Source organism: Callithrix jacchus, chromosome 4 (assembly GCF_049354715.1).
Source record: "Callithrix jacchus isolate 240 chromosome 4, calJac240_pri, whole genome shotgun sequence".
NCBI lineage: Eukaryota > Metazoa > Chordata > Mammalia > Primates > Cebidae > Callithrix > Callithrix jacchus.
Genome location: NC_133505.1, coordinates 13032969 through 13910101, shown reverse-complemented (window position 1 = coordinate 13910101; position 877133 = coordinate 13032969). Strand labels below are relative to the sequence as shown.

General features: G+C 41.3%; 7 protein-coding genes, 6 long non-coding RNA genes and 1 other non-coding gene across 51 annotated transcripts; 7 read left to right on the top strand and 7 right to left on the bottom strand.

Annotated features, from left to right (window-relative positions):
- Positions 1-5122: 5122 nt before the first annotated feature.
- Positions 5123-126053, bottom strand: LOC103792253 (uncharacterized). Of its 3 annotated transcripts, XR_013533700.1 has the most exons (6): positions 122991-126053; positions 102629-102835; positions 63599-63705; positions 63315-63490; positions 11303-11427; positions 5123-8964 (listed from the first exon to the last, which is right to left on the bottom strand). It is a non-coding gene; the product is annotated as an uncharacterized LOC103792253 (long non-coding RNA). The 3 variants fall into 3 exon arrangements; XR_013533699.1 differs by having other exon boundaries at positions 5123-11427; XR_013533698.1 differs by lacking the exons at positions 5123-8964; positions 11303-11427; positions 63315-63490; positions 63599-63705 and having other exon boundaries at positions 100642-102835.
- LOC118153088 (serine/threonine-protein kinase MARK1-like) lies at positions 76164-79152 on the bottom strand. The gene is made up of 2 exons (XM_035297397.3): positions 77574-79152; positions 76164-77140 (listed from the first exon to the last, which is right to left on the bottom strand). The coding sequence occupies exons 1-2, from the start codon at positions 78549-78551 to the stop codon at positions 77102-77104; spliced, it is 1017 nt and encodes a 338-aa protein (XP_035153288.3). The 5' UTR covers positions 78552-79152; the 3' UTR covers positions 76164-77101.
- Positions 79242-90997, top strand: LOC144582020 (uncharacterized). 4 transcript variants are annotated; one of them, XR_013533697.1, is made up of 4 exons: positions 79242-79312; positions 79654-79788; positions 84420-84536; positions 85550-90997. It is a non-coding gene; the product is annotated as an uncharacterized LOC144582020 (long non-coding RNA). The 4 variants fall into 4 exon arrangements; XR_013533696.1 differs by having other exon boundaries at positions 79654-79826; XR_013533695.1 differs by having other exon boundaries at positions 79654-79836.
- Positions 125301-508058, top strand: STMND1 (stathmin domain containing 1). Of its 15 annotated transcripts, none has more exons than XR_013533689.1 (9): positions 125301-125641; positions 133954-134066; positions 157498-157565; positions 360563-360740; positions 366817-366968; positions 375794-375925; positions 455629-455746; positions 492033-492205; positions 500446-508058. XR_013533689.1 is itself a non-coding variant. In XM_035297403.3 (8 exons), the coding sequence occupies exons 4-8, from the start codon at positions 197312-197314 to the stop codon at positions 377239-377241; spliced, it is 756 nt and encodes a 251-aa protein (XP_035153294.1). In that variant the 5' UTR covers positions 125301-125641; positions 133954-134066; positions 157498-157565; positions 197262-197311; the 3' UTR covers positions 377242-377736. The 15 variants fall into 15 exon arrangements, 6 of the variants coding, with proteins under 6 accessions (XP_035153294.1, XP_078224418.1, XP_078224419.1 ...); XR_013533683.1 differs by lacking the exon at positions 500446-508058 and adding an exon at positions 379628-379815 and having other exon boundaries at positions 492033-494138; XR_013533686.1 differs by lacking the exon at positions 455629-455746 and having other exon boundaries at positions 507649-508058.
- LOC144582022 (uncharacterized) lies at positions 352985-360567 on the bottom strand. The gene is made up of 3 exons (XR_013533702.1): positions 360073-360567; positions 357096-357222; positions 352985-356662 (listed from the first exon to the last, which is right to left on the bottom strand). It is a non-coding gene; the product is annotated as an uncharacterized LOC144582022 (long non-coding RNA).
- A 1086-nt stretch (positions 508059-509144) lies between the features above and the next one.
- RBM24 (RNA binding motif protein 24) lies at positions 509145-521854 on the top strand. The gene is made up of 4 exons (XM_008993923.5): positions 509145-509882; positions 510947-511070; positions 512769-512823; positions 519730-521854. The coding sequence occupies exons 1-4, from the start codon at positions 509715-509717 to the stop codon at positions 520091-520093; spliced, it is 711 nt and encodes a 236-aa protein (XP_008992171.3). The 5' UTR covers positions 509145-509714; the 3' UTR covers positions 520094-521854.
- A 26967-nt stretch (positions 521855-548821) lies between these two features.
- Positions 548822-573933, bottom strand: LOC108591102 (uncharacterized). The gene is made up of 3 exons (XR_004741548.3): positions 573838-573933; positions 549840-549955; positions 548822-549052 (listed from the first exon to the last, which is right to left on the bottom strand). It is a non-coding gene; the product is annotated as an uncharacterized LOC108591102 (long non-coding RNA).
- On the top strand, positions 573160-715352 carry CAP2 (cyclase associated actin cytoskeleton regulatory protein 2). Of its 13 annotated transcripts, XM_054254788.2 has the most exons (15): positions 573160-573363; positions 587317-587435; positions 594515-594625; positions 599190-599311; positions 604175-604275; positions 634317-634394; positions 679192-679335; positions 679654-679739; positions 685105-685210; positions 698946-699135; positions 700628-700803; positions 702790-702913; positions 703013-703095; positions 709126-709266; positions 713923-715352. In XM_054254788.2, the coding sequence occupies exons 4-15, from the start codon at positions 599191-599193 to the stop codon at positions 714004-714006; spliced, it is 1434 nt and encodes a 477-aa protein (XP_054110763.1). In that variant the 5' UTR covers positions 573160-573363; positions 587317-587435; positions 594515-594625; position 599190; the 3' UTR covers positions 714007-715352. The 13 variants fall into 13 exon arrangements, with proteins under 13 accessions (XP_054110763.1, XP_054110764.1, XP_078224412.1 ...); XM_054254789.2 differs by lacking the exon at positions 587317-587435; XM_078368286.1 differs by lacking the exon at positions 587317-587435 and having other exon boundaries at positions 594511-594625.
- LOC144582021 (uncharacterized) lies at positions 602016-607568 on the bottom strand. The gene is made up of 3 exons (XR_013533701.1): positions 607450-607568; positions 604321-606596; positions 602016-603017 (listed from the first exon to the last, which is right to left on the bottom strand). It is a non-coding gene; the product is annotated as an uncharacterized LOC144582021 (long non-coding RNA).
- Positions 715353-748756: 33404 nt separating the features above from the next.
- On the bottom strand, positions 748757-754314 carry LOC118152751 (uncharacterized). Its single transcript, XR_013533682.1, has 4 exons — positions 754181-754314; positions 753491-753768; positions 751079-751128; positions 748757-749004 (listed from the first exon to the last, which is right to left on the bottom strand). It is a non-coding gene; the product is annotated as an uncharacterized LOC118152751 (long non-coding RNA).
- Positions 754315-755291: 977 nt separating this feature from the next.
- Positions 755292-766165, top strand: FAM8A1 (family with sequence similarity 8 member A1). The gene is made up of 5 exons (XM_002746197.6): positions 755292-756127; positions 757560-757680; positions 760077-760200; positions 761016-761155; positions 762887-766165. The coding sequence occupies exons 1-5, from the start codon at positions 755416-755418 to the stop codon at positions 763029-763031; spliced, it is 1242 nt and encodes a 413-aa protein (XP_002746243.2). The 5' UTR covers positions 755292-755415; the 3' UTR covers positions 763032-766165.
- Positions 766166-768458: 2293 nt separating this feature from the next.
- Positions 768459-845119, bottom strand: NUP153 (nucleoporin 153). Of its 7 annotated transcripts, none has more exons than XM_002746195.5 (22): positions 844477-845119; positions 834679-834901; positions 822727-822975; positions 822440-822579; positions 822123-822251; positions 816043-816159; positions 815885-815929; positions 815574-815627; positions 812048-812194; positions 808922-808974; positions 808564-808678; positions 797258-797395; positions 796216-796314; positions 794813-794900; positions 792422-792550; positions 789237-789854; positions 785135-785329; positions 781295-782176; positions 778511-778867; positions 777573-777845; positions 769903-770068; positions 768459-769596 (listed from the first exon to the last, which is right to left on the bottom strand). In XM_002746195.5, exons 1-22 carry the CDS (start codon positions 844585-844587, stop codon positions 769512-769514), a joined length of 4413 nt encoding a protein of 1470 aa, XP_002746241.1. In that variant the 5' UTR covers positions 844588-845119; the 3' UTR covers positions 768459-769511. The 7 variants fall into 7 exon arrangements, with proteins under 7 accessions (XP_002746241.1, XP_008992167.1, XP_035150712.1 ...); XM_008993919.5 differs by having other exon boundaries at positions 778613-778867; XM_035294821.3 differs by having other exon boundaries at positions 808564-808654.
- Positions 772549-772650, top strand: LOC118153318 (U6 spliceosomal RNA). The gene has a single exon (XR_004742567.2). It is a non-coding gene; the product is annotated as a U6 spliceosomal RNA (small nuclear RNA).
- Positions 844365-845531, top strand: LOC103792250 (uncharacterized). The gene has a single exon (XM_008993921.5). The coding sequence runs from the start codon at positions 844868-844870 to the stop codon at positions 845168-845170; it is 303 nt and encodes a 100-aa protein (XP_008992169.1). The 5' UTR covers positions 844365-844867; the 3' UTR covers positions 845171-845531.
- Positions 845532-877133: the final 31602 nt, after the last annotated feature.

The following is an 877133-nucleotide window of genomic DNA, read 5'->3' as shown; positions in this document are numbered from 1 at the left end:
TTATGTTTATGAGCACTTGAAATATGTGATTAGTCCAAATTAAGATGTGCTGTAAGTGTGAAATATTCCTCAGATTTTAGAAATTTGGTTTAAAAATATATATTTTATACATAATATATATTATATATCATTCATTATATTAATTATATATACATGCAATATCTATCTCAATTTTTATATTGATTAAATGTTGAAATGAAAATATTGGGTTATTTTTTAATAGCATATATTGGGTTAAACAAAATATTAAACTTTGTTTTACCTGTTTCTTTTTTTACTTTTTTTTTTTTTTTTGAGACAGGGTCTAAGTCTGTCACCCAGGCTGGAGTGCAGTGCAGCAGTGAAGTCTCTGCTCCCTGCAACCTCTGCCTCCTGGGCTTGTGATCCTTCCACCTCAGCCTCCTGAGTAGCTGGGACTACAGGCATGCCACTATGCCCAGCTAATTTTTGTGTCTTTTGCAGAGATGGAGTTTCGCCATGTTGCCCAGGCTGCTATTGAACTTCTGGGCCTTGGCCTCCCAAAATGCTGAGATTACACCACACCCAGCCTCTTTTCACTTTTCTTAATGTGGCTACTATAAAGTTTAATATCACATGTGTGGAAAGGTTGTGTATTTCATTTCTAATGAACAACACTGGTACAGATATTGGGGCTGAGGAGGCACAGTAATTGGTTCTAAGTACCTGCAGTTTGAGACCTTAGAATCCACAGCAATGTCGTGAATAACTTATTTTTCTACCTTCCTCATGTTTCTCCCTTGCACTGTGTAACACAGACCTTATCGTGGTTTGTAATAATGATCACTGAGAGTAGACTGTCGGTGAATGCGTGATCTCACTGGTAGATCTGTTACAGGCCTGCAAAACAAAAATTTATTAGGCTTATCTGTGGCTCAGTCTTCTCAGGGGAGCTCTGGTACCTTGTCACCCTGGGAGGCTGATGGGAAACCTACGTTCTATTTTCAAAAGCACGAGCACAAGCATCCTAGAGTTACAGCTGGTTTTGCTGCTTGTGGCTAAATGGTTTGGGGCTGATACCTTCTAGTGACAGATGGCTCTGGACATTGATAATGAAAATTATATAATTTGTTGCTTAACTAAAAAAAAACACATCAAGGCCACCAAAAGGAAATGGTTTTTTTTTTTAAACTTCCCAATATATTTAGTACCATATGATCCTCTGAAAAGAAGTAAGATGATTTTTCACCATCATTATTTATTTTGCAAGCAAGACCTAAATAAGTTTTCATCAATGCAGCTCTGACCAAGATTGAATGTAAGACAAGGGCCTATTAAGTCTCATAATTGAAGGTCTTAGTCATTAAAAGAACATAGCTCTTCTTACATGGAAAAAAACCAGACAATATTTTAAGGCCTAGAATGAATGAGTTGAACTTTGTTTGGTATTGGCCAGGAGCATTTGGAAATCTATTAAAAGCCTTTCATTAACAACTTGGCATTTTGTTTCCTCAAAAGAAATACATTTTCCAAATTAAAATAAAAGCCAGAAGCCACCATTGTTTGAACTGAAGGTAGTGGCGGCTGATGGGTTTTACATGTTAAGCTGAGGGTGCCTTTGAAATAAGATCATGGGCAACAACAGGCTGCAGAAATAAACATCAAATTTTGATGGAAGGAGTGAGCAAAGTTCTTTGTTGTTCTAACTTCATGACATTAAAATATGTGGCTATAAGCTATCTTAGTTACTTTATTTTTCGTGAGTCTATATTGGCCAGGAGAAGCTGATCCGAATGAAGGTCAGAGTTTAAGAAAATTATTTTATGAGGAATTTGCCAAGTTTACCCCCAAAGAGGGAGAGTTGGAGAAAAATGCATTGGCAAACTTTGCTTTTTGACACAAATAACTAGAGTTCACCAAGGAAACGGCCTGTGTCAGGATTTCAGTGATGGTTGTCAGGCAGTTTGATATTTGCAGGACCGTCTCTGTCAGGCCTCTCCAAAGTTTAACTGCTGGGAGACCTGGGAAGCTCTCAAGACTGGTGACTGAAGATACTGATTTGCTTTGTGTCTGAGACACAGACATAAAACGATGGCTACTGCCACAGATGCTTTCTGGCAGAGCAGAATAATAGCACTCAGACCTAAACTGTGAATTACAAACAATCCCTTTTTAAGTACAAAATGAATGCACAGAATGGAAGACCCTGTCAGCTAGAATACGAGTAAATCAAGCAGTAGAAGACAGATTTTTCACTCATACCACTACAGCCAAATTTTTATTCTGCTAACTGCACTATCATGAGAGAACTTTCTTCTTTGTCAGATATTAACAATTGTGCCTAGTGTTCCATTATCGGAACGCTAAGCATGTGGTTGTTATCTATATCCTACTGCTCAAGGTCATCGCCAAGGTCTGACTGCAAAAATTCAAAAAATTGCAACCTCAGGCATAAACGGGTTAAGAAAATTGATACATCATAATTATTACAATATATGAGGCACTGGATGCGTTTCCTCTGAAAGCCAATCAAATCACGGGATCTGCTTCCTAATTTCCCACACCTATTCCAGTTTAAAAGTTTAAAAGTTGTAGCTTCAATACCAGGAGTAAGAATAGGTGACCCCTTCACTCCTAGGGCTAGCTTTTCCGGCTGTCAATTTCATAATTATATTGCTCCGCCCCTTGGCTTAGCACTTCCTTTTCCCTCACTACCTTCTCTCCCCAACCCCCAGCAATGAATCATCATGACTTTAAAGAGACTTAGATGACCCAGTGTGAACTTTGCTGGCATCCTGTACAGTCTTATGCCAAAAAAGGGGAGTTGCTCTATGACAGAAACTAGCCAGACCCTGATGCAGATCTTGGAGGCAACAAGCTTGGGTGCTTATCTGGGAAGATCAGTGAGGAATGAATTTTCCTAGATCGCGATGGTGATTCAGAATTGCATATCTTAGTTCATGATCTGGTTTTTAAGAACCCAGTTCGACCCTTTGTGCAGAAAGGAATATATCAGAGTGAAACATGTTGGCAGATCTCCTTATGCAATCAGGGCAAAGGAATTTATACCAAATTCAGCCCTTTGATTTCTCCAGATCTGGCTGAGGGTGGGGTTTCCATATTTGTGCTTTGGCAAATGTGTCCAATAATTAACTCCTCCTGATATATGCCCCTAGTGTTCTTCCAGGTTATCATGTGCTTATTTGTGCATTTATTAAAGCCAGAAACATTTTTGCCCCTTCGTTTTTTAAATACTGTGTCTGAGTAATACAGGTTAAATAGACAAGAGCCTTGCCTTTAAAGACTGTACTCCCTACCTAAAGAGGTATGGGGGTATCATTAAATAACATTATGTGTGTGCGTATACTTTCTATATAGAAAGCCCTTTCTTCTCCTCCCTCCCTTTTTTTTTGCATGGAGATTTTATCTTCATGCTTTTGAGATCCGGCTCAAGCATCAACACTTCTGTGAAGTCTTTCTTGATTATCACAGGAGTCTGCGGCTCTGCCCAATGTGTGAGTCAGAGAAGTGCTATTTTCTTATTCTTTTTATTTATACAATATTTTTTTAAACCTCTAACCGAAAAAAACAGGGCCATAAGCACAGATGGAGAGAGTATCCAAAGTGGAAGCGTCTCTTATTTGAATACTTCCTGCTACTCCCAAACCCATTTGACCTCCCTCACAGTTTCAGCGAGGGACTGCGCTTCCTTTGTTTATTGCTCCAATTATGTGACTCCCCTCCACTGATCAGCTCTTCGTGCAATTTTCCACTGCCCTCTGTTATGAGTTGAATTGTGGCCCCCAGAAGATATATTGAAGTCCTAACCCCAGTAACTATGAGTGTGGCCTTATTTGGGAGTAGGATTTTTGCAGATTTAATTAGTTAGGATGAGGTTTTACTGTTTTAGGGTGGACCCTAAATCCAATACAAGTGTTGTCCTCACAAGGAGAGAAGTCACAGAAACAGAAGAGATACAAGGTAGATGACCACGTGAAGACAAGGCAGAGATTGGAGATACGCTGCCACAAGCCAGGGAACACCAGGGATTGCCAGCAACCACCAGAAGGTAGAAGAGGCAAGGGAGGCTCCTCTCCTAGAGCCTTTAGAGAAAGGATGGCCCTGTCGACACCTTGATTTCAGACTTCTTACTGTTTTTTATTTTTATTTTTTTGAGACAGGGTTTCACTCTTGTTGCCCAGGCTGGAGTGCAATGATGCGGTCTTGGCTCACCACAGCCTCCGCCTTCCAGGTTCAAGCGATTCTCCCGCCTCAGCCTCCTGAGTAGGTGGGATTTCAGGTGCACACCACCATGCCTACCTAATTTTATATTTTTAATAGAGACGGGGGTTTCTCCATGTTGGTCAGGCTGGTCTCGAAATCCCGACCTCAGGTGATCTGCCCACCTTGGCCTCCCAAAATGCTGGAATTAACAGGCGTGAGTCACTGCGCCTGGCCGATTTCAGTCTTCTAATTTCCAGAACTGGGAGAGGATAGATACCTGCTGTTTTAAGCCACCCAGTTTGTGGTACTTGGTTACAGCAGCCCTAAGAGACTAATGCACCCTCCTGGTGATATCCATGATTCCAGGTCTGCTGCGTTCTCCTTTCTTCTCTTTATTTACATAGGTGGCCCTTTCTGCGTCATATACTCCTAGGTAATCTGTTCTGGATGTACTATTGGTCTTGCACCTGTGACAATCCCAGTAAACAAAAGAAAAGGTCTAATGGAATAGAAAAATTTATAGAGTTCTAGAACCACCTCCCCACCGGAAAAACATCTGGCTTCTGGCCCCAGGCCTCAGAGAGCACAAGTACATGACACTCCTGCACAGGTCCTCAGCTGGTGTCCACGTCCTCCTCCGCCCTCCTTAGCTCCCTCTGCTGGGAGCCCGATGCACCAGCAGCTTCCCTCTGCCGAATTGGTCTTCCAGCCTGTGGGGTTGGCGTGAAGAAGAAAAAACTAAATTCATTTAGAAAAAACTAAATGAATTTGACATTGAGGAAATACAATGCTAACTGTTTGGCTTTCTTTTACTGTCTATTTATTTATTATTTAAATAATTTTTTGAGACAGAGTCTCACTCTGTCTCCGGGCTGGAGTGCAGTGGCGCGATCTCAGCTCACTGCAACCTCTGCCTCCCAGGTTCAAGCGATTCTCCTACCTCAGCCTCCCTAGCAGCTGGGACCACAGGCCCCCACCACCAGGCCCACCTAATTTTTGTATTTTAGTAGAAATGGGGTTTCACCATGTTGACCAGGATGGTTTCTATCTCTTGACCTCGTGATCTACCCACCTGGGCCTCCCAAAGTGCTGGGATTACAGGCGTGAGTCACAGCGCCCATCTATTTGAGTGTTATCAAAGTGCTTATGAAGACCTTGGTCTTTCTGGTTCTCCTTTTCCAAAAAGCAACTAGAAATTCATTTGTTTCAAGAAGTTTCCCTCAGCGGGTGGAAGGCGAGGGCTCGCACTCAAGCCAGAATACCAAGGAAGTCCTCTTGAGATAGAGAACACAGTTCTTATATGCAAATCTCAGAAAATGGCAACTCCATTTTTCCACCTGTTCAAGCCCAGAACCATTGGCGGGATCTTGACTCTGTTGTTGAGACCCCACATCCAATTTGCCAAAAATCAAATTAGATCTACCTTCAAAACATATCCAGAATCTGACCATTTTTCAGCCCTGGGACTGCTACCACTGGTGTTAAACCACCACTGATGAAGATCAGGGTTACTGCGGCAGCCTCCGAAGTTGGCCCTTGCTTCCCCAGTTACCAGCCCACACCACACTTTACTCTCAGCATTGGTTGATGCCACAGCTCTGCTCAGTGGTGCCCAAGGGCTACCCCATAGTCAGGTAAAAGCCCCTCGTGGCTGGCAGGGCTACCCTTGATAGGTCCTCAGCTCTTCTCATCTCATCTCTCACCGTGCCTGCTCCCACATCACCAGGCTCACTATCCTCTTTGCTGGTCCTCAGACAAGCCAACTGTTCTCTTGCCTCAGGGTCTTTGTATTTGCTGTTCCCTCAGCTTGAAATGCTTTTCCCTCTAGTGTTCACATGGTTCACTTCTTCACCTTGTTCACGTTCTTTTTTTCTTTTCTTTTTTTTTTTTTAAGACTGTCTTGCTTTGTCACCATGCTGGAGTGCAATGGCATGCTCTTGGCTCACTGCACCCTCTGCCTCCCAGGTTGTGATTCTCTTGTCTCAGCCTTCCGAGTACCTGGGCCTACAGGCATGTGCCATCATGCCCAGCTAATTTTTGTATTTTTGGTAGAGACAGGGTTTCACCATGTTGACCACGATGGTCTCGATCTAGGTTTTTTTTTTTTTTTGAGGCAGAGTCTGGCTCTGTCACCAGATGCCAGGCTGGAGTGCAGTGGCATGATTTCGACTCACTGCAACCTCCACCTCCCGGGTTCAAGCAATTCTCCTGCCTCAGCTTCCTGAGTAGCTGGGACTATAAGCACACACCACCACACCCAGCTAATTTTTGTATTTTTTAGTAAAGACAGGGTTTCACCATGTTGGCCAGGATGGTCTCCATCTCTTGACCTCATGATCTGCCTGCCTCAGCCTCCCAAAGTGCTGGGATTACAAGTGCGAGCCACTGCACCCAGCCCCACTTCTTTTTTTCTAAGAATTAACTTCCTAATGAAGCCTGCTGTGAACACCCTACTGAAAACTCTGCTCCCTGACTTTCCTGGTCCCCGCTGCCCTGCTCATTTATCCCATACGTGTATCATCTTATAAGACTCTATGCCATCTAGTTTTTTTTGTTTGTTTATTGTCAGGAGGGCAGATTTTTTTTTTTTTTACTGTCTCATTCTTCTACAATAGTTCTTGGCATATGATAGACACCCACTAAATAGGCATTGACTATTAAATGAAGTAATCAATAATATTTTCCAAAACCTACTACGTGCAAAGTTCTATCAGCCTCAACACAATGATTATCTTATTAGGAGCTAATCCAAAACTAAGCCATGTAGTCCACGCTATGGTATAATACATACTCTCTTCACTTGACCTTTGCCTTTGCGTCTGCCATGACTGTTAAGGCTGAATTGGAATGAGCTGAGTCTCACATTCAGGCTTTGCAGATGTCATTTCATTTCATCCCCAAGAGGAGACTGTGAGATAGAGACCATGATTCTCACTTACTGGGTGATTAAACCAAGGCTTGCAGTGTAATGGACCTCACCAAAGTTCAAGGTCATCCAGCACTGGTTTCAAAGTGAAGTTATCCACCTATGCAGCCTGAGAATTGTTAGCAAGTCATTACCCGGATGAAATAGGACAGTTAGAGTCATAACACTGCATTGCAATCTTTTGGCTAAGAGACCATTTTTAATACCAATCTCTAGTTTTTGGATTATTCATGAATTATGAATAACACCTATATCACAGAAGTTAAAGCTAGTGATGCTTATTGAGAACTGAGTATTTCTCCATAAGCGAATTGGCTTCAGATCAACCTAAGTGGTGTCCCAACTAACAAAATTATATTCCAGCTTATAATTTTTACTCATGCTACGATGTGGGCTGGAAGTGACTCTCACTGGAAGTTCCTGCTTGAATTCCTAGAACCCTTTCCTATTAAAACCCTGTCTAAAGCATCCCATTACGGTAAGGACAAAGGAGATCATAAAAGGCCAACATGAATTCTCAGGCCTTATTTAATGACTTAATTTCCTTCAGTTACGCTGGGATCCCACAAGCTTCCCAGAATCCTCTTTGACCACAATCAAAGCACAGTGTCTGAAAGTAGCCTGGCCACACAAAATGTGCAAAACGCTATAACCTCTCCACAGCCTCACTCCTCTTTGCATTTGAGGGAAATGATTCTAGAAGCTGAAATAGACCAGAGTTCAACAGTCTGGGAAATTTGAAGAAGAAAAAAGAAAAAAAAAAACATCCAAGTCCTGCATTTGCAGAGATGTGAAGAGAACCCAGCTTTCTGAAGTTGGAAGGAAGTGAGAAGACCCTATTTGTGGCTGCAGGAGAGGAAAAGAAAAGGGACCCGCAAGGAAACTACCAACAGATGGTAAATACATTTTTAATTCTTCTGTCATACTGTGTGGACTTGTGCACATTTGTCCTGCTGTGTTAGGCTCCCGAAATAGCCAGCCATGGAATTGCAGAACAGTTCTGCTGCAATCTGAGATTTAGGAAACCATGCTAGCTGACAAAACAGGAAAGGCTCATAGTAGGGTGTAGTGGGTTTGCTCCCAGTTTGCAGCTCCTCTATGTGGCATCTGCTGTCCTTCTTAGTGCAGGAAAATTCTCTCACATGCCAGGTCTCATTGGTGATGTTTTGCAACATACTATCTCAAATTGCCCTCCAAGCCCTAGTTAAAATTTTTAAATGTAGGCCAGACATGGTGGCACACACCTTTAATTCCAGCACTTTGGGAGTCTGAGGTGGGCAGATCACCTGAGGTCAGGAGTTCGAGACCAGTCTGCCCAACATGGAAAAACCCCATCTCTACTAAAAAAAAAAAAATAGAAAAATTAGCCAGGCTTGGTGGTGGGTGCCTGTAATCCTAGCTACTCAGGAGGCTGAGGCAGGAGGATCACTTGAACCTGGGAGGCGGAGGTTGCAGTGAGCTGAGATTGTGCCACTGCACTCCAGCCTGGGCAATAGAGCAAGAATCTGTCTCAAAAAAAAAAATTATTAAATGTTGACACTATGCATATGATAACTCTCAAAGGTTAAAGAGAGTGAGAGCCGTCGATTAATGAATTCTGAGTCCTCCAGGGAGTATCACAAACACACGTGGCAGCCCAGAGCTCTTCACCGTGTCTTCCTCACACTTTCAGTTGTGAAATAATGTTCCCATGGAATGTAATGGGAATTCCAGTGCCAGAAAATGGGTTGTTCTACAAGAATCTAAGGAGGTAGGACACGAAAGCACATTGAGTTGACTCCACATCTGAGAAGTGACCAGTGATTGGTACCAGGAATGAGTTAGGTTCCCAAACCCGACACCATCTCTTAGTGCATCTGCAGAAAACAAAAAACAAAAAAAAGTATTGATGAATCTAACTGGATGCAGAATAACGAGGAGAGGGTCGCCTGTTACTTACTTACAGTGTAAAAAATATAGCTATGCAATACCATTTTGTTAGAACTGGAAGGATCCTTACAGAATCTAGTTCCTTTTTTTTTTTTTTTTTTTTCATTTTATAGACAGGAATCTGAGCCAAAGAGTTGCAGGAAATTGGCAAAGATCATACAACTAATTCATGGCAAATTCAGCACTGGAACCTAAGATGTCGCCCTCCTAGTCCTGTGTTTGCTCTCCTCTAGCCCTCATTGAAGGTGGACACTGCTGTGATGAGCAAAACCCAATTCTAGAAGACCTCAATCATGGCAGCCCTCGTGCTTGGGTTCTTATGAAGCAAGATGATGGTGTTTCTGTCTGGTCTGTAGATGTTTGGGAAACTGGTTGTTATTCTTTACAAGTAAGGTTTCAAGCTAAAATAGATTTGTTAATTTCTGTCCTAAACCCCTGTTGGTTGTCTAGATTATATAGCTACCATACTATTTGTCACAGCTGGGATCCTCTTTTCATGAAATACCAGGGAAGATTGGTGGATAAGGATTAAAAAGCATTGGCAGAGGAGACTGGGAGACTTACACAATTACTTCCCACCCCGTGCCTTCCTGGTCTAAGAACTTCTCCCAGCCTCTTTTGGAGAGAGAGGTAAGTGGGAGGAAAGGAGACTTTTATCTTTTTAGTAAACGAAAGGATAACAAAAACTTTAGTACTGCTCAATTGGATGAAATCTTGATTTCACATGGTTTAAGTTTCTACAAGACTAAATATATTCTTTGTTCAGTATTACTTATATATTCATAGATAACTTTTCCGGTGGATACATATGTAGTTCATTAATAAAAACTCTTCTCAATCAGCTGTTTTTGAAGAGTGTTCTTTCCCGTTTTCTAGAAAGTTAATCAGTAAGCTCTTCAATAGCTCGTTTGGCAGTAAGGTCTCTTAACTTTTGCAATTCTAGTCAACATTTTGCTTTGTTGTTTTGCAAAATATTTCAGGAATATTTTATGCTACTTTTGTTATTGTTGTTTCTGTTGTTTTTGAGACAGTGTCTTGCTCTGTCACCCAGGCTGGAGTGCAGGGGCATGATCCTGGCTCACTACAGCTTCAAACTCCTGGACTCAAGCAACCTTCCTGCCTCAGCCTCTGAAGTAGCTGGGACTACAGACGTGCACCACCACACCTCGCTAATATTTTTTTCTTTTTTGTAGAGATGGGAGTGTCATTATTGTTACTGAGGCTGGTCTTGAACTCTTGGGCTCAAACAATCCTCCTGCCTTGGCTTCCCTAAGTGTTGGGATTACAGGTGTGAGCCATTGCACCTGGCCTTATTTTTGTGGTGGCAAAAAAATTCTACGTGTTAGATATACATATGGAAATTTTTGTTTTGAGAATTAATTTTATCATTTTGAATGTTCTTAGAAATTTACTGTCTATCTCCATGGTCTAGTAATGGATTTGGAGGTGGAGGAGGGTAAGAATGATATTAACTGCATTATTTTCAGTAGAGCAGTAATGAAGGCACACTTTAAGTTATTTCATTCTTATGATCCAAATTTGATTATCTAGCTAAGATCACTGGGGACATTTGAAACTTTAATAATTACAGCTCAAGGCCTCAGGAAAAAAAAGAAAAAAGAAAAAAAATTACGTTTACTACACATTCACACAGACTTTCAGAGAGTTACCAAATGAGGGCCTGCTTGGCTGATTTAAAGAAATAGATTGATATCAAGATTCCATTTTAAGAGTTCAAGCTCTGTTGACATAAAAACAAAAGCTAGATTTAAAGCATTGCTTTGTATAGAACGGTTAAATATTGCTTGTTTGAGAGAATAAAAAATGTAAGCTATTGATTTTAGCTTTCCTTTTTGGAGGGCGGCTTTAGGATTTTTCCCCTAGAAAGTTTGAGGCCATGATTTTTGCTACAAGTACCCTGTTCCCTTACGTGCCAGCACAGCTTGGAAGCTGCCTCTGCTTCTAGGTCAAAGGCTCTCTCTCTCCCTCTTGCCAGATGCCAGTTTCATGCTTAGACTCCCATGATCCTCAGAAATAAATCAACTTTTCAGTAAAATCCAGTGACAGCTCTGTTTTATATAAAAGCATGCGGCCTGAAGATGTAATACAGTTTTGTGTTTTAGGGGGACCAGAAAAGAAAGAAAGCACCCAAATTGCTGAGAGACAGTTTCAAGTGGAGTAGCCATTACGAAAGCCAGAGGGTGGCTTGCAGGTATCGTACCCACTCTTCCTGCAGCCGGTCCAACCCCCGCACGTAGTACTCACACAGCAGAAACCGTGGAAGTACAAATCGTTCTACAGTGTTCTCATCCTTCTGTAGCACTGGTTAGTAGCATCCATGAACTGAAGAAGTGTTGATCAGGTCAGCTCCCCCAGGCCAAAATTTCCACCTTGTGGAAAGAAACACATGAACAAATTCCTCTCCATACAACAACACAAAAAAATCTCACATGGTTGGACAATACAAAAGAGGCAAGACATAAAAGAATGCTTGTTGGTCGGGCGCGGTGGCTCACGCCTGTAATCCCAGCACTTTGGGAGGCTGAGGCGGGTGGATCACCAGGTCAAGAGATCAAGATCATTCTGGCCAACATGGTGAAACCCCGTCTAAAAATACAAAAAATACTAAAAATACAAAAATCAGCTGGGCATGGTGGCGTGTGCCTGTAGTCCCAGCTACTCGGGAGGCTGAGGCAGGAGAATGCTTGAACCTGGGAGACGGAGGTTGCAGTGAGCAGAGATTGTGCCATCGCACTCCAGCCTGGCGCCTAGCAACAGAGCGAGACTCTGCTTCCAAAAAAAAAAAATGCTTGCTCTACTGTTCCGTTTGTACAAAGTTCAAAACTATGAAAAGCGGATCAGTTGTGTTACACTAATTATAAATGTTTACCTTTGATGAGGAGAGAGGATTAAAATTAGAATGGGACATGATGGTGGCTTCTAGGGTGCTAGAAAGTTCTGTCTTAACCTGGGTGGTGGTCACAGAGGTGTGTTCACTTTGTGACAATGCATTTAGAATAGTGCTATTCTAAAATATTAGAATAGGGCCAGGCATAGTGGCTCATGCCTGTAATTCCAGCACTTTGGGAGGCTGAGACAGATGGATCACCTGAGGTCAGGAGTTCAAGACCAGCCTCGCCAACATGGCAAAACCTCCTCTCTACTAAAAATGCAAAAACTAGCAGGCATGGTGGCAGGTGCCTGTAATCCCAGCTACTCAGGAGGCTGAGGCAGGAGAATTGCTTGAACCTGGGAGGTGGAGGTTGCGGAGAGCCAAGATGGCACCATTGCACTCCAGCCTGGGCAACAGAGCAAGACTCCATGTCAAAAAAATATAGCATTTTGGCTGGGCGCGGTGGCTCATGCCTGTAATCCCAGCACTTTTGGAGGCCGAGGCGGGTGGATCACGAGGTCAAGAGATGGAGACCATCCTGGCCAAAATAGTGAAACCCCGTCTCTACTAAAATACAAAAAAATTAGCTGGGCGTGGTGGCGCACGTCTGTAGTCCCAGCTACGTGGGAGGCTGAGACGGGAAAACTACTCGAACCTGGGAGGCAGAAGTCGCAGTAAGCTGAGCCAAAAAAAAGAATTAAGCAAAGTTCAGGAAAGAAGACACAAAACCCCGTGGTAGGGCGGTGGAAACTCTTATGCACGGCTTCAGAGAGTTAATTGCAACTGCTGTTCTTGGTCGACTGTTTGGCATTATTTACTGAAGTTAAAGACATGCATATTCAGTGATCTGGATTTCCACCCTTGGGTAATATCCAAGAGAAATATGTACATGTGAGCACCAGAAGAACAGCAACTCTATTCATAACAACCCAAACTGAAAACAAGTCAAAATATCAACAGTAGAGTAGATAAATAAAATGTCATATATCCAAACTTGAAATACCATACAGCACTGAAAACAAATGGGCCACAGTACTCTCACGGCATGGATGAAACTTAAAAATTAAATGGGCCGGATGCAGTGGCTCATGCCTGTAATCCCTGCACTTTGGGAAACTGGGGCAGGAGGATCACCTGGGGGTCAGGAGTTCGAAGCTAGCCTGGCCAACATGGTGAAAACCCATCTCTGCCAAAAATACCAAAATTAGCTGAACTTGGTGGCAGGTGCCTGTAATCCCAGCTACTCCAGAGGCTGAGGCAGGAGAATCGCTTGAACCTGGGAGGCGGAGGTTGCAGTGAGCCAAGATCACACCATTGCACTCCAGCCTGGGCAACAAGATTGAAACCATCTCAAAAAAAAAAAAAAAATTAAATGGTGAAAGGCAAAAACCATATGCTTCCATATACAGTACTTAAAGTTCAAAAAGTAGAAAAAGTATAGTATTTAGCACTGTCTAGTGATGAAACAATGAAACCAAGCAAGGTCTTGCTGTTGCCCAGGCTGGAGTGCAATGCTGTAATCGTGGCTCACTGCAGCCTCAGCTTCCTGTGCTCAAGTGACCCTCCTGCCTCTGCGTCCCAAGTAACTGGGACTATAGATGCATGTCACCATGCCCAGCTAATTTTTAATTTTTTGTACAGACAGAAGTCTTTCTGTGTTACTCAGTCTGGTCTCCAGCTCCCGGGTTCAAGCAGTTCACCTACCTCATCTCTCAAAGTGTTGGATTACAGGCATCCGCGCCATGCCCAGCTCTGTTCTATTTCTTGACTTGAGTCATGGTTATGTGAATGTTTATTTTATAAAAATGTATTAAGTTGTACTTTTCTATATCATGTACTTTCCGGAATGTATGTTATATTTCACAGTAAAAAGGGTATTAAAAAATCCCATGAAACCCAATTATTTAGATATAGTTATAAATTGAACACCTTGATGTATGTATACTCCCAGAACACCTTTAATGCAATACACTCTGTCCACATTGCTTTGTAGCCTTTTTTTTTTTAATTAATGATATGCCCTCTCAAAAGAATTTCTCTTTAGATTTTTTCCATTTCCACTTAATTTTAACTAAAAGTAAATATCATACAAGCTTTATACCCCTCTGGAAGCCTAAAGCCATCGAGTGGCTTTCAGGAAATTAGGTTGCTTTAGCCTAAGCTACATTGATTCATAAACCAATCTACAGGATTTTGCCATAGCTCATGGGAGACTTTTCTTTCTCTGTTAATAATGCTGCTGCTTCAACAGAGGAAAGCCTCTTTCCACCTCTTCAGAGTGCTAGCTCTGCAAAAGGACAGGCCAAGCAATGAGGGGAAAGGCCAGCATAGGGGAGGAGGGGGTGGGTTTAGCTTGGGGCAGGGAAGGGAGATCATCTTACAACTGGTTGCAATGTCCGCCATGCCGAGCTCGTGCGGAGGCTCTCCTAGACAACAAAAGGAAGCAGATTTTCGAAGTGATCTAGGAACTAACTTTTAAAAAAGTAGTTCCATTGCTTTTTCTTGCCCCTGGGATGGGGCCAGTGTGTTTCCCTCTGCCTGGAACGCACTCCCCTTTCCCTCTGTCCAATGCCTGCTCTCCTTCACCGTTTTCATCATGGTAGCCATTCACAGTCAAAGAACCCGTCAATGAGCATCCAAGCCCGATGGGGACCACGCGAGAACCTCATGGCCCCCTGTACTTACCCAGCCACAGCATTCATTAGAATTTACTATTTTCTCGTCTACAAACACTCTACCAATCTGTAAACTCCACGCACACAAGGTCAGTCTGTTTCACTGCTGTCATGCTGAGCACCAGGATATATTGGGCCTCAATAATATATTCCTTGGATGCACGAAAATCAGTGTGAAGTGTGAAGTGAGATGGGATCTGGGGTGGGGGAAGGATTTGCTTTATATGTATTTGTTTGTTAATTTTAGAGACAGGATCTAGCTCTGTTGCTCAGGCTGGAGTGCAGTGGTGTGATCATAACTGACTATAGCCTGCAACTGCTGGGCGCTAGTGATCCCCCTGCCTCAGCTGTAGCTAAGATTTCAGGTGCACACAACCATACCTGGCTACTTTTCTTTCCTTTTTTCCTTTCCTTTCCTTTCTTTTTCCTTCCTTCTCTCCTTCCTTCCTTCTTTCTTGCCTGCCTTCCTTTCCTTTCTTTCTTTCTTTTCTTTCCTTCCTTCCTCCCTCCCTCCCTCCCTCCCTCCCTCCCTCCCTCCTTTCTTTCTCTCTCTCTCTCTCTTTCTTTCTTTCTTTTTGATGGAGTCTTTCTCTGTCACCCAGGCTGGAGTGCAGTGGCATGATCTCGGCTCACTGCAACCTCCAATTCCCAGGTTCAAGCAGTTCTCCTACCTCAGCCTCCCAAATAGCTGGGATTACAGGTGCATGGTGCCACAACCAGCTAATTGTTTTGTATTTTTAGTAGAAACAGAGTTTCATCATGTTTGCCAGACTGTTTTTGAACTCCTGACCTCAAGTGATCCACCCGCCTCAGCCTCCCAAAGTGCTGGGATTACAGGCATGATCCACTGCACCCAGCCACCTGGCTAATCCTCTAAAGTGGGTCTTGCTGTGTTGCCCAGGCTGGTCTCAAATTCCTGGCCTTATGCAGTTCTCCTGCCTTGGCATCCCAAAGTGCTGGGATTGCCGGCATGAGCCACTGCACCTGGCCAGGGAGGGATTTAAACTATGCTTCCCCAGTCCCTTCATCTGTACAGCACAAATGGCTTCAGGTTGTCCAATGCAAAGAAATATGCTAACACAGGATGGCACAAAATTAAAACATCTACAACTCTTCAGTTTCAAATACCTACTGGTAACAGAAGTTTGCATTCGTATACTCTTTGATATCAAACAGTTTCACAGATTATACAATTTCGGCAACAAAGTCTCTGAGGCAAACTGGGATGATGTTAATACCACCATTTTGCAGATTAGAAAATTGTCTGAGAAAGGGTAAGTACTTAGTCCCACATTGCATGATCAGTTTCTAGTGCAAGCTACAGACTAGTGACCCCTTAGGTGCTTGAAGGGAAACAGAGTGTGTACTGCATACAGATATATTTTCAGGGACAAGGGACGTGAAATAATGTGACATCTTTCTGAGTTTTATCCTCAGTAGATATTTTTTTCTCCGTTGGAGTGCATCAAGAGAGAAAGGTAAAAAGTCACATGTTCCTCACATTCTTTATGCAACAGTAGTTAAAAGACATTAATCTGGACCAAGTGCATCTATCAAACATAAAAAGATTTCATCATGTGCTGACAGTGGGGAAATGGTTTTGGCTTTTGCTGTCTTGCCCCTTCTCTTCTCTGAACATAAGCTCATTTTCTTGTGGTGATCTTGGCAGAAGAAATACAGTAGTAGGACAAAGGGGTTGGAAGAAGAGAAAGAAAAGAAAAGTAGATGGTCAGACATCGACAATGCGAACAGGAGAAAGGGGTGGAGAGCAATGGGGTGGGGTCAAGGGAAGGACCCACAGCAAGCTTTGATTGTCCAAGTCGTGCTCTTTAAGAAAACCAGCGGCAGCTGCATCACCTGGGATCTGGTTAGAAATTCAGAATCTCAGCCCCCAACTCAGACTTACTAAATCAGATTCTGCATTTTAACAAGATCCCCAGGTACTTCCTATGCACAATACAGCTCAAGAAGCCCTTAGTTGCCCCCAACCAGTCTGAGCCAGTCCTGATGAGTGTCATCAGCCTTAGACCTATTAATAGATGAAACTGGTTTGGTTGCCTAGAGACATGGAAATCTGGTTGCTCCGTTTAGACTCCAAGCCTTACTGTTCTCTTACCACTTTGGCCAAAGCCTTGTGACTCCTGATCTGCCTCAGTTTCTCTGCTGAGTATTTCAGTTCTCTGCAGAGGTTGGATCGTTGTACTGAATCCCAGCCCCCTGAGCCTGGGTCCTGATTCTCTGCCAAACTTTGGCTCTCCCCCACCCTCCCTTGGGAAGCAGGATGTGATTTCCTACTCTGGTGGCATCTTCTGGCTCGCGGCCCGCTGTGGCTGGACTGACCACCTGGAACCATGCCTGATTGTGAGTACTGTCACCTGGACATCTTCCAGAACTGTGCTCTGCCGGCAGATAAGACTGACTCTGATATCCACACAGTCTGGGCCTCTGAGCTACTCACACCCTTTGACAGCTACACATGACCTCCCTGGCTGCCCCTTGGAGATTGGCTAGCTTCTGGCCGGCTGGGTCTTGCTCCCCTTCCCACTGGTTCATGTTGATGTGGTCCTGGCCTGCTCTGTACCCAAACGTCTCCTACAAAACTGGGGGAGGCCCTTCCCTCTATTCACATCTGTGACTCCATGGGCCTGTTTCTGTGTGGGCCTTGAAATTCCAAAGACTATTCTTGTAGTTCTTGAAGTAAAAGCTATTCTAAAAGTCCTAGATGACTTCGTACAAACAGGCTCAATGGTTTTGCATAGCTTGTATTTTTGGCCCTTTTTCCAAGGTGGGGAAAAACTTCTTTGTTACCTGACTTACTTTATCAACACAAGGCCAATCCATACAGAAACTTGATAATTTCTCTGGTTATCACAGAAACCAGAGACTGTTGACTGTTTGACTGTTGGTGTTGTACCTCCTGCCATGCTCAATTTATGGTGGTACATTACACCAAGTGTATCACATCTGCCACTGTGTTTTAAGCCAGCATAAAAATGCCATGAAGTTCAGAACAACCAGGTTGGCTGTCGGCGAGGAGGCCAATTTGTAAATGAACATTACTCTCCATCCATTAATGAATAATAGAGCATGATTTATTTACAATGGTTGCATCTTTTTTTTGAGATGGAGTCGTCTCGGTCTGTCGACCAGGCTGGAGTGCAGTGGCGCAATCTTGGCTCACTGCAACCTTTGCCTCCCGGTTCAAGTAATTCTGCCTCAGCCTCCTGAGTAGCTGGAATTACAGGCACGTGCCACAATGGTTGGCTAATTTTTTGTATTTTTTGTAGAGACGGGGTTTTACTGTGTTAGTCAGGATGGTCTCAATCTCCTGACCTGGAGATCTGCCTGCCTTGGCCTCCCAAAGTGCTTGGATTATAGGCGTGAGCCACTGGCCAGTTGCATTGTTTTTATTCCTAAAAATTATGCTCGTGGTGATTATAAATAAAGGGGTGAGGGGAGAAGAAGAAAGAAAACAGAAAGAAGGAAGTGTGGCAGCACCCACAGTAGCTAAGTAATGGTGTGGGAGTTGTTTCCATTATTTACATACATAACACTTTTCACAAGAATCCAAATGTCTTACAAAAGAAAATACAACACAAATTGCAGTAAGACTCAGCAACACAGTAAGATATAAAGAAAACAATTACTCAAAGGCAGATTTAGATCTAACAGAAATCATTTGCCTAGAAAGAATGGAAAAGTATCCATTGACTCAATTTGCTCATATAAAGGTATGTGCAGGGTGGTGTTTGCCAGGTAATATGCAAAATAGAGGTAAAAGATAGTAATAAAAGTATGTCTAATATCATTTGAATAAGAAATATCTATTATTTAAGGAAGCCACTCCAACTTCTAAAGTTGTATGACAATCTCATTGACTTAGCAATTACACATACACACACACACACACACACACACACACACTTTCCAAAAGGCACTCTTGGCTGCGCAAAATAAAAGGTCCTAGCAAGAAATTACTCAAGACTAGAAAGATTATAAATAGATAGGAAAAATAAATTTTCATTAGCCAGTCATGGTTCAGTTTCATTGCACCTTTCTTAGGGACCAGATTTACTCAGGATAGACGTTAATTGATAATCATGAAGAAATTATATTAGAAGTTTGAGTAAAAGCAGCAGTTTTGACGGATAATCATGAAAGTACCCCTTTAGTTGATTTCAGTTTTGTGTCTGCTTTTATATCATAATTTGAACAAGCTTCCTTCCATTTAAACAACCATTCAAACTTTGGGAAAAAGGGAAGTCCAATATAGGGATTTTTTTTTCCCTCCAGGGAAAATCGCAAAAATGTTGCAGAAGCTTAAAACCTGATAATTCTACAGAACATCACATCACTACCAATGCTATTACAACATTAGTGTGTGTAGTTACAGTCAAACCACTCACAATTACGAGGTCATTTGTCTTCTTTGTGTCTCTTTTGTTTCCACAAGTCACGTGGTGAAATCAACAAATACTACATCATCTCTCTGAGGATTCAGCTGTGGAAAAAGCAGCCACTTGCTCATCTTTAGGGTAGCTATTATTAGCTTGCTTTGATTTTCTCATACGATACATACTCATGCTTATTAAGCTGTTTGCATGCTGCCTTTGTCATATTTTTCCATGGATATGCTATTGCTATGCAGTGCACTCAGGTGAAACCCAGAGGTACCATTTCCATAGGCCTTTCTAAAATCAATCCTTCTATCTTTTGAAACATGATTTTAAAAAAATACATGCAACATCTCATTTGCAACAATAGTGAAGATTTCTACAGAAAATATTACTGGATCAGCACTAGATTTAATAGTATGGACCCACATTCCTCTGCCAAAAATGCTTGTCCACCCAGAATTTGTGAATATGACCCTATTTGGAAATAAGCTCTTTGCAGATATAATCGAGTTAAGATGGTATCATAGCAAATTAAAGTGAGTCCTAAATCCAGTAGCTGATATCCTTACAAGAGGGCCATGTGGAGACACAGATACAATGGGGAGAAGATGGCCACATTAAGACAGAGGCAGAAACTGCAGTGAGGCAACTACCAGCCAAGGAATGCCAAGGCTGCCCAGTAGCCAGCTGAAGCTGGGAGAGAGGCTTGTGCTATGGACTAAATATTTGTGTCTTCTGAAAATGCATATGTTGAAATACTAACCCCCAACTTCCAGTACAATAGTATTAGGAGGCAGGGCCTTTAGGTCATGAGAGTGGAGAACTCAAAAATATGATCATTGCCCTTCTTAGAACAGATGCAAGAGAGATTACCATTGTTTTTCTTGGCCATGTCAGGAGCAAGAAGATAGTCATCTGCAAACTAGGAAAAGGGCCCTCACCAGACATCAGATCTGCCAGCACTTTGATCTTGGGCTTCCCAACCTCCAGGAACTGTGAGAAGTCAACATTCACTGTTCAAGTCACCCAGTCTATGGATTCTGTTACAGCATCCCTGCCTGGCAAAGACAGCTTAGAACAAATTCTACCTCACAGCCTTCAAAGGGAGTGTGGCCCTGCCGAAACCTTGATTTTGGAATTCCGGCCTCCAGAATGTGAGAGAATAAGTTTCTGTGTCCTAAGCCACACGGTTTGTAGTGTTGCGCTGTGGCAGCCCCAAGAAACCAATACAACTCTCAACCTTTGTACTGTGAAATAAGTAAGTCAATTATACAAAGACATCATGCTGGCTTTTCTGTAAATGATGAAAACAGGGAAGGCAAAGGCTACTTGTCACAATGAGGAGGCAAGTTTGTACCAAAGGTGTGATTAGAAATTGGTCAACATCACTAATCATTAGAGAAATGCAAATCAAAACCATAATGAGATACCATCTCACACCAGTCAGAATGGCTATTGTTGAAAAGTCAGAAAATAACAGATGTTGGCAAGATTGCAGAGAAAAAGGAGCACTTATACACTGTTGGTGGGAGTGTAAATCAATTCAACCATTGTAGAAAGCAGTAGGGCAATTTCTTGAAGAGCTAAAAGCAGAACTACCATTTAACCCAGTAATTCCATTACTGGTTATAATCACAGAGGAATATAAATTATTCTACCATAAAGACACATGCACACAAATGTTTACTGCAGCACTATTCCCAACAGCAAAGACATGGAATCTACCTAAATGCCCATCAATGACAGATTGGATAAAGAAAACGTGGTACATGTATACCATGGAATACTATGCAGCCATAAAAAAGAACAAGATCATGTATTTTGCAGGAACATGAATGGAACTGGAAGCTATTATCCTTAACAAACTAAGCAGGAACAGAAAACCAAATATAGCATATTCTCACTTCTAAGTGGGGGCTAAATTATTAAAACTAGTGAACACAAAAAAGGAAACAACAGACTCTGGGATCTACTTGAGGGTGGGAGGAGGGGGAGGAGCAGAAAGGATAACTATTGAGCACTGGGCTTAATACCTGGGGGATGAAATAACCTCTACAGCAAGACCCCCAAGGCACATGCTTACCTATGTAACAAACCTTCACATGTACCTCCAAATTTAAAGTAAAAGTTAAAAAAATTAAAAAATAAAACACTACTTGGCCCATTTAAAAAAAAAAAAAAGACATTGGTCATTCTAGCATCACAAGGCAGGCAAAACTATAAAAGAATGAAAGTTTCAGCGAAAGCACAAAGACACGGAGATCGTATTTTAAAGTGAGGTTGGAGAATCTCACTGTAAAATCTGCAAAGGAGGTTGTCAGAAACTGATTACACGGCTTTATGTTACATGGTGGGTTTATTTGTAAATAAAAAGTACATTAACAAATGGGAACTAGGGATAAGAGGAGAGGATTGTTCTGGGCAGAGTGCTCTGTGTAGTAGTACTAGACCGTCCTTAGTCTAGTAGCGGTAAAGACAGGGTGAGCGGTTCCCTTGGATGAGACGTGGGCCACCTGAATATGGTGAACAGAACTCAGCAGAGAGAAGTTAGAGGTGGTACCAGGTTCCTGGAGACTGAGGAAAGAGTAGATGATCAGCCACATTCATATGTACTCATCCCTCCATCAGAAAAAGCAGGTGATTCCACATTGAAATTCTAATTTTAATGGAAAAAAATGCAGTTGAAAGAGGTCCTACTCTGAGATGTCTCCAAAGAACTCATACAACACCAACGAAACAGATAATTTGAATACCCATCAAGGTAAGAGAACTCTGGTGCTTTAGAAGAGTACCAGGCAGGTAAGAACTGTCTTACTTCCCTTCCTCATCTTCCTCATGGTGCTCCAACTTTAGAGAAGTGTGAATCACCTTTGGAAAGATGAAGAGGGCCAGGCGTGGTGGCTTGCACCCGTAATCTCGGCACTTTAGGAGGCCAAGGTGGGAAGATAGCTTCAGACCAGGAGTTCGAGACCCACCTGGGATACAAAGCAAGAACTTGTCTCTAAAAAAATAAAAAATTAGTTGGGCATGGTGGTGCATGCCTTTAGTCTTAGGCACTTGGGAGGCTGAGGCAGGAGAATCACTTGAACCAAAGAAGTGGAGGTAGCAGCGAGGCAAGATCTCGCCACTGCACTCCAGCTTGGGCAACAGAGCAAGACCCTGTCTCAAAAAAAAGTAAACACTGTGAGCTGTGGAGGCACTCAGAAAAGGCCCCTGATCCATATGTCAAAGCTCATGGAGGGCTTGTTAATGGAGGTCACAGCCAAGTTGAGTCCTGAAAGTGAGGAAAATTTAGGAAGTATGTGTTCAGCAAACCCTAAGCCCTAAGTACTGTTCTATGGAAACATCACCGAGTGCAAGAGAGAGGGAAGAGAGATTGAGCCAGAGACAAGCAGGAGCCCAAACATGCAGGGATTTCCATACTATATTAAGGCATGTAGACTTACTTCATTCAATCAGAATATATATTATTCAACTGACTTAAAGTCAATGAGAAACTACTGAAGTATCTTCTGCAAGAGAATGATAAAGCCTAGTATCTCAGGTGTATCCGTCTAGTTGTAGTATGGAAAACGGCTTTGAGAGGTATAATACAGGCAAGAGGACCAGCTGGGAAAGTTATTAAAGTAATCCAGGTAAGAAAAGATGGAGGTAGAGATGGAAAAGGCAGAATAATTTTACAGCAATGTGTTATATTCTGAATTGTTCCCCCCACCAAATTCTTATGTTGAAGCCCTAAGCCCCAGTGTATTTGGAATGAGACCTTTGGAGATAATTAGATTTTAATGAGGTCATGAGTATGAGACACTTATGGTGGAACTAGTGTCCTCTTAAGAAGACACACCAGAGTGCTCTCTTTCTCTTTCTCATTCTGTTTCCCCTCCTGCCTTGTGAGAACAAAGCAAGAAGGCAGCCCTCTACAAACCAAGAAGAGCCCTCACTAGGAAGTAAATTGGCTTGCACCTTCCTCTTGGACTCTAAGCCACCAGATTGAGGAGAAAATAAATGTCTGTTGTTTAAGCCAACCAGTCTGTGTTATGTTGCTGTGGCAGCCCACGCTAACTGAGACACAATGGAAGTGGAATGAAAGATATGGTAATTTATTCAATATAGGAAATAGATGAGTGAGGAGTCAAGGGTTGGATGAGTGTTGAGGTTTAGCGTGCAAAAAGAAAAGTAGATCTAAAACAAGGAACACTGGCAAAGAAGGGGGACCTGATAGAGACCAAAGAAAGCAGCCAGAGAGGTTAAGGGAAAGCAGAAAAGGCTAGTGGGTGGGAATGTTTTCAAAAAAGAATATACAGATGTCAAGTGAGATCAAGTTGAAAGGTGTCTGCTGGCTTTGGCAATAAATATCTCTGCAGATCCTGGCAAGAATAGTTTAAATGTTGTGAGGGCAGAAAGGAAACTGCAGATGTTAAAAAGGGAATGGGATGTCATGAAGTAGAGACAGCAAGTATAGAAGGCACATTTCAGAATTCTGGCTCTAAAGTAAGGAAGAGGTGGAGAGGTGATAAGAAGCGGGGCAAGTGGATTTTTTTTATGGGGAGCTATGATGGGAGACAAGATCTTTAGGAGGAATGGTGCTGAAGAACAGTTAGAAGAGAGGCAACAATTGAGAAGTCAGGTTCCTAAGTGTGCAGGCTGTGATGGGCTAATAGCTCAGGTACACAGACTGGCTTTAGAAGGAGGGACTTTATCCTTCATCATGAAGGGAAAGTAAGGATGCTGCACTGGTCTGTTCTCACATTGCTGTAAAGAAACACCTGAGACTGGGTAATTTATGCAGAAAAGAGGTTTACTTCATTCATGATTCTGCAGGCTGTACAGGAAGCATGCTGCTGGCATCTTCTCAGCTTCTGAGGAGGCCTCAGGAAACTTACAATCATGGTAGAAGGCAAAGGGGGAGCAGCACTTCGCATGGCCAGAGAAGGAGCAACAGAGAGACAGTAGGGACGTGCCTCACATTTTTAAACAACAAGATCTTGTGAGAATTCACTCACTATCAAGAGAGTAGCACTGAAGGGATGGTGCTAAACTATTCATGAGAAACTACCCCAGTGACCCAATCACTTCCCACCAGTTCTTTGATAAGTCACAACAAAAGTGACCTTACTCCAGTTGTCAATAAATTCCTCATTTCCACTTGAGACATCATCAGCCTGGCCTTCACTGTCCATATCACTATCAGCATTTTGGTTAACCATTCAACCAGTCTCTAGTAAGCTCCACAGTTTCCCTCATCTTCCTGTCTTCTTCTGAGCCCTCCACACTCTTCCAACCTCTGCCTGTTACCCAATTCCAAAGCTGCTTCCACATTTTCAGGTATCTTTATAGCAATGCCCCACTCCTCAGTATTATATAATTTTCTATATGAGTCCACTCTTGCATTGCTACAAAGAAATACTCAAGACTGGGTAATTTATAAAGAAAAGAAAGAAATAGTCAAGACTGGGTAATTTATAAAGAAAAGAGGTTTAATTGGCTCATGGATCCACAGGATATACATAAAGCACGATGCTGGTATCTTCTTGGCTTCTGGGAAGCCCTCAGGAAACTTATAATCATGGCAGAAGACAAAGAGGGAGTAGCACTTCACATGGCCAGAGAAGAAGCAAGGCAGGGAGGGAGACACAACACCCACTTTAAACGAACTCACCATCATCAATATAGCACCAAGAGGGTGGTGCTAAACCATTCATGAGAAACTACACCTGTGATCCATTCACCTCCCACCAGGCCCCACTTCCAACATTGGGATTACAACTGAACAAGAGATTTGGGTGGGGACACATATTTAAAGCATATCAGATTGGTTCTTTGTATGTAGATGTGGAGATAATCCTACCCAATGGAATCCATTTTCTTCCCGAGGTAGCAGGTGAGAGTGAAATAGGTAGGGAGATGATAGAATAGGGGATTGAAGGAGGTGGCTTGAGTAACTGCCGTGAGGTGTGGGAGAGAGACAGAGTGCTGACCATAAACACAATAGGAACGTCCATCAGTGTGGAAGCAAGTTGAATTTGTACTCCAAGGAATTTTGATGCTCCCAATTCCCTCATCTATGCAATTTTCTCTTTCCTACTCAAGTAAATATGAAAAGAAGGCAGATAATTGGATTGTTACAAAGTTTGAATTTTGCTATGAATGAGAAAGAAGGACAACGTGAAAAAAGTTGAAGATTTTGGCAAAGAAAGTGCTCCAGATGAAAGATCATGGGATCTACTTAAATAGGGATGGAAGTGAATATGGGCAAAGGCTCACAGAGAACAAAGCAGTAAAGACAAGACACTGGACATTGTCATAAGGCAGAAAAACAGGTCTATTGAGTATAAAACAGTCACAGAGCTAGAAGCGAAAAGAAGAATTGAGTGATGTTTGAATTTAAGATTTTAGGGTACTATAGTTCTGGGTGGGCTTTGGTCCCAGGTGGCTGAAATGGAGTGAAAGTTAAGTTGAAAGTATAGTCGAGGAGGTCGAAGAATTTAAGTTAGGTGCTTGGAGTATTTCTACTTCCAGTAAGATGCAGTAGACATACTTTTCCCTAGTCCTCCTCCACGGTTCAACTAAAAAGCCATATATATATATATGAACCCCCAAGGTTCAACTAAAAAGCCATATACATACATATATATATATATAAAACGTAAGAAGACCAAAAGGGGAAAAAGGAAAGCTGGCCAGATAGGGATCTTGAGACTGGAGAAATGAAATGGTAGTGAATTCCCTGGATTTTCTTCTTGTCTCACATATTGCAGATTGGAGTGGAAGAAGCCAGCCAAAACAGTAATGGGAATGGACAAAAATAAAAAGCACCAATAAAGTCTGCTTTCTTTAGCCAAAGGAAGAGGAAAGAGGCAGTTTAGCAAGACAGAAAACTTTTAAACTGTAACCAGTTGAGTATAGCCAAACACCACAAAATAACTGTGGCCCACCATGGCCAGCCAAGGCCATGAGGAGAGCCTGTACTTCCACACTCTCCAGGTTATAACGAAGCATCCCACTGTTTTGCTCAGGTGGTGTCAGAGAAGACAGTTGAGCCCTAGGACCTTCACCCTTGTTGGGTGGTAACTAGTCCTCCTGTGCTCCTCATCCCCCATATGGTTTGAAACTAATTGGGAATATGGACTGAGACTTTGTGGCTGCAGTGACAAGGAATCCCTCCCTCTCCATCAGGATGGTGTGAGAGGAGGTCTAGGAGTACTGGAGGGTATCCCCACCGGATGGTCAAGGGAGGCCAAGTGGAGAACTTGAACTCCAACCCTCCCCTGGCAGTCATGAGGCAGCACTCTAAACCCCACGTTCTATAGAAGCAGTGTCATAGGAAGCCAGCTAAAATAGAAGGCTGACTATATAACACACTTATTATTAACTAGAGTCAACCTTCAATTTAAGTATTTATAGTGCAATATCAAGTTACATGTTTCATACAGTCACGTAATAATGATAGTGATACGTTGTGATGGATGGTATAGACTGTGGTTCCTAGGTTACAAACCTGTACAGCATGTGACTGTACTGAATACTGTAGGCAATTGTAACACAATGGTAAATATTTGTATATCTAAAGGCACAGGAAAAATGTGATACAAAAGATTAAAAAATGATACACCTGTATAGGGCACAAATGGAGCTTACGTGACTGAAAGTTGCTCTGGGTGAGTCAGTGAGTGGTGATTGAATGCGAAGGCCTAGAACATTATTGTACACTACTGTAGGCTTCATGAGCACTGTACACTTAGCTACACTAAATTTAGAAAAAAATTCTTTCTTTGATGATACATTAACCTTAGATTACTGTAATATGTTTACTTTATAAGCTTTTAAAAGTTTTTTTAGCTTTTTGGTTTTTTTTGTAGTAATACTTGGCTTAAAACACTGATACATTATAAAGCTATACAAAAATATTTTCTTTCTTTATATATTTATTCTGTAATTTTTCTATTTAAACACTTTTTCATTTATTTTTTAGTTTTTAAACTTTGTGTTAAAAACTAAACACAGGCTGGGTGTGGTGGTTCACACCTGTAATCCTAGCACTTTGGGAGGCTGAGGCAGGTGGATCACCTGAGGTCAGCAGTTCAAGACCAGCCTGGCCAACACGGTGAAACCCCGTCTCCACTACAAATACAAAAATTAGCCAAGCGTGGTGGTGGGCGCCTGTAATCCCAGCTACTTGGGAGGCTGAGACAGGAGAATCACTTCAACCTGGGAGGCCGAGGTTGCAATGAGCTGAGATCTGCCATTGCATTCCAGCTGGGCAATGGAGCAACACTCCATCTCAAAAAAAAAAAAAAAAAAAAAAAAAAAACACCAAAAAAAACCTAAGACACAAACGCACACATTAGCCTGAGCCTGTATGGGGCGGGATCATCAGTATCATTGTCTTTCATCTCCACATCCTGCTCCACTGAAAGATCTTCAGAGCCAATAACATGTATGGAACTGTCACCTCCTGTGATAACAATGCCTCCTTCTGGAATATCCCCTGAAGGGCCTGCCTGAGGCTGTTTTACAGATGCCCCAGCCTCCTGAATAGCTAGGACTACAGGCATGTACCACCATATTGGTCTAATTTTAAAAAGTTTTTTTTGGTAGAGATGGGGTTTCACTATGATGACCAGGTTGGTCTCAAACTCCTGGACTTAAGTGACCCTCCTGCCTTGGTATCCCAAAATGCTGGGTTTATAGTCATAAGCCACCATGCCTGGCCCAGTTGACATTTAAAAACATATATATATATGGAGAACACTTTTAAATAATGTTAAATAGTATAGTATTAATAAATACATAAACCAGTGACAAAGTCATTTATTGTCACTACCAAGTATTATGTACTCTACATAACTATATGTGATATACTTTTACACAACTGGTATCACAATAGGTTTGTGTGCACCTGCGTTGCTGCAAACATGTGACTAATGCTTTGTGCTACAATGTTATGACAGCTACAACATCACTAGGTGACAGAAATTTTTCAGCTCCATTATAATCATATGGGACCACCAGTGCATATACAGTCCATCATTGATGAAAACATTGCATATACAGTACATGGCTGTATATACAATTAATAGTATAGTGCTAATAAATATATAAACCAGTAATATTGTATTATACAGCACATGGTTATATATACATTGTTCATTTATCAATTATATCTCAATAAAGCTGGGAAAACTTTAAAATAAATTTTAAAAATGAAGTAATAAATAACTCAAAAATAAAGGTGTCAGCAGAGCCATGTTCCCTGTGAAGTCTCTAGGGAAGAATCCTTCCATGTGTCTTCCTAGTTTTTGGTGGCTTTTTTAAAATTGTACTTTAGGTTCTGGGGTACATGTGCAGATCATGCAGGATTGTTGCCTAGGTATATACATGGCAAGGTGGTTTGCTGCCTCCATCCCCTCATCACCTATATCTGGCATTTCTCCCCATGTTATCCCTCCCCAGCCTCCCCACCCACTGTTGTCCCTCCTCTAGCCATCCCCCAACAGACCCCAATGTGTGTGATGCTCCCCTGCCTGAGTCCATATGTTCTCATTGTTCAACACCCACCTATGAGTGAAAACATGTGGTGTTTCATTTTCTGTTCTTGTGTCAGCTTGCTGAGAATTGTGGTTTGCAGATCATCTATGTCCCTACAAAGGATGCAAACTCATTGTTTTTTATGGCTGTGTAGTATTCCATGGTGTATATGTGCCACATTTTCTTTGTCCAGTCTATCATTGATGGGCATTTGAGTTGGTTCCAAGTCTTTGCTATTGTAAACAGTGCCTCAATGAACATACATGTGCACGTGTTTTTATTAATAGAATGATTTATAATCCTTTGGGTATATACCCAGAAATGAGATTGCTGGGTCTAATGGTATTTCTATTTCTAGATCCTTGAGGGATTGCCACACTGTCTTCCACAATGGTTGAATTAATTTACACTCTCTGGTGGCTTTCTTATCCTTATCATTCCAATCTCTGCTTCTATCATGACGTGCCTCTCTTCCCCATATGTGTATCTGGTGTCCTCTTCTTATAAGGGCATTATTCATGAGATTTAGAGAGATGCTAATATAAATGTAACAAATGATACCTGCAAAGACCCTATTTCCAAATAAGGTCACATTTTAAGGTTCCAGGTGAACATAAACCTCAAACTTAATGATATAAGACAATCAAGAGATGGCACCAGGTATATGACAGATATGTTAGAATTATTTGACAAAGATTTTAAAGCATTGTAAAAAAGCTTCAATGAGGAAATTATAAAAACACTTAAAAATGAAAAAAATGGGCTAGGTACAGTGGCTCACGCCTGTAATCCCAGCACTTTGGGAGGCCAAGGCTGGTGGATCATGAGGTCAGGAGATTGAGACCATCCTGGCCAACATGGTGAAACCCTGTCTCTACTAAAAATACAAAAATCAGCTGGGTGTGGTGGCACACACCTGTAGTAACAGCTACTCAGAAGGCTGAGGCAGGAGAATCACTTGAACCCAGGAGGCAGAGGTTGCAGTGAGCCGAGACCCTGCCACTGCACTCCAGCCTGGGTGACAGAGCAAGACTCTGTCTCAAAAAAAAAGAAAAAGAAAAATAGAAAATCTCAGCAAAGAAAAAGAATATGTAAAAAGAATCAAATAAAATTTCCAGAACAGAAAGATAAAATAATCAAAATAAAAAGCTCAGTGGATAAGCTGAATGGGAAAGTAGAAAGTACAGGAGGAAAGAATCAGTAAACAGAAGATAGAATAGAAATTACCCATCTAAACAACAGAAAGAAAATACACCAAAAATAATGAATAGAGCCTCAGGCACCTGTAGGACTATAACAAAAGGTCTAACATTCACATCATCAGAATGTTTTGGTAGGGAGAGGAGAGGAGAAAGGGGACAGGATTGAAAAAAAAAATACTCAGAAATAATGGCTAAAAAGTTCCCAGATTTGGAAAAAGACACAAACCTATAGATTCAGAAAGGTGAGAAAATCCCAAGCATAATAAACTCCCCAAAAATACCCCCTGCAAAGCACATGACAGGCAAGTTTCTGAAAACTAAAGACAAAGAAAAAAGTCTTAAAAGCAGCAAAGAGAAATGACACCTTGCGGGAAAAAATAATTTGAATTACAGTGAATTTCTCCTCAGAAACTATGTAGCACAACATCTTTTAAGTTCCGAAAGAAAAAAAATTATCCACTTAGAATTCTCTAACCAGGGGAAATATCCTTCAGTCATGAAAGCAAAATCAAGACATTCTCAGATAAAAGAAAACTAAGAGAATTTGTTACCTGCAGACTCACCAAAAAGAAGGCTGAAGGAAGCCTTTTAAACATCAGAAGGTAGAAAAAGCCTGGTAAGCAAAAGTATGGGTAAATGTAATAGACTTTCTTTCTCCTCTTGAGTTTTCTAAATTATATTTAACCAATGTTATATAAAAATATAACATTGTCTGCTATGGTTCTAAATATATGTACAGGAAATAACTAAAGATAATTTTTTAAGAGGTGGGTAAACTGATAGAACAATCAGGCAGAAAATCAGCAAGGATATAGAAGAATCCAACAACCCCATCAAACCATAAAATCAAATTCGTATTTATAGGACAATAATAGAATACATTCTTTAAGTGTCCTTAGAATACATGCCAACATCAACCACATCCCAGGCCATGAAATGAACAACAATTTTAAAGAATTGAAATCATACACAGTTCTTTTTTTTTTTTTTTTTTTGAGACGGAGTTTCGCTCTTGTTACCCAGGCTGGAGTGCAATGGTACGATCTTGGCTCACCGCAACCTCCGCCTCCTGGGTTCAGGCAATTCTCCTGCCTCAGCCTCCTGAGTAGCTGGGATTACAGGCACGCGCCACCATGCCCAGCTAATTTTTTGTATTTTTAGTAGAGATGGGGTTTCACCATGCTGACCAGGATGGTCTCGATCTCTTGACCTGGTGATCCACCCGCCTCAGCCTCCCAAAGTGCTGGGATTACAGGCTTGAGCCACCGCGCCCGGCCCCATACACAGTTCTTGAACTACAATGGGATCAAACTAAAAACCAGTAAACAGAAAGAAAATCAAAAAATCTCCAAGCACTCAGAAACTCAACACTGCAGTTCTAAATAATTCGAGGATCAAAAAGAAAATCTCAAAAGAAATGGACGCATTGAACTCAATGAACATAAAACTACAACATAGCAAAATTGTGGGATGAAGGTAAAGCAGCCGGCAGGGACATTTACAGCACTAAATGTACATGTTAGGCCAAGGGAGAGAACAAAATCAGCAATCTAGGGTTTCACCTCAAACATGTAGAAAAGGAAGAGCAAAGCAAACTCGAAAAGAAAGGAAATATTGAAAATTGATGAAACTGAAAACAGAAAAACAAGAGAGAAAATCACTGATACAAAGAGCTGGTTCTTTGAAAAGATCAATACATTTGACAAACTTCTAATAATCCTGACAAAGAAAGAGGAGAGAAGATACAAATGAGCAATATCAGGAATGAAAGAAGTTATCACTACAGACCCTGCAGACACTGAAAGATGATAAGGGAACGCTATAAAAAAATCTTAAACATGGACAGTTGACAGTGCAGATAAAATGGACCAATTCTTCTAGAAGCTACCGCAACTGACTCGATACAGAATGAATAATTGAATAGCCCTATCATCTTTAAGAAAATGGAATTTGTAATTTAATAATTCTCCCCCCACCCCGACAAAGAAGTCTCCTGGCTTAAATGATTTCACTGGAAAATTCTACCAAACATTTAGGCAATTAGTACCAGTTTTACAATCTCTTACAGAAAATGAAAGAGGAGAAATCACTTCCCAATTCATTCTATGAAGCCAGTATTATCCTTACACCAATGCAGACAAAGGCAGTATCAAATAAAAAAAACTTCAGATCAAGAGTCTCATAGATATAGGGTGCAAAAATCTTTAACAAAATATTACAAATAGAATTCGGCAAACATACAAAGATGTCTACACCATGACTAAGTGGGGTTTACTCCAAGGATGCAAGGGGTTCGATATTTGAAAATTCATCAGTATAATCTATCGTATTAACAGGCATAGAACCCAGAAATAGACCCACACAAATATGTCAGTTGATTTTGACAATGGTGCAAACATGATTCAATGAAGGGAGGATAGCTTTTCCACAAATAGTGCTAGGGAACTGGACATTTATCAACCAAAAAATGGAAACTCCACCTTATACAATAATAAGCTTACAGTGCATCACAGACTTAAATATAAAACATAAAGTTACACATTTCACAAGAAAAAAATTAGAGTATCTCTCTGGAATCTAGGGCCAGGTAAACAAAAAGCACAATTCATAAAAGGAAAAATTGGCAAACTGGACTTCATAAAAATTAAAAACTTTCACTCTGTGAGAGACACAGGATGAAAAGAATGAAAAGACAAGCTGCAGACTGCAAGAAAACGTTAGCAAACCACACATACAACAAAGGCAAACGATCCAATTAGAAAATGGACAAAAGGCATGAACGGCATTTACCAACCGGAACACATAGATGGCAAATAACCACATGAAAACACGTTCAGCATCATTTGCCATCAGGAAAATGCAAGTTATAAAATCACAAGACAACTCTTTACACCTGTTAGAATGACTCAAATGAAAAATAACAACAACACGAATGCTGGGGTGGATGTAGACACATTGGATCACCTCTACATAGCTGGTGAGAATATAACCCCAAATGGTACAGTCATTCTAGAAAAGTTGCAGTTGCTTAAAAAAGTAAAGATGCAACTGCTTTATGACCCAGATGTTACATTCTTGAGCATTCATCCTGGAGAAATGAAGATTTGTGTTCAGACAAAAACCTGCACACACATTTATAATAGTGACTTTATTTGCAGTAACCCCAAACTGCAGACAACCTGGATATCCTTCAACAGGTGAGTGATTAAACAAACTGTCATACATCCATACCATGGAATACTATTCAGCAACAAAAAGGACAAACTATTCACATACGCAACGTCCTGGATGAGTGTCCAAAGAATTATGCTGAATTGAAAAACCCAATCCCAAAGGGTTACTTAAATACAGTAAGATTCTATTTATGTTTTATATTTTAAAATGACAAAACCAGCTAGGCAAGGTGGCTCATGCCTGTAATCCCAGCACTTTGGGAGACTGAGGTGGGCAGATCACGAGGTCAGGAGTTCGAGACCAGCCTGACTAACATGGTAAAATACAAAAATTAGCCAGGCGAGGTTGTGTGCACCTGTAATCCCAGCTACTCAGGAGGCTGAAGCAGGGGTATCACTTGAACCCATGAGGCAGAGTGAGCAGAGATTGCGCCACTCGAGCCTGGGCAACAGAGCGAGACTCTGTCTCAAGAAAAAAAAAAATGACAAAACCATAGAAATGAGAACTGATTAGTGGTTGTAGGGACAGGGAGGGGACTGAGGTTGGAATGGTGTGGCTAGAAAAAGTCAACATGCAGAATTTTTGCGGTGATAGAAACATTCTGTGTCACGATTATGCCAATGTTAATCTCCTGGTTGGTAGTTAGCATGCTATTGTTTCGTAACATGTTACCGTAGAGAGAACTGAGTAAAGAGTACATGGGATCTGTCTGTTTTATTTCTTACAACTGCATGTGAATCTATAATTGTCTCAAAATTAAAAGTCCAACTTTTGAAAGAGGGCTTCGGTCTAGATAGATCATCCCGACAGATACTGAATTGCCAGGAGGAGGGCAAAACTTGGGGTGGAGCCAGAAGCACTTCTGCCACCCTCTCACCCTTTGAAAGCTACCACTGCTTTCCAAAGTGAATGGGCCACTCAGTGCATGGCTGAGTTCCCTTAAAGACTTGAAGTCACCTTTACACTCTTACCCAAAGAGATATGCTCCTGCTCCCCAGCCCTTTCGTGTTCTCTGTATTATCTGGATGTCCCTAAAGCCCCAATGGCCTAGGTTTGGGACGAAGAAGCATGACAGCTAGAGATTTCAAGACTGAGGACAAATGGCCAAGGTCACGTGCTTCAAGGGTGGGTACCAGCACATCATCCCTCAAAGGCCAGACTGAACAATTGCTTCTTCGTGGTCATCAGTGTGCAGAGAAGCCCAGTTCTCTCACGCTCCAAAAGAGCTCAGTCAATGGTGCAGAGGGCCCTTCTCTCTTCCTCCATGAAAATATGGTATGCCTTCTACATGACAGAGTGTTTACCTATACAGACTGTCAGTCCACGCTGATGAGGAATCAAAATCGTAATTTGCAATGTTTTAACTGCAAGGCAACTTATTTGGAAGAGGCTGAGATATTGTTATCTTAGAGATTGAGATGCTGTTATCTGAAAAGTCTAGGTTCCTACTGCCCCGTGGGGTGGGTCAGGTGCTTAGGAGGTCATTTACAAGGGGATAAAGATGCTACCTTTACTCACACACCCTTGTTCCCCTATGCCACTTCTAACTACATCTGCTATCATCAATGTCTTCCTTTTTAAGCTCACTACCTTCCTTGTGACATTCCCATCATCAGGAAAGAAAGCACTCTGCTGGCAGAGTTCTTCCACTGTCTCAATTACATATGCGGGAGCAGGTCTGAGCCTCATTTTTTTATTTGTAAAATGAGAGACTAGTATTTCAAAAATCTCTAACACTTTTTCTAGATCTTATAATTTATGGCTCTATGGAATGTCCTGATCTTCCAGCACTTCCTTGACAAGTTGTCATTGTGACAAGCTAAAATAAGAGTATATCAACCAGAATTCATCTTAAAGGGGGCAAAAAACCCTTTATTTAATAAATGTCATTAATGACATCCATGAGTCATTTGGTTGAAAAAAGTAGGCCCCAATCCACAGTCTAAAGGAAGATAGCAGAATACAAATATGATGAATTTCTGTGTTTAAGCAAATGAATGAGATTGGATTTCTTTTCCTTTCTGTTTTTTCTTTTTTTTTTTTTCTTTTTTGCTGCCCTCTCCCACAAAAAGAGATGATGAAGAGAGGCAGCAAAGGTAGGATGAGTGGGCACCCAAAGAATTTTTCAAAGCAGTTATGACTAATGTGCATTTTTTTTTTGAGATGGAGTCTCACTCTGTTGCCAGGCTATAGTGCAGTGGCACAATCTCAGCTCACTGGACCCTCTGCCTCTTGGGTTCAGCAATTCTCATGCCTCAGCCTCCTGAGTAGCTGGGATTACAGGCACCCGCCACCACGCCGACTAAGTTTTTTGAATTCTTTGTAGAGATGGGGTTTCACCATGTTGGCCAGGATGGTCTCGATCTCCTGACCTTGTGATCCACCCACTTCAGCCTCTCAAAGCACGCTGGGATTACAGGCGTGAGCCATGGCATCTGACCCTTAATGTGCAATTTTAAGATGTGCATATTAGTAGGCTATACTTTTAATCTCCCCAGCACCTACAGTAATCACTGCATCTCAGAAAGCCTTTGTGCAAGTGGTTTTGGTGGAAACTAAGAAAAGAGGCGGGGTTTCAGGAAAGGAAATACATGAATGGGGAGACATGTAGGACGGAGCCTGGTGAGGAAGGTGCTGGATTTTCCAGAGGGCCTGGAGCTGGGATTCAGGCCAGTCTTACCTAGGTCTTTAATGGCAGGGAGAGCCCAGCCCACATCTGGTTTACATATCCTTTTCCCCTTTGTCATCTTCTCTATGAAACTTTTGTTGAGCCTTTCCAAATGGCGATCTACCCACAGCACCACATTTTAATAAATTTTCATAAGACATTGACCCTATTCTGCCCTGATTTATAGTTATCTCTACATCTGCCTTACACAGAATACTAGATTGTGTGTTCTTTAGGGACCTGGCCTTACAGTGCCAACAATAGTAAGTGCTCAGTGGTGATTTATTGAATGGAATTTGCTTCTCAGCCATCCTCCTCTATCCTCCTGGAGACTTTTAGTTGGGATGAGTCACACTGTTGATACACAGCAAATAATAACAATGACAATGAATGTGAACACCGGGGTATTTCATATTTGTAAATATAGATGTATATCTGGAGTGCTTGCAAGTAGGAAATCATATATGTGTGCTTGGGGTGGGATGGGGAAGTGAGGCTTAACCACTAGTTCTTTTACCACTTTCTCAGTGGATGAAGATCCACATAGAATATACTTTCATCCCCCATATAAAATTAATTGTACAGCTGTTCCAGAGAAAACTGTATGAACAAACTTTAACCTCATGACTTCCATTATTTTATAATAAAAGGCTTAAAGCATAATGTGAGCTTTTTTTAGATGTGAAGTTCCGTGTGAGTAGTCTGTTGTTAATTTCATATTAATGCAGGGTGCCAGCAGAACTCAGCACAGAATCTAAAGAAGGAAATCACGTTCCTGACGCTCTGATAGCTGGTGAGCAGGCTTTGGCTAATTTTTTACTTTCTCCTAGGTGAAATAAATATCCTTCTCACAATGATGCAGTTCTGACCATTGTAGCACAGGCAAGTTACCCCGGCTAACAATCATGAAACAAACGACAGACAATTCTTTGCTAAAACATAGCTCTGTTACCAGCAAATATGAAGTCCTACTGAGCATTATTTGATATTTGTACTCCATTACCTACTTCTCTTTGAGAATGAGACCTCACGAAGCTGCCATGTTTTTCCTATGTGTATGCATTGGGTATAGCTGCCTACCTTACCTTAGGCATATTCCTGGGAGTTAGATATAATGAGATATTATCTTTGTATACCTCGGTGAAAATTCAACACTATATCATCTGCCTATAATGAGCTTCCTTGCAGAGAAGATGAAAATTGAATCACAACCTTTTCCTCAAACATGCTTCAGATAGTGTCCTATTTCTTCAGAAGGCTTCATGAAATCCATACCCCAGATATTAAATTAGAATCATTTTCTTCCTGACCACGGAATTTCATCTGAATTGAAGCCTTCCCAGAGTTGGTGTGTTGCTTCCTGAGTCCTGCTCTTGCACAATCACTACGGTCTCTGATGACACATATTTTTCTTTCAATTCTGTCTTATCACATTCCTTTTACTACCACTTAATGTGGTTCTTTAAATAGGTTATGTGTAGGACTAAGAGGGAGGAGAGGAGTGGGGAGGTGTAGTCACAGAGAAGGCCACACTACCTGGCCACCAGAAGGAGCTCCAGCAGATATGTGCGAACCTCCAGCCCTGTTATCTTTTCTCAAAAATTTGAAAGACTTCAGGACAGAAGGAAAACGGAAGCTGAGCAATTTCCAGCAGCAGGTGGGTGGTCCCTTTAGCAGGGAGAGAATGGGTGCTCAGTGTGACATGCTCCAGTATCCCATGACTTGTCTGGGGGTCCAAAGCATCCCCCCTTCCTTCCCCTTCTTTCTCTTCTCTTTGTATTCACTATTCTTGTGGCTAATCCAGTAAAAGCTAAAATAGCTGTTCTAAATAGGAGCATTTAGAAGACTTCATTGGGGGAAGGAGGAAGATGTGGCATCACCATGAGCTGCATGAAGAGGCTTCCCCTCTGTTGCTTTCACAGATTCCTTGAGGGCTGCCTAGCTCTTTTCATGACAGCATCATATGCATCCAGGTGTTTAGTAAGTTGATGAGGCCGGACACAGTGGTTCACATATGTAATCCCAGCACTTTGGGAAGCTGAGGTGGGTGGATCACAAGGCCAGGGTTCAAGATCAGGCTGGCCAAGATGGTGAAACCCCATCTCTACTAAAAATACAAAATTAGCTGGGCGTGGTGGCAGGTGCCTGTAATCCCAGCTACTCAGGAGGCTGAGGCAGGAGAATCACTTGAACCCGGGTGGCAGAGATTACAGTGAGCCGAGATGGTGCCAATTCACTCCAGCCTGGCTGATAGAGTGAGACTCCATCTCCCCCCAAAAAAAGTTAATGAATATTAGTTGACAATGAAAGATGACTTCACGAAGCCTGCAACATTTTACTTGGCCTGTAAAATGAAAACAGAAGCCACTTTGCACTTTTTTGGGAAAAAAATATGGATGCTTTTACTCAACCACATTCGCCTTCTCTATCCCATCTTGAACGCTCTCTGCATTACCCTGTCGCAGTCATTCTGATGGCTTTCCAGCTTAGGACACCAACAGACACACAGTCTCCTCACTGTCTTTTATAGTGGATTCTTCTCTCTTTAATAAGCTACTTGGTTTCTCAGTACCTGGTTCTATTCCTACATCCTTTCTCAGCCCAGGGCTCCCCCCTTCATCTGTTGTCCCACCAAAGGAGTTTGAGTGTTTATTTTATTTTATTTTATTTTTTTTGCCTAGTGGCCCTCAAGTCTTGAGCACAGCAACCTTCATTCAGTTTTTAAAATTAAAACACGCTGCCAGAGTGAGGCATGTGTGAGTGATCCTGCTGATACAAAATTGTTGGCTCTTTGTAGCCTCTATTTTTACATCTGTCAGCCAGAAAGCCACAAGGAGCTGGATGAAGAAAGGGACGATGGTTTGCCAAAGATGATGTAAGGACCCAGACTGGCTCATATCGTTCGTACAGCCAGCAACTGTTGAGTGTTGAACGCATGTTCTAATTCTACCATCTTTCCTTCTTCCTTCTCATTTCCCTCATACAGCTTGTCCACCCAAGTTGGGCAAAGCCAGGAGCCAACAACACTGAGCCTATACAGCTCGGAGCAGATTCCATGCACTTCAAAATAGGTAAAATACATGCGCATCTTTCCCTATTTAAAATCGTTATAGCACATTTTTGCCAACATTCACCAACTGTGAATTTGTGTGAAGAATCACGCACAGCATTTCAAGGTGATAATCCCATATGTAACATTTTGCTAGGTCTCTTTCGGGGAGTTTTCATAGCCTTCAACGTATTGTCCTCCACAAACCGAGGTCTGAAGAAGACAGGAAGGCTGGGTGAAACTGAGAGTGGTAGGTTTCATAGAAAATCATGGGAAAAATATTTTTACAACCTCGAAAAATCCAAATAAACAAGAGAAGCACTCTGTATAGCAGCTCAGATATTCTATGTAGGTAATTTTAAATGGAGCCTCAGATAAATACTGAATGTTCCATTTCAGATTCAAATGTAGGAGTTCAAATTAACCTGATGTAAATCTCCTGAAGGAAAGGTTGATAAGTCAGTTCCTAAAACTTTAGGGAGAGTTTTATCAGACGATAAATACTGACACCGTATCTATTCTGAACTCAGAATCACTGCATAGCAAAGAAGTCATTTTTAAGCTAGTTTACAAGCTGACTTCCTGTTTTAGTGGGCAGTCCTTGAAGTAGGGGAAAAAGGGATTATCTAGAGGCTTTATGAAAGTGGTCACAGTAAAGTAATTCCCAACACTTCTGCCTGGCTTCCTTCTTGCCCCTCCCTTACCCACACCCTACAGACATCCATGTTGGTTTTAAAAGCCACGTAACTCAGAGAAAAAATTAGCTGGGTGGAAGGGAGGCTTAGCCAAGATTCCACGTGGCAGCCAAGGTACAGGCCTCAAGAGGCCGCTGATCTGACATTCAGCTCCGAGAATTCCTGCTCCTCCCCGCTTTGCCCTGGAAAGAGCGCTCTTGGGCTGCAGCTGAGAGCTCAGTCTGAAACCTCGCGTTCAGGTTCATTACTACTTCAGCAGTTTGCAGCAGGGAGACAGGGCAGAATCCTGCTCTGATTGGCTGCCTTCCTCTGACTTAACAGCGGCCCAGCAAATCACTAGCCTGTACTCCAAGAGCATAAAGATGAATTGTAACAGCCAAGGCCCTGGGGGAGAAAAAAAGAGCAACCACCACCAAAACAAAACCTTGCACGCAGCTCCTGGAGGGACCCCGAGAGCCCGCTCTCTTCTGCAGGAAGCCCTTCTGGGCAGGCCCATTTGCACCCCAACTCCTTGGCACTCCGCTGAGTTCATACCATTTTCAAAGTAGGTCATTCAAATTCATCTCAGCAGAGGAGGGAGAAGCTGTCAGCAACTGTCATCAGAGCCTGCGAGGAGGCCCAGACCTTTCACTGAAGGGTGGGAAACAGAAGGCTGGGGCAGGAGGCGGCTACTGCGAGATGCGAGATGCTCGCTCGCCTTTCTCAAAGGGCGACCGACAGGCTTAAGCAGATCACTCCCTTTGCCGTTCACAGTCGGTCAGGGACTAACTGTTCCAGGCAAACCTCTAGCAGGACTTCAGTGATAACCTGAATGAAAATTCACTCTAAGGAGAATGATGTCATCTTTATTCAACTCTTTGTTCTACGTGTTCAGAAAACTCGTTGTTATTTATGAGGCATTTGGAGTTATTTCTAAGAAGCCATGCTGCTACCCGCCCCCCCCCCCCCGCAAGAAGAGTGCAAGTGAAAATACGGGGATGTATGCAAAATTTACCTAACTAATGTAGTGAGGAAAATAGATACAAAACAAACGTATGCATCATTAGAAATACATACATGTTCTTAAACAGAAAACTCACACAGCGTTACTCACTCTCACGCTGATAAAAGGAGACTCCACTTTCTTGATCGACAACATGCATAGACACATGTCAAGTGAGTGCTTGCAAAGTATATATTGTCTTTAAACACGATCTACCTTCAAGTATCATTTGGAAGTTACCTTTGCTGTGCTATTTCCTCCATCCTGTAATATTCTCCCTTTCCTCTTCTGACAAAACCTGCCCACCTCGCAAGACTGCTTTTAAATTCTTCCTCTTTAGGAAACATTCTCTGGCTCCGGATTCTCAGTGATTATTTCTCTCCAGCTAGAACCCCTACAGCGATAAAATTTGCTGATACCACACACCTAGGAATAGCTTTCGTGCCATGTGGTTGCTCTCTAATTGTTTATTGCACCGTAACTCCTGGAAAGCAGGGGCAGCGTCTCATACTTCAGTTGTACATCCCACGTATTTAGCACCAACCTATTGCTTTAAGGACAACGGAGAAATGAAGGCGAAGAGGAAGGAAGAAAACTAATATTTATCGAAAGCCTAGTAGATACTAGCTACTGCACCAAGATTTCTGCAGATTCCTTTTTCATATAAAACTCATAATGGCCCTAGTGTGGAAGATTTGCTTCCCACCATTTTAAAGATAAGGAAACAGAGGCTTAGAACAGTTACATAACTTACCCCAAACCAAACAGCCAACAAGCAGAGGAACCAAGATTCAAACACGGCGGTCTGCCTCCTCGCTTTTTCTACTATCCTCTGATCCTCAAGCTTGGCTGATCAGCTTTAAAAATAATCAGCTTCAGATACCTAGGCCCCACCCCTGAGAATTTTTCTTCTGATTTCTAAGCCCAGGAGAGCGGTAAGTATGTATTACATTAACGGCAATGTTCTCAGCAATGCCTTGCATATAGTAGCCGTCAGTAAATATTTGTTAAATGGATAAGTGCATCCCATCTATCTAGAGCAGCAGTTCTCGGGCCTGACCATATGTTAAAATCACCTGGACAGCTGATTAAGCGATGACACTCTCTTGGCCCTACCCCCAGAGAGATCCTGATGCAGTTGATGTCGGGTGGAGCTGCCTGGCCGGCATCCTAGTTTTCAAAAACTCCCCAGGCAATTCACATATGCAGCCCAGGCTGAAAATCATTGGTCTGGAGTGAGGTCATGGCATCTGCAGATTTTTAAAAGCTCCACAGGTAATTTTGATCTGCAGCCAAGGCTGAGAACTACCGCCTACACATCATGCTGCCTCTCTCTGGATTTTATAAATGGGAAAGCATTACTTTCTAAAAATAATTCTGTCAACAAGTAGGGGAGTGCTCACCCATGCACAGCAGCGCACCCGGTTGGGGGATACATTATAGAAGAAACAATGCTGTCACCTGATCTCTAATCTGTAACCGGTTCAGTGCTAACTTGTTCTTTGATTTCTGTCTGTCATGGGCTAGTTGGAGAATGATTTATGAAACTGGCAGACCAGGAGCCTTGTTTCGCAGCTAAGAGAAAGAGAATGAGTATCTTGTCTACTGAGTTAAGGGATGCCTTTTAACCTTTATGAACTTGAAAAATAAAATTGTGCCAATGTGCATATTTCCACTTATGAATGCATGAGAAAGACTGGGGAATTAAAAATATTAAAATACACAGCTTTCTGCAAGTTGCGAGAGATGGGCAAGAAGGGGAAGAAAAAAGATGATGGCTGTATACAAACCCCACAGACGTTTCATAACACCTCTCACGATATGGAAATCAGGGAAAATTACATACTGTGGGTTTATGTGTTGTTAGCTTTTAACATTTCCTAAAGTGAATTATCCAGAGTGCATCAGAAAACAACTTAATATTAGGGAGACATGTTCTTATTACTTTATGTAATAAGCCCAACCAAAAGCTGATGCATTAAACATGACTGTAAAAGTCATTTGCCATTATGCAATTCTTATGAGCATATAAACAGTAGCCACTGTGAAGAATCAAAGAATGGGAACACACTACTTAAGAGTAAATTATTTTAACGTTGGGGAAAAACTTTTTATATGCACGATGAAATTTGTATGCAATTAAAGAATAGGTGTCTTCTACTAGGCACTTAACTCTGTGCCAGGCAGTCATCAACATGCTTTTCATGCATTCTTCACAAGAAATAGATGAAACAGATACTATTATTATCATATTCTTCTTTTACAGAGAAAAAAAAAAAAACCGAGGCACAGAGGGGCTAATTGACCTGCCCAAGGACACACAGCAAGGAAGTAATAAACCATGATTCAAATTCTGATTTCATAGCTGATGGTATTAACCAATATACATAAAAAATAATGTTTTATCAATGCTGATGTTATGTTGTTTTAAGTAACTGCATCTTTTTCATTTTATGAGGCCCTGACATATGGTAATCAGAGAAAACAAATTTCCTGAGGAAAAGCCATGATTGCTCATCCCAAATTTAATTCCACATGCTCTCTTTGAGTTTCTACTACTAAACACAATTTCTAAAATACCTTTCTCACAGCACTGAAATCCAGAACAACAAATATGAAAGGCCCTTACTATGTGTAATGTGTCATGCAGGGCTAGAAAATAAGCAAAACTCACCTGGGCGCGGTGGCTCATGCCTGTAATCCCAGCACTTTGGGAGGCAGAGGTGGGCAGAAACCCTGCGGTTGGGAGTTCGAGACCAGCCTGACCAACATGGAGAAACCTCGCCTCTACTAAAAATACAAAATTAGCCAGGTGTGGTAGCACATGCCTGTAATCCCAGCTACTTGGGAGGCTGAGGCAAGAGAATCACTTGAACCCAGGAGGCAGAAGTTGCAGTGAGCCAAGATCATGCCATTGCACTCCAGCCTGGGTGACAGAGTGAAACTGTCTCAAAAAAAAAAAGAAAAGAAAATAAGCAAAACACAGTCCTTGCATCCCTTGTCTTTAAGAATCTTTAAAAAAATGCAGACGGATCCCCATTTAAAATCTCTCTGTGGCTTTTCCCTCTTCGCATTTCCAGCCCCATGGTGAAACCGGTCATGATTTGGCTTTTCCCCATCTTCCAGCTCCAGTTCCTCCTCTCCCCTGATGGGTTGAGCTTCAGCCACACTGGGCTTCTCCAGAGCCTTGAATGCTCCCAGTCCTTTGTAAGATAAGGGTTTCCACAGGCACTGTTCCCATCACCCCACAGGACTTCCTCCCTTGCCTATTCTTGCTGCAGCTGGAAACTCCTGAATGTAGTAGGTCACTGCCCAAACATCCCTTTCCCAGGAAATTCTTCCCTGATGGGTGGGACAAGGTCCTGTCTCCCTACTAGAGTTTCTCACAGCCTCCTCTACTTTTCTTTCCTGGAACTTAATCACTGTATGTGATCTTTATTTGTGTAGTCATTTGTTGAGTGTCTCTATCTTCCACTAGTTTGCAAAGTCTCATGAGGAGGGAGAACATGTTCATTACACTAGTCCCTGCATCTAGCATCCGATATTCTACCACATGGTAGACTCCAAATGCTTGTTTTAAGATATATTCCTCCACTTATTTATTTTTATGTTTATTTTTTATTTTTTGAGATGGAGTCTCACCCTGTTGCCTGGGCTGGGGTGCAATGGCACGATCTTGGGTCACTGCAACCTCCGCCTTCCATGTTTAAGCGATTCTCCTGCCTTGGCCTCCCAAGTAGCTGAGATTCCATGCAGCCACCATCATGCCTGGCTTTGGGTTTTTTTTCTGTATTTTTGTAGAGATGAGGTTTTTAGGGAGTGCAATTCAACCCACAACACTGGCTGTGAATATAAAACCATTTATTTTCCTCTTTCCCCTTTCTCCTGTTTTCTGTAAGGAATGTTGGTGGTTGTTCTTTCTTGTTGTTTTCTTAGTCCAGTTACAGGTCTGTCAATTTTGTTGGCAGTTATCAAATTTATAATATAGCCTTTAGGTTATGGACTATCTGGGTGGAATTTTGGCTGAACTAGAAGCAGAAGTAATATCTCCTGGGTGTAGATAGGGTAATGGATAGGATTTCTCACCTTTCTCTTTTTTCTCTTAGTTGGAACAGTTGCTTGCTGTTGTTGTTACCCATGATTTTGCCATCCTTGCAATATGGAAGTCTACGTGTGGTAGTAGGAAGATATGGAGGAGCCAAAAGTAGATTCTTCTAGAAATTTGGGGGATACAGGTGGGAGATTGCCTAAAGAGGAGCCATCTTTGTTTTCTGCTTCTGATGGAGCTTCCAGAAGCTTCTGGGTTCCTACTCAGGCAACTGCAGCAGCACAGTTCCTGATGAAGCTCTGATTTGGCAGTGGTAGTGACAATGGCAGGTGACTTTGGAGTCCTGTTTTCATTTATTCCTTCACTAATGCTTTTCCTTTCTTTCTCTAGATCTGGGTTTCTGACCTACATTAGTTTTCTTTTTTTCCGAAATTTTTCTTTGAACATTTCTTGTAAGGCAGGTCCATTTGTGACAAATTTCCTCAATTTTTGTTTGTCTGAGGAAGTCTTCACTTCTCCTTCACTTTGGAAGGATAATTTCACAGGATGCAGAATTTTAGGTTGGTGGATTTATCCTCAAACATTTGAAATATCTCAATTTACTCTTTACTTACTTGCAAGGTTTCTGAAGAGTGAAGTCCAATGTAATTCGTGTCCTTATTCCTCTGCAAGTTAGGTGTTTTTCCTCTCAGGCTTCTTTTAAGATTTTTTTCTTTGTCTTTGGTTGTTCTGCAGTTTGAATGTAATATGCAGAGGTATAGAATTTTGGGTACTTGTCGTGTTTGGTGTCTTCTGAGCTTTCTGGATCCATGGTTTGGTGTCCGTTATTAACTTTGGAAAATTCTCAGTCATTAGTGCTTCAAATCGTTTTTTCTGTTTGTTTCTCACTTTCTTTTCCCGATGGCACTCTTATTATACATATGCTATGCCTCTTGTAATTGTTCCACAGTTCTTGGATAGTCTGGTCTTTTTCTTTCTTTTTTTGTCTCCTTGCATGTCAGCTTTGGATATATCTGCAAGCTTCCTGATTATTTCCTTAGTGTTCATTTACTGATAAGCTCATCAAAGGTGTTCTTCATTTCTGTTATGATTTCAAGCATTTCCCTTTGATTTTTTCTGAGTTGTCATCTCTCTATTTACATTATCAATAAGTTCTTTCATGTTGTCTACTTTTTCCATTAGAGTTTTTACCATATTAAGCAGAGTTATTTTAAAATATCTGGCCTGATAATTCTCAAGTCTCTGTCACATCTGAGTCTGGTTCTGATGCTTTCTTTGTCTTTTGATTTGAGACCATGTTTTTTTGCCCTTTACCATGCTTTTCATTTTTTTTTTTGTTGAAAGCTAGACATGATGTATTGGGTAAAAGTAACTGAGGTAGTTAGGCCTCTAGTGTGAGGCTTTATGTTTATCTGGCTGAGAGTTATCTGGCTCTGGTTGTGGTGTCAGAGGCTACAGTTTTTTCTAGTGTCCTTGTTTTAATCTCTCCTGTTGTCTTTCAGTTTTCTTAGCAACTCCTTGAATAAGGTCTGTGGTTTTATTTTCAATATGTTCAACTTTTTCCTTGTTGTTAGAACAACAGTGATAACTTTTCAGTTTGTTACAGGTCAGGCTGAAATTGGAAGTCCAGATACAATTTTGAAAGTTTACTTTATAAAATCTGAAAAATATAGAAAATTATTGACCATTCTTTGTGCTTTCTTAGTGACACACAGGCTAACCAGTTTAGAACCACATTATAGGGCAGCTGTGCTTGTGTCTGTGAAAGAGCCAAATTGTCTCATAGAACGAATGTTAATGGTTTCTTCTGAATAAACATAGAAATTAACCTTCTCCGTCTTAAAACTTGAGAAAGTTACAAGTGTCTTATCTGAGTTCCTTTCTCAGGAAACCAACCATCAGGCCCCCCAGAGAGTATCGAGAAACTGAAACTCAGCAGATCACAGCATCTGGACAATGAGATGTCAGACCCCTCACCCATCATGATTGCTTATCCAGCCACCTGCTTCCTGTTGATCAACTCCTCTTCCCTACCCCACCCTAATTCTTGTTTTCCTGCTGTAGTTACAGTTCTTCCATGATTTTAGTTGGTCAGGTAGATGGATTTGAGACTGATCTCTCATTTCCTTGGCTACAGCACCTGATTAAAGCCTTTTTCCCCTCTTCCCTGGCAATACTCATTGACTCAGTGATTGACTTTCTGTGCAGTGAGCAGCAGGACCTAGACTGAACTCCCAGTGTTTTGGTAACATCTGTATCCCCTTTTGGGCCTGAGCTGTAAGGGCAAGGACTAGTATAATTTTTCTTCACTCCCCAAACCCAAGTAAATAGTATGTACTCAAGAAGTGCCTTTTGAATAATTGGTGTTCATTCAAGCCCAGTTTGAGATGCTGTATATTCTTTCAGGTAGTCTCAGAACTAATTTTTGAATTGAATGTTTGCTGTTCTCATTCTTTTTTGTTGTTATATTACAATTCTGGGAGTTCCAGTCATTGAAAATGTGCTTCACTGGGGCAGAGCCATCAAGTTACTGCAAGGTTCATTTTCTTGCCTGCAAATGTCAATTCTTTTGCTGAGAGATACAGACATACATGTAAAATAATGTGAATATGGCCAGGTGCAGTGGCTCATGCCTGTAATTCCAGCACTTTGGGAGGCCAAGGCGGGTGGATCATTTGAGTTCAGGAATTTGAGGCCAGCCTGGCCAACAAGGTGAAACCCCATTGCTACTAAAAGTACAAAAAATAACTGGGTGTGGTGGTGGTTGCCTGTAGTCCCAGCTACTCAGGAGGCTGAGGCAGGAGAATCACTTGAACTTAGGAGGCAGAGTTTGCATGAGCCAAGATTGTGCCACTGCACTCCAGCCTGGGCAACAGAGCAAGACTCCATCTCAAATAAATAAATAAATAAAATAACAATGTGAGTACCAAGTTGAAAAGATTCCTAGAGGTAGGTTGGCTCAGTGCTTTCATTTTATAGATGAGGAAACTAAGATTTAGAGAGGTTAATGGTCTTGGCCAAAGTGAATGGAGGACAGAAATAGAACAGAGATGTCATTTCAAGCAAGAACACTTTTCATTAAATCAGAGCTTTAAAAAACAAAAGCTATGAGTAAGAGTTCCACTAATTTAAACTACCCTTTTTCCCAGTTAGCCAGAATTAAGGAGCTCTAGCCGTGGCTGATTTTTTTTTTATTGTTGTAGTTAACTGCCGCAATGTTTATTAGAATACACAAACCCACAAATGTTAAGGTGAAAATGGATCTTATTATCTTTTCTCACCACCTATCATCAAAGAATTCTGGTAATACAGTAAGGTGAAGGAAAGTGCCCCCTGAATTTGGAAACATCAGCCCGACAACATAAGAATTCATTTAAAAAATTGATGAGGACAACTGTAAGAGTCACCTAAGAAAGAAAATCTGGAAGCCATCAAGATCATTTGAAATAACTTGGTTATAATTTCATGGACATGTGACTAGAATGTGATTTTACTAATCTGATTGTGTTGTACTCTAGGATATGGCTTGTTAAGAGTCTTTAAAAGAGGAAATTACAGGGGGAGAATTTGTGTTTATCTGGTATTATCCAAGGGCTAGGACACTAGATCTGGGGTTCATGAGCCTCATGATCACTAGAGAGGTGTACTCTATGAGAATGCAAGGGTAGTTCATTCACAGGGCAGCGATTGTGCAGTGTGGCACTATCACAGCTCAGTCCTGGGCTCAAGCAATTCTTCTGCCTCAGCCTTCTGAGTAGCTGGAACTATAGGGGTGTGCTATCACACTCAGCACTTTTTTTTTTTTTTTTTTTTGAGACAAAGCCTTGCTCTGTCACTCAGGCTGGAGTGCAGTGACGTGATTGTAGCTCACTCCAACCTCAAACTCCTGGGCTCAAGTGATCCTACCACCTCAGGGTCCTTAGTAGCTGCGACTACAGGTATGTACCACACACCCGGCTATTTATTTTTTAAAGATGGGGTCTTACTATGTTGTCCGGAATGGCCAGCTATTTTTAAATTTTTGTAGAGATGGGGTCTCACTATGTTCCCAGGCTGATCTCAAACTCCTGGCTTCAAGTGATCCTCCTGCTTCAGCTTCCCAAAGGGTTGGGATTCTAGGCGTGAGTCATGAAGCCCTACCATTCATGGGACTAGTCTGTGGCCTAGATAAAAGATCTTGAAAGGCAGTCCAGCCACCCCTTTTTGTTCTGATTCTGTGTACCCCAAAACAACCTCTGGTTCCACATTGACTTTTCTGATATTGGAAAAGCAATGGTCTAGATGACATGCTTTAATTTTTCAGCCACGAGAAAGAAATAGCTTTTATTACAAACTTTAAACTTGACATTACAGTTTATGTAATATCTCTTATTAGGTTGGCTAATGTGAGCCAGATCTCCTGAATTTGGGTGCACTGAAAAAACAAATGTCTACATCTCTGTGAAGTTGAAAACCACACTTTGGAATGTTCTGGTTACCAGAGGATTGGGTACTTGGTGGTCAGTTTTGTGTCTCCTTTCTTTAACTTCAACCTAGATTAGTGTATTAATTTAATGATTCCTTTTAACTTAAAATATAAACCATATTTTATTTATTTATTTATTTTTATTTTGAGACAGAGTCTCACTCTGTCACCTGGGCTGAAGTGCAATGGTGCTATCACGGCTCACTGCAGCCTTTGCCTCCCGCGTCCAAGTGATTCTTGTGCCTTCATCTCCTGAGTAGCTGGGATTACAGATGTGTACCACCACTCCTGGCTAATTTTTGTATTTTTAGTAGAGAGAGGGTTTTACCATGTTGGCCAGCCTGGTCTTGAACTCCTGACCTCAAGTGATTGTCCCACCTTGGCCTCCCAAAGTGCTGGGATTACCTGTGTAAGCCACCATGCCCAGGGTTAAACTATATTTTAAACTTTTTAAAAATGATTCCCTTTAACTTCAAATACAGTTTAAACTTAACTGTATTTGAAGTTAAAGGGAATCATTAAAAATGATGATAGGCCAGGCGCAGTGGTTCACATCTGTAATCCCAGCTCTTTGGGAAGCTGAGGCAGGTGGATCACGAGGTCAGAAGTTTGAGACCGGCCTGGCCAATATAGTAAAACCCCATCTCAATTAAAAATCCAAAAAATTAGCCTGGTATGATGGTGGGTGCCTGTAATCCCAGCTACTTGGAAGGCTGAGGCAGGAGAATCGCTTGAACCTGGGAGGCAGAAGTTGAAATGAGCCAAGATGACGCCATTGTACTCCAGCCTGGGCGACAGCACGAGACTCCATCTCAAAAAAAAAAATTATGATAAATGGAATTTGTTCCTAAAACTAACTTGTATTTTAATTAGAAATATATGTATTCTGCTGCTCTCTCTTTCTTCTTCCACAGGACCCAAATTTGAAGTTGCTTCTCAGAGTACTGGGAATGTGCTGCAAGAGTCCCAAGCAAATTGCTCTCTCTAGCTACTAAGAATGGAGACCAGGAGGACTGAGCTCTTCGAACTAGTCTCTTAGGGTCTGCATCCCTGCTCCCCATTGTTCTTACACAAACAGAGTTTGCAATGTGTTGTACTAGGAAAAAAAGGTTGAGAAGCAATGGTCACCAATTTTAACTGACAAGAGAAGAGGAAGCACCACATCTCACAATTAGCCCTCCAGCTACAGCAGTCTCCAAAAGGGCAGGGCAGATGGCAACATCATGAATTCAACCTCACAGGGTGCAGTGGGTGGCTCACGCCTGTAATCCTAGCACTTTGGGGGGCACAGGTGGGCAGATCGCGAAGTCACGAGTTTGAAACCAGCCTGGTCAACGTGGTGAAACCTCATCTCTACCAAAAATACAAATTTAGCTGAATGTGATGGTGCATGCCTGTAATCCCAGCTACTCAGGATGCTGAGACAGAAGAATCACCTGAACCAGGAGGTGGAGGTTGCAGTGAGTTGAGATCACACCACTGCACTCCAAACTGGGCAAGAGAGCAAGACTCTTGGAAAAAATAAATACATAAAATAAACCTCTATTCCAGGGAAGGGAAAGCTGTAGGTGCCAAATATCATTTTCCCACCAAGAAACACAAATCTCGGAGTCTCTCAACTTTGCAAAAGAGCCCGTGGTGTGTCACATGCCAAGACTGAGAAGGCTGGTTTTTGGGGACACGTGCTAAGGACCACAGACAAAATCATTTCTGCATGTGCTTCTGTGGTGTTATCCTCTGTTTTTTAGTATGTTTTCCAAAAATAGAGCAAATGAATGAATGAATGCGTAAATAAATAAATAAATGGAAACCGCCTGGGTATTGAAATATGCTATGTAAATTCCATAATGTTTTTATTTGGCAGAATACTGTCTGTGGCTGATGCATCCAGATTTGTTCCAACAACTAAACTGGACAGGGGGAAGAAAAGCCATCTTTTGAACAAAAATTTTAGACTACGACCAACCAAATTCTCCCTTGAAAAGGGTTCCCTTTTAAATTTTTTAAGGTCTCCATAAATAGAACTTTATGAGGAGAATTTCCAGAATGCTTTAGTGAAATTACAAGTACAAATTGGAACCACAGAACCTAACACTGGGTAATCATATACCAGGAAAAGGATGACTGTGCTTTAGGGAATTTTATTATTTATCATAGGTAGATAGATAATGGTAACATAATTTAGATAACATATAATTTAGATCATATGTTACCAGTATCTATCTACCTATACTAAGTGCTGCAATTATTTTTATTTTAGATATAATTTACCAAATGTATATTATACTAAATTTTATGAGTAGCATAGAATTACAACGATTCTTTTTTTTTTTTTTTTTTTTAAATATCAGGGCTAGTGCTTTTCTGCTGCCTTTACTATTTTAACCTAAGGTAGAAATACTTCATTCACACACAGATAATCTTATCTCCAAATAATCAAAATGGTTTACTCTAATATATATATATATATATATATATATATATATATATATATAGAGAGAGAGAGAGAGAGAGAGAGAGAGAGAGAGAGAGAGAATAAGCGCAAGAGCATGAGCAAGAGAAAAAGAGAAAACAACTGGAAAAGGGGCTCCCTTGAAAGAAGATTACAAAGTCTCCGTGAGTATTTTTACCACCTTTCTAGGTGAGATACAGATACAGAACTATAGTATCTTACACAGATACAGAACTATAGTAAACTCAAGGAAAAAGCAAAAGCACTGAAGTTGTGGAAAGAATGATGCAATTGGTGCTGTGGAAAGACCCCTTGTAGCTAGAATCCAATTATGTCAGTTTCAAGTGCAAGAGCTCCATTTATTGGACCTACAACTTTGAAGTTTCATTAAATGAAATGCAGTTCTCTGAGCACCTTTTTTTTGGTCTTGAGCAAAACAGTATTAAGTATCAAGTACTTAGCATTAATATTAAGACATTAATACAAAACAGTCTTGAGATGTAATTCCCTCCTATTTCACAAAGTTATTGTGATACTCGAATGCATGATTGCTATAAAGCTGTTTTGCCTGTCACGACAGGAAGGCATTATTCACCTTAAACAGCAAACAATCCAGCAAAGAACTGCAGTTTATCGAGCATCTGTAAGTGCCAGGCATTGTATCAGATTCTTTGCCTGCCTTTTTACTCTTCACAACTTCTCAGCCAAAACACACCTGGCTAAAATGATCATTTCTTAAGTTGATGATAAACTACTTAAAAATAGTTTTTAAGTAGTTACCTCAGTGAGGTAAGTATTGCTATACACATGTACTGATATATACATGTAAGGATAGAGCTTGGTAAGTATTGATATACACATGAATTGATATATACAAGTATGGAGAGAGCTTCCACTCATATTTTCCACGTCTTTCTTTGCCCTCCTAACACCTAGTAATCCCAGTCCTCAAATCTTGGCTTTGGGGCTTCTGAGGTGGGTGGGAAGAAAGAAAAATCAGGCACCTTTGCACCTGCCTCTGTCTCCTTTATCTCTGTAGCACTGAGTGGGTAGCAGGTTGGCACAGACACGGGGTGAAAAAGTTGAGCTAATCTTTAACTTTCTTCTGTCACTCTTCTCAGATGTGCCAGACAATGAAAATAGACTGTGACCTTTTCGTTAAAACAGAGTGAAACCTGAAATGATGACACAGTTCTCCAAGGTGGTGACCTGTGGTGTGGTAAGCACTTTGAGTGCCCTTGAATTCTATATTATCTCACCTGGCCCTTCTCTGCAGGGTTTTCTCTTTCCCATGGTTTGCCCTTTCTTACCGAAGAACCGGCTCCTCACCTATTCATGCGATGTTTGTTTTCTGAAATATCCACGTTCTAGCAGCCAGCTCAGAATGTGGCATCGAGTTTGTTCTTGGTGTTCTCCTGTCCGTATCGATTGGATCAAAGGGAGATCCATCTGGAACCCACTTAATGTCCTTCCAGATGGTAAGCTTGCTTCCAGATGGCATGTTTAATAGGAGAAAGAGAAATCACTAAACACGAGCATCGTAGCGCTAGGGATAGCCCTGTGACCTTATTTCTTTCAGGACTCCTCAGGACATAGACTTATTTTTTGTCTTAGATTTTCACAGGAAAAGTTTCCAATTCTCAGATTGAAATTAGGGGCCTTTGGAGAGTTGTGGTGTTATTTATATCCAAATACCGATCATCTGTAACTGCACACCTGCTGGTGGTGGTTTGAATCTTCTCATTTTAAAAGTTTAGATACATTTAAAAGCCATTATCAAGCGGTACAAGGGGCTTAGGAGCCTCTGTTGTCAAAGTGCCACCTACTGGATGCAAGCTAATATTTGGCTGATCCTAAAAAGTGCAGAGCTTTCAGCAAGCCTCAGCCGCCTCCAATTAATCATCAACTTACCAACTTAAAAAAATGATCATTTTGGCCGAGGGCAGTTTGGCTGGGATTCTCACCTGTAATTCCAGTACTTTCGGAGGCTGACGTGGGAGGATCTCTTGAGCTCACCTAAGGAGCCCCATCTCTCAAAAAAATTTTTTTTTTAGTTTTTAATTTACTTTAAGTTTCGGGATACATGTGCAGAACATGCAGGTTTGTTACATAGGTGTACACAGGCCTACTGGCTGTGTGTGTTGTTTCTCTCCCTGTGTCCATGTGTTCTTATTGTTCAACTCCCACTTTTGAGTTAGAACATGTGGTGTTTGGTTTTCTGTTCCTGTGTTAGTTTGCTCAGGATGATGGCTTCCAGCTTCTTCCATGTCCCCTCATTCCTTCTTATGATTACATAGTATTCCATGATGTGCACGTACCATATTTTCTTTATCCAGTCTATCATTGATGGGCATTTGAGATGGTTCCATGTCTTTGCTATTGTAAATGGCGCTGCAGTAAACATATGTGTTCATGTATCTTTATAGTAGAATGATTTATATTCCTCTGGGAATATATATCCAGTAATGGGATTGATGGGTCAAGTGGTATTTCTGGTTCTAGATTCTTGAGGAATCACCACACTTTCTTCCTCAATGGTTGAGCTAATTTATACTCCCACCAACAGTGTAAAAACATTCCTATTTCTCCACAGCCTCACCAGCATCTGTTGTTTCTTGACTGTTTAACAATCACCATTCTGACTGGCATGAGATAGTCTCTCATTGTGGTTTTGATTTGCGTTTCTCTAATGATCAGTGATGTTGAACTTTTCTTCATGTTTGTTGACCACATAAATGTATTCTTTTGAGAAATATCCATTCATATCCTTTGCCCACTTTTTGATAGGGCTGTTTTTTTTCTTGTAAATTTGTTTAAGTCCCCTGTAGATTCTGGATATTAGACCTTCGTCAGATGCGTAGATTGCAAAAATGTTCTCCCCTTCTGTAGGCTGCCTGTTCACTCTGATGATAGTTTCTTTTGCTGTGCAGAAGCTCTTTAGTTTAATTAGATCCCGTTTGTCAATCTTAGCTTTTGTTGCAATTGCTTTTGGCATTTTCATCAACCCCATCTCTACAAAAAGTTTTTTAAAAACCAAAAAAACTAGCTAGGCATGGTGGCGTGCACCTGTGGACTCAGCGACTCAGGAGGCTGAGGCATGAAGATTGTTAGAACCTAGGAGGTTGAAGCTGCAATGAGCCACTGCACTCCAGCCTGGGTGACAGATAGACCCTGACTCTTAAAAAAAAAAAAAAAGGAAAGAAAAAAACAAAATTTCCATTCGCAAGAAAAGTGAGCCTACTAACCATCACAAGTTTGTGCCTCAAAAGAAGCAGTGTACTTTCTTTTGAGCAAAGGGTGGACAGTGGATGTTTAGAACCTGGGTCCCTAAGCAAGTTGTACCAGCTAGGACACATACTTCCTAATTCCTCTGTTGCTACCTTGGTGAATATCCTTTGCTTCAGACTTTTCAACACACAAACTTGTGTGGCCTGGTAACTTCCACTCATTCAATAAAGAAATAAATATTCATTCATTTTTTTCATTCATTTTATCAAGGGTCTCCTATGTGACAGGCCCTGGGCTTGGAGGTAGGGACACAGAATGATGATGGTAAGCAAACTGTCATTGGAACCTGAATCATGCAACTCTGAGTCCTTCCTTCTCCAGCACACATCCCTGGGACAGTGGGAGGTGCTCAGTGGAATTTGCACCTTTGCCCTCCCTGAACTTGCCCTTGCTCCATAGATGACACAGGGCTTATCTAGGGGCAACCCCAATCAACCCTACAAGCTATGTGTACTCTCTCATGGCCTACTGGCTGTCAACTCAGGAACGAAAAGTCTAGACCTCATCTAAAGTTCTCAGGGCCTGGATCCATAGACAGGGTAGTAGGTCATTCAACTTTGTTTTTTTCTCCTGGCCAGTCAGAGATTGCAAGTATTTGTACATGTAGCCCAGCTAGCTGCCAGCTGAGCAATGGTCAAGATCAAAGAGTGGTACGTGACGGGTCTCTATGTGCTCACCAACACTGGCTCCTCGAACGGCTGCAAGCCAAGTGCCCTAGCAGTCCTGTGGACTTTGCAGTTTGAGTTCCTGCGGCCCATAGTAATGCAAAAATTAAAATAAAGATTGAGGTGATACAGTTAGGACTGATGTTTCCATTTGCAGTAGGTATGAAGATAGGCTTTGCTTAGCAGAGTTCTAAAAATCCTATCTTCTTTGTATACTTAGCCAAAAAAAAAGCAAAACAACAATATCCCCAAGACTGGGGGTAAGAGATAATTGATTAATCCTTACATTAATTGAGAGAATATACAGTTCTCTTAATACTCAGTAGGACAGAATGAACAGTAAGAAGAATTAATCTTACATTAATTAAAAGAATACACCATTTTCAAGTAACCTGGAATGCTCTATAAACACCTATCAGGTTTGCGCAACTATAGATCACTTTTACCTATTTCTAAGCAAACATTTCTTAGGAAGGTTTGGTTATTTTAGATCCACTTGTCTTTATATCTAAAAGGGCTGGATGTGATGGACTGATTGCAATGAAGCCCATCTCTTTACTAATTCAGATGGGTTCTCCTGCCCCATTATACTGAAATTGATGAGTTGTACTGTAGTCACAGAAAACCAGAGAGTTAGAAGGTGCTTTGAGGTCATTTAGCCTCCAGGCAGAGCTGTTTCTAAAACTATTTTAGACCTACGGTGGCTTATATCGTTATCCTGCGATCTGTGTAATCATTCCTGTTAAATGATGCCACCCTACATAGATCATGTTTTATTTTTGTCAAGCGCTTTAACCCTCATTTGAATTATACCCTCCACAGCCCTAGAATGATTATTTCCTTTTCTCAAATGAGGAGACTGAGGCACAGTGAGGACCTCTGATTGGCTTCGTGTCTCAGAAGCTACTTGCTATAAGCTAGGAATAGAACTCTCATAGTCCAGCTCATAGTGAAAAGCAGCAACTTCTCCCAGTCTTAATTGCCTGCTCAAGTATGCTTCAGAGATTGCCTCATCTCATTGCAAGATGTGGGCTCCTATTCTCTAGCTTCCTGAAGATGCCCTGGTTCCCAAAGCATTCAGACAGAACACTGCCACCTCCTGCAATCACGCAAAGGAGCATGTAGGACAGGGGAAGAGAAGGAAGTAAGTGAAATAAATGAGGGAGAGAAGCAGGAGGCATTGTCTTTTGGGCTCCAAAAGGCAACCTGCTAGCGGGCACTGTCCCTTAGACATCCCACTCAACTTTCAGTTCAGAAACAGGGCAAGGCTGCCCTTAGCAACTATTTCAATGGGAGCTATATACTGGTCCAGAAATAATAAAGCCAATTTTTTGAGTGCTTGTTAAATAGGCAACGTGCTGAGTGCGCTCCCATTTCATCTTCACATCAACCACAGAGGTCAGTCATATTACTCTTTCCATTTTGTAGATGAGGAACCCAAAGTGTAAAGAGGGGAAGTCACTTGCTGAAGCCCACATGGCCCATGTGCCTGTCTGACTTAACAGGCAACTGATAACCAGTGACTGAACTGCCCCTCCCAAGAGCTTGGGAGCAATGAAGCAAGTTTCAGCTATTCCACACTTTTTAGACAGGTATAAGAGGTGCCCTACTATTTTTGACACGTCTGAGTTCATAATGGACAATCAGATAAAGCTGTGCAAATGTTGGGTCTGTGGATTATTGGAATTGGAATTTCTTGGAATCTCTGTCACTGTTTTCAGTTTTTTTTGTTTTCTTTTGCCCAGAAAACATGAAGCCCTGGGATGGACATGGCGTATCATTCCCAGGAGCTCTTCTCTCATTTCTGTTGGCTGAACTTAGAATTGCGCATTTCACAGTCCGAATAGGAGTGCCAAAGTCCAACGTTTGAAGAAATGAAAGGACCTACCCTTTTGAGTTTTTTTTCATTGACTCAGAAATAATTATACTAAAATGTGAGCACGAACTTTGTGCCAGGCACAGTGCTGAGCAGTAGGATAGAGATGAACATAATGGGCTTGGTCTTTTTCTCAAAGAGCACATAGTCCAGGACAGGGGTTGGCAAATAACAGCCATGGGCTGATTCTGGCCTGCTGCCTGTTTTTGTAAATAAAGTTTTATTGGAACACAGCTACACTCATCAATCTACAAATTGTCTAGGGTCTAATAGTTGCAACAGAGATCATATGGCCTGCAAAGTCTAAAATATTTACTCTCTTCCCCTTAACAGAAAATGTTTGCCAACCCCTGGCCTACGATGAGATTTATTTTTCAAGTTTGGACATTTTTATTTTGGATAGAACACCATGTTTATTCACAAACTGATCAACTGTTAGGGTTCATTCATTGTAATAATAAAGTAACCATCAACCTTCACCAAGTCTTTGCTACTTGCCGGGCGGTGTTCTAAGCACTGCATGTGTATTAACTTCATTAGTTCTCACAATAACTCTACATGGTAAGCATTATTATTATGCCCATTTTATGATAAGGACTGGTTAACCAACCTGAACAGAGTGCACGGCTAGAAGTGGTGGCACTGGGATTTATGCCCTGCCAACCTGGCATGCGCACTTCTCCACTAAGTCAAATTGGAAGGGGCAGCAGAGTGTGGATTATACTCAAGCAGGTAAGAGAAGAGGAGGAAGTCCATCCTGCAAGTGGCCAGACAGTGCCCGTGTGGCAACTATGGAACCTGTTTTTAGCCCCAAGAAAATCCTGGAGGGTGAGTCTGTCTCTCTTAATTTTATACTCAGACACACTCTGATTAGAGGGGGATGGAATCGCTGCACCTCACTCTGAGCTTCCCTGTATTTAAAGTGCTTCTCAGAAGTGGATGTGTCTAATGTCTCTGCTATGCTGATCAGTGGAAGATTCTTTGAAACTCAGTGGGGAGAAAAAAGGAGAAGCATCCTGGTTTATTTCATCAGAAAGAGGAAATGGCAAGGAACAAGGACCCTCTTGATAGCTGATTCCTGTATCACTCTCTGGGAGATTCCCAAGACCCTAGCAGGTATACTCTTCCTTTTCTTCTGACACCCCCTGAATTCCTCCTCTCCAACTTCAGAGTATTCTCATCCCTCCCCCAGTGAAGTTCTTTCTAAGACTGAAGGCCTCTCTTGGGGATCTTGATACATGAATACCAAGACCGTAAAAATCATAGTAAGGTAACTCCCATGTCTCAGTAGGGGAGGGTAGTTTGCTGAGTTAAGGAAGCAATCATAACAGTAGAGAAGGCTACATTCCTTATCTACTTCCCCAATCACCGTAGAGGCATACTCCAAGGTTCCCCACATTTTATTATGAACATGAAATTAGTTGGCAAGGTTAGCTGACTTCTCCTTAGTGGGAAGTTTTGCTTATGCTGACTTCTCCTTAGTGGGAAGTGGTTGCCCATATAGCATCATTGGTCTTCTTCACAGGAACTTGCAGTCATGTAGCTTGTCATAGAAATGTATAGAGGATCTTTTCTGTCTCTCATGCATTGGGATAATTGGAAAAGGAGATGTGGTGCTGATTGATATAGAAAATCAGAACCAACCACATAGGCTTTCCCCCGGCATGGGAGCTTACACTGCCAAAGCTTCATCGTGCCTTCTCTGAACATGGAGCCATTACCTCTTGCACTCAAAGCCCTGTGCAGCTACAGGTACATACAGTAGGATGCTCACCTCATGAATTTCTAACAGTTATTCCTTGTTTCAGACCTCAGCCTGAGTTCCTGATATAACCTTGATAAAACCAAAAGTCTAACAAGCAAGTATATATATAGTCTCTAAAACAGGCATGGGATTACAGAAAAGCAAAAGGCACCTGCTTTTAGGTCTGACAAGCTAGTCACTCCATAAAATTTTTGCACTGCAGTTCCTGCTGTTCTGTAGAATCTTTGGGAGGCCTTGCATTTCATGTGCAAGCGCTACTGGCATGGCATTTGTAGAGCATTTAAATAGCCTGTCTCTATAGAATTAGCTAGACAGCCAGCATTGGAGAAGCTGGGAGATAATTATGTCTCCCATAAAATGAAGATTCTGTTCTAAGGCGGGAATGTGGCCAAGATGCCAGGTGTATTTTTTCTTTTTCTTCATATCTTGGCCATCTCATGCCAAGACACATTCCAAGCCACCCTTTTGCTCCTGCTTCTTTCTGTCATGAAGCGACTTTATTCTCTCAGAGCTCACTAGTAACATTAACACCAAAAAGATACAGATTCCATGTTCCCCCAAGATTTTATGTGAGATACACTTTGGGGCTCATGTGTAACCCCTTTGAAAAGAAATTTGTGATACAGAATGATCTTGTTATCTGCTTTTCTTTTTTGTTTAGCTCAATATTATCAAATTAACAGGTAGATCCAAGCTTCCTAGTTTAAATTTGTGCCAAATTGAGTCAAAGTTAACGTTTTTGAAAGGGTTACCTAATTAAATCTCAAATGGCTCTTGCTAATGCTCAGCGCTGTTTCTGATTCCAGCTACCCTGTCAATCTCTGAGAAGTGAAAGTACTAGTGACTAGAAAAAGTAAGAGAAAAGAAGATGAGGAAAAGAGAATTAGGAGATAGATTAAATTCATGCCCTTTCTATGCTGTGTTTAATATAGCAAGTGTTTTACATCAGTCCCCCAAAAGAAAGGCAGTATTTTGAAGAAAATAGTCTGGCTACCCTCAATTCTATCTCCAGATACTGTAGCTATCACAGAGGGCTGCCATGCACAGTTCAGCTGAGCACTTCACAGCTCTAAGGAGCATCATTCTTTACATAATCTGTGTGTGTAGACCTGACCACCAACACTTCTTCTGTGGCACTGAACTTCCTTGGCTCCCCGTCTTCCCTCCATAGCTGTGGCCTGTACTCAGCCCTCCAATCAGGCCAATGCATAGACACTTTGCATCCTAGTCTGCTGCAGTTGGCTTCCTGAGGGTCTGGCCACACACGCCACTATTCTAGTAGGTCTACCCAATTCGAAAGACAGAGACTTGGATTTCTGCTTTGCTCCTAGCAATGCCTACTGACTTCCCCGATGCACCTGCTTCTTGCGTCACCATTACAGGTGCTTACATTTTGTTTCCAGTTCTGCCTCTATGCCTAGACCCCAGGTTTTCCTGTTTGCCTAGATCCGTTTTGTCCCAGGTATATCTGGAAGCAAGGAGGGAGTTCCTGGAATTCTCCCTCATTTAGAAGGTAGTGGAAGCGGGGAGAGGAAAGAAGAAAGGAATAACAAAGTTATCTAAAGACCCAAGCCTGTCCCATTTTGGTTCACCTTGTCAAGTACTGGTTCCGACCCTTATTATTATTTATTATAGCATCTGCAGACTGCTACAGAATCTTTATATTGAGCTTAATGTGTTTTGAAATGGTTCTTTCATTAAACTCCATTACATCTTCCTCTGAGAAGAACTTAAGAAAGCTCGTTTCAGTTACCACGGAAGAGATAGCAAGTGCCACTGGTCTCATTACAGGTGCACCTCAGAGATATTGCGGGTTCAGTTCCAACCAACACAGTAAAGCAAATATCACACTAAAGTGAGCCATGTGAATCTTTTCGTTTCTCAGTGCATATAAAACTTCATTTACACTATGTTGTAGTCTATTAAGTGTGCAAAGCATTATGTCTAAAAACAAGGAACATACCTTAATTTAAAAATACCTTATTGCTAAGAAATGATAATGATCATCTGAATCTTCAGCGAGTCACAATCTTTTTCCTGGTAGAGGATCTTGCCTCAAGGTGGATTGCAGCTGACCAGTCAGGGTGGTGGTTGCTGAAGGTTGGGGAGGCTGTCGCAATTTCTTAAAATAAGACCATGGTAAAGTTTGCTGTGTCTGTTGACTCTTCCTTTCATGAAAGATTTCTCTGTAGCATGTGACATTGTTTGATGGCATTTATCCACAGAACTTCTTTCAAAATTTGAGTCAACCCTCTCAAATCGGCCACTGTGTTATCAACTCAGTTTACATAATATTCTAAATACTTTGTTGTCATTTTAGCAATGTTTACAACATCTTCACCAGGAGTAGATTCCATCTCAAGAAACCACTTTCCTTGTTCATTCATAAGAAGCAACCGTCGTTCATTCAAATTTGATAATGAGATTGTAGCAATTGTCATGTCTTCACAGGCTCCTCTTTAATTTCCCCTTTATATTCTTACCACATCTGCAGTGACTTCCTCCACTGAAGCCTTGAACCTCTCAAAGTCATCCATGAGGGTTGGAATCCACTTCTTCTAAACTCCTGTTAATGTTGACATTTTGACTTCTTATGAGTCATGAATGTTCTTAATGGCATCTAGAAGGTTGAATCCTTTCCAGAAGGTTTTCAGTATACTTTGGTCGCTAGAAGCCTAGATTTCTTTTTTTTTTTAGTTTCAAGTCTCACTCTATTGCCCAGGCTAGGGTGCAGTGGCATGAACATAGTTCAGTGAAGCCTAGAACTCCTGGGCTCAAACGATCTTGCCACTGTAGCCTCCCATGTACCTGGGACTACAGGCATACACCATCGCACCCAGCTAATTATTATTATTATTGTAGAGACAGGATCTTGCTATGTTGAGCAGGCTGGCCTTCAACTCCTGGCCTCCAGTGGTCTTCTGCCTTGGCCTCCCAAAGTGTCAGGATTATAGGCATGAGCCACAGTGCCTGGCCCTATTTCTTAAATAATAAGACTTGAAAGATGAAATTACTCTTCAATCCATGGGTTGTAGATGGATGCTGTGTTAGCAGGCATGAAAACAACATGAAACTACTCGTACAGCTCCATCAGAGCTCCTGGGTGACAATGTGCAGTGTCAATGAGCAGTGATACTCTGAAAGAAATCCTTTTTTCTGTGTAGTAAGTTCAACAGTGGACTTAAAATATTCAGTAAGCCATGCTGTAAACTGATGAGCTGTCATCCAGCCTTTGTTCTTCCAGTTACACAGCACAGGCAGAGTAGATTTAGCCTAATTCTTAAGGGCCTCAGGATTTTCAGAATGGTAAACTAACGTTGGTTTCAACTTGAAGTCACAAGCTGCATTAACCCCTAACGAGAGAGTCAGCCTGTTCTTTGAAGAAGCCAGAATTCGACTTCACTCTAGCTATGCAAATCCTAGATGGCCTCTTCTTCCAATAGGAGGCTACTGCAACTCTGCCATTGTCCAGGGTAGCCATCTTTATCAGTGATCTTAACTAGAGCTTCTGGATAACTTGCTGCTTCACCTTGCACTTTTAAGTTATGGAAACAGCTTCTTTCCTTAAACCTCATGAACCAACCTCTGCTGGCTTCACACTTTTCTTCTGCACCTTCCTCACCTCTTTTAGCCTTTAAAGAATTAAAGGAAGTTAGGGATTAGGCTTTGGCTTAAGGGAATATTGTGGCTGGTGGATGAGTGGAAGCATCCAGACCACTCAGACTTTCTCCATATCAGCAATAAGGCTCTTTCTTTCTTATAATTCATGAATTCACTGGAGTGGCATGCCTAATGTTCTTCAATGACTTTTCCTTTGCATTCACACCTTGGCTGTTTGTTGCAAGAGGCCCAGCGTTTGACCTATCTCAGCTTTCAACATACCTTCCTCGCTAAGCTTAGTCATTATTAGCTTTCGATTTCAAGTGAGAGGCATGTGACTCTTCCTCTCACTTGTACATTTAGAGGCCACCTCCGCATTAGCAATTGGCCTAATCTCAATATTGTCGTGTCTTAGGGAATAGGAAGGTTCAAGGAGAGGGAGAGAGATGGGGAGGAGCTGATAGAGAAGTCAGAACACACACAACATTTATCATTTAAGTCCTATGGGCATGGCTGGTGGCTCCCCAAAACAGCTAAGACAAAGATCACTGATCGCAGATGGCTATACACATAGAATAATAATGTTTAAAATATTCCAAGAATTTCCAAAATGTGACTCAGAGACGTGATGTGAGCACATGCTGTTGGGAAAAGGGAACCAATGGACTTGCTGGATACAGCGTTGCCACAAACCTTCACTTTGTGAAATACACAATATCTGCAAAGGGCAGTAAGGCAAGTGCAGCAACACAAGGCATGCCCACATTTGGTTCTGCTAAAAATATTCCATAGCCACCTTTAGAAGCCACATTTTGTCTCTGGAGCATTGGCTGGCTGCCTCTTTATCATACCAACCTCTCCTGGTGCTTTCCTTTTCTGTCTTCTCTTCAGGGGCCATTTTCTCTCTCTCTCTTTTTTTTTTTGAGACGTAGTTTCGCTCTTGTTACCCAGGTTGGAGTGCAATGGTGTGATCTCGGCTCACCGCAACCTCCGCCTCCTGGGTTCAGGCAATTCTCCTGCCTCCTGAGTAGCTGGGATTACAGAATTTTAACTTTTTGTAATAAATTTGTGAATATTTTATGGTGGTAAATTATAAAACAGACTAGTATCTACATATATTTTCTGAATTCATGACATACCTTACAATTTCTTAATGTTTCCAATATTTCTAGGCTGTGTTCGTTGAGTTTTTTCAAATGATTGCAAATCTCAAAAAATATTTCCAATATATTTCTTGGGAAAAAATCTGCAAATAAACAGATCCACAAAGTTCAAACACATGCTCAGGAGCACTGTACCTATTTTACATCCTGATCAGGATGCCTTATTTAAAACATACTTACTTTACGTTAAAACGCACGCTCTGAATGAAGAGACCACCCAAATAGACTTTGTGTGATTAACATGGCTGTTTATTCACTGCTGAGTCAGTGGAGGGCAGTGGGAGAGAAGCTAGTTTTATATGTTTGCAGTAGGCAGTGTAAAGTTACAGAAGTTACAGTTTAGGGTGGTCTTTTGCAAGCTGGGAGGGGGTCGTAGGGTCTGGAGTCACAAAGTTGACCAAAGTTGGTTACAAAGTTGACCAAGGTTGGTTACAAAGTCCAATGGCCTTGTCAATTGAGGCCGGAATAAGAAACAATAGAAGAATGTCTCAGGTTAGTTAGGAACCAAAAGGGTTATCTTCCACTTTTCATGGTCTTCCAATTCCTTCACATTTTCTAATTCCAGAAGTGTACATGCACGCCATGGCTCCAGCAGTCAGCCCAAAAGAACTTACACTTTATTTTTTAATTATGAAAAAAGTATTTACCATGTTGATTTCATTTGTTCAGATATCAATGTGTTGTAAGATTATTCTTGCCCCTAGAAGGAAGAATTTAGGAGCCATCTCCTATCAATTACATGAAAACCCAGGAAAAAAGCATAAGTAAATTCCCACACTGCTATTATTAACACCGCTCATTGATCCACCAAGGATTATCTGCGGTAACATGTCACCCTCCTGCCTCAAGCTTCTGAGCTATATCCTGCCACCAAGAGCGTATGTCACATTGAGAAATACCAACAGGTTTAAACAGATTTAACAAAACCTAATTAAGAAGTTCAAAAGTCCTTCCTAAAATATAGATGCTGTCTTCTAAAGTCAAATTAAAATCATTGCTTATATCTGTTCTGATGACTTTCCTACCAGTGTGTTAGAACCCACCAGAATTCTCCTGCATTGTCAACAGAGCTGGTGACATCTTTACTTAGTTTCCCTCTATCATCTCTACCCAACTGTCCTAAAACATTGCCCTTCTCCCTTAACTAGTTCATACTTTTTTTTTTTTTTTTTTTGAGATGGAGTTTTGCTGTTGTTACCCAGACTGGAATGCAATGGCGCGATCTCGGCTCACCGCAACCTCCACCTTCTGGGTTCAAGCAATTCTCCTGCCTCAGCCTCCCAAGTAGCTGGGACTACAGGTGCGCACCACCATGCCCAGCTAATTTTTGTATTTTTAGTAGAGACGGGGTTTCACCATGTTGACCAGGATGGTCTCAATCTCTCGACCTTGTGATCCACCCGCCTCGGCTTCCCAAAGTGCTGGGATTACAGGCATGAGCCACCGTGCCTGGCCAAAAAATACAAAATATTTAGCCAGGTGTGGTGATGCATGCCTGTAGTTCCAGCTAATTGGGAGGCTGAGATGGTACAATTGCTTGAGCCCAGGAGTTTGAGGCTGCAGTGAGCTGTAATCGTGCCACTGCACTACAGCTTGGGCAACAGAGTGAGACCCTGTATTGAAAAACAAAACAAAACAAAAAAGCCTGTTGGGGCAAGGGGGCTGGGAACCTGTGCCTGGGTTCTCAGGTTCAAAAGAAGCTGAGCTGCAGGCAATCAGTCACAGAAACCCAGCTAGGGCAGGGAACGTTCACGGCCGTACTCCCAACAGCTTCTCAGCAGAGATTTGTTGGCCAGGTGCAGTGGCTCATGCTTGTAATCCCAGCACTTTAGGAGGCCGGGGGGTTATAGTGGGCAGGGGGTGGTGGATCACCTGAGGTCAGGAGTTCGAGACCAGCCTGGCCAACATGGCAAACCCCTGTCTATAATAAAAATACAAAATGGCCTGGTGCAGTGGCTCACGCCTGTAACCCTTACACTTTGGGAGGCCAAGGCGGGTGAATCACCTGAGGTCAGGAGCTCGAGACTGGCCTGGCCAACATGGTGAAACCCTGTCTTTACTAAAAATACAAAAAATTAGCCCATGTTGTGGTGGGCACCTGTAATCCCAGCTACTTGGGAGGCTGAGGCAGCAGAATTGCTTGAACCTGTGAGGCAGAGGTTGCAGTGACCCAAGATTGTACCACTGCACTCCAGCCTGGGAGATAAGAGCAAAACTCCATCTCAAAAAAAAAAAAAAAATTAACTGCCTATAATTGGGAGGCTGAGGCAGGAGAATCGCTTGAATCTGGGAGGTGGAGGTTGCAGTGAGCTGAGATCATGCCATTGCACACAGCCTTGGCAACAAGAGCAAAACTTGGTCTAAATAAATAAATAAATAAATAAAGCTGGGCACAGTGGCTCATACCTGTAACCCCAGCACTTTGGGAGGCCAAGGCGGGCAGATCACAAGGTCAGGAGTTCGAGACCAGCCTGTCCAATATGGTGAAACCCCATTTCTACTAAAAAATACGAATATTAGCCAGACGTGGTGGTGCACTCCTATAGTCCCAGCTACTCTGGGAGGCTAAGGTAGGAGAATTGCTTGAACCCGGGAGGCGGAGGTTGCAATGAGCCCAGATTGTGCCACTGCATTCCAACCTGGGTGACAGTGTGAGACTCCATTGCTAAATAAATAAATTAATTAATTAAATAAAATAAATAGTCCGGGCACGGTGGCTCACGCCTGTAATCCCAGCACTTTGGGAAGCCGAGGCGGGTGGATCACAAGGTCGAGAGATTGAGACCATCCTGGTCAACATGGTGAAACCCCGTCTCTACTAAAATTACAAAAAATTAGCTGGGCATGGTGGCACGTACCTGTAATCCCAGCTACTCAGGAGGCTGAGGCAGGAGAATTGCCTGAACCCAGGAGGTGGAGGTTGCGGTGAGCTGAGATTGCGCCATTGCACTCCAGCCTAGGTAACAAGAGCGAAACTCCATCTCAAAAAAATAATAAAAATAAAAATAAAAAATAAAATAAATAAAATAAAAATAGAAAAAATTAGCCGGGCATAGTGGCAGGCACCTATAATCTCAGCTACTCAGGAGGCTGAAGCAGGAGAATCATTTGAACCCAGCAAGCAGAGGTTGCAGTGAGCCAAGATTACTCCACTGCACTCCAGCCTGGGCAACAAGAGTGAAACTCATCTCAAAAAGTAAAAATTAAAAAATGGAGATTTGCTGACTGTGAGGAGTAGGGCATGTTGGGGAAGGGTAAGGATCTGCCCTGGTCCCTGCCCCTTGCTCCTCTCCACTTTGCCTGTGCACAGGATAGCTGCCAAGGTGGCAAATGCCCAGCCCCTTGCCCACTCCAGGGGCCTGTCCAGGCTCTTGGGCACTTCCTGAGCAGCAGGACACATTCTGCCCTTTGTGGCCCTGAAAGGAAGCAGCTTATCAGAAGGGTAAAGACACTCTGTTCAGGCCTGGCCGTCTGTCTGGGCTAGAGGAGCCATGTCTAGGAGCTGGTAAAGCAGAGCAGGTCTGGGTGGAAGGGCCTGGGGAGGGCAGATGATTGAGGCTTCATGCCCAGGCCAGGCCAGGACCCCAGCCCCTCCCAGGGTCCACTCAGCCCCTGCACTGCTGTCTACCATCCTATCTTCTCTTCATTTCCTTCCTACTTCTCTGACTCCTGGCAGTTTTTCACTCATACCATTCATTCAAGCAATACTTAAGGAATATTTTATGTTTGATTTTTGTTTGAGACAGGGCCTTGCTATATTGCCCAGGCTGGTCTTGAACTCCTGGGCTCAAGTGATCCACCCACCTTGGCCTCCCTAGGTGCTGGGATTGGTTGCCAGAGTGAGCCAGAGCACCCATTGCCTTTTTTTTTTTTTTTTAAACATTGTGTGGTTTAGAAATACTCCTTTAGTTGCACACATTTCTGCAAAAAAAAATAAATAAACATTTAAAAAATTAAAAAGAAATACCCCTTTAGAAGGTGACCGCTGAGCAGAGACCTCAGGAGGTGAGGTAGCGAGTCACATAGCCTCCCAGAGGCAGGGTCTCCAAGGCAGAGGGAACAGCGAGGGCAAAGGCCCTGAGGCAGGGTAAGCTGGGTGTGGGCAAGGAACAGCAAAGAACCCAGGGTGCAGCTGAGCACGGCGACTTATGCCTATAATCCCAGCACTTTGGGAGGCTGAGGCAGGCAGATGACTTGTGGTCAGGAGTTCAAGACCAGCCTGAGCAATATGGTGAACTCCCATCTCTAGTAAAAATACAAAAATTAGCTGGTCATGGTAGCACATGCCTATAATCCCAGCATTTTGGAAGGCCAAAGCAGCAGGATCACCTGAGGTCGGGAGTTTGAGACCAGCCTGACCAACATGGAGAAACCTCATCTCTACTAAAACAAAAACATACCCGGGTATGGTGGCTGATGCTTGTAATCCCAGCTATTCAAGAGGCTGAGGCAGGAGAATTGCTTGAACACAGGGTGGTGGTGGGGGGGTGGGGGCGGGGGAGGTTGCAATGAGCCGGATCATGCCATTGCTTTCTAGCTTGGGCAACAAGAGGGAAACTCCATCTCAAAAAAAAAAAAAAAGAGGAGGAAACCATGTGCAGAGAGGTTGAGTGACACTCGCCCAGGGTTCTTACATGGCTAAAATATGGAAGAGCCAAGCCTCAGCGTGGCTCCAAGAGTTCAGGCTGAGATACACTCCATTTCCCCACACCTAGCAGGTGATTCTCTGGGTTTTCCCCCAGGGCAGGGTTTCTCACCGTCAGCACTGTTGACACTTAAGGCCAGATCACTCCTTGTTATTCGGGCTGTCCCGAGGATATTGAGCAGCATCCCTGGCCTCTACCCACTCAATGCCAGTAGCACTCCCCAAGTTGTGACACTGGTGTGTCTCCAGGCAATGCTCAATGCTTGGGGGGTGGTGGCAAAATTGCCCCCAGTTGAGAACCACTTCCCTGTTTTCCTGTCCACCCCACCTGCCACTGTCGCAGCTCACTGCGACCACTGTGACAGCCTCCACATTAGCCCCCTGGCCCTTCACCAGACATCTTACCAGGCCACTCTCCCAGGTCTCCAGCCCTCTCTGGCTCCCATTGCTCTGAGGATGAATGCCAAGCTGCTTAGGTTGGCATGTAAGGCTCTGTGTAGTCTAACACCTGCCTGCCTCTGCAGTTCTCACCCACCCCTATCCTCAAGCCTTTTGCTGCACGCCACCCTCTGCTCATTCAGGCTAGTGTCATATATTGAACCTGACACCATGCTGGACACTGCAGACATAAAGACAAAGCTCCCCTGAAACCTCTGCCCGCACCCCCAGGGCCTGCCTTCATGCTGCGTCTCCTGTGGCAAGAGCAAGTAATCACATGCAGTGAATCCTGTTAGCCCTAAAACCAAGCAGCTGTGAGGAAACCAGGGCTGGAGCAGGTGCTGTGGCTGAGAGGTACAGGGTGGGCAGGGGTTACAGAGAGGGAGCAAGGAAGAGAGCACCCTGGCAGTGGTGGGGCAGATGCCTTGAGAGGATGGAAGGCCAGGGTGGTGATTTAGGGCTCCAGCAAAGGCAGAGTCGGGGTATGGAGGGGGATGGATGGCGGGGAGAAAATGAGCTAAACATAAACAGGTGGGTCGGGTACAAGGGCTCATGCCTACAATCCCAGCACTGTGGGAGGCCGAGGTGGGCGGATCACCTGAGTCAGATGTTCGAGACCAGCCTAGTCAACACGGTGAAACCCCTTCTCTACTAAAAATACAAAAATTGGCCGGGCGCGGTGGCTCATGCCTGTAATCCCAGCACTGTGGGAGGCCGAGGTGGGCAGATCACCTGAGTCAGATGTTCGAACCACCCTAGCCAACATGGAACCCCGTCTCTACTAAAACTACAAAAATTAGCCGGGCGTGGTGGCACAGGCCTGTAGTCCCAGCTGCTCGGGAGGCTGAGGCAGAAGAATTGCTTGAACCCGGGAGGCAGAGGTTGCAGTAAGCCCAGATTACGCCACTGTGCTCCAGCCTGGGGACAGAGCAAGACTTCGTCTCAAAAAAAAAAAAAAAAAGATTACCAGGGGTGGTGGCGCATTCCTATAATCCCAGCTACTCAGGAGGCTGAGGCAGGAGAATTGCTTGAATCGGGGAGGCAGAGGTTGCAGTGAGCTGTGATCACACCACTGCACTCCAGCCTGGGCAACAGAGCGGGACTCCATTTCAAAAAAAATAATAATAAAATAAAATAAAGGATGGACTACACAAAAAGGCCCAGGACAAGAGAGGAGTCCAGTGGTTCCTACTTAGTCAGGAAAGTGAACAGTGGAGTCATGATGCAGACTGGACATTTCCCCAACACAGACGGTTCGCCTGGCAGGCATGCCCTCCCCTTATTCACCTGTCAACTTCCTCCTCCTGCTACAACCCCAAATCACAAATGGTGCCTCCTCCTGGAAGCCTTCTGGATTCCTCTCTGCTGTCACCGTTTGCTCCCTTCTCTGCACTCTGCAAACTATACTACAGCAACATCATCATCTGGTTCTTATTGCGCAGGTCTGTTCCGGCTCTCCCACCACTGACTGCAAGTTTTTGAAGCCCTGGGAGCTGCCTTCAGTAGAGGAGGCCCTGCGCTCAGCCGCTGCGGGTCGAACTCTGAAGGCCAGGCCAGAAGGAGAGAAAATGTGGCACGGCTTGGCAGTTCCCAGATGCGCGTGCACATCCAGGTGCGCACGCTCCACAGGAGCTGGTGGTAGCCGGGCAGTCTTGGCTGAGACTTACTTGCTGCGCTTCGGTGCGCACAGGCCCTGCGATGCCAACCTCCTGGTCCCGCCCTCCCGCCGCAGGCGCCCGCGCCTGGGCCGCTCACAAGCCTTCGACTCTTCCCGGACTCCAGACCCCAGACAGCTCCGCTCCACCCTGCGGATGACGGAGAGAAAGTTCCTTACAAGCCCCTCACGTGGGGCAAGATAGGAGGTACCACCTGGGGCGGGGCCTGGCTCACCACTGAGCAGGGGTATTGGCCAAGGCCCTCCCCCTAGTGGTGAGTACTCCCTTGGTTCCCCCTCGTAGCCGCTGCCAGATGACCCCGCCACACGTCGGAAGCAGCCTTGGAAACCTGCCTACCTGTTTCATGCCCGCCCCCTACAGCCTTTCCTCTGGGCAGCCCAGGGAGCTTTAAAAATGCAAACCGGGGGAGGACTCAAGATGGCGCTGTGAGAACAACCCAGGATTGGAGCTCTTCTCGTTGAATCTGCAAACGAGACCCAAACGAAAAGTCAGCAACTACGCAGACGACCAGCGGACAAATCCACAAAGATGGGAAGAAACCAGCGCAAAAAGGAGGAAAACACCCAAAACCAGAACACCTCGCCTCCTAGAAAGGACCAAAACTCCTCACCAGCAAGGGAACAAAGCTGGACGGAGAATGACTGTGACGAAATGACGGAATTAGACTTCAGAAGATGGATAATGAGAAACTTTTGTGAGCTAAAAGATCATGTATTAAATCAATGCAAAGAAACTAAGAACCTTGAAAAAAGATTTGAAAAAAGATTCGAGGAAATGATAACAAGAATGGATACCTTAGAGAGGAATATGAATGAATTAAAGGAGCTGAAAAACACAATACGAGAACTTCACGAAGCAAACACAAGTTTCAATAGCCGAATTGACCAAGCAGAAGAAAGAATATCTGAAGTCGAAGACCAACTCAATGAAATAAAACGAGAAACCAAGATCAGAGAAAAAAGCGCAAAAAGGAATGAACAAAGTCTCCAAGAAATGTGGGACTATGTGAAAAGACCTAACCTACGTTTGATAGGTGTACCAGAAGGGGACGAAGAGAATGAATCCAAGCTGGAAAATACTCTTCAGGACATCATCCGGGAAAATTTCCCCCACCTAGCAAGACAAGCCAACACTCAATTGCAGGAAATACAGAGAACACCACAAAGATATTCCGCAAGAAGAGCAACCCCAAGGCACATAATCGTTAGATTCAACAGGGTTGAAATAAAGGAGAGAATACTAAGGGCAGCCAGAGAGAAAGGTCAGGCCACCCACAAAGGGAAGCCCATCAGACTCACAGCAGATCTCTTAGCAGAAACACTACAGGCCAGAAGAGAGTGGGGGCCAATATTCAACATTCTTAAAGAAAAGAACTTTCAACCCAGAATTTCATATCCAGCCAAACTGAGCTTCAGAAGTGAAGGAAGAATAAAATCCTTTGCGAACAAGCAAGTACTCAGAGATTTTGTCACCACCAGGCCTGCTTTACAAGAGCTCCTAAAAGAGGCACTACACATAGAAAGGATCAACCAGTACCAGCCATTCCAAAATCACACTGAATGCTAAAGAGCTTCAACATAATGAAGAATCTACAACAACTAACAGGCAAAACAGCCACTTAGCATCAAAATGGCAGTATCAAATTCACACATAACAATATTAACCCTAAATGTAAATGGACTAAATGCACCAATCAAAAGACACAGACTGGCAAATTGGATAAAAATCCAAAACCCATCAGTGTGCTGTATCCAGGAAACCCATCTCACATGCAAGGATACACAAAGGCTCAAAATAAAGGGATGGAGGAAGATTTACCAAGCTAATGGAAAGCAAAAAAAAGCAGGAGTTGCAATTCTCATCTCTGATAAAATAGACTTTAAAGCAACAAAGATCAAAAGAGACAAAGAAGGCCATTACATAATGGTAAAAGGATCGATACAACAAGAAGAGATAACGATCCTAAACATATATGGACCCAACACAGGAGCACCCAGATACATAAGGCAAGTTCTTAATGACTTACAAAAGGACTTAGACTCCCACACAATAATAGTGGGAGACTTTAACACTCCACTGTCAATACTAGACAGATCAACCAGACAGAAAATCAACAAGGATACCCAGGGCTTGAACTCAGACCTGGAGCAAGCAAACCTGGTGGACATTTACAGAACTCTCCACCCCAAATCCACAGAATACACATTCTTCTCAGCACCACATCACACCTACTCTAAAATTGACCACATAATTGGAAGTAAAGCACTGCTCAACAAATGCAAAACAACAGAAATCATAACAAACAGCCTCTCAGACCATAGTGCAATCAAGTTAGAACTCAGAATTCAGAAACCGACCCAGAAACACACAGCTTCATGGAAACTGAACAACTGGCTCTTGAATGTTGACTGGGTAAACAACGAAATGAAAGCAGAAATAAAGAAGTTCTTCGAAACCAATGAGAACGAAGACACAACGTGCCAGAACCTCTGGGACACATTTAAAGCAGTCTCTAGAGGAAAGTATATAGCAATAAGTGCCCATATGAGGAGAATGGAGAGATCCAAAATTGACACCCTATCATCAAAATTGAAAGAGCTAGAGGAGCAAGATCAAAAAAACTCAAAACCCAGCAGAAGACAAGAAATTACTAAGATCAGAGCTGAGCTGAAGGAGATTGAGACACGAAAAACCCTTCAAAAAATCAATAAATCCAAGAGCTGGTTTTTTGAAAAGATCAACAAAATAGACAGACCACTAGCCAGATTGATTAAAAATAAAAGAGAGAACAACCAAATAGATGCAATAAAAAATGATAAAGGGGAAATCACCACAGATTCCACAGAAATTCAAGCCATCATCAGAGAATATTACAAACAACTCTATGCGCATAAACTAGTAAACCTGGAAGAAATGGATAAATTCCTGGACTCCTGTGTCCTCCCAAGCCTAAACCAGGAGGAAGCTGAAACTATGAATAGACCAATAACAAGGTCTGAAGTTGAGGCAGCAATTAAGAGCCTACCACACAAAAAAAGCCCAGGTCCAGACGGGTTCACAGCCGAATTCTACCAGACACACAAAGAGGAGCTGGTACCATTCCTTCTAAAACTATTTCAAACAATCCAAAAAGAGGGAATCCTTCCCAAATCATTTTATGAGACCAACATCATCCTGATACCAAAACCCGGCAGAGACCCAACGAGAAAAGAAAACTTCAGGCCAATATCCATGATGAACATAGATGCAAAAATCTTCAATAAAATATTGGCAAGCCGATTGCAACAGCAAATCAAAAAACTTATTCATCATGATCAAGTAGGATTCATCCCAGGGATGCAAGGCTGGTTCAACATACGCAAGTCTATCAACGTAATTCACCACATAAACAGAACCAAAAACAAAAACCACATGATTATCTCAATTGACGCAGAGAAGGCATTTGACAAAATTCAACAGCCCTTTATGCTAAAAACCCTCAATAAACTCGGTATCGATGGAACGTATCTCAAAGTAATAAAAGCTATTTATGACAAACCAACAGCCAATATCATACTGAATGGGCAAAAACTGGAAGCATTCCCTTTGAAATCTGGCACTAGACAAGGATGCCCTCTTTCACCACTCCTATTCAATATAGTTCTGGAAGTTCTAGCCAGAGCAATCAGGCAAGAAAAAGAAATAAAGGGTATTCAAATAGGAAAGGTGGAAGCCAAATTGTCTCTATTTGCAGACGACATGATAGTATACCTAGAAGACCCCATTGCCTCAGCCCAAAAACTCCTGAAACTGATAAACAACTTCAGCAAAGTCTCAGGATATAAAATCAATGTGCAAAAATCACAAGCATTCGTCTACACCAATAACAGACTTAAAGAAAGCCAAATCAAGAGCGAACTGCCATTCGCAATTGCTACAAAAAGAATAAAATACCTTGGAATACAACTCACAAGGAACGTAAGGGACCTCTTCAAGGAGAACTACAAACCACTGCTCAACGAAATCAGAGAGGACACAAACAGATGGAGAAACATTCCATGTTCATGGTTAGGAAGAATTAATATCGTGAAAATGGCTATACTGCCCAAAGTAATTTACAGAATCAACGCTATCCCCATCAAGCTACCATTGACTTTCTTCACAGAACTGGAAAAAACCACCATGAACTTCATATGGAACCAAAAGAGAGCCCGCATAGCCAAGTCAATTCTAAGCAAAAAGAACACAGCGGGGGGCATCACACTACCGGATTTCAAACTATACTACAAGGCTACAGTAATCAAAACAGCATGGTACTGGTACCAAAACAGAGATATAGACCAATGGAACAAAACAGAGGCACCGGAGGCAACACAACATACATACAACTATACAATCTTTGATAAACCTGACAAAAACAAGCAATGGGGCAAGGATTCCATGTTTAACAAATGGTGTTGGGAAAACTGGCTAGCCATGTGCAGAAAGCAGAAACTGGACCCCTTCCTGACACCTTACACTAAAATTAACTCTAGATGGATTAAAGACTTAAACATAAGACCTGGCACGATAAAAACCCTAGAAGGAAATCTAGGCAAAACTATCCAGGACATAGGAGTAGGCAAGGACTTCATGAACAAAACACCAAAAGCATTGGCAACAAAAGCCAAAATAGACAAATGGGACCTAATGAAACTCCACAGCTTCTGCACGGCAAAAGAAACAGTCACTAGAGTGGATCGGCAACCAACAGAATGGGAAAAAATTTTCGCAGTCTACCCATCTGACAAAGGGCTGATATCCAGAATTTACAAAGAACTCAAACAGATTTACAGGAAAAAAACAAACAAGCCCATTCAAAAGTGGGCAAAGGATATGAACAGATACTTTACGAAAGAAGACATATATGAGGCCAACAGTCATATGAAAAAATGCTCATCGTCACTGGTCATCAGAGAGATGCAAATCAAAACCACATTGAGATACCATCTCACGCCAGTTAGAATGGCGATCATTAAAAAATCTGGAGACAACAGATGCTGGAGAGGATGTGGAGAAAAAGGAACACTTTTACACTGTTGGTGGGAGTGTAAATTAGTTCAACCATTGTGGAAGACAGTGTGGCGATTCCTCAAGGCCTTAGAAATAGAAATTCCATTTGACCCAGCAATCCCATTACTGGGTATATATCCAAAAGACTATAAATCGTTCTACTATAAGGACACATGTACACGAATGTTCATTGCAGCACTGTTTACAATAGCAAAGACCTGGAATCAACCCAAATGCCCATTGATAATAGACTGGATTGGAAAAATGTGGCACATATACACCATGGAATATTATGCAGCAATCAGAAATGATGAGTTCGTGTCGTTTGTAGGGACATGGATGAATCTGGAGAACATCATCCTCAGCAAACTGACACAAGAACAGAAAATGAAACACCGCATATTCTCACTCATAGGTGGGTGATGAAAAATGAGAACACATGGACACATAAAGGGGAGTACTAAACACTGGGGTCTATTGGGGGGAAAAGGGGAGGGCCAGTGGGAGGGGGAGGTGGGGAGGGATAGCCTGGGGAGAAATGCCAAATGTGGGTGAAGGAGAGAAGAAAAGCAAAGCACACTGCCATGTGTGTACCTACGCAACTGTCTTGCATGCTCTGCTCATGTACCCCAAAACCTATAATCCAATAAAAAATTAAAAAAATAAATAAATAAAATAAAATAAAATAAAAATGCAAACCACAGGCTGGGCACGGTGGCTCACGCCTGTAATCCAAGCACTTTGGGAGGCCGAGGCGGGTGGATCACGAGGTCAAGAGATCGAAGAGATCGAGACCATCCTGGTCAACATGATGAAACCCTGTCTCTACTAAAAATACAAAAAATTAGCTGGGCATGGTGAAAATTAACGGGGCATGGTGGCGCGTGCCTGTAATCCCAGCTACTCCGGAGGCTGAGGCAGGAGAATTGCCTGAACCCAGGAGGCAGAAGTTAATGGTGAGCCGAGATCGTGCCATTGCACTCCAGCCTGGGTAACAAGACCGAAACTCCTCAAAAAAAAAAAAAAAAAGAAATGTGTACTTATAGTTTTTGGAGCAGATTCCTCCCCAACAAAGGAACAGGGCAGCTGGGAAGATATAAGAACTTCTGCTGCACCTCTTGTCTTCCAGTGACATATTTTGATTCGCATAAGGGTTTTTGTTCGTTTTTACCTGATACTCCTATAGCTGCAATAGTAGTAGTGTAAGACAGTGACCCACCAGTTTGGATCACATCCCACCATTAGGTATTGCATGGGGGTAAACCGCATGATCTTTATAGACCGTTCTTTTGGGGCATGCATACTTTCAATGTCCTTTTTCCACACTGCACATTGAACTCTCTCCAATCTGGGCCAGGTTTTAGACTCTGGTTTAGCTATATTTTTTTCTTGCTCTCTTCCACGTCCTCCTACATCCTTTCATTATCCCCACTTTTCTTTCAACTAAGGCAGTTGCTAGTAAATATGCCTTTTCCTTTGCCTCACGCCTTGCCTTCTCTTAGCCCTGGTCCTGTGCAGGGAGGGCACAAAGCAGCAGAGTGTCTGCAACCCACGTACCACCTTTCCAATGCTACTACAAAATTTGCAAGAAGCAAGAAATGGTCATTTATCAGAATGATAAATTTATTTTTATATATTTTTTATATAAAGTGCTGCAGGCTCCAACGTTGCTCCTGGGCATCTCAGGTTTCAATGTTCCTGGACCTCAGGGCCTTCGTCCTCTCCAATCTAAATGCAGAGACATTTGACATGAACATGTTTTGCAAAATGCAATACGTTCTTATTGACTCTGGTCACCCTGCTGTGCACTAGAGTCAAAACCTCTTCCTCCTGTCTAGACTTTGGTCCTTAGACCAATACCCCGCCATTCCCTCCCTCTGCCACTCTCCGGCCCCGGATCACCATCCATCTACTGGCTACTTCAATGGGGTCAACTTGTTTAGATCAACACTTGCGGGGCATCACGTGGAATTGGTCTCTCTGAGGTGGTGGAGATGCTGAGTAGTGGGATTTCCTCATTCCACGGTGCAAACATCTATCTAATCCTCACATTGCACCCCATGAATGTACAAGCATGATTTGCCAATTAAAACAATACTAATAAAGACAGAATAAATATAGTAAAATGCAAGAAGTGCGGCTTCACCGCCCACCTACTTACTTTTTCACTTGGGTGGGCCCTGTTACTCTGCTTCTTGGGTGGGCACAGGCAGCAGCAGCATCTCCTTATTATGGCAATGCACCTTCGGGCAGCCCTGCGGCAGCTCCAGCCTCTTGTTGGCCGGGCCAACACAGCCTCGGGCTGCCCAGCTTGGAGGACGCTGCCTTCGTGTACTGGTTGTGGAGCCACGGTGCTCTGGGTGGTGATCTGGGTGGAGGCGGCCGTGAGGTTATGCGGGAGGGCTGGTTGAGCCAGAGTTTCTAAATTTTCACTGCCAGTGGAGCACTTGGTGGAGGCTGCAGACACGAGGTCACGCTGCGGGGCTTCCTCTGCCAAGGTTTCTAAAGCACCACCACTGCCTATGGCGCTTACAATGGAGGAGGCCACACGGTCACACTGGAGGGCTTGCCGTGCCAAGTTTTCTAAATCTTCACAATTGCGCTCGATGGTCAGGGAGGCCGTGGGGGCATGCTGGGGGTCTGACTTCCTGTGAAGGCCGTTGTTCACCCATGATTCCCCCATGACTTTGTTTGCTGTTGGCCACTCATTGGGATCAGGCGTTAAAAGGTTTTTAATTAGTCTTTTAAGGCCTTCAGAAAAGTACTGCGGGCTAGCATACTGGCCAGATAGAATTAGGCGTTTCAGTTGCGTACGACTCACTGCGGAGAAGGGCAGGTTGTTGGACACCATCTGGAACAGCGTGACACCTAGGCTCCATATGTCCATGGCGGGGCATTCATAGCCCTGGGCCCCGAAGAGTTCTGGGGCCATGTAGGCCAGGGTCCCATGAGCTATTGTCAGCCTCTGCCCCTCATGGTAACTCGTGGCTGATCCAAAATCAGCAATTTTGATGTTTCCCTTAACATCTAACAGCATGTTGTCCGGTTTCAGGTCTCTGTGAGCGATGCTGCGGCGGTGGAGGTACCTCACGGCGGACAGCATTTGTTGGAACTTGCCTCGGGCCTCCTCCTCTGTCATGATGTTCTGTTCAAGCCAGTTAGGCTTCCTCCTGCGGCGTATTCAAGTACTAACTGGCACGCCTCTTTGCCGCTAATAATATGATATAATTTAATGATGTTTCGGTGGTGCACCGACTGTAAAACAGTCATCTCTCTGTGGCTAGAGAGGAAGCCGGTTCTGTCGATCGTTTTCACCGCCACCGCCACCCGGGTGCCGGTCTTTAAGTGCCAGGCCAGCGTGACCTCGCCAAAGGCACCACGGCCTATGAAATTCAGTATTTGATAATGCAGTGGCCGCAGGGCAGGTGAGGTGGAGGCCAATCCCTGCTTCATGGTGCCTTTATACACTAACTATACACAAGTAACTACTCTAACTCTACTATGATGAAATATTAAACAACACTATTGACTACCCCAAAGTACACTAAAATACTAAGCAATACTAACTATATTAACTATGCTAACACTGATAACTAAAAAAACACCAACACCCCTCCCACAAAAACTCCCCCCAACGCCCCTCCCACAAAAACTCCCCCCACCCCCCGAAACAACTCCTAATCGCTAAGCTGGTCTGAGTCCACAGGTCACCAAAAAAGCTTCCAGGGATTTATCAGGCCAAAAACCATGACCCAGCCAGGGCCTTATATAGGCCTGTCTGTTATGACATCACAAAGGCTTTTCATGAGCTCAGAGCAAAGCAGGGGCCAATCATGGCTGGGGATCTTTCACAGAGGTTTTCTCTCTTTTGGTCCCCAAAACACCTTCCTCTTTTAAAAAGTAAGTGCTTTTGTCTAGATGGATTATAGAGATTGATATTTCGTTTCCTAGCTATTTAAACTGGTACAACACTTCAACAGCATTTTCATTTGTAGTTTCTTTTTCTATAGTTATTGTACTCTTAAGTTCTGGGGTACATGTGTAGATTGTGCAGGTTTGTTACATAGGTTTAACGTGCCATGGTGGTTTTCAATCATTTGTAATTTCAAAATCTGAAATAGCTTTTGGATTTTGAAGATCTCCTAATGTCTACATGCAACATATTCAATTCCTTTTCTTTCATCTCTCAATGGTTGCTCTCAACCATTGAGAAGGGAGAGAATATTTTCCTTTCCTTGTAGGGTTTTTCCTTCCTCATGTGGTTGAGATTATGTAATGGACACAGATGAAACAGACATACCCCACCCTCCATGAGCCCACAGCCTCTTCAGGAAGGCCCCCCAGACAGGAAGCTCCTTCAGCGTGAGAAGCACCAGGTGAAGTGGGGGCCAGAGAAGAGTGGCCTGGGCCTCAGGTCAGCGCTGGTAAGGGAAGAAGTGGGGCTTTCTGGAGGCCAGTGTGCTGAGCCCTGCGGTGTGAGGAGGGGTCGCCTAAGTGAGTAGGGGCAAGGGCAGGAGGCTAGCCTCTGTGAAGGCCCAGGATGATCGAGTGTGGCTCTCTGGAGGGATGCACTAGTCTGAACGAGTGACAGGGGCCAGGTTGGGAGGAATTGAGTCCCGCTGCTCACAGCACCCCCCCAACCAGTATACATCTCTGCAGCTATCTCACCACCTTCCCTACTTCATTGATCTCCATTGCACTTAGCAACATCTGACATTTGCATATTTCACTTGCATATTTCTTTGTCAGACTTGCACATAAACTTCATGAAAGCAAGTGTTTTACATGTTTTATTTACAGTGGTATCCACAGTACCTAGGACAATGGATAGATACATAGAGGACACTCGACTAATATTTTTTAGTATTTCAATGAATAAATGAATGTTTGAATGAGAAGAAAACTCAGTATCAGAGTGAAACAAACAAGAAACTACTAAAGTGAATTGGTTAGAGCTTTTTGGGGGAAATTTCCTTGTTCCCGGGACCTGGCCTGTGCACGTACACACAGCCAAGTAAATGCTATGGTGAAATTAGACTTACTTTCTTACATCTTCAGGCTGTCTCATAAAGTATTTGAGACTCTAGGCCTTTAGCAATAAACTTGCTGATGCAGATGAATTATAATATGGCAGAATGGATTTGGGCACTAGTGTTATGCTTGAAATGTCACAATGCGGTTTGTTTCTAAAGGAGTAGTTGGTGACATGGTGAAATCACTGGTTGCCCTGATATGATAAGGCCACCAGCCCCTGTGATCTAGCCATGTTGATAAGGATAAGGATTCCACTCAGCTGTTTTCTTTAGAGAGCTGCCCTGGCTATCTCCCTATAAGAGCCTAAAGAAGCTGTACAAGCAGCCACCATTGCACCAGCCAGGACTGCTCCTGGAAATGCCATCTCCCATTGGGCAATAAAGGACTCCACTTTTTCCAGGATCTGCCTGCGCCGAACCCTTATCTAGAGCAGAAAGAAACCATAACCCATAATTTCCCCCAAGGATTCCAACACCTCCCCAATCATTCCCCTATGAGTCTCAGGAAGACAGGTTTGTTTTCTTGTGAGAGTCTGTGTCTCTTTGCAAAAGGTCTGTTTTCCCAAAAGAAAAGGAATTTGCTTCAGTTCTGCTTCTGGAACTAGAAAGCCAGGTCTTCACCAAACTAATGTACAAAGGGATAAAGTCACAGTTGCCATGACCTCAAACTAACATCAACAAATACTTATTGGGTGTAGGACATTGTGCTAGCTGCCGTGAGGGAAGAAGGATGGATATCTTTCCAAAGATCTTAAAAGATACAGACTCATTTTCCATTAAAAATGAATTACTTGGCCAAGCACAGTGGTTCATGCCTGTAATCCCAGCACTTTGAGAGGCTGAGACAGGAAGATTCCTTGAACCCAGTTTAAGACCAGCCTGGGCAACATGGTGAAACCCCATCTTTACAAAAAATACAAAATTTAGCCAGACTTGGTTACTTGTGCCTGTGGTCCCAGCTACTTCAGATGCTGGGATGGATGGATCACTTGGTCCAGGGAGCTAGAGGTTGTAGTGAGCTGAGATTGTGCCACTGCACTCTATCCTGGATGACAGAACAAGACCCTATCTCAAAAAACAAAATATACTAAGCACTGAGCTCTGTGAGGTCGTCAATATCATCAAGAGGCTTAGCTTTGTATGAGCTCCATTCTGAGAACCTGGGAGGGTTGAGTCTGTGCCAATATCCTGCTGTGCTGCGGGATGGAGCCAAGCCTTGGCCTTTTGGGTCGCCACCAGAATAAAGCTGCAGATAGAAAATGTGGGGGGAGAGTGGAAGAAGGAATCTCAGAGGGGAAGAAAGGACCTCCAGCTTCAATTTGAGACAATTTTACAAGAAACGTAATGGAGGCTATGCTCCACATTCAAGAGTATTCCAGATCAGGGGTTGGCAAACTGTGACCCACCCCAGCTTTTGTATGTACCGTTTGATGGGAAGACAGCCACAATTCGTTTTTTTCTTGTTATCTATGATGCTTTTGTGCTTCAGAAGGAGAGCTGAGCAGTTATGATCCATACCATATGGCCCAAAAGTTAAAACTATTTACTATCTGGTCCTTTACAGAAAAAGTTTACCAACCTTTGGTTTCGAACACGAACAAGAGTTCTGCCAGTGTGACGTGTACTTTTGATCAGACGAGTAAGGTTACTTCAGGGATTTCCAGCTGTTTCCTTCCTACCTATTCCCCCTCATTGAAATTGCCTGTAATTCCGCCAGCTCCACTGTCCTGTTACATTAGGCCGAGAGACGGAAGGCTGTGTGCACTTGGAGCTACACACATCTGTGTAGTGGGTTACATGAAGGGGAGATTAACACCAGCTTCCTTTTTTAAGACAGGGTCTTGCTCTGTCATTCAGGCTGCAGTGCAATGGCATAATCATGGCTCACTGTAGCCTCAAACTCCAGGGCTCAAGCAATCCTCCCACCTCAATCTCCCGAGTAGCTAGGACTACAGGCATGCACCACCATACTGGGATAATTTTTTAATTTTTTTGTAGAGACAAGGTCTCACTGTGTTGCTCAGGCTGGTCTGGAACTCCTGAGCTCAAACAATCCTTTTGCCTTGGCCTGCCAAAGTGCAGGTATACAGGTATGGGCCACCGTGCCTGGCCAACACCAGCTTCTTTAGGAATGAAAGACCATGTGAATACATTTTAAGAAAAGCAGTTTCCTGTATTCTTCTGTAAACATTGAGAATTTATTTTATTTTTCCTCCAATGGCCTATGTGTTTGATCAATAATCACAGTAATTTTCATAACATTGTATGGTTTGGCATGACGTAAGTAAAAATAAACCCAAAAGCCATCATTCTCAGCAAACTAACATAGGCACAGAAAACCAAACACCGTATGTTCTCACTTAGAAGTGGAAGTTGAACGAAGAGAACAACACATGGACACAGAGAGGGGACCAACACACACCAGGGCCTGTCGGAGGTAGGGGGTGAAGGGAGGGAGAGCTTTGGGACAAACAGTATTGTAACCGAGGTTTAAAACCTAGATGATGGGTTGACAGGTACACCAAGCCACCACGGCACACATGTATCTATGTAACAAACCTACACATTCTGCACTTGTATTCCAGAACTTAAAATAAAAATAGCTAACATTTATTGAGCTCTTACTAAATGCCAGTCCCCATTCTAAGAGTTTTATGTGAGCTGTCCTATTGAATCCTCATTATTGCCGCAAGAGATAAGGACTCTCATCACCGTCATTTTACAGACGAGCAAACTGGGGAGGAGAGGGGTTAAGTAATTTGCCCATGGTCAGACACACAGTAAATAGAGAAGCAGGGTTTCAAACCACTCCTGCGCCATGACCTTGGCCACTACATTCTGTACCGCTTGCCTCAAGAAACGTGAAAATAAACAACTAAAAAATCTAATTGGGAAGTAAATTCTCATCAGACATTCAACATTTAAGTATTTGTCAAGTGGTAACACCAAATGCTAATATGGAAGGACAATGTTAATTTTTATCTACACTGGTCTATGATTTTTCAGATAAATATCTTGAAACTAAATTTTTAAAACCTGTAACTTTTAGTAATTTCTATTCTCTTCTGGGTCTTTATTGGACTTTGATTTCTTTCTTTCTTTTTTTTTAATTGGGAAGCATTTCTAAGTCATTCTTATCAAACTCAACTATATAAGATTATCATAAACTAGTGATTTTCTTCTCATTACATCTGAAATGCAGTGAGAAAAAGCAAGACAACTACAATCTTTTTTTTTTTTTTTAATTTTTTATTGAATTATAGGTTTTGGGGTACATGAGCAGAGCATGCAAGACAGTTGCGTAGGAACACACATGGCAGTGTGCTTTGCTTTTCTTCTCCCCTTCACCCACATTTGGCATTTCTCCCCAGGCTATCCCTCCCCACCTCCCCCTCCCACTGGCCCTCCCCTTTTCCCCCCAATAGACCCCAGTGTTTAGTACTCCCCTTTCTATGTCCATGTGTTCTCATTTTTCATCACCCACCTATGAGTGAGGATATGCGGTGTTTCATTTTCTGTTCTTTTTCCATGTTTTATTTAACTGCATTTGCCAAGATACTTGCAAAGCCTGTGGAGGTCTAGGAACAACATCTCCAGTCAACAATGTTTCCTTTCTTGCACTTCAAACTCTAATGATTGATCAGGGGCCTCCAAGTAGCAAGTTCTTCTTTGTTTGGGGAAGGGATCAGTGAACAATGTAACTCATTTATGACATTTCAGTTAACAACTTTGAAAGAAAAGGTTTTTAAAATCCAATGAAACTCCTAAAAAATAATTGACTCTGCCTCTGCCCCCATGTTCACCTCCAAAAAATCACACCTGAAAGTTTCCAATGATTCTGCCAGAGAGTTTCCTTCCTGTTTTAATTAACATTGTAGGGTGGAGGTTCTATATGCTGAAGACTTTTATATCTGTGTTTGATGTTACAACAAATAGAGTTTGAACAACATTTTTTGTTTTTTTTTTTGAGACAGAGTCTTGCTCGGTAGCCAGGCTGGAGCACAGTATTGCAGTCTTGGCTCACTGCAACCTCGGCCTCCTGGGTTCAAGCAATTCTTCCGCCTCAGCCTCCCAAGTAGCTGGGACTACAGGTAGGTACCAAACGCCAGGCTAATTTTTGTATTTTTAGTAGAGACGGGGTTTCACCATGTTGGCCAGGATGGTCTCGAACTCCTGATCTCAAGTGATCCGCCTGCCTCAGCTGGGATTACAGGCGTGAGCCCATAGAGGATTTTTTAAGCAGTAAAACTCTTCAGTATAATACTACAATGGTGGATAGTTATCAGTATACAACTTTGAAAGCCTATTGAACGTTCAACACTAAGAGTGAACCCTAATGTAAACTGAGGACTTCGGGTGATAACAATGCATCAATGTAGGTTCATTAATTTTAACAAATATGCCACTTAGTGGGGATGTTGATTATGGGGGAGGCTGCAGAGAAGGGTGAAGGGACTAGAATATACAGGCACTTTCTATAGTTTCTGCTCAATTAACTGCTCTACAAAGGATTAATAATAACAATAAATATTTTTAAAACCATAAAAGAATCTGAAAAGAAAACCAAAAAAGCCTCCTTTGTATTGACATTCTATGAAAGCGTTCTTAACAAGCCGGGGATGCTGATGACCAGCAAAGTGTGTAGTACCCCCATCACCACTAATTATCGTTCAAGGTATCATTCTCCCGAAGTCCTGAATATTGATTAAGACTGGAGGGAGAACCATGACACTTGGAATTGATTTGACCTGCTTAGAAGAAAATCTCAGCCCAGTTCTCCATAGGTTTCCAGGTTATACCATTGCCTCTCAGTTTGAGGTTAACAGCCAAAGTTGGGACACACGCAAAACCAGAAGTTTTGTCTTTGGAGAGTCCACTCTGCTGGCAAACCTTATCTCTCTCTAATGTTCTCTCTGGAATAGAGTTCACTCATTTCGGAGTTCTCTATTTCCCATTGAAACTCTGGCTACATTCCATGCCAGAAATAAACCATCATTCTACAGAAACTTTCAGGAGAAAATTAAATTTACCATATTCTAAAAACAGAAAGCATTAGTCCTTTCTGATATTTTTTAATTTTTTTCTTTCTTTTTTTTTCCTGCAGATCTAGTCTGTATGTTAAAGAGCAGAGTGCATTTTCTGGAAGAGAAAGAAAAATATCATCACAACACATAATAATGACAATGTAGACTAAATTTATGGTGCTCAGTTCACGGAAATATATCAGACCAATTCTGCATTTGGAGACCTGGTTTGTAACGTGAGGAAGGTGCCTTGCCTGCCTTGTTTCTGCAAGAGTGAGGTTCAGCGGTGAGCCAAACCTCACTCTTGCAGAAACAAGGCAAGCAAGGCACCTTTAAAAAGCAGAAAAAGGATGGACTTGGGAATGGGGAGAGCAGAGTGTGGATCCTGGCCCCATTCCTAGGTCTGTTGTGGTGCTGATCCACATTTACTTCCTCACTTGTGAATCAGCCCTGGTAATAGTTGCCCAACATACATCACAAAACTATTGTAAAATGAGGTAATATAAATAGAAATACTCTGAGAAAACACAAATTTACTACGGACATATCATACCTAGATTTATCCAAGATGGCCCTATGCAAAATAACAATGTAGGTGGCATTCACCTAAGCATATTCACTTTCTCACTAGTGTCTCTTAGATAACTTCCTCCCTTGTCAAATATCCCAGGAACTGTTTCGACCATATTTCCTCTCTCCTGCTATCATTTTACCCATCACCCCATGATCACTGAATCCTCAAGACTAGAACTTCAATGGTTTCCAACTCTTCGTGGAGACCACTAGCCAGATAATGGTCTCATGTTCATGTGATCATGGAGATGACTGGAGAAGACATCCCTTCTTACGTCCCTTCAGTGATCCCATATTGAATATTTTTTAACACTTACTAAGCTCCCAGTTTTGTTGTGTAACCCAGAGGGGCAATTCTAAGGGTAGAAACTTTAGTCGAAAAAGTTTAAAATAATGACAAATTGGCAACAAGATGAGGGTGGCGTTTCAGAAAAGCCAATGCCCACTGAATGTCTCCAGTCATTCTTAGAGTTGTTTATGTCCACTCTGCCATCTTGCTATGCCAACCACATGGCTAGACCACTAGAGAAGAATTTCCCAGAACTACATAATTATCTCCATAACAGACAGGAAGCCAGGGACTTCCATTCCATACATCTGCTTTGGTGGCCAGATGTCCTGGATGTGCCAGAGCAGCAGTGTGAAAGAGTTGTTTCTTTCATGGACACAAAAGGATTCATCCCACGGACTGCTTATGAGTACAATGAGGTGCCCTGCACATTCTTGCACACTTACATTGGTCTCATCTTAACTGACTTCCAAAGAACCCATCATATCTTAGGACTTTAATGCTGGAAGGAACAGAGATTCTGAGACAGAATCCCAACAGAAGTTAAAAGGTTTGCCCAAGTTTACACGGTTCCTCAATGACAGACAAAATAGAGAAAATTTCTGTGATACAAACTTTGATTGGGAGAATTAAGGGAACTCATCATTATTTTGATTACTAATATTTATTAACCACTTGCTATAATATGTCATGAAATCTAAGACCCATCAATCATAAAGTTCACCATTATTTTGTGAATTTCCAAGAGAGAAAGAAAATGCTAGCAACTAAATCATGACATCACTGATTGTTAGACATATGTCAGAGACGTTAAAGTGTGAATCTCAAAATCAATGAAAAATGGGATATACCAAGTTCTCTATGTACCTAACAGTGTCTAATTATCAGAACAAACTTCTGAGACAGGCACTATTATTTGACCCATTTTTTATTTTCAGATGAGGAAATAAAGGCTTAAATTTTTCCTAAGTAACAAAGCTGAATCCAATCCATGCCTGTCCATCTCCAGGGTCCAAACCTGTAACCACCATGTCTCTGAGGCTTATAAGTATTTTGGAACAGAAGAGAAAAGGGACTGTGGGACAGGACCCAAGTGGGTCTCAAATGTATCAGCTCTTATCTCTCCTACCTGTAGTTTTTCATCATAATAAGTACAATGAACTTTTTTCCCCACCAAATATTATAGGCAAGGATACACTTCCCTTTGCTTGTGCCCCATATCTGCTAGCAGTTTCCAGAGTATAGGACTCGATTCAAAATTGACCCACTGCCTTCCTCTTATAATGAGCATAATATTCTGAAAAGCAGTCAAATTTTCTGGGACTTAGAGGCTCATTATTCTATTCTCTAAACTTTTTTGTGTCTAAAATTTTTACGAGTTTTTTTTTTTTTTTTTTTTTTAAAGATCAGTTACAAGCAAGGCACAGTGGTGTGTACCTGGCAGTCCCAGCTACCTGGGATGCTAGAGTGGAAGGATTGCTTGAGTCCAGGAGTTGGAGTCCAGCCCAGGCAACGTAGTGAGATCCTGTTTCTAGTAATAATAATAAAGCCAGGTGCAGTAGTTCACACCTGTAATCTCAGCACTGTAGCAGGCAAAGGTGGGAAGAGAGCTTGAGCCCATGAATTCGAGACCAGCCCTGACAACACAGTGAGACCCTGTCTCCATAAAAACTAAAAAGTTAACCAGGCATGATGGTGTATGCCTGTAGTCCTAGCTTCTCGGAAGGCTGAGGTAGGAAGATCACTCGAGACTAGTAGGTCAAGGCTGCAATGAGCCGTGGTTGTGTCACTGCACTCTAGCTTGGGTGATAGAGCAAAACTCTGTTTCAAAAAAAAAAAAATCAGTTACAATTTTATATGGTATAGTCAGCATTTATTAAATCTTTGTTATTTACCAAAGCACTAATCATGCTGACGGTCATATACCTAAAAAATGGCTCAGTCCTAAAATATGTCCACAAGATGCTGTGCACATACAGTGACAAGGTAGCTTACTCTTTCTTAGGCTTTATAGAAGAAAAGCTTGGATGAAAGTCTCAAGGGAAAAAAAGTGGTTCAACGTCAGGAAGACATGAGAATGAAAACTGCACATACAAAAAGACAAAAAGGAGGTCTTTAGGAAAAGACTTTCAAAAACCGCAATTGTCAATTTCTAAGCAATATTTCACCCATGTTCTGCTCATCATGGAAGACCAGTGTTTCTCTGAGTACACCACCTTTTTTTTTTTTTTTTTTTTTGAGATGGAGTCTCGCTCTGTTTCCCAGGCTGGAGTGCAATGGCACAATCTTGGCTCACTGCAACCTCTGCCTCCTGGGGTTCAAGTGATTCTCCTGCCTCAACCTCCCCAGTAGCTGGAACTACAGGCGTATGACACCACACCTGGCTAATTTTTTGTTTTTTTAGTAGATGTTCACCATGTTACCATGTTGGCCAGGATGGTCTCGATCTCCTGACCTCATAATCCACCCGTCTCAGCCTTCCAAAGTGCTGGGATTACAGGTGTGAGCCAACGTTTTTTTTAAATAATAATTTCAACTTGTATTTTAGATTCAGGGGTACATGCACAGGTTTGTTACCTAGGTATATTGCATGATGCTGAGGTTTGAGGTGTGAATGATCCCATCACAAAGGTAGTGAGCATAGTATCCCAGAGGTAGTTTTTCAGTCTTTGTCCTGCTTCCTCTCTCTTTAATTTATCATTCCCATCTTCGTGTCTATGTGCATCCAGTATTTAGCTCCCACTTATAAGTGAGAACATGTAGTATTTGGTCTTGCTTTTTCTGTTTTTTTTTTTTTTTTTTTTGAGACAGGGTTCCACTTGAGTGCAGTGGCACATCATGACTCACTGCAGCTTCCACCTCCTGGGCTCAAGTAATCTTCCCACATCAGCCTCCCAGTTAGCTGGGATTACAAGGCCATGCCATCACACCTGGCTAATATATTTTGGAAATTTTGTAGAGAGAGGATTTCACCATGTTGCCCAGGCTGGTCTCAAACTCCTGGGCTCAAGAGATCCACCTACCTCAGCCTCCTAAAGTGCTGGGATTACAGGCCTGAGCCACTGAACCTGGCCTCGGTATCTGGTTTTATATTTCTGTGTTAATTTGTTTAGTATAATCACCAGCTGCATCCATGTTGCTGCAAAGGACATGATTTTATTCTTTTTTATGGCTACGTAGTATTCCATGGTGTATATGTACCTCGTTTTCTCTATCCACTCCACCACTGAGGAGCACCGAGGCTGATTCCATGTTTTTGCTATTTTGAATAGTACTGTCATTAACATATGAGTGCACGTGTCTTTTGGGCAGAACGCTTCATTCTCCTTTGGATAGATACCCAGTAATGGGATTGCTGGATTGAATGGTAGCTCTGTTTTAAGTTCTCTGAGAAATCTGCAAACTGCTTGCTGCTGTGGCTGAACTAATTTACATTCTTACCAACAGTGTATTCCCACTGAAGGGAACAGTAAAGCATTCCCTTTCCTGCACAGCCTTAGCAGCATCCATTCATTTTTAACTTTTTAATCACAGCCATTCCAAGTGTTGTGAAATGGTAACTCATTGTGATTTTAATTTGCATTTCTTGCTGGGCTCAGTGGCTCACACCTGTAACTCCAGCACTTTGGGAGGCTGAGGCAGGTGGATCATGAGGTCAGAAGTTGGAGACCAGACTGGCCAACATGGTGAAAAGCAATGGAGACAAAATACTCTGTCTCTACTCAAAATACTAAAATTAGCCAGGTGTTGTAGGACATGCCTGAAATCTCAGCTACTTGGGAAGCTGAGGCAGGAAACTCACTTGAACCTGGGAGGTGGAGGTTGCAGTGAGCTGAGATTGCATTACTGCACTCCAGCCTGGGTGACAGAGCAAGACTCCATCTCAAAAAAAAGTTGCATTCTCTAATAATTAGTGATGCTGAGCATTTTTCCATATGTTTGTTGGCCGCTTGTATGTCTTCTTTTGAAAGGTGTCTGTTCATGTCCTTTGACCACTTTTAAAGTTATTTCATTTTTGCTCAAGTTCCTTATGGATTCTGGATATTAGACCTCTGATGCATAGTTTGTGAGTATTTTTCTCATTCTGTATGTTGTCTGTTTACTCTGTTGATACTTTCTTTTGCTGTGCAGAGGCTCTTTAATTTCATTAGATTCCACTTGTCAGTTTTTGTTTTTGTCTCCATTGCTTTTGAGGACATATTTATAAAATCTTTGCCAAGGCTGATGTCCAAAATGGTATTTCCAAGGTTTTCTTCTAGAGCACTCTACCTTTTCAATGCATGAACTCATATGCCTTTTAAGTATTCTCAAGGAGCTCTCATCAGACATAAAACTGACTCACTTGTGTTCACAGAGAATGAGCACCTAATCCTGCCCACACCTGGAGTGGTTTTCTGGGAAATCTTGTGTGGTATGCATGTCATCACACACCTGCACAGCAAACAGATAAATCAGGCCTCATGGAATTCCTCTCCCTCTCAACATTCAGAGAGAACTGGGCATGTCTATCAAAAACAAAACCGAAAAACAAAGCAAAAAAAGTTTGAGGGTTTAGCATTACTATAAGGGCTAAAAATAATTTTGAAACTATTTTGCTTTAAAACAAAAGAAGAAAGAAAGAAAGAGAGAGAAAGGAAGAAAGAAGAGAAAGGAAGGAAGAAAGGAAGAAAGAGAGAGAGAAAAGAAAGGAAGGAAGGAGGGAGGGAAGGAAGGAGGGAGGGAAGGAAGGAGGGAGGGAAGGAAGGAGGGAGGGAAGGAAGGAGGGAGGGAAGGAAGGAGGAAGGGAGGGAAGGAAGGAAGGAGGGAGGGAAGGAAGGAAGGAGGGAGGGAAGGAAGGAGGGAGGGAAGGAAGGAGGAAGGGAGGGAAGGAAGGAAGGAGGGAGGGAAGGAAGGAAGGAGGGAGGGAAGGAAGGAGGGAGGGAAGGAAGGAGGAAGGGAGGGAAGGAAGGAAGGAGGGAGGGAAGGAAGGAGGAAGGGAGGGAAGGAAGGAAGGAGGGAGGGAAGGAAGGAGGAAGGGAGGGAAGGAAGGAGGGAGGGAGGGAAGGAAGGAGGGAGGGAGGGAAGGAAGGAGGGAGGGAGGGAAGGAAGGAGGGAGGGAGGGAAGGAAGGAGGGAGGGAAGGAAGGAAGGAGGAAGGGAGGGAAGGAAGGAAGGAGGGAAGGAAGGCAGGCAGGCAGGCATGCCTGTGTGATGATTGCTAAAGTAGCAGAATCTTAACTTTTCCATGGCAAGTGAGTGGACTGTGCTGAGGCCCATTCAGCCTGGAGTTCACGTTCAGAGGTCTGTGGGAGCCTCTCAGGTGGCTGGCCCTTACCTGGCAGCAGAAGCAGCAGCCAAGCAGGTGGCAGGGCAGAGACAGCGTAGGGGATGGAAACGGAAAGGGATGGAGAAAGAAGAATGAAGATAGTAAAAGTAGACTCAGGACAGAGTGAACATTTGCTGAAACGTCAACGGATTAGCAGTCCCTGTGATGGCTGAAAAGTTCAAGGGCAAAGGTCAGCTGAAAAATTGATGCCAGATTCTCTAAACGAATGCTCCATCCACCCAAGCTTGAACATGTTAGTCTTTCTAAAAATATTTTCAAATATTGACTTGAAATAATGTTGAATAAATTACATTATCTTCAGAACATTTGGCTTTATTTTATTTATTTATTTATTTATTTGAGACAGAGTTTTGCTCTCGTTACCCAGGCTGGAGTGCAATGGCACGATCTCGGCTCACTACAACCTCCGCCTCCTGGGTTCAGGCAATTCTCCTGCCTCAGCCTCCTGAGTAGCTGGGATTACAGGCACGCGCCACCATGCCCAGCTAATTTTTTATATTTTTAGTAGAGACGAGGTTTCACCATGTTGACCAGGATGGTCTCGATCTCTTGACCTCGTGATCCACCCGCCTCGGCCTCCCAAAGTGCTGGGATTACAGGCGTGAGCCATCGCGCCCTGCAAGGGACCATTTTCTCTAGAGCTGAAAGGGACCTCAAGAAATTGTATAATTCAACGCTTTGCATTGTGGTAAATAAGATAGTTTAATCTTCATTTTGCAGAAGAGGTAACAAGTCCAGGCAGACAAAGAAACTTGCTTCAAGTCACACAGATTTGTAGAAGTTGTGAGCCAGTGTCCTCAATCTCGGCTGTGAATTAGCATCACCTGGGACCACGCTTCCAGAGCAATCAAGTCAGAATCTCAGGATGTTGTATCTGAGTCTAACACACACAAGAAGCACCTGGAGGTCTCCTCAAGAACAGATGGCTGGGCCTCCCCAGAGTTTCTGATTCAGCAGGCCTGGGTGGGGCCCGAGAATCTGCGGGTACAACAAGTTCCAGGTGATGCTGATGCTGATGCTGTGCGTGCAGACACTGCGCTGTGAGAACTAAAGAGGCGGGAAACACCTTTATGGGGGGGCAGGTCAGCAAAGGAGAGAACTGCTTGGCAGTGAGTTGCTGGTGAGTTGGTGATTCCTGGCCCACTTCAAAGTGTCCCATCCAGTGCCTGGTCAGTGGTCCAGGAAGCGTGGCCCATGCGAAGAGCCTCTTATTTCCCAACAAGTTTGCAGACAGGAAGTGCACTGGACCCGTGGGGTTCTCTGTCTCCTTTAGCATTTTCTTCCTGGTCTTTGGTCTAAGCATCACCCTTTATTGTATACTCCTTTGCTCCTGGCTCTGCACTACTCCTGACCTCTGAGTCATTGTATGTCCAAAGCCCTTCCTCTGATATGCAAACTTTTGAATCTTTTCTGGGCTCTGTGCTGTCCTGCCAAGCCTAGACAATGCCTGCCTGCCCTCAGGTCCCCATGGCTTGGTGCCCAAGATGCAGAGGGCATATTAATCTCCCTGCCCTGTCTCTTTTCTCCTTCTTGCCCTGTACTGTTTGTGGAAAATGCTCACTTGCCCTGCTGCTGGGCCTTTTTGCCTCCTGTCTACTTCCCTGCCAGGACCAGCCTAAGAAACTGATTATTTCTGCTTCAAATACCCACATTGCTCTCAGCTCACTAACTAGATTTCTGATTTTGCTCTGAGAGAGATCTCTTTTTCAATCTATTTGCTGAGCAAAGCTGATTAACTTACTTCATTAAGTCACCAAACATTTATTGAGTACCTGATACGTAACTAGCACTATCCTAGGTTTAGAGGTAGGGGGAAAAACAAAAGATAGTCCCTTTTCACAAGGAGTAGCAGGGGAGACAGGCTTTAATACAAATCCCATTTCAGTGTGGCCGATGCAAAAATTAGAATCACGTGCCAGGTATGGTGATGTGTATCAAGGCAGGAGTGTGTGATTAAACTCTGAGCCCCAGGCTGAGCTCATCAAGCCCCCCATTTTCCTGGGACTTGGGCTTGCAGATTTCTAATCATCACTGTTTGGTAATACAACATTGATTTCTATGCACTAGGTTGTTAACCAACACAAGAGGGCAGAGAATTACTCTTCTGCAGCTTTCGGTGCAGGGCAGTAGGAAGATTTGCCCATTGAAAGGGGTTTCACGTAGGATGTATACTGTTGAGTAAAAAAGGGGGTTTCAGAGGCTAAGTGTGAAATGAGTGAGGGGTTAAGTGGCACATCCAAGGAGCAGAGTTAGGAGGCAGGACAGCAGAAAGCCAACAGGAAAGGGAGGGCTCACTGCTGAAAAGGAGGAGCTTAGAAGTGGTGAGCTGGAGCCACCATAACTGCTGAGGTCCTGTCCCCACCGTGGGGTCTCCTCGGCACCGCTTAGCTGTTGCCCATCTTCCGAGGTCACTTGGATTGAGAAAACAGAGGGAATAGCCAAGAACCCTGACCTTCAGGTGGGTGACCACTGGCAGTGCTACACAGGGCATCAGTATTTCAAGGTGCTTTGGTTAACTGAAGAAAGATACCAGAAACAAAATCCAGCCCGTGATGGGTCACCCTGGGAAGAAATGCCAAGTGCCCAGGACCAAGAGAACTGGCTACTCAAACAATCTTAAGAGGTAGTGTGCAGACCATGGAGTGGACATGTAGTTGAAAGATTAAGTGAAATCCCGAGATGCATGCAGACTAATGCAGAGGGGTGAGAATGACTTATAAAGCAATCCTCTCATTACTTCCAATGATTGGCTGACCCTTTCTGGGATATAGGTACTTCATTCTATGCTGTGGATAGGATTAAGTAGGATTTTTGTAAACATAATTCTTTTTAAAAATATTCCGAGACAAGTTGCTATTTAAAGAAAGGCAAAAGATAGCTAATCTTTATTTACAAAATTTTCATGTAATTTTATTGAATTGTTTTCCTGAGTTTTTTGTTATTAAGAAGTGGGATCAATCCTTCAGCAAAATTGTTCAGGGGACAAGATCTATTTTGAATATATTCCGCTTTCTGTAGATTGCCAAGAAGACTCTAGATTCTGATGAGCTTCCTGGTTGCCCAGAGCACCTATTGGTGTGTTCCTTAAGCATTCTTATCCCTCCCCTCCAACCTCCCCTCACCCCATTAGGTCTTTTCTGATCTGTGTAAGTCTTATGAGAGAAAAAACAAGTTACCTGTTCTATATCCCATTCTCTCAGCACGCTACTCTTGCAAACGTGGTAAGAGTATTAATGGATTAAGTGTTTATGGGAACATTTGGTAAAGGCTTTTGAACTAGTGCCTTCATCCAAAGGAATATTGATAATGGTCTTGTGGAAGATAGTTAGAGGAGGTATTTTTGGCTTAGGAGGTTTTTCTAATACTCCCAAACACCCCACCCTGGAGCACCTTTTGGGAGCTGAACATGAGTTGAGCAATTCGAAATCCAAATGTGGTATATCTACTCTAAGCTCCATTGTGAAAGAGGCTCAGAACAGAGCAACGATACCCCTTTGTACTGGAAAAATAATTTTGAGAAAAAGTTAAAAGAAATGAGAGTCTCCAGAGTATAGAAGAGAATGCTAAGAAGAAAGAGTAACAGTACCTTAAAGTTGTGTCTAACACAATGGAGTCTAATAAAAATAGAATCTGAGGTCAGGTGCAGTAGCTCACACCTGTAATCCCAGCACTTTGGGAGGCCAAGGTGGGTGGATCATCTGAGGTCAGGAATTTAAGACCAGCCTGGCCAACCTGGCAAAACCCTGTCTCTACTAAAAATACAAAAAGTATCTGGGTGTAGTGACATGCGCCTGTAATCCCAGCTCCTCAAGAGGCTGAGGCCGGAGATTTGCTTGAACCCAGGAGGTGGAGTTTGCAGTGAGCTGAGATTGTACCATTGTACTCCAGCCTGTGTGACAAGAGTGAAACTCCATCTCAAAAAAAAAAAAAAGAATGTGAACTGCATGTGTAATGTTAAATTTTCTACTGGGCACGTTAAACAAAAAGAAACCATTAAAGTTAATTTTAATAATATATTTTCTTTAACCCAATGTCTTGGAAATGTCATTATTTCAATCAATTACGATGATTTAAATGAGATATTTTACATTCTTTTGTTTTATACTAAATCTGGGAAACTGAGTGTATATTTTCTACTTAATTTGCATTTCCATCTGGACAAGCCCATGTTCGAGGCTCAGCATCACATGGGCCTGGTGGCCATGGTGATGGGCAGTGCAGATCTAGCCCTGGAATGAGCCTCCTGCTTAGCTGTCCTAAGCGGCTGTTCTGAGTGTCCATGAGGGGGAAACAAGAAGGCATTTCAGTTAGGCTGGTGAAGGAAGTTAGGAAAAATATGGAGTCCTTAAGAGAGTCTGACTTAAACAATCTGGCATTTGACCTAGGCCTGAGTATTTTTTTAAAAGGTCCCCAGGTGATTCTAAGGTACAGCCAGGGCTGAGAGCCACTGGGCTAGAGGAAGAATTTCCACAAAGTGAGAGTGTTTACACACTGAAGTGAATGCTTTAGGATGATTTCATCATCTCTTGAGTCCAAGTTTCAGAACTGAAAGGAAACTGAAATATCATGGAGTCCAACCCTCACTTTGCAGATGATGGAATGTCAGCACTGGGTTTTAGTGTCTGGGACTTACTGATGTTTTTGATTGCTTGTCTGTTTACTTCCTCAGTTCCTCCTCTCCCCTCCCTTTATTTGTTCATTTATTCATTTTTTTGAGATGGAGTTTTGCTAGAGTGCAATGGTGCAATCTCGGCTCACTGCAACCTCTGCCCCCCATGTTCAAGCGATTCTCCTGCCTCAGCCTCCCAAGTAGATGGGATTACAGGTGCCCACCACCATGCTTGGGTAATTTTAAAAATATTTTTAGTAGAGATGGGGTTTCACCATGTTGGCCAGGCTGGTTTCGAACTCCTGACCTCAAGTGATCCACCCACCTTGGCCTCCCAAAGTGCTAGGATTACAGGTGTGAGCCACCTCACCTGGCCTCCTTTTCTTTTTTTAACATGGAAGAGGTTTTCAAACTCTTTTTCAGTCTAGGTTGAATTTAGAGGGATGTTCTGATGTTTCCCAATACCCCAGCCAGTTACTTTTATGTTGTGAGGTGCCACTGGGTGCACAAGCTGAGGGTGATATTTCAGGGAGGGTCTCTGCTGAATCTTCCTCTCCAGAGAAGGGTTCAGTCCTGAGGGTTTGATTCACAGCCCACAATTGCGGGGCTACTGAGCCTTCATGAGTTCTTGCTAACATAACGGACAATTTCTGCCAGAAAGTTCAATATTTAGAAATAAGAAAGCATGCTTTACTGCCAGGTCAGAGCAGTTTTAATAAAGGTCATAGATGGGGTTCGCCATGTTTGACAAGATCCCATGTACAGTTGACACGTAAACATCACCACATTTTGAGATCTGAGTACAGCATCCATAGATGCTGCAACCCCATGGAGGGTGAGAGGACCTATGCTGAAACTGACTCGTTGGGACTTGGGATGGCAACTTTCTCACTTATTGTACCTATCCTTCAGTGTCTCTCTTATATGATAGTAAATCGCTCTCTTTTGCTCACTCTTGTTTCTAAAAGTGGGTCACTCTCCAATGCTTGCCTTTCAGTTGCAGGGGAATGTCTACTGTCTTCCATGTTCTTGCTTAGCAGTTCAGGTCAAAGAGAATAAAAGAGAGAGAGAGAGAGACTAGCCACTTAGGTTGTACAAAAAGTAAGCTGGAATTTTGTCCTTTGCTCTTTAAGGCTTTGAAACTGATTTGTATGGGATCAGGTTTGTACCAGAAAGGCTAGGGACAGCTTATTATTCCCTGGTTCTAATAGGTCTATTAACTAAGATTCTTAAGAACCTTCTCCGAAAACTCTTTTTAAAGAAACAACACAAAAAAGCCAAACCCACAGTAATTGCTGTTTGGGGCCTCTTTCTGAGGATCCCAGAGGAGGCTTACTGGTGACGAATACTGGAACCCCGGAAAAGAACAAATTGGTCTCACAAGCAGCGAGTGACAGCCTTTCTGAATACAGCTGCTTTCTTCATTAGAAAACTAAAAATAGCCCTGATCATTGCAGGCTGGTTTCACTTTAAGCCTTCTGCCACATCCATTTGTCGGTTTCATTCAGGATTTCTGCATGTCTGTGACATGGTGATGCTATTTCAGACTGAAAGTGAATTGGAGATATGTTTCCTTTCCCTCCCCCATGTTCAGTCCAGATGTCGCAACTGTCCGACACTGTCGTATATGAAGGGACATCATGGGTATCTGCCAGCATCCATGCCATCCCCATCTGCTTCACTCATTTTTGGAAAAATAAATGCCATCCACATTGCTAGCAAGAATCTACAATTTTCAGTTTGTAGATGCAAACCACAAGGAAATGTTTGTTGCGTGTGTGGTTTTCTATGGGGAGCTCATGAAATACGTTGCATGACTACCCTTTCCAACTGAGGCAGGATTTTACTAGGTTCTCTACTCAGGCTTAGCTTGAGGAGATGCTTTCTTTTTTCCTGTAGCCAGCTATGATTGTGGCCACTGGTAAAGCCAGTTTCCTTTCCAGCTCCAAAAGGTATAGGGAAACCCATCACAGGGTAGCCTCTGTGAGTACATCCATCCAATGGGAATCTGGGAGAATGTTTGCTGAGATCCTTCTCTCCCTAATGAAATTGATTTTGAGTTTTACTTAGAGGTGGCACCATGATTATAGCAAGGTGGGTTCCTTGTGTAGTTTAGAGCAGTCTGACATCCTTATCCTTCCCCCTTCCAGCATCCAGGGTATTGAGGAAATGGAACATAAAAGAGGCAAAAATTGAAGAAAGAATGAAATAAATCAAACTACTACTTAATACTATCTATCTACAAAAGGTATACTCAGAAAACATGCATACAGACTCATAATAGGGATCATTTATAATTAAAATATGGAAAATAAGCCTCAATCTTAAATTCAATTCATTTGTATATACAAATTTTATATACATTTGTACATACAAAAATATGATTTTAATGGCTTTAATAGAACTGAAAATCCTAAAGATGAGCTAATGTTGCTATGGAAACTTTGCATGTCTTGACTGCAGAACTCTTAGTTTAAATTTGCAAACTTAGTATCACATTAGCTTTGTTCACATTTGATTTCTGGTTGGTCTTTTAAGAAGATAAAAGGAGAAAAATGACTTATCATCCTAGTGCTTCCTGTTACACTCGTAGCCAAAGGAGAGGGTGGTTTGTGATCATTTGACACTTTTTTTTTTCCTTTGGCTGAACAAGGAAACTTCCACAAAGGAGCTTACATAAGGGCTATGCAGGGTAAAGATTTCGAAGCCAAGCATGATTTATTCAGTTTGAAAATTTTCAAAATTTGAATGGCTTATTTTCCTCATAGAATTTAGATGTCTAAGCATGATTCGACAGCCAGGTGGTTCATGGATTTAAAACTAAATTTTACAGAGCTTTAAAGAGTGGAAAAGCGACGGAGCACAGACTCAGAGGCATGGTGACGCCTGCAGCCCTGTGCTCTTTTGCTGCCACCACGCACGCTACTGTACTATGGAATTGGGCCCTACATAGCAGCAATGTGAAAAGAATGCCATTTGGAAAACTGCTGCAGTCATAATTCGAGAGTCTGAGTCTCCCTGTCTCCACCCTTTCTCCCTTAATTCCTGGCTGCTCTCAGCCCGGCCTCAGCCTTGGGGCTCATGGCAGAAGCTTTGGCAGCCTGGAAGCTTCGTGGGCTTTGGAGTCAGGTAGGCCTGGGTGTGTGTAACGGGAGCTCCATGGGACACATTATTTAACCTCTTTGCACTTTATTGTCCTCACCACACAGGGATAATCATGCTCATCCCACACGGATGCTGTAAGAATTAAACAATATATGCAAAATACTGAGTTCTTTACTCAAAACACAGCAGGTTTTCAGTCAGTCATCTTTCCCTCCAGTTGAAAAATGTGTATCACTAGGGCCTCTGGGGGCATGAAGGGAGCAAACTCCATTTGGGTTGTATCTGGCAAGTCCTTGTGAAGTGAACGAAACTCCTCTGTCTCTCCCACCCTCACTAATACATATTTCGGTGGTTTCTGCCTAAATGATACAGATCTCCTGTTTACTCTGATACTCATTTACTTGTACTGTGATGGCCTTATCTTATTTCCTGTTATATTTTTAGTGTCTGGCATAAGGCCTGGCGTAATACATATGTGTTGAATGCCAGGCAAAATATGGGAGTATCAGGAACATATACTGGTGCAGGGAGGCCTCTACCTTTAAAATCTTCAAAAAATTGAATACAAAATTAAGTACTGGTCTTGGGAAGGGGCCCCTGCAAGTATGCTGCCCTGAAGCTACAGCTCTGGGAGCTTCAGAGTAAACCTACCTCTCTGAAGAAGTGAATGTGGTCCTGAGAAGTCAGCTGATGAATGGTAATATCCCTTTTCTGTGATCTTGTACTGTGCTGTCACCCCAGTTGGGTTCTACAATGAATGATTCACTTTAGATCAGCTACTTGAGATGTAGGCTAATGATGAGAAACCATTATAACCACTAAGAATGTCCTGAGGTATGGGATGGACAGCCATGAGACTTTAGAGTGTCATGGTAAAAATTTGGACTCCGGCTTATCAATGACAATTAATTAACAATTAAAAACTATCATGTAGGCCAAGTGTGGTGGCTCACGCCTGCAATCCTAGCACTTTGGGAGGCTGAGGCAGGTCGATCACAAGGTCAGGAGATCAAGCCCAACATGGTGAAACCCCATCTCTACTAAAAATACAAAAATTAGCTGGGTTTAATGATGCGTGCTTGTAATCCCAGCTACTTGGGAGGCTGAAACAGTAGAGTTACTGAACCTGGGAGGTAGAGATTGCAATGAGCCAAGATCACCCACTGTACTACAGCCTGGTGACAGACCGAGACTCCATCTCAAAGAAAAAAATACTAACAGGTATTAGTCTGCTGGGGGGCTTCCATAACAAAAAAAAGTCATAGACTGAGTGGCTTGAAGAACAGATATTTATTTCTCACAGTTCTTGAGTCTGGGCAGTCCAAGATCAAGGTGTTGACTCGTTCAGTTTCGGGTGAGGGCTCTCTTCCTGGCTTGTAGATGCCCTTCTCGCTGTGTTCTCACATGACCTTTCTTCTTTGTGTGCAGAGAGAGATCACTCTTTCCTCCTCTTTTTATAAGACCACCAGTCCTGTTAGATGAGGACCCCACCCCTATGACCTCATTTAACATTGATTTCCCTCCTTTAGGAAGGACTATTTCCAAATAGTCATATTGGGAATTATACTCTCAACATAGGCAGTTGGGAGAGACACAATTTAGCCCATAGAATCTGTAAGGCCTACTTCTGCTTTGCCTCTGGCTCTCATTTGAGGACTCACTTGCCTCCTTGGACATCCATCTAAGATATGGGGATAGTATTAGAACAGGTGGGGTTTACCCTCAGGAAGTAGAACCAAAATGGCACCATGTATAGAGCAGTTTATCCAACAGGGATGTTGAGTTGCTGTGCTATGTTGAAAGGAGGTAGCAGCCATTTCCTTGGTCTCTGATAAACCTTTGCTGTCTCTTTCCCCACTTTGATGTTATGTTTACTCCTCTGTTTTCTTCTTGCCTTCTTGTTTTCCTTTTCCTCCTTCCTTCATTTCCAACAGCATAGTCAGACACGGTGATTCTTGGTCCTTTTGATGATGGTTATCTACAATTGATTCTCCCAAAATGAAAGAGTTGACTTAGGGGAAAGGAGCAGGAGAGCAGAGGGGATAGAATAGATACAGGAGTGGGGGGGGGGAAGTGGTGATAGGGTAGGGGTGGTGGCAGTGTAGGACAAGAGAATGACAGCTGTACTATGTCAGGGAGGCACGTGCTGACATAGAGCAGGAAATACCACACACGATGACTCTGGGTCTCAATTTTCTCACTAGTTAAAAAAAATGCCGGAGTAGAAAATCCCCAAGGTGTCTTCCATCTTTAATGTTCATTACCCTCTGTAGCTCCTTCTACCTTACCTTGTTGGGAAATGGCATTGATAAATAATGGGTTTTGTGTGTCCTGTAAGAAAATCATTATGTGAATTCAAAGTATTGCTCAAATTAATTCTAATGAGGTTCGGGGGAAAAACAAGTAACAACCAAAACTCTTTAATAAAGTGTTCTAAAAAGAAAAAAAGAATTATCGCCCACTTCTGCACTTCCTGCTTTTGGCAGGGACTAGAAGTGGAAATCTGAAAACACTGTGAGACAGTCTGTTCTCATGGTATTTCTAGCTGAGAACAGGAAGGAGGGGAGATCTCATATGAGTGAGAGAGCCTGTTTTTCAGTGATTAGCAGGCCAAAGGAGCTTGACAGCACCTCTAAAAGTTTTACCTTTATTTGGTCAGCATGGCAGATTTTGCCAGTGGCATCACCACAATCACCAAGGAGGCAGCCATCTCCCATCACTACTACTGAGGGGCTGCCTCTCCGAGGCTGGGTGTTGGGTACTGGAGACCCAGACGTAAGCAGTGTGGCCCCTACCCTTCTGGAGTGTTTAATGAAGTTGGAAGGATAAGGTATCTATAATTGAAAAATAATTACAATTCAAAGCAGCATACGCCAAGTGCTAAATTTACCGTCAGACAATGCTAGGAAGGTGCCGTCCACACATTTCTGGAAATTCCCAATGAGTTTGCGTTTGCTCTCCACCCACCATGGTGCTCCCATCACTTATCACTGAAATGTTTTGCACCTTTAGGCAAAACACATTTCTTCATTCCTTTAACTCTTCCCAATTCCAGTCACAACAGACTTCCCTGTGTGTAATGCTGATGAATCATTGAGACTGAATCATGCTAACAATTAGCGTGTAATAATTAATGCATATTGATTGGCTGGGCATGCAGAAACTGACCAGAAAAATCCCAAAGTCTAGGCTGGATTGCATCGTCTCTAATTACCTGAGAGTTATATGTACTAGCATCTAAGGCTACAGTAGACATACCAGGAACATCCTTGGTCACCATGGCTCCGTTAGACGTCATAAATCTCCTAAGGTGAGCGTCTATGATGTCTTTACATCTAGGGCCGATCAAGGGCTCAGGTCCAAGGGTGAGCATTCCCTCTCACCCCTTCCCTCTAGCCTTCAGGTGCAGAACATGGAATCGCCCTTGTGAGAGCAGTTCTCTCATGTGCTAAGTGGAAAACTTCCCTGGAAAAAGATGAAAAGAAAAGATTTTATTTTCCCCTAGAGAAAATGTAATAAGGATTATGTTCTGAACAAGGAATTGAAATTCAGTGCTTTATTGAAATGATCACCATTATCATGTTTAATCAACTATTTAATTAAATCTGGGTGGTAGTCCTATACAGTGAATAGTAAAATGCTTACTGAAGGACATGCAAATTAGATAGATACAGTTGGAGCCCATCATGTTGAATTGACTATGAGGTTTTAACCTGGGTGGCTACTTTGTGCAACGGACCACTTGGGAGGCTGGAGGAATACCTTCAGGGACGGCCTGGAATTCTGGAATTTAGAAGGATTTCTTTGAGTTAAGTTTTCCTGGATCTTTGAAAAAACCTGGTATTGCTTTATGACTTTTATTTCACATTGGAGATATAAAAATGAACAAGATACAGGCCCAACCATGGAATGAGCATCCAAGCCACCTACCCAAATACATACAGATACCCAAACACAGGGGTTAAGAGGACTCTGGGTGTGGGGTTCTGCACAATGGGAGTTGAGCATAAAATGTAACAATCGTCAATGTTACAAACCAGAATGCTGTTATCAGGTAGTCCTGTTTAAGAATAACATACTTCCAAATTTTTAATTACATATTAATTGTAGGAAATGTATAAAATAGAGAAAGGCACAGAAATGAAAGTAAATCACCCATAATGTCACCTAATGAGAATCACTGTTAAAATGCTGCTCGATAGCATTCTAGTCATTTTTCTTTGCATTCTTAGGTGGAATTCTTAGTATAATCACATTGTTATTGTACAAACTGTTCTTTTCATTTAACAACATGGTGTGAAATATACCATGATTATTTCCCCACACAATTTGCTCTCCTTACACACCATGATGATTTTTAATGGTTTTATAATGTTATGTCCTTTGGCTACACCACGCTTTATTTATCCAGTCTCCTAGAGTAGGACATTAAGATAGTTTTCAGTGCTTCACTAATATACACAGTGCTGCAATGAGCATCTTTGTATATAAATATTTGTGCATCTCACTAAGTATTTCCTTAGGATAAATTTCTAGAAATGAAATTGCCATATTATAGGCATGGAAATCCAAGCCCAGCATCATGACTAATATTGAGATTATAAAACAGGCAAGATGAGAAACTGACCCATGTATTTCAGTAATGCTTGTGGTTTTATTTTACGGTTCCTTTGTATTGTGCAAATAATATATTGTGATCTTAGAGATAAAAACATCAGTCATCCTGGATCTGGAAGCAGAGTCCACCTACTATTGGCTGCCATTTAGTCACACAGGCAATTAGACTTTAAATGTGGCCAACACAACTAGGTTTACCTGCCTCTAAAATGCACAAACAGACCCTTACTCACCCAGAATGTTCTGTCTTTTGAGTGCTTGCTGCATTTATATTTCACAGGGTCAAAATTACAATTCTGGGCTGGTAACGTGATCAAACTCAAGAGCAAACAATGAGTTTGATAATACATCCACGATGTAGGAAAAAAATGTTTATCTCCACTATATGCAAGGTATATTACTTTTTAAAAGTAGGTCATTCCATGTTAGCAGTCATATTTAGGGTGAAAATGTCATTCGACTATCAGCTAAGGGCACTGCTATTTTCATAAATATACTGAGAGGTATGCATTTAAAAGGAGGTGGCCAAAGGCACCTTACTCAATGTTTTAAAGGTCTGTTTTCAGAATTGGTAGTGTATGAGATCCATAGGAATTCTATATTTCCACTTTAGGGTGGTGGGTCTCTCTCTTTTGCCCATTCGTTTGTTCATTCAGTCATTTGGTCCTTTCTACAGCTATGTGTTGAATGCCAGTTCTGTGCCTGAAACATGGTTCAGCCATTGCCCTTCAAAGCTCATAGTCCAGATCAGGAATAGAAAGTTAAAAAGCCTTTAGAGTGTAGTGTTATGTACTACTGGATCTCTTTTCCTCTTCTACTTCCTTTGAGTCTTCTATGCCCTGTCCTTTCCCCTCCCCTCCATCTATATTTCCAGAAAGAGCCTGGGGGCTAGGGCCAAGATGACTCAGAGGTTCGGTGGGGCCAGGCAGAGGCAGGGACCCAGGGAGCACCCGCTGGAGCAAGCTTACTGATGCAGCTCTGCCTGGAACATTTGTGGAGCCTGGGGCCAGAGTATAAGTGGAGGCCACTTACCATCTGTCGAAATATATAGAAGTTGTAAATCAAGTTAATAAGCTGTGAAGCGAAATATAGCTTCAGATGGACAAAACTGAAAAAACGTGTAAAGCTACGGTTTTTATGTGATGGAAAGTTGGAAGACAAGCAAAGGGATTTAATTATTGTCACATATGGGTGTTCTGTTGATGGCAGGTTTGTGTAAGTAAGAAAGGTTACACAAAAGTTCTCCTGGGAAAAACAGTGGTTGTCTCTGGGGATTGGGACGGATGGCATGAGGAGGGTTCTTTTACTTCTTGATTTAGGTAACTTCTAAAAAACAATGAGATTATAGAAAATTTTATTTTTTTTCTCTGCTTTTCTCGGTTTTTCAAAGTTTCTAAAATAATCATGCATTGCTTAGGTAATTTGAAAGAAAAAGAAAACTCAAAAGAAAGAAAATCATTCTAGGATTGGAAAGTATCTCATTAAGTTGAATTTCCAGAAAAATGTTGTGTTTAAATTTGTAGCCCTATCTGTCTATATCCCACAAAGTTAAGAAATTGATTAAGGTTAACCCCAGAAACACTAAACATTTTTCTTCCAGAGGTCATGGGGGAACTGGAAAAATGCCCAACCATCAAAAAATGGGCAAATAGAGAATCTATATTTTAAAAAGAGAACAGGCACAAGCAAATAACTTATTGCCTGATATTTCCAGGCATATTATTTTTACAAATAATTAAATATTTTCTTTTCAGTAACCTTAGATAGTTCAGAATTTCGATAATTTCTATAATAAGATACTTCATTTACTTAGTTATTCGTGATTCCAGCTTTTCGAAGTGTTTCATGTCAATCCGCTCATTTTATCCTTATAAGGACCCAGTGAGAGAAGGAAGATGTCATCCCCATTTTCGAGGTAAAGAAAACAAGGCTTAAATAATTGAGATTAAGCCCCTGTCTGATGACTGGCTCCCCATTGAACAAGAACCGGAGCATCAGTCTCTTGAATCTCAATCCTGTTCCCTTACCACTGTGCTATTAATAAGGCACAATGAATTTTCTAGAATGTGGATGTATTTCTAAAAAAATTGTGTAAGTGTCTCCACTGTTTTTTTTTAAATTTGTCTTTTTATGAAACTTACTTTTAAAAGGCAGCCAAAATTTCTCCATGAGCCGCTGAAGAATATCCAGCACCCTTTTTAAGAGATGGCTGACTCCCCTATAAGTAATTCCACAAATGAAGATCTTTATAAAAAGTGCTAATTAGTGCTAAGCACCTCTGGAGATGCCTTCCAGGCTAATGTCCAGGGATGTACCAGGTCGGGGAGGAAGTTAAAATAACATCTCCCTCAGGGAATCAACTGATTTTCTGTGATGAGGAGAGACTATACAATTATTTTCCTTAGTGCTTAAGATATTTGTTAAGTACTATGTTAATATTATTATAAGATTAGCAGTATCTGAGTTACCTGATCAGTTTCTTTCATTGCTGTTATCTCATAATAGTCAGAATTTTACCCATTCTCTAAAAAAATACACCTTATAAAGGTAATTTGATTTTTGTAAATTATTTTTTAAATTAATTATATTTAATTAATTCTACTTTAACTTACAGTTTATTCATCATGATTTTAGTGCAATATATACAGAGAAGTCAAACAACCTCCCACCCTACATCACACCTACACAGGTCAACAGCCATAAATAACTGAAGCTGTTGCCCAGGGTAATTAAAAAAATCACTGGGGAAAAAAATGCAAAGATAAAATTGAAAAACTTAGATGAATTAATTTTATTTAATGCAAAATATGAAAAAAATCTAAAACTTCATGTAAAAGGCTATTGCTCAATTAAAACAGAACAAAACAAATGGTGTTTTCTGAAGGGAGGGAGGTATTTTGGGATGTGCATTTCTCCTGGCTTGCCTAAGTCTGAAGGTGAACAGCATTTTCACTGTAACCATGTGACCATTGCCGTTGACAGGTTGGAGATAAAAAATTTTAAAAGCTACTTGGGAGGCTGAGGCAGGAGACTTGTTTGAACCTGTGAGGTGGAGGTTGCAGTGAGCCGAGATCTTGCCACTGCACTCCAGCCTGGCAACAGAGCAAGACAACATCTTAATTTAAAAAAAAATATAGTAGCAAAAACTGCAATTATGTTTGCACCAAGCGAATATAATTAATCTATGTTATTAGAGAAATGAGCAGACTGTTCACCTTCTTAGAAAAGGAGCACCTGCTTGCATGTGCTGATTGTGTGACAGCTTTGACCACAATAGCAACATAAGGATAGTAAGAATCCACTAGCGGTTCTTAGCATTTGCATCCTAGAGTCATAATTGGACGAAAACTGTTAAGAAGTATGAGAAGGTCAGCTTTCCACTGCCGTTAGCATTTGTGTAATACTGGGGAAGTATTAATGCATCTGTTATTTTAGCTGGGCACCAGCCATTCAAAAAGTAAAAGCCATATCTAAGCCTTTCTAAGTTTTCTTAGCCATTGACTCATGTTTTATCCCCTCAGTTGATGGCAACCTGACTTTAGCCAAGCAAACAATATGCTAAGAGCATAAACAAAATTGGTCCCTCTCATTTTTATAGCTGAGGAATATACTTAACAAAACCTATAAATTTCTGTGGACAGAATTCCCTAAGCACTACATTTCAGCTGTTTACACATCTAATAATGTCTGGAGCTATTCTTCTAAACAGGCTGTAAACCTAAGCAGAACTATTTTGGCATAACAGGTACAGTTTGCAGGGAGATTTAAATATGATTGTGGCTCATAACTGTCAACAAATAACACAAAGCCTTATAATTTTTATCAGAAAAGCTGAATTTCAGGTGTAAAAGTTTATTGAGGAGCTGCTCCATCTGCCAGGATTGCCTTGCAAGATATGGACAGACTCTAGTCTCTTTGTCCCTGTGTTCTGGAATTTCCAGGAAGCTGTCTTTCCACATTTCATCGGGAAATGAGAAGGGGGTCGGCGGCAGCATTGCCTGGTGGGAAGCATCTTAGTAGCTTGGTGGGAGGGGCTTCATTCTACTTCCAAGCCATCCCAAATGAATGAATAAGCAGTGTGCAGCCAGAAGTCTCCTACCCTCTTTCACCAGCTTGCCTTTCATTAGCTCCCTCCTACAAAGACATTTTCTGGTGAAAGTAAGGACTGATTTGGTGAAGTTACTGGCAAATGTCCCAAACCTCGACCTCCAACTAGAATTTCCTACTCACATACAGTAATAGAATAAGCCAGAATGAGTACTGAGCTATGTATTTGCATGCGGCTAAGTCTAATTTTAAATTATGAATCCATTTGAGCTGTGCAGCTCACTTGAGGAAGGATGGAGGATTGAGCAATACATATGTAGAGACTCACTAAAATTTGTTATGTAAATGAATCATCCATATGTACAAGCACTGTGCAACTGTGGTGAACTCGGCACTCACCATCCCTGTCCTCAAGGAGCTCTTCGGCTAGTGAGGGAGAAGAACAATGGCAATTCCAAAGCATCCTTTGATGGAAAGACAACATTCTTTGACAGAATAACAACAGAACTAACTCATGATGCTATAGTATCAAGCCAGTGGGACACCTAACTTGGGTGTGCAGAATCTGGGAAGATTTCAGGGGGAAAGTTGCATAGAAATCAGAGTCTGAAGGATGTGTAGGCATTAGTTATAGGAGTGGTGGAGAGGAAGGAGGAATATTCTAGGCAGATGAAGGCCCAAGCTTAGAGATCAGTTTTGAGGTAAGAAAGCTTGGCAAGACATGGTCACAAAGGGCCTTGCAAAGTCAGGTTGTGAAATTTGGGCTTTATTTTATGAGGAGTGGAGGCCATTGAAAGGTTTAAGTAGATTAGTGATATGATCAGATCTGGGTTTTAAAAAAATCATTCTTTATTTGAAGCTTATTTCATCAGGATCCTCTCTACCTAATGTTTTGCAAATAGTATGACTATATATGACTAAATAATACAGCTGTACTGATCTGGGTGCATTATTGTCTTTTTTACAATATGGGAGTATAACATAAGCATTATTATATAAATACATGTCACCTTATTTTAAATGAGCATGATGCTGATAAAATAATAAAAATAACATGACAAAATTGTTGAGAGTTTTCTGAGTACCAGGAACTGTGCTAAGTTCCTCATACATTTTCAAATTAAACCCCTTTGGAATAAGTGCTGTACTGTCCTCACTTTGTAGATAAGGGAATAGCAGATAAGAAGATGTAAATAACTTGCTTAGGTCATATAGGAAGCACGGGTGAAAATTGCAGCCCTGGTGGTCAGACAGCAGAGGCTATGCTGCTCCCCACTTTCTAGACTACACTTCTCCCCAGCCCCTCCAAAAGAAAAAAAGTCAATGATCACATCAGAAATAGTCTATGAAATTAGTTGGGAAGTAATTTTCACCAGAATGATTGGTGAGCACAAAGTTTTAGAGAAATAAATCAATCAGGCCATTAGAGACCAAATATGCTAGGTGGACATCACGCCCCAGTTTGCATGTGTGTAGAAACTGAGTATCAGCTTAGTCCCTTGCTGAAAGGCTGCTTTCCGTACTCCAGTGCAATGGATTAAGGAACTTCAAATTTAACGAATTAGCAAGAAATAACAATAAAAATACTCAGACTTAGGGACATTGTAATCACTTCATCTTAATGAGAAGAGTCTTGTGGAAAAGGAACAAAAACTATTAAGAAGAGTGACAAGTTTAGCTTGTATCGAGGACGAAAAAGTGTGAATCATGGGGTAAAATGGCCAATACCATTGGATTGTGGATAGGATCTGGGCAATTTGGCCAGTGGTGGTCTCACCTATGTGATGCTATTACAAGCAAAAGAAGATTTCATCCTCTCTAAGCAACCCAAGTTGCTTCTCCAGTATGTGCTTCGTTCCTTAATTATGTTTTAGTGCATGTCCCTATTTGGGCAATTGTACCTCTTAATCTCATCAGTGATGTTGCGTTAGAGAAATATAACCATTTCGTTCTCATTAATTGCCTGCTTATCTGGGCTGACATGGAGCCCATTACTTTCTGCTCAAGAATATTTTAGTCCAACTAAATGAGCATATAACTGTTGACATACTAAATAAAAGGGTTGACTCATTCGTTACCTTGGAACCAAGGCTGTATTCTTAGAGGGTGTCACCTTACAGAGCCCTGGTGTCCTTAAAAAGAATCTGCCTGTTCCCGAACTCTCGTGAACTTCTATATTCCATCGTTCTGGGTCCCAGAAGCCTGTTAAGAGGTAACAGCTGGAAATGAGGTGCTTTCATGTGGAGAATACGAGGCATGATAGGCTAAGAAAGGAAAGCCCTTCTTTGACAGTTGTTGGATTTAACATCTTATTCAGGGAACAAGCTTGAGCTGGAAGGAGGGGAAGATCAAGTTTGGTTTTCCTATGACTGACTGTGCCCACAGAAACCGAGGCCTCCTCCCGCAGCCCCAGCAGTGGGGTCAGGGAACCTCGTGCTGTGTTGGTGGCTCTGTTCCTTTTTGTACAACAGCCCTGTGTCTCCAGCTCTGGTTGGAGCACAGGCCACAAATAAATTGCTAACATTTAAGTGCATCTGTTGCAAAGAGAGAAGCACAGAGGACACTGGGGAAATTTCGAACCAAATTTCAGGACTGAGCTCATAAAAGCATGCACCATCTGTGGAATTTTGTTCATATGCATCACTATAATGGGAGGGGGGCAATAGAGGAGGGAAAAAAGAAAGGATTGAGTGGTAACTGGATTTCAAACTAAACTCTCTCTTCTCAGATCGGTTCTCAGGTGGCATTTGGGACAGGCAGGATCCTAACTATCTTTCCTTACACTGAAGGGTCTGGCAGTGGGGATTTAGTTGCATGAATCGGCAAATTGCTTCTGCCCCTGAGTCTAAACACAGTTTCCCCCTGACCTCCACCCTCCATCTTCCCCCAACCCTCCATAATTTACTGATCCTGTACAAAGATAGACTTTCCATCTTTCTTCCTGCTGCTTTGCTACTGCCCCTGGATATAAAAGAGTTATATCCAGGCTGGGCTGAGTATAACTCTTCCTCCCATCATCCGTGTGGCCAAAAAAAAAAAAAAAATCTCAAAACAAAACCCCAAACCTGATCATTTTCTGATAAGCACTTTACATTTCTATAGTGCAGGAAAAGGGAAGTTCCTTCAGAGTCCCTTTACAGATGATCGCTCTCATTGTCTAACAAGCTTTTCATTGTTTGTAATTTTCATTTCCCTCCACAGTTCAAGGCACTTTGAAAAAAACTCTATTCAGCACTTTTCCACTCATAATTCAAGAAAAAAGAGTCATGCAGTATAATAAGGATAATTAGCTCCAACTGAAAATAATACGCTTGGCACCAGAGAGCCCCCCATGCACACAGTATCCATTTATCGTTCTGTGTACCCTCTGTCAAGGCTAATCACCGCTCCTGTAATTACTAACCTGTTGAAAGAACAAAGGAAAATGCAACGCTGTACTTTAGTAAATAACACTGCTTCTTCCCATATCATCTCAATAAAACTCTTTTAGAACAGACTCTTTCCTTACAATGTTAGAGTTTAAAACTGCTGTTGTTTGTCCTCAAAAATATGATTTGCTATTATAAGAATGATTTTCAGTGTGTATGCATGGAAGAGGGGTTGCATTTCTTTAATTTAGTTTCTTGTAAGATAAAGATAGCTGGGAGTGATGATCTCATGTTTAATAAGGCTCAACATTTATGTCACACGCTTCCTTTTCATTAATTTGTTAACCTTAGCTCAGTGTGGGAACAAGCGTGTGAGTGACCATATGCTTCCCCTGTTAATGTGTCTTAATCCAGACCAGCAGACACTTGTCGTTTCCCTCCAGGAGAGATGCTGCTGGTCATGCCAAACCAAAGTGGAGAAAGACAGAGACAAAATCCTCTCTCTTCCTGGGGCGATGCACCCTGGGACACATTAAAACACAGGTTCCGATTGTCATTCTTTTCATTCTACATTTATCTACCTGTCCCTCCTCATCCTGCTAATGAAGTTTTTCTCTTCTGTATACACTCTGGACCTAGTCTGCTAGGAAACAATTCCTGTTCTATTGGACTGTGCATAAGTAAAGAGGGTTGTGGATACTGGTGCTTTAACATAGTGAAGTCTGTTGTCTCAACCCACCCTCTCTCTAAACAGACTTCTGAGTCTTCAGAAAGAAATATCCACACCAGACATTCTGAGTTAGCTTGCATTCATTTCTGGGATCCAAATGGTTCATTTCTTATCATAAGACAAAAATGAGAAGTGTTGTTAAAGAGATTGCTGAGTCATTGTTATGAAGCTGTAAAGAGTTACAAAGAACAAGGAAGGTTCAAAAACTGAGGTGTCGTTCTGATTTCCAGAAAGGAAGTGAAAATGAATCCTGGCCAAGATGCTAGAATGGGTTATTGAAGAGAAGAAGCAATGATCACTAGGAGCTAGCACTGGTTCACTAAGAACAAATCACGTCAAACCCAACTGATTTCTTTCATTGACAATATAACCAGGCTTGTAGATAAGGAAATAAGCTAGATCTCTGAGCTTTGTTTTTAGTCTATATTTGAAGGTTCGTTGAGAATCTCACAATATCATAAGATTCTTGTGGAGGAGTTGGCAGATTATTAGCAGAATATCACTATTTACCGTTATTAGTTATTACCATCCATCCAGAGTTGTTCAGGGAGAAGAAAACGGGAATAAGGGATTAGACACTATATCCATGAGAAACAACAGGGAAAAAAAGATTTCTGGGGGGAGACTGAAAAGAAAAAGTGTTCTGGGTGATTACACTTTTTTATGGAATTGAGTAGCATTTGGACCACACTGATGAAAGGGACCTGGATTCTAGCTCAATCCTCAGAGCTATCCGAAGATGGAATGGGTTGCCTCTGAAGGTTCAGTGAGTGCTCCTTTACTGTAGAAGTCATAAAGGGATACTTTACAACAGAGTAGAATTTCATAGTTTACAGAATCATCACATGACTCCTTGTCTTAAATCTTTTCTAGGCAAACTGAAGGCCGAGGCTCTAGCTGAGGCTCAGTGAGTTTTAGAAGAACTGGTCTAGTCTAAGGCTCCTGGATACAAATCAAAAAAGGAACTGAACATTGCATTTTGGATGAAGGCCGTCTTGGGAAGTTTTAAAGTCATCTGAAAAAGATCTTATTGGAAAGAGAGATAGAGGAACAGCAAGGAGCTCATCAGAAACAATGTTTATCACTAATCCTGGGTGACACTACTGCTCATGGAATGGAGGAGTGGGCAGTGTCTACTGCAACCTCTGGAGAGAGGGAGGCAGCCTTCTGAAGTTCTCCTGTAGGCTTCTCTTGTCAATGGCAGGCAGAGAGCTCTTTAAGACAGTGAGCCAGTTCCAAAATTATTACATTTTATCCTCATGACTACCCCTATGGGTGAATAGGAAAAGAACTTGTGTCTCCATTTTTCAGAAGAGGAACCTGGAACCTAGAGAGCTGGTGTAAAATTTTCCAAGCCTCATAGCAAACGTTAAGGCAGAGCCATGCGTCCAACAGCATGGATCTTCTGTCTCACTGCGGGCTTCATGACACCAAGGTGAATATGAGAACACAGGTAGAAGATAGATACATTAACACAGACAAATGGATCTTACCACCCTGGCATACTCTGTATTCTTTTCCTCTTGCCCTGATTTGTATAATTTGTTTGGCTGCAGATAACTACAAAATCTTCTGGGTTTCCCCACTGATCTCCTTGTACCTATCTGATACATTTTTGAGGTAGAGTTTATGATGCTACCAATTCTTTTTCTTTGACTGTCTCAAAATCATAGTAGATAGACATGCATTTGCTCCTGCTTATAATTACAGACTAAAAGATATTATCCAAACCTCTAAGGAGTTGGACTTTTGCAGCAACTCAGACAATTTATAGCTGTGAGTCTAAAATAAGATGGTGAGTTCTTCTTTAGCCTGGAGTCAGATCCCCAAGTGGAGGGTAGGCCCAAGTGGTTAGGAATATTTTGGCTTACCAAATCACCTGGGCATTATTGTAATTTTTTGGGGCGGAAAACATCCCTTTACTACATTTATGTCTTTAAAAGAAAATTTGCTGAATCATTCATTGGATTTAACCAAATATTATTATTAAAAAACCACTACTTATACTTTTAAACATGATTTCTTGAACTGGTGAATGCATAGCCATGTATAATAGATTAATATAAAGGTATGGATATGTAAAGAGGACAAGCTAATCTTTCCCAGGCATAAATCATTTCAAAGAATTAAAATTGCTAGTTGTGATAATGAGAAGGATATTTTTGACTTGAAAACCCTTGTAAGTAGGATGCCGTGCTCTTTATGAGTCTTGAGTTTCCCAAAGACCTTTGAGGCTCATGTTGATTTAGAAGAATGAGAAAGGAATTTTTGGGGAGAGAGCTTCCTTCTCACTTTAGTTGAATATTATTATGAGCTATCAGAGGGGTAAATAATCTTAGAAGGAGAAATCTAAATCTGAATTCCTGGAACTTTGCTGCAATTGTTTTATGGTGGCATTAGGAATTCTCAGGAGGCCCTTGTCTAATCTGTCACCTATGCAATAACATAGGTAATTATGTAGTAAGGAAGGGAATTCTGAAACCCTTGTGGAACAAAGAAAATCGTAGTGTTTAGTTTAAACCAGAGCAGCAAGTTGAACTTCCCGTGTTTGCCTTCTTCATTCTGTCTCAAAATCCCTTATTTCCCTCCCATCAATCCTCACCCAACAGTTAGGTTCCAGCTTAATTTTCCAATTCACTCAAATAGATGTCTCTGATGACCCCATATCACACTGTCTAGTTGCTCAAGTCTCTGAGAATATCTTCTTGTTACTATAGACTACAGATTGTGGGAGATATAAAAATTAGTTAGACACAGTCCTCATCTATTTAGGAAGACTATCCCCGTGTAAAAATAGAGCCAATGAGACAATCAGACAGTGCAATGCCAGACAATGGTAAATGCCTGGCACTTGGTACAGACAATAGGAGTTACATAACTTCAGAACACAAGATCCTTTTGGGTTCAAGCAGTCAGGGAAGGTTTCCTAAAGGTGAGAAACGAGATGAACAATCCCTGGTGTGTATAGGTCTTATGAAACTACCTGAGTGGCTTCCATATAAGTCTTATTCAAATGTGGCTGTTTAGTTGCAAAATGACTCAACCCAACTGCCACATGCTTAGTTTATTTGCGGCTACTCAACATTCTTTGTTATGTCTCTGTGCCCAAGCACACTTAAATGGACTTGTTTTTATAGTGTTGTGCTATAATTGTAGTTGGATTTGAGATGGGAAGCCAGATATAGGTGAGGCAAGACAAGGTTAACATGGAAGCAGTTTATCTGAAAACAGTTGAGCTGCTAGGAGCACCACAAAGTCAGGAATCAAGACAAGGGCAAGAAGATAAAATTCAGCAAGTAAACTGGAACTGGCTCAAAGTATCAGCACTCACATAGACATGGGCAGCTGTTTCGAAACTGAGGCTACCTTCCACAGATTGTCTTATGGACTTCATGCTGGAATAGAACCAAGGCAAGAACTAGATAGGTAAGACTCTGTAACAGGAAGTGAGTTAGCCACCTAGAAGAGGAAGTAATTAGATTGTGGTATATACAGTAAAGTATACAGGGCAAAACACAGGCTAATCTTTATACTCAACATGCTTTTTGGGGTATCAAATAGTGCATAGTTTACTGAGCTCAATTTCAGATAGTGGAGCATGAATGTATATGAATGGTTATGCTGAAACATTGGTTGTGGGGAAACATGCTCATACTGGTCCTGAAATATGCTGGTTGGAGGGACCTTAGAGTGCTGCAGTTTGGTCTAATCCACACCTCGCAACATCAAAAGACTGCTTCAACTTCCAGGTCCATTTTTCACGTGCCTCTAATGGTGGCACTCATATTTTCGATGTAGACAAACCTTATGATTTTCAATGAAAGTGCTCATGTATGACCTTTAAAAACCAAGACCTGTGTGTTCTTCATGAAAATGTAAGAGTCCCTGACATTTAGGGTAACAGAAGGAGTTGCTCTGATATTCATTGCTAAATTTACAAGATTTGGCTGAAACTCCAAACGTCTGTCCTATCACGGTGAAGTATTAGTCAGTCTTTAAAACCTTTAGCTTACTGTACTCTGGTGTGTGAGTGTGTTAAATGCCATGAACTATGTGACTGGTGGGCAGATAAATTGCCCAGATTCAAGCAATTTTTTAAAGAAACTATTGACTATATGGAGTGATTTAGCTTAACCTAGGCATTCAAATCATTTGTGAAAAGAAGACACTAACAGACAGGAACCATAGTGTCCAGTAGAGTTAGAACAGTCTCTTAAAGATTGTCAAGTATAGCAGTCTAAAGTGATTTGGGGAGTGAAAGCATGTTTTTCCACTAGTTCTGAGAGATGGCAACATATTACTAGGAGAAAGTTTCCCAGATAAAATAATTTGTGGACACTGTGTTAAGCAAAGCCAAACAAGTTCCTTTGTGATTTTTAGAAATTTCAATATGCTAATATGCTTTAGAGATAAAGAGGGCCATCAACTTATTTCACTAAGACTTTTAAAAACTTTCATGGATATAGTATTCTGAGAAATGCCAATATATTTTCTCTTCAGAATGAAAGCAAGACCCAGAGTGCTTGAGGGCTTTACCTAAAGTTACAAGCTACCTATGCAGAAATAGCTCTAAAACAATTTACCTGAGTGAGGGGATGGTATAACACTGTGTGGAAAATAGACAAAGGGAGGAATGGTGGCCATTTCTGAAAGAATTAATGCTACAGATTTGAGGTTTTGAGCTGCATTTGGACAAAAAGGCAAAGCAATGGCAGGAAATAGCCCTACAGCAACCAGACTAGATCATACATATGTGTGACCTATTGGCCCTGCAGAGCACTTGGGTAAGGCCACAGCCCCTAGCTGCCAGAGAAACTCCCCAGCAGCCATCTTTGTATTGACTATCGTTTGCATGGACTGGATGGATTTCCAGAGGAATGTGTGGAGACCAATTAAAAGATGGCATTAATTTTTATAATGAGCATTTGCATTGGCTTATAAATCTGAGAAATATGTAACATGGTGCATATTAGTAATACATTTTTGTTGCTTTTAAATTTTCACTAGAATATTTTCTAATCATGTCTAGAAAAACACTACTAGAAAGGGGCTTCAGTTTCCATTAATGATTTTAAGAGGAAAATTTTTATAGTAGGATTCATGATCCATGAATCCCTGAGTGTTATATAAATAACAAAGGAAACTGCGAAATGATCTTATGTAAAGTCACTCCACAAAATGCATGTTTAATTAGCACCTACTAATAAAACAGATGCATATGAAATTATTTAGAGTGACATGTACTACTCTGAACAATACAGTCTCAGCTCAGGTTGCCAAGGGCATACAACATAACCTGCTTTTAATTGAGCAATTTATCACCAAACAAAATAAGAGACAGCTTGTGTTTTATCGTTTCTGTAGTACATCATTATCCAACAATAAATGCAAAAATAAATTACAAAAAAACCCCAAACTTCAAACAAGAAAAAAATGAAAGGCACAGATTTCTTTGTGGGGGGATTTAACAATCTAAGGGTTTTATGTGAAAACCAAAAAGTGGATCGACACTTTAAAATAACATACTGGTTATTTTAAAAGCAAAATTCTAGTGCTTTCCTTTTAACTTGACCACATTATTTTCAACATGTTGTAAGAACTACCTTTGAAGAATAGCCCAGAGCAGTTTTAAAGGCATGACTCTGAAATTTAGAGTCTATTTTGATTTTGTACAAATGCAAAACAGAAGATTACTTTTAGTTGAAATAGGTTGTTTTTCAACCTCCTCGCCCCCCACATATACACTTATAGAGGCAAAGAAATAACTGCAAATAATATGATGAAAAACAGTAAAAGAAGGTTTTAAATCAGGGCTGCCTTTAGGAGGTTTTAGTGTCCAGGAGTATCCTGGGAATGTCTGAGCGAGGGATTGCTTAATCACTCTTGGGCCACAACTCTAACATTCATGATTACATGAATGTCAAAGGCAGTCTTGAAAGGCAAAAAAAGAAAAAGAAAAAAGAAAGAGAAGAAACCACCCACAGAGCATTGCTGCTTGAGAGATAATTATGGAGGTCAAAGGGCAGTCCTCCTATTTGCCATGAGACTGTCTTTGGTCACGGTGATGATCAGAGTTTATTGTGTGTATCTGACTCTTATATCTTTTTATCTCAGGACCAGCTGTGTCACCTCATTCTCACCCAGAAACTGTCTCTCGCTCTTGCCCCATCCCCCTGTCCTGTCAAGCTAACTCTTGTCCTTTAAAGTCACTATGAGCTGCCTGGGCCTGAGTCCTACAGTCTCAGAGGGTGGATCTGAAGTGACCTTACTGCTGGGCTAAAATATGAGGAAAATTCTGAATCTCACTCTAACTTATAAAAACTGTGAATTCAGAGGTCATGAAGCTCATTTCTTTCTCCTTGCAAAATTTGGGAAATATTTTGGATGCCTACTGTATTCAAGGTGCTGAGCTAGGTGCTATCAGGTGAAACAGGTCTGTCATCAAGAAGGTGACACGTAAGCATCCTAAGAAGAATTTTTAATGGGATGAAGATCAGGAAAAAGCTAGGATTAGAATTTAACATTCCCTTCCTCGAGAGCCAGCCTATACCTCTGAAGTTAGACAACTGCATAGAATCCTGGCCTAATTGAAGAGGAGCTGTTCTCCATCGATCCATGTTTTTGATTAAATATCTCCTAAACAGTTCTTGGTCCTCCACCCTGCAATGGTTGTTGTGGGCTCACATTGTATGCAGTGGAAATTATTTATTTATGCCTATCCTACAGCAGAATAAGGTGCCACACATAGAGAATCGAAAATTTTTTTCTATAATAACATGAATCTATTTTAACAGCAAAAACCTCATCATTTTACAAAATATAGTGATGAATTATTTGAAAAATACTTTTGAAATATAAATATTAGCCTCATATGGTCTTTGGCTTAAAGGTTTGGATTTGTATACACTTGGTTCTCCAAAAGTAATACATGCCCATGCATATTTCTTAGGAGAGTAATTCCAGTGCTGGCTTAAGCCTTTATATATTGAGTTCCATATAAACTTCGTATACTGCCCTCATTTTATTGTGGCTTCATTTTTCTCAGTTATTTTACCTGTTTTCTTCTTCTTGTACTACAAGTCTCTATATAAGCCTTAAATCCTTTCTGTAACTTGATGGGGCATTAATTAATAAATACGATATCAGCTCTGTATCTTCTTTCTAGGACATAAGATGTCCTTATGTTGATATGCCAGGCCCAGGTCAGAGGCAAAAGAATTCCGTTCAATCCCAAGGTACTCTTAAGAACGTTCACTCACTGGGTACTGGGAAGCTCCTGCAGGTTTATAATAGCTTAGCAGCTGCTTTATGTTAAGGACCAATGCCTTTTGTGGCCCTAAAAAGTAGGGCCACATATTTGCTCCTGAAGACATGATCAATATGTTCTGTTGGAAGGCTGTTTCAGATATAACTTTTGCTTATGAATAAGAAAAGAAATCGGGGCTGCCAGTTCTTTAGCCTCCTTGAACACCAGAGGCCGAGAAAACAACATTTTCAAACCTTTTATGTATCAACAGAATAAAATATTTTGAAGACACACTAGTCACATATGGTTATCCCAAAATATCACAATTCATGAATATGGGTGTTATTGTTTTTTTGTTCTGCAAGAAAGCTTCACACACTCTTTCACAGATATGCCAAGTATAGCTTGATTCATAATAGATTCATAATAGACGCTGAAAGATGAACATGTGAACTGCCTGCAAAGTAGTTACCCGTGTTTTATTTGTTGTTGACAGAGCTAGCAGCATTTTCTTTGCTTTGGAGTGGGAATTGGGAAATTTAACTATTGTTCTGAAAAGCAAACGAGAATGTGAAACTGAATGTAGCCTTGTGACGAGGCGACTTCACTATGCTCTACCTCAGTAAGCCTTCAAAAAGAAATAAACCTGCTTTTCTTTAACAATTTCTCCCCTATTGGAATGTGAATGGTAAAAGAGAAGTCATCTGCAAATCCTTTATTATGCTTTGAGGGGAGAGGTATTATAATAAAATACATATAACTATTTCAGAGCCAATTATTCCCTATATGTTTTCTTTTGTAATACAGAAAACCAAGGAATAGGGAACCCTGACTTCCAGTCCCCACTTTACCATTGAGTAGCACTCAAGTCCAAAGTCAACTGAAGATACTATTTGACCTTGGACTTGAGTCTGATTATCCAGTTCATTCAGTCCACCAACACTTAGAGGTATGTTCCAGATACCATTCCAGATAAAGAATATATACCATAAAGCCCTTTTCTCTTGGAATGCACAGTCATGGAATATAAGGAGAGAAGACAGATACCAAAAAATATATAGAATGGTAAAACCAAATATTATGGAAGTTTAGAAATTTTGTAAGGTCTCTCTGAGCTTTGTGGGTCTACAGCAACCTTGTACGAACTGGGAAGACAATTTTACTCTTCCTGACTAGAAGTCTTCAGAAATAATCTAATGAATAGATGATCCCGTTAGGAATGGGGCATGGCACCTTACAAACTATGACAGAACTGGTAGAGTTTGATAGGAGAGGAGATAGCCTTGGGTCTCCAGGGGAGGGCAGGGAAGGGGGCTGGAAACTGTGGAAATTGCGGCTTACCATCAAGGGAGTGATCGGGGGTAGGGAGTCCAGGATGGCAAAGCATCCTAATGAGTGACCAGCACAGTGTAAATCATTGAGGGTAAGAAATGCAGACAAACAGGGCAGAACAGACAAGCAGCTGACATGGAAGAAGGGCACCAGAAGGAATTAGGCTTTTAGCCCCCAAGAGAGGGTTCATGGCCATGGCTATTGCCCCTGGGTTAGGAAGAAGCAAAGAGCTACAGTCCTGGGGCAAGTATAGTACTAGGCAGTTTCCCACAACAGGAAATTAGGAGCTAGGATCAGTGGAGAAACCAGTCATAAAAACAGCAACAAATGCAAGATGAGGGTTCCAGAAAGCAAAGGCTATGTGATGCTATACACCAGATGTTTTCCAGAAGACTTAAGTCTCACCACACAAGCAAGGACTGTTCTTGGGAAGTGAAGACGGGGTAGAGTCTGAGTTTGGGGGTGGTCATGATGGGAAGTAGGGCTATGGGAAGAAGAGGAATTCAGAGGCGTGGAATCAGGTAAAAGACACTGTTCATAATCTAGGTTTCCTCAGGTATAATGAAGCCTCTCTTCATAGATGAATGTTCTTAAATTATCCATTTGCTAATAAAGTAAATATCCTTTTCATGTAACTATAGTGGCTTCTGAGATTGTCTCGTCAACATTCAAACCATCCTGTTGCCATTGTTCAACATATTGATCCCTACCTCCAGGGATGAACCCTAATTGGTCTAAGCTAATCATGGTAAACCCATGCTGCTGGCCAGTGGTTGACCCAGGAACCCAGACTTAAGCCAGTCAAGGCGTGTATTCACTTGGACAGGGCCATTTTTCAGGAATGGTTTCATGATACAATTCAGCCAACAAGATACAAGAAAAGTCTGTTAAGGGCTTCAGGTATGTTTCCTTGCCCTCAACAGAGAGGCACAAAGAGAGATCCCCTCCCTTCCTTTCATCTGTAGAGTGCTGCAGAGTGCTGATGTGTGGTCTTGTAATATTGTGGCACTTCTCTGGTAGCTTGAGAATAAAGAAAAGGGAAGAGGGCAGGGCCATGGGATCACAAGCAGAAGTCCTATGTAATACCTGACCTACCTCTAGGCCTTTATGCAAGGCAATACAATTCTTCATTGTTTAAATCAGTTGATTTGGATTTTCTGTCACTTGCAGCAAAAAGCATCTTATCTGATATAACACCTTAACTATTGCCAAAAGTAACACTTAACACTTAGGGACCATTTCTCATTAGCAAGCCAGTCTACAAATCACATCTGATCACAGACATCTCTAAAAGCTAGAACCAAGTTATTAAGAGAGAGTCAATTTAATAATATTAAGCGTGCTTCAATCTTTAGGCTCTGTGGCATAAAGCAATAGACCAGACTTGGCTTTTGGCCCTGGTTCTGCCACTCACGACCTGCCTATCCATGGAAAGTCCACCTTGCTTTCTTGGGGATTGAGTTATATCATCTGTACATCTCTATAATTTTCTTCAGCTCCCTAATTTCACTAAACAACTCAATCAAATTCAACAGTCCTGGAGAAAGAACTTATGTGTCAGGGATGACTATGGGCATCAGGAACAGAACATGGAGTCATGGTTCCTGATGCTATGGAGCTTAACATCTTCAGTGATTCTACTATGTCCAGTGCAACTAAACTAACTGATGGGTTAAAGAAATCAGGACTGAGCAAGAGGGGTGGTCTTCGTGCTTCTGTATGAGACTTGACTAGAATGATCAGGATTTTTTGGTCTGAACAGATGAAGTCAGGGAGAAATATGATTTATGTAGAGAAAGTAAACATGGACTGTTGTTTATCTTTCTTTCTCTAAGAACCATTCTTGAAGCTCAAAATAGGAAAATTTAGGACAAACAGCAAAGAGTTTTTACATTTTCCTCTATTTGAGAATGTAAGGGGTAGAGTACTTTCATGAGGGCTTTGTAATTTGCCCCATGTTAAAATAATGGCTTCTGGTTCTTTACTTATGGATTTCCTGAGGACAAATTCTTAACCTCTCTGCTTTGCACCTACTCTGCAGAAGATAGCAAGGAGACTGTGGTTATTGACCTTCCTTCTCACTTTTTTTTTTTTTTTTTTGAGACAGAGTCTTGCTCTGTCGTCAGGCTGTAGTGCAATGGTGTGATCTCAGCTCACTGCAACCTCTACCTCCCAGATTCAAGGGATTCTCCTGCCTCAGCCTCCCGAGTAGCTAGGACTATAGGTGCATGCCTCTATACCCAGCTAATTTTTGCATTTTTAGTAGAGATGGGGTCTCACCATGTTGGCCAGGATGATCTCGATCTGCTGACCTCGTGATCCGCCCCCCTCGGCCTTCCAGAGTGCCAGGATTATAGGCTTCCCACATTCGTATCCCATAGGATCTAGTACGTTGTGTCTTCATTCTTGTTGGTTTCAAAGAACATTTTTATTTCTGCCTTCATTTAATTGTTTATCCATTCATCATTCAGGAGCAAGTTGTTCAGTTCCATGTGATTGTGCAGTTTTGAGTGCTTTTCTTAATCCTGAGTTCTAATTCGATTGCGCTGTGGTCTGAGAGACTGCTCTGATTTTTGTTCTTTTGCATTTGCTAAGGAGTGATTTACTTCCAATTATGTGGTCAGTTTTGGAGTAAGTGCAATGTGGTGCTGAGAAGAATGTAAATTCTGTGGATTTGGGGTGAAATGTCCTGTAAATGTCTATTAGGTCCACTTGGTCCAAATCTGCATTCAAGTCCTGGATATCCTTGTTGACTTTCTGTCTCATTGATCTGTCCAATATTGTCAGTGGTGTGTTAAAGTCTCCCACTATTATTGTGTGGGAGTCTAAGTCTCTTCATAGGTCTTTAAGAACTTGCTTTATGTATCTGGGTGCTCCTGCATTGGGTGCACAAATATTTAGGATAGTTAGCTCTTCTTGTTGCATTGATTCCTTTACCATTATATAATGCCCTTCTTTGTCTCTTTTGATCTTTGTTGGTTTAAAGTCCATTTTATTAGAGCCTAAGATTGCTATCCCTGCTTTTTTTTTTTTTTCTCTCCATTTGCTTGATAAATCATCTTCCATCCCTTTATTTTGAGTCTGTGTGAGTCTTTGCATGTGAGATGGGTCTCCTAAATGCAGCACGCTGGTGGGTCTTGACTTTTTATCCGGTTTGCCAGTCTGTGTCTTTTGATTGGGGCATGTAGGCCATTTACATTCAAAATTAATATTGTTATGTTTGAGTTTGATCCTGCCATTGTGTTACTGGTTGGTGGTTTTGCCAGTTAATTGACATGGCTCCTTCATTGCATTGTTATTCTTTACCATTTGGTATATTTTTGCAGTGGCTGGGGCTGGTTGTTCCTTTCCCTGTTTAGTACTTCCTTCAGTAGTTCCTGTAAGGCAGCTCTTGTAGTGATGAAATCTCTCAACAGTTGCTTGTCCATAAAGGATTTTATTTCTCCTTCACTTATGAAGCTTAATTTGGTCAGATACGAAATTCTGGGTTGAAAGTTCTTTTCTTTAAGGATGTTGAATATTGGCCCCCACTCCCTTCTAGCTTGCAGAGTTTCTGCCGAGAGATCCGCTGTGAGTCTGATGGTCTTTCCTTTGTGGGTGACTCAACCTTTCTCTCCGGCTGCCCTTAGGATTTTTTCCTTCATTTCAACCCTGGTGAATCTGACAACTATGTGTCTTGGGGTTGCTCTTCTTGAGGAATATCTTTGTGGTGTTCTCTGTATTTTCTGGATTTGAATGTTGGCCTGCCTTGTTAGGTTGGGAAAGTTCTCTTGGATAATATCTTGAAGAGTGTTTTCCAACTTGGATTCATTCTCTCTGTCACATTCAGGTACATCGATCAAGGGTAGATTAGGTCTTTTCACATAATCCCATAGTTCTTGGAGGCTTTGTTCATTTCTTTTCACTCTTTTTTCTCTAATCTTGCCTTCTTGTTTTATTTCATTGATTTGATCTTCTATCTCTGACATCCTTTCTTCTGCTTGATCAATTTGGCTGTTGAAACTTGTGTATGCCTTGCGAGGTTCTCGGGCTGTGTTTTTCAGCTCCATCAAGTCGTTTATGTTCTTCTCTAAGCTGATTATTTTAGTTAGCATTTCGTCTAACCTTTTTTCAGAGTTCTTAGTTTCTTTGCATTGGGTTAGAACATGGTCTTTTAACTCAGAGAAGTTTGTTGTTACCCACCTTTTGAAGCCTGCTTCTGTTAATTCATCAAATTCATTCTCTCTTTTTGTTCCCTTGATGGTGAGTTGTTATCCCTGGGAGAAGAAGAAGTGTTCTGTTCTTTGGTGGTTTCATCCTTTTTGCGCTGCTTTTTTTTCCCTCCCTTCCCCCATCTTCATGGATTTATCTCCCTTTAATCTTTGAAGTTGGTGATTTCAGGAGTAGTCTCCGAGTGGACTATTTTTTCTATTGCGGTTGGAGCCGTATCTTTTTTGGCCTGTAGAGGGCGTTGCTGGGCTCTCCCGCGTTCAGTCCGATTGTTGGGTGGGTGGTCCTTCCCTGGAGTTCCTTCGCAGGTGAGCTTGGCCCCGCCCCTTCCCAACGGCTTCTCTCTCAGAGCTCCATCTTGCCGGTTGGGGTCACGCGGGTGGATTTGCTGCCAAGCTCTCAAGCGAGGGCTTCGGTTTGAGTTCCGTGGAGGTGGGGCCTGCCAGGCCTTACTGGTCTGTTTCCCTGCTTTCAACTCTGCCTCCCTCTGTGGGGGTCCGTCCTGCTGGCCTTAGTCCAAACTCCTCCCAAGTCCCTGCTACAACCTGCCGAGCCCGGCGGGAGCCGCTGCTCAGATTTGCATCGACTACCCAGGGCGCCCACCATCTGGCAGGGGCCCCACGGACCATGGGTTGCAGGAGCGATGAGGCAAGCACAGGATCCGAGGCGGAGCACCGAGGCGGTTAAGCCCCCCAACCCTCCGAGCTGGCTGCACGTTTGAGGTGGGAACGCGCCGCCCCCCCTCCCCGCCTCTTGATTTACCCCCCTGGGCGGCTCTCACCCTGCGGCCAATTCCAGTGCCCTGTCGGTCCCACGGAAAAGAACCCACCACCTCTTCTGGAACCGTGAAGTCCTCCAGCCCTCTGCGTCTCACTCGCAGGGAGCTGCGTTTCTCCCCTGGCTTCTCTCAGCCATCTTGGCGCCGCCTCACCAGCTGGTTTTCCTGCTTCCCGTATATTTAAATGGTTTAGTGTGTGGGGAGGTCTCTGAGTAGCAAAGTGTCCTTACCCTGTTTCCAGAGGGGCTCCCAGGGTCTGTGGGAACTCCCCATCTTTGTCCCTAGCAGTGACCAACGCGAAGGACTTTGGGCAGCTCGCGGCTCCTATGGGACATGGTTCTCCCAGGGTGCTATGCGGAGCCTGCTTCCGGTTGGAGAGCCCCTTTTGATTTTTCTCTTGGGTTCCTGATAGTTTTTTCTCTGCTCACTACATCAAAGGTTGCCATGGGACAAACCCAAATGTGGCAGGGAAAAAAACACATACGTGGGGACTAAATAGATTTGAGTTTGAATTTCTTACACATTATGTGACCTTGGGCAAGTTATGTGCACTCTGAGCCTCAATTTCCACATCTGTAAATTGGGGATAGTGCCTCTTACTGTTGTAAGCACTAACCTGACAGCATATGCAAAATATCCAGATAGTGCCTGGTATTAAGAAAATGCTTAAGAAATGCTGCCTCACTTCTTCCTTCACAGAATCCCTCACCACCTGGTCAGCTGGAAATTGCTGACCTTGGAGAGTGCTGATGTGCGGCCTTGTAATATTGTGGCATCTGTGTCACTGACTACCATCTTGCTCTCAGCAAGGTCCCCAGTGAGCCCTCTTGAAGCTAAGCTCATGTCACCCACCTCTTTTAAGACATATCTTCTGGAGAACCCGTGAAAGCTTCCTGAAAGCTGCATTTGAAAAGTGAACCTGGGTATCATCTTGTAGTTTTCCTTCACTTTCTTCTTTTTTTCCTTCTTATCCTAGTGTGTTAAAGAACTGTTTTCTTTCTTTCTTTTTTTTTTTTTTTTTCATTTGTTTGTTTGTTTGTTTTTTGAGACAGGGCTTCACTCTGTTTAGAGTACAGTGATGTGGTTATAGCTCACTGCAGTCTCAAAGTCCTGGGCTCAAGTGATCCTCCCGCCTCAGCCTCCCAAGAAGCTGGGACTCTAGGTGCCAGCCACCAAGCGTATCTAATTTTTAAAATTGTTTTTGTAGAGATATGGTCTTGCTAGATTGCCCAGGCTGGTCTTGAACTCCTGGCCTGAAGTAATCCTCCTGCCTCCAACTCTCAAAGTGCTGAGATTATAGACACAAGCCACTGCACCTGGCAAGAACTCTTTTCAAAGTCTTCATAGAGCTTTTCTCAAAGGGGATATGGGTATACGTACAGATCACTTCCCAGGAGCAGCTATAGTTCGCAAAAGGGATACATAACTCCAGTTTACTGGTGAGTCACCTTGACTTAGGTGACAGTTGCATGGGAAATACTAAAATAATGGCAGCATATGATTGTTAAAGATTTAGCTGGATTCATTAAAGACAAAACCATAATAGGTTTCTAAGAGAACCTACAGTTTCCTACAGAATGTTTTGAGGCATATCGCCAACCATTGAGGTCAAAAGTTTTTTTCACAATCCCTTTAATTCGATCGGAAATAACATCGACTATCATTTTGTGACAATATGATAAAATAGATGTTTTCTTCTGCTGAGTTTTACTCTTGCACTCATCAGAAATACATAAGTACAGTGTGTTAGAATCTTCACTTTCTGCTACGAAGACATAAAGGTAAATCAGAAATGAATACTATTGTTAAGGAGTTTCAAAGCAAATTGTTTAAAAACAAAGCAGGCTTTCTTGGAACATTGAGGTTTGGTTAAGCATTTTGGCAACTTTTCTAGTGGATTAGACATTAGACTGATAATTCTGTTATTTCGCTCACCAGAAGTCTATAACCTGTAGGAACTTCTGTCTTTCCATATTTAAAGTGGGAACAAAATAGCGAATTGTTGAGTAGCAGATTTTCCATATTTAAAGTGGGAACAAAATAGAGAATTATTGAGTAGTGGATCTCAGGATAAAATTGATCTTACTGAGAAATGAAAAGCACTTTTGCTGTTATTTAGTGATACAAAAGAACATCCCCAGAATTTGTGACTACATGGGGCATAGAGGAAGCCCATGGTGTTCCCCAGAAAAGAAAAATCCTTAAACTTGGGGCTGGGAGTTGACAAGATGGTAGACCTTATGATAAAAATACTGGAAGGAAAATTAAATTAAAAGAAAAAAAATACCAAATTTATTGATGGAAAGATGTTTTTCTAGTAGGTTAAAAATACTGTGAATGTGAACACTCCATTAGATGCAAAAGCCCCCCAAACAATGGGCAGGAATTACCCATGCTATTCATATGTGAGACTCCTGACTTTACTGTTAGGAAGAGATTATGAGGGAATGAGAAAAGCCTTCAGAGGGTTGAGAGTTGGTTTCACTCTTTCCACATGGAGGAAAACTGTTCTCACCCTATTATCTATTAAATATTTAATTCCCAGTAGAGCATGGATACCAACCGATTAATGGGATACCAACCTATTATTTCCTCCCAATGCCTATGTGCCCTAACTACAGCTCTTCCCACTTCTTTTTTCTTAATGTGTTTTATCTTCTTCACTCTTTTAATCCTGTTCCTCTTTCTCCTCTACTTTCATTCATCAAAAATGAATGATGGTCTGGGTGCAGTGGTTCATGCCTATAATCCCAGCACTTTGGGAGGTGGAGATTGGCAGATCACTTGAACCCAGGAGTTTGAGATCAGCCTGGACAACCTGCTGAAACTCCCTCTCTACAAGAAATACAAAAAGCTGGGCATGCTGCCTCGAGTCTGTAGTGCCAGCTATAGGAGGCTAAAGTGGGAGGATCACTTGAGCCAGGGAGGGTGAAACCAGTGAGTAATGATTGTGCCAGTGCACTCCAGTCTTGGCAAGACCGTATCGAAAAAGAAGAGAAAGAAGCAGCGAAGGAAGAAGGGGAAGAGGAAAGAAGAAAGAACAATGGCCCCTCTATATGGCCAAGACAGACGAAAAAGTTTTCAGCCCCATTTTCCCTACCTCAAATTATTTTTATGGTATACAGTCCTACTACTGTGCCAGAAGGATTTTGTTTCCTTAATGCATTGACAATACGCAAAAATATTGATTGAATAATATTTTTTTGCAATGAGAATGGCAATTTGCTAGAGCAACAGAAAAACAAAATCATGTTTTAGCTGGAAAAAAAATATAACCAAAGCCAAAATTATCTTGGGGTCTGTCACAGCCAGAAATTTCAAGAGAGGTAAGAGCAACTAGTCATCTCCCAATCTGCAGTGCTGAAGGCAAGGAGGAGAAAATAAATATGGGAGTAGGATGGAGAAAATGAATGAGACTTGCAGGAAACTGGAGCACAGAGAGCTAAGCGCCACAGTGAGCAACCTCAACAACCTTTTCAAATGTGCTGCCTTCATCTCTGACCTACTCATTGATCATAAGGAAATAAACCACAACACCTTTATCAATTGTTGCTTAACCGCCAATGGCCATAAACAGTGGCATAATGTTAAATTCTGTCCTCTTCTATCTCCATGTCTTTCCCAACAGCCTTCTAAAAACGCTCAATCAAGATTGCGTTGAAAGATGGGTGATTGGAAATCTGCTCTCGTGCTGTCTCATCCAGATTCATGGTAGATAACCTGAACCCCTACACATGACTGTCTGGAATTTGCAAAAATGGAAGCCCTGGGAACAAGCCTCCAAAGTTTGAGAGCATAGGCATACTCATGCTCTTGGGGGCTAAGGATGGTCTTTGGGAGATATTAGTACCTGAAGCCATGGAATAAACTTGATGATGCTTGTCTTGTCAATTTTACTCAAAGATTTAGTAGACAGAATTATAGTTTATTTTTATGCAAACATGGTGTGTGTATGTGAGAGAAAGAGAGAGAGAAAAAAAAATCTGCAACAATTTTAAAGATAAAACAAGTAACCTAAAAAAATGTTAGCTCTGTCTCTGCCTGCTTCAAGCTCTGACCTCAGACCTTATGGGGTGTTTTCACTCTCCTTTGCCATTAGGGAGTAATGTAGAAGAAATATGTAAAAATCGCTTCCTTAAGAAGATAATTTCCTTTTCCCCACTATACCAGCACTCTGTTGTAATTTCCAGCATCCACCTCACCCCAGAATTAATAGGTGATGAGTCGTTGCTGAGTTGTTTTAATTTTGGGGAGCAGCAGACTTGGTATCTTTTCCAGGATGAATTGGGGAGAGGGACATGAGATACCGAGGAAAGTCTGCCTCTGAAGGCTGAGAATAAAACCTCACATCATTAAAGTGAATACAATTACATCTTCACCTCTGGGAAAAAACTTTGGAGGTAGGGGATGGCATTTTCCAATTCTGGGAATGAAACTAGCGCCTCAAGTTTAAAACTTCCTAGAAACCACTGCAGTGAGTTGAAGATGGGATTGGGGGAGTGATGGGGAGATTTTTATTCCCCTGACTTATCTGTTCTTTGTTTTGGTTCCTAACTGGGTCATTGTATTGGCAGGGGGCCTTCAGCTTCAAACTGTGTCTTTTCACAGTTTCCAGTCATTTTCATTGAAGGGGAAACCTTCCTCTTTAATGAAGGCTCCCAACAACCTGTTATCTGGAAGAAATCTTAGTTAGAAATGGGTCATCCTTAGAAGGAATCTGAAGGAGGGGTTGGTGGGAAGAGGGAAGGACTTCCTGAAAGGAGGTCAAGTCATGCTGGAAAAAATTAAAATCGCAGTGTTTGTAGAGATGAGTTGTCTCTTATCCTTCTTTGCTCCCTGTGACAACTATCATCATGCTAGAGCCAGCCATTGTCACATGGGGACCTGCAATGCTGTGATTTATTTAATCCATTTATACTAGAAATATTTATTAACCACTTGTATATGTTGACATACATGCCTGAGATTCAAAGATGAATGGCTTGGTTTTTCAGAAAGCTCATCATTCATAAATAGGTAACTGTAGCCGGGCATGGTGGCTTGCGCCTGTAGCTCCAGCACTATGGGAGGCTGAAGCGGGCAGATGACCTGAGCTCAGGAGTTCAAGACCAGCCTAGCCAACATGGTGAAACCCCATCTCAACTAAAAATGCAAAAATTAGCTGGGCATGGTGGTGCACGTCTGTAATCCTAGCTACTCGGGAGACTGAGGCACAAGAATCACTTGAACCCAGGAGGTGGAGGTTGCAGTGACCCGAGATTGCACCACTGCACTCCAGCTTGGACAACAGAACAAGACTCCATCTCAAAAATAAACATTTTAAAAAGCCATTATAAACTGATGAAAAGGTAATAATAGAAGTAGCCTCAGGTTATGAGACCTCCAATAATGGTCACCAGGCTGAACAGGGTTGGGGGTTGCGGGGGGGTTGTGAAAGCTTGAGATGGTGGCTGGGAATGATACAACCCCTGTCTGCATCTTTAGTCTTACTTAATCCCACTCTCCACTGCGGTCTGGCTGCACAGACTGTTTCTTTTCTTCTTCTCACATGCCACATCCTTTCCTGGTGCAGAGCCCTTTCTTCTGCTGCCCCTCTGCCAGGAGCACAGCAGAAGTAACAGCTCTGGCTGCTGCTTCTTGGCTTGGCTGCCTCCCTCTCATTCTTTATTTGCATCCAGTGCCATTTCCTGGGAGAGGCCTTTCCCAACCACCCTAGCTGAAGCGCCCTGTGTTCATTAGGGCAGGTTAGGCTATGGTGCACAGTGCCTTAAGGATAATGGAGTTCATTTGTCACTCATGGAATAGCCATAGTGGGTGTTCCTGGTTGACAAGCGGCTCTCTTGATGCAAGGATTCAAGAACCCCTCCTGTGGTCCTGCCTTCTCCTTGGACTTTCTCGTTGCTGACATCTCACTGGTAAAATGGGGGAGATATCCCCATATCTATAAAAGTTTGATCCAGAAATGGTGTATGTCACTTCTGCCAACATTCCATTGGGAAGAAGATGAAAAAAGAGTCTGGGAAATGTAAGGTAGTCCAGTGATGTGCCTAGGAAAAGGACAAGGAGACATTTGTGCATTGTGTGAAAAGGACAAGGAGACATTTGTGCATTGTGTGAATTATTTCATACAGCCCATTGAGCTACATGATATCCTCTACTTAATATCTTTATGGCACTTACCACACACCTGACATCACCTTGTTTATTGATGTACACTACTGTGAGGTGGCTCCCTCCACCAGAGTCACCTCTGTGCAGACATGGATCTTGACTGCTTAGTTCATGCTTAGTCCCTTCTCTTAGCAGGGCATTTGATGCCCAGGACAGTCAGTAAAAAATTGTTGACTGAATTATCAAATGGATGAATGATCATAATCTTAAAGATCAACAAGAGAGGAAAGTGGGGGAATGCTTCTGAGTGAGTGAGTGAGTGTGTGTGTACACAGAAGGGCCTTCCAGGCAGAGGGGATAGTGTTAGCAATGGCATGGAGGTAAGAAATAGCACAACGTGTGCAGGTAATTACCAGCACTGGATAATAATTAATGAGTCAGAGTACAGCTGCAGATAGTGCCGGAGATCTAAGGAGGAAAATACCTTTTGTTCTTCCATTCTTCAATGACTTTTAATACTGAACATTAGTTTTATAATTTCTATCATTCACAAACCTTAAGATCCTTTTTTCTGCAGCATGCTCCAAAGGCCTTCCATGATTTCCTCCAACTGTATTCCTCCAACCCTATTTCTCACTGTTAATGCTATCTTCCTATATTCCCCATGTGAATTTCCATCGCCTTTTCTCCGTTACTCCCCTGGTGCTATTCTCTCACCTGGTATCATCCTTGTTTTCCCCAAGATGTTACTTGTGTTCTAGTTAAACTTTATATTTTCTTTAATCACTGCATCCGGCAGTTATCTCTCCTTTCTCTGAATTTCTTTTATTTAGTATTTAATTAGCTATAAATATATGGTAAGTCTCTCCTATGTTATAGCTTAATTATGTGTGTGGTAGTTTTGTCTCACTGACTACAGATATATTAGAGAGAGAGTCTTACTCTGTTGCCCAGGTTGGGTGTGATCATGGCTCATTGCAGCCCTGAACTCCTGGGCTCAAGCGATCCTCTCGCCTCAGCCTCCTCAGTAGCTGGGACTACAGGCACACCACCATACCTGGTTAATTTTTAAAATTTTTTGTAGACTTGGAGTCTCACTATGTTACCCAGGCTGGTCTCAAACTCCTGGCCTCAACCAGTCCTCCCGTGTTGGCCTCTCAAAATGCTGTGATTACAGGCATGAGCCATTATGTCTGACCATCACTGATGATGTTTTTATCTCCTGGGATACAGGAACTATGTCTTAGACTTCTGATCTGACATCATCCATTCATTTAACAAAACGTATGGTGCATCTCACAGCACCAGACCAGAGATATAATATATTCTGTCACCCACAGTGTTTCCAACAGAGACAGATAATGGAGATGCAAAGTTGCCTAAGACCAAGTCCTTATGGCAGAGACAGGTAATTGCAGGGCCAGGAGTAGGGAGCAATTTTCTTCTAATCAACATTTAGGGAGTATGTCCCAGTTGCAGAAAGGGTCTAGGGGACCACATTGTCCCCTGTCACTGCTGTCAGTCTCTTCTCTAATCCCTCGGGTAGAAAGAGAACTGTTATGAATTCTAGCTAATGACTCCATTCACATTGCCAGAGTGTTGTTTTAAAGCTTCCAAAGGAAACTAAAATTTCAGTTAGTTCAAGGAAAAGGGCATTACTACCAAATGGTACATCTGTTGGTTTATGATCAGGAAGATAAACCCTGCAGTTCACTTGGGTTTTATTGGAGCCACAGGAAACAAGCTGTTGGCTATCAGTAAGCATTAACCCCTGGCTGAAGGGAGATGATGACCTGAGCAGTTTTTGTGGTCCTGCTGAATTTTTAGAGGCAGCCTGTGCTCTGAAAGGAGGTAAAATGGGCAGTGGTGGCATTCTCCTTTTTCCTCTTCCCCAGCCTCATTTTCCAATGCTGTTATCATGGTCAGTTTTGATATATTACGCTTTCTAAAGGGGAGAGGGAGAAGCTCAGGAGGTGGGAATACCTCAGGGAGGTCTGCGGCAGGATGAGAAGGTCTGGTTTCCTCAATAAAGACATCTTATATTCCTTATTCCGTCACACCATGGGCATCCAACATTTCTTTTGTACTGTAAAACTATATGGATGCCCCTCTCTTTTGACTTTATATTCTATTCTCTCCTTGTAGGAAAATGCAGCTAGACAATCACAGTGAACTATGGGGCGAAAAGAACACACATGTATCTGAGTCTGGTGCATTTATTCAGTTATTTGCAAGAGTGAGAACCAGGATGAGGATGGGTGAGTGAATTCCACCTTCATATATTTTAAAAATTCCTATCTCCTCTACTGGACCTTCAACAAAAATCCCTCTATCCTTTCACACTTCTACCTCTTGACCTTACTCAATCCATTTTCCAGTGGACTCATAGGGGTGGCTGGAGGGAGAAGGGAGAAATTCAGTGGCCTAAGTAATTCCTGGGTTGGATATTTAGAGCTTAAATTGTCAGCCAGCTGTCTTGGCAATTCTTATGTACCCTCTTCCCTTTATTACCCCATATTCACCCATCTTGTCTACGCTCCATGATTCCAATGTTATTGACTTAGTGCCATTCCAAGGCTAAGGTCTCTCAGCCTATTACCTATGGCCCTATATGCCATAAATAATCCAGGAGCTCCCATATATTCCCAGGCCCCTTTGGAGTAGATTGGGGCCACATGACTAGTTCTGATCAATATTGTCTGAGTCTGTTCAGAATGCTGTAACAAAATATCTCAGAGGGGTTGATTTATAAGCAATAGAAATGTCTTGCTCACAGTTCCAGAGGCTGGGAAGTCCAAGACCAAGTTACCAGCAGATTCATTGTCTGATGAGAACTCATGCTTTGTGAATGGCCCCTTCTGTGTGTCCCCACATGGTTGAATGGCAAACAACATCCCATGGGTCTCTGTATAAGAGCACTAGTTCCACTTACGAAGGTGGAGCCCTCATGACATAATCATCTCCCAAAGCCCCTACCTTTAATATTATCACATTGGGGATTAAATTGCCACATGTAAATTTTGAGGGGAGATAAACATTGAGACCACAGCAAATGGTCTAGGAACAGAAATGATAGGTGAGACTTCTGGACTAAGGCCACTAGGAGCCTGGTGTCTCTTCTGTCCCTCTCTCACTGGAGGACACGACACATACTCCAGATGTGGTAGAATCAAGAAGAAATTACAGCAGATTTTACATAAGCAAGAAATAAGCCTGTATTATATTCAGTCTGATATATGTGTATTTGTCTGTTGCTGCCATTAGCTTTAATTATTCCAATAAACCTCACGACTCAAAGCAGCATTTTCAGACCTTATGTCTTTCATAGCTTGTTTTAAAATACTGTTTTTTGAAGCACATTTAAAGGACGTTAAAAGTTTAAAGCCAGTCATCAATAATTACCACACAGCTACAGCAGCAGCACAATTATGCCATGTAGCATTTACAAATGCATCCACAGTCATCACACTTTCCTCTGAATGCCCTTCACCATAGTTCTTGTTTGAAAAGGGTTTATATCTGGTCCGGTTGTCCTATAGACATGCAGGGGAAAGTTTTGTTTCATTCAGTTAACATGCAATTTTTAAAAATCGCAGCCATGTCTGCAAGGCTCTATGCCATGTTGCATGACCTGCTCAGTTTGCTGTTTCTCCCACAGGCGTTGCTACAATGGCATAGTTTTTGGTTAAAGCACACTGTAGTGTTAAATAAAGATCAAACACATGGCAATGTTTGTGGTGTGTTTGCTACTAACCTATGGTGTGAAGTCCATGTGTATTACACCAGGACCCTATTCCAATTGTTCCCAAACTTTTGAGTCTCACAACTGTCATGCTCAGACCCATGCCTGTCTCTGAAACCTTAATTTCCATTGCTACTACTTTCCCTCACATCTCTGCTCATGTTGTCCTCTCTGGCATTAACACCCTCCTTCTTTTGTCCTTTTACATTTCCTATTCTCTCTCTTTCTCTCCCAACAGGGCAGCTTCTACCTATATTTTAGGATCCAGCTCAAGCATCACCTCCTCCACAAAGCTTTTTCTAACCCCCTCATCAGCTCCCTGAGCATCCTGTGCTTATTTCTAGCACAGCAAGTGTCCAAGTACAATTCAATGGGTTTAGTATTTTTATGAATATGTGCAACCATCACCACAGTCACTTTCAGACCATTTTTATTGCCTCAGAAAGAAACCCCTACACTTTAGCCATCATTACCCTTGTACTCCCACTCCTTCCCGCTAACCCTCAGGAATTACTAACCTACCTCCTATCTCTACGGACTTGCTACACATTTCATGTAAATGAAATCATATAATATTGTGAATGGCTTCTTTGACTTAACATGTTTTCAAGGTTCATCCATGTTGTAGCATCTATCAATATTTCATTCCTTGTTATTGCTGAATAATATCTCATTGTATAGATATGCCATAGTTTGTTTATCCATTCAAAGTTTTTACTTCTTGGCTATTAGGTGTAATGCTGCCATGCATATCTATGTGCAAGTTTTTATGGTTAGGTATGTTTTCAGTTCTCTTGAATATATACGAAGGAGGAGTTTCTGTGCCACATAGTAACTCTATGTTTGACCATTTGAGGAATTATTACCCTGTTTTCCAAAGTGCTTGGACCATCGGTAGTGTATAAGAGTTCAGTTTCTCAGCCAGGTGCAGTGGCTCATGCCTGTAATCCCAGCACTTGGGGTGGCCAAGGAGGGCAGATCACGAGGTCAAGAGATCAAGACCATCCTAGCCGACATGTGAAACCCTGTCTCTATTGAAAAAAAAAAAAAAAGACAAAAAAGTTTAGTTTTTCCCCAGGCTTTTTACTGCTTGTTACTCTCTATTGATTCTAACCATCTTAATGAACTTAATGAGTGTAATGAATGTGACGGGGTATCTCATTGTGGTTTTGATTTGCCTTTTTCTGATGACTAAGGCTGTTGAGCATTTTTCCTGAGCTTATTGGCCATTTGTACACCTTCTCTGGAGAAATGTTTATTCAGATACTTTGAACATTTTAAAACTGTGTCTTTTTATTATTGAGTTGTAAGAGTTCTTTAAAAAATTTGATGTCTCATGAGATACGTGATTTACAAATATTTTCTCTCATTCTGTGTTTCATCTTTTTACTTTCTTGATGGCGTCCAACTAAACACAAAAATTGCATTTTTATTTTATAATATTTATGTTTATATTTTTCTTTTTTAAAGTTTATTTTAGGTTTGGGGGTACATGTGAAGGTTTGTAATTTGGCTGCATAGTATTCCACGGTGCACATGTACCACATTTTCTTTATCCAGTCTGTCATTGATGGGCATTTAGGTTGATTCCATGTCTTTGTTATTGTGAATAGTGCTACAGTTAACTTTCATGTGCATGTATCTTTATGATAGAACGATTTATATATTCCTCTGAGCATATACTCAATCATGGGATTGCTGGGTTGAATGGTAGTTCTGCTTTTAGCTCTTTACGGAATCGCCATACTGCTTTCCACAATAGTTGAACTAATTTACACTCCCACCAACAGTGTGTAAGTGTTCCTTTGTTCCACAACCCTGCCAGCATCTGTTATTTTTTTACTTTTTACTAATAGTTATTCTGACTGACATGAGATGGTATCTCATTGTAGCTTTGATTTTTCACTTCTCTAATGATCAGTGATATTGAGCTTTTTCATATGCTTGTTGGCTGCATATATGCCTCCTTTTGAAAAGTGTTGGTTCGTATCCTTTGCCTGCTTTTTAATAGGGTTGTTTGTTTTTCTTTTGTAAATTTGTTCAAGTTTCTTATAGATGCTACATAAACCTTTGTCAGATACATAGTTTACAGTTTTTTTCTCCCATTCTATAGGTTGTCTGTTTACTCTGTTGATAGTCTCCTTTGATGTGCAGAAGCTCTTAAGTTTAATTAGATCCCATTTGCCAATTTTTGCTTTTGTTGAGATTGTTTTTGGTATCTTTATCATGAAATCTTTGCCCATTACTTTGTCCAGGGTGGTATTGCCTAGGTCATCTTTCATTTTTTATAGTTTTTGGTTTTACATTTAAGTCTTTAATCCATCTGAGTTGATTTTTGTGTATGACATAAGGAAGGAGTCTAGCTTCAATCTTCCATGTATGGCTAGCTTGTTATCCCAGCACCATTTATTGAAAAGCCAGTCTTTTCCTCATTGCTTTTTGTTGTTGTTTTTAGCTTTGTTGAAGATCAGACAGTTGTAGATGTGAATCCTTATTTCCGGGATGTCTATTCTGTTCCATTGGTCTATTTGCCTGTTGTTTTTGTACCCAGTACCATGCTGTTTTGGTTACTGTAGCCCTGTAGTATAGTTTGAAGTTGGGTAACGTGATGCCTCCAGTTTTTTGCTTAGGATTGCCTTGGCTATTTTTGCTCTTTTTTTGGTTACATGTGAATTTTACAGTAGTCTTTTCTAGTTCTGTGAAGAATGTCATTGGCAGTTTGATAGGAATAGCATTGAATCTGTGAATCGCTTTGGGCAGTATATAGCCCTTTTAATGATATTGATTCTTCCTATCCATGATCATGAGATGTTTTTCCATTTGTTTGTGTCTTCTCTGATTTCTTTTCATGGTATTTTGTAATTATTATTGTAAAGATCTTTCACCTCCCTGTTTAGAGGTATTCCTAGGCATTTTATTCCTTTTATGGCAAATGTGAATGAGATTTTCTTTCTAATTTGGCTCTTGACTTGACTGTTGTTGATTTATAGGAAAGCTAGTAATTTTTATACACTGATTTTGTATCCTGAAACCTTGCTGAAGTTGTTTACCAGCTGAAGGAGTCTTTGGGCCAAAACTATGGGGTATTTTTCTTTTTTTGCTTGTGCCATTGATGTTATATATAAGAATCCATGATTCCAATCTAAGAATTAAAAGTCATGAAGATGTACTACTTACTATGTTTTCTTCTAAGAGTTTACTGTATTCGTTCTTACAATTAGGTTTTAGATCTATTTTGAATTTTTGTATGTAGTGTGAGGTAGGGATCTGACTTCATTTTTTTTTTGTTATGGATATTCCATTGTCCCACTACCATTTGTCAAAAAACTCTTTTTTCCTTATTGAAGTGTCTTGGTACTCTTGTTGAAAATCAATTGACCATAAGCATGAGAGTTTAAGTCTACGCTCTCAATTCTATGATTCATGTGATAGACATGTAATCCATATGTCTATTCTTTTGCCAGTACCACATTGTCTTGATTACTTTTGCTTTGTAGTAAGTTTTGAAATCAGGGACTGTGAGTTTTCCAATTTTGTTCTTCTTTTTCAAGATTGTTTTGGCTATTCCCGGTCACTTGCAATTCCATATGTATTTTAGAATCAGCTTGTCAATTTTTACAAAGAAGCCAGCTGGGATTCTGATAGAGATTGAATTAAATATGTAGCTCAATTTTGGAAGCATTGCCATCTTAAAAAGATTACATCTTTCTATCCATGAACATGTGGCATTTTTTTCATTTATTTAGATTTCCTTTAATTTCTTTCAACCATGTGTCATAATTTTTAGTGTATGAGTTTTGTGCTTCTTTTGTTAAAAATTTTCCTAAGTAGTTTATTTTTATACCATTATAAATGGAATCATTTTCTTAATTTTATTTTCAGATTGCTCATTGCAAATGTATAGAACTACAATTGATTTTTGTATATTTATTTTGTATCCAGAAAGCTAGCTGAAATTATTCTGATAGTGTTTTGGTGTATTACAGAGCATACACTATATCAAGATCATGTCATCTGTGAATAGGGATAATTTTAATTTTTCCTTTCCAATTTGGATGAATTTTATTTCTTTTTCTTTCTTAATTGACCTAGCTAGAACTTCCAGTACAATGTTGAATGGAAGTGGCAAGAATGAACATCCGTGATTTGTTTCTGATTTTAGGGGGAAAGCATCCAGTCTTTCACCATGAAATATAATGTCAGCTATGGGTTTTTCATGAGTGCCCTCTATCAGGTTAAGAAAGATTCCTTCTATTTCCATTTGCATTTTTAAAGCTACAATTTTTTAGTTTAATTCCACTATGGTATGAGAGCATACACTGGATTATTTCTATTATTTTAAATTTATTAAGATATGTTTTATGGCCCTGCATGTGGTCTACCTTGGAGGATATTTTATATGAATTTGATAAGAATGTGCATTCTGGCTTTATTGGATGAAGTGGTCTTTAGATGTCAATTACATTCGATTAATTCATTGTGCTGATGTCCTTACTAATTTTCTGCCTGATGGATCTGTTCATTTCTGATAGATGGGTCTTGAAGTCTCCAGCTCTGCTGGTGGATTCAACTACCTGTTCTTGCAATTTATCAGTTTTTGTTTCATGTGTTTTGCCTCTCTGTTGTTAGGTGCATACACATTAAGAATTTTTATGTCTTCTTGGGAAATTGTCCCTTTGTTATTATATAATGCTCCTTTGTGTCCCTCATAATTTTCCTTACATGGATCTGTCTGAAATTGGTATAGCTACTCTAACTTTCTTATCATTAATGTTAGTATAACATAATTTTTTCTATCCTTTTACTTTTTATCTGTATGTGTCTTTGTATTTAAGGTGTATTTCTTGTAGGCAACATATAGTTGAGTCTTATATTTTGCTTTAATCTGACAACCTTTGTTTTCTAATGGGTGCATTTAGACCATTGATGTTTAAAATGATTATTGATATAGTAGGTTAATATCTGCTGTATTTTTTTTACAGTTTTCTGTTTGTTGCCCTCTTTCCCTTTCCTATTTTCATCTTCAATCTTTTTCTGCCTTTTATAGTTGAGCATTTTATACAATTCTATTTTTTCTCATTTCTTAGCATATACATTATACATCTTTTTCTTAGTTTTTAAAGTGAATATCCAAGAGTTTCCAATATACATTTACAACTAATCAAATTCCACATTTGAATAACAAATATTATGCAGAGATAAAGAGTACCTCATAAGAAAATATTCCCAATTCCTCCCTCCCATTCCTTGTGTCATTTCTGTCATTCATTTCACTTATACATAAACTATAACCATCAAATACATTGTTGCTAATGTTATTTTGCACAAACTGTCATCTGTTAGATCAATTAAGAATAAGCAAAATAAAAGCTTGTATTTTATCTTCACTTATTTCTTTTACAGTGCTCTTCTTTTCTTTATTTATAGATCCAAGCCTCTAACTTAGACCATTTTCCTTCTCTCTGAAAGACTTTTTTTTTTTAACTTTTTTTTCAAGGCAGTCCTACTGGCAACACATTCCCTCAAATTTGTTTGTCTGAGAGTCTTTTTTTCTCTTTTACTTGTGAAGGATCATTTTGCAGGATCCATACTTCTAGGTTTGTGGAATTTTTTCTCTCAATACTTTAGATACTTAACTCTCTTCTTGCTTGCATGGTTTCTGAAGCCACATAGCATTTAATTCTCATCTCTGCTACACTGTAGGTATGGTGTCCCTCCCTTCTAGGTATCTTTCAAGATCCCTTTTTTCTCTTTGGTTTTCTGAAGTTTAAAAATAATATACCTAGACATAATATTTTGGGCATTTGTCCTGAGCGTTATGGATCCGCAGTTTGGCATCTGACATTAATTTGGTGATAATTGTCAGTCATAATTGCTTCAATTATTTATTCTGTTCCTTTTCCTCTTTGTTTTCCTTCTGATGGTTCCATTATGTTACACCTTTGGTAGTTGTATCACAGTTCTTGAATATTCTGTTCTTTTCTTTAGTCAGTCTTTTTTCTCTTTGCTTTTCAGTTTTGGAAGTTTTTACTGTCATATCCTTGAGCTCAGACAGTCTTTCTTCAGCTGTTCCAAATCAAATAAAATGTCTACCTTCATATCTGTTTCCATATTTTTGACCTCTAGCATTTAAAAAAAATTCTTTTTTAGAATTACCATCTTTTTGCTTATAGTACTCATCAGTTCTTACGTGTTGCCTACTTTTTCCGTAAGAGGCTTTAGCATATTAATCATAGTTGTTACTAATTCCCAGTCTGATAATTCAAACATCCCTTCCATATCTGACTCTGGTTCTAATGCTTGACTCTGGCTCTCTCTCTTAAACCAAGTTTTTTGCCTTTTCGTATGCCTTGTAATTTTTGTTCCAAGTTGAACATGGTGTATGAGGTAAAAGGAACCTTAGTAAATAGGTCTTTGGTGATGTGGTGGTAATTGTAAGGGCTGAGGGGATAGGACGTTGTTCTAAAGTCCCAGGCCTTTGGTGAGCCTATGCCCTTGGTCTGTGAATTTCACAAGTGCTTTACAGTTTCCTCCACCCTTCCTTCCTCTGAGATGGGATAGGATGTCAACAGTGGGTATTTTCTTTCCCCTTCATGAATAGTTTGAGAGGGCTGGAGTTCAATTTCCCCTTCTACCAGGTCATTTGGGTTCTGACAAAATCCTAGCAGATTACGCTCTGGAAAAATAGTTTCTCCTGAGGGCAGGCCTTGCTAAGAAGAAGAGAATTCTCTGGTGTATTTCAAAATGATGGTTTTTCTCCTCCCCCTGCTGGAAGTACAAGAGGATTTTTCTCCAATATTCTCTGTAGAGGTCCTGAAGGTAAAACTCACCAAAGTGTGTGGGCCACCTTATGACTAGGCTCCCCAGAGGAGTTGTGGTGTTTTTTTTTTGTTTTCTTTTTAAACTATCAGACTTGTCCACATTGAGCCTCTACCAATTGTTTGGGTTTTCCGACCCCACTACTGGCTTCTGTGGAGGTTTCTGCTTGTGAGTTTCTTCTCCAGTAAGTTTTGATTCCCTGCATCCACTTCTCTTTCTCTCCAATTTTGAGGACAGTAGTTTTCCCTGGAACCTCGCTTCTCTGACAGATTTAAGAAGAGTTGTTGATTTTTTCACTTTGTTCAGCTTTTTACTTGTTTTTAAGTCATGCCTTTAAAGCTCCTTTCATGCTGGGCCAGAAATCAGAAGTCCTGCTGAGTGTTTTTTATGGTCAAAAGTTTTAAATTTTGTCAAAGGTTTCCTTCTGAAATGATTGAGATAATCATGTGGTTTGGGTTTTTTATTCTTTTGGTATGGTACATTACATTGATTGATTTTTGGATGTAAAAACAAACCTTTCACTCCTGGGATAAATTCCACTTTGTTGTGGTGTATGGTTCTTTTTATATGTTACTGAATTTGTTTGCTAGTGTTTTGGTTGAGGGTTTTTTAGTCCATAGTCATAAAAAATACTGGTCTCTAGTTTTTTTTTTTTTTCTTTTTTCTTTGTTATGTTTTTGGCTTCAGTATCAGGGTAATATTGCCCTCAAATAAATTGGTATTAATTCTTCTTCAAATATTCATAGAATACACCAGTGAAGACATCTGGGTCTAAGCTTTTCTTTGTGAGTATTGTTTTGATTACAAATTCAGATCACTTTACTTTTTAAAATCTATTCAGATTATCTATTTTTTCTTGCATGAGTTTTGATAGTGTCTTTCTAGAAATTTGTCCATTTCATCTAAATTATAAAATGTATTATGGTACAATTTGTTTTATAATAATCCTTTCTCATCTTTTTAATTTTTGTAGTGGTGGTGATGTCCACTCTTTCAATTCAGATTCTGTCTTCTCTCTTTCATTCTTTTTTGTAAGTCTACCTACATGCTTGTGAATTCTGTTTGTGCTGTCAAATATCCAGATTTTGCTTCATTTATTTTCTCTATAGTTTTTCTGTTTCTGTTTCTTCAATTTCTGCTCTATTTGCTCTTATTTGCTCCCTTCCGCTTGCTTTAGGTTTTGTTCGTACTTTTCTTCTTTTTCTAGTGTCTTAAGGTAGAAGGTTAGATTATCGACTTATTTCTTTATTTTTACATTTTGTTTTATTTAATTTTTTGAGACAGAATCTTGCTCTGTTGCATGGCTGGAGTGCAGTGGCATGATCTTGGCTCACTCCAACATCCGCCTCCTGGGTTCAAATGATTCTCCTGCCTCGGCCTCCCCAGTATCTGGGATTATAGGCACCGCCCACTACCACACCTGGCTAATTTTTGTATTTTTAGTAGAGACAGGGTTTTACCATGTTGGCCAAGCTGGTCTCGAACTCCTGACCTTAGGAGATCTGCTCACCTCAGCCTCCCAAAGTGCTGAGATTACAGGCATGAGCATCACACCTGGCCTTTATTTTTAATATAGGCATATACCACTGCTAGCATTGCTTTAGTACACAATGCTGGCAATGGTATATGCCTGTATTAAAGTGATATATGCCTATGTTAAAATGGTATTTGCCTAAGTTTTGATACGTTTTGTCTTCATTTTCATTTGTCTAAAGGTTTTTATTTTCTTTTTTTAAAAAATAGGAGAAAAGGCCTGCAAATTTATTTAAAACATACACACAGCAGCCTTCAGAGTGAGGACCAAACCCCTAATGAGAATAGAAGCTTATATACCATCTTGAGATTATAGAAAGAATGCAGGCTCACAGTGTGGGCAAAAACAGATTATGTTAGTAAATCTGGTTTTATTGGCAAGACAAGTTAAGGAAGAGGCTTGGCTAGCACAGGTGGTCTGTTATATAGATGAGGTCTCAGAGGCAGTAGCCCTTAGAGAGAATAGATGGTAAATGTTTCTTTTCAGACTTTTCAAAGTGTCAGGCTCTCAATTTCTCCTAGATTCTGGAAGGGCCTTGATAAAGAAGACCTGGATGCATTAATGGAGATTCTCTACAGATGCAAATTTCTCCTCAAAAGCCAGCTTTGCAGGGCTATTTCAATCAGCTTGCCCTGTGGCAACTATTTAAAAATATTTCAAAAAATATTTTTTTGAGGTCAAATATTTTGACCTCCTTCAGTCCTCACTTTGAAACTTTCAAAAAGTTTCATATATTAAAAGCCAGCCTCTTAGCTTTGGAGAGATTTGGGTTAAAGCTTATTAGATAGAGACAGACAAAGAAGTGGAAAGACAAATTGGTATAAACAGAAAAGAACACATTAAAATATATCATCCCATATTTTCTTTAGTCAGTCTCTTAACCCTGAGAAGAGAGTAGTTCAATTAAACAGCTATGTCCCAGTCCAAAATATGGCATTGCTGATGGGCTAGGACTCTATATATGATGCAAGAAAACACATCTCCTATAGGTATTTTCTAACTTAACTTTTGATTTCTTCTTTCACCTTTAGGTCATTTAGGAATGTGTTTTTTATTTTCCATATATCCGGGAGTGTTCAGTTTGCCTTCTGTTACTGAATTCCAGTTTCATTCCATTGCAGTAGAAGTGGATACTTTGTGTATTTCAATATTTTTGAGTTGTTGAGACTTGTATAAATCAAAACTAAAATTCTAATCCTCCAGACAATTAAAATGGACCCCTCTTCTAGGCCAAGGGCATTCCAAAGTTAACCTGAAAATCTAGTTCAGGTCATGATGGAAAGGAGTCAGACATGCCTCATTATATCCTCCTCCCTTTGGAATTCAGGCACAGCTCACCAGTGTTAATGTTAAAACAGACCTGAGGACTGACAAATCAAACTCTCTGTAGCAATAAGATACCAACATGACAGATAGCAGGCCCTGAAAGAAATCAAAGTATTTTACCCCAAAATATATTTCATAGACATCTTTTGGGCCTTGCAAAGCTGTCTCTTGTGGGGAAAATCTGCATCCTATAGAGAATCCCCCTCCCTTTCCAGGTCTTTTTCCTGATCCAATAGAAAATTAACTAAGAGTCTGGCACCTTCTTAAGTCTGATAAGAAACATTTACAGTCTATTCTCTCTGAATCCTGCTTCCTGGAGGCCTCATTTGCATAATATGAACCTTGGTCTCCACAACCCCTTATCTTAACCCATACACCCCCCTCTATTGATTCTAGGTCTTTAGAGAAACTCTTTCAACCAATTGCCAATCAGAAAATCTTTTGAATCTACCCGTGACCTGTAAGCCTCATTGTGAGTTGTCCTATTTTTTGGACTGAATCAATGTACATCTTACACATACTGATTGATGTCTTATTTCCCCTCAAAATGCATAAATCCAAGCTGTAGCTTGGCCACCTTGAGCATGTGCTTTCAGGATCTCTTGGGGCTGTATCACAGCCCATTGATCCCTCATATTTGGCTCAGAATAAATCTCTTCAAATATCTTACAGAGTTTGATTCTTTTTGTTGACACTTGTTTTGTAACCTAAGATATGGTCTATACTATGGAATGTTCTATATGCACTTGAGATAAATGTATATTCTGCTGTTTTTGTGTAGAGTGTTCTGCCTAAGTCTGTTAGGTCTAGTTGGTTATGGTGTTCTTCAAGTGTTTTATCTCCTTATTGATCTTCTGTGTAGTTGTATCCATTATTGAAAGTAGAGTATTGATGTTTCCACCTACTACTATAAAACTGTGTGTTTCTCTCTTTAATTCTCTCACTGTTTGCTTGATGTATTTTGGAGCTCTGGTATGAGGTACAAATATGCTTGTGATTATGACATCTTCATGATGGATTGACCCTTTTACCAATGAATAATATTCTCTTTTGTCTCTTGTAAAATATTTGACTTAAAGTCAATTTTGTCTGACATTAGTATAGCCAGCACAGCTCTCTTTTGGTTATTATCTACAAAGAATATCTTTTTCTAGCCCCCACTTTCAGTCTGTTTGTATCTTTGGATTTAAAGCGTATTTCCCTTAAATTCTATGTAGCAAATCTTGTAATTGGTATCCTGTTTAATGATCTCTGCCTTTGAATTGAATTATTTACTTCATTCACATTAGATATTATCATCTTTCCTTTTACTTTTTATTTTCTATATTTTGCATATCTTTTTTGTTTCTCTATTCCTCTGTTACTGCTTTCTTTTGTATTAAATGAGTATCTTCTAATGTAACATTTTAATTCTTCTAATGATTGTTTTCGCTCTACTTTTTGAGTTATTTCCTTGGGGTTGCTCTAGGGCTTACTATATACATCTTAACTTATCAGAATCAACTTCAGTTTTAGATGAACTTAATTCCAGGAGATATAGAAATAACACTCCTATATAGCTCTATTCCCTTTCTTCACTTTTTATGGTATTATTATTATACATATTACATCTATAAATGTTATAAGCCAAGGAATGCATTGTTATAATGATTACTTTATATAATTTTATGTCTTTTAAAGAAGCTAAGCTAATAAAAGATAGCAATTATATAGTTATAGCTTTTTTAATATTAGCCCTCTTATTTATCATTTCTGATTCTCTTCATTTGTTCTTGTGGCGTCAAGCTACCATCTGGAGTCATTTCCTTAGCCTAGTACAGCTTTGCTCCCACCCACGTTCTTGTTGCTGTTATTGGCAAAGATACTACATTTCTATATGTTTTGAGACCAACAGTACATTATATGAATATTGTTTTACACAATTGCTTTTTAAATCAGTAGAGAGAAGAAAGGAGAAGAAATTTACATTTATATAGTCTTTTTATAGTTACATAATTCCTTTACCAGTGTTCGTTGTTTATTTGTGGGGATTCACATTACCATATGGGGTCACTTGCTTTCAGCCTGAAGAATTTTCTTTAGTATTTTTTCCTTTGGTGTTAAATGAATGTTATACTTCCTTTACTGGTCTATGATCTAGCAAAAACAAAAACAAAAACCCTCAGCAATCGTTTATCTAGGAGGTTATTCCACATTAATTTTTGAAAGAGAGCTTTGTTGGATATAGGATTCTTGGTGGATGATCTTTTTCTTTGGACACTTTGAATACATTCTGTCCTCCATTGTTTCTGATAAAAATGTCAGCTATTAATCTTATTGGAGTTCCCTTGTAAATGACAAGTCATTTTTCTCTTGCTTCTTTCAAGATTTTCTCTTCATCTTTGGCTTTCAGAATTTTTACTACGATGTGTCTCTTTGTAGTTCCATTTGCATTTATTCTATATAGTTCAGCAAGCTTCCTGGGTGTATAAATTAATATTTTGCAGTAAATTTGGGGTAATTAAGGCCATTATTTCTTCAGATGTTTTTCTTCTCTTTCTTCCCACAGCCATAGTCTTTTACATGTATGCTGGTGTTCTTCATGGTATCCAACCTTTCCTGAAGGTTCTGTTGATTTTTCCCCAATTTTTCCCTCTCTGTGCTCTCAGTCTATTTTCAAGTCTGTTAATTCCTTCTTTTGACAGTTCAAATCCACTATTGAACCCCTCTAGTGAATTTTTCATCTCAGTATAGTTGACACTTGAATGACATGTGAGTTTTTTAAAATAAATATTTTGTAAATTTTTTGGAAAATTGTGACAATTTTAAAAGACTCACAAATGAATCATATCGCCTAGAAATGTAAAAAAAAATTTATGTTAGATATGCCATGAATGCACAAAATATATATAGATGCCACTTGATTTCATCATTTAGTACCATAAAACATATACGAATCTATTATAAAAAGTTAAAATGTATCAAAATTTACATACACAAACACAGGCTGTACATGATGCCATTCCAGCCAAGAGAAATGTAAACAAATATAAAGGTACAGTATTAAATCACAACTGCATAAAATTAACTGTAGTATATACTTTACTATACGAATTTCATAGCCACCTTCCGTTTCTATTACAGTGAGCTCAAGTGTTGTGAGAATATGCTGAAAACATCATATGATACTAATCATCTTCCTGTGAGCAGTTTTTCTCTCTAGTAAATTGCATATTGCAGTAAAAAATGGTTTCTCAAGATTCTTATGTATTTTTCACTGTGTTTAGTGCAATATTGTAAACCTTGAATAACATCATGGGACCCATGCAAAGAGACACCAGAAGTTTTACCAAGAAGCAGAGAAAGGTCATGACATTCCTAGAAAAAAATTGAACTAATATATACCATAGATTGAAGTCTGCAACTGTGATTGCCTGACATTTCAAGATAAATAAATCTAGCATGAACATTGTAGAAAAAGAAAAGGAAGCCCAGGTGAGGTGGCTCATGCCTGCAATCCTAACACTTTGGGAGGCTGAGGCGGGTGGATCACTCGAGATTAGGAGTTTAAGACTGGCCTGGCCAACATGGTGAAACTCCATCTCTACTAAAAATACAAAAATCACCCGGATATGGTGGCACATGCCTGTACCCAGCTACTCAGGAGCTGAGGCAGGAGAATTGCTTGAACCTGGGAGGCAGAGGTTGCAGTGAGCCAAGATTGCACCATTGTACTCCCGCCTTGGTGACAGAGGGAGACTTCTGTCTCAAAATAAAAAATAAAAAATAAAAAAGGAAATTGATGAAGCCATCATTGTAGCTATACTAGCAGGTGTGAAGACCTTGCACTTTTTGCAAAATACCTTTTATGTCATATAGAAAATAGAGCTTTTGGCCAGGTGTGGTGGCTCACACCTGTAATCCCAACACTTTGGGAAGCTGAGGCAGGTGGATCATGAGGTCAGGAGTTCAAGACCAGCCTGACCAATATGGTGAAACCCTGTCTCTACTTAAAATACAAAAAATTAGCTGGGCATGGTGGTGGGTACTTGTAGGCCCAGCTACTCAGAAGGCTGAGGCAGGAGAATCACTTGAAATCCAGGAGGCAACAGGCTGCAGTGAGCTGAGGCCATGTCACTGCACTTCAGCCTGAGTGACAGAGCAAAACTCCATCTCCAAAAAAAAAAAAAAAAAAAGAAAGAAAGAAAATAGGGCTTTTATGTCCAAGAAAGGCATACTTGTAAACTCTCATATGATGTGAGAAAAAGCAAAGTCATTGTAAATGACAACTGAAAGCAAACGGATGTCAAAGGATCTAATGCTGGAGAATTTAATGCAAGCAAAGGATGGTTTGATAATTTTAGAAAAAGATTTGGCTTTAAAAATTTTAAGGTAACAGGAGAAGCATCTTCTGCCAACCAAGAGATAGCAGCGAGTTCCCAGACACCACTAAGAAAATCGTTGTTAAGGAAGGATATCTGCCTAAACAGGTTTCTAGTGCAGCTGGAAGTGTCCTATTCTAGAATAAAGAAAATGCCCCCATTGGCATTTATTAGTAAGAAAGAAAAGTGAGCATCAGGATTTAAGGCAGGAAAAGATGGGCTGACCCTACTCTTTTGTGCAGATACAGTTGGGTTTATGAGCAAGACACTTTTGGGGGAGTCAAAAGTTATATGCAAATTTAATGTAAATTTCATGAATTTGCTTTTTTTAAAAAAAAATCTTGAAATGGCAGGCAACCACAGCTGCAGACCTCAATCTATGGTACATATCAGACAATTCAACTTTCAATAAATGTTACATGTACTATTTTTACCATGGTGCTGGGGGTGTTGGTGCCCCATGCCTGCGTTGTTCAGGGGTCAACTGTATGGTAGTTGTCAACTCCATGATTTACATATTTTTTTGTAATTCCTATCTCTTTATTAATATTGTCTATCTTATATGGCATTATACCTTCCTTTACTGCTTTATCATTATACCTTTACTTCCTTGATTATGGTTCCCTTTTGTTCTTTGACAAATTTATAATGGCTACTTCAAAGTCATTGTTATACCAATATTTTGTTGTACTTATAGGCAGTTTATGTTGCCGGCTTATTTTTCTAGTGCATGGTTCATACTTTTTCTATGTTTCATAATTCTGTTGTTGGAAATTGGACATTTTAGATAATACATTATGGCAACTCTGAATACAGTCCTTCTACCACCCAGACCTTTTATTCCTTATTTGTTTGGTTGCTGCTGCATAATTTTAGCAAATTCTGTTCTCACTCCTCTGTGTTAAGCCTCTGATGTTCTTCAGAGGGTATAGCATTGGGTAGGCCTGCAGTCACTCTGGGATGACAGTGGTTTTGATGGAGTGGCACAGTTCTCTTTAGCTATCTCTTTGACTACACCTAGATGTTGAGCTACATAAATTCCCAGTAGATTTCTAGGGCTCCTCCTGGTTATCTCTTTCCCTGTTGTTTTCTCCAGAAAAATAGCTGACCTACAGTTTAGCTTGTATCACCAATGAACCCACCAATGTCTTCTCAACTGTTTATTATTATTATTATTTTTCTTTTTTAACCACAAGTCCATTGTTTTTTGAGAGTATGCTTAGGTTTGAACTTCTGCATACTCTTGTGAATGAAGTAAGTTCTTTTAGGAAGAGACTTGAGGCTCTCTGCTTTATAGTCTGCTTCTCTACTTGGGCAAAATTTCTGGACTGTAGATCTGGGCTGGAAGTGGGGACAACGGTATATTTCTCTCTGAGTGACACTTCACTTTTGGAACTGAATGTTTGATGGAAGGGAGAGGGTCTGGTAGCCTCCGGTCTTTTCAGCTTACTTCTCCTGGCATAGATCCGTCACCTTGGGAGATGATACAGCAGCAATCAGGGTCTTTCTATCAGCAGCACTGCACCCAATACAAAGCCTCCATCCCATGAGTATAGCTGAATGGAGGAAGAGAGCCTCTATCTCCTGGCTGCACTCACTCAGATTCTAGATTTTAGCTTCAACAACACGTAGCTAGGGACAAGATGAGAAGTGTTGACATCCTCTGACGGGAGGTTGTCCCGAGAGAGAGCTGTGTCCTCTTAGCTGTCTGGAGTGTAGTTTCCGTTTCGCTAAGCTTGGAGAGAAGGAGGGAGTGACATTGGTACAGATACCACGGATTCTCACTATTCTTACTCAATTTTATTAGGTTCTCCTAAACAGTTCTTTATTTGCTGTGTTCCCTTAGAGGCTTTAAATGGTTATTTTTGTTTTGATTTTAAAAATAATTTTGCTGGGCATGGTGGCTCATGCCTGTAATCCCAACAGTGTGAGAAGACACAGAAAGAGGATCGTTTGAGGTCAGAGTTCAGGATTACCTTGGGGAGCATAACACAACACCATCTCTACAAAAAAATTAAAAATTAGCCAGCTTTGCTGGTGCATGCCGGTAGTCCTCTGTATTCTGGGGGCTGAGGCGGAAGGATTACGTGAGCCCAGGAGTTTGAAGCTGCAGTGAGCCATGATTGTGATACTGACCTCTACCTTGGGAGATCTTATCTCTAAGAGAAAAAAAAAATTTTAAACCAGTTTCACTGGCTAACAGGTTTGTGAAGCTCCTCATGCCATCATGCTAGAAGTCAAACCCACCTTATTTGTTTTGGTGTTCCCAGCTCCTAGCCCCCAAATTTGGCACACAGTAGGTGTTCATAAGGTAGACTGAGCAAGTGAATGAGTGGTTGGTTGGATGGGTAGATGAGTGATGGTTATCAGGGATGGTTGATTTCATGTATCAACTAGTCTGTGCCATGGGGTTCTCAGACCTTTGGTCAAACATGCTGGGTGTGTCTCTGAAGGTGTTTCTGGATGAGATTAAAATTTGAATCAGTAGACAGAGTCAAGCAAATTGCCCTCCTTAATGTGGGTGGGCCTCATCCAATCAGTTGAAGACTTGACTAGAACAAAAAGCCTGACCCTTGTGAGAGCAAGAGGGAACTCTTTCTAGCTGACTACCTTGAAATGAGGACATCATTTTTTTTTTCATCTTTGGACTCGAGCTGAACCATTGGGTTTTCCTAGGTGTTAAGCCTGCCAGCCTTCAGACTGAAATCATGGCTCTTCTGGGTCTCCACCTGGCTGACTGAAGATCTTGAGATTTATTAGCCTCCATAATTGCATAAGCCTATTCTTTATATTGTATTTCTTCATAGATAGATATGTATATATGTATTATGTGTATATATAATTTCTTCTACATATGTATATATTTCTGTCCTGTTGGTTCTGTTTCTCTGGACAACCCTGATTACTACAAGATGGAACACGCCAGGAATTAACATGTAGAATTTCATGACATGGTCCTATTTGGCAAGCATAGGACTAAAAGTAGTGTCCTTATTATATGCATTGTATCCTGTACATTGGACATTTCTCCTTTGGATCATTGAGTTGAAGTATCTACACACTTTCTATTTCCTTTTTAAAAAGTAGCCCTTTCAAAACAAGTATTCCTGCAGTGATAGTCATAGCCACTCTTCTTTAAGTGTTACCTTCAAAGTGTGTGCAGTTTAAAAATGCAAATAGTGAAATGAAACACACATTAAGTTTTGTTTCCAGAACTGACTTCTTGAGAGTTAATGCAGTTTTGTTTTAAAAATAATCATCTCAAAATCTTTGGAGAAATCACAAGAAAATGGCAGTTGAGATAGCAGCATTTTTACATTATTTGCCTCAGTAAATGAAAGTCTAAGCTGAATAATTTCTAATCTGCATTAGCATGCTTGCCCCCCTCTCTATTTTGTATTGCATTCACACAGACCCTATTATCTGATCGTACAGAGATCTTGTTTAGAGTACACAAAACTTCCCTGGAGGGTTTTCCATTTAAAGCAAGAAAGCAGATTAACAGTACTCTGGTGCAATGCTCTAGAAAGATATAAGCCTACAATTGATTTTCATTGTGGGAGATGTATAGCATTCATCTGCTCACCAGCCTCAGTTCAGACTCGGCAGCAAGGCTAAGCCAAGAACTGGGAGCTGGCTTCTGAGAACATCAGGGAAACAACAGCCTTTGCTCGACTGTCTATTTTTTGCCCGGTTTTAACACTGAAGGGCTTAGAGAGAGAAATGACAACATTTTCAACATGAAGCTTATTCAATGTTTCTGTGTTGCTACAATTAAGCATTTCAGAAGCATATGTGCTGCCTTTCAGTTCAAACCCAGTCGTCCGCTCTGACAGGTCACAGACAAAAACCAGGATAATGACATTCTATCTTGATCACAGGATCCAGACAGACCAGTCTGCTGTAGATCAAAAAAGAAAACAACAACCCAAGTGCTGATTTAATTTCCTTCTCCTCAAATATTGAGTTCATATTGAAATTGAGCATACCAAGTGTGAATCTTGCTAAGAATAGCACCTTTGAGTGGTATATGAAATCTGTAAGTTTCTCCAGGTAATTGCAAAGTCCAAATATAGTATGACCTATGTTCATTTCTTTTTCTACAAGTTCAGATCCTAGCTTGGACATTATCCTGTCTATCGAAAGTGAAAAGAACAATTGAGGAAATGATCTAGGTGATTGATATGGTTATATGATTTGGCTCTGTGTCCGCACCCAAATCTCACCTTCAATTGTAATAACCCCCACATGGCAAGGCTGGGACCAGGTGGAGGTACTTGGATCATGGGGGGTGCCTTCCCCCGTGCTGTTCTTGTGTTAATGAGTGAGTCTCACGAGATCTGAGGCTTTTGCAAGCGTCTGGCATTTTCCCTGCTTGCACTCATTCTCTCTCCTGCCACCCTGTGAAGAGGTGCCTTCTGCCATGAGGCCTCCCTAGCCATGCAGAACTGTGAGTCAATTAAAACTCTTTTCTTTATAAATTACCCAGTCTTGGATATTTCTTCATAGCAGCATGAGAACAGATTGATATAATAATTTAAAAATTTAAGAAAAAAAATGATACTTTCAAGTATCAGGAAAATTGGGGGAGAATAATGTAAATTATTTTGAGTAGCACACATGCTCATCTTATTTGAACGTATTCTTCATTCTTCCTTGTCTTGCAGTGCTGTTACCATTTGAGGTTCTCAATGAGCCAGTTTGCATAGTTCCATTCAAGATACTCAAGATTTAATGAGCCCAAGTAACTTTCCCTTGAGTCATGGGTTGAAAAAATATTATGCTTTTCTCAAGCACAGAGTTTTAATTTATTCCCATTGCTTGGATTTGGCCTCATTCAGTAACTCTCCTGAAGATACAGAAGCTCAGATGCGTCCTTCAATTTCTATCTAACTCGTCTAGCCTGAACCCCAGTCTATTATCTCAAATAGCGCTGTGCAAAGTGACAACCTTGAAGTAGTCTGTGGTAGGCTGATGTGGTAGGCTGACATGCAAAGACGTCCACATCCTAAATCCCAGAACTGTGACTACGTTAACTTACGTGGGAAAAGGAACTTTGCATCCGTGATTCAGTTAAGAATCTTGAGGTGATTATTTTGCACAATTCAGGTGGGTCCAATGCAATCCCAGGGTGCTTTTAAAAGGCAGGTGAGAGTCAGAATCAGCGAACAAGACATAATAATGAAAGCAGAGGCCAGAGTAATCTGGGCATGTGCATCCAGGAATCAGCAGCTGGGAAAGGTAGTGAAACAGATTCTCCCCTACAGCCTCTGGAAGAACCACAGCTCTACTGAACCATTTTAGGCCTCTGACCTCCACAGCTGTAAAAAGATTAATCTGTGTTGTTTTAAGGCGCCAAATAGGGGGTGATTTATTACAACAGCAATAGGAAACTAATACACTCTACTTCTCCATTTTAGCCCTATACTTTCTATATAAGCCTAATAAGTAGTCCTCCCTTGCTGTCTTTCCCTTAATTCTTCAGAGCTGAGCTCTTAAATAGGGTTTGAGTGGCAATCAACTTTCTAAAATTATATTTACAATTTTGTGTCGCATGCATTTTTCTGGGAAAGGAGTCCATAGATTTCATCAGACTGGCAAAGTGATCCGTGATCTTAAAATTGAAAATGTTAGTCTTGATTGGACATTCGTAACTTTACATCTTTATCCCCAGCAGGCTGTGAGTGGCATAAAAGAAAAAATGTGAGAAAGTGAATGTTTCAAATATTTTTATTCCTTCATTACTGATCCTTCCTTCACTCCTAAAAATAAGGCTGCACAGGGCTTAGCTCTAACCTGGTGCTCCTGCCTGTCCTTTAGGTACTGCTCTTCGTTGTTTTTTTTTTTTTTTTTTTTGACATGGCATCTTGCTCTTATTGCCCAGGCAGGAGTGTAATGGTGCCATCTCCACTCACTGCAACCTCCACCTCCCAGGTTCAAGCAATTCTCTGCCTCGGCCTCCTGAGTAGCTGGGATTACAGGCATGCACCCCCACACCTGGTAATTTTGTAGTTTTAGTAGAGATGGGATTTCTCTATATTGGTCAAGCTGGTCTCGAACTCCTGACCTCAGGTGATCCACCCGCCTCGGCCTCCCAAAGTGCTGGGATTATAGGTGTGAGCCACCCTGCCTGGCTTCTCTTGACTTTTATACATGCAAAAATCTATTCCTCACGTGGGGTTGTAGTTACCAGGGACTTCACTGATTATGAGGTTGGGTAATTCCACTGCATCTATCACTGCTATGCTAGGCATGGTGGCATTGGTGATGGTGGTGGAGTGGGCAGAGGTGTCAGCACGAACCTAGCATCCCTCTCTCTTCGCTCGAGCCTGTGTTTGTGTCCTGGCCATTATATGGAGTCTAAGTGCATCTCTGTGATGTATAGACTTTTTCCATGCCTATAAAGATGTGGGCAGAAGAAAAGATTTCTTCAGTCCTCAAATGATGCATAACTAGAATCCTCTTATAGTTAAAGGAGAAGAAAAAAGACAGACCAAAATAAAGACAAGCTATCATTTGAAGTGGATTCTATTTGCTGTCAGTGTAAAGCAAAGCAGAGACTAAGAGTCTGCTCTTCATTGTGTAACAGCTAGGACTTTGGCTATGATAAGTGCAACTCTATTTTAGTGTGATTCTTTGGTGCCTACAAATACAATAAAGGCTCTACTCACTTCACAGCTGCTATACCTTTAAATGGTGACATGTGAAAAATTTGCTGTCTTGTTTGTGTCAGAGAGCCATTTCCCTCTAAAATACTTATTGTTATTCCACATTTAATAAGTGCCCACTGAGTGCTGGGCAGTGTCCAAGACGCAGCCACAGTCCCCACCCACACACATGCATGTGCCAAAGCAAGTTGGCAGTCGGTGCTGTGATGTGCTCCTCTGACCATTGTGGATGGCTTTCTTCTGATACAAGGAGTGTCAACAGCAACCCAGCTGTAGATTTCTTCCAAGAAAGCTGTAAAAGAAACTGAATGTATTTTGTTTGCTTAGTGAATTATGAAAGAAATCATAACAATGACTTGACAATACATATAAAGACATTACAGTTGCCAAGTACTTTCACAGCAGTTCTGTGTCATTGACTCTTACAGGTTTTTTTAAGGTATTCAAGGCAGATATTACTATCTCCCTTATCCTCCAAGAGGTGAAGGGACTTTTCCAAGAAGAAAAAGTAAATGGCAGAGCCAAAAAGAGAACCCCACTATTCTGACATTTTCTCCTACCCCCTTCCCCTCAAGATATCACAGTGTCTCTTATTAGCTAAGAAGCTTCCAAGTAGAAATTGTGAAATCTTGTGTTTTTCTTTTATATGGATAACAGATCCTAGGGAATAGCCCTTTAAATTATCTTTTCCATCTATAAGTTTACAAAATCTTTATGTATAGATCAGTCACTATTTACCAAAGTTTTGGAATACATAAGCCAACTTGGTAAAAGCTTAGTTAAATAGAATTAAAGTGCTTTGGGGCTGTGACTATCTGGAAAAAAAATGGCACCATTTTCTAAAATAGAGTTTTGCCATTAGGTATTAATTTGATTTAAATATTTAGAATCACCTTTAATTATACACAGAGAGAGAGGGAGAAAAGAGAGAGAGAGTGTGAGTGTGTGTGTGTGTGTGTGTGTATGTGTGTGTGTGTATAATCACCAAGTTCCCTAGAGTTCCACAGAACATGAATAAACATATGGACTGTTCTCTTACACCTTCTCCACCAGTCTGAGTATTGAGGATTTATATAGTTAGAGACTATGTGGTGTAAATATGTATAAATTTATATTGTGTTAATTTATGGCATGTGGTACAGAAGGCTGTTTGCAAGTTGCAGTGTACTTCTTCCCACATTTATGCTGAAATATTCATTTCTGGGTTCCTTCCCCATGTTTTCCTTTGTCTCCCCACAGATGTTGAGGCAGCTTGTTTTCACGGGAGCGAGTACATCTTGGAAGTATGCTTGCAGAATGCAATTCAGGTAAAGAATGTACTATCTTGATTGGAATTTGGCTGAAGGATATTCCCCTTTGCCTTATGTCCTGTCCACTTCCATTATGAAGACAGTTGCTCCAGGGCAGCCATACTCTGGGGGGGGCTACCATTTCCTGGCCTGAGTGTCCTCAAGGTTCATAGAGTGGTTCTAAGTAGATGAGTGACATTTCATTATCTGTAAAAGGAGAAAAACAAAACCCTGCGCGTCAAAATTGCTTCATGGCTGTTTGCCAAAGAAGGTGAATGTTTACGAGAGGGGCTCTGAGAGGGTCCACCTCTAGTTATTTGTGGCTCTGTTGAAGGAGAAAGAGCAGTCATAGATAAATGAAGTTCACAGAGTGCTTACAAACCACCATTTATTTAACCTGCCCTTTCACCAGTGGAAATTGTTAAAAAGTACTCATATTGACTTATTTGACTTGATCAATGTCTTCTTTCCTGGTCCTCCCCCGGGGGAGGTGTGCTAATGGGTAATGGAGATTGAGAAGTGGCAGTGGGTGGGAAGAGGAAGGAAAATGGAGCCCCAAACTGAGTCGACAGCCCCTGAATGAATAAAAATCTGGCAGCGGGTGGAAAGAGGTTTGACTCATCCATGAATGCTCTAGCACAAGTCTACTGCTTTGACAGACACTATCTCTTTCTCCAAATTTAGGGGAAATTGGTGAGGAAAGTATTTTTAGATTGTTTACTTCTCCTCTGCCCTTGCAGTGCTGTTGGTTATGAAATTTGAGGACAGACCTATTGAGAGACTAATGGCATCATCTGCCATAGAGATTATACAAGGATTTGTGGATCGAAAGAATTGCTCTGCAGGTTTCTTTCAAGCACTACGAATTCACCAGCCCTTCCAATGACTTAACAATTGAAAACTAACATTTGTACAGTCCTTTAATATTTTAACACTTAAAATATATCTATACTTTGCCACATCAACTCTTCCCATCTGTCTGGTAAAGTTCAACTTTTCAGCAGAGAAAGAAAGGAAATTATAAGTCAGTATCCTAAGGTCACATGCTTTGAGAATGTCATAGGTGTAATTCAAACCCTAATCATTTTTCCACCATAAAGGTACTGAGTGGTTGCACTTGACCATTGTGAGTTGGGTGAAAAAAATCGACGTCTAATAGTTACTGAAATCTAAGTTTCACCAACTTATCTGGTACTCCTGCGTTTTTCTCCATTGTCTTGCACTTCTCTGGACTTTATTATTCAACTTTGGCCACGCCCAGTGAAAATGCAGGTACACAAGTTCAGCTGGGAAAGAAGTTTCACATCAGGGAGTCATAAAAAAATGACAAAAACGTGTTTGGGTGGATTTGGGTCCAAGAGTTGTTTAAATGCCAGAGTAGAGTTTGAAATTTCAGTAGTGAAAAGCCATAGGAAAATTAGAGAAATAATGAACACCTTGTAAGAATTTATAATTTACAAAACTCTTCGCCTACAGTTTTTCAGTGAGTCCTCCCAACCATCTTTTAAGGAAGATATAATATTATTATCCTCATGTTACTTTTCAGGAAGTTGAGGCTTGGAGAAGGTGTGATTTTTACTAGATTGGGTAGCAAGTCAACGGTAAAACTCAATCTGTAAGCCAAGTAGTAAGCAGTGCTTTCAGAGGTTTGATCAGCGAATGGCTTGCAGAATGTAGAATGTATTCAAAGGAGGGGAAACATTTAGAAGCTATTGCAGAAACCCATGCTGTGGAATTTTTTAAGTTAGAAATCTGAATGCAAACATCAACTCTCAGGGCCGTGATGCGGATTGTTGCTATTCTCAGCGTGATGAAGCAAAGCAATGGTCTCTGGATCTAAAAACAGGTTACACGCAGGCATGTGTCTTTCTTTTCATCTGACAGATAGATGAGTAATTGATTTCATTTACCAAACAGGCTGAGCACAACGTAAAATCATGCTACTCATCTAAACTGAAAAAAAATTCTCTATTTTCCAGAATAGTCTCAGAGCACCATGTGTGAGAGAACACGACAGAATAGAAACTGATTATGCAAAATGTGCGAGAGAGAACTGCAGCTCTTGGTGACATGTGGCAGCCTCATTGGGAAGGGAGCGCCGTGTAACTCTGGGTGCTGTCTCTGATGGCCACGTGTCACAAGCTGAATGGCAAAAGCGGGTTTAAAAACTGAGTTTGTGAGTTGTTGCATGTAGATCTCTGAGACATTCATGTGCCATGCACACATGCAGGGAGATACCCTGAGAGGCCACTCTCAGCAGCAACACTCAGTCACACAGAGGTAGGAGGGAAATGCCAGGATTTTAGTTTGTCTGATGCTTTGTCACAGAGTCCTTACTCCGGGCTGTGTAGATCCCTCTAAATATATGACTATTCTATGAGAACCCCTTCCACCCAATGCAAAGATAGCAAAAGCTCTTAGGAGGATGGAAATGGTTACATGGTTAGATAGAGGGGCAGCAGGAACATGAGGAGCAGAGAAGCTCTTTAGTACGCTAAGAATTCCAGACACAGCAGAGAATCAAAATGGTGTTTGAAAGATGATAAGTGTAGCAAACCTTTTGTGCTCAGGAGCTATCCAGAGTACTGGGCTGCTTCTGCCTCTGGTTTGGCTGAACTAAGGTCAGAGTCTTCTTCATACCTGACATCAAGTCTCTGCCTTGGGCTTGGCTTCAGCTCTAATTCATATCAGCTTCTTTCCCTCTTCTGTGTTCTACTGGACTTCACTGATCTCAGAACCAACCATTTGCAAGCCTTGGGAAAGCCTGGTTTTGATAACCAGCTGCACCCAATGCCACCTTTACTGTGGTTTTAATAAGAGATAGCTTGTTTCCCTGAATGTTTTCCAGCCATAGTGAACACACACACACATGCGTGCGTGCACGCTCACACACACTCACACACACACATACATCATTAGACTTTGCAGACATGAGGCTTATATTTTTAGATAGATTTTGCATAACCACATTTGAATTTATGTACAATATGTCAGACCTTGCTTTACAGTGACCTGATTAAAAAAAAGTTTTATCTACAGATTTCTCTAATTTAAACACGTGTGCATATATACAGAAGCTTGTACCAATCAGTATACAAAAACAATGTCATCAGGGAGGGGTTGAGGTAATGTAGAAAGAACTCAGTGCATTGATGTCTAATGCCTATTCTGGCTATGGGGAAATGTACAATGAGAAAATGATGTCAGTTCTAGAACAGGCTGGTGACTTGAGCATAAGCATCTGATTCCCTGCATCTTAATCTTGATGTAAATGAGCAATTAAATGTCTAAAGAGAGTGTCTCAGATTGGAGAGACTCCCACTGGCCAGATCTGGGAAATTCTGAACTAAAATAATTAAGTACAGTAATGAATTTTAAACGATTGGAAAAAAATAGAAAAAAAAATGCATCCATGCTGATAATAAATAGATAAATAAATAATTCAGGGAGAAGAGAGGGCTCTTGTTTATAGTTGAGTGCTAGAGACCAACTGGTAAAAATTGTAAAATCATCATTTTGCAAGCATCATGGTAAAGACTGAAATAGGCGAGAAATGTGGCTGAATATTAAATCTCATAGGAGATTTACAAGAGCAGGATATTTACACACCTTAAAGTGTGTATGTGTGTGAGACGGGCACAGAGAGAGACAGAGAGATGGAGAGAGAGGAAAAGAGAGAGGGAGGGAGGAAGGAAGGAAAAAAAGAAGGAAGGAAGAAGGAGAGAAGGAGAAGCTTTTTGAAATGCAGACATTTTTCGCTGAAATGTTGACTGGCGGCGATGGAAACTAGATGGGCATAATGAGCCTCAAAGAGAAATTGAGTTGGCCACAGGCAATTTTTCTATAATCTCCAAATATAGTAGATATTGGAAATAACATCTAAAAAATTTTGAGAGGATGTTGATTCATAAATTCCACATCAAGCCCCCTTATTGTTGTGAGAAGGACAAAAAAAGATACTGTAAACTATGCAATGACTTTGAAAATGTACAATTTATATATTCTTTTTGACAACTATTCTAGGTAACATAACTGAGAGGTTAACCAAAGTAGCATTCAAGAACATAAAACTCTGATACAAAAGCACTAAAAGTGAGCCTTAAAACCATTTAAACCAGAGTTATTCTCAATAATATTTATTAGTATGATTGAAGAGATAGAATGCAAAATATCATTTATTTTAACATTTCCTAACAGACAAAATGTTCAACACAAATATTTAAATACTTAATGTTTCCTAACAGACAACATGTTCAACATAATGATGATCATATTAATAATAATTTAAACTATGAAATTACATATAAAATTCCATATTAACTGCCAAAAGGTGGGGTTGGGGGGAAAAGGAATGAGAAAGCCAAAGTATGTTAATTTTGATATTTTACACAGTGGGCACTATGTGAATCAAAGAACTGACAGGAAACTGGTCACTCGTGCCCAAGGTGTAACTGAGGAGAGTTTAATGAAGATGTATTATAACCCTTGTGGGAGGTTATGTGGGACCAGCAAGAGATGGTGAAACGCTTGGGGATAGTATGAGCAGGCAGCTGTTACCCACTCCTAAGTCTTCAGAGGTAAGGGAAAGAAAAATAATTATGGAAGCACTTCCTGCCAGGAGCTTTAGCCTTCACGAGAAGCACACAGCTGAGCCAATCCATAGCCCTACAGGAAAGGCACCAGAGAAGTAGATAGGGTGGGCTCCTACACTTCCACCTCCTGCCACAGCCTCCCCCGGCTGAACCCAACTAAGACACAGAGGAAGAGGAAACCCACACATAAGGAAGTATTACTTTGAAATATACAAATATATTTTTTTCTTTGAATTTGTCTCCTGGCTGGCCATAGGGTAAGGAGAGGATACAAATGTCATGGCTGAGATGCAAGAAGAAAGAGTTGGCTGGCTGCAGGGGCTCATGCCTGTAATCCCAGCACTTTGGAAGCGAATTGCTTGAACTTAGGAGTTCAAGACCAGCCTAGGCAGCATGGCGAAACCCCATCTCTACCAAAAATAGAAAAAATTAGCAGGGCATGATGGTGCACACCTGTTGCCCCAGCTATTTGGGAGGCAGAGGTGGGAGGATGGCTTGAGCCCAGGAGGTAGAGGCTACAGTGAGCCAAGATCACTAATCCACTGCACTTTAGCCTGGGTGACAGAGTGAGACCCCTATCTTTAAAAAAAAGAGTTCATATTCAGTTTCTGAGATGTGAATCTAGAAAGGCAGGCTATGTAAGAAAAATGATTATAATTTTTTTAAAATCTCTCTTTTACGTAATAAGAGGTGGACCTGGTGGATCAGTATTCTTTATGCTTTGGGCCTATAGAAGCAGCACCTGACAAAGATGAGGTGAAAAGCCAAAATCCCACCTCTTCCAGCTCCCCCAGAATAGTGAGGAAAATAACGGGAGCCAGAGTAGGAGAAATGGGCGGTCAGCTATGTGTCCTGATCCCCAGGCTCAGCTTTCGGTTTGGGAAGGGATGTTAGGCAGGTTAAGGAAAATGCTGATCACAGATCAGCTTGACCCACTTCCCTTTCAGGATGGCAAAAGGTGACCATTCACTGTTCCCACAGCAAGCTGAAGGTGACCACATAAAACTAAACTCAGTGGCATCATATGGTTAGGCAAATAAAGGATTTTGATTTAGCCCCACAGCATTGCCCTGTTTGTGGACAAAATAAAGAATTTCCGGTGTGCCTTACAGAGAGATGTGAAAGGTAGCTAAGAGTACTGTCCGAAGAGCTTGCCAGTATAGACTTTTGTGCAGTGGCCCTGTACGTGAAGGTTGGGGGGTAGATGGAGAAATAATGGGAGTCTTAGCCAGAACACGAGATTTCCTTGGGTGAATGACCACTGAGATGAAGCCTGGTCATAGAGAAGAGATAGCCATTGCTCACTAGACACGTTGCCTTAGTTCCAGGAAAATAGCCAGGAATGAGACAGTTGGGTCTCTGTTCACTAGTTCCAGCTGGTAGCCAGTAAGAACACACAGGTCACTTGGTTCATACTTAATCATTCCTATGGAATGACAGGGATGGGGAAGACACACCATTGCCCCTCAAATCACATATCATCTTGGAGACAAACTAGAGGAATATAGTGACTAACTGTCCAAGTTTGTCTGGGACTTAGTGGTTTTCCAGTACACAGGACTTGTAGTACAAAATGTGTGAAACTTTTAGGAGAACCAGTATCTGTTACTTTAGAAATCACATGTAAGGAAGTATTACTTACTCCTAGGTCACCCTAGGAGGATGGCGGAACTTTGAAATACTTGATGTTATTTTCTCATCTAAGCAGAGATTGTGCTACTTAAAGAGACAATTTGAACTGATGCATTGGAATGATTCATCTAAATGGGGATAAAATTTATTCCCTGATCCTCCCTCTCTTCTATAGCTCTTCAGCACTGTGAGATCAGAGCAGTTACAGACCAATTTTATTATACATCTGAGTGTAATGAGATATATCATGCAAAAGAAAAACCATCACCACAATAACAAAACTAAATAAACAGCACAACACAGAAAATATAGAACTTCTGCTTCTGCTTACGAAGGAATAACTGCTGTAGACTTTGCCCTCCCATTATGACAAATAGAAAATTCAAGTATATGAAGCAACTGTTTTCAGACATTAGACAACAGAGAGTGCAGGACTGTAATCTCTAGAGCAGAAAAATAAATCAGTGAGTCCTGTGATTCCTGCAGTTTATCACCTGGAGGCAGTTTCCTGGCCATAGCACAGGGAGGGGAAACCCAAACATAAGCCAGCAGTCATGTTGAGTTAAGAAAGACAGAGACTGACATTTAGGAAGTGTAAGGCAGCTAAAATGAATGGCACAGATACTGATGGAGAGGAAGAGAGAGACAGAAACAGAGAAAAAGAGAGGAGAGAAAGAGATAGAAATAGGTGTACAGAAAGATACCCTTGATTTTTTGATAGAAAAAAATTTGAGAAAGAACTACCAGAATGGAGGCTGAAAAAATTCCCAAGCTCACGTAAGACTGGAAATAGATCGTATCCCCACCAGTCAAAGAGGAGAGAGTTTGTATAAATGGGTATTGGATATAGAACCCAGAAAGGCTCTCTCTAGTAGTGGGGCTGAATTAGTTGTAGACAAACTGTTTCTCTGGCCTTGTCCTAGCAAAGGTTAAAAGCAAAACTTTCATATGACCAAAGGGATATGAAGTTACATAACTGCATTCAAGAACAAAGTCTCACACTAAATGAATACAGTATAATCCAGTGCCCAATAGTGTCAAGTTCACAACATCTAGTATTCAATAAAAATATTAACAGGCGTGAAAAGTAGCAGGAAAATAGAGAACTCATAACAAAAGAAAAAAAAAGCAGAAAAATTTCAGAAATAACAGAGATGCTGAAACTAGCAGACAAAGACCTTAAAGCAGCTATTATAAATAAGGTCAAGGTTAGCCAGGTGCAGTGGCTCATGCCTCCAACCTCAGCACTTTCAGAGGCCAGGGTGGACGGATCCCTTGAGCCCAGGAGTTCAAGACCAGCTTGAGCAATGCAATGAAACTCCATCTCTACAAAAAATACAATTAGCTGGGTGTGGTGGCATGTGCTTGTAGTCCTAGCTACTCGGGAAGCTGAGGTGAGAGGATTGCTTGAGCCCAGAAAGTTGAGGCTGCAGTGAACCATGACTGTGCCACTACCCTCCAGCCTGGGTGAGAAAGCGAGACTGTCTCCAAAGAGAAAGAAAGCCCAAAAACAACAACAACAACAACAACGAACTATGGTCAAGGATATTAAATTAATGAGAAAAGAAATAAAAGATTAAAAAAAATCTAAATTGAATGTCTAGACATGGAAAACACTATACTTGAAAATTATAGCAAACAGGATCAACAGCAGATTGGACATTGCAATGAACTTGAAAACATAGCAATATAAATGCCTCAAAATAAAAAAGATTATTTTTAAAGGCTGAAAAAAAAAAGACTATCTTGGCTCATTTTTGTTGCTATAATAGAATACCTGTGACTTGGTAATTTATAACAAAAAAGTTTATTTGGTTCACAGTTCTGGAGGCTGAGAAATTCAAGGGCATGTAGGCAGCTTCTGGTGAGGGCTGCGTACTATGATATAACATGACAGAAGAGCAGAAGGGCAAGCAAGCACATGCACAAGAGCTTGCTGGAGCAATCTGAGCTTGCTTTTACAAAAACCTGTTCTCTTAGAACTAACTCACTCCTGCAAGAACTAACTCACCATTTCTTTCTTTCTTTTTTATTGAGATTGAGTCTCACTTTGTCACCCAGACTGGAGTGCAGTGGCATGATCTGGGCTCACTGCAGCCTCCGCCTCCTGGGTTCAAGGGATTCTCCTGCCTCAGCCTCCCCAGTAGCTGGGATTACAGGCACTTGCCACCACACCTAGCTTTTTATTTTTATTTTTAGTAGTCATGTGGTTTCACCATGTTGGCCAGGCTGATCTTGAACTCTTGACCTCAAGGGATCCACCCACCTCAGCATCCCAAAGTTCTGAGATTACAGGTGTGAACCACCACACCGACCAATTCACCCTTTCAGTAACCACACTGATCCGTTCATAAGGGCCATAAGGGCTGTGCTCTCATGACCCAATCACCTCTTAAAGGCTCCACTTTTTAATACTATTACATTGACAATTAAGTTTTCAACACATAAGCTTTTCAGGGACACATTCAAAGCATAGCACAGAGTATTAGTAACCTGTAGGAAAATATCAAGAAGTTTTACTTACATGTAATTGGAGTCTCAGAGAAGAATGAACAAAGGAAAAGCAGCATATTTAAGGACTGTTTGGTAAACCTTTTGAAACTTGATGAAAAACATAATCTTACAGATCGTAGAAGCTCAGTGAACCCAAGGAGAAATGTAAAACCATATAAAAGGGCACATTATAAGCAAATTGTTTAAAAACAGTTATGAAAAGAAAATAATAAAAGCAACCAGAGGAATAAAAACATATTATGTACAGAAGAAGCAAGATGAGGATGACATCAGCCTTCTTGTTGAATATAATGCAAGGTAGATGATAGTGAGGCAACATCTTGAAAGTACTGAAAGAAAAATCTGTCGCCCTAGAATTCTGCACTGTGCAAAATATCTTCAAAAATGAAGACAAAATAAAGGCTTTTTCAGAAAAACAACGGCTAAGAGACCTCATTGCCAAAAAAACTACCCTATAAGAATTTTAAAGTTATTTTAGGCAGAAGAAAAATAGTATTAGATGTAAATTTGGATCTATATACAAAAATGAAGGAATGAAAAGTGACAAATGAAAAATATGTGGGTAAGTACAAAAGACAATGTTTTCTTAAAGTCTTTCTAAAAGATAATTGCTTAAAGCAAAATTAATAAAAAATATATATTGGGGCATAACACATATGGAAGTCAAATGTATAACAACTGTAGTATAAAGGACAGGATGGTAGAAATGGAAGCGTACCATTGTGAGTACTAATTCGAGGCTCTTAATTATACTTTAAGTGGTATATTATTTGAAGATAGACTATGGTGAGTTAAAAACGTATTCTAGAAATCTTGGAGTAAGCACTAAAAACTGAAAGGAGAATAGCAATAGTGGAGATTGAGTGGAATCCTGAAAAATACATTAAAAGAAGGCAAGAACAAGAAAAAAGTAACCAAAACATATGAGACAAAGAGAGAATAAGTAGCAAAATGATAGCTTTAAACCCAATTAAATAAAAAATTACATTAAATTTAAATGACGTAACCATTCCAATTAAAAGGCAGAGAATCAGACTGGGTGAGAAAGTGAGACACAGCTACAGCATATACATAAGAAATTCACTTCAAATATAAAAAATGAGTCTCATTTCAGTTACTTAGTAATAAATGCAATGAGTGGGCTTCACATTATAGCTAGACTTAGTTATTGTTATTATTGTCCTCAAGGAGGTAGGCCTCTGCAACCAAATAGAATTAATTTTAGTTGGCTACAAACAGCTAACCCAGCCAAACTTGTGCCAACTCAGAAGGATATTTTTTGGAAAGACAGAAAGGTATTTCATGAAACTGTGATGCCCTCTGAGAAATAGAACTAGGAGCTGTAGTGTCAGGATCCAGTGCTACTCTCTCTGTGTCTCTCAGTTTCTTTATGTCCCCTTAGTCCCCACCCTTACCCTCTCCCCAAGATTAACTTTTTGAGTATCTGCAACACAGGTTGAAAAATACAGATGGCCAGCTTTAGCTTTAACTCATCCGAAAGCGCTCAACTGAGACCAACTAAATATTGTTGAATCCTAATTCCTAATTTCTGAAAGGCAGTATCTGATTGTCTTAGCTTGGGCTAGTGTCTAAACTTGTTCTATTCAATTGTGACCAGGAGTAGGAGGAGGAAGACATGGGGCCTATTACCACTCAGTGGAGTCTATATTATCAGGCTATATCAGAAAGCGGAAAGAGGAGTAGATAGTTCTCTAAGAAGGAAGTGTGGTGGTGGTAAGGAAAAAAATTAGTATTTCCAATACAGGTCTTCTACACCTTAGGAGGAGGCTTCCCACTCAAATGAGAGAGAACACCACCAACATCAAAACTTGTCCACATCAAAGGGATAAAGTCTGAAGATACCTCATATTCTTTGTTTCAGATTTAATGCCTGCCTCTTGTCTCATGCTAATTCACAGAATAAGTCTTTTTGGGATTATATTCTCTGAACCCATATTTCCTGGGGCTGAGTCTGCTAGCTACTCAAAAAAGCATTTGTGTTATTCTTTCCCAGTGTATAATTGTTCCTAAGGAATAGCTGCCCAGCCAGGATCCACATTGCCCAGCCTCCTTGGATTTAGATGCAGCCATATGGCTGAGCTCTCCCTAATGAAATGTGAGCAGGCTAGATCAACTATAGCCTCCCATGTGACACTCTCCATGGTCTTCTCCAGTTGGTTGCTGGTTCTAAGGACTCTGAGGCCCTACTTGATGGAAGAGCCACAAGGTGGAAGGAGCCTGGATACTTGAATCACCACTAGAAGAAATCTGCCCATCCACCAGGGAAAAAAAATTCATTTGGACCATTAAATGACTAGAAATAAACTCCTATTGGGTTAAATCACAGATATTTAACAATTTACTGAAGGCTAGTAATATTTGAAAGTACTTTCAGTTCAACAAAGAATAGCTCCAAAGAATTCCTAGAATTCTCAGTGACTACCTAACACGGCATATAAATCCCCTTCTGCTGAACTCTATAAACCAGAGGAGTGGCAAATGCTGTACATAGATTGTTCAGCCTACTGAGGGTTTTAACTCCTGTGATGCTTCTGCTTGTAGGAAACACGCAAAAATCAGAAAAGGAGTTGCCTCCATTTTCTCCTTTCATAAGAAAGAGTACTGTAAGAATAATCCTACATTCCAAGGAATAAGGAGAACCATTTGGAAATTTCGCTTGGGGGCTGAAAATTCCTAAGTTTGTCACTGAACCACCAATTTGCTACATAATAAATAAGTAGAGAAGCAAAAAAGAGTCAAAAATAATTTTCTGTGCTGCAGGGGCTATTAATTCTCCTATGCAGATATGCAAATTTGAAGAGTAGTGGGGGTATATTGTGACTCCTATGCTCATAGGTGAGGATTTGTACACTGCAATTTATATTTATATCGGTGAAAGGAAGTATGCAAACCATAAGACAGGAAGGAATAGCTTAGCACAGAATTTCTGGGTAATTTCACAGGCTGCTAATCACTTTCAAAGGAGTTGCACTGTGTAATAGGTAGCAAACAGCCTGGAAAGAGATGAGGGACAGGGCATTTATAGTAAGGAGAGAAGAATCTGATGGCATTACTCTCTGTGCCACCCAAGGGCCAGCAGTAGTTTCAGATAGTCTCAATGTATAAATGAGTTACATTTCAAGCTTTATTGTTGTTTATTCATTCTTTTATCCATTTAATAAATGCTTATAGTGCCTATAACCACAAGGTTATATTTTGGAGATGAAGCAATAAATAAGATAAAAGATCTTGCTTGTGAGCACAAGTATGCTACTCTGGATATATAAACAAATCATTGTGATACAAGAGAAATTCTGTAATGAGTACAAGTCAGTTGTTTGGAACAAAGAGCACATTTTTGCAATAAATAATGTTATTGAAAATGACTGGAATACAAAATCAGCTGACCAAAGTCTGCTTAACACATAATGTAGCTAAAACGCAGTTAAAAGAAACAGGGGAATAGTTCAGTTACACCTTACTATCTTTCATCCTACTATTTCCAGAAAAGATTAAGGCAGAGTAGGTAATCCTAAGCATGAGTAACGTATTACCAGTCTACATTTAAATCTAGTCATGTGCAGCCTAACAATGTTTTGATCAGTGGTGGACCACATATATTAATGTAACAGTGGTCCCATAAGATTATACAGGAACTGAAAAATTCCTGTCACCTGGTGACAGATATCATAGTGGTGGTAATGTCATAGTGCAATGCATTGCGTGTTTGTATGATGCTGGTATAAAAAACCTGTGCTGCCCATTGTATAAAATATAGCACATATGATTATCAAGTACATAATACTTGATAGTGATAGTGATCACTAGTTTATGTATTTATTATATTTTTTTTTCTGAGACGGAGTTTCGCTATTGTTACCCAGGAGTGCAATGGCGCGATCTCGGCGGCTCACCGCAACCTCCGCCTCCTGGGTTCAGGCAATTCTCCTGCCTCAGCCTCCTAAGTCACTGGGATTACAGGCACGCGCCACCGTGCCCTGCTAATTTTTGTATTTTTAGTAGAGACGGGGTTTCAGCATGTTGACCAGAATGGTCTCGATCTCTTGACCTCGTGATCCACCAGCCTCGGCCTCCCAAACTGCTGGGATTATAGGCGTGAGCCACCGCGCCTGACCCATTTATTATATTTTAAATCATTATTTTAGATTGTACTCCTCTTATTTATATATTTTTAAAGTTGGGTAAAATAGCCTCAGACAGGTCCTTCAGGAGGGAGTCCAGAAGAAGGCATTGTTTCTGGCTGTAGACAGCTGTCCTGTTAATGTATCCTCACATGGCAGACAGAGATCATCTGTCTTGTGTCTCTTCTTTTTATTTTTAAATTATACTTAAAATTCTGGGATACAGTTTTAAAAAAAAGAAAAGAAATTCTGGGATACATGTGCAGAATGTGCACATGTTACATAGGTATGCATGTGCCATGGTGCTTTGCTGCACCCATCAACCTGTCATCTACATTAGGTATTTTTCCTAATGTTATCCGTCCTCTTGTCCCCCATCCCCTGACAGGCCCCAGTGTGTGATGTTCCCCTCCCTGTGTACATATGTTCTCATTGTTCAACTCCCACTTATGAGTTAGAACATGCCGTGTTTGGTTTTCAGTTCCTGTATTAGTTTGCCGAGAATGATGGTTTCCAGCTTCATCCATGTCCCTGCAAAGGACGTGAACTCATTCTTTTTTATGGCTGCATAGTATTCCATGGTGTATATGTGCCACATTTCTTTATCCAGTCTGATATTGATGGGTATTTGGGTTGGTTCCAAGTCTTTGCTATTGTGAATAGTGCTGCAATAAACATACCCCATCAAAAAGTGGGTGAAGGATATGAACAGACACTTTTCAAAAGAAGACATTCATGCAGCCAACAAACATGAAAAAAGCTCATCATCACTGGTCAGCAGAGAGATGCAAATCCAAACCTCAATGAGACACCATCTCACGCCAGTTAGAATGACGATCATTTAAAGTCAGGAAACAACAGATGCTGGAGAGGATGTGGAGAAACAGGAACACTTTTACACTGTTGGTGGGAGTGTAAATTAGTTCAACCATTGTGGAAGACAGTGTGGCGATTCCTCAAGGATCTAAAACTAGAAACACCATTTGATCCAGCAATCCCATTACTGGGCATATACCCAAAGGATTATAAATGATTCTACTATAAAGACACATGCACAATATGCTTAAAATTTTTTAATAGAAAAAAATGTGTAGAATAAGAACATAGAGAAAGAAAACATTTGTGTACAGTTATATAATGTGTGTTTTAAGCTAAGTGTTATTACAAGAGAGTCAAAAAGTTAAAAAAAAGTATATAACAAAAACGTTATCGTAAGCTAAGGTTAGTTACTGAAAAAAATAAAAATATTTTTTTCTAAATTTAGTGTAGCTGAAGTGTACAGTGTTTATAAGGTCTACTGTAGTGTACATAGTGACATCCCAGGCCTTCACATTCACTCAGCATCCACTCACTGACTCACCCAGAGCGACTTCCAGCCTTGCAAGCTCCACTCATGGTAAGCACCCTATACAGGTAGACCATTTTTAAATCTTTTATACGGTTTTTTTACTGTACTGTTTAGCTGTTTAGGTATGTTTAGAGACACAAATACTATTGTGTTCCAATTGCCTACAGTAGTCAGTTCCGTAATATGCTGTTCAAGTTGGTAGCATGGGAGTGATGGACTATACCATCTAGCCTACGTATGTAGTAGTCTCTACCATCCAGGTCTGTGTGAGTGTACTTGATGCTGTTCACATATCGACAAAGTCACCTAACAACACATTTCTCAGAATGCATCCCTGTTGTTAAGTGATAACACGACTGTAAAACCAAATCTTTATACATCAGTTGCTTTCTCCAGCACCTCCACATTGGGGAATTCTCCAAATTATTTATTTTCTAGGCAACATCAAGTGAGGGAGATGGGGCCTTGTTGAGCAAACCTAGATGTGTGGGTGGGAGTGTCTGGAGGCCAGCAGTTTTGGAAGTGGGCTTTAATGTGCCTCTGAGCTCAGGGTGTCTGAATTCCTGTACCCACCTAGCTGGCATCGTGAATTTTCACTGATGTTCATGAGCAACTGTATGAGTCTCCCAGCAGAAAACAGATGGCACATTCAACTGTGATTTTGAGAAACTTTTCTGAATGACTATTTACAGTGGTAGAATAAAGCCAGAGAGCCAACAAGGGATGTTGAGGCATCCAGAGGCAGAAAGCAGTGGGAAACATTCTTACACACACACACACACACACACACACACACACACACACGCACGCAGTCTCTGTCTCTCTATGCATTCACCCACCTACACACCCATTCCCTCCCTTCCTCCTTTCCTCCCTCTTCACCCACTCAACCACCCACCTCCCTCCTTCCCTCCCTCCCTCTTCATCTATAGAATGAGATTTACCAAAGGAATTGGTTAACCTGAGTATGGAGGTTGAGAAATCCCAAAATCTGTGGTTAGCAAGCTGGAGACCCAGGAGAACAAAGATATAAGTTTCCGCTCAAGTCTGAGTCCAGGGCAGAAGATTGGTGTCCCAGTGCAAGCACCAGGTGGGAGGAATTCCTTCTTATTCAGTCTTTTTGTCTATTGTGTCGTTAGTTGACTGGATGAAGCTCATCCACTTTGAGGAGGGCAATCTGCTTTACTTCTACCAATTCAAATGTTAATCTCATCCAGAAACATCTTCACAGACACACCCAGAATAATGTCTGACCAAATATCTAGGCACCCAGTTGAGTTGATACATAGCATTAACCATCACGAGGGGCAAGGGATGAATGAGCTGAGTGGTGGGTCTCCAGACAGCACCTATAGTTGAGAGATATGCAGCTGCTCTCAGAACAGCTCCAATGCAGTTAGGAAGAGGGATAAACACTCCATTCTTTCTCTTTACGCTCCCCTCTTCCATCTCCTGCCACTGCCTCCCATTGGCCCAACCCAACCCGAAGCCAGCAGACCATGGAACTTGAGTGGTGCAAAGAGTGTAGCCAGCAGAGGTCAGTGTCCTGAGCCTCAGAGCAGGCAGACAGAAGAGGAGAATATACTGAAGAAAGGGCAAATAAAGATAAACTACCAGAGCAACCCCTAGAACTTTTCTAGAAAAAATGGGCAAAGTGAACTCTGGAAAAAATACTGTTACTCATAGCCAGGGGTGGCCTAGAGTCACTTTAGTCTCAACATTAAACAATATTAAGCATTGAGCAAAAGGGGATTTGTACCCCATATATAATATTTGGAGCATACCAATTGCATATGAATAAATTTATTAGAGATCTGTAATTCTGAGATTGTGCTTGTGTATATATCTCTTATCTCCTCCTTGAGGATGGAAGCTTTTGTAGGGCAAAGATTATCTTAGAATATCTACAGTTGAACACAGTAGATATTCCATAAATATTTGATGAAGAGCTACTTCCACCTCTTTTCCTTGAACCTAATAGGAACTGATGAAATGTAATATAAAAAACAACAAAGGTTTCATAAGTGTCATATGGAATCAGCCAAGGAGAGTTTTAGCACAGCAGGTAGTAAGAGTGGAACTAAATTGCTTAGGCTAAGACTTCTTAGAGCTCACTCATTTAACAAATGTTTATGTAGCACCTACACTGTGCCAAACACTGTGTTAAGCTTTTAAGGTACAAAAATAATGTTTTGAAGGAAGAAATCCATTAAACACACAAAGCACTCATGAACCACTCAGTTTTTATGGCGTGCAACCAGCCAATTGCTACACAGCTGTTTGGATCAGCTTTACAGAGGTCTGATTCAGTTAAATCCATGAAATGAGTTGCCTAATCCACTTATTTTAGACATACAGAAACATGCTTCATTTTGCTCTCCACAGCCTTGGAGAAGGTTTATTCCTTGACAAAACTTGGCTTGCTATGACACAGACACAGTGCTGTAGATTGTGACCACAAAAGCTCAATAAAGCTATGTGCTGTACCACTTTCTCAAAGCTACTCCCAAGACTGGGGCCCAGTGATGAGAGGTCCTTGAAATGGAAGGATCCCAGATAAGAGCAGCAGTCACAGAACAGTTAGGCTTTCTTTAGGAATATCAAATGCCAGCATATCCCGCGGAGGAGCATCTTTTATATCTGCAGACAAAACATTGTCCCCGTCCACCCAGCATTTCCTTCTAGACCCTGAGGCATGAAAAGCCACTATTTACTTGAGTGGGTTTTCTCAGAGCAAAACAGTCTTGTCTTTCAACTTCCTTTTCTAGAACCGACCCTGTCTTGCTTCCATAATACTGAGAAAAGTGGATCACAGTTTCCCGCTGTTTGTGTCAAATAGCAATTCTTTCATGTTGCTCTATTATAAATGCTGCTCAGACATTTTGAGTTAAAACTGTGAAATATCCCTTCTTGCGTCCCCATTATCCATCCTATTACAAGATTTAAGACTTGTGAATAATCCCATATGTGACCTTGGTTAGATGACTCTTTTTTTTTAACCAGGACAAAAACCAGTTGAGTGATGTAGGTTGTGCCAGTAGCTGAACATCCTACGCTTTTTTAAAAGCACTATTATTTGATCTCAAAATATCCTGTGATGGGATAGAATATATTTTCTCCAGAATTTAACTTTATGCTAATTATGTCTAGCTCAGGCTCTGAGACATATACATTAGAATTACTGAACTATAATGTCAATCAAAGTTGACTATCTTCAATCGTGTCAATCTGAATAGATAATTTGTCTGCTTTCTTAATATAATCATGAGTAATTTGTATGTGTGTGTGTGTGTGTTTTTTTTTAAGACAGAGTCTCGATTTCTTGCCCAGACTAGAGTGCAGTGGCATGATCATGGCTCACTGTAGCCTCCACCGCCTGGGCCCAAGTGATCTTCTCACCTCAGCCTTCTGAGTAGTTGGGAACACAGGCATGTATCACCATACCACACTAATTTTTTATTTTTATTTTTTGTGTAAAATGGGGTCTCCCTATGTTGCCAAGGCTGGTCTCAAACTCCTAGGCTCCAGGGATCCTCTTGCCTCGTGCTCCCAAAGGGCTGCAATTACAGGCGTGAAACACTGTGCCTCACCACTAGTAATTTTTTTAATTAACTTGCTGACATTCTCACTAGTTGCACTTCTGGTTTAGAAATGAGAATAATACTTATGACAGTTCTTCCTTTTTTTGTTTTTTTTGAGACGACGTCTCACTCTGTCACTAGGCTGGAATGCAGTGGCACGATGTCGGCTCACTGCAACCTCCAACTCCCTAGTTCAAGCAATTCTCCTGCCTCAGCCTCCCCAGTAGCTGGGATTTCAAGCATGTGCCACCATGCCCAGATAATTTTTATAATTTTAGTAGAGATGGGGTTTCACCGTGTTGGCCAGGATGGTCTCCATCTTCTGACCTCATGATCTACCTGCCTTAGCCTCCCAAAAGTGCTGGGATTACAGGTGTGAGTCACTGCACCTGGCCAGTTCTTCCTTCTTTGCTTTCAGATTTATTAAATCAAATTACTATAGCTTTTATTTTATAGATTTTGCTTATAAATGTGTAGATTATAAACTTTTTAAATTAAGGGACTTTTTATACTTGTTTTTTCTCCCCACAACCAGCCCCAAATACAGTAACTTAAAAATAATAAATACTCCACAGATGTTTGTGGAACTGAGTCAGTAAGTTTTTTTGAAAATAATAACACGCAAGATACATTTGAGAAAAATCTCTCAAAGTACAACAAAAAATAAATTTGAAAAATAGAAAAGAAAATTAGGGGATCTAAATGGATTAATACAAGTTCTAGTAAAAGACAAAAATAGAAAAATGAAAGGGGTAAAATTATCACATAAGTTGTACAAGAAAAATGTCAAAAACTGAAGATCATTCATTTGCAGATTGAAAGGGTCCATGGAGGGTTAAAATAAAGGAAGAAAAAACTAACATTAAATCAAACATAATTGTAAAATTTCAGAACCTAAAGTAGGAAATAAACCATAAAGTCTGTTGGAGAAAAGAGAAGATAAAAGACCAATGATCAGTAATCATATGGAGCTGGATTTTCAAATAGTGAAATTGGAAGCTGAAAACAACAAAATAATACTTTGAAAATTATCAGGAAAAATTAGTCCAACCTAGAATTCTACATAATAAAGCTATTATTAATCACATATTGAAAGAAAAGACATTTGAAAACACACAAGTTCTCAAAACTCAAGTTTTCACATATTCTTTCTTGTGTAGCTATTGGTGGATGCATTCCATTTAAGCAAGAGAATAAAGCAATGAAGAGAAGCACAATAAATCTGGGCAACAGGATCAGAAATTTCTCAGAGTTATGATGAAGAGAAGGCTCAGGATGAAAGCTATGTTCAGATTCAGATTAAATCAGGAGGTTATGGGTTCTAAGAGAAATATTGAGAAGGAATATATGGAGTGGATTCAGTTCCCTGTTATTTGCTCATGAGAAGTGGTTTATTTAACATTTTTATAGGAGTGGTTAGGGGGAAAAATTATGGTATATTAAAAAAAAGTACATTAAAACAACAAGGCAACTGTAAATTCTAGAAAGAACAAAAAGTTGCTCAAGGAAAGTAAATATATCACATTTTATATCTCAGTTTGAACAACTTTAACATAATTATCATAATATTTGGAAATTGAAGGAATCAGAAGTATTATTTATATGTGTATATAAATGAAAGGGTATAAGAGGGTTAAATTTTCATCTTCATAAAAGAAAATAATAGTTAAATTTTAAAATTATGAATAGTAATATAAACTGATATGGTTTGGCTGTGTCCCCACCTGAATCTCATCTTGAATTGTAACTCCCACAATTCCCACATGTCATGGGAGGAATCTGGTGGGAAGTAATTAAATCATGGAAGCAGGTCTTTCCTGTGCTGTTCTTGTGGTAATGAATAAGTCACAAGATCCGATGGTTTTAAAAAACCAGGAGTTCCCTGAAGAAGTTCTCTCTCTGCCTGCTGCCATCCATGTAAGACATGACTTGCTCCTCCTTGCCTTCTGTCATGATTGTGAGGCTTCTCTATCACATGGAACTATAAGTCCATCAAACCTCTTTTTTTTTTGGTAAATTACCCAGTCTCAGGTATGTCTTTATCAGCAGCGTGAAAACAGACAGACACATAAACTATTTATTTTTTAATAATATTGAAAATATAAAAAAGAATGTTAAAAGGGTTGACTGTGATTATCTCCTCAGGTGACTAGAACTCAGAGGTGGAGAGTAGTAGAGCTGAGGTAAAAGATGAAATTTTAATTTAAAATCAAATTAAAAATTATATAATGATTCTCCCAAATTCATGCAACTATATTTATATAATACATATTTTGTTTGAATGTGTCATTAAATTATATCTCTTAATAAGAGAAATATTTGAAACTGTCTTAATTTTATTAACCAATCTACCCCCAAATTTATTGTTTTTCTTATTTATATTCAAAAATGACAAAGTTTAAATGTTAAAAATACAAAAAATATTATTTATGCATGCATAAAGCATATTAAAAGCCATTCTGAAATACAAAGTGGCTAAGTAAGAGACAGAAGCTAGTCAGTGCTATGATTGAGCATTAAATTGTGCTCCTAGCTACCCATAGAGAGTCAGAATTATTTATTTTTAACCTGAGGGGGGAAACACACAAATGAGAATGGAAAGAAATTTTTCCTGGCATTAAAGTTTTGAAGTATTTAAGGTATAGATGATTATACAGGGAATATTTGTCTTGCATTTTTCACATGAACTCAATAACTGAAACCAATCCTTCACTAGTTTTTCTTAAATATTTCCTTTTCATCCCATCCACACTGTCACTACCTTTGTTCAAGGTCTTATAATCTTTCATTTAGACTAGTTTGTTTGTCTCCTAATGGAATGTCATTTATTCATTCAGAAAATATTTAAAGATCTAAAAATAGATTGAGAAAATTTCAGATCAAATACAGAAGAAGGAAAAACCCCAGAAATACAGAAAATAAGTGTAATACACAAAGATGCTTCAGCTTTGAAGGCAGTTGCTGATCTGGAAGAAATGGACATGAATTTTGTTTTGTGGAAGTTTCACACATACACACATCTAAATATATAATTAATACAAACAGCAACAATAGCATATATATTGGGAGTAAACAGATGAAACTGAAGTGTTCTAAAATTCTTGTACTTTTTAGAAAAAAGTGAAATGTACTAACATTTGATTTTGGTATATTATAGGTCCTCAATGTAATTTCTAGGGAAACATTAACAGAAAGTGATAGTTGAGAGGAAAGAGAATTAATACAGAAAATACAATTAATCAGGTAAATAAGAAAAAACAAAACAGGTAAGACAAGTAGAAAGAACATAATAAAATGGTGGATTAAACTAAAGCCCAAGTACATGAGTAATTACATTAAATGTAAATGGGGCTGGGCAAGGTGGCTCATGCCTCTAATCCTAGCACTTTGGAAGGCTGAGGTGGGCGGATCACTGGAGGTCAGGAGTTCAAAACCAGCCTGGCCAATATGGGGGGAACCCTGTCTCTACTAAAAATACAAAAAAATTAGCCAGGCTGTAATCCCAGCTACTTGGGAGGCTGAGGCAGGAGAATCACTTGAACCCGGGAAGTAGAGGTTGCAGTGAGCTGAGCTTGCACCACTGTATTCAAGCCTGGGCAACAGAGAGAGACTCTGTCAAAAAAAAAAAAAAAAAAAAAAGGAAATGGACCAAATGCTTCAATTAAAAGATTACAAAATTGTCAGACAGGCTAAAAGCCAAAATCAAAGATATAATCATTATAAGAGAAATGTAAAACATAAAGATGAAAAAAATGTTGAAGTATGGAAAAGGCATTAAGCAAGCAAGGGTGACCCCTGTTACCAAGGCTATTCAGTGTTGTATTGGAGGTCCTGCCAATCGGGAAGGAAAAGCAAATGCTATAAGGTTAGGAATGAGATAAGCTAATTATTTTTCATAGATGATATAATTAAATTTATATTAATGTGTATGAATAGTCAAAAGAATCTATAGATAAATTATTGGAATCAATAAGTGAGCTTAGAAATATTGGAGGATGTAACATGAAAATTGAAAAAGCAACTGTATTTCTGTATAAAAGCAACAAACTGGCTGGGTGCAGTGGCTTAGCTTATAATCCCAGAACTTTGGAAGGCAGAGGCAGGTGATCACGAGGTCAAGAGATCCAGACCATCCTGGCCAGCATGATGAAACCCTGTCTCTACTAAAAATACAAAAATAAGCTGGGTGTTGTGGCGTGTGCCTGTAGTTTTAGCTACTTGGGAGGCTGAAGCAGGAGAATCACTTGAACCTGGGAGGTGGAGGTTGCAGTAAGCCGAGATCGCACCACTGCACTGCAAACTGGGAGACAGAGTGAGACTCCATCTCAAAAAAAAAAAAAAAAAAAAAAGCAGCAAACAGGGAATAAAATTAACGAATATACATCATTTATGTCGTCAAAAGGAATATCAGTTACGTAGGAATACATTTAACAAAACAACTCTGCAGAGAAAATTTTAAAACATTTTAAAAATGAGTTAAATTGAAATATTTACAATGATGTACGTAGGTGAGAAAACTGTATATTATAAAAATGTCGGTTTTCTTCATATTAATCTAGAAAGCTATACAATGCCAATTAAACTCTAAAATCCACTTGCTCCCCATATCTTTTTCTGTGTGAAATTTGACAAAAGGTAAAATAACTTTTATGTGAACATAACAAAGGCCAACAATAACCAAACTCTCCTGCAGGGGAAAAGTTGAGAGTTTTTTCTCTACAAAATATCTGAAGTTAAGCTGTGTTAATTAAATGGTATCAATGCAAGACTAGTGGAACAAAAAAGAGCCAGGAGAGTACACACATATGGATACTTGACTGGTGTCAGAAATGACACTGTAGAATAGTGAGGAAAGACAGTCTTGATTCCCTTTACAAATACTGCCTTTTACAAATAATGCTAATTGCACAGAAGTGGACCCACATCTCACATCTTTATACAAAAATCAACACAAAAATAATTATAGATCTAAATATAAGCAAAAATATAATCCTTTTTTTTTTTTTTTGAGATAGAGTCTCATTCTGTTGCCCAGGCTGGAGTGCAGTGACGCTATCTTGGCTCACCACCACCTTTGCCTCCTGGGTTTAAGCAAGTCTCCTGTCTCAGCCTTCCAGGTAGCTGTGACTACAGGTGTCCGCCACCACGCCTGCCTAATTTTTTGTGTTTTAGTAGAGACTGGGTTTCACCATATGGGTCAGGCTGGTCTCAAATTCCTGACTCAAATGATCCACCTGCCTTGGCCTCCCAAAATGCTGGGATTACAAGCATGAGCCACTGTGCCTGGCCATGGAGTTGCTAGTACAGTAACACTCCTGAAATATTGAGGGGAAATAGTTTGGCGATATCCAGTAAACCACATTCATAGAACCACTTTGGAAAGCAGTTTGGCAGTACCTAGTAAAGTCAGATACTTTCTATGGCCAAGCAAGTCACTTCTAGATTTAACACCGTTGACAAATTTGTGGAACCTGTGCCTTAGGATATATGTGCAATACCATTGATAATCCCAGGTTCACAGTGTCCCAAACTGAAAGCAGCTCAACTGTCTAGTGAAAGTAGAATGAAAGAACTACAGTGTATTTGTACAATAAAATCCTATATACAGGCCGGCTCAGTGGCTCATGCCTGTAATCCCAGCACTTTGGGAGGCCGAGGCGGGTGGATCACCTGAGGCCAGGAGTTTGAGACCAGACTGGCCAAAATAATGAAACCCCATCTCTACTAAAAATAAAGAAAAATTAGCTGGGCCTGGCGGTGGGCACCTGTAGTCTCAGCTGCTCAGGAGACTGAGGCAGGAGAATCACTTGAACCCGGGAGGCGGAGGTTGCAGTGAGCCAAGCTCATGTCATTGTACTCCAGCCTTGGCTACACAGCAAGACTCTGCCTCAAACAAACAAAAAATCCTATATACAAAGGAAAAGGAACAAACCGAGGCTACACAGAGGATTATGTGTCAATCTTAAACACCGGATGTTGAATGAAAGAAACAAAACACAAAGGAATTAGATACTATTACTCATTTTTGAAGTTCTAAAATAAACAAAAGTAAATTATATTATTTAGCGATACATAGACAGAGGACAAAATTGCAAAGAAAAGCCAGACACTGATGCCTTAAAATTAGGATAATTGCTACTTCTGGGGTAAGAGGGAATGTGACCAGGAAGAGGCACATGATGGCCTTCTGGGTTATGACAATGTCCTATTTCTTGACCTGGGTGATAGTTTGATTAGTATTCCCTTTAAAATTGGTCATTACAATCTATAGTTATGAAGGGCACATGAATATACTTATTGTCTTCATATTATACTTCTCAATTTTTAAAGAAGCTCTTGCAATTCCCAAAACAGGCTGCTTTTCCCTTTCCTGAATTCTTCATTTAAGTTGTTAAATATCTATTAAAAAAAAAAAGAAAGTATGTTTATATTTGCCTTTTATTGCTGGGTTTCCCTACTTGGCCTTTTATGGCCCAATGGAGAAAAGAAGCATGCTGTAATAACATATTATTTTTAAATTTTAGTTTCTTTAGACTTAGGGGGTACAAGTGGTTTTGTTACATGGATATATTGCGTAGTGGTGAAAGCTAAGCTTTCAGTGTACCCATCACTGAACCAGCACTGTGTCCAATAGGTAATTTTTCAACACTAAGTTTTCTCCTACCTTCCAACTTTTTTGAGTTTCCAATGTTTGTTTTTCCATTTTGTATGTCCAAGTGTACCTATTTTTCAGCTCTTATGAGTGAGAATATACAGTATTTGCTTTTCTGTTTCTGAGTTGTTTCACTTAGGACAATGGCCTCCAGGTCCATACATGTTGCTATAAAAGGCATGATTTCAATCTTTTTCATGGTTGAGTAGTATCCCATGGTGTATATATATGTATGTATATATCACGTTTTCTTCATCTGATCATCTATCGATGGACATAGTTTGATTTTATCACTTCATTATTGTGAATAGTGCTATGATAAACATGAGTGCAGGTGTTTTTGGATATAATGATTTCTTTGGGTAGATACCCAGTAGTGGGATTGCTGATTCAAATAATAGTTTTATTTTCAGTTCTTTGAGAAATCCTCATTCTGTTTTCCAGAAATTTACTTTTTAGAAAGAAGTGAAATGTGCTAATTAACATTTGATTCTGGTATATTGTAGGGTCCTTAATGTAATTTCTAGAGGAACATTAAAATAGCAGAAAGTGACAGTTGAGAGGAAAATGAAATAATGTAGAAAATAAAATTGGTGAAGTAAATAAGAGAAAATAAAATGGGTAAGAATCTTAAGTTTTTTGTTAAGATTCTGATGAATCCTCCTTTCTCAATGACCCTTTCCTCTTTATTTCCAGACAGCAACAAATGTTGTGTCCTTTACTATCCAAATCATTTGGCACATGTTTCTCCACCGTGGCATCTGTTACTGTGTACTTACACACATGCACATATGCACATGCATGTACTCACCTAGACCTGTGCTGCCTAATGTATTCAGTGGCTAGAGGTGCTAGCCATGTGTGCCCTTGAGCACTTGAAATGTACTAGCCCATGTTGAGAGGGCTGTAAGTGTAAAACACATACTGGATTTTAAAGACCTCATCCAAAAATGATGCAAAATAGCTCAATAGCCTATTTTTCTACTAATTTAATTATGTTTTATTTATTGGTTTAAGTAAAATATATAATTAAAATCAACTTTACCTATTACATTTGCTTTGTGTTAAATGTGGCTACTAGAAACCTTGAAATTACATATGTGGCTTGGATTTTTCTTCTATTATTTCCTTGTTCTTTGAATGCAGGGACAGTATTTTATCTATTTTTTATATTTTACATTTTATTTTCTTTATGTTTGGCATTGTATTTGGGGTGATACAAAGTATTTGTTTCATGAAGGAGTGAGCAAGACAATGATTATTAAGATTACTGTTGGGCAGGACTCAATCTCACTGCATTTAATAAACATCTCAAAATAACAGTGTTTTGAATAATTTAGAGGTTCATTTCTCACAAGAGATAAGTTCAGAGAGAGGCAATTGAGGGCTATAGGGGGGTTCCATACATCTATGATGGCCATGGGCTCGTTCCAGCTTTCTGCGCCTTCATCTCTAATGTTCAGATATGATCTCAGACATAGAATTGTAAATGATGCCAAAATAAACTGCAAGTAAATATGCATTTACCTCCATTATAATACGTGTAAGTGTGAGACCTTCTATGGAAGATCATAGACAGTGTCCAGATATGTTGTGTTTGAAATATTTACACTTTAGAGGAAAACATTTCAACCTAGGTTGCTAAAGGAATGTGTAGTTAGCATGTCTTATAGTTTCTCCTTCAGCTATCAGATGTTTCAAGTAAGTTTTTGCCAACGGCTGGATCAGAGGCAGGCCTGAAAATTCCAAGGAGTTCCTGAAGAGTCTGTTTTGTGTTGTTGATTAAAGAGAAAGCCATATGCTTTCAATAACAGGTGTGCATGTGGCAAAGCCGACATTCTGTTGTACAAATTTAGTATCCTGACTTGTATACTAGCCCAGATGGGGGTTATCCTATTTGTGCACAGCAGGGTAGGTTTAAGGCGGGAACTAATGTCTTTCAACCCAGTTTAAAATATCCATTTCAAAAGCATAGAAAAACAGAGATAGCAGGGTATCTGTGCAGAGCCAGATTTTACTGAAGAAGGAGCTCTGAATCAATGCAAGCACTTGAAGAAGAATTTGGTTGAAAACCTTGCCCAAAGGGTGAATGAGAGTTTTGGACTGGAGAAGGACAGGTGAAACACACTGGCTGTTTCAACCACAAAATAAGTGGAGCCTGGGTAGAAAAAGGATTCTTGGAAAGGTGGACCCAAATGAGTAAGCTGCTGCAAAATATATTCTTTTTTTTTTTTTAGACTGAGTCTTTCTCTGACACCCACGCTGAGTGCAGAGGTGCAATCTCAGCTCACTGCAACCACCACCATCTGGGTTCAAGCAATCCTCCTGCCTTAGCCTCCCAAGTAGCTGAAACTACAGGCATGTGCCCCGACACCCAGCTAATTTTTGTATTTTTAGAAGAGACAGGTTTCACTATGTTGCCCTGGCTGATCTCAAACTCCTAATCTCAAGTGATTCGACCACCTTGACCCCCCCAAAGTCCTGGGATTACAGGCATGAGCCACTGTGCCCGGCCTATATTCTGAGATTCTGAATATGTCAACCTGAGGCTAAAATTTTTCTCTTTTAATTTTGGAGACCACCTATGGTGAATATAGTTTTTGTTGAGTTAACACACATTAGCTAGATAGCAAATTTTACTCACACTATAGTTGGGTGTGTGGCGAAAACTCCATTGTTTTTGTTTTGTTTTCTGATTTTTTTCCCCACACTTCCTCCCATTAATTTTGGCCTGTTTGGAAAAAAAATAGGAGAAACAGGATCTTCTGTCTACTTTGAAAAGCTCTGTGAACTAGGTCTTTCAAGCTTGGCTGTTTATAGGCTAAAGGGCAAGAAAACGTTAGAAGACTCTTCTCTCAAAATGATAGCTCGGATTGCTTTATTTATACTTGGCTGCATGATCCCTTCGAGTGTCAGAAGCTGAAGATTAGTTCAGTATTTCTTTTTTAAGTTCATTTGTAATATATTATGCTATTTCCTTAGGTAGATGGAGGTGAAGTGAAGGTTTATTTGGTAAGACAAATGAAGAAATTGCATTGAACTTCTAAGAAACATAACCACTCTTTCTGCAAATCTGTCAGAAGGTTACATTCACCTACATGATTGCTACAATCTTGTATGTCTAGGAGACTGTAAGTCTCCCAAGAGCAGCAATCATGTTTGTTACTTCCCACTGTACACCAAGCTCCTAGGATACTACTTAAAAGACTATAAAAGACTCAGTAACCAACTGTAAATATTTTTTCAATGAAAAATAAACCATGAAAAATCTGGAATCTATACCCAGATGGAACAGATTAACCCAGCAATGACTCATGCTCATTTAAGTCCAAGAAACTTTGCCTTTCATAATGTTAAGAAGAAAACTGTTGTACACCATTAAAAGGAAGAATAGTAAACCAATGAGTATTTAATTTGGGGCAGATGCATAATGTTCCAGTTTTAATGTGGAGTGGATTGCACTTTTGAACTACATCTGAAGAAAAAATTAGGGCAAATAATTTGGTAAAAATTGGAGGCCACCAATAAAATGACATAGAACTTAATAAACACACACACACAAGTGCAACTAGGGAAATCACAATAAGATTAGTAGATCATATCGGTTTTGCCATCAGTTTTGCCAGTGTTACCAATGGGGAAAACCAGGCAAAGTATACAAGGAGTCTCTATATTATTCCTTAACAACTAACTGCATGAGAATCTACAGTCATCTCAATAAAATTCCAGTAAAAGCAAAAAAAGATAAATATATATAAAAATACAGGCTGCTGGGCACAGTAGCTCACGCCTGTAGTCCCAGCACTTTGGGAGACCCAGGTGGGCAGATCATGAGGTCAGGAGATTGAGACCATCCTGGCTAACATGGTGAAACCCCATCTCTACTAAAAACATAAAAACAGGCGTGGTGGCACATGCCTGTAGTCACATCTACTTGGGAGACTGAGGCAGGAGAATTGCTTGAACCTGGGAGGTGGAGGTTGCAGTAAGCCGAGATCACATGACTACACTTCAGCCTGGGCGACAGAGTGAGACTCCATCACACACACACACAAAATATATGTGTGTGTGTGTGTGTGTGTGTATATAGGCATAATATAGAGATTCCCTATATACTTTGCCCAGTGTGATGTCCCTAATTTAATGACCCTGCAGTTTAATGAGTACCATCACACACACACATATATATGTGTGTGTGTGTATATATATATATTCACAATTGTATATACATAATTATATATATATGGAAGAAAATTTCTGCAAACTATGAAACTGACAAAGGTCTAATATCCAGCATCTATAAGAAACAAACACATTTGCAAGAAAAAATAATCCTATTAAAAAGTGGGCAAAGGACATGAACAGACACAAAAGAAGACATATATGCAGCCAATAATCATAAAAAAAGTTCAGTATCACTGATCATTAGAGAAATGCTAATCAAAACCACAATGAGATACCATTTCACACTGATCAGAATGGCTATTAATAAAAAGTTAAAAAATAACACATGTTGGCAAGGTTGTAGAGAAAAAGGAAAGCTTATATACTGTTGTGGGAGTATAAATTAGTTTAACCACTGTGGAAGACAGTGTGGCAATTCCTCGAAGTCCTAGAGACAGGAATACCATTTGATTCAGCAATCCCATTACTGTGTATATACCCAAAGGAACATAAATCATTCTATTATAAAGACACATGCACATAATATTTTCATTGCAGCACTCTTCACAGTAGCGAAGACATGGGATCAATCTGAATGCCCACCAATGATAGACTGGTTAAAGAAACATGGAATACTTTTTTATTATTATACTTTAAGTTTTGAGATACAAGTGCAGAACCTGCAGTTTGTTACACAGGTATACATGTGCCATGGTGGTTTGCTGCACCCATCAAGCTGTCATCTGCATTAAGTATTTGTCCTAATGCTATCCCTCCCCTAGTTCCCCCATCCCCGACAGGCCCTGGTGTGTGATATTCCCCTTCCTGTGTCTGTGTGTTCTCACTGTTCAACTCCCACTTATGAGTGAGAATAGGCGATGTTTGATTTTCTATTCCTATGTTAGTTTGTTGGGAATGATGGTTCCCAGCTTCATCCATGTCCCTGTAAATGATGTGAACTTATACTTTTTATGACTGTGTAGTATTCCATTACACCATGGAATACTATGCAGCCATAAAAAAGAACTAGATCATTTTCTTTGCAGGGATGTGGATGGAGTTGGAGGCCATTATCCTTAGCAAACTAATACAAGAAGAGAAAACCAAATATCACATGTTCTTATATAAGTGGGAGCTGAATGATGAGAGCACATGCACACATAGAGGAGAAAAACACACACTGGGGACTTTTGGAGGGAGGAAAATAGGAGGAAGGAGAGGATCAGGAACAGTAACTAATGGGTACTAGGCTTAATACCTGGGTGATGAAATAATCTGTATGACAAAACCCCATGACACAAGTTTGTCTGTGTAACAAACTTGTACCTGTACCCCTGAACTTAAAAAAAAAAAGGAAAGAAAGTCTGATACTTTTATTACCCTTGTTGCAGAAGTCACACCAGAGGCATCTTCACCTTTCCCATTATTGCTGGCCCTGACAGTTAAACTTTATGCTTACTCTTGAGATCTATATCCCACAGTTGGTTTTTTGTTTGTTTGTTTGTTTTGAGACAGAGTCTTGCTCTGTTGCCAGACCGAAGTGCAGTGGCATGATCTCAGCTCACTGCCTCCCAGGTTCAAGCGGTTCTCCTGTCTCAGCCTCCCAAGTACCTGGGACTACAGGCGTGAGCCACCAGGCCCAGATAATTTTTGTATTTTTAATAGAGATGGGATTTCACCATGTTGGCCAGGATGGTCTCAATCTCTTGACCTCATGATCTGCCGCCTTGGCCTCCCAAAGTACTGGGATTACAAGCATGAGCCACCACACCCGGCCCACGGTTTTATAAAAGTGTGTTTTTATTCTTTCTAATCTTGCCTATATTTTTCTTTTTTCTTATTAAAAGTTTTTATTAAAATAAAATATGGGATGGTCTGCTTATCCAAAGAGGACAGTCAAGATGGATTTCAGTTTATTTACAATTTTTGGTTAGGTCGATTGAGGTTTTTATCTTGAAAGCATACTTTAAATCTTTTCATCATCTCTTGTTATATTATTAGCTTTCTTATCTCATAATCCTCCATATGTAGTTTTATGTTTGATCAGATTCATTCATTTTTAAAATATCATTTTGTTGCAATAAGAATGTTAATTATAACATGAAACATTTTTTGATCTGATTGCATAACAAAATCGCTGTTTTCATTTGTCCATGTTATGTTTTAAGGTTGCCCTTATGTGTATTTAACTTTTATACATTGTCAGGAATATTACAGCTATAATTTTATTTTATTTTCTTGTTTCATTGTACATATTTATTGCATACGTTGTGATGTTCTATGTATACATTTGTGGAATGATTAACTCATAGCTATAATTTTAAATTCTACATTTTTACTTAGCATTATACCATGAATATTTTTCCATTTGTATTCCACACACACATTCATTCATTCATCTTTTATTCACTCAATTAACATTTTATAAGTTATCAGTAAGTGCCTGACACTGTGGTCAGGGTAGGTTTAAGGGGGGAACTAATGTATTTCCACCCAGCTTAAAACATCTATTGTAAGGCTGGGCATGGTGGCTCACACCTGTAATCCTAGCACTTTGTGAGGCCAAGGTGGGAGGATCTCTTGAGCCCAGAAGTTCAAGTCCAGCCTGGACAACACGGCAAAACCCTCTTTCTGCAAAAATTAGCCAGGCATGGTGGTATGCACCTGTAGTCCCAGCTACTTGTGGGCCTGAGGTTGGAGGATCACCTGAGCCCAGGAGGCGGAGGTTGCAGTGAGTTGAGATTGTGCCACTGCTCTCCTGTCTAACCTGGGTTACAGAGGAAGATCCTGTATCAAAAAAAAAAAAAAATCCGTTTCAAGAACAGAGAAAAACTCAAAGTGAAGATTACATAATAGTCAGTAGTATTGCTTCTTGGTTAGAGATGTAAGCAAAGTTCCTAATAAACTCACTCAAAATACCCTTGGCAAGTCATCCTGATACTCATTTTGTCCTTATTGATTCATGCAGACACCCATGGTAAAATGACAGATAGGGATAAATCTTCTTGTTCTTATTTTTTTGTGGATGAAATCTTAACAGAACCATTGCCAAACCTGTCATTCAGTGTTCCTCTGAGTGTTCAGTAAGCTAACATATGCTGAAAACTGTCAAAGGGATTCCAAACGTTCAGGGAATCTGTGCGCCTCTTAGTCGTGGGATTTATATGTGCCGATGGACTGGGCTGGTCCCATCAGGAAGCTGGGTAAGAATTAGGGGGTGTACCTTCTTGCTATCTGAATGAAAGATAACTTGTTCACTGATATTCCACAAGCCGATCCTCTAATGACAGTAAAAATCAACCCAGCCAGCGCCTTTGCTTCTACAGAATTCCTCTGCCTTGAAGCTTGAGAAGAATATAAAGAGGAACCAAAAATTGGGATAAGGAAGAATTTTCTGAAACATTGAGCATTCTGTAAATGGGCGATGTTAAAGTACAGAGGAACATCACGCAGTCAGAATGTTTGCATTTGCTCTCCCCCTTTGCCTCGTTTAAGGAAAAGATGACTTTATAGATACATTCTTAGACACTCCCAGTGTCAGAAAGAAAGGCAATGTTTCTCTTTGAGGACATGGCCTTAAATGACTATGGGTGCCAACCTGAAGCTGGTCAGGTCTAAGTTATCCCGGCCAAGCTCAGCGGTGATGGGAAGATTTGGGGCCCTATCAGTGCATCTGAGAAGGAAGAGGCTTGCAAGGCAGGTGAATCAGATGAGGAGCAGGCTACTGTTCTGTGACCGCTGAGAAAGAGATTGGCTGAGGGTTGGGGTTAAGCTTCCGGGGGAGAGATGAGCAGATGAGCAGTCTGCCGCAGAGTACTGATGAAAATGCTGTCACACGAGATTCTACTTCATGAGCAGAATCTCGGTGAAAGCCTTGACCCTTTTATGCAGTTCTCTTTCCAGCTGTGTGATAGCCTTTTCCCCCTTCTCAAGAAGACATGTAGAAGACTTTAACCTCTTTCTTACCTGGGTCCTTGACTCAGTTTTCTTGGAAAGTGAACCTAGCCTTACTGGAATGTGAATTCTGCTAGTCCTTGGAGGGCTGCCGAATTCTGTTCAAGTTCTGGTTGTGAAAATAAGTTATATGTGTTTTGTAAAGACGGGTATCCCCAGGAAGCCTTGTCTACTCTGAAAGATGCTATGGGGCTGACCACATTCCTAGCCAATTTTTCAGTGCTTTACATGGTGAAAGAATTGGGTAGGGAAGTTACCATATAAGACTTTTGAAGTCTGGATTTTGGGAGAAGGAATTCATTTGACTCGGGTTTTTGTTTCAAAAGCTAGCAGTTTTTGAAGGATTCTAATAGCTTTGTGAACTATCCTCTCTTGTTTCTCTGAGACTGGAGACCACAGATTTGTTTCTAAAATAAAATCCACAGAATGCTTATATTCATGAGTACTTTCTGAGTGGGAATTCTCACGTATTTCTTTCTCAATCCATGACATGGGCTTACTGGAAACATGAATGATGCCAGAAAACTACATACACACACACACACACACACGTATATAAACTATCATATGCATTTTGAATTTCAGTGTATACTTTCTTTAGGTAAGGGCTGAGAGCCCTAAGTTATAAAATCAATATTTTGCCAAGAGCTCATCTGGAGACCTTTGCAGCTGGGCACTTGTTCTCCTTGTGGAATTTTTTTGGTGTGTAATTTTTTTTGCCAGGAGCTGTGATTTTAGATGGCATTGTTAACCTTCCCTAGGGGGCTATCTTTATGATCAAGGGGATCTTGTAGATCGGTTATGAATGATCTGGAGCTGCCACAACAACCAAACAGGTCCTGTATTCACTAACACAGCTAAGAGCCAGTAACAAACAAACCCTGTCAATAACATAAACAAGTTCTGTTGGATCTAAAATAAACAATCAAATAACCTGTCAAGGACAGGTTTGAGCTGTAAATGGAAGTCTTGGGCCAAGGTGTCCAGTGGACATCTCCAGTGAGCCTGGTGCTTTAGCTAATAGACCTGATTAAAAGCTAGAACATAATAAACTTCAAGGTAAAGGTAAGTTAACAGCCTGGAGTGAGGTAGAGGTGTAGGTGGCTGATCCAGCTAATCTCTCTGTCAGGGCTGACTACATTCAAAGTTTGGATCATACAAATAAGCATTTTTTTCCTTCTCATTGAAAACCCTCATTCCCTTCCCCTCTACTCTACAGGACCATGAAGTGCTTTATTTTGACTTGCTTTATAGACTCAAGGTTTTGAAGTGAACATTTATTGATCTTACTTCCAACAAAACGTCTTTCATTTTTGTTAAACAATATGCCTAAAATCTGTGATGTCCCAAGTAATAAATTTGTGCTTTACATCTTTACAATATGCTAAACATGCAGTGAGAAAAATGAGGCCAACTTTTCAAGCTCCATTAGAGGCTTCACGAATTGCCTGAATCAAACTAGAAGTCAAATTCAGACATTAAAACAAAACAAATTCTCCGAAAATCCATGTCTAGGATTCTCAAATCTTCATGAGGCTGAAATGGTTATTTGTCATATTCTTTCTGATTGTAAGAGCATTATGTATTTATTGTAAATAATTTAGAAATGTAGATAAGGATAAAAAAGAAAAACTCAATCTGAATCCATTTACAATTGTACCAAAAAGAATAAAATATTTAGGAAGAAATTTAACAAAAGAAGGTTGAGACATATGTACTGAAAACTATAAAGCATTGTAAAAGAAATTAAAGGAGATTTCACTAAATGAAAAGACCCCCCATGTTCATAGAACATAGTAATATCCCTCAAGTTGATTTACAGGTTCAATGTAATCTGTTGCAGAATACAAGCTGCCTTTTTGCGGGGCAGAAACTAGAAATTCAAGCGAGCTAGAATAGCTAAACCATCTTGAAAAAGAATGAAGAGAACTCACACTTTCTAGTGTCAGGACTTGCCACAAAGCTACCATATTCAAGACAGTGAATGCTGGATCTATAAATCAATGGGATAGAATTGAGGGTACAGAATTATAAATCCTTACATGTATGTTCAACTAATTTTCAACAATGGTCCCAGGACCATTCAATGGAAAAAGGACAATCTTTTTAACTATGGTGCTTAGATAACTGAAGAGCCACATGAAAAGAATGTAGTGGGACCTCTGCTTCTAATAATGTACAAAAATTAACTCAAAATGGATCACAGAACTAATTATAAGAGCTAAAACTCTAAAATTGCATGAAGAAAACAGGCATAAATCTTCATGACCATTGTTAGGCAATAAATTCTTAGATATGACACTCAAACCACAAGCAACAAAAGAAAATATAACTGGACTTAATAAAAGTTAAAAATGTTTGCACATTAGAGGACACTATCAAGAAAGTGAAGAAACAGCTCACAAAATGGAAGAAAGTACTTGCAAATCATGTATCTGAAAAGAGATGTGAATCTAGAATACACAAAGAATTCTTACAACTCAACAATAAAAAGACAAATTACCTAATTGAAAAATAAGCAAAGGATCTGAATAGACATTTGTCCCAAGAAAATATACAAATGGCTAATAAACATATGAAAAGGAACTCATTAGTTATCAGGGAAATGTAAATCAAAACCACAGTGAGATGTCACTTCCTATCCACTAGGATGGCTAAAATCAAAATGACAATAACAGATGTTGGAAAGACTATGGAGAAATTGGAATCCGAATGCACTGCTTGCTGGTAGGATTGTAAAATGGTGTAGTGACTTTGGAACACAGTTATGGAGTTTCTTAAACTCCTTAACTTAACAAAGTTCATTACATTTAACACAGAGTTATTATATGATTCAGCAATTCCCCCCTGGATATATACCCAAGAAAATTGAAAGCATACGTCCACGTAAAAACTTGTACATGAATGTTCATAACAGGATTATTTATAATAGTCAACAAGTGGAATAGCAAAAATATCTATCAACTGATGAAGAGATAAACAAAACATGGTATATCAGGTAATCAAGTATTATTTTATAACAAAAAAGACTGAAAGGCTGCAATGTAGATGGACCTTGAAAACGTGCTGCAGCGAAGAAGCTAGTCACAAAAGGTCATATGTTGTATGATTTATCTATGTGAAATGCCAGAATAGGCAAATTCTAGAGACAGAAAGTAGATTAGTGATTGCTAGGAGCTCGGTTTAGGAAGGAATGGGGAATTTCTGAGAAGGGAGACAGAGATTGTTTTGGGGTTGATGAAAATTAGGTATTGTTGATGGTGGGGCAACTCTGTAAATACACTAAAAACAATTTCATACTTTAAAAAGGTGACTTCTGGTATGTGCATTTTTTTCACAAGGAAAAAAGTACATAACTTTTATTAATATTTATGTGCATCGGAGTCACTGAAAAGTTGGTTAGAATTGAAGAGGTCAGATGCAGGGGCTTATGTACTCTAAAATAAGGGAAAAGGGTTTGGACTCAAAGTTTATGGGAGGCCATTGTTTAAGATGATCAAACCAGACTGGAGTTTCTGGAGCAAGGTCACACATACACACACACACACACACACACACACACACATACACACACACATACACATACACACACACACACATACACACACACACACACACACAGATATCATTTCCACAAAACTGATCAAACTACGTTCTGAGCCTCCTTTTTTTCATATGAGAGCATAGCCTTTCCCCCAGAGATACCAAATACTCTTTTAAAGCCCAGTTTCTCCAGAAGGTGGGAAGTGTACCACTGGGGATACTCAGGACAATCTTAGCTAACACTTAAACATTTTTAATTTTGGTAGTTATCTACTTATGTTAATGTGTATTAAAAAATACAGTTAGCATCTCAAACTCATGGCGGCATACATATATCATTACTTAGGACAAGGATAATGTGGGACTCTATTGTTTAAAAACCAAGTCCAGCCGGGCGCGGTGGCTCATGTCTGTAATCCCAGCACTTTGGGAGGGTGAGGCAGGCAGATCATGAGGTCAGGAGTTTGAGACCAGCCTGGCCGACATGCTGAAATCCCCATCTCTACTGAAAATACAAAAATTAGCCAGGCATGGCGGCACACGTCTGTAGTCCCACCTACTCGGGAGTCTGAGGCAGGAGAATTGCTTCAACCCGGAGGTGGAGCTGAGATCACACCACTGCACTTCAGCCTGGGCAACTGAGTGAGACTCCACCTCAAAAAATTTTTTTTTTACTTAAAGAAAAATACTCAGCATATAATAGTAGAGCTGGACATCAACAGGGCAAAAAACCTGAAGTAGTGCTGAAATCACTGGAGTTTAAAAACACTGTTACAAATTGTGCTCTTGAATCATGGCAAATGATTTTGTTTCATGGATGCACCATGGCTCCATCTCTACTGAGGGGCTGCTGGGTTATTCATGATTCAAAATCGTCCCTCTGTTGAGTCTCTCCATAGCCCAGGTGGAGCCCTCCTGGTCATGGCTGGCCACTGAGGATGAGGCCGTAGCCAGCTAAAGCCTTTCTAGTGATCCTTTAAGGGATCACGTATATAAGTTCAGAATGTACATTTACCTGATGGAAGTACTCGAGGATATTGAAAAGCTACGTATGCTCAGGGTGATGTAAGAAACAAGAGGCCAGGAGCCACGGTGGATTAAACCACTTCCTTTCCCCTCTATTCTCCTCACTCCCCCACCATGCTCTGCACTCTCCAGGATTCATTACACATGGGTCCTGGAACAGACCAGGAAAACTTGGAGCTCTTCCCACATGACACCTCTTGCCCTCCTGGCAACCACTTCCTTGCCTCTCCTCCTGCCCATTCCTCTCCAAACACACAGGCTCAGAACAGCAAACCCACTAGGAAAAAACCAGCTCTGAGAAGGACAAAATGCCTGATCTGTGTTTGAAAGGCAACACCATGTATTTAGAAATAACCTGTTTTCAGGAAATTCAGAACAATCTTCTTAAAGTTATGCTGGAGCTAGCCAATTTCTCTTTTAGGGTCACTTGTTTGTATTAATAGAAATCCATCTGCATAAAGTGACAGTCTACGTTCCTGTTCCCCCGTCTGTCACCAGATGGAGACTTGGTCAATGTGGGATGCTGTCTTTCACACAGATGCCAGCATATATAAAAAGACAAGTTATTGGTGGAAATTATAAGAGATGGAGATTAGGACCATTCTAAAACAGACTTGGATCTCTGCTTTTGACACAGGAAATGTTGTTTACGCCATTTCAGTGGGATTGCCGAAAATATACTGGTTCCACGCGAAAGATAATTACTTACACTACTTACTAACAGATAATGCATTCTTCTGAGTATGTTTTAAAAAAATAAAAAGGAAATTCTTTCAGTTAACACTGGTTTATCCTTTTCACTCACCTTTCCTTGACTATGGATCCTTTTTAAAAAGTGAGCAGGAGAGGGCAGGTCCTTGTAGGAGCACGTTGACTAGAACGCAGCTCTTCCTTTTTTCTCTCCACTCCCAACCTGGGACTGTTGGCTCTGCTAAGTCAAACAACTACTGACACCCATGGGCAGCTGCATACAAATGAGGCCTGAAACTCAGATTAGAGCCTTGGTAGAGAAAGCAAGGGAGATGGTGCACAGATTTCTTCAACATGACGTAGCAGAGCCCTTGACCTAAACGTGGGTGATCTTGGGAAGAGTTTGGAATGTCCTTCCTATCACATTTTTATAGCATGGCCAGAAGTCACCCTAATGTTTGTTTCCTGCATGAGCCTTCTGTACAACCAGACCAATCCTGGGCACCTGAGCACAGGCCAACGTGCAGTCCCTCTGTTCACCCAGGTCATTGCCTGGCGCTGGCAGGAGTTTCCTTGATCATTTTCCAAACTCTTCCACTCTACAGGACTATAGCTCTCTTGTCTAGAGCCCTCATTACCCCTCCAGAATCTTGACAGCTCCTCATTTCCTGTATCCCAAACTATGGCTGGCATTCAGAATTGGTTAGGATTACCTTTGTCCATAGAAGCCTGGTTATTCCAGCTTAGCCAAGCAGAAGGCCATTTTTCTCATATAACAGGAGCTCCAGAGAGAGCATCTGTCTGTGACTTCAGAAGAGTTCCTGAAGGACCTGGGTTTTCTTGGTTTCTTGTTCGGCCATCTCATTGTGTGATTTTCATCTTTATGGTTACAAGGTGACTTGTCTACTCCCAGGCCTCACATCTATTTCCCGGCAGGTTAACATGCAAAGGGAAAAGGGCACAAGCTAGCTAATGCTGTCCATTTTTATTTCATTAAGAAAGAATAATTTTCAGAAAGTATCACCCAAAAAGCCTTTGCTTTCATCCTGCTGGCCAATACTAAGTAATGTGGCCACCTCTAAAATCAAGAGCATCTAAGGAAGTATTTTTACCTGGGCATTTTGTAGACCCAAACACGATTTGGATTCTGTTAAAGGAAGAAGGGAAAATACATACCGGGTAAGGCTGCAAACTAACCAAGGAAAGCATTGGACTTCTTGAAATGACGATGCTCCCATATGCTGGATTTCCTGTGTCACTTCCACCTGGCAGTGACTATGCCCACTGCTATTTAGGACTTTCTTGGTATTTTGGGTGACTGGAATACTTCAACCATCTTAATGCTACTATTGACCTGTTGGCTGCAACCCTCAGCAGTCAACCCCATAGCTGGTGAAGTTCTGTGACATTTACTTTTTTTCCTCAAACATCTCATTTCAATCTCACAAAAGCTCATATCTTATGGCCAGGACTGTATGAGTTATGACAATATGGGATCTCAAACTGGGTGGAAAGCAATGAGGATTGGAAGAATTAAGGAAAGAGTTTAATTCATCAAAGTGGGGTAGATACTAGGAATTAGAATATGAGTGACAAGTAAAAGTCCCCATCTCTCCTTAACCCTCTACTCTAACCCCAGAGGCAGTTGGTTTGTTTGTTTCTGGCCTATATTGCCAGAAATTTTCCAACCCTATACAAAATGTATGGTAGAGTTTTTATAAGTGTGACACAAATTACAGTGTACTAAACATCTGTTCTACTTGATATTTTTTCAGTACATAGAGATCTAACTGATTCTGCTTTGTGTTACATTATATAAATGTATCAAAATTTCTCAAACGATTCCCCTGCTGAGGGGCATTTCACTTGTTTTCAGTTGTTCACCATTACATCTAATGCTGCGGGGAACTGCTTTCTACAACAGACATGACCGTATGTATTGGACAATTACTACAAATGCAATAGATATTCATATTTACTGGAAAGAATGAAATTGGAATTATTCCAGAAAATCTTGGTTGCATCAGGAAAATAATTAAAACTATTTTATATGAACTTTTCTGGGCTTTTAATAAAAAATTATAAGATTTCTTAGCATTACACTTATACAAAATGCAGTGTGTAACTGGTATGGAGATGTGAATAATTCAAAAGAGAAAACAAAACAATTTTTCCTTAAAATAGCAAAATTCTAGACTAACAGTGTTGTCGATTTTCTTTCTATGTTTTACTATACTGGAGGATGCTATCCTATTAGGATATTTTGGGGAAAATATTATTTTAATATTAAAAGAAACCTATATATATATAAAATGGTATACAACTTCAAATTTATGTATATTTTTAGATAAACAGGAGCTTTTGAGGAAATGTTATTCTTGCTATCGACTAGTCTATGACCCTGATTTCTTACGCATTTATCTCTGCAATGTGTGGTATGTCTTTGTAAAGTTTTCGCTAGATGAACACAGACGTTTTTCCTTCCACTCCATGTTTGTAAGAATGTGTGTCTGTGTGTGTGCACAGGCAGATTCAAAAGAACACTACAAAGGCAATTATATTGAAGTGCCAAATGGTGGGCTTGTGGAATTGGTGATGTTAACTCTTGTTAGAGTAATGTATTGGTCTGGGTTGAAGTTAATAAGCGTTACAGTCTAGGGTAATACAATTAGATGTCAGCCTCTAAAGTTGTGGTTTGCTCGCCTCTGATCTTAGGTCAACACAGAGACTAGACTGTAGGATTTAGAAAATATATATATATATATTTTTAAGAATTTAAAAGAAATGATGAACAAAACTTTCTGTCCATATCAAAAGGACTTTCATGATGTCTCCAAGCATTTGTTGAAACCAGAAATATAGCATTTCATAGGATATTTCCTAAAGCTTTAAATTTTTCTGTCATGCTCAAGGCCTGAGGAAGTATAGCTATTTCTTTTACCTGTCCTGGCATTATGTAAAAAGTAAGCCCTTTACCTTGTTTGTCTTTGTTCCATGTCTCTTTTTATAAAGATGAATGATGACCTTGTGACTTTTGAACATCAGTGATGGGTTATTTCAGGACTTTTTCCCCCAATAAAGCTGCCTTCTTTTTTTTTTTTAACCTTTTATCTATTTTGGAGTTAAGCATTGGCAGTATCACCCTGGCCCTCTTACTTTGGGAATGACTAAGGAAAAAAATCAACTTCTTAAAAGAATTATCTTTTTCGTTTTGTTTTTCTTTTATACTTAAACCTCTTCATACTTTCCCCAGCTTTTTGTTTCTATTTGCATCCAAAACCTGTTTGACTTGGTGGCCAGTTGACGTGAATTTCATTTCTGTTTTCAGAGTCACTGGCATCTTCGATATTATTTTCACAAATGGGGACACTGAGGCACTGAAAGCAATAAGGGGTTTTGCAGTGTCCTCAACGTGGTTTTGATAGAAATGAAATCAGATGCATTGCTTTTATTTCCAACTGTGCTCTTCCCGTTGTTTCATCACTGGCTCCTTCTGAAGTCTCTGGTCGTTCAAGTGATGGGTAACCAACTGGTGAGGCAGGAGTGGCTGTCGTATTCCACCATCGACACACAGGAAGAGCTTGCTGAATGGTGAGGTGATCTTCACAACAGCTCTCTATCCTTGCGGGAGGAGATGACCAGCCTCTTCAGTGATGCTAGCCAACCATCCAGGCTCACTCGACCAGACTCTGTTCTTCTGTTCTTGCATTACATCTAGACCTTGTAGTACTGAATTAAAGAAAGCCTGAGCCATAGATGGAGAGTTGGGAAGTCTGGGATTTTAGTCTAGTTCAATTAACATAAGATTTGGGGCACCCTCTTAACCTCTCAGTTTTCTACTGTGTAAAATAAGAGCTTGATCTTTTAAGTTCTCTTCCAGCCCTGTCTAGAGAATACAGTGTCTGTTTGTATTCTCTGATTCTTGTAAGCATGAGGAAAGGCCAAGGAATTAAGAAAAAAATAATCCTAAGAAATATCAATGTTCTCTTTTTGTCTCCTAATTTTTGTATCATTTGCTAATTATAGTAAAGACAATTGTTTTATCAGGTTATTTTAAAAAAATGTATAAGCAATTTATACTACACTTAATGACAGGTAGTGTTCTAATTGGATTAGGAGGAAAACAGCTATCCTTCATTTGGTTTATTAAAAATATTAACAACTAGTACATTTAAGTTACTATGATAGACTGCATTGGTAACACAAAGATAAGTAACACACAGCCTTTATCTTCAAATCATACAGAGTATAACATGTATGGCCAACTCTAATAAGAAGTGTAAAACGAGTTCAATGAGTTAATCTGAAAACTCAGAGGAGAGAAATTGCTTTCAGTAGGAAGATCTGGGAAGGCTTTACGGAGAAGTTCAGCTCCTGCTACGTAGCTGGTATCCAGTAAGTTTTTGTTGCAGATTAGATGAGGCTACATGTGAACTAGGTCACCCAGGACTAGTAGGAATTAGTCCTGTTCAGTTGAGACAGTTGGAGATAAAGGCAGAGAGAACTGTGTAGACAAAGTTGAGACATTTGGACACGTACAGAAAAGAACCAATGGCTAGCCATCTGACGGCCCCAGGGGACCTCTCTCATTCAGCTGTGGCCATTTGACCTCTACCTTCAGCTTCATGATAGTCACTTGGGCCCTGTATGGAGAGAGAGAGAGAGAGAGAGAGAGAGAGAGAGAGAGAGAGAGAGAGAGAGAGAGAGAGAGAGAGTGTGCGCGCGCGCGCATGTGTGCGTACGTGTCTTAGATAGATCTGACATTCAGGTCAAGCCTTGATTGTTAACCAGGTCTTTTCTTGTTTCTGAGCCTCATTGCAGTTATAATCTCTAGATTTCTGTGCCATTTTCTGGACCTGAGCCCACATTTAGTAATCAGCCTGCACTCTAATCTCTCTCAAATATAAAAGGCCTGCCTCGTTCTTGGTCTTTCATCACTTTAGACATTGATTCACTGTCTTCTAGCTGCTGAGGCTTCTGCTGACATATTCACAGCAGAATCATTGTTCCGCTGTATGTAATGTGTCATTTATTTCTAGCAGCTTTCAAGATGGTTTTTGTTTTTAATCTTTGGTTTTCAGCAGTTTGATTATGGTGTGTCTGGTGTGGTTTTCTTTGTGTTTATTCTCTTTGGGGTTCATCGAGCTGCTTTAATCTATAAATTTTTGTCCTTCTCTAATAGTGGAAGTTTTCGACCCCAGTCTGTTTTATTTTCTTTCTGAAATTCCAATGACATATATGTTAGGCCTTTTGATATTGTTCTGCGGGTCCCTAAGGTTCTATTTTTACTTTATTTTTTCCCCTCTTTTTTTGTGTTTTGGAGACAGCGTCTTGTTCTATTGCCAAAGCTGGAGTGCAGTGGAGTGATTTTGGCTCACTGCAACCTCTGCCTTCCAGGTTCAAGTGATTTCGCCTGCCTCAGCCTCCTGATTAGCTGGGATTGCAGGTGCCCCCCACCATGACCAGCTAATTTTTTATTTATTTTTATTTTTTTATATTTTAGTAGAGACAAGGTTTCACCATGTTGGCCAGGCTGGTCTCAAACTCCTAACCTCAGGTGATCTGCCCAACTCAACCTCCCAAAGTGCTGGGATTAAAGGCATGAGCCACCATGCCTGGCCTCTCTGTTCTTTAGACTGGATAATTTTTAATTGATCTATCTTCAAGTTCATAGACTTTTTTTTCCTGTCATTTCTACTCTGTTGTTGAATTTATCTAGTGATTTTTAAGGCTTCAGATAATGTATTTTTCAGTTCTGCAACTTTGAATTGGTTTATTTTATAATTTCTATTCCTCTACAGAGGATGTCTCTCTTTTCATTGCAGGCATTATCACCTTAGCCTCATAGATCATAGTTATAATAGCTGTTTGCAAATCTTTCCTTCAGACTCTCAACACCTGGGGCATCTCAGGGTGTCATATGTTGCTGCTTTTCCTTTGAGAGTTGGTCACATTTTTTCAGTTCTATGTATGTTTCCACAATTTTGGATTGTATCTTTGGACATTGTGAGTATTATATGTTGTGCTATTGTTATTAAACAATGGAAAATGTTGACATGTTATTTGTTTGATATCAGGCAACCTGATCAGATTCAGAAGGAAAGTTCGGTTTAGCTTCCTGTGGGCGATGGTTCTAATCTCTGTTTAGTTTTTAAAGCCTTTGGTATGCTGCTTTGAGTATTTCCCATGCACATGCCACTCCAAAGTTAATCTGTGATTGGGCTGTCTTTTAATATCAGAGCTCTCACAGCCTTTGCTGTGATGGTTTGTGTCTGATCCATGCATGCTCTTCTGTGGGTTTATAAACAGGGTTATGAGATCCCCTTCTCTAATTTTCTCCTCTCCACACTCTGACCCACAGGACCCCTTTTCCCAAATCTTCCATCCAGAAAGTTTTAGCAGTCGGCCCAGCTGATCCTCCCCAGCTCTGTGTTTGGGGCTGCCCTCAGGGAAAAGAACCGAGAAAAGGATAAAAACACACTTGGGAAATTCATTCTTTCACAGGTCCCCTCTCCAAGTTTCAATCTCCTTCCGCAATCTGCCTGCTTTGGCTTAATTTTCAGGGTTCTTGGGGAACTTGTTTTTGTATTTTGCCCAGAGTTTTTAGTTATAATCAGTGGGAGAGGTCACCTGTGGCGGATTTGCCCTGTTATGCCAGAAACAAAGTCTAAGTTCATGTGGAAAGTACATTTCCAAGGAGCTTGGAAAGGAAAAGGAAGAAGAGAGCAGGGTGGGATGTGGCTAAGGAGGCAGGGTGGAGACAAGGATGTCTTAGAAAGGGCTGAGAGTCTTGCTTGAAGGCCAGGAGGAGAGACCCAGAGGATAGGTTAAATGATAATGATCTGCCTCAGTCAGAGAGGAAATGTTGCAGGAAAGAAGTCTGAAAATTAGGTCAAATCAGGCAAATCGTGGAGGGAAGCTGAAATGTGGTGAAGTGACCTGCAAGGGAATGAATTTCCCATGTGCCTTTTCTTCTTTCTTCATGGCTTTGCCCTACAGGTGACTTTAACCACAGAGCTGGGAAAGTGAGTCCAAAATGCAGACCGCTACAATTCAGATAATAACCATCTTTCTGGCCTGAAGAACTAGGCAAAGGGACACTTGGGGGACAGAAAGTGTGGAATGGAGAAAACTAGGGAAAAAGATCCTGTAATTTTGTTTGTGAACTCCCACAAGTGCATGCATGGATCACATTGCAAACTCAAGAAAGAAGAGACGGGATTCAGGACATAAATGGTGGGTGTGGCTTAGTGGAGAGGAGGGATGCTTTATTCTCTGAGACGGAGGAAGGCAGGCAAAAATGAGGTTAATCCCCAGAGCTTTGGGGGTGAACAGAAAGGAAGCTGAGTTGGCTGATACCTAACATCCACTAAGATCACCTGCCAAGAGTAAGACGGGGCTGGGTTGTGGTCCAGGATTTACAAAGACATCTTTAGCTAATCAAATCCTCGTGAAGTTTAAATGGGCTTCAATCCAGTTGCAGTGCTAGTATCATTTCATCTGTGACTGAGGCAAGTCATCCTATGTACCTTTTAAACCAGCACTGTTCCCACAGGAGCTAAATGTCAGTGCAAAACTCATCAGGAGAGAACTAGTTCTAAATGTGGATAACATGTGCACTGCATAGTCCCTCCATTTCCAGAGTTGAAATGGCTTTGGAAAAAAAATCATACAATTATAATATGTGGACCACAGAAGAAAGAAGAAAAGTTAGCAATGTTCTGGGAATGGTGCCCAGCTCTTTTATGACTCTGAGTAGTAAAGTTACAGTTTGCCACATGCAAACTTGTTGGCAGAATGCAAACTGAAGCAACGCTCAGTCAAGGCCTCTCACTCATGTATTTCATTTGTTGCCAGCATCACCATTATTAATGAAGAGTGACTGAGCCTCCTGGCAGGCTTGAGTTAGTTCTGATGTAATTATCCATTATCTCTATTGTAATCACTTCCATGCAGTTCAAATTCCTCCTCTCTATTTCCTGAAATCTGACTCCCAGCACTCCAGTCTGGGTGCACCAAAATGCCAAGTCACTTCAGATCGAATTTCTTCTGACTCTCTGAGTACTCAACTCTGTGCCTCTCCCACCTGCTGAGAAAAATAATTTAGAGAGTGAATGGTGATTCCATTTTTATTAACCAAGGTACAATCTCAACATTTTCCTCCAGGCAAAGGTACAAATGACACATTTTTTCCATGTGTGGTTTGTGTGTGTGTGAAGTGCTGTAAGACTATTTTTATTAAAACAAAGCAAGATGTACTTCCTGTGAGAATCAATGTTTTGTTTTTAAAGGATGGGGTTTGTGTCTCTATGTTAGAGACCCGTGGCCTGGAGTCAGGAATGGTGGTGGTGGTGGTGGTGAGTGTCAGCTAAAGTGATCTCAAATGAAGATGAGGATAAGGAAGAGAGAAGAATGCATTAGTGGATGGAAAACGACTTGGAGATCAACCACCAACCACAAACTGCTGAGTTGATTAGTTTAAAATTAATGTGCTGAGCAGTGATCTCCTCTTGACTTTAGTGAGGATTTAATATGCTTTCTAGTCACCCATGTAATCTTGATTTTTTTAAAAAAAGTGAATTCCAATGTCGTATGATAATAGGACACTATTCTCATTCATGAGTTTTTGTTTCATAAGTAAGAATCTCATGGATGGGTTTACGAGCTCAAGAAGGAAGCTAAGTAGACTCCTAGATATTTAAGGCTGAAAAAAAGTAGGTTGAAATCCTCTTGTTCAACTCCCTTATTGTATAACCAGAGATGGAAATATACGAGATGTTAAGCAACTTGCTGAGGCTCACACAGCTGGTTACTGACACAGCAGCAACTCAGATGCATGCGTGTTTGCTCCCAGTTTATGTGCTTTCCCTCCATCATACCTTCAAGATTCACACTTATCTTCCTGCCTTTGCTTTTTTCTTTCAGTTGAAGGGCTGGTGGCATTGGGGTGTGGGAAGAAGCGTAATATTTACAGAGAGAAAGTCCCTTGAAAAGCAGTCAGTTTCTGTGAAGGGAATGGCTCAAAGATGTTCATGCTAACTTACTGTAAGATTTCCATTCACTGAAGAGAAAGTCAGTGATCCTCACTCCTAAGACCCTCCAGTATTTAGTGATGATGCTAGACCAGCGATTTCCTTGAGCTCACAGCATAAACTGTTATTAATATTTCCTGTCCGTGCACCCCCACCACAATGCACCAGCACATACAGCTTATCATCTGATGATAATGGACATGCTGCAGATTGAAAGTTCAGATTCTGTAGGTGTCCTTAGACTTGGTTAGCATGAGAATTTCCCCTTGAAAACAATCTCCAAATGAATAAAAAATGCTGGTGACTTCCAGGCAAGTTAGAAAATGAATTTATTTAGATTTTCAGTGACAATCCTCTCTTCTGCATATACGTTCATTCTCATCAACATGGACCAGTCTCATAGAGAACCAGGTCAAAATACTCTTTCAGGGGTTATTTAGGAAGTAACATTACACACTGTTGTTAGAATGGTTAGACTCAGACAGTTTCCAAGTCAGGGTTAAGGAAGACGAAGAGTCCAGATGATCCTAGAAATTCAGTTTCAGGGCCTGGGATGATGGAAATGGAACTGGTCTGCCCGAAATCACTCACAATCATCAAACAGCTGTCATAAGGAAAAAAAAATATCCTGATTCAGGCTTCCAGGAATATGTTTTTGGAAATCTCTGGGCACTAGTTCTCATTTCCCAAATTCCTCTTCTTCCTCCTCCTTCTATTGCAGGAACCAGACATAGGCCATCTGGGCAAGAGATTCCAAGAAAAAAGGTAACTCAGTTCTGCTAAACAAAGACCCAGAACTTGACTTCTTAATCTCTATTTACTCTGAATAAATCATTGACCTAAAAACAAACAAACAAACAAACAAACAAACAAAGACTCAAAACTCATTCATACAGAGTCCACAGCCTAGAACACAGCCTTCTCTTTGCTGGGAATGTCCTTTTTCACATCCATGGATATACCAGTGGCTGCTCTTAAACTTCATTTTTTAACCAAATTAGACAATCAATTTGTGGAAGGAAAAGGAGGTTTTAAAAAGGAGCCCCAAGGCCCAGTCCCAGTGGGAACAAAACCACAGCTAGCTGTAGAGATTGAGGAAGGTGCTTCTAATCTCTTATGTCTAAGGATCCCCTTCTCCAAAATAATCTCTGTAGTCAACCCAGTTTAAAATTCTGTGTTTATTACCCTGTCAAGTCTCACATGGCAGTTATTGCAGCTCCTTCTACTTGGACCTGGACACAACTTCCATCTGGCACCTGACACTCAACATGTGGTCCATGGACCATGATCAACAGAAGTTTGTAAGAAATATGAATGTCAGGCCCTGCCCCAGATCCTCTGAATTAGTATCTGCATTTTCACAAGATCCCCCAGGTGGCTGGTGTAGGCATTCAAGTTTTAGAAGTGCCACTCAACTGGACTCTCAGAAAACCAGCTGTGAACCTGAAAATTTTCAGCAATCATATTGTGTTTTGGGGTTTACATAAGTTAAAAATAAATACATAAATAAAAATCTGCTTGTTAACTATATGCACACCTATAAAAACTAACAAACTGTGTGTGAATGTACAAATGTATGTGTATATTTATAGTGTATATACATATAATTCCATTTTTGTATGGAGCTCCATCCTCTCAGTAAGGACCTAAATAAGATTAGCTCTGTAATCAGTTTCTCTTATCGTCCAGTAACTAATCTCGACCACACCCATACAACACTATGCCAGGGACTGGTTAAATGGTGATAAGCAAAACATCCACATTTTCTGCCTTCCTGGAATTTATAGTAAGTCCAGTAAGAAGTTTTCACACTATCTGGAAAACAGAGACCATATCTTTTACATTTTTGTGTTGTCCAAAGGGTCTAGAGCTAGAATGATGCAATAAGTGTTCAAGACACTTTTCTCAAGTTAAAATGATCACAACAGAATGCCTGCAAATTACCTGAATAATATTTTGCAATTGTTCAAGCTGTTTGGACAACACCCATCAGGAGGCTGAGAAAAATGTGGTTAGCTTTTAATTTATTCTGTTTGTTCTCACATCATTAAAGACTGAACAATTTGTTAGGTTTTGTGTGTAACAACTAACTTTCCAAATGCAGTGATCCATGTTTTCAGTACACATAAATAATATTTGGCTATGTATATTGCCTAAACCTGTGTCTACCTGACTGGAGAAAATAAAGCAAGATGTTCAGTTGGAACTTGTTCTACTTCTGTTTTTTCCATATTGGTTTTTGCTTTTGTTTCAAGATGTGTGTGTCTGAGGGATTTCCAGACCACAGCCTTTGATTGAGTGACAGTGAGTCAGGTTGCCACCTGTTTTATCTTTAATACTTTCTTTGCAAGTTAAATAGAACAATGGAAAGATAATTTGGCTCCAATACAGCTATTTTTCAGCTATTTTTTTTCTGATTTGAAAAAAGGAAAAAAAATAGCTGAAAAATGGAAGCATAGGAAAAAAAAAACGCAGAGCTGGAAGAAACCTTAGATAAAGATTAATCATGTTGGAAGAAAAGTGGGGTGAATGGGGGTAGTCCCTCCCCCTCGCTTTATATATGAGAAAAAGGAAGTTCGGAAAGGAGAAATGACTTGCCTCAGGTCAGTCAAGTTTTAGGGAAACAAACAGAAGTGATGTTTGAAAGATGTCTTCAGTTTTATATTAAAAAAATTCTCTCATGAAAGTACTAGTCGATTTTTATTTTTATAACCCAGATATATGAAAAAAATTATAGGTGATATTTGCCTATGATATTCCAAACTGTCTTTTTATTTTCTATTTCCAATTTTACTCTGATGCCTTTTCTCCAACTCCCCCTTGTTGATTTTCTTATTATATTTGAAATGAGTTTCTTGCAGACATCATATAGTTCGGTTATGGTGTTTTGTTTTTTAAGCTAACAGTCTCTGTCTTTCAATTGGCATGTTTAGACCATTTACATTTAAGATAACTATTGATGTACTTGAATTTAGGTCAACATTTTATTTTTCTGTTTTATTTCTCTGTTTTCCTCCTTCTGCTCCCACTTCTCTGCCTTCTTTGGGATTATTTAAACATGTTTTAGTATTTCATTGTGATTTCTTATTGTATGTTTGGCTATATCCCTTTGTATAGTCTTTTTCGTGATTGCTCTAGAGAATGCAATAAACATACGTAGATTTTTACAGTTGACTAGGGATCAATATTTTATCACTTTAAGTGGAATGGAGAAATCTTATCACTGTTAGCATCCTTTGCCAGCCCAGCCAGTCTGGGATCACGCCTGTAATCCGAGCCCTTTGAGAGGCTGAGGCAGGTGGATTACTTGAGGTCAGAAGTTTAAGACCAGCCTGGCCAACATGGTGAAACCCTGTCTCTACTAAAAATGCAAAAATTAGCTGGGCATGGTGGTAGACACCTGTAATCCCAGATACTTGAGAAGCTGAGGCAGGAGAATAGCTTGAACCTGGGAGGCAGAAGTTATAGTGAGCCAAGATGGTGCCACTGCTCCCCACCCTGGGTGACAGAGTGAGACTCTGTCTTGAAAAAAAAAAATCCTTTACCCTCTCCCATTAATGTTGTTGCTATCTAAAGCATGGCATCTATATATTTTGAAAACCTAATCAGATATGTTATAATTTTTTATTTCAATCATCCAATATATTTTAAAGAACTCAAGAGAATAGTCTACTGTATCTTGATATCTAACATTTCTATACATATTTTATCATTCCTAATATTCTAAATTTTCTTCTAGTATCACTTACCTTCTGTCTGTTGAGAAGAAATGTTTAGAAGTACTTCCTGAGGAGGTCTGCTGGTTAAGAATTCTCAAGAATACCTTTATTTCTCCTTCATTTGTCATGCATATTTTCCCGAATATAGAGTTGTAGGTTAATGTTCCTTTGCTTTCGGCACTTAAAAATGGTAATGTCACTTCTTTCTGTCTTCATAGTTTTTCATGAGAAATTTATAGTTGTTTTAAATATGTCACACTGCTATGTTCTGCCTTCATGGTTTCCTATGATGGATCTACAGTCAGCTGAAACATTGCTCCCTATAAGTAATGTGCCATTTTTTTTCTTTGGCTGTTTTTAATACTTTGTCTTTAGTTTTTAGCAGTTTGATTATTATGTATCTGGGCTTGGGTTCTTTGTTTGGCACGGGAGTTGTTCATTTGCTTTTTCTGTTTGGAGTTTCCTTAGCTTCTTGAATATGCAGGTTTCTGTCTTTCATTAAACTTTTCAGCAATTTATTTTCAAACATTTTTTGAAAAATGCACTTCATTTTCTCTTTTACTTCTAAAACTCCACTGATATAAATATTAGACATTTTGTGATTGTCACACACGTCCCTGAGGCTCTAGTCATTTTCTTTTCAGTATTCTTTTCTCTCAGTTGCTCAGGTTGGATACTGTCTATTGGTCCATCTTCAATTTACTAACTCTTGCCTTTGCCATTTCTATTATATTGAGCTCATATAATGAGTTTTTCTTTGTTATTCTACTTTTTGGCTCTAACATTTTTATGTAACTCTTCTTTATAATTTTAATTTTTATGAGACTTTCTATCTTTTTACTCATTTCAAAAATATTTACTCTTCTTTCTTAGAGTATGTTTATAATAGCTGTTGTAAAGTCTTTGTCAGGTAATTTAAACATCTTTATCATCTCAGCACTGGCATTTGTTGACTGCCTCTTCCATGCAATTTGAGATTTTACTGGTTCTTCATTTGCTGAATAATTTTTTATTTTATCATGGACATTTTGGATTATGTTTTAAGATGCTGGGTCTTATTCAAATCTATGAAGAATTTTGAAGTTTTTATTTTACCAGATGAATAGCATGTTTGGATTGAGGCCACAAGTTTCAAACAGATATCTGTAGTTTCAATGTCTATTCCATTTTCAAAGCTTTGTAGTGGTATTTAGATCTGTCTCATGTTTGGACCATCCAGTGGCCATTCTGAGACCTGGCCAGTAATCTATCCTGTAGTTCAACTCTCAAAGTTTATGATATAGTTGAGGTCAAGTATGTATTTGTACAGCTCGTAAGACTAGGAGTTCAGAAATACTTTTATGAGTTTACTTTCCAGAGCTTTTCCCTCTCTGCTATCTCCATGATACATTCCAGTTCTCTGAGACTCCTCTTTTTTAATCCCCTGGTAGAAAGGGGGCTTTCTATTTGCCCATTCTGCCGTGTAATTCCTGCATATCCCATATCCAGAACCAACAGTGGGAGAACAGAGAGAGATGACAGCAGGGGTTCCCCTCACTCTCTTGAACTTCTAGTTCCATCCATCTGAGAGGAAGGTCCATTCCTTGGGAGTTTCAGATGCCTATAGGCCATTGGGACCTGGGGAGCAAGAGAATAGAAAAATAAAGAAAGAAAAACAGTCTGTCTGTATGTTGAGACCCCTTTTCTTCTGGTGCTTGAACTAGAGGGGATTTTTCTGAAGCTCTTTCTGTCTATAACAAGGGCCACTTCTGGGTTTCAAGATACCTGAGCCCAGGCCAAACAATAACAATTACAAAACAAAGGTAAATTCATTGATGGTTTCGTGGTACTTAGAATTCTGGTCTTACCCAATTCATCTACTTTTTACTTTTCAGAGCCCTCATATAACTGCTCTGTGCATTCTGTTCAAGTGTTTAACTTCATTGAGTGGGTGGAATATGTTTTTCCATCTTACTGGAAATCAGAACTTTGAAAGCTTTAAAAATTCAAAACAAAACCGTATTTAGGTCTCAGCCCCAGAGAAATGAATTCAATTGTATGTGATGGTATTAGAACAAAATTTTGGGGTATTGTTGTTTTGTTTTTTTTAAGATCACCCTTGTGATTTGAATATAGACCAAAGTTTAGAATCTCTGTCATAAACAAAGATACCTTCAGGCAGATATTTCATTTTAAAATCTATTGATACCCTTTATTGCTGTCTTGCCAGATACTCTGCTAAATATTTTAAGGGTATTTAACTTAACAGATAATGGTTAAGAGTTTATGGTCTGGGGTGAGTTGCACCTGGTTTTGAATTCCTACTAGACCACTCCTTGGTTGTGTGTTTTTCAATAATTTGCTTAATCTCCAAGCCTCAGTTTTGTATCTGGGAAATCGAGTAATAATAAAACCTACATTAAAGGGTTGTTAGAAGTATAAAGTGAGATAATGAAGGTAAAGCACAAAATATAGTGCCTGGAATATAGTCAATATTCAGTAAACACTATCAATTTCTACCACTGACATTGTATAGGTGAGAAATTTGAAGCTCAGACAGGTTAAATGAATTGCCCAAAGCTGCTGCTTACAGCTTTTTAAATTACATCAACCATACCCTTAAATAGATGATATTGTTCTCTGTGATGGGACAGCTGGAAACATCTGAGAAGATCTTTTAAGAGTGAAATTGTCCAGATTTAGTTTTGCCTTTATGAAAAGGAAGTCTGCACAATTCATCTTAAATGTTCATGAGTAACAATGAAAAAGGCAGCCTCTTCTAGGAAGCCCGGATTATGATAATATGTGGGCAGAGTCACCAGTGGAGAGTATTTGTTCTAGAAACCTTCAGTGACTTATTTTCATATGTGCATATGCTTAAGCTTTTGCATGATAATAGAGAATAAGGAAATCTTGTAATTTCCTGGCCACTGAGAGTCCAGGAACAATGTTTTGTTTTTGTTTTTGTAAGTTCTTGGACAGGATACATAAAGGTTTAAGATTGTGTTCTGAAGCAGCCAGTAAGTGGTTGCTAGACATATAATCTATGTGTATGTACAGTATAAATTATGATGGAATATTTGTAATTCATGCATAGGGTTGTATTATCTAGTGAATTTTAAATTAACAAGGAGCTCCTCCCAGGTTTTCTAAATTAAAGGCTTTGCATGATATTTTAACTTATTTGCTTCCCAAAATGTACCTTTAATTTTAATTTTCCCTTCTAGCTTTTTCTTTCTCATAATTCTTTTAAAAAGGAAAATATGTTTTTCTTCTAGGCAGAAGGGGTCCTGGTACTCTTCTAGAAGAAGTTCTATCATTGTAATAGAATTCCTTTTTTGAGAATGAAGAATGATGTCTGACTCTTATATTTCATCTGCCAACTTATTAATAGGAATAGCTCTTTGGAGATCTTTATACCATCCTGTAACATTAGAAGCACAACATCTAGCGTAAATTTAATGCACCTTCTCAAACCACACTGTTGAAATATTTATAAGCTGTAAATGTGTTCTTGGTCTGTATGTGTAGGTGGAGGAGGCAAAGCGGTGGTAATAAAGTGGGAAGGCCTGGGAGGAACAGCTAACTGTGTAGGGATGAAATGACACTGTTGATTCTCAGGTGGTAAATGTCAACAGTTTTCCAAATTCAACTTTGATATTCAGAGCAATTATGTTTGTCACAATTTCATGGGACAATAACAATATCCTTACATTGTCATTTCTATTCTTTGACCTTCAAACAGCATCTTTTGCCTTCTTTGTCAGATGTCCCTTGTAAGTCTTAATCTTGAGGACCAAGTTTTGGCAGACAAGGATCTCACATGATCAACTGCATTTTGGTGAAGTCATATATTACAAGGATTTGTTGGCAGCATGGCCTAATAAATACCTTCCTCTTGTGTAGAAACTAGCACAAGCACACATCTCAGTACTTGAATAGGGAATCTTAGATCTGATACATGACATAATTGTAATGAGCCAAAGGTTTTCTTGGAAAAGACTGAGTGCTTATGAAGAAAGACAGAGAATCCTTCACTCTGAATTGCACCCAGCCACGTGTACAGTGCACATGAAGTATAAATGGGTTTTAAAGGATAGCACCTCTGCTAACAAAGGCTCTTTGAACTGAGTTTAGGATTGGATGTGTGGGTTTATATAAGCATCAGATTGTTTCAGAAAAAACACAAACATGCCAAGTTGGGTGGGGATTTTCATTTTCTGGTAGTATAACATAATAGTCTAGAGTATCTGGAAAAGAAATGCAAGCAGATGTCCACAGCTGATCCCAACCTTACCCATCGTGGATTTCCCACTCTGCGGCATTTCTCTTGCCAGTTCTTCTCTTTTTAGAAGACAATTTGGAGGAGGTGGAAACAGTTGGCTTTAGCGACATTCAATGTTGGACCTTCCATTTACCAGCACTGATTGTTAGATCACTTCTCTGAGCCTCAGCTTCTCCATCTGTGAAAAAGGAGAAAAACAATAACAACTCACTAAGTCATTGTGGCTATTAAGAGAGGTGGCATTTAAAAATAACTTTGAAAACAATATAGCTTTAAATATATGCTGATAACAACAACAATAATAATAAACATTCATAAGGGTAAACAGTTACTGAACACTTACAATGTGTCATAAACTGCACTGAACATTTTTCATGCAGCATTTCACTTGGTCCTCACAGCAACCTAAAGAAACAGGTACCAGACATGATGCCTGTCACCAAGTGAGGACTCAATAAATCTTTTTTTTAGAGGATCTCTATTTTTCAGAGGAGAAAACTGAGGTTTTCCAGGTTTGATGATTCATTCTTTCTTTCCTTCATTCATTTACTGTCCAAATAATTGCATTTAATTTTCCAAATAAAGACTTCAAGCCCCTTGAAGGGAGAACACATCTCTCTCCAGTTCACCAGAACCCCTAGATTGAAAGAATGAATTTCGATCACTAGTTCTCAACAAGGGTAATTTTGCCACCCAGGGGACATTTGGCAGTGTCCAAAGACATTTTTGCTTGGCCTCTACCGGGTTGAGGCCAGGGTGCTGCCCAGCATCCTGCAATGCACAGGACGTCTCGCACACACACAAAATGTCAATATGACAAAATGTCAATAGTGTTGAGCTTGAGAAATCTTGATTTAGACAGATGAAAAAAAATAGGAAAATAAATCCAGGCATGTGCTGAATTGTCTTCCAGAACATAATGTGTCACGCAAGCGCTCTCCAGTCATGAGAAGGGGCACGTTCTCATCGGCCTCTGGTTTAGACCCTCAACATCATCCCTTCATGACCCTCATTCTTCCTTTTTGGCGCTTGAGGAGACTTCTCCCAGCAGAGATTAGATGTGCTTAGCTAACTGCCATGTTATGACAACTAAATAGAAAACCTGATAGACATCCAGACCAGCTTTTCTCCAAAGAAAATTGTCTCCCCTCCTACCTCTGCAAAAGATGCTTTGCTAAAACAATCTCTTAGAATAGATCTGGTCAGTCCAAATGACAGGAAGGGGTGATTCCAGCAACTCTAATATATGATTTGTTCCTGAATCTTTCAGACGTTCTATCTTTATATTTTCTTTTACTTATTTTCTGACCAATGAATTTATCTTCCTAAATTATTTATATTTTTATAAGCTATTCTTAATAATTTCTAGCATAAAGCAGGGAATAAACAAATACATCAAATAGCAAAGAAAGGCATACCATTTAAAATTTCTCCAACATTTTCATTTTCTTCCTTAGTGTTTCTTGAGCAGGACTAGGAATTTTTTTTTTTTTCCATTAAGAATCAATAACCTAGCATAGAAAACTACAAAGTAAATAAAAAAGCAACCAATAACCAAGATTTTTTTCTTTGGGAGGGGTGGTGTCGGAGGAGCAGTGTCAGGGTGGGTAGGATAGGAAAAGATCAGGGTGGAAGATACACACGATGTTTGATTCACTTTAAAATTTTGAGTAAAAAATACACAACATTGATTAGTAAATACAAAAATATGAACATGCTTCATATTCTTGCATAGCAAGGTGCAGAAGAAAAAGAGGTTGGGTGAGAGAAAGAGAAGAGTGAAAATACAAAAAGAGGTAGGGAGATAAGTAAAGGGGAGGAGAGAGAGGGAAGGGGAGTAGGGAGAGAAGCAGGGAGGGAGGGGGAGAGGGGATGGGAGAGGTTACAAACAGAAGGGAGGCCTGAGGATAGATAGATAAAGGCCAAACTCTCCTGCCTTTACCCAATTACCCTTGCCTGCAACGCCCTCCTCCTTTTCCTGCCTCCTCAAAGCTTCACTCCCTTCTCATTTTTCCATTAGACAAAAATTCTGCAGAATGTCTGTCTGTACGGATTTTACGGTAGGACTTGAGAAATACAAAATGAGAATAATCATTTTCCAGTTTCTCAATGTTTTATTAAATTTTTATTGCCTTCAGGAAGGGCAAAGGCTTTATCCTTTAATTATTTGCTAAGCAGTTCTCTGTCTTCCTGTCCTCTCTCCAAAACTGCCGCAATCCTCTTTCCTTTTATAGAATGAAATAGGACAAAACAGGCCCTGTCCATCTACTACTTTCTCTAAAATAAATAAACAAAACACATACACACCAGAATTCATCTAAGACGAAGTCAGAAACATTTGTTCGGGTATAAACAAAAAAATTAATTTTATTTTCTTTGAAATATCATAATTGATTTTCTGCAATTTTCAATTCTGTTGGTAGAAAATGGTTGGCAGTTTTACACCTCCCATCTTTATGTACATGTACTAAATCCCATAATTAGTGTTGGCTGAACTGATCGACACTTGAAATAATAGGTGCATTTTTTTTAGACATGAATGATGGGTGCTTGGAGGTTAGTTATCCTCTGTAAAAATTTCTGGCAAATTAATTGCTCTGCTGTTTCACTGTTGAACATTAAATATTTGATCTCCCATAATTTCAACATTAAAGGCCTTTTCTAGTTTGTTGTGTTTACATCACCAAATCAAAATGTCTTTGACTAACCAAAGACATATTTAGCTCTTTCAAGATTCTGATAAACACCTCTAAAAATAAAACATACATTTATCCTTGTACTGAGTATACAGTTGGCAAAACAATTTTGTTAAAGGATGTTACAGAAATCAGGCGATTCTTCCAGGGAAAAGAATAGTACATGTATCTTATAATCATGGTATGGGAAATTTTGAAGTACTTTGAAATAATTCCTTATTTTCTTGTAAAGATGAGAATGATTCTTCTTTCCCTAGTTCCTGCTCCTTCCTGGTAACTTAAGATGAATAAGCAATATCCCCGAAAATCGTGGAGATATTTTACAAGCCATAATTATTATGTGATTTCCAAGTGCAGTTACTACTCAGAAAGCCGTTGCTATATGTGACCTTGTCTCTAAAAGTTTGTCACTGTGTCATAGTCTTGTAGATGGCCCAAGACTGTTAGAAAAGAGTCACCCAGCTCCTCAATACTGGATCCAGACTCCTTTAGCTGCTGCTTTATTTTCCCATTTGATTTTAATTATAAATCAGTGTTTCAGAGAGGACCCTTCTCTCCCAAAGTATTGCCCACTTCTGATTGTTGGGGTTTTGAAATGTCATTACTAGTAATGTATTCACACATTCCATAAGTGTTTACTCAATACTTTTGGATACATAAGAAATCGCAATCCCTTCCCTAAAATGTTTGCAAATTTGGTGTTGGAAGAAAGCTATGGATTTTAAAAATCCACTGGTGGTTCATATACTGTATGATTCCAATTATATGACATTATGGAAAAGGCAAAGCTATTGAGACAGTATAAAAGATCAGTGGTTACCAGGGTTCAAGAGAGAGGGAAGGATGAATGGGCAGAGCACAGAGGATTTTCAGGGCAGGAAAGTGCTCTGTAAGATAGCATCATGGTGGATACATGTCATACACTTGTACATCCAGTCCCGTAGAATGTATGATAGTAAGCGTGAAACCTAATGTAAACTGCCAACTCCATGTGAAAATGATGTGCCAATGTAGGTTCATGGATGGTGATATAGGTACCATTCTAGTGGGGATGTTAATTACGGGGGAGGCTGTGCATGGGCGATTTTTCCTTCCTTATTCCTGCCATCTTCCTTATTATCTCAGCATGTACTGTCCTTCGTATTCTTTAGAAGACAATTCCGGTCTCATGTCATTCATTAAATATTACCTACTTTAACTCCAGCCCAACTAAACAGCCAGGTGTGGTGGCTCACACCTGTAATCCCAGCACCTTGGGAGGCAGAAGACAGGTAAATCACCTGTGGTCAGGAGTTCGAGACCAGCCTGACCAACCTGGTGAAACCCCATCTCCACTAAAAATACTAAATTAGTTGGGCGTGGCAGTGTATGCCTGTAATCCCAGCTACTGGAGAGGCTGAGGCACGAGAATTGCTTGAACCTGGGAAGTGGAGGTTGCAGTGAGCCAAGATTGTGCCATTGTACTCCAGCCTGGGCAACAAGAGTGAAACTCCGTCTTAAAAACAAAACAAAAATTATTCCTGAGACATAATATTTACATAACTAATCTGAACCCTTAGCCATTGTTAGTCACAGTGAATTGGCTTAGTTAATCTCTAATTCACTCTTTCTATAGCAGGATTTCTCAACCTCGGCACCGTTGACATTTGGGGCCAGATAATCTTTTGTTGTGGGGGCTGTCTTGTGTGTTGTAGGATGTTTAGCAGCCTTCTTGGCCTCCACTTGCCAGATGCCAATAGCACAGACTCCGAGGTGTGTTAACCAACAGTGTCTCCAGACATTGCCAAATGTCTTTGGGGGTGGGGAGCAAAATCATCCCAAGTTCAAAAACCACTTCTAGGGTACTTCACTGAAAGGTGGAGGCTAGAAAGCTGAAAACTATATGTCTCAGGTCCTGTTGTAGCTCTGATTCTGGCCAGGAACTTGGTCCTAAGAATTAGCTGAAGTTGTGCTGGATTTGTAAGGTTAAATTGAAGTGGAGATTGTCTTCCTTTACCCTCAGCTGTTTTCAAGTGGCAAAAAAGGGGTTGTAGAGATACAACCTATTTCTGCAGCAATATTCCACGTTCCTTCTCCTGAGTGCTGAGGGCGAGTGAGTGTCTGTGAATGGGGAATTGGGGTGGGAGGGTGGTGAGGCATGAGTGGTCTCAGTGTTCTAGGGTCCATTCTGTAATCTAATGAGTGCCCCAAGGCAATTCCATAGCAACACAGTGCTGGCAGCCTCCAGATGTCTGAATGGCAGCTGTCAGAATGAGTTCTTGAACTTGACCAATTTGGTGGTGTCTTCAAAGGTACTAGTTTCCCTGGTGGTCAGTTCTGTCATGTTCTAGGAGATAGTCTCCAAGGGTCAGTGGAGAGTGGACTCTTCAGCCCTTCCGCAATTTCTTCTACAGCTAGTTTAGTAAAACAATCTTTCCCTAAACTAAACAGTATGGTTTCTCTTTCCTGCACTGAACTCATATAATGCCTTACTTGGATTATTTGACTCTAGTAATTTCCTTTCTTTCTGTGTGGTTGAATTCCAGACAGGAAGGAATCATGTTTACCTCTCTCATCTGCCCCGCCATACTTTCTATCCAATGCTATGCTCACAGTGTGAACTGGGGAAGCAGTTTGATTAGTGTGTATTTGGCACTGAGTAAAAACTTTCCTGATGAATAAAAAACTTGAAAGAAGGGATGAAAAAAAATAGAGACCATCCTCTTCTCTGTCTCTCTCATCTTCAGTGTGCTGCCATCCCTGGACATGCACATCTGAGCTAGGAGTGAGAAATTGATTCTAGTGGAAAACTCTTGTGAGATTTCCTTATCAATGGGCTCAGTCATACTCTCCATCCCAGGTAAATGGCTAGGTAACGTATCCAGAACACCTTCTTGCTGGGATAATCTCAGTCGGGTGTTTGGCTCTAGATCCCTATTTGCTGATGATTCTCAGGTTTCCATGTTCAGACCCAGCCTCTCTCCTGAACTTCAAATTTGTATAGATTCATGCCTGTGTGGTATTTCCATTTGGATGTCTACTATTCATATTAAATATATCATGTGCAAAACCAAACCCTTCTTTCCCTAGCCCAGTCTACTTCTTTCATTTTCTTCTGCTTCTTAGTAAATGCCACCACCACCTACTCATGTAAAAAACATGCAAAATAACCATTAATTTCTTCCTTTCCTTCCACCTCCACTGTTAGACTATCAGCAATTCTGTGTTTTAACTTGAAAGTTGATCTAAAATCCATCCACTTCACTCTATCTCCACTATATCAGCCTTGGTTCAAGCCATTATCATCTCTCATTTCTTAGATGGTTTCACAGCTTCCAGTCTTTCTCCAACATTTTGAAACAAATTGGATCATGTCTCTACCCTGCTTGATCCTGGCCAATAGCTGCTCATCAGGATGAGACCTATACACCTTACCCCATTGAACAAGGCCCCATGTGATGTGGCCACTGCCTCATTCTCCAAACTCATGCTATACCATTCCACTTTTGCTATGGTTGGAATGTGCCCCTCCAAACTGATGTGTTGAAAGCTTAATTTCTGGTACAACATCGTTAGGAGGTGGTACCTAACAGGAGGTGTTGGGGTTATGAGGGCTCTGCCCTCACAAATGGATGAATGCTATTATAAAAAGGGCATATGGGTTTGCTGTCTTCTGCTCTTCAACCACATGAAGAACAGTGTTCCTCCTCCCAGAAGGATTCAGTGTTCAGAGAACCATCTTGGAAGCAGAGACAGGCTCTCAGCAGACACCAAACCTGCTGCTGTCTTGGTCTTGGACTTTACAGCCTCTAGAACTGTAAGAAATGAATTTTAGTTCTTTGTAAATTACCCAGTCTGTTGTGTTCTGTTATAGCAGAATACTACAGGATGAAGACACCCATTTTTCTTTTTCTTTCTTTTCTTTTTTTTTTTGTAATTATACTTTAATTCTGGGGTACATGTGCAGAATGTGCAGGTTTGTTACATAGGTATACATGTGTCACGGTGGTTTGCTGCACCCATCACCTCATCATCTAGATTAGGTATTTCTCCTAATGCTATTCCTCCCCTATCCTCCCACCCCCTGCTATCCCTCCTCTAGCCCCCCACCCCCAACAGGCCCCAGTGTGTGATGTTCCCCTCCCTGTGTCCATGTGTTTTCATTGTTCAACTCCCACTTATGAGTGAGAACATGTGGTGTTTGGTTTTCTGTTCCTGTGTCAGTTTGCTGAGAATGATGGTGTCCAGCTTTATCCATGTCCCTGCAAAGGACATGAACTCATCCCTTTTTATGGCTGCATAGTATTCCATGGGCATCCCTTTTTCTTTATACTCTGTCCCTAGGCCTTCTTTCTGTTCCTGAATTGCCCAAGTTTATTCTCACCCCAGGTACTCTACCACTTTCTGTACCTGTCCACTGGCTGGCTGGATATCTAGTCTTGTCATCTTCCAGATCTTAGCTCACACATCATTTTTCAGACATGTTTTGCTTGATCATCCATCTTCAGTAAGATTAACAAGGTGGCCCTCCAACTCTCCCTGCTAATTTTCTTTATTGCATCCAACACTATCTGAACTACCTCGTCTGCTTCCCTACTCCTTTTTGGCCTGTACCCACGTACCAGAAAGTAACCTTCGTTTGGGCAGGACTGAGGATTTGCCTCGCTGCTACATCCCAGCACCTGAAACAATGCTTGGCATATCGCAGGCTCTCAGGAACTGTTTCTTGAATTATGAATAGTTGAATATCTTTTCACCCATTTTTTAGACTTGTTTTAAAGAGTGGGAGGATAAAGTGAAATAAGTATCTCTACGACAATTATCAACTTCGCTCTATAGGAAAGGAGAGCCTTGTTGAACTGAAAGTGACATTGTCATTGCTTGGGTATGAAATTGACACTCTTTCTGACAAAGTTCCTTGGTGTTCTTTATTCCAGACACAGCCAGGTCTGGAAAATAGAGGCTTCATTGTGTGTTTTCTGCAGAATAGATAACAAAATTAATAATAATAATAGTGATAACAGCTTACATACGTGTTTGCTATGCATCAGGCACTGTTCCCAGCACTATAATCCTCATTGTAACCCTGTGCTTAGGTACTTAGATGCTGTTAGTAGTCTCATTTTCTTTTTTTTTTTTTGATATGGCATCTCGCTCTGTCACCAGGCTGGAGTGTAGTGAGCGATCTCAGCTCACTGCAACCTCCATCTCCGAAGTTCAAGCAATTCTCCTGAGTCAACCTCCTGAGTAGCTGGGACTCCAGGCACGTGCCACCATGCCCAGCTAATTTTTGTATTTTAATAGAGATGGGGTTTCACCAGGTTGGCCAGGATGGTCTCTATCTCTTGACTTCATGATGCGCTCACCTTGGCCTCCCAGAGTGCTGGCATTACAGGCCTGTCTAATGCCTGGCCTACTAGTCTCATTTTAATCAATGAGTAAACTGAAGGTTGGAGAGTGTAAGCCATGGCTAGTAAATGTGAGAACTCTGATTCTCACCGTGGGAGTCTGGCTCCACAGATGCTATGCTGCCTCTACTGATAAATACATCCTTTTGATCGCAGTGCAAGTGATGGGTGAAATCAGTGGGCAAATTTGACTTTCCTTTGAGGTTTGCCAGTGGGTCTGAATGCTCCTTAGAGACAGTCTTGAAACATGTTAGCCAGCCCAGAAAGCCTGTGCGTAGGGCTTTGGAGTCCAGGGCTTCCAAGCAGAGCTCTATGCTGCCTTCCTTCCCAGTCTCTGGATACCCACTTGAGTCTCTCTGACTGACACATTTCCTTGCTAAGCCTTTACAATCACTCTGACTCAACCAATGTTGGCATTCTGGTCTTCTGTGCCAATGTGACACCATACTGGGTACTTGGGCATGTGTGGTTGGTATTACCTTACGTACCTACCTGTATTTTTGGCTCTCTGCGGCATCTGTCCTATTTGTGGACTTAGTATGCTCCCTTCATATTGTTGCTTTGGATTCATCCAGTCTCTGAAATTACACCTGGCCACTACGTCTACTTTGAGACTGGCTCGTTTGAGAAGGGCTGTTTTAAAAGGTCAGTGTTGTTATTAGTGGGAAACAGCAGTAGCAAAACCAGAACAGAGTCGGAGCATCAGTGCTCTGGCCAGAAACTCCCCAGGGATGGGAGCAGAGGAAAGTGCATGGAAACCTTTCTTGGCACTTTGCTGGATCACGGACCTGATGCAGTAATCTGTAAAAGCACACGCATAATGCACGCAATAGTCACAGATTTCTTCTCCCTCCTGCTGGAATATTGAGTTGGGAAAATCTTCTGAGCCTGAACTGGGATGTTGCTAGTGAGGCAGAGATTTCAGGTGAGAAGGAAATGTGCAGAGCGGATGCAGTGACCTTTCTTATTTGCAGTGTTTTCATTCTGCAGCTTGCACGGCAGGGACCCTGACATCAGAGGCTCTGATGGCCCGAGGCTCTGTTAGAGAGGAAATAAATTAGCCTGCCCTACTTCCCGAGGCTCGAGTAATCTACGTGCAGCACGGAACCTGGGCAGGGCAAGATGTGTGTGGATGAGAGACCTCTCGTGGTTGGTCGTGGGAGCTGCATCATCCGTTCAGACCAGCTGGAGGAAAGCAGAGGAGACCCTGTGTCACACTAGGGTCTAGGTACCCAGCCCGGTCCCGGGTGCTGGGAAGGGTTCAAAGGAATTATACACAGGCAGATCTAAGGAGCTTATCCTCTGACCCAGGGAAATCAAAGAAACATATGGTTTCTCCATTGACTTGAGGTCATAAGAGTTTCCTAGAAGGGAGAGACTCGCATGGATCAGAATAATCCAGGAAGCTGAATCTAGAAGGATGATTGGACTTCAGATAAAAAGAGGTGAGCGGGGGGCATTCCAGGATAGATGAATAGCACAAACAAATGAGGCAGGAAGAAAAACCTTGATGACATAGATCAAAGATTTTGGAAAAAAAAAAAAGTTGAATAGTTTGGGGTTTACAGATAGGACTGAAAAGCAAGCAATATAGTAGGGAGCCCAGGAATAGAAGGTCCTGCCCTCGTGAGTCTTCTTAAGGGCCTTCCAGGTCTCCACTGCAGAAAAAGAGCCTCACCACGCAGTCTGGGCTGCTCTTTCTGCCCCGGCGTCTGGCGCATTGTGGACCTATCATGACAAAATCAGGGGTTGCAAACTCAAATGCCACCCGGGCCAAAGAGTTAACGTGAATGCATGAAACAGACTGGGTGGAGGATTCTGGCATTTCTGAGATGTCGACTTCAATTTTAAATTTTTCGGTGATATTTAGACAGCCTAGAGTCATGACGAGGATTGGAAGTAGTGGAGGCTGTCACAAAAATAGGAGGGCTTGGACCTGTTTTACAATGGGCAGCAATGACTCAGCTCTGGCTGGTGCTACCATCAGGGATATTGCCAAGTATTCCAGGTATTCAGTAGAAACATATACATTATGTAAAATTTTAAGGAAAATCTCCCCATGTTTAAATGTTGGATCGACTTTTGAAAATGTGGTATGCATCAAAAAAACCATGTGGCCTGCAAATTGTCACTTTATAAATGGGGATTTGGATTAATCGGGTTTATTCTGGAAAAGAAAAGTTTAAAACACTGAATTTTCTTTTTTTTTTTTAAATTATACTTTAAGTTCTGGGGTGCATGTGCAGATGGTGCAGGATTTACATAGGTACACACTTGCCATGGTGGTTGGCTGCATCCATCCCCCCAGCACCTACATTAGGTATTTCTCTTAATGCTATCCCTCCCAATCTCCCCACCCCCTGCTATCCCTGCCCTAGCTCCCCATCCCCCAGTAGGTTCCAGTGTGTGATGTTCCCCTTCTTGTGTCCTTGAAAACACTAAATTAAGTAGACAGATTTTACTGTGATTCTTACATTTGGGGAGAGCTCCAAACACTAAGTGGCTGTTTTCATTTCTTTTTGGTGAGCGCCGAACGTGTTTTTTTTTTTTTCTCTGATGGATTCCTTGTAAAGAGCTAGGCTGAGGTCAGGAGCTTTTTGCTCCTATTGTCTCTCTGCCTCTTGTTGGCAAGTTGGGGTCACCTTTCTGGGTTTCCGTTTTCTCATCAGTGAAATTGGCAATCTAATTCCAGGTTCTTTTAGCTCAAACATTCTATGACTCCTAAGGCACCACCTAGATCTAAAATGCTACGATTCTTGTTCTAAGCGGGAAGCACATGTGTTTTCCAGCTGACCTCACCTTACCTTATGCTCAGAGAGAGATGTATTTTGTGTGCTAGCCTCCCGTGATTCTTCAGGAAAGGCAGTGTAATATAGCAAAGTCACTGTCAACCTTGGCCACACATTGGAATGAACAGGAGAGGTTCACAACAAACCCAATGTCAGTACCCATTCTGAACCACCAAGACAAATGGAAGTGGACTCTGGGGATGGGTCCCAGACATAGAGGTGTTTTCATGGCTCCCTCAGTGAGTGTAGTGTGCAGCCAGGATGGTGAATCAATGGTATAGGAAGAAGCAGGCATTTGACCTGGTCTCTGGAATCTGAAAAAGCTGAGCAGCAACAATTCACATTACAGTCTAGAGGCAAAAGGGAAAAGTGGCCTACTATATACACTTATCAAAACCTCCACCCCTATTTTGAACAAAATGGAAAAAGTTAATAGATTCTCTGCAACCAGAAGACAATGACTATATGTAAAGCCTGTGTTGCCCAATCTATTCATGTACTGATGCCAGCAGTCATCAGCCTGGCCGTGTGATGCCATGGAGTAGTGCACCCATCAGACAGGCTGGTTCCCATTGCACAATAATACAGTGTCGTGAAGCAAGCCAAGGACAGCAGCCTATTGTCCTTCCTTAAAATGATGAAAGTTTGTTCATCATGGGTACTCTTACATTCATCTTGATTTTTTTCAAATACTGAATTCAGATATTATTAATCTCGATTACTAAATGTTTTGCTGCCTTCTTCAATTTTACACCCACGTTGAGTACCTCACTCATCCCACCCCAGTCCTGAGTTCAAATGCTGTCTCTGCTTGGGTACGTTACTTAGCCACTCTGAGCCTCCGCCTACTCTAGCGTAAGATGCAATCCTAACCTCTTTTATAGAGTTGTGAAGATTAAAAGAGGCAATGTAGTGAAGTGCTTAGCACCAACTGGGAGCTCTCGAATACACTAATATGTGTTGGCTGATATTACGTACAAAGATTGTGTAATATTATGATTATCATGGATCTGATTTGTTTGTTTATTCCAAGACAGCTGGCTTACCTGGGGTTTCCCAGTTCTCCATGGGTATAGGATTATCATAAATTATCATAAATTGTCTCCAGCCAGGGGCTTCCAGATTAGAGGCATTCAAGCTCTTCCACACAAACCCCCAAATCCAAAAGCAACCAGTTATTATTCACAGCCAAACCATGACTATATAAATTGACTAAAAGGCATAATTAATTTAATATGTTCTATGTATTTGGCTCCATACAAATTTAATTTTAATTTAAAGATACTTAATTTGAGGAAAGAGTTCCATATACTTAAAATGTTTGAAGACTACTCTTCTGGATCTTGTTTTCAAAGTTTAATGTCCCAAAAATTCAGCTGGGGTTCCTGTTAAGTGTAGATTCTGATTCAGTAAGTAGATGGTGAGGCCTGAGCCTCTGCATTTGGAGCAAGCTCTCAAGCAGGACTGACTACATAATTTTTGGAGCCCAGTGCAAAATACAAGACTCCTTGTTCAGAAATCATTAACAGTTCCAAGATGGCGATAACAAAGCACTAAAGCAAGTATTTAGTGATTTCTCAAATCAACAGGAAAGATACAGAAACTCCAGTAGAAATTGGGCACAAAATATAAACTATCATTTTATGAATGTGGAGCTGGGCAAAGTGCCTCACACCTGTAATCCCAGCACTCTGGGAGCCCAAGGCGGGCAGATCGCTTGAGCCCAAGAGTTGGAGACCAACCTGGGCAACAGTCTCGAACAGTTCCTGAGTGCAAAGCCCTATCCATACCTCTGCCCGAGTCACATGCCAGGAAGCCAGTGCTGCTCTCGGGAGATGCCAGTGTATCTAGCTCATGGCCATACTTGGAGTAGTGAGAGTCAAAACGGCATTGCACAAGAGAACTTTTTGTGATCACGGAAATGTGCTGTATCTGCTGTTCAGTACCGTAGCCACTTAGCCACATGGGGCTACTGAACACTTGAAATGAAGCTAGTGTGACTGCAACGAATGTTTTATTGAATTTTAATTAAATTTAAGTGGCCCCGTGTATCTGGTGGCTGCTGTGGCAGACAGCACAATTTGGACATCAGTTTTGTCCAGCAGGACGGCTTTTTACTTGAGCAATTGTCAGTTTCCAAATTGACTACAGAGCATTGCAGTCAAGGAAGATCAGACCGGATCTTTTTCTTTATGCTTTAATGCATCTATTTAAACTTAAAAAAAATATGGCAGGTAATAAATGCTACTCTAAATATTTCATGAAAAAGATATGACTCTAGCTGGGAGGTAATAGTTTTTCACATTTACAAAAAAAAAAAAACCTTTCTAATTTACTGTAGAAAATATTGGCAATTCATATGTTAAAAGTTTCTTGTCTCCTTTCATAAAATATGATTGATGGCCTTTAAGTGCTGTCTGTGTCTCTTAAAACCAAAGTGACTGACATTCTTCAAGCAGACACACTTTCCTGCAGCCTTGGATGTGACTTGTTCTCCCTAATGTGAAGGTGGTTTTCAGGGGTCTTTGCTGCTTCTCAGGCTTTTAACCGTCTGTGGTCAGACGCCTTGCTTCTAGTAGTTAGAATGAGCCTGCACAGAGAGCCAATCCCCACCTGAGCGCCAAAGGCCTGGCATGATAAAACAAAGAGGCACTGCAATTCTGAAGGATTTCTTTTTTTGGAATTTGGGCTGAGTGAAATTGCTAATCTCTAGAGAGGCTTTCTGATTTCCAAACTCTGTTCAAGACTTTGAACTTTTCTTTCTGAAACAGGATTAGTTGGGCACTCAATGAGAGAGAGAAAGGGAAGAGGGAAGGAGAAAAGGGGAGGGAAAAAGAGTGAGAGAGGAAAAAAAAGAAATAAAGAGAAAGAAATGAAGGGAAGGAAGAGGGAGAGATGAAAGAAGGAAAGAAGAAACAAAAGAAAAAGAAGAGAGGGAGGGAAGGAAGGAGGGAGGGAGGGGAAGGAAGGAAAGGAAAAAAGGAAGAAAAGGAAGGAAAGGAGGAAGGCAGGAGGGAGGAAGGAAGGGAGGGAGAGCGGGAAAGAGAGTGGGAGGAGCAGGAAGAGAGAAAGAGGGAGGAGGAGGAGAGAGAAAGGGAGAGAAAGAGAGAGAGAAGAGAGCAACAAGTCTGATTTCTTGAGACAAAGAAGATGCTATTAGAAGGCTGGGCAACCAGGAAGGAGAGAAATAATCTGAGAAGGGCTCATTTAAAAATAACGGTCTAAAACCAAAGTTCCATTCAGCAAGAATGTGTAAGTACCAAAGAAAACAGCCCTTGATTTCTGTGACTGTTTTTTCTCTGGATCTGTAGTTAGTTCATGGCTCTTGATATCAAAGCACAAAACACAGGAAGGATTAAACATTCTCCAAGTGGGTCACTGCTTAGCAGCCCTAAGATACCCTGCTTCAAAATCTAACACCTGGAAACAGACCCAGGAGTCTATGAGAAGTTGGGAATGATCAAAGAACAGTGGGGGAAATGTGGTGGCATTCAAAAGTCTTAGGTCAACTGGCCAAACATTTGGAGAAAATAAATATTGCTAAATACACTCTACAACAAAATAAATCCCAGATGGATGAAATATTTATATGTTAAAAATAAAAACCCAAACTATAAAAGTATTGGTAAAAGAGTGGAGTTTCTGGGACAGGAGCATTGTCGGCACTCAGTTTGACCAAGCACTGCCAGATCGATCTCCCGAATGGCTGCCACCCTTCACTCTTCCATTGCCAGTGCGACAAGGGTTCTGTGTCTCCAAATCCACACCAATACCTGAGATTGTCTGGTTTCTGTTTTTAGCTTTCTAATAAGCTAATTCATCTTTTACAATGCATTTCTCTGATTACAAGTGAATTTAGACATCTTGTCATATACTTGTTAATTTTTGGAGGTTTCCATTTCTTTTCCTTTCCTTTTATTTTATTTTGAGATGGAGACTCACACTGTTACCCAGGTTGGAGTGCAGTGGCATGATCTCGGTTCACGGCAACTTCTGCCTCCTGGGCTCAAGCCATCTTCTTACCTCAGCTTCCCAAGTGGCTGGGACTACAGGTGCAAGCCATCACACTGGGCTATTTCTTGTAGAGATGGAGTTTCACCATGTTTCCCAGGCTAGTGTCAAACTCTTGGGTTCAAATGATCTGCCCGCCTCAGCCTCCCAAAGTGCTGAGATTACAGGCTTGAGCCACCCTGCCTGGCCCTGCGTTTTTGTAAAATGCCAATTTATATTTTTTGTCCGATTTCTATTGGAGTTTCTTTAGTTCTATTGATTGGAGAAAGTTCCTTGTATGTTCTAGATACCAGTCGCTTGTTAGTTAATGGTCCGCAAAGATCATTTTGCTCTTTATCATTCACTGACTGTCTATGTTCATCTTTGTGGACCTCCTTCATGTTGGTGGCATCAGTTTCCTCTCACATGGGTCCCTAAGTGAATGCAGTGTTCGTTGTTTACGGTGGTGGAGGCTGGAGGTGAGTATCGTGTCCATTCCTGGGAGGGCAGCTGGGTGAAGTGTGGGATGTGCACACTGTGGAGGGATGAGCAGAAGTTAGCAGCAATGGCCGCGAGGCACATGAGCATCAAGGAGGGAGGGACCCTAAAAACACAGTGCTGCGTGAAGCACATAAGAAACGGAATGAGACATACAACACGATATCACTTATGCCACGTAAAATGTGTGAGCATTATACAGTACATATTTAGCAAAAACAAATGCACATTAAAAAGATACATATTTAACACATTCGACTGGTTGTATGGGGGGACTGGAATAGGAAATATGGATAAAAGGGATTTTTTAAAGTAGAGAGGCTCCTAAGAATATTAACCATCAATAATGTCTTAGGAAATAAGGAATATAATGAACTGGATCAACTTTACCTGAGCACCTTACAACCCAATTACAGAAGAAAATATAGGTAAATACTTTTATTGTGTTGGTGTAAGAAAAGACTTTCTAAGAGCAACACTTATGACAAAAACTATAAAGGAATAGGATGATACGACTGTTATATTGTGATATAATAAGGAATACATAGGCCAGGTGCAGTGACTCACACCTGTAATCCCAGCACTTTGGGAAGCTGTGGTAGGTGGATCACCTGAGGTCAGGAGTTCAAGACCAGCCTGGCCAACATAGTGAAACCCTGTCTCTACCAAAAATACAAAAATCAGCCTGGTGTGGTGGTGGGTGCCTGTAATCCCAGCTATTTGGGAGGCTGAGGCAGGAGAATTGCCTGAACCCAGGAGGCAGAGGTTGCAGTGAACTGAGGTCGCGCCATTGTTCCCTAACCTGGGTGACAGAGAGAGATTCCATCTCTCTCTCTCTCTCTCTCTCTCTCTCTCTCTATATATATATATATATATATATATATATATATACACACACACACACACACATATATATTATACACATACATACACACACACATATATACACATATTTATATATACATATATATGTGTATATATATATTTAAGTTTATTAAACGAAGTAAGCATAATAGAAATTTAAGTAACTGAATTTTTCAGGGGTGTGTTTTGGAAGATTTTAGCAAATAGACTTCTGAAGTTATGAAAGCTCACAGCTGTGCTAAGATGCTTGGAGCACTGCAGGTAAGGTTGCCTTTGACTTCAGTGTCACTGTAGCTACTCGGCACGTGTAGGTGGTAGTCTCCCCATCTTCTCTCCTAACCTTCTGCTCTTTTAACTGGTGATCTGTATGTGAGGAGAGCTGCTAATGTGAACTCATTTCCTTCTCCCCAAAGCCATGTGCTTTTCATAGAGTTGCAAGCTAGAGGCAGTTGCATCAAAGCAAAGATGTAGGCACAGGGTTAAAAAGAAAAAACACAAAAAACATGGGGCCACTGGGGCCACTTGGCCTGGACAAGAGGAAACTCAGCACAGGACAACTGTTTTCAAATACCTAAGGGGCTCAAGAAGCAGAGATGCCATGAGGAAGTGCTTTCTACACATGAAAGCTCTCTGTCAAAGAACTGAGCCCCTTGAGAAGCAGTGAGTTCCCCATTACTGGAAATATCTCCCCTGGGGAGGAGATCCTTTGCTGGGTTGATCCAGATCATTGCCAAGGTCTCCTGATGCACTTGGATTTGGGGATTGAATAAGCACACAACCGCATTATCAAGTTGCTTCCTCAACGGATGAGAAGGAGACCAGAGGGGAATCAGTGTCTGAGGAGGAGGCTTTGCTGCACATGCCTGGTAGCCGGTGGAGAGCAAGATTGCAATGTGAGCTTAGTTTCCTTAATGTCCTGCTCCCCACATTCATCATCAGCTCCAGCCAGAGTGCTCTACCCACTGTCTTCCAGTCCCAAAGCAGGCTGACCTCTCCACCTTCTAAACTGCCTTCCTCTTTACCTTCCCAACCCCAACCATTTTCCCACATCTTTCTTCCTCCATGGAGTCGTCTCTTAGAAATTCATCCTACCATCCGCTCCTGTGCTGCTTAGCAGGGGTCTATTTCAACATCACCGATAGAGCTCACCTTGGTCTACACACACGTGCCCATTTATTACAGAACAGCAAAACATAAAAGTTAAGACACTGGCCTTTGGAGTCAGACCAAAGTTAGAAGGCAGGTTTTACCAATAACTATTATAATCTATTTGAATTTCCTTAGCACCCCTCAACATTGGTTTCCTCATCTGTCAACTGAGCAAGATAATGTAATTTCCTGCCTCTTTCACCAGGCACTAAGTGCATCATATGGATAATCTCTCCTACTATCATCATTTGATGGACTCAGAGGATTGTTGTCAGGCAGGTACGATGCCTTACCCAATGCCTTAAGCACTCTCAGCCCATACAAATGCCACCTGTTCTTGTTATAAGGCAGGCTGTGGGAGTGGGCGATATTCTAGCAATGACGGCCCTAACTCCACTCCTTTCTCCCCATTGACCATGACAGTGTCTAGGGATGTGATACCGAAGTTGAGCATAACCAGTGTGCACACTAATTTGTCATTTATTATGTTAGATCTTGGACTTAGCACATCACTCACGTGTCTAGGTGTCTTATCTCTTGAGGACAAGAACCGAAAATGACACATCTGGTTACTTCCTCCAGAGAACTATGAGCATCCCAAGTTCACACAGTCATGGCGAATGGGGGAGGTGAATCCCAGCTGGGTGGTGCCTCCAAGTCAGGCTCAGGAAGGGAGGTTTCCCAGGTGCCAGACAGATGCTTTGGGGAGAAATGACAAGCTGTGGGTGGGGCCTCAGATAACTGAGAGCTCTGGGTCTTCACAGCCTCCAAGCTTACCTTAGCAACAGCTCTTTTCTCCGTTCTCTTTTGAAAGGGAATTATGTGACTGCTGGCACTCAGCAATTATCATTCATGAACTTTTTTTTCTCATGTCATGTCAGGAAAAGACACACATAAACCTTGCCTGTGAGCAGTACATTCAGGAATTATAGGCATGAGCCAATCTAGTTTTCAAAATGATGTTGCCATCTAAATTCTATTAACTCTACAATGCAATCTCCCTTAGACCAAAATATTGCAATTTCCTTCTCTTTTTACTTTCTTTTTCTCCAATTTAATTTGATTTTTGCTCTCTTTAGAGGATACACAGTAATCAGGTTAAGCCATCATCTTTTCAGTATTGCCCTTAGAGTTCCTTCTCTTTCTATTTCAATCCATTCTCTACTTCTTCCTTAATCCACTTTCTGCCCAGTGAATATCCCAAGAAGAACCGGACGGAGATAAATCATTTTGCCTTGGAAACTTATCAGGCTGAAAAAAAAAAATAAACAAGCTGCTGCCCTTCGAAAGTCAGAAAATCACGTTAGCCTAGGTACCAAGTCTGTTTATTTTCCTTTATCTAAGGGATAGATTTCATTATGAAAGCTGGGCCTGACTGAATGGCCAAAGAAGTCCTTAACACTAAGGAAGTGCCAGAAATAATAAATGAATGTGTTTGCTATTGAATGGTCCAATCTGGATTTCATAAGGGATTATATTTGTTTTTTTTTTAGAGGGTGGCAATCATATAGGTTTTAAATAATAAATCTGCAACTTCAGCTCTTTTTGAGAACTTGCAAAATAGCTTGCCAACTCCTGAAAGCCCAGAGAGTAATTGATTTAACAACACTGAAGCAATACTGCTTTTTAGGCAGTTTAAGGTATAAACTAACATTTCTTCTTAACACTGTTCTAATGTTTGGTATAATAACATTCATCAAGTTAGATGAAAACATATGCATCTTTTAAAATACCCAGTCTTTGTTCCTTCTCGTTCTCTATCTGAAAAAACAAAGACTAGAGTGGAGAAACTAGAATGGAGTACGTGACGAAGACTAAATGGTTTTGTTTCTTTTTTGTGCATTTTGTTTACATGTTGACTTGGACGAAAGGGCTTTCTGCCTACAAGATCTAGTTAAGTGCCTTTTTATTCTTTGGGGACGGAAAGTGAAGAATAACAATACGATAACGTTTTCATTCTGGCTAGGCTGGGATGGTTACCTCATCCATGGTTAGTGCAGTGAAGGAGAACATCCTGGTCTGGGATCGTTCAAAGATGCATCCCTGGCAATTGGGAAGCTTCAGGGCAACTCCAGTAACTACCTATTAGAATTCCCTTAGCACCCCTCAGCATTGGTTCTTGTTCACGAATTCCCATATCCTGGTCACCCTTGCTGCCACCTTCGGTCCAGCTTCGTACACTGGTGTCCCAGCCCACTGGGATTCTACCACCCTGCAGCAAGATGGATTTGAATTGGAATGACCTGCAAAGACATCTTCCTGGTTACATGCCTGTCAGGTTTCAGACATTCTTGGTTACAGCCTCACCTGTGTGGCTTGGAAAATTCTCCATCCAGGAAGACTGGACACAAATCAACAGGCAATTCTTACAATCCAAAGGGAGAGTCTGTGTTCCCCCAAAGAATATGAGCCATTTAATCTACAGGAGCAAGAAGGAATATATAAAGGCCTTTTGCCACAATTCTTGCTCTTTTTGTCAAATTTATCACTGATGGAATGATGATATAAATAAACAGAAACCAACATGAATCTATCATCTATCTATCTATCTATCTCTATCATCCACATATCTGTCATCTATCTATCTTCTAACCTGTTTATTGTGATGTAAATGTAGATACAATTAATATTTTTGCTAATATTTATACCATATTTACATGATTTACTTGACACAATAATGTCATGACATTTAATCTCCCTTTCGTAAATGGGCAAAATTAAAAGCAATTCATCCTTAGGCGATGCAGCAGGCACCAGTATATTATCAAATATTGTCAGTGGCTCTATTGGGCTGTGGAGAAGGCTCCTGAATATGAAAACGGAGTGGAAGAATAGGCTTGTACACTTTGTGAAGCACACATGAGCACAATTAGAATTTGCTTGAAACTTTGCAGTCAATTTACCTTTGAACTGATGTCAAACAGGGAAAATTTCAGCCTGAGGACACTTTCTAAAGGAGCTGATCAGTATCGGAGAACAGAGGAAACAGAGAGAACTGGAATGGGCGTGTTCATGGGAACTCTGTGTCAGTCATGCCTGTAGTGTTAACGTGAATACGACAGTGGAATGAGTGTCGCTGAAGCAGATAACTCCTCTGGTTCCTATTACCCCATTCAACCTGCCAACCTGTCATTATTTTAAAGTAGAATTTTTTTCCTCCTTTCTGTTTTTAGCATTTCTATCTGAGCACTGAGGTGCGGCAATAATGTACCTGCAAAATGCACTGGAAGGGAGGCATGTCAGGCCAAAGTCCACAGCCACAAAGAACACTTGAGGATCTTCAGTATAACTGGAGGCCCTGCAAAAACATACCTCAAAACAATGTGGTCATAGTAGATGATCTGTATTTATCAAGTGTCTAGCTTATCATGATTGACTGTCTTTATTTAAGAAGTATCCATCTACTCATCTGCTCAAATGGAAATGATTCTGTCACTAGAGTTATCTGAAACCAATAAAAGTCTTCTCTCCATTATCCATCTCCACGATGTCCAGGAAGGGCCTAGGTCAGGATACCATCTGCTGTTTCATCAGATGGGTGAAAGGAAGGGTCTGGGGTGAAATGACATGATACAGTGCTTTAGTTGCCATGCCGTGGGGCCAGAGCTGAGTCTCTGTCTCTTTAGATCCTGAAGTAATTGGAAGCAGAATGTACAGGCACACACTGATGTCATCTCATCCCTGTCTCCCTTTTTAAGGGGCCATGGAGAATGGGAAGATCCAGTTTGGAAAAGAAAACAAAGGTCAAAACGATAGGGCTGTGGGATTCTACTTGGAGTTCCCATCAATTCTATCTCCTTTCTTGGGGCCTGTTTCTGGAATTGGGTAGATGGCTTTCATCTTGGTTTTCAATTCATTCTAGTCCTTTCCAATCCAATTCAGTCTCTTAACACACACACCTCTACCTGCCTTTGATGCCAGATGGGGAAGAAAGGGCAGAGTAATGGAGGAGAGAGTTGAGGCCATGAGTTAGGCAAAGGGGAGACTAAGAGTAGAGCAAAGGAAGCAGATGGGCCAGGAGATTTGGAAGAACGACTGGGAAATGGAGGTGGTAGGTGTCGCACGGACGTGCAATGCACAAAGTCTCATCAAACCTATCTTGGCCGGGCGTGGTGGCTCACGCATGTAATCCCAGCACTTTGGGAGGCCGAGGTGGGCAGATCATGAGTTCAGGCGATGGAGACCATCCTGGCCAATATGGTGAAACCCCATCTCTACTAAAAATACAAAAATCAGCCTGGTGTGGTGGCACACACCTGTAGTCCCAGCTACTCAAGAGGCTGAGGCAGGAGAATCACTTGATTGAACCTGTGAGACAGAGGTTGCAGTGAGCCGAGATCATGCCACTGCACTCCAACCTAGCAACAGAGCAAGACTCCATCTCAAAAAACAAACTAACAAGCCTGTTTTATCTGCCCAGCATGGGGTCTCACATCACCCCAAGTTTTGTTTTGCTATCTCAGTGGAATTTTGTGCATATGTACTGGGGTCGGGAGGAGTGAAAGCTGGGTTTGGAGTGGTGGGAAGTGAAATAGATGAGAGGAAAGGAATAAGAAGAAAAGAACTGCTAATAATACCCTTGATTCTCCTCTCTCGGCGCCGCCTCCATGTTTACCCGGAAGGATGTGTGATTATAAGAGCAAGTACTGCACATTCAGCAGCCGAGGCATGAAAATTGAAATTACTCACCTTTGAAGAAGGACACATTTGTGACCGGATAAATGGAATGAACGTGTTCATTCATCAGAGGCTGCTATGCATTGAATTTCCAACTGGTTAACTTCTAAATAACAGCACTTGCTATAATGAAGGCTGAAGGGTACTTGAGTTTGGTTCTTACATCATAAAAAGCATCAGGATTTTCACTTTTATTAAACTTGGTGGGAAGCTCTTGATATAAAGAAATAGCAAATTGTGACCTGTGGTTCTTCATCTGTATGGGAAAATATCTGAGAAATCTATGGCAGGATTTGAAAAAGACTATGGTGCAAAGAAAAGACTATGGTGCACAGAGAAAGAAAAGTCATAGAGATCAAATTTGGCAACATTTATCCAAGCACTGCCTAAGGGAGAAGATGCTCTCTGGGTGATGGGAAGTATGTCTCCATCTTAGAGGGGGAACGTATACAACTATTAGAATCTATGCCATTAAAAATTCCAATCCAGGCCGGGCGCAGTGGCTCACACCTGTAATCCTAGCACTTCGGGAGGCCGAGGTGGGCAGATCACCTGAGGTCAGGAATTCGAGACCAGACTGGCCAACATGGTGAAACCCCATCTCTACTAAAAATAATAATTATCTGGGCATGGTAGCACACGCCTGTAAGCCCAGCTACTTGGGAAGCTGAAGCAGGAGAATTGCCTGAACCTGAGAGATGCAGGTTGCCCTTTGCACTCCAGCCTAGGCAACAGAGCAAGACTCCATCTCAAAAAAAAAAAAAAAAAATTCCAATCCAATTCTGATGCCATGCTTACCAATCCCTCTGCAATGATCTGGCTTCCCAGAGAGCTTGCTTAAAAGGGAGAGGAGGAGATTATTCAGGCCAGTGCCAAAGTTACATTTCCTATTGTTAATTAATACACTTGTATTTTATATATTTGTTTTAATATTCTAATTGCAATTCTCTTGTATTTAACTGAGTCAAAAAATGAGGTCTGAACAAAGCTCTTTTTCAGAGCCATGGGGAGTAGTTATGATCAAGATCAGTGGTTGTTTCCAAATGTGTAACTCCCTTAATTAATGGGAGCCAATGTCTACAAAAATATCAAATTGTATAAGATCAATTTTGAAGGGATCTTAAGTGAGTTATCTTACAGGCTTGACTTGGTTGGTTATGTATTGACTTTGAATTTAAATATCATATACTTTACTTCACATTACTAAGTTCATCTTGCTCTTTACCCTGCATTTATGTCAATGGCAGAAGACACATGACCTTGTCATCCCTTCTAGCTGAAAGACATCTCCAGGCTTTCAACATGTCTCCCCATTTCATTGGTGAGGCAGTTCTCTGGGTCTTCCCAGCATCTACGAATAGCTTGACCCACCCGTTCTTTTAGGTAGCATGCTGTTGCCAGGGCTAATAACTCTGGCTCTGGCAAATGCCTCTGGAATTGAATTCCCACCCTCTATGACCTCCTTGTCCAATCTCTGGCTTCCAAATCTCTGGGCTTATCTAGAGCTCTCAAGCAGCCTCTAAAGCTTAGCTGTCAGCCCCTGAGCTGTTGGCCTCTTATCCTCCCTACCATGTTGGTTGCAGAGCCATGCCACTCAATTCAGCTTTTCTTCAGATATGTGGTCAGTATAACCCTTTAAAAACTCAGATTTTTTTCATCATCCCTTCTCCCAAAGGAATCAATGGCTTGTCATTGCTTTTAAGACAATGCTTCTTACAGAAGCCTATGAAACTGTGCCCAGGTTGCCTCTGACCTGTTCCCATGCTCGTCTGGCCCCACATTCTCTCCAACCCCTGCCCCAGCCTCACCAGCCCTTCCTCATCTGCATTACTCGACATGCTTCTACTTGCCACGGGACTTGGCACATGCTGCCCTCCACCTCGAATGATCTTTCTTCCCTCCTCCCTACTTAATTCTTATTTGTCCTTCAGATCTCAGTTGAACCTCGGCATAATAGATGGATGAGCTGTTAAGGTGTGTGGACACCACCCTTTCTATGACAAGCGTTTTGAAACTAGTTAGCAGCTGACTTCTTGTTCCCTGGTGAAGCAGGGGTGGTGGATCAAAAGTCTGCCCTTGACTTTCTCCTTGCCTTAGACCCTAGGACTCTATCAACCACAGTGTGAAAACCACTGCTTTAGGTGATAAAGAATCTTTTAAAGCAGAGGAGGACAAGATGACATCTATGCTTTGGGCAGCTGGCTGTTGAAGCAGCCCAAGGTTGCTGGAGGGAGAGCATGCACTTCTCATGTGCCACTTCAGATCTTTTCCATCTGTAGCCTCTTGCTGTTGCTGCTGCTGCTGCTGTCACGACAAACAGCTCTACATGGACTCTAGCAGACTCAATAAAGGTGCATCCTGATGGTTGCCTGCTTCTCCCCAGGGCCACGTGCCTCTCACCTCCCACCATGGGTTTTCCTTGTTGATATCAAGCTGTGGGACATCATAGAATCCTCCCCAGCACTCACAAATGCTTAATCTGTACATTCAGAAACTTATTACATCACAGGGTTATGTTCTCCCTTTTTCCCCGCTAGAAGGATAGTCCTGAGAAGGAATTTTTGTGGCTTTTCAGGAGATTGTTTTCCAGGCTCAAGCAATCAATCACACTTAGCAATAGCTGGTGCAGTAACACACCCTCGTATTGATTTTTCCTCCCTCCATGTCTCTCTCCTTGTTTGTCCCTATGTCTCTCTTTGCGTGTGCTCCCTAATAAAGTAGCAGCCTCTGCCTCTGGCTAAGACAGAGGGACAGGACCAAGGCATGGGATTTGCAGCAGGTCTTGGTCAGTAGAAGCCCGTTCCTAAGTTTGGATGACTGGTGGCTTTGCCAATAATTCATGAGAGAGATGATCTAGGCCTGGTCACAAAGAGTAGCTATGAGAATGGACAGAAGAGGTAGATCAGAGAGAGAGTTGGGGAGAATGAAAGGTAGAACATAGTGACCGACTGGATCTGATCTAGGATGAGTCCCAGGTTTCTTGCTGGTGCACTTGCAGAGAAAGATAGAAGTTCAGCTTTGCAAATGTTGTGTGTGAGCTGCCCATGAGATAATTACAGAGAGGTGTCCAGGAAGTGGCTGGAGTTATGAACCTGGAGCTCAGGAAGGAGTTCTGAGCTGACTGTAAAGATGTGAGACTCATGGGAGTGCTTGGCGTCGAGGAGAGGTGAATGAATCGCCCAGAGAAAGCACACAAATAAGAAGAGGGCTAAGGAGGGAGGGGTGGGTGAGGAGGTGACAGCCACGGATGAGGAAGGCCAAGTCTGAGATGTGTGAGCATGTGAGCCAAGCAGCATCCAGCCTCATCACCTGACGAAATGATCACCAATACATGTCTCCATGAGAAAATGGAAGATTCGAGAAACACAGTCAAAAGAACTTTTGTTTATACAAACTGACATAGTAGCTCCCAACTTGCCCTAACATGTAGGTAATACTCAACATAAGATGGTCACTAACGCTCAATAACTTCTGAACTTTGAAACTGGAAAGACTGAGCCATGTAATCTCCACAGAAATCACAGTATTTCAGGGGAAGATTTCACACTTAAGAGAGGGGAAAATATCAACTTACTTGCAAATTGATGAGCGCTTCAGTTTAAGTAACTCTGAAATCTCTGAAATAAGGATTCTTTGGCTGCATCCGTATTCCATGTCCAAATATTCATTTGGGGAATTGGAGAGAGGTATGTACTTAATCTCTTTCTTAGATTTATATCTATATTATAAAATATGAACTTTTTAAAACCTAACAAATAAGCTTGTTGTAGTTGTGGAATTTTTAATGATCATTTACAAAAGTGGCTCATGTAGAACTTTGGAAAAAAACTCAATTGTGTATTCTGGAGCAAGTTCAAAACAGAGTTAGCTCTTGCACAACACAGGGGGTCGGGGCCCTGATGCTGTGTGCAATCAAAAATTCCTGTGTAACTTTTCACTCCCCAGATCTTAACTACTAATAGCCTACTGTTGACTCAAAGCCTTACAGATAACATCATCTATGTTATACATATTTATAGTTTTTTGTTTTTTTTTTGAGACGGAGTTTCCCTCTTGTTACCGAGGCTGGAGTGCAAGGGCGCGATCTCGGCTCACTGCAACCTCCGCCTCCTGGGTTCAGGCAATTCTCCTGCCTCAGCCTCCTGAGTAGCTGGGATTACAGGCACGCGCCACCGTGCCCAGCTAATTTTTTGTATGTTTAGTAGACACGGGGTTTCACCTTGTTGAACAGGATGGTCTCGATCTCTTGACCTCGTGATCCACCTACCTCGGCCTCCCAAAGTGCTGGGATTACAGGCGTGAGCCACCGCACCCGGCCATATTTATAGTTTTATATATATATTTGCATGTTATGTGTATATATCTATATATGTTTATAATAAAGTGAGCTAAAGAAAAGAAACTGTTAAGACAATAATATGGAAGCTAAACGATATTTACTATTAAGTGGAAGTGGATCATCATAAAGGTCTTCATCCTCGTTGTCTTACATTGAGTAGGGTGAGGAGGAGGAGGGAGAGGAGGGATTGATCTTTCTGTCTCAGGGAAGCCAAGGCAAAAGAAAATCCACGTATAAGTGGACCTGCACAGTTCACACCCATGCTGTCCAAGGGTCAATAGTGTTGTAAGCCTGGGAGTGGTGGCTCATGCCTATAATCCCAGCATTTGGTGAGGCCAAGGCACGTGGATAGCTTGAGTCCAGGGAGTTTGAGACCAGCCTGGGAAACATGGAGAAACCCTGTCTCTACAAAAAATACAAAAATTAGTTGGGCATGGTAGCTAACAAACAGATCTTGAATTGATAGTAACAGGCTGAACCATTACTAGCAGCCAAATGGCTATTAAAACATACCAAGATTATCTTTTTTTCTTTCTTTTTTTTTTTGAGATGGAGTCTTGGTCTGTCACCCAGGCTGGAGTGCAATGGCATGATCTTGGTTCATTGCAACCTCTGTCTCCCAGGTTCAAGCATTTCTCCTGCCTCAGCTTCCTGAGTAGCTGGGATTACAAGCATGTGCCACCACACTCAGCTATTTTTGTGTGTTTGTATTAGAGACGGGGTTTCACCATGTTGGCCAGGCTGGTCTTGAACTCCTGACCTCTGGTTCCACATGCCTGAGCCTCCCACAGTGCTGGGATTACAGGCATGAGCCACTGTGCTCAGCCTCTTAATGTTAATCAATAGGATAACCTGTGTCATATCAGATACTGAAAATACATGTTAAAAAAATGAAATATCAAGCTTAATTTGGTTGCATAGTATATGTTTGGCCATATTTTTCTCTCTGGCTCATTCTATAGTCACAAAGGCTGTTGCACAGTGACTGCATGGTGCTTGGAATACATGAGATGCATTATACAGCTTTTGATTTTCTAAGGCAGCTGGCTAAATTACAACAACTTCATGTATCTGGGGGCTTTTGACATAGGTCCAATTAAAACAAAAACTTCTAACAAACCCTGGAGAAGGTTCCATTCAGCAGGATGAGTTAACCCCCAAAACAGTCACTTCTGGCACGTTATCCTGCTTAGGTTGCAGCTGTCGATTTGGTAAGCAGTCTGGTCTGCTGGATGGCAAAGTGCTGTGAAAGCAGATGTGAAACTCCAGGACGCACACACATACACATGCTATGCACATGCACAAGGTTATAATCACTGAACCCAAAGAAGAGACTCATCTTTTTACAAACTGAAAATGAATAAGACTGCCTGTCTCAGTGTCTGTTATCATAATCCACATGGCATGCAGACATCCATTGGAGCATTTGTTAGCTATTCAACTTCCAAGATTAACTCAACAATTACAATAAGGAATAGAAATTTTAGGCTAAGTGTGGTGGCTCATGCCTATAACCCCAATTCTTTGGGAGGCCAAGAAGGGAGCATCATGTGAGCCCATGAGTTCAAAACTAGCCTGGGCAACACAGTGAGACCCTGTCTCTACAAAAAAAATTTTAAAAATTATCCCAGTATGATGGCAGACACATGTAGCCCAGCTACTCAGGAGGCTGAGGAAGAAGAATCTCTTGAACCCAGGAAATCAAGGCTGCAGTGAGCCATGGTCACACCACTGCACTCTTGATCCTGGCAAACAGGCTCAAACAAACAAAGTAGTAAATGACAGAGTACCCAAAAGGAAGATGCATTCTTAAGGTCTGATGTCTTAGCAGTACCCTTCCATTCTAGCCCCCTTGCTTAACATATAAAGTCTTAAAGAGGAAATGTGACCCTACCTACCTTGCCATTGCAACTCTAACCAGAGGGTGAGCTTCACACCTTCCATAGTATAGGCAGGGCTCCAGCCATCTCCATAACAGAATCATCAACAGGGCAATGAAATTCACATTCTTAACACAAAGGGCCTTATTTCTCTATGCAGACAGCTGTATATTTGGTGCAATTTTGAAATACGCATGTCAGGTCAATTCTTATTCTTCCATTTTTTAAAATCATTCTTTACTTTTTAAAATGCAAGCTTTAATATCTTAGTAAGAAATCTTTTACTGGAAGCAAATAGCTTTTTTTTTTTTTTTTTTTCGTGGAACTAAGTCTATACAAGGGAAGAGAACATGAGTGTTCATTTAGCTATGTGGGAAATGTCCTTAGAATAACCCCTCCCCAAGAACTCCTTTGTATCTATCTCATAATGACACAAATGCTATTTGCATTGCTCTAAGCCAAGGAGGTTGCTGCTGAGATTCTCACAGTTAACAATGGAGGCTTCTGATCTAGTCGCATAGACCACCAGGAAATAAGTGACTTTGGGGCCTTGGAAATAAGTTATTGGGTCTATTGAGCCACAGGATACAATGTTTCTGGGTCTCAATTCTTTCATCTCTAAAATTATTTCCCACTTACTCTATGCATAAGTCTCTTTCTTCTCATTTATTCTACACACCATTGCCAGATTGATTTTCCTACGTTACCTCTGATCTCAGCTTTGCTCTGTTCAGTGGCCAATCTTTACCCTTAGCCTGATGTAGAAACGTTTCATCCACAACTGAGGCCCGCTGGTATAAAATGTCAGCCAATTGTTTAGCAATTTTTCTCTCAGATCTCCCTACTTATACTCTGCCCTTCAGCCAAAGTGGACTGTTTCTGTTCTCAGTGTGTTTTTACACTGTTCTTTCCCCAATCTCAGTCTTATAACTCTTTTAAGTCTTGTATAACTCATTTCCAATTTTGCCTCTTTAATAAAACAATTTTGGGGTCCTCCAAGTATCTGTGGTTCTCCCTCTTTAAATCGTCACCAAGCCTTTTACTTCTCTTAACAAGATCTGTATTACTCCTAGAAGTGTGTGTGCTCATTGAAGTCCCATCTTCTAGTTAACTATAAGCTCCTTGAGGGCAGGCACCGTGTCTTAACCTTATCTTTGTGCTTATAGCCCAACCTCTGCAACACAGCATATTCCCCAAAATGGATGTCTGTGGGAACAAACTGAATCTGTATATTTTTCATTTATTTATAAACAAGCAAAGGAGTGACAGATATTAGATGGGGCTATCCAAGTGAAGTATTGAATAGGAAGGACCATGGAGAACGGTTGTCTTTGGTCTCTTTAGAGAAGAAAGAATATCTTCCATCCAGTTCTTGTACCAACCTGTTACTATCCCACACCATAAATATACCAGTGAGGTCAAGAAACAGCAAGAGAGAAAAAAGGGACTTTTCATTTCAACACCGTGTCACCTTCAGAGTGAAGGCACTTTACTTGTCACCAGCATCATCCTTAAGAGAGTTAGTGGATGGTGGGAGAAATGCAGAGAGAGGCGTTTGGAAGGGGTGGGGTGTCTCCTAATCAAGAAAGTGGGGGCTTTGTGGGGGCTGGTAGCATGGGAATGAGAAAAGAAAAGAAAAAATGGGCCACAGCAGAGCACTGAATTGGGAAGAAAAGACTTTACTGTGTGCAGACTGAGGCTGCTGGAAACCTACTACACAGCTCTGCTCTGCTTATAACTTAAACTGTGCCCTTGTCTCCTTGTCCACGAGATTCCATGGAGGGAGTGAGAGTCAAAGCACTTGAAAATTCTTGAATCAAAAGGCACTATGTAAAGACAAAGCATTATTATTATTATTATTAATTAAAGGAACCTGTCATAGACAGAAACAGACACCACAATCCATAATTTTATTTTTAAATGAATACCATGCTGTCAAATTGGATACTGACTGGCTGTTAGATAATTTGGCAACCATAGCGGAGCAAATGTTCAGGAGAGGTGAGTATTTTTCCACTATTCCAGAAGGCTGGAAGCATAAACAGCAACAATTTTTGCATCAATCTTTCAGTCATGTCCATCAAATTAGGCTTTCGAGTTTAATGCTGAATAAAATACCCTAAACACAGCAGAGAGCAAGCCCAGACAGAACATCTTGAAAGTGGTAAGCTGAAAGAGAGCGCGTGCACATTCCACGTGAATGTTTCCGCAGTGTCAGAAAACGCAGCGCATTAAAAATATCAGTCAGTGGATTTCTTCAGCGCATTCCCTTTTCAGAGTCCAAAGGGAATTCGTGTTTTAACTATGGGAAGTACTGTCATAGCATCTTAGGCATAGTGGCTAGTATCAGAATAGGAAAGAGCAGTTAGCCGAACGCCCTGTGTGCTACGATAAACTGGGACGCTCTGAGAGCAAGGACAATTTACACAATAGGTGTGTGCATCACGCAGCCCAGCTCTTCACACCAACCATCAACACAAGGCAATCTCAGCTGTGTTTGTCTGGATTTAGGACCAAGGGCATAGTTGAGGGGAGTGGAGGGTGGCGTGTAGCCACAAACTTGCCCACAAGCAAAGGGATTAGCTAATAATAGCTGTGTTTATCCCAGGGAGGATTGAAGCCACAGCAGAAGGGGAAACTAAAGACATTAAATTTTAGTAGAGCTAATTTTGGAAGAATGGGGAAAGTGCTGAGGGAAATGAAACAGGATAAAGCTGTTGAGGAGAAAGCCACGGAGGAAATAGAAAGTGTTCAGAGATAAATTAATGCATGACCAAAATCACTACAAGCTACCCAGTCATAAATATTCCAACAGGGGGAAAGAAGGCCAAGGTGGATTAAAAGTGAGAATCAATGCTAAGAGAAACAGAAGTGCTGTAGAATATGAATTCGTGGAAGTAGAAGAAATCAAGGATTGGCTAAAGTACAGTATCTGAATGAAAGTCAAGTGCGGGGAGGTAAATCTTCAGTTGGACAAACCCCACTGTTTACTTCCGTGTACACTTTCCTTCAAGTTCCCTTCCTGCCATCCTATAAATACTCCTATTTGTATTTTTCTGTCTGGCATCCACTTCAACTCTCTTGATTCAAGTCATGTTTACTCCCATATGTTCTTAACTGCAGGTAGGGAGTTGTTGTATTCGAAGATGGGTTGGGGGAACCTACCTCAGAGAAAATACTAAGGCCTTAAACAGTGGCTACCCTGCCTGTTAATAATGCCTCCTCAGCATCAGAGCAAGAGGTGAGAGAAAGGTTTGGTAGTTGAGCTATAGACAATAGACAAGGTTTTGTTATGGAGAACACAGAGTCACTGAGGAGGCGACATGGGAGTTTCTCTGTCTTCCTCTTTCCTTAGGGACATGCCTTGGAGTTCAACATGGAGAAGGCATGTCTATCTGTGTGGTTTTGCACAGGGGTGAGGAGGGCACAAGAGACCTACAGCTTTAAGCTTTAACTTCCTCATAAGTAGGTCAGGTAGAAGTCTGCAAATTAAAAATGGAAATCAGGAAGGGGCAAAAATTATACCTTCAGATAAATTACTAGCAAATGACTCCAGCTCAGCATGGCAAAAAAAAAAAAAAAACATAATAAAAGGAATCTTCTGATCTGTAGCAATGAAACACTCTTATTGAAAAGCACACATACTCTATCATCCAAAATAGCATGAGTTTTAATATTTCATTTTAATAGAGTTTTGGGGTCTCAGTTTGGTGGATAGCTTTCTTTTGGTATGAAGATTCTAGAAAATGTTCTAGGTACTAGAAGTAGTTCCTACTTCCAGGAAAACTCTTAGGACCCCTGTCTAAAGGTGCTGTGGGAGTGGCCACAGGTTGGGAATCCCCAGTGTGCTCCACTCTCTGTGTGTGAGCTACACTTGGAGGAGAGGAGACATGCCTGGACTTTCCACATCTTTCTTTCACAATAGAGAGAGTGACTTCCTCACTGAGAAATCTGGTGCCTCCGAGTACCAGAAAACAGAGTAGGGCTTGGAGCCAGCTTGAAGACTAAAGACAGCAGGCTGATTCTCAGATTCTGGGGAAGGCTCAGAGAGAAGAGACTCTGCCTGACTAAACTGATGTCCTACCTCATAGTATGTCAATAACAGGAAATTAGAAGAGGACTGTACTGGGTTGAATTGTGTCCCCTTCCTAAAATGGATGTCCATCCAGAACCTCCAAATGTGACCTTATTTGGAAAGAAGTTTGTTGCAGATGTAGTTAAGATGAGGCCATAAATTCAATGACTGCCACATGATCACATCTCTGAGTAGCCACTGCACTCCAGCCTGGACAACATAGAAAGACCCTGTCTCCAAGGTAAAATAAAGAAGTCCACATGAAATCATGGTTATGGACAGCCACACCCAGAAGAAAAGCAACTGTGTGATGACAGAGGGGAAATTGAAATGATGGCTGGGCACGGTGGTTCACACCTGTAATCCCAGCACTTTGGGTGGCCAAGGCAGGTAGATTGCCTGAGCTCAGGAGTTTAAGATCAGTTTGGGCAACATGGCAAAACCCCATTTCCACATACACACACACAAAACAATACAGAAAATTAGCCAAGCATGGTGGCATGCACTTGTAGTCCCAGCTACTCAGGAGGCTGAGACAGGAAGATGGCTTGATCCTGAAAGGTGGAGGTTGCAGTGAGCCATGATGGCACCACTGCACTCCAGCCTGGGTGATAGAGCCAGACCCTGTCTCAAAAAAAACAAAAGAAAGAAATTGAAATGATGCAGCTATAAGCCAAGGAATGCCGGCAACCGGCAAAGACTAGAGAGAGGCAAGGAAGGAATTTCTCTAGAGGTTTGAGAGGGGGCATAGCCCTGCTGATTGGCACCTTGATTCTGGACACCTAACTTCCAGAACTGTGAGAGAATCAGTGCCCATTGTTTTAAGCCAACCAGTTTCTGGTACTTTGCTACAACAGTCCCAGGAATCTAATACAAGGTCTATGACAGGCGGGTATCCTGACAGCAACCAAGAAATGGAGGGAGGGAACAGTCAGAATAACTAGGAAAAGTTCATCCAAGGGCAATGAAAGCACCGCTTCCCAGAGCCTTTTGCCACAGAGTAAACAACTCAATGTGGCCCCTACACACAGTTGGGGGTGAAGGGAAAAGTCAGTGGACATTTAAAATTTTGAGTCTGCAGACAATTTTGATGTGCATGAAAATAATGTTTTAATCCCCACTGGCCAGATACACTGCAAAGGGAATGGCAGGCAGGTACAGCAAAGGAAGTGTCTTTTGTTTCCAAGATGTGTGGGGCAACTGCCTCTAAGGTATTCTTCTACATGTTCATAGCCAATTCCTTCTTCTATTTTTCAACACGTGGTTACAACTCTTCATGACTTTCCTTGACGTCCCTGGCTTTCTCCTCTGTCCTCTTCTTTCTTGGCTTTGTGCATCCTTGCGTTTCACTTCACAGAGAAAATTCAGTGCTTCTACCAGGGAGTGCCTCCACCTCCCGCCCTGATATGGTTTGACTCTGTGTTCCCACCCAAATCTCATCTTGAATTGTACTCCCATAATTCCCATGTGTTATCGGAGGCACCCAGTGGGAGATAATTTGAATCATGGGAGTTTCCTCCATACCGTCCTCATGATAGTGAGTGAATATGTCTCACGAGATTTGATGGGTTTATTAGGGGTTTCTGCTTTTGCATCTTCTTCATTCTTTCTTTGCCTGCTGCCATCCATATAAGAAGTGACTTGCTCCTCCTTGCCTTCTGCCATGATTGTGAGGCTTCCCCAGCCATGTGGAACTGTAAGTCCAATTAAACCTCTTTCTTTTGTAAATTGCCCAATCTCAGGTATGTCTTCCTCAGCAGTGTGAAAACAGACTAACATATGCCCCTTTTACTGCAAGTATTACACATCTTTCTCTTCTGTATTGGAATAGTAGGTGCCCCCACATTTTTAAAGCCAACTTCTCCACCTGTACTCTATATCTTCCTATCTTCTCAGGGACCTACTCTATCAGTTATCTCCTTCTCTTTCATGTCCCCAGCCTTTTCTTTTTTCCTTCAGTATAAAATATATTCAGTCCTTCTCACTTTAGGAAACTTCTCCCTGGCATGACAGTTCACATTGCCTTTGGCAACCATTCTTTTCTATTTCTTCCCTTCTTAAAGATTCTTACAAGAACATCCTGCATTCAGCAGGATGGTTTCTGTTGCATCCTGCCTCAATCTAGTATTTTACCCTATCACTACACTAAAACCATCTTAGCCAATGTAGTTACCAAATTAAACAAATATTTTCTAGTTCTTATCTTCATTGATAGCTCTGTGATATTCGATATTGCCCACAATCTTACCTCCTTGAAATTCTATTCTTCTCTTATTATTTTACTTAAAGAACATTACTCTCTGCCAAAAGAATATCATTCACATGCACATCTAAATACATGCTGATGAATCTCAAATATATACATAAGGCTCTGGTCTTTCTTTTTCATTCACATCCCATAGGCCCTCCTAATTCAGCAGGTTCAAAGTTAAACTCATCAATCAGCTCTATGGTTCTCCTCCTTAGTTCCTTCCATTCCTTACTATTAATTCAGCTAAGGTTTCTTAAAGCGCCAAGTGTGCAGGTGCTTGGTCCTGAGCTTGCAGAGAGAAATAAAATCTCAGAGAGCAGCAGGAGAGAAAGACAGGCAAATACTGAAGTCAAAGTTTGATAGTAGAAGCAAAACTAGAAGTAGTGGCATCATGGAAGAGAAGATGACTATCTGAATCAGGCTAGGAGTGACATTAGGTCAGAGAGCCAGGGAATGTTCCCGAAGATTGGAAAGATGATCTCCTCCCTCACAAAGCTGCTGGCTTGTTCCAGTCAGTGCTCACCACTGACAACGCATGACACTAGTCTGCATCTCAGGAGTTTTCATTTTTTTTTGAGACAGAGTCTCGCTCTGTCGCCCAGGCTGGAGTGCAGTGGTGCAATCTCGGCTTACTGCAACCTCCACTTCCTGCTTTCAAGCATTTCTCCTGCCTCAGCCTCCCAAGTAGCTGGGACTACAGGCACCCACCACCACGCCCTGCTAATTTTTGTATTTCTAATAGAGATGGGGTTTCACCATATTGGCCAGGCTGGTCTAGAACTCCTTACCTTGTGATCTGCCCACCTCAGCCTCCCAAAGTGAGTTTTCTTAGAGTCATCTTCTACATTGGATCAATTCCCATCAGTTCTACATGCAAAAATCTCTTATCTTGGACAATTCTATTTATGTCCTAATTGGCTTAACTCCAATTTCATCCCCAGGTCCACCTGCATGAGAGCAAGGAGTCTGTCTACTTTGTTTATGCCTGTATTGCATGACTAGATCAATTTATGCACTCAGTGGGTGCTTAATAAATAGCTATAAAATGCAAGAATGCTTCAGAGTGATATTTCTATCGCTAAAACCTAGACCTGATCATTACCACATTACTCTGTATGAATCTTCACGGCTCCTCACTGCCTGAAGGAAAAATTAAAACTTGGCTCGGCAAACAAAGCCCTTTACAATCTGGTCTCTGCAGATTCTTATCAGCCTCGTTTTCACCTTCCTTTTAGCCGCACAAAACTACCCACTGATATGTCAGCCAGGGTATCACACCCTTTCAAGCTTCTGTGCCTTTGATTTTACAGCTCCCTCCTCTGAAATACATTTACCTTCCTGGTCCTTAAGATAGACTTCCAGTCATCTTTTAAGGTGCAGTTCAGGCATCTTTTTATTTTTCCCATTCATTCTCTCTGACCAAATAAGGCCATGACTTGTCCTTGATCTTCTGTGCTAGAGTCTCAAGATGTTTATCACTAATTGTCTCTTTGACATATTTACATATCCTCTTCCCCAATAAAACAGTGAGCTCCTTGAAGACAGGAACTGGGAGTCAGAACAATAAAATTGACCTAATTAACACGCAATGGTGTCACTGTTGGGTCAAAGAGAAAACCAGCAGGTAGAACAGACGCAGGTCAATTTGAAATCTGCCTTCTACCATACACATGTTGCTGTCTCCCTGGGTGAAATTATATTATGTGTGTACAAGAAGGCAGTCAAGTGTGTAATATATTTGGAAAGATTTTGATCAAAACGGTTTGGATTTTTAAAAATATTTGAGAGCTTACAGAAGATAAGCTTTAATTATCTAAAGACTCGTTGGTATGGAACACTTCATTCCTTTCCAAAGCTAGATATGGATGTGTACAAAGGTTACAAAACACACCTAACACCTTCAGAGCAAATGCAGGATGACAAACTCCACTGGTATGAGCTACACTGTGGAGCCCCAAAGGAAAAACTAGAAAGACCACGGATAAAAGCCACAAAACCAAGGAGACTACAAAACATTTAGCAGGAGAAGGGAAGTGGAGCTGTTATTATGGGAGGGACAGAATTCTAGAGGCCTAAAAGAGAACTTTCTTCTTTTAGACATAAAGGAATACTGATGCTTATAAAGTGTTTTCAAAATCACGATAGCTAGCATGCCTTTGACTCATGAGTTACAAAGTGTGATTATGAATATTAAGTAACTGAACAACCTGCAGAGCACTCTTTAGAATTCATTAGTACTGGACTCCAGTTTAAAAGGGGCAAACATGCCTAGAGAAGCCCCATGAAATCTGGGGGTTGGATCTGAATCCTCAGAAGCAAAGAGGTTTGCCCTTGCAGATGTAAATTGGTCAGGTCTTAGCCTTGGGCCAGTATCTCCCCAGTTCTGGAATCTTTTTGAGATGAGTTTAGTCAGCAAAGGATGGATATTTTTAAATAGTTGATTATTTTAATGTGCATTTGAACAATTATAAATAAAGCATCTTGTTCATGACTTTGTATGCTTAACATGAGTAAAAAATTAAAAAGTAAGTCTGTGCAAGGAAAAATAGTGATGGTGCTGACATGTGCCTAGGGAAAAGGCCACCCTGGTGATACATCAATATATCGACATGTCAGTAACTGAAGTTTTGAGAAAAGCTGAGAGCAATGCTCACTCTTATGTTCTCAAATTTATGCCTGTCTGTTTAATCCTCACGTCTACAACTAAATAATTATACATTTCTGAAGTTTTTGTTTCTGACGTGGCATTAAAAGAAAATGCATAGAAAAGGGGGATGAGATGAGGACACAGGAAGCAAGTAAGGAAAGTTCTAAAACCATGCAAGCTCTGAAAACCGGCTAAAGAAAACTAGCAGAAGCAAGTATTTTGAATGCAGTGTACACAACAGTCTGCATGAAGATGCAGCTCTATTTTATTTAGAGTTTGGCTCTCTTGAGTGGCCTGGGGAGACAGGCATCTCATTTTCTTGAGGGGCCCGGAGAAACAGCAGTCACTCGGCATTCTTCTTGCCAACATCTCGCACAAATAGCACACAGCAGTGGCTCAATCTAACAACAGACAACACTACCAAGCACTCGGAGCCCTGTTCTCTCAGCAGAGACAAGCCTCCTGGAGGCAGTGACAAAAACTTTCTTTCTTATTTTCTTCAAATTAACTCTTCTAATTGCATACATGAAGTTGATAGAAATTTAACAGGAGAAACTGGGATGGAAAATATGTGAGAAGAAGTGACATAAGAGAAGAAGGCATGCCATGTCAAGTCTGCAGAAGATCGCTGAAGCAGGAGCCAGTAATAGATCTGCCAAAATACAGGCCTATGACGTCACATTTCAGCCACTAAGGGTTGCTCTGTGGTCTTTTCTAAAAGAGTTCAACCACCGGCCCTTGGACATCTCTCGGCCTCATCTCTGCCCATTCCAGCTAAAGTGGTTCATTCTCACCGTCTAGCTGGTATCTGCTTATTTTTCATGATCAGCCCAACCTCACTTCTTTCATAACTTTTCTGGTTCCCCTAGTGTGAGTCAGAGCCAATACTCTGGGCTCCCATAATGCCTTCCTCTTTCTTTCCTCCTTGCCTTCCTTCCTACTTCCTTTATTAGATCCTTCAGCAAATATTTATGGAGCACCTACTATGTTTTGATAACTGTTTAGGCGCTAGAGCTACGATAACAGGCTCCCTATTCTCATGGAGTATCCATGGAAAGAGGTCAGGATGGAGAATAAAACACAGCCTCCTCAAAATCGCCCCAAATTATACACAACAAAATTTTACAATAAAAGTTCAGTAATGACAATAAAGAGGATTATGCGTTGTGACCTGAAGAGGGTTGTCTAGATGAGGGAGACCGAGAAGGCCTCTCTGGAAAGATCATTTTAAGCTGAGATCATGATGGAAAGGAGCCATAAATGGAAAAATATGGAAGATTAGCAGCAATAGCATACACAAAGGTTCTAAGATAAGAAAGAGCTCTCAGGTGTTTCATGAGCAGAAACAAGAGCAGTGCGGCTCAAGTGGAGTGAGTCAGGAGGTACGCAGGGACCAGGTCCTGTTGGGCTTTTTCAGTCACGGTGTGGCACATGGATTTTATTCTAAGGGCAATCAGAAACCACCTACAAAAGTGGCAAGATGGGAAGAACTTATCATATTTACCCAGGGAGCCATTGTGAAACTCTCTTGTTTACCAAACATTCTAAGTCCATCGATCTGGGGAGATCAGGTGATACATTTGTGTCCCACTGACCAACACACTCTGTAGACACATCAAACTTGACATGTTCAAAACCAAACTCATTGCCTTCTTCTCCCTCACCCTTCATTCTCCCAACCCCAGCCCAAGTGGCTTCTGTGTGGGAATCGAGTCATCCTTGATGCCTCCTCCATCTTCCAACTAAATTCCATCAGACAGTCCTGTTAATTTTACCATCAAAGTCTCTCTTGATATGGTCCCTTTTCTTTTTCCTCACTGCAAACTGCATTCATCCAGACTCCCCTCATCTCTCCCCTGATATTTACGAGTCTCCTAAACTTGCTCCTGGTCTTCATGTTCAAGATACCATCCATATTACAGCCAGTCTTCTCTTTCAAAAACAGGGAACGCGATCGCTGTGGGTAGACCTCTGTCTAGGGGGAAGTGCAGTGACATTTCCTTTCTAGCTGTCACTGACCTTCCTGCCTATTGCCTAGTAGATATCAGGGATATCTCCATGTGCTTACAGGATAAATCTCAAGTCCTTATTATGGTTTGTCAGAACTTTTTGTGTCTGTCTCAACTTATATGCCTGACGCCTCCCTAACATCCTACATCCTACAATCACTTTTTGCTTCTAGAACACTCCCTGCCTTTTCCTCTCTCTCTGTCTTCGCCCAAACTCTTTCCTCTGCCTGGAATGCTCTTCTCTCTGAGCAAACTTCGCTTGCGTTTTAAGTTCCAGCTGAAATGAATCCTCCCATAGAAGTGTAGGTGGTCCATTATCAGCACTTAGCACTTTATATTTTTAGGGCTTCTCATCTTGGTTATAAATCTTTGGATCCCCATGAGCTTATCAAGAGCAGAGATTAGGTCACGCTTATCTCTTTATTCCCAGCTCCTCATATGGTATCTGGAACAAAGTGCATGGAAGATATTCGTTGAAAGGATAAACCAATGAATTACTTTTTCTCCCCTTGCCCCATTTGCCCTATATTTTGATATCCAAGCCCACCTTTGCAAGCAAACAACAATAACAAAACACAAATAATATGTAAAATGTCAAGCCATTTCTGTTCAATGTCTGCTATGGATACTTCCTCAATCACAGCTTTAAATAATGTGAGGTGATGCTAAATTGGAATTATCTTGGCACAGTAAATGCATCTGAGATTTAACTGAGTTTAGGCCAAAAGACTTCATTTTTCAAGAAGTTTGCCAAAATGGCTAAAACAGAAACAAGCAGGCACTGCTTTAAATATGGGTTGCTTCCTCTTTGTTTGAGGACTTACTGGCCCACTTTAAAATGGGTGAAAGCTCTCCAGAAGAAAAAAGCAATGATCATTCCTTTTCATTTAACTACAGGTAGAACAGCTACTTGGAGGCACTGGAGCATTTGAACTCTTTGTCCTGGCACTTTTATTCGGGTTTACCTAATGTCGTGTTCTGCTAAGAGCCTGCTAATGAAAAAGTGGCATTATCAATGTTTGGCTGTGCTTAGAAACCAAGGCAAGAAGGTCAGGAATATCTGGAAAGATGTCAGTATATTCCCTTTAGACATGGGTTTACCTGCTACAGTCACAAAGCAGAACACAGAAAGCAAAGGCAAGCGATCAGGCTGAGCTGGAAGACTTTCGATGCATAATTGCATTAAAACCTAACCAAAGTCTAGGGAGATTGGGGCTGCCAGTGCACAGAGAAGATCTCTATAAAGAGCTCAAGATCACTTGAATTGTTCCATTGTGTCCATCTCTGTCTGGACAATGGGAAGGCAGCTTCATTGAGCTGTGCTCTCATAACTTCTGAGTGACTCCAATCCCACACTTGCAGGTTTCCATCTCCTCAGCTATAAAATAGTGGAATTCAGGTCTAGCTGAGTATGACTCTGTTTAGAGGGTCCAAAGATTGCTGACAAGGGGGTGTGCTACATGTCAAGGAAGGCTGCACAGAAGCTAGAGGCTTTGAGCATACCCGGAAGAATGCATAGGATTTCAAGAGAGGAGTTAAGAGAAGAAGGGTGTCAATGTGTGGAGGGCAGATGATTGTTCTGAGTTCAGTGAGGAAACCTATTTGGAGAAGAGCTGAGTCCCACCATATCTGTTATTTAAATCTTTTTTTTTTTTTGGAGACAGAGTCTGATTCTTTCACCCAGGCTGGAGGGCAGTGGCACCATCTTGGCTCACTGCAACTTCCACCTCCCAGGTTCAAGCGATTCTCCTGTCTCAGCCTCCCAAGTAGCTGGGACTACAGAGATACATGCCACCATGCCTAGCAATTTTTTTTGTATTTTTAGTAGAGATGGGGTTTTATCGAATTAGCCAGGATGGTCTTGATCTCCTGACCTTGTGATCCGCCTGCCTTGGCCTCCCAAAGTACTGGGATTACAGGTGTGAGCCACCATGCCCCACCTATTTAAATCTTTCATCTGCTATCATTAATCAAGTTTCTTCTATAGTGCACTGTACTCGGAACCTGGGGTGGCAAAGAAAAGAGACATAGTTTATATTCCCCAAAGAACTCATAGTCTATGGTCTATGGAGAAAATAGACTTGTGAACAAGTTCAGAGCAGTGGGATTGATGCTACAAGAAGAAGATGTAAGCAGATGCCTTGGAAGCACATAGAGAGGACAGCCTGACTGCCCACAGGAATCACAGAAACCTTCATGGAGGTGGTGACAATTGGAGAGGTCTTGAAGATGAGCTTGAGCCCGCTGAGTGCAACACAAGCGTTCAGGTACTTCACAGTCTCTCACTGCTCCTCATATTTGCCAGACTCATTTTCACCCCACTCATACTGCGCATTGCCTATTGTGTCTGCCAAGCCTGGGATGCCCATTCCACAACACCCAGGTCCGTCACCTCCCTGAAGCTTGCCATGTGATCTCTTCAACTTTGTTAGCTGGAGAAATGATATGCACACTGATGTGCCTGAGCTGTCCAGAGATGAGGCAAAACAGGGTATAGCAGCGTGAGGGCCCATACGACCCATGCAAAGGAACTGCTCATGGGGCCCTGCTCATTGGGAACAGGACTCTACTCCTGTTCCCAAAAACATTCCAGGAAAACGCAATGCCAAGTTAACAAATGGCTGCCACTATTCCAGCCCACAGTGTTCTCTCTCTGTTTGGAAATTCTAAAACACCCTTAGTTTGTACTGCCAACTTAGCATATATACATGTATCCTTTTAAAAATAAATGCATCATTTTAATTGTTTTTGTGTGTTAGTTGTATCTCACTAGACAATTGTTAGTTGGACAATAGGTAGTTGTACTGTTAGTTGTATCTCACTAGACAATAAGCTTCTTCATGATGGGAATCAAGTGTCAGATTCTTCTACAAGTAGCATGACCCTATGCCCCCAGACACCAGTGGCAGCCCCAGTTACAACCAGTTACATACCCTGCTTAGAAGCTTCTCGCTAACTGGCCCTGTACATTTATCTACTTAGTTGCAGGCACACTGAAAATATTTGATTAATTGATTTGCTCCAAATGTTCACTAACAACCTCGTCCTAAAGACAGAATGTCCCAGAACATTGCCTCATCTGTAACAGCTGTTCAAAAGTGTTCATCACATCCAACACTACTCATTTTACACAAATGACTTCTAGAGCTACGTCTCTATCCCAGACATGTCATACGAGCTTCAAGATTCCCATTGCCCTCTAAGCCCAGGTACTTAATATGTCCAGAATTTATCCTTGCCACCCTGACATCACCCAGATACCTGCTCGTTCTCCCTCATTTCCCGTCTCAGTGATTGGCATCCATTCTGTTGATCAAGCCAAAACCCTGTGAGACATCTTCTCCTTCTAAGTAGAGGGACCTACGATGACTCTACTTACTTTCTTACTGCTTCCTTCCTTGATGATCACTCACTTACAAAATACTGTCAGTTTCATCCTTTAAATATCTCTTGAATGAGTCTGCTCTATTTCAGATTGCTATCATCTCCTGTTTAGATTACGGTGAGGGCTTCCAAACACATTTTCCTCTTCACAGTCTTTCCAGTTTCTGGTCTATTTTCCACTGAACAGAGGGCTCGTTCTACAACATAATCATCTCACCCTTAGGCTTAAAAACTCTTAGTGGTCTCACTTTTTTCTTGGATAAGGTCCAGACTCCTCAATATGGTTCCCATTTACTTCTTTGACATCACTTCTCATTACCTTTATCTCTTTTTACTCTGGGGATTTATGCTACAGCCCGATTAAATACTCCAAGTTCGCTGTGAATGTCACATTCTCATCTCCCACCCTCTGCCCCATGCCTGAAACCCTTCTCTTGCCCTCCTGTCCTTCATAGGGTGAACTCTTTATCCTTCGGCCCTCCTCCTATCTTACTCTTAAGGATTACTCCCAGCCCCCAACCAGCAACCAGAATGACCTAGCTGAAACCCAAATCTAACCACGCCACTTCTTTCATCAAACAATTCTGTGCTTTCTGATCTCCTACAGCTTAAAATCCAAGCTCCTTACTACATCGCTGCAGATGTTGATTTCTCAGTGCTCTGTCTTTATGCTTCATGTTTCATATGCCTAAATGCTCCTCCATATTTCAGGAGGGTGCTGGATTTGATCTTGGCCTTAATACTTAGTAGCTGGGTGATCATGGGAAAATTTATGTCTGTTGTATTCTCAGTACAAAGGGAATATACTGTCTAAATATTGCATCTATCTTAGAGTTATTGTAATGACATGAATTAGTGTTTTATGCATTGCACATAATAAACTTTCAGTGAGTATTGTTCATCATCTTCATTATGTTTATTATTGATGTTCTAAGGATTGTCTCCTTCAAGACATTTTTGTTCAAACCCAAGATTTCATTCATTCATTCATTCAGTAGTATGCATAGGTCCTCTGCAGTGCTCCAGATACTCTGCTAGACACATGGGAATCAAGATTAATAAGGTAATCTTTGCTTTCAAGAACATTATAATGTAGTCCTCCTCTTCTGATACTAATGATAATTATATCACTTTACCATAGTGTACCAAAATCATCTATTTATATCACTTGTTCCATGAGATTATATCCTCCTCAGAGTCAGAAATGGATTTCTTCACTTTTAGTCTCCCAATGCCTAGTATACTTCCTGGCACTTGGTACGGTTTCAATTACTGTTTGTTGAACTGAACAAATACCACACTTCATCATTCTAGTCTTACTCAACTCTTGGCAAATATTCTGCAGGCAAGTCTCAAATTCATAAAAACTAGTTTATACAAGTTCCAAAATTTCCGTTCTTGTTTCTGCTGTGCTGAAGAAAATAAAATTGCTACTGCACTATTTGTCTATTATTTCTGATTAATTTAGAAGTCTGCATACTTTAGAGACGAAATATGCTATAGCACCTTATAAACTATGGATGGAAGAAAAACAACATTTGTTTTGGCTAGGTTTTCTTAGTAAGCTCAATAAAGTAATCATTGTGTAATTTTCTGGAAGCACCAATTATAGTCCTGCACCATGGACAAATTTCAACAAGATTCACAGAAACCTTGAGCCGTCCGTCCATCCACTCTTCTCATTCTTACTTCTTCCCTTCCTTCATCCATCTATCATCCATCCATCCATCCGTCCATCCAGCCAGCCAGCCAACCATTCACCCATCTGTCCATCCACCCGCCCATCCATCCATCTGTCCATCCATCTCTCCATCCATCTGTCTGTTTGTTCAACTGTCCATTTACCCATCCATCTATATGTCATCCATCCATCAGTCCAACCATTCATCCATCCATCTGTCCATCTACCCACCTAGACAACCATTTATTTATCAACTAACATTAACTAAGCTTAAACTCTATGGTCAGAAAGGTGTCTGGGCACTGAAGTCATATGGATTTCAAATTTTTTAAATTGAATTTTCAGCATTTCAGTAGCAGTAGAGGAGAAGATGACATGGATGTCTATCTTCTTAACATTCGTTTTTGGCATTTTTGTTTGGTCATAAACACTTTTCTCAGAGTTTATATTAAATATGACCTATTTGAGGAAAGTTAACTTTTAAGAAAGCAAAATATTTTTGAAGTTGCTTTGAGAAAGCAAACATGAGGGAACAGATAAAAATTCTGGGAACTTAATGGAACCAGAACATTGGGACCTAGCGAGCAAATCGAGAAATGATGATGTGGTTCTAAGTTAAACAGTGAATTCCCCACTGCTTACTTGGCAAGTTGTAATTATTACCAGTGCCATGAGTGCTTATAACATTAACAAATCCAACCCCCCAAATCAAATCTAGTTGACCTGGAATAATGGCAAGGAATAGCCATCATAATAAAAGGGAAAATGTTTACCATTAACTATTCCTGTGTTTGCACACTTTTCAGAAGCAACACTTAAGAAACACTTCCTACTGAGAAAAATTCCATAAGAACAATTCTACCACCATAGTCCATGGTGTTCAGCTCTCTCAAAGTCTGGTTGTCTCTTTTGAATTTTTTTTTGAAGCGTCCCTACCTAAATATATTATTTCCTGCATAGTTACAGAGCTCCACCTGGTGAACAAGGTATGGACCAGCACACCCTAAAGCCCCCAAATCTCAAGGGCAATAAAAAGATTGGATCAAATTTGTGATGACAAGAAAATGATCATACATTTAGTCTTACAAGAGCTTCTTTACAAAAGCCCCAAGCAAGTCAGCGTTCATCTGACGCAGGTTAACAACAAGCAAAGGTTGTGTTGTTATCTTGCACAATCTATTTCTATGGGGATTATTAGAAAGTTGGAGGAATTAAAGGCAATTCCCACACTTACTTATCTTCCTTCTGCTGAACAATGGGGATCTTCTGCCCCAAATCCTATGTCAAATCAATACACATATATTTAACTGTGTATGTCTGATGAAATCCTCCTGGAGCTCGTTTCCCCTCTCTACTCCATTGAAACATTTTCCAGGTGTTTCCCTTGAGAATGGACCATCAGCACTTCACAGAGTGCACTGCCCACCTGCTCTTCCACAAGCTGCAACCCACAGGCTCAGCAGCAATATCTGATGTAATTATTGTATGTGTCTCATCTTGAAATCTGAAGAGGCTGCCAAGCTGGACCACCTCAGTGGAGGACCTTAGGGTCAGCCTTCAAATCTTCTGGTCTTGCTCATTGACTGAACGATCTGAATTCCTCATTATTAATTATTCTTTATTTCCTAGGAGTCCCTGAGGCTTTCTATTATCTAAATAATGAAAACAGTAGAGGTATAATATGCTGAGAAAGGAAAAAGAATGAATGAAAACACTGTCTTTTCATTTCTTATCTGTGGATTTTACTTCCTTACCCTGAGTTTTATTCTGCAACTTAATTATTCTAGAATAATCTAATGGAATCATCAGCTCAATAGTTGGATGCCTCATGTCCTTCCACCCAGAAGCAGTTATCTGCCTGGAGGTAGTCATCTACAAGGAGACAGACTCCTGGGCAGAGACCCAGTGGGGAACCTCTTAGAGACTGCAAATCAGGCCAGCTTTTCCAAGTGCTGAAGTGAACCTGCAGCAGCCTTGCAGGCAAAGGTATATTTTAGGACAGCAGCACTGCATATTTAAAAGTTAAATACCTGGTTACACATTAGTGTTTCTCTCTGTCTCTCAGAGACACACAGGCACAATCTGTTTCTCACTTTGATTGTCTCTCTGTCTTTTTCTGTTCTCTCTCTCGCTTTCACTCTGTTTATCTCTTTGGAGTTCTGTCTCTCTCTGTCTCTATTTATCTGCTTCTCCACTTCCCTCTTACTCTCTGTAGTATATCCCTTTCATTAAAACAATAAAATTCTATTGCCAAATAACTGCCCCTAATTGGGTCACCTGAGCCAGTGGGCCCTACTCCATTCTTAGGCTATTATTCTTGTACTACAGAGACCTGAGCGAATACAGGTTTTTCAGGGAGGAAGAAATTGATGTTTTTGTATCCTCAAGATTTAGATGCTCAAGAATGGTCTAGCTGTCTGCCAAAAGAAATGTAGAGAAGAAGTATTCCTCTGGGGATATGGAATGCCAGGTCTTCTAACGATGCCAAGTCAATAATCAGTACATCCATAACTTCACAAGCAGTGATGTGAAGCTGAAGCCAAGGTCACAGGCTATCAGAAGTCAGAATCAGGCTGTTCTGATGATTTTAGAAAATAGATAGTATTCAATCCATGTTATAAGGATGTTTTGAACCAGCCTTCTACAAGTTTCTCATGAAAACAGCCAAAAGCAACTTCTTGTATCTATCCTTCCTCGACGATCCTATCCAACAGCCACATCAACATCTGGTGGCCATTGTAACCAGCCTTCATAACTGGGAGGAGGAAAGTGGAGTGTTAGCATGAAAGAGCAGGAAAGATGTCAGAAACAACTGGGTGGCGAGCAATACAACAGCAGGGAAGCTTTTCATTTCTTTTTTCAACTCAGAATAAATATATGCTAAGTTGGGAAATGAAATAAGCAAAAATTAATTGAATTTACTAATTTCTAAAGAATAGGTGCAAAGAGACAGTGTTTTTTACCTATGAAATGGGCAAAGATTCTAAGCTGAGAATGCCAAGTGCTGGCAAAGATATAGTGGAAAAGGCAATCTTAGGGCACTCACAAAATGGAAGCTTGGTACAACAGTTTTGGAAACAGTCTGATGGAACATTGAGCTCCTTGAATTTTTTCATATTCAATGACACAGTAATACAACTTCAGAGTAAAAGTCTAAGAATATGTTCTGAAATAGGTAAAATATTAATGCACAGGGATCTTCATCACAGCAGTATTCATTATTGCATAAAGAAAGATAAAGTGGAAACAACTTGAATATCCACCAATAGGGAGATTAAAAAATATTTGTGGAGAATTTTAAATATAGAGAAATGCTTATATTATAATGTTAGGAGAAAAAAAGCAGCATACAAAATGATCTAAACTATGATAATAGGAGTAAGAAAAATTGAACGTGGAATTCTAAGTAATTTTTTCCTTCTGATTTTGTCATGTTTTAAAAATAAAGGATTTTTGAAAGCCTTACAAAATCTCTACAATATGCAAATATTGCATTAATAATCAGAAAAAATGGCATTCTTTTGGCTGTAGTCTGAGAGCTAAAGCCTTTCCAATACTTTGATTTAGACCTCAGAATTTAAACTCTTCTCACCAGTGCACAATGCTTGATTAGCTAAAATGTTCATTTATAGCATTAAAATAATCCTCTTAGTTCACCATAGTGCATTCTACTTTCATCCTCAGAAAACTGTACACTTGAAAGCAGAAATTCACTCATATAAACCTTCCAACTAGACTTACCAACCAATTCTCTGAAGCACAGCTCTCTGAGAAAAGAGACTGTATAAATGTTTCTTTCTGAGATTCTTTGACTCTCTGATAACTTTCTATAATTATCCTTTATTGAATTAAATTACCACAGCCCTGATTACCCACCCACACATAGGATTTTCAAAAATCTTTTGGAGCTGTTTCCCAAATCCTCCAGAGTTTTCTTAGTTGCAAAATCAGAGTTTAGCTAAACTGGATAGTGCATGAAAATACACTGTTTCAAGTTGGCTTGCAAAAGTTCTCTGGGAAGATTTTAGTAACCATATTTTGGTGAATAAATGGAACCGGGAAAGTGTTGGAATCATGTTCTGGGATGTGTGTATCTGGAAAGGATACTCTTCTAGAAACCTCCCCTGGGGCCCTAGAGCTGGCCTCAGGGTGTCATGGGACTGTCATTGTACCTATTTCCAGATAAATTTATTATGTTCTCACAGATCCTATTGGTCTGATAACTCCATTGCCTTTGCTTTGTATACTCTGGATGCCTGTAGTTGTCAGAATATATGTACTGGAAATATCTTCTAGTCTGTGGCTTGCTGAGTCATTTTCTTAACAGTGACTTTTAACCATTTTTATGAAGTGCAATTGATTATTTTTTTTTCTGTTAGTTTTAGTATTTCTTTGTCCTTTCTAAGAAATATATCCCTGTCCCAAGGTCACAATACTCTTCTGTGTTTTCTTCTAGGATCCTTATGGTTTTAGCTTTTAAATATAGTCTATAATCTATCTCAAATGAACTTCTGTGAGGTAGAAGGCGTGGTTTAAGTTGGTTTTTCCCCATGCATTTGTTCAATTGTTTCAGAACCATTTTGTTGGAAAAAAAAAATCTTTACTTTCCCTATTGAATTTTCCTGACATATTTGCTGAAAATCATTTCGACATAAATGTGTAGATTTATGATTGAACTCTGTTGTATTCCACTGATCTATTTGTACATCCTCACACCAATATCACACTGTCTTGATTATAGAACTTAATAGTGTGTCTTTAAATTGATAGTGGGTCCAACTTGGTTCTTTTTGTTGTTGTTTCCTCTGAGATAATTTTGACTACCCTAGGCTGTTTTACATTGCCAGATAAATTCTAGAATGAGCTCTTCAGTTTCTACAAAACGTCTTGGGATTTTGACTGAGAGTATATTAAATCCACAGATAAATTTGAGGACAAGTGACATCTAAAGACTATTGAATCTTATTTATGAACATGGCATTTATTTTGGTTTCTTTAATTTCTCTTATGAATGTTCTGCAGTTTTCAGTGTGGAGATCCCGTATGTTTTTCTCTAACGTTATCCCTTAGTATCTTATGGTTTTAAAATTCTGTTTTAAATTAGCTTAAAACATTTTCATTCTTCCAGTGTTTGCTATTATTAGTTTGGTGCAAAAGTAATTTCGGTTCTTGCCATTACTTTTAATGAAAGAAACCGCAATTACTTCTTCACCAACCTAATGTTTTATAGATGTGCAGTTAATTCATGTATATTGATCATGTATTCTGTGACCTTGCTAAATTTACTTATTCAAGTACAGATTATATCCAACTTACGATGATTTGACTTATAATTTTGTTACTTTACACTAGTGCAAAAGCAATATGTATTCAGTAGAAATTGTATTTCAAGTATCCATACATCCATTCTATTTTTCCCTTTCAATATCGAATTAAATAACATACATGAAGTACTCAATACTTTATGATAAATAGGCTTTGTGTTAGATTATTTTGTTCAACTCTAGGTTAATCAGTATTCTGGGCACATTTTAGGTAGGCTAGACTCAGCTATAATGTTTCCAAGGTTAGATGTATCGAATACATTTTTGACTTACAATATTTTCGATTAATGATAGGTTTATCAGGATGTTACCCCATTGTAAGTCAAAAAAATCTGCAGTTGTTTTCTAGGATTTTTAACGTACTTTCTAAACCATCATGTTATCTGCAAGTAAAGATTTGACTTCTTTATTCTCAATATGTGTATCATTTTTTCTTATAGTTTTATTAATATAAAGTTTACTTATATTTATCTAAAAATTTTGAGAAAGACATTATGCCTTACTAATATTTAAAAAATAATGGAGACTATGTCCTTGCTTGACCCACATATCAGACAGTCACATGTCACATGAAGAAAGGAAGATATTCTGAGAAGAAAGTTGGCCTTCTGAATGCAGATGCGAGAGCAATAACCACTCTCATTTGCTCCAGATGATGATGAAAGGCAGTTTATCTGGGCCCACATAAAGCATTTACAGATTATATTATCAGTTTTGACTAAAAGAATCTTTGAATTTTGACCAGTATTTTATAAGGTTTTCTGCAAGGAAACCGAAGACTGACTATAAAGCACCAAACACCAACTTATTCTACGCCTAAAACTAGCTCTTTGAGAGACACTTTAAGAAATAAAAACAATGCTGGTTTAATCAGATCTTAATAATAAGTCACCCAGAGAGGGAGACTAATAAGGAAAGTAGCACAAGCAACCCAGAACCTTATTGAATGTCAGTTAGTACAGGCTGAATGGAAGAAATGAAACACTATGGGCATGTGACCCAGAACCCAGTAGATTCAGGGAAAAGGAAGGGCAAGAGAGTGTTACAGCAGCTTAGCATAAACCCCATAAAAGGCATTTTGTTTTTAAAGAAGATGAGAGGATGGCAATATTCTGGAAGACCCCAAATAGCCAAAGCAATTCTGAGCAAAAAGAACAAAGCTGGAGGCATCAAACGACCTGACATCAAAATATACCACAAAGCTATAGTAATCAAAACAGCATGGTATTGGTATAAAAACATATACATCAACCAATGTGGTAGGATAGAGAACCCAGAAACAAATTAAGTATTTACAGCCAACTGATTTTTGACAAAAATGCCGAGAACATAAGCTGGGAAAAAGGCACCCTCTTCAATAAAGTGTGCTAGAAAAACTGGATATCAATATGCAGAAGAATGAAACTAGACCCCTATCTCTCACCCTGTACAAAAATAATCTCAAAATAGATTAAAAACTTAAATGTAAAACCCAAAGCTATAATATTACTAGAAAAAATATAGCAGCAGCACATCAAGACATTGATCTAGGCAAAGATTTTATGGCTAAAACTTCAAAAGCCCAGGCAACAAAACCAAAAATAGACAAACAGGATTATATTAAACTAAAAAGATTTGCACAGCGAAGGAAACAATCAACAAATAGACAACCTGTAGAATGGAAAAAAATATTTGCAAACTATTCATCTGACACACGACTAGTATTCAGATAATATCCAGAATATCCAAGAAACTCAGACAATTCAACAACAACCAAAAAAACCCAAACATCTTGTTAAGAAATAGGTAAAGAATCTGAACGGGTATTTATGAAAAGAAGACATGCAAATGGCCAACAAGTATAGAAAAAATGCTCAACATCACTGATCATTGGTGAAATGCAAATCAAAGCCACAATGAGATAACTACTTTAGCCCAATTAGAATGACTATTGTCAAAATGACCCCCCCCAAAAAAAATGCTGGCAAAGATACAGAGAAAAGGGAACTCATACACTGTTGGTATAAATGTAAATTAGTACAGTTGTTATGGAAAAACAAAATAAACATTTATCAAAAAAACTGAAAATAGAACTACCATAGATTCCAGCAATCCCACTGCTGGATATTTATTTAAAGAAAGGGAATTTGGTATATGAAAAGGATACCTGTACCCCCACGATTATTACAGTGGTTTTTATAATAGCCAAGACATGAAACCAACCTGAGCATCCATCAATGGATAAATGGATACAAAAATATGGTGTAATACACAATGGGATACTATTTAGCCATAAAAACAGAATGGAACACTGTATTTGCAGCAACAAGGATGGAAGGGGAGGTCATTATGTTAAGTGAAATAAACCAGGTACAGAAGGATAAATATCTTCTTACTCACATGTGAGAGCTAAATTAAAAAGTGGATCTCATGGAGGTAGAGAGTACAACAAGAGTTACCAGAGGCTAAAAGGGGTGTGGGGAAGTGGGGAGGTTGGGGGGATGAAGAGAGTTTGGTTAATAGATACAAACGTACAGGTAGATAGAAAGAATAAACTCTAGTGTTCAATAGCACAGCAGAGCGATTATAGTTAATGAAAATTTATTGTATATTTCAAAATAGCTTTAAAAAAAAAAGGAAGAGTTGAAATGTTCCCAACAGGCTGAGCATGGGATGCTGAGGTGGGTGGATCACCTCAGGTCAAGAGTTTGAGACCAGCCTGGCCAGCATGGCGAAACCACTTCTCTACTAAAAATATAAAATTAGCTGGGGGTTGTGGCAGGCACCTGTAATTCCAACTACTCGGGAGGCTGAGGCAGGGAAGCTGGGTGGTGGCAGGCACCTGTTAGGTGGCAAGCCTATTACCCAATAGTTGCTTGAACTTGGGAAGTCAAGGTTGCAGTGAGCTGAGACCATGCCATTGCACTCCAGCCTGGGTGACAAGAGCGAAACTCCATCTCAAAAAAAAGAAAAAAAAAAAGAAATGTTCCTAACACAAAGAAATGATAAATGTTTGAGGTGATGGATATGCTAATTACCCTACTTTGGTCATTACACTTTGTATGCATATAACAATATCACATGTAACCCATAAGTATGTACAAATGTCATAACATATACGTATTTTATATATATGATATACGTCTATCAATATAAGAACAATTAGCAGAATCAAGAATGTTAGGTATTTTCATATTACATCTAAAGAGAAAGAACTCTTTGAAATGATAATGTCTTATTCTTGTAACAAAAATATATTCAAAATTACTAGACCAATTAAAAAATACCTCATAGTTAATGTCATTTTAATATCTGGCTATTTCAGGCAAAAGAAAGATTTTATTTAACTTAGCCACATAATTTACTCATAAATCAAATTATTTTGGATATTTAATAAGGGAAAAGTATAATCTGAAATTTGTTTAGCCCAGAAGTGCTCATTGATTCTTTCAAATTCTAATAGGATTTAGAAACATTTGTTCCTCCCACTTTAAATCACAACCCGCCCCCCACCGCCAACTCTTGCCTTCCATTCTCAACCACACTTCTGGAAACATCTGTCTACCTTCACTGATCCCATTTTCTTTCTTTAAAAAAAAAATTTATTTTAGATTGGGGGGTACATGTAAAGTTTTGTTACACAGGTGAACTCATGTCATGGGGGTTTGTTGTACAGTTTATCTAATCACCTGGGTACTAAGCCTATTACCCAGTAGTTATCTTTTCTACTCCTCTCTCTCCCCTCACTCTCCACCCTCAAGTGGATGACAGTGTCTGCTATTCCCTTCTTTGTGTTGATGAGTTCTCATCATTTAGCTCCCACTTATAAGTGGGAATATGAAGTATTTGGTTTTCTGTTCCTGCATTAATTTTATAAGGATAATGGCCTCCAGCTCCATCCATGTTCCCATAGAAGCATGATCTTGTTCATTTTTATGGCTGCATAGTATTCCATGGTACGTATGTACCACATTTTCTTTGTCCAGTGTGTCATTGATGGGCATTTAGGTTGATTTCATGTCTTTGCTCCTGTGAATAGTGTTGCAATCAACATTTGTGTGCGTGTGTCTATGGTACAATGATTTATATTCCTCTGGGTATAGACCCAGAAACGGGTTTGCTGGGTGGAATTTAAGTTCTGCTTTTAGCTCTTTGAGGAATCGCCATACTGCTTATATGGTGTTCCACGATGGTTGCACTAATTTACATTCCCACCAACAGTGTTTAGTGTTCCCTTTTCTCCACAACCTCACCAGCTTCTGTTTTATTTGTTTGTTTTTGTTTTAAGATAGAGTCTCGCTCTGTTGCCCAGGTTGGAGTGCAGTGGAACAGTCTTGACTCACTGCAATGTCTGCCTCACAGATTTAAGCGATTCTCCCGACTCAGCCTCCTGAGTAACTGGGACTACAGGCACATACCATCACGCCTAGCTAATTTTTTTTATTTTTAGTAGAGATGGGGTTTCACCATATTGGCAAAGCTGGTCTTGAACTCCTGATCTCAAGTGATCTGGCCACCTCAGCCACCCAAAGTGCTGGGATGCCTGGCCAGCATCTGTTATTTTTAAAATTTTTTTATAATAGCCATTCTGACTGGTGAGAGATGGTACCTTATTGTGGTTTTGATTTTCATTTCTCTAACGATCAATAATCTCATTTTCTTAAATCCCCTTTAGTTCTTAAACCACTGTGATTTGGTTTCTGCCCCCCTAGGCCTGAAACTGCTTAATAACCTTGCTGGTACATACTATTCTTTCCTTCCTGACTTCTCCACAGCTTTTATTGTTGTTTACTATATCCATTTAAACACACACACACACACACACACACACACACACACATTTTTCCTTACGGTCTGCAACATACACTCTCCTGGTTCTCTGCCTACAGTTCCATTATAGGTTTCCTGGCAGACTTGTTCCCCTCTCTATCTTTCAAATATCAATATTCTTCAAGGTCCTGACTGGTCCCCTTACATTCCCTCATTTTCAAAATATTTCCCCAAATGTTCTTAATCTTTCTCATAGCTGTAATTATCAGCTTTACCCTGATGAATCCCGAATCTCTATTTGCAGTCCAGACTTCATTCCTGAATCCCAGATCTGATATCCAACTGCCTATTTAACTTCTCCATTTGAGTGTCCAGAGTCCACATGCCTCAAGCTGGACTCACTCTCTTGGCTCCCCTTGTCCACCCCACCTGCTGATCTTCCCATATTCCTTGTCTTGCATAAATAAGAAGTTCAGTTGCTCACATGGGATCCCTAGAAAATCATTCATGACCCCTCTTCTTTCTCCATTGCCCACATTCAACCAGCCACTAAGTTTTGCCCACTGGATTTCCTAAATATCTCACAAAAGCATCCAGTCCCTCCCAAACCCACTCTATTATCCCAGTGCAAGCCAGCTTCATTTCTCACTTTGAGTATGCATCTGTGTTCTTGCCGCTCTCCTCACCCCGAGTCTTTCCTCTCCCTGTTCTCCGCACTGCTACCAAACTGATATTTTAACGTGAAAATCTGATCCTGACACCTCCCTGCTTGAGACCGTTAGCTGGCTTTGCACTGCTCTGACAGCAAAGTTCGGCTGCCTTAGCATTCCTTACAAGGCCCTGTGGGATCTGATTGGAGACGGTGCCTCTGGTCCCTTTGCGTCCTGAACTTCCCCCTGTCATGGCAGTAAGTGCCTGATAACATCTCCAAACATCAGCCTTTGTGCTTTGCTTTTCCCAGCATCCTTGTACTTGCGTGACTTTTCCGTTGTCAGAGGCATCTACTTTGCCTGGAGGAGAAGGAGGATTGTTAAAGCAGGAATTTAAAACGCAGGAAACAGTCAATGTTCAGTGTTTCTTTTTTTAAAAACTTCTAAACAGGATTTTGAATATCTGAAGAAATGTCCTGAGGGAATCAGAGAACAGAGTTTAGACAGTAAAAATAACAGTAGAAAGAGGATGAAAGAAAATGAAGCCTCCCCTCCCCACCCTGTGTGTGAGTGGAGGAGACTGGGTAGAGGAGCAGGAACATGATAGGGTGCATGGACTTAGAGGAGGTAGGGGTGGGAATGAGAGGCTCGACCTGGCAGGACAAACACACAGCAGTGGGGTCAGCATCAGAGTCACTAATTGTACCGTGAACACCACCAGGATTCATGCTAAAACCCAACCAATGCCTGTTAACCATTCATTGCCATTCTAGGCTTACCACACACTACCCCAAAAGGGTGCATCTTCTCCTTGACAGTTTCCATTACCATACCTAAATTGTTGCTTTCCCATTGAAATGTGTGGGTTGTCGCTGCTCCCTTCCATTTAACAAGAGCTTGGAATACTCATGAGTTCTTCTTCCAACAGAGGGTGATGGGACCCTGACACCCAGGGATGAGATGGTGGAATGGAAGGGACAGTGCCCAGCCCTAAGACTGGGGTGTAACTGGATGGCAGTGAGAACCATTCCTATCACATGCTCATTGCACATGTGGTGATAATTTCCTTGCTTTTCCTATCTTCCACGAGACTGTAAGCTTATAAGGGCAAAAACCATATTGATCTTGGTCACTATTATATGCAGTGACCACTGCAGTGCCTGGCACATTGTGAGTGCTCAGTAAACACTGGCTGGTTAAATCAACACTTTAATGAAGAATGAGTGGTTTTAAAGACATTGATTTCCTTTAAGTAGAGAGAATATCAAGATGGTGATGGCTTTTTATCCTAAGCATCTAAGGCCTAATACTTTTAAAAATTAAGGAAAAGGACTGCATCATTAATAAATTTTAAGTAATTTTAGATTTTCCTGTTCTATTGTTAAGACTTTCCAGCCTTTGAGGCCTATTTATAGTCTCCTGTTATTCACCATTTGGAATGCCATATATATTTGGTATTTAGAATGATAAAGCCATTTGGCATGACATCTAGAGAGTTAGAATAAGCACTCACACCATCATGAGCAAACTCCTTTCCTTCTATTGGCATGAAATAGTTTGACATACAGGAAATTATTGTGTGATACTGTTTCCCTGTGTACTTACACTTGTACTCTTAGGTTCAAGGAATCCTCCTACCTCAACCTCATAAGTAGCTGAAACTGTAAGCACACAACACCACACCCAGCTAATTTTTAAATTTTTAGTAGAGACAAGGTTTTGCTGTATTGTCCAGGCTGGTCTCAAACTCATGGACTTAAAGTGATTTTCCCACCTCAGACCCCCAAAGTGCTGGGATTACAGCCGTGAGTCACTGCACCTGCCCCATTCATTTCTGGTAGACACTTAGGATGTTTCCATGTCTTGGATATTGCAAAAAATGCTGCAATACACATAGGGGTGCACCTATTTCTTTGAAATGCTGATTTCATTTCCTTTAGATATATGTAATTGCACCCAGAGCACCACAAGTATAAAGGGAAAGATGAATAATGACCCTCCAAAGATGTCCATATCCCAGTTCCCAGAACCTATGACTGTTACCTTATATCACAACAGGGACTTTGAAAATGTGATTAACTTAAGGATCTTGAGATTCTGGGTTCTCAAAGGGCCTAATGAAATCACAAGAGTTCCTCCAAGATGAGGCAGGAGGGTCAGAGTCAGAAAAGGAAACCTGAGGATGGAAACAAAAAGATTTGAAGATGTCATGTTGGTGGCTTAGAAGATAGAGGAAGGGCCGGGCACGGTGGCTCACGCCTGTAATCCCAGCACTTTGGGAGGCCGAGGTGGGTGGATCATGAGGTCAAGAGATCGAGACCATCCTGGTCAACATGGTGAAACCCTGTCTCTACTAAAAATATAAAAAGTTAGCTGGGCATGGTGGTGCATGCCTGTAATCCCAGCTACTCAGGAGGCTGAGGCCGGAGAATTGCCTGAACACAGGAGGCAGAGGTTGCAGTGAGCCGAGATCGCGCCATTGCACTCCAGCCTGGGTAAGAAGAGCGAAACTCCGTCTCAAAAAAAAAGAAGATAGAGGAAGATGCTTTGGGAGGCTGAGGTGGACAGATCTCTTGAGCTCAGGAGTTTGAGACCAGCATGGGCAACATGGTAAAACCCCTTCTCTACCAAAAATACAAAACATTAGCTGGGTATGGTGGCATGCACCTATAATCTCAGCTACTTGGGAGGCTGAGGTGGGAGAATCGCTTGAACCCAGAAGGCAGAGGTTGGAGTGAGCTGAGATGGTGCCAGTCTGCACTCCAGCCTGGGCAACAGAGAGAGACCCTATCTCAAAAAATAAAAAATAAAAAGATAGAGGAAGAGGCCATGAAATTCAGCTGCTAGAAGCCAGCAAAGTTAAGTAAGCAGATTATCCAGAAGGAACGCAACCCTGCTGTTACCTTTTCATACATTTTTTTAATGTGGAAGTTTTTTTAATGATAATAATTGTCAAAAATTGAACATATTTAAGGTGTACAACATAATGATTTGATATATATATATGCATTGTATAAGGATTGCCACAATGAAATGAAGTAACACATCATTGCCATTCATGCTGTACATCAGACCATCAGAACTTCATTTCATAACTGAAAGTTTGTATTTTTTCACCATCTTCTCGTTTTCCCCTCCCACAAGCCCCTGGCAACCACCATTTTACTCTCTGCTTCTATGAGGTCAGCTCCTTTAGATTCTTCACATAAGCGAGGTGATGCGATATTTGTCTTTCTATGTCTGGCTTATTTCACTTAATGTGATATCTTCCAGGCTCATACATGTTGTCACAAATAACAGGATTCCCCTCTTTTTTTTTTATCCATTCATCTATTTCTTTTTCTTTTTTTTAAAGAAAGGGTCTTGCTCTGTCACTGGGACTGGAGTGCAATGCAGTGGCATGGTCATAGCTCATTGCAACCTTGAAGTCCTAGGTTCAAGCAGTCCTCCCCGCTCAGCCTCATAAGTAGGTGAGACTACAAGCACTCAACACCACACCCAGCTAATTTTTAAATTTTTAGTAGAGATGAAGTTTTGCTATATTGCCCAAGCTGGTCTCAAAGTCATGGACTTAAGTGATTTTCTCACCTCAGAGTGCCAACATGCTGGGATTGCAGCTGTGAGTCACTGCACCTGCCCCATTCATTTGCTGGTAGACACTTAGGATGTTTCCACGTCTTGGCTATTGCGAAAATGCTGCAATACACATAGGGGTGCACATATTTCTTTGAAGTGCTGATTTCATTTCCTTTAGATACATATAATTGCACCCAGAAGCACGATTGCTGGATCATACAGTAGTCTTATTTTTAATTTTCTGAGAAACCTCCGTACTATTTTCCATAATAGTTGTTACTGATTTTCATTCCCATCAAGAGCATACAACTGTTCCCTTTTCTTCACACCATTGCCAACACTAATCATTCATCCTTTTGATAATAGCTATTCTAACAAGTGAGGTGATATCTCGTTGTGATTTTAATTTGCATTTTTCTGATGATTAGTGGTGTTCATTAAGCATCTTTTCACATGCCTGTTGAACATCTGTTTATCTTCTTTGGAGAAATGTCTGTTCAGATCCTTTGCCCATTTTTAAATTGGTTTATTTGGTTTTTGGCTATTGAGTTGTGTGTGTTCCTTATATATTTTGAATGTTAACCCTTTATCAAATACATTGTTTGTCAACATTTTCTCCCATCCTATGGGTTGCTTTTTCGTTTTGTGAATTGTTTTCGTTGCTGTAAAGAAGCTTTTTAGCTTGATACAGTTCCTTGTTTATTTTTGTTTTTGTTACTTGTGCTTTTGGTGTCATATCAAGAAAATCATTACCTAAATCGACGTCAAGGAGCTTTTCCCCTATGTTTTCTTCTAGGAGTTTTATGGCTTCAAATCCTACATTTAAGTCTGTGATCCACTTCAAGTTAATGTTTGTATATGGTATAAGATAATGGTCAAATTTTATTCTTTTGGTTTTTTTTTTTAGACAGCATCTTGCTCTGTTGCCCAGGCTAGAGTGCAGTGGTGTGATCATGGCTCACTGCAGCCTTGACCTCCCGAGCTCAGGCAGTTCTCCCACCTCCACCTCCCAAGTATCTGAGACTACAGGCAGGTGCCACCATGCTTGCCTAATTTTTGTGATTTTTAGTAGAGACAGGTCTTGCTATGTTAACCAGGCTGGGCTTAAACTCCTGAGCACAAGTGATCCTCCTGCTTCAGACTTCCAAAGTGCTGGGATTTCAGGCATGAGTCACCACATCTGGCCAAATTTCATTCTTATGTATATGGATATCCAGTTTCCCCAGTAGTTTTATTAAAGAGATTTTCTTTTGGGTATTCTTGGTGCCTTTGTCAAAGATTGGTTGACCATATATACATAGGTTAATTTCTGGGTTTTGTATTCTGTTCCACAGGTCTATGTATCTGTTCTTATGCCAGAACCATACTTTTTAAATTATTATTATTGTAGCTTTGTAATACAGTTTGAAATCAGGGAGTGTGATCCCTGCAGCTTTGTTTTTCTTTCTCAAAATTTATTTGGCTATTTGAGGTATTTTATGGTTCCATAAAAATTAGAATGAAGGATAAAAATTGTAAGATCATCTCAATAGACACAGAAAAAAAATCTCACCAAGTTCAACATCCTTTCATGATAAAAACTCTTGACAAATTAGATATAGAAAGAATGTATCTTAACATAACAAACGCCATGTATGACAAGCCCAGAGCCAACATCATACTCAATGGTGAAAAGCTAGAAGCTTTTCCTCTAAAATCAAAATAAGAGAAGTGTGCCCACTTCTATTCAATATAGTACCAGAAGTTCTAGCCAGAGCAGTTAGACAAGAAAAGGAAATAAAAGTCATCCAAATTGGAAATGAAGAGGTTAAATTATCTCTGTTTGTAGACAGCATTATCTTATATATAGAAAACCCTAAAGACTACACCAAAAAAACTACTAGAACTAATAAAGTAATTTAGTAGAGTTGCAGGACACAAAATAAGCATACAAAAATCAGTTGTGGCTGGGTGCAGTGGCTCACATTTGTAATTCTAGCACTTTGGGAGGCCGAGGCAGGAGGATTACTTGAGCCCAGAAGTTTGAAACCAGTCTGGGCAACATGGCAAGACCTGGCTGCTGCAAAAGATTTTAAAAACTAGCAGAGTAGCTGGGCATGGTAGCTCAGAACTATAATACCGGCACTTTGGGAGGCTGAGCCAAGCGGATTGCTGGAGCTCAGGAGTTCGCGACCAGCCTGGGCAACATGTGAAACCCCATCTCTACTAAAATACCAGAAAAAATTAGCTGAGTGCGGCGGCATACACCTGTAGTCCCAACTACTCAGGAGGCTGAGGCAAGAGAATTGCTTGAACCCGGGAGGCGGAGGTTGCAGTGAGCCGAGATAGCACCACTGACAGAGCAAGACTCCATCTCAAACAAACAAACAAACAAACAAAACCCTAGCAGAGCATGATGGTGCATGCTTGTAATCCAAGGTGTTCAGGAGGCTGAAGCAGAAGGATTGCTTGGGCCCAGGAGTTTGTGACCAACCTAGGTGACAGAGTAAGACCCTGACTCAAAAAGAAAAAAAAATAAGTTGTGTTTCTATACACTAACACCAAGCTGTCTAAAACAAAACCCCAAAGCTAAAAAAAAAATTAAAATTAAAAATAAAAAGAAAATCCCATCTGTGATATTATCAAAAAGAATAAAATACTTAGGAATAAATTTAACCAAGAAGGTGAAATTTCTGTGTACTGAAAACTACAAAACATTGATCAAAGAAATTAAAGAAGACACAAATAAAGGGAAAGATTTCCCATTTTCATGGATTGGAAGAATTAATACAGTCATGCACCAGATAACAACACTTTGGTGTTGGCCTACATATCTGGTGGTCTCATAAGATTCTAATGAAGCTGGAAACTTCCTATTAACTAGTGACATGATAGCCAGAATAAAGTACAACATGTTACTCACGTGCTTATGGTTATGATCTTGTAAACAAACCAACTGCACTGCTAATCGTGTAAAAGCACATAATATACAGTGTACAATACTGGATAATGGTAATAAACAACGATGTTACTACTAGTTTATGTATTTCCTATTCTATAAGTTTTACTGTTATTCTAGAGTGTACTCCCTCTACTTGTTTTTAAAAAGCTAACTATGAAACAGGCCCAGGCAGGTCCTTCAGGAGGGATTCCAGAAGAAGGCATTGTTATCTAGATGACAGCTCTGTGCAGGTTATTGCCCCTGAAGACCTCCCAATGGGACAAGATGTGGAGGTGGAAGACAGTGATGTTGACGATGCCAACCTCTGTAAAGTAGGCTCATATGTGTGTTTGTGTCTGAGTTTTTAGCAAAAAAGTTTAAAAAGTAAAAAAATATAAAAATTTTAAAAATAGAAAGAAGCTTACAGAATAAGGAATAAGGAAAGAAACTATTTTTGTACAGCTTTAAAATGTGTTTATGTTTTAAGCTAAGTATTATTGCAAAAGAGTCAAAGAGTTTAAAAAATTTTTAAGTTTATAAAGTAGAAAAGTTACAGTAAGCTAAGGTTAACTTATTATTGAAGAAAGAATTTTCTTTTTTTGAGACGGAGCCTCACTCTGTCACCAGGCTAGAGTGCAATGGTGTGATCTCGACTCACTGTAACCTCCGCCTCCTGGGTTCAAGTGATTCTCCTGCCTCAACCTCCCAAGTAGCAGGGACTACAGGCATATGCCACCATACACAGCTAATTTTTTTATATTTTTTGTAGAGACGGGGTCTCACCATGTTGTCCAGGATGGTCTTAATCTCCTGACCTCATGATCCTCCCACCTCATTCTCCCAAAGTGCTGGGATTACTACTGTGAGCTACTGCGCCCAGCCAAAAGAAAATATTCTTTACAAATTTAGTGTAGCCTATGTGTACAGTGTTTATAAAGTCTATAGTAGTGTACAGTGATGTCCTAAGCCTTCACATTCACTCACCACCCACTCACTGACTCATTCAGAGCAATTTGAGTCCTGCAAGCTCCAGCCATAAGTGCCCTATACAGGTATACCATTTTTTATCTTTTACGCAGTGTTTTTACTATTTCCATGTTTAGATATGTTCAGATGCACAAATACCACCATGATATAATTTCCTACAGTATTGAGTACAGTAACATGCTATACCAGTTTGTAACCTAGAATCAATAGGCTGTCCCATATCGCCTCCGTGTGCAGTGGCCTATCCCATCTAGGTTCGTGTAAGTACACTTTATGATTTCACACAGCTGTGAAGTCACCTAACAATGAATTTCTCAGAACATATTCCTGTTGTTAGCAATGCATGACAACATACTAAGATGTCCCCAGTGCCCAAAGTGGTCTGCAGAATCAATGTAATCTCTGTCAAAATTCCAATGTTAATTTTACAGAAATAGAACAAAAATCCTAAAATTCATATGGATTTTAGTACTTCTGACCTCTGGAATTGTAAGATCATAATCTGTAGTAAGAGGAGAAAGTTAATACTATTCTGTATACTTTATCAGTGGCATTAGACATACCTACTTACCTGAGTGCTAGCTGAGAGAAGGTGTCTGTGAAGAACTTTATGAGGTGATGCTCAACTGGGACAGAAAAGGAATTCTATAAACAGATCGGGTGATGTTAGGGAACTTAAATTATTCATTTATGTATGAATTGCCTTATGAATATTTATAAGCATATGTCTGAATATTATAAACATATCCAGATTTCATATATATAATATACACACACACACATACACACACACATCTCACACAAATACACACATACACACCATCTTGAGAGAGGTGTAAACAGAAGAGTGTGATATAAGAGTACTTAATCCATTTTAAAATTACACATGCCTTACGCAGACTTTCCCCATATAGTACTTGAAAAATTAAACTGTTGCAAGAGTTAGTTTGGGACAGCAGGAGATGGAATTCTTGGGAGGTAAATGAATTAATAATTAGAATTAATTAAATGAAATAATACAAAACATGTACCAGTGTTTCATGGTGAAGTAGTTACAGACTTTATTGGTGTTCTCTAAGAATGTGAAAAATCTTAAACACTTTGTGGATATATCTGATCTTTGAGTAAGACTGAAAACATTTTAACTTCTGCTTTAATATCACTAGGGTCAAAGCTAAGTGTATAAATAGATGCCTTGAGTGATGGTGCCAACTTATAAACCTAAATTCCACCCCAGTTACAATGTTTTGAGGCGTACACCAATCACTGAGATTGTCCTAGCCAAAATAACACGCTTCACTCTCATTATGATGACCAAAGTTTAATCAGGAGCCATGTATTTCTCTAAGACCTCTAGTCTTCATCTTCTCTCAAAACGTCAACACCCACAAGCTGGGTAGCTCTCCAGGGGGTTCTCACCAACTACCATAGCAGGAATAACCAGTGAAGATTCCTTTTCAGGTCAGTAGGCAGTGAGAAGGGAGGGCAATATTAAAAGGAGGAAGAGGACACCACAATCTGCTGAACACTGGTCATAGCCACAGTCTAAGAACTCTATTGTTACCAAACTTTGCTGCAAGCAAAATTGTGAAATAATTATTGCTTGCTGCATTAACTGTATTATTTCACCTTATCCCTACAACAGACCCACTTAAAAAGTACTAATAAGATTCCAAATTTACGGGTGCATAAAATGAGGCATAGAGCTAGAAGTTGGAGAGTCAGTTCTAAGTGCCAGGTCTGTGGACCTCTTGACACTGCCTGTATTTATCCTATGAAGATTATCTTGGGCACCAGCCTCTTCCTTCGCTGCACCCTTACTTTCCATCTCAGATGCTCTCTGCTCTCCCATTACTCTGTTGCTTGCACCCTCTCACTTAGCAGTCTCCATTCTGACCCAGACCCCTCCTTGAACTCCTTTCCAGTGGCAAAGCTGAGATTGGTTTATCCAGGTGAGTTGCAGAGGGAACTGAGAGACGCAACAGGGCTAACACTCATGTAGCAGAAAGTCCAAAGAAGCAGAAAGATGACATCCTGCTGATTTAGTGGTATGTAGCAGGCCATGGCCATACCTGCAATTATTTGGCAGCCTTTGAAGGCTTCCTCTGCTCAGGGTACTGTGGTAGGTGCTGGGCAATTTCAACCAGAGCCAGGCAAGTCTGAGAGTGTGCAGTGGGGACACAGCCATATGAAGCAAGACTTTAGGGCAAAAGAAATACAGCACAAAAGAGACTATTGTTCTAGGGTCCAAAATAGTGATTCTGTATTAGAATTGGAGTACAAGAAACAAAGCAGGAGCTTAATTATCAGAATAGGACTTAAGGTGAGAGTTGGCCAACAGCAACCTTGACCTCGAACTACTCAGCTGTGTTTGAATTTCTGCTGGATTATTAGGGCTCAGACTGCAGCGGATGTTCCCGTAGCCTGAACCATTGTTCAAATTGCAGGTCGTGACCCATCCAGTGATCATGAAATTGTTTTCATGGGTGGCAGTTAGCGCTCTTTAAAATAAATAGAATCGACTAGAAAAGAAAATAACAAAGTGCATGGCATGTCGTAAGGATTTCAGCTTTAGGTATATGCATCTTATGTTGTGATGTAAAATTTATTGCTTAATGTTACTGTCAAAAAAAGCTTGAAAACTCCTGGTTTGAAACTCAAGGATATAGGGCAGGAAGCCAGGTTAGTCATTATGTTTAAAATATTTTCTGCTTTTCCCAGATGACTGTGAGCTAATGTAATAAACCAATCCAGGCTGTGGTGTGGCTAGATATGAATGAATTAAGGCTTACAGCTTCTCTCATGGAGATTTTCCACATATAGCCCTGCTTGAGAAACAGAATTGTGGAATAAAGATGGAATACTTTAAGATTTTATTTTTTCTAGAGCAAATTTAGGTTTACAGTGAAAATGAGAAGAAGAAGGAAAATACAGAGATACCCTACATGCCCTCTACTCCCCTATATGCCTCCCTATCAGCAACTCCCACCAGAGTCACAGTTATGAACCTACAATGACACATCAGGATTACACAAAGTCCAGAGTTTTTATTAGGGTTCACTCCTTTTTTTTTTTTTTTTTTTTGAGACAGTTTCCCTTTTGTTGCCCAGGCTGGAGTGCAGTGGCACAATCCCGGCTCACTGCAACTTTTGCCTCCCAAGTTCAAGTGATTCTCCTGCCTTAGCCTCCCAAGTAGCTGGAATTACAGGCACCTACCACAAGGCCCAGCTAATTTTTTTGTATTTTTAGTAGAGATAGGGTTTCACCATGTGGCCTGGCTAGTCTTAAACTCCTGACCTCAGGCAACCCACCCTCCTTGGCCTCCCAAAGTGCTGGGATTACAGATGTGAGCCACCCGTGCCCAGTCAGGGTTCACTCTTGATGTTGTACCTTCTAGGAGTTTGGTCAAATGTATAATAACATGTATCCACCATTATAGTATCATGCAGAGTACTTTCACTGCCCTCAAAACATCCTCTGTGCTCTACCTGTTCATCCCTCTCTCACCCAAACACCTGGCAACAACTGATATTTTTTACTGTCTCTTAGTTTTCCCTTTTCCATAACATCATATACTTGGAATCATACTGTATGCAGACTTTTCAGATTGGCTTCTTTCATTTAGTAATATGCATTTAAGTTTCCTCAGTATCTTTTCATAGCTTGATCACGCATATCTTTTCAGCACTGAATGAATTCCATTGTCTGGATGTACCACAGCTTATTTATCCATTCACCTACTGAAGGACATCTTGATTTCTTCCAAATTTCAGCAATTATGAGTACAGCTGCTATAAATATCCATGCGAGGTTTTTGTGTCAACATAGCTTTCAACTTCTTTTGGTAAATATGAATAAGTGAGATTGCTGGACTGCATGGTGGGAGTATGATTAGTTTTGTAAGAAACCACCAAACTGTCTTCCAAAGTGGCTGCACCATTTTGTATTACCGCCAGCAGTAAGTGAGAATTCCTGTTGTTCCATGTCCTCACCAACATGTGGTGGTGTCAGTGTTCTGGGTTTTGGCCATTCTAACAGGTGTGTATCTCACTATTGTTTTAATTTGCTTTCCTGAGGCATATCATGTAGAACATCTTTTCATATACTTATATTCCTTTTTTAAAAAAAAAGAGAAAAAAGAAAGAAACTAAAGAAAAAAATAGAGAAAGAAAGAAAAAAGAATAAAAGAGAGAAAGAAAGAGGAAGAGAAAGAGGGAGAGAAAACGGGAATCTTGCTCTATTGCCCAGGCTAGAATGCAGTCTAAAAATGGGTGTTAAAAACCTCTTTTATGCCAATAAATGTGCTTAACAATGGAGAGAGGAAGGAATAAGGGAGGAAAATAACAAACAGCCAACCAATATTTCATTTAAACCTGTGAAATGCTATGTAATTGCTAAGGAGTGATTTACTTCCAATTTTGTGGTCACTTTTAGAATAGGTGTGATGTGATACTGAGAAAAATGTATGTTTTGTGGATTTGGGGTGGAGGGTTCTGTAAATGTTTATTAAGTTTACTTGTTCCAGGTCTGGGTTCAAGTCCTGGATATCCTTGTTAATTTTCTGTCTCGTTGATCTGTCTAATATTAACAATATAGTGTTAAAGTCTCCCACTATTGTTGTGTGGGAGTCTAAGTCTCTTTGTAAGTCATTAAGAACTTGCCTTAAGTATCTGGATGCTCCTGTATTGGGTATGTATATATTTAGGATCATTGGTTCTTCTTGTTGAATTGATCCTTCTAGCATTATGTAATGTCCTTCTTTGTCTCTTTTGGTCTTTGCTGCTTTAAAATCTATTTTATCAGAGATAAGAATTGCAACTCCTACTTTTTTTTTTTGCTCTCCATTTGGTTGGTAAATCTTCCTCCATCCCTTTGTTTTAAGTCTTTGTGTATCCTTGCATGTGAGATGGGTCTGGATACAACATACTGATGGGTTTTGGCTTTTTATCCAATTTGCCTGTCTGTGATTTTGATTGGGACATTTAGTCCATTTAAATTTAGGATTGATATTGATATATGTGAGTTTGATACTACCATTTAATGCTAGCTGGCTGTTATGCCCATTAGTTGATGTAAATTCTTCATTATGGTGATGCTCTTAACCTTTTGGTATGTTTTTGGAATGGCTAATACTGGTTGTTCCTTTCTATATGTAATGCTTCTTTCAGAAGCTCTTGTAAAGCAGGCCCGGTGGTGATGAAATCTCTGAGTACTTGCTCGTTCACAAAAAATTTTATTTTTCCTTCACTTATGAAGCTTAGTTTGGCTGGATAAAAAACTCTAGGTTGAAAGTTCTTGTCTTTAAGGATGTTGAATATTGGCCCCCACTCTCTTCTGGCTTATAAAGTTTCTGCTGAGATCTGCTGTGAGTCTGATAGACTTCCCTTTGTGGGTAACCTGACCTTTCTCTCTGGCTACCCTTAGTATTTTCTCCTTCATTTCAACCCTAATGAATCTAATGATTACGTGCCTTGGGGCTGCTCTTCTTGAGGAATATCTTCGTGGTGTTCTCTGTATTTCCTGGAGTTGAGTATTGTCCTGCCTTGCTAGGTTGGGAAAGTTTTCCTGGATAATATCCTAAAGAATATTTTCCAGCTTGGATTCATTCTCTTCGTCACATTCAGGTACACCTATCAAACGTAGATTAGGTCTTTTCACATAGTCCCATATTTCTTGGAGACTTTGCTCATTCCTTTTTAGCCTTTTTTCTCTAACCTCGTCTTCTTGTTTTATTTCATTAAGTTGGTATTTGACCTCTGATATCCTTTCTTCTGCTTGATCAATTTGACTGTTAAAACGTGCATACTTCACGAAGTTCTTGTATTGTGTTTTTCATCTCCATTAATTCACTTATATTCCTCTCTAAATTGTCTATCCTTGTTAGCATTTCATCAAATCTTTTTTCAAGGTTCTTAGTTTCTTTGCATTGGGTTAGAACATGTTCTTTTAGCTCACAGAAGTTTCTTATTATTCACCTTCTGAAGCCTAATTCTGTCAATTCATCACACTCATTCCATTGCTGATGGCCTTGTTCCATTGCTGATGAGGAACTGCGATCCCCTGTAGGAGAAGAGACATTCTGATTTCGGGTGTTTTCAGCCTTTTTGCGCTGGTTTCTTCTGATCTTTATGGATTTATCCACTGTCATCTTTGTTATTGCTGACTTTCAGACTGGGTCTCTGAGTGGACGTCCAGCTTGTTGGTGATGATGTTTTTTTCTGTTTCTTAGTTTTCCTTTGGCAGACACCCCTCCCCCACAGAGCTGGACCTTCCCAGGTTCAGCCGTGCTAGCTGTGAAACCCTCAATCCTCAGTGCTTCCAATTGCTGTTTTTTTGTGGGGGAATTTCTCCTGCAGCAACCCACTGCACTGGCTGAAACAGCAGCGTTGAGATTCGTGGCACTCCTCTGCCCAAGAATCTCTCGGTCTGACTCCCCATTTCAGTCCCCTTTTCAATCAGCTGAATGGGCAACTCTGCCTTCCTGAAGCTCCAAACACCAACCAAAAGGGCCCCCAGTCACATATACTCCACACCGAGAACTGCTGTGCTGGGGCACCAGCAAAACAGCCATGCCAGCCAAAAGAGTTGCGCTGGCCAAAAGAGTCTCACTGGTGACCCTCGGGGCTCCTCTGCTGGGAATCTCCTGATCCATGAGCAACAAAAATTCGTCTGGAAGTATGGCATCCACTCACTCTCTGCGCTTTCACTGGGAGCTACAATCCTGAGCTGCTACCAGTCGGCCATCTTATATCTTTCTCTCTCTTATATTCCTTATGTGTACCTTCTATGGTGTAGTGTCTGTTAAGGTCTTTGGACCTTAATCAGGCTGTTTTCTTATTGTTGAGTTTGATTTCTTTGTATGTTTTTGATAATAGTCCTTTACCATATATGTCTTTTGCAAATATTTTCTCCCATTCTGTGGCTTGTCTTTTCATTCTTTTAATAGTGTATTTCACAGAGCAGAAACTTTTAATTTTAATGAAGTTCAGCTTATCAGTTGTTTCTTTCATGAATTGCACCTTTGGGATATTAAATAAAACTTGCTGCCAAACACAAGATTATTTAGATTTTCCATTACATTATCTTCTAGGAGTTTTATAGTTTTGTGTTTTATGTTTGGGTCTGTGATCCATTTTGAGTTAATTCTTTTGAGGCATGTAAGATCTGTACCTAGATTTTTTTCCAGTTGTTCCAATACCATTTGTTAAAAAGACTATCTTTTCTCCATTGTATTGCCTCTGCTCCTTTGTCAAAGATCAATTGACCATATTTACGTGGCTCTATTTCTAGGCTCTCTGTCCTGTTTCATTGATCTATTTGTCTATTCTTTTGCCAATACCACATTGTCTTAATTATTGTAGCTTTCTAGTAACAGTTGAAGTCAGGTAGTCTCAGCCCTCCGACTTTGTTTGTCCTGCTTAAATATTGTGTTGGTTACTCTGAGTCAATTGCCTCTTTGTATAAACTTTGGAATTCATTTGTCAATATCTACAAAATAATTGGCTGGGATTTTGAATTGAATTGCATTGAATCTATAGGTCAAATTGAGAAGAACAGACATTTTGACAATATTGAGTCTTATTGATGGATATGTAATATCTTTCCATTCATTTAGTTATTTTTAAATTTCTTTCTTACAGGTTTTATCATTTTTCTCATATATATTTTACACATATTTTGATTTATACTTAAGTATTTCATTTTGAAGGATGCTAATGTAAATAATACTGTGTTTTTAATTCCAAATTACATGTATTCATTGTTGTCATATAGGAAAGTGATATGATTGGATGTTTTGTCTCCTTCAAATCTCATATTGAAATGTGACCTCCAGTGTTGGAAGTGAGCCTAGTGGGAGATGTTTGAATGATAAAGGTGGATCCTCATTAATAGCTTGGTGCTGTCCTCACTGTAATGAGTGAGTTCTGTCTCTACGAATTCACAGGCAATCTGGTTGTTTAAACGAGCACCTGGCACCTCCTGCTTCTTGCTTCCTCTCTCACCATGTGATATGCTGGCTCCCCTGTTTGCCTTCTGCCATGATTGGAAGCTTCCTGAGGCTTCAGCAAGAGCAGATGCTGTCACATGCTTCTCCTACAGCCTGTAGGACCATGAGCCAAAGTAAACCTCTTTATAAATTACCCAGCCTCAGGTATTCCTTTATAGCAATGTAAATGAACTAACACAGAAAACTGGTACTGAAGAGAGGGGTGTTGCTGTAAAGATATCTGAAAATGTGGAAGCAGCTTTGCAATTGAGTAATGGGCAGAGGCTGAAAGAGTTTGAAGGGATCAGGGAAAGGAAGATACGAGAAAGTTTGGAGCTTCTTAGAGACTTATAAAATGGCTGTGGCCAAAATGCTCATAGAAATTCAGACAGTGAAGGCCAAGCTGACAAGGTCTCAGATGGAAATGAGGAATTTATTGGGAACTAGAGCAAAGGTCATCCTTGACACATTTTACCAAAGAACTTGACTGCACTGTGTCCGTGTCCTAGAGATTTGTAGACGTCTGAACTTAAGAGTAATAGCCTAGGGTATCTGGCAGAAGAAATTTTTAAGCAGCAAAGCATTCAAGATGTGGCATGACTGCTTTTAACATCCTAGAATCAGATACAGGAGCAAAGAAATGACTTAAAGGTGAAACATAATTAAAAGAGAAGCAGAGAATGAAGTTTGGAAAATTTGTGCCTGGCTATGTGATAAAGAAGGAATTAGAATTTTCAGGAGAGAAATACAAGCTGGCTGTGGAGTAACCATTTGCTAGTGAGATTTGCATGACTGAAAGGGAGCCAGGTACTAATAGCCAAGACAATAAGAAAAAGGCCTCAAAAGTGTTTCAGAAGTCTTGAGGCTGCCCCTCTCATCACAGGCCCAGAGGCCTAGAGGATAGAAAGGCTTGGGGGGCCGGACTGTTACCCTGCACCACCTTGGGACAATGTTTCTTGAATCCTGGCCACCCTGGCTCTATCCAGAACTCAAAGAGCACCAGGTGCAGCTCAGATTGCTGCTCCAGAGGGCACAATCCATAGGCCTTGGTGGCTTCCATATGTTGTTAAGTCTTCAGGTGCACAGAATGCAATAATGAAGGAGGCTTGTCAGCTTCTACATAGATTTCAAAAGATGTATCAGAAAGCCTGAGTGCCCAGACAGAAGGCTGCTGCAGGGCTGAAGCACTGGCAGAAAGACTCTACTAGGGCAGTGCCAAGGGGAAATAGGAAGTTGAAGGTCCCATGTAGAGTCCCCACCAGCACACTGTCTAGTGAATCTGTGGAAAGGGGGCTGCCACTCTCCAAACTCCACAATGGTAGAGCTACCAGCAGCTTACACTTTGAGCCTGGAAAAGCTGCAGACACTCAACTCCAACACATGAGAGAAGCCATGGGGACTACACCCTGCAAAACCACAGGGGCAGAGCTGCCCAAGCCTTTGGAACCCACTTCTTTTATCAGTGTGCCCAGGATGCAAGACATGGAGTCCAAGGAGGTTATTTTGGAGCTTTAAGGTTTAATGACTGCCCTGCTAGGTTTCAGATGTGTGTGGAGTCCATTGCCCCTTTCTTTTGGCTGATTTCTCCCTTTTGATATGGGAATTTTTGCCCAATGTCTGTACCACCATTTGTATCTTGGAAGCAAATAGCTTGTTTTTTTATCTTACAGGCTCATAGGTAGATGGAACCTACCTGGGTCTCAGATAAGACTTTAGACTTTTGGTTGAGTTGATCTGAGTTTGAATGAGTTAAGTCTTTGGGGGACTATTGGGAAGGGATGACTATATTTAACAATGAGAGAAGAACATGAGATTTGGGGGGCCATGTACAGAATGATATGGTTTGAATGTTTTGTTCCCTTCAAATCTCATGTTGAAATGTGACCTCCAATGTTGGAAGTGAGCCTAGTGGAAAGCATTTGGGTTAGGAGGGTGTATCACTCATGATACAATGCCTTGGTTCTGTCGTTGTGGTAATGAGTGAGTTCTAACTCTATGAATTCACATGGGATCTGGTTTATAAAAGAGCCCAGAACCCACCACCATCCCCACCTCACACCCTCTCTCATCATTTAACGTACTGGCTCTCCCTTTTGCCATCCACCATGATTAGGAGTTTTCTGAGGCCTCACCAGGAGCAGGTGCCAGCACCATGCTTCTCATACAGCCTGCAGAACCATGAGCCAAAATAAGTCTCTTTTCCTTATAAATTACCCAGCTTCAGGTATTCCTTTATAGTAATGCAAATGAACTAATATAGAAAGTGATTGATTCTCATATACTAATCTGGTATCCTAAAATCTTGCTATGTTTGCTTATTAGTTCCAGAAGATTTCTATTGATTCTTTTGCATTTTCTGTGCAGACAGTCAAGTCATCTATAGAAAAAGTTTTATTTCTTCCTTCCCAGTCAGTACACCTTTTATTTCCTTTTTTTGGTCTTATTGTATTGCTAGGACTTCCAGAATGATGTTGAAAAGGAATGGCGAGAGGGGACATCCTTGCCTTATTCTTGATTTTAGCGAGAAAGCTTCTAGTTTCTCACCGTCAAGGATAGTGTTGAGTGTAAATTTTCTCTAGATATTCTTTATCAAATTGAGGAAGTTCACCTCTCTTCCTATTAAGATGGAACACTTTTAAAACTAAATGAGCTCTCGGTTGTTTCAATACTTTCAGGGTTATTTACATGTTAACAAAGGTATCACATTAATCACTAGTCTGTGAGTCATTGAACTATTTTGCCTTCAATAGGCAGTAAACTAGAGCTAGTTTTAGGGACTTTGCTCTGGCCAGCATGGCAGTGCTGTTTCATGGCTAAGTCGTGAGCTTTTTGCCTCTTGGTTTATCACAATAGCTATTGCCAGTGAATCCAGACTCTGGATCCTAAAATCTTTCTTTGTCTTCAGTTCCACATCTTCAGTTCCTCAGTAGACATTGTCACTTCAGATCTCTTTCCCCATCAAATCCTATCCAAAAATGTTATCTTCTTTCTCCAAACAAGCAAGCATCTCCTCTCTTTTCTGTCTTTATTAATGACACTAAAGTCCTTTCAGTAATCCACATTTTAAAGTTTGTAATCATATTTAATTCTTCTCTTTTATTTATTCCCTTGATACATGTACATAGACTCTCAAGAGAGAATAAATATTTGTTGAGGTATGGTCTTCTTTGTCTCGGGCTTCCCATTTCCAATTTCTACCTCATATTAGTACCAGAAGAAGCTTTTCTAAAGCCATCTCTATCATGCTGTTTCTCCTCTGTGAATAAGCGACTCTCATTTTCTGCCAGAATGCATTTCCTTGCATTGTTTTCTGGCTTTTTTCATTCCTCACCTCAAACTCCTTCTCTCTGCCTCCCAGCTTTAAACTTATTTCCAGTTATTTATTTAACACTTAAATTTCACTTCCTCTGCTGCAGGAACTGTTCTAAATGCTTTAAAAAAAATCTTAAATCTTTAACCCACATTAAAATCCCTCTGAAGCAGTATTATGACCTGCCATGTCACACATGCAATCCCTGAGACACAAATTGGTGTGTTAACTTCAGAATGTCTAAGGCCCTGTAGTTCATCTCTCTATTTTCCAGGTATTTTGTATGCTAGGGACTGAATGTTTTTGTCCCTCCAAAATTCCCATATTGAAATTCTAATCCCCAATGTGATGATTTTAGGAAGTGGGAGTTTTGGTAGGTAATTAGGTCTTTATACAGGGAATTAGTGCTCTTATAAAAGTTCTGGAGAGCTCCCTCAGCCCTTCCTCAATGTGATGCACAATGAGATGGCAGCAGTCTGTGAACCAGGAAGTGGGCCCTCACCAGTCACCGAATCTGCAACTTCTCGATCTTGAACTTCTCAGTCCCCAGAACTGTGAAAAAATAAATTTCTGTTGTTTATAAACCACCCAGTTTATGGAGTTCTGCTGTGGCAGCTTAAATGGTCTAAGAGAGACAGAAAGGGACATTGTTGTTTCCCTCACCTGAAATGCCACCCCATCTACCTGGTAGTTTTAAAGATCCTCATCTTTCTTTCTTTCTTTTTTTTTTTTTTTTTGAGATGAAGCCCCACTCTGTCACCCAGATTGGAGTGCAGTGGCACAATCTCAGCTCACTGCAACTTCCAACTCACGGGTTCAAGCAATTCTCCTGCCTCAGACTCTCAAGTACCTGGGACTACAGGCACTTGCCACCATGCCCGGCTAATTTTTTTATATTTTTAGTAGAGATGGGGTTTCACCATGTTGATCAGGCTAGTCTCGAACACTTGACCTCAGGTGATCCATCCACCTCACCTCCCAAAGTGCTGGGATTACAGTTATGAGCCACCGCACCCAGGCCTACCCGTCTTTCAAAGCCCAGTTTTTGGCATTCTCCCATCTCCTTGGTGACTTATCTTTCTTAAAAACTCCAAGTCTCTTAATATTTATCTCTACTTATTCCTGTAATACTTAGAGTCTGCTACATGTAAGTTGCCACTTCATCATCTAGCTCTATTTTGTCTCCCTTACAATTCATAGGCAATTGTTTTGTCTTGAAAGCAAAGACCATAGCATGTAATTGTTTTATATTCCCCCTTTTTGCTTCTTTCTTTCTTTGTCCTCCTTAACCTTCCTCCCACCCATCCAATTCTTAAAAACGTTGTGTATGTAAAAATATTACTCAAATAATGAATTGAAATTAGCACTCATCATTTTATAGGGAGAAGCGGGAAGCCTCGTGCATTGGTTTGGATCCTCTGAGAAGCAGATAACAAGACAGAATTAGCCACACAAGAGATTTACTAGGGTAAATGTCGATGACAAAAAAAGAGAGAGTCTGTAGAGGTGGGGATAGTATTTGGAACACAATGCAGGAAGACCCTTTTATAAAAGGAGGAGGAAGGGTGGGGCATGGAGAATCTCAGACTGCAGCAGAGTTCTAAGAAAGTCCCCATCCGGTGACTGTGGAGTCCTCAAGCTAATGTCAGCAAAAGGAGACTGGCACTTCTCAGGAAAAGGCTGCATCAGGACTCTGTGGAGCCAGGTCACTGGCGATAGCAGCTAAGGGGAATGTGTCCTGGGCATAAACACAGAGATAGATGTGGAGGACAGCAGTCGTGGCCATTAGTGATATATCCTCACAACAGCAGCACATTTTTGTGACCATCCCTTATGGAACATTGGAAAGAATGCTAATTCTGAATCCAAAATATTAACTTTGGATCCCTTACCAACTCTGCACCTTCATTTAAATTCTTATCTTCATCTCTTCATTTGTAAAATGGAAATGACCAGTAGCTTACTGGGTATGATGATTAATTTTGTATGTCACCTTGACTGGGCTAAGGGATGTCCAGAGAGCTGGTAAAACATTATTTCTGGGTTGTTTGTGATGATGCTTCCAGAAGAGATTAGCACTTGGATCAACAGACTAAGTAAAGAAGATCACTCTCTGAGTGATGATGCTGTGGGCAGCATCCTCCAATCCACGGAGGACTCACACACAACAGAAAGGTAGAGGAAGGGCAAATGCCCTCTCCTTCAGCCTGGACGTTCATCTCCTCCTGCCCTCAAACATCAGAGCTCCTATTATAGTTCTTGGGCCTGCAGACTCAACAGGCAGTTACACCATTGGCTCCCCCAGTTCGCAGGTCTTCGGACTCAGATAGAATTACACCTCCAGTTTTCCTGGTTGTATAGTTTACTGACAGCAGATCATAGGGCTTCTCAGCCTCCATAATCTCAAGGGCCAGCTACTGTAATAGATCTCCCCTTCTATCCATCTACAATGTATACATCCTATTGGTTCCGTTTCTCTGAAGAACACTGACTAATGCACTGGAGTATCCTGAGGACCACACATTGACAAGAATATATAGTGTTCTGTTTATATTACATGTTCTGTTTATATTACAGAACATATAAATATGTTCCATTTATATTACATGTTATATATAGTGTTCTGTTTATATTACATGAAATATAATCAGCTCCATCTAACTACAGTAGCACCTAACGTTTGTGAAACATTACACAGGTCATGCAAGCATTTGTTCTAGCCAATGAGCCTATAAGGAAGGAAAGACAGCCATCTCTTTCCATATCCACTGCCCTATTGGCTTTCCAGTAAACAGAAAGGTTCTAGGAGGGCACAAGGAAATGCTCAGTACAGGTGGGGTGAAGCCCCAGAGCCTGCTTGCCAGGTAGGATCTGCTTATAACCATGATGATAAAGGAATTAAATTTCTGAGGAAAAAATATGCATAAAGAATCAGGTAGGCCGGGTATGGTGGCTCATGCCTGTAATCCCAGCACTTTGGGAGGCGAGGCGGGTGGATCACGAGATCAAGAGATCGAGACCATCCTGGCCAACATGGTGAAACCCCATCTGTACTAAAAATACAAAAATTAGCTGGGCATGGTGGCATGTGCCTGTATTCCCAGCTACTCAGGAGGCTGAGGCAGGAGAATCGCTTGAACCTGAGAGGCGGAGGTTGCAGTGAGCCAAGATCCCACCACTGCACTCCAGCTTGGCAACACAGTGAGACTCCATCTCAAAAAAAATAAACCAATAATTAATCAGGTAGTCTCTATTGATCCACGAAGCTTGAAGTGCTGGCCCAGTAGGCAGGCTGGCCAGGTGCAGAGTCCAGCAGGTAGGAAACAGTACCACCTGCAAACCTGAGACTCAGGAAGTGAGTTCTAATTGGGGACACTCACAACCGTGCTGACTCCTCCATCCTTTCTGCTGTGGATGTGGAAGAAGGGTGCACAGGTGTGAGTGGCAGATCTGGGGGGATGGGGAAGCTCTCAGTACAATTTGATTCTGTGGGTCTTTGCAGCAAGCATTGACCAAATAAACCTCCCTTCCCTTTTGGGCCTTGAACCTTGACACCAGTGCCAAGTTATAGCCTCAGAAATGGCTTTTCTCTTCAGAGAGAAACATGGAAAAGTAAAGCCGGAGGCAAGGAAAGCTTCTCACTCATCTATGGCATGCCAGGTTCAGAGCATGCCAAAAGTACCTATAATACCACCCCATGAAGACCAGCAGCAGCCCTGAATTTGGAAAGAGCATCATGACCAATGTGCTAGAGGTGGCGCCTGCACAGATGATAGAATTTAAAAGAAATTAAACATGGGTGGTGTTATGGGTTGAATTGCATCCTCTCAAAACAAGTATGCTAAAGTCCTAACCCCCCGAACCTCCAAATGTGACCTTATTTGGAAAAGGTCACATTCTGCTGATCTTTATAGAGGTTATCCAGTTAGAATGAGGTCTTTAAGACAGTCCTAATCCAACACGATCGGTGTCCTTATAAAAAGAGGAACTGTGGACACAAATACATCCACACCGGGAGAGCTCCAAGTGGAGATGAAGGCAGATCGTGGAGTGATGCTTCTACAAGACAAGAAATGCCAAAGACTGAAGGCAAGCCACCAGAAGCCAGGGGCGAAGCCTGGGACAGATTCTCCCTCCCATTCCCCAGAAGGAACCAGCCCAGATGATACTTCATCTCATACTTGCAGCCTGCACAACTGTGAGATGATCATTTCTGCTGTTTAGCCCTCATCTGTGGCACTTTATTACAGCAGTTCCTTCCCCACAGACACTAGTGTAGGTCCGAGGAACGTTCACCCAAGCTGGCAGTGTTTCAGGAGGAGAATGGAAAGGATCTTAGTGCCACTTGTTTGCTGCCACTGGAGGACAAGTGGGTGTCTTTTCTTTCTGCTCCTTTCTCCTCAATGCTGCTCCCACCCTTGCAGCCCCCAGGCTTCTCCTAGAGGGATCTGGAATACACGATGAGGTCGCAGAGTGGTCATGGCAGGGAAGTTGTGGGGAGGATGGAAATGGCGATTTCCATTCCTTTTTTCCTATTTCACGTCCTGCTTTGAATATGAAATAAAACAAAACAAAGCAAGACCCAATGCCCTTGGTCAAAACACCTCTGTGTCCAAATAGCAGCTTCTGAGGCAAGGCGGGGCATCAGCACACAGTGGCTTGGAGCCTTTGAGGAACAAAGAGGGCTTCAGAGCACGCTGGCATGCCTTGGCTCACCCATTGATTTTCATTTGCACAGACACAGGCCTGCTTTTTGTCGTCAGAGGGGGGAAAGCAGATCTGTTGAAGGCAAATCCAACAACAACTGCCTAAAAATAGACCCGCCGCCTCACTACCACCGTGCAAAACAGGCGCTGGCCTGCTGCTGTGGGCTGGTGGCAGCGTGACTTTGCCGGGCAGGGATTTGCAATGTAGACGCAGAGTTGTTCTAGCCTCCGATGCTGCTGCTGCACCTGGGCCTTAAATGGAATCGTGGTCTACAGTAACTTTCGACAAGAGCTGGCAAGCTGAGCCTTTCTTTGAAGTGCACTTGGGGGCTCTCACACAGGAGGCAGGGATTTGCAACAGGTGTGGGCTAGAGAGTAGGCACCACAGATCATCAGGAGGGAAAGTTGCCTGCGGTAAATTACCAGCTGGGGGAGGTCGGAGACAAAATCTCCATAGCAGAATTATTAATAATTGTGAAGTGCCAAAATCATAAGAGGAGAAACCATTCTGACATGTCATTTTTCCCAGGCCATGACATCGCCATGAAACAAAAGAGACTCATATTTGAAATGATGAGCAAGCCGTGAGACACAGCTTGGAAATTATGTCATGCCCAGCTTCGCCTTCCCCCCCAAGGCAAATAAAAGTCTTGGAATAAAAATTTTTCCATTTATTTTCAAATCTTTGCATGGGTTGCCCCTTCAGTCATCCATTCCCTCTAATATTACTCACAAGCAGCTTAAATGGAAGCCGTTAGCATGAATGAACACTCCTTAATGGCTGGATCACCAGAAGAAGTGAGCTGTGAGGTCCAGTCAGATGAAGAAAAGCAATTAATCAAATTTGCCTTCATCTCAAAGAAACTAGGATTTTTAAAATGCAATTCTGTTTTGAGGGAAACAAATATGATGGTTGATAATCAGGAAAAACAGACTGAATCCTGCCCATTCGTAAATTCACAAACCCACTTCAAGTAGAAAAGCCAAGTCTGCATCCTCGAGGAATTGTACAAATGTGCATCACGAGACAAGATCTGGCCCCATGCCTAGAAGCTGGTGAGGTCACCAAACTCATTACTCAGAAAATCAGCTGTGAGCCAAGCCCTCATTTCCATTGCATTTCACACGGAATGGAGAGTCCTCTGTCTTTCCCGTGCTCCCACCTTCCATCATTAGAAGGAAAATGAGATTCCCAGGTATTTAACTTTGGGAATCTTATAGAGATCCAACATGAACCCTTTCATGCCACGTCCTGATTTTAGCTGTGGCTCTTGTTGCTCTGTCTAGAGGCATCTCAGCAGTTAATGGGAGTGATTCACATGATCCTACTCCAATTCCTGCTATTTTAGGATGCTTAGCTTTTCTTAGCCATGGATTTCTTCTGTCTAAATCTGCCCGACTGAATTGGAAGCTGCCCAGAATCATCTTCTTTGGAAATTACATTTGTGCATCTAGGGTATATTTGTCGTTCCGCCCACGCTCCAGCCACTTTTTGAGAAGTGCAGAGCGAGTCATGTGATAGCCATCAGTGTATTTGCACCCTTTTTTGTTTAAAAACATAATCTGCATTACAAATTGCACCAATTCCTGTATGTAGTAAGTCATCATTCAATAAAAAGCACAAATGTATGCCTGTCACATTCAACATAATAAACTGCAAGTAAATACATCTTTTCTTAGTCCAAATCAGTCAGTAAATGATGTCTTTATTTTCTCTGTTATGCACCAAGTTTGCAATCAGCTTTATTCTTGATTCTCTCAGGCCAAGCCTACACAGCGTTAAGAGCAGTGGAAGATTGTGCTTTTGTCAGAAGCAGCTGAACACCTGAGGACAGGAATATGACTGAAGCAATTCATTTCTCCAATTCACTTTGTTCTACTTTATCATCATCATTCCAGTATTATCATCATGTTCATCAGATCCTCCATCTAAAATAGATTTATCACAGTGTCTGCATCTGCAGGCGATACTATAATATAGATAAAAACATTGCTCCCTGCCTGCTCCAGTTCAGTTTGCAGAGAGGTATGGTATAGAAGAAATACTTTGTGCTTTGAAGCAAGACAAAACTGAGTTAAAATTGCAATCTTAGCCTGGGCAACATAGTGAGGACCCCATCTCTGCAAAAAATACAAAAATTAGCTGGGCATGGTGGTGCACCTGTAGTCCCAGCTACTCGGTAGGCTAAGGCAGGAGAATCACCTGAACTTGGGAAATTGAGGCTGCAGCGAGCTGTGATCACACTGCTGCACTCCAGCCTGGGTGACGAGCAAGACCCTGTCTCAAAATAAATAAATAAATAAATAAATACTGCCAGCCCCATTGGCTCACACCTGTAATCCCAGCACTTTGGGAAGCCAAGGTGGGTGCATCTCCTGAGTTTGGGATTTCAAGACTGGCCTGACCAACATGGAAAAACCCCGTCTCTACTAAAAATGCAAAATTAGCCAGGTGCGGTGGTGCATGCCTGTAATCCCAGCTACTCAGGAGCCTGAGGCAGGAGAATTGCTTGAAAGCAGGAGGTGGAGGTTGCAGTGAGCCTAAATCATGTCATCGCACTCCAGCCTGGGCAATAAGAGTGAAACCCCATCTCAAAAAAATTAAAAATTAAAATTGCAGTCTAATTGCTTACATTATATATTTGACTTTGGTAATATTATTCAACCTCTGAATAAAAAGCCTTTATTTCCTTTTCTATATGATGACAAGAATAGTTACCTTACAAGATAGATGTGATAACTTTAAATTACAAGGCTGTTATGCTCGCTAAACAGTGCCTGTCTGATTAAGCATTGACTAGAACAGGGGCATGTTCTTATGGAAAAAGGGAAGCTGGCCAGGCTTTATTTACTATGGATGTGCTATTAATAACAGTGATTATAATAATGGCTGCCATGATCTCTTTTTATTCTACAACAAGTGGGAAAGGTCAAATATGGAACAATTTGAGCTTTAATAAAGACAATAATTGCAAGGGGGTAAGAATCAAGCATTTATCCTGACTTGCTTCTAAGAACTATTCCACTGAGTAACCAAATGGTTCCTGGAAAATCCTCATCCCTTTGTGTAGATGAAGAAACTGATAAGATAGTAAGCCAGATTTTTCTCTTTTAAATTTGGAAGCCTTTTTCACAAAGATCATGACAACCCCATTTGCCCTTTTTCTGTTCCTCAAACAATTCAGGTTCTTTCTGCCTTCGCATCCTTGGACTAGCTGATTGCACTGCCTGGAAAATTCTATCCACAGATCTTTACATGTTCAACAACTTCCCATTACTTGGGTTTCAACTCAAATGCCCCATCCTCAGAGAGGTCTTGCTTAATCACTCTATTTAAAACATGCTCTTCGTCCCAGACGCAGCCTCTTAGCCCCCAGCACTTTCTACTTGCATGCTGGCCTGTTGGCCTTCAAGCAGGGCAGAAGTTCATGTGATACGATGATTAAGAATGTGGACTCAAGAAGCAGGTGATCTGTATTTACATTGGCAGTGTGACCTTGGAAAGTGACCTAATCTTTCTTTGTGTGCCTCAGTGTTCTCATCTATAAAATGAGATGACAGTATTTTCACTTGCAGCATAAAACTGCTGGGAGGATTATGTGATTTACACAGATCGTGTGAATCAACATCTGACAGAGTAAGCACTCGGTGTTAATTAAGCTTCTACAGTCACAAGGCACACTGCACTCTGTGACATCCTCTCAGCATTAGTGTGTTTGTTGTGTGCCTCCACTGCTATGAAGGCATAGAGCCTACCTTTCTTGTTCAACACTCAATACTTCAGCATGTAGAATGGCACATAGCAGGGACTCAGTAACTATGTGTAGTTAATGAATGAAAGAACATTAGGTGTGTGCATAGCAGAGACTAATGAACAAGGTACAGAGAGGAAGAGTTGAGGGCAGAGATGCTGTATATTGAGGTAAGATCATTTCTGTGAACTTTCTGCTTCTGTTTGGCTGTGTATTATGCATTTATTTTCTCGGTGCCTTCCAAAGCCCTCTGTTCTTCTCTGATTTTGTCCGTTCTCTCAGGCAGAGATAACTAACCAGCACCTCCACATGCGCTCATGACCCATGGGTGTAGCTTTATAAACTGTTATGACTCAGGAAGAAAAAATAGGAGGAATGCAGATTTTATGCCTCCTTAACAAAGGTGGGCAGTGGGCTGACCCTGTAAAACTCAGCATCACTGTAAAAATAGAGCAATGTCCAGAAAGTGAGCAAAAAGAGAGAGACTGTAACAAAAGCCGCTTCCGCCACACACTCTCACATGTAGACACTCACTCTGCAGACAGAGACACTGTCACCTCCAACACACACACAGCCTTGATTGTGCTGTGCTTCTCTATAGGAATCTGTATATCCACGAGCCGTAATCTCTACTACACCCCCAATGCATGCAGTTTGCTAAGTGGTGGGATATGGCACCTTGTCTCCATCACTTTACCTGGGCAAACATCCATGGCGCCTGTCACCACCCCTCACCCACAGTTTCAGTGCCCACTGCCCTCCTTACTGAGCTTCTCAATGCATTCCAGTTTGGAAGTGACTAGGATAACATGTGTCCCTCTTTGTCCAGGATGACCCTAATTTGCATACACCCTCATGTAATTACCAGTGACATTTTCAAAAGTGTCCCATTTTGGATATTAAACTGTATGGCCACCTCGATTTTGGTTTTGTTTTAGTTTTAGAGATAGGATCTTGCTCTGTCACTCAGGCTGGAGTGCAGTAATGTAGTCATAGTTCACTATATCCTCAAACTCCTGGGCTCAAGTGATCCTCCCACTTTGGCATCCCATACCACCATGCTGGGCTAACTTTTAAAATTTTTTTGCAGAGACAGGTTCTCACTATGTTGCCCAGGCTGGTCTTAAACTCCTGGCTTCAAGTGACCCTCCTGCTTCAGCCTTCCAGAATGCTGGGATTATAGGCAGGAGCCACTGTGCCTACCATGGCCTCACAGTTATACTCAGCTTCAACTGTGAGACTCAGAGGAGGATGCAGAAATCCCAATGGCAGTCCATTTTGTGAGCCCCAAAAGATCACCAGGGAGCAATCCACTGGATCTTCCAAATCCAGTAGTAAGCTAATAAGCTTTCATTGTTGCGTTTCTAAAAGGGGTGCAGGAAGTAGGAGGATATCAAGGTGCCAGGATTATGGTGGAAAGTTGAAATGCATGTAATAGATGAAGAAAAAAGTGGGGTCTTACTTCCTGTAGCTTCTTTTTGCTAAATACATAAGTAGGTGTATTACACCATTTACAATAGAGCAACCCTAAGAAACTGCCTGTAAAACAAATGTATGTTTATCATAGCCAGTGAGCCTGTCGCACTTCAATTTATAACGTATTGCTCAGTGTTTTCATATTCTGAAACAAATGGACTTAAAAGCCCAATGGAATGTCCCTTACATGTGACTTGGGTGATCTAGGTTACTTGAGGTGCAGTGAAGGTACATCAGTTCTTCCCCAGAGCGTACATCTTTGACACACCATATCCCCTTCCCGAAGAGCAGTCTAAAGATCTCCAAGGCGCTCTCATGTGTGTTCTCATCTCCTGAATAAAATTCTAGATATTTTATGCAGAAAACAAGCTTTGTATTTTTCTTACTTTTTCAATCAACTTTTCCTACAAATACATGAATACCTTCTTGATGTAAAATATTTAAATAGTACTTCTCTTATATACTTCAAATGATCTTACACATACTTGGCATAACATAGGTGTTTAGGAAAATTTACATTTAATAAATAATATGTCATCTTTCAGCCTATTTGAAAATGCTGCTGGTCATGTACCATTTTAGAAGGCTGAAGCAGGAGGATCACTTGAAGCCAGGAGTTTAAGACCAGCCTGGGCAACATAGTAAGAACCTGTCTCTATAAAAAACTGTAAAAAGTTAGCCCAGCATGGTGGCACACACCTGTAGTCCTAGCTACTCAGGAGGCTGAGGTGGGAGGATTGCTTGAGCCCAGGAGTTTGAGGATATAGTGAAATGTGATTATACCACTGCACTCCATCCTGGGTGACAGAACAAGACCCTGTCTCTGAAAAACAAAAACAAATCAAATCCTAGGTGGACATATAATTTAGTATCCAAAATGGGACATTTTTGAATGTGTCATTGGTAATTACTTGACAATGTATATAAATTAGGGCCATCCTGGACAAATATGAAATAGATCATACACACAAAGGAGTGTATAAAGCATATGCATAGTGTTTAAGGTATACTAATAATATAACTTCCCCAATACTTGTCATCCAGCTTAAGAGCCAGAGTGTTACCAGTACCTTAGAACTTCTCTGAATTCTCCATCCAGATGTCTCCTTTTTCCTCCCCTAAAGGTAGCCATTATTTCAAATTTTATGTTAATCGTTTCTGCACTTTTCTTACATTGCTAGGCAGTGCAAATTGTTTTCCAAAGTGCTTGTACCAGTTGACATTCACACCAGCAGTAGATCAAAGTTCCTGATGTTGTATATCATTGTCAGTGATTGGTATTGTCTTTTGGATTTTTGCCAGCCGCTTTAGTATGCAGTGGCATCTCATTTTCATTCTAATTTGAATATTCTGTATACTAATCCTGTGTCACTCATAATTTGAGAAAATAATTTCTCCTAATTTATGGACTTTTTTTAGTTGTTTTATGATGTAGTTTGATAAACAGATGTCCTTAATTTCCATTTACATATTTTTCCTTGTAGGCTTTGTGCTTTTTGAAGCTTGAGAAATGCTTTCCTTCCTGGAAGTCATCATGGTATTCTGTTATATTAAGTGTTTATCATTTTCATCTTTTACATTTAAGTTTTTAATCTTACTGGAAATTATATTTGCATATGATATGAGGCAGTGACATAATTGTTAAAATCTGGATAATCAACTTTTCTAGCACAAGTAATTAAGTAATCCATCCTTTCCCTCAACTCTTAAATGCCTGCTCTTGCTACTCAAGTTGCCACATATGCATGGGTGTGCTTCTCAGCTCTCTCTTCTTTTCTGTCATTCAGTGAGCTCATGTCTCTTCCTAAACTAAAACCACATGTTAATCATGTTAACTTGGTGATAATATTTGATATTTGGGAATGTAATCCCCCATGCTGTCATAGTCATTGTTACTGTTTGTCTTCTTTAGCTCAACATATTCTATGTAAAACCATAGTGAAATTTTTATTATTTTATTGACTCAATATCTACATAACTTTTAATTATTAGATAAACTATAGATATAGGAAAAACATCAAAATGTACAGCCTAAGGAATAATTATTAGGTAAAGAAAAGCAGAACTTTGCCAGCTATCCTAAAAATTTCCTCCATGTTCTCCAATCCAAACACAACTTCTTCACCTCACCAAAAACAACCACTATCCTAAATTTTATAGTACTCTCTCTTTTTTTTTAATCTTTTTACATTTTTGTAGAGATGGGAGTCTCAATAAATTGTTGCCCAGGCTGGTCTCAAACTCCTAGGCTCAAGTGGATCCTCTTGCCTCAGCCTCCCAAAGTGCTGTGATTACTGGTATGAGCCACTGCATCCAGCGATAGTCACTTTCTTGAGGTTCTTTATAATCTAAGTATAGTATTGCCTGTTTTTAACATTTATATACTGGAAAGTAGCTCTTCTGGTTGTACAGTTTAATGAGTTTTAATCCATGCACAAATTTGTGAAATTACCACAACGATCAGGATACAGAACAGTTCTATCACCTCTGAAAATTTCCTCACGCTACCCCTTTGTAGTAAAACCTTCCCTCACCCCTACCCCTGGTCAATCACTGGTAGTCCTTTTCCAGAATGTGATATAAATGAGACGGTGCAGCATGTGACCCCGACCCTGGCTTCTCTTAGCATAACGCATTTGAAATTCATCCACATAGTTGGTATCATTTTTTCACGGAGTAATATTGCACTGTGTAGATACACCATAGTTTTTTTTTTTTATAAATGCATTCATTTGTTGAAAGACCTTTGGATTGCCTCCTGGTTTATATGACTATGAGGAATGCTTCTATAAACATCTGTGTACAGGTTTCTGTGTGAACATGAATTTTTATGTATGTAGGTTAAATACCTAGGAGTGGGATTGCTGGATCATACAGTAGGGGTGTAGTTCGCTTTAAACTGTTTCCCAGAATGACTGCGCCATTCCACAGGCAGTGTATGAAAGTTCGAGTGCCTTTGTTTCCTCGCATCACTTGGAATTGAAAGTTTGATATATGTATTTTTGTTTTAGTCGTTGTGATAGATGCATAGTGGTAGTTCATTGTGCTTTTCATTTGCGTTTCTCCAGTGACTAATGGTGTTGAACATTTTTCCATGTACTTATTTGGCATCCTTCTATCTCATTTGGACAGTGTCTATTCAGATTCCATTTTTAAATTGTTTATTGAGTTTTGAGAGTTCTTTATACATTCTAGTAACAGTCCTTTGATGCATGTCAGATTTGCAAATATTTTATCCCTGTCCATCCCTTGTTTTTTCATTGTCTTACCATTGTCCTCCAGAGAGAAAAATGTTTTAGTTTTTAAATTTCGATGTCTACTTTATCATTTTTTCTTTTATGGGTCATGTTTTTGGTGACATGATCCCAAAAACGACTCAATCCAGGATCACAAAGGTTTTCTTCTAAAATTTTTATAATTAAAAAAAATGTTAGGCTTAAGTATAAAGTTATTTTAAGTAAAATTTTGTATAAGGCATAAGGTATATAGATGACCAGTTGTTCCAGGACCATTTGTTAAAAGCTCTCCTGTTTCCATTGAATAGTGTTTACGACTTTATCAGAAATAAGTTGACTGTGTTTGTGTAGGTCTATTTCTGGATTGTATTTTCTGTTCCTTTGAGCTATGAGTCTATCTTTATGCAAAAATCACTGTTTAGATTACCGTAAGTCATAAAATCCAGTAATGGGAGTCCTCTGGGTGTTCTTTTACAAAATTGCTTTGGCTATGGTAGTTCCTGTAATATTCATTAAATTTTACAATCAGTTTTTGTATTTCTATGAAATTCTGCTGGGATTATTTTATTGGAATCACTGAATCTATAGATCAATTAGAGAGGTACTGCCATCTTCACTGTATTTAGTGTTCCAATGCGTTAACAAAGCATGTTTCTCCATTTCGGGGTCTACTTTGACTTCCATCATCAACATTTTATACCTTTTAGCATATAGATCCTATATCTCTTTTGTTATATTTATACCTAAATATTTAGCTTTTGAAGCTATTGTAATAGTCCTTTAAAAAAATTACAGTTTCCAATTGTTAACTGCTCACATGTAGAAGTAAGATTGATTTTTGTATGGTCACCTGGCATACTAGAACCTTACTAAATTTGCCTCCTGGTTCTAGGAACTTTCAAATAACTTAGTGTTTTCCACATAGATAATCCTGTTGTCTCTGAATAGAGACTGTATTATTTCTTCCTCTCTAATATATATGTACCTTATTTTTCTTGCCTAATTGCATGAGCTACAACTTACAGCACAATGTGAAATAGAAGTAGTGAAAATGGACATCTTTGTCCTGCTCCTGATCTCAGGGGGCCGCATTCAGTCTTTTACTAGTAAGTCTGATATTAGCTGTAGGTTGTTAGGTGAGGTCCCTTATCAGATTAAAGAATTTCTCTACTATTTCTAGTTTGCTGAGTGTTTGTATCATGAAGGTGTTTTGGATTTTCTCAAATGCTCGTTCTACTTCTATTGAGAGGATACTGTGTTTTTTGTTTTTTAGTCTTTTAATATGGTGGCTCTCGTTGATTTTCAAATGTTGGACCAGGCTTGCATTCTGAGCTAAAATCCATGTGGATGTGGCATATTATTCTTTTACATATTGATGGATTTGATTTGCTAATATTCTGTTGAGAACGTTGGCATCTTTTCATGGGAGATACTGTTCTGTAGTTTTCTTTTGTTGCACTGACATTGTCTCATTATAGTATGAGGGTAATGCTGGTCTCCTAAAATGAGTTGGGAAGTGCTCCCTCTTCTGTTTTCTGTTTCAAATCAGGTATATCTGGGAGTGGCCTTGAGACTTCATGCAGAGATTTATGGGATTCTTTTCTCAAGCTCCTTCCTCTTCGTGATTTCTCTATGCTCTCCAGCTCTCAGAGTCCCCTTTTCCTGGTCTCTTAGTTAGAAATACAGGATTTTATTCTCCCCATTCTGTTACACACTTTCCATGGCATGGTTCATTTCCAGGGTGAAGTGGCAAGAGAAAAAGAAGGCTCCCCCTACCCTTTCAGATAACAGGGATACTTTGCCTTGTTTCTTTCCTCCGAGAGGATTTTTCTCTCTCTCAGGTATTTAGTGGCCTTTTCACTACTGCTGCCACCAACAGGACTGCAGTAGTGCATCTTCAGGACCCGGTCTCTCCCCAAGGGCAGGAGAGAAAGAAAACAGGATTTACCCTCTTCTGTTTGTTCTGAAGTGCCCCACCCATTCTTTATCCTCTGCTTAAAAAAAACAGGGATTTTCTGTAGATTTCTCTGCCCATGCTTGTTATGCAGTTCCAGGATTCAGGCTACCCAGAGACTAATTAGGGAAATACGGATAGAGAAAACAATAAGAAAGTTGCATCCCATACACCAATTTTCAGATTTTTAATTCTCTTCTTGATCTACCTGCTACTGTTTATTTTCAGAGTCCTCAGACAGTTGCTCTGTTTATTCTGTCCAGGGGTTTTAATTGTGATCAGTGGGACGGAGAGTGTGTGCTTCCTTCACCAACCGAAAACAGAAGTCTGGTCTTTCTCATTAAAACAAAATTTGACATGTGCATTTGATCTCTTTTAGTCTACATGTTTCCCTCCATCCTTTTCCCCCCTACAACATATTTGTTAAAGAAGCTGGGCCATTTGAGTTGTAGTATATGTCTTACACTCTAGATTTTGTGGATTAAGACTCAGGTTTGATCCCTTTTGCAAGGCTAGAGGTGATTGTGTGTTCTTCCACTGGGAAGCAAATGATGTTGCGTTGTCAATTTTTCTATAATCTGCCACCATTATGCTAGACCTCTAGAATCCATTAATTCATTAGCAGGTGCAAAATGACAAGGTTAACTTCTATAGCTTCTTCTTTACTTATTCTTTGAAGTACATTTTAAATGAGACACGTTTCTCCACCTACTATTTGGTTACTCAGTGGAATAGTTCTTATGGGCAAGTCAGGATAAATGCTTGCTTCTTTCCTTCCTTCCGATTATTATCTTTGTTAAAGCTTTTGTTGTTCCATATTTGACCAGGGGAGCATCTTCAAGCTGGCTCCTGAATCCTTTTGATATGATTCCATTCATCTCTGATAACTTCCCTGTCTCTGATATGACAAGATGTTCCAGGCTCATTGTGTGCACTTCCTACTCCAGAACTAGAATCAACCATTTCTCCAAGAAGCCTTGATATACTTCAGTGGAAAATCTGTGTGTTTCAGTACCATCACGTAGGTACTAGGATGCTTGTTGCTACTGGATTAGTCATTGTTTTTAAGGCATTTTTAGTGGATGGAGCTAGAAAAACTATATATAAGATAAAATGATAAGTTCATGTTGACTTTGTATTTAAATTCAGGGTTATAAACATTTTACTTACACTTTTTTATATTACAACTGTATTTCCTTTCTTCCACACCAAGAATCCTGATTCTAAAGGATACTGGGGATTATACAATTAGAATATACCATCACTTTGTTGAAACCACACTGCATACAGAACAGTCTCAGAAAAGCTAGCTAATACTACCACTACCAATATACATACTAAAAGCATTTTTTAAAACATTTTCACATGTTCTCCCCATGTTTAATTGTTGTCCAGTGTCTACATTGTCAGAGCATATATCCATTACATACTGTACTCTCTCTTTTGAGCTTCACTAAGTCTTAGTTCTAAAAGTAACAATATATTTAATGTTCCCATGTTCTTCTCATGTCATTATATCTCTAGTTATTTTGGTTGTCTGAAGATCATTCTTTAGTAGATTTCTCAGAAGGACCTCACATGAATAATATTTCCTGAGATTTTGCATCTTTAGTAGTCTTTGCTGGTTATGCCGAAAGTCAGTTTTGCTGGATATAAAATCCTTGCATCACATATTTCTTTCTTTGACTATATAGTATAGTATATGTTATATTTTTATCTATTGTTGTTTGGAAGTCTGACGATAATCTAATTTTTTCCCCTGTCTAAACTGCATGTCCTTTTTGGTTAGATCCCCCCAAAGTATTTTTCCTTCTTTTTTAAGGTACAGAAATTTTGCTAAGATGTATCAGTGCTGGTCATTCTAGTTTGACATTCTGAGGTATGCAGTGTGACTTTTCAGTATATAATTTCAAATGTTATTTTATTTCAAAATAGTTATCTTGAATTATATGATTTTGAGAGAAGTAATAAAACTAAAATTTTGAGATGACTCATAAAATAATAAATCCTTTGAGATGATTAATAAATAATATAATAAAATAAATATCCAAGATAACTATTTTGAAGTCATACAAATTATATGATTTTGAGAGGATTAGTAATAATAAATCAACATAATAAATGTATTTTATTAATAAAATATTTTGAAATATTAGTATTAATTTTATTAATATTAATATTCAATTAATATTAGTGACATTTTAAGTATCAAAATTCAGAATTCTCTTCCACCACCAAGGACAGATTAAGTAATATTTGCAGCTCCAGATTTCTAAGTCCCTGAATGAATTGTCTGATGGTGAGAGGAATCGTCATGAGCTAGTTATGTTCACCATAGGCTGTTAGAAGCTAGCGTCTCCCATACGGCACCAGGTAGGAAGCAAGACTCTGTAAAGATATGCTGGCTTTGATTCTTGAATTTTGGAGCCAGAAATTCACTGTAACTCAGCTCTAGTCCTGGAGCACACTTAGAAACCTGGAACTAAGTAGAGTGAGTCTTCATGGGTAAAATGTATTGCCTCATTACCTGACATAGGACTGGTCCATTCAGATACAGCTGGAAACTGGAATTGTTTATAAGAAGTGCTGAAAATTTTATCTGCCCTATTATAACTCTCACCAAACTAATTCGATGTCTGAAATCTCCTCTGTAACATTGCCAAGGACAGCTCAAGCAGCAGATACATAGCTGGGATTTGAACTGGAATCTTTCTAACTCTAAGGACAAAATTCTCAGCATTGTATTCACCTTAGTTACTTCCACATAGTTTTAGGCACGCATTAGAACTGTGTGCATGAAAACAGGGTATGTTTTCCCAGCCTGTCTTGGAGAAAAGCCATCCATTTGTTCCAACCACTTTGCTTTCGGTTCCCCACTGCCAGTCTTAATAGTCAGCTCTAGTGGTGCTTGACTTTGCAACAACATGTACTTTATTAACTTGTGCTATATTAGAGCTGTAGGAACTGACCCCATAGATACCAGCAAGATCTTGTCTGTGTTACTACTTCTGCCCTTTATCTTCCTAACCTGCCACTTTGCTCCAGTACAGAGCCTTCTTGACTGTTTTCCCTGCCAACTTGGCTGGGTGGCAGAGGTTGCTGCCCAGCATTTCATGGGCAGGCAGCATTGTAAGGAGGGACATTCCAGTGTTTACTTAGAACAAAGGTGGAGGACATTTTTCTGTTGAGGTTCACTAACCATGGGAAAAAGTTGTCCAGAGGCAACATAAGTAAAAACCAGATAAATATCAAATATGAGTCTCAGCCACTTTGCATATGAAAAAAATGTTAACAGGAAAACAATTTAAAAATTGTTTTATATTGTGCCTGTGTTTAAAAGGGAGATTGGGAGACAAGTAGAAGAAAGAAAAGAAATACTGTTGAAAAACAAATTCTGAGGAATGGAGTAGAACCCAAAGATTTAAAGAGAACAGTTGAATATATATACACATACACACACTTATATATGCAATAGGCATATATGTACATATAGGTATGCCTATTTGAATGGGTACATGTATTCAATTGTGTATATTCACTACATATACTGTATTCAAATATGTATTCAATTGAATACAATATTCAATATGTGTACATATCCATTCATTAATATTTATGTTACACACATGCACATGCACACACACACACACACACACACACGAGAAAAGGAGAGAGAATCAGTTGAAGAAGACGCATGTTCTTCCCTGGCCCCCTCTTTGTTTTTTCTATTTCTCCCCTCTCTTGTTCCTTCAGCCATCCACTGACATTCTACCTGTCTCCCATAGCTTCATTTTGGCCCAGTTCCTGAGCCAGTTGTGGAAGGAAAATAGAATAACCACAACCTCATTGCTACCAATGTGTTGGGTCTTGGAGTCGAATCTCAGGACCCAAATACAGGTTCCAACTAGCCGGCCTCATTTGATTGGCAACCACAGGGGCTCAAAAAAACTCAATAAATGACTTCCTAGAAAACCTGGAAGCCGGGCAGGTAGGCAGGTGGGTGAGGGTGAGGGGGTGAGGAAGGAGTGACAACAAGTCCCATATCTCTGTGACATGCCTAGAGTGAGGCTCATCTTCACACAGTTATTGTTGGGGCTGTTATTTTACTATGACCAGAGCACCTTCCTCTTGGTGGGGGTTGAGTTTATTCCTACAAGAATCACCCTGGAAAGAGATAATGATGAGGCAGGAAAAGGCAGGCTTTAAATTGGTTATGAGGGAATATCTCCTCCTCTGTCTGAGACCTGGAGCTGTTCAGGCCCAAGCTCTGATATCTGGAGCACTTTGGATCTCTTATTTGGGGGCCCAGCAAGGCACATGGAGGGTGGCACAGGAAGTAGGCACTGTCAGTAAATTTCTCTTCAAGTTATGCTTCTTGTCTATCACTTCAGAACTCCCAGAAAACTCTCACCAAGAAACGGCCTGGTGTCTGCCCTGTGGTAGGGAATTAAGAGAAAGAATGTATTCCAAGTTAGTGACAGGGAAGACAGAGAGAACAATGCCCTCTCCCTGGAGGCCACAGTGTTATCAGTAGCAGTGGTACCGACAGCAGCAGAGGAGAGCTGGGTGCAGAAGGATAAACGTCCTCCCAGGCTTGCAGGGATCAGCAGCAGTATCCGGTGAAAACAGAAGGGCAGTGGTGGGAGGGTAAGGCCTGAGGGACCTGCACCAACTCCCAGAAATGTCATGGACATCTTGAAAGGGATGATTTCAAAAACAAAACTTAAGATATCAACAGCATTGGGTTAGCATAACACCAACTGCTGTTTATTGTGTAAAAAATGCTTTCCATAAATCATCCCATTTAATCAGCCCTGAACCTTAGAAGAAAGTTAATATCTCTAGTGCTGTTTTGCAAAAGAGGAACTTTAACTGAAGCTCAGAGACAGTAAATAGCTAATAAATGGCCCTTGGAGCTTTGAATCCAGATCTGTGCCTCCAAAAACCAGTGTGCTTTGCACCATATCAAACTACCTCGCCCTGCTACCTCATCAATCAGCAGTTTAAAAAATCATGTGAGACCAGTGACAACATTGCATTATGTAAATGAAAAGCTGCAGAGAGAATGGGCTGGGCTCAGCCTCCATTCTGTATTCTGTGGCTTTTAAAGAAGTTGCCAATGGTCAGTTTTATGTTTTCATTGTGCTTGGGTTAACTATAGGCATAAATGAAAATGTTGTCTCCTGCTGTTTGTTTCATGCATATGATTATATTGAAGTGAAAGATTGAATTTGGCTCCAAGTCCAAAGTTTCCCCAATCTAGTACAAAATTCTTTCTTCTATTAATTCCTTTTTTTGGACACCTGGCTTCCAAGTAACGCGAGCAACTTTTCTACATGGGTCTATTTTGTTTTTTCACTAGCTTATCTTCTGAATCATTATCACAGCTCTTCCATAGCTCCTGCTCAAAGTAGATATCAGTGATTGAAGGAAATTAACATGCCACAGAGGCTTTCTTCAGCAACAAAGGAAGCATAATAGTCACGTTTTCGGTGTGAGTAAGCCTCTAATTCAGATACATAATGTTTAAACAGCCTTCAGAGATGGACCTTGAAAACCTTTTCTTCGAGAAGAAAACATAACACAAAAATATAGGTTTTAAAGTGGGTTCACATCAGACTCAATATATACCATTATTTTCTAAACATGAACCCTTTCATTTCACATTTCTTTCTGAGCCATTTGTGTCACTCTGATTTGCAATTATTTCATGAGAAACCAGCAGAGAGACATACCTTTTTATAACACTTATGTTTGCAGCAAGTGTAAGAATATTTAACTACATTAAAATCGTGACAGTATTTTATACACATTAAGCAGTTTAGAATGAGAAGAAAAGTATTCCATTGGCCTAGATTGCAAACTTGTTCTCTGCACGTGATGCATAATATAATCTGGCATTCATCTCTGTACAGTGGGCTTTCCAAGGTTTCACTCCACATAGTGTTTGTGTGGCTATAATCTCTCAGACATTTTGCTCTCCCATTTTGTGATTCTATCACACTTAAATGGAAGAAAAATCAAATCACGCTATAACCATCCAGGTACCTATTATAAGGATATTTACTAGTGCTTGCCTGGATGTTATGAGGAATGATAGAAATGCCTTTTCCTTTTAAGAAGTCCATGCTTGGCAAAGGTGATTTGGATGTAGGCTAACACTACAATGGTCTTTATGCAATAGGCAAATTTTTAACATTTCTTAAACTGGCATATAGAAGTTTTCCACTCAAAATTATATTGTCATGATGAAATACTCCCAGATTACAGTTTTCATTGGTTGGTTGCTTTATATTTGCTCTGTCCCAGAAAGAATTATAGACAACTGACCACGGGTATTTGTCCGATATGTTGACTCATATATTATTAATAAAAATCCTTCCAGTGACTACTCTGATGGCTTGAGAGTAGGGATGAAGCAAGCATTTTGGAGCTTTCTTAGAGCACCATTAAGATATCACCAAAACCTCATTCTAACTCTAGCTGTCACTTCTGATATTTTAACCCATGATGTATGAATTTTTAAATGTAGATGCTACTATTTTTATTTAAGTGGCTAGGATTTTTCCATGTTCACAAATAATGCAAGACTGAATGAAAGGGCCTGATAGTAATCTGAAAATAGAAAAGTGTGGATGGAGGCAGTCTCAGTAATTCGGTCCCCTGGACAGATTCTCCAGAGGAGAGCATGAAGAAGCTCAGAAATAAGGAAGACTTTTTTTTTTTTTACCCAATTAATCAAGACCAGGACATGGTGACTTACGTTGCACGCACCTTCGTGGTAACAGTAGCTCCTTCACTTACTACGTGCAAACTCCATACCAGACACTGTTACAGGGAGAGGCTGTACATATGTTTGCCTTTTACAGTGACCCTATTATTACCTACAAAAACTGAAGCTAGACACATTATGGACCCAGTTTAAAGTGACAGCTATGTCAGGCTTCATACTCAGGCAAGCCTGGCTTGAGGGCCTCTCCTTTCACCAGGTTGAGCTTCTGCCTCCAATCTGATGTTATGATAACACACACACCTGGCATCACAAAGTCCTCGTCTGCTTTAGAGATGGCTGAATGAAGCCAGGCAGCTTTCACTCATACCCATACCACAGTTAACTTAGGCCCCCATTTGGGGTAAATCTGGAGTAATTGCAACTCTGCATTCCCCTGGCTTTAATTTGGATTATCAACATTTTCAAACCTCCTAAATGAAGTGATTAGAATGGAAATGTTGTCATGTGAGATATAGTTGGCAAATTCCCTTACAGTTGAGTGATATTTTTATATAGTAAGAAATATATATTTGGTCTCTGCCCCTGGCTCCTCTGTCTCTGGCACACGGCCCCTAAAACTCTTGAAATCTCTGGAGTTCTAAGAGTATCTTTTGTAGGCTACTGAGAGAACTGATAGCTGGGGGCTCTTAGGTGGCTTCCAGATGGGGGCTGGTCACCAGGAACTCCAAGGCAGGATAAGAAGGTTGGGACTTTCAACCCCATCCCCCAGCCTGCAGGGATGGAAGATGGGCTGACTTGATCACCAATGGCCAAGAATGTAATCAGTCATACCTTACATGTAATCAGTAATGAAGCTTCCAAGACAATCTAAAAGGACACTTGGAAAGCTTCTGCGTTGCTGAAGATATGAAGGTTCCTGGAGGGTGGTGCACTGGGAAAATGCATGGAAGCTCTGCACCCCTTCCCATGTGCCCTACCCTATGCATCTATTCCATCTGGCTGCTCGCCCATATCCTTTGTAATCTCCTTTGTAATCAATGCACAAATGCAAATAAAGTGTTTCCCCGAGTTCTAGCAAACTAGTCAAACTCTGGGAACCTCAAAATATAGCTGGCTGTTCAGAAGCACAAATTACAACCTGGGGCTTCTTACTAGCATCTGAAGTGGGGGCAGTCTTCCAGGACTGAGCCCTTCACCTGTGGGATCTGATCCTATCTCCAGGTAGACAGTGTTGGAATTGGATTATGGGACAAACAGCTGGTGTTCATGGAAAATTGCTTGCTGTGGGGAAAAATCCCTACACACATTCTCATGGCTAGAGATGAAGTATTCTGTGTTGATTATGTAAGAGCAGGAAAAAGACTTTGGTTTCTTCTATCTCTAATAGTAGTTGCCATTTGTTAAGAAATTAGCAGGATTAGGATTGAAGAAGCCAACACTTGGAATACTTGGTTGAGAAGAGATTTCAGACAGAGGACCTAATGACAACTGTCTGCCATCATCCACCCCTTTAACCAACTTTGTAATATATTCATATGCAGTCATGCACCACATAACAATGTTTCTAATCAGTGACGGAACACATATATGACAGTGGTCCCATGATAATGGAGCTGAAAAATTTTTATCAGATGGTGACATTATAGCCATCATAAGGTCTTAGCACAATGTGTTTGTGGTGATGCTGGTGAACTCAAACGTACTGTACTATGTGTCATATAAAAGTGGCCAGGCACGGTGGCTCACGCCTGTAATCCCAGCACTTTGGGAGGCTGAGGCAGGGGGAAATCACCTGAGGCCAGGAGTTCAAGACCAGCTTGGCCAACATGGCAAAACACATCTCTACTAAAATATACAAAAATTAGTCAGGCATGGTAGCACATGCATGTAGTCCCAGCACTAGGAGGCTGAGACAGGAGAATCACTTGAACCTGGGAGGCAGAGGGTGCAGTGAGCCAAGATCATGCCACTGCACTCCAGCCCGGGCAACAGAGCAAGACTCTTTCTCAAAAAAATAATAATAATAATAATAAGGCACATACAGTTATATACAGCACATAATACTTGAAAAAGATAATGACTATATTACTGGCTTACATATTTATTATACCTTTTATAACTATTTTAGCGTACACTCCTACTTACTAAAGAAATAAAAGTTAACTGCAAAACAGGTATTCCAGGAGAAGGTTTGTTATCATAAATGAGGGCTCCAGGTGTTCTTGCCCCTGAAAAGCTTCCAGTGAGACTAAGGTTAATTTGTTATTGAAGAAAAAATGTTAAATAAATGTAGTGCAGCTTAAGTGTAGTGTTCATAGAGTCTGTGGTAGTAAAGTGATGTCCTAGGCCTTCATATTCACTCACCACTCACTCATTGACTCACCCAGAGCACCTTCCAGTCCTGCAGGTTCCATGCATGGTAAGTGCCCTGGACGGGTGGACCTTTTTTTTTTTTTTTTTTGAGACCAAGTCTCACTCTGTCACCCAAGCTGGAGTGCAGTGGCATGATCTCGGCTCACTGCAACCTTCCCCTTCCAGGTTCAAGCGGTTCGCCTGCTTCAGCCATCTGAGTAGCTGGGATTACAGGCACCCACCACTAAGCCCAGCTAAGTTTTGTATTTTTAGTAGAGACAGGGTTTTGCCATGTTGGCCAGGCTGGTCTTGAACGCCTTACTTCAAGTGATCCATTAGCCTCAGTCTACCAAAGTGTGGGATTACAGTTATGAGCCGCTGTGCTCAGCCCCATTTTTTTTTTTTTTTTTTTGAGACAGAGTCTTGCTCTGGCACCCAGGCTGGATGGAGTGCAGTGGCATGATCTCAGCTCACTGCAACCTCTGCCTCCTGGGTTCAAGCAATGTTCCTCCTCAGCCTCCCGAGTAGCTGAGACTAAAGGTGCCCACCAGCACTCCCCCCTAATTTTTATTTTTATTTTTTTGGTAGAGATGAGGTTTCACCATATTGGCCGGGTTGGTCTCGAACTCCTGACCTCAGGTGATTTGCCTACCTCAGCCTCTCAAAGTGCTAGGATTACAGGCATGAACCACTGCAGCTGGCTCATTTTTTATCTTTTATACCATGTTTTTTACTATACCTTTTCTGTTCTGTTTAGATATGTTTAGATGCAGAAATACTTAGAATCGTGTTCCAGTTTCCTATAGTATTCGGTGCAGTAATATGCCATACAGTTAGCAGCATGCGAGCAATAGGCTGTACCATCTAGCCTAGGTGTGCAGTAGGTTATGCCATCTAGGTTTGTGTAAGTGCACTCTGATTTTCATGCAATGACAAAATCACCTAATGATGCATTTCTCAGAATTTATCCCTGTCGTTAAGCATGACTATAGTACACATTCATCCCACCTCCATGAAGATAACTCCAAAGTCTCATCAAATTATAGCAACAGCTCAAAGCTCAGTTTCTGTCGAAAAGGGATACCTTAGTTCTGTCCATCCCAATACAATGAGGGGTGAGTTGGGGCAGCCATGACATTCCCTTGGAAAGCAGAGCTTTAGGGAAGAAGAGATAAGTAAGTGGCTTAGTAAATTCACATGATTTTAGCAGAGCAAAGAGAGAGATAAGAAAGAGGAGAGAGGGTGGAGGAAAGGGAAGAGTTAAAGCAGAATGTGCCGAGGAGGACCATTTAAGAGCCAGGGAGGTCTTCAGAAGGAGCCTGGCATTATTTGATCTCCATGCAAAATTGGAGAAGAGGGGACATTTGTGTCTCCCAAAATGGGCTCTGGTATCTCAACTCAGCAGAGTGACTGCTTATTCTGAGTTTCTTTTCTTGGACCTCTTCTCCCTGTGCAAACAAGAATGTCCTTTGAATCCTAAGTCCCTTTGAAAGTGTAGGGACTTTCTAGACACTGCTGGCTCTCTGTCCAACCTCCCTTATTAGCAAACTCTTATTTTTATTTGAGAGCTCAGCCCTCCTCTTTGTGACTCAGGAGTAAATCTTCATTAGCCTCAGACAGTCATGGTGGTCCCATGCCTTTTGACAATAGGAATTGGAACACAACTGTAAATGTTTCTGCATTGTAAGTATTTAACAATTTGGTTAAGGTGTGCATGTTGCTCAGTTCTGGCTAAATGAGACATGGGAAGCCATCTACTGAGGAGGCTTCTGGGAAAATCTTTCCTTTCCTAGGAAGAAGCAGTCCCTCTTCTGCTGCTCCATTGTGTAGTGTCTTAAAATAGCACCTTGAACAGAAGCAACCATCTTTTGACTATGAGGAGGCTAGCCAGAGACAAGGTTGAGGCTAAGAGTCAACCTGTGAGAAAGACAGCAGAAAGGAAGAAAGAATCTGGGCTCAAGACATAATGTAGCCACTCAGCTGACCACACCTGGATCTGCCCTATCCAGTAATTACTTCTTGTTATGGGAAAGAATGGATCTCTTTATGTTTAAGCCCTTTGAGTGGGTTTCCTCTTCAATAGTACCTGGATTTGTTTTGATCAGAGATGGTAAGACATGCAGACATAGAAATGACTATCATGAAGGGAAAAATCTTAATTATAGTCACAGTCCTCTAGAAAAAAGGGGCACAGCATCCCATATGGGCCCACATAGTAAACACACAGGCATTATGAGCTGTCAGAGAGAGAGGGAGGGGCCGAGGGTGGGAAGCTCTGCTGTGGTTTTTGTGGAAAGGAATGAGCCAGGCAAGGTAGGCAGGCTAAGCAGTAGAAGTTGCTAGTTTGAATAATTGCAGCAAACCCAATGCATAAGAGTGGACCCTAGTCATGTGTTACCAGGCCCTGGAGTGATTAGGGCAGGGTGCTAGTTGCCCAGAGTGTAAGAGCCCACTAAAAAAAGAAGGTTGCAGATAATGGGCTCTGGAGTGGTTGGTTTGCAAAGACAGGTGATTCATTATCTCCAACTACTAACCTGGAAGAGGCACTCCCTTCAGAGTCAGTAAGGCCCCGGATGTCAGAGTATCAAGAATACAGGAAATAAATAACCTAATCATTATTTCAATCAACACAGTTGTTTTCTGTGTTTTAAATGAGTTTTTGAGCTTTAAAAGATGGTTTTTGAGTTTTAAAATGAACATGAAACCATTAGGAAAAATGTAAGTGTGGGCAAAACCTTGTCTCTACAGAAAATATAAAAATTATCCAGACGTGGTGGTGTGTACCTGTAGTCCCAACTACTCAGGAGGCTGAGGTGGGAGGACTGCTTGGGCCCGGGAGGCTGAGGCTGCGGTGAGCATGATAGCACTGCTGTACTCCACTCTGGGCAACAGAGCAAGACCCTGTCTCCTAAAACAAAAAATGAGATTTACTGTAGTATCTCAGGAATACTCAAGAAAATAGAAGAGATTATTTTGTTTTGGCCAAAGTTATCGTTAATACTTCCTCAAATGATTCCATATAGACAGCTGTACACTCCATCTCAGCTAAAAGATTTGAAAAATTAAGAGAAAGAAAACCAAACTTACAGTGGTTTCACTAAATATCATATTATGTTCTTATACATCAAGTACTCCGGAGGTAGGAGCTCAAGGTTTGTACCACAGCTCTGCAATGATATCAGGGTATTCCAAGTCCTATCTTTCTTCTTGGTCATCGCTAAAATGTGACTTTTAGCCTCATTCTTGTTGCTTCATGGTCACAAAAGGTTGCCTCATCACCTGATAGTGTCTGCATTCCAGGCCATGAGAGGTGAAGGTTGCCTCAAACACATCCAGCAACTTCTACTTATAATTCATTTACCGGAACTGTTTCACATGGCTACCTGTCACTCCAAGGGAGGCTGGGGAATTTTTAGCTGGATCTGCCATTTCAAACACTTAGAATTCTGATAATAGTGACAAAGGAGACAATGAATATTGGACAACATTGGCTGTCTGCCATGCTTCTCCCTATTGGCTATCCAGTATTTTCATAAATTCCTAGAACACATTCATCCCCACCCTATGAAGCTTATTCCAAAGTCTCAGATTAGAGCAACACACTCAAAGTCAGGTTTCTGTAGTAAATCAGCACCTTCCTCTGTCCTGTCCCAGTGCAGAATATATCGTGGCCTAATCTTTCATTTATTCAAACTGAGACTAAGACCCTTGCCTCATGAATATTAACAAGGTACGACCTTCTTTTAGGCAAAGCCTACCTCCTGTATTTCCTGGTGCATAAAGGAAAGCATATTTTCACCAGAGTGCTTTCTTTTCAAACTTTCAAAAACTTCCTTGGAAATAGAGCATTTAGTCCCATGCTTTTCTTCTTCTAGGTCAACCAAAAAATAAAATGTTTCCAATGAAGAATGAATTCTAGGGGGAATTTAGAGGGGGAGAATCTCATGCAAAGAATCTCATGCTCTCTATAAGTAGTTGTGGTTAATGAAGTAATGAGTAGTTAGAATTTTCCAGTAATTAGTAAAAAGAATGGGTTCTTTGGAACGCCAGAAAAAACTCTGCTCCCTAAACTAACTTTATAAAACCTAGACGTGTGTGTGTGTGTGTGTGTGTGTATGTAATATAAATATATATACACACACATATCATGTGAACACTATCATGTAGGTAAGATCATTACAAATATGATGTGGACAGATTGGATTTGTTATTCAAAAGTAGGATTTTTACATGTAATGAAAATGGTTAATCAAACATCACTAGTATTGTGAAATAACGTTTTTCCCCAGTGTCATGTTTAACTCCTCATTCCCTAATACTGGTCTCAGCTGCTTTAGGACACAGAGTCAAATGACCATCATCATAAAAACAATGATAGAAGCTAACATTGACTAAACACTTAAGATAGGTTAAGCAACGTTCTAACATGTATTCACTAATTTAATGCTAATAACAATCCCAAGAGGGTGGGGTGCTATTTTTACTTTCTGCCATGTCATAGACAAGTCTTGATAAACATAACTGGGCTCAGAAAACTTGTCAAACTTAACAGGCAAAGTCAACAGTGTTCCCATGTGAAAGATCTGCTTTTTGGGAAGGAGATGAGTCAGAGTAAGCTGTAGAAGTTGAAGAGGTTTGCAGATAGGTCGGAGCAGGCAGAAAAATTATGACTGATGGAGAAGATCCACATGTCCCCTCTGTCCCCCAGACCTTCAGTTTGTTACTTCTAACGTATATATATCCCAGTGGTAAATATCAATACCACTTTTCTTTTCTTTTCTTTTCTTTGAGACGAAGTCTTGCTCTGTCCTCCCTGCTGGAGTGTAGTGGCCCAATCTCGGCTCACTGCAACCTCCACCTCCTGGGTTCAAGTGTTTCTCCTGCCTCAGCGCCTCGCCACCCCCAAGTAGCTGGGATTTTGGGCATATGCACCATGCCCAGCTAATTTTTGTATTTTTAGTAGAGACAGAGTTATGCCACGTTGGCCAGGCTGGTCTCAAACTCCTGACCTCAGGTGATCGGCCAGCCTCAGCCTCCCAAAACGCTGGGATTACAGGCATGAGTCACCATACCCAACCTCAATAACACTTTTAAACACAGGCTAGAAGCTAGGAAAATTTGAGTTGATACCTTGATTAAATAACAAGGTAGAGATTCACTGTGAGATGTGTAAAAGATGACGCGGATCTTCTTGCCTCTTCCACATCGTTTCTTATGAGAAAATGAGTTTACATTCAGGAATAAAAAGGATTTATTAGAGAGCATTTGGGAACAGTTAGGGATTACACTTGCAAATAAGATACTTCTCTTTAGAAATATTGAGAATTCGTATTCATCTAATACCCAGGTACATCTGGAAGTGGATTGGATACAAGCATTTATGTTTGCATAATAATATTTATAGAAATAATTTCTACTTTATTCTTTGTTCTTCAGAAGAGAAGTACATATCTGAAAGGAGAAGAAAACTAAACCCAAGACAATAGAAAAGTCAGTTGACCTAAAATGTTTATACACTAGCCCATACATTGTACAGTGCTGAAAATCCATAGTAAGAATTGGAAAGATACTACCTTTGCACACTAATAAATCAGCAACACTTGGCTGTTAATAAAACATCACACGTTCTTATTTGTGGGAGCTTAAAGTTAAAACAATTGAACTCCTAGAGATAGAGAGTAGAAGTAAGGTTACCAGAAGGTGGAAAGGGTAGTGGGGTGGGGGAGAGGTGGAGATGGTTAACAGATCCAAAAAAATTGTTAGAAAGAATGAATAAGTCCTATTATTTACTGGCACAACAGAATGACTATAGTAAAAAATATAATTTAATTGCACATTTAAAAATAACTAAAGGAGTATATCAGATTGTTTTGAAACAAAAAGATAAATGTTTAAAGTGATGGATGCCCTATTTACCCTGATGTGATTATTATGTATTACATGCCTGTATCAAAATATCTCATATCTCATATTCATATCTCTCAAAATATCTAATATTAATCTCTCAAAATAACCCACAAATATATACACCTGCTGTGAACCTACAAAAAATTAAAAATAAAAGCAAAAATGAAATTCAAAAATAAATAAAATTAATCTGGGAAAATATACTGGCAGGAATTTCCAGGTCCTACTTGAAGGAAGAGAGAGTTTCAGAATGACAGTATGAAGTCTGAAAAAAAAAATTTTGGACAGAGAACTAAGATTATCCAGAGGACAGAGGAGCATGAAGCAGTGTGAACCTAATGCTCCTATGCTCAGGCTGTGGCTATGAATGAGGTCATAGCAGTAGAAATAATTTAGACTTTCCAGTTTATCTTCACTATTTGGAATCCAGCTATCCACCTCCCACTCCTACTCCTGGGAGCCCCCTGGGTGCTGCACATATACTGAGTCCCAGCCTCCTCACTCTGCCACTACAAGTGCCCTCTGGGTGGGGATGCCGATTTCATGACCAGAGCACTGATGTCTTATAGATACTTTTATCGATAGTTAACTATTACAGTTCAAAATACTCACTGTTCCAGGGCTGTGCCACATTATTCACAAAAATGGGAGGCTGCCAAGTGGGTGATACTCTGGCTTTTTGGCAACAAAGCAGCTCTACACATCTCTCAGGGTCTCTTGTAAAAACAGTTCTAATCAGCTTCTGCCTGTAGCCCGTCCTGCCCCTCCCCCACTCCCCCAACCCTGCCAACACCCTAAGGCCTAATGTTTAGGGCCACCCTCTGTCTTCAAAAAGCCAATCAAAGTGTATTTAGAAGTCCCCTCAGTTCTTCACTGTTTCCTCCTCTCCCTCTTCAAGCTGTCTCCATCAGTGGTTGAAAATCTATCCAATTCCCAGTGCAATCATCCCATCTCCTCACCTATCACTATCTCACTGCCCAAGGATGATAACCAGGGGTATCCCAACACAACACCCCTGCCACTGCACCAACAACATCCGCATCACGACCGAATGATTTCAGGGCTATCACAACATAAAGTGAAAATCGTATCTAAACTCGTTGCCTGGGTGTTATGCCAAATTTGGGATCTCTAACAAGCCGACACCCTCTATTCATAAAAGTGTTTCCACTGGAAATGCCTGGGCTGGCCTTCAGTTGTGTTTATGGTATTTAAAGTTGCACATCCTGGCCATGACTGATTGGACAAGGGATGAAAACATGAGTTCAAGGAAATCAATCCACAGGCTAGCCATATCAGTCAGGATCCCGGGAAGAAACAGAAAACATTTGCAAACTTGGATAATGAGAAGAGTTTAATAACATGCAGGCAGGCATCAAGAAAACCAATCAATTTGTACAGTGATCTCCGGCTAGCAAGGGCTAGGAGCTGTTACCACCCCTTGATCTAAAGTGTAAGAGGAGGAAGAAGTTGCTTTAACTCAAAGGGAGTAGTTGCATAGAAAGGGCTACCTGGCAGGAAGAATTACCTTTGGTGAAGTGAGTTGGCCAATTCGTGGCAGGCCAGCAGGTAATGAGCTCAGAGAATATATAATGCAACGTCATACTCCTCCCACCCTCTCATCCCCTGCCGGTGCCTCTCATTGACTAAGCCCAACCAAAGGACAGAGTGCAAAGAAGCCACCAGCATAGCCCATACATGCCAAATTGCCAAAGCACAGAGCAGGATGGAGCATGGCTTGGGGAGGGAGAGGATCCCAAATGATCAGTGAGTAATTTCAGCACCCAATCTAATGGAAACATTCATAGTTCCTTGGTGGAAGTATTCCTCCTCCATTGGGTAATAATGGGATCTCCAAACCCACTGAGACTAAGAGTATAGAGGTGAGATGCTAAAAGAATTTATCACCATCAGACCTTCACAGTAAGAAATATTAGAGGAAGTACCTAGGGAAGAAGGGAAATAATACCACATAGAAATATGGATCTGTGCAGAAGAATGTAGAACACCAGAAATGGCAATTATATGCATAAATATAAGAATTCTTAAACATATATAATCTCTTAAAAAGGTATTTTTAGGCCAGGGGTGGAGATTCACACGTGTAATCTCAACACTTTGGGAGTCTAAGGCAGGTGGATTACTTAAGGCCAGGAGTTTGAGACCAGCCTGGCCAACATGGCAAACCCCATTTCTATCAAAAATACATAAATTAGCTTGACGTTGTGGCACATGCCTGTAATCTAGATACTCAGGTGGCTGAAACATGAGAATCATTTGAACCCAAGAGGCAGAGGTTGCAGTGAGCCAAGATCATACAACTGCACTCTGGCCTGGGCAACAGAGCAAGACTTTCTTTCAAAAAAAGAAAAGGTATTTTTTAAGCAAAAATAATAATGTTATATAAAATGCATGACAAGAACAGTACAAAGGCCCGAGGCAAGAAATTGAAGTGACTGCAGTAAGATTATTTTGCTATGAATGGAGTGATATAATATTGCTTGAATGTAGGCTATGATAATTTTAAAATGTAAAATATAAGTCCTAAAACACAAACACAAAATGTTATATCTATTAAACAACAAAGAAACTAAATTAAAATAATAAAAGAACAGTGAAAAAATTCAAAAGAAAACAAAATAGAGATAAAAAAGATAAATAGAATATTTTTTAAAACATACAATAAACCCAAAAGAAGGCAGAAAATGAGGAATAGAACAGATTGGGACAAAAATAAAGCAATTAGAAATTTGATATGGTCCATCCATAATAATCATATTAAATATAAATGGACTGAACACCCTATTTAAAAGGCAAAAATATTGTTTGTATTAAAAGGCAAGACCACCAATCAAAAGAAAGTTAGAGTGTCTATCTTAACATCATACGAAAGGAGAATTCAGAGTAAAGAATATTATTGGGGATAAAGAGGGTCATCTCATAAAGATAGAGGTCAATTAATCAAGAAGATATAACATAAACATAACAGAATTTCAAAATGCATGATGCAAAAACTGATAGAATTCTAAGAAAAAATAGACAAATCCACAATTAAAATCAGAGATATCAACCACTGCCAATAATTAACAGAACGAGTAGAGAGAAAGTAGCAAGGACAGAGGAGACTTGAACAACATCAACCAGCGTGTCCCAACTAACATTTATGGAACATGCCTCTTCATAATAGCAGGATATACACTATTTTAAAGAACACATGTTTGTTGTGGTGCTGTTTACAATAGCAAAGACCTGGAACCAACCCAAATGCCCATCAATGACAGACTGGACAAAGAAAATGTGGCACATATACACCATGGAATACTATGCAACCATAAAAAATGACAAGTTTGTGTCCTTTATAGAGACATGGATGGATCTAGAAACCATCATTCTCAGCAAACTGACACGAGCAGAAAACCAAACACCACGTTTTCACTCATAGGTGGGCAATGAACAATGAGAACACTTGGGCACAGGGAAGGGAACAACACTCACTGGGATGGTGGGGTGGAGGGGAAGAGAGGGGAGGGCCATTTGGGCGTGGGGAGGATGGGGAGGGATAACACCAGGAGAAATGCCTGATGTAGGCGACAGGGTTGGAGGGGTAGGGGATGGAGACAGCAAACCACCTTGTACCTATGCAACAATCCTGCAGGATGCAAGATGTGCACATGTACCCTAGAGCCCAAAGTACAATTAAAAAAATTTAAAAATGAAGCACATGGAATATTGACCAAGATGGACCATATTCTGGGTCATAAAACAAGTCACAATAAATTTAAAATATTCACTGGGCGTGGTGGCTCGTACTTGTAATCCCAGCACTTTGGGAGGCCAAGGCGGGTGGATCACCTGAGGTCAGGAGTTCAAGACCAGCCCGACCAACATGGTGAAACCCTGTCTCTACTGAAAAAAAAAGAAATACAAAAATTAGCCGGGCATGGTGGTAGGTTCCTATAATCCCAGCTACTCAGGAGGCTGAGGCAGGAGAATCACTTGAATTCAGAAGGCAGAGGTTGCAGTGAGCCGAGATCACACCATTGTACTCCAGTCTGGGCAACAGAGCAAGACTCCATCTAAAAAGAAAAAAAAAATTTAACAGTATTCAAATCAGCCAAAGTACATTTTATGGCAATGAAATTAAATTAGAAATAAATAACAAGAAGATATCTGGAAAAATTCCAAACACTTAGAAACTGAATCATACACTTTTAAATAACTAAATAACTCAATAATCCTGTTTACAAAACAGGATTAGCAAAATGAAAAGTAGGCAACAAAATAGATATTCGTAAGACATATATCTGATAAAGGACTACTACCCAGAATATATAAAGAATTCCTTTAAATCGATAATAAAAAGACAACCCAATAAAAAATATGTAAGAGGCTCCAATGAGGAACTAAGAAAAAGAGTTATCTGTATGATCAACAAACACATGAAAAGTTGCTGTACATCATTAAGCATCAGCAAAAAGCAAACTAAAACTAAGCAAAATGCCACCAAATACCCATTAGAATGGCTAAAAGTAAAAAAGACTAACAATACAAAGTGTTAGCAGGGATATGGAGTAACGAGCTATTATACATTAATAATAGATGTGTATAATGACATGACCATTTGAATAACTGGTCAGCAATTTTTAATGAAGTTAACATGACCTAGCAACAGGTGCATATCCAAGATAAATGAGTGGTCACCACCAAAAGTCTTGTTCAAGAACGTTGATCATCACTTTATTCATATAACCCAAACTTGAAAAGAACCCAAATGTTCATGTACAGGTAAAGGAATAAACAAACTTTGGATAGTCTACTGAGGAAAAAAAAAGACAAAGCTACTGGTGCATGCAACAACATGCATAAACCTTCGAAACATTATGTTGTGTGATTAAAGACAGATTCAAAGGAGTCAAATTGCATAATGTAGTTTATATAGAATTCAGAATAGGAAAAGCTAATTTAAGTTGATAAAAGTCAGAAGAATTGTTTATTTGGTGGAGGGTGGCTTGTTAACTGGAAAGGAGCATGCATGAGGAAACTTACTGGGGTGATGAAAATATTTTATATCTTGATCTGGGAGTAGTTATATTGATGTAAATATATGTAAAAATTCACCAAGCTGTACATTTAAGATTAGTGCATTGTATTTTACATGAATTATGCATCAATTTAAAAAGAACTCTAACATATGAACAGATTGCTGGGGCCCTCCCAGGATCTTGGAAGAGACTTGTGCAAGATGATCAATTCCAAGATTGAGCTCAAGGTAAAGTGATAAGATTAAAACTAAACTAATAAACAAATTCACCAAGGTTTTGGGACAGAAGATCAATATATCAAAGCCAATATAATAACAATGAACAATTTGAAAATAAAATTAAGAAAATAATTTTATGTATAATTGAATCAAAGATAATAAAATACTTCAGAATACATTTAACAAAAAAAGTGCAAGACTTTTATGCCGACAACTACAAAAACATTGTTGAAAGAAATTAAAGACCTAAATAAATAGAAAGAAGACCTATGTTCATGGATAAGAGTAATTAATATTGTTAGGGTGGGAATACTTCTCAAATTAATCTATAGAATCAAGATAATGCCTATCAAAATCCCAGGTAATTTCTTTGCAAAAATTGACAAGCTGATTCTAAAATTCCTCTGGAATTGCAAGGTTCTAAGAATAGCCAAAACAATCTTGAAAAAGAAAAAAAGTTAACAGACTCACATTTTCCAATTTCAGAACTGTAGCTTATTGCAATACTATAGTAATCAAGAGTCTTATACTGGCATAATGATAGATGAATAGATTAATGGAATAGAACTTAGAGTCCAGAAATACATCCTTACATTTATACTCAGCTGATTTTAGATAGGGATCTTTTTCAGTGGACAAAGAATAGTCCCTTCAACAAATGGTGCTAGGGCACTTGGCTATCCACCTACAAAAAAACAAGTTGGACCTTTTTCTCATACTGTACACAAAAAATTAACTCAAAATGGGCCACAGACCTAAGAGAAAGAGCTAAAAAGCATAAAATTCTTAAAAGAAAATTGAGAAGTAAATCTTTATAACCTTGAGATACAGAACATTAGCTTAGATATGATACCAAAGCATAATCAACAAGAGAAAAATAGATAAATGAGACCTCATCATTTTTTTTTTTTTTTTTGAGACCGAGTTTCACTCTTGTTATCCAGGCTGGAGTGCAATGGCACGATCTCGGCTCACCGCAACCTCCGCCTCCTGGGTTCAGGCAATTCTCCTGCCTCAGCCTCCTGAGTAGCTGAGATTATAGGCACGTGCCACTGTGCCCAGCTAATTTTTTTTGTATTTTTAGTAGAGACAGGGTTTCACCATGTTGACCAGGATGGTCTTGATATCTCGACCTCGTCATCCACCCGCCTCGGCCTCCCAAAGTGCTGGGATTACAGGCGTGAGCCACCGCGCCCGGCCAAAATTAAAACTTGTTCCTCCAAAGACACCATCAAGAAGTCAGAAAACTCACAGAATGGGAGAAAATAATTCCAAGTCAGACATCTGAAATGGGATGCATATCTAGAATATGTTAAAAACACAACTCAATAATAAAAAGACAAATAACCCAATTTTTAAAATAGGCAGCAAAGAATCTGAATAGACATTTCTCCAAAGAATACAGACAAATGTTCGACAATCAGAGGAAAAATACTCAACATTGTTAGTCATTAGAGAAATATGAAAATACATTAAAACCATTGAATTGTGCACTTTGAACCAATGGATTTTGCAATATCTTAATTTTATCTCAACAACACCTTTGGGGGAAAAAAGCCTTAAAAAGAATTCTTGAAATATTTATGGATAAAGCAACATGCTGTCAGGAATCTGCTATAAAATAATCTGAAGGCAATGAGAAGAGGAGGTATAGGTGAAATAAGGTGGGACGTGAATTAATCATTGTTCTTGAAGCTAGATAATGGGTATAACATAGGTACACTATTTCCTCAATTTTTAGAAATGCTTGAAATTTCCCATAATAAAAAGTTTAAAATGTATACTTAGGAAATCCCAAGGTATACACAAAAACTTCTACATGAATATCCATAGCAGCATTCTTCATAATATCCAAAAAGTGGAAACAACCCAAATGTCCATCGCTGATGAATATAAATAAAATGTGGTGTATCCATGTAATGAAATATTATCTGTCCATGAAAAGGAATGAAATTCTAATAAATCCTACCACATGGATGAACCTTGAAAATATGCTAAGTGAAAGAAGCCAGACGCAAAAGACCGCATCTTGTATGATTCCATTTATATGAAGAGTCCAGAAGAGGCAAGTTCATAGAGATAGACAGCAGATTAGTAGTTGCTTAGGGATTGGTGGAAATGTCCATGTGTTTACCATTCACTATTAAATAACTGATGATTAAGACAGTGAGTTCTTGAATAACGTTGAGAAACTGCACCTCCTCTGATAAATTCCTGTTGGCTCCCTGGAGCAGTTAGGGGACAAATAATGGACTCTGCTACAATGCTGATGCTGGAAATCCTTAAAGAGGTGGGGACATAGTGTTGATGAACGACCCTGGGAAGCCTCTGGGAGGAGGAAGAATAGAATTGCTTGAGATTTCAGAAATCATAGGTTGGTTAGAAAGGCAAGTTGATGCCATGTCAAGGTGAGGAATTTCCTAGCAAGATTACCAACCAATCAAATGCAAACCATCCTAAGAAAGTGGGCACAGGGCATGCAGAGGCAATTATAATTCCTCCTTTTGACACAAATGTGAGCTAATATTTATGACACAAACATCAACAACCAATCATGAGTCTTGGATGAACATTCCATTTGTTCCAGTACTACACTAGTTTGGCGAAGGAGCAGGTAAAGTCCTCAGATTCAGAGGAAAGAACTACCAATGACTGGAGGAAAAGTGAATAATTAGAACTGACTCTTACAAACCACTTGGTATGTCCCAGGCACTGCACTGAGGACTAGAAATGTTTTAATTATTTTCATCCTCACGATGACCCTATGAGGGAAATATTACTACTTTTCATATATGAAGCAAATGAGGATAAATGGTTAAAGAGGATAAATGATTTGACTAAAGGCATGTAGCAATGGAGCCATGATCTGCAACCAGTGTCAAACACCTGAAATTTTATTTTTAATCCCTACACTCTATGGCCTCAGGGCAACGTCAAGACCAGAGATGGTGAAATATAGAGACCATCTGCTCTAACAACGCTAAGTTCATACGAGAAGGGAAAGTTGAAGTGAGGGTCAATTAGGTAAAATGAGTGATGTGAAACGTGAAGGTACAGTGGGCTTCAATTCACTGTGACCATGGTGGGAAAGGAAATTTGGAACTGAATCTCGATTCTACATTGCAAAACAAGCATATGCTGTCAGATGAAGTAAAGGCAAAGTGCAGTCTACCATGAATCACTGTAACTGGCCAGATAAATAGAGTACACTCCATGTGAATAAAGAATGTAAGCATCATTAGTGCAAATGAGTAGGTAATGGTGCATGCTGCTGGACCAATCAGGAGTTAGAAAATAAAATGTGATAATCATTGCTTACATTCATATCCAATTCCATCTGCATCGAAGGTCATTAGACTAATACTGTAGTTTCAAATATAAGAGTGCAAGCTTTTCTGAAGATTTAGCTTAAATTCATGGAGCCAGAGGGAAGTAGGGCAATAAAACATTGCTTAGTATGGAGCACCAAACATTTCTTAGGAGAAAAAACAGGTTTGTATTGGCCACAGATAGGCAGTGATTATCAGCAGAAGGACTCGTCAAAGGACAGGTCTGCTTGGTTTGGAAGGAACAGTATGTATCTTGGTGTATCACCATAAACTACCACTCTAAAATTTACCAGGGCCCAGAGCTGTAGAAGCTGCATGTGCTTAGTTGATATCGCATGCCAGGAAAAGAATCCTACTTTTGAGATTGCCACAGACTGCCGAATTTTCTTCCACCCATTACCTTCCATATCCCTAAGACCTGTCTCTCAGAGCTCAACATCAGGTGTTTCAGAAGAGAAATAGAAATAATCGTAATAGTTTTTAGCCTTAGTAAGTTTTCAGTATCCTTGCTGAAACATAATTAATTTGCATGAAATGGAGAACCAGAATATCAAGAATATAATTATATCAAGTACATAATTGAGTGGTGAATGTATTACAGGCTTTAGAAAAAGGAGAAATTAATGTGGATTACCAACATTAATGAAGAGTTGACAAGAAAGACTGGACTGAGAAGGATTTAAACAAGTGAAGGCAAAAGTTCATGTACCAGTTCCTGTATATTTTAGTTCTTCATGTTTGCCCATTTGAAAATTTTTTTTAAAAAAAAGAGATTAGGGCTTCAACATATAAAATTGGGGGCAGAACCGGGCAGACAGAAACATTCAGTCCATATCACCACTTCTTTGTACTTTAGTTTCCTTACCAGTAAAAGTCAGTAAAATGATAATAATAGCACTTGTCATGTAGAATTTTTAAAAAGAGGATTAAGTATAGTAATATGTCTCTAATGCTCTTGAAATAGTCTCTGGCACACAGGAAGCACTATTTAACTTCTTGCTCTTGTTGAAGATTTCAAGGCTTGCCAAAGAATTGTGTGAAAGGGGAGCCACAAAAGTTCTGGTCAGCAAAATGCTAGAGAAACATCATATAGTACACATTTGACATTTTGCCACTGGGCAAATCCAGGCTACATTAAAGGAAGCAATTGTTTGGGCTTTGATGCCTATTCTCCCACTTTTGCTGCCTTTTCTATTTGGGAGACAAGATAAGACCCCTTCTTCAGATATCTCTGCATCCCAGCATCTTCATCTCAAGGATCTTGATCATTATGCCCCATGAGCTAATGCACAGCTGAGAGACACAATAAGTAGAACCTCCATTATTTTCTCACAGGAGAAAACCAAATACCACATGTTCTCACTCATAAGTGGAAGTAAAACAGTGAGAACACATTGACACAGGGAAGGGAACGTTATACACTGGGGCCTGTCAAGGGGTAGGGAGCAAGGGGGGGTTAGCATTAGGAGAAATACCTAATGTAGATGATGGGTTGATGGATGCAATAAACTACCATGGCACATGTATACCTATTAACAAACCTGCACGTTCTGTACATGTGTCCCAGAATTTAAAGTATAATTTAAAAAAAGAGAGAGAGACAAAAGACAGTTGGTCTCTCTCTGCCATGTGAGGATACATTGACAGGACAGCTGTCCACAGTCAGAAAGAGGTCTCTCACCAGGAACTAAGTCAACTGGCACCTTGATATTGAACTTCCAGACTCCAGAACTTTGGTAAATAAATATCTGCTGTTTAAGCCACCCAGTCTATGGTGTTCTGTTATAGCAGCGTAGTGTAAGACAATTAGCTTACCCAAGGTATCACAACTAGTGAATGGAAGTAGTAGATTTAAATAAAGACAGTCTAACTGGAGACCTTACACTTAACCTCCAAGCTATAACGCAGTCTCCCAGTACACCACTGGGATACTTTGCAACTGCTTGGCATTGCCAAGCAAAGGAAGAGCCAGCAAAAGTCTCTTCCAAATAGAATTGTTGCAAAGGTACTGTGCAGGAGGTGTCCACAGACGACAATTTCACCGGAGTACCACCAAGGGTAAGGAAGCCACCCTGACTATCTAGAGACCAACAGTGATTCCAGAGCCTACTGTGGAGGCCATGGCTGGAGAGAGTTGGGCAACAGGAGAAGGGATAATGATAGTGTGAGGAGAAAAGGAAGTGGAGCAGCAAGAAGGGATGCAAAGTGGGGTAACAGTCTAGAAAGGGTTGTAATGCAGGGCAGTACCTTAGAGATTCTAGACTCATTCTGTTGCATTGAAATAAAATTTCCTGGCCACAAATTACCCCAGTATCTAAGGCCTTTTTTCTATGCTGAAATGCAATGAATCACAATGACGGTGTTTTCAAAATTGGTCAGGTACCAGCACAAACTGGGAAATATTTTGCTTACTTAAATTTACATGATGAGGTTGACGAGAGTGTGTTTGTAAATCCTTGGCACATCCACGGAGGCGTGGCCTGAGTCTTCCTCTTCCAGACACTGTTTACTCCACTGGCAGATATGAATATTGAAACATGTTTCGGTAGAGGCTCTGGAAAAATAGATGAAGAAGAATAGCCCCTGCCCTCAAGGGATTCACGGTCTAGGGAACATTATATGATCAATGGCAATACAGTGACCCTCACAATATGACAAAAGGTGCCAAAAAAACAAAAAGCACTGAGAGGAAAAGCCTGACTATTCAAGAAAGTTCAGGGAGAAAGTGTCACGACTGACTTTTGCAAGAAGAATAGAAGTCTGCCAGGTGGAGAAGGATAAAAGATGGACGTTCTCGGCAGAAGAGATGGCTGGACAAAGATATGGACGCGTGAGAGAGCATGCTGAATTCATGCGCTTATAAAGTGAAGATCCTTTTCTAAAGATCCCGTTTATTGCTATTATTTTCTTTCATTTGCACTTAGGGATGGATAGTAACAGATCAGTGGTAGGTGATAGGGAGAAGAGTAAATTGGTGTAACATTCTATGCATATTCCCTGCATTATAAAATACTCCCCTTCAGTTGAAAATCACAATGTAAAACTCTGGATCTGTCTATAACTGTCTCCCAAATCGCCTTTTTTTTTGTCTTCTGACTCAATGCAGGGGTTTCACGCACCTTCTTTGTACCCATGAAACCGAATCCCTTCCTAAGATGGCAATAGCGCCAGCTCCTAGTCGCTTATTTTCTGTCAGTGGCAAATTTCTCCCTCATCTGATTATTACTATATTATTAGACTCTATTTTCATATTACCCATTTTAGCATATAGATGGAATTTTTAGGTATTTTTTCCTAAATGCTTCAGATAATCTTTATCCCTTCAAACATCCTTAAAATGCTTTTTCAATGAATGTTACTAATTACTGTGAGATCCGTTCCCCTCTGGTTCTTTTCAAAGGGCAGAGCATTGAGGAGATAACAGATTTTGACAAGTTATTAAAGAAGGGTTAAGTCCACCGATTTCGTTGTATTTTCTCGCATGGAGTCTGGAGTAATATTTTATATTTATTTTGTTACATGGGGTCTTATTATATAATCCCCCCACCTGCCGCTACCACCAAAGGAGCCTACTATGTGGGAGTTCCTGTGACAATATGTGGCTTGCAAGTTGCCTGAAAGAGATCAGAGAGTATCTTAGAAACAAAGTAGAATTTGTCTCTCTCTGATCACCATAGCCAGAAATGGAAAAGAACACTGAACCAAAAATAGTAGCACCATTTACTCTGACAGAATAGGAAACTAGCAGCTTCTGCTTTGGGAGTTTTAGGGTCTCAAGCAAGCAACACCTCTGTGACTTCCTTTACTCATCTGTCAAACAGAAAGGATGATATAGATGCAAATGTATTTCCCTAAACAGAATCCAGAAATAGTACGATTTTCAGTCCAATTTGTACAGCTCCGCATTTTACCAAAAGAAAGGACTAAAATAGGGGAGTCGTCCACCAACCAAATGGCAAGCAGAGATTGCCAAGGGCTTTAATAAAATGCTATTTATAGTCAGAATTCTGGAGCCATATTCACCATTGTCTGTTAGATAAAATAAATATCTGATGATTGTATATATCATTTACGGTACTGTTTTAATAGAACATTCTAACACCGAAATGAGCAATCTTTAAGAGTTAGATGTTATGTGGGAAGGTAGAAAAATCACATGCTTTGGAGTCCAAAAATGTGCTTCCTATTCTCTGCTTGGCTTCTTTGTGAGTCTCACACCCACCATAGCCTAAGTCATTGGTTCCCAAACTTTGTCACATGAGTATCCCTCTCTGCAAAAAGGAGCAAACGAGTCACTTGACCAGGGATTTGGGGGGATCCTGGAACCACCTTTTGTCATCAGAACATCCCCCATTTAAAATATTCTGATTTACTGTAAAAATCTATTTGAACTTTGTGGTCGAATCCCTTTTGCATTTTTGGTTTTTAAATAAAAAGGTTTAAACTTCATTATTGTCATCTAAAATTTTTGAAAGTTGTTCAGAGCTGTCCCTCATGTAGCCTCCATTTCCTCACCTCCCTTCACTTTTAAAATTATTTCTGGCCAACCACAGTGGCTCACGCCTGTAATCCCAGCACTTTGGGAGGCTGAGGAGGAAGATCACTTGAGACCAGCCTGGACAACATAGCAAGACCCCATCCCTACAATAACATTAAAAAATTAGCTGAGTTTGGTGGTACACACCGGTAATTCCAGCTACAAGGGAGTCTGAGGCAGGATCATTTGAACCCAGGAGTTTGATTCTTCAGTGAGCTGTGATGGTACCACTGCATCTAGTCTGAGCAACAGTGAGACCCTGTCTCAAAAACATATAAAATTTTAAAATCCATGTATATATTTTTTTAAATTCAAATATTACTACAAAGTATTTATTGAAAATATAGTCCCCTTCCTTACTCTCTAAGTCCAAGTCTGCTGACCAAGGGCAAATACTTTCCATTCTTTTAGCTTTTTCTTTGGATATTTATGGTAATATTTTAAAATAATATTCTTAGACCTTATGGCACTGAACACAGAACATGTAATCTGCACATTGAGTTTTTGTTCAATGTCATATGTGTGAGAGGCAGCCATGTGGTTCATTTACTTTAATTATATGTTGTGTTGTTATGTAACATTTGGTTCAATAATTATACCATAATTTACATATCAATTCTCTTGAGATTGGTCACCTGAACTCTTTCCTGGTTGTTGCTATCACAAGCAATTTACTATTCATATTCTTATACGTGTCTCCCTGAAATAGAGGCAAGATTTTTCTTTGCATCCTGCGATGGGGAATAGCGGGATCACCAACATATGCATTCTCATCTTGTATGTTTCACTTTCTTTATAAAACAGAAATTCTTTCTTAAAAATTTAAAAAAATTTTTTTAATTACTATAGGTACATAATAGTTGTATGTCTTTATGGGGTACATATGATGTTTTGATACAGGCATACATATAAGGATCAAATCAGAGTAATCGGGTTATCTTCTCAAACATTTTTCATTTCTTTGTGCTAGGAACATTCCAATTTTACTCTTTTAGTTATTTAAAAATATACAGAAATTATTTTTATTATTTTGAGGCAGGGTCTCACTCTGTCACCCACGCTGGAGTGCAGTGGCATGTTCTCGACTCGTTGCAACCTCTGCCTCCTGGGCTAAAGTGATCCTCCTGCCTCAGCTTCCCAAGTAGCTGGGACTACAGGTACATGCCATCATGCCCAGCTAATTTTTGCAGTTTTGTAGAAACGAGGTTTCCCCATGTTGGTCAGGCTGGTCTGGAACTCCTGACCTCAAGAGATCCACCCACCTCGGCCTCCCAAAGTGCTGGGATTACAGGAATGAGTCACCACACCCAGCCAAATTATTGTTAATTATAGTCACTCTATTGTGCTACTGAATAGAAACCAAAATTCTTAATACAAAAGTAGGCAAATTTATCAGTCTTAGCTTTATGATTTGTCCTTTTTTGTGTATTCAGAAGTTGTTTCTTACTCTAAAATCATGAAAATATTTTTCCATATTTTTGTAAATGAGTCCTGAATCCATCGTGATTTATTTTTGAGTACCACGTGCCCATTTCCTCTTGAGACCCTCTCATCTGGCTCCCACTTCCACCACGTAACTGAACGTGCCCTTGGGAAGGTAACCAATGGCTTCCATATTGCTTTATCTAATTCTCCTTTCTAGGCCTTATCTTAGATAATCACTCAGCAACTTTGACACAGATGACTCCTCCTCCTTTGTGAAAGGTCTTCTGTTCTTGGCTTCTATGAAACCATATTTTCCTAGTTTTTCTTTTTCATCTCAGGCAGCTCTTCCTTAACATGTCTCCATTCCCTTCATGACCTCTAAATGTTGGTGTCCTTCAGGGACTAGTTCTTGGCCCTCTCCTCTTTTCTAGGCTGTTTTTCCAGGACTCTCATCTGTTCTAAGGGTTTTATGCAGATGATCCCTAACATTGAATCTCTAGCCGATACCTTCCTCCTGAGCTCTAGCCTCATAACCCTTTATGGATGTCTCTTGGCATCCAAAATTATTATGCCTAAAACTGAACCTTTGATCTGCCTTTCCCAGTTCCATAAATGTCACCCATATCAACCCTGACATATTCCAACTCTGGTGGGGTCTTCCTTGACACCTCCCTCAACATCCAACACAATAGTGAGTGTTACTGAGTCTCACTCAAAAGGCATCTGAGATCTGTGCCCCTCTCTCCATCCTCATGACCAAGCATTCATTATCACCCGATGACTCCTAATAATCTCCCTGCTTAACTCTTGTTCCCTCCAAATTTTTCCCAAATGAAAGCCAGAATGATCTCACGAAAATATAATTGGATCCCTGTCAGTCCTCTCTATAAAACCCTTCAAAACTTAGTAGTGCAGTTAGGATAAAAATCCCAAATCCTTTCTGTGACCTAGAGGATACCTTGCATTAAATGACACCAGCCTCTTTATATATAATCCCGTATACCTTATGTTCAACCTAGAATACTCTTCCCTGTGTTTTGTTGGTTTGCTTCTCTCTTCCCTCAAGCTTTGGGTTAAGTGTTCTCCCCTATATGATCTCATAGTAACTTGACTTTCCTTTATATCATCTGATATGATTTGTAATTAGTTATTTGTCTGATAATTATGTTTTCTGTATGCCCTAGATCCTGACTTTTCCTGGGAGCAAGAACCATGTCTGTGTTATTATTGTTATTATTATTTCTTCCATGCATCCTGGGCCTAGCACAGTGTCTATCCACATTAGGAATTCAGTAAGCCCTGTTAAACGCCAAGGGCACGTGGAGAAGACTACATAACCTCACAGGGTTCTTAGCAGCTGAGACTCAAGATCTTGGGGCTGCATTCCTGTTTCTAGGAAGATTATGTTGGGGAACTCACTCCTCATGGCTTCATCTTCTTTTTTTTCTAGGCTGCAGTGCAGTGGCGCAATCTTGGCTCACTGCAACCTCTGTCTCCTGGGTTTAAGCGATTCTCCTGCCTCAGCCTCCTGAGTAGCTGAGATTACAGGCATGCACCACGCCCAACTAATTTTTGTATTTTTGTAAAGACAGGGTTTCACCATGTTGGCTAGGCTAGTCTTGAACTCCTGACCTCAGGTGATCCACCCACCTCGGCCTCCCAAAGTTCTGGGATTACAGGCGTGAGCCACCACCCCGCAGCCTGGGCTTCATCTTCCCTATCCAAAAGCTTCCCCTTTCCCTGCTCCTGTTCACATTCCCTGCCCTATAATTCCAACTACACTCCCTTTTAGGACTAGGATTTCTTTCTAAGGGAGAAGACAACAGAGGGGCTCAAAGCCTGCCTGACTGTACAGGCTGCATATGCTGATTATTACTGTTACTTTAAAGCAGAAATGTAATTAGTGTATTAGTACTTAATTGTATAGTAGACTATTCGTAGCATAAAATCCATTCACCTAAGATTATTCTTGTAGGTGATTTGAACACAATAAAGGCAAGCTTCTTACTGTTTCAGCATCGCTGTGCTATTATTGCCCCCTGGTGGCTATGCTAATTACTTAGCCCCGACCGGCTGGGAGCTGTTTGTTTCCAGGGGCTTGTGGTGTTCGCTTCTCTCCAAACAAAACTAGAGGCAAGCGTGCGCGGTGGCTCACGCCTGTAATCCCAGCACTTCGGGAGGCCAAGGCGGGTGGATCACGAGGTCAAGAGATCGAGACCAACCTGGCCAACATGGTGAAACTGTTTCTACTCAAAATGCAAAAATTAGGGCCGGGCGCGGTGGCTCTTGCCTGTAATCCCAGCACTTCGGGAGGCCAAGGCGGGTGGATCACGAGGTCAAGAGATCGAGACCAACCTGGCCAACATGGTGAAACCGTTTCTACTCAAAATGCAAAAATTAGGGCCGGGCGCGGTGGCTCACGCCTGTAATCCCAGCACTTCGGGAGGCCAAGGCGGGTGGATCACGAGGTCAAGAGATCGAGACCATCCTGGTCAACATGGTGAAACCCTGTCTCTACTAAAAATACAAAAATTAGCTGACAAGTGGTGGCGTGCACCTGTAGTCCCAGCTACTCGGGAGGCTGAGGCAGGAGAATTGCCTGAACCCAGGAGGCAGAGGTTGCGGTGAGCAGAGATCGCGCCATTGCACTCCAGCCTAGGTAACAAGAGCGAAACTCCGTCTCAAAAAAAGAAAAAAAAAAAAGCAAAAATTAGCTGGGGGCGCACACCTGTGATCCTCGGTACTCAGGAGGCTGAGGCAAGAGAATCACTTGAACCCGGAAGGGAGAGGTTTCAGCGAGCCGAGATCACCCCCCTCTACTCCAACCTGGGTGACAGAGTGAGACTGTGTTTGAAGAAGAAGAAGGAGAGAACAAAATAGAGACAAAAAGAGCACGAGAGCATTTTTTTGATGAAATTCTCTATATCAACCCCACCCACACGTTTGTCTTTAGGGTGACCCACTCCAACCGTTTCCTTCTCTTCCCCTAGAGGTTTCTGTCCATTCTTAAGTACCATTCAGAGTCATGACATTATGTGGTCTCCAAGAATAACAATCGGTGACCCCCATTTTAGAGAACACCTGTAGTTCAACCCGATAGGAACCAGCATTTCTGTGGCCTTTGACTTTGAGGCAGGAAAGCTTTTTCAAATGCGTAAAATCAGAAGCACTGCCAGTCATCAGCCAGGTGAAGTTACCTATGACAATTACTGTGCACTCTTAGGAACTGTGTCACCTGTGCAGTTTGGTTTCATGTTTCTAAATGCATACCCACTCTTCAAATCAGATACTTATCCGCAAGACACAATTCAACCACTCACAATTGTTCAGCCTTGTTCTAGCCTTTAAGATGAAATAAGGGAAAGGTGAATATGGGGAGTTTTGTGTCTAATTGATAGAAGATGCTTTGGCAGAGTTGAAAAAAATATATAGCCGTTTTTGTTATATGTTCTTTCCACAGAGAAAAGCATTTCCAAAAAGCCAGAGGTAGTTGCTTTTATCCTTAATGGAAGCAATTCAGTTAAATGGTTGTTCACAAAGCAGAACTGGCCGCGGAACACAGGGTTCCTTGCTGTCTGCATTCCCATGTTTTTCTCTCTAGCCCTGAATTAAGAATCAGACAGCAACTGGCTCTGATTCGTGATCCCTTTCTTTACTAGCTGTGTAAGGCAAGTTACTCAAGGATTTCTGAGCCTCAGGATTTTCTTTTTATATACATAAAATGGGTATAATAATACCTACCTCATATATTTGTTGTGAAGAACTTATGCCAGGCACATATTAAGCATGCAAGAGGCTGTAGCTGTCATCATTACCATAATTATTCTTACTGTTATTCAAGACTGTATGAATGATCTCAAGGAAGAAAACAATGAAAAGCCAATCAAAGCTCATTGTTTGCATTGGAGAACAATATTTAGTCACTTAGAAGAGACTGTAGCAGCTGACAAATGATATCCTTCCCCTGCCCTCATTCTTTCCTGTCTGTCTATGGCAGGCAGAATTCTCAAATGGACCTAATATTCCAGGTCCCTGGTATGCGACCCTGGATAATCCCCTTCCCTTGGATGTGCGTAGAGCCTGTGGTTATGATGGAATGTCACAGTAATGAGCAGGTTACACTGTATGGCAAAGGGTAAGGCATTCTGCAGATGTAATTAGGGTTCCACATCAGTTGATTTTGAATTCATCAAAAAAGAGATTCTCCTGAGTGGAACTGACCAAATCAGGTGAGTCCTTAATTAATTAATTTATTTATTTATTTATTGTGAGACATCTAACTCTGTTGCTCAAGCTGGAGGGCAGTGGCACAATTTCTGCTCACTGCAACCTCTACCTCCCAGAGCAATTCTCATGCCTCAGCCTCCCAGGGACTACAGGTACACACCACCATGCTCAGCTAATTATTTTTTGTATTTTAGTAGAAACAGGGCTTCACCGTGTTGCCCGGACTGGTCTCAAACTCCTGAGATCAGGCAGTCCACCCTCCTCAGCCTCCCAAAGTGCTAAGATTACAGTCATGAGCTACCACACCTGGCCTGAGCTCTTTATAGGAGGCTCTAGAGGGCCCAAACAGGAGAAGCAGAGGATCTCTCTTGCTGCCTTGAAAAAGCAAGTTGCTGTGAGTTCCACAGCTGCAATGAGATAAATTCTGCCCATTATCACATAAGCTTGAAAGAGGATCTCAAGTCCCAGATGAGACCCCAGCCAACACCTTGATTGCAGCTCATGAGACCCTGAACAGAAGGCTCAACTAAGTCATGCCTGGTCTCCTGACCATGAAACTGTGAAAAAATGTGTTGTTTTAAGCCCCTGAATTTGTGGAAATTTGTTATGCAGGTATAGAAAATGAGTACGCTCCAATGCCTCAAAAAATGTTAACATGGTATTCACTGGTGTTCAATTTCCCAAAAAACTAGGAAAAGAATCCAGATGTCAAGACTCTTATCCCGGCATTTGATTGCTTCTTTGACTCATGGGTTATTTAGGAGAATATTTTTAGTTTCCAAATAGTTGGGAGCTTATCCAGAGATCATGTTACTGGTTTTTTAATTATCCTTCCACTACGTTTCCATTTCTTTCCTCCTGGCCTGTATGCTATGATTGTTGTCACATATTGTACATTCACATATGTCATAAACTCCACACTGTGTTGCTATTATTGTTCTTTAAACAATGAATTATCTTTAAAGAAATTTAAGCAGTAAGAAAAACTCATATTTACACATGTAGCGACCATTTCTGGTGCTTTTCATTCCTTTGAATACATCCATAGTTCCATTTGGTATCATTTTCCTTTCACTTGACGGACCTAACATTTCTTATATATTGGTCTGCTGGTGATGAAGTCTTTAAGCTCTCATATGCCTAAAAACATATTCATTTAGCCTTTGTTTTTAAGAGATATTTTCACAGGGTATAAAAGTATAGGTTGCCATATTTTTCTTTCAACATTTTACGGTGCTCATTACTTTAAAGTGCCTTGGCACACCACATGTTTTCTCTGCCTGCTTTCAAGATTTTTCTTTTTATCACTAGTTTGGAGAAATTTGATAAAGATGTTCCTTGTTAAGTTTTTTTTTTTTTTTTTTTAATGCTTCTTGTGCCGAGAGTTCCTTGGGTATCTTGTATTTGTGGTTTTGTCATTTTCCTCAAATTTGGAAATTGATGGCCATTATTTTTTCAAAATTTTTTTTGTTCCCACCTCCCGACCCCCCTGCCACCCAACCACCTTCTCTTCTCTCCTTTGGGGACAACAATTACATGTATATTCAGTTGTGTGAAGCTTTTCTTCAATTCGCTTACACTGTGTTCATTTTTGTTCTTAGTCTTTTTTCTCTGTATGTTTGATTTGGGATAGTTTGTATTGCTATGCCTTCACGTTCATTAATCTTTTCTTATGCAAAGTCTAACTGATCATTAATTCTACTCAGTATATTTATTTAAATCTCAGTTTGTATCTCCGAAAGTTCAAAGTTTTGGTCTTTTTAATATCTTTCATGTTTCTACTTAGTGTATTCATTATTTCCTCTAACTCTTTGAACATACAGAATACAGTAATAATAAGTTTTAATGCCCTTGTCTGCTAATTTGAACATCATCAGTTCTGGGTCAATTTTGGTCAGTTTATTTCTCTCCTAATTGTGAGTCACATTTTCCTGCTTCTCTGCATGCCTGCTAGGTTTTGTATTAGATATCTGACATTATCAGTTTTACCTTATGGGTGCCACATAATTTATAGATATTCCTGAACATTGTTTTGAGAGGCAGTTCCACTGGTTCAGTCCTTGCTTTTGCAGTGTGTTAGTTGAGACCATAGCAATGTTTAGGATAGGGCTAATTATTACCCACTACCAAGGCGAAACCTGTCTGAGTACTCTACTCTATGCTCCGTGAGTTTTCTGGTCCAGTTGGTGAGAATAAGCACTGTGAGAGCTCTGAGTATTATTGCCTCTAGGCCTTTCCATAATTATTTCCACAGCCTCAGGTGGCTTTCTCATATGCATGTATTGACCAGTCCTGGGTGGAATACTCAAGGGGACCCTCTGCAACTCTCCAGAACTTTCCCTCTGTCTCCTTTTAGCTACTTTGCTCTGCAAACTCTAGCCCCTTTTTCCTCCCTTGATTCTCAGCTCCTCAATTCAGGCAGTCTACAGGGCTCTGCTGGGGTTTCCTCTCCCCGCAGTACCATCTAGAAATTTTTTCAAGGTAGTTAGCTGGGGTTAATCATAGAACCTTCTTAACTTTCCATCTCTTAGCAATGTCTTTCATTGTCTGACGTCCAATATCTTGACAACCATTGTTTCACATATTTAGGGTATTTTTATTAATTTTTTTCTCCTTGAGAGGGTAAATCTGGTGTTTATTACTCTATCTTGACTGGAAGCAGAAATCTATCTGGACCATGTTACATCAGAAAAAAGCTCAGAAGGTGGGAGTCATCATTCTACTGAATTTCTAGAAGCTGTCTAGATATATGATAATCATACAATTGAGAGAGTTTTTCTGTTTTACCGTCTGTTTGTTTTTATATAACAGACGGAGAAAAGGGGACAGGTGAAATGCCTCTATTTTTCTCTTGCAGGAATTTATAATTTTTTTAAAGTTGTTTTCCTAGCAGAATAAGAAAAGAATTATAAAATTATTGGTGAATTTAACTCAAAGCAAGCTAAAAGTCTAAGAAGATAACAAGCTGAATTTTTCCCTCCAGAAGTTTGAAGTCGTATCACATCTGCTCTGAACAATTGAAAGTACAATCTTACTACATTATGTAGAATCCCTTGAAATTAAGATTCTCCCTGCTAGGCAAGCATCCTTGCTAAGATCACTGCAAATATCCATCACTGTTGTCCATTCTGTATTTATCTGGTAAATATTGAGTCTAATTAACAGTCAGTTGGGATTAAGTCTAGCGGGAACAAGAATAAACTCAGCAGGAAAGTGTTAGGCCCTCCCATTGTAGAGAAATCTTCAATGACTCCTTTTAAGTTTTCAGAGACTGCGCTAAAAAGGACTGATGGTGCTGTTGCTATAAAACCTGTCAGGGGAGAAGAATGTTCCCCGCTGCAGTGTTTGCTGAAGTTACATCAATGCCTGAGCAACATCCCCATCACTGAGAACACCACCTGTTTGTCAAGTAAAATATATTCGGGAAACAATGACAGCATTTTGTCACGCAATACGGTATCATCCTCTGCTGAGTGCCAGAGAAATTCTACAAAGGGAATAAGAATTAGCAGGATATGTGCAGGCGAGGTGGACGTAGGCACAGCAGGAGCAACCATATCCTAGGCTTGTACCCTGATACATTAACCCCTTTTGACTCTCTTGCATCTTATATAATTAGTATATTAACACGTGACCTCCTCCAGAACAAAAACTAGATGGTGCTATTTAATACTTCTTTTGGGGTCCCACCCAGTCCTAACAGCAACGTTGCTGACATTAGCTACCTCTCTGGCCTTGTCCCTACATCATCCAAACTCCCATGCAGCCACACTGGACTTTACGCAGTCCCTTGCATGTGCCAAGTATGCCTCTACCACGGGCACTTTCACTTGCCATTCCCTCTGCTTGGAGCATTCCACTTACATCCATAACATTCATTTCTCCTCTACCTTTCCTGATGCTCCAGCCTGAAATCACACAACCCCTCCAGTACTGTCCATCCTTTTCCAACCTTTATTTTCTGCCTAGCACTTTTTACCACCTCACATGATATATGTTCACTTATGTGTTTATCCTGTTGCCCCAGCCAGGCACGGTGGCTCTTGCCTGTAATCCCAGCTACTCAGGAGGCTGAGGCAGGAGAATCACTTGAACCCAGGAGATGGAGGTTTGGAGGTTGCAGTGAGCCAAGATTGCACCATTGCACTCCAGCCTGGGCAACAAGAGCAAAATTCTCTCTCTCAAAAAAAAAAAATACACACACACACATATATATATATATATATATAAAATTCTGAATACATATATATATATTCTGTTGCCCCCTTAAACAATAAGGCACATGAAGGCAGGCCCTTTGTTTTGGTCTTTCCTGTCTCCCCAGCACCTGGGAAAGCAGCTGGTGCACAGTAGGGGCTCAATAAATACTTACTATAATGAACAAATAAGCAAGCATGTAGAACAAATTGTGAACTAAACAAATGTATGTGCATCATAAGAAAACTGTCTTGGTTAGACGGAAGTAGCAAATGATATTTGGTTATAAAGTTAAAATTTAACACAGCAGGCAATTGGAGATACTATTGGAGTTTGTTGGTATGGGGTCAGCTGAGATGCGGAGTAACAATCTAGGAAGGCAATGAAGAAGAATTCATGGGAAAATTGAGGATGGTTGAGTGTGAGACACTCCCTCAAGAAAGGCTTAGTACAAAGATCCTCTATCATGGATTCTGCAAAACATTTCTCAGCAGGCTGATGTACAGTCATCCCTCCATCTCCCCAGGTTCTGGGACCCCACGGACACCAAAACCCATGGATGCTCAAGTCCCTTACATAAACTGACATATGATTCACATATAATTCACATATATATTACACACATCCTCCAAGATGCTTTAAATCATCTCCAGATTATTTACAATACCTAATACAATGTAAATGCTATGTTGGTAGTTGTTATTCTGTATTATTTTTAATTAGCATTACTTTTTATTGTTGTATTCTTATTTTTTTAAGTTTTCAATCTGTGGTAGCTGAATCTGTGGATGCAAAACCTGAAGATACCAGATACTCAGATACCGAGGGCCAGCTGTATACGCTAATGAGTGTGAAACAGCATAACTTTTTTTGACTGACGTACTTACTTAATCTTAGCACCTGGAAGTGTGGTGGCAAGGTGGGAAACCACATTTAAAAACGGACCTGAACAGTAGCTGCATAGGACCACTTACAAAAGTGAGCTAGAGTTTTTCACTGGCACATGCCCCTTCCAAGATGGCACAGACTTTATTTTATTTTTTTAGGAATAAATGGCACTTGCTCACTCTCACTGCATCAGTCTCTGCCTGGGCTCCTCTACTCCCTTAATGGTTGTCATTATGAGAATTCCATCTGCCAATACACAGCTGAAAGTGGGCCAACGGGGGGAGCCCAGCTGAGTACTTAATAGGTGCACAACACATTTTTCAGAAATTGAAAGTGGCAGAGCCACTTCTACAAGCAATGACGCTGGTGCCACCTGGTGTGAGGATGAAGCCCCTTCAGGCAGAGGAAGACTGAAGAATGAAATTCCTCTTTCCCAGTGGAGGCTGGTCCCCAGCACACTCATGCACCCTCATCTGTTTGGGAAAGGTGTCCCAACCCTTTCTAAATCCATCTCTCTCTCTCCCCTTCTCTCCTGCTGCCCTTTCCTCCCTTCCCCACCCCACTCCCACCCTACTAGACTTGTACCTGAGTTTCACAGTCCCTACAGAGAGAATTGATGGCAGCCTCCCTGTGAGATTCTCCTGGTGAGGCTCAGCAGACTTTCTAGGGGAGAAGAGCTGTAATTTTCCTCCAAGTAATTTTGACTATCAGGCCCTCACTGCAGCTTGTTCTGAGAAAGACAGAGAACAGGCAGCTCGCTGTAGCTGCTATAATTGCAGAGCCAAATGACAGAAGACAGGGAAGGAGAGTGTGAGCAAAAGAAGCGAGAATCATGGGACTTATACAAACCCCATCCGTGCTCAGGAGGGAGCTTCCTGAGAAGAACAGTGGGGACAGCTGCCGTGACAAGGGTAATGCTTGAGTTTAGCTGGTGATCTACATGACATAGTACTTGTACACTTTTCTGATTTTCTTTTCTTATTGTTTTTTGTTTTTATTTTGAGACTGGGTCTTACTCTGTCACCCAGACTGGAGTGCAGGCTGCAGTGCAGTGGTGCGATCTCAGCTCACTGCAGCCTCAACCTCCCAGGGTCAGGTGATTCTCCTACCTCAGCCAACCAGGTGGCTGTGACTACATGCCACCATGCCCAGCTCATTTTTTTTTTTTTTTTTTTTTGTAGATACCGAGTTTTGCCATGCTGCCTAGGCGGGTCTCGAACTCCTGGGCTCAGGTAATCTGCCTCGGCCCCCCAGAGTGCTGTGATGGCAGGCGTGAGCCACCACACCCAGCCCTGATTTTCCTAAAGCTCTGTGGCCTGATATGAAAATGATATAAAATGAGATGTAATCAAGCTCCTGGTTTTAAGAAAATCTGTTTAAAACCAGATTATTTTACAAAAAACTTTTTCTTCACTTGCAATAAGGCTAATTTGATAAATTTGTGAATTTCAACCAGAATTTATAATTTTATCTACTTTTACAATAAAAAATGTATCTACCCTAAATGTCAAATGTGTAAATCACCTCAATTGTCATGTATTGCATAATTATTGTAAAGGAAGCACTTTTCAGACCTTTGTTTTTTTTCTAATTTAATTCTCCTAATAACCCTAGAGGATAGGTACTATTACTAGCTCCTTTCTTTTTTTTTTTTTTGTACAGAGTCTCACTCTGTTGCCCAGGCTGGAGTGCAGTGGTGGGATCTTGGCTCACTGCAGCCTCTGCCTCCCAGGTTTAAGCAATTCTCCTGCCTCAGCCTCCAAAGTACTGGGACTTCAGGCACCCACTACCATGCCCAGCTGATTTTTGTATTTAGATTAGAGACAGGGTTTTACTGTGTTGGCCAGGGTGGTCTTGAACTCCTGACCTCAGTGCTGGAATTACAAGCGTTAGCCACCATGCCCAGCCTACTATCTCCTTTCTTAAAGAAGAGTAAACTAGGACTTAGGAAGGTGAAATAACGTCACAAGGTCAAACATGAAACCAGGTCAGTCTCCCTCAGAAGCACAAGTTCTTTACTCTGCTCTCTGCCATGTGTCAGTCATCCCTGTGCATGTGAATAACCAGAGATCCTCCTTGAAAACAGATTCCAGGGCACCAGTCCTGCAGGTTCCGATCCAGCACCCTTGTTCTTGTAGCTGGGAATATGCACTGAAGACAAGCAGCAGAGGCTGTTCTAAAACAGATGCTGTAGTGCCTCGCTTTGAGAACCAGAGCTCCAGGAACCATTAAACATCCATCACCTCCTAGTCCAGCCCCCAGAGATTAAATGGCTTCCTTGAGGCTGATCCACTAGCCCAGAGCAGGGCTGGGATCAGAAGGGACGGAGCCGGCCTGGCATTCCTTCCACCACATTCCAGTGGAGAAAAAATTCAAGTTTCTGAGAGAGCTTTGTTCTTCCCCTCATTTTCTCAGTTCTTCAAGCAGCCAAACTCCCCTGGAGCGTCAAACAATATGCTCAAGGCCAGCGTGGAAAAAATCACACCACTAATTCAAAAAGTCTCAGTGCTTGGTGCCCACGTACTGCCAAAATTGGAAGCAGTGAAAATCATTTAAATATTACTTTTCTTTAATTGTGAGAATATCAGTGTGTGAAAATTGCCATGTGTAATCCTAAGAGTTGTTACAGCTTTCTAAAAAGCAAGCTTGCCTTTTCCAACTGCCATTCAGCAAGTATTGTTTCTCCTTTTACACATCCCCATTAAACTCTCAGTGCAGTATTAGACCTATACAATATCTAAATGCAGTTCAGAGCTGCTTCTTAATGGTAGATGTAAATGGAAGTCTTATAATCCTATGAGATTATTACAGCTACATTTACTGTTAAGCTGCCATTCTCTGAGTTATTACCCTGAGACTGGTGTTTTACTCTCTGTATTTACCCAGTTTGTGTTGAATGAGCAAATATCAAGATTGTTGGCTTAATGCCAAGGTTCTACAAACAATTGTTCCCCTGTTTGTGGGCTTATTTATTTATTTCTGGTTGTTCTCTGCAAGAATCTGTCAAACTAAGTCTCTTACAGGGATACCTAAAATATGCTTGGACTCTATTTTGGGGCAACTTGATTCATTCATTACTGGTGTTCTTGCAAGTGTTGACACATGAATTGCAAAAATCTTGATTATGCAAATGTGTTGTGTGTGTGTGTGTGTTTAATGTTAATAATTCCAGTGCAGGTTTCCTTTAGTAATAGTTCTCTTTATCACACAACTGTTCATAGACAGATTAGTGAGCTTCCTAAACGTGCTTGGTACAGTTGCTGAGGCCACCAGCCCCAGCAGATTTAGAAGCCAGAAACTTCAGAGACCCCTCATAACTAAGCAACACAATATATATGAGGGGTGAGGGGTCACTGTTTTCCAGAAATACAATGTTTGGGTTGAAATGTCTGGCAAAGGGACGTGAAGACCAGAACAACAGGGGACTTTAAAATTAGATCTTGGGCCGGGCATGGTGGCTCACGCCTTTAATCCCAGTATTTTGGGAGGCCAAGGCGGGCAGATCACCTGAGGTCAGGAGTTTGAGACCAGCCAGGCCAACATGGTGAAATCCCATCTCTACTAAAAATACAAAATTTAGCTGGGCATGATGGTGCGCACCTGTAATCCCGGCTTCTTGGGAGGCTGAGGCAGAAAAATCGCTTGGACCCAGGACTTGGAGGTTGCAATGAACCTAGATCACACCACTGCACTCCAGCCTGGGAAACAAGACCAAAACTCCATCTTGAAAATAATTAAATTAAATTAAAAAATAAAATTAGATCTTGAATTCAAGACGGCACTCAAAATGCCACCTTTTCCTACAGGCTGGTACCCTCTTGAATTTTTCCAGAAGCCACAATGCTCCCTGCACTACATCTCAGATGCAAAACAGCAGGGCGACACAGTGAAGTTCCTGCCCTGGAGCCCTCCTGTTGAACAGAATGCTTCAGCAAAGCATGGGGGGTTTATCAGTTGAATGCAGCCACTTAACATGCTTTACAGTCCTGGGAATTCTGTTATTTAATTAGATAAATTCTCTTGTGTGGCATTTATACCCTCAGAGTTTTTTGCCCTTCTGAATGTAGCACAAACTCTTTCTGGCTGCTTGGGTTCCATGTAGTTATTTAATACATTTGTGGGAGTTACTTTATCATTTTAAATCTGGGATCAGCAAACATGTTCCATAAGAGGCTGGTTAATAAAGATTTTAGGCTTTGCAGGCCATATGATCTCTGCCATAACAATTCAACTCTGCCAGAAAAGCAGCCATTGGTGATAATATGTAAATAAATGGGAATGTCTATGTTCCAATAAAACTTTATTTACAAACACTGACATCTGAACTTCATATAATTTTCACAAATCACTAAACTATAGTCTCCTTCATTTTTTTTCAGCCACTTAAAGCACAAAATCCATTCTTAGTTCCTGTGTCCTATGAAGACAGAGTGGGCAAGATCTGGCCAGTGGGTCACAGTTTTCCAGTCTTTAAACCAATAGTGGGCTGATACAGTAGAAATGCCAGCTTTAGCCACTAGCTGCTCTCATTTACTTAATCCTTAACAAGCTCTCAAAATATTAGCTATTACTGTAATAATTAGTCCATTGAGACATGTTTGGGAATGAAAATCAGCACATAGTTTTTCTATTTATGGAAGAATGCCAGCAAACTTAGTCAATGTGGTATTGGGATTAGAACTGATTTCTCTATGTGACTTTCCACTTCTGAGACAAGCTTGGAGTTGGGACTGAAATCGGAAAGCTTCCACTGTGGAACTGGAAGCCTCTGGGCTGCCTGTGACTGACCCTGCCCTAAGATACTATTGCTCAGAGTGCTGCAGGGAGACACAGCTGCTCTTTGGTTTATTCTGCATCCCACGCAGGTTAACCATCCATCAGAACAGAGAGAAAATCGACTCCTAAGTTTGAGGGATGGCAAGCGAGGATTTTCTTTTCTCCTTCACCCTGACCCACTAATTACAAAGATCCTTTTTCTACCAGGGAAGAGAAATAAGCAGCTGGGGTAACACCGGGGCTCCTAGTTGTAGTTTTATGCGTTAAGATCTTCCTAGACTGAAAATTCCTTGAAAAAATGATGCCAGTGTTTCTTTTCTTCTAAACCTGATTGTCTAATGGACTTGGGCTTAATTCTTCTCCTTCAGTTTCCTCCTCACTGCTTTCTCCTGTCTTCTAGTTTTCTTTTCTGTTTTCTGTTTCTGTAGTAATGGTTTCCTGTTCAGAGGTGTTCTATACCCTTGCTACTCAAAGTCTGGTTGTATTTATTACCTATGTTTTTTATCATAACTAGTTGAATTGTAAGTTTATATAGTTTAATTTTAATAACAGCTGTATTTAACAACTGGGGCCAAATTTCCTTTTAATCAGCTCTCATCAGTCAGTAAAAACTGGCCCTAACAGACCCCTAGAAAAAGGGTATTTTCGCAACTTTGTATATGTTAACTTAAAAACGCATACACAATATCTATAAATGTGGAATGGAGAGAAAACTTTATTTCTTAGAAAGGGTTACAGCCTGCAAGATGGCCATTCTTCAGGCTGGGAAGCTTGCCTCATTCAAAGCCCAGAAACAGGCACTTCAAAGGAGGAGGAGTTAGGGCAACAGCTTTATCCTGAACAGGCTGACTAAACATATATATTCAACAGGTTATAGGAGGAGCTATGAATATTCATAAAGTTGGTTCAGATGCACATGTATTAAACAAATGTGCATGTTAACATATGACCCCATGTTCCCTTTAGGATGATTTAACATTTAAATGTATTACAATTAAGTCCTATATATCAAAAGGTCTTTTGAGAACATGAAGTATGCAAGTGCACAACCTCTGTCAACTGGCCAGAAACAGTCCATGGTCAGTGGTCTTCTTATCACCTGGTGTTGCAGGGGGTCAGTTAGTCAGAGCATGTGAGCTGGATGAGCTGTAATTGTCATGATATTGCTTATTTCTAGCCAGTGCTTTTTAAGCTGCTAGAGAAAAAGCAAAACTCCCTAGCCAGGTTTGAACATAGTTTCTTCTTTAAATGTAGAGGTGTATGACTTAACCCTTGCCTGTCATTGCCTTAGGTCCTATCTATAATTTGGTATGTTACTGCCACGAAGAGTCTGTTCTGTCAATCTTTTTCTTTTTTTTGAGAGGGAGTCTTACTCTGCCACCTCAGGTGGAGTGCAGTGGCGCCATCTTGGTTCACTGTACCCTCTGCCTTCCAGGTTCAAGCAGTTCTCCTGCCTCAGCCTTCCAAATAGCTACAGGGACTACAGGCACCTGCCACCACACACGGCTAATTTTTGTAGTTTTAGTAGAGACAGAGTTTCACCATGTTGACCAAGTTGGTCTCAAGCTCCTGACCTCAGGTGATCCACCCGCCTCAGCCTCCCAAAGTGCTAGGGTTACAGACGTGAGCCACCGCACCAGCCTGTTGTGTCAATCTACTGGTCTCTATTTTAACATATGCTAATCAGTTGTTGTATCTAAACCACAAAAGAAAGGGGATATAAAAAACAAAGACACGTCTGACCTCTCCTTCCATCATAGCCAGGAACTTGGTTTTTAACTTTTTCTAGGGTCCCCTTGGCTCAGAGGGTGTCTGTTCTGTCTATGGTGGGCGTAGGGTTTTATTTTAGTTTACACAATGCAGTTCTAGGGTCCTGCAGACGGCTCCTGAACAACACGCTTGGGTACCACCTACTCGTTCTCAGCAAAGCTCTGTTCACAGAGAGCCTTAAATAAAATAAAGTGGTGTGCAGTATTTTACTCTTCCAATTCTACTAACATCCACTGAACTTGCTCAAAAACATTTTATCGGTATTGTGTTGGAATATTCTAATTGAGAATTTCCCCCAGTTTCCAGTTAGGGCATTCCATGTGACTTATGACACCCATGAGTTAATACTATCAGAGATGTTCCCCCAACACCATTTTCGCCTTGTTTCAACTCTTCATTCAATAAATCTTTAATGTTTCTTGCACCATAGTTATACTATTTTGAGTTAGTTTCATTTCCTCTTCTTTCCTCTTCCTTAATTTTAGTAAAAGGAAAATTGACAGCAACATCCAATACCAGAGTGAAATGAGTTTAAATGCTGTAAGGAATCGGCTTTCTATCACAGAGCTGAGCATTAGTTTTCTTGGAAGGAACCAGGACTTTTTTCACCTCCAAGAATCCTCAGCTGTACTTTCCTGGTGTTGTGGATACACGGAGAAACTGAGTCAGGCCCCTAGTTCCCCATCCTACCTTCATTAACCAGCTCCCCAATTACCTTGGAAAAGTCGTTCAACTTCTCTAAGCCTAAAAAAAAGAATTGATAGGAGACTTCTAAGATTCCTTTCAGTTCCTGTTTTAATTCTTAAAAAAAAAAAAATTAAATTAAGAAAGCAGTGATCACTCCTGTAAATCACAGCACTTTGGGAGGCTGAGGTGGGCGGCGTCAAGAGGCCAAGAGATGGAGACCATCCTGTCCAACATAGTGAAACCCTGTCCTCCGAAAAATACAAAAATTAGCTGGGTGTGGTGGCACGCTCTTGCAGTCCCAGCTACTCGGGACGCTGAGGCAGGAAAATCGCTTGAACCCAGAGGCGGAGGTTGCAGTGAGCCGAGACCGCACCACTGCACTCCAGCCTGGCAACAGAGCAGGACTCCCTCTCAAAAAAATAGAATAAAAATTAAGATTAAAAGAAAATATCCAGAAAAGACAAACTTGTTGCTCATTTGAGCAGTCTTCCTGGTCTGCCTTTTTTTGACGGATGACACCTTCTTGATTTAATTCTCTGCTAGAAATATGCACAGCCATGCTCTTTCCATACAGCCTAACAGCTCATAAAATGCACCTGCCATTAAAATGACTTGCGTGATCCATTTGGCGGCTACTGAGATGTTTATGGTCCTAACTATCTGGTTTTCTTCGTCGTGTGGGTTTCTGTTTATGCGACTGTCTTTCTAACATCACCCTGTGTGTGCCACTGCCTTCTGGTGCTGTCCTCCGGCCCTCAAGAACCGTCTCCGCGACTGGACACCTGCCTTGCCTCCCACACGGTCGCCTTCCACACAGTACAGACCCTGTCTGAAAACAAAGGTGTGGCCCAGGCAGCAGGGGTAGGGGCATGTCACACACACCGTGCCTTACAAAGGGGAAAAATTAGAGGTTCCCGCGAGATGCTTGTGACTCTGGTACTTTTAAAAGTACCACAGCCAGGCAGCGGGCCTTCCTTCAGTCCCTCGCTCTGGATAGGGCTGCCATTTGCATCCTAGCTGTGATTTAGACGCCTCCAGTCTTCTAGTTTTCAGTTACCAGAGTCCTATCGCCGCCCAGATCATCCCTGGTCCCCATGACGCCGTTTATTGTGGCAACCATACCTGGCAACTGCCCAGAAACCCAGTGCGTCCTGCCCAGCGTTTAAGCGCGAGAAGTGGCAGAGGCGAGTGGCGGCCGAGCGCAGGAGCAAGGGCAGGGGCAGAAGCAGGGACGCTGGAGCGCGGGACCGTGGGACTACCGGCGCCGCCGCGGCCGGGAGCGCTCACGGGGGGCGCACCGCAGCCAAGCCCGCGGAGGAGGAGCGCACTGGCGCAGCATGGGCTGCAGACCTTCCCAACCTGCTGAAGACCGGAGACGTGGCCCCACGCCCAGAAAGGGCTGGGAAGAGGGATTCAAGGTAAAAAAAAGAAAGAAAGAAAAGTAAAGTAAATAAATAAACAAACAAACTGACAGACATAAAAGCCTTTTGCCTGGGAGGCCTCGCGATTCTTACACTTGGGGGCAACAGGAGTTAGCTGGAGCAGAGTCGGTCAAGGTCCACAGCCAGCCTAGTGAGCAAGTGAGAGCAACTTTATTCTGCCGGTGTTTAACTGCTGTCTTAACCAGGACTAGGTAGATAGATGGATAAATATCAAAATCTATCTATATCGATAGAGTGTAGACACAGATATATGGCTTTAGGATCAATTTTGAGAGCTTTTAGTGTTTAAAGAGATTGTGAAGGTGGTCACACCCCAGGGCAGAGGCAAGGAATAAGGGGATGAGCAGCGTGCTCTGCGCAGGGCTAGGTACGTGATTCTCCAGGAAAGGTTGGAGTCCCTAGAAACTGCCATATATTATAGGCTTCTGGAAAATAGGCCCTTTGGTAGTTACTTAGAGCTGAGAGAGATCTCAGAACCCATCTAGCTGCGTCCTCTCTATTCATAGATGAGAATCATGAGGCCCAGAGAGGTAGATGACTCTCCTAAGGCTGCACAGCTAGCTTGAGGGCGTGGCGAGGGTAGAATTTAGTTTTAGAAAGTTTTGTTCCAGTACTCTTTTCCATAATTCTTCAAAGTTGCGTGCCCTGTAATTCTTCTGATCTTTCTTTCTTTTGCTTTCTCTTTCTTTTGCTTTCCTTTCTTCTTTCTTTCTTCTTTCTCTCTTTCTCTTTCGTTCTCTCTTTCTTTCTTTCTTTCTTCTTTTCTTTCTTTGATAGAGTTTCACTGTTGTTGCCCAGGCTGGAGTGCAAGTGCAATGGCGGGATCTCCACTTACCACAACCTCTGCCTCCTGGGATTCAAGCGATTCTCGTCTCAGCCTCCTGAATGGCTGGGATTCCAGGCACCTGCTGCCACGCCTGGCTAATTTGTTGTATTTTTAGTAGAGACAGGGGTTGTGACCCAGGCTGGTGTGAGCCCCCACGCCCGGCCCAAGGTCCAGGATTTCCTTGTATCCTTACCACCCTCCAGATTCCACAGAGAGTGCTGGCAACTCTCAAGGGTCCATTTCAGAGAGAGGCCACATCCAAAGATGAGGCTACTATATAATTTATCATCAAAATCATGCTTTTAAGAGTGAAAGGGAGTCCTATTAATACATTTTCCCAAAGAACCTAGCTGAAGCCCAGCAAACTGGGACTTATGGCCACCTGTCCAAAGGGTCATTTTTGAAGCTACTGTTTAAAGTGCACACACTTGGTCTCAACAAGCACTGTGCAAAACACAATTAAATGCCAGTTACAGCACCTACTACATGTGGAGGGCTCTTGGAGTACATTTCAAAACAAGCAAACCAGAATCTAGTGAAGGCTGACTCCAGACTTAGGACCTGGTGCCCTGGGGGACACCTGTGCCCAAATGGCCACCCATCTTAACACTGTTTTCTGCTTTCAATCCTGAAACTGCCATTGCCTATGTATAGGGACAATGACCTTTTATGGGGTCTTTCTGCCTCTCCTGTCAGGATCCTAACAAATTCCTCCTCCACGCTGCCACCTGCCTTTCCAAGGGAAAAATTCCCCTTCATGCACAAAACCCTTTAGTTTGATCCCATTCTGTCCCGCTAATGTCATCCTCTTCTCTTCACTGGTGCCTGTCACTTGTGGGTTCTTGGGTCTGCTAAACCAAATGCCTCTCAGGACTCAGTTCTCCCAGGCTTTTCACACCTTCATGCCTTTACCCATGCCATTTCCTCTTCCTGGGATGCCCTCCTCAGACCCTCTCCTATCAGCCTGGTGAACTCATGATCGCTTTGGACTCATATGTAGAAATACTTTCTCCCATTTTTCAAAAATACACGAATGCCATTTAAAAGTTCTAATCCATTGTTCTTGTCCCCCTTTTCATATAAAATCTATCTTTTATTTTTTATTTCTTTTGCTGGCCTGAATACATATAAGACTTCAACAGAAGGGAATATTCACTCTTTGTGTTTCTTTTCTGGCCACTGTCATTTGTTCCATCTCATGGTTACTGCTGAAACCAAATTTGTTGCATAACATAGGAGGGGATGCTAAGCAACAGTCCTCTCCAAGTGCCAAATACTCTATGTCTTCTGGGACAAGCCACTCCAAGGCCCAGGAGGGTTCCTGAGTTTCAACCTAAATTTCCTGGGTAGGACAATTATCACCTCTTGCTTGGATTTTTGTACAAGTCTCCTAACTGCTCTCCCTGGATCCCTTCTCTAATTCCTTGCCCACCTGACATCCTCCTCCCATCATCCACATGACTTCCAGAAGGATCTTTCTAAAATAAAATCTAATTATCTCAGTCCTCTGTTAAAAAGGAGTCCCCAACCCATTAGGTAGGACACATAAACCAATGGTCAAGAGTATGACAACCTAGATTTGATTTCTAGATTTATTATTTATTTGTTGTGTGACTTTGGTTAAGTTATTTAAACTCTCTGTGCCCCAGTTTTCGTATTTGTAAAATGAGGATAGTAATAATATACATAGTGGGGCTTCTGTATCTGTGGGATCCACATTCAGGGATACAAGAAGCATAGATGAAAAATATGATTTAAAAAACTTTACTGAACATGTACAGACTTTTTAGTGCTACTGTGCCTTAAACATACAGTACAACTATTTACATAGCATTAACATTGGTTTCATTTATGAGTAATCTATAGATGTTTTTAAGTATACAGAAGCATGTGCATAGATGATATGCAAATACTACACCATTTTCTATAAAGGACTTGAACATCCATGGGTTTTCATATCCAAGGGAGGTCTTGGAACCAATTGCCCACTAATGCTGGAGATGACTGTACTTATTTTGTAGAGTTATTGTGAGAATTAAATGACTTAATACACGTAAAGTGCTCATACCAATGCCTGATGCAGAATAAGTGCATGATGTAAGTTATTTCAGTGATTATATAAGATAAAATCCTCAATCCTTACTTAGCCTGCTGTCCTAGCCCATCCTGGAGCTGACTTCTTCTAACTCCTCTAGTCTCGTCTCTCCCCACACTGTAGACAAACCTCAGGACTTGTTCCCCAAGCCTGTTCTGTCCCTAGCTCCATGCCTTTGCACCTGCTGTTTCCTCTCCTTCCAGATTTTTCCTTCTTCCTCTCCTGGGTCACATGACAAATGTGTACCCATTTTTCAAGACACTCAAGGTCACTCCTCCTGAAGCTCTTCATGACCTCCCATCCCCAACCTCTGCCACCATGTTGGCAGGGTTGATCTTAGATCTTCTCCTATCATAGTTCAAAGCATTTTATTGTATTTATTCGTTTCTACGTTTGCATTTCATCCTGTGCAGTTACCTCCTTGAGGACGGGAACTGTTTTTTACTCTTTATGTCTCCAGTTCTTACTACATTGCGTGATACAGATCAGGCACTAATGAATGTTTCTTGAGCGACTGCATGTCCCTCCTGGTTTCAAGATTCCTTAGTGTCTTTTTGTCTCCTAGTAGCATAACTAGACTAACGACAGTCTGCAAGGAGGAAATTCAATTTTAAAATAACCCGAAAATAGACTGAGAGTCAGCTCCTACATACACCTTTTTTCCTAGCCCCAAGCACTTGACTTTGGAAATCTGATCTGGGAAAGGTATGATTATTATTAATAGATATTGGAATAGTAATCGTTTCTTTTACAACTTTCATGAATGCCTAAGGCTTAGGGTTCAGTAGTTCAGCAGGATCTTTAAAATGAAATAAACGTGTTTGCTTGAATGAAATATTTATTTTTCTTAGTAACATGACTTTAAAATATCCTAAATTAAATTTATTGAGATCTATATACAGACTCCCCTTTGCTTTTTCTTTAGTCTAAATGGGTGAGAAGCTACAGAAATAAAATAATGCATAATAATAAGAAAAGCATAGGAAACTTTTCTTAGTTGGAGAAATATTTTTCTTCTATATGAATAACTCAACATTCCTTGCATGTTACAAAAGAAAAAAAGGCTGCATTGGAATCTGTGGTCTCCAAGGAGCCTGCACAGTTTTTTCCTAATACCTGATAAGAAAATTCTAGTTGATTGTCAGTAAAGGGGGTCTTCTTAAAATCCAACTTTTTAAGCCATTGTATTTCTGAATGTTTGGATAGTTGCTATTTATAATTACACTTATTAGAAGTAAACTAGAAAAAAATCAAATTTTGAAGAAACTCTTCCTATATGTCTACAGACAAGTATATTCCTAAAATACATCTGCTAATAATCTGACTTAAAGAAGGTTTTAGCTCCAGGGTGCCTTGACAGATTATTCCCCTCAAGCTGTTTGGTAAATATGTTTCCCAAAAGCTATAGAACAAATGTAGTATATCCATCCCAAAAAACAAATAAAAACCCACAACAAACAAAAAAACCACATGTCCGTAGTTAAAAGCAATACCTTTTTTGGAATGCTGATGATTTCTTTGCATAGCTGTTAGCTTATAACTTACAACTTTTAAATTCTACCTAAAATTGATAAAAAATTTTATCCCCAAGACACTGAGGTATAAAATAAAGTTTACTGAAATGTAGAAACACATTGAATCTGTACTTATCTACAACTTCTTCCCAAGGAAAAGATAGAATCTTCCACTCACCATCCCTTCCCCTCCTCAAGTACCCAAGTACCGTTACCCATATAATAATGCAAGTGTACTTCTCCTCTTCCTCCTCGTCCTCCTCCTCTTCTTCTTCTTCTTTCTTCTTCTTCAGACAGGGTCTCACTCTGTCACCCAAGTTGAAGTGCAGTGGTGTGATGACGGCTCAACCTCCCCTGGCTCAAGAGAGCCTCTCACCTCAGCCTGCTGAGCAGCTGGGAGTACAGGCACGAGCCACCACACCTGGATAACTTTTGATAGTTTGTGGAGAAGTTTCACCATGTTGCCCAGGCTTAATGCAGGTATACTTCTTATTGGTGTGAAAAATAAAGTCTGCATGTATGTATAGAACAAGAACACTACCATATCCCTCAGAGGCATAGATCTAATTAACTTATAAATATGTCTGGTCTTTAAACTATGTCTCTTCTCAAGTCTACACTCATTATGAAATTGGGATAAAATTTCCAGAATGTGTTGCACATGGGTAAGATGTTTGAAAGACATTCTGAGTTTTCAAAAGAGAAGAACCTTCCATTTCTGCTCTGGAAACTGAAGGCTGGTTTATGTTGTTACATGCTAAAAGAGTGTGTTTTGTCTGCTACAATTTAGGTTTCGGTCACTAGCGGAGCTCAAAGGCAGCCTGTCTTTAACTAAGAACAGATGGGTAGAGATCCTTGCTAAGGCCTGGATTCCAAATCCAAGTATTTATAGTAACTTCGATAACACAGTTGTGAGGTCACTGAGGTTGTGGTATTTAAATCTATTCCAAGTTGTAATGTATAGAAAGTCTTTGTGAAAAGCCCTCGTTTAGACTGAAAATATTCAAATTTGCTCTCAATTCCAATGTGGGCACTTTTGCTGTTGTTGTTATTGTTGTTGTTACTATTATTAAATCATTAAGTTTTTCCATTTGGAAAAAGTCCAAGAGTTTCCACTTGGAAATGACAAAAACTGACCCTGTTTATGACTCAGTACTTCTCTAGGTTCAAAAAATGATGGATCTGCAAACCCAAATAAACATGTGAGAATCCGTGTTTAACTGTCACTGCAGATAGTGGCTTCTAGTAGTTTATTTGGAAAGAAGGAAGCGAGTGTCCAACATGACTTACATAGTGTGCATCTTTACCTTTAGCATGTACTGTGAGCATCAGATAGAGTCTCCTTCCTTTTCTTCCTTCCTTTTTTTTTTTTTTTGAGATGGAGATGGAGTCTCACTGTCACCCAGGCTAGAATACAGTGCTGTGACCTCAGCTCACTGCAACCTCCGCCTCTCGGGTTCAAATGATTCTCCTGCCTAAGCCTCCTGAGTAGCTGGAATTACAGGCACCCGCCATCACACCCAGCTAATTTTTGTTGGAGACTGGGTTTCTTCATGTTGACCAGGCTAGTCTCGAACTCCTGACCTCAGGTGATCTGCCTGCCTTGGCCTCCCAATCTTCTTTTCTTCTGTTACATGTTTTATATACATATAAAACACACACACACATGGCCGGGCACAGTGGCTCAGGCCTGCAATCTCAGCACTTTGAGAGGCTGAGGTAGGCAGATCACCTGAGGTTAGGAGTTCAAGGCCAGCCTGACCAACATGGAGAAACCCCATCTCTACTAAAACTACAAAATTAGCTGGGTATGGTGGCATGTGCCTGTAATCCCAGCCCCCTGGAAGGCTGAGGCAAGAGAATCACTTGAACCTGGGAGGCAGAGGTTACAGTGAGCCGAGATCACGCCATTGCACTCCAGCCTGGGCAACAAGAGCGAAACTCCACCTCGAAAAAAAAAAAAAACCAGCACATACTTATCTATAACATATGCAACATGTGTTACATGTAATGTGTTGTACGTAAAGACTCCTTTCATGGGTATGCTTGCTCTGCACTGTCTGCATGGGCAGTAACTGTGTCCATGAAGAAAGACGAATGGAAGGAGACAGAGAAAAGCACATCGTTGGTTTTAGGCTTTCTCCTTGTGCCAATTCCTATTTCAGATCCACTGAGTTTTTTATTACTTTCTTGTTTGGTTGCTTGGTTTTTCATGATTTCCCATGTAGCCCTGAGACACAGAACTAATTAACCCTCAACACAATGAACTGATATTGGTTTAGCTGGAGTTACCATTTTGTGTAAACACAGTGATAAGAAGCTCTGTGAGTCCCACTACAAGCATGCAGGAATCCCTAATTGAATTAGGAAAACCTGATGGTGACAGATACCACCATAACCTAGCCATTGTGATTTCTACTTAGTCTCTGAGGAACTTCAAAGGTTAGAGTAATTCCAGAAAGTGGTTAGACATGTTCGTATACTTTTTAAAATTCTGTTTGGCTTCTACTGTGAAAATACCAGGATTTTCATGACAAGGTCTTATTTTTAATTCATTTTTCTTCAAGAAAATGTTTCTTGCCTAGAGTCATAATTTTAGAGCCAGAAGGACCTCCCATCTTCAAACTGAAGCTCTGAGAGGGTGCTTCTCACAGTGCACTCTCTAATATTTCTGGACCCACTTCTTCCCCCGATTTTCACTGCCGCCATCTTTTTTCAGGTTTAATCACTTCTCACCCCGACAATGGCAATAATTGCAACTGATCACCCTGTTCTGTTCCTTCCATCCACTCCTGTTGCACTAATCCAAGAGTAATTTTTCTAGAAAACCTTCCTGATGATTTTCATTTATTTCCAGGATAAAAATTCTACACAGGATTCCTATTGCATTCAAAATAGAATCAATCTCCTTTCCTTGTCACAAAATACTTCCCTTTTTCACCTCAGCGCCTTCCACGATCTACCCCAATCTGTTTCTGGTACACTGCAGGAATTCATGTTCCTAGACACACCCTGTGGTTTCATTTTCCTGTCTTGTGTATGCTTTTCCTCTGCCTAGAATGTCCTTTTCTCCTTGTCCACTGGAAGCTCATTTATTAAGAACCAATTCAGGCATTTTTTTCTTCTTTCATACCTTTTGCTACCTCCAACGAGATACAAACTTTTATCACAGTACAGCAGGACTTAGCTTCAGAGAGCGGGAGATTGGGCACAGCGTCCTGTGCCTGTAGTCCTAGCTACTGGAGAGACCAAGACAGGAAGATTGCTTGAATCCAGTTTAAGGGCAAGTGCACTTGATTGTGCCTGTGAATAGCCAGTGCATCCCAGCCTGGGCAACAGATGGAGACCCTGTCTCTAAAAAAAAAAAAAAAAAAAAGTAGTAAGTGGAGGGCAGAGTCCTGAGCCCTTCAAAGACTCGACAGGAAAGAAAAGTATCCCTTGGGCCAAAAGTAAAATCAATAGATGTTAAAAGAGGCCAGGCTCGATGGCTCATTCCTGTAATCTTAGCACTTTGAGAGGCCAAGGAGGGCAGATCATTTGAGGTCAGGAGTTTGCGATCTGCCTGGCCAACATGGTGAAACCCCGCCTCTACCAAAAATTAGCTGGACATGGTGGTGCACCCCTGCAATCCCAGCTGCTTGGGAAGCTGAGGCAGGAGAATTGCTTGAATGCAGGAGGTGAAGGTTGCAGTGAGCAGATATGGAGACACTGCACTCCAGCCTGGGTAACAGCAAGACTGTCTGGAAAAAAAAAAATTGACATTAAGAGAATCCTGGGAAGACATTACTGAGTGGAAGATGCTTGTGGAGACACTGAGGAGACTTCCTCTGGTATATGTGTCTTAGATGGAGAAGACGTTGCTAACATCCATTGAAATGAGAAGTGGGAAACTGGCGAGGAAGGAGGCTCAGCACCTGGAGAGAAAAGACATGGTAGTTCGGGGGAGACATGACAAAAGTTTCTTCTGAGCACATTAACATTTAAAATGTACTTACTCTAAAAATAAATGACAGTTCTTTAAACTGAATTAATTCAGCTTTGTAAAACCTCATTACATTGTTCTTATTTTGCTGTGGAACTGTGAGAGATTTAACACACACCAGCATTTTGTCATCAATGGTTTATTAAATCCCAGAGAGGCCATTTTTATGCTTTGTTTTGACCTATTTACAAGGAATGAAATTGTGGCTTGAAGAAACAGACACCCTAGAAAGGAGAAGGTGGGATTATAAATTAGTGCAGTATTTATGGAGAGCCTTCTGGAAACACATATTAATATAAAATGTGCATATCCTTAGACCCAGCATATCCACATCTAGAAGTTTATTCTCATGGAATGATAGGATGGGTTCACAGGTTCACAGTGATGTATACTCACAGATATTATTCCAACACAGCTTTTAGTACTGAAAAGTTAGAAACACCGAGATATCCTTCAGTAGGACTTGGTTAAATACATTGTGGCATAGTTACATAATGAGCTACAATGCCATCATCAGGTAAGTGGCTACTTCTTATCACTAAATAGAAAGAGGTAGATCTATGTATGTTGACATAGATAAATGTTTTTTATATATTGCTAAGCAGGTTACAGAAATATAATATCATTTTATATGTAATTATTTTGTCTTATTTTTAAAACAGCGTTATTGAAATATAATTCACCTACTGTCTTAAGTCCGTTTGTGCTACTATAACAGAATACCATGGACTTGATAAGTGATAAAGAACAGAAATTTCTTTCTCATAAGAAGTCCAAGATCAAGGCAATGGAAAGTTTGATTGGTGAGGGCTACTCTTCTGTCCTCACATAGCAGAAAAGCCGAATAAGTTAGTGAAGCCTCTGTTTATAAACACCTTAATCCCATTAATGAGGGAGGATCTGGCATGTCCTGATCAACCTTTAACGATCTTACCTGTTAATATTATCACATTGGTAACACTTGAATTTGAAAGGAACACATTCAAACCTTAGCATCCATTTAAAATGTACAGTTGACAGCCATTACCACAATCTAATTTTAGAACATTTTTGCCCTCTGCAAAGAAATGACTACCCATTAACAGTCAATCCTTGCTTCCCCCTCCCTAAGCAACTGCTAAATCTATCTTCTGTTTCTGTAAATTTGCCTATTCTGAATACAAATGGCCTTTGTAATTGGCTTTTTTCACTTAACATAATATTTCCAAGTATCATCTATGTTACAACATATGTCAGTGACATTAAAATTTCTTTTTCTTGCCAAATAATATTCCTTTGGATGACTTACCACATTTTATTGATGCATTCATCAGCTGATGGATACTTGGGTTGTTTCCACTTTCAGGGTATTATAAATGATAATTGCGAACAGTTGTGTGTAAGTTTTTGCAAGAACAGATGTTTTTATTTTGCTTGGGTACATACTTAGGGGTGAAATGTCTGGGTCATGTGGTAACTCTAATTTTTGAAGAGCTCTCAAAGTGTTTTGGAAAGCGCTGCACCATTTCACATTTGCACAGCAATGTATGAGGGTTTCAATTTCTCCACATCCTCATCAACACTTCTTATTGTGTGTTGTTTTCATTATAGCAATCATAGGGGATATGAAGTGGTATCTCACTGTGGTTTGCATTCCCCTACTGATTAATAATATTGAACATCTTCTCATGTGCTTATTGGCCAGTTCCAATTTATTTTTAAAGATTACATGAGCAAATACATCTGGGCAATGATATACTAAAATGGTAATAGTGCTTCTGTCTAGAGGATATTCTTTCTTATTTTCTATTGTGTTTCTCTATCAAGCAAGGTTCTGCCAGAGGGAAAGAATCAGTAGGATAGATTGATAGATAGATAAGTAGATAGGTAAATTTTAAGGAATTGGCTGATACAGTCATGAAGGCTGGCTAGGAAAACCAAAATCCATAGGATAGGGCAGGCGGTCAAAAAGAACAGGTTGGAGTTGAAGCTGCAGTTCACAGGCAGATTTCCTCCTCCTCAGGAAGACCTCAGTTCTACTCTTAATGAGGTTCAATTGATTGGATGAGATCTATCCAGATCATCAAAGATAATCTCCTTTACTTAAAGTCAATTGATTATAAATATTAACCACATCTACAAACTACAGTAACATCTAGATTTGTGTTTGACAGGATAACTAGTTACTATAGCCTAGCCCAGGTGACACATCAAACTGACCATTGCAATCCTCTTTTATATTATTTAATTGTTTTTACAATGAAGTCTGCATCACTTTGGTTTTTTTATTTTTTTGAGATGTGGTTTTGCATCTTTCCCAGGCTGGTCTCAAACTCCTGGGCTACAGCAATCCTTCTGCCCCAGCCTCCCAAAGTACTGGAGTTACAGACATGATCCACCACATCTGGCCTGTATTACTTTGTTAATCAGCAAAAATAATACAACTTCATTATTAAAAATTGTTTTAATACCATCATACCTCTACTCTCACACTCAGTGATGAATACTTGTTTTTCTTGGTATCCTCCAGAATGCTCAGCATAGTAGCTTGTACCTGGTAGATGCCTATTAGATACTATGTTAGTTTTCTATTACTGCTATAGCCAATCCACACAAATTTAGCGCCTTAAAACAGTGGTCACAAACCTTTTGGCACCAGAGACCAGTTTTGTGGAAGACAGGTTTTCCATGGACTGGAGTTGGGGGGTGGCTTCAGGATGATTCAAGAGCATTACATTTATTGTGCACTTTATTTCTATTATGAATACATTGTAACATATAATGAAATAATTACACAACTCACCTTAATGTAGAATCAGTGGGAGCCCTGCCTGAGCTTGTTTTCCTGCATCTAGACAGTCGCATTTGGGGGTGATGAGAGACAGTGACAGATTATCAGGCTTTAGATTCTTGTAAGGAGCATGCAACCTAGATCCCTTGCAAGTGCAGCTCACAATAGGCTTTGTGCTTCTGTGAGAATCTAATGTCACTGCTGATCTGACAGGAGGCAGAGCTCATGTGGTAATGCGGGTGATGGGGAGCAGCTGTAAATACAGAGGATGCTCCTCTGGCTAGCCTGCAGCTTGCCTCCTGCTCTGCAGCCTGCTTTCTAACAGGCCATAGACCAGTCCTGGTCTGTGGCCCGGGGAATTGGGGACCCCAATCTATGGCTTTCTGTGTGCTATCCATCCTACCATAGATACTAGCTAGCTAAATATTCACGAAGCAGACCCTGCAACACTGTTTTTATTTACCAAGAAATCTTGACTAACAAAGCTGTTCCCTTTTCACAGGCTGATGTTAGTGTGTCTCATTCTGGGGAGAATTGCAGCCCCCAGATGGAAGCTGCTCTGACCAAGAATACTGTGGACATTGCAGAAGGCCTGGAACAAGTCCAGATGGGAAGCTTACCTGGAACCATTTTAGAAAATTCTCCATCTCCTAGTGAAAGAAACAGACAAGGAAATTCAGGTAATCTCCCTGGCCCGCATTCATGTAGATCTTCACAAAATACTGTTCCTTTAAATACATTTACAATGTATATTTGGTGGTCCTTTTATCACTGCTTTCTGGGCCATGAAGTATTTTCAATGGCAATGTTTTTATCTCTGAAACATTAGAATTTAGCCTTAGGCCTTCATTATGTGAGTAAATAATGCTAACCATTAATCTTCTTGTCAATGAAGTAATTAAGACCATCTTAAAAAAAAAAAAGCTTTATTGGGACTTAGGGCCGGACTTTAGGAATAGGACTTGCACAATTCAAAGGAATTTAACTGTGAACTGTGATAACATCTTTCCAAGGTGTTATATGTAAATTTTCAGTGCTGCAAATAGCACTCAAATGTAAGTTTTCTCAGCAAGGCAATTTAATTCTATAGAAGGATGTGTCTCGCAGATGGAACAATGGTGAGCACACACCTGAACAGGGGAGGTGAAGGGGTTCTTATCCCTGATGCAGATAGCCCCTAATGCTGTGTCATTCCCCAACTGGCTAGGGTTGGACAGCAAAGTCTAAGCTAATTCCGATTGGCTATTTTAAAGGGAGCAGGGACATGATGAGCCAGAATGGCAGGATGAGCAGTTTGGTGGGAAGGAAGGTCACAGAACAGGTAACTAAAGGTGAGTCAGGTCAAAGCAGGTGACCAGGGGAACATATGTGAACTGCCGATTAGAACTGGCAGGAAAGTTGTTTACTAAACAACTTTAGGGGTAAGGGGGCAAAGAGAACCAGGAAGTTAGACTTTAAAATGGAGAGCAAAGAACAGGGGTGCTGAACATACTGTTACATTGGTTCTTTGGAGAGGATCACGGAACTCATTGTACTTAACAATTTACAGCTAAAACCTTTGAAGAGGAATTTATTATATTCTACAAAGGGAAAGTTCTACATTTGCAAAAATAAATAAAACCTACAATAAATTGTTTTCTGTCTTTCTTCATCCAAATCATCAGCAAATATACAATAAAACAATCTTTCAGAAATGTGGAAGAGGTAGTTATGACTTATTGTGCTATCTAGAAACTATCTGTGGGTTTTCCTATGATGTGTTTTCCTGTGACTTGAGTTACCCCCTGGTGTCGATTTAAGTCATCTTATTTATATTCAGTCAGCCTTTGAAGCATACTGAACTTCACAGCCCTGAAGGAAAAGTACTCTGTTTTATTTCAGGGGGGACATTTTTCACTCCCCATCACTATTGTTTCTTCTCTAGGCACTGATGGGTTCATACATGCGATTCTATTTCTTGAACTTTTCCTGGCACAGTCAGCTATCACAGATTTTATACTTGTTCTCCCCTTGCTGTTTTGATGTCAGAACAGTCAGCGTGACCTCTGAGAATGACTAGGAGGCTGAGGAATGCAGCACAGGAACGGCCTCTCCCTCCTTCCATGTGTTAAATTGACACATACATTTTTTTTTCCAATAATTCTGTTGAGACAACTTCCCTCTATAGAGCAAGATGAACGCTAAATATAAGTGTTGGTCACAGAGTGTAGAGTGTCAGGCAGAGAGGGACCTGGTGACCCAGGACAGTCGGTGCTGCCAGTTGTGTGTACAATGTTAAAGGTGGCATGAAGAGGGTGATAGGTAAGCAGAAGGGCATTGAGAGAGAATAGCTAGGGAGGAAGTCAGCCACTAAAGCAGATGTTTCTAAATGCAGCATCAAAGAGTCCTCAGGAAGCACCTTACAACAGAGTAAGTAGGACCTAGTGTCCCAAACTTTCTATTTGTCCTCTGCCCAGTTTCGTCTCTATGTCTCAGCCCTTGGCATCCTCCTATTTGCATCCCTGCTCTTCAAATCTGTAGAGTATATTTCTTTTCTTTTTTTTGAGACAGAATCTTGCTGTGTCACCCAGGCTGGAGTGCAGTGGCATGATCTCAACTCACTGCAACCTCCTCCTCCCAGGTTCAAGCAATTCTCCTGCCTCAGCCTCCGGAGTAGCTGGGATTACAGGCATGTGCCACCACATCTGTCTAATATTTGTACTTTTAGTAGAGACGGGGTTTCACCACATTGGCCAGGCTGGTCTCAAACTCCTGACCTCAGGTGATCCACCTGCCTCAGCCTCCCAAAGTGTTGGGATTACAGGCGTGAGCCACTGCGCCTGGCCCTGTGGAGTATATTTCTCAAGACTATCAAGTTTCACACTAACATTTCCCAGTGTTTCCGTTTTTAAAAAACCTTTTGATTTTGTATATTCAGATTCAAGAAAAGGTGCAAAAAACAAAGAACACCTATATTCTTTCACTCGCATTCCCAAAATGTTAACATTCTGCCACACTGAATTCTCATATCCCCCCTTATGCAAGTATATTTTTCTGAGAATAAGTTACAGACATAATGCCACTTTGCTTTCACAGACTCCAGTGTGTATTTCCTAAAAACAAGGACGCTCTTTGCATAATCTCTGTATAAGGATCAAAATCAGGAAATACTTTTCATTTCGTACTTTTATCCCACCTATAGACCGCATATTCAAATTTTGTCGGTTGTCTCACAACTGTCCTTTATAAATGAATTTCTGATTCAGGATCTGTCTGACCCAGGATCACATGTTTAATTTAGTCATCATATGGTCTTTAGTCTTCTTCAATCTAAACAACTCCTCAGCTTTTCTTCGTCTTTTATGACCTTGATATTTTTGAAAAGTATAAAGCATTTATTTTGCAGAATGTTTATCAATTTGGATTTGTTTGAGCTTTCCTCATGATTGGATTTGGGTTACACATTTTTTTTTTTTTTTTTTTTGGAGACGGAGTCTCGTTCTGTCACCCAGGCTGGAATGCAGTGGCAATCCTGGCTCACTGCAACCTCCACCTCCCCAGTTCAAGCAATTCTCTCTGCCTCAGCCTCCTGACTAGCTGAGATTACAGGTGTCCACCACCACACTCAGCTAATTGTTGTTTTTTATTTTTTCCGCCATGTTGGCTAGGCTGGTCTTGAACTCCTGACCTCTGGTGATCTGCCTTCCTCAGCCCTCTAAAGTGCTGGGAATACAGGCGTGAGCCAGGGTTACACATTTTTAGCAAGAATACCAAAAATGATCTTGTGTCTCTCTTAATACATCAAATTAGGAGGTACATTATATCTATATTCAACTCTTTATGTTTGTGGGAATTTTTGCTTTACAAACTTTTTTTTAAAATCTAGTAACATTTATAAATGCTTAAAATTCAATTTGGATTTTGAGTCACAGCTAGAAAACCTTTCCCTACACCAAGGTTAAAGATGAATTCACCCATGTTTTCTTGTATAATTTCACTTTGTACACTTATACTTATGAATAATTTCCAAGGGCATCAGAAAATGCTAATGTAAATGTTAGCTAGATAGGAAACAAAACTGTGTGTTCAGTATGATGTCAGACTTATGAAAATAAAATAAACTTATGAAAATAAAATTTTGTATATTAACAATGGTGATCTCTGGGTGGTGAAAGTATCGGCATTTTTTAAAATCCTTTACTAGTTTCTATATTTTTAAAATTTACTCCAGTAAGTATGCATTATTACTTTTCTCATCAAAAAGAAGCAAAACGTGGTTTTTAAACATTCCCTAATATTCTCCAGTGTCCCAAGAAAGCATGAAAATTAGTTGAAATGACTGACATATTCCAGGAATCTCTGTATAAGTTGGCTGCTCTAAATATCAAGCCAAATACTTTAGAGAACTCTGAAAAGAATGAATTAGAGTGATTACAATAATTTTATTATGTTAGTAACAGATGGCAAACATGGCCTTCCTTTTAGGAACATCCTGGGAGAGAAACAAACCTCTGACAGTGGAGCCACTGACATGACATATCTGGGAGGAGAACAGTGGGACAATTGAGAGCAGGAGTGTTGGAGCCCAGCAGATGAGGATTTAGTCCTTGGTAACACACATGCCACCTGTGTCACCCTAAGCAAGTTAATTAGCTTCTCTCACATGGGATAGGGCTGGGTGCAGTGACTCACACCTGTAATCCCAGGACTTTGGGAGGCCAAGGTGGGCAGATCACAAGGTCAAGAGATCGAAACCATCCTGGCCAACATGGTGAAACCCGTCTCTACTAAAAATACAAAAATTAGCCGGGCATGGTGGTGTGTGGCTGTAATCTCAGCTACTGAGGAGGCTGAGGCAGGAGAATCACTTGAACCCAGCAGGCAGAGATTGTAGTGAGGTGGAGATCGCACCACTGCACTCCAGCCTGGCAACAGAGTAAGACTCTGTCTCAATCGATCAATCAATCAATCAGTAAAATAGGGATAATGTCACTCTGAGTTGATGTTTGCATTTGATATCATACAGTGTATCAAGTACTTAATATAGTGCAGGTGCCTAAGTGCTCATTAAATAATTATTATTCTTTTGACCTTTCCAGGCAAGGCCACCTTCTCACCAAAAAAAATCATTCTAATTCCTTGAAGGGGATTTACTGCTGACCTTTTCATTGAAATTTTCTCCATTGTTTCAAGTTTCTGGTTGACCTCCCCATATGACATGTTTTACTAACCTGTGCCAAAACTGTACAGAGCAAAATGAGTAGCAGCTCTATTTCAAACACTTGCAAGGGTAGAAAACAGCACTGGATAGTTACTGGGATAAGAGGAAAAATGTTGGAGTTACTTGCAGTGGCCAATCCTAGAAATCTCTTATGCCAAAGAGATTAATATACTGGAGTGAGAGACATCTGGGGTGTGTGTGTGTGTGATCTTCCCAGCACAAATTCATAAAAGCTGTCATTGCTAACCATTGAGATTAGAAATTTTTTTCTGGGTACAGTGGCTTATGCCTGTAATCCCAGCATTTAAGGAGGACAAGGCATGCGGATCACCTGAGGTCAGGAGTTCGAGACCCACCTGGCCAACATGGTAAAACCCCCTCTTTACTAAAAATACAAAAATCAGCTGGGCATGGTAGCGGGAGCTTGTAGTTCCAGCTACTTGGGAGGCCAAGGCAGGAGAATGGCTTGAACCTGGGAAGCAGAGGTTGCAGTGAGCTAAGATGTCACCATTGCACTCCAGCCTCGGTGACAAGAGTGAAACAAAGAAGGAAGGAAGGAAGGAGAGAGAAAGAGAGAAAAAGGAAAGAAAGAAAGAAAAAGAAGAGAAAGAAAGGGAGAAAGAAAAGAAAAAGAAAGAAGAAACAAAGAAAGGAAAGAAAGAAAGGGAGGAAGGGAGGGAGGGAGGGAGGGAGGGAAGAAATTTTCATAGGAAGACGCCATCCACTAAGTGGAATGGACCTAGTCACTCTCAGGGCTCCTGATGATGGCTGCATAGATGATAGCTTATTTCTCAGGACTTCGCATTGTACTGTTAGCGACAGGAAAAGCAAAACTGTCTTTGGCCCAACAGGCCAGCGCCCTTTATTTTATAATGTGATGGCATAAACGTGACTGCCTATTTGCTTATTTATATAATTGAATGATTTGTAATGGGAGAGCCTCACTCATTAGTGCAGCTTATAAAGACTCCCCTCTAAACTGTTTCAGTGCTCATTTTTAGAATCACGAATGAATATTTAGCTGATATCACTCTAACTCCAATTCTGATTTGGTTCAAAGACTCTTTTCAAAAAGGCATTCTTTTACTTATGTAGACTTAGCAGATGGCGTAATTATAAACTTAGGGTTGCAGAACTAGAAGTCTCTTGGCAACATCACACTGTTTATCCTTTGTATACAAAGCATGGAAACCAAACCACAACTCAAAAAATCACCAAAAGAATATGTGATTCTTAGCTGTGGTTTAGCGTCAGAATTAGTCCAGCAAAGCAATGTTGTCCTACCCAAGTGTGTAAGTATTGTTACCATAGAACTTTTTGTTATCTTAATATGTGATCTGCTAAGTAAATAGCATATTATGTTGATGTGTATACTCTGTAAGGACATGAAGAATTTAAAACTTCAAAGGATTACAAAGACATAATAGAAACGTATTAAGTGTTGAAACTAAGATCTAATTAAGTAGCGTGGTTTATAAGACACCCATTTAACATTTGATTGAAAAAACTTCATTCTTAAATTTTGCTTTCTTTTTTCTTTTCTTCTTTTTTGGTAGACCTAGTGACCAATGGATTAATCAATAAACCCCAACCCCCAGAGATTCGAGAGCGACAGAAGTCATCAGACATCTTGGAGGAACTAATTGTTGAAGGAATAATACAAAGCCACAGCAAAGTATTTAGAAATGGAGAATCATATGATGTCATGGCAAGTAGTTTTTAAATTAACATTAGCTTATAGTTAAAGGTAGCAATAGAGTATGATTGGTCATGAGTCATTATTCCCAGCATATGCAAATTACAGTACGAATGACATCATTTATTTAAGTCAGACTTTTCTCTCTTAAAATCCCCCCACACCTCTGCACACCATCTCATATGGTTCTGTGCTCCCACCCAAATCACACCTTGAATTGTAATCCTCAGGTGTCAAGGGCGGGACCAGGTAGAGGTTATTGAATCATGGAAGTGGTTTCCCCTATGCTATTCTCTTGATAGTGAATGAGTCTCAAAAATCTGATGGTTTTATAAGTGTCTGGCATTTCCCCTGCTTGTACTCATTCTCTCTCTTGCCACCTTATGAAGAGGTGCCTTCTACCGCAACTGTAAGTTTCCTAAGGCCTTCCCAGCCATGCAGAACAATTAAACCTCCTTTCTTTATAAATTACCCAGTCTCAGGTATTTCGTTAGAGCAATATGAGAACTGACTAATACACCATCCTTCTCTGTGGACTCAGGAACTGCTCTAATTATTAATGATTAATTAATCCAGTAAAACATATATTGGGTTTTCCTAAATTTGAGAAATAATAGGCCCTATTGAATAACATTCTTTAATTCTTTCAACAATTTTTCTTGAACACTGCCTATGTAATAGGGATTGTGCAGTCCATTAGAAATGAAAAACTGAATTCTGATTTATTCAGTAAGAAAACCGGCCTGACAAGTGTTTTAGGTAATGGATATGCTAGTTACCCTGACTTGATCATTATACGTGTATCAAAATATCATACTGTACCCTATAAATATGTACAATTACATGTCAATTAAAAATAAGGTAAGACTTTAAAAAAGAAAATAAATAGGCCTAAATGCCAAAGCTAAAACACATATGGCTGTACATTTATCTACATGTACACCCCAAAATCAAACATGAGGAATTAAATAGAATTCTAGAAATTGCTATACTATTATTTTTGTTTGTTGATTTATCTTGATTGATCTGTCACAGTTTTTCCTCAGCATGAATAATGTTTTTACTCTGATTTTAACTAGCTTGGCTAAATCTAGAGTTCTGAAATTTTTTTTGAGACCCAGGCTAGAGTGCAGTGGCACAATCTCAGTTTACTGCAACCTCCGCTTCCCAGGTTCAAGCAGTTCTCCTGCCTCAGCCTCCCAAGTAGTTGGGATTACAGACACGCATCACCACGCCCAGCTAATTTTTGTATTTTTAGTAGAGACAGGGTTTCACCATATTGCTCAGCCTGGTCTCGATCTCCTGGCCTCATGTGATTTGCCCACCTCAGCCTCCTGGAGTGCTGGGATTACAGGCCTGAGCGACTCCACTGGCCAAGTTGTGAATTTTAAAATAAGTTCTATATAAACCTGTGAAGAAGATAGCAGATTTAGTTGTTGCTGTTATTTTGTTTTCTTGTTTGGGTTTTTTTGGTTTTGGTTTTGGTTTTTTAAAGCCAATGCTCCTAGGCATTACCAGTAGTCGTTGAAGTACAGGCAGAAGAGAGAAGGTGAAACAAAGAATCAACAGTGAAAAGAAGCCAGAGAAAAAAACTGAATGAAAAAGAAAAGAAAGAAAAGGAAATGGCAGGAAAAGAGACCAGAAATTACCCCAAAGGCTCTTTAATGGTTGTCTATCCCTGTGTTGTAGGGAAAATAGTCCATTAGGAATTAGAAACTCATTATTTAAATCAAATTTGCCACCTTGACTGAGTCATTTAGTGTTTGAATAAAGTTAATTTCCTTCTTTGTGTATAGGGAATGTTGAGAACTCATGAATAAAAGCCAAAGTGGAATTTTCTTTTGAAAAATGAAAATAAATCCTGCAGAAAGTATTTGGGGGAAAGGAAAGGAGATTGCCAAACCTTGTGAATAACATAATCAGGCTGCCAATAATAAGAGGATGTGAGGGGCAGGGGGAAAGGAAGGTAAAAATGAATCATATAATGAAAAGATAATGCCAGCATGATGACAGTTTACATTTGTGCAATGCTATCATGATATAAGGCATTTTGGAGTGCCTTATCTTATTTGAAAGTACTAAAAGAAGGATAGGTTTTTAATATCAAAGGGAAGAGGAAATTTTTTTTTCTAGCTGTAGGTGAGTCTCTAGGGGTCAGAAAAAAAGAAGGCATGTCAAAAGGAAAAAATAAAGCAAGTCTGAGGGGAGACAGAGAGATTATGGAAACATCCACCAGCTAAGCAATGTCTTCTTAAGGGAAATGCTATAGACACCTTGATGTATACATACATACGCCAGTAGAAATCACATTAAAACATTCTCTGTGATTCAGTTGCCAGTGATGAATGAGTTCTGACCTAGACCTTGCAAGGGAGCCTGCAAGTTTAATTAATATAAACTACCTTGTGAAAGAGATGCACCTTTTAAAAAATAACTGTGGCCTGGACTTTTAATAACATCATTAAGTGAACCAAAGATGAAGATGCTTTTCATATTATAAGGGCACAGAATGGTTGTTGAGAACGTTCTCAAAAGGATTTTTATATGGCAGGCGGTCAGAATAGCACGATTTTTTTTTTTTTTTTGCTTTGGTATTAGGCCAAGATATCCTAACGTAAGCCAGCCTCGTAACAGACCAGGCAGCAACACACACCTAGAACCGTGGTACTTAACCCACCTGCACATTGGAGTCACCTGGGGATATTTCCAGTGTCTAGATCTCACTTCCGACCACACAGCCTGGCATGTGACCCTGCTCTCACCCTTCTGAAAGCTCCCAGGCAATTCCTTTCGGCAGCCCGGGCTGAGAACTACTGCCCTGAAGGTTCACCGAAACTGTCCACAAAGCTCCCAGATTCATTACCAAAGCTGGGAAGGGTTAAAGCTTTTGAAATCATTCCTGATTCCGTATTCATTGTGAAAGAGAATTCTGAAATATTCCTGAAAACATACCATTTCAGGAATAGGAACTAAGATTATACTCAGGAAGCCTAAGGAAATAAAAAAGAGATGCAATTTCTGTGTCATAGATAAAACCTTGCAATTCAGGGGTAGCTGAGAACATATGTGTATCAGACACCAGGTGTCTTGCATATTTTGGGAAGTTATGAGGCCAATGTAAAAGGGTGCAAATGAATATTGAAGGACTGAGAGGGGAACCATATAAAGAATGGAAATATTATTAGATAATATTAATTATTAATCATATTAATACTTTGAACTATCTAATATTTAATAAGTATTTTGAAACCAACACCTGATAAAATTGGCTAAAAACAAAATAAGAAGTCAAGGGAAGCAAAAAACGGATGGTCAAAAAAAAAATAGATATTATGATGTTGGCAGTTACTAAAATGTGGTGAATCTTAACCAACATGTAAATATGATTTCTTCATTGCTCTAGGGAAAAACATTCTTCTAAATAAAATATTATGGGAAAAATAGAATACATGTGAAAATGCTTCGAGTCTCATGCTCTACCAACTGAACTAGCCATGTGACCAAGGAGAATAGTTTAAAAATAAGACTTCTTATGTGGGCCAATAGCCTATTTAAATACAAGGGCATTTCAGACATGGATCTGGCAGCTTCTTAGCCAGGTCATTATCTTTCATTGAGTTATTTAGAGTGAAATTGAATAAAGGATGTTGAAAATTGAGGGTTCACCTTCATGAAGTTCCCCCTTCTAAATCAGGGGCATCCCTGAAAGCCAGTCTCTCCCTAGAGGTCCAGGGGAGGATCTGTGTCCACCACAGAACCCCTTTGTCTTTTTTCTTAATTTTTATCATAAGCTTGCTGGTGAATACCGCAGTAATTCCATAGTGCTCTCTGGATAACCAGCTTTCAAGAACGTGTATGCTAGAATATTTCAGGTTTACTTAAAAGTTAAAATCAGGCCAGGCACAGTGGCGCATGCCTGCAATCCCTGCACTTTGGGTGACCAAGACAAGCAGATGGCTTGAGCCCAGGAGTTCGAGATCACCCTGGGCAACATGGTAAAACCCCATCTCTACAAAAATAAAGTTACAAAAAATTAGCTGGGCGTGGTGGTGTGCACCTAGTTCCAGCTCCTTAAGAGGCTGAGGCTGGAGGATCACTTGAGCCTGGAAGGTCAAGACTACAATGAGCCATGATTGCACCATTGCGCTCCAGCCTGGGTGAAAGAGCGAGACTCTATCAAACAAAAACCCCAAACAATGAAAAAAAAGAGTTAAAATGTGCCAGGCATGGTGGCTCCCATTTGTAGTCCTAGTGCTTTAGGAGGCTAAGCTGAGAGCATTCCCTTGAGGCCAGGTGTTCAAGACCAGCTTGGGCAACATGGTGAGATTCCATTTCTATTAAAAAAAAAAAAAAACCGATATGTAAGAAATACAAGATTAAGGAGCTAAGTATCAGATTGTTGAGTGAATCTTTCAGTGTATTTTTAAACATTCTAATGAGACTTTAGTGACTATATTGTAAACAAACGTAGGTTTTATGTACATATGTCAATATGTGTATGGACTTGTATAGACCTCTTTAGAGAGATATGATTGGTTCTCATTTATCCACATAGGTATTATTGAGTTCATCTTTTATCCCAAATTCATTTCTCCCTGCCACTTAGCACGTCCTGGGTCTCCCTACCTGAGACTCTGTGAATTCACAATTGGCTTCCGTGTCTGGTCAAAGTTTATTCCCTTCTCTGTGCGACTTCTGTATTTGGTAACCTGTAGTGTAGTTGGAGAGTTTGCTCACATTGCATAAGAGTCTCTAACATTATTTATTGAACCTCATGGAGAGTTTTTTAAGGAAGAGGAAGTTGACTGAGTTAGGACTCAATAATGCCAGTTAATGATGAGAGTGACCTTCCCCAGGAGGTCTGACGGTGACAAAACAAGAATGAAGGGATCTTTTGCAGGAAGCTTTGGCCTATTCTATGCACAGGACTCCCTTAAGGGACCAAAATGAAGACAGGTTCATCCCTTGGTCAATAGTTAATTAAGAAAGCTCTGAGGAATACACAGTGTGTGTAAGAAGTAAAATATGTAAGTTAGTAGCTAGAAACGGGACTCAAATCTAATTGCAGCATTTTGAATGTGGCAGTCCTCTAAAAGTATTCTTTAAGAAAATAATTGAACTGGTAACTTCTGTTACCAGTTCTGTAGGTTGATTTTGTTGTTTTTACTGGTAGCACTTGTCTAAGCATAAGGTGGTCATTGTTACCTTTTTTTATTTTTAATTTTAAAAAGAAACAGGGTCTGATTACATTGCCCAGGCTGGTCTTGAATTCCTGAACTCAAGCAATCCACCTGCCTTGACCTCCCAAAGTACTGGGATTACAGTGTGAGCCACTGTGCCTGGCACATTGTTAACATTTTTAAGTGCCAACATTTGATAAATTCTGACTTCATAACATTCAGTTGTAAAGAATACAGGTATCTTTCTACAGGTTTTTTATTTTTTTACTTAAAATATGGAACTCAAAAAGAACATGGGTTGCACAAATAGGATTACCTTCCTCTATGGGGAGGATCATTTTAGGATTAAGCAACATGGAGGAGGTGACCAAAACATTTCATTCACTGCTTTGACTGAATGAAAATTAGCTGGGCATGGTGGCGCATGCCTGTAATCCCAGCTACTCAGGAGGCTGAGGCAGGAGAATTGCCTGAATCCAGGAGGCGGAAGTTGCGGTGAGCCGAGATCGCGCCATTGTACTCCAGCCTGGGTAACAAGAGCGAAACTCCGTCTCAAAATAATAATAATAATAATAATACAAAATGATGAGGGGAGGGGGAAATTGCTTTGACAACCATTCCATGGTTTTCAAGTAGTAAAAGACTTTGCACCGCATAAACCATCTGATGGTTTTAAAGGAACCAAAACGTCAATAAATGTTTTTTCTTTAGAAGACTGTCTGAGAATCATAGATTTGAAAGCTGAAAAGAAGCTTAGTGGGCCTCTGCCCCCTTGCTGCTTCACATTTGAGAAAATTGAGTCCAGAGAGAAGAGCTGCCTGGGTCTCCACCACGCCCTGAGCATTCCTGTTGCCCCAGGGTTGAAGCTCACGCCTGGTGCCTAAGGGTCCCTGGCGGCAGGCTCTCTTTCCTCCCCTCTGTGCTCCTGCCCCTTTCAGCTTTGTCTTAGTTATGATTTTGCATTCTGTCTTTGGAAAAAGTCACTGCTTTGACTGAATGAAAAGCAGCTACCATTTGCTGAGTGGCTACTTTACCCTTCTTTTTTTTTTTTTTTTTTTAAAGCAATCCCGTGAAATATGTATTATTAAACGTATTTTTACAAATGAGAAACCATGGCTTGCAGAGTTTAAGGAATCTTAGAAAGTCAATTCAAGCACTGGGCATGGTGGCGCACACTTGTAATTCCAGCTATTCAGGAGGCTGAGGCAGGAGAATCACTTGAACCTGGGAAGCAGAGGTTGCAATGAGCCGAGATCACGCCACTGCACTCCAGTCTAGGCCATAGACCAAGAATCCACTCCATAGGCCAGCCAGAATTCAAGCCCAGGGTTGACTGGTGATTTGTTTTACTCTGCTAAACTTCCTCTCTTTGATTTATTTTCTCAGTACCTACAGCATTATAGTCTAGAGATACAGTCTTTCAGAAATTACAGTGAATATTAATAGCTCTTTTGTCTTTAATAAAAAGTCTTTAGAGAAATTATTTAGAACAATATTCGGTTCATTTTATAATGCAGCCTTGGAGTTAACCACTCCCTACCCAGTTGTAATAAATCTGTATATACTAACCTAGAAAGACGCCAATATTAAGTTAATTGAAGAAAGTAAATTGCAGAGCAGTGTGTATAGTATAACTCCATTTAGGTTTTGTTTAACACTATAGATATCCTTAACACATATATATGTATGTACATACATGTGCAGAATAGATATCTGGAAAGACACATGCTAAACTCTTTACGGAGCTTCATGTTAAGGACTGGGATTGGGGGCTAGGTGGTTAAATAGAGGATTCGGAGATGATTTGTGTATCAGTTAAATTTTTTATAATCAATCTACATTATCTTAAAACTTTTTTTTTTTTTGAGACGGAGTTTCGCTCTTGTTACCCAGGCTGGAGTGCAATGGCCCGATCTCGGCTCACCGCAACCTCTGCCTCCTGGGTTTAAGCAATTCTCTTGCCTCAGCCTCCCGAGTAGCTGGGACTACAGGTCCGTGCCACCACGCCCAGCTAAGTTTTGTATTTTTAGTAGAGATGGGGTTTCACCTTGTTGAACAGAATGGTCTCGATCTCTTGACCTCGTAATCCACCCGCCTCGGCCTCCCAAAGTGCTGGGATTATAGGCATGAGCCACTGCACCCGGCCAAAACTAATTTTTAAAACAAAAACATATACATTAAAACTTTCTTCATAAATTCTTTATGACAATTTTACTTATTTTGGAACTAGAAATCATAATTAGAAAATCATTATTACTGCTTTGAACTGTTAAAAGGGTAGTTGATTGTATGGATTGGAATTTTTCCCCTGCTGTCATGAAAATATTTGTCAAGTTCCTCCAGCAAAGCTCAGCACAGAGTTGTTGTTCAGTAATCGTTCATTATCTCTTTCTACCACAAAACCAGAAGCAATGAAAACTAATCTCTATCCCAGATGAAAGTAACTTGTAGCTTGTGGAATATTATGAAATCATCAGGTTGGACTTTGCACCTTGAACTATAAATTCACCCCCATTCTCCACTGCTTTTCATCTTATATTCATTCTCAAGATTTTTTCCTTCTAAGCGGTCCTCTTCTATCTGAGAGCACCTCCGCTTTAAGAGCCTTTTCTTTAATAGACTGGTGTTTTTGAGGCATCTAATAGATATTATCTTTATAATTCTGCTGTTACCAACTTTCACATTGTTGTTTTTGTAATCTGACCCTGAAAAGTTTGATTTTTAGAATTTATTTTTTATTTATTTATTTTGAGACAGGATCTCCCTCTGTTACCAGAGCTAGAGTGCAGTGGCTTAATCTTGACTCACTACAACCTCCACATCCTAGGTGTAAGTTCTTTTGGGTTAACTGACTGCACCATGGACCATGTCATGGTAACCTCTGTGACCTGCACATACACTCCAGATGAGTTCCTGGAACTAGAAAGTCTGAAGTGACTGGAAAATCACAAAAGGAGAATGATCAACCCCTGCAGTGCCTAAATAACTTTGAGACATTCTTCTATTGTTCATTATTCCTGCCTCAACTGATAAAGCAACTGGACTTTGTAACTGACCTTGGTCAACCTCATGACTCCAGACCCTATGACCCCCTCCCAGCTTGCAAAAGCCACCTGAACTATCACTTCTGTAACTTTCCTATAAAACCAACTCCTATCCCACTGCCCTGCTCTGACTCTCTTTTTGAACTCAGCCCACCCGCACCCGGATGACTAAACAGCCATGTTGCTCACACAAAGCCTGTTTGGGGGATCTCTTCATTCAGAGCATGTGTTTTTTTTCTTTTTCCTTTTTTCTTTTTTTTTTTTTTGGCATGCACTTAGAGCATATCAGAGCATGTGTTTTAACTGGGCTCAAGCAATCCTCCACCCTCAACCTCCTTAGTAGCTGGGACTACAGGTGCATGCCAACATTCCTGTTTAAGTTTTTGTATTTTTGTAGGGACAAGGTTTTACTATGTTGCCCAGGCTGGCCTGGACCTCCTGGGCTCAATCAGTTTGCCCACCTAAGCCTCCCAAAATGCTGAAATTATAGGCATGAGTCACTGTGCCCAGCCTAGAATTTATATTTTAAGCTGTTTATTCTAACTCTTTTGCCCTTCTCCTCTTGCCAGTGAATATAGTTGTTTCTACATGTAAAAAATATATTTTATTCCAGGTGAATATGACTGAGAAGCCATTGAGAAAGCCACCTGCCAGACTAAAAAAACTCGAGATCAAAAAGCTAGAGAAGGATTTCACAGTGAAGGATATCGAGGAGAAGATGGAGGCTGCCAAAGAGTGCAGGAAGGTACTGAAGTTCTCAGATGCTCTAGACTTGAGGGATTAGCTGTCTGCTAAAGTGATCTCATGACACACCTTTCCTATCATCAGTTTTAAGACAAATTGTATGAATCAATAGTCGGTATTTTATTTTATTTTACTAATTGTTTTAAGAGACAAAAATCTCACTATGTTGCCCAGGCCGGAGTACAGTGGCATGCTCAGAGCTCACTGCAACCTTGAACTCTTGGGCTCAAGAGGTCCCCCTGTCTCAGCCTCCTGAGTAGCTGGGACTACAAACCCACACCACTACATGTGGCTAATTTAAATAAAAATTTTTAGAGATGGTTTCTCGCTATGTAGCCAAGGCTGGTCTTAAACTCCTGACCTTAAATGATCCTCCTGCCTTGGCCTCCCACAGTGTTGGGATTTCAGGCATGAGCCACTGTGCCTGGCCTACAGACAATATTTCAATGACCTATATGCTTTTTATTGTATGTTTCACATTTAGTGGTTTTTCTTAACAATTTCCTTCCTGTTGTAAAGGAATAGAGTAGGTTGGGTATTACAGTTTCATCCATACAGCCTAAGCAAGCAACATCCAGTTCTTGGAATTAAGTCAAGTATGGAGTGTTCTTCATATGAAAAGAGAGAAACTTCAATTAAGGCTGGGGGCAGGAGAGGCAGGGTTGGGCTGTGGTGTTAAACTGAGAGGAGCTACTGCAGCATCAGGCAGCATCATCCCTTTTGCATTTTCACCGAGGGCCCCCATAACCCTCCATGTGCCCTTGGCCAGATGCCACCTTCACAGCTTTGGTACAACAGCCTTTATTTCCCAGCTCTCTAATTGGCCTCTCAGAGCACAAGGACCAGACTGCAAGCTCCATGTGGACAGGCCCCGTGTCTGCCTTCTTCAATAAGAGTTTCTCAAAAAATGTTTGTTATACAACTGAATAATGACATAGAGAAGCCATAGATGTTCAATACAAGCAACATTCATTGCAACTTGTAGAAAGTTACTCAGACTCTTTTTCATTCTTTAATACTGCATTTCAGTCTAAAGAAGAAGAAATAAGAAAAAGGCTACAGAGTGACCGACTTTTGCCTTCAGCCAATCGTTCAGATTCAGCTAAACTAGGTGGGGCTGAGGTTGCATTTGCCAAAGGACTTCAAAGGGTCAGGTCAGCTGGGTTTGAACCATCTGACCTGCAGGGAGGAAAACCATTGAAGAGGAAGAAGAGTAAAAGTGATGCCACCTTGATTGACAGAAACGACAGTGATGAAAGTTTTGGGGTCGTGGAGTCAGACATGTCTTACAACCAAGCAGATGACATAGTCTACTGAGCCATTTTTTTGTGAATTTCATAAGCCGGAATTCATTCTCCCCATTTGTGACATTTGTAATATGTCTCAGATTCTTTGACTGCCTGACCTCATTCCACTGGGATTTCTGCCTTGGGCTTAAGGATGATTATGTGGGCTCCATGGGCTGAAGGTTACTTGAGTAAATTAAGTAGCTATGCTAGATTTAATAAAGGAGCGAGGGGGAGACTTGACCAGCTTGGATATTTGGCACTCTCCTTTGTGCGACTTCAAACACTGTGGAGCTGTCTTTAATGCATAAGTGCCTTCAGCTTACGTGCATATGTTCATGCCAAATGAAATCCTTCCTGTTCTGCCTGGTGGCGGTGTCCCTCTTCTGCTAGTCCCTTAAGACAAATTACATGGATTTGTGTTAAGTATTTTAATGATTTGTATGCTTTTTATGCTGTATGTCTACAGTTTCAGAATTTTTTTCTTTGTGTTATGAAGGAATGAAGCAATGTCTTAAAGTTGGTTGAATTACAGTTTCGTCTATGTAGTTTAAGTTAGCAATATCTAATTCTCAGAAATATATAAAGAATGGAGTTTTCTTCTCGTGAAAACAGAAGAACTTCAATTGAGGCTAGGGGTGGAAGGAAGTTGTGGGGGTGGAGATAGACACTGCTACCAGTGTCTGGCTTCCCTGCAGGCACACTGAGCTGAGAAGCTGCTGGCCCTCATCTTATTGGAATTATACCTTGGTTCTTCCCTCCCTTACCACTCACATCCAATCAATTATCAGGTCTTATGATTATAGATGCTTTTTTTGTGGGAGGGGAACAGGGTCTCACTTTGTAGCCAGGATGGAGTACAGTGACATGATCTTGGCTCACTGCAGCCTTGACTTCCTGAGGCTCAAGCGATCATTGAGCCTCAGGCCCCCAAGTAGCTGGGACTACAGGCACACATCGCCACACCAGGATAATTTTTTGCAGAGATGGGGTTTTGTCATGTTGACCAGGCTGGTCTCAAACTCCTGAGCTCAAACGATCCACCCACCTTGGCCTCCCAAAGTGCTAGGATTATAGGTATGAGCCACCATGCCAGGCTATGAGTCTAGATTCTAAGGATCTCTTGCATCCATCTTCATACTTTTCCCCTGTCAGTACCTAGTTTTGGCCACCCACTATCATTCAACTGGGTTGCTACAATAGTCTTGATTCTTATACAATAGTATCTGTTTAAAGCCCCTGGTTGTCCCCCCTTTTACTGTTGAGATAAAGCCCAGACTCCCTGCTGAGGATCTCAGCTTTCACAATTCAGCCAAACAGAACCTCTTCCAGTTCCTCAAACTGAGCACACTCACCCCAGGCGCTAGACCTTTGCACATGCTGTTTCCCCCTTCCCTTCTATTCTTCCTGCTCCTTGACTTGAAAAATGCCTTCTTGTCTTTCATGTCTCAATTCAGACATTACTTCCTCTAAGCCCTCTGGTCCAGGTCAATGCCCGTCTCACCTTTTGGCACCCCGAACTGTCGTCTTTACGTCTATCATACTGTGTAGGAGTCACCTGATACATTCCCATCTTTACCATTAGATATTTTCAGTTCCTGCAGGACAAAGGAGTGGGCCTGTTGTAATCATGGTTGCAGTTTTTGGTCCCTTGGAAAGTGAATGCACATTATAAGCGCTACATAAATATTGCTTTAGTGGATTAATCAGTATGCTTGTACCTCCTCCAGAAAAAGGTGCATGGCTTGTTTTCTTGGGAACCTTTTGACTTGAGGCTTACTTAGCATCTCCTGTTCATACACTCCCTTTGGCCTTTTGTGTATCAGGGGTCCCCAACCCCCAGGCCATGGACCAGTACTGTCCATGGCCTATTAGGAACTGGACCTCACAGCAGGAGGTGAGCGGCAGGTGAGAAAGCTAAGCTTCATCTGTATTTACAGCCCTTCCCCATCACTCGTATTACAGCCTAAGATCCTCCTCCTGTCAGATCAGTGGTGACATTAGATTCTCATAGGGGTGAACTGTGTACGCGAGGGATCTAGGATGCACACTCCTTATGAGAATGTAACTCCTGATGATCTGAAGTGGAGCTGAGGTGGTGATGCTAGCACTGAGGAGTGGCTGCAAATACAGATTAAACTTAGCAAAGAGCTTTTACTGCATGGATACCATAATAAATCAGTTGCTTGCAAACACAACAAAACCGTATCCGTGAGTGGCAAGTGACACTGAAGCTGCATCTGGTGGCAGGCTTTAGAGTGGCAAGTGAATTGATGTACTTCAACTGTACACCTGTATCTGGTGGCCTTAAAAGTATGTTTGAGGCAACTTCAAATCTCCCTATGTTCTGAATTAAAGTCCAGGCAGAATATCCTCACATTGCCACAAAAGCGCTGAAACGCTTGCTTCCATTTCAGACATCCTATCCTTGTGCAGCAGGGTTTTCTGCAGTGACAACAACCAAAATGAGATTATGGAGTAGACTGGACATAAGCAACACATTTCAGATGTCAGTGTCTCCTGTCACCCCAGATAGGATGATCTAGTTGCAAGAAAACAAGCTCGGGGCTCCTACTGATTCTACATTCTGCACAGGAAGGTGATGGTGAGTTGTATAATTATTTCATTATATATAACAATGTAATAATAGCAATGAAGTGCACAATAAAGGTAATGTGCTTGAATCACCTTGAAATTATCCATACCCCACCCCAACGTCCATGGGGAAGTTGTCTTCCATGAAACCAGTCTCTGGTGCCAAAAAGATTGGGGACCTCTGTTATATATGGATACCTCTGTTATATATGTTCCTATAGCCTGTAGGACTTCAGACACCTATAGCCAGTGAAGTATGACAGTGCTGGTAGAGGGGATGGAGGGGCTTCTTCAAAACTAATTGCAGAGCCAAAACTTTTAGACCTTCAGTCTACTTCTTACAATGTGACCCTGAGGCATGCAGGCTCTCTGTGTCTCAATTACCTTACATGTTAATTTGGGATAGCCCCAGTCATAGAGTTGAATCAAATGAAATAATGTGTTTAAAGATACTGTGTACCTGCTTGCCTGGTTCAGCAGACTGAGTCATCCCACCCCTTCTATGCAGATAACTTGATTCAGGGGTGCCCTCTCCACTCCATGCCTGGACGGATCTCCAGGCATTTGGAGGACCCACTCACCTGGAACATCACCCCACCCTTCCTGTGTAGAGATCTTATTGCAGAAGGGCCCTCTCTGCTGTACTGCCAGGCAGATCTCCAGGCATCTGGAGCACCTAGTCTCCTGAATTAGGAATTTAGGCCAACCCTCATCCCTGTGCAGAGAACTTGGGACTGAGGAGGTTTCCCAACTGCACACCTAGGCACAGCTCTGGATGCTTGGTGGCCACCCACTAGATTATCCCTCGGAGCTTGTGCTTGTGCCTGCCATTGGGAGATGTGCAGGCAAACATGCCTGGTCTGGCCCCACCTATCATGGCCCCTGTCCCACACTCCAGGGTTGCATAGCGGAGCTCAGATCACTGTGAATTCCACACATCAGCCCATTGCCTAAGGCAGCAGAGAGTTTCTGCAATAAACAAAGATCGAGTATACACACAGCCATATTGGCCACAGCTGGCTCCTACCTATAAGTGCCACCTACAGGCTTGTAGGTGAAACCACACAGCCCAGTATAAAACCTGCTAAAAGAAATGCATAGGGCTATAGAAGCAAAGCCCAAAGACCCAACCCTTCCCTAACCCTTCTCTGTTGGGGTACAGTACAGTTCCTCTGCAGTAACAGGAACTATTAAGGAAAAGAAAGAAAAAGAAAAGAATCCTATTTGCCTAAAAATAATAACAAAAATTGGAAGTGCCAGCATCTCCAGATAAGAAGGAACCAGCACAAAGAATCTGCACCATGAAAAATCTGAATGTAGTGACACACCGAAAGATTGCACTAGCTCTCCAGCAATGGCATCTAACCAAAATGACAGATAAATAGTTCAAAGCATGGATTGCAAAAAAGTTTAATGAGATACAGGACAAGATTGAAAAGCAGTACAAAGAAACTTCTAAAGCAATCCAGAAAATAAAGGAAGTGATAAACATCTTAAAAAGAAATCAATCAGAGCTTCTGGAATTGAAAAACTCAAGTAATTTCAAATACAACTGAAAGCTCTATCAAGAGACTGAACAAAGCAAAAGAAAGAATTTCAGAGCTCAAACGTTGGACTTTTAAATCAACCCAGTCAGACTAAAATAAAGACAAAATAATTTTTTTAAATGAACAAAGTCTTTGAGAAATAAGGAATTATGTAAAATTACAGAACCTATGAATTATTGGCATTCCTGAGAGAAAAAGAGAAAAAGCAAAAAAGCTGGAAAGCATATTTGAGGGAATAATTCAAGAAAATTTCTCTAATCTTGCTAGACAGTTAAATATCTAAATACAAGAAATCCAGAGAACACCTGCCTGATACTATACAAAATGATCACCAAGGCCTACAGTTACCAGATTGTCCAGGTCAACATTAAAAAAAGAATCTTAAAGGCAGCTAGAGAAAAATATCAGATCATATACAAAGGGAACCTCATGAAGCTAATAACAGACTTCTCAGCAGAAATATTACAAGCCAGGGGAAATTGGGGGCTTATTTTCAGAATTTTTATATTTCTCTTCTTCAAGAACACCAGATATTCTTAGATTTGGTCATTTAGCATAATCCCAAGCTTCTTGGAGGCTTTCTTCTTTGTTTAAATTCCCTTTTCTTTGTCTTTGTTGGAAACCTTGTCTTCAAGCTCTGAAGTTCTGTCTTCTTGTTTGATTCTGTTGTTGAGACTTTCTAGTGTATTTTGCATTTCTTTAAGTGTGTCCCTCATTTCCAGAAGTTGTGATTGTTATTTATACTATTTCTTTGGAAATGTTTTCATCCATATCCTATAACTTTTTTTTTTTAAGTCAGGATTCGCCTTTCTCTGGTGCCTTCTTGAATAGCTTAATAATCAATCTTCTGAATTCTTTTTCTGGCAATTCAGAGATTTCATCTTGGGTTGGATCCATTGCTGGTGAGCTAGTGTAATCTGTGGCTGTGTTAAAGAATCTTGTTTTGTCATATTACCAGAATTGTTTTGCTGGCTCTTTCTCATTTAGGTAGACTATGTCAGAGGGAAGATCTAGGGTGCAAGGCTGTTGTTCAGATCCTTTTGTCCCACGGGGTGCTCACTTGATGTGGTGTTCTTTCTCCTGCCTCTGGCAATGGGGCTTCCTGAGAGCCAAACTGTAGTGATTATTGTTTCTCTTCTGGGTCTAGCTACCCAGCTGAGCTAAAAGGCTTCTGGCTGGTATTGGGGAGTGTCTGGAAAGAGTCCTGTATTGTGATCTGTCTTTAGGTCTCTCAGCTGTGAGAACCAGCACCTGCTCCAGTGGAGGTAGCAGGGGAGTGAAGTAGACTCTGTGAGGGTCCTTGGTTGTAATTTCGTTTAGTGTGCTGGCTTAGTGTTGGTTGATCTTCAGCCAGGAGGTGGCGTTTTCAAGAGAGCATCAGCTGCAGTAGTGTAGGGAGAAGCTTGCCCTAAAGTTGCCTGGATAAGTATTGGGGTTTCTTAGGTGATGGGCAGGGCCACAGAGCTCCCAAGAGATTATGACCTTCATCTTTGGCTACCAGGGTGGGTAGAGACAGACCATCAAGTTGGGGCACGGCTAGGCATGTCTGAGCTCAGACTCTCCTTGTGCTGCTGTGGGGCTTGGCCTTGTGGTTCTCAGGCTGATGGAGTTATGTTTCCAGGGGGGTTATGGCTGCTGTGTCATGCAGGTCTCCAGGAGAGTAGGGAAAATCTGGTAGTGACAGGCCCCGCCCAGCTTCCATGCAGCCAGCAAGACAATTCTCACTTCTATTGTGTTACCTCAACAGCTTCAAGTTTATTCCCAGGTAGCCAATGAGCAGGACTGAGATCTTGCCCCAGACTACAAGCCTCCCCACTGAGAAAGCAAGCAAGCCTTTCAGGTTTTGCACCTCCACACCTGCCATGGTTTCTGTGCTCCTATCTACACTCCCAGATTGCCTCCTTCCCCAGATTCTGTCCAGGAAACTTTGTGTTTGGTCAAAATTGTTACAAAGTTCAGCTGGAAGTTTCCTTCTCCCTGTGTTCTTTCCCCGATTCCACTGGCAGCCCTTCCCAAGGACCCCTGTGAGACGAGTCAGAAATGACTTCCCTGGGCACCAAGCATGCCCACAAGGCTCTTCCCACTGCTTCATCTACCTGTATAGTTCATTCAACCTTCTAAATTTGTCTCAGCTCCAGGTAAGGTCAAATCCTTCTCCCGTGATATGGTCCTTCAGGTTCCCCAGTGAGGATTCAGGGGTGGATGTTTCCCTTTCACACTTTGAACACTCACTGTCTTTCAGCTGCCTTACGGAGCCTGCAGTGGTAGGCTGCTTCCTTCAAAGGGTCTGTGGATTCTCTCGGCTTTCCTGGTGTGTCCTGTGGTAGTTCTTGGAGCAAAAGTTCACTCTGTGAGTCTCCCCACACTGCTCTGTCTGTCAGAGTGAAAGCTTCAAGTTAATCTTGCCTCCTATCCACCGTTTTTCTTGATCTTGCCACATTGTATTTTATGTACTTCAGTACTTTTTCCTTGCAAAAATAGATTTATCCTACATAAGCTGCTTGGCATCTTGCTTTTTTCACTAAAGAATTCAATATCTTCCCATATAAATAAATCTGCTTCCACAGTACCATTCCTAATAACATGGTCTCTCCTATTAAGGTCTCTCTTAATATTGATTAGTCCCCTCATTGTGTTTCTGAGGGTTCCCATAATTAAAGACAGTCAAAAACAAATGTTTCCATTTCTGTTTTGAAAATGGATGAAAAGTAAACTAATTGGAACATTTCCCCCATCATAGCAGAACAGAGTAGAATCAGCTATTCTCCCTTTGCCCAATTACCCCTTTCCATTTTTTCTGTTCTTGATCAGGGCTCTTAGCTGAAAGACTGTGAATGCAAATGAACACTGAAGCTTGATGCAACCAGTTTTGCAAATTCACCTCCAGACTCTTCTCCTGTTCAGGAAGTTGAATTTATCTCATGACAATTTTAATTCAGCACACTGAGACTTCAAGTACCTTGATTGTTTAAAAGTCCATGTCATAAAGAGAAAAAAAAATGAGTGACTGTTATTTACGTATATCCCAGTTGGCTTCTTGTTGATAGGAATAAAGACTAGCCACATTTTCAAAGTGTTATTGGCAGAGAAGTGTTTTCAGATAAGAGTCTGAAACTTTTTCTCTTATCATTTGGAAACAGACATGAGTCATTAAAAATCAAGTGATTGGCGAATTTTAAACACAAAATGAAATCTTTTTTTATTTTTGAAACAGAGTTTCACTCTTGTTGCCCAAGCAGGAGTACAGTGGGGCAATCTCGGCTCACTGCAACCTCCGCCTCTTGGGTTCAAGTGAGTCTCCTGCCTCAGCCTCCTGAGTAGCTGGGATTACAGGCATGCACCACAATGCCCAGCTAATTTTTTGTATTTGTAGTAGAAACAGAGTTTCACCATGTTAGCCAGGCTGGTCTCAAACTCCTGACCTCAGGTGATCTGCCTGCCTTGGCCTCCCAAAGTTCTGGGATTAGAGGTGTGAGCCACTGCGCCTGGCCAGAATGAAATCATTCTACACATCCAGGTCATGAAAGTAGTAGTAATATAAGTAGTAATACAAGTCCTAGTAATTTCCAGTAATCAATACATAAACTTTCTTTCTATATTAATGCAGTTCAATCCCTAAGCCAATCATGGAAAAATGTACAGGAAAACAGTTTATGCTTTTTCTTGCTTAATTTAAAATAAACAGCGATGTTCACTTGTTAAATGAGAGAAAGACTGTACAGAGGGTTATCACTTAACCTACCTCCACTTACCAATTTACTCAATTGGCCTATGCCAGTGGATCTCTCTTTTTTTTTTTTTTTTTTTTTCTTAATTTTTGGGCCAGGCACAGTGGCTCATGCCTGTAATCCCAGCACTTTGGGAGGCCAAGGCAGGTGGATCATCTAGGAGTTTGATCATCCGAGGCTGGGAGCTCAAGACCAGCCTGACCAATATGAAGAAACCCCATCTCTATTAAAAATACAACAACAACAAAAAATAGCTGGGTGTGGTGGCGCATACCTATAATCCCAGCTACTCAAGAGGCTGAGGCAGGAGAATCACTTGAACCTGGGAGGCGGAAGTTGTGGTAAGTGGAGATTGTGCCATTGCACTCCAGCCTGGGCAACAAGAGCAGAACTCCACCTCAAGAAAAAAATTGTTTAAGTTCAGGGGTAGGTACATGCACAGGTTTGTTATATAGGTAAGTTTGTGTCATGAGGGTTTGCTGTACTGATTATATCATCACCCAGGTATTAAGCCTAGTACCTATTAGTTATTTTTCTGGATCCTCTGCCTCTTCCCACTCTGCATCCTCCTGTAGGCCTTAGTGTGTGTTGTTCCCTTTTATGTGTCCATGTGTTCTCATCATTTAGCTCCCACTTATAAGTGAGAACATGCAGTATTTCGTTTTCTCTCCATACATTAGTTTTCTAAGGATAATGGCCTCCAGCTCCATCCATGTTCCTGCAAAGGACATTATTTCATTCCTTTTTATGGCTGCACAGTATTCCATGGTATATATGTACTACATTTTTTTTAATCCAGTCTATCATTGATGGGCATTTGGGTTGATTCCATGTCTTTGCTATTGTGAATAGTGATGCAGTGAGCTTATGCATGCATATGTCTTTGTAATAGAATAATTTGTATTCCTTTGGGTATATACCCAGTAATGGGATTGCTGGATCAAATGGTCCATAGGTCTTTGAGGAATCACCGCACCATCTTCCACAATGGTACAACTAATTATACTCCCAACAACAGTGTAAAAGTGTTCCTTTTTCTCCAAAACCTCAGCAGCATCTGGTTTTTTGTTTGTTTGTTTTTGTTTTTTGCTTACTTTTTAATAATAGTCATACTGACTGGTGTGAGATGGTATCTCATGTTGGTTTGGATTTGCATTTCTCTAGCGATCAGTGATGTTGAACCTTTATTTGTATGATTGTTAACTGCGTGTATGTCTTTCTTTGAAAATTGTTCATGTCTTTTGCCCACTTTTTAATGGAGTTGTATTCTTCTGATAAAGCTGTTTAAGTTCCTTATAGATGCTAGAGATTAGACCTTTGTCAGATGCATAGCTTGGAAAAATTGTCTTCCATTCTGTAGGTTCGTTATTCTGTTGATAGTTTCTCTTGTTTCCCAGAAGCTACTTGGTTTAATTAGGTCTTATTTGTAATTTTTGCTTTTGCTGCAATTGCTTTTGGCATCTGTATCGTGAAATCTTTGCCCATGCCTGCGTCCAGAATAGTATTGCCTAGATTGTCTTGCAGGGTTTTCGGTTTTGGGTTTTACATTTAAGTCTTTAATCCATGTTGAGTTAATTTTTGTATATGGCATAAGGAAGGGGTCCAGTTTTAATCTTTTGCATATGTGGCCTATGCCAGTTGATCTCAAAATATAATTCCAAACCAGCTGCATCAGCATCACCTGGGAACTGTTATAAATGCAGGTTCTCAGGCCCCACCCCAGACCATCTGTACTAGATCATGGGGCCCAGTGATCTCGATTTTAACCAGCCCTCCAGATGATTTTTATTTTTTGAGATGGGGTCTCACTCTTTTGCCCAGGCTGGAGTGCAGTGACAAGATCTTGGCTCACTGCAACCTCTGCCTTCTGGGCTCAAGCAATTCTCCCATCTAAGCCTCCCAAGTAGCTGGGACCACAGGTGCATGTCACCACTCCTGACAAATTTTTTGTATTTTTGGTAGAGATGGGGTTTCACTATGTTGCCCAGGGGAGTCTTGAACTCCTGAGCTCAAGTGATCCACCCACCTCAGCCTCCCAAATTAGTGGGATTACAGGCATGAGCCACCGCACCTGGCCCCTCCCAGTGATTTTGAGGCACACTCGAGTTTGCTCTATGCTTGCCATTTACTCTGTAAACACACTGAGCAATGCCCACAATAAGATGCACATTCCAGAGTAGCAGACAACTTTCCAGCATGACTGAGTACCCTTGTCCCCAAAGGTCAAGCTGAATACTTACCAAAAGCCACTTATTATTATTCTAAGACCTATTAATGTTATTTTTATCAGCTATTGTATTTAATTTTGAATAGCTTCTTTTAAAATGGAGTTAGAAAAGGAATAGGCAAATTTGCCAAAAAATCTTCAAAGGATGAGTCTGCACTCACATCTGTGAGTCTGTAAATGTCCAAACTTCATCCTCTAATTTAAGGGGACTAAAATTATAACTACAAATAATACATTGTAAATATGGTTTATATTATATAACAATTCTAATCATGCATTGATGTCACATAAATGTGTTTTCAAATGAAAGTATATATAAATGTTTTCAGTTAAAATATTTAAGATGTATGTGCACTGTTTCTTAGGACTCCTTAATCAACTCCTATTAGGAAAAACCAAAGTGCTTTTCCCATTCTCAAACACTCAATACAACACAGAACACTTCACCCTTCATCACCAAAATGGGTGGGGATTTCTCTCCGCCAAAAATCAAGCAATTCTCTAGCAGATACCAGCTGAGTGTTCTCTAATTCAATTCAATTATGACACTGTCTGTCTGGAGAAAGCATCAGATCCCACAGGCTAGGGGCTCAGTCCCACAAGACTGCCTCCCTCTTCAGCTGCCAATCACAAGCAGTAGGTTGTTAAGTATTTCCAACCTTTTGGATATAAATCAGGGATCCCACAGCCCCCTTCTCAGGTTCAATTAATTTGCCAGAGTAGCTCACAAAACTCAGGGAAATGCTTTCCTTACTTACCCATTTATTATAAAGGATATCACAAAGACTACAGATGAATAGCCAGATAGAAGAGATGCATAGGGTGAAGTGTAAAAGGAAGGTCCTGAGTGCAGGAGCTTCTGTCCCCGTGGAGTTGGGGGACGGCCATGCTCCCAGCATGGGAATGTGTTTGCCAAGCCAGAAGCTCTCTGAACCCCTACTTGAGGGATGCTTATGGCACTGTCCTCACACAGGCATGACAAATTATTAATTCCATTTCCAGCCCCTTTCCCCTCTCCAGAGAGAGACGGTGCTGAAAGCTCCAAGCTTCTAATCCTGGCTTGGTCTATCTGGTGACCAGCCCCCAGCCAGGAGCCCATCAAGAGTCATCTCATTAGGACAACAGACACTGTTATCACCCAGGAAATCCCAAGAGATTGAAGAGCACTGTGTCAGAAACTGAGGCAGAGACCAAACATTAGAACAAAAGATTTTCCTACCACCCCTCAACTCAGGAAATTACAAGGGTTGTAGGAGCTGTGTGCCCAGGACTGGGGGCAGAGACCAACATGTACTTTTGTTAACTAATAATTTCTCAAACCCAATTGCATCTATTGTATTTTAAGGAAACTTTATAATACAATCCCTTAATACATTGATCAAAATTTTTAAAATATTTTTATTGAAAATTCATTCTTGGCCGAGCACGGTGGCTCACTCCTGTAACCCCAGCAATTTGAGAGGCTGAGGTGGGTGGATCACTGAGCTCAGGAGTTTGAGACCAGCCTGGCTAACATGATGAAACCCCATGTCTACAAAAAATACAAAAATTAGCCTGGTATGGTGGCATGCACCTCTAGTCCTAGCTACTAGGGAGGCTGAGACATAAAAACCTCTTGATTCAGGAGGCAGAAGTTGCAGTGAGCCAAGATCACACCATTGCACTCCAGCCTGGGCAACAGAGTAAGACTCTGTCTCAAGAAAAACAAAATCCATTCTTTTTCATGTGCCATTCAAAATTGGTGATAATGTTTTTAAAACCACTTCAGGGGTTTGCAGATCTAAAGAAGTTAGAAGACATTGTTATTTATTTAGCCGGTCCCCGTTGTTGGAAGTTTGTTTATTTTTAATTTATTAGTATGAGGAGTTATTGTAAATAATTCTACTTTCCACATAAAAAGGCTGGTTTATTAAGTTAGTCTTAAATTTAATCTCATAAGCTAAATAAAATTTAAAAATTCCAGTTTGGATATATATAAGATCTAACATTACGAGAAAGTTGGCAAATGCTAAGTAATTGCCATTTCCACAGAAATATTGTGACAACGAACAACTGCTTGATTAGCCCAGACAACTTGGAACCATTTGTCTTAATGTTCCAAGGAGGGTCTGTTTATTCCTTTGTCCCTCCAAGCTTGAGAAAATCTGTACAGCTTGAATGCTGGAAATTTACAAACAAACAAAAAAAGAAACAAACAAGTAATCCCAGTTGCAGCTGATACAGAGAAACTCATTTTGATTGACTTGAGTCCTCAGTCCAAGGTGAACAACTGCTGATCTGCAAACAGTTGCTAGAAAAACTAACGTCTCCAGCACAACACAACGTGCAGCAAAGATAAAAAGTAATGTCCTTGGAAGATGGCCTTGGACTACTGGCTTGGTTAAATATTACATTACACAATTGTTGGCAATTTCATGTCATTCAGCCTCATAAAAACCTACAGTTTCATATGATCAAGGAGCATTGTGGGGTTTGCATGGCCAGCACCCCCTGTCCTCTCAGACAAGGGTGAGGACAGCAGGGAGAGGGAAGAAAAGCTTGGGCTGTCAATGAGGGACACCAGAACCCTGAGGTGCCCTCTGAAATCTAACAATCAACCCACTTGAGCCCTCCCAGAGTTGGCTGCCAGTGAACTGTTTTCCCCTATCCCCACATCATCTCCACACGATCGGTGAATATTTTCAATATATTTTTGTCTTCTTCCCTTTGGTCTGAAGTCAAAGTTTGAGAATGATTTTAGTTACCACTTCTTCACTCCAGTTCCTAGTTTTTCTGAGATAATTTAGTACTTTTCTTTTTATATTGTTAAATTACCCATAAAGTATACCCTTTTATTTCAAGAATCTATATTTGCACTTACATTACAGATTCATTGACAGTCTACCCTTAGTCATTTAGATAGAAAGATGGATATGAATTGATGATAGATATAAGTATCTCAAGTTTCATTGCTCATCCCCATTTCTTTTCATCTTCTTATCCCATCATAATGCCTGTTTGGATTTGCTTGTAGTTTGGTTAGAGTATTTGTTCAAGAAAATCCCTCATTTGGGAACATTTAGGTTTATAATCTCAGAATTCTTATATACTCTCAAATTTTTCATTACCACATGAAATGGGATATCTTGGCTGGTTATAGAATCGTGGCTTGCAGTTCTTATCTCTCAGAAATCTACAAATACAATTCCACCAGCTTCTCTCTTTACATGTGATGGAATGTAACACCACCAGTCTGAATCTTTTTCTTTTTTTTGAAAAGTGATTTGTTCTTTTTGCCTAAAGATTTCATGATTTTCTCTTTATTTTTTGAATTTAGGAATTTTATTGGGATTTGCCTGGGTATGAGTCTTTTCTCATCAATGTGGCCTGGAAATCAGTATACTCTTTCTTCCTACAGGCCACCAATATCAATTCAACTTTTCTTTTATTATTCTTTTAAAGGACTGCCTCTTTTTGAAGCTTTATTATAGAATTAGACTTTCAGGCCTATTCTCCAAGTTTCATCAACTCTCTTTATATGCTTTTTTCCCCCTCAGGTCATGGGGATATTTTTTGGACTTGCTCTTCCTGGAAACTAAGTTACGTCTTGACAGTACATTTCTCTCCTACTTATTTTTTACATTGCTTAATTGGAAAATAATGCTTTTTAACTTCAGAAATTCTTTACTGTGCTACCAATAACCCTCCTTATTTGATCTTTTCTTCCTCACTGAATTTTTGTCTGTCTCCTCCAGTAGCTTCATTCTATTGATTATATATTCTGTTTGTGACAACTCATTATTCTGCCTTTGACTGCTGGATGTCATTAGGTGGGATTTGTTGTTGCTGTTGCATCTTTGGGTAGAAGATCCAGATAAGATTGTTTCGATACTGCAAGAAGAGGGTGCTAAATTAGTTTCCATTCCAGAGTTAACATGGAAGAAGTAAGGCTGTCAATCCTTGCTGATGTACATGGAGGAAGGCTCCCTGATCCCTGTCTCCATGTGCTTTACCCATCTCATGGGCAGAGAGGTCTTGGCTGACCCATTTATCTGCTTCATGCCTTCCTGGAAGCCCAGAAACCAGGCTCATTTGTCAGGGAAGGTAGTGATTTTCCCCAGGGGCTCCTTTTATTTCTGAATACTACATTTTCCCAATATCCACCATTGTCAGTCCTGAGCTCCCTGAAACTGGTCTCCAGGCAATCATATAGCCCCTGGAAGAGAAAGCCCTATGCTAGTTCAATTAAACCTAGGACATTGCTTTCCTCCAGCTTTCTGTAGACCTCAGTAGCTGTTTGGCTCAGGAGATTCATCTGGATTAAACTTCAGAATAAAGGAGAGGAGAGGGCCACATTCAGATGGCTACATCCCCCAAATGCTTCTGTTTTCTCTGAGAGGACTTAAAAATACTCTTTTATTCATCGTTTAATAAAAAAGAACCTGTAACCTACAAATTATCCTGAGTTTTTCCATATCTGAATGATCATGTTGCTTTTTACTCCAACCTATTGATGGAATGAATTATGTCGGCATTTTTGCCAATACAGAACAATACTCCACTCTTGGAATAAACCCCAACCAAGTCATTTTATCAGTCGGGATGCTTTCACCTAAAAATAATAAAAAGCCCAACTCATATCAATTGAAACAATAAAGAAATATATTGATGTATTTAACTAGACACAAAATTAAGGTAGGTTCATGATTGGTTGATCCAGGGCTTAACAGGCTCCTCTGACCTCAATATCAGCTTCATACTAAGGTGCCAGTTTCTTATGGTCATAGGAAGGCTTTCAGTAGCAGCTGGAGCTACATGGTTCCTCACTTACTTCTAGCAGAAGAGGGTCATTTCAGGAAGCTCTCCCACCAAAGCAAAAAGGACATTTCCTAAGGGACTATGAAAGTGCCTCCTTGCGTTCCTTATGCCCAGATTGTGTCTATGCCAATTCCTAAACTAGTCACTGTCTAGGGAGTGAAATTTATCCTTAGGCCAATCAAATCTCCCTTTGGAGTGAGGGATCAGATGGCTTTCCCCAAGACAAGTGGGGAAGGGGTGGATTCCAGAATCAAACTGATTTCTACTCAGAAAGGAGAAAGGCAAAGGGACATTGAATAGGCAAGTACCAGTGTAAACCAAAATCACAATGCTGGATTCACTTTGCTAACATCTTTTTTTTTTTTTTTTTGAGACAAAGTTTCACCGCTGTCACTCAGGCTGGAGTGCAATGGTGCAGTCTTGGCTCACTGCAACTGCTGCCTCCTGGGTTCAAGCGATTCTCCTGCTTCAGCCTCTTGAGTGGCTGGGATTACAGGTGCCTGCCACCATGCCCAGCTAATTTTTGTATTTTTAGTAGAGATAGGGTTTCACCATGTTGGCCAGGCTGGTCTTGAACTCCTGACCGCCCACCTCGGCCTTCCAAAATGCTGTGATTACGGGTGTGAGCCACTGCGCCAGGCTGCTAACCTCTTATTTTGAATTTTGCATCACTGGTATATAGTTTTCTTCATGCTGGTCATTTCTCATAAGAAAGGTATCTCAGGAATTTTCTATCGGAGACTTAAAAGTATACAGCCCATCCTTCTCCCAAGCTGCTAGATTTGGGCTTGCTATTGCTCCTGCCAACTCTTAATTTCCAAGGGATTCAAATAATTTGTTTACAACTTTGCCAAATTTGAGAAAGCTACACTGATGAGCTGTAGATCGTCCTTTCAATTCTACCAGTGTTATTTAGTCATGCTTCCAGCCTTTGATTAGTTTATTTTTCAGTATCAAATTATATTTTATTATATCCTTATTCTTTTCCTTAAACTTGCTTTTCCAATGATAAGAAATGAAAAAGAGAGAGCTACATTCCCTTTACCCAATTTCCCACATTTGCAAAACTGTATTAACAAAAATCATGGCAAAGATATTGACCTTGACACAGTCAAGATATAGAACATTTCCATCACCACAAGGATCACTTGTGTTGCCCTTTTAAAATTTATTTTTTATTTGTATTGGGCTTTAAAAACACATAAAGTTTACCATCTTAACATTTTTAAGTGTTCGGTTCAATAGTGTTAAGTGTTTTCACGTTGCTGTGAAACTGTCTTTACTCTGAATTGCTCCAATCTTTGGTAAATTCACAGCATTTATTCTCCATCCTGCCCTGTATACAAGATACAGTGATAGGGTGGGCACAACACAAGTAATGTTTAAGGGGGGGGGGAGAAAAACATACGTACATATAAAAAAATAACAAAATTGACAGTATATTTCCCAAAAGATAAATGACGGAATAATTAGACAATGCTGCCATCTCATTTCTGCTTTCTTTTCTATCGTCCCCTTTGATTCTTTTTTTCTTTGTAAAATTGATTACCTCTGATGAAATTCCAAGGTGAATTTTCTAACTAATCACAGTTCACTAGGAACTGTTTTTCCCTACCTGCCATGAAATCTATTAAGACCAGGAGGAAGATTTTTCCTTAAGAGGCTTCATCCATCTTATAGTATTGCTTTGGTCTGTATCCAGCAGGTGGCACCAAAGGACAGTGAATAGAAATCAGTAAGCATCTTGATGGTGAACAGACTCAACATTTGTGGGGGTTTATGGGACTCTGAGTCTTTCTACTTGATTGCATAATGATCAAAACTTTGCTTAATCTATCCCCTGAATATTTTAGCTGCTGGATCACTGTTACATTTTCCAACACATCTCTTGTCCTAATTCTTGGTGATGTTGATATCCACATGGGTAATACTTCCCAAGTCCTTCTATCTGAGTCCCTTGACTTCTCTTGTGATCTCCAAAGTGCCTCCCTGATATCACAGTAAATTCATGGTTACTAGTATCCAGGGAACTCTTAATGAGGCTGGGAATCCCTACCTGCCTAACAAGGCAGGTGTGGACAACCTCTCCATGCCCCCAGCTAAAGTCCATCCCATCTCAGATACTCAAAAACGTCAGTCCCTCTTTTTTGCTCTGCCCCGATGGCTGCATGGGTCACTCTTCTACCTCTTTCAGTCCAATGAGCCCTTTTCTGATCACCTGGCTTATTCAAGTATTATCTCATTTCATTTCATTTTACTTCATTTTTAAATTTTTTTCCAAGACAGACTTTTGCTCTGTCACCCAGACTGGAGTACAGTCGTGTGATCTCACTGCAACCTCCGCCTCCCAGGTTCAAGCTATTCTGCCTCACCCTCCTGAGTAGCTGGGATTACAGGTATGAGCCCCCACTTCTGGCTATTTTTTTGTATTTTTCGTAGTTTGCCATGTTGGTCAGGCTGGTCTTGAACTCTTGACCTCATGATCCACCCGCCATGGCCTCCCAAAGTGCTGAGATTACAGGCATGAGCCATCGTGCCCAACCGTTTTATTTTATTTTAGACAGGGTCCTCCTTCTGTCACTCAGGTTGGAGTGCAGCAGCGCCACCATAGTTCACTGCAACCTTGAACTCCTGGGCTCAGGTGATCCTCCTGCTTCAGTTCCCCAAGCAGCTGGGACTACCTAGAGATGGAGTCTCACAATGTTGCCCAGGCTGTTCTCAAGCTCCTGGCCTCAAGGAATCCTTTTGCCTCAGCCTCCCAACGCGCTGGGATTACAGGTGTGAGCCACCATTCCTGGTCCTAGACCACCTGTTTAAAACCACATTCTCAGCCCACCCATCATTCTGTAACCTGCTTCGAGCTTTATTTTTGTTCAGAGTGATGCCTATCTCTCCCAGCTAGAGTGTAGGATCCATGTGGGCAGCAACCTGTGTGTTTTTGTTCCCTGCTGTGTCCTCAGGGCCAAAGAGGGTGTCTGGCAGCATGGTCGATCCTCAGTACGGACTTGTTGAGTGAATGAATAAATGAATGATTCCTCTGCACTGAATGTGCAGTTGACTCCCACAATATTTCTTGTGCACAAACGTAACCTTTCACTCCTGACGTACAGTGTATTGCCCTTCTGAAGTACAAGCACAGGCAGAGCTCCAAGTCCTTGGTCAATGTTTTATTGAAAGGGAAGTTTAAAACTAAGAACAAACCATCTCTCATGCTTTTGTAAATCATTTACCAAAATATGCTCTGCCAACAATTTCCTTCCCTTGAGCCAGCTTTTATCTGAATGTACAACACTTAATGGCATAAATTCTACAGGGCTGAACACAATGGCATGTTTTATAAAAATACCCAGCCAGGACAGAAAAACACCCTTACCTCCAGAATTATCTATAAATGTAGGTTTTCCCCAGCCAATGTTTTAGATACCTGAGAATGGACGGCTGTAATTTATTCTTTGGAACCATGCTAAATTTCTTTTTGACCACTTATATGTCTTTAAGCCCTAAGATACTTGTACTCACCTTAATAAAAAGGAAGGACCTTGAGTCTCCCATCCTCCAGAGGACAGCATGTCCTACGTTTTAAATATGAAGAGTTTAAGTCATTTTCTGCTTTTGGTCAGGTGATATAGTTATGCTTTGTGCCCCCACCCAAATCTTACCTTGAATTGCAAGGGCCAGGTGTTGAGGGAGAGACGTGGTGGGAGGTGATTGGATCACTTTCGGTGATAGTGAGTTCTCGATTTGACGGTTTCATAAGGCAGTTTTCCTGCTCTCTCCTGTGTGCTCTTCTCTCTCCTGCTGCCTTGCGAAGAAGGTGCCTTCCACCATAATTGTAAGTTTCCTGAGGACTCTCCAGCCATGCAGAGCTGTGAGTCAATTAAACCTCCTTTGTCTATAAGTTACCCAGTCTCAGGGAATTTGTCATAGCAGTGTAAGAATGGACTAATACATCAGGTGAGATAATTTGCAGATTATTTGTTCAGAATAATGAGACTACAGCCAAACTTTTTTTGTACCAATAAGATTTAAAATGCTAAATTCTGTTTGTGGTGTTTTGTAGGGAATGGGGAAAATGGCATTAATTCCTGTGTAGAGATCATAGTGGTCTAGGGAAATTCCTTTTGGAAATCTTCTTTTCCACAGTGTCCAGCTTTGAAATCAGTTTCTAGGTCCAGCTAAATGAATATGTTCAACCCCCATCTAAAGAGTTATTCTGGCCGGGTGCGGTGACGCACGCCTGTAATCCCAGCACTTTGGGATGCCGAGGCGGGTGAATCACGAGGTCAGGCATTCAAGACCAGCCTGGCCAACATGGTGAAACCCCGTCTCTACTAAAAGTAAAAAAAAATTAGCTGGGCGTGGTGGTGCACACCTATAATCCCAGCTACTCAGGAGGCTGAGGCAGGAGAATCGCTTGAACCCAGGAGGCAGAGGTTGCAGTGAGCCAAGACTGTGCTACTGCACTCTAGCCTGGGTGACAGAGCATGACTCCCTCTCAAGAAAAAAAAAAAAAAAAAGAGTTATTCTACCTTTTTACTCTAAGTATTTTATGCTTTAAGGAAAAAGTCAACCAACTCTTGTTTACAGAGTTTGTTCTTGACCATCCTATCTTTCATGCAATAAATGTTTCTTTCACATGTATTCTGTGCTGGACACCATGTTAGGTCTTAAGGATGCAGAGAATACATGGGGGGAAAATGAATAAAACTTAGCTTTATTTACAGGGATCAAATCTATTAGGGGAGGAGAGAGATGTGCAAACAAGTAATCAAAATGCATTGAAATACACTGTAAATTAGTGCACAGAGGAGAGTAGAAAGAAACTACATTGCTGAAATGCTCTGTGAAGGTTTTGTGGAGAAAGTGACTTCTCAATAGACTCTTGACTGATGAGTGGGTGTCTACTCATCAGAAATAGGAGAAAAAGACTCCAGGGGAGAATTGTATATGTAAAGGCTGGAGGTGTGAACAAACACGGTATGGTGATGGGACAGGGAAATGCCTGCGTGCCTGAATCAGTGGTGTGGAGCAGAAGGAGATATGGCTGGCTGAGCTCAAGCGCCTGTGTGCCTGGCTCAATAAGCGGGAATTAATCAGAAACATTCAAGCATTTTCGGCAATGGACGAATGCACTGATCCGTTTTGGGATGACCCGAAACGTTCAAGCATTTCCGGCAATGGACGAATGCACTGATCCGTTTTGGGATGATCCCTCTAGTCCAGTTCCTTTGGAAGTGTGGTTGTGGGCCAGTAGCAGCTTGATAGAAATTTAAATTCTTGGCCCCAGCCCCAGTCTTTAGAGTTTAAAATTCTAGGCATTGAGTCTGGAAATCTGTTTGTAACAAGGCATCTGGATGATTCTAATGCACACTCAGGCTTGAGAACCACTGCTCCAGTAACAGTGGAAGATGAGGTGGGTTAAAAGCAGATTGGAGCTCTGTAGATTGTTCCAAATAGTTCAGCCCTAGAGGGCAGCGGGAGCCAGGAACATGAGTTTGGGCAAGACAGGGTAGATTCTGAAAGCTCATATTTGGCGGAGACAAGCAAAAAATATCTAGAGCACCGGTTCTGAAATCTCATTGAGCACCAAAATTATCCAAGCGATTATTTAAAAAATAAAACTTCTGGGTCCCACCAAGAAGTTGCCAAGCTTACTAAGCAGAATCAGCACATCTGTTTGGGACCCCTCTTCCTCGGCTGTTCTTAAGTCTTCTTTGAATTTGTGGCTTTGGTACACGGAATCTTTCTTCTTGCTGAAGTTGTTCACCCCTTTCTCTTTCCAGGGATTGCTAGTGCCTCCCACCCGCCTTCTTTATAGAGGAATACAGCCTGAGAGCCTCAGATCAGGGAGCAGGTCTCACTACACAGAGGCCTGTGGCTCTCCACTCTGGATACTCACTAAATTCCATGGAGAGTTTAAAAAAAACAAAACAACTGATGCTCAGGCTCAACCTCAAACTGTAGAAATTAGAATTCCTGGGAGTGAAGTATTTCTAAAACATTCTCTAGATGATTCTAACGTGCAACTAGCACTGAGAACTATAAACTAGTCCAACATCTTCGGTTTAGTGAGACAAAGAAGGCAGAAAAAGAGATGCCGGGGCAAGGAGGAAGAGTGTATCACATAACTTGGGTCAAATAAGGGCACAGTCAACTGTATGAAAGTGCTTAAGAGGTGGAGAAGGATGAGTACCCAGAAAAGGTCATTAAATTTAGTAACAAAGATGACACTGTTGGACTTCCAGGCACAGAGGGCAGAGCAAAGCCGGCTCATACACTCTGTCACCACTAGCTAAGACAATGAACAAAACACCGTGAACAAACAAAAAGCCAAAAGGAAACAATAAACAATTCCCAGTTGCAATTTGACAAGGAAAAAGGAACAACTTCTTATTATACACTTTGAAAAAGAAACATCGGCTGGGCGCAGTGGCTCATGCCTGTAATCCCAGCACTTTGAGAGGCTGAGGTGGGCAGATCACCTGAGGTCAGGAGTTCGTGACCAGCTTGGCCAACATGGCAAAACCCCATCTCTACTAAAAATATAAAAATTAGCTGGGCGTAGTGGCAAGTGCCTGTAATCCCAGATACACAGGAGGCTGAGGCAGGGGAATCACTTGAACCCGGGAGGCAGAGGTTTGCAGTGAGCAGAGATCGTGCCACTACACTCCAGTCTGGGTGACAGAGTGAGACTCCATTGAGAGAAAGAGAGAAAGGTGACGGGAGAGGGGGAGAGAGGGAGTGAAGGAAGGAAGGAAGGAAGGAATCAAGGGGAAAACTGAAAGATTCTGGAGTGGTACAATATGGTATGGCTTCTACCTGCTTTCTCCTCCCCAGAAACACCATGGCGGAAGAAGGTTTAGTCAATAAAATCTTGAGCCATTTCACTCATAAAGTCTGCTAATTTCCAGAGAAGTAGACCAAGGGCGTGGATTGGCATCTCATATGGTTTGTGCTATTTTGTCCTTCTGCTTGAACCCAGGGGCAGAGATTGCAGTGAGCCAAGAACAGCCACTACATTCCAGCCTGGGTGACACAGTGAGACTCTCTCTAAAAGAAAATAAGTAAATAAATAAGCCTGGTGTCTCTCCTGCCCCCTCTCACGCCTGGCGTCTCTCCTGCCCCCTCTCTCGCCATGTGACACACTGGCTCTCCTTTCCTTCTGCCATGACTAAAAGCTTGCTGAGGCCTCGCCAGAATCTGAGGAGATTCGAGTGCCATGTTTGTATGGTCTTCAGAACCATGAGCCAAATAAACCTCTTTTTAAAATAAATAAATAAATAAATTACCCAGTCTCAGAGGTTCCTTTATAGCAACACAAATGGACTAACATAGCATCCCTGGAAAAAAAATACAGATAAGACTTCCAGATTAGAAGTTTTCTCTTCCTAGGGAACTTCGAAAAATGCTAGAAAGGCCACCAAGATTTCCTCCAAAACACCATGCCAGGCGGGGTAATGGGCCTAACCTCATGCGAGTTGCTGAATCAAGTGGGCCCTTTGGATATGACACAAATATCCAAGAACTTTCTTTTCCTTATTTATATATATATATATTTTTTATAGAGATGGGGGGGTCTCACTATTTGCCCAGGCTAATCTCAAACTCCTGGCCTCAAGTGTTCCTCCTCTGCCTTGTCCTCCCAAAGTACTGGGGTTATAGGCATGATCCACTGTGCTTGGCCTCACGGATCTTCCAGAACTCACATCCTCCAGGTTCAGACTTGAGCCCCGGCTTGGCTCTACATAAAAATAAACTAAAAGCAACACCTAGTCTTAAAACTGGAAACATGCAATAAACTAACCAGTCTCAAAATACAGTAAGGAATATGTCAAGAAGACTGCATTACGCTACATGACAGCAATTAGACATCTGAGCAGAGCTGTCTATTTATGAGTAATTTCTGTCTGCTCTATAGGGATTCTAAGGCCAAAAACAAAACTAAGCTAAAAGAAAATTGAAGGTTAAAATAAGAGAGCATGAAAAAGGTGGACAAAGAAACATGTCTGGAAGAAAACATAATCAAGAAATAGATTTCCTATGTGTGCATCATGCAATAAGGGCACTTTATTTCAAAAAATAATTATTTTTTCCAGAAGAGTCTAACGCTCTTGGAGGAAAGAGATTTAGAGTGGTGAAACAGAAACCAGATTCCAGGCTGGGTGCAGTAACTCACACCTGTAATCCCAGCACTTTGAGAGGCCAAGATGGGCAGATCACATGAGGCCAGGAGTTCAAGACCAGCCTGGCCATGGTGAAACCCAGTCTCCACCAGAAATACAAAAAACTAGCTGGGCGTGTTTTTTGCACACCTGTGGTCCCAGGTACTTGGGAGGCTAAAGAGAGAATCGCTTAAGCCCAGAAAGTGGAGGCTGCAGTGAGCCAAGATGATGCTACTGCACTCCAGCCTAGGTAACAGAGCAAGATTGTGCCTCAATTGAAAGACAGAGAGAGAGAGAGAGAGAGAGAGAAGGAAGGAAAGAGAAAGAAGGAAAGAAAGAAAGAAAGAAAGAAAGAAAGAAAGAAAGAAAGAAAGAAAGAAAGAAAGAGAAAGAAAGAAAGAGAAAGAGAAAGAAGGAAAACAGATCCCAAAGAGTAAAGATAGGGCTTATTCGGGATGAGTAAAAAGGAAAAACAAGTTTGAGAGCTGCTTATCTGAGAAAAGAGGAGATTATTATCATTTTTGTTTTTTTAATTCATGAGATGGAATCATTGAGCATATTTGTAAGAGAGAGAAAATAAGTGTCAGAAACAGTCTTATCTCTATTCTCAAAAAAAAAAAAGAAGGAAATTCTGACACATACTACTCCCTGGATGAACCTTGAAGACATTGTGCTAAGTGAAACAAGCCAGTCACAAAAAGACAAACGTTGTATGAGTCCGCTGATCTAAAGTTCCCTGAGTAGTGAAATTAATAGAGACAGAAAGTTGAATGAGGATTGCTAGGGGCTGGGGAGGAGGAAATGGGGATTTGGTTAATGGCACAAAGTTTCATTTTTACAAGATAAAAAGCGTTCTAGAGATCCTTTGCACAGCAATATGAGCCTACTGAATATCACTGTACAATTAAAATGGCTAAGATGGTAAATTTTATGTTATGTGCTTTTTACCATAATTAAAAATAAATATATAAATACAATAGAGAGTCTGAAGGTTCAAAGAGCAACTTTTTGTCACCTCACACTGATGGCAGTGACTCATCTGTTCAGGGTCTGTCCTCTCTAATGGAAAGGAATCCTATTAGATCCAGCCTGATTTTGACCGTATGCTCAAGCCACCCTGTAGAAAATAACTTGGACTACATCATTTAAAAATAACAGTTTAGACTGGGCATTGTGGCTCATGCCTGTAATCCTGGCACTTTGGGAGGCTGAGGTGGGCAGATCACCTGGGGTCGGGAGTTTGAGACCAGCCTCGCCAACATGGAAAAACCCTGTCTCTACTAAAACTACAAAAATTAGCCGGATGTGGTAGTGGGCACGTGTGATCCCAGCTACTCAGGAGGCTGAGGCAGAAAAATCCCTTGAACCCGGGAGGCTGAGGTTGCAGTGGACTGAGATTGTGCCATTGCACTCTAGCCTGGACAACAAGAGTGAAACTCCCATCTCAAAAAATAATAATGGTTTAATAACTTTTCATCATAAGTTAATAGTAGATGGAAAGTACTATACTACAACTTAATCTGTATTTATCTCACTGAGTGTTAACTACCTGGTTGTGGCACAGCTCGCTGTAGAATCTAAAAGTGTTGCCTGTGTTCACTATCAGGAAAATGAACTGCAGCATCCGTGTTCAGCAGCAGCTTTGCTTTCTTATGCTCAACTGTTTCAATTAAACCCCAAAGCTCCAGTATCCATAGGCGACCTGGGATTCTTACAGATACATTTTCAATATAATCCTTATTCATTTTGTAGCAATTCCCCCCTCTGTACACCCATTTCCTGTTTGATCATTTTTAGCATTACTCAAGCTGGAGATTCTGGTCTGTCAGTAACAAGCCAGACCTTCAAATTGCTCTTTAAGGTGGTCAGCAAGGCTCTTTAAGAACATCCAGAAGTCTCAAATTGAGGGGAGGAGACCCTAGGAATAGATCACCTAAAAGATGAATGGAATGCGTTTCTCATTTCTCCCATGTGCAATTTACAGAAAGAATTTTCACTGTATTTAACTGCCTTTCCCTCTCCTTGGTATCTGGCTCTTTAAAGGAATGCAAGATAGATAGTTAAAAAAAAAAAAAAATCCCTGTACCCATAGCAACCTCTGATGAAAAGGACCAGCAGCTATTCCCAAGGATAGATGGTTTAGATGAAAGACCTAAAACTATGGTAGGCTGGCCAACGTAGAAAGCAAATGTGTGGTGCACCAAAGCAGCATTCCTTCCAGGAGAGGAGTGTTTTGGGATTATAGATATCCCAGGTGGCCTTTTAAAAACCCAATTGATGTAATAGTTTACAAACAGCACTGTATCATAATAGAGCACCAACATTTCTATGGATAATGCAATTTTCTTTTCTATCTATTTTCATAATTCTGCATAATATTCCACCCAATGGATATAATTTATATTTTTAGGCTGGGCATCCCAACACTTTGGGAGGCTGAGGCAGGTGAATCACTTGAGCCCAGGAATTCAAGACCAGCCTGGGCAGCATGGTGAAACCCCATCTCTACAAAAAAACACAAAAATTAGCCAGGTATGATGGCACACACCTGTAGTCCCAGCTACTTGGGAGGCTGAAGCAGGAGGATTGCTCGAGTCTGGGAAGCAGGGGTTGCAATGAGCCAAGATTGCACCACTGCACTCCAGCCAGGGTGATAGAGCAAGACTGTCTCAAAAAAGAAGTTATATTTTTAACTTTCTCACGTTGTTTAATACTTTGACTGCTTCTGATATTGCACTGAGAGATAACCATGATGAGCATCTTTTTCCAAGTAGATTTTCCTATACTGTGAATTGTTTCCTCATAACAGACTCTCAGAAAGGAATTATGGAGTCAAAGGATATGAATATTTTCGTAGTTCTTGATCCACGCTGCCCATTGGATTCCATCAATTGAAGACCAGTTTCACTCTATCCCTGTGAGCCTTCGATACCGTTAAGATAACTTTAATGCTAATTTGCACTAATATGATTACTACCAAAGCAAGACATTCTCCATGTATTCCTTATTCATTTATTTCTCTTTCTGTGAATTATTTATATGATAGTTTGGAAACCAATGGCAGAGATGAAGTTAAGTTCTGGAACTTTCTTTCTTTTTTTTCTTTTTTGAGACGGAGTTTCGCTCTTGTTACCCAGGCTGGAGTGCAATGGCGCGATCTCGGCTCACCGCAACCTCCACCTCCTGGGTTCAGGCAATTCTCCCGCCTCAGCCTCCTGAGTAGCTGGGATTACAGGCACGCGCCACCGTGTGCAGCTAATTTTTTGTATTTTTAGTAGAGACAGGGTTTCACCATGTTGACCAGGATGGTCTCGATCTTCTGACCTCGTGATCCACCCGCCTCGGCCTCCCAAAGTGCTGGGATTACAGGCGTGAGCCACCGCGCCCGGCCCGTTCTGGAACTTTCTAATGCCTTCAAACTCTTCCTTCCACACATCTCAACTACCTGTGACTAGCAGTCCAGAAAAATTCCCAGAAGACTATCATCACACCAGGCCGCTCTCCTGGGAATGAGCACGTCCCATGTGGCTTCAGGCCAATCTGTAAGTGCCTTTGCATTACCCACTGCCTTCTTCTGGCTGCCTGCCTCTGGCGTCTGAGAGAGGTGATGCCGCCACTTCTGTGCTTGGAGACTTGATTCATGAAATCCATGGTTCCCAACATTTACTGCACATTAGAATCATCTGGAGAACTTTTAAAATTCCCAATACCCAGAACATTCTATACACCAGTTAAACCAAAGTCTCTAGGTAGGACCTGGGCATCAATGTTTGTGAAAACCCAATTGAAGATTCCAATGTACAGCCAAGGTTGAGAATCACTAAATGCACAGTCATAAGGGGCACCCGACTAGGCACTCAGGACACAACGCACTGTGCAATGTGACCCCTGCCCTCAGGCAACGCAAAGCCCCATAGCAGGGACAGAAAAAAGTTTGACTAGCAAAGCACACTCTGAAGGTTATAAAAGGGAGTAATTATAAGTAAATAAATATATATATTTATAATTAAATACTATGTATATTTATGGAAAGTAAAATATAGTTATTTAAATAAATATATGTATACATTTACTTGTATTAACTATAACTTGATTAACCAGTACCGTCAACTTAAGGAAATTTTTCTGCACTCACTTTTTATCATTAAGGGGTAAGCCGTATAAAAACAGAGACTTGTTAAAAACCAGACAGGCGGCCGGGCATCTGTAATCTCAGCACTTTGGGAGGCTGAGGCTGGTGAATCACAAGGTCAGGAGATCAAGACTATCCTGGCCAACATGGTGAAACCCATCTCTACTAAAGAGATACAAAAGTTAGCTGGGCATGGTGCTGCAGGCGTGTAGTTCCAGCTACTCGGAAAACTGAGGCAGAAAAATCACTTGAACCTGGGAGGCAGAGGTTGCAGTGGGCCGAGATGGCGCCATTGTACTCCAGTCTGGGCAAGAGAGTGAGACTCCATCTCAAGAGAAAAAAAAAACACAGGTAACAAAGGCCGAGTTTGTAAAGATCTCTAAACTTTCAGCCACTACTAACCTACGAGGTTGATTTTCCACATACAGGCACTGAATTTTTTTAAAGGATGACCTTAAAACACTTTAAGATTCTGGCTTGCCTAAGAAATGGTTGCTTATGTTCACTATGCTATATTTACTAAGGCAAAAAATATATATATGCATGCAGATTAGAAAAACCATTTAAAAACTAGAGATAAAAAGGGTTTTTGCTTGACTTATGTTAAGAAATTTAAATCACTGCACCATTTCTCCCTGGGGGTACTGCAGCAGTATTTACCTGTTCACCAGGTGGCGTGTTGGACAAATTCATAAATCATGGGCTTTGCCACAGCAAATGTCCCTACAGCGTCTCTTCTGACACACGCAAGCCCTATTCTGTGGCAGACAAGTCTCTTCATTCAAGATCTGGATGAAAAGCATCAGAAAATGTTTTCTTGCGTTTTGTTAATTGAGAAATAAAGTTAGGCCTGCTTGAATGGTGTGTATAACTATAAATCCAAATATTGTCTTTAGAATTCTACAAATCAGCCACATTATTTTGTTGAATCCTAACGCATTTTCCCCATGAAATATCAAGATAATTATGGGTTTTTAAATGAAGCTTCGCGCAGTGGTTCAGGCCTGTAAATCCCAGCGCTTTGGGAGGTGGAGGCTGGAGGACTGCTTGAGGCCAGGAGTTTGAGACCAGCCAGGGCAACACAAGTGGACCCTGTCTCTACTAAAAATGAAAATGAAAATTAGCCAGGCATGGTGGTGCACCCCTGTAGTCCTAGCTACTAGGGAAGCTAAAATGGGAATCTGGCTTGAGCCCAGGAGTTTGAGGCTGCAGTGAGCTATGATCACGCCACTGCACTCGAGTCTGGGCCACGGAGCAAGACCCTGCTCTAAAAAAACAAAAGTGAAAATAAATAAATGAACAAAATGGCTTTATAGGCTTCATCTTACAGACATTTAGTCTTTGCTTTTTCTATTAAAGCCCAATGAAATACAGCTCCAATTGTCTATATATAAACACACAGACACACATTAGACCTCAAAGAATTGAATTTATTTTTATGGGTTAAAGCATCTGAATGTTATTGAGACAGGATTAAATGGAAAGTGTTCCTGACTCTTCCTAACAGAAATAGCATCATCGCTGGCCCTGGGCCTGGTGGTTGAGTCCTCAGCTAGAATCATATACTGTGTTCAGCAAAAGATAGTTGAGCTCAGAAGCATGTCCCAGGGTAAAATTGCTGCCCACAGCGGTTGTGCAAATTCTCAGGGAGCTAGATCAGAATTTCCAGAAGCAGCTGGTCCTGGCCATTGCTTCAGCTATCCCGGAACGGGATTCTTGACCGTGCTGGAGGCCCAGAGGCCAAATAGAACCTAGTGTTCATGCTTACCTTACCGCAGGCCCTGCCTCTTGAATTTTTGTTTCTGGCATCTATGTTGATACAGAGAGTCTATTAGAATAACTCTGGGCTCTTCTGTTGTAAAACCAAGCTTGATATGAAGAGCCAGAGAAGGCCAAAGACACATTTATTTCCCTCAATCACTAGGAGAAATGTCACCTCTGAAAAACCGGATGTTAATGAGCAGGGGAAACAGCAGTCATATTTCATCCTTCCGCTGGCATGGGCTAGACTTTGGCTAGTCTCTGATCCTGCCTCAGCAAATACGACGCACTTGACATTCATAGCAGTTTCTTGGATGAGGCGATTGGCGCCTGAGTGCTTACATGATTCCAGCTGATTCTCTTTCCTGCCACCCTCGAGGGGCCGAGCCAGCCATGGATGGAGTTAGCCAGCCCCTCATTCCAAAGAGTAGTGCCCCCCATCTGTGCTGGTGCTCTGACATGAACACTCTTTCCTCTGACTAAGAAACATTCTCCAAAGAAAATAGGGTGCTTGGAATGAACACACGATTAAATACGGAAGGAAAGAGAAAGAAGAAATGGACACCTACCAAGTCCTAGCTTTTGAAGGAGAATATTCTGCTCAAGACCAACACCTCTCCTTGAAGGATAATTTGGGCACATAAGACGGGTAGACACTCCTTATCTCATAGGTCTCCCTGCATGAGCTCAGCCAAGCTAAAAGGACATCCTATTCCAGCAAGAACAATAGAGAAGGGAAGCTGCAGGCTAAGAGGCATTAGCCTTACTTCTAGTGGTTAACATGGGTGTGGAGTGTCTCTCCTGGTGCTGAGGGAGGGAAGGGGACCAAGAAGAGAAACTTGTGTGATGGAGAAAAGAGAATGAGGTCAGACTATAGTTGGACCCCAAGAGGATCCTCGGCAAGTCATGCCCTGCCAGACACTTTACCTGGCTGATGGCCTTTAATGCTCAGCCAACTCTGTGATATTATCATCCCAATTTTGCAAATGAAAACATTAAAACTTTACATTGTTGGGTGTTGTATTCAGCATCTCACATTAAGTAGCCAAGTCTCATTTGAATCCAGGCCTGTCTGCCCACAAACCTCACACCCTGCCCTGTAGCCCAGCAAGAGATCTAGGTTTCCTGCTTCATTTACCTACTTTTGTCTTTGTCCTTCAAATGAGCCAAGTAAATATTCCTGAATGAAGTGTTAGCTCCCTTGGGGAACCAGGAATGGAAAATGAGAAGGATAAGGAAGTAATTTTGTTCTCTTAAGTCATGATTAAGTGCAACAAAGCTAAACTTGATGGTAGAATCTGATCCGATTTACTGTTGCAACCAGTATTTGTGTTCTCAAAGGAAGAGGACAGAGGCTGCGATGCTCATGTGTTACGCCGTTCTTTCATTGCTGTGAAGAAACACACGAGACTGGGTAATTTATAAAGAAAAGACGTTTTGGCTGGGCGCATTGGCTCACACCTCTAATCCCAGCACTTTGGGAGACCAAGGCAGGTGGATCACCTGAGACCAGCCTGGCCAACACAGCAAAAAGCCATCTCTACTAAAAGTACAAAAATTAGCCGGACATGGTGGCGGGCGCCTGTAATCCCAGCTAGTTGGGAGGCTGAGGCAGGAGAATCACTTGAACCCGGGAGGCAGAGGTTGTGGTGAGCCAAGATCACACCACTGCACTCCAAACTGGGCAACAGAGTAAGAAGGAGAAGAAAAGAGGTTTAATTGGGTCATGGTTTTGTGGGCCATACAAACATGGTGAAGAAGAGGGAGCAGACATGAACTGCTCACTATCACAAGGACAGCAGCACAAACCATGAGGACAAGCTTCCCCATGACCTAAACACCTCCCACCAGACCCTCCTCCAACACTGGGGATGACGATTCAACACGAGGACAACAGCCAAACTCTATCAGCTCACTCTTACTTTTTACAATATGAGGAGATAGCCCAGAGCTACTTTTATCAACTTTCCTCCCTAAAACCTTAGCTGTAGCTCCTCAACAAATGAAAGATATATTTACAATGGAATAGTTCTTCATGCGAGACACAATATAGTGTTTACTAAATCTATAGATTATTTCTAACACCAAATATCCTTTACATAATAGCCCTTATCACAGGATTTTAAGCAGAGTATGCAACCCATTTTAACAAACTTGGAATAGAAGAGTTTTTTTGATTTTTGTTTTTTGCTGAGACGGTTCTATGAAAGGAAGCCCACACCACATTCAAAGCATCGATTTTCTCAAAAAGAGACATAGGCGGTGCGCAATGGTTCACTCCTGTGATCTCAGCACTTTGGGAGGCCGAGGCCAGTGGATCGCTTTAGGTCAGGAGTTTCACCAATACGGTGAAATCCTGTATGTACCAAGAAATACAAAAATTAGCTGGGCATGGTGGTGAGCACCTGTAGTCCCAGCTATTCGGGAGGCTGAGATGGGAGAATAGCTTGAACTTGGGAGGCGGAGGTGGCAGTGATCCCAGATCACATCACTCCACTCCAGCCTGGGTGACAGCGAGAGTCCATCTCCAAAAAAAAAGACATGTACATAGCAAAATCATCAAGATTTGCATTAGACAAAAGAGGTGAAGACTTAGACTCAAAGAGCCCAACATAATTTGATAAATGTTCAAAAGAAACAACTTCACCAGATATGTGAGGGTGTTTGGATCAAGAAGTGCAATTCCTTGACTGGGCTGAACCAATCACAGCCCTTCCTGGCATTTTATTTTGCCTTGGGACCAGAGGGAGAGTGAGTCAGTCCTGTTTCGGTTGTGGGAACAACAAGGTGGAAAAATCGGGCCCGTCTCTAATGATAATGGGGTCCTCAGGTGGAAAAGTGTGAAACAAAGCTTTTCCTTATGATCTTCTCTCATTAAAGTCTTTCCTTGATAGAGCCTCATCCTCACCCTTCTTGCTGTTTGGTTATTTGTTCAACCCCTCCTTTGATTATATAAGAAAATCCAGTATCCTATTTCATGTGCTTAAGCTAATTTGAGTTGATCTTTTATCACATTCAAAGAAAAAAAAAGCAATTCATGATTAATGCACCATCGAACTGAAAATGCATGAACTATTTGTCTCAAGGAATTTCAGGGCTGTGTCAGGGTTTTTCGTTCATGATATAAGGAGGCCAGGTACTTTGATAGAGCTGCCAAATGATCCCTACCTTAAAAGGGCTCTGCAAGACCTGAGGGAGATGAAAGCAGTCGGAGGATAGCCCTGTTGTGGATCAGACATTTACATAAAAGGAAAGTACCCAGCGCATCTGCGTAGGAGCTCGCTGCCTGGCTGGGGGAAGATGCTAATAAGAATCTCAGACCCTGCCCCTGGGCTTGCTGAGCTACCCATAAAGGAGACGCATTAACGTGCCGGCTCAGCCTTTGAATGTCGAGATGGAATCTTCAAGATAGTACTCAGTAGAGAGGTTGTATATGAGCCACTCACATACAAGTCATGTCAGTGATTCACAGTAACTCTTAGACAATTCAAGGATGCCAGGTCTATGAGTGAATGCCACTAGCAATTTTTTTTCCTAGACAGAAGCTTCAAACACCAGGCTGTCACATTCAAAACATTCTACGACCCAATTACTGTGAAGCCTTCACAAGCTCCTTAGAATCGGCTGCCTCTGCAGAGGGAGCAAGCCAGCAGGGCAGAAAAGGAAGAGTCAGGGGAGAAGGAGAAGGGGTAAGGCAGGGGCCAGGAGGGGAGCCTGCTTGCTGGTTCCAGCTCCAGGCAATGGAAGGAGGCTTGGCTCCCTAGGTTAACATCTGCAGGTGTCGGTCCTGCCCCCTGAAGCCTGATACTCGGAAAGGAGGAGCCACACCCCACCTGGCAAGAGAAGAGGAGAAAGACCAATTCTAGAGAAAACCTGTCACTTGACCGCATGTTCCATCCCCTATTCAGCACCACCTCCCGGGTTCTCCTGATCGTGGGTTGAATGGTGTCCTACCCCTCATTCATGTCCAACCAGAGCCTCACAAGTGCCCTTGTTTGGAAATGGGGTCTTTGCAGATGCATTTGCAAGAACCTTGAGATTAAATTATCCTGGATTTAGGGTAGGCTGTAAATCTAATGACTGATGTGCTTATTACAAGAGAAGAGGAGGCAGAGAGACATGGACAGGGAAGGAGGTCCAGTGAAGAGAGAGGCAGAGATCGGAGGGAGGTGATGGAGTGCTAGGGGCCACCAGAAGCTACGAAGAGGCGAGGAAGCATTCTTCTCTAAAGCCTTCATGGGGAGCATAGCTCTGCTGACACCTTAATTTTGGAGTTCTAGCCTCCAGAACTGTGAGAGAACAAACGTCTGTTTTGTTTTTGTTTTTTTGAGACGGAATCTCACTCTGTTGCCCAGGCTAGAGTGCAGTGGTGCAATCTCAGCTCACTGCAACCTCCGCCTCCTGGGTTCAAGCATTTCTCTGCGTTAGTCTCCCAAGTAGCTGTGATCACAGGCTCCTGCCACCACACCCCACTAATTTTTTGTAGTTGTAGTAGAGACAGGGTTTCTCCATGTTGGCCAGGCTGGTCTCAAACTCCTGACCTCAGGTGATCGGCCCTGAGGCAATCCTAGCACTTGGCTTCCTGAAGTGCTAGGATTACAGGCCTGAGCCCCAGCGCCTGATGAATGTCTGTTGATTTAAGCCATCAAGTTCGTGGTACTTTATTATTTTTTTTCAGTAGCCTGTTTTGAATGAAACTTTTTCAGCTTCTCTATCAACTCAGCCGGCAGCTACTGTTCTCAGGTACCACTTCAGTGATACAATCACAACCTGAAAGTTTAAGAGTGTTTAGTACTGACAGACCCTGGGAGGTACACAGCATGCCTAGAGATTACAAACACACCCAGAAGTCAGGGGGCACAGGCAGGGAGAGAGAAGAGGAGTGGCAATTGACTACATACTGGGGAATATGATGTGGGTCACTTTTAAGTTATCCAGCAAATGCCCAAATGGTCCTTTAAAGAAACAGAAGGCAACCAGGGAGCCCTGTCTGCTAAGCCAGAGGAAAGTCTCTAAGTTCTTATCTTTGGCCACTGGCTTGAGCCATTTGGGTGCGCTGTAGAACCAGAAACTGTGTCAAGGGTGACTGAGCCCTGCCTCTGGCATGAGGAAGCTAAGCCTGTATTTTAAATGGATGCTAAGGCCACATAAAACGATATGCATCTACTACACAGCCACAAGGCACTAACACAGGCTGGAGGCCCCGTAGGCATCCCTTCACCCAGTACCCAGGCACACCGCCTTCCCCCACCGCCCCACACACCTGCTTCCCTCACCCCACCACCTCTCATCTTTGCCCTCCACTTTCCCATCCCTATACCAAAGCACCCATTTTCTAAATGAGAATTGTGTCAGTTGAAGCGCCAGGAAAATCTATTTGATTGAACCAATTCTTTTTTTTTTTTTTTTGAGACAGAGTCTCACTTTGTTGCCCAGGCTGGACTGCAGTGGCATGATCTTGGCTCACTGCAACCTCCACCTCCTGGGTTCAAGCAATTCTCCTGCCTCAGCCTCCTGAGTAGCTGGGACTATGGGTACCCACCACCATGCAGGGCTAATTTTTGTATTTTTAGTAGAGATGAGGTTTTGCCATATTGATCAGGCTGGTCTTGAACTCCTGACTTAAGTGATCCACCCACCTCAGCCTCCCAAAATGCTGGGATGATAGGTGTGAGCAACCATGCCTGGCCTGGTCTTTATCAATTATGACTCAGACCATGTAGTTGCATGGCCTCCATTTCCCAGTTCATGCTGGCCTGGAGGCAGAAAGAACCAGATTGACAATAGTGACTCTGCAGTTGCTTCACTCTGGGGCCTCCTGCTCCCCTTTCCCACCTCAAGCCTCCACCCAGAGTATTTCACCAGCACTTATTCACATGCCCACTCTACTGACCCTGCTTGTATGAAAAATGAGGGGACTGAGCTTCCTACTGTAGCTGCCAACACCTGCCAACCTGGCACCAGCCCTGCCAGGCAGACACTGCCTCTGGTCAGTACCCCCAAAAGGACACACCATGACTGCCTCTGAAGTGGGGAGAACCTCCTTCAATACCTTATACAGAAACCTGTAGATACACCTGATATCTGGGTTTGATCCCTGAAGACCTTTACTTCTTGGACACGTGGATATAAGCCACATGCCTCTGCCCCTTCTTCCCTTTGTTCCTTCTTGCTGAATGATAAAAGGAGATGGCGACTGGAACTGGAGCAACCAACACAGACTACAGGCGACCTTGGAAAAAAAGGCCACGGGCTGCTGATTAACAAGCTAGAATGAGCATCTGATGACTATACCAACTGGATTTGCTTCCAGACTCTCATACAAGAGAGAAACAAACTTCTATCTCCTTTGACACACTGCTGTTTTGGGATTTCTGTACATCGTGATCGAACCTAATCCTACTAACTCCCTTTAGCTCTGTTTGTACTTAATGTACTCAGTTAAATGTGTTTAGCTGCAAGTAACAGAATACCACAGCAGTGGAGATTTGAGCCATAATACATTTCATTGTTCCCCATTATAAGATGTCTTGAGGTAGGGAGTTTCAGAATGTATTCTATGGCTCAGCAGCAACAAGGTCAGCATCTCTGGGGTTCTCCGGAACTGCCACTCCTGTTCACAATCCGGCTGCAGCAGAACTCTCACACAACAGCATCCGGAGCAGAAAGGAACTCTGTTAGTAAGAAAAGCTTTCCCATCAGCCTCTGAGCGGGTTTCCTGCTACAACTCACGGCCCACCCCTAGTCCAGTCACTGCCCAAACTGGTGATTTGTTCCCCATAGTAATTTATTCCCTCTGTAGTGAGGTGCATTGTCATTCAATCAAAACCACTGTTCCATTAGCAAACAAGCAGAAAGAATGGCGGGGGTGAGGGCATGGGGGCGGGCAACTATCATGTCTGCCCCACAAATCAAAAAGCTCGCTCTGCAGGGATAAAGGCATTTGGGTCCTTGATTTGATTTTGTTCTCCTTTTGGGTTGACATGGTTCCAAAAGTCCAGAACTAAATCCTTCACTTAGGACGTGTAGCTTTTCTACTTAAAATAGACGATCTAATTATTTGGGGCTAAAGAAGAACTAAGTGAGAACAATATTTAACCCAGCTAACAGTAAGAAAAATGACTTTATCTTTTATGCTCTCAGAGAGAAATAAGAGTTGCTTATTTTAAGAAACACCCATCTCGGTGGCTCTGGAGCCATACTCTCCCAGCTTGCCTCCCTGGATTGTTGGTTCTGTTCTTGAATCTTGTGTCTGCTCTTTCTCCATGGAGCTCTCTGGATCTCCTTCCTCATGCAATTCCCTCCCTCTTCTTCCAGGCTGGCTCTGTGCCTTCTCTTTTGTTATTGTTCCTTTTCTCTTCATTTCTTTTGTCTTTCTCACCCCTTCCTCCTCCTCCCACTTCTCAACTGCTCCTAATATTGAAGTATTCCTGCTAGAATCTGCTGTTTCATTGTATTTGTTTCTATGTTTATTTTTGTTACTTTTAAAAGCAGGTGCATTAAATGTTTGTGCACTGCCCTCATAGAAAAAGCTTTTAGAAAATTAAACCAAACTAAATGACACACACACACAAAAACAACTTTCTGCATTTCTGTCATGTGACTGATTAATTGCATACAGTATTTGGTCTTGTGATGGAAAGGACTAGCAAAAAGCAATATCCTATCAGACTCTCTTCTTTGATTTGATCTAATTAATTCAGCCAAGCTCTGGCAGACAGCACAAAGCCATATGGGCTGTCACAAAGCCCAGCAAATATTCATGTAGCTGGAACCTCTCAGGTACTTGGCTATCGACACAGATCTGGCTTGGACCCGGCACTGGGCCAGTGTGTCCTGCATGGGGGCTGCTGTGGACTGAATTGCATTCTTCCAAAACCCATATGTTGAAGCCCTAATCCTCAGTGTGACTATATTTGGAGATGAAGTTTTTAGGAGATAATTAAGGTTAAATTATGTCATCAGGGTGGGGCTGTAATTTGGTAGTACTGCAGCCTTATAAAAAGAGGAAGAAAAAGATCTCTCTCTCTCTCACTCTCTCTCTGGATATGAGAGCAACACAAGAAGGCAGCCGTCTGCAAGCCAGAAAAAAGAGCCCTCAAAAGAAACTGAATCTGCTGGCACCTTGATCTTGGGCTTCTCAGCCTCCATCATAGTGAGGAAATTCGTTTCTATTGGCTAAGCCATGCAGCCTATGGTATTTTGTTATGGCTGACCAAGCAGGCTCATACAGGGGCATGATGTGAGCATATAATGACTAAAACAGCATGGAGTAATTCCCTACTCAGCCTCCCCCCAGCTTTTGTAGCTGAAGTTTCACCCACCTAAGTAGGCTCAGCTTGTTCATCTGTGAATCAATAGAAAAACTCTGGCTTCTGGGAGGCGTGGTGGTGGGGATGGAGCATATAGTCACCTCATGGGTTCATCTTGCCCACTGCACAGACAAAACCAATTCACTGAGACATAGGCATTACTGTAGAGTAGAGTCAAATCACCCTCCCTGAAATTTCAGAGGCTAGACTTTTTCAAGGATAGCTTGGTAAGCAGGTGGCTAGGGCATGGTGAGTGCTGATTGGTTCAGGGTGCAATCATAGGGTGTGGAAAATAGTCCTTGTGCAGAGTCAGCCTCTTGGTGGATGCCACAGGACCAGTTGAATCATGAGTCATGAGTCCAGGTAGAGTCAGTCAGTCAACAGAAAGCAAAAGTCTGAAAAACGTCTGAAAAGACCAATCTTAGGTTCTACAAGAGCAATGTTATCTATAGGGTCAATTAGGGAAGTTAAGAATCTTGTGACCACCCCTACATGACTCCTGAACGGTAAAAAATGACTAGTTATCACTCAACTATGTACAGATCTTAGCAGAAATGAGGCTTCTATTATAATGCTAATCTCATGGCCTTTCATTAGTCTTACAAAAGCAATTTCAGTCCCCAAACAAGGAGGTAGTCAGTTTTAGGGAGGGACTATTATCATTCTTGCTTTTTCAAAGTTAAACTATAAACTAAATTCCACCCATGGTTAACTTGGCCTACGCCCAGGAATGAGGGAAGGCAGCCAGCTTGTGAGGCTAGATGCAAGATGGAGTCAGTTAGGTTAGATTTTTCTCACTTATAATTTTTGCAAAAGCAGTTTCAGGAGGGAACAAAATTTTGTTGAAATAAATGATATCTCTTTCATATTTGTGATGATTTATTTCTAGGATGATTCTTTTAAATTCTATTCATAAAATTTTTAGTATGTATCTTTAAACAATACTCTTAAAATAACCGTTATTATCACATTTCTCAAAATTGAAGTAATTTCACAATATCATCAACTATCTAGTATGTGTTCATATTTCTAATTATTTCATAATGCATTAATGTGTGCATTTTCATTTTTACACATTGTTTATTTGAATTGGGTTCCAAATGAAGCTCACCAAAGGCAATTGGTTGTGATGTCTCTAAGTCTCTTATATCTACAGGATCCTCTTTCATCATTTTATTTCATTCAATTTTTGTTGTCATTGATGAAGAAAGAAGAATCAGGGTGATGTACCATATAGAGTTTCCTGGGTGGATAGTCTGGGTGTTCTCATTATATCCCCACGGTGGTTTTTTTGTTTTGTTTTGTTTTTTTGAGACAGAGTTTCACTCTTGTTGCCCAGGCTGGAGTGCAGTGATGTGATCTCTGTTCACTGCAACCTCCTTCTCCCGGGTTCAAGTAATTCTCCTGCCTCAGCCTCCCAAGTTGCTGGATTACAGGCATGTGCCATCATGCCTGGCTAATACAGCTCATATAGTACCATCAGATAAATGCTTGATTATTTTCCTTTGTTTATTGATTTTTACATTAATGAGCTGGTTCACTAGCCTTCTCCAAGGGAGACCAATGACACTAATTCAAGTTGCCTTTTTTCTGTATTATTGTATTGTATAACTTGTGGATTTTAACATATTCTATGTGTTTCAATCCATTGCAGTTATTATCCTTAATAATGTTAATTTCTTTCTTTTTTTTTTTTTTTGTGATGGAGTCTTGCTCTGTTGCCCAGGCTAGAATGCAGTGGTGCAATCTTGGCTCTCTGCACCTTCGGCCTCCCAAGTTCAAGTGATTTTCCTACCTCAGTCTCCTGAGTAGCTGGGATTATAAGTGCATGCCACCATACCTGGCTAATTTTTGTATTTTTAGTAGAGATGGGGTTTTGCCACGTTGGCCAGGCTGGTCTTGAACTCCTGATCTCAGGTCGTCTTCCCACCTGGGCCTCCCAAAGTGCTAGGATTACAGATGTGAGCCACCACACCCAACCTCTTAATAATGTTAAAATTATCCAGACTTTAGCCAACAGAAGCTTCTTCAGGTCGGCTCCTGGGGTCCTTTTGACATGACTTAGTAATCTCTGACCTCTTTTTTTCATCTTTTCTCTCTGATCCAGAAAGATACTCAGGCTCTTCTGCTACAGTTCCTGACCCAGACCTGGAATCAGTCATTTCTTCAAGTAACTTTGTTTTCAGTGAGAAATGAAACTGCACTATCACAGTCTAGCTGCTGGGGATACTCACTGCAATGAGCTCCATCCTTATTTTCTCAGCATTTCCACAGACAGAACTAGAAAACTGGTTTTTTAAAAAATGAACTGTCATGAGAACATATTGATACTTTCAATTCAAATTTAGGAATGAAGGGTTTATTTAACCTTTTCTATCTTAAATATGTTCTTTCTCCCATACCAGTAAAACTGACTGTCAATGACACAGAATAATACAATTAGTGAAAACACCTTTGCAAAATTATGACAGTAAGAGAAATCTGACATGGTTGACATCATCTTGCTTCTACTCTCCAAGCTGTCCTTGGTCATTCCTGGGCATAGGCCAAGTTAATTTTGGGAAAAATTGAGTTTATAGTTTAAGTTTGAAAGCAAGAAGAGGCCAGGCACACCTGTATTCCCAGCACTTTGGGAGGCCAAGGCGGGCGGATCACGAGGTCAAGAGATCATGACCATCCTGGCCAACACAGTGAAATCCTGCCTCTACTAAAGATACAAAAATTAGCTGAGCATGGTGACGGGCACCTGTAAATCCCAGCTACTCAGGAGGCTGAGGTAGGAGAATCACTTGAACCCAGGAGATGGAGGTTGCAGTGAGCCGAGATAATGCCACTGCACTCAGCCTAGGTGACAGAGTGAGACTCTATCTCAAAAATAAATAAATAAATAAATATGAAAGAAATAAAGATAATAGTCCCTTCCTAAAACTAACCCCCATCTTGCTCAGGGACTGAAAACCACTTTTGTAAGACTAATGAAAGGTCACAAGATTAGGATCATGGGAGGGGCCTGAATTCTGCTAAAATATAGGCATAGTTTCTATAATCCCTTAGTGCTTCAGACTCAGGAGTCATGTGGTCAGAGGTCACAAGATTTGTGACTTCCCTACTTGCCCCCTATAGATAACATCACTATTGGAGAGCCTAAGATTGGCCCTTTGAGACGTATTTAAGACGTTTGCATTCTGGCAACCAACCCCACCTGGACTCATGATTCATGACTCAAATGGTCCTGTGGCCCCCATCTAGAGGCAGACTCAGCACACGAGGACTATTTTCCACACCCGTGTGATGGCATCCCCAACCAATCAGCAGCACTTGTCCCCTAGTCCCACCAAACTATCCTTGACAAATTCTAACCTCCCAGCCTTCAAGGAGATTGATTTGAGTAATAACTCTGTCTCCCTGTGGCTGGCCTCAAGTCAGTTAAACTCTTTGCTGCAATGCCATGATCTCAGTGAACTGATTTTTGTCTGTGCAGCAGGCAGGAGGAACTCACTGGACAATTACATTACAGTAACATCTTTATCCTACAACACACCGATAGCCATCTTAGAGAAGAAATGCCAGCACTCACTGATGATATCAATACTATATAACCTGTTTAAATTTCTTCCCATTATATTTGTCCTTAAGATATAGCCCACTAAAATGTATAATCAAATTATTGTGTTTAAAGTCTCTTAGAATAGTCATCATGTGAACTGTTCTTCACATCTTCAGAATGTACAGAATGTAGATCTGAGAAGTCTGAGGAAGGCCAAGCCAGAACAGAGGTAAAGGACCTGACTAGAGAAGGACCCTATTCTTTCCAGGAGAATCAGATGCATTCACATCCAACTCAATTTCATCCTGCTGCTTCCTTCATTTATACCCTCTAACTCCTCATTTCCCTATCATCTCACCCCATGCTCACCTATGCCAATGCTGCCTTTCAGATTTCTTAAAAACATTTCCACACCTTTGATGCAGTAATTTCATTTCTGAGCATTTATAAGTAAATTACCCAAAGAAGGAAAAAAACATTTATGCCACAAAGATTTTAATACCTGATGGACTGAAAGATAGTTTTTAAACTTTAACTAGATTCAGGCCAGGGGTGATGGCTCCTGCCTGCAATCCTAGCACTTTGGGAGATGTAGGTAGGTGGATCACTTGAGCTCAGAAGTTCTAGACCAGCCTGGGGAACATGGTGAAACTCCATCTCTACCAAAAAGTACAAGAAATTAGCTGGATGTGGTGGCATATGCTTGTAGTCTCAGCTACTTGGGAGGCTGAGGCAGGAGGATTGCTTGAGCCTGGGAGGGGAAGGTTGCAGTGAGCTGGGATCACACTGCTGCACTCCAGCCTGGGTTACAGAGCAAGACCCTGTCTCGAAATAAAACAAAATTAAATTAAATTAAATTAAAAATAAAAATAAAATTTAAAAATGGAATTGTAGATGAAAAGAGTCTAACTCTGTAAAATATTTGAAGAGATTTATTCTAAGCCAAATATGAGTGACCATGGCCTATGACACAGCCCAGGAGGTCCTGAGGACATGTGCCCAAGGTGGTTGGGGCGCAGCTTGGTTTAATATATTTTAGAGAGGCATGAGACATCAATCAAATACATTTAAGAATTACATTGGTTGGCCAGTGCAGTGACTCACTCCGTCTCAAAGAAGGAAGGAAGGAAGGGAGGGAGGGAGGGAGGGAGGGAGGGAGGGAAGGAAGGAAGGAAGGAAGGGGAAGGGAAGGGAAGGAAGAAAAGAAAGAAAGAAAGAAAAGAAAAGAAAAGAAAAGAAAGAAGGAAAGAAAGATTGGTTTGGTCTAGAAAGGTGGACTGACTCAAAACAGGGTCGGGCAGCAGGGGGGCGCTTCCAGGCTCTAGGTGAATTTAAACATTTTTTTCTGGTTGACGGTTGAGTTTGTCTAAAGACCTGGGATTCTTAGAAAGTGAATGTTTAGGTTAAGATAAAGATTGTGGGCCAGGGGCGGTGGCTCACACATGTAATTTCAGCACTTTGGGAGGCCAAGGCAGGCAGATCATGAGATTAGGAGTTCGAGACCAAACTGACCAACATGGTGAAACCCCATAACTACTAAAATACAAAAATTAGCTGGGCATGGTGGCACGTACCTGTAATCCCAGCTACTCGGGAGGCTAAGGCAGGAGAATTGCTTGAACCCAGGAGGTGGCGGTTGCAGTGAGCCGAGATCCTGCCACTGCACTCCAACCTGGGCAACTGAGCAAGACTCCATCAAAAACAAACAAATAAACAATAGATTGTGGAGAAAATGTTAATAAAGATTCTTTACAGATGTAAATTTTCCCCACAAAGAACAGTTTGGCAGGGTCATTTCAAAATATGGGAAAGAAACATGTTTTAGGGTAAAATATTTTGATTTTTTTCTTTGTCTTGTAATGTTACGCCAGAGTCTGGCTGGAAAATAAGTCAATGTATAGGGTTAAATGAAACCCATCTGATGAGAATTTGTGATTTGTAAGGCATGACTCTGCAGACACCTTAGATAGGAATTTGGCAAGATTTTTAAAAATCAGAGATTAGTCCTCAGAATGTAGATTCTATTTGTGGCTTTTAAGCACATTCCCCTGACCACTGAGAAACAAAATAAAATTCTAAGCACCCCCAGCTGACTGAATGGCTCCCCTCTTGGCCGAAATACCCCCAGAGAAATGTTGGAGGTGAAATTCACAGCCATGATGGCATGGGAAATCGAATGTGCTTCATTATATCCCCTCCCTCGATTATAGTCACTGGGTTTTCTTCTCTAAGTGATAAATAGAAATCCGCTTTTTCAAAAGACTACTAGCTTATTTTCCCAGATACAGAGCAAAGACAAGATTAGAGTAATCATTTCTTTCCCTCTTTCTGAGATTAATATTTCTTTCAACCCTCCCTGAGGCATCTGCTTCTATTCCCTTTTTTTTTTTCCAAATGTTCACCTTGTGTTATGTAAAATGTAGATTTTCTGGACACTAATTAAAGTCTCCCAAGTATGTAGTCAATTGTCTCACTGCTATCTCCCCCATTTTTAAGGAAAATGTGTAAATACTGAACCTCTTAAGAGTCTTTTTGGAAGAAACAGCCACAGAGAATTCTATGACTTGTGTTTTTCCTGGGCATACTATCGGGCTGGCTCAGTAACCCTTGATGATTTGAGACATGCCTCAATTGCTCATTTTGGTTGTGACCACGGATTAAGTTGGCTACTCTTTCATGTGTCTATTGGCTGTTTTATTTCCTTTTGTGTGAAGTGTCTCATTTACATAGGGGTTTTCTCATTTTTTTCTATGGGTTCTCAGTTCTTGCCTTACAGATTTTAAGGAATTTTTAACATAGTCAAGATACTAGCCTTTTGTGGTAATACAGGTTGCAACTATTTTTTTTACTCTGCGTTTTGCCTTTTTACTCTCTTTATGATGCTCTTTCATAAACAGAGTTTTAAATTTTATTATAATGTTACATTTGTCAACTTTTTTCCATGGTTAAGAAATTCTTCCCTGCTCTTGAGTCATGGACGTCTTTCTGTCTTCTATGGGATGTATCATTTTACTTTTCACATTTAGCTCTCTTTTCCTCCTAGAATTGATTTTTATGTATGATATAAAGTAAGGCTCAACTTTTACCTATTTCAATATGGACATCTACTAGTCACAGCGTTATCATTTGAAAAGCCCATTTTTCCCCACTGATATACAAAGTGACCCTGGTCACATGAAGTTTCTAAATAAGCACATTTATTTCTGGGGTCTCATCAGTCTGTTCATCTCTCCCTGTAAATACCATAATATATAAATACCATAATATACATCATATAGAAGGACAAATTCACCCCCTTATGCTTTTCTTCAGAAGTATAACAGCAAATGTTTATTTTATTTTATTTATTTATTTATTTTATTTTTTGAGATGGAGTTTCGCTCTTGCTACCCAGGCTGGAGTGCAGTGGCACAATCTTGGCTCACTGCAACCTCCACCTCCCAGGTTCAAGCAATTCTCCTTCCTCAGCCTCCCGAGTAGCTGAAACTACAGGCGCGTGCCATAACACCCAACTAACTTCTTCATTTGTTAGTAGATATGGGGTTTCACCATGTTGGCCAGGATGATCTCGATCTCTTGACCTTGTGATCTCCCTGCCTCGGCCTCCCAAAGTGCTGGGATTATAGGCATAAGCCATTGCACCCAGCCAACAGCAAATGTTATACTTGATATTCATTTTTGTTGTTTTTCATTTTCATTTGTATTTTCATATACTTTAGAAGGAGTGAATCCATTTCAGTACATAGTCTGCTGTAACTGATACCAGGATTGAAAGGAACATGTAGTTCAATTTAGAGAGAACTGGTATGTTTAAGTAATATTAATTCTTCTAAGCCATGAACATGGTATGTTTTGTCATTATTTGTTTTCTTAGATGAGCAATAAAAGTGTATTCTTTTCTCTGTAAAGGTCTCTTACACATTTTTAAAACCATCTATGTCTCAGTATGTTTAAATGTTCATGTTAAATAAATCCTTTTTTTTCATTTTCTCATTGCTTGTAGCTAGCACACAAAATGTAGGTAAATATTGTTAATTAAATTTGTATTCAGGAAAATTGCTAAACTCTTTAATTCATTCTAATAACTCATCTATAAGTCATTGGTATTTTCTATGTAAATTATTACATCATTTATAAAGGCTACAGTTTTGTTTCTTTCTTACCGCTCTTAATACTTTTTATTTATTTTTCCTGTCTTAATGTTCCAGCTTGAACCTCTGGTGAAATAGAAGTGGTGATAGTAGATGTTCTTGTTTCATTTTGACCAAAGGGAAAGTTTTTATTTTTCATCATTAGGTATAATATTTGCTGTAGATTTGTCAGATGCCCTGATGAACATAAGAAAATTTCATTTATTATTAGCTTGCTGAAAGTATTTTCTAAATTCATATAAATGGATGTTGAATTTTATCAAGCATGTAGTTTGTTTTAATCTGTCAAGAAAATAATATGGTGTACCTTCTGTAAAGATTGAATGTGGTGGATTACATCCATTGATTTTTCTAATGTTAAACCATCTTGCATTCCTAGAACAAGCTTAACTTGCTCATGATGTATTGCCCTTTATAAATTATATATAGACTTGATTTTTGTAGGGATTTGTACATTTCATTATTCATCCTAGTAACAAATGTTTATTGATGACATACACTGTGCTAGGCACATTTCCACATCAACAAAACAAACCAGGGTCCTTTCCTTTGTGGAGATAAAATTCTATCAAAAAGAGACAGAAAGTATAATTAAATATAATTCACAAGTCTTATTCTATGTATTAGAAAGTGAAAAGTACCACAGAATTTTTTAAATGGAGCAGAAAGGGGGCAAAGGAGATCCAGGGATAATTTGGGAGGTTACAGTGGAATAACATGGTTAGAGAAGGCCTTGTTGAAAAGTAACAGCTAAGAAAATATTTTAAAGGGATAAGGGCATTACCCATGTGGATACCTGGTAAATAGTATTCTAGGAATGGGGAAGAACAAGAATATGTGCAAAGAGGCCATTGTGGTTAGTCTGGAGTGAGCAATGGGAGGACCAACAGGTGAGGCGTTCAGAGGAGTTAAAGGGCTAGATCATATGGAGCCTTGTAGACCGTTGATGGATTTGTGAAGTGGGGTACTGCAGGGTTTTGAGCAGAAGTATGGCATGATATGATTTTCACCTTAAAGAGACCACTCTCAAAGCCCTGTGAAGAATAGACTATAGGAAAGCAAACATGAAAAGAGTGGGACCAGTTAGGAACCTATTAAAATAATCCAGGTGCAAGATAGTAGTGGTTCAGGTAAGGTAAGTAGTGGAGGTGGTGAGTAATGGTTGGATACTCACCTTCAGGTAAGGTAAGTAGTGGAGGTGGTGAGTAATGGTTGGATACTCACCTTCAGGTAAGGTAAGTAGTGGAGGTGGTGAGTAATGGTTGGATACTCACCTTCAGGTAAGGTAAGTAGTGGAGGTGGTGGGTAATGTATTTGAAGACTAAGACAACAGAATTTCATGATAAATTGGAAGTGTGGTGTGAGGAGGAAATAAAAGAGGAATTAAAACCAACTCTAATTTTTTTTCACATGTGTGGCTAGATGAATGGTTTGGCAGATGGAATGCAAAGTTCATTTTGGTATGTGTTGAATTTGAAGTTTCTGTCACGAAGCTAAGTAGAGTTGTCAGCTAGGCAGTTGATATGGAAATTGGGAGAAGAGTCCGGACTAGAAGTAGAAATTTGGGAGTTCTTGGCCTATAGATGATATTTTTAAGTAAACGGTGATGCTATTGCCAAGGAAATACATATACATAGAAATAAGGAGAACCAAGGTTCACCTTGCTGATCTCCAACATTAAGAGTTTGGGGAGAAGAGGAAAAATCAACAAAAGAGACAGAGAATAAGCACACATGAGGTAGATGGAGAATCCGGTAACTATGCTATATTGGAAGCCAAAGAAAAGTGTATTTCTAGAAAATAGAAAAAACTTACTCTTTAAAAAAAATTATTATTATACTTTAAGTTCCAAGATACATGTGCAGAACATGCAGGTTTGTTACATAGGTATACACTTGCCATGGTGGTTTGCCGCACTCATCAGCCCGTCATCTGCATCAGGTATTTCTCCTAAATGCTATTCCTCCCCTAGTTCCCCACCCCCTGACAGGTCCCGGTGTGTGATGTTCCCCTTCCTGTGTCCATGTGTTCTCACTGTTCCACTCCCACTTATGAGTGAGAACATGCGGTGTTTGGTTTTCTGTTCTTGTGTTAGTTTGCTGAGAATGATGGTTTCCAGCTTCATCCATGTCCCTGCAAAGGACATTAGCTCATCTTTTTCTATGGCTATATAGTATTCCATGGTATATATGTGCCACATTTTCTTTATCCAGTCTATCAAATGCCTATCCAGTCTATTGATGGGCATCTGCGTTGGTTCCAAGTCTATGCTGTTGCAAATAGTGCTACAACAGACATTTGTGTGCATGTGTCTTTATAACAGAACAATTTATAATCCTTTGGGTATATGCCCAGTAATGGGATTGCTGGGTCAAATAGTATCTCTGGTTCTAGATCCTTGAGGAATCACCACACTGTCTTCCACAATGGTTGAACTAATTTACACTCCACCAACAGTGTAAAACTATTCCTATTTCCCCACATCCTCTCCAGCATCTGTTGTTTCCTGACTTTTAAGGATTGCCATTCTAACTGGCATAAGATGGTATCTCATTGCGGTTTTGATTTGTGTTTCTCTAATGACGAGTGATGATGAGCTTTTTTTCATATGTTTTTTGGCCACATACATGTCTTCTTTTGAGAAGTGTCTGTTCATATCCTTTGCCCACTTTTTGATGGGGTTGTTTGGGTTTTTTTTTTTTTGTAAATTTGTTTAAGTTCTTTATAGATTCTTGATAGAAGCCCTTTGTCAGGAGGGCAGATTGCAAAAATTTTCTCCCATTGTGTAGGTTGCCTGTTCACCCTGATGATAGTTTCTTTTGCTGTGCAGAAGCTTTTAAGTTTAATTAGGTCCTATTTGTCAATTTTGGTAGTATCTGGGCCGGAGTGCATAGTTCCTCACGACATAGTCCCTCACAGCTTCCCTTGGCTAGGGGAGGAAGTTCCCTGACCCCTTGCACTTTTCGGGTGAGGTGATACTTCAGCTCATGCTCCTTGGGCTGCACCCATTTGTCTAACCAGTCCCAATGAGATGAGCAGGGTACCTCAGTTGGAAATTCAGAAATCTGTCAAATGCTGTTGATTAAGTAAGATGGTGATGGAGGTTGACCTTAGATTTAGCAAGGTTATTCATGCCCATAAAAAGAACTATTCTGGTAGAACAGTAGGAAAAAAGGCATGAGTGCATGGAGACAGTATGGAAGAGGAGGACATAGTGAGAGAATATAGATAACATTTGAAGAAATATGGAAATGGGCAACTGGAGGAAGAAATTTGAATGTTGATGGAAGTAACTTGGCAAAAGAGTAAAATATTGAATATGTAGCAAAGAGGGAAGAATTGGTAAACAAATGTCCTTAAGTGGAAGAGAAGGATAGGATGCAGTGCATAAATAGAGGGATTATGTTTTTTGGCGTGGGTATTGTTTGTTTTTGAGCCAGGATCTCACTGTGTCACCCAGACTAGAATGCAGTGGCACAAACATAGCGCCCTGCAGCCTGGACCTTCCGGGCCCAAGTGTTCCTCCCACCTCAGCCTCCCAAGTGGCTGTAACTACAGTTACACGCCACTACACCCAGCTAATTTAAAATTTTTTTGTGTGGAGATGGGTCTCACTATATTGCCAGGCTATTCTTGAACTCTTGGGCTCAAGCAATCCTCCTGCCTCATCCTCCCAAAATGTTGGGATTACAGGCATGAACCAATGCACTTGGCTGGGATTGTGTTTAGATTGTAGCATGGAAAAATCTTATTATATTTAACAGGCAGGAAATACATGGGTTCAGATGGGAGTACTTGCAGGGTAGTAAGTAGAAGGACTGTAGTAGAGGACTGTGGGAGTTCGGATTATTTTAAGTTTCTCGGCAAAGCAAGAAATGAAGGCATTAGGTTAAGGTCTAGAGTTTTAGATCTTTTATTAAAAAGTTGCTCATATTATCATCTTTTTACTTGTAAAATAACTACAACATCAGAAGTAGAAACTCGTTTTCATTCCTGTTATTGGTTATTTATACCTTATTTGTCTGTTCTTATTTCTTCATTTGTTGTCTATCTTATTTATTTATTTATTTCCTGTCTCTAACTTCTGGGGCTGGGGGTATTTTGCTGATTGTTTTCTAACTTGTGATAGATGCTTAGCTCATTGATTTTCAGCCACTCTCCTTGTCTAATACATTTTTAAGATTTTAAGTTTTTTTATTATGAAATACATTAGTTGCCTTCCACAAGCAATTAAATATGTACTAGTTTTCAGTTCAAAATATCATCTGATTTATATTATAGTTCCTTCTTTGACTTGTGTGTTATGTTGAAGTATATGTTTTAATTTCTAAAAATATGAGCTTTTCTACTTAATTTTATTATTTCTTTTTAGCTTACTTGCATTGCAATTGAGCCAAGCTTTATAAAATTTAAGTTCTTCACAATTTATTAGGACAGTGGTATGACCTTGTATTTTTTCCTTTGCTATAAATGTTCTGTGTATCTAGGAATAAAATGTGTTAGTGAGTGCAGTTTTCTAGCTATGTTTATTAGGTCAAGTTTATTAATCATGCTACTAAAAGATTCTATAGCTTATCTAATTATTGTATGCTAAATTTATCACTCAAGGGTGTATGTTAAAACCTTGTGCTGTGGCTGTGGATTTGTCTCTTTTTTCCCTTACATTTCAGTTAATATATGTTTGTATGTTTAGATTAGGTAATTAAGTTATACCGCTTAAATGTATTTATCTTTTAATCTGAACATTTAGTTCATTTACATTTAATGTAATTAGTGATATATTTTGACTTATATCGTAATTAGTGATATATTTTGACTTATATCAACCATATTATTTTGTGCTTTATATTTTTTCAGCCCATTTTACATTTTTTACAAGTCCTGGCATACCTACTTAATAAAGCCTCAAGTTAATCAATAGGCATCTTCCTCTGGACAGTAACAAAAACCAAGAAACTTAGAACACCACTAACTCTATTAACTGTTTTCAATTTGCATATTGTGATGAACATATATTAACTCTATCGTCCGCATGCTTTTTGTTCCATCTTTTGCAGCTCAGATTTTCCATCTGGAATTACTTTCCATCTGCCCGAAGTGTATTCTTTACAATTTCCTTTAGTGAGCATCTGCTTGTGGCAAACTTTCTCAGCTTTACTCATCTAAAAATGTATTTATGTTGTCCTCATTCTTGATAGATATTTTCATCAGTCTACAGTCCTAGGTTGGCTCTCTTTTGTTTTAGTTTTAATGCACTGACAATGTCATTTTACTGCCCTCTGGCTTCTCCTATTATTGCTGAAAAGACTGTTATCAGTAACGCTGGTCCTTTAAAGGTGAGGGTAGATAGTAACATTAGTGGCTCCCAATGAATTAATTACTGCTGCTGGTATTCCTCCCAGATGGAAAGAGAGACCCCTCTGCCCCAGGGATCAGGGTTGAGCCTAATTTTCAGCCACCTCCCTTAAATAACCAAATAAGCGAGCTCAGGTAAAACTAGCAGAAAAATCTTTCAGCCAACCTACAGAATAATTAAAAAAAAAAATAAGTCATTGTTTCAAGTCACTAAGGTTTGGTGTGACTAGTTATAATGACAACATATAACCTAAACATAAATTGCCACCTAGAAGTGCAGTGTTGCAGTAACAAAATCCTGAGTGTAGGCAAACGAACAACAAAAATCTTAAATGTATGATATTGGCTTTGGAACTGTGTAGTGGGTGAAGGCTGAAAACCTGGCTGGAAAATTTTTGATGAAGCCTGGAGGTGCAGCAAACAAAGTATTAGTGGAGGAACTTCTTATTGAAAGCTGTTAAGTGGGTCGTGATTGGTTTGTACAGTGAAACAATTGTGTTTTATTCAATTCAGGCAGCTATAACAAAATATAGTAAACTAGGTGGTTTATCAATAACAGAAATTAATTTCCTACAGTTCTGGTGGCTGGGGAGTCCAGGATAAAAGCTGGCAGATTCAGTGTCTGGTGAGAGCCCACTTTGTGGTTCAGAGACTGCCATCTTCTCATTTAGTCCTCACATGGTGAAGGGGTGAGAGGGTCTGTCGTTTCTTTTTTTTTTTTTTTTTTGTCGTTCCTTTTTAAGGGCACTAATCCCTTTCCTGAGGGAAGAACCCTCTTGACCTAATCACCTCTCGAAAGCCCTGCCTCCTAATGCCATCATTTTGGGGATTGGGATTTCAACATATAAATTTGAGGAGAACACAAACATTCAGATGACAGCAAATTGGCAACAATCTTGCCTGCAGTAACTTGGAAGAAGAAAAAATGGACCTCATTTAGTTACAGTTGTAGCTGTAGCTAAAATGTCCAGACAGAATGCTGAAAGTATCATTTGGCCTCCTTTAGCTGCATATGATAAGACACATGGTACACATGATAAGACGAACCAGAAAGAACTTTTCAGTTTGCAAGTAGAATTTAGAGGAAATCTAGAGTGCCCAGGACTTACTGGATTGTACAATAAAATTATTTCTCATCCTCAGTCTCTCCAGCCAGTAAACAACTCTCAAAGTAAAAAATGCTTAAAATAAAGATGAAATCCATGTGGGGTGGTAAATTCCTTTATTAAGACCCCACAAAGAGTTAAGGCAGTACTTAGTGGATCCCATTAGCTAGACAAATGGACTTCTATGAATCAAAAGGGTAGTGACCCGCAGTAGCTTGATATGCCCAATGTAGACAGAAGACTGTCCTGGCCTCTTGGGGCCTCATGGTTTTTGGAACATGGAATAAATTCCATCTAGAGTCCTAAGAAACCGAATGTATTTTTAAGGAAATTATGCCTGCTTGGAATCATAGCAATAAAGAATAGCTCAAAATGAAGGCGGTTTCTGAGCCCCCAATCATCTACAGGCAGAAAAAGGCTACAGTGTTACTCAGCTGCAAACATGGGCCATTTTCTATCAAAAATAAGACATGTCCAAGGTTAGACCCAGCAGTCCGGAGGGTGTCACCAAGAACTTAAAAGAAGAACGCTATGATATTACGATATGAGAAATATATATTTGGTCTCTGCTCCTCGTCCTTGGCACACGGCTCGTGAAACTCTTGTAATCTCCAAAGTAGTAAGAGTGTCTCTTGTATGCTAACGAGGTGACTGATAGGCAGCTGCTAGTTAGCTCTAGAATGAGACTGGTCACCAGAAAGACCAAGGCAGGATTAGAGGGTTGGGACTTTCAGCCCCATCTCATTTGCAACCTCTGGAGAGGAGGAAGGGGATGAAGGTTCTGTAATTATCAGTGGCCAGGATTTCATCAGTCATGCCTATGTCATGAAGCCTTTTTAAAAACCAAAATGGGCAGGGTTTACAGGAGCTTCCTGATAGCTAAACGTGTCGAGGTTCCTATAGGGTGGTGCACCAAGGGAGGGCATGGAAGCTCCGCATCTCTTCTCCCATACCTTATCATATGCATCTCTTCCATCTGGCTGTTCATTTGTATCTTTTACCATAAATGAGAAGACATAAGGGCTGGGCTTGATGACTCACGCCTGTAATCTCAGCACTTTGGGTGGCCCAGATGGGCGGATCACGAGGTCAGGAGTTCAGGACCAGCCTGGCCAACATGGTGAAACCCCGTCTCTACTAAAAACACAAAAAAATTGGCAGGGCATGGTGGCGAATGCCTGTAATCCTAGCGACTCAGGAGGCTGAGGCAGGAGAATTGCTTGAACCTGGGAGGCGGAGGTTGCAGAGTTGAGATGATGCCACTTCACTCTAGTCTGAGTGACAGAGCAAGACTCTGTCTCAAGAAAAACAAAACAAAACAACATAAGCAAAGTGTTTGCCCGAATGCTAATCGAACCTGAGGAGGGGGTCATAGGAGCCCCAATTTATAGCCAATCAGTCAGAAGCACAGGTCATAACATGGGGCTTATGATTGGCATCTGAAATGGGGGCAGTCCCCTGGAACTGAGCCGTTAACCTACAGGAGCTGATGCTATCTCCAGGTAGCTAGTGTCTGAATGAGTTAGATGATTGGGCACCCAGATGGTGTCTGCTGGAGAATTTCTTGGTGTGTAGGGAAAACCCACATGCACATTTGATGTCAGAAGTGTTAAGGACCATGCCGTCGCACAGTCCTCCCCACACTGACTCTGCGCATGGCCAGGTAACTTAGTTTGGCCAATAGGGCATCCACAAATATTAAGCAAACAGAGGCTATGTAAGTATCTGTGTTTTGGGGTTTTCACTCTTGGAACGCTATTTTCTTTTGAGGTGGAGATTTGCTCTGTCACCGAGGCTGGAGTGCAGTGGTGCAATCTCAGCTCACTGCAACCTCCACCGACTGGGTTCAAGCGATTCTCCTGCCTCAGCCTCCCTAGTAGCTGGGATTACAGATGCCCACCACCATGCCCAGCTAATGAGAGTAGGAAAAGTAAGTTTTTATTAATTTTTTTAGACAGGGTCTGACTCTGTCACCCAGGCTGGAGTGCAGTAGCACAATCATAGTTCACTTCAGCCTCAAACTCCTGAATTCAAGCAATTCTCCCATCTCAGCCTCCTAACCAGCTGGGGCTGCAGATGCACGCCACCATGCCTGACTCATTTGGTTATATTTTTATATTGTAGAGTTGAGGTCTTGCTGTGTTAGCCAGGCTGGCCTCAAGAATTCTTCCTGCCCCAGCCTCCTAAAGTACTGGGATTACAGGTGTGAGCGATTGCACTTGGCCTAAAATGTTGTTGTTTATTTCTACAATTCGGAAATGCTCTAGGGATCAACTTCTCAAGAGTAGAACCAATTCCTGATCATCAAGAAATATTCCAGGCCAGACGTGAGGACTCACGCCTGTAATCCCAGCACTTTGGAAAGCCGAGGCAGGCGGATCACCTGAGGTCAGGAGTTAGAGACCAGCTTGCCCAACATGACAAAACCTTGTCTCTATTAATAATACAAAAGTTAGCTGGGTGTGGTGGCACATGCCTATAGTCCCAGCTACTCAGGAAGCTGAGGAAGGAGAATCACTTGAACCAAGGAGGCAAAGGTTGTAGTGAGCTGAGGTCATGCTACTGCACTTCAGCCTAGGTAACAGAGTGAGACTCCGTCTCAAAAAACAAAAAACAAAAAAAAAAGAAAGAAATAGTCCATACTCTTGGAATAGAAAAAGCTAACCCTGACATTAGGCCAGCTGAATTTCAGAGTTGCTGTGGAACAGTGACTGGCATGTATGTCCCTCTTTTCCTCCTTTTTTTTTTTTTTTGCTCTGTAGCCTAGGCTGCTGGAATGCAGTGGCACAATCTTGGCTCACTGCAACCTCCACCTCCTGGGTCCCAGTTCAAGCAGTTCTCCTGCCTCCTGAGCAGCTAAGATTACAGGCATGTGCCACCATGCCCAGCTGATTTTTGTATTTTCAGTAGAAACAGCGTTTCACCATGTTGGCCAGGATTGTCTTAAACCCCTGACCTCAGGTGATCCACCCATGTGGGCCTCACAAAGTACTGGGATTACAGGCGTGAGCCACTGTGCCCAGCCTTTTCCTCCCTTTTAATGAGAGTAAATACTGACTCATCTCACCATTTTACATTTGGTGTGAAAGAGGCAGATGATTTTTCGTTCACAGTCCTCTAAATCAAAAGGAGTTACATCTGAGGATCTGCACCCAAGGAGTCTCATCTGCTTCCAGAACTAATATAGATCACAAGATGATGGACTTTGAGTCTGATGCTATTATTTCGGTGATACTTTGAGTCCTGGTAAAAGGTGAATTTATTTTCCATGTGGGAGGGAATTGAATCATGGAGGCCAGAGAACAGAATGTAGTGAATTGAAATACACTTGATCCTGGAACAACACAGGTTTGAATTGTGCTGGTTCATTTATATGGATTTTTTTCTTTTCTTTTTATTTTTTAAATGGAGTTTTGCTCTTGTCGCCCAGGCTGGAGTGCAGTGGCACGATCTCCACTCACTGCAGCCTCCATCTCCCAGGTTGAAGTGATTCATCTGCCTCATCCTCCAAAGTAACTGGGATTACAGGTGCCTGCCACCACATCTGGGCTAATTTTTTGTATTTTTGGTAGACACAGCATTTCACCATGTTGACTAGGCTAGCCTGGAACTCCTGACCTCAGGTAATCCACCCGCCTTGGCCTCCCAAAGTGCTGGGACTACAGGCATAAGCCACCGTGCCCGGCCTGCATATTTTCAATAAAAATTACCCTAAATATGCCTGCCTCTCCTACCTCCCCTTGACTTCCTCCATCTCTTCCACTTCTGCCACCCATGAGACAGCAAGACCAACTCCTTTTCTTCCTCTTTCTCTTCAGCCTACTTAGTGAAAGACCATGAGGATAAAGACCTTTACCATGACCCACTTCCATTTAACGAATAGTAAATATATTTTCTCATTCTTAGGAGTTTCTTTATTTTATTTTATTTTTATTTTTTTGTATTTTTAGTAGAGACAGGGTTTCACCATGTTGGCCAGGCTGGTCCCCAACTCCTGACTTTGTGATCTATCCGCCTCGGCCTCTCAGAGTGTTGGGATTACAGGCATGAGCCACCGCACCCAGCCTCTTATGGGTTTCTTAATAACAATTTTTAAAATTTTCTTTTCTCTAAGTTACTTTATTGTAAGAATATAGTGTATAATACACAGCATACAAGATATGTGCCAGTCAACTGCTTGTGTTATCAGTAAGGCTTCTGGTCAACAGTAGGCTATTAGTAGATAAGTTTTGGGGAATTCAAAAGTTATAAATGAATTTTCAACTGCACAGGGAGGTCAATGCCCCTAACCCTCGAATTTCTCAAAAAACAACTGTATTCGTGGCTCCCAATGAATCATACTTCCTGATAATCATGCCGTCACATAGTCCTCCCCCATATTGACTCTAGGCTTGACTAGGTAACTTACTTTGGTCAGTAGGACAATCACAAATATTATGCAAACAGAGGCTATATAAGTATCTGCATTTTGGGGTTTTCCCTCTTGGAATGCTATATATTTTTTGAGATGGAGTTTCACTCTGTCACCAGGCTGGAGTGCAGTGGTGTGATCTCAGCTCACTGCAATCTCCACCTCCCAGATTCAAGCGATTCTCCTCCTACCTCAGCCTCCTGAGTAGCTGGGATTACAGACGCCTGCCACCATGCCCAACTAATTTTTGTATTTTTAGTAGAGAGGAAGTTTCACTATGTTGGCCAGGCTGGTCTTGAACTTCTGACCTCGGGTGATCTGTCCACCTTGGCCTCTCAAAACGCTAAGATTACCAGCATGAGCCGTCGCTCCTGGCCTGGAATGCTATTTTTGCCCTGTGAAGGAACCTAGTCTCTTGTCTTTGACAATGAAAGATCTTACAGCAAGAGAGAGATCAGGACATCCCAGGCATCGCAGTTAAACCCAGCCTCTAGGTAACCCAGTAGAGGATACAGAATACAGCTGTATGAATGAGCCCATACGAGACCAGTAGAATTGCCTCACCAAACCAGAAAATTGTGATAAATGATAAGTCATCACTGTTTTTTTTACTGCATTTTAGGTTTTGGGGTATATGTACAGAACATGCAAGATAGTTGCATAGGTACACACGTGGCAGTGTGTTTTGCTGCCTTCCTCCCCTTCACCCACAGTTGGCATTTCTCCCCAGGCTATGCCTCCCCAGCTCCCCCCACGCTGTCCCTCCCCTATTCCCCCCAATAGACCCCAGTGTGTAGTGCTCCCTTCCCTGTGTCCATGTGTTCTCATTGTTCATCACCCGCCTATGAGTGAGAATATGTGGTATTTCATTTTCTGTTCTTGTGTCAGTTTGCTGAGAATGATGTTCTCCAGATTCATCCATGTCCCTACAAAGGACACGAACTCATCATTTTTTATGGCTGCATAATATTCCATGGTGTATATGTGCCACATTTTCCCAGTCCAGTCTATCATCGATGGGCATTTGGGTTGGTTCCAGGTCTTTGCTATTGTAAATAGTGCTGCAATGAACATTCGTGTGCATGTGTCCTTATGGTAGACCAATTTATGGTCCTTTGGATATATACCCAGTAATGGGATTGCTGGGTCAAATGCAATTTCTATTTCTAGGTCCTTGAGGAATCGCCACACTGTCTTCCACAATGGTTGAACTAATTTACACTCCCACCAGCAGTGTAAAAGTATTCCTATTTCTCCACATCCTCTCCAGCATCTGTTGTCTCCAGATTTTTTAATGATCGCCATTCTAACTGGCGTGAGATAGTATCTCAATGTGGTTTTGATTTGCATCTCTCTAATGACCAGTGATGATGAGCATTTTTTCATATGCTTCTTGGCCTCATGTATGTCGTCTTTTGTAAAGTGTCTGTTCATATCCTTTGCCCATTTTTGAATGGGCTTGTTTTTTTCTTGTAAATCTGTTTGAGTTCTTTGTAAATTCGGGATATCAGCCCTTTGTCAGATGGGTAAACTGCAAAAATTTTTTCCCATTCTGTTGGTTGCCGATTCACTCTAGTGACTGTTTCTTTTGCCGTGCAGAAGCTGTGGAGTTTGATTAGGTCCCATTTGTCTATTTTGGCTTTTGTTGCCAATGCTTTTGGTGTTTTGGTCATGAAGTCCTTGCCTACTCCTATGTCCTGAATGGTTTTGCCTAGATTTTCTTCTAGGGTCAGGATATAAAATCATTGTGCAAAAATCACAAGCATTCCTATACACCAATAACAGACTTAAAGAGAGCCAAATCAAGAACAAACTGCCATTCACAATTGCTACAAAGACAATAAAATACCTAGGAATACAACTTACAAGGAACGTAAAGGACCTCTTCAAGGAAAACTACAAACCACTGCTCAATGAAGTAAGAGAGTACACAAACAGATGGAGAAACACTCCATGTTCATGGTTAGGAAAAATCAATATCGTGAAAATGGCCATACTGCCCAAAGTAATTTACAGACTCAACACTATCCCCATCAAGCTACCATTGACTTTCTTCACAGAACTGAAAAAAAAACACCTTGAACTTCATATGGAACCAAAAGAGAGCCTGCATAGACAAGTCAATTCTGAGCAAAAAGAACACAGCAGGAGGCATCACACTACTGGACTTCAAACTCTACTACAAGGCTACAGTAATCAAAACAGCATGGTACTGGTACCAAAACAGAGATATAGACCAATGGAACAGAACAGAGGCATCAGAGGCAACACAACATATCTACAACCATACAATCTTTGATAAACCTGATAAAAACAAGCAATGGGGAAAGGACTCCCTGTTTAATAAATGGTGTTGGGAAAACTGGCTAGCCATGTGCAGAAAGCAGAAACTGGACCCCTTCCTGACACCTTACACTAAAATTAACTCCAGATGGATTAAAGACCTGGCACCATAAAAACATTAAACATAAGACCTGGCACCATAAAAAAAATCATCTCTTTTTAAAGCAACTAAGTTTTGAAGTCATTGTGATCCGCCAACCCTAACTTTATTTTTTGTGGAGATGAGGTCCAGCTATGTTGCCCAGTTAGTCTCAAACTCCTGGCCTCCCACCTCAGCCTCCCAAAGTGCTAAGATTACAGACATGAGCCACTGTACCTGGTCAAACCTTTGTTTAGCCAACCTGATAAAACTGTGCTCTAGGCCTCTGGTGATCTTCTGACTACAGACCTCATGAAATGTGATTAACACATGGGATTATGTGTTTTTGTGCTTTTAAAATAAGTTAATCATATTGGGAGACATGCCTGTATTCTCCTCAAGGTATTTGCTTATTAAAAATATTTTTCTGAGCCATTTCCAAGAATGTGAACCTTGGAGACATCAAACCAGTCTCAGGACATAACTTGACAATGGAATTCGCTTCTCAGAGACCTCTGCCTGCCTCCCCTCAATTCCCATAATTCTTTTTTGCCCTTTCCATTTGTAATGTCTAAGGAGCGAGGGGGAGCAGGAAATGTCCATCTTCCTAATAATGGCAGCACTCACAGGATGAGGTCCTTCTCTTCCAGAGGTCCCGGGAGTGGGCTCCTCATTTGGTGAGGTACCCTATTTATATCGATGACCTTCCCCACTTGCAGAACTTGAACAGCTGTGAAATATATATAACGAAATGGAAAGTAACATGACACGTGTTTCAAAGAGAAAACTGGGAAAGGGATATGTATCTAATGTTCCTTCCAGCTCTCAAAGGCTATGCTTCCTTGAGTCAATATCATAAAAATAACAAGGGAGCCACCAAGGAGCCTGACTGAGAAGGCTGTTTTAGGGAACATAATTTTGACTCGCCAAAGGCCAAGCCTGAAAGAAAGAAGGAACCATGTTTAAGAAACAAAAAAAAGGGCTGCTAATAAGACTCTTAATGAGTGATAGCATTATGCTCTTTTTAAAATCTGAAACAGTCCATCTTCAAAGGCACCAATTATTTCATTCAATGTATTTGAAAATAATTATAGATTTATTTATTGGTACCCTTGAGATATAGAATTTCAAGTCTGTATGACTTTGTATCTGCAGTGCCTATCTAAGGCAGTGCCTTACACACAACAGTCACTCAATTCATGTGTTGTCTTAATGAATTAGGACAATCTCAAGAGTGACAGAGGCTGTGTGTGTGTGCACATGCATATACCACTGATTATAAGGAGTCAACATTTATGGTGTACCTGCTGTATGCCATATAATCAACATTTATGGTGTATCACACTGCTCAAAGAGTTGAGGCTTTTGAGGAGATGCCACAGGTGGAGTAGAAAACTATACTAAACTGTAATGTTTTGAGACTCAAATTAAGTTAACTCTCTTTCCACATCCACAAAAGACTTTCCCCATCTGTCACTGAGCTCAGGCTGGAAAGCCAAGGTAAAAAGCAGGGGCCCTGTCAGCCTAAGGCACCCTCATCTTCTTACTCACCCTCATCTTCCCCATGGTGCACTTCCATTAATTTGGAAGCAAGTATTGTGCTGTTTACTTGGATTGCTCCAATTGCTAGATGCGTCCCTGGAAGCCACAGTCCTCCACTTTCATTATCCTTGTCGCAGAAGCACACTCCCTCTTTCTAACAGCGTAGTGGGAAACAGCAATGTTGTTTTCCAGTTATTCAGCCTTCAAGGCTGTTCGGTAGAAAGCACAAAGAGCATACAGACACACGGATGTGTTCAAATAATTTGGAAATAGGTTTCTTTTTCTTTTAATATAGAAAGAACATGGAGAAGTCTTTCTTTCTGTCATGCCCCACCCAGTTTTACCCACTAGCAATTTTCAGGGATATAAAGTTAGTTTTTCCCCCTCCCCCTCCCCCCTTTCCCTCTCCTCCTTTCTCCTCCTCTTCTCCTTCTCCTCCTCCTCCTCCTCCTCCTCTTCCTCCTTCTTCTTCTATTCCAGAAAAATAGATGTTTCGAATGGGAGAATAGGGAAGTCATTTTACCAAGATGAACTGAAATCTTGTTCTCCAAATCAAAGGGCATCAAGGTGGCAATATGGGGAAGGAACACCGATGTGCTTATCTGTAAAACTTGAGATTGTGTTCTAGATAGTCTGAGGCCCCTTCCTGCCCTGGAATTCTAAGCTTCTGTGATTTAAATGAAGAAAAGTGGTAAGGAGGAAAGACAGTTATGTAGATTGGAGCTACCTCAGAGATGACCAACATGTTCTAACTGTTAAAACGTGCCCTCTGAATGAAGAGACCCTGCAAACAGGCTTTGTGTGAGCAACAAGGCTGTTTATTCACCAGGGTGTGAGTGGGCTGAGTCCGAAAAGAGAGTCAGCAGAGGGCGGTGGGATAGGAGTTGGTTTTATAGGTTGTGGGGAAGGCAGTGGAAAGTTACAGAAGTTACAGTTTAGGGCAGTTTTTTGCAAGCTGGGAGGGGGTCGTAGAGTGTGCAGTCACAAGGTTGACCAAGGTCAGTTACAAAGTCCAGTGGCCTTGTCAATTGAGGCCAGAATAAGAAACAACAGAAGAATGTCTCAGGTTAGTTATGTGCCACAGGAGTTGATTGTTCTTCTGTTTTTCATGATCTTCCAGCTACTTCAGGTTTTCTAATTCTGGAAGGCCCTCCAGAGGTGTACATGCAGGTCTTGGGGGCTGCCATAGTGTCAATGATGCTGTCGGTCAGCCTAAAAGACCGTATGCTAACTACAGTGGTATGAGGCTGACCTGGAGGAATCAGGACCTAAAGATACAGTTTCAACAATCCCACCTCTTTGTTGAATGGGAAAAGGTACTTGAAGAATAAACCCATCTCCGGAAGCTAGGAAGAAGTGTAGAGAAAAGCAGAGATTCAACTCTGATTGGTGAGACAATGCAAAGTAGATACTGGGGAGCTCTACAACTCAGAATCAGTGAATCCAAATGGCAGGCAAACCATAGACTAGAAATCAAAGGGCTGTTCATTTTCAGAGATCCAAACAAAACAGGGAAAGGTGGCCTCAAGGAAGTTGACTGGGACTTAGAGCAACTCAAAAAGATGGAATCTGCTTGCAGAATCGGGTTCAAGGCAGACCACTGGCCTCAGGAATAGGAAAAGGCCAATATACAAAAGTAGGTGTCAGTAAAGCTGGGTGATGGATTAATGAGGGCCACAAATCTGACACTTCTTCCAGCAAGCTATAGGATCTGTTTCCTACACCCTTGAATCTGGGCCTTGATGGATTTGATAAATAGAATCTGAAGGAAATTATGCTATGCTAGTTTCTTGAGTCAGGTCTTAAACAAGTGGAAGCTGCCACTACTTTCTGCCTCTTGGTGCAATCACTCTTGGAAATTAGCTGCCATGCCATGTGGAAGCCCAAGCAGTCTTCTAAAGAGAACTAAGCAGAGAGAAAACAAGATCCCTGTCCAGCCATCCCAGCTGACTTTCAGCCAATAGCCAGCATTAACTTGCCTATCATGAGTGAGTGAAACATCTTGGAAGTGGATCAACCAGCCCCATTTGAACTACCCCAGCCGATGACAGATGGACCAAGGACCAGCTGTCCTTGAAAGTCTTGCCTAAATTACAGACTCATGAGCAAATGAAATGATTGTTGTCTCAATCGAATGTTAAAGTAATTTGTTATGCAGCAATAGATGACCAGTCATTACACCATTATCTCTACTTTTATGTATGTTTGAAAATTCCAGCCAGGCACAGTGGCTGATGCCTTTAATCCCAGCACTTTGGGAGGCAGAAGTGGAAGGATCATGTGACCCCAGAAGTTCAAAACCAGCCTGGGCAACACAGTGAGACCCTCATCTCTTAAAAAAGAAAAAAAGAGAAAACTCCTATAATATCGATAAAAATTATTTTAAATGCTTATGGAAACAGCAGCATGATGTGACTCAGCATTTGAGCCCCAGGAGAGCTGTTTCTCCAAGGGTGGTCTGAAAACCATTTGCATCAACATTCCCTCAAGATGCTTATAAAATAGATTACTGAACCTAACTTCACAGTTGGGGACTTAGAATCTCTCAGAAGAAAAAAGAACCCACATGTTTCACAAGCACTGCCAGGGAACTGATACCCTTTAAAGTTTAAGAGACACTGCGCTAGCCAGGCACGGTGGCTTACGCTTATATTCCTAGCACTTTGCGAGGCTGAGGCAGGCGGATCACGAGGTCAAGAGATTGAGACTATCCTGGCCAACGTGGTGAAACCCACCTCTACTAAAACATACAAAAATGATCTGGGTGTGGTGGCGCATACCTGTAGTCCCAGCTACTCAGGAGGCTGAGGCAGGAGAATCGCTTGAACCCGGGGGGCAGAGATTGCAATGAGCTGAGATTGTGCCACTGCCCTCTAGCCTGGCAACAGAGTGAGACTCCGTCTCAAAAAAAAAAAAAGACATCGGGCTACCTTTGTCTCCTGGGTTCAAGCAATTGCCTCAGCCTCCTGAGTAGCTGGAATTACAGGCATGCACCGTCACACCCAGCTAACTTTTCACCCTGTTGGTCAGGCTGGTCTTGGTCACAAAAAAAAAAGAGGGACTGGGCTACGGCCATGGTTCTCAATCTTGGCTTCACATTGAAATCAGCTGGGGGATTGTACAAAATACAGGTGGCTGAGTCTCATGCTCAGAGTTAAGAGTTTGAGGTGCACCTGGGCCCTAGGATTTTTCAAAGCTCTCCAGGCGATTGCAATATGCAGCCAGGATTGGGTGCTCCTGAGCAGGAGGGTTAGCATCGGAGAGCTGCAGAGGAGCCAGTTGTCACCACATCATCTGTGAAGGAGAGGACTACAGAGGAGCCAGTTGTCACCACATCTGTGAAGGAGAGGACTGCAGAGGAGCCAGTTGTCACCACATCTGTGAAGGAGAGGACTACAGAGGAGCCAGTTGTCACCACATCTGTGAAGGAGAGGACTACAGAGACTGCGAGCTGCCGCAGAGTCTGCTGGAACGGGCCGCCTGTGAAGATGCATAACCCGAAAGAGCAATGGGGATTCTTTGTGAGACGAAGTGACAAAAACTAAATCCATCATATGGGGTGGAAAACAGGAAAACGTGAAAGGAAACTCTGCATCATAATTTTGAATTAATGGGAAATGAAGGTACCAAAACTCAAGTTCTCCTTCATGACTGGGTAGAAAGTAGGTGTTTTTCTACTTAGAGGAATTCTGATTTTCATTTCCTTTTCAAAATTATTTCTACCTCCATTTTAACTTTTCCATTTCTCTCTTGAGATCTCAAAGGCACTCCTAAGTATAACTTCATATCTAGGCCTCTGATTTCGAGGGTTGTGGTGAGTTTTTTTTAAATTACACTTTAAGTTCTGGCCTACATGTGTAGAACTTGCAGATTTGTTACATAGGTATGCATGTGCCATGGTGGTTTGCTGCATCCATCACCCCGTCGTCTACATTAGGTATTTCTCCTAATGCTATCCCTCCCCTATCCCCCCTGAACACCTGCTGTCCCTTCCCTAACCCTCCACCCCCTGACATGCCCTGGTATGTGATGTTCTCCTCCCTGTGTCCAAGTGTTCTCATTGTTCAAAACTCACTTATGAGTGAGAACATGTGGTGTTTGGTTTTCTGTTCCTGTGTCAGTTTGCTGAGAATGATGGTTTCCAGCTTTATCCATGTCCCTGCAATGGACATGAACTCATCCTTTTTTATGGCTGCATAGTAATCCATGGCATGTATATACCACATTTTCTTTATCCAGTCTATCATTGATGGGCATTTGGGCTGGTTCCAAGTCTTTGCTATTGTGAACAGTGCCTCAATAAACATATGAGTACATGTGTCTCTATGACAGAATAATTTATCATCCTTTGGGTATATATACGCAGTAATGGGATTGCTGGGTCAAATGGTATTTCTATTTCTAGATCCTTGAGGAATTGCCTCACTGCCCTTCCACAATGGTTGAACTAGTTTACACTCCCACCAACAGTGTAAAAAGCCTTCCTATTTCTCATGTGTGGTGAGTTATTAAAGAAGTAGGCCTGTGGGAAGAGTCATGAAGTACCAGGAGTATGCAGGATGCTTCCAAGGGATTGCAGGACCTGCAAATGTGATGGACCACAAATTATTTATTTTTCTTACTTTCAAATTGTTTTTGGAGACAGGGTCTCACTTTATCACCCAGGCTGGAGTGCAGTAGCATGATTATGACTCACTGCCACCTTGACCTACCAGGCTCAAATGATCCTCCCACCTTTGCCTCCCAAGTAGCTAGGACCACAGGTGTGGACCACCATGCCCAGCTAATTTTTTTTAGTGTTTGTAGAGACGAGATCTCAGCATGTTGCCCAGGCTGGTCTTGAACTCCTGGCCTCAAGTGATACTCCCACCTCCACCTCCCCAAGTGTTGGGATTACCCACGTGAGCCACCATGCCTGGCCTGAGGGCACAAATTATCAATGCAGGAGTGTTCAGAGCTTTCGTTTCCCCACTGCTCTAGGGAATTTTGTAATTACCTACTTGATTTTAACCCTTTTCTTCCCTACCTTCCCCAGATGGAAGAGAATTTAGATGCATCAACTGGGAAGACAGAAGTGATACTAGAAAGCCGTACTGGCCGCATATTAAGAGAGTTTTATTCTAGTAGAGGTAAAGCAGTTTTACCACGGCATGTGAGATGATTAGATAGGAGAGAAAAAGAATACAAACAAGTAATGTGGGGATTATGAAAAGAATCTGTTTTTTATATTCTCTGAGAAATCAAATAAGAGAATCGAGTTGCTTTTTAAGTACTTTCAGTTTGCCCTTAATGGCATCCCCCAGCCTGAGACGGGTCCTAGATAAGTGAGCATCGTGTAAACGTGAACCTAGCGTTGGGAGTTGCGATGCTATTCTGGGAACTGACTGCTGTCCTTGTAAATTAGATGCAGTGTTCTTGGGCCAGCATTCCACCTTTTCATGATTTATATGTAGTTTTATTAATAAGCTTCCAAGAATTACCATATATATTTGACTAGTCAATTTTTTAGCACCACAAGAAGAAAAAAAATGAGTTCTTGTTTCTCTGTTGCAGATGGAAACTCAAATCAAAATATTTTATGGACAGTTATGTGAGAGGAGCAAGAAAAATTTATTCCTGGTCAGTAGTAATGCCAACCACTGTATCGTATGAGCCCAATCTCCTGTGAGGAAGAACCAATTCTCATTTGCACGAAAATAACCAGTCCAGGGTGTTAATGGGGAATGGTTCTGAGGAGAGTCCTTGGCAGAAGAAATAGTTAATGTTTCCCAAATAGTGGTGGACTCCTCTACATTTCCCCATCTGCTTGCAGTTGGGTTGGGGACACTTGACTAGACCTGGACAAGGAACTTCAAGCAGAAGGGATGTTTTGTCACCCACTTCTAAGGCTGTGCATTTCTTTCTTTCTTTTTTTGAGATGGAGTCTTGCTCTGTCACCCAAGCTAGAGTGCAGTGGCACAATCTCAGCTCACTGTAACCTCTGCTTCCTGGGTTCAAGCAATTCTCCTGCCTCAGCCTCCCAAGTAGCTGGAATTATAGGTGCCCACCACCACACCCTGCTAATTTTTGTATTTTTAGTAGGGACAGGGTTTCACTATGTTGGTCAGGCTGGTCTTGAACTCCTGACCTCGTGATCCATCACCTCGGCCTCCCAAAGTGCTGGGATTACAGGCATGAATCACCGTACCCAGCCAAGCCTGTGCATTTCAAAGTTAATGTGTTTCCTCTCGTCCTCTCTTCCCCTTTCCAAAGTGACCTTGAAGGTACAGAATACAGATGGCATCATCACAGGCTATATCAAGTTGGGGCAAAAGTAATTGTGGGTTTGCATTAAAGTGGTCTGATTTCAGTGTTTAGAGAGCTGCTAAGAGGAGCCTGCCTCAGGCTGTGATATAAGTGAGAAGTATACTTTTGTTAGGGTAAGCTTCTGAGAACTTGAGGTTTATTTGTTATTGAAGCATAACCTAGCCTTACCCTGACTTATCTTGTCCCTGAGGAAAATGAGAAAAGATTCTGTTACCCTTCTTACTGGAACACTGTGTAGAGAGAAGAAAGCCTATGGCTACTCCTTTAGAAATCAATTCAGGAAGGCTACATTCCCATTTGCTGGGAGCTGCAAGGACACATTCGATATAAACATCTTGAGGCAGAATAATTTCACATCTATTTCTCCAGATTCTCTGAGGTTCCCACTCATTGCTTGTCTCACACCTTTTGTGACAAACTTCTCAGTAACTCTTGCTGCGTTGACCTGGGGTGGAGCTCTGGGCAGAATTCTGTGTTGAATTTGAGGAAGCAATACCTTTGAAAGAGCCAAGAGTCTGAATCTGCTTAATGATTTCAGCGCTGCCTTCTCACTCATCACTCAACTTGCTGTAGCAGTGGGGAGATGGCTGCCGTCCTCAAAGATCCTTTGGGTGAGGCTAGCTGACTTAAAAGAAGACTGACCTTTTGGCTTCAGGCTCTCAGAACTTTAAAACAGTGCCACCTCGCTTTAGATAAAAAGACATTTATTTTCATTTTGATATAAGGTATAACCAGTGGCAAATTAAACCAAATTGGGATTTCAGAAATCAAGCCTTTATTATTTAAAACTAAGAACTTTCCTTAAAGATCCAACAAGATCATGTTTTTTTGTTTTGTTTTGTTTCATTTGAGACAGAGTCTCGCTTTGTTGCCCAGGCTGGAGTGCAGTGGCGTAATCTTGGCTCACTGCAACCCAGCTCACTGCAACCTCCTCCTCCTAGATTCAAGCAATTCTTGTACCTCAGTCTCCCAAGTAGCTGGGGCTACACTGCACCAGGCTAATTTTTGTATTTTTGTAGAGACAGGGTTTTGTCATGTTGGCCAGGCTGGTCTTGAACTCCTGATCTCAGGTGATTCACCCACCTTGGCCTCCCAAAGTGCTGGGATTACAGGCATAAGCCACCGCGCCTAGCCAGAGTCACGTTTTTGAAGCCTCAGCTGGATAATGTATATGAAAATGCTTTATAAATCATTTGTTGCTGGCACTGGCCATAACTGTTCACTCATTTGGTTTTAGACAAAAAGAGAATCATCATCATATTTTTCAAAGACGATTTAACACCAATAAAAAATGTAGACTTATGCTCACATAGACAGCTGCCTTGTGGAGTGTCTTTGTCCTTGACTAATAGGACTGTGAATGTCCCCTCATAGTCTATGTCTGTTTCAATAGTGTGCAATCTGGTTATGTGAGTCTTATTGTTTTTTTAAGCACCAAAACCCAGCATTTAGGCCACGGATTTCTTTATTACCATCTAAGGAGTCCTGGCAGACTGGAGCCATTTTTCCCTCTGACAGACCTTTAAATGATTCTTCATGCTTTTGTCACATAATTAAAATTAGATTACTTCAACTCCCTGCTGGCTGGCCTGAGTGGGGGCCCTTGTAAAGCCTCCAGCTGGCCCGGGGGCCTTTGAAAGGGGGAATATGGTCCAAACACACTCAGCCGCTGCCTTGCCCCACCCCCCAGCCTGTAAGTCATTGTGCTTCTTGCCAGTTAGACAAGATTTACCCGGAGTTTATCAATGGCTGCTTATTTTCTAAGGGCCGGATTTTCCATTCTAAAGAACGTGGAGTCAGAGATCGGTATGTTTGTTTCTAAGGAGCTGGAACCGGTCTGGTCCCCCGTTTCTCATCACCCAGAGAGCTCACCTTTTAGCGGTTTGCCTGGTGGGTCAGCTGAAATGGACAGCCAGGGACAGCAGAACCATAGAGCAGCTGAGAGCATACATTGTAATAAATATTCGCTGCCAAATAATTGTTTGGTTTCTCAGCCACAGCAGAATTCAAAATGCCTTCTCTTTTCCCAGAGCCCTTTTCCTATAAACCTCCCCAACCTTTTGCCAATAGGCCACTCCCTGGCTGGACAGCCTAAATTAGGGCTTCACACTGAGAGCTCCCATCCCCAAATACCTTCTGCAGCTGAATTTCCAACATCTGTCTTTTCTTTCTCTTTCTCAATTCCTTAAAAATGTAAAGACAGGACAAGTGAAGATTAGCATTACTATCTGTCAAGGAATCTCAGCTCCCTCTGCTAAAAGAACAGCTCCCGTCGTTCGCTCTTGGCATCTTCTCTCTCTGGCCAAGTGCCTCTTTTACAATCTTTCCCTGGGTCATTTCAGTTCATCTTCCCTCTGCCTGCCTTTCACTCGTCCACTTTCTATTAAATTGCACAGCCGAGAAAGAGAGAGTTTGAATTCGATCCGATGTGACCTAGACTCCCGTTACCAATTTATTAGTGCCGTGACCTTGAGCTAGAGACTTAACCTCTCTAAACTTTATTTCTTTATCCCAAAATTAGGCATAATAATGCCATCTGACGTGACTCTAGGGAGGATCAGGAATAATATAATTAACGCCGAGGCAGTAGCAAGTGATTTAACCTGGCTTCTCAGCAGAACAGAGGAACTATGCTCCTATGCTTAGTTATTAAACACTGCCTTACCTATTTCTGTAAAGGCATTAATTTCTCTTACTTCTATTAAATCCTTCACATTACAGTGGATCTCCTTTAATTCACCATATAAAACATTGCCATTACCGTAATGACTTACGAAAGATCACCATAATTTCTGCCAAAATCCCTTAACTGCAACTGCGGGGGCGGGGGGGGGGCGAGGGGTGGTGGTGCGCATGCGCGTGCGTCGCCTACCCCCTCACTGAGTATTTGTAGTTTGCAACGTGCCAGGCCTGTGATCTGTGTGATAAGCACTTGGCATGGATTCTCTTATGTGAGGTGGCTTCTATCGTATCCCCATTTCAAGGTGGGGAAATCAGGCTTAGGGATCAAAATTGGCCCGAAGCCCCCCAGTTAGCAACTGGCAAAGCTAGGATTTGAGTCCAAGCAGTCTGGCTCTGGAGATTGCACTCTATGCCTGTGTCTCAGGAATTGCATGGGGTGGGGGTGGGGGGAGGGGGTCAGTGAAGAAATAAGGACTTCCAGGGTTTTCAGGAAAAAAGTGTTCAAAAGTTCCTACAAACCTGGAGACATCCATAGTCCTATTCTCACAATCCTTTCTCTACCTCTCTGGATCCTCTGAGAGCCAGTGGAGCTCAACCAGGAGCAATGAAATTTTCTGGACATTTAACCATGTCTGGAGACATTTTTGGTTGTCACAGCTGGAAGGATGGGTGGAGAGTGCTACTGGTACTTAGTAAGTAAAAGCCAGGGATTTTACCAAACATCCTACAATGCACCAGACAACTCCCGCTGCCCCTCCCAAAAAAAGAATTATTCATCATGAAGTGTCAATAGTGCTGAGAGAAAATTTGCTCTACATCTATGAGCTATCTTCTAATTCCTTCCCACAAAAGGGTGTGAGGTCGGGATAAGGAAATCCATGCACTTGTGTTTCTTATGCTACTATCTGGCATGAAGATTTAAGGGCAATGCCAAAGCAACCCAGCGTACACAAGTTGTCTATTGCAGGTTAGGATCATTCAAGGGCAATAAATATTAAGGTTTTATTTAAAACATTTAGAGAAAGTTGCTCAAGTGTTTAAAAATTAGAAAAGCAAGAATGACAATATTTGACATGGAATTTATAGTAAACACAATTTAACATTTTAGGGCCTTTTAAAAACATTTAGGAACTACTGTCACTAGTGTCAAATAACAAATTATTAAATGCAAGTAAAGATTTATTTTATTTATTTTTAATAATTTCAACTTTTGGGCTGGGGGCAGTGGCTCACACCTTTAATCCCAGCACTTTGGGAGGCTGAGGTGGGTGGATCATGAGGTCAGGACTTCAAGGTCAGCCTGGCCAAGATGGTGAAACCTCATCTCCACTAAAAATACAAAAATTAGCCAGGTGTGGTGGTGGACAACTGAAATCCCAGCTACTCAGGAGGCTGAGGCAGAGAACTGCTTTAACCCAGGAGGCGGAGTCTGCAGTTAGCTGAGATCATGCCACTGCATTCCCGCCTGCGCAACAGAGTGAGATTCCATCTCAAAATAATAATTTCAGCTTTTATTTTAGATTCAGGGGGTACACATGCAGCTTTCTTACCTGAGTATGTTGTATGAAGCTGAGGTTCAGGGCATGAATGATCCCATTATCCAAGTAGTGAGTATAGTACCCAATAGGTAGCTTTCAGCCCTTGTCCACCTCCCTTTCTTCCCCTCCGCTAGTTGTTCCCATCTTTATGTCCACATGTACCCAGTGCTTAGCTCCCACTTATAAGTGAGAACATGCAGTATTTGGTTTTCTATTCCTGCATTAATGTGCTTAGGAGAATAGCTTCAGCTATAACCGTGTTGCTGCAAAGGACTTGATTTCATTCTTTTCATGGCTGTGTAGTATTCCATAGTATAAATGTACCACATTTTCTTTATTTAGTCCACTGTTAATGGGCATCTAGGCTGATTCCTTGTCTTTGCTATTATGAATAGTGTTGCAATAAACATACGAGTACATGTGTCTTTTTGGTAAAATGATTCATTTGGGTATATACCCAAAAGAAAATAAATCAAACCCAGTAATGGGTTGGCTGGGTTGAATGGTAGTTCTGTTTTAAGTTCTTTGAGAACCCTTCAAACTGCTTTTCACAGTGGCTGAACTAATTTATATTTCACCAACAGTATGTAAGTATTCCCTTTTTCTCTGTAGCCTCACCAGCATCTGTTATTTTTTTTTGGCTTTTTTAATAGTAGCCATTCTGACTGGTATAAGATGGTATCTCACTGTGGTTCTGATTTGCATTTTTTCTGATGATTGCTGATGTGGAACATTTTTTCATATATTTGTTGGCCACTTGTATGTCTTTTGTTTTCTTTTATTATACTTTAAGTTCTGAGATACATGTGCAGAACGTGCAGGTTTGTTATATAGGTATACATGTGCCATGGTGGTTTGCTGCACCCACTAACCCATAATCTACATTAGGTATTTCTCCTAATGCTATCCCTCCTCTAGCCCTGCACCTCCCATATGTCTTCTTTTGAAAAATGTCCATTCATGGCATTTGCCCACTTTTTAATGGGATTATTTGTTTTTTGCCCGTTGAATTGTTTGAGTTCTTTATAGTTTCTGAAAATCAGACCTTTGTTGGACTCATAGTTTTTTAATATTTTCTCCCATTCTGTAGATTGTCTGTTTACTCTGTTGATAGTTTCTTCTGCTGTGTAGAAGCTCTTGGTTTAATTAGGTCCACAAGCAAAGCTGTCAGTGCAAAAAAAGATCTGTACCAGCAGCTTAGAAAAGATTGCTAATTGTATTTTGATACAAATTTTGATGTAATGTGTCACTAAGCAGTGAAACTGTGTGATTTAAAAAGGAAGGAAGACTGGAGGAAACAAAGTAAAGGGTTACAGGATCTCTGTGTCTGTTATTTCTTAAAACTGCATGTGATTCTACGGTGGTCTCAAACTTTAATTTAATTTAATTTGAGTCAGAGTTATTTATTTATTTATTTATTTATTTAGAGATGGAGTCCTGCTCTGTCACCCAGGCTGGAGTGCAGTGACACCATCTTGGCTCACTGCAACCTCTGCCTCCCGGGTTCAAGCGATTCTCCTGCCTCAGCCTCCCAAGTAGCTGGGATTACAGGTCCCACCACCAGGCCTGGCTAATTTTTGTATTTTTAGTAGAGATGGGTTTTCACCATGTTGGCTAGGCTGGTCTTGAACTCCTGACCTCATGCGATCTGCATACCTCAGCCTCCCAAAGTGCTGGGATTACAGGAGTGAGCCACAGCACCTGGCCTTAGTCTCAAAATTTTAAAAGCTTAATTTTTTAAGGAAGAGAGGAAGGATAAAGGAAAGAAAGAAAAAACATATGGCATTTGTCTTTTGCTTTTAAAAATTAACTTCTATTTGTAGCAAATTACTACCAGTCACATTTGTTTTCAGTACTTCTTTTCAAGATGAAGTCATGTTGTGTGCTAAGCCCTTGGGAGGAACATGGACATTAACAATGGGTCAGCTCCTCTGGGCTGGACAGGGCCAATTTATCCATCAGGCACAGTAGGTACAGGCTTGAGGGCCAATAGAAATGTCTTAATATTAATTTCCCTCAAAAATCAGAAAAAAATGAATCTAATAATTAAAAATAACATCACAAATATGATTATTGTTTGATATATTATTGCATATGAATGATAATCATTATAACAAATATATAGTCATGAATTCAACCTGTTATATTAGTCTTTATACCAACAAAGTCATAAAATATCATTTTTTTTTTTTTTATGGAGGAAGAGACCCATGAAATGGTTCTACACTGAACTAGGTACTTAGGGGCTTTTTTTTTTCTTTTTTTTTTGAGACAGAGTGTCACTCTGTCACCAGGCTGGAGTGCAGTGGTGCCATCTCAGCTCACTGCAACCTCTGCCTCCCAGGTTCAAACGATTCTCTTGCCTCAGTCTCTCGAGAAGCTGAAACTAGAGGCATGTACCACCACGCCCAGCTAATTTTTGTATTTTTAGTAGAGACAGCGTTTCACCACCTTGGCCAGGATGGTCTCAATCTCCTGACTTCGTGTCCGCCTGCCTCAGCCTCCAAAAGTATTAGGATTACAGGTGTGAGCCATCTTGCCAGCCCTAAGGGGTTTTTATAGACAGTTGTTGCTGTCCTTAATTGCACCAGGATGGTTCTTGGCATAGACATGTCTATATATGTATGTACCTATGTATATAAGGAAATGATCTGAGGTCACTGGGAAAGTATTTGTGAAATGGTGCTGACCACGTGCCAAAGGCTGTAGTAACACCTTGTGAGTATAAAACCATCTTTGTGATGTGCATGTTGTTCTAGTGCCAGGGCATATGACACTTGGCGTGAGTTTTGCAGGTACCCACTGCAGCGTGAGCCATGTTCCTAACAATAGCAGCTAATCACAAATGCTGCAGCCCTGACATCCCTCCCCTGTTGGTGTTTCTTTTATTAGCACTGAGGTCTTCCAGGTGTGAACAAGCAGAAATGGTCTATGGCATTACAGAAGCCCGAAGACACTTCCTGAGTGGACAAAGTGGGTGGGGGATCGGTTGTCCACTCAGAAAGTGCCCTTGGGCTTCTGAGCTGGTTGGGTGATCTGCCTGCCATATGTGGCTTCCCATAGGACTCAGCAAAGTCAACACCAGGTCACCAAGAGGTGTGGATGCAAGGAACACTCCACTGCCACTCATCATCATGCTGTGGTTATCTTAAAATGTGGTGTCCAACATCCATCCTAAAATTCAATGCCAGAAGCTGATTACATTTAGAAATATGTTTCCTGGTGTGTAGGTGCGTGGGGCATCTTTCAGTGTGCCTTGTGCTTTTCCCAGTGCTGCGGTGGCCAGGGGCTTACAGGTGTATCCTGGCACACTGCCCTCAGCAGAGTAGCCTTTCTCGGGCTTACTGCCCTGAACTCTCTGTCACTGCTCTTTGGGAAGCCTGCAGATACCATCTATCCACCTGCCACATTTATGGGCCTGGGACTGGGACAGGAGGGAGTCAACACTTTGGGACAATTCTTGAGGAAGGGAAGTCGAGCCTGGGAATAAATACTCCTCCTTCTCTTGTGAATAATCTTCAAGCACATTTGAGAAGGTTTCTCCGAGGGTCTTCAGTGGGCTAAGTCCCTAATTGACAATGGGAGAAACCAGCTCAATTTCACTCTCTTGAGTTGGCTTCCCTTCTTCCCTCTGTCACACTCCCAAGCACCCCTCCCACACTGCTGTTCCTTGGGTGCATTTTCCTAAGTGCACTGGCTGCACCAGGCTCTAGCCTCATGTGTTTCAAGCTAAGACGTAGCAGGCATGACTGTGAAAGCAGTATGGTGCATAAGTGGTCTATGGCCAAAGCCACAGCCACATTACCACACAGAGCCCCCAAAGAGGGAAATTGATTTCAACACTGTATATTTTGCTAATATATGCCTGCTTCTTACAGTATCAGCCACAAATGAATGTCCACAAATTGCAGGCTTGCAAAATTCAAGTGAGTTTGGCAAAAAAAGGAAAGCACTTAAAAGTGTTCTCAAATGGGTAAGGGGAAAATTACCATGATTAGGAAAGAGATTTAGCACCTCCCTCTTTTTATTGAGTTTAATGGAGCTTCTCCTTCCAAACTAAAATGTTATTTTAAAATGTGCTGCTGCTCTTAAGAAGGAATCCTCAGTTTAATTCCCTGAATTTCATTTCTCAGTGGAAAACTGCCTATGTTTCACACAAAGACATCTGCAAACATTCACACAGTGTGTTTGTAGGCGCATCCTGAGACCAACCAGGAACCAGCCTTATTCTGGTCATAACATGTCCTCATTTAATGTCATCAGAAAAAATAGTGAAAAGGAATATCACAAGAACATCTGGAGAAACTGATATTCCTCAGTGATATATTCGAGTTCCAATTTTTGTTTTTAATTGTTTTGAGGGTTGGACCACAATTTAAAAAAAATAAAATAAAAAGAGAGATAATAAAAGGGCTCTGTCAAAATCCTATTTAAATACTTTTAAGTTTTGATCCAAGGAGAAAAGAAATGAACAAACCAGAGATGAGAAGGCAATAAAGATGTTGATACAATGACAGAAAAAAACGTCCTAGTTCCTGGGACTGTTAGTGGAGAGGGGTCCCAATCCACACCCTAAGAGAGGGTTCTTGGACCTCACACAAGAAAATTTGGGATAAGTCCATACAGTAAACTGAAAGCAAGTTTATTAGGAAAGTAAAGGAATACAAACTGGCTGCTCCACAGGCACAGCAGCAGCATGGCTGCTCCACTGAGTATACTTATGGTTATTTCTTGACTATATACTAAGCAAGCAGTACATTATTCATGAATTTTCTGGGAAAATGGCTGGGATTTCCTGGAACTGAGGGTTTCTCCCACTTAAGACCATTTAGGGTAACTTCCAGATGTTGCCATGGCATTTGTAAACAGCCATGGCACTGGTGGGAGTGTCTTTTAGCATGCTAATGTATTACAATTAGTGTATAATGAGCAGAGAGGACGCCCAGAGGTCACTTTTGTCACCATCTTGGATTTGGTGGGTTTGGCAGGCTTCTTTATCACATTCTGTTTTATCAGCAAGGTCGTTGTGACCTGTATTTTGTGTCAACTTCCTATCTCATCCTATGACTAAGCACATCTAACCTCCTGGGAATGCAGCCCAGTAGGTCGCAGCCTCATTTTACCCAGCCCCCATTCAAGATGGAGTTGCTGTGGTTCACAGGTCTCTGGCAGGACTAGGAAGGCAAAATAAGCTGCTGCTTTCTGTGGTATAAAATAATAAATTCTAAAAATCCAATCTCTTCTAGAATGTCTTTCGTTTTAAGGCATTATTTTAAAAAAGCAAACAAAAAGAACTGCACCTCCAGATCCAGATAAGCTGTTTTTTCATATTAAGGAAATAAATACAGGTTAGTTATCACCTACAGGAACTCCAAGGGAATGGAACACAAGGTGTGTACGTTTTGATCATTTTGATGATCACCTAGAAGGCAAGAGCACAGTCCTGGGAAAAAACATTTAGCAGTTCAGTAGAGAATACTGGTTAAACAAAAAAGTGGCATGATATGCTAAGTGACTGATAGGTCACACACGGAAACTTAGTATATGAAAAAAGTGACATTTCAAATACATGGAGAAAAGATAAATTATTCAATATACAGTATTAGAACAAAGAAGTAGCCACCGGAAAAATACAAATAAATCCACATCGCATTCCTTGAACCAAAATAACTTTCAGAGAGAAAACATATTTAAATTTAAATAATAAGACCATAAAATATTAAAAGGAAACAAAAAAATGTAAATAGTTATGGAGTGGGCAAAGATCTTTCTATGACTCAGAACACAGAAATATAACAAAAATAAATTTAAGTGTATAAAAATAAATTAAGCACAACAAAGAAAAAACATTACACGTTGACGACTACAAACAAAAGAATTTGCAATTCACATCACAGATGTTAAGGTAATCTAAATAGATAAAGACTTACGAATGGTTCTTAGATACATAAAAAGATGCTCGATTTCTCTCATACTAAAAGAAACACAAAATAAAACCATCAAAAGACATGGTCTGGCAGCTATGGATAAAGCGGTTACAGGACTTCTCAAACCTAACATCTTAAAAACCACCGGGAGATATTATTCACATTCCGATTCTGAAGGAAGTCGGGGGGGACCTGAGAAGTATATTTCTAACAAGCTCGCTGCTATGTTTATGCCGTCCACGTAAACATCATTTGTGGAGTGTGCATTGCTGGAGGGCATATAAATTTGGACAATCTGTTTGGAGGGCAATTAATAAAAAGTACACATCTTTGTCAGCAATTCCACCTTAGTAATTATCCTATGATATATTCAACATCACATGTGAAGAAGGAAATATACTCCAGCATTTATTAATAAAAGCAAAAAATTAGAATAAATATTCTTTGACAGGGGAGTATTTAAATGCATAATCCATTGAGAAAAGAAAACTTTTATCTGAGGAATGTAAGTGTTTTTAATTATCAGGCCCAGAGAGACATTAAAATAAAACCAAAATCACACCCAGATACGGTTTGGCTCTGTGTCCCCATCCAAATCTCATCTCAAATTGTACTCCCCACATGTTCTGGGAAGGAGGTGAGTGGATCATGGGAGTGCTTTCCCCCATGCTGCTCTTGTAATTGTAAGTTCTCATGAGATCTGATGACTTTATAAGTATTTGTAAGTTCCTCCTTCATTCTTTTCTTTATCCTGCCGCCTTGTAAAGAAGGTGCCTGCTTCCCCTTTTACCATGATTGTAAGTTTCCTGAGGCCTCCCCACCCATGTAAAACTGAGAGTTAATTAAACCTTTCCATTATAAATTACTCAACCTCAGAAAAGTTCTTTACAACAGTGTGAAAATGGACTAATACACACCCTATTCCTTCCTTTGAGCTATGTATTCATCTTTTGAAACTGCTTGCTATCGCCACAAGTAGCTATAAATCAACCTAATAATGCCACACTGGATACAATAACCCTCACTCTATAGCAGGGGTGACCAAGGCTTTTGGGTTGCCTGGCCACATTGGAAGAAGAAGAATTGCCCTAGGCCACACATAAAATACACTAACACTAACGATAGCTGATGAGCTTTAAAAAATTTTTTTTTTAATCTGATAAATGTTTTAAAAAAGTATGAATTTATGTTGGGTCTCATTCAAAACCATATTGGGCTGCATGCTGCCCATGGGCCAAGGGTTGGACACGCTTGCTCTATAGCTTCACAATGTATAGCCAATTATTAGCCAATGTTATTTCTGTAAACCAATGAGAATTCCCAACCAACAACTTTGTATCAGCCCACTCCCTGCACCTCCTTTTTTCCTTTAAAAATCCACTTGTGGGCTGGGGGGTGGTGGCTCACACCTGTAATCCCAGCACTTTGAAAGGCAGAGGCAGGTGGATTACAAGGTCAGGAGTTTAAAACCAGCCTGACCAAGATGGTGAAACCTGTCTCTACTAAAAATACAAAAAATTAGCCAGGCGTGGTGGCAGGTACCTGTAATCCCAGCTATTTGGGAGGCTGAGGCAGAGAATTGCTTAAACCTGGGAGGCAGAGGTTGCATTGAGCTGAGATCACGCCACTGCACTCCAGCCTGGGCAATAGAGCAAGACTCCATCTTAAAAAAAATTCCACATGTGGCCGGGCACAGTGGCTCACACCTGTAATGCCAGCACTTTGGGAAGCTGAGGCAGATCAATTACCTGAGGTCAGGAGTTTGAGACCAGACCAGCCAACATGGTGAAACCCCATCTCTACTAATAAAACTAAAGTTAACCAGGTGTGGTGGTGCACACCTGTAATCCCAGAATACTCAAGAGTCCAAGGCAAGAGAATTGCTTGAACCTGGGAGGCAGAGGTTGCAGTGAGCCAAGATCATGCTATTGCACTCCAGCCTGGGTGACAAGAGGGAAACACCTTCTCAAAAAAAAAAAAAAGTCCACATTTAACTGCTGCTGATCTGAATGTACTTTCAGGGCAGCTTGAATTTATGCTCCCAGGTTGAAATCCTCAAGCTTGGCTTAAGTCAATTGTCTGCTTACATTAATTTGGGAGAAATAATAAGGCTAATGCTGATGCAAAAAAAAAAAAAATTGCCCTCTTTCTGTCTGCTCTGCCACTGCAGAAAGATGCCACAGCCTCCTGCCCTTAGACACACCAACCATCAGGTATCATCCATTTGTCCCTCAAACTCCAGAAGACACATCAAGCTCTCCAAGTACACTCTTTGAAGCTTTTCTCAGGTAAGGCATAAACTTTTATCTCATTTAAGTTACTACTTTTGGAGTCTCTGCTACTTGCTTCGTTGCAATAGATGTAGGTCTAGATCCTGTAACCATAACAGGTTTGTTGCCTGATGTGTACAGCAAGTCAACACACTAAGACACCACATTACAGCAGAGAAAGAGATTTAACTGCAGGGATGCCAAATGAGAACATGGGAGGAAACCACAAATCCATCTCCTTGTGAAGTTTGAGGCCAGTGTTTTGGGTTTTGGAATAGGCCAAAGCATGGAGCTTGCTGATTGGTCAGAGAGTATAGGATGAAGTCATGGGACAGGGAGATGAAGAAACCATTGTATTAGTCCACTTTCATGCTGCTGATAAAGATATACACAAGAATGGGCAATTTACAAAAGAAAGAGGCTTAACTGGATTTGCAGTTCCATGTGGCTGGGGAACCCTGACGATCATGGTGGAAGGCAAGGAGGAGCAAGTCACATCTTACATGGATGGCAGCAGGCAAAGAGAGAGAGCTTATGCAGGGGAACTCCTCTTTTTAAAACCATCAGATCTCATGAGACTGACTCACTCTCATGAGAACAGCACAGGAAAGATCTACTCCCATGATTCAATTACCTCGCACTGGGTCCCTTCCACAACAAATGGGAATTCAAGATGAGATTTGGGTGAGGACATGGCCAAACCATATCAACCATATTCTCATGCTGATCCCATTTCTCTCTGGGGGTCTTCGAGCTGGCTGGTGGTCAGTCTGTCAGCCATTTCATTGGAATTCAAGATCTGAAAAACATCTTAAGCAAATTCTTGAACAAAAGCCTTATGATTCTGTCAGAAATCCTATCTGTAAGAATAATGGGGATGCAAATAGTCAATATCTAGTGCTACGTGACTTTGGGTCACAAGGAAGTGGGACAAAGTACAGCCTGATTTTCTTTTTAAGAGACAAGTTCTCACCATGTTGCCCAGGCTGGAGTGCAGCAGCTATTCACAGGCACAATCCCAATATTGATCCATGTGGGAGTTTTGATGTGCTCCAAAAGTGTGGTCTTAATGCTTAATTTGAATTATATTTCTGTCCAGAATTCTTGTTAACCCTGTAAGGATGGCTTCAATCCTATTGATATAGACTCTAATATTTGGCAGTACAGATATTTTGTTTCACCCTCAAAGTGTTGGTCAATAGTCTCAAACTTGAAAATTTTACAGAAATCTTCAGATTTCCAAAAATCTAAAAGATTTGCCAATACAAGGCCTTTGAGATATTTGGATGGAGCTGAGCCATGGTTGCCCTTTCAGTGGAACCATCCAGATTCCAATGTTCCCAGCACTCCCCATTATCCTGGATCCGTTTATTTTTTCAGCACTGTAGTTTTCCATCTACCTCCTATTTCTTTCATTGGTGTCCATTTGAGTTTGTGACTTTTGCCCCCTGGCCATAAACAGCATTAATAATGAAGCAGGGCAAACAGGTAAAGCTTCAGGCTATCTTACAATTTCTTTCAAACGTTTTCCTCTGACTTTAACTCCTCTCCCTTCTCTTGAAATCTAGAAAGTTAGTGATTTCTTACTGTCCCAAGTTTCCTTTTCCTTGAAGAAAGAAATGTGGTCATCCTATTCACACTAAACTCTTAGTGACTTAATATGTCCTTTTGGGGAAAAAATAGCTAGGATTTGCTTAACCTTTCCAAATGGTGAAATTCCAACTATTTTGGCATGTAGATGAGTGACACACTTTGGGGCGGGACACTTCTCATAACCCTTCAAGGCACAACTTGTGGACAATTACTCCTTCTCCATTTTATGTCAGCCAGCAAAAACCTTTGCCAAAATGATCAGAACAGCTGTTCATTTTTGCTTGTCAGGGTAGTGGCTTGCCAGGGAATCCCTGCCCCAGTTGGGTTCTTCCTGGGAGAAATATTTATATAATTCGTTCCTATTCTGGGATGGGGTGCCCTGTGTGTTTTAGCCTACCAGAAGTTTAATACGTGCTAATGGTGTGGTGTGTATAAAAATAAAAAGAGAAAAGAAAAGAAAACTTGAACATAAACTTAGCCATGTCCATAGATAGAAAAAGCACAGGAAGTTGTTTCACTGTGCTCTGAAATCTTAAGTCACATCTGGGGTTTGTACAGATCATTCTGGGCATCCACATGTTGAGAAGAATGCTAAGTCAAGGGCATCCTGAGAGGGAAGAGGTGAAAACCAAACCAAGAGTCAGAGAAGACTAAAGAAGCCCTCGGTGACTGCTTGCAAAGGTTTGAAAGGCTGTCACCAAGAGGAGGAACCACGTGGATTAGGCCTTTGTTGTGCCAAAGAACAAACTAAGACCAATGGATACGAATTAAGGGATGAGAGTGGGAGGAGATTTTGGCTCAGGAAATAAATCTAACAGCTACTAGATAGAGATTGGAGAAAAATGACTTTCCCTTTGACTAAAAATATCCTGAGAGAGGCTGTTTGACCATCTGTTTGGAATGCTATAGAAAGAATCCTTACCCTGGTTGGTGGCCTGATTTGATTTTTGTTGGGACTCTTCAGAGAAAATTCTATGTTTGTATGAATTCTGCTTGCATATCCTAGAGAACATGTAAATCCACAAATGCAGGATAACGTCTCTACCTAGTCCATTTGAACTTCAATATCATCACTTAGGTGCAATTACATCAATGTTCTCTTTCAGACCTAGTATCTGTATTACTGAATCAGTGATTTCTGCAATTTTCTCTTCATGCCCCTTGGATGAGCATACTTTGTCTTCTTTGTTGTCAGTAAGCATGTGAAATGGATTTTCACTCAGCAGGGTTTTTCCTAATTGCTCTTGCAAAGAAACTGATGTGGCCAATTGTTTATTCCATGGATAGCCTTTTTCTGTCCCCAGAATGTGGCCAACATATGTATGACTCACATTCACAGGACAGAAGGATTGTTCTGGCTTGTGCTTTTACTTCTTTTAGCCAATTGGAGAGTTATTTATAAACATTTATTGATTTGGATTCATAAACCAAAGTGGAAAAAAAAAAATTCTTGCAACACTGGTTGCTATGGTAACTAGCATTTCACACATGTATTCGCCAGCAGCGATGGCTCAGAACAGAAAGCCAAGCCTACCTGTAGCTTCTAACTGCATATTAATTCCTATTGCATTTTTAACTGAAAATCAGTGACTTCCCCCATCAGTGTCAAGAGGGAGCATGGTATGGAGGCAGAGAAACAACAGCTTTTTAAATTTATTCTTGAGGTGATTTCTGTAGTTTTCTTGGAGTTATTTTCTAGACAAGTGTGATTTCTAATCAACGTTGTCAAGAATTAAAGAGATTCCACCACAAGTTCAGCTCTCTGCCACGTGCTCAGCGTGATATGGAAGAAACCAGGGTTCTATTCTTTATCTTCAAGGGAGCTTATATTATAACTAGAATCCAGGAGCACAAATATAAAGCAGCAGGCAGGTTACACAAGAAAAAAAATATAGTTAAGTGCTAAAATACACAACATGCATGATAATAGACGCAAAGCATGCTGGGAGGAGCACAGGTTGCAGAAAGAGACACAACTACCTTAAACTGTGTGGCCTCCAGTAAATTACATCATTTTCTTGTAAATTTTTACATTTTTTGTAACTTACTGAAATAAGAACCATATCAGCCCCTAGGGTAGTTTTAAGGATTAAATAAGATAATCATATAAAGTACCTAGAATAATATCAGACCCATAACAAGCACTCAATTAATGGAAATTATTATGTATGTTGGGATAATTTTTTGAGATAATAAAATTATGTCTTGTTTTTGCCAGAAGAATATCCTGATTGTATGGGGAACTAAAACTCATAAAAAATTTTTGGCTCTATTTTAAAAATGCAATAAAAACATAAATAGGCCAGGTACAGTGGCTCATGCCTGCAATCCCAGCACTTTGGGAGAACTAGGTAAGAAGATTGAGGCCAGGAGTTCAAGGCCAGCTTTTCCAACATAGCAAGATCCGATGTCTACAAAAAATAATTTCAAAAAAATTAGCCGGGCATGGTGTCTTGCTCCTGTAGTCCCAGCCATATGAGAGGCTAAGGTGAGAGTATTGCTTCAGCCCAGGTGTGTGAGGTTGCAGTGAACTCTGATGACACACTGCACTCCATCCTGGATGACAGAGTAAGACCCTCTCTCTAAAATAAAGAAAAACTAAAACCAAAAATGAATGAATATAAAACCAGCAAAAAGAAACACCACAAATTGAAAACTTAAAAAGCCGACAAAACCTAAAAATATAACATTATCTTGTTATTTTATTGCATAACACGTCTCTCTGATAATTCTTCCCACACATCCTGACTGTATACTCTGACTGCCTCTTCATATGACATGAATTTTGTAACATTTTCTACAGAACAAGTAGAAAGAAAATTCAGTCATTCTTCTGGCACAGCTCATTGAAGTTTGCTTTTCATTACTGATAGTTGGGATGTATAAGACATGTGACTTCATTTACAGATATACTTGCTATTTATAGTACTCTTCAGGCTTATGACTCACAAACATGGAATTCTAATCAATTCTGTTTCATGTGATTGCCATGCTGGATTTTAAATTGCTTACTTATTTATTCAGTAGCTATTGACTGAGTGTGTATCTATAAGCACTACTGGTGAGGAAGAAAGCCATGTTCAAGACAGACAAGGTTCCTGTTCCCATAGAGCTCACATTTCCATCAGAAAAAAAGGGGAAATAAAAAGGTTTAAAGCATAATAATTTCAGATACTAAGTTTCTTTGAAACTATAAAAGGGGGCTGGGCACAGTGGTTAACGCCTGTAATCCCAGCAGTTTGGGAGGCTGAGGCGGGTGGGTGGATCACCTGAGGTCAGGAGTTAGAGACCAGCCTGGCCAACGTGGTGAAACCCTGTCTCTAGTAAAAATATAAAAATTAGCTGGGCATGGTGGCAGGCACCTGTAATCCCAGTTACCTGGGAGGCTGAGGAAGGAGATTCACTGGAAACTGGGAGGCAGAGACTGCAATGAACCGAGATCATGCCATTGCACTCCAGCCTGGGCAACAGAGTGAGACTCCATTTTAAAAAATATATTAACTAATTAATAAAACTATAAAAGGGTTAATCAAATAGAGTTAGTGTCATGGGAGGAAAGGGCCCAACTGTTTCCCCTTGGACAACCAGGAAAGGTCTTTGTGAGAATAGGGTGAATGAGCTGAAAGACATGAAGAAGTCAGCCATCCAAACATTTGGGGCAAAGCATGCTTAATAGAGAGAGCAGCAAGGACAAGGGCCATGAAGCTGGAGGATCAGAAAGAAGAACAGAGGGGCCAAGTAGAGTGTAGAGTGGGCAAAGGAAGGAGCGCTCATGGAATGAGGGTGTAGAGGGTAGGCAGGGGCCATCAGACGATTTACCACCTGGTAGCCATGGTAAAGAATTTGGGTTTCCCACTTTTCATTTGAGGACTTTTAAGAAAATCCGGATTTTAGTCTAAGTGCAATGGGGAACCACTGCAAGGGTCTGAGCAAGGGAGTCACGTGGTCTAACTGACATTTTCAAAAGATGATTCTGGCTGGGCTCAGTGGCTCATGCCTGTAATTCCAACACTTTGGGAGGCTAAAGTGGGAGAATAGCATGTGAGCCCAGGAATCTGAGACCAGCCTGGGCAACATAGTGAGATTGAATCTTTACAAAAAAAAAAAATTAGCCAGGCATGGTGGTGCATGCCTGCGGCTCCAGCCACTTGGGAGGCTGAGGTGGGAGGATCACTTGAGCCTGGGAGGTTGAGAATACAGTGAACCAAGATTGCATCACTGCACTCCAGCCTTGGTGACACAGCAAGACCCTGTAGCAAAAGAAGAAGAAGAGGGAGGAGGAGGCGGGGGAAGGAGGGGGAGGAGGGGAAGGAGGGGGAGAAGGAGGAGGAGGAGGAGGAGGAGGGAAGAAGAAAAAGAAAAAAAGAGAAAGAGAAAGGAGAAGGTGAAGAAGAAGAAGACCTAGCTAGCAATACACAAAGAAAAAAACAAAACAAAAAGTGATTCTGACTATTGGGAATGTCCTACAGAGATCAAGAATGGACACAGGGCAACAGTAATAGTGGAAGCTACTGGAGTCATCTAGTCAAGACATGGCCTAGGGTGGTTGCATGAATGGCCCCAATTAATGGCCTTCTGGTATCCAAGCCCTTTGATCTATAATTTATAGTTCCCTTCCACTCTGATTTGGGCTTTGAGTGATGTAATACAAGTGGGGGTGTGCAAAGGGCCCGCGCATCAGGATCAATCTCTTGCATAATGATGCTGGCTTGCTCTTGGAGTTCGGCTATGCCAGGAGAACAGGCCCAGGCTAGCTGCCTGCTGGAGGAGGAGAGGCCACATAGAGCAGAGCTGAGTCCTCCCAGCTGAGGCATCCTAGACCAAGCCAGCCTCTAGCCAGCTCTCTAGGTGAGTGTGGATGCATGAGCCAGCCCAGCCAAGACCCACGTAGAATGCTTGTTACTCAGCATTAGACAACTGATATAAATTATAGAAAAGGTATGAAGAAAAACTTTGGGTCTGGAATATGTTTTAGAATTAGAGAAGGCAGAACGGCTGACATTTAGGATAGTTATCCATCCTCTGGCACATGTAATTCAACGTATCAAAATGATTTGAATCTAGCAAAAAAGCATATATTCCGTAATCCTGATAAATGGCCCATTTTTGTTGTTGTTGTTAGATAGGATCTCACTCTGTCACTCAGGCCGGAGTGCGGTGGCACAATCATAGCTCACCGCAGCCTCAACCTCCTGGGCCCAATGACCTTCCGGAGTAAACAGGACTGTAGATATGTGTCCCTAAGCCTAGCTATTTAATTTTAATTTTTTAAAATAGTGATCAAGTTTCACTATGTTGCCCAGGCTGGTCTCAAACTCCCAGCCTCAAGTGATCCTCCTGACTCAGCCTCCCTAAGCACTGGGATTATAGGCATGAGCCACCACACCCAAACAGCACATTTTGTCTTTTTTTTTGTTTTTTGTTTTACAGATCTGAGCCACTGCACCCAGCCCAACATATGATTTCTTATTTAAATTTGAAAGCCTGGTATATTAAATCTTACCTCAACATTTACTATTTTTTTTTCTTTGAGATAGAGTCTCGCTCTGTCACCCTGGCCAGACTGTGCAGTGGTATGATGTTGGCTTCTCCCGGGGTTCAAGTGATTCTCATGCCTCCGCCTCCCGAGTAGCTGGGACTACAGAGGCATGCCACCACACCTGGCTAATTTTTTTAATTGCATTTTAGGTTTGGGGGTACATGTGAAAAACATGCAAGATTGTTGCATAGGTATATACATGGCAGTGTGATTTGCTGCCTTCCTCCCCTTCACCTATATCTGGCATTTCTCCCCATGCTATCTCTTCCCACCCCCCATTCTCCCTAGTTCCCCCTAACAGACCCCAGTGTGTCATGCTCCCCTCCCTGTGTCCATGTGTTCTCATTGTTCAACACCCACCTATGAGTGAGAACATGCGGTGTTTGATATTCTGTTCTTGTGTCAGTTTGCTGAGAATGATGGTTTCCAGGTTCAAAAGAAGACATACATGAGGCCAACAAACATATGAAAAAATGCTCATCATCACTGGTCATTAGAGAAATGCAAATCAAAACCACATTGAGATACCATCTCATGCCAGTTAGAATGGCAATCATTAAAAAATCTGGAGACAACAGATGTTGGAGAGGATGTGGAGAAATAGGAACACTTTTACACTGTTGATGGGAGTGTAAATGAGTTCAACCATTGTGGAAGACAGTGTGGTGATTCCTCAAGGACCTAGAAATGGAAATTCCATTTGACCCAGCAATCCCATTACTGGGTATATATCCAAAGGACTATAAATTGTTCTACTGTAAGGACACATGCACATGAATGTTCATTGCAGCACAGTTTACAATAGCAAAGACCTGAAACCAACCCAAATGCCCATTGATGATAGACTGGACAGGGAAAATGTGGCACATATACACTATGGAATGTTATGCAGCCATAAAAAATGATGAGTTCGTGTCCTTTGTAGGGACATGGATGAACCTGGAAACCATCATTCTCAGCACATTTGTAGTCACTAGTATTTTCATCTATTCTGAAAATCCAGGTCAAAGTAAAATCGAGAGTTCCATTTAATTCTGTGGTGCTCAAGTGTGGCAGTGCAGAGACTCAGAGCAAGCTAAGACTTTGATAATGGGGTAAATTTCGGGGGATTTGAGGGGGCAGGAACTTAAAAGGGGAGGAGCATACAGAAAGGCACCACTTCTCTAAATGAGAGAACGTCATTGGGATGGAAGCCCCATTAAAAATTTAATTCATAGAAATCTGCCTATGGCTCTGAGGAAGAGGTTTTGATACAATATTGTTCCAAGTGAAAGTTATTCAAGAAAATAAATTAAACAAAAGACCCAGAAATTGGCACTTGACTTCACTTGACTTTCATTTTGAAAGCCTGGGCAAAATTATATTTCTGGATTCAGCCTGATCAAATCTTCCTGGATCAGTGTGTGCCAGCAAATGAAACTAATAGATAGAGGTGGGATTAAGAGTAAGAAATTCCTGGCTCTATTACCAATTTCTCCAGGGAAATCGTTTCACCTGTGTCTTATATCAAGTTTCACTGGAAAACAGACTCAGAGATAGATGTGTGCTTGCAAGTTCATTGAAATATACTCTCAGGAACAACACCTCTTGCACTAAAGTCTCAGAAAACACCACTAAAGAACTTATCCACATAACCAAAAACCAGCTGAAGCCCCAAAACTATTGAAATAAAAAATTTAAAAAAGAAACAACACCCTTGGGGAAGGAAAGAAAGCCAGATAGGGCAGCAGAGAAATTCCACTTGTGGTGATGTTGTAATAAAGCCTTCAGTCAATCTCAGGGAAAGGCTCAAAGCTTGGATGCTTCCTCGAAGATGCCCTCACTGACTGAGGTAAAGGGTCTTGTACTCACTTTAAAACAACAAAACAGCAGATGCAGGCTGACTCCGGAGAGAAGAGTAACCTTGGTGAGATGGCTCCCTTCTGCCAAGACCAATGACAGAGGAAGCACTCAGGTGTAATCCCTAGCGGGCAACACTCCCAGCAGCTGGAGAGCATGTGATTTGGTCCTGGAGGGCGAATCTGGAAGCCAACAGCAGTGTCCACTACACCCCATCAAGCAAAGACACCCATCTTTTCATCCCACCTCACTGAGAGAAAAGATACAGAAATTCACTCAGGCGGGACCATTCATAATGCCTTTCCATGACCTTGATGAGGCCAGTGTCATGTCGCAATGAATGGAGAAACTGAGAAATGAGGAAGCAAAGGCAGAAAATATAAGCTTTGTTATGAAGGAAGGGGGAGGAGAGAAGGAGAAAAGCCGGTAGTGATGCAGAGAAAGTTTTTAGTTTTGAATGTTGGAGAGGTCTGATCATGTTAATAGAATGAGGGAAGAGTTAAATAAAGGTACTGAAAATCCAGAAGAGAAAAAATAATTGAGAAAACGAAGGTCAAAACAAACCCAGAGACTAGAATGGAGCATTCAGGCAGAGATGAGGTTTCTGAGAGGAAAAAGGAGATGGCTGCAGAGACACTGAAAAGGTGAAGGAGTTCAGGGTTGCCAGGGCTTATTATTCTCAGGAAAGCAGGGGTCTACGTCTCCTGCCGAAAGTGACAGGCCCAGGGTAGATTCAGGATTTGAGGTAAGGAATGATGTCCGGAAGTTGTCGCCTTAGGAAATGGGTAAGTTTGTTGGACAAGAATGAGAAAACCAGAGAGGATAGAAATTATATGACTGTCATGGAGACGGTCCTGATTCAGTTATTGGCTTAGGTTTTGCTTTTGATTGGGGTTTTTTCCCCACTGTGGCCTATTTCACCTCGGGAACAAGAATGGAAGACATGAATGGTTGTGCCAATGCTGGACTGGCTGGTGTGGTGGCACCACAGGGAAGAGAAAACTATGGGTGGTGGTGAGAGCTTGCTCGAAATAATTAAAGCCCAGCCAGAAGTGGGGCTTGTCAACTTGGATAACTGGCTGGGTCCAGGATAAGGAGAGGTTTACTGGAAGTAAAAGACAGCTCTCTGGGGCCGGGCACGGTGGCTCTCACCTGTAATCCCAGCTCTTTGGGAGGCGGAGGCAGTTGGATCACCTGAGGTCAGGAGTTTGAGATCAGCCTGACCAACATGGTAAAACCCATCTCTACTAAATACAAAAAATCAGCCAGGTGTGATGGCACATGCCTGTAATCCCAGCTACTCAGCAGGCTGAAGCAGAATCACTTGAACCTGGGAGGCAGAGATTGCAGTGAGCCGAGATTGCACCATTGCACTCCAGGCTGGGCAACAAGAGCGAAATTCCATCTAAAAAAAAAGACAGCACTTTGGTATGGTGGCCAGATACGGGGCTGTGAAGTGAAGGGAAAGTATCCCCTCTCGCCCATCAGGAATTTTATCTCCAGCCTTGTCAACCAGCAACAATCTTGGGGTTTAAATCTTCCTGGTCTTGCTGGCCCTCCTGCCTAAGAAGCCAGTAGCCACCTGACTCATCAGGCCCATGCCTGACAGTCACATCTTATTACCCTCCAACTCAGATCCCAGTGATCCTTTGCTCTCTCCTTCATGTTGCACTCCAATATTCTCTGCTGTCAGAACCGTGAGAAGGTGATCTATCATACCTTTGTAGATCATGATGGAAAAGCATGGCTTCCTAGTAAAGTGCCACTGGGAAGACTAGCCTTTCCACTGCGGAATTTTCTTCCAACTCCTCTCAAATCCAGAACCTTTCTTCCCAGGTACAGGACAAGGAAAAAGTGTTCGATGGCAGAATTGATTTTATACGAAGATGAAAGTTGCATGTGCTGAATGAGTGCTTTCCACATGGAATGTGCCCATATGCAACAACAATGAGTTTGTGTTTAAATAAACTTGGAGACACAGACACACAATAACAAGACATACGTTTCATACTGCATATAGGCATATACATAACTACCCTATTAAGAATTCATTTGAGATGGTGAAATACTTCTGTTCTGTGGGACTGCATCAGACTCAGAGTCATCTTTATTTAAATGGTGTGAAACAAGGTAACACGAGAACTGCTGTTTTTTTGGACACAACAGTAGAAACCAGAGATGGACAAGGTCATTCAGGTCGTTTGACACCTTAAGTTTCTTGGCAGACAGGTTCTGCCCAATGCCCTGTGCTCACACTTTCCCCAGGTGGGTTTTAACAGATACAAAATATCAGGCTGCTGATACTCGCTCACTATTAGTTAGATTTAAAATGCCTCCGAGAAAAGAGAAAGAGGGAGCACACTTCCTTGTAAGGAAGTTTTGAACCAAATGACTCTGACAACCAGCTCACCACTGGCCTAAAAACCACAAGCCATCATGAAGGCCTCCCCACTTGCCTCAAAGACCAATAAAGAGAGCATCCCAGGCCTCATGAAAGAGTAGGTAGTTCAACACGGAGATGCTATAAATAAGTAATTCACTCCCAGGTCCAATTTCTTTTGTTGAGTTTAAGTGTTCAAATACCACTTTGTTTTATTAATGCGGGTGTCTCATTTCTATTCTCAGTTTCAAACCCGGTGGAATCAAAAAAACCAAACAGAACAACTCTGCATCTGTTAATAGGTCAAAGTCCATCAATTTCCCCAGTCTCCCCAAAAGTTTGTTAATTCAAAATATTAAAGAAAAATGTTCTATTGGTGTTCTCTCTAATTTGATTATTTAGGATACACAGCTTCCTAGCCTATCTTATTATTGCTGCTTTGTGTTGTCTAATTACGAGAAACCATACCTGTACTCCAGCTGGAGTAACAGGGCAAGACTCCGTTTCAAAAAGAAAAAGGAAAGTTAATGGTTGTATGTAAAGTGAACTCTACCAGTCTACGTGATCCACTTGTAAGGGAAAATTGGCTCTCATCCTTGAGGATGGATCATTCCAGTGAACCCCAGATATGCCTGAGTGATGGGAGAGGTGCTCAAGAATGCCTGTTCAAAAGCAAACACCAAGGTTGAACTTAGTTAGAAAATACCAAGGTTGAAATCAGCCATAAGAGACTTCTGGAGGCTCAAACTGGAAGGAACCTTAGAGATGGTCTAGTCCAATCTCCTGCTAGAGGCAAGGAAACTGAGGTCTTTGCCATTCAGACTGCTCTGGCACCAGCATGAACTAGTGGCAAAGACAAGAGTAAAACCCAGTCCTCCTGGCCCCCAGGCCAACACTTTACAACCTGATGTTCTTAAACAGAAGCCCCCAACCCTAGGGGATATACATTTATGTGCCAGAAAATACTCCAAGGCGAAGCAGAAATACGCCACTTCTTCCTAAATCTTGGATACTACTTCAAGGTGAGGACGTTAAACAAATGCTTGTTAAAAAATAAACATGTTAGACCAGGCTCAGAGACTCATGCCTTTAATCCCAGCACTTTGGGAAGCAGAGCTGGGAGGATTACTTGGGACCAGGAGCGTGAGACCAGTCTGGGCAACAAAGCAAGATCCCTTCTCTTCAAAAAATAAAAATAAAAAATAAACCCAGCTGGGCCTTTAGTTCTAGCTACTTGGGAGCCTGTGGTGAGAGAATTGCTTGAGACTAGGAGTTCGAGGCTGCAGTGACCTATAATCGTGCCACTACATTCTAGCCTGGGTGACAGAGTGAGACTATTTCAAAAAAAAGAAAGAAAAGAAAAGGAAAGAAAGAAGAAAAAAGAGGAGGAGAAAGAAATAAAAATGCATTTATTATTGCAGGACAAAACCAAATTCACATGACTTTTTAAAGCGAATACAAATCTCACAGGAAGTTGATGCTTGCGGCAGTGAGGTTACGTGGCCCACGGGTATGTGCTGCTGCACGTTCACTGCTAAGGGCACGTCCTGGACCAGCTTGACAAGCACACTTTTACCCCACGCTGCCTCCAATGGCCAAGAAATCCCTTCGAGGATCACTATGGCTAATTTCTTTTTGTCCTGACCCGTTTCTCTTGCGTATCCCTACTTAGGTAAATACAAGTGATTCAAACCAATATGTACTGGAATGTACCTTGTTTCCTGCTTCTTGCATAGAGGGGGAAATGGCCTCAATGTCTTAACATGTGAAACTTGAATCATATTTATGCCTTCTCTGCCCTATTCCTTTCGGACGATAGGCTCAATATAGCAGTACTGATTTTTTCAATTTAATAATGCTGAAAAGGAATAATTTAGGTCTTTTCACTTAATTCTACAGTGCTTTTTTTTTCTCTGTTGCCCAGGCTATAGTGCAGAGGCGCCATCTCAGCCCACTGCAACTTCTACCTCCTGGGTTCAAGTGATTCTCCTGCCTCAGTCTCCCGAGTATCTGGGACTACAGGCATCCGCCACCACACCAGGCTAATTTTTTGTACTTTTATTAAAGATGGGGTTTCACTGTGTTAGGCAGCATTGTCTTGATCTCCTGACCTCATGATCCACCGGCCTTGCCCTCCCAAAGTGCTGGGATTACAGGAGCGAGCCACTTTACCCGGGCTTTTTTTTTTTTTTTTTGAGACCAAGTTTTGTTCTTGTTGTCCAGGCTGGAGTGCAATGGCACTATCTTGGCTCACAGCAACCTCTGCCTCCCGGATTCAAGCGATTCTCCTGCTTCAGCCTCCGAGTAGCTGGAACTACAGGCAGGTGCCACCACGCCCAGCTACATTTTCGTATATTTAGTAGAGACTGTTTCACTATGTTGACCAGGCTGGTCTCAAACTCCTGACCTCCAGTGATCCACTTGCCTTGGCCTCCCAAAGTGCTGGGATTACAGGCATGAGCTACTGCTCCCTGCCTATAGTGCTTTTAAAAAGTATTTTTTTCTTCTTAACTTTCCTTTTCCTTTTTGAGACAGAGTCACCCTGTCACCCAGGCTGGAGTACAGTGGCACAATCTTGGCTCACTGCAACCTCCACCCCCCGGGTTCAAGTGATTCTCCTGCCTTAGCCTCCTGAGTAGATGGGACTACAGGCATGTGCCACCATGGTGACTAAATTTTATATTTTTACAGGAGACAGCGTTTCACCATGTTGGCCAGGCTGGTCTCAAACTGCTGAACTCAGGTGATCCACCCACCTCGGGTTACCCGGGCTGGAGTGCAGCTCACTGTAGCCTCAAACACTCCTTCTGCCTCAGCCTCCTGAGTAGTTGGACCTACAGGCGTGCACCACAACACCTGTCTACACAGTGCTTTTCGTTAATTTGCATAAGAAAGATGTTACCCAATTACATATTTACAATCTCAACTTACTATCACTCCCATGTTTTAAAGAGGAAGCACAGCCCCCAACAGCCCTTCATTTACTCCCTGTGCTGCAAAAGGAGGTACTCTTAGAAGTTAGTAAAAGGACCTGTAGTATGAGGCTTCTGAAAGAGTGCTGAGTGTTTGAACAATTTTTATGCTTTTTCCCAACTGTCTTTAGATTTCATCAGAAAAGCTAGAATTATTTAGCTAATTCTGATTTCATTTCTGTCCAGAGAAACAGGCTACAAAACTTTATCTTTAGAGTTCCTTTTCACTAGTTACTTTGTGATGTGCCGCACTGATGACTCCAATTCTTCACCTTTTTTCTTACTATGCATTTATCTGCATGATCTCACAGCTCTTCTTGTCAAATGGCAGAACGTACTTCCTTATCCTTTGATTAGGAATTTAGTCATGTAACTTGTTTTGGCCAATGAGATCTTAACAGATGTGGCATGAGCAGAGGCTTAAGAGGTGCTTGCATCTATCTGCTTGCTCTCTTTTGACTCTGCCATTACCAAGAGAAGAACACGTTCAAGCTAGCCTGCTAGACCTAGGAGCAGGAGGAGCGACAGATGGAGCAAAGCCACCCCCAGTCAGCCCAAGATAAGTGGGTGCATCCTGCCAAAAGCAGAAGTTGGATATTTTATGTAAGAACTTTGACGGTTTCATTCTACTTCTCCTGGCTTCCACTGTTCTATTAAAAAAAATCAACCGTTACTCTTACTGTTTCTCTCTGGCTCCTTGAAAGATTATTTTCTTTGATTTTTTTTCAGCAGTTTCACTGGGATATGTTTAGCTATGGCTTTAGATTTATATTTCCTGAGGTTTTGAATGATTCTTACATCTATGGCTTGATATCTCTCTGGGATTTAAAAAAATTTTTTTTTTAATTCTAGAGCAACTGTTGTTGCTCTGGAATTCAGAATAGATATGATCTTCCACTTGCAAATTCTCTTTTCATCTGAGTCAAATCTGCTAATAAATGCATCCACTGAGTTCTTAATTTCAGTTCTTGCATTTTTTTACTTCTAAAATACAATTTGATTCTTTTCATGTTTCACGTTTCGAATCTGTCAAAATTCTTATCTGCTTTTTAAAAATTTACTGAACTTCTAAAATCTTATTTCATGCTCCATTATCTGTAGATTTATTTCTCTTTTTAACTATTTCTCTTGGGTTTTTGTGGGTTTTTGGCCATGTTATGTTGTCGCCTCCAGTGACTGGTTAATTTTTGTCATACATGGCACATAAGATGTGAAAGATGGTAAAGATTATTTTAGGTTTGGGATGATGTTATCTTCCGCCAGAGGGTTTTATATTTGCTTGTAATAGGCTATCCCAAATCACTTTGATCCGAAGATTGAGACTATTCCAAACTGATGTACATTTGGTTTACCCTTTCTTCTAAGATGTCGTTCCTTAGGGTCTCAATCCAAAGCTTAGGGAAGACTTTCCAGTGCATTCTCCACCCTTGGCAGCGCATGATCTCTATATTTTGTCCTCTAAGGTTTATGAGTTAGTGGAGAGCTTTTCTCAGATTTTTAGCTGCCTCTTCTGAAGTCAACAGCTATTTGCAAAATAAAGCAGCCACAAACACTGAGCCCAGCTCTCTGAGTTTCCTCTTTCTTCTGTATTTTAACCCTATAATCCTTCAGTGCCTCAGTAGCTATCTTATGTCATCAAACAGCATTTCCCCTCCATGTTCTCTGTTTGTTCTCTGTGGGAAAAAAAACCCAAAGTTATCACAGAAAGAATGAAATTTATCAGAGATGTTGAAAACCAAACACTTTTCAAGTAATAAACGAAAATGACTGCTAATAACCTAGTTTTATATCTGGCACCAAAAATTTTCAAAAGAAAAGTTAAAGTTAACATACTTCTAGATACACACAAATGGAGATAATTTGTCACCAGTAAACCCATAATAAAAGAAATGCAAAAGGAATTTCTTCAAGTGCAAGGAAAATGATCACATCTATGTGATCCCCATAAATCCAGAAGAAATGAAAAGCAACAGGAATGGGAAAATGTGGGTAAATCTATATAAAAATTGACTGTACAAAACTATTAACATTTTATAAGGCTCATATATATATGTATAGAACTAAAATGCCTGACAGTAATAATACAGAAGGCATGCGGGAACAGATAGAGTTAAAGTGTTCTGAAGTTCTGTTTTGTTTTGTCTTGTTTCTGAGATGGGGTTTCACTCTTGTTGCCCAGGCTGCAGTGCAATAGCGTGATCTTGACTCACTGCGACCTCTGCCTCCCAGGCTCAAGTGATTCTCCTGCCTCAGCCTCCTGAGTAGCTGAGATTACAGGCACATGCCACTATACCCAGCTAATTTTTGTATTTTTAGTAGAGAGGGGGTTTTGCCATGCTGGCCAGGCTGGTCTTGAAATCCTGACCTCAGGTGATCCACCTGCCTTGGCCTCCCAAAGTGCTGGGATTACAGGCAAGAGCCACCATGCCCAGTCCTGAAGTTTTATCGTTTTCTATAAAGAGGTAAAAATATGATTCTATATTACACTTAGATGAGTCAAGGGTATACTCTGTAATCTCAAGGATAACTCCTAGTAAAAGAATATAGAACTAACATACCTATGGGTAGTGGTGGTAGTAATTAAATGGTAAATATAATCCAAATGTATCCATGTCTAGAATCACCTTAAATGTAAACAGACTAAATACTCAAAATATTGTCAAACTGGATTAAAATAAATGCAATCCAACTATATGCTACTTTTAAGAAACACACTTTAGGGCCGGGCACAGTGGCTTACACCTGTAATCCCAACACTTTGGGAGGCCAAGGTAAGTAGATCATCTGTGGTCAGAAGTTCAAGAACAGCTTGACCAACATGGAGAAATCCCATCTCTACTAAAAACACAAAATTAGCCAGGTGTGGTGGTGCATGCCTGTAATCCGAGCTACTCTAGAGGCTGAAGCAGGAGAACTGCTTGAACCTGGGAGGCAGTGGTTGCAGTAAGTTGAGATCATGCCACTGCACTTGAGCGTAGGCAACAAGAGTGAAATTCACTCTGTCTCAAAAAAAAAAAAAAAAAAAAAGACACACTTTAAATATAAGAACAAAGAAAAGTTGAATAGAAAAGATGGAAAAAGAAATACCATAAAAACACAAAGCAAAATAAAGCTAGTGTTCTAGCATACCAATACCTTGCAAAGTAGACTTTAAGCTACGAAATATAAATACAGATAAAAAGGAACAAAATGATGTATAATAATTACAAATTTCTATATGTATTCTCATGAATTGAGACTACATAAAGATAATTTTGACAGACATAGAGGAAAAAATACACAAATCTACAATCATAGTGGGAGAACTTTAACTGTCTCTCTCAGTAACTGAAAGATCAAGCAGGAAACAGTAAAGATACAGAAGATCTGAACAACATGATTGACCAACTTGGATAATTCGGGATATATAGAACACTTACCTACAACAGCAGAATATATATTTAAATGTATGGAAAACATCTATCAAAATTGACCATGCATCCATAAAGCAGGTCACACCAAAATTCAGAGATTTCAGTTAATCAGGATATGTTTTTTGACCACAGTGGAATTTAGCTAGAAATTAATATGAAGAATATAACTTTAAGACCCAAATATTTGGAAAGTAAACAATAAATTTCTATTTCAAGAATACAAAGTTTCAAAAAAAGTCCAGGATCAGATGGATTCACAGCTGAATTCCACTAGATGTAAAAAGAACAGCTGGTACCATTACTGCTGAAACTATTCCAAAATACTGAGGAAGAGGGACTTCTTCCTAACTCATTCCATGAGGCTAGTATCACCCTGATAACAAAACCAGACAGAGACACAACAAGAAAAAGAAAATTTCAGGCCAATATCCTTGATGAACATCAATTCAAAAATCCTCAACAAAATACTGGCAAACTGAATCCAGCAGCACATCAAAAGACTGATCTACCATGATTAAGAAGGCTGTATCCCTGGAATGCAAGGTTGGTTCAACACATGCAAATCAATAAATGTGATTCATCACATAAACAGAACTAAAGACAAAAACCACATGGCCAATATCATACTGAATAGGCAAAAGCTGGAAGCATTCCCCTTGAAAACTAGCACAAGACAAAGATGCCCTATCTCACCAGTCCTATTCAACATAGTACTGGAAATCCTGGCCAGAGCAATTAGGCAAGATAAAGACATAGAGGGCATCCAAATAGTAAGACAGAAAGTCAAACTATCCCTGTTTGCAGACAACATGATCCTATGTATAGCAAACTCCATAGTCTCAGCCCAAGAGCTCTTTAAGCTGATAACTTCAGCAAAGTCTCAGGATACAAAATCAATGTACAAAAATCACTAGCATTCCTGTACACCAACAACAGTCAAGCTGAGGATCAAATCAGGAATACAATCCTGTTCACAATTGCTCTCTCCCCACCCCCGCCCCACACACATGAACTAAGAATACAGCTAACCAGAGAGGTGAAAGATCTCTACAAGAAGAACTATAAAACACTGCTCAAAGAAATCAGAGATGACACAAACAAATAAAAAAACATTCCATGCTCATGGATAGGAAGATTCAATATTGTTAAAATAGCCGTACTGCCCAGAAGATTCAATGCTATTCCTGATAAACTACCAATGACATTCTTCACTGAACTAGAAAAAAACAATTTTAAAATTCATATGGAACCAAAAAAAGAGACAGTATGGCAATTCCTCAAAGACCTAAAGACAGAAAAACCATTCAACCCAGCTATCCTATTACTGGGTACATCCCGAAAGGAATATAAATCATTCTACCATAAAGAAACATGCATGTGTTATGTTCATTGTAGCATTATTCACAACAGCAAAGATGTGGAACCAACCTAAATGCCCATCAATGGGAGACTGGATAAAAAAAGTGTGGTACATATACACCATAGAATACTATGCAGTCATAAGAAAGAACAAGATCATATCCTTTGCAGGAACATGGATGGAGCTGGAGGCAATTATCCTTAGCAAATTAACACAGGAACAGAAAACCAAATACTGTTCTCACTTGTAAGTAGGAACTAAATGATAAGAACATAAGGACAAATAGAGGAGAACAACACAGACTGGGGCCTACTTGAGGAAGAAGAGTGAGAGGAAGGAGAGGAAAAATAACTAATGGGTACTAGGCTTATCTTATCATTAAATATGACAGCTGATGTTTGTTTTATTTTTGTAGTCACTATTATATAGAGAAGCTTTGTTTGTATCTTAAATAATCATAAATAGGAATTAAATTTTACTATATTTTTTCAGAGGTCTTCCTTCTGTATCTATCAACAATACCTGGGTAATAAAATAATCTGTACAATAAACCCCCATGACCGAAGTTTACCTATGTAACAAACCTGTACATGTACCCAGTGAACTTAAAATAAAAGTTAAATTAAAAAAAAGAAAAGAATACAAAGTTGGTTTAAAATTTGAAAATTCACCAATATAATTCACTGCATTAATAGAAATAAAGGAGAAAAATTATAGTTCGTTGATAGATACAGAAAGAAGACCTCTGAAAATTTTTAGTAAAATTTAATATCTATTTATGATTCTTTAAAATACAAACATCAAAACATCTCTATATAATAGTGACTATGAAAAACAAACAAAACAACAACTATCATATTTAATGATAAGACAATGAACATTTTCCCTGTGAGATCAGGGTAGAGACAGGGATTCCTGCAATCAACACCTACTTAACATCGTATTTCATTTCCTAGCCACTGCAGTAAGGCAAGGGGGGAAGGTACAAATTACCACAATAATAATCGATTCAAGCAAGAATTACTAACAGTGTCAAAGTATTGTTTCACAAGTTTATTAATTACAAAGGCAAAAGAAAAGTTTATAAGGGAGAAATCTGGCAAGCACCATCCTAACCAAGTGATAAAAATTAACATCACCAATAATAGGTCACATCATGTGCCTCCTGTTGTGATGACTGAGAAATACATGTTGTCACATAAAAAATTTTTCTTCCAAGAATGTTTATCTTGAATATAAGTATCAAGTGTCCATCAGACAAATCCATATTATTTGATATTCTGCGTAACCAGTGGTCTTTAAAATTGTCAACATTATGACAATTTCATAATTTGGAGCACTGTTCTAAAGAATTTAGGGGTGGAATGTCATGTTATATGCAACTTTTGTGACTTAAATAATTCAGCAAAATATATGTACTCATCTATCTATCTATCTATCTGTCTATCTATCTATCTGTCTGTCTATCTATCTATCTGTCTGTCTCTCTGTCTGTCTGAAAGATATAAAGAGGGTTCACACACAAAAAACAAATTAGCAAAATGTTAATAATTGAAACAGGGATCAGCAAACTATAGCCCACAGGCCAAACTGGGCTGAAACCTACTTGAAAACTCATAAAGTTTTGTTATAACACAGCCATGCTCATTCATCTAAACATTATCTGTGGCTGTTTTTTACTACAACAGCAGAGTTGAGAAGTTTTTATTATGTTATTAAAAAGACTGACTTCCATCTTAGTTTCTCTCTCTTTATCTTTCTCACTCTCTAACTCTCTAGTTTGCTAGAACTCTCATGCACAGCCAGTGGGGGTATAAATTAATATGGTCACTCTAGAAAGTTACCTGGATGTATCTACTAAAGCTGCATGCGCGTGCACACACACACACACACACACACACACACCCTCCTATGACTCCTATGTAAATGCATTCATACCCATTAGAAATGTGTTCACAACAAAATCATGTACAATATGTATCATTTGCAAACACATATCAAGATTTGCAAAAAGTCAATGTCCTAGACTACCAAAAAAGGTCTCAACAGTTACCAAGATATTGATATAAACCCGTCTCTGATCGCAAAGCATTAAAAATACAATTCAAGAACAAAAGCGAACCTTCCCCCACCCTGGGTTATTGTATGTTTGTAACAAAAGAAAAAAGAAAACAAATATTTAAATAATGGGGGTAATGGGACAAGAAAAATCAAATATAAATTAGAAAAATGTTCCAAACTGAAAGATAGTAAGAGGGTTACATATGCTAATTTCTAGATACAACTATGATGGAACTTAAGTGAAGTGCAATCATCTCAGATGCACTTGTTAGAAAAGAAAAGATTGGAATTCAATGATGTAAATGTTCAACATACAAAGGTAGAAAAAATTAGAAGAGTAAACAACATGAATAGAAGAAAGTATCATTTGAGATCAGAATTTAATAAAACAGGACATAGAAGCAAAGTTAATTTAATTAGTATCTATACTCCTTCTGAAATGCACAAAGATTTTCAAATGCATTGCCTTTCCTATTTTCCACATTATTATCTAGTACGTTTTTTTCATCTTGCTTATAAGCAATCCCCAACAAATCACTCCTTACTTAGACAATATTGTTGATTTCCTGGACTATTATTGCTTCTTGCATCCCATTTCCGTTTGCAATCAATTGTTCTCTTACTTAAATATATTCTTTAGTAGTTAAGTTCTGTGAGTAAACTCATAGTCTTTTGTGTGTGTATATCTGAACATGGCTTCATTTCAGCTTTGGTCTTGAATGATGGTTTAGTTTAGTAATGAAATTCGATTATTTCCTCTGGTGTTCTAAATTCTTTTTTGCAGATAAAAAGTGATACTAATCTAATCTTCATAGAGAATCTCTTCATAAAAAGCACAGTTGACCCTTTAACAACATGGGTTTGAACTGCATGGGTCCACTTATATAAAGATTCGTTTCAATAAATATATTGGAAAATGTTTTCGAGATTTGAAATAACATGAAAAAGTTGTAGATGAACCATAGAAATATTAAATATTTGTAGATGTAGCCTAGAAATATAAAAAAATTAAGAAAAACTTAGGCATATCATGAATGCATGATGTGTGTAGATAGTAATGAAAGGCATACCTGTAGCCTCTAATACGATTTGAGAAAAAGCGAAGTCATACAACACCTTAAAGCAAAAGGAAGAAGAAAAATCTAAAGCTGGAAAATTTAATGCCAGCAAAGGATGGCTCGATAATTTTAGAATGATGTTTGGCTTTAAAATGTCAAGATAACAGAGAAAGAGCTTCTGCCAACCAAGAAACAGCAGATGAGTTCCCAGACACCATTAAGAAAATCATTGTTAAGAGAGGGTATGTACCTGAACAGATGTTCAATGCAGACAAAAGTGTCCTGTTCTGGAAAAAAATGCCACAGAAGACATTTATTAGTAAGAAAAAGATGTGAGCACCAGAATCTAAAGCAGGAAGGGATAGGCTATGTCTACTGTTTTGTCCCAATGTAGTAGGGTTTTTCATCAGGATTGCCCTTCCATAAGGCTGCTGAGCCTTGAAGGGAAAAAGATAAACATCAGCTGCCAGACTTCTGGCTGTTCAATAAGAAGGCCGGTCAGTTTGTGGACAGACATCCACTAAATAGCTTGCTGGAATTTTTGCTGAGATTGCAATTGCTTTGAGTCTATAGATCAAGTTGGGAAGAACTGACATCTTGATAATATTTAATCTTCCTATCCATGAACATGGAATATCTCTTCATTTATTTAGTTCTTCCTTGACATCTTTAATCAGAATGTTGTAGTTTTCCTCATATTCCTCACGTGTTTTGTTAGATCTATACCTAAGTATTTCATTTGGGGAGGAATGAATGTAAATGGTATTGTGTTTTTAATTTCAAATTCCATTTGTTAATTACTTGGATATAAAAAAGTGATTGACTTTCGTGTATTAACCTTGTATCATGCAATCTTGCTACAATCTATTTTTAGTTCCAGGAGGGTTTTTTTGGTCAATTCTTTCATATTTTTTAAATAGACAATCATGTCATCTGTGAAGAAAATGTAATTCTTCCTTCCCAATCTGTACACTTTCTCTTTTCTTTTCTTATTTTATTGCATTAGCTAGGACTTCAGTAAGATGTTGAAAAGCTGTCTGGTTATTTTTAATCAATAAACCAGAAAGTCTTATTTTGGTAAACAAATTGTTCTTCCTTGTGTCCTAGTAATTAAAAAATTATCTAAAGTTAAAGGCCTTTAATCAGGACCTGCTTTACACTAGAAGCTTACAAAGAGAAAGGGGAGGGGTGACTCATTCTCTATTTTCTCTCCTTATGCTTCTCTAATGCTTACCCCCTACTCCTTGACTAAGTTGATTTCTAGATCCTCAAAGTGGAGTGGGGTATCCTGGTGCTAGTTTTCTGGGAAAGGAGAAAGGTCTGGCAGAAGATGTTTTGCTTTACATGATCTGTTTTGCATGATTTCATGTACTTTAGTGCTGATTCTTCTATTTGGGAGCAGTTTGAGTTTTTGAGTCGCCAATGAAATTCCACATTGTAGTTTTAACAGAGGCAACACTAATGCAACCTGCCCTCACTGGCTGTCCCTAGCAGTTTATCATGCAATCTTTTATTGCTTGGTTCCCCTCATATTGGCAGGCCTCCATCTTGGGCAGGCTCCCTTCAAGTTGACCCCTGTTCATGAGTTGGCAGTGCCTATTTAGCCCTTAGGAAACAACATATATTTTCCAAGCCAAATGAAGAAGTATTCCAAATATCACTCTTCCTTCTGGCCTTGCCTGGCACCTGCAAGTGGTTATAGTCAAAGCCTTCTTGAGATTGAGTAAAAAACCGGTCCCTGTGTTTCCCCAAATTCAAGGGGACGATCTGAGATTCTCCAAATGATCTTCTCAAAACCCCTTTTAGTAGACTTAAGCGGACTCTTCCCCACTCCAACACACACACACACAAATGTGAAAAGATAAAAAATACCCCAGCCTTTAACTAATTTTTCCTGAGAAATGCTCTCCTGGCTTCTTCAGCTCAAACCTTTAAACTATTAAAGTAGGTTTGGCCTCAGTTGTCAGTGGTTTTTAGCACTTCCTTCCCACATATGCATAGGTAGTTTTCTGGTGGCTTTCCTTGTAATGAGAGAGTACTTGCCCCCTAATATTTTGTTATTGGCCAGTAAGACAGACATCAGAGAGCAGAAATTGGCCAGGCCCAGTGGCTCATGCCCGTAATCCTAGCACTTTGGGAGGCTGAGGCAGGTGGATCACGAGGTCAGGAGTTCAAGAGCAGCGTGGCCAAGCTGGTAAAACCCCGTCTCTACTAAAAATACAAAAATTAACGGAGAGTCGTGGCAAGCTAATCCCAGCTACTCGGGAGGCTGAGGCAGGGAACTGTTTGAACCTGGGAGGTGGGAGGTGGAAGTTGCAGTGAGCCAAGATAGTGCCACTGCACTCCAGCCTGGGCAACAAAGCAAGACTCCATCTCATACACACACACACACACACACACACACACACACACACACACAGCAATTAAGACAAAGTTCCATTATAACATTCAATTACATACAGTTTCTTTCTATTTTTAAGAAAGTCTATTTTTCTCTGGTGTGCTGTAGTATTTTTCTCTGGAAACACACCACTCCAACGTGTTTAAGTGTGGATTCATTGTTATCCTATTCATAACTTGGTGTGTATCTGCATGTCTTTCTTTGATCTGGGAAATATTCACCCATTATCTCCTCAAATACTGCCTCTCTTCAAATAATGTTCCTTGTATGCAGAACTCCTATTAGACATATGTTGGGCCTCGTGATTCAGTCACCTATGTTTCTTTTAATATTTGGGCATAATTTCCCCCATATCTTGTTCCCTCTAGATGAGTGCCTCAGCACTATCTGACGGCACACAATTTTTCCCTTCATCTGTATCTCACCTCCTGTTTACTTATCTATTGCATTTTTAATTTTTTCATTTCCAGAGGTTCTTTTTGATTCTTTTAAAAATCCACTTTTTAACTCACAGTATCCCATCTGTCAATACAATCTTTGCTTTATCTTTTGTCTCTCTAACGATTTTAAACATACGTATAGCATTCTTTCCAATTATCTCTTAGGTCCAGTACATGTGCTCATAGGAATACTACTTGTTTTGTCTGTTGACTCCTCCTCACAGTGTTTCATTTCTCTGTGTTATCTGTACCGTTTTCACTGGTAGCTCATACTCAGTATGTCTCCCTCCCCAAGGGAAATCCATTATATCCAAATGGTGGAACTGTCCCTGTACAGCCTTTTTTTTTGGCATTTTCTTCTGTTAAGGCCCCAGAGTTTTCAGTGACTACAGAATAATTTTCATGTTTATTTCTATGCTTCAGGTTCCTTTGCACTGTGGGCAATAAAAATTTGGGCTTTATACCTGCACGTGACACAGGTTTAAAAATTTATTTTTTTCCCTTATTTAGATTTTCTCACACATGTACCTCATTCTTGGGTACCATTGCTCCAAGAAAACCACAAACTTCTTTTTTGCTTTCTGAGTTGTTGGGCAAAGTGCTTTTCTGGTCCTTTTTACATGCAAGGCAAGCCTTCAATATTCCCAGCTTTAAGAAGGAGCCTCATTCCAAGCTCCCCTTCTTGCACAGGTTCAAGTTCATATATCCTGTTCCTCTGTGAACGTTACAGTCCTGCCCATTTAGTAGTCTGCATTGGGTCTTTATTTGGGTTCTCTTTGGGGCTTTACTTTTTTAGTTCCTTCTTCTGACTCCACCTTTGAGTTTTTTCTCTGTTCCCAGCATCTAGGCATTTCCATTTCTATCAAGATAGGTGACTTATTATCTTTATCATTGCTAGTTCATGTTATTGAGTATCATAGAGAAGTTGAAGTTTTGGAATCAGACTGTCTAGATTCAAGTCTCAGCTCTGGCACTTACTGGATTTATGACCATGAGCAAGTTATCATCTTTAAATATAAGTTTTCTTAGTTGTAAAATGGGAGTAATAATAAGACCCAGCTCATATGATTGCTGTGAGGATTAAGAGATGTAATATACATGGAGGGTATGGAGCAGTGTATGGCACATATTAGAAGTCCAATAGTTATTAGGTATTATTCTTGTTATCTTTCTTATGATTGTCATCACCATTATCATCGTATGCATTGTCATGTGTTTATAAAAACAGCTCCCACCATTTTTTTTACCAGAAATGCTGCGATATACTTTTTAATCCCCAAACACGATTACTGCCATTGGTGACACTAACCAAGACTCCTTCCTCCCTAGCTCATGCAAACTTAAAAGGTACTAATCAATTTTAAATTTAGTCTGTGTAAACTATAATTTAGAAGACTGAAGTGTTTCAAGGTCAGTTTACGTATTTCTGAACTAATTATAAATAATGTGTATTGCCTTCTTTTTTCTTTGAATTATTTGAATCATGGTGTCCCTACATCAGGGCAAATGATTGAGAGAAGGCAATTGCGTATTAGTGACAGCGCCAATGGCTCGACTATCAAAGACGGGCTATTTGAGTTGAATACTCTGTTGTGAATCCCCTGGAGAAACAGGTCCTCAGAAGTGAGCAAGAATGAATGAAGTGGAGCATAATGAGGGAGGCTTTGTAGTATGGTCTAATGAATGACTCCTTGACATTCTCTGATCTCTGACATGACAGGCATATGGTGTTTATCAATAAATAAAAAGGATATAGTTACACTGAGGCTGAAGCATTCAGGGATTGGTAACATTTGGTAAGCTGGCAAGCTCTCTGCCCCGCTCTTTACCCTCACAGGTAGAATAAAACAAAATGTCTCCATAAGAATCTATTTATAGTATATGATAGTCTTTGGTTGTCTTTAGTTTCCCCAAAGAAGCAGTAGCTCATGCTCTAATTTGCATCCATGGACGCATGTTAGTGTATTATCTAAATGACACTTTGAGGTAATCACAAACAGTCCTTAGAACTTTCAATGCACAGATTCTTTTTAAAAAATTTTCAACTCTTATTTTAGATTCAGGGGATACACGTGCAAGTCTGTCACATGGTAACATGATATAACTCTGAGATTTGGGGTGTAGATGATCCCGTCACCCAAGCAGTGAGCATAGTGCGCAATAAGCAATCCCTCAGCCTGCACCCCACTCTTTCCTGCCTGCCTCCAGCAGTCACCAGTGTCTACTGTTTCCATCTCTATGTCCATGTATACTTAATGTTTGGCTCCCACTTATAAGTGAGAACATGTGGTATTTGGTTTTCTGTTGCTGCATTCATTCACTTAGGATAATGTCCTCCAGCTGCATCCATGTTGCTGCAAATGACATTTCATTCATTCATTTTATGGCTGTATAGTATTCCACAATGTCTATGTACCACATTTCCTTTATCCAGTCCACTGTTGATGGGCACCTAGGCTGATTCCATGTATTTGCTATTGCAATACACAGCTTCTTTAAAATATCCCCAGCCTGAAGGCTGACACATTTCGTAAGACTAATAATTATCTGGTGTCTGACAAAAATAGTACATTGTTTTTGGTTTTGTGTTCTCTACCAAAATCTTAATAACAGGCACAGCTTGGTGCTCTTCAACCTGTGGCAAAAGGCGAGAGATACATTGACCAGGAAACTCCAATGGGAAGGGTAGAGAGAACAGGCTCTCTGTCTGCCTATTTTCTACATAGAGGCTGTATTTATAGAAAAGCAAACATTCTGTCAGAAACAAACAGTTCAACGCAAACAATCACACCAAATGAACCTTCAACGTGTCTGTAATCCACAAATTTGCCACAGCTTCTCAGAAAGAAGCCGTTACAACGGTGCCGTGCATAAAGCATCTGCTTGATAGAATCCTTGATATAACTCTTCAATCCTTTCTTTCTCTCACACTCCATTTTCAACCTTTAGGAAATGCTGTTGGTTCAAGTTTCAAGATACTCCCAAATCTCACCACTCTACATGACTTCTGCTGCCACTACCACAGTCTGAGCACCATCACCTCTCCCTCTGAGAGCTGTGAAAACTTTCTAATGGTCTCTCTGCTTCTATACTTTTTTTTTTTTTTTGAGAAGGAGTAGTCTCGCTCTGTTGCCAGGCAGTGCAGTGACATGATCTCAGCTCACTACAACCTCTGCCTCCTGGGTTCAAGTGATTCTCCTGCCTCAGCCTCCTGAGTAACTGGGATGACAGTTGTGCTACTATGCCCAGCCAATTTTTGTATTTTTAGTAGAGATGGGGTGAAACCCCATGTTGTCCAGGATGGTCTCCATCTCTTGACCTTGGGATATGCCTGCCTTGGCCTCCAAAGTGCTGGAATTACAGGCATGAGCCACGGCACCCAGCCACTACTATACTTTTATGTATTCCATACAGCAGGTAGAGAGATTCCTTTAAAAAAAGATAGGTCAGGTCAGGTCATACCTGTGTTTAAAATCCTACATTGGCTCCAAAGTCCTTACAATGGCTCCTAGGCCCTTGGATCTGGCTTCCCATGTTTGTTCCTTCCACTCTCCCCTTCTTGCTCTCTCTCACTTTTCTCAAGCCAACGGATATGACCCCCTTGCTGTTCTTCAAATATTCTAGACACTGTCCCTTATCCTGGAATAATCTTCCACTGAATTCTGGAGGGTGCATCAAAAGTGTGTGTGTGTGTGTGTGTGTGTGTGTGTGTGTGTGTGTGTTTCCAATCTCACCTTCCAGTGAGGTTTATGTCTCCAATTACCCTATTTAAAATGAGAGCATGCCCTCCACAAACGCACACACCCAGGTCAAAGGATCCTACTACTTTTTTCTTTTACCCTAAAACATGTATCATCTAACATACTAAATAGTTTATTATTACTATGTTTATTGTCTTGTCCAACTCTCTCCTCTAAAACATAAGCTCTATAAGAGCAGGAAACTTCTATTCAGTGAGGTACCCTTAAGTACCTAGGTTAGGTTCACTGACAAAATAAAGTGCACCCAGGGCAGGGCGAGGTGGCTCACACCTGTAATCCCAGCACTTTGGGAGGCTGAAGCAGGCGGATCACGAGGTCAGGAGATCAAGACCATCCTGGCTAACATGATAAAACCCTGTCTCTACCAAAAATACAGAAAATTAGCTGGGCGTGGTGGCGGGTGCCTGTAGTCCCAGCTACTCAGGAGACTGAGGCAGGAGAATCACTTGAGCCCGGGAGGTAGAGGTTGCAGTGAGCCGAGATCACACTACTGCACTCCAGCCTGGGCAACAGAGCAAGATTCCATCTCAAAAAATAAAAAATAAATATAAATAAAGTGCACCCAGCAAAATCTGAATTTCAGGTAAACAATGAATACTTCATTTTAAAATAAGTATGGCCTATACCATCATTGGTTTATTTATTGTTATCTGAAATCAAATTTATCTGGGAATGCTATATTTTTATTTGCTAAAACTGACAACTCCAATCTATAATAATGCCTGGCATCATCATCACAAGAAACATTACATGTGGTCTACTTTTTAAATTAAAATAAATTTGTTTTGTTAAAAAAAAAAAAAAAAGAAAAAGAAAGAAAGAAACTTTAGGAATATATTTAACCAATGAGGTGAAAGATCTCTACAAGGAAAACTACAAAACACTGATGAAAGAAATTGTAGATGACACAAACAAATGGAAAAACATTCTATGCTCATGGATTGGAAGAAATAATATCATTAAAATGACCATACTGTCCAAAGCATTTAGAGTCAATGCAATTCCTATCAAAATTCCACATCATTTTTCACATAATTAGGGGAAAAAAATCCTAAAATTCATATAGAACCAAAAAAGGGTGAAAATAGTTAAAGCAAGCCTAAGCAAAAAGAACAAGGCTGAAGGGATCACATTACTTGACTTCAAATTATACTATAAGACTACAGTAAGCAAAACAGCATGATACGGATATAATAATAGACACATAGATCGATGGAACAGAATAGAGAACCCAGAAATAAAGCCATATATTTGCAGTCAACTGATCTTTGATGAAGTCAACAAGAACATACACTGGGGAAAGGACACCCTATTCAATAAATAGTCCCTGGAAAATTGAATTGCCATGTGTAAAGGAATGACACTGGACCCCTATCTCTCACTGCATACAAAAATAAACTTGAGATAGATTAAAGACTTAAATGTAAGACCTGAAACTATAAAAATACTAGAAGAAAATTTAGGGAAAATTCTTCTGTACCTTGGTCTTGGCAAATAATGCATGACTCAAACCTGAAAAGCACAAGCCACAAAAACAAAAATTGGACAAATAGGGCTTAATTAAACTAAAATATTCTGCACAGCAAAAGAAATAATTAATAGAGTGAAAAGATAACCTGAATGAGAGAAAATATTTGCAAGCTATGTATCTGACAAGGGACTAACATCCAGAATTTTCAAAGGATTCAAACAACCTAACAACAAAAAATCCTCCACAAATAATCTCATTAAAAAGTGGGCAACAGACATAAACAGACATTTCTCAAAAGAAGAGAAACAAATGCCAAAGCTCAGCATCACTAATGGGTTTGGTGCATTGGCTCATGCTTGTAATCCTAGCACTTTAGGAGGCCAAGGTAGGAGAATACTTGAGGCCAAGAGTTCAAGATCAGCCTGCATAACAGCAAGACCCCATATCTAAAAAAACAAAAAAAAAATTAAAAATTAGCCAAGTGTGGTGGTGCACACCTGTAGTCCCAGCTCCTTGAGAGGCTGAGGTGGGATGATTGCTGGAGCCATGATTAAACCACTGCACTCCAGTCTGGGCAACAGAGTGATACTCTGTCTCAAAAAAAAAAAAAAATCACTAATTATCAGAGAAATCCAAATCAAAACCACAATGAGCTATCATCTTACTTAGTCAGAATGACTATTATTAAAAAGAGAAAAAATAACAGATGTTGGCAAGGATGCAGAGAAAAGGGAATGCTGATATACTATGGGTGGGAATGTAAATTAACCTCTATGGAAAACAGCATGAAGATTTCTCAAAGAACTAAAAATGGAACTACTATTCAAATCTGTAATCCCACTACTGGGTATCTACCCAAAGCAAAATAAATCATTATATCAAAAAGACACTTGCACTTGTATTCTTATCACAGCACGCCTCACAATGGCGAGGATATGGAATCAACCTAACAAATAATTGTCCATCAACGATTATGTACAATGGAATATGTCTATATGTACAATGGAATACTGTTCAGCCATTAGAGAAGAAGGAAGCATGTCTTTTGCAGCAACATGGATGGAAATGGAGGCCATTAACTGACGTGAAACAACTCAAGACACAGAAAGACAAATATCACATGGTCTCATTTATAAGTGGGAACTAAATATTATGCACACATGGACATAGAGTATAGAATGACAGTAGAGAATTGGAAGCAGGGGGAGGAGGATGATGAGAAATTACTGAGAACAACGTACGTTATTTGGGTAATGGATACTCTAAAGGCCCTGACTTCACAACCATGCAATCCATCCAGGTAACAAAATTACACTTGTACCCCATAAATTTAAACTAATAAAAAAATTAATTGGCTTTTGAAATTTTAATGGTATTTTGGGCTAACTGAAGATACCCTGACCTGTCTCAAGAAAAGTTTTATATCATTGTAGTAAATAACTTTAGGAAAAGTAAATGGCCAAAAACAAAAACAATGAAATGAGAAAAGCTAAGAACACCATCTATGATGCAACAGCACAAACATATGTTAACCGATATTAAGCATTATTCTTTATGATATTGGGCAAAAAATAACGGAATATTCCAAAACCAAAGTTGAAAAATATTTTGGAGAAATCTTATTACAGTGGAAAGCTAGAGACTGAGTTGAAGAGTGTAGCGTAATGTATTATTGAAGAATACACGGAGAATGAGAACCTGACCCAGATTAACCCACGTCCAGCCTCTACTTGTCCTTTCCAGTTAACTGTTGCCACTCACTACTTACCTGGTCTTGGGAGAGTCACAGTCAGACAACTCACTTTTATAATAAGTGAGGTATCTCGTTACATAAAAAGTCAGATAACTCACTTTTGTCATAAGATTTGTAAGATCCATTCTATTCCTAGAAATCTGGATTCTGTATACAAGTATGACCAGAAAGTGAAGAGTCTATTTTTACAAACCTACTAGGAATTTTATATGATAATAAATATGATCAGAGTAGTCACCATAATAAGCTGTTCACTTATTCCAAAGGTGATACCAGTGCTCCAAACATTTTCGGCACTTCTATTTGGTATTTTAAGAAATACTAACAAATGGTTTTACCCCAGCCAGTAAGAGGCAGAGCTAGAACCTGAGCCATGCACTGTGGCAGCACCATCTGTGATCTTAACATCTGTGCGGAACATCTATGGCTTTGCCCCTTTCACCCTGTGAAGACACAGCAAAAACACAGCCATTTGTAAGCTGGTAAGCTGGCCTCCACCAGACGCTGAATCTGCTGATGTCTTGAGCCCGGATTTCCCAGCCTCCAAAACCGTGAGAAATAAATTTCTGTTATTTATAAGCCACTAGTCTATGGTTATTTTTGTTGTAGCAACATAAACAGACTGAGACACCACCTCAGGCAGCTACAGTGTTAAACAATTACCACTGAAAGTTTTTGACAAGTGCCTGAGGAAAAAGGCTGTTTGCACCAAGTTCTGCATGAGTCAAACAAAGACCAGTTCTGTGAATGGAAGTTTTCAGGGAGCTGCCAGAGAGATAAAAAATAAAAAAAAATTCTGGAAACTGTGCTTTCCTGGGATGCTCCAACACCATTTCGCTCCCTCCAGTGACTGCTGGGCTGCTTTTTCCACACCTACCACGGCTGGGAGACTATATGTTTTCAAGGCTACTGTGGAGCTGGGCAGAAGATGAAAATAGGGTAAGATAAAATATTCACCCTCTTGTTATCAAGACTTATGTATTTTTATTTTTAATTTTTTTACTTATTTATTTTGAGACAGGGTCTCGCTCTGTCACTGAGGCTGGAGTGCAGTGGCGCGATCACGGCTCACTACAGCCTTGACCTCCCGGGCTCAGGCGATTCTCCCACCTCAGCCTCCTGGGTAGCCAAGACTACAGGCATGCATCACCACATCCAGCTAATTTTTGTTTTTTGTTTTTTTTGAGATGGAGTTTCGCACCCAGGCTGGAGTGCAATGCCTCGGATCACTGCAATCTCCGCCTCCTGGGTTCAGGCAATTCTCCTGCCTCAGCATCCTGAGTAGCTGGGATTACAGGCACGCACCACGATGCCCAGCTAAGTTTTTGTATTTTTAGTAGAGACGGGGTTTCACCATGTTGACCAGGATGGTCTCCATCTCTTGACCTTGTGATCAACCCGCCTCGGCCTCCCAAAGTGCTGGATTACAGGCTTGAGCCACCGCGCCCGGCCAATTTTTGTTATTTTTTTTTATAGAGATGGGGTTTTACCATGTTGCCCAGACTAGTCTCAAACTCCTTAGCTCAAGCAATCCACCCGCCTTGGCCTCCCAAAGTGCTGAGATTACAGGCACTAGCCACTGTACCTGGCCACTGTTTTTATTCAATAAAACACTCCTCAAACTGGGGTAAGCGTTTGATTAATTTCCAGAGTTCTGAAGAGGTTTACTTTGACAATTCAGTGGCGTGATCTCAGCTCACGACCACCTCCATCTCCCAGGTTCAAGCCATTATCCTGCCTCAGCCTCCTGAGTTCCTGGGATTACAGGTGCCCACCACCACACCCGACTAATTTTTGTATTTTTAGTAGAGTCAGGGTTTCACCATGTTGGCCAAGCCGGTCCTGAATTCCTGACCTCAGGTGATCTGCCCGCCTCGGCCTCCCAAAGTGTGGGGATTACAGGCGTGAGCCACTGTGCCTGGCCACAGTATGTTTTTAAACTGGGCAATTTAGACTCTTTGATTCTTCTTGACCAAGAAAGACAGATCATGGTTTGGAACTACTGTCCAAACCTATTATTATTATTATTATTATTGAGATAGAGTTTCACTCCATCACCCAGGCTGGAGTGCAGTGGCATAGTCTTGGCTCACTGCAACCTCCACCTTCCAGGCTCAAAAAATTCTTATGCCTCAGCCTCCCAAGTAGCTGGGACTACAGGTGTGAGCCACCACACCCAATTACTTTTTGTATTTTTAGTAGAGATAGGGTCTCACCATTTGGCAAGGCTGGTCTCGAACTCCTGACCTCAAGTGATCTGCCAGCTTCACACTCCTTTTAAACCCACGGCACATTTTACACTATCACATACAGCTTCTCCAAATAGAATCCTTTTCGGTTGAGCCCCACCCTTGCTTTTGACATGTGCAAATGGATAATACTAAACAGCTCATTGATTTCCATGTGAGAAGAAAAATCAGTCCTTTCTTCCTACTTTTAAGCAGCTATTTATAGTTAAACATGAATTTCTCACATAGTTCTTCTGAAATCTTCATGTTCTACCCCTTTCATCCTGAGCTGAGCTTTTGCTGAGCTAAAATATAAAAGAACACAAGTATAATCACCTAATATTAGTAAAAGTGTAGCAGAGAAATCAGGATACATCATAGACACAAATCACTTCAGAAAAGTTCTTCTCTGCCTTAAACCAGTAAGACATAAAGTAAGGTCATGCAATCTATCTTTTTAAACACATCTTGTCTGTGGATGAATATGATTAGAAGATAATGCAAACTTTAACCAATGTATTTTGGCATTTAGAAAGGAGTATTTTTACACATGTAAGATGGTTCCAGGAAAACGAAGAGGTAGATTCAAGTTTCTAACATTTCAAAAATTCTTCAAACCTGTGATACGTTACTAGTCAGAAGTATTTTATTCTTCCCAAACTTACCTTGGGAATTTAGCTGAGATGACGGCATCTCAATGTCAATAGGTTAAAAAAAAATACATAGACTGTAGATATAAAATATATATACTCTTCTTACCAAATTCACCTATCGTCTTCAATAAACACTCCTCAATTTATTGTAAGACTTTAATCAATTTCTAGAGTGCTGAAAAAGTTTATTTTGACAATTTTTGCCAATGTTCTCCTTGCTTTTATGGGAGAATACATTTTCAAAGGTCCTTATTCTGCCATTTCTGAAGTACTTCTCCTCTTATAATATGTTCATATATATATATGTGTGTATATATCTATGTATAGATATAGGTATAATATTAACCTATATATTCATATATATAAGTATATATATACTTAAATCAGTATATGTATATATATAATCAGGTTAAAAACAATTTTTAAGAAATTGTAAATATTTAATTCCCATAGATGTATATATGTGGGCCTAGGTTAATTTATTTTGTTATACAGAAGTATGATATTTGTTGCAAAGTATAAGGCAACCTAAGAAAATATTTATTTGATTTTTCTATGTGAAATTACTTGCTGATCTTTATTTGGTAAAAAAAATAAAAAATAAAAATGATAGTTTTTCACCCATTAAGTATGAAAGACAAAAGAAAAGTTGAAATTAGAATTAAAATTAGACTAAAAAATCATTTTTCAAGCTGTAAGGGAAAATATCTCCGTAAACATCTCCCAAAGATTAGAAAAATATCCAACTGTGCTGTTAGTTACTTAGCTCATAACTTTTATACCACTGATTCATCACTTGAATTGTCCTTTTAAGTTAGAAGAAACACTGCTTTAATTAACATATCCTATACTGAGATGAATTCTGTGTAAGTTGAAAATGACACTGTTCCATATACAAAGGGGGCCAAGTATTTTCATGCAGTGTAATATAAATAGATACAGAACAGATAAACCAAAATAATTTCCATAACACGTTTAGGTTATTTCACTGTGTTTTGTGAGAATAATTAGATGAATTGCTTTACTTTGTAAACAGAAAGAAATAGACATTATATCTTAATAATAAGTATACATATATCCATGTATATAACATTGCTTTCACTGTTCAGCCGATTTAAAACATAGTACAGAAAGAGTTCTTGCTTTGCACAAGGCCCCCTCGGAATCACGGCGAGGGTATGACAGAAACCCTGATTGTGTTTTGACTCTTCGGTATGCTTTTTTGTTAATTTATTGGCACTTGTGTCTTTGGCAGAGCCTGCTGAATTGCTTTCTAAATGGAGTACTTGAAGTATATAGTTAGACTGGCTGCTTTCCTTAATTGACACTCCTGCACTTCATCAACTGGTCGCTATACTGTCTCTTCTGTTTCTCCCTTCTAGGTTCGCTTCCAGATTTCTGGCCTGCCTCTCCCAACAAGCATATACACCTGTAGTTAAACAGGAATATTGCTGGGTGAGGAAAGAGAAATATTCAAATGTCAGAGAAAAAAACATCTGGAACATTTTCAAGGCCTAGAAAGTTTCATGCGGAAAGAGCATGAAGTCATTCCAAGGTAAAGCACTGTGGGGTATTCTGACAAAACCACCCATCTACTTCCATTTTCATGCCCCCTCTCAGTCCAGTCTTGGTGTAGACAGAGTGAGAGGATGTGCATGGCCTTATGAAACACTTTCAGTTCCTCCTTCCCATCTGGCCTTAAAAAACTCACATATGTACACCAAGGCAATAGTTGCAAGTGCATAAAATCATTTGCAAGGCTTATCAATAAGCATAAAATGTCCAGGTCTTGCAGCCCAAGAACTGCATTTGCAGAGAACAAACCCACACATCTTTGAAGAAGGGAAAAAGAATTTAGAGGCAGTGAAGATTTATATATACATTGAGTCTACAGATATCCTGAGAGATACATTTGCATTATTTTGGCCTCCTAATATTGACTTTAGCTCATTTAAACTGTTCCTGAGCATTGTGATTAATACAAATATACTGTCAGCTAGAACTCTGAGATATTACAATCAACTTTAAACAAACTTTCCCAGAAATTGGGAAATAGAATGGAATTAGAAAAGAAGAAATAAAAGAATAGAAATCAGATACAACAAATAGGGAGCCTTGAGGGACAAGAGTTGGGGAGGAATGTGCGGGGTTTCTTCTGTAAGTCCTTGGCTAAGGGATATAGGGAAAGACTACCTGAGACTTGCCAAAGAGCAGCTGTTTTGTAAAAAAGACACAAGAGGACAGACAAGTGCTGAAGGACACTGAAATTTCAATGCAGCCAATAACTCATCAATACTTTATTAACATGCCAGGATCCAACAGAGAAACCCAAGAGGCTGTACTTGAGGATTAAGGGTTGCCTTGTAGATTAAGCTCTTTTCTAGACCCATCCCAAAAAAGTCTAAGACAAGGCTAAGAAATGTCCAGACAAGATCTTCAGAGGAGAGAGAGTCTGTATGTTTAGTCTTACCAAATTAGTGAGGCTTGGAAAATACCTGCCACAGTTCTGTCTCAACAAAATGTAAAACCAAACCTTCATACAGCTCAGGTAGTAACTTAACTGCCACACAGCACTAACGTCAACACTCTTGAGAAAAACAAAACAATGTCCAAATTATCTCTAATGTGTAATTGTCAAAGGCCGTTTTTGTTTTGTGTGTGTGTTTCCTTCTTTTTTTAAAAGCCTACAAAGCTCTTAATTTTGTCCAAAGAACACTTTTAATTAAAAAAATTACTATACATGGCAAAAAATAGGTAATTATAAGCCACAGTCAGGGGAAAAAAGCAGTTTATAGAAACCAACCCTGAGATGGCCCAGATATTGGTTTAGCAGAAAATAACTAAGCAGTCTTATAGTTAAAAAGTACAATAAAAATATGGTCATAATGAGTAAACAGACAAAATCTAAGCAGAGAAATGAAAACTTTTCAAGTATGAAAATTCTGTTGTAGAAAATATAATAATTGAAATTTTAAAATTGCTCATTGGGTTTAATAGCAAATTGGAGATGGCAGAATAAATAGTGAACTTTAAGATAGCTCAATAAGGCCAGGTGCGGTGGCTCACGCCTGTAATCCCAGCACGGTGGGAGGCCAAGGTGGGTGGATCACGAGGTCAAGAGATCAAGACCATCCTGGCCAACATAGTGAAACCCCATCTCTACTAAAAAAATACCAAAATATTAGTTGGGCATGGTGGCACACACCTGTAGTCCCAACTACTCGGGAGGCTGAGGCAGAAGAATTGGTTGAACCTGGGAGGCGAAGGTTGCAGTGAGCCAAGATCGCGCCACTGCACTCCAGCCCAGTGCCCAGCGACAGAACAAGACTCTGTCTCAAAAAAAAAAAAAAAAAAAAGAAGACAGCTCAATAAAAATAGTTAACTTGAAAAACAGAGAGAAACAAATTCCAAAGGAAAAAAGAACATAACCTACGGGATTTGTGGGATAATATTAAGAAAATGTAACATACATATAATCAAATTTCCAAGAAGGAAAATTAAATGAGAATGGGGCCCAAAAACAGTTTTTTGACAAAATAATGGCCAAAGAGAACATCACATTTATCCAGTATATTGGTGACATCATGCTAATTGTACCAGCTAAGGAAGAAATGGAGACCGTGGTACTACACATGGGCTTCAGGAGATAGGAGATAAACCCTATGAATATTCAGGGACCAGTTACATCAGTTAAAATTTTTAAGTATTCCCTCCAAAGTAAAGGATAAATTATTGAATCTCCTACCTCCTACCACTCAGAAGAAAGCATAATGCCTGGTAGTCCTCTTTGGATCATAGAGGCAGATACTTTATGCCCAGGAATATTTTTCCCACACATTTAACAAGTAATATGAAGGACAACAAGTTTTTGGTGGGGTTGAAAGCAGGGAAGGACACAACATTAACTCCAGGCTGTATGCAAACAGTTCTGTCACTTGGCCATATACCCTGAGAGCCCCTATAGAGCCCAGGTATGATTACATTAGTGGTATCAGTGATGGGAAAAGGTACTATGTGGGGTTTATGGGAAGTCCTAAGAGGATTACACAGCACAGTAATGCCAACTGCAGCAGATACTAACATACCTTTTAGAAAAAGGCTCTTGGCACACAGCTGGGTTCTGGTAGAGACAGAGTGCCTGGCCATAGGACACTAAATAGCCAGGCAGCTGTAATTTTACATCACAAGCTAGACTCTGTCAGAGCTACCAAGTTCTAAAGGTGAACAAGCCCACCAATTCATCACAAACTGGAAGTGTTCCATCCAGAAACACATAAGCAGAACGGAAGGGCAAAGCTGTCCGCGCAGTTGCTACAGACTCTATGTCACCCGCCACTTTGGAACTGGCACTTCTCCCTCAGTACACGGGGTCCTACAGCTTAGTCCTTTAGAACCACCTTCCCGAAAAGGAAGAAGCTTCAGCCTGGTTCATAGTAGGCCAGCCTATTACATGGGGAAGCAAAAAATGAATGGTATCTCTACTACAACCCCACTCGGAGGCAGCCTTCAAAGACAGCAGTGAAGTGAAATCCTCCCATTGTTTATAGCTCAGGCAATGCATCAGGCTGTCCACCTTTGTGCAGAAATATAAGTGGTGCAAAGTACGAATATATACAAATAGGTGGCTGGCATCATTTGGCCATCTGGTCAGAGACTTGAAAGAAGAAAGATTGGAAGAACAGAAACCAGCCAGTCGAGAGAAGAAGCATAAAGATAAATATACAACACTGCACACAAAGTATGCAGATCTTTGTAGCACATGTTAATGTCCATCAGAATATAACTGCCCCAAAATGCATCCACCACAATCAGGTAGACAAAATAGCATGAGTAGCTGATATTGCCAGCTTCTGTCATCAGCCACACCAAGGCTGGCACAATGGGTACAAAAACATGGTCGCTGTATTAGTATGTTCTCACATTGCCATAAACAACTACCTGAGACTGGGTAGTTTATAAAGAAAAGAGGTTTAATTGACTCACAGTTCCACAGGCTGTACAGGAGGTATGGCTGGAGAGGCCTCAGGAAACTTACAATCATGGCAGAAAGTGAAGAAGCAATAACATCTTTACATGGCCGCTAGAGAGACAGAGATAGAGAAGGGGGAGGTGCTACACACGTTCAGATAATCAGCTCTAATGAGAACGCTACCACTAGAGCAGCAAGGGGAAGTTCATTCCCATGATTCAGTCACCTCCCACCAGGGAATTCAATCAACTCTAACACTGGAAATTACCATTTGACATGAAATTTGGGTGGAGACACAGAGCCAAACCATACCAGTCACCATGGTGGCCAGGGGTGGAGGCTACACACAGGGCTGACGGCTCTGACCAAGGCTGATATGATGACTAAACTGCTGGCAGCAAGGCCAATGCTGGTTCCACAATCCTTCCCCACTCCTCAAGGGACCAACTAGTCCCCTGGTAGCAAGTTGCCTACATTCTATATGGGACTCCTTCTACCAGGAAAGAGCAGAGATTTTGACAAGCATTAAGTATCTTTTGGGGAGGGAGTAGGAGCGGTATTGACACAAGCGCAGGACTTTGTACAACATTGCAATAGACCAAGGGATCCACTTTATGATAAAAGAAGTATGAGACTGTGCACATGATCATGGAATCTACTGATCACATCACGTACCTCACTACACAGAAACCACTGACCCAACGGAAGGGCAGAGTCATCTGTTGAATGCACAGCCCCTTGCTGTTATTGTGGTAGAATTCGCACCTCCCCCTTCTCTTTCTCCTAGTGCTCTCATAGGTGATGCCTGTCAAAAACTGGGGCATCATTCTATAGAACAGAGGGTATACTTTCAGTCAAGGACCCTTATGTGGTGATTTATAGCTCCATGGTTTTTTTTCTGATACCAAACGTATGATGTCTTTTCCAAAACCAACAAGCAATTCTCCAATTCTAACACCACTTGGGTGTCAACGAATTTAATTACATTCTGACACTAACTGCTCACAGTTCGTGCAGACCCTGAAGATTAAGGGCTCCATGTCACAAGACTGCCCCCACTCCAGACACCAGCCTCAAGAGAGAGCCCCTGGCATCCCACACTGCTGCCCAGTTGACTACAAATTCAAAGGTTCCTCCTTGGATTCAATAATTCACGAGAATGACTCATAGGATGAAGGAAAGTGTTTTATTTATGATTACTAGCTTATTATAAAGGATATAACTCAAAGACTGGCAAATGGAACACTTACCTATGCATAGGGCAAAGCATGGATGGAGGGGCTGGGGTGGGGTAGTGAGAGCTTCCATGCCCTCTTCATGTGTGCCACCCTCCCAGCATAACAATGCGTTCACCAACCCAGAAGCTCCCTGAACCTGTCATTTAGGTTTTTTTATGGAGGTTTCATTATGCAAGCATAATTGAATTCAATCTCCAGCTCTTCTCCCCTCCCAAGTTGGAGAGTGGGGCTGAAAGTTCTAACTCTCCCAGACTGTGGTTGGTTTTTCCGGTAACCAGCCCCATCCTGAAGCTATGGAGGGCGCCACCCTCCCCTATGTGTCATCTCATTAGCATACAAAAGACAGTAAATTCTAAGGATTTTAGGAGCTCCTTGCTACAAACTAAGGACAAAGACCAAATATTATTTTTTAGGATACTACAGTTCTCTACAGGTGGAAGGTAGAGTTCTAAGAATCAATGAGTGAAATTAAGAGTGCCTGGCTTCCATCACCCCCCAGTGACTCTCTGGCCAGTTTATGCCGTGTGCACCTGCAGTTCTGGCCTCCATAAGTTTAGAGGTCCAGGTTCCCAAAAGATAATTCTTTTGCCAGAAGACACAGTAAGAGTCAAATGGAACTGTAAGGTACAACTGCCACCTGGGCACTTCAAGTTCCTTATGTCCAGGGACTAGCAAACAAGAGTCACCACCCTGACAGAGGTAATGACCCCAATCATCAGAAGAACATAAGGCTGCTTTATGCCGTGAGGCAGGAATAGGTTTGGCACTCCCATGATCCACATGGAAACTTCTTGGTATTCCCTTGTCCTATTTTGACAATGCATGCAGAAGTGCCCAGCTCCATTATGAGGGACATAGCAAGCAGGGTTCCCTACCTCTTATGATTGAAGGTCTAGGTTACATCCTGTGATGGTTAATTTTCTGTGTCAACTTGGCTTAGGCCATGATGCTCACTTTTTTGGTCAAGTACCGGTCTAGATGTTGCCATAAAGGTATTTTGTAGAGGTGATTCACATTTATAACTAGCTGACTTTCAGTAAAGAAGCTTATTCTCCGTACAGAGGTGGACTCCTCTCATCACTTGAAGGCCTTGACAGCAAATCTGAGATTTCCCAGAAAAGAACAAATTCTGCCTCAATATTATAATGGAGAAATCCTGCCTGAGCTTCCTGCTTGCTGACCTCCCCTATAGGTTTCGGACCAACCCCTAATTCCATGAGTGAATTCCTTAAAATAAATCAGTCTTCTCCCTGACCCTTCTCTCTGAAGAGGGAAAGAGAGAGAGAAAGAGATCTCCTATTGGTTCTATTTAAGATTCTGAAGAATGATACATACACATGACTAAGCAAACCATTGAGACCAAGAGGTATGCTATCTGAGGATGAGAGGAATTTAGAATGCATTCTGAGGATCCATTCCATCAGCTGCAGCCCCAAAACCACCTGGAGCAGTAGAGGTTATAGTTCATTCCACTATCAAGAAAGGGAGCACAAGAGTCCTGGAAGAGTTACTCCCATAACTTATATGACGGAGTAAATCCAAGAGGCACAAAGACTAGTGTGTGATGGAAACTGTGATGCATTGTGCAGGTTCCCCGTCAGGAATGAAGGACTTTTTCCCTAGGTGCTGGAAGAGCTACCAGCAGGAAGCCTTCTGCTGTCAGCCTCATATGGAGAATAAACTGGCTGAAGAGAGCTGCATTGTCCAAGGTCATGCCTCCTTCCTGGGTTGGCCCACTTCAATGACTGATGAATAACAGCAGGTAGAAGGCATAGCTCTCTCCACTCTGAAGGGTCATCCCGCTTCAGAACTCCCCACGGGACCTGGCTGAAGACTCTACTGAGACTGCACTGCAGATCGACTTTTCCCTGTGCTTAATCGTATTTCCTTCAATTGCTGAGAAAGTGATGTTAACATCTCCAACTATGATTGTGAGTTGAGCAAAGAAGACAAACAAAAAGGGTAAATACTCTATTATTTCATTTATATGGAAGTCAAGAGGAGGTAAAACTGACCTATGACGATAGAAGTGAGAACTGTGGGGGAGGGCGGTGAGTAAGGAGGGTGGTTAGTGATTGGGAAGGGGCACAGAACAATCTTCTGGTTGATGGAATGGCCTGCAACTTGATCTGGTAGTGGTTACACGGTGAACACCTATGTAAAAATCCCAAGCTATACATGTAAATTTGTGCAACTGAATATATCTAAGCTACAACTAAATTTAGCAAGTGGTGCTTTAAAAGGTAAATTACGCTTATGTGAATTCCAGTTGAGTCCTTTGCTAGATGTATCACCTTTTGGAAGCCATTTATCTCTAAGCTTCAGTTTTCTCAATTCCAAAATGATGGACTGGACCGAGTATTTGAGTTACACACCATGGGTCTATCAAAACAGCTATTTAAAGTATTTTTGAAAATTGAAGGAAAAAACATTTTTAAAGGGCAGCTTGCAAAAGAAAAACAAATGGTTTCAGAGACATGCTAAAAAATAAAAGGAGAGCATTTTTAATCTAGATTATATATATACACATATGTTTAAAAATTAAATGCAAATATTTAATGTAGCTTTTTATTGTTTCCAAAGCTTTTCCTCTACCATTTCTTCTTCCCCAAAACACTCAGGATCTCACAACCACAGGGTTTTGTGGGTTTCACCTCACCCACAGTTGCAGGGATGGGCCATCATGGGTCAACCAGTGTCATTTCAACCCCTGTGCCCATGGAATTTATCCCATGATGACAAAACAGAATGGAACTCAGTCCCAAGCCAATAAGCAATCACATTCCCTTGAACTCAGATTGGCTCAAGAGTGAGCCAGCAACTTAAATTGATACAATCCACAGGAACATCAGACCTTTGTCTAATAACTGAACAAAAAGAACATCTGACCACCACCCTCATGGAAGCCCATGTCCCTGGGAGCTGCTGGAAGCCTCTTACTACCACCAGGGAGTTGGCTTGGGAGCAAAATCAACCATGAAAAGCCAAAGGATCCCAGTAAACAGAGCCACAGTCTTAATAACATGACCCTTGGACTCAAACCACCCCTGAAGCCTGCCCTTCCTCTGGACTTTTCAGTTATAGTAGATGTGTTAGTCTGGTTTTTGTGCCACTATAAAGAAATACCTGAGACTATGCAATTTCTAAAGGAAATTACCAAAAATCGCCATGCTATACAGGCATGGCACCAACAACTGCTTGGCTTCTGGTGGAGCCTCAGGAAGCTTACAGTCGTGGCAGAAGGTTAAGGGGAGCCATAGTATCACATGGCAAGAATGGGAGCAATAGAGAGGGAGGGGCGAGGTCCCAGATTCTTTTAAACAACTAGATCCAGCATGAACGAACTGAGCAAGAACTCGCTGATCACCAAGGAAATGGTGCTAAGCCATTGATGATGGCTCTGCCTCCACGATCCAATCATCTCCCACCAGGCCCACCTCCAACACTGGAAAATCACATTTCAACATAAGATTTGGAGGGGGAACCTACCCAAACCATATCAGGAGATAATACATTCCTTTTATCATTTACGTCAGTGCAAGTTAGGACTTTTCTCAATTGCAACCAAAATTATTTTATCTTATACAGCGGTGTCTGTGAGGATTCTCAGAAACTGCCATCAACATGCAGTTGGTAGAAATAAAACCTGATGCTACCTCCTGGAGGGCAATTTGGCAATATGCATGAAAAGATCTGAAAGTGAGTATATCCTTCAACCTACTGCATAAACTTGTAAAAATTTATTAATTCGTTCAACAAATATTTAAGCCCTGACTATGTGCCAAGCACCATTCTAGGAATCAAGGGTTTAGCAGTGAACAAAACAAAGCCCCTTATGGAACCAGCCTTAGGAAACAATCAAGGCTGTGTTAAAGTGATACAGGAGCTAAGAAGAAATTATTCAGGCTGATAGTAATGCTATGGGAGTCCTCAGTAAGGCTTTTCTTTTTAATGAAAAGCAGCCCCAAATCATTTTCCAACAAAGAGCAACCTGTAAAGTCGAGCTGTGGACATAAGCAAGGTTGGAGCTTGCACAGGTGAATGCCAGCAGAAACTAGGGACTAGACATGTTCAAGATGGTGACTCCATCTTCCCTTCTCTTTGCTAGCCTTGTGTACAGTAAGGATCAGACAAGATGGCTCCTATCAGCTAGAAAGCCCATTTGCATAATAAGATTAGGACGGGGCAACCAGCCTTCCCCATCCACTATGTAAACATCATACCTGATCTAACCAATCTGTGAACCCTATGTAAATGAGACACCACCTCCTCAAACTGGACTATAGAATCCAGTGCATTCACCACTAGCTAGTCTTTACCCCTTGGAGACCCCTTTCTCTTGAGAGAAAGCTGTTTCTCTTTCTCTTCTCTTCTGCCTATTAAACCGCCACCTCATGTGTGTCCATGTCTTAAATTTTACTGGCACATGACAATGAACCCCAGGGTATTTACACCAGACAACATAGCCACTTCAAAAAGATTTATCTATTCTGTTCCTAGAAAACCCCATAGTCTCTTTCCAAAAGCTCCTTGATGTAAAAAACAACTTCAGCAAAGTGTCAAAATATTAACACAAAATCAATGTACAAAAATCAGTAGCATTTCTATACACCAACCACGTCCAAGCTGAGAGCCAAATCAAGAATGCAGTCCCACTCACAACAGCCACAAAATGAATAAATTACCTAGGAATACAACTAACAAGAAAGGTAAAAGATCTCTACGATGAGATTTACAAAACACTGCTCAAAGAAATCAGAGATGACACAAACAAATGAAACAGCATTCTATGCTCATGGATACGAAGAATCAATATTATTAAAATGGCCACACTGCCCAAAGTAATTTACAGATTCAATGCTATTTCTATCAAATTACCAATGACATTCTTCACAAAATTAGAAAAAAAAACTATTTTAAAATCCATATGTAACAAGAAAGAGCTCAAAGAGCCAAGTCAATACTAAGCAAAAAGAACAAAGCTGGAGGCATCACATTACTTGACTTCAAACTATATTACAAGGCTACAGTAACCAAAACAACATGACACTGGTACAAAAATAGACACAAAGACCAACGGAACAGAATGGAGAGCCCAGAAATAATGCCAACATCCACAACTAGGTGATCTTTGACAAAAACAATGGGAAAAGGAATTCCTATTCAATAAATGGTGTGGGATAACTGGCTAGCCATATGCAAAAGGTTGAAATTGGACCCCTTCCTTATGACCATAAAGAAAAATCTATTCAAGATGCAACAACTTTAGCAAAGACTTAAATGTAAAACCTAAAACCCCTGGAAGGTAACCTAGGAAATAACCTTCTGGACATAGGCCCTGGCAAAGATTTCATGACAAAGATGCCAAAAACAATTGCAACAAAAACGAAAATTGGCAAATGGGAACTAGCTAAATTAAGGGGCTTCTGCACAGCAAAAGTCACTATCAATAGAGTAAACAGACAACCTACAGAATGAGAGAAAAATTTTGCAAACTATACATCCGACAAAGGTTAATATCCAGAAACTGAAAGGAACTTAAATCAACAAGCAAAACCCAAACAGCCCCATTAAAAAGTGGTCAAAGTGGCCTGGTGCAGTGGCTCATGCCTGTAATCCCAGCACTTTGGGAGGCTGAGGTGGGCAGATCACAGGGTCAGGAGATCAAGACCATCCTGGATAACACAGTGAAACCCCATCTCTACTAAAAATACAAAAAAAAAAAAAAAAAAAATAGTGTGGTGGCACATGCCTGTAATTTTAGGTACTCAGGAGGCTAAGACAGGAGAATCACTTGAACCCAGGAAGCAGAGGTTGCAGTGAGCCGAGATGGAGCCACTGCACTCCAGCAACAGAGCGAGACTCATCTCAAAAGAAGAAAACCTGGTCAAAGGGCCAGGCAAGGGGGCTCACATCTGTAGTCCCAGGACTCTGGGAGGCCAAGGTGGGCAGATCATTTGAGGTCAGGAGTACGAGACCAGCCTGGCCAGCATGGTGAAACCCCATCTCTACTAAAAATATACAAAATTAGCTGGGCGTGGTGGCATGCACCTGGGTGCACCATTAACCTGGGTGGCAGAGGTGGCAGTGAGTCAAAATCGCACCACTGCACTCCAGTCTAGGTGACAGAGCTAGACTCCATCTCAAAAAAAAAAAAAAAGGTGGTCAAAAGACAGGAACAGATACTTTTCAAAAGAAGACATACATGCAGCCAGCAAGCATATGAAAAAAAAAAAAAAAATCTCCAAACCACAATGTGATACCATCTTACACTAGTCAGAATGGCTATGATTAAGAAGTCAAAACAACAGATGCTGGCAAGGTTGCAGAGAAAAGGGAACCCTTATACAGTGCTGATGGGAATGTAAATCACTGTGGCCACTGTGGAAAGCAGTGTGGCAGTTTCTCAAAGAACTTAAAACAACCATTTGACCCAGAAATCCCATTTTTAGGTACATATCCAAAGAAATAAAAATCATTCTACCATGAAGACACACACACACACGTGTTCACTGCAGCAATATTCATAATAGCAAAGACAGGGAATCAACCTAAATGCCCATCAACAGTAGACTGGATAAAGAGAATGTGATACATATATACCATGGAATACTACACAGCCATAAAAAAGAATGAGATCATGTTCTTTGCAGCAACATAGGTGGAGCTGGAGGCCATTATGCTAAATGAATTAACTCAGGAACAGAAAACCAAATACCACAGGTTCTCACAAGTGAGAGCTAAACACTGAGTACAATGGACACAAAGAGGGGAACAACAGACACTGTGGCCATCTTGACAGTGGCGAGAATATAAACTAGTTCAACCATTAGAGATAGCAGAGTGGCAGTTTCTCCCTGGGAGGAGGGAGAGGATCGAAAAACTATGTATCACGTGCTATGCTTATGTTTTTTTTTAAACAAAAGATTTATCAGCTGGGGGCAGTGGCTTGCGCCTGCAATCCCAGCACTTTGGGAGGCCATGACGGGCAGATCATCAGGAGTTCGAGACCAGCCTGGCCAACATGGTGAAACCCTATCTCTACTAAAAATACAAAAATTAGCTGGGCATGATGGCGCATGCCTGTAATCCCCGGCACTCAGGAGGCCGAGGCAGGAGAATCGCTTGAACCCAGGAGGCAGAGGTTATAGTGAGCTGAAGTGGCTCCATTGCACTCCAGCCAGGGCAACATGAGCAAAACTCAGTCTAGAAAAAAGATTTTTCTACAAGGGTATTAATTTCAGAGCCCTTTATAATAGGGAAAAGTTGGAAATAATATAAATATCCAACAAAGAGATTGCTTAAATAAACTTGGGGGCAATGACATGTTAAAATGCTATTCAAATTGTAGAAACAATTTAATACAGGGAAAAATATTCACTATACAGTACTAGTAGTTTTTTTAAAAAGCTGTTTGTGTTTGTAACACTTATGTGTGTATATTTATGTATGAGAAAAGCCTGAAATTAGATACGCTAAAACGTCAACAGTTATTTTGAGTAGAAAGAATTGTGGGTAATTTATATTTTCTTCTTTGTATATCTTTATGTTTTCATAATTTTCTATCATGAATATGCCTTTCTCTTGTTATCAGAGAAAATATCAATCTTACAAAATGATCTCAAATAGGTTAAATTAAAAAGTTAATAAACAACACTCAAGTATTAACATTAAGCCATCTTCTAAATCTGAGATGACCCGCTATAGGCATCTTTAAATAAAGGGTCATGCTAGCATCCTCCATTCTAGGATAAGATCATTAGTACTTTTTCTAAACACATTTGTCCTTTTTAATGAAGTAAACCAAACAAGGTCTTGGAGCTGGTTAATAACCGCCTGGACTAGACTCTGCCTGTCTTGAGATCCAAGACTATTTCCATCACCCTGTGCCCTCTGCCCAGCTCACAGGCAACAGCATTAGAATGTATCTGTCATCCAGCGAGAGGTCATTCAATACATTTGGAGAGTATCATCAGTTCCCTAAAAATAACTTGGCAGCTCAGAGACTCAATGTTTAAAGACTTAAAACCAAAGGACACTCTGAGTTTAAAATGTGAACAAGCACACAGTGGGTTTAAAACGTTTGCTTTCTTTCTTGCCTTTTGGGTTTACATAATAGAAATTAAAGTGTGCATACACTTAAAGCTACTTCTACACCGACAGGGTGAAATTGTTGGCACGTCGATGCTGGCAATGAACTTCTTTGTCTCCAGACACTTTGATTTTTGCCCTCGCCTGTCCCTCAAATAATCCTACTCTGCTTTCTGATTTTCGGATTTTCAGTGTAAAAGAGGCATTATGACTTTAATGACTGAATAACAGGCACAAATTTCCATTTCACTTTATTTACCAGCTTAGCTGTGGTTTAATGCAGCATGAATAGAATACTCCCCCAGAGGTGGGTCTGAGCTGAACTGACTAGGTTTTTGACTGCCAATTCTTCCGCACACTAAAATAGCAGCATAACCTATCACACACTTTTGTTATCTGTTACTAAGTGAGAATTAGCAACCCACCCAAAGAAACAGAAATACAGCTGATGACGGGACTTCAAAAAACGCCAGAAAACCTGTTGGCTTTACATCAAAATGCTCACATGGATATGCAAAAGAAGATAAAATGTTTCTAAACAACCAAAACAAAAGACTTCACTGAAGCCATATTTTTGTTTAAAAATTATCTTTTAAAGTGCCCAGCCTTAAAAAAAAAAAGTGCCCACTTTACAGGTAGTCAGTTCTAACCAAGAATGTATTTCTTCCCATCAAGTTTGAAGGTAGGTATCTTTAAAATATCACCTGGGCAAGGTGGCTCACACCTGTAATCCCAGCACTTTGGGAGGCCGAGGCGGGTGGATCACGAGGTCAGGAGTTCGAGACCAGCCTCACCAACATGGTGAAGCCCCATCTCCACTAAAAATACAAAAATTAGCTGAGGGTGGTGGTGTGCATCTGTAATCCCAGCTACTCAGGAGAGCGAGGCAGGAGAATCGCTTGAACCTGGGAGGCGGAGGTTGTAGTGAGCTGGGATCCTGCCACTGCACACCAGCCTGGGCGACACAGCGAGATTCCATCTCTAAATAAATAAATAATCAAAATTTTTTTCAGTAAATATTTCTTTAGTGCCAACTATGTGTAAAACCCAGTGAAGGATTTTAATGAGCAGCAGGAAATCCAGTGACACCTAAGAGTGTGTCTCCCTGCTTCAGGTGGCTTATTGTCCAAAGCAATATTATCTCTGGAGTAGGAGACTCAATAAACCAGAAGAGTGTTCCTCAATCTTCATAAAATATTACTCTCTTTTTTCAGAATTATTCTAAAAGGCTATAAGCCTGGAGTTGATTTCCATGATTAATTTAAAAGGGAAGGGGAAAAGAGAAAACAGCTATAAATGAATGTGAAACTCCTGAGTTTGGTTCTGGCCTTTATAGTCAGATAAAGCTTTTGAACAAAGTGGACAATAATTTACTGTAAGTAATAAAATAATATTGATCTTGCCATGGAGTAGGAACCAAAACTTCAGGACCATCCATATGTACTAATTTGGAGATGACAAGCTTGTGGAACCTATTTATAACTTTTACAGTATTTTATGATTCTTTCTTTCCAAAGAAGCACACATCATATTGCACAAGGCCCATGAATATACAAGTATTCTCTGCCAAAAAGCAGCTGAGAAAGCAAAAGGATTATCTAAGCATTGTTTTTCAAACCTGAATTTGTGATGGGTAATTGTACAGAAATATTTGGTACTTAACCTTGAAACTTGAATTCAGAAAGACTTTATGGCCCCAAGGCTACATGGTATGATGGCTCAGATTCATAAATCCACCAAGAATGAGGATCTGGCCATTTTAACTGTGCCCACCTTTGTGTAGATGTAAAACAAAACCCACAGTGGACATCAGTGATGCCTACCACAGTGCCTGCGTGGGTGAAGTAGTGGGAGGGAGGATCTTGATGAAAGTTGGAGATGAACTGGGTATGAATTCTGGCTTCTGTTTAAATAGGTTTGGAAAATAAGGAATCTCCATCCCTCCTAACCTTAGTTCTCAGTGACTCACATAATGCCAATGTATTAGTAATGTTTTAACTATCTCTGGAATTCAAAATTAGGGACCATCCAGATGAACTTTCAGGCAAAGTGATCAAGTATTTACTGTTCCCTTGAAAAAATAAAAACATTCCAGTCAGGGGTTGCAAGGGATGGGAGGGGCAATGGCCAGGAAGCATCTTCTTCCCAGAATCTGAGTTCTACGACACAAGTATTCCAATCCAGGATCAGAATTTCCTTGTAGATCTCATCACTTTACCTAGTGAACATCCTAGCTGCTGGCTACACTCCCAGACACCCTCCTTCCCTGATATTATGACAGTCCCCTCCAGGGTGGGCTCCCAATCCAGGTAGGAAGAGAGGCGAGACAGCCACAGGCACCCTTCTAAGGCTTCGCTGTAAGTAGCTTCCCCTCACAAAAGGGTTTTGCCTGAGCCTCATCTAAGTACAGTCATTATTAAATGACGCCACAAAATGGATGTTGAATATTAAAAACCACGCCTCCTCTTTCCCCGCCTGCTTTGTTTTTCTAATTTTTAAAAATTATCTTTCATCATACCAGCACACAGAGTCCTTTTTGAACCTGAAGCAATGAGGAGAGGGTGTTTACAATTTCACTTTCTGGTTCTCATTTGTCTGTAAAATTCTTTATTATTGTTTTAATTGGGTGAAAAAAAATGTTTTTAACTTTAATAGATTTCTGATTTCTCTCTATCTCCTACTGGGGGTTCGGACTTAAAGAAACCAATGACCTCAAAAAAGTCAACCTCATGAAGAAGTCAGCAAGATGAAAAACAGAATGTAATGTTTTGCACAGGAATATTTGCATTCCCATTAGCCTTTGCAAATGCAGCGTTTCTCATCGTCTTGGGGTTGACTGCAAAGGTGCCCTGGAGAGAAACAGAGTATGCACGTCTCTAATGGTTAACTTACCGAATTGTTTTAATGGAATAAATGGTGCAGCTCCAGGGCGATTAATGTGGGGACTGCAGGGTGGACTCCGGTAGAAAGGACCTAAAAGGAAATCGTGCACTAACAATGTGATGAAACCTTCCGCTCACACTAAATTTCATCCAAACCTCAAGTATGACTGAATGATTTTAAGGCCTAATTGAATGAACTCTCAATTAAAAGAAGTTGCAAAAAGCTGATGTAAAGTTAAATAAATCTGTATGGGGTGCCCTATGTACTACAGATGCTTTCAGGTTTGCTGGTAGAAACCATTGGTTATGCAGTAAGTTGATTTCAAAAATTATATCTTTTACAATTACATCCAGATTAAAAACAATGGAAGTCAGGCCACTAAACATTCTTGTCATTTAAATAGAAGGAAATAGATTAATTCTTTGTTTAGGAAAAAAAAAAAAAAACAAACTTATGCTGAGACATCTGTACCAATCTTCCTGAATAACTAAGTTAGGGAGGAAAGACAAATTTGGTGACTGTGGGGGCTGAAGCACTAATTTATGGTTCTCCGAAATAGAAGGCGGTGCCTGATGGACATAGGTGTCTCTGGTTACTTGATTTGGCTGGACGGTGAGCAATTACAGCTAATGGTTTATCCAACTACACGCAAGCGCCAGATCTTTATTTTCCTTCTGGCTCTACCTCTCTGGTTCTCCCCAACACCGGCTTTTTGGGGCCAAGGGAAAGTTGAGGCCCTCCTTCTCACACTCTTCAGACCCCAGGGTGTCCAGCTTGAGTATCTTTCCGCAGAACTCCTGGACCCTCCCCCCCCCCGCCCCCGCCTCGGAGGGGATTGGCCTCTCAGCGAATCGCCCCAGGCCCCGGGAGACCCCAGTTCTCCAGTCCAGGTCGCCGGCCCTGTGACCGAGGCCTAGCCCGAAGAGCTCGCGTCGCCCACTTTGGAAAGCAACGCAGCTCCCTCCTCGAGCACAGTCCCCGCACCTCGGGTCCCTCCTGGTGCCGCGCCGGATCCCTAAGACTTTGACTGGGTAGGCGACGCCGAGAGCCAGGCCGCCACCAGCCGTCTCCAGCCCTGCCCCAGCGCCGGCTACAGAGCCCGAGCCCCGAGCCCCGAGCCCCGAGCCCCAGCGCCGCGCCGCGCAGCGCCGCGAGAGAAGCAGCTGTTCCCAACAGCTGGGGGGCGGCGGCGCCCGGCGCCCCAGGTGCGGCCGCGGCCAATCGCAGGCCTCCGGCCCGCCCCCCTCCCCAGCCGGGCGTCGACCCCCGGCCCGCGGGGGAAGGGAGCAGAGAGGTGGAGAGCCGTCCTCGCCACTCGTCTTCCAGCTTCTGCGGCGGGAGGGACAGCGCCGAGCCGGAGCCGCGCGGAGTCCCTCGCCCCCGGCCCCGCCGCCGCTGCGCCCCGCGCCCGCCTCGGCGCTCGGACGCTCTCCCCGGCGACCCTCCCACACCCCACTCGAGGCACCTGATTCCTAAGGAAGAAAAAGCTACCTCTAAAGGACCCCCTTCTTCGCTCGAGGACAACCCTCTCTTTTTATTTTTGGCCTCCCCGCCGGGTGAGTGGAAAGCGCCCGCGCGTTCTACAGAACCGGATTCTAATCCAGACGTTCGGGAGAATCCGTGCGGGGACCGGCAGGGGGGGCGGGAGCAGAGAACGTAGTCAGGTCTCCAGGGCCGCTGGCGACTTCGGAAGCCGCACGTCCGGCGCCCTCGGCCGCCCCCGGCCGCTCGCCCCCGCCGCGCCGCCGCCCTCGCCCCCGGGCTCGCCCTCGGCCCCCGGCGGCCGCGAAAGGGTGCGGGAGACGCGGAGCCGGAGGAGGAGGCGCAGCCGCTGCCCGAGCCGCAGCCGCAGCCGGAGCCCGAGCCGCGGGGCGGGCGCGAAGATGCACACGACCCAGAAGGACACCACGTACACCAAGATCTTCGTCGGGGGGCTTCCCTACCACACCACCGACGCCAGCCTGCGCAAGTACTTCGAGGTCTTCGGCGAGATCGAGGAGGCGGTGGTCATCACCGACCGGCAGACGGGCAAGTCCCGGGGCTACGGATTTGTAAGTTGCTGGGACCGGGGTTCGGGGGCGGGGGATGGAGTGGCGCTGGCGGGGGAATCGGGAGCTTGGAGCGAGGGGCTCAGCGAGACCCGCGAGGAGCCCCGCGGGGTGAGCGGCGCTGCCCCTTAGCTCCCGGGTGAACTGAAAGTTTGCTAGGAGAGAGGCCGGCGCCCGCCTCACGGGGTTCGGAGAAGACCCGGCGCCGTGCGAGGTCGGGGGCCGGGCGGGGCAGGGCATGGGTGGAAGGAGAGAACTGTAATGACCGCTGGATTTGGGGTGCAAAGGGTTGCGAGGGAGGGGTCCTAACTACGCACAATCGCCTTCCCGGGTTGGAGGCCGGTTGTTAAACATGCTGTTGCTTTGTAAAGAAAAAAAAAAAAAAAATGCGTGTGTCGTCTGGTGTTCTGGCTGGGGCAGGGAGGGGACAGCCCACGAGGTGTGGGGCTGTTCCCCCTGGGGTCATCCCCCCGCCTTTTAATGGCAAAGGTAGGCACTTTTAAAGGATGATCCTAGGGCTCTTTGCCCAAGTGAAACAGAGCATATTAAGCTTCCTGGAGATTTCAGAGTGCAAATTGAGCTGCCGAAGAGCGGGGAGCCACAGAGTAGGACAATAGCTATTGTCGTTGGGGAGTGTTTTCGGGAGCTTGGGAGCGCTGGGCGGATGTGAGGCTGGACTTTCTTTAAAGAAAACAGTGACTCTGAGGCCGAGTTAGGGACCTGGAGGGCGGGGGAGTCGGGGGAAGGAGGATCTAGCGTTCTAAGAATTTAGGCTTCCAAAGCTCTGCTAGGCCCTACTAGCACCCTTAAGATTTCGGGGTGGGGGCGGGCTGCTAGAGGCTTGCTTTCTTTTTTCCTTCCTCTACTCGCACCCCACCACCCCTCCCTCCGTCCCCGGCCTTTTAAAAATGGGAGATCGATGAGGAGGGTCCAGCCAAAAGAAGAAAAGCAAAGAAAAAAAGTTTGGTCTCAGTTTTATCATGAATAAGTTCTCCAGTGTGTCTTGATTTCCTTCAGGGGTTAATTTAGAGGTTATGTATGTATGTCTGTGTGTGTATGTTGCTAAGGTCACCATGGCTGACCGGGCTGCTGCCGAAAGGGCCTGTAAGGATCCCAATCCCATCATTGATGGCAGGAAGGCCAACGTGAACCTGGCATACTTAGGAGCAAAACCAAGGATCATGCAACCAGGTGAGAAACATCTGCCTCCCCTACCCTCCTCTCTGAGAACCCCCACTTAGGGGTGGGATGATTCTCTAATTTAGAAGACGTTATCTCCTTGAGTATCCGTAGATGTGTTTAGTAAACGTGAACCAACCACGGCTTGTTATTCTACCCAGGCATTAAACATAAATGAGAGTTGTAAATACTCCTTTCAGGCCTGGAAATGGACCTGTGTGCAGAAATAGATTTTGAGGGTCTGAACAAGTTCTTACAGGAAGAAGATTTAGTCATGACTCACCTGCTTCCTATATGACATACATTTTTAGTTTGCTCTCAGTTTTCGTTCTTAGCCACCTGTAGATAATTCACATGTGGCTTATATGGGCCAAATTTGTCGACTTCCTATATACTTCCCCACTTAGTGGTGTCTCTCTTTTTAGCACCAGTTGCACAGTGCTCAGAGCAGGCAATCTGACTTGAACATGGACCCAAGGGAAGCATAAAGGGTAGGGATGATGTCCAAATGGTGAAGCTTTTTTTTTTTTTTTTTTTTACACGGAGTTTTGCTTTTGTTGCCCAGGCTGGAGTGCAATGGTGTGATCTCGGCTCACTATAAACTCTGTCTCCTGGATTCAAGTGATTCTCCTGCGTCAGCCTCCCAAGTAACTGGGATTACAGGCATGAGCCACCACACCCAGCTAATGTTGAATTTTCAGTAGAGATGGGGTTTCAGCATGTTGGTCAGGCTGGTCTCAAATTCCTGATCTCAGGTGATCCACTGGCTACGGCCTCCCAAAGTGCTGGCATTACAGATGTGAGTCATCGAGCCCAGCTCCAAATGGTAAAGCTTTCACATAAATCACAGAGTATTGGCAATCAAAGAAAATAGAGATTTCACCTACCGAAGAACCCTATGCTACAGACAAAGAAACTGACATTTAGGGACGAGAAGTAGTTTAAGTCACATAGCTAGGAGTTGCCTAAAGGGAGCAGCTTTTTGTCTATGGGAAAACATGGTCTCTGGGCTCATTTACAACACTGCCCTTTGCATTAGCGAAAGCAGTTGACGGTTGATTAAGCAAATGTAATCTTTTCCTTGCACAGGCAACTTTACTTGTTTGATTAAGTCCTGTCCTCCTGACTCCTAAGCCTTTTCCATCTGAAATTTACTTCCGTCCAAACAGGTTTAAAAGGAAACTAGGTTGACAGGAAAGTAAGTGCTTGGACAAATACTCATGGGCATTTAAAACATTGTCTAGTACGTTGTAGGTATGTCGTATCTATTTTTGTGAATTTTAAACACTTTTAAATGGTAAAACCCATAATCTTCCAGAGCATTGTCTGAAGCATCCCAGAATGTTCCAAATTACAAAGACTTTTCATAGATTGTGGTTCAAATTGTATTTGAGATGTAACTTTATTGTTAAATCCTGCAGTTCTTAATTTTATTTCATGAACATTTTCCCAAGGTCTGCTTCTGCGTCTGTCAATTAAACTTCGCAGATTTTTTTCAAGTTTCCACTTTTTGCCTATTAAAACCTTTCTTAGAATCAGTGATAGCATTTGTAAAACTGACTTTAAAAATATGCATACATCCATAGTTTCTTTACAGTGGCAAAAGAATGGTTATCTTTTATGAGTGAAAGTTATGATTGCATTTTACATGTAGGAGTAATAAATGCCTAATCATGCACAAATAAAGAATGTGGTATGTTTTATTGTTAGGTTTTGCCTTTGGTGTTCAACAGCTTCATCCAGCCCTCATACAAAGACCTTTCGGGTAAGTTGATTAATCAGGCTTTCTTAAGTTTCAGTATGGCTATCATTTGTTAACCTGCCTCTTTATTATATACAGATAAGATCATCATGTCACAGAATGTTCCTGGTTATACCATTTTTTATATATTTGTGCATTTCAATGCTGATACTATAAATATTTTTAGATGAGTCAAGTTATCTGACCAAGTATGCAGCCTCCAAACGAGACAAATTTTGAGCTTATGATTAGCAAAACAAAACAAAAATACCAGGTATGACTTGTGTACAAGACGATTGTGTCCCATCACCATTACTACTGTTCAACTTGACTCAATTTTATTTATCTCTTTCTAACCTGACAGGGCTCGTATACAGTTAAGCTAACTGATCAGAAGGATACCATGATAAGAGGTGGAATAGTTCTGTTTGGAATTAAACTCTGTAACCGGTAGACTCAGACACACAAGCTCAGATGGTGATTAACGATGCATGGATGTTGCTGTTGTTGTTTCTATTTTTCACAATAGTCCATAGCCCTTCGTGTGCTTTATTTTATTTATTACAGTAATGAAGTGGTGTTGATAGCTAAACTGTGTGCTTTTTACTTAATTGAAAAGAGCTGTAGTGAAACTGTTTTCTTTTCCTCGGGGAAGGGGTTCTTTGCGTTTTTGGTTTTGGTGGTGGTGTTGAGGGGTGTTGACTTTTGACTTTGCCATGGGAAGCAAAGGGCCTTTTTTTTTTCTTGCTTTAAAGCTGTAGCCTGTGACTTCTATTTAACCATATTTTTGTAGTGAGTGCTAAATTGTGTGATTTCTCTATGTCAGAATACAGATTCATTGCTTGCATGTCCTAAGTTTCTGTTTTATGGGAAATTTTCTGGGGATGGGGTTCTTTCTTTTGCAATGTGTACCCACTTTGAGGTCATCTAATTTAAAGGTTCAACAACTCTCATCAGATTTTATGAACAGGAGCCAGTTGTTTTGAGTAGCATAGCACTAACTTTCACCTTTCAGCCCTAACTCAGGTGAGCACCTGTTCATATTTGTGTTGTCTCTGGGTCTTGTGATTACCAGTTTTCCTGTTCCAAGGTCCCCATTTCTCTTCCATTCAGAGGTTATATGGGTGGGAGATCGCCCTCTGCCTCAGTTTATCCTGGACACCAGACTCTGTTTTGTCTGTATTCTACCTGATCAACATTCCTGGAACTCTAATGCTGGATACTTAAATTTTCTTTTTAAATGTTGATGTTGTTGAAAGAGTATTTCACTCTCAATAATTTCTTCTCTAGCTTAGGATCTAAACGTCTACCTGTGTAACCTGGAAGGCTGGAATCTGTCTACATAGATAGATGTCTACCATGTGTCTCTAAGAATAGATTTAGGAAGGAAAATAACAATAACTGGACCTGGAAGAGTCATTAATTATATTTCCCATGACCACCTCCTTATAACTCTCTCTTGAACATTTCAGTCCCTCACTGTTACTGCCAGCTCTTGCTTTTTTTTTTTTTTTTTTTAGCTGTGGAAGAGTCTTCTGTTCAATATGATCAGAAAGAGTTTTCCTATGTCCATAGCTATTTATCAAAACCCCATCCAGCCCAACCCAGATACTGACAACACATGGTGGGGTTGATGGGTTCAGCTATTTCTGTGAGTAATTCATTTAGATTATCTGTTTAAGGTGGGATGAGGGAGGAGAGCATATATCTGAAGGTGAGCTTAGTGGTGAGCTCACACTAATAATCTTGAAACAGTTGTGAAACTGAATCAACAGGTAGTTGCCTGTGTTTACTTTTTCACTGTGCCAGTGCGTGATGCAAAATGAGGGAGTTGCACATTAGTGTGGGAAGCAAAAGTCATGCAAAAACTAGTCAAGAATTACTGATTGCTAAATGACGTGGTATTGTTTCAAGTACAAAAGGAGTTCAGAGTAGCAGTAGATGAGGTGGAGGAGTTGAATAAGGCTGTGGTGCGTGTGGCAGGTACACTTGCACTAGACTTGTACCGCTGGGTGTGTCTTAGGCAGGTGAAGGGAAGACTGGATATGTCTGGAGGGAATGGGATGGAGTGAGCCTAAGCAAAGGCATAGAGCAGAAGACTTAGTGTGTGGAGAAACCAGACTAAGGTGGGTCTTGAGAGCTGGGCATGGGAATTTGGACTGGTTGTGGAAGTTTTTATGGATCAGTCCTTAAGAAAGAAGGTAATGCAGGAAAATTAGAACTACCAGTGCAAGATGTGTCATAGGGAAATCTGAAAGCAGGTGTGTTTCGATAGCAACCTTTTGTTTTTCACTTCTTCTAATATTAACTATTTTTATAAAGGATGGTGATGATTGCTGTGTGCATAAATTGTTAGAACTTGAGATTCTTATTAGAAGTGGATAGCATTCCAGGTGGACCAAGCCAGCTTTCTCTTTCTTTTTTAAGAGGTTCTCAACACTGCTCTAATTTCAGAGTCTGTACCTAAACAAATCACACCTGGTCATCCTAAATTCTGTTGGAATGCTACATGTTCCTGTGTTAGGCCTGGAAAGCAGCTTGAGAATTTCAAATTGGACTTATTGGAAATGCTAGTAACTGAACTGTTGTTTTCAATGTGGTCCTTAAATGGCCCCCAGGTGACTTTGGGCCTCTGAAGACAAAACCCTGACCTAAAAGGAATTTCTACTATAGCACAGTGGGCAGATACAGAAACACTTGTGGACTTGCTGAACAATATTTTGTAGTTTATGTTTGAAAGAAGCATTTCTTCATTGAAAACTTGGAGAGGGGAGGCTACAGATCTGTGAGCAGAAATTTCTGGGCTAGGTTAGATCAGGTTGGACATACACTTAATTTACTCGGTACCCCTGTAAGTGCTCAGTTTTATGCTGGCTGTGCCAGTGCTGTGCTTAGTATTTATAGTGTCCACTAAGGAGAGCAGGAGGGACTGTAACTAACAGTCACCAAACATCTGCCATATGGATTGTAATGATAAGGGATTTACATAAACTATATAATTTAATTCTCACAGTAAGTATTTGTTGAAGGCATTGTTAATATCCTTTACAAAATGAAGACGCAGAGAGGTTAACTAACTTTTACCAATCACAGGACTGGTAAGTGTTAGAGTCTGATTCTAGGTCTGGAATCATGGTCTACCTGACCTCAGGAGCTGCGTTCTCTCCCCTTTGTCAAGCTGTAGCCCCAAAAAACAAAACTCTATTCTCTTGTAATCCAGTGAGAGCCGATAAGCACCAAGAAGGGCTGTCCATGTGCCCTCGGATAAGAGAGAGGGACATCAGGGCAGTGACTGGGACTCAGAAATCTTCATCAAGGTGGTAGAAGTTGACCTGGATTTTAAAGAATGGTGGCGGCTAGGGAACTCTTTTATCGAGTGCCTACTATAATAGTCATTGTAGGCTCTCCCCACAGATAATTTTATTTAATGCCCAGCCACCCAGGGTTGAGATTATTAGTCCATTTCGCATATGCAAAATATGAGGCTGTGTTAAGGTAGCATGAAAAAAAGAAAAATATGAGACTAAAAGATACAGCAAATTTCTGAAGGCTCTGTACGTAGTGAGTGCTATCTAGAGCTAGGGTGATGGATTTGCATTTCAGCAGGTAAAGACTGGGGATTAGCATCTGGGTGAGGGATGGATGACATGAATAAAGGGCAAGGATCCGGGCACGTGAAGCTTGTCCAGGAAACACAAAGGAGCCCAGCTGACCTGGGTTTGAGAAAAGGCGGAAGGAAATACTAGAAAGGCATTTTGGAGCCAGAGGCAGTCTGGGTATTTTGGCCCAGAATGCCAAGGCTTAAGATAATAGCACTGAGTTTGGTTTGTTAGGGGCCAAGAATTACTTTGAGCAAATGAATGAGATGGAGACTTCGTCATCAGCTGGTGTGAGAGAGATTGGAAGAGGAAACCAGGTAGGATGTTGCTTCAGAAGTCAGAGAGAGATGTCAATTAAAATTTTCTTTGAAATTTTCCAAAAGTGGCCAGGCACAATGGCTCATACCTGTAATCCCAGCACTTTGGGAGGCCAGAGTAGATGTATTACCTGAGTTTAGGAGTTCGGGACCAGCCTGGCCAACACAGTGAAACCCCATCTTTACTAAAAAATATAAAAATTAGCCAGGTGTTGTGGTGGGTGCCTGTAATCCCAGCTACTCAGAAGGCTGAGACAGGAGAATTGCCTGAACTGGTGAGGCAGAGGTTGCGGTGAGCTGAGATGGCGCCATTGCACTCTAGCCTGGGTGACAAGAGTGAAACTCGTTCTCAAAAAAAAAAAAAAAAAGAAAATTACTAGCAGTATCTGCTTTGCGCTTCTGCTTTTCTAACTGCTAGGCATGCACATTTGGTTAACTGAAGGAAAGGATGTTGGTAGATATCCAATAGGGGAGAGGTTCCCAGATCACCTTCATGGGTTTCTTAGACCATTAAAAAGAATTCCTAATTCAGGATTTCATTCCAAAGGGCCGCTTGAACCTTTAGGCCAATTCTGCCTTCCTTCCTGAACCAGGGTATTTTAGGTTTTGGGTTCTCCTTTTCCCTAAGCCTTAAAGCGTTCTAGGTTTTCATTTGCCTTCCAGATGTCTATTTAATCCTTGCCAAACTTCATGTAGAAATCTGATAATCCAGTGAACTAACTTTATATTCTCATTGTTTGATATTGTGAAATCCAGACGATTTCTTAATGCATAATAAATGCAGAGCTAGAGCCCCCTAAGCAACCTTGGCTGTCTTTTAATGCATTCTTCACAATGCTTTCCCCTGCCTTTTTGTGAGATAAACATTTTCAGTAAACACTTTTATTCAGAGACAAACCTAGCACCTACAGTGTTGCTCTTGGGAACTTTGGGAGTACAAGGAGTTAAGGTTTCAGTGTCAGTAAGATCCGTACTGGCTGGCCTTTGCAACTGATAGATGTTTTACTTTGGCCTTATAAAGACATTTTACCCACTGGAAACCCTTGTCGCATGACAGGATCAAAAATAGCCCGGCTGCAGCCCCTGCTGTCCGTCACCACATGTAAACTGGCATGAGAGTAGGCTCTCTTAGCCATGTCTACACGTTGTAGATGTGGCAGCCTCCAGGGACAAGCGTTTCATAAAGCCACACCTGTCGCCTGGAGTGAGCCAGGCACCTGACATGCAGCAGCGTTCTGAGTGTGTGCATGACCACGCGCCTGGTTTCTGACAAGCAGTTAAGAACATCTCTGAGTGTCCTCAGAAACACTTGATGACGTTGTTTCTCCTGGCACTGGGAAAGATCTACAAGTCTGGTAAATGGAGTGTATTTTTATCATTGGGGCCACAGTCCACTACCCTCTGTGATAAATTCATCTTTTCCGTGGATGTTCATTAATGAGTGCTTTCAGTCAAACTCTGAAAAGGCAAAGCAAAATCTGTTTCTGAACAACGTGTATGTGCTATTCTCTGTTTTAAGTGCTTTGAAATTGGAAGATTGTTCCTTGTGCTTATACTTCTTATAAGTTGGCCTTGCCAACAACCACATCGCATTCTAGTGTCATATTTTTAGATATAACTATAGGGGGCTTTGATAGAGATTATTTTAAAGAAGAAGATAAATCAGATATTCGTGGTAGTGTTTTAAACAGGCAGTAATAAATTGCAAGAGTGAAAGTGGAGATGCATGGATTTTTGTTTAAATACCTCTTGTGATTTATTTTTTTTTAACTGCATTAACTTAAGTAAGGCCATTGGAGTCTGTCTGGTATTATCTGTGAATGTATAATTTTAAAAGGTACTTGGTTTTGTTTGACTTTCTTGAACTTTTGCAGGATAACACATGATTATACAATTGATTTGTATAAAATATCAATGAATAGGGCAGATTTCAAACCTAACAGTATTTCTGCTGATTCGGAGGATGAAACGAGAGTTCATAGATGTGCAAAAAAAGTTTTCTTGTTATGTGAACCTTTTAAATTTCTATTAATTTTAGAAATATTTAGTTGTACTTCCCTGTCCTGCCTTTTCCCTCAACCTCATCATTTCCCCAAAACCCCTTCTGTCTGTCTTACATAGAGATAAACAAGCTGGCTGACCCTCAGGTGCCTGATAGTCAAAACAGGTTTGGTTGACCGTTGTGTCCTTATGGATTTTATGGGGGAAAAAAAGAGAAAGAAAGAAAATAAGTGTGCCGCACCTCTCTTTGGGAGTCACTGCCATGAATGTTAATAGTGTTTTTGTAGCTTTCCACGACAGCCTCTTGTGGCAGAGTGAGCTGCACTACAGTTCGTTTGAGAAGTGTGATTCTGCTGTGTTTACCACACTTGTGAACTTTTAAACTCCTTTTTTTTTTGTCGCCTGCTTCCTTTTTTTAATTATTATTTTTAATAAGGGTGACTGAGGTTGCAGAGAGATTAATGTGTGCTGAGTCTGCATAGCAATTTCAAGTAGGGTTGCCATGATAAGAAACATACACATTTTGTTAACGTCGATGTTACTTTCGACAAACTGGTGATCACCCCACAGAAGTGAATAATGATGGACTACCTTTGGAGTCCTATTCTTCTATTTACTTAATGAAACATTTTTCTTTGATGAGCTCATTACAGAATTTTCCAAAGTCTTCAGCAATTGAGCACTTGTTAAACATCTCTTATGTACATGGCCCTCACGAATTTTGATTTATTTTCCAAACTCTTGATAAACTGTATTTAATGACTCCAAATCATCAGACATGAAAATTCTAGCAGGGAGGGTGTCATCATATTTTTGTGGTCCAGTTCTTTTGGGGGCACTCACTCTGACTTTGGCTATTGCCCGAGTACTCTCAGTGGACCCCTAGAAAGTGGATATTGTGGCAACCCTATGCTCATAATAACCACTAAATTTGAGTTTGTCTTATCTTTGAACAACAAATGCTACTGATAGGAGGTGACTACCGCCTGACTTCGTTTTCCGTTTCTCAACAGGATACCTGCCCACTATGTCTATCCGCAGGCTTTTGTGCAGCCTGGAGTGGTCATTCCACATGTCCAGCCGACAGCAGCTGCTGCCTCCACCACCCCTTACATTGATTACACTGGAGCTGCATACGCACAATACTCAGCAGCTGCTGCCGCCGCCGCCGCCGCTGCTGCCTATGACCAGTACCCCTATGCAGCCTCTCCAGCTGCTGCAGGATATGTCACCGCTGGGGGCTATGGCTACGCAGTCCAACAGCCGATCACCGCAGCGGCACCTGGGACAGCTGCTGCGGCGGCGGCGGCAGCTGCTGCCGCTGCAGCATTTGGCCAGTACCAGCCTCAGCAGCTGCAAACAGACCGAATGCAATAGACCAGCCATCTGATCAAAGTTGAATTGTTTTCTCTTTCCCTCCCAATTTTCCAATTTTTAGTAGCTAATAAGAGAGTTAACATTGACTTAACAGCTTTAAAAAAAAAAAAAAAGCAGCGATGCTATTGTGAAGCAGAGTTATTATTTTTTTTATACTCCAGGTAGTGTTCTAGATGAGGAAGAGGTAAGAATGAGGGAACGGGCACAATTTTGGAAATCAATCCCAAAGAGCCTGAATAAATGAAAGGCCACTACGAAACGACGCCAGGAGTAACAACGGAACTTCACTTTTGTAATGGGGTTTTTATTTTTGCTCTTTTTATAGTATCAGGGAAGCAAAACTGCCTTTTACAAGTTAGAAAATGCTGTTTGAATCTAGTTGAACCAGGGAATACAGAGCGAGCAATATGTAGCTTGAATTACATTTAAAAGCAGAATTTTTACAAACAAAATGGCGAAAGCACTGATTGTCATTTTTAGCAGTCACTTAAGGCCTATAGAACTTTTTTCAAGTCAGAAGGTCATGTTCTTACTATCTCAAAAATGGGCATCGAACAATCAATCTAGGAGCGTGGCAGTGGGTGAAATGGTGGACAGGCACCAAAGCTATTTTCTCATCTGTCCTGTGGATGAGTGGAACTGTGGAACAAGTGATGTGGAATTAATGGGTGCAACAGCTGTACAGACAATCAATAACACACACAGTTCTGGAAAGAACACATCACTTGTGCTTGTTTGATGAGCTTGTCACATTCTAATCCCTCTCCCCATCCTGTTTCAATTTTGGGAAACTTGTATCTGCTGGTGTCAGCAATTCTGATTCTGAAATAGGATCAGGCTTTTACTACAACAGCCTTCTCTTTCTATTTATTGTGTCGACTCGTGGCTTCTGAATAAAGGCAGGCAAAGTTTGCAGAACTGTCTTAAGGACATTTATTTTTTTTCCCTTTTTAAGTAATTTTACACTTTTTAGTATCTATTTCAGAGTCATATTTAAAACTATTTATTAGTGACTACAGTACATGAGACAACGAGGTTACTGAGATTACAATTCTTCAAAGGTTAATGATAATGTGGTTTATACTGTGCCTTAATAGTAATGCTATTTAAGATATTTATTTTTAAGTTTTACTATGCTGCACTCTAAAGAAAGGAACTTTAGATGTGACACTGTAAAATTATGTATTCATCTCATGGCATAAATTATTTAGTAGGTCTAGATGTAGCGTATTAAATATTAACCTACTCAACTAAAGAAGTTGACTTGGATTTATTTAAATTCATATGTGCACTGTATAAGAGAGTACTCTTACATTAACACATTTTAGTTTATTTTAGTTTTTAGATTTTTTTTAAACAAGATATATTGCTAGTTTCATGCTTCCTCTGATTTTGCCCGTGTAGATTTCATTTATTGGTAATTCGTTACTTTAACACTATTCTTACGTAGTTTTTAAATGCTGCTTTACATTTTTCTTCTGAAACTGCAATACTTGCAATTTTTATTCTTAAACTAAATTGAATACTATTTTACACTGTATTGGATTTTTATACTTGAACAATTTCATACAAGGGAAGACAGGTTAGCATTTTTATGGACTTTCTCCATTATCACTGGATTTACTTTTAAGTATTCCCATACTAGACAGTGTTACGTAATGTAGACATGACTCTCCTGTGCAAATTATTTATTCATTGTGTATATTGCTTTATAACATTTCAGATCTTCTATTCACTTGTATTAAATATAATTTTTAAAAACTTCTGTTGCATTGGCTGTTTCTAATTCTGTAGTAAAGGTGAATGATTTCTCTTTTGAACTTGAATCGATAGCCATGATTGACATGTAACATTTTCAGTGAGCATAATAACTCTCCCGGATGTCCTGGTTTTGTGCCTTTAAAGTAAGTTTCACTAACTCAGTATCTACCTTATACTTAGCAAATGATATAGGTCATCCCCCATCCCACAGAGGAGCCCTAAAGGATGCCATTATCACTGAAAATTGGTTAGATGAAAGATGGCTTGGAAGGAGTGGGCTGTAGAGAGGACTAGTCATTCAGAAGTGGGACCAGCCCAATGGTGCTGGGGGCAGGTACACTGAGGTTTGAGCAGGACTCCCACTTTTCAGCAATGTGAGTGAAGCCAATTGCTCTTTTTTTAATGCATTCACTTGTTTAATGCATTTCTCATCTATGATATTGTGACAATAATACTTGTCTTGCATGGTTATTTAAATATTAAGTTTAAAAAGCATACCAACTACCTGCCACAGAGCCAGATACACAGTAAGTCAAAATATAGTAGCAATTGTTGGAAGGCCCAATAGTGGTAGCTAGCCAGAGGAAGTCACCTGTTGGGATGCTTTAATTTATGTCCACAATGATGTGGTAATATCTAATAAGGTATGTGTTAGAACATCAAATGAGTGTCATATTGACTCTCTAGAAGTGTATATTATGCTAATCGTGGAATGGATCGGGGCTGGGTTTTTTGTTTGTTTTTGAGATGGAGTCTCGCTCTGTTACCCTAGCTGGAGTGCAGTGACGCAACCTCAGCTCACTGCAACCTCCGCCTCCCAGGTTGAAGTGATTCTCATGCCTCAGCCTCTTGAGTAGCTGGGATTACAGGCACCTACCACCAAGCCCGGCTAATTTTTGTATTTTTAGTAGAGACATGGTTTCACCATGTTGGTCAGGTTGGTCTCAAACTCCTGACCTCAGGTGATCTCCCAAAGTGCTGAGATTACAGGCATGAGCCACTGTGCCTGGCCTGGAATGGATTGTTTATTGATTTCTCTGTCCTCATACTTCCCAAATCCATGACAGCTTTTCTTGAACTCCTTTAGTTTTCAATAATTATAAGCAACAGAAAGCGGTGACATCAGATTCCATATCATAGTTTTCACTTTCCCCAGGGAGAGAGATTACTGTACCCCGACATATTATCTGGGACCACTAAAATAATTTCTAGGCTACTTAATTCAGTCAGTGCATCAGTGGCTATTTCATTGCAAAAGATGTACTTTAATATTTCAGATTTATGGAAGGTCACTTTTGTCCTCCATGAGCTGTTTATTGCTGAACTATAAAATGAAGCAGTCTTGATTTATTGATCAAAAATAGGTCAGGCAGTTCTGGGAAAATCTTGTCAAAAATAGGCATACTCAGGAAAGCCAAAAGTTCACCTACCCAGGCTGTGCCTTTCTTCCTGATCTGCAGCAGTAGCAACATTAGCAGTTACAGAGAGCGAGATTTTTACCTTATAATGCTAAAGCATACATTTCCTTTTGTTTTTGCTTTTTTTGAGATGGTCTCGCTTTGTTGCCCAGGCTGGAGTGCGGTGTCACGATCATCTCTCTCTGCAGCCTCAACCTCTCAGGCTCAAGGGATCCTCCTACCTCAGCCTCCCAAGTAGCTGGGAGTACAGGTGTGCATCCACATGCCCAGCTCTTTTTTTTTTTTTTTTCTTTTGAGGTGGAGTCTCTTTCTGTCGCCCAAGCTGAAGTGCAGTGATGTGATCTCAGCTCACTGCAACCACCACCTCTCTGCTTCAAGCAATTCCCCTGCCTCAGCCTCCTAAGCAGCTGGGATTACAGGCACATGCCACCATGCCCAACTAATTTTTCTGTATTTTTAGTAGAGACAGTTTCACCATGTTGGCCAGACTGTCTCGAACTCCTGACTTCAGGCAATCCGCCTGCCTCGGCCTCCGTAAGTACTGGGATTACAGGCATGAGCCACTATGCCCAGCCTCATTTTTTTATTTTTTGTAGAGGTGGATTCTCACGATATTCTCCGGGCTGGTCTCACCTGGACTCAAGCGACCCTCCCACTTTAGCCTTCCAAAGTACTGGGATTATGGACTGGAGCCACCATGCCCGGCCAATAATAAATTTCTAAAAAGAAATAAATAGAAGTTTTTCATACCTGATAAGAAGGAGAGAATACCCATGACATAATGGTTGGTCAGGCACACTATTGTAGAGTTAGGGAAAGCAATGGGGCTGAGATCCAAAGTGCTGGGTGAGTCCTGGCTTCATTACCTATCAGCAGGGTGATCTTAAACCCTTCCAAACGGATCAAATGTGGGTTGATAGTAGCCGGCATAGTTGTTCCATCTACTTCTCAGGTTGTACTCATTGAATAAATTAAGGGAGATGAGAGCATTTTAGAAATTCGAAAGCATTGAGCAAGGAAATTACTATACCGAGGAAATATGTACAATATTAATTTGGTAACTGATCTCGATTGTCTCATTAAATAACCCTTGCAAAAGAGGACAAAATCGTATCTCATGTTATCTTTATTCTACTCCCTACCAAGGAATAGCTAAACTGGTGGTGCAATAAAAGCACAAAAATAACGTTGAAAGATGGAGAGATTACCCAGATAAGGGAAGGCCAATGGATGAGATTATGGAATACATTTCTCTCACAAGGGAACTATATTTAGTTCTTTTCTCACTCATGTCAAATATTGTTCTTCTTAATTCCCTCTGAGGCTTGAAAGCATTCATTAAGATGACAGCTTGAGGTTTGGAGGGGCAGAGGTGAAGAGGAACTGAAACATAAATCAGTGTGTTTGCTCTTGTCCTCTCTTCTGCTTCCAGGGTTCCAGGCTGTTTCCATGGAAATTCTAACTTTGTTTTGCTTAAGCACTCGGTACAGAAGAGGTTTCATTTTGAGTATTTGTTCAGAGTGGAATTTTAGAAGTTCAATCATGATTTTAGCTAAATCATTTACATTTCAAGCTTTGAAGTCTCCATTGTAAATCTAAGAAATGAGACAGTGCGTACATAAACCCTTTAGAATTTGTAGATAAAAACGATACCGATTTATAGCTTTGATATAATTTTATCTTATTACACAGTATTTGGTCCTTCTTGACCACATTCTTCAGAGAGAAAGTCTCTAAAGTCCCTGTCTCTCCTGTCATTTGTCCCCTGGAAAACAAATACCATTCCTTTTTTATATCCAAGAGGCTCCCACTAAGCTATTAATATATTTTTAAGTGAGTTGGAGGGTACACATTGTTTTCCATTGTGCCACTATTAGAGGTAATTTCAATTACATTAGAACATGGATGGAGTACAAATCGTTACTTCTTTTCATTTACTACCTCAGATAATGTGTTCTTAAAAGGGCAAATATCAAACTGACTTCCAAAATGAGTTCTAAATGCAAAAACATACTTTGCCAAGTAGAAAATTACCTTTTAGCTCTATTTTTAAATGATGGTTATCTGACAGTTCCAACCAGATATGAACTTATTTACTTTTCAAACACTCCCGGCCCAGCCGCCTGTCCTGCTGATGCCTCAAAGGTGAGGTAAAAGAGAAACAGTGGATGCTGCGTGGAGAGTCTTACGACAGGCATTTTTTATTCTGCATTCACTTATATTCATTTTGAAATCTGAGGAAAAAGGAGTGTGAAAAGTATGTAGAAGAAACTCATTTGAGAAAGGAGAGCAAGCCGGGTATGGTGGCTCACGCTGGTAACCCCAGCACTTTGGGAGGCCAAGGTGGGTGGATCATGAGATCAAGAGATTGAGACCATCCTGGCCAACATAGTAAAACCCCGTCTCTACTAAAAATACAAAAATGAGCTGGGCGTGGTGGTGCATGCCTGTAATCTCAGCTACTCAGGAAGCTGAGGCAGGAGAATCACCTGAACCTGGGAGGCAGAGGTGGCAGTGAGTTGAGATCGCACCACTGCACTCCAGCCTGGTGACAGAGTGAGACTCCATCTGAAAAAAAAGGGGGTAGGGGGAGAGCGTCTAAAATCAAAAGCATCTCCTAAAAATAGGCAAAAGGAGGTGAGATGAAGGAGTAGTAATCACGTGGGCTTGGTCATGTGAGGCCGCGGCTTGCCATTAAGGGGATCACGTTGGGAAGAAAGAGGTGGTCATTTGCTGAGCGACAGGAGACTTGGTCTGATGATGGGGAATGGAGGATCATTCAAAGGACAGTAATCAGATACATCACATCCCTCTGTTTTCTTTTCTTTCCTTTTTTTTTTTTTGCTAGTTTGTTTTTTGATACAGAGTCTTGCTGTGTCGCCAGGCTGGAGTGCAGTGGCACCATCTTGGCTCACTGCAACCTCTCCATCCTGGTTACAAGTAATTCTCCTGCCTCAGCCTCCCGAGTAGCTAGGAATACAGGTGCGCGTCACCACGCCCAGCTAATATTTGTATTTTTAGTAGAGATGGGGTTTCACTATGCTGGCCAGGATGGTCTCAATCGCTTGACCTCATGGTACGCCCACCTCAGCCTCCCAAAGTGCTGGGATTACAGGTGTAAGCCACTGTGACCGGCCTGCTTTCTAATAAAGTAGGACATTAAGGATAACAACTAAGTTTTTTTTAATTTTATTTTTAATTGACAAGTAATAATTGCATATATTTACGGGGTACAATGCGATGCTTCTATACATGTATGTATTGTGCAGTGATCAAATCAGGCTAATGAACATATCCATCACCTCACATATTTATCATTTCCTTGTGATTAGAACATTTCATTTGTTTTTATTTTCTTTTTGAGACAGGGTCTTGCTCTGTCACCCAGGCTGAACAGCAGTGGTGCCGTCATGGCTCACTGTAGCCTCAACATCCTGGTCTCAAGCGATCTTCTCACCTTGGCCTTCAGAGTAGCTGAAGGTACATGCCACCATGCCCAGACAGTTTTTTTGTAGAGACAGGGTTTCACCATGTTGCCCAGGCTGGTCTTGAACTCTTGGGCTCAAGCAATCCACCCATCTTGGCTTCCCAAAATGCTAGGATTACAGGTGGCGTTCACCACCAAGCCCAGCCAGGTGAGAACATTCAATATCCACCCTTAGCAATTTAGAAATCTACAACACCATTACTATTAATCATAGCCACGCTGCTATGCAATAGATCAGCAGAACATATTCCTCCTGTTCAGCTGCAATCTTTTGCTCTTTGACCAGCATTTTTCATTTTTCCATCCAACCCCCTCCTCCCTTACTCCCCAGCATCTGGTAACCACTATTCTACTTTGTACTTCTATAAGTTAAACTTTTTTAGATTCCAATTATAGGTGAGATCATGTGACATTTGTCTTTTTGTACCTGGCCTATTTTACTGAGCATAATATTCTCTACATTCTGTCAATTCTGGGGTCACGACCAAATCTAAGGACTCTGAGGCCAGTTGTAGACAGGATCAAAACCGTCGCAGAGCACAGTAAGGACCCATAGTAAGGACCACAGAACATAAACATCTCCACGCTCATTTTCGCTAATTTCTGTGGGCAGCATTTGTTCAGTGATAATGCAAAGAATTATAATGAGTAGTTATCTTGGCCTCAATCCACTCGTGCCTTTGTGGGGAAAATATACTAATGCTGTGATTTACTATTATGAACTCCTATAAAATTGAATCAAAGTATATCTCAGCCGGGTGCAGTGGCTCACTCCTGTAATCCCAGCACTGTGGGAGGCTGAAGCAGGCAGATCATCTGAGGTTGGGAGTTTGGGACCAGCCTAACCAAGGTGGAGAAACCCTATCTCTACTAAAAATACAAAATTAGCTGGGCATGGTAGCATAAGCCTGGTAATCCCAGCTACTCAGGAGGCTGAGGCAGGAGAATTGCTTGAACCCAGGAGGCGGAGGCTGCAGTGAGCCAAGATTGCACCATTGCATTGTCTGGGCAACAAGAGCAAAACTCTGTCTCAAAAAAAAAAAATTATGCTGGGCACAGTGGCTCACCCTTATAGTCCCGGCACTTTAGGAGGCTAAGGTGGGAGGATTGCTTGAGCCCAGGAGTTAGAAACCAGTCTGGGCAACATAGGAGACCTTGTCTATGAAACATTTTAAAAATTAGCTAGGCATGGTGACCCCCACCTCCTAAGCCCCAGCTACTCAGGAAACTAAGGCGAGAGGATTAAGCTGGGGAAGCCAAGGCTGCAGTGAACTGTGATCCTGCCACTGCACTCCAGCCTGGGCGACAGAGCGAGAACTTGTCTCAAAATTAAGTTAAAAACAAATTTTTAAGAAATTGTTCTTAAACCGAGAGAAGACGAAGGAGAAAAGGAGTTTTGGAGTCGTAATGGCAGAAGCAGGACTCGTCGCAGCTTAGCAATGACCAAGTGAGAGGCTGGCACAGTACTGTAACTCGGAAGAGAGTGTGAGGAGTCAAACTGCCTGGTAGAAGGAGTTTCTAGGCTGGGCGCAGTGGCTCACGCCGGGAATCCCAGCACTTTGGGAGGCCGAGGCAGGTCATGAGATCAGGCTATCGAGACCATCCTGACCATGGTGAAACCCCATCTCTACTAAAATACAAAAAATTAGCAGGGCGTGGTGGCACATGCCTGTAGTCCCAGCTACTCAGGAGGCTGAGGCAGTGGAATCCCTTGAATCCGGGAGATGGAGGTTGCAGTGAGCCGAGATCGTGCCACTGCACTCCAGCCTGGTGAAAGAGCAAAATCCGTCTCAAAAAAACAAAAAGGAATTTCTATGCTTGTCCTTTAAGCACACATGTTGAATGTCTATGTCCTGAGCACACGGAGAATCTTGATCATTCACACTTTCATAACAGCTGCATTTCTTATCATCTTTGGCATGGTTCTTCAGCATGCACAAAGCCTCTTATCTCACCCACAGTCTCTCTCTAGACCAGTGTCTCTCTTTCAGCTGCTTAGAGGCCATGTCCCTTAAATCTCCCAGCTGTCTTTTTTACCTCTCAGCCCTTGCTTCCTTTATCTGTACGTTTTTTAAAAAAAATCTTTCCCAGCTGCCACTTTTGGCACAGTGGTGGTCTGTCAGTTCTCCCTGAATGAGACATTTCAGTAAGACGACGTGGGGAAAAAACATAACCATTGTAACAATGCATTTTCAAAATGAGCCCTGAAGTTCCAGCAGAAAAAAATTTCATATCAGCCTTCTTACAACCTGTGCATGAATCAACCTCGTGCGAGAATGAGACACCCCTGAGGCTTGGGCAAAGAAATGCAAGCAAGAACCACAGGGCATTTAATGTCTAAAATAAGAGATTTTTCTCCTTAAACATACAGATTTTCTGTGGCTGCAGCCTCACTGAGTTTCTGTAACGCTCTCAGTTGGATACAGTGGTAACCAGCATCCCACTGTGCACAGATACGTAAATGCTGGAACCTGGAGAAAATTTTCATTTTATTGGAAACTATTTAGCTTCACTTGGCTACTGCCAATACCTCTAGTTGATTCCAAGCTTCTGTGCTCCCTGTTATCATCCTCACTCAGGGTAATTCTTACAAGAGAATTTTGGTGATTCTGTGGCGTTAACAGGTTTTCTCAATGTGATGAGTTCTGAGTGATTAAGAGATACAGTATATGAGAATTTGGGGACTTTTATAACCAAGCAATCAGTGTTGAGGATCTCCGCGAAGCAGAGAGGGGCGACTTGGAATGGCTCTGCCAGGCAGAACTAAGCGATTTTGGCGTCGCAATTGTCACTCCTTCATGCTCATTCAAGAAAATCCTCAAAAAACACAAGTGTCCTGGGTAATATCCTTGCTCCCTTTGGGGTTGACCAATCTTGCCCTTTCCATATTAACCCAAGACATTTGAATAGGTTTGTGGAAATATCTTTGTGTTGCCAGTATGCCATTAAGACAAATTATTCTCCCAAAGAATGATGTCAGCTAAGGTTAAAGGTAAGTCTCTTAACTGTACAGAAATACATAGCCATCGTTCTATGAAGTAAGTTGAGTGCTTTTTTTTTTTTCAGACGGAGTCTTCCTCTGTTGCCCAGGCTGGAGTGCAATGGCACAATCTTGGCTCACTGCAACCTCCACCTCCTGGATTCAAGCGATTCTCCTGCCTCAGCCTCCTGAGTAGCTGGGACTACAGGTGTGTGCCACCATCCCTGGCTAATTTTTTTGGTAATTTTAATAGAGATGGGGGTTTCATTATTTTAGCCAGGCTGGTCTCAAACTCCCAACCTCAGGCAATCTGCCCGCCTCAGCCTACCAAAGTGCTGGGATTACAGGTATGAGCCACCATGCCCAGCCAAAGCTTTTTATGTATTTAATAAAGTCCAGGTTCTTGGGGTAAGGGGAAAATCAGCAGCTAAGGTCTATCTAATCAGGATTTACTCATTGGAGCATCGTCTCAAGCAAAATCCTGAAGAAATCTGCATTGATTATAATCTACCTGAAGGAGCAGCTGAACCGATACCCACCATATGCATCTCCAAGTTGCCATGAGAAAACTCAATCTTAGCATTGCTAATTAGGTAGCAGTTCAGAGCCTGATAGAAAGTTTGTATTAGAAGGTAGAGGTTCTGTAACTGTAAAAGATAAACTACTGTCATATTTGAGATCCTGTGATTCCAGAAGTTTGTAATCTAACTGAGTTGGCTCAGACCGTCATAGCCCAGACAAATGATACGGGGGCAGACAAACGATATGGTGAGTAGAGTCTACAGATTTTAGAATGAAAATTGCTGTAATTTTTCATTTCTAGAGTCATGCTTTGTCTTTTTGTCATAATAGTGTTCCACCTTCCAGTTCTAATACAAAGATGTCAATACCAAAATCTCACGTGTGCTGGGCACTGCTGGGCATTTCTTCTGTATAAAGCACACTACACGTTGCTGGGATTTTGCTTCTGTGGAGTAGCCAATCTGTGACTTCTAACATGTCCTTGTCGTTCTTAATTTTTTTTTTTTAGACGGAGTTTCGCTGTTGTTACCCAGGCTGGAGTGCAAAGGCGCGATCTCGGCTCACCGCAACCTCCGCCTCCTGGGTTCAGGCAATTCTCCTGCCTCAGCCTCCTGAGTAGCTGGGATTACAGGCATGCGCCACCATGCCCAGCTAATTGTTTGTATTTTTAGCAGAGACGGGGTTTCACCATGTTGACCAGGATGGTCTCGATCTCTTGACCTCGTGATCCACCCGCGTCGGCCTCCCAAAGTGCTGGGATTACAGGCGTGATTACAGGGTCGTTCTTAATTTTTACTAGGTCTTTGAATAACTAACTTTCAAATCTCTGCTAGAACAAAGTAGGAGTAACTAAAATGGTGGAAGCTGGTTTCTTAAAATAAAAATTTTCACTTTTTTTTTTTTTTTTGAGGTGGTCTTACTCTGTCACCAGGCTGGAGTGCAGTGGTGCAATCTCGGCTCACTGCAACCTCAGCCTCCTCCCTCCACCTCACTGCAACCTCCCGCCTCAGCCTCCTGAGTAGCTGGGACTACAGGCACACACCACCATGCGTAGCTAATGTTTGTATTTTTAGTAAAGTCGGGGTTTCACCATGTTGGCCAGGATGGTCTTGATTTCCTGACCTCATGATCCACCCTCCTTGGCCTCCCAAAGTGCTGGGATTACAGGCTTGAGCTACTGTGCCCAGCCAATTTTCACTATTTTATAGATACCTATGTTCTTATAATCATCCCAGAGGAATTATTTGCAAAGGCAATGGTGCACTTTTAATCATTTTCATGATCTCAGGTTGAGTGAGATGCACCTAGTATTTGTTTATAGATTCTTTTTTTTTCAGACACAGAAGAGACGTTAGTTAACACAGATATGGAGCTAAGCATAAAAGCTGTAGAAAGGCAGTTGGGCATGGTGGCTCACACCTGTAATCCCAGCACTTTGAGAGGTGGAGGTCAGGAGATCGAGACCATCCTGGCTACACGGTGAAACCTCGTCTCGGCTAAAAATACAAAATATTAGCCAGGCGTGGTGACATGTGCCTGCAGTCCCAGCTACTCGGGAGGCTGAGGCAGGAGAAATACTTGAACCCAGGAGGTGGAGGTTGCCGTGAGCCAAGATCGTGCCATTGCACTCCAGCTTGGGCAACAAGAGAGAAACACCATCCAAAAAAAGCTGTAGAAAGGCTACATACAGGAACATGTGAGTGCATCAGAGAGTGAGGCAAGTTATTTGCTAAGGGTGGCAAAATAAGAATAGTATGCAACATGGCATAAGGAATCACAAATTTAAACGAAGAGAAGCCCTGAACTATTTAACTGTTCCAGTTACCTACTGAGGTATCATAAACCACGCCCAAACTTGGTAGTGTAAAAATAAAAACAGACTGGGCACAGTGGTTCACACCTGTAATCCCAGCACTTTGGGAGGCCGAGGTAGGTGGATCACTTGAGGTCAGGAGTTTGAGATCAACCTGGCTAATATGGTGAAATCCCGTCTCTACTGAAAATACAAAAATTAGCTGGGTGTGGTGACACATACCTGTAATTCCAACTACTTAGGAGGCTAAGGCAGGAGAATCACTTGAACCCGGGGGGCTGAGGCTGCAGTGTGCCAAGACTGCTCCACTGCACTCCAGCCTGAGCAAGAGTGAGACTCCATCTCAAAAAATCTAAAAAAATAGGAAGAGCATTCTTTTTTTCTTTTTTTGAGACGAAGTCTCGCTCTGTCACCCAGTCTGGAGTACAGTGGCACAATCTCAGCTCACTACAACCTCCACATCCCAGGTTCAAGGGATTCTCATGACTCAGCCTCCCCAGTAGCTGGGAATATAGGGGTGCACCACCAGACCTGGCTAATTTTTTTGTATTTTTAGTCAAGACCATGTTGGCCAGGCTGGTCTCAAATTCCTGACCTCAGGTGATCCATCTGCCTCAGCCTCAAAAAGTGCTGGGGTTACAGGCATGAGCCTCTGTTCCTGGCCGGAAATAGCAATTTTCTTGTGCTTGCTGCCTGTGGATCAGAAATTCAGAACGGGCATAGTGGGGACACATCTTCTCTGCTCTTTAGTGTCTACTCTGCCATCAGTGGGATGATTAGAATGGCTGAGAGGACTCAAATGCCTGGTGGCCTGAAACAGCTGGGGCTGGAAAATCACGCCCACGATAGGGTCTCAGCATGATCATTTCAGGGCTGTCAGACGATTCCTCACAGGACGGCCCGGAACTCCAAAAGCAAATGCTTCCCACAAGCAAGGTGGAAGCTGCACGTGGTCTCCTGGGCTGGCCTGAGAAGTTACCGAGCATCGTTTCTGCCACATCCTATCAATTCCAAGTGAGTCCCAACCCAAACTCAGTGGCAGTGACTTTGTCCCTAACTTTTGGTAAGGAAAATAAGAGGCATTTGATGTCATCGTAAAATTGCCATATTAACAAAGTTTCTTCCCCCAATATACAGTCATTTATCTTTAAAGTTTTCTTTATCCCGATGTCTAATTCATAAAATATAAGTTCTCTTCCTCTTTCTGTGGCTGTTGCTTATTTGTGAATAATAGGAATTGGTGTGTTAAGTTATGAGTGACGGAGCCCCTGAATGTATCTGCGCAGGAGGTTCTTAGTATCAGACATATTACTGATTAGTCTTAATAATAAAACAGAAATGCAAATGTTAGTAGGATATGTTAAATAGTTATTAGATGTAACTCATCACCCAACTGTTTAGGAGACTGATGCTTTTTCTAAACCTGATAACCAACTTGCCGGATACTAGGCTGGGAGTCCAAATTCCTAGAGTTGTGATATACACCAGAGGAAAAATAGTCAGAATTTTTTTTTTTGAATGGAGTCTTGCTCTGTTGCCAGGCTGGAGTGCAGTGGCACGATCTCAGCTCACTGCAACCTCCACCTCTTGAGTTCAAGCAATTCTCTAGCCTCAGTCTCCTGAGTAGCTGGGACTACAGGCACCCACCACCATGCACAGCTAATTTTTTTTTTTTTTTTTTTTTTTTGGTATTTTTAGTAGAGACAGGGTTTCACCATGTTGGCCAGGATGGTCTCGATCTCTTGACCTTGTGTTTCGCCCATCTCAGCCTCCCATGGGACTACAGGCACGAGCTACTGCGCCTGGCCGCCTGGCCGAAAAATAGCCAGATCTAAGGAGCACAGAGGAAATCCTGACAATACAGGGTAGGAGCCCAGGCTCAGAGGAAACCAGCAGGCTGTATGATGAGAAGAGCACTGGGCTGGGAAGCTAGAGGCTCCAAGTTCAATCCACACCCCACCACTAATCACCATTATGTGCTGGGGCAAGTCTATTTCCATGTCTTAAGCTTCTTCAAAGAGTTTGGGCTAGGTAACCACAGGAGTCCCTTCCTTCAATGGTAATAACACTACAATTTCAGTTCAAGTCCCTCCTACTACATTCCTATCAGAGGAACCTTTAAAGTATGTATGGAAACAAGCATTCCTTTGGTAACCTACTTTATCTGACAGTAGACCTGGCACTTAGTGCATTTCAGTGCACTTTTGCATGTGATAAAATGCCTACACGAAGAAAGACATGAGAAAGAGCTTGAAGAGAAGGTATTTCAGTGCAGCCAGGTTACAATCAGGATTTGGGGTCCAGCGAGAGCTTCCCTGCCAACCTTAGGGACCTCCAGCAATGATGTCTGTCTAGAATAATTGCGATAATTGCCAGTGTCCCTCCCCTCCCTTTTCAAGCTCACCTGATACCTCTGCTATTCACTCAGCCTGAGAAAAGGCGCTCTGCCTTTGAGCAGCAGCTTGATTGACAGCCACCCTCACACTGCCTTGGGCGGGCACGCACGTGGGCTGCTTTACAGATACGTCTGTGCCCGCTGCAGTGAGGCTGAAGAGCTGTGTTGTGTTGGTCTAGGGTGACAGGAGGCCTTGCCTAACAGTGAGCTCCATCAATAATCTATGGCCCTATGGAGAACGAACCCTATTAATAAGACATGTTGCTGTTTGGAAAGACAGAGCCAATGATGCCCTCGTTCCAGGGAAACAGAATACACTCAGCGTGACGCAGCACTCCCTGAACTTTCCAGTTACGTCACCTGATAGCTGAGATCAGAAGCAATTTTATAAGATATATTCAACATAGGAATGCCCTTTTCGGCCACCCTGGTTCAGGAAGGTCAACGTCTGGTCAAAAACACACTTTGACCTGAGGTTTACTTCTTTGTCGTTAAGACTCATCAAGAGCACTGGGTTATTTTGGCACACTGGGCTTGTTATCAGGTCACTAAGTATAGAAATGTTTATCTGGGTGGTTTTAGATCCAATATGGAAGACTGAAAATCACCCGAGTCCCCAAATATATTTTCCATTCCATTTAAAGCTCACAACCTTCTAGGTCCACCCAATTCTTCTTTATGGCAACAGTTAATTATTAATCCTCCCTTACTTTTAGGTTCTAATTTAAGAGTGCATTAATAGATTGCTCACTCGGTAGTTTGCCAGAATCCTGGTAGGACAAATTTGTTAGCATGTGATGGCCAAAAGCATGGACGGGGAGGCAGACTGACCTGGGACTGGGTCTAGGCTCTACCACTTGCCAGCTGTGTGGCCTCAGGCAAGGTACACACCCTTCTGAGTCTCCATTCCTGCTCTATAATCGGGAAATGTCTCATAAAGTATGATAACGTGCTTGTAGTCCCAGCTACTCGGGAGGCTGAGGCAGGAGAATTGCTTGAGCTTAGGAGGCAGAGGCTGCAGTGAGCCTCCACTGCACTTCAGCCGGGGTGACAGAGCAAGACTCCATCTCAAAAAAACAAGGAAGAAAGTACAACTAGCGCGGAGAACGTTAAGTGGCAGAGTGATAGGAGGCGAGGTCAGAGAGGTGGCAGGGAGCAGCCAGAACACTATAGAACCTTGTGGACCATGGTGAGAACTTGGTTTTTACTGCAGATGAGAGAGGGAGCCATTGCCAGGTCCTGAGCCCAGGAGGATCATGATATGACAATGTTTCAAATGGCCGTATCTGTCGTGTGAATGGTAGACTATAGAGGAGGAGGCAGGGAAGTGACATTTAAACAGGGAACCAGTTAGTAAGCAAATGCAGTCACCCCCACAGAACGTGACAGGGGTTTGGACTACAATGGTCATAACTAAGAAGTCATATTCTGTATATATTTTAATGAAAGAGCCAGCAAGATTTGCAGGCAGATCAAGTGTGGGGTGTGAGAAACAGGAAAGATCAAAAATGACTCCAGCGTTTTGGTCTGAGTGGCAGGGAGAATGGAGCTGCTATTTGCCAAGGTGATGATCAGGGAGAAACCAGCAACCTGGGTTTGAATATACTAAGTTTGCAATGCTTATTAAGTATCTAAAAGAAGATGCCAAGGCGGCAGCTTGATCCACTGGTCTAGAGTTTAGAGAGAGGTCAAGGTCTGAGACAAAACTGGGAGACTTGTAATCATTAGAGCTATTCACCAATTTTTTTTTTTTTTTGAGACGGTATTTCGCTCTTGTTACCCAGGCTGGAGTGCAATGGCGTGATCTCGGCTCACCACAACCTCCACCTCCAGGGTTCAGGCAATTCTCCTGCCTCAGCCTCCTGAGGAGCTGGGATTACGGGCACGCGCCACCATGCCCAGCTAATTTTTTGTATTTTTAGTAGAGACGGGGTTTCACCATGTTGACCAGGATGGTCTCGATCTCTTGACCTCATGATCCACCTGCCTTGGCCTCCCAAAGTGCTGGGATTACAGGTGTGAGCCACCACACCTGGCCCTGTTTCTTTTTTTTATTTTTATTTTGAGGCAGAGTCTTGCTCTTGTTGTCCAGGCTGGAGTGCAGTGGTGTGATCTCAGCTCACTGCAACCTCTGCCTCCCAGGTTCAAGGGATTGTCCTGCCTCAGCCTCCCGAGTAGCTGGGATTACAGACACCTGTCACCACACCCAGCTAATTTTTGTATATGTAGGAGAGACAGGGTTTCGCCAAACTGGTCTCAAACTCCTGACCTCAGTTGATCCACCCACTCTGGCCTCCCAAAGTGCTGGGATTACAGGCGTGAGCCACCATTCACTCCTTCCATTATGGTAGGACCATCCTGTCTGCCCCCTTAAAGTTAGGCAGAGGCATGTGACTTGCCATAGCCAATGAAATGAAGCTGGAAGTGACTGTCTCATCTCAGGCAGGATCCTTAAGCTTTAAGAGTATGATTCACCATGTCCCGGAGCGAACATGATGAACAGATACCCCTGCTGATCCATGACGGACATTTTACAGTGAAAGAGAAACATCTTTGTTGTTCTAAATCACTGAGATTTGAGGGTAGTTTGCAGAAAAATCTAGCCTATTGTGTATGAGTCCTAAAGATAGGAATGTATTTAAATGCGTGGAACTGGATGAGATCCCCTTCAGCCTGAGTGTTAATAACAGTGAGAAAGGACTGAGCCCTGAGCATTTCAGTTCTCAACACTGAAAGATAAGGAAGAAAGGAAAATGCCGGGGAAGGAGATTGCTATGAAATGAATGCTTGTGTCCCTGCAAGTTCATATGCTGACAGCATAATCCCCAATGTGATGGAATTAGGAGGTGGGCCTTTGGGAGGTGGACCCCTTATGAATGGGATCAATGCCCTTATAAAAACAGGCTCCAGGCCGGGTGAGGTGGCTCACGCCTGTAATCCCAGCACTTTGGGAGGCTGAGGCAGGCAGATCATGAGGTCAAGAGATCGAGACCATCCTAGTCAACTTGGTGAAACCCTGTCTCTACTAAAAATACAAAAAAAAAAAAAAAAAAAATTAGCTGGGCATGGTGGCACACGCCTGTAGTCCCAGCTGCTAGGGAGGCCGAGGCAGGAGAATTGCTTGAACCTGGGAGGCAGAGGTTGCAGTGAACCGAGATTGTGCCATTGCATTCCAGCTGGGGCAACAAGAGAAAAACTCTTTCTCAAAAAAATAAAAGTTAAAAACAGGCTCCAGGGGCAGGTGCGGTGACTCATGTTTTTAATACCAGCACTTTGGGAAGCTGGGGTAGGAGGATCACTTGAGGCCAAAAGTTCGAGACCAGCCTGGGCAGCATAGGGACATTTGTCTCTATAAAAAATACAATACAATACAATACAACACAACACAACAATTAGCCAGGTGTGGTGGCATGCACCTGTAGTCCCAGCTACTTAAGAGGCTGAGGTAGGTGGATCGCTTGAGCTCAGAAGGTCGAAGCTGCAGTGAGCTGTGATCAGGCCACTGCACTCCAGCTTGGCAGACAGAATCTCTGTCAAATGAGAGAGAGAGGCTCCAGAACCCTGCCTCACAATAGGAGGTGCTGTCTATGAGGAACTAGACACCAAGTCTCCAGTGTCTTGATCTGGGACATCCAGCCTCCAGTGAGAAATAAACTTCTGTTGCTTATCAGCTGCCCTGTTTATGGCATTTTGTTACAGAAGCCTGAACTGACTAAGACAGGCACTGAGGAGTTGCTAAGGAAAAGTGACAGGTCAGGTGAAGAAGTTGGCTCAAGAAGGAGGAAGGGACCGGGCGTGGTGGCTTACGCCAGTAACCCCAGCACTTTGGGAGGCTGAGGCGGACGGATCACTCGAGGTCAGGACGTGAGCCACTGTGCCCGGCCCATGTCATCTTAGAGACTCAGGATAAGCTGGCACAAACTTCCCGGGACAGGGCTGGTGAGTGACAGTGGAAAAGCAATCCAGCAAAGCACCAACTGCCCTTCAAATCTTACGTAGATGTGATCCACATCACTTCTCATATTCTATTGGCAAAGCAGTTCTCATGCCAAGCCTGACTTGAATGCAATGGGAAAGTAGACTCTTCTCCCAGGGAGGACAAACAAGCAGCCACTGGTAAACAGTAACACAGCTTACCAAAGAAACCTGCCCTGCTCTTCCCACAAAGAGTTCAGCACTGTTTTTGGCACCTCTAGGACTTCTACATGCCTCTGTGATAACAGAGGATATCACCATTGTTTACATCACTATCACCCCAAATACGCCAGGGACACACTTTGAGGATGAGGACTGCCTTTTATTGTTTTGTCACTTACATGGTGCCAGGAACATAGTAGATGCACTGTTGAATTAAATAGGGTTGGTTGGATTGATGAGGACTGGATGGATGCAAAAGGATTACATGGATTGGATTGGACTGGATTGGAGTTAAACAGAATATCTGGGCTGGACGTGGTGGCTCACAACTGTAAGCCCAGCACTTTGGGAGGCCGAGGCAGACAGATCACTTGAGTCCCGGAGTTTGAGACCAGCCTGGCCAACGTGGCAAAACCCTGTCTCTACTAAAAATACAAAAAGTAGCCAGGCACGGTGGCGCATGCCTGTATCCCCAGCTACTCAGGAGGCTGTGGTAGGAGTATTGCTTGAGCCCAGGAGGCGGAGGTTGCAGTGAGCTGAGATTGCACCACTGCACTCCAGCCTGGGCAACAGAGAGAGACTCCATCTCAAAGAAAACAAAAAAATCAGAGTATCTGAATCCATCTGTCAGCATGCTATATGAATAAATAAGCCTGGATAGAATATAGCATAAGGCAAAATTAGTCTAGATAGGACTTTGAATATAGAGCTCTGCTTGTCCAGTGATGATGCTTTATTGATGAGAAAATTAAAGCCCGGGTAATGCGATGGCTGGTCTGACACCACATGCAGTTGGTAAAGAACCAGGTCTCCAGTTCCGATATCGTTCTCTTTCCATCATAGCCTGAAGCCTCTTCTGTAACAACAACAACAACAATATAATCATCACCTGGTGTATATTTGGTTATCCATTTATGAAATATATATTTTAAGTAAAAGTATAAATTTTTTTTAAAAAGATAAGCAAAAGCCACCCTCCCTATATTTTGCCTCCACCCCACCTCTGGATAAATAACCACTGTTGACACCTGCCTGTGTGTTTTACAGGAATTTTCCATTCATGCACATCATATATATATATGTGGTTATTTTTATTTATTTATTTTTTTGAGATGGAGTTTTGCTCTTGTTACCCAGGCTGGAGTGCAATGGCGCCATCTCGGCTCACCGCAACCTCCACCTCCTGGGGTCAGGCAATTCTCCTGCCTCAGCCTCCTGAGTAGCTGGGATTACAGGCACGTGCCACCACGCCCAGCTAATTGTTTGTATTTTTAGTAGAGATGGGGTTTCACCATGTTGACCAGGATGGTCTCAATCTCTTGACCTCGTGATCCACCCGCCTCGGCCTCCCAAAGTGCTGGGATTACAGGCTTGAGCCACCGCACCCGGCCGTGGTTATTTTTTATACAAATCGTACAATACTTATGGTTAGGCCCTTTGATTTTCTTACCCAGCAATATATCCTGAACACTTTTAATAGAATCCGTAAAGTCTACACCCTTGTTTAATGGCTCCATGAAATTCCATTATAAGCACCATAATTTAAACAACTAGCTACTTATTAGTATACATCTAAACATGTCTTGTCTTTTTAATATCACAAAGGAGGCTGGGCGCAGTGACTCAAGCCTGTAATCCCAACACTTTGGGAGGCCAAGGCGGGCAGATCACTTGAACCCAGGATATCAGCCTGGCCCATATAGTGAAACCCCGTTACAAAATACAAAAAAAAAAAAAAAAATTGGCCAGGTGTGGGGACTTGTGCCTGTAGTCCCAGCTACAAGGGAAACAGGTGAGAAGACTACTTGAGGAGGTCGAGGCTGCAGTGAGCCATGATAGCACCATTGTACTCCAGCCTGGACAACAGAGTCAGTCCCTGTCTTAACAAATGCATATCACAAAGGATGGAAATAGTCACCAATGTGCTCGAGACTCCCTCATTTACCTCTCAAGCCTTCAACTCTCCCCTAGGTTTTTGTAAGTGCTAGCTACTTGATATCTTCACTTTTAATATCTAATAGACATCAAAAGCAACTTATCCAGAAGAGCAGAAGAGAATTTTTTTTTTTTGAGGCAGAGTCTTGCTCTGTCACCCAGGCTAGAGTGGAGTGGCGTGATATAGGCTCACTGCAACCTCTGCCTCCCAGGTTCAAGAGATTCTCCTGCCTCAGCCTCCCAAGTAGCTGGGATTACAGGCACACCACACTGGACCCAGATAATTTGTGTATTTTTAGTATAGACAGCGTTTTGCCATGTTGGCCAGGCTGATGTCGAACTCCTGAGTTCAGGTGATCTGCCCGCCTCAGCCTCCCAAAGTGCTGAGATTACAGGTGTGAGCCACTGCTCCCAGCCCCGAAGAGAATTCTTGTCTATCCCCATCAATCTTTGCTTTCTTTATATCCCTCTTTTCAATTAATGGCACCTCCATCCAGCCAGTAATACCGACTAAAATACTAACATTAGCAGTCATTTTTATTGCCTATCTTTTCCTCTACTCACATACCCAATTTCTCATTGGCTTCACAGTGTGTCCTAAATTCCCCTACTTTCTCTGATCTCCACTGCTTTCTCCCTAGGCTAAGCTCTTCCCATGCCTCCTCTGGTCTACTGCAATCACCTCCTGGCTGGTTTGTTTCTCTGCTTCTGCTTTTAACCCTGAAGCTCCATTCACTACCAAGTAGCTGGACTGCTATTGCTTCCTTATCTTATGTACACAAGTATATACAATGTATAACTTCTAGGTTAAGAATTATAAAAACAAACGCCAAACACACCATCATCCAGTTTAGCAAAGAGAGTATCACCAGTACATAATCATGAAGTTCCCCTACCCCTCCTAAATGCCCTTCTTCAATCATATACCCGCCCTCCACACAAAGGTAGCCACGTTCTTGACTTTTATGCTTCTAATTCACCTTGTTTTTTACTGTTTTTACCACTTATGTAATTTTCCCTACAACAGTAGAGTAACTAATGCTCAGGAAGATTTCTGGTTCTCAGCTCCTTCTAGATACCCATAAATTTGCTATTAGGCATAATCATCTGAATTAAGAAAGGAAATGTGAGCAAAAGTGACACATATGAAAATGTAGGCTGGGCATGGTGGCTTGCACCTGTAATCCCAACACTTTGGGAGGCCGAGGTGGGAGAGTTACCGAAACTTCAGAGGTTCGGTCTGGGTCCTGCTGCTGGCTGCACAGAAAGCCAATCACTGAGATGACGGATATTGCCAAGGAAGAAGGCTTTTTTTCTTTTTTTGAGACGGCGTTTCACTTGTCACCCAGGCTGGAGTGCAATGGCGCAATCTCAGCTCACTGCAACCTCTCCCTCCAGGGTTCAAGGGATTCTCCTGTCTCAGCCTTCCAAGTAGCTGGAATTTTTGTACTTTTGGTAGAGACAGGGTTTCACCATGTTGGCCACGCTTGTCTCAAACTCCTGACCTCAGATGATCTGCCCGCCTTTGCCTCCCAAAGTGCTGGCATTACAAGCATGAGCCACTGCGCTGTCAGGAAGAAGGCTTTAATCAGGTGCAGCAGAGGAGACAGGAGTTCAGTCTCAAATCCATCTCCCTTACCTATGAAAACTAGGGATTTCCACAGCAGGGAAGAAATGTAACAATGTACAAGAAATCAGGAACTAGGGAGGGGCAAGGAAGCCAGACTGATGAATGAGGGGTCTGGCATCACATTGTCTGGGTGTGGTCATCGGGTTTCAGTTCTATACTTTTCTGAGAGGCCTAAAGTTCCTTTCCTGAGGACGGAACTCAGATAAAACAAATGTAGTTTCAAGCTTTAAGACTAAGAGTCAGTATCTATGTTTATCCAAAAAACTGTCTTGGGACAATTAGGTTGGTTTCAGAATCACTTGAATCCAAGAGTTAAAGACCAGCCTGGGCAACATAGCAATACCTTCTCTCTACAAAAAAAAAAAAAAAAAAAAAAATCAGTGGTAGCGTTTGCCTGTAATTGCAGCTACTCAGGAGGCTGAGGCAGGAGGATCACCTGAGCTCAGGAGTTTAAGGCTTCAGTGAGCTGTGATTATGCCACTGTATTACAGCCTGGGTGACAGAGCCAGACCCTGTCTCAAAAACATTAAATAAAAATAAAATGTAATGATTTTAAATTGTCTTGAAATATAGTTTCATAAAGTATATTATTCTACGTTTACAACTAAGTTTTTCTAAAAACATTCAAGATATTTTTCTACTGTCTCCCGGCTTCTAATGTGGTGGTGAAGAAGTCACCTACAAATCTAATTGCTTTTTCTTTATGGTGAGTCATCTTTTCACTTTGGCTGCTTTTAAAATATTCTCTTATTTTTGGTTTTCTGCAGTGTTACTTAGTTATGCTGAGATGTGGATTTTTAAAAAAATGTATCCTGCTTGAAATTTTGTAGGAGCCCTCAGTCTAAAGGTTGGCATCTTTTAATAATTCTGTTCTCAGCTCTCAACATTCATCTCTCAAAATATTTCCTCCTCCCATTCCCTGTCTCTCAAAACCCTGATTTGAGGCATGTTGGACCTTCCTTTCTATTGTCTTTCAGTCTTTTTTTTTTTTTGAGACAGTGTTTCGCTCTTGTTGCCCAGACTGGAGTGCAATGGCGCAATCTCAGCTCACTGGAACCTCTGCCTCCCGGGTTCAAGCTCTTGCCTCAGCCTCCCCAATACTGGGATTACAGGTGCCTGATACCATGCCCAGCTAGTTTTTTGTATTTTTAGTAGAGGTGGGGTTTCACTATGTTGGCCAGGATGGTCTCAATCTCCTGACCTCAGGTGAGCCCTCATGTCGGCCTCCCAAAGTGCTGACATTACAGGAGTGAGCCACCACGCCCAGCCTCTTCCTTGACTCTTAACCTCTTCCTACGGTATCTATCCCAGCCTCTCTGAGCTACAGTTTGTATATCTTCTAGTTAACAAATGCTCTCTTCGGTTTCTAATCTGCTGATCATCTGCTGAGTTTTAAACTTCTATTATTCTATCACGCTTTTTATTTATTTGTTTGTTCAATATTTACTTACTGATTTATTTACTATTTAGAGACAAGGTCTCCTCTGGTCTCCCAGGCTGGAGTGCAATGGCATGATCAAAGCTCACTGTAACCTTGAACTTCTGACCTCAAACAATTCTCCTGCCTCAGCCTCTGGAGCAGGGGTACTACAGGTGTGCAACATTGTGCTTGGTTAATTTTTTAATTTTTTTGTAGAGATGAATTCTCACCATGTTGACCAGGCTGGTCTTGAACTCCTGGCTTCAAGCCATCCACCCACCCTGTCCTCACTAAATGCTGAGGTTGCAGATGTGAGCCACAGTTCCTGGCCATAAAATTTTTAATTCTAGATGACTTTTTAATCTAATCTTCTTGATAAAAATTTACAGTCTTTTGTTTCTTACTCAAAATGATAAGCCTCTCATATTAAACACATTAAATATATGCTGTCTGATAATTCAAATACCTGAGGTCAGCCAGGCATGTGGCTCACGCCTGCAATCCCAGGACTTTAGGAGGCTGAGGCAGGTGAATTACTTGAGGTCAGGAGTTCGAGACCAGACTGGCTGACTTGGCAAAACTCCATGTCTACTAAAAATACCACAAAAATTAGCCAGACTTCATAGTGCACACCTCTAATCCCTGCTGCTCAGGACAGGGAGGCAGGAGAATCGCTTGAACCCAGGAAGTGGAGGTTGTGGTGAGCCAAGATCATGCCACTGCACTCCAACCTGAGTGACAGAGTGAGACTCTGTCTCAAAAAAACAAAACAAACAAAGAAAACAAATCAAATACCTGAGGTCTTTGTGTGTGTCTTCAATTCATTGTTTCCACTGGCTCCCATTTATGACCACTTTTTTCCCTATGTTCTGAGGGATTTGTGCTTGTGAGCTCCTTCTTTTCTGAGAATCCTTTATCTAAGAGGATCCTTTGGACCATGGTTTGAACCGGAATTATTCTTGCATTCATTTCTCCTAATTGCCTTATAGGCACTAACAACCGAGGATGATTTAAATTAAATTTTTCCTTTGGTGTAATATGAATTGGCTTTTGCCTTCCATTGACGTCGATCAAAGTTAAGGCCATCCTGGCCAACATAGTGAAATCCCTACTAAAATTCCTCTACTACAATAGAAAAAAAATTAGCTGGGTGTGGTGGCAAGTGCCTTGTAGTCCCAGCTACTCGGGAGGCTGAGACAGGAGAATTGCTTGAACCTGGGAGGTGGAGGTTGCAGTGAGCCAAGATCATGCCACTGTACTCCAGCCTGGCGCTTGGTGACAGAGTGAGACTCTGTCTCAAAAAAAAAAAAAAAAAAAAAATGTATCCATGTTGTTGTATGAATCAGTATTTCATTCCTTTTTATTGCTGGCTAGTATTCTACTGTATATATATACCACAGTTTGTTTGTCCATTCTTGTGTTGATGAACCCTTGGGCCCACTTCCAGTTTAGGGTTATTATAAATAAAGCCACTGTAAACGTTTCCATACAAGTCATTTTTTTGGACATATGTTTTCGTTTTTCTTGGGTAAAGACCCCAGGAATAGAGTTGCTGGATCAGAGGGTAGGATTGTGTTTAATTTTATGGGAAACTGCCAGACCATCTTCCAAAGTGGTTATACTCTTCTGTACTCCCGTCAACACTGTATGGGAATGTCTGCTTTCTCTTTCTGCACTGTAGTCTTATCTCTCATTCACTCCTTAAGATGCATCCTTTTGAGAGCTGAGCTTTCTATGGGGGTTTTCTATTCAACTCCCACTTTGGATGGACCTGACACTTCACTTCCTTCTTCTGTGTCCTGAGTGTCAATCACACTCAGTGCCACAGTTCACTGTAATTGAGAAAATACCCTTATGATAAAAGCCAGTTTCAGGAATATGCCTCCTAGGATTCCTGTTTTTATTTCATTTTGGCATTTGCAAATTCTTCATGTGTTTGGCAGATCTTCAGTATGTTAAAAACATATAATTATTCATGATTTTTAGTTGTTTTCCATGAAAGAGTCATTCAGGAAATCTAGTCTGCCATGCTATCATAAAGGGAAGTCTGCAGAATATACTTTTAAAAAGTAGATCAGGCCAGGCACAGTCGCCCCTGCCTGTAATCCCAGTACTTTGGGAGGCCAAGGTGGGTGGATCACTTGAGGCCAGGAGTTCGAGACCAGCCTGACCAACATGGCGAAACCCATCTCTACTAAAATACAAAAATCAGCAAGGCGTGGTGGTAGGTACCTGTAATCCCAGCTACTCGGGAGCCTGAGGCAGGAGAATCACCTGAACCTGGAAGATGGAGGTTGCAGCTGATTTCACTCCACTGCACTCCAGCCTGGGCAACAGAGCAAGACTCCTTCTCAAAAAAACAAACAAACAAAAAAAAAAAAAAAAAAAAAAACAGTAGCTCAGATCATCTCATACTTTTGATTAAAGTTTTCCTATGGTTTCATACTTAGAACAAAACCCCAGCTTCCTATTCTGACCTTTATGATATGACTTATGCTTACTTCCAGGTCATCCTAAAACTCTTGCTACGTTCTTCTTGCTGATCCTCAAACACACTCACCTTCTTTCCATCTTGGGGCAATAATTCCTCCCTGAAGCTGCCACTGTTTTTCATCTTTAATGCCTCATAGAGACTTGTACTGACTTTGCCACCAAAAGTAGACTCCCCCAGTACCACTCCTTATCCCAGAGCTTTATGATCGTGAGAAATTGTGTTATTATTTCCCTATTTCTTTGCTTGTTGTCTGTCTTGCTCTCTAAGAGAATGTAAATTCTGTGAGAGCAGACTTTGTGTTTCTTTCCTTTCACTGCTATTTCCCCAGTACCTAAAACTGCACTTGTAACTTAGAAGGGACTCAATGAACACTTGTTAAATGAATGAAAGAATGAATGAATTCTGTAGGGATTACCTTGCACACATATATAATCTATATTTATGAACTGTAAGTGTAATCATGCCTGAATATGTAAATATTAAATTTTTATTTTAAAGAATAAATTGCTCTTTGTTTTTTTGTTTGTTTGTTTTGAGATGGAGTTTCGCTCTTGTTACCCAGGCTGGAGTGCAATGGCGCCATCTCGGCTCACCGCAACCTCCACCTCCTGGGTTCAGGCAATTCTCCTGCCTCAGCCTCCTGAGTGGCTGGGATTACAGGCACGCACCACCATGCCCAGCTAACTTTTTTTGTATTTTTAGTAGAGACAGGGTTTCACCATGTTGACCAGGATGGTCTCGATCTCTTGACCTCGTGATCCACCCGCCTCGGCCTCCCAAAGTGCTGGGGTTACATGCTCTTTGTTCATTTCTCCTTCACATGGTATTATTGGAATTCTTAAAGAATTCATATGTGTATAGGCATACCTCAAAGATGTTACACGCTCAGTTCCAGACCTTTGTAATAAAGATATCACAATAAAAGGAATATTGCAATAAAGCCAGAGTCACACAAATTGTTTTCTTTCCCAATGCATATAAGAGTTACGTTTACACTATACCGCAGCGTATTAGCTATGTAATAGTATTATGTTTAAAACAAACCAATGTCTATACCTTAATTTAATAACGCTTTGTTGCTAGAAAAAATTCTGGCACAGAGACATGAAATGAGCGCATGCTGTTGGAAAAGTAGCATTGATAGGCTTTCTCAGTGCAGCTTTGCCACAATTCTTCCATTTGTAAGAAGTGTAGTATCGGCCAGGTGCGGTGGCTCATACCTGTAATCTCAGCACTTTGGGAGGATGAGGCGGGCAGATCATGAGGTCAAGAGATCGAGACCATGCTGGCCAACATGGTGAAAACCCACCTCGAATAAAAATACAAAAATTAGCTGTGGGCGGTGGCATGTGCCTATAGTCCCAGCTACTTGGGAGGTTGAGACAGGAGAATCGCTTGAACCCAGGAGGTAGAGGTTATGGTGAGCCGAGATGGTGCCGCTGCATCCCAGCCCAGTGACAGAGCAGAAAAAAGAAAGTGCAGTATCTCCAAAGCACAATAAAGTGAAGTACAATAAAATGAGGTGTGACTGCATATTACCTATACATTTCAGAAGTAATATTAAGTATTTATTTTAAAAGGAGACGCTGGTTTTCAAAGGGCTGAGAACCACTGTCCTAAGTGCTGATGACTTTCTATCCTCTGAGCACCAATCCCTATTTGTCTGACATTCTTCTGGACAGCCTATTCTCAGATATGGCATGGCATTCTAAGTTCAACCTCTCCAAAACAAAACACATCATCTGACTCCATAAAACTTCCTCCTTGTGCTTGGCTCCCAGGTGTTGTGCTTTTGCTTAGTATCCCCATGCATTTAATCAGTTGTCAGATATTATTTTTCTGCTTGCTTGACACTACTTGCAATTGTCTATTCCTTTAATTCCCCGTTACCATGCTGTAGTTTAGATGCTCATCATCTTGCCCCTGGCACCTTGCAACATTCTCCTCTGGGGTCTTCTGCTACCCTTATACCCCTCTTATTTAGGTACTATCTAAATAGCATTTATAGTATGTATATCAAATAACACAGCCTGTTGGATTTCTCAGTCTCCAGAGTCGCATGAGCCAATTCCCCTAATAAATCTCCTCTCATCTCTCTCTTTCTTTCTCTCTCTCTCTCTCTCTCCTCTCTCTCTCTCTCTCTCTTTGTCATCTTGATATCTATCCATCCATCTGTTTATCTCCTACTGGTTCCGTCTCCTGGAAAGACCATTAGTAATATAGATTTTGTTACCAGAAGTGGTACTAAAGGAACAGATTTTTTTTTTTTTTTTGAAATGGAGTTTTGCTCTTGTTGCCCAGGCTGGAGTGCAATGGCACAATCTCGGCTCACCACAACCTCCACCTCCTGGATTCAAGCTATTCTCCTGCCTCAGCCTCCTGAGTCACTAGGATTACAGGCATGTGCCACCACACTTGACTAATTTTGTATTTTTAGTAGAGACGGGGTTTCTCCATGTTGGTCAGGCTGGTCTCGAACTCCCGACCTCTGGTGATCCTCCTGCCTTGGCCTCCCAGAGTGCTGGGATTATAGGTGAGAGCCAGTGTGCCCGGCTGAGGAATAGAATTTTAAGGCTAAGTTTCCTTAATTGGTTTTGGGGTTTCTGGAAGTGGTTCTTTAATTGATTAGACCTAACAATGCTAGGAACTCTACTTCTAGTAGTACAGAGGCCACTGCTAGCCCTTGGCATAAACTGTTTTAGAGATATGCAAAACAAATGCATTTGATACTTGTAATTTACTACTTATAAGAGGAAATAATTTAATGACTCTAATTATATTCTCAAACATTTGTGGAAAACCAAGGACTATAATGATGTTTGTTGGTTGCTCCTGGTGTCGCTGGATAGAGTGATGAAGGAAACAGATGAGCTCCAGATGGGATTTCCTGGCTCCCACTCCACAGAAGCGACTTAGGAGTTTCTAGGTGTGTCTTCAGTCAGAATCTTCTCTCCTGTAACTACAGGTCTGAAATTGCCAAAAATCAAACACAAACCTTCATCACATGACTGGCTGAATTGAAGGAAAGCTAAACTCTCAGCCTCACCGACTGATATTAAAGTGAGGACATTGGTTAGGAAACAGTGAAATTCTGCAACTGTTTAGGAAGACCCTGATAAACCTGGTGAGTCTCACTGGCCAGAAGTGACCTCCCCATTTCCACTCCCACCCTCAGAGGCATCTATGTCCCCATCCACAGTGGTATCAACCTTTCTGCTCTGTCTGAGGGGATTAACCGGAAATAGTAGTGCCTTTCCATGAGGCAGTAACAGCAAGATAATCCCGATTCTCCTCAGGACCCAACCCCACCACCCTTTTTTGCTTCTAGAACTATAACTAAACTCAAGTCCCATCAAGACCCTACAGGCAAGATACCAAGTGTGAGTCATGATGAGGTGTGCTATACCCCAAAAGAGCTACTTGGGTTTTCCAATATATAAAGCAGAAATATCTAGAACATGTGTGAGAATGGATATGAAGGGTGTGGGATAATGGTGAAGGGAACCCACAGTTGGATCAGGCTGAAAAGTATTGATATGGACAGAGATTCTGCATTTAATGTCGCAGCTCAGGAGTTAGAAAGGTGCTAACGGTTTGGCTGAAACATGGATCAAAAGACGTCCCATCAACAGCAAGTTAGAAATGGCTGGTGTCCTGTGGTTTACCATAGAGGAAGGGATTCAGGGGTTGAGAATGCTAGAGTGAATTTGCCACGTGAAACCTCACCCACACTAAGAGGGCCCAGAAGACATACTTTTCACCCATGCCTTGAGAAACAGATTTGTAAGGAGAGCCTCTGAATCCCTGAAGAGCTCTGTGGCTGCTCTTCTCTATCGGCCGTACCGTACAGTGGGAACCACAGTCACTGAACTGAAAAACACAAATGCAATGTTAGGCCCCACCTCCCAACACTGTTGCTTTGGAGATGAAGCTTCCAACATATGCTTTTAGGGGGACATTCAAACCTCAGCACAGGCTTAATGGAATTACTGCATATCTGCCATGGGCAGAGTAATTGAAGCTTGGAAAAAACCCCAAAAGACTGCAATCCCTACTTAGTGTTGTGAAGCTCACAATCTGTGAGAAAATGATGGCATCACAAAATGTGAGAGCTGGAAGAGATCTTTGAACTTTAATCCAGTCCATTGTTTTACAGAAGAGGAAATGGAGTAGAGGGCACACCCTGCAGGCAAGTTGTAGTAGAACTGGACTAGAAGCTAAATTCCCTGGAAGGAACACTAGAACACACACACACACACACACACACACATACACGTGTGCCTGCACACACAGAGAAAGTAAGAGTGCAGCAAGTGCATGCAGCCTTACTGGTTGGCTGGTAAATGAACCCCTATTTAAAAACTGGGAAATACAGCTGGGTGTGGTTCATGCCTGTAATCCCAGCACTTCAGGAGGCTGAGGCAGGTGGATCATTTGAGATCAGGAGTTCAAGACCAGTCTGGCCAACGTAGTGAAACCCCATCTCTACTAAAAATACAAAACTTAGCTGGGCATGGTGGTGCACACCTGTGCTCCCAGCTACTTGGGAGGCCGAGGCAGGAGAATTGCTTGAACCCAAGAAGTGGAGGCTTCAGTGAGCTCGCGCCACTGCACTCCAGCCGGGGCGACGGAGTAAGACTTAGTCTTAACATAAATAGATAAATAAAATAATAAAAGCTGGGAAATACTAGTGAAGTGATTGAGATCAACGCGCAGTCTTTGACAAGTAACTTAAGTTCTTTGTGCATCTGTGTCCTCATTTATAAAATAGGGATGATAATGGCTACCTTTCAGAGTGTTCTGGGAATGATCAACGATGTATGTAAAACACCCTATCAACTAGCAATGCTTTTGGCTGCAAGAAGCACAAAATCCAACCGATAGCGTTCTAAACAAACAAGGGTTTATTTTTGTCCTGTTAAGATCATGGAGGTAGGTGGCTGCTGGCATTTATTAGTGAAGTGGCATGGGTCTCTGAAAGTTTCTTGGCCTTTCCTTCATGTTTGTGGCTTCATGATGGCCAAATAATGTGAAAGTTCCAGATGTCATGTTTGCATTCAACGTAGGAATGAGAGGAAACGAAGGAAGACACTCCTAGGCACATCTAACCCTTGTCCTGGGGACAGCAGGTTGACCTAGACGTGCCCCAGGAGAATTCTGCTTATATCTCGTGGACCCGGTGCCATCGTCTCATTTCCCCTAGCTAGATGAAAAGCTATGTAAAGCTAAATGTTTGGCTATTACCAGAATGGGGGCAGCAAAGGGAAAGGAAAAGAGGTCGGGAATAGCTTTTTAGTAGCCTATGAACAGGACCTGCCATAAGAACCTATCATAGAAGAGGGCCATTAAAGGGTGGTTTTTGGAATTTTAAGTAAACCGTTGAGGCTTGCCATGAATCTACCCAGGCATTTTGACCTTCAACAATGAACTTTCATTACAAAGAGTTAATGAGAAAGCATGAGCTGGTTTTGGTGTGCAGTTTGTAGCTCCGTCTCATCACTTACTTTTCACATTTTATGGATTTCTTGAAATTGCCCTGGGATTATGGGAATTTGGTGATTCAGGTCGTGAACTCCATTATTTTGGTTTTAGCCCTTAAGGTAAAGATCTGATATTAAGCTGGTCTTTGTATCTATCTTTAACATCTTGGATTTGGAGGTAAAAGTTATTGGATGAAACCCCAAAACACATTCAAGGTTGTGAAATAATGAAAATGTAAGTGGAAGCATGAAGATTCAATGTGTTCTTTATCATCCTTTGCAGCTTAAATAAAACCACTATTCTCAGAGTCAAAAATAATTCAGGATTTAATTGGCAAAGGTATTTTAAGGTTCTGTCTTTTTCTATTTTTCTCCTGCCTTGGTAAAGCTATGAGTTATGTTGTAAGCCCTGAGCATCTTGAAATGGTAGTTACTAAGACAACGTATTAAATTAAGAATTAATTGGATTTTTAAAAATTCTCCTGGCCGGCTGTGGTGGCTCACACCTGTTATCACAGCACTTTGGGAGGGTGAGGCCCGTGGATCACGAGGTCAAGAGACCGAGACCATCCCGGTCAACATGGTGAAACCCCGTCTCTACTAAAAATATAAAAAATTAGCTGGGCATGGTGGCGCGTGCCTGTAATCCCAGCTACTCAGGAGGCTGAGGCAGGAGAATTGCCTGAACCCAGGAGGTGGAGGTTGCGGTGAGCAGAGATGGCGCCATTGCACTCCAGCCTGGGTAACAAGAGTGAAACTCCATCTCAAAACAAACAAACAAACAAACAAACAAATTCTCCTTTGTGTACCTACAAACATATCGGTATTATGGTTCTCATTTTACCTTGGCACAATATTGTTCTAAAGAGAGGCCTATATATTCTTTGGATTCTGAAAATTAACATTTTCACACCTCCATAAGCACACAGAATCTTTTTAACATATAAAGGATCTCCTTCCCAGGGAAAAGTTACTTATGATATACCTGTTAGTAGGCCTCCAGGCTGGCTTACACCAAATTTTAATAAGTCATTGCATTTTCTATAAGTTAATTCCCCAGTTCCCATTGATTTTTTGCCGACAAGGTCCAGGTGTATTTTCCATATGCATTCATTCTGAGCACATGAGATTCCTCTATAGTGGCTAATTATGCATCTCAAATCTAAGGTCTGTAAGTGCTGGCAAGTGCTGCTCACAATAGGGATTAAGTAGACCAGTACATTGTTGCAGTTGTCTATGGAAACAAATGTGAGCTTTCCCATCAGTGTCAGTGCAGAAAGTTAGGGTCAGAAGGCGACTTAAAGAACACACAACACATCCTATTTATGTTACAAAAAATCAAAGCACAGATTTTTGTGGGGTTTTGTTTTGTTTTTTGTTTGTTTGTTTGTTTGGGGGGACAGGGTCTCACTCTGTCACCCAGGCTGGCGTGTCTGATCTCAGCTCATTGCAACCTCCTCAGCCTCAACCTCCTGGGCTCCAGCAATCCTCCTATCTCAGCCTCTCGAGTAGCTGGGACTACAGGTGCGGGCCACCACACCTGAGTAATTTTTGTACTTTTTGTAGACATGGAGTTTTATCATGTTGCCCAGGCTAGTCTTGAATTCCTGAGCTCAAGCAATCTGCCCACCTTGGCCTCCTAAAGTGCTGGGATTACAGGCGTGAGCCACCGCACACCCAGCCTGCGTATTTTTCAATAGAGATCATAGGGGAATGGGCTTCTCCCCATAAGCATTATAAGCTTTTTTCCCTATCTCTGCTGGATGTGAGGCACTAGGTTAGATCTTAGGGATACAAAAGGGACTCAGATATGACCTTTCCCTGAAGAGCTCATGATCTTAGGAACCTGCAAGAGGAGTGAGAAAGGTGAAGGGCCCTGATTTAGGTAGATGTCATCTCTGCCCACCTAAGAGAGAGAAAGGTAGGAAGGGTGGAGATTTAAATTAAATGAAGCCTCTTCTCTTATTCATTTTGTCTTCTCTAAACAATCTTCAGTAGAAGGTAAAGTGATAGCTTTATGTTCAGAAGACTGAGAAAACAAATTTTGATTCAGCTATTTACCCCTTTGCATATCAATTTTTCCTTTCTTTTCTTTTTTTTTGACAGGATCTCACTCTGTCACCAAGACTGGAGTGCAGTGGCACGATCTCAGCTCACCACACCTCCACCTCCCAGGCCCGAGTGATTCTCCAGCCTCAGCCTCCTATACAATCTATATTGAAAGACAGGCAGCTGGGATTACAGGTTCGAGCCACCATACCCAACTACTTTTTGTATTTCTAGTAGAGATGGAATTTCACCATGTTGGCCAGGCTGGTCTCGAACTCCTGAACTCAGATCCGCCCATCTCGGCCTCCCAAAGTGCTGGGATTATAGGTGTGAGCCACAGCACCCAGCCACTCAATTTCTTTATCTGTAAATAAAAATGATAGTAATACCCATCCCCCCATCCATCCCCTAGAATTATGACAGTACATAGTAAAATAAAGCCCCTAGCATGTGCGTTTTGTTGGGAAGAGAATATTCTATTCTCCAGGTGGACTTCAGTGAATGTAATTTTCCTTATGTTTATCCAGAATTGTTTTTCTCTCTCAATTAGCCCTTCAAGGCTGAGACAAAACTTCCCCCAACACCCTTCCTCTTGTGCCTCTCAGATCTGCCGACTTCTAGGGCTGCTGGCAACACAAACCCCTTAGAAATCGTAGAGTGAAGTGTAGGTTAGGGGTGTGGGATTGGGGTGGCTCAGTAGGGTGTGTGGAGTAGGGAGATGGGAGGAAGGTTGTAGCTGCAATCATTGGAGGCTCCTCAGCCTGCAATACTTGGGCTGTGGCTGCCAGCTCTTATGTCTCTAAAACAGGATGAATAGAGAGCCTTCAGCCTCAGCATTCAGGGTTTCCACTCCATCCTCACTTCTCATCTTCCACCACGAAGGGCACCAACAAGGGTTACTTTAGCATGGTTTAGGCAAGTGCCATGCCCTCCACTTAGAATAATTGGGCACTCCATAATTCTTTTTCATTATTATAAATAATGATGATTTTCTTCATTATAAAAAAATACATGTTTTTTAATCAGAAAACGAAAAATGTTGAAATACACTTTTTATTATTTTGAAGCTTCACCATCTTTTAAATGCAAGCATGTCAGTGAATTGTTGAAAGAAGTTTTTGTTGAATTTACTCCTAAGTATTTGATTTTTGATGCTGTTTAAATTGAATTATTAATTTTATTTCCAGATTTTCCATTGCTAGAAATAAAATTTTTATATGTTAATACTGTATCCTTCAATCTTGCTAAAATGCATTAACTCTAATAATTTTTTCTGTATATTCCTAGGTTTTTAAAAATATATAACATCATGTCATCTGCAAATAGATATAGGTTTACTTCTTTTTTTATCTAGATGTCATTTTTTTCTTGCCTAATCATGCTAGTTATAATCTTCAATACATTGCATGAAATAGTGGAAACTGACATCTTTTTTTTTCTCCTGATCTTAGGGAGAAGGCTTTTAGTCTTTCACCATTATGTATGATGCCAGCTGTGATTCTTATAAGGTGAGGATGTTTCCTTCTATTTCTAGTTCTTAAACTGTTTTTCTAAAATCATTAAAGGCAGTTGGATTTATCAAATGTTTTTTCTGCATCTATGGAGATGACTGTGTTCTTTTTGCCCTTCGTTCTATTCATGTTGGTCTATTACATGATTTTTCTTACGTTTAACCAAGTTTATATAACTGGGATAAATGACCCATGGTTATATATGTTGGTGGATTCAGTTTGCTCGTATTGGTTGGGTACGATGGTCTGTAGTTCTCTTTATTGTGGGTGATGTATTTGTCTGCTTCTTTATTTAATTTATTTCTGCTCCACATTATTTTCTTTCTTCTCTTCGCTTCGCATAGAAGTCCTAGGAAGAACTTCTCCTTCCTAGGCCTCCCAAAGTGTTGGCTTACAGACGTGAGCCACTGCACCCAGCCGCTGTTCAAGTCTTCTGTTTCCCTTCTGTTTCCTTGGGGTTGTTCTCTTCAAGATTGAAAGTGGAGTGTTGAACTCTCCAACCACTCTTCATTGAATTATCTTTCTCCTTTTCATTCTGTAAGATTTTGCCTCATATACTTTGGGAGTCCTATTGCTAGGTGTAGTATGTTTATAACTGTTATATCTGCTCGATAATTGACACTTTCATCATTAGGACGTACCGTCCTTTCTCTTTAGTAACGATTTTTACCTACTTTACCTATTTTAAATCTACTTTGTCTATTATTAGTAGAGTCATGACAGCTGCTATACTCTTCATGCTGTGTTACGCATGACATATTATGCTAGGCTATACACAAATGTATACATATTATATGTATATATATGCAATACCTTATGCTACACATAACATGTGCATGCACATATACATAAATCTACACCTTTATGCATACATATATATGATTATATGCTATAAACAGCTAGTTACTGTCTGCACAGTATTTCCTCTCCATCCTTTTATTTTCAAACTATTTGTTTATTTAGATCCTGTTGTACAAGCAAGCATATAGTTGGATCATTTAAAAAAATCCATGTCGCCAGTATCTGCCTTAGATTGGAGTGTTTAATCCATATACGTTTAATGTAATTATTGATACTACGGAATTTATGTCTGTTAATTTGCCTTTGTATCTACACATTTTATGTGCTTTTCTTCCCTCTCTTCATCCATTACTGACTTCTTTTGCATTAAATAGATATATTTGTGTTGGATTTTAATTCCCCTTCACTATATATTTTTTAGTTATTTTCTTAGCACTTACTCTAGGACTTATTATTAACCTCTCAATTTATCCAAATCTAGTTGGGTTTAATACCAACTTAACTCCGATAGCCTACACAAGTTTCGCTCCTGTATAGATCTGTGCCTTCTCTGTGCTGTTTCTACAACAGCACATCTCTATATATTATAGATCCGTCAACACACACAAATTTATCATTATTGCTTGACACAGTTGTCTTTTAAATTTAAAAAAAAAGAGTTTTTTAAAAAAACAACTAAAATTTTTGTCTTTTATATTTACCTATGCAATTACCCTTCTTGGAGATCTTTATTTCTTCATGTGGATTTGAATCACTTACTGTGTGGTGTCCTTTCATATCAGACTGAAGGATTCCTTTTAGCATCTCTTGTAGGGCAGGTCCACTAGTGATGAACTCCCTTAGCTTTCATTTGTCTGGGAATGTTCTATTTTTCTTTCATTTTCGAAAGACATGGAATTCTTGGTTGACTGTCTTTCTTTCACCACTTTCAATGTATTATCTCATTGCCTGCTGGCCTTCGTGTTTTCTGATGTTAAATCTCGTTGAGGATCCCTTGTGTGGGATGAGTCATTCTCTCATGCTGCTTCCAAAATTCTTTGTCTTTTGCTTTAGCTGGTTTAATTGTAATGTGTCTAGGTTTAGATCTCTTTGAGTCTATCTATGTTGAGCTTCAACCATGTGTAGTTAATGTTTTTCCTTAAATTTGGGAGGTTTTCACCCATTATTTCTTCAGATATTCTATCTGTTTTTCTCTTTCTCCTTTCTTTCTGAACCTCATACTATATGTATGTCAGTTCATGTCAAGGTATCCCACAGGTCTCTGAGAATCTTTATTTTTATTCATTCTTATTCTTTTTGGTTCTCACTGTATAATCTCATTTGACCTATCTTCAAATTTGCTGCTTGCTCAAATCTGCTGTTGAGTTCCTTCAGTGAATTTTTTATTTAGCTAGTACAACTCTGAAATGCTATTTAGTTCTGTTTAACATTTCTTCTCATCCTCCCCAACAGCTGCAATACAGTGAGGTGGTTGTGGAGGCTTTCCAGCTGGGGTGAGGTGGTGGGCGCAGCAGGGGGTAGGAGCTGCATGGGGGACCACTTTGTGAGGCCAAGGCAGGTGGATCACTTGAGTCCAGGAGTTCAAGACCAGTCTGGGTGACGTGGCAAAACTGTTTCTACAAAAACTTTAACATTAGCTGGGTGTGTTGGCCCATGCCTGTAGTCCCAGCTACTCAGGAGGCTGAAGGAGGGAGGCTGTGGTGAGAAGATCACTTAAGCCCAGAGGTGGAGGCTGCAATCTATCCTGAGTGGCAGACTGAGACCCCACCTAAAAATAAATAAACTTACAAGCTTTTTTCTATTAAAAAATTATTTTGCAAACATTATGTATCAATAACAAAATAATTTGTTTCTTCTACCTTTTTTTTTTTTTTGAGGTGGAGTTTAGCTTTCATTGCCCAGGCTGGAGTGCAGTGGCACGATCTCGGCTCACTGCTACCTCCGCCTCCCGGGTTCTAGCAATTCTCCTCTCTCAGCCTCCAAGTAGCTGGGGTAGCAGGGATTACAGATGCGTACCACCACACCCAGCTAATTTTTGTATTTTTAGTAGAGATGGGATTTCACCATGTTCACCAGGATGGTCTCCATCTCCTGACCTCAGCCTCCCAAAGTGCTGGGATTACAGGCATGAGCCACCATGCCCGGCCCTTCTTTCGCTTTTTAAAACTTTTTTGTAAGAAACTAAGATATAAAACACACACATAAGGCTAGTCCTACACAGGGTCAGGGTCATCAGTATCACTGTCTTCCGTTGGCTTGTCCCACTAGAAGGTCTTCGGGAGCAAAAACAAACAAACAAGCAAACAAAAAACCGTGTGGACCTGTCATCCCCTGTGAAAACAATGCCTTCTTCCGGACCTGCCTGAAGCTCTTCTTGAGGACTAGGTTTGTTCATACCCGAATCATGCTGTTGTGCTAAATTACACAACAGTTGCTATAAAGTTAATAGTAATTTTTCAGCTCCATTATAATCTCACGGACCATCATCATGTATGGGATCTGTCTTTGACAGAATGTTTTGCCAACCATGACTATAGTTTATGTTCTCCAGAATGTCATAGAAATGGAGCACAGTAGACAGCCTTTTAAGTCTGGCTTTTTTTTTTTTTTTTTTTTGAGACGGGGTCTTGCTGTGTCGCCAGGCTGGAGTGCCGTGGTGCAATCTCAGCTCACTGCAACCTCCGTGTCCCGGGTTCAAGTGATTCTTCCGCCTCAGCCTCTCGAGTAGCTAGGAATACAGGTACGTGCCAAACAGCCAGCTAATTTTTGTATTTTTAGTAGAGACCAGGTTTCACCATGTTGGCCAGGATGGTCTCAATATCTTGACCTCGTGATCCACCCACCTCGGCCTCCCAAAGTGCTGGAATTACAGGCGTGAGCCACCGTGCCCGACCAAGTTTGGCTTCTTCAAGTGGTCATATTTAGGCTAATCCTTCTCACTAGCTGTATCAGTAGTTTATTTTAATCACACTGTAGCATTTCATCTTATACCACAGTTTATTTATTCCCCAGTTGAGTGCAACTTGTGTGATTTTCAAATTACAGCCATTTTGGATAAAGTCACTGTAAACATTTGTATACAGATTTCTGTGTAAACATCAGTTTTGTTCCACTTGGGTAAATATCGAGGGGCAGGATTAGTGGGTCGTATTAAGTGTATGTCGAACCGTATAGGAAATTTTAAAAACTTCTTCCTAAAGAGGCTGTACTAGTTTGCTTTTTCAACATCAGTGTTTGTAGGTTCTAGTTATTTCACATCTTCTCCAACAGTTACTATTTTCAGTTTTGTTTTTTTTTTTAATTTCAGCCATTCTAAAAGGTGGCGTCTCGCTGTGGCTTTAATTTACATTTCCCTAATGGCAGATGTGCTGCATCTTTACTGGAGCTTAATTTATGCATTGGCATCTTTAACACGCACACACACACACACAGTCATGATTGTATGCAGTGTCACCATGAGAAGTATTTGCAGTAGCTGGGATGGAAAACTTTTACATTTCATCTTCTATTCTTCTTTATGTGCTGTCTAAATTTTGTCAAAAGCATGTTAATTTTGAATTTTTAAAACACGTTAATTTTTTCAAAAGTTTCCTCCTGGCCAGGTGCAGTGGCTCGCACCTATAATCCCAGCATTTTGGGAGGCTGAAGCAGGCGTATCACCTGAGGTCAGGAGTTCAAGACCAGCCTGGCCAACATGGTGATACCCTGTCTCTACTAAAACTACAAATAATTAGCTGGGTGTGGTGGACGGTGGGGGGCGCCTGTAATCCCAGCTACTCGGGAGGCCGAGGCGGAAGAGTCGCTTGAATCCAGGAGGTGGAGGTTGCAGTGAGCTGAGATTGCACCACTGCACTCCAGCCTGAGCAACAAGAGCAAAACTCTGTCTCAAAAAAAAAAAAATTTCCTCCTATAGATAAAACCCATCTCTGTGCTTTATGAATTCGCTAATAGTGCTTCATATGCAAAATATAAAAAGAGTAGATTACTCAGATAACCACAGGGGAATCTAAGATTCAAAGGGCATTGTGTTCAGTTCTGTAAAGAGCTCCCTCTCATCCATCTCTTGTTTGTAACTCCTCAAGTTCAGACCTCATCATAAGGTAAGACAATGTTATTTATTTCACCTATTTCAAAAATCTATAACCAATCACTTTGATCACTTTAGTAAGAAAAATGGGCTTGGTGGTTTATGCCTGTAATCCCAGAACTTTGGGAGGCCAAGGTGGGCAGATTACCTGAGGTCAGGAGTTCGAGATCAGCCTGGCCAACATGGCAAAACCTCCTCTACTAAAGATACAAAAATTAGCCAGGTTTGGGGGCACATGCATGTAGCTCCAGTCACTTGGGAGGCTGAGGCAGGAGAATTGCTTGAACCTGGGAGGTGAAGGTTACAGTGAGCCAGGATGGTGCCACTGGACTCCAGCCTGGGCAACAGTGCAAGACTCTGTCTCAAGAAAAAAAAAAAAAAAAAAAAAAAAAGCTTAGAAGGGGGAGCAATATAAAATTTTAATTTCAAAATTGAACCCTAACTACAAAGATATACCATAACACACCTACTAGAATGTATGACACTGGAACACTTGAACATACCAAGCATGGGTGAGGACACAGAACAACTGCAACTCACATACAAGCCTGGTGGGAACGCAAAATGGTACAACCAATTTGGAAAGCATTTTGGCAGTTTCTTAAAAAGTTTCGACCAGGTACAGTGGCTCACACCTGTAAAATCTCAGCTACTTGGGAGGCTGAGGCAGGAGGATCACTTGAACCCGGGAGGTGGAGGCTGCAATGAGCAGAGATCATGCCATTGCACTCCAGCCTGGGCAACAGAGAGCAAGTGGATGAATAAACAATATGAGACATAGCCATAAAATGGAATACTACTCAGCAAGTTAAAATGATGACTATGGATAAATCTCGAAACAACAATGTTGAGTGAAAGAAGTCAGCCAAAATATGAGTACAAACAGTATGGTTCCCCTTATATAAAATCCGAGAATGTGAAAACAAATCTATAATGACAGAAAGCGCATCAGTGGGTGCCTAGGGGTGGGAGAGGGGCCACAAAGAGCATGGGAGCAGGATTACAAAGATGCTCGAGGTAACTTTTGGGGACGGTGGATGTATTCATTATCATGATGCTGGTGATGGTTTCCTAGGCGTATACAGATGTCAACACTTAAATTATCTAGTTTAAATATGTATAGTTTATTTTATGACAATTATGCTTTAATAAAGCCTGCTATAAAATAATGCTTTAATAAAACCTGAACCTTAATGATACTTGCAAAGTGTTTGACTTCCTTATATGAAATTATTAATAAACAGGAAGCCATCCTGATGCCTTTGACTAGAGGCCTGTGGGCCTTTTGTTGTTGCTTGAGACAGAATTTTTCCCTGTCACTCAGGCTAAAGTGCAGTGGCATGAACAGGGCTCACTGTAGCCTCAAGCTCCCAGATTCAAGGGCTCCTCCCACCTCAGCCTCGCAGGTAGCTGGGACTACAGGCGTGTCTGTCTGTCACTCCCAGCTAATTTTTTTGTTTTTTTGAGACAGAGTTTTGCTCTCGTTACCCAGGCGGGAGTGCAATGGCACGATCTTGGCTCACCGCAACCTCCGCCTCCTGGGTTCAGGCAGTTCTCCTGCCTCAGCCTCCCGAGTAGCTGGGATTACAGGCACGCGCCACCATGCCCAGCTAATTTTTGTATTTTTAGTAGAGACGGGGTTTCACCATGTTGACTAGGATGGTCTCGATCTCTTGACCTCGTGATCCACCCGTCTCAGCCTCCCAAAGTGCTGGGATTACAGGCTTGAGCCACCGCGCCCGTCCTGTTTGTTTTGTTTTTGTAGAAAGTGGTTTCACCGTATTGCCCATGCTAGTCTCGAATCCAGGGCTCAAGTGATCGGCCGTCTTCGGTTTCCCAAAGTGCTGGGATTTTAGGCGTGAGCCACTGCGCCTGGCCCAGGCCTGTTTTTTTTTTTTTAATCTTTGAAGCATGAGATGATGGTAATGAGGAGGCTGAAGAAGTCCTGAAGATGGATTGAGTGGTAGAACTCTTTTCTCCTCTCAACTCCTTCTCCTACAACCTGTTGATCAGCTCATTGCTGTAGTATCCAGAACAGAAGCCACTCGTCACACGTGTCCAGTGGGCACTTGGAATGTGGCTAGTGAGGAGCTAAATAATTTATTTTATTTTACTCAATTCACTAATTGAACTAATTTAAAAGGTAATTAAAATAGCAACATGTTGGTGGCTGCCATGCTAAACAGATCAACTGTAAAGCACTTTTTGCTAAAATCTATTTACTGCTGTTCTGTCCCTGTCCAATTGCCATTTTATTTTGCTTCATTTTATTTATTTATTTATCGAGGCAGGGTCTGGCTCTGTTGCCAGGCCGGAGTGGAGTGGTGCAATCATAGCTCGCTGCAGCCTCAACCTCCCAGGCTCAAGCAATCCTCCTCCCTCAGCCTCCCAAGTAGCTGGGACTACAGGTGTATGTCACCACACTCAGCTAATTTTGGTATTTTTTGTAGAGATGGGGGTCTCACCATGTTTCACAGTTTGATCTCAAACTTCTAACATTAGGCCATCCACCCACCTCAACCTCCCAAAGTGCTGGGATTACAGGCTTGAGCTACACAGATGGCCCTGCTATTTTGGTTTTTTGTGTCCTCACAAAGAAGTAGAGGCTTCTTCTATGAGTGATAAAATGGGGGGACTGAGGGATAAAGTAGGGGGACAGAGGGAAAAGAACACCTCTATCATCACAGAATGTTCTTTTGGCCCCTGCTGCTCTCTGTTTGCTGACCATGTTTGAACATAACAGACGTGAACCAATGTGAGAAATAAAATTTGCTGTCTGCTTATTTCCAAAGCCAGGAACTGAAGAGTGATTGAACTGTACTGACTGCCTGTCTTAAAATACACAGAGCAAGTGCTACCATGAGTCAGCCAAGATCAAGTCCCACTCCAGAATGCAGACTGTTTATCACTGCGCCAGAAACCAGGGAAAAGACCAGTTCTGGGACTTTAGGCAGTAGGGCTGGATTGTATGTGGAGAGTTGAAAAACTGTCTACAGAATGTACTCTTACATAATGGCTAAGGTTCCCCCACTGATAAATGCCAATTTTCCAGTGGACCATGGAAAATTGTCTATTTTGGGCCACTCTGTGGGAGGCCATGGAGCTCTTACTCATGTTTTGAAGAATCCTGGAAAGTGCAAATCTATGGCAGCATTTGCTCCAATTTGCAACCAGTTCTCTGTTTTTGGAGGATGGGGTGGGGGTGGGGCAAAAATCTCTCAATGGATATTTGAAACCAGATCACAATAAATAAAAGGCTTATGATGCTGCCATTCTTAGAAGTTCTACTCAGGTTCTGGTTAGATGTAATCGAGGAAATGATAGCTGTGATTACAGGCATATGCCACCAAGCTCAGCTATTTTTTTAATATATATTTTTAATAGAGATGGGGTTTCACCATGTTGGCCAGGCTGGTTTCCAACTCTGGACCTCAAGTGATCTGCCTGCCTCCACCTCCCAAACTGCTAGGATTACAGGTATGAGCCACTATGCCCAGCCTGCTTTGTTATTTATTTATTTTAAAATAAAGAGTCTCTCTCTGCCACCCAGAATTGCAGTTAGGTGGCTACTGAAGTTTCAAAAATGCAGAATTTCACCCATTAATGCTTTTATTTTTCTTAAAAGGTGAATTTAAAAAGGTAGCCTTGCTAGACTCTTTCAATTTCAAGATTGCTTTCAGTGAGACCCACCATGTGGTCATGGATGGTCGACTGGAAAGATTTTGTTCCAGCCAGACCCTGGTTCCCCGGGCCAGTGATGTCCACAGCCCGGCCAGCCATGCTCACCACCCCAGCACCGTGGGCGGCCCTGGTTCTGTCTGTCCTCACCAGCCACATATGGCATCCTGCCTTTCCTGCTGCCTGCTCCTGGGCCTCCCAGCACGCACGTGGAGATTTATGGGGATCCTCACCTCTCTCGTCTCTGTCGCTGTGCCTCCAGCTCTTATGGATCCCTGGAAAGTAGAAGCCTGGGGAAGGAGCCAACACCAAGGAGGGCCTCAGCTCCCTTCTTCACACCACCGCTCCACTCACTATTCACAGATTTGACGGGGCCCATGGAACTTCTGAAATGGTATGAGTGAACATATGCTCCCTCTAAAGCACAGAAAACCCAGCTGCTTCTGGTCTAGTACCATACGAAATCTTATTCAAAAGGACAGGAGTGGCTGGGCATGGTGGCTCATGCCTGTAATACCAACACTTTGGGAGGTTGAAGCAGCCAGATTGCTTGAGGCCAGGAGTTTGAGACCAGTCTGAGCAACAGAGTGAGACCTCGTCACTATAAACATTAAAAATTAAAAAATTAGCATACTCATGCCAGTAGTAGTAGCTACTTGGGAGGCTGCAGTAAGAGGATGGTTTGAGCCCAGGAGTTTGAGACTGCTGTGAGCTATGATTCCACCACTGCACTGTAGCCAGGGTAAACGGCATGAGACCCCATCTCAAAAAAAAAAAAGAAAAAAAGAAGGAAGGAAGGAAGGGCAGAATGACAGGAGCTAATTAAGATATAGGTGACAAATAAATATTGTATACAAATGTTCCGTGATGTGCAGCGGGGCTATGTCCCAATAAACCCATTGTAAAGTTGAAAATATTGTAAATAGAAAATGCATTGATTGATTGATTGAGACAGAGTCTTGCTATGTAGCCCAGATTGGAGTGCAGTGGCACGATCTTGGCTCACTACAACCTCTGCTTCCCGGGTTCCGGTTCAAGCCATTCTCCTGCCTCAGCCTCCCAAGTATTTGAGATTGCAGGCATGTGCCACCATGCCCAGCTAATTTTTGTATTTTTAGTAGAGATGGGGTTTCACCATGTTGGCCAGGCTGGTCTTGAACTCCTGACCTCGTAATCCACCCGCCTTGGCCTCCCAAAGTGCTGGGATTACAGGCATAAGCCACCGTGCCTGTCCGGAAAATGCATTTAATACCCTAGATAATACCAGGTAAACCCACGGTGAAGTCAAACCTCCTAAGTCAGGACTGTCTGCATATTTACCCAAGGTGTACAATGCGATTTTTCTGTGTATGTATACATTGTGAAATGCTGACATCAAGCTAGTGAACATACCCGTACCTCACATGCTTATGTTTTGTTGTGGGGACATTGAAGACCTACTCTCTTAGAAATTTGCAAGTATATAATACTTTATTATTAACTGTGGTCACCATGCTATACAACAGATCTCCAGAACTTGCTCCTCCTGTCTAACTGAAACTTTGTACCCTTCAACAACATCTCTCCATGCCCTACTCTAGCCCTGGCAACCACCATTCTACTCTTGGCTTCCCAGTTCAACCTTTTGAGATTCCATAATTCAGACATTCTTCTGGGAGCACTGATAGGATGCCTACCCCAAAGCCCATATGGTGTCATCAATGTGCATGCTGACACATTTCCTTAATTCGGGAATTACCCCGTGTGATCGAGTTCTCATGTTGGCAGCTGAGAAAGCCACTGACAGCTGGGGAGTTATTTTCTCCTTTAGTCACAAGATGATAGAGGTAATCTTGGATGGGAAGTGTGGGGGAGAGAAGGAGGAGAATGCTCGCGGCTCTGACCACACTTGGAAAGGTGGCTCCTAGTGCTTCCTTTCCCGTACACTCAGCATCTAAAGAACTCACATGTTATCCTGTACATTCAATGAGAAACTGGATCAGATCAACGAAACACGTGAGGTGTCAGAAAGAAGGACCAGGCTTTTAAAAACATCAGCCTTATTGTTATTTTTAAGGATCATTGCAAAAATATTTAATCCAGATTGCTTGTTGCCAAAAAATGGAGGAACCCATAAAACTCAGTAGAGTACTGTTTTCCAAGCCTGAGGTCCGGCCGGAACAGTTATTCAAAGTTAATCCCTCTTGTTTTAGTCAACAGAACAATGACTATGGAACTAAAACAGGCAGACACTTGGATATCTAGAGTTGGTCTTTGTAAAACGTTCGTATGTACCCCGACTAGGAATCTGCCTGACTAGAAGGAGAGTTACTGTTTTGGAATTTTCTATTTGCTGTCTTGGAGATTCCATGGAATTATAGGTTAATCCATTCTTTATTTTGTATGTATTAAACATTATAAATACTCTGTATTTAATGGTGCTAGGTATATAATATGCACAGTATATACAATATTAAATTCAAAAGAGACCACCGATTTTCATTTATTGTTTAAAATTGCTTTTGGACAATCAAAGTTTCTTCTAGGCAATGTATATTTTCCATATTTTTTCCTAAGTGTTATGTGTCACAATATTCAGTTCAAGTGATATTTATTGAGAGCCTTCTATGTGCCAGGTGGGTGATATTTTGGCATTTCTTTCACTTCAAAGGGGTTTGTTAATTTCAGCTAAGTTTGGGATGGACTTCTCCACACCTCTCAGTTTTCTTTCTTTGCCCTTGCCAGATGCCCCATTTCTAGCAATAGTGTAAACACTTACTTCCGCCACGATTAAATGAGAGGGACAGGATTCTACTCAATGCTCATAATTTTACCTTTAGAACTAAAATCTAATGCTTTTTGTTTTTTTTAGACAGGGTCTCTGTCACCCAGAGTGGAATGCAATCTCAGCTCACTGCAGCCTCCGCCTCTTGGATTCACAGAATTCTCCTGCCTCAGCCTCCCAAGTAGCTAGGATTACAGGCACCCGCCACCAGGTCTGGCTGATTTTTGTATTTTTAGTAGAGACAAGGTTTCGCCATGTCAGGCAGGCTGGTCTCCAACCTCGGCCTCCCAAAATGCTGGGATTACAGGCATGAGCCACCTGAAATCCAGACTGAAATCTAATTCTTGATTCCAACTATAGATTATGGCTTCTCTTTTAAATTAAAGCTACAAAATATGTCACATGGAAGAGATATGAAGAGAAATGAAAGAATACATAAATACAAGCTGTTAGGATGATGTGATTTTTTTAATCTGTTTTATACTTTCATTACTTTTAAGATGCTATATTAAAATGGAAAATAAATAAACTTGCTTTCTTACTAATAAACCCTAACCATTGGCCTCAGGCAATTTCACCCTCTGAAGCCTTGTTTACACTCAGAGTACAGGTGTTAAATATCATATTGATAGCTTTTTCTGGATTCAGATTGGCCTACAGGTCTCTTACATACTCTCGAATAATTTCTCTTCCTTACACTGTCTCTAAGCTTTGAAGTTTGGTTTTTCTTTTATTAATTCTGCTTTCAAAACCATTACCGTATTTCTTCTCAATAATTGAAATTTTTATAAAAATGTGTTAAATGCTTTTGGTAATCATTTTATTTCCTGCTTTAAGATAAACTTGTCCGTTTCTCTAAGTCCCGACTTTAAACCTGGATTTGTTTCATTAAGCAAAAACCGAGAAATCTGTATACTGACAACTGCTCGTACATCATGAACTGCCCTTGTTCAGGAATACTGTGTATAGCTGTGTGGGTGGCTTACAGATGAACGGAGGGTATTTGCTAATATGTGACAAGAGGAAGAGCCACCACATGGGCTGGCAGCAGCCCTTCCTTAGGATTGAGAACGGATGTAAAAGACATTCGAACTATCAATCAATGGCCTTGCTTTCAGGCACTTACAGGTTGACAGAGGACACTTAAAAAACAGCAAACAGAAGAAATTTAAGAGAGTAATTTCTTTCTGGTTGAATGAATAAATTTCAAAGGTATTTAAAGAAGGAAGAGATGAAAGTGGACTGAAGCATTCAGGTACAGTTCCAAAAGTCAGTGGCATTTTAAAAAGATGATTACATTTATTAAGACCAGTGGTTTATCTATTTTTAGTTACACACAGTTTTTATGTGGGGACAATCTTATCCACAAGGTAGATCATTAGAGAAACACACAGTGGTTGGAGTGGTATCAGCACCTCCTTCCTCTTCTCAGACACCTTCTATCCCACCCTGACTTCGATGCCTGGAATTTGAGTTAAGGTATGGCCCTAGTAAGATGATCTTTTAAAAAAGATATCCTCAAAAGGCTAAACATACCAAACACAATCTACCCAGATGATTCTGATGAACGAGGCTGTTTGTGCCTCGGCTCAAACAGATGAAGACAGGCCCTCAAGAGAAGATTCGAAGAAGAGACTACAGAAGCTCCGTTCTGAGAAGGGTGATGAGATCTCAAGCCATCTGGGCGGATCACCTGGGGTTGGGAGCTCGAGACCAACCTGAACACATGGAGAAACCCCGTCTCTACTAAAAATACAAAATTAGCTGGGCATGGTGGTAGGTGCCTGTAATCCTAGCTGCTTGGGAGGCTGAGGCGGGAGAATTGCTTGAGCCTGGGAGGTGGAGGTTGCAGTGAGCCAAGGTTGCACCATTGCACTCCAGCCTGGGCAACAAGAGTGAATCTCCATTTCAAAAAAATAAATAAATAAAAGAAATCTCAAGCCGTCCTGTTCCATCTTATCCACTTGTAAACCATCCCTTTGCCCAGTATGTTTTCACTGTATAGCAAGCTTGTCCAACCTGGGGCCTGTAAGCCACATGTGGCCTAGAATGCCTTTGAATGTGGCCCAACACAAATTTGTAAACTTTCTTAAAATAGTATAAGTTTTTTTTTGGAATTTTTTTAAGCTCATCAGCTATCATTAGTGTATTTTAAGTGTGGCCAAGACAATTCTTCTTCTTCTTCCACTGTGGCCCAGAGAAACCAAAAGATTGGACACCCCTGATCTCCAGGCTATCTGCCTGTTGACACCATTAGCTCCTGCATCCAACCATGGCCATGGTAAGGACTCCATGATCCGGTGTCACTGATATGGTTTGCATCTGTGTCCTCACTCAAATCTCATGTTGAACTGTAATTGCCAATGCTGGAGGTGGGGTTTGGTGGGAGGTGATTGGAGCATGAGGGCAGTTTCACATGGTTTAGCACCATCCCCCCTTGGTGCTGTCATCACAATAGTGAGTTCTGGTGATATTTGGTTGTTTAAAAGTGTGTGGCACCTCCCCACTTTCCCAAAGGCACTCTCCCTTTGCCTCCTGCCATGATTGAAAGCTCCCTGAGGCCTTCCCAGAAGCAGAAGCCGCTATGCTTCCTGTACACCCTGCAGAACCATGAGACAATTAAACCTCATTTCTTTCTTTTTTTTTTTTGAGACTGAGTTTCGATCTTGTTGCCCAGGCTGGAGTGCAGTGGTGTGATCTTGGCTCACTGCAACCTCTGCCTCCGGGGTTCAAGCAATTACCCTGCCTCAGCCTCTGGAGTAGCTGGGGACTACAGGTGTGCCGCCATGCCCAGCTAGTGTTTTGCATTTTAGTGGAGACAGGGTTTCACCATGTTGACTGGGATGGTCTCGAACTCCTGACCTCGTGATCCACCAGCCTCAGCCTCCCAAAGTGCTGGGATTATAGGCATGAGCCACCATGACCAGCCTAAGCCTCATTTCTTTATAAATTACCCATGGTTGAGTATTTATAACAAAGCAAGAACAAACTAATACAATCACGCAAAGCAGATGACTCGCCCTCTGACATAATCATCAGAAGATGAATAGTCGTCTAATGCTGCATCATCACAATGCCTACGTCATTCACCTCAGTTCATTCAATCCCATAGGCATTTTGTCATCTCTTATCACCACAAGAAGAAGGGTGAGTATGGTACAGTACAATGAGATATTCTGAGAGAGGGAGAAGGACTACATTCACGTAACTTTTATGACAGTATATTGTTATAACTGTTTTTCTTTTAGACTCAGTCTCTTACTCTTGTCCACCAGGCTGAAGTGTAATGGCACGATCTCGGCTCACTGCAATGTCTGCCTTCCAGGTTCAAGTGATTCTCCTGCTTCAGCTCCCAAGTAGCTGGTATTATAGGCACCTGCCACCATGCCAGGCTAATTTTTGTATTTTTAGTACAGACGGGCTTTCACCATGTTGGCCAGGCTGGTGTCAGACTCCTGACCTCAGGTGATCTGCCCGCCTTGGCCTTCCAAAGTGCTGGGATTATAGGTGTGAGCCACCACACCCAGCCAATTATTCTATTTTATTATTGTTATCATTGATCTCTTACTGTGCCTAATTTATAAATTAAACTTACCGTAAGTACATATGTATAGGGAAAAAAAACACATGGTACAGAGGGTTCAATACGAATCTGTGGTTTCAGGAATCCAGTGGCGGGGGGGTGTTTGAACATATCCTTTGTGGATAAGGGGCACTACTGTACTATATAAACTTTATAGACTATGAATTTTGAGTCTCTGGGTCACCTCCTCTATTGAGATTCTAGCAAAGCCCCTGATATAAAAGTTCATTAAAAAGTTGTATTCTATATAAGCAAAGGTAAATGAGTGTAGAATCATTGTAACCACAGGTTTCTCCTTTTTTCCCCAAGTCTACTGTGTTATCAGCCCTTGAGTTCAGCCTTGGCTGTTGCAATTGGAGTGTAATCCATGGGGACAAACTCAGTGCAGAGGATGTGGTTCAGGATGCAAGGGCAAGGACACAAAGTGGAAAAGACAAGAATACTCTTAGCAAGGACAAGGAAGGAGACATCAACTCAAAAGAAATATACAGGGCAGGCCGGGCGCGGTGGCTCACGCCTGTAATCCCAGCACTTTGGGAGGCTGAGGCGGGCAGATCATGAGGTCAGGAGATCAAGATCATCTCAGCCAACATGGTGAAACCCCATCTCCACTAAAATACAAAAAAAATTATCCCGGCACGGTGGCACGCACCTGTAGTCTCAGCTTCTCAGGAGGCTGAGGCAGGGGAATCGCTTGAACCTGGGAGGTGGAGGTTGCAGTGAGCTGAGATCACGCCACTGCACTTCAGCCTGGTGACAGCAAGACTCCATCCAAAAAAAAGAAAAGAAAAGAAAGGAAGAAAGAGAGCAAAGGAGACAACGGGAGAAATTTTGAGGTAGAAGGGAGTGGAAGTTAACACCGTTATCAGTCTCCTTGTCTACACATCATGAGGTCATCGGCTAAGGAAAAAGTCATGTTTGCGCTGGAATCTCAAGGGGAACCGAAAAGATTTAGAAAAGCCCAGCTCCGTCCTCTTCCTTCCTATTCCACCACCTTCTGACCTAATCCTGTAAAAGAAAATGTCAACCCATGTGTAGTCAGTGATCTTCATGTGTCTGGCCTGAGAAAACAGCCATTAACCAAACAAACATAATCCCCACTTTCTTGGAATGTTATAGGTCTAGTTGAAAATAAGGACCCTAAGTATCCATGTGGGTTGTGAGGAAGAAGTGTCCACGGGGGTTAGCCCTTCTGGGGTAGACATCGTATAGCAGACAGATGCTATGACAGACAGGGCTAGTTAAGGGAAGAGTGAGGGCTTCAAGCTGATGCTGGTTACTTCCCTCCAGACTAGGCAATTGTTTCTTCGTGGATTTCCCTGCCTCCTATCTCTTTCCAGTCCTATATGCCACCACCAAATTAACCATTGTTATCATGTTTATGCTCGAAAATCAATAGTCAAAATATTCCCCCAGTGCCTACCACTTAGGCTCCAAGCATTTTAGGTTAAGATCAAAGGCCTCTACCAGCCAGGGCCTAACCTTCCTTCTATACTTGGCTTCCACAAACCTCCATTCCAGCCAGACTCACAGACTGTCCTTCATACATGCCATTCTGTATTACTTCTCCACTTCTGTCTTTGCCCATCATCTTGAGTGTTCTTCCTCCACTATCCACTCTTAATGTCTCATTTGTGCATGAAGACTCAACTCATGTCCATCAGAAAGTGTTCTCTGATCCCCAGCACTAGAAGCAAGCTCCCTCTCCATGGAAATTTGTTCATACTTCTCCTAGAATATTTTTTTTACAACATTCCTTGAACTGTGGTTATTTTTATACTCTTCACATCTTCCTATCATATTTTCAACCTAAAGACAGGATTTGTGTCGCATCCACTGTTAGACTCCATAATACTTTGTACTCCAATAAAAAATAGATTTAGCTAAGGAAATGCTCTGCTAATGTTTGCTGAAATTAGTGCTAAAAATATGTCATCTTGAGTGGATGCTTGGAACTTCCCTGTGATCCTGCACACATTGATTCTTATGGATACACATTTTTTTCTGCATTTCTGGAAGATAAATGTTCTAAATTACATACATGCTTTATCCATCCATCCATTCATTATTTAATATAAACATATTGAATGCCTACCATATGCAAGGTATGCACAGGATAGGGATGGTGCTGGCTCTGGCTTTATGCAGTGTACACATTCATTGATCAATGTTTATGTCATTTTGTTTCCTTTCTTTCCAGACAAAGGGAAGTGAAGACTCACTGCACCTCATTACTGTCAGCAGAGAGCAATGTGCAATTGGAATGATCTTTGTTTAAGTTGTGACCTATGGGCTCAGAATAAACCTTGTAATGTACAGAACCAAATTATGTGCATTGACAGAGAATACTGGCCTTTTGGAAATTCATCTCATATTTATTGCTTAGAGATTTTACTTTTAGAAGACATCAATTACATTTCCCCACTTTTTCTCTCTTATCTGCAATTATTTTTCTGGCAGTCATCCAATAAAGAGCTTCAAGTCACTTTTTTTTAGATTGAAATGAACTTTGATGAAAATTGAAAATCCATGCTTTCTTCCTAATGACGTTAATAGAGAAAAGCCTCCAATTTTGTAATTATAATCAATATATAAAGGGGAAGTGGCCACAAATATACTGCACATCTTAAGCCGACTGGGTTTGGTTACTTTAATTTTTAAACAATCAGGACATTTTAAAAGTTGCTGTTTATACTTTTAAAAAATGTCACACGCTATGAGTGCACCCAGTCTTGATGCCTCGCTAAAAGCGTTAGCTGTCTTTTAGCTCCTTCTCCTGCCAGAGCCTTTATCCTCATTTTGGGTCTGGGGGTACACATGCCGGTCTCTTGCTTCCTAAGGACCTCATTACCCATTTCTCTGCACCAGTGTTTGGGGATCCAACCTATCTGTGCCTCCGTTAGCCAGGAGCCTCCGGATCTTTCCAGATTTCTTTGCAATACTGCTTGATGCACTGAATCCATTTCTCTCCTAGCCTGGCGCTTAGGAGGCAGGCTGGCGCTCCCTGGCTCTGCCTTCCCCATCTCCCTGTCTTTTCTCCCACGGCCCATCTGCCCCTCCTTTCCTCCCCCGCTTCTCCTCTCTGCTCCCCTTTATTTCCACTCCCCACCCGCGTGGCTTTGCTCTCCCTCTCCCAGCTCAGCTCGTCTGTATTAGGAGCTCCGGAAGCTGCCGGCGACTCTCCCCGGGAGCAGCGTGACTGACACGGACTCCTACAGCCGGGAGGAGGGAGAAGGGAGGAGAAGGGGAGGGCCGCAGGAGGAGGGTGTAGTGGCCGACCACGGATTTGCGTTGCCGAGGACGGGACCCCGGGGCAGCGAAGCAGGTAATGCTGCAGCGGTCGCGGCCGGGTCAGGGGGCGGGGGTGCGGGCAGGGTGCAGGTGCGGGGGGCGACTGGCTGCCAGCGCTGGCAAGTTGCGTGCGATGGGTGGGGTGGGAAAGCGGCCCGACGCGGCGGCGTTGGCGGCGGCGCGCGGGGAATAAAGGCGGCGCGGGCGCAGGGTCCGGGACGCGGGGCGCGGGCGGACTCCCATCTGGGTCAGCGGAGCGGCGCGCCCTGCCCCCGCCTCCCCAGCCCCGGAGTCCCGGCCGCTCGGAAGGCGGGGTGCGGGCGGGAGCGGCTCGGGGCTGGCGGGCGGCCGCGGCCTCCCAACCCAAGCACCACCACCCGCCCGGCCGCTCTAACTTTGGGGGTCTCGCCGCCCCCTCCCACCACCCCCCCGGCTGTGAGTCTTCCAGGGGCGTGGGGGTAGGGATGGGAGTAGGGGTGGGGGTGGGGGTCATTGCGCGGGTTCTGACCTGAGCCACCTCGATCAGAAAGTGCTGGAAAGAAACAGACCTGGCTTCCCCGCTGCGGAACCTGACTTGAGGCGATGAGTCACTTCTGAAAAATGCAGAAGCAACTGAGGCTTGGGGGAACGGCTCGGAAAAACGGCACCACCGCGGGCTCTCTGACTGCTTTGGGTAGATGGGTTGTTCGTGGAAGTGGCCGCCCTAGCCTCACTTTTAGGGCGGAAAATCACCCTGCAGATGGCCTTTTCTTTATTCTCATCAGAGTGTTCGCTCCAAGTCGCAGCGATATTTGAATGCATGCATTCTTAAGAACGAGTATGTATGGGTGACTGCATTTAGGAAAATTGGACTAGGACTAGCTCCAAACAGCCAGAGTGGAGATGAACACTTGGTAAAAAGATCTAGGACCTTTGGTTTTATAGTCATGGGCATGCAGAAGCCTCTGGGACTCGAGGCACTAGTTTACTGAGTACTCCTATTTCTTTACTGCTTCTGTAGATTTCATTTAAGGAATACTCCTTAGAATTCTTGGTAAACTATCTAAGCCCACTTAGTGTAAAATTACAACGGTAGAGTGAACTTTAGAGAGGTGGATCTATAGTTACTAGAGTCTAATTAGACTGCAAGCCTCTTGAGAGCAAGGATGGGTTGTTTGATAGTTCCTGCGGCACCAAACGGTATTTGGCTCATAGCATGTAATGGACAGACAATAAAAGTTTGTAAAATAGTTAATTCAGTACCTTAAGTGTAGCTGGAGCTTGACTTTTTGAATATACTGTATGTTTTGCAAGGAAAGGCGGCTTCTCCATGAATCCTGAAATTTAAAAAAATTCTTAATTTTACAATCAAAGTGTCATATAAATATTTCGCAAGGATAAAGAGAAAAAGAAGTTGACTATGAGAAATCAGGAAGGTGATTATCAAGGTGGTTTTTGCCAGTAGGAAGTAGGTTTTTGTTTCCCATAGTTAATGTGAGAAGTAATTTAATTTGTTGATAAACTGTAGGATTTGGTAAACTTTTGAGTTAAGAGCTCGATAGTAAACATGTAGGTTTTGCAGGCAACTACTCAATTCCACAGTTATAGTTTGGAAGCAGCTAAAGACAGTACCTAAAGGAATGGTATGGCTGTGTTTCACTTTATTTACAGACATTGAACCTTGAAGGTCATATACTTTTCACCAGTAACAAAATATTTTTCTCATTTTTTCCAGTCATTAAAAACTGTAAAAACCATTCTTGGCCGGGTGCGGTGGCTCACGCCTGTGATCCCAGCACTTTGGGAGGCCGAGGCGGGTGGATCACGAGGTCAAGAGATCGAGACCATCCTGGTCAACATGGTGAAACCTCGTCTCTACTAAAAATATAAAAAAAAATTTAGCTGGGTATGGTGGCGCGTGCCTGTAATCCCAGCTACTCAGGAGGCTGAGGCAGGAGAATTGCCTGAACCCAGGAGGCGGAGGTTGCGGTGAGCCGAGATCGCGCCATTGCGCTCCAGCCTGGGTAACAAGAGCGAAACTCCGTCTCAAAAAAAAAAAAAAAAAAAACATTCTTAGCTTGAGGGAGGGGCAGAAAACACAAAAGTTAAGAGAGAGGGGAATGGATTTGTCCTGCTGGTAATAGTTTGTTACTCCCATTGACTCACTCTGTGCTAGAATTTGGCAAGGAACATTTTGAAAGAATAAACGGGCCACATTCTATTGAGTGCCTGTTATACCCTGGTAATTAAGTTAAATACCCTCAAGAAAAGCATTAACTTATTTTGAGCATTATGGTGTTTTCTTTTGTTTTTAATATTTCCTAACATCTTTATGCATGAGGTTTTGTTTTTATTAATCATGTAGCATTTTATATGTAACAATAATATGCTAAGTCTAGGTAAGTTATGAACATTATATTCAGCTGAACAACTGTGAATTCATCACTAGGTTTAGAAACCAGGGCTTAATAACTAGATAGTTGTGAAAACATAGCCCATATAATAGGAGAAAATATTTGGGAATCATATATCTGATAAGGGACTTGTACCCACAACATATAAAGAGTTCTTAATAATAAAAAGAAAACGAATCCAATTTTAAAATGGGCAAAGGATCTTAATAGCTATCTCCAAAGAAGATATACAAATGGCAAATAAGCCCATGAAAAGATACTCAACATTATTACTCATCAGGGAAATGCAAATCAAAACCATGATGGGATACCACTTCATACTCACTAGCATGGCTATAATTAAAAAGTCAGATAATAACAAGTGCTGGTGAGGATGTGAGGGAATTGGAACCTTCATACACTGCTGGTGAGAATATAAGACGGTGCCCTCACTTGGAACAGTTTAGCAGTTCTTCAAATTAAACATAGAGTTACCATATGGCCTAGAAATTCCATTGTAAATATATGTCCAAGAGAAATTAAAACATATGCTTACAAAAAAACCTGTGCACAGATGTTTATAACAACACCATGCATAATAGCCAAGAGGTGGAAACAACCAAACGACCATCAGTTGATGAGTGGATAAATAAAAGGTGATATATCCATACAGTGAGATATTATTTGACCATTAAAAGGAATGAAGTACTGATACATGCTACAACATGGATGAATCGTGAAAACATTATGCTAAGTGAAAGAAGCCATTCAGAATATCACATATTGTATGATCTATTCTTATGAAAATGTCCAGACCAAGGAAATGTATAGAGCTAGAAAGTAGATTTTTTGTTGCTTAGGGTTGAAGGGGCTGGAGGTGGGTTGGGTAGGGAAGTGGTAGATAAAGGTCACAGGGTTTCTGAACTGAAACATGAAAATATTCTCTGATTGACTGTGGTGATGGTTGTACATATCTGTGATAGGCTAAAAACCATTGAACTGTACACTACAAGTGGGTGAATTGTGTGGTATGTGAATTACATCTCAAAAAAATTGTTACAGAAAATAAACAGAAGATGGCGGGGGGGGGGGGGGGGGGATGTACTAGATTGTTAGCTCTCTAGCTGCATGTCTGTGTTTTTCCTCTGTGCCTGCTCTCATGTCCCTCCCAACCCTGGATTTTGTGTTCATCCTTTTCCGGCTTATTGTAAACCAGTTTTATCACATATGTATGTATTCCTAAACAATAGTGTTTAGGTTTGTTTTTTGATGTATAAGAAAGGTACGTATAATCTCGAAACAGAAAAAAAGGTATGCATTCTTTTTTTCTGTTTTCGAGATGGAGTCGCTCCCTGTCACCCAGGCTGGAGTGCAGTGACACAATCTCAGCTCACTGCAACGTCCGCCTCACAGGTTCAAATGATTCTCCTGCCTCAGCCTCCCAAGTAGCTGGGAATACAGGTGCCTGCCACCATGCCCAGCTAATTTTTGTATTTTTGGTAGAGAAGGGGTTTCACTATGTTGGCCAGGCTGATCTCAAATTCCTGACTTGAGGCAATCTGCCCACCTCAGCCTCCCAAAGTGCTGGGATTACAGGTGTGAGCCACCATGCCCTGCCTAATCTTGAATTCTTAAAATTCAACATTCGGTTATTAAGAATCACCCACATTGTTGCATGTAGGTATGTAATTTTTTTTGGCAAGTATTCCATGATTTATTTTACCATTCTCTTGTTGACGGGCATTTGGGTTGGTTCCCATGTTTTGCTATTACAAAGAATGCTGCTTTGAAGGCCTTTTTCCATGTATCTTGGCACACATGTGCAAGAGTTCTTCAGTGTGAATGTGCCATATATTTTAATGGCAAGAAAAAAAAAATCCACCCTGATCCTCCTTTGACTCACACATTGATGGCATATAACCACTTACTCATTTCTTCAAGTCCAGATACAATGACTAGATGACATTCTGACTTCTCATCCTATTTACATTCTAGTTGTAAATGTTTTTTTTTTTCTAATTTGTTTCCAGTTTCCCCATGTTTTAAGAAGTGTGGAAAAATCTAAAACTTCACAACTGACTGTCACAGCAGGACCTTTTAACCCAGTCTTTCATGGGCATCTTCATCTCCTTATGTCACCTGGATTTAGGATTGGAGGGAGGACAACTTTATTATTACGCCAAAGGAACAGTATCAAGGCACATGAATGATTACTGAACCTCACTAAAATTTGCCTTGTATTGCATATCCTAATAGGTGGTCTAGTATTTCTGATATGATTTAGTGAGGTAATTCTGATAACAGTGAGCCGTGGGCAGTTTCTTGATCTGTCGTTGACTTTGGCTGTGAGCATTTGCCATTCATTCAGACATTTCTCCTTGAACTTGGAAGAGGGAAAGCACCTAAAGTCAGAACAAACCATTATAAGGAATTTTAAAATTATTTTTACTGTTTTAAGATACACATAAAATTTGCTATTTTAAACACTTTTTTTTGAGATGGAGTTTTGCTCTTGTTTCCCAGGTTGGAGTGCAATGGCATGATCTTGGCTCACCATAACCTCTGCCTCCCAAGTTCAGGTGATTCTCCTGCCTCAGCCTCCCAAGTAGCTGGGATTACAGACATGCACCACCATGTCCAGCTAATTTTGTATTTTTAATAGAGATGGGGTTTCTCCATGTTGGTCAGGCTGGTCTCGAACTCCCGACCTCAGATGATCTGCCTGCCTTGGCCTCCCAATGTGCTGGAATTACAGGCATGAGCCACTGCATCTGGCCTATTTTAAACATTTTTAAGCATACTATTCAGTGGCATTCAGCTCATTCCCACTGTTGTGCAACCATTACTATTGCCCATCTCCAGAACTTTTTCATAATGTGAAACCGAAACTTTGTACTCACTAAACATAACTGGATTCTCCTCCTGCACAGTCCATGGTAACCACCATTCTACCTTCTGTCTGAATTTTCCTGTTCTAAGACCTTATACAACAGTTGTCCTTTTGCTACGTGAGCTTTTTTGTTTGTTTTTGAGATGGAGTCTTGCTCTGTCACACAGGCTAGAGTGCAGTGGCACCACCTAGGCTTGCTGCAACCTCCGTCTCCCAGGTTCAATTAACCCTCCTGCCTCAGCCTCCTGAGTAGCTGGGATTATTGGCACGTACCACCCCACCCGGCTAATTTTTGTATATTTAGTAGAGATGGGGTTTCACCATGTTGGCCAGGCTGGTCTCGAACTCCTGACCTCAGGTAATGCACCTGCCTGGGTCTCCTAAAGTGCTGGGATTATAGGGATGAGCCACTGCACCTGCCTACCTGATCTTTTATTTCCGGGGGAATTCCATCTTGTTTTGTTTCTGTCTTTAGTAGACGCTTTTCCCACTTTAGGAAAATACGGCTTCTTTCACTGAGAAATTATGTGAAAGGATTGTTTCCCTTTCAGTAAATAGCCCTATACAGAAAGGCACATAGGATGTTGTCTAAAACCAGAAGAAGAAATTCTGACTACTTTGAATGGGGTCTTCTCATATGAATACTTAGGCAACTGCAGAAGGTGCATTAGCCCCTAATTCTTAAAATTTCACATTTACCTGTTACATGGATGAAGTAGATAACCATTGATGTTCCTATTAGCCCTCAGCTTTCACAATTTAAAGGCCATTCTGCAATATAGAAGTCTGATCTAGGCCAGGTGTGGTAGCTCACGCCTGTAATCCCAGCACTTTGGGAGGCTGAGGCAGGCATATCACAAGGTCAGGAGATCAGGACAATCCTGGCCAACCTGGTGAAACCTCGTCTCTACTAATAATACAAAAATTAGCTGGGCGTGGTAGAGTTTGCCTGTAATCCCAGCTGTTCGGGAGGCTGAGGCAGGAGAATCGTTTGAACCAGAAAGTTGGAGGTTGCAGTGAGCCAAGATCGTGCCACTACACTCCAGCCTGGAAACAAAGTGAGACTCCATCTCAAAAAAAAAGAAAGAAAAAGTCTGATCTAAAATCTTTTTTGTGTTGATGGGAAGGGGTATTCTGAGAGGCTGGAGGAAGGTTCCAAGAGACTGAGCAGAGAAGGGAGGTGACCTAAATGCCAGTTCTGAAGAGGAGGATGGTTCCTGGAGCCGTGAGATGCTGGAGACACCAGAGACAGACCTGTAATACATAGACAGCTTGGCTGTCTTGTGTCTAATATTGTGCTCAGTTTAATGAGAAAATAACCTCTATTACTTTGCATCAGTCCATTAGGAAAGCCAGAGAAATCCTGGGATCCATTGCTAGACTTACTCCTCTGTGTTGAGTGACTGCTCTATCCCTAGCTTCTGGGGATGCAAAAATGAAGATCGAAGAGGAAGGATAGAATGAATGGAAGATGACACGCTGTAAACATAAGTCTCAGAGGATCTATTCTGGTGACTTGTCATAATGCGACTTTGCTTCTAGTTTTAGTCAGAGAAGAATTCACTGGATTCTTATGAAAATGAATTATTTTATCCTAAGGCAACAAGAACAGTCAAATTGGACTATACTAAGAAAATGGGCGGAACATAATTTCAGAACTAGGTAAAATGGGCTTCCAGGTGGTGGACGTATCGTTCAGTCTGGTTATAGTGTGATATGCTGGAGTTGGAGGGGTCCATTTGTAATCTTAGTTTGGAAGCTACTATGGTCTGAATGTTTATGTCCTTCCAAAACAACGTATGTCCTTCGTACATTGAAATCCTCCCTGCCATTGTGAAGGTCTTAGGAGTGGGAGGCCTAAGAGAAACACCTGCTGCCATACCCGGCTAATTTTTGTATTTTTAGTAGAGATAGGGTTTCACTATGTTGTCCTGGCTGGTCTCGAACTCCTGACCTCATGATCTGCCCGCCTTAGCCTCCCAAAGTGCTGGGATTACAGGCATGAGCCAAGGCCACTGCACCCAGCTGCCCAGCTTTGTTTTGAAGAAAGCTTTAGGTGCCTGTGCTGCTGCTCCCTGTTCTGCCACACAGTTCTGTGACTGCAGCCACGGGTGGGAGAGAAAAATGCAAACAAAACCCCAAACCCGGGCTTTCCTCACCCTCTTCTATTAGCCGGGGTCCCCTTTCCAGTTCTCGCCAGAAATAAGAGGTTCTGTTGGAGTGTTCACTACATGCACCCCACACAGTTCTGACTTCAGGACGACCCTGAAGAAGAAAATGAGAAAAAAAAACCAGCATTTTACTCCCAAATGGGCTCCCTTTTCAATTTTGATTCTTCTCCATTCATCTACTATTGTTTTGTCTTTTGCAATCAGAAAGCTGCCTTTTGTGTTTTTAATTTTTGGTAGAGACGAGGTTTCACCATGTTGGCCAGGTTGGTCTTGAACACAGTTTGGAGAGACACTGAAGGGGGCTTCTTTCTTCGTTAGTTGCCTGGTAGCCCCTTTCTCTTTTTGAAGCTTTCTCTTGTTTCCTTTTTCTCCTGTTTCTTCCACACCATTCTTTTCTTCCCACTTCACCTGCTTTCTCTGTTTCCCCTTTTACTTTGGTTCAAAGAGCAAAAAAAGAACCTGTAGTTTTTTAGTGGTCAACAGCATGAGTTGAAAACGCTTATTGATTGTGTTGAAGTAATAAATTGAGGCTGGGAGTGGTGGCTAACACCTGTAATCCCAGCACTTTTGGAGGCCAAGTCAGGAGGATCGCTTGAGCCCAGGCGTTCAAGGTTGCAGTGAGCTATGATTGCACCACTACAATCCAGCCTGGGCAATTCTGTCTCTTTTAAGACAGAATGAGACCCTGTCTTAAAAAAGAAAAATTGGGCCGGGCGCAGTGGCTTGCGCCTGTAATCCCAGCACTTTGGGAGGCCGAGGCAGATCGATCACGAGGTCAAGAGATCGAGACCATCCTAGTCAACATGGTGAAACCCCGTCTCTACTAAAAATACAAAAAATTAGCTGGGCATGGTGGCGTGTGCCTATAATCCCAGCTACTCAGGAGGCTGAGGCAGGAGAATTGCCTGAACCCTGGAGGTGGAGGTTGCAGTGAGCTGAGATCGTGCCATTGCACTCCAGCCTGGGTAACAAGAGCGAAACTCCATCTCAAAAAAGAAAAAAGAAAAATTGGCCAGGTGCAATGCCTCACACCTGTTATCCCAGCACTTTGGTGGATCACTTCAGGTCAGGAGTTCAAGACCAACCTGGCCAACATGGTAAAATCTTGTCTCTACCAAAAAATTTAAAAAGTTAGCCAGGTGTGGTGACTCACGCCTGTAATCCCAGCTACTCAGGAGGCAGAGGTTGAAGTGAGCTGAGATTGTGCCACTGCACTCCAGCCTGGGTGACAGAGCAAGACTCCTAAAAATTTTTCTTAAAAATTAAAGTCAAGTGTGAAAGTAGATCCAGGAAGCTGGAGACACATGAAGAAGCTGAACAAGCAAAAGGGGGCTGAAGGAACGCTCGGGCAAATTGATGGCCTGGCTGTTTTATTTTACATCAAATGATCACACTTGCATTTGTTGGTAATTTCTATTCAAAAAACTGGCCCAGTACTTAAGAACTGATCCTTAGGGTTTTTCTTTTCTCATTTTCTTTTAAGAGAGTTGCTGAATCTGTTAAATTGCGTATAATTACAATGAATGCTGGTACATTTTGAGATTACAAGGAATTTCAACAAACCCTGTTACTCATTGTCTAAGTCCATTAGTATTGCTATAAAGGATACCCGAGACAAATGTATCAAGCTAAGAGGTTTATTTGGCTCACAGTTCTGCAGGCTGTACAAGAAACATCTGTTTCTGGTCAAGGCTTCAGGCTGCTTCCATTCGTGATGGAGGTTGAAGGAAAGCTGGAATACGCAGATGACACGGCGAGAGAAGAGGCAGGAGGAAGGGAGAGGTGCCAGGCTCTTTTTTTCTTGCCGCTCTACAGCTCACAAATGGATGCCAGCCTCTTTTTAACTACCACCACTCTTGGGAACTAATAGAGCAAGAACTCACTATTGTGAGAATGGCACCAAGCCAGTCATTAGGGGTCTGCTCCCAGGACCCAAACACCTCCCACCTCCCATTGGACCCTTCCTGGGGATCAGATTTCAACATAAGATTTGGAGGGGGTCAAACAAACCAGACCTAGCACTCATCGTTCCAGAGAGACAAGGCATCCTTCAAACTGAAATGACAGAATTTCATAAAGTAAAACATTTCTAGTCATGAGAAGTAACGGACCGTATGAAATGATATCCTCTCTTATGCTTTTAGTCCATGGTGCTTTTGATACCCAATGGCTTGCAGTATGAGGTGATTTTGCAGTGTGCTTATTCTGTGGTGTGATTTGAGAACTGTGGTGTGTGAGGCCGGGTACAGAGGCTCATGCCTATAATCCCAACACTTTGGGAGGCTGAGGTGGGTGGATCACCTGAGGTCAGGAGTTCGAGACCAACCTGACCAGCATGGCAAAACCCCATCTCTACTAAAAACACAAAAAATTAGCTGGGTGTCGTGGCAGGTGGCTGTAGTCCCAGCTACTCGTGAGGCTGGGGCAGCAGAATCACTTGAACCCAGGAAGTGGAGGTTGCTGTGAGCCGAGATCACGCCATTGCACTCCAGCCTGGGTGTCAAAGTGAGACTCATGTCTCAAAAAATTAAAAATAAAAATAAGTGTGTGAGATGTTACTGTCAGTGTGTCTGGAAGACAGAAGTGGAACACTTGCCATGATAATTCAGGGATTGAGCACTCACTGGGTACAGATCGTAGGGATGAGTGCTGTGGACCATTCAGAGAGAAATTATAAAAATGGCATCACTTTACAGTTGCAAAGTTCATGCTCGCCTTTCATCCTCCCAAGAATCCTGAGGCATGTGTTATTACTGGGTAGGTAACACTTACAACATACTTCCAGAAGTCCCCTGAGCTTTAGGTCCCTACTCGTAACTGCCAACTGTAGGCACTTCAAATGCAGATGCTCTGACTCCGAACGCCTCTGCCCTGACCACCTCCACTCCCTATCTCTGCTTTGATTGGCACCACCTTCCCTGAAGCAAAACATCTAAGACACCCTAGTTTCTCCCCTTCCCTCCAAACCCCCAGCCATTTAATCTTTTCTCAAATCTTGCTTAAACTTCCCTTAGATCTTCTTCAATCTGCTGTCACTTTCATAGTAAATTCCCAGCTCCCCTCCCAGCCCTCTCTACCACCCCTTCTAACTACTCATCAATTCCTTGTTTCTCATGCTTTGTTAGATACTCTTGGCGCATAATGAATGTTCAATCAGTATTTACTCGTCATTCATGCTTCCGTGCCTTTGCATATGTGAGGCATAGGCTCTGGGATGCCTTGACTTATTTTTCTTCTTCTGAATACCATCCTCTCATCTTTGAGACTTAATTTGGTTCCTACCATCACTTTGGTAGCCTCTCTACTTCCCAGGGCTCAGTTGCATGTCTGCCTGTTTTGAGCTTCCCTTCCCGCATACCCCCGTCATGCCCCCGTTGCATTCCTGCACGCTTCTGTTATGGTATTTCTCAAAGTGTGGGTCTGTGTACTCTGAAGAGTGCTTCTTAGAAAGGCGGATTCCTGGGAATACGCAGAACTACTGCATCAGTATTGTTGAGAGTGGAGCCCAGGAGCCTGCATTTAGGAACGCTCACCTCTCCCCCAGTGATTCTTACACAGAGGAAAAAGAGTAGTGAGACCCAAGGTTTTATTCACGCACCTGCCTGGGCCCCTACAACTAGTTCCAGGAGTGGGGAGTGTGGCCACTTGGAGCAACCTCTGGGTAAGTTTCACCACCACTTCTGACTGTTGGGAAGTGAGAACACCAAAGTTACTCAGATTTAATGGTTTTTAACTGTATCTTTACTAAGAGGCACAATCCTTTTTTATGTGTTTGTTTTTAAACCTTTTTTGAGTTATAATTTTATATGCCATAAAATTGACCCGTTTTAAATGTTCTAGGCAACCCCTAACCTACTTTCTGTCTCTATAGATGACCCTTTTCTGGATATTTCTCTCTTTTTTTTCTTTTTGTTCTTTCTTTCTTTTTTCTTTTTCTTTTTTTGAGATGGAGTCTCTCGCTCTGCTGCCCAGGATAGAGGGCAGTGGCGCCATCTTGCCTCCCAGGTTCAAGCAATTCTCCTGCCTCAGCCTCCCAAGTAGCTGGGACTACAAGTGCACACGGGCACACCTGTCTAATTTTTTGTATTTTAGTAGAGACAGGGTTTTGCCGTGTTGCCCAGGCTGGTCTCAAACTCCTGAGCTAAGGCATTTCTCCTGCCTTGGCCTCCCAAAATCTTATAAATGGAATCGTACAATATACAATCTTCTTGTCTAACTTTCATTTAGCATAATGTTTTTGAAATTCACTTGTTTTGTAGCCTGTATCAGTATTTCATTCTTTTATATGGTTGAATAATATTCCGTTATAACACATATGCCATATTTTGCTTAGCCATTCACTGGTTAATGAACGTTTAGATTGTTTCCATTTTTTTGACTGTTACTAACAGTGCTGCTATGACATTCGTGCACAAGTCTTTGTGTGAACATATATTTTTATTTCTCCTGAGTGAAATAGAGTGGAATGGCTGGTTCATACGGCAAATGTGTGCTTGAGTTTTGAAGAAACCTCCAGTTTAAAGCAACCGTGCCATTTTCCATGTTCATCAGCAATGTCTGAGGGTTCCAGTTCCTTCATCTTCTCACCAGCACTTTTTATTTTCTATGTTTTGGGTTGTAGCCATCCTCGTGTGTGTGAGGTGGTATCTGATTGGAGTCTTGATTTGCATTTTCCTAATGACTACCGATGTCGCGCCCTTTTACTTGTGCTCTTGGCCATTTGCCTGTCTTCTCTGGAAAGATGTCTCTTCAGAGATTTTGCTGATTATTAAACTGGCATATTTGGGCTGGTTGCAGTGGCACACACCTGTAATCAGTTTGGGAGGCAGAGGTGGGCGGGTCATGAGGTCAGGAGATCGAGACCAACCTGGCCAACATGTTGAAACCCCATCTCTACTAAAATGCAAAACATTAGCTGGGCATGGTGGTGTGTGCCTGCATTAGCGGGGCATGGTGGTGCGTGCCTGTAGTCCCAGCTACTTGGGAGGCTGAGGCAGGAGAATCGCTTGAACCCAAGAGGCAGAGATTGCAATGAGCTGAGATCGTGCCATTGCACTCCAGCCTGGGGGACAGAGTAAGACTACATCTCAAAAAAAAAAAACAAAACAGAACAAAAAAAAAATCTGGCATATTTTTCTTCTTATTGACTATAAAAGTTCTTTATATATTCCAGATACAAGAGGAGTAATCCATTTACTTGATGGAGGGATGGAAGGTTCACAAACCCTCTGCCCAGCCTGTAATGGCCTGGCCAGCAGATCTCCATGGCTCTTCTTTTCTCAGTGCTAGGGTGTGGCCCTTAGGGAACTCCTAGAAGCAATTCTTTGAACTCTACCTTCTGCATGGCGTAAACAAGAGCGAAAGGGTAATGTGGGGTTACAGGAATAGAAAGACAGATGGGGACACAAATGCTTAGAAAGGGCCATAGAGGGACCTGGGGAATGAGCTCTTCTTCAGTGAAGGGTTTCTACCTCACGTTTAGCTAAGGGAGTTTCTACTCTGTGATAGGGGAATACAGTAGGGTTTATCCTGGTCCTGCTCAGCATTCAGAGTCCTTTATTTTATTTATTTATTTATTTATTGACACGGAGTTTCGCTCTTGTTACCCAGGCTGGAGTGCAATGGCACAATCTTGGCTCACTGTTCCTCCGCCTCCTGGGTTCAGGCAATTCTGCCTCAGCCTCCTGAGTAGCTGGGATTACAGGCACGCACCACCATGCTCAGCTAATTTTTTGTATTTTTAGTTGAGACGGGGTTTCACCATGTTGACCAGGATGGTCTCGATCTCTTGACCTCGTGATCCACCCGCCTCGGCCTCCCAAAGTGCTGGGATTACAGACTTGAGCCACCATGCCTGGCCCAGAGTCCTTTATTTTATAGCTCCGCCGTACTCAGACCCAGCACCCCAAGTCACGGCTCAGAGCCAGCCTTCGGGGTGTACTGAGGCCTGCACAAAACCTCCCGAAATCCTGACTCCTCTAAGAGATCCCTCCTGCCTCAGTATCCCAGTTCCCTGTGGCCCAGTGTCATGGACAGCTGGCCGGCCCCAAGTGGCGGAAATGTCTCCTCCTGGAGGAGACTGTGATGTTTGAAGACACAGTCTGCGTCTCATCCACCTGCGTAACCCCACATCGGTACCGAACGTAGCTGGAAACACCTTTGCAGACAATTTCCTTAAGCCACTGAATGAAGAAGAAGGAATGAATTTGTATATTGGAAGGAGGAAAACTGAGACTCAGACAGATTAAGTAGTCTGTCTGCTGGAAGACTCAAGATCTCCAGAGTCATGTGGGTTTCAGTGAAGGGGTGCGGTCTCAAATTAAGGTTCTCTGATCCCCAGAGTTTATTTTCCGCTACATCCATTTATGAGTCCTAGCCTTTTATCTTCAGAGATTTCAACTTAAAGGACAAATGCTTGGACTACGAGGCTGATCACAGGTGGTTCTGGGGGTGATACCACCAGAGTGGAGGGGGCAGATGGGGTGGTGAGGTAATTGTACATGTGATTTCGATGGAGATGTCAGGGAGTAAGTATTTCTTTTTTTTTTTTTTAGACAATCTCGCTCTGTCACCAGGCTGGAGCGCAGTGGTGCGATCTCAACTCACTGCAACCTCCACATCCCAGGTTCAAGTGATTCTCCTGCCTCGCCCTCCCAAGTAGCTGGGACTACAGGTACACACCACCATACCCAGCTAATTTTTGTGTTTTTAGTAGAGATGGGGTTTCACTATGTTGGCCAGGATGGTATCAATCTCTTGACCTCATGATCTGCCCGCCTCAGCGTCCCAAAGTGCTGGAATTACAGGCATGAGTCACCGTGCCCAGCCAGTATTTCCAATTTCAACTCAGAGGAGGAATGTTTATATACAAGGCCAATCAGGGGTGGTTCTGAGGGTGGTACCACCCTCAGTGGAGGAGGCAGATGCGAAGGCGAGGAAATTGTATTTGTGGTTTCGATGGAGGTGTCGGGGAGTAAATGCCTCTGGAGATTACTCTGATTTCTGAGACACTGCAGGATCTCTTGGAGTAGCTGGGATTTGGGGAGTGAAAGCAACAATGCTAGGAAGAACCCAGGAGGCAGCAGAATCAGGGCATAGAAGAGGGATAGAGTAGGATGTGTTTGGGACCTGGGGCATTGTCCCTGTGGTGTGTGGGTGTCTCAGGAGCCTGGGGAGTTGTAGCTAGAGAGCTGGGGTGAGATTCTTCTGAAGGTCAAGCTGAAGCATTTTTCTCCTGCAGGGAGATCTGATTAGAGGCCCCAGAGGAGCCAGTTGGCTAACTCAGCATCTCATGTGTGTTTTCTCCAGTTTCATGAAAAATTTAGTGTTTTCATATTTATTTATTTATTTTGAGATAGAATTTTGTTCTCGTCGCCCAGGCTGGAGTGCAATGGCACGATCTCGGCTCACTACAACCTCGCCTTCGGGTTCAAGTGATTCTCCTGCCTCAGCCTCTGGAGTAGCTGGGATTACTGGCGTGTGTCAATGTGCCTGGCTAATTTTTTTGTATTTTTAGTAGAAATGGGGTTTCACCATGTTAGCCAGGCTGGTCTTGAACTCCTAATTGCAAATGATCTGCCCGCCTTGGCCTCCCAGAGTGCCAGGATTACAGACGTGAGCCACTGCACCCGGCCAGAGAGTGTTCTTTTTCTTACATAACACTCTGGTTTCAGCTATTCTGATTATACTGTCCCAAAAATCAGAAACTCTTGTAACATCTTTGCAATGAAAGGGAAATGGTGCTTTCTGTTTGCTGTTAGGGGAGAAGTTAGCTCCAGAAATGCTCTGTAGGAGAGTAAGCAAAAGATGCGAAGGCGGGCACCTTGGCAACGTGAATGTGTCTCTTAGTGAAACAGCTCCCTGGCTTGGCTGAGCAGGGTTTGCTTTCAGCCCCCTCACACTATAGCAGGGCAGGAAATGTTTTTAATCAGCCTTGGTTTTCTAGCTGTGAGCATTGTGCCTAGCAGATAGTGGGAACTGACTGATTAAATGAATGAAACAAACATATTCAGTGAGCCAGTTAATAAATGAATGGATGGATGCTGTGAGGGTTTGTTTCTCCTAAACATACCATTACTCATTCAATAATAGTGATTCACAGGGTTACTTCTCCCAGTGCTTGGTAGTTTCCTGGGAAAGAAAAGAAAGTCACTGATACGGTTATGGTAAAGAGAATTTAACAGTCGGCCAGGCGCAGTGGCTCATGGCTGTAATCTCAGCACTTTGGGAGGCCGAGGCAGGCGGACCTGAGGTCAGGAGTTCGAGACCACCTTGGCCAACATGGAGAAACCCTGTCTCTACCAAAAATACAAAAATTATCTGGGCCTGGTGGTGGGCACCTGTAATCCCAGCTACTTGGAGGGGTGAGGCAGGAGAATCGCTTGAACCTGGGAGGCGGAGGTTGCAGTGAGCCAACATCGTGCCACTCTACTCCAGCCTGGGTGACAGAGTGAGACTGTCTCAAAAAAAAAAAAAAGAGAATTTAACAATCTAGGACAGTCTGATTTGATGGTAGCCTACCAAATACTTTAAACTTTTGTGGACCTATAGAGAAATTAGTCCATTGTAGCTTTATTTTTTGCAGAGAGTTACATATAAACTGGTTGCCCAGCCTCACTATGAGAAAAGTTTGAAAGTTCGAGTCTACTCCCTTTTTTCTTTATTTCTCCTAAAAAAAAAACTTAAAAAACGGGGTACACATGCAGAATGTGCAGGTTTGTTCCATAGGTATACGTGTGCCATGGTGGTTTGCTGCACCTATTGACTGGTCCTCTAACTTCCCTCCCCTCACCCCCAATCCCCCAACAGGCCCTGGTGTGTGATGTTCCCCTCTCTGTGTCCCTGTGTTCTTAATGTTCAGCTCCCACTTATGAGTGAGAACACGCAGTATTTTGTTTTCTGTCTCTGTGTTAGTTTGTTGAGGATGATGTCCTCTAGCTTCATCCATGTCCCTGCAAAGGACATGATCCCATCCCTTTTTATGACTGCATAGTATTCCATGATATATATGTACCACATTTTCTTTATCCAGTCTATCATGGATGGGCATTTGGGTTGGTTCCATGTCTTTGCTGTTGTAAATGGTGCTACAATATACATATGTGTGCATGTGTCTTTATAGCAGAATGACTTATATTCCTTTGGGTAATATCCAGTAATGGATTGCTGGGTTGAATGGTATTCCTGGTTCTAGATCCTTGAGGAATCACCATACTGCTTCCACAGTGGTTGAACTAATTTATGTTCCCACCAACAGTATAAAAGTGTTCCTATTTCTCCAAATCCTCACCAGCATCTATTGTTACTCGATTTTCATAATCACCATTCTGACTGGTTTGAGATGGTATGTCATTGTGGTTTGATTTGCATTTCTCTGATGATCAGTGATGTTGAGATTTTTTTTTATATATGTTTCTTGGCTGCGTAAATGTCTTCTTTTGAGAAAAGTCTATTTCCTATTTAATCTCAGGTTCATGATCTTCAGAAGCCCTTGGATCTGGGTCTCCTTTGCAGAATTAGAAGAGAAACTCTCACTACCATTATTTCTGTATGTTTGGCCTAGCGAGGAGAACACGGAGCTAGCAATCAGGAAACCCGAAAGACCCAGCTCTTTTATTAACATGCAAACGTTATCAAAGTAGCATTATCTCTTACTTGTTTGTGAGGAATTTACAAAACCCTTTAGACAATGTGGAGTTTTAGCAAAATTTGAAATTCTAAAGAGAAAGGAGCCATGGAAGACCCAAAGGTTTACATTAGAGGGAGCAAGGGTGCTAGTCATGGGAGGAAGCCACTGTGGTTCCAAGTAGGAAAAACTAATCTAGCATCTTCTTTTAAATGAAAATTTCTCCTATGAAAATCTGGCTTTCAGCCTGAGCTGGGATAGTGCCAGTGAGTGGGTAGGCAAGGAAAAGGCAGTGAGTGGTAGCTAATTAATCAGTCAATCAAAAAGTATTTATAGATTCTCTAGGTAGAAGGCACCATGCTGGACTCAGTGGGAGATGCACAGAAGAGTGAGAACCAGCCCCAGCCCATGAAAAGCTTGTAGCAGGTCTCCTTGGGAGGCGAGCTGTACATGTGCTGACAGGAGGAAAGCACAGTGCAGGTTTTTAATTGGGCAGTATGTCTCACAGATGCGAAATATGTAATCCAGGCAGACGGGCTGTTATTCTAGGCTTATCACCATTTACATTGTGCCACGGAATGTCAATGTTCAAAGCATCTATGAAAGCTGCTTTTATAACTGGGTAGATTGAACTAGTCAAGGGCTTAACAGACCCTTCACCACAGAGCATAAGATGGATTGGGTGGAGAAACTGTGAGGGACGAAGGAGTGCTGCCATTTTCCCAAAATGACCCCGAAGAGATTGGGCCTCCATCCTTTGCAGAGGACTGTATAAAAGCAGAGTCATTGTAAAAATGTTCAGAGGGAAGATATGTGATGAAAAAAAACAAATTACATACCACGATTTTCATTTTATGGGAACCGCACAGACACACAGACTTGAGAAAACTTCTTTTAAATATGTTGGAGGAATAAGTACATGGACAGAGGAAAGTGACATGTCGGGGACAAAAATAAGGGGATACTGATCTGAAGCTTTCCATTAGTCACTTCCATTGACCAGATCTTCTAGACGACTGCTCGACGTTTCAAGTAAAACTATTCCCATTGACAGCAAAATGAGGTGGAATGACTTAATAGTGCAGCTAACATGTTTATTACTGACCATGTTTCAGACTTTCTCTACCTTTTTTTTTTTTTTTTTTTTGAGGCAGAGTCTTGCTTGGTTACTGAGGCTGAAGTTCAATGGCGTGATCTTGGCTCACTGCAACCTCTGCCTCCTGGGTTCAAATGATTCCCCTGCCTCAGCCTCCCAAATAGCTGGGACTACAGGCACGTGCCACCACACCCAGCTAATTTTTGTATTTTTAGTACATGTGCTGACAGGAAAGAAAGCACAAGGCCGGTTTTTAATTGGGTAGTACATCTCACAGAGATAAGGTTTCACCATATTGGTCAGGCTGGTCTTGAACTCCTGACCTTGTGATTTGCCCACCTCAGCCTCCCAAAGTGCTGGGATTATGGTCATGAGCCACTGCGCCCAGCCGACTTTCTCTACCTTTATACTTCATAGCAACTATATGTACAAGTAGTAACTGAAGAAAAGCAAAATTAAGCTGTTTTCCCAAAGTCCCCCAGATAATGAGAACCAGAGTACTACTCCAGCTGTATCTGATTCCAAAGCCAAGAACCCTCTAGTTAAAGAGGCACAAAGATCCCAGTTAAAGAAGCACAAAATAATTGAGACTGTATATAAGGTTTGAAAGTGTATGGAGCTCTCCTTTTCTGGAAGTGGTTATGTCCCTCATGACTTTAAGCATAGTCATTGTAATATGGGCATAACATGACATTGGGTATAAAATCAGACAGTGTTAGGGGCTGAGTATCTGTATTTTGAGGATGGATTTTATAAGACGACTAAATAGCTAACACATTTTTAAACAAGGGTAGCCATCTTTTCTCCTAGGAAAATATTTTCTTTAAAAAATTTTTATTTTTAATTATTATGGATACCTAATGGCTGTACATATTTATGGGAGGAAAATATTTTCTTGATTCCAGAATACCCATTATTCCAAGGCAGTATATGAGAGAATACTATTTAGCTATATTCATACTGAAGTGTATGAAGTATTTGTAAATATTGGGAAAAGTGTGGTGTGAGAAAAGTTTGAATTGTTTAAACATTTTGAATGCTAACTTATTTAGCATACTTGAAAATTTGATTTGTAAATCCATCTGGAGACAAATGATTTGCAAGGCCCATTTTTCTATCTTTTCTACCATCTCTTGAAAATTATTTATAAAAAAATATAGATTTACCACAAAGCATAGCCTCATGAATGTTCAGAATACCAAGGGCCAAGAGAAGATTCCAAAAACTTCCTCCAGAGAGGAAACACAGGTTATATCCAAAGGAAGGAGACTCAGAATGGCTTTGGACTTCTCAACAGCAAACTAGGAAGCTAGAAGACAATGGAGCAATAACTTTAAAATCTGGAGGGAAATTTGCAGCCTGGAATCCTATACTCAGCTAAACTACCCATCAAGTATAAGAGCAAAACGAATATATTTTCAAACTTGTGAGGTTTCAAAAAATTGACTTTTCATGTACCCCCCCTTTTTTCTTTTTTTTTTATTTTAACAAAAGAAGATGCTCTTCACAATTAAATAGAGCAAGAAAAAGGAAGATATCAAATCTAGGAAACAGATGACAGAACGTTAAGAAGGAGCGGGGGGATATCCTTATAATGAAGATGCCAGCAGATCCCAAATTACAGATGTGCAGCAGGGCAGTGGAGCAATTCTGCAGGTTCCAGTAAATCTCCAGAAGAGGTATCTCTGAGAAGAAAACATTAATAGAATTCCAGATATGTTTGGCCCTATCGAACAGAGTCTTACACAACTGGAGGAGGTTCAGAGATGAGTAATGTTTAAGCATATAGAAAACCGAGAAGCTGGAAAGAATGACTTTGGAAATCAGGTAGTACAGTAAATGGAAAACAATCTTAGTTTACCTTCTGGCTCAGATGCAAATAGTCATAGTTGTGTTAACACTGGCTATTGATCACACAAAAATTGTGATATAACACTATTGGGAGGACAAGAGGAAATGTAATATGTGTGTAGGTGGTAGTGGGGATTGGGCAAGAAAAAAGTAAACCCTTGTATTTTTGTTGGGAACTTGATGAATAATGCCCCAAACTGAAGAAAACCGAACAAGACACAGAGATGAGAGAAGCATGTTATTCAGAGATAAAGGGTGGGGTAATTATTAAAGAAACAGCTAAAATAATTGAAAAGGTTTGGCACTTATGACAGAATGAAAGAATGTAGGTAGTAGAACTATTGATTATTTAAATTCTGTGTATGTCTGGCTTTGATAAAAAGTAGGCTGGTTGCCATGGCACATGCCTGTAATTCCAGTACTGTGGGAAACTGAGATGGGAGAATTGCTTGAGCCCGAAAGTTCAAGATCAGCTTGGGCAACATAAGGAGACCCTGTCCCTGGAAAAAATAAATTTAAAAAATTAGCCAGACGTGCTGGCTTGCCCTGTAATCCTAGCTACTAGGGTGGATCTTTGGTGGGAGGATTCCTTGAGCCCAGGAAGTGGAGGCTGCAGTGAGCTGTGATTGTGCTACTGCACTCCAGCCTGAGAAACAGAGTGAGACCCTGTCTCAATACAAAAACAACCATGAAAAGTGAGGGGAAAATTCAGATAAGGAAAAAAAAAGACCAAAAAGGAGGATGGGTGCACGTTTTATATAATGAAACTCAAAAGAGAATACAAAAATATGAGGCCTGGCATGCTGGCTCATACCTGTAATCTCAGCACTTTGGGAGGCCAAGGCAAGTGGATCACGAGGTCAAGAGATCGAGACCATCTTAGCCAACATGGTGAAAACCAGTCTCTACTAAAAATACAAAAAGTAGCTGGGCTTGGCAGCGCACACCTGTAGTCCCAGCTACTGGCAAGACTGAGGCAGGAGAATCACCTGAATCTAGGAGGCAGAGGTTGCAGTGAGCTGAGATCATGCCACTGCACTCCAGCCTGGCGACAGAGCGAGACTCTGTCAAAAAAAAAAAAAAAAAAAAAGAATGAGAATACAAAAAAATTTAAAACAAGGAGTTAAGATGAATCTCAAGTATAGTTTTTTAAAACTGATTTTTTTTTTTCTTGAGACAGGGTCTCATATTTTGACCCAGGCTGGAGTGCAGTGGGGTAAATATGGCTGCCTCGACCTCCCAGGCTCAAGAGATCCTCCTGCCTCAGTCCCTTAAGTAGCTGGGACTATAGGCATGTGCCACCACACTCAGCTGATTTTTCAGTTTTATGTAGAGATGGGTTTCGCCATGTTGCCCAGGCTGATCTTGAACTCTTGGGCTCCAGCGATCCACCTGCCTCCATCTCCCAAAGTGCTAGGATTATAGCCATGAGCCATTGCACCCAGCCCCTAAAACAGATCATGAAAAGAAGAAAGTTGGGCAATGTTATAGTCCTTCCTCTTTCTTTCCCACACACACGCACACTCTGTTCAGGTGTTTGTGTGTATCCTCTGACCTTTCCTTGCTGTTGGCTTCTACTTGAATAGGATGACTGGACAAGATCTGGAGGACCAAGTCTGAGCTGTGTCATCTGACCCAGTCTCTTCATTCTCCAGCTGTGGATCTGGCTTCTCTTTGTTCCTCACTGGGTTCTTAGAATGTCTTCTTTCCTGCCATCTTGCCGTATCCTCCTACTCTGCTGGCCTCCTGATCCAAACTCCTTGGTCTGCCCTGCTGGCTCTGACTCATTCCTTACCCTGACCTTGCTGTCTGTATTTGCTTTGACTACCCTATGCGTTTCTTCAACCTAATTCTTAATTCCTGGCTGCCACCTCCTTGTCAAAACTTGGCTAAATCCACTTTGGAATGCCAAGGCGGATGGGACTGCCTGGGAAGAATGTGGAGAATCTGCAGCTCTGCTTGTTCCTCATTCTTGAGAACCAGGCTGGCAGCTGAGGGTATATGAGGAGAGAGAGAGGGAGAGAGATTTTTTTTTTGTTTCTTTTTCTTTTCTTTTTTGAGACAAAATCTTACTCTGTCGCGCAGGCTGGAGTACAGTGATGTGATCTCCGCTCACTGCAACCTCCACTTCCCGGGTTCAAGCAATTCTTCTGCTTCAGCGTCCTGAGTAGCTGGGATTGCAGGCGCCCACCACCATGCCTAGCTAATTTTTTTGTAGTTTTAGTAGAGATGGGTTTGACCATCTTGGCCAGGCTGGTCTTGAACTCCTGACCTTGTGATCCACCCACCTCAGCCTCCTAAAGTGCTGGTATTACAGGTGTGAGCCACCACGCCCGGCCAGAGAGCGTTTTGAGAGAAGAGTACATGATCATACTGATCATCTTGGGCCCCATCGGTCTCCTTGAGAATGCTAACATGTCTCCTGGTATAGTCTTTCTTTTATTTATCCTTCAGTTTGTCTTGTAAACTGTTCTGAAAGTTTAAAACCCAGAGACATCTCTCCAGCTTCCTTGCATGGGCTGTATTTTAACTGCTTTAGAGGCCGTGGCAGGACTCATTCTTGCTCATGGTAATTTTGCATGGAGTGACGTCTGAGTCGCTTTTCGACTGCATTCCACACCAATCTGTCCAGCCCTGCAGTTTGTGGGCTGACTCCTGTTGTCTTTCAACATACTGAGCACTACGAGATAGTGCGAGTTTGGGTCTTGTCAGGGAGTCTGATTAAGCCGCAGTCAGAGACAGCAGTCCTAAGTGTGAAATATAACAGGCCTTCTCAAGACAGCTTCATCTGTGAGCTGCTGGAGGTGGCTGGTGCCGTTGTGTTGGGGGTAGGGGCTTGCTAACAAAGCAAACATTTTTTTTTTTTTTTCTATCACAGGCTAGGTCTATGGTGGTAACATTTGGCAAGTTGAGTAACAGAGAACATAGATAACTGTGAACAGATGGGCAACTATTAAAAGATTTGAGGGGCTTTCATCATTTCTCAAATGGCCTTCATCCACCTACAGGATACCCAGTTCCCTTGCAAGAGGATTACATAAAGGATTCAATTACATTTCTCTTTCCTTTTTTTTTTTTTCTTCAATTGCGATGGAAGCACAAGTTCTGACGTGAAAAGGAAAAGAATAGATGAGAAATTTCTAATTTTGAATCCCCTTAGGATTAGATGCTGATTTCAGCTGTGCAGAGAACACTGCCCCATATTTTACAAGAGTAACTGCTGCCAGTTTCAGGAGACATGACTTTCCAAAATAGACAGTAAACTCCGCCCTCCATAGCTGATGACCATCTGACATTCAGACAGAATTACAGAGCAATACAAGTTTTGATAAGTATAACCTTGCTTTTAAAAATTGGCAGTGGCACATCATCACGGTGTTTAAGCTCAAAACTGATAGAATACAAAACACATAAGAGAAATGCATTGCCTGTTCCCCAGCAGCAACGTAAAATATGTATTCATCTGAGAGCAATTAAATGTATTTACCCCTGCTTCAGGGCAGCAGTGTCTCTGATTCAGAAGCATGCTGTTCCTCTTTTGCTCAGAATGATGCTTGGGAGGGTCTTAAGAGGGAAAAGAACTCCAGGCACTGATTAAGAGGACGCAAATTGTTTTCTCTTAGGGAGCGGCAGCCTGATTTTGCCAAAAGCAGTCATAAGTTAATATGGCTGGAGTTATGGTGGCTATAAGCTAGATCTCAGGAGACTGAACAAATTAGATTGGGTTCCATTCCTCAGAGGTTACCTTAATGTTATAAATTCTAGGACCAATAATCTTAATATAAGTTTATAATTTTAGTGGGTACTCACCCTACGCATATTCATTTAATTGTCTGTTTGCAAGCAGAAAGGATGGATACCCTGCTCACCCCCTTTTTTTTCTAGACAGAGTCTTGCTCTGTCACCCAGGCTGGAATGTAGTGGCACGATCTCGGCTCATTGCAACCTCCACCTCCTGGGTTCAAGCAATTCTCCTGCCTTAGCCTCCCAAGTAGCTGGGATTACAGGCACGCGCCACCATGCCCAGCTAATTTTTGTATTTTTAGTAGAGACAGGGTTTCACCATGTTGGCCAGGCTGGTCTTGAACTCCTGACCTTGTGATCCACTCGCCTCAGCCTTCCAAAGTGCTGGGATTACAGGTGTGAGCCACAGCACCCAGTCACCCTGCCCCATTTTTATCCCTGGTCCTCTAGTCAGCTTCAGTCCCTATTTATCCCAGCCAAGAGTACTGGGTAACTGAAGATTCTCGTCTCTACAAACCACCCCACCTAAGATTAAATTTTGCCTAAACGTAACCGCCAACCTTACAAAAGGAAAATAACCATTTGTCCTATTTTAAAGTCCTACATTTGGAAAAATTATAATTTAAAATGATTCAGCAACAGAAGCACCAAAACAAACCAATCAGTAATAGGTGGAAAACAATTAGCTCTTTGAGGTGATGGCCTCTTTGCTAAATGCTGCTGAGGTTCATAAACTCGGTTCTCCTAGGCTGGGCTGTTTGGTTTTATGTAACTGAGTAAACAAGGATTATCGGTGGGTTTAGTGTCCCCCGGAGAATCATACTTTCACAGAAGGAATTATTGGAAATAGTGAAAATATGTTCCCACCATTAGCGGAAGAAGAGCGGGCAATATTAATTTTTCCGTATATGTTTTGTGGGCTGTTAAAAAGTAAGTGCTGTACATAGATCGTGTCATATAACAAGGAACATAACCCAGGCACTTGGGAGCAGTGTAAAGGGGGTGAATATTTGTGTATAACAAATTGGGGTTGTAATAATCACTAATGGAATAGAAAATAAGCTCCATATAATGCTCATTTTTTTTGTTCCAAGTTTTAGGTTTTTTGAATTTTACACATTTTCCTGTTATGTAGAAATACTCTTTAGGGAATTGAAGCTATCCTATAAAAGATGCATGCACACAGGTTTATAGCAGCGCAGTTCACAATAGCAAAGATGTGGAACCAAAGTGCCCATCCATCAACAAATAGATAAAGAAAATATGGTATAGATGCACTATGAAATATTAGTCAGCCAAAGAAAGGAACAAAAGAATGTCTTTTGCAGCAACTTGGATGGAGCTGGAGGCCATTATTCTAAGTGAAGTAACTCAGGAATGGAAAACCAAAGATCCTATGTTCTCACTTATAAGTGGGAGCTAAGCTACGAGGACGTAAAGGCATAAGAATGATATAATGGACTTTGGGGACTCGGGGAATGGTGGGAGGGGGGTGAGGGATAAGAGGTCACACACCGGGTACAGTATACACTGCTCAGGTGATGGGTGCACCAAAATCTCAGAAGTCACCACTAAAGAACTTATCCAGGTCAGGCGCAGTGGCTCACGCCTGTAATCCCAGCGCTTTGGGAGGCAGAGGCAGGTGGACCACGAGGTCAGGAGATGGAGACGATCCAGGTTAACACAGTAAAACCTCCTCTCTACAAAAATACAAAATATTAGCCAGGCATGGTGGCATGCTCCTGTAGTCCCAGCTGCTTGGGAGGCTGAGGCAGGAGAATCGCTTGAACCTGGGAGGCGGAGGTTGCAGTGAACCAAGATTGTGCCACTGCTCTCCAGGCTGGGTGACAGAGCAAGACTCTGTCTCAAAAAGAAAAAAAAAAAAAAAAAAAGAACTTATCCATGTAACCAAAAACCATTTGCACCCACCCCAAAAACTACTGAAATTGAAAAACAACAATAATAAGTAAAATTTCATGGTTAAAAAAATAAAAATAAAGCCACCCCCAGTGATCCTGTCTTCCTCATCGCTATTGCTGAGTCTGATGGTGTTGATTTGCTCATCCTCCATGATGCTCACACAGCCTCCATTTGTGCCTGTGCTTTTCTAGAATGGCCGACATGCAGGGACTGGTGGAAAGACTGGAACGAGCTGTCAGCCGCCTGGAGTCTCTGTCTGCTGAGTCTCACAGGCCCCCTGGGGACTGCAGGGAAGTCAACGGTGTCAATGGAGGTAGGGCCACAAACTGTTGTCATTCCGGGTCTTCTTGTGGGTCACTTTATTTTGTTTCCATCATTTCATTCTCAAGAAACATTTCTATTATCCTTCAGCTTCCCCACTCCTTCCATTGTATGTGACCATGACGTTAACCAGAGGCAGACAATCCCCGAAAAAGAGAAAGGACGAAAATCTTTCAACCCACAATCCACAGAAATTATCAGTAGCTTTGCCTTTTAGAGACAGGGTCTCACTCTGTTACCCAGGCTGGAGTGCAGTGGCGCAGTCATAGCTCACAGTTACCTCAGACTCCCAGGCTCAAGCCATCTCCCCGCCTAGGCCTCCCAGAGTGCTGGGATTACAGGTGTGAGCCCCAGTGCCTCTTACAAGCATATTCCATGTGTCAGATGTCATCATTCTTTCGTTTGGTGTTCATACTGCTGTCCCACACTCAATGACCAAGTATATTATCTATGTAATTACCAAAAAAGAAACTAGTGTTCTCGATTAGAATATAAATTGTAAAATGTATATTTTAATTTTTTTTTCTTTGTTTTTTTGAGATGGAGTCTCGCTCTGTCACCCAGGCTGGAGTGCAGTGGCACGATCTTGGCTCACTGCAACCTCTGCCTCCTGGGTTCAAGCGATTCTCCTGCCTCAGCCTCCTGAGTAGCTGGGACTACAAGTGCGTGCCACCGTGTCCAGCTAATTTTTGTATTTTTAGTAGAGTTGGGATTTCACCAGGAGGGCCAGGCTGGTCTCAAAATCCTGACCTTGTGATCTGCCCTCCTTGGCCTCCCAAAGTGCTGGGATTATAGGCGTGAGCCACTGCGTGTAACCAGGTTTTGATTTTAACGAGAACAAATCATTAAATTTAGGAACTGCAGTTTTGAAGGAAGCTAGTCTTATGTGAAGGCAAATACGACTTTGATGTAACATAACTAAGTCACGGTGTTTTACCTTTGCCTATTGCTAACCAAATATGCTTTTAAAACTATGTGCTAATACCATACTTCAAAATATTTTTTTAATTATATGATCAAAAATAAAAAGTTAGCTACTTTTTCAAAAAGGGTACCACATTTGGCAAACTCTCCAAAAAATCTAATATATTTTTTCCAATTTCTTCTTGACTAAGGGACAAATAAAAAGTACAAATAATTTACTTAATAATTTATTTAAGAAAAATAAATGACCAACCAATGAAATTTGAGTTTCAGAAAAGAATACTTTTTTTCTTTTTTTTTTTGGTATAAGCGTGTCCCAAATACTGCATGAGCTATACTGCCTGGTATGGACTTACAGCAAACATTTATTCATTGCTTATCTGAAATTCAGATGTAACCAGGCAATCTGCATTTAATGTAGCAACTCTGTTCTTGTCACATGGGTACTTCCCCCTTACCTGACCCACATTGAATCCTGTCAGGCTTTTTTGGGCTGAGAAAAAGCTGTGGGGAAGAAGGAACTTCAGAAAAAGCTTTCGCCAGGAAAGACCTACATTGGTGCTTCTAGAATTTCAGGCGAGAATTTGGACCTGTGCCTGTATTACATGCCATGGGACAAAAATTACTGTGTGAGCACAAATGTGCTGGCTGGTTTATTTCCCCCCTGAACATAATGAAAATGAAAATGCTTTGAATGAATTGAAAGGGGGTGTTGTTTAAAGGAAGGCTGCCAGGAGCCTGTAAGTTTTTTCCGCACCAACTGAGACACATCTATGATTTCATTTTAAGCCTCTTTTTGTTAACTGTATACAGTTGGTATATGCGATTCAATAAACCTCATTTGTAAGAAAATAGTTTCATCCTCCCCCCAGTAACTTTTTGGCATCAGGTGATTAAAGGCATTTCTCCAAATTACTGACCACAAACAAGAAGCCCCTGACTACACAAAACAAAGCTAAAATCCAACTACCAGGAGATTGTGTAGTATTACTGAGTAAAGAAAAAAAAATTCCATAATTGGAACCTCATTCATTCAAAGAGGTACTAGACCGAAGTTGGAAAATTAATTGACCAAGTAGAATTAGAGGGTATATAATTAAGTTATTTAAATTGTTTAACTGTTTAAAAAAATATTTTCTCGTATAACGAATTATTCCAAACCAGTTATTAAAACAAAGCTCTTTTAAAACAACTTAGCCTGCAATTTACTATCCTACTTGAAATGAAGTAGGATAGTTAGTAAAATGTCTGAATGATATACATCCTTAACACATTTCACTAATCCTAAAAGACATCGTTTCCATTTCTTTTTAATTAGTGAGTTTTGACAATTTTCTATTTTTAACACATCTGCAGAACAACCTCTGTCTTACACGCAAGTATCATTATGATGATGTTATAGCCAAAGCTCGTTTTTTTTTACTTTAAAAGAAACTTTTAGGCCGGGTGCAATGGCTCACGACTGTAATCCCAGCACTTTGGGAGGCCGATGCGGGTGGATCATGAGGTCAGGTGTTCAAGACCAGACTGGCCAACATGGTGAAACCCTGTCTCTACTAAAAAATACAAAAAAAAAAAAAAAAATTAGCTAGGCATTGTGGCTCGTGCCTGTAATTCCAACTACTTGGGAGGCTGAGGTAGGAGAATTGCTTGAACCGGGACATGGGAAGCGGAGGTTGCTGTGAGCCAAGATCACGCCACAGAGCTACAGAGCGAGACTCCATCTCAAAAAAAAAAAAAGAGAAACTTTTAGAAGGAACATAATCCCTTACAAATACATAACAGGCATAGATCAAAGGACCACTCTGTTATGATACTGGTATTACGACGTGCTTTAGAAGGTGAGTATTTTTTGTTTTTCTCTGATGATAATCAGGTAAGCTCAGCTCAACAGTTGAAGAAATATTTTACCTTTTTACAATGCGACAAACACTGTGGTAGGTGCAGGAAAATTGAAGATGAGTTACACACAGTCCTAATCCTCCAGGATCTTTGGTCTCAATGCATTATTATTCAGGGCCCCAGATTCTTTGATTAAAGGATGCTCAAAGGATGCAGTTTGGAGAGAAGGACAGGTCTGCCCACAGGAGGTGTGAGCAGAGCTGAATGATGAAAGGAAACTGGAAAATATTCCCTTTAATCATTGTACCCTCTGCTATGTAGAGGACTCTGTCACATTTCTGAAACTTTCTCCCACTTTAAATACTCAATAGAGACCCCCCTCCAGCCTCTTCCATTGCAACAAACAGGTTTATCTGTTTCCAAACGGATCCATAAGGAACCTTTGGGCTTGTGTTCTTTTTGTGTTTCAGAAGTTGTTACATACTGTGCTGTGAACTTTAAGATAACTCAGCTTCAATGTCCTGCTCAGAAGTTAGAACACAGCTGCAGAGAGCTGTAAATAACTTGTTTCCATCACCCTTTGGGCCTGTGGAAATGGGTAATTGGGAAAAAGAGAAAAAGAAAGACGCTATCCTAATAGTTTTGTGAGCATGGATGATATGTTTGTACAACATGAGAAAAGGAATCTTAGGTTTTGGTTAGAGTTTTCATAGCGTTAGTGCTCAGTTTCTCAGTATTGTACTTCTCCATACTCGGGACATGAAATCAGGGACTTAGATTGTTTTCTGTTAATTACAAAGCAGGGAAGGAAATGCAGAACACACCTGTCGGGCAGTTGTCACTTGAGCTTTGTCAGTAACTTGGCAGCTCTGAACCCAACAGGTATGGGCTCCGCAGTTGATTTCGCTTCCACTGTGGTCGTCCCCTGCGCCCTGGGGAGTAAAGAAGGAAGAGAGTGAGTGAAATCAGCTTTCTTTTCGTACTTGGCTGGAGTTCATTATTACCTTCTGATTGTCCTGGGTAATCTTGGTAACTGTTCGTAAGGTCATGATCGCACCTGAGCAGGTGGCTGTGGAAGAAGGGCCACTGGCTTTGGATGAATCGACTGGGTTCAGGTTTTGGATCTGCCTTTTGTTTGGGCTGTAACTCTGGCCCAGTCACACGCTATGCTTACAATGCCATTTCCTCATCTATGACATTGTGATGGTGCCACCTAACTCCCTGGGTTAGGAGGGAATGAAATGAAATTACACAGTGTCTTTATTCAGGAGGATGAAAAATAGGAAAACAGTGTTTTCCTGAGCTGTTGAGAAATGTTTCATAAACATTGATTGAGAGCCGGGCATGGTGGCTCATGCCTGTAATCCCAGCACTTTGGGAGGCCAAGGGGGGCCAATCACTTGAGGCCAGGAGTTTGAAACCAGCCTGACCAACATGGTGGGATCCCATCTCTACAAAAAACACAAAAATTAGCTGGGCGTGGTGGCCTGCACCCATGGTTTCAGCTACTTGGGAGGCTGAGGCTGAAAAATCACTTGAATCCTGAAGGCAGAGGTTGCAGTGAGCTGAGATCACGCCACTGCACTCATGACAGAGTGAGACCCTGTCTCATAAAACCCACAAAAACAAAAACATTGATTGAATGAAGGAATGACTTAGCAAATGAATTAGTGAGAATGACATTGATGATATTAAACTTCCATATTGCCTATGGCAAGACAGTCCCAGGTTTTATTTTATTTTATTTTTTTTAGATGGAGTCTCGCTCTGTCACTCGGGCTAAGTACACTGGCTCAATCTTGGCTCCCCGAGATCACCTTCACCTCCCAAGTTTAAGCAATTTCTCCACCTCAGCCTCCTGAGTCACTGGAATTACAGATGCCCACCACCACGCCTGGTTAATTTTTTTATTTTTAATAGAGATGGGGTTTCACCATGTTGTCCAGGCTGGTCTTGAACTCCTAACCTCAGGCGATCTCCTGCCTCAGCCTCCCAAGGTGCTGGGATTACAGGTGTGAGCCACCATGCCCGGCTAGTCCCAGATTTTCATTCAACTACCAGGGAATAACAAAATGCTTCTTTCCCCAAGGTGTGGCACCCTCCGTGGAAGCCTTTGACAAGCTGATGAACAGTATGGTGGCTGAGTTTTTAAAGAACAGTAGGATGCTTGCTGGAGACGTGGAGACCCACGTAAGTACTTTTCTCCCCTGTTCTCAGTGGAGAGTTTAAACTTACCAGCCCAGCCTCTGATGACTCTAATGACCTGATGAGATCTCTCTTTACTTTTTTTTACTCTGGCTAGGCAGGTAGTGGCTAAAACATTCATCGCCATTTATTCATTTAATCGTTCCTGCAACGCATACAGATAGAGTGTTGTGGCACTGTTCTGGAAGCTGGGAGCATCGGGATGAACAAGACAGGCCATGTCCTGCTCTCAAAGAACTTCCACTTTAGCCTGGGAAACAGATGATATCTACAAATACATAAACAAATTCAAGTAGTGTTAAGTTACGACAAAAGAATAAGAAAGCAGGGTTGTACAGAATGCTGGGAGCAGGGGTGTTGCTTAAGATAGGAAGGTGTGTCTGAGATGATACTGAGCAGAGATCTGATAGAGAGAGGGAGTGAGCTGTGGAGTGATGTTGGGAAGAGAGTTCCAGGCAGAGGAACAGCAAGAGCGAAGGCTCAGAGCAAGCAAGGTGTGGTCTCAGCAGAACAGATGGCCTGGGAGAAGATCAGGAAGTGGGGTAACAAGGGCTCAGAGTACAATATGCACTTCTAGTGACGGTGAGGGACTTGGCTTTCCTTCCCACTGTGATGGGAAGCCACCTGGGGGCACTGGGCAGAGGACTCGGAACAATTTGATTTATGCTTTAAAAAAGCTCCCCTGTGGGCCGGGCGCGGTGGCTCAAGCCTGTAATCCCAGCACTTTGGGAGGCCGAGGCGGGTGGATCACAAGGTCAACAGATCGAGACCATCTTGGTCAACATGGTGAAACCCCGTCTCTACTAAAATTACAAAAAATTAGCTGGGCACGGTGGTGCGTGCCTGTAATCCCAGCTGCTCGGGAGGCTGAGGAAGGAGAATTGCCTGAACCCAGGAGGTGGAAATTGCGGTGAGCCGAGATCGCGCCATTGCACTCCAGCCTAGGTAACAAGAGCGAAACTCCGTCTCAAAAAAAAAAAGCTCCCCTGGCTGAGCTGACTCACTCAGCAGCCACCTGTCTTCTTTCTGTAAAATGTGGCCTGAGGATATCACCTTACATCCGTTGGGATGGCTGCTATTTGAAGAACAGAAATTAACAAGGTGAGGATGTGGAGAAACTGGAGCCTCTATGTACGGTTGGTGGGAATGTAAAATGGTGCAGACACTGTGGAAAATAGTATGTTGACTTCTCAAAAAAAAAAAATATGGAACTACCATATGATACAACAATTTCACTTCTACATATATATCCCGCAAATTTGAAAGCAGCATCTCCAAGAGACACCCATGTTCATAACAGCATTATTTACAATAGCCACGAGGTGGAAGCAACCCAAGTGTGCATTGACAGATACACTAAATGTGGTCTGTACATTCAATGGAATATTAGTCAGCCTTGAAAAGGAAGGAAATGCTGCTACATACTGTAGGGTGGATGAACCTTGAGAATATTATGCTAAGTGAAATAAGCCAGACACAAAAAAGACAAATGCTCTATTATTCCATGTATGTGCAGTACCTAGGGTGGTCAAATTCATGGAGACAAAGCAGAATGGTGTTTGCCAGAGGCAGCGGGGAGGAGAGAATAGGAAATTGTTCAATGAGTACAGAGTTTCAGTTTTCAAAGATGAAAACCTCCTGAGGCTACACGATGGTGTGAGTATACTGAGCTGGACACTAAAAATGGTTAAGGTGGTACATTTTGTGTCATGTACATCTTAATATAATTTTGAACAAAGTACAGCCTGAGGAAAAGCAAATACACAGACGTTGATCATCTCTGGATTGGAAGAGAATTTTAAAGATGCCTAAGCTTGCTTGCCAGTTTTAAAAAATATTAGCATCATGTTCGAGGTTAGTCATTGTTTGCATGCATTTAGTGAAAATCGAATGCGATAGCCAAACCAATTAAAAACATAAAAAGAAATGTATCACTGGGTTCTTCCTTTTCTTTGGCCTTTGTTTCTCACTAAGGATTGAATTCCAAATCCACCTACCTATAGTTTTCTCAGCAATGAGACAAGCCTGTCAAAACCATTTTCAGTATAGATTCACAGAAAATCTGGTTCTTGACTGAAGTTGTGGTTTGGGGCTTTAAAAAAATAGTAGAAAGGGATTCTCTCTTTGCTCCCCTCCCAATGAGACATTGTATGCAACACCCCACACCGTCTCCCAGGGGGTCCGGGGACTCCAGTTAGGCCAGTCTCCAAGAGTGTCATTAAACAGGTACTTATCATCACATTGCAATGTATTTGTTTGTCACGTCTAAGAAAAGCCAAGATTCTTCTCCATTTTTGTTGAAGTTCCTGTTGGTGAAAGAGAGAAGCCTTGATGTATATGAGTTCTGGAAAAGCCTGTGCACTAAGACGCGTCTGCATCAAACGTGTCGCACAGCTCTATTGCTACTACTCTAGTCTGTTCTTTCCCTCAGTGTTCTTGTTTACAGGAAACCTCGGATGCGGCAAAAGAGTGGCTGAGCCTCTTATATTCTGAGGCATGATAACTCCTGAAAGCTAACACATACAGAGGAGTATTGTCCGCAGTACCCTGAAAGAGATGCTCGAGTGACTGACAGACATTTTCACTCTCGAACATGATCACAGTGATTAGTATATCATTATGGTTACTATTAATTAATGTCGACATTAGGCTTCTGAGGTGCAGAGTACATTATAACTCATTAGGAGTACCTCAAAAATTCTAGATAGAAGCTTTTTACAAGAGAATAATGAGACCTGTAAATAAGTATATTTAGCTTTGCACTTTTAAAAAAGATTTAAGATTTAAATGCTATCTTCAAATTGCATAGTAAACAGTTCCTTTGAGTTCTTTTTAGAATGAAGTGAGTTATAAAGTGTAACTCGATTCATATTAAGTTTTTCACCTCCTCATTCATCAGCCTGTAAACAGGATGAGTCAGATGAAGGAATATTCTCAGTAACGAATATGTAATGCTTAAGGAAATTTATGTTCTCACTAGTTTTTAAAAAATAGAGGAAAGGAAAGAAAAGAATAAAAGAGGAAGGAAGAAAGGCAATAAGAAAGAGAGAAAGAAAGAAACACGTGTCATCTGAAGGTTTGGACTCCAGCTCTGCAGCACAAAGAGAAGTGCAGGCAGTGAGAGTCCATCTGCCCATGACTTCAGCACTTTGAACATACCGTTTGCTTTTTCTCTCGTTTATAGAACCATGTGTCATTGGTCTTAAGCCTGCAGCTGTTGCTCTCACATCAGCCAGAAGTGGGCGTTGAACTTTATTCCAAGAACACACCTGTTGCCTAGAAAAAAAAAAAAAACCCTCACATACCTGATTGTACAGGATGGAAATTTGAGAATGACACAAATGTGCATCATGTTAAATCCCGCGCCTGTGCTTAAAGCCATTTCCCAGATACCAGTAAGGAATAAGGGCAGCCAAGCTATGATTTAACGTCTGCCTCAGTGTGTTGGCTGCTGGTTGGGCTTAGTTTACTGAACACTCAATAGTCTATTGACAGAACAGACCACAAAAAAGGGGAACTAATAGCTACAATTAGGAATCTCTGCTGAACCGAAGAGCGTAACAGGTTTAGAAAAGATTAGATCTTGTAAAGCCTCCTTGTGTGCAACCTAACCAAAGGGCTTATGTAAACCACTCTTCAACCCGGAAACACTGACACAGCTCCCACCCCTTTTAAAAAAGAATGCACGACTTTATACATAATTGCATAAATGCATAATTTTATAATAGATATTGGGTAAATAGAGTTCTCAATATCAAAGAAGCAGATCCTCTAGAAACTGGGCCTACGTAATACCTAACCCTTGGTTGGACATCATTTATCCATAAATATGTGATTTTGAGTTTGTCTTTTTTTTTTTTTTTCAAATGGAGTCTTGCTCTATAATTCAGGCTGGAGTGCAGTAGTGCGATCTCAGCTCACTGCAACCTCTACCTCCCAGGTTCAAGCAATTCTCCTGTCTCAGCCACGTGAGTAACTGGGATTACAGGCACACGACACTATGCTTGGCTAATTTTTATATGTTTAGTAGAGACAGGTTTTCACCATGTTGGCCAGGTCTTGAACTCCTGACCTTGTGATCCGCCTACCTCTGCCTCCCAAAGTACTGGGATTACAGGGATGAGCCACTGTGTCTGGCCATTGGGGGTTATTTTTTAACAAAGCTATCCTATTGTTAGGATTCATAGCAGAGCTTATCTCAGGTCTGTTTCTAATGGATGAGACAGACATGAAGTAACTGCCTATCATAGCTCTTCCTAACCCAAGTCTTTTTTGGAGATTTCTAGAATTTACATTTTAAATATTTATAGGAATCTGGAATATTTATTTCCTGTTCTTGATGGAAATGAATTTTAAAAACTCCTATTACTGCATGCTTTCACTAATAAGTGGGAGCTAAACATTGAGAACACATGGACACAAAGAAGGGGATGGTATATAGTGGGACAACCAGAGAGTAGAGTGTGGAAGAAAGGGGAGAATCAGAACCTGTTGGGTGCTGCTGGGCACGGTGGCTCACACTTGTAATCCCAGTACCTTGGGAGGCTGAAGTGGGTAGATCATGAGGTCAGGAGATCAAGACCATGGTGGCCAGCATGGTGAAACCACATCTCTACTAAAAATACAAAAAAAAAAAAATTAGCTAGGTGTGGTGGCGCATGCCTTTAGTCCCAGCTACTTGGGAGGCTGAGGCAGGAGAATGCTTGAACCCAGGAGGCAGAGATTGCAGTGAGCTGAGATTGCACTACTGTACTACAGCCTGGGCGACAGTCCAAGACTCTGTCTCAAAATAAAAAAAGAAAAGAAACCTGTCGGGTGCTACGCTTATCACATGGGCAATGAAGTCACCTGTACATCAAACCTACGTGACACAAAATTTACGTACATAACAAACCTGAACTTAAACTGGAAGTTCAAAAAAAGATATCATTTAAAAAATTCTTATTATTTAAAATGAAAGAACCACAATTTTAACGAAAGGGCGATAAAATTCAACTAAATGTAACACACATAAAACACTGTGATCAAATCACCTGCCACACAATGTTCTGTCCTTGAGTTCCTTGACTTCTGTCAAGGATGAACATGGTCAGAAAGTTATCAGAGCCTCACTTTTGATGAGTAACAATCACTGTGCCAGATGTTTCTAGTCTTGACCGTTTACTTAAATCATCTACAAAATATGTTGCTCATTTTGTGCCATGCTGTTCATGAGTTCAAAGAGTGGCAACAGGAGAAGTCTCTCTTCCTCTGACTCGCACTGGCAGTTTGTATTAACATTTGGATTTCCAGTGGCCCTGCTTTTGACAGCATGACCTTGAGCTAGTCCCTTAATCTGCTCCTTAAAGAGGCAGGATGACATAATTTATCAGGGCCTCTGGCTCTCAATAGCCCATGCCCCTGACTCATCAGTTCTCTCAGCCTGAAGGCACGAGGGAGCTATTTGGTTTCCAAATAGCTTGCAATAGGGTGGCCTCATCACCATTACAAAAAGCATCTAGAGCAATGTCAGGGTAGATACCATGAGAAACCAGCAGAAGGAACCATGTCGGCAGAAGGATACACATAACACAAAAGATGAAGCATCTTTTCATTCTAGGTGAACATCTGGCTCCTTCATCTAAAAGGACCCGTAGGTCTCTATGAGTCTGTGCTTTCTGGTCCTACGAGTTGTCACATCTTCCTTTACATAAATCTTATCTTTGAAACATGTAATAACCTTATTTCTGGAATAAATAATACAAAATATCTGCATGTTTATTTTACGAATGGTATCTGTATTCTTCCAGTTCTTTTGATTCTAGAAGATATTTGTGGATCATTTGTACTCATTTAAAAAGTGACCATTTACAATTTTAGTGCTTTAGAATCTGTGTCTGTATAGGATCCCCATCCCGAGAAAACTTGTCAGAAGCACCGCCGTGGGGCTGACTCAGCAAACCAGCCCATTCTACGTCGATCTTCTCACCTGCCCACTCTGCCTTCAGCCAAGTTGGTCTTCCCGTGAGCTTCCAGTTTCCTGCTCATTGTCTTAATTTGAACATTAATTTTTATTACCACTAGATGTAGAATATCTTGGCAATTGCAAGCCTGAAGGATCTGTATGTCTTTTAGTTTCTCCAAATGGCAGAGATCCAAAAAATGACTCGCGTCAGGAATTCTGCCTCTGGGTTTCATCCAGGCTTTAAATTGGGCCCTTCTTTCTGACTGTCTTAGCCATGAACGATAGCCAGAATTTTTAGAGAAGGAAGCATTTAAAAGTCACCCATTCCAGTTATTCACTCCCTTGCTTGCTTGTTTTCTTTTTTTTCTTGCTTCCTCCCTTCCTTTCTTCTCCCTCTTTTCTTTCTTTCCTTTTATTTTCATCCTTCTTTCCTTCCATAATTCCTTTTCTCACCTTCTCTGTCCCTCCCTTTTTCCCCTTTTCTTTCTTCCTCCCTTTCTTCCTTCTCCCTTTCTTTCTTTACTTCTATTTTCTTTTTCTTCCTTTCCTCCTTTCTCCTCCCTCCTTTCCTTCCTTCTATCCATCCATCTATCTGTCTTTCTGTCTTCTACAGAGAAGGAAACTGCAAATTAGCGAGGCTAGGTGATGTGGGTGGTGTGTTAAAGACCTCAGCAATGCAGTGGCAGACAAGTAGCTTTTTTGGGTTTACGGTATTTTTTTTTAACGGAGTTTGACTCCTTGCCCAGGCTGGAGTGCAATGGCACAATCTCAGATCACTGCAACCTCTGCCTCCCAGGTTCAAGTGATTCTCCTGCCTCAGCCTCCCAAGTAGCTGGGACTACAGTCCTGCACCACCATGTCCAGCTAATTTTTATGTTTTTAACAGAGATGGGGTTTCATTATGTTGGCCAGGCTGATCTCAAATTCCTGACCTCAAGTGATCTCCCATCACCCCCAGATGGGACTGTCTGACCTCAAGTGATCTCCCATCACCCCCAGATGGGACTGTCTAGTTGCAGGAAAACAAGTTCAGGCATCTCACTGATTCTACATTATGGTGAGTTGTATAATTATTTCATTATATATTACAATGTAATAAGAATAGAAATAAAGTGCCCAGTAAATGTAATGTGCACATTTTCCTTTTTCTTGGACAGCAAATATGCTTTCTGCCAAACTCTTGCCTCAGTGCTTTCCTTTCTGCTTTTTTAGTAATTTAATTTTTTTTTTTTTTTAATGGAGTCTCACTCTGTCGCCCAGGCTGGAGTGCAATGGTGCCATCTCAGATCACTACAACCTCTGCCTCCAGAGTAGCTGTGACTACGGTCCTGCGCCACCACACCCAGCTAATTTTTGTGTTTTTAACAGAGACAGGGTTTCATTATGTTGGCCAGACAGGTCTTGAATTCCTGACCTCAAGTCATCCTCCTGCTTTATCTGTGGAAAAATTGTCTTCCATGAAATTGGCCCCTGATGCCAAAAGGATTGGGGAGTGCTGGTCTAGGTGGTGGGTCTGGAGCACAGAGCAGGGTGCAGCAGGTTAGAGGGTGGGTCTGGAGCAGCAGAGATCAGCAGGGAGCAGCAGGATGCTGGGTGAAGGGAAGGGCATTGTGCTTTTAAGATCCATTGTAAGTTGTCTTCCATGGGGAATATGCCCCTTACACTTTCATCAGCAATGGATGAGTGTGTCTGTTTCCCCAAACTCACCTATGGAGGGAGTTGTCAGTGGAGTTTTGCTGATCATATAGGTGACAAACAGTGTCATTTTCAATTTGTGTTTTTCTTACGATGAGTGAGGTTCAGCACCTTTTCACATGTTTCAGGGTCACTTATATCACTTTTGCTGTGAGTTGTTTATGCATTTCTTTTGTCCATAGACAGAAACAAGGAGGTCATTGGTTTATTATTGATTTCTAGATAACTTTACATAATGGGGATATTAGCCTCTGTCTGTGGTGAGAGATATAAATAATTTCCCCGTTGTCATTGTGACATTATGACTATGACATTTCTGGCCGATGCGCTGGCTCACCCCTGTAATCCCAGCACTTTGGGTGACAGAGTCAGGTGAATCATGAGGTCAGGCATTAAGACCAGCCTGACCAACATGGTGAAACCCTGTCTCTACTAAAAATACAAAAAATAGCTGGGTGTGGTGGTGGGCACCTGTAATCCCATCTACTCGGGAGGCTGAGGCAGGATAATTGCTTGAACCCAGGAGACGGAGGTTGCAGTGAGCTGAGATTGTGCCACTGTACTCCAGCCTGGGCCACAGAGCTAGACTTCATCTCAAAAAAAAAAAAAAAGACATTGCTTATGTTGTTGTTGATGTTGTTTTTGATGTTTATGTAGTAGAATTTATCATAACATATCATTTTATTTTCTTTTATGGCTTCTAGATTGTAAGTTGTCATTTAAAAGGCTTTTTCTTCTAATGCTTTCATGGCTTCATTTTTGACACATACATTTGATCCACATTTGACTTTATCTTGGTGAGTAATGTAAGGCATGGATCCAATTTTTTTTTTTCCAGATAGGGTCTTGCAATTCCCTTCACTATCATTAGTCAGTCCATTTCCCACATGGATCGAAATGCTGCCTTTATCACCTGCTAAACACCTGTATGTCTTCAGATCTCATTTTGGACTTTCTGTTCATTCCACTGTGCTGTTCGTGTCTCAGTTCCAGCTGTTTTAGTCAGTGAGGATTTAGAGCAGCTGTACTCAACCTTTTTGGCGCCAGGGACCGGTTTCATGAAGACAGTTTTTCCATGGACTGGGAAGAGGGATTGCACTTTATTTCTATTATTATTATGTACTCATCATCAGATTGAATCAGTGAGAGCCCTGAGCTGATTTTCCTGCAACTAGATGGTCTCATTTAGGAGTAATGGGAGACAGTGACAGATCATCAGGCATTAGATTCTCATAAGGAGTGCACAATGAAGATCCCTCGTGTGCTCCGTTCACAGTAGGGTTTGTGCTCCTATGAGAATCTAATGCTGCTGCTCATCTGACAGGAGGCAGAGCTCAGGTGGTGATGCAAGAGATGGGGCGCGGTTATAAGTATAGATGAGGCTCCACTCAATGGCTGGCTTGCTCACTGCTCACCTCCTGCTGTGCGCCCCAGTTCCTGACAGGCCATGGACCAGTACCAGTCTGTGTCCTGGAGGCTGAGGACCCCTGATTTAGAGTATGTTTCATGTGCAATAGGGTTAATTCTCCCCTTATCCAGAGTTCTTCTGTGTGTTTTTGCTTGTTTGTCTTTTTGTTTAAAATCAGCTTGTCTGTTTCCAGAAGAAAAATGTTGGAGTTTTAATTGGAATCCGGTTAAAATTGTAAATAGTATTAAAATGTTCACATCTGTATGATGTTGAGTCTTCCTATCCAAAACCAGGAAATGTCTCTCCATTGATTCAAGTCCACTTTTGTGTCCTTCAGGAGGACTATCAAGTCTTTCTGCAGTTTGGCATGGTTCTTGAGTTTATTTTGGAGGACAGGGGTTGTTATTTTTAGCAAATGAACTACTTTTGTCTGTATATTTTTGAATTGGTTGTTCACATATGTGAAAGCTGCTGATTTCTGCGTGTTAATTTTGTGTCTGGCTACCTTTCTGAAGCTAATTTTTTTTTGAGACGGAGTCTTCCTCTGTCACCAGGCTGGAGTGCAGTGGTACAATCTCAGCTCATTGCAACCTCCACCTCCTTGGTTCAAACCATTCTTCTGCCTCAGCCTCCCGAGTAGCTGGGACCATAGGCGTGTGCCACCATGCCCGGCTAATTTTTGTATTTTTAGTAGAGACGGGGTTTCACCATGTTGGCCAGGATGGTCTCGATCTCTTGACCTCGTGATCCGCTCGTCTCAGCCTCCCAAAGCGCTGGGATTACGTGTATGAGCCACTGCGCCCGGCTGTCGCTCACTTTTGTTGTTTTTTATTGGAGCTTTTCAGTTGATTATCCAGCACTTTCTAGGTATATAGTTATTTGCAAAGAGTAATTAATTGACCTCTTCCTTTTTATACTTTTCATGTCTTTTTACTTACTATTACCTTTAAGACAGTGTTTTTAAAATATTGACAGAGGCTTATCTTTTGGCAGCAATGCCAGCCCATTAAGTATGATGCTTGTTTTGTGCTGAAAAACACTGTTTGTGTGTGTGTGTGTGTGTGTGTGTGGTCATTTTAATGTTCAATTCTGTATCTCCCATTTTTAAGCAAGAAGATTATTGGTCTTTTTCAGCATCTATAGAGATGCTAAAAATATAACTTTTCTTAATAAGTTAATTATATTAATATATTAGTATTTCTTAATATTGGACCATTCTTGTATTTCAGGAGGCTAGTTAGTTATGTTGAAGTGACCATTCTAAGCTTTATTTTATGCTTCTTTCAAGATGTTTAAGGAATTTCACATGTGGCAAAGGGAAATATGAAATTTTCTGAGTCATATGAACTAATTTGTTCAAGAAAAATATGAAGCCTTTGAAAAATCCTTATGCACTTTTAAGCTTTATTATTAATATGTTATTAAATATCAAGTGCATTTTTAAATACTTTTTTATACTTAAGACCATTATATGTGCATAGTACAAACTTATTTCAGGTCCTCTGTCCAAATGAAAAAAAAATGTCCTTTTTTTCTTTGAGAAAAAAGGGTCTCACTGCCTTCACTCAGGCTGGACTGCAGTGGCAGGATCAAGGCTCACTGCAGCCTCAACTTCCTGGGCTCAGGTGATTTTCCCATCCCTGCCTCCTGAATAGCTAGGACTACAGGTGCACACCACCATGCCCAGCTAATTTTTCATATTTTTTATAGAGACAGGGTTTCACCATTTTGTTTAGGCTGGTCTCGAACTCCTAGACTCAAGCAATCCTCCCACCTTGGCCTCCCAAAGTATTGAGATTACAGAGTAAGCCATGGAGCCTGGCCTTAAAATATACATTTTCTGTCACAGATTCATAATTGAACTATGGCCAACAGATTTGAAACATGTAGCTGTTGAGAAAAAAAGTGAAGTTAACTTTAAAATGCATTTTTTTCTGTTATGTACGTAACCTACACTTTTCAAATTTAAAATTAAAAAAAAAACAGCAACAATGTATAGGAATCATAATGAACTCTTGTTGCTTTCGCTTCTTTACATAACTTGTGATTGCCTGTACAAACAAATTAAGCAGGAAGAGGAAGAACCTCCACAATGACATTAGCCTTTCCTGGCCTGTTTTCAGTAGCAAATACTTTAGGGGCAATTAAATTCTTTGGTCGAGTAAATCAGGCAAAGCTGAATCCTCACTGGAGTTGCTGAATCTGAAAGAGAGTCCTCTATGCCCTAGAGCTCATGATATAATGATTTGAATATTACACTAGGGAAAGGAAACCTGGGGTTTATGTCCAAGTTGACCATGAACTTAGTGTGCTACTGTGGATGAGGTTCTTAATCCTCTGGGTCTTTGAACTTGCACATGATGATGTTTGTCACCAGGAAGCCTGTGGACATCCGTCCTGGTTCTTCCTTTCTGTTCTGTGTTCACTGACTAAGCGAAATGGAACAGACAGCATGTACAGGGCTGCATTTGTGAGCATGCCCAGGGCTGCTGCAGCTGGGGCAAATCATATTACCCCTGGGTATCTCTTCACTTGCTCCTGGGAAGAAATTGATTGAGTCTCACATGCATGATGTTGCTCTGTGGAAATGCGTGGCATGTATCTACAGCTCAGCCCATGTCAGAAGCTCCTGAGAGTTAGCTGGGTGTGGTGGCTCAGACCTGTAATCCCAGCATTTTTACTAGAGGCCAAGTGGGGAGAATTGCTTGAGGCTGGGGGTTCAAGACCAGCCCAAGCAATACAGTGAGACCCCATCACTAATTTTTTTTTTTTTTTTGAGATGGAGTCTCACTCTGTCACCCAGGCTGGAGTGCAGTGGCGGCACCTCGGCTCACTGCAACCTCTGCCTCCTGGGTTCAAGCCATCCTCATGCCTCAGCCTCCCGAGTATCTGGGACTACAGTAGAGACGGGGTTTCACCATGTTGACCAGGGTGGTCTCAAACACCTGATCCACCACTTACATGATCCACCAATTTGGGCTCACAAGCTGCTGGGATTACAGGTGTGAGCCACTGGGCCTGGCCAATCCCATCACTATTAAGAAAATAAACTTCTTGAGAGTAACCAGCAACTTTCTTCCTAACATTTTCTCCTCAAAAATACCTTTTTATTAGCTGAGCATGGTGGCACGCACCTGTAACCCTGGCTTCTTGGGAGACTGAAGCGGGTCATTTTAGCCCAGGAGTTCTAGGCAGCGGTGGGCCATGGTCACAGTACTGCACTCCAGCCTGGGTGACAGAGGAGGCTCTGTCTCAGAAAAAAAAAAAAAAAAAAGGAAGAAAGAATAGGCTTTCGGAGGATAGAGGATTGTTTCCAATGTCGGGAATTCATCATGCCACTGAATACTGCAGAATATATGTCCTTTCTCTTGCCTCTTTCCTTGCCTTCTTTCTTCTCTACCTTCTTTTTATAACTATGCCCATAATTGGAACATGTGTTGTTGTTTTCTATCTAGACTTCGGGATAACTCTATCGTTTGCCTGGAGGCTGCTTCAGCAGTACTTTTGTCCAAAAGGAATGACCTCTTTACGTACTGACTTCATTTAGCTTATCTTGTTATTTCTACTCACGCACCCATTCTCACAAAACACACGTGTGTGCACGCACACCCCACTCATCTATGCCTTCCTCATGATATCATTATTAGCTACATATAAGAAAAAACAGTCTCAGCCAAATGTGTGGGCACTATGGCTGAAGCTTCACTCTGATTCTAGGGAACGTGTTTGCAGATTTCTTGTATTTCTATACATAAAGCAAGGGCAAAATAAGTTTTCCAACCTTCAGTATTTCTTTTCCTTTTCTGGTTGTCTTTACATTGTGGTTTAACACTGTTAGTTTTAAAACATGCCAGGTTTTACATACATATGTTTATGTATGTTATAACACATTATACACCAAGTCTTTTTCATGCATCAAATATAAGATGTTTTAGTGATGTAAGAGAGAACAGGGCATTCAATGCACTAGTAATTTATCGCTCACATGTGTTTACAGTACAAATCTTTCCCTTTCAGAAAACCCTTAAAAATTTTTAGATAGTAAGGTACTTGGAATGCTGATACTTGACTTTAAATTACTTTAGTTAAAACAAATTAATATACAGGTAAAGTAGTATGATTTATAACTTTGGGCCTACCTACTGAGAGTTGGGGTTTCTTACTAGGTTCTAGAATTATGCTCTTTTCCTCCGGCCCTCTCTCTGTCTAGCACTGTGCCCATAATAGTTAATCAGTGTTTTCTAAATGAATGCGTGAAAACAAGTATGTAAATGGAGGAATCAAATTATTAAGGAATAATGGAATCAATGGACAGATGAATTCACTGTGGCTGACAGCTTGAATCAAGCCAAACCTAGACAGAGCAGTCAAAAAACATCATCGAGGCCTGGTTTTAAGTCAGGAAATTAGCAAGTGAAATACTGAGAAACATAGACTATTATCAACACCTGTGAAAAGAAGGAAAAAAATATGTAGACAGATTGCTGTGTCACTACAGATTTTGGTTTCTCTCTCTCTCTCTGTCTCTACACACACAGACACACACACACACACACACACACACACAAACTCTCTCTCTCTCTCTCTCTCTCTCTCCCCTGAATTTATCACAGCTGTTTATCTGGTACCCTCCCTCATTTCTCTTCATTCATTCTCATTGTCCTTTTGTAGTTGAGGAAAGTGAGCCATTGAAAGACTGGACCTCTGAGGCAATTTAAGAAAGTGAGACAAAGATTCCTAAGCAACCAGAAAATTCATCAATATGTTGACTTGTAGTCACTGCCAATAGAAACCCCTTGAGCTTCATCTGAGGCAATATATTATGTGAACCTTACTATAAGTATTTTATTTTTTATTCTATTTCTTTCTTCATTCATTCGTTTATTTATTTTGAGACAGAGTTTCACTCTGCCGCCCAGGTTGGAGTGCAGTGGCGTGATCTTGGCTCACTGCAACCTCCACCCGCCGGGTTCAAGCGATTCCCCTGCCTTAACCTCCAGAGTAGCTGGGATTACAGGTATCTGCCACCATGGCCAGCTAATTTTTGTATTTTTAATAAAGACAGGGTTTCACCAAGCTAGCAAGGATGGTCTTGATCTCCTGACCTCGTGATCCGCCCACCTCAGCTTCCCAAAGTTCTGGGATTACAGGCATGAGCCACAGCGCCTAGCTTTGTATTTCGTTTTTTTTAATTTCATTTTTCTAGTACTGCATCTTTTTTTTTTTCTGGAAAGCTCATTTATTTATTCTTTCTTTCTTTCTTTTTTTTAATTGCAGTACTGCATCTTTACTTATTTTACAAAGGTATCAGTCTGTGATAGCTGAGACATTATGAAGAAGTCTTCCCTATAGGCTACTGAGCAGTACTTACATAACGCAAAATGCTAAAAAATTTATTTCACCATGCTTTTAGTTAAATGAAACAAGAAAACAATAACACGAAATGAAACATAGTTATTTGTTGTAAATGCTGATACCTGGAGGAATGTGAGTTTAATTAGAGAAGGTCAAAGACATAAATAAGGATTTCTGTGCGTACTTTCAGCTGACTTTGGGTCTGATTCTTTTCTACTTTTGATACCGAACAAGATTTTTCTTTTTTCTTTATGTGAGTACATAGTTATGCTGTTTTGGTGCTTAGCAACCATTATTAGGGTTATCTTGGAATTCATGAGTGGGACAAAAAGACAGGAAAAGAGCTTTTCTGAGGATAACTGAGCAGGATTTGAAAGAAGGAAGAGTAGAGAGGTGGCATATGCACTTGAGAGAGGTTTGTCGTGTTAAAAATAACGTCTGGAGGGATATTCATTGAATTACTGGCAGTGGTCGTCCTGGGGGGGTGGGATTATTGAGGCTTGTACACTTTAAACGTCCATGTCTTTTGAACTTTTTTGAACAAGCATGTGGCGCTGTGATCATCAGAAGAGGGGAAAGGAATATTTGGTGCTAGAGTAAAAAAATCTTGGAATCAAGATATTGCCTGAAAGGCAGCTCACCCAGCAGCAAAAAACAAAGTAAAGAGAAAATGTGGGCACCAGCTGGTCCCGCCAATCCTGCACAGGTTGGCTCCAGGGCACCCTTGTGGTCAGGAGTCCCAGCTGCCTGGGAATCCGTGGGGAGAATGAGGATCGAGTGTTTAGCAAGGATCTTTCATGGTTGAGTGGTCATAGTGAGCTCTCAATGCAGATGTGTTGATATTGGGTGGGCATGGTTCTGAACAAAATCTGGATCTTGGCTTTTTTTTTTTAAGAGATAGAGTCTTGCTGTATCACCCAGGCTGGAGTGCAGTGGCATGATCATAGTTCACTGCAGCCTTAAACTCCTGGGTTCAAGAGATCCTCCCACCTCAGCCTCCCAAGTAACTGGGACCACGGGCAGCTAATTAAAAAAAAAAGTTTGTAGAGACGGCGGAGGGGTGGTCTCACTGTGTTATCCATGCTGGTCTTGAACTCCTGGCCTCAAGCAGTCCTCCCACCATGGCCTTCCAAAATACTGGCATTATAGGTGTGAGCCATCATAACTGGCCCTTAGCTACATTTTACAGTCACTAGAGATCAACTTTCTTTTCTTGCCTTGTTTTCATTTTCCGTATTAGTAAGAGAAGCAATTTTTTAAAAAGGGAAGGAAAACTAGCATTTGTGGAGGGTCTGCTAGGTATCAGGCACTGGGCACAGCTGTCAACAAACATTACTCCCCTTAATCATTAGGAGAAGTTTTGTTTTTGTTTTTGTTTTTTTTCCTGAGACACGGTCTTGCTCTGTCACCCAGGCTGGAGTGCAGTGGCATGATCTCGGCTCACTGCAACCTCCGACACCTGAGTTCAAGCAGTTGTCCCACTTCAGCCTTTGGAGTAGCTAGGATTACAGGCACTCACCATCATGCCCGGCTAATTTTTGTGTTTTTGTAGAGAAGGGATTTCGCCATATTGGCCAGGCTGCTCTTGAACACCTTACCTCAGGTGATCTGCCTGCCTTGGCCTCCCAAAGTGCTGGGATTACAGGTTTGAGCCAGCGCACCCAGTCAAGAGTTTTTAATGTATCTTTTGAGGTAATGAAATCATGCCTCAGAAAAGTTGGGTAAGTTGGGAATGGCTATGTGTGTAGTAAGGGGTAGAGTTGAATTCGATCCAAGGCCTATCTGAAGCTCATGCTTATGGTTTCTCTACTATACCACACTGTTTTACAATAATTTCAGTGCTTCATTATTAAGCAGTAGTTACTAAGCTTCTGTTGTAATAGAGGCCCTTCTATATAGGGACCTACTGGCTTAGTCCTCCGGAATGTATTTTCTACATGGAGACACAAGGCATATATACATTCATGAACACTTAGATAAGAATATGACTTAAATAACACAAAGTGAAAGGATAATGCCATATGCTTAGTGTCACATTCTCATATAAGGAGTACCTTGTTGTCTCTGATTTTTCTGAGTGGACTTAGTAGCCAAATATTGTTTATTTGCGAAGACCCAGGATTTGTCAACCATGAAGGATTTGCCGGTTCTCTAAGCCAAAAGATTTGGCTTCAATGGGTTGACAAAGTGCTTTAGATTCCTTAAGTGATAGAAAAACAAGTTAGAGAATTTGGAGAGGAGCCAATCAGCCAAGGGTTTTGTGGCTATACAGCGATTGAATTTGAAAATGCAGTTTATTCACGTGAATAGTTTTGTTCGGAATATACATTTGTAACAATACTCATGCCTGTCAGAAGAGCAAATGGATTTAAATATCAGTGGTGTTTTCTTTCTTTTCCTCTTCCCATGCCCTTAGAACTACTCACTGTTTTAAATTCTTTCCAGTCTTTGATCTCTTAAAATATAAATTGCAATAATAAATTATTTAGAAGAGTTCTATGTTGGGCTTTTTAAGTTACAGCGATTGGTCTTACAGTACAGATTTTGCAGACTTCTCTGCACCTACTGTTTTTTGTCACCTGCTTATTTAGCTTAGACCATGTCTTCTGGGCCTGTTTCCATGTCAATTAGTTGAAGTCTACATTATCTTTTTTTTTTTTTGAGATAGAATCACTCTGTTGCCCAGGCTGGAGTGCAGTGGTGTGATCTTGGCTCACTGCAACCTCCGTTTCCTGAGTTCAAGCAATTCTCCTGCCTCAGCCTCCTAAATAGCTGGGATTAAAGGCACCCACCACCACGCCAGACTAATTTTTGTATTTATAGTAAAGACAGGTTTTTGCCATGTTGGCCAGGCTGGTCTTGAACTTCTGACCTCAAGTGATTCGCCTGCCTTGGCCTCCCAAAGTGCTGGGATTACAGGTGTGAGCTACAGCTCTCAGCCACATCATCATTTTTAATGACTGTATAGTATTTCTTCGTGTGTTACACCATAATTGATTTAAACAATCAAAATCGTATGTAGGTAATGTATGTACAAGAATTTGGGGCTTGGACTAAGGTAACACAAGTGAAGCCCCCAGGGTGTGACCTTAAGAGAGAACACTTCTTAAATTCGATATCACAGGCTCCTTGCTAACTCTACCGTGCCTACCCCTGCAAGGATGGTCATCTAGTAGTATTTATAATCATTTAAAAAAGTAGTGACATTTGACTTGTTTTCAGTTTTTACCCTATTGTAAACCAAATTGCAGTTAAAAGCCTTGTACAAACAATTATTACTGTTATTATTATTGAGATGCAGCTTCACTCTCATTGCCAAGGCTGGAGTGCAATGGCACGATCTCAGCTCATTGCAACCTCCTTCTCCTGGATTCAAGCAATCCTCCTGCCTCGGCCTCCCAACTAGGTAGGATTACAGGCACCCACCACCATGCCTAGCTAATATTTTGTATTTTCAGTAGAGATGAGGTTTCACCATGTTGGCCAGGCTGGTCGTGGACCCCTGACCTCAGGTGGTCCATCTGCCTACCCAAAGTTCTGGGATTATGAGCATGAGCCACCGTGCCTGGCCAATTATTTTATAATTGTACAATTCTTTTCTCAAGGAAAATTTCTACAGTTGGAATGCCTGGCCAATGGCAAGTGGTCCCTAATATTTACTGCCAAATTATTCTCCCACATATATGTTGTACTGATTCATATTCTCACAGTGTCTTAAATGCTTTAGGCTATTTGGTGATAATTATGAACTAGAAAAATAGGAGTTTTAGGGAAATGGTGCATGATTTGAATGAACATTAATATTCATGACATTGATTGTTTAAAAATACTTTGCCCTCTGCTGAACAAGCAGGAAAATAAAAACAACCCACATAAATCATCCTTTTTGCAAAAGAAAACCATTTATCAGTTCTACCTTTGATCTATTTGATGTTAGCAAGCAATTTGTTTAAACTGCCTCTTTGGGGTTGGATATGACGTATTTTGAACGGGGTTGATGGGATGTTGAGGTCATCTTAACTGAAACCAGTAATGTAGCTGAAATAAATAATAAAAGGTTTTAGGTCTGGATGTAGAAAAGACACATTGGAGCTGTTTCTTAGTGTCATAATTGTGCACTGATGTAAATACTTTTGTGAGCTGGAAGTTGTCAAGGCAACAGTCCTATTAATGAAAAATAAACCTCATTTATTATCAGTGCCTGAATGATTATTCTTTAAATAAATGTACCTAGTGGTCTAACAGTGACATTCTCAGTCTACCTACTCATCTCTCCTTCCCAGATTGCAAAATTATTTAGCCTTATTCAATAAGCATGTCTCCTTTATCTGCCAATGAGTAAAATCATTGGGAAAAAAAATCAGTAAACTGTAAGAGCATTAAAAATGCTAATTTTTAACAATTGCCTACTATAAAATTATTGCCCTTTTGATATGTGCTTTGGCTAAGGCAGAGCCTAAAATCAACTGTGATTTGGTTGGTATTTGAACAGGCCAGAGTCTTTGAATTAACTTGACTTTACGATTCAATGGAATATTGCCAATAAGTGGAGTGTGACATTACTGCTTCCTTCCTCCAGTGAGACTATAAATTTAGACTCCATTTTATTGTATGCACATGGACACTACAGAAAGGCAGCTGTGGCTGAGTCGTAGCCTTTATGAAATCTCTTGTCTTGAGGAGCCCTGGAACTCTGTGAGGGGAGACAGTGGTTCCAATGACTGAGGACCAAGCAGTATGCTTTCTGGATTTTAGAGAAAAGGAAATCTTCTATCAACAAAAAAAAAATTCCCCTTTTCCTTTTCTTTTTTTGTGAAAATGCTTCTTGTGTTTTGTCAAGCTGACCAAATGGAAAAACTTGCCGTGGGTTAGTCATATCAACAGAACCCATCCTTCCCAGGTTGGATGTTTGCTGTCTGCTCCACACAGTTCACACCTCAGCACTTATTACTCTCATGCACTAATGATTCTGTGTTCCTATCTTGTTTCCCCTGATTTATATCTAATTTAGCACCTTGGCACATAGTAGGTATTCAGAAAATACTTTTTTTAAATGCTTTTTTTTTTAGATACAGAGTCTCACACTGTCACCTAGGCTGGGGTGTAGTGGTGCCATCTCAGCTCACTACAACCTCTGCCTCCCTGGTTCAGGCAATTCTCCTGCCTCAGCCTCCTGAGTAGCTGGGATTACAGGCACTTGGCACCACACCCAGCTAATTTTGGTATTTTTAGTAGGAACAGGATTTGACCATGTTGGCCAGGCTGGTTTCAAAGTCCTGACCTCAGGTGATCTGCTCACCTTGGCCTCCCAAAGTGCTGGGATTACAGGCATGAGCCATTGTGCCCTGCCCAGAAAATACTTTTTGATTGTGAAATTGTATGATAAATTTCTGTTTAAAAGAATAAATAAATTTGTTTCACTGAATTCTTTTCAACAGATTTCTGATAATGAAAAAAATGTTTGACATAAGAATAATGGACAATCCATATTTGAAAAAGGGAACAAAAACTGTTCATAATCCCACTGCTCGAAGATAACTTCCACCGATACTATGGCATGTCTATTTCATAAGGACATTTTTTCAGAGTCTAAAAAAGCCAGCCATTGGACAGTCTGTTTTCTCCTTGGTAAGAGAATCACAGTGTAATCTATGCTGGCCATGTGTATAGGGCAAGTGACAGCTGCCACGCACTAGCAGGGTACAGGTAGTTCAGATGAGATATTAGGATGCCGACCAATGATGGGACCACTTACAGACCGAGAAAAGCTGGCTCTTCTGTCTCACCATGGCAATTTTGGATTCAACCACAAATAGCAGGCAGTCTGACTTGTCATTTCTTAACTCAGCTTTAGACTGTGTTACTGACAAAGCAGATTTAACCCTCAGAATAAGTTTTAACGCAAGCAGTGTAAGTTTCTGTGTTGCCGGCTCTTCCGGCTTCTCTGTGCGCTTTCCTAATGGCACACCGGGAAGAGAAAGAGTAATTTCCTGAGCCTATCATGCACACTAGGGAAAGGTCCAAGGAACCCAAGAAGTCATCGCCAAGAAACATTTCATACTTCTTTATTTTATTCTTGGCTCTGACAGCACCAAGGGGCAGTTTGAGTGTTGATTTAGCGCCCCTCCCCCATCTCCATAATGCCTCCAGCCATCCAATAAATAAATAATAATAATTAATAAATAAATATGCTAAAAATAATAATAAGCACAAAGAATAGAATCTTTTGTAGTTAGTATAAGCATCTTTAGAGAACTTTGCTATTTTTAACAAGCAGAAACAACTGAAGTAACAACAGAGCACTTATCATAGAGTTTCATATGTGACCTTCCATTTCAGTTTCACTGTCCTTTCCACCAGACAACTATCCCTAAGCCCCTCTCAGGTAGGTATTTATCACCCTCACCCTCACCTCGTCCGTAGATTCCCCACACGTGTCAGTTCATGGGGAGATGAACTGGAATGGAAGTTCCATAACATTGCCTGAGTAAGTCCTTTCTAGTTTAAAAAAAAAAAAAAAGTGGCGGAGGGGGCCAGATATTTTAACTCACAGGACTGATAGCAGAAGTTGGGAGGATACAGGGATATTACGGCTTCTCCATCAACTACTTATAAATCAACATTGGTTGGGTTTAACCTTTCATCATTCAGACTCAGTTCAGATCTTGACCGTGTTGTTCCATTTGTTCTTCCATCTGCTCAGCAGGTCTTGAGCACCTGCTGTGTGGCAGGCAATGGGCAGGGTGGAAGCTGAGATTTGAAGGTGAGGTGGGACTTGGAAGTGGAGACTTGGAAGAATGCTAGAGGGAGCATACTAGGACAAAACCAGGGATGGCTTGGAACACGCCTGATGACTTTGGAAAACGTCTCTATTTAGGTCTAGATGGTGTCGACTAAGGAACTGCCTTTTTCCTGCATTACTGTTGTGGATTCATTACATGATTGGCATCACTTGGACTGGTGTATCAGGGAAAAGACAAATGCCTATGATATCCATCTGTGTCTTCTGTTTTTGAGAATGGTCATATGCCCCATCTGTTGTTCCTTGAGCCCTCATCACTAAAGTCAGCTCCCATACTTAATTTTCAGTCATGTTGCCTTGACCACAGTGAGCAGAATCCTTATCAAACAGTAAATACATGTAAGTTGTCTGCTATAGGCAATACCCCATGTTAGGCTCAGCAGAGGATACGGAAGAAGGGAACAGGAAATCTTGGCTCTTTAGGGATGGAGAGCATCACTGAGGAAGCAGTGAAGACACTATTTCCACAAAGTTAACCCACAGTGGTAATTAGTATGGGATTAGGGAGAGGGTGGTAGGCTCAGGTCAGTAGACCTGACTCTAATCCTACATTTGTCCACCAATCTTGGGAAATTCACCAGCCTCTCCAGATTTTGATTTCTTTTTGGAGAGGCAGAGACCTGTCTCTGGGTAAATAAATATATTTATTGTCCCAGGGCTTTCTCTTTCTCTTTTCTTTCTCCTCCCTTCCTTCCCTCCTTCTCTCTCTCTCTCTCTCTCTCTCTTTTTCTTGCCTAGGCTGGAGTGCTGTGGCATGATCATGGCTCACTGCAGCCTCAACCTTCTGGGCTCAAGCAATCTCCCTGACTCAGCCTCCTGAATAGCTGGGACTACAGGCATGTGCCACCATGCCTGGCTGATTTTTAAAATTTTTTGTAGAGACGGGGTTTTGCCATGTTGTCCAGGCTGGTCTCAAACTCCTGGGCTGAAGTGATCCACCCACCGGGCCTCCCAAAGTACTGGGATTACAGGCATGAGCCACTGCGTCTGGCTCAGGGCTCCTTCATGCAGGGTCCTGGGGTGTGTGGGAGACCACACTGACTGGGGCACAGGGTGCTTGGAGAGGAGTCGTGGCCATGACACTAGAAGATGAGGGTCCAATTGTACAGAGCTTCGGAGTCCAGGCAAAATTCTAGACTCATCCAAGCCCTTTATAAGAAATGAGAGCCCTTGAAGTGATTATAAGAGATGTATGTGTCCTGGCGCTGGCTGAGTAGGGATGGGATGAGGCATTCTTTCCTTGGCCTGCAGCCTCTGCTCCCAAACACCATTAGCACATTTTTACCCCGGAGTCTTGTTTTCTTTCCTTTCACTCTTCATTTGTAATCTCCCATTACTGTGGCTGCCCTGTGCTCAGCAGAGAGGCAGAGTGCTCATGTGGCTGCTTTATAAATACTTCTGGGTGGTGATAGTTCCCATGACTGGCTTAACTCTGCCCACTTGTCTTCTTCCATTAGGTAAGTAGTAGTAGCTCCGAAGTCAGTCTAGCTGATAGGTTTCAAAAGAACTCGCTCGATGCAATTATATCCAGCTCCCATGATCTGCATTGTTTTCATCGACTTTTGCCAAACTTTTCCATTTTCTGTGCTTCAAGACTCCCCGGGCAATAAAAGAGAACTTGGAAAGAATCAGGATTTAGGGATTCTTGCTTCAGCTTTGCCACTTGGGCAGAGAGCTTTATCTATTTTTTCTTTTTTATTTTTTTGAGAGCTTTATTTTTTCTAGATGTTCATCCCTTCACTTAAAAAAAATGCAAGGGTTGAACGAAATGAGCCCCTTCGGATGGTATAAGTGTATGGTTTTGTTACAGTAGGTGGGTAGACATGAGCAGGGCAGGAGAGTCCCCAACTCTAGGAATGTCAGGCCACAATCAGGCGATGGTCCAGAGGTTGTTAACTGTCTCTCTACAATAGTAACTGGTCGCAGCTGACACCAAGGAAAGGCAATCTCCCAATAAATAGAAAAGAAACCCTGAAACTGGTGATAAGGTCCCGATAAGAGCTAAGGAGCTGGGTGAGCGGACTCAATCATGAGCACTAACAGGCAAAATGGCGGAGTTTAACTGGTCTATGACCTTCCTCCAGGAATGCTCTGCCGGTAAGGTTAAAAAAAAAAAAAAAAAAAAAAAGCCTCAACTGAGCATGCGCACAACCTAAAGAAACACACTGCGCATGCGGTCCCGCCCAAGTGCGGACAGCCCACCTCAAGGGAGGGATCGGGAGAAGAGACACTGACCCAAGAAGAACGCCAGCGTGGAAAACCCCGAATCAAAGGTCAGACCACACACTTGAATCTCTCAAGTCGCCACCTAGCCCTCTTCCAAGGGTACTTCCTTTCATCCCTGCTCTAAACTTTTTAATAAACGTTCCCTCCTGCTCTCAAACTTACCTCAGTCTCTCCCCCGCCCCCCGCCTATGCTCCTCGAATTCCTTCCTTCCTTCCATCCCTCCCTCCTTCCCTCCTTTCTTCTTTCCCTCCTTCCCTCCTTCCTTCTTCCTTCTTTCCCTCCCTCCCTCCCTCCCTCCTTCCTTCCCTCCTTCCCTCCATCCCTCCTTCCTTCCTTCCCTCCCTCCTTCCTTCCTTCCTTCCTCTCTTTTCCTCTCATCCTCTTTCTCTTTCATTCTTTGTCTCTTTCTCTCTTTCTTTCTGTCTTTCTTTTCTTGTCTCGCCCTGTCACCAGGCTGGAGTCCGTGGTACTATCTCGGCTCACTGCAACCTCCACTTCCCGAGTTAAAGCAATTCTCCTGCCTCAGCCTCCCGAGTAGCTGGGATTATAGGCCCCGCACCCCCATGCCCAGCTAATTTTTGTATTTTTAGTAGAGACAGGGTTTCACCATGTTGGCCAGGATGGTCTCAATCTCTTGACCTAGTGATCCACCCTCCTCAGCCTCCCAAAGTACTGGGATTACAGGCGTGAGCCACTGCCCGGCCGAATTCTTTCTTTATGAGGAGTCAAGAACTGCAGTTGCTGCAGACTTGTATAGATTCACTGTTGCTAACAGTTTTGTAGGGGAATGCCCTCTGAGCTGTTTTGTTAATTCAGCTGCTAATGAAAATGGAATAGAAATGAGAAACAAAATACATGAAGTATCATTTAGGCCAGTGGTTTTGAAAGTGCAGTGTTCAGACTCGAATCATCAACCTCACCTGAGAACTTGTTAGAAATGTGAACTCTTGGGCCAACCCAAATCTACTGAATCAGAAACTCCGGAAATGCAACTCGACTGTCTATAACAAAGCCTCTAGTTGATTCTGATAGACACTCAAGATCGAGAATCACTGGTTCAAGCCTTCTGTAAGGTGCATCATATGTCAACTCAGATATCTTTCTTAATCTAACTTTATGGGGTTGACACTTATGTTTATGTTTACAAAATCAGGCATCTTCAGTTTTGTTTTAAGCAAAATCGTGAAATGAGTGAAATTTGTCTTTGGCATTCTATCACTTCTTTTTTTGGACCCATTTCTTGTCATTTATTTCATCTGTCAGATCCTTCTTTGCCTCTTCATTGTCAGAAACTCAAGGGACTTTTCCTTTAGGGTAGGGTAGAGGCCCCTACACAAATCTGGAAACACAGTGTCTGTAATTGTGAAAAACAGGGCATCAGTAGACCAACGGGGGAGGTATGTGAGGATGGCACTGGCGGTGACCATTCCAGGGCCTGCAAATTGCACTGAGTAAACAGATGCTCATTCCTCCGTCTTTAGAGGAAGAAAGGCCCCTTCCCTTTGCTGTCTGGTTCTCAAGAAGAGGGCTGATGCAGTTTCAGAAGGATCTGGAAGTGCCTTCAGCACAAGCACCCAGGTTGGATGCTTTTTCCATCTTTCAAGTATTTCCTGTGGCCCTTCACCGCCATGTCCCTGTTCATTTGCCACCCACATGGGATTTTGCAGACTGTAGCGCTCTCAGTGAAACAATGCAAAGCTTTGATGAGTATCCAGAAACCAACCAAGCTTCCCTAGGGAGCCAGCTCTCTTTGCTGAGAGAATTACATGGAAATCAGTCATATCTCATTGGTGTCTGCTTGCTCCCAAGGCTGGTTTCAAACTGATTTCTGAAATTCATTCCCCTCTTCTTCGTCCTAAGACCACACAGCAATAGAAGTTCCACCAGCCTGTCTGAGAACCCGTTGCTGGTGTAATAACTGATAAAGTTCGAACAGAATGCATGGACTTGACCTTGCCAGAATTATCCCTTTCCTCCCTGCACGCACATGCTCACAGGCAGATAGATGCACATGTCCACCCACAAAGGTTGCCCAGCCTTTCTGAGCCTTGCACACATGTGATGGACAAACTCAGCAAAACCCCTCGATTATTTGTCGTTACTAAAAACCCCTACGTTTGGCTTTTTCTTTCACAGTGTTTTGAACTGCCTTAGTGAGCCAAATTCCCCCTTTCAAGTTACCAGACTCAGCAGATTTAGTAAAATTGCTCCTAAATAGGATACTGTCCGGTTGAAGGGACTGATGAAACTTTCCAGAAGGAAGAAGCAAGTGGATCAGAAGTTGGAGTGAAAGTCCTTTCACATGTGGACTGATGAGGTTAAAAATGAACATGGATTAGAATCTGCTAATTATGCCCAGAGTTCCAGGAAGCTGAAAGAAGTACACAGTCAAATTCTCAGAAAGGTTTTGTCTACATAAGCAAAATGGAAGGGAGAGTTGACGTAGATCTCTCAATATTGGGCCATTCTCCACCCCAACCTCAACTTCTATTGTTCCCATGAAACACCATTTGGAGGAAGAGACTAATTAATGAAATTGTCCATCTTTGCTAATCAGACCTGCCAGAAAATTGCTCTATTAGCAACAGGCTAAATGTTGTTACCAGGCAAAGTAAAAAAGGCTAATGATCACGCTCATCTTGGGATAACTACAAAAATATTTTTAATGCCACCTCTGAGCTACAATTTTAACTGCAGAAGTCAGACCATCTGAATTACTGTTTCCACAGAAACTACAATTCAGTCGACTCCACAAGGCTTGTCATAGATAAGGACGTTACCTCTATATTATCGTTGCTGGGGAAAAATGCACTTATTTATAGCCAAGCTGTGCAAAGTTGTATTTTGTAGTCTTTTATTTGGAAACATGGTCATTAGAGACTGACAAAAGTCTTTCTGAATCATTGAAATATATGTTTTGATACGTGGAAAAATACTGTGTAGCTTAGCTTGAGCTTCCCATGCATAAGGTCATAATGGCCTCCAGGACAGTGAGATTTGAAAACCTTCTATTCTTCCCTAAGGAACATCCCAAATTTGACATCTTGAGTAATTTAGACCCAGCAATCAGTCTACCAGGACAAAGAGAAAGAAGATGGTGTACTCCAAAATGGCTTTGAGAAAAACATACACTCATTTAAACATTCAGGAGACCTAAATCTGTTGTGTTAATGATGATTGAATTTGTGATTTTAAATGTAAATAGTCTACGAATCTTGGTTTGATTTCAAGCATTTTTTTCTCCATGGGAAAAAATATCCTTGGTTGAGAAGTAACAAGGAATGTTAGAAACAAGAATAAGGTGTCCGTTCATTTCAGTTATGCTCTGGAACATTTGTCAGATGCCAGAACCTTAATATGAAGTGATTTGACAAAAACGAGTCATTTTTCAGTTAGTTAACACATTTACCTTTCTAGCCCTGAAAATTATCTGATATTGACACGGGGATGAAATCAACCTAATCTTCCTGTTGTTATTTTAGGTATCTGTTTTTGAAAATGTACTGAGCTGGTTCTTTCCTATCTATTAGAGAAGTCAGTCATGTCCAAGATTGCAGAGGGATAGAAACTGCCCATAAACAGATGTGGAGCTAACAAGGAGGAGATTAAAAATGAAATTATGTGTAGAAGAAAATAAACTCATGACCAAATAAAACCAAATCACAGAATTTTTCCCTCCCCACAAAGTTAAAGAAAAACACCTCAGTAATAGGTGTTTGCTCACTCAAGCAAACAAAAGACCCATAACCTAAAGCAATACATTTTAGTAACTGGTGGCTGAGTGGCTTTTGATTTCTAACCCTACCCCCAACCCCCTTTAAAGAAATTCCTTAGGGGAAATGAAATCAGGAACGGAGAATATGAAGCAAGAAAAGAACTCCATGGACTGCTTCTGTTTATGGATGTAAAATCCTCATGCCTAGGTTCTGAATCAGAGAAATGATGTAAAGTCACAAGGGACGACTCCATCCGAATGGCACATGTTCCAAGTAGGTGGAGTGAACGCTGGTTTGGGTCATATAGCAAATTCCCAGAGGAATGAGCAGCACTTGAAGACACAAATAAAAACTGGACCTCGCCCAAGCCAAATTCTTCCTATCCTTCTTCTATCAGGCCTTAAAGAATTTAGCCTCCAGATTCTTGCTTGAAAGGGCAAAGGAGCTGATCTCCAGTATCATGGCAAGGAATCCCCTAGATTTTATCAGAAAAATTAAAATACCTGAAAAAATTAAAATATGTGCAAGATGGAAAGAGCCAATGTGGCAGCTGCAATTAATGTGTCAGAAAGGAGGCTAGCATGCAAAGTGGAAAGATGTGGGCTTACCCTTGAAGAAAACCGGATTTAAGGAACAGAAACAGGTTCCTCACAATGGCTTAATAAGAGGATAACTTGTACTCTTAGAACTTAACAAGAGTATAAAAGGTATTTTAAAAATAGCCTAAAGACAAGGTGATAAAACAAGAAGGAAATTAAAATGGAAATTGAAAGTCTGACAAATCAAGAATTAAACACATTGATGCAAAAATGATATATAAATTAGAAATGTTGACATGTATGAGACCTGCTGAAAGTTTGTTTACTAACAATAGAGAAAGTATTCTTATAATCACAGAGAATACAGATAACAAACAAGGAGATTAAAGACAGACTCTAAAAGATATGAAGACATTCAAATATTCTACGCTATGAGGATAATAACTGAGTCCCTGAATAGAGACTAACAAAAGGAACAGAAGAGATGTTGACAGGTATAATAAAATTGCCCAGAAATGAAGAAGGGACCAAATCTATTCCAGGAAATATAGTATGGAATGTTCAAAATACAAACATATCTTAGTTAAGCTATTAAACCTTAAGGATAAAGAAATAATTCTTGAGTTATCAAATCAGAATAAGTCAATTTCCTACAAGGGAGAAAAACATCAAGCTAGCCTCCCAAGTAGCTGGGACTACAGGCACAAGCCACCATGCCTGGCTAATTTTTGTATTTTTAGTAGAGACAGGGTTTCACCATGTTGGCCAAGCTGGTCTCGAACTCCTGACCTCGGGTGATCTGCCCACCTTGGCCTCCCACAGTGCTGGGATTACAGGCATGAGCCGCCATGTTTTGCCTAATCTTTGAAACTTTCTGCATTAAAAAAAATTATTGTAAGTTAATACACTTTATCTCACAAGAATAACTGCATGAATTTTCTTTTCTTGTGTGTGTGTGTGTGTGTGGTTTTTTTTTTGAGGTGGAGTCTCACTCTGTCACCAAGCTAGAGTGCAGTGGCGTGATCTTGGCTCACTGCAACCTCCACCTCCCAAGTTCAAGCGATTCTCCTGCCTCAGTCTCCCAAGTAGCTGGGATTACAGGCACCTGCCACCACGTCCAGCTAATTTTTGTATTTTTAGTAAAGACAAGGTTTCACTGTGTTGGCCAGGCTAGTCTTGAACTCCTGACCTCATGATTCACCCACCTCGGCCTCCCAAAGTGCTGGGATTACAAGCACGAGCCACCACGCCCAGCTGAATAACTACATGAATTTTCTTAAAAACTAGAAAAAAATGTCATAATGGTTAATTCTGGGTGGTCTGGATGTTTTTTCTTCATACACTTAGGTAATTTTTTTAATTTAAAAAATTAATATGACAAAAAAACAAAAAATAAAAATTAACAAATTAGTTGAATGAGTAGAGGGTGAAGGTAAGAGAATATGTGTTTGAGGGCATTCCTGCTGGCATGTATCCTTATGGGGTGTTGAGTGCAGGTGGGGCCCCTTCTACCAGGGCCCAAGTGCCACCAAAATCTCTCCCAGGCCCATCTTAATGATTAGAAGCCACTGGCTTTCAGTGAGCATATCTGCATGGGGACAGCTTGAGCGACCATTGAAGAAAATACACAATTTCCACTAGAAGGTGTAGAACAGAATTTGGGCACAGTATGAAAGAGGATAAGAGAGAGACAGCCTTTGAAAACAAGTGCACTTTGGGGCTCAAACATTTTTTAACAACTTTATTGAAATATAATTCACATGTCATAATATTCATCCTTTTAAAGTGTATGATTCAGTATATTCACCAACTCGTGAAACCATCATCACTGTCTAATTCCCGAACATTTTCACCACCCCCAAAAGAAACCCTGTATCCATTAGCGGTTCACTCCCCATTCCTCCCTCCCAGCAGCCCCGGCACCCACTCATCTGTAGTGGTTTCTGTCTCTGTAGATTTGCTTCTCCTGGACATTTTATATAAATGGGATTATACAAATGTGCTCTTTTTCGACTGGCTTCATTTATTCAGCATAATGTTTTCAAGGGTCATCTACATCATGGCAGGTGTCAGTACCTTGGTGTTTTTTTTTTTTAATGCTGAATAATATTTCATTGTATGGGTATATCACATTATTGGTTCATGAGTTGATGGATGGTCAGGTTGTTCCCACGTTTTGGTTATTATATGATGCTGTTATGAGCATTCATCTATGAGTTTTTGTGTGAACATATGTTTTCATTTTCTTGAATATATACCTGCAGGTAGAATTGCCAGATTATATGGTAACAATGTTTAGGAGTTAAACAATGAAACTGCCATCTTCCTCTTTGTTCCCAGGCAGAAATGGTGCACAGCGCTTTCCAGGCACAGCGGGCATTCCTTCTGATGGCCTCTCAGTACCAACAACCCCACGAGGTAAGAGAGTGTCCTAAGAGCCAGGGCAAGGTGGAAAACAAAGAGGCAACAGAAGCATTTAATGTAGGAGACCTCCTAAAAATGAGACTTACAGCCTGTGTAGGTTGTGTCTCTAACTGGATCACAGAACAGAACAATTCTTCTCTCTCCGTAATCTTATTAATAGTAGACAGGTTTTTTTTTTTAAGTACACCATTTGCAAAAAAAAAAAAAAGCAATGTGTCTGTTTACTACTAATATATCATTATGACCAAATTCATATTGTCACAAATGGACATCACCAGCGTAAAAGGTGAATTGATTTGTGTCATTTTTCTACTAGTCTCAACAACCTTTTTATAATCAAGGAAGTGTTTGCAACTGATTTTTAGCTCAGATTTTGAGCTGCTTTGTTATCAAAGACTGTTCACATCTATGACCATCTCCAACCCCCATGTATGGATTTAATTAGCTCCTATTTCCCAAGTAGCAAAGATGTGCTACATCGGTAGTTAAATCGTTTCTGTTTATGGATCATCCGCGGAGCTTTATTGCAGTTTCCGGTTCATCAGGCCTGGATTGTGACCCAAGATTCTGCTTTTTTTTTTTTTGAGATGGAGTTTCACTCTTATTGCCCAGGCTGGAGTGCAATGGCATGATCTTGGCTCACTGTAACCTTTGCCTCCCAAGTTCAAGCCATTCTCCTGCCTCAGCCTCCCGAGTAGCTGGGATTACAGGCACCTGCCACCACGCCTGGCTAATTTTGTATTTTTAGTAGAGATGAGGTTTCTCCATGTTGGTTAGGCTGGTCTTGAACTCCCGACCTCAGGTGATCTGCCCGCCTTGGCCTCCCAAAGTGCTGGGATTACAGGCGTGAGCCACTGCGCCCGGCCAAGATTCTGCGTTTTAATAAGCTCCTGGGTGATGCCTACGCTGCTGATCCTCACTCTCAAAACACCAAAATAGGAAAGAATTTTCATGAGTCTGTAAGAACGTAGGCATAGTCCACCTCTCCTTTCTCTTCCACCATGAATATGAATGAACTTTTCTTAGGTTAAAGATATTCAGAGGTGTTAGAGGATCTGATGCCAACTACAACAATATTAACAACGTAGTAATTTTAGCAACTTTTAATCCATTGTAAAATTGCCAAGTAAAGTCCATCGTAAATTTTAATACAGAAGGAATAAAATTGTGGGAACAGATGTTAAGAGCAAAGTAATGGTTGGTGGAGGTCTGTCTCATTCCCCAGGCCCTGTAAATTTCCCATCCTGTAAACCAAAGTCTGATCACCACCTGCCTAAACTGCTGACATTGTATCATGCAAATAGCTGCATTCCCTCTACTAAGGGTTCGTAATAACGACTTTTGACCATGCTGATTATGTCGCAAATGAAATTATTCATTAAAAAGTAGTCCTACTACCAGCATACTTTGTTATATCAGAAAGAAAAAAAATTGTTCTTTTGGCTAAATATTCTGCATCTGAAGTTTAGTAAACATTTATGTAAATAAAAAATAAATTGAGTATACATTACGACACAATAGCTTAAATGTAATAGCTCACTTTGAATACAAAACAGACTCTTGAAATTGAAAAATATGAGCTAAGAATCCTGGGAATCCAGACCTTTGACCTTCAGGGCATGACACTCAGCTCCATAAAGGGTCAAGACCTGGGACCCGAGACCCTCCCTGGAACCGTTGTTCCCAGCCATGCTTGTGCTGTAGAATCACCTGCAAAATTTTTTAAAATGCCGGTACCTGGGTCCCAACCCAAGGGACTCTGACTTCTTTGGTCTGAGGAGTGGCCTGGGCTTTGAGGTTGCTGCAGGCTTCACGGGTGATTCTGACTTTCTGCCAGAGCTGTCGGCCCCCACCCAAGATGGATAGATCACCTCCCTGTGTGTGAAGTGAGGAGTTAGCTCACAGCCTTTGTAGGAGGCTCTGTGGGGATGAAAATCCTCCATGTTCCACCATGAATGCATCTTCCTCCTTGGTCTTCTCAATCTCTGCTTTGCAAAAGAGCAAAGTGAAACTGGGAAATCACGAAGCAATGTGTTGTAGGTTTGGCCTCAGCCTGCCTTTTCTGTGAAGTGGGAGGAGAGGTGGTCCAGTTGAGATTCTCAGGTTGAGGAAGAACTGTGACTTTGCTCACTGGGTTACCACTCCATCCCTTCCCTAAGCCCCAGAACCAGAGGCCTCTCCACTGGCTTTCCAGGCCTTAGACAAAAAAGGCACTCACCAAATATTGGATGAAAATATGAACGAATGAACAAAGAATGAATGCACTGGATCTGTGGCATTCCGGAATGATCCATGGTCAGAGACACTGTGGCTTAGCCTGTCGCTGTGCAGATTCTTGGATCATATCTGCAGTTTCTCTTTCTTACTCTACTGCATTCTTTTTTTAAAAAAAACAAAAGATAGATTCTCACTTTTGCTCTGTCACCCAGGCTGGAGTGCAGTGGGGCAATCCTAGCTCACTGCAGCCTCAAACTCATTGACTCAAGTGATCCTCCCACGTCAGCCTCCTGAGTTGTAATTACAGGTGTGAACCAGTGTGCCTAGCTCTGTTGAATTCTTGATAAAAGGGAGAGAAACTGGATCCCAGGGAGGCCTGCACTGGACATGTCTGGCAGCACTTGTCACAGTGCTCCACGTGCAGTCAGGCCTGAACCAGGACCAGCAAAATGCGGAGCAGGCTTATGACGCCCACCTCCCTTCCTGGCCCTTCCCTCTATCCCATTCCTCTTTATTCCGGATGCCATCCTACTACTTCCACCTGAGAGGGAAGCAGACCTGTGATCACCGTATGTTGCACAGAACCCCTGCCCACTCCAGTGGGGATGACCCAGGTTCAGCAGGCTGAAGAGACCCAGAACCAGCCAACGAGACCTGGGGTTTTATTCGGGACTTGCATACAGGGGAGGGAGTCCAGTGGCACAGGGCTGGACAGGAGAACCACAACCACTAGCAAAAGGCATGTAATTTACAAAGCATTTTCATCCAATATCCTCCCCCTAACAGCTTCCACCTGGCAACCTTCATTTAACCTCAAACAAAACGCCTCCATCCCCTGTGTGGCTGGTGTTCCATGGCATTGCCTGGGAAGCGCCAGGGGCTCAGCTGTTCCTCATAGAAGAGCAGTGGGTCTCCAGGTTGGCCACTCCCAGATTCCTTAGTTGCAAACTCTGAACACACATTAAGCTGCATCTGCCATACCAGGTTACTCTCAGGGGATGCTCAAGTCATTGCTGGCAGGTGCGTCTGTCATACACAACCACCACAGTGGTGAAAACAGTCTATGGCCAGACCTTGATCCACGCAGCATGCATTCTAGAAGATGTATCATAAAGATCAGTATTATAATGCAGATCGTATTTTCTCATAGGAACAATTATTATGACTATTTGTGTCTTACGTCTTCCTTCTTTCAGGAGGAGTAGAATAAACTGCTGTAATTTCAGCTCTCATTGACATACAGCAGCGATTCTCCAACTGTAGCGTGCATGGCAGTTCCCTGGGGTGTTGTCAAAACTCAGATTGCTGGGCCCCACTTAGGGAGTTTCCAATTCAGTAGGTCTTGGTTGAGTCCCAAGACATTGCGGCTCTAAAAAACCAATTACCCCAGGTGATGTGATACTCATGGTCCAGGGACCACACTTTGGAGCCTGTGCAGTATGGATGGCTCTCACTGTTACACCTGGAGATTTATTTCGGGTGCTTCAGAATTTCCAGCTGTCTCTAGACTACCACCTCTCAAACTTCAGCATTCATTTGAATCATCTGGAGATCTTGTTAAAGGGCAGAGTCTATGATTGAATTAGTCTCAGGTGGGGCGCAAGAGTCTCGTTCTAGTAGGCTCCCTGGCGATGCTGGTGCTGCGGGTTTCTCACTACACACTGAGCAGCAAGGCTTTAGTCACTGACATCCAAAATCCCGACAAGCACAGAATCCCTTGGTAGTCAAATCTCAAATTCATATTCTCTTCTCCCACAATTTCTGTATCAGAGTAGGCCATGTTGTGTTATGTTATGCAGTAACAAACACCTTTAAAATTTTAGTGATGGATAACCACAGTTTATTTCTTGGGCACACTATCTGTCTAACTGTTGCAAATCAGCTTAATATCTAGTGGATGAGTTACTAAATGACTCATATAATTATTTGCTTAGAGCTGTAACAAGGCTTTGAGAAAACAGGTAGAGAATGAATCTTTTTTTTTTTTTTTTTTTTTTTTGAGACAGAGTCTTGCTCTTTAGCCGAGGCTGGAGTGCAGTGGCACAATCTCAGCTCACTGCAACCTCCACCTCCTAGGTCCTGGTACAAGCAATTTACTGCCTCAGCCTCCCGAGTAGTTGGGATTATAGGCATGCACCACCATTCTCAGTTGATTTTTGTATTTTTAGTAGAAATGGAGTTTCACCACGTTGGCCAGGCTGATCTTGAACTCCTGACCTCGTGATCCTCCCACCTCGGCTTCCCAAAGTGCTGGGATTACAGACCTGAGTCACCGCACCCGTCTGATTTTAAGATGCACTAATGGTTACACTTTGCAGTTGAGAAACACCTTTCTCATTGATTTATTACATGCTCATGACATAAAACACATTATAAAACATTTGCAAAACATCTCAGCTTTTCTTGTCTTCCCTTATTATATTTTATATAAATAATCCCTGGGCCAAAGACTGGCCCAGTTCCTATAGTACCTACCATTGTCTAATAATTTTTGCGACAGTTTGTCAAGCCCATCCTCTTCCAGTTGATGGAAGGATTTGCACATAGAAAATGGCCAAGAAGCCCCCACCCTGGCTTGCTCAACTATTCGTCTACTTTTACAACAGGTGAGGATAGGGAAAGTATGCTATTTCTAATTCTCAAGCATAAAAAACAATATTCAGTGATATATTAATAATCCAGCTGCAGGATCTGGACCTGGGCCCATTCCTTTATTCACTATCCGGGGTCCTTTTTGCAGATACTACATGTAAGAGCCACATTACACAGTCATTTGTAAGAGTTTTATGTCAAAAAAGAACTGTAGAAAGTGTTTAGTTGACACGAACAAGTGTTTTTTGGCCTGGTGCCACGTCACATCACCTGTGAGAGATGAGAAAACAAGAGTGTGAACAATTTTAACCATGGGTGACTCCAAAACTCTGGTCTGAGCTGCAAAGGTAACCTCTTGTAGACCACGCATCTGATGCCTTGACGGGGACCACCCCAAGGAAGATACCATCAGGGGAGTTCCTGGGAGGTCTCCCACCGAAGCCCCACCAGTCTAGCCCTGAGTCGTTTGCAGGAGCAGAAGAGAAGCACCCAGAGGGTGGAGAACTGCAACTGCTGGGCCAGAAGTACTGCAGGTTTTCTGCTGCCTTCACACTTTCCATATTTTCTCCAGCAGTTCTTGTGCTGCTACGACCTGACAGTGAAATGATCTGTGTGTGTGCGTGCGTGCATGTGCGTGTGTACATATGTGTATTTGCATGGAATCAATATGTACCTGCACATACAGAAAAAAATTAGTCTTAAGTTTTTCAACTTAAGGGAAGATGAGTTATGGTCATTGACTGCCCTGTAGCTTTGATTCTATCAGAAAGACTGGGAAGTCTGAGTTCTGTATTCCTCCATGAATGTGAGAGAGAGAGAGCGAGAGAGAGTTTCTTCTATCCTCCCTCTCCTTTTCTTGTCTTTGTTTGAACTTGTACTTTAAAAGGAAATAGTGCCTTCCTGTGCATAGAGCAGGTGTCTAAAATGGATTCTCTTTTCTTTCACTGTTTATACAATCTGAGAAATTAGAAGGAGAAGGAGGGTTAGCAACGCCTCTTGGCCGTTCCTCCATCTCTGAGTGAATACACACGCCCCAGCACAGTCCTCCACTCAGTACTTTCTCTGTTAAGAATTTTTGAAGGCATGGAGCAGTCATCAAATTTGTTAATAATTTGTTCACATTAAACTAAACAAAAAAGCCTAGTGGCAGTGATCTTAGGACTTAAGCTAATTATTTAGATGCATGAGAGAGCCAGATTATTAGTGAGCATAAGTATGTTTGGGATTTTAATAAACATTAATTGGTGAGGGTGGTCAAGAGCAGAAACTTTGGACTTGGGCCTACTTGGATTTGAATTTCACATTTTCTACTCATTAGCTCTGCTAATCCAAATGCAAGAAAAACAAATTCATCTATGTCTTCTAAGTTTAAGAATCTTCTATCTTTTTCTCAGTATCTACTGGAAAATTAACTTGGTAAATTCCATAATACATTTCTACTGAGCCACTGTAACCAAACCAACTTGTCAAGTTACCCACTTGGGGGAAGGCAGTTAAACTTTCCAAGCCCATGTTTTCTTGTCTTTGAAATAGAGTTAACAGGCCGGGTACAGTGGCTCATGCCTGTAATCCCAGCACTTTGAGAGGCCGAGGCGGGTAGATCATGAGGCCAAGAGATTAAGACTGTCCTGGCCAACATGGTGATACCCCGTCTCTACTAAAAATACAAAAATTAGCTGGGCATAGTGGCGGCATGCACCTGTAGTCTGAGTTACTCGGGAGGCTGAGGCAGGAGAATTGCTTGAACCTGGGAGGCGGAGTTGCACTGAACCGAGATCACGCCACTGCACTCCAGCCTGGCGACAAAGCGAGACTCCATCTAAAAAATATATAAAATAAAATAGGGATAACAAATAGTTCCTACCTCAAAGGGGGTTATTGTGAAGATTAGATGAGAAAAAGCAGGCAAGGGTCATGTGACTGAGTAGAGACGTTCATTATTAGTCAGTATTGTCCTACTGTTTTAGCAAAAAGTCCCCAAATCTCAAAGACGTAACAGAGGAGACTTTTTTTCCTTGCTCACATAAGGTCTGCTCTGGTGTTTTTGGTTGCCAGTCTTCCACGTGGTCATTCAGGGACTCGGTTTCTTCCACCTTAGGGCACCCAACTCCTCTAAGGCCTCAGCCACTGAATTGGAAAAGAGAATGCAGGAAGGTTTTATGGGCTGGGCTTAGAAATGGCGTATGTCACTTCATGTTCATTCAGTCTTCTGGTCATTCCTAGCTGCAAGGGAGACTGGGGAATTTAACCCACCTCTATGCCTGGAAGGCGGGAGTAACAGATTTGGTGAGCATCTGGCCAGTCCGCTAGAGCAGGTCACTTGGTTTGGCTAAAATGAGTTTGCTCTCAGTGGAAATGTATTGTCTTTCTGAAAATTCATAGGGATTTTCCAGACTAATAGTCCATTTCTCTAGTCATCCAGGGAAAACAAAAAAGACTTTGAAATCTGGGCCGGGCACAGTGGCTCAAACCTGTAATCTCAGCTCTTTGGGAGGCTGAGTTGGGTAGATCACGAGGTCAGGAGATTGAGACCATCCTGTCTAACACAGTGAAACCCTGTCTCTACTAAAACTACAAAAAATTAGCGTGGTACGGTGGCATGTGCCTGTAATCTCAGCTACTCAGGAGGCTGAGATGGGAGAATCGCTTGAACTCGGGAGGCGTAGGTTGCAGTGAGCCAACATCGTGCCACTGGACTCCAGCCTGGGCAACAGAGAGAAAATCCATCAAGAAAAAAAAGAAAAACTTTGAACTCCAACAACTGAATTTTTATTGCACTTGGGTATGAATAGATATATCTATATAGGTATTCAGTATTTCAAAATTTCTTTTAATTGTGGTGAGTTTATCCTTTTTGCCTATAAAATGTTTTATCATAACTATAAGGTGTCAAGTTATTGTCCAGTATTTTAAAATGCCAAACAAAGTAGTCATGTGACTGATCTCAGACATGCCTTGGGTAGATTACTTGGTGCAAGTGGCAGATCTAGAAATTGCACAGGAAAAGCAAACAAAGGAGCACAGAGCCAAACTCCCAAGTGTTTCTTAAGTCTATGCCCAGAAAATGTCATAGCATTGCTCAGTCAGAATTGCTGAATCTTCCTGAAAGATCTGGCCATAATTAGTGCTGCTAAGTTCTGTTGTCAAGGGCCATATGACAGATAACATAATGCAATAAAGTCATTCTGGCCCTAATGTAACATGAAATGTCTATTTTGAAATATTGCTATAAAGTTGGGCTTTTTCTTAATACAAAGGCATCAAGAAAATATTCTGTTGAGTACTGTTAATTATATGTGCACAGCAAGGATTTTTAATAGATTTTTAAATATCTAATTATTTCATTGATCTTAGAAATAAATTTTTTTTTAAAACTACAAGAGAAATAAAAGGTAAAAAGTTTCATTCTGAGGCCGGACACGGTGGCTCATGCTTGTAGTCCTAGCACTTTGGGAGGCCAGGGTGGGCGAATCACGAGGTCAGAGACCAGCCTGACCAACATAGTGAAACCCCATGTCTACTAAAATTACAAAAATTAGCTGAGCGTGGTGGCATGCACCTGTATTCCCAGCTACGTGGGAGGCTGAGGCAGGAGAATTGCTTGAACTTAGGAGGCAGAGGTTGCAGTGAGCCCAGACCGTGCCATTGCACTCCAGCCTGGGTGATGAGTGAGACTTCGTTTCAAAAAAAAAAAAAAAAAAAGTTTCATTCTTTGTATCACGCTCAATTATGTTTTCATATAGCAGTGATATTTCCCAGTGGTGTGGAATGGCAGTTTCAGGAAGGAGTAGCACCTTAGAATCTAAACCAGTGACTCCCTTTATGGCCTTTTACAAATTAACTCAATAGTCTCACTTCATAAATATGTGTAAGTTTCTGCTCCTGTGGATATTGCTGAATGGGTTGGTTCTCTTCACTACCAACTCAAAAGCACCCAAAGGCTATATATGCTTTTAATTTCTGGAGAAGTGTATTAATTTAAGTTCAACCGAAATATCTGCTTAAATATATCCATGTAGTCTAGGTAAAAACTGATTGCATTCTGATACTTACAAGATTGCTTTTATCTAACCAGCAGCTTTCTGAGTAGCAGCAGGCGGAGAAGTGAGGCAAAAGGAAACCTTTTTCCTTTTCTATGAGCCTTCCAATGGCCAGTGAATTACCTTGGTAATTACATGGTGGCTAGCGTGTGAGGGCTGCTGCCGTCCTGGATGTAGATGCTGGTTAACACGCAGGAAAACACCAGGGAAGGAAGGAGAGGCAGGGGTTTGTGTGGTATCATCAGGGTCTGCTTGAGTTGACAGCCTGAAGCTACCCAGTCAGGGCTGAATCCCAACAGGAAAGCTAATCATTAGTTTATCAGGATGCAGAGAGGGAGGTAATCAGAAAAGAGAGTAATTCTGTCATTCTTCTGCCCAGACTGTTTGCTTTAGCAGCATAAAGCTGTGGGTGAGCCTGTGAGCTGTGACTATGAGTTGGTAGCTTTATAGGTATTTAGAAACCCAGGACTGTGGAGGCAGAAGGGATTTGCTAAGATCCTGTCCTGTTAGAACATCACTCATGGTGACCTTTTTTTTTTTTTAATCTGATAAGGCGCATTAGCTCATCTCTCTTTGTATAAGACATGAATTAGATAATGAATGGCTGCCCAAAGGAAGTGAGGTGGTTATCACACCCTGGGGATTCAGGAGATTATCTGAGGGGTAAAGGTTAATAAAGAAGGATAATATCCTTTGTTTGATCAACTGTCCATACTAAGTTTGTTAGAATTCCAGACTGCCTTGATGGCAAATGCTACATAAGTGATAAAACTCTGTATGTGCTAATATTTGACTAGGGAATGTTTTATTCTCCGTTAAGTTAAATATTGAGATCACTTTGTGTTTTTAATAAAATAATTCTCAACGATATATCATTTTCCACTGTGAAGCTAAATATTTGCTTGCTTAGCCACCATCAATCTGATATAAAAAGTTGTAAGAGTTGCAAGTTTTTCTCTTGTGACCTGAATCAAAAAGTAATTTAGAAAGAGGTCACTGTGTCATTCAACAAATCTTTTTAAAAGCCAAACATATTTTGACCTTTTCTTTGGATTTGCTGTTTGTTAATTGTTTCAGCAGCCTTAACTTAGGTCTTCTTTGCAGGATGTAGTCTCTGTCATCTGTACAAAGCTGTATATGTGAAAATTGAAGGCCAGGAGAAGGTACTTCCAGCTGGCATTCCATTCTGGATCTGCTGTCATAAATTAACTTAGCAGAGGGCATGGTTCGTTACTTTTTATGGTCATGTTCTATATTTGTATGTGCTGGGGGTGGATCACATGACAAAACCATCATTTGATATTAGTGTTTATGTGCACCGCCAGTGAGGGCTCCATGGAAGGCGTACTGTGCAGTACTTTTAATTTGTATATTTAGCTCTTAATTGAAAATGCAGGCACTTCCATAAGTACTAAAACTACAAATAATCTAAATAAATTTTATTTAATTGTCTTTAGGGGAAGACAAAGTGCTGCATACCAAACTAGTTGAAATCCACTGTGCCTTCCAGGGATTTTAAAACATAAATTTTGAACGAGCTAGTCAACATTGACCAAATAATAAAGACCAAAATTTACCATTTTCCCTCCTTTAGCTCCCCTGATTTGCTGATGTCTGTTTATTTAAGGGGAAAGACATTTTTCAAACTAATCAAGAAAGAGGAAAAAACACAATTTTTGCTGCTGCTGTCTGTTCTCCAAATCCCTTCCCCAGTGCAGCTTCATACTTAAGTTGATAGTGGCAGCCACCTAGCAAGTGTCCTTGTTTGATGGGTTTTTTTCCCTATAAACCAAAGAAGAAAAAAGATGTTCTTGTCGGGTTTTGGTGCATTCGCTGCTTTGAGAACTAGTGTTTCCATATCTGGAATCATTTGTTAGATAAATTTGCCTGTAAGTAGCTACTTCAGATCTTTGTCAGGCCTTGTTCCTCTTACATACTGCAGCCCTCTTTCATTTCCTCAACTCCATTACTTTATTTTTCAGGCTTTTCTTTCGCTAAGCATTTATTGCATGCCTACTCTATAGCAGTCAGGGCACTTAGCACGTCTCCATCTATTACGGCGTTTGCATGAGAACATACTTTGGAAAATAAGGTCTGGGTAATGTTATTTGAACTTCCTCAGCACCTATGTAGTAGTCTCTGTCAAAGCACAAGTAACTTCTAAAATAACTGTGTTATTTTAGCACATTTCTACTGTTATTTTTTGTGCATGTTTTCCATCCCCTCAAGAAGATTCGCAGAGCCTCAGGGATCTTTAGAGTTGATATCTCTTTGTTTTTCTGACATATTGTAGTCTTCAAAAAAATTTTTTTTTTGAGATGGAGTCTCTCTCTGTCACCCAGGCTGGAGTGTAGTGGCACGATCTCAGCTCACTGCAACCTCCGCCTCCTGGGTTCAAGTGATTCTTCTGCTTCAGCCTCCCGAGTAGCTGGGACTACTGGTGCACACCACCACACCCAATTAAGTTGTTTTTTTTTTTTTTTTAGATGAGCTCTCGTTTGTCACCCAGGCTGGAGTGCAGTGGCATGATCTTGGCTCACTGCAACCTCTGCCTCCTGGGTTCAAGTGATTCTTCTGCCTCAGCCTCCCGAGTAGCTGGGACTACAGGCATGTACCACCATGCCCAACTAATTTTTGTATTTTTACTAGAGACAGGGTTTCACCATGTTGGCCAGAATGGTCTCAATCTCCTGACCTGGTGATATGCCCACCTCGGCCTCCCAAAGTGCTGGGATTACAGGCATGAGCCACCACGCCCAGCCCACAGTAATTTTTATTAGATGCTAAGTTTGATGAGAAGAGAGTCTCGGGTTCTGAGTCACTAGTTTTGTTTGAGTAATAAAGCTAGGTTCATGGATCACAGTGGTGCAGGGAAGGGAACCGAGTGAAGGGACATTGTTATTTGGTGATGCTGTTATCTTTTACTAAAAAGGAACTTGATGTTTGGAGGTGTATTTGGTAAGGACTTAGTTATCAGTTGACAGCCTAACTAGTAGCATGTAAGTCCTGGATCAGCCTTGAAAGAGTATTCCTTATGGGACAAGGGAAGATTAGACAAGAGCAAGCAAAAGGCTGTTGGTGAGGCATTTCATCTCAAAGGTTCGTTTCTCTCACCCCCCCCACCCCTTTTACAAAGTGAATGCCTTTAAGGGGACCACAGAATGGTTCATTTCTAGATGTGTGGCACTAACGATGAGAAATGACGGCAACCAGATTTGGGTGACAGATGTCACTCAAGCTTTCGATGATTGCAGAATATAGGTTCCGGGAAGAATGTGCTGATTAAATTCACATGGGCTGTGGAGATCCAGCTGGCCTGATATTCAAATCCTGCTGAAAAATCTTCCAATTAGATGGATTCTTCCCTGTGCAGAGTTTTCATGTAAATTGTGAAAAATGGTACTTTCTTGAGGCAGTGAAATTGTTGTGAACGGCCAATGTCAGTCCTCTGAAGATGATAATTATGCAGCTTGAACTACAGAAACTGCAGTGCAGAAGAACTTCAGGGTTTATCCTGTCTCTGTGCAGATGGATTCTCTACATAGAATAATGACCAACACATCACACAAATTGGATTTAAATGACTTGAACAACAGGAGTCCCATCATTTTCTTTGGCTGAATATCCTATCGTTGAATGTGTACAGGATTCCTCTTGGATGGTCATAATTGGATTATATTTCCCCATAGGAGGAGGGTTGTAATTTGAAGCTTCATATTTTACCAGCTTGACAGCAAATTAAGCACAGACAGGACAAACTATACATCACACAAACCAAGATACAACTAAAACCTTTATAATTATTTAAAATGGGAAACTGTGGCTCCATGTCCCATAAAGTGGTTACAAGTATATTGCTCACGTTGATTATAAGAGCTCCTAATGAATTCTAACTCCAGTACAGCTCATAAAAAAGTCTATATCATAACTTGCTTATCTGAAGCTGTTGATGGATGGCCATAGTAAATAATCATCAATCATAATTTTATTTGAATTTGAAATGTCTTTTTGTAGAAAAGCACTGGACCACCTGTATTTTAAAAATATTTTTTGTGAGAAAGTGAGAACTCTTGACTTTTCCTCTCTTTGTGGCACTTCTCTGGACTGGACAGATTATGTTCAGAATCATTCTGTAATTCCCTAATATCGCGCTTGAGATTGAATTATCTTTTTCAAAAGCAGCAGCCAAAGAATCACAGCATTCTGAGGCTGTGGCCAGGAGTGCCTTGGTGCCTCATTCAGCTTTTCTTTGTTCTTCAGTCTCCCAAGGCTTAAATGGGAAAAGGAGACAGACAAGAACAAGGGGAAGTATGTGAGGAGAGAGGGGAGAGAAAGATAACCCTCTCCCTGTTGTTTGTCAGTTAGAAGTGAGGGAGGGAGTTGTGAGCTGATCATGTGGCTATGCACCTTAGAACTTCTTCACACAATACTTCTCTGAACCGCTTTGGTCTTATTTTATTCTTTTTTTTGAAATGGAGTCTCGCTCTGTCACCCAGGCTGGAGTATAATGGAGCGCTCTCAGCTCACTGCAACCTCCACCTCCCGGGTTCAAGCGATGCTCCTGTCTCAGCCTCCTGAGTAGCTGGGACTACAGGCGAATGCCCCGCCAATTTTTTTGTATTTTTAGTAGAGATGGAGTTTTACCATGTTAGCCAGGATGGTCTCCATCTCTTGACCTCGTGATCCACCTGCCCCAGCCTTCTGAAATGCTGGGATTACAGGTGTGAGCCACCACGCCCAGCCTTATTTTCTTCTCTCTTTCTCCGTCTTTTGCAGCCTCCTTCACCAAGGGAAGGCGAAGTGTAGGTGTTCAGTAGTAACAAGGCAGTAATGAAGGAGTGGAACTGTGAGATGCAGGGCTGCCTGCACTGTTAGCATGTCATCAGGCCACTTTAATTTCCCTGACTTTTTTTGTACCTTTATTTCAAGTCAGGTTACCCTAAACTTAGTTGTTTCCCTTACATTGACTCTTGGTGCTGGTAGGTTGTCCCAGTCTCCCAATCAATCTAAGTGCTGACTTAGGTAGTGAGTAGTCACTGGAATGACTGCCAGTAAGTACTTGGGAGAGGCTGATAGAATAGAATATGATTATTCAGTGCTTCAGACAGGGAATGCCCAGCTCTGTGTCTAGTGCTCATAACAAGTGCTCAACAAGAGACAAAATGAATAAACCATCCAAAACCAGCCAGACCCCAGATGTTTGAGACGATTAAGATCTTTTCCCAAGATCACTTATTAAATGAGTCTCTGAAAATCTCGTCTTGTCTTTGTGTTTGTGAAAAGTCAAGGCTAATTACTTTTTACAGTTAGAGAAACTCAAGGAGCCTGGAAGAGAGTTTTCTCCTCGTACTTAGGGGATACACAGAGGAGATTCATACTTAACAAGATCATCATTAAGACCTCCCCATAACTATCTCCTGACCTATGAGTTGCTTATGAAAAAAATATTGTTCCCATGAAGATAAGGAATAGCATAGATCTCTGTGATTAATTTTGGGGAAAGATCTATTTTCCTTGAAAAGAAATTTGTGATTTAAATGTAAGCCTGTGATTTAGGTTGTTTTATGTAACTATTAGTTTTTTCTTAATAATTGCAATTTTTAACTTTGCTTCTGTTCTTTGTCTAGTTGTTCAGGTATACCCTAATCAGAGTTTTAACTTATGTAATTTGTATTTTTAGTAGAGATGGGGTTTTACCACGTTAGCCAGGATGGTGTCAATCTCAGTTTTGCTTCTTGCATTTTTTCACTTTTCATATATATAAAATATATATTAATCATATGTAATTAATAATAATGTGCAATATATAAAAATTTTATGTCACTTGGGGCATAAACATTTCCTCTTTTAGATGGGCTGTATCTATTGCAATCCTATAGTGACCCTTTGATTGCTTTTTTTTTTCTTGAGGCAGGGTCTTACTCTATCACCCAGGCTGGAGTAGTGTCCTGATCTTAGCTCACTGCAATCTCCCCCTCCCTGGCTCAAGTGATCCTCCCACCTCAGCCTCCCAAGTAGCTGAGGTACGCCACTACACCTGACTATATATTTTTTTGTATTTTTAGTATTTTTGTATTTTGTATTTTTAATAGAGACAGGGTCTCGCTATATTGGCCAGGCTGGTCTCGAACTCCTGACCTTGTGATCCACCCTCCCTGGCCTCCCAAAGTGCTGGGATTACAGGCATGGGCTACCTCACTGGGCCTCTCTATTGCTTTTTATTCAGAATACTTTTTTAATATGATAACATTATAGCTATCCCTTTGTGTGTTGTTGACGTGACCTCCTACCTTCCCTAGAACCTTATCTAATCAATCATTTCCTTCTTTCTCTCCCTGCTGGATCCTTCTGTTTAGTCTAAAATCCAAATCAGTTTATTTAAAAAAAAAAAAAAAAACACTTCTTTTATTGCCTAAAATGTCTCTGTCCTCCTCTTTACTGCTGGTTTTCTTAGGAACACTCTGTCCTCCCTGATCTCATGTCCTCACTTCCCTGTCACTTTTTAATCTCCTGTCCTCTGTCTTCCTTATCATTTGACCAAAAAAGACTTTCCCAGTGCCCTGCTCTCTTCCTAATTGTTCTCATTCCGTTCAGCCTCCTTGAAGAAATTTTACTGCTGACCTTCATCCTCCTCAAAGTTTTTTCTTCTCTTGGGTAACAAAACTATTCTTTCACTTCATTTCTTTCTCTGACTTCCGTTCCTCCCTCTTTCTCTTAAGTGTACATATTCCTTCAAGATTCATTCTATGTAATCAGAAGAGGACTTTCTCAAACCCGCTGTCTTCCCCCATCAGTTTCATCCATTCCCATGGTGGGGTCTGTCACTCATCTGCTTGTGGTGCCCATGGTGTATCTCTAGCTGAACACTCTTGCTCCGTGGCCCTGGGTCTGCATGTCTTCCAGGAGCTCAAATGCATGTGTCTGTACCACACACACCTCCCCCAAATGCTGGGCTCCCTCCTCATTGGTTCTCCCAGCTGATGAAACCTCAAGCCACCCGGTCTCTTGAACTAGAACTCCTAAGTCCCTTTTCCTCCAGGCTGTCTACCAGTCTTACTGTCATCACTCTTGCTACAAAACAAAGCAAGCAGAAAACAGAGTGAATCAAGAATCCTGCCATAATCCACTGCCTATGAATCAGTTCCAGACTGCAGAAGATGACATACAAGGTCCTTTGCACCTTACGACCGCATCTGAGTCCTCTCCTCCAAACTTCTCCCCCACAGCAAATCCATCATCCCAATCACACTGGACAACCCATGTGCTGTGAACCTGTATAATGTGTCTTTGTTCATGCAAGGGCCCAGAATGTCCATTCTTCTCTTCCTAATCTGTGTATTTTTCATTTTAACAGATGTAGTGTATTCCATAATTTGATGAGCTGGGCTTGGAGACACCAAGAACTGCTTTCTCTAAAAGCTCAAAGGCTAATGAGGGCAAAAGATAAACCTCAACATGGTATATTGTAATAAGGGCATTGTAATAAGTACTGGGCTGGTGGGGGGCCCTAGGTGGCAGTCCTGGACACTGCATGGGGATTGGGGAGTTGGAGAAGGGATCACAAGGAAGGGGCCCCTTGAACTGGGACTTGCAGGAGAAGTAGAATTCATGCATGAGAAATTGCGCCTGACAAATGGAAGTGCCTAACATGGCTTTGCTCTGGTATTCATACAAGCAGACTCAATCTCAGTCCATTCTCTCCAACCCCATATCCCAAGATGACTTGGTGCTAAATATGTTTTTGTTTTGTTTTGTTGTTGTTTTGAGACAAAGTCTCACTCTGTCGCCCAGGCTGGAGTGCAGTGGTGCGATCTCAGTTCACTGCAACCTCCGCCTCCCGGGTTCAAGCGATTCTCCTGCCTCAGCCTCCCAAGTAGCTGGGATTGCAGGTATGCACCACCACGCCCAGCTAATTTTTGTATTTTTAGTAGAGATGAGGTTTCACCATGTTGTTCAGGCTGGTGTCGAACTCCTGACCTCGTGATCCACCCGCCTCCACACCCAGCCCTCGCTTTTGAGTCAGATTTTTGCTCTTTTTGCCCAGCCTGGAGTGCAATATCACAATCTCAGCTAACAGCAACCTCCACCTCCTGCTTTCAAGTGATTCTTCTGCCTCAACCTTTCAAGTAGCTGGGATTACAGGTGTGCACCACCACGCCCAGCTGATCTTTGTATTTTTAGGAGAGATGGGGTTTCACCATGTTGGCCAGGCTGGTCTGGAACTTCTGACCTCAGGTGATCCACCCACCTCGGCCTCCCAAAGTGCTGGGATTACAGGCAGGAGCCACCGCGCCTGGCCTAAATATGTCTATTTTTTTAAATGATTATTGAATTTTATTTTTTAATCCAGTCAATTACTTTTTCTTTGTTTTTAATAAGCATGTGTAGGCTGTTCACACATGCTTTTTGATACATTATTTGTCCTGAAGCCCAGGTAAATGCATCTTTATTGCAGTGGTTTCTTACTTTCTCTTTTAATTTATGTGGTTTTTGTGGCAGATTTTAAACTCTTTCTTTCTTTCAGAACTCGGCCAAAGGATAACCTTACGTAGTCTGATGTTAACATTTTAACAATAATATATTCCAGAAAAACCATTTTAACTCCTTCTATTTATTTCAATTAACTAAGCAAACTTGGATTCTTTTCGAGGAAACAAAAAGAATCTTTCATTCCCCTTCAAGTGTTATTTGTAGCTATTATCTGAGATCCTTTGGAGATTCTGCTAATACCTGATAGTTCCAAAAATTTACTTGCTAATTTACTAACAATTTCCATTATCTTCTATTAATTCTTGCATAACATTCTGATTCATTTGTTTCTCAGGTATGTCCTTATAAATAAATGTCTGTTCTTGTTTCCTACAGTGAGAAAATGGATGTGTATCTTTGTGATGCACTATTCATATTTTTAATTGGTCAGTTGTTCTAATCCTGAAAATACCTCCTCTGCCTTCAAAGAGCAAAGTGACCCTAGGCAAGTGCCTTCTCTCAGCCTTGTCATAGCTCTTCCATCCCGTCCTCTCCTCCTCCAAAGTCTAAGGAGAGAAATCAAACTATTATCCCACGTCATTAAATACCAACTCTCTTTACCTGTGATCACTTTGAAGCTTTGCCTTGGCCTTTCTATTTCTTTAAGGTGACAGAGATGCATATGGAGGGAAGTTTGCGCACAGGAAGTCACCCACCGCTGAATCAGTGGCTTTCTCTGGATTCTCAAGATGTCAGTGCGAAAATTCTATTTAGTTATTTAGTTCAATAAATTTTCTGTTATCTCTGTTCCTGATTTTATGTTCATCACAATCTTTTTTTTTTTTTCTGTCTTTCAAGGCTTGAGCTTCCTTATTCTGCCTGTTCGTTTGAGACAGTCTCCCTCTGTCGCCAAGGCTGGAGTGCAGGGGTGTGATCTCGGCTCACTGCAACCTCCTCCTCCCACATTCAAGCAATTCTCCTGCCTCTCTCAGCCTCTCGAGTAGGTGGGATCACTTATGGTGGTGCACCACCACACCTGGCCAATTTTTTGTATTTTTGGTAGAGACGGGGTTTCGCCATGTTGGCCAGGTTGTATCTCGAACTCCTGACCAAGTGATCCGTCGCTCCCAGCCCCTTATTCTGTTTTATAGGTGGATTCATCAGTTAGGGCTGCTGGAACAAAACAACACAAAGTTAGTGGCTTAAACAACAGAAGTGTAATCTTTCATAGTTCTGGAGGTTAGAAGTCAAGGCGTGGGTAGGGCCACCTTCCCTCAGAACCCTAAAGGTAAGATCTTCCGGGACTCCCGGCTTCTTGTGGGTTGCTGGCAATCTGGTGTTTCTTGGCTTGTAAATGCATTACACTCTGTCTTTATGTTCATGTGATTTCTCCCTGTGAGTCTGTCTCTGTGTCTACATTTCCCCTTTCCATAGGGACATGCAAGACTAGGGCCCCCACCCCCACCCCCGCTAAGATGCAGTGGGACCTCACCTTAACCAACTCATGTAAAAGTTGCAGATGTATCTGCAACAACCGAATTTCCAAATAAGGTCACATTCTGAAGTACTTAAGGTTGGGGTATCATCATATGAATTAGTGGGGGGACACCACTCAGCCGGAACACTGGATTTAGCAGGCTTTGTTCCACTGTATTATCTGTGCAGTGCAGGTGTCATTTGGGCCCGTTGTTCTAGCGTGTCCTGGCTTACACCATCACATCTTCCTCTCTGCCAATAACTGCTGCTTCTCTCTCTGGGAGCTTTCATCGTGAGCCCATTCAAACCTGCTCAGGTGGAGAGTTCCAGGCCTTTTGGAACTTGGACCTTTTTGACCTTTTAAGTTGCAAAAGTGTTTTTTCATAGGAGTCAGGCTGCCAGTTGGTGGGATTTCATACTCGATGTCTATTGTTTCTGAAGCCTATCATACTGTGTTTGTGGTGTCTTGTTTTCTTATGTCCTAAAATCTTACAGATAACAATACAGGGAGCAAGTACCATCTGTAAATCTCCTTCCCAGGAGTCCATAGACAGCATTCAGCAATTTTCTTGAATTCTTTTTTTTCCTCTGTTGTTTTCCTTTCTAATTTTTGTGGACAGTCTTATGAAAATCTCAGTGACTTCTGAGACTTTACATGCACACGCAGAACTCACATAAATTTGAAGGAGGGACATTGGTGTGCATTTGGCCACACATCAGGGAGACATACCCAGATTAGACCAGCTCCTCAGGGTGCAGACAAGGTGATGTCAAAGGACACCCTTGGACTGGGATTCATTCTTACAGTGGGACAAGGCGGGGCTTAGGCTGCTGGGAGAAAGAAGCAAGTACTGGTTCCTAAAGGAGTGAAAGGACAGGAATCCAAATGCTCATGGAGCCCTAGGGGCCCTTGATAGAGGGTTCTCACATGCGCAGCTCCACCACTGTGCCACAAAGTCTTCCAGAAGCGCAACCATGAAGGCTGCTGAGAGATCCCCCTCCCCGGCTTGGCTGGCGGGGGTGTTTTCACACTAGGAGCTACCAGCCCACTGCTCAGTGATAAGAAGCGCTCATGAACCCTGCACACGAGCACCCTGAGAAAACCCAGAGAAGCTTGCCCTAGAAATCGCCTCACACGTTCTCTCCCATGTGTTTCCTGTCTGTTTCTGGTCACTCCTGCTTGGAGTTGTATGAGTCCAGTGAGAAGAAGAGTCCCAGAGGGCAGAGTGGCGACTGCTACACTCCGAAGCTTATGTTCTTGGTCTGCCAGCCTGAGATGAGAACCATTTTTGCAGATCAAAGACAGATGGACCATTTTTTTTTTTTGAGACAGAGTCTCACCCTGTCAACCAGGCTGGAGTGCAATGGTGCAGTCTCGGCTCACTGCAACCTCTGCCTCCTGGATTCAAGCAGTTCTCCTGCCTGGGACTATAGGTACACACCACCATGCCCAGCTAATTTTTGTGTTTTTAATAGAGACGGGGTTTCACTATGTTGGCCAGGATGGTCTCAAACTCCTGACCTGGTGATCCACCTGCCTCGGCCTCCCAAAGTGCTGGGATTACATGCTTGAGCCACCGTGCCCAGCCAATTCCCTTTTTTCTTTTCTTTTTTTTTTTTTTTTGCAAACCAAAATCAAACACAGATGGACTCCGTTTTTGTTTTGTTTTTTTTCAGACCAAAATCAAAGAGATGAGCTCCATTCATTTCCTTTCCAGAGCTCTTCCCTGATAGCGAGGATGTCGTGGGCGGAGAAAGATAGAAAAGAATCATTTCTATAGCAGCTTCAGGAGTCTGCTCTGTGTATTCAATGCTTGGGTGGGGCCCCCCTTCTCAGGCAAGGCCTTGTCACAAGCTCCTGTGTCATTAATTGTGGGAACCCACAGCCTGGCTCAAATGACCACAGGGGTGCCTCTTTGTCAGACATACGCTGTGCATCTGGCGGCATCGGGAGGGTAATGTGATATGGCTCGCAATTTTATTTTTAACAAAAAATACATCTGTCAGGCTCATTTCAGCTGACAGGATAAATATCATATTTCATTGCCAGTTTGTAAACACCTCACTTTTCATCTCTATCTAACATGTTTCCTGGGTGGTTTACAAATTGAAAAATCAAGTGGAATACATTTGGGGCTGAGCATGTGTGCCATGTCAGTCAAGTCGGGGGACAGTGTTTATATGGAACCAGGTTTATATGGAACCAACCATAGGTGGCTGACCAGGAAATGTGACTGTGGCAGATTTGTCTCAGGTAGAATTGTCTTGAGTAAGAAAACCCAGTAGAGAAAGTGGTTTTGAGACTGCTCGTCAGCTGCCTTGGACACCTGGAGCCATTTCTTTTACAGATGAAGTATGCATTGTGTCATTGTCTCGGGATCCTTGTCCTGTTGCTCCACCGGCCACAACTGTTCTAACCAAAAGATGATTTTATTTCACTGCCTTTGAATATCATTCTTTAGACCAGGCTTGGTGGCTCATGCCTATAATCCCAGCACTTTCGGAGGCCGAGGCAGGCAGATCACCTGAGGTCAGGAGTTTGAGACCAACCTAGCCAACATGGTGAAATCCCGTCTCTGCCGAAAATATAAAAATTAGCCGGGTGTGGCAGTGGGAGCCTGTAGTTCCAGCTACTCAGGAGGCTGAGATAGGAGAATCTCTTGAACCTGGGAGGCAGAGGTTGCAGTGAGCCAAGATCGCGCCTGCACTCTAGCCTGTGCAACAGAGTGAGACTTCACCTCAAAAAAACAAAATCGTTCTTTATAGGTATAATATGAAGATTCTCTGAAGTGATTCCAAAATGCAAAATTCAAACACTAATGTTGGATTTCTTTACTTGCAACCAGAAAGTAGAAGGGACAGTGTTTGTTTTATGACATTGGGGCATTCTGCAGGGAGAGAATTTGAGATATAAGTAGAAGGGCACATAGAAATAGTGAAATAGCTAGATGCCCAGTTCTGAGGGGTTTTTTCCCTCAGTCTTGTTATAGACAGTACTGATGGCATTTTATGTGAATATTTATGGGGACCTTTTAATTAAAAGATCTCAGAATTCTCTTATCACCTGTTAATTTTCACAATGTCATGCTAGAGTGTGTGGGTAGTAATGTTATATGCCACGTACAGATGTAGAGATCAAAGCCCGCAGATGTTCAGTTACAGAACTTGCCAGGAACCTGCAGCGATCAGCTGGGCTTTTCCAGCCCAGGGCACCAGCCTCTGGTTACCGGTGCCACCCAGCTTTCCCAGGCTTGGTAACCAGTGAGAATCAGGTGTAGGGCAAGCTGGGAAACGACAGGAATGGTGACTTTGGACTCACCCCCACCGTTTCCTGCCATGCAGACTCCCACCTCCCACCCTCTCATCTTCCTTTCTTGTCAGCCCCTTTATTACTCAGGGCTGATTTCCACTGACCTTGGGAAAGGATTGATTGATAACTACAGGGGTTGGTAATTATTGACAAGGTCACACTTTTCCAAAAAGTATATGCATTTTCAAATGGAAATCTAAATGCCAGCCACACCTTCCCAGCCTTGCTTCATGCTGCCCTGCTTCGAATTCTCTTTTCCTTCATTGTCAGGAACCAGAGATGCATAAGAACCAGCTAGGCGCAGTGGCTCACGCCTGTAATCCAAGCACTTTAGGAGGCCGAGGCAGGCAGATCACAAATTCAGGAGTTCGAGACCAGCCTGGCCAATGCTGAAACTCTGTCTCCACTAAAAATTCAAAAATTAGCTGGATGTGGTGGCGGATATCTGTAGTCCCAGCTACTTGGGAGGCTGAGGCAGGAGAATCATTTGAACGGGGAGGCAGAGGTTGCAGTGAGCGGAAATCACACCATCGCACTCCAGCCTGGGTGACAGAGAGAGACTCTGTCTCAAAAAAAATAAATATGAAAAAAAGAACCTTCTATGGAAGTAGCCCTCAAACTACATCTCCACAGCAGTCTCTGCCAAGCCACGACTTAGTGCAGAGGCTTCTGAGGATGAGGACGGAAAGAACAGAATGGAAGAGGGACACCCTGTTTGTGTTCCCACAGTCCACAGCACTTTATCTCTCAAAGGGTGAAGCAGTGAACTTGGAATGTACCAATTATGAAAACCTAAAGTCCCTCATATAAAACAATCACCTATAATACATTTGTGACCAAACATGTTCCAGTAAAAACCAGTAAAATAAGCCAGGCATGGTGGCATGCACCTGTAGTCCCAGCTACTTGGGAGGCTGAGGTGGGAGGATCCCTTGAGCCTAGGAGTTTGAGGCCAGCCTGGACAACATAGCAAGACCCTGTCTCTCAAAAAAATATATTAAACCAATGAGATAGAAAAATTCTACAAAATCTTGGGAAGTAGAATTTAAGGAAGTTGTGACAGTTGTTAATTTAAGCTCAAGTGAATTTTCTCAAGGGAAAAACCTAGATAAATAATTGACAGTAGGTTGGTGTAGTGGCTCACAGCCATAATCCCAGTCCTAGGAGCTAAGGCGGGCAGATAGTTTGAGCCCAGGAATTCAAGACCAGCCTGGGCAACACGGCAAAACCGTATCTCTACTAAAAATACAAACAATTAGCCCGGCATGGTGGTGTGCACCTGTAGTCCCAGCTATTCGGGTGGTTGAGATGGGAGGATCGCTTGAGCCAAGGAGTTCAGGCTACAGTAAACCGAGATCACACCACGGCTCTCCAGCCAGACTGGGTGACTGAGCAAGACCGTGTCTCAATCAGTCAATAACTGACAATGTTTAAGCATGACCAGGATATCATAGACAACCAAGATTATTCTGTAGAAATCAGCCTCAAAATACCATCGAGATGTTTAAAGGCTAGGGATCTAAACATGTTTTCTCTTACCCGCTCTGTTACTATAACCCAAAGGCCGGCGGAAGTCACCCTTCCGCTTCGGGTCCAGTAAGATGTGCTGGAACCCTCATCCCGTGTGCTGTGGACGTGCCAGGATATCTGGAAGTGTTCCTGCAGCACACTGTCGCCGTCACCCGGCTTCCAGGCCGAGCTGCTGTGGACTTGGCTGTGTCTGTTTTGCTCGTGGAGCCCCGAAGTTCTCCTTGATTGCATTGGCAGGAGACGGCTGCAGTTTTAATTAGCAACCTCCAAGCCAGGAACTCAGAATCATCCTCTGTCCCCCACTGCTATCACTTTTCTTGCTCACCTCATTCATTAACTCAGCACTTAATTGCTGAGCACGTACTCTGTGCCAGGTGCGAAGGATACTGCAGAAAAGAAGCCATCTCGGGCTGGCAGTTCCACCCCTTACCTGCCTTTCAGAGCTACCTCCCCCCATTCCCCTTGCTGCAGCCTTCCCCAGTTTCTTTTTTTTTTTTTTTTAATTTACTTATTTTGCTTTAGGTGTATACTGTATCTGGCATTTCTCCCCTTGTTATCCCTCCCCACCCCACCCCCGCTGTCACTCCCCTATCCCCCTCAACTGTCCCCAGTGTGTGATGCTCCTCTCCCTGAGTCCACATGTTCTCGTTGTTCAACACCCACCTATGAGTGAGAACATACAGTGTTTGGCTTTCTGTTCTTGTGTCAGTTTGCTGAGAATATGGTTTCTAGGTTCATCCAAGTCCCTACAAAGGACACGAACTCATTGTTTTTTATGGCTATGTAGTATTCCATGGTGTGTATGTACCACATTTTCTTTGTCCAGTCTATCATTGATAGACATTTGGGTTGGTTCCAGGTCTTTGGTATTGTACACAGGGCTGCAATGAACATACGTGTGCATGTGTCTTTACAACAGAACGATTTATAGTTCTTTGGATATATACCCAGTAGTAGGATTGCTGGGTGAAATGGAATTTCTGTTTCTAGATCCTTGAGAAATTGCCACACTGTCTTCCACAATGGTTGAACTAATTTACATTCCCACCAACAGTGTAAAAGTGTTCCTATTTCTCCACATCCTCTCCAGCATCTGTTTTCTCCAGATTTTTTAATGATTGCCATTCTAACTGGCATGAGATGATATCTCAGTGTGGTTTTGATTTGCATTTCTCTAATGACCAGTTGACAATGAGCATTTTTTCATGTTTGTTGGCCTCATGTATGTCCTCTTTTGAAAAGTGTCTGTTCATATCCTTCTCCCACTTTTGAATGGGGTTGTTTGTTTGTTTCTTGTAAATCTGTTTTAGTTCTTTATAGATTCTTGATATTAGCCCTTTGTCAGATGGGTAGATTGCAAACATTTTTTCCCATTCTGTTTTTCCCAATTGGCTCTAATGATGGTTTCTTTTGCTGTGCAGAAGCTCTGGAGTTTAATTAAATCCCATTTGTCTATCTGGCTTTTATTGCCATTGCTTTTGGTGTTCCCCAGTTTCTTATCAAGCCCCTGATAAACACGCCCAACTGGTGTCCGCTCTGACTTGGTGCCATCCCCCTGCCCCTGCCTCTGACTCTCTCCTACCTGCCAAGTCCGTTATTCTAAATTTCGACTAGGTCACTGCCCTGCTTTAAATCCTCTCAGAGCTCCTGAAGAGCAAATGAATGTCTGGCTCAGCAGCCTCATCACCCAGAATGCCCCCAGGTGGGTTTGTTTTTGAGATGGAGTTTTACTCTTGTCGCCCAGGCCAGAGTGCAATAGCATGATCTCAGCTCACTGCAACCTCTGCCTCCTGGGTTCAAGCGATTTTCCTACCTCAGCCTCCCAAGTAGCTGCGATTACAGGCGCCTGCCACCACACCCGGCTAATTTCTGCATTTTTAGTAGAGACGGGGTTCCACCACATTGGCCAGGCTGGCCTTGAACTCCTGACCTCAGGTGATCGACCCACTGTGGCCTCCCAAAGTGCTGGGATTTCAGGTATGAGCCACCTCACCTGGCCCGATTTTTTTTTTGGATAGGGTCTTACACTGTTATCTAGGCTGGAGTGCAGTGGTGCCATGATGGCTCACTGCAGCCTCAAACTCCTGGTCTCAAGGGATCCTCCCACCTCAGCCTTCCTAGTAGCTGGGATTTCAGGTGTGTGTCACTATGCCTAGCTTTTTTTTTTTTTTTTTTTTTTTTTGGTAGAGACAGAGTCTTGCTTTGTTGCCCAGGCTGATCTCAAACTCCTGGGCTCAAGTTCAAACTCCTGGGCTTAAGTGATCCTTCTGCCTCAGCCTCTCAAGTAGCAGGGACACCTAGTTAGTTTTATTTTAATTTTTGTAGAGGTGAGGTCTCACTATACTGTCCTGGCTGGTCTTGAACTCCTGGGCTCAGGTGATCCTCCCGCCTTGGCCTCCCAAACAGCAAGGATTATAGGCATTAGCTGCCCCATCTGACCTGATTCTTATTCCATGCCAATCAGGAAAATTTGTTGTTTCCTGAGCATAGCGTGGCTTTGTGCTCTTTTAGGTATCTTTGTCTGCTGTTCTCTCAGCTGTTCCCTTCAGATTTTTCTCATCTGTAAATAAGAAGCAAACACCTCTGCTCTGGATTGTCCTACTTCGTGCCACCCACAGTCAGACCAGTGGCCTCCTGACCCCTCGATGTCTGGGTCCCACAGCTCCACTGTAACCATTTGTTCCTGTGACCCTCTCACTCATCTTTTGAGTAGCTCAGGGCCAGGAATATGGTAATTGTGGTAAATGTAGTCATTTATTGTAATTCTTCAGGGAATTTCATACCTTGTTTTTTAAAAAAACCCATTCATATCACAAGCCAACATTCAACCTAGAGATAAATGTTAAATCAGCCTAAACCTCACTTTCCTCTGCTGAGAAATGAGGATTATGATACCTAATTACAAAGTCTCTAAGAGAATTAGCATCTTTGTAGAAGGTGTAGTTTCAATCACATCAGAGCATCTTCTTACGGGGTCGAAGTCTGTGTTAGTTCTGTTATCAAAGTTTGCATGCTGAGTTACCACCCTTGGCCTTGAATTTTACCCTATGGACATCTAAAGGATTCATGAATTCATGGGCAACACGGCAAAATCACATGTTGTGATTTTAACCAAGGGTGGTAACTTAGATGTACAGAGGGTATAACTGAAGGCCAAGTGTGGATATTATTCTCTCAGTTAATAAAGGGCAGAGTCAGACGGGTACTGGCTCATGCCTGTCATCCCAACACTTTGGGAGGCCAAGGCAGGAGGATCACGAGATCAAGAGTTCAAGACCAGCCTGTCCAATAGGGCAAAACCTTGTCTCTACTAAAAATACAAAAATTAGCCAGGTGTGGTGGCAGGTGCCTGTAGTCCCAGCTAGTCGGGAGGTTGAGGCAAGAGAATCTCTTGAACCCAGGAGGCGGAGGTTGCAGTGAGCCGGTATTGTCCCATTGTACTTCAGCCTGGGCGACAAGAGGAAGACTCCCTCTCAAAAAAAAATTAATAATAAGGGACAGAGTCAAGACTAAAATCCAAGACTGACGCTGATGCCCATGCTGTGTGGAAACCTCACTGTGCTGCCAGCAGAGTCTATGCTGCCAGGACATCCTACCACTGGCAGTTTTGTCTTTGGCCTCCTCCTCCAAACACAGGAAAACACCTCCACTGGAAAGTCTACAAACTAACTTTCCTTCCAAAATTCATAAAATCGTTGGCCACCATGAGCCACAAGAGAAACTACCTTTAAAAAAAATCAGACTGGGCATGGTGGCTCACACCTGTAATCCCAGAACTTTGAGAGGTTGAATGGGGCACATTATGAGGTCAGGAGTTCAAGACCAGTCTGGCCAACATGGTGAAATCCCGCCTCTACTAAAAATACAAAAATCAGCCAGGTGTGGTGGCACGTGCCTGTAATCTCAGCTACTCGGGAGGTGGAGGCAGGAGAATTGCTTGAGCTCTGTAGGCAGAGGCTGCAGTGAGCTGAGATCATGTCACTGCACTCCAGCCTGGGCAACAGAGCCAGACTGTCTCAAAATACAAACTGAAAGAAAAATAAATAAATAACAAAAGAACATCAGAACACAGTAACTACCATTCAGTACAGTTTCCAACAAGCCTCAGAGTCCCACGTGGTGCCTCAGAGGGTGTTGCAGGACTGAATGTCCCACAGTTGGCTTTACCGAGTGTCACCTACCATCATGGGGAGAGTTCAGTTGCTACCACACTCTTCCATGCGCCTCTCTGCTTGACTGTTGGGATTAGCTTCTCGGTATGTGTTGTCTTGCCCCTTACTAGCTAGGGTTTTGCATTCATTCTCTCGTTTAACAAACACTAGTTGAGATTCTATTTGCCAGATCCTGGTCTGGGGCTGGGAAAATAGTGAGCAGAACAGATCTGCCCTCCTGGAGTTTGCAATCTAGCAGTTTGCATCATGAGAGTGGCACCATTTTGCCATATCTTGGGTTCTCCACAGGGCTGGTAACGTCTTCTAAAAGAGCATTTTGGAAATGTGTGAGGGTCGTTTGGGGTGGTCAGATGCAGGAGGTTGCTCTTGGCATTTGGTGGGCAGGGCCACAGGTGCCAGAAGCTCAGCAACACACAACTCAATCCATTATCCCTCCTCCTACTTGATCTCACCCACCACGTATGCATGTAGGTGAAAAACGTTTTTAATCATCCCAGCTTAGAACCTAATTCCATTCCATATTCTGAATTAATATGCATAGTAATTTTATGTATCCCCTAAATTACCCTGGAGTGCTGCTGCAGTGCAAATTGAGGGAAGATGACATGTTGTTTTGTTCTGAACTTTACCACGTTATTTGCCATTTCAGAAAATGCTATCTCCAGATATCTCCGGAAGACTTCTTGTATTTGAAGTCTTTGCTAAAGCGCTCACCTGGGTCAGTCCGCATCTGTGGCTGCCTCTTTCCCCAGGATTCTGTGTGCACTTGCAACTTTGAGGCAATGTCATATCTTCCTGGTGGTGGTGTGGCCAACCATTTATGTCTTGAAATTGCTTTCCTTTTATTTCTCCTTTATTTTACAATTAGACGCCATGTGAATTTCTTAAAGTGATATGTATATGTAGCTTATATTGCCTGTGAATTTCTTTCAGGCTAGAAAAGACAGGATAATAAAATACTTGCAATTTTAACATGGAGTATTGGGTTTGGTGGGGTGTAAGTCACAAAGCTAGATGTTCCTGTAATATCAACAGAGGTCCTGCCCATGAGTTTTAGGTTGTAGTCCTGAGATTCTACGTGGGTCCAATCAGAATAAACAAAATGATCCTGGAGCCTTGCTGAACTATGGGGACTTTCAGGAGTCCTGGAAGAGAGACTGGGGTAGCAGGGGGATACCCAAAGGGCTTGGAAAGTGGCTGTTTGCCAACCACTACAAAATATCACGGTGCCTTAACAGTTGGTGAAGCTGCCCTTGTGTGCTTTGGCTGAGTGTCAGCTATAAGCTCAGCCTTCCTGCTGAGCTCTTTCCCATGCAAGTAAACTCCAGGCTGTGCCCATAGCTCCACTGGGTAAACCGGAGGACAGGGGCCACTAAAAGAAATGTTTCTCTTTCATTCTTCTTCTGCCCTGAGCTGCTAGAAACTCCATGTCCATTAACTTCATGCCCCAGAAATGCGAGTTTCTGCTCCCCGGGGTTCTTCTAGCACCCTTGCATTGAGCTTGAGCAGCCTTTCCCGAGGACTATCCCCAATGCCCCAGAGATTGTCAGGGTGCCCCATCTGTTCTCCACCTTTTCCAGTATGTCCCAGGGTCATGTAAGTAAATTGCCTGAGATTGTCAAAAAGAGATGACCTAAGTTTCCACCCCATTCAAGAGCGTCTGCATTGTAAGTGTGTCCTTCTTACCGCATATCGTGGGCACTGTGTTCTCAGATCTTTTATCAGCCACAGTGTTTGAGCAATAATTATTCCATTTCGTCTAGCTATCCATGATACGCTTTTACTTTGGTATTTGTGGTCAGTAAAATTGTTTGAATAATTACAGTAATGGCAGCAGTCATTTTTTAGGCCTCTATTATGTGTCAGACATGGTGCACGTATTGTCCTATGTAATCGCCATCAGAACCTTACAGATGACATAGGAAGAATACTGGGGCTCGGACTAGCGTGAACCAAACGGTTTAAACCCAGATGTTTCCTGTTCCAAAGCCAGTGTTGTTGTTTTTTTCCCCCCCAAGAGAATTAGCTCTGGGAGGAGGACATATCTGGGTCCAAATCTCAGTTCTTGCCAGATGATCTTGGGCAAATTACTAAGTATTTCTTGATCTTGTTCCCTCACTCATAAAACAGGGATAATAATGCTAACCCTTCCACCAAAGTTTTATGATGTTTACAAAATATATAGGATACAAAGCACAGTGCCTGATTTATAGTAAGCAGTCAGTAAATTTTCGTTTCTTCCCTCCCCACAAACTGATGATCTTCAGGTGATAGTCATCCCGAAGGACTCTGGCAGATTTCTGTGGGCTTCCTAGCATGACCTGGTGATGAGGACCAATTAAATCCCATTGTCTGTCCAGCTCAGCTGCTCTTAGCCCAGCCTTTTCCCTGTGTTTATTCTGGAAGGAGTACTTAATGTGCCAGAAGGAAGGAAAGGGTTTGACCTTACTGGTCTTCTCAGGAACTGTGTTTTGTACCCATGTGTGATGCTGGAAAGGTAGATCTTAGAAATCCAGAGAAATCTTCTATAATCAACCATGGGAAATGGTTGTCTATTTTTTCTCTTTATAAAATTCCCAACTTCTTGTGATGTTTGCCATTTGGTGGGGTGTGTGTATTTTGATTTTAAGTTTGTATTTTGGGGTCACCAAAAAGATATCAAGACATAAGTAAGTCTGTGGGCTGGAAGTCAGAAGGATGCAGAGCTGAGGAAAGGTGACTGAAAGAGAAAAACAAGATTGGTGAGGCACCAGAGGGTCCAGCAGGCGTGTGACACTGCAGTTGTCACGTTTTATTCTGTGCTGCCCATCAGCAGCAGACGTATCACCCTGGACCATGTGCTGGCGTCCATCATGGCTGGAATTGAAAGTGAACTTTAGCCTATGCGTGGTTGAATTTAGGTCAGCCAGTTGGGGGAAAAAGCAGCTTTTATCCCTGTCCACTTCCTGATTTCTCCTCATTGATGTTCCATGCTCCATTCTGATCAGCTGCTAGCATGTGACAGGCTGGCTGGATCAAACAGTATCAACCAAATGTTCAGTCAAACGTTGTGGGCAGCTAAATATTTCCACATAAGGCTTTTACTTTAATAAAATCTCCCCAGTTCCACTGACCTCTTTGTACCGCTTTGCTCCTTTTTTCATAGTACGATATCTTTAATATGTCTGTTGTTTACTGCTTGTAAACCTCAAAGGAAAGACCTGTTTTACTCACTTACGTATCTTAAGTCCCTAGGACTATAGCTGGCACCTAGTAGATGCTCGATAAATATTATAACAGGAAAACATGAGGTCAGAGTTAGTGGACATCAGGCAGAAAAAATGTTTGTATAGGAAAACAGAGGACATAAAAGACAATATCTGATCATTTTGTTCACGTATGAATAAAAAATTTGTATCAAAACGAGACAAACTATTACCATCTTTAGAGAGGTACATATTATTTCCGCTACCCAGATCACATTGGACTTTTTAGAAGCTTAATTTTTGTTTGTCACTTCAGTGTTAGTTTGTGTATTCATTCTTTTGTTCATTCATTCCTATTACATGACACTATGTGTGGTATAGACCACCAGCATCCACTCATATAACCCAAATAAGTCATTTTAAATAGTGTACCTCTCTCACCTCAATTTGTTAAAATGTGATAGAGGTGAAACCAAGGCTAAAGGTTGTTTCTCTCTACAGGCCAACTAGTTTTAGGATCTAATGAGCAATTGACCTGGGAAATTAAACAAAAATAATTTTACCGCCAACTACAGGCTGTACCCATAATCTAGGCTGACTGTCTCACAGACTTTAGATGCTGGCCAGGATCAATGACTCAGCACAAGTCAACCCCAGGAGAGAAACACAGAGCTCACCCCTGGCTGATTAAGGGCCAGAAGCACCCTTCTTGTAGGTGAGGAACAGAGCATGTGGCACATTTATGAATCACTTGTACTGGATTGAAAATATAAGAAGATGCCCCCAAGCAAAGGCACACTGAGGAGTGGGGACCAGAAAGGAACTGACCTGAGGAGCAGAAAAAAGCAAGACTATCAGCAGCTGCACGGCGGATATTACTCATAAAGTGTGGCCCCTGGGAAGACCTGGTTGAGGGCACCCTAAATCGCATGTCTTCATTGCAGCTCCTGGTCTTTCTGCTCAAACCTGCTCCTTCTGCCATTTCCCCATCTCAGTTGATGGCAACTCCATCCTTCTAGTTGTTCAGGTCAGAGACCAAGGAGTCATTCCTGACTCCTCATTTGCTTTCATACCCCACATCCGGTCTAAAATCTGCTTTTCACAATCTCCACTATGTTCACTCTGGCCTGAACTCCCTTCTTCTCTTGTCGGAATTATTGCGGTCATCTCAGATATGATCTCCCTAGTACTGCATTTACCCGCCAATAATCTATCCTCAACATGGCAGCCAGAGCGATCCTTAGAAAAGAAAACCACATCGCGTTGTTCCTCTGCTCAAAACTATGGGGACCTCCATCTCACTCAGGATAAAAGCCAAAATCCTTTCAGCAGCTCCTGTGATTGGTGCCCAACACCCTGTCATTTCCTCTCTGGCTTCACACCCTGGCCCTTTCTCCCTCAGTCACTCCATTGCAGCCACACGGGTCTGCTTGCTCCTTAAACACTGGAGACACATTCCTACCTTGTGATATTTGCAGTGGCTGTTTCTTTTCTCTGGGAGCCTTCCTTCAGATACCTGCATGGCTAATGCAACTCCCAGACATTTATGGATGTCACCTTCTCAATGAGACCTGTGCTGGCCATCCTATTTAAATTGAAACCCACCCCCCATATATATTTCTGATCCTCTCACTGGGTTTTACCTTTTTCCCTCCATGGTTTTTTACAGTTAACATGCTATATAATTTAGTTATTTATTACAATTATTGCTCTGAGTCTCTCTCCCCCTATGATGGTTAATATTATGCATCAACTTGACTGGACCATGGGGTGTCCAGGTATTTGGTTGAGTATTATTCTCAGTGTTTTTTGGATGAGATTAACATTTAAATTGGTAGACTGAGTAAAGCAGATTGTACTTCCTAATCAGCTGGATTGCCTCATCCGGTCAGTTGGAGGCCTGAATAGAACAAAAGTCTGACCCTCCTTTAGGTAAGAGAGAATTCTTACTGACAGCCTTTGAGCTGGGACGTTGGGGTTTTTTTGCCCCCACCCTGCCTTTGGACTCGAATTGAAAAATCATTGACTCTTCCTGGATCTCCAGCCTGCCAGCCTTCAGATTTGGACTGGAACTTATACCATCGGCTCTCCGGGGTCTCCAGCCAGCTGACTGCAGGTCTTGGGACTTGTCAGCCTCCATAAGCACATGTGCCATTTCCTTAAACACATCCTATTGCTTGTGTTTCTCTGGAGAACCCCTTACCACTTGAACAAAAGAGGGCAGGGACATCAGAGTGCTGTCTGTATTGTTCACTGCTATACCCCAGCACCTGGACCAGCTCTGGCACATAAATATATACCTGGACCAGTATATATTTGTTGAATAAATGAAGAAAAAATGAACCAGCAGGTAACAAAATCACTCTTTTTATAGATAAGAGTGAGCAAAATTGTCTTCATTTTATTACACAGTCATGACTGAATGGTCCTTCCAGCACATGCCTCATAGAAAGTAGTTCTGGTTGTACATCACGTTTTATGCTGTATTTATCCATACTGTTGGCCACACTTTCCCTTTGGGGTCAATGTCAAAGTCCAGGCTCAGCAATCTACAAGCACTGATAAGACTTGGAGTCCATGGGATTTCTGGTATACGGGAGCTATGGGACTCCACTGGACTTGGAAGTAACCAGAAATCCCTCTTGGACAACAAAGAAGCATCCCAGCTTAAGACCTGAAGATGAAAGATCATTGGCCATGAATGTGTGCTGCAAAAGGAAAAGAGCAATTTAGTGACTTTTTTCCTTAAAAACCCTGCCTTTTCACCCAAGTTTAGATGTATGAGAGAAGAAGCAAGAAAATACAGAGAAAGGACAGGAAAGAGACTGAAATTGTCAGTGGCAGGAGTTATTGGAAGTGGGGACAGGGCTGGCCAACAAATGACCTGCAGAAAAGACAGTACCAGAGGACAGAATCCCAGTGCATGGGGGGAGGGCTCTGCCAGCAGCCCATGCAGAGATGTTTGTAGCTCCTGAAAATAACGCTGTGCGTGCGTGTGTGTGTGTGTGTGTGTGTGTGTCTGTGTGTTGTAAGTGAGGGAAAACAGGCTGCTTTTCCTCCATTAAATGCCCTTGAAACCATCTCTATGGTTATAAGTGAGACAACCAGAGAGGAAGGGGCAAACGAATGGGCAGCCCAGCCGGTCTCTATGAAACCCTGCAGCTTCCCCACAGGCCTCTTACAGCAGCATCTCCCTGGGTCTGTTCAGAGAATACCAGTTTCTTAGAAAACTGTGGGTGAAATTAGAACTTCCATGGATCAGAAATCTTGAAAAGCATCAGGTTAAGCAAAGTTAAATAGGTTTCTTTAGTACCTTGTTGAGTATTTTGAAGTGAATTGTGGGCCACCAAAAGGGGGCGCCATATGCAGAATCCTCCCAACCCTGTTGATCAGGAAGCAGGGCTCTCATGTTGAGCTACTCACCAAATGGGCTAGTGCTCTTTGGGTTGCATTGCTTTATGTATCCTTCCTTCCTTCCCTCCTTCCCTCCTTCCCTCCTTCCCTCCTTCCCTCCTTCCCTCCTTCCCTCCTTCCCTCCTTCCCTCCTTCCCTCCTTCCCTCCTTCCCTCCTTCCCTCCTTCCCTCCTTCCCTCCTTCCCTCCTTCCCTCCTTCCCTCCTTCCCTCCTTCCCTCCTTCCCTCCTTCCCTCCTTCCCTCCTTCCCTCCTTCCCTCCTTCCCTCCTTCCCTCCTTCCCTCCTTCCTTCCTTCCTTCCTTCCTTCCTTCTTTTTCTTTCTTTTTCTCTTTCTTTCCTTTCCTTTTCTTTTTTTTTTGTAAAGATGCAGCCTTGCTCTATTGCCCAGGCTGGTCTCAAAGTCCTAGGTTCAAGCAGTCTACCCACTTGAGGCTCCCAAAGTACTGAGATTACAGGCGTGAGCCACCACGGCCAGCTATTTGCGCCTAAGAATAGCAAACAATAAAATCTTCGAAAGTTGTTATCCTTTAAACAGAAATAGAAAGCAGATTTCAGATTAAGGATCACGAGCTAAATATCAGAGGCTCGGTACAATAATGGCTCATCTACCCTCTGGGATATCTTAACACTCACAGGGGAGTTGCTGGAATTCTTTGCATCTACTGAGTTTGAGGTGGAAACTGTAGATTTACATCATCTCAGCCATGTTCTATATATATGAATCTCAGAGAAAAGATCTGGCCATCCCTCTACGGTGGATCACTTACGAGGGGAGAGACAGTGACCCAGAAAATTCATTTCCAATGGTGGATTTGGTAGTTTAAACTGAGATTTATCATTAGAAAGTAGACACAACAGGTGAAAACCAATCAGCGTGGTATTTGACATATAGTCAATGCATATCAAATGCTGTCAGAATGAAGAATGAATTTCAGTTCAAAAGACTTTTTTCTTGCTGTTTCAGAGAACTAATTTCTGATCACTATATATTGTCATAGGTTTTATAAAGCTGGTGAATTTGAATAGTTTCAGCAGTTTTCTCCAATTTTTGTCCCTAGGGATTATTAGTGAAGTCCCTCTGGGTTTAAGTAAAGCACAAGTCAGACTTTCAGCTCTTCAGCTCTAATGTGAAGAATCTCACAAAGCAAAATTATAGGTGATTATAAAATTCATTACTGTCAGAAGCCAGATGATACCTCCCAGATGGGGTAAGAGTTGGTATCTTCTCAGCTGAAATAAGCTGAGATCAGTAAGCTGAAATAAGAACAAAATACAAAATGAGATTCTTCTTAGCCACCTGGTCTGTTCTCTTATGGTTACTGTAAACAACGAGGTGAAGCTTTGGTTTTCAACTTAAGTTTCTCCCCGAAGCGTCTGGTTTCTCTCTGCAGCAATTTTGTATGTTGTTGTCATTGCCCGGTATTGATCCACTGCTTCCTTCCTGGATCTCAGATAATTCAACTAATCCCATGCCTTTGCCATGAATCCAGCATTTTCTGGAACTCATGTTGTCAAGCCGAGCCTCCTCTGTATCCCATATTCATTAGTTATGCAAAAGATATGTTTTCTCTGACTGAACTGTTAGCTTTTTTCACTACCGGTCATGTATCTGTCAGAACAACTATAATGAAAACTATAAATCTCAACCTGAGGGAACAGTTTTCTTGTTTATTTTGTTCTGTTTTTACTTCTTCCAAGCCCTGGTGTTGCATTAAGATTCAGGATATGAGCTATTGTGAGGCTGTTGTAACATTGTGGGTCATTGTGTTAAATGTTTGCATATCCATTCAACTTGACTTTCCATCTCACATAACCTGTCCTTCGGAAAAGTGTCAGACATTGAGAGCATAGAGAAAATTGTGGCCCACACATCATTTCAACAGAACTGTGTTCTTCTTCTGATGCATAACGTGTAGGTTTTAGAGTGAGCACTCCCTCACATTCTGCAGCGCGAAATCTAGAAATGACGAGAGATGAGAATCACATCTGTGAACAAGGGCAAAGACAAAGAATAGTAAGTGGGAAGTGACAAAAAAAAAAAATGTCTACTGTTCATTGTGTCAGTAGCCCCAAAATCCTAGAGAAGGCTTTGAATGATTCTGACAAGTTAAAACATATTGACAGTGACAATGTAGATTATTATCTGAAGGGTACAAAAGTGACTTCAGGGAAGGATTTTTAGCCTATGATATGCTGAATACTTTTGCAGAAAAGACTTTATATTTAAAACGTGCAATTTGCACCTGCAATCCGCGTCCCACGCTCCAGACCTCCGCCTTTCCAGTTCTTCTGAAGGTGTCAGTAAAGGCACATCATAAGGATGATCCTGGGCCCCCATGAAAAATTAAACTAAATTATAAATGGGAGGCTGTCATTATTATCTGCTTTTCTGTATGGCTAAAATCGTTTTAAAAACAAAAACTATTACTGAAAAAAATGTGCTAATGAGGTTGTGGAAAGATTAGCATCAAAAATTAAAGTAGTTTGTGCATGTTAAAAAGCTTCTCTCTGAGATACTAGAACAATGTAACTATCCAAAGCAAAGCAGTGCATCCCCTGGAAGACCAGGTCACCAGGTTTTATGCTCTTGAAGAATGATTTTTTTAATATAAGGAACATAAAGTTTAACAACCCTAAAATAAAAACTATATATGAACCGTAAAGTCTTATAAAGATGCAAAAATATTTCCCAAGGAGTCTGTTATTAGTCAATATAACGGCAGCTGTTATAAAATCACGTACTTGGGTGGTGCTCATTAGGTTTTGTTTCTTTAGATTGACTAAGGTGACAGTTTTGCAAACATTTTAAATTGTCTAAATTGTACAGGCATTTTTGAAAATCTCTTTATGGAGTATTCTGAAATCTCCAAAATGTTTCTGGACATTAAAAAAGATTTTATTTAATGGGACTCAACAAGAAGGGAACTAGCCTAGGGAAATACCTACAATTGCACCAAAGCAAAAGTTAACTCAATTGAACATTTCTGATTTCTTAAAAATTGTTTCTAACTTTAAATGGTAAAAATATGTGGGTGAGGGGGAGGAAGGCAGCAAAACAACCTGCCATGTGTACCTATGCAACTATCTTACATGTTCTGCACATGTACACCAAAACCTAAAACGCAATAAAAAATTAAAAATTAAATAAAAAAATAATTGTGTGCATACATATACATATATAAATACATAAATATACACACATGTGTAAGTATATATACAAACATATATAAATATACATATACATTTTTTTGAGACAAAATCTCGCTCTGTCACCAGGCTAGAGTGCAGTGTATTCCCTTAATTGCAAAGGAAATGTATGTACATGTTGGAAGATTTAGAATATATAGATAAACCAATAAAATTAAATAAAATTTCTGTGTTGACACTTTTTGATGTATATCTTTATTTTATTTTTATTTTATTATAATTTTTTTTTTGAGTCAGAATTTCAGTCTGTTGCCCAGGCTAGAGTGTAGTGGTGCAATCTCGGCTCACTGCAAACTCTTCCTCCTGGGTTCAAGTGATTCTCCTGCCTCAGCCTCCTGAGTAGCTGGGACTACAGCCACATGCCACCACACCCGGCTAATTTTTGTATTTTTAGTAGAGACGGGGTTTCACCATGTTGGCCAGGCTGGTCTCAAACTGCTGACCTCAGGTGATCTACCCTAGTCAGCCTCCCAAAGTGCTGGGATTACAGGTGTGAGCCACCACTCCTGGCTGATGTATATCTTTCCATATATTTCTGTGCTATGCACTTGCACACACATACACACATGCGTCCAAAGGGAAAAAAAACTGGTGAAACTTTACACAAAAACACATAAGCCAAAGTAATAATGATTGATATTTGGTAGTGTGGCTTACTAATACATACTGCTTGCTGTGAGCTTTCTTGGAATTTTAAATGTTGGTGAAACCCAAACTTTTTTTAAATTTTACTTGAATGCTATTAAGTTTCTTTGAGTTGTGGTGGTGATGCAAATTCCATTACCTTGAAATCATTCTTTCCAAAATGATAAAGTTCTGCATACATGCCAGGAACGTATTGATGGGATTTTATTTTTGTGCTTGTTTGTTTTCATTGAACTGTTTGAATTCAGCTCTTAGAATCATTCTTGATGGTTTGAATCGTCATTACTTAAAAAGTAAATTCATTGAACTGTTTGAATTCAACTCTTAGAATCATTCTTAATGGTTTGAATCGCCATTACTTACAAAGTAATTATTATTATTTTTGAAAACATCTCCAATAATGACATTTACAGGAAAAAAAAATGAACACCAACTTCTAGCACTGCTTTTTTCTGTGTGGTGGAATGCAGAATGTTTATTGTTTACTTATATTTTACTTCTGTATTTTCAGTATTTCACAAAGAGCATATATTGACTTTTATAATCAGAAAAAGAAATTAATTAAAAAGAAGTAGCAATGACGAACGATTTTCTACCTGATACAGAACTACATGAGAACCATGAGTTCCAGAAATAACAGGCCTATTTTGTTTTGCTCAATGATACATCTTTGAGGTCAAACTCCCAGAGTTTGTGCCATCTCTTACAAAACAGCATGAGTGGGACTTTGGCTTTCCTTTTTGGGTAAAGTTTCTACAAAGCTTGCTGTAGAAACTTTTGCAAAACAATTCCCTTACTTTGGGAGCTAAGCAGAGATGAAGCTGATAACGGGACTCAACTCTTCAACTTTAAAGCAGAAGCTAAGGTCATGAAGACATGGAGTCCTGAAATACTCTTCCCCAGTACAATCGCATCCAGCTAAGATAACCCTCGAAAGCGTTGGCTGAAAACTTGCAGTTTGCTCATACATCTCTTCTATGTGGGCCATTCCACCTTCTGTAAAAGCCACAGAAACTCGGGGAAGGGCAGAGAGCATGTTCAGTTCATCTTCACGTGAATTCTGAGAAATTATTGAGAATCAAAGAAACCTCAGTGAGATGTTAACAAAAAGTAGTCTGAGTGACCGCTATGTAAAAGTCATTGCAAAGCACCCTAGCTGCTAGACACAGCCGGTGAGCTACCACCGATGCACTCCCTTGACAGAAAACCAGGACACTTCTTAGATGAGCTCCTTCTTTAGTGGAAAACCCTTACGTAATCTTAATTGACATCAATGCAAATCAGCCTGTATTGATGAGTGTGCCTAATATATGCTTAATACTGAAACAGGTTGAAGTATCTCTCACAGACCCCCCATGACTTTCCGTCTGGCATCCCACACAACCAGCTTTGATGGAAGTCACACCAGCAATCTCATGTTCTCTTCTATTTTTGATTCCAACCTTGAAAGTTCAGGATGAACTGGTGAAGATAAGACTACTTTAAAGTACAGGAGAAAGCTACTGGCACAGAATAAAAGCAGTAATGTTTATTAGAATTGTGCAGATAGCTGATGTACTTAGTTCTCTCAGCATTGCTTTTTCTTTTAATGATGGCAGTTCTTCACATAATTGCCAAACTAGAGCAAAAGAAAACTTTCTCAATTTTTATGATGCTTTCAACAGACAACCAATATCAAGTATCTTCCAGAAGACTCTGTCTCCTCAGACTTTAGAGTTTGTTCTCGGAAGTTAGAGATAAACAGAGATGGCCTTGATAAATCTCTCTCACATTATAAATACACGGTTTCTGGTTCTTTTCTTCCTTGGGGCAGTGGGCCAGGTATCATCAACAATTCTGATATTCTGGCCTTTCTCAAAAATGTCATTACATTAAGAACATTATGACTTAGCGAATTGTTGAAGAAAATTAGGATGCTTTTCAGTAGTTCTGCCATCATTAAAAATCAGCTGCCTTCTGGGGAAACTGATGCCACACCCCTGATCAGGTGTTGAATTTGGACTGAAAAAAGAAATCCCCCAAAGAAGGAGATGTTTGCTTTCTAAAGAGTGCAGTTCCAGGGAGGATATTTAAAACTGATTTTTGGCAGCCATTAATGAGTAAGCATGGCGTAATTGTGTCAGGGGCCAGGAATGTTTAGAGGGGGTTTTTGTTTGTTCTGTTGTTGGGGTTCTTAGGGAAGGAATTGAAGGTATTTGCTTTCCCTGAACTGCCATTACCCCTGCACTGGTTTGCTAGGGCTACTGTAGCAAAGTACCCTAGACAGGTAGCTTATAAACAACAGAAATTCCTCACGGTTCTGGAGGGTGGAAGTCCAGGATCAAGGTGACAGCAGGGTTGGTCTCACCCGATGCCTCTCTCCTTGGCTTGTGGGTGCCGCCTTCTCCCTGTGTCTTTGTGTGTATCTGTGTCCTCATCTCCTCGCCTTATAAAGACACCAATCAGGCTGGGCACAGTGGCTCACCCCTGTAATCTCAGCACTTTGGGAGGCCAAGGTGGGTGGATTACTTGAGGTCAGGAGTTCGAGACCAGCCTGGCCAACGTGGCGAAACCCCATCTCTACTAAAAATACAAAAATTAGCCAGGTGTGGTGGTGCACGCTTGTAATCCCAGCTACTTGGGAGGCTGAGGCAGGAGAATCGCTTGAACCTGGAAGGCAGAGATTGCAGTGAGGCAAGATCAGGCCACTGCACTTCAGCCTGGGTGACAAGAGTGAAACTTCATATCAAAAAAAAAAAAAAAAAAACAGTCATATTGGATTGAAGCCCATCCTAATGACCTCATTTTAATATAATCATTTCTTTAAAGACTCTATCTCCAAATATGGTTGCATTCCAACCATATTTAAGATCTTTTCTCCAAATATGGTACTAGGGGTTAAGGCTTCAGCATGTTAATTTGGTGAAGAGGGGGCCAGAGTGCAAACCCTAACAACCGTGATCCAAGGTCTTCACACCAAATCCACAAGCCCTTTACTTTGTAGTGATCAGAAGGGAAAGAGAGAAGACAGGAAGATACGCATGAGTTTTCCACAAGGACTGACCAGCTTCTGCAGCAAATGTTTTTGTTTTTTCCCCTCCTTCAGTACAGAATAGCCAATAAGTCCACTGGGAACTTTGAGAGCACTTTGCTTTCTTTCTCTCCCTCAAACAGAAGTGTGCCTCTGCCCCTCAGCATATCTCAGTTAGAAGACGTATAAGGGGTGGGAAAGAGCTAGTCAGTGGACTTGGCCGGCCAGAGGCTTTGTAACTGGCAGATACCTCGGATATCACCAGCCACCTGTTGTGCACCCACAGGACACCTGACCCTTTACCAAGCATGACGTGTTCTCTCATTTACTCCTCATAACGTCCCTGTGAAGCAGGTATTATTGTCAAGCCTAGCTTGCAGATGGGACAAGGGAATCCTGGACAAGTTTGATAATTGGTATAAAGTCCCAGAGCTGAGTACACTGTGGAGCAAGGACTTGAACCAAAGAAGTCTCATTCTAGGATCTTTGCTCTTCATCTCTTCTTAACATCTTTCCCTAGTCTTATTGGTTGAGAAGAAACCTGTATGTAGACACTGACCGTATTTTTCTCAGCACCCAGTATTGAGAATCATCTCAGGGCCTCCCCAAGGACCTATCTTCTAGCTCCAGCTCCACTAATCGTTGCTAGCTGGTCTTGACATAGCAGATTAACCTCTCTGAGCTTGTATTCCATATGTAAAATAGGAGAACTGGATTATGGCCATGTTTCTCAAACTTCTAGGCTTGGCTGGGCGTGGTGGTTCACGCCTGTAATCCTAGCACTTTGGGAGGTTATGGCGGGTGGATCACCTGAGTCCGGGAGTTTGAGACCAGCCTGACCAGTATAGAGAAACTCCCATCTCTACTAAAAATACAAAATTAGCTGGGTGTGGTGGCACATGCCTGTAATTCCAGCTACTCGGGTGGCTGAGGCAGGAGAATCACCTGAACCTGGGAGGCAGAGGTTTCGGTGAGCCGAGATTGTACCAGTGCACTCCAGCCTGGACAACAAGAGAGAAACTCCATCACAGAAAAGAAAGAAAAAATAACTGTTTTAGGCTAGATCTATATTAAGAAATACATTTTATTTGGCAACCCAGCACACGCACACACACACGCACACAGACACACAAACTTCATAACCAAAACAAGTGTTTAATACCAAAATATCTATCCTTACTTCATATGAATGCTGCTATTTTTCAACCAATTTTTGTGACTTTTAAATACTAATTGTGACCTATTCTATTGGACTTGTCAAAAGCTGAACTAGATGACCCAGTTTAGACTCCTGGAATCCTAAAATCCTGTTAATCTATGTAGATGTCTGTTTGGAGCCTCTCCTATCTTAAATGCATATTTATTTGAAACAAATGAATATCACATATTGCAGGGGACCACATCCTTTTTCTGTCTGGTATGAGTTAACTGCATCATGGAAATAATAATAATTACTTCTATTTATTGTGTACCTCCCATATGACAGGGCTTTAAAATGCAGTATCGCCTGTAGCCTGTAGGTGATAGGTATTATCTCTGATTTATAGATGAGGAAACTAAGGATTCAATTAAGTAATTTGCTCAAGGCCTGTAGGCACCAAAGCTCATATTTGAACCAAGGCCATTCTAATTCCAAAGCCCTTCCATTCAACCTTCTTTTCAGAGGAACACAAGTAAAGGGGTTTAGAAGGAGAGGTAAAAGCTACCGCAGCTGCATATAATTTTTTTCCTAATGGTTTGCTGTCCCTGGCAGAAATGACTGTCCTCTGGGGTGTGAAGCCACCACTGTAACAATGATTGAAATCACCTAGGAAGCTTATCCAATCCCCCTTCCCTCACGCAGGCCACCAGTTACATCAGAATTACTAGGGGTGGAACCCAGTCCTCAGTGGTCTTTAAAGCCCCCAAGGTGGTTCTAATGTGTAGCCAAGGCTGGAAGCCATTGCTCTGAAATCTTAGGAATTAAAGAGCTGTAAGGAGCTTTTCTATTTTACCTCCTGCAAACAAGATTTAGTAAAATACTGCTTAAAGCTCTTTAGCTGCTTCCACAAAGCTGAAATATAGGACCTTTGCTGTTTCTTTGGTGAACACATAAAAATCTGATAAACAATGCTATCTGCTTTTCAAGGCCTAGAGAAATCAGAGAATTCTAAGGATGTAGGTGAGGAAATGTTTCAAGCAACAGTGGTATTCTGGGGAATCTGTCCCTGTGATACTTCATAACGCAGCTCATGTCATTGTGTTTTTTGTTTTTTATTTTTATTTATTTACATATTGTTTCAGACAGGGTCTCGCTCTGGTGCCAGGCTGGAGTACAGTGGTGCAGTCATGGCTCACTACAGTCTCAAATTCCTGGTAATTCTAATTCTCCCAGGACTGGAGCTTCCAGAGTAGCTGGAACTACAGGTGCACACCACCATAGCCAGCTCATTTTTGAAAGTTTTTGTAGAAGTGGGGTCTACAGCCTGTGTTGTCCAGGCTGGTCTCGAACTTCTGGCTCTAAGTGATCCTCCCATCTCATCCTCCGAAAATGGCAGAATTACAGGTATGAGCCACCATACCCAGCCAGCTCATATAATTCTGAAAGTTATTTTTATATAAATGGAGAAGTCAGTTGAATTAGCAGAATTGACTGTAGGCCAAGTGGACTGGGGACAATGTAGAAAGCCAACGAAGACTAAAGTCACTATAAGTAAGATAAGCCATCACATTTTCTCAAAAAGAGCTGGACGCAGTGGCTCACGCCTATAATCCAAGCACTTTGGGAGAACGAGGTGGGTGGATCATTTGAGGTCAGGAGTTCAAGAGCAGCCTGGCCAACACAGTGAAACCCCGTCTCTACTAAAAATACAAAAAATTAGCCAGGTGTCATGATGGGCAGCTGTAATTCCAGCTAGTCAGGAGGCTGAGGCAGGAGAATCGCTTGAACATGGGAGGCGGAGGTTGCAGTGAGCCGAGATCTCACCACTGCACTCCAGCCTGAGACAGACTGAGACTGTATCTCAAAAGAAAAAAAAAAGGAAGGGGTGCCTCAGTGAAAGAGTTCCACTTTTTCACATGGATAATGGTAACTATGGTAAAACCAGGAAGCCTCTCCCAAATCATTTTCCCACAGGAATAGGATGATGTCATTTTACTAACCTTCCAGTCTTACCCAACTTTATACTGGGGTTATTGCAATGTCTATTTTCCAGCTGAAATATGAATGATCAGTGCACAATTTCACTGTGTTTCATGAAGGGTATTTGAAATGGGGGCTGTGTCATACTGCTGGCTTTTCTCTACATCTCAAAACACAGCGTTAATAATGTTAAAAATATCTGCAATTTTCATACTTCAGACAGTAAAAGCACTGTGGCATTATCCTAACCACGAACAAATGCGTGCTATTCTCAAAGACTGTTTCTTTAGTCCCCTGGACAGATGGTAAGTCCTGAATTCTGCTGCTTGGGCCAATGCAGATAGAGGTGCTATGCTTCTGCTCTGTCTGTAGTTAACAGGCCCCGATGTTTGACTGCTTACAGAATGACGTGGCCACTCTTCTGAAACCCATATCGGAAAAGATTCAGGAAATCCAGACTTTCAGAGAGAGAAACCGGGGGAGTAACATGTTCAATCATCTTTCGGCCGTCAGCGAAAGTATCCCTGCCCTTGGATGGATAGCTGTGGTGAGTCCAAGAGGAATGTTGCCTCTTCACCTGTCACACGTTTGGAGTATTTAGGAGAACTCATAGCTTAGCTACCTTCACGCTTCTTGCACTGAAGGAAGCTTCTTCCTAGTCTGAATCCACCTGCTTTCTCCTACCCTGTTTCAAGTTCAATGCCTTCTGTGCTGAGATACTGTAGATGTTATCAACCTTTCAGAGCAACATTTGCCTCCCACTTTAAGTCCACGTCTCCATTGCTTTGCTTCTTCTTTAAGGCATTTTCTTTCTTATCCTATTTTTTTTTCCTTCTATGCTTGGGTGATGGTCCTGTTTTCTCAGTCCCCCAAACCTGGTCCTTATGTCAAGGAGATGAATGACGCTGCCACCTTTTACACTAACAGGGTCTTAAAGGACTACAAACACAGGTACGTACCTTCTTTTACTGACCAAATTTTCAGTTGATTACTTATTAGACATTTGTCCCAAAAACTCAATACAGTTAGCAACTGACTCCTTTCCAAGGCTCTACACGAATGAACTATAAATTTTAAAGGAAAATGCTAATCTTTGTAGATAAAGTGGAAAGTGGAATCAGTTATCCAGATAATACATGCATTTTAGAAAGTCGGCCTCTGTTCTCTTGTAATGAATAAACTTTCCCCACTTGAATGCATGTCACTATTTTATGTATTCCCACAGTAATCAGAGAGCTTGGTGATGGAGCAACCCTGTATGGTACAGAAGTTTTACACTGATCAAAGTAGAGTTGGTGGGTGAGCTAGAGAAGAGAGGAGGAATCAGGAAACAAAGCGTAAATCAAGAACAGAAATGAGGTGAAACAGCAAACCAGAGCAGTGAGAAGGAAACCAGAGACTCAGTTAAGATGAAATACAACTGGGGTGGACACAGACATCTGTAAGACTAGCAGCCATTCAGAGTGCTGCTCAAAGTATAGATGAGTCTAAAACCAAGGGGCTTTGCCTTGTGAACCAGCATGAAAGGGCCTTGCATTCGACAGCACAAGTAATAGATCCTAGAGAGACTTAAAGCTGGAGTCAGAATAGAAAATAGGGCCAAACGGAGATGTGGCAGAGCCGAAGAAATACCAGGAAAATGTGTCCTAAATATTTAAGGGATATCATGAGATTCCTCCTCCTCTGATAAGGTCGTGCCTTGTACTCTAAACAGCTGGCTAAATGGGATATGGCTGGTGCCTTGGAACTAAGGGAAGGGATGAGGCGAATATAAGAGCAACAGTAAGAGCAACAAGCTTCTACCTGCTTCCGGCCCTGGACTTGAAAGTGGATCTCCCTCAGAGCTCTTAGGTGGCAGCAGCAGAAGTGCCCATTGGTCAGCAAATGCAGAGGCACCTGTTGACATCTCATGTGTTGACCCAGACTGTTCAGGTGGAAGGAAATTAAAGAACCTGCATTATTGGATTATTGCTTCAATTCATTTTTTTTTTTTTTTTGAGACAGCGTCTCACTCTGTCACCAGGCTGGAGTGCAGTGGTGCAATCTTGGCTCAGTGCAACCTCTGCCTCCCAGGTTCAAGCGATTCTCCTGCCTGAGCCTCCTGAGTAGCTGGGACTATAGGCACGCACCACCACGCCCAGCTAATTTTTGTAATTTTAGTAGAGATGGGGTTTCACCTTGTTGGCCAGGATGCTCTCGATCTCTTGACCTCCGGATCTGCCTGCCTCAGGCTCCCAAAGTGCTGGGATTACAGGCGTGAGCAATTGTGCCCAGCCTCCATTCACCTCCTTGTTTTGCTAATGCAGATCTGAAAATCAGAACCAGAAGAAAAGGGTCTACAACAATATAAGACAAATTTTATATCGAATATAGAAAAATTGCATAAAATATATAAATAAATATCGACTATACTTCTAGGCCATTTATCAATATTACATATTCAAAATTTTCATCACTCTTTCTTTTGTAGATTATTTTTTATTTTAACAAATATTAAGGCTGGGCGTGGTGGCTCACACCTGTAATCCTAGCACTTTGGGACGTCGAGGTGGGTGGATCACCTGAGGTCAGGAGTTCAAGACCAGCCTGGCCATCATGGAGAAACCCCATCTTTAAAAAAAAAAAAAACAAAAAAAAAAACACAAATATTGAGTAGATACAAAAGAATATTTATAAAATATACGTGAGGTGTAAAGAATTACAATACAAAATATACCTAAACATCCATCCCTCAGGTTAAGAAATATGTAACAATATTTTTTTACTACAAAAAGCAGTCAAGGTGCTGTGGCTCAAGCCTATAATCCGAGCACTTTGGGAGGCCGAGGCAGGTGGATCACTTGATTCAGGAGTTCTTGACCAGTTTGGCCAACATGGCAAAAACCCATCTCTACCAAAAATACAAACATTAGCCAAGCGTGGTGGCATGCACCTGTAATCCCAGCTAACTCAGGAGGCTGAGGCAGGAGAATGGCTTGAACCTGGGAGGGGGAGGTTGCAGTGAGTTGAGATTGTGCCACTGCACTCGAAATGGCATATGTTCACCCAAAAGCTTGTACACAATATTAGTTGCAGCCTTGTTCATGATAGCCAATAGGTGGAAATAACTCAAATGTTCAACAGCTGATGAATAGATAAATAAAATATGGTATATCCACACAATGGAATATTATTGGGCCATAAAAAAGGAAATATTAATACTTTTGCCATGTTGGCCAGTCTGGTCTCAAACTCCTGACCTCAGATGATCTGCCCACCTTGGCCTCCCAAAGTGCTGGCATTACAGACGTGAGCCTGGAATGGACTGTTTATTAATTTCTTGGTCCTGATAGTTCCCAAATCCATCACATCTTTTCTTGAACTCCATTAGTTTTCAATAATTATAAGCAACTGAAAGCAGTGACATCAGATTCCATATCATAGTTTCCACTTTATAACTGTTACCCTATTTTGAGCTATCGATAACCTTAAACTTTAATTTTCCAAGGAAAAATAGTTACCAGCCTGTCCCCAGGGAGAGAGATTACTGTACCCCGACATATTATCTGGGACCACTAAAATAATTTCTAAGCTACTTAATTCAGTCAGTGCATCAATGGTTATTTCATTCCAAAAGATGTGCTTTAATTTTTATTTTTTTGATTCAGGCAGCAGCATGAATGAACCTTGAAAATACTGTGCTAAGTGAAAGAAGCCAGGCACAAAGACCACGTATTATATGATTACATTGATATGAAATTCCAGAATAGTCAAATCTATATAAACAGAAGTAGATTAACAGTTGCCTAGAGCTGGGGAAGTTTAGGGGAAACTCAAACTTTTAAAAGTTTAAGCTTTTTTTTTTTTTTAAGTTTTAAGTAATCACTCCCTTTGGAGGATTAAATGCTGATGGGTATGGGGTTTCTTTCGGGGGTGATGAAATGTTCTAAGATTGATTGTGGTGGTGATTGCTCAACTCTGCTGAACTAAACTATTGAATTGCATACTGGAAATGGCCAAAGTGTATGGGATGTGAATTATATTTCAATAAAGCTGTTATATTAAAAAAAAAAAAGAAAAAGAAAAACAGCCATTGTGTTCCCCTCACAGAATTTAGTTGTTCCATGTTGCTTTTAGGAAGAGGAGCTTTAGCAGATGGAACTCCTAATTCCAGGAGTTCGGTGAGCCTCTTTTCTTCTTAGGGGCTCTGCCCAATCTGAGAAAACTTTGGTTAAAACCATTGTGCTAAATTACAGACTTTCTGCATTGAGGCAGTTGTGCCCAGTGATATGCCTCCAGATGTTGCCATGTTGAATTAGAGATTTCAGAACTGTGTGACACGCATGAGAAAGGCATCAGAAATATGCAAGATGGCCTGTTCTTCTCACATAAAAATAGCATTTCAGAAAAGAGCAAGTTTCAGTTGCCAAACCTAGATATCATATGACGGCATGAATGTACACCCCTAGTGACTTCTTTTGTTCAAGATCTGCAGACACACACCTACACATGCCAGTTCAGGACAGCTCAAGCACATCCTAGATTTTTGCCTTTTTACCTCTCACCCTTGGAGACTGTTTTTATTAGTGTCTCATTTCATCAGCTCCTGTCCTTCTCCCAGTCCCTCCTTGAGTAGATGTTGGGGCTGTGGCTGTGAGGGGTTCCCCCCAGGTAGCAGCATAGTCAAAAGGGTTGGACTTTTCTACATGTTTTTGTTCACGAAGAGGGTTCAGTATTTGCCCCTCCGTGTTAGCTCTAGCAATTAAGTAGAAAGTGTCTTCCAGTAGCACCAAAGATGACTCAGTTAAGCTCAGTGGACCACCTCAAGACTGTACAAGAAGCCGGAGAAATGCCACTGGAGGTGCAAATGCGTTCATTTTTACCACTAGGAGTAGTCAAACCAAGTAGCCGATGAGAGAGACCTTTGGAGCTACTCTTAGCTTTTGGGTTTTGACTCTGAAGGTGAGACAAAGCGACAGTGACACTTTTCATAGATTTTATTAATATAATCAGTCCATCTAAAAATGAAGAACAAAACTACACTCACATTTTTTCTCTTTGTGGAGTGAATAATTAGGACTTCAGTTCCCAAGTTCACTCTTTCTAAATGGCATGCCTTGATACAACAGGATTTATGGTGAATAGCTAAATAAAATATGGTATATCCTCACAATGGAATATTATTGGGCCATAAAAAATGAAATATTAATACTTTTGCCATGTTGGCCAGGCTGGTCTCGAACTCCTGACCTCAGGTGATCTGCCTGCCTTGGCCTCCCAAAGTGCTGGGATTATAAAGTGCTTGGATTCCCAAGTTCACTCTTTCTAAATGACATGCCTCGATATAATAAGCTGGTGGTGCTTAGGGCTTTTCAAGGTAAACAAAATACAATATGTCTAGAGGTAAGTCATTGTTGACGAGAGCTTTAATAATGGAGATTTCCATTTGTGATTATCTTCAGATTAATGGCCCAGGAACATAATTAAATTCTTAACTCAAATGTTATCATTTTCACATTTACCCAGTCTTCTTTAAAGTGAGAACAAATATATTATGGGTAAAAATTGCCAAAAGGAAATGCAACTATTTTTGCCTATCCGTAAGTTTAATTTTTCTAACAGTTCTTTCAATCTTGTATGTTAATCCTCTTATAAAAGGTAAGTATTTTACTAGCCCTTGGTTCAATAAAATCAAGATAAAAATATAGGTGATACCCTGCCTGGTTCATATTGTCATTCAAAGTATGAACCTAAGGGGATTTAAATGCCCCTTTCGAAGTAAGAGGTGTTACCTGTTTCTAAGAGATCAATTTTCTTACTATACCCACTTCTTTGTCAGCCATAATGACTAAAATTCTCCAATTTGGTTACATTTTAACCAAATGATTCAACAGAATGATTAGAAAATGAACCCAGTGATTTTTTTGTTCTTTTTAATACCATTCTCATTCCTGGGAGCATATTGTCTCTCATTTTGCTTCAGGAGCAGTGTGGAAAGAAACAGTCTCCCCTCTCCGCCTCCCTCACATGAGGCCTGACAAGGACAGTGCTAGGACACCCTACTCAAGTCAGCTTAGTTCTGTCGGGTCCCTCTCTGTGTTCTGCTCCATACCTGGACTCAGGGCACCCAGCCACCTGCCACCTCCCTTCAGGAGAGTGCTGGGCCAGCTTCCTCCCAGGGTTGCCTTCTGAAGCCCTTCACAGTGCTTGGGCTGCGAGGACAATTGCTACGGACTCCAGGGCCCTAGTCACTAGATAACCATGTGACCCCACAGTCTTTTTACAATTGTCTTTTCGATCCTAACTCCACTTTCTTCCGTTCTCTTTTATAACAAAGTGATTTGCGCCATGTGGATTGGGTGAAGTCATATTTGAACATTTGGAGTGAGCTTCAAGCATACATCAAGGAACACCACACCACCGGCCTCACATGGAGCAAAACAGTAAGTACCAGGCCCTCCTCCACATGTGTAAAAAAAAGGTCGTAACAATATATACACCCTGTGGCCCAGTGATCTCATGCTTTAACATCTGCCTTGAGGAAAACCTAAGATGAAATGTCCATGTAGAGGGTGGGGCACAATGGCTCACACCTGTAATCCCAGCACTTTGGGAGGCTGAGGTGGGTGGATCACCTGAGGTCAGCCTGGCCAACATGGCAAAACACTGTCTCTACTAAAAATACAAAAATTAGCTGGCTGTGGTGGTGGGCACCTATAATCCCAGCTAGTCAGGAGGCTGGGGCAGGAGAATCACTTGAACCCCGGGAGGTGGAGGTTGTAGAGAGCCAAGATTGTGCCACTGCACTTCAGCCTGGGTAACAGAGCACGACTCCCTCCGAAAATAAATAAATAAATAGTTATAAAATATAACTGTTACATTTGTATAAAATAAATACGATCCATAGGGCACATCAGGCCTCATGGATTGCCATGACAGCTGTTATTTATTGAGCACCTAGTATGCCAGGGGAAAATTCTGTTCAAATGGTAAAAGCAAAGTACCTACTTCACTTCATTAATGGAAGAGTGAAATGATAAAGTTTTGATCAGATATTAAAAATGACTAGAAAATCTTTTGACAAGCTTTAAGACATATGCCTAGAAATAGGTTTCCTGGTATTTTTATCTTCTTCTTCTGAAGTTTGGGAAGCAATTTAAAAATATATTATAAAAATTATATCGTTGAATTTTAAAATTAAATTTCTTTTAAATTATTAAAAACTACTTAAAGGTTCCAAAGCATAGTCCATAGTGTAAATCAAACTAATTTCTCCTCACCTACTATGGCCTGTCAACATTCCGGCAAAACGAAGGATAAACAGTGATAGCCAGAGTCACAGCATTCTTGCAGAGAAGAGAAAAGGGCTACTAGAATTAGCTGATTGAATGGTCTTTGGGAGGAAAAAATAAAACAACATCATTTCGTTTGCCCACTGATCACAACTCTATGAAAACTATGTATTTATAAAATGATCATGAAAGCATATAGAAATATGTGGTGTTGATATTCACAGACACCACAGTATTCAGAGTTTTTTAATTTAATTTTTGGGGGGGGCAGGGTTTCACTGTGTCACTTAGGTTGGAGTGCAGTGGCGCAATTAGGGCTCACTGGAGCCTTGACCTCTTGGACTCTAATGATCCTCCTGCCTCAGCCTCCCAAGCAGCTGGGACCACAGGCATTCACCACCACACCTGGCTAAATTTTGCATTTTTTGTAGAGACAGAGTTTTGCCATGTTGCTCAGGCTGGTCTCGAGCTCCTCAGCTCAAGGAATTGGCCCTCCTGGGCCTCCCAGAGTGCTGGGATTACAAACATGAGCCACCGCATCTGGCCCAGAGGTTTTAAAAAAACCCATTCCAGCCAGGTGCGGTGGCTCACACCTGTAATCCCAGCACTTTGGGAGGCTGAGGCTGGTGGATCACCTGAGGTCAGGAGTTTGAGACCAGCCTGACCAACATGGAGAAACTCCATCTCTACTAAAAATACAAAATTAGCCGGATATGGTGGCACATGCCTGTAATCCCAGCTACTAGGGAGGCTAAGGCAGGAGAATCACAAGGGAGGTGGAGGTTGCAGTGAGCCGAGATCGCACCACTGCACTTCAGCCTGGGCAACAACAACAAAAAAAAGCCCATTCCATCATAAAGGACACAGTCCATTGCACAAAACTCCTATTGGCACCACGAAAAGTTTATGACGACCTTAACGTCTCAAGTACTTTCAGTAATTGTTGATTTTTTTTCTATTTTCAAATCAGATTTTGAGATTTGCACTCTGTAGGGGTTTCAGTGACTGACAGCCTGTTGTTTGAGACCTGCACTGTTCAAGGGCACATGGCTTTACAAAATCACCCTTCCCTGAGTTAACAGTTGGAGCTGAGAGTCCCTGATCCCATCTCCTAACCTCGGCCTCCAGACTGCAGCTGTGACCGGCAACTGCTGCCCCGTTCAGTTGTCAGGGTTCGGTGCCAAACTTTGAGCCCAGTGATTGGAAGAGAGTCTCTGTGTGTGTGCAAGTGCACCGGGGTGGATGGGGTGAGCTGGGTGGGAGGAAGCAGCTGTGGAGTCATCTGTCTGGAATTTCTTCTTGCATTTACCGTGGTAGATGGAATCTTGTCATTTCTATGAGCTTTTTTCCAACATGAAGGCAGCTGTCAGCTAGAAAGACCCCACGCCAGAAACTACTTGCTGGTTTTCAGTTAGTTTCATCCTTGGGACCCAAACCCTTTTTCATATGAGTTAGTGTGCTTTCCTCCGTGCGAAGCTTTCCATGGCTTTATTGAATAAATGGATCTTTTGGCACAAACCCAATAGCAACACTGTTACTCAGCATCCCTCGCAGTTGGTCAGATCTGTAACATTCATTGGGAGTTCCTTCAAATCAGACAACTAAAGCCAAAAGACTAAGGCCTAGCCTTTACACTTATAATTACTGAAATAATTGATTTTTTTTTCCTACAAAAGTGTTTGTTTTTTTGAATCTGTAATTGCAGACTATGATTCTGTTCTGAAAAAGTTCTGTTCAGAAAATTCTGCTCAGAAAAAGGTCATGAAAAGAATTCTCTGAGTAGGATAAATACGAGTGTTTTATTAACTTTCGGATGTTAACTTGTTGACATATTTCTGTGCTTTCCTGTGTTTCTGAATTACTTTAGCTTTGGGAACAAATAGAATAGAATTATGTGTAGAATAATAGAGTAATTAAGTTTAGAGTAATAGAATAGAATAAAACTGTGCATGAATGAATGGATATACGTTCTTACATAATACTGATGTCGTTCGTTTTCGTTGTTATTTTTTGGGGGGTTTTGTTTTTGTTTTTGATACAGGATTTTGCTCTGATGCCCAGCCTGGAGCACAGTGGTGTGACTGCAGCTCACTGCAGCCTTGACCTCCTGGGCTCAAGCAATCCTCCTGCCTCAGCCTCCTAAGTAGCTGAGACCACAGGCGTGCACCAACATGCCTGGCTTGTTTTTATATTTTTTTTGCAGAGATGTGATTTCACCATGTTTCCCAGGTGGTCTCAAATGGGGTTTCACCATGTTGCCCAGGCTGGTCTCAAGCTCCTGGGCTCAAGTGATCCACCTGCCTTGGCCTCTCTTAAGTGCTAGGATAATAAGCATGAACCACTGCACCCAGCCAATGTAATTCTTAATAACACGGGTTTTAAAAATCCATCCTATACTCTATCATTCATCCTAGCCTCTCTTGAACCTCCAGGAAAATGCAAGTAGTTGAGGGTGGTTACAATTACAGACAAGGTGGCGTTCCATTTTTCCCAGAGTAAAACACTTTCAGATCACTTCTTTTCCTCCAAGTAGGTATTTCTTTTTTTTTCTGTTTCTTGGTGTAGAGGCCAAATGTCTGGTAACAAAGCCCAAGTTTCATAGCTTACTTTTGATCAAATTAAAACTCAGCCAGAGGGTGCCCTGCCTCATTATAAATAATACAGACTCTGTGGCATGTCATTAAATACGAACGTGTATGCCTTGTACATTTTCAAGTCTTCAGGCCTCTCTGGCCTCCTCATGCTATTTACAAGAGAAAACTGTTCTTAAGCTTTTATATCTAAATTTTCATTTAGAACTTGTACCAAACCCACACCTTAGGGCTGTTAATCAAAGGGAACCGGCAGAGTCCCAGATGATGTATTTGTTGTCCATTGGCAAAGCTCACTCTTCTCCTGGACAGCTCTTCCCCGGAGTGACTCCGGCCAGCGTACCTGACCACAGCTGCTTCGTTCTACTTAATTAAGTTTGGGCTTCTAGGTCCCTTTTGGGGCTCTGGGTGGCCAGTTACTCTCATTCTCCTATGGAAGGTTCCACGTTGCTCAGCAGGGGCTAGAAGTGTCATCAACTAACAAAGGAGCCTCAACTGCACAGACAGATAATAAAGTTAGGTTGGAAGTGAGCTCTGTGAGTTCAGCCTGACAGAGACCACATAATTAAACCAACATGGCTTAAGCATCTACTAGGCACCAAGTTCTGGGCAAGGGGCTGAGAACACAAAGAGGGACAGATGGCGTTGTGGACACAATTCCTGTCCATGGAAATGAACACTCCAGCTGAAGAAGATAAGCAATGCACCATGATAGAATAGGGGGAGCCGCATGCTGGGGGCATGCACAGGGCATGACGCTTGCGTAGACCAGGACAACGTGGAAAGTACAGCCCGTCCTGTAGTGCAGCGTGGTTCTGGGGCCAACAGCAAACTGGGCACTTGTTAGAAATCTCAGGCCCCTTGGCTGGGTGCAGTGGCTCACGCCTGTAATCCCAGCACTTTGGGAGAGTGAGGCGAGTAGATCACCTAAGGTCAGGAGTGCGAGACCAGCGTGATCAACATGGCGAAACCCCATCTCTACGAAAAATACAAAAATCAGCTGGGCGCGCTGGCACAAAACTGTAATCCCAGCTACTTAGGAGGCCAAGGCGAATCCCAATTCACCCTGGGATCAGTAGCAGTGACTGGAACCCTAATACTGGGATAGCAGTGACTTGAAAACAGATAGGGTTCAAACACATTTGCTAAATCCGCTATATTCATTTGTCATCATAATGAAAATTCCAAAGTGTTAGTCCATTAACTATAGATCGTGTCTGTTTTTCAAAAGCTGCATAAAAATATGTCTTTTTTTTTTTTTTTTTTTTTTTTTTTGATGGAATCTGGCTCTGTCACTCAGCCTGGAGTGCAGTGGCATGATCTCAGCGCACTGCAACCTGCACCTCCCGGGTTCAAGCAATTCTTCTGCCTCAGCCTCGAGAACAGCTGGGATTACAGATACCTGCCACCATGCCGGGCTATTTTTTGTGTTTTTAGTAGAGACAGGGTTTCACCATGTTGGCCAGACTGGTCTCAAACTCCTGACCTCAGGTGATCCAACCTCCTCGGCCTCCCAAAGTGCTGGGATTACAGGTGTGAACCACCGTGCCCAGCCAAAATGGGTATTTTCTTCTGTCCAGTGATAGGAATGGAATGGAGAACGCATTTTATTACAGGAGCAGCCATCAGCCACCCACACCTCCTCTGCTCCTGTCCCTTGTCACTCTCTGCCTTTCATTCTCAGTTGTTGTAAACTCAGGAGACATAAGCTAATGTTAGCTTAAGCAAAATGATTTTCTTAAAAAGGAAAATGGGGGAAGCTGCCGATTATCTCCTAAAGGTAAAACAAACTTTTCATAAAATAGAGCACGAAGGCAAGCCCTGGCCGCAGTTTATCGGTCCAGTCTGCACTCTTGATGCAAACTGAGCATCCCTAAACAAACAAAATATAGTCTAGAGCCAAAGGTAAATAATCTTTCTAACAGCTATGATTTTGCCTTAACCCTCACCTCTGCTACCTACTAAGTATGGATAATTTGAGAAAGTACAGATTTTCTGCATGTTCCTGAAATCTGAAAGAAAAAAGCCTGAATTCAGTGGTAGTTCAGACTTAGGCCCTTCTGGCCAAATGAAGTAGCTGTCCAGCTAATTCAAGCCACATGTCCCTCTTGGTGTTTATATAACTGTTGGCCCTCTACAGTTTGTTTCTTTGATGGGTATACTCTGCTATCTTTAACTCTGGAAAGTTTTCCCATGGAAAATTTAATTTTATCTTTCCTTTTTTATAAGAAATTGTATTCTCAAGCTGGCAGACAAGAAGAAAAGACAATCTGGAAATTCCAGATTTGATCTAAATACCAGCAAAGCCAAACTAATAATTACAGCTACATATCAAGGCAATGTATGCAGAATATCTGGATCAGTTGAGCATATTAGATTATGTTCATTATATTCTTTTTCTTTGCTTTTGAGACACAGTTTTGCTCTGTCACCCAGGCTGGAGTCTTGCCTCCCAGGATCAAGCAATTCTTGCGTCTCAGCCTCCTGAGTAGCTGGGACTACAGGCGTGTGCCATCATGTCCAGCAAATTTTTGTATATTTTGTCGAGATGGAGTTTCACCATGTTGGCATGTTGGCCAGGCTGGTCTCAAACTGCTGACCTCAAGTGATCCGCCTGCCTCAGCCTCCCAAAGTGCTGGGATTACAGGCATGAGCCACCATGCCCGGCAGTGTGTTCATTGTATTCTTCTGGACTCTACTCGGAGGGCTTGGTCTGCTTTTATAAAAAATTTTTACTTTGGGCATGTAGAACTGAAATCACCACCTGTGATTTTTGAAGGGCCGCATCTGGGTATACAGGTGGTGCCCAACTTAAGATGGTCTGAGTGCCCATACAGGCATTGCGTTTTTGACTTCAGTACGGTATTTAATAAATTACCTGGGCCGGGCGCGGTAATCTCAGCACTTTGGGAGGCCGAGGCGGGCGGATCACGAGATCAAGAGATCGAGACCATCCTGGTCAACATGGTGAAACCCCGTCTCTACTAAAAATTAAAAAATTTGCTGGGCATGGTGGCGCGTGCCTGTAATCCCACCTACTCAGGAGGCTGAGGCAGGAGAATTGCCTGAACCCAGGAGGCGGAGGTTGCGGTGAGCCGAGATGGCGCCATTGCACTCCAGCCTGTGTAACAAGAGCGAAACTCTGTTTCAAAAAAAAACAATAAAAATAAAAATAAATAAATTACCTGAGATACTCAACACTTTATTGTAAAACAGACTTGGTGTTAGATGGTTTTGCCCAACCGTGGTCTCGTGTAAGTGTTCTGAGCACATTTATTTAGGCGAGGCTAAATTATGAGGTTCAAGAGATGAAGTGTATTAAATGCAAGTTTGACTGTCACAATATTCTCAACTTATAATAGGTTTATGGGATGAAACCCCATAATAAGTCAAGGAGTATCTGCATAAATTAAGAGGAAAAGCAAACGTAAAAACACGAAGTTACTGGTTTACATGTACTAATATAGACAGCATGTGTTACTCCCAGGCCGTTTTCTGATTTTAAGCTGTCGTTACTTCTCCAAAGCAACTTTGCTTTCTGTTCTGTCTTCTTTTCATCTACTGCCAAAGCTCAGATCTTTCCAGGTCACCAAAGGAATGGCATACAGGGACCACAGGAGGGTGGGAGGAGTAAAGAATCGTGAAACCATCAGAAATCATCAACGAAACCATGAGATCTGAGTTTTTATGACCTTTCCCCTGGTCTTTCTATCTTGAGACAAGGGTGTTTGGAGCTTTGCTTCTAAAGAAAACAGATCAAAATGGGCCTCCCAATTCTTTCATATTTGTGGGACCATCTTTTTATTTCAACTATATTTAAGTACCGTTAGTACTTTTATGGAAATCTGAAATTCCAGTAGTGTTCTGTTTCCCCAAATTGACTTTTTAAAAACTATTAATAAATTTATGTCTAAAATATTATTCAGCACTTCACTGTGGTATTAACAATTCTATGTTCTCGGAAAGGCCCCCAGAAACTTTGTGTTCATGAACAGAGGAGGTCTCAAAATTCTGAGAAGTGGAGCCAGGTGCAGTGGCTCACACCTATAATCCCAGCACCTTGGGAGGCTTATTTGAGCCCAGGAGTTTGAAAACAGCCTGGGCAATGTGGTAAGACCCCATCTCTACCAAAAAAAAAAAAAAAACTGATTCTAGTAAGTGATAAAAATAAGAGAATAGAGACAAATGTCATAAATGTAATTTAGTTACACTCACATTGTACAGAATGATCATCTTTTAGTTTATTGCAGCCTTTTTACTTGACTATTGTTGTCTTCTAATAAAAGTGTGCTATAAATAAGAATGTAAAACTTGCAAGTTCTTATGGAAATTAACAAATGTGGAAAGGTATCAATTTCAGTAAGTTATTGATCAATATACATCTTGCATAAAATAGAAAGAAATTGGTTTTGACGTTGAAAATATAAACACACCCTACAACATGAATTTGCAAAGCATATTCACTTCCAGAAAGGCTGTCTGATTTATGTGTATTAGGCTAGTTCTAAAACTGGTATTCTTCCTCTTAATGGCTCCCTCCTATTATGGTATATGAGAGGCTTATCCTCATGTTTTGTGTTCCACATTGCACAGGGCCATTTGGGATTCTTTGTCCTTGGAAAAATTAATAAACAGTATTTTATTAAAATGTTCAGTTGTCACTTTGGGATGCCAAGGTGGGAGGCTCTCTTGAGCCCAGGAGTTCAAGACCAGCTTGGGTAACATAGTGAGACTCTGTCTCTTAAAAAAGAAGAAGAAAAAAAGTTCAGTTGTAAAGCATTGTTAGTCTCTATAGTTGTAGTGTGAAGATGTAAGTGTATTACAATTGAAATGGCTTTGTGATTTTGAAACTGCTTTTATTTTTTGAGACAGGGTCACTATCTCCCAGCTGGAGTGCAGTGGTGCCATCCGCGCTCACTGCAGCTCAATCTCCCGCGCACAAGCAATCTACCCACCTCAGCCTCCCAGCTCCCAGGTAGCTGAGACCACCATCCCATAACCACCATACCCGGCTAATTATTTTACTTTTAGTAGCGACAAGGTCTCACTATCCAGGCTGATCCCTCACTCCTGAGCTCAAGTGACCCTCTCACCTCAACGTCTCAAAGTGCTTGAATTACAGCCATGAGCTACTGCACTGGGCCTGAACTGCTTTTAAACTGTATGATTGGACACCTATACCTTATCACTGCTACCTAGAGATCATTAATGGTAAGCTGGGTGGTTGATGGGCCAGGATGGTTCAGAGACGGGCAGCTAAAGAGAATCTAACCAAGAAACAGAAGGGAGTGTATGTTTGTGTCCATGAAAGAGAGTGGGAGGAGGGGCTGGTAAAGGAAGGGTGAGGGAGAGGAAACACCCATAAACAGTGCCACGGCATGTCAGCTGTTTCATTTTGTGGGTTTATGTGCAATCTCCACAAATACCTAAAGACAGGTGGCTCACAGCATTACTACCACTAAGCTAGTTCTATGGAAGGAACATCTTAACAAAAGCTGTGCTGCAATCAATGTAATCCACCTGTTCCAAGAGACTCTCAGGTGATACTTTGACTTTTTTGGTGTCCGCTTTTTAAAAATGGGTAAGAACCCTAATAGGTTGCCTGACCTGATCTTAATTTTTCTATTTTTTGAGACAGAGTTTTGCTCTTGTTGCCAGGCTGGAGTGCAATGGCGTGATCTCAGCTCACCACAACCTGTCTCCCAGGTTCAAGCAGTTCTCTTGACTCAGCCTCCTAAGTAGCTGGGATTACAGGCACGCCCCACCACGCCCAGCTAATTTTGTATTTTCAGTAGAGATGGGGTTTCACCACGTTGGTTAGGCTGGTCTCAACCTCAGGTGATCCACCCGCCTCAGCCTCCCAAAGTGCTGGGATTGTAGGTGTGAGCCTCTACACCCAGCCTCCTCTCTGTTTTTTCTTGGGACATCTAAAGACAGTGTCAGGTTGTGATTCCACTTGTGGCCAGGTACATAGGAGAATGTAGAAAGCTTCGGGGTCATGTTCTGTAATCTCCCACGGAACGAGAAGAGGGAGCAAAGATAAGTGACCCTGCGAGAGGCAGCTCACGGAGACCCAGTGACGGGAACATCTGATCAGGACAGCTCACGGAGACCCAGTGACGGGAACTTCTGATCAGGGCAGCTCACGGAGACCCAGTGACGGGAACATCTGATCAGGGCAGCTCACGGAGACCCAGTGACGGGAACATCTGATCAGGGCAGCTCACGGAGACCCAGTGACGGGAACATCTGATCAGGGCAGCTCACGGAGACCCAGTGACGGGAACATCTGATCAGGGCAGCTCACGGAGACCCAGTGACGGGAACATCTGATCAGGGCAGCTCACGGAGACCCAGTGACGGGAACATCTGATCAGGGCAGCTCACGGAGACCCAGTGACGGGAACATCTGATCAGGGCAGCTCACGGAGACCCAGTGACGGGAACATCTGATCAGGGCAGCTCACGGAGACCCAGTGACGGGAACATCTGATCAGGGCAGCTCACGGAGACCCAGTGACGGGAACATCTGATCAGGGCAGCTCACGGAGACCCAGTGAAGAGAACATCTGATCAGTTTGATTTTGAGTCCACTGTACAGTAAAGCCCCTGAATGCTGATCAAAAAGTAGCCTTGGAAACAGGAGCCTGGTGTTGTGCTCTCGCTGGGACTGATATGGGAATGAGCCAGGACATACAAAGGATTAGTTCAAGGCAGAGTTTCAACGGGTCGCGAGTTCCCTTATTTTTTGGCTTTTATTTTCAACTTGTGTAGCATTAAATCCTTTGTCTCATGTTCCTGGGCCAGCCATCTGAATATATCAAAGTTCCAAAAAGTTGAATATGTGGCTTTTTCATTTCAGTGTCCTTTAGTGGTTCTTGGAGAGAAAGTCTCTGAATTCCGAGAGCCAGGTAACCATCTAAATCATTCTAAGATTTAGAAGCCAGCATCGTCCCCGCTTTCCACAAAATAGGACTGTAAAGCTGTAGTGTTTCAGATGTTGAGGGAGGGGGCTGTCCCTTCACTGGCTGAATGGGTTATGATGTGTTTATGAGTGAAAGGAATACTTCGTGGTTATCAGCATCTGAGGACCAGAATACTGTTTGATGTGCAAAGCTTATATTACACTTTCTGATTCAGAGCAAATTCTCAAATCTTATCCCAGTAACATAGAAAATATTTCAAATACTGGGGAGAAAAATGGTCAGTCTCAGGAACTGTGAAATCGTTTTCTACTTGACCCAAAAGTCCTATTGAAATTAGGCTGCTCTTCCTTAGAAACAAAAACCATTGCAAATTAAATGTTCCTGAGATGAGCTCTGCAGCCTGCAGGGTTTCTAAGATGTGTATTCTGAATAAGAGAATAGTCTTTTATTTTCAGGGTAATTCTACACTTAATAGGAATTATTATATAAGTACTTTGAAAATAGCATTTGTTTTGTTTTGCTTTGACACAGGGTCTCACTTCCAGGCTGGAGTGCAATGGCGTGATCTCAGTTCACTGCAACCTCCACGTCCGAGGCTTAAGTGATCCTCCTACCTCAGCCTCCCCAGTAGCTGGGACTCCAGGCATGCATCACCATGCCCGGCTAATTTTTTGCATTTTTTAGTGGAGACAGGGTCTCACTTTGTTTCCCAGGCTGGTTTCAAACTCCTGGACCCAAGCAATCCATCCTCCTCAGCCTCCCAAAGTGCTGTGATTACAGGTGTGAGCCACCATGCCTGAGCCAGCATGCTTTGTTTTGTTTTAATGGAAAACTACTACAGGTTAAGAATTCCTGATTTTGATACTGCATAATACTAAGTTGTTTATGACAATAAGGATATTCTGTCTTCGTTAATATTTGGCACTTAACGTAATGTTTTACCTTTCATATTTGATATTGAAAATTTATGAGCCTAAGCCACATTTCCATCACTCCCAGTTGGTTAAGCTTCCTCACTATTGAATTTGTTTATAATTCCTTATTATAGGTATACAGTTCTATTTGAGGATTTAAAAGTAAAACAGGGCTGGGCGCAGTGGCTCACGCCTGTAATCCCAACACTTTGGGAGTGTGAGGCAAGTGGATAATTTGAAGTTAGGAGTTCAAGATCAGCCTGGCCAATATGGCAAAACCCTTCTCTACTAAAGATACAAAAATTAGCTGGACATGGTGGCACGTGTCTGTAATCCCAGTTACTTGAGAGGCTGATGCAGGAGAATCGCTTGAACCTGGGAGGCAGAGGTTGTAGGGAGCTGAGATCACGCCACTGCACCCCAGCCTGGATGACAGAGTGAGATGCCATCTGAAAAATAAATAAATAAATAAATAAAAGTAAAACAGTACATAGGCCAAGTTTGTGGTATGTGTGTTTCTATCCTACCAGTTTTAAGTTCTGTGAAAATATCATCTATGGGATCCTTTCCCTAAATATTAAAACTGGCACTTCAGGAGGCCAGGGTGGGAGGATCACTTGAGGCCAGAAGTTCCAGACCAGCCTGGATAACATAGTGAGACCTCATCTCTAAAAAAAAAAAAAAAAAAATTAAAAATTAGGCAGGCATGGTGGTGTGCACCTATAGTCCCAGGTATTCAGAAGGTTAAGGCAGGAAAATCACTTGAACCCAGGAGTTTGCGGTTGCCGTGAGCTATGTTCACGCCACTGCACACAGCCTGGGCAATAGAGTGAGACCCTGTCTCCTTAAAAAAACAAAACTGAACTAAAGCAAGTCTCCCTCTTGTCTCTCACCTCTTACTGTCATTTGAATTTGTTAGGCTTTCATACTGAAAACAAAGGTTGTACTTTACGTAGCAGTGAAAATAAGAATAAGCATAGCTTTTGGATCAGGAAGAATCTAATTTTCAGTTGGTTCACTAATAACCAACATTCAGTGAAAAGTCGTATGGGTCCTGCACCCTCATGTTGGAAATAGATGCTCGGTGCCGCAAAGAAAAATCAGCACTGAGACAAAGGATCTCTCAGCCACGCAACTTTTACTTCCTGGACCGCAGGAAGGGCACCCTCCCTAGCCATCGTGCCACAAGAGTACAGTGAACAAAGGAAAACAGACACATTTATCCCTTACGCATTTGGAGTCATCCTTACTGCTGTGTCTGATCTCTGTTGGCTGGAGTCAGACCTCACAATCTAAACTAAAATCTGATTGGCTAACAACTTAAAACTTTTCTAAGCAGGTAAAAGCAATGGAGAGCTGGGACATGCCCGTGAGCACGTCCAGCACAGATATCTTTGTTAAAATACAAGGACATAGAACATACTATGTGCCTGTAAGCATGGCATGTCTGACAGCTACATAGAATAGAGGTTCACAAAGTTATTAGCACACTTATTCTTTTTTTTTTTTTTTGAGACGGCGTTTCGCTCTTGTGACCCAGGCTGGAGTGCAATGGCGCAATCTCGGCTCACTGCAACCTCCGCCTCCTGGGTTCAGGCAATTCTCCTGCCTCAGCCTCCTGAGTAGCTGGGATTACAGGCACGCACCACCATGCCCAGCTAAGTTTTTGTGTCTTTAGTAGAGACGGGGTTTCACCATGTTGACCAGGATGGTCGCGGTATCTTGACCTCGTGATCCACCCGCCTCGGCCTCCCAAAGTGCTGGGATTATAGGCTTGAGCCACCGCGCCTGGCCTAGCACACTTATTCTTTAACAAGAAAGGAAACCTTAAAAAGGAACTTTTCAACTTCCCACACTTCATACCTTCAGATTTGACAAGCATCCTTGTCACATATGGTCCTTGTTTGGGGGTCAGTTTGAGGCAGGCGTATCTGGAAAATCAGGTCCAGAGAGTTTCTATATCTCTCACTGCTCAGAAAGGTTCAGAAACATCCAATAACCACTGAATATTTTTAGCCTCCCCCATGCCCCATTGGTGGTTACAGTTTCTAGTGTCTCAAAAGAGCTAATCCTTTGAGACCAGGATTAGCTGGTCTCAATTGGACCACTTTTTTCTTGTGATTCTAAATTGGCCAAGGCCCAGTGTCATTTTGATCCTGAGCCTTGCACCTGGACTTGTGAGTGTGGTTCATTGGCCTCTGACTTGGCAGCAGGGCTCATGGCCACACAGATGCTACTGACAGACAGGGCCACATAGCCGAGTCATGTTCCTTATTCCCAAGCTGGAGCCGCCTTGGTTCAGATCCTCCTAAACAGACCCACAATGCCCAGGGATGCCCTCTGGGAGCCTTTGCTGAGTCTTCAACCCCTCATTGGCAGCAGGTTTTGACTCATTCGGGCAAAATCCCAGCAAGGGCGCAGTCTAAATGCAACACTCTGTCTTCTGTCTTCTCAGGGTCCTGTAGCATCCACCACATCAGCGTTTTCTGTCCTCTCCGCTGGGCCTGGCCTTCCTCCACCCCCTCCTCCTCCGCCTCCTCCAGGGCCACCTCCACTTTTTGAGAATGAAGGCAAAAAAGAGGAATCCTCTCCTTCACGCTCAGCTTTATTTGCCCAGCTTAACCAGGGAGAAGCGATTACGAAAGGTGAGAAAACAAGACCTTGAAGCTGCCTCCCTTTCCCTCTGGCTCCCAGACACAAAGGGCGGCCAGAGCCCAGTGACAGATGTATCACTCCATCCCTGTCCCCAGCATACAGGGAGAGTGGGGCTGGTGCTGGGAGGACAGGAGCCTGCTGTGTTCTTTATGTCCATGCAGATGGGCTCAGGGGGCCACTGTGCAGACCAGAAGGAAGATCTCGGAGACACTGGGTTCTAAATGGACCACTGTGCTGCATCCTTGCTTTACCCCTCGGTGCTTCCACATCATTGTCTGCAACCCAGGCATCAAGATCAAGTGAAATAAAAATGGCAGGCTAGGTGTGGTGGCTCACGCCTGTAATCACAGCACTTTGGGAGGCCAAGGCGGGAAGATTGCTTGAGCTCAGGAGTTCAAGTATAGCCTGGGCAACACAGTGAGACCCATCTTTACCAAAAATTAATGGAAATTAGCTTGGCATTGCAGCAGACACATGTAGTTCCAGCTGCTAAGGAATCTGAGGTGGGCGGATCATTTGAGCCCAGGAGGTAGAGGCTGCAGTGAGCTGAGATTGCACCACTGCAGTCCAACCTGGGTGACAGAGTGAGAACTTGTTTATAAACAAACAAATAAATAAATAAAAATGGCAAACATTAGCTCCTCTGTCTTGAAGCAGTATACAGGCTTATTGAAGAATTATATCCCCTCTATTTTGGGCTAGGAGCTAAGAATCCCAAATTCAAAATTTTTCTCTGGCTCCAACTGGCTCTGCTATGCCCTGTGAAACTCATTTACAAAGTAAAGGAATGGATTCACGAAGTCAGTTTCATATTCTGATATATACTCATTGGAATGCCCTAACCTTTTTGGCTGTGTCTGGAGAATGATTCAGCCATAAGAGAAGAAGTAAGACATGTGATCCTTTTTCATGAGGTGGTTTGATCTTTGCAGAATTTTTATGTGTCATTTTATCTCCCAACAGAAGAGGTTTAAAATAAAAATACTTGGTGGGGTGCCGTGGCTTATGCCTGTAATCCCAGCACTTTGGGAGGCCGAGGCAGGCAGGTCACTTGAGGTCAGGAGTTCAAGGACCAGCCTGGCCAACATGGTAAAACCCTGTCTCTACTAAAAATACAAAAATTAGCAGGGGTGGTGGCACTCCCCTGTAATCCCAGCTACTCGGGAGGCTGAGGCAGGAGACTTGCTTGAACCTGGGAGGCAGAGGTTGCAGTAAGCCAGATCACACCAGTGCACTCCAGTCTGGGTGACAGAGTGAGACTGTCTCAAAAAATAATAATAATAATACTTACAGTGCTTCTATCAACTCTACACTTATACAGGACTCAGATCCTGCATCCTAACTTGGAGAAAGCACTAGTCTGTTTTGAAAGTGGCATTACTAAAAGTTCTTGTGCTCTTTATGTATACCATGTTAATCTACCAAGTTAGAGACATTTCCCTTTGCATAAAATAATTGTGTCCGTGTGTGTTGCCCTCCTAGGGCTCCGCCATGTCACAGATGACCAGAAGACATACAAGAATCCCAGCCTGCGGGCTCAAGGAGGGCAAACTCGATCTCCCACCAAAAGCCACACTCCAAGTCCCACGTCTCCTAAATCCCATCCTTCTCAAAAACATGCCCCTGTGTTCGAGTTGGAAGGAAAGAAATGGAGAGTGGTAAGTGAAGTGCTTTAACCTGTATTCCTGACACGCACCAGTGAGAGGACCAACGGCAGAACCAGTTACCAAGATCTGAACGATTTCTTTTAATTTTTTATTGATACATAACATTTGTACCTATTTACGGGGTATCTGTGGTATTTTTTTACATGCGTAGAATGTGTAATGATCAGCCAGCCAGGCGTGGTGGCTCACGCCTGTAATCCCAGCACTTTGAGAGGCTAAGGTGGGCGGATCACCTGAGGTCAGGAGTTCAAGACTAGCTTAGCCAACATGGTGAAAACCCATCTCTACTAAAAAATACAAAAATTAGCTGGGTGTGGTGGCATGTTCCTGTAGTCCCAGCTACTTGAGAGGCTGAGGCTGGAGAATCACTGGAACCCAGGAGATGGAGGTTGCAGTGAGCGGAGATCACACCACCTCACTCCAGCCTGGGTAACCAGAGTGAAACTCTGTCTCAGAAAAAAAAAAGAATGTGTAATGGTCAACTCAGGGTATTTGGGATGTCCACTTGAGTATTTATCATTTCTATGTGATGAGAACATTTCGAGGCCTCTCCTCTAGCTATTTTGAAATATATAATACAGTGTTGTTAACTGAAGTTACCCTACTCTGCTACTGAAAAGTTAGAGTTTAGTCCTTCAGACTATTTGTTTGTACCCGTTAACCATCTAAGTGAAGTGACAGAGGTGAAAACCACAGGCTAGAGTAGGATATTTCTGAATGCTTCCATAAACTTCATGTTCACGAATTCTCATGCATTCTTTTCTTCAACTTTTTAAATTATTTTGTAAGTGGTCATAAAATACACATAACCTAAAATGAACTGTTTACCGTGTTTAAGTGTGCAGTTCAGTGGCATTAAGTCTGCCATCACCACCACCCAGCACAGAACTCTTTTCATCTTGCAGCACCAAAACTCTGTACCCTTAAATAGCTCCCTATTTCTGCCCCTGCACCCTCCCAGCCCCTGGCAATTACCATTTTACCTTCGGTCTCTATGAATTTAGCTATTCTTTCTATAAGCTTTTAATCAGGCAGTAAGACAGACCATTAATATATGAAACTGACTGGGCATGGTGGCTCACACCTGTAATCCCAGCCCTTTGGGAGGCTGAGGCCGGCAGATCACGAGGTCAGGAGATCGAGACCACGTTCACCAACATGGTAAAACCTCTTCTCTGCTAAAAATTAAAAAACTAGCTGGTGGCACGTGCCTGTAATCCCAGCTACTCGGGAGGTTGAGGCAGGAGAATCGCTTGAACCTGGGAGTTGGAGGTTGCAGTGAGCCAGATCCCGCCATTACACTCCAGCCTGGTAACAGAGTGAGACTCTGTCTCAAAAAAAAAGAAAGAAAATTATATATATATATGGAACTGAAAAGTCTGTGCCCCACTTTGATGTGCTGTGAGATGTTTCATTCAGTCTCACAGGTAGAGGCATTGATATCACTGTACCCTACTGCTGCCACCTGCCACTGTCCGGGCTAAGTGTGTGAGCAGGACGTAGACACTTCAGATGGGAGGGAGAGCTGGTGTCTCCTGCTGATCTGGAGGGCTTCCCTAAAGATGAAGGACAGAAATCCCTGGAGAGTTATCATCGCCTTGAAAACACATGGGGCTTAGCCCCTTGCTGTGACCCTTCACAGCCGTGTTTGCCCAACTCCTGTTTGACACAGCAGCTTTTGCTTGCAGCATCAAGTCCAGACTTGGCATCAAGGTCTCAACAAAAAGCTCTCACATCCCTGCTGGAGCCTCCCACCTGCTGGGGTGCCTGAGACCTGATGTTTACAAAGAGATACTGACCTGCTTCCAAGAAGTGGTTCCGTTTTTCCCATCGTAACAATGACAGAGGAAGGAGAGATGGTTCCAGAAGAATGTATTGCCAAGCCATACTTCACGCTGAGCTCATAGTAATTTCGGAGTGCGGTGGATTCTGTTTGTATATCCTTATGTTTCATATTTGTATTTGTTTTAATTCTAGGAGTACCAAGAGGACAGGAATGACCTTGTGATTTCAGAGACTGAGCTGAAACAAGTGGCTTACATTTTCAAATGCGAAAAGTCAACTCTTCAGATAAAAGGGAAAGTAAACTCCATTATCATAGGTAGGGCAGAATTACGGCTCTATGGTTATTATGATGTTATATAAATAAGTTGTATATATTTAGTGGAGTTGGTTTCTCGGTGTGTTTTTTTTCCCCTAGACAACTGTAAGAAGTTTGCCCTGGTGTTTGACAATGTGGTGGGCATTGTGGAAGTGATCAACTCCAAGGACATTCAAATCCAGGTGAGCAGCCTTTCCAGCCACGCTCTAAGCTGTGGCCTGGCACAGACCATCCACTCTGCCTGCAGGAAAGGGCCTTGCTCTCCTGTGGCCACCTAAAATACTCCTATTCCTGTTCCTTCTAGACCCAGCTCTGTCATCACCTCCTCGGTACACCCCTCTCTTACTTCTCAGTGTTAGTTCCTCTTTTCAGAGTCTTGTAACAGACCCCATTGTATGTTTCCACTACTGGCACACCATCCCTATTTCAAGGACAGCTAACTGGCCGGGCTTGGTGGCTCACACCTGTAATCCCAGAACTTTGGGAGGCCAAGGCAGGCAGATCACCTGAGGTCGGGGAGTTCAAGACCTGCCTGGCCAACATGGCAAAACCCCATCTATACTGAAAACACAAAAATTAGCCGGCCATGGTGGTGGGTGCCTGTAATCCCAGGTACTCAGGAGGCTGAGGCAGGTGAATCACTTGAACCTGGGAGTCAGAGATTGCCGTGAGCTGAGATCATGCCACTGCACTCCAGCCTGGGCAACAGAGTAAGACTCCATCTCAAAAAAAAAAAAAAAAAAAAGGACAGCTAACTAATCTTTATATCCCCAAAAACTTGCCCAGTACCTGCACATAGTAGGCATCCAGTAAATGTTTGTTGAGTATGGTTTGAGTGAATCAACTAATGCATGAATAAAAATACTGTGAGACTCTCCTAGTATGATTAGCACCAAATCATTAGCACCGCATTCCAAAGAGAACTTTTTTCTCAGAAAAAATTGGTCCTGGATGATGAGGAGGAAAAGTTTTTCTAAACAATCAGTGGAATCAGAGAAACAACCTGGGAAGTAGAGTTGGAGTTGAATTTGCAAAACAGAAGAAAATCTGTGAATTAAAATCTTCAATAATTTTGGTTTAGCCAGATGGAATTTTCTAATATGCCAAAATCTAAAGGACTTACTGGTTTTGGCCAGTTGTAACTTCTATCTTTTTTTTTTGGAGACAGAGTCTTGCTTGAGCCTAGACTAGAGTGTAGTGTTGTGATCATAGCTCACTGCAGCCTCAAACTCCTGGGCTCAATTGATCCTCCCACTTCAGCCTCCTGAATAGCTAGGACTATAGGAGTGTGCCACCATCTGGCTAATTTTTTTATTTTTTGTAGAGACAGGGCCTAGCTATACTGCCCAGGCTGGTCTCGCATTCCTGGGCTCAAGTGATTCTCCCACCTCAGCCTCCCAAAGTGCTAAGATTACAGGTGTGAGCCATCATACACAGCCCCATAACTTCTATCTTTAATTACATTTTTTTATATTATTATCCTTTACTATCTGACATTTTCTAATAATGCTTGTTAAAATTGGAATCAGGTTTTAGGGGTCTTTTTCTTTTGTGTTGTTGGGCTTCTTACCACTGACACTTTTAATTAGAGTATGTTCTTGAGTGTATGTTTTACATTTCACTGTCCTTTAAGAAGTTGGGGCTGGGTACAATGGCTCACACCTGTAATACCAAGAATTTGGGAGGCTGAGGCAGGTGGATCACTGGAGCTCAGGAGGTCAAGACCAGCCTGAGCAATATAGTGAGACCCTCTCTCTACTAAAAATTTAAAAAATTACCCGAGCATGGTGGCAGGCACCTACTTGGGAGACTGAGGTGGGAGGATCGCCTGGGCCCAGGAGGTCAAGATTGCAGTGAGCCATGATCAAGCCGCTATACTCCAGCCTGTGTAACAGAGGTAAACTCTGTCTCCAAAACAAAAAATGGCAGTGAGCAAATAAGAAAAGAATCCTTGCCCACATGAAGCCTAACATTCTGGCAGCACTATCTCCCAGTTTCGTTTTCCTTTTTTATTTTGAGATGGAGGCTTGCTCTGTGGCCCAGGCTGGAGCACAGTCTCAGCACAATCTCAGCTCACTGCAACCTCTACTTCCCACGTTCAAACAATTCTCATGCCTCAGCCTCCTGAGTAGCTGGGATTATAGGCACCCACCACCACACCCAGTTAAGTTTTTGTATTTTTAGTAGAGACAGGGTTTCTCCATGTTGGTCAGGCTGGTCTCAAACTCTTGACCTCAAGTGATCCACCTGCCTCGGCCTCCCAAAGTGCTGGGATTATAGGTGTGAGCCACAGCACCCAGCCCCAGTTTAGTATTTCTGATCACCACATTTATTCATTTAATAACACAACTTTCCCCTCAAACTATTATGCATGAAAATGTTAAGGAAGTCACTCATCTTCAGAAAAAGCCCAGTACCTCAAGGATGATCATGGTTCATAGAAACCTAATGAGACCACACTTTCTGAAGAGCTATTTTGGATGGTGGGAGTTCCTATGTAAAAAACCAAGCTTTTTCCCACTTTACATTATTTTTAATTTTATAAAACTAGAACTAACAATAGCGAAGTAATATTTGATGGCAGAGGTGAGAGGACATGTTTAGCCATAGTCATGCAATCATAGTGTGTTACAGTTGAAAGCATCTCAGAAATAATGCAATCTAACACACATACCACAGACACACCTTAATTTTAGAGAGTTTATTTCAAGTTCCCTCTTATTCTTACAGAAATTGAGCTTAGGTAGCAATGGGTGAAACCATAAATAAGGAGTTAGCATTTTTTAATGTAAATACATCACATTCAAAATATACAACCAAATAAATTCAGTATAAAACATGAAACCATGAAGAAAATAGGAAGTTCTAAATATTTGTCATGATTTTGGGGGAAGAAAATTATCCTAAACCAAGAAGAAATAGAAGAAATTTTCAAAACAGATAGGCAGATATGTCTACCTAAAAATTTAAAACTTCTGAATTCCATACAATGGAATATTGTGTAACTATTTTTAAAGTTATCTAGAAAGATATTTATTATATTTTGTTAGGAGAAGATAATAGTCTTATACCATTATGAAGAGCATGATTTCATTATTCTAAATGTATACATGTAAATACCTATATATGCACACATATATATCCTAGGATATATATATACACATATATATATACCTATATATCCTAGGATATACATATATCCTAGGAAAAAGTCAGAAGGAATATATTACATTTCACAACTGAGTTAAGGGTATCTGTGGCACTCCTATAGCAAAAATACTTCATTTGAAGCTTCAGGATTCACATTAAAACCAAATTTACAGCAATAAAGATGCATGGTTAAAAAAAAGAATAAGAAAATAGAGGCAGAAACAAGGAGAGAATTCCTTCTGTCACTGCTTATGTTTAATAATGCATTAAAAGTTCTAACCTAAGGAATAAGATAAGTAAAATAATTGAGATATAAAATTGGAAAAGGAAGAGACAAAAATGTCCTTATTTCTCAACAAAATAAATGCCTTTATATAAAACCCAAGAGAGTTAAGAAACTGTAAAACTAAAGAAACATTCAGCAAGATAGGAGAATATAATATGAACATGTAAAAATCAGTAGTATTTCTTTCTACCACAAATAAGTTCTAGAAAATGCAGTAGAGGCTGGGTGCAGTGACTCATGCCTGTTTCCCAGCATTTTGGGAGACCAAGGCAGGTGGATCATGAGGTCAGGAGATTGAGACCATCCTGGCTAACACAGTGAAACCTCATCTCCACTAAAAATACAAAAAATTAGCCAGGTGTGGTGGCATGTGCCTGTAGTTCCAGGTACTCAGGAGGCTGAGGCAGAAGAATCACTTGACCCTGGGAGGTGGAGGTTGCAGTGAGCCAAGTACAGTGCATTGTGCTACTGTACTCCAGCCTGGACAACAGAGTGAGACTCTGTCTCAAAAAAAAAGAGCAATAGAAAATTAGGTTGAAATAGCTATTTTGTTGCTACATGCAACAAAACTGGAGGAACCTAGCAAAAAATTAAACAGAAATGGGAGATAGTTAGCAAGAGTGATGTTGTAAGTAAATGGACAGGAAGACATCCCTATCAATGGTCTTAGTTATTTAATGTGAGTTTAATAAAATTCAGCTCAAAATTTCAACAGTTTTAAATGAAAAATGGTCTCAAAATTCATTTGTAAAACAAATGGACAAGAATAGCGAAAACTATGTGAAAGATGAATGAGGTGAAGAGACTTGCATACCTGATGTTGACTCACTGTAAATGCTATATTGTTTGTGGTATACAAAAATAGATAAATGAAACAGATTGGCAAGCCCTGAAATCGATAAATGCATAGATGGAAATTTGTATTTTAGGACAATTGATTATCCTTGTGGGAAAAAAATACACTGAATCATACATAAAAGTATAATGCTAATTGTGAAAATTGCATTTCAACTTTGATAATAACATGTAGAAGAAAAATTTTATGCCTCGGAGTAGGAAATAATTAGAGTCAAAAACCACAAACCATAGAGAAAGGACTGGTCATTTTAACTACATTAAAATTTAAATTATATGTTTAACAGAAGACATTATATACAAAGCTGAAAGACAAGCCATTGACTGAAGAAATATATTTGCAATGCAAATAATCAAAAAGGATTTGTATCTAGAATTTATAAAGAACTTAATAAGAAAAAGGCTGCCAGGCACGGTGGCTCATGCCTATAATCCCAGCACTTTGGGAGACTGAGATGGGTAGATCACCTGAGGTCAGGAGTTCGAGACCAGCCTGACCAACATGGTGAAACTCCATCTCTACTAAATACAAAAAAAATTAGCCAGGCATGGAGGTGCATGCCTGTAGTCCCAGCTACTCAGGAGGCTGAGGCAGGAGAATCTCTTGAACCTGGGAGGCAGAGGTTGTAGTGAGCCAAGATCATGCCATTGCACTCCAGCCTAGGCAACGAAAGTGAAACTCTGTCTCACAAATAAATAAATACATAAATAAAATAAAAAATTTAGAAAGCACATCTAGAAATTCCAAAACATTACTGCGGACACATTCTTGAAATACAGATATATGTGCCATATTATTATTTGCGGGAATACAAATGTGTACCTGACCTTGAACTACCCCTGCATTTTTCTGTTTTTTTTTTTTTTTTTTTTTTTTTTCACTGACACTCAATTCCAGTTCAGTGTCCAGTTTCTGTGGAGAGAGAGGAGGAAACAGAGAACCAGAGTGACCTGGCCAGACTCCCCACAAGGAATTCTTTACATCACTTGCACTATCAATAGGAGTTGCTCCTGGTTTGCAATCCAGTCTTTTCTCCACAGTGAAAGAAGAGATGTCTTTATCGCTTTAATTACCATGACAAGAAGGAAAATTATAGAGTTGTAATATGGTCTTTGGGTGAACAGTCTGCCCTTATGGAGATTTTAGGGGGGATGTCTGAAAACTGATTGTTAGAAGAGAAATTTAAAACCAATCCGAATTTTTATAGCACTTCGATATTTATAAACAATACAAAGAATCGCCTCCTCTTTTGTATGATCCTATTTATTTGTATAACAAGTATCCTGAGCCAAGCCCAGGTTTTGGCTCCTGAAATGAATACATTTCAAAATACCTAGACATTCATCTCATGTAAGCCTCAAATTCAGCCACTGAGATTTTTATCCAGCAGAGGACTTAGGCGAAAAGAATGGTAGTATTCCTTATTTAAGTTCAGGAAAAATCTACTCAATTTTTACTTAAGAATAGTTTTGCCTATAAATGACAACATTAGAACTTCTTTTAATCCTAGTTTCTTAGAGATTTGTCAAAAGTAAAATTTCAAGCAGATGAATGTAAATGCATCTTGTTTCTTTTATCATGTAATCAAATACATCAAATCCACTAACAAGGTTGTGAGGCTTTTTCTGAACATCTAGCTGCTGTTTCCAAATTAATCGCTTAACTTTGTCTCAGGAAAGAGACCCTGAGGTTTGCGAATCCCCTTGTGTGGTCCTTTTTATTCTGTCCCCAAATGACACCTATCCTACTCTGCCTGAAGACTTTGCCATTTCCCACCTTCCCAGCTCTGACCCACTGAATCTTAATGCTTTGTTAAGCCCAAGTTAAAGCCAAGAGGAATGGCGACTGTATTTATTTGAGGGCCGGAAATTGTTATTTCTGTTTCTTTCCTTTGGTCCCAGATTTTTTTCCCTCTTTCAGGTAATGGGGAGAGTGCCCACAATTTCCATTAATAAGACAGAAGGTTGCCATATATACCTCAGTGAAGATGCATTAGACTGTGAGATCGTGAGCGCCAAGTCATCTGAAATGAACATACTTATCCCTCAGGATGGTGATTATGTAAGTACCTTTCCAAAGCTGTCAAGAATTTTTCTTGAGCCTTCATTATTAACATTCTTAGAGATTGATCAATCAACTACCAACCTGTGAGCTTTGTTTGTAGCATAATTCACAGGCAGGAGAGGCATTCAGGGAGCTGTCTTCATATCGCTTGCTGCCTATTAGCTTTTTGACTGTACTCACTCCTGGATTTGTGATTCTCAAGATAGTGTCCTAATAATTAGTTTTTAATGGACTAGCTTTTATCAAATAGCACAGCATGGGCTGGGCACAGTGGCTCACGCCTGTAATCCCAGCACTTTGGGAGGCCGAGGTGGGCAGATCATGACGTCAAGAGATCGAGACCATTGTGGCCAACATGGTGAAACCCCGTCTCTACTAAAGATACAAAAAAATTAGCCAGGCATGGTGGCACACGCCGGTGGTCCCAGCTACTCGAGAGGCTGAGGCGGGAGAATCGCTTGGACCCAGGAGGCAGAGGTTGCAGTGAACCAAGATTCAGCCACTGCACTCCAGCCTGGTGACAAAGCAAGACTCTGTCTCAAAAAAAAAAAAAAAGCACAGCATGCATCTGAGTTCACATTATGTAGGACTAAGTATTTTCCTATATTCTGGTGGAGGTAAACAGGAAAGAAAGAGAATTACTTCAGGGGGAAAATAGGAGGACAGAGAAGAGACAGTAAGTAAGTAGGCCTATTTGTGCAGCTTGAGTGAGAGGTTAAGTGTAAGAATCAGGAACATTTGTGAAATACCAATTCCTTAATCTTGGACACAGAGGTTGGATTAAGGAGGCTTGGGGTAAGGCCTAGGAATCTGGATTTTTAACAGGCATATTCAGTGATTCTTTTTTTTGAGACGGAGTCTTGCTCTGTCACCCAGCCTGGAATGCAATGGCATGGACTCGGCCCACTGCAACCTCCACCTCCTAGGTTCAAGCGATTCTCCTGCCTAAGTCTCTCAAGTAGCTGGGATTACAGGTGCCCACCACCATGCCAGGCTAATTTTTGTATTTTTAGTAGAGATGGGGTTTCACCCTGTTGGCCAAGCTGGTCTCAAACTCATGACTTCATGATCTGCCCGTCTCGATCTCCCAAAGTGCTGGGATTACAGGCATGAGCCACCACACTTGGCCCATATTCAGTGATTCTAATGCCATTAGTCCGTCCAACAGCCCTTCTGAGAAACTCTAGCCTATGGGATTTGGCCACTGTTTATTTTCTTTGCTTTCTCTCCTCCACAAACCAGCTTCTAAAAGAAGCATACACATATTCTCACACATTGAAAAGGGAGTAGAAGTAAGTAAGTGCATTTCCGGGCTCATGAAGTGTGATGGATCTGCTAGTTGCTACTTGGAAGTGGGGAAATAAATACAGAGAAAATTCCCTCTTAAGTTTCCCTGTGCAGGGAGGCAGTGAACAAGGGAAAGATGGGAGAAAACATAACTTAGCAGGCATACATCTGAAGAGGAGCTCCCTCAGCCTGAGGGGTCAGTTGCCAGGACCCATACAGCAATCAACACGCAGGTTGATCTTAAGCAGACAGCTTGACCGCTGCCATGTTCTCCCTTACCCACCTGGCAGTAAGTTCTTCAGCTCCGCTCAGCCACATTTCATACATTACAGGCCAGAATTCATTTCGGTTTAAAAAACAAAACTCCAGAAGCCTCAGGCCATGCTTCACTAGTGAGTGTGTATGGACAGCCTAACCCTGAGCTAGAGAAGAATCCCCTCTTGGGCTCGCCACCTAAAAAACTCCTGGATTGCTGACGCCAACAGATTCAGCATAGGAGAGCCAAGAATTGGAGGGAGCCCTGGCCTTTTCAGCTGTATGGGACTAGATCTCCTGAGGAAAGCAGTGGGGTTTGGGTGAACACTACAGACCTATGAAGCTGGAATCTATGGGCGTGGGACCCAAGTACCTGTAATTGTTAAAGATTCCCAGGTGATTCCAGTGGGGAGCCAACATTGAGATCCACTGGCCTGAAGGAGGAGTGTGGCCAGGTGCAGTATCTCATGCCTGTAATCCCAGCACTTTGGACAGCTGAGGCGAGCGATCACGAGGTCAAGAAAGAGATTGAGACCATCCTGGCTAACACGGTGAAACCCAGTCTCTACTAAAAATACAAAAAATTAGCTGGGTGTGGTGGCACGCACCTGTAGTCCCAGCTACTCCGGAGGCAGGAGAATAGCTTGAACCCAGGAGGCAGAGGTTGCAATGAGCCAGGATCACACCACTGTACTCCAGCCTGGTGACAGAGTGAGAGTCTGTCTCAAAAAAAAAAAAAAAAAAAGAGTGTAAGTCAAAACCTGAGTGTTCGTGATAAAAACCAAGGTCTTGCCTCTTACAGGTCGATTACCTTGTGACCCTCTCTTATAGGTCAATTACCTCGTGACCCTCTTCTGGTGTTCTCGGTTGGAGCTGGTAGGGAACAACACAGAGGCTCTGCCATGGGCATTATGGTGTGGGAATGGATGGAGGGGATGACTCATCTTGAAAGAAGTTGGTCTCCCAGGGAAGACCCGTTAGCATATTACTAACCCCTCACTGCTCAGAACAGATTTGGGACAGCTGTAGTGCAGGTACTATCAAAGCGGTGCCCTCATCTGGCACCTTCCCTGCCTGGCCTGCTTCTTGAGAACAAACACCAAGACTTGTCTACTCATCCAGAAGAGCCCCAGGAGGAATACCGGCTGCACAAACACACACATTATTCAGATTGTGGGTTCTTTACTTCAAGATGTTTCCATTGCAGATTTTACTCAAAAAAAATACATCACTCATTCTAGCAAGGGCTTTGCCTTTTGTTTTATTTATTTATTTATTTGCTGGTTTGTTTTTTCAGACAGGGTCTTGCTCTGTTCTCCAAGTCATGGCTCACTGCAGCCTCGACCTCAATCAGTCTTCCTGCCTCAGCCTGTCAAGTAGCTGGGACTACTGCCGTGTGCCACCACGCCCTGCTAATTTTTGTATTTTTTGTAGAAACAATATCCCTGAGGACGGACAAAGACAAAGGGGAGGGTGGGATTACCATCTCCACTCCTGGGAATCCTTCTGTGCAAGTCTGCCAAAGGAGATGCCAAATCAGAGTGGCTCTTCAGCAGCACTACACTGTGTAAGGTTTGTCCTTGGACAGTGGGGTCTCACTATGTTGCCCAGGCTGGTCCCAAACTTCTGGGCTCAGATGATCTGCTGGCATCAGCCTCCCAATGTGCTGGGATTACAGGCATGAATCATCATGCCTTGCCCAGGCCTTTCCTTTTAAATGAATGAATGGCTTCATCCAAAAGAAACAGTTGGATCCTACTTCCGGGAAGATAGGTACCCATGTGTGTTCCACTGGAACGCCACAGTTTATGAGCGTAGGCATCAGTTTATCAGACACATGAGGTTTCAACAAGCACTGCATGGACTGGAAGTCTGAGGAGGCCCGGAAACTGGGTCCAAGGCCTCCTTCCCTTGGAGAGGTTTTTTTATCTTCTTCTGAAGGTCTATCCTTCTTCCTTGCCTTGGAGATCTTCTGTCCTCTTCTGAAGTGCGACTGGAGAATCACTCTCTGGGAAAGGAGAGTGTTGACTCAGACTACTTTCTTTTGACTATTCTCTATTATTGGTGTGTGTGCATTTTCCAATGGGAAGAGTAGGGTGCCATGGTGAAGGGTAACAAACATATATATAACCCTAAGCTCACTTTTACAATTTATCAAGGAGTTGAGGGCTACCTCTGGGATAAAACCTTTCTTCTACATGTGGCAGGGACCAGCAGCATCACCTGGGAGCTTGTTGAAAATGCAAATTCTTATTCCATTCCCCAGACCTACTGAATCAGAATCTGCATTTTCCTAAGATCCTGAATCAGAATCTGGATTTTATTATTTTTTGGGGGGGGGTGGGGGAAGACAGAGTTTTCTCTTTTGTTGCCCAGGCCAGAGAACAGTGGCACAATCTTGGCTCACTGCAACATCCACCTACTGGGTTCAAGTGATTCTTCTGCTTCAGCCTCCTGAGTAGCTGGGATTTATAGGTGTCTGCCACCATGCCCGGCTAATTTTTTGTATTTTCATAGTAGAGACGGGGTTTTGCCATGTTGGCCAGGCTGGTCTCAAACTCCTTACCTCCTTGGCCTTTCAAAGTGCTGAGATTACAGGCATGAGCCACTGCGCCTGGCCAGAATCTGTATTTTAATAAGATCCCAGTTGATTCATGTGCATGTTAAAGTTTAGTGGGGAGTAGTGGGTAAGATAGAGCCCAGGTTTGATTTCTGGATGTGCTGCTTACTGGCCGCATCATTTGGGGCCAGTTGCTTCATCGCTCAGGCCTCTGTTTCCTACAGATGACATCCCAAGAACTCCTAGCTCGTAGGGTTATTATAAGAGATCTGCTGAGTTCATCTCTGTCCAGGGCTTAGAAGGATGCCTGGTTCATTATAAATGATGCTTTTAGCTTTAACCGTGATACTGGCTTGAAGTGACAGAATTGACACATGACGTATACAAGTCAGCACGTGACAGAGACCTTCCCATGACGCAGCTTGCAATTCCATCGAATTTCTTTGTCATGTGGCACAAATCAGCCTCTCCATCTGTTTGCCAAAAAAAAGCCTTCATTTAAATCACTTTGTCGTAGTTTAAATCACTTTGTTGTTCTTGCCTTTTTCCAGAGAGAATTTCCCGTTCCTGAACAGTTCAAGACAGCATGGGATGGATCCAAGTTAGTCACTGAACCTGCAGAAATTATGGCCTAACTTCCCCGAGAGACGGAACCTCTTCAGCTGAATACCTGAATCCCCCTATCAAACAAACAAAAAAGCAGCAGTAAAGAGCTAGAAGTTGCAGTAGCCCCTACTGCGTTAGCTTTGGCCTCCAGCGATTCTGTGCTATAGACACAGCACTGTTTCTGGCACGCCTCGTGGGCATTTTGAAATATTTAACATTTCCTCATTATTTGCCTTTGTGTGTGATTTTAGTTCCACGTGATGACTTGTGAACATTATGGATTTAAAGGAAAAAAAAAGAATTTTGTTCCCCTCATATCAGGAACACAGTAAATAATAGGTAAAAAGACTGCATGATTCACTTTTACACTTATGTTTCATTGCTAGTTAAAAAATAATACCTTTGAGAATCTAAGATGTACATTTTTACCTTTTAGACAATTTCAATATAACATAGAAGCAGTAGTGTGCCCTGAAAAATGTACACATTTTTTCTTATTGTTACCACATGTTCAGCATTATCAGCGTGGATATCATCAGCATGAGTACATATTTCAACCCACACTTTTGCAAGATATGAGTCCATATTAAGGACCAAATTCCGTTTCTTGGTCCTTCAAAGACCTGTATTCTCTGTAGTTACTCAAAACTGAAAATAAATTCTGATTATAATTATCCATCTTAAATATTTTTCCACCATGTCATCTGAAAACTTACTTTTCTTGTGCATAAGAGATTCTTATGCCAAAACATTCATCAGGAGAAATCGTTTTGGCTATGGAATACCTCGCAACTCTGCTCTAAAATCAAGCTCAGTTATTGTTTTCCAAGTTTGAAGCTGTTAAATATCAGATGCCTTGTAAATTATGTCTTTCATGTTTTATTATAGACTGATTTCCTCCTTTCCACCTGCCAGACTTGCTAGCCAGGCCCCAAAGTGAACATGAAAAAGCCATACATGTATACTTCTCTTAAAACCTAAGGCGTTGTCTGTTGGTTTGGCTTGCTGCTTCTATTTTGTAGTCTTGATAGTAGATGCTGCTTCAGCGTAAGAGTAGCTGTGCTATTCCTTTGTATCTTCTCAGTACGTAGTGCTGAAAATCTGCAACTTCTTGGATCACATTTAATGAATTATAGTCTAATGCTTGCAGGCCCAGTACAAGCATATATATTGTGCCTATTACAGCCTTTGGGATACATCCTTTCCGTTTTTTAAATACCTTCTATATCCATATAGTATTCAAATTATTAATGCTCATGTATCTAGGTTTTTGCTATAAAAGTTTTGTCTGTATGAATAATGTGGCTTTAGTAAATAATCATTTTTCAACTGTAAACTTATTCTGAAATAAAGTAAAATTCTAATTGTTTAAAAATTCTGGCTGTTAAAATGATTTTCTTCCACTTTGATTCTCCCCTTGCTCTTGTGTCAGACTTAGGAAAGACAGCTGAGTCCTTCTGGTTGAATCAGAGAATTTATCCAGCATGCCGCCAGCTTCTCTGATGAATGGTGTCTCCTGTGAGATAGAGCCATTTGCAGTTGGATCGACTGTCAGAAAATTCTAGAATTTAGTTTTGTAAATCAAGTCCTCTTCACCGAGAGAATCCTCCTTATAGATCTTGGTTAATGTAAACATCCCTGAACGTAAGTGATCCTGTAAATACCATACATACATTATAAACATACAAATAACATAATAAATGTGTAAGTAAACTTCTAAAAAAACTGAGAAGAAAAGACCCTAAAATGGATATATTATCTACCCATAATATAGCAATCATTTTATATTGAGAAATAAGTCCTCTCAATTCTTAGAAGCTGTCAACTGGCCTCAGATTGACACACACCTGTAATCCCAGCTACTTGGTAGGCTAAGAAGGAGAATCGTTTGAACCTGGTAGGTGGAGTTTACAGTGAGCCGAGATCACTCCGCTGCACTCCAGCCTGCGAGACGGATACAAGACTCCATCTCAACGACAACAACACAAAGGTAGGTTGAATTTGTTGAAAAACCTTTGGCAAGTCTTGCAGCATGCTTCACCGTATATATTGAAAATCTGGACTTGAGGCTCAATGATTGTTTTACCAGCCCAGTATTCCTTAAGCCAGGGGTCCTAACCCCCAAGCTGCAGACTGGTACTGGTCCATGGCCTGTTAGGAACTGGGCGGCAAAGCAGAAGGTGAACAGTTGGCAGTTGGCAAGCCAGAATTACCACCTGAGCTCTGCCTCCCGTCAGATCAGCCGCAGCATTAGCTTCTCACAGGAGTGTGAATCCTGTTGTGAATTGTGCATGTGAGGGATCTAGGTTGCGTGCTCCTTAGGAGCATTTAAGACCTGATGATCTGTGGTAGAACAGTTTCATCCTGAAATTATGCCCCACACCCCAGCCCGTCTGTGGAAAAATTGTCTTCCACAAAACTGGTCCCTAGCGCAAAAAGACTGGGGCCTACTGCCTTAAACCATCTACTCAAGTAACGTAAGAGTAGGTTGAATTCAGCTAGTGATACTGTTGGGAATTAAAAAGGAAAAGAGAAAAAGAAAAGAGTAGGTTGAATTCTGGCTTATGCCTGCAATCCCAGCACTTTGGGAGGCCAATGCAGGTGGATCGCCTGAGCTCAGGAGTTCAAGACGAGCCTGGCCAAATGGTGAAAACCTGTCTCTACTAAAAATACAAGAATTAGCTGGGCGTGATGACACACACCTGTAATCCCAGCTACTTGGTAGGCTAAGAAGGAGAATTGTTTGAACCTGGTAGGTGGAGTTTGCAGTGAGCCGAGATCACTCCGCTGCACTCCAGCCTGCGAGACGGGCACAAGACTCCATCTCAACGACAACACAAAGGTAGGTTGAATTTGTTGAAAAACCTCTGGCAATGTATAAGTATTGTACTGGAGCGAGCGTAGAAGGTCAGCACCAAGACAAAAGTATGCCAAATTGTGGGGTCTTTATTGCCGGCGTCCACGGAGGACTCGCGTTTCTCCAACCCGTGACCCCGAAAGGAGGGTGTCAAGACCTTTTATGCCCGTAAACCGCCTCAGGGGTGAGGGGTGGGGGTAAGGTTGAGGGGCTTCTGACATTCTGAAGGCCAGGGGACTTTGGACATTCCAATTGTTACTTAGGTGGTTCACAGAAGTCAAGATAAGCGTCAGTTTACACATTGTCTGGGTAGGGTGGAAATTACAGACCTTAGTTACTTATTACAAGTCGCAGGGGCCAAGATGGCGTGGGTTTGGACTGCTTGCCTGTCACATCAGGGTTACAGAGAGCAGTTTCCACAGAAAGCCGAGGCATGGCTGAGGTATACAGTTTTATGGCGCTTTTACCATGTTACATTCCCCCCTTGTTTTATTTATGGGAATTAAATCATTAATTCCTCCAGTAGGGTTAGTATTGTTTGTTTGTTCTAAGGGGGGTTTGCTCTAGGGATTTACAGCACGGATTAGGGTGGTGACCTCGAGAGTGCACGAGTCTGAGCTTTAGTGAATCGGGGGATGAGTGTTTGATGCTCCATTGTCCTCTTGGCGCAGTCTTGACGTGGGTGTGATGAATCCAGGCCGTTAGTCTGTCCACCTTGAGTGTGGTGGGTGTGATTAGGATAACCGTGTAGGGTCCGTTCCAGCAGGGGTGTGAGGCCGGAGGTGGCGAATCTTTTAACAAGGATAGAGTCTCCAGGCTGGAAGGGGTGTGTTGGCTGCTCTGCAAGGTCCAGTGGGGTGGGACGGGTGTCCTTAGTGAGCTGGTGTACCTGGGATTGAACAGACTGGAGCTCCTGTAAGGACTTAAGGAGTGTATAGTTATTGACTTCAGCATACATGGTATCCTCAGGTCTGGGGAGTAAGGGAGGGGGGCTGCCGAACATGATTTCAAAAGGGGAGAGACCTTTCTGACAGGGTGTGCATCGGTCGCGGAGGTGGACAGAAGGAAGCAGGCTGACTCAGTTTTCACCAGTTTCTAAGATAAACTTTGTCAGGGTTTCTTTTGGGGTCCGGTTCATTCGTTCGACCTGTCCTGAACTCTGGGGACGATAGGCACAGTGTAATTTTCAGGATATACCCAGGGCCTTAGCTAGGCCCTGAGAAATTTGTACAGTAAAGGCAGGCCCATTGTCTGACCCCAGCATCAGAGAGAGGCCGAACCAAGGAACAAGGTCCTGTAATAGTTTTCTTGTGACCACCAAAGCAGTCTCAGACTTAGTGGGGAACGTATCTATAAACACCAGGATGTATTTATAGCCATTTGCTTTATTTCAGTGAAATCTACTTCCCGGTGCTCCCCAGGGCTAGCCCCGCTGAGTCTCACTCCTGCCTGGCTAGACCTGTTCCCTCCCGGATTTCCTCGGGCACATACGTCACACCAAGTGGTAATTTTCCTGATAAGTTCATATAAGTGGGGGATGTAGTACTTGGCTTTTAGCAGCTCAGTTAGTTTGGTCTGTCCTAAGTGAGTGGCCTGGTGTGTGTCCTCAACTAGGGACCGTCCTAGAGCCTCGGAGACCACATTCCTTGTGTCTGGTAGAATCCACCATCCTGTGGAATCTTGTGTGCCCCCTTGTTCTTTAGCAAAGTTTTCTTCATCAGGCGAGTATGTAGGAGTGGGGGGCAGGGTTGGGGCCGGCAGAGTCACAAGAAGAGTCAGAGGTTTTACTGGTCCCAAGGCTGCCTGTCTGGCTTGCAGGTCAGCCGCCCCGTTTCCCCTTGCCTCTGGTGAATCTCCCTCCTGGTGTCCTTTGCAGTTATTAATGCCACTGCCTTGGGCTTTTATATTGCCTCTAGCAGGGCTAGGATTTCCTCTTTGGTTTTGATGGTTTTTTTCCTCTGAGGTAAGTAGCCCTCTTTCTTTATAAATGGCTCCATGTACATGAGCCGTAGCAAAGGCATACCGGCCATCCGTGTAGATGTGAACAGTTTTTCCCTCCGCCCAGTCAAAGGCCTTTGTCAGAGCTATGAGTTCTGCCTTTTGGGCTGAGGTTCCATGTGGAAGAGCCTGGGCCCAGACAACCCGCTCTAGGGTGACTACGGCTGCCCGGCATTCCTGACTCCGTCGACCATGAAGCTGCTGCCATCCGTACACAGTACCTCTGGGTTCTGCAGGGGGACGTCGGTGAGGGCCGGTCGAGCCGCGTGGAGGACGTCCATTGTCTGTTGGCAGTCATGTATGGGCTCCTCCGGCTCGCTGTCTGGTAGCAGCGTGGCGGGGTTTAAAACTGTAGCCTTTAAAAACTTTATGTGGGGCTGGTCCAAAAGGAAGGCCTGATATTGAACTATGCGGGCATTTGACATCCATTTTCCAGGAGCTCCACGGAGTAGTGACTCTACCATGGGGGTGTAACTAAGTTTAACCCCTGCCCCAAGGTTACTTTGTCCGCCTCCTTGACTAACAGGGCTGTAGCTGCCACCAACCTCAGACAAGCTGGCCACCCAGAGGTTATGGGATCAAGTCTTTTTGAAAGGTAGGCGACTGGCCGGGACCATGGTCCCAACGTCTGGGTAAGCACCCCCTACACAACTCCCTGTTTTTCATGCACAGACAGCCAGAAGGGTTTAGAGATACCTGGCAAGGCCAAGGCTGGGGCCGCAGTCGGGGCAGTCTTAAGCTTGTCAAAAGCCCGTTGCTCTATCTCTGTCCATGTCAAGGGCTGGTTTCCTCCAGTGCAGGCATACAGGGGCTTGGCTATCTTGGTGAATCCCAAAATCCATAGCCTGCAGTACCCTACTGCCCCAAGGAATTCTCGAACTTGGCGTTTCGTGGTGGGGGTGGGTATTTGCAGTACTGCTTGGACTCAGCTAGGTGCCTGTGCCTGGTTGCCCTTCTCTATGATACAGCCCAGGCAAGTAACTTTCAGTTGGCAGAGCTGGGCCTTTTTAGCTGAGACCCAGTAATCCAAAGTCTGTAGGGTCTTTAATAATGACTGGATGGTCTCTTTACAAGCCTCCTGGGTTTTTGTAGCCAAGAGGAAGTCATTCACGTATTGGAGTAGGGTGCACTTGGGGGACTTAGCTCGGAAGGCGGTAAGATCTTTGCTAAGTACCTCGTCAAACAGAGTGCGGAGTTTTTGAACCCCTGAGGCAGTCTTGTCCAAGTGAGTTGCCCCGAGACCCCAGTATCAGGGTCAGTCCATTCAAAAGCAAATATGGGCTGGCTAACAGGGGCCAGTGGGATGCAAAAGAACGTATCCTTGAGATCCAGGACAGTGTAATGGTGGTGTTCCGGGCCCTAGAGACTTAGGAGGGTGTACGGATTTGGAACTGCACTCATTTGTTTACCTGCCTTAAGTCCTATACAGGCCAATAGTCCTTTGTGCCAGGTTTTAAGATGGGGAGCAAGGGGGTATTCCAGGGAGACTTACAGGTAGTAAGGCTCCCTCCTTTTAGGAGTCTGGTTATATGTGGAGCAATTCCCCGTCTGGCTTCCTGGCTCAAGGGATATTGTCGTACCTGGACTGGAGTTGCTGTTGCCAATAGCTGGACCACGACTGGGGTACGGTGACTTGCCAAGTCTGGGGAATTTGTCTCGGCCCACACTATGGGTACATTCTCTTGGAATTGGCAGAGGAGGCCTGATGTTGGTGGTTGATCTGCCTCTGAGGATAAAGCTTCCTACAAAAGTTACTCATCTGGCCGGGCACGGTGGCTCAAGCCTGTAATCCCAGCACTTTGGGAGGCCGAGGCGGGTGGATCATGAAGTCAAGAGATCGAGACCATCCTGGTCAACATGGTGAAACCCCGTCTCTACTGAAAATACAAAAAATTAGCTGGGCATGGTGGCGCGTGCCTATAATCCCAGCTACTCAGGAGGCTGAGGCAGGAGAATTGCCTGAACCCAGGAGGCAGAGGTTGCGGTGAGCTGAGATTGCGCCATTGCACTTCAGCCTGGGTAACAAGAGCGAAACTCCGTTTAAAAAAAAAAAAAAAGATACTCATCTGAAAGAGCACAGGTGATGAGGATTCGCCGAGGGAGGAGGAATTGAGAGGCAAGCCCGACTCTCACAGAAAGAAATATTGTCTTGAAGTTTGTGAAGTAAGTCCCATCTTAGGAGTGGGTGCCGACACTCTGGAATGGCTCAGAAGGAGTGGGTGACAGTGCCATTCCCCAGATCAATGAGTCGGTTGGTGGTCCAAGGGTTTGTCGTGGTTTTTCCTGTGGCCCCTTGGATAATTGTTTTTTACTGGATAGTGGTCCCAGAAGTTAAGGACCAAGTGGGCCACCGGTGTCGACTAAGAAGCTGACAGGTTTGTCCCCAACTCTTAAAGTGACCCTGGGCTCCTGGTGGCTTAGTAAATAAGGGCCCTGGCCCTGTCAATGCTCACCTTCTAAATTGAGGATAGCCCTTGGTGGCTTTTTCTGAGAGGTTACTCGTCTTTTTTTCTCGGGACGCTCATTTTTTCTAATGTTTTTCTTTTTTACAGTACGCACATTGGTTTCTTCCTAACGGGGGCCGGGGACCGCAGGGGTCCTTTTGCAAGGCCCCCTGCCCTCGTGGAATGGCTTGCATCTCCTGAAGGGCTGCTGTTTCTGCCTTAGTAACTTTTTTGTTTTGTATGGCTCCAGGAGTATCCCTGTTACCAAAAACTTTCTGGGCAATTTCCAGCAATTGGGTCAAATTTATTCCCTGGACTCCCTCTAACTTCTGTAACTTTCTTTTAATATCTGGGTCTGACTGGGAAATGAAAGTCAGATTGATGGCCTGCTGATTTTCTGGAGCCTCAGGGTCAACAGGAGTGCAGGTGCGATAAGCGTCTTGTAGAGGCTCAAGGAAGGCAGCCCGCGACTCCTGCGGACCCCGAGTTACAGTCCCTACCATGGAGAGGTTAGTGGGTGTGCGGGCCGCTCCCCAACCCCTTCTAAAAGATACCGGTGAAAAGTGTTCAGAGCCTGGTGACACCCAAGGTGTTGGGGTCCCATTGGGGTCGGGTAGAGGGAAAAACCTTTTCAATTCGGTTCTGGGTTTTTTGTTTTTTTCCTACTATTCCTCGCCCTGGACCTATGATGGCTTGCAGGGCTTCCTGTCTAATTTTGCCTCTTTCCTCTGTGGTGAACAGAATCAGTGATACTTGTTGGCAGTCGTCCCGAGTGGGGCAATGAGTCTGGAGTACAGATTCTAAGAGCCCTGTCAAAGCCTGGGGCTTCTCAGAGATGAGGGATGTTGAGCCTTCTGACAGAACTTACTCCATTGTAAAACCCCGCTGCCATCTTAAGTTCCCCAGCCTCCCAGCACGACCCCTCCCGGGGAACTTTCCATCTCAGCAGGTTTCTAACTATCTTAGTTCCCCAGCACGACCCTCTTCCGGGAACTGTTAAACTCAGCAGTTCCCCAGCCCCTCCCCTCCTGCACAGCCCCTCACACTGGAGGCATCTGCCAGCTTGCAGGCCATAAAAATCCCCTTTGCCACCCCAAGGGTGCTGCGCACCAATTTTGGGTGCAGCCCAGCAGCTTTTCCCTTGCTCTTTTTTTTTTTTGAAACGGAGTTTCACTCTTGTGACCCAGGCTGGAGTGCAATGGTGCAATCTCGGCTCACCACAACCTCCGCCTCCTGGGTTCAGGCAATTCTCCTGCCTCAGCCTCCTGAGTAGCTGGGATTACAGGCACGCGCCACCGTGCCCAGCTAATGTTTTGTATTGTTAGTAGAGACGGGGTTTCACCATGTTGACCAGGATGGTCTCGATCTCTTGACCTTGTGATCCACCCGCCTCGGCCTCCCAAAGTGCTGGGATTACATTCCCTTGCTCTTAATAAAGCCTGTCCCAGCACTTGGTGTTTGGGCCCTCTCTTTAATTTCTATCACCTTCCAGTTATATAAGTCACTTGATGAGACGGGAATGTGAAGAAAGAATGGGCAACCCCAATTGTTTTCTCCTGTTGGGGGCGCCTCCCCAGGAGGAAGGACCAACGGTGGGTGTGGAGCCCCACTGTAGGTGTGCAGAGGGGATAAGGTTGGTTATTGGTACTGTCCAGGCGGGTGCTGAGGCCCTGGTTCAGAGGGCCTTGAGTAGGGTGGAGGTAATTCCTGATCCTCTGCTGGGCAGGGAGAATGGCCAGCGAAGTAGGGGCCTTCCTTGGGCCTGCTAACATGACCTGAAGTCCAGCCTATTCTATGCAGCGCTTCGGCGATGGGGGTGGGGGCGGGGGGCGTTGGACTAAATCCAACCATTGGTTAATGTATGGAAACTGGTCAGGGTGTCCAGGAGTTTCTGACATGATTTTCCATACAGCCTGGGTAATTTTTGCGTCATAGGTCCTGGTATCTGGCCACCCAACTCCAAAAGACGGCCACTCTAGTTTACATAAAGAGTGGCGTTTTCCAGGGGTTAATTTCACCCCATATTGGCCTGAGAACCGAACCTTGAAGTTGCCGTCATGCATTGGAGCGGGGTACAAGGCTAGGAGCTAGATAACCCCATTTGGTTTTTCCTTAGCCTTTAAATTCCCCCAAGAAATTTCACTAATTTATTACTGGCTTCACTGAGGATTTGAATCAAAGACCTTGTAGTTGCAGGCCTTATACCTTAACTACTGGGCTAACAAGGCATTTGTATTACGAAGAGTTGGAAAGCTTCTTTTTTAAATTTATTTACTTTACCTCAGGTGCATACTACATCTGGCATTTCTCCCCATGTTATTCCTCTCCACCCTCCCCTCCCTTTCCACCCCCCACTGTCTCTCCCCTACTCACCCAACTGCCCCCAGTGTGTGATGTTCCTATCCCTGAGTGCATGTGTTTTCATTGTTCAACACCCACCTATGAGTGAGAACATACAGTGTTTAGCTTTCTGTTCTTTTGTCAGTTTGATGAGAATGATGGTTTCCCGATTCGTCCAAGTCCCTACAAAGAACACGAACTCATTGTTTTTTACGGCTGCGTAGTATTCCATGGTGTATATGTACCACATTTTCTTTGTCCAGTCTATCATTGATGGGCATTTGGGTTGGTTCCAGGTCTTTGGTATTGTACACAGGGCTGCAATGAACATATGTGTGCATGTGTCTTTATAGTAGAACAATTTATAGTTCTTTGGGTATATACCCAGTAATGGGATTGCTGAGTCAAACAGGATTTCTATTTCTAGATTCTTGAGAAATCGCCACACTGTCTTCCACAATGGTTGAACTAGTTTACACTCCCACCAACTGTGTAAGGGTGTTCCTATTTCTCTACATCCTCTCGAACATCTGTTTTCTCCAGATTTTTTAATGATCGTCATTCTAACTCGTGTGAGATAATATCTCAGTGTGGTTTTGATTTGCATTTCTCTAATGACCAATGATGATGAGCATTTTTTCATATGTTTCTTGGCCTCACATATGTCTTTTGAAAAGTGGCCGTTCATATCCTTCACCCACTTTTGAATGGGGTTGTTTGTTTTTTTCTTGTAAATATGTTTTAGTTCCTTGTAGATTCTCAATATTAGCCCTTTGTCAGATGTGTAGATTGCAAAAATTTTTTCCCATTCTCTTCGCTGCCAATTCACTCTAATGATGGTTTCTTTTGCTGTACAGAAGCTCTGGAGTTTAATTAGATCCCATTTGTCTATCTTGGCTTTTATTGCCATTGTTTTTGGTGTTTTAGTCATGAAGTCCTTGCCTATGCCTATGTCCTGGATGGTTTTGCCTACATTTTCTTCAAGTGTTTTTATGTTGTTCAGTTTTACGTTTAAATCTTTGATCCATCTGGAGTTAATTTTAGTGTAAGGTGAGAGGTAGGGGTTCAGTTTCTGCTTTCTGCACATTGCTAGCCAGTTTTCCCAACACCATTTATTAAGCAAGGAGTCCTTTCCCCATTGCTTGTTTTTGCCAGGTTTATCAAAGATCAGATGGTTATAGATGTGTGGTGTTTATTCTGGGGTCTCTGTTCTGTTCCATTGGTCTATGTCTCTGTTTTGGTACCAGTACCATGATGTTTTGATTACTGTAGCCTTGGAGTATAGTTTGAAGTCCGGTAGTGTGATGCCTCCAGCTTTGTTCTTTTTGCTTATAATTGACTTGGCTATGCGGGCTCTCTTTTGGTTCTATATGAAGTTTAAGGTGGTTTTTTTTCCAGTTCTGTGAAGAAGGTCATTGGTAGCTTGATGGGGATAACGTTGAATCTGTAAATTACTTTGGGCAGTATGGCCATTTTCATGATATTGATTCTTCCTAACCATGAACATGGAGTGTTTCTCCATCTGTTTGTGTCCTCTCTTATTTCATTGAGCAGTGGTTTGTAGTTTTCCTTGAAGAGGTCCTTTACGTTCCTTGTTAGTTGTATTCCTAGGTATTTTATTCTCTTTGTAGCAATTGTGAATGGCAGTTCGTTCTTGATTTGGCTCTCTTTCAGTCTGTTATTGTTGTATAGGAATGCTTGTGATTTTTGCACATTGATTTTGTATCCTGAGGCTTTGCTGAAGTTGCTTATCAGTTTCAGGAGATTTTGGGCTGAGGCGATGGGGTTTTCTAAATATACAATCATGTCATCTGCAAATAGAGACAGTTTGACCTCCTCCTTTCCTAATTGAATACCCTTTATTTTTCTTGCCTGACTGCTCTGGCTAGAACTTCCAATACTATGTTGAATAGGAGTGGTGAGAGAAGGCATCCTTGTCCAGTGCCAGATTTCAAAGGGAATGCTTCCAGTTTTTGCCCATTCAGTATGATATTGGCTGTTGGTTTGTCGTAAATAGCTTTTATCATTTTATGATACGTTCTGTCAATACCTAGTTTATGGAGAGTTTTTAGCATGAAGGGCTGTTGAATTTTATTGAAGGCCTTCTCTGCATCAATTGAGATAATCACGTGGTTATTGTCTTTGGTTATATTTATGTGATGGATTACATTTATGGATTTGCATATGTTGAACCAGCCTTGCATCCCCGAGATGAAGTCTACTTGGTTGTGATGGATAAGCTTCTTGATGTGCTATTGCAATCTGTTTGCCAGTATTTTATTGAGGATTTTTGCATCAATGTTTCTCATGGATATTGGCCTGAAGTTTTTTTTTATTTGAATCTCTGCCTGGTTTTGGTATCAGCATGATGTTGGTCTCATAAAATGAGTTAGGGAGGATTCCCTTATTTTGTATTGTTTGGTACAGTTTCAGAAGGAATGGAACCAGCTCCTCTTTGTACGTCTTGTAGAATTCGGCTGTGAACCCATCTGGACCTGGACTTTTTTTGGTTGGTAGGCTATTGACTGCTGCCTCTGCTTCAGCCCTCATTATTTGTCTTCCTTCTGGTTTAGTCTTGGTAGAGTACAAGGGTCTAGGAATTTATCCATTTCTTCCTGGTTTACTGTTTTATGTGAGTAGATCTGTTTGTAGTAATCTCTGATAGTAGTTTGCATTTCTGTGGGATCAGTGGTGATACCCCTTTGTCGTTTTTTATTGCATGTATTTGATTCTTCTTCTTTTTTTATTATTCTGGCTAGCAGTCTGTCTATTTTGTTGAACTTTTTGAAAAACCAGCTCCTGGATTTATTGAATTTTTGAAGAGTTTTGTGTGTCTCTGTCTCCTTCAGTTCTGCTCTGATCTTAGTTTTTTTCTTGTCTTTTGAATTTTTTTAAATCTTGCTCCTCTAGCTGTTTCAATTTTGATGATGGGGTGTCGATTTTAGATCTTTCCTCTCTTCTCTGGTGGGCATTTATTGCTATAAATTTCCCTCTCAAGGCTGCTTTAAAAGTGTCCCAGAGGTTCTGGTATGTTGTGTCTTCATTCTGGTTGGTTTTGAAGAACATCTTTATTTCTGCCTTCATTTCATTTTTTATCCAGCTGACACTGAGAAGCAAGTTGTTCAGTTTCCAAGTGGTTGTGCGGGTTTGAGTGTTTTTCTTGATCCTGAGTTCTTGTCTGATTGTGCTGTGGTCTGATAGACTGTTATGATTTCTGTTCTTCTGCATTTGCTGGGGAGTGATTTGCTTCCAATGATGTGGTCAGTTTTAGAGTAAGTGCAATGTGGTGCTGAGAAAAGTGTGTATTTGTGGATTTGGGGTGGAGTGTTTTGTAGATGTCTATTAGGTCCACTTGGTCCAGCTCTGCATTCAAGTCTTGGATATCCTTGTTAATTTTCTGTCTCTTTGATCTGTCTAATATTGACAGTGGAGTGTTGAAGTCTCCCACTATTATTGTGTGGGAGTCTAAATCTCATTTTAGGTCATTAAGAATTTGCTTTATGTATCTGGGTGCTCCTGTGTTGGGGGCGTATATATTTAGGATCCTTAGCTCTTCCAGATTGATTGATCCTTTTACCATTATGTAATGTCATCTTTGTTGGTTTGAAGTCCATTTTATCAGAGACTAGGATTGCAACCCCTGCTTTTTTTTGTTCTCCATTTGCTTGGTAAATCTTCCATCCCTTTATTTTGAGTCTATGTGTGTCTTTGTATGTGAGATGGGTTTCCTGGATACAGCACACTGATGGGTTCTGACTTTTTATCCAGTTTGCCAGTCTGTGTCTTTTGATTGGGGCATTTAGGCCATTTACATTCAATGTTAATATTATTATGTGTGAATTTGATCCTGCCATTTTGTTACTGGCTGGTTTTCTTTCCCATTAGTTGACCCATTTTCTTCATTGCATTTTTGGCCTTTGCCAACTGGTTTGCTTTTGCAGTGTCTGGTACTTGTTCCTTTCCATGCTTAGCATTTCTTTCAGGAGCTCTTGTAGGGCAGGTCTGGTGGTGACAAAATCTCTCAATAATTGCTCGTCCATAAAGGATTTTATTTCTCCTTCACTTACGGAGCTTAGTTTGGCTGGATATGAGATTCTGGGGTGAAAGTTCTTTTCTTTAAGGATGTTGAATATTGGCCCCCACTCTCTTCTGGCTTGTAGGGTTTCTGCCAAGAGCTCTGCTGTGAGTCTGATTGGCTTCCCTCTGTGGGTGACCTGACCTTTCTCTCTGGCTGCCCTTAGCAATTTTTTCTTCATTTCAACCCTGGTGAATCTGATGATTATGTGCCTTGGGGTTGCTCTTCTTGAGGAATATCTTTGTGGAATTCTCTGCATTTCTTGAATTTGAAATTTGGACTGCCTTGCTGGGCTTGGGAGGTTCTCCTGGATAATATTCTGGAGTGTGTTTTCCAGCTTGGATTCATTCTCCCCATTATATTCGGGTACACCAATCAAGTGTAGATTAGGTCTTTTCACATAATCCCGTATTCCTTCAAGGCTTTGCTTATTTCTTTTCACTCTTTTTTCTCTTGTCTTGCCTTTTCTTTTTATTTCATTGAGTGATCTTTAATCTCTGATCTCCTTTCTTCTGCTTGATCAGTTTGGCTAATAAAACTTTTGTTTGCTTTACGTAATTCTCATGCTATGTTTTTCAATTCCATCAAGTCGTTTATGTTCTTCTCTAAGCTGGTTATTCTAGTTAGCATTTCATCTAACCTTTTTTCAAGGTTTTTGGTTTCTTTGCATTGAGTTAGAACATGTTCCTTTAGCTCAGAAAAGTTTATTATCCACCTTCTGAAGCCTGTTTCTGTCAATTTGCCGCACTCCTCAGTCAAGTCTTGATTCTGTGTTGTTGAGGAGTTGTGATCCCTTGAAGAAGAGGTGATCTGGTTTTTGATGGTTTCATCTTTTTTGCACTGTTTTTTTTTCCCCATCTTTGTGGATTTACCTGGCTGTGTTGTCAGGGAGCTGCTTGATGAGGTCGCTTGTCTGCCTGTGAAGGTGCTACTGGGTTTCTAGGGACTCCTTCAGGTTACTAGGGAAGCTTCCTGTATCTTTTTTGTTTATAATGGAGGATTAGGCCCACCTCTTCCGCTGACCTATAGGGTTGCTGGGTTGTCAAGAACGCCATTCTGTTGCTATGTAGGCTTCCTGTGTTTTTTGTTAAAACATGTGGCCCAGTCCTTCCCCTCTAGTGGTGGGTTGTGCCCTTCCTCCACTGTGCTGGATCATTCAGGATTCATCTCAGACTGGCACTGGCTGCACAACCCACTAGAGTTGGATATTCATGCCTCTGGGCTTTGTTGGGGAGGGTAGGGACCCGCACAGCTGCACCCCACTGTCTCCCCCTTTCAGCTTCCTCTCAGGTCTTGGGGTAGGGCCCGCCCAGCTGCTCCTGCTTACAGCTCCCTCTCTCTCTGGGCAGAGGGAGGGAGGGGGCAATAGCTCACTCCGCAGGCTCTTATTCAACTCCATGCTTGTAATTCCCAGCACTTGACTGGCAAAGATCCCCTGTTCTGTGTATTGCTGAGGCTTTTGGGGAAGTGCTGTATCTGGACTGGAGTGCCAGAGGGGAGCCTCTGACTCACCAATCAGATGCACTTTCTGGGTAAAGCAGCACTCCTCCCTGCCTTGGTCTGCCCTGAGTGGGCTTTGCTCACCCTTGGGCCAGACCCATTGAAATGCACCTGGTACCTTGGTTGGAGTTAGGAGATCTCTGGATTCCTGCGTCTGTCTCGGTGAGTGTTGTGCACTAGAGTTGTGTCTAATCGGCCATCTTGGATCAGCGGTCCTGAACATCCCTCTTTCTTAAACAACCAGTCATTTTATTCTAGGGCTAAATTTACCATACAAAATTCTTTGTCATGTGAAATTATGTATCTTTAAGTTTTCTCACACAAAAGAAAATTCTTTGTTTTTATGACTTTATTTACATCTCTTTTATTTCCTGGTTCTTTTTACTGTGTTTTATACATGACCTTTAAATAAGCTTTAAATTAGACAAAAATTACTCACCTTTTTTAAAAGAAAGAATGTTTTCTGGCTGGGCACAGTGGCTCACACCTATAATCCCAGCACTTTGGGGGAGGCTGAGACAGGCAGATCAGGAGGTCAAGAGATCAAGCCGAGATTGCACCACTGCACTCCATCTTGGCGACAGAGTGAGATTCCATCTCAAAAAAAAAAAAAAAATCCTACAAATATATTTTCATTGAAAAACAACCAAATAATGAAATATCTATTATTTAATTGAATAGAGCTTTAGATTCTAAATTATGAGTTTTTCTGCAAGTACTTATCCTATTACATTTACCTATTTGATTTTAATCATTTACCTAGATTATTTATAAAAGCTGTGATTGTCATTATTTAGTAACAGAACCACCATAACTTTGCAAAATTAGAACTGAGCTAGTGAAAATGATTTGTCCTAACTGACTCCATCTTGCCTCTAACCTCCAGGCTATCCTTGTTCATTCCTGGGTGTAGGCTGAACTGACTTTAGGAGGAACTTAGTTTATGGTTTAGCTTTGAAACAAAGATAATAACAGTCCTTTCTCAAAACAAACCTTACTGCCTGTGGACTAGACTGACTAAAGCCACAAGATTAGAAGTTATGGCAGTCTGACTAAATTCAAAATGCTGCTATTTTTATTAAACCAATATCAATATCTTATTTATTAAAGATTACACAAGCAAAGATTATTCTGTCTTGGGTTGGGTTTATAGTTTTGCAACCTCTATGCCAAGTTTTGACGCCTTATAGTATTTGGCAGGGGGAAGTAAGAAATTGCTTGATAAATACAAGCAAAAATGTATGCTGGTAATTCTTAACATATTTCTAATAATACTTTACCAATAATTTGAAAACTAGCTTATTTATTAAAGATATTACTTAGGTTATATAAACTTGAAAAAGCATTTGACTAGTATTTTATATTTTCCTGATAAAGTATTTGATTCAAGTGCTTTTATTTTCTTAAGCCAATTAACCAGAACTCTTTTATATATTTTCAGTAGTGAAATATTGTATACACAACACATAAATACACAGATGTATTAGGCATGCCAATAGAAGTACATCTTATAGATTTATAAAAAAGTTTTTTTTCCTATCTTAGACTTTCAAATTTTTGAGAACCTGTTTCACAACCCTAGGCAGTTGTCAGCTAAGTAGCCTTAAATTTTCATATTAAAGGAAACAACTCAGGTGAAAAGTAAATGGCAAAATTTACACAATAAGGTACAGAGAGAAAAAGCCTGGTGGTACTAGAGGAAGATTAAAGATCAAATCATTGATTTGATCGAATCAAACATAAAGTTATAGAAATCTATCATAGGATTGTATAAGGAAGCCAGCTTTATTTAGGTAGGGACTACCTATCTTTTAACTGGTTACCTGAGCTCTGGGAAGAGCCTACACCAAATCCAGGGTCTCCAAAACGGGAGAATTATTGAGGTTAGAATACATGATGCTTTCGAAGTGTCTAAACTACACTCTTCCTTAAAAACCCAAGAGTAACCTCTGTGCAATAGCTATTTTAGTACCAAAAAAACCAAAAACCAAAACAAAACGGCAACACAATACAAAAGTAAGCCCTTTAAGGACTGAGACGAACTTCTCAGTTTACATTCTTGAGGTTCCTTAAGGAAAAACGGGTTTCTCCTCCAAAGAGAGTCTGGCAGCACTTTCTCCATCTTCTTTAAGGAACCTCAGGCTGTTATAAACTATTTTAGGTCCCCCAAGCAGCAGACGGTGCGAGAGAAAGGAGAGATAGCAGAAGCAAGTGAAGAAAACAGAATTCAGCCAACTCAGAAGAAAAATCTTTTGCTCAAAAAAATGACAAGGTCCTAGGAGAAAAAACAAAAACATGAAGACCTTTTAGATAGAAACACAAATACGCGCACGCACACACACACACACACACACACACACACACACACACGCTTACTTTTAACCATTGAGCTCCTTTAAAACAATGTTTTTAAATCTCGTTACCGTATTTCACCTAGGACAAATTGCTGCTATTTCAGAAGTACAGGGACTGCTCTTTCAGTCTAACCTGGCTAGCAGAAAAAGTGGCCTTGTTATGTAAACAAAGCTCCTTAGTAGTCAAAATCAAAAATCTCTCCTCTTTTTTTCCTTTCACTGGCTGTTTTTCTACCCCCACACCACCTTCGTCATGTGTGTGGTGGGGAGGTGGAATTTAGCCACTTCAGAGGACTTGCTCCCCACAATTTGGAACTTCCTTTAGATTTGATCAAGTCAGATAGAGTTGATCAGACCCAATGGGAAAAAGACCAAAACAACAAAAATAGAAACAAACAACAACAGCAAGAAAATAGGTAAGCAAGACAAATGATAGCACAACTTGTATCATTACTGAGCACTCTCATGGTAGGAAGAAATTAAGACCAGCTGATTGTTAATGTTAACTTTAGCTTAGACAAACCTCAGTGCAGTTACTTACCTAGGGATGAGTCTCGGGCTGTAGACTGCTCTCAACCATGCTAGAAGCAGGGGAAAAAACCTTGTCTTCCCTGTTGGAAGCAAGTTCAAACTCCATAAAGGAGTTACCTGCCTTCCATCATCATGGAAGCCGGAAAACTTGCCATCTTTGTGTTGGAAACAAGTAAAACTCAAAAAAAAAAAAAAAAAAAAAAGTCGCGTGGACCGGGTGCAGTGGCTCACACCTATAATCCCAACACTTTGGGAGGCCAAGGTGAGTGGATCACCTGAAGTCAGGAGTTCAAGACCAGTCTGGCCAAGATGGTGAAACCACATGTCTACTAAAAATTACAAAAATCAGCTGGGTGTGGTGGTGCACCTGTAATCCCAGCTACTCAGGAGGCTGAAGCAGGAGAATTGCTTGAACCGAGGAGGTGGAGATTTCAGTGAGCTAAGATTATGCCACTGCACTTCAGCCCAGGCAACAGAGCAAGAATCTATCTTAAAAAAAAAAAAAAAAAAAAAAGAAGGAATTGTACAGCAGACTTTAGATCTCACTCAAATTTAGGGAGATCAGGGATTGTCTAGAGGGGGTGCTTCCAGGCCTCAGCAAATTGTCCTATTGGTTTGAGCCATAAAGATAGCTCAAGCCGGTACCAAACACTAACAGGAGATTTCTCAAAGGTCAACAGCACTTCTAATCAGAATCTTTTCATGGTTACCAAAATATGAACCCCAAAAATCTGAGACAGGTCTCAGTTAATTTAGAAAGTTTATTTTTCCAAGGTTGAGAACACATGGCTGTAGCACAGCCTCAGGAGGTCCTGACGACGTGTGGCAAAGGCAGTCAGACCACAGTTTGGGTTTAAACACTGGACGGAGACGTGAGACACCAATCAATATGTGTACGATAAAGACTGGTTTGGTCTGGAAAGGCAGGACAACTCAAAGCATGGAGGGGGCTTCCAGGTGATAGGTAGATAAGAGACAAATGGTTGCCGCATTCTTTTTTTTTAATTATTATTTTATTATTTTTTTTTTTAGATGGAGTGTTGCTCTTATTACCCAGGCTGGAGTGCAGGGGTGTGATCTCAGCTCACTGCAACCTCCACCTCCCAGGTTCAAGCGATTCTCATGTCTCAGTTTCCCTGAGTAGCTGGGATTACAGGCATCTGCCACCATGCGTGGCTAATTTTGTATTTTTAGTAGAGAGGGCGTTTCACCATGTTGGCCGGGCTGGTCTGGAAGTCCTGACCTCAGGTGATGCACCCGCTTTGGCCTCCCAAAGTGCTGGGATTACAGGCCTGAACACCTGGCTGGTTGCATTCTTTTAAGTCTCTGATTAGCCTCTTCAGTGGAGGCAATCAGATATGCATTTATCTCAGTGAGCAGAGGGGTGACTTTGAATAGAGTGAGAGGCAGGTTTGCCCTAAGCAGTTCCCAGCTTGACTTTTTCTTTTAGCTTAGTGATTTTGGGGGCCCAAAATATTTGCCTTTCACAGATCTGTGGATCTGGAGTCTTCCCTGTCTTCTATATCAAATCCTTAGGAATTACTACATAAACGTAATGTTCCAAAAGTGAAATTCATTAAACATGTTCACTTCAAAAGAATTATTTTATTTATTTTTTAAATTTTTCTTAAGAATTGTTTTAAAGCATTGGCACTTTCAGCACCACTTCAGATACAGATGCAATTTGAAAGGCTTTAATTGCTTCAACTGAGACAAGCTGATTTTATAATCTGTCACAGATTTCTTTTGCATATTTAACCATTTCAGTGTTTCCGTACATGATGCAGCTTGTATCTGTGCTAAAAGTGAAGAGTAAGTCAGCTCAGATTTCTCCAAATGGTTTTTGTTCCTCTACTATTTGCTTAGTAACTCGGCACAGAGTATACAACTAACAAAGGGCAATGTTTGCCTGTTAGAGAATTAGTTTTCAGTTTCTCTCCAAAACGATGTATTATTATTTTTGAGATGGAGTCTTGCTCTGTTGCCCAGGCTGGAGTGCAGTGGTGCAATCTTGACTCACTGTAAACTCCACCTCCCAGGTGCAAGCAATTCTCCTGTGTAATTCTCCTCTTCCTAAGTAATTGTATAGCAGGAGGGGCCACGGGAAACAGATCTCTCGAACACCGAATAGAGGAGGAAAAGGGATTTATTCAGCTGGAAGCCTGGGTGGTAATTTGTCAAAAGCCCAGTTCATTTAACAAAGGGTGGTTCTGCCTTTATATAGGCTTCTACTTTAGATATTACACGTGGGAGAATCTTAGGTTTATAGCTTTAGAAATCACATATGAAAAGGGTCTCGGTTTACAGCTTCAGGAATTACGTATGAAAAGGTTTCGGTTCATAGTTTTAGGACTCACATGTGAAAAGGTTTCTGGTTTGATCTGTTTTAGGTAGAAATAGTGCCTTCCAGAGAGTTTCCCCAAGACTCAGCCTGCCACCTACAGGAAGGTGAAACTGGAGGCACCAGTAGGTCAGCCTTTTCTTCTGTTGAAATGCAGTGTGATAGTCTATGGGGAAGCTGATCTGAGATGCCTGGGTCTCCCTCTTCAATTGGAACTACAGATGCACACCACCATGCCCCAGTCATTTTTGTATTTTTATTAGAGATGGGGTTTTGCCATATTGGACAGTCTGGTCTTGAACTCCTGACCTCATGATCCACCAGCCTTGGCCTCCTAAAATGCTGAGATTACAGGAGTGAACCACCATGCCCAGCTGGCAATGCATTATTTTATATTTAAAGATAATTTGGCTCACGCCTGTAATCCCAGCACTTTGGGAGGCCAAGGCGGGTCAATCGTGAGGTCAGAAGATTGAGACCATCCCAGCCAACATGGTAAAACCCCATCTCTACTACATAAAAAAAATTAGCTGGGTGTGGTGGTTCATGCCTGTAGTCCCAGCTACACAGGAGGCTGAGGCAGGGGAATCACTTGAACCTGGGAGACAGAGATTGCAATGAGCTGACATGGCGCCCTGCGCTCCAGCCTGGGTGACAGAGCAAGACTCCATCTAAAAAAAAAAAGATAATTTGGCCTAAAATTACAACTTTGAATACTTGAGTCCTAAGTCTACTTTATTCCATTTCCTTGTTTTTTAGGAATATCAATAGTCAAACAACTACAAACCAAAAATAAAATTATAAGGCCAGAATGTAAGCCAAAAATAAAATTCTGAGGTCCCCCAACCATCTGAATGGACTTCGTCCTCCACCAGGACACTCTAAAATTTAACCTGAAAGAATGGTTCAAGCCAGGATGAGAAGTGGGGTTTGGACATGCCTCCTACACAGACCTCACATCTGATAAGAAACAATGACAGTCTGTTCTCTCTGAAGTCTGCTATCTGGAAGCTTTATCTGCACGATAAAATTTTGCTCTCCGTAACATCTTAACATAACCCAGACATTCCTTACTATTGATAACTCTTTCAGCCTATTGCCAATCAGAAATTTTTTTTTTTTTTTTTTTTTTTTTAGTGTAAGGACTTGAAACCACTTTTATTCCAAAGTCAGTTTTCTTCCTCTTTTTTTTTTTTTTTTTTTAATTTTTTATTGGATTTTACGTTTTGGGGTACATGAGCAGAGCATGCAAGACAGTTGCGTAGGAACACACATGTCAGTGTGCTTTGCTTTGCTTCTCCCCTTCACCCACATTTGGCATTTCTCCCCAGGCTATCCCTCCCCACCTCCCCCTCCCACTGGCCCTCCCCTTTCCCCCCCAATAGACCCCAGTGTTTAGTACTCCCCTTTCTGTGTCCATGTGTTCTCATTTTTCATCACCCGCCTATGAGTGAGAATATGCGGTGTTTCATTTTCTGTTCTTGTGTCAGTTTGCTGAGGATGATGTTCTCCAGATTCATCCATGTCCCTACAGACGACACAAACTCATCATTTCTGATTGCTGCATAATATTCCATGGTGTATATGTGCCACATTTTTCCAATCCAGTCTATTATCAATGGGCATTTGGGTTGATTCCAGGTCTTTGCTATTGTAAACAGTGCTGCAATGAACATTCGTGTACATGTGTCCTTATAGTAGAACGATTTATAGTCTTTTGGATATATACCTAAGACCTTGACCCCTGCATCTTCCCCAATTTGATTTGTCGCACCTTTCTGCACAGAACCAATGTATATCTTTTTTTTTTTTTTGAGATGGAGTTTCCTCTTGTTGCCCATGCTGGAGTACAATGGTGTGATCTTGGCTCACCGCAACCTCCTCCTCCTGGGTTCAAGCAATTCTACTGCCTCAGCCTCCTGAGTAGCTGAGATTACAGATCTGTGCCACCACGCCCAGCTAATTTTGTATTTGTAGTACAGATAGGGTGTCTCCATGTTGGTCAGGCTGGTCTCGAACTCACAACCTCAGGTAATCCACCCGCCTCAGCCTCCCAAAGTGCTGGGATTACAGGCATGAGCCAACTTGCCTGGTTATATACCTTTAAAATATTTAATTGATTGCTCTCACATCTGCCTAAAATGTATAAAACCAAGCTCCACCCTGACCAACTTGGGCGCATGTTCTCAAGACCACCTAAGGGCTGTGTCGTGGGCCATGGTCACTCATATTTGGCTCAGAATAAATCTCTTCAAATATTTTACAGAGCTTGTTTTCACTCCTACTGGGTGATGAACAATGAGAACACTTGGGCAGAGGGAAAGGAACAACACTCACTGGGCTAGCTGGGAGGGTGAAGGGGAGGAAGGGAGGGGCAATGGGGGTGGAGAGGATGGGGAGGGATAACACCTAACACCAGGAGAAATGCCTCATGTAGGTGACAGTGGGGGGCGGGAATGGAGACAACAAACCACCATGGCATGTGTGTACCTATGCAACCATCCTGCAGGATGCAGGATGTACGCATGTGCCCCGGAGCCCAAAATACAATTACAAAAGAAGCTATAAAGAATACATTAGTTAGGCAGATGTAGACTTTGTTCCAGGAGAGTGATTGCCTTCTGCAATCAAGCGTGATAAAATTTATGCTATTTTACAAATGTTTAAACACATTGTCCTGTAGCATTACTAAAAGATGTATAGAGGTCTGGAGAAATAGTTTGCAAGAACATGTATGACATGTTATCTTCAGTAAAAGGATGTAAATTCATAGCAATATGATTTTAAAGGAGTTGTAAATTATTTGTCTTTATGTTCTGGGGTAAAGAGAAAAGTTGGCTGAAATAACCAGGAATTTCCACCACCATTATGAATCTTGTTTCTTTAGCTGTGACTACAATGGCAAATTGAAACAGAGTTTTTGGTATTTATCTGGTAAAGTGAAGCAAAAGCCACAATATGTGACTACTGAAAAATAGTATTTGCAAACCTAAGTTACCCAAATTACCTGCCCAAATTCACTAAGTAAGTGCTCAGCACTTTCCCTACGTGCTCAAAGCTCACGTACAAGTATCTGAAGAATAAAAAAGGAATATTTTCATGGAAGCCTATTCAGTGAATGTGGAATTCAGAGAATGATGTTCCATCATTAACAACTAAAATCTGAGAGATTTTCATGGAGTTATCAAAATGTTCTCTCATTCGTTAGCATCTAAAATAATTATGCCAGCAATATGGTCTACAGGCTGCTCCTACCAACTGACTAGACAACCATTTTCTCAAATTAAATTAACCCCATACTCTATAGTTTAAAGTAAGTCTCTCTCAAACAAGCTTCAACCTCTCACCAGACAGAGATATTTCTAATAACATTTATCTTCAGTGAAAAAGAAAAAAGAAAAAGCTCATACTTCATTAACTTTTTTAAAATATAAAGTAAGTCTTGCTGGGCACTGTGGCTCATGCCTGTAACTCCAGCACTTTGGGAGGCTCAGGCAGGCAATCACGAGGTCGGGAGATCAAGACTAGCCTGACCAAGATGGTGAAACTCCATCTCTACTAAAAATACAAAAAATTAGCCAGGCGTGGTGGTGGGCGCCTGTAATCCCAGCTACTCAGGAGGCTAAGGCAGGAGAATCACTTGAACCCAGTAGGCGGAGGTTGCAGTGAGCCAAGGTCATGCTGCTGCACTCCAGCCTGGGCAACAGAGTGAGACTCTGTCTCAAAAAATAAAAAGTAAACTAAGTCTTGCATTAATGAAACAGGATAGTTTTCTTGACCTTTTCGTGGGACTCAAGCTGTCTCCTCACAGAAGTGGGAACAGGCTGGTGAGTGGGTACAGGGGCCAGATGAGTACTTCCGGACAACCAGCAGAAGCAGAACTCTGTGTAGGCCCATGGCAGCATTTAGGGGTTGCCTGTGAACCCCAGGGCCCCAGAGGGCAGGTGTTAGAGTGCACTCTCTTGGCTTTGCCATCCATGGATGGCTTAAGAGTTACACAGCTCAGTGGAGGGTCAGTGTGACAACCTCTTGTACCCCAACCTGGGTCCTTGTCCAGCAACCAGGAAGAATCAGGTCAGATGAATGAATTGAAGGGTGGTGAATGTGGTGGATTTTACTTAGGGATGGAAGTGGCTCTTAGCTGGATGTAAAGGGGTTGGAGTGGGAAGGTTGTCCTCCCCCTGGAGTTCGGCCATCCCCAGCCAAACTCTTCTCCAAGGTCCCACCATTAAGCCATCCCTGTGAAGTGAAGCTGCTTCTGTCCAGTGTCCAGCTGCTGCTTCTCTTGTCTCCAACATCAGGTGCTTCTTCTCTTCTCTGCTGCTCTGCCAGTGGAGGCTGGCATTTTATGGGTACAGGATGAGGGGGGCAGGGTGGTTCTGGAAAAGGCAACATTTCGAGCTTGAGAACAGGAATGCATGTTTTCACTCTGGGCTGCAGGACCAGGTTTAAGGGTGGGGCTTCACCAGTGACACCACCCTGTTCTGCCTAGTATTTCCCTCCCTCCTGTCTGTATCATAAATTAGAAAGAGCTTTGCCGTGAGTGTTTTTTCTTTTCTTTTTGCCTGTGACTCATATACATTAGAAGCCACGAATGTCAAAAGATCTGTTTCCATTCTGGATCTGCCACTAAATAGTGGTGTGTCTACTTGACAAGTCCCTGTGATACCTTCAAAGACAAGTAATTCCTTTACAATGAGATTAATGTGTTAAAAATATTTTCAAATATGAAATTAAACAAATATATAACAAAACTGCCTGTGGCAGCACCACTAGCTGTATACCAAAATCCGGTCTTTCCTTCTGACCATTTCCCAGTCTCCCTTGCAGTTGGATGGCCATGTGACTATATTCCCCTGGAAGGAATGTGAGAGTTAAGTAACGTGGTAAATCTCACTTCAGGACTCAGTCTTTTAAGACAGTATGTTTTCTCCATGTTCCCTTTCCCTTCCACTAGCCAGATCCTCAGCATGGCAACCAGCCTGCATCATGCAGATGACAGTATATTCTGGTTATGCAAGAATAGCAAGTTAGAAAGAGCCTCAGCCTCTGAATCACAGTACAGAAAAGAGCCATTCACTGACCTGAACTTGTCCTGGTACTTAAGTGAGAAATAAACTTACACTGTGCTTAAGTGATTACAAATTTGGATTTATGTATCACAAACCCTCTGATTTATTGGTTCCATCACTAGAAATACCTTCCTTCCAAGAACTTGGAGAAATGTGCACACTATATGACTAAGTAAGGTGAATATGTATTAGAAAAACAGACTGTGGCCAGGTGCGGTGGCTCATGTCTATAATCCCAGCACTTTGGGAGGTCAAGGCAGGTGGATCACTTGAAGGCAGGAGGTCGCTGCCGTAGCTACAATCAAGTCACTTCATTCCAGCTTGGGCAACAGGCTGAATCCTGTCTCCTAAAAAAAAAAAAGAAAGCCATCACACCTGTAATCCCAGCACTTTGGGAGGTCAAGTTGGATGGATCACTTGAGGTAAGGAGTGACCAGCCTGGTCAACATGGTGAAACCCCATCCCTACTAAAAATACAAAAATTAGCCAGGCATGGTGGCACGAACCTGTAATCCCAGCTACACAGGAGGCTGAATCAGGAGAATCCCCTGAACCTGGGAGGTGGAAGCTGCAGTAAGCTGAGATCATGCCACTGCACTCCAGCCTAGGCAACAGAGCAAGACTCCATCTTAAATATATATATATATATATCAAAAGAAGGTTATTACCTTCTAATCCATCAAGTTATTTCTATTTTTTGTCTCAGATTACAGGTGTCTGTTTCAAGAGAGTATACATGAAGAAAATGGTTTATACTCAGAAAAATATTTTTAAATGCTTATTTGAAAAAAAAAAAATGGTAAAAGCTACTTACCAGCACAATTACTTAGAACCTAGTGATTTCAGTTCAGCAAACCAAATGTTTTGTATTTATTTATTTTATTTTTATTTATTTCTTTTTTGAGACAGTCTTGCTGTGTCACCCAGGCTGGAGTGCAATGGTGCAATCTCAGCTTACTGCAACCTCCATCTCCCAGGCTCAAGTTATCCTCCTGCTTCAGCCTTCCAAGTAGCTGGAACCACACCTGGCTAATTTTTGTATTTTTTGTAGAGACAGGGTTTCACTGTGTTGCCCAGGCTGGTCTTGAACTCCTGGCCTCAAGCCATCTGCCTGCATTGGCCTCCCAAAGTGCTGGGATTACAGGCATGAGCCACCATGCCCAGCCAATCAAATGTTTTTTAAACATTTCTGTGTAATTGGTACTAAGTGTACAAGGGGACAAGAGCCCCTAGTCCCTGCTTTGAAAAATATACACAAGTAGAATGCTTTAGAAAAACATAATTTTTTTAAATTCCTGAAAGCAATGTTTAAATGCATACTTTCTCAAGTCACTGAAAAAAAGAAAACAAAAATATCATTATATACCAAAGTATAGAAAGTAACAGAACAAGGAAGAATATGATACAGAAATAACAGACAAGATGAAAAATTAAGATCAAAAGAGATACCAAGGTAAATAAAATGTGACAAATTGACAAATCATGAAAATACAAAAAATTCAATTAAACAAGTATATATGTATATACATACATGTTTAAGTGTATATATATATATATATATACTTGTTTGTGTATATATGTATGCAATTTGTGTGTGTATACATATATACACTTGTTTAGTATATATATGTATATATACACACATATATACTATTTCTAAAAGTATCTCACAATTTAGAACTATAAGGATGGCAAAGAGATAATAAATGAAAGCAAACACCAAGAAAACAGAAGTCACAATATTAGTAATATATAATAAAATAAATATATTAAAATACATAAAGCAAATTTATTAAGCAGAACGATAGAGGTTATTTTATAAAAATGAAGGATCTAATTAACACCAAAAATAGAACTCCTGGAAGTCTTTATATGTTTGTATTTGTTTTCTCTTGCTACATAACACAATACTACAAAGGTAGCAGCTTGCAACATTTACTTATTATTTCATAGTTTCTGTGGGTCAGAAGTCTGAGCACAATGTAGTTGCATGCTTATAAAAGTATTGGTTACTATCAGGATCTCACAAAACTGGAATTAAATCGAGATGCCAGATGTTCTCATCTAGCTCATCTAGGGTTTAGCAGCCTCTTCCACGCTCATTTAGGTTGTTAGTAAAATTCAGTCCCTTGAGATTGTAGGACTAGGGTCTCTGCTTTCTTGCTAGATGGTGGCTGTGATCACTCTTAGCTCCTGGAAGCCACTTTCAAGCCCTTGCCTCGTGGCCCCTCCTGTAGGCAGTTCTCAACATGGCTGTTTGCATACAGCTGATCAAGAGTGAGGACAGTCTATTGAATAAAAAAGAAGGTAAGTTATCATGGTTAGTAAGAATAAAATGAACCAGGATAGTAAACACAGAAGAGTATACAGGCCTGTGAAAAGAGAAAATGAAAAAGAAACCAGGAGAATTGTGGAATTTATTTGCTTTTTTTGACTGCAAGAAGAAAGGGAGCCTCTGCAGGATAATAGGAGAAAGAATAATACAAAAGAAATTTAATTAAAAAATAGAGAAAGGGGAGCCAGGGTGAGTGGGAATTGGATGAGGTTTAACAGCTGAGGTTTCAGTTACTGTCCTGCCTGTGTGTGACTTCAGACTGGTCAAGCATTGGGTCTCTATGACAGCAATACGATAATGTAATACAGTAAATCATAACGGAGAGGGGAAGAGCAGCGATCAGGCTGGTGGGCTCCAGCTTGGAGGGAGGTCAGGAGGAAGTCTGGGATGAGTGGTGGGTGACACAGGCAAGGGTCAAATTCTAAGGGAAGAATTTGCATCAGGCACAGAAGGGCGAAACTTGTGTGCTCAGGAGTGTCTGTGGCTGCTCCCTCTCGATTCATTGTTTCCAGGGCTAAAAAAAAAAAAAGAGCAGCAGAAGCAGTTCAATGTTTTTCGTATTCGTTTTTACCAACACTTTATACTTTATAAATATTTGCATTTGTCTTTCATAACAGCTTCCTATGGCTGACCGGAGCAAAGCTAAACTCGGCCTCCCTCCCTGACCTTTCTGCATGATGTCACGCTTTCTAGCATCTCCCCGCAGCACTCTCTTTTGGCTTCCTTCCTTTCCTATGTCATAGTCATTTTCTTCATACACTCGACTTATTTTCAGTTTTTAAATCTCATGCTCTTCATAACCAAAGCAATGCTTTTTCTTTGCTCCAATCTCATATTTCACAAGTAGAATCCAATCCTAACCTAAAATAGTCTTTCCTTTTGCCAGAATATCATGGGCGATGTGTTTGTATGAGCATATACCTCAGAGCTCTTCCACAGTCTTCTATTAGCATAAAGCGGAGAAGGCTGAACGGATTACTTTTAAGGTCCTCAGGCTCTGAAGTCGGGTTTGGAGCGTGTGCAGTTCTTAGCTTTGGAAATTCCTCCACCTACTGGTTGCCTAAAATCCTGCCTGTCCACGTTATATAATGAGGTTCGCAGTTGTTTTATGAGATCGGCCTATTTTTAAGAATAACATGGGCCTCTTGTGAATGAGGACACATTTCTAAGTCACTTCGAATTCTTAAAGTTAAAAAATGTGTTATAAAGAAAATATTTTCTTATCACAATAGAAAATATTTTCGAGATGGCAAATTTCTTAATGCCTTTTAACAACCATTAGGGGGCAGAAAATCATTATACAGTATAGCAATTCAATCCACGTTAGGGTAGCCTATTTTATGTGTATTTCCAAAAGCTAGTACCAAAATCCAATTATTTTTCAATGTAATCATTATTTTGGTGCTTAGACGTCTTATTTACAGAAGAAGCCCTCGGTAGTGGCTTTAGTTTTTACAACCTGCTTCCTATCCAGGTATTAAATCCGATGAACCTTATACTGATGGAAACACTTTGCATTTGGAAACAGGTTTGCCATGTATGACTAGTAATAGTTGAGGCCGGGTGTAGTGGCTCACGCCTGTAATCCCAGCACTTTGGGAGGCCGAGGCGGGTGGATCACGAGGTCAAGAGATCGAGACCATCCCAGTCAACATGGTGAAACCCCGCCTCTACTAAAAATATAAAAAATTAGCTGGGCACTGTGGCGCGTGCCTGTAATCCCAGCTACTCGGGAGGCTGAGGCAGGAGAATTGCCTGAACCCAGGAGGCGGAGGTTGCGGTGAGCCGAGATCACGCCATTGCACTCCAGCCTGGGTAACAAGAGCAAAACTCCGTCTCAAAAAAAAAAAAAAGAATAGTTGAAATATGTCAATAAACTAAAAGTAAGTTTATCTCACTAAAAATTAGAGAAATTCATTGTAAAACAACAGATTGATGGATGCCAAGTTTCAGGAACTCTCTTTTTAGTCACTCTATCAAACCACGGATTCGAGCATGGTTAAAAATAATTAGATACTTCTTTAACAGCTTCTCTTCCGAAACAAACTCCTTAAAGATTAGAATGCAATCATTAGCTCTACTTTCTTACCTCCATTCCCCCTTCAGTCAGCCTTTCACCTCTCGCCCCATGAAACTTCTCAAGCAATGCCATGATTTCCTAATGGCTGAATCCAGGTTCTCTAGTTAGAAGGATTATAAACAAGCACTTGCTAATTTAAGAGAAATGTACTGAAGCTGGGTGCAGTGGTTCATGCCTGTAATCCCAGCACGTTGGGAGGCTGAGGTGGGTGGATCGCTTGGGCCCAGGAGTTTGAAACCAAACTGGCCAACATGCAGAAACGCTATCTCTACAAAACACACACACACACACACACACACACACACACACACACACACTAGCCAGGTGTGGTGGCAGGTAACTGTAATCCCAGTTACTCAAGAGGCTGAGGTAGGAGGATCCCCAGAGCCTGGGGAGGTTGAAGCTGCAGTAAGCCATGACTCTAGGTAGCCAATTCACATCATATTCTTATCCCTGAACCTGTGCCTACTTCCAGGAAAATAGGGGTGGAGTCAGTCTCATCTGAACCACATAGATTAATAATGGGGGTGGCATTCTTCTCCAAAGAGATTCTAAACAGCAAGAGATAATGTGGTTCAACTGGTACAGCCTCTTGTGAGTATGATTCTGTTACGATTCTTTGGTTACAATCCAAAGAATCTGACTCTGGATAACAAGGAAAAAAATACCATAAGATATTGGCTCACTCACATAATAAAGGGAAAGGTAAAAAATGGGCCTTGAAATGATCAGGAACCAGGGCTAGTCTAAAGATAGAGTAACAGAACTTATGGGCAGTCTTTTTACACTGATGGATCTCCAACCGCCTGCAGTCATTACTCAAGATATAGATTCTATGGAGACAAAAATCTGATTGGCCCATATCTGAGGAGGAGGGTCAGGCAGTAGAATCAGGTTTGACAGTCTCATCTGTGCAAGAATCAAAAGAGTGAGGGAGGGGCAGTTTTCCTAAGCATAGGCAAGATGCTGTTCCCGGAAAGAGGAGAGAATCCTGGGCAGTAAAAAAACAAAAGCTGTTCAACTACACACCCAAGTGGTCCCTGTGCCCCTCTCTCTGCTCTCAAGCCTCAGAGGCCAGAGCAAGTAAGGATTCAATAAAGACCAAGCCAACTTTCTGCAATTTTGCTTTCTACATTAGCTAAAAGTATTCAATGTGTTTGCAGTAAAATGTTCTAGTTTGGATCTGAAATCCCAAACATTGAATAACAATTACAGAAGCTTTCTAATGTAGCTCTGTTATTGAGGCTTCTAAATGCATGCTTCTGCACAAAGACCTGATCTGCTTGGAAGAGGGTTGTCTTTTCCAGTGTCAACCACCTGGAAAAGCCAAGGATTTGCAGGACTCAGGAAAGATCGCTTAACTGATCTTTACATCTGGATGTAGAGGGTCTCTCTATAACAGTGCAGGAAATGAACTGGAGTAGTTCAAGACTGAAGAAGACAGGAGGCAGGGAGACCAGTGGGACTGTGGGTGGTATGTAGCAGTCTGTGGTACACATGTGCCACTACAGGTTTTACCAGTCTGCTAGTTGTATTAAATTTACAATCAAATAATGCTGCAACCTCGAAACAAAGTAATTTTGCTTACATGCAAACAATTGTAGGGTACATTCCTATTACTGAAAATTCTGTGTCTGAGGGTATACACCCTTTTTTTTAAAATGGGGTCTCATTCTGTTGCCTTTGCTGGAGTATAGTGGTGTGGTCACAGCTCAGTGCAGCTTCAGCATCTCAGGTTCAAGGGATCCTCCCACCTTAGCCTCTCGAGTAGCTGGGACTACAGGCATTCATCACCATGCTTGGCTAATTTTTAAATTTTTATAGAGACAGGGTTTCATTATGTTGCCCAGGCTGGTCTTGAATTCTTGGACTCAAGTAATCCTCCTGCCTCGGCTTCCCAAAGTGCCAGGATTAAAGGTATGAGCCATCATGCCTGGTCCACATTTCTAATTATGACTGATATTTTAAAATCGCTTTACATGGAGATTCTACCAATTTACACTGCCAACAAAGAGAGCCCACTGGCCTAGATCAGCGGTTCTCCAACTTAGAATCACTTAGAGGTCTTGTTAAAACACAGAGTGGTGGGCCGCAGGTCCCAAGTATCTGATTCAGAGGGTCCGGTGTAAGACTCAAGAATCTGTACTTCTAAGAAGTTTCCATATGTAGTTTGAAAATCACCGCAATAGATCAGTTTGGCTTCCACCACTTCATAGACTTGTTCTCCCCAAGTTAGCAAGGTCCTCTTCAATTCTGTGGTCTTTTTTCTGTCTCCATTTTGCTTGACTTTTCTGCTACATTTTAGAGGTTTTCTTTGTTTCTCTCTCTCTTTTTCTTTTTCTTTCTTCCTTCTCTCCTTCTTTTTCTCTTCTCTCTTTCCCTTTTCCCTTCTCCTTCCTCCCTCCCTCCTTCCCCCTTCCCTCCTTCTTTCCTTCTTCCCTTCTTTCCTCTTCCTTTCCTTTTCTTTCCTTCTTTCTTTTCTTTCTTTCTTCTCTTTCTTTCTTTTATTTCTTTCTTCTTTCTTTCTTACTTTTCCTCCCTCCCTCCCTCCCTCCCTCCCTCCCTCCCTCCCTCCCTCCCTCCCTCCCTCCCTCCCTCTCTCTCTCTCTCTCTCTCTCTCTCTCTCTCTCTCTCTCTCTCTCTCTCTCTCTCATTCTCTCTCTCTCTCTCTTCCTATTTGGTCCTGTTAAGTGTTCTTCCCTTGCCTCTCCTGTCCATTAATGGAAGTCCTTGGGCTTCATTTATTAGCCCACGACTTTTCACCCATAAGATAGTTTGTTACTTCTCAAGACTAAAAATATGAAAACAATGTAAAGCCTAAAGCCATCTTTTCATCCTAACAGGAGAGCTTGCTTCGCTAAAACAAAAACTGGATCCTGGACTTTATTTGAACCCTCTCTATTCAGCCATACATGATATGAGCCTTACTTTTTTTTTTAATCAGAGCAATAGTTTTTAAAAAGTCAAACAGCAATTTTGATGGCAATATCAAAATTGCTGTTTGATTTTTTTGAAACTCTTGCTCCTATCCCAGCTTTTCCCCACTCCCAGCCCCTGTCTGCTCCCTACAAGCAAGCTCATTGTTAGGCAGTTTATTTTCTTGCATAGGGTTGTAAGTTATTTTTGCTTTTAACACAATCAGGACATTTACAAATGTAAGTGTGTTGAAGAAGGCTTCATTTAAGCTCCACAAAGCTGATCATGAGTACTTTCAATTATCTGAGTTGTTTAATTTGTATTTGCTTTACTTGCTTCCATATTTCTAAACAAGGTGTTTACTTCAATTGCTAAAAATCAGTTTCTGATGTAATCATCTGCTGACTTCATAAGAGATCAGATTTCAGCCAACTTACACCTTACCCCACTTCCTGTATTTCTCATTCTTTATAACTAAATACATCACAATTTTGGTTAAAACAATAGTATTGCTGTTGTTATGACTGTAAATTGTCGGGGTCCGGCACATCTGCCGGGGGACTACCGACCTGGAGGAGTCCCCAAGACCGCCAATGTAGATGTCTCGTTCAACCTGAGGGAGAGAGTGCACAGAAGTGAAAGAAAATAGAAAAGCGGAGTCTGGAGGGCTGGCTTAGGCTATGTCCAAGCAGCCATTTTATTTTTGCAATATGTTTCCTTATATACTTTTCTGAAGTCAAAGTTGTTTACACCAGATCAACGTACTTAAGTTACAGTAAGCAAGTTACGCCCACTAAGTATTAAGTAAGTTAATCCCATTAAGTAGGTTACGCCCAGTAAGTAGGTTACTTTCAGTAATTAGGTTATGCCCAATAGATCAATGTAAGTAAGTTACAGTCATGCCCAATAAGCTATGGGAAGTAAGTTACAGTTACACCCAGTAAGTTACGGTAAGTAAGTTACCAAGTGTAAATACTTAAGTTAATATTTTACAATGAAGGTAACAAGGGTCCAAAATGAACACAATCAAGCAATAAACCATAAGAAGCCAAAAGTGGACACATTGACTCCCAAGTCCTCATATTCATAAAGTAATGTCTGTTAACTATTTAGAATAGCATAGTCCCTCTCTCAGTTCCTGCTTTCCCTCAGCTCGACTCCCCCAACCGGGGATCTGTGTCCAGGCTCAAGCTCACTGTATGGCAAGGCCCATCTCCCAGGGGCCTCACACGGGAGCAATTCCCACAGATTCCCTCAGTAAATATTATTCAATGATGAGCCAATGAATTTACAGCTGTTTTCTTTCCTTACTTGGCTTGTTGTTTTGGGTTTTTTTAGTTTAGTTTTGTTTTGTTTTGTTTTTTGCTTTTCCTGGTGTTAGTGATTGCCTTTCTTTTTTAAAATACTTGGTTCTCTGTATATCTATCCAACTATTTTTAGAAATTTATCAAATGTTTAATATTCTCCAAAATTTAAACATATCATAATTTATAATTTTATTTTTGTTGTTAAGACTTCTTTTCTTGCCTCTACAGTGTTATTTTTTTATCTGCTGGTTGCTGGTAGGATCCAGGGTAGAGTGATAAACTGGCAACACAAACCATTTATTTCTGGACCTCCAGATAGCACCATATATAGAAGGCATTCCCTGGGACCACTGAGTCTCTTGAAAGAATACTCCAGTATCTGCTTAGGAGTTATTCCAAGAGCAGGGCGGGGGTATTCAGCATACAAACTTCCACTTAATCTCCTTCATTTAGGCACAGTGCATTACTTCCACTCTCCAAAGTACCATCTATGTCCAAGTTCTGAACCTCTCCTCCTTCATCAAGGACTTTGTATCTTGCAAAAATACATCTACCTTGTAGGTTTGTAACTTTCTTTGTTTTATTTCAATAAGTATTTTGGAAGGGAGACAAGTACATGTTGTCAATTCATCATGCTTTTACAGACTATTTTTCTCAAAGTTGCAACTCAAAAATTAGTGTTGCAGGGTCTAATTTTCATAAAGTCACTTATTTTCGCATCTCACTTCATGCTTCTGAGTTGCATTTCCTTCTTATGAAGTGTATATATCTCTCAGAGTTTAGAGTGAGGGTATATGAGTAGAAAACGCTCCATTTCTGTCCGTTTCTTGAACATCTTAATGGTTTATTATAAGGTGAACATCTTCGTAATCATTTCCTAAATCAAGAAATAGAACTTTGTAAGCCACACCAGAAGCCTGTCCATGTGCTCCATCCCAGTCACAAACTCCTTTTACCCTCAGCACTACATTGAATTTTTAAATTACCACCTTTTTTGCATTTAAGTATATCCCTAGACATTATAGACTTTCTCATTAATTTGATGTATTTTCTGCCTCCTGTAAGTTATAGGTTCTATTTCTTCCCCCCTACTTACAAGATATATATTGAATAACCCAGTTGTTTGCTTTGCAGCGTTCCCCATGGGTTGGATTTTGCAGATTGCACACGCATAGTGTATTTCAATGTGATCCTTTGTCCTTTATTTCTGTAAATTGGCAGTTGGATCAAGAAGCTTGGCCAGGCGAGGTGGCTCACGCCTGTAATCCCAGCACTTTGGGAGGGTGAGGCAGGTGGATCACCTGAGGTCAGGAGTTGCAGATCGGTCTGGCCAACATGGAGATACCACGCCTCTACTAAAAATACAAAAAAATTAGCTGGGCGTTGTGGTGGTCGCCTATAATCTCAGCCACTCCGGAGGCTGAGGCAAGAGAACTGCTTAAACCCAGGAGATGGAGGTTGCAGGGAGCCGAGGTTGCGCCATTGCACTCCAGCCTGGGCTACAGAGTGGGACGCCATCTCAAAAAAAAATAATAAAAATAAATAAATAAAAAGTTTGAGCACACTCAGGTTTAAAACCTTTGGTAAAACTACACATTATTATGAATTTAAGTATTTAAACATAGATGATGGGTTTCAGTCCATTCTAATTATTACCTTTACTGAAACTCCAATTGTCCCATCCAGGGCCAGTAGGAGCCCCTTCTAGTTGGCTGGGTACTTTGGACATGACTCCAGAAGTCTTTAGTAGTTTCTCTGCTCTCTAGTATGGTAAGATATTTTGCGCTCATTCCACACATGCTCTAGACTTAGAATCCCTTGTTTCTTTTAGTGGGACTTGGCATTTCATACTGTGCACCTAAGAACACACACACACACATACACACACACACATACACACACATGACTATATGCATATATATAGATATATGTATATAGTCACGTGCTGCATAGGACATTTTGGTCAACAATGAATGTCACATACAACTGTTATCCCACAAGATTATGACAGAGCTGAAAAAGTCCTATTGCCTAATGACATCTTTATTGCATTTTATTTTGAGACAGGGTCTTGCTCTGTCGCCCAGACTGGAGTACAGTGGCGCATTCACCTGGTGATATTTTGATGATCCTGACCCTGTGCAGTCTTAGGCAAATGCGTATCTTTGTGTCTTCATTTTTAACAAAAAAGCTTAAAAAGTAAAAAACAACATTTATTTTAAAAAATTTTTTCAAATAAAAAGCTTACAGGAAATGAATATAAAGAAAATATTTTTGTACAGTTGTTCAATGTGTTTGTGTTTTAAGCCAACTGTTATTACAAAAGAGTCAACAGTTTTTAAAAAATCAAAAACGTGGTGGCTCACCCCTGTAACCCCAGAACTCTGGTAAGCTGAGGACAGATCATGAAGTCAGGAGTACAAGACCAGCCTGACCAACATGGTGAAACCCCATCTCTACTAAAAACACAAAAATTAGCCGGGTGTGGTGGCACTCACCTGTAATCCCTGCTTCAGCTACTCAGGAGGCTGAAGCAGGAGAATAGCTTGAACCCAGGAGGTGGAGGTTGCAGTGAGCTGAGATTGTGCCACTGTACTACAGCCTGGGCAACAGAGCGAGACTTCATCTAAAATAATCATAATAATAACGTTTATAAAGTAAAAAAGTTTCAATAAGCTAAAGGTAATTTATTATGGAAGAAAGAAAACAATTTTTTCCCCCAAGATGAAGACTTGCTCTGTCCCCCAGGCTGGAGTGCAGTGGCACGATATCAGCTCACTGCAACCTGGGTATCCCAGGTTCAAGCAGTCTTCCTGCCTCAGCCTCCCGAGTAGCTGGGATTACAGGCATGTGCCACCACGCCTGGCTATTTTTTTGTATTTTTAGTAGAGACAGGGTTTCACCATATAAGCCAGGATGGTCTTGATATTCTGACCTTGTGATCTACCCACCTCAGTCTCCCAAAGTGCTGGGATTATAGGTGTGAGCCATCGAGCCCAGCCTGGAAGAAAATTTAAAAGAATAAATTTAGTGTAGCATAAGTGTACAGTTTTATTTGTTTGTTACTTTTATTGCATTTTAGGTTTTGTGCTACATGTGAAGAACATGTAAGATAGTTGCATAGGTACACACATGGCAGTGTGATTTGCTGCCTTCCTCCCCATCACCCATATCTGGCATTTCTCCCCATGTTATCCCTCCCCAACTCTCCACACCCCACTGTCCCTCCCCTATTTCCCCCTCACAGACCCCAGTGTGTAATGCTCCCCTCCCTGTGTCCATGTGTTCTCATTGTTCAACACCTGCCTATGAGTGAGAACATGCTGTGTTTGATTTTCTGTTCTTGTGTCAGTTTGCTGAGAATGATGGTTTCCAGATTCATCCATGTCCCAACTAAGGTCACGAACTCATTGTTTTTTATGGCTGCATAGTATTCTATGGCGTATATGTGCCACATTTTCCCTGTCCAGTCTATCATCGATGGGCATTTGGGTTGGTTCCAAGTCTTTGCCATTGTAAACAGTACTGCAATGAACATTTGTATGCATGTGTCCTTATAATAGAATGATATTATATAGATATTATATATTATATAATAGATATTATACTAGATATTATATATAATAGAACAATATATAATCCTTTGGATATATACCCAGTAATGATGAGCATTTTTTCATATGTTTTTTGGCCTCATGTATGTCTTCTTTTGTATAGTGTCTGTTCATATCCTTCAACCACCTTTCAATGGGCTTTTTTCTTGTAAATCTGTTTTACTTCTTTGTAGATTCTGGATATTAGCCCTTTGTCAGATGGGTAGATTGCAAAATTTTTTTCCCATTCTGTTGGTTGCTGATTCACTCTAATTACTGTTTCTTTTGCTGTGCAGAAGCTCTGGAGTTTAATTAGGTCCCATTTGTCTATTTTGGCTTTGTTGCCAATGCTTTTGGTATTTTAGTCATGAAGTCCTTGCCTGTGCCTGTGTCCTGAATGGTTTTGCCTAGATTTTCTTCTAGGGTTTTTATGGTGTTAGAGCTTATGTTTAAGTCTTTAATCCATCTGGAGTTAATTTTAGTGTAAGGTGTCAGGAAGGGGTCCAGTTTCTGCTTTCTGCACATGGCTAGCCAGTTTTCCCAACACCATTTATTAAACAGGGAATCCTTTCCCCATTGCTTGTTTCTGTGAGGTTTGTCAAAGATCAGATGGTTGTAGATGTGTGGCGTTACCTCTGAGGCCTCTGTTCTGTTCCATTGGTCTGTATCTCTGTTTTGGTACCGGTACCATGTGTTTTGATTACTGTAGCCTTGTAGTGTAGTTTGTAGTCAGGTAGTATGATGCCTCCGGCTTTGTTCTTTTTGCTTAGAATTGACTTGGCTATGCGGGCTAGTGTACAGTTTTTATCAAATCTCCAGTAGTGTGCAGTGATGTCCTTTCACTCACCACCCACTCAGTGACTCACCCACAGCAACTTCCTGTCCTGCAAGCTCCATTTACGGCAAGTGCCCTACAAAGGTATTATTTTTAATCCTTCATACTGTATTTTCTATGTTTTGATATATTTAGATGTACAAGTACCATTGTGTTACAATTGCCTGTAGTAATCAGCACATTAATATGCTGTACAGGTTTGTAGTCTGGGAGCAATAGGCTACACCATATAGCTTAGGTGTACAGTAGGCTGTACCATATAGGTGTATGTAAGTACACTCTATGGTGTTCCCATAAGGACAAAGTAGCCTAATGATGCAGTTCTCAGAACATATCCCCATTGTTAAGTGATTCATGACTCTGCGTGTTTGTGTGTGTGTGTGTGTGTGTGTGTGTGTGTGTGTAATGTTAGGAGATACATATATTTCAGAAAATTTTTTTGAATTATAATGTGTTATAATTAGTTCTATTACCTGTCTTCAGTTTTCTTTATCAAGGACCCCTATATGTTGGATCTTCTTTGCCTATTTTCAATATTTATCATTTCTCTCAAGTTATTTCTATGTTTAAATTTTTTTGATAAAAAAATTATTTTCAAATTGTAGTTCTCTTCAGACACTATTGTATTTTCTTATTCTTTTATTCCTTGTATTTCAGTCCACTTTACTTTTATTTCTAACACTTTCCCAAATTCTGTTACTTCATTCCTGAGTTTTTCTTATTCTGGCTTATTTTACTGTTTCATGTCTCATATCATTTTATATCTTTACGGTGATACTGTGCTAGGTGTTACATAAACAGTGGTATTCAAAACAAAGTCCATGTCTCCAATAATCATATTTCACTAATTCAAGCCACGTTTCTTCGTTTCTGTTTCTCTTGCTTCCCTCACCCCAACTTGGAATGCTTGTTTAAACATTAAAATTTCCTCATACCCAGAAGGAAGGAATGCTGCGCAGAGGCCCCAGAATAATCTAGACAGATGCCTTGCTGGGTTTCCTGTGTATTCTCATTAGAGTGTACCCTTTTTGTCCAATCATTTTTCTATCTGGCGGTGCATGCTTTGTTGAACCTAAGCATAAAAATCCACAATTTCCCTTGTTATCTTTGGGTCTTCATTCTGAAGGCTCCTGTGTCACATAAAACGATGATCAAATCAATGTCTATGCCTTTTCTCCTATTAACTGACTCCTGTCGGTGATTTTCAGTGAACCTACAGAGGGTAAAGAGGAAGCATCACCATTAATATCATTAATAAACATTCCCACTGTATTGGCCCTTATATGTCCTTTGTATGGTGCTGGGGATAACACGGACATATCACTGCAGAGATTTTCAAATGTAAAAGAAGAGGGATTATACTGATTTAAAAGCTGGATTCTGTCCTCATCCTGTAGCTAGTCTGCATTTATGAAAATTTACTTTCCACTGTGGTAAACACAAGCTTTCTACTCCAGCCGAACTGTGCCTTTCCTCAAATCCAGTCTCAAATTTAGGTGCCTTTTCATTTTCTGTTATGGAAAGGCCCTGAGCATATCCCAGGCTTTAGAGCCTTTTGTTAGTACTCTAGTCCATGCATAATTTCCCCTTCCTCTGAAATATATATATAGCACCTCACTACTTACATTTCAATATACTTTCCTGGACGGGCACAGTGGCTCACGCCTGTAATTCCAGCACTTTGGGAGGCCGAGGTGGCTGGATCACGAGGTCAGGAGTTCGAGACCAGCCTGACCAACATGGTGAAACCCCGTCTCTACTAAAAATACAAAAATTACCCAGGTGTCACGGCACACATCTGTAATCTTAGCCACTCGGAAGGCTGAGACAGAAGAACAATTTGAACCCAGGAGGCAGAGGCTGGCAGTGAGCCGAGATGGTGCTACTGCACTCTAGCCTGGGCGACAGAGTGAGACTCCGTCTCAAGATACAAAAACAAAACTATAAAAAAAATTATATATATTAATATATGTACCGGTTTAGTTTAATTTCTTTTTCTTTCTTTTCTTTTTTTTTTTTTGAGACGGAGTTTCGCTCGTTACCCAGGCTGGAGTGCAATGGCGCGATCTCACCGCAACCTCCGCCTCCTGGGTTCAGGCATTTCTCCTGCCTCAGCCTCCTGAGTAGCTGGGATTACAGGCACGCCCCACCATGACCAGCTAATTTTTTTTTTTTTTTTTTTTTTTTTTAAGTAGAGACGGGGTTTCACCATGTTGACCAGGATGGTCTCAATTTGTTGACCTCGTGATCCACCCGCCTCGGCCTCCCAAAGTGCTGGGATTACAGGCTTGAGCCACCGCGCCCGGCCTGGTTTAATTTCTTATCCTCTAAAGGTATAGATGCGTTCTGTGCCACCTTCTCGAGTACTAATGGTTAACTGGAATGAACACAAGCAACCAAGCACTAGCCTGGAGCCCAAAACAACAGTCGCAGTTCTGCAACAGAAAACGCCGCGCTGGCCCTGAGACCCGTCTCGGAAATGCTTCTTATCCCTCTGCTGTTTCTCCCAGGACAACCTAGGTCCTACCCCACGGGAATATACAGAGAGTCCTCAGGCCACAGACTTAAAGCCACGACACGGGGGCGGGGGCCCACGACGGTCTGGTCCCAGCCGACCAGCCAGCTACTACCAGGGACCGAACCGGGGACTGCAGCCGCACTTCCCCGCCCTCTTTTCCCAGCTCCGCCCGGCGGCGGGCGTCGCTCCTGAGGGGCGGGGCTTCCGCTTCCGGCCGGGGATTGTTGACGCCTACGCCTGCGGCTGCGGCTGCGGCGTTGGCGACGGACTGTTGGGGAGGGGTAATTTGGGGAGGAAGACCGAGCAGTGACAGGTACCGCGGTGGGTGCTGCTGAGACGACGATGGCAGAGGGGCCCGAGGAAGCCCGAGGCCGCCCTCCTGGGCAAGACGAAGGCGGGGGGGACCACGAGCCCGTCCCTTCCCTGAGAGGGCCTCCTACCGCCGCCGTCCCATGCCCCCGCGACGACCCCCAGGACGAACCCCAGGCCCCGGGCCGGCCCACAGCTCCGGGCCTCGCAGCTGCCGCCGCTTACGAATCAGAGCCCCCGCGCGAGCTTGGGAAGCGTGGGGAGGCGGCCTCCGGCTCCGGTGCTGGGCCGCCGGAGCAGGCGGGCTGCGAGGCGCCCGAGGCCGCGGCGCCGCGGGAGAGACAGGCGCGGCTGAGCGCCCGTGAGTACTCCCGGCAAGTGCACGAGTGGCTGTGGCAGTCCTACTGCGGCTACCTCACCTGGCACAGCGGCCTGGCCGCCCTCCCCGCCTACTGCAGCCCCCAGCCGTCTCCGCAGAGCTTCCCCTCGGGCGGCGCTGCCATCCCCCAGGCCGCGGGGCTGCCGCCGGCCCCGCAGCTGGGCTATTACAACCCCTTCTACTTCGTGAGCCCCGGGCCTGCGGGGCCCGACCCGGGGACAGCTGCCGGCCTCAGCACCCCTGCTCCAGTCGCGAACCTGGGACCCCGGGCTCCTCAAGTGCAGTCGTCGGCCCGGGCCACTCCAGTGACGAGGGTAGGATCTGCAGCCCCTTCTCGAAGCCCGAGCGAGACCAGGCAGCAGGCAGGTGAGACCAGCGAGCAGGAGGCTGGGCGTAGAAGGGTCTTCAGGGGCCTGTGGGTAGAGCTGGCACGCTTTTTAGACCTGTCACTGCTGCTGCTGCTACTCCAATTAGCGATCCTGCCCGTGCACTAGCTATCGTTTGTCCAGGCCCTAAATCCCCAAAATGTACAAGGAGGCAACAGTTTCTTCTTCCTTTAGACCTGGCACTCCGAATTGATTCCCCTACTCATGGGGACTAGTTGTTTCTACGTGAAAAAAATTGCTCTTCCTTTGGTTTTCACGCTGTGCAGAGTGAGGTCCAAAGCTAAACTCGCAGATGGCAAACTCACTTTTGGAGGTGCTCAACTGTTAATGCTGGAAATTATTCAGACATTGGCTACTTAGGACAGTGGAACTGAACGGACATAAAAGGAGATTGACATGGATACCAGTGGAGTTACGAAGCTTTGATTGGGTCAAAGCTTCACTTCATTTGATCGAGAAGCCCTGGCTTATTGATCTTGTACATTGTGTAATTGTTTTTGCTTCTGTGTGTGAACTAGAATATTTTGAATTAGTTTACTATTTAAGCTATTACACTTTTCGTTTATTTTATTTAGCCACAGATAGAAGGGACAAGAACTACGTGATGCCTCTTATCCCAGCAGAATTTAGCATGACAGATTGATATTCATTGGGTTTATTTTAGAGAAAGCAAAACAAACTAAACACACAGGAGAGGTTACAGGGATTTACTTTATACTAATTGCTAATGTATAACCTTGATTTGTACTAAAATCAATTTTCAGTCACTTAGATGTGATCACTCGGATTCTCAGTAGAGTTCTTAGTGAAATGTATTGGGTACTCGAATCAGATTTGTCTGTTAAATCACTTCTGGGGGCGGGGGGAGGAGGTGTGGAGGACGAGGTTTGGCTCTATCGCCCAGGCTGGATAGTGCAGTGGCGCGATCTTGGCTCGCTGCAACCTCCGCCTACCAGGTTCAAGCCATCCTGCCACCTCAGCTTCCCTAGTAGCTGGGAATATAGGCATGTGCCATCATGCCCGGCTTATTTTTTAATATTTTGTTGAGACGGGGTTTCGCCATGTTGGCCAGGGCCAGACCAGTCTCGAACTCCTGGCTTCGAGCAATCTGCCTGCCTTGGCCTCCCAAAGTACTGGTATTACAGATGTGAGTCACTGCATCCAGCTGTGTGAAATCAAATTTTAAACGTTAAAGTTAGGAAAGCAAACTTTAAGTTCAGTAAATAGTGGGGTACTGTTACTCTAATAACATGGATTCTTGGTGGAATCAATATCAATAGTTGCTGCAAGGCTATATTTCTTATTAAGTTGTACCTTGACTTTACCAATTCATTATATGGCTTGTGTTCCAAGGCTTATGTGAAATGATTGGATTTTCCTAACTTCTTTTTTTTTTTTTTTTAAATTTACAGGCAGAGAATATGTTATTCCCTCCTTGGCTCACAGATTTATGGCAGAGATGGTGGATTTCTTTATTCTCTTCTTTATAAAAGCAACCATTGTCTTAAGTATTATGCACCTCAGTGGGATAAAGTAAGTTGAGGACATTTGCAGAAAGGTTTTTATTTCTACTGTTTAAAACTATTGTTTTGTTAAATTCTGTTTGTCTGCACGAGACTATATGGATAATGAGCTTGTCAGTCTCATGATTTCTTTATGAGGGCTTTGTCAGATTTATGGTTTTCTTGTTGATTTAAGAAATAACTAAAATTTTCTACTGAATTCTGTAAGATGTGTGGGAATCTCGCCTATCAAAAATAGGTAAAAAGAGCCTCCAAACCTGGTTTGATTTTATTCAACTTTTTTTTTTTTTGAGACAAGAGTCTCGCTCTGTTGCCCAGGTTGGAGTGCCATGGTGGGATCTTGGCTCACTGCAACATCTGTCTCCCGGGTTCAAGCAATTCTCTTGCCTGAGCCTCCCAAGTAGCTGGCCACTACAGGTTCATGCCACCATGCCTGGCTAATTTTTTGTATTTATTTTAGTAGAGACTGGGTTTCACGGTGTTGCCCAGGCTTGTCACAAACTCCTGAGCTGAGGCAATCTGCCCGCCTCGGCCTCTGAAAGTGCTTGGATTATAGGTGTGAGCCACCGTGCCTGGCCTCAACAATTCCTTTAGGCCAGGAACCAATTTACCTGTCCCTGTCCTGTTCCCTCTTGCTATCTTGTGGAGTCTCTAAAGACAAGGTATAAAGAGCTTTTGGTAGGTGAATTAATAATCAACTAGATGGTGTTTCCAAATGGGATTGCTTATACTGTGGGGCAAGTCTCAAGTGAACTTCAATGTGAGATGTTTGAGTGATCCTTCCGGATTAACAGTAATCAGAATAGCAGTTATCACTTCCTGAGTACTTTCTATATGCCGTGTACTGAGCTTGCTTGCTTCTTCATACAGATTCTTATTTAATCTTCATACCAACATGAGTGTTGAGATTGATACCTCCATTTTATAGAGTCTGAAATTTGGGTTTATGAAAAGTTGAGCCCAGAACTTAAAATGTTACAAAGGTAGTGACAGTCAAGATACAAACCTATGCAGTCAAATTTTAGGGCCCTTGCCAGAACCTCAGTGTTACTGTGATTCCTCCCTGTCCCTCCCTCTCTCACCTCACTGTACATCCAGTGAAATACTAACTCCTTTATGTTCAACTTTCTGAATAGCTTTCAACCCCAGACCTCCTCACTGCCACACCATTTTTCTTTTTCTGAGACAGGGTCTTACTGTCACCCAGGCTGGAGTGCAGTAGTACAATCATGGCTCACTGCAGCCATGATCTCCTGTGCCCAAGTAATACTCCCACCTCAGCCAGTCTAACAAGGAGCTGGGACCACAAGCATGCGCCACCATGCCTAGTTTATTAAAAAAAATTTTTTTTTGTAGTGACAGGGTCTCCCTGTGTTGCCCAGGGTGGTCTCAAATTCCTGGGCTCAAATGATTCTCCTGCCTCAAAGTGCTACAAGCATAAGCCACTGCACCTGGCCCATTTTTTTTTTTTAATCACGATTGCTTCTCCCTATTTCAATTACTATCATCTTTTGCTTGGATTATAGCAAAAGTCTTCTAGTGGTAACTCAGTCTCCTGTTTTATCTCAGTCCAGTCTCTGATATAAAACCAAAGTGATCATAAATCATGGTCTGCCCCTCTCCTGCCTTAAAACACTTCAATGGCTTCTCTTTTTAAAATTTTTATTTTTATTTTTTTAGAGATGGGGGTCTCACTGTGTTGCCCAGGTTGGCCTAAAAATCCTGGGCTCAGGCGATCCTCCCAGCTCAGCCTCCCAAAGTGTTGGGATTACAGGCGTGAGCCACCATGCTCAGCACCTTCAGTGGTTTCTCGTTACCAGCAGGATAAAGTCTGAATTTCATCATGTAGTTTAACAGATGCCTTTATTTCTTAATCACTGCCACCTCTCACATTTAATATATGAGCCATACCAAACTGCTTACAGCTTCTGTCACATACGCTCTTGCTCCAAGACTTGCTCTCCTGCTGTTCCGTTTCAGAAACATTATTCCTTCTTAGTCTGGCTGACTTTTCTTCATCCTTCAGATTCTCATCTGTCTTTTCTGCGAAAGCTTCACAATGTTAAGTGTACCTGGTATGTATTTCCATAGTATCCTAGGCTCCCCATCACAGCACACATCCCACTTTATTATTGCTACTTACTTATTGTTCTAGTTTGCTAGATCAGACCCTTCACAAAAGCAGAGACTGGGAATTCATTAACCCATTTTCCTTAGGGCGAGTACAGTGTCTGCTCATGATAATGCTGCTTATTTGTTGAATAAATTAGTGAATGCTTTATGAGACTAGATGGTTGGCAATCTAAAGATTAGTTTAGAATTTCAATTAAAATATATGACTTACACTAATGAAAAAAATCAGTACAACTATTCTGGTAACTAATTCTTTACTATTATTTTGTGTAGGGATATCTCTAAGTTTGCTATGCATTATATAATAGAAGAAATAGATGAAGACACATCAATGGAAGACTTGCAGAAAATGATGGTTGTGGCTCTTATATACAGATTATTGGTTTGTTTCTATGAGGTAAGCTCCTGAGTTCAGCAAGTATTAATATTTATCTAATTTTATGGTTTTATATGTATTTTTTTTTTTTTTTTTTTTTTTTTTTTTTTGAGATGGAGTTTCACTCTTATTGCCCAGACTAGAGTGCAATGGTGTGACCTCGGCTCACTGCAACCTTAACGCTCCCGGGTTCAAGTGATTCTCCTATCTCAGCCTCCCGATTAGGTGGGACTACAGGTCCATATACCCAGCTAATTTTCTATTTTTAGTAGAGATAGGGTTTCGCCATGTTGGCCAGGCTGGTCTCAAACTCCTGGCCTCAGGTGATCCACCCCAAGTGCTGGCATTTCATATGTGAGCCACTGCACCCGGCCAACAGTATCAGCCCAAGACAAAAAAGTAAAAGAAATTTATAATTATTCATGTCTTTTCCATATGTCTACTTTTCTGTTTTTTTTTCCAAATTTTAATGAATGATTAAGCAAAAACTTTTATAAGAGAGACATTTTACAATTTCCTTGTAATATTTTTCAGTTTTATAAAGTCAAAATTTCACTCATAGATTGTGGTCCAGAAATGTACTTGTGAATTGCTTGCGGAACTTGCAATGTATTTCTTTTGCTGCAAATTAGTCATAGAGATATATTACAGGAGACAGACATCTTGTAGTATTGGACATGTTAGAGACCTACAGAAATGCATTAAGTTAAATGGTTAACGTTTCTGTGCAATTCTTTCAAATTGAAAATTTTAAAACATGAAATATGGTAGGAAAACTTTAAAATTGGTATAGATGAGCTAGTAACTTATTTTTCAAATTATCCTTCTTTCCTTAGATAATTTGCATTTGGGGAGCAGGTGGAGCTACCCCAGGGAAGTTCCTGCTGGGGCTTCGAGTTGTGACATGCGATACATCAGTGCTTATTGCACCAAGTCGGGTTTTGGTGATTCCTTCCTCAAACGTTAGCATTACAATGTAAGTCCTTTTCTTAGCTTAATCTACTACATACTTAAGAAAATAATGTGTTTTAGAATATTGGGATTTTTTTTTCTTTGTGGCATAGAGATAGGCTTATATTTATCAAGTTTAAAACAAAGTTTATGAGTATTTATTTCAGTTGTGTTATATGATTGTAGACCTCTCTTCCAGTGTACATTTTCCAGATGATCATTTTATGAATTACAAGTCACAATATGAGAAGATGATTTGGGTGTCGGTGCTATCTTACTGCTCCATGACCATCTTTATTATTCTGTAGATCTGTGGACATTAGGTCAGTTTCCAGTCTGTTGAGTCTCCATTTGGCCGTACCTATCATTACGCTGTCTTGAATAGGCAATAAGAGTTTTGACAGCTATACATTTGTGCATCCTTCTGCTGCTGAGAGCTTGCAGCACTGTCAGTACTCAAGGTTAGCTGTTGGCATCTAGCTCTGGGGGAAGGTACAACTAGCGATAATAGACGTTGTGGAGGTGAGCGGCTGGTAGTCAGTTGAGCCAAACAAGATATTGGCTGCAATTTTTGCCAGAATGATTCAGAGCTGGATTGTTACATCAAGGACTATGGGCCAGGCATGGTGGCTCATGCCTATAATCCCAGCACTTTGGGAGGCTGAGGCAGGCGGATCAAGAGGCCACAAGATCAAGATCATCCTGGCAAACGTGAAAATCCTTCTGTACTAAGAATTTAAATATTAGCTGGACATAGTGGTGCATGCCTGTAGTCCCAGCTACGCAGGAGGCTGAGGCAGGAGAATTGCTTGAACCTGGCATGTTGAGGTTGCAGTGAGCTGAGATCTCACCACTGCATTCCAGGCTGGGGGACAGAGCAAAACTCCATTGGGGGGCGGGGGGTGGGGGGGGACACATGAACAGGTGACTCTAGAAACCTTGGTTTTGCCATCTTCAAATTTTTCTTAAAATTCCATAGTTGTAAACCTACCTACTTCTTTTAGTAAGAGTCAGTAATGGCTAATGTTTACTGAGTACTTTTTATTTGCCTGCACTGTAACACTGCATGTATATTAACTAATTTAATGCTAATAACTTTATAAGATAGATACTGGTCCCTTTTTGCCGATGTGGAATACACCTAGTTAGTAATTGGTAGAAGATGGATCTTAATTTAACTAGTTTGGATTCAGAACCCACACTCACAGCCACTGTACTTTTCTGCAGCCCTTCAGTGCACTAAAGGCAGAAATCTAACAAGTAGGATAATTCTCTATTCTGAGTGACTTGAAAGCTTTTAAAAGCTTTCCTTAATCACTGGATACCACAAAGGAAAATGCTGATGAAAGAACACACAGTACTTTAAAATGCAAGCTCTTTATATAAGGTAAATAAATGGGACTACAGTAAGCATACTCAGAATTCATGTTCATTTCTTCTAAGAAAATACTAAATACTGTCAACCCTTATTCCGTATTCCAAGACATGTTTATTACTGCTTTTTATGTTGAAGTTCTGAGGTCTTTTATGTCGCTGAAGTAGAAATAGCCCAGGTGGTTTGATCATGATACAGTGCTACTTGAAATAACTCGTATCAAAGGTAAAATTCTCTCAACTATGCTTTGAATGTCTTTTTCCCTGTGGACTTTTGTAGAGAAGTAGACTGTGTTTTAAATATCTATTTTGAACTTGATGGGATACCATTAATCTGTATGTGGTTTGATGTGTAACTTATATTTTTGTTTTAACTTTGTAGGTCCACTATACGAGCTTTGATCAAGAATTTTTCTATTGCTTCTTTTTTCCCTGCTTTCATCACACTGCTGTTTTTTCAGCATAATCGAACAGCCTATGACATTGTAGCAGGAACCATTGTGGTAAGAAGAAATGGGGTCAGATGATGTCCCCCAAAGCCCTGATTTCCACACGCTGTAATGACAAGACTAAATTATGTATCAAGGCCATCAGTATTCCTGGGTTACACTAATTGATGATTTAGAAATTAAAGCAGTCACTACAGTATGATGCAGGTGACTGTTCCGAAAGTACGGATTTTACTCGAATGCCAAAGAACTTTTCCAACAGAAAAACCTATTAAGTTCAAGTAAATTTTTAGATCAAAAAGGCAAATGATTTTATAAACAATGGACAATATATACTTTCTTAAAGATCTAAGGCATTAGGATTTGCTGAAAGCATTTTCAGCTTGGAAATCTCCAAATGAAACTTTAAAATTTGTTTTGGTTTACCCCAAAATAATGGAAAATGTTCAGCTGTGTTTTGTAAACACCTATGTAACTCATCTTTTAGTTTTCATATTCCTGGGGAAATTGTCTTTGGTGTTTAGGGGAGGGAATGAGAACACAAATTGGACAATCCACTCTCTCCCATACCAGGAGATGGTGAGTTAGCTGCAAGAGAAAGGGAAAGTGAGGCAGGCCTAGCAGTTCCCTTACCTTTAGTTTCCAGTCTGTACTGCAGTTCCCGCTGGTGATGATGTAACTTTACAATTATTCTTAATGCTTGAACATGTATTTGGGGACAAGTTTCTCATGATGATGAAAATGTATTAAGTCATTTTTTTAAGGTAAGTTAGTACATTTAATGGTGGGAGGAGTAAATTTTTCACTGTACATTTAACTTATAATTTATGTGCAAGTGTTTTCAGTGCCCTGAATCAAACTATAAATATGTGGGGAGAAATTACTTCCATCAAACTATTGCATATTTACTGTAAAAGTATTTCCAGTATGTTTGTAGCATGAAGAAAGTATTAGTGCTTTTCAGTATTCTCAATGAGTGTAAATTCTATTTATATACAGCATACTCACATACTACTTTCCTTATGTTTTATATAGTTCCATGACTGTTGAAACATTAAGAAGTTAAAAAAAAATTTCATGATTAACTCTAAATACTATTAATAGCTTGTGAAATACTACCATTATGGACTATTCTCTCTAAAGCAAGGGAGTGTCATTCCCAGACATTATTCTAGGTTCTGTAAGCTCATTTTGGGTCTGCTAGGGATAAAGTTTGGGGGAAAATGTTAAGCTAAGTAATACTATGTCCACTGCCATTTTGCTTTATTGTTCTGTTGAAGCAAAACTGTAGGGTTTTATTATATGTGTGTGCTTTTGCTAGATGTCCCAGTTAGCTGTGCTGAGATGTACCTGTACTATTTATGGTTTATTTTGATTCTTGGGTATCATTGTCTTCCAAAGACATACTAAACTGTATTGCACAGTTCAAAATTTGATTATTTAAGGGATCTAGGCATTTGGTCTTGGTCTTAATAGCAAATACATGTCTATTACCACTGTATTTTCAAAGATTTTTCTTTGACATTTAAAACTGTGACAAAACAAGTTTATATCAAATCCAGCTTCCCAGAAACACTAATATTTAAGTATGTCAACGTACTAAATAAATCATTCACATGCACCCATGGGGAAGATTTAGTGTTACTGCCCTTCACAGTAAAAAACAATCTTTCCTTTTTAAAATTAGATCAGGAAATGTTACATAACTTGGCGCTTTAGTAGTGTATACACTAGCATTACTTTACACACTAGTTTTGCCACTGGGAAATTCAAGTTGAAATGTCCCTCAGTCATAGAGCTCTGGAATATATGTTTCATAATTTCTGCTCAGATAATACCTTGCCTATAGGCTATTTTTGTTCATACTATAAAACAAAGGCCAGTCATTCAGATTACTATCTATGTAGGTTCCGTCAGATCCAACCATGGGTTCGAGTTACTATACTATACTATATAACCCTATAATATATAAAAGTATTATTACTTTGCCTCTATAATAGAACCCGAAGTCTGTTTCAGTTTATGAATTCGCCATTTGCACAAAGAGATTTTGATTCCCCAAGTTTGGGAAAGAATGACAAAACAATGAGGGAAGAAGGAGCCAGGCTTTAGTGCCACATATTTTTAGCTTGGGGTTGTAAGCTAGAGTCTCCATTCAAGAACACTTTACTGTATTTCACTTACAGACCTGATTTCCTGTGTCAAAGTATAATTCTCATGCTGAAGCTCTAACCTAAAAAGGCAGAAGAAAGTTATCTTCATTCTACAACATATTCATCACTTTAATAATAAGGGAACAAAATTTAGAATTCAAGCTGAGTGAGAATACTGCTTCAATGAGCATGTTCCCTAAGATAAACCAGAATGGGCAGTTGATTTAGGTGTCTAGAAAATCAGTTCCCACCAGTAAAAATATGCTGAGGGGCACATTGAGAAAAATCTGACATACTGAATAAATAATGTTCATATGGGAGCCAGGAGCTGGGTTAGCCTTGCCTTTAGACTGTGACTCCAGAAATAAAGGCACTTTTGGAACTGATAATATCCTTAACTTGTATCATAAAAAGGATTGCCCAACTGAACTTTGCTCCCACCAGCTCGGTATTTATTTCTGCCTAAGCACTCACCTTCCAATTTTACCCAAGTATCTAGGATAGAAAAAAAATGCATTATATTTGAGAGCTACTTCGCCCGCATTACAAAATGAGTCAGTGTATTTAGTTTCAAGGGACAGGAAAAAGAAAGGATTTGTTCCCTTCAGTGAATTCTTTGGGTATTTTAGTTATGCATAAGTTTCCAGCAAAGAAAGGGTAGTAAAGAGTTGAAAATTATACTACTTGGGAACAAAGGGCTTTTTGAGGGGGATATGGATATTAAATGTTTCCATTATATACTTATCCCTATTAAGATAGGCAGTTGTTTCTTTGAATATGCCTAAATAACAGTATTCCTAAAAATCTGACAAGAAACACGTCAATTACCTGACGTTCCTTGTCCCCAGTACTATAGGCCACTCACGATATCACGAGCTTGCCTGGATAAAGTTCCTCATTTCAAACAGTGTACATATTTCTTTATGGTTCATTATAATAAGGCTTGACCTGTAAACAGTATCTGATGGCCCACCTACAAATAAAATTCAGCATTCTATTTTTAGTAATTTGTATGCCACCAATTTGTATTACTTGTCTCAATAAATACTTAGTCATCAACTCATCTATATTTTGTCTATTTCTTTGAGACGGTTTGCTCTAGAATCTCCTGCTTAGGGAGACCTTGCTTCCAAATACAGTTTTTTCAGTGGGTATATCAGTAAACTAAAATACTTTCCGAAATACAGATCTATGAAAAAGGACTCATCCATCTTTAGGAATATCTTCCTTTAGCAAGTACACTCAGAAGTTCCTTGTACGTGAATTAAGCTTAATATTAAATTAATCCAGTCCTTTAAGAGTTGTTAACCATCACAACCACCACATAAATCTCATCTGGGCAATTTAAATATAGTTCTGACCTTAAAAGCCTTTCCTGTTTAACTTTTATGAACAGGGCCAGATGTAAAACAACTGGTTCCTCAAAAAGGGCAAAGACAATAAGGATAAACTAGAGCGTAGCTAAAAGATGGTCTGAGCCTGTAACAATGTGCTACTGTTAGGAGCCTAGCCATAAATGTAGGTTTTGGAATTACAGTGGATTTTTGAGAAAAGTTTATACAAGTTGTCCCATATAACAAAGAAATGAAGGCTTTGGCTGACGTGGTATACAGCTGATGTGTGCAGCTAGACCTGCTACCCCTATTTTCTCAATTTTACTACACCAGCTCTGTCAGTTCCCATTAAATGCACAAACTAAAATAACCTTTATAAAATTCCCATTGAACTTCAAAGTTTAAAATAGGCACAGAAAATAACATGCTAATATAATTAAAAAGTTCTTACCATGTTTAACCAGCATATGGCCTGGTTATATGCTAAAATTAGTTCAGTAATTTCAAATAATAACATTAGATGAACAAGCCAATTTCAGGGTAGAATTTGTAACAAGTATTAATGAGCAGCTTAAAGACATTTTTCAGTGGTCAGAACTATACCCTTATCTCAATGCCCAGAATTTTAATTACTCAAAACTAGCAATTAAAGTGACACCCCCAAACCTCAGTGTATAAGTCTGCCAGGTGCTTATTTGGTTTTGGACCCTATCCAGACCCAGTCACTCTCTGTGATGAAGTCCTAGAATATATCTGACATACCCCACCAAATACTACTAATGGTACATTCAGTGCGAGCCACCGATCCTCTGGTCAATCAACCAAATTATAAAAACATACCTACCTAATTATTCGATTAAATTTTCTGAACATGACTTTCCTCCCTTCAGAGATTCTTTTTCATTAAAACCAATTCCTGGCTGGGCTTGGTAGCTCACACCTGTAATTCCAGCACATTGGAAGGCAAGAAGATCACTTGGGCCCAGGAGTTCAAGTGAGCCAGCCTGGGCAACATAGCAAGACCCTGTTCTCTACAAAAAATGAAAAAAAAGTTAGCATGGTGGTACACATCTGTAGTCCCCAGCTACTCTGGAGGCCAAGGCAGGAGGACTGCTTGAGCTTAGGAGTTGAAGACTGCAGGGAGCTATGTTCACACCACTGCATGCTACCCTGGGTGAGACACTGTCAATCAATCCATCTTCATTACTCATTGGCCCAGCATGAGAAGTATGGGCTTTCATTATTTTCTTTCCAACATTTATCCCCCTCCAATCCCCGGCTACAAATAGCTTCAGTTTTCACTTGTGTATGTAGCATACAACCCAAAGCAAGGCTGGGCAAGGTGCCTCACCCCTGTAATCCCAACACTTGGGAGGCCGAGGTGGGCACATTAGCTGAGGCAGGAGGTCGAGACCAGCCTGGCCAACATGGTGAAATCCCATCTCTACTAAAAATGCAAAAAGCCTGGTGTGGTGGTGCACGCCTATAGTCCCAGCTACTCGGGAAGGTGACAGGAGAATTGCTTGAACCCGGGAGGCGGAGGTTGCAGTGAACTAAGATCACACCACTGCACCACAGCCTGGGCTATAGGGAGAGACTCCATCTTGGAAAAGAAAGAAACTTCAACCAACCAGAAGTTCAGCAAATTAAAACTGAGCACAAAATAACTACATTCAAACTGAAAAATAAAATTACCAAATACTGTTCCAAGAATTCTTTTGTGAACCACAGGAAAACAATCCAGTTAAAAAAAACAATAAAATAATACTTACACTATCCAGTAACTTACCAAGGAAGATACAAGCACAAAGTGAAATGGATGTGTGTTTACTTTCAACTGTTTTTTAAAGGTATGTAAATTGATGTGCAAATTACTTTCCCCTTCTCTTAGGAGTTTTCTGAATCATGTCAATGTACTTTTTGGCATTTATCTTCTAATGAGCCACTGTTAACCTTTTAATAGTCCTGTCCCAATAAGACTGTGTACCTTCATTATGAGGTAATACTAGAACAAAAAGTATGTCATAATTTTTTATTGATGGCATTTATCCCATGGTTTAACATGTTAATTATACTGTAATAAACATGGCTTTAATATTAAACTTTTCCTTATTATCCAAAGTCACCACAGTCCATTTTAGTAAATATAAAAATATATGCTTAATACTTTGTACAATACTGGTTTTTGGTCCAAACAAAACTGGATCAGAAAAGCCAATAAATTCAACTTTAAGAATCTCCAATTTTTTTTAAAGATTTCCAAATGGATTTAGGCAACTTTGAATAATGGGACTTATATAATAAAATCTGAGACAAGACTAAACAAACAACAAAAAAATCTCTAACACAAAATTCAAATTTCAAGTTCACAGATTTATGTTATGCCAAAAAAGTACAGAAACAAAATTGTATTTACACAAGTTTCATAATAAAATAATGAAAAAGGCAAGACAGGTGATAGAAGAATGAAAATATAGAAATAGCATGTAATTATTAAATGGAGAATGAACTAGATCTAACAAGTCCTTAGCACGGACCATTCTTTAATCAGGCTTCCTCTATCAGAAAAGTTTAGTGCACAATACACCCAACTCACTCACTTCACACATACACCAGCACAAACTCAGCATAGAAATCATCCATTTCAACATTCTCTAATCTATACAGAATTCTAATCTATACAGAATTCCTCAGATATAATTACAATTTCAACGCGTTCCGTAAACGCTTATCAGCGCACATAATGGTGTAGACAAAGAGGTTCTATACAAAGCCATTTGCCGTGCAGGCTCCATTCCTGGGAACAGCCAGACTATGTCAAATCAGTGAATAATCTGCTGGATCATAAAATATTTTTGCTGCAGAATCAGTCACCAGTCTAGCTATTATTTTTAAAAAGAGGGTAGATGAAGCAGGGTGGGGCTTCTGTAAAGAAAGGGAAAGGAGGAAAAATCCAAAATTAAAGAAGTCCTTAGGCAGATCTGACTTCAGATAACCCTAGCGCAAAGTCCAACTCAGTATCTGAAAGCAGGCACGAGCTGTTAAAATTGCGTATAACACCAATGTGACCTTTATTTTCTGCGTCTAACAGCAGTCTTTATCTTGCGGCCAGGGACTGCAGTTCCAGAAGATGAGAACACATTTTTCCCATTTGACCTGTAAAAAATAAAAGCTTCATAATGTGGTATGATGCTCGGAGCAAAATTTCCGAATCCTAACATTTACCATGAGCAGCAGCAACTGTTATATACATTTTCTGCTATACCTAACACACGCATTACTGTTTCTTTTCTCAAACTATAATATAATCCTCCAGAATTGCAGTATGGTCAATTTATGTTGGAGAACATATTTAATTTTACCCAAACCATACTGGATCTTGGTAACTTTTGAAAACAAAATATATACATGTACATACCCTAACCAATGTAAATTCTCCATTTCAATAAAAAATTCTCTTACCCCACTGTAAATGCTGGAGACGGGTTAAACGGAAAGCCCCCCGAGCCTGAAGGCTGGGCTGAGGCTGCAGGTGTGCTAGAATTTGCACCAAATGTGAACACTCCTGATGGATTGTTGTTTGTGAAGTTGAAATTTGTAGTGCTGCTGCCGAACTGGAAAACCGAACCTATAAGAATTGAAGCAGAAATACTTCACTAGGGCAAAATGATACGTTTTGAAATTAATGACTCTGACCTCTACATATAAACACATGCAGACAATTAAGATATTTTGGTCTCTTAATCCAAAGAAAACTAAAATATTTTCTCCACTAACACACAGTACATACTTGACACCTCCAACAAATCACACAACTTACCTATGACCAAGGGGAAAAGGGCAGCCTGGACTTCTGGTTAAAGATAGTGAAATCAATAAAGACATTTAGCTCTATCTTCTTTGAACAGTGCATTAAAACAACAAGGGATTTTTACAAAGATAGAGAGAGAGGTGACCACAGCAACAAAGGTTTAGAAGCTGGAAGGCTGATAGAGTTGATACGGAACTAGCAGCAGGTAAAGAACAGAAGCAATTGCATTTATACCAAACATACCCAAAACGTTTAGGTTCCAAATACCTCTGGAAGTGAGAATTAAGGCAGGAATTAAAAAAGAGAGAGAGGGGCCGGGCGCGGTGGCTCAAGCCTGTAATCCCAGCACTTTGGGAGGCCGAGGCGGGTGGATCACGAGGTCAACAGATCGAGACCATCCTGGTCAACATGGTGAAACCCCGTCTCTACTAAAAAAATTACAAAAAATTAGCCGGGCACGGTGGTGCGTGCCTGTAATCCCAGCTACTCAGGAGGCTGAGGCAGGAGAATTGCCTGAACCCAGGAGGCGGAGGTTGCGGTGAGCCGAGATTGCGCCATTGCACTCCAGCCTGGGTAACAAGAGCGAAACTCCGTCTCAAAAAAAAAAAGAGAGAGAGAGACAGAGAAAGGAAGGATAGCAGATATCCAGGACCAATCCCTCCCCTCCCAACACCAAGATAGTAATTCTCAGTGGGGTGCAGTGGTTCATGCCTGTAATAGCACTTTGGGAGACCAAGGCAGGTGAACTGTTTGAGCCCAGGAGTTTGAGACCAGCTTGGGCAACATGGAGAGACCTCATCTCTATAAAAAAATTATTTAAATTAGCTGGGTATAATGGTGTGCACCTGTAATCCCAGCCACTCAAGAGGCTGAGGTGGGAAGATCTCAAGCCCAGGGGGTCGAGAATGCAGTGAGCCCGGATTGTGCCACTGCTCTCCTGCCTGGTCAACAGAGTGAGACCCCATCTCAAAAGGAGAAAAAAAAAAGAAGACAGTAATTCTCCTCTTTCACCTCACCAGAACAGAAGTCTTTGTACAAGTGTCTGGACTGGGGAATACCACATATAGTTAACAGTAAGAATATCATTTTGAAAATGGGAATTAAGAGTAGGTTCAATATTCATTAAATACTAAGGGCTCCAGCCATCTTCCAAATCTTAACTTCCAGAACACTGGCAAATGGAAGTTCCCTGATGCCCTCCAAGCAGGAGACTGGATGCATCTTCTCTGGGGAATCTGACAGACTAAGTGGAAAGAAAGAAGGATACTAACATCCTTTCATCTAGTGAAATAGAGAAACCAGATAAATCTACAATGAAATTTGAGATCTGCAAGCCCTATCAACACAGAAAGGATTTAAGTGGTATTTAAGTGTCCTACACTCATAAAAACGTTAACTAGGTAGCCAAGGAGTACCAGACATTTGAGGACAGTATTTAATAAGAAACACTGAGACAAAAATAATAAAAGTAATTTTAGGAAAACTGACTCAGCAAGGAAACAAAACATCAAGGAAAAAAATCCAAACTCGGTGTCTTTAATGAATACTTCATCCACTGGGGGACTGGGTGGGGGAACACAGAGCATAAAAAAGAAACATCCAGAAAATAAAAAAGAGTACTTGGAAATTAAAGTCACAATAGTGGAAGTTAAAATCTCAACAGAACAGGTAATGAAAGATAAATCTCAGAAAGTACAACAAAAAGATAAAAGGTGAGAAAGAAAGGAATGATAAAGGGCAAAATCTTCAATAAATAATGCTGGAAAATTCCCCAAAATGTTCACAAAAGAGCATGCTGCACTCCTTACACGAAGGATAAAAATGGATACACATCAAGACGTCCTGATGTAACAGAACACTGGAGGCAAAAGAGAAGAGTCTAACGATTCCAGAAAGAAGAAACAGGCCAAAGAGCAAAGACCAAGACTTCATGCAACTCTGGAAGCCAGAAAGTCTACAAGAGAGAATGCCTTCAAAATTATGAAAATGATTTCCAATCTACATCTATATTCAATCAAAATCTTACCAAATGTGGAGAGATATGGATCCTTGCAGACATGTATGGCCTCAAAATTTTCATCCCTGAACCCTCAAGAATCACTGAAAGATGTGCTGTATCAGAAAAGTGAGTAACAGAAAAGACATGACACCCGGGAAACAGGGGTTCCTATAAGAAGCTAAAAGGAATCTTCAGAAGAGTGGTAAAAAGAGGTTTCCCAAGAGCAGAGTTAAACCGCAAGCCTAGAAAGCCTGGTAGGAGGAACAGGTTAAAAGACCCTGTGAAAAAAGTTCTTTCGGTGCTTGCTTCAGAAGCACATACCCAAAACTTGAACAAAGAAGATTAGGATGGTCCCCTCCACAAGGATGACACCCAAATACGTGAAGTGTTCTGTATTTTAAAACTAGAAAATTCTGATCAAAGAAATTAAAGAGAACACAAACAAATATAAAGACATCCCATATTCATGGATCAGAGGAACTATTATTGTTAAAATGGCCATACTACTTAAAGCAATCTATGAATTCAATGCAATCCCTAACAAAAATACCAATGACATTCTTCATAGATATAGAAACAAATCCTAAAATTCATATGGAACCACAAGAGTCCAAATAGCCAAAGCAATCCTGAGCAAAAAGAAGAAAGCTGGAAGCATCATATTATCTGCCTTCAAAATATACTACGCAAAGCTACAGTGACCCTATATAGCTATATGGGACTGGTATAAAAACATAGATCGATGGAGCAGAATAGAGAACTCAGAAACAAATCCACGTATTTATGGCCAACTGATTTTTGACAAAGAAAACAAGAACACACATTGGGAAAACGATACTCTCTTCAGCAAATGGTGCTTGTAATACTGGAGATCCATATGTAGAAGGATGAAACTAGACCCCTGCTTCTCACTCCACGCAAAAATCAACTCTAAACGGATTAGACCTAAATATAAGACACAACACTACAAAACTCCTAGAAGAAAACATAGGTAGAAATGCTCCAGGACACTGGTCTAAGCCAAGCTTGTCCAACCCAGAGACCATGTGTAGCCCAGGATGGCTTTCAACGCCACCCAACAGAAATTTAGTAACTTTCTCAAAACATTACGATTTTTTTTTTGCAATTTTCCTTTTTCGCTCCTCAGCTATTGTTAGTGTATTTCATGTGTGGCCAAAGACAATTCTTCTTCCGAAGTGGCCCATGGAAGCCAAAAGATTGGACCCCTCCCCCCGAGTCAAGACAAGAATTTTATGGCTAAGACCTCAAAAGCACAGGCAACAAAAACAAAAACAGACAAGAGGGACTACAGTAAACTGAAAAGCTTCTGCACAGCAAAAGAAGCTATCAACAGAGTGAAAAACCTGTTGACAGAGAAAAAATATTGGCTAACTATTCATCCAGCAGGGTACTAACATCCAGCATACACAAGGAGCTCAAAGAATTCAACAGCAAAACAGAAAACAAAGAACCCAAATAATCCCACTGAAAAGCAGGCATGTATGGTCTCAAAATTTTATTCTGACATTTGTTAATCTGAATACACATTTCTTAAAACACAACACATAAATGGCCAATAGACATGAAAAAATGATTAGTGAACATCACTAATCATAAGGGAAATGCAAATCAAAACCACAATGAGGTATCATTTCACCGGTTAGAATAACTATTATCAAAAAGACAAAAATTAACACATGCTGGCAAGGAAATGAAAACTCATATACTATTGGTATGAATGTAAATTAGTATAACCATTATGAAAAACAGTAAGGAAGTTTCTCAAAAATCTAAAGAGAATCACATATGATCCAGCAATCCCACTATTGGCAATTTATCCAAAAAAAAGGGAAATCAGTATATCAAAGAGATACCTGTACCTGATGTTTAAGCACTATTCACAACAGCCAAGATATGAAATCAACCTAAGTGTTCATCAACAGATGAATGCATATAGAAAATGTGGTTTAATATATAATAAAATACTATTTGGCCATTAAAAGAAATTAAAATCCCATCATTTACTACAACACGGATGGCACTGAAGGATGACATTGTGTAAGTGAAATAAGCCAGGCACAAAGACAAATATTCAATGTTCGCACTCATATATGGGAGGTAAAAAAAAGTTGATCTCATAAAGGTACAGAATAGAATGACGGTTCAGAGGCTTGGTAGGAATGGAAGGTGGTTAATACAAACATGTAACTAGATAGAAGGAATATAAATTCTAGTATTCCAGAGAACAGGAGAGTGACTACAGTTAACAATAATTTACTGTCTATTTCAAAATAGCTAGAAGATCTGAAATGTCTCCAACACAAAGAAATGATGAATGTTCAAGGTGACGGATATCCTAAATGCCCTAATTTGATTATTACACATTGTATGTATGTAACAAAATAACACCTATCAGTTTTTAAAAATGAAAAAATTTAAAACATGGTTTTCATTTTTATAAAAAATGCTTTTGGATTATTACTAAAACTGTATTTCTACGTATGACAAAATGAATGCTTTGTGTTTTCTGTGGAACTGACCTTCACTAAACTTTGTAGTATGGCCTTTTTGTTGCTGTTGACAGTTATGCTGCTACCCAGAGCCTAGAATTTTCTAACATCTTGGCTGGGCACAGTAGCTCACACCTGTAATCCTAGCACTTTAAGAGGCTAAGGTGGGTAGATTGCTTGAGCTCAGAGGTTTGAGACCAGCCTGGGTAACGTGACAAAATCCCATCTCTACAAACCAACCCCCGACCCCGCAAAAAAACAAAAAAATAAACAGATGGGCTTGGTGGTGTGTGCCTGTAGTCCCAGCTTCTTGGCAGGCTCAGGCAAGAGGATGGCTTGAGCCCAGCCGGTTGAGGCTATCGTAAGCCGAGATCACACCACTGTACTCCAGTCTGTGTGCCATGGTGAGACACCGTCTCAAAAAATTTTTTTTAAAATGATTTTATAACATCTTTACTACCCAGGTCTACCTTGTTATAGAACTGAGAAGCGGGGCTGGGTGCGGTGGCTCACGCCTATAATCCCAGCACTTTGGGAGGCCGAGGCAGGTGGATCACAAGGTCAAGAGATCGAAACCATCCTGGTCAACATGGTGAAACCCCGTCTCTACTAAAAATACAAAAATTAGCTGGGCATGGTGGTGCATGCCTGTAGTCCCAGCTACTCGGGAGGCTGAGGCAGGAGAATTGCTTAAACCCAGGAGGCGGAGGTTGCGGTGAGCTGGATTGTGCCATTGCACTCCAGTCTGGGTAACAAGAGCGAAACTCCGTCTCAAAAAAAAAAAAAAAAAAGAACTGAGAAGCTCTCAACCCTGAAATGCTATCTTTCCCCAAGTTTCAACAACAATGTGACTCTAATTTTTAGGGCCATTTTGGCCTTTTCTCAATTCTTTAACTGGAATAAAAAGATTTGCTAAAGTTGACTTTTTATATAGTTTATAAAATTGATTGCTCTTTAAATAAAAAAAAAAAAAAAAACGTTAACAAAGAGAAAAAGTTAATATCAGAGAAACAAAATTCTGTATAGGATAGAAAGTTATAGTCTGCCATATGGCTCAGCAATAACCAACATTTCCATAATCGGAATCCTGATCTAACCATACAGTGTCCCTATATTAAGAAGATAAAGGAAAGACTGGGCATAATGGCTTACACCTGTAATCCCACACTTTTGGAGGCCGAGGCGGGCGGATCATGAGGTCAGGAGATCGAGACTATCCTGGCTAACACGGTGAAACCTCGTCTCTACTAAAAATACAAAAAATTAGCTGGGCATGGTGACACGCACCTGTAGTCACAGCTATTCAGGAGGTTGAGGCAAGAGAATCGTTTGAACCAGGGAGGCGGAGACTGCAGTGAGCTGAGATCCCGCCACTGCACTCCAGCCTGAGAGACAGAGCGAGACTCCATCACAAAAAAAAAAAAATAGAGGAAAATGTTACCTGTGTGAAAGAAATATAAACTTCCCAATTTCATATTGGAGAAGAAAATCCTGACCAAAATGGTTAATACATATGAGAAAACAGGAGACATTTTGGTATGTACATTAACTGACAAAGTACCAATATCCAGAATACATAAAGAACTTTTACAAAGCCATCCACAAAAGCCAAACTGAAAAATGGCCCCCAAAAACTTTTAAAAGAATTAACACACATGAGAAATCAAATAGAATCCACATATAAAAACTCATACAATGGTGGTAGGATAGGAATTGGCACAATTCATCATGAAAAGTTTGTATTATCTTCTAGTACAAGATATACAAACTGTTAAATTCAGCAATCCCATCCCAGTGTACATACTCTAGAAAAACATGCATATGAGCACCAAGGTACATATACAAGAATGTACAGAGTAGCATTTCCTGGTAGTTACTAAACAACTGAAACATACATCAGCAGGAAATAAAATGCAGTATATTCATACAATGATCTACTCTATGGCGATGACAATAACAAACTATATGCAAAACATGGATGAACCTTACAAACCTTAGAGGAAAAGAATCAAGAATCAAAAGATTACTAACAGTAATATTCCATTTATATAAAAGTAGTTAAAACCACATTTTCTAGGGATGCATATATTAGCCAATAACTGTAGTAATAAAACCCAAAGAACAGTGATTACCATAAAAGACAAGGCAGCAGTCATCATTAGAGTGGAGAAAAAGGAGTGTTACCAAAAAGAGATACATGAAGGGCTCCCAGGGGATTGTTATACAGCATTTGCTTCAACATTACACTATTCATTTATATTTTACACTCCTTTCTACATGAAGTTATATTTCACAATTTTAAGAAAATACAGGATTATAATACAGTTTGATTAGTCATATTTAAAAAGTCAAGGGACCTGTTGTTTAAGTATGCAGGTCAAATGGAAAGGCTGGTATCAGTAAAGGGAAAGCGTCATGAGGCAACTCAGCAGGACTGCCCCAGGAGAGGGTACTAGACCTGGGGGTAACTTCCTGCAGCAAATCCAATCGTGAAGAGGATCAGAAAATGTACTTCAAATCTAGCCTTGGGAGCCCCAAAATTCAGAGTTGAGAAAAAATGAGACTGAATGAAACCCATACCTAAGTCAGAGTAAAAAATAACACTTTAAAATACACTACTACCTTTAAAAAGTTCCAATTCTGTGAAATCTGAGAAATGTTATTTATATATAAATCCAACCATATTACCTCTCTATTTTGCCAAGTGAGATAATTTAAAACTCAGACATATGAATGGTTTCCAAGTTTAAAGGAAAATACTTTAAGACACACAAAGCCCATATAGATACTAACAGCACCACTGCACACTTACTGGAATTAGCAGTTGTTCCAGAGCCAAATGCAGACTGACTAGGTTGCTGTCCAAACACAGGAGGCTGGCTACTGCTTGACACTGTCCCAAAAGTAGGCGGTGCAGGCTGAGAACCAGTGGAAAATAATGCTGTGGAAGATGATATAGATCCAAAGCCTGGAGGATTAGGCTGGCTGGCACCTTGACTTTGTCCAAATGTTGGGGTCGGGTTAGCACCAAATGCTGGACTGGCAGAAGGTACTGAGGGTCCAGTTCCAAATACAAAGGAGGATCCTAGAGGCCCAAAGAAACACTAAGTCACCATGGTGACTAATGTCAGTCCTCAAGAAATTTCTGTAAATCCACAAGCAAATGTGAAATTTCTTTTTAGCAGACTCTTACCTTGCTAACCAAATTCCATCAAGACAAGTTTTTAAATCATAAGAATACAACTCTCTCTACCATTATTTCGTGAAACAATTGAATTCATATAAACAAAAACTGCAATTAACAACTACTCCACATCTTCACAGCCAATAGTTTTTGGTAAAGAAACATATCTCAGAATAATCTCCCACCAGAAATTTAATGTGCACAGAAATTCGTGTGTGTGTGTGTGTGTGTCTGCACTGCATAATAAAGACTGATGTTTAATAAAACAAATTCTACTTTCTGGTTACTGACAACCTAACATTTTAAAGACAAAGTTTAGAAAAATTAAGTATTACACTCTTACCACAATTAGAAAAATTGCTCCGAAGAGGTAAATATGTTAAAGTTGAACAGAGTGTACATTATTCCACATAGTGAATAATTACAACAACCCTGGTATAGGTGGTGACCAAAACGCATTCACACTATTTTGCGATAACCTGCTATATGTTATTTGCTAAGAACTGAAACGCTAATAAATAAAGCCCATCCAATTACAATGCATTTTTTTTCTTTTGTAAATGTACCTGCAGAGCTAGATGTGGTTGTGGCTCCAAAGCTGAAACCAGAGGTGGCAGTACTATTACTGCTGGCTCCTGGACCAAAGACAAAGGGGGTGACAGCTGTACCTGTGCTGGATGTGGTTGCTAGTTTGCTATCTTGAGAAAATAGCAGCGACTGAGAGGTGCTGGATTCAGCAGAGTTACCAAAGGCAGAGCTGCTCACAGGATTGCTGGACTGTCCAAATACAAAGGTAGCTACAGGCGGATTGGAGGAAGAGGTGGAACTACCAAATATGCCACCACCAGCAGAAGTGGCTGGTGTACTTGAATTAGAGGAACTGTTGTTCAAGAAATTAAAAACTGGCTTTGATGCACCTTGATCTGTAAGACAGAAATTAAGAAACAAAAATCCTTAATAGTCTCAGAAAGTACTTTCTCCTACTCTATAATCACTAGAATTTTCCAACCCTAGAATTTTCTAGAAAATAGATCGTTTTTCATATAGATGAATTCATCAAATAGACATCTGTTTATGTTAGATTCTGACAAAGTCATATATTCATCTTCTGTTATAGCTTACATATGTCTTTCACAAGGCCTTTGGCATTCAGATTAATAAAAATACCCCTCAAATCCAAATCTAACTGGATACTCTATTTGAATAGCAAGTTTAGCTAGTGGCAGACAGCTGTACTTTTACATATTTTATTTTGCAATTTATGTTACCATATGTGGCAAATTCACAACTTCAATTTATCTAAATGGATAGCCAAATTTCTCCACAGCATCTACTAGTACAGCCTTTGTGTACTAATTTGCAGTCTGCCTTTATGACACAATAAATTTTCTAAAATGCATATACTTGTTTCCTCTACCGTTATCACTAGACTGTTTTAATTATTATAAATTTATACCATGAACTGATATTAGCAGGACAAAGCTGCCTGTATGCCTGCCCTTCTTCCCCAAATTTCTTGTATAATTTCCTTTCCATGTGAATGTTAGAATAAGCTTAGCTTGTCTACCTCTAAAAAATCCCCCTAAGAACTAAAATTATGCAAGGAGAAAGGGAGTATCTTCACCCAGCAAACAAGTATGCCTTTTGTGTTCTTTTAGTTATTTAGTATGTTACAAGTTCTGCTGCTGTTATAAAATACAAATTAGAAATGTTAGAAAAAAATGAGATATGCTGATTTGAAGAAAACTTTTGATTTTTATATGGTGATTCTGAAACCAGCCACCTTATTGAACCCTTTTTTCTAAACTATTCCAGTAATCTCAGTTCCAATACTGCACAGTAGCCAGGGCTGGTCACAGTATGATATGGGCATTTAGTGTAACTTACAGAAAATGGTACATGTTGGCTGACTTTCAAGCTGGCTAGTGGAAGAATGGTTTAAGAGTATCTACCACAGCCTGGTGTTCTCATCATCAAATCTGATTAGACTCTATCATGTTTTTGTTGCTTTCCAAATAATAATTTTAGCTTGGATTTTGTCTTTATATTTCTAAGTAAATATATGACAGAAAAAAAGTTGCTCACAGCTATTTGCTGAATTCCATACTTTTTAAAGGTTAATTTTGAATGTTTCCAATTTGTTATTCAAAGGTGTTCATGGATAGTCAACTTTTGCATGTCTAAAAACACCTCTAAATTTTGCCTTTATGCCTGTGTTTTCTGTTGTTATTGTTGTTGGGTTTGTTGCTGGGTTTTTTTGAGACAGAGTCTCGTTCTGTTGCCCAAGCTGGAGTGCAGTGGCCAATCTGAGCTCACGGCAACCTCTGCCTCCCAGGTTCAAGAGACTCTGCTTCAGCCTCCAGAACAGTTGAGATTACAGGGGTGAGCTGCTGCACCTGGACTGCCTTTATGTTTAAACAAGTTTGGCTAGAAACAGAATTCTAGGTTCAAGACAATTTTCACTTTGACTGTGCTGTTTTTAGCATGTGATGTTGCAAATCAGATGATCCTAATCTGATACCTGTTTGTTTGTGGAAAATAGCTTTTCTCTCTGAAAGCATTCAGGGTTTTAGCTTTGGTGTCCTAAAATTTCAGTGATATTTGCCAATGAATAGGTAATTTCCATTTTTAAGACCAATGTCTTTCTTTAGATCTAGAAAATTTCCTTCTGTCACTTCTTCGATATTCCCCCAAAACTGTTCTTATCTTCTAGGCCACTTCTATTCCAAAGGAACTTGTGGATCTAACTTGGATCACTCTTTGTACTTGTGTACTAAGTTTAGGGAAATCCTAGTTCACTAATCTGATTATCAGCTATGTTCTTCCTGCTATTCAGTCCACAAAATGACTTTAACATGATCCACCAACAACGATGCTTTTAGCCTTTAAGAGCGCTATGTCACTTTCCCCCAGGACTTTAGCTTTCCACATCTCATCTTCTCAGGATTTTAATTTGTTGTCTATTATGTTTCTTAATGTTTGATGAAGACTGGTTCTTTTAACTATTTGTAAATAAAGGCCTTCACATAGATTATGTTAGAAAATACTTCATAAGCTAAGAATCCTTGTTTTCCAGGCAGTAGATAGCAATTCTGATTATAAAAGTCCAAATAGAAGAGAGGAAGACACACATAAATATGCATTATTTTGAGCTTTGCATTACTTCTGTATTTCTCAAAATTCGATCCACAGATGAATTCATCAGAAGCATGAGGATTTACAGTAGTACAAACTAAAAATCCTAGGTTCCTTCCCAAAGAGTTCTGTACTTCTCAACTACGTTCAGAGTAAACCATTACTTGACTTGCTGCATCTGTCAAGACAACTTGAAAAAAAAAGTTACTACTCACCAGTTGTAGTACTAGTTTGAGCTCCAAAGGCAAAAGTGGCTTTTGCTGGCTGTTCAGATTCCTTCTCAGATGGTTTTGTCACATTAAAACTAAATGTGGACTTTGAAGAATTCTCATCTTTGGTTTGCTCTGAATTCCCAAAGGAAAACACTGGTTGACACTTTGGCTCTTCACTGTCAGCTTTCTTCCCGAAAACTAAGGAAGTAGAAGTGACAGGCTCTTGCTGTTTTTCTTCCGTCCTTCCCAAAACAAACACTGTGGCAGATGGCGGAGAGGCAGGTTCCATATTGCCAAAAGTGAACCCTCCTTTGGTGGCAGGCATTTCTTCTTTAGCTTCTGATGTCTTACATGTGAAAGGAGCCACTGAAGCACTCTTCGTTTCTATGGTTCCAAAGTTGAAACTGCTCTTGTTCTCAGAGGTCACTAAGGTGTTAGCAGCAGCAGGGGTGGGGTTAATAACACCTGTACCAAAGCTAAAACCTGCAGATGAAGATTTGGGCAGTTCCTCTTTCTTTTCTTGCTGTCCAAGATTAGATACCCCAAATTGAAATGGAGTTAAAGAAACTGGGTTGCTTAAACCAGAAGAAAGTCCAAACTTAAAATTATCATTCTTATTGTCTTTTTTAACTTCTTCAGGCTTAGATTCAGATGAAACTCCAAATTTAAAATCTCCTATTGGTTTAGAAAATTTAAAGCCTTCACTCACAGGGTTTCCAGACCCAGAATCAGAGGACACACTTATTTTGAATCCTCCCTGATCTCCAAATTTAAAATTTCCAGTGCTTGTTAAAGTCTGAGAAGGCCCAGAAGAGGATGATGGGATACCAAATTTGAAGGATGAGGAGGCCGCTGGGTTCAAAGATGAGGAAGATGTGTCATAGCCTGCAAAAATATAAAAGACACCACATAGACACTGAATTAATGTACTTGTCCTCTCAAACAAAATGTAAACACCTTGAAAGCCAAAGAAACATAGGAATAACTTTAAAAAGGCCTACTTGGAAGAGTATTACCAGAAGTAGTAAACATAATCCCAGGTGACTAACATTTGTTTGGTATGAGAATTATATCTCAATCCTCACAACTATCCTGACATGGCACTTTTCATTTATCAGACTGGCTGAGACAAAGGTTTGATAAAGTTTGTATTGGCACTGAGACTAGGAGTAACAAGCTCTACTACATATTGCAGGTGGGTGTATAAATGAGCACAAAACTCATAGGGAGCAATTTGTCAATAGTCACCAAAAATTACACACACATATACCCTTTGACTTTGCAATTCTATAGCTAGGAGTTTGTTTTAAAGATAAGCTAACAGACATGCAAAATGTCATATGCAATCCAGCTAGCTATAAATGAAGAAGGAAGAACAAAGACACGTCCAAGATAATCCCTGATAAAATCAAAGGTGCAGAAAGGGAGTTTGGTTTACAGACTTTTCTAACAAGGTAAAAGGAAGTAATATATAGGAGTATATTTGCCAAGGATGGGCATAAAGAAACTTTGAAAGATTTATAAGAAAAACTAAGCATAGTTACATTTGGAAGAGGGAGAAAGGGTAAAATGAGTCAATGAAGAGAAGAGATTGAACCATCCATATCACAATTTCTTGATCTTCAAATCTTGTGAATAAGTGTGTTATTCAGTCAAGCATTAAAAAAAAAAAAGGCAACAAAAAACCAGAAGAATTACATAGTTGAAGCAATGTTTATAAAGTTAACCATTAGGCTGGGCGTGGCAGCTCACACCTGTAATCCCAGTACTTTGGGAGGCCAAGGCAGGGATCATCTGAGGTCAGGAGTTCAAGACTAGCCTGGCCAACATATGGTGAAACTCCGTCTCTACTAAAAATACAAAACAAACAAACAAAAATCAGCCTGGAGTGGTGGCTCATGCCTGTAGTCTCAGCTACTTGGGAGGCTGAGGCAGAAGATTTGCTTGAGCCCGGGAGGTCGAGGTTACAGTGAGCCAAGATTGCACAGCACTGCAGCCCAGATGACAGTGAATACGACTCCATCTCTAAGTAAGTAAGTAAGTTCATTCAGCATCATACCCACAACATCGAATTCTTGGTTTCATAATGCTTTTCTGCAGCTGAGGAAATTAGAAATGAAGTACTTAACCTACTGGCTCAAAACAAGGATCATTAAAAAGTACTAAGATACTTAAAAGTATGATTACCATACTACAGGTAAAGAATAGTATAAAAAGGGGACCATCAATTAACAGCTATGGAATGAGATAAAATGAACCAGAAAGCCCAGTGAACTTCTAAAACACTTAAATGCAGTGTTTCTAGAACTGCTAGTTGTATACCATTAGTCATTAATTAATTTTGCGGGCTGTAACCAGCATTTCTCTTTTAAAATGAAGTAAAACAAAAAAAATACCAGGGAACCTAACACCTACCAGAGGCAAGTATTATTTTGCAAAACTGATTTCAATCATATAGACATATACACTGTGCAGCTGATGGCTCACAATATGAAAGGTTTATTCCTGACTTTTGGTTTGCAATCAAGAGTTTGGAAGCTAATTACAAAGTAGATAAAGCTTGGTATTATTTTTGTTTAATCTGTAAAAATTTAAGGATTACCAATGCAGTTTTGTTACATGGATATATCGCCTGGCAGTGAAGTCTGGCCTTTTAGTATATCCATCACCCAAATAATATACATTGCACCTATTAATTAATTTCTCATCATCCATACCCATCCCACCCTCTCACCCTTTTGGGAGTTCACACTCTGTCCATGAGTACACATTACTTAGCTATAACCTGTAAGTGAGAAGATGAAATATGTGTCTGTTTCTGAGTTGTTTTAAGACATTAATCCCCACACATTCTCACCTTACAGGCGTACTCTTTCACAGATTAAAATCTTTCTCATCTCTCCCTGATTGGCTCTTCACATCTCTTTCACAGATTAAAATCTTTCTCATCTCTCCCTGATTGGCTCTTCACATCTACAATCTCACCAAGCTTTTGTCAAAAGTTTGACTGAAATGTGTACATAATTAAAGTAATTCCTGGCCGGGCGCGGTGGCTCACGCCTGTAATCCCAACACTTTGGGAGGCCGAGGCGGGTGAATCACGAGGTCCAGAGATCGAGACCATCCTGGTCAACATGGTGAAACCCTGTCTCTACTAAAAATACAAAAAATTAGCTGGGCACGGTGGCGCGTGTCTGTAATCCCAGCTACTCAGGAGGCTGAGGCAGGAGAACTGCCTGAACCCAGGAGGCGGAGGTTGCGGTGAGCCGAGATCGTGCCATTGCACTCCAGCCTGGGTAACAAGAGCGAAACTTCGTCTCAAAAAAAAAAAAAAAAAAAAATTAAAGTAATTCCTACAGGGATATGAAGATTTGAAAAATCTGGCCTCCAGATAGTTTAGCATTAATTACTTTGAGAGTCTTCCTTTGTATTTACACAGTAAAATATTAAGAGGTCTTTTTCTGGGACATACTTTGAGAAGCCAAAGCCCAAGCCTGTACCACTTATTATTTAGAGGTGTACTCCCAGTCAAATAAAAGTCAGTAAGTTCATCTAGGGGGTTAGCAGTTAAAAACAAATAAATATTCTCTGAGACTCAATAACACAAGAAATTTCTTTACCCAGCTGGAGAAAAGATACTTCACTGTTGACAAGCAACTAATCAGCCTTTACAATAATTCAAAGACAGATATAACTAAGAGATCTCACAAAAATCTCATTTTACATTAATGTTCAAGGGAGAATGAGTGAACACTGAAGCTGTTCTCAAATACTTCATTTTTAAATGGCTTTACAAAGAGGTGCTTTACCATCATTTATATATATATATTTTTTTGCCCTTACCTTTAAATTCAGATTTTGTGCCTGGCTTTGCACTTTCACATGCCACACATTTGGTAGAGTCTGCCTTATTCTGCACTAGGCACACATCACACTCCCAGCTTCCCTCGGGTTTCTTGAACTTTTCCAATCCTAGAGAACCCTCAGAAGACAGAGAAACAGGTACAGTGCTGCTACTTGAAGTAGGTACTGAATTTCCTTTAAAAAGAAAAAAAGGCGGGGGGGGGGGTGTGGGGAATCCATGAAAATTTTAATTTACAATATGTCAGCATCTTAATGACAACACTAAGTTTAAGTGTTCAATTTTTAATAACATTTCCTGTTAAAATATAGAATATGCCAGAAATATGAACAATTATTTATATTTACACTGTAAAAAAAGAATAGACTTCTCAGATTTCCTTTAACCTTATAAATGAGCAGCTATTAATAACCTTGCTCACTGGTGAGGTAACTCTTAACCACATAACTGCTGTCGTTTAAAAAAAAAAACATCTTGCTCTTAAGTTAGGGGCTCAAAGACTAAATTTTTCTTAAGGGTCTTTTTCAAAATTATTCGAACAGCAAGCATTCTAAGACATAAGATGTAAATTGTAGACAATATCCTAACATATAAAATACACAGTCACAGACCATATTAACTTCAAGATTTCAAAGCATAGATGTCCGCCTCTGAATGATAGTTATTATTGCACAGAAGTCCATCTACTTCACATCCACTTCACAATTGAACTTGACACCTACTATATTAATGATATTTCTGTTACATGCTAGCCATTTAACAGATATTTATTAAGTACTTGGGTTCTAGGGACATTAAAGATGAATAAAATGTTGCTTAACTTGTAAGATGCTCATGGTCTTAAAGGGGGGAAATAAAAGTACAATAGCACCATCACCAAGTGACAACCTAAAACAAGTGTGCAAAGGAGGAGGAAATGACTAAGAGGCAGGAAAAGGATACACAGAGGTGACAAATCTTAAGCAGAAACAGCATGTTTGTGGGAGAGGTGGCACAGGAAGAATGGCTCAGTATGGCACACAAAAATAGTGCTGACAGTGAGCACATTCATTCTGGTATTCCTACTTCTCTAAACAGCCTACAACTGTTGCCACCTCTTCCATAATTACCTAAATCATTTCTGCATTTTTTGGTGCATTCTCTTCATCTTGCCAACCAAACTGCTCCCGGGGGTTCCATCTTGGCCCACTGTCCTCACAAGCTCTCATTTGCTCCAGGGGTTTTAAATCCCAACAAAAGAGTTTCCTAATCTACACATTCAATCTACACTTCTGAGCTTGTCACTGTAGTCTTTTAGTTGGTGACTCTACCATCTACTTGGTTAGCTTGACTAGATACTCCTCCTCCTCTACATTTTTCTCAAATCTATTTAAATCAATTTTTGACTCTTCTACTGCTATTCTGGTTCACAACCCACCCCCGCCATTATCCCCACCACTACCTCATCTCTTGCTGTTTATGAAAACCTCTGATCTTGTTCCTTTGAAATTCATCCTCTTCTGAAGGAACCAGTGTCATGTAGTTTTTGCTTTTCCTCTCTGGTTACACCTTTAAAAGATTAACTGTTCAAAAGCTTTATTTCTGCCACTCCCTATAAGTTAGCAGACTTCCATTTTTAGGCCATCTCTTCTATTCACTAGACTCACTCACCTCTATTCTCCTGACTTCAAATACCAAAAACTATGGACTAATGACTCCAAATTTGTATCTCCACCCAGAGTGTATCCAAAGGTCTTACATACATCTTTTTTTTTTTTTGAGACAGAGTCTCACTCTGTTGCCTCGGCTAGAGTACAGTGGCACAATCTCAGCTCACTGCAACCTCCACCTCCCAGGTTCAAGCTATTCTTCTGCTTCAGCCTCCTGAGTATGTGGGATTACAGGCAACCACCACCATACTTGGCTAACTTTTGTATTTTTAGTAGGGACAGGGTTTCACCATGTTGGCCAGGCTGGTCTTGAACTCCTGACCACAGGTGTTCCTTCTGCCTCAGCCTCCCAAAGTGCTGGGATAATAGGCATGAGCCACCATGCCTGGCCACATTACATACATCTGAATGTCGACTTCAGCCAGCTTGAAATCAACATCTTTAATTGTATGTCCCCTAATCCTTATTCAGTTCCATTGGGGCATCCAATCTTTTGGCTTCCCTAGGCCACACTAGACAAGAATTGTCTCGGGTAACACATAAAATACGCTAACACTAACAACAGCTGGTGAGCTTCAAAAAGAAAAAAAGAAAAAGAAAAAATAAATCACAAAATAATCTCAATGTTTTAAGAAAATTCACAAATTTATATTGAGCCGCATGCAGCCTATAAGCCACATGCTGGGCAAGCTTGGCTTATTATTTGAGACAGGATCTCACTCTGTCACCGAGGCTGGAGTCCAGTGGCGTGATCTTGGCTAACTGCATCCTCTGCCTCCCCAGCTCAAGTGATTCTCCCACCTTACCCTGCTGAGCAGCTAGGACTACAAGCAGATGCCACCAAGCCAGGCTAATTTTTATGGTTTTTGTAGAGACGGGGCTTTGCCATGCTGCTCAGGTTGGTCTTGAACTGGGCTCAAGCAATATAGCCTCTGTGGCCTCCCACAGTGCTGGGATTACAGGTGTGGGTCACCGTGTCCGGCCTATTGCCTATATGATTAATACCACTTCCCAATCTGTCTTCTGGTCTCCAAATTTTGTTGTTTTCAAATCCATTCTCTAAAAAGCCAGAGTGACTCATCAAAAATACAAACTCGACTGTATCACTCTTCTGCTGAAAATTATGTTTCATCATTGAAAGGATGAAATCCAAGTTCTTTAATACATATGAGCTTCCTTTGTTCATGTGTAACAGATTACTTCCTGACTCAAAGTTTTATTTCTCCCCATCAACTTAAAATTAATTTTGCTTTCCTGCATATATCGAGGGCTTTCTCTCTATAGGTGAGGAGAGGGTACCAGATGGGAAGACAAAGATATTTCGTAATAAAGATTCTAGGCCGGGCACGGTGGCTCAGGTCTGTAATCCCTGCATTTTGGGAGGCCAAGGCAGATCAATCAATTGATGTCAGGAGTTCAAGACCAGCCTGGCCAACATGGCAAAGCCCTATCTCTACTAAAAATACAAAAAAACTAGCCAGGCATGGTGGCAAGCAACTATAATTCCAGCTACTCAGGAGGCAGAGGCATAAGAATTCCATGAACCTGGGAGGTGGAGGTTGCAGTGAGCCCAGATCACAACACGGCACTCCAGCCTGGGTGACAGAGTGAGACTCTGTCTCAAAAGAGAGAAACAAATGAGAATTCTAAAATCTTACTCATAAGGAAGTATCTGGTAGGAATGAGAAATATGCACAAGGGCTCAGGCAAGGTGTCTAGGTTAGTAAGTCAGAGCTGTACATTACAGACATAAATCTGCACATGCATGAATAGCACATTGCAGGATACCCACGTTACCATGTATCTGTACCATAAAATTATGTAATATTATAAAACCATCAGAGCCACTTCCAGATGAATTAAAGATTCAATATGAATCCTCAGTAATTCTTCCCACTTTGAACATAGAAACAGAAAAAACTCAAAATGAACTCCCTGTTTCTGGCAGTCTAGATTAGAACTTTTCATTAGTGATTTGGTAATTTACTGTCATTGCAACGGCCACAGCCTTTTCATTAATGACTACGGTCTATCCCCTAAAGAAACATTCCCTGTGACCACTAGCTATCCTGGTTTCTATTTGGAGAAAAAAAGACAAAGTAGTATTTTACTCTGTACAAAGGTTTGAGAAATACTACCCCATTCTAAGATCTTTCAGCATCTGTATTAGTCAACTTTGAACAAGAAATTTCTGATAAAATGGCACAGAAAGAGGAGGTCAGCATATACAGCAGACCAGTTAACATATAACCTATCCTAAGCAAACATAAAGATCTAGCCCAAAACAAGACATTTTTACCTCAAGATAGTGTAGAAAAATTAGTATGTATGAGAAATTCTCATCTTGAAATATCTAAAACAGGGGTTCTTAGAATAAATTAAAATGTGCTACTAAAGTAATAAGCAAAATTACTCCATCAAGCCAAAAACATACCTGGTTTCTCAGACATACAGGACACACACTTATTGTCTTCTGCATTATTAGAAACACAGCATACTGAACACTCCCAAGATCCAACGGGCCTTTTGAATTTATCTCCAAATCCTAAGGTACCAGTGGTCACAGTGCAGCTGGAAGATGAAGCAGTCACAGTCTCAGCACTTTCAGAAACCACTGTCAATGTAAGGACTCGCTTCACACCAGTTCCAGGTTTTGGTGTTTCACAGGCTACACATTTTACCACTTCAGGTTTATTTTGCACTAAACAGGTATCACAATCCCAAGTGCCTATCACTGGTTTAAACTTGTCTCCAAAGCCTGTCCCTGATGCAGAAAGAGTGGTTTTGCCACTTTTATTTGGTGTTTCAATTCCAGTCTGTTTAGCAGTATCTCTGGGTGACAATTTTGCTGCTTGACAGGCTATGCATTTGTTGTCTGTAACTTTGTTCTGGAGTAGACATGTATCACACTGCCATGATGACCCAGCTTTTGAACTTTCCCCAAACCCAGTTCCACTTGAAGAAAAGCTACTTATTGCTGGTCTTGTATAAACTAGTGGGCTTGTTGTGGTAGGCTGAGCAGCAAGAGAATCTATCTTCGGTGATGCAAAACCTACAATGAACAAATGAGAGAGTGCAAAAACAATGTTAGAGAAGCTTTCTAAATCAAAGCATTAATTTGATTATTATCACTGAGAAGACATTCACCTCACTGCACACTTGCCTACAATCCAAGATAAAGTACTTAAGAGCATATTTCTCAATCACCTAATAAGTTACACTTAAAGCAGTCAAAATTCTACAAAACATGTTTTGTTTACAGGATGTCACTTCTAGTTTAATGCTTCCACTGGTACTAATTTACTGATATGTATTATTGCCATCCACATTTTGCTACATTCTTTCTACAAACACAGAATACTCATAGTCCTCTCCCTCCCTCATCCACTTCTTCTTTTAAGTGTTCCATTGTCTACATCAAATAGCTTCAATATCATCTTTGAATTTTGTCCAGTCATAATCCACTGCTGTGGTATTCTCTACCTTCATAAGTTATTTCATAATAAAGATTCAAGGCTAGGCAAGGTGGCCCTAGCCTGTAATCCCAGCACTTTGGGAAGCCAAGGCAGACCAATCACTTGATGTCAGGAGTTCAAGACCAGCCTGGCCAAAATGGTGAAGTTGGTCAGTAAAACCAGCTGAGCAAGTCTGTGTTACCAAAACTGCTGTCACTGAATTCATTCACTCAAGCTATATTTTACTCATGAGAATGACTTTGTAATTGTTAACTTAGGACCAGTTAACTTTTGTCTTATATACACCATCTACGATCTGTTTCTCCAGCCTTTACCCGCCAAAGAAAAAGAAATTAATTAAAAGACAAGAAGATGTTAAGGGTTATTATTATAGACTTTCTAGCGATACCACAAACGTCAGTTATTCCCAGTGTTTAACAATGTACTATTTTGGTTACAACTAGTTTAAATCACTAAGATTGGCAAAATGTTAACAATAACCATCTCAAGGCATTACAGATGTTTCTTCCACTTTTTCAGATCTTCGTAATTTCACTCAAATGAAGATTCTCCCCACACATTTTCTATTTAAGAAGTAAAAGGGAACGGGGAGGATGGCATCACGAATGCAAAGTATAACCCCAGATACAGAAGACAGACTATACACACTTGATGCTTGCCTACTATTTGGTTAATTCTACTACAAGCATTCTGGAGTTTTGCCATAACTGCATGAAACTGTCTATGCTACTGGTAAGCTAATGAATTTCTGTAGGCAGTAAACTAATCTGTAAAATGAGAGAGCTGGACCAGAAAAATCTAATCCTTCTAAATCCTATTGTAAAAGCCAACCTTATTTTTGGGAAAAACAAACAAACAAAAACCCTACCCTATTACACATAAATACATCTGCTGGATAAGTTTCAGTTCTTTCTGAGCTATTATACTATTTTACAAACAGTTTTACATTTTTCAACAAAGTCTTGCTCTTCTCCCAGGCTGGAGTGCAGTGGTGCAATCTCAGCTCACTGCAACCTCCACCTCCCAGGTTCAAGCAATTCTCCTGCATCAGCGACCTGAGTAGCTGGGACTACAGGTGCACGTCAGCATGCCCAACTAATCTTTTTTATTTTTAATAGAGATGGGGTTTTGCCATGTTGGCCAGGCTGGTTTCAAACTCCTGGCCTCAGGTGATCTGCCTGCCTTAGCCTCCCAAAGTGCTGGGATTACAGGTGTGAGCCACCCCACCCGGCTGATTTTACACTCTTATACTATACATCACAAATGGAACTGTAAACATCCTCTGGTTTCAAACTAAAAACTCACTCTCACCTGAGAACTATTTATCCCCTTTTTAATTATTACCTACTGGCTTTCAAATCTTATTTCAATTCAGTTGAGTACTGCTCCCTATGTATATATGTTACAATTTAGCAAATGCTTTCCACTTGGCCTTGTTCCATATTTATCAAACTGGGGAATAATTCAAGAAGGCAGTTCAGCCAGGTCCAGTGGTTCACGCCTGTAATCCTAGCATTTTAGGAGGCCAAGGCAGGCGGATCACCTGAGGTTGGGAGTTCGAGACCAGTCTGATCAACATGGAGAAATCCCGTCTCTACTAAAAACACAAAAATTAGCTGGGTGTGGTGGTGCTTGCCTGTAATCCCAGCTACTCAGGAGCCTGAGACAGGATAATTGCTTGAACCCAGGAGGCGGAGGCTGTCGTCAGCAGAGATAGCAACACTGCACTCTAGCCTGGGCAACAAGAGCGAAACTCAGTCTCCAAAAAAAAAAAAAAAAAAAAACAGAAGGCAGAAGCTCAATGCTCTCGTAAGAGAAAAACGTGTCTATGTGTATCGTCAAGTTTACTTACTCTTATTCCTCATTGGCCTGTCTCTATTAATGGAGAATCCATTTTCTCCTCCTATACTTGCCTCTCAGAGATTTCATTTTAGTACAGAGTCCTCAAATTCCAAGGAAGTAAGGCTTTTAAGATATTTCCAGCAAAAGAATTAAACCTGATTACCTCTCTATTCAAAAGTAAATCTCCCACCAAACTAGTCATAAAATTTTAAAAGCCTAAAGTATAATACAAATGACATTAAAATGAGATCATGAGTTTGTAATTAAGATTCTTGACTCTCAAAGGTGGCCATCATCTTACCAGGGCTTTTTAGAAGATCTAGAACACTTCCTTCTTTCAGGATTTTTGCTGGTCTAAAAGGACCCTCACAATCTTCAGCTGGTGTCTTCTTCTTACAACTTCTACTGTTCACTGCAGTCACATCTTCAGCTGTAATATTTTTTAATTGTAAAAAACATTATTTCAAATAAAAGCACTGAACTCTTAAATGCATTTTTAAAAATCTTTCAAAACCACCTTTTAATTTGTAAAAGTTCATAAAAAAAGTCACTGCAATTCAATAAACAAATGACTTTACAGGGTTAACTTGTTATTATAAGGAAATTAAAACATTATTACCCATACTGTATACCTCCCACCCCCAAATAAAAAGGCAAAAAATATCAACTATAACTGTCATCCAATAAATTCACTGATAATTTTAAAAAATCAAACTGAAAAACTGGAGAGGGTATGGCAATTGGGGCAAGCCTACCCACTGCATGAAATATGCATTTGATTATACACAATTTACAAAACTAATCAAAAAAAGTAATTTTCAACTGAGCGATTATTTCATTTTTAGAAATTCACACTACTAATATAATCGAAAATATCCTTGAGTTATAACATTGAAAAACCCGTATGGTAAAGTATTCAATAAAGGTCTGGTTACATAAATTATATAACAGTAACATGATGAAATACTTACGCAGCCACAAAAATCATCCTTTTTTCAAAACAGAGTGAGTGTCCTGTCGTCATCAAGGCTGGAGTGTAGTGGTGCAATTATAGCTCAATGCAGCTTCCCACCTTAGCCTCCCAAGTAGCCCCACTAGCTAGGAACACATGTGCATGCCACCACAGCTAGCTCATTTTTTTATTTTTTTGTAGACATGGGGTCTCTCTATGGCTGGCCAGGCTGGTCTCAACCTCCTGGCCTCAAGAGATCCTCCCACCTCGGCCTCCCAAAGCACTGGCATTACTAGCATGAGTCACCATGCCTGGCCACAAAAATCACTCTCAAAAGCACAGTAACGGGTAAAAGCAGGTTGGAAAGTCTAGATTTAGAATGTTTACATCTAAAGAGTAATAACGGCTGTTTGAAGTAAGATGAGTGACTTACTGTTTTGACTTTTTATGCTTTCCAAGCTTACATCCTTAAATTTAAAATAAGATCTATATTTTCAGTGTGATAATCATTTTATGGTTATATTTTTAAGGGGAGATTTCTATTTACAGGTGAAATTAAAATGTTTGGTAATGCTTCAAAGTGACCTGAAATGTGTATTTCTGTGTGTGATGAGGAGAGGAAAAATAAAACAAAAGATAAGAAACAAGATGCAGCCAGGCATGGTGGCTCACACCTGTAATCCCAGCACTTTAGGAAGCCTAGTTGGGTGAATCATCGGAGGTCAGGAGTTTGTGACCAGCCTTGGCCAACATGGTGAAACCCTGTCTCTACTACAAATACAAAAAATTAGCCAGTGTGGTGGCAGGCACCTGTAATCCCAGTTACTTGGGAGGCTGAGGCAGGAGAATTGCTTGAATTAGGGAGGCAGAGGTTGCAGTGAACCAAGACTATGCCACAGCACTCCAGCCAGGGCGACAGAGTGAGACTCCATCTCAAAAATATATATGTATAAAAATAATAATAATTCTATGTTTTAATTCTCTGATTATTCATTTCTTCCCCCCGACCTTTTTTTTTGAGATGGGGTTTTGCTCTGTAACCCAACTATAGTGTGGTAGTGCAATCAGCTCACTGCAGCCTCAACTTTCTGGGCTCAAGCAATTCTCCCACTTCAGCCTCCCAGGTTCACACCACTACCTGGTTATTTCTTTTTCCAGTTTTTTTTTTTGGGGGGGGTAGGGATGAGTCTTGCTATGCCACCCAGGATGGTCTTGAACACCTGGCCTCAAGCAATCCTCCCATGTTGGCCTCCCAAAATGTTGGGTTTACAGGCATAAGCCAGGGCCTCCTTCCTTCAATGATGTTGATTTCTTCAGTTCAGAAATTATGTATCACAATCTGCATGGGCCTGCATAACCTTTATACATAAAAATGCTTGTGAACTCAACAGTAAAAACTAGAAATAAAATCTATGACATTAAAAGTAGACAACCCACAAATTTCTTATAATGAGACTTGCTTTATAACTAACTTGTCATCTTGTTTTGACTAAACAAAGACAGTGGATAAATTTGCTACTGTACCTATCTCTCTCAAAACCAAACTGATACTTCCATTTAGGGAGCGAAGTATCTGTAAAGATCATTAATAAAAAGCACTGTTGAAAGGCTGCTTGCTTTTCAGAGCTTATTTCATCCAAATGAAGGCATGTATAAGAATTAACAAAGGTGAAAGAATTTGAAATACTAATCTACTGTATGCAACTGTTTTATGTAAAAATGTGAGAAATTTTTACTTACCTGAACTACTTAAAACTGATTCTACAGTACTACTAGAACCAGGAAGTTCTGCTGTTTTTGCAACAGGCACACTAAATGTAAATCCGATCTGTAAAGAGAAAGAATATCCTTATACTTAAGTTTTCAGTAAGTATCGAATAGAGCTTATTTTTATCCCAAGTCAAAAAACACACTTTCACCTATTTTAAGACATATTTACCATATTTCACAATCTCTAAAAGTGAGATTCTTACACCGAATGGCAATGTCACAGTTTAACAGGCAGCATTTTAAATTTCTCAGGCATTTTTTCTATCAAAATAGTATAATAAAAAAATAATGGTGTGTTCCTCATGCCCAGATCCAGATTTCTAAATGCCATTTTCTTTTCCTTCCTTTTTTTGAGGCAGAGTTTTACTTTACTACGCAGGCTGGAGTGCAATGGCACAAGCTCAGCTCACTACAACCTCCGGATTCAAGCAATTCTCCTGCCTCAGCCTCCTGAGTAGCTGGGATTAGAGGTGTGCACCACCATGCCCGGCTAATTTTGTTTATATATATATATATATATATAATATATATATATATTTTTTTTTTTTTAAGTAGAGACAGAGTTTCCTCATGTTGGTCAGGCTGGTCTCAAAATCATGACCTCAAGTGATACGCCCACCTTGGCCGCCCAAAGTGCTGGGATTACAGGTATAAGCCACTGTGCCCAGCCTCAAATGCCATTTTCTAATAAAAAGTTTGAGACTTCTGGGACAACTGATGGATTTCAGCATGTGGCAAGGACATTACATTTGATCTGTGTCAGAAAACAAGGACACAGTCAAAAACAGAAAGTGACATATTAAAATAATAAACATCCCAAATCTGGGGCAATCTGAATATTATGCTATGTATTATTCTTACCCAAAACATTTACTTCTTAATCATGAAGGAAAAAAATACCCAGAACTTTTCTAGATCAAAGGTAAATCATGAGACATGTCTGAATGCAACATAATTTAGTTGATTAGGTCCTAGTCTTTAACGGGCTCTAGGAAATAAGATAGCAATTAAAGGACAGTCTGAGGATAATGGGAAAATCTGAATACAGACCATGTTGATATCATATCATGTTAAATTTCTTGGGTATGATAGCTGTATTGTGAGGATGCAAAGGAATGTCCTTTTTTCTTATGGGATATATGGAGAATCATTAAAAAATCAAGATGTTTGCATTTTAACTTTGAAATGGTACAGGAGAAAATGAATATATGCAGTGAAGAATATGATTGTTCAAAAGTTTTATCCACAGAGTATTTTTCAAGTTGGAAGAAAAATAATAGTGTTTCTCACCACCAATGGCATCTTAGATTTGATAAAAGTATAACATGGCTTTAAAATCAATAAATATATACTATTTCTTGCTTGTTACTTACAGATGATGGAGGTAGTACATCTGCCTCAGTAGATTTTACGATTGGAGATGAAAATCTAAACATGGGACTGCCAGTGCCGCTCGGAGAGGTCATCTGTACCTGGTTTCCCAAATTATTAAGAAATGACACAAAAAAGAGTTGCTTAGAAATACGAACTGACAATAAGAGACGTTAAGCAAACTGATTATTCCAAAGACACTATTTTTTTCCTTTTAAATTAAAAATCTCACTTTAAGTTCTGAAAAACACTGAACTGTAAGTGCTATAAAATCAGGCTTCCTCTTAAGAGCACACACAATCTCAGAGGTGGGTATTTGGATAAGAAGTAAAGTAACATCTATAAGAATATATTCAGAAAAAGTGAAAGCAAGCATTAACATTTCAGTAGGCCAGGCATAGTGGCTCACATCTGCAATCCCAGCACTTTGGGCATGATGGGGGAATTACTTGAGCCCAAGATTTCAAGACCAGACTGGGTAACACAGCAAGACCTCACCTATAAAAATATTTTTTTTTAATTAGCTGGGTGTGATGGTGTACACCTGTAGTCCCAGCTACTCAGGAACCTGAGGTGGGAAGATCACTTGAGCCCAGGAGATGGAAGTCGCAGTGAGCTGTGATTGCACCACTGCTCTCTAGCCTCAGCAACACAGTGAGACACCATCTTAAAAAAAAAAAAAAAAAAGAAAAAAAGAAAAAAAAATTCAGGAGTAGATTAAAAGATGTTAAGTCTATCTGAGAAGTAAAAACATGAAACATGAGTACACTCCTACCCAAAAAGTATCTTACTAGAAACATTATTTGGAAACAAATTTACAAGAATCTCCATCTCTACAGTATTGTATAAGAGTTGGGGAATACTCCATTATAATGTATCCAAGATATTTGTACATTTTTTTAAAAAGCAAAACACCATTTCCATTTCTGTTTACTATGAATTGTTAATTTCCATTATGAAAATTAAGTTTATAGTAGAGAATTTTTTTAAAGAAAGAATTAAGAAAGAACGAATGTCACCTATATTTATACAGTGGTTTTGTACCTTGTTTGTTAATGATTGAGACGAACTGATGGGTGATGGAGAGGAAGCTGTGATTCCAGGGGAACTGAAATTAAAGGTAGGCAGTGAAGAACTGGTGATCGGTAGAGAGATTTTCGGTAATACTGGAACTTCCATTTCCTAAAACATAACATATTGTATGATATATTTAATCTTTCACATCATTCTTTTCTCTCTACTTATTTTCAGAATAAAGGTAAATAGGAAGAAGTTGTCATCATGTAGTGTTAACACTGTGGGTTCTTCAATCAGAAAAACTAAACAAGATTTTTAATCCCAGCTGTGCCACCAACCAGCCGTGTGACTTTAGGAACCTAACTGCCTTCTGTACCAATTTCCTAATTGGTAAAATTGAGAGAAAAAAAAGTAATTCTTACTCTATACTATAGTTGTTGTATTAACATGAAACATAAAGGTATATATAGTAGTCCTACCTTATCCATGGATTCAATTTCCACCATTTCCCTAACCCATGGACAACCACAATCCAAAAGTATTAAGATATTGGGAGAGAAAAAGAAACTACATTCATATAACTTTCATTACATTATAATGTTATAATGGTTAATTTCTGACTGTGCCTAATTATACATTAAACTTAATCATAGAGATGTATATACAAATCTCTGGTGGACCTGTAAACTACATAGCTGTGAAACAGACACCAAGCAGCCAAATAAAATTCAAAAGCTTCGGCTGCTGCCACCACAGGGGAGACAGAATGAGTTCAGAGAAGTTCATTGCCAGCTAAAATAATTTGAATACTTCTAATGGATGCAGTTTATGTAAATAAACCCACCTCAATAAAGTTGATCCAAGAGCCCAAAGCAAAATTAAAGACATTTTTAGATAAAACTAAGAATCCATTTCCATAAAACCTGCTTTAACAAGTTCTTTAGGCTGAAAAGAAATGCTACCAAACAGAAACTGAGATTTCAGAAAGCAATGAGTATGTGAGCAAACAAAAACTTTTTTTCCTCTTAATTTCTTTAAAATATATGTAACTATACACAGAAAAAAGTAGGCATTTAATTTACAGCCTATCCAGAGGTAATGTAAGTAAAGCATAAATGCCAGGGAAGACAGGTAGTCAACCTAACTACACAGCTGCAATCTTGTTATTTTTACAGGAAGTGGTACAAAAGTAACATAATCTGTAAAAAGTTATGGACAGACATAGAAATCCCAAGAGGAACCACTAAATAATTCAAAAAAGAGAGAGTTAAAATGCCAACAAATAAAATGACTTGTAACCCAAATACTTCGGGAGGCCAAGGCAGGATAGCTTGAGGCCAAGAGTTTAAGACTAGTCTGGGCAACACAGCAAGATTCCAACTCTACAAAACCTAAAAACAAGCAAAAAACTAGCCAAGTGCAGTGGCATGCCTGTAGTCCCAGTACCTGGGAGGCTGAGGTGGGAGAATGGCCTGAGCCCAGGAGTTCGAGGCTGTAGTAACCCATGACAATGCCACTGCACTTCATCCTGGGTGACAGCAAGAACCCATCTCAAAAAACAAAATCAAAACCAACGAAAACAGAATTCTAATAATAAATTGTAAATAATTAAATAATACTCCCTTAACCCCCAAATGGCAGCTTTCAAAAGGAAGCAATGGATCAATGGTAGCCTCATTCCAACCATATCAAAAATTATATTAACTATAAATGGATTTAGTGTTCCAATTTAAAGACAGAAAATGGATAGAAAGGCAAAACTCAGTTATATGCTGTTTACCTGAGACCTACTTTAAATATAAACATGGACAGGTTGAAAGTATATGGATGGAAAAAGATACGCCCTGAAACTACTAAGCATAAGAAGCCTTATTCAAGTAAGAAGAATGACTATATTAATACCAAAGTAATTTCAAGACAAAAAATATTTCCAAAGGTTTTTTAAAAAGGACCAACCACTATGGAGCCATAGCACAAATGTGAAGTGTATGATGTCTTGAGGGCCTCAGAATACATGAAACAAAAATTGAGGTTGGGCGTGATAGCACATGCCTGTAATCTCAGCACTTTGAGAGGCTGAGATGGGACGATCTCTTGAGCACAGGAATTCAAGACCAGCCTGGGCAACATGGTGAGACCTTGTCTCTACAAATAATATTAAAAATTAGACAGGTATGGTGGCACGTGCCTGTGGTCCTAGCTACTTGGGAGGCTCAGGTGACCACACCACTGCACTCCAGCCTGGGTGACAGAATGACATCTCATCTTAAAAAAAAAAAAAAAAAAAAAAAAAAAGACATAACTAAGGGGATAAGACAAATTCATCAATTAAAAATTGGGAATTTTAACCTCCATCTCTCAATAATTTAACAGACTATACCCTGAAAAATGAATAAGAACAAAGATCTAATACTATCAGTCACCTTACTTCTATAGATCACTATACCCAACTACAGAGCACATTTTCTTCAAGAATTATTAAGTAGACCATATACTGAACTACAAAACAAGTCTCAATACATTTCAAAACACTAAAGTCATAACTGAATTTTTCTAATTATAATGAAATTAACTCAGAAATCAATATCCTCCCCCCAAATATCTGAAAATTCAACACATCTCTAAATTATCCATGGGTCAAATATAAAAATCAAAAGAAATTTAGAAAGAAAAACTATAAAAGCAAAATTACAAAGCTTCTAGAAGCAAGCACAGGAAACTATCTTTGCAGCCTGGGAATAGGCCCAATTTTCTTAGGACACAAAGAAGAATAAAAATATTAGAAAAAAAAATCCGGACTTCACATAATTTAGAACATCTGCCAATCAAAGTCATCATTATGAAAATAAATAGGCAAGCCAGACTGGGAAAAATATGTGTTAAAACATGTATCTGACAAAGTACCCAGGATTAGAATTTATAAAGACCTCCTACAACTCAGTAAGAAGTCAACCAGCCAGGCGCAGTGGGAATTCCAGAACTTTGGGAAGTCAAGGCAGGTAGATCACCTGAGGTCAGGAGATAGTGTATCCACTGCACAGTTCTTTCAACATTTTATGTCTGAAATTTGTCATAATCAACTGGGAGAGGAGGAGCAAACAAAAGATGCATCTGGCTTATTTTGTTGGGAAGCTTCTCTTCTCAGTCTAACCTCTAGCCTAGAACCCTAACAACATCAACTATATAATCTACTCTCTCATGCCAACTCCTCAAGCCACACACTTGCCCACACTGCATCCTTGTATTACTAACCTTGAACCAATTCTATCATTTGATTCCTACTCCCCCAAATTTTGACTTAGTAGATCATAAGTGGATCCCACGAATCTAAGAGAGAAAAAAAAAAGCCAAGCATTCTGCTAACTTGATGCTTAGAGACATCTCAAGTAGAACAAACATTTTGCAATTCACTATCTAATATCCTTACATGGGTTATCTCATGAGGTAGATACTTATGTTATACATGAAGGAACTGAGGCAGGGAGATATATGGCATAATACCATACAGCCATTTAGTGGCAGACATGAACTCAGTATTAATTATTATATCCATTTTACAGATAAAAACTGAGGAGGTACAAAGAGGTTAATTTGACCAAAGTCACTCAGCTAGTAAGTGGCAGGATTGTACATGACAAGAGCAAGCAATTAAGTCTCTCCAGACTCGAGTTTTCTTATATACTGCCACGTGTTTTATATCAATGAGCTTTTTAACAACAACAAAACCTCACAATTGGTAGCACAGTAAAAGCAAAAGGCCAATATATTTAATGACTACAATCCTTGCACATTGTAGAATCTAAGATAAAGTGAAAGGTAAAACATACTGCCAAATGGGTAATTTTTCATATAGAGTTCTAGTAACCTGAATTTAGTGGATCAGAATATATCCATTCCTGGTAAATAGCAACACTATCTGAAATTAGCCTAATCTGTTTACACTTCATTAAATCTCTTCCATTTGATTCTTCCAAAGGCCCATGAAAATACACTCCCCATCACCCTAACAAAAATAATCTTTAACCTTTTTTTTTGTTTTGTTTTTTTGAGATGAAGTCTCAGTCTGTTGCCCAGGCTGCAGTGCAGTTGTGCGATCTCAACTCATTGCAACCTGCCCCTCCTAGGTTGAAGGGATTCTTGTGCCTCAGCTTCCTGAGTAGTTAGGATTACACAGATACCACCATCACACCCAGCTAATTTTTGTATTTTTTGTAGACACAGGACAGCCAGGCTGGTCTTGAACTCCTGACCTCAGGTGATGCACTGGCCTCAGCCTCCCCAAAGTGCTAGGATTATAGGTGTGAGCCACTGTAACCAGTCTTTTTTAAATATTTTACCAAAAATTCCCAGTAATTATAACTGAACAAAGAAACGATTCAAGGTCTAAACATATCAGACATCTAAAACAAAAAAGCAGCATTGCATTTAAAATAACTATAGAAGTAGATATCTAAACCTATTCTATATAGATATAAAACACACGGTGGGGCTGGTCTCGGTGGCTCATGCCCTTCAACCCAGCCCCTGGGATGAGGCCAAACAGGTGGATCTCTTGAGGTCAGGAGTTTGAGACCAGCCTGGTCAACAGGGTGAAACTCTGTCTCTAATTAAAAAAAAAAAAAAAAAAAAAAAAGAAAAGAAAAGAAAGAAAAGAAAAGAAAAGAAAGAATTAGCCGGGCATGGTGGCACGCACCTGTAATCGCAGCTACTCAAGAGGATGAGGCAGGAGAATCACTTGAACTGAGAGGTGGAGGTTGCAGTGAGCCAAGATTATACCACTGCACTCCAGCCTGGGCAACAAGAGCAAAACTCTGTCTCAAAATAAAATAAAATAAAATAAATAATAAAATAAAACACAAGGTGGACAGAAAGTTTGGGGCAGACATTGCATTAGTACCTCTTTCCTCAGAAATGTGTACATTATGCCTTCAGGGTGGAACAGAGCCAGTGATGGGAAAGACTGGGTAAAGAATCCTGTGATGCAAAATTGTTGGCCAGAATGAAGTTGGCAGTTGGCCAGAATGAAGATAGGGGGCCTAAAAAAAGGAGGAGGTGATACAGACATGGGTGAAGGGGAGTTTTGTTTCTGTTTTTTTTTTTTTGGAAAAAAAAAAAAAAAAAAAAAAAAAAGACAAAAGTCTCCTAGGGTGATCCTCCCACTTCAGCCTCACTGGCAGCTGGGACCACAGGTGCTTATCACCACGCCTGGTTAATTTTTGTATTTTTTGGTACACAGGGGGTTTTGCCATGTTGCCGAGGCTGATCTCAAGCTTCTGGGCTCAACTGATCCTCCCAACTTGGCTGGCACCAGGTTTCTAGAGAAAGAAATGCTTTATTGAGAGTCAACTAACAAGGAGACCAGAGTCCAGCTCAAACCTGCCTCCCCAAAAATTGGCCTTATGGCAGTATGTTTATTAGGAAAGGTTTAAGGGGTAGATTCCAGGATTAACAGGTGGAAGAGGAGGTGTGGTAAGTCCCTGGGTGTGCACAGTTGTCTCTTCATGCGTCACATGCAAATTCTGGGGAAGTTAGAATGCAACAGGTAGAAATTTGGGCTGTGATGTCAGCAAGCTCATTCTGCACAGACTCTAGTGGGTCATTTTACTTCTAGCCAATTTCAGCTACCTTTATCTCACAACTGAGGGAGTTTTAGCAAGCTGTTTCTTATCTGCCATCTTGTAAATTCAAGAATATTCATTAGCCATTGATTTAACTCTTTGGAGCATGGATTCACCTTCACCTTCAGTTTTTAAAGATAAAGTTCTGAGATCTTAAACTGAAGCTCAGGTTATCAATAGCTTAGTTTCAGCTATTTGCACATACATGTTTGGTGTGACTTTGCCGCACTGAACAGTTTGTTTTATTAACTTTTGCTCTTATTGTCCAACATACTAAAAATTATCTTCAGGCTGGGCACAGTGGCTCAACACCTGTAATCCTAGCACTATGGGAGGCAAGGTGGGTGGGGATCACTTGAGGTCAGGAGTTTGAGACTAGCCTGGCCACAAAAGCCCGCCTCTACTTTAAAAAAAAAAAAAGATAACTGGCCATGGTGGTATGTGCCTATAATCCCAGCTACTTGGGAGGCTGAGACAAGAGAATCACTTGAGCCCAGGAGGTGGAGGTTGCCATGAGCCAAGATCACACACTCCATCCTGGGCGACAGTTAGACTCTGTCTACACAGTTAGACTCTGTCTCAAAAAACAAAACAAAACAAAACAAAACCTGGTGCCACAGTATTGGCTTCTGTGCTCATCAGGCAGTAAACCCTTTTGCTGGGTAAGAGAAATGAGCAAAATCTATACAATGCATCATCTGGCAAACAAAGTCAAGCTATATTTTCCTCATACAGAGATAAACTTTACAAAAAAGACCACAGATTTTACCAGGAAATGTAAAAACTTGTCAAAAAAAAAAAATCATGCTATATGAATAAGATACTGTTAGGTTGCTGCAAATGTAGTTGCAATTTTGCATTACAGAAGTTTGCCATTTGACAACTGGAATACATTCTTAAATAAATGTGGTTATACATCACTTTAATACACATTTCTTTATGTTTTTTGGCTGATGGCTTATTACTTGCTGTTTATTTTATATTTATTTTAGACTGTGGAAATTATGTTAGACAAAAAGCAGATTTGAGCAATTTTCTTATTCAAGTTCAAAATGGGTCGTAAAGCAGCCAAGAAAAGTTGCCAACATCAACAATGCATTTGGCCCAGGAACTGCCAAAGAATGTACAGTGCAATGGTGGTTCAAGGTTTTGGAAAGAAGGCTGGGCATGGTGGCTCACCCCTGTAATCCCAGCACTTTGAGAGGCTGAGGCAAGCAGATCACTTGAGGTCAGGAGTTCGAGACCAGCCTGGCCAACATGGTGAAACCCTTTCTCCACCAAAAATACAAAAAATTAGCCAGGCCTGTAACACATGCCTGTAATCACAGTTACTCAGGAGGCTGAGGCAGGAAAAAAGCTTGAACACAGGAGGTGGAGGTTGCAGCGAGATGAGATCATGCTACTGCACTCCAGCCTGGGTAACAAAGCAAGACTGTCTCAAAACAAAACACCCAAAGCAGCAAAAAACAAAAGAAAAAAACACACAAAGTTTTGCAAAGGAGACAAGAGCCTTGAAGGGGAGTGTAATAATGGTCAGCCACTGCAAACTGACAACAGTCAGTTAAGAGCAATCATCAAAGCTGATCCTCTGAATTAAACTGCACAAGAAGTTGCCAAAGAACTCAACATTAGCCATTCTACGATCATTCAGCGTTTGAAGGAAATTGGAAAGGTGAAAAAGGGGGTATCTCATGAGCTGAGTGAAAATTTTAAAAAATCGTTGTTTTGAAGTGTCGTCTTCCCTTAGTCTATGCAACAACAACTAACCATTTCTCAGACTGTGACATGGAATAAAAAGTGGATTTTGCAGGATAACCAGAGACGACCAGCTCAGTGGTTGAACTGAGAAACAGCTTCAAAGCACCTCCCAAAACAAACTTGCACCAGGAAAAAGGCCATGATCACTTTCTGGTGGTCTGCTGCTGGTCTAATCCACTACAGCTTTCAGAATCTCGGCAAAACCACTACATCTTAGAAGTCGTCTTTGTAAATCAATGAGATGCACCAAAAACTGAAGTGCCTGCAGCTGGCACTGGTCAACAGAAAGGGACCAATTCTTCTCCATGGGCCCGACCACACATCTACAAGCAATGCTTCAAAAGTTGAAGGAACTGGGCTAGAAAGTTTTGCTTCATCAATCTGCCATATTCACCTGATCTCTCGCCAATTGACTACCACTTCTTCAAGCATCTCGAAAACTTTTTGCAGCAGAATGCTGGTAGCAGCAGGATGCAGAAAATGCTTTCCAAGAACTCATCAAATCCCAAAGCACAGATTTTTGCACTACAGGAATAAGCAAGTTTATTTCTTGTTGGCAAAAATGTGTTGACTGTAATGGTTCCTGTTTTGATTAATAAAGATGTGTTTGAGCCTAGTTATAAGACTTAAAATTCATGGTCCAAAACCACAATTACTTTTGTACCAACCTAATAAATTCCTTATTTCCAGAAGGTAAGACAATCCATTTCTTTTTTTGATTTTTTTTTTCTTTGAGACAGAGTCTCGCTCTGTCACCAGGCTGGAGTGCAGCGGCACAATCTCAGCTCACTGCAACCTCCTCCTCCTGGGTTCAAGCCATTCTCCTGCCTCAGCCTCCTGAGTTAGCTGGGATTACAGGTGCATGCCACCATGCTTGGCTAATTTTAGCATTTTTAGTAGAGAAGGGTTTCACCATGTTGGCTGGGATGGTCTGGATCTCTTGACCTCGTGATCTACCTGCCTTGGCCTCCCAAGGTGCTGGAATTAAAAGTGAGCCACCATGCAGGGCCGACAACCCATTTCTTAAAATATAATTAATAAACAGCTTTAACAACAAAAGAAAACTGGTTTGCTACAAAACCTACAAAATTTATATACTGTTTGTATGATCAATGGCATTCAAGATATTTCCTTTCCAGATAATAGTATACACTAAAATACATTCCCGCCCTTCACAATACTCACAATACTATAGTAGATGAGAAACAGAGCCTAAGGGAAAGACAAAGCCTCCAGACCAGTAATTGAGCCACGTCTACCAACATAATCCCAAATCTCATGGCAAGTCTATTTATATGGCAGAAAGTGAAAACTGCCAAGGAAATCATGATTCTGGTGAGCTATATAGGACTGCTAACGAGGAAAAGAAAAGCAGAGATAAAAAGAAAGCAAGACATCCCACACCAATCCTGCAGAGCAAAATACCAGTAGGCATGAAGAAAACTAAGACATCCAACAACTTTGACCAAAACGTGATTTTCTTTCTGTCAACACAAATAGAAAAAGCATGTTTAAAAAGTGAAAAATATACTCTCAAAACTCATGGGTCAACGAGGGAGTCACTGGTGAAATTTTTAACGGAAACAAATGACAAACACAAAGACTATGTAGAAAAACTCAAATGGTTAAGTTAGGCTGAAATACATTTAAAATAAAACTAAAATGAGATTTATGTTCAACTCAAAGTAGTCAGAAAAAGAGGAATCTATAGACAGAAAGGTTAAATTTAATCAATCTTATATCTGTCCCTATCTTTTCCAAACATTTATGGTCAGAATATATAAAGAACTCTTTCTAATAAGAAATTACATATGCATATACATACATATTTCTTAATATGCATAAGAATAATACATATATATACACGCAGACATATACATATAACCCCATAGGAAAAAATGGATCAAGAGAAAATTCAAATGTCCAAAAACACAAAAAGACACCCCCCTTCAACCTAGTGAACAAGGAAATACAAACCAAAACTCCATTGGCATACCACCTCACACCCATAATACTGGCAAAAATTCAAAAAGCAGGCTGGGCGTGGTGGCTCACACCTGTAATCCCAGCACTGTGGGAGGCCAAGGAGGGCAGATCATGAGGTCAGGAGATGGAGACCATCCTGGCCAACCTGGTGAAACCTCATCTCTACTAAAATACAAAAAATTAGCCAGGCATGGTGGTGAGCATCTGTAGTCCCAGCTATTTGGGAGGTTAAGGAAGGAGAATTGCTTGAATCCAGGAGGCAATGACTGCAGTAGCCAACATCACGCCATTGCACTCCAGCCTGGCGACAGAGCAAGACTCCATCTCAAAAAATAAAAAAACTCAGAACTGGCCGGGTGCGGTGGCTCACACCTATAATCCCAGAACTTTGGGAGGCCGAGGCAGGTGGATCACGAGGTCAAGAGATCGAAACCATCCTGGTCAACAAGGTGAAACCCCGTCTCTACTAAAAATACAAAAAATTAGCTGGGCATGGTGGTGCGCGCCTGTAGTCCCAGCTACTCGGGAGGCTGAGGCAGGAGAATTGCTTGAACCCAGAAGGCGGAGGTTGTAGTGAGCCGAGATCGTGCCATTGCACTCCAGTCTGGGTAACAACAGTGAAACTCCATCTCAAAAAAAAAAAAAAAAAAAAAAAAAAACCTCAAAACTAACAAAATCACACACTGGTAAAGAAAAAGATCTACATATTGTCATGTGCTGGGAATGTTAAACTGCAAAACTATCTTGAAGGGAAAGCATGGCAACATCTAATACAGTTATAGGTGTGGATCACCCCCTACAATCCAACAATTCCATTCCTAGGTAAATACTCTAGAGAGAAAATATTGCAAGTGTGCAGACAGAAAGTGCATATTCACTTTAATGTGTATTAAAATCTATCAAAATGTATCCTGATGGCAGAATGCATTATGGTAAATCTTCAAACTGAATAAATATGTAAGCAGTGATAAAAATTTACAGTCACGGCCGGGCGCAGTGGCTCACGCCTGTAATCCCAGCACTCTGGGAGGCCGAGGCGGGTGGATCACGAGGTCAAGAGATTGAGACCATCCAGGTCAACATGGTGAAACCCCGTCTCTACTAAAAATACAAAAAATTAGCTGGGCATGGTGGCGCGTGCCTGTAATCCCAGCTACTCAGGAGGCTGAGGCAGGAGAATTGCCTGAGCCCAGGAGGTGGAGGTTGTGGTGAGCCGAGATTGCGCCATTGCACTCCAGGCCTGGGTAACAAGAGCGAAACTCCGTCTCAAAAAAAAAAAAAAAAAATTTACAGTTGCCCTTCACAATCCAACACCAAAGAAAAAAAAGAGGAAAAGGCAAGTAAGAAGAATACAGGCAGGGTGCAGTGGCTCTGGCTCAAGCCTGTATTCCAGCACTTTGCAAGGCTGAGGCCAATGGATCACTTGACATCAGGAGTTCGACCTAGCCTGGCCAAAGTGATGAGACCCCATCTCTACTAAAAATATGAAAATTAACCAGCCGTGGTGGCCCACACCTATAGTCCCAGCCACCTGAATGGCTGAGGCACAAGAATCGCTTCAACCAAGGAGGGAAAGGTTGCAGTAAGCCGAAATTGTGCCACTGCACTTCAGCCTCAGTGACAGAGCGATACCGTATCTCAAAAAAATACAAACAGTATTAATCCTACTTATGAATTTATTTACGCAAGTTTTACAAACACAAAACTATACAGTATTACCAAGGGTCAAATAATTTCAATTGCAATTCCCCTATTTGAAAAAGTATGGGTAGTTTTGTTTTGTTCTATGATACCCATGAAATTTAAGGTAGTAGGTTAGATTTTCAGCATACATTTTGAAAGGACTGTTTTGAGGGCAGATTAATTTTGCTCTGGGTCTCCTCAAACCCCACCCCTACAGGTCTCCCCTTACCAGCACCAAACCAACGCTTTTTAAATAAACCTGAAGAGTATATGAGTATACAACCCTACCTCTTTCTCTGGAGCTTTAGAAGCAACAAAGCGTGTCCTTTCTCGTCTCATCTTGCCACCTCCAGAAGATAAACCATTGGCTGCAGGTAAACTGAAATTTGGATATGAAAAGCCACTGGCAAATACAAAGAAAATTAAAACAATTGATATATTATTCTTGTCCATAACTTATTAACTAAATACCTAAAAACTAGAACTGCTAACAAGAAAATACACAGCCGAATGATTCTAAAATCTTAGATTTCTTTGTACAAAGTTTCTATTCATTGATCTCAATCTTCCAAAAGTACATGTAAATCAAATATAGATCTTACAAATTAAATATAAAGCAGTACAGCTGTATAAGAAATGATAGTACCTTTCTTGTTGTTCTCTATTTTGTCCTGGTGTCGTATTTTTTTCATATCCAGTCTGCGGGGAAATACACACATATTTATATGTTTGTTTATGTGTTATAATTTTCTTGGTACCACCTTGCTTCCCATTAATTTTAACATTTAGAATCAGAAATTTGATGGCTTTTTAGTTACTGAGTCCTATAATTTGAAATTATACCCTGCCTTCTTAATGGTAACCAAGAGTTACAGTGAGATTATACCAAAAAACGTCAGTGAGCACAACCATTATTTTAACGAAATGGTAGTACAGAGACAATACACTCACTAACCTAACACAAAATTACTTCTATTTATCCCTCTTTTTGTCCTGTTAATTGTACAAGCAAATATGCAAAGGTAATTGCTTCGAAATGACACTCTGCAACTTAAAAGTATGAATACTTCCACTGAAAGAAATCAAGACTCCTCGGAAAAATGGCTGATTACAGGGCTGGGGCAGGAAATGTTATGTGATGAGCCTGAATTACCTTACAATATGAAAAATCAATTAAGTGCCCAAAAAGATACAGGCAAGAATCAACAATAATGCTAACACTCATGGCTGAAAAGATATAATGGCAAAGTTTCCTTCCCACAAGATACTTATTCATTATGAAAGGTAAAATAGTAATTTTACAGTGGAGAATCCTCACAGACACCATCTATTTAATAACCACACTGCCAGGAATGGGACACCAGTAGCCTGTGCCTTCTGAACACTGAGAACAGCTCAGCACACATCTTCAATGGTTTTCACTGCCAAAGAACATAACTGAAATCTAATCATGAGGAGACATCAGATAATCATAAAACTGCAGAACATAAACTGGCTTCTATACTTCAAATTGTCAATGTTGTGAAACACAAAACAAGAACAAAAAACAAAAGGAACTGTTGTAGGCTAATGAAGACGAAGAGACAGGATAACTAAATACAAGACATGATGTTAGAATTTTTTCTTTTGGGCCAACTGACAACATGTAAATAAAATCTGTAGCTTACAGTGCTATGCTAGTGTTAGGTTTCTGGGTTTGATCACTGTTACTCATTATGTAAGGAAATCCCTCGTTTATAAGAATACAGAGAAAGAGAAAACCAATGTAAAATGCGAAGTTCTTAAAATTTTTCTTACAAATCTGTAAAAATCCAAATCAGGTTCAAATTTTTTTTTTTTTTTTTTTTGAGTCAGGCTCTGTCACCCAGGCTAGAATTCAGTGGTGCAATCATAGCTCACTTCAGCCTCGAACTCTTGGGCTCTCATGTGATTCTCCTGCCTTAGCCTCTCACCTTGCTAGGATTACAGACACACACCACCATGTCTGGCTAGGTTTTTTTCTTCTAGAGACAAGGTCTCACTATGGTGCCTGGGCTGGTCTTAAACTCCTGGCCTCAAGTGATCCGTCTGCCTCAGCCTCTCAAAGCACTGGGATTACAGGCATGAGCCACCAGTACCACCCTATGTTCAAAATATTTTTCAAAATTTTAATGTTAACTTAAAAGTATGGAGGGAGATAAACATGACAAAATGTTAATGACTGATGAATCAACATAAAGTACATGGGCAATCACTGTACTAACCTAAGTTTCAAGGTTTTCAAGAAATTGAGGTGCTAGAAATGAGATTAAATTTAAGCAAAGATATAAACAGTAAGGTGTTAAGTAAACAAAATAAACACAAGTTAAATGACACAAAAAAACAAACCCAGATTATAAGACATTTAATAAAACAATTTGCCTGGTCTCTTCAAAAATTTATGTATCCAGCAATTCCATTACTAGGTATAAACCCAAGAGAAATAAAAACATGTCCACAAAAAAACACTTATACACAAATGTTGATAGAAGCATTACTGATAGCCAAAAAGTAAAAACAATCCCAATGTCCCTCAACTGATTAATGAATAAAACAAAATCTAGTATCCATATAATGAAATATCTATAAAACCTAGTATATCCATACAATGAAATATTATTAAGCCATTAAAAAAAAAAAAAGAAATGGGCAGGATACAGTGGCTCAGGCCTGTAATCCCAGCACTTTGGGGAGGCCAAGGAGGGTGGATCACAAGGTCGGGAGTTCAAGACCAGCCTGGCCAACATGGTGAAACCCCGTCTACTAAAATACAAAAAAAAACAGCCAGGCACGGTAGTAGGCACCTGTAATCCCAGCAACTAAGGAAGCTGAGGCAGAAGAATCGCTTGAACCCAGGAGGCGGAGTTTACAGTGAGCCAAGACCACGTCACAGCACTCCAGCCAGGGCAACACAGCAAGACTCTGTCTTCAAAAAAAAGAAAGAAAGAATTCATACAAACTGCAACGTGAATGAACCTTGAAAATATGATGTTAAGTGCCTACTAGTGGTTATGGGTATGAGATTTTTGAAGGGTGGGAGAGACAGCAACACAAATGTTCTAAAATTTACCATTATGATGGCTGAACAGTTGAACCACCACTTCATTTATAAAGTGTTTTCTAAACATGCTAAAACCACTGAATTGAAAACTTTAAATAGGAGAACTGTATGATATGTGAATTATCTAAGAAAACAGAAACCAATGTGGCCAAGGTGAGGATTTGAGGACTGGAAAAACAAAACCAAAAGCAGTATCTGAACCTCGCTAAGCAGCTATGAAAAACCATTTGAATATGGACTAGATATTAGATAATTTTGAGAAATTAGCATTAATTTTCGTAGATGGAATAATAAAGGAGAAAGCACTTAGGGGACACATGTCCAAGTACTTAGGGTTCAAAAGATAATGTCTGAAATTTACTTTCAGATAGTTCAACAATACCACAAACAAGAAACAGGCTACTCAGGAGGCTGAGGCAGGAGAATCACTTGAACCTGGGAGGTAAAAGTTGCAGTAGGCTGACACCATGCCATTATACTCCAGCCTGGGCGACAGAGGCTCTGTCCCAAAAAAAAGATTTGATCAAGGTAACAACTATTTTAAAAGCATACCAATTCATAATCATCACTAACTCACAACCTTTATACGTTTAGTTGCTAGAATACAATGGTAGAGTACTTATATTTTACATTATTTAGTCTCATTCATTCTAATCAATATTCAAAGACTGGCGGAAATATACATATACTCACACTGCACTTTTTATCTATTCTTTGATTAGTCTTCCTGAATTCACCAGTTGGAGTCAGAGAGGGTTTAAAATAAACACTTCGATTTGTTGCTATGGAAACTGGCTTTGGGGTCATAAGTCTCTGAACAGGAGGATACTGAGAATCCACCTTACAGGTAAACAGAAATCAAAGACAAACATTTATTTTCACATAAATTAATGATTCATATCTAAATTTTGACAATAGCTAATGTCACCTAAAGACCATGAGTACTTCCTAAAGAAATATACAGTAGATACAAACAAGCAAGAGGAAAATCTGGTAATAGTGGAACCAAAGGTTTGTTATCTATTTATATGTATATGTACATAAATATACACAAATATTTCTAAAATGGCTTCGTGGATACACTATATTTCATTCCAGACTTACTGACTTTTCACACATAAATGCATACAAAACTATATTCAAAACAGCACTACAAATTTAAGCTTTTACAGAGTTAATTTTATTTTTACTTCTGTAGAATTTTTTTTTTCCAGAGACGAACTCTTGCTCTGTCGCCCAGACCACAGCTCACTGAAGCCTGGACCTCCCTGGGCTGGGTGTATCCCCTCACCTCAGCCTCCCGAGTAGCTGAGAATACAGGGGTGCATCATCATGCCTGGGTAATTGTTTTTGGTATTTTTTGTAGAGACAGTGTCTCCCCATGTTGCTCAGGCTGGTCCTGAACTTCTGGGCTCAAGCGATCTGCCTGCCTCAGCCTCCCAAAGTGCTGAGATTACAGACATGAGGCATCTCACCTGGCTTTTTTTTTTTTTTTTTTCCATTTTTTTATTGAAATGAAATCTTGCCATGTTGCCCAGGCTGCTCTCAACCTTCTGGGCTCAAGCAATCCCCCAACTTAAGACTCCCAAAGTGCTGGGATTACAGGTATGAGCCACTGTGTCTGACTCAGGGTGAATTTTAAATACATTAACTAAAATTCACTTTTGTCACATTTTCCCCAAATTATTGTCCATATTTTCTTAGCTGCAAATAAGATATTTTAAAACTAGCTATGGGCCGGGCGTGGTAGTGCATGCCTGTTATACCAGCACTTTGGGAGGCTCAGGCAGGTGGATCATTTGAGGTAAGGAGTTCGAGACCAGCCTGGCCAATATGGTGAAACTGTTTCTACTAAAAATGTAAAAATTAGCCAGGCATGGTAGTATGCGCCTATAATCCCAGCTATTTGGGAGGCTGAGGCAAGAGAATTGGCTGAGGCAAGAGAATTGTCTGAACCAGGGAGGCGGAGGTTCCAGTGAGCTGAGAATGTGCCACTGCAGTCTGGCCTGGGAGAGAGAATGAAACTCAGTTTAAAAAAAAAAAAAAAAAAAACTAGCTATGAAAATATTTAAATTCCCCAAAATGTGAGCAAATCTCTCTCCAAGTTGATTTTCCCCATTGTTATTTAAATACCAAACCAAACCAAAAATCTTACAATCTAAGTCTAAATGGTAAATAACTGTTAAGACTTCCAAACTGTAAAAGGAACTCATTTTATTATATAAGTACACAAGTGTTTTGTTAACAATAGTCCTTTGCTACACTGAAACATAGTAAAAATCCTGTTAGTATAAAACCACTACACAGCCAAAAGCTTCTAACTCTGTCCAAAGACTGTAATCCTATGAATAGAGTCCTTTCACTCAGCAGCAGCTGTGAACAACGTTGGTTTCCAGGGCAAAGTCTCTGTATAGTTACTAACTCTTCCCTGAAACCTCCTCACAAATGTGACCTTACAACTCAATAAGAGAGTCTATTTTGTAGACTGTTCTGATAACATCTGTGAAACATGAGCTATGATACTGTATTACGGTGTTTTATTGCTTAGCACCCATTAATAAACTTTTATGGATACTATACTTAACCACTAGTAAAACTCTTATTGATAAGAACTTATGATATAATTTTTAAATTTCTCCTATTATTATAAAATAATCTGATATAAATGAGGGGTTGAGAAAAGCTAACGGCTTAAATTAATCCCATCATAGAAGCTAATAATAGATGCCTAATTACAAATGTCTTCTTGCCTAATTACAAATGTCTAGGTAATTCTATAAATTGAGAACCAACACTCTTCCAAGAAAAAGTTCAATTTTAGCTTTCTTTGCATAAGAATTTCAGTACAGATAATTATAATCTACCAATATCTCAAATATAGTCCATGAAATTAATTCATGAAATTATAATTTAAATACTGTTGAGGAACTTGGTATCATAAAAAATGCTTTCATAAATAAGAATCCAAGAGTCAACTTTCCCTGAAGGATCCTTAACTAGCTATAAATAAACTAACAAAAGATACCTCTTTAACCCAAACTATCAAACATTGTATTTTTTTCCCACGTAACCTCCAAAGTTAATTTTAAGCAAATAGAATATACCGAAAGGACAACAAGATATAATGATCAATTTTTCTTAATTAGTTCCACTATTGTGGAACAGTATTTTGTTTGGCTGATGAGATGTGCCTAATTGAAATTCTACTACACACAACAGATTTGACAAAATGGTGGTTAATGAGGAAAGTATACAAAGATGATGATGTGCAAGAGGACTTTAGTTTACTGAAGGTCTAAACACCTCACCTCAAGCTTTGATCACTCCTTTTTTTTTTTTTTTTTTTTTTTTTTTGAGATGGAGTCTCGCTCTGTAGCCCAGGCTGGAGTGCAGCGGTGCGACCTCGACTTGCTGCAACCTTCACCGCTCTGCAACCTCTGCCTCCCGGGTTCAAGTGATTCTCCTGCCTCAGCCTCCAAAGTAGCTGGGATTACAGGCGCATACCACCATGCCCGGCTAATTTTTCTGTATTTCTAGTAGAGATGGGGTTTCATCATGTTGGCCAGGCTCTTTTTGAACTCCTGACCTCAGCTGATTCACCCGCCTTGGCCTCCCAAAGTACTAGGATTACAGGCATAAGCCACCGTGCCTGGCTGATCACTCCTATTTTTGTTTATCAAAAGGTAATAGTAAACTATAAAGTCTCTCAAGATCCTGAAGATGGAAATGCTGTATAGCAAAAAAAAAAAAAAAAAAAAAAAAAAAAAAAATGGATGGATGAGTATCTACTACACATACAGTATGTCCTGAAGCCTGCAGAAGAGTAAAATGACCAAATAAAAGAATATTATTTTTCAGGGCCGGGTGCAGTGGCTCACTGGGAGGTCAAGGTGGGCAGATCACCTGAGCTCAGGGGTTTGAGACCAGCCTGGCCAACATGGTGAAACTCTGTCTCTACTAAAATTATAAAAATTACCCAGGCATGGTAGTGTGTACCTGTAATCACAGCTACCTAGGGAGGCTGTGGAACCAGAATCACTTGAACCTGGAAGCCACAGGTTACAATGAGCCAAGATCGCACCACTGCACTAAAAAGAAAAAGAATATTTTTCAAACATGTTCCCTAATGACTAAAGTAAATCCAATTTGTGTACTCGTGAACTTTAAACACAACAAAATTGCAGACAGTTTAAATAACTAAATGCTAACAAAATCTTACCTTTTCTCTTTTGGCCTGAAAATCTGTGACATCTATCCCACTCCTATCAAGAGGCTGAAAAAAGAAAATACTATTAGAATAGATGGGGAGTTATAAAAAATATATATATACATTTTTTGAGATGGAGTCTCACTCTGTCTCCCAGGCCGGAGTGCAGTAGCATGATCTCAGCTCACTGCAATCTCTGCCTCCCAGGTTCAAGCAATTCTCCTGCCTCAGCCTCCCAAGTAGCTGGGATTACAGGCGTACGTCACCACACCCAGCTAATCTTTGAATGAAAAATGTTTTAAAAAGGTTTAAAACTCACTTACAGAATTCAGAGGAGAAGAAACAATGGATGGAATTCTTTTTGCATCCTGTTAATGTTAAAAAAATAAAATTAAGATTTTTTTTCACTAATACCAAGTTTCACTAATACCAACTAATACAATGTTACACTCCTGTATTAATTGTGATTTTAAAAATTTACCGCTAAAGGGCTTGACATCTTCTCTAAAGACTGCAATATTCGCCGAGCTGTTGAACTGGTCACACCATAAGATTGTGCACTGAGTTGCTTAGCTTTCATCTGTCTTCTAACTGGTGCCTATAAAGTAAACCCTAGATTATTTGTTGTAACATAAAATCTAAGGCACATATTTCATGCAATGAAAATATTTACAAAATAGATGTCCAAAGTGAAATAGGATTTAATATGTTAACAGCAATTTATCTCTGGGTGGTATCATTAAAAGTTTAACTTTTTTATGTCTTTATCAGAAATTCAATTCTCTGCTGGAGAAATTACCTTTACAATAATAAAAGAATGATAAGAGAGCATGCATCATTCTAAAGAAAAGCCTGTCAGTTATGTCACATGAGATAAATGGGGAACTGAAAAAAAATTCTAGTATCACCTTAGATCCATTTATCCATAATATTTAAATCAAAGAACATTAAATTAATAAAAAACAAATTAAGATATCAGTTATCCTAAGCATTAAATAATATTTAATTAAATTCCAAGATGGCTAAACAAAGAGAGGGTAGATTCTACTGCAATGAAAATCGAAAATTTTAATACTAATGACTTGTTTCTCAAAAGTTAGTATCACAAACAGAGTATTTTAAAATAATCAGGCTATTTCTTAATACATGACATTTTAACTTTCTGAAAACTGGAGTCTGCAAAAAACCTTATAAAAAAAATAGGCAAGTACCCTTTAATACACAAGCAATGTTTACAAATTACAATGAAAAACACTTTCTTTTCTCAAGAATGCTTTACAACATTCCAACAAGTGGCTACCATGAAAGCAATAATTAAGCAATAATATTTTTAAAAGATATTATCACAACCAATATATAATCCAGTTTTTATAAACAACTTCTAACATCTGAAAAATTGAACTATACTATAAATACTGTTTCTCTATCAGACAGCAAACATTCACTATATTTTCAGAGTAGCTACAATATGCTACTGTAGTTATTAAGAACTTAGTGCTTATTAACAACTGCTATCCAACCAGAAGCTTTGGCAAAGATGAGGAAACATTAAAACATCCCCCAGGAAAACAAGACTGTCTTGTCACTAATCAATAAAATGGAACTAAATTAGAGAATCTTTAATATGTCTCCCAACTCTCATACTCTAGGAAAGAAAAAGCAAGTAGATTTCATTCTAAATGTCAATTATAAATATTTGGAACCCTGTGTTGAAAAGGATTCTAAGAGTATGTCAGGCCTTTAAAACTATAGGACTCAAAACTAGCAGTAAGAGAGGCAGTAGGCCCATACCCTACACTTAAGACTATTCTATCAATCACAGGCTTACCTTATTTTAACTTCTACTGACATGCTCAAAGATTTTAACTATTTTTTTTCTTTTCCTTTTTTAGAGACAGGGTCTGAGCCCTGCTGCCCAGGCTAAAGTGCTGTGGTATAATCATAGCTCACTGCAGCCTCAAACTCCTCTCCCATCTTGGTATCCCAAAATGCTGGGATTAAAGGCATGAGTCACGGTGTCCAGCCTATTATGACTTAAAAAAAATATTTCAAGAGTACTACAAGCTAGCTTAAGCTTTAGGAAAAGCTCTGTGTGTACTTACACCATTCTGTTAACCCCTTCATTTTAACAGAATGCTGCCCTCCACCAACGCTCCGAAATAAGTCTCATAATTACTGTTAGTTACATACGGGAGAATTCTCTAATTAGAAAAGCAAGTACAACATCTAAAAACAAGACAGGAATCTTCAAATACTGGCATTTCAAAGTCATTGCTGCCAATATATGTATATAAATACAACTGACTTTTGTATATTGAGCTTGTATCCTGTGACACTGTTAAACTCACTTATTAGTTGTGGTAGCTTTTTTTGTAGTTTCTTGGGATTTTCTATGTAGATAAGCATGTTATCTGTGTATAGGATAATATCCTTTCCAATCTGTATGTCTTCATTTCTCTTTTGTGCCTACTGCATTGACTAGCACCTGCAATATCATGTTGAACAGTAGCAGTGATAGCAGACATCCTTGCTCTCTTCTTCATACCATTAAGTATGATGCTAGCTTATTTTTTTTTTTTGTAGATGCACTTTATCAGATAGAAGGCTCTCATCTATTCCTAGGTTTGCTGAAAATTTTTATCATGACTAAATGTTGGATTTTTAAAAAATATTTTACATATCTACAGAGATGTTCATATAGTTTTTACTCTTTAGATTATTCACATGGTAAATCCCATTAATTTTCTTTCCTTCTTTTTTTTCTTGAGACAGAGTCTTGCTCTGTCACCCAGGCTGGAGTGCGGTGGCGTGATCTCAGCACACTGCAACCTCCACCTCCCAGGTTCAAGTAATTCTCCTGCCTCAGCCTCCCAAGTAGCTGGTATTACAGGTGTGCACCACTGCATCCAGCTAATTTTTGTATTTTTAGTAGAGACGGAAGGCCAAACTGGTCTCAAACTCCTGGCCTCAGGTGATCCACCTGCCTTGGCCTCCCAAAGTGCTGAGATTACAGGCATAAGCCCCTGCGCCCAGCCTAATCCCATTAATTTTCAAATACCGAGTCAACCTTGCCTTCCCAGGATAAACCCCACTTGATCATGATATAGTTTCCTTTTTAATTTGTTGGATTACATTTAAAATATTTTTGTTGAGAAGGTTTGTGTCTATAATTCATGAAAAATAATAGTCTGTTGCTGTCTTCTAATGTCTTTGTCTCATTTTGGTAACAGGATAATGTTGGTCTCATAAAATCTAATGGGAAGTGTTCCCTACTCTTCTATTATACATAAGAGTTTGTGTAGAATTGGTATTCTTTCTTTCTTAAATGTTTTGTAGAATTCACCAGGAAAGCTATCTGAGTCTGAAGCTTCGTTGCTGGAAGGTATTTTAAATTATGAACTCAATTTATTGAAAAGATAAGACTAGCAGTGTCAATTAAATGGAACGTCTAAAAAAAAAAAAAAGAAAAGACTATTCAGGTTATATATTCTTGACTAATATCAAATAACATGTAAGTTTTATGTATAAGTCTAACAAAATATGTTCAATATGCGTATGCTGAACACTATAAAACGCTGATGAAAAAATTTATGAACCACCTAAATGGAAAGATATACCATACCATGTTCATGGTTTAAAAGACTCAATTTTGTTAAGATGTTTATTCTCATTAAATTGGTCTTTAGACTCAAATGCAGTCTCAATCATGACCAGGCAAGCTGGCTCCTATCTATAATCCCAGCACTTTGCGAGGCCAAGGTGGGTGGAGCACCTGAGGTCAGGAGTTCAAGACCAACCTGACCAACATGGTAAAACCCCTATCTCTACTAAAAATACAAAAATTAGCCAGGTATGGTGTTGCATACCTGTAGTCCCAGCTACTAGGGAGGATGAGGCAGGAGAAGTGCTTGAACCCAGTAAACAGGGGTTGCAGTGAGCTGAGATTGCACCACTGCACTCCAGCCTGGGCGACAGAGCAAGATTGCATCTCAAAAAATAAAAATAAAAAAAGCAATTCTAAAATCCTAGCAGACTGTAGAAACAAAGAGGCCGATTTAAAATTTTTATAGAAAAGCAAAGGACCTAAAATAGCCAAAACAAGCTTGAAAAAGAACAAAATCAGAATACTCATATCACTTAATTTTAACACCTACTGTAAGCCTAAAGCAATCAAGACAGTGCAGTGTTGGCAAAAGGAAAGACACTCAGATCAGTGGGGGGAAGGGAGGAACCCAGAAAATCCACAAATAAAGCCATGTGAATTGGATTTCAACGAAGGTGCAGGTTGGGCGTGGTGGCTCATGCTTGTAATCTCAAACTTTGGGAGGCCAACGTAGGAGGATCACTTCAGCCCAGGAATTCAACAACAGCATAGACAACTTAGTGAGACCCTGTTGCTACCAAAAAATAAAATTAGCTGGGAATGGTGGTGCACGTCTGTGGTCCCAGCTACTCAGGAGGCTAAAGTGGAAGGATCACTTGAGCCCAGAAAGTTCAGGATGCAGTGAGCCATGACTGTGCCACTGTATTCCAGCCTGTGTGACAGAGTAAGACCCTGTATCAAAACAAAAACAATGATGGTGCAAAAGCTATTCAATGAACAAAGAACAGTCTCGTTAACAAATGGTACTAGAACAACTGCACATCCATGTTTAAAAAAAAAAACGCCAGGCGCGGTGGCTCACGAGGTCAAGAGATCCAGACCATACTGGTTGACATGGTGAAACCCCATCTCTACTAAAAATACAAAAAATTAGCTGGGCTTAGTGGCGCGTGCCTGTAATCCCAGCTACAGGAGGCTGAGGCAGGAGAATTGCCTGAACCCAGGAGGCGGAGGTTGCAGTGAGTCGAGATGACGTCATTGCACTCCAGCCTGGGTAACAAGAGCGAAACTCCGTCTAAAAAAAAAAAAGAATCTTGGCCAGGCACACCTGTAATCTCAGCACTTTGGGAGGCTGAGGCAGGAAGACTGCTTGAGCCCAGGAGTTGAAGATCAGCCTGAGCAACATACTAAGATCTCCATCTTTAATTTTTAAAAAAAACTTTTTAATTGAGAAAATAAAAATGAACCTTGACCAGTACCTCATACCACAGACAAAAATTTACTCAAAATGAATCATAACCTAAAACTATAAAACTTATGGAAGAAAATGTAAGAGAAAATCTTTTTAACATGGAATTAAGTAAAAATGGCTCAGATATGACACCAAAAGCATGAAACCATTAATACACACATGCACACGTGTCTACTGAATGTCTTGGTAGCAAAAATACACACACACACACACACACACACACACACACACAACACGTCATCAAAAGTAAAACTTCTGCTCTTCAAAGACACTGTTAAGCCAGAGAATGGGAGAAAATATTTGCAAAACATGTAACAAAGGACTTGTACCATGAAAAATGAACTCTCAGAATGTATTAATAAGAAAATAATCCAACTTTAAAATGGGTGGAAGATCTGAACAGACTTCACCAAAGAAGACAGTTCACCAAAAAATAGGTTGATAGCAAATAAGCACCAAATAAACACATGAAAAGACATTCGACATCATTAGTCATTAGGAAAGTACAAATTAAAATCACAAGTTGGGGTTACCACTACACGCCTATTAAAATAGCAAAAACAACCAAAAAACCTGACACCACCAAGTGCCGACAAGGATGCAGAGCAACTCTTACATTACTGGTCAGAATGCAAAGTGGTAGGTACCAGTCACTCTGGAAAACAGTTTGGTACTTTATTGCAAAGTTTACTGTATACTAACCATATGATCCATCAATCCAACTCCTAAGTATTTGTATTTATCCAAGAGAGATGAAAATGAATACTTAGACAAACATTCATAGCAGCTTCATTCATAATTGCCAAAAATTGGAAACAACTCAGTGTCTTTTCACTGGTGAATAATAAACAAACTGTACTAACCATACTACTTGGCAATGAAAGGAACTATTAAAAGACACAAAACCTTTGGTTGAATTTCTTCATTTCAGAAAAGAAGGAAAAAAAAAAAGATGCAAAACCAGATGGCTTTCAAATGCATTAGGCTAAGTAGAATAAACCAGACTCAAAAGGCTACATAGGATAAATGTATATGACATTCTGGAAAAGCAAAAACTACGAGAAAGAAAACAGATCAGTGGTTGCCAGAGGATGGTAGGAGGAGGAAGGACTGACTCAGAGATGCATAAGGTAACAATTTGGGGTAAATGTCTGATTAATATTTTGATTGTAGAAGGGTTTATACACACAATAATGTGTTTTGTTAAAACTCACTCTAAAACAAGGGTAAATTTTAGTATGTGTAATTTTTACCTAATCTAAAAAAAAGAATCATCACATTTCTTGATACACACACATATATCTAATACATAAAATGTTCACTCAGGTCTAAAATAATATACCCTAAATGAAAAAATATATAATCTATAGCTTCTAATTTTCCCAAAGAACATTATAACAAAACTAATTTTTTTTTAAAGCACCAAGTAATTTATTATCAAGTTACAGTGAAAGAAAAAGGTCATCAACCCTTTACTGGAACCTACCTGATAAGGTGTATTTCGTAGTTTAGACTGTCTTACAGCAGCTGCTGCCCCACCATATGTTGTTTTTCCAGGATAAAAAGGAGAATCTCCAAGCTGACTCGTCTTAAGGATTGAAGAATTCCCAAGTGACTGCACAGAAACACAATGATAAATTATAAGCAATGTGAACCCATGAGGTGGAGGTCACAGTGAGCTAAGATCGCACCACTGCACTCCAGTCTAGGCAACAGACAAAGACTCTAGCTCAAAAAAAAAAAAACTGTAAGCAATAAATACTCAAAACTAATGGGATTAAATCCAACCCAGTTAGTACTCACAGGGGAAAGTGTTCCAAAGGCAGACAAGTTGAATGCTGGTTTTTTTGAGCTGGTGGCAGTGTGCTGTGAGAGTGAGTGAGAACGTTCAGCTTCTGGGGACCACAGAGGTGGCAATGAAGTGTTCTTTGAAACAGCTATATCTAAAACAAAATTATATATTCCATAGTAATAACACCAATACAAGATCCTAGATTTTTATAAAGACAAAATAAAAATTACAACTCAAAAAAAAATCCCGTAAAATTTAATTTTACTACCCAAATTATGTACTACCACATTAAGAATACCTTTATCAGAAGCTCTTGAAGAAAAACCACTGGTAGTTGAGATGTTATCATCATCATGCTGCGAGGTAGAATCTTTAATTTCCTTTACAAGGGAAAATCCCGAACTGCCAATTGGGAATGCCGAGGATGTAGACGGCTGACAGTGCAATGCAGAGGATTCCAACATAGAGAAATTCAGATGACTCCGATGAAGAGAAGGCCTTGTTAACACATCTGGATAATTTGAAGCAGTACTAGTTGTTGAAGGTTCTTAAAAGAAAGCATTAATATTATGAATATACAACTTAGAGCAATACACTACCACAAGAAAAATGGTTTTTACTTTGAGAAAACAAACTACAGTATATAACAGCTTCAATTCAAATCACTAAGGGCTCCCATAAGCCCAATACAACCTAGTCCTAGGCAAAACAAAGTTCCAACTAACTAAAATTAATTTACCTTGTGTCAAAATATAGCTCAGAGATCACATACAATTTGAACAGTGATTATATGACCTGCCCATAAAAGAATAAAAGCCACATAAGCAACTCGTAAAACAGGCATAAGTCTGTCCTTCCATATATAACCCCTAATTAATGTGTATATCCTCCCAGATATTCTGTATGCATATTTTCCCTAAAACAATCATGTTATGCATCCTGCTCTGTGATTTGTTTCTTCATTTACCAAGATAGTCTTGTTTCTACATTCAGAGCATTCCTTTTAAAAACACTGTGTCAGGCACAGAGGTACATATCTATAATCCCAGCTATTTGGGAAGCTGAGGCAAGATCACTTGAGGCAAGGAGGTCAAGGCTGTAATGCAATATGATCACATCTGTGAACAGCCACTGCAATCCAGCCCAGGCAACATTGTGAAATGCTCTTTCTCTTAAAGAAACAAAACTGCATTGTATTCTATTATATCTTTGTAAATATTTATTCAATTGTTTTTCCAATACTCCATCAAATACACATGCACTGTCATGTGCATACTTTTAAGAATATTCTTTTGGAGAAATCTGTAGTTCTTCATTTTATGTATGAGAATCATGAAGAGAAAAGTAAACAAATATTTCTGAGCTATCCACAAAAAATATAATTCAGTACATCTGAAGTTGGGCCCATACATGAGCTGAAGCAGTTAAATGTGGAATTGCTCTGTCACAGCCAAACTGCATGTTCATTTTTGCTTATGACAGATATTAAATTGTGATTCGACCGATTTCCTGACCAAGTTATATTCCCGATGACAAAATACATTTCTCCCACAATCTCCAACACTGAGTATTAACCTTTTCTGATTTCTATTCAGTCTAATATGCCAAATGACATCACTGTTTTTTATTTGCATATATTTAAACAAGAGGAGTTTTGAGCATCCTTCCCTATATGCATTGGTCATTTATATTTCTGTTATTGATGTAGTCTCTCTTAGTAAGATTAATAAGAGCTCATTTTTTTAAACTAGTAAGAGTGATGTGATACGATACAATAGTTGAAATACAACTATTTTCTTCTAGCTGATTAAACCCATTCCGTTTTTTGATGGTGTATTTTGTAATACAGAAAATAACTTGTACCTTACTTAGAGTCTTATCACTCTGAAACTGTAAAAAATAAAAAATAACTTGTACCCACATTTTGATAGTTGCTTTTATTTCAATGTCTAATCTTGACTCCCATCTGATACTAGTTACAAGGCAGGAGTAAAGGAGGGATTCAGCTTCACTGTTTTCCAAATGGTTAACCTGTTTATAACCCAAGGTAGTCTCTTAAATAAGCCATCCTTTCCTCAATGACTGAGAAGCCACTATTACCACATACTGAATCATACTAAAACCACACTAACATACTCAATGATAGAAGACAAAGATTTTTCTCTAAGACCAGAGGCAAAGCTTCTCACTTTTCCCACTTCTAATCAACATAGTATGGTAAGTTCCAGTCCGAGCATTAAGAGAAGAGAAATAAATAAATGACATCTAAATTTGAAAGGAAAAAGTAAAAAATTATGTTTGCAGATGATATAACCTTACATGTAAATAACAGGAAAGATTCAGGCAACAAAGCTGTTAGAACAAATTTAGCCAAGTATAAGATACAAAAATCAATACCAAAATAATTGTTTCTATGCACTAACAATGAACAATCTGAAAAGTAAATTAAGAAAACAATTTCTAGTAGCATCAAAAAGAATAAAAGATTTAGGAATGAACTAAGGTAAAAGATGTGCACATGGAAACTACAAAACAGTACTAAAAGAAATTAAACATAAATAAATGGAAAAATATCCCACGTACATGGACTAGAAGACTAAATATTGTTAGTATGTCAATAGTATTCAAAGCAATCTACAGATTCAATATAATCTCTATCTAAATCCCAAAGACATTTTTTGCAGAAATAGAAAACCCATGCTAAAATTCATGTGGAATCTCAAGGAACCTCAAAATGCCAAAATAATCTTTAAAAAGGACAACAAAGTTGGAATTCTCATGCTTTCTTATTTTAAAACTTATTACAAAAGTGCAGTAATAAAAACAATATGGCACCGGTGAGATAGAACAGGAGGTGGGATGCAGTTTCTCCTTCACATATTTTCTTTTATTCTTCCCTTCACAAAACCCACAAGGCTACCTTCGCTGATGTCACACTACATTAACCCTGAGGCTTTAGTCACACAAAGAAAACAGCCAGTCTTCTGCACTCTCGTAATGCTTAACTGCACCTTTTAAAGAATTCCAGGAATCGGTCTTAGGAGATCCAAAATCAAACCAAGGTTGCAAAGAGTCCACCTCAGGAAGGAATGCTAAATAACTAATTTACAGCATTTGTGGCCACCGGCCAAACCACTAGGTGGTCCATTACTCAAGATAATCATTGCAACCAGATATACTGCCTTGCATACCCTACCCTGCAGGTGCTTTGCCCAGCCCAGCCTGCACACCTTATCCCGATGTCAATTCCTGAGCTTTGCCTAATTAAAAAAAAATTCCTACTGACTTTTTCCGGGAAGCCAGGAAGAGGACCCTTGAGCCTCATCTTCACTGTCTCCCTTGAGCTCAAGCATACGCCTTGAAATAAAGAACCTGTCTGGGAAATCTGCTTGGCTCCATGTTAATTTCTATTACATAGAGAACCAAAGAGCTTGTGGTTGACGATACCACCATAAAGACAGACAATATAGGCCACAGAAGTGAATACAGGGCCCAGAGATAAACTATCATATGTGATCAAACGATCTTCAACAAGAATTTCAAGACTACTCAATAGGGAAAGGACAATCTCTTCATTAAATGGTTTTGGAAAACTGGAAATCCACATGAAAAAGAATGAACCCTTATCTTGAATCACATACAAAAATTAACTCTAAATGGATTAAAGATCAAAATACAACACCCAAAACTAAAAACTTCTAAAAAAACAATTTCAGGACATGAGATTTGATAATGATTTATTAGATATGACACGAAAAGCAGAGGCCACAGAAGCAAAAATAGACAAACAGGACTATATCAAACGTAAAAACTTGTATGCATCAAATGATGTAATCAACAGAGTAAAAGGGCAACCTACAGGATGGGAGAAAATATCCTCAAATCATATATCTGATAATGGATTCATATCCAAAACATAAAAAGAACTCCATATCCCACTCAAAATGGCTTTTATCAAAAAGGCAATAATGGATGCTGGTAAGGATGTGGAGAAAGGAAAATCCTTGTACACTGTTGTTGGTGGAAATGTCAATTAGTACAGCCATTATGGAGAACATCATTGAGGTTTCTCACAAAAACTAAAAATAGAACCACAGTATGATCCAACAATCCCAATGCTGGGTACATATCCAAGATAAAGCGAACTAGTATATCAAAGAGATTAATCTGCACTCCCATGTTTATTGCGGCACTATTCACAATAGCCAAGATACGAAATTAACCTAAGTATCCATCCACAAATAGGACAAAAAAACTGTGCTACATATACACAATGGAGTATTATTCCGCCATTAAAAAAAAAAGAAAGAACTGAACCCGGTCATTTGCAACAATATAGACAGAACTGGAGGACATCACATTAAGTGAAATAAGCCAGGCACAAAAAGACAAATATCATGGTCTCAAATGTGGCAGCTAAAAACAAAGGACTCAGGCCGGGCACAGTGGCTCACGCCTGTAATCCCAGCACTTTGGGAGGCCGAGGCGGGCGGATCACCTGAGGTCAGGAGTTCAAGACCAGCCTGGCCAACACGGTGAAACCCGTCTATTTTTTTTTAAAAAAACAAAGGATTCAAAGGAACACATGGAGACAGAGAATAGAACGATGGTTACCAGAGGACAGAAGGATGGTGGGGAAGGGGAGCTAAACAGAGGACACAAAAATACAGTTGGAGTAATATCTAGTGTTTGGTAGCATACAGTATAGCAAACATAACTAATTCATTGTCCATTTCAAAATAGCTAGTAAGAGTAAAATTAGAATGCTGCTAACACAAATAAATAATAAATTCTAGGAGTGACAGATATCTCAATTACCCTGATTTAATCAGTACACACTGCATGTTTGTATCAAAATACTACATGTACTCTATATATATGTACAAATATTATGTATCCATAATTAAACCTTTTTTTTAAAGGTAAATCTAAGCCAAAAATCAAAAAGAATTCCTACAACCCCTTCCCCCCAAAAAAGAACCTGGTTAAAAAGTGGGCAAAGAACAAAAGTAGGCATTTCTCTAAGATTGCAGACAAATGGCCAAAAAGTATATGAAAAGATGCTCAACATCACTAATCATCAGAAAAATGCAAATTAAAATGAGATAACATTTCATACCCATTAGGAAAGCTACTAACAGGAAAAGGGAAAATAAATGTTTGCAAAGCTGTGAAGAAATTGTACATTGTCAGTAGGAATATAAAACAGTGCAGCCACTACGAAAATAGTAATTTCTCAAAAAGTTAAGGATACAATTTCCTTATAATCCAGCAATTCCACTCTAGGTATATACCCGAAAGAATTGAAAGCAAGGTCTCAAAGAGATTTGTACACTCATGTTCACAACAGCATCATTCACAAGAGCCAACAGGTAGATGAAATCCAAATGTGGTATACCCATCCAATTTAATATTATTCTGCCTCAGAAAGGAAACTGTGACACATGCTACAGCAAGAACCTTGAAGACACTATGCTAAGTGAAATAAGCCAATAACAAAGACAAGCAACTGTATGATTCATTAGCATAGGTACTTAACAGAGACAGTGCTATAGAACTGGGGCTGGCAAGGGCTGAGAGAGTGACAGGAAATGAGGGGGTACTGTTCAGTGGGTACAGACTTTCAGCTAAATGAAAAAAAACTTTCAGTTAAGATGAAAAAATTCTGAGATGAAAGGTGGTAATGTTTATACAACAATAGGAATATACTTAACGTCACTGAACTGTATGCTAAAAAATAACATAAATTGTATGTTTCATATATTTTACCACAATTCAAAAACACATGTTTCCATTGCATCAAAAATGACCACGAATATTTAAAATAATTATTTATAAAAAGTCCCATTTAAAAAACATGATAGAATATCTAAATTTGTTTTATATATAACAATTTCTTATCAGGCAGGCTCAAGTTAACAGAGATACTGTCTGGTGCTTAGAAATCCACAGGTACAGGTATTTAAACTACTTAGCATTTAAACATTATAAATATTTCAATTTATCTGCGATCAGGATTTACATACACATAGGCTGAAATGTTTCTCAGGGTAGCAAGTATTCCAAACAGTATTGCAGTATATTATACTATGAGAATGCTTTTTACTCATCCCATTCTCTCATCCCTACTACATCAGTTTCTCCTATAGGATAAAAGTGATAAGATAATCTTCTAACTCTTGGCAGACATCAACTAAATCTAGTATGTACAGAAACCACAGAGGAAAAAGAAATCCAATATGGGCCAGGTGCAGCGGCTCATGCCTATAATCCCAGTGCTTTTAGGAGGCTGAGGCAGGAGAATCACTTGAGACCAGGAGTTCAAGACCAGCCTGAGCAACACAGCGACACCTCACTTCTATTAAAAATTTTTACAACCTAGCCATGCATGGCAGCATGCTCTTGTAGTCCCAGCTACCCGGAAGGGTGAGGCAGGAGGAGACTGTAAAGTGAGTAAGTAACACATGTGTTTGGCTTCCCAGTGCATACAAAAATTATGTTTACACTACACTATAGCCTATTAAGTGTACACTAGCATTATGACAATAAAAACAATGTACATACTTTAATTAAAAAATAATTGCTGGCCAGGCACGGTGGCTCATGCCTATAATCCCAGCACTTTGGGAGCCCGAGGTGGGTGGATTACGAGGTCAGGGGCTGGAGACTAGCCTGGCCAACATGGTTGGCCTGTCTCTACTAAAAAAAAAAAAAGTCAGCAGCTGGGCGTGGTGGCATGCACCTGTAATCCCAGTTACTCCAGAGGCGGAGGCAGGAGAATCGCTTAAACCCAAAAGGTGGTACAGTGAGCCGAGATCTCGCCACTGCACTCCAGCCTGGACAACAGAGCAAGACTCTGTCTTGGGGGGAAAAAAATTCTAACAAATGATAATATGCTGAGCCTACAGAAAATCATCATGTCTGAGCTGGTAACAGGTCTTTGCCTCAGTGTTGATGGCTACTGACTGATCAGGGTGATGAGTACTGAAGGCTGGGGGTGGTTGCGGCAATTTCTTAAAATAAGACAACAATGAAGTTTGCCTCATCAACTGATTATTCCTTTAACAAAAGATTTCTCTGTGGCATGCAATGTCTTTGATAGTATTCTAACTGCAGAATTTTCAGAACTGAAATCAATCCTCTCAAATTTTGCTGCTGATTTATCAACTTCAACTAAGTTTACATAATACTCTAAATTATTTTATATCTTAAAAATGTGCAAAGTATCTTTACCAAGAGTAGATTCCATCTCAAGAGACCACTCTTTGTTCATCCATAAAATACAACTCCACATCCATTCAAGTTTGACCATAAGATATCACAGTAATTCAGTAACATCTTCAGACTCCACTTCTAATTCTAGTTCTCTTTCTATTTCCACCACATTTGTAGTTCCTTCCTCCACTGAAGTCCTGAACCCCTCAAAGATATCCATGGGGATTGGAATCAATTTTCTCTAAACTCCTATTCATGTTAATATTTGGACCTCCTCCTGTAAATCACAAATGGTTTTTCTCCAAACAATTAGCCTTGACTTGAAACTCAACAAAGGTTCTTAGTGTCATCTAGAATCGTCAATCTTTTCCAAAAGGTTTTCAATTTATGACTCTGACAGTGATAGCTATATGAAAGCTATTTCTTAAACAGTAAGACTAGAAAGTCAAAAATGCCTCCTTGATCCATGGCTGCAGAAGGACACTGTATTAGCAAGCATGAGAACAACATTAATCTCCTAGCACATCTCATTAGAGCTTTCCGGTGACTAGAGCTCTAGTACCAATGCATGTATTGGAAAGGTTTTCAGGGCCGGTCGCGGTGGCTCATGCCTGTAATCCCAGCACTTTGGGAGGCCGAGGCGGGTGGATCACAAGGTCAACAGATCGAGACCATCCTGGTCAACATGGTAAAACCCATCTCTATTAAAAATACAAAAAATTAGCTGGGCATGGTGGCACGTGCCTGTAATCCCAGCTACTCAGGAGGCTGAGGCAGAATTGCCTGAACCCAGGAGGCGGAGGTTGCGATGAGCCGAGATCGGGCCATTGCACTCCAGCCTGGGTAACAAGAGCAAAACTCCGTCTCAAAAAAAAAAAAAAAAAAAAAGGTTTTCACTGTGACAGTTCTGTATATCATATAATTCTAAGATCTCAGTGGATAGAATAATAAACATTCAATTTTACACTCAGGTATCTGTAAGTAACCTGCAGTTCGGCTGATATTAGCTGAATTTAATGGAGCCAGGCTGGATTATAAAATTAACATCAATTCTCCATCATTTCTGGGTTCATCTTTGAGCTGAACCTAAACCAGCTAAAAGGTCACCATTCCTAATGACCTTCAAGGTGATGGGTCATCTAGATGCAGACACTGATTTACAATTCTACCCAGCTGGACTCAACCAATCTCATTCAAATGTTGCAAACAATTTCCTCTCACACACTGGAAAAAAAAAAAGGTAATCATTTCACAACATCATGCTTTGTTTCTATTATTGCAAAAATTATTATTTTGCAAATTTATATTAAATGTCTGTTAAGTCATTTGTGGTATAGTATTACTTGAGATGAATAATACTTTGAGACTTTAACATAGGGCTACAAAAAGTTTTGTAAGCATATATTTTAAAATATGTAGTGAAAGAAAAAAATAAATATACTGAAAGAAACATACACTGCGAGATAAGTTGGGCTTCATCAAAATTAAAAACTTGTGTTTTAAAGGATAGGATCTGCTGGGCACATTGGTTCATGCCAGTAATCCCAGCACTTTGGGAGGTCAAGGCAAGTGGATTACCTGAGGTCAGGAGTTTGAGATCAGCCTGGCCAACATGGTGAAACCCCAACTCTAATAAAAATACAAAAAATTACCCAGGCGTGGTGGCAGACACCTGTAATCCCAGCTACTTGGAGGCTGAGGCAGGAGAATCACCTGAACCCGGGAGACAGAGGTTTCAGTGAGCCAAGATCTCACCACTGCACTCCAGCCTGGGCAACAAGAGCAAAAACTCTGTCTCAAAAAAAAAAAAAAAAAGGACCAAGAAAACAAAAAGGCAACTTAGAGAAAATATTAACAAATCATATACTGATATGGGACTTATAACCAGAATCTGTTACAATTCAACAATAAAAAGACAAGTATCTCAATTAGAAATGGGAAAAGGCTGGGTACAATGGCTCATACTCATAATCCTAGCTCTTTGGGAGACAAAGATTTAGGATCACTTGAGGCCAGGAGTTCAAGACCAGCTTGGGTAACATAGCAGGACCTCATCTCTACAAAAAATCTTAAAATTACCCAGGCATGGTGGGGCTCTGGCCTGGAGTCCAGCTACTCAGGAGGCTGAGGTGGGAGGATGGCTTGAGCTCAGGAGTTTGAGGCTGCAGTGAGCTACGACTGCACCACTTCCTTCCAGCCTCAGCAACAGAGCAAGATCTTGTCTACTCCTCTCCCACAAAAAGACATGCAAATGGAAAATAAGCACATTAAAAGGTGCTCAACATCATTAGTTGTCAGGGAAATGCAAATCAAAACCATAAAGAGAGGCCAATAGATCCTCTAGGATAGCCACAATCAAAATAAATGGAGGCCAGCCTGGTGGCTCATGCCTATAAACCTAGCACTCTGGGAGGCACAGGTAGGCTGATCACCTGAGGTCGGGAGTTTGAGAGCAGCACATGGTGAAACCCTGTCTCTACTAAAAAGACAAAAAAAAAATTAGCTGGGCATGGTGCCTGTAATCCCAGCTATTTGGGAGGCTGAGGCAGGAGAATTGCTGGAACCTGGGAAGCAGAGGTTGCAGTGAGCAGAGATCATGCCACTGCACTCCAGCCTGGGTGACAGAGCAAGACTCCATCTAAAAAAATAAATAAAATAAAATAAAAATAAACAGAAAATAAGTGTTGGTGAGGATACAGAGAAACCAGGACCTTCATGCACCACTAATGAGAAAGATAAAACATTAAACACAGAATTATCATATGACCCACCAGTTTTACTCCACAAAAAAGTGTGCACATGGCCAGGCACAGAGGCTCACACTTGTAATCCCAACACTTTGGGAACCCGAAGTGGGCAGAATGCTTGAGCCCAGGAGTTTTGAGACCAGCATGGGAAACATGGCAAAACCCCATCTCTACAGAAAATACAAAAAAACTAGTCAGATATGGTGGTGGATGCCTGTAGTCCCAGCTATTCAGGAGCCTGAGGCTGAAGAATGACCTGAGCCTGGGGAGGTTGAGGATACAGTGAGCTGTGAACACGCCACCCTATTTCAAAAATAGCTTGCACACCAATATTCATAGCAGCATTATTCCTAATAGTCTAAAAGTGAAAACAACCCAAATGTCCAACTGATGGATGGATAAATTGAATGTAGTTTATCCATAGAATAAAATACTGCCCAGAAGGAAAAAATGAAGTTCTGACACAAATATGAATGAACCTTGAAAACAATGTACTAAGTCAGCAGTCGCCAACCTTTATGACACCAGGGACCAGTTTTGTGAAAGACAGTTTTTCCATGGATGGTGCAGAGAAGGGGAGGGGGTTTCGGGATGATTCAAGTGCCTTACATTTACTGTGCACTTTATTTCTATTATTACTACATTGTAATACATAATGAAATAATTATACAACTAGCCATATGTAAAATTAGGGGGAGCCCTGAGCTTCATTTCCTGCAACTAGACGGTCCCATCTGAGGGTAATGGGAGACAGTGACATATCATAAGGCATTAGATTCTCACAAGGAGCAATAAGAAGCACAAAACTTAGATCCCTAGAATGCACAGCTCACAACAGGGTTTGCACTCCTATAAGAATCTAATGTCACTGGCAATCTGACAGGAGGCGGAGCTCAAGCAGTAAAGCAAGCAATGGGGAGCAGCTGTAAACACAGATGAAGCTGCTCACCAGTACTCCTCTAACTTCCTGCTGTGCGACCCAGTTTCTAGCAAGTAAAGGAGAGATACTGTTCCGTGACCCAGGAGTTGAGGACCCCTGAACTAAGCAAAAAAAATCAGTCACAAAGCTCACATATGTGTCCATTTATTAAAATGAAATGTTCAGAATAAGCAAAGCCACAGAGAAAGCAGATTAACAAAAGCTCAAACCTTTAAAGTCTAGGGTCACTTAACTGCAAGATTAATGAATAGCCCAATTGAGCTTGCTCCAAAAAGGGAAGGAGCCAATTACTGTTATGTTTTATACTCAAATCCATGAATTGTGAGAGGCACTAACATAGTCTCATTTAACAGTTAACATTAGGCCAGGTGCAGAGGCTCAGGCCTGTAATCCCAGCACTTTGGAAGGCCAAGGCAGGTAGATCACCTGAGGTCAGGAGTGTGAGACTAGCCTGGCCAACATGATGAAACCCGGTCTCTACGAAAAAATACAAAAATTAGTGGGTATGGCGCATGTGCCTATAATCCCAGGTACTCAGAAGGCTGAGGTGGAAGAATCGTTTGAACCCGGGAGGCAAATGTTGCAGTGAGCCAAGATCATGCCACTGCACTCCAGCCTGAGTAACAGAGCAAGACTCCGTCTTTCCAGAGGGGGGGAAAAAAAAGATTAACATTTATACAGGCTACCTTAGTACTAGGACCTACTTTAAGGGCTTCAAAATTACTCTTTTTGAAACAACTTATGAAGATACAGAGAAGAAAATTTATTATCTTGCCAAAAGCCACATGACTCATTGTTGATGTGAAAATTAAAACCCAAAACCCAACATCAGAGCTTGCACTCAGCCAGGCACGGTGGCTTACGCCTGTAATCCCAGCACTTTAGGAGGCTGAGGCAGGTGGACCACGAGGTCAAGAGATCGAGACCATCCTGGTCAACATGATGAAACCCCGTCTCTACTAAAAATACAAAAAATTAGCTGGGCATGGTGGTGCGTGCCTGTAATCCCAGCTACTCAGGAGGCTGAGGCAGGAGAATTGTCTGAACCCAGGAGGCGGAGGTTGCGGTGAGCCAAGAGCGCGCCATTGCACTCCAGCCTGGGTAACGAGCAAAACTCCATCTCAAAAAAAAAAAAAAAAAAAAAAGAGCCACTCTTAACTGATATAGTTTATCAACCTTCCTTAATAAATAATACGCTGATAAATAAAAAAAGACATCCAATTTGAATCTGATTATCACCCTCCTCCCATATGGTTTATGCACCACCTGATTAGGTTTACCATGACACGGTTATGTATTCAAAATTAGGGCATGAAAGCCTGTAACCAAATAGCCACATTTTACTTACCTTCTGTATTACTGACTGCTGGCTCAGGTGTGATTCTCCCATCAGTAATGTTAGAGCTGTCCTCATTGGCATATATCAAATGGTCCTCTTTATTTTCTGGCCAGCGTGGAATCTCACTTGTGTCTGTTGAACAGCTGCATACATCTTCATTCTTGTTGAAGTATTTTTGTAGCCACCCTGGCACAATATTCTTAACAGATTCTGTAACCCTGCTAAGAATGCCCTGTTGAGGGGAAAAAAACACATGATAGTTTTAGAAATTTATCTTTTTAAAGTAAGTACCTACTTACTAAAAGCCATGCCAAGCAAAACACAATGGTTTCCAACAAGTTTGCTAAAAATCAGATTCTAAAGTTACTGCTGACATAATGGTATTTTACAGATTCTATGGATGTGAAATTCTTTCTTCTATGTGCATACATAAGCCAGTGATTGTTCCAAATGGCTGTATTACTCTAATCCTTCAAAAAACCTCAAAGGTCATCAAATAGGCAATATCAATTTTAGATTTACTAATAAAATATGTAATAAACATTTTAATCTCAGAGAAAAGGCATCCATTTTTTCCCCAGTATATTAAAACAACAATACTTTCAACAGCTTTCTTAAGCACTTATTTTACTGTACATTCTTTAAGAAAAATAAAAGTTCAGACAAATAAAGATATGAGGGGCTTTAAAAAAAAAAAAAGGAAATAAAACAATTAATCCACCCAGGCGTGGTGGCTCATACCTGTAATCCTAGCACTTTGGGAGGCCCAGGTGGGCAGATCACCTAAGGTCAGGAGTTCGAGACCAGCCTGACCAACATAGAGAAACCCCATCTGTACTAAAAATATGAAAAATTAGCTGGGAGTGGTGGCACATGCCTGTAATTCCAGCTACTCAGGAGGCTGAGGCAGGAGAATTGCTTGAACCTGGGAGGCGGAGGTTGCAGTGAGCCAAGATTGCACCACTGCACTCCAACCTGGCAACTGGCAACAGCGTGAGACTGTCTCAAAAAGAAAAGAAAAAGTTAAATTAAGCTTAATATAATTGAGTGGTCCTCAAAGTGTGATCCCTTTTTAGCAGTATTATCAGCATCATCACAGGTCCTTCTCCAGCCCTACTAAAAGATAAACTCCAGAGGTAGGTCCCACCTGTTTAATCGAGCCCTCTGAAGTGATTCTAATACTGGAAATCAGATACATTTTCAGGAAATTAAGATATATTTTAGAGAAGGCCCTCTAAAACAGATGAATAAAATTGTGCATCCTTGAAAGGCTTAATCTTCGGTTGTCTAGAACACATATACATGTGGAGCACTACTCAGACAATATTTAAGATCATAATGAAAATATTCTAAAGTGAATCAGGTAAACAAATCTTACCACAGACTGTGCTAAATATGATACAGTTCATAAAACTATGTTCCCAGTGTTTCCCAAACTTTAGCCATGATTTTCACCTGTACTGTTTTTCTCTGAATCCGCTCACTTGAATTTGCAGTTTTTCTTTAAATCTACTCACTTTTCTTAAAATTTAGCTTTTTCCTACACACACACACAAATTTATAAAATCACAGATTTGATGCTGTTCTAGTATCCACTTGTCCTTCTCTCAGCCTATTTTTGATAAGCTGTTTCTATGGACCGCACAACCAACTGGTTTCTAGTGAAACTGGCCCATGAGAGATATTAGCAAACACTAGGTATTAAAGAATGGGAGTAAAGAGAGTCTTTCTTCTGTGCTCCTCCCTGCTTAAGTCTTGCTCCATCTCCAAAACTACCATTCCGGTTACAGCATTTCTTCCCTTTATTCCTCCAGTCCTAGAGAAGGTAGCAGCTTTTGCTATTATTAGTCTCTGTGTATCTCGCTATCCTGTATTTATTCCATTAACCACCAGCGTATCGATAAGTAGACCTCTTCTTAAAGGTATTTCCACTGAGGCCAGGCACAGTGGCTCACGCCTGTAATCCCAGCTCTTTGGGAGGCCAAGGCAGGCAGATCACTTGAGGTCAAGCTGAGACAATCCTGGCCAACATGGTGAAATCCCGTCTCTCCTAAAAATACAAAAATTAGCCAGGCATGGTGGTGCACGCCTGTAGTCCCAGCTACTTGGGAGGCTGAGGCAAGACAATTGTTTGAACCTGGAAGGCAGAGGTTTGCAGAGAGCCGAGATCACGCCACTGCACTCCAGCCTGGGTGACACAGCGAGACTCCATCTCAAAAAAAACTTTTAAAATGCTCTCTGTAGCCCTAAAGTCTACACTAGATAATCATAAATAATAAATTTAAATTCAAGGATTAAAGGAGTGAATTTTAGAATGTGAACTGGCAAAATCCACTGGGTTTTCTCTCTCCAATAAAGAAGGGTTCTTCATTTGGCAAAACATATCAAAAATGCCACTGAGATTAAGACTAGTTAAAAATCCAATTTGGGAACTAAAAGTAAATTCAATACTACGTACATATAAGAACATTCAATGTGTAAGGTACAGTGAGTATGTTAGCTTTTCAAATTGTATTTAACCTGAGTTAAAGGATTAATGAGTTGGGAGTGGTGGCTCATCCCTGTAATCCAGCAACGTTGGGAGGCCGAAGCAGGCAGATCACGTGAGGTCAGAAGTTCAAGACCAGCCCGGACAACATGCAAAACCCAGTCTCCATTAAGAATACAAAAGCTAGCCAGGCGTTGTGGTGGGCACCTATAATCCCAGCTACTCAGGAGGCTGAGGGAGGAAGAACTGCCTGAACCCGGGAGGCAGAGGTTGTAGTGGGCCAAGATCATGTCACTGCACTCCAGGCTGGACTACAGAGACTCCATCTCAAAAAGAAAAAAAATAAAAAGGATTAATGAAAGGCAGCTGGGGTGAGGGAAGGCTATTATGCAACACTAAGTCAGAACTCATTTGTAATTAAGAACATTCTTTTCTTATAAACCTTTTCACATGAATAACCAGAGGTATCTTTTCAATATGCCAACTCCTTGTCATTTCTATATATCCTTTCTTCTTCATATACAAAGCTCTTTTCTTCCTATTAGTTTTCTTGACTTCAGTTCTGTTCAACTGCCTTTTCTTCACATTATCCATAGCAGTATTCAGATTATAAAATCTCCTTTCTCAAATAATCTCACTGTATCTTTAACCATAAATATCAAAAACAGTCCATCATCAGTTTAAAGGTTCTGGAATCCTATTCTCCCAGAACACACAGCTATCTGGATTTCTATCTGCTCCCTGTATTGTGCTGAAGCCGGTCACTGACCCTTACTTTTCTTCCAGGGTTCTATATACAATCTCCTTACCCATTTAACTCTCAGAGATTAAAAAATACCTATTTCTTTCCATGGCTTTTCTGGCTATTAAAAAAAAAGAAAAAAAACCTATTTCTTATAAAACATCTTAAAAACTAATAGTAAAAACATATGTCATTCTTATCTTTTAGTTATTTCTAGTTTTCTAAAATATATCTAACATTTCTTATTTTAATAAAATTTCTCAGGTCAGGTGCAGTTGCATCTAGGAGTTCGAGACCAGTGGCCAACATGGTGAAGCACCATCTCTACTAAAAATACAAAACTTAGCTGGGTGTAGTGACAGGCACCTGTAATCCCAGCTACTAGGAAGGGGTGAGGCAGGAGAATTGCCTGAACTGCACTCCAGCCTGGGCGACAAAGCAAGACTCCCTCTCGAATTAAAAAAAAAATATCCTCTATCACAACTTTAACACTCACTTATTTCCATGAGGCAAAAAAAGTAATGAAGTACTCAAATCCTAATGCAGTCATAGTGAATCTAGTTTCTTTTCTCCTCCCTCTGTCATCCAGGCTGGAGTGGAGTGGTACAGTGACGGCTCACTGCAACCTCCACCTCCTGTGGCTGAAGCAATCTTCTCACCTCAGCCACCCAAGTAGTTGGGACCACAGGTGCGAACCACCACACTCAGCTAATTTTTGTATTTTCTTGGTAGAGACAGGGTTTTCACCATGTTCCCCAGGCTGGTCTCACATTCCTGGACTCAAGCAATCCGTCCACCTTGGCCTCCAAAGCACTGAGATTACAGGCGTGAGACACTGTACCCGGCCTTGAATCTAGTTTCAATCATCTGAATTTAACATCCAAATCTAAGACATTATTGGTTATATTTTCTAAGCCCATGTCCTTCAGGACCCAAGTTTACCCTATCCAATCAGCCCAAGTCCTCTGGCCATTTAATCTATTTTTCTAGCTAAAGAATTAAAATTCAACCTACAGTTGGCTACAAATTTCAACTTCCTTCAAAACTATCTGCCACAAATGCAGTAAGGAGAAAAATGATCTGGCTTACTATTTCTAGTCATGCACTCTGTAGAGGTGGTATTAATAGATAGTTAACAGTAACTAAACCAATACAAGAAAAGGAGCCCCTAAAAGACATTTCAAACAAGCAACAGAAAACTAAATAAAGCCAGGCTCAGTGGCTCATGCCTGTAATCCCAGCACTTTGGAGGCCAAGGCAGGTAGGTTGCCTGAAATTAAGACTTCGAGACCAGCCTGACCAACATGGTGAAACCCCATCTCTACTACAAATACAAAAATTAGCCAAGTATGGTGGCAGATGCCTGTAATCTCAGCTACTTGGGAGGTTGAGGCAGGAGAATCACTTGAACCTGGGAGGCAAAGGTTCCAGTGAGCCGAGATCGGGCCACTGCACTCCAGCCTGGGCAACAGGCTTAAAAAAAAACTCAATAAAAGCTCCCAGTAGTTCAACTCACTAAAAGTTACCTACAAAATACTATCACACTTTTTCTCATGTAACATGTTTAAAAATTGGGAGTAAGAGTTTATTTCTTAAATTACATGTGAAAAAGATAAGCAAAATCAAGCAAACTGAAATACCTATAGATAGAAATGGCATCCTATCATCCTGTTTCTGACAATAAATTTTATGTGACAGCAAGACTTTAAACCAGGCTTCCCAACACAAGATCTTTTTAAAATATATTACAACCATGAAATAAGCTAAAGAGCTACAAATAAATATTCTTTTTTTAAAAAAAAGTACAAAATAGCATGGTGGCTCACACCTGTCATCCCAGAGCTGTGCGAGGCCGAGGCAGGCAGATCATGAGGTCAGGAGCTCAAGACCAGCCTGGCCAACATGGTAAAACTCCATCTCTACTGAAGATATACAAAACTAGCCAGGTGTGGTGGCAGGTGCCTGTAATCCCAGTTACTCAGGAGGCTGTGCCAGGAGAATCACTTGAACGTGGGAGGAGAAGATTGAAATCAGCTGAGATCGCACCATTGCACTCCAGCCTGGGTGACAGGGCAAAACTCCATGTCAAAAGAAAAAAAAAAAGAAAATACAAGATAATTACAATATTTGCAACAATACTCTGCACCTAATGAAAATGGTTTTGGCTGGGCGCGGTGGCTCATGCCTGTAATCCCAACACTTTGGCAAGCCAAGGCAGGCAGATCACTTGAGGTCAGAAGTTTGAGACCACCAAACCAATATGGTGAAACCCCATCTCTACTAAAAATACAGAAATAGCCAAAAGTGGTGGCACAGCTACTCAGGAGGGTGAGGCAGGAGAATCACTTGAACTTGGGAAGCAGAGACTACAGTGAGCCCAAGATCACACCACAGCACTCCAGCCTGGGTGACAGAGCTAGATTCTGTCTCAAAAAAAAAAAAAAAAAGAGAATGTTTTAATTAGTGATATCAGACCAAAGTTTTAATTTTACTTCAAACTAAGATAACTGCCTTGTCAGGTACTTCCTAGAAAATGGATACAGCAAGTGGGCTTTTAAAATCACTTATTAGAAAAATTGGTAAGTAAATTAATGTAATACCACACAAAGCCTCTCATCACAAACAAAAGCCCTACTTTGCATTAAACAATTAAACACACAAAAGTATTAGTTACCTAAAGGAAAAAAACCTGTAATAAGGCAGGAAAATTCAGAGACAATGTAAAGACCCTAAATCAGGAGATTAATTTGAGTAATAACAAACTCCAGTTTCCCACACACAAAAAAAAGACCCTAAATCAAATGGTTCTATTTAATTTCAAATTTCAATGGCATATCTACAGTAAGGACTCAATTTTAAATAACTCCTTACTTATATATATATGCCAGGTCCTGTTCTGAAAGCTTCACTTACATTTCTCATTTAATCTCCACAACAGTTTTCACTTTACAGATGAGTAAATTAACTTGTCCAAGTCAGGGTAGAACAGAGATTCAAACTCAGGCTGACTCTATTACACTACATTGTTTTCCTATCAACTGTTTCCATTTCTATTCCCACTGACTGTATTAAGCATCTAGGATAAAGCAAAGGACAAAATAAAAGTCAAAAACTTGGTGACTTCTGGAATAATTTAAATATTTAACCTCTAAATATCCCTCCTTTTCAAATCTGAGAACACTCCAGTCATCAGATAAAAGGCAGGACATACTTATTTGGGACAAAGTATCACAAAGAAGCTACCAAAACAAATAAAAACTACACTATTATATAAACCATGGTATAGCAAACCATGATCTGTGGGCTGGGCCAAATTCAGACCTTGGACTATTTTTCCACACGCTAAGAATGGTTTTTACATTTGCTAAAGGATTGTTCAAAACAAAGGACAATTTGCCACAGTAGAGCCTAAAAATTTACTGTGTCCCTTTCAGAAAAAGTTTACTGACCCCAAATCTAAGAGAGGTTTCCTCCCCCTTTTAAAAAAATACCTAATGGCCTTAGGCACAGTGGCTGGCTTGCACCAGATCACGTGGTCAGGAGTTTGGGACCAGTCTGGCCAACACGGTGAAACCTACTCTCTACTAAAATACAAAAATTAGCCAGGTGTGGTATAGTGTGCCTGTAATACCAGCTACTCAGGAGCTCAGGAGGCTGAGGCAGGAGAATTGCTTGAACCTGGGAGGCCAAGGTTGCAGTGAGCTGAGATCGTGCAACTACACTCCATCCTGGGCAAAAGAGCAAGACTTTGTCTGGTGGGGAAGACGGGGAGAGAAAAAGCTAAATGCAGGAACTGACTTGTAAGACAAGTTATATCTAGGAGAATTAAAGGTGGAGTCCCTTGACTCCAAACCAAGCACACGCCCCACCCCACCCCACCCCACCCCCATCCAGAAGGGCAAAAATAAGTGGTTTCCTCTCACCAGGAGGTGGCAGTAGTTCTTCCAGAGGCAAGGTTCTGGTTTGCCCATGGGCTCAACACGGCAAACCCCATATCTACCATATATAAAAAAATTAGCCGGCATGGTAGTGGCCGCCTGTAAACCCAACTACTTGAGAGGCTGAGGCAGGAGAATCACTTGAACCCGGGAGGCAGAGGAGGTTGCAGTGAGCCGAGATCGCGTCATTGCACTCTAGCCTGGGCAAAAGTGTGCGACTCCGTCTCAAAAAGAAAAGAAAAAATCAGAAGTTAAAGAGGGAAAGTGGTAAATTTACAGCTTTTCCCAGGAGAGCTAAACCCAGAAGTCAAAACAGGAAATTGCAAGTCAAATGAACATATGCAGAAGTCACAGGTACTGGGTGAAGACTGCACTAGCAAGTTGGCCTGACAAGCATTGGCAAACATCCATTAACTAACAGCGCCAGACCTCTCATTCTTACTTCAACTTTCTGTTATACTACCAAAAGCTTCATTTTTGCCCAGAAACCCTTGGACGCTTAATCAAATAACATTAGTATCAAACATGCAAGGAGCTTCATGATGACTCAGCAGCTGCTGCAAAACATCCAGTTGACAGTCTAGGATAGCTGACAGCAAGCAGGTCCACCAAAGTCCCAGTAAGGACTAACGACCCTAGGTCCACCGAAGTCCCAGTAAGGACTAAGGAAGTCCTTATTTTTTAAATGATAATAATAATAAAAAGGAGAGTATTCTTTTGAATACACCTGAATAATTTCCTTGGGTAGTGGTAGTTTCTGCCAATATTAAATAGCACCTACAGTGTTGACCAAGAAACCCCTAAATACCTTTAATTCCCAATTCAAAAGCTAAAATATGTTTTCTTTTTTAATAGCCAGAAGCAAGAGGCAAAAGTATTTCAGACAGGAGGCAATGATAAATTATCAGGATTTAAAACAAAACTAAACAGTCTGAAGTCATATCAACTCTAAGACAACGTGGATCATAGGTGTTATGCTGCCAAGGCATCGTCTCCCCAAAATTACACTTGTATTTTATCTAAGTGCATTTAAAAATAAGCCATGATTAACTTCAGCATCTGGCAAATATTAATTCCTTGCTAACGTCTACCCAGACCCAATGGCCTATATTTAAAACATGCCATTTTTCTGTATGTCATACAAGAAAATCTAAGCACTCAAAGACCTTCATAAGAGAAAAGAAAGCATGCACGTCTAACTTTCATTCTACAGAAGGATTAGGTTAAATGGCCAGGCTTGTGAACTGAATTATAATCTTAAATCTGCTTGCAAATACCCCCGTGCTTCAGAAATTTGAAAACCAAGCACTTTACATACGTATCTGGGGAAAAACTGGTGGGAGTAATAACAATGCCAAACCTTCTAACCATCAGTAGAGAACGACTTAAAATACCGGAACCACAATTTTTACTACTCAGACATTTCCCTCAAAATAGAAAAGGAAATTTTAAAAATCCCTCAAATCTTTACTTTTAAAAATCTGTTGATAATGACACAATTTAACAACATCGAACATGTGAAAGTGTGCAATCTTCATTAGCATCCAGAATAAAGTAATCTAGGAAGTCTACCTTTAACAGCAGGCAACAAGTTATCAGATCCTTTTGCTACATTTTTGTTAAGACACACTTCCCACCTTGTATCATTGGTAAGTTTTTTAAGTGGCTTTATTAAAGTAGGTGTTGTAACATTTCCTTAATCCTTCTAATAAGCAGTATTTTAAAAATGGAATTTTCTCGGAATCAACGATCCCATTTACAATTAGGATCATCTTTTTTTATATTTTAAACATCCAAGAGTCCATACAGTGGCTAAACTATAAGATCATCAACATTCCTGGAGTGTCGAAAGTAACTAAACTTCTAAAATACGCCCCATAATATTAACATATTTTGTGTATGAGATCAGAGCGGGAGTCCCGGTCAACTGTGGAGAATGGCCAATTCCAGCCTCCAAAATAAGGGGGGGGGGGAGTCGCGCAGCAGAGAAAAGACGTAAGGGTGGAGAGGGACTTTCAAAATGCCCCAGTGCCACGGTTAACTATAACCCGGTTACGAAAATATAAGCCAATGTTCTCAAAACGAGGGACACGGGCAGGGGAAACCGAGAATTAATTCATAGGCTGAGATTAAGTTATTCCACTTTCCATATAACAGCGCCCCCAACAACTCCCTGTCTGCCCCAGAGTTAAGATTCTTCGGGGTTACCCTCCTCCCCACACTGAAGGAGAGACTAGAAAACAGTAAGCATAAGGGCCGTCAATCACATCTTTTCCTTTCTCTCTCGAAAGGACGTAATACCCTCAAACTCCCAATCCCCGCCAAAAAAGAAAGAAACGCGCGCACCGGCACCCTAGGCCTACAATTTCTTTTCCCGCCCAGAGCCTGCCTGGGAAAGCCCCTGGCCCAGAGGGTTGGGGAAAAGGCGGCCCGAACCACACGTGTGCGCCGCAAAGCTGGGCCTGTTTCAGCCCACTTCCCGTCACCACCCCCAATGGCTTGAGCTCCCCCGGAGCCTCACTCGGGCCTTTCCTCAGGCCCTCCTGTCTGCTCCACGTGGGGCGCCGGGGCCTCGAACCGCCTGTCCCCTCCAGCCGAGTTCCCGACCCGCCAGACCACCACGTCGTCAGGTCCCATACCTGGTGCTGTTGTCGCCCCTGCTGGTAAGGCTTAATTGGCCCCTGATGGCAACGCCGCATCCGGATCTTGCCGCCACCGCCCCCTCCGACTCCTCCGGCTCCTGAGGCCATGGCGGAGCCTCCGCCGCTTCCCGCTCCGGGGCGGGTAAGGGGGCGGGAGAGGCAGAGGCGGAGGCCTTAGAGCGCCCCCCCGCCCGGCCCCGGCCCAAAGTCCGCCCGCGCTGTCCACACAGTGGGCACAGGCACCCCAGGAACCGCGAGGTTGAGAGCAGGAGCGGAGAGAGGGTGAGTGCTGGCAGCCGGGAAGGGGGTGGCGGCCGCAGAGGCCAAGGAGCTGGCTCCGGTCCGGCCGCCTCTGCGGACCCCCGCCTCTCTGTATGTCACGGTCTCTATGGAGATCTCCCGCAGAGGACAGCGCGAACAGCTCCCGGCGCTGCTGAGGCCTAACTCGACCGCCGGCTGGTGGGGTTCTTCCGTCGCCCTAGCCGTAGCTGCCGCAGTTGAAGCCGCTGGCGCCGCCCGCCTACCCCTCCCCTGTGCGCTCAGCGCCCGCCCCGCCGTCGTCGTCGTCTCTGCAGCCGCCGCCGCCGTTGCGCCTATTACCGCCGCTAAAGCGGCTGCTGCGGTCGCGAACCAGAATGTCGTCACTCATCAGCGCCCGACGCATTTGCATCATCACGCTGCGACGAGCTGATAGGCAAAGAGGAAGGACTGGTCGAGCCTACGCTCTCGGCCGCGCGGCACGCTGGGAAACGTAGTTCAACGACGGAACGCGGCTTCTCGGAAAGGAAGAGGGACGAGGGAAAAGGTCTCCAGAGCGCCGCAGAGGCACAAAGCCAAGGGGTTCTTTTGCTGTTCTTGGCTGTAAATTAGACTCTGAAAAGGCACTTAACATAAAAACAGTAACCTCTTCCTACTCTCTTCCCTGTCGGTTGGTTAAGTGGGCAGGAAGTAAGCAAATAGTAAAATCAAAGACAAGAGCTAATGATTTAAGAAAGGGGGAAAAAAATCTATGGTTGAAAAACGATGTCCATGATCCTTAGAATCAGAAAATATATACGGCTTCATTAATGTTTTTTTAAACATAAAGGCTTTGTTGCCAGACACACGGGGCTGGAATTCTGGTTCCGCCACTCTATTTATTTGACCTTGGATGAATCAAAACTGTGTGAGCCTTAGCTTCCTCCTCCGTAAAATGGGAGCTTTAAAATCCACCTTATAAAGCTGTTGTGAGGAGCAGACGTGATTATCTATGGAGAGCACGTATATTTGCAAATAGACGAGAAATGCAATGAATGATTACAATTATAACCTATGCAGTCAGCTCACATTAGGAGTAAGTGATATATTCTTAGTAATAAAAGTATACCATATTTGCTCCAAATAGAAGGCATTATATTTAGGAAACCGAGTAAGTGGGCTAGACTTAAAGACTGAATCCACAAAATGTATATTCTAGGAGATGACGATTAGAAAGGTCCTGGTGATCACATAATCCAACCCTCTCATTCAACCAACAAGAGGTCCAGAAAAATTTAGGTGGCACAATCAATGACACTGAGATGGGTAATCAAAACCAAGACTATGACCCAACTTTTCTGTAAGAGTTAAAGACAAATAGCCAAATGATTAGGCAGGAAAAAATCTGTTGTGAAAAATTTTAGCCGTACTATAAATCTTTTTTTTTGAGAGAGAGAGAGAGACAGAGTCTTGCTCTGTAGCCCGGGTTGGAGTGCATTAGTGCTATCTCAGCTCACTGCAACCTCCTCCTCCAGGTTCAAGCAATTCTCCTGCCTCGGCTTCCCAAGTAGCTGGGACTACAGGCATGACCAGCTAAGTTTTGCATTTTTAATAGAGACGGGGTTTCACTGTATGTTGGCCAGACTGGTCTCAAATTCCTGACTTCAGGTTATCGGCTAGCCTCAGACTCCCACAGTAGTGCTGGGATTACAGGCTTAAGCCACCGCCCCTGGCCTCCTCCTGCCCCGCCCGAAGACAGTCTTGCTCTGTCACCCAGCCTGGAGTGCAGTGGTGGCACGATCTTGGCTCACTGCAACCTCCACCTCCTGGGTTCAAGCGATTCTCCTGCCTCAGTCTCCCACGTAACTGGGATTACAAGCGTGTGCCACCATACCCAGCTAATTTTTGTATTATTAGTAGAGAAGGGGTTTCACCGTCTTAGCCAGGCTGGTCTTGAACTCCTGACCTCGTGATCCACACCCCCTTAGCCTCCCAAAGTATTGGGGTTACAGGCATGAGCCACTGTACCCGGCCTCACAGCCAACCGTTGAAAGATCTAGACAAGTTTCCAAATATGATTAATCTATTTTCTTTTCTTCTCTCCTGTCCTAGCTTCATGCCTCCTTCCACCACTATCTTCCCACTAAACTCTCCAGGTATGCCTGTTCTTCCTCCTGAAGCCCACTTGGTCCTTCTTAAAGATAATTGTTTCTCTCAGGTGCTATCTTCCTCCTAGCTAGATATTTGACAGCCAAGTAAAGTAATTCCTGATAAGCTAACTCATAGGGAGGATCTGTACCTCAGTCTTTAATTGGGTTATGTATAGAGGAGATTAAACTGCAGCCACATCCCATCTGCCTCTTTATCAGACTCAGAGTTTCTAGCACAGAACAGCGGACTGACTGGAATCAAAGCTCACTCCTTTCTTGGAGGCTATTATTTGACGTGCTAGACACCCTTCACAGCCATTTATTTATTTATTTATTTAGAGACAGAGGCTCGCTCTGTCTCCCAGGCTGCATGCCCAGGTGCAATCTCAGCTCACTATAAACTCCACCTCCCGGGTTCTAGCAGTTCTCTGCTTCAGCCTCCCAAGTAGCTGGAATTACAGGCACCCACCACTACACTGAGCTAATTTTTGTATTTTTAGTAGAGATGGGGTTTCACCATCTTAGCCAGGCTAGTCTTGGACTCCTAACCTTTTGATCCATGCCCCCTCAGCCTCCCAAAGTACTGGGGTTACAGGCATGAGCCACCGCCCGCACCTGACCCCCACAGCCAACCTTTGAAAGGAAGAGACACAAGAAAGAATTGGGCCAAATGTAGACAGCACTTCAGAAATAGACAATTGGTAGAACTTGAGGAGATATGGGAACACCCACATTCCTTTTACTCTTGCTCTCAATTTTTTACCCATTTCCACAATTCTTTTATTTCTTGGAAGTAAAATAGTATTTGAGGGAACTATAATACATTAATCTCACATTCATGTGATAGAGTTTGGAAGCTGTGTCAGGCTTGAGGGCAGAAAAGGAACAAGAGGAGGAAATCTGCATTCAACCTGGACCTGGTTTTTTCAGTCAAAACAAATGGCATATTGGGAGACACACAATTCATGAAAAGCTTGTTGCTACAATAGTCCTCTTCCACCAAGAAATGTCTTTATTTATCCCCATATAGTAAAAAGTGGCCAGGCATGGTGGCTCACACTAGTAATCCCAGCACTTTGGGAGGCTGAGGTGGGAGGATTGCTTGAGCCCAGGAATTGGAGACTAGCCTGGGCAACATGGTGAGATCCCATTTTTAAAAACAGCAACAGGCCAGGCATGGTGGCTCATGCCTGTAATCCCAGAACTTTGGGAGGCCAACTCAGGCAGATAATGAGGTCAGGAGATCGAGATCATCCTGGCTAATACGGCGAAACCCCATCTCTACTAAAAATATAAAAAAATTATCTGGGCATGATGGCAGGTGCCTGTAGTCCCCAGCACTCAGGCAGCTGAGGCAGGAGAATTGCTTGATCCCAGGAGGTGGAGGTTGCAGTGAGCCAAGATCGCATGACTGCACTCCAGCCTGGGTGACAGAGCGAGACTCCGTCTCACACACACACACACACACACACACACTTAGCTGTGCATGGTGTCAGGCGCCTGTAGTCTTAGCTACTCAGGAGGCTGAGGCAGGAGAATCGCTTCAACCATGGAGGCAGTGGTTGCAGTGAGTTGAGATCGGGCCACTGCACTCCAGCCTGGGCCACAGAATGAGACTCCATCTCAAAAAAAAAAATAAAAACAACGAATATATATATTTTTTCAACCAGCTGCCAATTATAAATCAGCAGATGAAACTGCTGACCCATCTCTAATAGATAAAGAGTATCCACTAATTAAAAATGAAATACAATTTAGTGTAAGCCCAACCCAGATTGAAAAAGAGCCATCATTCATTCTTCAGAAGGTAATAATACAATTCTGGCCAAAGGAATATTTAAAGACGACGAGTACAAGAAGTTGGGAGGTTTTGCGTAGTTATTTCACCCTACCAAAACAGAATGAGGTACCTGCTATGATGTCTATTGAAACAAATGGTCACAGTCATGCACAACGTGACAATGTTTCGATCAACTACAGACCCAATCTACAGTGGTGGTCCCTGTAAGATTACAATGGAGCTGAAAAATTCCTTTTGCCTAGTGATACTGTCATTGTCCTAAGGTCTTATTGCAACACATGACTCATGTGTTTGCAGTTATGCTGGTATAAACAAACCTACAGTGTTGCCATTTGTGTAAAAGTAGAGCAGTACAATTATGTACAGTACAGAATACTTCAAAATAAGTGGCTCTTACTGGTTTATGTATTTACTATACCGTCTTCTTTTTTTAAAACTGGCATTCCTTCCAATTCTTGTTGATAGTATATTATTTTAAAGTGTATTCCTGGCCAGGCATGTGGCTCACACCTATAATCCCAACACTTTGGGAGGCCAAGGCAGGAGGATCATTTGAGCCCAGGAGTTTGAAACCAGCCTGGGCAACATAATGAGACCCCTTCTCTACAAATAAGTTAAAATATTAGTTGGGCAAAAAAAAAAAAAAAAAAAAAAAAAAACCATTAGTTGGACATAGTCGTATGCACCGTAGTCCCAGCTACTAGGAAGGCTGAGGCAAGAGGATCGCTTGAACCCAGGTGTCTAAAGCTGCAGTGAACTATGTTTGATCTCACCACTGCTGTCCAGCCTAGGTAACAGAGTGAGACCCTATCCTTTTTTTTTTTAGACAAGAGTCTCGCTCTGTTGCCCAGGCTAGAGTGCAGTGGTACTATCTCACTGCAACCTCCACCTCCCGGGTTCAAGCATTTCTCTGTTTCAGCCTCCTGAGTAGCTGGGATTACAGGCACCTGCTACCATGCCCTGCTAATTTTCGTATTTTTAGTAGAGATGGGGTTTCACTATCTTGGCCAGGCTAGTCTCAAACTCCTGACCTCGTGATCCACCCACCCCAGCCTCCCAGTGTGCTGGGATTACAGGCATCAGACAGCACACCTGACGAGACCCCATCTTTTAAAAAAATAAAATTAAAATAAAGAAAAGGAAACTATTGGGTTTATTTATTTATTATTATTATTACTTGCCTGTTTGCTTGTATTATAGGGAAAGAAGGGGCAAACAATGGGAAGATATTTAAAGATGTAAATCATTAGACTCTCATTAACTATGTTCTCTCTCTATTGGGAATAAAGTAATACTTAAGACTAAATGAATTAACTAATACAAGAAAATTTTGATTAACTACATATATCACTTGATTCCAACAGTGCTATATATTTCCTCTTCCTGACTACATGTATCAATGTATACTAGTCTTCAGTATATGTGTTTATATACATTACATTATAGTTTAAGGCATATATATATATATATATAAAATTTTATTTATGAGAAGGAGTTCCGCTCTTGTTGCCCAGGATGGAGTACAATGGCTCAATCTCTGCTCAAAGCAACCTCCGCCTCCCGGGTTCAAGCAGTTCTGCCTCAGCCTCCCGAGTAGCTGGGATTACAGTCATGTGCCACCACACCTGGCTAATTTTGTATTTTTAGTAGAGACGGGGTTTTTCCCTTTTGGTCAGGCTGGTCTTGAACTCCCGATCTCAGGTGATCCACCCACCTCGGCATCCCAAAGTGCTGTGATCATAGCACACGGTGGCTTGAGCCACCGTGCACAGCCAAGGCATATTTTAAAATCAGTCCTGAATGGAAATTGAGTTTTATTGAATGAAATCATAACCAAATTTAGGAAGACAATCCCATCCTAACTTTTAAGACAGTTAATTAATCAACCGATATTAACTCATTAAAATACAAATATGTATTGAGAACCTACTCTATGTTGGTTTCTAGTCTTGGCATTTAGCATGTCAGTATACAAAACTGTAAAACAATCTAAGTCTACATAGTACCCTACACTTTACCATTTTACTGAGTTATACTAAAGTTTACTACTTTATAATCTATTAACCATTAGCACTTAACACTGATAATTCACCTTAAAAATGCTACACCCAGGCTGGACACAGTGGTTTATGCCTGTAATCCAGCAGTTTGGGAGGCCGAAGCAGGCAGATCACCTGAGGTCAGGAGCTCGAGACCAGCCTGTCCAACATGATGAAACCCTGTCTCTACTGAAAAAATACAAAAATTAGCCAAGTGAAGTGGCACATGCCTGTAGTCCCAGCTACTTGGGAGGCTGAGGCAGAAGAATCACTTGAACTTGGGAGGCAGAGGTTGCAGTGAGCCGAGATCATACCACTGTCCTCCAGCCTGGGCAACTGAGTGAGACTCTATCTCAAAACAAAACACTCTAAATTCTAGACACATGATGTTGAATCTATCCTATACAAGAAATCAATTGGTTGCAACTGGGCAACCAATTGTAATTGGGATTATGCCTGTAATCCCAGCACTTTGGGAGGCCAAAGCAGGCGAATCACAAGGTCAGGAGTTCAAGACCAGCCTGACCAATGCAGTGAAACCCTGTCTCTACTAAAAATATGAAAATTAGCTGGGCATGGTGGCATGCGCCTGTAATCTCAGGAGGCACACACCAGGAGGCGTGAGGCAGGAGAATCCCTCGAACCCGAGAGGTGGAGGTTGCGGTTAGCCAAGATCATGCCACTGCACTCTAGCCTGGGCAAGACAGTGAGACCCCATCTCAAAAAAAAGAAGAAAAAAGAGAAATCAATTGGTTTAGTTTTGTTTATTAATATAATTCATCAGTTACATTGCAAAACTGGACTTATTAAGGTTACAGTCTGTAAAACTATAACATTTGCAAACCTTAGCTTGCTAACGCTAAGGTTCATTATTTTTTAAAAGCATGTGTAGAGAATACATAAGTTATTAGACCCTAACTTATTAAGGCATTTCTTTTCAAAAGCATGCAAACCGGTTCACACACAAACAACCCTAACATACACATCACCCTACCACCATCACCAGACAAGCACAAACTACCCGGTTTAAACAAACAGTGACTTTTGGCCTCTTGCTGCTCTCTGACCAGCAAGCAGCATCAGCAGCCCCCGGCAGCTTGCTAGAATAAAGCAGCTCTGCCGTCCCAGGCCAACACAATCAGAATCTGCATTTTAACAAGATCACCAGGTGAATTATATACACATCACATTCTAGAAGCATTGTTTTAAAAGTTAACCATGCCACAGGAGTTGCTAATCTGAAATCAGATTAACTTTGAAGGCAAGATAATGAGGTACCTGAAGTTCCCATAAAGAGCAGGTTTAGGAATTTCTGTTATCATCTACAACAATCAACAATTTAAGAGTTGATGAACCAACAGCTTATACAGCCTGTAGATGTTTTCCTTACTTTTCATCCTGTACCTTTCTCCTTTACCACAAAGTGAGCAGCAATGAAATGAACCATTTTAAAATTATTTTCATTAACGTTTTTCTAGAGGAAAAAGGTAATGTAGCAGAAGTTATTAACATAAATGTTAAGGGTCTGAAACTGAGCATTAGTTATGAAATATACTTAAGCATAGATATTTCAAGAACCCCTTGCTAATTCCCATGTATCCTTTTCTTGTACAAATTTTCTTTTAGTCACTGCTGATTGGTTGGTTGCAAAAGAAAAAAGAATAATTTTATTTTAGAATTAATTCATGAAAAACAAAAAACATGGATGTAACGTAAATCCTAATCCAAGAAGTTATGAGCAGAGAGAAATACCAGGCTAGTTCCTTAGAATTGCTATGACTTTTCTCTTTCTGTTGTAGATAAGCAACATCTAGTCATTTTTAAGGTAGACAAGCAAGCAGGCACTCTAGGAGGGAATATTCTTGGGCTTAGATTAGCATCTAATATCTGGAATGGTAGATGAGAATTCAGGCAACTTGGAATAAACTGTAATTTTTCTAAACTGAGTAGGAAGGAATGATAGTTTTCTACTTGACAAATCATAAAAACAATTAGATTACCTACTTCTAGTAGCTTGAACTCTTAATTAGCTACTATGAAGCTAAGACAATAATCGGGCACTCTATTTTCTCCAAACATTACTGCTGGAAATGTTCATTTTGATAACAATAATGGATATCTTAGTCTAGAAATTTCCAGAAGCAAGTCATCAAAAGTATTTTTTCCACAACATGCCTACTCTTCTTCTTGACTCCTGCAATAGAGAAAGCCTAAAAACACAAAAGTTGAAAAATCGTATTTAAGACTCACATTCATCACCCCTTGTATAGGCCGAATAGAAGCCTGTTTGCTCATGTGTACAGTTAAACATCAAGGCAGGATAATGAGGTAACTGAAGTTCCCATAAAGAGCAGGCTTAGGAATTTCTATTCCTTACTAATCTACAACAACCAACAATTTAAGTCAGAACTGATAAGCCAACAGTTTATTGATCATGTAGCTGTTTTCCCTCTTATTTACCATTCAGTACCTTTCACTTTTACCACAAAGCGAGCAGAAATGAAATGAAACGTTTTTTAATTGTTATTTTCATTAGCTTCTTTTTCCAAAGGAAGCTAGGCTATTCGCTGAAATGATAATCTGGATTTAGCACATTCTTATTCTGTATCATCACAGGTAGCAGAGCTGATTTAACAGAGCAATTACACAAGCATAATGGTTAGTTAAGATGATTTCAAGCCAATACCTATAATCCATGGCCAGTGACCTCAACGTAGCTTACCTTGTTTGAATCCATTATAAACGACAGTAGGATATCATGAGCTACCCAAAACAGGCTTCTTTAAAACAAACAAAAAATCCCAGTAAAAAGAACTCTTCAAATATCCTCCAAAGCAAAGATGAGTGAGGTTATATTATTCTACAGTCAGTATTAAAAAGGCAGTGTCACCAAACAAATCGAAGGCAACTTTGCAGACGCTGAGCAAAACCTACTTAAACAACCACCTCCAAGTACAGAACACTCTCCCCATGAAGATGTGGCTTCGGCTATGTATACGCACACCATGTGCAGAATAAAAGCATCAAAGCAGACCATGGTTCTCCAAAGAGGCCACAGACAAGCAACATCTACCAGCCACAATTAAACCCAAGCCATAACTTAAATGCTTTAAGTTAGTAACAGTTCAATTTTCTTTTTTACTTGTTTGGACATAAAATCTTGCCCCTTCAGGCTGGGCGCGGTGGCTCACGCCTGTAATCCCAGCACTTTGGGAGGCCGAGGCGGGTGGATCATGAGGTCAAGAAATCGAGACCATCCTGGTCGACATGGTGAAACCCTGTCTCAACTAAAAATACAAAAAAAAAATTAGCTGGGCATGGTGGCACGTGCCTGTAGTCCAGCTACTCAGGAGGCTGAGGGAGGAGAATTGCCTGAACCCAGGAGGTGGAGGTTGCGGTGAGCCAAGATCATGCCATTGCACTCCAGCCTGGGTAACAAGAGCAAAACTCCGTCTCAAAAAAAAAAAAAAAAAAAAAATCTTGCCCCTTCAATGAGTCAGCAGTGGCTCAGAAGCACTTCGGAAGAGCTACTCAGAAGTAGCTCGGACTACCAGAAGCACCTGCCTTTAGGCCCATCCCTTCCAGCTGAAGTGCTGAGTCCTAGGATTGATTTTAGCTTCATCCTTTCTGATGCTTGAGTTTAATCACTTGTCTCTCTCATACTGAATATCCATGCCGGCCAGCAGTTACTCTGCAAAGAATGGTCTGCTGCTGTGCAGTGAGGAGGCAAATCCACAGAGGGGCATCAGGAGTAGAAAATCAGGAAGTAAACCCCATTTTTCTCCTTTTACTATTGTCCACTGTAGCTCTGCCTCTTTGACTCCTCATAATAAGGGCCCAGGCTTTGCAACTATGCCTCCTCCCATACCAGCAGAGTCTTCTGTTTTGGTTTTGGTTTACAAAGAGGAACTGACTTTTTCCCTTCATCGCTAACTTTACAACAGGGTCCTTTGAAAAGTATCCAAAACTGAGGGGCAGGCACACTGGCTCACGCCTGTAATCCCAGTACTTTTGGAAGCCGAGGTGGGCGGATCACGAGGTTGGGAGATCGAGACCATCCTGTCTAACACGGTGAAATTCCATCTCTACTGAAAATACAAAAAATTAGCCGGGCATGGTGCCATGTGCCTGCAGTCCCAGCTACTCGGGAGGCTGAGGCAGGAGAATCACTTGAACCTGGGAGACAGAGGTTGCAGTGATCCGAGATCATGCCACCGCACTCTCAGCTTGGGCGGCAGAGCATGACTCCATTTCAAAAAAAAAAAAAAGAAAAAGTATCCAAAACTGAGATGGAGGGAAAAAATGCAACAGTTCTGAGAAAGTTTCTGTCCTAATTTCTTTCCTTTTCTTTTTTTTGAGATGGTGTCTCTCTCTGTCACCCAGGCTGGAGTGCAGTGGCGAGATCTCCACTCACCGCAATCTCTGACTGCAGGGTTCAAGCGATTCTCCTGCCTCAGCCTCCCGAGTAGCTCGGACTACAGGCACCTGCCACCAAAATTTTTGGCTAATTTTTCTATTTTTTAGTAGAGGCAGGGGTATCCTAATTTCAAGTTAAAGAAAAGAACAAGAAAAAGGCAGTGGTTAGCTCTACATCAGATCCAAACAAGACAGGTCAGATCACTTGTTTAAATTTCTCCAGCAATTTTCCACTGAAAACTTCCTATATATGGAAGCAATATAGAAAAAGAAAAGGGGAAATGTTTAAGGAATGAGGTCAGACAGAAGAGAGGGAGGCAGAAATGAGCAAGGAGGGAGGGCAAATTTGAAATTCTAGCAAATAGTCACCACTAGACATTCCTGAAAATACCATCAAACATTCTGCTAGGTTCACAGCCAACCTGAACTCACCGTTGGTGTATCTTCCCTCTGTAAGGCAGACTTTTGGGTCCAGATTGGCTCCTTGTTAACCTAAATTCAAAAGCTGTTAAAAAACGAAGGGAAGATGAGTGATACCTTGCAGAAATGGTGTTACCGAAGCCCAGAGTGTCACTTACTGGCATCATAAATAATGAAGGACTAATAAATAAAACATGGGAAAGAAAAGACCCTCGTCATTGTCACTTCATGTTTTCCTAAACTTTTGTATCCATAAGGCCAGGCACAAATTGAATAAATATTTATTGAGTGCATGAATGGATATTTTTGGGAGGTTTCACAATTCCTTAACAACTTTGATGTTATGCAAATGTTTTCAGTGTTTGGAAAAAAAATACTTTAAAATGAAACTTGTTAAAACAATCTTTTATTGTTAGAACACTCATAATCTCCCCTTTGCTTTTAAGCACAATTTAATGAAACCATGTATTATTTGCAGTGTCAGAGGTCAACAGAAAAATTACTTTTATGGACTCAGATCAAGATGGTGCTTTCTCTGAGGGATTATGCGAAAATAGGATGTGACCTGAAGGGAGAAGGATTAGCACTTTCAAAACAGACCTTTGCCGGGCGTGGTGGCTCATGCCTGTAATCCCAGCAATTTGGGAGGTCAAGGCGGGCAGATCACCTGAGGTCAGGAGTTCTAGACCAACCTGACCAACATGGTGAAACCGTCTCTACTAAAAATACAAAAATTAGCCAGGCGTGGTGATGCTCACCTGTAGTCCCAGCTACTTGGGAGGCTGAGGCAGGAGAATGACTTGAACCCGGGAGGTGGAGATTGCAGTGAGCCGAGATTGTGCCACTGCACTCCAGCTAGGGCGACAGAGCAAGACTCCATCTTAAAAAACAAAACAAAACAAACAAACAAAAAACCAAAAAGCAAAAAAAAAAAAAAAAAAAAACCCATATATTCAGGTCAGGCACGGTGGCTCATGCCTATAATCCCATCACTTTACGAAGCTGAAGTGGGAAGATTACATGAGGCCAAGAAGTTGAGACCAGCTTGGGCAATATAGCAAGACCCCCATTTCTCCAAAAACAGTTTTTAAATAGCCAGGAGTGTTGGCATGCACCTGTCATACTAGCTACTCAGGAGGCTGAGGAAAAAGAATCACTTGAATCCAGGAGTTCGAGGCTGCAGTAAGCTATGATTGTGCCACTGCACTTCTACCTGGCAGAGTGAGACCCAGTTTCTAATAAATACATATGTACAGACAATAGCATTCGACAATTATACAAGGCCCTGTGTTCTGCAGACGGAAACATGATAATGGAATGTGTCCTACCATTTAGGGATAAGTGGAAGTGGTCGTACTTTTTTTTTTTTTGAGATTGAGTTTTGCTCTTGTTGCCCAGGCTAGAGTGCAGTGGCACGATCTCGGCTCACTGCAACCTCCGCCTCCCGGGTTCAAGCCATTCTCCTCCCTCAGCCTCTTGAGTAGCTGGGATTACAGGCGCCTGCTACCACCCCTGACTAATTTTTGTAATTTTAGTAGAGACAGGGTTTTGCCATGTTGGCCAGGCTGGTCTTGAACACCTGATCTCAGGTGATGCACCCGCCTAGGTCTCCCAAAGTGCTGGGATTACAGGCGTGAGCCACCATGCCCAGTCCGAAGTGGTCATATTTTTAAGTATTTTGAGTAAATATGTATGAAGATAAATTTCCTTTTGGAAATATTTGTTGCATAGCATTTTAAACAATTTACAGAATAAAAGCTTCAGATTAGCTGTCATGGTTTCCCCTCCTCAACTTGGTGGGCTTGGAGTCAGGACACTCAATTTAGAGAATGTGAGGACAATTTAGTGATTCTTTAGCAGAGAATGCTATTTATTTATTTATTTAGAGATAGAGTCTCACTCTGTTGTCCAGGCTGGAGTGCAGTGGTGCAATCTCTGCTCACTGTGGCCTCCACTGCCCAGTTTCAAGCGATTCTCCTGCATCAGCTTCCCAAGTGGCCAGGACCACAGGCGAGCACCACTACACCCAGCTAATTTTTGTATTTTTAGTAGAGATGGGTTTTCACCATGTTGGCCAGGCTGGTCTCGAACTCCTATCTCCAGTGATTCACCTGCTTTGGCCTCCCAAAGTGCTGGGATTACAGGTGTGAGTCACTGCACCTGGCCTATTTATTTATTTAAAGACAGGGTTTCACTCTGTCGCCCAGGCTGGAGTGCAATGGTAGAATCATAGCTCGCAGCAGCCTTGCACTCCTTGGCTTAAAGGATCTTCCCACCTTAGCCTCCTGAGTAGCTGGGACCACAGGTACATGACACATGCCCAGCTAACTATTTGACTTTTTTGTAGAGATGGGACTTGGTATGTGACCAGGCTGGTCTCCAACTCCTGGGCTCAAGTGCTCCTCCTCCCTCAGCCTCCCAAAGCACTGGTACTACAGGTGTGAGCCACTGCACCTGACCTCCTTTCTCTAGATGAAATAAATTCTTCTGTACAAAAGGCCAGGTTACAGAAGGTACTGTAAAATGTAGACTGATGGCCAAGTTCAGTGGCCAGCACTTTGGGAGACCAAGGTGGGTGAATCATGAAGTCAAGAGATCGAGACCATCCTGGCCAACATGGTGAAACCCCATCTCTACTAAAGATACAACAATTAGCTGGGCATGGTGGTGCGTGCCTGTAGTGCAGGAGGCTGAGGCAGGAGCATCATTTGAACCTAGGAGATGGAGGTTGCAGTGAGCTGAGATGGTGCAACTGCACTCCAGCCTGGTGACAGAATGAGATTCCGTCTCAAAAAAAAAAAAACAAAAAAACCAAAAAACAAAAAGGACACTGGAGGCAAAAATACATAGACCTAAGGTTGCAAAGGGACAAATTGTGTCCTCAAACAATTGCAGTATCCAGGTAGGATCTCCCAGAGGTGAAGAAGAGGCCAAGGAATAGGATATAAAGTCTCCACCCTTAGTAACTAAGTGCAGGGAATGATAGCACTATTTATTGACAGCCCACACTATGCCTTCCACCCATCTTTTTTTTTTTTAATCCTGATGATAACTCTTTTAGGAAATAGTCTAAAAGAGAAGGGCTGTTACGTAGTTTGCTCAAGGTCACACCAAATAGTTGACAGAATGGGCTTCAAACACAGGTCTGATTTTTTTTTTTTCACAGTTTCAATGGACATTTTTATTGTTTATTTAATGGATCATCAATTTCATCTCCCTACCTACAAATGGAATTTCACCTTGTTTCCACATCAAGTAGGGAAACAGTGACAAAACTCATCAGAATAAGTTACATCAAAAGAGAACTAAGCTAACACAGCATTCTAGATCTGACTGATTTTTAAAACCTGCGGTTCTTCCTTTAGCCAGGTGACAGTCTACAGCTTTCCACAGGCAATGGGCAGGTGGAGAGGGTGGAGCCTGAGATGTTTTTGGAAGCCGCTGAGCTAACCGATATCCCTGACTCTTCTCACCTAGGTATGTGTAGCAGCTGCTTTTCTGTTAGCGCCTCGGCAGGATTTCTGGAGCAGAGCAGGGATTTTGCTAACCAGATCAGTGTATGGGGTGACGCGCTATTGAGCCCCAGACACTTGCGAACTCCTTTATTTGTACAGTTGCCAGATAACATTCAAAACACTCCATTAAGTTTGAATTTCAGATGAACAACAAAGAATGTTTTGTATAAGTATGTCCTCAGTATTGCAAATATTGCATGAAGCAATTAATTTGCTAAACCTGGCAACACTACTTCTTTGCCCTATTTCAAAATGCCTTAAATTAGATATTTGTTTTTTTGAGAGACAGAGTCTCATCTGTTGCCCAGGCTAGAGTGCAGTGGTGTGATCTCAGCTCACTGCAACCTCTGCTTTCTGGTTTCCAGTGATTTTCCTGCCTCAGCCTCCCAAGTACCTGGGATTACAGTCATCTGCCACCATGTCTGGCTAATTTTTTGTATTTTTTTTTTTTTTGAGACGGAGTTTCGCTCTTGTTACCCAGGCTGGAGTGCAGTGGTGTGATCTCGGCTCACTGCAACCTCCGCCTCCTGGGTTCAAGCAATTCTCCTGCCTCAGCCTCCCAAGTAGCTGGGACTACAGGCTGTGCCACCGTGCCCAGCTAATTTTTGTATTTTTAGTAGAGATGGGGTTTCACCATGTTGACCAGGATGGTCTCGATCTCTTGACCTCATGATCCACCTGCCTTGACTTCCCAAAGTGCTGGGATTATAGGTGTGAGCCACCACACCTGGCCTTTTTTTGTATTTTAGTAGAGAGAGTTTTGCCATGTTGGCCAGGCTGGTCTCCAACTCCTGACCTCAAGTGATCCTCCTGCTTCAGCCTCCCAAAGTGCTGGGATTATAGGTGTGAGCCCCCACGCCTGGCCTTAAATTAGAATTAGAGGGTCATTGAGTACACTGGAGTGACTTGCCACTCTACACATGCTCTTCAGCTTGAAGTCACTGGAATTGTAAGACACTCTGAACCACAAGCATGTCACTCCTTCCACCCACACCCCATCAGGCTGTTAAATGGTTTGTCAAGGGATGTCACTCTTATTCTTTGTATTAGTTTCCAGTGCAGCAAACATAAATCTCTGTGTGTGTGTGTGTGTGTGTGTGTGTGTTTTCTGGAGACACAGTCTCACCCTATTACCCAGGCTGGAGTGCAGTAGCACAATCTAAGCTCACTGCAACCTCCACCTCCTGAGCTGTCCTCCCACCTCAGACTCCCAAGTAGCTGGGACTACAGACACTCACCACCATGCCCAACTAATTTTGCAGAGATGGGGGTTTTGCCATGTTGGCTAGGCTGGAATTGATATTCTTTAACTCAACAAAATTTCTGTTTCAAAACCCCATTGCTTTTAAGAGGTAGCAGAATATAACCTCTGTCCAGTCAGGCCACACGGTTCCTGTCCCTTTTCCCAGAATTGTTCTCAGAACTCACATACTGCTAAATGTGTTGGAGGAGGGAACCTTCCAATTCTTGATGTCCTCTGTCTGTGCAAATTATTACTGAGCCCCTGTCCATGTGGCCTCTTCCATCCAGGCGCTTTCTATTCTTCCCTATTCTGCTCAGGTGCAAGCATCATTCTGCAGCTTCTGTTCCATGCTAAGGCTCCAAACCCTTCTTGCACAGAGTAACCAACCCTCTCCAGATTTTTTAAAAAGTCTACAGCATCCAGTATTCCGAGAAGATCTCTCCACCAAGCACTAACCAGGCCCAGCCCTGCTTAGCCTCCAAGATCAGATGAGATCAGGCACATTCAGGGTGGTACGCCCTATACCTCTCCAGGTTCTTACTGCTCCACTGGAGTTCTTGCCGGGTGAAGCAGGGTCTGTTCTGCCATTTCATCCTACAAACTGTCTCTCCAGGGCTCTTCTCTCAGGGAAAGGCATACAGTCCCTCTAGAGGACACGAGGATACCTGTGTCCAGCTCTCCAACATTTTTCCTGGGTATCTACTCCCCTAAAGAGCTTAGGTTTTCAGAAGACACTGGACATTTATTTCCTTTTCACCCTGGCTGCTTCTTCCCCCAAGGCAATGAACGCAAAATAGTTTAGCTGCTTGCAAGTAGGGGGAAAAGGAGCACTAAAGAGGAATGTACCCTAACCAGCTTTAAACATCCTCAGGCCTTTTTTTTTGAGATGAAGTCTTGCCCTGTCACCCAGGCTGGAGTTCACTGGCGCGATCTCAGCTCACTGCAATCTCCACCTCCTAGGTTCAAGTGATCCTCCCGCCTCAGCCTCCCAAGTAGCTGGGATTACAAGTGTGTGCCACCAAGCCCTGATAATTTTTGCATTTTTAGTAGAGATGGGTTTCACCGTGGTGACCAGGCTGGTCTTGAACTTCTGACCTCAGGTGATCTGCCTGCCTCGGCCTCCCAAAGAGCTGGGATAACAGGCATGAGCAACCGCACCTGGCCTAGATGGGAAATATTTAAAGTATGGGTTCTCAGGCCATACTCCAGACCTACAGACTCTCTAGAGTTGAACTTAGAAATCTGTCTTTTAACAGACGCCCAGCATTTTGCTTATGTATTCAGTTGCACTGGTCCTCTGACTTGCTTTTGGCTAAAACTCCCAGAAAGTCACTTTCCCACATCCTCTGTCTTTTTTTTCCCTTTCCTTCTTATTTCTGTAATGGCAACATCCAATTAGAGTCCCTTCCATAAAACTAAAATCTGGTCTGTATCCATTTCTCAAAGGGAAGATAAGATGGAGGAGGCCAAGAGGATATTCATATGTCTTATCTACTCTTACCTTTTCTTATTTTTTGACACGAAGTTTGCTTTTATTGCTCAAGCTGGAGTGCAATGGCATGATCTCGGCTCACTGCTACCTCACCGCCTGGTTTCAAGTGATTCTTCTGCCTCAGCCTCTCAAGTAGCTGGGATTACAAGTGTGCACCACCATGCCTGGCTAATTTTTTGTATTTTTAGTAGAAATGGGCTTTCACCATGTTGGCCAGGCTGGTCTCAACCTCCTGACCTCAGGTGATCGGCCTGCGTCAGCCTCCCAAAGTGCTGGGTTTACAGGCATGAGCCACTGTGTCTGGCCTCTTACCTGTTTTTTATCTCATTTTTATCATCCTGTTCTTGTTCCAAGTTGAAAATCTGAATGTAATCCACCAAACAAGTCCATTCGAAGAGCATAGCTTCAACCTGTGTCAGATGCAAAAATATTTTGCAGAAGCCAGGAGTGGTGGAGTGTACCTGTAATCCCAGCTACTTGAGAGACTGAAGCATGATGATTCCTTAAGTCCAGGAATTTTAGGCTGTGGTCACTCCTATAACGGTCAGTGCACTCGTCTGGGCAACATAGCAATACATCTTCTCTTTTTTTTTTTTAAGACAGAGTCTTGCTCTGTTGCCAAGCTGTGCAATGGCGCTATCTGGGCTCACTGCAACCTCCACCTCCTGGGTTTAAGCAATTCCCCTGCCTCAGCCTCCCGACTAGCTGGGATTACAAGCATGCACCACCACACCTGGCTAATTTTGTGTTTTTAGTAGAGACGGGGTCAGGCTGGTCTCTAATTCCTGACCTTAGGCGATCTGCCTGCCTTGGCCTCCCAAAGTGCTGGGATTACAGGTGTGAGCCACCATGCCTGGCCATTATTTCTTTGAAAAAAAGTTTTTTCGTTGTTTTTTTTTTTTTAATTCTTGCCATGGAGCTTCAGGAAAAAGAAAAAACAAAAAACTTCGAAGACACCTAAGTTCTGGATTCTTATGGAGAATCATCAGCATTCCCTTGAAAAACTGGGAAGTTTTCCTGTGTATCTATTCCCCTAAAGAGCTTAGGTTTTCAGAAGACACTGGACATTTATTTCCTTTTCACCCTAGCTGCTTCTTCCCCCAAGGCAATGAATGCAAAATAGTTTAGCTTTTTGGGGAATAGATACACATGTAAACTTCCCAGTTTTTCAAGTCTTGGGGATACTTGCACAGGAAAAAGACTAATCTATAAATAAAAATCCCCAAAGTATGTAAATTACGTAGTAAGGTTTTTATTTAGATTGCTTACATGGATGTGTTTATTGTTAATAAATTTATTTGGAGAGAAGAGTTCACTCTCTTTTAAGTGAATGTGGCTAGGTAGGCCATGTTCAGCTGCCAATATCATTGGCCTATTTTATTCCAAAATGAGGTTAGGAGTGCTGAGCTAAACTGGCGCCCTTAAGGGTTATGTCCTAGAGACTAAAGACACATTAACTGAAAGTCATTCATGAGCAATGACTGGAAGACCCACCTGCTAGGATGGTTGTTGATATTTATAAAGGTCAGCAATATTTCTTGACTCCACAAAGAGTCATGTATTATTATTATGACATCAGAACACTATTCCACTTGAAATAACAAAGCAAAGGGCATTACAGCCAGGTGTGGTGGCTCATGCTCATAATCCTAGCACTTTGGGAGGCTAAGGTGAGAGAATCACTTGGGCTCAGGAATTCAAGACCAGCCTGGGCAACACAGTGAGACCTTGCCTCTAATTAAAAAATAATAATAAGGCTGGGCATGGTGGCTCACGCCTGTAATCCAAGCACTGTGGAGGCCAAGGTGGGTGGATCACCAGAGGTTGGGAGTTCAAGACCAGCCTGACCAACATGGTGAAACCCCCATCTTAAAAAAAAAAAAAAAAAGGTAAAAAGAAAATAATAATACTAATATTAACATCAAAGCAAAGGACAAATGAAGAAGAGGTGCAGGCTGAGCAGGAGGCAGAGAAGTGAACTGTACCCTAAGCAGGTTCCAGTAACGACCTCTTTTATTTTAAGAACTGAATATCTCGTTCCAGGCTCAAATTACCAAGAAGTACATCTTTTCCTTTAAAGTTGATTAAGCAGCAGTATCTCTTCCAAGCTGAAAATATTATAGAAGATGCCAACTGTCTGCAAGGACTCTGCTAGATGCTGTAAATAAAGAAAACTAGTTTTCCTGCACAGAATGTCCTTTTTCTCCTAAAGGATTGGTACAGAGCTGGAGTCAGGAACCACAGGTTGAAAGGAGCTGTAATTCTCTTAGGCCAGTCCCACAAGTAATGGGTGAGTTATTTCTTCTGCTTCCCCTGAGCATCTGCTGGACTTGGCCTTATCACTCCGGAAGTGGAGATCTGTGCTTCCTGAGCAGTGGAGAGACGTCCTGGCTAGTGACAGCTGTGTTTGAGTGCGAGTCTGGAGGAGGGAGGGCGCAGTGGGAACAGCTTGCTGTTTATTGCTCCCTGCTGAGCCCTGGGGGCCATCTCTGGGGACTTGGCCTGGAAGGACTTAAACCTTAGGGAGCTTTATCAGCAAGTCTCACCAATAAAAAAGGCAATGGAGGCTCAGAGAGCTTAGGCTAAATACTCAAAGTCACAATTTTGTGACTAAGTGACAGAATGGACATCTCCTGACTCAAATTCCAGTGTGTTTTATACCATTTGGGGTGTGATGTCACTTAATTTTCATCGAGTAGTTTTTTAAAAATCTTAATATTGTTCATTAAAGTACATCTCTGGCCAGGCACAATGGCTCACACCTGTAATCCCAGCACTTTGGGAAGCCGAGATGGGCAGATCATGAGGTCAGGAGTTTGAGACCAGCTTGGCTAATATGTTGAAATCCTGTCTCTACTAATAATACAAAAATTAGCCGGTGTGGTGGTAAGCGCCTGTAGTCCCAGCTACTTGGGAGACTGAGGCAGAAGAATCTTCTGAACCCGGGAGGCAGAGGTTGCACTGAGCTGAGATAGCACCAGTGCACTCCAGCCTGGGCGACAGAGTGAGATTCTGTCAAAATAAATAAATAAAATAAAATAAAATAAACGACATCTCCTATTTCTCTTTCATTGACAGCACTAGGATGACAGAGGTGCAGAAAGGACAAAAGAGAACTGACATGCCCTGAAATGTTACAATACATCAGGTTCAATACCAGACACCTTACATGTAGCATCTCATTTAATTTTCACAATGATCCTATAAAGTATATAGTATTGCTCGCATTTTTTTTCTTTTCTTGTTTTCATTTTTTTGCTCCCATTTTACAGATTAGGAATTTAAGGCTTAGAAAGGTTTAAATAGGCCAGGTGCAGTGGCTCACACCTGTAATCCCAGCACTTTGGGAGGCGAAGGTGGGAGGATCGTGTGAGGCCTAGGAATTCAAGACCAGCCTGGGCAACAGAGAGAGATCTCGTCTCTACAAAAAATAAAAATTAAAAAATTAAACTAAAAAATATTTTTGAAAAAGATTAAGTTGCCCAAGTTGATCTAGGTGTCAAGTATTAGAGCTGGGTTTTGAATCAAGTTCTTTCTCAAGTCATTAAATTATACTGCCTCCCATGCCCCTAAGCAAGAGAAACTGGATATCTAAATGCTCACTTTTTTTTTGAGATGGAGTCTTGCTCTGTTGCCCAGGCTGGAGTGCGGTGGTGCCATCTTGGCTCACTGCAACCTCCGCCTCCCAGGTTCAAGCAATTCTCCTGCCTCAGCCTCCCGGGTAGCTGGGACTACAGGCGCGCAGCACCATGCCCTGTATTTTGTATTGAACCCGGGAGTTTTTTTGGATATTTAGTAGATACAGGGTTTCAGCATATTGGCCAGGTTGGTCTCTAACTCCTGACCTTGTGATCTGCCTGCCTTGGCCTCTCAAAGTGATGGGATTACAGGTGTGAGCCACTGCACTCAGCCTAAATACCCACTTAACTCCAATTAGCTCTGCTCAGATTTTACATGTACTTCAAGGACGAGACTTTATATTGGCCTTTAATCCTGAGCTTAACTGACCAGGAGACACTGATAGTCCTGTGTAAAAAAAAGTTACTCATTCAAGTAACACTTGCATTTTTACCTAGTCTCAAAAATAGCTGAAGGGGATTACTTGAACAAAATAAGAGAAATTTTTAAATTCCTCAGTTTCTTCATTGGCCTATCAGTTATTCAGAAACATGTTTTTTTGTTTTGTTTTTGAGATGTAGTCTTGCTCTGTCACGGAGGCTGGAATTCAATGGCGCAGTCTCAGCTCATTGCAACCTCCGCCTCCAGGGTTCAAGCTATTCTCCTGCCTCAGCCACCACACCTGGCTTATTTTTGTATTTTTAGTAGAAATGGGTTTTTGCCATGTTAGTCAGGCTGATCTTGAACTCCTGACCACAGATCATCTGCCAGCCCTGGCCTCCCGGTGTTGGGATTACAGGCGTGAGCCACCACACCTGGTCAGAAACATGTTATTTAACTTCCTTGTATTTGCACTGTTTCATAAGTTCCTCCTAATTTATTTCTAGCTGTATTCCACTATTGTCAGAAAGATATTTGGTTATGATTTCAATTCTTAAGTTTGTAGAGACTTGTGGCCTAACATGTAGTCTGTCCTGGAATATGTGGGATGTGCTGATGAAAATATTGCGCTTACTAAGAACTGAGTAAAAGACAAATAATAATAATAATAGCCGGGCGTGGTGGCTCACGCCTGTAATCCCAGCACTTTGGGAGGCCAAGGCGGGTGGATCATGAGGTCAAGAGATCGAGACCCTCTGGCCAACATGGTGAAATCCTGTCTCTACTAAAAATACAAAATTAGCTGAGCATGGTGGCGCATGCTTGTAATTCCAGCTACTCAGGAGGCTGAGGCAGGAGAATCACTTGAACCCAGAAAGCGGAGGTTGCAGTGAGCTGAGATCCCACCACTGTGCTCCAGCCTGGCAACAGAGCAAGACTTCATCTCAAATTAATAATAATAATAATATACAGCTCTTAGAGAAAATGTTCTGATACAAGCTCTTAGGTCCATTTGGTTAAAAGCACAGTTTAAGTCCAGTTTTTCTTTTTAAATTTTCTGCCTAGATGATGTGTCCAATGCTGAGAGTGGGACACTGAGATCCCCAACTACTATTGTAGTGGAGCCTCTCTCTCTTTTTAGACCTACTACTTGCTTTATGTACCTGCGTGCTCCAGTCTTGGGTGCATAAGTATTTATAACTGTTACATCCTCTTGCTAAACTGATCCTTTTATCATTATACAATCACTTTCTTTTCTCTTTTTATGGTTTTTGACTTAAAGTCTGTTTTATTTCATGTAAGTAAAGCTACTCCTGCTCACTTTTTAAAAAATCTTTTTGTTTTTGTTTGCATGGAATATCTTATTATTTTCTGAAATGGGGTCTCACTCTGTCAGCCAGGCTGGAGTGCTGTAGTGTGATCATGACTTACTGGATCTTTGAACTTCTAGGCTCAAATGATCCTCCTGCCCAGTCTCCTTGGCACTACAAGTGTCCACCATCATAGCCAGTTAATTTTTAAAATTTTCATTGAGACAGGGTCTTGCTCTGTTGCCCAGGCTGGTCTCAAACTCCTGGGCTCAAGTGATCTTCCCACTTCAGCCTCCCAAAGTGCTGGGATTACAGGCATGAGCCACCATGCCAACACTGCATGAAAAATATTTTCCACCCATGCACTTTCAATGTAATATGTGTTTTTACAGTGAAGTGAGCTTCTTACAGGGAGCATGTAATTGAGTCATTTTTTTTTTTTTTTGACAGATTCTTGCTCTATTGCCCAGGCTCAAGGGCAGTGGCACCATCTCGGCTCATTGGGAACCTCCACTTCCCAGGTTCAAGCTATTCTCCTGCCTCAGCCTGCTGAGTAGCTGGGACTACAGGCACCTGCCACCACACTCAGCTAATTTTTTTGTATTTTTGGTAGAGACAGGGTTTCACCATGTAGGCCAGGCTGGTCTCAAACCCCTGACCTCAAGTGATCCACCTGCCTCAGCCTCCCAAAATGCTGGGATTACAGGTGAGAACCACTACGCCAGTTTGGGTATTGGTTTTAAAAAATCTATTCTAGTTCATATCTTTTTGAAACATTTAAATACATTCTTCAAGGCTAGTCAAGTGAAACAGTGGGAGTGGAGAAAGAACAAAGAAATCAGTGAGTTGTAAACACCACTGCACTAAGACCCTCAAGCTTTATCTTTTAAAGGGGAGTTTAATCCATTTACAGTCAACGATTTAAGGTTATTATTACTAGGTTAGGACCTACTTCTGTCATTTTGTTAATTGTTTTCTGATTGTTTTTGTATATCCATTGTTCCTTTCTTCCTCTCTTATTATGTATCATTGTGATTTGGTTGTTGTAGAAAGCAAAAAGTTCCTCTTCAAAGTTTCCCTTCTTATTAAAGAATAATAATAGGGCCGGGCGCAGTGGCTCAAGCCTGTAATCCCAGCACTTTGGGTAGTGAATGTTAGAAATAATATTATTTAAAGACTTTCTTCAAAGCCTTCTTGATTTCTGCTAATAACTGTTTGTTAAGCCCTATCCTATGCAGCTGTTAAACATGCTCACAGTCATGTAGCACATTCTCTGTCCTTGTACGTTAACCCAGATATTTGTGTGCTGGACATGCTCACAGGCATGTCCCAACTTGCAGCCTATGCCCCTTCTTATTTGGGAATGCTGTTACTTTTCTAATTCCTTTTGTAAGCAATGGCCTCTTTTCCTTTGTTCTCCATTGCCTTTATCTATTTAGAAAAGTTTTAAGTTATTAGCTAATTTGGTTCAGTTTAGATATGAAGATCAGACACAGCAGTAAGGATCCAATGCGTAAGGAATAACTATGCCTGCCTTTCCTTTCTTCATTGTACTCTTGTAGCAAGATGGCTAATGGGAGCACCCTTTCTGCAGGAAGTAAAATTGCCTTGCTGAGAAAACTTTTTGTCTGCTAATTTTTCCTCGTGGTACCTGGGAACAAGCATTCTGTCTCTAACAGTTTTCTGTAGTAATAAGGTTTGATTCTTTGCTTTCTTTTTTGTGTATTATCATCTTTTCACTTTCAGATGTTGCAATCCCTTGAGCATTTTTTGGAAGGCTGGTCTATTGGCGATAAATTTCCTCAGTTCTTGCTTGCCTGGGAAAGACTACTTCTCCGTCATTTCTGAAAGATAGGTTTACTGGGGACTGGCAGATTTTTCTTTCAGGACTTTGAATATATTATCCCATTCACTCATGGTCTGTGAGGTTTCTGTGGAAAAAACTGATGTAAGTCTAATGGGAATCCCCTTATATGTGACTTGACACTTTTCTCTTGCTGTTTTTAGAGCTCGCTTTTTCTTTGACTTTTGACAATTCAACTGTAATGTGCCTTAGAGAGAACCTTTTTGAATTCTTCAGCTGCAGGATTTGTTTGGTTCTTTTTTTTTTTAAAAGTTAGAATAGAATCTAACTTGTTATTATGAATAAAGGCGATCTTTTGGACCTGCAAATAGTATGTTAAATATTGAGGGGGGAAAGGAGAAATAAAAAGGAATATACATGAAAAGTGGGGGTGGTGCAAGTGTGGAGGGGACATTCTAGAAAGAGGCAAAGCATACGGAAGGGTATGGAGGGGCAGTGGAGGCACTCATATATGGGGTACATGTGGGAAGCTGTTTGCAGCAGAGGAAAACAATAAGCTATTCAATGTTCATTCTATATCTGATGCTCAGTTAGGCCACTGAGGGAGTTGGTTTACATACATCATCTTATTTAATCTTTTCATTAACTGATAAGACTGATATTGTCCTTGCTTTATATGAAAAAACTGAGATTTACATGAGTATGTCCAGCTAACTGGTGGTTAAATTACAAGGCAAAACCATGTCTTCCCTACTCCAAAGCCCAGTTCTTTTCTTTAGCATTTGATACATTTCATTTGTTAAGAGTACTATATTTGTAACATCATTAACTTTCTCTTACCAATATATACCTTTCTCCAAGCTAAATCAGGTGTGTCCTACACACTCACACAAATTCCACATGGCATGAATCACATATCATACTTATAAAAGGAACAATTTCCACTTACAGCTGCATATACCTAGGAGAGGTCAAAACTCAGTGCTGGGTTTCATCAAAACTGTTTTTAACCAGGTGAGGTCATTAAACAACCATAAACTTTCAGCAAACTAACATCCCACAATTATAAATTTGAGTGATCTGGTATGTACAGAACCTTATTGGATTGCCTCTTCCAAACTTTTTTTTTTGAGACAGAGTCTCACTCTGTTGCCCAGCCTCCCAGGTTCAAGCAGTTGTTGTTCCTCTGCTTCTAAATTAGCTAAGACTACAAGCATGTGCCACTACACTTTTTTTTTTTTGAGATGGAGTCTTGCTGTGTTGCCCAGGCTGGAGTGCAGTGGCACAATCTTGGCTCACTTCAACCTCTGCTTCCTGGGTTCAAGTGATTCTCCTGCCTCAGCCTCCCAAGCAGCTGGGACTACAGGCGCATGCCACCACACTCAGCTAATTTTATTTTTAATTTTAGTAGATATGGGGTTTCACCATATTAGCTAGGATGGTCTCGATCTCCTGACCTTGTGATCCATCCGCTTTGGCCTCCCAAAATGCTGGGATTACAGGTGTGAGCCACCACACCTAGCTGCCTCTTCCAAACTTTCTGGAGTGGATTTTGTAGTGGAAGACTTTCACCTCTAGTTGAGTTTAATGTGCCAGTTGGGAAGATGTAGTGACTCTGTTTCCAGATAGGTGCAGTGCTATAGTCTCTGTGCAGCTTTTTCAGCTGCGTTCAATGTCAGCAATTAAAAAAAAAAAAAACCCGGGCTGTTTGTGGTGGCAGTGTAGGTTTTTAATATCCTGTGCGTTCCATGTTCAGGTGCTTGGAGTAGCTGTGGGATCAGAGTCTTAATCCCAGGGTCTCTCAAACCTATTATGGCACCTGGGTCTTGGGATGCAAGTTTGCTCCCTGTAGGAAGTTTGGATGTATGTTGCCCACAGAGTTAGGATCTGCAACCCTGAGGTACCCCCTAGGAGCTTGGGTCCAGAGGACTGCATTTAATTAATTAATTTGAGATGGAGTCTCACTCTGTCACCAGACTGGAGTGCAATGGCGTGATCTCAGTTCACTGCAACTTCTGCCTCCCAAGTTCACGTGATTCTTCTGCCTCAGCCTCCCAAGTAGCTGGGACTAAGGGTGAGTGCCACCATGCCCAGCTAATTTGTGTGTGTGTGTGTGTTTACTTAGTAGAGACAGGGTTTCACCATGTTGGCCAGGATAGTCTCGATCTGCTGACCTCATAATCCACCCATCTTGGCCTCCCAAAGTGTTAGGATTACAGGCGTAAGCCTCTGCACCCAGTCCCAGGGCTGCATTTAATAACTGTAATTCTAACTCTAATAGGGATGGGGACAGGGTAGAGCACTAGCCTGACTCTGGCCATGAAATGGTGCTCTAGAGGTATGGGTTTGGGGATCAGGGCACAGCTGCAATTCAGGAACCTGAGCCAATAGAGCTCAGTGGAAACTGAGGTCCCAGGGCATGAGGCACTGTGTAGTAGTGACTCTAGACCCTGGGATGGTGGGGCTTGGCAGTATCCCAGCCTCTGTGAGACCAGGTGCAGTGGCAGCAAGTAATCCAGAATAATGGAGCACAGTTGTCATTTGGGACCTAGGTTGGGGCAGGGAACAGCATAGTCATGACTTTATTCTCTAGGGAGAGGGGTGTCTCAGCAGCTCAGACTCTAGGGGGACATTCCAGCCCCAGGGAAGCAGAGTGCTGAAGTTGTCTGGCTCATAGGGTAAGGTGTCTCAGCTCAGCCACTGTTCTATTTCCCTGGGATGCAGGGTCCTACCTCTTCTCAGCCCAGAGATGCACAGCTGCTGAGATTGGCCAGAACACTGATTCCCTGGTGGGGGCAATGTGCCAGTTCAGTTCAGGCCTGGGGGCATGACTGTTCTGGGCAGCCTAGGTACTGTTTCCCTGGAATGCAGAGACTTGTTTCAGCTTAGGTACTGGGGTGCATGATCATTCTGGGTGGCCAAAACACTATTCACTACCCGGGATCTTGAATGTTGCTTGAACCTAGGCACTGGGAGGCATGAGTGCCCTGAGCAGCCAAGGTACTGTTTTCCCATGAAACAGTATACAGATGGCCAGGCGTGGTGGCTCAAGCCTGTAATCCCAGTACTTTGGGAGGCCGAGGCGGGTGGATCATGAGGTCAAGAGATCAAGACCATCCTGGTCAACATGGTGAAACCCTGTCTCTACTAAAAAATACAAAAAATTAGCTGGGCATGGTGGCGTGTGCCTGTGATCCCAGCTACTCAGGAGACTGAGGCAGGAGAATTGCCTGAACCCAGGAGGTGGAGGTTGCAGTGAGCCGAGATCGTGCCATTGCACTCCAGCCTGGGTAACAAGAGTGAAACTCCATCTCAAAAAAAAAAAAAAGAAAAAAGAAAAGAAAAGAAAGAAAGAAACAGTATACAGCTTTATTTTTAATTTATTTTGAGACGGAGTCTCACTCTAGCCCAAGCTGGAGTGCAGTGGCACAGTGTCCGCTCCCTGCAACCTCCGCCTCCCAGGTTCAAGAGATTCTCGTGCCTTAGCCCCCTGAGTAGCTGGGATTACAGGCACGCAGCAGCACCGTGCTCGGCTAATTTTTTTGTATTTTAGTAGAGATGAGGTTTCACCATGTTGCCCAGGGCGGTCTCGAATTCCTGAGGTAAGGTAATCCACCTGCCTTGGCCTCCCAAAGTGCTGGGATTGCAGGCATGAGCCACCGAGTCTGGCCAGAAACAGGAAACTGCTTTAGCTCCTGCCTGAAGAGAAAAGGGGAGGGGTAGGTCGAGTGGCTTTACCTCTGCTTGGCCCCATGGAAAAGGGTATAATTGCTGCTCACATTTCAGCCTGAGGATATTGGGATACCAGGCCGGGTGGGTCAAAGGCAATTTAGCTTCAGGGATGAGCGGGGGTCTGTAACTACTTGCCCACAGAGCAAGTCACACTCCAGCCATAGTTCCAATTCCAGGCTGGTAGAGTGCAGCAGCAGGTGGATCAGGGCTGGGAGTGGCCAGTGCCGGCTCCTTCTCTTGGGGCAGCACAGCTGTGTGGACCCCAGGCAGCTTCCTCAGCTGAGCTTAGTGCCTATGAGGACTGCAGGAGACAGTGGTGAGGTTTGTAGGTGTCCAAAGTTGATGTGAGTTGTTGGGATTCCCTTGTATACCAATTGGGGGATGGAATGGTAGAGGCCTGGCATTTCCTTCCATTCTCTATGTGGTCATCCGGAGATTCGGCTACTTCTCTGGTGTACTCCAGCACTCTGTTATTTTCATTAAAATGTCGTTATTAGCCAGGTGTGATGGCTCATGCCTGTAATCCCAGTACTTTGAGGCTGAGGCAGGTGGATCACCTGAGGTCAGGCGTTGCAGATCAGCCTGGCCAACATGGTGAAACCCCATCATGAACCTGGGAGGCAGAGGTTGCAGTGATCCAAGATCACGCCATTGCACTCCAGCCTGGGCAACAGAGCAAGACTTCGTTTCAAAAAAAAAAAGTCATTGTTTATTTGTTGTTCTGGCTGTCTCTGTAGGAGGAATGAGCACTAGGGGCCATCTTGCTAATATCACTTTCCATGTGGTCATCTTACAATGTCTAAAAACTGGCTTGCCCCAGTGAACCCTGGTGAGCTTCATCTTTCTACCTCAACTAGCTCATGAAAACCTATTTCTAAGCAGAGACAACATTCCCCTCACTGCCCTCTACACCAAACAAATGGATTTTAAATTTAATTTTAAAATGTGACCATATGAAGCTTGGCATGTTGGTACACACCTATAGTCCCAGCTATTCAGGAGGCCGAGGTGGGAAGATTGCTTCAGCCCAGGAGTTTGAGTCTATCCTGGGTAACATAGCCAGAGCTTCATCTCAAAAAAAAAAAAAGTGTGATGTATGAAAATTGTTAAGACGTTTTTAAAAAAGAATAGTGAAGCTCTGGTGGCTTGAACTTATAGTCCCAGTAGTTTGGGAAGCCGAGGCAGGAGGATCACTTGAGCCCAGGAGTTTGAGATCAGCCTGGGCAGCATAGCAAGACTCTGTCTCTACAAAAATACCTGGGATGCTGAGGTGGGAGGATTGCTTGTGCCCAGGAGGTCAAGGATGCAGTAAGCCTCATGCCAGCCTGGGTGACAGAGCGAGACCCTGTCTCAAAAAAAAAAAAAAAGAAGAAAAAATAGTGAAGGGGACACTTACCTTAACAACTTTCAAAATATACAGTAAGGCTGCTATAATTGCACATTGTGGTACACATAAAGGATATAAACAAATCATTGAGGTAAAACATAGAGTGACAAAACTTGGAGTAGGCAACTTTCCTTGGGGTCACTTATCTTTGGCAGAGAGAGAAAAAACTTCCTCAGTTCCTATCAACTGATTTACAACTGTTTTGGAATGATGCCTAATTTGAAAGTGCACATATTCATTTCTTTTTTTTTTTTTTTGGAGATGGAGTCTCGCTGTGTTGCCAGGCTGGAGTGCAGTGGCACAATCTCGGCTCACTGCAACCTCTGCCTTCTGGGTTTAAGTGATTCTTCTGCCTCAGCATCCCGAGTAGCTGGGACTATAGGTGTGTGCCACCACGCCTGGCTAATTTTTTTTTTTTTTTTGGTATTTTTTAGTAGAGACAGGGTTTCACCATGTTAGTCAGGATGATGAAACCCTGTCTGTACAAAAAAACACAAAAATTAGCTGGGCATAGTGGCATGTGTCTATGGTCTCAGCTACTCGGGAGGCTGAGGTGGCAGGATCACTTAAGGCTGGAAGGTCAAGGTTGCAGTGAGCCATGATCATGCCACTGCACTCCAGCCTGGGCAAGAGGAGACACTGTCTAAAATAAAAAAAAAAAAAGATATTAAAGTAGTACAGTGAGTCTAGAAAGAGGGTAGGATCAGTAAGCGGTAGAACCAAAAAGATAGCTTGGACTCAAATCAGGCTGGACTTAGGATGGTTTAATAGAACTAGAGCTTGCTTTTTTCTTTTTTTTTTTTTTTTGAGATGGCTGTTGCCAGGCTGGAGTGCAGTGGCTCGATCTCAGCTCACTGCAATCTCCACCTCCCAGGTTCAAGGATTTTCCTGCCTCAGGCTCCTGTGTACTGGGATTATAGGCACCCACCACCAGCCCAGCTAATTTTTGTATTTTTTAGTGGAGACAAGGGTTCCACCATGTTGGCCAGGATGGTCTCGATCTACTGACCTTGTGATCTATCTGCCTTGGCCTCCCAAAGTGCTGGGATTACAGGTGTGAGCTACTGTATCTGGCCTTTTTTTTTTTTTTTAAGGCAAGGTCTTGCTCTGTCACCCAGGCTAGAGTGCAGTGGCACAATCTCAGCTCACTGCAACCTCTGCCTCTTGGGTTCAAATGATTCTCCTGCCTCAGCTGCCTGAGTAGCTGGAATTACAGGCATCTGCTACCACACCCAGCTAATTTTTTGTATTTTTCATAGAAATGGGATTTCACCATGTTGGCCAGGTTGGTCTTGAACTCCTGACCTCAAGTGATCTGCCCACCTCAGCCTCCCAAAGTACTGGGATTACAGGTGTGAGCCACCCCTCCCCACCTAGAGCTTGCCTCAGAAGTCAGGTAGACTATGGCCTGGTGCTGCCATTCATCTACTGTTTGACTTTCAGCAATTTTCTCAAACTTCTTTTCTTCACTTATAAAATGGAGATGAAAATGTTTATCTTACAAATGGTTCCAAAGATTCAATGAAATAATGCATGTAAAAGACATTCTACATACTAGACATATATGCAGAATGGGAAAAGCGAGGGGTTAGAGACAGGGAGATCAGCCTTTGAAGCTATGATAATAAAGTTGGCTACTGATGAAAATGAATTTAAGATATAATTAAGCTGTGCCAGGACCGGGCACAGTGGCTCACACCTGTAATCCAAACACTTTGGGAGGCCAAGTGGGCAGATCACGAGGTCAGGAGCTCGGGATCTGCCTGGCCAATATGGTGAAACCTAAAAAATACAAAAATTAGCCGGGTGTGGTGGTGAGCACCTGTAGTTCCAGCTATTTGGGAGGCTGAGGCAGGAGAATTGCTTGAACCTGGGGGGCAGAGATTGCAGTGAGCAGAGGCTGCACCACAGCATTCCAGCCTGGATGACAGAGCGAGACTCCGTCTCAAAAAAGAAAAAAAAAAAAAGAACGTAGTGCTTAGAAACATTGGTCTAACAGAGGACATAGTTGGTCTAGCTGAGGACATTATTCCCAAGGAAGCCACTCCCAGCTGTTATTTTTTTTCAGGCTCTACATTCTTTAGTTTTGAATCATGTGACATATGGAAATTATCTTTTTTTTTTTTTTTTTCTTATTTTTGAGATGGAGTCTCACTCTGTCGCCCAGGCTGGAGTGCAGTGGTGTGATCTCTGCTCACTGAAACCCCACCTCCTGGGTTTGAGTGATTCTCCTGCCTCAACCTTCCGAATAGCTGGGACTATAGGCATGCGCCACCATGCCAAGCTAATTTTTGTATTTTTAGTAGAGACAGGATTTCACCATGTTGGCCAGGCTGGTCTCAAACTCCTGACCTCAGGTGATCCAGCTGCCTTGGTCTCCCAAAGTGCTGGGATTACAGATGTGAGCCACTGCACCTGGCCAGAATTTATCTTTCTTAATGAAAGGACTCACAACCGAAACAAAATGAACTTTCTAGTTAAGGAGCTATTTCTTTTCTGGTTTCCCTTTGAGCAAATTCTTTCCAGTTCTCACTGAACTTCCAAAGGCCCCCAGGAAGGGAAACTGGCAGCTCCAAATGACCCTTTCTTCTCCCCAGGAGGACACAATGAGGATGCTGCAGCTGGTCCCCATGACTCCCACTCCTGTGCTAGTGGACATAGCTCGAGCCATAACCCCAAAGGCATTTTTAAAAACAGCTATTCTCCCCATAAGTCCGTGCCATAGAAACACAAGGTTGTATTTTTGTTATGATAAAATGTGTTTCTAAAAAACTACCAACAAATGTGATGGCACCAGTACTACTGTATCTTGGAAATAACTGTGAAACACCTGCCTCTAACTATCCAATAAAACATGTCCTAAACCCAGTTTGTTCTTAGTCATAACAACAGATGAATATGTCACTGACCTGAACCAGTGGTCTCACACTAGCAAGGGGAATGATGATTTGTTCATTTTCTCTTGAACTATACATTTAGTTGTTATCTTTGATTTAAATATGAAATAGCTGCCTTCCTCTTCCTAAATCTATTCTCTAAAATTCAAATAAGCTTTGGGGTTTCTTTGGATCCCTTCTCTCCTCTCTCATGGAAGTCTACACAGGGCAAC

What these genes read in the sequence shown, in the direction of transcription:
- LOC118153088 (XM_035297397.3), bottom strand. Translation starts at nt 78,551, where the DNA reads ATGACAGAGGAGGAGGCCCGAGGCAAGTTCCAACAAATGCTGTCCGCC. An exon ending in GGGCCCACCCAAGTGAAAAA is followed by an intron (nt 77,141 to 77,573) that starts GTAAGTAGGTGG and finishes CTCTGCATTTAG; the next exon opens with ATTGGAGAGGACGAAGGCCC.
- STMND1 (XM_035297400.3), top strand. Translation starts at nt 133,958, where the DNA reads ATGCAGCTAGACAATCACAGTGAACTATGGGGCGAAAAGAACACACAT. An exon ending in GAGAACCAGGATGAGGATGG is followed by an intron (nt 134,067 to 157,497) that starts GTGAGTGAATTC and finishes GTCTCCCCACAG; the next exon opens with ATGTTGAGGCAGCTTGTTTT. An exon ending in AAACAGACAAGGAAATTCAG is followed by an intron (nt 360,741 to 366,816) that starts GTAATCTCCCTG and finishes CTTTTTTGGTAG; the next exon opens with ACCTAGTGACCAATGGATTA.
- RBM24 (XM_008993923.5), top strand. Translation starts at nt 509,715, where the DNA reads ATGCACACGACCCAGAAGGACACCACGTACACCAAGATCTTCGTCGGG. An exon ending in AGTCCCGGGGCTACGGATTT is followed by an intron (nt 509,883 to 510,946) that starts GTAAGTTGCTGG and finishes TATGTTGCTAAG; the next exon opens with GTCACCATGGCTGACCGGGC. An exon ending in ACCAAGGATCATGCAACCAG is followed by an intron (nt 511,071 to 512,768) that starts GTGAGAAACATC and finishes TTTTATTGTTAG; the next exon opens with GTTTTGCCTTTGGTGTTCAA.
- CAP2 (XM_008993922.6), top strand. Translation starts at nt 599,191, where the DNA reads ATGGCCGACATGCAGGGACTGGTGGAAAGACTGGAACGAGCTGTCAGC. An exon ending in GGGAGAAGCGATTACGAAAG is followed by an intron (nt 699,136 to 700,627) that starts GTGAGAAAACAA and finishes TTGCCCTCCTAG; the next exon opens with GGCTCCGCCATGTCACAGAT. An exon ending in TCCCTCAGGATGGTGATTAT is followed by an intron (nt 709,267 to 713,922) that starts GTAAGTACCTTT and finishes GCCTTTTTCCAG; the next exon opens with AGAGAATTTCCCGTTCCTGA.
- FAM8A1 (XM_002746197.6), top strand. Translation starts at nt 755,416, where the DNA reads ATGGCAGAGGGGCCCGAGGAAGCCCGAGGCCGCCCTCCTGGGCAAGAC. An exon ending in ATGCACCTCAGTGGGATAAA is followed by an intron (nt 757,681 to 760,076) that starts GTAAGTTGAGGA and finishes TATTTTGTGTAG; the next exon opens with GGATATCTCTAAGTTTGCTA. An exon ending in TCAAACGTTAGCATTACAAT is followed by an intron (nt 761,156 to 762,886) that starts GTAAGTCCTTTT and finishes TTAACTTTGTAG; the next exon opens with GTCCACTATACGAGCTTTGA.
- NUP153 (XM_002746195.5), bottom strand. Translation starts at nt 844,587, where the DNA reads ATGGCCTCAGGAGCCGGAGGAGTCGGAGGGGGCGGTGGCGGCAAGATC. An exon ending in AACCACATCTAGCTCTGCAG is followed by an intron (nt 777,846 to 778,510) that starts GTACATTTACAA and finishes TTGGGCCTCTAG; the next exon opens with GATCCTCCTTTGTATTTGGA. An exon ending in TGGAACAACTGCTAATTCCA is followed by an intron (nt 770,069 to 777,572) that starts GTAAGTGTGCAG and finishes CAATTCTTATAG; the next exon opens with GTTCGGTTTTCCAGTTCGGC.
- LOC103792250 (XM_008993921.5), top strand. Translation starts at nt 844,868, where the DNA reads ATGGAGATCTCCCGCAGAGGACAGCGCGAACAGCTCCCGGCGCTGCTG.